This window comes from Equus przewalskii, chromosome 14 (assembly GCF_037783145.1).
Source record: "Equus przewalskii isolate Varuska chromosome 14, EquPr2, whole genome shotgun sequence".
Lineage (NCBI taxonomy): Eukaryota > Metazoa > Chordata > Mammalia > Perissodactyla > Equidae > Equus > Equus przewalskii.
The window spans coordinates 67,583,852-68,726,675 of record NC_091844.1 but is presented as its reverse complement, the minus strand read 5'-3'; the positions used below and the strand labels follow the sequence as shown (position 1 = coordinate 68,726,675).

Here is a 1,142,824-nt window from a genome sequence, read left to right as displayed (position 1 = left end):
CATAAAGTAGTACCTTGGCCTTTCCCTAGCTCCAGGCAGTGTTGATAGCTTAAAGCCATGCTGTCTCTAGGCATCTTGGACATGGCCTCAGCCTGCATTCTGAGGCAAGTGTGACAGCTCCTACTCCACTCGCAAACTCAGCTAGCTGGAAATCCAGTGGCTATTCCCACCTCAAACTTCGCCCCCCACCGCCCCTGCATCTGCTGTTAGAGTGACCTATGGAGTAACCAACCTAATGACTGCTCTCCTCTCCACCCAGATATTCTTCTTAAGCAGTAGGGTACACCCTGGGGAGACTCCATCTAGCTTTGTCTTCAATGGCTTTCTGGACTTCATCCTTCGACCTGATGACCCCCGGGCCCAAACCCTACGTCGTCTCTTTGTCTTTAAGCTGATCCCCATGTTGAACCCTGATGGTGTGGTCCGGGGCCACTACCGGTAAGAAGCCTCCCTGCCTGTCTGGATTGTCCTTGTCCCTGTCATGCCCTGTATCTCACTGAAATACCGTCAGCCTGTCATCTGACTTCTCCTGGGTTCCCAGCGCTCTTGCACCCTAACAAGGGCAAGCCCATCTAATGGTCCAGTGACCCAAGAAGGAATGTGAACCCATCTAGTGGCACTCCCTGGAAGGAGCAGAGCTTGAGTAACTGCAGGGCCATCTGGGTAGAGGGAGCTGTCCTTAGGTTTCTTTGGTAGGGGTGAGAGATAGTCAAGGAGAGGGCCTATCCTCAATTCTTCTTTCCTAATGCAGCTTCAGCTTCTCATTTTATAAGTCAGTCTCCTTTTCATCTACTCTGGTGTCTCCTTCACTGGCCGAGCCCTCTAGACCCTGCTTCCGTCCTTGTTTCCCTACAGCACAGACTCACGTGGAGTGAATCTGAACCGTCAGTACCTGAAGCCTGATGCAGTCCTGCACCCGGCCATCTATGGAGCTAAAGCTGTACTTCTCTACCACCATGTGCATTCCGGTCTAAAGTCCCAGAGTCCCTCTGAGCACCACTACAGTCCTCGTCTCCCTGCTGATGCTCCCCTTTCTGACTTTGAAAAAGCCAACAACCTACAAAATGAAGCTCACCTTGGGCACACATCTGACAAGGATAACCCTAAGGCGTGGACACAGACTGAGCCAGCAGAGCAGAAGCCCAACAGGGTGTGGATTATGCCACAACAGTCCCCTGAGGTTGAGCAGCCAGCCCCCGACACCATCCCCCCCAAAGAGAGTGGTGTTGCTTACTATGTAGATCTGCACGGACATGCTTCCAAAAGGGGCTGCTTCATGTATGGAAACAGCTTTAGTGATGAGAGCACCCAGGTAGGAATTGCGGAATGTCACAAGAGTGTGGGAAGTGTTGCAAGTTAGGAGATAAAGGTGAGGCCATGAACAGAGAGGAGGTGGCCTTCAGGCAGGAAGGCCTGTGGCTGCCAGAGGCAAACTACTTCTGAAGGAGGCTTGAAGGGCCAAGAAGGGATGGCACTGGGGCCCCTTATATATGTCTCAGTCTACATCATGACCTTTGAAAGACAGTCAAGCTGTCAGCATCATAGTGTTTTCTAGAGTTTGGGAAACCAGGGGAGAAGGAAAATTTTGCATTATTGGAGAGAAGCAGCTAAGAGTTTTAAACAAAGGGAAACTTGTACCTTTCCAACACCTAGAAATAATATCAAACATTCAGTGAGAATTCTCTAAGCATTGATTGCTGCTGATGATTATGAAGGTATCTGCCATGTATTGTCACGTGGCCCCATGCTTGCCATTTCTTCCTTGCCCTGGTCCCTTCTTTCTCTCTGTCTCTCATTCTGAGTTGCCTTTTTCCTCCCCCAAACAGGTGGAAAATATGCTGTATCCAAAGCTCATCTCCTTGAACTCAGCCCACTTCGATTTCCAGGGCTGCAATTTCTCAGAGAAGAATATGTATGCCCGAGACCGCAGAGATGGCCAGTCTAAGGAGGGAAGCGGCCGGGTTGCAATCTACAAAGCCTCAGGGATAATCCACAGGTTGGGTAGAAACTGGGATACAGCAGATGAAATAGCTTCCCTAAAGAAAACAATACCCAGTCTAGGATGTTTGAGGGGCAGAGGACCGCCTGGGTCTTCTCAAAAGGCAGACTCACAAATAGCATTACTGTCTTTAGTCTGGGACTCTACCTTTTGGACCTTCTTGGGTATATGGTAAAGTGCTGAGGTCACTTGCTAGTTGCTGGGGATTAGCACTTTCTGTTTGCGTCCCCTTTTTACCAAGTGATTACCTTCTCAGACCACCTAGGCTGTCTCCCATGGTTCTGTCCTGATTCTGTCCAGGCAGGACACTAATAAAGGTCTCTGTGTCTTAGCTACACACTTGAATGCAACTACAACACTGGACGCTCAGTAAACAGCATCCCTGCCGCCTGCCATGACAACGGGCGCGCCAGCCCCCCTCCCCCGCCGGCTTTCCCCTCCAGATACACTGTGGAAATGTTTGAGCAGGTATGAATACATGGGATTAGTGGGGAAAAGGGGAACCTCAAAGTCTGGAAAGGGCTTCACTCCTGCTGCTTGACTCTAAGGTCCTCTGAAGAGAGGCTCAGCACTGCCGCCAGCTTACCACTGTGGTTATTTTCCTCAGTTCACAGGCACAGGCCGCTGACTGTAATGGTGTTGAGAGAATGAATAGGCACTATTTCTAACCCCCCACCACAGAGAATCCCCTACCACATCAGAGTCAGAGTGTTTGCCTCTGAGCTTGTCTTCCTACTTCTGTTGGGTTTGTTCACTCCTGGACTAAACGCACCCCGTGTACGGTGGCCTTGATGATCCTCAGTGTCCTAGGGCACGCCAGAGTAGAGCAAGCTGTGGGTTATAGAAGAGATTCAAACGCCTCCTCGTGCTGGGAGAACTCCTTCCTGGTGCCAGCCAAGGTCATCCACCCGTGCATAATGGATGAAGGCCTCAAAATGGGCACTGGTTTGGGGAACAACTCTAAATTCACTTGCGATAAATAGCCTGGGCACAAAAATTAGGGTACCCATTGAACAAATTTGAAGCCTGGCCTCTCCTTTCCTTCCACTGTGCTGTGCACCCCACCCCAACACAGCAGCCTGGGTTGGAAGACCAAGACACTGAGCCACCTGGGCTCCCCCACAGGTGGGACGAGCTATGGCCATTGCAGCTCTGGACATGGCAGAATGCAATCCGTGGCCTCGAATTGTGCTGTCAGAGCACAACAGCCTCACGAACCTCCGGGCCTGGATGCTAAAACATGTGCGCAGCAGCCGAGGCCTGAGCAGCACTGTGAACGTGGGTGTCAACAAGAAGAGAGGCTCTCGAACTCCACCCAAAAGTAACAAGTAAGCCCAGCAGAGTGGAAGGGAGAAAGGGTATGAAGGTGGAACAGGGCTCTGGAGTGAAGAGTTCCAAGGGATCTGTGTTCTTTCCCTATTTCCAGAAGAATCACATGGTGAATATTTTCAGGGTAAATTAAAATTTTCTGAGAATGGGATCTTCTTCCGTTTTACCTGGAGCTACATACTTTCTAGCTACCTGAAAATCAGGCTTGGGGACTCCTGGCTCCAGAGCCCTACACAAAATCAAGTATAATTGGGGGTGGGGGGCAGGTCTCAGCTTCCAGTGTTTGTGAGTGACTGACTGAGGGGCCCAGGGGCCAGTATCAGGGCAGTAAGGGGGGAATTCCCTGGCAGTTAAAGCTGCCCATGGACAGCCCTTATGGCTCTTAGCCTATTTTCTGCAGGAGCATGTATGCATGAACAAGGGCTCCTCAGCATTGTGAGGTCAGCTGGTATGCCCCAGGTTAGACACCTCATCATCCATGGCCATGGATTCCTCCCGTCTTCCTTAGAATGAGTCCCTGTGCCTTTGCACCCCAGATGTGAAGCTGTACTGAGCATCAGACCATGGGGAAGTACTTGGGACACAACATCCCTGACCCAGGGTTAACTGGCATCTGCTTCTTTGCAGTGGATTGCCTGTCTCCTGCTCTGAAAATACCTTGAGCCGTGCACGAAGTTTTAGCACTGGCACAAGTGCTGGTGGTAGCAGCAGCAGCCAACAAAATTCTCCACAGATGAAGAACTCCCCCAGCTTTCCTTTTCATGGCAGTCGGCCTGCAGGGCTGCCAGGCCTGGGCTCTAGCACCCAAAAGGTCAGCCACCGGGTGCTGGGCCCTGTCAGAGGTAAGCTAGTCTGGGAGCCCCTGCAACAGGTGTTCAGTTGTTTGGGGCATTGCTGGGGGAAGTGAGAGCTTGAAGATACACACTTGGCCTTGGGACCAAGGGGTGACTCAATAAAGTTAGTTTATAGCAGAATCTGCAGCCTTTCCTGCGACCTTGGTGTTCCCTGCGGCATGAGCTCCAGAGCGGTACTATGTGTGACATAGGCGGGAGTCCTGGGTCTCTGGGCATCAGCACATTCTGGGAGGCAGGGGGGTTTCCAAGGACGAAACACTAGCCAAAGCAGAGCCACACTGACACCTGGTGCCTCCGCATCAAGGACAGGGTCAGTCTGTCTTGTCAGGAGCAGCATAAGGAAATATCCTCACAATCCAAACGGCAGCACTGTAGGATGGAGATCCTCTCCAAGGTCTCTAGGGGCTGAAATTGTTCCTGGCTTCAGAGCCTATTCAGAAAGTGATATCAGAAGGATTCCAGCTCTTCCGAAGGAAAATGGAACAGCTACAGACAGCTTTCTGTTCTAGGCTTAGAAAGCAGCAGTCTGGCATCTTCATCAGTGGCCACAATTGTTCAACTGGGCATCACTATCCCTAGGTGTGGCCTGATGAGACCCTGCCTGATAGGACAAGAGATTGTGGGTCAAAATGTATATCAGAAACAGATGGGCCTTTAGGAAAAAAGCCGCAGAAGGGAGTACGGAGCCATTCCTTGGGAGTGACCTGGATTGTCGTGGGGAGAGATTGTTACACTGCCACTTCTGGAAATACACTAAACCACAAATCAATATTGTATGTGGCTTCTGGGCTACAGAAATTTTGCCAGAGTATGGAGGCTTGTAAGCTGGAACTGAGAGCTTTGCTGGTTTTCACACTACACTAATCCTTGTTAGCACCTCCCTGCTACTCAGCTTGCAACAAGCTTTTGGTGCAGACCAGAAATATGCACTGGGTCAGTAGCTGTGGAAATCTGACTGTACTAGTTAGAGAAGCCACAGAGAGAGCAATGGTCCTTACCAGCTCTGACCAGTAAGATGTTCTATCCCTGATACGCAACGTAGTTACCTCTGCTTATATTCTAAGCCCCATTCTTTGAGATTCTGTCTTCATCAGGAAAGGACACTTTTGCACACTGTGTTTGAAGGGAGAGTATTAAAGTAATAATTCCTTATATTTAAATAGCATTAAACAGTAAACAAAACAGTATCACATATTTCATTTAATCCTCACAAGGACCCTGTGGAATGGACAGTATTTCCATTTTTCTGATGAGGAAACTGAGGCTGTTTAAGGGTGACTTTTCCAAGACTGCAAAGCTATTAAGTGGCAGAATTACTCAAACTTATGTCTTTTCATGCTCCAGTATATTTGAGTTCCCCATCTTAAATCTAAATAAAGTTTTTCTTCTAATTTCTTTTCCTCTTAACTCATAGCTCCTGGGAGGGAATATCAGCATCGTAAATTCTCCTTCCCTGACTACAAAAGGAAAATAGTAAAGAGCCTTTTCTAGGTCCTCACTGGAAGATTCTAGGCAGTTTTGAATCAATATTTTATTAACATCCTCCCTACCCTCACTCCCAATGCTGAGTGCTGTATTAAGCTCCTTGAGTGGATGACATATATTCTGTTTCTTTGTTACTTCCCCAAATAACTAATAGAAAATAGGCATAGTCAGTACAAAGTAATTCCTTGTTGACTGACTTGAAACTTAATAGGGGACACAGGACAGTAAACACAACATAAAAGCACGCACATTATAAATGTACAGGGGACTTGGGGAGCCACTGTCATAGATAAACACCAGAGTAATTAACCAAAGAATATTCCCTTGAGAAATGGTTTTGAAGAATGAGTGGTGGTATGTGGTTTGACAAAAACATTCCCAAAATGGGAATAATAGCCAGGACCAGAGCTGCTGCGTAGAGAGGACAAAAAAGCAAGTATACTAGCTGGCTCAACAGGCCAAGCCCTTCATACGGAGGTCAGGTGGAGAGAGGGGGGAGGAAGAAGTCGAAATGTCTTAAAAACAAAGACTCTGAGTTAACAAGACAAATGGCCCCAACTGTGTGCTCCTGAGAATGATGGGAACAAAAGACTTATTTAAGAGAGCTGTCTGTGAACTGCATGTATCAGGCAGGGAAGGGGAGGCGGGATTCTTGCAGTAGTTTATGCATGAGATGACTAGTGCCTGTACCAGGGTCTGAAAAGGACAGATGAATAAACATATGAGAAATGGAAGTGGCAGGATTCAGTGATGGTGGAAGAGAGATGAACTAAGAGAGCTTCAAGGCTACAAGCTAAAGGAAAAAGTCATGGTAAACATTAAGACATTGTTCAAAGAAAAAGTGATGCCACTTTTTAGACATGCTTGGATACCATGGGCTATGTATATGGAGTTCTCCTGCAGGCAGAAAAAGGGCCAAACTGTAGAAGAGGTGACATCAGGCTTGGATCTAGGAGTCATCCATGTACAGGTGCAGGTACAACCAAGTGAGATGCTATGTTCCCCCAACTGAATGAGCTTAGAAGCAGGAAAAGAACTGGTTTGAGTACAGAGACACCCCAGGGACTTGCATAAATATTTGTAAGAACTAGAAGCTATGTCTCTAAAGTCAAGGGGTCAAGAAGAGGGTCACTAATAATGCCAAACAGGAATACTGTAAGTTGAAAGGCCAGATTCCGGGAATCTTGACTCCTATGTTCTCCTGGGCCTTTGCTCGTGCTATAGTTTTTGATGGTTCATCTCTTAAAAGTCCCTGATGTGACTCCAAGATGGGAGACTGGCCTTGGCCTGGGACAGGGACCTGTCATGCAGACTGTGGTATTTGGATCTGGCATCTTCAACCAACCCTTGGAAAACCTTGTTTTTTGTTTAGAGTCATCTGTCCTGTGCTATAACTTTGTGACATTTCCTGGTTCCACACATCTGGCTCCTTGGCCCTTGCCATATCTGGGCATACTTCATCTTCCAAGATAGGAAGAACACAACCCCCATATCTCTGAGACCTAACTATAAAGCAACCATACTTTCCAAACCTATAACTGGGATTGTGATTTGACAGAGGATTTTCGTTTTGACTTGTAAACTTACCTATAAGAAAACTTCCACTAATGTATAAAAATGTAAAAAACATTTAATTAATGACTATCTTTTCTTGGCTACAACAAAACATGAGCTTAGGCTATCCAGGAAATTTCAGAAAAGATCTAGATAGCCCAGCCAGAAGCTTAAGGCAGAGAGGTTCAGGGAACTAGTCTGATAGGTTATCCTCTGACACTGGGGGATGACATTTTAGAAAGCCAAAAAGTAGCCAACTTGGGGTGAATAGGAATGTTCCCAGGGCAGGAGGCTGGAAGAGCCTCTGAGTAAGCCTACTCCCTGACCGTAGTGCCAGGATCTTTACCTCTGCAAAACAGGCCCTGAGCACTGCCTTCCCAGACCCATGGTCAGGTTCCTGTCCACTGGGCTCAGAAGCGCAGACAGCACTATCAGCAGCTGTGGAGGAGGAAGGAGAGATCACTGGGGGATAGCTAATACAATGATGGAGTGAGGGAGTCAAGTCTCTGAGATACTGTGCAAAAGCAGATGCAAACAGAGCTCAAAGGAGGGCCTGCTGGGGAGAGGGCGGGTAAGTAAACCAGCTTATTCTTCTGTCAGTCCTGTATTGATGAAAGTAGGGCAAGGACTAGGAAGAGGCCAGTGAGGCACCCAGGACACACAATTTAAGAAGGCACTTGCTCTCAGGGTCAGGCGAGGGCCTCCTTAAATTGTGCACCCTTGGGGCCTTACTCGCTTCATCTTGGTCCTGGCCCTAGATTCAAGCAGGTTTCACTCAGTAACTGAAACATAGCCCCTGGCCCTCCAGCCTATCCAGCAAGGTAGTGGTGTAAAGGACAAGGGACTTAAGTGTAAAGATGGGAGGCTTCAGCTGTCGTCCTACCACAACCACTCATCCCTCCCAGCTCTGGCACTTAAACCTGAGGTTACTAGAACTTTTTCCTGGCCTCTGCGATGCCTTGGCTGAGCTGACAGGCAGCTTTTGGTAGAGCAGCTTAAGTCCAATGGTGAGTGGGAAGTTCCTTTGAGTAGTGAGTCTAAGGACATAGGAAGAGTGCATCCAGCACCATCACCATGTTTAATTTTTCCACTGCACACAAAAGTTTCATGTTAAATAGCAGATTAACACTTATTTGATGGCAAGAAACATCTCCTAACACATCTATTTATTCCCTTAGCACCTAGCATGGTATCTGGCACTTATTAAATGATCAGCAAATAAGTGTTGAATGAATAAAAGGCAAGAAGTTGGGAGCTGAATGAACGCTTGTCTCACCTTTCCACCCCACAGAGGGCATAAATCTGGTCTGTGATCATTCTAGGGATTCAGCACGATCTGGGTGCTACATGTAGGGACGGTTCCAAAAATGCTTCCAGAGGATATCACAGGATCTAGGCACAAGTCACATAACTGGTCCTCTAAATTGTGAGGCTTTAGAATATTCATTCTAACTCACAATGGTGAGGTCAGTCTGGCTCTAGCTCTCAGATTACCATCAAACATCATCTTGCAACCTCTGGAAGCAGAGCTGATCACATATCACTCTTGCACTCAGCCTTAAGCCAGTTTCTATAGCTCAGAACCAAGAAATAATAATCCCTTTTACTTTTGTCTCAATTGGGACTAAGTAGGCCTAGATTCTACCAGCAGCCTAAAGTCAACTTTAGTTGACTTAGTCTCTAGTGAGAAACTGAGCTGTGTGCTCACATCACCATATTTACAGGCAAGCCTGGCCAGATCTTAAGACAGTCTTTTAAGTGATACCTGAAATGCTATCTTTAAATGCCTTATACTTTCTCCATCAGGCCTCTCTCCTAAACCAGACTTTGTCTCCTAACCTGAAACTCTCTTTAGGGGCAAGATTCCTGAGTTGTATCCTTAGTATCTTTCCCATGATCCCTAAATTTCACATTGATGGTTTTTACATCATTTGCCTATTTTGCTTCCTATCTTCTTGAGTGTCAGTTTCTCACTAGAACCTACAAATGTCCCAAAGGTTTTCAGTTGCTTTCTTGCTTGCTCTCTATTATCCTTTCCCGGGGTAGGGTGAGGATTCATCCCTTAACATGGTTTCAGCATGCTTCTGTGTATAGATGTTTCTCAGATCATCTAGAAACTGAATTTCCCCCTCTATCGAGTTCATTATTTCTGCCTACTGTGCACTGTCACTTGGACATCATCCTGACATCCCTGATTTAACCAAAGAATTACCCAGGTCTGGGCTCTACAGTAACTCTAAGTCATTGGTGGTGGGTAATGTTCCAGGTTATTTGGTTGTGGCCATGAAAAGTCTCTGACTTGTTATCTTGTTGGCATCACTGTGCCAACTCTTACTAGCCCCCTGAGGTCTGGTTGCTTTTGACTCTTGGCTGTGGTCTTAGACTCTAATTAGTACACAGCATCTCAGCAAACTCCTCAAAGCTAGAGTAGCTTCCATCCTGAGATCTCTCCCTTTCTTCTAGCCATATTCATGTAAGTATAATTTTTTTATATTGGTTTGGGACCTTCAAGAAGTAGCCTTGTTACTGCTGGCTACTGCTCAGTGTAGCTAGACAAGATGAAGTTATCGTCACCTACTTCCTAAGCTGGAGGCTTTGCACATGTAACACGTTGCTTTGTTAGGAGTCAAGTGACATCCTGGAACCTTCATCGAATTCAGCTCCATGAAGGTTAATAGCTCATTCAGTTTGAGACTATTTGGCACGTGCTGTCCCTCTGTCATGAGGAAGGACCTGCCAAACCTGAAAGTATCCCTACCTTGTCTTGTCCCCTTTAACCTGTGGGACCCAGCTTTCAAAACTTGCAGCATTGACACTAGCCACAAGGAATGGGCCAGAGAGAGCTGCTCCATAGGGTATAACCATATGCGCTTAGACAGAGATTAATGAGCCAGCTCATGGTCTATAGTGGATGTCTGCTATTCAAGTAAACAAAATGTTTATTAAGATCTCTGGTTTTCTAGGCAGTATTTTATAGGCACTGGGATTTATCATACTGGAGAAGACAAGGTGCCTACCCTCAAGAGACTTAAGTCCCAGTTTAAATATTAGCTAACATTTATGGAGTACTTACTATGTGCCAGGCGCTATTACAAGTACTTTACATGTACTAACTTATTTAATTAAGGAGACATAAATCATAAACAATTACTAGCCAAGTGAACAAAGGACAATAAAGAACAGAGAACAGTTAATTCTACCTATAATGATCAAAGAGGCTTCCCAGAGGTAACGTCTGAGATGGGACATGTAAGATGTCCAAGGTTTCACTAGAAGAAGAGACACTGCAGAGGAACCACACAGCTAGAAGCCACAGGGGCCTACAGCAGAGTGTGTGAAGGGTCCACTTGGCATCCTACTAACGATGTGTAGGCTGAAACCACAGTGAGCAAGGCTTTGAAGACCATGTTAAAAGGTTTAGACTTGTTCCTTTAAAAGACCTTCAGTATCTCCCCCTTGTCTGAGCCGAAATGACTTATGATCAGGTCTATGTTTTAGAATAAAAATTTGTGGCACCTGTGTGAAGGATGGCTTTTAAAAGGGAAGAGGGAGGCCAATGGGGGTCCAAAAGCCTAAATGAGAGATAAAGCCCTGTATCCAGACACCGGCAACGGCAAGGGAGAACAAAGAAGGAATTCAAATGAAGGCAGAGGTGGAATTGTCCAGATTTGATTAAACACAAATTCAAATGAGGGAGGAGTCAAAAGATGAAACAAGATTTCTAGCAGATCTTTCACTAAGACAAGAGAGAACAAAAGGAAGGGTAGGAAGAAATGAGCTTTGTTTGGGTCATGAGAGACTGCCAGGTAAGGTGCAGCGGACAATCAGAACTGCAGTTCAGGAGGAAAGGGCTGGAGGCAGATTTTGGAGTTTAGAGTATGGAAAGCAGGAGAGGACCAAGGACAGAGTGGTGGGGACTCGACATTTAAGGGGCAGGAGGAGAGTGGAAGAGGAGCAGTTAGAGGTAAGAGAAGAACTTAGCAAAGCTATTTTAGAAGCCAAGCTCCCTAACTTCTTTGCCAGAAGAATGAACTGGTGGGTGAGTAGGTTGGTTAGGTACAGAGAAGTGAAGCAGGGTGAGGGCTGGCTGAGAAGTGGATAACTGGAATAAATAGTAGAGGTCTTTCTACCCATCTTAGATTTACTTCAGAAGAGGGATGCTGATGTGATGACAAGCTTGAAAACAAGCATCTCCTAACCAAGGAGAGCCAGCAGGGCAGTGGAGTGACAGTGCCTCACTTATTTGCCCTTTTATCTGCTTGTGTCCCTTCCACTTAGAACCCCGAAGCCAGGACAGGAGACGGCGGCAGCAGCCACTGACCCATCGCTCTACTTCAAGCAGCCTGGCCCCATCCCCAACTCCTGCTAGTTCTAGCCCAGCCGCCTCACGCAACATGGGCTCCTGCCTACTGCCCAGTTCACTCAGCATATCAGGTCTGTACCCACTACCACTGAAATCTGGGCTGGCCAACTTCCTTCCTTCCCTACCACCCAGGGCATAGACCAGGCTCCCACCTAGGCTTGAAGAAATCCCTCCAGCTCTGTTGCCACCTGACCTGGAATTCCTTCTTGACTTGATGTAATACAGGCCACTCCAGACCAGGGGCATCAGTTATCCTCCTGGATTGTCCTAAACCCCTACACCCATGCCCTTGTACAGGAAACTGGAATTTAATGAACACCTTTGTTTAATAAAATAATAGTTACCACTTATTGAGCCTTTACTACGTGGCAGGTGCTGCTCTAAGCACATTATCTCCTTTAATCCTCATTTTTACAGTTGAGAAACCTGAGGACTTTTACTATCTGCTACTTATTCACGCTCCCTGACTGTAGAAGCTGGGCAACATTAGACAAAATTGAAGAATGAAAAGCATAGGCCTTTCACCTGTCATCACTGCAAATGTTGTATGACCATATCATTCCACATAAAACCTAGGCCATCTGCTCTCCTTTTAAGTTATAGACCCAGCGTGTAAAGGCCCAATGAGAGTGATGTCTCTCCAGTCCAACATCTGCCTCCCTCAGAGCCTGCTACTCCCAACCTGTTAACTCTCTTCAGTGGGTAGCCCTCAGTCCACCAGTCTTGGGTACTGCTGACTTGATCCTTAAATGCTTACACATTTGACTGGGATAGGCTCTAAGGTCTATAAATTCAGAGTAGTTCAGCTCGAATGGGTTCTGATTCAAGCTCCAGGACGCTGCTTCACCCCCTGGACCAGACCAGAGCATACCATGCTTCTCAACCAGGGGCGATTTTGCCCACCAGGGGACATTTGGCAATGCCTGGAGATATTTTTGGTTGTTACAATGGGGAAGGGACAGGGGAAGAAACATCATCTAGTGGGCAGAGGCCAGGGATGCTGCTAAACATCCTACAGTGCACAAGACAGCCCCCCACAACAAAGAATTATCCAGCCCAAAATGTCAGTATTGCCAGTACTGAGAAACGCTGATCTGAAGGAAGCTACCTCTTCTCCATGGCCCCTACCCTGATATCAGTTTCCTTTGTTCCCTAGGGAGCAGTTGCTCACTCTTGTCCTCAGGGGACAAGCCTGAGGCTGTCATGGTGATTGGGAAAGGTCTGCTAGGGACTGGACCTCGGATCCCCTGTATCAGGACCCAATTGCAGGTAACATTTTTGGGTCTTCCCCAGTCCCCGGCATAACAACTCAGGCACAGCCGAACAAGGCAGTGTTCATCTGGGTAGTGGGAGGAAAAATGCCATGCACTGCTTTGCAATCTCTCCCCCCAACTATATCAGAGCTGCTCTGGTGCCTGAATGCCTGTCTGTCCAGTGTCCCCTATCCCCTTCAGCCAGGTCTCTTGCTTGCTTCCAACCCCAGTGTCCCTGCCAGACATACCCCAACCTCAGCCTGCTAGCTTTGGCTTTGCCTGTCCCTGCCCTTAGCTTCTCCTCTCTTTCTGCCCAGACCTGCCCGAGGAGAGTTCCCGCCAGGAGGGGTCCCGGATTCCCCAGGTAACACCTCTGGTTGCTGCTCCTAGGAACAGCTGTGCCACCAACTCCGATTCAGTCCAGATCCCCATGCTAGGTTGGCTGAAGTTGGGTATAGGCAGAAGCTGACTGGACAGGTGAAGCTTAAACTGCTCTGACAGGGGCTGAGGCACAGAAGGCTCTGAGGGAGATCTCCCAATCCTCCAGCATCTTTCCACACAGTGCTTCTCTCCTCACCCAGATCTTGGCTATGGTACAGCCATGGAGATTAAATGCTGGATCCTTTTGCCTCCTCTAGTTAAGTAAGACTTGGAGTATACAGTTATAAACTGAATCCAAGAGTTCTCTAGCCATTATTCTGCCTTACCCTCTCAGCTGGGGACACTGCCCAGGAATTCAAGGTCTCAGTACCTGTGTTGACAACAATCCTACACTCTTATGCATGGAAACTCTAGAAGCAAAAAGGTTAATGGAAGAATCCAGCCTCTTAGCCCACCCCCTGTCCACACAGGCTAGGCCTCGGTTGGGCCGGGGCTCACCGCCGACTTGCAGAGGGATGAAAGGCTCTTCAGGCCCCACATCCCCTATCCCCCGGACCAGGGAGAGCAGTGAGCCGGAGCCGGGACCCCACTCTGCACCAGGGTGAGCACCGGGGTCCAGTCCCTCACCCCACCTCTCCCTTCTATCCCCTCGTTCCCATTTCTGCTATTCAGGATCATTTTCTTCTTTCCGTACTTCCTTTGACCCAAAAAGACTAAATGTGCTTTCATTAAGAATCTAGTCCCTGATATTTTTTCCCCATCATGACCTCAGTCTTCACTCCAATGGACAAGAAAACAACTTTTAGTCAGGGCCTAAGGTCTGGGAGCTGGCTGGTTCCAGCCTCAGACCACTGTGCAGTACTCAACCTTCCTATCCTCACCCATCTCACCTTTCTCATCTCCCAGCCACTGGCTAACAGACCAGAAGAGGGGCAGAGTTTTCACAACCCCGACTCCTCTCTCTTCTCTGTTCCAGGCTGCCTCAGGCCGGGCCCCCACGGTCCCACTCTGCCCCTGCCTTTTCTCCTATTTCCTGTAGTCTCTCTGACTCCCAGTCGTGGATTTGTTACAGCGGGGGGCCCTTGAGCCAACCTGAGGTTTGTTTTGTCCCTAAGTCTCCCCCACTCACTGTTTCTCCCCGGGTCTGATGCCTTGACCTTCATGCCCGGGATATAGCCCCAAGAGGGGGAACACAGTGAGAAATGTGCTAGTCCCCTCCTTCAGCTGCTGATTCCATGTGACAACCATAACTCCTTGTAATGCCAGCCACACTGTTCTGAGGCATCGCAGAGCATCACCTTAAGAAAAGACAAAGCAGGGACCTGCCACCCCTTCCCTCCCTCCAGAGCACAAGATTTTGGGACCACAAAAAAAAATCTATATTTTTATACTTGGGGGGAGGGAGTAGAAAAGAAAGCAGCCCCTGTGCTGGGCCCTACTCAGTGGCAGCTTCTTGTTCCATAGGGTTAAGGAAGACTTTGAGGAAATAAAAGTTGTTTGGAAAAATCCAGGTGTAGTTGCTTTGTATGTTGTGATGGGTAGAAAGGATGAAGTGAAGTGTGAAGGCCCCTCACACCCTCCATCTTGCCTCAGACTATGTCCTGGAACCCTAGAAAAGAGCGGGAAAGACCTGAGGTAAGGAAAATGCTGCAGCTTTCCTCCAGGGAAATCCTTCAGGAGTCAACTCCCATCCAGCCTGCTCCCCCTTTCATTTTTGACCCACCCTTAACGTTGGTTTCCAAGCCCTTCAAACCGCGCCCCCCCTTCTCTATGACTTGGGTGACTTGGGCTTACGGTAGCCAACCCCTAAATCAGTGCCCCTTGCTCCAGAACGTAGAAATAGAAGTCTATATCTTTACAACCCATCATAAAAAAATTCTACCTAAATAAAAGCCTAAACAGCTTCGGGAAAATGAAGACTACTTAAAGTGAAAAGGCCAAATCCTCATATTTGAATGGCATTCTCAATACTTTATTCCTACCGGTGTCAGTGCCTCCTTGTACACACACCCCCGACTTGGGCATCTGGGGACCACATGAAGACGGGGACTGAGGGCGATTAGGAAACCCACCCCCATTCTATCAGGGAGCAGTTTAAAGGGGAGGGAGCGAGGCACTCCCTACTCTGTGCGGATAAAGGGGCCCAGTTCTGGACTGTATCATGCTTGGTCCGACACTTTCTGATTTGAAGTTTCGAACCCTGCAGGCCCTGGCGCGGCCTCGCCACTCCACTCTCCGGGGGCTGGGCGCTACAGCCCCGGGCCGTTACCTGGGGCGGAGAAAGCGCCACTTTCATTCCTGCTTCTTGGGATTGTTGACGGCCACGTAGTGATAGAGAACGACAAGCAGGAAGAGCGACACGCCCAGCATGTTGGCGAAGATGGCGAGCTGCACGTCTGTGATCATCCTGCGGAGAAGAGGAAGGACTGAGTCTCGGGCGGCGCCCTCCTCGCCCAAACCGAGACCTGTTCTCGCCCCGCTGGTCCAGCCACCGCCGGGTGGGCCGTGGACCGCGCCTGCGTGGCTCTCACCTGATGAGCGTGGCTCAGCTCCGCCGCGGACTGTGCAGGAGCTAGAGGTAGGAGACCTGGACCGGAAGCTTGTAGGGCCTGCTCAATCCCAAACCAGGCACTTCCGGCCGTCCGGCTCGGCCGGAACGGGCTCTCTAGCCCCGCCGTCTCGCCTGCTCCCAGCGGTGCACTCTCAAGGGGCGGGGTTTCGGGCGGGGCTGCGGAGGGACGGCCAGCCGTGGGGGGCGGGCGGGTCGCGGAAGAGCGCCTCGGGTCGGGCAAGGCGCAGCTGGGTGCAGCTGGCGCGGCTGGGTACGCGGTTAGCAGCGCTGTGGCCGCCCCGGGGAACCAAGGAGTGGGCTAGGGTGGGGGTGCGGCGGCAGGGTTGGGCGGGAGGCTCGTCCTGACCCCTAGACTTCGACCCCTCTTCCTGCTCCGGCCCCCAGCGCTGCTGCCCACCCCTCGCTTCCCGGCCAGCCCAGCCAGGTGCTTCCTCTGGGCCCTGCCTTCAGGGTCCCCTCCCTGGCCTGATGGGCGGGGAGGGGGGTGAGAGGCAGTGCAGAATGGGGACAGTGCTGGGGCGGCCGGGTGCTCCTCTCCTCGGCGCCAGGCTTTCTGCCCCACTTCCGCCAAGTAGAACGATCCCGCTGGAGATCTGACTGGTGCCTGCCTTACCCGGGCTCCCTCCCTCCACCCCACCCCCGGAGGTGGGCGTCTGAAATAGGGCGGACCCTCCCGGAACCGAAACCCAAACCGTGGGACCGCGACCAAGTGGGAAATCACCCCCCGGATGTGAGGGAGGGGAAGGGCTGTGACAAGCAAGAGGGGTCGTGGTTTCGGAGATGAGTGTGTCACCGAGGAGAAAGAAGAAAGATGACTGGGTAGATGTCCAACAGTCTGGTGAGGGGAAAGACACTCTCGGGCTCCACAGCCCTCTGCCCAGCCAGAACCTACTCCCCACTTACTCCTTGCTTTCCCTCAGCTTCACCATAAAAGGGAAGGGCACTGAGCCAGGCTGAGGCCGGGGGCTGGGCTGTTGTTGCTCTGGAGCTGTCAGGAGTAATGGAAGCCAGTTGCTTTGTGGTAGAGGGGGGCCAGGGCTCAGGGGATGCCTCTGCTTCTCTGAGCCAAAGAAAACTACAGGAGCAGCTATGGGGCTGGAACAGCTGGGTCAGGGAACCAACTTGCCGCCTGTGTGCACTGTGAGTTAGGGGTGCACTAGCCCAGAGTGGGCTTCCCTGGCCTGGGACCATTAGCAGTTTGTCCTTCATGCTCCAGCCCAGTGACTCAAGCTCAGTCTCTGCCTTTAGCAGTCTGTAGTTCCCCTGCCCTCCCCTACCTCACCCCCCAGCCCCCACCCAGTATTTCCCAGAAATTTAGAATCCCAAGCCCATGTCCTCTCCAGATAGTGAAACCCCCGACTCCCTTATGTCTCCCTCCTGTGTCCCTCAGCGAGCAGTCTGGTCCCAGCTCTGTTCTGGGAAAATGAGGGTCTAGGGCTCAAAAGATTACACACATTATGCTTCGTGTCTCCCAGAAATTTGAAGCGGATCCAAGTCCAACCAGACACTCAGATCTACTGTAGAAACAGAACTAGACCTCTAAAACTAGACCCTGGAAAGTAGATTTCTAGGCTGCAAGTGACATGAGGGAAGCCCTTGGAAGTGCTTCAGATTTCCAAGTTGTCCTGAAACCAACTGACCCAGATACAAAGTACCCTAGACTGTTAGAGCTGAAGGGGGCCCTCAGGATCATTTTATAAAGAAGCAAACAGGCCCAGAAGGTACTTGATTTCACCAAGGTTCTACAACTGGTTAGAGGCAGTGTTGCCTGATCCTCTGTCCTCTATTCCATACTCCATGTCAGTCTGTGGACTCAATAGGTCGTCCCAGGGTCAGGGATAAGAGGAAAAAGATTTGTTTTGGAACCATCCAGAAATGTCCTTCACCTCCCAGAACTTCCTGTGCCTAGGTCAGCGAGTCTTTATCAGGCTTGAATGGGTCATTTGGCCTAGTGCCTGGAGGAACTGAGATTAAAAACGGTCTCCAGGACTAAACTAGACTCAGCTAAGAACTAACAAAGCTTGAAAAAAGCTTGGATGGAGAAGTATGTGGGAAGCAAGACAGGGAGAGCCTCATCCTGGGGGGAGTAGAGGGAGGGGGAGAGGATGGAGGGGAACCAGGACCCGCGTGGAGCCTAACCTCTGTGATTAGTTTGACATTTTCAAGAAGACATGAGGTCAGGATTAGGTTCAGGAGTGAAAAAGCAACAAGACCTGGGAAAAGGGGCCTGGACCCTGAGTCCAAGGAGGTTGGCTCCTAAAGTACTGTACCTGTGGGAAGGGTTGGAGGGAAAAGGAAGATGTGTGCGTTTGAGCAGGAGTGGACTTTTGCTCAAGAGTCTCCACAAGCTTGAATTACTATCTGGGTTTTCATGACCGAAGGCCCAATTCGTATTATTTCCCTTTTCTTCCTTCCGATATTCCATCATCTGACAGGGGTCGTTAGACATAAAGTGTTCCTTACTGCTGGTGCCCCTGGGCACCTGAGCTCATTGCTCAGTCAGTGATGGTTGACTGAATGAGTTGTTTGCCTAGTATAACCAAGATTTCCCTCTGACACTAGACCCTTGGAAATTCCCTGTCTTGGAGAGGTTATAAAATAGATCTTGTACTAGTGCCCCAGGGTCTTAGCCTTTTTCGGTCTCAGGAATTCTCTTGCCACTTGCTTTGGAAATTTGTGGCTACCTGCCAGTGTCACCACTGCATTCTCTCTAAACCTAGTCTCCATTGTTGCCTGCATGCCCCACACCTCAGGCTTCCTCAGTGAACCCAGATCTGATTTGAGATCTCACAGATATTCATGTTGGCCCCTAGGTCTTCGCTCCTAATTACAGGACTAAATGAAATGCAACATACTGCAATTGTATTTCAAAACCAACATTTTTGACTTGACACACTTAAAATATAACAGATTTTTAAACTTAAGAGGGCAGGCAAAGGAATGGGTAACAACTGAGCAGTGACAAGATGGCTGGGATGACTTTTCAGGTTGCTAGAGACCCCCTAAAGGGAAAGAAGAGGGGAAAGAGCAGAGAAAGAAAACCCACAGCAGCAGCCAGGGCAACCTGGAGGGGAAGCGGCTTCCTGCCAGGGCCAGAGCCTAGAACTGATGCAGAGTCCAGGGACAAAGCTGCACCCTTCCACTACAGCTCCTATGAAATGAGGATCTCCTAGGACCATTTCCTTCAAGTCTCCCTGTGCTGATCCCTACACCTCTAAGGGGCAGCAGCCAGAAATTTCCATTTCCATTGGTTCCAGCATTCTGTCTTTTTATAAATAAGGGGTTTTTTTTAATGCTTTTTTTTTGATGAGGAAGATTAGTTCTGAACTAGCATCTATTACCAATCTTCCCTTTTTCTTTTTCCTCCCTGAAGCCTCAGGTCATAGTTGTATATCCTAGTTGTAAGCCATTCTAGTTCTTCTGTGTGGGATGCTGCCACAGCATGGCTTGATGAGTGATGTGTAGGTCCGTGCCTGAGATCCAAACTAGTGAACCCCAGGCCGTGGAAGCAGAGCCGTGAACTTAACCACTTGGCCACAGGGCTGGACCCCAGCATTCTTTCTTTTCACCAACATTTCTCCCTGCCATCACGCTCACATTCTGGGCCATAGGACCTCAGAGACAGATCACTCAGAGTCACATTGAAGATTTGGTGGCATCCATTCTCATGGTTTCCAACTATTGCCCTGCAAATTGTTCCCAGAATCAAGACCCAGATTTCTAACCTGTCCTGGACATGCATTTCCATTGAGATGTGTTACTGTCATCTTAAATTCAGTATGTCCAAACTTAGATCATCTTTCTTTCCTCCAAACCTGCTCTTCTTCTTGACTTACCCATCCTGGCTCAAACCCTGGAATCTTCTCTGGTGTCTCCCTTCATCTGGTCTCTCATTACCCAGGCAGTCACCAAGCAGTCACAGCCTCCTCTTCCAAGTCTGCATCACTTTGCAATGTAGAATTTGGAAGGGACCTTAGACATAGCAGACAACAGACCTCCAGTGGAGTCATGGGATTTGCTCAAAGTGATAACACTACTGAGAGGAGGAGCTGGAACCAGCTCCATTGTCCCCTAACACCCTGCCCATTGCTCTTGCTGACCGTGTCTTCTTGCTACATGTGAATGACCCCTACTCAAATGCTTGTAATCCAAGCTCTTAACCAGTTATCTGAGTCTTTCCCTAATTTTTCCACAGTCTACTTCTCTTTCTGTCCCACTTCCTCTTGACACAAATAAGAGCTAACATTTATTGAGCTTTGACCATATGCCAGACACTTTTCTAAGTGCTTTACATGTTTTAACATAATCCCCACAAACCTAGGAAGGGGGATACTATTATTATTCCATGTTGTAGAGGAGAAAACTGAGGCAGACCACCTTCCCCAACCTGGAATCTTCCGGCTCCCTTTCTCTGTTCTTCACTCCCCCCCCCCCCCCACCCCCGCCACTGTTCAGGTTCTCTCTCTTCCAACAGCTCTTCTCTGACTCTTCTCAGCAACCAGCTGTCTTCCCCCTCCTCTTCCCCAGAACATGCTGCATCCATTTGTCTGGCCCCCTCGGCACTCTGTCTATCCTGCCCTTGTTAATTCTCTGTTCTGGAGCTTGTCTCCCATCCCCAGCAGCCCCAGCTGCTCCTCACTGAGTCTTATACATGCTTTGCTACCTGGGTGCCTGCAAGGCACCTGGCACACAGCACTCTCGCCTCCTTTCTCTGTAGTCCTTCCACTTCGCTCTCCTGAGTGTGCCCACACACAGGGAGACCTCGTCCAGGACACAATGCTGAGGGGCCAGATGGTGAAGGGAGCCCAGCTGACAGATTCAGACATCACTGGTCAGACTGATGGCTGAATGTGACTGAGTTCCTTGCCTGCTACAGAGGCTATCAGACTTGCCTCCAGGCTAGGGAGTGAATCCTTTGGCACTATATAGATAGGACCCAGTTTACCTCCCTCCCTCCCCTCCCCCACTGATGGCCTGACCTTCACCAAGACAAGCCTGGGACCCGTATTTATTCGGCCTTTCAAGAGACTCTTTTTCCTCTTGCCCATGTCCTCTCCATGCTTGACAGAAGACTGCTCCCCCATTTCTAGATTCCTGTCTTCCTCTTCTGGCTTCTCTGAATTTCCTGCCTGCCTCAATGGAGTCCTTTTCCTTCTCCTCCCTGGCCCAGTAACCCTCTCTCCTCTCCTTTCTCCCAAATCATTGACCTAGGTATTTAGATTCTAATCGCAGCCCTGCTCTTGACTTGGGTTTCCTTGAACAAGTTACTTTCCCACTCTGGGCCTCAACTTTCACATCTATAAAAGGAGGCAGCTGAACTCGATGGTGAGTGATGTTCTGTTGAGCCTACAAGTCCATTCTCCCTTTTATAGTCCTCCCCTCCTCCTCTCCCCTCTAGGCTTGCCTCTCAGGTCTCTTTCCCAGGGGAGGCCTGCCCTGGCCCCAGGAGAGCTGTGGCTCCAGCTCCCGTTCCCTGTCTCAGCGACCAGCCCTGGGCCTTCCCCCCAGCGCTGGCCCCGGCTCCGCTCCATGTGGCCCGTCTGAGAGGCTGGCCCCAAGCCCGGCGGCAACTCCACATTTCTCTGTTTTTCCTTTTTTTTTCTCTCTTTCCCGGAGTTAACAAGAAGCAGATGTGGCGCACGATGGTTGGAGAGATGGGGGGAGGAAGGGGGAGGCTGGACCGCCAGCCAGACAGGGGGGAAGGGAGAGGAGTGAGCAAGAGAGGGAGGCGAGAGGCCAGGGCCCGCCCCACAGCCACTCTTGTGCCTCTCAACAGCCACAGGGGCAAAGCCCTGTCACCCCCAGGATCTGGTCATTGGGGAAAACAGGGAGACCAGAGGACGGCCAGCTGAGCAAAGGAGCAGAGGCCCAGGAACCAGCATCTGAGACGGGCAGGGACCAGGCGCAGGAGGCCAGGGGCACAGAGAACAAACTCCCCTCAGAAGTGGAGAAGAGGAGAGCGGAAGGAACCGAGGGAGGGACAGACAGGAGCCTGAGGAGGAAAGAGGAGGGGGAGAGGGGTCAGGCCAGGCAGCCAAGGAGGAGGCGTGTGGCTGGGGGCTGCCGGCAGGAAGCTGGGGACAGGACCTGACCGCGCTGTCCCTCGGAGCAGCGGCATCCCCCGCTCCAGGCAGAGGCGCCAGTGGTCAGGCTGGGATGTGCCTCTGAGGGCCACCGCGGAGCGCCCCCATCATGGCCCCCAGCACTTTCTGGAGCTGCTACCTCTGCTGCCTGCTGACCACAGCTGTGAGGGCAGCTAGCTACCCTCCTCGTGGTTACAGCCTCTACACAGGGAGTGGCGGGGCCCTCAGCCCTGGAGGGCCCCAGGCCCAGAGTGCCCCCCGGCCTGCCAGCCGACACAGGTAAGAGTCTGGGTCCCGGCCCAAGACTGGGGGTGGGTGGGAAGGTGGGTCAGAAGAAGGTGGATATCCCGGTCCCTGCCTTGCCTACCCTAATACAGAGAAGAGGGGGAGAGGAAGCCCCCCATTAGGTGGCTCCTCACACAGTTAACTTCCTCCTGGGCATTTCCAGGGACCCCTGAATAGATAGGTCCCCCTGTCTAACCTCAGGGGGATCAGCTCCCACATCCTCCCCAGGTGCCCAGGGAAACTACCCTGAGAAGCAGGAGCCAGGCCTTCCTGCCAGTTGCCAGCTGCGTACCAGCCTGGGATCCTTGGGCAGACCTTTTATGCCTTTCTAGGGCTTCCTCAGCCCCATCCAGTAATCCATGTTTGAGACACCACTCCTACTCTGCTCCTTTTGGCTCTCCAGCCAGACACAGATCAGAGGCTGGCATGAATGGGGCCAGGAGTGTAGAACTGCAAGCCCCAAGGAGGGCAGGATTTATCAGTAGCTTATTCTCCGCTTAACCCTGGGCTGGACCCCTTCCTGCCCCATCTTCTCCCCTGAGGGGTGGGTGGAAGCCAGCATCCAGGGGGTCACCAGAGGGACCTGGCTAGCCAGCTCATACAGGTCACACCAAGGTGGGGATTGAGACAGAAAGGGACACGGATGAATGTGTGAATTCAGAGGCTCCCCAGGACCCCCTAGCCATGAGGATATACTTATCGTAGTTGTGGTTTTCCATTCTGCGCTTCCTCTCCCCATCTTGAAAAGTCTTTATCAATTCCTGCCTCACAGGAAGGCGTGGGGGGAGCTGCCCCTGCCAAAGCCCTGGCTCCCACTGGTCCCCAGGGGCCCTTCATCTTTTGACCCTCCCTCAGCCCCTCTGGAAGCCCCAGGGCCCTCCTCTGGGGCATGTGTCTCTGGCCCTTGGGTCCAGGTGGGGTTGTACCTGCAGGAACTGGTGTGCCTACGTGGTGACCCGGACAGTGAGCTGTGTCCTTGAGGATGGAGTAGAGACCTTCATCAAGCCCGACTACCAGCCCTGTGGCTGGGGCCAGCCCCAGTGTCCCCGAAGCATCATGTGAGCCTCCTTGCTGGGGGAGGGTGGGCACTTGGTGGGGGTTGGGCTAGGGCAGAAGGCCAGCAGCCAACTCAGGGAATTCATACAAAGCAAGGGGCAGGACCAGGGTCTTCAGTCATAGCCCTTTTGAGGAGATGCTGAGGCAACAGTTTGGCTGGTGGGATGTTGAGGGCAAACTTTTACCTAGGCCACCCTAGCAGCCCGCAAATGCTTTCTCTGGGCTGGGTCATGCTCAAGGAGGGGAGTTCAAGGTTCCAGCACAGGACAAGGGGAGGAAGAACAGGGATTTGACCTTTGGCCAACATGCTGACAGCTGTCAAGTGAGCAAGGCCACATGCTGGACAGTAAGGGGGACCCAGCCTGAGGGACAGGCCGTGCCCACCAGCAGCTGCACAGGGAGGAGTAAAGAGGCCTCCCTCTGCCTCTCCCAGGTACCGCAGCTTCCTCCGCCCTCGCTACCGCGTGGCCTACAAGACAGTGACGGATATGGAGTGGAGGTGCTGTCAGGGGTACGGGGGTGATGACTGTGCTGAGGGCCCTGCCCCAGCTCTGGGTCCTGCACCTACCACACCACGGCCCCAGATCCGGCCTGCCCGCCCCAACCTCTCTGGCTCCAGTGCAGGCAGCCACCTGAGTGGACTAGGGGGGGAAGGTGAGTATGGGAGCCGCTGGGGAGAGAAGTGGGAGATGGTGCTGGGTGGGAAATGTGGGGCCAGGCTGCTGAGGGAAAAACCCCGTGCTCCGAGTCAGAAGAAAGGGACAGAAGGGAGTTAATGGGATCCCTGAAATTCCCTGCCCTCCTGCAGAGAGATTGAGACCCAGAGAAAAAGAAAGCAGAGAAAGAGAACGTGCTCACGCACGCCCACATGTGGCCAAGATACTTCATAGCTGGGAACAGCTGCGGGAGGAAGGGGGCATTCCTTCGAGAAGCTTGGTCCAAGGGGATAGAGAGTTGAGACTACAAGTCCTAGCATGCACTGCAACCGACTACCGGTCCCAGGCCCCTCGGTGGCCTCTGGAGACTGCAGGTCCCAGAATGCAGCCGTCCCTTTTGCCTTCCCTGCGTGCCAGGCACTGCGGCATGCTGTGTTTGCCTGCCAGGGAGATAGCCATCCTGTCATTATGGAAACAGGAACTTCTGGCTGACTCGCCCACCACGCAGCTAGCGCCCCCACAGGCTTGTCGCAGAACCTAGTTTGTCCCTGTGGTGGTGTGGAGAGGTGCCACCCTGGAATAGCCACTGTTGTGGGGCCCACAGTGCCTCCCCAACATTCCCATTTCGCGCGCCCTGAGGGAGCGACAACGTGTCATTCCCCTTTCACAGATGAGGAAACAGTTTCCATAAAGTTCAGAGGCAACTCTGGACAATGGAAAGGACTTGGGGTTGGTGGTCACATGGATGACCTGGTGTTGGAACTTGGCTCTGCCGCTTATTAAACTTGTGATCCATGGCCCAGTTACTTAATCTCTCTGCTCCTCTGTTTCCCAGTGTACAAAATGGGAAGAGCTAATGGTTTCTGCCCACTGGAGTTGTTGTAAGGGGGAAAGAGCTGGTACAAATTTGGCTTAGAGGCATTCAGTGAATGGCATTTCCTTCCATATTTTCCTCCCCAAATCACCCAGCTAAAAAGTGGCTGAATCAGCTAGGACCTCAGACCCCTCGTTGGAGTTGGGGAGAGCAGGGCCTAGGAGGTAGGCACTGAGCTCTGAAGTTGACCCCTCTGCCTTATGCCTTCCCCTCTCACCCAGGTCCCGGGGAGTCCGAGAAGGTGCAGCAGCTGGAGGAGCAGGTGCAGAGCCTAACAAAGGAGCTGCAGGGCCTTCGGGGCGTCCTGCAGGGACTGAGTGGGCGCCTGGCGGAAGATGTCCAGAGGGCTGTGGAGACAGCCTTTAATGGGAGGCAGCAGCCAGCAGATGCAGCTGCCCGCCCTGGTGTGCACGAAACCCTCAATGAGATCCAGCAGCAGCTGCAGCTCCTGGACAACCGCGTCTCCACCCATGACCAGGAGCTGGGCCATCTCAACAACCATCACAGTGGAGGTGGCGGTAGCGGCAGGGCCCTGGACCCAGCCCCAGCCCCGCCTGGCCACAGTGAGGAGCCGCTGCGGGAGCTGGAGCGGAGACTGCAGGAGTCCTGCTCTGTGTGCCTGGCGGGGCTGGATGGCTTCCGCCGGCAGCAGCAGGAGGACAGGGAGCGACTGCGAGCACTGGAGAAGCTCTTGGCCTCTGTGGAGGAGCGGCAGCGGCAGCTCACCGGGCAGACCCTGGGCCGCAGGCCCCCTCAGGAATGCTGCCCTCCGGAGCTGGGCAGGCGTCTAGCAGAGCTGGAGCGGAGGCTGGATGTAGTGGCTGGCTCAGTGACAGTGCTGAGCGGGCGGCGAGGCACGGAGCTGGGAGGAGCAGCCGGGCAGGGCGGTCACCCCCCAGGCTATACCAGTTTAGCATCCCGCCTCTCTCGCCTGGAGGACCGATTCAACTCCACCTTGGGTCCTTCGGAGGAACAGGAGGAGGGCTGGCCTGGGCGTCCTGGGGGCCTGGGCCACTGGCTGCCTGCTGCCCAGGGCCGACTAGAGAAACTGGAGGGGCTGCTGACCAATGTGAGTGGGGAGCTGGGTGGGCGACTGGATCTGCTGGAAGAGCAGGTGGCAGGGGCTATACAGGCATGTGGGCAGCTCTGCTCTGGGGCCCCAGAGGAGCAAGACGCCCAGGTCAGCGAGATCCTTAGTGCCTTGGAGCGCAGGGTGCTGGACAGTGAGGGGCAGCTGCACCTCGTGGGCTCTGGCCTGCACAAGTTGGAAGCAGCTGGGGATGCCCGGCAGGCCATGCTGGAAAGACTGCAAGGGGTAGTGGGCCAGCTCCAGGGTCGTATCGATGCGCAGGATGAGACAGCCACAGAGTTCACACTGCAGCTGAATCTCACGGCTGCGCGAGTGGGCCAGCTGGAGGGTCTGCTGCAAGCCCGTGGGGAGGAGGGCTGTGGGGCCTGTGGGGGTGTCCAAGAGGAACTGGGCCGTCTTCGGGATGGTGTGGAGCGCTGCTCCTGCCCCCTGTTACCACCTCGGGGCCCTGGGGCTGGTCCAGGTGTTGGGGGACCAAGCCGTGGGCCTCTGGACGGCTTCAGTGTGTTTGGGGGCAGTTCCGGCTCAGCCCTGCAGGCCCTGCAAGGAGAGCTCTCTGAGGTTATTCTTACCTTCAGCTCCCTCAATGACTCACTGCATGAGCTCCAGACCACCGTAGAGGGCCAGGGCTCTGATCTGGCTGACCTGGGAGCCACCAAGGACCGCATCATCTCTGAGATTAATAGGCTGCAGCAGGAGGCCACAGAGCATGCTACAGAGAGTGAGGAGCGCTTCCGAGGCCTGGAAGAGGGACAGGCACAGGCCGGCCAGTGCCCCAGCCTAGAGGGACGATTGGGCCGCCTTGAGGGAGTCTGTGAACGATTGGACACAGTGGCTGGGGGACTGCAGGGCCTGCGTGAGGGCCTTTCCAGACACGTGGCTGGGCTCTGGGCTGGGCTGCGGGAAACCAACAGCACCAGCCAGACACAGGCAGCCCTGCTGGAGAAGCTGTTGGGGGGGCAAGCAGGCCTGGGCAGGCGGCTCGGTGCCCTCAACAGCTCCCTGCTGCTCCTGGAGGACCGGCTTCACCAGCTCAGTCTGAAGGATCTCACTGGTGAGGGGGCAAGAGGAGGGATGGGGTGGGGGGTACCCCTTTCAAGTCCTTTCTCCTCCTCCTACCCCACAGCAACCCAGCCTTAACCTCCTCTACTTTCTCCTTGCTCTACCCAGCATGAATGGCAGACCCAGCACTGTCCCAGGGGTTGGTTTGTTCACAAAAGATGATCCAAGGTCCCAGCTCCCTGCCCTCCCCTGGCAGCTCAGACAGGGCTGTGAGTGGAGGTGGGGCTGCTCTGCCAGCCAGGTCTCCAGCATGGGTAGCAAGGGGCCCCATCACCCTGTTCATGGAGCAACCACCTTTCTGCCCTTTGGAAACTCCTTATATGACTGTCCTTCAACTTAGTTTTGTCACTGTAGGGCCTGCAGGTGAGGCTGGGCCCCCAGGTCCTCCTGGGGTGCAGGGACCCCCAGGCCCTGCTGGACCTCCAGGACCTCCAGGCAAGGATGGACAAAAGGGGCCTATTGGGCCACCAGGTATGTGGGCTGAGATCCATGCTGTAGCCAGGGTTACCACCCCCCTGGGCAGCCCCAGGCTTGACATTCCACTCTGAACTTGACAGAAAAGGGGGAAAGGGGCAAAGAATTGGGAGTCCTACATGGCTGATAGTGACAAGGAATGTGACTAGGAGCTGGGACAGTCACTGTGTTGGCTAACTGGATATGGTAGCCTCACTGCTGTATTGAAGACCAAGGCTGAGCCTACGAGGGCTCCATAGGGTGTGAAAGGCTGGGGGCTAGGGCTTACAGTCCAGCAGTTGAACAGAATGGACCTTATTCATTCCTCCTTTTCTTGATATCCTGATTCCTGCTTTGCAGTCTGCATAGCACTTAGCACAGTGGGACAGACTCAGTGGATGTTTGCTGAGTGACTTAGCAAGAGCTACCCTATTTCTCACTGCTCCCTTTCTTCTTCCCACAGGTCCCCAAGGCGAACAGGGTAAGTGCCTCGCATTAGATGCTGGAAGGAGGGGAACTGAACTAGGGGTTGGAGGATGGAAGCCCTCAGGCAGCGCTGGGGGTAGAGACCAGGGAGGGAAGGGGGCTGGGCAGCTCTGCACTGAGCATCCACTTTGACAGCCACTCTGCCCCACTCAGGAGTAGAGGGGGCACCGGCAGCCTCTGTGCCCCGGGTCGCCTTTTCAGCTGCCCTGAGTTTGCCCCGGTCTGAACCAGGAACAGTGCCCTTCGACAGAGTCCTGCTCAACGATGGGGGCTACTATGATCCAGAGACTGGTGAGCCTGGGAGCGGGCACGCAGGGCCCGGGGAAGCAGCAAGGCTGTGCAGTGATATGTTCTTGTTCTTGCCCCTTTGGACAAGGCGACTTTTTTCATGCTCTGGTTTGGGAGACCCTGATTCTTTCCTTCATGTATTCATTCTCACTATAGCTTGGGCTGAGGGGTGGGTTGGGAGGGAAGGAGCCATTGGTTCTACAGCTCTTTATCGGGGGCCTGCTCTTGCCCCAGCACTGTTTCAAGTACTGGGGGTGGGTAATGAACAAAACCCCAAATTCCCCGCCCTCCTGGATTTGACATTCTAGTGGAAGAGAGGTGAAAAGACCCAGTGGGTCCCTCCCTAGTCCAGGCTTTCTGGGTGGCCTCCCCGAGGCCTTCCAGGACGCTGCCACCTGTCTCCCCTCCTGAATGCCATCTTTGTCCCCAGGTGTTTTCACGGCGCCACTGGCTGGACGCTACTTGCTGAGCGCGGTGCTGACTGGGCACCGGCACGAGAAGGTGGAAGCTGTGCTGTCCCGCTCTAACTTGGGCGTGGCCCGCATCGACTCCGGTGGCTATGAGCCCGAGGGCCTGGAAAATAAGCCGGTGGCCGAGAGCCAGCCCAGCCCGGGCGCCCTGGGCGTCTTCAGCCTCATTCTGCCCCTGCAGGCCGGGGACACGGTCTGCATCGACCTGGTCATGGGGCAGTTGGCGCACTCCGAGGAGCCACTCACCATCTTTAGCGGCGCCCTGCTCTACGGGGACCTGGAGCTTGAACAGGTGTAGACAGGGGGCCGGGCCGCACCGGCCCGAAGTGTCTATGCCGGCCAAAGAGCCAGCGGGGGCGGTGGGCTTTCCCGGGTCCCCGCCTGGGACCGGGCACCGTCCTGGCACCCCAGCCCCGGGCGAGCCGCCGTCTCCGGACGCGCTGCGGCACAGGCGCCCAGAACAATCTCCTCCCCACGGCTGGAGCGCGCCGGGTCGGGGACTCCAGGGTCCCCTCGTCCAGACTTTTGGCCTGATCGCCGTCCCCTGCAGGACTCGGACTGCAGAGGAGCCGATCCTCACGCCCTTTGCTCCCCTAACTGGCCCTCTAGGCCGGTTCCCTGGGCTCCAGGGCTCTCCCGGGGAGGCTCCGGCCACCACCGCCATACTAAACTATTCAGGAATAAAGACACTTGGTTTTTTCTAAAAAAAACAAAACAAAACAAAACAAACCGTCTGCTCCAGTATGTGTTCATGGGTGGACAGGAGTGCACAGGGGACGGGGAGCGGGGAGCCCCGGGTTCCGGGCCCCGCCTGCGCCCTCCGCTCTGCTGGGGGTGGCTCTGCCCGCCTTTGCTCTGGGCCACCAGGTGCGCCGGCTGCTGAGAGCCCTGCCGGGCCGTCCTCCCTATCACGCCCGTTCCTCCCGCGCCCGCCAGGGGGTGCTGGGAGCCTAGCCCGCCGCGCCGCCGGCGCCGTCTCCCGTCACGTGACCCCGCCGCTCACCTTGCGGGCCCCGGCTGCTCCGCGGCGGAGGCGGGGCCACGGCCTGGGATTGGCTGGGCCTCGGGGGCGGGCGGAGCGGTCGCGACCGCGCGAGCCGAGGCATCGGCTGCGGGGTCCCAGCTGCAGCTGCGAGGCCCGGCTCAATCCCGCCGGTGTAGGGTCTGGATTGGTAGCTGCCGGTGCGGGGTGGGCGGGGCAAGGGGCGCCTTTCTATGGCACTTTCTCTCTGCATTCATGAGGTTGCATAGCCGCTCTTTAGAGAGGTTTGCTTTAGCTCCGAGTCCGTCTGACAAGTGAGGAAACTGAGGCCGAGAAGTAGGAGGCGTTGCCATCTGCTGGGCCACGCAACCTGCTAAGGGGAGGCCGGGGACCAAGACCTCGGGGTCTGCGCTCCCACGCCCGCTTGGGGCGGTGGGCGTGGGGAGCAAGGGCCTTGCTCCGTTCCCTCCACCCAGCTGCACCCCTTGCCGCTACAGGAGGCTCCCTGGAGGAGGAGCTCCGGACGCGGAGGAGGAGCCAGGGTAGCCCCGGGAGGGGGACACAATCCTTTCTGATAAGAGGCAGCGCCCGGGAGGAACCCCGTCCGCCGGTTGGGCAGAACACCCCGGGAGCAGCCTCATGGAAGAGAAGCAGATCCTGTGCGTGGGGCTGGTGGTGCTGGACATCATCAATGTGGTGGACAAGTACCCGGAGGAGGACACGGACAGCAGGTAGGGGCGCCCGGGCCCCTCGGAGACCCCAGGGGTCGCTGCAGCCCCGTGTTTGTGCCCAGCAGCCGAAACTACAGGGCCGCGGAGCCAGGGGCCCCGCAGTGAGGCCGTGAGGGTCCAGCCTCCTCGGGAGCCGGTCCCCGGTGCCCTCTGCCCGGGACCTGGGGAAAGAATTGGGCCTTTAGTAATAAGACCCAAGCTTTGGATAGCATTGTGTTCGCCAATTCCCATTCCAACCCTGGGACTGTGTCAGGCATCATTGTCCCCATTTTACCCATAAGCAAGTAGAGACTGAGAAACGAAGTGATTTACCCACGGGCGCGCAGCCAGTATGGAGCAGGACCGGTTTCTTTCCTTTTAACAAGACCCGTATACTTGCCTCTCACTAGCATTTCCTTCTAATTTATTTACCACATAGATATCTCATCTGTCTCTAAAAAAAACAATTGAGGTAGGTTACCATAAGAAGTATGTGCAATTAGACTGTTCAAGAACGTTTAAAACCAGAGTCTTCGAGCTTCACGATGGCTTGGGGCTTGCTGGCACTGCAGGCAAATTTGGAGATGCCATATGTTATGGATAGAGGTGGTTCATGAGCTGTGACAAACTTTCTCTGGTGCTAAATTCCTAAAGGAGTTCACCAGAAGTCCTTTTTACAAAAATCAGTGGACAACATAGTGGACGTCCTTCTTAGTTGTCTGGTCAAAGCTGAAGAGTCATTTGTTGGTTCTTATATTCCCTCTTGCTAAGAACCACACCATTACACTGTAATCCCAAGAAGGCATTTCTGTGGGGTGGAATACGAGGCTTTCTCTTGGTGCAGTCTAGTGCTTAGACTACTGAGAACTGCTCCTTGGCTATCAGTTGTCTCAGCCAAGAACTGGGTAAAAGTCTAACTCGAGATTGAGCTCGGGCAAGACACCATGAGGTTCTCGACAGCCGAGAACCATGAGGCTAGTTGAGGAGAGAGACCCGGGCATTCTTCAGGCTTTGGGTCCACCCAGCACAGTCACGTGAATCGTCATGTACTTTTCCCAAGGCTGAAGGGAACTTCAGGGTTGACTTTTGTGTACAAATATACCTTAGCCTAAAAGTTCTGCTTCATTTATTTCTCTTCATTAATGGTTCTTTGGGACTTGGTCCTCTTACTGTAAGCTGCCACAGTTGTTATTATTCTTTTTGGAACAGGAAGAATAGAAGTAACAGCCTGCACCCTTTACCTCGCAGTATTATTGGAGCACAAAGGAGAAATCATTAAAGTGCTTTGGCTATGTATGCATAAGTTATCATTTTTTTTTGTTGGTGATGACAATGAAGCCCTTCAGGTGTATCTTGAGTTAGTTTCCTTTTATTAGATTTTCAATAAAGTTGGAGAAAAACTAAAGGAAAAAAACCAATGTAACTATGTGAGGTGATGGATGTGTTAACTAACCTTAACGTAATCATTTCGCATATATACATACATCAAATCATCACATTGTGCACCTTAAACTTACAGAATGTTGTATGGCAATTATATTTCAATAAAGCTGGAGAAAAAAGGCAAACAAACAAAAAGATGGAGAAAAACTGTTCTCCATCTAATAATCTTTTTAACTCTTGGCATCGTAAAAGTTAACTTGGCTCCACTTCTTAAATGATCACAATGTCCAGCTTTGCTTCCTGTCTTACTCATTTTAACCTGAAGTTATTATTGAAGTGGGCTCTCCTAAGACAGGAGCAGGTAGCAGATTTGACACCTCTGGGAAGAGTCACTTGGAGTTATCCACCTCTCAAGGAGGAGGCTGAAGGTACAGCAGCCCTGCGGGAGATGTTGGTCATTGTAACTGAGGAGGAGCTAACCCAGAGTGAGTGGAGACCTCAAATTGTGATGGACCCAAATGAGTGGTTTCTTGATGTCATAAGAATAGGTGGAAGATAGAAATGAATTGCTGTGAACTTGAATTTAGCCTGGACTGGAGAGACAGACCCGATCCTCAGTCAAGCCTCTTCCCTTCGCTGAGCCTCAGCGGCCCATCTAGAAAATGAGGATGGCCTGGATGCTTTCTGAGGGGGTTCTCCCAGCTTCTACATTTTGTGGGCCCTACCCAGGGCACTGTGGTTGGCCCTGTTTGTCCCAGGACCAGCCTGCTGGAGTTGCAGGGACCCTCCTTGTGTTTTGCAGGTGCTTGTCCCAGCGATGGCAACGTGGAGGCAACGCATCCAACTCCTGCACTGTTCTCTCCCTGCTTGGAGCCCCCTGTGCATTCATGGGCTCACTGGCCCCAGGCCACGTTGCCGAGTGAGTGGAGGAGGGAGCAGGGGAGGCCTGCCTGCAGTGTTGGGGGAGAAGAAGGAAGTCTTAACTGTGGGTGGGCACGCTATAAGAAATGGTTTGTGGCCACCAGAAATGGGTGGGAGGGGGCGGAGTGGAGTACCAGCATCCCAAACCCTCCCTGGTGTGGCTTATCTGCTGCTCAGATGTTAACACTGCTCCTGCTGAAGGTTTCATTTCCACAGCCTGTTTTCTTGGCCACTTCCTGGAGCCTGCTTCAGCTTCCCCATCTTCTCCTTCCTTGCTTCCAACAGACTCCGCAGTGGATGTGACTTTGCCCTTCTCATGTCGCTTATCCTGGCTGTGCTTGTGGCAGAAGGGAGTTAGGGACATGTTGTACCCACCTGACCTCAGGGACATCCAGCATCCTTGGTCCCAGGGTCCAGGCCCACAGTTTCTTCCTGGTTGAGAGGGTAGGGCCAGTGCTCATGTCCTCGTTGTTCACTGAAGCAGTGAGAGAACCCTGCCCAAGGACACCCCAAAGCCACGTGCCAAAGTTGGGTGCAGACCCATGCCTCCAGCTCATTGCTGCCAAGGCTACAGCCCATAAATGGCCCATGTGCTTTCTCCATGTTGGCTGCTTCAGGGACCCAAGAGCCCTTTGACCCCTGGCACTGCAGCTTCAGCAAGCGCTTATCAGGAGGTGAGGCCCACACTTTGCCCACTGTGGGCACTGGGGCAGGCTGCCAGGTTGCTGGCCTATGAAGCACAGCCCTTTGAACCCTGGTTTGAGGGGGCCGCTGCCAGATTCCCTTCCTTGATGAACTGGCATGAAGTGAATAAGGGGGCAAGAGGGGCCCTGTGAGATTGGACAGAGGGGCCGAGAACCAACAGCCAGTCACTGGTTAACCCTCTTCAGCAGCTGCCTACCCTCCAAGCTAGAGACAAGACTGCTCTTGCTTAGGGTAGTGGACCCACCATCCAAATTCTCCCAATGGTTCAACAAACATTTAATGAGCACCTACCATTTGCCAGGCACTGTGGGTGCAGAAGTGTTTTGGCAAACCAAACCGTATTTTCCATACTGTGGGAAAGCTACTACTTAAATATCCTGGAGATGTAGGACAAGGAAGGATACCCCAACTTGGTACCTTTGTACAAATCTGTATTGTCCACCTTTGGTGTTGCTGAAAGTGTGGTCTAGCCATAGTGAGAAAAGTCAGGACGCTGGCTGCTGGGCATAAGTGCCAGCTCTTGGGCACAGGACATGGCATTTCCAGAGAGGGCCGGGAGGGGTGGGGCTGACATCCTTGTTCTGCTGGTGCAGTCTGTCTGAGGGCCCCCCGCCGCCAGCTCACTCTGATTGGAGGGAGTTCTGAGTGAGAGTCTAGACCAGGCCCATGCAGAGGGGAATCAGGCACTGGGAGCCAGCTCACTACCCGGGAGGGTTTGCCTCAGTGCAAGAGGAGAGGGCAGTGAGCAGGCCCACCAAGGCAGCCCCACTTCCCGGCTGGGCATCATGGATGCAGGTGTAGAATGAGAGGGAAGGACCAGAGGACTTCAGAGAGAAGAGTACCATGGGGATGAGCAGGCAGAGGGCAGCAGGGGGTGGGGGAGCAAAGTATCACCTTGGTAATTATTAATTCTGCCTGGGCCTTGCATGAAACAAGCCACAGTGCCCTCACCTACTTGACTCAAACAGGGTACATGCTCTAGGCCCCAAATTCACCCTATTTACCTTTAGGAACACAAGCAGATCCTTTTCAGCTTGAGTCAGACTGAAGGACAAGGTCAGGGTTGGAGTTTGCTTCAGCCAGGACCTAGAGTGTACCTTAGTGTTTTTCTCACTGAGTTCCAGGCTAGGCACCCCTGCCTGTCCTGCTCCCTTGCACAGCCTGCTACAGCACGGTGATTTCCAGTTCCCTCTGAGTACCCTCTGCTTGCACTCTGGGGCTCTTGTGGCCCTGCCAGCTACCCTCCAGTCCTCAAACCCTTGTCGAATTGCGCCTCCCCTGGGTTACTCCGCCCTGGCAGTTTTGTCCTGGATGACCTCCGCCGCTATTCCGTGGACCTACGCTACACAGTCTTTCACACCACGGGCTCCGTCCCCATCTCCACAGTCATCATCAACGAGGCCAGTGGTAGCCGCACCATCCTGCATGCCTACAGGTTTGTACACCTGTCTGCACCTTGCCAGCTGCTACCATCGTCACTGAACTCCCAGAACAGGACCCTTCTTCTCTCAGAGGCCTACGTGCTCCAGCACCCCTCCCCACCCTTGTGGGAGGCCCAGGCCACTTGTAGGCTCTAATCTGTGTCTCCTTGCCCTTCCCTTGGCTCGGCTCCACTCCAAGCTTCCTGGTGGCTGACTTCAGGCAGCGGGGTGTGGACGTGTCTCAGGTGGCCTGGCAGAGCAGGGGGGAAACCCCATGCTCTTGCTGCATCGTCAACAACTCCACTGGCTCCCGTACCATTGTGCTCTATGACACGTAAGGCCCCCTGGCCTCGCCCTGCCACAACCCACCAATCAGCTCCCTCACTCGCCACCATGGGCATCCCAATTGCCTGCCCTCTGTGGCTTCTCTCTTTGTACCAGAAATTGTCCCTGTGCCAGACTGTTCAGTGATTTCTGAATTGTGTTCAATTAGGGGAGAAGTGAGGTGGGAAGGGATGGGCTTTGCTTTGCCTGGCAACGTGGCCTTGGTGGACACCAAGGATGGGCAGGCAGGCCTGTGCAAAACGTAATTTATGATGTGATTCCTCCATAATTAGCCAATCAGCAGCCTGGGTGAGCATGGGGAAATTGTTCTGAGGACAGAGGGACAGGAGATGTAATTCAAACCATCTAAAGCCCTGAAGGGGGCCCACTGGGATTTCCAGGGTCAGCCCCAGAGTTGCCAGCCTGCAGCATGGCACCAAGGAGCTGGGGTTTGGGTGTTCAAAAAAGAGGAGTACCCCTCGTCCCCCAAGGCCCCAGTATAGTGAAGCCAGACCAAACACCACACACTACTCACAGCCATTGCTAAAGTAGAGAAAAGGGGAACATTGGGTCAGCCAATCAGGGCCATCCGATGTGGGGCTAACCTGGGGAAAGAGGGATCCCTTTAGGGTTACAAGCTACTAGGGAGAGGTCCTGTGGGCTCAGACCCTTCTCATCTCTCCCAGATTCCCTCCTGAAGAATCTCAGAGGTTTAGTTTACTGAGAACCTAGTGTGTTCTAGGTAATATATTAGGGCTGAAATGGCCCAAGCCCAGCTGCCCTGGGGTTCAGGCTGTTTCTACTGCCCAGCATGGCCACTGGACCTGGGGAGAGGGGCAGTCATCCTGGGACAAGCTTGATGACCAGTGGTCCCTGGGCTCCGTGTGTGTGTCCCAGTGAACGAGCGGTTGGGCATGCATGGTAGAAGTGACCTTCACACTGGGCAATCCTAGTCACCCGCCCACTAAGCAACAATCTTGAAGCAACTTTGATCAAGGACATGACATGGGTATTCACAGGAAGGGACGGAGAGGAGCTCCCAGGAGAAATGTTTATTGCCCACTGGCCTCAGTCCAGGCATATCCACACCCGTTACCTCCAACTGCAGCAGGCCTCTGAGGCTGGGGGTTTTGGCCCCATATACCAATGGGGAAGCAGCCTCGGAAAGGCCCAGGTCACACAGCTGGTTAAGAGAACAGAGGATTTGGCTACAGAACGTGGAGGGGAGGACATTGGCTGTGCGTAGGTCTCTGGCTAAGGAGGATCAAGGCGAACCCTACCCAGGTCTCCACACCGAAATCGGCCAAACATAAACTCATCCTCAAGCACCAACCTTGACCTCAGGATTTCAACACAGAGCTGCCAAACTCAGGACAGTGGTGCTGTCACCGCTGGGGTGCCAGCAGTGAGTGGGACCAGACGCGAGCTCCGGGCAGAACAGCCATGGCATTTGTAGTTTCCCGGAACACTGTATGCTGGGAGCTGTGTGTGCTGCTGGCAAGAGGGATTCTGGGAATTGTAGTCCATGGTGCTCTTAGAGGTTTCTGGGAGATGTGGTCTCCAAGGCACACAGAACTTACCCCTTGACACATGCTGCAGTTGTTTGCCCTTAGACATATTACAGCATCAAACACAGGAAGGAGCACCCTAACAATCTGCCTCCAGTCATCTGTCTAGATGGAGCTGAGTGGGGCAAGGAGGGGTCAGGAGTTTCACCTGGGCAGGGTCTGTCATAGAGCTGAGTCTCAGGCCTGTGCTGTAGATCCAGCTTCCTGCCATGCTGCAGGCAGCACCAGGCATAGGGGCCCCAGCATACAATTAGAGATCCTGGCGCTGACCTCACCATGCTCCTTCTTCTCTGTCCTTTCTGTCCTGTGACTTAGCAACCTGCCAGATGTGTCTGCTATGGACTTTGAGAAGGTTGATCTGACCCGGTTCAAGTGGATCCACATTGAGGCAAGCCCTGCCCTACCTGTGTTTCAAGGGTCTCAACCTGCCAGCCCCTCCACATGTTCTGCCTCCTCTTGGTTTATTTGAACCATAAAGTACCTTAGAGATAAATGAATCCAACCCCCCTCATCCCCTCTTCATCCTTCTTTATGTTTTCAGGTAGGAAACTAAGGCCGAGAAAGGCTGGGTGACTTACTCAAGGTCACACAGCAGGATGTAGGCGCCAGAAGCAGGATGCTGGCTCCAGACAAAGTCTCGTGCTTTCTGTGTTAACAGGCTGCCTCACCTCCTCCGGACTCAGCCTCTGGCAGGAGCCTGGCTGTAGGAGGCCTGACCCATTACCTCTGGGGAGGCAGGAATGAGAGGGCGTGACCCAGCTCCCAATAAAGGGAACTAGAATCTTCATTCCAAGAGAAGTTTTGGAGTTTGGGTGTGAGGAAACCCTAAGTCCTGAGTTCTAAAACTAGCCCTGTCATTTAATTTATTGTAGGCCCTTAGGAAAGTCTCTCTTTTATTCTTTAGTCCCCTTATGTGTGAAATGGTAGGGCTGGTTGATGAGGTCTCCAGTGTCCAGGACAGCTCCAGAATTTTGAGACTTAGGATGGGTTTCCAGCCCAGCCTCTCCTGGCCCCTCTGCCCCCTCATCCAGAGTTCCAGCAGGGAGGGAAGAATGGGCCAGATGGGCTGGAGAGTGCCCAGCTGGTCCTGAGCTGCCCTGCTCTGCCCCAGGGCCGGAATGTGTCGGAGCAGGTGAAGATGCTGCAGCGGATAGAACAGCACAATGCCAGGCAGCCTCCGGAGCAGAAGATCCAGGTGTCCGTGGAGGTGGAGAAGCCCCGAGAGGAGCTGTTCCAGCTGTTTGGCTACGGAGACGTGGTGAGCATCCCACGCAGCCTCTCCTTGCCACGTCCAGCTAATTTGGTTCTTAAAGGGAGCCTAAGCTTCCCCTTGTCCTGCCCACTACACGTGGAATGACAATTCCTAGCTTGGTGGCATTTTCGCAGGTGGAGGGGCAAAGCAAAGAGGCAGACCCCCAGCTTTGGGCTCTGGTGCAGGCCTCAGCAGTGGCCCAGGAGGAGAATTTCCCCACCCTAGTGGGTACATAGGTGGGAGGGTAGCCAGAGGGCTTGGACAGGTCCAAGGCAGCCAGCCACAGGGCAAGCCTGTGTGGAAGCATCTCCTCCCTGGGCCTCCTCAGTGTTTCCCTCTGTCAAATGATGAGATAAGACAGTTCTCGGAGGTGTCCTCCAGCTCTGGGGTGGGTGGCAGGTTGTGGGAGCCACTGGGGGTGAGGGAGGATGGAAAGGGGACTTGCACAAGGTAAATTTGGGCAGGGCTAGGATGTAAATGGAACCTGGGGGACAATCCTAGCATCATAGCTGAAGCTGGTTGGGCCTCAACCTTAGCTACACATTAAAAGATAGGGATGCCTGAGCCCCACCTTCGTTTTTCATTTGATCAATAGGGGTGGAGTCTGGGCTGAAGTATTAAAAAATGCAAAAGTCTCTCTGGTGACTCTAATGTGGAGCTGCTGTTGGGGAAGTTCTTGAACTCCTACTCCTTTGTTTTAAAGATAAAGAAACAAGACCTAGAGGGCTTAGTTGTACGAAGAAAACAAAAAATCAAAACAAAACCACCCCCAAAACCGGGGTTTAACTTGGCAGTGGTAGATTGCACCCCAAGATGGCGCTCCAGGCTTGCTTTGGGTTTTCAATCGCTAGGAAATTCGTGGATCTTGGAACAAATAGACTAGGGCTTTTGTGTCACAATTTACAGGGCTGTATTCTAGCATATCTTGAGCACATATGAAAACGTGTTCCCGTGAGACAGAGAGATGCTATGTTGGGGGTTTAGGCGGCCATTTTGGAGGAGGTGGCATTATAAAATGGGGGCATGCCTAGGCTGCTGGTGGTGAGTGACAGCTGAGGCTGGAGTTAAGGTGACTGTCAGCCTCTCTTCCACTGCCCACAGGTGTTTGTCAGCAAAGATGTAGCCAAGCACTTGGGGTTCCGGTCAGCGGTGGAGGCCCTGAGGGGCTTGTACAGTCGTGTGAGGAAAGGGTGAGCTGGGGGAAGCCAGGAAGAGGCCTTAGGTGTGGGGAGCAAATGAGCCTGGACTCCAGGGCCTGCCCTGGGGAGGGGGAATGAGGCTGGGGGCCAGGGTGGGCTAACACCCGGCTGAGTGGAGGGTCTTGCAGGGCAGTGCTTGTGTGTGCCTGGGCTGAGGAGGGCGCCGATGCCCTGGGCCCTGATGGACGGCTGCTCCACTCGGATGCTTTCTCACCACCCCGGGTGGTGGATACTCTGGGGGCTGGAGACACCTTCAATGCTTCTGTCATCTTCAGCCTGTCTCAGGGTGAGTACCCCAGCAGGAGGGGCAGGGCTGGGGCCCGCCCCTGCCCAGAAGACCAGGTTGATCCAGCTACTTGTCCCTCCCTCCAGGAAAGAGCATGCAGGAGGCGCTGAGGTTTGGCTGCCAGGTGGCTGGCAAGAAGTGCGGCCTGCAGGGCTTTGATGGCATCGTGTGAGCGCCCTGTGGCAGGAGGCACCAGCTCACCACCACCCCCATTGGAGGCTGGCATCCCTGGCTGCCATTGCCTTCTCCCCTCTGTCCAGCCTGGCATCTGGGCTGCCCTGCTCCCTGGGCCAATGCAGGCTGTGGGAGGGCTCTGCCTGTGTCCTGGCGTCTCATACTGCAGAGCCGCAGAGCAAATAAATCTCCTTCCCCGAGCCAGCTTCCTCTGGCAGTCCATTTGTCCTTGATGTCTGAACTGCTCTGGCTGGGGATTCCCGAGGCTTTGACACGACAGTCCTTCGCCCTCTTTTTCTCCATTCCCCGAATTCACCCCCCACCCCCACCCCACCCCAGGCCCAGAGGAGGGGCTGCCTATACCAGAGCAGCAGGAAGTGCCCCGCGCCCGTCTGGCCTGCCTGCCACCAGTGGCCCAGCTCCTCTGGTGAGATGCAGCCACAGGGATGGGTAGAGACGGGAGCCTTCCGCTTGGGGAGGACACTTAACTCCACGCACCCCAGGGAACCTTCCAAATCACCACAAACCATGAGAAAAGCTCCTCTGGGCCTGCACTGTCACAAGACTCCAGTCTCACAGCCCTAGGAGTATCCACATGGCTGAGCCAACCTGACAGGCCAGCTGGCCGGGAGCCTACTGTGTGGTTTGGTGGAGGCTTTGCAGTCCAAAAATATCTCCCCAGTGACTGTCACAGAGCCTGAAAGCTCCACCCTCGGAGCCAACTTGTAGTTAAAGTGGTATCTCAGCCCCAACTGTGACCTGGGGTACAGAGCGCTGCGTCCCTTAGGGAATTGGCCAGTTTCCATACGGGAGTTGGGGCAGGGTGGGTGAGGCCATAAAATGTGAGAAAGTGCATGGACTTTGGAGTCAGACAGACCTGAATTCCAATCTGCCACTTAGTTAGCTGTGTCACCTTGGGTACGTTACTGAACTTGATCTTCCTCAATTTCTTTCCCTGTCAAATGGAGCTAATTCCGCATGATCACAGAATTAGTGTGAGGATAAAATCAGCGAATGTGTAAAATGCCCAGTATGGTGCATGGTGTGTACTAGGCTCTCAGTAAGTGGTAGTTGTTATTAATATTATGGGGTTTGGGGGCAGATACAGGGTAGAGAAGATCTGCCCTGAGCTGCAGGAAGGAACTGGGTGTCTCAACACCAAGTGAGGGGGGAGCAGCAGTGTTGGAGCCCCAGGGAAGGCCGAGCCCCCTCCCCCGGGTTGTCCGCAGCTGGCAGTGAGCTACCGTTGTGCTCTGCTGTGTCTCAGTGCCATCTGGGAACACTGGGAAAGCTGACTCCCTGCCCCTCCAGGAGGCCTGTCCAGTGCCCACCCCTGCCTCCCTGGGCTCTGGGCAGGCTGGACCGGGGGATGAGTTCATTCAGTTCTTTATTGGTTGTCTGGACGCTAAAGCTGCCCCTCAATTTAGGGTTTCCCTGAGCTGCACAGAAGACCTGCCACCTACAGGGGCCAGGAAGGGACACAGAGGGGTCCTTGTCCCAACATACACACCCCACGCTTCAGGGCTTATGTTCTGGCACTGAGACTTGTAAGGGTGCAGATCTGTATCCTCAAGGTTTATATCTCATCATTCTCCAGTTGAATAGCATGAACCTCAAACTCATTTGGGGTGTTCTTAGACTCTAGTATTTGCCCTGGAAGCTCTTCTGCTCCCTCTCCAGTGTCTCTGGCCTCTACCTGTCCCCAAACATCTCCTCCAGGGCCTGGCGCTTCTCCTTCAGCTTCTGCCTGTCCCCCAGCCTCCTGTACAGGTTCCAAGGACTCCCTTCTGGCCTCCACCTGTCCCCCAGCTTCTTCTCTGGGACTCAAAGCTTCCTGTGCTTCTTGTCTTGATGGGCTTTTAGCTAACAGGGACTGCCTCCCAACATCTTGTGGCTCCAGGGGCCCTGTGGGCTCTGCGTGCCTCGGGGCCTCTCCTGGGAAGTTGATGAGCTCTGCAGGGGTCATGAGCCCATCCCCATCCAGGTCCTGGGTCTCGAGCACCTTGTCCACTACCAGGATCACCTGTGGAAGCACAGTTGCCATGGGGTCTATGGTGACCAGAGATGTTCCCAGGAGCCCTGACCCTCCCAACTGTCCCTCTTCCCCCCGCATCCCTGCCATGCAGGCTCTGAGCACTCCTTTTACAGGGGATTTGCTAAGGGTCATGATGAAAAAGACCAAAGCCCCAAGGAGCTGGGTCTGCCTCATGGGATAAGGGGCCCCCATCCAGCGGGGCTTACTGGGTTGGTAGTAGGAGAGTCAATAGCTCCAGGGGCCAGAGCTGCTGTCAACATGGACAGCAGCTCCAGGCCATCCAGCTGTCCACTCTGGTCATAGTCATGGAGGGCAAAGAGGTAGAGGAGAACTAAGGAAGAGAAGCTGGATCAGAAGAGACGTCAGGGGACAGGTGGAGGAGGCAGCAGCCAGGGGACGGCCCGAGGTCAGTCACAGCTCTAGCTGTGCTGAGCCTCCCGTCCACTGGCCCCATCAGCTCAGCCCCTCACCCTGCTCCCGGCTCATGTGCTCTGGCTCCTCTTCCATCCTCTCTAGTCCCTTTAGGTAGTTCTGCAAAAGTCTGGAAGAAAAGTGGAAAATCAGCTCACGAGAGGCCAGTATGCAACCCCAGTCCTGACCCTCAGGCCCCCAGCCCCGCCTACTCACCGAAGCTGCTCCGGGCCTGGCTGGAAGGGGTTGGACAGGGGCAGATGCTGCACTTCAGGGTCCAGCCTGGAGGAGGAAGGGAGGGACCAGCCTTGCCCTGAGGGCCCAGCCTACCAGCCTTCCACCCGCAAGCTCCTGGCAGAGTTCTCCCCCGAGACCCAAAGGGAGTTGCTCCCCCAGGTTCCCAAAAACCTTGTGGGGAGGGAGCCCTTCTGGTCTCCTCAGAAGCAGAACCTTACTCCCTCAGACTCTGCTTTTGCAGATTCCTAACTTAGACGTTAAGTGAAAACTCCAATAGAACATCTGGTTAGGCAGAGGCCAGATGAGGCCACACCTAGTAGAAACAAGTTGGAGACTCAAGAAAACAGTGCAGTGGGGCAGGACAAGGTGGATCATGGCAACCCTTCTACTTGGCTGCTGGGGGCCGAGGGCTAGGTCTCTGGTTGAGCCCGGAGGCACTGCCCAGTTTTATACAGACCCGATTTGCTCCATGACACAAAATGGACTCCTTTTTTTTTCCCCCAAGCTGAGAGCATATATGTTGGTTCTGGAGTTCCAATCTGCTCAGGGTCTCTCTGTCAGTTTTTAAAGCTCAAGGTTTGCTCCCAGTTCTGGACAGGACTACCTGCTTGCCCAAGTCACTCCAGACCTGTGATGCCAGAGAGCTGGCAGGAGCTGTTGCAGCAACTTTTGTCACTGTTGCCAGCCCTTGCTGATGGTCCTGTGTCTGTCCCTCCACCCCACCCAGCATACGCACCGCATAGTATTAATACATAAATCTCAAGAAAGCTAGTCCACTCAAACAGAACTGATATGCTAATGGTCTCTGTTTCTCTGGAGTTCCCACTCCAAGGCCTGATAAGACAACCGCAGCCCTTTCCCTGGCCCATAGCTTCTTCCCTGTGCTTATACGTCATGGAACTGAGCTCCTGGCTTCCACATGAGTCCAGCAGACACGTATGGAATGCCCACTTTGCGTAGGGCACTCTAACAGGCACGAGGCAGAGGTTGAGGTGGGTGGGGAGGGCTACACCCCTGTCTCCTGCCTCCCAGAGGGGCCCACCACAGCCTTAGGTTCTCCAGAGACACTCCCTGCTCCCGGCCCACAGCCCTGCCCTCTGAATCCCCTTACCGCATGGTTCCATCCTTGGGAGCAGCCTGACCCAGGGGCAGCAGCAGCAGCAGGAACATGCTCATCGTCGAAGGTAACATCCTTCTTGTAACTGGAACTAAGAACAGAGTTAGCGAGTCAGGGGGAAAGGGTGTCTGCCACAGGGTGGGGGATCAGTGGGTTAGACAGGAGCACCTTCTCTCCCAGCCTCCACCTGCAGCCCTGGTGGCAGGACTCCTGCTCAGGGAGGAGACACACATGGCCATCAGCAATGCCCCATGGAACTTTGCTCAAAAGAAATGTTAGTCAAGCTCCAGCATGTAAAGCTCATAAAGCAGACCTGCTCTGGTGGAAGCAGTGCTGTAGGCAAGAGTCACTCCCCACCCTATTCCCTTTGCCCTGCCAGCCCCCGAGGCGGTCAGGGAAGTGCAGTTTAAGTACATCTGATCCAGTTCAGCTGCTCATTTTACAGATGGAAACTAGCTCAGAGAGGTTAAGAAAAAGGCCAAATTAGAAATGCAGAGAGTCACAAAAAGACCAAGACTTAAACAGAGAGGCAGATTGTTAGTTTGTCTTTATTAAAAACTCACCAAAGAACAAATCAAAAGAGGCTCAGACTCCTTGAAATAGGTCCAAACTCAGGGATCAAAAACACAACAAATGAGGATCAAACCAATAGTGGCCCCAGGAACTGCTATTTGTAGCTAGGAAAACCAGATCCCATTATAAAGGAAAAAACAAAAACGTCCCCTTAGACCTACATTGTGTAGGCCCATTGGCAACAAAATCACTTGATTATATGAAAACAGTTAAATAGAGAGAGCATTGACCAGAAGCACAGAGCATGAAGCCTTCCGATTAGTCCTAAGTGTGTGTACATATCATGTGAATTCCTGAGGAAGCAGAAGCCCAGCAAAGCTGAGGCCTGAGATCCTAAGCTCATCTAGAGGAAGACAAACCATCAGGTGGTTGATGGTCTAGGCAGAGCATCAGAAACCCCCTGAAATGGTACCCTACATTTTGGCTAGCACTGAATTTTCCTGGAGAAAGGTTCATAGCTTTCATCAGATTCTCAAAGAGTTCCATGACCCTAACAAGGTTCAAACCCCTGCAAGGGTAGACATCAGCTTCCTAAGAGATGTGGGGTAGAGCAGGTGAGCATCTGGCTAATGGGAAAATACATGTGGGAACCTGGCTGTAGCTGTGCAAGCAGAGCTGCCTTGAGGAAGAAGCAGCAAAACGTGGAAGTCCATAGGAGGTGGCCCTACTGAGAGTCATAGAGACCGTCTTCAGTTTTCTATGCATACATTGGCCCCAACAGAGTTTGTTTGTGTCCAAATGGGTGCTGAAGTCACAGCTGCCGTAAAGGTATTCACGAACAGCGGCTGGCAACAGAGATCCTTGAGCCCTGGTTGTTGCACCCAGGAGAGAAGACAAGGTCTTGGACCCATCCAAGGGAGGCAGTTGGAATTGACATCTCCATATCAACTGGGGACCCTCAGAGGTCCCACCACAGCAGACATACCTCAGTGAAAGGGTGGACTAGAAAAATATCCAGACCTCCATATCTGGGAGTATGATAGTAAGTGTCTCAATGAAAGTAATGCCAGAGCTGGACAAAAATAAAAAGTATCTTTACAAATGCATTGAGTTGGCAACAAAGTAAGAAATTCTCCGAGTACAAAAGCACAGGGAAAAAGGTAATCCTGAGGAAAAAGTGAGCTTGAAGTCAGCTTTGGCCTTAAGAGTGTCTGCCCAACCAAACCCAGGTGAATTTGAGCTATCAATCTGAGTGCTTTGTGCAATAGAGGAGACCAGAGCTAGAGCCTGGACCCTCCAGCATGAGGAGACTATTGGAGATTCTCTGCATAAAGCTGGTATTCAAACAGCTTGAGTCTCAATCTAAGAGGGAACAAGAAGTAAATTTGCCATGAAGAAGGGCAGCACAGAATCTTGCCTATCTTGACCTTGGTGCTGGGTAGAAAGGAGAAAAAAATCTTTCCTGAGAATTTGTAACAAGCCTGCTCTAATGTGGGTTTGAAGCCTGAATTGATGCTACCTCTGTGGTTTAAAACCTAAAGCAGATCATTTATTTTGAAGTGGTACCTGGTTGACAGTACTCCCAGCTGACCAACAGAGGAAAATATACATCTTGTCCTGAGGAACACAACTCCAGTCCAGGCCTCAAAGTAGTTCCACAGGTAAAGTTTCAAGGAGCATGAACTCCCAGCCAAAAAGTCATAAACATACAAGAAAATAAGACACCGTGAGTAAGAGACAGCTAAACCATAGTGAGTAAAACCAGACTTGCAAAAACTAAAGATATTGGAATTATCACAGTCAGAATATAAAGTATATTTAATATGTTTTAAGAAATTAAAGAGAAGCTTGCAACTATGAGAAAGGAGTAAAAGCATAAAAGAACCACATAGATTTGAAGAAGAACCAAATACAACTTACACAAATATAAAGAAAATATTGATTTTAAAATGCAACGAATGAGTTAAGTAGATTAGACACAGATGATGTGCGAATAAAAGAACTGGGAAAGAGATCTGGATAAATTATGAGAACGCATCTCATTGAGTCAAAGGCATAGAAAATAGAAAACAAAGGTTAAGTGGCATAGAGGATGGAGGAGGCAACACAGAAAACTGGATAGAAGGTGCCTCTGAAGAAATAACTGCTCAGATTTTTCCAGCGTGCTGCAAAACACTAATATTCCAATCCAGGAAGCCCAACAACCCCAGGCAGAATAACTAAACAGAAATATGCACCTAGAGCTGTTCTGAAACTATAGAACACCAAGAAAAAGCGAAGATCTTAAAAACAGTCAGAAGGACAAGACAAATCACCTAAAAGGAAGAGTAACAGGCTGACAGCTGATTTCCAACAACAACAGGGATGTCAGAATACATGGCGTTTTAATATGTTGAGAAAGGGGGAAAAAATTGCCATTCTATAATTCTATTCCCAGCAAAATTATCTTTCAAGAATGAGGTGAAACAAAAACAACTGTAGATAAACAACAAATTAGAGAATTTACCCCCAACATTCCTCCATTAAAGGAAACTCTAGGGATCTATTTTAGGAAAAAGGAAAATGACCCTAGAAGGGTTTGAAATGCAAGTAAAAATGATGAGTGAAAAAAAACCCAGAAAGTATGTAGGAAAATATAAACAAACACAGACTGTTAAACAATGATAATTATGTTAACATACAGGGCAAAAAAGATGGACTGAACTACAACATTGGAAATTAAGATGTAAGGTGAGGATGGTTGTTTGGGAAAAGAGTAGATATATTGATCAACTTTGTTAAATATGCAGTAAAAATAGAAATGGAATGTATGACTTCAAAACAGCAGAGAAAAAAAATGAATGGATATATTTTTTTAAACATTTTATTTTTTCCTTTTTCTCCCCAAAGCCCCCCCGGTACATAGTTGTATATTCTTCGTTGTGGGTTCTTCTAGTTGTGGCATGTGGGATGCTGCCTCAGTGTGGCTTGATGAGCAGTGCCATGTCCGCGCCCAGGATTCGAACCAACGAAACACTGGGCCGCCTGCAGCAGAGCACGCGAACTTAACCACTTGGCCACGGGGCCAGCCCAAAATGAATGGAATTTTTAAAAAATGATTTCAAAGGAAGACAGGAAAAGAGAAAAAAGAAACTAGAAAAATAAAAAGAGGGGCCGGCTCCGTGGCCGAGTGGTTAAGTTGGCGCGCTCCGCTGTGGCGGCCCAGGGTTCGGACCCTGGGCGCGGACATGGCACCACTCGTCAGGCCACGTTGAGGTGGCGTCTCACATCCCACAACTAGAAGGACGTGCAACTAAGATATACAACTGTGTACAGGGGGGTTTGGGGAGACAAAGCAGAAAAAAAAAAAAAAAAGATTGGCAACAGTTGTTAGCCCAGGTGCCAATCCTTAAAAAAAAAAAGAGGAAGACTGGCAACAGTTGTAGCCCAGGTGCCAATTTAGAAAAAAAATAAAAAGAAAAAAAGAAAAAGAAAAAAGAAAGATAAATAGTGTAAAATAAGATGGTAAAAATATATCCAAGTATATCAGTAATCATAATAAGTATAAATTATATAAACTTAGTTAAGAAATAGAGATTATCAAAATGTATTTAAAACTAAATACAGTTGCCAGCCCCATGGCCAAGTGGTTAAGTTCATGCGCTCTGCTTCAGTGGCCTCGGGTTTCGCCAGTTTGGATCCTGGGCATGGACATGGCACTGCTCATCAGGCCATGCTGAGGCGGTGTCCCATGTAGCACAACCAGAAGGACCCACAGCTAGAATATACAACTGTGTACTGGGGGGCTTTGGGGAGAAGAAGAAGAGGAAACAAAAAAGGAGATTGGCAACAGATGTTAGCTTAGGTGCCAATCTTTAAAAAAAAAACCAAAATACAATTATATGCAATTTTCAAGAGATTACTCTAAAAAGTGAAAACACAGAAAGCCTGAAAGCAAGAGGATGGAAGAAGCGTATATAAAGCAGTCCTAGAAGGCCGGTATAACCTTGTTGACATTAGACTAGACTTTAAGGTGAAACGCATTATTATAGACGAGTATCATTACAAAATTCACAAAGGTTTAATCACCTAGGAAGATATAATAACTCTGAAGTTGTATGTATCTAATAATATAGACTCAAAACATCTAAAATAAAAACTGACATAACACTACACACCTATTAGAATGGCCAAAATCCAGACCACTGACACCACCAAAGGCTGGCGAGGATGTGAGCAGCAGGAGCTCTCATACATTGCTGGTGGGAATGCAAAATGGTACAGCCACTTTGGAAGACGCTCAGGGAGTTTTGTACAAAACTAAACCTATCATACAATCCAGCAATTGTGTTCCTTCGTATTTACCCAAAGGAGGTAAAAACTTACCTCCACGCAAAAACCTGCACACAGATATTTGTAGCAGGTTTATTCATAACTGCCAAAACTTAGAAGCAACCAAGATGCCCCTCAGCAGGTGGCTGGATAAACTGTGGTACATCCAGACAATGGAATATTATTCAGCGCTAAAAAGAAGTGATCTACCAAGCCATGAAAAGACACAGAGGAACCTTAATGCATGTTACTAAGAGAAAGAAGCCAATGTGAAAAGCTTACCACTGTATGAGTCCAACTCTATGACATTCTGGGAAAAGCAAAACTATGGAGACAGTGAAAAGATGACTGGATGCCAGGGGTTGAGGGTGGAAGGGATGAATAGGCAGAGGATTTTTCAGGCGGTGAAAATACTCTGTATGATACTATAATGAGAGATACATGTCATCATACATTGTCCAAGCCCATAGAATGTACAACCCCAAGAGTGAACCCTAAGGTAAACTATGGACTTTGGATGATTATGATGTGTCAGTTCATAGGTTCATCAGTCCATCATGTACCACTCTGGTGGGGGATGTTGTTAATGGGGGAGGCTATGTACGTGTGAGGGCAGGGGGTATATGGGAAACCTCTGTACCTTCCTCTCAATTTTGCTGTGAATCTAAAATTGCTCTAAAGAAATTAAGTCTTAAAAAAAAACTGGCATAACTACAAGGAGAAAAGTCTAATCTGCCATTATGGGTGGGAGAATTTAACATACGTCATTTAGTATTTGAAAGATTAAGCAGACTAAAAATTAGTTAAAATGTAGAAGATTGAATAAAACATTTAATAAGCCTGAACTAATGAACAAATAGAGAACCCTACTTCAATCATTCAGCAAAAACATATTCTCAACACATGTGGAATATTTATAACAACTGACAAGTAGTACATCGGAGACTACGCTCAATGAATATCAAAGAATCAGCCTCACACTGTTATATGACTAAAATGCAATTACATTAGAAATCAATAACAAAAATGATGTAAAAAATCTCATATATATGGAAATTTAAAAGGCACACTTACACATGGACCAAAGAAGAAAATCACAATGGGAATTGTTAAACACTTAGAATTGGATAATATTGGAAAAATCTACATCAAAAAAGACATATAGCTAAAGCAGTATTAGAGGGAAAATAGATTGACTTAAAAGCTTATATGAGAAAAAAGGCTAAAAGTTAATGAGTTAAGCTTCCAACTGAAGAAGATAGTAGGGCCAGTCCCCATGGCCAAGTGGTTAACTTCAGCACCCTCTACTTCAGCAGCCTGGGTTCAGTTCCCAGGTATGGACCTACACCACTCTGTTAGCAACCATGCTGTGCTGGCGCCCCATGTACTAAAAAAATAGAGGAAGATTGGCATGGATGGTAGCTCAAGGTGAATCTTCCTCAGCAAAAAAAAAAGATAGTAGGGGCCAGCCCTGTGGCTGAGTGGTTAAGTTCGCGTGCTCCGCTTCAGCGGCCCAGGGTTGCGCTGGTTCTGATCCTGGGCGTGTGGACAGGGCACTGCTCATCAGGCCATGTTGAGGCGGCATCTCACATGCCACAACTAGGAGGACCCATAACTAAAAATATACAGCTATGTACCGGGGGGCTTTGGAGAGAAAAAGGAAAAATAAAATCTTTAAAAAAAAAAAAGATAGTAAAACAATAAACTTAAAGAAATTAAATAAAATAATAAAAGATAGCAGAAATTAAAAATACAACAGAGAGGAGCAACAAAGCCAAACAGTGAATTTTTTTTAAAAAGGACTAATAAAATAGACAAACCTTTGACAATTTTCATTAAGAACAAAGAGAAAGGCACAAATAAACAATATTAGGAATGAAAATGGGGACACAATTACAGAAATAGAAAACATTTGAAAATTAGCAAACTTAGCCAATTTCCCAGAAAAACTTAATAGTAAAACTGATGCAAAAAGAAATAGCAAATTTTAATAGTCCTAGAACCATTAAAGAAATTGAATCAGTGAGTATTAACCTATATCGTATAAGGAACTATAAACCTGAACTGTTTCTAGAGAGCAATCCACGAATGTGTATTAATTGCCATGAAACTGTGACCCAATAATTTCATCCTGGGGATTAACTAAGGAAGAACACAAACGGAAAAAGAAAGTATAAAGATATTCGTAGTTGTGCTATTGATATTAGTGAAAGAAATGTAAACAACCAGAATGTCTAACATTTAGGCAGTGGCTAAGTAAATCATATTATATGACAGAGTCATTAAAAAGGAAAAATATTTCAAATTCATAAATTTTAAAGGAAAAAGTGGACAGATTTGAATATATCAAGAGTTTAAACTTCTGTATCATGAAGGACATCGTAAGTCAAGTTCAAGGAGACAAGCGACAGAGAGCTGGAGGGAATGCAACCAGGATTCAAGGGTGCCTGGGTTCTCAGTAGGGTGGAGCTCACCACTACCCGGGCCTCAGCAGGGGGCTGAAGACAGAAATCTCCATAGAAACCCCATGGAGAATGAATGGAAATCCAAGAACTGCAGGGATGTGCGCCCTGTCCGGGAGGATGAAAGAGAAGGCTCTGCCCACTTCTAACTTCTGGAAGGAAAAAGCCCTTAGGATTAGGCAGAAGGGTGCCCGAATTGTCAGGAAGCAATGGCTGAAGGAGGGTCTAGGTGGCTGGGCCAGAGGGCAGGGCCACCTCACCCAGTTCTTTGTATCCAGGGTGCTGCTGGTTGGGGCGGCGGGGGGAGTCAGCTCAGGGTCCCAGTCTCTAAGGTAGAAGGAGGGGCGCATAATGGCTGAGAGAGTCAGCCCACCAGAAGAGGCCAGAAGGAAAATGCCAGACGGTATGGACCCTGGGACCTGATGCCACAGAGGACACCATGGGAAGCACCAGCAGACGTCAAAGACCTTTGGTGACAAAGACCAGGAGGGTGAGTATCCACAGAGAAGGCCAATGTAAATATAAATATGTAGAATAAGGATACACGTTGTTCATTTTTTAATATTTATCGAGCACCTGCTATATGTGAGGCACAACCCTAGAAGTAAGATGATAGTATAAGGTAGAATTACTTACTCGTTTTCCTCCTTAAAGCTTGCAAAAATATAAGTAGGAAAAGATGCAAATGTTAAAACAATGATTAAGAGAAACACAGAATTGCTAAGGAACAGGTGGCATAGCCCAAGTTTAAGGGTACATGCCCTAACCTTAGACTGCCTAAGTTCAAATCCAGACTCTGTAACTCACTAGGTGTGTGCCTTCTACGTTTCAGTTTGCCTGATGAGAGCACCTCTCATGGGGTGTGGTAAGGGTTAAATGAGACAGACCAGTGCCTGGTGATACAATAAGGGCTTTCTTCTTCAGAAGTTTTCCTGGACTGCTCCGCAGTGGCTTCACACATACCCACCATCCTGTCTCCCCACCTGGACACCTTCAAATTGCTTTCTCCTCCCCATCTGTTTACTGCCAGGACCTAGACCAACAGGAGGCACTGGAATAATTTAAGTCCCTCAGAGCTGTCAAAACCTATTATCCAGGCTTAATGTGTTACCATCCACCAGCAGTCACCTTTTAAAAGAGGACATTTGTAAACTCCAAAGAGTGACTCTGGGGGCAGCAGTTCAGGCACAAAGGGAAGCACCCATCAGATCCCACTAATCTACTCACTCATTAGGCCAACTGTGCTGGTTTGAAAAACATGTCTATAAATCCTCTGACACTCTTTCTCGCAAAGACTGGAGTTTAATCTGCCTTTCCTTGTATATAATATAATCTGATTTAGTGACTCACTTCTCATGAATAGCTGAAATGATGCTGTGTGTCTTCTAAGTCTGGGTCATAAAACGCAACACAGCCTCTGCCTGGTTCTGGCTCACTCTCTCTCCACCCCTATCTCTTGACATGTAGATGTGTACCTCTGGAGCCCTGAGCCACCAGAGAAGGAGGCTGGCATCCCTGAAACTGCCATGCTGAAAAGACCATATGGAGAAACCACATAGAGATGGAGATGCCTGAGAGCCCCAGTTTTTCTAGCCTCCAGCTGCTCGTGTCTTCCCAGCCCAAGGCCCAGACAAGTGAGAGAGCAAATCTTCAGGTGATTCCAACCCCTAGTCATTAAGCTGTCCCAGCCAACACTGAATGGAGCAGAAATGTGCTTGTCTCCACAGCCCTGTCCAGACTTAAGGCACTCATGAGCAAAGTCAATGTTATTGTTTTCAGCCACTAAGTTTTGAGGTGGTTGGTTAAGTTGTCACAGTAATCAGAACTGGTTCCTGGGTGTGCGACCTGTGCCCTGCTCTCAGAAGGGCCCTGTGCTTAGTCTAATGCTCTGTTGTCACCATCTTGAAATTCTTAATCTTATTTTTGCACTGGGCCCTGAAAATTATGTACCTGGTCCTGAACCCTGCCCACATGAATCACTGTCACTCTCCTCCTCTTGGTCCTATGTATCCATCACATGTATGTAACTATTCAGTATGTTCAGTGAACAGAGAACAGAGTTTTGGAACCAGCCAGAACTGGGTTCAAATCCTAGCTCCACCACAGACTGTCCCTGTGACCTTGGGTCACAGTTAATTATTCTCACTAAACTTCAGTTACCTTCTTTGCATAATGCAGATAATAATAATTCTTACCTCACAGTGTTATGGTGAATATTAAGTGGATAATGAATTACTCCTTACACAAACTAATGCAGTAGCCTGTCGTTCTTGTCCCTGCCTCTGGTATCTTCTCCCTTTAAAGAACTCTCCAGACCCACATCAGATTAATCTTCCTTTGCTAGAGCTCCATCGCCCCACAACTTTCAATGGCTCCTGTTTCTATTACAGTCCGGAGTCCTCACCTGGGCCTTCAAGCCTTTCTACAATCAGACATCAAGTTACCATTTTAGACTCATCTTCCAGTGCTCCATTATGCTAACACTCTGCTTCAAACAGAGGGGTTAGTGGAGTCTCCTAAAATACTTTCTACTTTCACTTTCCAGTGCTTTTGCCCAAGCTGCTCCACCTCCTGCCTGGAACATCCTGGGCGCTCCTGACAACATTAGTGTCCTGGCTGTAGTCTACTTCACAAACTGAAATAATTGCATGTGGACTTTTAGTGTCATCTAAGTAATATTCTCTTAAGTAATGCTTCCACCTGTGACATTTTTAGTACGGGTAACCCACCTCTATGATTTAAAGGAAGTTAGGCTAAGGCACCTCGAGTAATGCGTAATGAAATTGGTGAAATGTGATTTGTTCACACTTACACATTTCCAAGGATTTCCAAAAGCTTTTGTAAGCAACAGAAATAAAGCCGTTACCGAACCACTGCCTGTCAAATAAAAATGTTCCTAGTCATTTCCTACACCTATAACGCTCACAGAAACAGAATTCACCTTAATGACCCACGAGAGCCACCACAACTGTTAACAGTTGTGATGTAATTCAGTGAAATTATTCTCATCCTACACATACAGACACTCACATTCACGATAACCCTCCGGCCTCAGATTTCTCCAAGCCTTTGCCCCAGCGCGTGGGAGGAGAGCTGGGCCTTGGAGTTAGACCTCTGATCAAATCGTGCCTCTCCAGTGCTAACAGTGTGATCTAGGCAGGTGTCTTAACCTCTCTGAGCCCTGGGATAACAGTATCTATCTCATAGGGGTTTGGGGAGGATGCAACAGGATAATGTAGGTTAAGTGGCTGGCAACGAGCAGATGCTCCTTGAGTACTTCAGAGACTCTAGGATGTGGCAGGGGCCTTTTATCTTCCATAACTTCCCATCCAGTGCAAAACTTTCTTCCACAGCATCCCTGTCAATGGCCATTCAGGGTCCGCTTGTCTTTCCAGGACAGGAACCTAGCACCTCATAGGGCATCCATTCCATTTCTGGCTGAGTCTAACTGCCAGGAAGTTATTTGGAACTGAATCCTCTTCCTTAACTTATCCCTCTGGTGCTGCTATGCCTCCCAGCACCCTCCCCCTCCCCCGCCCCGCAAAGAGAAGAGGCAGTGGCTGTACAGCCAAAGGGGTCCCACACCTGAGAGCTGGGTTCAGCCCCCCCACTTTCAGCTCGGGCCCCTCTCCCCACGGCTATGGGAGCAACAAACGAGCCACCAGAGGGAAAAGCGCTTGGGGAATTGTGAAACCCCATCATCACACCTAGAGAGCTCAAAATTCGGTTTCCAGCCCCTGCCTGCACTTGCTCTCAGAGGTAACCTCCTCCGAGCAGTGCCTAGAGGCGAGGGCCACCGCTCCAGCCGCCTCCGAACCGCAGGGGACGCGGAGGGACTGCGCCTTCAGCATCCGAACCCGGAGGCCAGGAGGCCGCCTCAGCCCCGCGGTCCCGCCCTCCCCCGGCACGGCGCGTCCCCGGCTGGCTTTGCTGGGGTCCCCGGCGGTCCCCGAATCGCCCAGCCCGTTGCCCGCCCTCCCCAGGCGGGGCTTGGACCCACCTGCGGCGGCGACTCGGTCCGGCTTCGTCGTCACCCGAGGCTGCGCGCCGCCCGCGCCTGGGCTCCCCACGCCGGCCCTCCCCCGGGCGGCTCCACGTGGCCGCTCCACGTCGCCTCCGCCTGTGGCCGCCGCCCTGGCACGGCCAGAGTCCAGAGGGCCCTCCGCAGCCTCCACCCCGGCTTCCTCCCCGCAGTCCGTCCTGGAGAGAGAGAGACAGACAGACAGACAGACAGACAGAGTGTGTGTGTTTGTGTGTGTGTGTGTGTGTGTCAAAGACAGATGGTGAGCCTGGGGGTGTGTGAGAAGCATGTTTTAACTGTGGTGATGCTGTGGCTGCCACTGCCTGCAAGGATCCAGTTGTGTATGACAAAGAATGTAACTTACTGTTTGTGTGATTGTGAGTGGTGTATGAGGAACTTGTGACACAGTGGGGGGTATTTTGTGTGACTGTGTAACCAGTGTGACAGTACAGGCTTCAGAGAGTATGGCCAATGTGTGACTGTTTGTCTGGGTGTGTGATGGTACAAGATATTAGTGGTATGTGTGCTAGGGTACCTGGATGACCTCTTCCTGAGTTGTTTGTGATGCTGGAGAGACAGCTGAGACTGCTGGTTTCCAGCAAAGGTGTCATTGTATGACTGTGACCGTGCACATCACTGAGAAGTGGCTCCATGAGACATGGTGGAGGGGGCACTGTCTGGGAAGTGTCATCTTAACGGTGATGGGGGCAGTTGCTTGCCTGCACAGAGTGCTGTGGTGTGTGGCTGCAGCTTTGTGTTCAAAATGGAGTGTCACCTATTTTTGTCACAGTGGCCAGTTCCTCCACCTAGACTCTGGACTACATCCTCACTCACTGACCCAAGGACTTAGTTCTCTGAATGAATGACTTCTTTTCTCTCTGGAATCTTCAACTTCTCACTCTCCATCAGCTCCTTCCCATCAGCATCCATCACAACAAACCCAGACTCACTGAGGCCACCAGGTGGCTCTCCTTCCTGTGGTAGACACTACAGGACACTGCCTCCTTGGATCATGGTATCCATTGGTTTCGGCTACACCATTCCTCTCTTTCTTAGTCATTTCTTAGTTTTCTTCATGCATCACAGTTCCTCTGGGCTTTCTCCTCACTTCCTATCTGTTCATGTGTTTATGTGGCTTCTATCATTATCTGTTTTGAGTTGAACTGTGTCCCTCAAAAATTCATATGTTGAAGTCCTAACCCTAATACCTCAGAATGTGACCTTATTTGGAAATAGGGTCTTTGCAGATATAATTAGTGAAGATGAGGTCATACTGGAGTAGGGTGGGTCCCTAATCCAGTGTTACTGGTGCCCATATAAAAAGGGGAAATTTGAAAACAGACACACATACACAGGGAGAATAGTATGTGAATATGCAAGAAGAGACTGGAATGAAGCTTCTACATGCCAAGGAATGCCAAAGATTGCCAGGAAACCACTAGAAGTTAGAGGAGAGGCATGGAACAGATTCTTCCTAACAGCTCTCAGAAGGAACCAATTCTGTTGACACTTTGATCTCAGACTTCTAGTCTCCAGAACTGTGAGACAATAGATTTCTGTTGTTAAGACACCCAGTTTGTGGTACTTCGTTATGGCAGCCCTGCAAACGAATATGGCATCTCAATGCTGATGACTGCCAAACCTCCAATTCCAGTCGCTTACCCCACCTCAGGAATTGAGCATCCTACTGATTTGTGCCTGGGTCTTAATTTATAAGAGTGACTAATGCCACCATAAGAAAAGTTTAATGTTACAGTTCTCCTAGAAACAAGAGCCACACAGGACCACAGGGGGAAGCATCCATGTAAGTGAGAAGGCAGAAAAGAGCAAGAGGAAGGCATGGGCCACAGCCCATATTAAACAGGAAAGGCAAGGTAGGGCAAACAGTTTAGGATTGGCTAGTTTGAATAATTCCGGTGGGTTTGGGGGCATAAGGGCGATCTCTGGCTGTCTGGGGTTGTCTCTAGTTGTCTAGTACCTGGGCTTCGGTTGATTTGGAACAGGGGAAATATTGGTTTGATGTGCGAGAGTTAGATAAAGGAAGTGGTTCAGAATATGGGCTCTGGATTGCAGGGGAGATATAAACAACTTTGGCGCTTAGTCTGGCCTTGTGATTAATAGATGCCAGATAGACAAACATGGAATCTAAGAAAACACAATTAGAACACCTACTAGCACCCCAGCCTCTATGTGTCTCAGTCAGAAGGAGCATCTTCCTTCTCAAACCTTCCCCTCCCCCAGTTTCCCTATGAGGGAAAGGCACCTCCGTGCACTTCCGTGCATCCCTGAATGGTGCAGTCAGAAACTGGGGGGTCATCCATGATTCCTTCTTCTCCCCCCATCTCCAAGCTACTACCAAGTCTTACTAATTCTGCCTCCTATCTTAAAGATTTTCACTTCTCTCGAGGGCTTCCCCCAGTCCGTCATCTGTGCCAAAGTTCTGTTCACAGCCTCCTAATTGGCCTCTCTGCCTCCATTCTCATCCTCCTCCAATCCATGCTCCAAGCGGTCTGAATGATTCTTCTAGAACATGACTCTGATCATGTCACCCACCCCTTCTCAAAATTCTCTGATGGCTTTCCTCCACCCTTAGGATAAACTCTAACATCCTTTATGTAGCTGCTCACAACCTGATTCTTAACAATCTAATGCTCCAGCCACACCAAATTTCTTTTGGTTCCTTTAAGAAGTCTCTCACATCCAGGCTTTTGCTTATGCTCTCCAGGAACGACTACTTTCTCCCCACCTCCCCCTTGCCTGGGAAACTCCTACTCGTTTTTTGCTTTCAGCTTAAATGTAGAGTATTGGCATTTCATGCCTGAGTGTGCTTTCTCTGACCCCATGGAGTTTGGGCACCCTCGTCAGTGCTCCTGCTGCAGCTAGTACTTCCCGTATCCAGCACTGTGCTCCATTGCAGGGGTGCAACCCTGACCACACATTTGAATCTTCAGAGCGCTTTTAACTTATATTGACACCTAGGCTCCTCTCCAGACCAACTCTATCGGGGAGTGGTGAAACCAGCAAACAGCCATTGATGATTAAGTATCCAGGAACTTAAGTTTTTTCCTTTTTGCAATTACTGATCATAGCTTTTAGCTGTTGAACCAACTCATTGTTAACTGTGCTGCTGAGGTAATATGCTATCTGGCTCCCACTAGGCTCCTATTGCTAACATCTCCCTGGAGCCTGGGTCACCATGGTAATGGGCGTGTGAGCTATTCTTCACAAATTAGAGCTCCTTGTCCATTTCAGGCTGGCTGAGACCACCAGCTCATCAACTGGGCCCACGCAGATGTCCAATAGGTGACCTTTTGACATCAAGAGGCTAAAAACTCCACCCTCAGATCATGCTAGTGCCGCCCTTTTGTGAACATGGGTCCTATGAAGAGGCATGGTCTGACTATGCTCGCACAGACCTCACCTCCAATCACCTCTCTTCACATTTCAGACCACCTTGCCCCCTATCCCATAAATAGCCCTGAGTCCCTATTTTCAGGGAAGCGAATTTGAGGCTCATGCTCTCGCTTCCTCACGTGGCTGCCTTGTGAGTAAACTCTCTTCTGCAATCTTGTCATCTTAGTGTTTGGCTTTCTGAGTGGTGGGCAAAAATGAACATGGTTCAGTAACATTGGGACCTGGGCACTGGTAGTTTTCAGACTCTTAGATGATTCTAATCTTAAATCAAGGTTGAGAGCCACTGTTCTGTAGATTACTTGTTTCTACATTCCAGTGAAGACACGGACAGCATCCCTGGGGTATCTCAAGTGCCTGGTACAGAGTGGACGATGAGTAAATATTGTACTGATGACCTTGATTGTATGAGACAGCATAGAGAGACACTACATGCGTGACTTTAACCTATATGTGTGTGACTCTACGTGTAATGCCAGCCACTCAGTAGCTGAAACTTGACTATGCGACAGTGTGGGGTGTCACAGTGTGAATGGTTGCGGACAGTGTGTGAGGACCACTGTGAATTGGCTGAACACTGTGGGACTGCAGGGTGTCACAATGTGAGTGGCCATGCCCTGAGCATGAAGGTCATTGTGCATGACTGTACCTTGTGTGACAGGGCAGACTGTCACCCTGGGAGTGTCTGTGTCCTGTGTGTGACTGAGTCAGTGGCTGGGGGACTCGGACGAGGCTGCCTGACTCGTCGTGGTCGGGGCAGAGTTTGAGGAAGAAGGAGCTGGAGGTGCCCCTCACCAAGATGGTGCTGGGGGGGAGGCCGCTACTCCTTGCAAGGTGCTGCACCGCTGTGGCGGCGAAGAGCAGACAAGAGGCGCGAAGGCGCTAGATGCCGGCCGGGGGAGCAGGCAGGCTATTTGCAAGGGTCTCGGATCAGCTCCGCGCGGAGCTGCTAGCGCAGCCGGCCCACCCCTGAGACGTCCTAGCACCTCCCGTCGCCGCGGGCCGCACCGGCAGCGGGCGGGGCCGGATTCCGAAACCGACGGGCAGTGGAGGCAGGACACGCACAGGCCGTCCAATGGCGTAGAATGGGCGGGGCCCGGCGCTCACCTGCTGCACAACTAGACAAGGTCGAGGGGCTGGAACCACTCAAGAATTTGGGAGTTGGAACCCAGCGACGCAAGATGCTGACCTCCTTCCTGAGCTCCCAGAATGGCATCTGGACAGAGCCCTTCTCTCTGCTTTTGGGTCTTGGCGCTGCCCTCTACCTGGGCTACTACTGGGCGTGTGTGCCCCAGGTGGGTGAGTGTCCAGAGCTCTGGCCAGCGGGTTTGGGACCTTTGGGTCTAGGGAGCAGCTTCCAGCGCGGGGCTCGAGCCCTTTGTGGGAGCTAGCATGGTTGGCTGCCTACCTCACGTGAAATCTGACGCCCCAACCACACCGCCAACCCCGCCGCGCTCTAGCCGGGGTCGCTTTGCTGTTATCACCTAATGGAGAGTAGCTTCTTTGCCTCCCTAGATTCTCTGCATCCTGCGTGTTCCTCACGCCGGCTGGGCCTTTCAGGCATCGGAGGGGTGCTACTCCCTATGCTGTGGACAAACATTTGGGGAAAGTCATCTAGAGGTGTCAGGGAGATATGCACTTTTTTTTCTTTTTAGGCAGGGTAGCTGAGTTTCTCACTAGCTGCACTAAATGAAGGAACTGGAGGCCCGTGGGGCTGTGGCTAATCCCCACATCACCTTATCAGCTTAGTAGGGGCTTGCTTCTGTTAAACGCTGGCAGAGGTTCCCCTCCTAGCTCAGGACTGACGAATAACCCTAACTGCCGGTTCTCATTCAGCCCTGTGTTAAGTTCTAGGTTCTCCATGTATAGTGCAATGGGAAAGTCTGAAGAGGCTGATTTTGATGAACTTGGAGACTTTTTTCTCACTGCAATTTACATAAAACACATAATTTACATATCCAGAAAAATCTAAATCTTTTAATCTTCATTGAACTCTGTTCTAGGTAGCCGAGTCTAACAAGAAACTTATTGATTTAAGCCCTTTGAAAAGACCTACAGCGAATTTTAATGCTACCTAGACTCTTCTGTATTTTCAGAGCTTTCTACATTCACATGTATTGTTTATAAAATAAGTCTGCCTTAACAAAACAATTTAAAAAATCCAAACCTCAATACACTATAAATCTAACCTTCTATGTCTGATTTGGAAAGTCAGTCATTTCAGACCAGAGCTGTTCTTAAACATTTTCCTTTGCTGGCAATCAGCTACACAGAAGTCAGAGACCTCTGCCACTTTATATTCCAAACCCTTCCTTGACTTCCAAATACTGGTTAAAATGCAGGAAAAGTAACATTCTGGAGGCCCTGAGGACATGGAGTTTGGATTATCCAGCACCATAATGGATTGGTATTGATTCATCCACAGTGACCAATGGCATATTACTGATTAATTCTCAGGAATAAGTCAAGAAATGCTTCCTGTGACCCAATTTATTAGTGCCTTGTTCCACACTACTGAGCTGTTTGACCAAGAATTTAATAAATTGACAACTCAAATCTTGGCACTTAGGAGTTAATATAGTACAATGACTAAGACCTGACCTTGAATCTCAGCTTCACCACCAATTAGCTTGGGCAAGCTCTGTGACTTGACAAGTTCCTCAACAGTCAAACCTGTTCCCACAGGGGAATCAGTAGTATGTCTCAGAGAGCTGTTGCGAAGCTCACAGGATAGAATCACGTAAAGCGTTTAGCACGATGCTTGGAACATAATGAGTACTCAACAAATTTTACCTACCAGTATTCATGGTAATATCATTATTATTAATTCTGCTTTGCCTCTTGCTTGCTGTGTGACTTTGAGCAAACAACTTAATCTCTGTGAATCATAGTTTATTCACTTACAAAATATCCTATTACATAAGCTTGGGCTTAGCCTAGTGCCTGTATATGGCACACAGTGAATCACAGTTGTTAATCCGGGGCCTAAAAACCAGGGGACAGGTCATATCTCATGACAGTCACGCTACCAACCTAGCCCCTTTTGAATACTAAGACTGCAAAAGAGCTAGGAATCAGCCCTCAAGTTCCTTAGGGCCTGTGACAGAAACGCAATTTCTATTTCTTGAGTCTGAGGCTTTGCGGCTTTCTACAGCATTCTCTTTCATAAACCTCCTATGTGGCTAGGCCCTTGATGTCTATCCAGAAGAACCCAGCAGAGGGGCCGAAAGTCAAGGCTGAGTGCCCACTGACCTCTTCTGTCCCTGTCATCCTATCCCCATTACCTTCTTCCTGGCTGGCATACAAGAGAAAATCTGCTCACATTGGGACTATCCCTCCCTTACACTATGGTGTAACAGCAGGGGCCACACGAGTAAGAAAATGAGGTGCTGTGGTAGAAAAGAAGCCTTTCAACAGTGGTTACACACAGTAGGGAACAGGAATATATGACAATGGAGTACTAAAATCAGGAGGAGCCAGCCAGCCAGAGATGGTTTGGGGAAGATGACACTGCGTGGATAATTCAACTGCAAGGCAAAGGTCACAGACTGAACGGTGCTGCATTTCTTCAGACGCTGTCCAGCATCCCAAGCCTTCCTGCAGGGAGTTAGCTGGGCAATTTATTTTATATTACCTGCTCTCTCCAAAACCGGTTTGGGGCATGGATGGGCTGAGTGGTGGAGTCAGCACCCAGTCCGCTGCAGCAGCTCCCAGCCCTGGTTCTGAGTCGGTTCAGCGTCAGTTCTGGAGAGGTGACAGTGCAGGAGTGCAGTTCTTTGGGAATGTAGCTAGACTGTATTAACAAGGATGAGTTGGCCATTCCAGGCAGAGAGATGCAAGATTCTTCATGACAAAGCAGTGCCCTCCACGCTGGCCTCTGGAGAGGGATCACTCTGGTGCTGGATGTCTCACTGGGTTGGTACAAAAATCAGTGAAGCAGACTGCGTTGTGTGATTACAGAGGCCTCAACTGGTGACTGGCTCCCGGTTTCTAGCCTTCCTGGTGCAACACTGTCCAGTCACTATGGAGACTTTCTATCCTACACTATGGTGTTTCGAGGGGCGGCTACAAACCATCTTCAGAGTCTTACTGCAGTCTCGGCCTATAGTCCCTTACTGGAGGTAAGACAGGGACAGAAGGGGATGAATATGCAGCTGCAAGCATAGGGGAATCCTGTCTACCTCTTTCAAAATGAAGGTAATCTTTGCCCCATCTGCCTCTGTGTTGAGGGTAAAGAGAGTGGCTAAATGGAAAAGCTATTTAATCGCACAACCATGAGGTAATATTCAATCTTTTATGTCCCCATTACCTTGTTATGTATAATTAAGACTTGTTATGGTCTTAATGTTTTGCATAACGCATGTCCTCAAACATGCTGATGGGAAGCTGTGAGAGTTGTCTGTGGGTGGGGCAGGGGATAAACCTTTAGAAGTACATGGAGTTCCTAACGGTATCTTTGTGTACTCTTTTCTCCAAAACCACAGTGAAGTCCTCCAAACCCCAGATGGAGGACAGCTCCTGCTAGACTGGGCTGGCCAGCATGACAGCAGTCAATACCCTGACCCTACCACCCAGCCCATTGTATTACTGCTTCCTGGTATAACAGGTAGTAGCCAAGACCCATATATCTTGCACCTGGTTAAACAAGCCTTGAGGGATGGGTATAGGTAAGGATCAGCACTGCCCAGAGGAATTGGGTGGGGTCTGAGAACTTGTAATAGGGAGGTCAGTTCAGACCCTCATAGCTATGGGGAGAAGGTGCTATATGGAGGGCACCTTTTGACTGGGGTCCGTCTGAAGGCTACCAAAAAGGGAGAGGGGCTTCTAGGGAGGGTCTGGCTAAGATGCACCTGTGTGTGCCACAGGGCTGGCCGTGGGGAAGAACTGCTGGTGAGTACCCTCCTTCCTCATCGTAACCCTTCACCCCACTGCCTTTAGAGATCCTTGGCCCTGAGGCTCTACCTACCTATCCTTCTTCCATTTCCCTTCCATCTCTTGAGCCCTTCCATTTTTCTGCCATCTGATGGGGACCTCCCTCTTTACCCAATAATCTGGTTTGCCTCAGACCCACAGGGCCTTTTGTACCAGCTCTACTACAGATTTGGAGACAGTTGTGCACCACATAAAGAACCGCTACACTCAAGCTCCACTGCTGGCTGTGGGCATCTCTTTCGGAGGGTAAAGGATACCTGGGCTTAACCCAAAGGCCCCAGTCTTCCTTTCTTTCCCCCTCCATGTCTTCTCCTCATCTCTGTCCCCAATCACCAATGCAAACCCTTCTTTCATGGTCCCTGGTCCAATCCTGCAGGATATTAGCAATGAACTACCTGGCACGAATGGGACCAGCTGCAGGGCTGGTGGCAGCACTGACTATATCTGCATGCTGGGATTGCTTTGAGACCAACCGCTGCCTGGAGACCCCACTCAACTCACTGCTCTTCAATCAGCGCCTCGCTGCTGGGCTCTGCCAAGTTGTGGACCGGTAGGGTCTCGGCAAGTGAGAGGCGGCAGCAGACAGGGCAGGATGGCACATATGCTGGGTTCTCCCCAGCGCTTGCATCAGTCCTATATCTGGGCTTTCTCACTCATGAGATAAGACAGAGGCTGGCTCTGGGTGAGGTCCCAGAATAGAGCCAATCCTCTATGTGCTCTTTTGCAGAAACAGAAAGGTGATAGAAAAGGTGGTGAATGTAGACTTTGTGCTACAGGTATAGTCTTTCAACCATCCCCCTCTGCCCCAAATTGTCCTTCCAATATCTTGTTATTCTCCATCCTCATCCTAGCCTATCCCACCTTCTACTACCTGCAGGCCCGCACAATCCGCCAGTTTGACGAGTGGTACACAGCTGGGGTCCTTGGATATCAAGACTGTATTACTTACTACCAAGCAGTAAGCCCAAGAACAAAGGTAGAGGCCATCCAGATCCCTGTGCTTTGCCTCAACGCAGCTGATGATCCCTTCTCTCCAGTCCATAGTGAGCACCCTGAATCGGGACACTTTAGGCACCAGGGAAAATGGGCCATGAGGTGCAAGTGGAGAGGAGCGCCTGAGCTCTCAGTAAAGGCCAGGGTTCCTGACCTCTTCTCCCACCCCTCCCCCAGCCTTTCCCCTACAGGCTGCCCAACTCTCTCCCCATGTCGCACTGCTCATCACAGCCCGCGGCGGCCACATCGGCTTCCTGGAAGGACTGCTCCCCTGGCAGCACTGCTACATGAGCCGCCTCTTGCATCAGTATGCCAAAGCCATCTTCCAGCACCAAGAGGAGCTGCTCAGCCTCAAGGCTCTCTCACCTTAGGGAGGCAAGAGCTGACAAGAGTAGCATTTGGGGTCTCAGTTCAGTCTTCCTTTGTTTATTAAAGATCAACTTTTCCTGCCACATGGGCGGAGGCTCATTCTCCCTTTGCTCAAGGCTAGGGTAGACCATCCAGGAACTTACTGCATATTTAGCCTGGCCGGCTTCGAGCTACCCAGGTGAATCCATAGATTACTGCCTGGGTCTTCCTTTTGCCCCTTCCTTCCCTAACAGCAAGTCCCAGGCCAGTGCTTGTCCCAGCAAATGCCAGGGGCTCACATGAAGAGCAACTGGCCATAACGCCTTGAGGAGAGGAGGAGAAAATAACTATTTCTTCAGGAAGGACAGCAGTGCCTCCAGGTCCTTGGGCATCTTCACATGTTTCTGGAGAAATGACAAGCTCAACTCTAGAACCCTGGGTAAGCAGAAGGAGGCAGGTGGTATGGCCTGGGCTTCAGACACCACTGTCCTGGGTGGATTCCAGAGATGATGAATGCAAGGTTCCCAGGACTCAGAGTCACACAGGGCCACAGCCAAATTTTAACTGGGAAGGGTAGGCAGTGCCCATCAGCCTCATCAGAGGCAACCTGAGCTGTGGATCCAAGTGGAGTCAGCAGTGGGAAACAGGCCTCCACTCTGATCTAGAAGGCGGCAGTGTCCAGGCCCCTGATTCCCTGGTAACAGGAAGGCTAAAGAAAACCTGGAAAGGCACTCTGGAGCAGCAGGATGGTCATAACAATAAGCCCGACACATAGCAGCAGCAGCAGCCACACAGGAACACTCCCTGCAGGAAAGGCAAGGGGAGATGTCAGCAGGCAGAGGGGCTTCACAGCCCAAGGAACAGACACATTCAAGGAGGGGAAAGAAGCTACAAACAAGCAGCCCATTCTCCAGGGGGCAAGTTTTTGCTACAGCTAAAGGTGGGGTGATACCCCCCACGCCAATGACTCACGCCGTGAGGGCAGCAGGTGCAGCTGGCAACGACTATCCACAGCCACAGAGAACAGGGCAGTTTCGTGGGACCCAAGGAGCTCTGGACCACGACCCTTCTCAGGTAGAAAGGCCACATCTGTCACCACAATGCCATGGGCCTCCTTCACGTAGTAGAGGCGCTGGGGACAAGAGGAAAACTAGTGAGGAAGGCCTAGTTGGGAACATTCTTTCTAGAAAACATACCCCTTGCCCCCAGAAGGCTTTCCCTCTACAGACTGGGCCAGACTCCTTCCTGCACACTCAGGGTAGAAGCCAGCCTAGAGCCCCCACACCAAAGAGCCCTCAGAGCTATGCCCACCTCTACCCATTACCTGGAGAGAGAAAGCTATGTAGATGGCAACAGAGCCAGTGACCGTGCCCAGGCCTAGGAAGGTGCCCGATTCACTGCCAACAAACAAGAAAGCGCTCATTGTCCTGGATGCCTGTGCAGCAACCATCACTCACTAACAACAGTCCTCAGGGACTGAGACAGGACACCTTCCTGAGCTCCCCCAGGCACCCCCACACACAGTCAAACTAGCATTGTCTCATACCTGACACTAAGGCAGGAGATGACTTCATGGCCACAGGACCTGGTCCGAAGGGGTAAGAAGGTGGAGCCATCCCAGGCCGTGAGGTAGCAGGGTGGGGGCTGGCGCAGACGCTTATGGGGAATCTGCACTGTGAAAAGTCGCAACCCAGCAGGCTGGTCTGGAACTTGCCCAAACCTGGGGGGCGAGTGAGGGGCTAGTTCAGCTCCTGGAGGCTCTTCAGAGGTTTGTGCCCTCCTGCACCCTGGTCCTGCTTGGGGTAACACCTGCTAAGGCTATGATCCTCCCCAGCCTTCCCCCAGTCTTTGCCCACTCCCCCACCACATCTAGGCCATGTCTCTTTTAGCCACCCTCAGGGTCTTCACACCTGCAGGCCTGGTAGCGGTAAGGCGTGTGAGAAAAGGTGGGTCCATTCTCTTGCCAGTGCAGCTGTGTCACCAGCTGATCCTTCTGCCACACGGAGGCCTTAAGGTCCCAGCCCACAGTTACCAACTAGTCAGGAATCAAGATTCCAAGGATGGACAGTTAGGGAATCCACTTACTGGACAAGCAGCATAACCACCTACTTTAACCACCCTCTCACCTCCTCACCTTGCCTTCAGGCCCCACAGCCAGGTCCTCAATCTCCCCTTCATGGGCTTTGAACTCCAGCACTTTCTCCAGGCTGGGTACCTGCAGCCAAACCACCAGCATGGTTAGCCCAGCAAGAGTACACTGACCCCCATCCCTCTTCTCTTCCAATGGCCGCTCAGTGCAGGCTTCACTCACAAGCCTCCCAGAGCTCATGTTCAGTTTCTCACAATTTTGGCCTTGCTGCTACGGACACACATCCTCTAACCCCCCAAAACCACACCTTCCAGACCCGAACATAGCCATCTGTCCCTCCAGTGGCAAGTAGAGTACTATCGTGGTTGAAGCAGACGACTTTCTGCAGTGGATCAGGGCTGAAGTCTGTCTGCACTGCCTGCAAATTCTCTACACTGAGTTCTACCCCCTCTTGGTGGGTTTCAGCTCCAGATTTCTTCTCTGCTGGGGCTGCCCCCTTCCTTTGTCGAGGCCTCTGCTCCTTGGAACCTGCAACACAAACAGTCTGCCAGGTTCCAGGCTTCTGTAGTAAGTAGTACTGCCCATCTCTACACAACTGGTGAACATCCAGCTTCTCGCCTTTTACCATAACCCCACCTCCAGCCCCACTTCTTTAGAGACCAAGATGAGAGTGATCGCACTCAATTAACCCTTTTCCCAAAGGGTTGGGGAGGGGGCTTCTCACCTGCCTTCTCTGCCTTGTTTTTGCCCTTCTGCTGAAGTGTCTGGAAGCGCAGGAGCTGACAGTGGGCATCCTGCCCTGCAGCCAGGATGTTACCAGCCAGCGCCAAGTTCATGGTGGCTCGTGTCTCCGTGTCATGGGAGTGTAGCAAGGAGGCGCTCAAGCGCCCGTTAATCTGCTCTAGCTGCAGAAAGTGCTGTGGGAGAGGGAACCAGGATGAGTAAGGTTCAGGGGTGCCTGGAGAACACCTCCAGGGCAAACTTACATCTGATAGTCTGATGCCCTCCACCTTTGCTTACTGCACATTCTAGTTCACAAGGCTTTCGCGACACGAGCCTTTTTTCTCAAAAATCTGTACAGCAAGCGCGGTTGGATTACCTCCAGTTTACAGAATAGGGTGACGCTCAGAAGCGTGAAGAAACCCAGCCTAAAAGCCAAATGCACCAATCTCGCCGCTGCTAGAGGGCAAAGTCTATGTAGCCTCCGGGGAAAAACACAGGATAACACTCCTGGGGCTGTTCTTGAGCTCGAGTTAAAGCGTTCCTGCCTACGCAGCGCTATCTGCAGTTTTCACTTTACCTTAGCACTCTCAATCGCCCGGTGATGAAGTTCTCGGGTGAAATTCCCGTCGGGACGCCCAGCATGCCGGGGATTCCCACCCGGGAAGAGCAGCGTCCAAAGATAGGGTGCGGCCCGCCCCCGCGACCCCCCTGGAATCGCCCTCAGCCCGTGGCGTGATCCGGCCCCAGTGGCCCTGTGCTCTCACCACGCCATTCTTTATGCCCGTCTTGGCGGCGCCGCCTCCGCCCGCAGCGATGAGCAGCCCGGCGCTGGGGTCCACCTGAAGCGCGTACAACGGAAACGGGGCCCGATACAGCTCTGGCGCCCGGCGCCGGCCCATCCCGCTCGCCGCGCGCTTCACTGCCCGCACGGCGGCAGCCGGGACATGCCGCGCCCGGCCTTCGACTACTGCCCCGGCCGCTTCCGAACTTGCTCCCGCCTCCACCGGGAGGCCTCCCGACCGCTCGCACACCTGCTGGCTTGCCAAAACTTTAACCGCACGCAGAGAACCGTAACTCTGCGCTGGGCCGTCTAACCCGGTCTCTCCAACGCGTAGTACGCACGCGCACGTAACCCGCTCTCCTCGCGCAGGCGCAGAACCGCCAATACGAGTCAGCACTAGCCGCCTGCGGAGTGACGCAACAACAGCGCCAGAATTCCGCTCTCGGTCCCCTTGTGATGACAGACTTACCATCTTTTGTGGGGGGTGTGGGAGGCATGCCCCTGCTTCGAGGGAGCCCACTTGATGATTCTGGAGGAGGAGGGGAGCTAACAAAGGCTGAGGGAGATTAATAAATCTTTTTTTTTTTAAGATTTTATTTTTCTCCCAAAGTCCTCTAGTACATAGTTGTGTATTTTTAGTTGTGGGTCCTTCTAGTTGTGGCATGTGGGATGCCGCCTCAGCATGGTGTGATGAGTGGTGCCATGTCCGTGCCCAGGATTCAAACCGGCAAAACCCTGGTCATCCAAAGCAGAGCGCAGGAATTTAACCACTTGGCCACGGGGCTGGCCCCTAATAAATCTTAAATAAAGAAATTCTTGTGGTAGGGCTGTCCACGCTTTAGGAGTGATACACAGACTCATACAAGCAGGGCCTTGACCTCAGAAGGAAGTGATTTGTCCAAGGTCACACACCAGAAACATGACCTGAGTCTCTTGCCTTTTAACAGAGGTAGAGAGGACTTTAAAACAAACCTGGCTTCAAATCCTGAATCCACCTCTTCCTAGTATGAGGAAGTCACTATGTACCTTAACAAAACACCTATCCTCCGTTGTGGACAGAGGTGGGACTTGGCTATTCTCACGGCTCCACACCCTGCTCCTTTGCCTGAGGTTTTGTGGATGGGGGCTGCATCCCTCTGACACCCTCAGAGGGAGGCGACTCAGCTCCCAAGAAGAGCAGGTTTCATCTCTGCCTGACACCCCACCCTCCTGAGGGGACCCTTGGGTTTCTGATCTCCAATGTGAGAGACAGGAACCAGCCTAAGAAGACAGGGCCATCTGCAAGGCCCCTGGCCTAAGGCCCGTAACCAACCCGCAAGCTAGGAGAAGCAAACAGAGACCAGCAAGGTCCACATTTTGCAGCGTCTGGACTTTCCCCGCTTAGGCATGCACCCTAGCACCCAGGAGTCCACTGAATGTGACCCTCATTAGCATAGTAAAAATCACATGCAGGGGTGGAGAGCTAGCGTGCTAATGATATGAGTCGCATATAGTAGCATACTCTGTGACAGCGCAGGTGCAAGTGCAACCCCACTTGTACATGTCACAGCAAGACATTCCTTCCCAGGCTTTGCCTAATAAAAACCCCACAATCCTGGCCCCTAAGGAGCCAGTCACCTGCCTCTTTCCTTTCCACGTCGGCTCCCTTGTGCCTCTCCTGTGCACAGGCTAATAAACTTTTACTTTTCTACTCACATTTGTTGTTTCCCTTGATTTCTATCCTGGGGGACAACAAGAACCCCAATGTGCCGGTAACATGAGGACCCCTTGTTTCTTTGCAAGCGAACGCTAGGAATGCTCTTCCTTGCAAGGAGACACCTCCTGCTACTCCCCCATAGCTGCATCAGCATGCATCCTTGTTAACCTAAGGCGCACCTAGGGGAAGGGGCCCAGTGGCTTCATCTTTGGGGATGCCGTCATCTGTCCCACTAAGTTGAATTAAATGTGAGAAGGGCCTGGCAGAGCCTGGTGTACATCTCAGGTGCGTCCCATGCCCTCCTCAGATACATGGCACCCACTCTCCCTAGTAACTCTGTTTCCTTTACTCTCCCCAACCCATGTTGGGTTCTGGCCCCCTTACAGGTACAGCCCTTTGCTCAGCAGGACACAAACATGAGTTTTGCAGGGTCTGGCTTTATTGGGTACACTGAAGACTGAGTGGGGCCTTAGGTGCCTTTGGTCCTCTTCAGCCAGGAGAGAGCAGACTCCACAAGGGGCTCCCAGGGTTCAGGGCCGGAGAACACACCTGACCTCCAGCCAGCCAGCCCTTCAGGGTGTCTCGGGGGTTCCCTGAGGTCTGGGGCCTGGTGGGGACTGTGGGGTTTGGAGGAGGTGCTCCAGGGGGCCTCCGTGGCTCTGGAACTGGGGTGATGACTTTTGGGGAATGGGCTCTAGAGAGGCAGGCCTCTTTAGGGCAGAGGAAGGCCTGGGCCTCAGGGAGATAGGGGCCTGTTTTGGTGCCTGAGGTGGAGGCCCTGAACAGGGTATGGGGTTTGGTGACTGAGGGCCTGCAGACCTGAGGCTCCCGGTCTGGGAGGGTACGCCTCGGGCTGGATCTGCCTGGGCCTGAGCTGCTGGGGTTCGAGCCTCTGGGGCTCGAGCTGCTGGGGCCTGAGATGCCTGGGTTTGACACCCATGGGCCTGAGCAGCCTCGCCCTGAGGCCCTACTTCCTCCCGCCTTCTTTCTGGCAACAGATGCAAGGCCCTGGCCTGGCCCCGAGGCAGGCGGAGGCCAAAGCCGATGCCCATGCGAAATGGTTCGGATTCCTGGCCCTGAGCACAGGGCAGTAGTTGGGGGAAGGCAAGCAGCTGGGGTCCAGTCCCGTACCTGGGGATGGGGCAAGACGGGCCGCGGGGCCGGAGACACTCTAGGCATATAGGATACTCCACGACTGGAGGCTGGCCGGTTCTGCCTAGCCACAGGCGCTGCAAAAGCAGTAGCCGCAGGTCGTGTGCTATGCGGCGGTGCCCCAGATGTACCACCAGGGCCTGGGCCAGGGCTCCTGGGTCCCTGAACTCTGCAGGGTCCCTCTCGCTTGCCACACATCCCCCCACCACCCCAGGGGACCCGGTGTCCCTGTACTGATGCCAGTGCCATGTTTGCCTGTTAGAGTGGACCCCACAAGAGGGTTGGCTGGGGCTAGGTAGGTCTTCTGGGTGAGAAGGAGACTGGCAATGTGAGTGGGGAAGACAGGAGTTCTGTGGCTGAGAGGGAGAGGAGGAATGAATAAGAGTAGGAGAGGGGTACAGCCGGGGGGAGGGAGAGGAGGAACGTGGAAGGGAGAGAGAGGGGTAATTGTGATGAAAGAAAGCCGGGGACCTTGGGAGAGAGGAAGAGTAGGGATGTAGGACAAAGTCAGAATTTGAGTCAGAAGAGTAGAAATGGGAGCCGGGAGAGTGGGACCAAAGGGGAGGGGAACAAGGTGGGTGGGAGGGAGGGAGTGACTGCTGGAGATGCAGAGGCTGTAGGTTGGGGGGAGGGGAGTCCACAAGTTGTGAGGGGCTCTGAAGGGGTTGCCCAGGGGGCACTGCGTTCTGTAGCAGTACCTGGTCCTTGTTTGGAGGCAACATTGCCTTGAATCTGGAAGGGATTGGAGTGTCAAGACCAGAGATTAGAGACTGGCAGAGTCAGGACCCCGTATCTCTGAGGCCAGACTTGGCTAAGAAATCAAGGCCTTTGGTGCGCAGAGTGTGGCTCTAGCCTGGTGTTGGTGCAGCTGTTGGTAGCAGGCCAAGGAGACACCCAGCCCTGTAGCACCAGGCTCTCTCGGTGTTCAGGCAGGAGCTTGGGTTTAAACTTGGCCTCTTACTTCTTTGCAGTCAGCCATTGGTGAGGGATGTGTAGGGATGGAGAATCAGAGCTGCCTCTTGGGAGCTGAAGGGCAGTAGCAATTGTCTGGGTGGGCCAGGTAGGAAGACTCAGCCCATAGGACCTACAGAGAAAGAAACAGAGCTGGAGGTATTGAGAGAATTCATCCATTTCTGGCTCTGCCTCGTGTTCTAGTTCCAGGTTGGCTCACCAAAACCCTAAATCCCTGTTACCTTTGGGGTCGGAAGAGCTGGCAAAGTGCACCAGCGAAGGTGAGAGCTGAGGAGGAGAGGAATAGGGAGGGAGGGAGGGTAGGACAGGAGGCGGTTTGGGGCATGGGGCTGAGATGATATTAGGAACTGAGGGTGTTGGTGCTGTGAGCTCTTACAAGTGAGAGTCCTCTGGGCTTGTTTCACAAAGCACTTCAGTGAGGAGGGGACCTGGGAGAGAGAGGAACAGAGTCACCAAGTGGTGGACACACCCTCCTCTGGCCTCAGCTTCTGTCACCGTAAACTCACTCTGACCCCGAGTTCTGTCTGAGCCTTGCCCTCAGTCCTCCTTAAGCCAGGTGGAGGTCTTCTCTCGCAGACTTTTGTCCTAAATCTGAATCAGAGATTCTGCAGGCATCCTGGTCTCCTGCCACTCTGGCTCCCTGACCTCTTGTCGCCCCTAATACTGATGTCCTCTTGTTCAGCCTGGTCCTGGCCGAGATGGCTTTTCACATCCAGCAGCAGCAGTAGCAGTGGGGCCAGCTGGTGAGAGCCTCTAAGACTGGGGCTTTGTCTAAGGGGTGGCTTTGCCACCCCTGTTGGGAGCTGGGAGCCCCATTCCCTGGGGGCAGTTCTCCCTGGGCACTCGTGCCTATGTCACAAAGGTCAGGTGCTGACATCACAGAATCTGCCCCTCAAGGCTCTGGGACCTTCTTTCAGAGATCATCCAAAGGCTGGCTCTTGACAGAGCTGAAGGCAAAAGTCTTCGGGGCACTCTGCCTCCTCTTCAGGCCCTAGCCCCCGCCTCTGCTCTCTGCCCGTGTACTTTACAATTCCCACCACCTCCTTCCGGGGTTCTCCCCAACCACACAGCCTACCTGGGCTGGGCCCTCCCTTCAACTTCCTGTTTTCTTTTGCTTTCTGAGCAGTGCCTCATGCTCTATACCTTTTCCCTCCTTGGGATATGCTTATATGTTTTAATAACTATTTTCTCAACAGCTTCAATGAGATATAATTCACATACCATACAATCCACCCATTTATAGTGTACAATTCACTGTTTTCTAGTATATTCACAGGGTTGTGCAACCATCACCACAATCTACTTTTAGAACATTTTTGTAACCTCCAAAAAGAAATCCCATACCCTTTCGCAGTCACTTCTCCTTCTTCCCTCCCCTCCTAGTCCCTGGAAACTATAAATCTACTTTTTGTTTCTATGGATTTGTGTATTCTAGACATTTCATATAAGTGGAATTATAAAATATGTGGCCTTTTGTGCCTGACTTCTTTCACTTAGCAAAATGTTCTCAAGGTTCATTCATGTTGTAGCATATGTCATTACGTTATTCCTTTTTTATTGCTGAATAATATTCCTTTATAGAGATATACTATATTTTGTTTTCCCATTCATCAATTGATGGACATTTCCTTGTTTTTACTTTTTTGGTAATTATGAACAATGCTGCTATGAGCATTCTCATACAAGTTTTGTATGGGCATATGTTTTCATTTATCTTAAGTAGATGCCTAGGAGTAGAATTGCACAGTCACATGGGAAGCTATATTTAAACATTTTGAGGAATTACCAAATTGCCTTCCAAATTAGCTGTGCCATTTTTCAATCCCACCAGCAAGGTATGAGGGTTCTAATTTTTCCTATCCTCATCAACACACATTATTGTCTGTCTTTTTGATTTTAGCAATCCTAGCAGGTGTGAAGTAGTATAATATTGTGGTTTTGATTTACATTTTCCTAAAAACTAATGATGTTGAGCATCTTTGCATGTGCTTATTGGCTATTTGTTTATTTTCTTTGGAGAGATATCTATTCAAATCTTTGGCCCAACTTTTAATTAGGTTTTTTTGTGTTCTTGTTGTTGAGTTGTAAGAGTTTTTATTGTTGAATTGTAAGGGTTCTTATATATTCTGGATACAAGTCCCTTATCAGATATATTACTTGCAAATATTTTCTCCCATTCTCTGCATTATCTTTTTATTTTCTTGATGGTCTCCTTTGATGCACAAAAGTTTAAATTTGATAAAGTCTAATTTATCTATTTTTTCTTTTCTTGCTTTTGCTTCTATCTAAGAAACCATTCCCTAATCCAAGGATGCAAAGATTTGCTCTGTTTTCTTCTAAGACTTTTGTATTTTCAGCTCTTACATTTAGGTCTGTGATCCATTTTGAATTAGTTTTTGTATCTGGTGTGAGGTAGGGGTCCAACTTCATTCTTTTGTCTGTGAATATCCAATTGTCCCAACACCATTTGTTGAAAAGACTATTCTTTCCCCACTGAATTGTCTTGGCATCCTTGTCAAAAGTCAGTTGATCATTGTTTTAGTTTCCTCTTCCCCTGTAACAAATTACCTCATACTTAGTGGCTTAAAGCGATACAAACATATTAACTTATGGTTTTGTAGATTAAAAGTCCAACATGGCTCTAATTGGGCCAAAATCAAGATGTTGGCAGGATTGTGTTCCTTTCTGGAGGCTGTAAGGGAGAATCCATTTCCTGTGTCTCCCAGCTTCTAGAGCTTTTCCACATTCCTTCATTCGTGGCTCCTCTCCTCCATCTTCAAAGTCAGCACCATTGTATCTCTATGACCACTCTTCCATAGACACATCTCCCTCTGACTCGAACTCTTCTGCCTCCCTTTTCAAATTTCAAAGACCCTTGTGATTACACTGGGCCCTGCTGGATAATCCAGGATAATCTATTTTAAAGTCATCTGGTTAGCAACCTTAATCTCCCCTTCTCTTCTCCTAACATTTTCACCAGTTACAGGGGTTAGAACATGGGCATTTGGGGAGGCATTATCCTGTATATCAAAACTATAAATGTCCTTCCTTTCCAATTTGGATGCTGTTTATTTCTTTTTCTTTCCCACTTGCCTTGCTAGAACCTCCAGAACAGTATTGAGCAGAAGTGATGAGAGTAGACATCCTTGTCTTGTTCCTGATGTTATAGAGAAAACATTTAGTGTTTCATCATTAAATATGGTGTTAGCTGTGGGTTTGTCATTGATGCCCTTTATCAGGTTGAAGAATTTCCCTTCTGTTCCTACTTTGCTGAATGGATAAAAGGATGTTAGATTTTGTCTAATATTTTTTCTGCATCTATTGAATGATCATGTGGTTGTTGTCCTTTATTCTATTAATATAGTGCATTACAGTAATTGATTTTCGAGCATTAAGTCAATTCTGCATTTTCGCTTGGACATGGTGTATAATTCTTTTTACAGGTTCCTGGATTCTGTTTGTTTGTATTTTGCTGAAAATTTTTGTGTCTACATTCATAAGGGATATTGGTCTCTAGTTTTATTGTGATGTCTTTGTCTGGTTTTAGTATCAGGGTAAAACTGACATCGTAGAATGGGTTGGGAAGAGTTCCCTCCTATTCTTGTTGGAACAATTTGTGAAGGATTGGTATTCATTCTTATTTCAGTGTTTGGCAGAATTCACCAGTGAAGCCATCTGGATCTTTGTGGGAGGTTTTTATATTACTAATTCAATCTCTTGTTATATTTCTTTTGAGATTTTCTATATCTTCTTGAGTTCATTTTGGTAGTTTGTGCCTTTCTAGGAAATTGTCTGTTTCACCTAAGGTCTTTATTTTTATTGGCATACAGTTGTTCATAGTATTCCCTCTTAATCCTTTTTCTTTATGCAAGGTCAGTGGTGATATCTCCTTTTTCATTCACTATTCTAGTAATTTGAGTCCTCTCTCTTTTATTCTTGATCAGTCTAGATAAAGTTTTGTCAATTTAGTTGAACTTTTCAAAGAACCAACTTTTAGTTTTGTTCATTTTCTCTATTGTGTTTCTGTTCTCTATTTTATTTTTTTCTGCTCTAATCTTCATTATTTTCTTCCTTCTGCTTGCTTTGAATCTAGTTTGTTCTTCCCTTTCTTGTTTCCTAAGGTGATTAGATTATTGATTTGAGATCTTTCCTCTTTTCTTTAACAATTTTTTTTTTTTTTCCTGAGGGAGATTTGCCCTGAACTAACATCTGTTGCCAGTCTTCCTTTATTTTGTATGTGAGCCACCATCACAGCATGGATACTGATAGATGAGTGGTGTAGGTCTGTGCCTGGGAACTGAACCCAGGCCACCACAGCAGAGTTTGCTGAACTTAACAACTAAACCACTGGGGATGGCCCTCTTCTTTTTTAATGTAAATGTTTATAGCTATAAATTCTCCCTCTTTTCCGCTGCTTTAGCAGCATCCCATAAGTTTTCATATGTTGTTTTTTTCTTTGTTTTTTTGCTGAGGAAGATTTGCCCTGAGCTAACATCTGTTGTCAATCTTCCTCTTTTTGTGTGTGAGCTGCCCCCACAGCATGGCCACTGACAGATGGGTGGTGTAGGTCCACACCCAGGAACCGAACCCAGGCTGCCGCAGTGGAGCACACCAAACTTAACCACTAGGCCACCGGGATGGCCCTGTGGGTTTTTTATCTTTTTTGTTTATTTGTTCTTCTGTGAGGAAGATTGGCCCTGAGTTAACATCTGTTGCCAATCTTCTTCTTTTTGCTTAAGGAAGATTGTCACTGAGCTAACATTTGTGCCAATCTTCCTCTAATTTATGTGGGATGCTGCCACAGCGTATCTTGATGAGCAGTGCTAGATCTGCACCTGGGACCCAAACCTGCTGAAGCAGAGTGCACGAACTTAATCACTACGCCACTGGGCTGGGCCCTGTTGGGTTTTTTTGTTTTCATTAACTTTGAAGTATTTTCTAATTTCCCTTGCAATTTCTGTTTTGACTTACTGGTCATTTAGAAATATATTGTTTAGGGCTGGCCCGGTGGCACAGCGGTTAAGTTCGCACATTCTGCTTCGGCGGCCCAGGGTTCACTGGTTTGGATCCCAGGTGCAGACATGGCACTGCTTGGTAAGCCGTGCTGTGGTAGGCATCCCACATATAAAGTGGAGGAAGATGGGCACGGATGTTAGCTCAGGGCCAGTCTTCCTCAGCAAAAAGAGGAGGATTGGCAGCAGATGTTAGCTCAGGGCTAATCTTCCTCAAAAGAAAGAAAGGAAGGAAGGAAGGAAGAAAGAAAAAGACATTGTTTAATTTCTATATATTTCCCAGATTTAGTTCTACTGTTGATTTCTGACTTAATTCCATTGTGGTTAGAAAACATATTTTGTAAGATTTTTATCTTTTTAAGTCTACAGAAGCTTGTCTTATGCCCTAACATATGGTCTATTCTAGAGAATGTTCCATGTGCACTTCAGAATAATGTACAGTCGTATGCCACATAATGATGTTTTGGTCAAAGACAGACCACATATATGACAACGGTCCTATAAGATTAGTACCATGCAGCCTAGATGTCTGGTAGGCTGTACCATCTAGGCTTGCGTAAGTGCACTCTGTGATGTTCCCACAACAACAAAGTCACTTACTGACACATTTCTCTAAAGGTATCCCCATCATTAAGCGACGCATGTCTGTATATTCTGTTGTCGTTGAGTATTCTTTGATGTTTGTTAGGTTTAGTCAGGTTACAGTGTTGCTCGAGTCTTCTATATCCTTACTGATTTTCTGCCTAATTGTTGAACGCTGTAAAGTTAAGATTGATAGACCAGGCGTGAGCCTTTCCTGAGTTCATTGCTTGGATGAAAGAAGGTCCTGCAATCTTCAGTGAGGCCCTCAGGACTCTCTCTTCCTCAAAAGCAAATCTCCCTTAAAGAGTTGCCAAGGGGGGCCAGCTCCGTGGCCAAGTGGTTAAGTTCGTGCGCTCCGCTGCGGCGGCCCAGGGTTCGGATCCTGGGCGTGGACTTGGCACTGCTCATCAGGCCACGCTGAGGCGGCGTCCCACATCCCACAACTAGAAGGATGTGCAACTAAGATATACAACTGTGTACAGGGGGGGTTTGGGGAGATAAAAGAAAAAAAAAAGATTGGCAACAGTTGATAGCCCAGGTGCCAATCCTTAAAAAAAAAAAAAAAAAAGGAAGATTGGCAATAGTTGTTAGCCCAGGTGCCAATCTTTAAAAAAAAAAAGAGTTGCCAAGGGATGGAAGAGTCAAGGTCATTAAATAAAAATTTCTAATACCATCTCTTCTCCATTCCACAGTAAATCTGAATTAAGACTATCTTAGAGAGGGCCAAAATACCTTGTTTCCAATGCCAGGATTTGCCTTTAACAGACATATATGTGTACTAGTCTGGGTTCTCCAAAGAAACAGAACAAATAGGATATATCTATATCTATATCATTAGCTAACTATCTAGATATAGATATATCCTATTGGTGTCTCTCTAAGAAATTGTCTGTTTCATCTAAGTTATATATTTTTTGTTGGCATACAGTTGTGTATATCTATATCTTATTTATAGATCTAGATAGACAGAGAAATGTACAGATAGATAGAGAGAGAGGTTTATTATAAGGAATTGCCTCATGCAATTATGGAGGCTGAGAAGTCCCAAGGTCTACAGTCAGCAAGCTGGAGACCAGGAGAGCTGATGGTGTAAGTTCCAGTTCAAGCCTAAATCCAAAGGCAGGAGGAGAATGAGGCCCCAGCTCGAAAACAGGCAGGCGAAGAGAGAGAATTCTCCCTTACTCCTTTTTGTTCTATTCAGGCTTTCGATAGATTGGATGAAGCCCACCCACATTAGTGAGGGCAATCTGCCTCACTCAGTCTACTGATTCACACGTTACACTCCTCCAGAAACACGCTCACAGACACACCCAGAATAACGGTTAACCAAATATCTGGGCACCCCATGGCCCAGTCAAGTTGACACATAAAATTAACCATCATAGTATGTAAGTGAAAGATAAGATGCCCTTCTAAGGATCTGTGATACCTAGATTAAAGGAGATTTTGCCCTTATCAATATTCCTTTTCTTCTTTTTTTTTTTTTCATGCTTCTTCTCCCCAAATCCCCCAAGTACACAGTTGTATATTTTAGTTGTGGGTCCTTCTAGTTGCCGCAAATATTTCTAATTGTCTCCTTTTTTGGTACCAAGGAAGTTTTTTCACCCCAGGGCAAGTCATCATAATAAAATTAGGAATGAGTAAGAGATGTGGCTTGTACAAAGTGAGAGAGGGACACTTGTTAAAAGGTTGTTGGTGGAAATGGACAACCAGACAAAAATCTCAGTCTATCAGTTTTAGGAAGGAGGGAATATGGAAATTGAGATCCAGCCTTACAGACTCGGCGGCTTCCCTGGATGTGGGACTTTCAGTGCTAAAACCAAACAGTCCTGGGCGAACTGGACACTTGGTCAACCTAGAACTTGAGTCCACTTGTAAAATATTCACGTTTCCCTAAGGGCGTGAGGACCCCAATTTGAAGATTGCTGTTCTCACAAAAAAATTTCTACAGTAATTTCACTTTACACTAACCACTCTCTCCCTTACTTTGTGTTAATTACTATATGCTTAGTAAAACGTTATTGACCAAGTGAATGGAAGTTCTCTAAGCATTTGGCATCCAAGTTGGAAATGTGATACTGTAAGGCGGTTGTTATAGTTTGCTAGTTGTTTCCTGTTGTAGATGTTATCTACCACACACTCTTCCCACCCCCCACTACTCTACCCCAGGGCAGAAACACTTGTTCTATTTCTTTCAAATGCTATGTAGCATGCTCTTTCCAGAAATCAGCCAATGTTTGTTGAGAGGATGAATGAATGTGTAAATTGATAGTTAGCTAAGATAATTTGACCTTTGTACTGTTCTGTTTCTTTTCCTTTCTTTTCTGTTTGGGTTGTACGTTATAATATGATAAGAAGGTGTCAGACAACTGCAGAGAGGCAAATATTCAAAAAAGGAAAAAAGATAAATTCTAGAATCTCAAATCACTCAGTTTCTAGTTGTTTGCCAGGAAAATTTTAAACTGAATTATTAAGCAGAATGTATGTGAGCTCCTAGAAAGGAAACAGATGATCACAATGGCCAGAGTGGGTTCCAGTAAAACAACTTGCAGAGAACATACAGCCATCTGGAAGTGGTACACATCCTGTGCCATCAGGGCGGCAGTTACATCTGGCCTTTCACATTCCAGGATAAGAAATGTACTTTGACCATGCCAACTAAAACACAGAAGCCTGTGGTAAGCCCCAGAATGCCAAATGCCCTAAAAAAGTAGCTCACCTAGATGGGAAATAATTAGCATATTCTCTCTCTGTAGTCTAGCTATTTGGGAAGTCAAAATGTAATCAGAATCCACACCATTGATTTACCACGAGAAATCATAGTTGCAGGGACTGACCTACTGCTTTCAACATCATCAATATCCTCAAATCATGTAGTCAGACCTGCCTGGGAGTCAGAAAGGTCCTTGATGCATGGTCTCAGAACAAGGGAATTTGCACAAGTTAATAAGCTGATTGCCTAATAGCACCAAGTTGAGAGTTAGTTTATCTCAATACAAATACTCAAAGTCTGTTGGGCAAAGATTTATCTTTTCTTTCTTTCTTTTTTTTTTAATTGAGGTAACTTTGGTTTATAACATTGTATAGGTTTCAGGCATACAACGTTTTAATTCAACATCTGTATTTACCACAGCATGTTCACTACCAAAAGTGTAGTTTCCATCCATCACCATATAGTTGACCTGTTTACCCATTTCGCCCTCCCTCCACCCGCTTCTGAACAGTGCTGGGATAAGTATTGCCAGATTTGTCTCTGTGACTCTCCTCTTACTCTTCCAAAGTTGATTGACACATTCTTTCAAACTAGCTACTATGCAGACTTGGTAGATGGGAGCTGAAATTCGCTCCCCTGTGCTGTGACCCACTGTGAATTGCTTCTGCTGTTCAGCGGTGCAATTTACCTGATCCGCAAGTGCTTGTAGGTACCTATTATAGTTCTTAAGTACTTATTACATAAATTTGCTCATATTACTCTTACTTCCTACCTTGTAAATGAGTTTTCTAGCCAGGGAATTATAATAATCCCTATGTATTTTGATTTCATCAAAGCTTTTGACAGAGTATTGTGGGAAAATGTGAGCCAGCCAGTTGAACTACTGTTGTTTTTTTTTTTTTCCTTTTTCTCCCCAAAGCCCCCAAGTACATAGTTGTATATTCTTCGTTGTGGATCCTTCTAGTTGTGGCATGTGGGACGCTGCCTCAGCGTGGTTTGATGAGCAGTGCCATGTCCATGCCCAGGATTCGAACCAACGAAACACTGGGCCGCCTGCAGCGGAGCGCACAGACTTAACCACTCGGCCACGGGGCCAGCCCCCTACTGTTGTTTTTTTTTGCTTTTATCTCTTATTGTTCTTTGAAGTATACAAATAATACAGAAATAAATTCCATTGTACAAAATTCGAACAATACAGAAGTATACAGAGTAAGATTTAAATGTTGGCCTTGACCCTCTTCATATTTTCTCTCTGTCCAGGGATGTCCTCTATTTTTGGATATAGCTAATATCTTGAGTTTATTAATTATAATTCAGTATCTCTGCTTATGTATCTCTAATCTGTCAGTTGTGAATGGGGTGTGTTAAAATCAACTATAACTGTTGATTTACCTATTTCTTCCTGCATTTCTGTCAGTTGTTACTTGATATATATATATTTGTGTGTGTGTGTGTGTGTGTGTGAGGAAGATTGGCCCTGAGCTAACATCTGTGCCAATCTTCCTCTATTTTGTATATGAGATGCCGCCACAGCATGGCTTGATGAGTGGTGTCTAGGTCCACACCCGGGATCTGAACCCGCAAACCCAGAGTTGCCAAAGCGGAGTGTGCAAACTTAACCACTACACCACCAGGCTGGCCTCTTTTGCTTGATATATTTTTGAGGCTGTATTTTCAGGTGCAAAAATATGTTTATGATGATTGTCTTCTTCTCCTATTGTTCCTTTTATCATTTAGCAAAACACAATAAACTTTAAAGACAAACCAAGCAAGCTTTCTTCTTGAGAAGTTGGAAAATGAACGCTAGGGCAAAACTGAAGAAATGAGAAGGAAGAAAATAAAAATGATAGGAACAAAAATTAATGAAATGGAGACTTGAAAAGAATATAGATTCACACCCATTAAGATAGTGATTATAAAACAAAAACAAAACAGAAAATAACAAGTTTTGCTGAGGAGGTGGAGAAATTGGAACACTTCCTTGTGCTCTGTTGGTGGAAAGGAATGCAAAATGGTGCAGCTACTATGGAAAACAGTATGGCAGTTCCTCAAAAAATTAAAAATAAAATTACTGTATGATCCAGCAATTTCACTTCTGGGTATATACCCAAAAGAATCAAAAGCAGGATCTCAAAGAAATATTTGTACACTCGTGTTCATGGCAGCGTTACTCACGTGAGCCAAAAGGTGGAAACAACCCAAATGTCCATTGACAGATGAATGAATAAACAAAATGTGATATATGCATACAAAGGAATATTATTTAGCCTTAAAAAGGAAGGAAATTCTGACACATGTTGCAACATGGATGTACTTTGAAGGCACGCTAAGTGAAATAAGCCAGACACAAAGGACAAATACTGTATGATTTTATTCATATGAGGAACTTAGAATAATCAAATTCATAGAGACAGAAAGTTCAATGGTGGTTGCTAGGTGCTGGGGGTAGGGGGAACAGGGAGTTATTGTTTAATGAGTATAGAATTTCAGTTTTGCAAGATGAAAAATGTTCTGTGGATGGATGGTCGTGACGTTTGCACAGCAATGTGAATGCACTTAATGCCACTGAACTGTATACTTAAAAATGGCTAAAATGGTACATTTTATGTGTTTTATCACAATTTTTTTTATAAATAAATAATTTTTTAAAGGATATAGATGGGGTGGCCTGGTGGCATACTAGTTAAATTTGTGCGCTTTGCTTTCGTGGCCCAGGGTTCGTAGGTTCAGATCCCAGGCACAGACCTAGCACTGCTCTTCAAGCCATGCTGACGTGGCATCCCACATAAAGTAGAGGAAGACTGGCACAGATGTTATCTCAGCAACAATCTTCCTCAAGCAAAAAGAGGGAGATTGGCAAGAGATGTCAGCTCAAGGCCAATCTTCCTCACACACACAGACAAAAAGGTACAGAATATGAAAAAAAAAACTAAAAGCTGGTCTTTGAAAAGATTGTTAAGTTAGGCATACTTCTGGCAACGCTGATCAAGAACAAAAAGAGAGTTGAGTGCAAATAAAATATAGAACGAAAAAAGGGAAAATATCTAGAGACATAATGGAGATTTAAAAATAATAAAAGAGGGCTCCTGGGGCCAGCCCCATGGCCGAGTGGTTAAAGTTCCCGATGCTCGGCTTCAGCAGCCCAGGTTCACAGGCTCGGATCCCAGGCATGGGCTCATCAGCCACGCTGTGGAGGCATCCCACGTGCAAAACAGAGGAAGATCGGCACAGATGTTAGCTCAGGGCTAATCTTCCTCCAGCAAAAATAGAGGAAGACTGGCAGTGGATGTTAGCTCAGGGTGAATCTTTTTTCTTCTTCTCCTTCTCCTCCCCCTCCGCCTTCCCCTCTTCCTCCTCATTCTTCTTCTTCTCCCCAAAGCACCCCCAGCACACAGTTGTATATTCTAGTTGTAGATCCTTCTGGCTCTGTTATGTGGGATGCCACCCCAGCATGGCCTGATGAGTGACGCCATGTCCACACCCAGGATCTCAATAGGTGAAACCCCAGGCCACCAAAGCAGAGCATGTGAACCCAACCACTCGGCCACGGGACCAGCCCCGGGGTGAATCTTCCTCAAGTGAAAAAAGAGGAAGATTGGCAGTGGATATTAGCTCAGAGTGAATTTTCCTCACCAAAAAAGAAAACCAACCCACCCATATATATACGTATACTATAATAGAGGACTCCCATTCAGGAATAGACGTAGTGAGACTTCCAGGGCACTTCTGTAGCACTGACGCACAGGAGAAGTATGAATGACTGTTCCAGAAGGGGAGGAAGAAGGCTGCTCTTCTTGTCCCCTACCATTGGCCCCATGGTCATGCAGGTGGATCTTGAGCTTGCCAAGTACTTCTTTTTCAAAAGGACCCCAAACAGTATCCAAGAAGTCATTGTTGCAGGTGTAGATGACAACTCCTGAGAGATAGGGTTCAAGTGTTGGAGTGAAGACGATCCTACTCTATATCCACTTCCTCTCCCCATCTCTGTGGACAGAGCCAATCTCACCCAAATGGGACTGTGCACGGGCTTCTTCCTTAACCAGCAACAGTGGGGGCTGATGGGGCTGTGCTGAAACAAAACCCAGGAAGAGGAGAACCTGTCATCAGGACTAGAGGCCAAGGTGGAAGCCACAAGGCTCAACTTCCGTGAATGAAGACTAGTACCTATGTCCTACTCAAGAAGTAGATATCCCAAACCAACTTCAAAAGAGAAGGCATGATAGGGGGCCAGCCCCGTGGCCGAGTGGTTAAGTTCGCACGCTCTGCTTCTGCAGCCCAGGGTTTCGCCAGTTTGAATCCTGGGCATGGACATGGCACCACTTGTCAGGTCATGCTGAGGAGGTATCCTACATACCACAACTAGAAGGACCCACAACTAAAAACACACAACTATGTACCGGGGGTCTTTGGGGAGAAAAAGGAAAAATAGAATCTTTAAAAAAGAGAAGGCATGATAGAGAAGCTGTGCCTTCACCCATCTGCTGCCTTTGTTCTCCCTGAAGCCCACTCAGATCAGTGTGGCAGAACCTGCCCTGCTATATCTAAGGCTTGGCTGCTGAAGATGAAGCCCGAGGCTGGGAGAAAGTTCTAGTTCACAGAGCTGCCCTTACCCATGCATCCAAATAGTGCCAGACAGCAGAGATAGCCAAGCACAGCATGGATCAGAGCTGTGCCCCAGAGACGAGTCTTAGCATGCAGAACCCTACTACCCTCAAGACAAGCTTGCTGAGTCCCAGTCTGCCTTCTCTGCTGCCTGCTAGGGAACTTGTGCAAGAAGTTGGAGCACTAGAAACCGCCCCTGCACCTTTTGGCCTGGGAAGCACCACTCCTTGTACATTAATCTCACTCTCTCCTGGTTCACCACTTAGGGCTTTGTGGACATTGTTTTTCACATATAAGTTTCTTTCTATGCCAGCATCCCTACTGTGGATGCAATGCTGAAGTGAAAGTCTGAGAATCCCAGGTTCATCTGACCATGAGTTTGCAGTCCTTCTGAGGACTGAGCCTTCAGGTGGAGCAGTTCCCTGTGGGTGTCCAGGTCCCCTAACTCTGGAATGCACTTGGGCACAGGAAGATCTCTTTCTATGCGGCTGCAGGTATGACTTTAATACCTGCTTTCTTCCTTCTCTGTGTCCTGCCAAGGCTCAGAAAAGTTGGAGGCAGATCACCCTCCTTCCCTGATAGGTAAGTTCCTACAGAAGGAAAGACGTCATACCCATTTTCCATCTGATAAGGGCTTTCACGGGTTCCCCTATAAGTCTGGCTTTGGCACTGATGTCGTTAAATTTCAGATGGCCTCTGAATGGGATGTTCTGGAAGAGGCCTGTCTTAGCAACAACTTAATGTCTTCTAAGAAAGAGAATATTGAATTGAAAACCTAAGAATCCTCACCACTCATTCCATAGTCCACTGCTCATCTCACAGATGGTTAGAATGCGAGAAACTCTCAGCTGCCCAATTAGCCTCCTAGTGGTGGTAGAGTTTTCTGTGGGTGGCTTTTTAAAAAAAATAATTTAATTGTATAACATTGTGAAATTTCAGTTGTACATTATTATTTGTCACCCACCATATAAATGTGCCCCTTTACCCCTTTATGCCCACCCACCACAACCCTCTTCCCCTCTGGTAACCACTAATCTGTTCTCTTCGTCCACGTGTTTATCTTCCACATATGAGTGAAATCATAAGTGTTTGTGTTTCTCTGTCTGGCTTAATTCGCTTAACATAATACCCTCAAGGTCCATCCATGTTGTTGTGAATGGGACGATTTTGTCTTTTTTATGGTTGAGTAGTATTCCATTGTATATATATCCCACATCTTCTTTATCCAATCATCAGTCACTGGGCACTTGGGTTGCTTCCACATCTTGGCTATTGCGAATAATGCTGCAATGAACATGGGGTGCATAAGTCTCTTTGACTCGTTCCTTTCAAGTTCTTTGGATAAATACTCAGTGGTGGGGTAGCTGGGTTGTACAGTATTTCTATTTTTAATTTTTGGAGAAATCTCCATACTGTTTTCCATAGTGGCTGCATCAGTTTGCATCCCCACCAACCATGTAGGAGGCTTCTGTGGGAGGCTTTTTGAAACTGGTCTGAGGGTCTTGAGACAGGAGCCTCTGTGTCACGACTGTTAGCTCATCACTTGAAGGTTGGCATTGGATACCTTCAGAGTAGCGACATATATATGGAAGTACAAAAGACAGTTTTGTTATGTCTGAAAGACATGGAGTTTTTGCTCTACTTGGCCCTGAACTAACATCTGTGCCCATCTTCCTCTACTTTATATGTGGGATGCCTACCACAGCATGGCCTGCCAAGCGGTGCCATGTCCGCACCCGGGATCCGGGCCAGCGAACCCCGGGCCGCCAAAGCGGAACATGTGCACTTAACTGCTGCATCACCTGGCCGGCCCCAGGCCCAGAGGTTTTACAAGTAAGTTTTACCAGAATTTCAAAGAAGAGTTAGTTCCTATCTTGTATAAAAAGTTGTTTCAGAAAATAGGATCAGGATTGGGGGACAAGGGACATGCAAGATGGTTCTGCTGCAGGCAGAGTTTGTAACTTGAGGGCAGCAGGGGCTCCTGTGGGAAGCTCTCTATTCCTCCAGTCTTCCTCCTCCTAACCAGCTGTATGAAGGATATGATGCAACGCCGCAAACATCCTGGTCCTTTCCTTCAGAGACAGCATCCAGCAAGGGGTCAGACAGGCAAGAAACCCACTGAGGCGAAACAGCATAGCGTGAGGGGCAGCCCTCCAAGCCCAACGGACTGCCTGGGATTTCATCACCTCCACCACTTACTGGATGTTCGATCCTGGGCACGTTATTTTGCCTCCTGATACGTCAGTTTTCTCACCTGTAAAATGAGGATATAAGAGTCTTTTTTCTTATAAGATTGTTCTGAGAAATAAAGAAGCTAATACACACAAAGTGCTTAGCACAGTTCCTGGTACAAAGTGATCGACGAACATTGACCTGTTAGGAAACTAGCCAGGGTGTGGTCGCGCATAAACTGGGGCGCCAATCAAACAGGGAGACATGGGCCCTGGGCTCTGTGGGCTTTGAAGAAGTCCTCCCAAATGACAGGGATGACCCGAAGGATGGGCGGTCTTTCCCCTGGCAGAGCTGGTGGAGGCATCGGGGGAGGAAAGGTAAAGTAAAAGCACTGGGCCGGAAACAGGAGGCATGCTTGAGGGATGAGGGGAGCCCTGGGGCTGGAAGGTCATGTTCACTGGCAAGAGGAGCAAAGGTCCTCTCAGGGATGTGCACAGTCAGGTTTCTGGCACAGAGGAGGAGGTTCAGGGCCCCCATGGACTTGAGCCCCAAAGATGAAGTCGCAGGTCTATCACGGGACTACTGTCAGGGTCAGGCAAGGCTCCAGGAAGGAAGCTGCCTTCCCACCATCCTCCTGCCTTCTTCAGCAGGGGCCTCCTCCCAGGGCTTGGCCACTCCCAACATCCAGCACCCCCACCCCTCAGCCGGCTGGGAGGCAGGCAGGAGGTTTTTGCGGGGGCTGTGCCGGGTGGGCGGTTTTCCCGGAGCAAGGAGCAAAGCAGGACTGAGTTGGCGCCAGCTGCCTCAGATATAGACATAGCTGACTGGATGACCAGCTTGCCCCAGCTAGCTTGAGCCCAAGGGCTCCCTCGGGCACTGTGTTGCTGTCCTGGGGGCTTCAGCACCACACCCCAAGGGTGTGGCGTGTCACAGAGGGAGGCCAGAGGGGCAACAGCCATGCCAGGAATGGGGCAGAGCCTGGCTAAGGCCAAGCCACGGTTGCTAGCAGGCACTGACAGGAAGAGGAGCCGCCTGAGCAGGACAAGGCAGGACCTGTGGGAAGAGACCAGCTGGAGCAATGAAAGGTGGAGCAGAGCTGCCCCTAGCCCGAGAGGGGCCAGGGCCAGAAGCCTGGCTCATGGCAGGGTAAGGAAATACTGGACACGCAGAGGGAGCTGGGGGAGGTAGGGGTTGAAGGGGCTGACATGTCACCTCTGATGGCAGAGCTTCACTCAGTATTACCATTCCTGCCCAAGAAAGGGGCCACTGGCCCCTTTGACTCCAAGGCTCCATGCCTGAGTGGTTGGGACAAATCAGAGCTGGTCTTAACTGGCTCTCTGAGATGTACCAACTCACTTCTCTCAAGGAAACTGGGGCCTGGGGAGTGATGCGGATTTCCCAAGGCCCCAGGGCAGCAGTCAGCAGCAGAGCCAGGACTTCAGCCTGTGTGTTTTGACCCCCGATTTGGTGTCCTTTCCTTTTTGCCACAGCTACCTCTTCATCTTGGGACCTGGCTGGGCCAAGGGTCAGCCCCACAGAGGAGGGCGAGGGCTGTGGTTCCCGTGGCCCCACAGCACCCCGCTAAGCAGGATTCAGACTTGAGTGTGGATGGAGCAAGGGCTAGAGGAGAGAGTACAGGATTCTCAGGGTCTGAGCCAAGCTTTGCTGTCCTGCTGCCATCTGACCCCAGGCAAGGCCTTCTCTCTATTTCCTCAGCTGTAAAGCGGGGCAGGGCTAAGAGTGGACAAAGAGAGAGCAGGCCCTTTGGTTTCTGCCATTCAGAGCACCACTACTCTTGTAGGAAACCTCGCACTAGAATGCTCTTAGAAACCAGGAACAGATGGGGATCCGCTCAGATGCACTCACCTGGGGTCCTCTGTGCAGACTGAGGCCAGTCCTGAGAACGCTGCGCGGGAGCGGAGCCGGGTGAGAACACTGCGCCAGGCCTTCCTGGCCCTGCAGGCTGCTCTGCCTGCTGTGCCACCCAACACCAAGCTTTCCAAGTTGGACGTGCTGGTGCTGGCCACCAGCTACATAGCCCACCTCACCCGCACGCTTGGCCACGAGTTACCTGGCCCCGCCTGGTCACCCTTCCTGCGCGGACTCCGCTACTTGCACCCTCTCAAGGTAGGCCACGGGCCCAGGACCTCGGGGAAGGGGGTTTGGGATGGAGGGACACTGGACTTGGGCTCCTTGACCTGAGCAGAGCTAATATTGGGGACAGCTGCTTCCTGCTCTCTCACAGGGAGAACAGCGGAGGCTGGCTCTTGGGGCTGGGCTGACCCTGTGTTTCTCATGGGATGTGGTGGGGGTGGTGATTGGAATGCCTTCATAAGAATGTGGTTCCTCAAGAGGAGGGAAATTCAGGGAGGCACCAAGACTCTGGGGCGCTTAGAGGCAGGGGAGAAAAAGGAAGAGGTTGCAAGGCTTGAGCCTGAGAAAAGAAACCACACTGAGGAGAGTCCTAGATTCTGGGGGGCATCACCCCAACGTAGAGTGGCCTTAGTGTCCTCTGGACTTCTGCCTCAGGAAAGATCCCCCTTCGGCAGAACAATGGTCTAAGAAAGCATTACTCTACAAGCAACCAAGCTCACGGGAGGTGGGTGCACCCCTTCCCCCCACCCCACCCAGTGGAGGGGGAGGGGTGGGGACTGGGGCTGGGGGCAGGGGGGCTTCCTGCACGCACCACTTACCAGACTGCAGCCTCCCTTTCCTGAACCTCAGTTTTACTATGTGAAATGGAAGATAACATGAGCCTTCCTTCTCTTCCAGGGTAGGAAATGAGATCATGAAGGAAAAGTATAATTAACAATAATCACCATTGCAGTAACAGCTAACATTATTTGGGGGCTAAAGTTATGCCAGGAGCTGGGCTAAGTGCTTTAGTGCATTTTAATTTTTCAATCTGCACAAAAACCAAATGAGGATGACTTTACAGATGAGGAACCCGGAGTTTAGAGAGATCAGTAGCCACCAAGCAGGCCCAGGGGCAGCACGGCCAGCCGCTGGGGGCAGAGTATACCTGTGTTGTAAGGGAAGAGTCACCTTTGCCCTCTGAGGATAGCACTGTAATGGGGTCAACTTTATTTTTATGGAGGATGCTTTTCACCATCTCTCTCCCCTAAACATCATAGTTCTGAAAGTCTTGAAACTTGAGATTTTTTTCTTCCATGCAAGTATAGCTAAAATGTAAGAATTTGAGACTAAATGGGGACGAGTCTGAAATGCCAATGGTGGAACCTGGTGCAGGATCTTGGGGAGACATAGTCATTTCCTAAGCTGTAAAATGACGGCCAAGGTAAAGCCCTTGCAGGTAGCAGGTGATGGATAAATCTATTGAAGAATGAACAAATGAGAGCCCAGTTAGGCTGAGAACTCTGGCAGCTGGGTGGGATACTTAGCTAAGAGCAGTGCCCCCTCAGCCCCAGGTGGAGGGGCTGCCAAGAGGAAGGCAGACTTTAGGGCAGAGTCAACCTGGCGTTTTCTGGGAGTGCCCACTTTCCTGCTGGAAGGATGAACAATCCTGGGAGGTCCCTGCTTAGAGGAAGCAGATAGCACTGACATCTGGAGCCAGAGGTACTTGGGCCCCGGGCTAGGCGAGAGAAGGGGTGAGCACTGTCCAATGTCAGGAGGAGCTTCTCCTTGCCTGGCTCTGCTGCCCTCCCCACTGCCCAGCCCCTAGCTGCTGCCAGCTCTGCCATCCACCTCCCTCGCCACAGGGCCCTTGCTCTCCTCAGATGGCTCCTCATGTGCCTCAGCCAGGCTCAGTGGTCAGGAGAACATGTGGGGCTGTAAGTGGCGGTGAGCCTGAGAATACTGTCCCTAAAGGTATCATGTTGGGCAAGTGTCTCAGGGAGGAGGGCTAGGGAAGGCCCAGTTTTGGGTGCCAGGGACCACAAGGGGCTGCAATAGTGAGCATCACTCACTTCCCATCCCTGTGTCTTGCAGAAGTGGCCGATGCGATCTCGTCTCTATGCTGGAGGCCTGGGGTGCTCTGGCCTCGACTCCACCACAGCCACCACCTCAGGCCAAAGAACAAAGGAGGCAGAGGTTGGGGCCCACGTCTCTGGAGAGGCAGCTGCTCTCCTTCCCACCAGGCCACTCTCACCAGCTCTTGGTGACAAATGATCATCACACTCACCCTTTTCTCCTAGACTGCAACTCAAGCTTAGGGACCTGGATTCTCTACCAGGCCCTGCCTGTGTACACGCTGACTCTCACACGCTGAATCTGACTCAGACTCAGCTCCCAGGTTCCAGCACCCAGACCAGGCGAAGCAGCAGGAGTTTCTGTGATGGAGAATACTCAGGAGCACCAGGGAGCAAATCCTCAGCTCGGCACCCAGGGGATGACTCCCTAGTGGCTCTTTTGTGGCAGCTACAAGCGAAGTGGGAGAGGAAGAGGTTTGATTGGGTTGCAGCTTGTTAGGGCACCGCCCCTTGCTTTTCTCCCCTGAGGTTCGCACAAACCCTCTGGAGATTCCAAGAAGACAGACATTGCTGCGCAGGTACAGAGGGAGGGGCCTAGGTTGGCAGCGGCCGCAGGTGCTACTGGGAAAGCCAAGAGCCAAACAGACTCTTGCAGTTGTGAGTGTGAACAGAGCCAGGCAGGGGTCGCATAGCCAGGGGGAAACTGAAGAAGAGAACTTGCTTTATTATGGCACCACAAGATGCTTCCTCAACGTCAAAGATGCAGGGAGGAATTTAGGAGTCTTGTCTCTGCATTATGGTCTCTCCAGCTGCGCATCGTCACTCCGTTTTCTCCCTCTCTGGGTCCTGCACTCTTCCACTTTTTTCTTGATATGAGTTATATTTACAGGTTAAGCCATAAAGTTTACATTGCTTACATTCCAGTTTCCAGAGAAAGTTTTGGATAGTCCCAGCTGCCTAGTTTGAGAAGATCTCACCCCCAAGCGGCTCTACCTTAGCTGAACCAGGTAGCGCCTTCAGGCCTTGCACGTGGAGGATATCGCTAGACTCAATTACATCCTGGAGGGACCTTAGAAGGAGAACGTGTATGTTTCCCAGGGAATGGTAATTACAGTCTTCTCTTTCCATTATGTTAGAAAACTAACCTCCAGGAAAAACGAGATAGGCCTCGGTTCAGTGGGTTCCTTGTATGATTTTGGCTTAGGGCTTCACTGGCTCTGGGGTTATTTCTACAATCAGTCTACAGATTAACTCTGTAGGGTTAGCTCCTTCTCACAGGCACTGCTTCCCAGGCTCTCCCTATGTCTTGCCACAAGGTGCCAGAAATCCAAGAGTCTTAGTGGAATTTATCTCTGGCCCTGAAGAAATAATTTGAGGGATAATCACAGAGTCTACACATGCTGAAAGTAACTTTCCAGATCAGGTGTAGCTTCATATCAGGCACCTGAAGTCTAGATAGAGAAGGAACCACTTTTTTGTTAAACTTCAGTGCCTCAGAGTGGGAGGGGATGGACTGGGCCAACTGGAGTCACAATAGGGGTGGCCTTAGACAGAAGCCACCACTGCCATTGTGAAAATACGTGAGATTCTGGGCACGCGGGGATGGCCCAGGGTCTGGGTTCTGGCGTGACGAGCTGCTGCTCCTCCACAGGGCTGGCTAGGGCAGCAGGGGAAAAGGGGCTGAGGGGGTGACTCAGCAAGTTGGGCTGGAGGCAGAAAAGGAGACACAGAACGTCCCAGCCTCGGCTGCATGGGATATGGGAGAGCAGCTGGACTGTGGCTGGGAGCCAAGAGGAGAAGTCTTGGCCAAGGCTGAACTCGTAAATCTCCCAAGTCTCTGCTGAGGGGCCTGGAGAGCTTGTGCAGAGCTGCCTCTGGGCAGCTGGACGGGGCCAGGCAGGGGCAGAGACCAGGTGTGGGTGGGCATGAACACAGTGTTCTCCACAAGACCATAAAAGTCCAGCTTGAGTGTTCTATTTTTAAAGCCAAATAGCAGAATCTTCCTGGTTGAGTTCAAGGGTGGTAGGAAGAGAAGCAGACAAATTTCTTCCTGAGCTGGTGGCACATAATCTTTTTCTGGGGATGAAACTGGGGAAGCTGGCTGTGGGTGTGCATTGGGGCTTCTCCTGGTTTGGTCTGGAGCTTGCCCCACCCCACCCTGCTCAGACTCAAGCCTTTGCCTACAACATCAGACCCCTCGAGGGTGATCACATTACCCTGGTGGAGAAGACAAGAGGGCAAAAGAAGGATGAGGCCGGTGGAAGGCTGAGGAAGGGCAAGTGTCATTATAAGTTTCTAAGACTGCCTCGGGCTCTTTCCAGACAAAGCTATTTTCCTTAGTGGCTGAGACAGTTCTGTGGGGTCCAGTGACCATCTCCTCCAGCCGGAGAACACCCAGCGCAATCAGGCCAGGGAGCAAACGGGCCGCAACGGGGCAGGTGGAGCCAAGAGAAGGACGAACACGTGAAGGGGGAAAACCAGAGGAAGCATCAGGTCAGAGACTTGCATCCACAAATGAACCAGAACCAGGAGTAACTCCCTTTGCCTCTGCAGCAGAGAAAGAAAAACACCTTCTCGTTGGGAGATGGCTGAGATTCAGGTCCAATGACGGCTTTTATTCCCCAGGAACAGGGGTAAGTGGGAAAGAGGCTCCAAAAGGAAACAGGAGCACAGGTGACAAAATGACACTCAAGTCACTGGCTCAGGAGTCAGAGGGATGGCTGGTCCACTTGGTTATCTGGTACCACCCTCGGAATCCCCAGGTGCCTGTGACTTGAGGTGGGGGTAGAGGCAGTGAGGTGAGGACAGCTTCCTCAGACTTGGATGTGCTTGCGCTTTCTGAGGAGCAGCAGAACAGCAGGGCAGAGGCCTAGATGCACTGTGGGAGGAGCAGAGCTGGCCAAGGGTATCTAAGTGTGAAGGTGGAGACTGGAGATTTTACCAAATTGGGAACTAGAGTAATCAGAAACAGAAAATCTAGTCTTCTCTGAGAAATTCCTTTTCTCTTCCTCTGGAAGGAGCCCAGCTAGGATGAGTCAGATGGTGCTGTCCTCTCCCTTTTGTGGGGCAAGCTCTAAACCCAGGGCCCCTGCAAGCTTATATTCTAGATCAAGGGCTGGCAAACTGTGGCCGGGGGGCCAAATCTGGCCCCCCTTTAAATAAGTTTTTATTGGAATAGTCACACCCATTTGCTTACATGTGATCTACGGCTGCTTTCCTGATACCATGGCGGAGTTGAATAGCTGCAACAGACTGTAAAGCCTACATTTTTACAGAGTTCCTGTGAAGGAACTCTGGCCACTTACAGAAAAATCTGCTGACCTTTGCTCCAGATCAGAGATATTCAAAGTGTGGTCCTGGAACCCTGAGGGTCCCTGAGACCCTTTCGGTGCTCTAAGTGGCCAAAATTATTTTCATAATACAAAATGATATTTGCCCTTTTTTACCCTTATTCTCTCACTGGTGTAATGGAATTTTCCAGAAGTCATATGACATGTGATATTGCAACAACAGAGGGCATGTAGAAGCAGGTAGGAGAATCCAGCTATCTCTTACAACAGACGTTAAAGATATTTGCAAAAATGTAAAACAATGCCACTTTTCTCACTAAATATTTTCCAGTATGGAAAATAATTGTTTTTCATAAAAATGTTAGATATATTCATATCTAGTGGGCTAATTAATGTTATTTTTAAATAAATATTTTTTAATTCTCTATTTTAATTTGTAATATGGTAAATATCAATAGAAATATCCATATAAGCAAAAGCTCCTAAGAGCCCTACTTTTTTAAGAGTATAAGGGGGTCCTAAGATCAAAAATTTTTAGAATCTCGTCTCTAGACTAGATCGGTGATGGTCAAAGAAAGCACCTACCCCACCCCCATGACCCTGTATGCGACAGCTCTACCGTCTGCCTAGGGAAGACAGTGAATCAGTCCCCGTCTTCGAGAGACAAAGGGTTTGGGGTGAGGGGAAGTGCCTGGCAGAGTGTGGACAGAGGCCTGGGTCCTGAGTCCAGATCACAGTGAGGTCTCCTGGAGGATGAAGGTGGGGCTGCTCGCCTGGTGCGCTGAGCCTTCCTCAGGCACTGCCATGGCCTCCTTGTCTCTGCTGCCCCTCAGCATCCCATTACTCATCTTCTCTGGAAACATAGCAGTGTCCATGGAGAGGTCCTGAGAAGCACAGAACAAAGGCAGCGGGGTAGGGTGAACATGAGACAAAGGGGTGCTAAAGGAACCCATGCGGAAAGGGTGAAAGACCCTGCTTTGACCTCGGCTAGAAAGGAGATCAGCAAGAAGGGGGCAGGAGAGAAAGGGGGGAGCAGAGCACAGGGATGCGGGGACCAGCACACTGTGCGCCTCTCCAGGCTAAGACCCTTCTGCCCACCAAGCCAGCACTGCCCTGTGGGAAGGAGCCGGGGCAGCTGCTGTGGGACAGTCCAGGCTCAGGCAAATAATCAGCAAAATGGGTGCTGGGGGAGGACAAAGAAAGGGATGGAAGGGAACCTGGAAGGTGCACTAGGAGTCTGGACAGGGAAAGGAGGAGCCAATCTGCACAACATAGGTCCTACCTGGCTACAGCTTCTGCAGTGAAGTCGCTTCTGAAAGGACATGGGCAGGAGGGCAAGGAGTTTGGGCAACACTGGGTAAATGGTCCGAGGGTTCAGGGTCCGGCCCCGCATTCCCCCTGAAGGTAAAGGCGCTTCTGAGTCTCCTACCATGGAACCAGTGCACACCCAGCAAGCCCTCTGCTCTCGGGGCTCTGAGCCCCCAGCCCCACCCACCTCGCAGAGCTCAGACAAGAAGCATGACTGTTACAGACACCCAGGAGCCCAGAATTCCCTGACCTCCAGACCCCAGATTCCCTGAGCTCCCTCCCTCAGCTCTTCCTTGTTTCTCTGTGCCCCCACTCCACACCCCCTCACCAGTGAGCAGGCTGCCTGGTTCCCCAACCCCCACTGGACTCGCCACCAACCACAGGTCCCCGTGCTCTGGCCAGCAAGTGGCCTCCAAAAGAACTGCCACAGTCCCTGCTTCGATGATGAGAAACCCCAGGAGTGAATACCTATCTCCTCTTTGTTGAACCTGGGTTTCCTTCTCCCCCTACCCTGAGGTTGGCTGCTGGAGGTACCTGGGAAGTGAGAAGGGGTGTTCCCCCTCTGTGAGGGCTCTGCCTCCCCAGCCTCAAGTTGGGATAGGAGCCTTTCCAACACGGCAAGGGGTCAGCCGCTGAGCAGCGAAACAAAGGACAAGGGACCACCTCAACTGCCTAGGGCAGGAGCTGCAGGATTATGGGTAACCCCAGAGGAGATAATTGAAAGATAGAGGAGCTGACCACCAGCCACCAGTGAGACATTAGTGGAGACTGAAGCGGTCGCTAAGGACCAATCCCATTGAATAAGCTGAGAAGTTATGAAGGGGTAAAGACGATTGAGGGTTTTTAACCTACAAAAAATTATGATCCAGGAATCAAGATAGAAACAATCCTCCACATTAAGGATGCTGGAAGGAGAAAAAAGAAATCGGGCTGACCCAAATAACAACAGTGATATCAAGGTTTCAGCGGGTGAGAACCTCTGCGTTGGGTTCAAGTTGGATGAAAATACGTTCTGTGTCACACATCGCAGAAGCCACAGCTAACAGCCTGGTGGCTGCCAGAGCCCCTGGAGCTCTGGAGTCCTGTTGAAAATAAGGGTCACACGCTCTCTAAAGATGCAAACTTTGAATAAGGCTTGGGGAGGGAGCCAGCCATAACTGATGCACCCACGATAGGTGAATGTAAAACTGTCAAGCTCTGATATGCTCTGAGAAGAAACTCAGCAGCATAAACCAGAAGGTGAAGCAAAGCTCAGCCATAGTCGCTGACGTGTGGGCGTGTGCCAAGCCTACTGGGAAGGGCTCCATCTCATCGCAAGAAGCCGTTGGCCCTGACGCTGGGAGGGTTGCCAGATGTGGGATGTGCCAGTCAGCAAAGCTCCTCTTCCTTCACATGCCAAGGCTGGTTCAATGTGATTAGCACAGTTGTATTACTCCACCAACTGGCCAAGGAGGTGAGGCTCCCTTTTGATCAGCCTCACCAGGTGCCTATCGGCAACAACATGCTGCCACCCTTATTTCCCTAGACATAAGGGCAGGCCAGGATAGACCTATTTTGCTTTTGGAAGGTCATTATGAAGATATCCCTCATACATTACTATAAAACGAATATCTGCTTGTGCCTTTGAAAGGTAGGTTCTACTTGGGGAAAAAAATGGAGTTACTAAAAAATTGTGAAAATACTAGGCTGTGTTTTGAGGATTACAGCACCCAGGATTAACAGATTTTCATGGGGTTCCTGTTATGTGTGAGCCATATATGGGGGCACTGGGGAAGAAGACTGGGTAGCCTTTTTTAAAGGGCAGTGACACTTTGTAGACGAGATCTTGATATTGCAAATCTTCCCAAGAAACCAGCTGTTGGAAACACTACCAGTGAAGTGATGGGGTGTGTTATTAACGCCATGCTTATTTAAGACCTAGAACGGAAAAGGGCTGGCCTCACACATACTAAAAGAAGCCAGAGCCATCAGCAGCCTCCCAGAAAATAGTAAAAATCCTAAGTCAATCGTTATATGTTGATCCTCCTAAAGCCCTTTTAAGAAGGAGAAAAGTGTTCTTTCTAGCTTGAGAAGACAGAAATTGGCAGGGCTTTTTGCCCCATCACCTTTACTGGAGGATTTTTTTCTGTAAAGCATTGCAAGAAATCTTTGTAAAAGGTCAGAACTGGAATTATCCAGAAGCTTCCCACAATAGACCTAAGTTAACAAAGTATCTATGTTGAAATATCTTCTCTGTCTTTGCCAGAATCTTCTCCACTTAAATTTACGTCCCCAAGCCAGAGAGATCATCTAGTTTGAAACAACTTCTAGCTCTTCTTAAATTGCAACATTGTGAAGGAAGATGGCCCTGATCTTAAAAGAAGGGTATTAACAGGGTTGATCAGTTCTCTCTCGCCTTTGTTTTCTCTCAAGTTGAGGTGGTTCTGGATGACCATCTCATTATGCAGTGCAATAATTGCTATCCTTACAGAGCTTTCATTCAATCTGTGCTCAGTTATGGCAACTATGCAATTTATAGAAGGATTTTCTTCAGAGACACCTTAAGCAAACATGAAGGAAAGAGAAAACTTGGGTTTGTAAAACATACTTAACCGACTGCTGAAATAGAAACTACTTGCCTTATGGGGCTCCTGCATGAGTGACATATCTTCTAAGAAGAATTTTAGAATTTCCATTCTGATAATATGGTGGACTAAATGTGCTGAGAAACCCTCCTGGCAGAGAACACTCAGAATGATGGATAAAATATTAAAAACATATTTTAAATGTATTGCTGGGCTGGCAGAATTAAGGGAAAGAAATATGAGAAGAGATAAGAAAGCATAAAACCAGAAATGGTAAGCCTGCACTGAGGCCACGTTGCGTTGGTAGCAACTGCAGATTCCTGGCGCCCAAGGCCAGGGTTTTAACAGGCCAAATTCAGGGACACCAGACAAAGCCTGGAGCCCATACAAAATGGGAAGTTGCATCAGAGACCCTGTCATAAAGCTGGAATCCTCAAAAGGCAACACCCTCGGTGAGTAAAAGAGACGTGAGGATACTTACCCAAATAGGTCTTGGCTCAGGTCCAGGGCTGGGGGAGTCCCCCAGAGATTTCCAAGCCCTTACACTTTTGGAGGCAAGAAAAAAAAAAAAATCAAGTGATCTCAATTTAGTAGTGTTTCTAAGCCCAAGCAAGTACAATTCTTTTCTGGAAGAAAAATCCAGACTTTGAAGCATTCCCATAGATAAAATTCCAACAAACTTGAGCTCATAGCAAACAATTATAAAAATCAGAAGGAAACATGCCACTATAAGCAAGTGACAGCAGAAACATTGAACTGTAGAATCACACTTGCAATCACTACAGATACTGTAACTTTTAGGTACATAATAGACATTAAATATGTTTAATATGTTTAAAGAAATAAAGAGTATTTCAAAAAGACGATGCAGGAACCAGAGGCTGAAAATGACCAGGCAGAATTGGAGAAAAAATAGAATTTCTAGAAATTAAAAATATAATATTTTAATTAGAAACACAGTAGATGATCAGAAACTGTTGAAAACAGAACTAGTAAATCAGAAAAGAGATCTGAAGGAATTACTAGAATTCAGTACATATGGACAAAGAGATGGAAAACAGGAAAAAAAAGGAATATAACACAGAAGAATATCTTCATGACTCCGGAATAAGGAAATATTTCTTAAAGAAGACACAAATAGCTCTAACTCCAAAGGAAAGAATTGATAAATTGTACTGCATAAAATTAGGGGAATATTTATTCATCTTAAGATGCCATTGAGAGAGTAAAAAAGGCAAGTTCACAGACTGAGAGAAGATATTTGCAACACTTAAAATCAAAATGGCTTGTATCAAGAATCTATTAAAAATCCCCATAGAGAGGCTGGCCCAGTGGCGCAGCAGTTAAGTTCGCATGTTTCACTTCTCGGCGGCCTGGGGTTCACGGGTTCAGATTCCGGGTGTGGACATGGCACTGCTTGGCAAAAGCCATGCTGTGGTAGGCGTCCCACATATAAAGTAGAGGAAGATGGACATGGATGTTAGCTCAGGGCCAGTCTTCCTCAGCAAAAAGAGGAGGGTTGGCAGCAGTTAGCTCAGGGCTGATCTTCCTCCAAAAAAAAGAGAAAAGAAAAAAAGAAAAATCCCCACAGAGCAATAAGAAAAAGACTAATCATCCAATTGCAAATGGGCTAGAGACTTAATAGGCACTTTCCATAGAGGATATCCAAGTGGTCAAAGATGGTCAACTTCAATAATAATTGGAAATCTTCAAATTGAAATCACAATGAGATATCACTACACATTCACCAGAATGGTTAATATGTGTGTCTATTAAACCCAGCAAGTACACTCCTAGGTACATACCCACAAACATGAGTGCACAAGTACATCAGGAGATATACACAAGAATGTTCAAAACACCATTATCTATAATAGTCCAAGACTGGAAACTGTATTTGTTTCCTGTGGCTGCTGGGGATGGGCTTCTGCAAGCCTTACTTCTCTTTGCCAGTGGCACCTTGTTATGCCCTGCCAAAGAGGGTGCTGAAGGAAGCCTGCAAAGTAGGGGGAGAAAGGAGGGACTTGCTTCTTGCAGTTTGCTTCCCACTCCTGAGTGTCATGGTGGCAACAGCTCGTTACCCTGGCAGCTGCTCTTGGTTGAGTGGCCAACTTCCCCCTTCTCAGAGCCAGCCTTTATTGTGCGCCTCGTAGATACCGGCACCAACTGTCGGTTACTCCTTCCTTGTGGTCTGAGTTTCACTTCCCCACCCAGCTCCTCCTCCAAGCTTCTGGGTTCCAGTAACTCCCACCTCTTCCCTTTGTTAACTGCCACCCCTCCAGGGGCTTCCTTCAATTGCCACCTCTACGTTTCCTAGACATTGCCTTTTGGCCTCTGCAGTCCTTGCAATAAATTCCCTCTGTTAAAGTAACTAGTATGATTTCTATGTTCCTGACTGATACACCATCCAAGGTTCAATTCTTTTGGCATCTGACCTGCCTCCTGACCAGGAATCCATTGAACACCACTCCTCTCTTAAATAGGCAACCTGAGGGCTGCGTGCAACAAGGTTTGCAATGCCCACAGCCTCCCTTGGTTCATTGCCCATGGCATCTTGACACAGTTACAGAAATCAACCAGAGCCAAAGAGGGCAGAGTGTCTTGGGTGTCTGCTGCTGTGACTGCTGGCCAGGAGGACAACTAGGGTCACACTAACTCTTGTGAACATTATCTGGCTGGATGTTTTTTTCTCCTGCAAATGTGCACAGTAAAATGGAATCTTTTCTAGAGTCTTCACAACCCTCTTCAGGTAAGTTGCTGAGGAGACCGAATTTGATAACATCAACCTCCAGAGGTGCCCTGCTGTTACTATGGCTACCATTGTGCGAGTGTGTGCTTAATAACGTCATTGTAAGGGCTGAGTCTTTAACCAGATTGTAAACACGTGTGCAGAGCTTGCCCAGCAAACGAACAAGAAGGTTGTGCAATTTGTGAGCAAAACAACGTGAGGTAAGACCTCGCTCGATGGGCCATGATCTTTCAGTGTTCTTCCCGCAGCAGGATTTACCCACCATCACAAATTCTTGTAAACCCAGTCTACTCTCCTTCTCTCAAAAAGTCCCTCACGGTATATAATTTTCCTAACCCGATTAAGTGCACGCCTCCATAGTTCCCGCCATTAAAATCTGTCTAAATAAGGCAGAACACAAGCTGCTTTTTCAAAAATCTATTTTTATTTACACATTAACTCAGAGTGTTCTCATAAGATTTTCCTAATGAGTATATTCTGGATTGTGCCAATCTTTTGATTCTGTCCAGAGGCCTAATCCAACATCCTGGGATCTCAGCTCCTGACCTCCTCAAATGCAATTTCCTGTTCCCTCACTTCAGCCACCCACTCCTATGGTCGTGCCTTTTTTACCTTGCCATCACCAATAACAGTACCGTCTCCAAAGCCTCTCTTTCTGATTTGATTTTTTGATCTCTGTCTCCCATCCTTCCATCTCCCTTAGGCTGGTGTTTGCAATCCAGTATTTCTTCAACCTCATTAAAACTTCTGATTCATTTACAGCCTTCTGTTTTACTAACCATCTTCCCTCATGTCCTCATTTCCTCTTTCCTCATCTCAGATGCTATGTTCATCATTATAATTGCTCCCTTGCAAATACCCTTTTCCCTTCCTCTCTCCACCTAATGTTTTTGCTTAGCAACATCCAGACCCTGTACTATCTTCCCACACCAGGCTTTGCCTGAACACAGCTGGTGATGAACACACAGCTGTGCTCACTGGCCTCCCTTGGAATTCTCACCATATCAAATAGGTAGTCAACACTCTGTGGCAACCTTCCCTGATATGGTTTCCTTCCCACATTCTAACACATTTATTCTCCACTTCTTTTTTCTCCTCGAGACCTCTCAGCTTGCCTTCACCACTACTTCCCAAAAAAAACAAGAGCAATCAGGCAGGAACCCCTCCATCATTCCAACTACCATACCTACCAATTTCCCAGTCGTGTCCCCACCCTCACAGTGGATGAAGCCTGTCCTGTACGTGGGCCTCAATCCCACCCCCCTCTTTCCCTTCTGAAAGGCCTCACTCCTAAAATGATTCCCTCTGCCTCCTTCTGCATCCTTAACTTTTCTCTCACCACTGAATCATTTTTGCCATTTACGTCAGCATACAAACACTCTCTAGCATCATTTCTCCCATGACCCCACACCCCCATCTCACTACCACCACATTTCTCTGTCTCACTTCACAGCAAAGCTTTAAAAAAGTACTCTCCAGTGTCTTTCCTCATTCACTCAATCACTCCAACGAGATGTCCGTTTCCACTTCACCTCTAGAATTGCACTGGTAAAAAGTCACTGATGGTTTCCCTTTGGCCAAATCCAATGTCCATTTCTATAGCAGTGTTTGGTTTTGTTTCAGGCATCATTTGGGACTTTTGACAACTCCAAAACACTTTTCTTCTCTAGGTTCCCTGCTGGTTAACTGTGCCTTCTTGGTCTTCTTCCTGGTTCTTCCTCCTCTGTTTCACTTCTAAATATAAAAGCAGCACTGAGAAAATTCACCAGGAAAACATCACTACAAGCAAAGTCAAAAGGCAAATGACAAACTGGATCACAGTGTTTACAGCTCAGGTCATGGACATAGTTAATAGTATCCCTAATATTTGATAATATCCCTAATATTCAAAGAGCTCCTAGAAATTAGTAAGAAAAAGACCAACAACCGGATAGGAAAATGGAGAAAGAATATGAACAGATGGATCTCAGAAAAGGGATACCAATGCCCTTTAACATACAAAGAGATAGACATAGTCATTAATAATACAGAGAAATAACGATTAAAACTGTAATGAAATATCATTTTCAACTATGATGATAAAAATTCAAAAGTTTCACAAGGTGCTTTGTGGGAAAATAGGTCTAACATATTGCTGCGACATTAATATGAAAAGATCTCTGGGATAGATTTTTAAGTGGATAAAAGGAAATTACAAAATAACATGTATATTATGCTCCCAGAACATATATGATTGCTGTTTGTATTTGCGTACGGACACACATTACATATACACACACAAACACACAAAACAATGAAAAGCAGTTACTGGGGCTGGCCCCGTGGTCAGGTGGTTAAGCTCGTATGCTCCACTCCGGCGGCCCAGGGTTTTGCCGGTTGGAATCCTGGGCGCGGACATGGCACCGCTCATCAAATCATGCTGAGGCAGCATCCCACATGCCACAACTGGAAGGACCCACAACTAAAAATACATAACTATGTACCAGGGGGCTTTGGGGAGAAAAAGGAAAAATAAAATCATAGAAAAAAAAGAAAAGCACTTACTTGTCAAAGTAGGACCTGAGTCTTTTAAGTGTATGCCTTTTTAGGTTATTTGGTTTTTGAACCATATGAATGCGTTATATATTTTTTTTAAAGAGAAACAAAGAACTGTAGTCCAAAGAGTTTCCTAGTGAAATTTTTCTGTGCATTGGTTTAAGGAACACAAACAAACGTGTTTCATCCTAGAGGGAGCTAGGGTATTATTACAAGCAGGCTGTATGAGTCCTGAGTTGAACTTGAATCCTGTATCCTTCAGTGATGATCATAATGGCCTGGAAGGACGTTTATGACGATTGACAAGAGAATCACCAGGCATATGTTGATCTATACTGTACACTGGATTCATGACTCGGCTATATGCAGACTCAAAATTTTACCAGGGCACCAGCTAGCACTGATATCTGCTTTAACCACCACCTTCACCAGAAGCATTGGCATCAGTTGGATGCTTTTAGTTGCTAGAAAGAAAATACCCAAACCAAATACCCAATCAATAACTAATATTGTTGGTCATTAGGGAAATGCAAATCAATACCACTTCATACCTAAAAAGACAGCCATAATTTAAAAGAAAAAACAGAAAATAACAAGCATTGGCAAGGAAATAAAGAAATCGGACCCTCATACATTGCTAGTGGGAATGTAAAATGGTGCAGCAACTGTAGAAAACAGTTAGGCAGTTCCTCAAAACGTTAAACATAGAATTACAATATAATACAACAATTCCATTCCTTGGTATGTACCCAAGAGAATAAGAAACAAGTGTTCAAATAAAAACTTGTACATGAATGTTCATAGCCATCCTTTTCATAACAGCCCAAAAGTAGAAACAACCCAAATGTCCATCAACTGATGAATGGATAAATAAAGTGTAGTATATCCACAAACTGGAATGTTATTTGGTAATAAGAAGGAATGACGTACCAATACATGCTACAACATGGACGAACCTTGAAAACATTATTTTAAGTGAAAGAAGGCAGACATAAAGGCCACATATTGTCTGCTTCCATTTCTATGCTCCCGGCATTAATCACTGTGATGCCATACAGAAGATACAGACCACTTCACCAACCCAGAAGTTATGTTGAATATATATCCAGTCAGAGTGAACTGTGCGGACCTACATTCAGGAAAGGGACTCTGTTGTGAAATTTTTACCTGTACAATATCTTCTGATCTTCTGTTCATTTTCTGTAATCATAAAAATATATTTTACTGCTATTTGTCAGAACTTTCTTGTAGACCTTCGGCCTCCAAAAGTTTCATATTATCCCCTGCAGAGGGCGGTTATCAATCTCCAAGGCTTGCTAATAAATTATCCTACAAAATAGCAGTCAGTCTTAGGTTTGTACTTCATCTACTTAATTTTCTAGATTGTGTTGTTTGCCAAAAGGGTTTGTAGTTTTATTTTGCTGGCTTCTTCCTTTTGCCAGAGGATTATTAATACAATCTCTAATATAGCATATTTATTGTCTTAAAATAATGTGTTAAGAAGTTTTTGTGTCTATTCCAATGTAAAGAGATGCATGGGAAAAGCACCCCCTTTTCTTTTTGCTGGATGAAATCATGTCTTCATGCATTGTCTGGAATTGCTGCAACCATTCGGAAACCCCAAGTGGAAACATTACCGATGTGCTGAGGATGGCATGGCAGAAAGACGGGCTTGGTGGATCAGGATCTTCAACGACCTTATCAAAACTCTGAGCTGACTCTAAACCACCTAGCCCCCACACATCTTATGTGAGATAATGACTGTCCTTGTTTTTGGTCTGTAGTTTTATTTTCTTGTGATGTCTTTGTCTGAAAGAGACTCAGAAACTGCCAATAGAGAAACACCTTCCTATTTGTTTCTGTTGCCACAATTCACAGAAGGATGAAATTACAGGTGGTAAGGATGCGATTGCGGTGCAAGGATTCTTATTGGATATGGCACCAAAGTCCATTTTGACAGCTTAAAAGACCCTGTGCTTAAGCACTGCTCAATTTGGGAAGCTGAACCAAGCAAAGATACTTATGCAACAGACCAGCATTATATATCATAAAGGGCAAATATTATATAAGATAAAAATAGAATACCATTTTTAAAAAAGTATCCAAAAGTTTTGAAATGCACCCTTATGGCTACTGAGGCCTACATGTACAATTGCAAAAATATTTTGTGCGTGTCTGTATCCTGGCATGAGTCTATTTTAGAGAAAAACTAATTGGCGGAGAATTTTTTTTACATCAGAAGGGTGGTTAAAGAGTATCTAAAGTGCCAGAAAAAATAACATGGTGCAATGGCTGTTTGGCAGCCCTTGTGCAGGATATTACAACACATTTCCCAAACATTCTGTCAATGGGAATCCTCTTGACAACACAGAATGACAATGAGTTTATTTCACGAGAAATGTGTGAACACAGTGGTTGTAGATGACCGGAGAGGCAGAGTAGGGAATGGAGATGAAAGCCAAACGCTGTCACTAAACATTTACAGCACTAGAATTTGGCATCCTTTTCATGATTCAAAATAAGCTCTGACTGGGCAAGAAAAGCCACATGATCAAATGGTTTGTAATGTGGAAATTACAGAAGAGAGAGCTGAAGAAAGATAGCTCTAATTTTGTGTATGAATAAGTCTCAGGCTCATACCAAGCTGTGCATGTGAGGACACACCCAAAGAAGCATACAAAGCCTTCAAGAACGGAACTACAACATGAAAATAAATCAACACCCGAGTCCCAGACCAACCCCTGAGTGATACTTGAAGGGACAGACCTAAACAGCATAACAGAGTCTTTAAAACTAAACTGACGTGGGAACCACTTCTCACAGAAGTGAGACAGAGCTTGTAGTCTGAATCTCATTGGATTGGTAGCTTGCTAAAACTACAACAAAATAATCAACATTATTCAGAGGATTTAATAGAACCCAGAATCTCACAACATAACATTCAAAAACCGAGAACCAGGAAAATCTGACCAGTTCTCAAAGGGAAAAACAATCAACAGATGCCAATCCCAATGTTGAAATTATCAGGTAAAGACTTTAAAGCAGCTATTATAATCATGCTCCACGAGGTAAACATTCTTAAATGTTTAAATTTAATTTAATTAATTAATGTGTTAAGAACATTCTTAAAATGAAGAGAAAGATTTAATTTAATTTAATGTTTTAAGAACATTCTTAAAATGAAGAGAAAGATAGAAATTCAGTAGAGAAACAGAAACTACTTTTAAAAAAAGATGAAAATTTAGAATTGAAAAATAAAATATCTGAAATAAAAAAATGTATTGGATAGGCTCTATAGCAGAATGGAGATGATAAAAAAAAGAGCTGGGCCAGCCGGTGGCATAGTGGTTAGTTCACGTGCTCTGCTTCAGCAGCCTGGGGTTCATAGGTTCGGATCTCAGGCACGGACCTATACACCACTCATCAAGCTATGCTGTGGCAGTGTCCCACATACAAAATAGAGGATGACTGGCACAGATGTTAGCTCAGGGCTAATCTTCTTCAAGAAAAAAAAAAAGAGGAAGATTGGCAACAGATGTTAGCTCAGGGCCAATATTCCTCATCACAAAAAAACGAGTTAGACACTTTGAAGAGAGGTCAATAAAAATTACCCAATCTCAAGAACAGAGAGAAAAAAATTGAAAAAGATGAGCAGAGGCTCAGTTACCTGTGGGACAGTATCAAAGGGTCTAACATTTATGTCATGGAAGCCCCTGAAAGAAAAGAGAAAGAAATTGGTGCAGAAAAATTATTTGAAGAAACAACGTCCAAAAACTTCCCAAACCTGGTGAAATACATAAATTTACAGATTCAAAATGAAACTCAATGAAGCCCAAATGGGAAAACTCAAAGAAAACTATTCCCAGACACATCATAATCAAACTGTTAAAAACCAAAGACAAAGAAAAAGATCTTGAAAGGAACCAGAGAAAAGGACACATTACATATACAAGAACAAAAAATTCAAATTACTGCAGATTTCTCATCAGAAACCATGGAGGTTAAAAGACAGTAGAAGTGCTGTCAACCCAGAATTCTATTCCAGCAAAAATATCCTTCAGAAATGAAGGCAAAAAAAAAAAAAAAAAGAAGAAGAAGAAGAATAGAAAAAGGAAAATAAACAGAAAGAAAAAAACAACTACGAGAATTCATCACCAGCGGAATTTCTCTAAAAGAAGGCCTAAAGGAAGGGGAAATGATACCAGGGGGCACGTTGGAACTTCAGGAACAATGGAAAGTAACAGAAATGGTAAATACCTGGGTAAGTATAATAGATTATTTTTCTCCTCTTAAGTTCTTTAAAATCTGTGGGACTGTTGGAAGCAAAATGTATGATGTTGCTGGGGGGACTTCAGTCTGTGAAGATGAGTTACATATGCCATCTACAACATAAAGCGAAGATAAAAAGACATGGGGGCCGGCTGCATGGCCAAGTGGTTAAGTTCGCATCCTCTGCTTCAGTGGCCCAGGGTTTCACCAGTTCGTATCCTGGGCACGGACCCAGCATGACACACATAGCACAAGTAGAAGGACCTACAACTAGAATATACAACTATGTACTGGGGGGCTTTAGGGAGAAGAAGGAAAGGAAAAAAAGAAGATTGGCAACAGATAGCTCAGGTGCCAATCTTTGAAAAAAAAAGATGGGGCCGGCCCGGTGGCGCAGTGGTTAAGTTTGCACGTTCCGCTTCTCGGCGGCCCAGGGTTCGCAGGTTCGGATCCTGGGGCACCGCTTGGCAAAAAGCCATGCTGTGGTAGGCGTCCCACCTCTAAAACAGAGGAAGATGGGCATGGATGTTAGCTCAGGGCCAGTCTTCCTCAGCAAAAAGAGGAAGATTGGCAGTAGTTAGCTCAGGGCTAATCTTCCTCCAAAAGAAAAAAGACATATATGGTGGTATGGCTTCTATATTTTACTTGAATATTAGCTCTCAACAAACCACAAAAAGTTAGGTAAAATAATTACATATTACATAATTATAATCCTTAGGGAAACCACCAGAAATAATAATGCAGACAGAGATAGCCAAAAAGCCAAAAAATAAGTTAAAACAGAATACAAAAAATTCAAATAATAAAAAAGAAAGCCAAGAAAGGGATAAAAGAGGAGCAAAAAAAGAAGAAAAGGAGAAAAATAATCATGTTAAGCCTGGAAACTAATCAGGCTAAGCCTAATAAATATATTAAATGTAAATTCATCTAAACATACTAATTAAAAGATTGCCAATTTAGATTTTTTTTAAAAAAAAGACCCAACTATATGCTGTCTAGAAGAAACTCATTTTAAATATACATAGATTAAAAGTAAAAGGGTGGAAAAAGATATACCATCAAACATTAATTAAAAGAAAGCTGGAAAAACTAACAACCTGATTCAAAAACAGGCAAAGGATTTGAATAGCCTTTTCTTCAAATAAGATATAGAAATGGCCAATATGCACATGAAAAGATACTCAACATCACTAATCAGTAGGGAAATACAAATCAAAACCACACTGAGACACCTCATCACACCCATTAGGATGGCTACTATTAAAAAAATCTAAAAATAACAAGTGTTGACGAGGCTGTGGAGAGACTGAAACCCTTGTACACTGTATGCGGCAATGTAAAATGGTGCAGCCACTGTGGAAAACAGTACAGTACTTGCTCAAAAATTAAAAATCGAATTACCATATGACCCAACCATTTCATTTCTGGACGTCTACCCAAAGAATTGAAAGCAAGGTTTCAGAGAGACCACATAACAGTGGTTGCAATGCAGCAGGAGAAAAGCAGACTAGGCTGGAGGGGAGACTTATTGGTCTGAATTCTATAGATGCCATGTGCATTTTTTTTTTAATAAAAATGTTTGCCACACAGAAAAACCATGGCTATTAAACATTTGGTAAGTTTTAGTTATTTTAGAATGTTTAGAAATAAAACCAACAAACTGTGGATATTATCCATATTGTGACCCAAAGTGACAGCACAGATGCCACAGTTGCTAAGCTTATCTCAGGACCACCAAACCCAACTTCTTCTAGGCTAAAGGTTTCCCATTTCACACCCACAATTGTGAAGCAATGTCTCTATGTCCCATAAAATCGGCCTTCAGCATATGAATTTAGGGGGCGATCTATAGCAGGGAGGTGATGGAAATGTTCTGGAATTAGTGGTGATGGTTGCATAATTTTGTGAATATACAAAAAAACCACTGGATTGTATGCTTAAACATTGTAAGATACCACCACACATCTGCTAGAGTGGCCAAAATTTAAAAAAATAAATGAAACAAAACAAAAACGACAATACTAAGTACTCAGAATGTGGAGGAATCAGAACTCTCATATATTGCTGATAAGAGTGCAAAACAGTGCAGCCACCCCGGAAAAGAGTTTGGAAATTTCTTATAGACTTAGACGTACACATACCACACAACCCGGGAATCTCACTCTTGGGTATTTACCCAAGTGAAATAAAAATCTATGTTCACAGAAAAACTGAAAAACCACTACACAAATGTTTACAGTAGCTTTATTTGTAATCACCGAAACCTGGAAACAACCCAACAAATTGTGGCACATCTATAAAATGGAACACTAGCTGGCAATTAAAAGGAAAAAAAGCATTGATCCTACAGCAACACGGATGACTCTCAAATGCATTATGCTTAATGAAAGAAGCCGGATTCGAAAGACCACATACTGCATGGTTTCATTTATGTAACATCCTAGAAAAAGCAAAAGTATAGGGTTGGAGAACCCTTCAGTGGTTGCCAGAGATACACTGCACCTTCAATTCCTGACCCATTCCTGTGTCCTGCTGAGCCAATCAACTTTCTCTTTATTGCTGTGCCCCCCACTCCCGGCCTCTACCCGCAGCCCCCCTCCCACAAGCTCCCTTAGGTTTCAGCCTCTTCATTCTGCTAAATCAGTTCGCGTTCCTCCGTCTGCTTTCATTTTCCGAAATTGTGTTGACGTCTCTTGACTCCTGTCATCATTTCTCCCTTCTCCTTAACCCTGTGGGTTTATGTTCTTTTTATTTCTCTGCTGTTATTATGGTGGAGATTGGGGAGGGAAGGGATAAATACATATTCAATCTTTCGTGTTTACTTACACAAGCGCTTCCTTAATCAAGTCTACAACATAAATATAGTTTAGGAAATGGATATTATTTTCTCATGAATATATATACAGATACAAAGTTTCTCTCTGGCCAACCTCAGAAAACAAATGTTTACCAGACACAATTCCAGTAAATATCTCGATGCAAGCTATTGGATTTTTGTTTCCCAGAGGAGACACTTTAAAAAGGTTGTCACACGGTTTCCAGTCTGACAGCCAGAATTTCCAACAATGGCCTGGGCTGTGGGCCAGAGTTCACGGAGATCTGACAAACCAGTGGTTTTACACGGGGCTGGGAGCTGGGGCAGCCTGCTAATAGTGGTAAACTGGCAACTTGGCAAAGGAGTTGTGGGTCTGTGTATGTCTATGAGTAGCATTCCAGTAGTCACACTTATAATTAGGACCCAGAAATGCCTTTTCATTACTTACATCATAATCATCCCCTTACATAAAGGCATAAAAATAGTGTTGAAATGGAACTGATTCCCATAGGAAACATTCCTATTTTCTCTCATCATTTTTATGGCACCTTGATCTTCAATCCCAAGTGGTCTTTGAAAAGGCGGTAATGCTCAAATCTTCCACATGGAGAAAACTCCAGGGTCTCAGGAAGAAGCTGAGTTGGTGTTTCTTCTTCTTTAGATGCCACAGCAAAGCTAAAGAACAGTAGGTTGTGGCTTTTAAAACTTTGGATCACACAAATGTAAATTGTAGGTTGTAACATGCCCTACACACATCTTATTTTTAACAATTCTGTCACTGTTTATCTTTGCCAGCTGACCCTGAAGTTTTTGGTATTATTCTGTAATATTATAAAACTATGATCCTGGTTCTCCCTCCCTCCCACCCCCCAACACACACATACACACACAAACACACACACAGACACACACACAGACACACACCACACTTGTGCTTATGTGAAAACCCTGGGCCGCGTAAACCAGGATTTTCTTTTCTGGCGAGGGTACAGTGTCCTTTGTGGATGGTACATGACACGGTAGGGTTCCATAAAGTCCTCCTCTTCTTCGGGGGATCTGGGGTAGACAACACGTGGAGGATGGCAGATTCTCAGTATGTCAGGGGATCGAGTTGGGGCAAGGACTCCCCAGCAGCTGAGGGCCTCTCTCTTACTCTCCTTCTTTCATTGGGGCTGCTGGCCCAGTGGCTCTTACTCCTTGGAGGCTATGTGGACCATAAGGTCCACCACCACGTGGCTGTAGGCAAATTTATTGTCATCCCAGGAAATGAGCTTGACAAAGTGGTCATTGAGGGCAATGCCAGCCCCAGCATCAAAGATGGAAGAGGTGTCACTATTAAAGTTACAGGAGACAACCTAGTCCTCGGTATAGCCCAGGATACCTTTTAGGTGGCCTGCCAATGCCTGCTTCACTACCTTCTTCATGTCATCATATTTGGCAGCTTTCTCCAGGTGATTGGTCAGATCCATGACTGACACATTGTGGGTGGGGACAAGAAGCTTCCCATTCAGGTCAGGGATGACCTTGCCACACAGCCTTGGCAGCGCCCGTAGAAGGAGGGATGATGTTCTGGGCAGCCCCTTGGCTATCACGCCACAGCTTCTCAGAGGGGCCATCCACGGTCTCCTGGGTAGCAGTGATGGCACGGACTATGGTCATGAGTGCCTCCACAAAGCCAAAGTTGTTGTGGATGACCTTGACCCAAGGTCTAAGCAGTTTGCGGTGCAGGAGCATTGCTGACAAATCTTGAGGAAGTTAACATACTTCTCATGGTTCATGCCCATCACAAACACAGGGGCATCAGCAGAAGGGGCAAAGATGATGACCCTTTTGGCTCTACCCTTCAAGTGAACCCCAGCCTTTTCCAAGGTAGTGAAGACATCAGTGGGTTGCACAACACATTCAACACCAGTAGCATCCCATTTGATGTTGGTGGGATCTTGCTCCGAGAAAATGGAGATGGGCTTTCCATTGATGACAAGCTTCCCGCTCTCAGCCTTGACTGTGCTATTGAACTTGCCATGGGTGGACTCATACTGGAACATGGAGGGCATGTAGTTGAGGTCAGTGAAGGGGTCATTGATGCCAACAATATCCACTTTGCCAGAAAAGCAGCCCTGGTGACCAGGTGCCCAAAAGGATCAAATCCATTTACTCTGACCTTTACCATCGTGTCTCAGGGATGCAGCTGGCACTGCACAAGAAGACGCGGCTGTGTGTTGAACCAGAAGGAACAGAGCCAAACCAGGACTTTCATGCTTGAGCTATAGGAAATTTCGTAAAGCAATGAGGCAGACTGTTGATGGCTACTTTTAGGCACTATCTTCTTCTGCTTGCCACTGGAACTCTGATTTTGTTAAGTATGGGCTCTTAACAGGTGCAGGAAAGATGGAGATGTCACCCACTAGGGTTGCCAGATTTAGAAAATAAAATTATAGAAGACTCAGTTCGAACTGAATTTCAGACAAACAACTAATAGGCGACCCTATTCCCCAGGTTCCGAGGATAAGCTGTGATTGGTCAATCCAAACGTGGCAATCCCTTTCCCCCTTGCCAGTGATTGGTTTGGGTGTGGGCAAATAACATAGTTCAGCCAATTACATCTGAGGAGAAATCTTCTGGGGGCTTCTGGGAAAGATTTTCCTCCTTGATTAAAAACGTAGAGAGAAAGAGAAAGAGAGGGTGATGCGGGAAGTTCTTCAGGCTTCCTGCCTTCACTCAGCTCGTGTGAAGATGTGGTGCTGGGAACCGCAGCTGTCATTTTGTCACTGTGGAGGAACAGACTTGAGAGGGTCAGAGAGACTGAGCCAGAGCCCTTACATTGTTGACCTTCTGAATTAGGCAACTCTGGAATTCTCTTTTCCAGACTTCTTGTGATCAAATAATGAATGTCCTCACTATTTGAGTCTCATAGTTAAGTATTCTATTTATGCTGCTGCATGATTCAACTGAAAGTATTTTGAATCTCACTCAGCAGGTGTTAAACGGCTGTGGTTAACAGATAGACTCAGAAGTCAGCCAAAGAATCTTATCCCACCTAGCTAAACAAAATTATTTTACTACAAGATCTACTGGCCCAGAGTATCACATGGGTCCTTCTCAAGCTCTCACACTTCCACGAATCACAGAAACCCCCCCCACAGACTTTGGAAGGTGTATAGAAGACAGTGATTCTTGCCTCTTAGGGTGGAATAGTTATTAACAGTTTTCTATATCCACAGTGTCTTTGACAGCTGCAGAAATCTGTACTGGCTGCACAGGGAAGAGCTAGCCAGGCAGGCCAGTTTTATGGCACAGAGAGACATTGTTTCACAATCGTGGGTGTGAAACGGGCAACCTTTAGCCCAGAAGAAGTTGGGATTGGTGATCTTGAGATAAGATTAGCATCTATGGCATCTGTGCTGTCACTTACAGTCACAACATGGATAAGACCCACTGTTTGTTGGTTTTATTTCTAAACATTCTAAAACAGAGAAAATTTATCAGATGTTTAAGAGCCGCAATTTTTGTGTGTGGCGGACATTTTTGTTAAAAAAATATATGCACATGGCATCTATAGAATTCAGAACAATAAGACTCCCTTCCATCGTAATCTCCTTTCCTCCTACTCCATTGCAACCATTGTTATATTTCTTCTATATCCTTCCAGACTTTTGTATGCATGGACAGATGTATAAAAACGTACAACTCCTTTTTAAATACAAATGGTAGAACATAACATACATGAACCATATCATGGAGTTCCTCCCAAGTTGTTACCTTTAAAACTACCGTACCCTGTTCAAGGGCTGTATAGTATTCTAACACGTGGATGTGCCATAAGATATTAGCCAATCTCCTGTTGATAGACACAATAATGGACATCTGTCATGTTCTCTGGTTGGCCAGCTCCTTTGAAACACTTCTCGTGTTTGTGGAAAACCTCACTCTGCAGTCCTCTCTGAAGCTCCACTGACCAGTTGCACCCGTGCCAGTCTGCAGATCGGAAGTGGGCCCCAGGAGGCACTGCGCTGTGAGGAGGGCATCCATTTTGCTGGCAAGGGTGCAACACAGCCTTCTGGCTTTGGGGACAGTAGGGATTACAAAGCAAATTCCTGATGCAGAGGAGACATTGGTGGCACTGATGTAATAGGTGCAGTCACAGTCAAGTTCCGGGCAGCAGTACAAATTGTGGCATCTAGTTCTTGGTCACAGCACAAAGCTCCGAACCTTTTACTCATCAGGTTATTTCTACCTGTGATTTATGGCTTCATCCCTTGAGGTTTAGCATCAAGCCTTCCCAACAATTATATTTATAATAAATGGGTTTCTGTTCCTTGGCCAGAGTCACTTCTGCTGCTCGCAGTCAAGAGCTCACTCTAAGACAAATGTTTTGTTTTCCTTCTAATTTTTTATTTTTTAGGGGAAAAAACCCTGTAATGATTATCCTTCCACGTACATCTTTGTGCCTGTGTGGGGTAAATCTGTGACATAAAGACCTAAAAGTGGAATTGCTCTGAGGGAAGATATTTGCAGAAGACGCATCTGATAAGAGACTGTTATCCAAAATACACAAAGGACTCTTAACTCTCAACAATAAGAGAACAAACAATGCGATTTAAAAAATGGGCCAAAGACCTTCACAGACATGTCACCAAAGACAAATAAGCAATTAAGCATGTGGAAAGATGTTCCACAACATATGTCATTGGGAAATGCAAATTAAAACATTACACAACCATTGAATGCCCCAAATCCAAAAACACTGACAATACCCAATGCTGGCAAGGAGGTGGAGCGACAGGAGCTCTCATCCATTGCTGGTGGGATGCAAAATGGCACAGCCTCTTTGGAAGACAATTTGGTGGTTTCTCGCAAAATTAAACATGCTCTTACCATACGATCCAGCAATTGCACTCCTTGGTATTTAACCAAATGAGTTGAAAACTTACATTCACACAAAAACCTGCATATTGATGTTTATGGCAGCTTTATTCATAACTGCCAAAACTTGGGAGCAACCAAGACGTCCTTTAGTAGGTGGATGGAGAAATAAACTGCAGTACATCCAGACAATGGAATATTACTCAGCAATAAAAAGAAATGAACTATCAAGCCACAAAAAGACATGGAGGAAATTTGAGAGCATATTGCTAAGTGAAAGAAGCCAGTTTGAAAAGGCAACATACGGTATGATTCCAACTATACGACATTCTAGAAAAGACAAAACTATGGGGACAGTAAAAAGATCAGTGATTGCCAGTGGTTTATGGGAGGGAGGAATGAATAGGTGGAACACAGGGGATCTTTACAGCAGTGGAACTATTCTGTATAATATAGTAATGGTAGACATGTCATTATACATTTGTCAAAACCCATAGAATGTACAACTCAAGGAGTAAACCCTAATGTAACGTATGCACTTCAGTTAATAATAATGTATCAATATTGTTTATCAATGATAACAAATGTACCGCTAATACAAGATGTAAACAATAGGGGAAATTGCTGCCCAAGGTGAGGGGATACATGGGAAATCTTTGTACTTTCCAATCAATTTTTTGTAAACCTAAAACTGCCCTAAAAAAGCAAAAGTAAAATATAAAAAAAACTCTGCAATGAGAACCACTTCATGTCCACTAGAATACAAAAGATGGACAATAACAAGAATTGGTAGGGGCCAGCCTGGTGGCCGAGTGGTTAAGTTCACGCACTCCGCTGCAGCGGCCCAGGGTTTCACTGGTTCAGATCCTGGGCATGGACATGGCACTGCTCGTCAGGCCACGTTGAGGCGACATCCCACGTGCCACAACTAGAAGGATCTGCAACTAAGATATACAACTATGTAAGGGGTGGGGAGGACGTTTGGGGAGATAAAGCAGGAAAAAAGAAAACCTTAGCAATAGTTGTTAGCTCAGGTGCCAATCTTTAAAAAAAAAAAGAATTGGTAAGGATATAGAAAAATAGGAACTCTCATACACTGCTGGTAGGAATGTAAAATTTGCAGCCACTTTGGAGAAGAGTCTGGTAATGGCTTAAAAGGTTAAACATAGAGTTACCATATGACCCAGCAATTCCACTCCTGGGTATATAACCAAGAGAAAAGGAAACGTGTATCCACATAAGAGATTGTACATGAATGTTCATTGCAACATTATTCATAATAGCCAAAAACTAGAAACAACCCAAATGTTCATCAACTAATGAATGGATAAACAAAATGTGATACATCCACACAACGGAATACCATTCAGCAATAAAAAGGAATGAACACTGATACATGCTACAACATGGATGAACCTTGAAACACTGTGCTGTGTGAAAGAAGCCAGTCACAAAGGACCACATATTTTATGATTTCATTTATATGAAATGTTCAGAATAGGCACATCAACAGAGTCAGAAAGTAGAATCTCACCCCCACAGTGTCACTGGAGACCAGTAGGGAGCACCCCTCCTCCACCAGCCAGGATTTGTCAGCAGAGGCCTGGCAGGGAGCCTGCCCCTCCCAGGGTGTCAAAACAGGCTCTGTGGGGAACCCGGACTTCTATTCCCCCCTGACAACAGGGTGATTTGTATGTAATTACAAGAAAAAGTAGAAATGGCAAATACAGGTTTGAGAAAAAACAGAACTGATTCTTGGCAAGTATGTGTCACAACCAGCAGGAGACAAGGGCATATGATTGCTTTAGATAGGAGCCTGCTAGCTCTGGGATTTTGATCAGTTTTGGCAACCAGTCAGTATGTTTTGCAGACTAAATGGGGAGCATCTCAATCTGCTGAGGTGGTTAAGTAGAGCTTGGTCAGGATTACTGCTGCATTTCTGCATGGAAATATTGCAAGTTAAATGGGCCTTTTGCATCTAAACCTGTTTGCTACTTCGAAATTATAGTGCCTATCCAAAGACAGAGAAGCGCCCACTACAAGCACCATCCGTGCCTTGGATATCGAGGACCCCTTGTGGACAATTCAGACAGAGCGATGGCTCCTTGGAATCGCCTGTCAGAATCAAGTAACAAAAATTCACAAAGGAAACTGCATGGAAAGTCAGTCGATCTGCTGCTTACATAACCCAGGAAAAGCAGTTTCTATGGTGTTGCCATCCAGGACAATCATATTAACCTGTAAATTTAACGCAATCCCAAGCAAAGCTTAACAGGATTTTTAAATTGGAATTTAAGAATTCCGATTCTTTTCTGGAAGAGAAAATGTTCAATAGCAGCCAAAAGAATCTGAAAAAGATTATTGAGTGGGAATTTACCCTACAATATATGGAAATGTAAATATAAGAATACATAAAGCTTTATCAACACAATACAAATAGATTTAGCAATATAAAACTAAAAGGATAAAAATAGAGAAATAGTTCAGTGGAATAGAATGATGTGCAGGAACAGATCCATATATCTGTGCAAATGAAGCTTACAATAGAGGCGACAATAAATCTGTGAAGCGAGGGTGGCTTTTTCAATAAATCACATGAGATAACTGGCTATCTACTGAAGGGAAAATAGCATTAGGTCGAACCTCCTACCCTCTCACATCAACCACAGATGGCACAAGTAGTTAGACATTTAGGGAAAAAAAGTTAAAACACTTTGATGCGGGGTCGGTGAGCCGAGGAGTCGAAAGAAAGATTTCTTAGACTCTTAAGATCTGGCAGTAGTGCTCTTTCATTTAGAGAATAGGAATAGCATGGCGACAGGACCCACGGGCAGTCAGAGCGCTCTGCTGCCAGCATGGCGACAGGACCCACGGGCAGTCAGAGCTTCTGCTGCCGGCATGGCGACAGGACCCATGGGCAGTCAGGCTGCTGCGTGGGGACAGGGCCCACGGGCAGGAGGAGCTGCTGCTGCCCCGAGTTGAAGGTTAGGGTTAATTTTATAAGGCATGGGTATGTGAGTCATCTCTTTACAAGACAAAGGAAGGAACATGAAAAAATGGTTAAAATGGTATCAGTGCAGGTGGGGTCTGGTCATTGGGTGATCCCATGACTTTTAGACAAGAATCAACTTGGATTAAGTAAAGGTCAAAAGCCACCACCCTAAATCAGTTACATGAGATTGCCAGACAGCAACCAACTTAAGTTCTTGCCTTCCCCATTAAGAGTTTCTAGGGACAAGGTCATCTCTCTTCTTCTTCCTCGTACAGACAGGGAGGTACCTTTTACAGATAGAGATTTACCTTACAAATGTAAATGTGTCCCAACAAAGGGCAAGTTCCATTCCTCAGAGCCTCCTTCCCTGTCCCAGTTTATCAAAAGCAATCAGCCCCAAACAGTCCCGATGCCAAAGTGACATATCCTGGGGTGGCCAATTTCAGGTCCCTACAAGGTCATCCCCCCTTGCTTCCCAAATGCAAATATCTCTCACGAAAGAGCAAGCAAATTCCAGTCCTCGGAGCCTGCTTCTCATCTGCAGTTTTAAAAGTAACCAGCCTAAAATCCTCATCAACTTCGAAAGTTTTTAAACTATATTTTTAATAATATCAGGGTGGAGAATGCCTTCCTAAACAAGATACAAAACTCAGAAGCCATAAAACACTGGGAGATTTGTTCTCATGTATTTTAAAACCTCTGTTAAAAGAAATACTATAATAAAAGTTCAAAGAAAAGAGAAAGAGTGGGAGAAACAAGTTGCATCGAATTAATATCCAGATTATATACAGAATTTTGATAACAATTATTTAAACTAACAAAGGATATGACCAGGAAATTCACAGAAATATCCAAATCAAAAAAGAACAAGAAGGAGGAGGAGGAGAAAGAGAAGAAGAAAAGGAAGAGAAAAAAGAACAAGTGTTCAAACTCAATAGTAATCAAGAAAAGCAAATTAAATTTTTTTTTTTTTCGCCCATCAGATTGGTCAACGTTTAGAAGATTGCTTGTGTAAGCATTATTCATAATAGCCAAGACTTGGAAACAACCTAAGTGCCCAACAGTGGCTGAATGGATAAAGAAGACGTGATGTACGTATATACAACACAGCACTTCTCAGCCATAAAAAAAAAGATGAAATCTTGTTATTTGCAATGTGGATGGACCTTGAGGGTATTATGCTAAGTGAAATAAATCAGACAGAGAAAGACAAATACCGCATGATCTCACTCATATGTGGAAGATAAACAAACAAACATATAGATGCAGGGGCCGGCTCCGTGGCCGAGTAGTTAAGTTCACGCGCTCCGCTGCAGCGGCCCAGGGTTCAGATCCTGGGGGCGGACATGGCACCACTCGTCAGGACACGTTGAGGCAGCGTCCCACATCCCACAACTAGAAGGACATGCAACTAAGATGTACAACTGTGTACAGGGGTGTTTGGGGAGATAAAGCAGAAAAAAAAAAAAAAAGATTGGCAACAGTTGTTAGCCCAGGTGCCAATCTTAAAAAAAAAAAAAAATATATATATATATATATATATATATACATGCAGAGAACAGATTGGCGGTTACCAGGGGAGAAGAGGTGGGGGGAGGGTGAAAAGGGTAAAAGGACATGGTGACGAATGGCAACTAGACTCTTGGTGGTTGATGAGGATTTTTAGGCTGCTTAATTTTAAAATGGCTTATGATGAGGATTTTTAGGCTGGTTAGTTTTAAAACTACAGATGAGATTCAGGCTCCAAGGAGTGGAATTTTTTTGCCCCTTTGTTGGGAGACATTTACATTTCTAAGGGAAACCTCTATCTGTGAAGATGCCTCCCTCTCTGTGCCAGGAAGAAGGGGGAATGGTCTTATCTCTAGAATCTCTTAATGGGGAAGGCAAGAACTTAAGTTGGTTGCTGTCTGGCAATCTCATGTAACTGGTTTAGGGTGGTGGCGTCTAACCTTTCTAACCTTTGCTTAATCCGATTTGATTCTTGTCTAAAAGTCATGGGATCACTCAATGACCAGACCCCAGCTGCACTGATACCATTTTAACTTTTTTTTCATGTTCTTTCCTTTGTCTTGTAAAGAGATGAATCATATACCTATGCCTTAAATTTAGCCCTAACCCTCAACTCGGGGCAGCCGCAGGAGCTCTGACTGCCCGTGGGTCCCGTCCCCATGCCAGCGGGGGCAGCAGCAGCTGCTCTGCCTGCCCATGGGCCCTGTCCCCATGCCAGCGGGGGCAACAGAAGCAGCAGCAGCGGAAGCTCTGACTGCCCGTGGGTCCTGTCCCCATGCTACACTATTCTCTAAATAAAAGAGCACTACTGCCAGATCTTAAGAGTCTAAGAAATCTTTCTTTCGACTCCTCGGCTCACCGACCCTGCATCAGTGGTGAACACGATGTAGTCTGTACAGAAGTCAAAATATAATGATGTACACCTGAATTTTGTATAGTGTTATAAACCAATGTTACCTCAATAAAAAAAAGATTGCTTGCCTAAAACCACAGTTTTTGCTATGTAATGCTCTAGTCGCAGTCCTTCTCGAAATGGTTTATAATTTCCAGGATGATTTTATCTTTAATACAGGCTTATTTAGAAGTATTTTTTAAACTTCTAGATGTACAGGACTTTAAAAAATACTTTAGTACTGGTAAAATATGAATTGCGAAAAATCAAAATGTATAAAAATGTGTAGAGAGATGAGAGGCAAGGCCCCCCTCCGACCTCCGTCTTACCATCCGGTCCTCTCTCACAGGAGTTCCTTGTTGCTAGTTTCTTCTACATCCTTCCAGAGAGAGTTTGTGCAATTACGAACAAGTATTATTGTGACAAATAAAAATGGCAAGCAATAGGATATATTGGAGATTATGAGGAAGCCATTTGGTGTAAAGCTAATTCGGCCTGAACTTGTCTTTCCAAAAGGGCCTGACCGAGGCCGTTGAGCATGCAGTTGTATATCTGCTTTAGATATTCCTTATAGCAAGAGCAAAGGCCCTTGAGATAAAGGTGCAACTTCCCTCCCCCTCCCAACGTTGGCATTCCCTTAAGGATTAAGCATCTTTCCTTAGGCTAGGCACTGATTGCTGCTCACCTGTGACCACCCAGCTCAAGACAATAGACTTGCCTCCTGCTGTGACCGTCAAGCACTGTGCTGACAGGGCAATCTTGTGACTATTGTGGGAGGGACATTTCAATCATATGTGAAACGTCCTGTATGGGGGTATATAACCAACTCTGTATACCTCACTTCTTTGGTGCCCTTTCTTCCTTCGGGAAGAAAGGCCCTGGGCCATGGTCCTCAGATTTCAGTTCAGAATAAACTCACCCAAATTTTCATTTACAGATTGGTTATGGATTATTTTCGTCGACAATTGTAGTCTTTTCCTCATTGTTTTTGCTACAAAAGGTGGCACATTATATGTTATTCTGCATCTTGCTGTTCTTCTTAATAATATATTGGAAATCAGTCATATATTTGTAGATTAAAAAATCTTGTGAAATATACATAGAGAATATGAGACATATTTGTAAGGTTTACAGTGAAGCTTTATGATATTCTCAGCCAGCAAAGAACTAGAACATTGCAGATACCTATCTCCCCGATCCTATCATCCATCATCTTCCCTCAAGGTAACCACTCCCCCAGCTTTGGAGTTAATCATTCCTTGACTTTTCTTTCTTCCTTTCCTTCTTTCTTTCTTTTTTTTTTTTTTTGTGTTTGTGTAAGATTGGCTCTGAGCTAACATCTGTGCCAATCTTCCTCTATTTTATGTGGGATGCCACCACAGCATGGCTGGAGGAGCGGTGGTAGGCCTGTGCCCAGGGTCCGAACCTGGGAACCCCAGGCCACTGAAGCAGAGCATTGGAACTTGACCACTGTGCCACTGGGCCAGCCCCCCTTGGCTTTTCCTTATGATTTTACCACGTTTGTATGGGTCCATAAACAAGAGAGCTTAATTTTTTTCTGTTTTGAACTTTAACAAATGGGATTGCAGTGTTTTCTTCTATGACTTGTTTTTGAGCAATAGTTTAGCTTGTTGATATGTGTGCCGGTGGTTAATTTTTTGTCATTGCTGCATAGCACTCCTGTGAGAAAAACAGCGATAGTTTTTATGGACTTTGCATTGTGTTCAGTTTCATAGTAACAAGAATGTTAACGTTTATTAACTTTTTCTGCATCTATTGAGATGATAGTGAGATTTCTTGCTTTAATTTGTCATTAAGGATTATGTTATTTGAGTGTCTATTGTTAAAGCAACCTCTCATTTCTGAAATAAACTCAATTGGTGATGATATATTATCTTTTCTATATACATTGCTGGATTCAGTTCACTAGTGTTTTATGATTTTGCATCTATGTTCATGATTAAGATTGACCTACACTTTTCTGCTCTTCTTATGCTGCTTCTGTCTGGTTTTAGTATTGGATTGATGCTATTACAAAAGACATATTTAAAATCTTGTACTTCAAATGCTTATTGTTGGTATATAGAAAATGCATTCAGGAGACTTCCCTCTTCTTCTATACTCTGGAATCATTTATGTAGATTTGGAATTATTTTTTCCTTAAAAGATTAGTAGAACTCAACAGTGAAGCCATGTGGACCTGGGATTTTCCTCACAACAAGATGTTTTTTTTACTACTATTTCTACTTCTTTAATGGTAATAGGACTATTCAGATAATCTATTGTTTCCTGAATCTGTTTTAGTAAGTGATATTTTTCTACTAATATCTCTGTTTTATCTAAAGTTTCAAATTTATTGGCCTAAAGTTGTTCATCATATCCTCTTACTATCATTTTAATGTCCACAATATCTGTAATTATGTACCCATTTTATTTCTGGAGTTATTTGTGCCTTCTCTTTTTTCTTGATCATTTTTTCCAGGGTTGGTGAATTTTATTATTCTTTTCAACGTCCCAAATTTTGACTTGTTGAGCAATGTGAAATTGGACTGCAAATTCACCTGAGAGCTGATTTGTGATTTTCCAGAGATTTTTTTCACTGCTCTCCTTGGCTCTAAAGCAATTCTCCTTACAGTCTCTGGGGACTGAGGGTGTCACCCTTTGAGGCCCCAGCTTTATGGTGGGCAGCTTTCCTTTTAGTTTCCACATGCTGGCCATCCCCTGGCCTAGACTTCTGTCAAAATTGAAGTAGTCAAAACTTAAACTCATTTCACCCAAATCTGCAAAGGCCCTCCAGGGGGACAAAAACCAGCCTCAGGCTTCCGCTTATCTCTCTGGATTCCTGCCGCCACTTAGACTTCAGTCCGATAAATTCTTACTCTCATTAGCTGTATGATGATTTTAAGAAGTCTTTTCCAAACAATTTATTCAGCATTATAATTGCTTTCAACAAAAACATTGGTCTAGATATTTAAACAGCCTTGATATTGTGCTTGCTCTTATTTTTACCATATCATTCAGTGTTTTTATTTAGTATACCCCCCCACCTCCCACTCTTATTCTGCCTTTAGTTGGATTAATCAAGGTTTTTTTTTGTTCCATTTGATTTTTTTTCTAGTGGTATGGGAGTGATATATTGTATTTCTATTATTCTATTACTTATTTTTTAAGAAACACTTTTTCTTTTTTGAGGAAGATTGGCCCTTAACTAACATTCGTGCTCATATTCCTCTACTTTATACGTGGGACGCCCGCCACAGCATGGTTTGATGAGTGGTGCATAGGTCTGCACCCAGGATCCAAACCAGCGAACCCTGGGGCTGCCGAAGTGGAGTGTGTGAACTTAACCACTGCCGCACGGGGCTGGCTCCTCTGTTAGTTATCTTTAAATGTTTAATTCATACCTTAATGTTTCTGTTATCTGGTGTTGATGCGGGGTCGGTGAGCCGAGGAGTCGAAAGAAAGATTTTCTTAGACTCTCAAGATCTGGCAGTAGTGCTCTTTTATTTAGAGAATAGTATAGAATAGCATGGGGACAGGACCCATGGGCAGTCAGAGCTTCTGCTGCCGCCGCTTCTGCTGCCCCCGCTGGCATGGGGACAGAGCCCATGGGCAGGCAGAGCCACTGCTGCTGCCCCCGCTGGCATGGGGACAGGACCCATGGGCAGGCAGAGCTGGTGTGTGGGGACAGGACCCACGGGCAGTCAGAGCTCCTGCGGCTGCCCCGAGTTGAGGGTTAGGGCTAAATTTAAGGCATAGGTATATGATTCATCTCTTTACAAGACAAAGGAAAGAACATGAAAAAAAAGTTAAAATGGTATCAGTGCAGGTGGGGTCTGGTCATTGAGTGATCCCATGACTTTTAGACAAGAATCAAATTGGATTAAGTAAAGGTTAGAAAGGTTAGACGCCACCACCCTAAACCAGTTACATGAGATTGCCAGACAGCAACCAACTTAAGTTCTTGCCTTCCCCATTAAGAGTTTCTAGGGATAAGGTCATCTCTCTTCTTCTTTCTGGTACAGAGAGGGAGGCACCTTTTACAGATAGAGATTTACCTTACAAACGTAAATGTGTCCCAACAAGGGCAAGTTCCATTCCCCAGAGCCTCCTTCCCTGTCCCAGTTTATCGAAAGCAATCAGCCCAAAACAATCCTGATGCCAAAGAGACATATCCTGGGGTGGCCAATTTCAGGTCCCTACAAGGTCATCCCCCCTTCCTTCACAAACGCAAATGTCTCAAAAGGGCAAGCAAAATTCCAGTCCTCGGAGCCTGCTTCTCATCTGCAGTTTTAAAAGTAACCAGCCTAAAAATCCTCATCGTAAACCATTTTAAAATTAAGCAGCCTAAAAATCCTCATCAGTGTTAGTCTATATCCTGTTCTCCACAAAAGAGAAAAGAGAATCTTAGCTCAATTAGCTAAGAGAATCCTAGCCCTTGGATTTTAGTTCCAGATATATTGATTGTTTGAAAAATAATCCCTGCTTATTTAGATGCAACAATAAGTTTTATTGGTTAATTTGGTCATCATTCACTCCAATCATTCACTTCATTGAATTCATGTTTCTTCTCTCTGGAGTACTTCTCCTAGTAATTCTTTCAAAGAACGTTTGTAGGTGGAAAACTTTCTGAGCCCTTGTATATCTGAAAATGTTGTGGGGGCCTAGAATTGGCCACCCCAAGATATGTCTCTTTGGCATGAGGATTTTTTGCGGGGCTGGTTACTTTTAATAAAAGCAACTCTGAGGAGTGGAGTTTGCTTGCCCTTTGTTGGGAAACATTTACATTTGTAAGGAAATCTCCATCTGTAAAGATACCTCCCTCCCTGTACCAGGAAGAAGAAAGGGGATGACTTTATCTCTAGAAACTCTTAATCAACGCCAAAGGCAAGGACTTAAATCTGCATTTTGTTTACTGTACTTGTGTAGTAATCTCCCATGATTGACTTCACCTCCACCCCCAATATCCTCCTTTGTCGCTAGCTGAAGACAATATTTAAGGTGGGGGCTTCAGCCATTTTGGCGAATTGCTCAGCTTGCCTGACCTCTCCCATGTATACATGTTATAAAGCTTTGTTTAATTTTCTCCTATTATTCTGTCTCATGTGAATTTAATTCATTCTCCAGCCAGATGAATCCAGAGAGGGTAGAGGACATGTCTTCCTCCCTTACAATGTCTATATTTCATGCTCACATCTGGATGATATAAGTATAAAATTCTAGGTTAATAATTTCCTTTCAGATGATGAATCCAAACAGCTTATTGCTTAGGAGCTGGAACTTCTGTCAACGGCTTAGTGACACATTGGAATGGTTGGAAGGATTTTTCTCTAACTGGCAAAAATGGTCAAGTGGACTCAAGACCCTGCCCGTCACCAACCTGCCATGGGGTCATCTGCTTTCTGCTCTGTCAGATAGAGGAGAACCAAGGCTGGCTGCTGGGACTGGAGGCTGATGGGCCCTTTGTTTCTCACGGGAAGAGGAACAGCCAGAATTGGCTTCTCATAGGATGTGGCCACTTTAGGAAAACAGAAAGTCCATGGAGGTCTTAGAATTCTGGGACCATTGGTGGCAGGAAGTCGGAAAGGAACAGATTCTGTGTTTGAAAGCTGGGAAGAAAGCCTAGCACCACATTGTTTTCAGTGAATTGCAACACATCAATAGGTCATGCTTGAAATTAAACTTATTGTGTATTTCCTACCAACGAGAATACTACCCTACACAACTACAACAGAAGCATCAAAATCAGGAAATTAGTGTTACTGTCATCTAATCCTCAGATCCTATTTCTAATTCACCTATGGTCCCAATAATTACAAGCCAATAAAGATTACAGGCCAGTTATTTTATAAAATGTCTCAATTTTATTTTCTGCTGTCTTCTTATGATTAGATTCAGGTTATACATCTTTGACAGGAGTATCACAGAAGTGGTTATGTTCTTCCCACTGCATCTTGTCAGGTAATGCATGACTGATTTATCCTGTTTCAGATGATGTTCATTTTGATCACTCAGCTAAGATGGTTTCTGCCAGGCTTCTCCACTACAAAGTTACTCCTTTTCCCTTGTAATTAATAAGTATTTTGTGTAGAGGGAAGTACTTGAAACCATGTAAATATACCATTTCTCATCTAAATTCTGACTTATTACTTACTTTTATCAGTATGAACTCATGATTTCCTTTTTTTTTAATAAGGTCTTTTAATTTTATTGTTTATTTATTTATTTATCGAGGAAGATTAGCCCTGAGCTAACATCTGCCACCAATCCTCCTCCTTTTGCTGAGGAAGACTGGCCCTGAGCTAACATCTGTGCCCATCTTCCTCTACTTTATATGTGGGACGCCTGCCACAGCATGGCTTGACAAGTGGTGTGTAGGTCTGCACCCAGGATCCAAAATGGCAAACCCCGGGCCACTGAAGCAGAAGGTGTGAATTTAACCGCTGCACCACCAGGCCGGCCCCTCCTTTTTTCATTCAATGTCTTCTAATCCATTACTACTATCTTAATGCTCAGATTGTCTCAGCTTTGGCCAGTGGGAGTCCCTTTGAGCTAACTTCCGTGTCTTTTTGATATCATCTTATCATTCCTTGAGTGGTTCTTTGCCTTCTGGCACAAGATGTTCCAGGCACATCTTGTGCTTTGATCCCAGCCCTAGAATCAGCTATTTCTCCAAGAAGCCCTGGGTTTTGTTGTTGTCATTTGTTTTTAGTGGAGAATAGTATTTAGAATCCAAGATCTAGGCACAAAGCATTTATTGCTATTGGGCTATTACTGCTCCTTGACCTTCTCAGTGGACAGGGCTACTTCCATCCCTATTTATTTCTATATCTACATAGATCTGCTGAAAACCATGGGTGAACACATGCCAACATTTCCTACTTCAATTCACCACTACAGGATTCATTCTTGCTTTCTCTCTTTCCATGCATGTAACACCCTTTTCCAATAGTGAGAAATATTGCTCACATTATCTTTAATAGACTAATTTGCTTAATCCGTTTGAATGTAGTCAAAGCCCCATCCCTGTCTCTTGCATATATGCCTTCCTCATCCTACTCGGGCTCTGAAATTGCACTGGCCTGGCCCCTATATGGATGTTTTCATCACCCCACTTAAACTGACACCCCACCCCAGGTTGCCTCTGTGGCAGATGACCCCCTCACCTACTTAGGCTCCCACCTGACCACAGGTCTTCCACCCATATAGAGATGCTCCTCACTGCACTCAGGCTCCAACAGCCCAGGCTGAGCTGCTCACATGTGTAGATGCCCTCTTCATTCTATTTGGGTTGTGATTCTCTACATGGGACACACACGGACACACGCACACTGGCTCTGAAAACCCATGACAAGCCATGTCCCTTATTGTTGTCCTCTCCACACTGCTCAGACTGACACCCACATCAAGCTGCCCACATGCATGGACTCCCTCCTCACTCCACTCCACACCAGGTCTTCTTTCCCATGGGGATGCCTTTCTCATGCTCCAACTCCGCACCAGCTGACCCACCCACAAGGATGCTCTCCTCCTCCTTGAGCTTGAGCTCTAACACCCCACAGCAAACCGCCCCTCCGTGTAGATGTTCTCCTCATCCTGCTTAGGCTATGACCTCTAAGCTGGGCCACTCCCCTGCATGGCCTCCCTCATTTCACTTGAGCTGTGAAATCCACACCAGACAGCCCCCCATATGAATGCCTACCTTGCTCTGCTCCACATAATGGATTTAGGACTGAATTATTCAGGAAGGGAAGGGAGGAGGAAGAGCTCAGAAAATATTAACTACACCCAGAGGTATATTTTCATGTTTAGTAACATAATGCAATGCATCAGTCTATTGGATCATGATGTGAAATGTATTCTTATTGTGGGTCTCAGTCAAGAACAGTTGAAAGGCACCAACCTAAAAAGGTTCTAGCATGATGGTACACTAGCACCCCATTTAGTGCTTCACTGTTCTCTGGGCTGCTCTCAGGAGAAACCCTGTCACCTGTGTGAACACCCTATCCAAAAGGACAATGCTTCCATGGCAACAGAGATACAACTTTGGTGGGCTCCTGGGAGTCACAGACTTGGTTCTAGCTCTGCCTCAAGCACTCACTAGCCAAGCAATCCAGTTACCTTCTCCATGAAAAATGCCAATGATATGGGATGTACTTCTCTCCTACGCATAAAATCAGGCAGTATATGAAAAGTGATTTGAAAACTACAATAGATAATTATGCATAGGTCTTTTACTTGCAATATAATATTGACTCTTTAAACAACCTGTGAAATTCACATTCAATAGATGAAGAAACTGAAGCTTCAGGACGTCAAACGGATAAACCAGTATTCGAACCCAGGTATGTTAGACTCTATCCTCACAATCATTAAATGGCACTTTTTTTCTTAATTTCTTTTTTTTCCAAAGATTGGCACCTGAGCTAATATTTCCAATGTTAATGTTGCCAATATTTCTTTTTTTTAAATTGCTTTTTCTCCCTACAACAAGTAGTTGTATATTTTAGTTGTGGGTCCTTCCAGTTGTGGCTTGTGGGATACCGCTTCAACATGGCCTGATGAGTGGTGCCACGTCCGTGCCCAGGATACAAACTGGCAAAACCTTGGGCCACCGAAGCAGAGCGTGCGAACTTAGCCACTCGGCCACGGGGCCGGCCCCTAAAGGGCACTTTTAAAAAATGCTGTGTGAAGGTGAAAGTTTACTGTGTTAGCAATGAAGGAGCATCTTTGTTCTGTTACGGAGTTTGCATTATTTATATGGAGAAGTGAATCTTTTTATCATTTCCCCTTAAATATCACAGTTGTTGAAAGCTTTGAGTCCTGTGGGGATTTTTACCCTTTTCTATGCAAGCATAGACAAAATTCAAGAATTTGAGACTAAATGGGGGCAACCCTGAAACACCAATGGTGGCATCGGTGCAAGGTACTGGGGTGACGTAGTCATTTCCTTAGCTGTAAAATGACAGCCAAGGTAAAGTCCTTGCCTGTAGCAGGAGATGGATAAATACGTTGAAGAATGAACAAACGAGAGCTGGTTAAATGGAGAACCCTGGCAGCTTTGTGGGGTGGGGTAGTTAGCCAGGAACAGTACCCCCTTGGCCCCCAGGTGGAGGACAGACCTCAGGGTAGAATCAATCTACCATTTTCTGGTCTGGGGCTGTCCACAGTCCTACCTGGGACCAAGTCTCTGCTGAAGGGCCTGGAGAGCTTCTGCAGAGCTGCTTCTGGGCAGCTGGACAGGACCAGGCTGGGGCAGAGACCAGGTGTGGGTGGGCGTGAACAGTGCTCTCCACAAGACCATAAAAGTCCACCTCGAATGTTCTATTTTTAAAGCCAAATAGCAGCATTCTTCCTCCAGCCCCAAAAATGAAAATCTCAGAGCAGCAGTGAGTGTTCTGGTCAAGGACAAGGTGGGTACAACAGGGTACAGACTGAGCCACAGGGGATAAGAACCAGCTGAGGGAGAGTGTGCATCTTCTACCCTGATGAGCCCAACTCTGCCCCCTGCAGACATGCCAGGGGCATGACTTGCAACAGACTATGAGCAGAGACTTGAAACCTTAAGAAGCCAGCAATAGTCCCTTTGTCTCTCCTCAGCAGAAGACCACCTGTGCACGGGAAGAGGGGGCTCTTTATCCTGGCCAAGAAGGAGGTTGGGGTAGACAAGAGCAGCTGCAGACAGTACAGGAGCCCAGATTCTAAGTCCAATGGCAGTTTTTATTCCCTAGGAACAAAGACATGTGGGAAGAAACTCCAAAAGGAAATGGAAGCATGAATGACAAAAAGACACTAGGCTGGCATGGCTCAGGAGTCAGATGGATCGCACACTCCACACTGGACCTGGTCATGCCCTAGTTTCTTTGATCAACATCTGCCCCATCCCCAAGTGCCATTACAGAGGTGGAGGGTGGGGGCAGCGAGGTGTAAAGGTTCCCTACTTTACATAAAGGAGAGGGATGTACCTGTCTATTCCAAGAGGCCTCTCAGGGACACCAAAACCTCTCAAGAATGGAGGTAGACAGATAAGAATGAGAGGGGTCTGGGTGTCACAGACAACCTGAAAGCAGTCACAGGGGCCCTTTACGGCTGACAGCATCTGTGCTTAGATGGAACTGAAAGGGAAACAACAGCTGGGTGAGGCAACGTTGAGCTTTATGGTGGAGATGGTCAATCTTGCCAAATTGGGCCCCCAAGCAGTTATAACCAGCACTGCTGCTTCTATTCACTTCAAAGGAACTTGGCCATATGAAGTCAGAAGCCATTATCCTTTTCCCAAAGGAATCACTTCTGTCCCCTTTTCTGGAAAAATCTTGCCTCCTGCAAGTCTGGTCCTTTACAGAACAAACTAGCAAGAGACAAGGAAAAACCACGTCATACCCTCACACCTCCCGTGACATGACAGCTTCTAGTGCAGTATGAACCCCTAAGAACAAAGTCTTTGGTGTGGGGCCTGGAGAACTAAGTCATCTGGTCAGTCAGTCCCTGATAGTCTCTGCAGAACACATCAAGTAACTCATCCCTATAACACAGGGTGGTCTCTGGGCCTGGGTCCTGAGTCCAGATCACAGTGAGGTCTCCTGGAGGATGAAGGTGGGGCTGCTCGCCTGGTGCGCTGAGCCTTCCTCAGGCACTGCCATGGCCTCCTTGTCTCTGCTGCCCCTCAGCATCCCATTACTCATCTTCTCTGGAAACATAGCAGTGTCCATGGAGAGGTCCTGAGAAGCACAGAACAAAGGCAGCAGGGTGGGGTGAACATGAGACAAAGGGGTGCTAAAGGAACCCATGCGGAAAGGGTGAAAGACCCTACTTTGACCTCGGCTAGAAAGGAGATCAGCAAGAAGGGGGCAGGGGAGAAAGGGGGGAGCAGAGCACAGGGATGCAGGGACCAGCACACTGTGCGCCTCTCCAGGCTAAGACCCTTCTGCCCACCAAGCCAGCACTGCCCTGTGGGAAGGAGCCGGGGCAGCTGCTGTGGGACAGTCCAGGCTCAGGCAAATAATCAGCAAAACGGGTGCTGGGGGAGGACAAAGAAAGGGATGGAAGGGAACCTGGAAGGTGCACTAGGAGTCTGGACAGGGAAAGGAGGAGCCAATCTGCACAACATAGGTCCTACCTGGCTACAGCTTCTGCAGTGAAGTCGCTTCTGAAAGGACATGGGCAGGAGGGCAAGGAGTTTGGGCAACACTGGGTAAATGGTCCGAGGGTTCAGGGTCCGGCCCCGCATTCCCCCTGAAGGTAAAGGCGCTTCTGAGTCTCCTACCATGGAACCAGTGCACACCCAGCAAGCCCTCTGCTCTCGGGGCTCTGAGCCCCCAGCCCCACCCACCTCGCAGAGCTCAGACAAGAAGCCTGACTGTTACAGACACCCAGGAGCCCAGAATTCCCTGACCTCCAGACCCCAGATTCCCTGAGCTCCCTCCCTCAGCCCTTCCTCGTTTCTCTGTGCCCCCACTCCACACCCCCTCACCAGTGAGCAGACTGACAATCAGGCCCACCACAATGACTGTGGTAGAGTTGTGAGCGCTGTACCATAAATATGACAGGGAATAGAGATGTTGCAGCCCTGCAGGCCTGCAGAGAACAAAGAGGCGAGGACAATAAGCAATTAATTGACAGGGCATTCCTTCGGCACCTAGTTCTACCCACCTGCATGGTCCTAAGGTCTTGGGACCCAACACTCAACATAACATTTCCCTGAGGTCTCTTTGGCAAGGCCCCTGGGAAACCCCTCAGAAATGAGCTATTCCCTCCAAGGAGAAAAAGAATGAGCCCTGACTTACTTGGAGAGGGTGGTCGAGGGCATCAGGGTAGTCATGGTGACAGTGGTCAGATTGCTCGGCAGGGAAATGCTGGACCCATTAGGGTGAGAGGGTGCCATGCTGGAGCCCATGCTGGTCACTATGCTCCCAATGCCAATCCAGAAAGCCATGATGAGTCCAGCCAACAGGCCCACGATGGCACCCTGCCCAGAGACATGGCACACTCTCCTGTCACAATGCCATACCAAACCTTCACCCAGTTCCCAGCACTCATGGTGAGAGCCCTGCCAAGTCATTTCCCAACTCCACCCCTGCACATGACTGTGGAGCCAGAGGGTCACTCACAGGAGGGTTAGCACAAGGAAAGAACATCCCAAGGCAGAAGAGTCCGAGCAGCGGACCCCCAACCATGCCAAAGATGCTGATTGCTGCCTGCAGAGGACAGGGTTGAGAAAAACAGAGAGAACATATGCTCAGAGACACTCCCCACCCAACCCCCCACCCCCTCCCACCCCCGTCTCACCAATGTAGAACACAGCCACCCGCCAATGCCTCAGAGCCCCACTTGGCAGATCTGTCTCTTCTACCTGGAACCGTCAGAACGCAGGATTCCAGAGGGGAGGGAGGGTTAAGGGAATGTGCTTTGGGTTCTTCTCCGAGGCTGATCCTTAGATCTCTCAGAGCCAACAATGTCCTAGGAATGACTCTGGGGCTTTTGGCTACTTGAGAGTCTGTCCATAGGTAAAGGTGATCCATCAAAGAGGAATTTCTGACACCTGCCCCCTATGTCATTCTTGTCACAATAGCTGTCTTTCTCAATTTCCTGTTTCAGTTAGCTCCTTTTTTCTCTTAAAAATTGCTTTCTTCTCTCCATAGTCATTACCTGAAGCACGGGTCCCAAATGGGAGGAAATATAGGCCATTCCCAGACAAAGTAGCCCATAGCCAAACGCTAGGAAAAAAGAAGGGAAGAAACAAGCAAAGGTGAGTTAACACAATAAAAAAGGGTAAAAGTAGAACAAAGCTCCTTCCCCAGCCAAAAACTACCTCTGTGTCCCTGGAAACAGGGCATATTACCTCACGCCCCAGCTCCCTCCCACTCTGTCCTCACTCCCCTGTGACTCTGACACCTCCCCAGGAAATGCCCTGAGCCGTAAACAAGGTTGTATGCTTCATTCAGCAAGCATGCTGAGCCCAGGCCAAAGCCGGTGCCTTAAAGCAGACTGACAACAGTGCTTGTGGTATGTCTTAGAAAGAACATGATTGAAGAGATGAGGAAGCGTAATCCCACCGAGGATTCTGGAAAGCATGGTGGCTTGGACTTCAGAGAACTGAGGGAACCAAGGTCGAATCAGGTCTTCCATCGTAACAGTTGCCAGTGAATTAAAAGCAGAGGATATGGTGCTGAAAGGAGGAAGAAAAAGATGAGCTGCTTGAGTCTGGGAGCCGGGGAGGCAAGATTAACAAGGGACTCTATTGAGGGAACAGTGCCCCAAAGGTAGGAGGTGACACATGTAGCCAAAAACCATCCTCACAGTTGGCAGCAGAGGAAGAGGCCTGGGGCAAGGACATTTGTCCTTTTCTGAGTGGGGTACAGATATTGTCCAAGTAGATCAATTTTTGGTATTGTAAAAAAAGAATCCTTCTCCAAAAAGGGGGCATCTCCTGGGAGAGGATATGGTCTGTCCCACACAGATGAGCGGTCTCTTGTCATCCACAGATGGGTGGGCACAATGAGAAACTCAGCAGGATCCCCTCCTCCACATCACCTTGTACCAAGCAGAAGTCAGTTGAGCCAAGACTGAGGGAAATGGTCAGAGAGGTAGGTACCTGAGGGAGCCACTGAAGAGGCAGGCAACAAACAGCCCAGGCAGGCCTGGGAGGCCTTTCAGGAGATCCATCACAAAATACAGGACAAACTGCAAGCAGAGCACAAGTGCACAGCTCTCTTGAGAGAGGCGCCCTGCCCCAGGGTGAGACATGCGAGAAGCACCCTTGCATGTGCCCCCCAGTCTATGGGGACTGGGTGCATCAGGAAGGGGCCAGCCGCTGAGGGTGACCCCACAGTAAATGAAAAGAAAATGGGCTGTAGAGAGAGAACGGCACAGTTCATACCCCAGCTCTGCCCCAACCAGCAGGGTGACTGGAGCATGCTGACTACCTGCTGAGCCTCTTTTCTCCTCTGCAGAATGAGGCTTTTGGGAGTGTTAGATGAGACCAGGTGTAGGACAGCTCTCAGCAGAGCATGTGGTGCATGGTGGCGAGTCAATAAAGGTAGATTGCCAACCCAGTAGGCTGAGCACTGCGATTAGGTGATGCTGGGGGCTGGGACACTCACATGCTAGACTGCCAGAATCCCAGAGTGGAAAGAGATTTTATATCCATTTCCCATGCAGGGTGGGAGTCCTTCCTACAGCCAGTCAGACACTCTTATTTGGGGCCCAGGTTGGCACAGAAGGGGGCTAAAGAGGCCTTCTCACCTGGTCAGGGGCTGCTTGAGCCTGCTGGGTGCTCATGGGATACTCCTGGTAGTAGGCGAACATGACCAGGCCAATGAGGCAGCCCATACAGAGGACTACTTGCTGGCAAGGGAAGACTGCATAGCAGGAGCTACAAAAGAGGCCAGTGCCAAGGAGAAAGAGGGTGTTAACAGATACCCTTGGCATGTCCCCAAGCCTCCAGAAAGCAGACCCACGTCTCAACCCCAATGGGTGTGTGTGTGCTCTGGCAGCCTGCCCCCACCCAACTGCCTCTGTGGAACTGGGGCCCACTCTCTTCCCACAGCCCTTGCTCCCCAGTCTTCTTGTCCCTGCACTCACAGCACAGCAGCCTTCTCCGTGCGGGAGCTGAGGTAGCGCTGCACCTGAGCCTGGTTCACCCCATATAAGGAGAGCATCATAAAGACGCCACCAAAGGCCAAGGTCCAAAAAGTGTGCCGCACAAAAGGGTCTGGATCCAGCCTGCAACAGACACCACCTGGTCACTGTGCCATAGCCCCAGAAAAAGATTCAGCCTTCCTCGCCCTCCTACAACAGGGGTCAGAGGAAAGCAGAGCAGAGACATCGCTGCGAGGGCCAAGGAGCTACTAAACACAAGAATTGGATCGACTCAAAAGACAGTGCAAGTTAGAGGGAGAGTTCCATTCCTCCAACCCACAGCCTCATCCCAGGTACTAAAAACGTCTTGACCCTCCTTAACCACCAGCCAGACCCCTGTGATCACCCTCCCTCTCTGCAGTGCCAGCTTCCCACCTATCTCAGTGCTGCACCTAAGGCTTCCACAGATTGCCTTCTGCTTACTACAGCCCTGAGCTCAGGCTCTAGGATGGGCTCAGCTCCCAGGCACTACAGACCCCAGAGAGGGGAAAGGGTGTACTTACTCAATCCCAGAGATGCGGCCATGCTGGGAAGCCACATCCCACACATGCCCCAAGCCGCCCACCTTGGCTGACCCCACGATGATAACTGACAGCTGCCCTAGGAACATGACCAGTGTCTGGAACACATCTGTCCAGATGACTGCTTTCAGCCCACCCTGCAGGGAAAAAGATAGCACACCTGTCACAGATGTCTTTCAAACTTTCCACCACCGAGGACACCCCGCCACCAGTGAGGGCACTATATCACCACCAGGGGCATAATTGCTGAGACCCTGTTTACATCATTCCTACCACATCCCCTAGTTCATATGCTATCCACTCACCTACACCCCATCCCCTACCATAATCCCATCCCATCTTCTACATCTCATTTCATCCCACCCTAGAATTTCATCCCATTTCCTCATCTATATTGTTATTTCATCTCCCTCCTACCTTGTTATCTCATCCTTTCTTTTCCATTTCCTCCCATCTCCCCTCCTTACACTTCACTTCTTCTCCTTCCTCCCCTAAGACTTAACGTACTTACCAGAGCAGTGTAGACGCTACAGACAATGCCTAGGGTCAGCACTGACAGCCACAGATCAAAGCCAGTCACTATAAACAAATAAAAGTCACATTCTTGTCTCTGGAAGAGGGTTTCCCAGGCAACGAGCCAGAGAAGCCCTGGTAAAACATGAAGCATTTGGTCATTAAGGATAAAATAAATCATTCACCACAACAGAAAAAAAGAGTTTGCAGAGGTCCACTAAAAGGTGTTGATTAACCAGTTTAGATGGGGCATGGCAATGTTTGATTAGCTTTCAAGTGAGGTGAACCAAGCCTGCTTCTACCTCTGGTAGAGACCAGCCAAGGGCCCATTCAGTGAAATAATTCCCCGGCCAAGGTCAGATTCTTTTCTGCACACTCTCCTTTTCCTGTACCTCCCAGTGGTGTTTTCCCAGCCTGCCAGGGGCTGTGACTCCTCACCTGCATTGAGGGCCAATGATGGTGCATAGAGCACAACCCCCATATAGATCACCTGTTGGGTATGGAAAAGAGAACATGAGGGAAGATGAAGGTGGGCAAAGAGGAAGAAAGATGGAGCTCCAATATCCCAATAGCCTCCCTTCACCTAGGCTCCCTTTCTTCTCCCTTCTTCCAAATTTTGGCTTGCTGCCACCACAGGTTCTGTGCTGAAACTAGAAGGAAAGGGAAGTAGGATGCCTCTGGGGGCTTCAGTGACACTGACCCCTGGCAGAAATTTCAATCCTGCCAGTTTGAGAGCAGGGAAGGCTCCAACTGCTTCAGCAAGCCTGAGTTCAGGTCCCTCTACCATGTCTCAGGCTCAATTTTTATCCTCATTCCACTTACCATCTGAAAGATGAAGGTCACGGTCCCACAAACCCGCACAGCTTTATTGAATCGGAGCTCCAGGTACTAGGAGAAATATATAAAAATATATAGAAATGTATATTTAAAAAAAGGTATTCCTTCCTACTCTGCCTCTCACAATTCACACACAACTTCTCTCAAGAGGTGCAGGAACATGAGGGAATATCCAACTCATATCCACTCTGCCCCACACAGTACAGCACACTCCTCCTCTCCCTACTCACACCCCCACCTGATCTCACTTAGAACTTGTAAACACATGATGCTCTCTGTCACTCTCATTAGGCAGAGGAGATCCAGGGGCCCAGATCTCTCATAGGTGCCCTGTTCCTCCTCTCCATCCCCGACCCTGCGGGTCCTATGTGATCCTCCCTTCCTCCCTGCTCACCTCATAGGCACTGGTGAGATGCAGGCGGTAGAAGACAGGGATGAAGACGTGTGCAGGGATCAGCAGCCCCAGGAAATAGGAGATGCCCAGGAACCAGTACTGGGTCCCAAATTGGTAGATCTCGGACGGCACACCCAGGATAGCCACGGCTGATTGGAAGGTGGCCAGCAGGGACAGTGCCACAGGAAAGCAGGTCATTTTGCGGTCTGCCATCAGCAGCTGGCCAATGGTATGCTGGCCCCAGCCACGACAGGCATGGTAGAGCCCAATGGCGAGGGAGAGAACAAGCAGCAAGATGAAGACCACATAGTCCACGGTGGAAAAGGTGGATGTGACAACGCTTGTGTCTGAGGGTGGGGGGAGGGGAGAGGAGGTGCTCACCCCCACATTCATATCCTTACTGTGTCTGTGACCTGCAGCCACTTGCTGTGCCTGGGCTCTGGGCTGCCACTGGCCTGAGCAGTGGCAGACAAGTGGCTACAACCTGGCTCCCAGCCAAAGTCTCACAGTCCTCCTCCTCCACCAAGTGACATCGTCCAGGGTTAGCTGCAAAGGAATCAGCTTCTAGTTAGGTCTATCCTGCCTTCATGGCCACCTACCCTTTGGCCTGTGTATCCCAAACCACCAAACTTGGACCAGCCACCTCTGTGGCAGCCCTTGAAGATCTGGAGAAAGCAGCAGAGTGAGACAGCCAGGAGACAACTACCCGGCCAAGATCTTTCCGGGCATACACAGCTGTGAAATTTAAGAAACTTCTTAGGTCTCCACCCCAGTAACAAAAGAAAAATCAACTCTAGCCCGTGTTTTTTCTTAGAAGAATTCCCTGGCTCTGCTTGTAGGCATAGACCCAGTCACTACAATGTACTAAGCCAGCAGGGCCCAGCCTGGCGCCATAGCCCAGCAGGGGAAAAGAAAGGGAGACTAATGACAGCATGGCTTCCTCTATTCCCCCGGCCTCAGTCCCCGCCTGTCATGATTCCCAGTGTCACCTTCCTAACAGCACCCCTTCTCAGCACTGATCACCAGGAAGATCATCTCTATGGCAACCGCAAACTCCATTCCAGGCAATCCCAGGTCAATCACTCCATGCCCCTTTCTTAACATTCTCCCTTACACCACTAGATAAGCCTTGATATCCACCTCTTGGCTCCTCTACCTGTAACACCACAGTCAACGGCAGGTCCAGGAAGAGCAGGAGGATTTAAAAGTGAGAAGGCAACATGCTGGAGCCAGGGGTTCAGAGTTGCAATTACAGGCACTTCGAAGAGAAGCAAACCAGCCAGGGAGAGTGGGCTGGGAGAGTCCCACTGAGGCAGACACGTACCTAGAGAAGCAATCCCTGTTCCGAGGCAGAGTCGCCTGGAGAAGTTGTGTGTCTGGAGCTGGGCAGAGGCTGAGGGTCTGGCTCTGTAAGTGGCTGAGGTGAGATGAGGAAGTGAGGGTGGAGTGAAGCTCAGTAGCTATTTGTTCTGGCCCCTTCAGGGAACCAATCGCTGGGGTCCAAATGGCCCTATCACCCTATGGCCCCCAAACTCCAGCTCAGTCCTAGAGGCTCCAGAATGGCGAGCAGGGAGCTCACATTCAACAGCATTCCTGGATGGATTAGGCTTTCACTGTAAGTCTCACTTGGCACTGTGTGCTAGAGGGAATTGGAAAGGAGGAGTTGAGAGAAGATGTGAAAGTTGCTTTTCTGACTCCTGCACAAGAAATACTAATCCTCAAAGAATACACCATTATCCTCAGAACAAGGACCACATCATAGCATTTCAAAACTTAAAAGGATCTTAAGAGATCTTTATTACCACCCCCTCATTTACTGACAAGACACTGAGGCCCAGATGACTTTCCAAAACCACAGAGCCGATTACCGTCAGAGGCTAGATCAGAACCCAGCTCTAGTGACCGATCCCTCATCCATCTGCTCCCATTCACGCCACACTGTCTATAGGGTCTACTTCTTGGAGTGCTTATTGGTATGAGGAAAAAAATACCACAGAATGCCATGTATCTGGATAGCCTAATGATGACAGTTAACATTTTCCGAGCACCTGCTATGTAGCCTGGCAGTGTCCTATGTACCTCATAAACATTAGTAATAATGAGTAATAAAGAAATAACCATAGCTATTCACTTCCAAAACACCATGTCTCAGGTTATGCACTTTACATGAACACTCTGTAGTTATCAAAGGTTACACAGCATAACACAAAACAAGAGAGAAAGACACAGTGCTATCTGCAGATATGACAGATGATTCACCAGGGCCCCTAGCCTCACTACTCCCAGAACCAGGGGAGAAGCAGATTGTTAACTGCAGTCAGTTAGTTATGGAACAAAGTTTAGATTCCAACTAATCTAGAGACATACTAATATAAGCTATGTCTTCTGCTCTTGCCCACTAGGAGAAAGATCAGCCTGGCTGTGTTCTGCCTCTCCACAGTGTTCTTGGGCAGATGTTGCCTGGCTGGTAATCTACAGCCTTACACACACCTGAACTCTGAACCTCCTGGGGCCAATGAAGAAAGGAAATCAGACTGGCAACTCTAGGATCACGTGTTCTACAGAGTCAGAAATGTTAGTCCCCAGAACAGTGTTACCAACAGGCCACTATGGTTTAACCTAAAGACGCCCTGGACCTCTGTCCAATACACTGCAACATTTCAAGTTTTCTCACCCGTCTTTGGCAAATTTTTACTGCTATGATAGAGGTGATGGGAACTACTGGGAAGTAAGAGAAGACGTCTGCTGTGTGCAAATAAGAATGTGTGGCAGAAAAGGGTTAGTGACATGGATAGGCAGGTGGTTGGACAAAGGAAGAAAGGTCCCAGTGTAGACTGGAACACAGACATACAGAAATGGAGACCCTCTCCTTCTGGGGTAAACTGGCAGGGCTTCCTGACGGAACTCTATTGTATGAGGTGCAGAGAACCCTCCTGGATGGCTGAAGAAAGACAGAGCCAGGCAAGACAGGAAAAACCTGACCCAGTAAAAAGCCTTCATCAAACATGACAGTGGCTTTCTAAAAACTCTACACTGATCCAAACTCTAGGGATTTGCACCTCTCTGAGAGTGGGAGCCCAAAGGAAGAGCCGAGTTGTTTCACTGAAACGGTAACACACGGGGCACAAAAAGCAGGCTGTGAGACTCCTTTTAAAGAGTCTAACTCACACACAAGAAAGGAAGAGTATCCTTCTCCACCGCCCTACTCCCATCCTCATTTTGGTCACTTTATAGGAGTCAAAGAATTGCTCTGACTCTTACAAAAGGCAAAGGAGCCACTGCAGGACCAAACGCCCCCAAGATTCCTTCAAAATCTGTCCTTATGCCCAGAATTCCTCAAGACCTGAAAGGGTTTGGGGGCCCTCACGAGACTGCTAATAACTACCAAAAATGCCTTAGAAAAAGTGCCAGCCAGCCAGCTGAAAGCAAATCCTTTCAGGAGATTCCAGATACCCGGGGGTATGTGGAAGGGAAGGCTGGGCCGGCTACTCAAGATGAGCTCTGGTTAGCGGTCATGAGCTTTTGGCCGGCCCCAAGCAAAGCCAACACTCAGTCCATCCGGGCACGGGGCTCGCCCGGGGCCCTTCGCTGAGCTCTCGGGCCACCCTGGGACAGCGCTCGCCTTGCCCTCACCTCCGTGGCTCAGCCAGGGCTAAGAAAGTCTCGTCGTTCTTCCTGAGATCAGCATCGCTCCGTTTTGCTGCGAGGGCAAAGGAGATGAGGAGTTAGGGTCGGTCTATCTCGCCCTCATCTCCGCGCCAGGGCTCCGGACGCGGCGCGGTCTCAGGACTGAGGTGAAGAGGACAGGGTGCCCGGGGCGTCCCCAGGCTCGTCTCCTCCCGCCCGGGCTTGCCCTTCGCCCTTCGCTCCTCCATCACCCATACCCTCTTTATTTCCTGGCTTTCCTCCTTCCCTCCACACACGAGGTGGCGGGCCCAACTACCACCTGGCTGCTCACACCTCAGATCTTCCCGGGCCCCCAAGCCGGGGGGCCGGCTCGCCCCGCCCTCCCCGTCCTATCGCCACTCTCCTGAGGGTATGGGCCCACACCCTCCCGGCCCGCCCCGTCCGGCCCACCTGCCAGGTCTCCACACGTGGGTCCGGCCGCGCCGGAGTGCCCGGCCTGCGCCCGGGCCGGGTGACAGTGGGCCCCGCCCCCTGCCCGCCCCCGCGCCGCCATGTTTACTGAGGGCGAACGGAGAGGGCCCCAGCTGCTGCGGAGAAGTGACCTCGGCGTCTGGGCACGAGGAGCGCGCAGCTGAAAGAGTGGTGGTGGGGGAGGCCTTCGGTGAATGGAAAAAGGAGAGGGGGTCGGCCAGTGCCCCCTAACCAGGACCGGGGCGCACGGAGAAGAGCGCTGACCTCTGCCAGCAGCACCAACCCACAGCCCGCCCCGGGCCACCCCCGGGCGAGGGCGTGACGCACGGGGGGGCGGGGCCACACGCGCAAGTCTCGCGAGCAGCTGAGAAGGACGAAGGGAGCGGAAAATGGCCTTTCGCGAGCGGGGACGTCCTTCGAGCCTGGTGGCCTGGGCTGCCGCCCTGCTGCTCGCTCTGGGCGTGGAAAGGGCTCTGGCGCTACCCGAGGTACAGAAGCAACTTAGAAGTCTGGCCGAAGCCGAGTTGCTGGTCAGCTGTGTGTCTTGCTCGCCCGCCCTTGGCTCTCCCGTCTCTCCAGCCGGCCCGCAGCTCCGATTTCGCCCCCGAGGCCTCCCCAGCCGGAGCAGAGCAGGCTCCGGCTCCCCAGTACTCACGCTGCGCGGGTCTCCCAGCACCCTCGCCCTGCCGACGTCCAAAGACCTTTGAAATTTGATCTCCTCGCTCCTTAATCTTTGAATAAGTTTTTTCTACAGAGTCCTCTGGCTCTTGTGCAAGCTCGCCACGGACGAATGCCGTATATCGTGCCGTGGCGGGACTGTCCCTTCTGTAATGCTTGATGATGAGTTCTTTGTGTACCTGCAATTCTTTTACACCCGGCCAAACCCGGCTGTCAGATTGAGAAATCACTGGAGAGGGCATAATAAGTATGTTCTAAAACTAAACCCTCAAAGAAGAGGGCCTTCCCTGAGTGAGGTCTGGTACAGAAAGTCTCTGGTGCGCCTTTTTGGCGCTTGGCTCTAGGGGAAGAAATACATCTCAGTAAACCTGATTAAAAGGTAGGACACTTCCTGCCCTGCGTTAGAGGAATTGTGGAGAGTGTACTGGCAGTTAACTTTTGATCTCCATTCTTTTCTTGGCTTTTCTTTCTGGTGTCCTAATAGTTTTCTCTCTTCTGCAGATATGCATCCAGTGTCCAGGGAGTGTGCAAAATTTGTCAGAAGTGGCCCTTTACTGTAAGCAGACACCAGGGCTAATGCTGCATGCCCGCTGCTGCCTGAATCAGAAGGGCACCATCCTGGGGTGAGGGAGGAGAAGACATCCCTGGATACTGGAAAAGAGTTCCCAAACCGGATTCTTCGAGGCTTGCTTGATTGGCTTTTGGGATAAATATTGGTGCCTGTTTTGGAGGCATCTAAACCATGATTCTCAGACTTTTAAATCTATTATAGCATTTTTGGCTAGGTGAAAAACCCTGTGGTTCTTTCTGATTGAAACTGCATAAAAGTCATAATTTTGGCCTTTTTTTTTTTTTTTTTTTTTGAGGCTTTTATGGCTTCGTTAAAAAAAAAAAAGCTTTCTTCTCTTGGTTACTGTCAACTCTTTGGATTATTTACTGTGTGTCCATGAAATGACTCCCTTAGCCTCCAAGACACTATGCTAATATGGTTTTCTTCCCTTTCTGATGAATTCATGTTTGTCTTTAAGGCAAATGCCTCTTCCTGTCCCCTTATGCAGGTTAGTCCCTGCATTTTTTCCTTTACGTTCTTGAGAATCCACCTATTCTTAGGGCTTCAGCTGTAACCACCATGCAGGTGTCTCCCAAAACTACATCTCTTTTAGTATCCTTTGACCTCTCTCCAAGCTCCAGGTATGTGTGGGTACCTCTAGCTTCCTATTAAACAATTCCTCTTCACTGCACCCTCACTTCAAACTCAAAATGTCATATGTCTTGCTTCCATTCTCTTTCCCTAATCTACCTAAATACTACTCTACATTAAACTTTATGAAAGCCAATTTTTTTCCATTATCACTCGCTGGCTTTAAAATTAGACTTACAAGTGTCTGTGCCCTGAGGATAAAGTTCAGACCATGAACTACCACAGACTGATCCCAACCCACTTTTCCAACATTATTTCCAATTATTTGTCCACCCAAACCCTGCACCAGGGTCTGGCTTCAGCCAGACTCGCCTACCTCCAAAATCATTGCACCTTTGTTTATTTTTTCAGGCCTCTCTCTTTACCTGAAACTGCCTTCCTCCATCCCATTAAGAGATATCCATCCTTTAATTCCAACATTCTTTGTGAATGGTCCCTAACTAAATACCAAAGTAATATCTTTCTATTTTTTTATTCCTTCTAATCCTTAGTGTCTGTACCACTCAAATTACTGTCCTGTGACTTCTTATATATTGTAATTTAATGTTTATATTGTTTTTATTTTTGGTGATGGCCTTGTTCCTCTACTACATTGTGAGCCACTTGAAAGCTAAGATACTGAGGGGCTTTTTTTCATTCTCCCAATTTTTGCAGTTAGTAGGCACTTGGTAAATATTTGTAGATTATTAGTTGAATTCTACAATAGATATTGAAGAAAACATACTGTGGCATGTTTCTTAATATCCAGTAGTTTACATCCAATCTGTGGTAGAAAATGCACTTGGAAAAAACTTCAATTTATATGACTTGCATTTTTTTTCCATTTGAAGGCCCTTTGTGTATCTGAGAATCATAATAATATGACTATGAGATTCACTAATCTAGATAAGAAACAAGTTTCTTCTCATATATGCACAGATGCATAGGTATACTAATAAGAACAGTACTGTCCAATAGACCTTTCTGCCATGATGGATATGCTCCATATCTGTACTCTCCAATACAGTAGCCACTAACCATGTTACTAAACACTTGAAATGTGGCTAGTGCAAATGAGGGACTGAATTTTTTTAATTTAAATTAAGTAGCTACATGTAGCTAATGGTGACTGAATTGGCCAATGCAGGATCAAAACATCTACCACAGCACCTACTTTGTGGCCCTGTACACAGCTGTGTTCAATTAATAATAGCTGAAAAGGGGGTTATGTTAGCTTACCATGATGAAGAGGAGAGACACATAGTTAGAACAGTTACTTTCTCTCGTCAGGCTGGATCTCCAGAACTGTTCGCTGAAGGACCCTGGTCCACACTTTCCTCAGGCACATACAGCTATAATCATGTAAGTTATTGGTTATCCTTCCTTCCAAAAGGTGACTATGGCAAAGGGTTGATGGGAAACTCTTTAAGGATGGATTCCTAAAAAGGTGTTTGAATATTAATGTCTAAACTTGGACACCTCAGAATGAGAACTGGATTACCAGTCCAGGAAGATGTGTGAATAGAGATAGGGTGTTTTCCTAGAGCACAGTGCTAACAGTGTGTGCTTTGCAGAGACCTACAAGTAAACCCCCTCAAGGATGACTTGGCTGGCACCTTCCGTGGCTTTACCCAGCTCCAGACTCTGTGAGTGAGGGTATAGGGTAGGGGAGAGAATCACACGGGAGCAGTACTGTGAGCTCAGCAACTTTGAGCTGCATATTATGACTGCCTATGTTGTGTTCAGGATACTGCCACAAGATGTCAGCTGTCCTGGAGGTATTAATGCCTGGGATACTGTCACCTTTTATACAAACAACCAAACCTGCCAAGGGCAAAGGAACCTTTGCAACAGCACTGGGGACCCAGGTATGCTGTCTGACCTCCACCTTTCTGGGAACTGCTTTTCCTCCTTTGTGTTTTCTACTTTAGGTCAGAAAGACAGTTGAGTTGCTTAAGTGCCTGTTGTTCGGGTTTCTGAGGTTCTAACCCCTTGGAAAGAAAAGGTCTTATAATGTATTTTATTATTGTTGTTATGTTCCAATTGTCTATAATCTTCTTTCTTCTACCTTGAACCTAGAAATAATTGAGAGAATCTAAGTTGAAACAGATGCTTGAGAAACATACCTAATAAGATCCAGTAATGTTCTGTTTTTCTGTGGCTCCCAGAAATGTGTCCTGAGAATGGATCTTGTGAGCCTGATGGTCCAGGTCTTCTGCAGTGTGTTTGTGCTGATGGCTTTCATGGTTACAAGTGTATGCGCCAGGTGAGAAATTAGACCTTCTAATTAGGGAGAAGAGAAATGCACAGAGTAAGCACCTCTCTGAAACAAGAGCTGTAAGATGCAAATCGCCTAGAGAAGGAAACTGTAACGGAATTGCCCTGGATGAGGGGATAGGTATACAAGGAAGGAACTGGGTGATAGGGTGTAGCCCTCGGTGTAATGCTGTATCAGGATTTACTGTCTGTTTTTCACAGGGCTCATTCCCGTTGCTTATGTTCTTTGGGATTCTGGGATCCACCACGTTATCCATCTCTATCCTGCTTTGGGGAACCCAACGCCGAAAAGCCAAGGCTTCATGAATCACATAGGTCTTCCTACTGACCTGAAGATCGTCCTGATCTATCTTAGCCCAGCCAGGGAGATTTGCTTCCTAGACAGGCATCGTTGGCCAGTGGATCTTCCTCAAGGCTGAGGCCACCTTTGGAAGAAGGATAGAAAATTGCACAACGCTGGAGGGGCATGGAGACTCCAGTCCAGAACTAGTACTAGTTCCCATTTGTACTGTTAACTGTAATAAAAACTTTTTCTTCTTCTTCTTCTTTGTTTTTTATTTTCAGGGAAAGGCGCCCTGGCTTTGTGCGTTTCTCGGTTGGGGTGGGACAGACCGCCTTGGAGGAGTTTGGTTTTTCAGGTTTCGGCGGGCTTTGTGTGGGCGAGGCGAGGCGGCTCTAACCCTGTCACTGCCCTGGCCCCGCCCCTTACGTGCCTGGCCCCGCCCCTCACGCGGCCTTTTTCCGCGCCGCCGCAGTCTGCTGGGTGCAAACTGAGCTCACGCGGCTTCCACGCAGTGCTCTCTGCGGTCGCCAGTGCTGCTAGCCACGTGGACCTCTCCTGGCGCGCCGTCCTCACGTGGTTTCCGCACCGGCTGGGAATTGCTGCGTTTGCAACTTTTCTGCGCGCCCCCAGCTTTGTGCTCCGTTCCTATGGCGGCCCTGGTGTTGGAGGATGGGTCGGTCCTGCGGGGCCAGCCCTTTGGGGCCGCTATGTCGACTGCCGGGGAAGTGGGTAAGCAAGCCCGGGCCGGCTGCCCACCTCATCCCACTCTCTGCTGCCTCTCTCTGCCCAGCCTGCCCTGCCCAGACCCCGTCATTTTCCCGCCTGCGCACCCCCTCCCCCCATTCGGTGCCCATGTCTCCAGCCCAGCTCATTTCATCCCTCACGGTCAAGACAGCCTCCGTTGGGGCATTCTCATCGCGCGGGGCAGTTTTCCGAAGGGTGCCCTGCCTAAGCCCCAGCCCTCCTCTTTCTTGCAGTGTTTCAAACTGGCATGGTCGGCTACCCCGAGGCCCTCACTGACCCTTCCTACAAAGCACAGATCTTAGTGCTGACATATCCTCTGGTCGGCAACTATGGCATCCCCCCAGATGAAGTGGATGAATTCGGTCTCAGCAAGGTAGCCACACTCAATGTTTTCTCTACATTCCTTTTCAAGTCAGTAATTAGTGATGACATTGACATTCTGCTAGGCATCCTAGAGAGGACAAAGATACACACAGAAGTGATAAGACAAGTACTACGCAGAGCTTGTTAAGTGTTTTGAGAGGCACAGAGTGCTGCTGGAGGCCAAGCCAGAGAATCTGGACTTTGGTAAGGAACCAGTGAAGACTTCTTAGCAGCAGAGTCGTGTGATGGGAGCAATGCTTTAAGATTATATAGATTAGTGGGAAAGAGACGGGAAACTAGGGTCACATTCCTCCCAGTGACAGCGGGTCCCTACCAAACCAGGGAAGTTGATTATCATCTCTTAAGCCTACTTTCTTTACCTTGCCTCATTTTCTACCACTTTTCAGGAAAGCTCTTACCTCTAGATAAGAAAAAAGTTAGTTTCCTCCCACAGTGAGGTTTCCCCTATTCGTCCTCTGAAATTTGGAAACTAGGTTGCCCTCTGAGAGTTCAAGTAATAAAAAAATCGACCCAAGTTAATAGTGGAAGTCACCATAGCCTAGGTACAGTACTCCTCAAAATTCTTTTTGTCCTGATTCCAGCTTACTGAGCCCTTAATTATTAATTTGCCTTCCCAGTCACCCTGACGCTTAGGAGAGGGAGCTCCAGGTGAGGGACACACTTGTTATTCTTGGAAAGGACCATCCCTCATCACAAACCTATAAATAGACTACCTTGTAGTTTATGGTGTAGTATCTCAGTTAACGTATGTCAGTCTTCAGCTTTGTCAACTGGACACAATGACAAAATTGAGTTCATAAACCTGCATAACTGAGGCTCTGACAGAACTAGAGTGAGTAAGGCCTCCTGGAGCCACCAACCCACCACAGATGCTTTTGTGGCACATATGCTGTAAATGCACTTGTCCACGGGCAGACTAGTTCACCTAGCGGTGAGGGTTCTGCTGAACTCTCCTTCAGATCCCTAAAGAGCAGTCTCAATATCCATCTTCCTTTAAACCTTTAACTGCTAAGCAGATAGAATTTAAATAAGCCACTCCCTCCCACATAGAGGAACTGTTTCTCTGTTTACTTAAGTGCTTACCTGTTGGGTAGCCAATTTGTGTTATCTTTTGTCTTTAACGGTGATCGTCTATGAAGAGGGGAGATATAATCATGCCTAATATTGTATCCTGAACCCTTGTTTTTATTTAGTAGTGTGTTGTGCACCTACCACTCTTACACTCTGTTTTTGTCACACTCTGTAATTATGATCTTGTTTATTTACATGTTACCTTATTAATTCTCAGGTTCCCTAAGTGGCAGATTAACATTGTGAAGACAGGGACCTTGTTTTTTTCATGTTCACTGCTCCTGCCCCAGCATCTGTTACAATGTCTGGCGCCAAGTGGGCACTCAGTAAATATTCGTTGACTGCTATCATACGTCAGGCACCTTGCTCTTGAGTTCACAGTTCTGTGAGGAAGACACTGACGCATTCATCATACAGTATAAATAGCAAGAACAGTGGAAATAAAGTGAGCTTAGGGGAGCTCCAGGGAGGAGGCACAAGCTGCCGTGGGTGAGTGGGGTAGCTTCACAGAAGAGGAGATTTGTGATCTCAGTTTTGGGTAAAAGAAAAGGAAAAAGGAAAATGACACTTTCAGTTATTAAATAGGCACCCTGGGCCCATGGGTTCATTGTTTCATATAGATGACAGCATTATTGGTAAAGGGCAAAAGCATGAGGTGCTTGGTGTGTTCAAGGAATGACAGGTCATTCAGTGTGTGTGAAAGGGTCCATGCTGTACAGTGGTAAAAGATGACGGGCAGTTATGTGGCCTTGGGCTCCTCATGATTATGTCCTTCTATTAACAGTGGTTTGAATCCTCGGGGATCCATGTAGCAGGACTGGTGGTAGGAGAGTGCTGCCCCACGCCCAGCCACTGGAGTGCCGCCTGCACCCTGCACGAGTGGCTGCAACAGCATGGCATACCTGGCCTGCAAGGTATGGCATGAGCATAGGTGTATCTGGGCAGAGCACAGATTCCTGGATGGAAAGAATCAAGAGAAGATCTCTGTGCACTATTGGGACTTGAGTCCGAGGTTGTAGTAGGATGTATCTAATTTGGAAAGTTTAGATTGGAGTCCAGGGCTGGGGGAAGAAACAGCTCTTGCTCAGATGGAAAATTTCAAACATACAATAGGAGAGAATAGTATAATGAACCCCTAGCTTCTATAATCATCAACTCAGGGCTCAGCTTATTTCATCACCACTACTGTAACCTCTAGATTAATTTGAAGCAAATCTCAGATATTGTATCATTTCATCCACAAATAGTTCAATATCTATGAAAAAGGAATCCTTTTTAAAATATGACCACAATAACATCATTTCTTTAAAAAATTAACAGTAATTACTTAATATCAAATATCCATGCAATGTTTAAAATTTTCTAGAAATTTTTTTTTTGAGGAAGATTAGCCCTGAGCTAACTGCTGCCACTCCTCCTCGTTTTTGCTGAGAAAGACTGGCCCTGAGCTAACATCCATGCCCATCTTCCTTTACTTTCTATGTGGGACACCTACCACAGCATGGAGTGCCAAGCCGTACCATGTCCACACCCGGGATCTGAACCAGTGAACCCCGGGCTGCCGAAGCACAATGTGCGCACTTAACCGCTACGCCACTGGGCCAGCCCCAATCCCCTTTTCGGTGAGGAAGATTGGCCCTGAGCTAACATCCGTGCCCATCTTCCTCTACTTTATATGTGGGATGCCTGCAACATCATGGCGTGCCAAGCGGTTCCGTGTCTGCACCCAGGATCTGAACTGGCAAACCCCGGCTGCCAAAGCAGAATGTGCAAACTTAACCGCTGTGCCACCGGGCCGAACCCTAAAATTTTTTTTTTTACTGTTTGTCTGTTTGAATCTGGATCTAAACAAGATCCATACATTGCATTTTGTTGATGTTTCTCTTTAATCTATGGGCCTTGTAACCTATTTGACAAAAACAGATCAGTTTTCCTTTAGAGTATCCCATAGTCTGCAGTTTGTTAATTATATTCCTATAGTGTCATTTACTATGTTCTTCTGTCCCTTGGTGTTATTTTCTGTAAACGGAGAAATCAGGAGTCACAGTTCAACTCAGATGTGATATTTTTGGCAAGAGTATTTCATGGTAGTATACTCCATCAGGATGGCCCAGAATTTTGGTGCCCATAGAACAGCCGTGTGTGACTCAGGGCTCTGGAATGGAAGTGCTCCTGGAAGTCTAACCTCATGGATGAATTGGGGGAGTGTAATCTCAGAGGGTGCTCTTTTGACAGGAGTGGACACTCGGGAGCTGACGAAGAAGTTACGAGAGCAAGGGTCTCTTCTGGGAAAGCTGGTCCAGGATGGGACAGATCCTGCAGCCCTGCCATTCTTGGACCCCAATGCCCGCCCCCTGGTGCCAGAGGTCTCCATTAAGGTACAGAAGTAGAGTGGGAGAGTGTTGCAAGCTGTAGCACAGTAGCTATCTTCTGCCTATAACTGGGGTGAATATTTGAGGAAGAATCAAAAGAGGCCTCAAAGGTGTGGGTTGGTGTGTGCATATCGATACCCATGGATCACAGCTGCCAACAATTGCCCGTTGTTCCTTAGGCTCCACGGGTATTCCATGCAGGAGGTACTCCTCGGATCCTTGCTTTAGACTGTGGCCTCAAGTATAATCAGATCCGATGCCTGTGCCAGCGTGGGGCTGAGGTCACTGTGGTACCGTGGGATCACGTGTTAGACAGCCAGGGTGAGTAGCTGGGGTCTGTACAGGCCCACAGACAACAGCATGGGGGGAAATCAGTCCCTTGGTCCAGTTGCTAAAATCAGTGTGAATTGCATGGAAGAAGATGGAGATAAGGGCTTTTGCTCTACTGGTAAGGGCTGCAAGTATGTCTCTCTGGTTGAACTACTGGTTTTGATGTCATCTTTTCTGCCCTCTCCAGAGTATGAGGGTCTCTTCCTGAGTAATGGCCCTGGTGATCCCGCCTCCTATCCCAGTGTGGTATCCACACTGAGCCGTGTCTTATCTGAGCCTAATCCCCGGCCTGTCTTCGGGATCTGTCTGGGACACCAACTGTTGGCCTTAGCCATTGGGGCCAAGACTTACAAGATGAGGTAGGACATGTGGGAAGAGGAAGGGCCCACACTGCTGACATAAGGGGTGGGGAGTCTTGGGAATAGAAATAGAGTTGGTGTTTACTAGTGTTAAAACAGGAGCAGGGGCTGGTGAGAGTCGTGAGACCAATAAGAGTTGGATTTGGTACAGCGGTGGAGGGAGAGTGAAAGGCCTGTGACTCAGCATACTTCCATCTCCAGATATGGGAACCGCGGCCATAATCAGCCATGCTTACTGGTGGGCTCTGGGCGCTGCTTTCTGACATCCCAGAACCATGGGTTTGCTGTGGAAACAGACTCACTGCCAGTAGGCTGGCTTCCTCTCTTCACCAATGCCAACGATCATTCCAGTGAAGGCATTGTACATGACAGCCTGCCCTTCTTCAGGTGAGCCTGGGTGATTCTGGCAGGGTGACTGGTTCTGTACAGCTTTGAGGCCTCCCGTGACTTGAAGATGAAAAAGTAAAGCACAGAAGTGGACCCCAGTTGTCTATCCCACTGCCCTCCTCCTAGGCTGCCAGTGCCCAGGGCGGTGATGATGACAGGTTTCCTAATCCAATCTCTTCAACAGTGTCCAGTTTCACCCAGAGCACCGAGCTGGCCCTTCAGATATGGAACTTCTTTTTGATATCTTTCTGGAAACTGTGAAAGAAGCCACAGCTGGAAACCCTGGGGGCCAGACAGGTAAGTGCCTCAGCAAATCTGGGCTGTGGAACTAAGAACAGGGTCAGATTTTTGGGAGGTTAAGGGGGTGGGGTGGGAAGGCAACCAAGCCAAAGTAATGCATTTATGTTTCTATTGAAAGGAACTCCAGAGTCATGAGTCCTGGGTTCTGGTTCTGCCTCTGCCACTCACTAGAGGCATGACTTATTCTGGATTCTTCTGTAAAGGGAGGGGGTTAATCTAGATGATCACTCATGTCTCATTCAGCTCTAACATTCTATGACTTTTTTTGCCTCCGCAGTTCGAGAACGGCTGGCTGAGCGCCTCTGTCCCCGTGGAATTCCCACCCCAGGCTCGGGGCTTCCACCACCACGAAAGGTTCTGATCCTGGGCTCAGGGGGCCTCTCCATTGGGCAAGCTGGAGAGTTTGACTACTCAGGCTCTCAGGTAAAGCGTGTCCGTCCCCACCCCTCTGGATGTGTGACCCTCAGGAGTGGATAGAGTCTTACGGAGAAGGGCTGAGACGTGAACATTGGTTGTAGGGAGGAAATGAAACAAGATCTGGGGAATGTGTGGAAAGGTGAGGTGGTGAGGAACAGAAGTCAGTTATTAGGGACTAAGAGTACAGGGAGGGAAAGAAGAGGAAGAGAAAGGCCAGTCTAAAGCTGTTTACAATCTTTTTTCTGCAGTTGAAGCTGATATGCCATTTTTGTTCCTCTAGGCAATCAAGGCCCTGAAGGAGGAAAACATCCAGACATTGCTGATCAACCCCAACATTGCCACAGTGCAGACCTCCCAGGGGCTAGCAGACAAGGTCTATTTCCTTCCCATAACATCTCACTATGTAACCCAGGTATGACTAGGGTAAGGCTGGACTGAGGAGGGGACCCATGCGGACAGGGGATCCTGTGGTCACTCTGGGTTTCTAAACTTGTTTGATCCACTCCCTAACCCCAGGGTCTTAATGCCTGTTGTTCTTCTCTCCTTCCTCAGGTGATCCGTAATGAGCGCCCGGATGGCGTGTTGCTGACTTTTGGGGGCCAGACAGCCCTGAATTGTGGTGTGGAGCTCACCAGGGCTGGAGTGCTAGCTCGGTATGGGGTCCGGGTCCTGGGTACACCTGTGAAGACCATTGAGCTGACTGAGGATCGACGTGCCTTTGCCTCAAGGATGGCAGAGATCGGAGAGCATATAGCCCCCAGTGAGGCGGCAAATTCTCTTGAACAGGTTCGCGGGGTGGTTGGGAAAAGGTAGAATGTGTCATTTTCTTTATATCTTATTTTTTTCTGGGACCAGGAACCTTCTGCACAGCAGGCATTCAAGGCCTAATCTGTTGTTTGTCTCTTCTGCTCATTGCAGGCCCAGGCAGCCGCCGAGCGATTAGGGTACCCTGTGCTAGTGCGTGCAGCCTTTGCCCTGGGTGGCCTAGGCTCTGGCTTTGCCTCCAACAAGGAGGAACTCTCTGCTCTTGTGGCCACAGCTTTTGCCCATACCAGCCAAGTGCTGATAGACAAGTCCCTGAAGGGATGGAAGGAGATTGAGTATGAGGTGGTGAGAGACGCCTATGGCAACTGTGTCACGGTGAGTGATGAAGGAAGGGTGGGGTTAGTGTCAGGCAGTATGAGTGCTTGTAAGAGCAGAAACCAGGGCTTGGGTCTTTGAGGGTTCGATGTCACTCAGAACCAGGATGGGTGGCAGAGGCAACAGAACCTTGGGACTCAGCCTTCTGCCTCTCCTGACTCCCTTTGGCAGTGACCTCCCTAGGACCCTCCCTTCACAGGTGTGTAACATGGAGAACTTAGACCCACTGGGCATCCACACTGGTGAGTCCATAGTGGTGGCTCCGAGCCAGACGCTGAATAACAGGGAGTACCAGCTGCTGCGGCAGACGGCCATCAAGGTGACCCAGCACCTTGGAATCGTTGGGGAGTGCAATGTCCAGTATGCCTTGAACCCCGAGTCTGAGCAGGTGAGACTCTAGGCCCTGGAGCTGATAGTCTAGCTATTGGACATTCTTCCATAATTTTGGGGCCTCAAGGCTGAGAGGCCTTTAGGCCCCAAAGACACTTGAGCAGAAGCTGGGATTGTCTTTGGTAGGGTTGGGTCATAGGGACCAGGGGGCGATTTTGCTCTCCATCCCTTCAGGGAGAGCTTTATTTTCTTGCCTTTCTGAGACCTCTCCTAGGTGAGCTTTCTTGGCCAGTTACCTGGTGACTCTTTCTCTGGTCTCTTTTTAGTATTACATCATCGAAGTGAATGCCAGGCTCTCCCGCAGCTCTGCCCTGGCCAGTAAAGCCACAGGCTATCCACTGGCCTATGTGGCAGCCAAGCTGGCTTTGGGCATCCCTCTGCCTGAGCTCAGGTACAAGGGTTGGGGAGAGATCAGGGAGGCAAGGGCATGGGGAGCTGAAGAAAATGTTCATGGGATGGGGAATACGAAAAGGACATTGGCCTGGATGTGTGGGGGTGGAGAGAGCTATCTGGAAGCTCCCCCTTTACATCTGCTGCTCTGTCCTTTTGCCACTCCTACCTGATGGCTCCCAGTAACTCAGTGACAGGAGGAACAGCAGCCTTTGAACCCAGCCTGGATTATTGTGTGGTGAAGATTCCTCGCTGGGACCTCAGCAAGTTCCTCCGTGTCAGCACAAAGATTGGCAGCTGCATGAAGAGCGTTGGTGAGAGAGACATGCCCCAAGAGACCTCTCCCTAGATCACCCACGGGGTCCCACCCATCTCAAGAATCTAGGGTGTTATAGAGTTAGTTCCCTGGCATGGCCTTTCAGCTTCTATATTAGCAGCTGAATTCATGGGAACACAGTTCTCAGAATAGGGACATTTCAAACTGAGATAGTAGTCCTCATCAGGAGTGGGGCTCAAAGGCATCTGGAAACTATGTCAGAATAGACATGCCACCTCCACTCCCTGATGGCATGTCAGAATCTCTGGAATGGGGTGGTAGCCATCAGACTGTCTCATCTTCTCATTTTACAAATGAGCAAGCTGAGGTGCTTACAGAAGGAAAATGTCACGGCTGAGTAGAGGGCAGAGCCAAGAACTGAAAGCTAGACCTGGTCCCTAGTTGCGTGTTCCTGTTACCCTACATTGCCTGTCGTCGGTGAGACAGTTCTGTGAAATGGCACCACAGCATTTCATGGCGTTTTGCCCATGGCCTCATTACTAGGTGTTCACGCCGGTGACATTTTGTTTTCCATGCTTGTTTAAATACTGATGTTTCAGGGAAACGATGACTGCTGTTTTCCTGTGAACTTTCGAAATCCAGGTCAGCACAGTGGCAGCCATTCTTAGCATATCTCCCCCTCTGGGCACTTTTTGCCTGGTCACTAAACGACATTTTTTTTTTTTTAACACAATGTTTAAGATCAGATCAGGACATCAGAGACTTTTTTCATAAAAACAGAAATTTTGTCCTGAAAAGTGAATGGGTAAATAAACAGCCTCCAAGCAGTGGTAGAGTATGCTGGAACTGAGTGAATGTGCTTCCCTATAGCATCCCTTTCAGGTTGCCTTAGACTGTCCTCTGAAACATTTTGAGCAAAACAAGCATGCACATGTACCAAAATGCCCCCAGCTAAGGATAAGGGCATTTCATTGTGCTCCAGATTTCCATTAAGAGCATTAGTAGCCTTTAAATAAGTAACTCTAAGCTCAGATATTATTTCAGAATTTTTAGAAATCTTAAAAAAGACTGCCAAGTTGTTCCTTCTGGAGATTAGTTTCTGTTATATGAAAATTATAATAAACATGGGAATGAAGCCATGATTAAATAGTGGCTAAAAGCAGTGGCTTGAAAATAGGACAAAGATTGATTCCTAGATGAGACACTTAAATATTTTACGTCTATTCAAGCCACCTTAGAATATGATTTTGTTGGGTAACTTTTTTTAACTTTTATTATAAAGTAAGATACATGAATCATTGACAGATTAGAAAAGACACTTTAACTGAAGAAGGATAATCACTAGCAGTCTTGTCACACAGAGGTTAATTTGGGTGTATTTATATGAGTCCAGAATTTTTCTAGGCATGCATGTTTTTATTTTACCCAAAATAAAAACTTTTGTAATATAACCACCTTATAAAGGAATTGAATAAAATCGTTCATAATCCACTTTCTTAACACTACTATTAGCATCTTGGTTTTTTGGAAAAAAAATTTTTTTTTTTTTGGTGAGGAAGTTTGGCCCTGAGCTAACATCTGTTACCAATCTTCTTCTTTTTGCTTGAGGAAGATTGTTGTTGAGTTAACATCTGTGGCAGTCTTCATCTGTCTTGTGTGTGGGATGCTGCCACAGCATGGCTTGATGAGTGGTGTGTGAGTCCCCTTCCGGGATCCGAACCGGCAAACCCCGGGCTGCCAAAGTAGAGTGCATGAATTTAACCGGTACGCCACTGGGCTGGCCCCTCGAAAAATTTTTTAAAGAAGCAACTATTAGGATTGTAAATAGAAAAATACAATTGGCAAGAAATACTTGGAGACCCTAGGGTAAATTGTCAGAGGATGTGAACAAAACTTTGCAGAAGAGGAAATCAATAAGCAAACCTGGTCGGGGGGAAGAAATTTCCTCTTATTAATAAACGGAAATCTAGTTAAAATAAAACAGTACTTTTGCTTATTAGTAAAAGTTGTTTAAAATGACTATACATACTTTGTAGAAAGTTGGTTGGACTTATACTTTGTAAAGCAGAAACTTCCACAAAGCAATTAATAGTTATCAAGGGCCAGAAAATTTGTCTTACTCATTGCCCCCGCACTTCTGAGAATTTATCCTAAGGAGATAATCCGAAGCACAGAAAACATCACGGCCTCACTTAGAACGATGAACACTTTAAATGTCCTTCAGTAAGTGAGCAGTTAAATTATGATAGTCATACAGGAATTACACTGCTGGCAGTGTCACATAGCAATGTGGGAACATGCTTATGATGAGGGAAAATGCAGGATAGAACTTGTTTGTGCACTATAATCATATGTAAAACATACATCTGAAAAATGTCCAGAAGGAAATACTCTAAAATGACAGTTGTAAATGTGGTTAGCTCTGGCTGGATTCAAAGAGTGGTGAGATCATCTTCCTGTTATCCAGACTTCTTAAAAGTTTTAAAGGATGAGACAGACCCCAGATGGTGTCATCACAGTATGAGTAAAGCAACCCAGATAACTGGAGACCCCCCAGTGGTTGGGCCACTGTGATGGGCCAATATCCCATCACAAGTGGATGTTTCAGTACCCACGTGCCCATTTTACGCATTTTAATTCCATATTCACTAATAAAACATGAAAATGGTAGGAAGAAGAGCTGCAAGTTTGAGATTTCTCAATAATGAAACACCATAAATCCCACCACTATGGGACTTGCCCTGAGAACCTTCTGGAGGCTTGACTGTAAACCATAGACATTCTGGGCGCTCCCTCCCGCAGCCGCCACCTCCCCCTACCCCGTGGGCCCCCAGTCCCCAGGCATTCAGTTCCTACGTCCTATTCCTCCAGGTGAAGTCATGGGCATTGGGCGTTCTTTTGAGGAGGCCTTCCAGAAGGCTCTGCGCATGGTGGATGAGAACTGTGCGGGCTTTGATCACACGGTAAAGCCAGTCAGTGATATGGTAAGTGGCTTCCCTCCCCCTGGCAACACCCCTAAAATGGACCTGCTTCTCTCTGTCCATGGCCCATGAGCTTGTTACCTGTAGTACCAGCAGTGATCGTTATTAGACCTTTGCTGTGTTTTCACTTTGCTGAGAATTTCATGATTTCATCTCATTTATCATTATATGAGGACGTATTATTAGACTTGTTTCTACAGATGAGGAGGTTGAGGCTTAGAGAGGTTGTGGAACTTACTCAAAGCCGCACAGCCAGCAAGGGGCAGAGCCAGGATTTCTATCCAGGGTCTTGCAGTTGCAGAGCCTCTTCTCTGGTCTCTAGTTTCTCTCCTAAGACAGTAGCACTCTTGCTGTCAGGATTTTTGAGGCACTAAAAGTAGATTGGGAATGTTTTGCTTAACATTCTGGCATCCACCTCTGCACAGTCCTTCCATATCCATCTGTCTGCCCTCTCCCCATTAGGAGTTGGAGACTCCAACAGATAAGCGGATCTTCGTGGTGGCAGCTGCTCTGTGGGCTGGCTACTCAGTGGAGCGCCTGTACGAACTCACACGCATCGATCGGTGGTTCCTGCACCGAATGCAGCGGATCATAGCACACACCCAGCTGCTGGAACAACATCGTGGACAGCCTTTGCCCCAAGACCTGCTGCACCAGGCCAAGCGCCTTGGCTTCTCAGACAAGCAGATTGCCCTTGCGGTTCTGAGGTCAGAGATGGCAGTGAGGGCCTCGGGCTGAGAAACGTGGGGCAGAGAACCTTTATACCAGTGAGGGGCCCTCGGAAGGGAGGGACAGGATCAGGAGCTTTGGGGGCTTCTGACCTTCGTCCCCGGGATATTTCCTCTTTGATCCCTGCCCTGGGATCTCACCCCTCTACTCAGTCCGTACTCCACTCCCAGGGTCTATGTTTCTGACCCTTCTTCTCCTTTAGCACAGAGCTGGCTGTTCGCAAGCTGCGTCAGGAACTAGGGATCTGCCCAGCGGTGAAACAGATTGACACAGTTGCAGCTGAGTGGCCAGCCCAGACAAATTATTTGTACCTAACATACTGGGGCACCAGCCATGACCTCACCTTTCGAACGCCTCATGTCCTGGTCCTTGGCTCTGGTGTCTACCGTATCGGCTCCAGCGTTGAGTTTGACTGGTGTGCTGTGGGCTGCATCCAGCAGCTCCGAAAGGTCTAAGAGCTAGTCTTTCATACCGTTTTCTCTACTGTTCTATTCAGCTCCAGCATTTGCCTTCCACCCACACTTAATTCTTGAACTTTCTATTAGTTGCTGCACCTTACATCTGTCATAGAGCTTTGGGTTGGGGGGGGTCCCCTTAGGCCATCTTGTGCCCCACATGGGGCATGTAGCTCCTCTCCAACACTTTGTACCTACTTCTCAGATATGTACAGTGCTGGTCCTACTTCCTTCCCAAGGCAGGTGTCCTGTACAGCTATTTCAGAGGAAGCTGAGGTGGTACTCTCTGAAGTAGGGGCTTTGGCTTAGTTTCTCCATGTTCCTCCTCCCACCTAATTGCTAAATATCATTCCCCTCCCTATTGCAGATGGGGTATAAGACCATCATGGTGAACTACAACCCAGAGACAGTCAGCACCGACTATGACATGTGCGACCGACTCTACTTTGATGAGATCTCTTTTGAGGTGAGAGGGATGAAGGCTACCCATTACCCTAGGTGGCCAGGGCCAAGTGGGAGTGGCTACTGACCTAAGATTCTTTGGAACTTGTGGGATTTGAGGGGAAGTGGGTGGAGGGTGAGGAGCAATGAGCAAGAGGGTTCAGATCCCTGACCCCGCTTGTTACCGCCATTTGTCTCCTCCTGCACTGTAGGTGGTGATGGACATCTATGAGCTGGAGAACCCTGAAGGCGTGATCCTGTCGATGGGTGGCCAGCTGCCTAACAACATGGCCATGGCTTTGCATCGGCAACAGTGCCGGATACTGGGCACCTCCCCTGAATCCATCGACTCAGCTGAGAACCGTTTCAAGTTCTCCCGGCTCCTTGACACCATTGGTATCAGCCAGCCTCAGTGGAGGGAGCTCAGTGACCTAGAGGTGAGCTGGAACCTGGTGGGGGCTGGAGGCTAGATGATGTCAGGGGTGTGTGACCAACCCAGCTAAGCTCCCTGCACCCTTAGTCTGCTCGCCAGTTCTGCCAAACAGTGGGGTACCCTTGCGTGGTACGCCCCTCCTATGTGCTGAGTGGTGCTGCTATGAATGTGGCCTACACCGACGGGGACCTGGAGCGCTTCCTGAGCAGCGCAGCCGCTGTCTCCAAGGAGCACCCTGTGGTCATCTCCAAGTTCATCCAGGAGGCCAAGGTAGGAGGCTGCAGACAAGTCTCCGAGGGCAGGCTTCCAGCCTTACAGACTTCCCTCTCTGGTCCTGCAGAAATTTGTAGGCACAGGGGGCTGGGAAGGATGGATTGTGCCAGGGCTTCTCAAGGAAGGGACATCCTGAGGCAAGTGGGAAAGGAAGATGGCCCTTGCCCATTGCCCTGTGTGCCCCCACTAGGAGATTGATGTGGATGCTGTGGCCTCTGATGGCGTGGTAGCAGCCATTGCCATCTCTGAGCATGTGGAGAATGCAGGTGTGCATTCAGGCGATGCCACACTGGTGACCCCACCACAAGACATCACTGCCAAAACCCTGGAGCGGATCAAAGCCATTGTGCATGCTGTGGGCCAGGAGCTACAGGTCACGGGACCCTTCAATCTGCAGCTCATTGCCAAGGTAGTAAGAGGGGGCTAAAGGAAGGGACTAGAGGGCCACAGCGCCAGGGATCCCTGCTCTGTCTCCTGCCCTCATCAGAATAGGCAGGACAGCTGGAGGGAAAGGGTCACGGCTAGGGCCCACATTGTTGTCAGGCTTTGTGACAGTAAGTCACCCTGACCCCTGTCCCAGGCTGATTACCCACAGAACGGTGAGTGAGGGGAAGAGTCAAGGTCAGTGGAGTAGTGGCAGCAAGCCCAGCCTGCGGAAGGCCTGACCAATCCCTCTCTGCCCCAGGACGACCAGCTGAAAGTTATCGAATGCAACGTGCGTGTCTCTCGCTCCTTCCCCTTCGTCTCCAAGACACTAGGCGTGGACCTAGTAGCCTTGGCCACACGGGTCATCATGGGCGAAAAAGTGGAACCTGTGGGGCTCATGACTGGCTCTGGAGTCGTGGGGGTAAAGGTACGGAGGAGTGAAACCCCGGGTTAGGAGTGAGAAGCGGGGAGACAAGTAGTGCAAGAGAGTTCACTTACCCCACATATTCTATGTCAGTCAACACGTAAACCGAGCACTTACTGTAGGCAGAGCATCGCTGGGCCATGAGGGTGACCAGATAGTCTCTGTCCCTTAGGAGCTTCTGCTCTAGTAACAGGAGGCAAGAGAAGTTGGATCCCAAACAGCTTGTTTATAGAACAGTCTGACAAACCACATAGTAAAGATGTAAACAAAATGCTAAAGGAGTTCACAGATGGGAGATGCCACTTCCAAAAGGAGTGACCTGGGAAAGCTTGAGAGAGGAGTTGGTATGTGCACTGAGCCTCGGAGGATGGTCAGGATGTTTGGTTTGCAGAGCTTGTTGAGGAAGTATTCCAAGGCCAAGGAATAGCCTGGTGGAAGCTGAGGGATGACCCAGAGTGTGTTTGGGAAGCAGCTGACTGACTGGTGTAGGGCACATGTAGAGCAGCAGCGGGGAGGGCTCACCCTCCTGTTTGGATGAGACCAAGGAGGGGACCGTGCCTGCCTCTCCTGGTGCGGGGAGGTGGGCCCCATCTGCCTGGGCCTCTCTCACATCCTGCTCCCTCAGGTGCCCCAGTTCTCATTCTCCCGCTTGGCGGGTGCTGATGTGGTGTTGGGTGTGGAGATGACCAGTACTGGGGAAGTGGCCTGCTTTGGGGAGAGCCGTTGCGAGGCCTACCTCAAGGCCATGCTTAGCACTGGCTTTAAGATCCCCAAGAAGAACATCTTGCTGACCATTGGCAGCTATAAGGTACAGAAACCGGGGGCTGGGAGGTGGGGGCAGATGGCCTTGGCTCTCGGGGCCAGGGCTGACCTTGAAGCGGGAGATGAGAGAAACACATCTCATTCTCCTTCTGCTCGGTTCAGAACAAGAGCGAGCTGCTCCCAACTGTGCGGCTGCTGGAGAGCCTGGGCTACAGCCTCTACGCCAGTCTGGGCACCGCTGACTACTACAACGAGCACGGCGTCAAGGTACCGGGGCTCCCCAGACCGACCCCACACCACCCCGCCTTCATGGCTGTGAAAGCACCAGAGAATTCTCTCCCTTTTCCCTTGCTTTTATTGCTATTGTATAAATCACGTATATTCCACGTAGAGCAAGTAGAATATACAGAAAAGAAAAAAGAAAAAAATCCCTTACAGTCTCTTCACCATTGTTACCGTTCCGGTATATTTCCTTCCAGAATTTTGTTTCTATATGTACACGTGTGTAGGCTCCTTCTGCAGAGTCCTTGGTAACCATAATGTAGATATGTTTCTTGTCAAGAAATATACTTTGCCAGTTGCAAATAGACGCAGCTCTGGTCCCCACCCTGTCGGTCCTCAGTCTCCTCATGCGCTCCTGGGCCACCTCTCCTCCCTTCAAGCTGCCTTCCTTATACCAGCCAAGCTCAGGTTGGCCCTGACCTTGTCTCTGGGCCACAGGTAACAGCTGTGGACTGGCACTTTGACGAGGCAGTGGATGGTGAGTGCCCACCACAGCGAAGCATCTTGGACCAGCTGGCTGAGAATCACTTCGAGCTAGTGATTAACCTGTCAATGCGTGGGGCCGGGGGCCGGCGTCTCTCTTCCTTTGTCACCAAGGGCTACCGCACCCGGCGCCTGGCTGCTGACTTCTCCGTGCCCCTCATCATCGATATCAAGTGCACCAAACTGTTTGTGGAGGTAACCAAGACCTAGGTTCTGGGAGGAAGACAGCCAGTGTTATTGGTGGAGGAGGGAGAAGTGAATGTGTCAAGGGGGTGGGAAATCGCAGTATGAAGCAGCCCTGCTAATAGTCAAGCTTTGTGGCCACAGAGAGAAGTGTGTATAGAGAGGTAGGAGCCTGGTTTATGGGAAAACCCAGTCCCTACCTACAACTCCCAGGATGCCCTTAAATCAGGTCTGACCATGGTTTTCACCTGCAGGCCCTAGGCCAGATCGGGGCAGCCCCTCCTTTGAAGGTGCACGTTGATTGCATGACCTCCCAAAAGCTTGTGCGGCTACCTGGTAAGTGTATCTCTTGGGAGAACCTGGCTTCTGGACACTAGTAGCAGCTGGCATAGAGATCCTGGGTGTGATAGATGATGGCTGTGGGCCCCACTCCCTGCCCTGGACTCTATAGAGTGTGCAGGCCCCAGAATCTTTCTCACTCTGAGCTCTTTTGTTTCTCGATCCACAGTGCCCTTGACTGAGGAACCTTGCCACTTCTTATTTTTATTAGTTGCTGTGAATTTTCCTGCCACCCCAGTTCATCTCCTTGATACCCTTCGCATCTCTGAATCTTCCTCTAATCTTACCATCTCCATGTTCTCCCAGGACTAATTGATGTCCATGTGCACCTGCGGGAACCAGGTGGGACACACAAGGAGGACTTTGCCTCAGGCACAGCTGCTGCCCTGGCTGGGGGTGTCACTATGGTGTGTGCCATGCCTAACACCCGGCCCCCCATCATTGATGCCCCTGCTCTGGCCCTGGCCCAGAAGGTGAGCCCTTGCCTTCCTGCTTCATGTGACCTACATGCCCCCACCAACCTCCCCTGCTTCCCTGAGCCCTACTCCCTCTGCCCTTCCTGAGGGGCCCATGCCACTGGTGCCAGGCTGGCATGGATGCTGATGGGCCTTATCTCCTATGGATTCTCCAGCTAGCAGAGGCTGGCGCCCGCTGTGACTTTGCCTTATTCCTCGGAGCCTCATCAGAAAATGCAGGGACCCTGAGCGCTGTGGCTGGGTCTGCTGCAGGGCTGAAACTGTACCTCAATGAGACCTTCTCGGAGCTGCGGCTGGACAGTGTGGCCCAGTGGATGGAGGTAGGGAGTGGGCATGTGGGAGGAGGCAGCCACACCATGCTTCCTGGCCTGAGGGCCCCACAGAGTGGGTTGCCAGCAGTGAGGAGTCAGGAGAGCCCCATGAGGACTCTGGGCTCTGATGAGCACAGAGAATCAAAGGCTCTGTCCATTCCCTGAGAGTTCTTCCTGCCCCTAGCACTTCGAGACCTGGCCATCGCACCTCCCCATTGTGGCCCATGCGGAGCGGCAGACTGTCGCCGCCATCCTTATGGTGGCTCAACTGACCCAGCGCTCAGTGCACATATGTCACGTGGCACGGAAGGAGGAGGTGAGAGAACACCAGAGGTCCCAGTGCCCCAATGCTTTCCCAGTAGCACAAGAGGTCAGGGTAGTCCTTGGGAGCAAGAGAGGGTCAGGGAAAGCCTGGAGCCAGCACCGTCAGCATGTCTGCCTCGTAACTCTCCTAGAGGAATGGTTGGCTGCAGGGACTTTGTAGGGCAAGGCGTAGAGGGAGGCCTCCTCTACCTCTACCTGTTCTCCCCGCAGATCCTGCTGATTAAAGCTGCAAAGGCACGGGGGCTGCCAGTGACCTGCGAGGTGGCACCCCACCATCTGTTCCTGAGCCGCGATGATCTGGAACGCCTGGGGCCCGGGAAGGGGCAGGTCCAGCCTGAACTTGGCTCCCGCCAGGATGTAGAGGCCCTCTGGGAGAACATGGCTGTCATCGACTGCTTCGCCTCAGACCACGGTGAGAGGGCCCAGAATGTGCCTCCTTGACCCAGAAGAGCTCATGCCCCAGCTCAGGGAATCTGGGCCAGCACTCTGGGCTCCACAAGCACTGGGACTTGATCTGAGGGGTACCCCAGCCTCTGTGGTGCCTGGTGTGTGATAGACCTTCATTAATATTCAGGAAAGTAATGAATGAGCAAGTGAGTAAAATTATAAATAAGAGAATATGGGAAGAAGGTGTGGGCCCCAGAAGATGGCAGCAGTCCTGGTTTCCCTATTTTCCAATTTCCAGAAAAAATCAGCCTTAGGGTTGGTGGTGAGACAGTGCAGTCCTGGTGGTGTATGTGACTTCCCAGCTGTGGAGGTCATTGGTCCTGAGGAACATCCTCTTTTTCTCTCAGCCCCCCACACCTTGGAGGAGAAGTGTGGGCCCCGGCCTCCTCCTGGCTTCCCAGGGCTCGAGACCATGCTGCCCTTGCTGCTGACAGCTGTAAGCGAGGGCCGGCTCAGCCTGGACGACCTGCTGCAGCGACTGCACCACAATCCTCGGCGTATCTTTCACCTGCCCCCACAGGAGGACACCTATGTGGAGGTGTGGGGATGAGGGCTTGGGGTGGGGACCGTCCAACCCTTGGATCTGTTCCATGGTATGGCCCTCTGCTAGCCTACCCTGTGACTCTGGGCAGGTGGATCTGGAGCATGAATGGACAGTCCCCAGCTACATGCCCTTCTCCAAGGCCCACTGGACACCCTTTGAAGGGCAGAAGGTGAAGGGCACAGTCCGCCGTGTAGTCCTACGAGGGGAGGTCGCCTATATCGACGGGCAGGTACTTGTGTCCGCCACGCCCTTCCCCACCTTCCCCAGTGCCATTTTTGTCCCACCCAGCAAATCCATGCAGTCCCACGACCTCCTCCGGCTGCCCTGTACGTGGTGGGCACAGGTACCCAAAGGCAATTTTTCTTCTTGCTGGCTTCCACTCCTTCAGGATCCCAGTCTGGCTCTCTACTTCCTCCTCAGTCACCTGCCCCTGCCTTCTGTCTGCAGGTTCTGGTGCCCCCAGGCTATGGACAGGATGTACGCAAGTGGCCTCAGGGGGCAGTTCCCCAGCTCACGCCCTCAGCTCCTGCTGCCAGTGAGATAACCACGGTATTCATACTGCTTTGGGGCCAGGATGTGGGTATTGCGTGGGTGCAGCCAGGGGCAGGGCTGCAGCATAAACATTTTGATTGGTGGTTGAGGGGTGGAATGCTCTTCACTTCACAGTTAAAATCTCCACCACCCATCTCTCTGTCTACTGCAAAACGTCAAATTAACTCTCAGTTGAGGAGGCTATCTGTGAGAAACAGAAGGCCATTATTAACCCAACCAGAGGTATATCTGGGGGCCTGTTGTGGGGCTAGCACACACTTCTAAGAGGCCAGTTTGTCTACCTGTGTCGAGGACAGTGTAGTGGAAGGGTGGAGCTGAGGTGAGATGATGGAGAATGGAGTCCACGTGGACAGTGGGCATTTTGGCTTTTCGTGAGGGATTGAATTTGAGGAGGCGTTGGGTCAGTACTTTTCAAAAGTCTAGGCTCATGTCTCTCCAGACACCCGAAAGGCCCCGCCGGGGCATCCCAGGGCTTCCTGATGGCCGCTTCCACCTGCCACCCCGAATCCACCGAGCCTCTGACCCAGGTCTGCCAGGTAAGGGAGGTCCTGTGACGTGGAGGGTGGGGCCACTTGGGCATAGAGACGTGGAGGGATGGCTCCTCTTCCCACAGTGTCCTGGATGGACCGGTGTTAGGAGTTCAGTGGCCTAGGAGTGGTCCAGGCCCTCCCTTTCCAGCAGCTCACCTTTGTCCACTTGCCCTGCCCTTCCCACCATCCCTTTATCCTAGTCTGATCCACTGTACCCTCCTTTGCCTAAATCAGTCCGCCCAACATGAGGTAGGCATCCCACAGCTTCTTCTCACAGGCCCTTTTTTGTTGTGGGCAGCTGTGTTCCTCCTCCTGGGAGCTGGGAACCCGCAGGGCAGCAGAGAGTGGGGTAAATCCAGGTTGTTGGTTGGTGTGAGCCTGGCCATTCCCCTTGCCTAGGATCCCTTTGTCACCTGGGAGGGTCCTGGGAGGGCACCACTGCTCACACACAATAGCTGTCATGGGAAATCACGTGTCCTACCTCCCCTAACCTGCTATAGCTACTGTGGTGTGAGTTGGTTTAACACGGACACTGGGATCCAGTGGGGAAGTGGGGGCTCTTCGCAAACCTCAACCACAGGCTTACATCTGTCCTGTCGCCCTGTTGCAGCTGAGGAGCCAAAGGACAAGTCTGCTCGGAAGGCAGCTGAGCCAGGTGAGAGACTGCCCCACAACACACGCTCACCTCGGGGACCTCTGATCTGACCTGGGTAGGAGGAACCCTCTGACCAGTCTCTTCTGTCCTGTCCCTCACTGCAGAGCTGTTGGGAACCCTTGATGGCACCTGCTACCCTCCACCTCCAGTACCTAGACAGGCATCACCCCAAAACCTGGGGACCCCTGGCCTGCTGCACCCCCAGACCTCACCCCTGCTCCACTCATTAGTGGGCCAACACATCCTGTCCGTCCAGCAGTTCACCAAGGATCAGGTGCCTGGGGGAAGGAGGAAGGGGACACCCAGAGCTTTGAGTGTCTGGAAAGTTGGGGCTAGGACCTCTGGGGGCAACTGCCTTTCCAGCTGACTCGGAGTCTTTCGTAGATGTCTCACCTGTTCAATGTGGCACACACGCTGCGTATGATGGTGCAGAAGGAGCGGAGCCTCGACATCCTCAAGGTCAGGGTCAGGGCTGTGGGCTGAGTTTCCAGGCCCCTGTCAGCAGGGCTGTGCGGTGGTCAGAGGGATCTCCCTCCCCTACCACAGGTCCCGTCTTGGGAGTCCACACCCTCCACCGCAGGTAACTCGGCCTCTGCTCTGGAACGTCCTGCTGCTCTAGGTCATCCTCTCCCACGTTTGCCTTCCTCTTATCAATATTTGGCTGACTTGCAAGGCCCTGAGCACCAGCGCGTCAGCCCAGCCATCTGGTCACTTGATCTGTGCTGATGTGTTCATGGGAGAGAGCCAAGAGATTTCCTTCTCTCCTCAAGAATGAGTGTCTCATTCACACACTTAACAATGGCTCTTTGGAGGTGGAACCTTTAGCTCAGAGTGATACTAATGGTGGAAATAGGAAGGCTACACCAGTCATGGGGAGGGTCGGGGGTTCTCTCAGCTCCCCTCTTGTATAAGCTGGGGAGGCAAGCAGCAGCCTGCGCGTTCCCCAAGATGAACACACACACGTACACATTGACTCTTGCCGTCTCTCCAGGGGAAAGTGATGGCCTCCATGTTCTACGAAGTGAGCACACGGACCAGCAGCTCCTTTGCGGCAGCCATGGCCCGACTAGGGGGCGCTGTGCTCAGCTTCTCAGAAGCCACGTCCTCTGTCCAGAAGGGCGAATCCCTGGCTGACTCAGTGCAGACCATGAGCTGCTATGCCGATGTCGTCGTGCTTCGGCACCCCCAGCCTGGGGCAGTGGAGGTGAGGTTGGCCTTTGCACCAGGACATGATTGACTAAGCTGGACCCAGGGATGTGAGGTCCCTTCTGCTCACATTTTCTGTGACTACAAGTCTCAGGTTAGGCCAGATGAGTTGAGGGGGCCCAGGAAGAGTGGGATGGTGCCAGGGAGTGGGGCCACTGAGATGCAGAAGACAGAATTCTCCTTCCTTACTCCCATTTTCACAGCTGGCAGCCAAGCACTGCCGGAGGCCAGTGATCAATGCCGGGGATGGGGTTGGAGAGCATCCCACCCAGGCCTTACTGGACATCTTCACCATCCGGGAGGAGCTTGGGACTGTCAATGGCATGACGGTGAGAGTGGTGGCAGGGGTTGGAGGCCTGCCCGGGGAAGGTGTGGAGAGGGAGGCAGTGGGAAGTAGTTTCTCTGTTCCACAGCATGCTGCATCAAAGGGCCTCCGTCCTGATCCTAAGGCTGCAAGCTTTGAAATGGGAGGGGGGGTGCTCAGTCTAGGGGCCCTGTTGGTGATTGGGTTCCTCTGCTAGATCACAATGGTGGGGGACCTGAAGCATGGACGCACAGTGCATTCCCTGGCCTGCCTGCTCACCCAGTATCGTGTCAGCCTGCGCTACGTGGCGCCTCCCAGCCTGCACATGCCACCAAATGTGTGGGACTTTGTGGCCTCCCGTGGCACCAAGCAGGTAAGGTCCTGGCAGGCCAAGGGTGACATGGGTTAGACAGGCAGAGCCTGGCACTGCATTCAGCCTGGCTCTGCCTCACCCTCCAGGAGGAATTTGAGAGCATTGAGGAGGCGCTGCCTGACACAGATGTGCTCTACATGACTCGAATCCAGAAGGAACGCTTTGGCTCTACTCAGGAGTATGAAGCTGTGAGTGCTGGAGTTTGAGGAGAAGCCAGGGCTGGAGCTGCCAGGCATCCAGACTAGCAACCAGGAAGGCTGGGCCCCAGGAGCTTGATTGGGGCCCCTCAGTTGTGATAGTTCTGTATGGGTGTGGAGGGGGCCTCAGGGGAGCCCAGCCTTGTGGCCTCATAGCCACCCTTGACCCGAGGCACTGATGGGCCTCCTGTTTGCCTCACAGTGCTTTGGCCAGTTTATACTCACTCCACACATCATGACCCGGGCCAAGAAGAAGATGGTGGTGATGCACCCAATGCCCCGCGTCAATGAGATAAGGTGACACGGTGTCAAAATTGAGGATATGCTGGGGGTTGGCTGTGGAAGGGCACTTAGTCCTGGACAGGCCATCATGGACTGTGTGGTAACTTTTTTCTTCTCTTGCAGTGTGGAGGTGGACTCAGACCCCCGAGCAGCCTACTTCCGCCAGGCCGAGAATGGCATGTACATACGTATGGCTCTGTTAGCCACAGTGCTGGGCCGCTTCTAGGGCCCGGCTGCTCAGCCTCTTCTCATCAGGCCCAACTGCTGGGCACAGAATCTGGTGCCCCCTACGGGGGCAGCACACCTAGTAGATGCTCTGGGCCATCCAGATAGTTCACATGCTCAGATACGCACACCTGCAGACCACACTTAAAGCACTGGACTGGACTGGAGCTCTCTAGCATGGGGGTGGGGCCCAGTTGGGCCCTTCTCCCTTATTGCACCTCAAATCTGTACAGTGACTTTTCTACTGACTTAGTAAACAGCTGAACTGCTTCTAGTTCCTGCTTCCTTGCTTGTATCTGGCTTCAGCATAGAACGTTAAGTGTAACAGGCAGAGCTTTCCTCTAGAAAACCAGAGCAGTTTCCCAAATACGAGAGCACCACTCTGGGCAGGCTCTTGCTCTGGCCCAGGCTGAGCAGCCAGGCTGAGCATTTTCAGTATGTCTCCTTGGGCTTCTGGCAGGAGCCTGGTATTCTGTTGGTGCTCTTTGAGTCTTGCACTACACTGATCCATGTCCAGCCCTCTTTCTTCAGTTAGATTACACTCAAAAGTTCTGACACAAGTCATGGTGAAAGGAAGGCTGAGCAGCTGGGTCCTGACTGCTGAGGTTCCTGGTGCTGTAGGCCTTTTCTCTCCTCTGTCTGGTTAGTCCTCTCCTTCAGTGTCTGAGGTAGCCATTGTGTCCTCAAAACCTCGCCTTGGAGTTCTCCAGCTGCCGTCAGTGTAGGAGCCCCTCCTACATGCTGTCCCTGGGAGCCTCGGTCTGACACTGGACTTTTCAGACTGGCCTAGGGACAGAGGGGCAGACGCCATGGAGGGCTGAGGAGCACTTTGGCTTAGGAACTCCAGGGAGGGGGACTGGGGTGAGTAGCTCATGGATCTTTGCAGGTTAGGGCTCTCATGGATCTTTCGAAGTCTGTGAGCTATTCCGTTCTGCGAGTTTTAGTAGCATTAGAGAAATTTCTTGATCCAGCAGACTTTAATTTAGCACCCTCTGGGTACAAAGCACCATGTGCAAGGTAGAGGATGAACAAGATAATTCTCACCCTCAATTTTGAGACCTCAGGTGATAGGGCATCCAGTGACTTCTACAGATTGAACTGCCGCATGTTGGCACAAGATGGTCCAAACTGTTCCAACATCATTCAGGAAGAACCTACTTCCTGCAGTGAGCTATTAGTGTGTCACAGGAATGGGAAAAGGTGAAGGAACTTGTTTTTTGAAAACTTAGTGTGAGCAGGAACTTTACACATATTCTCATTTAATCTTATACCAACCTTCTAACTGTCTTTAAAGATGCAGAAACTGGCTCAGAAAAGTTACTGGGTGACTTGCCCATAGTCACATAGCTAGGATTCATATACAGGACCACTTGACTTCAAACCCATCTTTCTATTAAAAAGAAAAAAGTCATTTTGGGCTTTAAGGGCCTCCAAAAGCAGTGGGAGAGACAAACCACACAAATCTAAACAACCAGAGAACAAGTCTAAGGTGTCTGTGTGGAGCCACTTTTCAGAAAAGAGATCAGCACAGATCTGGAGTCAGAAAGTCCCACGGGAGTTGGGGTTCGGCTGGTTCCGGAGGGAGGGGCAAGCTTTGGCAGGTAGATGGGAAGAGGATGAAGAATCTTACTTCCAGCATAGCTTGAACATCAGAGTGGTAGTTCTGTGTCTGCAGCACTGTGAGGAGATACCCCCAGACCCAGCAGGGCATTTCCACTCTGTATTGTTAGGGTCGAGAGTCTGATGGACCAGACCAAGAGGTTTGGATGTAGATTCCAACAGAAATAGGAACTCATAGCCACAGGTACTGTTTGAAGAATGGTGGGGCTAAGCATAACACTGTCTGTTCCTCTGAGATCTCTCCTTTCCCGCTAATGTTAACCCTTCCCAGGCTTTCCAAACCCTGACCCTGAAAAGTTCTCCCTCAGGTGCCTGGAGGACTTGGTTGGTTGGAAAAGAGAATATCATTTATAGAACCCTTCTACTCATTTCTAGAGCTTCAGTTACTCTTCTTAGGCTATGTGAACAAGTCAGAGATTATTTTCCCAAGTACTTGGGAATCTGTTACACACAAGCTCCCACAGAACTCGGAGAGCCTCATCCTCAAGTAGAAGCACTGTTTGCCGCCAAGCGGCATACACATTCTAGTCAGTTGCTAAGTGGTGGGAGGTGTTCCTGCCCTGATCCTTTCTTTGGCTCTCCTAATCATAACACAGCTCTAAATTGAATAAACTTCTTTCCCTTACAACCAGAAATGAGGTCCTATTACACTGGGAAATAAAAGACACTATCAGCAAGAAATGAAAACAGCCCTTTAAACAAAATACCCATATCGGAGCCTGTTCCACATCCACTGAGAAACAACTTTAAATGCTCCATGTGATTATAATTAACCATGAAAAGTTTTTTAAAATCCTGGTCTTTCTTCCTGAGATACTTAAGAGATTTGATCTATTTCTTTTTTTAAAAAAGTTAACATAGCTCTGTGTGCTAAGCATTGTTGTAGCACTTCATAAATATTAACATTGTTTTTGCCTTTGGATGAACCCCTTATAGATATCTCCCTGTGACAAGAAGTCTGACCTAACATGTTCATTTATTATCACTGCAGAGTCATTTCCCCCCACCATTCACTGTCTACCCTAGTGAAGAAGAAAATCCCCTCAAAATAGGTATTCCAGTTGGAGCTTTGCCACCTTCATCCTATTCCTGCCTCTTGTCCCTGACAAGCTCTAACCATGGGCAAGTCAGTGCCCCTAGAGCTCTAAGTTGAAAGGCTAGAGTTGGAAGTTCTCAGTGTAACATTGGTAGGTATCTGTAATTCTGGAACAATATCTAGGAGACTCAGGGGGAGGTTGGCTGGTGGAGGTATAGAACAGAGAAAGAGTGCCAGGATGAAATGAGTGCATAGGGAAGACTAATCTGGCAGCAGCATCTAGACGAGATGGGGATAGCCATTCCACCCCCAGTCACTACTGAGCATCTCCTCAGTGCGAGGCCGTGAGTTGGTGCTAGGGAGGCAGACCCGAGGAAAGCTGTGCCTCCCTTCAAGGGTAATCTGCACATCTGCAACCTTAGTGCACTCTCACCCCATCACCGTGCCTCCCAGACATCCTGTGTGACAGAGTCCTGATCCAAACCCTGCTCTGGTGCAGCCGGTGGGCGGGATGGAGGGGAGCAGAGGCGACCTCTGGGCCAACTTCACGGTCAGGGAAAAGCAAGTTTGCTGTTCTAGGATCTGAAACCTGCTTATTTTGGTAAGCTTTAACTGTCTTTTATTTCCTGGGTTTGGTTCCCTTTTGTTTCTCCCTAGGCTTTTGGCTACAATCATTTTAAAATTTATAGTCTATCTTGGTTGAGCCAAAGGGAACAAGAGAATGGAATTGGATGTTCAAACTGTTTGGGTCAGAGAGAAAGTCAGGCAGTAAACCCTGGGACCAGGTGCCATGGGCACAGCACCAAATGGGAGAAGGAAACTCGGATGGGGTGTACCTGGAGACCCACCTACCCAGTACTTTCCTGTTCTGTTCTGGGAAGGTTTTTAAATTTTATTTTATTTTTTAAAAATTATTTCCTCCTTCTCCCCAAAGTCCCCCAGTACATAGTTGTGTATTTTAGTTGTGGGTCCTTCTAGTTGTGGCATGTGGGACACCACCTCACCATGGCCTCATGAGCAGTGCTAGGTCTGTGCCCAGGATCCAAACCACTGAAACTCTGAGCTGCCAAAGCAGAGCCCGTGAACTTAACCACTCAGCTACGGGGCTGGCTCCTATTCTGGGAAGGTTTTATGTTTTCTTTTAAGAATGGAAACTGTTCCATTCAAGGAGCCTGCAGCCTTTCCCTAGGAGCACAGCTCTAAGCTAGGGTAGGGGAGACTGTTGATGGCTGTACTTTCCTTCTCCCCAGTAGTGAGGCACCCACTTAGGAATTGACCAGAAAGTCTTCCAGGGGGCGTGGGAGTTCTCATGCAGGAGGAGAGGTAGGGAATAGCTCAAGAGCAGCTATGAGATGTGCCCTTCCCAAGGGGGGCCACCATGGCCTCTAGACGGGTGCCCAGGGCAGAGGGTCAGCTCTGACGAGGGAGACCTGTCTTCTGAGTGAGCTTCGCCCAGGCCCAGTGGGGGCTGCTCCCTGGGGCTTTGGGATGCTGTAGCCAGAGAGCAGTGAGGGGGGTTAGGGCAGAGAGAGGGTAAGGGGTGGGGCTGAGGGAGAGGCACAGGCTCTCACAGTCCTGGGCCCCTCCTTCGTCCCCATTCTCCGCACATGCTTTCTCTTACCAGTCCTGGAAACAGGGCCCACTTTGTCTGTGGGATCACTTGTGATCACGGCTGCATCTGCCACCCCAGGCTCTGCCCCACAGGGCTCTGGGAATGGCACCCCTTGGAACGTACTGACCAAGTGCTGATGAGATGGCCCTGGAGCTCATAGCAGGGACAGGAAGGCCCTGGGAACTCCCAGAGTTGGAGATGAAGAATCCTTCAACTCTAAAGGAAATGTCCTAAATGCAGTTCTCCACAGAGGTGGGAAAGTCTGTCAGGAAGATAGGCAGGGGTTTTCCTATCCTGACTCAGGTCCTGAGATTTCCTCCAGAGCCTTCGCAGCATGGGCCTCATGGGGGCGCTCCTCTCCCTCTGACGGGGTCTGGCTCAAGGCAGCCAAGATGGGTCCCTAGCTCCTCCTTTAGATTGGCCTGCACTCAAGTCCCTGCAGGGGCAGCAGGGGCACTGGAAGGAGGTGGACACAATTTTATCACCCTGCTCTTCCTCCTGACCCCAGAGCTGCCGGGACCTCAGCCCTCGGCCCTCAGACAGGAAGGAGCAACCTGTCCCAGGCCAGCTGGCCTGGCAGCCCCCAGGTGAGCAGCACAGTGAGGAGGGCAGGGCCTGCCCATCTACCCAGATGTTCCCCAGGCCCAGTCTCTGCAGCACGAGGCCTCTCGAATCCACACCCTCCCATTCTGGCTTTTCTGTCGGGCTCCTTGTCTGTCTCTCTCTTAAACACTCCTACAGCTACACTCTGTGTGACACACCTGTCTCCCTCCCTCCTGTCCACCTCACCCTCCTCTGGCTCTCCCTTTTCTCTGATCCCTCTCTGCCTCATGGCAGCCCTCCCCCCTCTCCTCCCCTGGTTAATTAGCTGTGTAAAGAGCTGCCAGGGCTGGGCTGATGGATGGGCCCTTTCCTCTCTCTGCTCTTCCTCTGGCCTCCCCTTCGTCCTCCTCCCATTCTCTTCATCTGTCCCTCCACCACAGATTTTATCATCAGGGAAGGGCTCCAAGGGGAAAGGGCCTCTGGATGAGCAAGTGGAGGAGGTGGGTTGGAGAGATAAGAGGGGTGGTACAGGCAGCTCTTGCAGATTAGGATTTCCTGGACTCCCCCGGGAGTGCTGTATGAATGAGGGAGAATGCTTCTGATCCTCCGTCCTTCCCTGTACCTGACAGAGCCATGCCTGGAAGTGGGTGGAGAGGCAGAGTGGTATGAAGAAGGGCTGGGGACTTAGAGCAGTCAGAACTGAGTTCAAGCCTCAATTCTGACAGTTGTTAGCTGCGTGACCTTGGCCAGGTAAGCCTCAGTTTCTCCATCTGTAAAATGCAGATAATACTATCTACCTCAAAGTGCCTTGCTCCAAGTGTAAGCTCAATCAATGTTGGCTCCTGTCCCTGCTGTCCCCTGAAATCTCTCCCCTGCATCCTGGGCTCCACCCAAAAGCTAACCCTTTCTTTCAGGCCCTCTATACACCAGGCACATTCACACCCACGATGTCCCGTAATTCTTTTTACAGTGAGGAAAGCTGGGGCACAGGGAGGCTAACAGAGTGTTAATAGAAGGCCGAGGCAGAACCAAGGAGCCTGAGTCCGGAGCCCCAGGATCAGAGTGCCAGGAGCAGCAGGTTGCTGGGATGGAGCTGAGAAAAGATTTGTTGAGAAACTCAAACTGGGCAAGAGCTTCAGAGGGGCCTGAGTGGGGTTGAGAGCCCTGGCTCTGCTCCTGCCGGTCACTTGCTGGGTAACCTTGGGGAAATCCTTTTCCCTCTCTGAGCCTTGCTTCCTCTTCCTCATTTTCCAGGGGTGTGGGGTAGAGATGGAAGGCAGGCTTTGCGAGGCCTCTTTCTGCCCTGAACATTCTGTTCCCTCCCCTGCAAAGGGACTCAGCATTGTGAATATAGGGTGGGGCTGCCGCTTAAGGCTATTTACAGGGTGAAAATCTAGTCCTCATTTCCCCCATACTCCATTTCCTCACTCTTCCCAACCCCCATCCCATCACTTGGGGCCTGTAATCAATGAGACGTAAAATGAGAAAGTATCAGGAACCAGCAAAGCATGGAAAGCAGCTGGGGCAGCCTCCACGTCGGCCCCCAAGTCTGATGAATTGCCAGCGCCTCACCTCAGCCCAGCCTCTGGCGCCCGACTCAGGCCATCAGGCCAGCAGCGACTCATCCAGCCGTGGCTGGGCCCCCAGCTGGAGATCAGAGTGCAGAGGCCTATTTTCAACTAGTCCAAAAGCCTCACCTTAGAAAGAGTAATGAAATCTATGTGTATTGACACAGAAGGATGCAGCCAGGGTGTATGGTTGAGTCATAACAGCAGGTTACAGGCTCTCGCCTATAAATGATCCCATTTATGTTATTATATAGAAGTGTTTGTACATATATAAAAATATGGGCAGAGAGACTCCAGACTGTGAATAGCAGTTATCTCTGAGAGTAAGATTGGAGGAGTAACGTTTTCTACTTTATATGTTTTTCTTTTGTTGGACTCTTAAAACAAGCATATATTTATAATATGCTTTTATAATAAAAAAAGATAATTTTGTAGTAGAGATAGTTCCATTATGGGAGGGATGGCCTTGCAGAAATATGTATGGGCTAATGAAAGTGCTCAGTCTTTGCTTCAGGCTAAAATTCTTTCAACCTAGGCAGGGAAGGTCCGTGAATTCCCGCTGATCCAAAGCACAAAGTCTAAAATCAAAGCACAAAGTTTGATTTTTTTAAAAAGAGAAAATCAACAATCCCTTAATGAGCCTGGTTTGTAAGATCAAATCTGTCAAAACATGATTCTTGAGGCAAAGGGGGAATAATTGTAAGAGAGGTCTTCGGTGTCTGCCGCCCAAACCTGGACTCAGGGCCGGGGCACTGGGACTGAGGGCCCTCCCGGCACCTTACACCACTTGAGAACAGGGCCCACATCAGCACCATGGTCCAACCACTCTCCCCCAAAGGGACGCAGCTTCCCTCCAACCAGCCTGAGGCCAGCGTGGCCTGCGGGAGCCTTTAGGAGTGACTCCCCAGGATCCCTTGGCTTCTTGCCTTCCAATTTTCTTCTGCAGCCAGGCCCAGGGCACACGGGGGCTCTCCCTAGCCAAAGCCCCAGGCTCAAGCATGCTGCGACTGGGGAAGGTAGTAAAGGGCCTGGCGGGTTTTAGCCTCCATCAAAATGGATATTTGAGGGTGAAGAAGGTGGAGAGGCTGAGAAGGGGTAGGAGGGCTGTGGAAGTTCACTCCTGTGGGATTCCATCAGTTCCCAGATGACCAATTCTATTTCCCCCTCCTGAGGAGTCAGCACAGGGGCTGAAAGATGCAGTTAGACACAAGTTTATTGGTGGAGCTGTGGCGGAGTCCTCCCTCTCTCTGGGATAGCCGAGGGGACAGCACCAAAAGAGGGATGGACAGACAGACCCCCAAACAGACACACGGATGGTGCAGACTCAAGAGACCATAGCACAGCCAGACAGGCACAGAGACACACAGGCCACAGCACCAGGAAACACACGCACACAAAGACAAAACCACAGGGCTAGAACACACGGACAAAGTGCACACTTTGGGGCTCCTGCATAGACAGAGCGAGGACCAGATGGGGAGGGGGGCCCCTGCTGACCTCCCCCAGGCATAGGCACAACAACAGCACACAGACAGGCAGATGCCCCCAGCCAGTCAGCCAGCTTGCCACACAGACAAATGAACTGTATGGAAAGGACACTCTTGGCTCCTCAGATGGTGGGGAGCAGGGACCATGGGACTTCTACACCCCCAGTGCACTGATTCCCCCATTCAGCCTGACTCCCACCCCACCCCCCAACACATACTTTGGTCTTGCCCACTGGGGCTGGGGGCGGGGCAGTTGACAGGTGGAAGGAGGAAGAGAGGAAGGGGTACGGGCCCAGCTCTGTCCCTTCTCCATGAGCAGGGAGGCAGGTGCTGAGAGTCCGGGGCTGAACCTGGGCCTGGCAGTGGGGTGAGGGCGGGGCCGTGGCTCAGGCTTGGGGGGGCTCCCGGCAGCGCAGGCACTGGGCCATCTCAGGCTGGTACTGCTCCACCTGCAGGGTACAGCTAGAGAATCCAAACCGGGAGTGGAGCTGGGATGTGGCTTCAGCCAGGACAGCTTCAGGGTCAGCCGTGGAGTCTGCGGGAGAGTGATAAGAGGCAGCAGCTTCCCAGGGGAGTCCGGAACCAGGCAGGGGCCGAGATAAGGGAGGGTGAAGGGGGACCCAGGGGCTGGTATGGAATTAAAGCCAGGATTGAATGGGGAGCTTTATATTCCTCCTGTATTGTACGAACAACGTGAAAACATCAAAGAAAAGATTGAAAAGACTCACCCCTAATCAACCCTGCTAACACACCAAACTGTCCTTATTTTTCTATTCTCTCCTGCTCTTTTAGTATCAATATGCAGCAGTGTGTTTCAGTAGCCATACCACCCAATTTTCCAGGACAATCCAGATGTTAAATGTTCTGTCCCATTGTCCCTCTAGAGTTAGTTACCATCAAAAATCCCACAAGTATAATATTTTTGGCATCCAAATTGCATGTCTCTGATTGCTTCTTGCATCTGGAAGAAACTCAAAAATCCTTTGTCAGCTTGTGAGTCACCATATATATTTTTAATAGCTGAATCATAATGTAGATATAATTTTATATTCAGCTTTTTTCTCTTAGCATTATACTGTAAACATTTTTCCTAATTGCCATACAGTCTTCATAATCCCCATTTTTAGTAGCTATGAGACACCCCACCAAGTGTACCTATCCTGCAGGCACTAGTGATCTTTTAAGGCTGGCTGATTCCCTGCACTACTTCAGGGAGGGTGAAACCTCCCCTAGAACACCCTGTCCAGGGCTCCTTGTCTCCAACATGCATGTGTGTGTGAAACAGAGACGGAGACAGAGAGAGAGATGGAGAAAGGTAGAGAGACTGAAAGAATTCCATTAATTCAGGCTATCTGCCTATGTTTGGAGGGGGAGGGGAAGGGAGAAATATTTCTAGGATGTAACCAGCTGGGGCCAGTGTGGACTCACCAATAGCCAGGTGTGCAGAAGCAACATGGTAAGTGAGCGTAAGGGACCATAGGTGCAGCTCATGAGTTGCCCGGACTCCTGGCACTGACAACAGTGTATCCCGCACAGGCTCAAACCCCAAACTTCGGGGGGTACCTGCAAGCAACACCCACCATGCCTTACTGTCAAGGCCACTCCCGCTCGAGGGCAGCTCCCCACCAGACTCCACCTCCTCCATCCTGTACCTAGTCACCCTGTTGACCCCCGCAATTTACCCTGTGCCTAAATCCTCCTTCCAGCAATGGTCCCCATGACCCAGGCCTTCTCCCCACACTCTCTTCAGAGAAAAAGAGAGGCACCCAATGCTAAAATGAGGGCAGAGAGGACCCCAGGGGTGGGGAGTGGGGGCGTCTGATTTACCTTCCATGAGAACACGAAGAACATCTCGGAGGGTAGGAGCCGTGGATCCAAGGGCACAGATGGAGAAGAGGAAGGTGCTGACGGGGTCAGCTGCCTTGTACTGAGGCTGTGGAGAAAGAGTTCCCTAAGCCCAGTAAACAGAGAACTTTCAGAGGAAGATCTAGTGGCATCCTGGACAAACAGGACAGGAGAAGCCCCTAAGAATCCTACTGAGGAGAAAGGGACCATGACCCCAGGCCAGGACTCCAGGGGAGCAGGGAGCTGGAGTTGGGGAAGGGAGGCTGTGGGTCCTGGGAAGGAGGGGCTGGGTGTGGATGGGGGAGGAAGGCTGGCGCAGGCCTGCACAGACGGTACCTTGAAGTAGATGAGGACAGAGGCAGCCAGCACCCCAAGGCTCTGCAGGAGGTCCCCGAGCACATGCACAAAGGCCGCCCGGACGCTGGTGTTCCCCATGGGCAGGGGCTCCCCAGGCCCCTCCTCCAGCGGTGCATACTCTGCCCCCCTAGACCCGTGGCTGTGGGGGGGCCCAGCCTGGTGCAGCACAAAGGCCATTCTGAGGGGGAAGCAGAACAGCTCAGCCCAGGCGGCCTGCTCCCAGCCTCCTCAGCCCTGTTTCCACGCCTCCTCCTCTCACCTCCCCAGGACCCCCTTCTGCACCTATTTTCTCAGGCCCAGGAAGAAGACAACCTTGTCTAAGAGAGACAAATAGTGCAACCTGGGGAAAGAATACTGGACTTGGTGCTGGAGACGTGGATTCAGATCCTGGCCCTGCCACAGAAATAGCTATGTGGCCTGGGCAAGTCGCCTGGTCACCTCTGGGGATCTATTTTATTAACTGTGTATGAGGGGTGGTACTACCTACCTCATGGTGGTTGTGAACTTTAAATGAGTCAATACTGTTGAAAGCCCCTCGCAGAGGGGCTGGTACACAGTAGGCCTTTAACAAATGTCTGTTGACTCTGAATTTTAGGTCTCTATCCCAGTCCCCTTCTCAGGCATCCCCAGGGCAGAGAGTTGAGAACCGTGTCACGTGTTGCATGTCTGTCAGGGAGGGGAAAGCCAGCTCTCCCATCCTGGAGGAAGACCCCTTGCCCTGAGCCCCACATGGTGCCTGCTCCATACTGGAACGTACAGCAGATTGGCACAGACTGCGATGCTGGCGGTCAGCAGCATGGCACCCCCCTCGATGTGGTAGTCGCTGTGCAGCAGGCGAATGAAGGCCAGGTACAGGAGGATGCCAGTGACCATCCAGAGGGAGACCACAGAGGCCAAAGCCCCCAGAGTCTCTGCAGGGGGAGACAAGCTATCAGAGACCTGCCCGGGACGCTGAGAGGTAACCTCTGACAAGATTGAAGGGTCACCAGGCCATGCAGGGGCCTTACCTGAGCGGTGCCAGCCAAAGGTCATGGTGCGGGTGGCTGGACGGGTAGAGAGCCAAAGGGAGAAGAGGCTGCCCATCATGCTGCCCACGTCTGCGAGCAGGTGGGCTGCATCAGTCATAATGGCCAGGCTGTGCGCCAAATACCCACCTGCAAGGGTAAAATGATGTACAGTCCGGTTCCATTTAGAAAATATCATGCAGTGTGTGTGTCTAGGCATGGAAAAGAGATTGGGGGGACATATACCAAAATGTGAATTGTGATTCTTCTCTGGTAATGGGATTACAGGTAGTTTCTACAAGCACACCTCATGTTATCATGCTTCAATTTATTGTGGATTGCAGATATTACGCAGAGGGCAAGACTCTCCACCAGTAAAAATATTATAATTCGCTGAAGGCTCAGATGATGTTTAGCATGTTTTAGCAATAAAGTATCTTTTAGTTAAGGTATGAACATTGTTTTTTTAGACAGAATGCTATCGCACACTTAATAGACTACAGTATAATGTAAACACAACTTTTATATGCCCTGGGAAACCAAAAAATTCATGTGACTCGCTTTATTGCAGTGGTCTGGAATCAAACCTGCAATATCTCCAAGGTATGCTTGTATTTTCTTCTTTTCACTTATCCACATTTCCTAGTTTTTCTACAATGACATATTTTAATAACAAGAAAATAGGACTTAAAGAGACCGGTTAACACTGAGAAGCCAGCCCTGGCCCTCAAGTCCCCTTGGTGCAGTCCCTCACCCTCGTCCAATTCCGGAGTCCTGAGCACCCAACTCCCCCATCCCAGCCATCTCTATCTTCTCTGCCTCTCCACCCAGGAATGTCCCTCAGACTCTGGATGGAGAGTTGCTTAGGCAGTTGTCAAAGGGATGGGGTTGGAGGGGCTTCAACTTACCGACCACCTCCCCAGCCATGAAGACACAGCACACAGCACAGGCAGCACATAGCTGCCTCTGCGCCTGAAGCCTCTCAGGGGTGAGACCCGGCTGAGGCAGAGGGTCCCTGTGGCAGTGGTGGAAGGGCATCTCCAAAGGTTTGGGCTGCTCGGAGAGGGGCTCTGAGGGCTCTGTGAAGAGACTGAGGTGGGCACAGGGTTCAACCTGGGGCCTGGCCCCCGGGCTGACCTGCTCCTCACTCCCAGGTCCTGGGTCCCCAAGACTGGCTTCATCAGATGTGATCCATCTCTCGCTCCTTCCCAAGGTCTGGTCAAACCCAGAAGTCTTGCAGACAGAGGACCACATGAGAGATAGGGGCTAAAAGAAGAGCTCAGATCCCAGCCTCCTTGCCTTTCACACAAAGAGCCATAGATTTCCACACCTGGAAAGCACCTTAGAGATGGTCTAACACTTTATTAAAGACATTACAAGTATGAGGCTCAGAGATGGAGATGACTTATGAAGGACACACAGCTAGTTAGTGGTAGAGCTGAGACTAGACTCCAACAAAATCAGTTCCTTATGATAAGCACCATGAGGAATTCAAAATGAGCAGGACATCTTTCTGATCTCTGGAAGCTTTTGGTGAACCAGACAAATGTGTACCTAAATACTAAGATATGTAGCAGCAGGTAGCTATCACCATTAGAGTGGTTAAAGTGCTATCAGAGTTCCAAGGATAGAGGGACAGATTAATTCTGATGAAATCAGGGAAACAACTGAAGGAGGGAGGCACCATAAGAAGAGCCTTGAAGGATGGGAGGGCTTTGATAAAGGGGAGGTGAACACACAAAGCAGAGGCAATACACAGGGAGGGTGGTGTCAAAGTGTGGGCAGGACTCAGTACTGATCCTGGCCTTAGTGCCTCCCTCCCAGGTGCACCTCCCAGTGCCTCCAGTGCCTCCACTCCCAGATCTTTTACTTTCCCTCTCTAGACATGCAGCTGAACTGTGGCCCTTTAAGAGAGGAGTGTAATGTTGAAACCCAAAAAGTCTGAGGCTCCTGGCCCAGAGAACTAATGGCCAGATTCCAAAGCTGGGGTTAGTCATGGGGAGGACAGAGTGCAGACTGTTATTTCCAGGGATGGTAGTGGTAGGAGCACTGGATTTGGAGTCTGCCACATGTTAGGTGAACCTCCAACCATACGCACCCTGTCACCTTAACTGCACAGTGCCATAAGCCTCTGTTGACAAATGAATGGGGCTGAGGGCCTCACTGATGGGTGCCAAAGGCTGAGCTCAGGCTAACTGAGTTTTACGTCCAACGAACTACCTAACCTGAACCCCAGCAAGGAGAGAACCTTCCATAGAATAAAGGACCTAGATAGAAAAATACAGTCCTAGAAATACTCATGGAGGTGTGTCAGAATACCCATGAATAAAATGCAGGCTCCAGATAGCAAGATGGTCATAGCAGTAAATCTGTGGGGAGGGGTGCTGGGGCCTTCTGGCTGAAGAAAGCTCTGCCAAGTGGGTGAATTGGAGCGTGAGGGAGGTAGGGGGACATTTGGTGCCTGCAGGGAAAATTTAAGTATTGGTAGGTAGATTAATTTCTTGGAATTTCCTTCCAAGACTTAGAATCTGGGTGTGTATGACTCTAGGTGTGTTTCCAGAGGAGATGGGGAGATGAGGGTGGCTTCGAAACCCATCCTCATTCTTCAGTGAGGTGTGCCAGGCAGTGTATACACACTGAAGACCAGTCTAGTGGGAGAGACAGACGTGTCACAAACGACTTACTATGCAAGGAGAAGCTGGGGCCAGGAGGGTTATGAACAAAGGACTTTGGAGCACAGGGGAGGGAGTGAACAACTATAATGGAGGTGAGGAGAACGTCACAGGAGAGAGGCTGAAGATGAGAGAGGTGGAGAAGAGAATGACAATGACAAGGTATAGAGCTTGGAGTGTGTGAGGAGTCAGGGGAAGGGCTGAGGAGGAAAGCTATCGGCTCAGAGGAACATAAAGGGAGATACACTGATTGATTGAACACATCTTTCCTGAGCCCCGAGATGACCTTGCCGATGTACTAGTCTGGGAGGAAGAGAGGAGAGATGGAAGGGTTCAGAATAGAGCAGGCCAGAGGCTCCCTGCACAAAATTTTTGAGGCGGGGTAGGTAGGTAGAGAAGAGCCTCTTTCAGAAAATACTGCAAGATTTGGTGACTAATGGTCATATGAGAATAGAGATGAGCTGGGTGTCAGAGAGACAGGTCTGAAGAGCAAACAGAGGCTGGGTGGCTTTGGGGCAGTGGGCAAGATGCCTCCCTGGCCCTGTAAGGCACAGCGCAGCCAGTCATCAAGGTACCCACCCATCAACAGGCTGCTCCCTTTTGTTCTGCATGAATTGGGTACTAAAGAAGCCTCACTGTTGGTGTGTGAGTGGGTGTGTTTGTGGGGGGGGCTACATGCTGTTTAGAAGGAAGGAAAGGCAGTTGTCTCTCCCTGGCCCTCTGAAACCCCCAACAAACAAAAACAAATAATGTTAAGCCAGGGTGAAGGGAGATGTAGGGAGGGGAGACAGGCCTCAAGCAGAGTCAAAAGGATATGTGAAGAGATGCCAGGACCACGGCTGGAGCCCCCACAGTCTGTAGTCCCCTGCAGGAAGGAATCAGACGGGAAGTCTTCTCTCTCTTCTGCTAATCCACTCCCCCACCCACTCAGGTTTACAGCCCCCACCCAGAGAAAGAGCGAGAAACACACAGAGGCACCACGTCAGAGACAAAGGGAGAGGGGCTGGGAGGGGGAACAGAAAGATTGGGAAAGATGAGGGAAGAGAAAAAGCCTGAGACCCTGCCAAATTCTCGAGACAAACGGACGGTGAGCCGACAGACAAAATGGCCAGCGGAGGTGGCCGGGAAGGGCCTGGCGCGGCCGCTCCGCGGGACCAGGCGGGCAGAGCCGGCGGGCGCCGGGCGCGGGAGGCCGGCGGGACGCGGAGGCGGTTCTCCGGCCGCCCCCGGCCCGCTGTCCCGGCCGCTCGGCGCGCCTCATTTCACACCTCGCCGCCCCCGGCCCCGTCTGTGCGGAGCCGGGAATACCCCCTGCCGCCCAGACCGCACCTGCTCCTTCCTTGCCGCCCCCTCGCTTCCCCGCGGCCGCCCGCCCCCCAGGGGCCCGGAAGACCCACCGCGGAGCCCGGGCCCATTGCTGGCCCGGGCGACCACAGCTGGCCACGGCTGGAGGGGGCGCCCCGAGCTCGGGTGCGCGGAGGGCAGGGCCAGGGGCCTGCAAATGGGGCTCCGAAGCCTGGGCGGCGAGGTGCTCCCGCCACCAGGGCCCCGGAGCAATGCGGACATCTGGACACCTGGCGCGAACTCCGGCTCGACGGAGGGTTAGTCGCTCGCAGGGAAGTCGGACGCGGCGGGGGCGGCGGAGGGGTCCGGAGGCTTGGGGGGCGGGCCGGGGAGCCGTTTCGCGGGACCGGGAGGAAGAAGGTGGCCGGGAGCAGGTGTAGCGGGCTGTTGAGCGGCGAGGGTCCGGGCTGGCTGGGAGGGCCGAGGGAAGGGGGCTCTGTGCGGCCGGAGGGGACGGAGCACGGCGCCGCAAAGCCGAGGGAGCCTCGGTGCGCTGGGGCGGCCCGCCGGGGCCGCGCCGAGGGAGACAACGAAATAGACCGATGGCAGAAGGGTGGCACCCCCGGGCTGAGGGCCGGCCCAGGTCTGTCCTACCTCTTCAAACGCAGGCCGCCACCGGCGCCGCCGCGGTCCCGGGGGCTCACCAGGCGAGTGGTCTCCGAGCCCCCCGTGGCGGGAGAGGGTTCCATGTCCCTGCGGTCCTGACTGTCTAGGACCCACTGAGGGAGGGAAAGGCGGGGCCAGCCCCGCGCCAAGTCCGAGAGGCCAGCCGACCCCCGGACTCCCCGCAGGGCCGCGGGGCCACCAGAGTGGAGGGAACTGCGGCGACTGTGGCGCGGGGAGTCCGAACTGCAGATCCCGCGGCCGCTGGAGCCCCGCCCCGCGTGGGGCGAGCTCCCCAAGCCCCGCCTCCAGGCTCCCCTGCCTCTCCTCCACGCCGAGGCCCCGCCCCCGAGCCCCACCCCAGAGCCAAAGCCCCATTTCCCTGTGCCAGAGCCAGGTCGGGGCGGCGGGAGCCCCCTGCGCCCCGCCGGGTTCTGGAGAACACCTCATCTCCATAGCCCCTCCCCTCGGCGAACTAGCCCCGCCTCCGCCCAAGCCCCGCCTACCGGCTCCCAGTCAAGCTCCTCAGGCCTGGGGACCTCGCCACCCACCTTCGCCCAAGGAATACCGCGCCTTGCACGCCCGCGCGGGTGCGTCGCCCCGCCACTCGTCACCTCGTGGGCCCAGGCCTCCACGCAGAGGCAGGAACAGGTGTGAATCCATTACCTATCTCAAGAGAACCAGAAAAAAAGTGGGGTGAGCCGTGAGACATCAGGGAGAACTCGAGGGACTCCGTCCAGAAATCTCTCTGAGGAGGATGTGGGGTCGGAATTAGTGAGCGAGATCTGCTGCCAAGCACTGTATGCTCATTACCATTTATTTTTATACAGAAACATTGGGTGACAAAAAGCTTCCTGCTCTCCTTCAATCCATTATTATCCCTATTTTTCTGATGAGTAAACTGAGTCCCAGAGGAAGAAGTGTCTAGGGTCATGCAGCCGGTGACTAAAGGGCTGGGCCTGGAACCCCATCCTCTTTCCTTTCTCGGTTCAGGGAGCCGCACTGGCGACTGAAGAGAGTGCGAGCCGAAGTCTTGTCGCTCAGAGGCTGGGGCAGCCAGAGGAGAGAGGAGCGGCGCCACCTCTCCGGGGGCACAAGCCAGTGCTCTTGGAGGGAGCCTGGGGTAAGCTTGTCAGCAGGTGATTCCTTACCCCCGAACCTGTAGCACCTTCCCGGGCATTACTTCATTTTAACTAAAGTCCAGGGGAAGGAGTGACTTACAGCAAAGTCGGTGGGCGAGCCTGGAGTCGAAGCTTCAAATGCTCAATGCTCTCTGCCCCTCACGCCTGCCGCCACTGTAGAATGAAAGCTGGGTGGGGATCGGATGGTGCACTCCAAGCTGCGACACTCTGAAAGTAGTCAGGAGGAAAGGAAAGAGTGAGCATGGATGAGGAGGCGCGGAGGGTAGGAGTGGTTAGTGAGCCCAGGTAAGAAACCCATCAACCGCACCCTTCAGAACACACTGGGCGTCCTGAATTTAAGGTTCCAGGGATAGACTATCGGCCCCAACATTATAATGCCAAACAATGAGACCGTGAGTGCGTTTCCAAAAGAAAAAAAAAAAATACAAAACCCGGAGCACGTGCCAGATAGAGTGGTTGGAAGTGATGGGGTTAACCCGGGAGAGCTTCGCGGAGGAGGTAAGCCTTGAACGGATTAGGCAAGCTGGGCGGCGGGCTGGCTGTTCCGGCGGGGGAGAGTGCGGCTGGTGCCAAGGTTTGCGGGCGGCGAGTGCGAAGAGACCGTACTGCGCCGGGGAACGGTGCGCAACGGAAGCGCGAAAGGGTCTGCGCGCGCCCTGGGCGCCGCGCCTCCACCCACGCCGCGCCCCAGGCCCGCGCCAGCCTTTCCTTGGCGCCCTGCCTGCCACTCCTCGCCGACGGCCCAGCCCAAAGCCCAGGCGGGGCAAGGGAGTGCGGTGGAGGTGGCTTTCTCTCTCCAACCTCCCCTATAGGCATGGGGCCTCAGTTCCCTCTCAGGTCATAGGGGAGCAAACTGAGGTGGCGAAAGGGGAAGCTACCAGGCAAGGTCATCTTGTGGTCCGCGTCAGAGCTGGGATGGAGCTCATGTCCTCGCCCGCTATGCCAGGGCCCCAGGCACGTCTCGCCTGGCGCCGTCGGTTTTCGAAGCTCCGCACCAGAGCTGGGGCTTCCCCAATTCTGAGATCCTTGGAGCTGGGACGCAGAGGGGCCACCGCGCATTCCAGGGTTCGGATGCGGTAGCCTCGCCCCAAGCGTCCAGGGCGGGCGAGCTCGAGAATGGAAAGAAACTGCGGGGTCCCATGCGGGGAAGGGGGTTCCAGGCACACCTCAACCGATGACAACAGGGGACACGATAACAACAATGGCTTCCTCTGGGATTCCCTTCCAGAGCAGCCCACAGCGCGCGGACAGCAGCCCCGGGTGCCCGGGAGGGGGCGCAGACGCTGGCACGTGCCCGCCCGCCACAGGGCGGGGAGCCAGCAGGTGGGGACAGGAAAGGGGCGTCAGAGCAGACGGATTACAGGGCTGCCCTCCGCCGCGGCTCCCTGGGTATGTCGGCCCTTGGAACGTGCCGCCTCCGGAAACCGAGGGCACCGGCTGGGAGAATACCAACAGTTGCCTTTGCTTGGATTTGTATGCAAGAAAAGCCTGGGAGTGAAAAAGACTGCTTGCACGTGTTTCTCAAAGAGCCATCAAGCGGCCTTACGAAAATCTTTGCAAAGGGTCCTCCTGAATTCCAGGCCTGAGGAAGGCATTCTGCAGGTGGATCCGACCTAGGAAGATTATGCAGGTGTCAGAAGGACAGCTTAGGACTGGTGCCTGTAGGGAATTGTAGTCTTGTAAGAACTATTCATTCAACATTTGCTGAACACTAACTTCCTGACCCCCCCCTTCCCCCCCCCCGGCCCCCCCCCCCCCCCCCCCCCCGCTTTAACTTGATTGCAAGAGATTTCTGTTCTGCAGTCTTTTGTTACTGATTTACAGAGCAGAGGGTGGCAAAGCAGGTCAGGAGGGAGTTTCAGGGGGACCTAGGCTGGACCAGTTCATATTGGAAGAGGAGAACAAACCCTTGTGCTGAGGTCAGGATTTAGGCCAGGCTAGAGATCCTGAGATCAAGACTTGGAATCCAAGCATTGGGCAAGGATTAACATTTGAAAGGTCCAAACCAGGCTAAAGGGTCTGTGCCCCAGGGGGCCCAACTTCTACTCCCCTCTCTGCTCAGGTATTACCTGCAGGGAGCCTCTCCTGACTGCCCTCTGGCTGGGTTACGTGCCCCTCCCTGGTGCTCTCGAGGCCCATTGTGTTTATGCGATTTTAGCACTTACCACATTGTAACAAGGAAGTGGTTTCCTTCTTTGTCTCCTCAGGAGAGTACATGCTCCCTGAAGACAGGAATGCTCTTTCTCATCACCGAGTCCCCAGCGCCCCCTAGTAGCTCACACATAGTCCTAGATAAAGCCATCCCACAAAGGAGGAGCTGTTTGTCAGAATGGAAGCGGCATGGAGGAAGTAGGATTTTAGTTGGAGATGGAGAGGATGAGGGAAGGCTGTAGCTTAAATGTCTACCTCCCTGACCCCCAAACTTTACGCTTCTTTTTCTTCCTTAGTACTTGATGTGGATTAAGGCTGCCCCAGCTAGAGAAGCCCAAGGTGACCTGGCCTACGTGCCAAACTATACGACCCAGTGGACTTTTTTTATGGTATGAATTAGGACTGCCCCAGGGAGAGAAGCCCGGGGCATCCTCACCTGCATGCCGATCTATATGGCCAGATTCGTATCTAAAGTTATATGACCGCACAATAACCAGGCCCCATCTGCACTGAAATCATTTAATGACTTTTTACATCATCTTTTCTTTTTTTTCCAGTAAAAATAAGTCACGTACCCATGCCTTATAAAATTAGCCCTAACCCTCAACTCAGGGCAGCAGCAAGAGCTCTGACTGCCTGTGGGTCCTGTCCCCACACACCAGCTCTGCCTGCCCATGGGACCTGTCCCCATGCCAGCGGGGGCAGCAGCAGGAGCTCTGCCTGCTCATGGGACCTGTCCCCATGCCAGCGGGGGCAGCAGCAAGAGCTCTGACTGCCTGTGGGTCCTGTCCCCACACACCAGCTCTGCCTGCCCATGGGACCTGTCCCCATGCCAGCGGGGGCAGCAGCAAGAGCTCTGACTGCCTGTGGGTCCTGTCCCCACACACCAGCTCTGCCTGCCCATGGGACCTGTCCCCATGCCAGCGGGGGCAGCAGCAGGAGCTCTGCCTGCCCATGGGTCCTGTCCCCATGCCAGCGGGGGCAGCAGCAGGAGCTCTGACTGCCCGTGGGTCTTGTCCCCACACACCAGCTCTGCCTGCCCATGGGTCCTGTCCCCATGCCAGCGGGGGCAGCAGTAGGAGCTCTGACCGCCCGTGGGTCCTGTCCCCACGCACCAGCTCTGCCTGCCCATGGGTCCTGTCCCCATGCCAGCAGGGGCAGCAGCAGCTGCTCTGCCTATCCATGGGCCCTGTCCCCATGCCAGTGGGGGCAGCAGAAGCGGCGGCAGCAGAAGCTCTTACTGCCCATGGGTCCTGTCCCCATGCTATTCCACACTATTCTCTAAATAAAAGAGCACTACTGCCAGATCTTGAGAGTCTAAGAAATCTTTCTTTCGACTCCTCGGCTCACCGATCCCGCATCAGTACTTATCATATGGTAATTAAATTATTTGGGAATTACTTGTTTCCTCACTTGGCTTCCAAGATACCATAAGTTTTCCTCCTACTTCACTGACTGCTTATTTTCAGTCTCCTTTGCTGGCTCCTCCTCATTTTCTCAACCTTTTAATGCTGGAGCAGCCACGGGCTTGGTCATCCTCCTCTCTTACCTTCCAGCACTCACTCTCATGGAGACATCCAGTCTCAAGGCTTTAAATACTATCTAGAAGCAGCAGAAAGCAGTGGTTGTTGAAGCTGGATAATGGGGACATGGGCGATCTTGTACTATTCTATTTTTAAATGTGTTTGAAATTTTCTATTTAAAAAAACTTAAAAAATAAATGGTATTTATATGATGATGAGTCCAAGATCTCTCACTTGAGCTCCAAACTCACATATGAAACATCACCTTGATCTCTCCTCTGTAACGTCTAATAGGCATCTCAAGCTTCCTTAGTCTAAACTGAGCTCCCCTCCATCACCCCCATCCCAAAACTTCTCTTTCAGCAGTTCTCCCACATCAGAACATATAACTCCATCCTTCCATTTGCTCAGGCCAGAAACCTTAGAGTCATCCTGGACTCCGCTATTTCCACCCCACATCCAATCTGTCAGCAAATCCTGCTGTCGCCCTTGTCCAAACCACCATCATCTGTCTTCTTGATTACTATAGTAGCCTCCTAGGTTGTCTTCCTTTTCCTACCCTTATTTCCCTGCAGTCTATTCTCAATCCAGTGGCTAGGCAACATAGGCCAGATTTCAGCACTCCCCATCTCACTGTCAGCCAAAGGCCCTCCAATGGCTGGCAAAGCCCTACACAGTCTAGTCCCCTCTGATCTCATGTCATACTACTCCCACCTCACTCCTCAGCCACTCTGGCCTTCGTGCGGGTCCTACAATACACCAGGCACACTCCCAGCCCAGGACCTTTGCATTTCCTTATCTCTCTACCTGTAAGACACTCTGCCAGATGGCTTCATGACTGACCTAAGGACCTGCTTCAGGTTTTGATCAAAATAGCAACTTCGCAGGCCCTCTCTACTTATCCTGTTAAAAAATGCAATCTTCCCTCAAAAATTCTCTATCTCCAGCCCCTGATTTATGTTTCTCTATAGCCATTATTACCACCTAACATACTATACATTTTACTTTTTTTGTTTACTGTCTATTTCCTCCCACCAGAATGTAAGCTCCATGATGGCAGACATTTTTGTCTGTTTTGTATGCTGCTGTATCCCCAGCACCTAGAACAGTGTCTGGCACATGACAGCACCCAATAAATATTTGTTGAAGATATTAATGAATGTCTGTGTTCCATAGTAGGCTATAATCTATTAGAGCAGAAAAAGAGTTCGACCGATTATCATTGTATCCAAGGTACTAGGCATAGAGCAGTGCTCAATAGATATCTGTTGAGTAAGTGAATTGATTCATGAAAAGGACAATTCATGAAGGGAAATTGTGTGAGAGCAATGGGATAGAGGTGAGAAAAAACAGGAGTATTTAGGGGGAAAAGACCACCCTGATTGTCATGGAAGGTTCACTTTAGGGCAATAGTAAACTGAGTTTGGAGAGATAAGTTGGTATCAAGTTGCAGAGTTCATTGCTGGATTTAAAAGGTTATTTTGCATCCTGTAGGCTATGAGCCAAGGAGAGGTAATGATGGAAGCGCTGCTTTGCACACATTGATCTGGTAGCAGTATCCAGGACAAAACTGACAGTAGGAAGAACAGTTAGAAGACTAGGACAACAGTCAGTGTGATATGGAAATCCTTTAACTGGGGGGCTTCAAGGCTGTGGGAGCCGAAAAGAAGGGACAGTTGAAAGAGGCATCTTGAAAAAAAAAAAAAGACTTTTTGGCTTAAATTTGGGGGAAATAATGAGTCCACAGCCCAGTGATATTTGGGTTTTGAGCATCATCATTATCTTGGAAATAGTCATAACATTAACCTAAATAGAGAACCCAAGAGGAGCCACCAGTTTGGGGGCAAGATTATGAGTTCAGATTTTAGAGTGCAGTTTTGAGGCAATAGGAGGCTGGCATGTGGATGACACTAAGCTGACTCTAGAAGCATAGCTGTGACAGATAAAGCCATGGGCATAGCTTGGATCTCTCAAGAAGAGAGAGGGTACAAGCAGAAGCTTAAAGACTAAACCATATAGAATATCCACAGTCAGGAGGTGAAGGAAGGAAGAGGAGCCAGCGAGGAGGACAGGAAACTGGCTGGAGATGTAGGAGGAGAACCAGCAACATGAAAAGATGTGAAATTGGTGGAGTTGAACAGAAAGGAGAGAAATGATTAAAGGCCCAAAGCCTCTTCCCGAAACATAGCCTGGTATTTGTCACTTTATTTAGACACACTGCCTGATATTCTACCAATCGTTCCTTTCGTGGTAGTAGGAATAAGACGGTGAGGCTATCAATAGTCTTTCTCACTATAAGCTGAATTACAGTGTTTTCATCAGACTGTTTTCCACCTAACCCTTAATGATGTGATCATTTCATGGAGGTAATAGTTTTTATTAGAAATGTTAAAAGGAGAGAAGTAAGAGGTAATTTTGGAGTCCTGACTGCTTGGAGAGGACTGCTGGGATATTCTGGATAGCCAGAGGGCAACATGAGGACATTGGGTAGAGGAACAAGAAAATGGGATTCTAAGAGGCAGGGAGAAGGATGTAGAAAGAGGATGGAAGGATACCAATGACAATTTGCAAATCTTATTAGAGGAAGGATCCTGATTTTTCCCTTCGTCCCAGGGACAAAATAAAAAGCAAATTCTCTCTTTCCAAAATTGGGACAAGATAAGAGAAAGAATGATGATGATGATTATAATGACATAGCACTTACCATGTGCAAAGCACTGTTCAAATTAAATATTTAATCCTCTTAACAATCCTCAGAGGTAGACCCTATTATCTCCACTTTACAGTGGAGGCAGGTGTGCCAGTTAGCCTGCCCCTAGGTCTGCAGAGTCTGGGGATGCAGGTCAGAGAGGACAGGGTCATGAAGCAGCCTCTCCAGCTGGAAGCCCTCCACCTGCCACCCCGAGATGTCTGCCCCGAAGAGAACAAGCAAACTAATGGGGCCGGAGGTGGTGTTGGTCACATGTAGTATCTATGCCTTCAATTGGAGGAGGGAAAGAGGGACATTACCTGACACCCATGAAATGAAGTGACTATGAACTACAGCTAGCTCTGTCTCTAGACCTAGATTTTTTAAGTGGGAAGGGAGGTGGTGTGTATAAGGAGCAGTCATGGTGTAGACACTAAACTTGGAGTCGGAAGACTTAGGTTTGGACTTGACTGCTTGACCTTGAGTAGGTCAATCCTTCTCTCTGAGCCAAATTTTCCTCAGTTACAAAATGAAGGCATTGGATAAGAGTTAAGCCTCTGAGGTCCCTTCCAGCTTGAAAACTGTACAATTCTAGAACCTGGTGTTTGGGTATGACAAATTATGATCTCTCTCTCCCACTGCATATGTTTGAGCGCGTGATATTTTGGGTATAAATATGCCAATGTCTGCTGTCTGTATGTGTGTATTCCAGCTATATGACTAAAACTTTAGTTGTTTGTGGGCAAATAAGGGATGCTTCTTGGTTTTCTCCAAGAGAGACCAAATGGCTCTGTGAGGTAGTAAACTCTAAGATCACTGACTCAAGGTATGGCAGGAGGGCAAATGACTCCAGAAAAGGTTTTAGTCTGTAATCATTCTTTAGCAAAGTTATTTTTATTTTTTCCATTCTTTTTACAACCAAATATAATTCAGTTTTGATATCAACCCTGTGAAATGACACAGGTTTTTACAGAAGAGGAAAAAGAGACTCAGAGATTAAGTGACTTGTTCAAGATCACACAGCTTGTTAGAGCCGGAGCCAGAACTAAGATCTAGGGCTCCTGACTCCTGGCTTGTGTGTGCTTCCTATTCTGTGCTGGCTGTTAGAAGAGACCCTGTGCATAAAAAACAGAGTTAAAGGGGGTCTGTTTCTAGGTAAAGGCAAAGTGGAGAGCCTCTTTGGATGCCAGGCCACCTTGCCTGCTCTATTCCCACCTCTGCAGCCTACTGGCTGCAGTCACTTCATTCAGAGGAGAGGTTCAGAAGACCTAAAGATAATGGTTATTTCAAGGGCCACAAACTATGATTAGAATGTCAGAGGGCAATGATAAGCAGTAATAACATTCTGGAGCCTCTGCCAAGATGTGAAAGATGTTTACTAACTCTTCTCAGAGCCTAATTTGCCCTCTTTCTCTGGGCTCACTTCTTCAATAGGGCAGGGATGTGACCATACCACTTCTCAGAGCTGTGGTGAGGACCAAAGTAGATGATTAGGTAAAAGTACCTCTGAAAAGGCACACAAAAGTTTGCTCACTCATTCAACCAACCACCATTTACAGAACACCTACAATATCCCAGGAACTGTCTTAGGAACTGGAAGAAACAAGGAGCTCAGCGTCACCATTATTATCTCCCCTATGGCCTTTTTTCCCTTAAGCCCTGTGTCTCTTCTTGTCTAGTACCATATGAGGCAAGATGGGCCCTGTGGCCCTGTCGAATTCCTCAGCTAAGTGCTTTTGACCCATGGAATTCTTGCTATGTACCAACCTCTGGGCCTACCTGGAATCAGCAGAGGGCTCCCTCTGCTGTAGCTCATTCCACAAATCCTTAATTCACTCGGTGTGAGGCAGGCATGGTTCTAGATGCTGCGGATACAATGGGGAACAAACATACAAGGTCCCTGTCCTCGTGGAGTTCACTGTCTACTGGGGAAGGCAGAGCTTAAACAAATCAACATGCAAATAAATATATATTCACAAATCATGGTGAGAGTGGTGTGAGGTGGGGAGAGAGAAGTAGAACTCAATTTGGAAGGCCCCTCTGAGAAGGCACGAAGCTGAGATCCTCGAAGGATAAGAAGTGAGCCAGCAAATAGCCTGGGGAGGAGTCCTCCGGGCAGAGGGAGCAGGGTGGCCAAAGGCCCTTGACATGGGAGGGAACACGTGTCTTCAAAGATCTGACAGAAAAGCAGTGAGGCAGAGACCAGAGCAAGCAAGACAGTGGTACTTGATAGAGTTGGAGTGAGAGGCAGGGGCTGGACCACGCTGGGCCTGTAGACTGAGGTGAAGAATTCACTGTAAGTACACTGACTTCTGATGCCTTCTGCTCTCTTCCCAGTGCTAGTGAAGAAACGGCCTGGTTGTTTTACTAGTTCTACTAGGTGTCCCATGATGGTGATCTAAGTTTGGAGGTTAGAGAAATTTGGCATAGTACAAACCACCCCAAAAATTGTCAGTTTTAGCTCCTTCACTTCGGTAACTAACCTTTGAACTCACCTGCCCCAGAATCTATGAACTGGGTGGGTAATGCCAAAGATTTTCATCCCTATCCTCTACACTGATCACAGATCTACAAAGTAAAGGAATCAATTCAGTGGTGATTTTGCCTGTTGCATATGGGCTCCTTAGTTTGCTCAGATGGCCCACATCTCTTGGAGTGAAGGATTGATTTATCACCTAAAACCTGGAAGGGGAGGTAAATGTGCACAAGTAACTGTAATAAAGGGAAGAAAGGGATAAAAGCCACAAGAGGGGCAAAGAGAGAGATTACTGAAATAATAAATTCCTTCAGTTACATGTTATAGGAGCCATTGAGTGCTCCTCTGTAAAGAAAACTGATATCATGAAATGGCAAATTATAAGTGGTGCAAACACTACCTCCTGTAGGAGACCACAGGAAGTGAGGCTAGGTAGAGAGAGGTGCTCTCATGCCCTGCAAGTGGGATGTAAATTGGTTAGGGATGTAAATTGGTACTTTTGGTACCTTTCTGGGAAGCAAGTTAGGAGTATGAATCAAAGGCCTCAAAAACATTTGCTTTGACCCAATAATTCCACTACCAGGAATCTACCCTAAGAAAAAAAAGAGACATTTAAAGATTTATAGACAAGAATTTTCATTATAAGGCTATTATACCATCAAATGGTTAGAAACAATCCAATCTGGATTATATAATTACATTATGATACATACTCATGATGTAAAAGTATTTAAATCAAGTTTTTGAAAAACCATAGTGACCTTTGGACTCTGAGATATCGTTTCAAAAGAACATGCAAACTAATAATTACAATATAATAGGATAAACGCTTTGACACTGCAAGGTAGGTACAACTGGGGTAATGAAGGAAGGATTCCCAGGAATACTAACATTTGATGTAGGTCTTAAAGAATATGTAGGAGTTTCCAGGTGGAAGAGAAAGAAAGGACCAAGCGGAGACCCTTAAATTCAGAAAAAGAAGACTGGGAAGATAATACATCTCTCGAGAAAGTCTTGCAACAACCACACCTCTTATACAGCCACAGTCCGCAAGCTCATTATCATTCCGTTACTGAGTCGATGAGCCATGACGGTGATCGGGACGGGCGACCTCTCCCATGGGAGAGGACCGGATGCCTCTGGAGGCTGCGCCCAAAGGTAGGCTGGAAACGATGGGTGGGGCTGAAACCAACTGTAGGCAGCCCTCGGCCGCTTGCCCCAGCAATCCCTACGCTGAGGCTTCCCGTTAGTGAAATAAGTCCCAGGGCCTCGTAGCCTCACCTCCCAGACCTTCCGGCGGCGCCAAAAAGCGACCAGAGTGTTGACGCAGCGCGCAAGCGCAGTGGGCGGCTGGACTCGGGTGAGAAGTTTCACGGCCTGATGGAGGTTGCATGAGGCCTACGGGGCTGAAGACAGCCCTTCCGAGGTAAAGCGCCTGGCCGTGTGTGGAGTCCACGCGGAGGAGGACCTGGGGAACCCGAGCACTCCCCTCGGAGCTTGTTGCCTTGGTTCTCCGTGACCGCACCCTCCCGAGCTCTCTCCCACTCTGGGGTTCTGCTCCCTTTTCCCTCGCTGGTCGGCCCCACGGCTGCCTCTCCCCGCTTCCTTCTTCATCTCTTGAGTCATCCCTCTGTTCTCCCCACTGCCCCGGCTCTAGGGGGCAGGGGCGGGGGATGGTTTGAGAGGCGAGGCTGGGGGAAGAAGACAGTCTGTGGCCCAGCTGTGAGCATTGTCCTCTGTCCTGGCTTTTGGACGCTGGCTTCTCTTAGGCAGCTCAGCTGCGGTCTGACTTCTTTCTCCCATGGCAACTGTGGATCCCTGATTCCTGAGCCACCTGTTAAGGGCTGGGGCGACGCTGGGCTTTCAAACCCAGCAATGAGCTTGGACAGGCCCAAGGCTGTGCTAAGTACTTAAGGTGCTAGTAGCTCTGGACAAAATCAGTTTCTTCCCATGGCGTGGACCTCCACCTGCTTACACCTCTCTAGGATGTGGGGTGTCTGGAGGTCTCTGTAGCTGAAGGATGCTGGGAAAGGTGAGGAGAAGATGTTCCTCTTTAAAATTTGAATTTGAACGTCTTTTCTGGTCACCTGCACGCTCCTGCTAGTCACAGATCCACTCACTTTGTCTTACACTTGTCCCTTTGTAGTCATTTCCCTGCCTAGCTCCTGAAGGCAAAGAGCTTCCTGTTCCTGGAAGTTCAATTCTCCGGGCCTCACCTGTAATATTTCTTCTCCTCTGACCTAGATCATGTCTCATGTGGATGAAGCAGCCCGCCGGCTGTCCAAAAGTGGGTCAACCCTCTATGCAGTGCTGGAACTTAAGAAGGGTGCCTCACCTGAAGACGTCAAAAAGGCCTACAGGTTCAGACCTCAGCCCCTCATTAAACCCCGGAATTTCCCCCCTTAAACATTTTTCTTTCTCCCTTGCTTTCTGACCTAGTTTTAAATCCCCAAGCCTTCACTTTGGGGCCAGATGGGGCCGTCCTCCTCTTCATTGTGGTATGGGAAGGAGTTTAGGCTTGGGCTCCTTGCCTCCATCGTTTGTACCATGTCCCACACATTCCTTCTTCACAATTTAGAGACCTTTGCCTGTCATTCATCCTAACCCTCCCTCCCCAGCCATTCCCCATCCTCTCCCCACCCTCCTTTTGGGTATTGCCTGGGTAGGAGACTGGCCTTGAAGTATCATCCAGACAAGAATCCAGGGAATGCTCAAGCAGCAGAAATATTCAAAGAGATCAACACAGCCCACGCCGTACTAAGTGACCCTAAGAAGCGGAAAATCTACGACCGGCATGGCTCATTGGGAATATATATATATGATCACTTTGGCGAAGAAGGCGTCAGATACTATTTTGTGATGAATAGTTGTTGGTTCAAGGTACACAATTCTTCCTAGTCCCTTAAGAATAAGGAAGGAGAGGCAAGCCTCCTCTTCTAGGACTGCTGACCCTCCCTTCCTAGGACAGATGCTTCCGTTGTCTCATGTTCTGGGTGCTGGGAGGATTGAGGGAGGGGAGTTTGAATGGAAATATGCAGATCTGCTGGACTGAGGCCCTGCTTTCCTGTCTTGTAGACACTTGTCCTCCTGTGTGCTCTGCTCACTTGTTGCTGTTGCTGCTGCTGCTGCTGCTTTTGCTGTGGAGCACTCAAGCCACCACCTGAGGACGCTGCTAGGAGAAAACCCCAGCAGAATGTCCGGAGTCAACCTTCAAGGTCAGGTGAGAACTGTAGACAGGGACTGAGGTAAGAGCTGGCTTAGGAATGAAAGAAATAGTGGGGGGTGAGAGAAATGGTTGGGGGTGAATCTGTGAACCCCTAAATATGGGAGTCTCAAGTCGGTATTGGGGCAAGGTAAAGAAAGAGAAAGGGATACTCTCGGTTTCTGAGGGGCTTCTGCCACAAATTGGCAGCTTGAATGTGGTCTTGGCCTCTCATGATTGTTAAGGAAAAGGGGGTGGGAGTTAAGGTAAGGAATGGGATGAGAGAGTCTGCCTAGAAAAGGCAGTAGTTGAAGACAAGTTAGAGGATGCACCTTGTTGCGTTTCTCAAAAGGAGGGTAAAGTGTCTGAGATTATCCCCACCCTCAGACTTGACTTGAAACTGTGGGTTGACTGAAGTTCACACCAGTGCCACCTAGTGATGCTAATGTGTAACTACAAGGTAACTATTTTCTCATCAGTAGACTAAAAAATTGTTACTAAATATTTGTACTTGTGTTTTTCAAATTCCGTTATAGGAAACAAACAAAGTTCTAGAAGGCAAGATACTTATAGTGAAGATGATTAAAAGATGAAGAAGAGTAAGGTATGAAAACCGAAATGCAACAATAATTAAAGGAGGAGACAAGAATATACCCTAGCTTCAGATGAGTCGTTGGTGGAAAGTTTATATCCTTATAGTATGGACTGAAGATGTCTGTATCCTTCCCTATAGTGGGTTTGCTTTAAATTCCAGGTGACAATTCCTTCTGGTTAATAAGATGCCGACTTCTTCTGCCCCTAGGTGCCAACCCAGTGAGGGTGCCTTTTGCTGCCCAGCCCACTGGACACGTTGAAGAAAGGAGCAAGTAGCCCTGTTCTGACATTGACCCTGATTTGCCCCTCTTCTTGTAAGAATCCCAACTTCAGAAGCACTGATGGTGTCCATCCCAATGGGGATGCCATCTCTGTCCTTGATGGTGTCACTCACCCTGATGATACAGGGTCACTCAGCTACTCTTCTTTTTTAGCCCAGTTTTTTAGCCCCCATTTTAATCTGTTAGAGAGCAGCCCTCCCATCCCTGCCCTTATAAGGTCTCAGGTGGTGGTGACAGACTTTTCCAGAGCATTCTTTTTCCTCTGCCTTCCTTGAGATTTGAGCCAATGTCAGCTGGTAGAGTCTCTGAGCCTCTTGGAATATCTCCACCAAGATCCTGATACCAAGCAGGGTGGATCCTGTCCCAGAACTGATGTGCCAGCTAACCCTCCTTTGTTACAACTCTGTCTACCAAACACTCTTAGCATCAGCCTCATTCCTAAGCCAGTATACCTTTCTGGGGCTCGTCTCACCTTCTTCTGGTGCCCATGCACTTGGCTTGCCAGCCTCATTTCATGCCACCATGAGTCAGCTCAAGAAAAGTCTGAATGCATTTGAGGCTTAGGGGTGGTCATGTCACCTTTAGATTCTCCCCTGTCTGCAGCTACCAGCACAGCACCCATTAGCATGAGTCCTGCGGGTCAACTGAAGTTCACGCTTCAGTGTTGCTTGCCCCCATCCTTTTTACCACATCTTAGGCAGGCTGATCACCATATATTTTGTTCTTAAAGCAGAGGCATGAAACGTGATAGGGAAAATACTGTACTTTTACAGACCCTTTCCCCACTCGTGCCTCTTGGTGCTGCCTACTTGGCATCCTCTCCACACCGTTTATTTCCCATCCACCCAGGGTCAGAGCCTAGTGACCCCTCGAACTTTTCTCTCCTGACTGGGAGAAGAGCTAAGGAATGTCGGTAAATAAAAGAACTTTTGTCCAATCCAGTGCATATGTTGGGCCCAAAAAAGATAAATTGTGCCCTGGATGGGGAAAAAGTCCTGTAGGAGAAAAAGACAGAGGCGCGATGCTCCCATGTGAGGCCAGCCTGCCTTGGAGAGTAGGAGTCCAGGACGACTGCAGAGCTGGGGCAGAAGGTTCCCGGAGCCTTGTGATTATGGCTTTGTCAGTGCTCTAAAATTTCTCTGGAGACCAATTCCCCTAGTGCCCAAAATAGGTCCCTGGCATTCAGGTCCTTTCTGCCCAGCTCGGCTTCTCTTGATTTCCTAACAAACTTAAAGTCCTTGGAGTAGCTCTAGTGATGTGGTCATGGACCAGAATCCCACACTTTCTCAGGGGCAAGCTCATGAGGTCATTCTAGATCCTGGCACAACTGCCAGCTCTAGCCTCCTGAGCTTCTTTTCCTAGGGTGATATAAGAAAGGTCTGGGCAAGAAAAAAAATGGACCAGAAGTGTTGGACCAGAGCTCTCTCTCTGGTCTCTGGTGCCCTTGTTCTGAATCACAGAGGAAGAGGGCCAGGGGCACTGGCTAAGCCTTGGAGGCAGAAACTTGCACTGACAGTCCGTAAGGCTGGCAAGATCTTTCCTCCCACCCTGAACCACGTACAGTGCCTCGCATCCAGGCCGATTTAGATTTTGTGTCACTGCCCTGGAGGAGGGGCCCGAGCCAGAACACGGAGGTCAGGGGCTCACAGGAGTCTTCTGAGTGAGAGAGCCTGACACCTTTGCTGCCCACCTTTCCCCGTGAGCAGTGAAGCCCACCCCTGCTCTTGCTCAACGGAGTCACCCGTTCCTGAGTGAGTCAGGGTCACTCACTCGGTGACAGCTGTGGCTCGCCTTACATGAGCTAAATTGGGAGTTGGAATGTCACACAGATGCCCCTTGTTCCCCACCCCCACGTTAAAATTAATCTCCTCTCTGGGGCATGAGGGACAAACAGTGCTGCCCGTAGAGTGAACAAGAGTCGTTTGGGGAACAAAAGGAGAAATTTCCAGGGACATAGGCATTCAGGGAGGGAGGGATAGATAAAGCTACATGTGCCTGGCTGGAGTACAGAGCAAAGAATAGAGAGACAGAGAGTGTTCTGAAAACAGCTATCTAAAGACGAGGCGAATCGTTAGAGGAAGGGACAGGAGAGAGAGCAGAGCTATTTCAAGAGTGAGCAACAGAAGGGAACATAAGAATCCACAGACTGTCTGAAGTAAGCGAGGAAGGGTCCAGAGGCAGTGAGAGAAGGCCAGGACCGGGGCCAAGGCCAGGGTAGGCACGATCGCTGAGGGGATGAACTTCACAGTGGGTTTCAAGCCGCTGCTAGGGGATGCACACAGCATGGACAACCTGGAGAAGCAGCTCATCTGCCCCATCTGCCTGGAGATGTTCTCCAAACCAGTGGTGATCCTGCCCTGCCAGCACAACCTGTGCCGCAAGTGTGCCAACGACGTCTTCCAGGTGGGCCAGGGGTGGGGGCAGAGCCAGGTAAGGCAGTGCAAACTTGTGGGAGACTTCTCATTAGGTCAGAGCTGAGACCCCAGAAGGTGACGGGCAGAATGTTCTATGAGGTGGGTGGTGGCTGTCCTGGGTGAAGAGCAGAGGAAGAGCCAGGGTCATAGCAGATCCCAAAGTAAGCATGAGTCAGCAGCTGCTATGCAGGCTGGCAAGTACAGCCTGTGCACGGAGAGCAGCTGGAATGCTGGTATCTACAGAGGAAAGAAGACCCCCATAGAAATTGGGAGGGAGGTGATCCTACATCAGACTATAGAACAGTCTTTTACTGAACTCTCCATTCCAGTTTGGAGTTTCAGATTTTGAGAACAATACGGAAAATCTGGAGAAAATAGCAATGAGATAATGAAACATTAAAAAATAAACACTATGAGAAAAGTTCATGATGACAGTGAAATTATTTGTATTTAAGGCAAAGTTTAACACACCCATCTTTAGGGGCAGAGTTAGACAGTGAGCAGAAGACTGGGAACTCTCCGCAACTAAAACTCAGGCCTGTGCGCCACTCCAGATTGGTCTGTAAAGGGGCCTGCTGGTTAAAAAGGATTGAGGTCACTTCAGCAGAGAAGGCAGAGATGAAATCTTACTTCCCAGAAATATAATGAGTTTGGATTTAGGCATGGTCATGGGGCAAAGCATAACTAATTCACAGATACCATTTTAGCTACTGGTTTCAAGAAGAAAAGCAGCATATCACAGGATGGTTTATTCCTAAGCTTGCTTTCTTGCCCTGTGCCACTGGTGTAGGTTCTAGTAATCTAGAAAATGGAACAAAGATCAGGGAGAGTGAGGAGAAGAGGTGCACACACACACACACACACGCACAAAGACCTTGCAAATGAAGTAAAAACTCTGAATAGACCAGAGCTAGCTGGCTTACTATGCATGGGGCAATAAGGAACATCATGAACACATATTCTTCGTCTATATCAGAAATTATGGGGAAATGTGTTGAATGCAAGTGATTTTTAACGACCAAGATAATGCTTCCCTTTTAAGTTCTTTGGGGCAGCGTGTTTGGGGGAAAACAATGGCCCAGCTAAGTCAAGCCATCCCCTAGCTGTGCCCTGTGACCCACCCTTTGTCTCTCTGCTGTTTACCATCTTCACTGAGTGCCCAGCCCCATAGTCTTTCCTGCCATCTTCCCATCAAGGCCCATTCCCATCTCCTATTCCTCTGCTTGTCCAAACCTGCCGTTATTTGGCTCAAGAGTGTCTCAGAGCCAGTGATTTTCCCTTTCTGGGGGCCTAGACTGACTGCTATGCCTGCTCAGCCCAGGCGTCGTCATGTACCGGAGGCTACGCCTTGTCCACCATCTTGGTTTTTCCCTTGCTCTGAACAGCTCTCTGAACATCCTTCAGGCTGAGATGCCTAGAAGGGGATGGTAAAAGGGTTTTTTGCCATCCTTTCTCATGAATTTGTAGTGAAACATCCTTTCATTAGAACCTGAAATATATGAATGTGAAGAGAAGTTTTGAAAGTGAAGATAACGTGTCCTGTAAAAAAGTGGTCAGAATATTCAAGTACAAGACTCATGGTATGATCGGGCAGAGGGACGCAGAGAAAGGTCTTGTATATGGAGGCTAAAAGATGTTTAAGTGACCTCCTTGTTCAAGCCTGTCCTGTGTATCCAGGCACACAGTTTTGGCTCCTTGAAGCTCTGGAATATTGATCTGGGCCCAGAGCGACCTGGGAATGGGTTGGGTCAAGCCCTGTGCAGAATATTTGGGAGATAACAGGGTTCCCAGGGCTTTGGGATGACTCTGTGGGTCTGGACTGACGTGTATCTTTTAAAGTGCAGAGTACCCCTAGGCCCTCTGAGGAGAGAAGAGGGAACAGCTCATTCCTTTGCTGCTTTATTTGGGACGGCCTGGTGGGAGGCTGACCCAGTTCTTCAGCTACACTTATGTATATACATCTCAGTAGATCTCCCTCTGAAAGATGAGCATATTTAGTTTTTTCACACATTGCCTCCACATTTTGACAACTCTGGGCATAATAAGATTGTCTGTTTTCTAAGTATGGGGACAAGAATAGGACTTTTGGTTCCTCTATCTTAAAACCATTTATGAAGAATACCCTTAGAACGTTGCCTAGAAAGTTAACAGGACTTATAAAAGTGATACCAGTATATTATACATATATTTTTTTCAAACAGTATGAAAGTTTATATCAAGAAAACTGAATCTTCACCTCAGGCACTCAGTTCCCTTCTCCAGATGGAGGTAGCGATTGCCAACTTTCTTGGATTTCCTTCCAGAAATTTTCCATGGAGAGAGAACGTGTGTGTGTGTGTGTGTGTGTATATATATATATATATATATATATATATATATATATATATTAAACTAGACCCCTTGTCTTACACCTGCCTTTGTTTACTTACTCTTGCTTAGTGGTTGTTCCATATTCACACATTCGTATCTGTGTCTTCCTTTTTAAATGGCTGTATAGTGTTCCACTGTGATGACTAGATCACGGTCTATTTAATCAATCTTCTCAAACATTTAGGTGGTGTCCAGCGTTTTGCTGTCCTGAAAACTGCTGTGATGGACAACAAACAAGAATTTTTGGGAATTGTGATTTTATAACATCAGGTTAACTAGAGAGCCAGGAAGGAAAATTTGAAAAATTAAAACATTTAATTGAAATGTTAAACAGTATTAAAGGTTTGGATGGAAATCATCCATTATCCTACCTCCTCCAACACAGTTATTTTCATGTTTGCATATTACTTTCAAGCCCTTGTCCCTATTCATATTTTTACATAGTTGCCATCACAATTTAACTAGTTTTCTTTAGAGCTGTAATACATCTCTCTGAATTTAAACAGAATAAAACACCATGTTAACCCCCTCTGATTTCTCCCTCTCTCCTTCCCCACATTTGCACCCACTCAGCTACCAAGCATTTTGACTAGAGGAAAGCTGTTGGGGTGGGAATTTGACACAAACATCTTCCCATGTGTTTCTGTATTTGTAAATTCTATTCACTCCTAAACTAAAGCAAGCCTTCAGTTTATTTTTATACCTGCCCCCACTTCACTGTGGGCACTTGTTTATGAGCTGCAACCTGTTGTAATTTAAAGGACAGCCAGAAAGCCTTGTAAGAAGGTTGTTCAGGAACAGCTTTTATGGAGGGTGTCCATTTAAGGAGCAATTTACAGAGTCAGGAATATCAAGACAGAGGCCGCCTTCTCTAATAAAGGGCAGTCTGGGAAAAAGATGACGTCTTTCACTCCACCGTGAATTCCACTTCTTTCTCGGTTAATTCTTAGGACCTATTGTCATCAAGTGCAGGCCTGCTAGTGAAAATCCTACACAGCCTGCCTCTTCGACCACTTCCACCTGCTACTCAGGGCACTGGGACCTCCCCAGCCTGACCTTGGGCCAGTCTTCTTTATGAGAAATTGGTTCATTGACATTTTGTGAATTGCATTGACCTTGAAGCAGGATTAGGGATCTCACTTACTTTAGGGAAGAAACTTGGCTTAATGAGGAACACAAACCTAGACTGAGACTTAACCTTCCTGGGGGCTAGTCCCACTAGTTTCTTCCTTAATTTGCCATGTGATGTAAATCAGGCTATTTCACCCCTTCAGGGCTGTTTACACTTATATAGATTAGAAGGATGTTTTAAACTGATCTTTAATATCCTTGTAATTCTGATTTCACAAATTCAAGAAATATTATTATGAATTTCCATTTTCTAAGGGCTTTCCATTCTATTACTAGTGTCTCAGCTTGACTCACTCTTCTGCTTATCAGTCTTCCTTTCAGCCAGCCTCATTTCACACACCCCTGTGCCAGTCTCTTTGCTAGGTTCTGTCAGGCAGAGCCAGCCCTCCACTCAAATCCCTGTCCCACCCACAGCTCAGCTTTTACCAACACCTGGATTCTCCTAAGGCTCTTCAACTTTTCTCCAAATGTCTGGTCTTCTGCCCACCATTTCCCCATGGTTTCTCCAGTATATTCTGAGGGTCTGGCCCAGAGGACCTACATGGTCCACTATTCATCATTGCCCAGGCCATCTGGTTGGGGGGAGATAGCCTCAACCTCCTTTGCATCCTGGACAGGTATCCTCAATTAGCATCACTCTGGATAGCCAGGGAAGAGGGAAAACATTCTGAGATAGATAAATATAGGTTTGATAGCGTAACTGCATTCACAGCGCATCTTTCCAGATGGGACATGTCTATTAGATGTTATGGAACATTACAAAGGTGCTAGAAGGCACCATACAGCCTAAAACAGAGACAGCTTATGGCATGTATGCCACATAAAAGCCTTGAACATAACCTAGAATTTAATTCTATTTATTCCATTCCATTTTATCCTTCACAGTGAAGGAAAAACATTTATTTCATCTCCAGTGGTTTTGTGTGCTCATGTATTTTTAAGGCATAGATTAGGATTATTACTATCCTAAATGCATGATGCCATTTGAGTTAGGATGGATGTTATTTCCATTTTACAGGGGAGAACACAAGGAAACAGGTTACAGCCACACAGAGGGACAGAGCAGGGACATAAATCTAGGTGTTCTGTTTCCTAGAATGATGGAATTTCCTCTGCACATCACATCATTGGCACATGAAATTGTACTTTACAGTGCTGGCTTCCTTGTGTAAATGTAAGACTAAAAGGAAGAACAAAGACATTTATGTGTACACTAGACCTATCAGTTATTTCCCAGTCTTGAAATAGAAAGATAACCAGAAGCAGAAGATAGGTTTTTGCTCACTGGATATTAGTCAGCTGAGAGATCTTTAGCCCAACGTAGAGACCGTTAGCCATGGAGTGTAGTAAGGAGGTTGCCATCTACACCTTAGTGTATAGAATTCCTATTTGTGGTGAGGCCAGCTAGGGATTTGCAATCAGAGCAGGAAGTAATCTCTTTTTGTACCATCTGCCCCTTTGTCAGTTCGTGAAGCCTGTGGACCCTTTCTAAGGACAATATGTGTGTGGGTTTTTTTAAGAACAATGTTTTTAAATGCATAAAATATATTACCTACGATTATAGAGAAAATCAGTTGCGTTAGAACACAGCATGCCTCCTCATGCATTCTTAACAGGGGTGATCTCTGTAATATTAAAAAGTTTTTATTGTGATTTGATTTTTTAATTTTTATTTATTTTTTGCTTTCCTGTAAAACTTCCCCCCAGCTTTAGTGAGGCACAATTGACAAAAATTACATATAAGATGGACAACATGATGAATTGATATATGTACTACATTGTGAAATGATTCCCACAATCAAGCTAGTTAACACATCCATCACCTCACATAGTTACCATTTTTTTGTGTCTATGGTCTAATATTCTCTTAGCAAATGCCAAACAAACAATATAGTATTATTACCTATAGTCACCATGCTGTATATGAGACCCCCAGGACTTATTCATCTTATTATTGAAACTTTGTGCTCTGTGACCAACATCTGCCCATTTCCCCCACCCCCAGCCCCTGGCAACCACGTTTCTACTCTCTGCTTCTGTGAGTTTGACCTTTTTACCTTTGCAGTGTTAAAATTTAATGGGGAGGGGATGGCGATTAGGGAAAAGATGTCTAAAAAGTCTACTGGAAGGGGCAGTAATTTTAAAAAGCTTGAGAAACACTGGAATATAACTACCAAAATAAGTAGAACATGTTTGATAGAGTAATATATGTGCTTCTTAATTAAAACATTAAATAGTGAGGTCAAGCAGTGGGCCTAATAACTACTATAGTTTAGAAGTAGTGATAAGTGCAAATTATTTTTGGAGATTGGATCAACAACTGTAATGTTATATGAAAATACCTGTGATTTCTGTTGGTGACAAAGTCACAGATACTATTAAGACTACTGTGATTTGTTGCCTACCTTCAAAATTGGGGGAATTGCCCAATTTCTGCTAAAGGTTAATGAAAATAAAGATTTTTTTTTTCCCCAGCCAGGTTCACAGACCCCATGAATTCTTCTAGTCATGGATCTTTTGGGGGCTGTGATCCCCAGCTTGAGTACTCCTGCATTATAGGCACCAGCGTCTTCCTAAGCATCCAGACTTGAAATGCCAGAATTGTCTTTGACTCCTTCCTCTCCCCACAGCCCACTCACATCCCAGTGACTGCCCGGTTCTGCTGATTCCACCTTTGGCATCCCGTCTTTCCAGGATTGCTGCCACAGAGGGCAGGCCTCGTGACTTGCACTGACTTTGGCACGTGCTTCCCAGCTTATCTGTGCCTTTAGCCAGTCCCTCCCCTCCCATCTATCCAAATTACCTCTGTCAGATCAATATTCACTCTTATTTTCTCTCCCAGTTTAGAAATCTTGTCTACAAAATTAAGTTCAGATCCTTATGCTTGGATTCCTAGCCCTCCATGATTTTACCACAATTAAAAAAAAAAAACTCTTCATGGTAAAACCCACCTTTCTAGCTTCCCTCCATGATTCCCTCTGGTCTCCTGAAACTCTTTCCTACCTACCGTCTCCTGCTATCTGTCTACCGTGTCTTCAAATGGTATCTTCTTAAACATTCCCTCGCTTGAACTAACATGGTTCTTCCCGGTTCCCCTAAGTGGTGTGTTGTTTTGTTGGCTCTTAGGGTACTCTAGCGCCCCTTTCTTAGTCACGTCACGACTGAGCATTACATTTTTAAACAGAAAAGTTTTTTTTCCAAACCCCGAAGTCCTTGTACAAAATTTGGAAATTTTTTTTTTTAAAAAAAAGGAAAGAAAGAATCACCCAAAATTCTATGATTCAATTAAAATTATTGCAAAAATGTTTTATTTTTCATAAAGTAATTCGTGGTCTATACAGAGAAATTTGGGAAATGTAGATGGATAGAAAGAAGAAATTTTAAAAATCACCTGTAAATCTTACCACCCAATTCAAAATTGGGATCCTACTGTCTATAAAGATTTATATCCTGCATTTTCATCTAAAATCATGACGTGAGTATCTCCCCGTGTTGTTAAGTACTCTGTTAAAGTTAGTTGTACAATTCCATTAATAACTCATTAATCTTTCTTCTACTGTTAAATAACTAGTATGTTTCTTATCTGAAAAAGCAATTTTATTGTTTATTCTAGTGGTAAGAATAATACAGATGTATTATATAAAACTGAAACCTTACCGATAATACCAATTGCAAAATGTAAGAACCCATCTAAACACACCAGGGCCATTTCAGAGATGGGACTTTAGGAACTGCTCACATCAGACCGAAAGAGGGCGCTACAGTGACAGCTAGGGGGAGGCACAAACGGAAGTGAGATACTAGATCACAAAGTCAGAGAGGGAGAGGGAGCCCACATGGTGTGAGAAGGGAGGGTTGTTATAAAAATCACCAGCTCCCTCCCCCCATCTCACAGGTACATACACACTGGTGAGGGTATCTGAAATTCCTACCATAATTATATCCATGAAGGCTCATTGCTCAGAGACCATCAGCCCTTGAAAGGACTTAGTGCTAAGTACAAATCCCTCTTTTCAGATCTGCAGAAATTGGGGCCATGAGGGAAATTATTTTCCCAAAGTCATAAATGGCAAATCCAAAACCAGATCTTCAGGTCAATGCTACCCTCCCCATATCATGCTGCATTAAATGCCCTCTGTTAAAATACAGAGATGTTACCAAGAAGGGGTAACAGTTTTATCCACATGTCCGGTACAGATGACTTTTTCAAAGTGGCCACCCAGCACCTGCAAAAGGTGTGGGACATAAGACAGATGAGTTTTGATAAGAGGAGGGAGTCAGGGAAGAGTTAGAGCAAACTTCCCAAACTTCATTCTCATGTCACCTTCCTGATTCTTCACCACCCGTACTACGATTGACTATTTCTCTGTAAAAGAACTCACATTTAAAGCTTAAATATTTACTTTATCCTCAGTCTAAGGGACAAAATCCATGAAAGTCACCATTTTTGTAGGCTGGTTATTTTTTCCAATATGCATTAAAATAAGCACATCAAAATTTTAAATGTCCATCCTCATACCTCCTAAAATCTTCATGCCTGACATCAGTATGTATGCCATATTTTGAGAAACACTGAGTTAGCACATAAGTAGCACAGTGAGGTGGCAAAGCAACATGAGTGTTGTGCCATGAGCTAGAGGACCCTGAAAATTCCAAAATATAAGCTTTGCTGTTTTATTACTAGTCAAATTTAACGTAGTGCAAAAGAGTGTGTGTGTGTGTGTGTGCGCGCGCGTTTATATATATGTGGAGTTGGGTGTGGGGAAACATTGCTGAAGCAATCACAGAGGGGAAGGGATGTCCTGAGGTTAAGAGGAAAGCCAGCCAGCCAGAGGTAGCATGCGGCAGAAAGACTTGCAATTTGGAAGAGGGAAGGGACTCTGGGTTCAAGGGATGAACAGAGAAGCTGTGCTCAGCTGTGGTGTCTGCTTCAGGGCGCAGCGCCAGCCCTTAACCCAACTGTGAAGAAGGCAGAGGTGCAACCCTTCCCCATCACCTGCCCTCTGTGCTCTCTGGTTCTCAAAAAAGTGTTCTTCAAACAAAGGATTTAGGGTGGACTGCCTGAGTGTTGATTGCCTCGCAGAGCCCTGAGTCCCAGGAGAATGGCAGCGATTAGCCAGTGGAATGAGCTGCTAAAGAAATTGCTTTGGCAGGTGGGGAAGTGGTGAAGAGGCACTGGGCCTCCCAGTCTACCTCAGGTCAACCCCCAAGGTCCATCCTGACTTTAGGGAGTCTGGAGTAGGACCCTTGGCCAAGACATCCCAACAAGACCTGATTACTTTTTTTTAAACTTTTTTCTTTTTTAATATTGTGGTAAAATACATGTAATATAAATTTACTATCTTAACCATTCTTAAGTGTGCAGTTCAGCGGCATTAAGAACATTCACATTGCTGTGCAACCATCACCACTATCCATCTCCAGAACTTTCCATCTTCCCAAACTGAGACTCCATACCTGTTAAATAATAACTCCCTGTTCCCCCTCCTCCCAGACCCTGGCAACCACCAGTCTACCTTTTTTTCGAGGAAGATTAGCCCCGAGCTTACATCTGTACCCATCTTCCTCTGCTTTATATGTGGGACGCCTGCCTCAGCATGGCTTGATGAGCGGTGCCATGTCCGTGCCCGGGATCAGAACCAGAGAACCCCAGGCCACAGAAGCAGAGCATGCAAACTTAACTGCTGCGCCACCAGGCTGGCCCAGTTCTACTTTCTATCTCTATGATCTTGACTATTCCAGGTACCTCATATAAGAGGGATTACACGGTATTTGTCCTTTTATGTCAGGCTCATTTCACTTAGCCTAATGTCTTCAAGACTGACCCCCTTTGCAGCATGCAGACCTGATTACTTTGTCTCTGTTATTTTCTACTACAATCTATGTGACTTTTATCAGTATCCTAGATTCTGCCTCCTACTGAGTCAAATGTGAATTTTGTTTCTGTGTTGATAATATATTTTACTTGATTTCTTTCCTTAATTCTACCGCTCATTTTTCTTCTCCAGGTTTGATCACTTATATCTCTTCTTTTTTTATTATTGAGTTTATAATAGTTTACATCAATGTGAACTTATATCTCTTCTTTAATCAAAGATACTATATTTTCTTTCTTTCCTTAAAAACGTCAGATTCAAATTCTACTGTTTCTTGGAGCAGTTCTTCTTCTAAAGGGCATTCTTCATCTGTCCTTTGCTTGTCATGCTTTCTTTTCCCTATTCTTTTGGTATTATCTTGGCTTGCATCTCCTGGTGGATCCCTTCTGCTTATCACTCCTCTTTGAATAGGTTGGTTTTATCTGGGGCAGAGGGTGAATTCTGTACTCGACCCTCTGGCTACCTTGGCTTTCTTCCACTGTTCTCTTACATGTGAACTGGCTACCTGGATGTTGTCATTGGTTTGCAATCTCTGTTTAAAAGTCCTTTGGCTTCCTTGGTGAATAGAGGGGCATGACCTGGATTAGTGGGCAGTTGAGTGCCTCAGTTTGGTTATGTTGCCTCAGAATATTTTTCACACAGAATCTAATGAATTACCATGCAGGCATGTGTAGAAACATGGAAGGAAGTCTCTCCTGAGATTTGAGCTGTTTCCTTTCTACAGACAAGCAGGTCATTCTGGTTGCGAGCTGGGCCCTTATAGCGTTGCATGACACACAGGGTTTTGATTCGATGGGTCATCTGTTGTTTATATCTGCTCAAACAACTTCAGTTCACAGTTGCACAGTTGATTTTTAGGCTGTTGTTTCTTTCCTTTGTGAAGGGTTGATGTGTGGCCCTTCATGACTCTTTTACTAAAAGCTATTTTGTCTGAGACTCAGAGAAATGAATGTTAGCTCTGGACATCGTCCTTCAATTGGCCTAAATTTTATTGTATCTGACAATATAGTATATCGATTTTTAGGACAGACTCTGGAGTTAGAGTCCCTGAGTTCAAACACTGGCTGTACCGCAATTATCTGATGACCAGGTGCAATTTATTTAACTTCTCTGAGCTACACTTTCCTATCTCTGAAATGGGACTAACAGTAGTACCTACTTCATAGAGTTGATATGAGTATCAAGTGAGTTAACACAAATAAAAGGACTTAGAGCAAAGCCTGGCATGAAGTGCTCGTAGATGTTAGCCATTGTTGTTATATTTCTTGTAGTCTAAGTAGGGGGCAAATCTTGATCTTCTCTACCATCTTTACAAGAAATTCTTGAGGATTAAATTCAGTAATATCTGGAAAGGCCATAGCACAGAGCTGAACACATTATAGGCCCTTAAAACACGTGTTGAATGTTAAATAACGAGTATAGAGAAAGGGCGCAGTGAGGGAGGGAGGAGGAAGGGAGAGGCTACCCAGGAGTTTGTCTTTGCTCTGGGCTAAAGCTTTAGAATATGCCCCTTTCCTCCATTCAGACATTTTCTGAGCACCTTTGTATGCTTGCCACCAGCAAATCAAAGAGAAGTCAGATCCCCCCAGGAGCTTGCAGACTTAGAGTTCTCCCAGCGCCTCCTTCCTCACTTGGATTCCAAATATTGAAAGGTAATTGTATTAAGCAAAAAAAAGCCCGGTAACCTTACACTTTAACCCATTCCCTAAATTCAACAATATTCATACAGTTGTAGTTATTGAGAAGGACAATACCCGAACACAGCCTTGGATAATCTCAAACTAATCCATTCCAGCTTTATGATGGGCTAAAGTGTCCAGTTCTTATAATTCTCAAGAAATCCCCCAAAATGTGATATTTGTGATACATCCCAGTAACTCTCCTCAAGATAGGTTGCCCACTGCACAATGGGGCTACATTTCCTGCCTTGCCTTCCTCTCTTGCTACCAAAGGTCAAACAAGACTGTGGACTTGGACGCCCTCTATGTGTTATAGGGTGTTACTGCACCCATACACGGGTCCCTCTGATGTATAGCATAAGGATTTGGAGAATTTTATGGAACCCAACTGCAAAAAAATACATCTAAATATGCAAAGTCACAGGTGACTATTCTCTCCATTACTCTCTTGGAGTCCGTGGTCTTTGAGCCAGTTAGGATTAGGTTCTGCTGTAAGTGACAGAAACCCCAAAATAACAATGGCTTAAAGAAGGTAAAAATTTGTTTATTCTCTTAAGTGAAAGTATGGATAGACAGTCCAGGACTGCCTCATCAGAGGTTCACTCCTTTTATCTTGTTGCCGCTCTCAACATATGGCTACCTCATGGCTCAAGAGGGCTGTTTCAATTTAAGCCGTGTCGTCTTCATTCCAGCCAGCAAGAAGGAGAAAAAAGGAGGAATAAGACATGCCCCTCCCATTAAGGATACTTACTAGAAATTGCACAAAACATTTCTATCTACATTCCATTGTCCAGAATGCAGGTACCTGGCCACATCCAGCTGGCAAGAAGGCTTGGACACATAGTCTTTATTCTATGTTTCTTACTAAAATCTCAGGGGCTCTATTAGCTACTCTCCACAAACTGACTCTTCTCCAGCCTTCTCTGCTCATAGTTTATGACCCCTCACACTTTGCACTTCTACTTGCACAAGACTTTGAGTGGCAACAATGTCAGCTCTTAGCCCAACTCCACAGGTCTTTTCAGTTCAAAAGCCACACATAGTCTAGCCACCTCAGCCTCTGTGTCTCAATTCCAAGTTCCTAGAGAGAAAATGTAATTGGTCTTGATGGGTCAGGCAATCACCTCCTCAATTCTGGATCAATCATCTCTGAACTGGGGCATGGCAGATGGCAGGGCTCTCCCTTTTAGGATGGGATGGAGCAAGTTTTCTAAAAGGTGTAAGTGGGAGGAAGTGACGAGCATCTCTGGTAAGTCCTCCTTCTGAGCTTACCCCTATCATAACACCTAGCCCACGGGATGTAGTTGCCTGTTTGTTTGTCCTTAGGGCAGGGATGCATTTGTTATAGCTTACCCCCAAAGCCCAGTAATCCTGGAGCACTCAATGTTTGTTGCAGAATGAATAATCCAATCTAGTCCTTAATTTTACAGAGGTTGAATGCTTGCCCAAATTACCTAGGGCAGCACAAAAACCCAGGACTCCTGATATCCAGTCCCTGGAGTGACTTCCCAGAATTACCCACCTGAATGTGGCTTGTCTGCCCCATTGTTCAGCAAGTGTCTCTGCTTGTGCCTCGGCCCAGGGCTGCAGAGAATCTTCCCTAGATGTGACCCATGAAAGCCCCAGGCTAGAGGACATTGGCTGCATTGCTCCGAGTCCATTTCCTGCCTGAGCCTTCCTGCCAAGGTCAATGTCTCCCCACAACTCCAAGCTGTCCCTTTTGGGAGATCCTGTCCTGACTAGGCCTTGACCAAAGCTAGGCTCTGGATGCAGGGACACTCAAGGAGGTGGGCTGAGTAATGGGGCAAAGGTGGGAAACGGGATCTCCATGGCCACCCGCCCTGAGCTGCTCTCAGAGGAAGGCTCAGCCATAGAAAAGAGCTGATGCTGCCTCCTCCACCATTCCCCTACTCCCTAGCCCCCGTTACCTTTCCCCTGCCTCTTCACAGTTCCTTCATGCCTCACTGTGCCTGTTCTCTCATGCGACCTGTCCCCACAGGCCTCGAACCCTCTGTGGCAATCCCGGGGCTCCACCACTGTGTCTTCAGGAGGTCGTTTCCGCTGCCCATCTTGCAGGCATGAAGTTGTCCTGGACCGACATGGTGTCTATGGCCTGCAGCGAAACCTGCTAGTGGAGAACATTATTGACATTTATAAGCAGGAGTCTTCCCGGTGAGCTGTCAGGGCCTCTTGTCTCTCTAAAGGGCGGGGCTGGGAACACAGCCCGGGGAACCATCAGGACCAGAAGGGAGGGGCTGAAATAATCAACCTGCCCCTTCAGTTTAGAGATAAGAAGACTGGACCCAAAGATGGGGAGGGACTTGCCCAGGTCACCCAGCTTAGGTGATCTCCTATTCCTGGTCAGTGCTCCACCTTCACTCTCTCCATCTGGGGAGGGGCTGGCGGTCCACCAGCAAGAGCCTTGCCAACCCTCCATGACTTCCTGCCCTGTGGGACTTCCCTGCCTCCTAGAATAGAGACTATTCTTGGATCTAAGCCTCCTCTATCCCTTAGCTCTTTCTGTTCCTCAAATGAAGAGCACCATGGAAGTCACTCACCTGCCAAGCCATAGCACTAGCTGCAGGGGCAGAGAAGGTGGTGGTGATGGTTGATGGAGGCTGAAGAGAAGGTGATCATGGGACTCCCCCACTCTCTGGGCCCACCCCGGCCTGGACCCTGACCCTCCTGCCTTCTTGCCCACCTCCCTCCAGGCCACTACACTCCAAGGCTGAGCAGCACCTCATGTGTGAGGAGCATGAAGATGAGAAGATCAATATATACTGCCTGAGCTGTGAAGTGCCCACTTGCTCTCTCTGCAAGGTCTTCGGTGCCCACAAGGACTGTGAGGTGGCCCCACTGCCCACCATTTATAAACGCCAGAAGGTATCAAGCAGCAGAGGGAGCAGGCATGTTGGGGCGGGGACATAGGACAGGGTCTCAAACTCAGCCTCTTACTCCACTTGGTTTTAAAGGTAGGCAGATCAGAGCTAAAGTCCCAGCTCTATGTGTGACTCAGTGTGTGACCTTGGGTAAGTAACTTGACCTCTCTGGTGCTTACTTTCCTCACTTGTAAAATGAGGATGAAAATGCCTACTTCTGAGAGTCGTAAGGATAAAAGGAGATAATGGATGCAAGCAGAGACTTCGGTATGGTGGAACAGACACTCTCAAGGCCCTCTCACTATCACACAACTAGATTCTACATAAAACGTAACTTAAAAATTGTATTGGTAGGCACATAGGAAGTAAAGGAAATATCCAAGTAGGGGTAGGGTAGGGAGAGGAGGAGGGGAGAGTGAGCTGAGAACAGAACCTGTGGTAAGCACAGAAAAGGCAGGCTTTCCAAGAGGGCAAATGCTGGCAGTACTACTGGGCTAGAAAGATGAGACTATGTCTCCAAAGCCCTAAAAGTAGGGGGCCTGCAGTGAAGATGCCCAAGAATCCTGGTTAAACTGGAGTCCCAGGGACTAAAGTTGTCCGTTGTGCCACCTGGCTTTTGACAAGGCAAATGCAAATTCTGCCTGGAGGCAAAAGCCCTCAATTTAGGCCCTTGGGTTTTCCTTAGATTAAGAACAACAAAAAATTTAGCTCACAATTGAAGATACACAAAGAAATGTACCTCATGAGTGAAGTCAGCAGAAACAAAAATTATAGATTTAGACCTCTGAGGAATTCAGATATTGGAATTATTAAAGAATAGAAAGTCACTGTGTATAAAATGCTCTTTTAAAAAGACAGAATTTTTTTTTGTTAAGATTATGATAGTTTACAACCTTGTGAAATTTCAGTTGTACATTATTGTTAGTCATGTTGTAGGTGCACCACTTCACCCTTTGTGTCCTCCCCCCACCCCCACCCCTTTCCCCTGGTAACCACCGATCAGTTCTCCTTGTCTATATGTTAACTTCCACCTATGAGTGGAGTCATACAGAGTTCGTCTTTCTCTGTCTGGCTTATTTCGCTTAACATACTACCCTCAAGGTCCATCCATGTTGTTGCGAATGGGACGATTTTGTCCTAAAAAGACAGAATTTTTAAGAAAGCAAGAATAGACTATCAAAAATGCAGATTTTGACAAAGAACCAAATAGAGGTTTTAGAAATGAAAATATGTGTTGAAATAAAACATTCAAAGGATGAATTAAATGAGAGATTTCTCTGAAGAATTAGTGAACAGGAAGAGAGGACTGGAAAAAAAAAAACCCAGAATGCAGCACTGGGAGATGAGAAGATTGAGAATGAGAAAGTCTAACGTAAAGCTAATCGGAGTCACAGAATGAGAGAATAAAGAGAATGGAGAAGAGGCAATATTCTCCTAACAGATAATCAAGAAGAATGTTTCAGAATTGATGGAAGACACGAATCTACAGAAAAAGCATCTAGCCCAGTCCTGGCATTGGCTGGATATTTGGTGAATGTCTCTTCCTTTCTCATTCGGTGGTGAAGGACTTCCTTTCTCCACCTCCTTCCAAAATCCATACAATGTGCTTCCATATTTCTTGGATGGTTCTAAGCCCTCTAGATCTCTGGAATAGCTGCCCTGAAGATGCCCTGATGGTGGAGTCGAGGAAGCAGCCCTCTCCTCAGCAGCCCTGGCTGGAGTGGGAGGGGTGCAGCTGCAGACCAGGTCCTCCAGCCCTAACTGCTGGCCTGTGTGTGTGACAGACTGAGCTCAGTGATGGCATCGCGATGTTGGTGGCGGGCAATGATCGTGTGCAAGCAGTGATCACACAGATGGAGGAAGTGTGCCAGACCATCGAGGTGAGCCTGGGATGTGTGGGAGGGAAAGTTTCTGGGCTCCCAGAAATAGATCACAAGTAGTGGGATGTGCTTAGCCAGGCTGCAGATTTGAATCCCAGCTCTTCTCCTCACTAGCTCTGTGACTTTGGTCCAGTTACTTAACTTCTCTGTGCTTTGTTTTTTTTTTTTAATTACATAAAATAATGATAATGAGAATGATATGGTAGCTACCTCACTGGATCTTTTTGAGAATTAAATGAGATATTACAAGTAAAAACCAGGGCCAGAGATATAAACAGCACTTACGAAGCTAGTTTAAAATATCTTGTTATCTGCAAAGAGAGTAGATCTTAAAAGTTTTTATCACAAGAAAAAAAAATTTTATAACTGTGTATGGTGACTGATGTTAACTAGACATATTGTAGTGATCATTTCACGATATATACAAATATTGAATCATTACATTCTACACGTGAAACTAATGTATGTCAATTATACTTCAATAAAAAAATCGTGTTATTACTATTACTGAAACAATCTGGGAATGAGCAGTCCTTAGCTGGAGTTCTGGCTCTGCCACTAACTTGTGGTGTAATTAACAGGTCACTTTTCTTCCTGGCTATCTGTGACTTCCTATTTAGTGAGAAGTGGGACAAGTAACTGGGTGCTCCCTCAGCTATGAGGTCTCATCCTTGCTCCGGTCTTTCAGGACAACAGCAGGAGGCAGAAGCAGCTGCTAAATCAGAGGTTCGAGGCCCTGTGCTCAGTGCTGGAAGAGCGTAAGGGTGAGCTGCTGCAGGCACTGGCCAAGGAGCAGGAGGAGAAGCTGCAGCGGGTTCGGGGACTCATCCGCCAGTACGGGGACCACCTGGAGGCCTCCTCTAAGCTCGTCGAGTCCGCCATCCAGTCTATGGAGGAGCCACAAATGGCGCTCTACCTGCAGGTGGGCCCTGGGGGAGGGTGGCAGGCTGCATAGTAGCTGGAGTGGGGACCTGGGCACCTGGAGACCTGGGTTTGAGTCTTATCTCTGGTTCCTGTTTGCCCCAGGATGTTGGGTCAAGTCACCGTCTCTAAGGCCCTTTTCTCCTTAAGGAATTGGGACATACATCCCCACCTACTGCGCAGGACTGTGGTGGGCATCAGAAATGGGACTTTGCCAGAGGTTGGCACAGTGCTTACTCTCACCCTCCTTTCTTCCCTGCAGCAGGCCAAGGAGCTGATCAATAAGTGAGTAGGCGGAGCGGGAAGGGGGAGAAAGGGGCCGGGCTCCACTGCCATGGGGAGGCAGGTGAGGGTGCTGAGGCGTTTCCAGATGAGCCGCTGCCACCGCCCCGCAGGGTCGGGACGATGTCGAAGGTGGAGCTGGCAGGACGGCCAGAGCCGGGCTATGAAAGCATGGAGCAATTCACCGTGAGCGTGGAGCACGTGGCCGAAATGCTGAGGACCATCGACTTCCAGCCGGGTGAGGGGGCGAGGATGGGAGGGGGCAGCAGGCCTCTGGGACTGGCATCCAGACCCTCTGGGTGGGGTTCGGGCCAGGCATGAAGGCCAGAGAAGCAGAGACTCCAGCTCAGGAGGCCTGCGTTCGACCCAGGCGCTTCCCGGGAGGAAGAGGATGAGGAGGTGGCATTGGACGGGGAAGAGGGCAGCGCAGGGCCCGAGGAAGAGCGGCCGGATCGGCCGGAAGGTGAGTGTGGCCTGAGGGGCCTGGCGGGGCCTGGCTAGTACTCTCCTGTCCCGTCCTCCGTGATTGTCCTCCCAGGTGCAGCAGGGACCGCTTGTAGCCCTTACTCCTTTTAAGTGCTTCCCAACTCCCAGCGGGAGAGGAGCGCCCCCTAGCGCGCGTGCAAAAGGACATTTTCTTTCCCGCCTCCCATTCCTCTGGGGCTTTGGACGACAAGGTTGGGTGGGAAAGTGGAGGAGAAATCCACGTGGCTGGGGGAAAGGGGTGAGCTGGGGTTCGGAGTTACTTTGTTTCTTTGGAGCGCCTGCTCACCGACTTTTCTTTCCCAGGCACAGTCCCGAAGTGACCCGCCCCCGGAGCCCGTGCCACCGGAGCCTGGCGCTCGGGTCGTGGAGGATCTGCGCAGAGACCGCCGCGCCACCCAACTCGGCGCCCCGCCGCGGGGAGGGGCTCAATAAAAGGCTATTGTGTCCCGACCGCCCCTCCTTTCACTGCTCCCTCTCTCAGCCTAGGCTTGGAGGCAACCCCATCACCATCCCGCCCTTCTCCAGATCTGTGACTATTTGGGGGGCGGAAGTGGAATGAACCCCAGTTGGGCACCTCCTTGATATCAGGCACGGATTCGCGAGCCCAGTGCCAAGGGAAAGGGGTCGGGGATGATGCGGCGGTAGCAGGACTTGAGGTCCTGGGGGACTTGGGGACGCTGAGGACCACAGGACCTTGGCTGAAAGCCATTCTCGCGGAGCCCTCCTGCAGCACCTGGTTCCCTCCCGCCGGCCTGGGAGTCCCCACTTTCCCAACAGTTCTCACCCCGCTGGGCTTCCCGCGCCCCCACAACAGAGGCCAAAGGCTCTTCAGCACTTTTATTAAAAACTAGCAACGCAGAGAGTGCTCAGGGTATCCCTGGGCAGTTCTAGAGCTGTGGGACTGGGGCAGTTCCGGGCGCGCACTTCCTAGCCCAGGGGTGGGGGATGGAGGTCGAGGTTTTCGGGGCCCCGGACCCTGCAGATCACTTGCCCACCGAGTCGAATATGATGCGATTCTGCTCTGCGCGCTCCCGCTGGCTCTGCGTCCGCGCCAGCTCCAGCAGGGTCCTCAGCAGGTGGAAGGTGAGGTCAATGGACAGTGGAGGGTCGTCCCGTCGCGGCCGCTCGCCCGCGGTCCCAGATACCCATCGGCGGGGCCCCGCGCGGCGCGGGAAACGCTCAGCCAGCAGCAAGAGGAGCGCGCGGGCCCCGCCGCTCTGGTTTCGCACCCCGGGAATCCAGCGCAGACTCGGGTCCTGGACCCCGGCCTCCGTCACCTCTGGGCTCCACTGGCTGCTCCCCGAGCGCAGCTGTGCCAACAGCAGCAGTGCCGCCAGCAGCGCCGCGCGTCCCGCCTGCCTCATGGTGCCACCGGCCCTGAATACACAGGGGCAGCGCAGGGTGAGGTGCGCCTGGGACAGTCGCAAGTGGCGCCGCCCTCCTTCCGGTGCACGTCCAGTGCTCTTGCCGGGCCCCTGCGGCTGCCTCCCGGTGCCCACAGCCTTCCCTCCAGCCCCAGCCGCTGCCCAGTCCTGTGCCACCCTTTTCTCCCTCCCTCCCTCTTGGCGGGTCTCGGTGGGTGAGCTGAGCGCAGCAGGGTCCTGGTGCTAAGGAATCTCGGGCGGACGCTCCGAGTCACTCACGGGTTGCCGGAGAGCGTCTGCACGGTGCAGGACGGAGCTCCAGTCTCGTCCCTCGGGGCGGGCTGAGGGCGCCTTGGGGAACTGGGGTCTGTCCTGGGACCGCCGCCAGCCTTTTATAGTGCCAGGACAGCTCCGACTGACGTCAGCGAGGAACATGCACTGACTGTAGAGCAATGACGGCCGCAGCTTCCACTCCAGCCAGTTGCGAGACCCCGAGGGGCACGCCACAGGACACGAGACTTCGCGTCTTTGGGGCTAGCGCTGGAAGCAACACCAGACTCAAGGGGGCATGAGGCTGGCTGGAGTGTAAAGATTGCTCTGGGAGCCACGAAAGTCCTTCACCCGCTTAGAACAGCCAGCAGTGACTGGAGGGCCGGTCCCCAGACTAGACTAGTCCAGATCTCCAGTCTTCTCTGGTACACGAAAGGGAGGCTGAACCGCGGGGCTGTCCGTGGTGCTGACCCTGTCCTCTGCCTCTAGAAGGGGCCGGAGACATTGGGAGAATGCCGCGCTGCTCAGACCCAGTCTCTTGCCCCAGCTATGCGTTCTGTAAACTGAGACGATCAGGAACACACGGCTGGCACTCAGCTGCCCCTTGGTACTCCCCAAGAGGCAGCTGAGGCAGCCTGAGTCTGCCAGGATTCTTGACCTTATTCCAGCTCCAGGATCTAAACTCTAGAGCTGTCTGACTGAGGCACCCTAAAAAGAGGGTCTCTGGCCTCAGGGTGCTTTCAGACCACAAAAGGTTGGTCCATCTGCTTCTGAGTTTGTCCCAAAGTGGTAGCTTAGACAAGTTAACACTTTCCTGGGAATCAGAGAAGCAGCATTTTTATATCTTTGATCTCCAGGTTAAGATCACTGGGTAGGAAATAAGGAAACATGGCGTCTTAGTTCATTCGAGATGCTCTAAAAAAAAAAAAAGCATAAACTGGGTGACTAATAAACAACAGACATTTATTTCTTACAGTTCTGGAGGCTGAGAAGTCCAAGATCATGGCACAGGTAGATTCAGTGTCTGGTGAGGACCTGCTTTCTGGTTCACAGATGGCACCTACTTGCTGTGTCCAAACATAGCCTCTTTTATAAGGGTATTAATCCCATGAGGGCTCTGCCCTCATGCCCTAATCACCTCCCAAAGGCCGACCTCCTAATACCATCACCTTGGGCATTAGCTTTTCACCATATGAATTTGGGGGGTATTCAAACATTCACTCTTTAGCACTTGGGTTCAAGTTTCTACTCTGCCACTAAGTCATGATGTGGACAAGTCACTTCGCTTCTATGGACCTCAATGTCCTCATCTGTAAAGGAAGATTGGGCTTGGTGGTCTCTAGGCTTCTTTCCAGCTCTAGAAATTTTGACTCTCCAATAGGTTTCTGTTAGTCTTACTCGTTGCCTCTGCAGGTTCCAGATTACATACTTAATAACATATTTATGGAGGCATGATATAAAGAGTTTGAGGGAGCCCCCAAAGAACTGGAGTTACACTAGGGCTGGGAAGGGTTAGAGAAACAGATGTGTCTACGAAAAGTGGGGATGGGTGGCATTTGCCAGGATATGAGTGTAAACTAAAGTTGACAAGATCATCTGGTTCAACAAATATTTATGGATGTGATGGGTTATAAGACCATTATAAAGGTTTTACTGATTTCAAAAGGAATCAGTTTACATTTTGGAGTGAAATGGGCCACTTCATGGTGCTAACCCCATTAAGTTCTGACTAGCAAATGGACCCTGTGAAAACTGATGTGCCCACTTTGAGGAGGTTGTCTGACCATTCCTGAGCCAATCAGCATCACTGCAAGGCGGAAACAACGGAGAGAGGCAGGCTTAGAGCTGATGTGCCTTCCAGGACAGGTAGGAGTTCCAGATAACAGCAACACACTGGACAACAGCCAACCTAAGGAACAGGAATGGCATCATGAAGAAAAGGAAGAATGAGGAGCAAGCAAGGGGAAAGAGATGGGAAGTGCAGTGAAAAAGGAGGGATTATCTCTGAGAATGTCCATATTTAGGTCTCTCTCCTTCAGCCCCCTATGGAAAGATGCATGGCTCAGACCAGAGGACAACCAACTTAGGTTCTGGTAGTGTCCCAGAACACTGTCTTCTGGACAAGAGCCTCAAACTTAACTACCGCAGCAGCCATCTTGCCATGCATGGCTCTGCTATCCATACCCCTGTCCAGGCTCCTTCTAAACACACAAATCTGTCTGTCTTGTACCAGTTGAGGAGCTCTCATCTTCCAAAAATGTACTATCTGCCATCTGCCATACAAAATAGAACTTCCTTTTCTTTTTTAACTTTACCTTCCTTTAGTTTCAAAGAGTGTTGCAAGGACCCTAATGTTTAAGACTTGGTTCATAAGTCTATATTCCTTTTAGCAATGCTATTCATGTAAATTTTGACCACATTCCCCCTACAGAGTTTCATATTTTTCCCTGTTCTCAAAGCGCCCCTCACCTCCAATAATTTTAACTACTCATCTTGAGTTCCACTATATTTTTTATTGTGGTTTCAGCAACTACCTTTATTATTAGGGTAAAATGCTACTTTGCAGTACAGTAACCCGACCAGGTTCCTACTTGGTTCTTTGGGCTACCTTTCTATCTAATCCAGGCTGCAGCACCCCAGGAACTGTCCCCGCAGCAAAGGTAGAGAGCTCAGGTGGGATGGAGACCAGGGGTGTGGAGCAGGACCCTCCCTAGGAAGATGAAGAAGGGCAATGGGCAGACACCCTGGGACAGGCTCTGTAATGATAAGAGGTTCTGAATAAAATGCTAGAGAGTCTGAGGAGCTCTGAACAGGGCAGAGGGTTCTGGAGGGTCTAAAGTAGTTCAAGGTTGGGGGCCGGCCCCATGGCCGAGTGGTTAAGTTCATGTGCTCTGCTTCAGCGGCCCAGGGTTTCACTAGTTTGGACCCTGGGTGTGGACATGGCACCGCTCATCAGGCCATAGTGAGGTGGCATCCCACATGCCACAACTAGAAAGACCCACAACTAAAAATATACAACTATGTACTGGGGGACTTTGGGGAGAACAAGGAAAAATAAAATCTTTAAAGTAGTTCTAGGTTGAAATGAGAATCACTTCATCTACAACTGTTCATAATATAGATCTTCCTTGAAGGGTAGGGTAGGGATCTGTCATACCTGTAATGAAGGGGGACCAGGTAGAAGTTGGCTAACTGCACAGCAGGCCAGAGCTACAAGAGAGAGAATGTAAATGTTGGGGAGCTGCCTCCATCACCTGACCCCCAGACTCACTGCCTTGTCTGGTCTTACTCCAACTTCTGTAGACAAGAACAAATTGAACAACCGGGTGAGCGCTTTCCTGAGTATGTGCCCACACTGGGAACAAGAGAGCAATCCCAACTGAGGGACTTCTATGTCAGGAGGACCCCAATCCCTGGGCACATCTGGATTCAAGGAAGCAGGAAAACAGGCAGTTGAGGTGTCAGCTCTTACATAGTAGTTGGTGATGAGGGCATCAGGATAATCCTAAGGAGACAGAGAAGGAACAAGTTAACACTTGCATTTCCAAGCATCTCTCACCTCCCAGTCTAAATATCACACATAGACTTCTGTTCGAAGGACGTATTTCTGCATCACACCCCCTCAGCTCCTCCCCTCCAGAGCCTGGGATCTAGCTGCACTTCACCTTTCTCATTCCACAAACCCTGCCTCATTCCCGACCTGCCAGTCTGCCAGCCAGAGATCTTCCCCACACTGTCCAGCTCACCCGCTGGAGTTTGGCCCAATTATCCTGGGCTGACAATCCATTGACTGCTCCTACCAGTGGGAGGAAACAGCCTAGAAAACACGGGGCAAAGCCCCCCTAGGGAAGAGAAATGAAAGTGCTGTGAGTAGCTGACCCCCAACACACCCCCAACACACCCCCAACATAGCTCACCCTTCCCAACTCCCTTTTCCTTCTGCTCACCTGATCCAACAGCATCTTCTTTAGTGCATCCACTTTGGTGGTACCAGGGATGAGCCGGTCCAAAACCCTGTACCAGCCTCCTACTACAGGGCCCTGAAAGTAAAGCCCAGAGAGGGGAGCAGGGATGTAGTGAGGGGAGCACTTGGCTTTTATATCACAAAGTTTCTCCTTGAGTATTAGAAGCCAAATCCCAGGGGAAACAGAAACTCAAGGTTGGCTCAGATATGAGAGAGGCCAGGGGAAACCAAACAGAACTAAGACCACTGTCCAATCCACCAGCAGCCCTGCTGTGGGCAGAACTTACCACAAAGCCACAGCCCAGAGAGAACATGGTCAGAGTCCGGCTAGTCTGGTGTTCCCACAGACCTCTCCTCTCCACCAGTTGCTGTGAGATAACGTCACCTAGACCCATCAGAGACCCTGTGAAAGGCATATGGGTGTTGTCAGGACACCTCCTGGGGATAGGCTGCCACTCCAAGGAGGGAGGAAAGTCCCCAAATGAGGCTCTGGCACTCTGAGCCCAAGGGCTTAATTCTGGGGCAAATGGCTAGTCCCTTCCTGTTGCCTCAAGGATGGTGATACCTCTCCAAGGAGGGTGATATCTCATATGCATCCTGTTGGAAACTGAGATGGGCAGCCTTGAGCAGGCCAGGGCCTAAGAACTCTGTATTGAGCAACAAAGGGAAGTCAGAGTCAGAAACTGCAGATAGAGCAAAAAGAATCTAAGGTATCAAGAGCTGAGAACCATGGACTGTTAGAATTGGAAAGGCCTTCCAGACAATTCCATCCAAACCCCTTATTTTAGAGGTATGGAAATGAAGGTCTGGGACCTCACATAACCAGTAAGTGGCAGAGCCAAGGCAAGAACCAGGTGGCTTGACTTCCTAGACAGTGTTCTTTCCAGGACACCACACGATGAATAGATCATGTATAGAATGGTAAGGAACCCTGGGCTTTTTCCCCCAGTGCAAGGTAAGACCCTGACCAATGCCCTTCACCTTGGTTTTGGGGAGCTCTATTTGTGGAGAACAGCAAGAATAACTTTTTCTAAAACATGAGTGCTCAAATGGTCCCAGCAGGAAGATGACTGGTTTAGCCGGTAAGAGTCCCCACGAGGAAGAGTCCTGGTCACTTCTTAGCACAATCAGGTAAACCCAGACTTCCCCATTCACAACCTCAGATTGAGCTGGCAATAGGTATTATAGCCACTTCTCCCCCAGGCCTTTGCATCCACTTCTCTTCCCCTCACTTGCACAGACACCCAGCTCCAAGCAGCACTAGTCAGATACCCACACCCACAAACCAAGACAGAAATCACCACTATTTACAGACCCCCTGTCAGTTATGGTGGCGTGATGGTTTCTAGCAAACATACATTTATAGGGCCACTTGGGAGTGACCATGTGATCTCCAGCTCGCCTGCCCATCTCACTGAGTAATAAGAGCCCCCCTCCAGCCCCATAACCACCACTGTCCTTGTGCCCTCAATTAGCACTGGGCAAACACATCCTTCAACCCCATTCCTTGGCCTGGCTGGCTCTGACGTCCGTGCTGGCTGCACACTCACTGCTCTTCCCCCGCACTCTCTGCACAGTCCTGCCCCTGAGCAGCCTCGTCAGAGGAAGCTGGGTAAGGCTGACAGCTAGGGCTGGGGCTGGAGCTGGGGCACCCATAGGTGACCTAGGCTGCTGGCACTCCCAGCCATGAAGCAGCTCTGGGACCCTCAGCACACCTGTTAAGGCAACCCTGCTTCCTCTCTCCCTCAAACTCCCAAAGTGGTGGAAGCTTTTCCCAGAACATGCCTACACACGACCTCCCAGAGGACAAGGACAGAATCTTAGACATCGTTGTTCTCTTATCCCCTGCCACACCTAAAAGAGCCCTGGGCAGGTGCTCAGAAAATATACCAAGGAAATATGTCAAATGTATCACTCCAAACAACAGGACTGCTCTGAAAAGTCTAGCCCGAAGGACTGAAGGTCAGGCTCAAGGTGTGAGGACCAGTGGTACTGAGGGCTTGCTCCCCACTCATGCAGCCAGGACTTAACTCCCTCTCCCCCTCTGACAACTTGGGGTCACCAGCTGCACTACGGGGAGGAGGGAGCTGCTGTGGCCACGCATAAATGGCAGAGTGACCCTGAGAAGGCCTGGGCAGGGTGGAATAAAAAGGTGGTCACTTCTTAAATGAAGGAACTAACAGTTGAACATTCTGCTTTGGCAAGATGTTTACAGTTTACAAAGGGTTCCCACACATTTAATCATCACAAAAGGTCTGGGAGGTAAGGGGTCACACATCCACTTAATGTCTCTGAGAGATGAGGTGACGGTAAGGAGTGGAGTTGGGACCTGAACCCAGGCCTTCTCCCAGGGAGGAACAGGTCAGGGAATTCCCAGGACAGACCGAGACTTGGGCTTAGGGGCCAGAGGGCGCCAAGAGGCTCCTACAGCTGCTCCTGGCAGGGGGTTCCTGCCCAAACAAGGTCCCAAAGGCCCACATATCAAAGACACTTCCTGGACTAATGCTCTTCCTCCCTCTTTTACTGCTCAGAATGTGACCACCTCTGGGGATGGCAAGCAGCAATATTCCTGGGAAGGAAGGAGTCACAAAGAGAGGTATGTGTTTTCACTCTTCATGGTTTGCCAACAGTCACACAAGCTAAAGGCAGAGCAGAAATGAAAACCAAAGTCCCTGACTTCTAGCCCCATAGTCCTGGCAGCCTGCAGCCTTTGAGAAAGATGGCTCCCAGGCCCCCAAACCACGCCCATCAAGCCTGAGGGACCACCAAGTGAAAGGGTAGCCACAGGAGTCAGAAGGTGGTGTGTAGCTCTGTAGCCCCTGCTAGTTCTGTCCATTTCTGACAGGCCAGTGCCCAGAGGTTCCTCCTCTGCCCGCAGATCATCAGGCCTCCTGGCCTGCAGCAACTCCAGGGTGGTCTCCGGCTTTGGTCAAAGCATAGAGCAAGGCTTGCATTTCCAGTCCAAGTGATTGTTTGAACAGGAAGGGCTGCCATTCAGATTCTTCATTCCATCTTCCCCAACCCCAGGGCCCAAGCAGACCCAAACACCCCAGGCTCTGGGAATCCTTCTGCACATATTAGGTTGATCTGGATCTTCCGGTGCTCTGGCTCCCCTTTCCTTGGGCTTGTTTCCAGAGGGTTGAGGCTGGAGGCCTGCAGAGTCATAATGCCCCAGCCCCGATGAGGCAGGGCAAGGGGCTGCCGGGTAGTGGTGCCCCAATGACAGGCTGGGCACAGAGCCCAGCGGGCAGATGCTGGCGTGGGTGTGACATCATACCCCTGGGTAGGTGCCAATTCTCATGCCATCACTCGCCACCAGATCCAGCAGAGTAGCGGGGTGGGGGACAGCCTACCTTTGAGCACAGATCTATTTGGGACCACTCCCTGCCCACTAGTGAAAAAGCCCCAACTTCATACCCTTTTCTTAAGCACAGGTCAGGGCAAATTCCCTATTTCCTCTATTTTGTTCCTCTTCTGGCTTTTGTGCATGGAGTTTTAAATGCATGAAAATAAAGTGTTAATGGAAGATGAGAAGGCAGAGGGGCAGGAAGTTGGAATGAGAAGCAGGGAGTCCTTGAGTGTAGGAGGCCTGGGTCAGCAGGTATAGGAACCGGCATGGGGCCAGTGGTGCTGTCAACACATTCCTCCCCAAAAGTCTCCAATAACTAAATAGCTGCCTGGGGCAGGGGCTTGGTCTGCCAGAGCCCCGAGGGAGCTGAAGTCCAGCAGTGAGAGGGGAGAGTGCATCCTCTTGGATTGGTCTGAATGCTCTCTCCATACCTGGCCTGAACCCGTCCTACAGCTAGAAATTGAGACAAACTGGAAGGTTCTGCAGCTTGTGAGGTATCTAAGCCCAGACAAGCTGGGGCTACACTTAGCATTCTGAGGCCCCAGGAGTCTCAAGTACAGGGCAGTACATTGGGAAGTGCCCCAGGTTCTAATGCTAGCTCCACTACTGACCACGTGAGACCTTAGTGCATGTCACTCCCCACTCTTGCCTCAGTTTTCTTCTCTGTAGTATTAGTGGCTGGACTGGATGGTCTCTAATGCCTACTGAGCTCTCACTTCCTGGCTCAATTCAGATTCCAGGGAAACTAGTGTCTGCAGAAGCTCAGCTGCTCCCACAGCAGGACCAGGTGGCCTAAGATGGATGGAGCTGGGCCCTGGGCCCACTGGAGACCGGAAGGGTCCTCAAGAAAGAACAGGATAAGGCTGACTCAGACTCTGCAGAACACACAGCAGGCTGCCTTCCCCCTGATTCCGGCTTGGCCAAAACTGGGTGTGTCAGATACTTCTTTTGAACCATTTCAGATTTTCTTGATTCACTTCTCTCTTACTCCAGCCACTAGCGCAGTTCGATCTGATAGATTCCTTGCCTTAGGCCCATGCTATACCTGGGGCTGCGCTGTTGATGCTTTACCTGGGGACTATGCATGTGCAACCTGGTAGCACACAAGCATTAACATCCCATGTGATGAACCTTTGACCAATATGGAATGGGCGCTGGTGGGTAAAAGTTTCTCCTTTTCTCCAGAAAAGACTATTCACCCATAGAGTCCTAAAAGGCATTTCAAAGAGCTTCTCTGTCAGTTTTAAGGGATTGAGTGGCCAGGTGCCCTAAGCAGTGTCCAATTTGATGATGCATCCTTATATCAGCTCTCCCTCTTCCCCCCATGGGATCGCTTCCTACTCCCTTACAAAGTACCTGCACAGAAGCTTCAGGCTCTGTTTTTCGGAGAACCAAGGCTAAGACAGTTATCCATGTTCAGATTTATGGCAGGTGGAACAAAGCCAACCCAAACACCACTATAAAAAGAATAGATTGTTGTGCCTGGGTTGCCAACACTCACACAAAGAGCCAATCCCTAGTGCCTTTTAAATTTATTCAGTATTTTTTGATTTCTAAAGCTTTTCACAGAGATAATCCCTACACTGACTGTGAGATCATATAACTAAACTCAAGTTCTAAATGAGGAAAACTGAGGCTCAAAGACATTTATTGACTTGTTCTGGTTCACACAGCTAAGTGCCATGGCTCTGAGATCCAAATCTTGATCTTCTAATCCCAAGTCTGAAATCTCTATTCTATTTTCCAGTGTGATCCCATGGGACCTTAGGAACTACTGTTCTGGGGGTCTAAAAACAGCTCAGTAAGCTAAACTTACCTCTTCCCTTTATTTGTAGTTTGATCCAAATACACTGAGCAGCAGGAAAGGAAAAGCCTGAAAGGTCTGGAAAAGTCTGAGGAAACTGCTACCTAGAGGTATCTTCAGGGCTGAGCTGAAATGTTGGCACAGCCTCAGGAAGACTGGGGGTGTGGAGCCACAAGGCTCGAGCAGTGACAGACCAGCACCCCAGTTCAGCCACACGTCTGCACTTGGGCCCCTTGGAGCTCTAGCTCCTGCCCATGTCAGCTGCAGATCCCTTGGGAGGGAAACACAAGGACTATCCTTCCCTCCCTATTCTTGATGGCCATGATGGGGAACCTTCCTTCCGGGAGTTAGGGGTCCTGAGGGAATTTGAGGCTGGGCAAAGGGCCCAGCGTGTCAGTTCCCATCACAGCCACACAGTCCAGCATGAGTCACCACACACGCAGCCAGGTGAGTCATGCAGGCTGACGGACACTCTGAGGACAGGACATGGGGTGGTTGGGCATAGGAGGCTAGAGAGGGGCCCAGGGAGGGGCAAAGGAGTCCATCCCTTGGCCAGTCACCTAGTGAAGTTTCTAGTGCTGATGTGGAGCTATTCCAGTAACAGGATCTCTGTTCCACCCTGGCTTCCATAGCCCCCCATCCCTTTCAAGAGTCTTGCTCTCAGAAGCCCATGGTCTTCATTAAAATTCTGTTCTCTTCCTCCAAACTAGGCAAGACCCCATCTTAATCTGATCACTCTTGCACTGCCTTGATAGTCATATCCTTCTAATCCTTCCCCCTATAAAACTTATTTATCTTTGTACCATCTGCTCTTACATTAGCTAATCTGCAAAAAGAAGATAGTAACAAATGCAGGTAAGTCACTGGGTTACCTTTGTGAGGTTGCTACTCAATCACTGGATTTGGAGTAAAAAAAAAATTAGTATTAGTATACTGTATTAGTATTTAGTATTATGTAATTAGTATTTAATATTATGTAATTAGTACTTGATTAGTATATTGTTTGGGGATACATACATAGGTAGTAAAACTATTAAGCAAAGCAAAAGAATGATACAAACAAAACTCAAGAAAGTGATTATCTCTTGGGGCATATGAATTAGGGAGAGGCACTCAAGGGGTCTCAAAGCTGGGTACTGATACAGGAATATTGTTTTGATACTATTCAAACAGTGCACGTCTTAATTGTTCTTTTGTATGTTAAGATATATTTCAAGATAAAAAAAATACTAAGGAAAATAAACTGGTGTAAGAGTCCTGATTCCAGCACTTATTAGGGTGTGATTTAATGTGGACTCAAGTAATCTTAGCTCGCAGACCTTTGTGGGGACCCTGTAAGATAATGTATTTGAAAGTGTTTTGCACACTGTAAAATCTTAGAGGAGTGTTTGTTACTGTTAGTTTTCTAAATTAAGGCCTTCTGGGGTAATGCTTTTCTTCTTAAGGAATGACTCCTCAGCTTTTTTTTTTTTTAAGATTGGCACCTGAGCTAACAACTGTTGCCAATCTTTTTTTTGGCTGCTTTTTCTCCCCAAATCCCCCCAGTTCATAGTTATATGTTTTAGTTGTGGATCCTTCTAGTTGTGGCATGTGGGATACTGCCTCAGCATGGCCTGAGAAGTGGTGCCATGTCTGCGCCAGGATCCAAACCTGTGAAACCCTGGGCCGCCACAGCGGAGTGCGAGAACTGAACCACTCAGCCACTGGGCCGGCCCCTGATTTTATTTTTTTCAGATTTTTAATTTTTCCTTCTTCTCCCCAAAGCCCCCTGGTACATAGTTGTATATATTTTTAGTTGTGGGTCCTTCTAGTTGTGGCATGTGGGACGCCACCTCAGCATGGCGGATGAGCGGTGCCAGGTCTGCGCCCAGGATCCAAACTTGTGAAACCCTGGGCCACGGAAGCAGAGGGCGCGAACTTAACCATTCAGCCATGGGGCCGGCCCCCTCCTCAGCTTTTTGAGGACTTTCAGATCCTAGTTCACAGCTAGGCCAATTATGCATACCCTTTTCCTTAAGAACAGCCTTGGGGAGCCACCCTCCAAAACAGACTGGGGACAGCTTGGGATGACAGAGACCAAACCTTCGAGGGAGATGAACAGAAGAAAAAAAATGAGAGGTGCGGTGGGGTGAGCTTCTGCCTCCCAAATCAGCCTGCTCTGGTCCCACTCAGGTCCCAGAACACTCACCAGCTGTCAGGACCTGTACTTTCCACGGGTGAGCAGTCAGGGCCCGCTGGTATGCCCGCCAGAGTGCCATGCTTCCTGTCAATCCAAGAGGAGAGGGGTCACCCCCACTGCCCCTCCCCATAATCAGAGACGCTTGACTTTCCCTTGTGCCCACTCCCTCTCTCCACTTCCAATATGTCCTAAGGGGGCAGAGGCCTCAGGAGGGATGCTTCCTGGACAGCTTCCTGTCACAGGAGTCGCCTTAGACAATCGGGGGAGAGAGGAAGGCTGTGGGCGGCTATAGAATCCCGGTGGCAGCCACCTGCCACCCCACCCCCAGCCCGAAGCAGGGCCACCTGGGGTCCTCTGACCCGACCAAGGCACTCAAGAGGACAGGTTTGTTCTGGCTTTCACCCAGAGCCTGGTCGGTCCCCGGATTCACATTCTTAGTAGGAACAGCCCGCATTTTTCCTGAGTCCAACTCTACACGAGAAATAGAGACTGGAACGGCCACAGGCACTGTGGGCGCTCGTGGCTCAGTGCACTTTGAGCCGGTGACTGCGGAACGCCGGCTACTCACCTGGGCACGAGCTCAGCCCCTCCCGCGAGACCTGAGCAGGCACAGACTTCCGCCACAAGCCCCGCCCCATCCGCCCGGCTGGCTAAGAGGCTTTCCTCTGCGCCAGGGGCAGGAGTGGGAGTGGACTGAGCAACTAACGCCAGTGGAGAGCGGCTCAGCTCGGTCTGTGAGCAGCCCTTTTCCAAGTGGACTGCACCGGGTCGTTGTATGGGGCTCGCCTTCCATATTTCCTTCTACCTGGGTCGGACCTTTGCCTCCGCCTCCCCTGCCCTCCCCGATGTCCGAGCCTCTCAACCTGGGGAGACCCTTACTGTTCCCTCGTCGCGGAGCTGGCCAGGGTCCTGACGTCCTTCTGTCAGGAATCGGTTTGGTGACTATAAGTGATAGATTAAGTGCGCGCATGTGCTGTTTTTTGTCCCTAGGTCTTCACTAGCCTCAATTGTGAGCTCCTGAATGGGTGGCACTGGGTCTTGTTCATATTTGTCTTCCTCAAACCAACTAATTCAGTGCTTTGTCCACAATAGCCTTTAGAAATGTTGCATGACTCCTCCGTGGAAAGCTAGGGATTATAGAACCTCAGGTTTAGGTACTGGTTTCATAACTAGCGGGCTATGCAGCCTTGGTCATCACTAGACTTAAACTTAAGGTTCCTCATCTGTGAAACGGAGGAGTTAGGCTATGTGTTTTTCAAACTGGGCCCCTCAGTTTTAAGGGTTTATGAGATGTTGGAGGGTGGGTATCACTACAGGTTCTTTACCTCAACTTTAAATATATATACTTATAAATATATATATGTGTATATATATACACATATATACACACACACACTTTGAGTGAGCCACTTTTAAACAAAGGGGCTCACAACAAAAAGTGTTTAAAAACCAGCAGATTAGGGGATTTCTTAATCCCTTTCCAGCTCTAATAGCCTAAAATTTTGTGAATATAGTACAACATCCTTTCTAGGATGATAGAAACTCCAAGATCCCTGTCAGACTGGCAGTCTTCACTCAACTACTTCCAGGGAGCGCACACTTCAGGGGGCAGCCATATCTGACTCTTTCAGGCTCTCTACCTGGCTAGGTCCAGCCTCAACTTACTCAATTCCTACGTGATTAAGGCAGTGAGAATCCTGTCACAGATAATGAAGACACAGCAAGGAAGCAAGAAAATATGTTACGTTTAACTACAGGCTGCTATGTGCAAAACACTGTGCTAGAGGAGTGAATTTACACTAGTAAACGTAATAGGAGACCGAACTTGGTAGGTTGGAAAGTTGTATTCTGAAGTCAAGATTGTCTAGGTTCAAATCTCAGCACCATTACTTACTACTTATGTGGCCTTATTCAGACTGCTTATCCTCAGAATCTTTCTTCATCAAGTAAAATGGGACAATACCTACCTCATATGATTAAGTAACATAAGCAAAGTACCTGAAATAGATCAAGTGCTTAATAGACACTTGATTATCCTCTTTTCCTTCCTTCCCTCTTGTGAATACATGGGAGGGAGAGTAATTTTCACTGGAGAAATCTGGGAAGCTCCTTGGTGAAGGTGGGATTTGAGCTGGGACCTTAAAGGATGAATAGGTCTTTGGTGGAGACGGCGGAGAAAGGACACTCTTGAAGGAGGGAATAATGTGAGCAAAGGCACAAAGGTAGAAAAGTGCAGGAACTCATGGGTAGCATAAAGTGGATATGCTAGGAGGGAGGGTTGGAAGGGGAGTGGCCTGGGGAGAAAAAGGTTTACGGTAGTAAAAGAGAGCAAGAGCTGAAAGCATCTTCCTGATTTCCTTTTGGAGGTGGGGATGAGGGCAGAGACTCAGAAGCAGGAGCAGGGCTAGCAGCATCAACCTATGGCCTCAATAGCGTGGGTCTCCAGGATCCATCTTTCCTACCACTGAGAGTGGGATTTCATGGTGTAGTGTCAAGGGGCCGCTGGGTAGAATAAGCAAAGCTTCTCTGCAAAGGAAGGCACTTCCTCATCGGTGAGCTTAAAAAACAATACTGGCATAATATGAGCTAGATCACAATAGGATGGTCCTATGCAGTGGCATGAGTTGAGGTCCCTCTGCTGCTAATGGTCTGTGTTTCCTCCAGGTCTGTTTCCTCTTCTGTACAGGAAAGGAACTGAACCACTTGATTCCTTTCTTCTTAGAGAAGATTTTCTGACGTATGATAAATTCCCTACACTGAAGAAGCAGAAATCTGCTCAGTCTAATCTGGGCCAATCAGTTTAAAGTGCCACAGGGTCTAATTCCAGGAGGGCACTAAACTAATCTCCATGGCCTTCAACGGGAGCTGGCTGCATATTTTTCTCTGTTTCCTGAGGTCATCTGACTACTTCCCCTCAAGCCTCAAATAGTACTCCTATATATTCCAAGACTATGGTTTGCCTATTTCTCATTGCTGGGGTCTGTCTTTGCATAGGAGGCAGTACTGCAGTCACTATGAGTCTGCAGCATCCCACAAGAGGACTCTAACAAGATGAGATATAACAATACATTACTGTACTTGGGTTCTAAACACCTCCTATAGAGAAAGCTGAAATAAAGTAGCTAAGCATGTTTAATAAGTCAACAATGTGACAATATCATGAAAGATCAAAAATCATGACGTGTAAAAGAATGGTTAAAGTAACTAAAGATATTTAATCTAGAGAAGAAAAGACTTGGGAAACACATGATAGCTATTGTTAAATACTTAAAAGGGCAGTCACAGGGAAGAATGACTAGATTTCCTAACACCCATGGTAAAATTTATAGAGATATACTCTCTGACTTGATATAAAGGAAGATTTTTTTTTAAAACATGACTGTCTGGACTTGTTCACATAGGGTCAGACGACCAGTCATCAGGAATATTTCATAAGCAGGAGCAAGTAAGATCTGAGCCATTGTTCTATTGGTAGGGTGTTTCTGGTGTTTCTCAGCTAAAGAAGTACTATAAGCAGCTTCAGTTCAATAAATTACCATCACCCTCTCATGGGCCTGTGTGTTGGTTACTCTAAACAGGAAATTATGGAAGGCAGTAACATTGGATCCTGGAATACAGACAAACAGGAGCCTTCATGCAGATACCCTTTCCAGTTCTCCAAACACCCACTCACATGTGGTCTCAAAAACACCCAGTACCTTTACTTAGCTTTACCCACTTCACAATATGCTCAATATGAGCAATTTGACTCCCAAGCCTAGGTCAGGCCTGAGTGTTTCTCATGAGCTATAGTTTTAGGCTGAGGAGCCTTGAGAGTTTGTGGAGGGAGAACCCCCCTGCCCGCAGGGGGCTGTGATGACAGAAGTCTGTGGAAGAAGAGGGCTCTAAGGAGTCCTGGGGAGGCAGGAGTAAAAGTCCACGCCTGGCAGCATCACTGTCCAGGAAGGCCCCAGTTCCTATGGCTCTGTGCATGGGGGCCATTTGTTCTTGGCAGACTTCATTCCAAGGGTCCTGTGCGGACCATGACTAGGGACTGGGCAGAAGGCGGTGGCTGGTTAGAGGGAAGTCAGGCCCTTTAGTAGGGGAGGATGGTTGGAACATAGCACTGAAGTGGGCTCGGCTTTCAAGCTGCATACGGTGGCCCAGTGGGGAGGTGAGTCCACGGACAAAATGGATCCGAACCAGCCCCGACTGCCCCCCAGATACCAGCCATCCATAGGAGTCCAGGTTTGGGCTGAAACGTACCTGTGAAGAGAACAGAAAACAAAAGAGGTGCTCACAGTTGGTACTTTAGGGTGAGTCCTAGCTGTAAGAAAAAAAAAATGAGCCACGATCTGAAAAGACAGGACCACAATGGAATAAGAAAGGTAGGAATGAGTAGACAATGAATGAAGTATGTCTATCATGCTCTGGAGGGTGAGGTTGCTAGAGTTGTTTTCCCTTCTCAGCTGTCTCTGCGACCTTTTCATCTCCCATTTCACTGATCACAGGCCCAGAGTTGGGAGAAAACGAGAATGAAGGGTAGAGAAGAGACAAGGTTCTCACCTTGTGAATAGCCTCTAGCTGCAGCCTGTCCAGGTAGAGCTTTGAATGCCCCTCTCCCTCCTGCATGCGCAGCATTGGTTCTCTATGGAGCAGACCATGGAATGAACTCTGGGGAGGGAGGGTGTAATAGGAGAGAGAAAGTGAGCAGCTTCTTAGTCTGGCAGCTTTGCGCTGGAACTCCTTAGGATTCCCTAGTATAAAAGGACTAAAGTCTTCTACTTTTTCTAATGCCACACCCATTCTCCTGGCCTCAATTTACCAAATCTGTGTCTTGAAAGAGCAAGTAGTGATGGTTGACAGTTTCAGCATAAGTTCGAGCCTTGGGAGGGTTAGGGGTCCCAGATGAAGCACAAGAGTGGTCTTGACCTTCAGGACTGTCCTGATATGGCATCAGATCTGCTTTATATATAGGCTAGAAAGAAGACCATGAGATTAGGTTCTATAATACTGAAGATAGAATAAAAGTATAAGAGACAAAATTGAGGGGTTGGCTGGGTGGTGTAGTGGTTAAGTTTGTGCACTCTCCTTTGGCGGCCTGTGGTTCACAGTGGTTCGGACCCCGGGTGTGGACCTACACACAGCTCATCAAGCCATGCTGTGGTGGCCTCCTACATACAAAATAGAGGAAGATTGGCAACAGATGTTAGCTCAGGGCCAATCTTCCTCACCAAAAAAAAAAAGAGAGAGAGAGATAATATTGGTTTTGGGCAGGAGACTTAAAGATGGAAGAAAGTAGTATGTTTAAACATATGTTCAGAAGCACTAGGGTAGGGAAGATTATGTACAATTCTATACTAAGACTTTCAGGGACAATAGCAGGGCTGGGAGACCTAATACTGGTTTGTACTCTACTACTGATCTGTAATACTAATTCGGGAGGCCATGGGGATTAGGACCCAACAGATGGTGCTGCTAGTAAATATTCATATACATACGAATCTTCGCTCTACAGGTCGCTTGACATTTATTGGGTTCAGTGCCATATCAGGCAATATAGCTGCAATGAGCTCTCCGGATATATCTCCTGCGGCTATTGTCCCAAGCCAGTCGGATCCTGAAAGACTCTAATAGGAAGAGACAGATTTCTTTCATTCATTCATTCACTCACTCACTTATAGTCATTCAGTTCTGTGAACTGGTAACAACTGCACGGTCTGAGTAGGGAAAGACACACACATAAACAAAAATGAGTTTACCAGAACCCATGTCCCTGATGATGGTTACCACACACCTATCTTCTCCTTCTATCCAAAACTACTGCCTCTTCCTGACCACCACTAGGTGAGCAAAGGAATTGTTTTCCTGTGTAATGAAGATTTTGAAGAGAAGGGCTTACCCAGACGGTGCCTTTTCGAGGAGCAGTAAAGTAGGCCTTGAAACCAAGGTAACCAGCATCAATATAATGAATTCCACAGAGTCCAAAACTGTAGGCGAAAGAGAAAATAAAACCTTCCTTTTTCTAAGATTAGATTCATTTCTTCTCCCCGATTGCAAAATTCAAACTATCTCAGTGAAACAACTTTCAACCCTTCTCTCCCCATAACAATCCAGCACACTTTGCACCCCAACCCTTAGGGCCTGTTCCCAGAGCTCCTCTTATTTCCATCCTGCCGTACGAGGCATAGCAGTTGTCCTGAGCCACAGTGACACCATTATAGGGGAGAAGCCAGGCGAGCTCTGTACTCAAGAAGCGCTTGATAGAGTTTATTGGTTCATAAGGTCGTCGAAGGTCCCAGAATTTGATTTTCCGGTCACTCCCCGCAGAGACTAGGAAATGACTATGGAAAGGTGGGAGAAGAGAGAGAAGATCAAAGCTGAACCACTCTGGAAGAGTCAGCCTGTCCCAGTCTTTACCTCCCACATCCACAAGTCTCTTATTCTATACCTGTTAGCTTTGCACCATTGAAGGGTACGCACAGCCTGGTCATGGGCTAGGAAACACTGGAAGGGGTAGAGCTTCAAGGAACCATCAGAGAGCCGTATCCGCTGCAGGGGTGAGTTAGTGGGAAGGTTCCAGAAAACCACCATGCCTGAGGTAGGGGCAGAATGTGTAGGTATTAAAGGCAGGTTTTCTCTTCCTTGCTCTAATTTCTTTCTCTGGGCTCCTAGGACCTTTGTCTTCTACCCTCAGATAGGATCCCTTATGAAAGGATATAGGAATCATGATTAGCTACCTAACATTCCCTCCAGGGTTTAAAGACTCAACTTGATATTTTAGCTCCAATTCTCATCAACAAAAAGTAATAGCTTAGGGGACTGGCCAAGTGGTGCAGCAGTTAAGTTCACACGTTCTGCTTTGGCGGCCCGGGGTTCGCTGGTTCGGATTCCAGGTGCAGACCCATGCACTACTTGCCAAGCCATGCTGTGGCAGGCATTCCACATACAAAGTAGAGGAAGATGGGCACAGATGTTAGCTCCGGGCCAGTCTCCCTTGGCAAAAAAGAGGAGGATTGGCGGCAGATGTTAGTTCAGGGCTAATCTTCCTCAAAAAAAAAAAAAAAGTAATAGCTTAGTCTGGGACCTGTAGTTGAAAGATAGGCTGAATGCACCCAGTAGCCTTTCCTCTCTACTAAATAGAAGTAAAGAGATTTTTAAAAAGCATAAACCTTCTAGGACAATGATTGACAAACTACAGCTCATGGGCCAAATACAGCCTGTCACCTGTTTTGGTAAATAAAGTCTGATTGGAACACAGCCACACCCTTCGTTTACCTAATGTCTATGGCTGCTTTCACTTTACAATGGAAGAGTTGAGTAGTTCCAACAATGGCCCAACAACCCACAAAGCATAAAATATTCACTATCTGGACCTTTATGGAAATGTTTGCCAACTCTGTTCTAAGACAAAGAGAACAGGCAAGGAGCAAAAGCAACAAAATGTAGAGGAACAGAAAGCAAATGGACAAACAGAAATGAACTCGGCTGACCCAAAACAAGCTGACCTCTGACCAGGCTGGCAGAGGAGGAGGTAATCAAAAGGATAACTTTGGTAAAAAAAATAAATAAATAACAACAACACGAATTAAAGAACAGTAAGAAAATATTTGTAGCTAAAACTTCTTTTATACATAAAGTCAGGAAATGTATGAACCTTTCTTAAAAAAATTTACTGACAATGAATTATAGCTAAGCAATATAAATAATTCAGCAATGGAGGAGGAGACCGAGATGAAAGGACTGGTGGAGACACGAAATCATTTTAATATAGAATTAAGATTAAATAACGCTGGGAATTAAGACAAAACAGCATCAAGTATCATGCACTTTGACAATGTAAGAATAATACCACCAAAAGAAACACAATTAGAAGACGGAGAGAGGGATGATAGGAAGAAGTGTTAAGAGTGCTCATCTCCTTACCTCCCTTGCAGAAAGTCTACCGACAATGTCTAAAAGTGAAATTGTCACTTAACAACAACAACCTAATAACACAAGCTACTTAACGTTATTTATAATCGTTTTTTTTCCTTTTTCATCTTACAAGTGTCTTTAAGGAACCAAGGTCTCTGTGGTAAAGGAACATTTACTGGGAGCTTAGCTAATCTTTCAGTTTCACTTGTCTTCTTTAAAATTAAAGTATAATTAAATTTAATACTTTTCAATTTAAAATAACTCATAGCATAAAATCTCCTTTTTATAAAATTCTTTCTCTCCATTGAATCTTTTTATCTTTATATATGCATACAGAACTCCATGAAATGATGTTCATCAACTCAATTATTTTTTCTGAGTAGAAAAATTGTAGTGACCTTTTTCTTCTTTGTATTTTTTTATATTGCTTGAATATTTATTAACTACATAATGCCCAAAACTGAACCAAAAGGAAATAACCACCAAAAACTAAGCATATATAAAAGTTTAAAGAGCAATAGCTCCTTACGTTTTGTTTTGTTTTTTACCATTATAGTATCCAGCAGCCAGGTGGTGGTGGGGCCGGGTGGGCATCCAGGCCAGGCTAAGGCACTGACCACACTCGGAGGGGTCCGAAGCTTGCACAGACCCCACCTGAAGGGTTGCCACACATTGTGCCTGCAAGGACAGAAGAGACAGGACTAGGGTTAGGGATACCCACTGTTTGGAACAAAGGCACAAATCAGTGTTCAATCCAGAGACTGGGGAGATTTTTCAGAGGTAGGAGACTCACTGTGAAATCAGTAAGGGGAGGCTCTGGAAGACGGAGCCTCGGCTAACGGAGCGAGTTCCTCACTCACCTTATAGATGGCGGGCTTCACTGCATCTGTGAGGGAAGAAGAGCAGTCACTGACGCTTTGGATCCAGAGCACTGAGGTCCTAATCAGGCCTTGCTCTTAGATCAGCACTTTCAATCATGACCTTCCCTTGCGCTCTTATCTTTCCACCATCAGAACATGAACCCATCTGTATCTGCTCATCTTCTTCTTTCCCTGTCACACCTGATAGCACCGTTATTCCTAGCAGAATGGCTAGTTCCTCCACTCTGCTCTCTTCTAGTCCTCTCTCACCTTTTCTAGAACTTTGCTCATTTGATATCCTTCCTTTCTCCTGCATTATCCACTTTCTCTCTCCCTACTGGGTTATGTTCACATTCACACAAAAACGTGCACTATTGTCTCCTATCTAAGTCAAACAAACCAACAAAACGCTTCCTTTACCCCTTATTCACCTCCAGCCACCACCTTCATTTATTTGTTTTCCTTCACAGCCAAACTACTTGAAAGAATTTCTACATTCTGTCTTCACGTCCTCACCTCTCACGCCCTCCTCAATCCACTCCTCCACCAGACCACCAAACAGAGGATTTCTCAGGGTTCAAACCTGGGTGCCCTCTTCTTTACTCAGAACTATTGAAAAACAAATTCACCAAATAGGAGCTGCCTTTCCCTGACCCCTTCTTCTTGTTGCTTATCTTCAGCTCTATATTCTCTCCCTCTCTTTACAACCAAGAGTGTATTCATGTGTATGTGTGGTGGTGAGGGCAGGAAAGGACAAGGGGGGACACGAAGACTGTGGCAGGGGAGACGAGTCCCATCTGCCAGCCTCAGCCTTTAACAGCTCTTTACACAGCCAATTAACTGTGGCAGCAGGAGGGAGAAGTCCTGAGAGCACAGAAAGAGAACAAAGAAGAGGGGGAGATGAAAGGTAATGTGTTGAAAGAGTGCAGTTATAAGACTGTGAAAGAGGGGCCGGCCCAGTGGCGCAGCAGTTAAGTTTGCACGTTCCGCTTCGGCAGCCTGGGGTTCGCCGATTCGGATCCTGGGTGTGGACATGGCACCGCTTGGCAAGCCATGCTGTGGTAGGTGTCCCACATATAAAGTAGAGGAAGATGAGGATGGATGTTAGCTCAGGGCCAGTCTTCCTAAGCAAAAACAGGAGGATTGGCAGCCGATGTTAGCTCAGGGCTAATCTTCCTCAAAAAAAAGCAGAACCAGCTCGGTGGCACAGCAGTTAGGTTCACATGATCTGCTTTGGCAGCCTGGGGTTCGCCGGTTTGGATCTCGGGTGCTGACATGGCACCGCTTGGTAAGCCATGCCGTGGCAGGCGTCCCACATATAAAGCAGAAGAAGATGGGCACGGATATTAGTTCAGGGCCAGTCTTCCTCAGCAAAAAGAAGAGGATTGACAGATGTTAGCCCAGGGCTAATCTTCCTCAAAATAAAAAAAAGTAACAATAAAATTAAATTAAAAATTAAAAAAAAAAAAGACTGTGAAAGACAGTAGCACTTGCAGGCTGCTAAAGAGAGAAGTCAAGAACAAAATCTGTAAAGTCAGAATGGGTGGTGTGACTGAGTAAGAGAGATTAGGCCTAGATGGGTTTCAGGGGAGAGGCACAGGCCCTGCTAAGCTCTGGCCACAGCTACAGTGGCCTCATTCCCCTTGCTGTGCTACTCACCTAGTGGCTGCTGAGCCAGCAGGGCCTCAGGATGGGGAAGACTGAACAGCAGCACCTTCCCATCTGAGCAGGCAAGAGCCAAGAGACCCAATCGAGGCAGGAGAGGAGCCTAGAGGGTGAGACCAGACGTGTGCTGAGGCTTGCTGCCTTCAGGCACCTCTCAGAAAACTTTTGAGGTTCTGGTCCCAGAAAATATAATACATAGTTGATGGAAAAACTCCATCCACCAGTCTCCCACCTCCCTTCCTCCAACTCTGAGAACGCCCAGGGCTTCTCTGTCCTGGCTCTGAGTTCTAGGGCCATTCCACAATCAACTGGGAGGTACCTTCCGAGGGGTGCCTGGAAGCTCCCATGCTCCACTGGGGCAGAATTTGAGGTCCCAGATGCAGCCATGGTCACACGCAATCCCATAGACAAAGTGGGCCCTGTTGCCAGGACTGAGGAGAGAAAGCATGTGGGGAGAATGGTTAAGAAGGAGGGGCCAAGGGCTGCCAGAGCCTGCATCCCCTCATCTCAACCCAGTCCAAGCTCTCCCCACCTGCTCTGCCCAGCTCCATCCTTCTCTCCTCCTCAACCACCCTCCCACGGTAGTGTCCCAGCCCCACCTCACCAGCTTTCTTGCTGCAAGGTCCCAAGGCCCCAGAGCTGGAGCAGCCCAGGACCCGAATGAAGCTGGCTCAGTGGGTGTGTCTCATTCATGTCAGGGCTGGAGAAAAGGGCCACATACTGAGAGGCTGCTGCCCCCTCTGGCACAGGGCACCAGTCCAGAGCCCAGAGTGGTCCCCCCGTGAAGAAGGACACATCCCAGCGCTCTGGGTGTGCTGTGATAGAGCTAAATCTAGAGAAAAGTGAATAAAGAAGAGTTAATTAGGTGAATGGATAAATAAACTGTGATACATCCAGACAATGGAATATTATTTGGCACTAAAAAGAAATGAGCTATCAAGCCATGAAAAGACACGGAGGAACCTTAAATACATATTACTAAGTGAAAGAAGCCCACCTGAAAAGGCTACATACTGTATGATTCCAACCAAATGACATTCTGGAAAAGGCAAACTTTGGAGCTAGTAAAAAGATCAGTGATAGCCAGGGACTGGAGTAGGGGGAAGGGATGAATAGGCAGATCTTTAGGGCAGTGAAAATACTCTGTATGATACCATAATGATGGGTACATGTCATTATACATTTGTCCAAACACATAGAATGCACAAGACCAAGAGTAAACCCTAAGGTAACCTACAGACTTTCAGTGATGATGGGTCATTGTAGGTCATCAACTGTAACAAATGTACCACTCTGGTAGGAGATGTTGATCACAGGGTAGGTTGTGTATGTGTGCGGACAGGCATATATGGGAAATCTCTATACTTTCCTCTCAATTTTGCTGTGAACTTAAAATTGCTCTAAAAAAATAAAAAAAAAAAAGGTGGGCTGGCCCAGTGGCATAGCGGTTAAGTGCACACATTCCACTTCGGCAGCACGGGCTTCAACAGTTCAGAGCCCGGATGGGGACATGGCACCACTTGGCAAGCCATGCTGTGGCAGGAGTCCTATGTATAAAGTAGAGGAAGATAGGCACAGATGTTAGCTCAGGGCCAGTCTTCCTCAGCAAAAGGAGGAGGATGGGCAGCCAATGTTAGCTCAGGGCTAATCTTCCTCAAAAAAGGAAAAAAAAAGGTAATGAGGACAGAATGGGAGCTCCACCTCGAGCCAGTATGAACTGGCAGGAATATCAAGCAAGGGCCAGAATATCAAGAACAGTCTAGAGGTGAGAATAGTCCTAGCCACCATTTGTGTTTTCCTCCTTTCCTTCCCCAAGTCTGTCTAGCTCTAGTTCACCTTCAAAGATGATGTGCTGCGCGTTCTGGTTTACTAGTGTTCTCTTTAGGACCAGCCTGTGCAGGTCTATCTGAGTAGATGTGACCTTGTAATCTGGTTTGACCCTCAATTTCCCTAGCTTCTCGCAGTCAGTGATGAGCACTGCAGACTAGATAGGGTTGACCAGATGTAGCCAGGACTCCTACCCTTGGGACCAACTGGACCAGGATCAGGAAAGAACAGGGCCAATCTATCATCCCTTTCAACATTCATTTTTCCTATTTCTGTCTCCTCCAATCAGAAAAAGAGATGCAATCTTCACCTGTTTATTCGGTAGAGTGTGCCATCTTCAGGAAGTCCTTCACGTTGTACAGAAAACAGTGGAGACTTCTCCTCCTGCGGCAGGTAGGGAGCTGCCTCACTAGGGGAAGACAAAGGGAACAGCCTGAATTTGGAAGAGTATCACCCATCCCAAGATTCCCATTATAAATCTAGAGTCCTCTGTCACCCTTCTGTCTCCTGTGGTGTTACCCCTCCTAGGCTCTAGAAATGTCTCTTCAACTTACAGTTCAGATAACAAGTGCCACTTCCAGGCTAAAGGAATCCATTCTGCAAACTCCCAGTATGAATGTTTCTGTTCTCGGCTGGAGGAACAGAAGAAGCATTAATGAAGGAGGAGAGAAATTCTAGAGCAGTGCTGCCCAACAGAACTTTCTGTGATGATGGAAGTGGTCTATTATCTGTGCTGTCCAATATACTAGCTGCTAGCTCCAAGTAGCTACTGGGCACTTGAAATGTGGCTAGTGCAACTGAAAAACTGGACTTTTAATTTTATTTAATTTTTAAATTAATTTAAAAGGCCACATGCAGCTAATGGCTACCATACTGGACAGTACACCCTAGGGCTCTTGCCTTTGGATCAGTGCCTTTTAGTCATAAATGTCTTCAGTGTTCTGCCCTGTGAAAGCCTTCCATCTTTCCCACAGCCCCACTTCTAGATCGTCCTTTGCATTCCACCACACCCTTTCATCCCCCCAGCCCCCAGTCCCCAAGTCTCACTGGTCCTTGGTGAGATGGAGGCACTTCCAAACAGGAGCCATGATGTGATTTGGTAAGCCATTAGGAGCCACTCCCCGGCAGTGTGGCTTCTGCTTCTGAGGATCAAATTGAAGAGGTAAGGGAGAGAATTTTATAGGCTAGAGAAAGTCCCCAGGAGACAGCTTTCCCAGCTTTTATTTTTCCTGGCACTACTTCCCCTCTAACCTCTGCCCAATCACCACCTTAAGATTTATGTTTCAAACACTACAATGACTTCTCTACCTTCTGCTCCTACTCCTCCATCAAAACTACAAAACCTGTTATCTATTTTCTGTTCATCTTCCTCAGTGTCTCCATGGCATTGATTCAGAGGATTCCCATTTGCTTCTTGAAACTCCTGCCCTCCTGGTAGTCTCTCCTCTTTCCTACCTCTCTAATATTCCCTTGCACGCTCTCCCTCCTGATAGGTTTGGTCAATGATAGTATTTCCCAGAGTCCTGTCTTATTCTCAACACTCTATACACCTACTCCTGGTAATCTCATCCCATGTCCCATGGCTTTAACTACCATTTTTATGCCTGATTATCAAGTTTCATCTTTCTCCTTCTTCTTCTCCCCAAAGTCCCCCAGTACATAGATGTATATTCTAGTTGTAGGTCCTTCTGGTTGTGCTCAAGTTTACATCTTAGTAAATGTAAACTTTACCCAGTTTCAACTTTTCTACAAATTCTAGATCCCTACTGCGTGGTGCTGAGCCATATCAGAGCCTGAAGCAAAAGGAAAAATCAGTAATACAGTTCCTATCTGTTTAAAATTTTGATATTTTGTTCATCATAGATTTGTTGCATTAATTTTGATTTTTAAAATGTTGCATCAAAATATTTATCTTGATTACTGAAGGTTTTGGTGTTCCCTTAAGTGTGCACTTGAGACAAATAAGGCACTGGTCTCATATTTGTACATGACTGCCAATCAAATGTCTCCAGAGGGATGGCCCATGGCCCACCAGCACCTGTACCTCAACATGTCAGAAAGTGAACTCATCACCTCCCCCGCCCACCTTCACCCCTCCTGCGTCCCCCATTCTTCCTGTATTCCCAAGTTCAGTGTATGAGAGCACCATCTAAGCTGGAAACTCCCACTTGGTCCTTTCCTTCAACTCCCAACTCCTGTTAATTCCCTTGTAATCTCTTCAATCTGCCCCCGACCTTCTCTTTGTTCACTGCTTGATTCAGGCCCTCACTACCTGCGTAATTAAAGCAGTCTTCTAATTGTCAACTGCAAATTGACCTATTTTCCTAACTGATGTTATTTTTCTACTTAAAAATCTTTGTTGTATAGAGTTTCTGTTTGGGATGATGAAAAAGTTTTGGAAATGGATAGTGGTGATGGTTGCACAACACCGTGAACGCACTGTGTGACACAGAGTTGTATATCTTAAAACAGTAAATTTTATGTAAATGTCTATTTTACAACAATTAAACACACACAACCTTTATTGGCTCCTACCAATCTTAGTTTTTTCATCCTCTCTAGTTTAATCTCCCCCATCTCTTTACTCCAGGCCATATGCTGCAGCATAATCAATTTCTGGGAAAACCATCCTCTCTGGCACACTTCTATTCCTTTCAAGACCTAGCTCAACTATCATTTCTCTGTGAAGCCTAAGCAGTTAGTCACCCTTACTCTGTATACGTAAAGCCTTTTGTTCACTCCCGGTATAGCACTTATCACACTGTGAACCTTGTGAGGCAGGACTCTGTCTTATTCACATTTGTGTTTCCTAGCACAGAGTAGATGCTCAATATAGGAATGAATAATCTTATTTACTTACACCCTCAGCCCCACAATCTCAATTGTTTTTGAGGTTGTCCCTTTCTTCTTTTACCTATTTTGGCCAACATAGTTACTAGGCCAAAGCTTTCCTTCTGGACACCCTGCTGATCCCCTAATAATCCTACCAACTATTTCCCCATTCACTTTCTTGTCCATTCAGGTTACCCCTGAAGTAGGTCCTCGTGGGATGCTTCGAGGCACTGCAGGCTCGGGCTCGGAAGAGCTCTCACTTGGGGCCTCACTTTCTTCTCCATCTTCAGCCTCAACCTGGAGAACAAAGTCTTCGTCCTGTGCAGTATCATCCTCTTCTTCTCCACCTTGACAGGCTCCCTGCTGGCGGCTTTTCTTCGGTTTGGTAGGGCTGCTCACCTTGGGGCTCTCAGGACAGGACACTGGAGCAGGCAGGGCTGTTGAGAGCTCTTCAGCCAGTTCCTGGAGATATAGAAGTGCCCTGTGGGATAGGGTGGAGTCAGAGCCATACTCACAAACACTTAACTGAGAGCCCACTTTTCCAGACACTTGGCTGATTCTTATCTCACTGGATCCTCCCAGTGACCCTGTAAAGCAGCTATTAATTTCTCTTTCCCCTTTGACAGATGAAGAAACAGAAATCCAGGAAAGTTAAGTGACTTGGCCAAGATGTTTCAGATCACATATGTGGAATCTGAACCCAGGTCTTCCGACTCCAAGTCCAAAGCACTTTTCACTCTACCACAGTCAAAGATCATTGAGGAAGACAAAGAGAAAGAAGGGAAGGGCGCATTTATACTGATACATCTACTGGGCAGTAAAATTGCAATGAAGATCTGGAGGAAAGTGAAAAATGTGATAGGATACAAGACATGGAAAGAAACCTCCTAGATAGACAAATTTAGCAACAGATTAAAGTTGCTGTGGTAAGAGCTAGATTGCTCAAGTCCCCAGAACCCAGACACCAACCCTGCTTACCTGACACCTCACATAGTCTTCTCATCTCATCAATATGTGCCCCACCCTGATCCCTTCACCCCAACCTCCCTCCACCAAGCTGTGCCCCACAATCCTTACACTTGGGCAGCCCTTCGGCGGGGTCGTTCCCCAGGAGGGGTCTCAAAGTCCTCAGGGGGCCTCTTTGGAGGTGGAGATTCTGGCTGATCTAGGCCTTTTGACAACTTCAGCAGTAGCAGCTCTGCCTTGGACTTTCGACCACGTTTCTTAGGCATGGGGGTGGATAGAGGGTTGGATTGATCTAAGAGACCAGGAACCAGAGGGGCTGATGGAGGATTAGGTTGTTGGGGCCTTTTTGGGCCTTTCCGTGTCCTACCACCTCTCTTCCGGCCAGGCTTTGAGGCCCTAGGCTTTGAGACCTTTGACATCTCTGAAGGAAGATCTGTAGAGAAGAATATGGGTCTGTGAGACGGGACCAGAGCTCAAACCTCTTTGGAATAGATTATACCATACCCAGGTTTGTAAGATCCTGTGAGCTCAACCTGCTCTCTTTCATTTTAAGGTAAGCATGGGGAGATAAAAAGATGAAAGGTCAAGGTACATACCTTGCTGTTCCAGTCTGGAAAGGCTTTCCTGTTTTGGAGGGAGCCTCTTCTCATTAAGAGAATCCTCAAATCCAGGTAAAGGGGTAGGTAACGACATCTCTATGGAAGCCTTTGCACTGGTTGTTTCTGAAGAGGCCTTGATGTCAAACTGGTTTAGCACCTCTTCTCTGGGAGAGTCTACCACAGTCATGTTCCCCACGGGGCCGGCCTCCCCAAGGGCAGCACAGCCGACCCCGCAGGCATCCATCAGCAATCCCCTAAATTGGCTGCCCCTGCATATAGAGACATAAAATGAATAGAAGGTAAAAGTAATTTGCACTGGCTCAGACTTTTCTACTTTCTTATCTTTTCTCCCCTCACACCCCTACCCCAACCTGAAACGCAAGCTCCCTGATGATTCATTCATTCAACAATAATTACTAAGTATCTTCTATACGTAGATACTATTTCAGGAACTGGTAATATGACAATAAGCAAGACAGACAAGGTCCCTGTCCTTGTGGAACTTACATGCTAATGGAGCTGACAATAAACAAACAAATAATAATAAAGCTACCATTTATTAAATGCTTCTATGTGCCAAGCACGGTACTAAGTGCTTTATTTACATTATTTAATTTAAAGCTCATAGGTTTCTTGTAAGGATATTGCAGTGAATGAACAATTATTTAACTCCTCTCCCTGAAAACCAATGAAATGAATCACCTCTCCCCCTCAAATAAAAAAAGAGAGCGAGAAACCACTGTTACGAATCTACAGTCACAACTTCCTAAAAGAGATTATAAAGAATAGCTGCCGGATACTATAAAATTAGATCAAGTTGAAGGAGATTGCCTCGAGCTAACTTCCATCCTTGTGAATATTAGTCAAACAACAGATTTATTTAAGAATAAGCAAGAGTTCTCTAGTGCCCTGCCATCACTCTCTTACCTGGATGGGAGAGATGGTAGGCTCTGAGACAATTAAGGAACATCCTACCACATTAAGACCTTTTCCACATTGAAGAATGGACTAAAAAACTGGTCATGAATCTTCATTTTCTTCAAACCCAGGAAATCAGCTATACAACCATGGACCAAAGTAAACCGACAGAGATAAATAAAACATTGATGATCAAACACAGAACCTGAGCAACACAGAACTCCACAAGCGCCCAGTTTTTGGCCAGAATAAGCTGCTTGTCTGTGTGACAAGGGGGAGAAATAGCTCAAATCCAAGGAAGGGACCCTCCATAGGTCTGTATATGTCTCAAGGATAAAGAATTCATCAGTCTCAGTGGAAAAGTGTGCTAATACAAATATCATAAGAAATATCATACAAATTAAAGTTCCCAACTGTCTCTCTTGAAGAAGCTAAAGTCTAACCAGATTATAAACTACAACAATAGCCAACCCTCTAACTCTGGTGCTAAGGATACAATATAACACCATGTGCTAAAGATGCAACGTAACAATACCAAGGTAAACAGAGCCAATAAGAATCCACGTACATAGTTCTTTGGTAAACAGCAACCCCTGACAGAACCACTTCATTCAAAATTAGTAATAAGCAAAAAGGATCCAAATGAGACCACATAAAGATATCACAGAAAGAATAAAAAGGACACAAACGAAAAAAGACGAAAAGCACCCTTTCAAAGAAAGACTCCAGAAATCAGAAGAAAATATCCAACAAGAGCTGTATACTTTCAAAAAAACCAAGGAATCCAAGAAACAAGAGATCAAAGAAGAAATAAAACAATGGCAAGGTACAAAGTGAGCTGGCATTCGGAAGGAAAGAAACTGAGTAAAAGAATTAAATCACTGAGGAGGATTGGCAGTAGTTAGCTCAGGGCTAATCTTCCTCACACACACAAAAAAAACAAAAACAAAAACAAAAAAACCAGAAGCCAGATTGGGGCCGGCCCGGTGGTGCAGCGGTTAAGTGTGCACGTTCCGGTTTGGCAGCCCAGGGTTCCCGGTTCAGATCCTGGGTGTGTGTGGACATGGCACCACATGGCAAGCCATGCTATGGTAGGCGTCCCACATATAAAGTAGAGGAAGATGGGCATGGACGTTAGCTCAGTGCCACTCTTCCTCAGAAAAAAAGAGGAGGATTGGCTGATGTTAGCTCAGGGCTAATCTTCCTCGGTAAAAAAAAAAAAATCATAGAAATGAAAACCAGAGGAGAAACAGAATGTTGAAACTACACTGCTGAAAAGAGAATCAGTGATATGAAGGATAGGTTTGAGAAAAACCACAATGACTGCAAAGAAATAAAAGTCATTGGTGAGAAGACAGTATGGATGAAAAGAGAAAGTGGGGAGCCAACATATGAATAATTGATGTTCCTAAAGAAAAGAGAAGAAAAATGGGAATAGAAAAAAAATGTTCAAAAACAGAAGGAAATTTCCTGAAATAAAAAAAATTAAAAATAGGGGCCGTCCCGTGGCTGAATGGTTAAGTTCGCGTGCTCCGCTTCAGCGGCCCAGGGTTTTGCCTGTTCGGATCCTGGGCACAGACATGGCACGGCTCATCAAGCTGTGCTGAGGCGGCATCCCACATGCCACAACCAGAAGGACCCACAACTAAAAAAAATACACAACTATGTACCGGGGTCTTTGGGTAGAAAAAGGAAAGATAAAATCTTTAAGAGCCAGCTCTGTGGCCGAGTGGTTAAGTTCGCACGCTCTGCTTCGGCAGCCTAGGGTTTTACTGGTTCGGATCCTGGGCGCAGACATGGCACCGCTTGTCAGGCCCTGTTGAGGCAGCGTCCCACATCCCACAACAACTAGAAGGACCTGCAACTAAGATATACAACTATGTACCAGGGGGGTTTGGGGAGATAAAGCAGAAAAACAAACAAACAAAAGATTGGCAACAGTTGTTAGCCCAGGTGCCCATCTTTAAAACAAAAACAAAAAAAGAAGAAGCTGAGTAGTGGTGATGGAATAGTGTCCTCAGTTAAAAAAAAAAATCTTTAAAAAAAATAATAAATAAATAAAGTAAAAAATAAAAGAATACTTTCCTGAAACAAAGGAAGATCTCAGTCTATAGATCAAAAAGGCTTATGGTGTAAAAGGGAAACTAAAGAATCATCAAGACCAAGAAATATCTGAAGATACTAAATTTCTCCTATGAAGGGGAAAAAAAATCAGATCAGCCTCAGAATTCTCAGAAACATTTGATGCCAGAAGATAAAGAAACACTAGGAGAATCAAGAGAATTCTTTACTTAACTGGGATGTCATTCATGTAAAGGAAACAGGATGGCATTCTCAATATGCAAGTTTCTAGGAATTATAAATCTTAAGCACCCTTACTTAAAAAACATCCACTCGAAGCTCTAATTTAGCCAATGAAAGACAAATCAATACAAAGAACTTTCTAAGAGAAGTTGTGTTATGAAAAGATCGGCAGCTAAGCATTTAATCCAGTGACACATCAATCGAGTTTAAATAACCATGGTAACTACAGCTATAAAACAGACTCTAACTTAAAATTTTTTTTAAAGATTTTATTTTTCCTTTTTCTCCCCAAAGCTCCCGAGTACATAGTTGTATATATTTTAGTTGTAGGTTCTTCTAGTTGTGGTATGTGGGATGCCACCTCAGCATGGCCTGACGAGCAGTGCCACGTCCGCGCCCATGATCTGAACCAGTGAAACCCTGGGCCGCCCAAGCGGGGTGCGCGAAGTTAACCACTCGGCCACAGGGGCCGGCCCCTCTAACTTAAAAATTTTAAAGGCTGCACAATGTAAAAATACCAATGTTCTGATTGTAGTAGACTAAGACAAAAGAAGAAGTATACTAATTTTGCTTCTAAGGTTGATAAATTAAAAAATATAGGTTTATTAATACCATTTAGATGTTTAATAGACCTAAAAACAGTATACTATGCTGCTGCCAAAATACACAGTAGGCCATAAGAACCAGAAGGAACTTTTTAAAAGACCACACAATGAAAAACTGAAAATAAAGGAAACACACACAAAAGAAAAAAAAAACCAACAAAGATCACAGAAGCAAGATAAAACATGTATTTTAACAACAAAAATGTATCAGATAAATTCAATCATTGAAAGAATAAAGATTTGGATTGACTTAAAAAGCCAAACAACTACATGCTTTTTAAGAGATGTCTCAAACAAAAGAACTCTACAAGCTGAAAGTAAAAAGGTGAATTAAAATATACAGAACAAAGGTAAGCAAAAGAAGAGAGGAGTTTTGATAGTAATAGCAAAGCTGAATTCAGGGAAAAAATATTAAATGGGACAAAAAAGGAGCACTTTACAATGGATAAAAGTTCAAATCATATAAAAGACAGAAATGTCATGGACATTTAGACATCAAATAACATAGCATCAAAATACATAAAAGAAAACCTTCAGGAAATACAAGAACTACTTCTTTTAATTATTGACCGATCAAATATGTAAGGACAGAGAAGATGTGAATAAAACATTTGTCAAGGTTCAGTTACATAGAACAGAATCCTCGCTAGCCAGTTGAAGCTAAAAGGGATTTATTAAAGGGTATTAAATGGCTCACATCAGTGGTTCTCAAAGTGTGATCCTGGATCCATTCGTTAAAATGCAAATTTCCATTCCTACTCCAGGCCTACTGAATCAGAAATTCTGGGACGGGGCCAGCACTTTATGTTATAACAATCCCTTTAAGTGATTCTGATGCACACTCAAGTTTGAGAACCAGCTGCATAGAGGATCATTGGGAGGGGTGGGGCCAAAAACACTTAAGGAACAAGTGCTTGTCAAATTGGGAAGTTGTTTTACAGCTGCTGGTCCAAAAAGGTGGGAAGCCACCTGCCATAGCTGTTGGCTGTGTAAACAAGCTGCCTCTGCAATAATCAGAAAGTCACCTGACTAAATGGGGAAGACACTTCTCTGGGTCCCAGATCCAGAACCATATCACTGCCACAACCTGTATCAGCAAAATGCACTGCCTCCTGGTCTGCCTCTCTCCTCCCTAAACTCAGGTCCAAATTTGAGTTCTTCAAGAACACATTTGATTGGCAAGAGCTAAATCATATTGAGAATCTTGGGTGAAAAAAAATCCAGGAATGAAATTTCTAGCTTTCCAGAATCTCAAGTGGAGCTTGCTCATTCCCTCACATGCCACTTACCCCAGGGCAGAAAGCAGGATCAGTATCTTCCCAATTCCTCTCCAATGCCACTTTTAGACTAATAGCCCTCTCCATCTTATAAAAACCTTGTTCCTTGGGAAGCTCCTAACATTCAGCTAAACCACTGCTACTCACTCCACTGTCACATCCTGGACCTTGTCATCACACAAAACCTTTTAACCTCCCAAATCACTAAGACATCCTACTATCTGATCACAACCTCCCATCATTATAGCTAGACTGATCAACTACATCACTGTGTCTATTCTTCAACCATACCAAGCCACTAGCCATTGATTTCTCCAATTTCTCCCTGTGTGGGCCACAACTATCTAGTTTAGATTCCTTTCTTTTAATCAAACTCTTGTTGATATTATGAACTTCCTTTTTGTTCCACAGGCCTGGCAAAATTTAAGCCCTAGATGAACCAACCATCCCTCTTCTCCACGTATGCATCTAAGCTGCCAAGCACTAGCAATCACACTTTCTCTTTATTCAGCTCCCACATCCTCTCCTCTCCAATATCTGATCCCCTGGTTCTCAGTAGATGACGTTGCCTCAGATTTCCAAAACAAAAACCAAAGCCATTAGATGGGATTACTCCAATTTCTTGTCAAGTAGCCTAACACTCCCTGCATCTGAACCCCTCATCCACTTTCTAAGGCCAAATCTTCCACTTGTGTTCTAGCCCCATTCTCCCACCTCCTAAGGAAACTGGAGTTGTTTATCCTTTTCCTCTCTATTAGCTCCTTCCAAACTGCATTGAAATACATGTATAATTCTCATCTTAACACATATACAACTATCCTTCAACACATATTCTTCCTCCCTCTCACAGTCAAACTTTTAAAGAGTTGTCTGCCCTTGATGTTAATCAATCACCCTTCTTTATCCTAACTAGGATACTGCCCCCAAACCATCACTGAAACTAAAGTCATCAATAATTGCTGTGTCAATTAATCCAAGGGACACTTCTCTCAGTCTCGTTTAACTTGACTGCTCAGCAGCACTGACACTACTCACCACTGCTTTAGTGAAACATTCTCTTTTCTTGAGGAGCAATTCAAGTGCAGTAACCTTCCAGAGTTTCAGAAATTTTCCTCGGTCTTTTACAGTTGTCTCACTCACACCTATTTGGCAGCTTGTCCACAAACTCATCTCTTTTGTCTTTCCAAAGCATTTAACTTTTTGCTTTCTTTCTTTTTTAAAATTGTTTCAATAAAATTTTTAGTTGATACAAAATACTTGTAAATATGTGTAGAATATAAAGAATAACTATAAAACACCTGTGTACCCGCCACATTTCAACTTAGTCTTAAAAAACATAACTCTTTCACACTCAAATTTCTTTAAAATTTACATATATGTCACAATTATATAAATATAATAACAAATCAACTGACATAAAAAAATACTGGGAACCAATACAATGACTCTTGGCAAGAATTCAACTCAACTAGTGGGAGAAGAGTGACCAAGCCTACAGGAGAAAAGCCTACAGCCCTGGAGCATTCAGTGCCACGGGCATCAGTCGGTACGTTTACAGAGAAAATGGGGGATGTCAGTTAACACAGGAAGCCAGTCAAACAGATATCAGTTAAAAAGAATTTCCATATATATCCTAAAGATATTCCATATCAGTGCATGTACATATATCTCATTCTTCTTAGATACTATCTGGTGTCCTATAGAATTACAGTTTATTTGGATATTCCTCATTTAATGGACAACTGGATTACAATATATTACAAACAATATTGCAATGAAATTTTAGTACCGATCTCTTCCTTAATGAGAAATTATTTTCCTGGAATAATCATCTGAAGTGCAATCACTGTATTGGGTTAAAGAGTATACACATCTCAAAACTTAACAGATAATGCCAAACAGCTACCAAAATGAAAATCAATCTATACTCCCACTAACTGTATATCAGTATGAATTGATTATCTAACTTTAACTTTTGCCAATCTGATGAGAGAAAGAATTCTTCCCTATTGTATTTATTTGCATTGTCCTCATAATTGAGGTCAGCAACTTCTTTTTATCTGTTGGACATCTATGTCTTTTATGAATTGCCTATCGATATAATTTGCCCAAATTTCTGTAAGACAAATCAATCTTTTCCTTACTGATCTGTAAAGTTTGTTATTTATGCTGCAAATATTGTCTCTCTGTATCTACTGTTTAAAAAACTTTATTTATGGGGCTGGCCCCGTGGCCGAGTGGTTAAGTTCGCGCACTCCGCTGCAGGCGGCCCAGTGTTTCGTTGGTTCGAATCCTGGGCGCGGACATGGCACTGCTCATCAGACCACGCTGAGGCAGCGTCCCACATACCACAACTAGCAGAACCCACAACGAAGAATATACAACTATGTACCAGGGGGCTTTGGGGAGAAAAAGGAAATAATAAAATCTTAAAAAAAAAAAACAACTTTATAATGTTTCTTGCTAAACTGAAATTAAATTTTATGTTAAATTTCTCAATCTTCTCCTTTATGGCTTCTGTTTTATGTCTTAAAAAGGCACTTCCTACCCCACTAATATAAATATATCCAATTTTATTTTCTTCTAATATTTTTTCCAGTTTTGGATATTACACGTCGCTCTTTAGTCCATCTGGAATTTTCCTTACGATAAGTGATTTCCTTATTTCATATCTATCTTCCCTGAACGTTTTATAAGCTAGGAATCTTGTCTATCTGATTCACTTTTGTATCCAGAACCTGGTAGATGGTAAGTGCAATGATTAACCTTTGTTGATTGAATGACTAACTTGTCAAGGTACAAAAATCTCTTTAATAATTCACTTCTCTAGAAGACAGTAGCAGGCTATGGTGGCTAATTTCCGTTTATGATTTCACAATGCAGATTTTGGACACAAGTAAAAGAAGGGAGGCTTAGTAAGTTTGTACTAGAGTTTATAAAATTTTACATTTGCACCTCAACTGGTCTGGTTCCACGCTGCTCCAGGCTGCCAGCCTGACCTCCCCAGCCAAGGAAAGTAATTAGATAACACTGTTCCTCAAGTATGGAATTACTTTAAACATAGTTTGGTCTAATACACTGTTTCCCAAAGTGTTCCTATGGTACAACTGGTGGTATGCAAGATGATTTTAGTAGTACAAAAATGAACAATTTCATCTAATTGTGTTTTTATTTTACCTTGTATAAAAAAACTACAAATGGCCCATAAAACCCATGGTTTTATCTATGTTGCTCAGAACGAGACTAAAGCATTGAAACTTTAAAAATAAATCAGGGGGCTGGCCCGGTGGCACAGCGGTTAAGTGCCCACGTTCTGCTTCGGTGGCCTGGGGTTCGCCGGCCTGGATCCCCAGTGCGAACATGGCACCACTTGGCAAGCCATGCTGTGGTAGACATCCCACGTATAAGGCAGAGGAAGATGGGCACGGATTTCAGCTCAGGGCCAGCCTTCCTCAGCAAAAAGAGGAGGATTGGCAGCAGTTAGCTCAGGGCTATTCTTTCTCAAAAAATAAATAAATATCAATTTAAAGAAAACTATTAAGAAAATAATAGTACAGTTGATAAGGGATAGCAAAAAAACGACGATGGCACAGGAATGACAAGTTTATATAACAATATGCCGCTAAGCCGAAGTCTTGGCCATACCCTACACCGCTCTAACAAAGTGAGTTACCAAAGGTAAGGTTGGAGTCGACACCTCTGTCTTCCCCAGCAGACCGCCGTGGGATAAAAGGACTAAACAGGGAAACATAACTGGCCCTTGGCTGCGCCAATGGGGTTGCAGCGCGCGGGGCACAACCCTCGAGGTTAGAAGAGCCTCATCGAGGAAAAGGCTGGGACACAGCAGAATGAGGAGATTGACCCGCTATCATTCTAGGGGTGATCGCCTGCCCTTCCTCAGTCCTGGCGTGGGGGCAGCTTTTACCACTAGCCTGTGCCGGAGGAAGAGCCCTGAGTTTCCAAAGCTGAGGACTACTGTAGGTTCGCAAAGTCGGAGGGACGCAATGTAAGCAGCGCTGGGGCCGGGATACAGGATACTGTGTTACGTACACTGCGTGGGGAAAGAAGGCAAGACCCGTGGTTAGTAGAGATGGGGGATGCACGGTTGCCACCGTGGGGAAGGAGGTGGGGGAGCATGATGGTTTCTGTAGGAGCGCAGGGGCTGGAGGTCGCGATGCTGTACAGAGAAAGAATAGCGGAGCTGGGAGTTGGTCCCAAATATCATAGTGCTACCGAAAAAGAAGCGGGAGGAGTAATTGTGGGGCCCCCGCACAACCCGCTGCGGTACACTCACCCTCACCAAAGTCCTTCCGGAAGTCCAAGTTCGAAGATGGCGCCGCCTGTCTGGTCGCGGTTTTATGACGAAATCTGGTAGCTGCTCTTCATGGACGCACCCGTCCACCCCCCGCCCAGCGCATAAGGTAAACACGTGAGCTTGGTCTAGAGTTTGTGCCCAAAGACGTTTTCTATTAGACTATGTATTCCATAATGCAGTGCGGCGAGAGTCCCCGAGCCCTTTCGGAGCGGGCGAAGCTCCGGGGCTTCATCGACACCGGGAACGCTGCATGGCCTGATGGGAATTGCAGTGTCAAGAAGGGAAGATTGACGCCTGCGCGGTGAGGGTCGTCGCGCCCCCGCGGGTTCCCACGCGGCCTCTACGGGAGCCTCGAGTGTGCGGGCGCCCAGGCCTGGCTGTCGCTTCCGAGCGCAGAGTGCTGGCTTCCTTTAAGACTACTGGGTCTGTGGCGGGCAGGGCCAGGCTGGATGTGAGAGTGTACCCGCAGGCCCGGCGCGGTTCGAGCCGAAGACAGAGACTGGGAGACAAAGGAATCCTTACCGCAGGCCGCCAGAGAATGACTCCCGTCTCCGCCGCGGGGCAGCCCCACAGATCCGGCCACTTGAGAAGTCAAAGATGGACCGGAGACAGAAACACAGTGAAAGGGGGCTTGGAAAAAGGGCAGGAAAGGGAAAGTACAGGAGCAGAAAAACCTGGCGTGGGGACGCTGCACTCGAGTGAGCCTCGGCCTTGGACCCTGCCCTTGGTCACACAGGCCTTGCCCCACTCCCTCCCTGGGAGATGGCCTGCGAGTGAAGAAAGAATGTAACAAACTTTTGTCCTTTCTTGTATAAATTTCACAGGTCTTCACATACTGAGCAGGAGAGTTCAGATATATAAATACAGACAGGAAGGGGTGGGGTAAACCAATCTTTCTCTTCCCAAATAGTCTCACCTATTAAATTCTCTTGGTTACACAAAACATTTAAGAAAAGCGTGGGAGAAGCTAGCTAAGACTTAAAAGTGGGAGTAAAGGAGCTCCCACACCACCCCTCTTAGTGGTCTAAGGGCAAGCTAAGGCTGCATTGTGGCTTAGGACCAACTTCTTTTCGAAAGCAGAAAATTCGGAGCAATTGAGGCTGCAGTTCCCCTAATACAACATATCTTCAGTGCTTGTCTGATGGCCAGCTCTAAGCTGCAAACATTACTTCTATAATGAATCAATCTGTCTCCTCTCCATTCCTGTTACCTCAGATTGGGCTACCTTTGACTTGAACTACTATAAAATCTCCTTTTTATATTAATAAATGTCTTTATTTTTGGAATAAGACATTCACATGGCTCAAAATTCAAGATACTTAGGGTATCAAGTGAAGACTCCCTTCCACCTGTCTCTAGCCTCCCAGACCACATCCTCACAGGCAATTATGTAATGTTTCTTGTCACAAGTCCAAGATATTTTAGTATTTATACACACATGGAAATACATATATATCTTTCCCTATTTTAATTCAAACAGCAGCTACACACACTGTCCTGCACCTTGGTTCTTTTAACTGAGTGTACCTTGGAGAGTATTCCATTTCTATACATAAAAACTTTCCTCATTCTTTGTTATGACTGCTTAGCATCTACTTAAATGAATGTAGTATAATTTAATTAGTCCCCCTACTAATATTAATGGATATTTAGGTGGTTTCTAGTCTTTTGCAATTATAAAAAATGCTGCTATAAATAACCTTGTATCTAAGTAACTTCGAACATGTGGAACTATATGAGTAGCATAAATTCCTCTAAATTTAGGTGCATTTGTAATTTTGATTAATAGGCAATCTTTCAAGTGATCAGTTTCTCTGCCTCTAATCTCTACCAGTTAACTTTCTAAAGCATAGAGCTGACCCTGTGGATCCTCCGCTTAATTTTGATAATTGAGTGGTATGCTCAATATATAAAAACCCATGAATTCATAATGATCTTTTTGAGAGAAAGCCAAAAAATCAACTACTCATTGTATACCACTGGAAGTAACTAGTGATCATTTCCTGAAAACTGGCAAGTAAAAGGAAAGAATTAAACATTTATCCTGTCTTTTCAATATGAATTATAATTTAGAATAACTAACTGATGAGAGCGAGTTCTTTATAGAAGATTATCAACTAGTCAATATGGAAAGAATGATACAATCAGGAAAAAAATCACCATTCTGCATCCTCTAATGAAATAATTCAGGCAACAAGCACCAGTGGATAGTACCTCTAAAATGAAAGCTTGTTGGGAAACTTTAAAATTTAAAACTAAAACTGAACCCATTCAACACCAAAAATGGACCAACCAAACATTATTTGCCTCCTGATATGAGGCACAATAAAATACAATATAAAACACAATAAAAAGCTGGTTTCTGGAACAAGTCAATGTCATGAAAAAAGAAGGGAGGCTGGGGAGACTGCTTTTGATTACAAGAAACTTGACATAATAACCAAATATAATGTGTAGATTTGTTTGGCTCCTGATTTAAACAAACCAACTGTAAAAAAACCATTTTTGAGACACTCAAGGAAATTCGATTATAGATTAGACAACACTAAGAAAAAATTCAGTAAGTCTAATAATATTGTAAATTTCCAGATTTTTTAGAGATACACACTGAAGTTTGTAGGAGTAAAATCATATAATGTCTGGGATTTGCTCTAGAGTAATTTCAGCCAAGAAAAAAAGAGAAATGAAAAGAAAGCAAACGTGACAAATCTTGATAATTATTGCATCTGTTGATGGCAATTCTTTGTATAGTTCACTCTACTTCTGTGCTGCTTGAAATTTTTCAATAAAATACACACACAGGGTGCTGGCCTGGTGGCACAGCGGTTAAGTTCGCACATTCTGCTTCTCAGTGGCCCGGGGTTCATCGGTTCAGATCCCGGGTGTAGACATGGCACTGCTTGGCAAAAGCCATGCTGTGGTAGGCATCCCATGTATAAAGTAAAGGAAGATGGGCATGGATGTTAGCTCAAGGCCAGTCTTCCTCGGCAAAAAGAGGAGGATTGGCAGTAGTTAGCTCAAGGCTAATCTTCCTCAAAAAAAAAAAAAAAATACACACACAACGGATGACTTTTTTTAGGCTAACCAAAATGGGTAGACTCACAATCTGGCCCCAACTTGACCTACCTTTGCAGCTTTATCACTCACTCTCCACATAAGCCTTGGTTTTAATCTCACCACGCTACTTGACACTTTGGGATTGGCTACTTATTTTAAGGTCTGTTCTGTCTTTGTGTTCAAGCTATTTCCTCTGCTGATCTGCCTTCCCATCCTTTTCCCACTGGGAAACATCTTATCCTTCAAAGACTAGGTCAGATGTTACCTGTGAAATCTTCTCCAACCTTACTAAATCTCCTGGCATTATCCTTGGTTGCTTCAAAGAAACTCTGTTCATACTACTAGTAGAATTTATCTCATCCTGTAGATATTGTCTGTCTTTCTTTGCCATGAGGCATGCTCCTTAATGGCAGATAGCATAAAAGTTAAGGGCACAGTCTCTGGATCCAGAATGCCTGAGATCACCTGCTGGTTTCGTTAGTGGCCACGTTACCTTGGGCAGGTAACTTAACCTCTCTGTGCCTTAGCTGTGTTGCCTTGGCAGATAACCTCTCTGTGCCTCTGTTTTCTCATCTGTAAAATATCACTTCATAGAGTTGTATTAATCTTCCTAAATGGATAAAAAAGAGATTAGAACAGTTTCTGACACACAGTAAGTACTTAATACTAAGGATACTAAACATTCATATATTAATATATAATTATTTAAATATTAATATATCAATTTAATATAAATATTAATACAATCATAATACTAAAATACTAAAGATAGGACTCATTTGTCCTTAAGGGTCCTCCTCATATCTAGCTCAGTGTCTGGCACATAGATGCTCAATAAATGCTTGATGACTTGGATAGTTTTTGGCTTCCATACTGACCTTCACTTTGGCCCCAAAGCACTGGTATGGAGCTAGTCACTTGAGAGGGTCTCCACAAAGGTCGAGGTTGGCAGAATGTGCTAAGAGGGGTTGGAGAGTCTGGACTCCTAATCTAAGTGGTGGTGATGCTAAAAGAGATACAAAGGCAGCAGAGTTGCTGAGTGTAGGGAGTATGTCCTTTATTGACCCTGTGTTCCCCCACTCACTGGTCACTACTCTTGACTCGAAGGACAACAGGTACAGAACTGCAAGGGATCATTCCCAGCTCTGTGATCACCAGATCCACAAGCTCTGGGGGAGTCACATCATAGACCAGATTCAACAACCGTAGGGACGAGTGGTTCTGCCAGTTAGCCAGGGCCACACGTTCTCCTCGCTCACACAGCAGATCGTCAGGGTCATCTGCAATGGGAGGTGTATCCATTTAGGTACTTTTAGAAAACAAGTTGTAGTTCAACCTTGCCTGTCCCTCCCAAATCTTCTCAGGTCCCTGGAACCTTCTCTTATGCCCTTCTAGGCTCCTTACCTAGCTCATTAGAGACAAAGGCATCAGTCTGCACACGCTCACAGAACTTGTATGTCTCACAGCAGACCAGCACTGGCACATTATGGGCTCGTGCCACCAGAGCTAGCTGTGCCGTCCCTACCCGTGACATCACAGACCCGTTGGCCAGGAGTGCGTGAGCTCCCAATAGCACCTTAGAAACCTATTTTGGAGAGTGGAAAGGGAGAGAAAATGTGATATGTGATCAATGCAAAATAAAGTTCCCCACTCCTGCCCACGACAACAATATTAAGACAATGAGTAACAAATCTTAATGATGGCTCTTCTTGGAAAACACCTGACCGTTGACCCACCATACCACCCAAAGGAAAACTAAACTCTGAAGTTACTTTTGTCATGTTCCCTCTTGGTGGCTGCCAGTTTAATATAATGTTCTTGCAATAGCTAGACTGGGCAATAGCACGCTTAGATATTTTTTTCCTATTAAAAATAAACAGGATGTACAATCCTAACATTTCTAAGTAATTGTAACCTTGGGAAGGTGGGATTACGTCTATACTACTACACCCTCTTACTTCAATTTTGGAGTCCCTGTCCTCTGCCCTCACCTCTGGGAGCACATAGGAGGCTGCAGGAATCAGCAGGTAGGAGGCAGGGACCCCAGCACGGACCAGAGAACGTAGCGTGTGTCTTCCCTCCAGCCGTGGCCGGCTATCCACCACTACCACCCGAAACCGCCGGCCCTTAGTCCAAGCCTCCTGAAGAATTCGTGATACCAGAGATGAGCTGGAGCAAATGGAGAGGAGGATTCAGTTATAAATGTCACTAACTGATGGCCAGCTCATTTCTAAAGGGCAAAATGGTAGTCCCTTCTTCAGATCATTTCACTCCCCAATTTTCTCAGTCATAGGGTCTGGACCATACCATCCATATACCAGGATCACATCTCCATTACTGATCTTCTTATAAGCAAAGCGTGAAATTGCCTGAGATGCAAGCACAATCTTCTCTTGCACATACCGATCAATGGCTGCTCGAAGTTGTGACTTGGCCTAAATGGAGTGAGATGCTTAGGGAACAAGAAATGGACACATTTCTTCCTCTGACTATCATGCCAGATGTCTGAATATGTGTGTAATGATGGGCTCAAAGGGCACCCAAAGGTGGCACAAGTCAGACAGCTCAATCACTTCCTTAATCCTTGACTAGGACAGAACAGCCGCCTTGCCCCTCCTGGGAGCCCTGAACACGTTTCTCCGCTCTACTCCCAGGTGCATGCCTTGCTCATCCCTCATACTCATCACCTCCTCTTCCCGCTCGGAGCCGCTCACACTGGTGATCTCCTTGTTAAGGAACTTGATAGCATTGTACATGCTTGCTGACAGGGGACGGCACTGGGTCAGGAAACTGTAACAACATTTGCATGACTCTTTACCACTTACAAAGCTTTCACATTTTAAAGGATTTCTTTAACAAGAAGACAGAGAACAGAACAATAAAAATAGATGTAGAAGAGCAAAAGAAAAGGACTGGGCGAGGTGGGAGTGGACTTGAAGTGGTTGTCCTTACCTGAAGTAGGGCTTTAGTTTATTCACTAGGTCTCTTGAGAGTTCTTCATTGGGAGGTGTTGTGTAATCCTGAATCACCTATGGGGTACACAAGTTGATCAGCAAAATGCTCCCTAATAAAAGTCTCTGAAAGGCGGATAGGGTAAGCTTCACTGAGGAAAGTGTTCTGAGGGTGGAGTCACTGCCTCTCTCCCCCAGAGATTACTCTGGTGAGAGAAGCTGGGGTAGTGTTGGGGAAGATGGGGTTGGGTCATAAGAGGGAACAGGATGGGGCATACCTGCTGCAAGGCACGAAGCAGGGCAATACACCGGGCATTGGAGCCACTGATCAGGCCCTGGGAGTACTGCAGGCCGAGTCGCACCATGGCTGGGTGGATCACAGAGGATGGGATGCTGATGGGATGGCGGTGTCACACACATTTTGCAAGGGAGCTTGAGCACCTACTGCCCACCTGCCCCTGATGAAAAGGAACTTCCTTCACTAGCACCAGACACCCCCATTGCCTCTAGAGTTTTGCCTTGTGTTCATGCTTCTTCCCAAAGATCCAATCTCAAATTTCCAGTCACTTTCAACAAAAAGTTACTAAAACTCCTTAGACTTAAAAATTATGACAATTTTATACGATCCTACCTCATATACTGGGTCAGAGAGTTGTGTCTGCTGTACTGGGGTAGATGGGAGAAGAGACTGACTTTGGATCCATAGTCCTTTCGTGTAGGAACCTTGACAAAACAGAGGAACAGGACCAGTGGCCCAGAGATTAAAACTTATGGGATAAAGCTGGAAAGGAAGTAAAAAGTGAGACCACTTTGACTCAAATACCCATCTTTCTCCAGGGTCTCACTTTGCCCAGAGCACCTCTCCTCCCTCTATCCCATCTCTCTAGGCTCTTTCTGGCCACGCACCAAACCTACTTCCTACCTGTTGTCGCTCTGGTTTTTTAACAAGTCTTCGAAGAAGTGTGGGGTCATCAACCTGAGTGTGCTCAGGGACATGCTTAACTCCTAAAAGAAAATGATCACGTTTTCAAGACACTGTAGGTGATAATGAGAAATTTGCTTTTAGGGCATAAGGAACATCAAGAAAAATAGGACAAAGAGAGGGGAAGAACAGGGGAGAAAAGAGTAGAAGGAGAAATAGGGATAGGATGAGGTTGAGGGGAGAATTGGGAACGCTGGGAACCAAGGTGAAGAATGGGAGGGGAGAGCTATTTTACCATGGGAAGCCTGAGCTAACATGAGAATCAGAATCAACAGAGATCTTGAAATGAAGGGAAGATACCTGAGGGGGTTTCTCCAGCTGTGCTGGGGTGGGCTGGAGGAGGGAGCCCTCCTTGTTCCCCTTTTCTTGCCTGTTTCAGGGCACGCTCAGCCTCCTGCTTGGCCCGCCGTTCAGCACGAAGTTCAGCTTTACTCCGACCAGCTGGAACTTTCTCCCCAGCAGTGCCCAACTGACTGCCTGGTCCCAGCAGTTCTTTGGTTGGGCCTACTAAAAGTAGAAGGAAGAGATGCCCAAGCCCTAGGCAGGTAATATCTACGCCCCAGCGAAAGCATCTCTCCCTGCTTATCTAAACTTCTTCGCTCTTCACTTGCTCAAACCAACTTTGTCCTGTCTCCCCCTCTTCTCTCCCACCACATCCCTCTACCAGCTCCACGCCCCAGCCTTGTAAAAAAAAGCCCCCGCACCTTGACATTGGGCTGCAGATACAGCAGAGCCAGTTTCTGGTTCTGCCCCCTTTTCCTCCTTCCGTTTCTTCTTCTGCTGTTTCTTTTCCTTCCGAAGCTGCAGCTTCTCTTCTTGGGTCATCTCCCTCCCCCCTGTCTAAGACACAGACACAGAATACTGCTCTTCCCCCAACAATTCCAAAGGTGAATAAACACTACTGGGTGCTTACAAGATTCCCACAAAGTCCCTAATCCTCCCTAACTCTCACCAGCTACCTGTTACAAGCTTACATCCTACAGGAACGAAAGCTTCTCCTCCAGGGTCAGAGTCACAAACCGTTAGGGCTGAAAGAACTGTAAAATCTCCTAGCTTTACTGAGAAATAAAGTGAAACACAGGTGAAGATTGGGGCGGAATGAAGCTGACACAGCCTTCTGCGTAGAGCGTGACAGGCGGCTTCAGAGGGCACCCTCACTTACCCCAGGCCGAGAAGAAAGCTCCGCCTTCATCCCAGATCCCGAGTCTGCATTAGAAAACAGGGCACAAAGTGAGCCAGAGAGGCTCCAGGAGGGTTTGGGGGGACTCGCAGTCGGCGTAGCTGGCTGCTGGGTCGGCATGACTAGGGCTCCGCCGCGAGGCAAGAGGCGAGCCCGAGATCCGCGTGGGGACGCAGTGCGCGGCAGGATCAAAGGGAAGGCGGGGGAGGGAGGAAGGAGGGGGCACCCACCCTTCTCACAGTGACCAGCCGGTACGGGGCGCAGGGCTGCGCCCGAGGCAGTGCACACCAGAGTCTGGCGTGGCACCGGAACGGAACCACAGGGCACAGAAAGGCTCAGGGCCCAGCAGTAGCCGTCTGGAGCCCGTCGGCTCGCGTACCTGTTTGCGCGCCCGGGCCCTTCACTCAGCTACGGCAGCCATCACCCTCTGTCCTAGGCTCCGCCCGCCGCTAACACTGGAACTACAGCGCCACCTGGGCCTACACCCTCGGCGTGCAGCCCCAAGCGGACTACCATACCCGACGTGCACCGGGGCACCGCCCCCGGCTACGGGTCGCAATAAGGGCCATCTCAACTTTGGGCTCCAGTCCCGGCAGTTTCCTCTCGCCCTTTAGACTACGGTTCCCAGCATGCCGGGGAAGCTGCGCCCCAGAGCGGACGTCCCACCGCCCTTCCCACCTCCAATCTCAGGCCCTCGCCAAAATGGCGAGTGAGGCAGCGGGGACGCGCTGAGCAGCGGAGGCGAGCGTGCCAAGCCGCTGCGGCCCTCAGAGTCCGGAGCCCGACCGGGCCCTGCCGCAGGGAACATGCACTTTTCCATTCCTGAAACCGAGTCCCGCAGCGGGGACAGCGGCGGCTCCGCCTACGTGGTGAGGAGCGGCCGGAGCAGGGCCGGGCAGGGGCGGGGATAACGGGCCGGAGCCCTCTCCGAGCGGCCCCCGAGGCCTGGCCGCCACCCTTCGGGCCTTGTCCCAGGCCGCCGACTCCCGACGGCCTTACTGGGAGATGATATCACGTTTCAGATTCGTCCACAGGTTGCCCCAGCTCCTGTAGATCCTTTGTTCGGCCGCGTCGCCTCCCCCGGTTGGGCTGCGGCTACTTTGGTGGGCGTCACTGGCCTCTTCGGGAGGGAGACTGCGGCACGAGCGCACGAGTTTGACCCGGCCTGGTCCTTGTGCTTTGGGACCTGGCCCTGGGGAAAACATACTGACAAACCCTAGGAAGATCTCGGCGCGTTACTCAGGCGGAGCTGTGCGGAGGCAACTTCCGGCCAAGGTTCTCAAAGGGGTCTCCCAGAGCGCGCAACCCTAAAATGCTTACCTGCTTTTGTGTCCTCAGGCCTATAACATTCACGTGAATGGAGTCCTGCACTGTCGGGTGCGCTACAGCCAGCTCCTGGGGCTGCATGAGCAGGTGGGACTAGCACCCCTGTCTTGAGGCAGCATCAAGCCCTTTTCTACACCTGGGCATCAGTGTCTCCATTTCCCCCCTGGTCGCTTTCCCGTCGGCTGTAGTTTGTCTTTAATCATTGCCACGGGGGAGGATCTGGTGCTTTATCTTATCGGCTGACATTTCCGGGGAACTGCCTAAGAAGCTTATTGTCTGCTGCTCTTAACTGCTCCTTCCTATGCTCACGTCCTCCTTCCTGCTTCTCTGTCCCCAGTCCTACTTTAGCCTTTGCCTGTGCATGGAAAAACCGACCCACCCTCGCCCCCTGCTGCCAAAGTACATTCCTTCTGTCATCTGAGCTGCAACTTGAAATTCTTTTCCTTGCTCATACAAACCATTCACCAATTTCTTTCTGTGCTCTTTGGATCCTCTCAGTGCGTGTAGCCGTTGCAGTTATCCTTATGTATCTGTGATGCAATGTTTGTTCTCCTCACCAGATTGTGACCTGGTCAAATTACCCAATTTCTTTGGGGCTCAGTTTCTACAACTGAAAATGGACTGGTTGATCCGCAAAGTCCCTTTAAGTCCTAAGATACTTTGTGAACATATTTAACTATTACTTAACTGTTCGTGTATATAAATTTTCCTTATAAAGTCCTTTGTTGCCTGTGAGGGTTCAATGAACACAGTCTTGCTAGATAGTCAAGTGGTTCTCTAGGCCCTGGCCCCATACAAACCTTCCCCACACTGTGAATGGACTGACTTGTACACAGTAAGATAGGAAAAAACTTATATCTGGGACAGAGGAATGGCTCCCTTGGGATGCTACCTCTGCCAAAGGAATCATTTCCCAGATGACCAGGGTAATCAGGGGAGCAGGGACTGAGGGAAGGGAAGGGGAGCCCAAGAGAACATTGTGAGTGTAGATTGCCTCTTTTCACTTGCTATGTTTATGTGAAAGGTTGTATCTCTTTCTCCACGTAGCTTCGGAAGGAGTATGGGGCCAATGTGCTTCCTGCATTTCCACCAAAGAAGCTTTTCTCTCTGACACCTGCTGAGGTAGAACAGAGGAGAGAGCAGTTAGAGAAATACATGCAAGCTGGTGAGTGGTTGTAGGGAACTTCAGGCTGACTGTGTTGAGGACTGTGGGGAGAGGCTCAAAACAGCCGCTCTCTAGAAGGTGCTGAATTAATTCTGGGAAGCCTCTTGTTTGAGCTGTTACTTAATTAGCAAAAGTAAATAGCATTCAAGGATGCTCTGGGTACTAGCAGAGCAATTTGGGCACTAACATCTGTGAGAAGTACTAATATAACACGGAATAGTCTTAAAGCAATTTAGATTGGTGGAGAGAACTTAATTTGTATCTGATGTACTTTAGATTAACATCCTTGGTATTTTCCTACTTCTATAGACCAATTAGATGGCAGCCAAGGGTGAGGCAGGTGAAGAATTTATGCAAACAGTGAGTGAGATGAGGCCAGCTAGGGGATGTGACAGGCCACCAGCAGCCCAGGAAATGGGGTCTGGGGGTACCTACCAGGAAGAGAACTAGGGTTAGCCAAGAGGGAGTCCTAAGTTACTGGAACATTGTTCTCTTGTCCCCACAGTTCGGCAAGACCCATTGCTTGGGAGCAGTGAGACCTTCAATAGTTTCCTGCGTCGGGCACAACAGGTAAGCCTTTGGGTGGGACCAAGATTTAAGGGAAGGACTTTCCTGTAGGGCCACATCATTTTAATGAGGTGGCTACAGAAGTGTCATCCTAGCACCTTTTTTTATGGATTGGGGCTTCTGCTGTACCAGTGAAATCAAGGAAACCCAGCCTGTAATTAAGCAGCTGAGAATAAAGATATCAGAGGGAGCTAGAAATAGAGAGTCGGGGATGGGTCAGAGCTGGGTGCTGGATATATGTTAACAAGGTGGTGCCTCCTATTCCTATGTGCGCTCACAACCAGGAGACACAGCAAGTCCCCACAGAGGAGGTCTCCTTGGAAGTGCTGCTCAGCAACGGGCAGAAAGTGCTGGTCAGTGTGCTAACTTCAGATCAGACTGAGGATGTCCTGGAGGTAAGGCACTTGTTCTTCACTGCCCTTCCTCTTCTTGCACCCCAGGGTCTCAGGCTTGGGGGTGACTGGAACCAGTCAGTATGATGAGCTGTACTTCCTTCCCTATCTCCAGGCTGTGGCCGCAAAGCTGGATCTTCCAGATGACTTGATCGGATATTTTAGTCTCTTTCTAGTTCGAGAAAAAGAGGATGGAGCCTTTTCTTGTGAGTTTCTTTGGACTTTACGGCTCCCTTTTGCTTCCAGTAGTGAATTTGCCTCCCTGTCTTCCTCTCAGAATGTGGCATTTCCTTAGGGCTTCTCTCTTGATTCCCTCCTCTTGAGTCTCATGGCATTTTTTTCTTTTTTAACCCATAGTTGTACGAAAGTTGCAAGAGTTTGAGCTGCCTTATGTGTCTGTGACCAGTCTTCGAAGTCAAGAGTATAAGATTGTGCTAAGGAAAAGGTCAGGGCTGGGCTTGGAGGGAGAGGGTGCTGGATTGGATTATTGGACCATGTGTCAAGACAGAATAATCTGGAGAAGGGGGTAGTGCTGGGTGTTTCTAGCAGGCCTCCCAAGCTTCCTCCTACTGTACCACCATTAGCCTGATAGTTCCAGATTGCTCCTGTTTTGCCCCTATTTTCCATTCTACCTCTTGCCTTACCCCAGCTTAGCCCCTTTCCACCCCTTGGCCTCACAGTTATTGGGACTCTGCCTATGATGATGACGTCATGGAGAACCGGGTTGGCCTGAACCTGCTTTATGCTCAGGTGAGCTTGGAGCTGCCTCAGAACCCTTCCCCTGAAAATGACTCTGGTGTCCTACTCTGCCAAGAAAACTCCTTTCATGTTTTTACTCCTAGTTCATGGGGAAGTTTCTAGCATACTATGACGGCACCTGGCACAACCTCTACAATCCCTACTTTGATATTGTCAAGGACTCACTGTAAAGAGGTCGCTCAGGTGTGGGGCTAGGGGTCAGGCTGGACAGAGGTAACTGGACACTTTCCTTGGACCTCTGACTGGGAGCACCAAACCCCCCACGCCTTGTTTCTACTCTAGACAGTATCAGACATTGAGCGTGGATGGATCCTGGTCACCAAGGAGCAGCACCGGCAGCTCAAATCTCTGCAAGAGAAGGTCTCTAAGAAGGAGGTGAGCCCTGCCTCCCTGTCTCCTTCAAGGGGTTGCTTTCTCTGGGCTACCTCCATCTCCTGACCTGCCCCTCATGGTCACTGGGTTTCAGTTCCTGCGGCTGGCCCAGACACTGCGGCACTATGGCTACTTGCGCTTCGACGCCTGTGTGGCTGACTTCCCAGAGAAGGACTGTCCCGTGGTGGTGAGCGCAGGCAACAGTGAACTCAGCCTCCAGCTCCGCCTTCCTGGCCAGCAACTCCGTGAAGGTTCCTTCCGGGTCACCCGCATGCGGTGCTGGCGGGTCACCTCCTCTGTGAGTTGGGATAGGACAGGGAGGCCTTCAGGATAGGGGCCTGGCAAGCCTTGAGCTTTAGGAATGGGCTGCAGTGGGTCAAGGCGAGAGGGAGACTAGTCAGAATGAACTCAGCCTAATTCTCCTTCCTCTCCCAGGTGCCACTGCCCAGCGGAGGCACAAGCAGCCCAGGCCGGGGCCGGGGTGAGGTACGCCTGGAACTGGCTTTCGAATACCTCATGAGCAAGGATCGGCTACAGTGGGTCACCATCACCAGCCCCCAGGTGTGAGCCCACCCTCAGGCCTCCTCTGGAGCCCATTGCACCGTCTCTCTTAGATACCCAAGTCTAGGGCTTCCAGGACTCCATGTGAGTGGGAGCCCTTGTCTTAGGGGTGCTGGACTCAGAATGATCACTCTAGTCAGGCTGACCTCTCTTCTTGCCCTCAGGCTATCATGATGAGCATCTGCCTGCAGTCCATGGTAGATGAACTGATGGTGAAGAAATCTGGCGGCAGTATCAGGAAGGTAAGCAGCAAGCGTGGACCAGGCAGCTGAGTGGCTATGCTCTCCCTGCCTTTTGTCATAGGTGTGAGGCTTCTGAGAGGGAGGTGAAGTGATTGGGATTCCAAAGGGAGTGATCCTGCCCTTATCAGCACATCGTGTCTCCATCTCCAGATGCTGCGCCGGCGGGTGGGGGGCACCCTGAGACACTCAGACAGCCAGCAAGCAGTGAAGTCCCCTCCACTGCTTGTAAGTATTACTCCCTGGTCAGTACCCCAGCCCCCAGTCTTGTCTCACCTCCCCCAGTGAGGTCTGTGACACCTCTGCATTCTCTTCCCCAGGAGTCACCTGATGCCAGCCGGGAGTCCATAGTCAAACTCTCAGTAAGTTTCCCATGAGGGTTGGTGAGGCTTGTGTTGGTAGAGCATCTTAGGGAGGCTTGAGCCCTCTGACCCCACCCTGCCTTTGTTACAGAGCAAGCTGAGTGCCGTGAGCTTGCGAGGGATTGGCAGTCCCAGCACAGATGCCAGTGCCAGTGATGTCCACGGCAATTTCGCCTTCGAGGGCATTGGAGATGAGGATCTGTGATCTCCAGTGCTTGGATGTCTGCTCTCTACCCTGGAGGAATGTTCAGAAATTTGCCCTGTGCCTGATTCCCCCAAGCTGGGGGCTCTTTTCCTTCCTACCTTCCCCTTTCCTCCTCTCGGCCAGGGGCCTTCTAACCTACCTTCCCTTTCCCCCTGGGATGGCTGCACAAAGGACTATCCCCTCTCTTTTCAGAGCTGGCCCTCAATGCCAAACTAGCATTTAGTATTTTGCACAAAGTCCAAGGGACCATGGCTACCTGCCTTGGGGAGGAACCACAGCTCCCCCTAGCCTGCTTCTGGCTTCTTGGGGCCATGGGCCAAGGGGATGGGCAGAGGTCTGTGTATGGTCTGGCCCAGCTTCCCGTCATTAAACTCAGCCTGATTGCTGCCTACCTCTGGTTCCCTCTCACTGCCCCTGCTCCCCCGATCACAGCATGGACTGCTGTGCTAAGGGTGAGGCCGAGCTGTGCTTGCCACTGCCAACTCAGCATAGACATGGCTTTGTTAGTGTTTCCTTTATTATAAAGCACTGAAATAAGTTAAATAAACAGGTGGAAGGCTGGGCAGTCCCCCAGCCAGTTCCTCCACAGCCCCTGGGAGCAATAGAGGTAAATACAGGCCCTTCTCACTGAGCTCATGAAGTGCTTCAGTCAAGGCAAGGCCCCCTGGTCCACATGGGCCCCTGCCCATGGGGTTTGGGCTGGTCCATATAGTGCCTAGGTTAGTCTGTGTGGAGCCCCTGGCCAGCGGGGGTGGAAAGAAAAGGTGGCTTCTGGTCCAGCTGTATAAAACATACAGGAGAGTCAGGGCTAGTCCATAGGGCCCTGAGGGAGAAGGACCTAGTTCAGGGTGAGTCTGTATGGAGAGCCCGGCTACCAGTGGCACCCAGGGCTGAAGGACCCCGAGAGCTCAAAACGGAGGGAGGGCTATGAGGTGAGGCCCAGCCCTCAGAGGCAGAGAGGCCAGACCCTCCTGCCCCACCATGCCCATGCACCTTCTGGTGGCGTTTGTAGTTGTCCCAGTGGCCCGTGGTGTAGGCGCAGGTGGCACAGTGGAAGGGCTTCTCGCCTGTATGACGCAGCATGTGGCGTTTGAGGTTCATGCTCTGGTTGCAGCTGTAGTTGCAAAGGCTACACCGAAAAGGTTTGTCCCCAGAGTGGATGCGACCGTGACGCTTGAGGTTGGCCAGGTTGCCACAGGCATAGGGGCAGAGGGGGCACTTGTAGGGCTTCTCTCCTGTGTGGACGCGCTGGTGCCGTTTCAGATTATCCAGATGAGCAGAGGCATAGGGACAGCGGGCACAGCGAAAGGGCTTCTCGCCACTGTGTGTCTTCATGTGCCGGGCCAGGTGGTTGGGATAATGAGTAGCAAACGGGCAGAGGCTACAGGCAAAGCCTTTGTCACTGGGGCCCTGGGGCCCTCCACTGGCATCCCCTCCAGCTTCTCCTCGCATGCAACGCCCACACATGGCAGCTCCCAGCCGACTCCCCTCCCCCTCCTCCAGCTCTTGACCACAGTTCCGGCAGGTCCAAGGGAACAGCAGCTCTGGCAGTGGTTCTGATCCAGTCCCACATAGGCCCTCCCCTTCACCCCGCAGCTGCCCACAGTCTGGCAGGAAACTGGCACCACCTGGTGGCACATGCAGGCTCAAATCTGGAAGCAGCAGAGCATCTGTGGGGACAGTGAAACCTGGGTTATGAATCCAAGTACCCTAGGGCCACCCACCCACGTGCCAGTTTCTTTGGTCCCTGGCTTTTTACCTTCAGGTCGCCGGGTCACTGCCCCCTCCTGCTCTGTGGGACTAGGAGGCCGGGTTGGACGTGGAGCACAGCAGTGGAAGCCACAGGTCGGGCAGGGAAGAGTGGGGGGCCTTGCATGGGTGCGCTGATGCCGCCTCAGGTTGCCCAGGCTGCTGCAGGCAAAGGGGCAGTGGGGACAGCGATAGGGCTTCTCGCCAGTGTGGGTGCGGGTATGTCGTGTCAGGTTGACGAGCTGGGCTGAGGCGTAGGGGCAGCGGCCACAGCGGAACGGCTTCTCCCCGCTGTGTATCTTCATGTGCCGCTTCAGGTGGCTCGAGTAGTGGGACACGAAGGCGCAGAGGCGGCATGAGTATAGTAGCCGTGGGGGCAGCGGGGGCAGCGGGGGTCCCCCACCCGGCCCTCCTGCCCTACAACACGGCCCCTCACATGTTGGCCCTCCCCACAGCCTGCAGGCTGGGCCTGGCCTCTCACCCCTGGCCTCCCCTGGACCCCTGGCTGGCTCCTCAACTTCACTCTCGGCACTTAATGCCCGGCCGCCCCCAGACTCATCGTCGCTCAGCCCATAGGGAAGCCCAGGCCTGGCTCCCAGAGAGTCTCCTGGTGAAACAGACATGAGAAGAGACATCAACATGGGGTAGGACCAGGCTCCAAACTCCCCTTCTCACTTGTGGTCTCCTCACTTGCTTGGCCCCACCCTTCTCCACTTCAATGATCCCGAAAATTAAATATGAATTGTCTACCTCTGAGCCTGGACTAACCTAGTGATGACAGAATTGTACCTAGTTTCACTTAATGGAAAAAGATCAAGGGCTCACACTGGACCAGAGAATGAAACGAATCAATAACGTAATTAACTGATTCTTGGTATAAGGAAGTAAAAATACACAAGGCAGAAGCCTGAGACATTTTTCCAAGCCCTATATCAGTAAGGTCCCTTTTAGTATGGAGCTGATTATAAAATAAAAACTATCTCAAAAAGTGAGGCAAAATTTGGAGGGAAGTGGAAACAAAAGTAATGCATGTGATACTACTACTAAGCCTAAAGGATGGATTTCCTCAATGACTTTCAAAAATATCCTGCATAAGTGAGTTAATAGTGCAGCACATTAGGATGGGGTGATGCTAAGATCGCAGGGAACATGAATATGGAAGGATACTTGAGGGTAGAGATTAAAACCTCAATACAAAAGGAGCTCATGCTGCAGGTAAAAGGGAGTTAGGTTAGACGTAAGTACTAGCTTGAATGAGAAGTTGCTTCCCTGAACTTCTTAAAAGTAAACTTACATAAGGAATGGACTAGGGAGCAAGACAAGGTTATTAAAAGGGCATTTAGTTTTAACCAGTTGCTCTGATTCGTTCACCGTATTTATACCTTCGGACCAGGCCCCAGAACTTCACCTGAACAAAGTGATGGAACTGACTGGACCATTAGGCAAATGAAGGAATCTGGCTCAAATCTAAACTAAACCAGCCAGACGTTGTAGCAGGAAACGGTGTTTTGCTCAGTGGCACTAAACCCTAATGCGCCTCCTGAAGGGCTGGGGTTCCAGCAGTCACTAATCTTTAACCGAGTCCCCCAAACCCACCTTCAGAGTCTCTCTCAAAGCCCATGAGCTGGTCGCTGTTGCCGTCACCTTCCTCCTCTTCCTCCTCAAACTCCAGATCCTGGCCTAGTAGCAAATCACTCTCCAATACCAGGGACCCGGGTCCTTCGTCGAGGGAGTCTTCGGTATCCACTGAAGAGGGGAGGGAACTTGTAGATTCTCCCTCAGGAGCTGTGCCCATCATCCGCACCCGGGGAGCCAGCCCTCGAAGACCGTACTTCCCGTACTCGTAGACCCTCTCAGGTTCCCTTAATGCCTCTATGGGAAGCTGGAGTCCAGATCGCCCACCCCATCCCTCAGGAGTCCCCCTTCACCCCGACCTGAACCCACTCCACTGACCCCACCCCCACCGCCCCCCTCCGCGGCCCCTGACCCCTGACCTTTGACCCCCTCGCATTTCACGGGCTGCGGGTGGCTTTGCTTCCTTCGGGGCATCGTGACCGGCTCCAGCCCGACGCGCCTCCGGCCTGCGGCCGCCCGGCCCCGCCCCTCCCGGTTCGACCCGGCCGCCCGCCCTTCCTCTCAGGGCCCGCAGGTCGCCCCCATGCAGCGGCGCGGGCCCCGGGCAGCCCCCCGCCCTGGCCCTGGCGCCCAGCTCAGGCCGCTCCCGCCGCCGCCGCCGCGTCCATTCATGGAGCCCCCTACCCCCCTACGGAGACCAGCTGGTACCTCCGTACTCGCTTCCGCTTCCGCTGCCGCAGAGCCACACGGGACGCGTAGTCGGTAGAAAGCTGAAGCCGCAAAGGCTTCCACAGCATGACCAGGAAGTGATTGTAACGAAAGGAAGCGGGCGAGCCAATCAGGGATCAGATAGAACCGGGCCGGCCAGGAGGGCAGGAGAAGCCCTGCCCCTGGTTTCAGACTCAACGGCTGCCTGGCCTATCTTGACCCCTCCCCGGGGGAATGAGGATATTATTCCTGACTCCAGGAGGGGGTGAGGACGAGCCGCGACGCCAGGCCAGCCTGCCAGCAGCTGGGAGAGTTACAATACCCGGGCCCCATCTCCCTGACACATACACACACATAGGCACACACACACACATGCGCAGAGGAGCTCGGAAGATGCTACCGATGGGGCTCAAGTGTGAGGCCAGGGCAACCTGGGTGGCCCAGACAGGACGGCAGCAGAGAAAAAAGGACACCATGGGCACAATTAGGTTTTGGCCTTTAGTCTGAAAAAGTGTTGATTCAAAGTGTACAACAGAGAGCGGGTGCAAGCGGCTGGGGGCCATGGAGCCGCTAATAAAAAAGAATGTCTTTAAATAAAGTTCACAGAGTAAAAACCAGAACCGCCAGTCCTTCCCTGCAACACAACAGAGCACAGGCACAGAACCGGTGATGAGCCCCAAGGAGCAAGGAGGAGGCTGGGGAGGACAGCAGAGGCTCCCAGGCTGCTGGGTGGAAGGAGAGCCCTCTTTGGAATGGGCTGAGTAAAGCCACCCAGCTCCCCCTGCACACCTTATAACCACTGCTAAGGCTAAAGGAAAAAGACAAAACTCAGTCTCAGGTCCGGAGGGGCTCAGAAAACAGTCTAGGTGGGCAGGGGTCTGGGCAACCGCTAGTCCCGCTTGGCCTTCTTCTTCTTGTCACTGTTGCCATTTTCTTCAGCCTCCTCAGTAGAAAGCACCCCCTCCAGTTTCCTTTTGCCACTCTCTGGCTGAAGCTCTGCTGTATTTCGGGGCTTGAAGCAAATGATGATGCAGGTCATGTTGTCACACCCTGTACCGTCCCCAGAAGTGTCAGGTGCCAGGCACTGATCCAGCAGCTACAAAAGGGACAGGGTAGCTCAGCTTCAGGGTTTGAACACCTTTCTGAGAACCTAAAGTGCCACAAGAGGGCTGGCCCTGCTGAGACAGGGTAGAGGAAGGAGGGGAATAGGCAACAGGTATCACAAAACACCACTTGCTAGTCTATGAGGCATAAGGATAAGTCAGGGAAATGAGGCAAGGTGGAACTTTCTAGTTGGGATTTGGCATCTGTCAGTAATTAATGCTATTCCCAGGCTCTGGTTTTAGCTCAAGTCAAAAGAGAAAACCTTGGCTGAGTAGACCAGACACCTCTCCTCCATCCTGGGACTCACCTCTTCTACGATAGATGACAATAACCGAAGCTCCCCATTTTCATCACGCTGGCTGATCTTTGATTGAATAAAGTCTATAACTTCCTGGCTGCTCATCACATTCCTGGGGTCAAAAACAATAGAATCTTCTTTAGTCCCACCAAGGCAGAGTAAAGGAGTATAGGTAGAGGTGACAGCCTAGGCCAATGTAAACACCTACAGAGACTATCCTCAGTTCTGCCTTAGGCTTGGGTGTCTCTATAACAAGAGGTCTGCCCAGGCACTAAAGAAAAGGTGCTGAATGCAGCCATTAAAGGGATGATAAAGCTGGCTCAAAGCCCCATAAGAGAAGTATGCTGCAGAAAAAAGGGAATTTTAGGGCATTCCACTGGTGCTCACCAGATGCCATCACAGGCAATGACCATGAATTCGTGGTCGTCAGTGAGAGTCAGCACCTTAATGTCAGGAAGGGCTGAAATCATCTGTTCCTCAGGTGGCAAGTTCTTGTTTCTCTTGTAGAAGTGGTCTCCTGAAGTAAAGGAATGGTTGGTTGATGAGTAGTTTGGGCACTTCCCACAGACTTGTGTTTGAGGCCAGTCAAGCCTTGCCATTCATTTCCCTTCTTTACAAAGTTCCATAATCTAGCGGAACAGAGAACTGCGTTCTAGTTTTTCTAATTTTAGCCCCGTCTTCAGGTTGCTGAGCCTTAAGGAAGTCGCTCACCTATCTTTTTCATTATCCAAAATGATACGTATCTTACCTATCTCACAGAGACATTTAAGAACAGAGGTCGTAGATACAAAAGTACTTGGAAAGGTACAAGGACTATGAAGATTAAAATTTGCTAGTAGGCAGTCTGAACAAAGAACAAGACCCCAGAAATCTTTCCCACAGTTTCCTAGCCCTTACCAATGGCTCTGGAGAGGTTGAGGCCCCCGTTGACTCGCCCATCCATGGTGACCTTGCCACCAGCATTCTTGATGCGTGCTAGCTCCACTTCATCCTCTGGTTTGTGGTCATAGGACATGTCTAAAGCTTTGCCAGCCTCAGACACCACACAGCGAGAGTCTCCTGCATTGGCTACAATCAACTGCTTCCCTCGTATCAGAGCCACCACTGCTGTTGTACCACTGTCAGAGCCAGGCTTAAGAGGAAGAAAGGGAGCATCAAAGGAGCTTCTGGACATGAGCTCCTCAGCAGTGCTCCCCTGACCATTTTCCTATGCCTTCTCCTCTCACTAGGACCACCAAGAGAGCTTTAACAAACAGGAGGAGCACAAATTGAATCTTTCCCGAGACTACAGCATGCTCCCTCCCTTTTCTGAGATAATTGTACCCAAAAGACCTCATTCCCCTTGCAGAATATCCCCCCCATGACATGACTTCAGTACCAAGATAGAAAGGAGATCCCCTGTCCCAAAATCAAAATCAGGGGATTCACATCTGCCTCTTGGCTTTTCCAGACTCACCGCCCCCCTTCCCCACACACCTCCTCTTTGCCTTCCATCCCAGGCACCATCATCTCCTCTTCTTCTTCTTCGTCCTCTTCAGCCTCCTCAGTGTCATCCTCATCTTCCTCATTCTCTGCCTCTTCACTGCTGTAGCCATCCTCTTCCTCACTGCATTCCTGCCAGAGGGATGACCCCAGGCTGCTGAGACGGGGATGACCCTCTGCTCCCCTCCCCCCAACTCATACTCAGAACCAAGAGGCCCTAGCTGAGCACAGGTCCTCAAAACACTGAAAGATACAACTATATGATCATCATGGGAAAATCTGGGAGAAGGGAGTGAGCTAGGATGGGCATAACTGATATCCTGAACTGGACTCAGCAGTCACTAGCAGGAAGCCCTGGGGAAGGTCAGGGCTGTCAGCCAAAACCACCCTCCAGGCAACATGGCCAGAAAATAAGTTGCCCAGAGAAACACCCAAATATCCAAAAAAACAACAACCAACTTCCTGTTCCCTCTCTAGGAGACAGATTCTGAAAGGCCAGAACTAAATCTATTTGTTATAGTATCAATAAAGGAAGAGATAAGAAGGCTAATGGCACCTTGTTGGTGGAGAGAGAATGAATTCAAGAAAAGCTTGGAATATAGTGGGTCTTTGGGGATGGTGTCAAAATAGGAGAAGGAAAAGAGTCGAAAGCTATCCATGGCAACAAAACAGGCCCTATCTGAAAATTCAGCATCTGTCTGCTCCCACAGGCCCTTACCTCGCTGTCTTCCTCTTCCTCCTCCGCCTCATCTGACTCATCCTCACTGTCCTCAAAGAACTTGGACTTAGCAACTCGAGGCAGTTTCTCGGAGGCTGAAGAGCAGGAAGGCCCAGCCTCACCAGTGGGAGTGCCAGGCTCACCACCTTGGCCTGCCTCAGTCCCACGTTCCGAGTTGGAGGAAAGGCCTGTGTGGGTCTTAGCTGTGGGGCCATTTTCCTCTGAAGAAGTTTCCCTAGATGGGTCCTCAGGTCCTGCCTCCCCATTGAGGCCCTGGGACCCTGGTTCCTCGCCTGTCCCAGCTCCAGATTTGCTGTGGGGAGCACCCTTGTGACAGTTCTGCCCATAGCGTGTCAGCAGCTCTTCAATAGTCATGGTAGCCTCTTCATGCAGCAGTGCAGCCTCCTCATTGTCCACTGCAGGGAAGAGGCTAAATCAGCGCCCCCATGCCAGACTCCTCATGGGATCAGTCCCTCTCACTACCTCCACAGCCCTGCAGTCTTAGTTCCACTTCCCCACCACCTCCTACTCCTAAGGCTCCTCTCACTTATCAAGTCTCAGAACAACACTCCTTTGCTTCCTTCTCCTCAAGTACCATCTGCCTCCATAGACTTCCTTTGGTCTTTGTCTTTCACCCCCTTCTTAGTCAAAGGAACACTAGTTACTATATTTCCTCTATCACTTCTCATTTTTTATTGGTAAGTTGGAAACCCTATTTTGGCTGAGGACCCAAGAAGCCCACAGTGCTAGTCTAGGCCTACGGCCCAGGCTTAATGACTGGCTGCTAGGGTGAATGGCAGCTCCAGTCTTGAAAAAAGGTCATTTAAACATTAATAGGAACCAGAAAGACTCCATCACAGTAACAAAGGTAATGTATATAAAAATGTTTACAACTACAACAGTAGGCACTCAACAAAAGTTAATTCTCTTTCTTCTTTTCATAACCACATGTAGTACAGGAGAACATAGGCTTCTTTAATGTAAGGACCCCCCAGGTCCCTATGAAGTCATCTTCCCTTAGAATTGATACATAAATAATATAAAGAATAGTTCTTTAAAATGCTGATTTCCTCTCAAACAAGGGATGCCACACTCACCATCATCTTCATCAGCTACTTTTTCTTTTTCATCCTCATCCTCAGTGGGTCGCCCTGCAATCTGTGCCAGCTCCTTAATGACTTCCTCAGTGGTCAGTTTGGCATCAATAGCCAAGAAGGCATCTTCCAAAGCCTGAATATAAGCAAAATAGTATGAAGCAAGTGCAGGAAAAAGTACAGCAGGCACAAAATGAATTGCCTATATATAATCCTGGGCACAAGGATGGAATGCAAAGTAGAATGTGGCCCACCACACTAGGAGACACTCTTATATAAATAAAAAACAGTTCATAGGTCTGGGCATTAACTAGGCAGCTCTAAAAAGGCCCAAGTGGGCATAAGCTCATTTTAAGCACAGAATTATTTAATAAGAAATGTATTAAGAAGCCAGGTGGCAGTGAGAAAGGAAAAGCTAAGAAGTGAAAAACAAGGGAAAACCTATAGAAGTGAAGAATGAACACTGTAGGGAGACAGACCTTCTGTAGCTTGCCTTCTTTGTAGGCCTTCTGATCTTTGATGATATCGGGAAGATATTTGGCACAGTACAAGGCAACTTCTTCCCCTAGAAGAAAGGTCAGGTCACCCAGCGCACTGCTTCCCACACATAGAAAGTAACATAATATCTATATGCCATACTGGAGTAAATCTCAAGGATTGAGGAGATGAGCATCTTCAGACAACTCAAATCTACTTGAAAGACAATGTTTAGGAAGTTCTGACCCAAAAAACAGATTTTACCATCACCTCTCTCAGGGCTATATTAATATATTTCTTGTCTTTTCTCACCTGTATACTTAGTTCTCAGTGAAAAAAAGATAAATGCTAATGTAGGAAGAGGCTTCTTGGATTAAAACAAGGCCTGGTGAGAATATGAACCAATACAATATCCTATAGGGAAGGAAGAAGGGCAGAGTAGAGAAAAACAGCACCAGGCAGGAAACGATATCTGAGGACCAGAACTTTGGAAATTATAAGAACAAAGGACCTCTTCTTGCCCCAGAAAGTCTGGAATTGGGGTCCTAGAATGTTACCAATATGATTTGCTAAAGTTTCCTACCTCCATGTCCATCGTAGACGGAAAACATGGCTGTCTCACTGTCCAGCTCAGGAATACAGTTGTGAGCATCCTAGAAAAAAGAACAGCATAATTAGTATTTCTCAAGGTCAAAGGATATTCTTCCTTGTGCACCTCAGGTCATGACGATTGCCTTCACACCATAATCTCACTAACCCTTCCCCGGCTGACCTACATGGCCTAGAAATAAGAAAGGAAGATGGGATGATAAAATAAGAAAAGAAGTACAGGGTAGAAGAAAGGAAGGAAAGCAAGGGAGAGAACGGAGGGGGGAAAAGGTAAAGAAGGAGAGAGAGAAGAAGGGAGAGAAATGAATCAGGTCACTACCTCTGCAGTCTAGCAGCCTCAGCCTAGGAGATCTCAGTCCAGATGGCAGAATGTTTGGCTGTTGGAACTCTAGACCTGACCCTTTTGGATTTGTGGCAACTATGGGAAGAACCAGAATAAAGGATCTTTAAAGTCACTTCCAAACCAATTCTATGAACCAGTGAACTTCAAAGAAAATGTTAGGGAAAATAGCAAAAAGAGACCCAAGGGCATTACCAACCTGAAAAGTTTCTAGGAGAGTCCTAAGACAGACTAAGTGAAAGCATTAGAACTTTGTAAAACTGTATCCCAAAAAAGCACCATCTAAACAAATTATTCCCCTCTGTCTCAAAGTTTAACCCACTCAAGAAGTTACCCTCAGGCTAGGCAGAGGATATACTTACAAAAGATATCTTCCCAACAAATAACGTTATTAAACTACACTGTGTTTAGTACTTGTCAACTGGAATTTACAATGCCCCATATAATCAGTCTTCTTAATTCTTAACTCCTACCCCCAGCCGGAACTGAGATATCATTAGACTCTCATGGCATAACGTATCATAAGTTTGCAATGGTTCTGCCATACCAACAATTTTGGCTGGAAGGCTGGGCTTGATCAAATACTTCTAATAATAAAACTCTGCCACCCCAAACTAATATTCCAGGCTAAGCCACAGTTCAACCAAGACTGTCAGATCTTGGTAAAAGTGTGCCTCAGCTGACACTGCCCCATCTTGGAAAACAACCCAACCTTTCTTTCAGATACTTTCTACAAACAGAAAGAATATAATCAACTATTTAGTTTAATTGATTAGCCTTATGTAAGTTAACAGTTCTCCTTTCTCTTTCAGGCATTAGCATTTCAAAATTTCTCACTGTGTTAATAGGAAATCTGAGTTCAGTGGTTTTTCTGTTGTCCCTGAAATAAGACTATGCTTTCATTACACAAGTCTAGAAAATTTATTTATTTGAGGAAGATTAGCCCTCAGCTAACATCTGCTGCCAATCCTCCTGTTTTTGCTGAGGAAGACTGGCCCTGAGCTAACATCTGTGCCCATCTTCCTCGACTTTATATGTGGGATGCCCACCACAGCATGGCTTGCCAAGCGGTGCCATGTCTGCACCCAGCATCCGAACCAGTGAACCCCGGGGCTGCCAAAGCGGAACGTGCGCACTTAACCGCTGCGCCATCAGGCCGGCCCCTTCCTCTACTTTTTATATGTGGGATACCTGCCACAGCATGGCCTGCCACATGGTGCCATGTCCGCACCAGGATCCGAACCGGCGAACCCTGGCCGCCGAAGCGGAATGTACTCCCTTAACTGCTGTGCCACCAGGCCCGCCCCTAGAATACTTATTTTAAGGTAGGGAAGCAGAGCATTGAAAAATAGCTAGTTTTGTATTTCCCTCTGATCGTCTCCAGAAGAAAATGCCCCAGAAGCTAATGGGCTGCCATGGATGGCTCTTGATGGCCTGTTTAAAGTCATCACCAACTGCCTCTTAGCCTCATCCTAAGTATCTGGAGAGCAGCAGAGACCAAATGCCATCTTCTCCCTCTTTCAATCACTCCACCACCAGCCATGCTGGCCTCTCTTCCCTCTAAGTCAGGGTTTATCTTACTGGGCCTTCCTCTCCTCTCACCACCATCTCAGCACCTTCTTGCCTGCCTTTATGATTGTCTATTGCCCCAGCATCCTCTACCAGTTACTCTCAGACTTTAATGTGCCTACGAGTTCTTTTGTTCACTCATTCATTCATTCATCAAATATCTGAGTATCCATTATGTGCCAGGATGAGTTCTGGGTTCTTGCGATATATCAGTGAATAAAATGAAGACCCATACTTCATTAAAAAACTCACATTCTAATGGGGGATATACGGAATAAAAACAATAAATAGGTAGATCATATAGAATGATGGTATAATTCATATGGAAAGATGGTAGTGCTACGGAATAAAGAAAAAGTAGAACAAAGTAAGGAGGACTGGGTTGGATTACAGAAAAGCAGTGGGAGAATTAAATTGGCATGGGACACAGTGTAGTACAGGCATGCTAAACCCATAAGAAACTGTACCTCAGCCGTCACTACCTAAGTCATGCTGTGTGTCTAATTAGTTTCAGCAAAACAGTTGTGTCATATTAATGTCAATTTTAATTCTGTTGCCTTTGTAGTGTGGTTTGACAGAATGGAATTTATGTCCAGTTCTACATTTGTACACATTTAAGTAACACAAAATTAAAATCATTTTACTGAATACTGGAGTTCCACAAGTATTGCTTTCCTTTAAGAAAAAAATCCATGGAAGATCTCCAAGACATTTTGCTAAATAAAGCAAAGTGCAGACGGATATATTTAGTAAGTTGCTTTTTGTATAAGAGGAGGGAACATAGGAATAGATATCTATCTTTTCATACTGTAATACTACAAAGATACACAGAAAACTAATAAAAGTGGTTAAGTGGGAGGAAATGAAGGTACAGAGGGATGGGAGTGAGACTGAACCATGAGAATGTTTAGCTTTTTCAAAAGTAAACTCGTATTTTAAAGACTCAATGTTTATTAGTAAAATTTGAGAAACTGGTCCAACTATTTCCACTTTTTTGGTAGAGTAGGGAGGAGCAGTCTTCACGTCCACTCCTTCCCAGTGGAACAGGAGAATCAACTGGTCTTTCTCTGTCCTGCAACGCTACTCTAGATCACAGCTCGACCATCTCTTTTGAACCCACAACTCTACTCAAAGCATCATTTTGATTCCCCCATCTGTTCCTCACAAGAGCATGTGATCTTGAAGCAGAAGATCCATCCTCACCGAGCATACGAAAAAACACTTAACCTCAATAGCAATCAAAGAAATGAACATTAAAAACAGGGAAATGTCCTTTTGTGCAAATTAGGATGATGAAAAAGATTAACAATATCCAGTGATGATAAGAGCAAGGTAAAAACACATTCTCATATCTTGATCAACAGGAACACAAATTAGTACAGCTTTCCTGCAGGGCAATTTGGTAACATGTACCAAAATTTCAAATGTGCACGCCCTTTAATCTAGCAATTCCACTTGTAAAAGTTTATTTTATAGAATAAGACGAGGATATGAAGATATGTATAAAAATGAAGATATGTATAAAAATGTTTATTACAGCATTGTTTATAATAAAATACAATTATAACCATCTAAATTTCCATGAAGAGATTAGATTACAAATGGTACATCCCTCCAATGGAATATATGCGGCTGTCAGAAATGATGAATATGTGTTAATTTGGAAATAAGTTCACAACATATTGTGATAAAAAGCAGGAAAAAAAAAGTACCTGTATGTATACGCTAGAAGTCTGGAAGATCACATATTAAACTTGGTGAAGACTGGGATTTGGATAATAACTATTTTCTACTTTTCTAAATTTTTAATTTTTGTACAATAATTGTTCCATTTTGAATAACGACAAAACAAATCTGTGCCCTGGCTTCAGTTGCCATGCTACCATATACTGCGTGATCTTTGGCCAGCTATCGCTTGGTGTGCCTCAATTTTATCCTCTATAATGTGGAATATCTACCTTACTCATATCATCACAGGACTATTGTGAGGATGATGCAATACACGTAAAAGTCCTCTGTAAACTGGAATTCAACATACAAATACATATATTCTGCTCTGAAATTCGGCACCAGGCTCACATTTTTCTTCTCTGTCCTTACTCTCAAAGAGGAATTGCCCACCATAAAGATTCATCTTATGCCTTGAGGTCTGTTCTAGAACTACTCCACGTTACCTTCTCCTCCACTTGTCAGTGAGGCTTTGGATCTATATTGTCACTTGGAACTGTTGTATCTTCTCTAAGCACTTCAATTTCCCCCTTCACATCTTCGATCACAGTCTCCCTACCTTTACCCTTGCCTTTCTTTCTCTCTGTCCCTTTCTGAGCCAGAGCCAAGTATTTCAACGCTGTCTCCTGACAATTGAGAAAAACTAATCCAACCTTGTTTAACCTGACTAACTGCTTTCTTTACCTCTGAATCAGGGCCACTAAGTATTGCTAGTCATAAAATGTCATAAAATCATGTTGATTATGATCACTACTTCCATTCAACATTTTTTTTTCTCTACTCTGCACTGACTCTTAAATTTATTAACCACAGCCAGTCACAAACCTTTCCCACACTATTCAAGGTCTCGAAGCTATTCTCCTTTCACTCTTAGCAGATGAGCTAACTTCTTCACGTAGATCAAGGTCATACTTCAAGAACTACTTCATCTTCCCTATTCTACCACAAAATTTCTCCATAGCTTCATCTAACCTCTCCTTCACTTCTGCCTCAAATACAGTTATTTCTCCCCTCTTTCTAGATTAACATTTCCGCTTAAACTCCTAATCTCAAACCCTTCTTCAAGATCTTACTTCACAGAGCAGGCAAAGACCATAACAGCAATCCAAATAGTCAGTTTGCAGGCTTCAATTCTCCCCAACTATTGTATATAATTAAACAGTACAAACCATGTCAGCTTTCTTGAAAAGTTCTCTTGGGTTCTGTGAAGAATTACAGTTCTGTACCTCCAAACTGACTGTTTCTATAGGGTGTCCCTTCTCCACCTCAAACTTAACATATGTAAACAGGAACTCAGTAGTCTCCAAAAAGTCAGAGCTTCCTCTACCGGTCTTATTTCTGTCGATGGAATCTTAACTCTTCCAGGCAACACTTAACACTAGTCCTCCTTGACTTCCTGGCTGTCTTCCATTATCCATCACCAAGTCCTGAGGAGTTTTCCTTCATAACTTTGTTCCTGGATTACTTTACTTTTAATAGTATTTTAACTCCTCTCCTGTCTCTATTCTATATCCCCTGTAAGCTAGCCTACACATTTTCAGCTGCCAGATTAATCTTCCTAATATAACATTTTATTGCTAGAATCTTCAATGGATTCTACTGCATGTAAGATTAATTCCATACAACTTAACTGGCAATTTAAGGCACTCAGTCATCATTCTTACCAATCTCCATAACCTAATTTCTTAATTCTCATACCATTCCTCAAAAGAAACTACTCCACTCTTTTTTTTGGTGAGGAGATTGGCCCTGAGCTGACATCTGTTGCCAATCTTACTTTTATTTATTTATTTTTTTTCCTCCTCAAAGCCCCAGTACATAGCTGTATATCCTAGTTGTAGGTCATTCTAGTTCCTCTATGTGGGATGCCGCCTCAGCATAGCTTGATGAGCAGTGCGTAGGTCTGTGCCCAGGATCCAAATCGTTGAACCACAGGCTGCTGAAGCGGAGCACAGGAACTTAACCATTTGGCCACCAGGCGGGCCCCAGAAACTACTCCATTCTTGACACTGACCACCCTACCCCAGCAAAGTAATAAGCATGCCTGCCTCAGACTCTTTCCTCCTATCCCTCCTTCTAATACTTTTTTCTTCTCCCACTTTCCTCCCCATATTTTTCCCCATTTATACTCTTTCCTTAAGGTCCAGTTAATCTCACCACCTCCAAGAGATCTTTCTCAATCATACCAATACTCTATGATCATTCCCCGCTCTGAACTCTTTTTTTTTTTAAAGACTGGCACCTGAGCTAACAACTGTTGCCAATCTTCTTTCTTTCTTTTTTTTTTTCGTTTTTTCTCCCCAAAGCCCCCCAGTAAATAGTTGTATATTCTAGTTGTGAGTGCCTCTGGGTGTGCTATGTGGGATGCTGCCTCAGCATGGCCTGATGAGTAGTGCCATGTCGGTGCCCAGGATCCAAACCGGTGAAACCCTAGGCCGCCAAAGCAGAGCACATGAACTTAACCACTTGGCCACAGGGCTGGCCCCCGAACTCTTTTAATATATATTGTCTCTACCAATAATTTGACACTCAGCATAGGTTATTTGTATTGTTATCCAACATTCCATGGAGAAAAAGGGAATCCTAGGTCCAAAATTAGATTGCAAAGCAGCATGTGAGCAAAGACTGTCTAAATTTCTTTAGAGCTCTGGCGTCTAACACTATGTTCTGCAACATAGCAGGACCTCCATGTTTGCTTATGCTGGTGAGTTCCCAGCTGCCTCAGGACAAACACCTTAAGGGTAATTCCTCCTTCATTTCCTACCCTAAACCTGGAAACATATCATAACATAACCACCATTGAGATGATGTGGAGGAGATGACTCAGAATAGAATTCACCTGAGTCACGGATCTTGGGCCTTGCCTTACCAAATCATCTATCACACTGACCCTTCTGACTTTCTAGACAACCAATGGATCTGTATTAATAAAGGCTTAGTTATCCTTCCTGATCTGATCTCAATCTCCTAAGGTTAAAAATACATCCACAACTATTCTCTGTATCACTGGATCAACCATTTAGAGTCATGATACATAAATTTATCTAAATCTTTACAAGTTAAGATAAAAAATTTGAAGGTGTTTGGGAAGGGAACTAAGTTTTTGGTTTTACAAAATCACATATTACTATCCAACTTTTAAAGTTATATGTATGTATTACCACTGTGCTATAGACTGAATATTTTGTGTCCCCCTAAAATTCATACGTTGAAACATAATCCCCAATGTAACGGTGTATGGAGGTAGGGGCTTTGGGAGGTAATTAGGTCATAATAGAGGAGCCCTCATGAATGAGATTAGTGCCCTTATAAAAGGGACCCCAGAGAGCTCCCTTGCCTTGTGAGGACACAGCTAGAAGACAGCCATCTATGAACCAAGAAGTGGGCTTCACCAGATACCTTGACCTTGGACTTCCCAGCAGGATCTCAAAGAGATATCTGTACACCCATGTTCACAGCAGCTTTATTCACAAAGCCAAAAGGCAGAAACAGTTCAAGTGTCCATCAACAGATGGAAGGATAAACAAGGGCCAGCCCTGATGACCTAGTGGTTAAGTTTGGCATGCTCTGTTTCAGGAGTCCAGGTTCAGTTCCTGTGCACAGACGTACACCACTCACCTGTCAGTGGCCATGCCGAGGCAGCAGCTTATATACAAAAAGAGGAAGACTGGCGGGGCTGGCCCCGTGGCCGAGTGGTTAAGTTCATGCACTCCGCTGCAGGTGGCCCAGTGTTTCGTTGGTTCGAATCCTGGGCACGGACATAGCACTGCTCATCGAGCCATGCTGGGGCGGTGTCCCACATGCCACAACTAGAAGGACCCACAACGAAGAATATACAACTATGTACTGGGGGGCTTTGGGGAGAAAAAAAAAATAGCTACTTTAAAAAAAAAGGATAAACGAAATGTGGTATATACATACAATAGAATATTATTCAGCCTTAAAAAAGAAGGAAATTCTGGGGCTGGCCCAGTGGCAAAGTGGTTAAGTTCGTGTGCTCTGCTTTGGCAGCCCAAGGTTCGTGGGTTTGGATCCTGGGTGTGGACCTAGACCACTCATCAAGTCAAGCTGTGGTGGCATCCTACATAAAATAGAGGAAGGTTGGCACAGATGTTAGCTCAGGGACAATCTTCCTCAAGCAAAAAGAGGAAGACTGGCAACAGGTGTTAGCTCAAGGCCAGTCTTCCTCACACACACAAAAAAAGAAAGGAAATTCTGATACATGCTACAACATGAATGAATCTTGAGGACATTATGCTAAGTGAAATAAGCCAGTCACAAAAAGACAAATCTGTCTTTATATAAGGTACCTAGAGTAATCAAATTCATAGAGACAGAAAGTAGAATAGTGGTTGCCAGTGGCTGGAGGGGAAGGAAAATGGGGAATTGTTTAATGGGTACAGAGTTTCAGTTTTGCAAGATGAAAAGAGTTCTGGAGATTGGCTGCACAACAATGTGAATTTATTTAACACTACTGAACTATACATTTTAAAATGGTTAAAGTAGTAAATTTTATATGTATTTTACTGCAATTAAAAATAAATAATATTAAAAAAATTCCCACAAAGAAAAGCTCAGTCCCAATGGGCTTCAGTGGTGAATTCTACCAACTACTTAAAGAATTATTACCAATTCTTCACAAACTCTTCCAAAATATAGAAGCAACAACACTTCCCAACTCATCCTATGAGGCCAGTATTATCCTGATACCAAAATCAGATAGACATCACAAGAAAACTACAGACTTAATATTGCTAAGGTAGCAATACTCAATTGATCCAAAGATTCAGCACAATCCTTATCAAAATCCCAGGTGCCTTTTGTACAGAAATGATCCTACAGTTCAAATAGAAATGCAAGGGACCCAGAAAAGAAGAAACAAGAAAAAGAACTAAGTTGGAAGACTCAAACTTTCCAACTTCAAAACTTACCACAAAGCTATAGCAACCAAGAAAGTGTGGTACTGGCATAAAAATAAGTATATAGATCAAAGAAATGGAATTAAGAGAAATAAACCCTCATATTTATGGTCAATTGATCTTCAACAATGATGTCAAAATAATTCAATGAGGGAAAAGAATAGGCTTTTTAGCAAATGCTGCTTGGACAACTAGGTATCCACACACAAAAGTACGAAGTTGGATACCTTTCTTACACCATAAAAAAAAACTAACGCAAATGGATCATAGACCTAAATGTAAGAGCTAAAACTATAAAACTCTTAATAAATCGGACTTCATCAAAATTAAAAACTTTTGTGTTTCAAAGGACACCAACAAGAAAGCAAAAAGGAAGCCCACAGAATGGGAGAAAATATTTGCAAATTATATCTTATAAGGGACTTGTATCCAAAATACATAAAGAACTCTTATATCTCAATAAAAAGACAACAAAGACAACTCAACTAAAACTGGACAAAGGATCTGAACAGAAATTTCTCCAAAGGTATAAATGGCCAATTAGCACAATAAAAGATGCTCAAACATCATTAGCCATCAGGGAAATATAATAAAAAACCACAATGAGATACCATTTCACACCCACTAGAACAGCTATAATAAAAAAGACAGGTGATAACAAGTATAGGGAGGACACAGAGAAACTGACACCCTCATATATTGCTGGCAGGAATGTAAAATGGTGCAACCACTTTGGAAGAGAGTTAGGCAGTTCCTCAAAATGTTAAATATGGAGTTACTATACAACCCAGCAATTCCACTCCTAGGTATACACTCAAAAGAAATAAAAACTCATTTCCACACAAAAAGTTGTACATGAATGTTCATAGCATCATTATTCATAATAGCCAAAACGTGGAAATCCAAACATCCCATCAACTGAGGAGTGGATAAACAAAATGTCCATAAAATGGAATAGTATTCAGCCATAAAAAGGAATGAAGTACTGACTGATTCATGATTCAACATGGATGACCCTTAAAAATATTATGTTTTGGGCCAGCGCCATGGCTGAGTGGTTAAGTTCGCACACTGTGCTTTGGCAGCCCAGGGTTTCGCTAGTTCAAATCCTGGGCCTGGACACGGCACTGCTCATCGAGCCATGCTGAGGCAGCGTCCCACATGCCACAACCAGAAGGACCCACAACTAAAAATACACTACTATGTACCGGGGGGCTTTGGGGAGAAATAGGAAAAATAAAAAAATCTTAAAAAAAAAATTATGTTTAGTAAAAGAAACCAGACATAAAAGGTGACATATTCATGATTTCATTTATATGAAATGTTCAGAATAGGCAAACCCATAGAGACATAACGTAAATTAGCAGTTGTCAGGGGTTAGAGGAGGGGGGATAGGGAGTGACTGGTAATGGTTATCAGGTTTCTTTTTGGGGTGATGAAAATGTTCTAAAATTAAGGGGTGATGCCTGTACAACTCTGTGAATATATTAACCACTGAAATGTACACTTTAAATGAATATGGCATGTAAATTATACCTCAATAAAATTGTTTAAAAAGGGTCCTGTATACGCATTTTCAAGTACTATCTATGATTAAAAGTTGATATACTCCATCTTTGAACTAGATCTAGAGGGAAACAGAAAACAACTCCCCTGGAATCACTACTCAGGATATAGCATGTGATTAAATATCAGTGATGCTTTAAGTTCAGTTCTAAAGATTTGTGCTTCCAGACAGCATAATTTTTAATAGCAGCTTACAATGGCAAGGACTACTGATCAGATCTGTTAAATTTCTTTTTTTTTTTTTTAATATTTTATTTTTCCTTTTTCTTCCCAAAGCCCCCAGGTACATAGTTGTGTATTTTTAGTTGGGGGTCCTTCTAGCTGTGGCATGTGGGATGCCGCCTCAACATGGTTCGATGAGCAGTGTCATATCCTCGCCCAGGATCCCAACTGGGCCGCTGAAGCAGAGCTCGCGAACTTAACCACTGGGCCACGGGGCCGGCCTCCCAGATCTGTTAAATTTCTACACTCAAATTCAATTCCAAGATTGTACAATTCCAAGATGATAACCCAACAGAGGGTCAGGGATGGAGAAGCAGTAGTATCATCTGCCAGGGGATTGGGCAATAGAAATAATTTATGTGAAATATTCTTGAAATTTGAGGAATAAGTTCTGATTTAACTTCCAGTTGCTTGAGAACTTATAAAGGGACAGTATAGTAGAAAATAATTTCTCCATATTCAAGGGCATACATCTGATATCATTTCATACTATCTTTGAATTGTGAAGTATTGGTACTGCATGCTAATCAAATGAAAAGAATGCCCTTTTCTAAAAGGTGCTTAACTGCATCCTAGACAAAAGAATTCTGATCTGGTTCAGTAAGTAAAAAATGCTTTAAGCTACAGAGATGAGACACCAATCTGAGGATCAAACAATAAATGCTCTTCAGCTTCAGATGCTCTCGCTCAAGTGGAACCCTACAGCATGGTTGTGGTATCTCATTTTATATTTTCCCCCATTAACATAATGATTGAAACTGTCATGCAGGTATCTTAAGAATTTTCAGCTCAACATTATCTATATTCAATTCTAGATGACCCCCTATGACCATTAATAACCCAGATTTGGCAGCTAGCTTTCTCAAAATTATACTCTAGGTATTGATACTTTAAAAAAGGGCAAATATGATTTATAGAATTTTTAAAAAATCCTAACTCCCCACAGAAAGCAATTCAGTCGCTTCCAGAGAAACTCACAACAAAAACTAAAAGTACCCTTGTCTCTTTAAGACTACATCAACTAAAACTGTTTTAGATTGGACTTCTCATTAGGCACCAAAAACTCAGAGCCTTTCCACACACATTTCTCAGGCACCCTTCCACAACCTACATGTTAACCTCCAAAATACATACCTCAACCAGCTTGAGGGTCCCTCCAAACCATGGAGAAGGAAGAAGGGAAGGGAATATCAACTGTAGTATTCTGATTACCCCTCCTCAAAACACCCTGGTTCCACAGCAAGAGGGGCTGGAGAGGAGCAGAAAGTAGAAAATGCCAGCTATGTCAGTTGCCATCCTTGCCTCAAGAGAAGTAATAAAACAGTACTCCCTAAGGCCAAATCTATGCATCAGTCAGGATTTTAGCAACCTTTGTAATGTGTATTGGCATGACAAACTTACCTCAACTGAATCATTAGCACCAAGCAAATAACGTCAACAGACAATAAAATGGTAGAATTAAGCCTTAAAAGTTAAGAGAAACAGGCTTAGACTTTCTGAAAAGATAAGATTCCCTCAAGAGGCTAGAAGTCATAGTTATTTTCTTGCCATAGCAAAGAAATTATGTAATACTTTGGGAAGAAAGGAAACAAAGCCAGAAGGAAAAGTATCAATGCTGCAGAACAGGATCCCACACAGGACTTCAAGAGGATTCGATTAGGTACATCTATTCAAACAAAGTAAACTCAGAAACAGCATAACAGGCAGATTTTACAATCCTAAATCACTACCCCTCAGGAGGTAGATTAGGATGTAAGGAATAGTCTAGCAAGATCTCTACAAACCAAACAACCCCCAATGAAAAAAGTCATTTTCTAATTACCAGAGGAGAAACTAAAAATAAAAGGAAATGCCCTGTAGAGAAGAAGAAAACAGCACAAAATTACTGGGAAACAACTCGGAAAACTGAATATCGAAGCAACTCAATCACAAAGAAAACTAGAAAGAGTACCAAAGAACGGAAAAACCACAGTGGAGAGGAAAGTAGAAAATATGGAATGAGAAACCTGAAGGGAAAGCCTTACTGTGAGAGCAAACGGTCACCTTGAATCTTACAATATTAACAGAAAATGCCATAGAAATGGAAACTCCAAACTACCAATTAACCCAAACCCCAGCCTTACATTAAGGCTTTCCTCGTGAAGCTATATCCAGATATTTCTATCAGTCAGACGACTACATTTACCAAGCACCCAGTAAGCTCAATACTGTGCACCACAGTGAAATATGAATGCAATACTTCAGGTTGATACAGATGATAAGTGTCTAGCAAGTGTCTTGAACAATTTCATCCAGGAGATTCTTTCCACAAGTGTCTTAACCTTTCTGGGCCTCAATTTCCAAGCTGTAAAATGTGGGAGCCAAACTAGATGAGACGAACTATAGGATCCCCTCCATTCTTGAAATTGTATACCTAATGATAGAATTGTTTAAAGTCTGCTGTGAGTATAAAAGCTGAGTCTGAGAACAAACCATTTAAGTTTATACTGTCATTCCAGAGCTAACCACAGGGAGGAGTGAGGGATTTGAAGAAATTCCCAAGGGAGTCGGTATTTGGCTGTTACCTGAAGCCCACCTACTAAGCAGGTAAACCCTCAATCCCAGATATAATTAGAGCATTTTCCTGGCCCCTCTGCCTATATCTCACAACACTCTTCACAAAGACACCTCTTATACAAATCTGTCTCCCTTTCCTTCCTACCATAGTTTTCCCTGTTCTTTTTTGTAGTTTCACATCCATTTTGCCCAATACCACTCCTCTTTATCCAGAATTTTTCCATTTTTCTCTTTTATCCAGAGCGAAATTTTCTGGAAAAGAAAAATCAGCTCTCTGTAGGTTAGACAAAACAAAATTGATGAGATGATTGAAAATCAAGGAAACTATAAACTACAACGAGCACAGGCAAATGACAATTACCGCAGACGTTTTAGAGAAATCTCGAGTGAGGAAAAAAACATCAAGCATAATAAAAAAGAAATTACAGTGATTGACACAACTCAAGTTTTCTAAAGGCCATAAAAGGTTCTGAAGAGAATAAAAACGAGTGACAATTCTTGGAGGTCAGGTCACACCTCTGAAATTGACACTTGGTGTCCAGTGCCAGGCAACCAGGTGTCGAGAATTTGAAACAGACTATTTGCCCGGGCTTCCTTTCGCTGTCAAACTCCTCGCCCAAAGAGGCCTCTCAGATCACATATTTTTTTAAAAGTAGTCATTCACATCCATTCGCTTCTTCCTCGCAAAACTAAAGGAATAGTCCCTCTTTTCATCTTTACTCCCACACTAAACCGTTTAGAGCCTGGAGGGCTGGGCTGGCACGAGAGATGGCGCGAAGGCACTGGGAGAGGGCAGTCAGTGGGCGGAAGGTGCCTCTCCCCACATGGCCGAGCACTCGCCGCCAAGCTGGCCAGCGGCACACGCTCCCCAAACACCAGCAGCTCCCTCTCGGCCCCGGCCCCGCTCTCGCTGCCGCTGCCGCCCCGCAAACTGCCACTGCGGCCGCAGGCTCTCGATTCGGACCCTTCCCCGGGGATGACCCCATCCCCCCGCTCCCTTTCTCCGTCGGGTTCCCGCCCTGCAGCGGCCAGCCTGTGGGCCCTCCCGCCTCACCTCCATGGAGACGCGCCAGCCTTGCATGGCGGAGAAGCCGTAGGGCAGCGGCAGGCGCGAGGCGCCGACCCCGTCCCCGGAGCACTTCACCGTGTTGGGCTGAGAGAGGTAGGCACCCATGGCGGCGGCTGGCCGGCGGCCTCAGGGGCACGCGAGCGGAGCGCGACCCGTGCCGGAGCTGGAGCCCCGGGGGTGCGCGTGGCAGGAGCGGGCCCGGCCGCGCGGCCAACGCAAGGTGCCGGTGAAAGGCGCGAGGCCGGGCAGGAGGCGGTAACGGGACCGGAGCAGAGAGAGAGCGGAAGCGGAAACGGCGCCGCTCGAGACCCCGCCCGGCCGGCGCGGCGCGGCGCGGCGCTGCGGGCAGTCATTTCCTTAGCAACTCGCCCCGCCCGCGGGGACAACGGCCCGCCCAACCGCCGCTCCCGCGAGACTGGAGCGGCCACGCCCACCAACGGCCGCGGCGTATCCTGAGTGGCCCCGCTGGCGGCACTTGGTCTGTACGTGTCGGTTGCTGTCCCCCCTTTCGTTCCGCGTACCCCGGCCTCTCGTGTGTTTGTCTGAAGTTCTTTTGTGTGGAACCCTGCGCTTCCGGTCCATCCTCCAGTGTGTCAGCCTCTTCTTTCCCCACCGCGCCCTCAGACCCCACAAAGCACGTCCAATTCTGTTCGATTAAAGTTAACTAGTATTTGTTCTGAGCGCACGAAGTACCTGGCCAGGCCTTGTGAGGCCTGTATGAGTAGACTGTGACAAGAGTCTTTTCTGACAAAAGAAAATGAAGACCTCTATCTGGGAATAATGTTAGAAGGTTTCAGGGTGAGGAAAGTGTAAACTGCGTTCGGGAGGACTTTTGAGGAAGCTGGCTGGCCTCCTTGGAAAGTGATTTTAAGTAGTAGTGTTAGATAGGATAGAGATGGTCATAGATGGATCAAGATGGGTGACTTGAACTTCACTGTTATCCTGGTGCAGCGTTTTAGGACTGTTGGTCTGGACTTTGTGAGCAGTGTAAACTGGAGGGAGAAAGTCTGGAGACTGGTTAAAAGGGCTCTTAATCTAAGCATGAGATGAGAAGGGCTGGGACTAAGGTGGTGGCAGTGGGAATAGAGAAGAAGGAACAAATTAGACAATAAGAAATCGACAGAATTTAATAATAGATTGGATTCAGGGGATGGAAGGGAGAGGAGAAATTCTCCAAACTGTGAACAGATTGATTCTTTTACAACAGAAAACTAATCACGGCTTTCTCCTGCTCTTCAGATAATCCAAATTCCTTACCGCAGTTTACCAGACCCGTCATGCTTAAACTGATTTTAGCATGTCTTTTCCACTTTCTCCCCATTTCCCCTACAACTCAAGCCTTCAGCAAGACTTCTTTGGGTTCCTCAAAAGCCATGCTTTCTGTTCCTGTCCTTTCACCCATGGAACACACACCTCCACACCTACCCCCTTTTATCATCACTTCCTCCAGGAAGTCTTCTGTAATATCCCTACACTAGTGTGTGGCCCCACTTGTCTTTCCTGATAGACTGTAAGTCTATATGAAGGCAGAAACTCCATCAAACTTACCATTGAATACCCCAGCATCCCTAGCACAATTCTCATCTGAGCTCATTTGTATTTAAATATTTGTTGAATGAATGAATAACACCAAGGATTTGACCCTGAATGACAAAAATTGGTGGAGCCATTAAGAATGGTGTGGTGTGGGTGTGTGTGCTAGTTTTGGGAGAAAGTGGTGGGTTCAGTTTAAGGTGACAAATAGATATACAAACATTGAAAATATTGGCTTAAATTTAGGCTATGAGGCCTGCAGGTCATCATGAACCTGGATGAGACCTCTGACAAAGGCCATGTAAAGGGAACACGAAACTACTCAGCCTCCTTTTTTTCCCCCTTAAGAATGGAATATGGCATTGTGGAAAAAGTGTAAATTTTGATATATATTACCTATGTGGTCTTTCACACAAGTTACTTATTCTCTCTAGGGCTCAGTTCCTCATCTGTAAAACAGACATAAAATATCTAGTTTTCCAGATTGCTTTAAGGATAAGAGGAGTAGAATATCAAGTGCCAAGTTTGCATAAATGTTGCATTATTGTTCAATGACAAGACTACCATTTATTGTCTGCATATACACATGCTAAATATGGGATGGAAATAACATTATTACATTCACAAAAACTAGGAGATGGTCTGAAACAAAATGGGAGCAAAATAGACAAGGAAAAAAGTGGAAAAGGAAGTATGACTCAAGGAACAAATGAGGCACTGGGAGAACAGTGGTGTCTCAGAGACAGGAAATGGAGATACCAAGGAGGCTCATGGAAAGAGGTGAGGAAGAGACAAAGAATATGAGGATTATCCTCTCCCTACTCTATTCCCATTTCCCCTAAACCACTATAGTACAATTCCAGGGACACAAAGTTTTCATGCTTTGGTAGGGAGCAAAAAATTTAACTGTAAAACCCCTCAAAAAATGATATTCACAGATTGCTGTTCTTGAGCTTGTCTTTAAATTGTGAGCTTCAAAAATCTGACTAATTGAACATGGTAACAGAAGCAGCTCCTGAAAATATACCTTAGGGTCTGGCCTGACTGGAAAAAGGGTCTCTAAAATATATGCCAAGTTCATTCAACAACAAGGGATGAAGGCATGCATTGTTTGTTGTGGATAGAAAACAGCTAATTCTAAGCTTTTGGCAATTTCTACACATTCACAATTATATATCCCAGTATCACATTTGTTTTATTTTAAAGATTTTGTTTTTCCTCTTTTCTCCCCAAAGGTCCCCAGTACATAGTTGTATATTTTTAGTTGTGGGTCCTTCTAGTTGTGGCATGTGAGATGCCACCTCAGCACGGCTCAATGAGTGGTGCCATGTCTCGGCCCAGGATCCAAACCGGCGAAACCCTGGGCCGTCTAAGCGGAGCGCGCGAACTTAACCACTCGGCCCTGGGGCTGGCCCCTGTTTTATTTTAAAATAATCATTAGATTGCTTATATTTTCTTGCCTTTTAAATTAGTCAAACATTGAAGATAAACTGACAAATACTAGTCATTTAAAAAACCCTTTTTGTCTGTTTCTATTAGCCTCTTAGCCTCTTTCCAGTTAGCTCTCATGAGAAAAAAAAAGAAGGTGGCTTAAGCCAGCGTTTTTCAAACATGAGAAATTGTGAACCCCTGAGACATATTTCTGCAGATCCCAAGGGATTCCAGGGACCTAGGTGGGGCAACATTGTCTTAAAAGTTGAATGCTAACTTCAGAGTATAATGTGACACCAGTTCAATTGTAAATTTAAACATAAACTCAGTATCACTCAAAAATATAAAGTGTTAATCCAGATGATCCAAAATATGCTAATATGCTTATATTATGAAACTTAAAGCATAAAGTTTTAAGATTCTCACGGAAGACTCACAGCGCTTTGGAAATACAAGACCCCTAGAGGGTAACAGACCACAGATTGAGAAACCTGACTTGCATATGGAAGATGTTAAGTAGGACAGAATGAGAAAAGAGTGAGAAGTTGGGAAGTAGGTCCTCCAAGGCTCCTCCCCCTCCCAGGCTTTTCCTGGGGTTCCTAATTCTGTTTTTGACCCTTCACATACTTCCTTCATATCCTGTTTCTGATGACATTATACTATTCATAAAATATTATCTTTGGAAGCTCAGCAGTTTTGATACTATATTTCTTCCTGTGTGTGATTAAAAGTGAAAGATTGGTCTAGGAAGGAAGAAAAAAACTTGCGGGCAAGATTTAGGACTAAGAAAGAAGGAATACAGGTATTTCGAAGTTACTAGAAAAGAGAGCGGAAAGAGTCCATTTATGAGGATGTGGGCTAGCACATACTCTTCTTTGTATTCATGTGTTTTAAAGCGTACCCAGTAAATGAAACTTCTTTTAAGGTCAGAGAAATGTTATATTTTACAGTTGCAGTTTTATATTTCTAGACGGTAAGACATATTCATTTTGAAACAGTCTGCCTTTACACAGGGAAATCACCAGAATGGGCCCTCTACACATACATAAAGGAAGTACTCACCTTTATGCTAAAGAAAGTCATGAAATGACCATTAACCAAAAGTCAGATGTTTCAGACTGAGATGCTGGGGTTAATTTATTTATTAGTAATATAAATTGTGTCTTTTGCAGGACTGTGCCCTTGCAGGGAGAGAGAGATCATTTTTTTCCCCTAAATAAGAGTATAGATTGGAATGTCTCTTAAAATCTTTATTTGTTCTTAGGAGACCTATGTGTGTTTTTATCCAGGTGTTTACTCACAGGTGATCGCAAAACTGGAGCCACCCTGAGGAGTGTGTCAATTTTATCTCCACACCTCACACAAGAGGACAGACTGGCCTGAACCACTGGTATCTCACAAAGTGTGTTATGCACAGCCAGATTATCCAAAGTCTGGAGTGTCAGTGATTCCTGGAATTGCATCAACCAGGCCAAGGTGGAGGTGAGTATTTCCTCCTCACCTCAATACCTCAATCGGACCTTCTAGGGTGGCAATAAGCAGGCCTTGAACTGGAAAAGAAAGATTCTCTTTGGACTCATGCCTGTTGCTGGCATTAGGATTTCAAGATATGGCACAGACTAGAGATTCCTGTTGGGGGAAGTGGGCAGACTAAGCTGGCTCTACATTATCAGAAATCTGAAGAATAGCTACTTCTAGTAGCACTCGTGGGCTGCTCTTTGTTTTTAATGTCTGTTCCTCTATGTCTTGTTGAATAGCCTTGACCGAGCTGAGCTTTGAGGAATAAAGTGAGGAGATCTATGTCCACTGGGATGGGGCTACATGGAGAGCCTGAAGGAGGTGGTGGCAAAGTTCAAGAGCAGCAATGGTTTGAAAGAAGGACAGTTGGCAAAAGCAATAGAAATTTCCAAAGATACTCTGTGGCACATTTAACCATTCCTTAGGGATTCCTCAAAATCCTTTAGTAACAGAACTCCTTTGCCATATTGGCTGCTGAGACCTGAGAACACCCAAATTGAGTCCGACGGATTGGCCCAGGAGAACCATAGTGTTGCTTAGGAGAGTTCTGCTTCTTCTTGTAGTCATGAGGAGAGCAAAAGTTCCTGAGGGTCACATCCAGGGTAACAAATGGCCTCACTTTGTAACCACTTGGCTCTCCAATTTGCTAGGGACTAAAGAACAAACAGCAGTAGTGGGAAACCTGCCATCTGGAATCCTGCTACTCTGTCCACCAAAATGGCTTTGTCTCCACTGGAAGATTGTTCTACCTACTCCTCTCAAATGGCTCTTTCCTCAGCTTTGATAGCTTCCTCACATGTATGTTTAGCTCAGTACTCAGCCAAAATCTTGAGAGGATCCTTCTGCAGAGTGCCATAGTTCTCTCTCTATGTAGCTCCACCCTTTCTGGTGCTCTGCCCCGAAGACGTTAGTCACCTTGGCCTCCCTCACCTTCAAACTGTCTTCTCAATGCAGTGAGATTGTCAGGCTGTGTTTGGATTTTCTCTTTCTACAAAGTGGGCTGGAAACTCTTTCTAGGCAGTAAGCTGGGGTACTCATAGGATTCACTTAATTTTTTTTCTCTTCTCTCAGGGACCGCTATCTTGCACTGCCTGTTATCCAATGTCTGAAAACTATTGCTCATATATTTTGTCTCATTTTCTAGAGGATTAAGGCAGGAGGGTAAAGTTGGTCCATCTTATACCATCATGGCCAGAAGTGGAAGTTTTCCCAGGAAGTTTTATAAATTGTCATTTATAAGTAAGTCTTTCACTGAGATTGTGTGTTTTTTTAATTCCTTAATTGTTTCTGGTATAGCAAAATGTATTTTGTCCTCAGTCTCTACCAGTTTTACTGTTGTTTCATAGGTAATCTGTTTTTTCTCCTATCACTTGTAGCTTTCACAATTTTCTCTTTATCCTTAATGTTGTACAAATATCCTTATGGCATGCCTCAATATGTGTTTCTTTTATTAGTACTGAAAGCTTATTTTTAAAACTTCAGGACTGGGGCTGGCCCTGTGGCCGAGTGGTTAAGTTCACATGCTCTGCTGCAGGAGGCCCAGTGTTTCATTGGTTCGAGTCCTGGGCGTGGACATGGCACTGCTCATCAAACCACACTGAGGCAGCGTCCCACATGCCACAACTAGAAGGACCCACAACAAAGAATATACAACTAGGTACCGGGGGACTTTGGGGAGAAAAAGGAAAAAAATAAAATCTTGAAAAAAAAAAACTTCAGGACTAATGTCTTTCATCAGTACTTAAAAATTCTTATCTTTTATGTTTTTTAACATTGTTTCTCCATCATTTTCTTTATTTTCTCCTAGAACTCTCATTATACACATTGGGACTCTCAATCTATCCTCCTTCTTTCTTAACTATATATATCCTTGTGTCTCTGTATTGCATTCTGAGTGAATTAATTTATTCTTTCTTCAATTATACTCAGGTTAGAGCTCCTACTAACTTTTTATTTTCACCATTTTGTTTCTCTTAGTCCCAAACAAATCAGGCAAGGAGTTCCTTTGCTTGTTTTTGGAGAGGGCTTTTCCCAAGCTTGCTCCAATAATAAACAAGTATCCTTATCAGATTCTCTCTCTAGTTTTCTCATTTATTCTCTTAAGAAGGTTCTTCCTGGTAAATCTCTTCTCTTCTCTCCCAGATGAAAGAAACTTTGTAAAAACAAAGATTAAATTTCAAACTGAAAAGCCACAGGTAGGGTGAACAGAAGAAAATTAATGCCTATATTGGAAATCTTCAACTCTTACTACTAAAATGTGAGGCATATGTCACAAAACTTTTATGGTCCAATTTCCTATCTTCTGAAACTGGAGAGTCAGAGAAAAGGAAAGTTCTTCTCTGGATTGTTCTTTCCTCCCTTAACTGCTAGATGAATTCTTATTCATCCTTTAAAACCCAGTTCAACAGACATCAGCCTTGTTCTCTGGGAAACCTTATGTATTAGTTTACTATGAGTGCTGTAACAAATTACCACAAATGGTGCCTTAATACACTGGATTTATTCCCTTACAGTTCTGGAGGCCAGATGTCCGAAGTCAGTTTCACTAGTCTAAAGTTAAGGTGTCAGCAGTGCTGGTACCTTCTGGGGGATCTAGGGAAGAATCATTTTCTCTTTTCTGGCTTCTGGAGGCTGCCTGCATTCCTTGGCATCACTCCAACCTCTTTCTTCCATGGCATTTACATATTTTTCTGTGGTATTTATTTTTTTTTCCGGCTTTTTCTCCCCAAATCCCCCCAGTACATAGCTGTATGCTTTTAGTTGTGGCATGTGGGACCCACCTCAGCATGGCCTGATGAGTTGTGCCATGTCTGCACCTAAGATCCGAACCAGCGAAACCCTGCGCCACCAAAGCAGAGCACTCAAACTTAACCACTCTGCCACGGGGCCGGCCCTGCTGTGGTATTTATTATATTTCTTTTTCTTCTGTAGTCAAATCTCCCTCTGCCTCCCTCTTTTATGGGCACTTGTGATTACATTTACGGTCTATCCTGATAATCCAGGATAATCTCCCCATCTCAAAACCTTAATTTAATCACATCTGCAAAATCCCTCTTGCCAAATGATCTGATATTCACAAATTCCAGGGATGAGGATGTGGATATCTTTGGGGGGCATTGTCCAGCCTACCACCTCTTCCCGGGTATCTTTCTTACTCAGTCTATGGAACTTTACACACACTTCTGTTGTTGCTCTTGTTAAGTATTATAACTTTTTTGTTTACACAGATATCTTCCTAAATAAATGTGAGCTCTTTGAGGACAGGAACTTTGTCTTATTAATATGTTACCCTACTGCCTGACATGGAGCCTGGCACACAGTCAGACTAGATAAATATTTGCTTAATTAAGTTGAATTTTGCTCTCTGAGTCAAGCCTGGCAGTACAGGTGTGAGCTGTAAAATAATGGAGTCTTAAACTATTAGTGCTAAAAAGGATCTCCAAATCCCTTCCTTATAGTCTGGATCTGTTTTTACAGGAAATAACTTTAGATTTAGTAAAGTTGTCTTTATTAACTACAACAGAGGTAAATTAAGTATATGAAAACAAGCAGAAAAGGTCTACTTTAGAGTTTTTAGCCCAGAAAAAGCTATGGAATGACCTGATCATTATTTTAAAATCACCACATCCCTATGAGATAAGACAGGTATTACTTTTATGTTAGTAAAACATAGAACAACACAAATAGTAAATGAATTTGATTTGAACATAATTGAATAAAATTGCGAGAATCAAATAATGTCAGGTGAATTCTTTGTTTATAATTTATTTTTCCCCTTTCTCCCCAAAGCCCCTCAGTACATAGTTGTGTATTTTTAGTTGTGGCATGTGGGACGCTGCCTCAGCATGGCCTGATGAGCAGTGCCATGTCCGTGCCCAGGATTCGAACTGGTGAAACCCTGGGCTGCCAAAGCAGAGCATGCGAACTTAACCATTCGGCCACAGGGCCGGCCCCTCAGGTGAATTCTTTTTTTTTTTTTTTTGAGGAAGATTAGCCCTGAGCTAACATCCGCTGCCAATCATCCTCTTTTTGCTGAGGAAGACTGGCCCTCAGCTAACATCCATGCCCATCTTCCTCCACTTTATATGTGGGATGCCTACCACAGCATGGCTTGCTGAGCAGTGCCATGTTCACACCCGGGATCTGAACTGGCGAACCCTAGGCTGCCGAAGCGGAACATGCACACTTAACCGCTGCACCACTGGGCCAGCCCCTGAATTCTTAATTTAGATGAGCTCTTTGGTTTTTTATTCCCCAGTCCCTCTATTTAACTATTATGTTTGTCTTAGAAGTTGACTCCATTTCTTATGACATGACAAAGGTATAGAACTAAATAATGTTTCCATTTCATAACATAAATAATGAAGCTCAGAGGCCTAAGTTATGAGGCAATGTCCCAAGGAATCATCCCTAGACAGGGATAAGGTGTGAGCTAGGGTAATGGTTACCATCCTTCAGCCTAATGACAGGCCAGGCTACCTGCATCAGAATCACCTGGGAAGATTCTTAGACATATAGTACCAAAGTCCTCCCCCACCCCTAGATCCAGATTCAGTTGATCCAGGGAGGGTCCTGGGAATGTGTATGTTTTAAAGTACCTCAGATAATTCACAATTATCAAGAAATCTAGGTTTCTCTTGGGGCTAGCCCAGTGGCCTAGTGGTTACGTTTGGCATACCCCATTTCGGTGGCCCAGGTTTAGTTCCCAGGCACGGACCTACTCCACTTGTCAGTGGCCATGCCAGGGCAGTAACCCACATACAAAATAGAGCAAGATTGCCAACAGATGTTAGCTCAGGGTGAATCTTCCTTAGCAGAAAAAAAGAAAAGAAAAGAAAAGAAATCTAGGTTTCTCTTAGTTTGAGGTCCTACAGAAATGTAAATGCCTAGCTTGAGGTAAGGGAGCATTTTTGTCCCTTTGATTTTTTTTTTAAAAAGCCTCTTTTGGAAGAAAGGATCTACATCACATCCTTAGAAGAATTATCAGATTGGAGGTATGACTGGTGAGTTTCACATTGAGGAAGAAAAGCTTAGAGCAGAAACCCAGTACATTTTCCAATTTCCTGAAAGATTCTGGACAGTTTTATTGAGGTATGATTTTTACACCATAAGATTCAGTCACTTGGAATTCAGTGATTTTTGGTAAATTTATAGAGTTGGGCAACCAGCACATCACAATGCAAGCTATAGTCCACTTGGGAGATGAGGTCAGCAGGTCACTTGTGAAGCTTAGAATTAGGCAAGTAGATATGGGTAGTCTCAACACATTACCTTTCTTTATTCTACAATTATGTAATAAATTGTTCTCTGTTAAATGTCTGTTTTTTGAATAAAATATATGTACATATAGCACAACGTTCAAAAGGCATAAATGGGTATATAAGAAGTCCCAACCTGTCACCCAGCCATCTGGTTTCTACTCCAGATAAATTGGTTCTTGAGGTGAATTACTGACGTGCGATGGAAATCTTTAGGCAAATTAAGTTTGAAATGACAGTGGAGCATCCAATATAATCTAGGAGTTTGGGCAAGAAGTAAGTGCTAGAGATAAATATATCATTCAGATGATATATTGGAAGCTCATCAATGGATATATTTTCTAAAGGATGGTGTAGAGAGACCAAAGAATATAACTTTGGGCACATTCATGGGCACACTAATAGTTAGGAAGGAAGAATAGAAAGTAAAGATACAGGAGAAAAAATTAGGATAAGGAGTTGAGAGAGAAATGAAATAAATCACTATTATAAAAGTAAGAGAGGAGTTTTAAGAACATGCTGTTCAGTGGTCCCAAATGCTAAAAAGGTCATAGAGAATGAGTTTGTAATAAACTGAGATTAAGGCTTCAGTAAAGATAGAGATAGGATGGGATTCACATTGTAGGAGATAAGCAGGACAATGGGATTTTCCTAATATATAAAGAGCTCTTACAAGCCAATAAGAAAAACATGATGAGCCCAGTAAGAAAATACACAAAGAACATGAACAGGCAAGAAACTAAAGAGAAAATGCAATTGGTCAATAAACATATGAAAACAATGGTGCTGGAACAACTGGACATCCATATGCAAAAAAAACAAATCCAGACACAGATCTTACACCCTTCACAAAAATTAACTCAAAATGGATCATAGAGTTGAACGTAAAATGAAAACTATAAAATTCCTAGAAGATAACATAGTAGAAAACATAGATGACCTTGGGTATGGTGATGCCTTTTTAGATACAACACCAAAGACACAATCCATAAAAAAAATAATTGATATGCTGGACTTCAGTAAAATTAAAAACTTCTGCTCTGCTAAAGACAATGTCAAGAGAATTAGAAGACATGCCACAAACTGCAAGAAAATATTAGCAAAAGACACATATGATAAAGGACTGTTATCCAAAATATACAAAGACTCTTAAAACTTAACAATAAGAAAATAACCTGGTTAAAGAAAGGGTCAAAGAACTAACAGACACCTCACCAAAGAAGATATACAGACGGCAAGTAACATATGAAAAGATCCTCCTCATCAAATGTCATCAGGGAAATGAAAATTAAGACGAGATAGCGCTATACACCTATTAGAATGACTAAAATCCAGAACACCAATAACACCACAAATGCTGGTGAGGATGTGGAGCAACATGAACTCTCATACATTGCTGGTGGGAAGGCCAAACAGTAGAACAACTTTGGAAGACAGTTTGGTGGTTTCTTATAAATCTAAACATACTCAACTTATGATCCAGAAATTGCACTCCTTGGTATTTCCCCAAAAGAGTTAAAAAGTTATGTCCATGGGGCTGGCCTGGTGGTATAGTGGTTAAGTTGGCATGTTCTGCTTTGGCAGCCCAGGGTTCGCAGGTTCATATCTCATCACAGACCTACACACGACTGGTCAAGCCATGCTGTGGTGGCGTCCCACATACAAAATAGAGGAAGATCAGCACAGTTGTTAGCTCAGGGTCAATCTTCTTCACCAAAAACAAACAAACAAACAAAAAACATTAAAAAAAGTTATGTCCACACAAAAGCCTGCACATGGATGTTTACAGGAGCTTTATTCATAATTGCCAAAACTTGGAAGCAACCAAGATATCCTTCAGTAGGTGAGTGGATAAATTAACTGTAGTACATCTAGACAATGGGGATATTATTCAGCACTAAAAAGAAATGATCTATCAAGCTATGAAAAGACATGGAGGAGCCTTAAATGCATCTTACTAAGTGAAAGAAGCCAGTCTGAAAAGGCTATAAACTATGATTCCAACTATACGACATTCTGGAAAAGGCAAAACTATAGAAACAATAACAAGATTAGTGGTTGCCAGGGATGGGGAGGGAGAGCTCAGAAGATTCTAGGGCAATAAAAATACTCTGTATTATATAATGACAGATATACACGTGCTGTTATACGTTTGGTCAAACCCATAGAATATACAACAGCAAGAGTGAACCTTAAGGTAAATTATGGACTTTGGGTGATTATGACAGGTTGATGTAGGTTCATCCTTGGTAAAAAGCATACCATTCTGGTGAATGATGTTGACAATGGGAGAGATTATGCATATGTGGGGGTATGAGGTATACGGGAAATCTCTCTACCTTCCTCTCAATTTTGTTGTAAACCTAAAGCTGTTCTAAAAAAGTCTTAGGGGCCATCCCGGGGCCAAGTTGTTAATTCATGTGCTCTGCTTTGGCAGCTCTGGGTACAGCGATTCAGATCCTGGGCACAGACCTATGCACTGCTCATCAAGCCATGCTGTGAGGGCCAGCCCCATGGCCAAGTGGTTAAGTTCGTGTGCTCTACTTCGGTGGCCCAGGGTTTCGCCGGTTTGGATCCTGGGCGCAGACATGGCACTGCTCATCAAGCTATACTGAGGCGGCATCCCACATGCCATAACTAGAAGGACCCTCAACTAAAAATATACAACTATGTACTAGGGGACTTTGGGGAGAAAAGAGGAAAAATAAAATCTTAAAAAAAAAAAAAGCCATGCTGTAGTGGCATCCTACATAGAGGAACTAGAATGACTTGTAACTAGGATACACAACTAGGTACTAGGGCTTTGGAGAGGAAAAAAAAGACAAAGATTGGCAACAGATGTTAGCTCAGGGCCAATTTCCTCAAAAAAAAAAAAAAGACGTTTAACTTCCCTTCTAACTGAATACATATATACAAATTAAAACAGCATGATATCTTTTTTTTTTCTTAATATATCACTAAAGTTGAAAAGATTGTCAATACCCAATGTTGGTAAGGATGTTAGGGGGCAAGAACCCTAACATACTCTAGGTGGTATTGTTATTTGAGACCTTTCTGAAGAGCAATTTGGCAATATCTATTCAAATTAAAATGTTCTTAGCCTTTGATTTAGCAAGCAATTCCACTTTTAAGAATGTAATCATTTTTGCAAGTAGGCAAAGATGTATGTAGTGGAATGTTCATTACAGCTTTATTTGTAATAATAAATGTTGGATACAACCCCAATGTCCACTGGTAGTTATTAAACACTGGCACATTTAGACAATGAAATATTCTACAATGGTTAAAAAATTAAAGTAGTGCTATATGTGCTGCCCTGGAAAAAAGTGAAAACAGTAAATTGAAAAAGATTATGTAGGGGCCCACCCAGTGGCGCAGTAGTTAAGTGCGCACATTGTGCTTCGGCGGCCTGGGGTTTGCCAGTTTGCATCCCTGGTGCAGACGTGGCACGGCTTGGCAAGCCATGCTGTGGTAGGCGTCCCACATAGAAAGTAGAGGATGATGGGCATGGATGTTAGCTCAAGGCCAGTCTTTCGCAAAAAGAGGAGGATTGGCAGCAGATGTTAGCTCAGGGCTAATCTTTATCAAAAAGAAAGAAAAAGAAAAACGGGAGTTTGAGGATGCCAATGGGTCCCCTATGCGCATTTGAAAAAAGAAGCTAGTTGAAAGAGAAAAGTTGATAATGCCAAGGCACAAACAGAAGCGAATGGGAAACGATAATGCTATTATCAACTGATATTTAATGAATGTTTACCATGGGCCAGGTGTTCCAATTGCTTTGGAACCCGCAGGGAGAAAAGGTTAATCCGGGAGTGGAGGAGGAACATCCTTTCTTTGAGATTGGAACAAAGTTTCTCAACCTCAGCTCCCTGAAATGATATGCTAACTTTGATGGGCTAATGCATTTTTAATAAATCTAAAATTTCATCCATAATTTTCATCCGATTTCTAAAGGAGGGTTTGAATCCTCTCTTTCAAAGGTAAAAGCATCAAGGAAGGAAGAAAGATTGATTTTTTAAATAAATATTTTGAAGTGAAAAAATGAGAGAGCTTTTGCCAAATATCCTTCCTATCAGTTGAGTAGGATTAGAGATTCCTTTTAAAGACAGTGAAATTTAGTGATTATGACATTCTCAAATTCTAATGATTGATTCATCCTCCTCCCTCTATAATACGTGTCTAATGGCAGAGTGAACTTCTATCCTTCAGGCTCTGCGTTTAGTTTTCACAGATCAATAGATTCATCCAGAATCTATCATCTTTTCTTTCCGCCTCCTCGCAATCTAAATTCTTTCCAAACATTTTTTCACGGAAGTTTTCTTTGACGTATATTACTGTTTTGGATTCTGGACTCGGCTCTTAATCAACTTTCGGTAAGTAGCTTAATACCTCTGATTCAGTTTTTTTGTATTTGTCAACTGTCATTGAGTGATAATTTCAATTTCTTATTAGGATCAAATGAGATAACATCTGTGAAAATCTCTTGCAAAGTTTTGGCAAATAGTGCTATGCAATCAATAAACGTTAACTATTAATTTTCAGTGTCAACGTGTTCAGTAATTTTTTAAAGCTTTCTGAAGAATTGGTGTCCTGCGCGCAGTCTCGCTCCCAAATAATGAAAGTGGGCTGGGCGCTCCTCTTGGATTGAGGCTACGTCTTTCGCTCCTTTTGTCTTTCAGTCGGACTAGAACCGTCATGGCGCCTTCAAGAAGAGGGGGAAGGCCTTCCTTTCGCACAGCAGAAGCATCAGGAGCACCTGGACTGCACGGAGGGGTGGACAGAGAGACGACTCAGTCGAGACCGAAAATACCGTAGACTCGGAGAGGTCTCGGCCGGACAGGCTCAAGGGGAGGAGACCCGGTTGAAGACTATCCCTGCGAGCGACCGTCTACCCGGGGCACCGCCCACCCCGGCCGCCTTGTCCAATGGAAACCCAACGGCAGTGCGGCGCCGCTCATCTGTTGGTCCCGACGCCGCGAGGGCGGGGCCTGCAGTTCGGTTGCGCGGCGGAGTGCAGCTGTGAGGGAGTCTCTGTGGTCCCGGGCCCCGGAACCCGAGCTGGAGCTGCAGCGCAGGCTGCCGGGAGCGGAGTCGGGAGGTGAGCGCCGAGGGAAATGAAGGGGAGGCAGGGTTCGGCGAGAGGATGGGAGGATCGGCCTCTGCGGCCCGACGGGTCGGGGGGACCCTGGCAGGCGGGTGTCGAGGCGGCCCTGCTCACTCGGCGGCCCTGTTCACCCGGCGGCCCAGGCCCGGCCCGCCGGAGCCGACGGGCCGCCGCGGCCCCACAGTCCCTGCCTCGTCGACCTGCGCCGAGTGACGGCGGCCCGGAATTCTGCCGGCGCGGGGCCCTGGGCCCTGGCGTTCGTGCCGAACTGGGGCTGACGAGAGGCGGGGCCCGCGGCGGGGGCGGGGGCGGGGGCGGCGGCCGCGGGCCCGGAGGCCTGCGGAAGCGCAGCGTCGGGGCCGCGCCTGCTCGCGGGGGCTGCGCGCCGACTGCGCGGGGGCGTGGCCTGCGCCCTTGACGGCGCCGCGGGGCCGCCTTTGATGAGGTGGCCGCCGCTCACTCCCGGGGCCTGCCTGGCGGGCCGGCGCTCCCCTGCAGACACCCGGCAGGGCGACCTGTTGGAGTGTGCGGTTCCCTCCCTGAGCTTGCTTTACATCTGACTGGACAGTCCCGCAGGCCTCAGAGGCCCTCTTTGGACCGCTCAGGGGGAGGGCGTCCCAGAGGCCTGTGGTGGCCTGCCAGCTGTTGCTACGGAGTTGAAATGCAGAGGGGCTGCACTCCAATAAATGAAAGTCTCGGAGAAAAACTTTGCTGGACAATCTACCTACATGGCTCAGAAGTGAACACTCGATGCAGCTCGGGGTGGCTGGAGGCGGCGAGGAGATTCCCTTTAGGGGCGTAAATGGCCTTTTCCATATGAGATCTCATTTAAATCTCTAAACAACCCTGGGACAAAACTCCCAGTGTTGCACAGGTTTCTTCATTAGTAGGGAAGTGCGGGGGATCTTGAGCATTGCCTTCACTTTGCCTACAGGGGAAAGACTGGGGAGGGAGAGGACAAGCACATTCCAACGGCATGTCTAGGACTGTTGAAGGTTTGGTTTCTCCTGTGCCCTACTGTAGGTTCATTGTGCCCCGGGTCCAGAAGTTTCTTTTAAGCCCATTGGCTCCAGGCTTCTTGTATTAGAATTCCACTGGTATTTCCCATTGTAATCTAGCTGGAAATTTTACTTAGCTGTTCAGATTCAAGATGCATTCTATAAATATAGTTTCTCTAGAAAGTAACCTATATGAACTTTCGTACCATTTTCTTAGCTACTTTTTAGTGGAAGAAGGAAAATGATCTCTAAATCAAATTTTCTGGTAGATAACTAAGACGTGTTATCTACTACATGGATAGACGTGGATAGTAGTTTTCCTGGCTGGTTGAAGGAAATCTCTCTGTGATAGGCAAGGACCCAGAAAATAACATAGGGAAATAACACCTTTCCAGATTTTCTCTGTAGTGCTTTTTTGTCCTCTGATATTTACTAGAATGTCATCTAATCAGAATCTCCAGACTTGGTTTCAACATAGTCTAGGTTGAGGACAGAGATGAGCAGAAGGGGGCATTCCAGAGTTCTAAAAAGAAATAAGGGCTTTTCAGAAAGATTGGTTTGTTCAGAGGCTTCTTCATTCTGAACTTAAAGGAGCAAATCTACTTTCTGGGACATTTTCATTCTGGAGAGCACTTCCTTGTGCCCAGCACACACAGGTTCTAACTCCTTCACAGCCTTTGTTTTTAGAGAGATGGAGTAATATTCAGTGGTTGTCCTGTGACTATCTGGACAAGTAAGTGACATTTAGCTTTTGAGAATTCTTTTCCTTCAAGTAGCCATGTCCCTGAGAAAATGTTATACTATATAGTACTTTTTCCTACATGGCGGTATGTTGAGTTATTTGTGCTTGAAATGAATGCCTTTGTCGGATCCAGTGCCCCAGAGAATGGAGCCTTTGAGCCATGTGAATGAAATGAAAGCTGAAAGTTTAAAGTCTTAGATCGTCCTTAAATTTGTGGCTCCATGGGTGTGAGCATCTCATTTAGTTTAGTCACTATTATATATCAAGCATCTAGCCCAGTGCTTGGCCCAAATAAGTGCATAATAAACATTTGTTGAATGACTGAATGAAAAAAAAATGTTGCTAACCAATACCCATTTGCCACAGTCACATCACAGGGAAGGTGAGGTCATCAAGGATGAAGTCACTAACCGCTGCCAGTCACCTGGCCTAATAGTAGCCTCCCCTTGGACTGGCAGGCTCATTGTGTGTATAGGAGGGGTGGATAGTGAATGCCAACGTTAATTCTAGCAGAATAAATCAGCTGAGGGTTTCAGCTGAATAAATTGGCTGAGAGTGCTAAAGGTCCAGCCTTAAGGCTGGTTCAGTGGAACATTTTGGTATTTGTCATCATCTGTTCTGAATAGTACCCATGTAGCTTAGTTCTTGAGCACAATGCAAATAGGGGTAGGTGAGGATTCACAGGGAAGGCTATGGGTGAGTTAGTGCTGAGAAGGAATGGAGCCTCTGATTTCACTTCAATTTGGACCTTACTAAGGGCAGTTATACTGCCGTAAATCTTGTGTTTGCCACTTCTGGGTGGGTCATCTTCAACCAAGATAGCTCTCCTCTAGACTACGAGAGTAGTTAATGTTTCATTGTTCAGACAGGACTAATTCTGGTTTTGGATTTAAAGGAAACAAGGGAGGTATATGTTTTATTTTATTTTTAACCCCAGATGAAGTTATTAGGGGATTAAATCTTTATACATCTATCTTAACTCTCTCTGCCTTCTCCCTCCGTCCTTGCCCCAACCAATGTAGGCCTGAGTGTTTGTTCCAGCATGTCGGAGGGGGAGTCTCAGACAGTACTCAGCAGTGGCTCAGACCCAAAGGTAGAATCCTCATCCTCAGCTCCTGGCCTGACGTCAGTGTCACCTCCTGTGACCTCCACCACCTCAAATGCTTCCCCAGAGGAAGAAGAAGAAAGTGAGGATGAGTCTGAGATCTTGGAAGAGTCACCCTGTGGGCGCTGGCAGAAGAGGCGAGAAGAGGTAAGGTGGTGGCAGTATTACTTTTGGAAGAGTGAATTCTAAGAAGTGAGAAGTGGAGGGGCAAAGTCTCAAAAGGGCAGAGGCTGGCCCCGTGGCAAAGTGGTTAACTTCGTGCGCTCCACTTCGGTGGCCCAGGGTTTCACTCATTTGGATCCTGGGCGCGGACATGGCACCGCTCGTCAAGCCATGCTGAGGCGGCATCCCACATGCCACAACTAGAAAGACCCACAACTGAAAATATACAACCATGTACCGGGGGGCTTTGGGGAGAAAAAAGAAAAATAAAATCTTAAAAAAAAAAAGTCTCAAAAAGGCAGATCAAACTTCAACAGGTTGGAGCCTATGAGAAGATTATCGTATAGAGTATTAAAATAGAGGGTTCATGAGGTAACTTTAATTCCCTTTCATTTGAATTTCTTCTCAGGTGAATCAACGGAATGTACCAGGCATTGACAGTGCATACCTGGCCATGGATACAGAGGAGGGTGTAGAGGTTGTGTGGAACGAGGTACAGTTCTCTGAGCGCAAGAACTACAAGTTGCAGGAAGTAAGTAATGGTGAAAGGATGCAGCCTGTGGGGTGTTAAAGAGGAATTGGTGTTGGGAAGCTGACTGTGAGGAGAGTTTCTTGGGTTAAGTTATTTCTTGGGAGGGATAGGGAATGGTTTTTGGGATTACAGTGCTTTCTGAACTCTGTTATCACACTGTCTCCCCTGTTCCCAGGAAAAGGTCCGTGCTGTGTTTGATAATCTGATTCAGTTGGAACATCTCAACATTGTTAAGTTTCACAAGTATTGGGCTGATGTTAAAGAGAACAAGGCCAGGGTAAGAACTTTTTCTTGAGCTTACTGCAGAGAGACTAGCTGCGTTTATTGTTTCTTTTACAGTCAGAAATTAAAACAAGGTAGTTTTGAAAGAAAACTGGAATCAGCTGCTGTGGAGATGAGAGTACGGCTTTGACCTATGCCTTTTGTCTGGTTATAGTCAGGGCAGAAATGAATGAACTTTCGTTTCCTTCTTTCTATAGCTTGTGTTGCTCAGTAGTTTTCATTGTCCTGTCAAAGGTAAGGAAGTGAAGCTAAGAACAAAAGGAGAGAAACTTTAAAAAAAAACCCAGGCTTCCAAATTTAATATATATCTGCTGTATAGGTCACTAGGAAAAGGATCATTTCTACTGTAAGGCCTTATTTGTGTGCTTTGCCTCTCCAGGTCATTTTTATCACAGAATACATGTCATCTGGGAGTCTTAAGCAATTTCTGAAGAAGACCAAAAAGAACCACAAGACTATGAATGAAAAGGTATGGAGGGAGAGCAGACAAAGCTTTAGGCTAGTTTAGGGGTTTTAAAAGATTATGTTAATTACGAAGCTGGTCAGGAAGGGATGGAGGGAAGTGTTTGGAAGGTTAAGAGAGGAAATTACTCCTGACTGTTGGATCAAACTCTGTTCCAGGCTTGGAAGCGCTGGTGTACACAAATCCTCTCTGCCCTAAGGTAAGTAGGATCTGGTTAGTGTCTTGCCCATATTTATTCCTGATTTAGTTCCTCCAAGCAGATTTCAGGGCACTACTCTCTTATTCTTTTCTGCCTCTCCCACTTTCTTTGAGTCATGTTCTGTCAAGTTTAGGCCCCTATGGGTCTATTAAAGGGTCATCCTAATGCCCTAACCACAACACTGTCTCCCACCTCTTTCTCCTAGTGCTTATCCAGTTATTTAACTCATCAGGCATAATGGAGATTCAGAGTGTGGGGATTATCTTTGTGGTGACCAGCAGGAGACCAGGCCCTTGTTCCTCTTAACCCTTGGGTTCCCCCTGCCCTAATTTCCCAGTGGCCCCTCTAACAGCCCAGTGCCCCCACAGCTACCTGCACTCCTGTGACCCCCCCATCATCCATGGGAACCTGACCTGTGACACCATCTTCATCCAGCACAACGGACTCATCAAGATTGGCTCTGGTGAGGGGAGGGAGAGGTTCTGGGCAGGGGAGCCTCGGGAATTTGGGAACCATGGGGGTAAGATGAAAGGAATGGGGGAGAGCAGAGCAAAATTCTGAGGTATGGGCTGGTGATAAGAGGAAGGACCTTGCTAGGCATAATTCATAGGGAGAGGCCAGTTAATTAGTGGAGAGGGGGTATGGTCTAATCTTGCACCTTTTCGAAGGGAAATGGGTTAATACAGAGATCTTGATAGTAGGTTGGGAAAGGGCAAGAGATGGGTGTAAGGTCTGACTTGAGCCCCTGGGGCAGACCCTACCAAAGGAGGTTCCAGGCTGTGCCTGCTGTGAGTGCTTTCATTTGCTGTGTATCTGTGTGCAGTGTATAACATTTCTGTGTGTTGTGTCTGTGTGTTTGTGTGTCCATTTGTCTGGGGCTTGGCTGCTCCATGGCTCACAACTTTTCTCTGTTTTCCTCCCTCCCGCTTACGGGCTGCTCTGTTCCCAACAGTCTTTCATAGGATTTTTGCTAATGGTGAGAGCTCCCTCTGCCCCACTTGAGGCTCTGTTTGTGCTCCCTCCGCTCTCCTTTGCGGCTGCCCAGTGCATGCAGTCGTGGGAGCAAGCTCTGTTCCTTTACCCGCCCTGCCTAATTATGCCTGCTTGGCCTCTGCCCCACCAGCCCTCCACCTGCTTGCCTTTCCATAACCTGCTTGTTCCGTGTGGATTCTGCCTGGCTGGCCACTTATGTCCTGGATTCTTATTCCCCCTCATCATCAGGCTGGTTCTCTAATTGTGCTCCCAGACTCTCTGTGACTTGTAGTCATTGTTTATGATCTGAGTGAGTCCAAACTGGGCCCTGCCCTGGTTCCTCGTTCAGTTCTGTGGCAGGCAATGTTGAGGAATAAGGTTAGAGCAGGGGTCTCAAAATTTTCGTGGATTGAAAGTGAAAGTGATTCAAGGGTATTGGTTCAATTTTGGGCTATTTTTGAGTTTCAGTCAGCACAAATGGGTAAGAAGGGGGCTAGCTACTTGGGTGTATATTGTTAATCCTTCTAATCCATCTTTATCCAAGTTTCTGAGCTCTCTAATTATTCCACGTTAGGAAGGGCTGCCTGTGTTTTTAATGCTATTTGCAGGGTGGATGGAAGGACTAGATCAAACATTTTCCTGTGATCAGGGATTAAATGTACCTGGGCTTTGGGGAAGTTGAACAGGTCACAAGTGAAAGTTTTTCCTTAGATTGTGTTCCTTGACTAACCCAAAGCCTGCATGTACCTGTTAGTTTAGTGTGGAGCTTTTGTTGCTGCTGAGTTCGGGACCTTAGATGAGAAGTGGTAGACCTGAGAAAGGGGAGGTAGGTGGTGTTCCTGCTTAATCTGTAGTTCATGATGGGAAAGGGATAGGTTTGAGTCTTTTGAGGGTCAGAGACTTCAGGAGAGAATTGGGCTTTTGGGGGCCTCTCTTTGGAGTGAGACTATGCTTTGTTGATGGTGGTCAGATTGTGGGTATCTCCCCTACTCCCAGTGGCTCCTGACACTATCAACAATCATGTGAAGACTTGTCGGGAAGAGCAGAAGAATCTACACTTCTTTGCACCAGAGTATGGAGGTGAGGCATCCCAGTTTCTCTGCCTGTGCCCATCCCCCAGGTTTCCCACCTTATAACCTGAGGGACAGAGGTAACATAACTGAAACTTTCAGTCCTCTCCTGGCATACAAAAAGTGTTTTTAAGGCATTTCTGCTACTCCCTGCCCCCATCCTCTGACTCACCAAAGTCGTCTTTGTTTTCCCTAGAAGTTACTAATGTGACAACGGCAGTGGACATCTACTCCTTTGGCATGTGTGCACTGGAGGTTAGGAGACCGGGGCAGGGGTATTGAAAGGGGGAGTCAAATTAGAAGATGGAAGGGGGAAATGGAGGGAGGATGAGTAAGGTCCTGGTCTTGAGGGAGTGATTGTGGGAGCCTTGAGGTTCTTAGGTCTCTACTTTTCCTTTTTATTTTCCCTCACTGCAGATGGCAGTGCTGGAGATCCAGGGCAATGGAGAGTCCTCATATGTGCCACAAGAAGCCATCAGCAGTGCCATTCAGCTTCTAGAAGACCCATTACAGAGGGTAAGAATCTTCAGGATTGCTCCCTCCTCAACAGACTTCGAAGTGTCTTCAGGTTCTTCTTCCTTTCTACCTACTGGAAATATGCTCTCTTCTAAGAGCAAGAGAACATAAAGCAGAAAGGACAGGCAAAAGCAGTGAACATTTCCCTAGGTGGTGCCTACCATGTTTTTTGTATACACACACCCAGGTTTAAGATGGGTAATACTGAGGTTGAAGGGTGTGTGTTAATTTAGGCTGTCTATATGGATGTAAACTACTTTGATGGTTACCTCAAATAATTGGCATACACTCTGAGACATCCATTTTGATATTTTTAAACAAATCAATTAGCTTGAATTAATCAAATCAGTCATTTGGGGTTTTCTATTTATATAATTTTAGTTATGGTACATGCTCTGAAATAATGAGCTAAGATTTAAAGACTATAGGGTTATGAATCAAGTAGATAGATTATAGTAAGTAGAGGCTAGACAGAAAGGTCCAAATAATACGGACAGTTTGTAACTCAGATAAGCGTAAAAGGGAGCAGGAGAGAAAAGAAGGAAGACTAGTGGAAAGTCTTGAGGCTGGTGCGGAGTAAGTTTCTAGTTCAGTGTTAGTGTGGGGTGTTCAAGTGGAAGATTAGGTATATGACTTGTTGGCCTTTAAGACTGAAAGGAGGAAAGCAAGTTGTCATGGGACCTATGAGGTGGAAAAGGGAGTGGTTAGAGGAAGCTTGGGGAAATGAATTTAACACATGATTGGAGTGCACAAAGGACATTGTGGTACTGGGCTTGGGAAATAAAAAGGTGGTGAATATTACTGACACAACCGGTATATTTGGGAAGAGAGAAAGTAAATTTGGCAAGGGTTGGAGAAGATAAGCAGTGAGTGGGCTAATGAGACAGAGAGGTAGAAAATAAGGAAAAAGAAATCATGAGTTTGAATAGTAAAAAGAAGAGAAAGCTTGTAGTTGGAGAGTAGAAAAATAATTAAAACCAGAAAGACAGGGAGAGATACCTTTCATAGAATACCTTATAGTTTTCAAGGCTCTTTCAAATAACTTTAGCAATTTGTTCCCTCAACAGGTGCTGAGCACCTAGTATGTATAAAGCCTTGTGCTAAGTATAATGAGAGAGAAAGATGAACACAGTAGGGTGCTTGCTAGATGTCTGCTCCACTTCCTTGTTCCCATTTGTAGGAGTTCATTCAAAAGTGCCTGCAGTCTGAGCCTGCTCGCAGACCAACAGCCAGAGAACTTCTGTTCCACCCAGCACTGTTTGAAGTGCCCTCTCTCAAACTCCTTGCTGCCCACTGCATTGTGGGACACCAACGTAAGTCCCTTTGGCCCCCCTAGGAATTTTCTTATGGTCTGGAACCTTGTAACTATTACTGGCATGCTCTCTTTCCTCTTCTACTTCCAAAGGGATTCTTCACTCGTAGGACCCCTGTGCCTTCTATGATATTAATCTGCTTACCCCTCTGTAACTTCTCATTCCATCATGCCCTCCAGACATGATCCCAGAAAATGCTCTGGAGGAGATCACCAAAAACATGGATACCAGTGCTGTATTGGCTGAAATCCCTGCTGGACCAGGAAGAGAACCAGTTCAGACTTTGTGAGTAACCAACTGAAAGAGTCTGAAAGGGACAGATTGGTCACTGCTACCCTGAGCGTTCTGTCAACTATCCTTTTTTTCTTTTTTTTTGAGGAAGATTAGCCCTGAGCTAACTGCTGCCAATCCTCCTTTTTTCGCTGAGGAAGACTGGCCCTGAGCTAATATCCATGCCCATCTTCCTCTCCTTTATATGTGGGACGCCTGCCACAGCATGGCTTGCCAAGTGGTGCCATGTCCGCACCCGGGATCCAAACTGGCGAACCCCGGGCCGCCGAAGTGGAATGTGCAAACTTAACTGCTGCACCACTGGGCCGGCCCCTCAACTCTCCATTTTATGGGAATGGTTGAATCTGCTATTTTGCTTGTTTCCTTCCTTCCATCTTCTTGCTCTCTTTTCTCCTCCAGGTACTCTCAGTCACCAGCTCTGGAACTGGATAAATTCCTTGAAGATGTCAGGTGAGAGAAGAGTGAGAAGAAAGCCTTCCTTAGGAAGCAGGAGTGGGTGTCCTAAGGCATTCTCAGAGCCCATGTGACCTGTCTAATTTCCCTTTAGGAATGGGATCTACCCCCTGACAGCCTTTGGGCTGCCTCGGCCCCAGCAGCCACAGCAGGAGGAGGTGACATCACCTGTGGTGCCCCCCTCTGTCAAAACTCCAACACCTGAACCAGCTGAAGTGGAGACCCGGAAGGTGGGGCTATGTGGGTGTGGATGCCTGGTCATGGTGGGAATGAGAGGACATCTCAAGGCTTTGTTCTTTAGAGGAAAGAATGCGTTTCTGCTACCTGGCCGTCATGTCCTGTGGGCTGGAAAGGCTTCCAGTTGTTGGGGGTTTTTTACTGACTAGTCTCTACTCTAGTAACCCTCTCTGTCCCCTCTCCCTAGGTGGTGCTGATGCAGTGCAACATTGAGTCAGTGGAGGAGGGAGTCAAACACCATGTAAGGCTCAGGGCCAGGACTGCGTAGGGCTGGGTGGCCAGAGGGTAGGGAAGAGGAGCCTGATTTTCTGATTGTCCTATTCTCCAGCTGACGCTTCTGCTGAAGCTGGAGGACAAACTGAACCGGCACCTGAGCTGTGACCTGATGCCAAGTGAGTCTCTCCTTTTCCTCCGCATGGAGAGTCTACTAGTCTTATCTATGAGGGACATACTCAGGGGTGGGGAAGGTGACAGGGCAGTAACACATTGACTCACATAGAATGAATATCTTAGTCCCTAAAATTGGAGGGTGGATCTGCCAATTTTGCTTGTATCATTCTTTCCCAGCCAGGGTAACCCGACTGGGGCTATTCGCAGGGCTCTGCTGTGCCCCTCGCTCCCATGCTGTGCTCACTCTCTCCTGTTTCTCTGTCAGATGAGAACATCCCTGAGTTGGCAGCTGAGCTGGTGCAGCTGGGCTTCATTAGTGAGGTGAGGTTTCTGTCTTCAGCTGCCCTGGCTGCCTCAATTCTTCTCTGCTCTCAGCCGGTCTCACTGAGCTCTTCTCCCCCTAGGCTGACCAGAGCCGACTGACTTCTCTGCTAGAGGAGACCCTGAACAAGTTCAATTTTGCCAGGAACAGCACCCTCAACTCAGCCGCTGTCACCGTCTCCTCTTAGAGCTCACTCGGGCCAGGCCCCTAATCTGAGCTGTGGCTGTCACTAGATGTGCCACAGCCCTCCTGCCCCTCCCCCCCAGTCAGTATTACCCTGTGAAGCCCCTTCTCTCCTTTATTATTCAGGAGGGCTTTGGGGCTCCCTGGTTCTGAGCATCACCCTACCCCTTCTCCCTCTCTTCCTCCCCTCTGCACTTTGTTTACTTGTTTTGCACAGACGTGGGCCTGGGCCTTCTCAGCAGCCGCCTTCTAGTTGGGGGCTAGTAGCTGATCTGCCGGCTCCTGCCCAGCCTGTGTGGGAAGGAAGCCCACCGGCACTGGGGGAGCCGAGTTCTACAATCCCGCTGGGGCGGACGGGGCGGGAGAGGAGGGTGGTGCTGCAGTGGTGGCCCTGGGGGGCCATTCGATTCGCCTCAGTTGCTGCTGTAATAAAAGTCTACTTTTTGCTAAAAGCGTCGTGTGTGTTTGCGCCTTCCCCGCTAGGGGGCGCGGGGCGCGGAGGTTGGGCCTCCAGGTAGCAATCGGGCGGAACTGGCCTCTGGGAGAGCGAGGGAGGGGCCGGGGCCGGGGCCAGGTAGAGCTGCCGGCGGCGAGGCGCCCGGGGACGGGATGAGGTGCTGCCGCCTCTGCAGATTCGGTAACTTCCGGCCCCTGCGGTCTCGTTCCCCTGCGCCTACCCTCGACCCCTCCTATAGCCCCTTGTTAGCGTGGGGCGGCCGCCCGGGGCCCCGCGGTTCCTCTCCGGGCTCAGGCCTGCCCCTACCCCCTGCTTTGCAGACGCTGCCCGGGGCCCCCGGCGGCTTATGCGCGTGGGCCTCGCATTGATCTTGGTGGGCCACCTGAACCTGCTGCTGGGGGCCGTGCTGCACGGCACCGTCCTGCGGCACGTGGCCAATCCTCGCGGCGCCGTCACCCCGGAGTACACTACCGCCAATGTCATCTCCGTGGGCTCAGGGCTGCTGGTGAGCGCCGCGGGCGGGGTGGGACGGGGCTGCAGGAGGGCGGCGCGGAGCGCAGCGCGGGCCTCAGGCTTTGTGTCTTCCAGAGTGTTTCCGTGGGACTTGTGGCCCTCTTGGCATCCAGGAACCTTCTTCGCCCACGACTGGTGAGAGGGGATTCTGGAGCTTTAATGAGTAGGCCTGGAGTCAGGGAAATGGGGGCTTGACAGCTTCATCTTTAAGTAGGAAGAGGGGCTTCAAATAGAGAAACCTCAGGAGTCTACTCAGGGGGAGAGTCAGCCACCTCTAGGCTGCTCACCCAGATCTTGTGCCCTCATCAGCACTGGGCCCTGCTGGCACTAGCTCTCCTGAACCTGCTCATGTCTGCTGCCTGCTCGCTGGGCCTCCTCCTTGCTGTGTCACTCACTGTGGCCAATGGTGGCCGCCGTCTTATTGCTGACTGTCATCCAGGACTGCTGGATCCTTTGCTACCCTTGGACCAGGGGCCAGGACAAACTGACTGCTCCTTTGACCCCACAAGAATCTATGTGAGTCCATTCTCAGCCTTTTTGCAGTCCACAGAGCCTTGGTCCTGCCCTTTTAATGTGCCCCCACTTTCCACTCCTGCCCTGCTCCCTCTTAGTCCCCCACCATTCCTCTTTGCCTTTTAGGATACAGCCTTGGCTCTCTGGATCCCTTCTTTGCTCATGTCTGCAGCAGAGGCTGCTCTGTCTGGTTACTGCTGTGTGGCTGCACTCACTCTACGTGGGGTTGGGCCCTGCAAGAAGGAAGGACTACAGGGGCAGGTAAGGAAGATGAACAGGAAGGGTTCATTTAACACAGATTGGCTGTGTTGAAAAGATGCTGAACTATAATTCAGGGCCAGAGTACTAACTCCACCCTCTTCTGCAGCTGGAGGAACTGACGGAGCTTGAACTTCCTAAATTTAAAAGGCAGGAAAATGAGCAGCTACTGGATCAAAATCAAGAAATCCAGGCATCACGGAAAAGTTGGGCTTAGGACAGGTAATGGGCCCTGAGGACTGTGGTCTGGGAAAAGGGTGGGGGCAGGGAACCACTCTTAGAACTGGGTCGAGTCCTTTGCTATGCTGTGTGCCCTCTGACCCAGGCTCTCCCTCCTATCAAGCAGGTGCTGACCAGAGGCTCAGTCCACAGGGGTTTTCCAACTGACCCCTAGGATGATAGAAACAATTGTAATAAAAGAACTTTTTTCTTCTACTTGATTATGATTCTTTTGGGGGGAAAAGGACACTGGGCTGGTGTTGGGGGTGACCTTGATCAAAGAATACAGTGGTCTCAGTTACAAGACTTTAATGTGAGAGAATACTAAGAAATTCTTCCCTGAGCTCTACCAGTTACTGAAAAGAAAAGCTGGTGCTGGGTAGCCCTCCACACCACTGACTGATGAATTTCAGCACATCCTGGCACACCGGGCTGTGGGAGGTCTGTGAGGACAAGGAAAGAAGATGAGAGGAACTCATTAGTGCTGAGAAAACATTCCTGATATAAAGACAATCAGCTCCATCTCAGTCTGGGGAGCAGGATTCAGGGCCTGCAGCTGCCTTCTTGACGATCCCACCCACCCTTCTGGTGGTTTGTTGTTTTTCTTCAGTGCTGCTCTCCCTACCCTCATCCTTCAAGTCTTCCTGTCTAACCTTGATAGCCATAAGGAACTTATTCCAGTTGTCCTTGTTAGCTGCTTTCCCTGGCCGCTTAAATTCAATTTTGTTCCTCAGAATGGGGTATCCTGTCGGGGAAGAAAAAAAAAATGAACTGGGGTTTGAGAGGGACTGAGGAGGGAAAACAATGAGCAATTTTGGGTACAAAGTACGATGTTCTTGTCTTCTGCATCCTTTACTGAATCACAGTAAAATAGTTTCTTGATCCTGCCGTTTTTCCCTCCTTTCTACCCACCACAGAATATGAGGTGCTGTAGGGTTCTGTACCGGTAATGAGGCAGGGCAGTGCCCGAACTCCAGTGCTTGCTGCCACCAGGGAAGCTTCATAGGCACCGCGCTCATCCCGAGGCAGGACTTGTTCCAGCCGCTGGTCCATTGAGACTGTGAGCACCCAGTCTCGAACCTCTTCTCTCTGAGCCTCCTGGGAAGGACAGAGGGAGCAGCAGCTTCACGCAGGGCAGGGCAAGTGGAGGGTGGTGAGTGAGGGGGTTTGCTAAGCCATCATCCTGTGCACCACGTTTTACCCATAAATGAGTCTCCTTGGACTGGGGGTCACAGTCACAGCTTTAGCTTTTTCCTCTGAAGGAATGGTGAGGGCTGAGGCCCTTCCAAAGATGTTGCTGACTGATGCCCATTACAAAGGGTTGGGAAGACCAACCTAAAATGTCCTCTCTTCTCAGTGCACTCACACTGGTAAGGCCTCCCATTCTTCAGTCCTGTGCCCTTACCGGTATGTGCTGCTTGGCTGGGAGTGGCACCTCAAAGGGAATGTCTGTGTCCTGAAAGTCAGAGTGGTCAAGGGCATCCAGAGTGCCTTCTTCGATTGCCTGTGGCAGAGTGGGCAGCCATGAGATAGGCACAGCTCGTGACCGGCAAAACCTCCCAACCTCTGGACACAACTTGCCTACTCACATCAGTCAGATCCAAAAAGCGGTTGAGGAAGATGAATGCCATGTTCTCCCAGCCAACTGCCTGCAACACAGAAAAGTTGCAAGTAGGAGTGAGCAGCTGGGCTGGACACTGCTTTTCCAGGATGCAAGGGGAAGAATCCAGGAAGATACAGGAAAACAATATCTTCCATAACATCAGCCCACACTCAGCTCTGAACTACCTGAGCAGATGGGATAGTTTACTTTCCAACTTTTCATTTCCTTATTTCCTCGGCCCCACCCTTCCTTGTCCCAGCTCACCTTGGCAGCAACGCCTGCTTCATAGAAGGCCTTGTCTGCAGGTAGTAGTTGGGTGTGACGTAAGAGAGAAACAGAAAGCCTGGCAGCCACAGTTTCCTACAGATTAAAGTCAGAGCATTATGATCCTGGCACTATAGTGACTGGGCTACCAGACCAATATCTTATAACTAAGGCAACCACAGAACCAGAAAACCAACAATGAAAATTAAATTGCTCTGGATTTGAAGCAGTTCTGGGTCTTAGTTTTCTTCATCTGCACAAGAGAACTGGGCCTAGATTATTTCTAAATTTCCTTCCACTTCTAGAATTCTATCATCCTAGTATAGGAACTAAATATACAATATACTATCATGAATAAGCCAAAGGTATGTATATATTATAAGAGGTCAATACAGAAATCATGGGATTTGAATGTTTAAGCATAATGTGGCTGGAACAGTGTGAGCCCAGAGCTCTAAGAAGGTCAAAGGAGTACAGGAAGAAAACCATCTCAGCCAGGGTTAAAGATTCATTTAAAGAGAAGAGAAGCTAGGAGAGAAGTGGGCCAAGCTTGAGAATCCAGAACTTGAATTCATTCAACTTCATATGCTGGAAGATGTGTCCATAAGACTGAATACTCCTTCCGCCTCCATCTCACCAGCTGTTTGACACTCTGGGCCGCAGAGCGAGTGGCATAGTAATGAGCAATCAGCAGCATCGTCTCAAACTCCTCATGGGCTGGAGAGTTCGCCTCACTGGACTTCACCAGGTTTTCACACTAGAGCAGAAGAGCCACAGCCTGGGTCAGGGGTCAGAGGATGCCAGGGCCATAGAGTGGTCAACTGATGGCCACCTGGACAGAGGAAGGTACAATACATCTGAGGGTAAAGGTTCATGTGCATGAAAGAAGAGACGAGGACAGGGACAGGTGGAGTAGCCTTTTCACTCTGTTGTTGACCGGACTTCCTCACCAGGTTGAAGAGGACATCCCGAAGATCAGCCCAGTTGTGATAGGCCTCAGCACTGTTGGTCCCAGGTGAGCTCACCATGTCAGTGAAGATCCTTTTGTAGATGTTGAAGTTCTGGAAGTAGAGGGGGAAAGGAGAGCTGAGTGAGAAGGGGCTAACTAGAAGAAAAAGTCAGTGGAAGTGGGGCCAAAGAGAGGAAAACAGGCTGTAAATATGTATGTAGAGAAGGAAGGGGACAATAACGCAGAAAGTGTTTATTATTTTTAGGGATGAGAAAGAAGAGTAAGAAAATAACTATTTCTTACTAATTGGTGCTTTGTGAGTGTGGGAAAATGTGTGAATGTGAATGCACAGTCACGGAGTTAATGGGCTAATATTCTAGAGAGCTGTGATGCTCAGATAGGAGAGCGGTGTTTATTCTCTGGAGGAAGTTAATAAGGCCCTAGAGGTGTGTGCAGGATTCCTCTCTGAAAGACTGTTCCCTGTGTATTAGCTAAGAGCATGGGGAGGTTGGGTGTTTCTTCAAAGGGTAAATTCTCCAGAGGCTGTATATTTCAGAAGAGACTAGGTGGGGTCTCTGGGAATGATACTAATGAAAGAATCCTTTGAGAAGACAGTTCCTGAGAGGCTGCGTAGTTCTTTTTTTTTTTTTTAAATATTTTATTTTTTTCCTTTTTCTCCCCAAAGCCCCCTGGTACACAGTTGTATATTCTTCGTTGTGGGTCCTTCTAGCTGTGGCATGTGGGACGCTGCCTCAGCATGGTCTGATGAGCAGTGCCATGTCCGCGCCCAGGATTCAAACCAACAAAACACTGGGCCGCCTGCAGCGGAGCGTGCGAACCTAACCACTCGGCCACAGGGCCAGCCCCAAGATGGGTAGTTCTTGAAGAGAAGGTAAGACTTTCCTCGAGCAAACATTCGCCCCAAGGAGCAGGCTGGTACCTGTGGGTTAGCAGGGGCTCCGTGTTGCACATACAGGGCCAGTGCCTGGGCATAGCCACCTTCTCGGATCAGGTGAGTCGCATACAATGCTACGTACTTGTGCAGAATCTTGTAGTTCTGTCCCAGGGGTGAAGGAAAAGCATGGGGAGATTGGGATCAGTAAGACCAGACAGTGAGGGTCGGGTGGGGAGTTGAAGGTGTGGATTTGTTTAGGAGGCAAAGGGCATATACAAGCCAGGCCCAGGTAGGCCTTTGACCCCAACTTCAGAGTGTGAGAGACTGAACTCTCTGATGCTGATTAGAGATCTTTGGGGTTTGAGCTTTGGCGGGAGTAAGACGGATACAGCTCTCGGGCAGGTGAGGAGTCAAGGGAAAATGTACAGAAGAGCTGGGAACAGGAGGAAAAGAACAGTACCTGCTTGGTAGCCGTGTCAATGCACTTGTCCCACTGGCCCTGCTCCACATACAGGTCCAAAGCAGCCACGACATCCACACCCACCAGCTATGGATCAGTTGAAAAGACACAGTTACATGAGGGAAGAGATGACACGAGGCGGAGAAGAGGGAGAGAATCTCTTGAGCCTTCTGCCTCCTGCTAACTCTGCAAGTCTCACCGAGTCCACTTTGCCCTGGTTCTTGAGGAACTCTTTATAATGCTGGTCCACATAGTCTTCATACCTGTGAAGATGTATCAGATCTCACATTTCATGGTCCAGGGACGCACACCCTTCCTGTGAGAACTTTCGCCCAGTCTTTACAAAAGGAAGTAAAAGAGAATTTCCCACTGAGGAGGGGTTGTGAGCTTACCGTGGATCTAACTCCTTGGCCACACGCTTGGCCTTGTTCCACTCCTCACCCTCAATGAAAGCATCGATCGCTTCCTTGACTAGGTCCAGGTTCAGATAGAGCTCTGCAGCCTGCATGGGGGGAAATCAGAGATTGGAGGCCATCTTTCCCCTTCACTCCCTAGTCTTTCCTCTGTGAGCTCTCCTGTTTCCCCAGAACTGCATGCCATGTGTGCCAAGAAACCCACCTCACACACTTTGCTGGGTGTAGATGTCACCATTCCACCCATCTCTGTAGAATCTATTTCTTTTCAGTCCCAGCACCCTACTTACTGCACTGTGCTTTCCAATTCCAATCAGCTGAGGTCCTACAGCCCGAACTACTTCCAGACTGCGTTGGGGAGGCAGAAACTTGATGGAGAGTTCGGCTGCCTGTGTGGTTGAACAGAAGATGGAAATGGGTAGGAGAGACAAATACCGCTGGGGCTCCTCGGCCTGATCTATTTTTTCTCTCCAGTTGCCAACTTTCTCTCTTGCACTCTCCCTCACCTTCCACGTTCCTGGGCCAAAACTGCCTCATGGTCCATTGTGCCTTTAAATGACCATCAGTGGACCTATCTGTTCCTCTCAGCTCATCTTCTTTCAGACACTCTCTTTGCTGTCTGAGGTCACTGCATTTGGTCCTGCCACCTTTGACAAACTGGTTTCTCAAGTCTTTGTCACAAACAGAATCTTGGTAGCATGGTATAGAGAAAGAACTCCTAAAATATGAGTCCAGGGCATTCTGCAACTATTTGTGTTGGGCTTTTCTGAGCCTCAGTTTCTTCATCTGTAAGAGTTATGGTGAGTGTAGATACGTACTGTCCAGAACAGAAGCACTAGTCACATGTGGCTAGTCCCAACTGAGATGTGCTGTAAGCTTAAATACACACTGGATTTCAAAGACACTTTACTATGAAAAAAAGAATGTAAAATATATTGATTACATGTTGAAATAATAGTTTAGATATATTGGATTAAATAAAATATGTTAAAATTATTTTCACCTGTATCTTTTTTACTTATTTGAATGAGGCTGCTAGAAAATTTTAAATTACATGTGTGACTTACCTATGTGACTTGCATTATTTTTCAGTTGGACAGTGCTGGTCTAGATGATCTTGGAGACACCTTCCAACCCTAAAACTCAGCAATTCTACAAACCCAAGCGTTCTATAAGCTCATTCTATTTCCATTCTGGTGCTGACATCCTGAGCAGATTTTAATTTCCATATGGTCCAATTTAGCTATAGTCTATGCTAAACCTCCTGGTCTTTCCCCCACCTATTCTTGCCTCTTTCTTTACCTGCCAAATCCTTCAAAGCTTAAAGTGCCCCCATCCAGGAAGCCATCCTCTGACTAATCCAAAGAAGGTATAGTCATACACAGACCCCAGTGGACAATGCCCGAGTAAGACACAGCAGATGCTTAGTAAATACTTGCTGATTAAAATCTGCTAAACTCATACAAGCAATCATCACTTCTTCTTTCTACTTCCTTCCCCTCCAACTTCTAGGGGCTCTTCAATTACAAGGCCTCAGAAACCTAAGGGAAATTCTGCAGGGGCATCATCACACCAACATTTTATTTAGGGGGCTGATCAATCTTGCCCCCTCATAAGTCCTAATACCATATTTCCTGAATCCAAGGCACATCATTTAAACTACAGATGTATCCCGATTTCAAAGGTCCTAAAATGTGATCATATATGTGTCTCAGAATTGATGAAACCTATTGGCTGGGCTTACTCTGCTAGAGGCTGCTTTTCAGGAGCTGCTGGGTAGAGGAGGAGCCTCTGCTTTCTTCGTGGCCTCCCTCTAGCCTCAGCTCCAAGGCTTGGATTTGCCCTTTCAGCTCCAGTCCCAGGCCCACCTCCTCCCTCACAAAGCCTCCTCAAGGCCCTCAGCCCACAGAGATCTCACCTTTCTCTAAACTCCATTTTGAATCACACACTTTAGTCTTCACTCAGATACAATATTAATTAATTGAGCCATGTGTTAGTCTAACTTCCCCCAATTTCTAGTTGTCAGAGTTCTATCTTATATGCCCTGTTGTAGCCTTCATAGGTTCTAGATCTAGCATCTAGCAAGCACTCATTACATACCTGCTACCTGACTGAAACAAAAAGACACAGGACGAAAAAGACGGATGTCTGAGAAGGAATGCTGGGTGTGAATGGAGGCCTGGGGAAGCGGAGGGCCAGGAAATGTGTGACAGGCCTCACCTTCATCCAGCACTTCTCCACCAGGCTGCTGCTTCCTGAGTCCCGCACTTTGAGGTAACAGTCGACTGCACGGCTATACTCTCCAGCCTGTTCCCAGTGTCGAGCTTGTTCCACTAGTCCCTCCATGCCCCTGTTGAGAGGAGAGTGCTTGTGACCAGGAATGGGGAGGGGCAGCATGGCCTATCCTGTGTACACCTTGTGACCCAGCCTCCAACCTTGCCAACATTTCCTGGCCGCCTGGCTTCATACCTGGCCCCCTTCTTTGTAGCCTCCCGCTCATACTCTTCCTGCAGAGCCTCCAGCTGGCCAGGCATGTAGTCCTTGCAGATCCGCAGGGCATCACTCCATAATCCAGCCTCCTGCTCAGATTTCCAGGTATGAGGAGGGCAGAGGCAGGCATGACAGCTTCCCACTGCCACACAGGTGCTATGAGCCACTGATCTCTGGGTCCTTGGATTCTCTCCTTCCTATTATCTCTCCTTCCCCCTCCCAAATGCTAACCTTCTGGAGCTCTCTCAGTACCAGGGGTCAGTGTAGCACTCTGTGGGCTCTCATCTCCTCTGACCCTCCCCTCAAGGCCCTGAATCCAGTGACCCACCTTATAATAATTGAGGGCCAGGCCTGGTCTCTGGGCCCGAAGCAGCAGCCCTTCTGCTTTCTGAAAGTCCTTCTCCTCCAAGGCCCCCCGGGCCTGCCCCACGAGCACCTCAGCGACGCTGTCAGGGTCATGGGCCTCAGCCACACGCTGAGCTGCCTCCCAATCCTGGTTATGGACAAACCTGCTCCCAAATGAGATTGAAGTCTCAACAATGACAGGCAAACAGCCATGTCATTGAGGGGATATGAGATTTATCAGTACTAGGTTTAGATGAAGGTGAAGATAACATTGTAAGATCCTGGGCTATGCCTGGGAGGACAGAATTAAGGAATTTATGGGGTAACTCACATGAGGACTGCTTCCTTGGGTTTACCAGCCCTGATGAATTCAGCTTCAGCTTCTTCAAATTTACCCTAGAGGGAGAGAAAGGCAGCCACACATGATGAGAAGGAGACTGGGATCACAGGCAACCCAGAGACACAGGAGGTTTGATGGGCAGTGGGCTGGGGATGGAAAGGAGGGCTCTGTGGTCAGGGTCAAAAGCAATGGAGAAGGACCACATCCATACCTCATCCTCCAGGTACATAGCGTATCTGAGATGAATCTCAGGGGTTTTGTGCTTGAGCGCCAGCCGAGAGAGTTCAAAAGCAAATTCAAAGGAGCTGAAATGGAAGGTGCAGATAAAGTATGCCTACTCAATACTTCCTTTTATAAGAGGAAAAGAGAAACAGCGGGCAAAAGAAAACAGAGACAGGGCAAGGACTGAGAGGAGGAAAGGGGAAAGATTAAGAATGATAGTTGATATGAAATGACAGAGAAGCACAGAGAGATGTAAAGGAAGACATGGATCAGAAGACACTTGGAAAGGCCTGTGCTTCCCCAAGACCAGCGGACTGTGAAACAGTGGGAGGAAGGAGGGAGCAGGAGGGAGGAGGGAGCCTCGCAGCACTACCTGGACAGGGGTAGGAAGGGTTCTTGGTGCTCCCACCACCTCCTTCTGAGCCACATGCACATTAGCAGAAAAACAGTCTCTCAAAAACGAGTCAGGCTACCCTTAGTCTGACTGAGGCAGGACGACTACTGGTGTTCGTAACATTTGCTTAAGAAAAGTTCATTTTCCATTTAACAGAATCATACTTCCATTACTCAGAAGTAAGTCACTGGCTTAGTGCATTTTAGCTTTAAAAGCTGTTCTCTCTCCACATTTCTCCATAGACCAGCCAAAGATTAAACACTGTTCTGAGCCCCTGGGGAACAGGAGCAGAATTACTAATTCATTCTTGCCTCTCTGTTAAGTCCTTTCAAGGATCTCTCCCTTCCACATTTCTTCACTCTCACCTCAGTTTTTAGAAATGCTTTTCAGTTACCCACCACATTTCTTTCCCTATATGGAGGCTCTGTCTGGAACTAGGCCAATGGAGAGAAGAAGGCTTAGGGCCTCACCAGTTGTCAGCAGCGTGGTCAATAGCAGCTTCCAGGAGTCCCAGCTTATTAAGCAGTCTAACTGCAGCCTCTCCTCCCAGGCTCTTTGCCCACAGATAGGCCACATGTTTGTGGGCATTAGCTCCTCCATGAGCCTTGGCCACCTGTAAAGCAAAGCCACCTGGCAATCCTTCAACACAGGGGTACACGGTTACTCCCTTCTCATCTCTGATCTGACTTCAGCTTTGACAAGGATGAGGTACCTGTTCTAGAACAATAGGAAGAGGACTAAGTTTCAGGGTCTCTTAACTTGCTTAGGGTCCAAGAATGGATTTCAGGTAGTCCACAAACCCTTAAAACTGTATGAAAAATACTGTGTATAGGTGTGGAGATTTTCTTTTTGTAAGACAGGCACCTGAGCTAACATCTGTTGCCAATCTTTTTTTTTTTCTTCTTCTTCTTCTCCCCAATGCCCCCCAGTACATAGCTGTATATTCTAGTTGTAGGTCCTTCTGGCTCTGTTATGTGGGACGCTGCCTCCTGGCTTGATGAGTGGTGCTAGGTCAGCACCCAGCATCTGAACTGGTGAAACCCTGTGGCCACCAAAGCGGAGCATGTGAACTTAACCACTCAGCCACAGGGCCGGCCCTAGCTGTGGACATTTTTCAAAGACGCTCACAACCAGTTTAGAATTAGATAGTCAGTTGAGAGTGGCAAAAGAAGGGTGGATGTACTCCTGAGCGTGGCCTGGAGTCCTTACCCGGTAGGCCTCTTCCCAAAGCCCATTGGACCGGTACATGTTCACTGTTGCCTTCCATTCCTGGGCCTCGAGGTAGTGATACTCAGCCTCTGGTAGTCGGCCTTCAGCCTCCAGCTCCTGGGGAAAGGTAGGTTAGAATAGAGAGAGGAGGAAGGGGAGCCTGTTTGGGGAAGAGACAGGCAAGAACAGGAGAAGGGCTCACCTTGCCCAGATGTAGGTGTGTATCACTGAGGAGATCTGGGTGGTGCTTCCCTACTAGCCGGATCATATCATCATACAACTTGTGCTTTTTGAACATGGTGATGGCAAGATCAGGCTCTTCCACTGTTACATATAGCCTGGGGATGGGAGATACAGCTGGGACCTCCTAGACCCAGATTCCTGCTGTTAGGGTCCTAAGAGATCTTGTCACTGCTTTCTGGGCAGAAGGCACATATCCTCAGACCCTGTCCCTTCCTCCAGCCCTGAAGCCTCATCTCCCTCCACATCTCCTTTGGGGCCACAGCTCACCTTTCAGCCTCACGGTACTTGCCCTGCTTCTCCATCTCCTGAGCCTGGGTGATATAGAGCACTGATACATCTTCTGGTCTCATGCACTTCATCGCCAGCTATGTAGACGCACAGAGTCAGAGAAGCCTCACAGAGCCAGGTACCCCAAGGGAAGCGGAGGGACATGCAGAGTAGTCAGGGAAGTGAGGCTTCAAGGGAACCTGTTTTCTTAGGAACTCTGAACTTTCCCAACAACCACAGGAGTTTGGTTACTGCCACTCTCCTACTCAGTTCAGGGAATTCCAAGTCTGTAAGGAGCAGAGTAGGAACTATATTCTGCTAAGGCACGAGGGTCAGAGATACCCTTTGCTGGGGGCATACATTCCCATTACCTTACTCCTACTGTACCCACTGGGGTCTGGGAGCAGAAGCGAGAACGAAGTTACCAATGTGAACAGGGCTTCAGGAGTGGTACATCAGATTCTCCAGCTCCCAAGCCCATTCACTCTCTTCAGGTTTGGGAACAAGGGCCTCTCTTCATCCTTGCCTTTCCCGGAGGCTAGGGATCAAAGTTACCCAGACTATATTTTGGAACTCTTTCTCAGCTTTTAGGGGACCTGGTGAAGGGGGGAAGTCAGAAACTAAGGAAAGCGGCAACACAACCACCTCATTATCTACCTTGTGGGCTTGCTCCCAGCGGCCAGCTTGGGTGTACATGTCTATTGCATCTTTTGTCCGGTCTCCCTTAGTGTAGAGCTCCTCAGCAATCTGTAGTTGAGAGAGGTAGACGCAAAAGGTCAGAGCAGCAGCGTTAAAGCAGCCTGTAGGAGGAAAGAACAAACCTCAGCTGGGATGGAGGAGAGCCTGTGATACCATTATCGTATAATAACAGTGAAGCAAAGATGACTATGGGTGACTCAGATTTTCTACTGTTTTGAAAAAAAGACCAGCTCAAAACAGTATGAGGAAAATACAATCAACGTTTAAGAGGGCCTCAATTTCTGCAATGCCAGGCAATTCTATACTGTAACTACGTTGGAGTTATTCATGAAGAATCACTCATGCTGGCACACGAAGAGAGCTAGCGACTTACTTTCTGTATCTGGGAGAGGGGTCTGTGTCATGTTGGAATGAAATAGGGGAAGTAAATCTCTTTTTTTCTCATTCAGGGTGGTGAACTGTTGGGCCCCAGAAAGAAGGATATGTTGAGATGGCCCCCACTTCCTCTTCTAGATTCTCTCCCTGTTATCCTGTACTTCATTGCCTCAGGCTGCAGAAAGGGGCTCTGCCTCACCTCATACTCCTGCAGAGATGCATAGTGTTGGGCCACACGAGGATAATATTTGGACGCAGTGTTCCGGTCCTGTAGATCTAATATATAAATTGCCTTCTTCCACTGGCGGGCACCCAGGGCAGCCTCAATTGCCTTAATGGAGCACCTGGCATATTTAGGAAAGGCATAAATATGTGTGAGGAAAGAGAAAGATGGACAGAGGTAGAGACACCTCAAAAGCATACTCCAACCTACATTTTGAGATCTCTTTTCTTTTAGGCCTTGGTGCCCTTACTTGCCCCATCACCTCTCACCTTATTCCCAAATCTCCTTTGCACCCCCATACCACCATACCTGGCTTCAATGTAATGATTAATGGCTGCATCAAGCTGCTTCTGCTGCACCAAGTGGTCCCCCCACGCCTCCTCCAGTCTCACCACCTCCACTGGGAATGCCAACCGAGCCAGCTCCACCGCTGCCAGAGATAGAGACAGCATTCAGCTTAGACTTCTAGGGAAGGGACTCAGGAAAAGTAAGACAGGGAAATGAGGTGTGGGATATAGGTGAGAAGTAGAGGAATGGAGAACTAAAGCCTGTCGACCTGGCTATAGATGCACAAAATAGGAGTTGGGGGACTGGGCAAGAGTCTACAACAGTGATGGATGGATTGTAGGTGGCTGGTACCTTTCATGAATGCGTTGCCTTTACAATAGCACTCTAGGGCACGCTGTGGATTTCGGATCTTCTCAAAAAGATCACCTGCCTGTTAACACATACCATATTACTACAATGATACCCCTACTACACAAAGAATCAAGTATCAGTCCCAAAAGGAAGAGATTTAGCCACCAGTCGGGAAGGACTATGCACTCCAAGACTCCTCTGAGTATGAGAGGGGCACTGAGCCCTGGAGATAAGTGATAGGAATAGGAAGCCAGCCATACCCTTTCATACAGTTCCCCCTTGATAAGCGCTGCGGTGATGTGTTCTACCAGCTCTGTGTTGGCCAGCAGTTCCTCTTGGGTCAGCACCAGCCGAGCAGCTTTGGCAGGTAGCCCAGCTTTGAGGTAGAGGCTGATGGCTGCTAGCCCATCCCCTTGGCTCTCCTGCAGTTCACCTGCTCGCTCCTCTTGCTGTGTGTCCATTAGCCACTGGTAGTAACCCCGGCGCAGCTTCTCCAGGGCTGGGTGCCCCTGGACATACAACAGAGAAGAACTAGAAGTCACACTGCTCCTTCCTACCCTGCTGCTTCCAGTGTTTCTCCAATCCCACTGCAGCAATGGAAACCCTCCCAGTCACCAATGTCCTAACTCCTCACCATATCAGGCCCCAGCCCCAACCCTGTTCCAGTTCCTATAGCCTTCTTGACAAGAGGAGGTTTCTGCTATTAGTGGAACCAAGATCTGAATAACTGTGGAGAAGACAGAACTGGTACCTTGGCCTCAGCCACAGCGATACACTCATCCCAACGGTGTAGCTCCTGGTACATGTCCATAGCCTCCTCAACAGCATTCTAGAGGAAGCCGGGCAGAGGAAAGAGGGACACCAAGAAGATACGAGGATGAGAAATCAGCAAGCTCTCCTGAGCCTGCCTAAGATGCCAGCCCATGTGGGCTAAAAGCCTCACCCTTTACTTATGTACAAGCAGAGGTGGATTTATTGTGCAAATAAAAGAAGCTAAGTTTTAGGGCACCTTATTTGCAGAGGCCCCTTCCCAGGCAATTTTTCTTAAAGAGGGTTCCTCAAATTGTATAAACTTCAAGGCCCACAAAACCTGGATCTATCTCCATGCACAAGAATTGCAAAGACAGGCTCTGGAGCACAGGGGAAGATAGTGGACTGTTTAGGAAAGAAAGATGTAATTATAAGGACTAACACAGAGGAGGAAATTAAGGACGATTGAAAGTACCTGTACAAACCTTTCTAAAAGTTCTCCCCAAACCTATGGAAGCCCAACTGACCAGTGCTCTTTCCTCTCCTGAGTTTGCCTTGCCTTTTTGCCCCTCTGATCCCCTCTTCCATATGGTTCCTCTTCTCCCATTACCTGTTCCAAGAAGATCATTTCAGCTAGCTTGTAGTTCTTCTCTAGCATGGCTAGACGTGCTCGGACCTGATAAAAGTCCGTTCCTTCTCCACCCTGCAGGGAAAATGGAAGTTCTGGTTATTCTGTTGGAGCTGCAGGAGCCAGTCTGTCTATGTGGGCTGAGACAGGAAGGCCAGAGAGACATGGAAGCTAAAAGACTTGGGAAAAATTTCACAGGGCTTAGAGGCTTGAGGTTTGGCAAGCAATTCTAAAATGGGCCAACCTGAGGGTGGAGGTGAGGTGGGCAGTGTAAATTAGTCACGACTGGAAAGCTAGGAATCATGGGGCTGAGTATTAAGAGAAATCTCAGCTTGAGAGACTGAATGAATTGGGGGGATAATACTTGCATATTCCCGAGACACTTGATCTGCAATCTCATTCGTCTCATGCAGGAATCGAGCTTTTGCTACATGGCCCAAAGCAGAAAAGCACCTATAGTATGGAAGCAATAATAGTAACTGTAATGTTATTATAGGATCATCATCAATTCATTGGCTCAGCAGATACAGACTGAACATCTGTAATGTGCCAGGCACTATTCTTGCCACTGGAGACACAAAGGGGATAAGACAGATAAGGGCCTTGATCGCAGGGAACTTACTTTCTAATGAAATCACATAATTAGTAAACAAAGATAATTTGAGAGAATAAAAAAGAAAATAAAATAGTGTGACATTATAGACAGTCACTGAGGTGACTATTTAAGTTGGTAGTCAGAGAAGGCCTATCTGAGGAGCTGGCATTTGAGCTGAGACCTGAATATAAGAAAAAGCCAGTCATGGCAAGATGAGCAAAAATTATTCCAGGCAGAGGGAACACCTAGTGCAGCAGGAGTGAGCTGGGCACACTCAAAGGGCCAAAAGGATGCCAGTGCGGCTGGAGACGAATGGGCAAGTAGGTGGCTCGTATGAGAAGGAAGCAGAGGCCAATATTGTAGAGCCTTAGGAAATGGAAAGGAGTCTGGGTTTTATACTACGTGTAATAGTAAGCTCCTGGAAGGTTCTGAGCAAGAAAATGACATAATCTAATTTATGTTTTTAATACCTCAGCTGCTACGGGATAAATGGATCATAGGGGTATAAGAACAGATCAGTGAGACTAATTAAGAGGCTTCGCAATACTTCATGTAGGAGATGGGGCTGGTCTGTTCAAGGGTGGAGATGGTAGAGCTGGCCAAGAGACTCAGGATATGTTTTGGAGACCCTGGATCAGAGTCCCGAGAACTTGCTGATAGTCTAGCCACGGGGAGTATGGGGAAAAAGGGATCAAGGATGATTCCTAGCCAAAATAGTAGCTCTTTGCACAGATTCTCTGATTTTTTCTTCACTACCACTACCATTCTTCTCTACCATCTTACAAGGTAAATTTAATGATTATCCCCATTTTACATAGAGATAATCAAGAAACCAAGGCTTGGAAAGGTTAGTTAACCACTCTGAGTTTACACATGTTGGTAAATGGAGCCAAAATTTGAACTCAAAGAGTGTCAGTCCCAAGCTTGTCCTATTAACTACACTCCTATACTATACTCGGAACATACACATCCATGCATGGATTGCAGGGTGTGGGTGTTCAAAACTTTGAAGGGGCACTTAGTTACAAGAAGGGGAAGCAAAAAACAATAAAAGACATACTTCTATAATCTAGGATGGGAGGATGTTTGGAATAAGTGTACTATGGAAGGGTTCTATGACATTTGTTGGCATGGGAAGGGAAGTAATGCCTGAACACTGAGCAGGAGCAGCCCACAGGTAAGACACCCACGTGCTCAGCCCTCCTGGCTGCCTGGCACCTCACTTCTACAGTCTACCTCACCTCTCAGCAATGTGTAGCTGCCTTGCCTCTAGTGCCAGTTTACTCAAGGTTTTCCACATTGCCTCTGTTTCTGGGGTCATTTCCAGAGTCTCCAAGAAGGCTGTTGCCCTGGAGAGGGAAGGAAGAAAAGCACAAGGGATGAGTCCAGGGTCAGGAAGACACGGAGGAATAGGGGTCATGGGGGAGGGGAGGGGAGGGCCAGGCATTTATTTGCCCTTCTCGTCCAGTCTCCTCCATGGATCGCCAGGTCGTTTTTAGATATGGCCAGTTTTACAACTCATCCCAGGTCCTCCTCTCTCAGAACGAGACTTTCCTACCACCTTGCTAGCTATCAGCCCAGCCCCTCACCGAGTGTAGTTGCCGTCATCAATGGCTGTTCCAAACTCGATAAGGCCTTCATCCAGTGTGTAGGCAACTGTAGTCACACCTTCGGTCACCATCACCTCGGTCTTTCCCCCGCCCCGCTCTAGACCTACAACATCACCCTGTAAAAATTCAATCCCCCCCACCCCACCCGAATACCAGGTTAGTGTTTCCACAAACTCAACTGAAGATCAGACCCACCCTCACCCAACCCTTTACTCTCACACTGAGGGAATTACAGTGGCTTTTGTTTTCCTAACATTTAGTTTCTCTCAAGCAGATAAAAATTCCTATCTATGATAATATCCTTGGGTTAAAGTACACTCACAGTTATGCTGGCACTAATGCCTGCAGGTAAGCTGGCAGAGTGTGGCATCCACCTCTGCTTCCAGCAGTACCATGAGTACATATGTCTAAGGGTCCTCCTGTTAAAATATAACTTGAACCTGGGACATACTTTTTAATGCATTGCTGGGTTCAAATGAAGAAATCACTAGGAATGCTTCCTACCCCCTCTTCCACCCTTCCTCTTAAAGAAAAGGAAGGAAGGGAGAGTAGGGAGGGAGGGAGAGAAGCAGAGTGGGAGAAAGGGAGAGGGGGAAAGAGAGGGAGAGAGAGAAGGGAGAGGGAGAGAGGGAGGGAGATGGGGAGGACGGAGGGGAAGGAGAGAAAGAGAGAGAGAGAGAAGGAGGGAGGGAGGAAGGAAGAAAGAAACAGAGAAAAAGATAAAGAAAGCTAAAACCTGAGCTTGAGAAAATGAACGGTGAGCAAGAGAGAAGAGTACAGTTGCTCTGAAGGCAAGCACAGTCTGAGGGGACTAAACCTTGGGTCCTCCTGCAGGATGGGGAGGCCCAATCTGAGAGTCCCTCATTAAACCTGACATCTTCTCTTCAGTAAAGGGAACAAAAGAGGTATAGGGCAATAATATGCCTGATTCCTGCGGAAGCAAACACAATTCATCTCTGGAGGAAAACGTCCATTTCAGGCCCTTGGGATTCCAAAAGACAAGATTCAATGTAACATGAGCTCATAATAAAAAAAATACCAAAATACATGTTAACAAAACACTATAAAGGAGTAAATAATAACTATAAACAACAGTTTTGGACCCCCAAGGATTTCAGATATTAAAAATCACAGTTAAGAAAAAAAACAGTTACAGAATATAAAATAATCATGTGTGAAATGCTTAAAGACTTAAAAGATGAAATGAAAAATTAAGTAAGGAACAAAAGACTATCAAAAATAGGCAGATTGGAGAAAGAACCAAATAAAGCCTTATGAAAAATTTAATTTTTGAAGTAAAAAACCTTAATGAATGGTTTAAATAGCAGATTAGACAATGATGGAAGCAAATTAATGAACTGAAAGATGATATCTTAAGAATTAACCAGAATATAGCATGGAGTGAGAAGGAGAAAGGAAATATGAAAGAGAGGTTAAAAAGGCAGAGAAGAAAAGACAAGAAATATGATATATGCCTAGTTAGAGTTCTGACGGAGAAACTGGAGAATGCCAGAGAAGTGACAATGTTTGAAGAGATAATGGCTGGGACATTTCCAAGACTGATAAAAATATGTGTACCCACAAATACAGGAAGCACGATATATACCAAGCAGGATAAATAAAAGGAAATTTATATCTAGACACATTGTAGTTAAACTTCAAAATACCTAAGAAAAAGATTTTAAAAGCAACTAGAGAGAAAAGACAGATCACTTCTACAGAAAGGGTTGTTAATAAATTCTTAGACCAACAAAGGAAGTCAATCAAAGGGACAATATGTGCAAAAGGCTAAGAAAAATTAACTGTCAATCTAGAATTGGGTACTGAGTCCAAGTACCTTTCCAGAACAAAGGCTAAATTAAAAAATTTTCAGATAATCAAAAATTGAGTGTTTATCATCAAAAGACTTTCACTAAAGAAACTTCTAAATGATATTCTTCCAGAGGAAAAAGAATAACTCCAGAGGGAAGATCAGCAATGCAAAAGGAAAAGGTGAACAGAGAAACTGGCACTGTGATGATACATCTAAACAAATTCTGTCTGTATCATATAATAATGTCTAACTTTGGGGACAACAGAAGAGAAATAAAACAGTGGACAGCAATGGCAAAGGGGAGGTGATCAAAGTTAAAGCCTTTTAAGGTCCTTGTATTGTTTGCAGGGGCGGGGGGATTAGATGCTGATTAACTTTAAACTTTCTTAATTTAATGACATGGTAACTGCTATAGAAATAGGATGTATAACCTCCAAACTGAAAAAGTGAAAAAAAGGGCATTTTAAAAAGGGCAAAACAAACCAAAAAATCCAACTTTAATCAGTCTAAAATGAAGCAAAAAAGAAAAAAAGAGATGCAGAAAAAGAAAGTATCAAGTGCTCTACCCACACCCACACCAGTCATTCTAGCCTAGCACAGAGGCCTCTCTTCTGTTTTCATAGCCTCCTCCCAGATTTTGGAAGATTACTGTGTGTGATGTTGTGTGGGACAGGAGAGAGGGTCTGATCAGCAGTCTGAGAAAAAAGGAACTCTGAAAGGCTTATAACAGAGAATCAGCATGCAAGGAGGTGTCATGGAACTGCCCCTCCTATCAGGGAGCTTCCAGCCTAAAGGAACTCCACATTATGACTTGGTGAATTCCCAGGGCCACTGTAATAGAGACCTATACTCCAAGGGTCTCATTTAATGTCAGGAATCTGAACAAAGGTGGCTCTGGGGCCCAGTCCACTGTGGGGAACGAGTCTAAGCTTCACTTGCCAACGCCATCACAGAGATTATGGTGGTGGGCTGAGAGAACCAAGTACCCTTCAGAGCCTCCCCAGGGCTCTAATTAATCAGCTTGACACTATGTCTGAGGTGCCCTGGTGTTGACATACCCTGATAGAGGACATGGTGACCCTCTCAGGTGCCTCAATGTTGTACCACACACACAAGCTGTTTCGGTTCTGAGCTACCAGCACATCACTTCCTGGGACCCACTGTACGTAGGAGCAGAAGTTGAGGATCATTGTCTTGCAGCAGCTTTCAATATCATATAGATGCAACTGAAGAAGGAAGAGGTAAATAACACAATTAAAAGGAAAGATGGGGTATCTTCTGATCTTGACCATTTCCCTAATGGTGAACTGTGTTGAGCTAATCCACCAGTCAGGTACATGCCAAATTTCAAAGCTTACTGACCTGCAACCCTTGAAGTTTATGCTGAGTTGGTATAATCTGACTCTGGCTAAATAAGAGATGACCAAAAGAGCAAAGTTCTACACCCTAGGAATTGAAGTTAGGCGAAGGTCAGACTTTCATTCTTAGAATAACTCTGGGCCAGAGTAACAGCCTGGATTACTAAAGCAAGGCCATCAGACAAATTAAATGGTTTGGAAACCTGTGATATGGTTTTTCACATCACAAAGAAAATGAAATGAAAAATCACCAGATAGTCTCCCTGCCCTTGAGGTTAAACTCTTTGGTGATACATATTGAGATCAGGATCAATAAGGGACTAGGAGACTGTCCTCAAGCCAGCTTCAATGCTGTCAGATAAAGGCAGCTGAAGAGCACTGGAGTAGTAGGCGTGGGCAAAGGCCAGCTAGGTGCGAGGAAAAGGAATGCAGGGGTAAGGAAGTTTCATGAGGGCGCAGACTGGTGAATGGTAAGACAAAAATCAACTTGCAAATTCCCCTCTTGACTTTGGTGCCATCATGATACAGTCTTCTCAAAGGTAATATAGGATGGGTTGTGATATCAGATACAAAGAATGTTGATTCTTCTGTGCCTTCTGCTATGCTAATGGCATAGCACCAAAAAATTATGTCTCATCCTGCCTCCCACAATCCCTGGTTGCAGCTACTACCACATCCTCTGTGAACCAGATATGGATAGGCCTTAGTAACCCTCCTCACACGAAGTTTCCGGTCCCTGAAGAGAAGCTTGTGCCCAGTCTCATTAAGTTCCAGCCAATCCACTCGGCTCTCATGGCTAATGGTGCCAATGTTGTAGCCACCAATCAGATCCACTATAGAGTAAAGGAGACAAGGTTAAGAAGTGAGATTCCACAGAATCACATACAGGGCATGAGGGAGCCTGCAAAAGACTGGCCTTACAATCACAGGTTGGGCTTTAAGAATGTCACATCAGTCTAGAGTATGGCACTGGGGAATGCAAATGGCCACTACAACATAATTTTGCTAATAAGATGTTAGGTTTCTTCTAAAATTGTAGAGGTTTTGTTTTTGTTTAACCCTGTAGTTAACTCAAAAGATCCAGACCCGTCAAGAAATGTGATTCCTCTTTGGGACTCTTGGAGTTGTATACTAGCTGATCAGAACTACAAAGCAACTGACTTCTGTTACTCCCCAAATCCCCTGGAAGGCAGCATTAAGCACATTAAGGATGAACCCCAGTTACAGCATACTGGTGAGAGAAAGCTGATGAACAAAATGACTTTGATGATCATATTGGCCCCAAGGAGTTACCTACACATTTGAGTGCCTATAATGTAAAAATATTGAAGGGCAAACAGTAGAGAAGGGACACAGACAAAATAGAAGGAACCTCTGAGTAAAGTTAGGCTGGTCAGTACAGAGGATGAATATTTTAGTTTGGTCTGAATCTTGTAGACAATATAAGAAACAATCACATTTAGAACAGACCACTCAGCATTGGCTAGGATGCTTTCAGGGAGTCTCCTGATCCAAGGCCACCACAGCTCTTATTGATATCCATTATTAACGAGCATGTGCCTGCCTGTTAGATGCGCTGAAGCTAAAGACCAAATGCCAGCTAACGTCTACAACTGGGAAGGCCAATTTAAAAATGAGTTTCCCTTTAATTAAAAAACAAAATGATAAAGCCATGTTTTAATGCCCAATCATAGAATCATAGAATGCTAGAGCTGTGGGGACCCTATTTCTGTGAACGCTCTGAAATTATACACAAAATTATGTGTGTACGTATATTTTTCTGGGAGAGGATCTATAATTTTCATTAGATACTCAAAGGGGTCAGTGGCCCAAAAAGGTTAAGAAAAGAACTTTGTCATTTTACATACATTGAAGATGAGACCTACAGAGGGAAGTGACTAGTCCAAAGGCTCACAGCTCATTAGTGCTGCTGGAACTTGGGCCACTGGACTATATTATTATTTCTATTACGAATACTTACATTTCTGAGCTCAGCAACCTGATGTGGAACATAAATTTCATGAAATGTAAAAATGCCTTCAGATCACACCCATATATATATGGAAACTTGATTTATGAGAGAGAACACTGCAAATTAGTGGGTGAAGAATGGACTTTCAATAAATGGTTAAACATATGGGAAAAAATAAAATTATATCCCTACCCACAATATGCACAAAAATAAATTCCAGGTGAAAAACAAAATTTAAAAACATTAAAATACAGCAGAGAAAAGACCTGAAAAATCACAAACTATTTCTTAAAAAGTGATAAAATGGACTACATCAAAATTAAAAATGTATGATCACTAAAAGACACCAAAAAGGAGAGAAAAGCCACAAGCTGAGACAAACTATCTACAATATAAACAACCATCAAAGGCTATACATGCATAGACACAGAACTCCTTCAAGTCAATGAGGAAAAGACAACCTGATTTTTAAAATAGGCAGTGAATATGAACTGCAATTCACAGAAGAAGAACTCCAAATGGCCAATAAACAAATGCACAATAAAAAATTAATACAGTGAGATATTATTTCACATACATCAGATTGAGCCAAATTAGAAAGTCAGGCAATCTCAATTATTGGAGAGGATGGATGGGACGATGGGAACTCTAACTGCTGGTAGGAATGTAAATTGGCAGAACCTCTTTGAAGAGCAATTTGGAAATATTTAGTGAAACTGAAGATGAACCTCTTCTATGATTCAGCAATACCACTCTAGGCATAAACCTTAGAAAACTGAAACACTGTTAACAGTGAAAAACCAACAACATAAATGTCCATCAATAAGAGAAGAGAGAGAAGATCCAAGGTAATATAATGAAATGCTGGGATCTGACAGTACTGGGTATGGCTATACAAGTCATATTATTATTATTAAGAGCTAATATTTATTAAGTGCTTATGTACCAGGCACTAGTCTAAGTGCTTTTCATATGAGGTAGGTACTATTTTAGCCTGATTTTGTGAATGAAGAAATTGAGATACAGAAAGGTTAAGTAACTTACCTAAGATCACACAGGTAGTAAGTAGAGAAGTGAGGAAGTTTGACGCCAGAGCCCTGTTCCTAACAACTACAGTACACAGGTATATTATTCTCTATCCTTTTTGGAGAATACTATGCTATTCTCTATATTTTTCCTTTTTCTTTCTTTCTTTTTCTTTTTGAGGAAGATTAGCCCTGAGCTAACATCTGCCACCAATCCTCCTCTTTTTGCTGAGGAAGACTGGCCCTGAGCTAACATCTGTGCCCATTTCCTCTACTTTATATGTGGGATGCCTACCACAGCATGGCTTGACAAGCAGTGCAAAGGTCTGTTCCTGGGATCCGAACCAGCAAACCTCGGGCTGCTGAAGTGGAACATTTGAACTTAACCGCTGCACCACCGGGCTGGCCCCTATACTTTTTTCTATGCTTGAAACATTTCACGATAAAAAATTCACTATTAATATGTAAGATTTACAAATGTGAATGTTTGCAAAATGCAAAATAAAGTTTGTCATCACTAGTTACTAATGACAAACTATACAAAAAATAAGGCCTCTTCCAGTTCTAAGAATCTATGATCCTATGAAGTCTAAGCAAGAAAATTCATAAATTTGCTAACCGTTCTTCTCTACAATTCACAATTTTCCAGCCCTAGATAGATGCCTACATGGGCAGGCCTATATATGTACCCATGTTTCTAGCTCTAGACATCTGGAGATAGACGCATACACATGGATTTAAACATTTCACATATCCACTGTAAGAGTGGGATCACACATTTACTTGGTGCCTCTCAGATTCCCGGATTCTCCACTGTGCACAATCGGTGATTTGCAAGTGCACTATAAACATCTATTTTGTTATTAAAACTATGAGGGAGTCTTACTCACCTATAGCAATAGTCTTAATATCAACAAGATAAGCCAGTTTCTTATTATCTTCCATTCCTCGCTGACACCTCTCATTAATACGGACACTGAAACATGAAGAATGAGATGAGGCAAAACGGGCTTAGGCAGTTCAACGAGGGCTCTGAAGCACCACACAGAGTGAAGTTTTTAGGTTAACCTGAGGACATAGGAGTTAGAAGACAAAAAGGAATTCTTTTGGGTTTTAAAAATTTGAGAACCTCGGGGGGTTACCTGATGAGGTGAGGGTTCATGAATTCAGTACGTACAGAACCCAGGGTATCATTACTCCCATATTCCACCAGGGTTAGCTCTCCAGCATTGAAGATCATGCAAACCTGGGGATGAATGGAAGTGTTATACGGTGGAAAGGTTGCACGAAGAAAAACAGTAGAAGGAAGTGTACTGTCAGTTCAAAGCAACTCCCACTTTTCTCTTTATTCTGTTCCTCTGCCTATTTCACCCTCCTCCCTTATCTGCTGTCTGCCACTTGCCATCCTTCTAACACAGAAGCTAGAAGTAGACTTATCAAGACGGTGATGGCGAATCACATTCTACTCACATTTTCATTTTCAAAGAAATACTTCTCATTGCCACCAGATCCCTGCCAAGCTACCTGAAAAGAGGGGAGAAGACATAAGAAACATGAGACAACTATCCAAGACAATGCTGAAAGAATGACAGGGTGGGAGGCAAAGAGAATGAGTTTGGGGGGGCTTTGAGATTGCACAGAAAAGGTGCTTTTCCAGATTTTGCCCATGTCCCTATGTTTCTGAGAGATGGCGTAAAAACAGTGGTGATTCATATTCTAGCATTCTAAACCTCCTGGGTGCCATTCCCTGGAACCACATCCCCAACACTAGAATGTTAGAGCTTCCCATGGAGATCTCCCCCTAGGAACCCTGGCTCCCCTGAAATAGCAACTCAAGATGCCCCATTCCCCGCATCTCCGTTTTTGGTTCCTACCTCACTAAGGCGGTTAGTGTTCAGGTCCCCCAGCAGCAGCGTGTCTGACGTGTGGGCCACCAAGTAACGTTCCTTTCCCAGGATTTTCACCTCTTCCACCTCATAGCCATAGTGTGACTTGAGTACCACTCGGGTCCCCGATGATAGGTTCTTCACAATCACCTTGGTAAGGGACAAGTCTGAGTTCCCTAGGCTTCCCCCAACCCAAAAAAGGGATGAACATGCTGCGCCCTTTGCCCACCTCCACAGTGCTAAATATAGATAATATCTTGTTTCTTCACCTGGCCTAGGACATTGTTGGTAATAATGACACCTCACATTTATGTAGTGCTTTACTATTTATGAAATGCTTTCATATATTATTTCTTTTGATGCTCACAACATATATGGTTCTGAAAGTTACACTGGGTAAAAACAATCACTCTCCCTGTGTTCCCACAGCTCTTTGTACAGACCTTTATGATAACTTTTACCACGGTGTACTATATTATTTTTTGATACATTTGTCTCCTTTGCTAGAATGATCTCTTCAATTAAGGGACAATGTATTTCAGATAATTATCTTTGTATTCTCAATGCCTAACACTGCTGCAACACATAGAAAATGGATAAATGTTTCTGGAGAAAATAAAAGAATGAAGTAACCAATGAATAATAAATGGAAGGAAAAGATAGAGGTAGAGAAAAGAAAAAAGTGGGCTCAGGAATGAGGGAATTAGCTTGCAATATCACACATAGTGAGTTCAGAGGCCCTAAAACCACAGAATTGGCCCTTGTAATCCTATTTATCATCCAGTTAACAACATATAGGTAGTGAAGTTTTAAACTGGGAAGATGTAAGCAGCAATCTCTGTACCCCTTAGGTCTGATGTCTAAACCTTTGCTCACAATAAGCTGGAAGAACTGTAGCATGAAAGTTGCCAGGGAGCTGTCCTGACACATTCTGTTCCCCAGAAGAGCTCTGCCAAAGGCTATTTTTTTTTTTTTTTTGAGGAAGATTAGACCTGAGCTAACATCTACTGCCAATCCTCCTCTTTTTGCTGAGGAAGACTGGCCTGAGCTCACATCCGTGCCCATCTTCCTCTACTTTATGTGTGGGACGCCTACCACAGCATTGCTTGCCAAGCAGTGCCATGTCCACACCTGGGATCGGAACTGGCAACCCTGGGCTGCTGAAGTAGAACACGTGAACTTAACTGCTGTGCCACCAGGCCGGCCCCCAAAGGTTGAATTTGATACCGTGGCTATGGCCAGAAGGCAGGGAAGTATTACAGGATGAAAGTGCCATGGCAAGATGTTGATGTGGCAGCCTATCAGCTGTTTACCTGGCTAGGGCCCACATATGTCAACTCAAACTTGTTCTTGTAAATGCTCCTTCGGAGGCAGCAGTCAAACTGCTCCACTCCACCACAGAGTGTGCCCTAGAAGGGAAAGTGACAACATAAAGAGTAACACACATAGTACACACGCATGGGGAGGGTATCTAGAGCTACTCTCAAAACCTAGGTTGAATTGGCAGTAAAAGGGCTGGTAGTTTTGGGAAGTACCAGAAGGAAAGAGGTGGGAATACAGGCCTCAAGGGCACCACATACTGAAGGGATGTAAGGGGGAAATCAGCCCTACCTATGCAACTCTTTGTCCCTTTTGGCCTCCAATAAAGTACGAATTTCTTTTCCCTGCCTTTAACATTGAATTTTTAGGTTGGGGTCCAAAGGGAAGAGGAGAGTCTCTAATGTCAGGAGACAGTGCATTAGGATACGGCAGGATTTTTCCCTAGTTTGGAGAAGTCAACAATGGAGAAAGAGGTCACTAGTAACACACCGCACACAGTCGTGAGCCATCCCGTTTCCAGGCCAAGGCAGTGATAGTGTATAAGTTGGCAATCTCCTTGGGCTTTGCCTCTTCCCAGATGCTTCTTCGAGGGCTCCAGTTGAGTACCCGAAGCCTGAAATAAAGTATGTGGCTTTTAGAAGAGATATGACCGAGCAAAAGAGTAAAAATGGGCTGATAACTGAAGGAAATTAGTCCTGCGTTATCAGAGAAGAAAGGAAATAAAAGAGAACAGGCAAGCTAGGGAGTCTAGTAGGAGAAGGACAAGAAGGTTCAAAGGAAGTGCGCTGGGAAAATCAAGTCAAAAGTAAAATGAGGTTAGAGTGATGAGAATGGAAAAAACAAACGAGATTGTGGCTGGTAAGAAAAATGAGCTGTTAGCAGTAGAGACACATGGAAAAAGAAAAGAGCAATGGTAGGAGTCAGAGAAGAAAGAAAGGAACATGAAGAGACACATATAAGATTGAAGGAGATAGAAAGACAGGACTGACGAAGATGGGGTTAAAAGTGCTTCAAAGAAGTAATGAGACCCAGACCTTAGCTGTTTCTCTACTCTTCCTTCTTTCATTCATTCACCAAACATTTGACCATATATCATGTACGAGATACTAATATAGGCACTGGAGATTAAAAAAATGAACACTATGGCCTCTTTCCAAGTGCTCTTCAATTTAGTCAGATGGGGGCTGGCCCCACGGCTGAGTGGTTCTCACGCTCTGTTTCGGCAGCCCAGGGTTTCACTGGTTCGGATCCTGGGCGCTGACATGGCACTGCTCGTCAAGCCATGCTGAGGTGGCATCCCACATAGCACAGCCAGAGGCACTCACAACTACAATATACAACTATGTACTGGGGGGCTTTGGGGAGAAGAAGAAGGAAAAAAAAAGATTCGCAACAGATGTTAGCTCAGGTGACAATCTTTAAAAAAAAAAAATTTAGCCAGATAGATACAAACACCAAATTATAACATAATGTGGTAAACACTAAGCCAGTGGTCTAGAAAGGGATGATGGGAACACAAAGAAAGCGGAGAGGAACTCTGCTGTGGAATCCCAGGGACAGGCATAGAGACACAAAAAGAGCAGGGTGCCTTTTGGAACTGCCAGCGTGCCAATGGATGGTGGAAGCAGGAAGAGGAAAGTGTACAAATTAAAACCTGAGAATCTCTTTCACATACGCTTGATTCTGATCCAGTATCCCACTCTAGCTGAGAATAACTGAGCAAAATCAAAATGTACACAGGAAAAGTAGGCAGAAGTTGTTGCAGTTGGAAAGGAGACCCACCTGTCATAACTTCCCAGCACAACAGATTGGCCCCCAGGACTTGCTGCAGCTGTGGTGAACTCCCGCTCCTGAGGGTCACGGCTATAATCAAACGTTTGTAGCACGTGGCCTTCCTTTCCATAGGCCACAATCCTCCGATCACAGCCTGCAGCCACAATGCTGTTGGTTGCCCAAGCCAAGGCATAAGGTGGGCATGGGTGGTTAACCAACTTCCCCTAAGACAAAAGTAGAGGGTTTCAACCACTCTGACTCTAAGGACTCCATCCCAGGAATTTCTCATTCCCAGCATCTGACACGCTCACTCTGCCCAGCCCACATTGCAGAAATCTTTCTCCCAACACATGCTGATCCTGAAGACTTCAAACACTGTCTTTCTGTGTTATACTCACACACACATACATATGACATGTGCACACTTACTGATCTTGTGCTCAAGAGGAAACCTCAAAATACTTGTGTTGGAGATCTTTAATATGCACCTAATAAGGCCCCCCCAAAGGGAGCTGTCCTAAACATCAACCAATACTGTTTAGGCCCATGGGGAGCATATGGCTCTCATTTTTTTAGGAGGGATAAATTTAATTAAGTATTACACAAGTAATTCTTAATGTAAATGATTCAAATATTAGAGAATTATATAGACTAAAACATGAATGTTCCTTTTATCCCTCATCTTTTCCTTTTTCCCTCTCGAGAGTTAATCACTCTTTTCTTCTATGTATTTATTTACACAAATATATTTTTTACATAAATGAGATTGTTTTTCACTTTTCATTACTCTGAGTCTTTTTTTCCCTTTGTCTCAAGGACCCTTTCACCTGATTCACCCTTTCCTGTAAATATTAAGCTCTGGCCTCCTAAACTCAAATCCTCTCTGTGGCCACATCCAAATGTCTCTCTCCCTGAGGTTTTACTCCTCTAGCCTCCTCCCCCAGCACCTCTATGTAAATTCCTTAGATGTCCGACCTCCTCTGGGGGGGGGGGTCTTGGAATTTCCTTATCTCCTATCCCAGAGTATCCTTTATTCATACCTGTGACTCTCCAGAGCCTTCATCATCAAAGAAATACCTAACAATGGTGCCATCTGCATGACCAGAGAGAATTCCTTTCCCAGAACAACTGAAAAAGTGGAGAAGGAGGAAAGGAGAGAAATACAGGAAGAGTTATCTCACCAAGAAAGTCCCCTTTCTCTGTCAAACACTACCCTACCTGTGGTCAGTCCTCCCCATCTTTCATACTTTGGGCTCCCATCCCAGACTTCCTCATAGCTTTTTCCTACCATTTCCAAGCTCTTGGGATACCACTCTTCCTTACTCACTTTGTTGTCAGTGATACCACGTAAGAATCTGTCCCATAGATGGTAGATGATTTATTAGTTTTAGTGTTTGCTAAACGAACCTGAAAATGGGAGAATGGACACAAGTCTGGTTAGGCTACTTTCAATTTCACCCAGTTCTTAATTAAGAAAAGAAAAATAAACAATAAAAAAATGCCCTGGTCCTTACATATTCTCCCCCAGTACACAACTCAACCCTAAGGGAGAATACTAACCATATCCTCTCTCCAGAACCATTATCCCCATCCACAACCTCTCCTGTGTTTCTCTTCCCTCCTTTACCTTCCCTTCAGCCAGTCCAAAGACAATGATGTACTCTGCTGGCCACTGCAGACAGGTAACAGCACTCTGTAAGGAAGAAATAATGAAAAAGGATAACCTTCCCTATGTAGGTTAGCACATTTATGACAACCTGAACCTGAACAACCTGCCACATGCCACCACCCCAATCACCTATAGGGAAGGAGAGGAGGGGACCCAACTGGGGCTCTAAGGAGGAAAGCAGATGATGAGCAGCCAGGCAGCACCATCCTTGCAGTAGGAAAAGTCAGATTCAGATGTTTAAAAATCCAATTCCTAGTTGCATTTATAAGCAGATATACTGATACATGGTTGCTCATCCTAGTCTCCCAGGGACTGGTTTGAACTTTACCGTCTGGATAAACTTGTTACAGATGACTTTCTTGTCACCCCTGCCAAATAAAAGAAGAGAAAGCATATTAAAAACCACTTCCATAAATAAATTGCCACAAGTGACGCTGGGAGAACGGAAGAAAGAGCAGATACCTTCCCTGGCCCACCAGTATTTCCTACCACTCTGCAGAAGCCCTAAAAGGAGGCATAAGAGGGAGGAGTCTGAGTAGCTTTGGAACAATAACAAAGACGTAACATCACTCAGGGCTCCCCAGGATCTCAAAGGGACTCCTTGTTGACCTTAGACTGGTTCCTCCAGGCATGGGATTGCAGAACACACGGGGCAAGCAAAGGTAGGGAAGCAACAACAGACTCTGGAAGGCCAGTGCCTCCCCTGCCCCAGCTTGGCTCCTCATCCTCTCTATTCTCCCTCCCCAGTGAGGCATTTCTTCCTGCCGTCCCCTTCTTTTCTGACCCACGCCATGTCCCAATCTCTATCCTCACCAATCTTCTCCAATCTTGTAGACATAGATGATGTTGTCGGTCTGTCCTATGGCAATTTTAGTGGAATCAGGAGAAAAAGCCATGCCCTTCACCATATAGCTCTTCCTGCCATACTAAGAGTTAAAAAATAAAGAAAAATAAGTAATGAGTATATATGAAAGAGAAAAGAGAAGAAAAGGTGCATGCATGACTGTAATGGGCTTGAGGGATTTACACTGAGAAAAGGAGGGGCAGGCCATTGCCTATGACTATGGCTAGGAAGCGGGTTAGAAGTCTTTCAGGTTCATAAGGCCCCAAGAACAGGTTAAGGTACACAGGAGCCCTCTTCACCTTCATGTCAGCTGGTTTAGTGGAGAACTTATCTCTCCGCTCCCCATGTTCATCATACAGCAACACCACTCGGTCCACTGTGCAGACAGCAAATTTGGCATTGTTCTGGGACCAAGCCATGCAGGTCACCTTTGCAGCTCCATCCTGCAGAAGCAAAGGGGGCAAAAATAAACCCAGGCACTGGTCTAGAATACCAAAGCATTTCTAGTTCCCTTAGTTCTATTGTGACTTAGGTCAATTTTCCTCCTGCATTTCTTGTTCCACTAGTTCTAGTGTGACTTTGGTTGATTTCCCGCCTATCACGGTCCTTAAAACAAAGAGATGCTTGTGATCCATCCTGGTCTCCAAGGCCATAAAACCCTGGACTGTGAGAACAAGGTGATTCTAGAAACCCATAATGCAAATGCACTAAGAGATGACACGCTAAACCAACTGTACCAATGTGTCCCTGCGATGGCCTCCTTGTTCCCCCATGTCCCAGGTCTGCTACTGAAATAAATTCAATTGGTCTGATAAGTTTTGGTCTTTAGCCATTCATTCAATTAATATTTTTTGAGTACCTTATTGAGAAAGACACCTGACCAGGGCTGAGAGGGAGACAAAGATCAAAACAAGAACTGAATAAGATGGTGCAAAAACAGGAAAAGTCCCATAAGAGAGGTACATACAAAGCACTGTAATAGTTTGCAGAAGACAGATAATTTTTTTTTTTTTAAAGATTTTATTTTTTCCTTTTTCTCCCCAAAGTCCTCCGGTACATAGTTGTATCTTCTTCGTTGTGGGTCCTTCTAGTTGTGGCATGTGGGATGCTGCCTCAGCGTGGTTTGATGAGCAGTGCCATGTCCGCGCCCAGGATTCGAACCAACGAAACACTGGGCCGCCTGCAGCAGAGGGCGCGAACTTAACCACTCGGCCACGAGGCCAGCCCCCAAAAGACAGATAATTTTATGTTTAAATAATTAACATTAAGCTTTGAAGAATGAGTGGGGAAATTGTCTGAGATAGAAGGAACAGCACGAGCAAAGGCAACTTCTGGTCAAGAAACAGTAATTTAATTTAGCCAAAAGTATCTTGTAAATAGCAGAATAGAGGAAGCAAGGCAGGGAAAACAGACTGAGGCCAGCTCAGGAAGGGTCTTCGAAGTGACGCTAAGGAGTCTGGGCTTACTTGGTAGTTAAGGGAGAGAGTGAAAGTTCTGAAACAGTAAAACAATCAGAGTTGAGATTTGAGATGAACAAGGCCATCTTGTTTTGTTTTTTCTTAACTATCCACTTCACCCAAGTCAGAAGTGATCATCTCCCAGTGAATTATTTTTGCCACATCTGTCCCTTCTACCACCAGGGCTGGTCATCTATGGTTCTGCACTAAGGATTTTTCCCTCCTTGAAATAAAAAATTTAGCTTCTGCTCCAGTTGTTTGATCAATTACTTGGGCTCTAGAGCTCTGGCTTAAAGCATCATTGCTTTTCACTCCTAACTCACCAACCTCCAAAGTGAGAGGTAAAAAAGGCTTTTTTCATCAAAATCCTCAAACCAGAGTCAGAAACAGCCACACCACCACCTTTATCACTCTCCAACTCTTGGTTACATTAGGTTAGAAGGGCTGAGGGCTCCTCAACAACCATTGCTGATCATCTTCCTTCATCATTTTGCCCAGTCCTGGACATCTGGCCCTTTCCCGCATCATGACATCACCTTATTTTGAAAGACTGAAGGAGGATTTCATTTCCAATTAATCCATTAGGGTAAAGGAATCTTTAAACTACAGATTCAGCAATGAGCACAGCTCTCTTTTGTTCTAACTTCCTTCTATTCTCCTAAAGCCTCTGTAAAGTCTTCCTCATTCCCATAATCAATCAATTCCCTTTTCTCTACAATATGTACCTCACAGAACTGTCGTGAGGATTAAGTGAGACAGGGAACAAAATAATAATAGCTAACCTTTAACAGCACTTCCCATAGACAGGCATTTTGATAAGTGTTTCATATGCATTATCTTGTTTTACCTGATAACTCAGGTAGATGCTGTTATTATGCCCCTTTTACAGATGGGGAAACTAAGGCAAAGAAAGGTTAAGTAATTTGCTCAAGTTTACATACACAGTTTGTAAGCGGCAGAACCAAGATTTAAATCCATGTTTGCCTCCATAAACCACAATCCTAGTTTTTTAACTTATGCTGCCCTGGTACAGCTTAAACACTCGGTTATGGCAGATGTTAGTCTCATTAGCTTTGCTCCATTTTGTCCTTTGAATTGTGAATGTCCTTCTCTCTTGTCTCTCAGTTTTCACAACGCTTTTCAGTTTACAATGTTCTTTTGTGTATTACTTCATTTAACTCTTACCCTAAGTTCCTTAAGGTTGCTATTATCATTACTCCCATTTTCCAAATGAAGAAGCTGGGTGAGTGCTTAGAGAGATTGTGTAATAGGGGCCAAAGTCAGTGGCGTCAGGTCATTTACTTAAAGTAGTGGTGGTGCGAAGACTGGAATTCTGGTCTCCTAACTCCAAAACCCAGCCTCTCTTCACCATGTTTCTGGGTTCCTCCCCCAGTGCCCAGCCTCTTCTGAATCTGAGATCTTCACCATCAGAAGGAATGGTGAGGCCTTCTGCACTCCCTCTTTGGGGCTTGCACCTAAAGCGTTTATTTAATTCGGTGTAGATTTATGTTCGTTGTTTACCTGTGCGCCTCCTTCTCTAGTACAAGCCTCTTTAAGGCAGGGGCAATAACTGAGACTGCTCTGGATCCCTCAGAGCCCCAGCACTGGCTCTGGTGCGCCACTGACGTTAAACGAAACGTAATGAAAGCTACAGTGGTTAGCGGTCCATCTTGCCTACTGAACACTCTATCGATGAAGCAGAATCCGAATTATCGCTACAGCCTTCCGTCTTCTGCACACAGTAGGCGCTCAACATTATTAAACTTCAGTCGTCCCCCATTTTTCTTGGAACGTTAAGGCGGGCGGGGAGGGAAGAGGCACGCATCTCCTCACCTGAGGGCTCAGCAGGGTCCTCAGGTGCTTCAACTGCATGATGAATACCTGTCTCTCAGACGCCACCAGACAGCGACAGCTCCCGTGGTTACCTGGACAACCCGCCACCCAGCCGCAGCGACACCCGCTTACGCAGATGCGACCAGAGCGCAACGCAAGTCGCAAGGTCACCACGTAAACTCGCGGCGAAGCAAACAAAACGTGCGCAGGCGCAGTGGGCTCTAGGGCGGGACCCTCGAGAGGGCTTGATGAGCCCTCTCCTCGACCAACCCCGTCTCCGCATGCAAAACCAAGCTCAAGCCACGCCTTGAAGCCTTTAGCAAACTCCGGGTGCTACGCAGTCGTCGTCTTTCTCACTGACGTATGTAAGCGTGGCTGAGTGCATTCTTTTAATCCTCACAACCCTGGAGGAAAGCAGGGCAGTTGCCATTAGAGGCCTTTTACAGTTGACAGAATTGAACCCAAATAGATTATATGACTTGCACGGAATCACAAGGCTAATAATGATAGCTAACAGTGAATACTCAGTATGTGTCTGCCAAGTACTGTGCAAAGTGTTGTACATCATCATCTCATTTAATCTCAAAGCTACTTTATGAAGGGGATAGCATTATTAGATAGCATATATACCATTTTACATAATAGGAGACTCAGGATTAGAGGGGTCACTTGCCCAAGCTAACAGTCAATAAAGGACGGAATTGGGGTTCAACCCAGAGCTGGTGCCTTTATAGACTCTTTATATTCCTTAATTCCCAGCTCTCTCTCTCCATGCTATGCTACTATACCTTGTGACACTTTCATCCTAAGACATGATGACGTGTCCAGAGTCTGAGAGATGAATTTTTTGAAACCAGTGGCCAGGGAGAGGTAAGGTACTCTACTTCTGAATTGGGTAACAGTGGATTAAAGACTGTTGCTTAGATCAGGATGTTTTTACGGTTTAGAGAGGAGGGCAAAACCAGAGTTTGGCTCACCCAATAGGTTAAAGTCAAATCCTGTGATACCTGAGGTTGGAACTTGGTTAAGTAGTGGATTGATCTTTGTTTGGACTGGGGTGTCTTTCAGAATTAATGGTCTAATTTCTTATAACATACCAGAGAGATCGAGATGCAGAAAAAGAAAGGAGAGTTACTCATAAGTCTCCTCTAAGGATCAGAGATTTAGAAGACCTGTAACCCTCCAAAAAGTGTAAGATATGCTGTCCAGACAGATGCTGGGTTCTGAAGCCTTTCCCCCAAAGTAGTTGCAAATGTCAACAGGTATTTCTCTCACTCGCACCAACCCTCCTTGGAACTTAGGAGTAGAGGACAGCCTCTATTTTCACAGGAAACAAGTAGGCCCCAGAGCCCAAATTATAATTCTGTTGACAGGGGAATTCCAACCCCTCTGTTTTATTTCCAGAATCTTCCTCTGGATATAGTGGCAGAGAGTGAATATAAACTCAATTACGCTTTACAATTATTATTGACTTTGAATGAACAGAGACAAAGACAGACAGAGACAAAAGGGAAAACGAGGGCAGGGAAGAGTAGGCATAGGAATGCACAGGATAGGAGCACGTGGCACTGAGGGCTCCGTTAGTGTAGCTGCTCTTTCGTTTCTCCCAAGTCACATTCAGTCCTTTTCTGAAAATTAGCTCAGGGTTGATGGAGGAGTCAGAGGAACAGATGGTGAGGAGCTGGGCTGCTGATGTGGGCAGTGAAGATAAAAAGGCTCCTGGCCCTCTCATGTGACATAACCTTAGTTTCCACTGGTGCAGGAAGAATTTATATCTTCTTTTCCTCCCCGCCCCCTTCTCAACCAACAAAGCAAAAGGAACCAGGGCTTGGATTTTCTGTGCCCCTTTCTGGCCCCTCTGCACTCATTCCAGGCTAGAGAATTAAAGGAAACACCTTAAAATGAGAGTCTGCTCCTATCACATTGGTGGTGGTGTGAGGGGCCCCTGTGGTCAGGGGAGAGACAGCGGGGAAATGTCTTCAGCATACTATACAGTATACCATTCAGTCGGCTCCAGTTTGTCCAAGAACCTTTATTGGAAAAATGTCCAAGGGGTGAGATCACCAGCAGCTGGAGGGGCTGCCAGGTGAAAGGGGGAGCACCTGAGGCTCCATGGAAGACATTGGAGTAGTGCAGTGCAGCATCTGCCTCCAGGCCCAGACAATTCCTTTTATTTGCTGGGGGAGGGGGAGTACCCACAGAGACACCCCTCTCTTTAACCCAGAGGCAAGATGTGGGGGCAGCTAGGGATGCCAAGAGTCCTGATGCAGGTGAAATGGGGCCCCATTTGGGACCTAATGGGATAGGATTGAACAAAGGACTCTCCCCTAGACTTGGGGGATGGGAGGACATATTCCATCTGATACCACTCCCCAGGTCCAGGAGCGCAGATCCTAACAGACCTACCTTCTGGCCCTGCTCACAGTGGAAAGAGGATGGGTACCAGGCCTGAGATTGTGGGAGTGTCATTACCCTCTGGGTGACTGTGGGATCCTTCAGTCTTGAGCAGGTCACCATCTTAGGCTCTCCCTGACCCCATCCCCATCCCCAGGTTGTTAGTGCATCTGTGTTCTGGTTCTGTTTCTTCACTCATACATCGATGGTATTGATGGATGGTGACTTTTTCTGTGAAAGAAAATGGCTTGAGTCTCTAATTTCAGGAAGGTAATAGCTTCCTCCATCCCAGATTTCCATTCTCCCTCGTTTTTTCTTTTAAGACTGGCACCTGAGCTAACATCTGTTACCAATCATTTTTTTAATCTTTTTCTTGCCAGAGCCCCCCCAGTAAACAGTTGTGTATTCTAGTTGCAGGTCCTTCTGGTTCTGCTATGTAGGATGCCGCCTCAGCGTGGCTTGATGAGCGGTGCTAGGTCCGCACCCAGGATCCAAACTGGTGAAGCCCTGGGCCACCAAAGCGGAGCATGTGAACTTAACCATTCGGCCACGGGGCCAGCACCCTCCATTCTCCCTCTTTTCCTGCCCCTCTGCCCATCTCCCTCTCCCCAGCTGCTCCTCAGGGGCAAAATCACCCTTCCCTCCTTCACTGGCCCCACATCACCTGTCTTGTCCCCACTGGCCTTCCCTGAGGACTCTGTTCTGGCCCCTTCCCTTTCTCCTTGGGGTTGTTGTTGGAGTCGTTGTCCTTGATGATGTCATACTGACGGCAGAATAGCCCAATTACAGCTGAAACACAACAATACAATCTGAGCCTTGATCTCAAGGCAGAATAGCCCAATTACAGCTGAAACACAACAATACAATCTGAGCCTTGATCTCAACCTCCCCAGTCACAGCCTCGAAAGGCAGTGAGATACCCACACAGTTTCTAGAAAATCTAAGAAAATCCTTGAATTCCTCATGCCCATGCACAAACACCACCCTCTTAATCTTCCTGAGCTCCCAACAGCCTCTTCTCCCTCTCTTCAAACTTCTCCTGCTCATCTCCCTCAACTAAGCATCTCCCTGCCCTATTTTTCTCACCCTGTTTTCTCCCAACAACCTTCACCACCTCTTGCCTTCACTGAGCCCCACTCTCTCAATCCCGGGTCCCCTGTCCAGCTGCTTACTCACCAGCCCACATGAGCAACACCACCACAATGATGACCACTTCCCCCGTCTGCAGTGGTCGCTCTCCATCCAGACCCTCCACTGTGATATCACCTGAGAAGGAAGGAGAAAGACTCCAGGTTATGGGGAGCAGCTAGAGAGCTATATCTATGCAGACAGTTAAGGATGGAGATGCTGGGGATTAGAGTCAGGGTAGACTCATCACAGAGTTGCCCCTGGTAGCCCCTCTCTGGGACGCTGTTAGTGGACAGGTGGTTAGTGACCAAAAAGCAGGAGGGCTTCAAGTCAGGTACTCACTCATGCAGGCTGCATCTGCTGTGAACTGAGGTCGGGTAAAAGGAAGTTAAAAGCCCTCCCCCCAAATGATTCACTACCAGCCTGTCTATATCCAGTCCCCTGCCAACCTGCTTTCCTTCCTTTCCTGGCAGTACAAGGAATTAAATCATCCATCTATTCATCTAAGCTAGACTGTTGCTTGCTTTGGGGAAGTAAACAGGAGGCTAAAGGCCAGGTAAAAAGCCACAGAATCCAAAGCTTTAGGGAGTGGGGAATAGCTGAGACCCCCACCTGGGCTTGAGCTGTTTGAGGGTAGCCGGTCAGAACCCTTGAGAGTTCGGAAGTGCACCCTGGGCCCTGGCGGGCTCTCTCCCCGAAGGCCGATGCTCCTGACCTGCACAGTGTAGTCGCTGTCTTCAGCCAGGCCCCAGAGGGCACAGGCCCGAGTGGTGGTGTTCACCTCCCTGATCACACGCTGCCCAGGGCCATTCTGTCGCTGCAGGGAGATGGGAGAGGAGAGCAGCTTCACCCCAGTCCCAGGTCACAAGGCTCAACCCAGGACTCCTGAACATCCAAGCACTCCAAGGGAGTAGGGTGAAAAGAGCAGCCTGAGCCAGGGAACACCAGCTCCGAGATTCTCCCACCATTGGGAGTGGAATTTGGGGGTGGGGGGAGGGAGGTAACAGAAGGAATGTTCAGAGATCCAAGGACACAGGTTGGGGGAGCAGAAGGGTGATTCATACTTGCTGGGAAATGGAGTAGCCAATGACGATGTTGCCTTCTGGGACGTCCCAGGACACAGTGGCCGAGTTGGCTCTGAGGTGAGTGACTGTCACATTCACAGGAGATGGAGGCCGGTCTGTAGGTGCCAGTGTGTTAACAGGTTAACAGGTTCCACCCAAAGACTAGCTCAGGTTAACTCCCAATTCCTCCCCCTTTACTCACCTGCTCGCACAAAGCCCAGGTCACAGCTGACCAGCAGGAGGACTGTAGGGCTTAGATATGGGGACAGGGGCATCAGCGAAGCCATGGTCTCCACCAAGTCTGCTGGGAGACACTGGGGCATCCGCTTGACATCCAGGCGGGGCTCCTGGAGGTGGCAGGAGTTGTGGAGGGTCAAGGACTGGCTAGAACGCACGGGTAGGCAGCAGCTCTCCCGGGCTCCCCAGGGCCCACAGCAACCCCAGAGCCCCCCTCTTCCCCACGCCTTCCCCGCCCCCGCATCACCCGGGCGCCCTCTGTGCGCGGCTCTGCCCTGCCCACACTCACCTCCGCCGGTCCTCGCGGTCGGTCAGGCCTCGGGGGGCTGCTCGGTGCCCAGAGGGCGGCCCATCGCCCAACTCGGTGGCGCTGCCCCTACCCCATCCCGGCGCGGGCCCGGCGAGGGGGGCAGTGCGGGACCCAGCTGCGGGCAGAGGGCGGAGGCGTAGCGGGCGCGGGCGGCGGGGCTGCCCGGCCCCCAGAGCTCGGACCGGCCGCGTAGTCTGTCGGGGAGCAGGGGGCGGTGCCGGCGCGGCCTGGCGGTTGGCCTGGGTCCCCAGTGCGGGAGGCAGTGCGGCTCCTTCCGCCAGCCCCTGCAGCGGGATGTGACCGTCCCGGCGAGCCAGCCGCCGCCTTCTGCAGAGCTGGCCCCGCTCGCTCCGCCGCAGCCCGGCCGGGACGTGCGGCCCGCCCCGCCCCGCTGGGGTTCTTGCAGCCGTCATTCCCCCGCCCCCGGTTCTCTCGGGGCTCCTCCCACGACCCTCCCATTGGCGGCCTCCCGGGCCCCCAGCCCTTCAGATCCCGGCTCAATCCGCTGAGCCCGCGGGGGCGTGGGGGGAGGCGCAGGTGCGAGGGTCTCCGGCACCTGGGAGAGCCCCTCCCTCCGGATGGAATTAGCCAAAGTGGGAGTAGGAATTCCACCTCCGGTGCAGGAGGGGACCGAGTGATGGAGATAATTGTTTCCACAATCGCCTACTTGTAGACTGCGTCAGCTTTTAAGCCTTTTCCCCATTCATAATCTGATATTGAGTCCCTTCACTCTCATTCATTCTTTCGTTTATTAAGCAAATATTTATCGAGCGTCTCCTATATGTCTCGCATGTTAAGAGCTGGAGATACAGCGATCATTAGGAGTGCTGGGTTCATAGGGGGACATTTAAAGAGCAACGACCTATGTTTCTTTCTTAGCCCTGAGACTTCCTGTGTGGCCTTGGAGAAACTGGCTAATCTAAGTCTCAAGTTTCCCATCTGTAAATCAGGGTCCAGAACCTCTTAGGGCTGTTGTGAGGATCAAATGAGACAATGTTGGAGCAAGGTGGTTATAAATCTTACAACACTGTGTGAGTGAGAGATTATTATTAATTTGCACCAACTTGTTAGTTACTTCATTCATTCAATAACCGTGTAATAAATCCTCAAGTTTTTTAATGCTTTGGCTGAGCATGAAATCTGGAGTCAGAACCTAGGTGTGAGTTCCAATTCTGTCAGCTGTGTGATCTTCAGCAACTAACTTCCCTGAGCCTCAGTTTCATCATCTGAAAAATGAGTGTCAATATCGTCTTCTTAGTGTTAATGTATCTAATGAGATACTGTATGTGAAAAATGTGTTGTTCAGTGTAAATAAATGGTGGCTTGTATATTTAGGACAGATACTTTGGTTTCTAATTCTCATTGCAGTATTTCTATTTCTGTGACACTTTTCTCCTGTAATATCCAGTTCAGTGTGTGCACCCCTGGGGATCTGAAGCTTCTGTTGCCTTCCTTCTGAGAGGAGAGAGTGAAATGGGGCAAGTGGGGCAGGGAGAACTGTGTGTGCTGAGCATGTGATCAAGCCATGGCCCAGGTCCTCTGACCTCTGCTGACCCTGAGCACCCTGATCTCTGGCCTCCTGATGCATCCTGGTCCCAGAGCACTGGTGCCCAGGGATTCTTGCTGCCCTGACACTGGGCCTGGTTATTGTCCTGCACTTTCAGGCTGTAGCCCCTCCTGAGAAGACGGAATTGTGTCCGAGGTGGGTAGGGAAGGAAGAACATTTCCTCTACTCACTCTAGGTCCTTCTGGCTGGTCTACGAATTAATTGACATGAGACAGAATAACAGGAGAAAATCAAACAAAGCTTTATAAGATGTGTATGGGAGAAACCCCAGGAAACTGTGTAGCTTGTCAGAATGTCCAGGGTTGTCATCTTAAATAGCATCTTCAGCTAAAGACAAAGGAGGATGTTGTAGGTAGTGGTTTGGGACTTCAAAGGGGAGGCAGGCAATTCACATGGAGATGGAAAAGCTAATGTTTGGTGAACAGAACTTTAATAAGAATGGGCTTAGCAAGGGCCCTCACAGGTTACAGATATCCAGAGTTATCTATGGTGATGGCCTGTCCTGGGGACAGCCTTTTATCTTAAATTTCTTTTAGGCAGTTAGGAGGGGAGGTCAAAGTTTCTTTCAGAGTCTTTTGTTCTTGAAAATAATCAAGGCAAAGAGATATATTTTGAGGTGGCCAATTCTAATCCCCCACAGGAGCAAGAGTAATGAACCTAGGCTCTTCCTCTTCAGGGGCAAAGCAGAGTCTGGGGAGTCTGGGGGCATGCAAAGAGGGACCTCTAGAGCTCCCCTCGGGGTGACCAGAGGGCTGAGGGCCTAGTGACTAAGAAAGGGTGCAAGCAGAGGTGCTCAGAGGGGGTGGTGCTCAGAGAGGCCAGGGTACTTGGGTTAATCATCACTGTGGCTCAGATAAGGCTCTGCCAGCTGGAAGCAGAGTTAGTGTGACAGAAGGGTTTGTGTGGCTGAAGAAACAGGCACAACAGTGTGTCCACAGCGTGGGACCATGCCAGGCACAAAACGATTTCAACATGTGATTGAGACCCCAGAGCCCGGCAAGTGGGAGGTGAGGCCCCTTTTCCATGTCGGCCTTCTGCACTGATTCCTAGAGTCATTTCTCATCTGGACTTCCCTCCACCCTGGGTTTCTGCTCTGCCTCTCCTGCTTCCCATCTTCCTTCCTGATCTTCTTTCCCTAATGGGCCCAGAGTACCAAGTGCAGGCTAAATCCTTGGTATGTATGTGTTTGCATGTGGGCGTATGAGTCCAAACACTGCCTGCTGACACTCCCACCTCCAGTTCAGCAGGCATGAATGAGGCTTTGACTTTCTGCCTGTATCCTTGTCCCCCCTTCCCTCTAGTTGTCTGGGTATGAGGCAGCCCTGCCAATCACAGAGAAGTCAAACCCACTGACCCGGGACCTGGACAAAGCAGATGCCAAGCAGATTGTTCAATTACTGGGGCAATGTGATGCTGAGATCTTCCAGGAGGAGGGGCAAGCCATGCCCACATACCAGGTGACCCAGACCCATCTCCAGGACATTGCAAATTTAGATGCCCTCTCAGACCAGAGTCCCTAATTTTTGAAAACCTGAGAGCCCCTCCAGCCCACCCCTCGCCCCCAATCCACTATCCTTTTCTTGACTTCTGATTCCTGCCTTTTCCCTACAGCGACTCTACAGTGACTCAATTCTGACCACCATGGTACAAGTGGCTGGAAAAATTCAGGAGGTGCTGAAGGTACTAATTCTCCTTCTGCTCCCTGCCTAAACATCTGTGTCTCTCTACGTTTCTCTTTTCTTGGTCTCCATTTCTTGCACTTAGAGATCTCAGTTCCTCTTTCTCCCAGTCCTCCCTCCTGCATCCTTATTGTCATCTTATTAATCAATAGTAATTATAATGACTATTATTTGCATAATACTTTATAATTGACAATGCACTTTCACACTCATTACCTTCACACAAACCTGTGAAGTTAGTGTTATTGTCTCCATTTTTTTTCAGATGGGAAAACAAAGACTTAGGATAATCAGAGTAGGATAACCAAGTACACTCAGCTAATTGCTGGGTAACACTGCTTTTATTAATTAACTAATTAATTTTTAGATGACAAAGCTGCTTTCAGTCCTTTCCGAGATCAGTAAGAGTTTGAATAAGTAGCTAAGCCAGAGTTGGGAGTCAGACTGAAGTTTCTTTCTCAAATCCAATGTTCTTTCTGCTACACCAACCTGCCTATGTTCTGTTCACTTTTGTGATAAGAGGAGGGTTGAGGAGTCTGTCCAATTCCTCTTCTCTTACTGGCAGAGAAAAAATATGCTTCTCCCAACCTGAGCTGGGCCCTAGCAACCTAGGCATTTTCCTTTCTCAGGACCCTGAGGGGGGCCTGGTGGTGCTGAGTGGAGGGGGCACCTCTGGCAGGATGGCATTCCTCATGTCGGTAAGTACTCTGATCGCTGGTTTTCCTCCCTCTGCCTTCTTGGGGTGACCCTCAGAACCATAATGCTCATCATAGCTAAGCTCCTAGTTGAACCCCTCCAACCCTGACTCTCTTTCTCCATCAAAAGCTGATCTCACCATGGAGTCCCATTTTTTCTGAGCTCATCTGAGCCCCACCAGTCTGTTGCTGACATCTGTATGTACATCCAAAGCACCCCCAATTAATCATCTCTAAGTAGCATCTTTAAGTGCCAGATTCCAAGCAGTACTGGCTTAAGCACTGGCCTAGGAGAATCATCATACAGCCTCTATCCTCTAGGTGTTGAAAATCCAAGATAATTGTTCCTTCACTGCTGTTACTACTTCATATCCTCTCTCCCTTGACAGGTCTCCTTTAACCAGCTGATGAAAGGGCTAGGACAGAAACCTCTTTACACCTACCTCATTGCAGGAGGTGACAGGTAAGCCAAGTTGGCCTATGCATATTTTGTTTGACCTGAATAGTGTTTTTCAGAAATTGAATTTAAATGCTTTTAGATGGAGATTGTGTCCAGTTTTCTTTGGTCCCCACCATTCCTTATTGCCTTACACTTGGCCCACTTCTCATACCTAATGTTGCCTGACTAGCCTTTGTAGGTATTTGAATTTTTCACCCTATAGAGTGTCTATCATGGTGCTCAACAAATAGTAGATGCTCATTCAATGATAGTTTTCTCTTTTCATTCACTTCTCTCAAAGCAGCCTGCCCTAACAAACCATAGGCTTCTGCTTCCCAACCAGTGCCCCTGATCTTGAGTCTGTCTTCTTAGGTCTGTGGTGGCCTCTAGGGAGGGGACAGAAGATAGTGCCCTGCATGGGATTGAGGAACTGAAGAAGGTATGTGTTTTCCACTGACACTCAACCAGAGACCTCTGTTTGTTTCTCCTCATGGGCATATAAAAACCCCAACATCTAGCCAAAGCCCATTCCCTCCCCTGGCCCTGGCCCTGACATCCCCACACAATAGTTTGTGTCCTAGAATCCTCCTGGTGGCTCTACTTTACCCATCCTCTTCTCCTAGGTGGCTGCTGGGAAGAAGAGGGTGATAGTCATTGGCATTTCGGTGGGACTTTCTGTGAGTGTGAAGACAGGCTGGGTGGACAGGCTGGGTGGATCAATTTTACAGGGAAGAAGGGATGGGAGTGGAATAGCATGGAAGACAGTTTGACAAGGTGGGTGGTAGAAAACAGAAAGGGTTTGCACAAGGAATTTTGATTTTACTTTCATTAGGATCCAGTTGTATGAATGTGGGATGAGAGAGAAGGGATCCTATCTCAGAATAACCATGTATCGATAGGTTCAACAACCAAGATAGATGGACTTGTTCAGGGGTCAGCAAACTTTGCTGGCAGGTCAATCCAGCCAATGCCTGTTTTTATAAATAAAGATTTATTAGAACCTAGCCATTTGTGTTTACATATTGTCTATGGTCACTTTCACGCTACAACGGTAGAGTTGAGTAGTTGGACAGAGATCATAGGGTCCACAAAGCCTAAAATATTTACTCTCTGGCTCTTTACAGAAAAACTGACCCCTGGACTAGTCCCTTGCTACTTAGAGTGTGGTGCTCACACCAGCAACATCAATGTCACTTGGGATTTGTTAGAAATGCAGAATTTCAGGCTTCTCAGACCTACTGAATCTGAATCTTCATTTTAACAAGATTCCCAGGTAGTTTGTTTGAGAAGTGGTGGACTAGATGACCTGAAGATTTCTCTCAACTTTGTAGCTCTCTGATTCTAAGAGTTCATTGGGCGGAAACTAGATTCCAACAGTGCTAGATATGGAAGGAGGCACACAAGGAGAGCAGGACATTGACCTCAAGAAGCTTACAATTTGGTTCAGTAGTTTTCAAACTTTACCATGCAGAAGATTTCTTTGGGGGAACTTGTTAAAAACATAGGTCCATGGGCTCTCTCCTTCAAATTTAGATCCAGTATGTCTGAACTTGGCCCTGGAATCTGCATTTCTAACAAGCATTCTAGGGGATTCTGATGCACATGGTTCTCAGGCAATGCTAGAGTAGCCCCCTCATCATGCCCTCCTCTCTCTCCTTACCATCAGGCTCCCTTTGTAGCAGGCCAGATGGACTACTGCATGGATAACCCAGCTGTCTTCTTGCCAGTTTTGGTTGGTTTCAATCCAGTGAGCATGGCCAGGTGAGCCTTCTGTATTGAAAGGTGGTGACTGGCCAGCCCCCTGGGGGAAGCTGGGAGGGAACTGTTGAAATCCATAGCACAATCACAAAGGAGAGGGCAGGGTAAATATGGTCTTATTCACCAAATCTCAGAGTATTAAGGTGAATATGGGGTGTCCCTAAGCTTAGGAGAGTTTTTTTTTCACTGATTGGTTTATTTATTCTCTTGTTTCAGAAAAGATTGTAGGCAGCTTACACAGGATACGTGAAATGCAAGAAAACGTACATTCAAAACAGGGATTGGAGAGGCTAGGAATTCAGGGGCCAGAGGATAGAATGGGGTCAGGAAAATGTGTACCACAAAGATTTGTACTTTCATTTGAGGTGGGACCCAAGCATCTTTTCACACCAGGAGTAGTGAGGGCTGAGCAGCCTCCTACTCTCCTTTGCCCAGCTCCCTTATTTTAGTGCCCACTCTCCTCCATCCTTCCAGGCACCACTTTGGTCCCCTCTGGCTGCTCAAATCTCCCCCCTACCCCACTGTTCCCCTTTCCTGAGAGCCCTGTGCCTTCAATTCATCTCCCTCTTATTCTCTATCTAAATAGTCACTTTGATCTCAGAGAAGGTCAGCACATTAAACCAATAGTGCTCAGGTGTGGTTCTGTGGATGCATTGCCTTCAAAGTGTTAAAAAAATAAGAAAGCAGATTCCTAGTCCTTTGTGTGAGAACTCTGATGTTGTAGGTTTGGGGTAAGGCCCTGAAACCTCTATTTTTTGAAGGCATTCCTGGAGATTCTGATGCACAGCCAGGCTTGGAGAACTCCGCTAAATAAACCATTGGAGTGGGCCACCTGATGAAGCTGCGGGCTTCCTGTCACTGGAGTGTTCCCGAAAAGGCTTGTTGATTAGTCAAGAGCAGATTTTTGTATTTAGTGGTTGTGTTGTGGAGAGGGACGGCCAGGTTGTTTCTGAGGTACTTTTTCAACTCCTAGATTCTAGGCTTGTAGTGTAATTCATACGAAAGTATAAATGAGTCTGAAATACTCTTAACCCTGATCCTTTTCATGGAGGATTCTCCTTCACCAAAAATGTATCTGCTGCAGTGGATGCTAATTTCAGGCTCTGTGACTAAGAGAAATGAAGGATTTCAAACAATGTAGGCGTGGAGATCTTCCAGTTGTTCCTTAAATCAGTGGCTCCCAATCTTGGCTGATCTTCAGAGTTGTCTGGGAAGCTTTTTAAAAACACAGATTTTGGGCCTCCACTCCAGAACTACTGAAGCTGCCACTCAGGGTTGGTGTGGTACCCAGAAATGGGTAATGTTGAAAAATAAAACTCCACAGGTGATTTTGATGACCAGCCAAGTTTGGGAATCTCAGTTTTAAACCATGCGAAAAACACTGTCTCCTCTCTCTGCTGAAGTCTCCTCTGTCTTAGGTCCCTTGGAAGTGGTTTGAGGACAAATGATAGGAAACACTTTACGCAGTAGGGATGTAATATGTGAAACTTGTTTGCCCTAGAAGTAATACAGATAAAAATGGTTCAAGAAGGGATGGAAACTTTGTAGAGATGGACTGATAAGGGGAAGCTAGGGAGGCCATGTATAGAGGTAACTCTTTGAGGTCCTGCCACAAAGGATGGTTAACAGATTATCCACTACCAAAGCCAGCAGAGGTAACTACAGAAGATCATCATTCTTTGAGATACCATGGTTGCACCTAAGCAGACAACAAGCCTGTTGCTCTCTTGTCTCATTAGCACATTGTTTTGCTCCTGGTTAATTTATTCAAGAAATGTTTGCCAGCTGTTAGATGCTATGCTTCATACCTTGCAGCTTGATTCCCTCAGTAGGAACTATTATCCCTCCCTGATGTAGTGAGGGGTTCATTATTTGGGGAGATTTCCAGAATATATTTACAGGAATGGGAAGGGCTTCTAATGGACTCTAAGACTCAAAATAAGGTGGCAATTTTGACATTCAGATGGCAAGCATTCCCCTGGGGGTCTATAGAGGGTGTGGCTAGTGTGGCCATGGCAGTGGGACACGTGCAAGCACCAGGATACAAGAAATTCTGGTCTCAGGCTAGAACTGTAAACTTGAGTGTTGGCTTTGCTCTGGGCTTAAATTGCTGAATGGTTTACTCTCATCCTTGGGGTTCAGGGAGACAGTGCCCCTGTGAGCATCAAAGCACATCTCCCCAGGAAGCTGTTGACCTCTGACCCCAATCCCAATGTGGTCTTTGATCCTGACTCCAATCTGAGGCCCTTCCTTTAGATCCTCAAAGACAATCCCCCTACCTCTGTCTCTCTGTGGGCCCCAGAAATGACCCCATTGAAGACTGGAGTTCAACATTTCGACAGATAGCAGAGCGGATGCAGAAACTGCAAGAGAAACAGGAAGGTTTTGTGCTCAATCCTGCAATTGGGGTAGGATCTCCCCCTACACTTGGCCCTGCCCTCACCTCGGGATGGCCTGCCACTTCCTTAGGGCCTCTGATTTTAGGTTCTCTTATAGCTTGTCTAAATTCCTGGCATTGTGTGTCAACCAAAATATTCTAAATCAAATCCTATTTTCTCATTTCCTTTTTCACCTTAAGATGTTTTATTTCTATCCTGACCTTGTTTCTTAAATCAGTAAGCATTAAACACTTACATAGTCTAGGGCATTTTCTGTTTAAAGAAGCTCTTTGGCATCTGTGTGTAGAAAGTATTGAATAGAATGGTGAATTGCTTTATGTCTCTTTTATAGGTTTAAATTTCAGATATGAGCTTTAAAAAAAATGAGATGCAATTTTCTTCTTCTGCCTTTCTAATCCTCTCCAAAATTGGGGCGGGCCTTCTAAGCCTCGAGTGCTCTTGCTCCTTTTTTCTCTGGATTTCTCTGGATCTGCATCTCACTAGCATCCTCTGCCCTTTGACTTTACAAGGGTCTTAACCAGATCCCTGCCCCCGCCCCTCTCTGCCAGTTGTGGACATGTCTGCGGCATTCTCCTTTATCTCCCTTTTGTGAGATAGGATGGCAGGAGTTCCATATCTTTCATCTTCCACATGCTCATCTCCCCTCCACTTTGCAAGTGTTTACTTTTACTCTCCTTTTCTCAGACACTGCTTTTATCATCCTTTTTTGCTGTCATCTCCTTATCTGTTTGATGTGTTATGTATGTGAATCATTACAATGGCTGCCTCATTGGTCTGTCCAAAGAACATGAAAGGTGGTGTTTGGATTGACAAACTGCTATTAAAAAAATGGGGGGCTATGGGAGGAGAAAGTTCTCAGGAAAAAATCTCTCTCTGAAAAACCCTTATCCCCAGCTAACAGGAGACCCAATCACTGGGGCTTCCTCCTTAGAGTCCTGAATGTACCATAGAAATGACCAGAGGTGGCCTTTTCCCCCCTTCTTCTTCTCTCAGTTAAACCCTCAACCCAGCAGTCCTCCTCCCAGCACACTGGGATCACTAGCACCATCAAATGCGTGCTCGGTGGCCACTAACCAGAGTGCATGTCCACTAACCAGAGTGCATGTCCAAGAACCACTAACCAGCCTGTGTGCCCAGTGGTCACTAACGAGTGAACTCCAGGGTTCTCCTTCCTCTCCCAATTCCTCCTGGTGTTGTCACCTCCTCAGCCTGAGGGTCTCAGTGGCTCCTCCCGGATGAAAGGTGGAAGCGCGACCAAGATCCTGCTGGAAACCCTGTTACTGGCAGCCCACAAGACTGTGGACCGGGGTATTGCAACATCTCAGAGGTAGGGAGGATCTGGATGAGAGAGATAAGAGTCAGGCAGGGGATGGGATAGTGTTTGTGGGGAAATGGCAGGTCCTGATCCAGAGATTGGGCTGGTGGCAACAAGACTGAGGCCCTGCCACTCTTCCCCTGGGAAATGAGCTGGCAGGGGGATGCTGCTGTTCTCACCATGCTGTCACAGGGTTTGGATTATTTCCAGTGGACCCTGGATTCCTCAGGGCCAGACCTAATCCCTAAGTCTACCTGGACCATCCAAAGCTAACCTAGCTTCTGAGAGTCTTTGATATGGGGATGGTTCAGGTCATACAGGGTAGAGTTCATCCTGCCTTCTTCCCTTACCAGGGTCTCTAGCCTAGCTTCCAGACTGCTCCCTTACCTCCTCATCAAACCTCAGAGCCCATCATCCTCCCAGTGCTCTCTTGATAACCTATCCTTCCTTCTGCTCTTTGGTGCTCTGCCCACTGAAGCGCTTTCTGCCCCTCCTGAACACAGTCTGGCTCTACTCACTGTGTCTCCACCAGGGACCAGCAGAACTTAGTTTTAAGGGAATTATGCCTTTCCTGGGGTGGGAGGCTGTCTGAGGGGGCCCTGGGCCTGCCCTGGGAGCTGGTAGCCTTTCTCCCAGGTGCCTTCTGGAAATCCTGCGGACATTTGAGCGGGCTCATCAGGTGACCTATAGTCAAAGCCCCAAGATTGCCGCCCTGGTGAAGCAAGCCAGCACTAGGTATGTGGAAACATATTTGGAGGGGGGAAGTGGCCTAGAAGGGAATGTCCTGAGAGCAGAGGAGACTCTACGAGACATGTTAACATGGTGAGGGGAACGGGCCTGCATGTTGAAGGCTCACAGTAGGCTTTTTGTTAGTTTACTACCGTGTTCTTCCATGTGCATCTTTCTCTGATCGCTGGCCTTTTTTGACTGTGATCTCTCCTTTCACGTCCTGATCTCTGACCCATTCTCAGCCTAGAGAAAAAAGGCCAAGTGTACCTGGTTGGCTGGCAGACCCTCGGCATCATTGCCATCATGGATGGGGTAGAGTGCATCCACACCTTCGGTGCTGGTGAGAACCCAGTTGAGACTTTCTTCCTGATTCCTCCTGAACCAAACCAATTGGTCCGTTATCCAAACAGTTTCCTACTCCCACCTCATGGGAGTTCCTCATTCAATGTCCACCCTGCCCTATCTAAATAGTCATTTCAGTCAAACGCTCCTTCCCTTGAACCCCCACTCAGTCCTTGATCCCTTAACTCCCAGCCTTGTACTTAGCTGTGGCCTCACATGTGTGTTACTCCTCACCCTAATTCCCACCTGACACTTTCTTCCCAGCCCCATTGACATCCCCTCAAGCCTAGAACCTTCCTTTCCAATAAAGCCCATCACTCCTCTCTCCCTTTTCTTAAACTTCCCAGATTTCCAAGATGTCCGTGGCTTTCTCATTGGTGATCACAGTGACATTTTTAACCAGAAGGCTGATCTCATCAACCAGGTGGGAGGATGGTGGGACCTGGGGAAGTTGTGAAGATGACTGGTGTGCAGAAGGTGGGAGGAAAAGGGAAAGTGGAGTTAGGTGGGCAGCACGATAGAACAGACAGTCTAGAGAAGGGAATGTGGCTTAGAGGTCATGAAGCTTTGGGGCAGCACAGTGTGGAAAGCTCTGGATTCACGCCCAAACCTGGCTCTAGTCTAGTGCTCTTCCATCAACTTGCTGTATAATCTTGGGCAAAATGCTTTACCCCTTTGAATCTCATTTTTTTCATCTGTAGACAAAAGTGCTGCATTAGATGTTCTCTAAGGCTCTCTTTAGTCTCCAAGTCTGTGCACTGGAGTTTTTCATAGGAGGGACTCTCATCTTCTTCTGCTCCAGGGTCCCCAGTTCTCCTTCTCCCAGGAGGACTTCCTAACCTCCATCCTGCCGTCCCTCAAGGAAATTGACACTGTGGTCTTCATTTTTACCCTGGACGGTGAGAGGGATGATGGGAGTGGTGGAGTGAGGGGATGGAGGGAGTACAGTGACTCAGAGGAACTGTCATTTTTCTGGGTCTTAGGACACCTTCTCAGAGGGAGAGACGGGTATGTGTCCTTATGGACCCCAGAGGAGCAGGAAGAAGGGCTGAACAGCCAGCTTTTCAACTCCAATGCCCTCCCCCTCTCCTAGACAACCTCACGGAGGTGCAGACACTGGTGGAGCAGGTGAAAGAGAAGACCTCCCACATCCAGGCCTTGGCACACAGCACTGTGGGGCAGTCCCTGCCGGTGAGGGTCCAGCCTTGAGGAAGGGACCCTGGGCGGCAGTCACAGCAAGGCCTCCCTGGAGATGCCGCTCCTGCTCCTCTTTCTCTCTCTTCAGACCACTCTGAAGAAGCTCTTTCCCTCCATCATCAGCATCACATGGCCACTGCTTTTCTTTGAATATGAAGGGAACTTCATCCAGGTATGGGGAATGAGAAGGTAATATCTGAAGTGAGGTGGTCAGAGGAGGAGGGGTTCCAGAAATTAGAAAACCCAAGGCTGGAGAGTAGAAAGCTTTGTCTGACTTCCACAAAGCCAGCTGGGCAAGTTCTTATGTCACCAGGTCACTAGTCAGAATTTCCAAGGCTATGGCATTCAGTTCTAAGAATATGCAAAAAGTATAAGATAGGCTACCAATCACCTGATAGATACTCATTTGTACTTTATCACAAGTTAATTGTCATACTATAGTCATCCTCATTATCCAAGATCCTTTAAGGCAGATTTTTTGCAAGTTGCCCTATACTGAATTCACTGCACATAATGTTACGCTAATATAGTTCCTGCTTACTAACGAAATTATAATCCAGTACAAGCACTAATAATAATTATAGAAATAATCATCAGTTTGGGTGCACTTTGCAGTTTAGGGTTTGGAGTGGGCCTCAGGATGTCTAGGTGCCAGTTCAGCTCTACTTTGTGGCCCAAGGAAAAAAACCAGTTTTACATCTCTGGTCCTCAGTTTTCTCACATGACACCTGTCCAGGATCCATGGGGCAGAACCAAGGCCCTGAAGGGTTGCCCTGGAGAGATGTCGTCCCATCCATTATTGAAACCACCTCCTCCGGGAAGTTCCTGACTTGACCAGACAACAGCTGGCATTCTGCCTTACCTGCACTCAGAACTCATCGGAAGTCCCTCTCCCCATGAGCGGGGGATCCATGCTTCTTCCAATGTACATTTTTGTCTTCCCTTCCAAGTGGTGCTCATTTGTCACATCCTTACTTCTTGGCATGCTTTCCACATTCACTGTCTCCTTTGAGATCTCACATCTTCTAGGAAGTCTTCTCCAATTAAACCCACGTCATCTAGACCCCTCCTTTATGTTATATTCCTCTCCACACTTACAAGTTTCATTGTACAGCCCTAATACCTAATACACATATAGGCCTTTGTACTTTATAAAATATTTCATATATATTATCTAGTTCTCATAACAATCTCCTAAGGAATGTGTGTTTAATGTCCCCATTTCCCAGGTGAAGAAGCTGCAACTAAGAGATTATGGGATTGTAATCATGGCCAACACAGCTAAGACAGGAGTCAGGACTTGAACTGAGGTCTTGCGACCCTAAGTCCATGGTTTATTTCACCATAAAATATAAATTTCAAACATATCCATAAGTTGAGCCAGATTATTTTATTCATTCACTCAACAAATATTTTTAAGCACCTATCAAATGCCAGGTACTGTTCCAGGGATAGGGGATATACTGTGGAATATTAATCTGTGCTCTTTTAAAAAACTGTATTTTTAGGGGCTGGCCCTGCGTTGCAGTGGTTAAGTTCGGCACACTCCACTTCAGCAGCCTGGGTTCTTGGGTTCAGATCCCAGGCATGGACCTCCCTCCACTCATCAGCCATGCCATGGCAGTGATCCACATACAAAATAGAGGAAGATTGGCACAGGTGTTAGCTCAGGGCTAATCTTCCTCAAGCAAAAAACCCCCCCAAAACCTGTATTTTTAAAGAAAATTGTAATTATATAACAAATATTTTTCTTGTGAAAACTTTAGAAAATACAGAAATCCAAAGAAGAAAAAAGTCATCCATAATCCACCTTCTTCTAAAAAATCACTCTTAGACAAATTTTGGAGAATGTCTCATGTCCCTCTAGACTTCTTTTGTATGTATTTGTACAAAAACCCTACTTGACATGCTGTCTTTTACTTGCTTCTCTTCATTTAACATCATGAACACCTTTCTATACTAAGATATCTTCATTATCATTCTTAATGTCAGTGTAGTATTCTACTGTGTGGATATACCATAATTTGTTTACTCTAACCCCAAATGTCAGACATTGTAGGTAGTTTCAACATTATGGCTTTTGTTATAATGCTGCGCTGAACATTCTTAATCACACATTTGACTATTTCATTAGGATAAACCTCCAAAAATAGAATCACTGGGTCAAAGGGTATGTAAAATTCTAAGGCTTTTTGATACATATGGTCAAGTTGACCTCCAAAGAGGTTTATAAACAGATGAAGTGTAAAATTGCTTGTTCCTCCACATCCTTCAAATATTGGGTAGTATTGTTCTTTTTAATCTTCACTAGTCAGCAAAGCAAAAAAAAAGGCAAAGCAAAAGGCATTTTTTCATAAATACATACAAATATGTTTTTTTGTTTTTGTGGTTTTTTGCTGAGGAATATTTGCCCTGAGCCAACATTTGTGCCAATCTTCTTATATTTTTTAGTATGCAGGCCTCCAGCACAGCATGGCCACTAACAGAGTGGTGTGGGTCCACCCCCAGGAACTGAACCCAGGCTGCCAAAGTGGAGCATGCTGAATTTAGCCACTAGACCACTGGGGCTGGCTTCCCATTTCAATGCTGTTTTAATTTCTATTTCTTTAATTACTATGGAGTTTGACTACTTAAAGATAAATTGGCCATTGAATTTTTTTCTTTATTTTGCTGCTTCACATCTTTTGGGTGTATTCACACACTCTTTTTTGGAGTATTTATTTTTCTTACTAATTTATAAGAGAGAGGGTATATAGCAAGAACAGTAGCCTCTTTTCCTGCTCTATACTTTGCCCCAGCTTATTATTATTTTTTATTTATTTTATATATATGTATATATATATATACATATTTTTTTTTTGAGGAAGATTAGCCCTGAGCTAACTACTACCAGTCCTCCTCTGTTTTCCTGAGGAAGCCTGGCCCTGAGCTAACATCTGTGCCCATCTTTCTCTACTTTATATGTGGGACGCCTACCACAGCATGGTGTGCCAAGCGGTGCCATGTCCGCACCCGGGATCCGAACCGGTGAACCCTGCGCTGCCGAGAAGTGGAACGTGTGAACTTAACCGCTGTTCCACTGGGCCAGCCCCTTTTTATTTCTGTATTTTTGGTGTAGGGATGTTTTATTTACATTTGTATGTAGTTGATCTTTTTGTGCATGGTTTTTGTCTTTCGCTTGATTTTGTTATCTTTCTAAATGTATTGAAATTGCTTGAAATAAGGAGGCTTCCATTTGGGCTTGTAAATCTTTTGTTGTAGAAATTTTTTTGATGTAAACTCCATCCACACTTTTTGAAAAATTTCAAACCTACAGAAGATTTGCAAGAATAGTGCAATGAACACCCACATACTTTCCCCTAGAGTCACCAATCGTTAACATTTTGCCATATCTGCTTCATCTCTCTTTTCCCCGGAATCATTTGAGAAATAATTGGAGATATCATGACACGACACAAATTACTGTGTCCACTAAGAACAAGGGCATTTGCCTACATAACTACAATGTAATCATCACACTCAGGGAAATGACAATTAATACTATTGTCTAATATACAGACCGTATTCAAATTTCCCCAATTATTCCTGTATGTTTTTTTTTTTTTTTGAGGAAGATTAGCCCTGAGCTAACATCTGCCGCCAATCCTCCTCTTTTTGCTGAGGAAGACTGGCTCTGAGCTAACATCCGTGCCCATCTTCCTCTACTTTATACGTGGGACGCCTACCACAGCATGACTTGCCAAGCGGTGCCATGTCCGCACCTGGGATCTGAACCGGTGAATCCCGGGCCGCTGAAGCAGAATGTGGGAAATTAACCCCTATGCCATCCGGTCGGCCCCTCCTGTATTGTTTGTAGTTTTCAGATCCAAGATCCAACCAAGGATAATGCATTGAATTTAATTATCAGGTCTTTATAGTTTCCTTTAATCTGGATGAGTTCCTCAGCCATTTTTTACGTCTTTCAGGACATTGATATTTTAGAAGACTAGACCAATTGTTTTCCAAAATATACCTCATTTGGATTTCCCTGATTGTTTCTTCATTATATTCAGTTTAAATTTTTGGGCAGGAGTACTGCATAGATGAGGCCTCCATCAGTGAATCGCATCAGGAGGCCCCTGATGTCAGTTTGTCCTCTTATTGCTGACGCCGCGTTTGATCATATTCATGTATATGTATACATATGTATGTATTTGGCATTTCTTTCTTGTACAAGAGGTAGCATACTAGATATGCTTTTGCGCTTTAACTAGATAATCTAAAAATAACTCCATTTTGGTTTGTAGAGCTCTTCCTCATTGTTTTTACATTCATGTGCGATTGTACACGTGTAAGAGTTATATAGGGCATTTGGTTGTTTCCAATATTTTGCTATCACCAATAATGATGCAATGAATGTGCATGTATTGTTGTAACATTAGAAGTGTATCTCTGGAGTAAATTCCTAGAAGTATTAGAACTGGGTCAAGGATAAATACATACGTAATTTTGTTAGATATTGCAAAATTCCCTCCATAGGTGTTGTACCATTTTGCTTCTTGTGCCAGCAATATGAGAATGCCTGCTTCCCTACAGCCTCTTTGAGAGTTCAAGCTTTTGAATTTTTGCCAATCTGATAGATGAGAAATTCTATTTCTGTGTAGTTTTCATTTGTATTTTGCTTATCATGTGTGAAGTTGAGCATCTTTTCATATGCTTAACAGTCTTGAGCAAATCTTTTTCTTTGTGAATTGTGTGTTCATGTAAATACATGAGATATACTCGTTTTCTAATGGCATTATAATCTTTATGATCCCTTGATTTTGAGTTCTTTATAAATTAGAGACATTAGTCCTTTATTTCTGATATGTATTATAAATATTTTCTTTTGGTTTTAACCATGCAGAAGTCTTTATTTTAATTTTTCCGGTGTATAACTTATCAATCCATCTTTTACTGAATCTAGATCTTGAGACACAGAAAGCTCCCCCAGATTGTGAAGGAACTCCACCTGTGTTTTCTTCTAGTAAAAATGACTTCTTTTTTTGCATTTAGATCTTCAATTCATTAGGAGTTTATTCTCGTGTGTGGGATGAGATATGAACCCAATTTTGTATTTTTCTAAATGACTCTCCAATTGACCCAATATATATTTTTTAAGTTCATCTTTTTCTGAGAGATTTGAGATGTTACCTGTATCAGATACTCAGTTCCCATGTGCACTGTTTTATTTCTGGACTTTCTGTCCTGTTCTACGGGTCTGTCTATTGATGTGCTGGTACCATACTGTTTAATTATATAGGCTTTATGGTTTGTTTAATATCTGATAAGGTTAGTCCTCCCTTCATTATTCTTCTTTTTAATGATTTTCCTAGGTAGAATTGCTGCCTTTTTAATATATGAACTTGAAAATGCAGGTGTCCAGCTTCAAATTATGTAAACTTTAAAATATTTTTGTGTTAATGGCAGTTAATGGTATAAATGGTGAGTGATATAAATGGTTAACGATATAACTCAGATGTGATTGCTTTCTCTCCTGCAGGGCAGTCTGACATGCAGCCTACAGCATCAGTACTGCATACTAGCCAGCTTCATTCTGCTGGGTCAGATTTCTGCTCTGATACTCAGTGCCTTTGTCAATCACTTGTTAAGTATTTTCAATATACCCCCTGCCAGGGGTTTGTATGACCAGCTATTTCTGGAGTTCCAGAATAAGGAGGTAGAAGTAGCAATAGCCTGTTTCCTCAGCCTAGTTAGGACCAAGTAATTAATTCCCTCAATTTCTTTACTGGACTCCTATTGTCCTCAAAGTGCAGTAATAGACGTTATAAGTGCAAGATATAAGGGCTAAGGACAGGTGATAATTAGACTCACAGTTCTGTGTGTTTGTACAACGTCTTAGTTTTCAACGTGCTTTCACGTACATTATCTCGTTCATCCAGGAGATGGTTGTGGCAAAGCAGGAAATGCCCTCATCACTGACTCAGGAAGCCTGTCTGGAGGTCCTGATTCTGCGTCTCACAGTCACATGATGAGCTTATTCAAGTTAATTTACTTCAAACCTCTAGTTTCCATATATGTAGAAATGGGGTTAGAAAAACCTATTTCGTAAGGTTGTTATAAGGATTAAATTGAATTCATTTTTCAACAAACACATATTGATCAGTAACTATGTGTCAGCCATTCTCAAAAAGACTGAGGCTCTGGAGCAGAATAAGATACCATCTCTGCGTTCAAGCAGCCTTTGGTTTAGCAGAATGAATCCCAGAACTTCCATTTCTTCCCCTGTCTGGTGACTGGGGAGCAAAAGGGAAGTTCTGGTAAGAGCAAAATCCTACTGTGGAAGGATTCAGAGAAGATATCTGTCTACTAGGGGTCAAAACCAAAAATGTGTGAAGCAACCAGTGTTGCCTGGGACAGTCCTGGTTTACGATAACTGTCCTAACACCTAAAATCTGGGCTGGTCAAACAAATTATGTCTGCATTTTGACCCCTGATTTTTGATCTCTGGATTCCTGTCTGATACTAGGGCCTTGTTCTCCCTGCTGCCCTACTATCCTCTAATTTTCAATACCCCATGTGTCTGCCCTATTTAGAAGTTCCAGCATGAGCTCAGCACCAAGTGGGTGCTAAATACAGTGAGTACGGGGGCCCATGTACTTCTTGGGAAGATCCTCCAAAACCACATGTCGGACCTCCGCATTCGCAACTCCAAGCTCTTCTGGCGGGCACTGGCCATGCTTCAGGTAGGACATGATGGGACAGGGCTGTTTGGGGCCTGGCCTCAAGGCCTAGGCTGTCAGGCTGTCATAGGGGGGCATTTTGCAGAGGTATGGAGATGTGTGGGGGCAAGGGCTGACTTTTCTCTTGTGTTTCTCCTCCTCCTTCGATCAGGCTCATCCTCCCCTCTAAGGAGTGTTTGTGCACATGTGGGTGGGTGTTTGTGAAATTATAACTATTAGACAAGATTCTTTCAGTTATAAGTATGTGACAGAAATCCAGTTCATACTGATTTAAGCTAAACAAGATAAATGATTGGCTCATGTGACTGAACGGTTGCAGGGTAGCTAGATCCAGATACTCAAAACGATGTGCTCCAGAACTTTCAGCCCTTGGCCCTGCTTTCCTCTGTGTTGCTCTCATTCTCAGGCAGGTTTTCTCCATTAGGTGGCAAATTTGCCAGCAGCAGTGCCAGCCTAACATCCTACCAATTTAGCAACCCGAGTAGACGGAGAGTTTATCTGTCCCTCTGGTTCCAGCAGATGCCTGGAGGAGTGCTCTCATTGGCTCATGTTGGGTCACATGCCCGTCCCTGCTGGAGAGCCAGTCACTGCTCTCCAGGGGAAAGCAGCTTTCTGCCCAGGCTTGGTTCATATGCTCTCCCTTCAAGATGGCAGTGGAGGAAGGGGTGGGAAGTGAGCCACAATCAAACAGCATGGCCTGAGGATGGGAGAGCAATAGTTCCCCAGAGGAAAATCAGGGTACTGATACCAGAAGGAGGAGGAATGGATACAGAGCAGATAGCACAACAGATGATCATGAAAGTAGGGTTGCTAGATTTAGCAAATAAAAATATAGGACACCAGTTAAATTTGAATTTCAGATAAATGAAGAATAACTTTTTAGCATAAGTATGTCCCATGAACTATTTGAGACATACTTATACTATTTTTTTCATTATTCATCTAAAATTCCTATTTAACTGGGTGTCTTGTATTTTTGTGTGTGTGTGAGGAAGATTGGCTGTGAGCTAACATCCATAGCCAATCTTCCTCTTTTTGCTTGAGGAAGAGGCCCTGAGCTAACATCTGTGCCAATCTCCCTCTGTTTTGTATGTGGGATGCTGCCACAGCATGACTTGATGAGCAGTGTGCAGGTCCGCGCCCAGGATCCTAACCCATGAACTCGGGGCCGCTGAAGTGGAGTGCACGAACTTAACCCCTACACCACCGGCCGGCCCCTAGTGTCTTCTATTTTTATTTGCTAAATCTGGCAACCCTACTTGAAAGGAATCCAACAATGAGCGCTTAATGAACACCCGCCAGGTCCCTAAAACAACCTTCTCAAATGAGTAGAACCAACCAACCACCAGGAAAAAATGCTCTTCTAGTTGCTGGGGTTGAGGTGGGTAGGAGGAGCCAGAGGTACATATAATCCAGTTCTTGCCATCCTGGAGTGGCCTTGGAGGAAAATGGAGGAAAGACAAAACCAACATTTGAAACAGAGAACAATTAAGTGTCACATTGCATGATCCTTACTGAAGTCCAAAGAACTTCAAAGAAGGTAGAGTCCATATGCACGATAGCAGAAGAGAAGGTTCCATGGAAGAGCTGGTATTTGAGCTGGGCCTAGTGGTTATGCCTTGAATAGGTGAAGGACAGAAGGGCATTTTTGTTAAAAAGAACATTTACCAAGGCCCAGAAGGCACAATATGTCGGGGACACAGGTCTGACCACAGTGGAGAGTCAATTTACAGAGTAGTGAGGGATTATGAGGGAGCAGGAAGGGGAGAGATTGTGGAAGATTGAAAGCCGGACAGGAATTTGGACTTGCCAAATTTAGCCAGACCTGTACTGTCCAAAATGGTAGCCACCGGCCACATGTGGCTATTGAGTACTTGAAATGTGGCAAGTGTGACTGAGGAACTGAACTGGAAAATTTTATTTAAAAATTGAAGCAGTGTAATTTTTTAAAAAATTAAATGCAACTGTATGGTGTTGGTAGAACTATATTTCACTTCTTCATTGAAATTCAGCACCTGAATTGAGATGTGCTATAACTGTAAAATACACACTGGATTTCAAAGACGTAGTACAAAAATATCGTAAAATATCTCACTAATAATTTTTAATATTGTTTACATGTTGAAATAATATTTTGGATATATTAGATTAAAACATGATTAAAATGTATTTTACCTGTTTCTTTTTAAATGCAGTACTGGAAAATTTAAAATTACATATGTGGCTCACATTATATTTCTATTGGACAGTGCTAAGCTAGACAGAGGGGAGGGTGGTGACAAAATAGAAGCAGTGTTTGCAGATGCACAGTCTTGACAGCGGTGTAAAGGATGGACACAGTTAGGGAGGAAACCAGAGAGAGGAGTTCAGATTAAGATTACCAACCAATGGGGTTGGTGGGAAATGGCTGAAAATGTGACAAATTTGCTATTAATCCTCAGTTTAACCCAGCCAATCAAGACCCACCACTAACCCCTCTACCCCAATTTTTCTTTCTACCTGGGGATTGTGAGTTTGGGATTGCCTACAGGGATGAATTCTCTACAGCCTCTTTAGCCAGTCTTTGGGATCCCAGCCTCCCACTCTCCCGCTTCTTTCTCCTCCCTGAACCCCATTCTCAGCTCCCCTGGCCTTCTAGCTCAACACTGACCTTACCACTTCTTCCACAGCGGTTCTCTGGACAGCCTAAGGCTCCATGTATCGAGAGCCTCCTCCAGGTGATCCACTTCCCTCAGCCACTGTCGGATGATATTCGGGCTGCTCCCATCTCCTTCCACATCCAGGTTGCACATGAGAAGGAACAGGTACCCTGCTGACTGCTAGTCATTTGGCAAACACTTATTGAGTACTTTCAGTGTGTCGGGAACTTTGCTTGGCAACGGTTTTACAAAGTTCAGTGACACTGTGCCAAGGAGCTCCCTGTTCATGGGGGAGACATGATTGTAGGTGTGAAGGGGTACTACTGGGATGCAGAAAAGGGGTCTTCAGTTCTGCCTAGGAGAGGAGTCAGAAAAGAGAGGGAAGAGGTCTTTGAACTGGGGTTTGAAGGATGAATAGGAGTTTTCTGGGCCCGAGAGAAGGTTTCTCTCTGCTCTTGACCCAGCTCATTACAATTTCTGGTCTTGATAGCTCCCTTCCATTCTTGCATCCAACCTGGTTGTTTGACTCCCAGACCAAATGCTCTAGCTGCTCCAGGCTTCTTCCTCAGATGACCTCACTTTCTCAGGCTTCAGTTCTCCCTGCCTCTTCCTTGCAGGTGATCCCCATAGCCTTGCTGAGCCTCCTATTCCGGTGCTCCATCCCTGAAGCACAGGCACACTTGGCTGCAGCTCCCTCCGTCTGTGAGGCTGTCAGGAGCGCCCTCACTGGGCCAGGTCGGAAGCGCAGTGCGGAGCCCCTTGAGACTCTTGAGCCTGCCCTGCAGTGAACCGGTGTTTCCGTGTGTGTGAAGGGGACCAGCCCAGCCCAGCCCATGGGGGCTTGCTGGGCCAGCAGCACATGTGGTGGGAGGAGAGGTCACCCAGGGGAACCAGCAGCCCAGGGTGGAGAGAAAGAATCTACTTTGGAGGAGTTCTTGCTCCTGACTCAGTGATCTCCACTTTCACTGGCATATTCTGATTTCAGAAATAAAACTAAAAGGCTTGTTTTGGAAAGTTAAACTTCCACACTCAGTAAATCAGAGTCAATAGATCAGACATGGGACAAGATGGGTGGGATGGGTTGGTCCCAATAGCAAGTTTGTTTCTTTACTTCTCCCCCCGTCCCCTAACCACATTAAATTGGCCACTGACCCAAACCTTATTCCAGCATCTCTACATCTCCCATCTCCAACATGTAGGTGTGCGTGTGCATGCGCATGCACACACGCTCCACTCCTACACAGAATCACACAAACAAGGAGAGGCGGGAACTTAGGTAATTCCAGGGGAAGAGGGAAGAAGTTGTACCCCCAACATAGGATACCCAGAAAAAAGACAATCCCCATTTATCATGACAGGATCCTTCTTACTAGAATGAACGCTACATCCACACATTAGACTATGAAGTGAGAGTTGCATCCCCTGCCCAGTGTTTGTAAGGGGAACGTAAGGGACTCTGGGGGTGCTGAACACCCTTTGGTGGTGGGACCCAATAAGCACTAGGAACCCCAGTCTGTACATTTTAGACTTCAGCTGTTACCTGTTTTGACAAATCAAAGGCACCCTTGCTCATCCCAGACCCATGCCATCTCTTCAGCGCCTATGACGTATGACTCTGATGGTAGAGGACTGGCGCCCCCTTGTGTGCGAGAAATACCCCGGTAATAGACACCTAGGCACTCGCTGAGGACAAAGCCTCTGTGAAGCTCACTTGAACCTTTAGGCAGGAGGGTGACTAAGGAGCCAAATAGATTTTGGTTTTTTGAGGATAGAGTGACCAACATTTTAAAGGCCTCCATAGGGCCCTCCATATATCTGTGAGCCTCCTTTTTCCTGTTCTACGTCTACATTTACGTTGCTAACTTGGATCTTTAACCAACATCCCTTTCCTCAGCCATCACTCTCTCAGTGCCTTCTTAGTGGCATCCCTTTGGTTTTCATCCTCCACAAACACCTGTTCCTAACTCTACAACTCAAGATGGGTGAAGTTAGGAAAGGATCCTGCAAAAGCTCTATGTTTCTCCTTACCCACAACTCTCTTCCATATGCTTTCACTGGGTAAATTCCTCTCTCATCTTGGCATCATGGGCAGGATCAAGTCAGAGAAGACACTCAGCTTTCCAGGGTCCAGGAAAGCACAGCATCCTTTGATCCTGTTGATGATGCCAACATGTGCAGTAGCACCACTCCCACATGTGGAATGGATATGGGTCTGATTTCCCCAAGGCTGGATGCAGAAGGACTCTAGAAGCCCAGAGTTTTTCTTTTTCCTTGCCAAGTAGTTGGATGGTACAAAGACATCAAGTGAATTCAATTCTTATACACTTTCATATGAGATTCAGGTGTTATGAACAAGGTGGAGTAGTGCTCACCTTGGGGGACTTTAGAGGCTGGATACGCTCTCTGGCTTGTGGAGGAGACAAAGGTGACTGAGATCTGATCCCTACCCCCTAGGAACTCACAAGCACATATGTCCAATTCCAATACAAGACAGAGAGAGCTGAAGTGGATTGGAACAGCAGGCTAGCTACAGAGAGCTGCCAGAGTTGTTTTGGGAGATTACAGGGTAGGCCAAGAATCAAGGAAAATTTTGGAAGAAAGGAGGTTGGGGTCAGGTGAGAGAATATCCAAAGAAAATCTGGGAATCTTTGGAGGCTTGCACTGGTGTGTGGATCCAATAACAGAGAGTCAGGTCATTGTCAGTGGAACCTGAGCTCTAAGCAGAGCTAAAGAGATTCAAAGATTTTTTAGAACTATCCAGAGACAAATGGTAGGGTAACAACTTTTGCCGTTATTTGGAGAAAGCAAACATCTGAAGGCAAGAACAACTAGAGAGTAGTCTGTTGTCAACACAGGGCAGTAATTATGCTGAGATGACTAAAGGGTCTATCCTAGGAGACTGGTTGGATTGTGGAAGATGAAGGAAACAATTTCTTGCTACACCTATTTGCTGGATCAAAAATAAGAGGTGAAGGGGCAGAAGATATTTGGATACGACATATACTTCAAACTTAATATATAAAAAAGTGGAACCCATGATTTCTCCTCCAGATCAGCTATTCTTTTCATAACTTAGGTGGTCTTGAATATTAGACAGGATGATTCTAGGTCACATGGGAGAGTAAGGTTGAAGGAGGATGTTGGGACCAGATAGAAGACAAAGGGGCACCAACGTGGTTTCAGGGATGGGCCCTACAAGCACAACAAAATGTTTAAGATCCAATCCAAACTCAGGTATGGTTTGGATATATGTGTCAAATCCTAGGGCTGAGAGGACAGGCACTGCATTTAAGCAGTGTAAAGTGCTTCCATCCTGGAAGAGAGAAGAATTGGGCTTACCTGTAAACTGATGGCTGGGGTGGTATGGCATGGGAGAAAGAGATAGGAAGAGGAGCCTGGAGCATCTTGTAGTGCCAGAAAGTGAAGAAATGCTCATAAAAACAAAAGGATAGGGTCGTGTTAAAAGGACACAGGAGCCAACCTGAAAAAGCTCCCAATGACCAAATTTGGAAAAATTTGAGCAACAAAATAAATTATATAGTGTTGGACTATAACACAAAGTACAAAATAAGTATACATGAGTTCATACTGATATAACAAAATAATTGAATAAATAAATAAGAAGAGGAGACAAATCTTCCCCACACAAGAATTTTGAAAAATATATGTACGTAGACAAACCCCCTCCAAGAGATGGAGATTAATAACCCCTCACTCCCTAGAACCCCAGTGGGGCTAGACTTAGGGGCCTGTTTCCAAAGAACAGAGTATGGAAAAAGCAAAATAGTAGCTTCATAGTGGAGAAACCTGGCAAACATTCCCTTAATCAGGTAGTGGAGAATACCATCACCAGTTGATATCATGTACCACCTGATATGATATAATGAGACGGGCATGTCACTTCTGTGATATTCTTCCCAAAACACGTCCTTAGTCTAAGCATAAGGAAAACATCAGCAAAACCCAAATTTAAGAAGATTTTACAAAAGATCTTCCCAGTATTTCTCAAAACTGTCAAGGTCATAGAAAGCAAGGAAAGACTGAGAAACTGTCACAGACCAGAGGAGACTAAGGAGGCATGGCAACTAAATACAACATGGTACCTGGGTTGGATCCTGTACAGAAAAAGGACATCAGTGGAAAAACTGATGGAATCTGAATGAAGTTTGGAGTTTAGTTAAAAGTAAATGTACCAGTGTTAATCATATAGATTTGACAGATGTACCAAAGTTGTGTAAGATATTAACATTAGGCCAAACTGGGTGATGGGTGTATGGCAACTCGCTGTATTATCTTTGCAACTTTTCTGTAAATCGAAAATTATTCAAAAATAAAGTTTATTAAAAAATAAAATTAATATTCCATATATGTGGGAAGGGGTAAATAGAGTTAAAATATTCCAAGGACCTTGATTTATCCATAAAGAGGATAAAGGTTTTGATTACTTTAAGAATTTGATATATTAAGTATGCGTATTGCATTTTAAAAGGTATCCACTAAAAATGGGGCTGGCAAACATTTTCTGTAAAGGGATAAATAGTAAATATTTTAGTCTTTGCAAACCCTGTGGTCTCCATTGTAACAACTCAACTCTATGATTGTAGTGTGAAAGCACACATAGACAATACGTGACGTGAGTATGGCTGTGTTCCAATAAATCTTTTTTTTTTAATTTTTAAAATTTTTCCTTCTTCTCCCTAAAGCCCCCCCATACCTAGTTGTATATTTTTTTAGTTGTGGGTCCTTCTAGTTGTGGCTTGTGAGTGGTGCTCAGCATGGCTTGATGAGTGGTGCTAGATCCATGCCTAGGATCCAAATCTGCGAAACCCTGGGTGGCTAAAGCAGAACGCAGGCACTTAACCACTTGGCCATGGGGCTGGCCCCCCCAATAAGTCTTTATTTACAAAAACAGGCTTCAGGCTAGATTTGGCCCACAGGTCATAGTTTGCCAACCCCTGCACTAAAAGAAAAAGAGAGAGTACAACTTCCAATTAGTAAAGTGGAAAATGGAGCAATTCATTAAAAAAGACTTTAGTTATCTAAATAAAAGGAAAGAAAGGACAGAAAAAGAAATATGAAACAAAACAAAATAGAAACTACAAAATAAACGAGTAGATTTTGATCCAAATAATTTAGTAATTACATTAAATGTAAATGGAATACATAATACAGTTAAAATCTGTTTTAGATGTGTCTCTTGTAAATAGTATATATTTAGGTTTTGTTTTCTATCCAATATTAAAGGCATAAAAAAGGTCAAAAGTAAAAGAATGGGAAAAGATAGACCATCCTAATACTGACCAAAAAAAATTGCTATAGCAATATTAATATCAGATAAAATAACTTAAGGCAAAAAGTATTACTGGAGATAGAGGGTCTTCATAATGATCAACGATTTAATTCTGAGGGCTGGCCCTGTGGCCAAGTGGTTAAGTTCGCGCGCTCTGCTTCAGCGGCCCAGGGTTTCGCTGTTTCGGATCCTGGGCGCAGACATGACACCACTCGTCAGGCCACATTAAGATGGTGTCCCACATGCCACAACTAGAAGTACCCACAACTAAAATATACAACTATATACTGAGGGAATTTGGGGAGAAAAATCAGAAGAAAAAAAAAAAGATTGGCAACAGTTGTTAGCTCAGGTGCCAATCTTTAAAAAAAAAAATTTAATTTACCCAGAATAAATTATGATTTTAAATAATTAAAATTATATGAAGCAAAAATCCATAGTACTCAAAGGAGAACTAAACAAATCCACAATCATAGAGGGAAATTTTACACACTTGTCTTAGTAATTGATGGAAAAAAGCAGACAAAAGCTTAGGAGTAATATAGATTTGAACATCAAGATTAGAAGACTTGACCAAGTGGACACAGACAGACACTATGTTTAACACCTGCAGGATACATCTTATTTTTAAGAATGCATAGACTTTTTAAAATTGACCATAAATTGGGAATAAAGTCTTAAAACATTTCAAAGGATTTAAATTAAAGTATATATTTGGAGCACAATCCAACTTTGTTAGATAACTAGAAAATCCTCATATGTCTAGAAATTTAAAAATGAACTACTAAATAACCTATGGATCAAAGAAGAAATCATTATGGGAAATAATGGGAAATTAGAAAATAGTTGGAAAAGAACGATAACAAAAATTCTCTGTATCATTACTTGTGGAACGAAGCTATATTAGTAATTAGGAGGAAATTTATATCCTCAAATGCATGCATAGTATTAGGGAGAAAGGGCTAAAAGTGAACGATCTAGACATTCATCTCAAGAAGTAAGTTAGGAAAAAAACCAGCAAAATAAATCCAAAGAAAGTAGAAGTAGGTATGTCAATTATACTTTATAAAGCTGGGGAGGAAAAAAGGAAGTAGAAGTAAGGAAATAAAGACAAAGGGAGAAATTATTGAAATAGAAAACAAACATACAGGGGCCGGCCCAGTGTCATAGTGGTCAAATTCGTGAGCTCCACTTGGGGGCCGGGGTTTGCAGGTTCGGCTCCTAAGTACAAGCCCAGCACCGCTCGTCAGGCCACGCTGAGGTGGCGTGCCACACAGAAGAACTAGAAGGACATACAACTAGGATATACAACTATGTACCGGGGCTTTAGGAAGAAAAAAAAAGAGAAAGATTGGCCACAGATCTTAGCTCAGGGCCAATCTTCCTCACCAAAAAGCACACCTAAAAAAAAAGAAGAAAACAAACATACAGAAAGTCGGCTCTTTGAAAGAATTAATTAAAATTGACAAATCGCTAACAAGATAGATCAAAGAAAAGGAAAAAAAAAGAGAGAGAGAGAGAAGACACAAATAACCAGTGTCATAAAAACCAAGGAGACACTACTACAATTGAATAAATTTATGTCAATATATTGGAAAATGTAGATTAAATGGAAAAATTACTGGAAAATATAATTCTCCAAAGCTGACTCAAAAAATACAAATTCTCAATAGTATTATAACTTTCAAATAAGTTGAATTTGTAGTCAAAAATCTTCACTCAAAGAAAACTCTAGATTTGTATGGCTTTGCCGAAAAGTTGTACCAAATGTTGAAGGATCAAGTAGTTCCAATCTTATACAAACTCTTTCAGAGCATTAAAAAAGAGAAAACATTTCCCAACTCACGAGTCTGGCATAAGCTTGATACCAAAAACCCGACAAGGACAGAACGAGGGGAAAATCACATGCTGGTCTCACTCATGAAAATAGATAAAAATCCTAAACAAAATATTAGCAACTGGAATGCAGCAATATATTTAAAGACCAAGTGCCAAAGTAACTTCTGAAAATGTGTTCACAAGTTAATAATTATTAGTAATCAGAGAAATTTAAGTTAAAACCACAATGAAATACCATTACCACATACACTAGATTGGCTAAAATTAAACAGCCTGACAACACCACATGTTGACGTGAAAAGGGAGCAAGAAAAACTGCCATTCACCACTGAAAGTATTAATTGATGTAACACTTAAGAAGAACAGTTTGGCACTGCCTACTAAAGTTACACATACTCTGTAACCTAGCAGTTCCCTCCTAGGTAGATACTGTAGAGCAGGGATGCTCAAAGTGTGGCCCCTGGACCAAGAGCATCAGCGTCACCTGGAAACTTATTAGAAATGCTGAATTCCTAGGCTTTACCCCAAACTCACTCAGTGAGCAACTCTAAGTATAGGGCTTAGTGATTTGTGTTTTAAGAAGCCCTCCAAATGATTCTGATGCATGTTAAATCTTGAAAACCACTGCCACTGAGAAATAGGAATATATGTCCACCAAGATACATGGACAAGCATGTTTTTAGCAGCATTGTTTATAAGAGTCAAACATGGAAAACAAGCCAAATGTCCATGAATATCATAATAGATAAGTAAGTTATGGATGGCTATATAATGTAATGAAATAAAAATAAATGAATCTCAGCTATACAAAATAGCATGGATGATTCTCAAATATAATGGTGAGTAAATGTTTAAGACACAAAGAATACATTTTTATATATATATAGAAAAAGGATCTTGTCAAACTGTACATACATGTTTCAAGAACCAAAACTGTACCTCCAGCCCTAATCTTTTGTTAGAACTCCGTGCTGGCATATAATTAGCACCTGCCACATAATGTGTGCTCAGTATGACAGGTTTCATGCTTTATAATTTTTGCAGTGACTGGAGAGTATTTCAGAATATACCATATTCATTTAACCACTTCCTTGTTGATGGACTTTTCAAGAATATTACTTTGGCTGCCCCAATAGACTGAAAATTCTATGAGGTGAGAGACCATGTCTGTCTTCTCCTAAGACAGTGTCTGCTCTTCAATAGTTACTTAATTGATTTTCCAGATTAACTTCCCAATAAGAAAAAAAAACCCTGGCCAGTTTTATTTATCTTTGTTATACAGAAATTTATTCCTTGTAAATTTTGTCTACAGTGAATTAACCCTAGGGAATCCAGTCAACTCTGGGTGTAACAACAAAATAAATATTCTAGACTTGGAAAATGAGACCATAGATTCTGGAGTAGAGTGATCCTCTAAGGTCATTTAATTTCCCTACATGACATCTCTTTTCTGTCTCAATGTAACAGCAACTGGGAAGTGTGTCAAGCCTTGGAATTAGGAAGCCATATATCTCACATTTTCTGTGAGTACCAGTTTAAAATATCCCAGCTTTCTTAAAGGTAATTGACCCTGTATTCTAATTTGTGATTTGGAACATATGATACCATACCTGGACCTGTAGGAAATGACTGGCTCCAGAGAAGATGCTTATAGGGCACAATAGATCACTTGGAAGGCCTCCTCCTTTGAAACCTGGCCTCCCCACCTTATCTCCTTTAGGATGAGGTGTCCAGCCTGATCCTAGGAGAGTTGTAAAGGAGCTCTTCCCAGAGCGTTGATTGTCAGAGCAGAGCCCATGGGCAGCTGCAGGAAGGAGCAGCAAAATGGGCATGGCTCAGAGAAGAGACTCAAGCTACATGCACATTGGCTGAATCCTGTCAGGTTCACCTTGGAATACCCATTGTGATGTCATATGGAGACACAGCCTTAAGGGAGAAGACTGTTTGGCTGAAAGGGGCATGGGGTTGAGTAATGGCGCTGATTTGGGGGCTGGCAATCCCACTGACACCATATGTCAGTTTTCTACTATTATTTGGTTTCCTTGTTTGGGGGCTTTGGGTACTGTTTTCCAGGAAACAGAGCAGGGAGCAGGTGGCAGCCAATCCAGACTCGGAGGTATGTGATGTAACACTCCCTTGAAACTCACTGCTCCCTGCCCCTGCAGCCATAGAAGCTCCTACATCTTGGGCCATGGGAGGAGCTGGATGTGGGGGAAGAGGGGAGTTAGCATAGTGCCTATGGATATGTTCCTATAAGTCACTCTCAATCTTTTTCCCTTCAATTCATTTCAACAAACCTTGAGCAACTATTATATATGGAAGCATACTAGACATTGAGGAAGAATAAAACACCATCCCCACCTTCCAAGAGCTCGAGGTGAAGTGGGGGAGACAGTCAGACACATATTTATATAACTCAAGGAAAGAGAAAGTGATAAGAGTTAACAGAGGTATAAACATTGCTGTAGAGATGGGAGGTAAAGAGAGTATTTGGAACTAGGGGGATCTATAAAATGCCTTCTGGGAGAGCTCAGGTTTGAGCAGTGCTTCAGAGGACGGGTAGGATTTTGAAGGTGGACAGAGTGGGTGGAAGAGAGTAGTGGAAGACTTCGCAGACAGAAGGAATAGATTGGGAAAAAGCATGGGAAGCAGAAGAGTGTTGGATGTGTTTGAGGAGAGGTGAAGGCACCTATCTGGATGGAGTGTAGAAGTGTAGAGAACTCAGTGAGAGAAAAGGTTGGAAAATTGATAGAGGTCATACCGTCAAGGGCTTTGAATGCTAGGCTGAAAACTTTATATCAATATTATTCTGTATGGAATCGAAAGACATCAAAGATTTTCAAGCCAGATAAAAATGTGCTTAGATCTGTGCTTTAGTGCAGTGCTTCTCAAACTTTAACGTGCATATGAATCACCTGCTGATTCTTGTTACAAAGCAGATTCTGATTCAGTAGGTGTGGGGTAGGGATTGAGATTCTGCATCTCTAACAAGCTCCCATGTGATGCTACTGCTGTTGGACTAAGGACCACACTTTGAAAGTGAGGCTTTAAACGACTCCAGCAAGTGTATATGGTAGTTCTCTCGTGTAGCTAAGCCAATAGGAGGCTATATTAATGATTTAGTGGGAAGGCGGGAAAAGGAAATGAATCAGAGCAGTAAGGTGGAGAAAGAAGACATGGATTCATTCCCCCAAATGTTTATCACCCACCCCCACCATGTGCAAGGCACTCCTCACACCGCTATGGATACAGCAGTAAATGGAAGAGACTAAAAATCTCTGCCCTCGGGGATGTGAAAGAGGAGGAGGGTACTGTGGTGAAAGTTTGGATGTGGAAAGTGAGGCAGAAAGAGAGGGAAGGGGCTGACTTTTTTTTCCTGATTGAATCTCAAACACGAAGAGTTAATTATAAAAATTATCATCGTTTTCCTATGAGGACTATACTCATCCTTGTGTCTAGTGCACTGCCTGGCATGTCATAAGTGCTCCATGTGCTTGTGAAATGAATGACTTCTCAATTTTAACCTTGAATGACTGACAAGATGATGGCATTTTAAACAACATAGGAAACATCAGACCGGAGAAGCTGTGAGTGTTGTAGGAGGCAGAAAGTGAACTATTACATTTGAAGTGCTTACAAAATGTATGTGGAGATTCATCAAGCAGCTCAAATTAATGGTCTAGATCTGTGCAGCCCGATCTGGTATCCACTGGCCACAAGCAGCCATTTAAATTTAAATGAATCAAAATTAAATAAAATTTAAAATTCAGTTCCCTAATTGCACTACCTACATTTTGAGTGCTCACACAAGGCTAGAGGCCATAGCGTATTGGACACAGCCGATATAGAGCCCTCATCATAGAAAATTCTATTGGACGGCACCAGCCTAGGCTCTAGATCTTGGAAATAGATACGGCTATTGATATGTTTGGCCACAAAGTCCTTCAATTTTTTTCTCAGAATCATCTCTCAAACGCAGCAATCCAGAATCAGTGTCATTGTCTTAACTAGGACTTTATCTCTTGAACTATTTAGTCTCCTAACTGGTCTCCTTCAAACTTTTTCCAGCCTAGAGCATAGACTCTGGCTCTGCAAAAAAACCCACAAACACAAAACCTCCCAGAGCTGACTGTGTCGCTCGGCTAAAAGCAACTAAACGAATAAAATCTCTCAGCATCCCACTGCTGGCAGCAGCATTCCCTAACCTTTTTGACTCTCAAACTTCTTTCACTGTCAAAATTTGTCAACTCCCTTAGGAATTTAAAAATCATTTTGTCCTTTTTTTCACAATATATAAGTGATGTTAAGTAAATAATATTTCATTTTACAATAGCATGTTTTTTAAAATGGCAAAGTTCATTTTAATATCATCTTTAAGAGTAAGCAACAGATGTCCACTTTTTCCCATGTAACAAGTGATGCATGATATTTGACCTGAAATTAACTGTAACGGGTATGAATTGTTCCACAACAGTTAGGGGTAAGAAACGGCAAATATATTTCTTTGTCTACATCAAATGTAGTCTCGCTTAAGCCTCCTATCACCGAGGTTGGCAAAAAGTCCAGTATGTTCTTCCTCCTCAATCTTTGTGTTGTGTAAAAACTCTGGATTTTGTGCAGTTTATCCAGAATAGCAGAAGGCCAGGTCCTTAAGCCATGGGAATAGCTATTGCATTTCTTCTTTGCCATCTGAAGGCAAAAACCATGCCTCAACTCCTGTGTGCCAAGCTTGGTCACAGAGACCTTTGCTAAGGCTTCCAGTCAACTACATCTCAGCTCTTAACACCAGGAGGGCTACATTCGATGGGGCTCTTGGCCTCACTACCTGGTGAACCTGCAGCTTTCACTGTTGTTTCCCAGTTCCAGGGAGCCAGCTTCCTTCTCTCACCCGTGGAGGCACTAAACACTAAACCTCAGGGACAATTCGGGTCAAAATCCTCCACAGGTCTAGTCTTTACGTGAGGGTTGTCTCTTAGATTCCTGCCAATTTTTTCAGCACTGAAACTCCCTGCTGTGGATTAGGAGAACCAAGACTGTAAGAACAAAGGCCTGGCTACTTTCTTTGGTGAGGGGAAACATTAGTTTCTTTCTCAGAAGGAGGCAGTAATAAAAACAAAGTATAGCATAAATTACTCAAATCACTCTTCTACATAAAATAATTAATAAAATTTCCTACTACATATTTATGTAAGAAAAACTTTTTTTTGCCAACAAATATACTTCTTATTGAGGTACAATTATATACAGTAAAATGCACAGATTTTTTTTTTTTTTTTTTTGAGGAAGATCAGCCCTGAGCTAACTGCTGCCAATCCTCCTCTTTTTTCCAAGGAAGACTGGTCCTGAGCAAACATCCGTGCCCATCGTCCTCCACTTTATACATGGGACACTTACCACAGCATGGCATGCCAAGTGGTGCCATGTCTGCCCCCGGGATCCAACCCGGCGAACCCCGGGCCGCCAAAGCAGAAGGTGCGCACTTAACCGCTGCGCCACTGGGCCGGACCCTAAGATGCACAGATATTAAGTGCACAGTTTGATGCACAGTGCACAGTTTTGGTAAATTTATGCACCCATTATCTAAGACACTGCCATAATCCCGGAAAGTTCGCTCCTGTCCCTCTCTAGTCTGTCCTCCCACTCAAAGGCAAACTCTATTCTGATTTCTACCATCATGGATTAGTTTTGCCTATTCTTGAACCTTGTAAAAATAGAATCATACAGTATATATTCTTTTGTGTCTGGCTTCTTTTGATGAGCATAATATTTTTGAGATTGACACACGTTGTTGAAAACAAATTTTAAAGTGACATTATATCATGCTTGTTGGTTTGGAGACCCAATGTATACTGAAATGTAGAATAAAATTTAACTACGTGTTGTGGCATAAATAGACAAAAAATTTGCTTTCGTGACCCAGTGTCTGGACCTCTTGCATACTGCATTTTAAAAGTCAGTTGATTATTTTTTATAATTAAAATATACCTATATTGGGGCTGGCCCCGTGGCCGAGTGGTTAAGTTCGCGCGCTCCGCTGCAGGCGGCCCAGTGTTTCGTTGGTTCGAATCCTGGGCGCGGACATGGCACTGCTCATCAGACCACGCTGAGGCAGCGTCCCACATACCACAACTAGAAGAACCCACAACGAAGAATATACAACTATGTACCGGGGGCTTTGGGGAGAAAAAGGAAAAAAATAAAATCTTTAAAAAAAAAAAACGACTTAAGAGGTTAATTAAAAAAAAATACCTATATTATATGATAAAGAAGGTTTCAGGATGTTAATTGCACATGACATATTGCTGATGTGGAATCCAATTGCCAATAGGAGAGGAACTGCTTGGCCATATGGTATGTATGTTTAATTTTAGTAGATGATGCCAGTTTTCTAAAGTAATTATACCAATTTACACTTCCACAAGTAGAGTATGAGAGTTCTAGTTTCTCCATATTCTTGACCACACTTGGCATTGTCCACCTTTCTCATTTTAGTCACTCTGGTGAGTATATTTGGTATTGCATTACAGTGTTAATGTGCATTTATTTCCCTGATGATTAATGATATTGAGAAACTTGTGTTTACTGACCATTTGGAAATTCTCTTTTGTGAACTGCCTGCTCAGTTCTTTTGCCAATTTTTAGTGATTGGGGTGTCAGCCTTTTACTTATGGATTTGTAGGAATTCTTTAAATATTATGGATATGAGTCTTTTGCTAGATAAAAGTATTAAAAATAAATGCTCCCGTTCTGTGGCTTACCTTTTTACTCACAATGGTGTGTTAACGAACAGAAGTTCTTAATTTTAATGAAATACAATTTATCAATTTTTGCTTTTATGGTTAGTGCTTTTTTTTAATGTTTCCAATGTAAGAAATCTTTACCTACTCCCAGGCTGTGATGATACTCTTCTATGTTTCTTCTGGAAGACTTTTTTCTTTCACATTTAGATGTATAATCCACCTCTTATTACTTTTTGTGTATGGAGTGAGCTAAGGATCAGAGTTCTCTCTCTCTCTTTTTTTTCCATATAGATATCCAATTCCTCTAGTAGGGCAAAAACTAGGGTGAGATGAGTGAGGCAGTCATTTTGGGCACAAAATTTAAGGGACACCAAAAAACTTAGTAATCAAGATAATATTTAACATGCTACTATTAAAAAATCAAAATAAATGTGGAAAATCTATAATGACCAAATATTAAAATTTTAAATCTGACCTCGCACTTGCATGACTCTGCCTCACTACCTCACCCTAACCCTAGGCCTTTCTTCTAGCACCATTTATTGAAAAGAACATCATTTTTTCATTGAATTGCCCTGGTGATGCTGTCATAACTCATTGAATTGCCCTGGTGATGCTGTCATAATTATATGTGTGCGTCTATTTCAGGACTCCCTATTCTATTACATTGGTCTATTTGTCTATCTTTGCACCTATATTCACTGTCTTTATTAATGTAGCTTTGTACTAAGTCTTGAAATTTGGTCGCAAAAATTTTCCAACTGTGATCTTCTAAGGTGTCTTAGCTATTCTAGGTTCTTGTCATTTCCATATAAATTCTTGAACCATGCTGTTAATTCTCACACAAACACATGTAGGATTTTAATTATAATTTCATTGAATTTGCAGTTCAGATTGAGGATAATTGACATCCTAAAAATAATGAGTCTTCTGATCTATGAATATATTTGTTTCTCCTTTTATTTAGGCCTTTTTAATTTTTTCAATAATATTTAGTTTACAATAAAGAGGGTCTCTTGAAGCTATTAAAAATGATTTTTTCTTTTTTATTAGAGAAAATTTCAAACAAATCAAAAGCACATAGAAGCATATAATGAATCTTCGTGAATCCATCACCTAGCTTCAACTCACTTACCAGATTATTGTGAAGCAAATCTCAGATAATATAATTACAGTCATAAATAAATATATATATATCTCTAAAAGATAAAGACTCTTTACAAAGAAAGTACTTAAGTGCAATATCATTATTACACTTAAAAATTTAACAATGATTCTTTAATACTATCAAATATACATCATTTCAAATTCCAACTGTCTCATAAATGATAGAAATTATTATTTACAGTCTGTTTGTTTGACTCAAGATCTAAATAAGGTCCACACACTGAGATTATGTGTTGTGTTTCTTAAGTCCCTTTTAATTTGCAGATTCCCCACCTCCATTTCTTTCTTATATCCTTTCCATTTATGTATTGAAGAAATGGATCATTTGTTGTCTGGAGTTTGGCAGGCAGGACTTTGCTGATTAAATGCCCAGGTTGACATTTAACATGTTCCATTGTCTTTGTATTTCCTGTAAATGGGGAAGTTGGATGTACGACATAACAGAATTAAGTTTGTTTTTTGGGGGGAAAGATTATTTCATAGGTGATGATGATCATCAGGAGGCACATACGGTCTAGTTTGGTATCGTATTTTAAATGTCATTTTCTAAATGATACTGATACTTGGAAATAAAATAGATATTTCTATATTTACCTTTTACCTAAAGACTTTGCTAAATTTGCTTATCAATCCTAAAAATTTATCTCTAGACGCTTTTCCAAAAACATATTGTGATATTTTACACAATCATATTGTCTGCAAATGTTATTTCTTCCGTTCCAATCCTTATGCCTTTTATTGACTAGGACTTCCAGTACAATACTCAATAGAAGTGGTGATAATGGAGATCTTTATCTTTTTTTTTTTTTATGGAGAGGAAAGTTTTCATTAACTCACCAGTTACGTGGAATGTTTGCTACATAGTTTTTGTAAATATTCTTTATCAGATTAAGTAGATTTCCTTCTATTTCTAGTTTGCTAAGAATTTTAGCATGAATAGCATGAATGGATGTTGAATTTTATCAAGTGCTTTCTCTGCCTCTATTGAGATGCTCATGGTTTTTCTTGTTTATCCTTTTAATCTGCTGAATTACAATGAATTTTTAAAATACTAAACCAATCACGAATTCCTAGAATAAATATAACATGTTTGTGATGTTGTTCATGATCCTGTTTAAATATTGTTGGACTAAGTTTGCCTTTTGCCTTAGGGGCATTATCAGCCCAGGACCCCTTTTATTTTCAGTTTGAGGGTTCCTGGCTACACAGTGAGTATAAATTAGTATTCCAAATTAGTATGAGAATAGACTCTTGGTTAAAATTCTCAGAGAAGGCTTTTTTCCCCCACCCAGAGCTCTCAAGCTTCCTTGTCTGGTGGGCAGATTTTTTTTTTAGCCACCTGTTTACTGAATGTGTGGTAATTTGAGAATTGAAGTATCAGCTGACTATATTTCAACATCAGTTTTTCCTTGCTTGTTTTTAATCAATGGCACATGATGGACATAAATTAAATAATACATGACTAAGCATAAAATCAATTTAAAACTGTCTAGGGGCTGGCCCCGTGGCCGAGTGGTTAAGTTTGCACGCTCTGCTTCGGTGGCCGGGGTTTCGCTGGTTTGGATACTGGGTATGGACATGGCACCGCTTGTCAGGCCATGCTGAGGCGGCATCCCACATAGCACAACCAGAAGGACCCACAACTAAAAAATATGCAACTATGTACTGGGGGGATTTGGGGAGAAAAAGCAGGAAAAAAAAAGAAGATTGGCAACAGTTGCCAATCTTTAAAACTGTCTAAAAGTTAAAACTTCCGCTGCAGCTAGGGCTATTCAACTGAGTGAGTGAATCATGAGCACATTCCTGAATACCTGGTAATTGTGTATGTAGGCTTTTGTAAAACACTCTTAGAAACTGATGTCCTGATTTAAAGGGAAGAAATAAAAAATAGTTTTATTGAAATTGTAACAAACGTAATTTTTGCCTTTAAAATGACCTGGAACACCTTTGCAAAAAACCCAGGAGTTTATACTAACTACTAGTTGGGAAATTCTGACCTATAGGACAAAATAAAAATTCCACAATTTGGCATAATCTGGCTTCCACCTACCTTTTCAACTTCATCTTTCACTACTTGGCAAAAGTACACCTGACAATCATAACTTTCTAATCTTGGTGATGTTCCCACTTGCCTGGAATGCTCTTTCTTCACCTAAAAACTTTCTGCTGATTCTTCAAACTCCAGTACAAACGGCCACTTCTTGAGTAATTCTTTCCTTCTCTCCCAGGCAGTTGATCACCGTCCTCTGTATTCCCTAACACATATATTTCTGTTACAGCACTTACCACATGGTAGTGTAACTTACCTATTTAGACATCTGTTTTCCTACTAGTGTAAGTTTTTAGACTACAGGGATCGTATTCATCTTTGTGGTCTCACCACCCTATGCAATACCTAGAACTTAGTAAGTACTCAATAAATGATTCATGAATAAATGAATGAGGTAATTGTTACTGTGGGTATGGATGCCAACAGTATTAATACTTGTGTTTATAAGATGAAACGAACTGTCAATAAACTCTCTAACCTAGAACATCACCTGATTTTATTTTTTCTTTTTGTGCCTCTCTAGACTTCAAAGCAGCATAAATTGAAAAAGATCCAGAAATTTACAGGTCAGAAAGACCCTATTTTTTATTCTTCAGCTCTATGCTAATGACAGATCAACTGTAGGTCTGCTTTAAGACTCTAGACTTTAATAGCAGGTGGAAGGAGGGAGGTTGAAAAAGATTATGTAAATGCAAGAAATGTGCCTATTCATTCTAGCATCTCCACTTCCAAAGAGATGTCAACAGCTCCATCATTCTTTCTATGCTTCCTTTCCCCATGCTTCCTTTCCTAATCTCCTTTTGTACAAAGTTCAAAGTATCAGGAGAGAAACTTGGTGAGATTGGAGAATGAAGAAGGGGTAACCACCAAGAGTTTGATGTGGGAAGTTTCAGTACTTTTTTCCCCTACCATAGACACTGGATAGACTGCTTTGGAGGAAAAGATATGTATTGTGACCTCTGTTTCCCCTACTCCAACTCCCTACTACCATGATTATTCCTGCTCTTCCCAATGGCTTACATCTACTACATGGTGAAGGCAGCATAGTTAGTTAAAAAACAAAACAAAACAAAACCTTGAGACCTAGGTTAAGTCTGAGCTGTACCACTAATTAGATTTATGATCTAGGCATGACTTCACCTTTGTTTCCTTATTGCAAAATAAGGGGGTTGGACTAGGTGATGTCAATAGTCATGATGCTAATAGATTCTTCACCCCTACACCCAGCTCCTCAGTGGGAAGAAAATCTCAGGATGGATTGCACTGATTCTAACCTGACATGGTAAGTCAAATTGATCTTCACTGTGTCTATTCTTTCTCTCTTCAGCCTGTCCTATTGATAAACTCTGTAAAAGTTAGGAGTAAGACATCTCGGACTCTGTTTTACTTCCCTCACTGTCTCCTTTCTAAGTTAAGTCTCTCCTCTTATTGATTTCCTTACCAGTACTTTAATATCACTTCAATTACACTGACATACTCTGTTGCCTCCAGCTTTTCAGGACTCCCTGTGAGATGGGCCCAGGAATACATACTCTGGTCAATGGACAGGAGTTTTCAACACATCTTCCAATACCTGGAAAGTGCAAGGTCAGGGGATGTAGTTTCTAGGTGGGGATTGAAGGTTGTAGAGCTCTAATGAGGGAGGAAGGCGGGAATTGAAGAAGGAACAGAAGGGAGAGATTAATGGAGGGAGGGAGAGGGAGAAGAGAGTTAGTTAGTCAATCACTTAGTTAGCTAGTTAGTTTTGACAGTGGGGAAAAGTTCTGGGTTCAGAGGAAGTTTAAGAACCACTGGTCTATGGATCATTTCTGATTGGAATGGGGGGACAGAAGCCTCCCTTTGTGCAGGCGGAGGAAATTCTTTCCATAAGTAATTGATGTTGGGAGAAGCAACCTTTTTTGTTGTTGTTGTTGTTTTCCCAGGTCAAAATATTTTGCACTTGAATTGGCCATTATCTTTCCCTTTTCCTACCTTTTCCTGCTTCAAAGCAAATGGAAATTTTTCTCTTTATTTCTTAGATCAAGTCTTATGGAACTGTGTTTGCCTGAATCACAGGATATGATTACTTCTTCCTTCTCCTCCATTTTTGTGGCTCAGGAGCCTGCTCTAACCTGTTGTGACTGTAAGAAGGCAAAACATTCTACTGACCACAGCATCTCTTCTGGATCATCATGCAACAACTCCAGGCTGTCTCACCGTTCTGTTTTTTCTGAAAGAACAACCTGGCAATTCCGGAGACATAGTTTACCTATTTTCCCCCAAAAGCAACCTTCTGTGTTCAGGAACCTAGGCACATCCCTGCCTCCTTTTCAACTCTCAGAGCTTGAGAAGTCAAAACTATCTCAGAATTTGGCAACTCTTTCACTCTTAAGACCTCAAAGCTCTTTTATCAACTCTCTTTTTGAATCCCCAGATCTCTGCAAACAACAAGAGAAAACAAAAGATGAGAGAAGGAGCAAGAGTCATTTGACATCAGATCATGGGCCAAATTCTATTTTCAAGGAGAGACCGCAGTTCCCAGAGTGGGCTCCAATCCAGCTCTCTCCTTTGGCTAGGTTGGAGTTAGAGGGACATATGGCTTGGAAGGTTTGTACTTTGCAGGAACAAACAGTTCCTCCGCCTGTGAGGGAATCATGGGCAATGCTGAATTATTTAATTGAGGTACAAGGAAGAGTCCCTGAACCAGAGAAACCCCAAATCCAGTTATCTATGCCCATTCATCAACGCACTGAGCAAAATATCAACAATAAATCCCCAGGCCTTCCATCATTTCAGCTTCATGTGGACACTGGAGTGGAATCTGGATTAAATAGAACAGAAACAAAAATTTCACAGTCAGTTAACCCAGGTAAGCAGTCACAACCTGGGGATGGCCCCCAAATCCTTGGATCCAGGCCCTCAGTTACACCAATGGGCACTCCACCTCCCAAAAGTTTAGGAGTTGACAAAATTCAAAAGGAAACCACTTTACTGCAAAAGGACCCAAAACATGTGCTAGAGCTTAGTATAGAGCAGAGGGTCATAGGTCTTCCAGAAAAAAGGGTACAGCAGCATAAGACCCAAGTGACTAATGTGGAATTAACCCCAAGGGTACCATACCAAGTCACAGATAGCATAAAAATAACTCCATTGGCATTACTTCAAGTCATGGATTCAATGGGGATGATCCCAGAATCACATACAGAAGTGATAGAATCTATAGGTTTGTTCCCATGGTCACCAAATGAAGTTGTGAAACCAATGGAAGCCATGGAAACAGTGAGTGTAAGCCCCAAACCACCAAATCAAGTTATTGAATCAGTGGAGGTAACCCCAAGACCTCAGCATCAAATTATGAAATCAAAGAAGATGACCTCAAGGTCACCGAATCAAGTCATAGATAATGTGAAGGTAACTCCTGTGGGATTACTTCAAGTCATGGATTCTATGGGGATGATTAAAAAATCACATCCACACATCACAGAGTCAGTGGGAATGACCCCAAGGCCACAATCTCAAGTCATGGAGTCAGTGAAAATGAAGACATTGTTGGGCCATCAAGTCATACAACGAGAAAAGATGAGTCCAAGGCCACAACGTGCAGTCATGGAAACTATAACACCAGGGCCACAGCACAAAGTTATGCAATCAGCGGGCACAACCTCAAGGCCACAAAGTCAAGTCATAGATCCACTGAAGATTACTCCAGGGCCAATAAGCCAAAACACAAAATCATTGGAAATTATCTCCAGGCCATTGCATCAAGTCGTGGATTACATGAAAGTAACTCCAGTGGCACTATTACAAACCATGGATTGCATGGGAATAATTCCACCAGCACATGTTATAGAATCTGGGGGTTTGATCCAAAATGCACAGTCTCAAATTGCAAATTTAACCCCAAGGGCAACTCAACCAGATGGTTTGACTTCTTCTAGCTTTCCAACTACTACTGGTCCACTTGGAGTTGTAGAATCTGTGGGCTTACTGCCAAAGACATCATCTAAAGTCATGGAATCAGTAGGGACGATTCCAACGCCATCACATAAATCCATACATTCTCTAAAGGTAATCCCAATATCAGTGGAGTTACCCATGGGAATGACCACAGCACCACAGTCACAAGTTGTAGAAACTCAAGATTTGACCCCAAGGCCAATATCTCAAGTCAAAGAATCTCTGGAGTTGTCAACTCCTGGGTCATGGATTCAAATGCTAGGCTCTGTAGGGATGACTCCACAACCACATCATCAAGGCACAGAATCTATGGCATTAACCCCAGGGCCACCTCATCAAGTCATGGAATCTTCAAGGTTGACCTCATGGCATCAAACCCTGGAATATTCAGAGATGAGCCCAAGGCAAAGCCATCAAGTTATAGAAACTATGGGATTGACCTCTGACACATGGCTACAAATGAAGAAATCTGTAGAGTCCACACAGTCAAATCATCAAATGATGGAATCTTTAGGGACAATCCCACAGTCAATGGGTCAAGGTACAGAATATATGGGAATGAGCCAAAAGCCACTGCATCGAGTCAAAGAATCTGCAGTAATGACTACTACATCACTGCTTCAAGGTGTGAAACATATGGGGGCGAAGCCAATGCCACAACTTAAAGTTACGGATTCTATGAAGTTATCCCCAAGACTGCAAAATGCAAAATCTGAGAAACTGACCTTGGGACCAGAGTTGCAAAGTACAAAATCTGCAGATATAATCACAGGTTCAGTCTCACAAATGGTAAAATGTGGACAGCTGATCCCAACTGTGAACTCAATAGAACTGGCCCCAGAACTCCAACTGCAGAGTATAAAGTCTAATGAGTTGGCCCCCACACCACGGCTGCAAAGTGGGAAATCTGTGCAACCAGCCCCAGGGTCTCAGCTTCAAGGTGTGAAATCTGTCCAATTAACCCTAGGACCACAACAGCAAAGTGAAAAATCTGCTGATTTAGCCCCAGCGTCACAGTTGCACAGTAAGAAATCTATAGATTTGACTCCTAGTTCACGGTTTCAAGGTATGGAATATGTTCGTTTGGCCCCACCACCAGAGTTGCCATGTATAAAAACTGTGGAGTTGAACCTAAGACCCCTACAGGAAGATATGAAATCTGTGGAGTTGGCCCCAAAGCCATGTTTACAAGATAAAAGATCTGAGGAGATAGCCCCAGTAGTACTGCTTAAAGATGCGAAAACTCTCCAAATAGCAGAATGTAGGAGGTTAATCCCTGAGACACAAGCAGAAGGTATAGAATATAAGGAGCCAATCCCAGGGGCACACATTCAAGCAGTAAAATCTGTAGAGTTGAACCCCAAATCAAATCATCAAAGCACAAAACCTGAAGGATTGACCGCATGGCATCAAGCTTCAGAATCTTTAGGGATGGTCTCAGAGGCAGGATATCAAGAAGCAGAAGCAAAGTTGACCTCTGACACTTGTCACCACGTGAAAGAATCTATGGGGTGGATACAACCATCTTTAGGAAATACCCCAGGGCCATTAAGCCAAGCTTCACAATCTCTGCAGATGAACTCAATGTCATCCCAAGGTACTCTTGAGACAATGCTCCAAACTGTAAAAGCCTTGGGGAAAACTCCAGTGTCACAACACAAAATACAAGAACCTCTGGAATTGGTACCAGGATCAGAGTGGCAAGGTATGAAATCAGAGGTGTTGACTCCAGAGTTCCAAGATGTGAAGTCTGTTCATCTGAAGCTAGGACCGTATTCAGACATTGTGAACCATGAGGAGTTGATCTCAGAACCACAATTTCAAAGTGTGAAATCTGTGCCATTGACCTCAAAACCACAGCCCAGAAGTGTAAAATCTGAGGAGTTGACTCTAGGGCCGTTAACGCATGATAATAAATTTGTGAATTTAACTGCACCACTGGAAGAATCTAGGAGGTTAATTCCTGAGACACCGTTACTACACATTGAATCAAGGAAACTGACCATGGAACCATATTTACAAGTAATGAAATCTGTGGGTCTAACTTCCAGACCAAGGCATCAAGGCACAGCACCCGCAGAGTTAGCTTCTGAGATTTGGCCACAAGAGGAGGAATCTGTGAAGCTGATCCCACAGCAAGTCATGGAAACTTCTGGGATGATGCCTAGGCCACATTTTCAAAAGTTTTTAGACATGACTCCAGAGCTAGGCTACCAAGACATGGAAACTGTGAGGCCAACTTCAGAAGATTTGCTCCAAGTGGTATTAACACAAAAACCAACAGGTCAAGTTATAGAATCAGCAAGAATGACTTTAAGGCCCCATCTTCAAGTTACCGAGTTGTCAGAGATACCCCTAACGTCAGAATATGAAAACACAGAAACTGTGGGGTTGGCATTGTTTCAAGCTAAAAACATCCAGGAGGCAATGCCAGTACGACCATATTTGGAAAAAGAAGCTCTGGAGTTGACTTTAGGACCAAGGATGCAATGTGAGAAATCAGAGCTACTACCGCAAAATTTGAAATCTGTGAAGTTAACCTCTGAGTCATCCCCATTAGTGGTAGGACCTAAACAGTTTATTACAGGACCAAAACCACATACTGCGGAGTTGACCTCAGAGCCACAGCTCTGGGGAGTAAAGTCCAGGCAGTTGGACCCAGAGCCACAATTAAAAGATGTGAACTATGTTAATTTAATTCAACAGTCAACTACTACTGGAGTGGTAGAATCTGAGAAGCTGATACAAGAGCCAGCGCCACAAAGTATAATATCAGAGGAATTGGCTAAGGGAGCACAGCTCCAAGGTGTGAAATTGACCCTAGGGCCACAGCTGCAAAGTATCAGACTTCCCAAGTTACCTCCAGGGCCACTTCTTCAAGGAGAAAAACCTGCAGATTTAATCTCAGAGTCCCCACATGAGTTGACCCCAGGTTTCCCAATGCAAGAAATCAAATTGTCAGATTTTACTCCAGGGCCAAAGCATCAAAGTATTATATCTGCACAGTTGACTCCAGAACCACAACCTCAAGGTATGACATTTGTGGAACTAAACTCAGGACCATGCTTGCAGGATGTCAGATTTTCTGATTTGACCCCAGAACCAAAGCATCAAGATTTCAAACATGTGCAGTTTATACAAGGAACACACCTTCAAGATACAAAGTCTGTAGGGTTTGTAACAGAGTCATCTTTGCAGGTAAGCCAAGGGCTCCCAGTTGAAAATATGAAAGCTATTTTGTCTATAGACGGATCACAGTTTCACAGTGTGAAATCCGTGAAATTGACCTCAGAATTACAATTTCAAGGTATGAAATCTGAGGAACTGAAGCTAGGACCAACACAGCAAGATGTCAAATCTTCTGAATCGACTTCAGGACCAAAGCTTCAAGGTGTCAAATTTGGGGAACAAACCCCAGGATCAATGTTTTATGGTCTAAATTCTGTGGAGATGACTCCAGAGTTAGGGCTTCAAGATTCTAAATTAGCAAAGATGTCTCCAGAGCTTCAAGTCAGGAAACAGGTGGGGCTTAACCCAGGGCCATGGCTAGAAGATGTAAAATTTTGTGATCTGACATCAGGAACTCAACCTCAAGGTGTGACATCCTCAGAGTTAAACTCAGGGCCACAACTACAATGTGTGAAATTTTTTGAGTTGACCCCAGAGCTAAAGACGCAAGGAGGAAGATCTAGGAAGTTGACCCCAGGACCTGAGCAACAAGGGGTTAAGCCTGAGATGTTAGTACCAGAGCCAGTGTTTCAAGGTATGAAATGTGTAGCAGTAGACAAAATGTCAAGCCTCAAAGGGGACATTTCTTCTAAATTAGTCTCAGAGCTACAAACACCATTTATAAAATCTATGACTATGACTTCTAGGCTACAGGTGCCAAGTGTTAATGATTCTGAGTTGACCAGAAGACTACAGTTACAAGGTATAAAATTTTCTGAATTGGTCCAGGGACCACAGTTGCAAGATGTAAAACCTGTGGAGCAGACCCCGACCTCAAAGCTTCAAGGTTTAAAATCCGAGGTGCTAACCCAAGAACTACAGCTGGAAGATATGAAATCTGTGGAGATAACCCCAGGGCCAAAGTTGGGAGGTATGAAATTAACACCAAAGCCACAACTAGGAGATGTCAAATCTATGGTGTTAACCCCTGGGCCACAGAAGAGAGGTGTGAAAGTGGTGGAGCTGACCCCAGGCTCAAAAGTTCAAGGTTTAAAATCTGAGTTGTCGACCTCAGAGTTAGAGATAGAAGATGTGAAATCTGTGGCCTCAACTCCAAGACAATGTCTAAGAGGTATGAAATCTGTGTTGCTAACTCCAAGTCCACAGATGGAAGATGAGAAATCTGTGGAGATAACCTCAGGGCCACAGATAGAAGACATCAAATCTGTGAAAATCACCCCAGATTCCAAGCTTCAAGGTGTTAAGTCTGTTGAATTGACTCTCCATTCAAGAATTCAAGAATTCAAAACTGTGGAGTTAGTCCCAAGAACACAAGTGCAAGATGTGAAAGCTGTGGAATTGAAACTTGGGCCAAAGGTGCAAGGTGAAAATTCTGTGCCTTTTGCACCTAAGTCATTGCTCCAAAGGCCTCAACTGCAAGGTGTGAAACCTGAGGAACTGACTTCAGAGCCACAAATGCAAGATATGAAATTTGTGGAGGTTACCTCCTGTGTAAAGCTTCAAAGCTTAAAATCGGTAGAGAAGACTCCAGATCCAGAGCTGCAATCTTTGGATTGTGAATCTGTGAAGTTGACCCCAAGGCCAAACAAGCAGGTAGCTAAATCTGTAAATGTAACCAGAAGACAAAAATTTCAAGGAGCAAAATTTGTGGATTTAGCCTCAAGGCAACATTTTCAAGGGATGGCACTTGTGAATTTAACTCCTGGACCAGAACAGGATGGTGAGATATCTGTAATCTCACCAGAGCAGCAATGTGTGAATTCACAGCAATTGAGGAGAGGGTCTAGGTCAGAAGATGCGATGTCTTTGGGGTTAATTCCAGACTTAAAATCTAAAGGTGAAAAATTAGTAGACCTCAACTTTGAGTTACACTCAAAAGGTATGAAATCATTTGAATTGACTCCAGAATCAAATATTCAAGGTATAATACCTAAGGAGTTCAAACTTAAATCACAGTTGCAAAGCATAAAATCCCCCAAGTTGACCCCAGGCCCACTGTTGCACCCAGTGAAAACCTCAGAGTCAACTTCAGAGCCACAGCTTCAAGGTGTGAAAACCGTTGAGTTAAAACAAGAGCCACAGCTTGAAAGTATGAGATGTGTTCAGTGGATACCAGGACCTAACTTCCAGGATGTGAACTCTGTAAGGTTAAATCTTGGGTCACAATCTCAAAGTGTCAAATCTGCAGAGTTGAAATCTTTGATACAGTTAAGAAATGTGAAGTCATCTGAGTTGACTCTAGGGCCAAAAATTCAAGGTGCAACATATATGGAGTTCAACCTTGGGTCACAGTTGCAGAGTGTGAAAACCCCTGAGTTGCCCCCAGGATCACAGCCACAAAAAGGGAAATTGTTGGTGTCAACCTCAGAGCCACAGCTTCAAGGTGTGAAAACTGTGGAGTTAAACCAAGAGCCACAGCTTAGAAGTATGAAATCTGTTCAGTGGATACCTGTACCAGAGTTTCAAGGCATAAAATCTCTGCTAAATCTTGGGTTACAATCTCAGTGTGTCAAACCAGCAGAACTGAAACCTTTGATACAGTTAAGAGATGTGAAGTCATCCACACTGACCCCAAGGCCAAAGCTCCAAGGTATACCCCAGGAACATCAGCCGCAAAATTTTGATTTGAAACCTTGTCTTCAGGTTAGAAGTATAAAATCACATGACCTGACTTCGAGGTCTAAGCTCTGTGATATAAAATCTCTGTTATCCAAATCTAGGCTTCACTTGCATGCTGGGAAATCTCCTAAGTTGACCCCAGGACCACAGCTTCAAGTGAAACCCTTACAGTCTTTCCCAGGAACACAGCTTCAAGGTGCGAAGTCTCCAGTGCTTACCCAAGAACCACAGCTTCCTGAGGTGAAATTTGGGGTATTCAGCCAAGGGTCACAATTACAATGTGATAAAAGTATAGAGTTGAATTCCCCACTACACTTGAAAAGTATGATGTCATCTGAGTTGACTCTTCAGACAAAGCTTCAAGGTATGAAATCTGAGGATTTCAACTCTAAGCCACAGGTGCAAGGTCTAAAATCTTCTAAGTTGCCACCTGAGATGAAGTCCCAAGATATGAAATTTACTGAGTTAAACAACAGCTCACCGTTGCAAGGTATAACATTTTCTAAATTGACTGTAGGGACAAAGATTCGAGGTGTCAAATCTACAGATTTCAACTCTGGGCCATTGTTTCAAGGTATCAAATCTTCTGAAGGGACCTCAAAGACAAAGCTTCAATATGTAAAACATAATGAATTGAGCCCCAGTCCCCAGTTGCAAGGTGTGAAACCTTCTGAGTCAATACTGGGGACAAAGTTTCAAAAAGTGAAACCAGTGGAATTCAAGTCAGGCCTACAGTTGCAAGATATGAAGTCTTCTAGCTTGATCATGGGTATAAAGCTTCAAGATGAAAAATCTATGAATTCCAGGTCTGGACCACACTTGCAGAGTGTGAAATCTTCTAAAGTGATCTCAGGGGAAAAGCTTCAAGGTGTGAAATCTGTAGAATTGAAATCTGGTCCAAAGTTACAAGGTGAGAAATCTTCCAATTTGAACCTAGGGAGGAAGTTTTCAGGTGTGAAATCTGTAGAGTTGGACTCAGGCCCACAGTTACAAGATATGAAGTGTTCTGAGCTGATCATGGGTATAAAGCTTCAAGACGTAAAATCTATGGGGTGCAGTTCTAGACCACACTTTCAAGGTATAAAATCTTCTGAGGTGATCCCAGGGACAAAGCTTCGAGAAGTGAAATCAGTGTTCAACGCTGGACCACAAATACAAAGTAAAAAATCTTCTGAGTTGACTCAAGAGACAAAGCTTCAAGATGTGAAATCCTTAGGGTTCAACCATGGTGCAAAGTTACAAGGTGGGAAATCTTCTGATTTAACCCAGGGGAGGAAGCTTCAAGGAGTGAAATGTGTGGAGTTCAACCCTGAACCACAGAGACAAGGTGAGAAATCTGACTTGACACTAAAGTGGAGGCCTCAAGATTTGAAATCTGTGGAATTAAAGCCTGTTCTACAGTTACAAGGTGTGACATCTGCTGAGTTAACACCAGAGACAAAACTTCAAAGCAGAGAATCTGTGAAGTCCATCACCACACCAATGTGGCAAGATATGAAATCTTCTGAGTTGACTCTAGGTACAAAGGTACAAGATGTGAAATCTTCAGGGTTCAACTCAGCCCCACAGTTACAAGATAGGAAACTGTCTATGTTGACACAAGGGGCACACCTTCAAGGTGTGAAATCTATGGAATTCAACCCTGGGGCAAACGTGCAAAGTGCAAAATCTTCTGAGTTGTGCCTAGGAACAAGGCTTCAAGGTATGCAGTTCAATACTGGACCACAGTTGCAAGAGATGAAATCTGAGTTGAGCATGGAGATGAAGCTTCCAGATGAGCAATTTCTGGAATTCAACCAGGAACCTAAATTGAAAGGTGGGAAATCCTCTGAGCTGAATCCAGGGCCACTGCATGAGTGTACAAATTTTATGGCATTCAACACTGGGCCAGAATTGCAAGGTGTAAAATCTTCTGAGTTGAATCCTGGGCCAGAGTGTCAAGGTATAAAATCTAAGGTGTTCTGCCTTGGGCCACATTTCCAAGGTGTGAATTCTTCTGCATTCATTTCAGAACCAAAACTTCAGTGTGTAAATTCCATTGGATGTAACCCGGGACCACGTTTCCAAGGTGTTAACTCTTCTGAATCAACTTCAGTTTCAAAACTTCAAGAAAGGAAGTCTTGTGAGTTGAATCCAGGGACAGAGATTCAAAATGAGACATGTATAGTGTTCAACCCTAGACCACACTGGCAATGTCTGAAATCTGAATTGATTCCAGGGTCAAAGTTTCTAGGTGTAGCACCTCTGGAATGTAACCCTGGGCCACAGATACAGAGTGCAAATTCTTCAGAGTTGAATCCAGAGCCAAAATTACAGTGTACAAATTCTATGAAATACAAACATGGACCACGCTTGCAAGTAAAATCCTTTGAGTTGACTTCAGGGACAAAATGTCAAGATATGGGCTCTGAGGTGAATCCAGGGACAGAGATTCAATGTGAGACATCTATGGTATTCAATTATGAACCATATTTGCAAAGTTTGAAATCTGAATTGATTCTAGGGTCAAAGTTTCTGGGCGTAGCACCTTTGGACTGCAACCCTGGGCCACAGATGCACTGTGTAAATTCTTCTGAACTGAATCCAGGGCCAAAATTACAATGTGTAGATCCTATGGAGTGCAAACTTGGACTACCCTTGCAAGGCGTAAAATCTTTTGAATTGACTTCAGGGACAAAATGTCAAGATATGGGCTCTGAGGTGAATCCAGGGACAGAGATTCAAGGTGAAACATCTATGGTATTCAACCATGGACCACATTTACAATGTCTGAAATCTGAATTGATTCCAAGGTCAAAGTGTCTGGGTATAGCACCCATGGACTGCAACCCTGGGCCACAGATGCAGTGCGTAAATTCTTCTGAGTTGAATCCAGGGCCAAAATTGCAATATGTAGATTCTATGAAGTGCAAACTTGGACCACCCCTGCAAGGTGTAAAATCTTTTACATTGACTTCAGAGACAAAATGTCAAGGTATGACATGTTCTGATTTGAACCCAGGGCCAGAACTTCAAGGTAAAAAATCTGTTATGTTCAACCCTGTGCAACATTTACAAGATGTAAAATGTGAATTGACTGCAGGGACAAATTTTGAAGGTATAACATCAACTAAGTTCAACTGTGGTGCAGAGATGCAAGGTATGAATTCTTCTCAGTTGAATTCAGGGTCAGACCTTCAATGCACAAATTCTATAAAGTTTAATCCAGGGCCACAGTTGCAAGGCATGAAACCCTCTGGATTGAACCCTGGCTCAGAATCTCAAGGTACAAAATCTATCTTGTTCAACCCTGGACCATATTTCCAAGGTGTAAAATCTGCTGAGTTAACTCCAGGGACAAAGTTTCCAGAAGTCCAATTTTTGGACAACCACCTTGGGTCACAGCAACAAGTTATACAATCTATGTTCACTTTGGGCCCTCAGTTAAATGGCGTGAAATCTGTGCTATTTTTACCAGAGCCACTACTTGAAGATGTAAAGTCTGTTAAGATGAAGAAAGAGCCATTGCTTTGTGGTGCAAATTCTGTGAAATCAATTTCAGGCTCTGAGCTACAGGACTTGAAATGTGGGGTGTTTGCACCAGAGCTGTGTTTTCAAGATGTGAAATCTCTGGAGTTGAAACCAGGGCCACAACCTCAAGATGTGAATTGTAAGAATTTGATTTCTTGCCCTAGGCAGAAATCTATGATGTTTGTATCAGAGCCATGTTCTCAAGAAATGAAATCTATGAAGTCAAACCTATTGCCACAACCTCGAAGTGCGAATTCTTCAGGGTTGTCATCGTGCCTCAGCTCACAAAGTGTTAAAGCTGAGGTCTTTGTACCAGAGCCATGTTTTCAAGATGTAAAATCTGTAGAATTGATACCAGGGTTCCAACAGCAAGGTATGAATTGCCGAGAGGTGATTTCAGGAGGGCAAGGTATGAAATCAGTGGTGTCGGCATCAGAACCAACTAAGAAGTTCATACCAGGACCAAGGTTGACTAGTGTCAAATTTTCAAATTTGTCTCCAGAATCACAGCAACAAGGTGTGAAATCGATGGAGTTTACTCCAAAAGCAAAGTTGCAGACTATAAAACATGTGAAATTGTCTTCAGTGTCTCTACAGCAAGATACAAAATCTGTGGAGTTAGCACCAGGGTCATTGCTTCAAAGAGTGAAATTTGAGAAGCTAACTCCGAGAACAAGCTATCAAATGACTGACTCCTCTGAGATAATCCCTAGGCCAGGGCATCAGTTTGTAAAATATGCAGAGACGATCCCAAAGCAAAGGCATGAAGTCCCTAAATCTGAGAATTTGAATTCAATGCCAATTTATCAAGTCACAGAACCTTCAGAAATGGCACAAAAGTTGGCACATCAAGGCACAGAAACTGTAGAGAAATCTGTAGGGTTGAACCCAAAGCCAACAGGTAAAGCCATGGAATCTTCAGGGATGCCTCTGGAGCTGGATCTTCAAGTACCAGAATTTATTGATCTGTCTCCAGTACTAAGGGATCAAGGTTCTAAATCCTTAGAGTTAACTCCAGATAAAATCTACCAAATCCCAGAAACTCTGGAGTTGCTCACTCAGTCACGGCCTCAAGTCAAGGATTTGGGGGAATTATATACAAGGTCACTACAGCAAGTTGTGGAATCTGAAGGGATGACCCAAGAGCCCAAGTATCACATTACAGAAACTACAGGGTTGACTTCCAAGGCTAGGCTGCAAAGGGAGGAATTCCTTGGAATGACTCCAAAGCCAAAAAGTAAAGCAACTGGATATCCAGAGAGAACTCCAAGGCCCGATACTCAAGCTCTAGACTCTGTGGAGGTGACCTCTGAGAAAAGACTGCAAAGGGAAAAATCTGTAGTATTGATAACAAAGTCATTACATCATGTCCCAGAATTTTCAGAGATGACACCAGGGCTAGGATACCAAGTTCCTGAATCTGTGGAGTCGACTTCTGAGATAGGGCTACAAGTGGAGGGACCTATGGAATTGATTCCAAAGCCATGGCATCATGTGGGATCTTCAGAGATAATATTAGGGTCAGGACATCAAATTCCAGAATTTGTAGGTTTGACCTCTAAGCAATTGCTTCAAAGGGAGGAATCTTTAGAGTTGCCCCCAAAGCAAACAAATCAAGTTGCAGGACATGCAGAATCTGTAGAGCTCACCTCTGACACATGGCAGCAAGGGGAGCTATCAATGGGACTAACACAGTCACAGAATCAAAGTATGAAACATTCAGAGATAGCCCCAGAACCACTGGGTCAAATTACAGAATTTATGAGGATTAGTCCAAAGCCACTGGATCAAGTCACAGAATCTACAAAGACACAGCTCCAAGTTGCTCAATCAATAGGAGTAACCCCAGTAGCCCCCCCAAAAGTTGCTGAATCTGTGACAGTGACTCCTGGGCCACCACTTCAAGTTGTGAAGTCTGTAACATTAACGCCAGGGCCAACCTCTCAAATGAGAGACTATGTTGAGTTGATGCCAAAACTGCAAGATATGAGACCTTCAGAGTTTACTTCAAGGCTATGGTTGCAAAATATGAAATCTAAGAAAATCACAGAGCCAAGACACCAAATTTTGGAAATAATGGAGTTGACAGGGTTTCAAATTGTAAAGACTATGTTAATCCCAGGGCCACCACTTCAAATTGTAAAATCTGAGGAATTAGCACCAGGACCAATGCCTCAGGTTGTAGAACCAACAGGAGTAGCCCTAGGATTGGGGCTTGAAGTAATGGATTGTTTGGATTTACTCCCAAGGCCACATCTTCAAGAACTGATAAAACCTGTAGAATTAACTCCAAGGCCAAAGGCTGAAGTGAAATCTGCAGAATTAACCTCACGGCCAACATCTCCATTTGAGAAACCTACAGTATTGACCCATGAACAAGGGTTTCAGCGTATGAAATCTATAGGGATAAAAGCAGGGCCTCCTCAAGTCATGGGATCTGAGGATTTGAATCTAGGACAAGTGTATCAGAATAGGGAATCTGAGGAGTTGACATTAGGGGAAGAGTTACAAGTAAGGAACTATTTCTCTAGGTTTCTATACAACTCTTCTAACTCACTCATCTCAAGCTCTATCAAAACAACATCTGATTTAGGAGGCCTTTGGGATTCTGAGATGCCAGAAGTATCAAGAACCTTGGATATAAAAAACCCTGGGAGAGATATTTTGCAGCCTGAAGAGTCCTTTATAGACCCTGCTATGATACAATCTTCAACACTTCCCTTGTCTTTTTGTAATCAACCCTCTGATAAGACAGCTAACACTGTAGAAACCCCACATTCTGAGATCCCAGGAGTAGATGTCACATCTCAGGAGAAGACTAAGAGTAAGCAGGTGGAGGAGCTAGAGAACTTTCTCCAAGCCCTCTCCCAACATCCACCACAAAGCTGGAAATCACCATCTAGGACCTTCCAGGCAGGATCAAGGGCTCGAAGAAGCCTTACCTGGTCTGTCCTGGGCAGACAACGGAATGTCTGGGAGAATCACTCCTGGAGGCAGCGACTACCTAGAAAATATCTCTCCAATATGCTAATGCTAGGGAATGTCTTGGGGACCATTATGGAAAGGAAGCTTCGTTCTCAAACATCTTTAACAGAAAAACCCATTGCAGATACCCGTCAATCTATTCAGAATTTATTTGGGGTTCCAGCTGAACTGATGGAATTTTCCCAGAGTCTGCTAGAGAAGGGTCAAGGTACTATTTCTTGGCCTTCAGTGGTCAAAAACTATATTCAGAGGCATACTTCATGCCAAGGTCATGAGAAAAGAATGGCCTTAAGGATGTGGACACGTGGCTCCATGTCCTCTATAATACAGCAATACTCTGGGACTAGAGTGAGAATAAAGAAAACAAACTCAAAGCTCAGTGATATATCCCAGGAAGTCATTCAGCACATGCCTGTTTCATGTACAAAGGGCCAGTTTCCTACCCCAGTAATGTCAGAATCTACCTTCAATATATTTTTCACTAGGAAAGATCCTGTTCCAGTGAAAGAGAGTGAGAACTCACAGAGTGATTCACAGGTGAGGATTTTTGAGTCCCAACACTCCCTCAAGCCAAGTTATCTTTCCCAGGACAAGACTGACTTCTCAGAACGGTTCCAGCTGTTACAAGATCTGCAGCTAAAAATAGCAGCAAAAATGTTAAGGAGTCAAATACCCCCCAATGTACCTCCACCTCTAGCTTCAGGTCTGGTCCTACAATACCCTATCTGCCTACAGTGCGGCCGATGTTCAGGATTTAATTGCTGTCATAAATTACAGGCTACTTTTGGGCCTTATCTTCTTATCTATCCACAGCTCCACCTTGTAAGCACTCCTGAAGGCCATGGAGAGATTAGGTTGCATCTTGGCTTTAGGTTGAGAACTGGGAAAAGACCCCAAATCCCAAAGTATCATAGAAAAGACAGATCCATCACACCAAGGAGTCCTATATCACCATCACTAAGGAAAGCCAAAATCTATGCTCGAGTCTCCAAGAATTCTACTTCTACAAGAGATTTCCAGTCTGGGTCTTCTCAGTCTCCTACTCCTGTACAAGTCCACATCAGGCGAAGGCAATGGGGCAGCCCTGACCTAGCAGGAAAGACAGAAATTAGAGATCTTGGGCATTATGAATTCACTCGAGTTCACTCTCTACCAGCAAGTGACTCTGAAAGCGATCAGGATGAAAGATGGGCTACAGTAAGAACCAAAAAGACCCATGATTCAAAATATCCAATGAAAAGAATCACCAAGAGAGTTAGAAAGCAAAACACAAAGTTCTGCACAAACAGTAGAACCCTAATACAGAGTCCCTTCAGGGAATTACCAGCCCAGTTAAGAAGGAAGCAGAATGGAGCATCTCAGACAACTACTGCCTCTCAGACAACTACTGCCTCTTTACATAGACAACCTAAGAAATCCTCGAAACCCAAATTCATTCAGCTGCTTTTTCAGGGCCTAAACCAGGCATTCCAAACAGCACATAGAATGGTGGCTTTTTTTGAGCAAAAGCCTGAGAAAAGGACAAGACCAGATTATTTGCAGTCAAGGAAAAACTACCATCCAAAACAAAAAGCCAGAGACTATTGTTTATCAAGAGATATCAAAAGAGACAGGACGCCAGTTGTCAAGCGACAGCCAACTGACTCAGCCACTAAGCAAGAGAGCATATTGTGGGGAGAAACAGACCAATCCAGATCAGCTCAACAACCAAAAAGAGATAGGTCTTTCCGACACAGGTCTATCCAAGTGCCCAAGCCCACAGTTTCCCAAAGAAATACCACTTTCAAAACCACCTCAATCAGACCACCTTTGGGTGCCGTTCAAAATGACAAGAGCAGCAGAGCTAAGAAAAATTTCTACAGAAATGAAATCTCTAGCCAGGAGTCCAGGAACTCCAAAACAAGAACCAGAGTTCAGGCCCAAGGGAGAATCCTCCGTGGTTTTCCCATGAAGAAAACCTCACATGGTCACCTTAAAGAGAAACCCACACACGAGGAACGAAACCATCACAGCATCTACAAGGAAAGAACCCCATATAATTCCTCCGAAAGGAGCCAATGCAGTCCCTCTGAGAGAACTGGTCGCAGCCTCTCTGAGAGGAGCCATCACCGTCCCTCTGAGAGAAGCCATCGCAGCCCCTCTGAGAGGAGCCAGCACCGCCCCTCTGAGAGGAGCCAGCACCGTCCCTCTGAGAGGAGCCATCACCGTCCCTCTGAGAGGAGCCATCGCAGCCCCTCTGAGAGGAGCCATCACCGCCCCTCTGAGAGGAGCCATCACCGTCCCTCTGAGAGGAGCCATCGCAGCCCCTCTGAGAGGAGCCATCACCGTCTCTCTGAGAGGAGATGTCGCAGCTCCTCTGAGAGGAGATGTCGCAGTCCCTCTGAGAGGAGCCGTCACCGTCCCTCTGAGAGGAGCCATCGCAGCCCCTCTGAGAGGAGATGTCGCAGCCCCTCTGAGAGGAGATGTCGCAGTCCCTCTGGGAGGAGATGTCGCAGTCCCTCTGAGAGGAGTCATCCTTGTCCCTCTGGGGGAAGCCCTCGCAGTCCCTCTGAAAGGCCAACTGCAGTCTCTTTGAGGAAACCCGTCGGAGTCCCTCTGAGAGGAGTGGACACAGTCATTCCGAGAGAATCGGTCACAGTCCCCCTAAGGAAAGACTCAAGCACAGCTCCCCAAGGGAGAGGCCCAGACATAGTTTGTTTAAAGATTTCAGGAGTTACTCAAACATAAGAAACCCCCCCAAAGCAGGGCAAGTTTGGAGGCCTGAAGCTAGGAGACGAGAAGAGATCCGCCCCCATTATTCACCGACTCGCTCCGGTCTCCACCGAGTGCCCTTTCCTGGCTTCTTTCCCGCTCAGCCACTGCCTCCACTTTCCGCGCCCTCAACAATGAAAGAGCTTCCACGTCTCTCTACCTGGGGGGAGCGGGGCGGGAATGGGTCTGTAATTTCTCCATGATAAATAAAGGGGCAATCATTGATCTCCTTGTGCATCTAGGACCACCAGTCTTAAGACTTGGGGGAGATGGAGGGTGGAGGGACTTCGTCGCGCAAACGACTGGACCGAGAGGGAGGGGTCCTGGGGTCAGATAAACCCCACCCACTTTTTCCCGGGTCCTACAACGCAATCCCGGGGCGGGGTCTCAGAGGCATCGGAGGCGGGGCTCGTCACGTGACTCACTCGGGCTGCAGCCCCCTCGGAAGCAGCCAGGCGGAAGTAGATGTTCCGAACCGGGCTCGGCGGCGCCGACTCCACATCCGGGAGAGGAGAGGAGAGCGGAAGTGGCGTTGGTCTGGCCGGAGCCCTTGGGTGAATTGGTTAGGCGTGGAGAGGCAGTGATGTCTTCCAGACTCGGTGCAGTGCCCGCCGTGAGTTTCTCGGTTTGACCGTTATGCTTTAGGGGTAGCGCTGTCGAGCCCGCGACACGCGGTACCTCGCTTTTGTCCCAGGCTCACAACTGGTTTTATCAGAGCCATCGTAGGCCCCACCCTTGTGGGTCAGATCTACCTGTCCCCCCTTATTTCCCCAAATCCCCACTTTCGGCTGCCTCTTCCTCTCCTACTTGGACTCAGTTCCTCGCCAGATTGCCATTGGTTTCTGTTCCTTTTGCTATCCCAGTACCTTCCATATCCGTTGTTCTCTCTTTTCGCCTCCCTTTTAGAGCCTCTTATCTGGGACAGGGGTTTGAGAATGGAAGAGGTGAAGGCTCTGGTGTTGTCACCTGCCTTGACTCTCTAGGAAGATAGGACGGCATACTTTTCCTAAAAAGTCTTGCCGCCTTCCGTTTGAGGTAGTTGCCCCGGGAGAGCTTCATTTCTTCTGGGCACGGGGGATTTGTCTTTTTGTGGCCAAGGTTCAGAAGTCCCTATCATTCACTTATGTGCTTGCGATTTGCTAGACTCCGGGACCCACGTCCTTTAAGCAGCAGAGGAGCACGAGGATCGTGGGAGCTAAGAAGTAAGTGAGGTTTTGTGAGGTCCTTTTATAATTGTGTCGCCAGCGCCGTCCGATAGAACTTCCTATGATGATGAAAATGTTCTGTATCCGCCCGTCCAGTACTGTAGCCACTAGCCATGTATGGATTTTGAGCACTTGAAATGTGGCTAATGTGACTGAGGAACTGAATTTTAAATTGTGCTTAATTTTAATTAATTTAAATTGAAATAGCCACCTGTAGCTAGTGTCTACCTGATTGGACAGTGCAAGGCTAAACCTAGTGTGGGGGAGAAAAATCTAGCTTGCAAAAAAAAAAATACTAGTTATAGTAAAAATGACTCAGTAGTCCTGCATTTCTTCGGACATCAAATATGTACTCACGAATACATTGATGATAAATGGGAAAGACTGATACGTGGGAAAAGACTGATGAAAAGACCCATGAAAAATACATGGGAAAAACTGATAAAAGTGGCTGTAAGAAATCCTTGTGTTTTCAAACTACTTGGCTTCAACAGTGGTGTGTTATTTTGTATACTGAATGAGCTAATCTTTTCCATTTTTGTTAATACAGAAAAGATTTTTGTTAACTAGATACTCGTTGGAAGGGATTAATTCATTCAGATAGCATTTACTGAGTATCGACTATTTGCCAGCTATGTAGTAGGTTAGATACAGAGATATGAAAAACAGAACTAACAGTCTAAAGGGGAGATAGGCAAGTAGATCAACACAATATGGTGTAATTAAGTATTTTTCAACCGGAATTTAGTATAGTCTTTGGGGAAGGAGAATGATAGTTTGGAAGGGAAGGCTTGCCAGTGCAAGTCACTCCTAAACAGACTTGAAAGTCAAGGAATAATTCAGTTAGCCGAAGGAAAAGGTATTTTTTCAGAAGAGAGAACAGAATGTGAACAGGTAAAAGAGTTTAATGAGATAGCAAGTGTGTAATTGGTAAAAAAATATGAAGATTAATGAACCTTCACCTGTTAATTTGAATCAGAATCATTGAAGTTAGAGTGTTGGGATTATTTTTTTTTGGTGAGGAAGAGTGGCCCTAAACTAACACCTGTTGCCAATCTGCCTCTTTTTGCTTGAGGAAGATTGTCCTTGAGCTAACATCCCTGCCGGTCTGCCTCTATTTTGTATGTGGGATGCTGCCACAGCGTGGCTTGACCAGCAGTGCATAGGTCCATGCCTGGGATCCAAACCACAAACCCCAGGCCACCACCGAAGCAGAGCATGAGAACTCAACCACTGTGCCACCGGGCCAGCCCCGGAATCCTTCTTTTTAACTGGCTTCCCAGAAGATTGTGAAATTTGAGAATATTGCTGAGAAATGAGACTAGTAGAGAGTAGAAGATCAAACCATGGAGAATATCACCTTTTAAGGATTGGGTAGAATAAAAGAAGGCTGTAAAGGATACTGAGATGAACTAAAATACTCTTCTAATGAAATCGAAATATTTGCGCCTATAGAATGAACTAGAGGTTCTTAAAAATTCTTGGTAGATCAGAAAGGAGTTGAAAATGGGTTAAACTTTTCATCTTTGTGATCAGATGCTGAGAGTGAAAGGTAGTGCTACAGACAGCAAATTATAAAGTCACTGCAATTACGATAATCATTGTTTGAACCAAAAGCTTTTTCTTGTCATATTTATGGAAAGGGAAGTTTGAGATTAATCTGGTTTTTAACAAATAATCAAATGCCTTGGCTTGATAGGTAGATAGTATAAAATACTTGAGAATTGTTTCTGTTGAGTCCTTGAAAAATAAAAGACAGAGACCTGGAGGGAGGGATTCCCTAACTACGTTGAATGAATCCCCAAGATGTTAATCATGCTGATGATCTGAAGTATTGATTTTTTTACTATGCTCATGCTTATTCATGAGAGGGGATATGGATATATCTGAGTCCTACACTGACAGTAAAGAAGTTCCTATAAAGACACTTTCCTAAGAGGAGTCTCCTGCAACTTGACTGTTAATGGCCTGGTGATACTATCAAATCTTTCTAGTAGAGTTTGTTCTCATTGTTTGGGATGGTGGGTTTTGTCCCTAGAGGACTGCCAATTCTCGTTTAAAAATTTTTAATACTTTTTTTGAGATATAATTGAAGTACAATAGACTGCACATATTTAAAGTATACGCTATGATCAGCTTTGACATGTAAGTACCCCTGAACCCGTCACCACAATCAAGGTAACATTTCCATCTCTCCCAAAAGTTTTTTCGTGTTCCCTTACAATTCATTTTTCCCTCTACTTTTGTCCCCAGACACCACTGGCCTGTTTTCTGTCGCTGTACAGTGGTTTGCATGTTCTAGGATTTTATATAAATGAAATAATACAGTATGTTTTCTTTTTGTGTGATTTCTTTCACTCAGAATAATGATTTTGAATGAAAAATAGTTTTTATTGCTGAATTTGTGTAGACATCTACCTTGGTAGACATTTGGGTTATTCTCATTTTGAGGTCCTTACTTGCAATAAAACTGTTTTGAACATTTATGTGCAAGTCTCTGTGTGGAAAAATGCTCTCATTTCTCTGGATAAATACCTAAGATGGTATTTATTTAGTGAGATGGTATTTACCATCTTAGGTTGGTTGGGTCATATGTCAGGAGTATGTTTAACTTTTTAAGAAATTTCCCATTTTCCTGGAGACTTGAACAGACATTTCTCCAAAGAAGATATACGGATGGCCAATAGGCACATGAAAAGATGCTCATCATCGCTGATCATCAGGGAAATGCAAATCAAAACTACACTAAGATATCACCTTACACCCATTAGAATGACAAAAATATCTAAAACTAATAGTAACAAATGTTGGAGAGGTGTGGAGAAAAAGGAACTCTCATACACTGCTGGTGGGAATGCAAGCTGGTGCAGCCACTATGGAAAACAGTATGGAGATTCCTCAAAAAATTAAAACTAGAACTACCATACGATCCAGCCATCCCACTACTGGGTGTCTTCCCAAAGAGCTTGAAGTCAGCAATTCCAAAAGTCCTATGCACCCCAATGTTCATTGCAGCATTATTTACAATAGCCAAGACATGGAAGCAACCTAAGTGCCCATCAACAGATGAATGGATAAAGAAGATGTGGTATATGTATACAATGGAATACTACTCAGCTGCAAAACAGAACAAAATCATTCCATTTGCAATAACATGGATGGACCTTGAGGGAATTATGTTAAGTGAAATAAGCCAGTTAGAGAAGGATAATCTCTGTATGACTCCACTCATATGAGGAATTTAAAAATGTGGACAAAGAGAACAGATTAGTGGCTACCAGGGGAAAGGTGGGGTGGGGGGTGGGCACAAAGGGTGAAGTGGTGCACCTACAACACGAATGGCAAACATTAATGTACAACTGAAATTTCACAAGATTGTAACCTATCGTTAACTCAATAAAAAACAAAAAGAAGAAGAAAAAAAGAAATTTCCCATTTTCCAAATTGGTAGTAGTAGTTTACATTCCTGCCAGCAGTGTCTGAGAGTAAGTCTTTAATTTTAGCTAATTTACTGGGTGTATAGTGGTATTTCATTGTGGTTTTAATTTGCATTTTTCTGATGAATAATGATGTAGAACATCTGTTAAGTGCTTATTGGCTATTCATGTATTTTCTTTTGTGAAGTGTCCGTTAGTATCTTTTGCCCATTTTTAAAAATTGTTTGTTGTCTTGTTGAATTGTAGTATTTTTAAAAAATATATTCTACATGTAATGGTTTGTATTTCTTTTTTTTTTTTTCTGGGAAAGATTCACCCTGAGCTAACATCTGTTGCCAATCTTCCTCTCTTTTTTTTTCCCTCTCCGTAGCCCCAGTGAATAGTTGTATATTCTAGTTGTAAGTCCTTCTGGTTCTTCTATGTGAGCTGCCACCACAGCATGGCTACTGACAGATGAATGGTGTGGTTCTGTGCCTGGGAACCAGCCTAGGCTGCCAAAGTGGAGCTTGCCAAACTTTAACCACTAGGCCATCAGGTCTAGTTCTGCATTTCATTTTCTTAATGGTGTCTTTTTTTTTTTGGTGAGGAAGATTGGCCCTGAGCTAACATCCATTGCCAGTCTTCATCTTTTGGCTTGAGGAAGATTGTCCCTAAACTAATATCTGTGCCAATCTTCCTCTATTTTGTATGTGGAATGCCGCCACAGCTTTCCCTGATGAGCGGTGTGTAGGTCCACACCCAGGATCTGAACCTGTGAACCTGGGCTGCCAAAGTGGAGTGTGCAAACTTAACTACTACACTACTAGGCAAGCCCCTTAGCGGTGTCTTTTGAAGAGCAAAAGTTTTAAATTAATCACTGTATTCTGTTAAAAAAAACTTTGCCATCCCTAATTGCAAAGATTTTCTCCTATTTTTTTTTTTTATTTCCAATTCTGTCCCTTTTCCCCACATTTCTTTGGATATCACCTTTGTCTTAACTTTTTTTCTTTTTGGTTAGGAATATTGGTCCTGAGCTAACATCTGCCCCAATCTTCCTCTTTCTTTTTTTTTCTCCCCAAAGCCCCAGTACATAGTTGTATATCCTAGTTGTAGGTCATTCTAGTTCTTCTATGTGGGATGCCACCACAGTGTAGCCTGATGAGTGATGTGTGGGTCTATGTCCAGGATCTGAACCGGCGAAAACTTGGCTGCCAAAGTGTTCATGAACTTAACCACTTGGACACGGAGCCAGTCCCTCTCCTGTGTTTTCTTGTAGAAGTTTTATAAGTTTTATATTTAGGTCTATGACTCATTTAGAGTTAATTTTTGTGTATGGTGTGTAGTAAGGATCATTGTTAATTTCTTTCCATTTATATATCCATTGTTGAAAAATCTTTCCTTTCCTTTTTCAGTTGCCTTGGTATCTGTGTCAAAAATCAATTGAACATATATATGTGTGGGTCTGTTCCCTATTCTATTCCATTGATGTACATCCATTGATGTACATGTATCTATCTTTTTGCCAGTCCGAATTGTCTTAATACTGTATCATTAGAGCAGGTCTTGAAATCAGATAGGGTAAGTCATCTAACTTTGTTCTTTTTCAGAATTGTTTCAGCTATTCTAAGTTCTTTGCCTTCTTATATAAATTCTAGAATCAGTTTGTCAGTTTCTATAGAAAGAAGCATGCTGGAGTATTGATTGGTATTGAATCTATAGATCAATTTGGGGAGAATTGCCATTTTAACAATAGTGAGTTGTCTAATTTATAAGCATGCAATATTTTTCCATTTATTTAGATCTTCTTTAATTTCTCTCACCAATGTGTTGTAGTTTTCATTGTAAAAGTCTTGGATAGGGGCTGGCCCAGTGCCTAGTGCTTAAGTTCATGCTTAACCATGCTCTGCTTCGGTGGCTGGGGTTTGCAGGTTTGGATCCCTGGCGTGGACCTAGCACTGCTCGTCAAGCCATGCTGTGGCAGCATCCCACATAAAATAGAGAAAGATTGGTACAGATGTTAGCTCAGGGCTCATCTTCCTCACCAAAAAAAAAGTCTTGGATGTCTTCTGTTAGATTTGTTCCTAGATATTTTATGTGTTCTTTATGTTATTGTAAATGGTATTATTTTTATAATTTTGTTTTCTAGTTGCTTTTTGCTAGCATCTAAGAATACAATTGATTTTATGTGTTAACCTTATATCCTGCCACTTGCTAAATTCATTTTTAGTTCTAGTAATTGTTTTGTAGATTCCCTGAGATTTTCTTTGTAAACAAACATATAATCTGCAAGTAGTTTTACTTTTTTCCTTTTGATTTTTATGCCTCCCCTTCTTTTTGTAAAAAACCTCACTGCAATGACATTCAATAATGGAACCATCTAGGTCTGGAGTTTTGTTTTTGAGAAGATTTTTATAAATTCACTTTCTTTAATAGATACAGAGCTTTTCAGATTTTCAGTTTCTTATGTCAATTTTGGTAAGTTGTATTTCTCAAGAAATTTGTTCATCTTGTCAATTTATTGGCATAAAGTTGTTGAAAGTATTCTCTTATTTTAATGTCTGTGTGATCTATGATAACAACCCTTCTTTCATTTCTGGCATTTTTTTTTCTTGATCAGTCTAGCTACAGGGTTGTCAATTTTGTTGATCTTTTCAAAGAACTAGATTTTCTTTGTTGTCTGTTTTAAAATTCATGAATTTCTCCTCTTTCTTGGATTTTTCCTTTTTTTTACTTTGGGTTTACTTTGCTCTTCTTTTTAAGGTATCTTAAGATGGAATCTTAAGTCATTGATTTTAGATCTTCTTTCCAATATAAGCATTTAGAGCTTTAAGTTTCCTTCTAAGTACTGCTTTACTTGCATCCCACAAATTTTGATATGTGTTTTTTGTTGTTGTTCACTTCAAAATATTTTTGAATTTCCCTTGTGATTTCATTTTTGATTGGTGAATTTTTTAGAAGTAGATCATTGAATTTCCAGATTTATTTTTTATTTTATATATCTTACTATTCTTGATTTCTAATTTAATTCTGATGTGGTCAGAGAATATGTGTATGATTTTCATCTTTTTAAGTTTAAAGTTCATGGCCCACCATATGATCTTCCTTGGTGAATGCATAACGTGCACTTGAAAAAAATGTATATTCTGTAGTTGTTGAATGTAGTGTTCTGTAAATGTCAGCTAGAGCAAAGTGGTAATAGTGTAGTTCACATGTTCTGTGTCTTCACTGAAGTTTTGTCTAGTTCTATAAATTCTTGAGAGGAGGAGGTCTTAAAATTTTCTACTAAGAATGTAAAATTGTCTATTTTTTGCTTCAGTTGTATCAGGTTTGCTTTGTATACTCTGAGCCTCTATTATTAGACACATCCAGTAATTATGTCTTCCTGATGATTTCTTACTTTTATCATTATGAAGTATCCCTTTTTATCTCTATCAGTACTCTTTGTCTTGAAGTCTATTTTATTTGATATTAAAATAGCCTCCAGCCTTCTTGTCTTTGCTGACTGCATGGTGTAATTTTTCCATCCATTTACTTCTAATCTATATATGTTTTTATATTTAAAGTGTGCCTCTTATAGGCAGTATATACTAGCATATTGCCTTTTTATTCACTCTGTCAATCTGGACTTTTAACTGAAGTGTTTAGACTATACACATTTAAATTAATTATGATATGGTTAGATTTAGGTCTACTGTTTTATTATTTGTTCTTTGTATCCTGTATTTTGTTCCTCTATACCTTGTTTTGGATTATTTGAATGTTTAGTGTCCCATTTTAATATATCTATTTGATTTTTAGTGCTCTCTCTCTCTCTTTTAGTGGTTGCTTTAGGAGTTGCAATATACATACCTTTCCTTTCACAGTCTATTTATAGTTAATATCCTACCGCTTCACTTAAATGTAGAAGCCTCATAACCATACAGATTCCTTTAACCCTCTGCCTTCCAACCATTAAATTATAGCTGTCGTATCTGTTACATCTACATATATTGAAAATCTTACCTGATAATGTTAAAATTTTGCTTTAAAGAGTTTTTTATATTTACCCAGCTATTTACCATTTTTGTTGCTTTTTCTTCATTCTTAAAAACTCAGATTTCTCTCAGGTAATCATTTTCCTTCACGGAATCATTCCTTCCTGGAATAATTTTCTTTAGCATTTCTCGTTAGAGCAGGTCTACTGACAACAAATTTTCTTAGTTTTTCTTCATCTGAAGAAATATTCCTAAAGGATGTTTTCACTGAGTATAGAATTTTGGACTGACAAATCTTTTCTATCAGGATTTTAAAGATATTGTTACATTGTCTTCTGTCCTCCTTGGTTTCTGTTGAGAAATCCATGATTATTTGAATCATTGTTCCTGTACATAATATGTCAATTTTTTCTAGCTGCTTCCTAGATTTTTTTAAATCTTTGGTTTAGAATAGTTTCATTAAGATGTGTCTAAGTGTATTTTTCTTTGAGTTTATCCTATTGAGTGTTTGTTGAGCTCCTTGAATCGGTAAATTTATGTCTTTCATTAAATTTGGGGCATTTTCTGCCATTATTTTTTTTCCAAATATATTTTTGTGCCTCAATCTCTTTTTCCTCTCCTTCTGGGATTATAACACTTAAATTAGACCTTTCGATATTGACCCACAGGTTTTGGGGCTCTGTTGACTGTTTTTCAATTTTTTTCTCTTCTTCGGATTGGATAATTTCTGTTGATCTGTCTTCCAGTTCATAGATTCTTTCCTCTGTCATCTCTATTCTATTACTGAGCCTATCCAGTGAGTTTTTATTTCAGATATTGTATTTTTCAGTTATAAATTTTATTTGGTTGTTTGTTATGGTATCTAGTTTTCTGCTGATAACTCCTACTTTTTCCTTTATTTCACTTGTGTTTTCCTTTATTTCATGGAACTTAGTTATAATAGCTGCTTTAAAGTCTTTGATAGTTCCATCATCTGGATTATCTTGGGGTTGATACCTGTTTAGCATCTGTTCCTTTGAGAATTTCTCACATGTTCCTAGTTCTTTGTGTATTGCATAATTTTGGAATTTATTCTCACGATTGTATTATTTGTATAGATTCTGTCTTTTTAGAATCTTCTGGAGTATGTTGCTTTTTTTATTTTAGTGGGAAACCTGTTTAAGTTCAGATCATAAGTTCAGTCTTACCCTCTGAGGGCATTGGTTCAATCTCAATTTTATTCTTTGAGTCTTTGCTAGGATGGTTTAAGTCTTGTCTTGTACGCCAGGTCTGTAACCTAGCTCAGGGGTTAGTCTGAGACTTTTTCAGGTGTTTCAAATCTTATTTTAGTTCTCCAAGCTTTTGATAGATTAGTTTGGGTCTGTCTCACAGTAGCAGCTCAGGGCTTAGTCTGAGACTTGTGCAGTTTTTTCAAATATTATTTTATTTTTCAAAGCCTTTGCTAAGCTGGTTTTGACAATATACATACCTGTCCTTTCACAGTCTATTTATAGTTAATGTCCTACCGCTTCACTTGGACCACACTTTGAGAACTGCTGCTCTATTGTGTCCTCATCTGCCTAGAAGATACTTTGTAGTTACTCAGTAATGTTTAACTATGTACTGACTAGTCTTAGATTTGGGGATTTGGGTCCAGCTGTATACCAGACTTCTGTGTCCACCTTCACTCATACAAGATAGCACCCTTACTTTAGCTATGGGAGCAAAGTATCATGTTGTCTCAGTAAGATAGGGCAGCCCTGTTATCAGGATTTAGGGAAGAGGCTAAGGGAGAAGGAAGATGGATCAGACTGGAGCCTACAAACTGTTTTTTTCCTTCTTTATTCTTGGGGATACTATTTAGTTATTGTCTTTTCTGTCAGAAATAGGGAGGCCTGAACATACTTGATTACAGATCTGGGGGATCTTCTGAAGGGTCACAGAACGCCCTATTACTTTGACTACTTTCTTTTCTTTAATGAATCTAGGAGGGATTGCCTGCTTGGGCTGCAGAGTGATCATTTACATGGACTGCTTACTCTTTCTGATTACAATGAAGTGTAATAATAATTGTATATGTTGTGTTAGATCAACCATTGTAATTGTTAGAAGATTCAATCCAAATGCTGTTTTTATTATCACGCTTCTGAACATGATGTAATCTACACAGAATTTGAAATATATTACGATGCGCATATGAAAGCTATATAATGTTATAATCCAATGTTACTGCAATAAAAAGTAAATAAAAATAAAAATACTAAATTTCCTAAAAAAAAAATATTATCAGGCTCCTTAGTTTTTTGCACAGGTAACCAACTTGCTTATCTTTAATGATGTAAAATAACTAATAAGAACTTTACTCCAGACCCTCCTTTGTGGTATATATCTTTTGTCGTGTTACTAGCAGGACCCAATGCTCCATAAAGGATAATAGTTTCCAGTACACTATCCCTCACGATGACTCCTTAAGCGGCTCATCATCTGCCTCTTCATGTGAACCAGTGAGTGATTTTCCGGCATCCTTCCGAAAATCTACCTACTGGATGAAGATGAGAAGGATCAAACCATCTGCTACTTCCCATGTTGAAGGTATCGGTGTCTTAATCCAAAGGCAGAGTACTCGCTGAAGTTATATTTTGAGGTAGCTGTTGTAAATGGCTTTTAAAGTATTAGGTACTACATATGTATTTCTCAGTAGTGATTAAAATTTTTAAGGTGTTAGGCTATCGCATTCTGTTAGCTTCGTGAACTTTGTATTTTACAGGGTGAACTTCTGCTGATCTTCTCTAGTTTATACTGGTATCAGCTTTTCCTCTTCACATGATTTGAACTTCTTTCCCATTGTTCTAGTTTTATCCTCTGTTGAGGGTGTAGGGGCTGGTGTAAGGATTATTCTGGGTAGAATTTTCTTGATGATCATAGTCTCATAGTCATAAGGATCCTTAGTAGCCCTTTATCTTGAACAATTCTCCTACTTCAGTGTTAGCCTCGGATAAGAGCAAACAAAGCACACTGCCTGAAGGCCCTTATTATTTATAGGGAACAATTGATCACTTGGAATGGAGAACAATATAAAAGGAAAAGGGGAAGTTGATTCAGTTAATGAAAAGTTATACCAACTTCCTTAAAAATGTCACAAATACTTCTGTGAGGCCTGTTCTTGCTGATGATCTTACCCGTTGATAGTCTTGTGAATGATGTTTTGAAGACAGGCCTAGATGTTCACTTATAAACCATACTGAGTTCTTTTGTTTGTTTGTTTTTGTATATTTCAGGGTCAGGTGGAGTATCAACCAAAGGAAAAAGGAAACCCAGGCAGGAAGAAGATGAGGACTATCGAGAATTTCCTCAGAAGAAGCATAAGCTTTATGGTAAGGGACTCACTTTGCTGATTCTTTTTTCCTGTGTGCCTGGGCTTTATTCTTTGAGGGTAAACGGGAGAGAGACCCTAGGTTTTGGCCCTTGAAGCACTTTTGAACCTTTTGAATTTTCTGACAAGGTTTGGCCTCCGTCCTGTCTTATTTTACCCTTTGCTCTGTCAGTCGTTTGAGGGAGTGGGGCAGAGGGTGTTGAGAGTAGGAGGGAAGAGATTTGGGTACTAGAGAGGGGTTAGCAAAGGTGCGCTGTTGGGCTTCAAGTCTCTGTCTTGCATCAGGGAGGAAGCAGCGGCCTAAAACTCAGCCGAATCCCAAATCCCAGGCTCGTCGTATTCGGAAGGAACCACCAGCTTATGCGGCAGGTATGCCTTCTGCTGGGAACTTTGTGGGATCTAGTGCTCTCACTCTGTGTTTTGTTGTTGTTGGTAAAGGAATGATGTACCAAAGCGTTTCTTTAAGGAGGCAGTTATTAAGGGCATGAGTTTGGAGGTCAGTCAGATATTCGTTCAAGTTTTGGCCCTTCATTAATTTTCTGACCTGCTTCTATTTATTTCAGTTCTGCAAGCTTCAGTTTCCTGTCTCTAAATAGGGATAATAAAGGCAGTCAGAGTTGTGAAAATTAAATGGGATAAAAACATTTAACAAAGTCTCAGGCACATAGGAAACACTCAGCACCTGGCTGTTACATGTCTCAGTATCGCATTACTGTATGCTGTATGAAAACTCACCCACTGTTAGTTATACCTCGATAAAGCTGAGAAGAAAATAGTGCCCAGTTTTTTAAGCCACTGGGCGTTGGAGTGGTTCTCAGATGGTTTTTATCATGAGGGATTGAGGAGTTTAAGAAGCTCCTCACTGTCTGAAAAAAATTATTTCTACAAGTTGTACACAGCAAGAGCCTCTTCCCCAGGAAGAGGAAAAACCATTTTATGATACTTTTCCTAAGTTCTGGGATTGTGCTTTTTGTTTGTGGAGAATACTGCAGATTATAAGGTGTTCCTTTTTCTTCTTTGTAGGCAGTTTGGAGGAGCAATGGTACTTAGAAATCGTGGATAAAGGCAGTGTCTCCTGCCCTACCTGCCAGGCGGTGGGGAGGAAGACCATAGAGGGCTTAAAGAAGCACATGGAAAACTGCAAGCAGGTTAGATGTTTTGTGGCATTTCATAACTGTGACGGTCCTTTACCCAACTTTACACCTCTGGCACTGTGGTGGATGCGCTGATCACCATGGAGAAGCGGCAGCATTGTGTCATAGGGAGAACAGACTTTGGCCAGACTTGGGTTTGAATCTTCACTCAGCCACTTACTAGTTCTGTCATTTAGCTTTTTCTGTGTACAGCTTGGTTTCCTCATTTATAAAATAATTACTACCTTGTGTAGTTTGTGCGAGGATAAGAAAGAAAGAATACATGCTAAGTACTTACCCCTTACTTGGCAGATACTGGCAGTCAGTAAATGGTAGTTCTTATTATTTTATAAATGAGTTGCCTTTACTTCTTTGCTCTTGAGGATGTGACAGTGAGCTTGTGGGGTGTTGAGATTCATTGACTATTGAATTTAGAAAATAAAGGAGATACAGATGAGAGCATTTGGGTAGGATTTTGTGACATTCTGTTTCTCTCTTGAACAGCCTGACACTGAGTAATATTTTTTCCTTATAGGAAATGTTTACTTGTCATCATTGTGGGAAACAACTTCGTTCACTGGCAGGGATGAAGTATCACGTCATGGCAAATCATAATAGTTTGGTAAGTGTGCCTTCTGTCGTGTATGAGCCTATGTGGTATTTGGATGTCTTTGCTTAGGTGAGTATAGGTAGCTGAGTGGAGATGTCTAAGGCTCTGAGATTTTATAGGGGTGTGAATAAGAAGACCTTTTTTTTTTTAATTTTTATTTATTTATTTTATTTATTTTTATTTTTTTCCTTTTTCTCCCCAAAGCCCCCCCGTACATAGTTGTATATTCTTCGTTGTGGGTCCTTCTAGTTGTTGCATGTGGGACGCTGCCTCAGCGTGGTTTGATGAGCAGTGCCATGTCCGCGCCCAGGATTCGAACCAATGAAACACTGGGCCGCCTGCAGCTGAGCGCGCGAAGTTAGCCACTCGGCCATGGGGCCAGCCCCAAGAAGACCCTTTTGATAGAAGAGTTATGCACAATGAAACCTTTGTGGAGAATACATAGGTATTTTGGGGTTTAGGTTAGCCCCAAAGGTTCATATGCTGGGAGACAGAGGCTTAGAACTCTTCTTTCCGTTACATTCACTTCCTTGTCTGTCTAGAAGATAGAGGAAGCCAGGAGTCAGATAGCTTAGACTTCATGGGCATCAGCTTAGGTGCTGGTCCAGTCCTTGATTCTCCTATGAAATAATTTTTTTTCTGTATCTGTCTTTTCCATGAATCATCTGCTTCTTTGCTTCTCTGGCTTTTTAGCCCATTTTGAAGGCCGGAGATGAAATAGATGAGCCAAGTGAGAGGGAACGGCTTCGAACAGTTCTAAAGAGACTGGGAAAGCTTAGGTGCATGCGTGAGGTAAGAGCCCAAGGACAGCAGCACCTTCTGTCTGGAGTCTGTGTCTGTCTGTTATTCTTTTCTATTTCTCCTCCTTCTCCCTTGTAGACTTGATTCTGTGTCATCTTCCAGCATGAGAGTGGCTCCTGCTTTTTCAGGTCTCCTGTACTCATTAATAGTTCTTTATTTTCTTTCTCATCTCCAAAAATTTATTTTTCCCCCCTTTCCCTTTGTTCAAAGGTGTTTCTTTACCATCCTTTCTTTAGTGTGATGAAGAGGATCCTAGTAATCACACTGTGAGAAACTTTGATATTGCTGGGTATTTGGTGTTGGGTGGAGTTGGATCATAGACCAAGGAGGAAGCTCTGACACAGAGGAGGTCCACAGTTCTGGTTTATTGAATGTTGACTAAACTGTTTGACTACCACCCTTGGGGGTAGATAGGATAGCCATTGGGCCAGGGACAAGGAAGGGTTATGCGAATGGGAAATGTTGGAGAGCGTCTAGTGGTATTAGAGGGTCTATTTGTATGGTGTGGTTGAGTGCTTTGTGGCTGTTTAGAAATTTAAAGATCATGTCAAAAGATGTAAGATTATAGTTTAGGCCTCTCTCCTATGTTCAGAGTTGCTCTAGTAGCTTCACCAGCATCATGGGATATCTGTACCATGTCAGAAAATGTGGCAAAGGGGCTGCAGAGCTGGAGAAGATGACCCTAAAATGTCACCACTGTGGAAAGCCATATAGATCGAAGGCTGGACTTGCGTATCACCTGAGGTCAGAGCATGGGCCTGTGAGTACTGATTACTTTCCCGACCCTGTTTGGGGATCTGTTCTGTGGTGACTGCTTACCCCTACATCTTCCCATACTTCCTTGTTTCCTCATTGGTATCCCCTTTTAATCTTTGAATGCTTTAGTTCTCTCTTCCTTGTGCTTCCTTTGTTCTCTTATTTCTGCCCTTTGAACATTTTTACATTAGAGAAATTGAAGTTCAGTGTGTAGTCTGGGCAGAAGTAAACTCATTATTATATTATTAAATCTAAAGACATTCCTCCTTAGCTAGAAATTTTGTGGGAATCTGTCCAGCTGGTTCCTCTATTCCAATTTTTTTGTCTTCACTTTTTTTTCCCCTGATTACATTTCCAGGCTCCCCCACCTTGTGTTTTTTATAGAGTTAAGTTTCAAGGTATAATTTACATATGGTAATTAATATTCAGTCTTTTTAGTGTACAATTATAAGAGTTTTGACAAATACCTACAGTCATGTAACCACAACCATCAAGATATAGAACAATTTGATCATCCCCCTAAAATTCCCATGTGTCCCTTGGTAATCAGCTCTTCTCCCCACCCCCAGCCCCTGGCAACCGCTGATCTATTTTCTGTCCCTATAGTTTTGCCTTTTTCAGAATGTCGTAAGTGGAATCCTACAGTATGTAGCTTTTTGAGTCTGGCTTCTTTCACTGAGCATAATGCATTTAAGATTCATCCATGTGTTACATGTATTATTAACTTATTCCTTTTTGTTTTTGTCTAAAATTCCATTGTATAGATGTTTGACAATTTGTTTATCCATTCACCAGTTGAAGAACATTTGGGTTGTTTCCAGTTTTGGGCAATTATAAATAAAGCTGCTATAAACATTCACATAAAGCGTTTTGTGTGAAAATAAGTTTTAATTTCTTTGGGTAAATACTTAGGAATAGGATTGCCAGGACATATGATAAATGGATGTTTAACTTTATAAGAAACCGCCAAACTGTTTTCCAAAGTGGCTGTGCCATTTTTGGATTCTCACTAGCAAAGTATGAGAATTCCGCTTGTTTTGCAACCTTGTCAGCTCTTGCTAGTGTTGGTTTAATTTTTAAATTCATTCTTATAGGTATGTAGTGGTATTTTACTGTGGTTTAAATTTGCATTTCCCTAATGACTAATGATGTTGGCCATCTTTTCATGTGCTTATTGGCAATGTCAATCTTTAGTGAAGTGTCTGTTGCAATCCTTTGTTCATTTTATTATTGGAGTTTTGTTGTCTTACTATTACATTTTGAATATATTCTGGGTTTTTCATATATTCTGGACACAAGTCCTTTATCTCACATATATATGTTTTGCAGATATTTTTTCCCAGCTTGTGGCTTGTCTTTTCATTTTTTATAGTGTTTTTCAAAGAGCAGAGTTCTTAATTTTGAGAAAATTCAATTCCTTTTTTGTTCTTTTATGGATAATATTTTTGTTGTGATATCTGTGATATCTTTGCCAAACCCTACATGCCGTTTTCTAGTACCACTGTAAAAAATCACCACAAAATTAATGGCTTCAACAACACAACTGTATTATCTCACAGTTCCTTCGGTCAGAAGTCCACGTAGAGCATGGCTTAGCTGGCTCCCCTGCGTCAAGCATCACCAGGCTGGAATCAAAGTGTCAGTAGGGCCGTTCCTTTCTGGAGGCTTGAGGGGAGACTATTTCCAGACGCATTCAGATTGTTCAGGAATTCAGTTCCTTACAGATGTAGGAACTCATTTACTTACTTGCTGTAGGCCAGGAGTTGATCTTAGTTTCTAACGGCCACCTGCATTCCATGGCTCAGAGTTCCTTTGTCTTCACATCAGCAACAGTATTGAGTCTCTCTCATGCTTTGACTCTCTCCTGCCTCTTCTTCGGTCACCTCTTTCTTACTTAAAGTCAACTAATTATGGACTTCAATTAGATCTGTAAAATATCATCACATCAGCACCTAGATTAGTGTTTGATTGAATAGGTGAATACTGTAGCTCAGCCAAGTTGACATATCAAAAAACCCATCACACCCAGGATCACAAAAATTTTCTCTGTTGGTTTCTTCCAGAAGTTTTATAGTTTTAGGTTTAACACTTAGGGCTATGATCCATTTTGAGTTAATTTTTCTGTGTAGTATGAGGTATGGGTTGATATTCATTTCATTGTATATGGATATGTCTTGACTTTTAACCAGTTTCACTTATTACAACAGAACAGATTTTATCCTGCTAAAAAGCTTTATTACCAGTAAAATATGCATTAAGATGGTGGAGCTTTATGCTAGTGGTTGGCAAGCTAGTAAATAGCTCTTGATATTTAAAGCAGGGAAAACAGCCTTTATTCCTTGGCTCTGATGGAAGCCACTTCTCAGGCCTGTGTTTGCTATGTCTCATTCTTGCAGATCTCCTTCTTTCCAGAGTCAGGACAGCCAGAATGCTTAAAGGAGATGAGCCTGGAGCCAAAGAGTGGAGGCCGAGTTCAGAGGCGTTCTGCCAAGATAGCTGTATACCACCTGCAGGAGCTGGCCTCTGCTGAACTGGCCAAGGAATGGCCTAAGAGGAAGGTGCTTCAAGATCTGGTACCTGATGATCGGAAGGTAAGGTAGAAACTTCTATTAATTTTGAATCACTATGTCTAATACTATGCTGACTACATACAGAGAGGTCACTGCATTCGAGTGAGTACAAGATAAACAGTATCTTGCTTCTTTGTCCTTGGAGATGGAGTATGTCTGATCCAGCTTCAGTGTTTGGATTCAGGTGGGTCCTAAAGAGACAGTCTGTTTCAGAAGTTCCTTAAGGAGCCCCCTTAATTTTCGACCACTACCAGAGGGAACTTAAATTCCCAGGTTAGTGTTTTGCTTCATCTTTGCCCACTGTATTTCCACTTTGCTAGTTCATATGCAGTAGTTTATATTTAGTTTAGGTAAGTGCTTTCAGTTTGTTTTTGTAGCAACAGAGTTCCTCTTCCCATCTACTTTTTTTCCATCTAAAAGCTTATGTAAAACACCAGTATATAAAATAACTAAAACCAGGGTTCCTCTGAGTAACTGGGAGTAGTGAGCCCAAAGCCTTGTCTACTTGGCCTTGGCCTTGATACTTTGTCATTCCTCGCCATGGCCCCAGGTGTACTTCTGAGGGGTGCAGAACCCAGCTTGGAAGCCTTTGGTTTAGAATAGGTCGTAAAGGGAAGGAGCATTATTTGGCCAAGAGGAGTAAAGGGATATATGACTATACGGTAGTCATGGGAAGGGGTTGGGGGATATAAAGTAAGAACTAAGATCAGAGCTAAGGACCAGTTACTCTCTAGGATGTCAAGAAGAATAGCTTAGATTTGGCCTCGGGCTTTGACCCATGTGAGAGGAATGTTATGTGTTATAACAAAACAGGTCAAATCCTAGAAGTTACCACTTCTCATTTGGCCTAAAAATCAGTCTTATTGGTGTACAAGGAGTTGAATCCTATTTTTTAATATCAGAGCATCCTTTATTGTTTCAGACTTATTGCTGCTTTTTTCCTGCCGTAGGCTAAAGTACATGTTTATCTAAATACAGTTTAAATGTGAATTTTGCACAGTGATGTGTATCTTGTGATACTGCAGTCAAATTGCTTTTACTGTGCGTGGTATGTAGTAGGGAATTTGAAATAAATATTTGTTGGCTCATGGATAGGTTTTGTAGTCTTATCTAGCATATACTTTCCTAAAATCATCAGTTTTATATTTTTACAGTCTAGGGTTAAAGGCATTATTTTATTTTTTAAACATAAAATTTATTTTTTTGAATAGATAATATATTCCCATGGTTCAAAAGTCAGAATGATGATAAACATTGAGATATCTCACTCTCACCCCATCATTGTTCTATTCTGTCTCCACAGTTAACCATTCTTTTTAGTTTCTTTTGTGTCCTTTTAGTGTTTCTTGATGCAAATATAAGCAGTATTGTCTAGGAAAACCTCTTGTGTTTTCCTTTTCTCTCACATTACCACCACACTCACAGCACTTCTGACACCAGATGTGTGGGTTTTTCCCACACTGACGAATTTTCTGACACTAGTTGGATGTCCTGCAATTTAGTTCAGTTCTGACACTATCCATCTGGAGTTAGCTTCAGATCCTACAAGTTAAGGGCTCAGTCCCACAAGACTGCCCCAACTTTAGATGCTAATCACATGTCCCAGGTTGTTACCTGTACTTCTGAGGCACTGGTTCCCATGACCTCCTTATTGAGTTTCATAATTTGTGAAAATGGCTCACAGAACTCAGGAAAACACTTATGTTTACTGGTTTATTATGAAGGATATAATCAAGGATACAGATGAACAACCAGATGAAGAGATACATAGGGTGAGGTCTGGAAGAGTCCTGAGCACAGGAGCTCCTGTCCCTGTGGAGTTGGGGTACACTACCCTCTTGGCACCTAAATGTGTTCACTAGCCCAGAAGCTCTCCAAACCCTGTAATTTTGGGATTTTTATGGAGGCTTTATCATGTAGGCATGATTGATTATTAACTTCATTTCCAGCCCCTCTCCCTTTGCAGAGAAGAGGGGATGGCGCTGAAAGTTCCAAGTTTCTAATCATGGCTTGGTCTTTCTGGTGACAGCTTCCTTCTAGAAGCCCACCAAGAATCACCTCATTACTACAAAAGACGCTCCTGTTACCAGGAGACTCCAAGGGATTTAAGGATTTAGGAGCTCTGTGTCAGGAGCCGGGGTCAAAGACCAAGTATTAGCAGGAACTGGGGGCAGAGACCAATATATATTTCTCACCATTTCACAAATACATATTCCTCGTTAAAAAAACTTTTTACTTGAAATAATTTTAGACTTACAGAACAGTTGCAGAATTAGTACAAGAATTTCCATATGCTCTTTACCCAGCTTCCCTTCCCCTAATGCCAATATCTTACATAACCATAACTCAGGATACCATCATAGGATGCCATCAGGAGCCCACATTTAATTTTCTTTACTGTGTCTCCCTAGTCTCCTCCAATCTGCGACAGTTCTTCTGGTTTTCTTTGTCTTTTATCGTTGACACTTGAAGAGGATTGGCTGGTTATTTTGTAGAATGTCGCTAATAAGTGGTGTTTTCTCATAGTTAGGTTGTGGGTTGTATGTTTTTGGTAAGAATGCACTGAAGCAATGTCGGCCCTTCTCAGTGTATCACATCAGGAGGTATATGATGTTGATGTGTCTTTTTACTGATAATTAACTTTGACCACTTGATTAGGGTTGTGTTGTTCAGTTTTCTCCATGGCAAAATTATACTTTTCCCTTTGAATTTAGTGACTATTTCACAGGGAGATTGAGACTGTGCAGCCAACCTTTTCTTACCATACTTCTGTTCACTGACCTTAGGATCCATCAGTGGCCTGCTACAATTATCACTGTCATGTTGGCTTAAGATGCTTTTCTGTTTCCATCATTTTTTTCTGCAATTATTAATTGGAATTCTATTGTGAGAAAGATCTGTCCTTTTCTTCTGTTAGTTTATATCAGTATGGACTCATGGGTGTTTACTCTATGGGTTATAATCCAATTCTATTATTATTTATTTTGCTGCTCAAATTGTCCGATTTGGCCATCAAGAGCTCTTTCTGGTGGGCTTCTGTATCTTTTTGCTGTGACCCTATCATTTTTTGAGCACTTTTTAATTCTGACACCATGAGATACTTGAGGTTCATCTCACATTTTTCTTGCCCCAGCTCTGGAAACTATTTCTTTAAGGAATTCTGGTCCCTTTTGTTGGAGAGTATATTTAGAAACCAAGATTTGAGCGCCAGGTATACTCATTCCTCCTGGAGTGTCATAGCTTCTGGGCCCTCTTGGTGGAGAGAGCTAGGATACATGTGTATGCATGTTCATACACACATACACACACCCTCTATTTCTCTGTCTTTCTATCTACATATATTTAAAGCCATGGTACCTTCAATTCCAATCTAGTACCACAAGTTTCATTCTTGCCTTCCTCTTTCCTTATTTTAACTCCTTTCTCCATCAACGAGAAACCTGGCTCTCATTGTCTGTGTTTACTTTGCTCAGTCCTAGTGTAACATAAAATATTATTTCAAAATTGTTAACCCATACCCCTGTAAAAAACACATTTACTAACTAGAGAACAATATTTGTGTGTAGTTCTTTTTATCTTTAGTCTTAGAGTTGTATATAGTCAAAGTACTGTTTTCAAAAGTTAACTTAGGTTGGGGTTCTTTTTCCTACCCCCTTCATTATGTTTCTCACTTGTCATAAATAGGTTTCACATGTCACTACTACTACATTTGGGGTTCCTCCTGCATCCTATTTAAACTGTTGATTTATTTGTGGGGTCTGTGCAGCATTATCATAGTTCTAAAAGTCAGACCTATACAAAAGGGTCTCAGAGAAGTGTCACTGCCCCTCTTCCCAACTATCCTGTTCCCAGTCCCCTTTTATTTCCACCCTATTCCCACCCTGCTCCCCCCAAAGATTACCAAACTCAGTAGTTTCTGGTTTGTCCTTCCTGGATTTTTATGGGATGGATGATCAAACACATGAGTATTTTCTTATATCCCCTTCTTTCTAGATACCTTTTTCACTTTGCTTTATTTCGCTTAAAAATGTATCCTGGAAATCAGTCTAAATGTGTTCATAGAGAATATCCTCATTTCTTTTTTATGGCTGCATAAATATGATAGTTTATTATATGAATATAATGGTTTATATAAATAGTCCCCTATCACCGTGAAAGGAGTTTAGATGGACCCACATACACTAACTGCAGAGGAGAGGAAATGCTTATAAATAGAGCCAGCCCTGTGCTCTGGTTTCTTTTATGGTTTACCAGAGGTTCTTTAGGCGACTACCTTCCTTAGTTTCTCCCTTACCTCTATGGGCTTTGGTTCTGTTTTTCTGTCGCAAAGAATCAGCTTCTTTTCAGATACTTCATTTTTCAAGCAGGAGGATTGTTTATTCACCAGAAGTACAGCTGTTGCCCATGATGGACTTTGTAAGAACTGTCTCTACAGGTGCTATTTTCTGGAAACTACAGTTATAGTAGTTGTATGACTAACTTGTGTCAAAGCATGTGAAAGGAAGTGCTAGAATAATTCTACTTTTGCAGTCTAAGTCAGATTATAATTCTGTTCCCTAAGGTCCTCACATCCTTGTTTAGGTTGAATCTTAGTTTTTTTGTGTTAGAATTTTTAAAATATCAAAAATTACCATGATATCATTGAAGAAAAATGAGAAATGCAGACAAACAGGGGAAAAGACAGTAAAACCTCTCAAAATTCTACCACCTAGAGACTAGAACATTTTGATTTATAGGCTTCTAGCCTTTTACCCATGTACATATATTTCTATTGAATATATTATGTGTGTGTGTGTGTGTGTGTATGTGTATATATACATACCCTGTATATATATACATGTTATATTTATATATACTATATATAGTGCATATTTGTATCCCTCTCTTTTTTGTAGCAGATATTTTAACTGTCACTAGCTTTTTCTTAAAAAAACAGTAGATGAAGTATTATATCTGAAAGTCTCCTGTCCTCTGTTACAATTCAAACTATTTAAGACTAAACAATAGACAACTATACTTACCAGTTTCAGGAACTTTTCAAAGGTTTTACATGTTATAATTTTTTTGTATATGAAAACATACTTGTGGAACTCCAGAATTGCATAATCTGCAGAGTTGTGTGTGAAACTTTTAGGGTATTTTGGTTGGAAGTTGAATTCCTCCAATAAGATCTTTCTTGTCTTGTAGTTAAAATATACTCGCCCTGGGCTACCTACCTTCAGCCAGGAAGTACTACACAAATGGAAGTCAGATATCAAGAAGTATCATCGCATTCAGTGTCCTAACCAGGTGGTTCTTTCTCATTCATTTATTCAGTAAATGTTTATCAAGGATCTGCTATTGTTTCAGTTATTTATTCCTTCATGACAAAGCACCTGAAGACCTTAGTGGCTTAAAACATCAATTATTTTATTTGTTCACAATTCTGTAAATCAGTAATTCTCTCAGCATTCAGAAGGCAGTTCTCCTGTTGTACATGGCATCAGCTGGGATCTGCTCATGGGTTGCATTCAGCTGGAAGCTCAGATGGCACCTGAATGTCCAAGATGGCTCCTCTGCGGCTAATTCACTGGGACGTTGGCTCTCCACATGGCCTCTCTTTGTAGCCGATGTAGTTGGATTACCAGCAGGGTACATGGCAGCTGACTTCTCAGAGAGAGTATTCTGAGTGCATGAAAGCAGAAACTGCAAATTGCTTAACGCTTAGCTTCAGAATTTGTTCAGCATCATTTCCATAGCATTTGTTGGACAAAGAAATCACAGAGCTAACCCAGATTCAAAGGGAGGGTAAATAGCTCCACTTCTTGATGGGAAGAGTGGCAGAGAATTTGCAGCCGTCTTTAATCTACCACAGCGGTATGTGCAGTACTTTGGAGAGGAGTAGATACACAAAAAACAGGAAACATTTGCACTAAAGAAAGCAGATTAAAAAAAATCTAACCATGCAATTTTCTGTGTTTCTCTGTCAGAAAAAGTACCAGGGAAGGGAATGTTTTAAGCTTTTCCAAACAGCTTGTTCACCTCTTTTTCTTTTACCTTTCCTTCATTTTCCTTCTTGTTTTTGTGTCTTGCATGTGAATTCTTTTTCTGCTTGGTTTGTGGTGCAATTTATTGGGCTTCTTCCTCCAAATGTAGAGTAGGTCAGTGTAAATAGCCAGATTGCTAAGAGAAGGATGCCATTTTGTGTAGTGTTCACATTATTTCTGTTTCTTTTTCAGGGTTGCGAGGCTGTCTACAGTAGTGTATCTGGCCTTAAAGCTCACCTGGGCTCTTGTACATTGGTTTGTAACTTTCTGACGTATTTATTTTAACATGACCTCTAAAGTAGTCTGATGTGGAAGAGGATTCAGTTTAGGTGAACAGCTAATTGTCCTGTTTGCTATTATCTTCAGAGGCTGGTTTAGTTTTTTATGTTCAAAAGATTCTTGGTTTGTTATTGGGTGGGATATGCCAGGTTATGTCCAAAATGTAGAAAATCCCAATGTACTATAAGTCGTATCAGTGAAAGAATTTGGAGAAAAATGTATTAGTTCTGAGTCCCTACCAGGGATTTAACTTCTTCACCTGAGCCTCTCCCACACTGGGCCTGGCCTGGCTTATTGGGCCCTTAACTTTCTAGAATCAGCTTACATGTGCCTGTCTGGATGGGTGAAGATCCTCTAAACCCATCTAAACTATACTGGCCTCTGGGGATAGGAGCTGGAATCCCTGGGTGTCAGGCTAACAGCCATTCACCTCACTGAATCTTTTCCATGTTGACCCAGGTTCCCTGCAACCCACCAGCCATGGGGATTACTGCCACTTTCCAATCCCATTCAGAAGTATCTCCTCACACAAAGTGAGCACCCTGGAAACCTGAAGCTTCAGGAGGGGAGAGAGGTCTCAGTTCAAGGCAACAAGGGAGTTGTAGGCATCCCAACCAGATCTGTCCAGGAATGGTTAGGAGTTTGTCATCTTGATTTGCGTTTCTGAGTCCTTAAACTAGGTGTAATGGATGGTACTGTTCTAATTCTGAATTTCCAAGGCACTCTTTGCAGCAGTGGATTATAGTGGGAAGAATTACACATTGGTGCCTCTGGTGAACTTCAGGAGTTTGATCATATTGGGTGAAGAACCAAGGGAATCTGGAAGTGAAGTGAAAGAAGCAAGGGAAGATAGAAAAATGTGACGTATTATAAAATAAAAGTAGGAGAACTTCGGGTCATGTTGAGGGGGAGGGGTGAGTGTTTGGAATAGAATTGTATTAGGATAGATTTATATGCTGGTTTTCTTAAATATATTGCTGTTTAGGATTTTCTTCCTTCTTACCTTTGCTGAAGTAGAATCCCCTCTCTTCATCTCTAACAATCCCTACACATGGCCCAGGTGTGTGTTTTTTAATTTACCAATAATTCTTTTTTCTTTCTCTCTTGAAAATAGGGGAACTTTGTGGCTGGAAAATATAAGTGTCTTCTCTGTCAAAAAGAATTTGTTTCAGAGAGTGGTGTCAAGTATCACATCAACTCTGTCCATGCTGAGGTGAGGTCCCTGCTTTCCCACAGTGCTTTTGTAATCCTGTGGACCCTATACATGCGCCACAAGAGAGGTGAATTTTCTGCCTGTTTTTATGGGCTAGGACTGTCAACGAAAGTAACTCTAAAGTGGGTACCGGAGACGTTGGAGTTAAAATACTTTCTAAAATTAGATGCATGATTGTATTTTTCTATGAAAGCATTTGAAATCAGTGTGTCAGCATCCCTGAGCTCTTCTAATTCTGATATTCCAATTGAATCACGTGTTTGGGAACCAGGCTGAATTTACACCTTTGGAATTCTTATTTCATGGCAATCTCTATATTTCTGTTTTCTAGTATTCTGACATATTTGAGCAACCTGTTTTTAATGCTGTTTAAAATACTGCATAGAAAGAACTATAAATGACATTGTTGAGACAATTGGGGAAATTTGAATACTGACTATTCAATAATAGTAATGTGTCAGTGTTAATACTCCCAAATGTGATAATTGTTTTGTAGTTAAGCAGGAGAATGCCCTTGTTCTTAGGCAGATACATGCTGAAGTAGGTAGGGATGAAGTATCGTGTTGTCTGCAAGTACTTGCAAATGGCTCAGCAGAAGAAATGAAGGAAGGAAGAAAGAAAAGAAGGAAGAAATAAAGGGAAGAGAGAGATTAGCAATGGTAAATCCAGGTGTTCATTGGACTATTGTAACTTTTCTGAAGGTTTGTAAATTTTCTAAATTAAAAAATAAAAAATTCCGTATAAAAATGATTTAAAGTTCAGAAGGTTAAGGGTTTTCTCTTGGGGAACGTTTAGTAGTAGTACAGGTGGACAGAGAAATTGTTTCCTGTGTAGTTAAATAGCATTATTGCAGAAGCTCAAGGAGTAGTGTCTACGTCCTTATGGAATGTCTTACTGCAGACACTGTTGTTGCCTGATGAGGAGAAACAGTGAGCGTCTTCAGCTGTTCTCTGCCCTCAGATGTAGTAGTTCTTAACAATGCGGGCTTTAGGTAGTGTCATCAAATGTGCTTCCTCTTGCTTTACTGGTTTAGGCTTTGGGAATCCCTTTCCATATCTGAGATTTCTTCTAGGCAGTCATATCTTTTTTATAGTAATAGTGTACCTTTTTATGCTTCAGAAAGTATTTGGAAGATAATTATCTCCTTACAAAATCTGGCCTTTGTATAGTTAACTTATTCTCCAGTTTCTTCCTAAAAAGTTGAAAGCAACCAAGCACTTGTTCAATGATTTAGGCCTGTATTTATGAATTATATGTAGTGGTAAAACATCTTTACTCTGTTCCTCCTCCTCTGTGTCACATTTTCTTACACTACTTTTTTTTAACAGAAATTTTCAAACACATGAAAATGACAGAATACTATAATGAATAGGTTTAACAGTTACAGTGTATGGCCAATCTTCTTTCATTTATAACCACACTCACTTTTCTTGTCCCGTAGAGGCTTATTTTAAAACAAAGGCCACATACCATGTTAGCTGTACATGCTTCTTTCAATATATGTGTCTAAAAATATAAGGACTTCTAAAAATACGTAACCACAACCATCATTACACTTAAAAAAATTAACAGTGATTCTTTAATGCCATATATCCAGTCATTATTTAAATTTTCCTGATTGTCTCATAATTCTTTTTCGGAGTTGGTTTATTCAAATCAGGACCCAAATAAAGTCCAATATACTGCATTTGTCTATTTTAATCTAGAGTGCACTATCTAATAGAAATGTAATGTGAACTGTGTACATAATTTAAAAATTTTCTAGTAACTACATTTTAAAAAGTATAAATAAAACAGGTGAAATTAACTTAGTAATTATTTTATTTAACCCAATGTATCTAAAATATTATCTTTTTAACATGTAGTTAATAAAAAATTGTTAATGGGGCACTTTTTGTTCATACTAAGTCTTTGAAACTTGGTGTGTATTTTACATTGAAAGCATATCTCAATTTAGAGTAACCACATTTTAGGATCTCATTAGCCACATGTGGCTAGTGTCTCACTGGACATTGTAGGTCTAAAAGTTTCCCCTTTTTTGTTTTATTTAATGTTTTATTTTTGGTGAGGAAGATTGGCCCTGAGCTAGCATCTGTTGCCAGTCTTCCTCTTTTTGCTTGAGGAAGATTGTCCTTGAGCTAACATCTGTGCTGACCTTCCTCTGTTTTGTATGTGGGATGCCACCACAACATGGCTTGATGAGTGGTGTCTGTGCCTCGTATCCGATCCTGCAAACCTTGGGCCGCCAAAGTAGAATGCACAACCTTCACCACTACGCCAATGGGCCGGCCCCTCCCCTTCCTTTTTTTAAACAAAATTTATTTGTTGAAGAAACCAGGTCATTTGTCACATACATTTACCCACATTCTGGATTTTGCTCATTGCATTCCTGTAGTGGTGGTCCTCTATCCTGGATATTTCCTACACAGTAATTATTAGACCTAGAAGACTAATCAGATCACCTGATTTAGACTGAAGTTTTTTTTTTCTTCAAGTATATTTTAGGGGCTGGCCCCGTGGCCGAGTGGTTAAGTTCGTGCACTCTGCTTCGGCAGCCCAGGGTTTCGCTGGTTTGGATCCTGGGTGCAGACATGGCACCGCTCATCAGGCCATGCTGAGGCGGTGTCCCACATGCCACAACTAGAAGGACCCACGACTAAAAATACACAACTGTGTACCAGGGGGCTTTGGGGAGAAAAAGGAAAAGTAAAATCTTTAAAAAAAAAAAAAAAATTTCATAAATTGGATTATGTGCCCCCCAACCCTTAATTTTTTTAAACTGAGGTTCAGAGAGGTTAATTAATTTTCCCATCGTCAGAGAGCTAGAAACAGAGCTGGGACTTGTGCAAAGGCAGTCTGGCTGCAAAATTCATGCTCTTAACCACTACGCTGTCATGAAATAAAAATCTATGGCCCAGTGCTTTTACATCTCATGAGGAGATTTTTACAAAGGAGATAAATGGGTGGGATAATGCTAAGTAAACAGACTTAGTAGATCACTTAGTGAAGTACTCAAAATCATGTCTTACACAATAAATGCTTATCATGACTTGCTCTGTATTCAATTTCTCCAGTTTAAAATACAGAGTTCTGGGGCCGGCCCGGTGGCGCAGCGGTTAAGTTCACACATTCCGCTTCTTGGTGGCCCGGGGTTCGCCAGTTTGGATCCCGAGTGCGGACATGGCACCGATTGACAAAGCCATGCTGTGGTAGGCGTCCCATGTGTAAAGTAGAGGAAGATGGGCATGGATGTTAGCTCAGGGTCAGTCTTCCTCAGCAAAAAGAGGATTGGCAGTAGTTAGCTCAGGGCTAATCTTCCTCCAAAAAAATAAATAAAATAAAATACAGAGTTCTAGGCTATGGTTCCATATCTCTTTCCTCCTTACTTTGTTTTGCCCTAACCATGCCTCTTTTCAGTTCTCACCACACCCCTTTATGCTCTCCATCGTGTTTTGATTGGATGATGTTTGTCTTTTGCCTCTGTAGGACTGGTTTGTTGTAAACCCAACAACAACTAAAAGCTTTGAAAAGCTGATGAAGATAAAGCAGCGGCAGCAAGAAGAAGAAAAGCGAAGACAGCAGCACAGGAGCAGAAGGTCTCTAAGAAGGCGGCAGCAGCCTGGCATTGAGCTTCCTGAGGCAGAGCTGAGTCTTAGAGTAGGGAAGGATCAGAGGAGGAATGACGAGGAACTGCTAGTGTCAGCCTCCTGTAAGGAGCCAGAGCAGGAGCCAGTGCCAGCACAGCTCCAGAAAGTAAAGCCCCCAAAGACGAATCACAAACGAGGAAGGAAGTAGGCAGGCAGCGTAAAAGCGCTCCTAGGAGAGTGGATGTGATGCTATTGTCACGGGGACCTGTGCTGGGAGGACTGAGTCATGGGTGCTGAGTGAAGAGAAATTTACTCTTGCAGCTGTTTGTTGTGTGAGGCTGTGACTTTCTCAGCTCCTTCCTCCTGTGTAAATTTCACTGTTTTCCCTCCTAATTCACTTTCACTCCCCGGCCTTCCCTTTTGGTAGGTTTTCCTGCTGTTCCTTATTGGAGTCCTCTTGTTTTTCTCTTATCTTGTCCAAAGAACTCCCTCTAAGGCCAACTATAGGCCCCTCTTGCCCTGTACAAGACTAAGAAATCTGTTTGGTTGTCCTTTCCTTCCTGGGGTGTAGAATGTTCTTGGAAACTCCATTGATTTAGTAGTCACTCCATCATGTAGCTTATAAAACAATTCCAAACTAATTTTTTAAAGCCATGCTGATTTATCATTTTGTATTTGTGATATAACAAGCCTAGAAGGTAGTACTCTTGTCACTCATGTAATAAGATTATTCTGTCTCCTTGGGAAACTAACTTTGTGGAGGCTGTTTGTTCTCTCAATATGGTTTTAGGATTGAAAGTAAGAAAATGGACTTAGAATGAAAAAACTAGAACATCCCTACACTGGTTTTACTGGGAAATGCTTTGTTTGTTTGAAGTAGCAGTGACTAACAAGACCCACAGGCATGAAAAGCAGCCTGAGGAGTAATGTGTCCCAAACATTAAAATGACTGGGAAAGAAGCAAGTAGAAGAAGCAATAAATACTGCCTCAACTTTCTTGAGGCCTCCTCTGTTGCTGTGATCCAGTGCCCTCTTGAAGCTTGTTTTGCTCCCTCAATTTCAAGGACTGAGAAATATCACATTGCCTCTCATGTTTTGAAACAAAATCCTCTTCCTGGTAATGCCCCTAAGATTGGTAGCCAAGGTGCACATTCTTCCCCTGGACTTGACCTCACTAGTTACTCTGCACTCCACTAAGTCCTCATCCTTCCCTTTAGCCAACCTCTGAATTTTCTTAGAATATTGTCCTTCATCATCTTTTATATATGGAGTTCTGTCCTCTTTATATCCTGAGACTTCAACACCAGATGTAGATATTTATCTGGAGTTGGAAAGAAAATTTCTTTTTCTGTACCTCATGCCTACTTGATAATGTCTAATGGGCTATTTCTCATTGAGGCTAGCTTTCTCTGGAGCATTGGTTAGAGCAGCTCTGTTGTTGTGTTTCTAGATTCTCTTTCTCTTTTCCATAAATAATGGTCTTACATATTCTTGCCAATTTTTTTGGCATATGCCACATAAAAAGCAAGGGACCCTTAACCCTGATATGGACAAGTACTACCTTTTCAAATTCTGAAAGACTATTACCACTCTTTAACTCTGTTCTCTGTGCTCCTCTGTATAGCTTTAAATTGTGGGCTTTTGTGAAGACCACTTTCAGATAAGGGAGCATTGAAACCTGATTTGGATACTGCCAGAATAGGTAGTTTTGAAACAAGTGAAGGATGTGGTATATACACTCTACATTCTCATTGGCAGTTGCACCCTTAAAGCCCTTTCAGTAGATGAGGATTGTCAGGCAGGAGAAATGAAGAAGCTATGTTAATTTCTGGTGAGTAAGATTTGGGGAATGTTTGGCAATGACAAAAGAAATAAATGACTCTTGGTTAGAATGATGTTGCCAGTTGTTCATTGACTCTGACCTGTTACTTGACTCTTTGCTGACACGGCATATGGGGGTAAGAAGATGGCTAGAGATGGGACTGAATTTGAAATAAGTACCAAGTGCATTTGTCTCAGTAGTTCTTTAGCTTCTAAGATCTGCTGGTTAAAATGAATAATTTGAGACTAAAGTGAATTAGTATCGGAAACTTGCCCAATCTCATCCAGGGCCCTTGTAGGCACTCCTTCTGTTGTTCCTTCCTGAGGCCAGGGATCAGCAGGACTCGGTATAGACTATCCTAATCATACTATGAGTTTTAAAGGTTTTTTTCATTAGAACAATGAAAATACCAAGAGACAAAAACAAGAATGATTACTGCATTATTTTTATAGTAGAGAGATACTGGAAACAACGTGTAGCAGAAACTCCTACCTCTTTCCACCAAAATGTGCTCTCACCTTGCAAAGCTAGAAGATCATAGGGACAAATGGCTAGACTGCATTTCCTGGCCCTCCCCCGCCCTTCTCCTGTAGTGAAGGAGTAGCCAACTAATTTCTCTCCAGTGGAATGTGACTGGAAGTGATGTATGTCACTTCCAGATACTTCCATGCCTGCTTTCCACTTCCTCAGGCTAGATGCAGATGATGAGGCGGTTCTAGCGGATGGTAGAGCACAGTGGAAGATAGCTGAGTCCCTGAATCACCCTATGAAGGACCACTTGCCTACCAGGAACATCTGAGACTATTATATGAGCAAGAAATAAATGGTGTTTGAGACATTATACATTCTTGGGTCTCTTTGTTAGTCTACTCTAACACATAACCTAATTGCTCATCATCAGGAGAATGGATTAAACTGTGAAATAGTTATACAGTGGAACTATACAGCTATAAAATTAACTAGAGTTGCTTGTATCATCATGCATACATCGCAAAACCAGTGTCTGGGAAAAGCAAATTACAGAATACATCAAGTGTACCTTTTATATAAGGCTTAAAAACATGCAAAAACAATGCTCTATTGTTTTTGAGTATATATAAATATATTTTAATATATTTAAGAATAGCATGAAAACATGCCCAGGAATGATAAACACCAAATTTAGGATAGTGCTTCTGGGATCCAGATGGACTATAAGGGAATTTGTAAGTTCTTATTTGTTAAGGTGGATAGTGAGTTTGTTATAGTTTCTGTTTTTTTGTATGTCTGAAGTATTTTAAAAAGCAGTTTACACAAACAAAAAAGAAAAACATATTTTGCTCACCCCCTTCTAAAAGGGAACATGAGAAATTTTCTTTGACACTTTTTTTTTATTGAGGAAGATTGGCCCTGAGGTAACAACAGCTGTTGCCAATCTTCCCCCGCTTTTTTTTTTCTTCCCAAATCCCCAGGACATAGCAGTATATCCTAGTTGTAGGTCATTCTAGTTCTTTTTTGTGGCATGCCACCGCAGCATGGCTTAATGAGTGGTGTGTAGGTCTGTGCCCAGGATCCGAACCAGCAAACCCCAGGCTGCCAAAGTGGAGCCCACAAGTTTAACCACTCAGCCATGGGGCCAGCCCTGGGAAATTTTATTTCAGCTTCATCTTAATTTGATTTTCCCTTCACCATGTAGTCTGCTCTCCCCCATGTCTTCTGTTCACGTCTTTCTGTTCCTACTGTCCCAGTCTGAACCATCACCACCTCTTGCCTAGACAACAGCTTCCTAATTGGTTTCCTTCTGCTTTTTACTGGCTTGGATAGACGGACAGCTGTAGTGAATTTTTAAAATTGTATATCAGACCTCATTCACTTGCTGAAAGCCTGATGGTTTCCTAGCTCACTTAGAATAAACGTCACTCCCTTTACCTTCTCCTACAGGGCCCTCTGTGCTCCTACTGCTGACCTGTTTAGCCTTGTCTTCCTCTGCTCCACCCGTGTTCTCTAACCGTTCCCCAACTACACTTTAGCAACACTGACCTTGCTGTTCCTTGAACCTACCAAGTTCATTCCTGTCTTAGAGCCTTTGCATTCACTGTTCCCTCTGCCTGGAATAGTTTCTGACTCAGTTTTTCACTGTAGGCTTCATTTTATCGTTTAAGTCTTAACCTAAGTTTCACCTCAGGTCTTTTCCATCTAAATGCACTTTATGTAACATCACCCTGTTTAATTTTCTTCATAGTAAAGCAGACAAAAAGTAGATTGAGATCTCAGTTGGCCAACCTACTGCTCACTTCTGGTATGGATTTCAGAGTACCTTTAGCAGATTCTCCTTTTAAAATCTTGGAGCCCCCAGGGCCTCACTCTGAAAGGGACAGCCACAAGCAGTACACCAGATCCATTATCTAAGATAACAGGAATTAAAAATAAACTGAGACAGATGGAAGTTACCCACTCCTGAATTAATTGGGACAGCAATGGCAGGAAGGGACTTAATAGAGTAATAAGATTCTCGATCCTTCTTTCCAACTCTGGTAGCCTTAGGTATATACTTCCCTATGGTTTTTTGCATCCGCAGAGAATAGGGCTTCAAATTTGTCTTGGATACTATGTTTTTCAAGTTCAATCTTTCTGTATTTTCAGCTCATGAAGTTAAGTATTCAGGTTAAGGTGTCTGCATCCTGTCTGAAGTTCTACTTTCTGCGTTAAAACAGCCGTTTTATTATTTGCACTCTAGTATGAATAAGACATGCAGAAGCGGTAATGAGAAAAGTGATAAGTAGAAAATACATTGGAACAATAATAAAATCAATGGATAAGTTATAATTTAAAGTTTTTATTTTTAATAAAAAGTGCTTAATAACAAAGTATACATTTAACAGAAAAATTGTTAAAGCTAGAAGTTAAAGGTACATTGAGGGAGAATCATTTTTTAATCTAATTTTAAAGGAATTCACTTTACATACAGATAAAACTGGAAATTCAGGAAAATTATTTTGAAGTTTTTTGTCAAAGACTATTTCAGGAAGACAAAGTTGATTATATTTTCCCATAGAGGAGCAATGTTAAAATATGGGGTTATATTCCTATACTAGGATAAATCACTAGTCTAACCATCAATAGGTCATAAGTGCAAAAAATATAACTACCCTAAAAGTCTATACTAATTTAAAATACTATTCCCAGTTCTATTAAATAGGCACAAATATATGGCACATGTTAATTACAAAAGGCATTTCATGTACTATTAAGTGCACATATAGTAAGAAAATTAATAAAACTAAAGTACTATATTTAACATTATGTAATCTTACTTGTCATCTTAGAATTTAGGATGTTGCTAGGGAAATAGAAGGTACAGAACTCTTTAAAAAGTTGTCCAAATATTTTTAAACTTCCTTTTGATACATTTTCTGAAACAGAGGCACTCAGTCACCCCATTAATACTGGAAATATTTCTTTACAGAAAACATTTTCAAAAGTAAGAGTTGACCTAATATACATCCCTTTATCTTCTTTTCCCTTCTCAATTTACTCAGAGCTGGAATTGTAGGGGCTGCATCAGACAAAAGGCCATTCTGCCTAGTGCTTATTGAACTTGCTGTTATTAGAGTACTTTTTCACTCCTGAGAAAACTACAGAAGGAGCTACCTTGTCGCTGGCATGAACTTATAAAGAGCTTAAAAACACTTTGCCTTTGTGTGCTGAGTTGGCCTAAAGGAATGAGGATAAACTGATATTGGTTGTTTACAGAGCAGAAAGCACTGCATAGTCAATCTGAAATGCTATCTCTCAATGGTGCTTTTTCTATAAAGAGATCTAACTTAGCTAGATGAAATAAATCACCCAATTGTTCTTTCACTTCCTCAAGGTGGTTTTCTTGAGCTAGTTTAACGTATGGATATTTGGCAAATGGTATTAGGTTATCTGGAGGTTTGAAGAACATCCTGTTTATTAACAAGAGCTAATTAAAGAAAAACCTAGTTAAGTGTAGCCAGTCGCACAAATCTAGCACTGCTGGAAAACACCTAATCCTTCACACTAACACATCATGATGGATATTTTACCATAGGAACCTGAGATCCAAAAGTCTTCCTAACCAGGTTTATGTGGCACCTAAGAATACCTGCTTCAGTCCTTAATCAGTGTTATTTTAGGAATTACTTTGGATTAATCCTTGATTTGGTGCCTAGGGGAGGGGTCAGTGTGGTCTTTGGAGCTCCCTGTCCTTTTGGGCACCAACTGTGCCTTCCTTGCAGTCGTTGCCTCCCCCTAATTAAGCACTCCACATACCACTGCTCCTGCTGCAGCTGCTGCTTCTGATTTTTTAATTGGCTTTGAGTAGCCTGCAGCTCCTGGTATTGCTGGTTTAGCTGCAGGAGCTCCTTCTGTAACTGCTGGTTCTCTCTGTGGATGTCATGGCAGAACTCAAAACCATACCGCTTGGCTGCCAACTCCAAGTGCTGGGTCTTCCTTTTAAGCTCCTTTCTTTCTCTTTTTCCCAACTGCCTCATTTCTGGCTCACTCAGTTGTTGCTCCAGTAATGCTTTTTCCTGGAGGAGCTGGACCTGGATTTCCTGTTTCCTTGCTGCTGTCTCAGCTTGGGCTTTCTTTTTCTCCTCCAGTAATGTCTGCATTTCTCTCTCCTGTTTCTCCTTTACTATCGAAATATTACTCATTGCCTGCAACTGCTGCTTCAAATTGGATTGGATCTTTGCCTTCTGCAAGAGCTCTCTTTTAAGCAGTGAAGTTTGCTTGGCATATTTGGAGGCTGATTCCTGTCTCCTTCGTTCAATCTCCCCACGTTTTTGTAAATAGTTGTTCCACAGCTTGTCAGGTTGCTTTCCATACTCCTCAGTTTTCTTGGTCAGGTATTCCAGAAAGAATTTGTTTTCAGCCTGGACAAGTAACTTTTCAGTGCATAGCTGCCTGGTTTTCTCCTTCAGCGGTTCCTGTTGGATTTGAGCTTGCTTTATTTGCTTGTTCAACTTCATCATTTCCACCACTGCCTTTTCTTTAAACTTCATCTCTGCCTTTGTTAGTTTCTCTGGCTTGACAAAGTTATTAATTAAATTATGATACGGTGGGAGAGAACTACCAGAATCCTCAGCAAACCTGAAGGAAGAACAAGCAGTTCTTAACGAAAATTTAGGAAATAAAAGAAATGCCCAAGTGTACTTTAATTCATACAAGAAAATATTTTTGAGCACCTATTATGTTCCTGACGGTGTGCAAGGCAAGGGGGCTACAACTAGGGGCAAAAATGACCAGAGTGCAGTTTACAATTTACAACATGCATTCACTACAATCCTGTTAAGAATTATTTCAATTTTAAAGAGAAAACAGGTTCAGAAAATTTAAGTGACTTGGCCACGATTTACACCACTAGCAAGTGGCAAAGCCCGGGTGTGAAACCCAGCTGTTCTGACTTTTACTGAACACTACAGCAGCTACGAAGGGCCACAGGAACAGACTTGAGTGCTCGGGAGTAGGAATAAATTTCTGGGCTCTTTCACCACCTTTCCGGTTGCCGAGGGCACTACCGTGGAGGCAAGCCTCTCTTCAGTACCTACTTGAGCGGGGAATCCGAGCGTTCATCTCCAAGGTCATAGTGTGGTTCACCGAGGGTGACCGCCAAGGAGCTAGCGCTAGTGTCAGGGGCCGGCGACACGCGGAAACGGCGTCCCCGTGCGGAAAGTTCTCGCAGTTTCTCCTTTCTGTGCTCAACGGGTCTCGGGGTTGCCCAGCAACCTCCGGGGTCGCACGTCGCCCCAGGCCTGGCCCGCCCGGCTCTGAGCTGCTTAATCTCCGCTGCTGCCGAATAAGCGCTAGCAGCCGATTCTCTGACGGCTCGGTTCCTCGCTCCTTGGGGGCCGAAAGTGAAACACACGCTGCTCGTTTTCGTACTGCGGGAGCCCTGCCCTCGGGATCCCACCTGGTCTGGCTCTCCTGGGCACCGGAACTTGGCTCTTCCCAGGCCATACCCTACTACGGTGAGCGCCCCTTTTTCTGCCCCCCTCCACCATTCCTCCAAGCGTCTCCACTTCCCCGACATTATCACTAGTTGGCCCCAAAGCCGGGTCAGGACAGAAGGTACTCCGGCGCCAAGCCCGCCCCTTCGTCCTTCACTATCGGGTAGATTCGGTTGGCTGGGTTCTATCCTTCGCAGCCCAGAGAATTGTGGTCGTCTCTCTAGCCACGCATGTCTCTATGGTAAAGTGGGCGGAGCCAGGGGAAAGATGGCGGCGCCCGCAGCTGCAGCTGAGCCTCAGGCTTCCGGGGGTCCTCGGCCCCCAGTGTGTCTGTTGGTGTTGGGAATGGCGGGATCTGGGAAAACCACCTTTGTACAGGTGACATACACGGCACGGGCGTACTGGGGGCGCGCAAGAGGTGATCTGTGGCGGGCGGAAGGCCAGGGAGAAAGGGAGGTCTCTCCGGGGAGTTGGAGGGTACCAGCGCGTGGCTTTCAGGAACTTGCCAGTAACTCCAGTTCCTTCCTCGGCGAAGCCTTCTCGGACGCTAGCCTGGGTGTATTAAGTCTCTCTTCTGTGCACCCTCAGTGCATACTTGGTACAACTTACCGCGTTGTACTGGAATTGTCTTACCGATAAAATTGCCAACTCCTGAAAGGGAGAGGCTTGCAAGTAACTCTGGCAGTTAATACAGTGCTAGCACACAGGTGTAGATTGGCTAAAGAATTATTTTTTGCGCGCCTACCATGTTTCAGGGACTGGGGATACAGCGAAAACGAGATTGACAAGGTTCCCGCTTAAATAGAACTAACGTTTTAGTGGAGGAGATAGAAGAAAACCCCACGCAAAATAATGTGATCAATATATAATTATATATATAATATGTAATATAATTATAAAATAATAAGAGTAGGGGAGGCTCTGTTAGATGGGTGATAAAGGTAACATTTCAACTAAGACTTGAATGTTGGAGGTGGACATCGGGGGCGAATATTTCAGGTGGAGGGAAATTAAGTGCAAAAGTCTTCAGGTATGGTCGATAAAGGAATGGAAGTTCTCTTTTGTCCCCTTATCATGCCCCCATTATGTCGCACCATCACTCTCCTCATATCTCTGCAGAGGCTCACGGGACACCTGCATAGCCAAGGCTCTCCACCTTATGTGATCAACCTGGACCCAGCTGTGCATGAAGTTCCCTTTCCTGCCAACATTGGTAAGTAAACTGTACAGAACTGTGTGCAGTGCCTCACAGAATGGAGAGCCTCCAGACTGCCAGTCTTCAATGCTTTCATTTTTTCTGAACTACCTTTACTTCCCTTGGATTTGCTAGAATCCATAAATAGCCTTCTCCCTTATTCACATCTTCTCTTTGTTTACTCCCTCTTCTTTCCTAAATTTCTTTATTTCCTTACCATTCACCTTTCTCTCTTCCTTCTTTCTGACACTATGTTGTCAGGCTAATGTTATTTGGGAAAATGAAGTGATAGAAGGTCCTTTCACTTCTAGGCCATAAACCCTTCAGCAGGCTCTGATACATAAACCTTTTTTATTTAGTTTCTTTTCTGAAAGTTTAATTAGAGTGTAAGGGTTCTTGTTTGGTACTTCACGTATTCATCTGTAGGAACCTTGCTTCCACTCCTAAAGTTACGTGGGAGAATGTGTGTGATTATGCACATGTGGGGTTCCTAGTTATCATCAGACTTTAAAAGGAATCTGTGACTATAAAAAAGAATTAGAATGGATGTGATCCAGTGTCATGATTCTTAATAGAATCTGGGCTTCCTGATTTCCAGGCTATCTCTGTATGCTAATCATCTCCCTCCTTATCTCTTCTTAATCCTGTTAAGCTGCTTGTACCCTAAACATAATAATAAAGGAAGACCTTGTATTAAGAAGCAGAGATCATTTTGGTAAGAGTTTGGGAAAAAATTGCCCATCTTCTCACTTAAAGGATGGAATTCTAATACTTGATGGAGTAGGTCTACAAATTAGTAGATAGGTTTAGTTAGATGTTACTGGACGTATTAATTGTTTTCTAAAAATCATGTCTCGGGGGGCCAGCCGTGTGACCAAGTGGTTGGATTCTCATGCTCTGCTGTGGCAGCTGAGGATTCCCTGGTTTGGATCCTTGGTGCGGACCTACACACTGCTCATCAGGCCATGCTGTGGTGGCATCCCACATAGAAGAACTAGAATGACCTGTAACTAGAATGTACAACTATGTACTGGGGCTTTGGGGAGTAAAAAAAAAAGAAAATCATGTCTGCATTACCTTTGTTACCAGTAAGCAATTAGTAAGAAATAAGTCTTTTTTCTTGACTTAGCTCCCTTTTTCTATGTGTATGGTCACTGATAATGCATTTAAGTTCTATAAAGCTTTTCTCCTTGTCTCAGATCATCTCTACCATAACTTGAGATCTCCTAACCTAACATTTTTCATGGGTTACATGGCAGTTATCCTTTTAAGAAAGGAAACCAGTGTGAAGCTGGAGAAATTAGTGGAAGAGAATGCTGACAAGAGAAGCCTAAAAGACTAGTTTCAGTTTTTTGCTGATAGGGAAAGTACTTACAGGGCATCTTTTGCCCTTCTGTTCTTCTCCTCACAGTCTTGTTTCTTTTGCTATCACAGTTCAATGATCTTAGCTTAAAAATTTAGAAAACAAATTTAAAAGTGACTTAGATGCCAAGAGAGAAACTTATTTTTTTTCCTCAGAGGAAGCAGACATGGCTTGAGCGGCCTGTTGGCTTAGGCTATTACAGATGGAAGATCTCACACTGTATTCTCTTTATATATTAAATTCCAGTTAATTTTTTTCCCTCCAGATATTCGTGACACTGTGAAGTATAAAGAAGTCATGAAACAGTATCCTTTTCCTCACCTACTGCAGTGTTCACTCGTCTTTGGCCAGTTACTGTCTGTATTTTATGGCTTTGAAAGAATGTTTTTGTGTTTCCTTGTGAAATATACAAGCAAAAGCATTTGATTGCTTTAAGATAATTTTGGTAAGAGGATGGAAGGTGAATGTGGGGAGAGATATTGTAGATGATTAGAAATACTATTTCAGCTTGTGATTTCAGTTTTCTTACCATCTTCCCTGGGCTGTTGTAATTAGCACAGAGAAAGAGAGGCAAGCTGATGATGTGTCTGGATCCCACAGGGTAGTATTCCCTTGGAGGATACATCTGTTGGTCACCACATCTTCAGACTAGGAAACTCAGAAGTGAGTAGGTTTAGTATGATCAACTCTTACTACATTGCTGTGTGAAATGTGTACTTTCCCTGTAAGTAAGTCTAGGTAGGAACATTAATTATAATCAGCATGTTGCTTGATTAGTGAGGATCAGAGCAAGGAGTGTTATATAGATGATCTTAATGGCTAATGCCAGCAGGCTGTCACTGCCTGATGGATCTGTCTATTACATTTTGGTCACTTTAGTTTCTTCATTTTGACTGACCATCCCTAAAATGAGGAAGACCTTGATAATAAATGTTTTCCTATGAGGTTAAGGTTGTGTGGTACATACCTTAAGGTAGTCAAGGATTAGCTTGCCAATATCCATTCATGGAATGCTAATGTTATAATTCTGTTTATGTGAGTGATAGCTTATTTATGAATTTTATCATCTAAATTGATCTATAAGCAATTTAAATCCTCAGCTAAGTGTCTAGATATGGACTTGGGCCCAATGGTGGCATAGTGACCTCACTCAATCTCTTCGCTACAAGATTTGATCAGGTATGTCTGTCTTTACTTACATAAGCATGGCTAAAACCTGAGACTCTTAAATGCTTTAGCTTCATCACATTGGGAAAGAAGAGCAATAAACCAGGATGTAAATATAGAAAATAAGTAGGCATTTTGGGAGACAGAGAAGTAGGCTGTGAGAGGACGATCAACGTTGTGAGACACTTCACATTTAATATTTGTGACAGCCAATAAAACAGAAATCCAGGAAATCTGGGTTCTTTTCTTGATCTGTTATTGGCTTTCAGTGTTACCCTGTGGATAGAATGGTGGGTGAGGGAGTGGGATGGGCTAACAGGCATGGGATGGAAAGATAATGGGGCTTTTAACTTTTGACAAACAGTTGTCATCAGTTGGGTTTTCTTTGTCCCTTCTTCTGTGAGTGTTTTGTAATCATTAATTTTTTACCCTGATGTTATTCTATGAGACAGGCTATTAACATTTTACTGAAGCACTAAGAGAAATGACTTGCCAGTGACAGATCAAGTCCTCAGCTTCTCAGGTCCTTGCACTGTGCCCTAGGGTGTTGTAGTGCTGCTGATGTGGCTGTGTTTCTTTGGTTCAGTGAGTTTATTAGTGTCCTAAGAATGAGAATATAGAGATTCAATAATTAATGGTGCCTTGGAGGCAGGCCACCTTGGAGAGGGTTGTGTGATTTTTGTGTTGAAATTGGATCCTACTGGAATCGGCATCTTTTTCTTTTAGGTGATGAAATTTATTGAGAAGGCCCAGAACATTTCTAAGTAAGTGATTTCAGTTAATGCTAATATTTATTGCTCTTTAGTTGACACTAGGTTTTTTGAAGGATTTTGGGATACCATCAAGCTCTGAAAGGATGTAGCTTGAGATGAAACCATTAGAAATGAAAAAAAAATGGGCAAGAAAATCATTAAGATGCTATATGGTGTAGAGCTAAATTTAATAGTATCCCACCCCCAGTCACTGTGGTATATGCCCATGGCTTCTTAGGAAATATTTTGAGACTTAGTCCAAATTCGGTTGTCTACCTGCCTTCTCTTGGGAAACCATCCTTGTTGGCATTAAAGTCTCTGAAACACCTTTCTAACCCTTGTTTAAATGAATATAATTTACATGATTCAGAGAGAATAATTATTTTTTAATTTAAAAAGTATCAAAATATAAAATAAAATATGTTCTTATTATCCACAATTAACTGTTGTTAAATCTTTAACAGGTTTGCTTTTTTCCAAAAAAGAAAGATAATTAATTTTTGTAAAAAAGGATATATGCTCATTGTAAAGAATTCAAACCACATATAACATTTAAAAGATGAAATTATCCTTCACTAGATTCCCACTAGAAATAACTATCATTATTATTACTATCAGTGACTGTCATTCCACGTTTCTATGCATAGATAGAAGGATGGATGGATGGGGTGTTTCACAAAATTGGGATCATACTAGAGGTAGTTTTTTAAAATAATAGCTTTATTGAGATATAAATTCACATACCATAAAGTGCAGTCCTTTAAAGTATACTATTTAGTGGTTTTTAGTATATTTACGAAATTGTGCATTGATCACCAATATCTAATTTCAGAACATTTTCCTCATTCCCAAAAGAAACCCCGTATGCATTGGTGATTATTCCCTCTTCCCCCTTTCTCTCGGCTCTTGGCTGCACCATTTTATATTCCCACTAGCGAAGTGTGAGGGTTCCAGTTTCTCCACATCCTCTCCAGTGCTTGTTATTGTCCTTGTTTTTCATTGTAGCTATCTTAGTGAGTATAAAGTGGTATCGCACGGTGATTTTGATTTATTTTTCCTCAATGATTAATGATGTTGAGCATCTTTTCATGTACTTATTGGCCATTGCTATACGTTTGGAGAAATGCCTATTCAAATTCTTTGCTCATTTTTAAAAGCAGCTTTATTGAGATATAATTCATATACAGTTCACCCATTTAAAGTGTTCAATTCAGTGACTTTTAGTATAGTCACAGACTTATGCAACCATCACCATGATCAATTTTAGAACATTTTCATCACCTCAAGAAGAAACCCTGTATTCTTTAGTTATCACTTGTCTATCCCTCCATTTCTCTCTCCCCTCCACCTTCCTCAACCCCCACCCCAAAGCAACTGGATAGTTTCCCCAGAGATGTACGTTCTGGTTTTGCTTATCCCTCATTTTTAACGCAATGTATTTCTATAACTATCACAATTTTCCCTCTGATCATTTGCAGCAATTTATGGACTGCTGCTCATGCCTATTAGCATGAATTTTGGACATTAAACATAGTCTAGGTGAATGTGGTATGCATTTTAAGAGCAATGGGAGGAAGTTAGACTTAGCAGTATGAAGAGGTTATTCTAATCTTGGATAACCAGATGTTTAATGTTTTGTGTGATGGAATATCTTTTAGCATTGCACAAGTATAATACTTATTTAATTGTTTTTCTTGACACAGATATGTCTTGATTGACACACCTGGACAGATTGAGGTATTCACCTGGTCAGCTTCTGGGACAATCATCACTGAGGCCCTGGTAAGTTTTCTAGGACTTGTTACTAAGAATAACTAGAGAGCTAGACTGGGTACGGATCTTTTTATTGCCTGACACCTTATATGGAAGGGAGTTACAGAGCTCTTCATACCCTGCCTAAAGTGGTTCTCCCTTGCTAAGGAAGGTAGGAAAAGTTTGGGGACAGGTCATGAGCCGTCTTACTAAAGCTTTGATTATTTTGTGGCTTTAGGCATCCTCATTTCCAACGATTGTCATTTATGTCATGGACACATCACGAAGTACCAACCCAGTGACCTTCATGTCCAATATGCTCTATGCTTGCAGGTAATTGATTATCGGTGGGCATGGTATTACATCAAGGTATGAGGCCTCCTCTTCTTTTCTTTTGAGTCCTGAGTGCTTACCCCTAGACTTCTGCTCATTCAGATTTGCCACTCAGTTTAGCGGCAGTGAGTTGGGGAAGAGGCTCATGTGTTGTTGGCATTCTCTGTCAGCAACTTCTCATCTTCCTCCCTTGCTTGTTATAGAAATAGGTGGTGTATGAATATTAACCTTCTGGTAGTTGCTCCTGGTTTAATGAAATCCAAGTCTAAAAAGAACAGAACCCTCTGGTCTAAGTGTTCCTTTTCTGTGTTATGATAGGTAGAGTGAGATTATAACATGAGGAGAGATTATGAATAAAAAGATTTGTTCATAATTCTAAAATGCATGGGTTTGCCCCAAGCGTAGTGCAAATAAGAGAGGAAGGACATGCGTCACTGGGCTATGTTAGTGCATTAAACCTAGGAGCAAGGCAGACCATTATTAAAGCTTAGAGAATTTGATCTGGGGGATACACAAAAGCCATCACCGACATTTGTCTCCTCTAATATGATTAGGGATGTCTCTTCTTATTAGATGCAAAAAATCCTAATCCAGATAAAAATCTGATGACCTTCACATTATTTTATTTTCATGTTAATTCTTTAAAAGACAATTATTTGGTGAAAACAAGCAAACAGATACACAGAGAAAAAGGATCAGTATCAAAATATTACTCCAAGAAAGAAGGAGAGAGAGAGAGTGTGTGTGTGTTGCTTGCTTGATGGTGACGGTGGTTTCCCTCTTGAGAGAGGAAAATAGGTGCGTGCCGCATCAGAAGGGAGACCTATATTTAGAATCAACCCATTCCCCTTCTCTTTCCTCAGTTCTCACACTGACACTGGGCAAACAAGAGCTTAAGTGCTTTTGCTAATAATATGTCTTGATGTTTGATTTTCAGCATCTTGTACAAAACCAAGCTGCCTTTCATTGTGGTTATGAATAAAGTAAGTGGATCCTCCTGTTATGATTCAACATTTCTTTTCATTAGAACCTTGTGTTATCAGAAGGTTTGGGTAGGTGAGGATTATTTCAGATGCTAGAGAGCAGATTCAAGCTTAACTGAACCAAAGCCATGAGCACTTCTAGGAAAAAGTTTCAATCAAGTTGAAAGAATATTTATCACTGTCTCCCACCCAGAGTTATTTTAGGCTAGGTAGAGTAGCCCCTCAACCATGGCGTATAGGTTACCCCACAGAATCCAGGCTGTGTAAATCAGGGAGGGACTGCTAGTCTGTTGGAAGTGGCAATTAAAACATACAAAAACAAAACTTCCCGGTCGTTCGTTGATGGCGAAGATGCAAGAGACTACTTGACTTTAGAGCCTGGAATGTGGTGGCGTCCACTGCAGCCATGGTCACTTGGTAGTGAATAGTGAAGGGTCTGCATCAACCAAGAGAACACGTATCTTAATTTAATTATTTACGCTATTCAGCAGTCTTGGCTCTTTGTGGCTTGTTGCAGTGGAGAAGGAAATGGGGGAAGCAGAGAAGAAAATATATGAATGATTGCTTTTTGCTGTCACCAGTTAATTAAAAAAAAATTTTTTTTGCCATTATTTGGTGTCTAACCTCATGTCTGGTTGCTGATAGTTGACTTCTCTCTGGTACAGACTGACATCATTGATCACAGCTTTGCAGTGGAATGGATGCAGGATTTTGAGGCTTTCCAAGATGCCTTGAATCAAGAGACTACATATGTCAGTAACCTGACTCGTTCCATGAGCCTGGTGTTAGATGAGTTTTACAGCTCGCTCAGGGTAAACTTTCTCTTGCTCATACTGACAGTCTCTCCAAATAACCTTTTAACCCATAGGGCTGGCTTTGCAAATGTCTTAGAAAGAAAGTTCCTTACATTCTGAAAAGTAACTTTTAAAGCGTTGCTTATTTATAACTGGAGGTCTAAAAGATAAATAAGATAGACCCTACCCTCAGAGAGTTTATGGTCTAGTTGGGAGAGAAGGCTACACACAGAATTGAGACGTGATATATTGTGGTAAATACCTTGAGAAAGATTGTAAGTTGGGCCTGATGGTGGGGAGGGGCAGATCACTTTTTATGTGGGGGATTTTGGAGCATATGACATTAGAGGTATGCTTTGAAGGAAGGGTAAGATTTATGTAAGCAAAAGTAGGTATGGGCGGCAGGGAGTATGTTACTTGCCCAAGCAAAGGCATTGAGATAGTAATTTTTGTAGAGAATAGTCAGTGGTTTGATTTGATAGGGAATAGATAAAAAGTCCTGCTACTTATTCAGTCCTAATTATCTTGCTTTTTCAGTTCTCTATTTTTCATAGACTTATTTCCATGACTTTTGACTAGGCATGCTGTTTTGTTTTGTGTTAGCTTGTCTGTTTGTCAGAGGCTTTTTAAAGTATCTACGCCTCTTTTATGAAGATTTTATAACATTTGGACAAAATAACGTACACCATTTAAAAATATACTGTTGTTTCCTCAGTGGCATTAATGATACTTTTGGCAGGTGGTGGGTGTGTCTGCTGTTCTGGGTACAGGCTTAGATGAATTCTTTGTGCAAGTCACCAGTGCTGCAGAAGAGTATGAAAGGTGAGGATAAAGGAAAATCTTATTGCTGACATTCTTACTAATACACAGTTCTGATCTGACAGCAGTTTTGCCAGGCAAAGCATTTCGGTTTTCAGTTGTATGTATTATTTGTCCTGCATATGTCTACTGGATCTGACCACTCTTAGGGGTAACAATTTTCCAGTACCTTTTTTTCTAAAAAATAAGAGTATAAAATCTTCACTGTATTGAATGATTAAGAGCAGGAATCATCACTTTTTTTGTACAAAGCCAGATAGTAAATAAATATTTTGGGTTTTGTGCGCCATATGGTCTCTGTTGCAACTACTCAACTCTGTCTTTGTCATGCAAAAGCACCTAGAGATGATTTGTAAACAAATGGGTATGGCTGTATTCCATAAAAATTTGTTTACAAAAACAGGCAGTGGGCTGGATTTGGCCTGTTTGCCCCACTGACTGATTCCCAATTAAGAACATGGACTTTGGAGAACCAGCCCTAATGGCCTAGTGCTTAAAGTTCAGTGCTTACCACTTTGCTGGCCCTGGTTCACTTCCTGGTTGTGGAACCACGTCACCCATCTGTCAGTTGCCATGCTGTGGCAGCAGCTCACATAGAAGAACCAGAATGACTTACAACTAGGATATACAATCATGCACCGGGGCTTTGGGGAGGAAGGAAAAAAAAAAAAGAGGAAGATTGGCAATAGAGGTTAGCTCAAGGTGACTCTTTCCCTGCAAAAAAAAAAAAAAGAACATAGAGTTTGGAGTGAGACAGGCATGGGTTAGATTTCTGTTTCTTCCGCTTAATAAATGAGTGACCTTAGCAAGTTTTCATCATTTGTAGATCAGGAATAATAGCATTTATTGCTAAGGTCATTGGTAGGATCATTTGAGAAAATATATCTAAAGTACCAGCACAATTGCTGACACATAGTAAACACGTATCATAATAAATGATGGTTAGAACTGTTGTCATGGTTAATACTGGAATTCCCTTTACCTAAAGGAAAGTGGAGTCAGAGCACCTATACACTTTCCTTAGGCCCGTGGCCTGATAATTGGCTGCTTACTAGCATGTTCCTTTGGCTTCATACTTAACAAGATCCTAACAACCTCACTGTGGTTTTCAGACACGTATTCTGATTTTGATTCATTAGACAAGGGTTTTTTTTGTGTGTGGTCAAAGCCTCAGGATAGACTCTTTTCTGTATCCTTTCATTGATGCCCAGATAAACCACATAATTATATAGTGGACTTCCTGAGCCCAACAGGCCTAGGTTCTTTTACTCATCTCACATGTTTTTCCAAATGAATGATGAGCTCATCAGTCATGGTCTCCAGAATTAATCTTTCCAGCTCAGCAGTCAGTCTGTTGTCTCTTTGCTGGTTTCAGGGTGGGGCAGGCACCTTGGCTTTAATTCCACAGGGGTAGAACCTCAGTGACTCCGACTTGTTACATCTGATGTTCAGTGAGGTAAGATCTACTGTTATTGTCAGAATCGTAGGAAAATAGAAGTGATGTGGAGGTGAGCAGGACAAATTATTAAGCAGAGGAATTTAGAAAGTGTTTCTGTTTCCAGGGAGTATCGTCCTGAATATGAACGTCTGAAGAAATCACTGGTAAGAGAGGGGGCTATTTGTGTATTTTAGGGCCACTTAAAAAACCACCTCAAACCATGTACTGATCCTCCTGCCATAAATGCTTTTGTTTTGGCTGTCATATCTTTTAGATGTGTGTTAATTTAAATTTGTAAATTTGTGTGTGTGCTGTCTCGATGCAGAAAGGCCCCTTAATTATTTTTCTTCTTTTTATTTGATTTTTCCTGTCATATATGCTAAGCCCTTGTGCCCCACCCCCACCCCCTACTCCAATGTCCACTTTAAGGTTAGTTGTAGAATTTTGTTTAAGAACTTGTGGTTCACAACTCTTATCCCAAATTTTCAGGTTTCCTGCCCCCATTGGCTTCATTGGGCCTTCCCATCATGTCTATTTGAGGGTTCTTTTGATTTGCTTTTGTGTCCAGTTTCTGAAACTTAATTCAGTTTGCAGAGCCCTCTGGTCTGAATTCCTGCTAATCTGGGTCCACACTGTTCAGTGTTTCTGTTCCCATATCAGCCATCCATTAGCTGCCTCAGAGTTTAAATAGCCTGTAGTATTTGTATAATGGGTCATCTCCAGTTAGAAGTCTGACATCTAACTGGGACTCCTTTTTTAATCTGACATTTTTCTCTCTACAGGCCAGTGCACAGAGCCAGCAGCAGAAGGAACAGCTGGAACGCCTTCAGAAAGATATGGGCTCTGTAGCCTTGGACGCAGGGACAGCCACAGGTATGGAGGGTCTATCGGTGTTAGGAACTAAAAGGAGGGTACACTTATTTAAGAGAGAGAAAGAGAAAAGGATAAAGTAAATGTGGTATTTTCTATCGATTGATCAATCGATCAATTGATCTGTCTATATCTAAATCTGTCTGTCTATCTATCTATCTATTTATCTATCTGTCTGTGTAAATCCTGGGTCTGCATTGTATTTACTTAAAATGTCTCTTAGTCTTCTTTGGTCTGGAATGGTTCCTTAGTCTTTCCTTGTATCTCATGACATTGACATTTTTGAAGTGTGCAGACAGACACAGTGGTATACCTATATCTAACACCTGTGTTAAAGAGGAATTCATGGGGCTGGCCCTGTGGCCAAGGGGTTAAGTTCTTGCACTCTGCTGTAGGCGGCCCAGTGTTTCGTTGGTTCGAATCCTGGGCGCAGACATGGCACTGCTCATCAAACCACGCTGAGGCAGCGTCCCACATGCCACAACTAGAAGGACCCTCAACGAAGAATATACAGCTATGTGCCGGGGGGCTTTGGGGAGAAAAAGGAAAAAAATAAAAAATCTTTAAAAAGAAAAAAAAGAGGAATTCACCATATATCTCTATCTATCTATCATATCACATTCACTTTATCCATATTTACTTTTCATATATATATATCTATATGATTTGGGAAGGCAAACCCCTGAAAGTTGTATACAGTTGCATCACTTTGGGTTATTCCTTGTCAGGTAGTTTTTCTTTTACTTTGGCAAGGTACTTGATATCTACTTTATTTTTTAAAAAAAATATATATTTTTTACTGTTTATTTTGACTTAATTTCATATTAACAGAAAAGTTGCAATGAATAGTACAAAGAATTGCCATATAACCCTTCAACCAGATTCCCACAATGTTAATATTCTATCACATTTACTATATTCTCTTTCTCATATATGTATGACTTTATATTTTATATAGATATATGTATCATATATAATTTCTTTCTAAATCATTTAGGAGTAAGTTGCAGACACAGTGAGCCTTTACCGTTGAATACTTCAGTCTGTTTCCTAAAAACAAGGGCATTATTTTATATAACCTCATTGCAGTTATCAAAAATCAGGAAATTAACATTGATGCATTAGTTATCTAATGTATAGACATTATTTGGAGTTAGCCATTTGCCCTTTATAACAGGAGAAAATCCTGGATCTGCAGTGCATTTAGTTGTCATGTCTCTTATTCTCCTTTAATCTGGAATGATTCCTTATTCTTTCTTTGTATTCCATGACACTGACATTTTCAAAGTGTACAGGACAGTTATTTTATGGAATGTTCCTTGATGTGGGTTTGTCTGATGTTTCCTCATGATTTGATCAGGTGGCACATTTTTGGCAGAACTTTACAGAAATGAAGTTGTGTTTTTTCCATATGTCATATCAGGAGGCACACAGTGTTGATTTGTCCCATTACTGGTGATGATAACTTTGATCATTTGCTTGAAGTGATATCTGCCAGATATACTAGGGACAGTATCCATTTTTGTGTCATACATGTTGCAGATATTTTCTCCCTGTTTGTCAGCTGTCCTTTGACTTTGTTCGTGGTATTATTTTGCCATGCAAAAGTTTTTATTTTGTTTTGTTTTGATAAAGTCAAATTTATTTATTATTACAACTGGATTTTGAGTCATAATTGGGAATCCTTTACTTACACCTCTGTTAAAGAGGAATTCACTTGTGTTTTATTAGAGAATTTGTAAAATGGTTTCATTTTCTGCATTTAGATCCCTGACCCATTTAGAGTTTATTCCTAGGTATGGTGTGAGGTACATATGATCTCTGTTATCTTTTTCATAAAGAGTTGTACCCGCACTATTTATTAAAAAGTCTGCCTTTGCCCCAATGATCTCAGATGCTACCTGTAACATATACTAAATTTCCATGTGTACTTGGGTATATTTCTGGACTACCAGTTTTATTCTTCTGGACTGTCTGTGTGCTTGCAGCATGCTGTTTTAATTATGTAGAGGCTCTATGGTATGTTTTAATATCTGCTAGGGCTAGTCCCCTTCATACTTTTCTTTTTTACTGTTTCCCTGGGTATTCTTGCATGTCTATTTTTCCACATGAACCTAAGTATCAATTTATCTAGTTTGCTAAAAAAGCTCTTTGGTATTTTTATTGGGATTGTGTTATTTTCATGAATTAATGTAGGGAGAAGTGACATCTCTATGATGCTGAGTTTTCCTATCCAAGAACAAGGAATGTATTTATATTTGTCAAGTCTACTTTTGTGTCTTTTAGGAGTGTTTCCTTGTGTACATTTTGCATATTTTTTGTTACATTTATTTTAAGGATTTTATCTTCTGTTAGTGATGAAAATGGGATTTTCTGAACGATTATATCTTCTAACTGGTTATATTGGTGTATTTAAAGGCTCTTAATTTCTGTATATTAGTCTTTTTATCCTGCCACTTTACTGACTTTTTTAATTGTTCAAGTTAGTTTTGTCATTGATTCTCTAGAGGCTTCTCAGTTGGTGCTCATATTTAAATATATACACCCCACCCATGCATGCTTATTGATGAACTGATCTTTAAAGGAGTGAAGTTCTCTTCATGAAAGATATTGCTATACATCTAGTAGAGAACAGCAGAACCACTTGGAGGAGGAGATACTGGATACTGGCTGGGTTTACCAGTTAAGTGATCTTGCCTGTGCCATCCTTGTTGCACACCTCAGCAAAATAAATTTCTATCTGCCATGGTCCTTTGGAAAAACTCATGAATATGTGAAATGGCAAATGTTAAATTTACTGCTTGCAAAGGATCTGCTCTCCTCAGATAGCCTGTTCAAGATTGGGGGAATTTCAGTAAATTATTTGAGGAATGTCACAAGTATAGTTGCATAATTCTTAGTTAGGCACAGAATGAGGCATTGACTGTCAGCACACCATGTCATCATCCTGTTTCAGGCCCACAGGCCCCTTGAGGTTTGCGTCCCTTGATGTTGCTGCTGTTGGCCACCCTTTTTCTCTAGCTGAGCACTCTCAAACCTCTTAGGCTGCTGAAGAGAGCGGTCATGCTCCCATGTCTTTAGAATACTTGGCATAGGTCGAGGTTCTAGTAGAGACCACCTCCCGCTGAATCTCCTGCCCAGTAATTACTTGATTAGACTTTTTCTTGATAATCGGGACTCAGCCCTTATTTGGTTTCCCTGGGTTGGGAATTTCACCTCTACTAGTACATTCGATTTTCCATTTTTTTCCCCTCTCTCTTTTTCTTGAATAATGCCCTGGCTCCTCTACTCTAGATCATTTCACCGTGTATTCTTTTCAGGCTCTCTCTCAACTTAAATTTCCACCAGGAAGCTTCCTTAGTTCTCCATACTTTTACCCTTGACTGACCAGCCCACTGGATCTGCTCAAATGTCTTTAGCCTTCATAGGAAACACCATAGCCTCTTCCAACCTGTCAGCTAGTAAAAATGAATGACGTTACTATCAAGACAACTACTTGAGAATTATTTTCCTCAAGTTAAAAATGACCTTTTGGATTTTGGGGATCATGATAACACTTTGTGAACGAAACTAGTGTAGAAATATTAAGTGGTATTAACATTACATTTAGAAGAGGTGGGATCCTGCCTTTTATCATGACCACTTTCATCCTGCCAATTGATAATCATAGTTACTTATTGGTTCATAATCACCTTTTTGAGGAGGCATATGTTCCTGACATGCTACTGATAGGTGTTTTCTCTGTAGACAGTTTATCTCCTGTGCTGGACCCTTCTGACTTGATCTTGACTCGGGGAACCTTGGATGAAGAGGATGAGGAAGCAGACAGTGATACTGATGATATTGACCACAGAGGTAAGAGGTGGCTGAGGTGGCTCTTGAAAACAGAATAGCTGCTTATCCTCACATTGTTTGCTTAGGAGCATCTTCTTGTTGAGAGAAGACCTTAAGCACACAACCAGTAACAGGGGAGAGAGGAGATGGTAAAGATATATTGAGAGCTCCTGGCCTTCCTACTGAATGGTTAATATTAAGCTGATTACAGGCCTTTTATTAGTCTCGTGTCTTCTCATCTTTGGGTCCTAACTCAGTTTGAAGAATCCAGGCTTTTTGTTTATTATAATTATTGTTTCAAGAACACGTAAGGAGGCCTCAGCAGAGCTAAATCCGTCAGAAGTGACTGTAACATTGAGGATAGAATGCTCTGGAAACCCAAAAGTCTTCCTTCCACTGAGCATAGTTTTAAGGCCTATGAGCAGAATCTCTTTCTTGAGACAGCCCTAAAAAATGTCCTAGATATGACCAAGAGCAAACTTCTCTTTACTCCAGTGTGCTGGATGCTAACATGTAAATTGCCTCATTTAATCAGATTTATTGTGGTAAATTTACAAATAGTAAAACCCACCCTTTTAAAGTGTATAATTTGATGAGTTTTAACACATATATGTAGTCTTGTAATCACCATCATAATCAAGATACAGAACACTTGCATCATCTCAGAAGTTCCCTGATGCCCAGTTTTAGTCAGTCCCTTCCTGCATACCTAGTTCCTGGCAACCACTGATGTGATTTCTGGTCTTATAATTTTGCCTTTTCCAGAATGTCATAATTGGAATCACATTATTTAACTTGCATTTCTTTTCACTCAGTCTAATGCTTTTGTGATCCATCCATGTTGTTGCATGTGTCATCAGTAGTATGTTCTTTTTTTATTGCTGAGTAATACTCCATTATGTGGATGTACCACAATTTGTTCATCCATTCACTAGCTGATTGGCATTTGAATTGTTTCTAGATTTTGGCTATTGTGAATCAAGCTGCTATTTCATTCATAGGTCTGTGGACACGTTTTCATTTCATTTCTCATGGTTAAAAATATGTAGGAGAGGGACTTCATTTTAGTTATTTTATAAGGGAGGTATTCTCCCCACTTATATTTTGGGCAACATGATACATAGAACATGCTTTTGGGAGATAATTCCTTATTGGGACAATTGAACAGTTTTTTAGAAATACTGTATCTGATGGATTGGTGACAACAACTCTTATCCACCTATCTACTGGGAGAGTTTAAAAAGAATTGACTTTCTTTTTTCCTTGTAGTTACAGAGGAGAGCCATGAAGAGCCAGCATTCCAGAATTTTATGCAAGAATCAATGGCACAGTACTGGAAGAGAAACAACAAATAGTTTCTAGAAGACAAAATTTTGGAACACTGTGTGAAGGAATTATCCTTACCTCTGACTGGGAGCTAATATAAAGGACGAGTTTGTTCAGAATAGCAGAGTTTCTCTTAGTAGGGAAATCTCCTGACTTGGATGAAGCCAAGGATAGGAGACATTTGGACCTGGCAGGTAGATGCCACTTCCCCTTGGCCTTTCCCTTGGATTTATGCAAGGAAGGATATTCTGACTGTTTTTGGATGCTGATATCCCTTCAAGTCTAAAACTTCAAGTTTTATCATTTGAAGTCAAATATTTTTGCTGCTGATGGATAGAAGAGAGAGAGAACTTAGTGTTCACGTCACATCTCTGTTAATAGGCTGGATCTATAGCCTCTACTGCCCCAGCATCTTGCCCTTGAGCCTGCTCCACAAGTTCCCCTCCTTTCAGCAGAAAGGCAGAGGGGAAATATGAGCTTGTCCAGACTGGCAGTGCAGTCTCCTTGGCAACCAATCAATGTTGGTATGAAATGTGCCTCACACTGGGTAGCTCATTATAGAACACCAGCTTTGTCGAAGAAAGTGAGCAAAACATAATTAATAAGAGTCCTGCTTTCAATGATGACTTGGATAAAGAGTTTTTTATTTTAACTTTGTTGTAAGCCTGCTTGTCATAATTTCAAATAAGAAAATTAATCATTGCAAATAGCTTCACTTCTTTTCAACAGAGGTTTAAAGCCACATGTCCAGACCGGTCTCAATAAGGAGGTGATGGTTACTCAAGTTTCCCATGTACACATACCTAGTAACCAGGTACAGAGCCAGGCCCTGTTTGTATTGTACTTTGAACTTAATGCAAAGTATCCTTGGTGATTTACTCAAAGGCCGTAGATTTGGGTCAGGTGCACATTCCATACATAACAGCCATGGTGAGGGTTTGCCTTGCCCCCAGAGTCCTCACAGTATCTTAAAACATAATACATTTCTCTTAAGGAGTTTTATCCCTGCCTAATCTGTATTCTAATTCAGTGGTTCTCAAAGTGTGGTCTCTGGACCAGAAGCATCAGCATCTCTGGGAAATTGTTAGAAATGGTACACTCAGAAACTGAATCAGAAACTGTAGGGGTGGGGGCTGGCAATCTGTTTTAATAATCCCCCCAGGGGACTGGTGCATGCTAATTTTGAGAACCAGTGCACTAACTCAGCCTGTGACATAATCCCAGGCCAGATGAATCTCAGGTATTGTTCCTCACATGACCTGCTTTACCAGAGTATCCTAACCGTGACCATTTGGTGCCTTTTCTCCAATTTAAACATTCTAAAAATAAGTATTTTATTTTACCATGAATTATTAATTTCGATATTCTGTAACTGGCAAGAACCACAAGTCTAAAAGTTTGAACCTTTTCTTGAAGAGGAAACTCTTTGCACAGCAAAACTCTGAACACACCTGGTTTTTCCCCTTAGTGCCTTTGAATACTTTTTCCTTAAAGAATAACTTGTCTAGCTTATGCTATAAGCTCCATAAGGGCAGGGACAAAGTTTTACTCATCTTTGTATCCCTTGTACAGGACCTAGTTCATAATAGGTACTCAATAAATGTTTGCTAACTGAATGGATTAAATACTAGATGGCTACTTACATAAATAAAAAAGGGAAAATGAAGCTAAGCCTGGAACAGGAAGGGTCTGGTTAAGTGTGCTAAGTATGTACCATTAGGAAATTTATAAATGATCTGATAATTTAAATTATAACTTCATTTTGTTGCTGTTGCATTCACCTTTATTCTCAATGCCTGGGACATTTCAGGCACTCAATAATGTACTAGTTAAAGCTGTGCCTTAATTCTTGGTCTCTATTAAAAGGGTACACTAAATTTCACAAGACTTGTATTTTGCACCCAAAAACCACCAAAACTTAAATAGTGTTTAACATGCTGACATCCATTACCAAGGAATAAGGCACACATTTGCTAATTACTCATAATTATTCCAGTGCTACATCATTTTCTTAATAAATACTGTTTGAGACTATCAGATGCCAAGCAGGGCAGATACTGTGGTGCATGAGTAATAAGAGTAAAGTTGTTCAGGACATGATGTAAAGTAGAAAGCTGCGTATTGTTATCATTTTAGAGGCTGCGAATCCAGGAGAAGCACAATGTGCAGATGTAGAATCCTGACAAAGGAATGGACCGGTGTTCTGTGATGGCTAAGCAGATGCAACAAATGAGATAAGCACAAATCTGTCCTTGGACAGGTCCTTTTGCTTCATTCACAAAGGAGAAAATGAAAGAAACAACTGAAAAAATGTACGTGGTAATAATATAAAATATCTGAGTGGAAATAAAAAGGCTAGGCATAGATGGAGTAAGTCTAGAGAAGAAGAAAAATTGGGGATGAGATAGGAGAGGGCTGTCTGAATAAGCAAAATGGCTTATTCTGTCACCACAGATCTGATTTTATGAGACTTCATGGGCAGCAAAAACAGTTTTAAAAAGACTACTGATAGGTTTAAGTTGTGCAGTGTTTGGCTATTTCCTGTTAGGTATTAGTACTGGATTTCTAATGACTTGGACCAAAAATGAAGCAAGTTAAAAGAAAAAACTGACATTTGATATCAGCATATATTTACTTGTGAGTCTGTTCAGGCACAGGTTTGAGGTTTATTAACATCTCAATCTTCACAACATCCCTGCAAGGTAGGTCAAAGCGGTATGATTCTTCTCAGTTGTGCATGAGAAACAGCTCTAGAGAAGCTAAGTAACTTGTCTAGCCACACAGTAAAGACAACGGTCAGGGACAGTGCTTTGGTTTCCTGATTACCGTCCCAGCATCATGATCTGTCTGTGAAAGGTGGCTTGGTTGGTGTGGAAAACTACATAAAATGGATGTAAAAGTAAAATGCAAACTTGTTTGGTTAAATCCAGTTCCACTGAAATCAGGAAAATCCACTGTGTTTAAGAATAAGAGTCAAATCACTGTTTATGGAAACAAATTTAAATATATCATGGTTTTCTGTTGGGTCGTACAGGTCTGGACAGAAAATCTCTTTTCCTTTTATATTTTCCTCATCCTCTTCTTGCAGCGCTGGTTGAAAACAGGGGAGGACCCCATAAGGCTATCAGTGGAGTGGGAACCATAGCTGCTGTCTGAGTCATCAGGGCTCTGGGGAATCCCAGCTTCACTCATGCCTGACATGGGCTCCTCGAACACATCACTGCCCAGCACGCCATGCCCAGAGACATTGCCTTCTTCACTCTCTTGAGGCTCCATTTTCACATGGGCCAGATTCCAAAGAGGGGAAGCATTTACCTCTGTACCTAGAAATGGAAGAACAACAAATAACTAATGTTAAGCCAAGGATAGAACAAAGGAGAATGAATAGACCACCCAGGGCAGACTGATGGCCCTTGAGCTCAGTTTTCACTCTGACTCTCCACTTGGCTGTAGAATATGGTTGTTATTCTCTGCTTCAAAAAGTTACCAATTCTGAATATCTTCCTTTTCACTTCTTCCACCTTCCTTTACCCCACTTCACCCACCGCCATTTTCCTAAACCAGGGAAGTAAAACTATGCAGGAGAAAGATTCCCTGTCTCCTGGCCCAAAGGCAGGCACGGCTATGGGGCTCTTGTTCAGTCGTTAAGAATGCTTGACCTTCCTTCATTCCTTTTACGCAGCTGTCTTGTTTTCCAGTCTTTTGTTTGGGTCCCTGATCCTCTCTTCCATTATGAAAAGTTAATGATCACTACAAAATGCTGGCAGCAGTTTCCAGGCTGCTAAAAAGAGACATGGCCCCTTTGTCTGCAATAGTTTCTCTTTGGCCCTCCTGTCTGTGTTCTAGCAATATTGTTATGTGGTTATTGCTGCTTCCATGGTGAAAGGCTTTCTGTCCAACACCTGTAAAAATGTGGCCTAATCCTGTTTTAGGTCATACTTGAGGATTTGCTATTTGTATCATTTGTGCATTAATGAAATGACAATTTATACTTGTAAAGAACTGAGTGTCTAGGGGTTGGCCCGGTGGCGCAAGTTAAGTGCGCACGTTCTGCGCTGGCAGCCTGGGGTTTGCCAGTTCGGATCCTGGGTATGGACATTGCACTGCTTGTCAAGCCATACTGTGGCAGGTGTCCCACATATAAAGTAGAAGAAGATGGGCATGGATGTGAGCTCAGGGCCAGTCTTCCTCAGCAAAAAGAGGAGGATAGGCAGCAGATGTTAGCTCAGGGCTAATATTCCTCAAAAAAAAAAAAAAATTTAAAAACTTTGTAAAAAAAAGAACTGTGTCTAGACTAGTTTGCAACCTGACCTACTTAAGGATCGAGTCATCGTGGTTCCTAAAGTAATCAGAGAGTCTATCTACAAAAAGAGGCCAGCTGCCTCTAACTGGGTAGCTCTATTTCAATCCCTTTCAGCTCCAATTTGTTGGGGGTACTCTAGCCAGGAAGCCCAACTACTCAAACATCCTAGAGCAATTAATCTATCTGGAAGTTGTCTTAATCATTTGAGTATAAGCATCAGGAAAGACCAATACAGAATACTAAGGGAAGAAGGGAACATCTGCCCACCCAGCTGGGTCAGCTGAATTAACTCTGGTAATCAATAGGATAACACATAATGCATCTACATCCTAACTAGGAGTTATTTTAAAGAATGCTGGTAAAGCTGTGCTAATCCTCTCTTTACTAATTACAAAGAGAATGCTGGTATCTCGAGTTCAGTGAAGCTATATTTGTTTTTAGACTTTCCATTCTCCTGCCCACCCTCACTTTTATTCCTCCATCTTCAGAGCTTGATTCCAAAACACAAAAAGTACTGAGATGTCAGATCTCCCAGAACCAAAGTGAGTAAGTTGATTCTTTTACTTGAAGCCTGCGGCGAAGCCTCGACCTCCAGGTTGGATGGGAAGCGCTCACTCTGAGCCCCAAGCACTCCCATGGGCAGTGACTGGTCTCCAGAAGCAAGGTCAACCTCCAGTTCCTCACTGACAGGGAAGGCGATGTCGCTCACAGGTTCCTCCTTGATCTTTACAGGCTTAGTGTCCTCTGTGGCCTTCTCAGGATTGACAATCCTTTCATACTCTTCAGAGAGTTGCTTACTAATCTGTTGGCAAGCAAGAGTCAGATTTTCCAAGGAAATGTTAAAAGCAAGTTGGATAGTCCAATTATGACATCCCATGGAAAAGCCAACAGAATATGAATATGAATAAAGCATCCACTGCCAATAGAAGGACTTTGTTTAAGGTATTGAATTTGCATTTGCAAATGATAAGAGATACATAAAGAAAATTTGTTTGGCAGAGTGTGTAATTAAAAGTTACATAAAGGTGAAAAATAGACTATGTTAAAGATAAAGCAGAACTGGGACAAAAGATCACATTTTTGGCTATAAAAACTAACAGCTGACATATGTACCCTAGGTGGATAATGAATGGTGCAGGAAATCTGGATCACTTAGCAAAGACTCTTTTGTTGGGTGTTAAAATTTCTTATGATAGTTTAGATTTGGGGAAACCAAAACTGAACAAATGACTTGCTTAAGGCCACAGGGTTGAAGAGATTAGATTATTTCTGGTTCTAACCAAAAATGGTGTCTCTCCCCACTCCTCCACCCTTGGGCACAATATCACTTCACTCTGTTTTGTTTTGCTTTTCATAGCACTTAACACCATCTGAAACTGTTGTGATCATTATTTGTTTACTTGTTTTTGTTTCCCTCTCAGGAATGCAAACCTGAGGAACTTATTAACTGCTGTATCCTGTTCCCTCACCCACAACAGGCCCTCAATAAATATCTGGTGAATAGAAGCATGCTAACCACATTTTCTCAGACTCCATATACCTACCTGTCTATAATTTCTTCCAGAGGAAGTATTATCAATAAATGAGGCCATTCATTGACTAAAGGAGGCCCGTGGGTCTGATCAGGTCAGTGATGGGGTCAATGGAACACAGCTAGGGCCATAAGGAAAGCAGGTGAAGTCCACTCTGTTCCAAGACCTGTGCTCTGTGCTCTAGAGCAAGTGTGGGATCCTGCTGAACCCTTAGACTACACATCTTTATCCACTTCCCCTCAGGGTCGCCTCACCTGTAGCATGTAACTGTGATAGTCCTTGATGCGGTGCTGCCAGAACTTCTGGAGGGAGAGCACACTGCCAATGCCCACTTCATGGAATACCTGCTCCATAATGTCGGGGAAAGGAGTCTGCCCCAGCCGAGCCTCCCGATCCACGGCAAAGCGCAGCAACTTGGTGAACTTCAGGCAATACTCATGTGCCACATCAGTTAGGGTCTCCAGGACACTTTCATTAGCACACTCAAAGCCTGCATGGGCCAGGATTGTGGCTACTGCCTGGTAGAGGAGCTGCCGGCAGGAGTGCCAGCTGAGTTCAGTCACAGGTTCCCCTTTCCCACTGAAAGTGGAGACATGGTAGTGTTATTAGTGCTCTTGCAAAGGGGTGACCTGTCCTGTCTCCCTAGGAGTTTTACAATTCCAATCAAACCACTGGCCCAGCTTTCCAGGGGAATTCTAAGCAGGTTACATAGCCCAGTTTCATCTTGCTGCTGTCAGGGCATGTCTCAACAACCCACAGACATATCTCTGAGCTCCTCTGATTACATAAAGGTTGAATAGGCAATACATGTCTATAATAAACAGTATAAAGGGGTATATAGTGAAAAGGAAGTTTCCTTGTACCAACTGCTCAGTTTTGATCACTCTTAGGATCTGATTAATTTTAAGAGTACACCTCAAATACAGCTCAGTGGTGCTCTAATTATTTCATCAGATATAGTTTCCTCACATGCCGGGCCATGTATGAACTTTCAGAAATACATGGTCCAAATGAGGAGATTCTTATATAACTACAACAGACTATTTGTAAAACTGGGAAAGCAACTTAATTTTATAAAAGCAATTTAAAACATATACAGTGTACAAAGCATTTTTATCCTATCCTCTGCTGTAAAATGGTAGAGTCCAAATTATTCTATTTGGCAGGTGAGGAAATTGAGGTTCAGAGGGGCTGACTTGCCAGTTGTTTAGATATTAGTAATAAGCGGTGGAGCTTCTGACTCCAGATCCCATGTTCTTCCTAACACACCATTTTGCACCTAATCACTACTGTAGAAATCCTAATCTTTGCAAGAAAAAAACACCTCAAGAAGCTGTCTGACTTCATAAAAATAACTTGTGTGTGTGTGTGTGTGAGGAAGATTCGCCCCGAGCTAACATCCGTTGCTAATCTTTCTCTTTTGCTGAGGAAGGTCAGCCCTGACCTAACATCTGTGCCCATCATCCACTATTTTGTATATGGGATGCCACCACAGCATGGCTTGATGAGCAGTGCTCGGTCTGTGCAAGGATCTGAAGCTGTGAACCCCGGGCTGCTGAAGCAGATTGTGTGAACTTAACCATTATGCCACCAGGCTGACCCCAAAAATAACTTTTAGTAAGCTTCTAATAATTTACCTGTCTCCTGAAATCTCCTATCTTCTGCCTCCCTCTGACAAAAGAAGTACGTAGATAAAAATAAAATAGCGTACAGAAAATGACTCTTCCCTGGTCCATACTTGGTATGCGTTACCATGTGCTGTACGAGAATGCTTGAGGAGCTATCCACCTACTTTACTATTATCTGCTCAGCTGCAACTACTGCCATTCACATAATAGTTGAAAAATAAGAAAATCAACTGCCAAATAACTTTTCATTTACTATTTCCATTATCATTTCCCATAGCCAGCCTCCCTGGGCCAAAAGCTAAAGGCCTCAGAAGTGCCTAATAAGCACCTCCACAATTGATATAAATTATTTTTGTTACCTTTTTTTTCTTTAAAGGTAAAGGTTTCTTTTTTTTTTTCTTTCTGAGGGAGATTCACCCTGACCTCACATCTGTTGCCAATCTTCCTCTTTTTATATGTGAGCTGCCACCACAGCATGGCCACTGACAGACTAGTGGTGTAGGTCTGCGCCTGGGAGCTGAACCTGGGCCACTGAAGCAGAGCACACTGAACTTAACCACTAGGCTACCGAGGCTGGCTCCACAGTTCTTAAAATATGTATAAAACAAACCAGGCATAAACTTTTGATATCCATAGCTCCTCCTAACAATTAAAATTGGAAATTTGACACAAAACTACAAAATTCTAAATAACAGCATCCATTTAATATGAAGGATGATGTTATTTTGTTAAAACTAAATTGCCCTCAAAATGTAAATATGGTACTGACTGCTACAGAGCAAGTTTTTTGAAGTTGGGCATATCTGTACTAATATGTGCCATGCATGTAATCACACAGTTATCCCTCCTGTTTTCACTACTCCAACTTCAGAATCTTTGATTATGCAATGCACAATGACATCATCTGGCCTTCAGCTAGGCCAGCTGGAACCTTTATGTATAAGTCTATTTCTGCTCTTTCCTCATTAGTTTGGGAAAATTAAAATAGTAGTAATTATTATCATCAATAGCCAGATGCAATAAGTGATATACAATATTACTTATGTAGTATTTTTGCCAACATATTTAAATCTGAATCTAATCTTGAGAAAATAATCAGCAAATCCAGTAAGTGGAACATTCTACAAGACAAATGACCTGAACTCTTAAAAAAAAGATTACTACCATGTTTTTTAAAGAGGAGGAAGCTATTCTGGCTTAAAAGACACTAAAGAGGCATAACAACCAAATGCAATGCATGAATTTTTGTTAGGTCCTGGATTGGGGGAAAATACATCTAAAAAAGTTATTTTGGGGGGCAGGCCCTGTGGCTGAGTGGTTAAAGTTGCATGTGCTCTGCTTTGGCAGCTTGGGGTTCGTGGGTTCGGATCCCGAGTGTGGACCTACTCCACTCATCAGCCATGCTGTGGAGGCATCCCATGTACAACATAGGGAGGATCAGCACAGATGTTAGCTTAGGGCAAATCTTCCTCAAGCAAAAAAAGAGGAGGACTTGCAACGTATGGTAGCTCAGGGCAAATCTTCCTCACATAAACACACAAAAAGATATTTTGGGGATAACTGGATAAATCTGAATATAGACTTATTGCATGATACTATTTAATTAGTGTTCACTTAATTTGGTATGATAACGGTATTGGGATTATGTAGGAAATTTTATGTAGGAAAATAAAATTATTCTTATCATAAGGGGAAGAATTTAGGGGTGAAATATTGTAATATCTGCCACTTTAAAATATTTGGCAAAAAAGTGTATATGTATGTTTATATACATTTGTATATTTGTGTGTATATGTGTGTATACACACATGTGAGAGAAAGTAAATGTGGCAAAATGTTAAAAATGGGTGAATGCAGGTGAAGGGTATTTGAGTGTTCATTGTATTATTATTTAAACTTTTCTATAGGTCTGACAAATTTCAAAACAAAAAGAAAAAAAGTAATTTGGCACCAAACGCAAACTTACCCACTGAAATCTAGTAATAGCACTAGGTTATAATGCAGTCATTCAGAGGATCTGAAGCAGGGCTTCTCAAACTTAAATACACATATGAATCTCCTGGAGATCTTATTAAAATGAAGATTCTGATTTAGCAGGTATGGGTGGGGCCTGAGACTCTGCATTTCTAACAAACTCCCAGGTGATGATGATGCTGCTGGTCTTGGACCAGATTTTGAGTAGTAAGGATCAAGAACATTTTTATATCCTTATTTCTTAAATTGCGTTATCAAAATGAAAAGACACAATTAAAAAATTCTTATATAGAAGTTGTAGATTTCTAATAATATGAGAATAAGTCCATGAATTTCAGTTTGAGGACACTGAGCTAAACCCATAATATACATTTTAAGTTAAACAGAAAGACCAGACTCTGAGGATTATGAGGCCATGGCCTATTTACATACCAGTGTAGTACCTTGCTCTTAGTAAAGTACTTGGCACACAGCAGGCACTCAAAAAATATTTGTTGCATCAGAAAATAAAAAAATACAGACTCTAGATTTGGAAAATCAGGGTTCAAGTCTTAGACTTCCCACTAACTACCTGAGCAACTTTGGCTAAGTCAATTATTCTTATCCTCAGTTTCTTCATGGACATATTATTACATGCTTAATAGGGTTGTTGGGAAGATTTTTTGAGAAAAGTAAGATATAGCAAAGCCTTGCCTTACCGATAAAAGTCACTCTCTGGGTCACTGTGCCGGATCTGGAATGGTGCATTGGGATTCTTACAATCTAAAGGAAGGAGGTCATCAGGAAGAGGAGGTGACCCAGGGCAGGAGGGGAGAGGTTCACTCTCTTCAGTCTTTACACCTTCCGTCTGTTGCTGATTCTGGGCCTGAGCTGTGGCAATGAGGTTGCGCAGACGTCGGTTGTGCTGGATAAGCTGAATGGTATGGATGGTGAGGCTGCATGGCTCTGAGGGGATGTCCAGCATAGTGGGGGGCTTAGGCTTGTTGGCTGAGGGTTGGTGCAGGGGTGGGTCATGGACTTCCACCAGACGGAACTCCCGTGGGAGCAAATCAAAGGAACTTCTGTTGGTCTGGCTTGATGAGATTGGTATCTCTCCCCAGTATCTCAACATTTTGGGATAAGAAAGGAAAAGCTTTCAAGTTAAATGTAGATGATACCCCAAACTAGTATTTTTAAATCTCTGGCAACTGTAGGTTATAGGTTTCTGTAGTGAAAAAATATGAAGTCTAACCAGTTATTTACTTAAAAAGTAGGCTGTTCAAGATGACTTAGAAAAGTGTCAGTGTCAGCAATACTGTAGGACCAAAGATGTACTCCCTGAAGAAATTAAGAGAAATATAACTGTTAGATGCCAGTCACCACAATCACACACAATGACAATTCATATTAGACTGAACCACAAGGTGGAATTTGCCTCGTTAGTAGACTAACATTTGGGGCTGTAGTGTCCACGTTTTCCATCTCACCCCCCTACCTCATTACTAGAACTACCATCATGCCCAATCCTGAACAATTTGCAAGGAAAGATACCTAAGTGAAACCTGGAATATTTCCCAGTATTTCGACACACCTGTCCTGGATCAGCAGGAGAATGGGGACTAGAGCTAAAGATAGGCACGGGTGGTTCTTAATCTGTGTATATCAGGCCTTTTAACTGGTCCTGGTGAAAAAATTATAAACCACTAATCTAAATAGTCTTATGTGTTCAACTTCTGACATACAGAGGGAAGAAGCTGAGAGATTTCTGCCGCCTCTTAACTGGTATTCCTTCTTTTAGTCTCTCCTTATATCTAATCTATTCTCTACAGTGCTGCTAGACTTAATGCTTTTAACTCAGATCTAATGGCTTCCCGTTGTCTTTGGAAAAAGTCAGTCAAAATTCTTTGCCTTACCATTCAACAAATTTTACAAACTGGCCTCAACTCACCTTTCCAGATTCATTGCCCATACGTCTCTTCAAATTCAACAAACATTTACCGAATGCCAGGTATTATGTGAGGAGACAAAGACTCAGGCAGGATCCTTCACCTGAGGTGAGGGAGGAAAACAAACAGAACATTTCAGTATGAAAGTGTGTGGTAAGTGCTGTTCTAGAGGGGCAGACCTGGTGCACTGGGAGCACAAAGGAGGTGCTTCCTGGAGAAAATGACCACCTTAGTTCTAATGGTATCATACCACTCACTTTAAGAATGCCATGCATTTCCACAGTTGACCCTTTAAGCTGCAATCCCTGTCAGAAATGCCCTGCCACCCACCACATGCCTGGCAGACTTGTATTCATTCTTAAGTATAGCTTAACTCACCACCTTCCATCACCTGCCCAGTACCTCTCCCTTCATTATATTCTCACCGCACTTTGCGTGTCTCTGTCATAGCATATATCCCTGGATTTAAACTGGTACTTATCTCAATTTTATTCTCTCATCTGTCCCTCACAACCATGATCTTGGTACACGTCTGGCACACAGTGATATCTGGCATTTACTGAGCACCTACTATATACCAGGCTTTGCCTTTACTGTCTAATTCAATTCTCCCAACTACCCTATGAAGTAGACGCTATTATTCTCCCATTTTTCAGATATAGAAGCTGAGGCCCACTGTCTTGCCTAATGTCGGGAACGGCTGAGAGGGAAAATCAAAATAGCCTCGAGTCTGCACTCTTAAAAACTACACTATGCCACCTCATTAACTGGTTTCGGAAAGAAGAAAAGAATGAACGAACAAATGAATGAACAAAATGACAGAAAAAAACCAACCGCCCTCTTCCCTAACTTCACCGAAAGGAGCACGAAGGGCAGGCACCAAGCCGAAGCAACGCCCAAGTCGCTCGAGGGGGTCCTCGGTCACGGTCGGCAGGTGCAGGCGCCAACCACAGCGTCCCTGGGGTCTCCTGACACTCGGAGCAGCCGGCAGGTCTGGACCTGGATGGAGGCACGGAGGCGCCACTATTCACTGCCGTGTCGCAGGACGGCACTGGGCGGCCGTACGACTCCGAAAGGCCGGAGGCCAGAGACGCGTCCGGCCCGGAAGGCTGGTTTGTTGATTAGTGGGCCAAGCCTGACGGAAGCGCTTCTTCTCAATCAGGTAAGCCACAGGAAGTTATTACAATCCGGTTGCAACCTCTAAAGATGTCCCCATTCTGACAGCAGCCCAACCGCCTTTTTCTGTTTTTCTCTTCTTATGATCTTCCCGTGATACTCACCTCTTCACAACGCTGTGGGTCGCGAAGGAGCAACTCCACAAGCGCTGGCCAGAGAGGCCGCTGGGAGCTGGGGATAGGGAGGCGCGGAGAGGAACGTAGAGACCGAGGGGTGAGGTTTCCCAGGAACAGATTTTGAGGCTGCACCCGGTGAGGATGGCTGATGGTTCCGCTCAGTCGGAGCCGCTGGCTTCGCAAGAACTCAATAGTGACTTCAAGAAGCCAGCCCTGCCGGTGCCCCCAGCTGTGCGGGGCAAGGCCGCGGACACCAATCCTTCAAACCCTGAGGAAGTGAAGAAGGAAAGGCCCACGCCTCTGCTGGACCCCGATTCCGGGAAGCCTGATGTTCCCCCGGACAGCGGGGAGACGAGGAGTCCACCCGAGGAGCAGCCGCGGCCCGTCGCAGCGGCTCCTCCCCCTGGCGGCCCGGCCCGGGCCCCCCCTTACCGAGAGCCGCCGTGGGGAGGCCCTGCCACAGCCCCCTACAGCCTAGAGACCCTGAAGGGTGGCACCATCCTTGGCACCCGGAACTTGAAAGGGACGAGTTGCTGCCTTTTCGGGAGACTGTCTAGCTGCGACGTATGCCTGGAGCACCCTTCGGTATCTCGGTATCACGCCGTGCTGCAGCACAGGGCGTCCGGCCATGAGGGAGAATGCGACGGCCACGGGCCCGGTTTCTACCTCTACGATCTGGGAAGCACCCACGGCACTTTTCTTAACAAAACCCGCATCCCACCCCGCACCTATTGTCGCGTCCACGTCGGGCATGTTCTTCGCTTTGGAGGCAGCACCCGGCTCTTTCTTCTTCAGGTAAGTAGAAAAACCTAGAATTGAAATCTCTGGCGTGCGCCAGGCTGGGTTCCTGAGCTCTTGAAGCTTTCGCTGAGGGAGGAGATTCTCCCAGGTAGCGATTACAAAAGTGGAGGAATGTGGCCTTTCATCTCCAGACCCCTATACACATTGCTATGTTTCTGAAAGCGAGTTCAACAATCCTGAACTCTAAAAGAACTCTTTCACTTGGTTCATCAGGGACCAGAGGAAGACCGAGAGGCAGAATCCGAGTTGACAGTAACCCAGTTGAAGGAATTGCGCAAGCAGCAGCAAATGCTGTTAGAGAAGAAGATGCTAGGAGAAGACTCAGATGAAGAAGAGGAAATGGACACCACTGAAAGGAAGAGTAATACTAGTAGTCAGGATGATGAAATGGGCTGCACCTGGGGAATGGGTAAGACATTACAATTGCTGCCAGAGGTTAATATTTTAAATTCATTACTAGTGGTATCCTTAAATTTTTCTTTTTTATCATACAGGTTTTCATGATTCTATGAGATATATAAGCCAAATACCGTTTTCATATGAAATCATCAAATCCCAGAGAGATTCATTAACTTTTTTGATGTCAAAAAATTGAATTATGAGGGCCGCTCCGGCCAGTGGTTAAGTTGGGGACTTCCCTTCCGTGGCCCAGGGTTTCCCCGCTTTGGATCCTGGGCACCGACATGGCGCCACTCATCAAGCCGTGCTGAGGCAGCATCCCACATAGCACAGCCAGAGGGACCTACAACTAGAATATACAACTATGTACTGGGGGGCTTTGGGGAGAAGAAGAAAAAGGAAAAAAACGATTGGCAACAGATGTTAGCACAAGTGCCCATCTTTAAAAACAATTATTAGGAAAATTGAATTATGGGCACTATGGCTTTCTTTTCATGTGTCTTACAATACTCTCCATTGTTCAAAACTCTTCCTCCGCATACAATTTATTTTTACAATTTTAAAAAATAAGTGCTGGCCTTTATTATCTCTGGAGGGGATGGAACTGTGTTACATTCAATCAAATAAAATGGAATGTCATTCCATATAGGATATTACCTTGAACTTTTTGTACTTTGTGTAAATACCCTGAAATGTGAAATAATGAGTTAGGGAAAGCTGGTTCTTTAGCCAAAGGAATAAATTGAATTTTCCATAACACCAGACATTTTGGAAGATGGGTCTTTAGGAGCTAGGAATATAAAAAGATAGAAAATGGCCTTAATATGTTGTTGGGAAGACAGGATAAGTATTATGAAATTACTTGTGGTAAGTGCCAGACAAAAGCTAGAACTGTAAGTATGCTAGAGTAATAGTTCAGAGAAGGGAGCCACCACTGAGGGCTTAGACCTGCACTGTCCAATATGGCAGCCACTAGCCACATGTGGTTCTTGGGCACTTGCAGACTGGCTAGTCCGAATTGACATGTGCTGTAAATGTAAACTACAACTGGCTTTCAAAGACCTAGTATGAAAAAAGAATGTGAAATATTCATAATATTGTTATATTGATTACATGATAATTTCACCTGTTTCTCTTTTTTAATGTGGCTACTAGAAAATGTAAGATTATACATATGGCTTTCATTATATTTCTGTTGGTCAGCACTGACTTAGATCTTTGGGAAAGCTTCTAAGTTTTTAAACAGAAGGGTTTTGAGCTGGGACTTGAAGGAAAAGAAAAGTAGCCCTTGGGAAGCTGAGTATTGGGAGTGGTATTTGGGGTAGGGATCAGTGATTTTAAGGGAGTAATGAGTAGACCAGTCCATTTGGCAGCTATAACAAGCATTAGGAAATTCTGTTGGAGGTGAAGTATTAGACCTGGGTGTGAGAGAACAAAAGTGCCAGACTGAGAGCTTAGATTTTTTTCTGTAGAGAGTATGGTAGGTAATTTTGCTTTTAAAATATAGTGATGGAAAAAAAATAAGGTCCATGAAAACAAGTTTTAACTTGTCACACAATTGAGAAAACCTGAAGATGTTCTAACTGGTTGGTGGTTTTGTGGTTGACCTTTCCAGCCCCATCCCTTTCTTTTCATGACCGATAACTTTCTTTATGCAGCCTGAAAGAATAATGGGTGTCTTTCAGAAAGGCTCTTCTTGTGTCTGATTGTCTTTTCTTTCTTTCCCATATCCTGTAGGAGAAGATGCTGTAGAGGATGAGGCTGAAGAGAACCCCATTGTCTTAGAGTTTCAGCAGGAAAGAGAGGCCTTTTATATAAAGGATCCCAAAAAGGCTCTCCAAGGTTTTTTTGACCGAGAAGGTATGTAAATAGATTCTGATGCTGCCAGTAAAATGTATCCACAGCAGTGTTGTTTTCTAGATCTTCAGATACGCAAATACTGTATTTTATCTGCTCTCCTCCTTGTTTAGTTCATGCCCTTGTGGTCAGTTGCTTCAGGTTTATTTTGAAAGTAGTAAAAATCTTGTCAGTCTTTCTCCCCATTTTGGAAAAAAGGAAGTACTTTTTCCTGACTTGTCTCATTCTTCTCAGAAGATCCTAGACTTGGGTAGTGGAGAGATTGACCCAACTTCTTGTAATTTTTTGTTTCTAATTCACTTGATCTTTTGTAATTCTTGACATGGATTTTCATTTTATATGATTAAACAATGTTTCCACAAGAGAATAGTTTTAGTAGAGATATTTTGAGAGAGCATCTGTGTGTGTGTGTGTGTGTGTGTGTGTGTGAATATATATATGAACTGGTTGTATTCTGCACTTAACATTTATATTTCTAAATACCAGGCAACTGTGACGAATTAACAACTTAAGTCTACAACTTAGAAAAAGGGTGAAAGCTACTGTACAGAGGTCAAAGCTCTGAGTAGAGAGTTGATTGTTTTGATCTGAGTTTGCTTTTCTTTGCCTCAAGCTCATCCTAATTTTATTATCAGATCATAATCCCTAGGAATGAGAAGTGAAATGCTTTGAAATTTAGTATTCAATTTGGTATGGAAACTTGATATTCTTATTTAACCTCTGCTTTCTTTTTTCTTTGTATCACTTAATAATTTTCAGATGCTATTAATATTGTTTGGTCTTTCTTCCTCCCACAGGAGAAGAGTTAGAGTATGAATTTGATGAACAGGGACATAGCACTTGGCTCTGTAGGGTGAGGTATGTTCTTTTCTCATAAATGTCCATTTCTGGAAAGTGGCCAATTTCAGGTTTAATTTACGATTATAGACAATGACCCAAAGAGTAACTTTAGCCTTAATTTTAGACTATTCCTGAATTTGGGCCTTGATGGTTTAGTAACACATATTGTTGAGGGGTGGGGTGGGATCAGTAAGAGGGAAGGAAAAGATTTGACGTCTCACCTTGGCAAGATGGAACAAAATGAACTGAGAGATTAAAAAACATGACTATTGTCACAGCATGTTAGTTTTTTTCATGAGAATTGGAGCTTAGTGCTGTGCTATAATTCCCTCCAAACTGATGCAGATTACCTGTGGATGATTCAACTGGAAAACAGCTGGTGGCTGAGGCCATTCACTCAGGAAAGAAAAAAGAAGCAATGATCCAGTGCTCACTGGAAGCTTGTCGAATCCTAGATACTTTGGGATTGCTGCGGCAGGAGGCAGGTGAGTATGTTTTTTCATTAAAAAAAAAAGAAAGAAAGAAAGAAGGAAAATTTAGTACAAAAGGTAACAAGATCTTTTTTAGGGGGAAATGTGAATTGTACAAAATTCTATGAAGTGACAAGAAAAAATTCCCTATCTCAATACCCTAAGGTAGCTATTGTTTATTTATAAACAGACATTTTCTGTGCATGTGGATGTGTGTTCAGAACTAGATCCTTTAACAAAAAACAGATACGCGTATACAAAGGCAGTTATATTACTTAGACTGTTTTGTGACTTATTTAACATGAGACTCTATCATGGATATTATCCATATCATTGCATTTAAAAAAAACTCTGGTTATGCCATCATTTATTAATAAGGCTTATGTTTTTATTTACTCTAAAATTAATTTTTATTATAGCAAAGTAATTTATGTGTAGTTTAAAATTACTAAAGGCTTAACACTAAATATACTTGTTCCTTATGCTGCCCCTCCCCAGTCTTCATCCTTAGAAGGCTTTTAACTCTTTCAATTATTTTTTCCAGCTTTTAAAAAAATCCATATTTCTAAAAAACAAGAGTATACTATTGTATTTTGAGCCCTCCTGGGTTTTTTTTGTTTTGTTTTTTGTTTTGTTTGGTGAGGAAGATTGTCCCTGAGCTAACATCTGTGCCAGTCTTCCTCCATTTTATATATTGGATGCTGCCACAGCATGGCCTTATGAGCAGTGTGTGGGTCTGGGCCTGGGATCCAAACCTGTGAACTCAAGGCCGCCAAAGCAGAGTGTGCAAACTTAACCACTATGCCACTGAGCCAGCCTCTTGTGTCATTTATTTTAAATGTTATCTATTGACTCTGTTAAATTAGTTATTTAGTATTTACATGATTATGCTTATGCAGAATGTTGGTCACAACTGAGCAGTTTTATCTCCTTGTTTTTCCTAAAGTTAATAACTGTTTGTTTTTTATATGTTTGATTTTTTTGGGGTATTTTTTTTGGTCCCTCTTGCTCGTTCTTCCCACACCTTTCAATAGCCTTTCAGTGTATTTTTCTATACGGTCATTCACGTTAGGTAATTTATCACTTGTGATTTTTTGGGAGACACTTCTCCAAGGAGCACTATTCTCTCTCTCTTTTTTTTTTTTTTTTTTTTTTGAGGAAGACCAGCCCTGAGCTAACATCTGCTGCCAATCCTCCTCTTTTTGCTGAGGAAGGCTGGCCCTGAGCTAACATCTCTGCTCATCCTCCTCTACTTTATATGTAGGACGCCTACCACAGCATGGCTTGCCAGGCAGTGCCCTGTCCACACCTGGCATCCAAACCCTCGAACCCCAGGACGCCGAAGCAGAATGTGCGCACTTAACCACTGCACCACTGGGCTGGCCCCCACTATTCTTTTTTTTTTAGGGCTTCCTGCGCTCTAACCTGCTGCAGAACTGTCATCCGGGACTTCATTTTGCTGTCATTCTTGAGATTTCCTTTGTGTTTCTCCAGGGTTGGATTTTCTGTTTCTCGATTCTCCTATTTCTTGATTTATTCCATTGTTTTAGTAGAGCACACCTTTTGTAGTTTGAGCAGGTTAAAAGCTGACACAACAATAGAGGGCATGGATGATGATAGTTTTCAATGGATTTCACATCTTTCGTCTTTCTTGGTCTACTGTCTCGTTTTGGTGGACGTGCTCTCGTGGATTCTGAGAAAGGCTGTATAACAAGTAAACTTTATTAAACCCTCCATTCTAAAAGCATAATTATTCTTGCTTTACTCTTGGTTAATGTTTGGCTGGGAATAGAATTCTAAATTGGAAATAATTTTCCTTCACAACTTTGAAGGTATTGCTCTTATCATCTTACATCTAGTGTTGCTTTGGCCTCCTTAACTGTTCAGATTCCTGATCTATTGTATGTCATCTTTTTTCTCCAATGCTCATTAGAAGTTTGTAAGAATGTCCGTTTGTTCCCAAGTTTCTGAAACTTAACTATCATGTACCTTTCTGTGGGTCTGTTTTCACTCATTTTCTGGTATTTGTTGGATCCTTTTGATCTGGAAATCTTGACAGTACAGGAACATTTCTGGAATTATGCCATTAAGCATTTCATCCCTCTGTTTTCTCTCTTCTCTCTGGAATTTTGTTATTTAGATATTGAACCTCTTGGATTGACCATCTAAGTTTCCTGTCTTTTTTTTCCTTCTCTTTTCTATCTCTTGCCTTTTTGTTCTTTCTGGGAGATTTCTGCAACTTTATCTTTCTATTTTGCTATTGAGATTTTAATTTCCAAAGCTCATTTTTGTACTTTGAGTATTTCTTTTTAAAACATAATATCTTGTTATTGTTTAATGGATTCTCGTCTCTTTGCTAATCTGTTTTCTCCAGGTTGCTTTTTCTTTTTGTTTGTTTGGTCTCTATCCTGCATGTTAGAGATTTTTCTTAGGTGTTGTGTAGTCCTTGGTTGTATATTCTTATCTCGGGACACAAAAGGTGATTGACAGCTTGGAATATATAGGTGAGGCTTGTTAACTTTGAGCAATGCTATAGAATGATGTGGGTGGCCTTTTGTTGGGTGACTCCTCATGCAGGTATCCTTAGGTTTTTCCTCTTCTGCTGGCAAGATTCCCTAGAAAGGACTCTTTCAGTCCCCTGCATGAAAGGAGGGGACTGGCTGCCAGCACTCATAGAGCTAAGTGGTGGAAGATGGCTGAACGGGGTGTCAGCACCCTGCTCTCTCAGGACCCTGCTGGTTTTAGCATATAGTACCCATGCCCTCAGCCGTACTGGTCAACCCACAGTCCAAAGACTTTCTTTGTTACCTTTTCTAGAGATTAACCCCTCTATTTTTTCTAGGGGTGGGAATGAAGTGAGTAGGGGGGAGGATCTGTTTCTCAACAGCTTTTACTCAGTTTTCCTTTTTTTTAATCGTGGCTATCTATCTCTGCTTCCACATCCTTTTGAGGATTCTGTAGTCTAATCAGAGTGGTTCTCAGCTTTCCCCACTGTTGTTTTAGGATTCATCTTTTTTAGTTCTGCTATGTTAATTTCAACTCGTCTATCTGCTTTCTACTTTCCAAAAATTTGGTGTTGTGTCACCTCTCCTATTCTCCTTGTCCTTCTAGATTAGTGTCTTTTAAAAAAGATCGCTTTCCTGCAGTTTTAGTGGGGTATGGGAAGAGAGTCAAAATTAGATATGTATGTTCAGTGTAGCATCTTAACTGGAAATTATCAGGTTTATATTAATAAGGAATATTTTGGTTGCAAATAATAGAAACCAAATTCAAACTAGCTTAGGGGGAAAGGTTATTGGCTCTGGAAGGTGGGAAGAGTAGCTCACAGGATTGAAGGAAGAACTGCATGAACCAGGGCCTCAAGTTCTGGAATCAGAACTTAGTGCTACCAAACCAGAACTCAGTATCAGCAGGGCACATATAAGCTCAGATAAGCTGTGTGTGTGTATCTGTGAGTGAGCTTGTCTCATCAGGGCATGGTTTTATTTTGCAGACACATTTTACCCCATGCAGAAAAGCTGGCTGCTGACAGGCCTGGATTTATATCTTCCCTCTTGAATAACCTCCTCGGAAACAGAGCCTCTTTTCCCCTGTATCTGAATATAAATATGAGGGAAGGATTGATCTGGTCTTGGTCACACGATTACCCCTAATTCAGATGGAAGTGGGGAGGAGTTCTCTAGAGGAAAGGGGGTACTTTTACCAGAAGAAGGGGAATAAGATGGTGTAGGGTAGACAAAAAAGTAATGGCTACCATAGTCCCCTGTTGATAGGTTTTCCAGATTTTCACTGTTACGAACAATGTTGCATTGATATCTGTAGGATAAATTACTATAAGTAGCTTGTTGGATCAATTACATTTTGTTGGATCAATTACATGTTGACAGATGTTGTAAGATTGAGCATCAAAAAGATTGTATCAATGTACATTCTCACCAGTTGTTTGACAGTTCCTTTCCCCATACCCTTGCCAAATTGGGCATTGTTAATCTTTTAATGGTTTTTCTAGTCTAATAGGCGAGAAGTGATATCTCATTATTTTAATTTGTATTTTTTTAATTGTTAAAAAAGTTAAACATCTTTTCAAATGTTTGTGGGCATTTGTATTTCTTTTTCTGTAACTTTTTATTATTCTTTCTTAAATTTTCTTTTGGATTATTGGCCTTTTCATCATCTATCTTTCTCCTTTTTTGCTCATTGATTTTTGAGAGGTTTTTGTTCATTAAATAAATTAACCCCTTGTTTTAAATTTTCTATTTTGGTAAAATACACGTAACATAAAATTTACCATTGTAAGCATTTTTAAGTGTGCTGTTCGGTGGCATTAAATACGTTCACATTGTTGAGCAACCATAACTATCATCCATCTCGGAACTTTTTCATCATCCCATACTGAACCTTTGTATCCAATAAACACTAACTTCCCATTCTTCCTCCTCCTAGTCACTGGTAACCACTGTTCTACTTTCTGTCTCCATGAATTGGACTACTCTAGGTACCTGATATAAGTGGAATCATGCAATATGTGTCCTTTTGTGTCTGGCTTATTTCACTTAGCGTAATGTCTTCAAGGTTTAGCCCTTTATTTTTATATGTAGTTTGGCAGCTTGTTGATTCTCTCTTTCAGTAATTGATGATATTTTAAGCTGCTTGCCTACTTGCCTTCTTTCTTTTTTTTTAAACATACTTCATTATCACTTATTTTATCTACCTCTAGTATCTCGGAAAAGGAAAGCCAAGAACTGGGAAGATGAAGACTTTTATGATAGTGATGATGACACGTTTCTTGATCGGACTGGCCTGGTTGAAAAGAAGCGTCTGAACCGAATGAAGAAGGCTGGAAAGATTGAAGAGAAGCCAGAGACCTTTGAATCATTGGCAAGTTTTATTTATAGAAGTAGCAGGAGTGGTTTAATATTTTTAATAAAATAATGTATTGTTTAAATTTGTGTTACAATTAAAAATTTAAAAGCAGTGGCATTGAAATCTGGTACTGAAGTATAACTTTTGTGATCTGTAAATTTGGTGGTAACAAACAACTAGTCTTATCCAAGTTGGAGAAAAGTTTGGCTTGCTGCTGGAGACTCTAAGCACCTTTAGGTGGATATTGATCCCTTAATGAGCATTCATTGGATATGATGTTACCCCCTCAAAAAAGGAAAAAGCTCCAAATTGGGACATTCTGAGGTGAAATTGACTTTAGGCTTCTTGCATCAGGAATCATGAAAGGAATTTTGAGGAGTATAGTTTGGTGGTGCTCTTAAACTGTAAATCCTTCATGAAATTATCGTAAGGTGGCATGTGTTTTCACTATATTAAGTAGTATTCAGAGCTTAAACCTACCCAACATTAATCCTTTCGATTCGTCACTGAAAACAAATGCCTTGAGGTCTTTCTTTTGAGTAAAATAAAGTCTGTATTCTGTACATTCATTCTGTGTAATTCTGAGTTCTTTAATCAGAAATTAGTTCAATTAGAATGAAATAAACAAATGAAAAATATTAACTCCATAAGGAGCAGGTTTAACTGGACTTCTGAATTAATCCTCTTAAAACTTGTAACAATAGTGAAAATAAGAGAAGGAAGATAAGGAAAACTACCATATTTTGAAAGAAGAAAAGCATTTGCTAACTCTGTTAATTCGGGTGTTACAGGTTGCAAAGTTAAATGATGCTGAAAGGGAACTCTCTGAAATTTCTGAGAGACTGAAAGCCTCAAGCAAAGGTAATGTAATGAATCATTAAACAAATATTTATTGAGCATCTGCCATATCTAGTGCACTATGCTAGGCACTGAGGCTACATTGGTTAATAAGATGTATCATGCGGAATATGGAGCCTTTCTAAGGAGCAACAAAGCGTTTTCGAACTAGAAAGAACTTTATAAATTGTTTGATGTAACCTCTTTTTTAATAGATGAGGGGAGTGAAGCCATTGAGGCAAAGTCTCCCAGCTATAACCCGTCCTTATTCCTAATATCAGTAAATGTCCTCTGTCTAGCTTTGTGTTAGTGACTTTTCTATGGAAACTTTGGCTGAATTTTAGAATATTTAGGGCCATCTTTCTAAACATGTATTATCCCTTTCTTGGGCAGCTCTATCAGAGTCGTCATCTCAGGACTCTTTAGATGCGTTCATGTCAGAAATGAAATCAGGGAGTGCGTTAGATGGTGTGTCCCGGAAGAAACTTCACCTGAGAACTTTTGAACTGAGGAAAGAACAACAGAGACTTAAAGGGTTGATAAAAATTGTAAAGCCAGCAGAGATTCCAGAACTAAAAAAGTAAGTCTTAGTTATACTTGGAATTTTAAAAAAGCATTTTTGCATAGATCACATTTTGAATTCTATCTTTGTTTTCTTAATCATTTTTGAATAAAAATAGAATATAAGAAATGCTTTAAAGCACAGAAGGCAGTGGTTTCATAACTAAACCCATTTCATTTGTGACTAAAAACCCATTTCATTTGTGAAGTATAGACTGCTACAGGATTTTTAGAGAAAACTATATTGATTTCTGTTTCACTGGAAGGCTCTGAAATTTTTTTTTGTTTTTGGTGAGGAAGATTGGCCCTGAGGTAACACCTGTTGCTAATCTTCCTCTTTTTGCTTGAGGAAGATTAGCCCTGAGCTAACATTTGTGCCAGTCTTCCTCTATTTTGTACGTGGGTCACTGCCACAGCATGGCTGGATAAGCAGTGTAGGTCTGCACCTGGGATCCGAACCTGTGAACCCAGGCTGCCAAAGCAGAACATGCTGACCCAACCACTACACCACCAGGCTGGCCCCAAAATCAACCTTTTGTTGTTGTTGTTGAGGAAGATTTGCCCTGAGCTAATATCTGTTGCTGATCTTCCTCTTTTTGCTTGAGGAAGATTCACGCTGAGCTAACGTTTGTGCCAGTCTTCCTCTATTTTGTATGTGGGTTGCCACCACAGCATGGCTGATGAGTGGTATAGGTCCACACCTGGGATCCAGACCCATGAACCCAGGCTGCTGAAGTGGAGCATGCCAAAATTAACCACTGTGCCGTGGGGCCAGCCCTGAATTTTTTACTTAATCTTTTAGTGCAAAATAAACTTTTCGAAAGAGCAACATGCACAAAAGGCTAATTTCCCTAATATATAAAGACCTGTAAATGATAAGTAGACAACCATCCACCAAAGAGAAAAATGGGCAAAGGATATCAACTGACAGGCCACTGAAAAAGAAGTACAAATAGCTCTTAACTATATAAAAAGATACTCAGTGTCGCTCATAATAAGAGAAATACAAATACTACAATGTATACCATTTTTTATCTATGATTTTAAAACCACAGATGAAAAGATATGAACGCAGATTGTCATTTTAATGCTTGTATCTGTCATTCCTAAGAACCAGTTGACAATAATATATTTAAATACTTTTTTCTTTCCTTTTTTTTTTTTTTCTGAGGAAGATTTGCCCTGAGCTAACATCTGTTACCAGTCTTCCTCTTTTGGCTTGAGGAAGATTCGCCCTGAGCTAACAATCTGTGCCAGTCTTCCTCTATTTTGTATGTGGGTCGCCACCACAGCATGGCTGCCAACAAGTGGTGTAGCTCCGTGCCCAGGAACTGAAGCCAGGCTGCTGAAGCAGAGCGTGCTGAACTTAACCACTAGGCCACCAGGCCAGCCCTTTAAGTACTTTTTTTTTTTTTTTTTTATTAATGTTATGATAGATTACAACCTTGTGAGATTTCAGTGGTACATTTTTGTTAGTCATGTTGTGGGTACACCACTTCCCCCTCTGTGCCCTCCCCCCACCCCCCCTTTTCCCTGGTAACCACCGATCAGATCTCCTTATCAATATACTAAATTCCACCTATGAGTGGAGTCATATAGAGTTCGTCTTTCTCTGACTGGCTTATTTCGCTTAACATAATACCCTCGAGGTCCATCCACGTTGTTGTGAATGGGCCAATTTTGTCTTTTTTTATGGCTGAGTAGTATTCCATTGTGTATATATACCACATCTTCTTTATCCAATCATCAGTTTCTGGGCGTGTAGGCTGGTTCCACGTCTTGGCTATTGTAAATAATGCTGTGATGAACATAGGGGTGCAACGGACCCTTGAGATTTCTGATATCAGGTACTTAGGATAGATACCCAGTAATGGGATGGCTGGGTCATAGGGTATTTCTATTTTTAACTTTTTGAGAAATCTCCATACTGTTTTCCATAGTGGCTGTACCAGTTTGCATTCCCACCAACAGTGTATGAGGGTTCCTTTTTCTCCACAACCTCTCCAACATTTGTCACTCTTGGTTTTGGATGTTTTTGCCAATCTAACGGGTGTAAGGTGATATCTTAGTGTAGTTTTGATTTGCATTTCCCTGATGATTAGCGATGATGAACATCTTTTCATGTGTCTATTGGCCATATTCATATCTTCTTTTGAGAAATGTCTGTTCATGTCCTCTGCCCATTTTTTGATCGGGTTGTTTGTTTTTTTGTTGTTAAGCAGTGTGAGTTCTTTGTATATTATGGAGATTAACCCTTTGTCGGATAAGTGGCTTGTGAATATTTTTTCCCAATTAGTGAGCTGTTTTTTTGTTTCAATCCTGTTTTCCCTTGCCTTGAAGAAGCTCTTTAGTCTGATGAAGTCCCATTTGTTTATTCTTTCTATTGTTTCCCTCAACTGAGGAGTTACAGTGTCCGAGAAGATTCTTTTGAAACTGATGTCAAAGAGTGTACTGCCTATATTCTCTTCCAAAAGACTTATTGTCTCAGGCCTAATCTTTAGGTCTTTGATCCATTTTGAGTTTATTTTGGTGTGTGGTGAAAAAGACTGGTCAATTTTCAATCTTTTGCATGTGGCTGTCCAGTTTACCCAGCACCATTTGTTGAAGAGACTTTCTTTTCTCCATTGTAGGCCCTCTGCTCCTTTGTCGAAGATTAGCTGTCCATAGATGTGTGGTTTTATCTCTGGGCTTTCAATTCTGTTCCATTGATCTGTGGACCTGTTTTTGTACCAGTACCATGCTGTTTTGATCACTGTAGCTTTGTAGTATGTTTTGAAATCGGGGATTGTGATTCCGCCGGCTTTGTTTTTCTTGCTCAGGATTGCTTTAGCAATTCGCGGTCTTTTGTTGCCCCATATGAATTTTAGGATTGTTTGTTCAATATCTGTGAAGAATGTTCTTGGGATTCTGATTGGGATAGCATTGAATCTGTATATTGCTTTAGGTGGTATGGACATTTTAACTATGTTTATTCTTCCAATCCATGTGCAAGGAATGTCTTTCCATCTCTTTATGTCATCGTCAATTTCTTTCAAGAAAGTCTTGTAGTTTTCATTGTATAGATCCTTCACTTCCTTGGTTAAATTTATCCCAAGGTATTTTATTCTTTTCGTTGTGATTGTGAATGGGATTGAGTTCTTGAGTTCTTTTTCTGTTAGTTCATTGTTAGTGTATAGAAATGCTACTGATTTATGCACGTTAATTTTATACCCTGCTACTTTGCTGTAGTTGTTGATTATTTCTAATAGTTTTCCTGTGGATTCTTTGGGGTTTTCTATATATAAGATCATGTCGTCTGCAAACAACGAGAGTTTTACTTCTTCGTTACCTATTTGGATTCCTTTTATTTCTTTTTCCTGCCGAATTGCTCTGGCCAGCACCTCCAGTACTATGTTGAATAGGAGTGGTGAAAGTGGGCACCCTTGTCTTGTTCCTGTCCTCAGAGGGATGGCTTTCAGTTTTTGTCCATTGAGTATGATGTTGGCTGTGGGTCTATCATATATGGCCTTTATTATGTTGAGGTACTTTCCTTCTATACCCATTTTACTGAGGGTTTTTATCATAAATGGGTGTTGGATCTTGTCGAATGCTTTCTCTGCATCTATTGAGATGATCATGTGGTTTTTGTTTTTCATTTTGTTGATGTAGTGTATCACGTTGATTGACTTGCGGATGTTGAACCATCCCTGTGTCCCTGGTATAAATCCCACTTGATCATGGTGTATAATCTTTTTGATGTATTGCTGTAATCGGTTTGCCAAAATTTTGTTGAGGATTTTTGCATCTATGTTCATCAGTGATATCGGCCTGTAGTTCTCCTTCTTTGTGTTGTCCTTGTCAGGTTTGGGGATCAGGGTGATGTTGGCTTCATAGAATGTGTTAGGGAGTTCTCCATCTTTCTCAATTTTCTGGAACAGTTTGAGGAGAATAGGTATTAAGTCTTCTTTGAATGTTTGGTAGAATTCTCCAGAGAAGACGTCTGGTCCTGGACTCTTATTTTTGGGGAGGTTTTTGATTACCGTTTCTATTTCCTTACTTGTGATTGGCCTATTCAGATTCTCCATTTCTTCCTGATTCAGTTTGGGGAGATTGTAGGAGTCTAGGAATTTGTCCATTTCTTCCAGGTTGTTCAATTTGTTGGCATATAGTTTTTCATAGTATTCTCTTATGATCTCTTGTATTTCATTGGTATCTGTTGTGATTTCTCCTCTGTCATTCCTAATTTTATTAATTTGCGATTTCTCTCTTCTTTTCTTGGTGAGTCTGGCTAGGGGTTTGTCAATTTTGTTAATTCTTTCGAAGAACCAACTCTTTGTTTCATTGATCCTTTCTCTTGTCTTTTTTGTTTCAATATCGTTTATTTCTGCTCTTATTTTTTATTATTTCCCTCCTTCTACTGACTCTGGGCTTTGTTTGTTCTTCTTTTTCTAGTTCTGTTAGGTGTCGTTTGAGGTTGCTTATGTGAGCTTTTTCTTGTTTAGTGAGGTGGGCCTGTATTGCGATGAATTTCCCTCTTAGGACTGCTTTTGCTGCATCCCAAATGTTTTGGTATGTCGTGTTCTCATTTTCATTAGTCTCCAGATAAAATTTGATTTCTTCTTTAATTTCTTCAATGATCCATTGTTTGTTGAGAAGCGTGTTGTTTAGTCTCCACATTTTTGCACCTTTCTCTGCTTTTTTCTTGTAGTTGATTTCTAGTTTAATAGCATTATGATCAGAAAAGATGCTTGATATTATTTCAACTCTCTTGTATTTATTGATGTTTGCTTTGGTTCCCAAAATATGGTCAATCCTTGAGAATGTTCCATGTGCACTTGAGAAGAATGTGTAACCTGCTGTTTTTGGATGAAGTGTTCTATATATATCTATTAAGTCCATCTGGTCTAATTTTTCATTTAATTCTATTATTTCCTTGTTGATTTTCTGTCTGGATGTTCTGTCCATTGGTATTAATGGTGTGTTGAGGTCCCCTACTATTATTGTATTGTTGTTGATGTCTTCTTTTAGTTCTATTAAGAGTTGCTTTACAAATTTTGGTGCTCCTGTGTTGGGTGCGTATATATTTATAAGTGTTATGTCTTCTTGGTGGAGAGTCCCTTTTATCATTATATACTGTCCCTCTTTATCTTTCTTTATCTGTTTTGCTTTGAAATCTACCTTGTCTGATATTAGTATAGCGACACCTGCTTTCTTTTGTTCATTATTAGCTTGGAGTATTGTTCTCCATCCCTTCACTCTGAGTCTGTGTTTGTCTTTGGGGCTGAGGTGTGTCTCCTGGAGGCAGCATATTGTTGGATCTTGTTCTTTGATCCATCCTGCCACTCTGTGTCTTTTGATTGGGGAGTTCAATCCATTTACATTTAGAGTGATTATTGAGATGTGGGGGCCTACCGCTACCATTTTGTGTCTTGTTTTCCGCTTTTCTTCAGTTTCCTTTGTTTCTCGTCCCATGGTTTAATCTGTTCTGATGTAGAGCTGCTACTCTCTGTTGTTGTCCTTCTACTTATCTCCTCTGCTCTTGGTTTTGTAGCCCCTTTCCTTTTTTGGATTTTTCAGGAATGAGGGTTTTCCTGAGGATTTCCTGAAGAGGAGGTTTTGTGGCAATGAACTCCCTTAATTTTTGTCTATCTGCGAAAGTTTTTATTTCTCCATCGTATTTGAAGGATATTTTCGCTGGGTAGAGAATTCTCGGCTGTAGATTTTTGTCCTTCAGATTTTTGAATATATCATTCCACTCTCTTCTAGCCTGTAAAGTTTCTGCTGAGAAATCTGCTGATAGCCTGATGGGGGTTCCTTTGTAGGTTAGTTTCTTTTGCCTGGCTGTCCTTAGTATTTTCTCCTTGTCGTTGACTTTTGCTAGCTTCACTACTATATGGCGTGGAGTTGGTCTCCTTGCATTGATAAAGTTTGGAGATCTATTGGCTTCTGTCACCTGAAGATCCATCTCCCTCACCAGATTTGGGAAGTTCTCAGCCATTATTTCTTTGAATAGGCTTTCTGCCCCTTTCTCCTTCTCTTCTCCCTCTGGTATACCTATAATCCTTACGTTGCATCTCCTAATTGTATCTGATAATTCTCGGAGAGTTTCTTCATTTCTTTTTAGTCTTGCTTCTCTCTCCTCCTCTGCCTGCAGCAATTCTATATTGCCATCTTCCAAATTGCTAATTCTTTCCTCCATGTTATCGGCCCTACTGTTCAGAGCATCTAGATTTTTCTTAATCTCCTCTATTGTGTTCTTCATTTCCAATATTTCTGTTTGGTTCTTCTTTATCGTATCAAACTCTTTTGTGACATAGCTCCTGAACTCGTTGAGTTGACGGTCAGAACTCTCTCTTAACTCATTGAGAATTTTAATGATGGCTGTTTTGAAGTCATCATCATTTAGGTTATATATCTCATTTTCTTTGGGATTGTTTTCTGTGTATTTGTTGCTTTCTTTCTGTTCTGGAGATTTAATGTATTTTTTCATATTGCTTGATGTTGTTGATTTGTGCCTCCGCATGGAGATAGAGTTTAGTTACTCCTTTCACTTGTTTCAGCTGCTGCGGTGGGGGAGCAGCTGTTTATACTGCACCAACCAGGAACCCTGTCCGCAGTTGCTAACTGGGCCTGGGCCCCTCCTCGTAGCCACAGTGGCCCTTTGGATTCCCTCCTCTGCTGTGGGGGCCGTCACAGGGGGGCTTCAGGCTGCTGGTGCCTACTGTTGCAGCCCACCTAGATGTGCTCTCTCCTTGGGGTCTGCAACAGTGTTATGGGCTTTTCCAGCGGCCAGGGGTGGGATCACTTATATTTGTCGCTCCGTTGCTGTCGGCACCCACAAAATCTCACTTGTCCTCTATGGGTCGCAGGAGAGCTATTGGCATCTTCTACAGTCTGTGGTTAGTTCACCTAGCTATGCTGCTTTTGCCCTGGGGTCTTCCAGCCTTGTGGCTGGTGGCTGGGTGCCTTCTACTGGTGCTGTGCAGAGGCTTTCCCTAAGGCTGCTGTGAGCCTGTAGGGTTTCCCCCTAGACTACGAAGCTGGGTCTCTGGAACTCCCCCCAGCCCCAGTCCTCTCCGAGATCTCCGGCTATCCCTAGTCCCACGGGGCGGGCAACGGCAGCTGGGGGTCACCCCGCCCTCTGGGATTCTCTCTGGGCCTCTCCCGGAGCCGTGAATGCTCGGCGTGGCCCCTCTGCTAATGGCAGACAGAGAGTTTTGTCTGCTGCCCGGGCGGAACTCCCGCGCTTCCCCTCCGGGTCACAGAACCGGCCTTTGAAAGTTCCCCCAGCCCCGGTCCTCTCCGAGATCTCCGGCAATCCCTAGTCCCACGGGGTGGGCAACGGCAGCTGGGAGACCTCCGTACCCTCAGCGACTCTCTCTGGGACCCTCCGGGTGCCGCGAACACCAGGCGGGGTCTCCCCGCCAATGGCGGGGAGAGACTCTCCCCGCGGGCTCAGGTGTGCAACTCCAAAGTTTCCCTCTGCATTTAGGAGTAATTGCGGGGGGTTTAGGTAGGGTTCTGGTCACCTGTTTCCACCGTCGCTCCTCTGTTGTGTGCTCGCTCCTGCCCTAGATGTGTGTAGATCCTCTGGGGGCGTCTGTTGGAAGAAAGCCGCTTGCGGGTACTAGGCTGCTCGTCGGGGTCGGAGAGTTTTCACCTATTTCCACATCCTCCCGGAGGAAAGTCCGTCCGCCTTCCGATGTATAGTCGCGTGGGTCTCTCAGACGTCCTGAGATGCTGTCTGGATATCCTTTGTCAAGCGATAAGTGTCCAAATAATTGTAGACTCGAAGGGGGAGAGACAAAGAGGACTACTCACGGCGCCATCTTGGATCTTCTCCCCTTTAAGTACTTTTTTAAAAGTGTAATTTCTTCCTTTAAAGGGGGAGAAAGTGTAATCTCTGAGGTTGATTTTATTGTTAACTTTGATTTTGGGGAAGTTATTGGAAGAGATTAACCCAAATCCATTGCAGACATCCAGAAGATTTTTGAGTAATTTGCAAATAAGATTTTGAGAATAATTTTTCCCAGACTTGGCTAGTATTTGTGAGCGTGTGTATGTTTGTGAGAGAGAGAGAAAGAGAGGGAGTGCCAATCTTTCCATTTTGACAATATTTTAAAATTTTGTTCTGTATCATCTCAGCAAGTTTGAAACCTTTGAAAAGGTTGAGTAGGTTGTTGTAGAAATAAGTAACCCCCAATGAGCACAATCCAGGTGGGCATCTCAAAAAGTGGTACTGCCTAGGTGGGTTCACTCCCTTATGAAGGTAGTTAACTATAAAAAGTTTCTTATTTTCTTTAGATCTGTGCTGTCTAGTACAGCACCCAGGAGTCACATGTGATGTTAAAATTAAATAAAATTAAAAATTCAGTTCCTCAGTCACACTAGCCACATTTCAAGTGCTCAATAGCCACATGTGGCTCATGGCTCCTGTATTGGACAGTGCAGATACAGAACATTTCTGTCATTTCAGGAAATTCTGAAGACAGTGCTGCTTTAGTTTGTCAGTAAGCTTTTATTCAGCCCCTCACCCCTGTGTACAAAACCTGTAACTTGATGCTGGAGGCATTGCAGAGAAGAGTTTCTAGGTACTGAGAGGCACTTCTTATAGAAATGTAGAGAGAAAATGTTTCTGGAGCCGTTGATCATCTGTACAGAAAATTTATCCCCAAATTACTAGCAGGTTTACTCAAAGATTTATGTGTAGTTTGGATATTTAATATAGTGATCAGTCCACAAAAGTCTGTTCAGCCCAAGTGATATTTGAGTTACCTTACCAATAGTGAGGAGGCAGGTTAGCACTGGAGTTAGACTTCATGGGTTTCATTCTCAGCTCCATCAATTACTTTTTGGGCATTTTGAGGCAAGTTATGTAACCTCTTTGATCTTTGCTTTCTTCATCTATAAATTAAAAGTAATGATGTTGCAAAGATTAAATGAACAGTGTTTAACAAAGTGATGGCATATATGTATTATTGTTGTCATCATTGTCATAATTTTTACTGTTTCCGTTATTACATGAGCAACTATTTGAAACATCTTTTTCGGGGAGAATAGGTAATACTCAGGAGGCATAGTCCAGGGTAAAAGTGAGTTTTAATTCCAGCTCTGTAATCCTTTAACTTGATAAGTCAGCCTGGTGGGGTGTTCTGAGCTAGACCACATCTATCAGTTTCCTCCAGAGCCTCCCCTCCTGCTCTCTCTGGATCTGCCTAGTTTCTCCTCCCTTTCCTACTTTAGATATTGGCCTTCAGATGCCATGTATCTTATTCCTCCTCTGCTCGCTTGAGTGTTGAACTTCTGAACTTTCCACCTAACATCTCCTCTGTCAACCACGAGCACCTCTTGATTTTGATCCCATCTTCTGCTTTTTCATCTCCTTTGGGTGTCTTTGCATATCCTCCAGGCCAGCCAAGCGGTTTAGTGGAGTTGAAAAATATCCGTGCTGCTGTTACCTTTGTCTTTCTATGCTAGAACCTTCATGAGGCCTGTGGGGAGGGGCTGTGAAGCATCATAATTTGGCAAAGAGTCTTTAAGGCCAGGCAACCAGCATTCTTCTGGTGGCCTTAGCAAGGCGATGGGTCTGTCTCTGGTAGAGAGAAAGGAGGTGAGGATAAGCCCAAGAGCCCCACTGAAGGGTACAATTTAAGTGAAAGAAGGCGGTAGTGGCAACTGGGGCTTCAGGGTGGAAAAGGATAGTCACTTTGCTGATGGTCACTGTGAGTCAGGAGTGCTGGTGCTGTCCTTATATTCCAGAATGCAGGGCTGTCCTGTGGTCAGTGTGAAGAAAGCATAGGGCTTTCTTCCCTCTGTCTCCTCATGCTACTTTGTCATTGTTACCTCTGACTACTCTCTGAGTTTCTTGTCAGCTCAACTGCCATCCTTTTTGTTTTTGCTCTGCTCTTTTTCCCCATCCTTTTCTAATTTCTACAGTCTCTTTTTGCTCTTTCTCAGCTTGACCCTAGTGGGCTTAGCTTTCATAACTATGTCCAGCCAATGAGACTGTTGACAAGCTCACCAGTTGCAGGGTCTTCCATTATGTCTTTATTATTACTCACCATACAGGATATCCTGCCTCCTGCCCCCTACCCACACACCACTTTTTTTTTTTTTTTTAACTTCTGTGCTCAGAGCTGTTTTGTGTGGTTGTGGTAAGTGTGTACTCCAGGTAAGTAAGGCACTGTGAGTCCTCTTCAGAGGTTGGTGGAAAATGGGGCTTTAAACCATGAATCCATCTCCTGCCTCTTAGTGGGGATGGGGTCATGCTTATATTTTCTCCTTTGCCAGGGCCCTTTGTACTGTGGGCATCATTTTCTGAATGTGAAGTCATATAGCATGTTGCAAATTACTAGACCAAGGTAGCAGCCTCAGCTTACCCTTAATAGCTCTCTGTCTCTGACAACGCTTTGTTGGCCTGAATATCTCTTTCTTATTGGTGTATGCTTAGATGTTCATCTTGTGGCAATTTTTGTTTTGCCAGAAGTTTCTTTGACTGTGTCATGATGTTTTTAGATAAAACCTTGGCCTTACTGGAATAGATATATATAATTATTCTTTCTTCCTAGGGCTGAAAGTCAGACTGCAGATGCACAAAACAAAGCTAAAAAGCTTACATTGCCTCTGTTTGGTGCCATGAAAGGAGGAAGCAAATTCAAATTAAAAACTGGAACAGTAGGGGTAAGTTGTGGGTCTAAGATGTTAAACTTTTTGTTGTTGAGTTATCCTGAGCTAGTTTTCCTCTTTTTTTTCGAAGCTCAGATGACTTGTTCCATAGTAATGTGAAAAAGGGCTGTTGGCTTGGTATGATCACATCTATCCCATGACTTGGTACTTGGATTTTTCTCTTCAGCTTAGGGTTATCAAGAATAGATGAATCAGGGCTGGTCTGGTGGCATAGTGGTTAAGTTCACGCACTCCACCTTGGTGGCCCAGGGTTTGTGGGTTCAGATCCCAGGTGGAGACCTACATACTGCTCAGCAAGCTATGCTGTGGTGGCTCCCCACATACAAAATAGAGGGAGATTGGCACAGATGTTAGCTCAGTGACAATCTTCCTCAAGCAAAAAGAGGAAGATTCGCTATAGATGTTAGCTCAGGGCCAATCTTCCTCACCAGAAAAAAATTTAAAAAAAAATTGATGAATCATTTCATGCCAGTCAATTTGCATGTAACTGATTTGTAAATTAGAATACTAATTTATTAATTTGTGATGAATATTGCACTTAAGAAAGGGTCTCCTGTGTTAAATGCTTTTTCCTGGTGGGTAGATGTTGTAATATTCAGACTCAACCAACATTTGTTAGTAACATAGTCAGTACACCTGGCTCTGCCATATGGTTTTCCTTACTTCATTTAATCCTTCCAACACCTTATGATGTGTGGGGATTATTGCCTCTCACAGGTGAGGAAACAGAGTCACAGAGGTTAAATACAAGATCACACCATCATTAAGTAACTAGACTGGCAAATCCAGGTCTTCTGTCTCCTGAGTTTTGTGATCTTTCTGCTATCCTCTAATACTTCACTGATATATGTTTTTGCTTTATGTACATCCTTATTTATAGATTCCGCTTTTAAAAGGTTTTCATCACCCCAAAATGCTGAACCTTGTGTATTAGGGTGCTAGGGCCGCCATAAAAAAATGCCAAAGACTGTGTGGCTTAAGCAACAGAAATTTATTTTCTCACAGTTCTGAAGGCTAGGCGTCCAAGATCAATGTGTCAGCAGAGTTGGTTTCCTCTGAGGCCTCTTTCCTTGGCTTGCAGGTGGCTGCCCTCTTGTTGCCTCTTCAGATGGTTATCCCTCTGTCCACTTGTATCCCTGGTGCCTCTGTCCCTGTTCTTATAAGGACATCAGTCATATTGGATTAGGGCCCCTCTCTAACAGCCTTTTTTTTTAAACTTAATCACCTCTTTAAAGACCTTATTTCCAAATACAGTTACATTCTGAGGTACTGGGTGTTGGGACCTAAACATATGAATTTGGGGGGACACAGTTCAGTCCACAACACTGAATTAGGGTAAACTTCCCTGTGGTGGCAGAAGTCTGAAGTGCCAGCCAAATGTTCTGAGTGGCTGTGTGGTTTACCTGAGGTGGAGGCTTCTCTGTGAGGGTGGTGGAGGGAGGAGGTACTGACGTTTTAGTTAGAAGAAAAACTACTAAAAAGCTCTCCTTAGAGGATTACTGAACTAAATCCTGTATTTAAAAAATGATATACTTTGGTACCTTCTCTCTATTCCTTAAGCTGTGATCAATCTTTCCTAATAATTACTTTTATTGAAAGGTCTTGGATGCTTGGCCTTATTCTTCAAGAAATGTCTTCCTTTTCTTCAGGATCTATTTTACTGATTTACGTGTGGTGTTCCCTTGAAACTGTGTGAAATCTAAAATGAAAAAGCTGCACTAATGATTTATTTCTTAGGAATGTGCGTCTGATTTACTCTCTAGAAGATTTTGTAATGAATTAAGATCTTTTAACATCATTAAGGGTAATAGGACAGAATTCCTGTAGCTGGTACTCACTTGGAATAAATGTCTTGGTTCCCCACAAACTGTTTTAAGTGTTTCATGTTTAATATTCTTTTGACCCTAAAAAGTAATAAAGATACGTGTTAAAGGTCCATAGATGAGTAAAATTTCAGGTTAAAGTCCTACTTTCAGCACACTCATGCAGGATTTATCAACCTAGAGAGGTTACATGCTACACATTTAGCTTAACTCCCTTGAAGAGATTTGTCTCTTTGTCATTATGTAGAAGTATTTGTTCATGGTTTTGTTTCTTCGTAGAAGTTACCCCCTAAGCGTCCAGAGCTCCCTCCAACTCTAATGAGAATGAAGGATGAGCCTGAAGTAGAAGAGGAGGAAGAGGAAGAGGAAGAGGAGAAAGAAAAGGAGGAACATGAAAAGAAAAAACTGGAGTCTGGAAGCAGCAGACTACAGCAGGAGATAGAGCCAGAAGCAGCAGTACAGGGAACAAGTCCTCCCACCGATAACACATGTTCTGGAGAAACAAAAAACCGTGGTACTATCTTTCTTCTCCTTCTTGTGCTATTCAGTGGGGCATTGGCGTTAATTGTGGATTGGTTTGAAAAAGCAAAACCAGTTCTTGCCTGTGCATTTAGACTTTTTGATATTTTGTGATATGTGATATAGCTGACTCTTTGGGAACATACTTTCTTAGTCTTTCTTTGACTGCACATCATTATTTATCCTCATTGTAAAACAAGGCAGATATTTCCAGTCTAGTCCAGAATTATGGAAAATTAAAAACTGTGGAATCTGAAACCACAGCTGCTGTGGACCAGTTCTGAGCTGCTGTTACTGTATGACTGGAGGGCGGTGGAATAGGGCAGAGGATGGGGCCTGATCAGGTGGTCTCAGGATAAGCCTCCCCTTACTTATTTTTTTCCCCATCCCTAAAGCAGAGGCTGAGCATAATTATACCCACTAGACATACCTCTCAGGAAGCATGATGTCCCGTTGTCCATGGTACCCAGCAGAGAAGTTCATGGTACCCAGCAGAGAGCATGTAGTATTCACCCACCTCAGCAAAGGTTTGATGAAAATTGACGAAAGAGAGAATTGATTGGTTTTTAAATGTATTTTCTTCTGATTGTAAAAGGAATGTATGTTCGTTTTAGAAACTTTAGATTATATGTAAAAGTCCAAAGAAGTAAAGAGAAATCTCCCTCAATCATACCCCCAAGGATGATTATCTTTTTAGTATCCTCTTATCCCATGTCACCTGCAGGGGTTATTTTCCTGCAGGTTGGCCAGATTCCTTAGCAAGACTAAGACTGCACAGAAAATAGGGAGCATGAGAAAAACAAAAAAACTGGCATTAAATGTGTGTGAGAATGCATGCGTGTGTATTTCTGAACAAACCGGGCTTGTCGACATAAAACCTCAGGCCTGGGATCTAGACCTTCTCTTGAATCACCTCCAGTTGTTGAGAAACAGAAAAGTTACTGTTTCCTCATCTGCGAGAGGTAAATCTTTTGTTTTTGCATTCTCCTTTGTTTAGTTATTGGCAAGATGCTTGGCCTTTTCAAAGAAAAGTACTTTTCCATACTTTTTTCTGAGTCTGGTCTTTGATCCATGTGTTGTGAGGGTGGCATATGAACAGGTCAGTAGAAAGGGGAGCAGTAAGTATTGTATTTTTTTGTTTAAGGGACCAAAGTAAATATGTGTGTGTAAAAATAGCAGATTTTAAAATTTGGTTTATAAGTACATTCATTAGTAAATCTGCAGCTGGTTAGGGCTTACTCCAGGCCTTTTCTTTTTTTTTTAACAACATTGGGATCATATTGTACATGCTATTTTATGACCTATTTTTTTCTGTCTTAAAACATTCTTTTAAAATGTGGTTTTAATAAGGGGCATAGTGGTCCATCACATGCATATCCCATTATTTATTTAATCAACACCCTATCATTAGACGTGTAAGTTATTTATTAGTTTTTGCTATTATAAACATATTTGTATATAGTAAATCTTGGTTCTGATCTCTGATTATTTTCTTTGAACATGTTCCTAGAAGTAGAATTTCTAGGCCAAGGAATATACATTTTTAAGGCTTTTGGTAAATATTGCTAAAAACTTTTACCTCAGAGTTGGCCAGTTTTTAAAGTGGAAAATTGGTGGTTCTCTGTTAGTCGTCCATAGGCACATTTATTGAAAACCTAATTAAGGTTAGTTGAAGCGAATGATAGTAAAACTGGATGATTATGTATGTAGTTAGCTTTTCTTGCTTTTGTTTTTGTTTTCTTGGTTCCCTACCATGAATTAAATAATAACCATATGCTTTGGTTCTGCCTTTTATAGAAAACATGTCTCAACTCAGCCAAGTGGAACAGAATAAAGATTATCAGGAGATTAGTGGAACAGCTGCACCATGTGAGGAAGCCTCAGGCAAGTGTAGAGCCGACTCCATTGCTGCTCTGCACACCAGCAGCCGACTGGTGCATGGAGGAGGGGCTGATGGCTGACCTGGAGCAGCCCAGAGAAGGGCCTTTCAGACACTGGATAGATGCTGCTGCCAGGGCCCTGGACAAAATTGGGAACTATGAGAAGTTTATGTTTGGTGCCATTCCGTTTGCCTTTCTTGACTCCTGTTCTGCCTCCTGGGGTTCCCTGTCTCTGAACCACAAAGCACCTAATGCCTTCATGCTTCCTCTGGCTGTACAAAGGCCTCCACAGTTTTACATCTAGAGTTGAATATGTGCCTCTCATGGCAGTGATTCCAAAACTGTTAAAAGAAATTAGTTGAAAGGTTGGCCTATTAAAAGGACTGTGTTTTTCTGGTTTTCTGTTGCCTTTAATTGTAATGGTTAAACTGTAGAATAGTAAAGTCAGCCCCATTTTCCTATACCTTTTCAAATCGTGTGATCATATTCAAGCTTGTAGAATAGCCTTAGGATTTGAAAACTAGGGTTATAGTGAGGGAAAATTCTTTCTTAATATAATCTTTACAGTAGTAGAAGGAACTTTTGAGAATTCGATTGTTACATGTTTTCTTCAATAATTAAGATGTTCTCTTAAGAGGAATTTTTCCTTTCTATTTTACTTATTCTGAAATAGCTATTGCCTCTTTTTTTTCTTTTTCTTAAATTAGCATCAAAGAATGAATATGAGAAAAGCAGAGATGAATTGAAGAAAAAGAAAGCTCCCGGTCCAGGCAAAGTAAGTACTTTAGTCATAATCTTTACTTTCTGAAAGTAAAAACAGATCTCCTTGTCGTAGACCACATCCAGAAGAGTGAATCTTTAGGAATTGTCTTAGTAGAGTTCCCAACTGCCTTTTACCCCATCTTCCAGAAGTCTGGGCTCTCTTTTATTTTTATTTTTGAATTTTTATTTTTTGAATTCTTTATTCTTGTCTCCATCCACCTTATTCCACCTTATTCCCTGTTTACATACCTCTTTTACTAATTTGTGAATCTTTCTTCGTATCCTCGTATGCCATACAAAGACACTTGAATAATATATTCTTATTTTCTTCCTTTTTTTTTTTTTGAGAAAGATTAGCCCTGAGCTAACATCTGCCACCATTCCTCCTCTTTCACTGAGGAAGACTGGCCCTGAGCTAACATCTGTGCCCATCTTCCTCTACTTTGTATGTGGGATGCCTTCCACAGCATGGCTTGACAAGCAGTGCATAGGTCTGCGCCCAGGATCCAAACCAGTGAACCCCAGGCCGCCGACGCAGAAAGTGTGAACTTAACTACAGTGCCACCGGCCCAGCCCCCTTTATTTTCCTCCTTTTATTACACAAAAGGTAGAATGTAATATACTGCATTTTACCTCTTGATTTTTTTTACCTATCATGGAAATCATTGTGTATCAGTACACTGAGCTTCCTACTGTTTGGATGTACTCTATTTAGCCAGTTGCCTGCAGACGGATACTTGGGTTGTTTCTAGTTTTTCTTTTTTTTTTTTAAGATTGGCGCCTAACAACTGTTGCCAATCTTCTTTTTTTTTTTTCATTCTTCTCCCCAAAGCCCCCTAGTACATAGTTGTAGATTCTAGTCATGAGTGCCTCTGGTTGTGCTGTGTGGGACACCACCTCAGCATGGCCTGATGAGCAGTGCCATGTCCACGCCCAGGATCCAAACTGGTGAAACCCTGGGCCACCGAAGCAGAGTGCTTGAACTTAACCACTCAGCCACAGGGCCAGCCCCTCTAGTTTTTTATTACAACAGTGCTATAATGAATAAACTTGTGTATACATAATTTTGTATGGATACAGTAAGTTCCCAGAGGTGGGATTGCTAGGTTTTGTCAGGAGGTACCCAAGACCACCTTCAGGTCTAGTAATTCACAAGAGGCCTTACGGGACTCAGCATATGGCTGTACTCCCAGCTATGATGTACTACAGCACAAGGATACCAAGCACAGTCAGTGAAGGGAAAAGGCACATGGGGTGAAGTCTGGGAGAAACCAAGCACAAGTTTCCAGGGAGTTTTTTCCCAGTGGAGTCAGACAAGATGTGCTTTCCCCAAGCAACAAGTTGTGACAACTTGTAAAATGTTGCTAGCCAGCGAAGCTCAGTAGAGACTGAGCATCCAGGATTTTTAGTGGAGACTGATCACATAGGCACTTGCTGCCTGGCGTGTACCCAAATTCAAGAAGGAAAGCAGGTGTTCAGCATAAACCACACTGTTTTTACAAACAGTTTAGGCACAGTGAGCCATTCTTATCAGTTAGGGTAGTAGGAACCTTCCCAAAATCCACGTTCCCAGATGCCAGCCAAGGGCCAACCTTGCAAACAGGCCTTTCAAAGGAGAGCAGTCAGACTTGCTGTGTTAACTCTTTTCTGCACCTAGATCAAAAGGCAAATGCCACATTTCCTTCTATTGGGGTTATACCATTTAGAACTTAGACCTGTGTTAACTGGCCCTTTTAAAAAACATCACATCACTCACATTGACTGAAAATCAGCTTGTTGAGGCTTTACAGAAAAGAATCAAGGTTCAGAGAGAGAGAATGCTCTCCCAAATAGGTTACTTATGTCAAAATCATTAATGGAAACTATTCTTAGTTTTTGTTTTCTGACAGGCATAGGGACAGTAATTACTGAGTTAAAATTCTTTTGAGTAAAATAACCTGTGTTGTTTTTGCAGCTTCCACTGACACTTTCATCCAAATATCCAGAAGATGATCCAGACTACTGTGTGTGGGTCCCACCTGAAGGTAGATTGTTTTTATTTTTCTTTTCCTTTAAGATTTATTTATCTATGTTTTTGAATAGGTAATGTATATTTAAGGTTCAAAATAAGAAAGTTATAAGAGTATGTGGTTAAAAGTCTCCATTCTAGGGGAATAGGTAGATTAAAAGATCTGAAGAGACATATCAAGAAAATATAATTTCTGGACCATGTTTGGATCCTTATTCAAACAAACAACTGTTAAAAAGATTATAATCCAGCCAGATAATTTTGACCACTAGCTAGAAACTTGATGATACTAAGAAATGTTTAACTTTTATTAACTGTGAGTGACTTTGAGTTAAATTTTTAGAAAATGTCCTTGTCTTCTAGGAACATGTTACAGAAATGTTCAAGACGGAATGATATCCCAAAGATGAGAGGTGCCTTAAAATAATCCAGTGGTGGAGGCTCAGGGAAGATAGGGGAGGAGTACTAGACAAAGCAGGATTTGCCACATACTGATAATTGTTAAAGCTGGGTGCTGGGTACATGGAGGTTCATTATATTTTTCTCTTTGCTTTTGCATATTCAGTAGCCCCCATCTTGTCCATGGGGGATATGTTCCAAGACCCCCAGTGGATGCCTGAAACCACAGATAGTACTGAACCCTATATATACTGTTTTTTTTTCTATACATTATATACATATGATACAGTTTAATTCATAAATTAGCCACAGTAAGAGATTAAAAACAATAACTAATAATAAAATAGAACTGTAACAAAATACTATAGTAAAAGTTACCATAGATCTTTGCAACCTCAGCATACGATTTTTTTTCTTTTCTTATTAAGTCAAGAACTTTCACCTTTTCACTTAAAGGAAGCACTTTACTGCTTCTCTCTCTTTTTTTTTTTTGAGGAACATTAGCCCTGAGCTAATTACTGCCAGTCCTCTTTTTGCTGAGGAATGCTGGCCCTGAGCTACCATCCGTGCCCATCTTCCTCTACTTTATATGTGGGACGCCTACCACAGCATGGCCTGCTAAGTGGTGCCATGTCTGCACCAGGGATCTGAACCAGCAAACACCAGGCCGCCTAGAAGCAGAACATGCGAGCTTAACTGCTGTGCCACCGGGCCAGCCGCATACTGCTTCTCTTTGGCATATCCAAATTGCCAACATCACTCTTATGTGCTTTGGGGCCATTATTAAGTAAAATAAGGGTTACTTGAATACAAGCACTGTGATACTGACACAGTCGATCTGATAACCAACCTGACTACTAAATGATTGACGGGCAGGTAGCATACTGGACAAAGGGGTAAGTCATGTCCCAAGTGAGACGCAGCAGGATGATGAGAGATTTCATCATGCTACTCAGAACGGCATGCAATTTAGAACTTATGAGTTGTTTATTTCTGGAATTTTCCATTTAATACTTTTGGACTGCAGTTGACCACAGGTAACTGAAACTGTGGAAAGCGAAACTGCAGATAAGAGGGAACTACTGTATTTTAAGTTTTCTTTAAAGTGACAGAAAAAGTCTTGTGGCTGTGTGTCAGGTACCCAGTTTTTTTCCTCTAAAGACAACCATATATCAGTTTCTTAGGATTTTTTCTGTATATTATATAAAATTCCTATGTAGGCAATAAAATACGTAATATTTCATGACTTTTTTTACACAAATGGAAGCACATTCTACACCTTGCTATTTTGTACTTAACACTATATGGAGATCCTTTCATAACTATAGATTTTTTAAAATTAATTTTTAAAATTGTGATATAATTGACATAAACATTATATTAGTTTCAGGTGTATGACATAATGATTTGATATTTGTGTGTATTGTGAAATGATCACCATGATAAGTCTAGTTAGCATCCATCATCATACATAGTTACAAAATGTTTTTGTGTATGATGAGGGCTTTTAAGATTTGCTCTCTTAGTGACTTTAAAGTAGGCAATACAGTATTATTAACTATAGTCACCATGCTGTAGATTACATCCCCATGACATATATTTTATAACTGAAAATTTGTACTCTCTGACTCCCTTCACTCATTTCTCCCACCCCTGACCCCCAACCTCTGGCAGCCACCAATCTGCTCTATCTGTGAGCTTGGATTTTTGTTTGTTTGTTTTAGATTCTACGTATAAGTGATACCATACAGTATTTGTCTTTTCCTGTCTGACTTATTTCGCTTAGCATAATGCCCTCAAGGTCCATTTGTGTTGTCTCAAATGGCAAGATTTCATTCTTTTTTATGGCTGAATAATATTCCGTTTATATATATATATATATATATATACATATATACCAAATTTTCTTTATCCATTCATCCATTGGTGGACAGTTAGGTTTTTTCCACGTCTTGACTATTGTAAATAGTGCTGCAGCATACATGGGGGTGCATATATCTTTTTGAATTAGTCTTTTTGTTTTCTTTGGATAAATACCCAGAAGTGGAATTGCTGGATCTTATGGTAGTTCTATTTTTAATTTTTTGAGGAACCTCTGTACTGTTTTCCATAGTGGTTGTACCAGTTTACATTCCCACCAACAGTACACCAGGGTTCCTTTTCCTCATCCTTGCCAACACGTATTTCTTATCTTTTTGATAACAGCCATTCTAAAAGGTGTGAGGTGATATTTCATTGTGGCTTTGGTTTGCATTTCCCTGATGATCAGTGATGCTGAGCATCTTTTCATGTACCTGTTGGCCATCTGTATGTTTTCTTGGAAAGATATCTATTCAGATCCTCTGCCCATCTTTTAATCAGATTGTTTGGGTTTTTTGCTATCGAGTTGTATGAGTTCTTTATCTATTTTGGATATTAGCCCCTTAACAGATATATGATTTGCAAATATTTTCTGCCATTCAGTAGTTGCCTGTTCATTTTGTTGATGGTTTCCTTTGCTGTGCAGAAGCTTTTTAGTTTGATGTATTCCTACTTGTTTATTTTTACTTTTTTTGCCTTTGCTTTTAGTGTTAAATACAAAAAGATTATCACCAAAACTGTTGTCTAGGAGCTTACCATCTATGTTTTCCTCTAGGAGTTTATTGTTTCAGGTCTTACATTTAAGTCTTTAATCCATTTTGAGTTAATTTTGTCTACGATGTAAGATAGTGGTCCAGTTTCATTCTTTTTCATGTGACTGTCCAGTTTTCCCAACTCTATTTGTTGAAGAGGCTATTCTTTTCCGATTGTATATTCTTGCCTCCTTTGTTGTAAATATATGACCATATATGTATAGGTTTATTTCTGGGCTCTCTATTCTGTTCCATTGATCTACATGTCTGTTTTTATACTAAACTGTTTTGATTACCATAGCTTTGTAATGTAGTTTGAAATCAGAGAACGTGATGCCTCCAGCTTTGTTCTTTCTCAAGATTGCTTTGGCTATTTGGGGTCTTTTGTGGTTCCATACAAATTTTAGGATTGTTTGTTCTATTTCTGTGAAAAATGCCATTGGAATTTTCATAGGGATTGTATTGAATCTGTAGATCGCTTTAGGTAGCATGGACATTTTAACAGTATTAATTCTTCCAGTCCATGAGCTTGGTGTATCTTTCTGTTTATTTGTGTCTTCTTAAATTTCTTTCATGAATGTCTTACAGTTTTCAGTGTATAGATCTTTCACCTCTTTGGTTAAATTTATTCCTAGATATTTTATTCTTTTTGATGCAATTATAAATGGGATTACTTCTTAATTTCTCTTTCTGATAGTTTGTTATTAGTTTATAGAAATGCAACCAATTTTTGAATATGATTTTGTATCCTGCAACTTTACTGAATTCGCTTATTACTTCTAACAGTTTTTTGGTGGAGTTTTTAGTCTTTACATATATATTTCTATATATAATATCATGTCATCTGCAAATAGTGACAGTTTTATTCTTCCTTTCCAATTTGGATGGCTTTTATTTCTTTTTCTCGCCTAATAGCTCTGGCTAGGACTTTCAGTACTATGTTGAATAAAAGTGATGAGAGTGAGCATCCCTGTCTTATGCCTGATCTTAGAGGAAAAGCTTTCAGCTTTTTACCATTGAGTATGATGTTAGCTGTGGACTTGTCATGTATGGCCTTTATTATGTTGCGGTAGGTTACCTTTATACCCACTTTGTTGAGAGTTCTTATCATTAATGGATGTTGAAGTTTGTCAAAGGTTTTTTCTGCATCTGTTGAGATGATCATATGATTTTGTTAGTGTGGTGTATCATATTAATTGATTTGTGGATATTGTATCATCCTTGCATCCCTGGAGTAAATCCCACTTGATTATAGTGTGTGATCCTTTTAATGTATTGTGGAATTGAATTTACTAATATTTTGTTGAGGATTTTTGCATCTTTGTTGATCAGGGATATTGGTCTGTAATTTTCTTTTATTGTGGCATCCTTTTCTGGTTTAGGTATCGGGGTACCGCTAGCCTTGTAAAATGAGTTTGAAATGTTCCCTCCTCTTCTGTTTTTTCGAAGAGTTTGATAAGGATCGGTGTTAATGCTTATTTGAATGTCTGGTAGAATTCATCAGTGAAGCCGTCTGGTCCAGGACTTTTGTTTGTTAGGAGGTTTTTGATTACTGTTTCAATTTCCTTACTAGTAATCGATCTGTTCAAATTTTCTATTTCTTCATGATTTAGTCTTGGTAGGTTGTATGTTTCTAGGAATTTATCCATTTCTTCTAGGTTATCTAAGTTGTTGGTGTATAATTATTCATAGTATTCTCTTATGATCCTTTGTATTTCTGTGGTATCAGTTGTAATGTCTCCTCTTTGATTTTTGACTTTATTTATTAGAGGCCTTTCTTTTTTTCTTGGTGTGTCTAGCTAAAGATTTGTCAATTTTGTTTATCTTTTCAAAGAACCAGCTCTTAGTTCCATTGATCTTTTCTATTGTCTTTTTAGTCGTTTCATTTATTCCCGCTCTGATCTTTATTTCTTTCCTTCAACTAATTTTGAGCTTCATTTGTTCTTCTTTTTCTAGATCCTTGAGATGTAAAGTTAGGTTATTTGAGATTTTTCTTGTTTCTTGATGTAGGGTCTATCACTATGAACTTCTTTCTTAGAATTGCTTTTGCTGCATCCCATAAATTTTGCTGTGTTGTATTTCCATTTTCATTTGTCTCAAGGCATTTTTTGATTTCTCTTTTAATTTCCATTTTGACCCATTGGTTGTTCAGTAGCATGTTGTTTAATCTCCATATATTTGTGAACTTTCCAGTTTTCTTCTTGTAATTAATTACTACTTTCATGCCACTGTGGTCAGAAAAGATCAGATCAGAAAAGATCTGATTTCAGTCTTCTTAAATTTATTGAGACTTGTTTTGTGCCTAACATATGATCTTTCCTGGAGAATGTTCCATGTGCACTTGAGAAGAATGTATATTCTGTTGCTTTTACATGGAATGTTCTGTATATATCGGTTAAGTTCATCTGGTCTAATGTGTTATTTAAGGCCAAATTTATAGATTTCTTGTTCTTTTTTTGTGGCAGCAAAGTTCTTTTTTATGGTGTGGATATACTTTTATTTATTTAACCAGTTCCCTCAATGGATATTTGCTGTGGTTCTAGTCTTTTGCCATTACAAACAACTCTGCAGTAAGTAACCTCTAACATATGTAATTTTGCAAGAGTAGAGGTACATGGGTAGAAAAAAATTCATAGAAACTAACAGGCTGGATCAAAGGCTATGAAGATTTTTAGGATATTATCAATTGCATTCTACAAAGATTGTAGAGTTTATGCTCATACATACACCCTTCAGGCAATTTGTGAGATGCTTATTTCCCCATATGCTCATCACAGGTTGCTTTTTCTATGGAATGGGTTCCTTATATACTACTGATTAATAGAAATTAAGTTACTGGAAATGTTTGCTTTTTATCTGCTCATAAATGCTAGGGTCGAAATGAAAGACCGTATTTTGAAATTGTACACAAAAAGTAAATTTCTGTCATAGAAGAAACCTCTTTATTTGTTTTACTTTTTGTCCCACTGATGTCTAGATATCTTTTCCTCCTGATTTTAGAAGAGTGAATGTTTTTCTTTCTTTTTTTATACTCTGATCTAGGCCAAAGTGGAGATGGCAGGACCCATCTTAATGACAAGTATGGCTATTGATTGCTGCAGAATCCTAAATGAAGACCTTGTGGACCATGTGACATGGGATATTTGGGATAATATATCAAATTGAATGTCCAGAGAAAGGTGTTTAGATGATCATTTCTAACATCTGATGACTGGCCTTTTCCTCTGTGCTCTTCTTGACTTCCTAAATTTATCTACCCATCTGATTCTCTTGAATTTGGTATTTATGTTTCAAATTGTTTGTATATGTATATAAAAAGGAACCATATATTTCGAGAATTAGTATAGTGAGAGACATGACTATTAAAATGAGAAGGTGATGTGGTGACGTCTCTTATGTTTATTTAAGGCCACAACGTCTTTCATTAAGCTTTAGGGACTATGCTTTTCCTGAGCAATAGGGTGCTTCTGGCAGTTAGGCTCTAGGATTCACTGATACTATCTCCTCAAATAAGTGTTGAAATATGAGGTCATGCCGTGTGTGTGACCCTGGGTATCCCTGTCATTCTTGGAAATAAAAATAGATACATAGTGGGGACTTCCTGCTCCCTCCCACTATAGTCCTCCTGCCAAGTTTGAGAACAGACCCTGACTTATCAGTACACAGTTCAGGACCCTAGCACACCTCTTGCACTCAGGCATCAGTCCTAATAAAAACTCAGCCCTGTGAATGCCCTGGATTCTGACCAGTCAGATTAGTCACTCCTCCTCCTGTGGAAGGGTTCCAATAAGGTCATAGAATGAAAAGCTGGATGTGTTCTGCCCAGTGTGGGGCTTCTCAACTCTATGGAGAGGGGAATAAAAGTTCCATCTTCTCTGGAAACATGAAAAAATGCAAAAAGTTGTCTTACCATTCTCCCACCCATCCCCCTCATCGTTAATGCCTCACTTCCATAGGAAAGGAAAGCCTAAGAGTAAACGCAAGGCAGAAAGCATGTGGATTAGGCTGAAGGCAGTCATGATGAACAGGGAGGAGAAACGCTGTCACCCAGCTGAGGAGTGGGTGAGAATGGTGCTTTCCTAATATGAATTGTACACTATGCGCGAGATAGGCAGGAATCAGTAATGAGGAACTTCAGTTACCCTGACAGATGTGGGAAGTCTGGTTCACTAAAAGTGACATCTTTCATTTCTCAAAAGACAATACTGGTATTGGTATTATGAGAAACTTATTTTGGACTTCATTTAAACCAACAGGGCAGAACTTGATGAGGTAAGAAGTAACAGGAATTTGGGGGCAGTGACTGTGCCATCTTGGATCAAAACAGTGGACAAAGTTCTGAGCCAGATTAGTATGTTCAAAGACAAAACTCCTTAATCAAACAAAATGGTATCTGGGATCCTAATACTTGAATAGGTAAACGTATACCTGCTTTGGTTGAAGTGAGGGCACAGAGATTGGATCTGCACACAACACAGACATATGCACACACACTTGCATGCATCCTGTCCTCCTCACTCTGTCTCACGATGACCCTGAGGAATCCTAGGGGCCCCTCAGAGCATGGCCTGCCTCAGGAAGGCAGATTTCTAAATATTCTGGGGATGGTAGGTATGGTACCATGTTTAGAAACCCTGAAAGCAAATAGGACTCCATATACCAAAATAAAATATAAGTATGTAACTTGTACAATTAACATCCAGTAGTCAGTGGACTTTTTATTGCTATAACATTGGTTTATAACATTATATAAATTTCATATGTACATCATTTTATTTCAATTCCTGTGTAGATTGCATCATGTTCACCACCCAAAGACTAATTACAATCCATGAGTGCACACATGTGCCTAATCACCCCTTTCAGCCTCCACCCCCCTTCCCCTCTGGTAACCACCAATCTAATCTCTGTCTCTATGTGATTGTTGTTGTTTTTATCTTTTACTTATGAGTGAGATCATACGGTTTTGACTTTCTCCCTCTGACTTACTTTGTGTAGCATAATACCCTCAAGGTCCATCCATCTTGTCACAAATGAGTGGTTGGTGCACTTGATTGAAGAGACCTGCATGTGAGTGTTAGCTCTCTTTGACTGAGCTGGAGACTTTGGGGACATGACCTGCATTCCATGAACCTCAATTCTGTCATCTGTGAAGCAGGGACAGTAATGTTTCCGGCTCTTTGAACCTCAGGTTTGTTCTAAGAATCAAATGAGATAATGCAGAGGATGTGCTTCACAGGGCTTTGCAGATGTTACTCGTTACAGACAGGAGACGAATCCCAGCACCTGGGCCTGACTCCTCGTCTGGGAGCGAGGAGGTGATATTAGATCAGTGATTCTCAACCGTGGCTGCACATTACAATCACTAGGGGAACTTTTTAAGTTCTTAATTCCAATGCTTGGACCCCACCTCAGATCAGTTTAACCAGAATCTCTGAGGTGATCCCTTTTAAAAGCACTCCAGGTGATTTGAATTTTTAGCCCATAGTGGAGAAACTCTAGAGCATGGTTGGCAAACTTTTTCTGTTAAGGGCCAGATATTTTAGGCTTTGTAGGACATACAATCTCTGTCACAACCACTCTGCTGTTGGAGTGCAAACAGCATAGACAATACACAAACAAATCAGTATGGCTGTGTTCCAATAAATATTTATTTATAAAGATGTGTGGCAGGCTGGATTTGGTGCACAGCCTATAGTTGGCCAACCCCTGCTCTGGGCTAATTTATCTTCAAGGTCTCATCTGGCTCAAGATGTTCCTCATAACACCTTTAGGAAGTAATGTGTGTCCCAGTTCATGGATATATGAAAAGTTCTATTCAAAAGGCTAATTATCCCTTCCTGAACTATATGGGTTGCAGTTTTATGGTTACCAGAAATCAAGGTAATCCAGTCTCCTTTTCTCAGAAACAAAAATAAGGTTATTAGTCATTACAAACAATACTGTTACAGCAAGAACACAGTAGGTTAACTGTAAGCAAGGTGTCCCAGGTGAGTTGTCCTGGTCTCTGCAGAGTTCTGTATCATATCTGCCTCTATATTTAAAGAGCCATTGGAGTGTTAGTGATGGTGAAATAATCAGATTTGGGCTTTTGAAAGAACACTCAAGCTACAGTGTGGAGGAAGGATAGAAGAGGGCGACAGTGCAGGGAGATGAGTTACAAGTCTGCTGCAGAAGTCCTGGTGGAAGATGATGGCAGCTTGAACTAGTGGAGATTCTAGATGGAAAGAGGTAAATGGGTCCTAGCAATATTTTAAAAAGTAGAATGGCTGAGACTGACTGACGGGTTGTCCGGGAGTGAAGGGGAAGGAAGGCTGGAGGGTGATTCCTAGATTGCTGGCTTGTACTTCTGAATGGGGGATGGCATTATTCATTGAGATAAGGGAACACTGGAGGAGGATGGAGTGGAGGTGAAGGAGATCCTAAGTTTCATTTTGGACAAGTTGAGCTTGATGTCTCTTTGAGACATTTAAGTGACAATGTTCAGAAAGCAGTTGGATATAGAGGTCTGGATCTCAGAAGAGAGGGCTGGAGACGAGCTGCAGTCTCCCACTAGACAAAGCAAAGAGTTGGGAGAACCAGCAGGTGAGGTTAAGACCAGGTGGCAGGCAGGGATTTTTTAGGCAGACTCCAGTCTTCGACAGCTGATCCCCCTATTTTGGGTATTGGGAACCAAGTTTTTCTAGGTTATGATTTCATTTACTGGGGGAAAAAGGTAAATTAAGTGCCACAGTGAGCAGCATTTTGGACGGAAAAAGTCGGGGGTGTGTATTTAACATTAAAACAAGTGTTTTTGTCCACTTTAGGAAATTTCTAAGAATTTTGCACAGTGCCTGGTGCATTGAATAAATGTTTGTTGAGTGCCTGCTATAAAATTTTCCCTGGGGCCAGCCCAGCAGCGGTTAAGTTCACACGCTCCGCTTTGGCGGCCTGGGGTTCACTGGTTTGGATTCTGGGCGTGGACCTAGCACTGCTTATCAAGCCATGCTGTGGCAGGTGTCCCACGTATAAAATAGGAGAAGATGGGCACAGATGTTAGCTCAGGGCTAATCTTCCTCAAAAAAAAAAGAAAAAAATTTCCCTGGAATTGTCCCAAACTAGGATAGGAAGTATGAAACCTCACTATCTCCTTGTAGCCCTTCTTTACCCGTTACTTCTCCACTGGAACTGGATGGAGTTAGCCCTTTGGGGAAATATGAGGTAATTCCCAACAAACTTTGAAGCTGTTAGCCACAGCCTTGGGATCTGTTGCTTTACTATTGAAATGCTGCCACCTCCCAGATAGGGTGTAACAAGTGGCCAGCAGCTGTGGACGGCTTCCTGAGAGTGGGAGCCAGAGGGAAGCCTCCCAGCCCTGTGGCAATCAAAAGCAGGAATCAAAGCCCCTGGGTTGGGGCGCGGAGTTCCCATACATGGTTTGGACCAAACCAGGTTTGCCAGACTGCTGGGAAATGACCTAAAACTCTCCTTGACCTTTGGGGGGTAGGTCACAGCATCAAACTGGTATGGTCTCTTCTTGTGACAGGCAGCTCTTTGATCCTGAGATTCCTCACTTGATGTGGGCATTGAAAACAATTTTCGTTTCTTCTCTGCTTGCTGAGCAGACTTCGCCTGGCTTTGCTTTTGGAGGTTTGGCACAACCACAGTCCAGGGCGGGACTGAGACTTCTATTCCGTGGGAGACCAGAAATCTCCTCCCCCCGCCTCAGTTGGACCTGGCTGTGGTGAGGCAGGTTGGGGGTTCAGCACGTGAGGGGACAGTGGTTCCCACTAAGGGCAGCTCCACCTTCCTTATCCCGCGTGTCAATCTTATTTCTCCATGTAGAGGTTTTAAGATTCGTCCCTCTGCATTGCCCACTGCCCTGACTCAAGCTCCCCTCACTTCATGACTCCTCCCAGATCTCCTTTCCTCTTGTCTCTGCCTCATCAAGCTCTCCTCCACGCCTGTGAGTTATCCTAAAATGCATCCCCTTTGCTCTGAAATCTCAAAAGGTTATCCATGTCCAAAGGGTGAGGTCCAAATTCACTTGAGGCTTTAAAATCCCTTATCATAGGATTCTTGTACTTTTTGATCGTTATAAACCCCTCCTCCCATGCCCTGGTCTCTTCCTTTCTGCCACCTGACCAGGTGTACCTGACACCCTAGTAATAATAGATTATTTGCCCCAAACACACCTTTTGCTTTTACTTCTTCCTGTATTTTCTATCAAGCTTTGCTGTCCATGGCCTCGAGCGTTGGTTTCCTTGTCTATTAAATAGAGAAAATACTACCTACCTCCTAGTATTGTTAGGGAGATTGAATAGCTGAGATATCTATAAAACCCTTAGCCACGCTTGACATACAATCGGCTCCCCCAAAGTGTAGTTATTATTAGTATCGTTGTGGTCTTCCTTGCTCATGTCTGCTAGGTAAGGGCCTACTCATTTTTTGAAAGTCCAGCTTAAGTCTCACTACCTTCAGGAAACCCAATTCCTGTGATTGTCACTAACCTCTCCTTCCCCACCAGCCCTATAGCACTTTATTTCTACTATTATAGCCCTTACTCCAGGAGCCTGGCGTCTGTTAATTATATGTGTGCTTGGGTTATTTATGTTTGTAAGCTTTATGAGTTCTTGAGGACAGGAAATATATATCTTATTTTGTACCCCCACCCTTACCCCATGGCGCCTGCCAGTTCACAAAACAGATGCCCGGTTAACTGTTGCTTTCAGTGAGTGGGGGTTGGAGGGCAGGTCCTAGTCCTGGCCCTTCCTACCTTGAGTTTTCTGGGCAGAGAAGGGACACCTCAGGCCACCTTCATTTCCAGACCTTTCTGCAAACAAGCTGGACAATTTAGCAAGGTTAAAGCACACAAAGGCCTGGCTTCCTGTCCTAGTTGGGGTAAAACCAGGTGGAGCTACCCCTTCCCAGCAGGGAGCTTTGGTTTCCAGCAGCTGGCTTTAATTTGGGCTTTAAGTCCTCTGCTGGCCCTGGAAATCTCCATCTTGAGGGTTGGCTCTGGTTTCCTCAGGCTGTCACGCACACCCTCTCAAAAGTCAATGCGATTATGGCAGGAAGTGACCACAAGAGGGCAGTAAAGATCCATCACTATGCAGTAACTTGCACTTGGGGCCGAAAGCAAGAAGACAGATGTTTTAAAGCAGAAAAAAAGAGTAAGAATCAGAGAAGAAACGCAGGATTCTGAAATAGTTAAAGGCGGCAAGCTGGTTCAGCTCATCAACATCTTCCCAGGCCTAAGACCTGGAAGCAGTTTTAGTCAGGGACCCTGGTAAGGCCCAAATAGTGCTCCCCAAATCTCTTCCCTACCTATTTCTGGTGCTTAGTTCCACCTGGAGAAAGTCATAAAGCCAGTGTTCTATGGAGGGGTTTGGGCATTGCCTACTTAGTACTCACACACTCCATTAGAGCTTTGTCATTTTTTACAGAGGATTTTTCACACCCATCTTCGCCCCACTTTTATTGAGGTATAATTGACAAAAATTGTATATAATTAAGGTGTACAACTCAATGTTTGATATGTCATACCCATTTTAAAAATCTGAATCTCCTATTAGTCTTAAAAAGTAAAAAGAAGAGATGCTATCACTTCTGTTTGAGGAAATTGGGGCCCAGAAACATGAAGTGACTTGCTTAAAGGTGTGCGAGTTTGCGGTGGAACGAAGTCTAGAGTTTCTCTGATTCCAGGTCCTTTGCTTATTCCTTCTAGCTTTCAGTTGTTTATGTTTGTAGCTTTATGAGTTTTTAAAGAGGAAGGACTACATCTTATTTATCTTTATATCTCTGAATGGTGTCCCCTGAACCTTCAGGACTATGACTGGGTGTGTTGTAGAAGGCCCTGCCCCTTAGGAGTTGGATTCCGTGATCTCTCTCTTATCCTCCATGACTCAGTAATTCTGTGATTTTGAGGCACAGCCCTACCAACGACAGTACTGGCCCTGAACAATGCTAGTGGCTGAGCACTTCACCAAGGGCAGCCACTTGGCTGCCAGCCTGTGACGATCCATTCTTAGTAATGCAGGGTGGGTGTAAGACAGTGGGACAGTTTCTCAAAGTGTGCACTAGAATCTCTGGTGTTATGACAGTTGACTTTAGGGGAGGAGGATGAAATGTTTAATTTTAGCGATTACACGTATAAATACATACATGTATTATTTATACATATACACAGGTGTATTGTTGCTTAGATTGAGGTCATTTTTTTAAGTGAGTTTATTTAAAGAAAAACATTAAGTAAATAATAGTATGGTGGTATGCGACAAAGCAAAAAGCATGAAGCAGGTGTACCAAGGACTGAAATTCAGGGAGCCGTGATGAGGTGGAAAGATGTTGTAAGTAGAGTCACAAAACAAATTTCAAGTCTAGCTCTTTGACCCTTAAGCCATGTAACCCTGATGAAGTTGCTGACCTTAAATGAGCCTTACTTTTTTCATCTGTGAAGCTGGAAGAGAATTCTTTCCCTGCTTAACTCAAATGAGAATAAATGAAAGCACACGGAAGCCTGGGAAACCTCTGTGCAAATGTCCGGTGGTGCGAATATCCCAGTTCCCTCATTTACTAAGGTCTGTCCAGGACCTCCTCTACTGCCACAGAGGATGCCTCCCAAAATCCCAAGGACTGAGTTCAGTTCAGTTTCTTGTCCATTCCCAGGTCTGCCATTCTGAGGATGGAGACGAGGGAGGGGCTGGAGAAAGCCTGGAAATAGTCGGGCAACAAGTCCCAACACATGTCACTGTTTGCTTTGTCATCCTGATTCAATGACCTCATACAAGGAAGGGAGGGAGCAGAAGGAGCTGTTCTCATCCAGATACCTAAGGAGGCTTCTGACATCTACTGTTTTCCTTGGCATGAGAGGAGCAGGCGCTGGGCTGTGATTTTTAAGGTCTGAGCTAATCTTGGAAGTGAAGGAGAAGAGCACCTCCCACTGCTGGCCAGGCTCTGCTTCTTGGGGAGCTGCCTGGTGTAAAGGGGCAGAGGGGCTACAATGGGTATCAGAATCCAGGCAGTTGCCCCTGATCCCTGGAGAGCCTCCAGAATACACGGTCTTGTCCCCAGGTTCTGAGCAATCTTAGCGCTATTTGGGTCAGTGCTGAGAGCTGGCATGTTGCCCAGTTAGGGAAAAAGAGCCTCAGGCTAGGACAGCTCCTGAATTGGTTCTTAGCCTGGTACCCATGGGACAGCCAACTAGGGTTGACACAGACTTCAATGACCCCAGGGGCCAGAGTGTCATTGTCACACACTCCTACATCCTCACACACTTGTAGTATTCAGTGAATGTTTTCTGAGCACCTACTATGTACCAGGCCTTTTGGAGAAGCAAGGCAGCCATGTGTATCAAGAGCCTGCGTAGGACCTTAGAGTCGCCTTTTAGTCACCAGGATTCCCTTTTGTCATCCTTACCCCATCCCCTCTACCACCCTGGGCTTAATTAACGTTTAAATAAATTATTTTGTTGGCCACAAAAATTGCAGTTATTAAGTATTCATTTCTAAGTTTTTGGTAATCAAATATTTATGTAACTGCAAACAAGTGCTTCTGATCAACACAAGGTGATAATTAGCATTACTACACTGAATTAGTATCCAGTCAGACAAAAGCCAAGAAATTCAGCATTTTAGCTATGCCATTTATCCTGGTTGGGTTTTTTAAATTTAAAAAGTATCTGATAGACTACCTGGCAGTCAGTTCAAGGTTTTAGAGGTGGTGATGTAACTGCTGGGTTTTGAAGGATAAGCAAGAGTTCACAAGCAGAGAGAGAATGATGCTGCAGGCAGAGGGGGCAGGATGAGCCTGGTGCTGGGCCCAACACCTCCATCCCTGGGCTGATCAAGTGGATCGGGCTGTGGCTTGAAATCAGTGGGTGGAAGCGGAGGTTTGGAATACAGCTAATGAGGGTGGAGATAAGAACTAGAAATTTTATGGTTGAATGTTCTTGTCTTTCCACATCACAGACCTGGAGAAACCGAGGCAGGAAACCCCAGTGGAGTCCCTTTGATTCCCAAAGGCAGAAGGAAAAGACAGCAAAGAACAAGCCAAAACTCTGCCCCAGAGCTGGCCTGAAACCTGTCTCCCACCCTGGCTGCCCCACCCCTTAGCTCCAAGAGCAAACGATTTTTCTGTGATTTTTTGGCTCATCTTATAAATGTTCCAGAGTCAGAACAGGCTGTGCCATGGCTGAAACAAACGTGTTGAACAAATAAACAAGGCAGGCTGCAGGGCTGGGGAAAGCACTAGACAGGGAGCCCCGACCAGGTCCATGGATTCTGGCATGTCTGTCCTGAGCCTGGGCCTCTGCTTCTTCCTTCAAACATGAGAGGGAAGAGCATGGGATTTTGGGGGTCCCTTCCAGCTCTGTGATCTAAACAAGCTGCCCACAGAGGGGAAAACTCCAGAGCTGCCAGTTCAGAAGTAGCCTGCTTCCTTTTCACTACGTAGTGCAGCTAAGGGCTGGGAGAGGGGAAATCTCCTCATGGCAAATATTGAAACCAAGGGACACCCATTCACTTGTTCACTCATGAAACCCTATTGTCCACTCCATGCTGGGTGCTGTGCTGCCCCTTCCCTCAAGGAGCCACATCGAGTTAGAAATGCACCAGTAGAGGAGAGAATGTCACAGTTCCCTGCATGCACCAGGATCTTGCCCACCTCAGGGCCTTTGCTCCTGCTCTTCCACCACCTAGATTGCCAACCTCTCCCTGCTTTTTGTTCTTCAGTCTCAGGTTAAATGTCATTTCTTCAGTAAGGCTTCCCCTGACCACCCTATATGTGATAGGGCTCCCCATCTCTTCTGCCGCCCTCCATTACTCATGTAGAATTTATGGCAGTTTGTCATTGCATGTCTGCCTGTTCATTTAGTCATTTATTTCCCATCCTTTTGACTAGTGTTTAAGCTAGGTGAGGGCAAGAATTCTGTTTGTATTTATCACTTCTGGACTCTTAGCAGCAGATGCATGTGGGATACGTGAATTATATGTTGGCATGTGCCAGACTTTTCACGTAGTCTACCTCATTTAGCCCTCTTGACAACCCTAAGGGAGAGGGGTTATTATCCACATTTCAGAGCAAAGAGACAGAAGTCTAGGGATGTTAAGGGGCTTGCAGTTGGCAGAGCTGGGTTGAACCCCGTGTCCAAGTCAGGGCTCTTTCCACTTCACCACACTGCAGGGGCAAATGACGTGATGCTCTGTGCCTGGCTCTACCTGACCCCTGGCTCCATTTTTTTCTTTGCACTTTTTATTTTGAAATAATTTCAATTTATCAAAAAGCTGCAAGACTAGTACAAAGAACTCCTGTGTACCCTTCACTCAAGTTCACCAAATGAAAACATTTTGCTACATTTGTTTTAATATTCTCTCTCTCACTCTCTGCCTGTTTTTACATGTTTATACTTATTTTCTTTTCTTGAACTATTTTAGAGGATTGCAGACACTATACCTCTTTACCCTTAAATACTTCAGTGTTAATTTCTCGAGAACAGTGACATTCTTTTACATACAATCAAAATCAGGGAACTTAACATTGATATAATGCTATTATTTAATGTGCAATGCATATTAAAATTTATCCAGTTGTTCCAATAATTTCTTTATAATGATTTTTTTTCTAGTCCAGGATCCAATCCAGGATCATACGTTCCATTTAATTGTCATATCTCTTTAGTTTTTAATCTAGAATGGTTCCTCAGCCTTTCCTTCTCTTTCACGACATCGATATTTTTCAAGAGTACAGGCCAGTCGTTTTGTAGAATGTTCCTCAGCTTAGGTTAGTCTGGTGCTTGCTCACAATTAGATTCAGGTTAGGCATTTGTTTGCAGGAACCTCACAGAAGTGATGCTGTGTCCTTCTCAGTGTATCATATCAGGAGCCACATGATGTCTGTTTGCTCCAGTCTTGTTGGTGTTAACTTTGATCACTTGGGTAAGGAGATGTCTGTCAGGTTTCTCCATCATAAAGTTACTGTTTTTTCCCTTTGTAATAAATAAGTAATTTAGGGTGAGATACTTTAAGCCTGTGAATATGCTGTCCTCATCAAACTTTTCCATCCATTGATGATTCTTGACTGAATCAATTATTAGCATTACAGTTTCAAAATCGAGACCTTGGTTCTGATTTTAAGGCTGGTGTCTTTATTGCAGGACAATAGGGTAGGATGGAAAGGAAGAGGGGGCAAGAGACAACATTTAGTTCTGTAAATAGTTGGTTTCTCAAATGTCTATCACGGAAAGTAGAAAGCGAGTGGTACTGACTTTCTAACCTTACTAAGAAAAAAACAGAAGAATCAGACTGGATTTTAAATGATAATAGATGTTACTTCCTAATGGAAGAATGATTTCCACTTACCTAGCACTTAACTAAATCCCAAACACCACACGAGCCATTTAGTAGACATGATTCCATTTAGTCCTCATAACAACTCTATGAGATAGTGTTATCTAAAATTTATAGATGAGGAAACTAAGACTGAGAAAAGTTAAGGCATTTGCCTAAAGTCATACAGCTAGGAACTGGAAGAGCCTGGATTCCCACTAAGATCTGTTGGGCTCCACAGCTCTTGTTCTTTTCCATGGGAAGGAGCTCTGGGTCGTGTCATGACATTCAGTATCGACACACATTCCAGGCAGTGCCAGTTTTCAACTAATTCCCAGCTTACGAGTGAGGAATCCTCCCAAAGTGGATGTTAAACTGGGGATCTGAGTCCTGCAAAGAGGCTAGTGAGCCCAGGGTAGTCATCTTCTGGCACCAGCCAGTGGTCCTGGACTATGAGCAGCCCCCTGGCTGGGAGCGGCCTGGCAGGATCTCCCGCGTGCTCTGCTGCCACCCCCTTCAGCCCAGGTGGCAGAGCCATCCCCAGACATTGACTCATCAGTTCCCCTCGCCCAGCATTGCTGCGTCTCCTGTGCTTAAAAAGGCAGGAAACTGAACTCCGGTAGTTTAGAAAGTCTTTCAACAATAAGCTTGATTAAAAAGGGATTTTCCAGTTAACCCTGGAGAATTTCAATTAACCAATGCCTTATTGTATTCTAGTTCTTTGAAATGTGGTAATCTATGTTCGATGTGTATTTATGGTAAATCTTGTTAAACAGACCAGACGATTTGTTAAACAGGATTTCCCCACCATTTAGGATAAGCCATAGGACCACAGAATCACTGAGGTGAGAAGTCTATAGGGATCTTTTAATAAGATCTATCATTGTACAGATGAGGAAACTGAGGCCCAGAGAGGGGATGTAACTTACTCAAGGTTACACAGCTCATTACTGACATACAGTAGTCCTCCCTTATCTAGGGGGATACATTCCAAGACCTCAGTGGATGCCTGAAACCACAGATAGTACCACACCCTACATATACTATGTTTTTTTCTATACATACATACCTATGACAAAGTTTAATTTGTAAATTAGGCACGGTAAGAGATTAAAAACAATAACTACTAATAGAATAGAACCATTATAACAATATACTGAAACAAAAGTGACTGTAGATCTTTGCAACCTCAGCATACAATTTTTTTCTTTCCCTATTAAGTCGAGAACTTTGACCTTTTCACTTAAAGGAAGCACTTTACTGCTTCTCTTTGGCATATCCAAATTGCCAGCATCAGTACTCATGTGCTTTGGGGCCATTATTAAGTAAAATAAGAGTACTTGAACACAAGCACTGCCACACCAGGACAGTTGATCTGATAACTACGCGGGCTGCTAAGTGACTAAGAGGCGGGTAGTGTATCAGCGGGATCCACTGGACAAAGGGATGATTCACATCCCGGGCCGGATGGTGCGAGATTTCATCATGCCACTCAGAACGGCTCACAATTCAAAACTTATGAATTATTGATTTCTGGAATTTTCCATTTAATATTTTTGGACAGCAGTTGACCGAGGGTAACTGAAACCATGGATGAGGTGGGACTACTGCAACGGTAACCAGAAGCTGCCAGTCCAAAGTGATTTCTGCCACACCAGGAATAATGACAGCGCAGGAAACCTTCCTGTCCAGGGTTACCTGCAGGCTGAATTTAGCCTGCAGCTGTGTGTGGTGGTTCTGCACAGTGTTTTAAAAGTTGAGAAATTTCCCATAAAAATCCAAATTTGGCGTTTCTTTTGAAAAACTGGAAAATCTGGCCACACTGGGGCCCAACGGCAATGAAAGGGGCTGAGGAGCAGCAGCCCCTCTAGACTGGGGACGAGGAAGCTAGATGCCACGTCCCACCACTCCTTGTCACGGCACACCGGGCCCACCTCGCCCATTTCATGACCTCCCGGGCCCTCTAGGCATTGGAATTTGGGGTCTCTGCTTTCTGGTGAAGGGTGCTCCCTGGCTAATAAAAAAGAGGGCTTAAGTGAGCCAGAATGAAAAATACGGGATACAATGAGGAATCAGAAGCATTTGTGTTAAATGCCAGGGGGCAGCGCCAGGGGGCCCGGCTGGCCCTGGGCAAGCTCAGATCAGGGGCTGGGAAAGAGCTCCAGGAACTTCCCATTTAAGTGAAAAATGTGAAAAGCTAATAACAATAGGAGAGATATCACTTGGCAAAATAAAATGCACTGGCAAAGTGTATGGAGCAGGCAAGATGTGCTAAAGCAGTTTGGATAGTCAAGAAAGTTATAGTGGACGTGGGCCTTGATTCAGAAGTTAACCTGTTTTGTTTTTTATTTTTGTGAAGAAGATTAGCCCTGAGCTAAGATCTGCTGCCCATCCTCCTCCTTTTACTGAGGAAGACTGGCCCTGAGCTAACATCCCTGCCCATCTTCCTCTACTTTATATGTGGGATGCCTACCACAGCATGGCTTGCCAAGTGATGCCATGTTCGCACCCAGGATCTGAACCAGTGAACCCTAGGCCGCCGAAGCAGAACGTGCGCACTTAACTGCTGAGCCACTGGGCCGGCCCCCGTGAAGTTAACCTGTTTTAAAAGATGGAGAGAATCTGGGCAGAAAAACCAACCAGGAAGCTACTGTGACCATCAGAGATGAAAGCTAGGGTTGGTGAATGGAAGTGGGAAAGGGAAGGAAGAGACGGATGCCAGAGAGAGACCCCAAATGGAGGATGGACAGGATTTGGTGCCTTCAAGGAGATGGAAGGAGAGGGAAAGAGAAGAGTCAAAGTTGATGGAGCCTTCGTGCCTGGGCAACCAAGAGAATGTCAAACCCCAAACAGAAAAGGGAAGCCAGGAAGGAAGCTGGTTTGGGGGAAGATGAATTCATTTCTAGATATGTTGAATTTGAGATGACAACAGGGCTTACATTTAGAGTTACTTTTATATAGAGAGTTGCCCATTATAATGGGCAGTTGAAATTGGGGACTGGAACTCAAGAGAGGTCAGAGCTGGCAGCCTAGAGGAGATAGCTGGAGCCACCAGAATCAATGAGATCCCAAAGGGCAGAGGACCGGGAACCGAGGGTAACATGATGAACCCTGGGTAACAGCCACCCTTAAAAAGGCTCGGAGGAGGAAGAGGAGCCAACGATAGAGAAGGAGCGAAGAGGCAGGAAGCTTGAGCTTGAGAAGAACAGCCCTCTACAGGGTCAGAACGTGTGTCCCTGAAGTCAAGAGGGCAAGGGCTGAGAAAAGGTCCCTGAATGGACAAGTAGGAGGGCGTCACACACAGAATGCATATTTAGAAGTGGAGGCGACTCTGACATTCTGGAGACATCTGACCAGGCTGGGAGAAAGAACTGAGACGAGAAGCAGAGGGAACCCCAGAGGAGATGCAAGGTGAAAGGGAGGCAACTCTGAGGTGGTAGGGAAGGTGGCCACGGAGAGGAGGAGATGGGGGGTCCCTTTTTAACACCTGGGGGAACAGGGAAGATCCTGAATAGAGATCAGATTCCAAAGGCTAATTGCCGTATTAGCTGCTCCGTATTTGCCTGGAGACCAGCTCTTGACTTCTCACTCATCATTCTGGAGGTATCTCATCTCACATCACTTCCTAATTTTGGACTCATTTTACCTAACTGCGTTTTAAAAAACAAAACTTTATTGGGTGCTGCCCATTCTGAGGGGCAACACATGAGATCTGAGTGATTCAGAAGTAAACTGGCCTCTCCCGTGACAGAGAAGTCCCTTTGAAACATGCCTCCCCTTGCATCGCCTCACGTAGTCCTGTGTGAGAAACTTTATTATGAGTTCCCTTGGTGCAAACGAAATGGAGGCTCATGAAAGTCGGGGTACCAAAGCTACTAAGCGTTGACTATAACCCGAGTCTCCCCGAATCCGTGTGCAGTATCCTCTCCGCACCAGACTCAGGCAGGAGCCAGGTCATGAACCAGACGGGAGATCCAGGGGCAGGCCCACCACCCCAAGTAAGAGCTTTACAACCCGACCTCCTAACTTTCTTTTGCCCATTTGGGGGTGAAATCCTTGCACATAAAAAGACACGTGAAAACACACATAGAGTAAATATAATGAGGCCAATTACGGGGGTGGGGTGAGGGAGAGGAAGGGACCAGTGAGTGTCATGGGGAGGAAACTGGCAAGAGGAGCCCCGAGCTATGGGATACTCATGGTGAGCTATGGGATACTCATGGCGTGTGAGCTGGGGCTTTTGACCTGGGTCCTGGGACCCCTAGGGTTCCACGCTCAACCCTGACATTATAAGCAAAATTATAAGCATTATAAGCAAATAGGCAGTGTCTATTTGTGTGTGCATGGGTTTGCAAGTGGACACTTTCCAGAGAGAGGGTGCATAGCTTTCATCAGATTCTGAAAAGGGCCCTTGTCGTCCCCCCTCCCCCCCCAAAAAAGTTGAAAACCACTGATTTGGAAGCATCTACAGCCCCCTTGGTCGATCTGGGACATAATGGTATAATTTATACCCGGTCCTTGTCATTTCTTCTAAATCCTTGCCTAGAAATATATTCTAGCTAGACGTTCACCCTGCACAGGGGGAAAACCTCTCCTCCTAAAAGCCTCTTTAGGGGCCGGTCCGGCCGTCTGAATCCCTGAATCCCGGGAGGGAGCAGCGCCCCAGGAGGGTTGAGCCGCCGCTGCCAGGGGGCGGGAGGGGGAGGCTGCGGGAGCCGGAGCGGATGTCACGGCTTACCTCAGAGCCCGAATTAGAAGGCTGAAAAAATCACAGCAGGAAATAATGCGGTGCCTAAAATAGAAGCATCCACTGGGAGGGAGGCTGGCGAGTGGGTGCCATTTGAGGCTCCTGCCGAGTCCTCCCCAGCGTCGGAGGCGTGTGGATGCAACCGGGCCAGAATAGGCCAGAAAGGCAGAGGCTGCATTTTTGCTGGGGAAGTCGGGGTGGGGGAGGGTGAGAAGGGAGGGCCGTTTGCTCAGTAAACAGCCACCCTCGGAGGGGAAGGAGGGGCTGCCTATTCTGGCCAGGGGCCCTACTTGTCCCCGGTGCCATCCCCCTTCGCCTCCCTCCTTCTTCCCCCTCCCCCACAGATTCCCCTCCCTTCTCCTCTTTGGTCTCCCACCTTCCTCACTGCCTCTGGCCTCCCCCTCCGCCCCCCCCCACCCCACCCTGTACTTCTCTACCACCCTTCCCTCCCCTCTCCCTCCCCTAAAGCCCCCTCCTCTGTTTTCACCCACACCAGCCCCTTCATTTCTACTCCCTCTCCCCAGCCCCTGCTCCCTCACCTCCTAGTTTCTGAATCGAAATCACCTTGGCCTCCAGACGGGAAGCTACCTGGAGGCCCTTGGTGCCTTCCTGGGCAATCCAATCAGAGGTCATTCTAGGAGCAGGAACCCTCAAGGTCAGCCTCCACCTTCCCGACTTCAGAACCCCTTGCCGTCCCGACCCCCGCACCATCCTGCCTCTGTGAGCCTGCCCGAGCCTGTGCCTGAGGAAGGGCCGGCAGCACCTGGGCCCCTGCCTCTGTAGCGGTTGAGAGGAGCAGAAGCTCTGCCTGACACTGGGCTGACCCTCCTTTCCCGACCATGTCCACAGGAAGGCTCCTCAGAAAGGTGACTGACTGGCTGTGAGGTCTGCCAAGCAAGGGCCCTGGTGCTGCACATGTCGCTGAGACCCAACAGCCATATACAGAAATAGTAATTGGCAAGTACTTAGGGAGCATTTATACCTCCCCATTAACTCACAGTCTTCATAACAAGCCCCTAAGGTGGGTACTTTTATTATCCGCATTTTACAGATGACAAAACTGAGACATAAAAAGATGAATTAACTTGGCCATGTTTGCAGAGCTGGTCAGGGGGAAGAGCCAGAATTTGGCCCCAGAGGTCTGACTGCAGGGTCCTACTCCTGCTAATTTCACATGCCGCCGTTGCTTCTCAGCTTAGTGCCCTTCTGCTCACCTTTTCTTTCTAAAAAGTGATTTTTGTTTATGGTTTTTTGTGTGGTTTTTTCCTGAATGTAAGCATAACATATTTGAGATGCTAAGCATTATGGGTGCTTGGAGATTTCAGTTTTTAAAAAATCAGATATTCTTATTTTTACTTCTCAGGGTGTTTTTCCCCCAGCTGTTGCTCTACTGCAAACAAGCATTCTCATTTTTGCCAGTTTCAAATGCTGTGCGTCCTCATCGCCACCTGGAATGGAACGGGCATTCATTTGTGCTCGAGCACGCAGCCCCCACACATGCGTGTGCCTATGGTTCCCTCCTGCATCATGCCCTTGGCTTGCTCTGGGGTTAATGGCTTATGATTTGCCAATTTGCATGGAATTCTCAGGAAAGGTATGTGGCTTCACACAGGCTTTGTTCCCTGGAGGCTGGGAGTTATTGGAATAAGTGGTAAGAAATAGTGGCTGAGGTTGTGGGTGGGGACTAAGAGAAATGTCAGAATAAAATAATAATATAGTTAACATTTTTTAGTACTGACTAAATGCAAGGCTTTGTGCTAAGCATTTTACAGGAATGATCTCATTTAAGTGACGGTAACCCTGTGACATTAGTAGTATCATGACCGTTTAACAGAAGACTCGAGGTCATGCAAAGCTTAGGGCTGGGCTTCTGATGACCGAACCAGCACTCTAACTGCAAACGATTAGGGGCTGCTGGTTTCTGCAAGTTTTTTTCTCCAATGTGGAAATATCTTTGTCATCTTGCTAATTATAAAAGTAATACATGCTCACTGTGAAGAACTAAACGCAGAAGTATATAAAGTAAAATATAGACGTCCTTCCCCACGATACCCTTCTGCGTAGACTTTGACACTCTTATGCATTTTAAGGTAACTGGTATCACATTATCGTACTCTCCAGTGGACATCTTTACATCTATCAGTACACTTGGTGATTATTTCCAAAATTCTCGAAGGGGAATTGGTGGGTCAGAAAGTATAAACATTTATGTTGTGGTCACTTGTTCAACTGGACATGGTATACAATGAGAGGAAAGGTGCCGCTAGGTCCTTGTATTGCTGGTGACAGTTTAGTTAGTATAATCTTAGAGAAAGCAATTTGTTGACATATATAGAGAGACTTTTAAAAATGTTCACACTTTTTACCTCAGAGCAGTTCCACTTTTGGGCATCTGTCTAACACCAAGAAATAAATAAATGAATAAGTAATATTTAGCATTATGATAGCCAAAATTTGGGCATAACTTAAATGTCCTTAAATAGGGGAATGATTAAATAAGTCATGAAAAAAAATTATGACCATCTTCTTGCTGGAATACTATATAGTCATTAAAAATGACAGTTATGAAGACTCTAATAACATGGTAGAAATGCTTGGAATGTAAAGTCGAAGGAAAAAAGTAATACACAAAATGATATGCACATATGATTACAATTGTGTAACAAGACACTGTAAAGAAATAGTAGCAAAATGAAATCAATGATTATATCAGAGTGTTGGGATTAATGTGGTTTTCTTTTTCATTCTTTCTGTCATGTGGTTTGTTTTTGTAGTAAAAATTATATTTGTTTAAAGACTGGAAAATAGATGGAAATTATCAAAGGAGTCTGCTTCATTTCTCCTCTCTGGATTTGAGTTTCTACTTCTATAAAAGAAGCAGTTAGACTGGAAGTTGACGACTTTTAAGTGATCCCTGTTCTGATATTATTTATTCTCTGATACAAGCAGGTGGCTCTTTCTGTTACAGATTCAAAGCCACATTCGGTCTTCACACTGAAAATGGACAGATCAGACTAGACTGTGGTTTGTGACCATTAGCTCAGGCTATGCTTACATGTGTCGAAGTCTCCATGTTAATTCGATGAAGAAGAAAATGGAATGTTGTTTGAGTAACTCACAGATGTAACTCTAGGCTCAGTGTCCCCCCTGGAAGGGCCCCAGACGTGGGAGTCCTGGGACTGCATGTTTGAGCAGTGACTTCCTGGCCCATCCCAGTGTTGAGGGGCTGAGTCCCCTACTGGCTCCCTCATTCTCCCTTCTGTGAGCCAGGATGCTGATGGCATGTGCAGCTCTCCCAAGGCCATACTGGCCCGCTCCTCTGCAGTGCAGGGCCTGCGTGGAGACTGTGTTTCCTCTGCCAGGTGGAGAGCAGCTTGAAGACAAGGACTGGGTTTTTATCCCCAGTACCTCAACAGGGAGTAAGTGAGGCAAGAAACCCTGTGATGTGGGGGACCCAGTAGGATTTCACTTAACCTGTGAAATAAGGGAGGCTAGCAGTCCGGGGAAGCATGTCATGACTTCACTGATCTGGAAGTGTGTGTGTGTGTGTGTGTGTGTGTGTGTGTGTGTTTTGGGAAGGAGGGGCAAGGCTGGAAGAATGCCACTCTGCCGGCACAACCTTCGTCAGAGCCCTGGAAAGGGCTGAGTGGGCTCTGACTCAGCTCTGTGACTCACTCTCTGCGTTGTCGTCTCCATGCTCTGGGCACATCCTCTGGACCATTTCAGCTCAGCTTGGAGTGGAGGAGGCGAGATTTGTGCCGGCAGCTACGGATGACTCACCCTGCTGAGCTGGAAGGAAGGGGCCAAAGCCCCACTATCCTGCACCTCCAATCCCCCCCACCCCCCTCAGGGGTTCCCATGCAGCCCCAGACCTCATGTGAGCTTATGGCTGCTCCACTAAAGGCCCCCCACCTAGGCTCTGCCCACCCACCCACACTGCCCTGCCCAAATTACCGTAATTTCCTCGGTCCCTTCACATGGTTGTTTCCTGTACTTCTTGTGGGCATCTGAGGTCAGCTCAGAAGGAGGCTGTGAGGCTTTCTGGGACCACCTAACTGCCATTTTGCTCTTCACCTCTCATGAAACTTTCCAGTTTACAAAATAGTTTTACATTCTTTTTCTCGTTTGATTTTTCCTGAGACCCAAGGAAGCCTGGCAGGGCGGTGGTTATCACCATTCTACAGGGAAGGTCGAGGAAGGGAGGTCAAAGAAATAGTAAAGGGATTCGTGAAGGGCGTTGAGGGCTGGGGTGGACGGAGGCTTGCCAGGGAAAGGGCAGGGCTATCAGGGAACTGTAAGGCGTTTGGTTGGACAGTCGACTGGGGAAGAGGGATGGTGCTGGCTGGTTTGTGACATGATAAGCAATATGCCTGATGGGGGTGGAAGACAGACAAGTGTTTTGATTTGATCCCTGGACCTGTGGGAAGCCGTTGAGGGGTTTCAGCAGGAGACCCTGGGTGTGGCGTGGCAGGGAGCCTGAACAGGGCTGAGCAGAGGCTGTCTCTGTGGTTCAGATGAAAGCAGATGGTCCGCCTGTGGGCAACGGCTCCTGGACTGGTGTCAGTCCATAGTGAACTGTATATGTTTAGTCCACTGTGAAGGGGACTGGAGCTCTCTGTAGACGGTGACTGGTGCCAGGCAGTGGGTGAGAGGGACCAGGGAGGGGCGCTAGGGACACCGACATGTACGAGCTGAGCAAAGGCAGGTGTGGTCCCTGCGACAGGGCCTTCACAGGAGGAGGACATGTCCTAACGTTAAAGCCCCTGCCCCACCGTGACCTCCATCGATGTGGACAAGGCCCTACGAAGAGACATTTTATTCGTGCCTCACAGAGGCTCAAGGGTGAAATGACCTGAGGGGACCCCTGGTTCTTCTCTCTGTCCTGGTCCCTCTTCTCCTGCCACTGAAAGCTGGGCTGCACAAGTCACCACCCCGGAACTGAGGACACAGCCTTGGCAGGCAGCCAGCAAGTGGCCTCTTGGGAGAGTTCCCGGAACCTCCAGTGGGCTGTGGCTGCAGGCTCTGGGAAGGGGCTGGACTCCCTCAGCCCTTTTAGCCCTTGTGGGGGCCGGGGTATAGAAGGGGTAGAGTTTCCAGATAAAATATGGGATGTCCAGTTAAATTTGAATTTCAGATGAACAACAATTTTTAGTATAAGTATATCCCAAACATTCCGTGAGACATACTTATATTCAAAAGGTATTTGATGCTTATCTAAAATTCAAGTCTAACTGGGTGTCTGTCCTGTATTTTTATTTCCTCAATTTGGCAACCCATAGAGGGTGCCTCACTGCCCCTGCGTACCAGGACCTTGGGGATTTTCCTTTGTCGAAGGCCATGGTAAGACCCAGCCTCTGCATCCCTCAGCCTGGCTTGGTACCTCGTGTGGGGCTCAGAGTCGCATGGGTAGACAAGCTCTGTCCATGATGGCCTTCCAGCCTCTGGCTCAGCCCAGCAAGCATCTAATCCAAGCTACTGTGGCCTTCCACATGACAGTGGCTCCCCATCTGTGCCTCTGATCGTGAAGCCTAACAGATGAGGGAACCAGGGCTCTTCCGCTCTGGCCAACAGCATCTGCCAAGGTGCTGCATTCAGGAACAGTAGGTAACCCAGGAGCCTGCAGCCCTCAGCCAGCTGGCAGCTTGCATTGAGGGGCCAGGGCTAAGGACTGGAGGAAAAGGGGGCTGTAAGGTCTGCCCTGGGTCTAGGGAATGAAGGTAGTGGGAGGGGGGTGTTCGGAGGCCTACTGTTGGAAAGCCGCAGTGCCACACCTGGCCTGGGCTTTATAGAGTTCAAGGCACTTTCCCATGTCTAACCTCTTTTGATCCTCACCATATTGTTGTCAGGTGAGCAGGAAGGGTATTTTTAGCTGCCTCTCCTTTGTGGATGAATGCACTGGGGCTGAGAGCGGTTCAGTCTTTCCCCAGAGTCACATACCCAACATGTGAGAGTTGAGGCTTCACCCTAGCACAAAACAAAGTGATCAACGATGCTCCAACTCCAAGGAGCCCAGAGGTGATGCTCTGGGTGAAGTTCCTCCATCTCAACAGTAGGGGGCAGACCTGAGGCCTTGCTTTGAGAACCGGGTGGATAAGTCCACAACCCTGCCCTGGCCGTAGGCAAAGAAGACAGGCCAGCAGCTCTCACTGGTGGAGCTTGGAGAGCTTCCTCAGGATGCATCTTATCTCTACCCCTTCCCTCTCATGGAGAGGGCAGCAGAGATCTCAGTGAGGACCTCCTTGGGGCAGCAAGACAGGGTTTGAGTGCTGTGAGCGAGGTGCTGGGTAGATCACAGTAGAGTCTTGGTGAATGTTGAACCAGACTTTGAAGGAGGAAGACAGCCACTGTGTGTGTGGCCAAAATTGCATGGGCGAAGTTGCATGTATTTATTCTACAAATATTTCCTGAGCATCCACTACATGCCAGACACCATGCTAGACACTGGGGATACCACAGGATAGAACAAATATGCACACGCAGATGCCTTTCTTGTCAGATTGTCCTTTCTTGCTGGTGAGTTGATTATTTTGACCCCAGCAAATGTAATGCAAAATTCAGCCCCTCTACCAGCTTCCAGAAAAAACTTTCTCACCAAACATGGGGTGGAGGATAGGGGCGTGGGAGGGTTAATTTTCCTGTGGATTTACTGGGTCATGGTGAGAGGCCATGTGGCTCCTCTCACAGCCGCTGGCCTGTGAATCCTCGGTCTAAGTGACCCTTCTGCCAAGTCTCACTTTGGCTCTGCAGCCGTCCCAGGGCGCAGCTCCCTCCCTCCACCTCCCACCCCTGAGCTCCCAGCCTGGGCAGCCTTTCTCCAGCATTTGCTTACGGACATCCAATCTTGGGAAGGAAGACTTTTGTCTTGTTCCTCTCTCCCTGTTTGGCTTTGAAGGACACAGTCTCTTTCTGAGGTAGGGATGTTGTCCCTTCCCCATTTCTGCTTCTCAGAATTATTCCAGGGTGAAATCAGCTCTTATCTGAAAAGCGTTGTCCTCAAAACTCTCTAGCACCGCGATCGTGTCAACCAGAGACGCGCTCAACGGGAGTCTTTCTCTCAGTGTTAGATGAGCCAGGGGAAGACGAGGCCCCAGTGTTTTACAAACTCGGGAGATGATGTCCCTATGGGAGTAAAGGCTGAGCTGCAACTCTTTCATTTTAGATTGGGTGTAATTTAGCACCTCGTTCTCTTTTGTTAATAAAATAAAACAGTAAACACACACTACCATCTTTACCATCAAAAGAACATTGACAGACTGTGTTTACGTGTTTATGGTGTGTCTGTCTCTAAGAAGCTGCAACTGCAATGTAGATTTTTAACAAAATGAGTTTTCACTCGCTGTTGGCGGGGTAGGATAATTAAAAAACAAAAAGGAGGATGATTCTTCTACTGTGTGGTCTTTTCATTCATGCCTTCTTTCTCTTCCTTTTCTTTCTTTTTCCTTTCTCCCTTAAAAGAGAGACGTTGACCTATCTGTTAACATAGACCTTGGCCATCTGTGACAAGGACAAGGCAGAGAAACCCGTCCTAAGAGTGTCTATGTTGACTCTGTGAAGACTCCAACCTGGGAGTCAGGCAAATGCTCCTTCTGTCTGCTGTGCCCAGGGCCTGGCTTGCTGCTCTGCTCTGCCCTCTCCGAAAGGACCTCCTGTGTGATCTGGACCCTAGAATATGGTGCCTAGGATGAGAGATGTGTGAAGGAGGAGAGCAAGGAAAGAGAAAAGAAAAGGAACAATGAGAGAGACTAGAGAATCAGGTCCCTTGTGAACTCAGAAACAAGGATAACAGAAAAAATGGTCATTTATACATTTTAATCAGGAGTTCAATCTTTCGGCTGAAAGTAATAGAAACACAACTGTAATTAGCTTGAGCCTCAAAGGGGACAATGTTGGCTCACAGAAGCTGACCATGGGGACAGCAGAGAGGGAACAACTGGGTTCAGGGAGTGGATACCCTGGGGACTCATCCTCTCCTCTTGGCTGTTGGTTCCCCCACAGCTCTCAGGGCTGTGCCAGAGGAGGGAGCTCTGCCCGCCAGCTCCAGGTAGAAGGTTCTGGCAAACAGCGACACCATTTTTCCGTTGTCAGGTTTCAGAAATGTTAAACCTTGATACTCTCAACCATTGGTGAAGGAATGGGAAAACAGAGACCCTAATGCTCTAATATACTGCTGGAGGGGGTACAAATGGTCCCAACCACTTTGGGGAGAAATTTGACTACCTATTATGATTTTAAATGTGGGTACTATTGATTTGATGATGCCACTTCTCAAAATCCAGACCAGTAACTCTCACACATGTGCATAAGGAAATATAGGCAAGGATGTTATTTGAAGCACAAAATTAGAAATAACTAATGTCCATTTTTATGGTATATTTCACACTCTGAAAATATGGAAACTGTTAAAAAGAATGAAATGTCTACTGACATAAACCCCGAAGCTGTCTTGATAAATGAAAAAAATAATTTGCAGAATGATACATGCAATATGGTATCACTCAAGCGTAAATGAAAACAAAAACAAAAGCTTGAAATAATAATAGATATGTCTACATGTATGTTTATAACGAATATTTCTAAATGTCTCCAAATGCGTAGAAGACGGTCTGGTGAGGGACTAAGATTAGGAGTGAGGATTGAAGGAGACTATCAGGTGTGAATTTTTTCAGTGATGACATATTTATGTATAGTTTCTGTATTTAGAATTAGAATTTAAAAGGAAAAAGCTATGGAAGCATTCTGATTGGTTCAACTTGGGTCACGTGACTGTTCCTAGCCCAATCCATGTGGCCAAGGGGCCTCTAGGGTTCTATGACTGGCCCCATCTGGGTTACCCACTCACCCCTGTGAACACTGGAGCAATACCCATGATCGGCAGCTCCTACTATCATTACGTGTTGTAGTGGGGAGGGAGCAATTACCCCAAAGAACGGAGGTGCTGTGCTGGGGCAGACAAAATGGTAAATCTCCTCTATAGTGAAAGCATTTGGGCCAGCAAATGGGATTGCGTGTGTCATCCGAGGCTGAAACACTTTGTTCAGTATATTTCTATTACTGTATAGAATAAGGATTTGTTCTGCTCACCGTTATATCCCCAGAACCCACAAAACTTCTGGATGCATAGTAGGTGCTCAGCTTAATAGATATTGGTTAAATGGAGACACCACTACTGTAGTCTATGATTATTTTAATAATCCGCAAATGGACTAGCTGACAAAGGCAACTCCTTCCAATGCTCTCGGCAGGGGCAGAAGGGAGAAAGGAAGAGGAGGTCAAATTGCCCACTCAGGACTCCTCCCAAGGCCAAGGAGTCACCATGACACACACCTGGGACAGTTTGACAATGAGCTGGGTGAGGTGTGGGTTGGGTAGGGGGAGTGTGTCTTCAGTCACTTACACGTCTCATGATTAAGTGGTGTTTCCTCTTCAGGATACTGAGTTTGCAAATGTTCCCTCAGCTGATGATATTCTCGCAGATCAGCTCTGGGAGATGGGGCCACAAGGGAAGAGAAGATGGCAAAAAGGGCCGGGTCACCTAGAGTGGGTGACCCTTGTGGGAGTCACCTAACTCACCTGAAGCCTTTCCTCATCCGCAGAGTGAGGAGGATCTCCTAAAAATCTCTCCCTTAGCTGGTGCGGAACGCGTCCCTCTGTTATCCGTTGTGTTATAGACGTAGACGCATCAACCGAGACCCTGAGAGGGCTCATTCTTCTGAGGGAGCCCACCATGGAGAAAGAAGAGCAGAGTCCCAGGGACTGAGCCGTGGTGGGTACCCCAGAAGGGAAGGAAGGATTTGTAAAGGGCACAGTGAAGGAAAAAGAGGTGCTCCAAGGGGAAGAAAACCAGGAGCTCAAGGTCAGGAAAGCCAAGGATACCGATAGTGTTGACACTGGTGCTGTTGGAAGGAGCCCTCTGGGGCCCTGGAAAGAGAATTGTTCCAGAAAACAGGTGAGGCTGGAAGACAGTCTGCAGCGGAGAAAGAGGAAAATGGCTTCCAGTTCTCCTTTGAGAAGTGAGAGAAGGCATTTCCCTCGTCCTTGACTCTCCCAGCCGTACCTAGCCTGCGGCGTGGGCCCTGGGAAGACTGACCGGGAGTCCTTCTCTTTTCCACCCCTCTCTTGGGTCGCTAGGGGAACAGCTGGCCTGTCCCAGGTCTCCAGCCATGGAAGGCTCAGTCCAAGCCCCAGGCCTGTCCCCAGCCCTTGTCACCTTCTCTGCAAGGAACCTGATCCTGCTGGGTCTTGCACCCACTCCAACCCCCTACTCCCAATGGGTTGAGGTCCTGCCTGGAAGGGCCTGAACAGCTGGCACCTTTCTTCCCAGGCCTGGCCTCCCCAGGGCATGATGGCAAGATGAGCTTCCCTTAGACAGGTCCAGAGCATGTATGCCCCAGGTTCTCTGTGTCTTTGACCATGTGGTCATCCTCCCTGGGTTCTCTCCTGCTGTGCTGACACTCCTAGCCTCCTCTGCTACTGAATTCCCAGAATGCTTCTCACCTGGGCACATTTCCTGAGTGGAGAAATAGGATTGTCATTTTTTTTCTCCCCAAAGCCCCAGTACCTAGTTTGTATATTCTAGTTATAAGTCCTTCTAGTTCTTCTACGTGAGCCACTGCCACACCATGGCTACTGACATACAAGTAGTGTGGTTCCACGCCCGGGTGCTGAACCCAGGCTGCTGAAGTGGAGCATGCCAAACTTTAGCCACTAGGCCATCAGGGCTGGTTCTAGGATGGTCTTCAGACAGAGATTAAAGTATTATAATATTATATAAACATATACATAAATATATAATTTATAAATAGTATAGTGTTATAATATATAATATACACATTTCTGTATGTTCTATATTTTGAGGTTGAGGCTTTACCATAGATACACAATTTTGTATCTCCCCCATTTTTTTTTTTCATGTAACAGCAAATCGCAAGCACTTTTCCAGGCCATAAAAGACTTGTGAAGGCATTTTAATTAAGGACGGGAGAGACCAATGTATATTTGTAGGCAAAGGAGAAGGTGTGAGGGAGAGAGGGAGCTCCTAGGTGCCCCAGGGTGAAGGAGTTCAGCCAAGAGTCCAGGTAGGGTGGAGCCAGAAGGGAGGGCGCCAAGATGGGCTGGGCTGGAGGTGTCCTGGATGAGGAGGCAGACTGCCCCTGCTTTTACTGTCTCTCCTGCGCTTGCCCCACTGACCCCCAGACAGTGACCAGGCAGTGAGTCCACATTCTTCAGGTTCAATGGATTTTCTGGTTGGAGAAACTTGAGAATTTTAATTGTTGCAACCAAACCGACTTAGCTGCTGAAGATTGGGCTGTGTTTGACTTGGCTGAGTGGCTTGGCTGAGTCTAACTTGAGGAGCCAGGGGAGCTAGAGGTGTGTGTGCCTGGTGGAGACTAGAAACCCAAGCCAGATGGCCCATGAACCAAGCAGATCCCAGGATGCATTTCCAGACACCTTTCCTTCACTCCCCACCACCCTGTCCCCTCACCAGTCCTGTTGTCTCTGACCATCTTGACTCCCACAGCTGCGATTCTGCACCAACGGACACCTCCACCCTTGCTGTGGTCATTACCCAGCATTTGATGAGTGTCATTCATTCATTCAACAAATATTTATCGAGGGGCTGGCCCGGTGGTGCAGCGGTTGAGTTCGCACATTCTGCTTTGGTGGCCCGGGATTCACTGGTTCAGATCCCGGGTGTGGACATGGCACCACTTGTCAAGCCATGCTGTGGTAGGCATCCCACATATAAAGTAGAGGAAGATGGGCAGGGATGTTAGCTCAGGGCCAGTCTTCCTCAGCAAAAAGAGGAGGATTGGCAGCAGGTGTTAGCTCAGGGCTAATCTTCCTAAAAAAAACTCCCAAAAAAACAAATATTTATCGAGCATCTACTGTGTGCCAGATACTATGTTTTGCTGTTGTTATAAGACACATTCTTGTTCTCAAGAAGCTTCCATCTACCCAGCAGCCTGCTCAAGGGACTGCAGAAATCACTGAAACTTTTGCATGGGTAATAGACCCTTCTGTGAACTGATGACAGCTTTGCATAAACCTCCCCTGAAAAATACACACATGCACAGAAATTTGCATACAATTGAGAGCACACCAATCTCCTGAAGCCCATTTATTTATTTTATTTTCATTTCTATTTTATTTTTTTTGCTGAGGAAGATTCACCCTGAGCTAACATCTGTGCCAGTCTTCCTCCATTTTTTAGTGTGTGGGCTGCCAGCACAGCATGGCTGCTAACAGAACAGTGTAGGTCTGTGCCCAGGAACCGAACACGGGCCTCTGAAGTGGAGTGTGCTGAACTTAATCACTAGGCCACCAGGGCTGGTCCCTCCTGAAGTCCTTTTATGATTTAAGGGTCTGTGTTCCCCAAATTGCAAACACTTGATCTAATTTGACCCTCTCATTTTATAGCTCAGGAAACGCTAGAGAGAGAAATGACTTGTCCAAGGTCATACAGTGGGTTGGGGCTGAGCTGGCCCTTGATGCCAGGACTTCTGGCTCCCCAGACACAGCTCCCCCAGGCCTCCTCTCCCTTCCCTGCTGGCTGGGAGACCCTGGCTGGAGAGGGGTCCTGGGCCAGTTCCATGTTCAGCTGCCAAGCCTCCAGGCCTCCCCCCTCCACGACCCCTCTGGCTCCTTGGGGGTGTGGACCAGTGGTCAGGAGCTCGCTAGTCGGTTGCTCTGACCCTGACCACCCCAACTGGTTCCCCCAGACGTCAAGGGAAATGTTCTGGAGGGAACAGGATGTGTTTTGCTGCAAAATCACTTGTCTCACAAGATGATTTGCATACTGGTGGGGACACAAATGTCATTCCCTGCCCATTTCCTCCCTAGAGAAAAGTGTTCCCATCACAGCTCCCCCCCGGGGAGGAGGCAGCTGTGTGGGCCCAGCCTTCGCCCAGGGACAACTTCCTGATGGGGGAATCAGACGTTAGTGAGGGCTTCTGGAAGCAAGGAGGCTGCTGTCTTGATCTCTCCCCACTCGCAGGGCTTGACTGGAAGTGGGCTTAGCTCTGGTAAATAACCCACTCCTGGGATTCCCAGGGCCCTGGGCATCTCCCTTGCTCTTTATTACACTTTCTTGGAGTTAAATTATGAAGATTCAGCTGCTAGAAGAGAGGCTTGAGGTGATGTTAGGTGAAAAATAATACATGCTTAGTATTTGCTGTGTGCCAGACATTGCTCTAAGCAGTTTACTGTAAAGTTATGTAATCCTCACAACAACATAGGTGAGCTTGGTTCTATTATTTTTTTCCAATGTCTACATGAGCAATCAAGGTTCAGAGAGGTTAAGTAACTTGCCCAAGGTCACACAGCTGGTAAGCTACACAGCCAGGATTTGAATTTAGCCAATCTTCCTCCTAAGTTGAGACTTTAAATACTGTGTATTAAGAGGGAGCATTAGAAGGTTGGAGGTCTATTCTAACCCTTGAAGGCTGTGCTGTAGTCCAGAAACATTGGCATGGCATTCGAGGCCCCTTATGATCTGGTCTCAGCCACGCTGCTATCCCTGCCTACCTCCTACCGTGATCCAGTACTGAAACAGTCCACGAACATGCCAGAGCCGGTCTGCACGTACTCTTTCCTCTGCCCAGACAGCGCTTCCCCGTTTTTCTGTCTGAAATGTCTCCTTATCCACTGAGAACCTCCGACAAGCCGTTCCAACACCGGCAGGCTGAGTCAGGCAGCAGGCAGGCCCTTTTTTCTTTTTTTCAATGTCGCTCTCATCAAATTGTCCTCTAATTATTGTCTAATAAGTCTCTCCCATGTCTAGATTTTGCTCCTAAGGGCTGGGTGTCTGTCTTATTTTCAGAATCCTCAGCACTAAACCCAGCACCCGATATGTGGTAAAGACTCAGCAGACGTCATTATGTACAGTGAACAAAGTGTGTTACAAGGGAATATGTACGTTATGCTAAGTATTGTATCATGTGTTCTGTGAATATATCACAAACCAGGTACATCCCCAAATGTTAAAAGTGATTTTCACAGAATTTGGGGGTTACAGGTGATTTTAACTTCTTTGTTTATATATCTGCATTTTCCAAAAGTTTCATAATGAACACGTATTACTTTTGTAATATGAAAGAAAAAATAAATTATTTAAAAATTGCTTTTGGGGCTGGCCCTGTAGCCGAGTGGTTAAGTTCGCGCGCTCCGCTGCAGGTGGCCCAGTGTTTCTTTGGTTTGGATCCTGGGCGCGGACATGGCACCACTCATCTGACCACGCTGAGGCGGCATCCCACATGCCACAACTAGAAGGACCCACAACGAAGAATATACAACTATGTACCAGGGGGCTTTGGGGAGAAAAAGGAAAAAAATAAAATCTTTAAATTAAAAAAAAAATTGTTTTTGACTGAATAATAATAGCTAATATTTATTAAGCACTTAACACATAGAAAAATTAAAAGCTTTCTGTATACTGTCTCTAATTCTCACAACAGTTCTCTCTGGGAAGACTTTTGGCATCATTACCGTTTTACAGATGAGAAACCTGAGATCCAGAGACGTCAAGTAACTCACTCAGGGTGATACAATCAGTAAATAGTGGAGCTGAACCAGGAGCCCGGCTTGCCAGATCCCAGAGCCTGAACTGTGGCCTCTCTGCAGCCAGTCCCTAGAGGGATGATGAGTAGAGGGCTAAATCTCTCTTTTTAAAATGTTAACCTTTTTTTTTTTTTCAAAGATTGGCTCTTGAGCTAACAACTGTTGCCAATCTTCTGTTTTTTCCTTCTTCTTCTCCCCAAATCCCCCTGGTACATAGTTGTATATTTTAGTTGTGGGTCCTTCCAGTTGTGGCATGTGGGATGCCACCTCAGCATGGCTGGATGAGGGGTGCCATGTCTGTGCCCAGGATGCGAACCGGCGAAACCCTGGGCTGCTGAAGCGGAGTGCGTGAACCGAACCATTCGGCCACGGGGCGGGTCCCAAACCTTTTATTTTAAAATATTTTCAAACTCAGAACAGATACAAGAATAGTACAATAAACTCCTGAATATCCTTCTCCCAGAGTCAACAGTCATTAATATTTTGCCACATTCACTTTGTCACTCGCTTTCTCTCTCTCTCCATATATATATATTATTATTTTTATAACAGCTTTATTGAGGTATAATTCACAGCCTGTACAATTCATCCATTTAAGGAGTACAATTCAATGGTTTTTAGTGTATTGACAGGTATGTGCAACGATCACCACAGTCAATTTTAAAACATTTTCATCATCTCAGAAAAGAATGTGCCCTTCAGCTCTCTCTCCCCTCTGCCCCACTTGCCTGAGCCCTGAGAACCATGAATCTACTCTTTGTCTCTGTAGATTTGCCTTTTCTGGACATCACATATATATAGCGTCATATAGTATGTCCTTTTTTGTGATTTGCTTCTTTCCCTTAGCATAATATTTTCAAGATTCATCAGTACTTCACACCTTTTTATAGCCAAATAACATTTCAGTATTTAGACATATGTTGCATTTTATTGATCCATTCATCAGCTGATGGACATTTGAGTTGCTTCCACATTTTGGCTGTTATGAATAATGCTGCTGTGAACGTTACTGGGCAAGTGTCTGTGTGGACATGTTTCCATTCCTCTTGGGCATACACCTAGGAGTGGAATTGCTGAGTGTCTGGTAGCTGTGTGCTTAACTGAGGAATAATAATGTACATATTATTATTATTATTTGTGAACCATTTGAGAATAAGTTGCAGACTTGCCTCTTTATCCCTAAATACTTTAGAGAAAACAAACCGAGGACATTCTTTTTTACAACTACATTTCAATGATCAAATTTAGGAAATGTAACGTTGATACAATATCACTTCTATTATATAGTCCATATTTGAATTCTGCCAAATTATGTCCTGTACAGCAATTGTTTTTCCTGATCCAAGATCAGGAAATCCAATCCAGGACCGCGCATTGCACTTAGTTGTCATTCTCTTTACTGTCTTCCAGTCTGGAACACTTCCTCAGCCCTTCTTGATCTTTCCGTTGTGTTAGAAACTGCGCCTCAGTTTCGGTTTATCTGAGGTTTGGATGGCTGAGTTGCCATTGTCCATTTGGTGGGCACTAAGGAAGGTCAAGCTGTGCGGCTGCAGACTGGAGGAGACTGGCTGGGCCCAAACTGCAGCTCCTTCCAACCCCAGGGAGGGCTGAGGGGTATGCTCCGAAGCTGAAGGAACCAAGTCAGACCTGGACCCAGGGACAGGGAACGGTGGAAAATTCCTCACCTGGAGGATTTCCTGGGAAGTGCCACAAGAAAGAAAGAGGCTCTCTGGGGGCTCCTTCCACACCCTTTCTCAGGAACAGCTAAGAGAGAGTGAGAGGGTGTGTCTCGGGGCCAAGTGCTTCCCGGTGCGGCTTCGCTGAGGGCTCCTAAGGCCTCGACCAGGCTTGGCCCCGCCTGGGAAAGGCTGCAGAGAGACATCAGGATGTCCGGGAAAGGGCGGGTGGGGGAGACCAGCAGGCCCAGTGCTAGGAAGGAGCTGCCCCTTTCTGGGAAGGACTTTGATGCAAGAGCCCACCTCCTAACCCCCCCTCTCCTGCCCCTGCACTCCTGCTTCCGGCAGCCCCAGCCTGATTCTCTGGAAGGCCCTGGGGAGGAGACTGCAGCCTGATTCTAATCAGAGGCATGAGATGGAGACCGGGAGCTGCAAGGCGGCTTGCTTCGCTTGGCCCTGAGCCTGTTTGTTCCGCAAGGACTCCCAGCCAACGGCCCCACAAACCTTTGCCAGAGGCCCTGTCAACATTACGGAGAAGAGCAGAGTCTTCAATCCTGCCCCACAGCTGCCAAGCAAAGTTCTACTTGAGGCAGCAGTGGCTCATTCATTCCTTCATTTTGCGGCTGAAGATCCCTGTTCTCACCCTTCCCTCGCCCTCTTGGGGAAGAGGCTCCGTGGGGTTTCCAGGTGGTGGTCCTGTGACCCATCTGCTTCTGTTGAGAGCACCTGTCTTCAGAGCGCCAGACGACCTGCCTTCCCTCAGCCCCAGGGCCTTGGGTTCCGGCCACCCCAGGGCCGAGCTGACCTCGGCCCAGTTTACAATGTGGGTGACAGACACCACCAGGGGAAAGGCAGATCCTGAGGGAGCCAGCCAGAAGGGAGTAAACAGGGAGAGGAGGAGGGAAACTAATACTGTGAGGACGTGGTGTGCCAAGAGACCAGCAGGAATGTCACAGTCATCGAAGTTCACACTCTGATGGCCTGCAGACATGCTCTGTTCTGTCCTCACAGGCTTTTGAAAATTGGGAAAGTTCACATCAAAGTCCAGATTTCTGATTTTTCTCAACAAATAAAATGATCTGGCCACCCTGAGCCTGCGTTCCACGCGGCAGCCGTGGCCGAGTCAGGAAACCTTACCGTTGAGGCTCTCCTCACTAGTTCTGAGGGCACCTGGGAGCTCCTTCAGGCCTCACCACCACCCTATGAGGCCAGGGCCGTTCACCTCATTTTATACATGAAGAAAACAAGAAGAGACGTCAATAGGCTTGCCCAAGGTCATGGCCAGGGAGAGGCAGAGCCGGGAGCCTCACCCAGATTATCTGCCTCCGAGGTCCATGCTCTTTGCATCCCCTCAGCTCTGTCCTGGTCAGAGAGCTGGTCCTCCCAGCACCAGTTGGATGGGCTGCAGATGCAGATAGCAAATGAAAACCCTCTGGCCACCCAGGTCCAGGGCCTCCCAGGCCACAGCAGAGTCCTGAGCTGGGCTAAATAGCTCTCTGCTGAGGCTCTGCAGAGGCAGCACTTTACCAAAGTGTGGAGCAGGAGGTGCCTGGTCCACGGTCCCACAGCAAACTCAGGCAGGCGGGAGGACCCAGCACTTCCATGTGGCGGCACCGACCTCTGGTCAGTCTAGGGGTGTCCCCCTCCTGGCTTCTCTCGCTTTGCTGGAAGCAGGCTCCCGGTGGTAGCGTGTTGCTCCGTTTGGCCTTTCTGCCACAGATGGTGCAAACTGATGGCACAACAGTGCCAGAACCGTCGGAGTCTGTAACTCACAGCACAGTCTGATCCAGTCAGGCTTCCCCCAGCAAAGCCCTCTTTCTGGTCAGTTGTACATTCTCCTCCTGGAAAGGCTGCTGGGTGGGCCTCTCCAGGACTCCCTGGCAGTTCTAGGGGTAAATGGAGGGGCAGTACCTTAGGGTCACAGGGCGTCAGAGAAAGCGGGGAGACTGCTTTATAAGAATAGGTCATCTGTGTAGGGCACTCTACAGTTTACAAAACCCTTTCACATCTGGGTATATTATTTGGTTCTCACAGCTTTATGAGCCAGACAGAGCAGCAATTGGCAAATGTGAATCATGTAGGAAACGGCACAGAATTCTGAGTTTCACTCTCACCTTGAGCAAGTTCATCTGTTTTAGCTTTTGTTTCCTCATTGATTAAAAAAGATTATAATCTCTCCCAGTCAAGGCTACTTTGCTTTTCTAATCCCAGGGAGTGCTGTTCACTTAGAATAGCACGTGATGGGTCCCCTCGGAATTGTGGAACTCCTCATATGCATGTTGAGAGGATTAAGTGACACAATTTATGTGCTAGCACAAGGCTTGGGAATTAGTAGGTGACTAACAAATGCTTGTCGAGTGAATGAACTGCTCACTCACTCATGATGGATTTTGAGGGGAGCTCACAGGAAGAAGGAAGTAGTATTTGCGCCCTGTGGCTGGTGTTGCATTTCCTGCCCATTTTTCTGTGTCTCTTGCCAAGTTGCCCTTTGTTTTAGGCCTCTGGGCTCCCAGCCGGCTGGAAGCACAGACTTATCTGTGGGGCCTGGAGAGCTGGGCCTGGGCTGGGTAATGACCAGCCTTCCGCTCACTTGAAGTTTCCGCTGGGGGGCTGGAAGCCACTGCATCCAGATGGCTAATTGCTTTGTGCCTGTTTCTGCAAATCACAGTGATTCACTGTCCCTGCTGAAAACACGCTCTCTTTTCAAAGATTTAATGGTTTCCAAAATTAATTTAGCCTCATCTGTTATCCCCCTGCCCTTCTACACTGCCCCTCCCCCTAACGACCACCGCTGCCCCAGGATGGAACTTTCTGCTCCAGAAAGTGGCTCTCTCTCTGCAGGGCATAGCAGAGAGCGGTGGGGAGCACAGATCCCTTTCCAGGGTCACCTGAGCACATGCTGAGTGAGGAATTTTGGGGTAGAAGCCCAGGAGGGAAGGGCTAGTGGCAGTGGCACACTTATCTCCCACCATCCACGTGCTTTGGCCCCCCAGCCCAGGTCTGACTGACACTCCTTGATGAAGAACTCCGAGAAGCCCCCATTTGTGCTGCTTTGCTTATAAAACTCCCAAAGATCATCTGTTTTGTACCTGTGAGCAACATGGTCGGTTTTGTTTGTTTTAGACAGCTCATTCTGGGTCCATGAGACCTTGAGGCCAGAAGTTTCGTGAGTTTACCTCCATTGGATTCTGACTTGTTTCTTGACCATCTTTGGGCCTCTGTTCTTCCCCGGTAACATAAAGCTGACATAATTTCTGCCCCTGCCCACTATTTGTTTATTTAATAAACATTTATGGAGCCTCTCTGTATGTCAATCATGTGCTAGGGACTTGAGGTACAGTGGCAACAAAGCGCCACAGTCCTGGTCCTTCAAGAACTCCACTCACAGTCTGGAGTGGAGAAAGAAAAGGCCCGAGGCCCGCAGGCTGGTACATGCTGCATTAGGGAAGGTCAGGGGGCCAGGGGAGCACCCAGTCTGGTGGTTTTCCAGGAAAGGCTCCCTGGAGAAGATGATGCCTGAGCTGAATCCTAAAGGATTAGGAGTTATCTTGAAGAAGAAGAAGAAAGAGGAGGAAGAGAAGGGGAAGAAGAAAAGATGAGCAGTGTTCCAGAGAGAGGAAACAGTTTACGAAAAAGCCCTCAGGCGGGAGAAACCATGGTTCCTACTGAGGGTCTGCAAACCAGCGCAGTGTGACTGGCCGGAAGGCAGTGAGAGCAGGAGTGCTGAGAAAGGCGGCTGGACAAAGGTGGGGCCAGAGCAGCAAAGGCCTTTTAGTGTCTTAAGAAATTATTGTGGGGTTCTAAGCATGGTCCAATGTGTGTTATAGAGAAGTCACTGTGGCCGCAATGTGGAGAATCAATTGGACAGGGTTAAGACTGGAAGTAGAAAGGTCTGCTGTGCAATAGCTTGATCTAAAAAGTATTCCAAGGGGCCGGCCCCATGGCTCTGTGGTTAAGTTCAGCATGCTCCGTTTCAGCTGCCTGGGGTTTGGTTCCCAGGTGCAGACCTACACCGCTCGTCATCAGCCATGCTGTGGCAGCAACCCACATACAAAACAGAGGAAGATTGGCACAGAAGTTAGCTCATGGTGAATCTTCCTCAGCAAAAAAAAAAATAATAATAATAAATATATAAAAATAAAAATTATTCTGAGACTCTGTGTCAGATATCGCTAACCATTTTTTATGAAATGAACAAAATATCTTGATGGATGTATAAAATTTTCTCTAACCCTTTTGGATTTTGCTTTACATATTTCAAAGCTCTGTTGTTAAGTACATTCAAATTCCCAGTTATTGTATCTTCTTGGTGAAGTGTTCCTTTCATCAGTCTGAAATGTCCCACTTTGGCCCTTATAATGCTTTTTACCTTAAATTCTATTTTATTTTGTCCATCAATAAAGGATTAGCTGAATCAATCATAGTATATCTACACAGTGGAGTACTACACACTTGTGGAAAAGAATGAAGGCCATCTCCATATGCTCGTATAAAGTGATTTCTAGCATATAGTGTTAGGATGAAAAAGCAGAGTGGAGAAAATATGTCTGTGTTGCTGTTTATCTAAAAATATTATTCATCTACGTGTATGTGTTTGCTTATCTTTTAAAAAGTAGAAGAATAAACTGTGACATCAAAAATAAATTAAAAAATAAAATGGTTCTCTCTGGGAGAGAGAGAAGAGACCAAGCAGAGGGGTCGTTGATAGAAGCTAGACTTCTCTGAATAGACGATCTGATGGACTTGACTTTGGAGCCGTATAAATATTATACATAATTATAAAACAATTATATTAAAATAGAAAAAAGCAATTCTTAAAAAAAAGAAATGACTATGTATCAAATTGGTGGCAAAACTCATGGAATTATTTCAGGAGACTTAAAACACAGTAATTTGTGGCTGTGATGATAGAGAAACATACCCTTTAGTACAATCACAAAAAACCCTGGAAAAAGATTAAACTTCTTTTGGTAATCGTACTGTTAGTACTATTAACATTAGTATTCTGAAACTATTATATATAGGTAGGATGAAGCAAATAAACAATTACGTTAACATCATTAGGATCTAAAATTTTCAGTGTAAAAGAGATGCAAATATAAAAATCAAATAAATTAAGCAAACATCTAAAGTTTGAATTGGAAATATAAGTATGGACTTAAAATCAATTTAAAATAATCTATTTCCTAGTAGGGTCAACTGAGAAGTCCTAGAAACAATAACCAACCCTGTAACAATGAGCACCTCTAGCCCCCAGAGTGTGCTTTCTAAATACCATGACATGCCCCACTAAAAGGACTAGGGCTTCTTGGGGGAAATGGCTGATTACAGGATGAGACGATGTAGGGTAATGCTAGGATTTCGTCCACCCACTCATCTCTCTGGGTGCTGTTTTCTACAGAGAGTTCCTATGTGAATAGGTGGTTTGAGGTCTGTGTCACAGCTTCTCCCACTGCCTACTGTATTCACTCATGTTCTCTCTAAAGGTCCACATCTATTTCTGGCATTGCCTCCAGTCCTGATGGGGGCCGCACACTCTCACTGTGGAACAGGCAAAGCAGACCATGAACTGGTCTAATGGTCTTCCTCATTCTCCTTCTTGGCCTGTTGGGCCCAGATGTGGCCTTGAGCTGAGGTTGAAATCAGAAGGTAGGAGGATGGGTCTGCACACACACTCCTGTGCAGTGGCATCAATTGTGCGGGTGACTCCTGTGGCAGCTGGAGCTCTTCTGTCCCATGCGTGCGGGAGCAAGCACGAGAGAAGAGCTGGGTCCGCTTCTCATTGGTGGGGTGGGCTCTTGGTCTAGTTCTATTTAGCAATTTTAACAAAAATCTTTGCCCAAAAGCTGCGTCTTAATTGGCCTTGTTGCATGCAGCATTTCTCTGCTTTATTTTTTACTGATCTTTCAACCCTGCAAGTCCCTAAATTCTGGATTCATTGTTATCTTTCATCTTTTCTTGAAAACCAGCCAACTGTTTTCTAAACCTTTTCTTGAGTAGAACACTGTCAAATCAGATCGTAATAATCAGGACACACTATTAAACATCGTTTCACAGCTTTTCACTTTGACACCTAAGCCTTCCAAATGATCACAAATGACAGCTTTTCAAATATTGCACCACTGCAACTCGTACGTCACCATTTTTCCAGCCTCCAGTAAAACTTTCCTCACCATCCTTTGCCTAACTCTGAAGCCAATACCACATATTGTAGTTGTTTTTCCTTTTCTTTTTTCTTTTGGTATGGCAGCACCTCAATTCTATGTAGCAATTTCTGTAATAGCTTTGTTGGTGTAATAAACATACCACACATAATAAAAAATTAAAGAAAGCTAAAAATTGTATTTTAAATGACATTAACATTGAATTAAAACCAGCTTTTAAAAATATTGGTTAATATTTCCTTGGTGTATCTTTTTCTATACCTTTATTTTCACCTGTTTTCTATTGTTGCTTTAAAACTTGTTCCTCTCTGACACAGTATCTAGCTGAATTTTGATTAAAAGATCTAGTTGGAAAGTATTTATTTATTTATTTTTTAAAGATTGGCACCTGAGCTAACAACTGTTGCCAACCTTTTTTTTTTTTCTCTCCTGCTTCATCTCCCCAACCCCCCCAGTACATAGTTGTATATCTTAGTTGCAGGTCCTTCTAGTTGTGGGATGTGGGACGCCACCTCAACGTGGCCTGACGAGCAAGGCCATGTCCGCGCCCAGAATCCAAACCCTGGGCCGCCACAGCAGAGCGTGCAAACTTAAGCACTTGGCCACGGAGCCGGCCCTGGAAAGTATTTATTTTTAATTAATATATTAAATCCGTATTTAAATTAATGTATAAATGTAAATTAATGTATTAAATCTGTATCTGCTTTTTTCCTGCCATTTATATACATATATATGTATATTTTCTATTTGCCATGCATTCTCTTTGCTTCTTTTTCCTTTTCTGTTAGATTAAGATTGTTTTATTCCCTTTATTTTACTCTACTAGTATTGAAATTATATATTCTATTTCTACTGTTTAATGGCTAGCCTTACATTTTCTAACATAAAAGCAAATTTATGTTCTTGTAACAAAGCCTAAACTAATCCCCAATTCTATCCTGCTCTCCAGTAAGACGAGGACCCCAGCTTGCTTTACCCTCCCTCAGAATTCTCCATCTTACTTTAAACACACAATTATTAACCTGTTGATTCTTGTTATTTATAGTCAATACTTAATTATATTTACCACACTATTTGAGTGTTTCTTTTTCTCATCAGAGCTTCTTACGTCTCATTTCTCCCGTCTGGGTCCATTTTTCTTTTTTCAAAAAAAGTGTCTATGAGTAGTACAATTTCTAAGTGCTTGTATGTCTAAAATTATCCTTGTTTCACCCCCCACTCTTGAATTATAGTTTAGCTGGGTATACAACTCCAGGCTCACAGTGCTTTCCATTAGAACATCGATGCTGTACCTCATTGTCTCTCTCCTGTCTCTGTCGTGGTAGATGAGAAGCCCATTATCAGGTTGATCGTTGTTCTTCTTTAGGTACTCTGTTCTTTCTCGTGGCTTTAAGAATTTGTTCTTCACTGATGTTCTCTGGTTTCACTACAATGCTTCTGTATTTCCTCATTCCTGAAAAATTCTCAACCATTATCTTTTAGAAAAATGCCTTTTTGACTATCCTCTTCACTTTCCCCAGAATTCTTATTATAAGAATGTTGGCATCTTTTTTTATTCCGTTTCTTGTATCTCTAGCTGTGATCTGAGACTTCCTGACTTTTTTAATTGAAGCATAATTGACATACAATATTCCATTATTTTCAGGTGTACCTCATAGTTATTGGATATTTGTATACATTACAAAATGATCACCATGATAAGTCCAGTTATAATCTGTCACCGTATAGAGTTAGTACAACGTTATTGACTATATTCCCTATCCTGTATGTTACATCCTCATGACTTACTTATTTTATAACTGGAAATTTGTACCTCTTAATCTACTTTACCTATTTTGCCCACCCACCAACCCCTCCCTACTCTGGTAACCACCAGGTTGTTTCCTGTATCTATGATTCTATTTCTGTTTTGTTTTCTTTGTTGTTTTGTTTTGTTTTTTAGATTCTACATATAAGTGAAATCATATGGTATTTGTCTTCCTCTGTCTGACTTATTTCACTTAGTATAATATTCTCTAGGTCTATCCATGTTGTCACAAATGGCAAGATTTCATTATTTTTTATGGCTGAGTAGTATTCCACTGAAGATGTGAATTCCACTGAAGTATTGACATCTTCTTTATCCACTCATCTACCAATGGACACTTAGGTTGCTTCCATATCTTGCCTATTGTAAATAATGCTGCTGTGAACATAGGGGTGCATATATCTCTTCAAATTAGTGTCTTCATTTTCTTTGGATAAATACCCAGAAGTGGAATTGCTGGATCGTATGGTAGTTTTTTAATTTTTTGAGGAAACTCCATACTGTTTTCCACAGTGGCTGCGCCACCAATTTACATTCCCACCACCAATGTATGAGGGTTTGCTTTTCTCCACATCCTTGCCAACAACTGTTATTTGTTGTCTTTTTGATAATAGCCATTCTGACAGGTGTGAGGTGATGTCTCACTGTGGTTTTGTTTGAGACTTCCTCACTTCTATCTTCCAAATCACTAATTCTCTTTACCTATGTGTATTCTCATTCTATAGTCACCTATTCTTGTTTCACGTACAGTATTCCTTCAATTACTTCTTTAAGGGTTTTAAACATAACTATTTTAAAGCCCCTTTTATAATGTTCTTTATCTAATTCCTGGGTGTGTGTCCTCCAACTTTTGAGGTAGTGATGGTCATTCATGGTGCTGTACTTCTTTATACATTCTGTGATTCTTGTGTTTTAGTTCATATTCTCTAGAAATTGTTTCTATGGGAATTTTCTTCTGAAAATGCTCTGGATTGGAGAGGCCTTCTTATAGACAATTTAATCATTATCTTTTCCCTAATACTATTGGATACACTGATTCTGGAAACTATGTCTTACAGTATTGTTTAGGTTTATAGTTTTACACTATTTGGAAAGTCCAAATTTAGACCCCACATCTGTGCACACAGCACAGACTGCAGGTTTCATTCTACTACAAGCAACTCTGATTCTACCCCAAGCTGCGGGAGGAGATATTGTGGTCCCAATTCATGGATGGATCATGTGCTCCTGGCTCCTGCCTTTATGCAAAGACATTAGCTTCCTAAGAGAAAGTGCTTGGGAGGGAAATATTTTGAATATTTGCAAATATTGAAAATGTCTTCCTTCTTCTGTTGCATTTATTTCATAGTTTGAATGGGAGTAGAATTTTGGGGTGAAATCATCTTCCCACAGAATTTTGGAGCCGTTGTCTTCCAGGATCCAGTACTGCTTTGAGATGTTCACTGTGATTCCCAGGACTGTTTTTTAACTCTTGTTTTTTTTTTCTTTCTCAAGGTTTTAGAATCTCCTCTTTTCCCTGTTGTTAGGAGACTTCCTGAGACTTCACTGAGTGTCTTCCATCCTTTGCGTTGCCAGGCACTTAACAATCCTTTCAGTCTGGAGTCTCAGAACTTCCCTTCCAGGAAGGTGGGCTTTCAGCTTTGGAAAGGGAGGAGGATGAGATGGATATGATGCTTTATGACCTGCAGCTTGAGGCTTCCAGCATCACTTACCAGATGATAGGCCAAAGATTCAAGGGGCCAGTGACCAATCTCTATACCCACTACCTCTTTTAGAAAAGCTAATTTCTATTTTTACCAAAATATATTAAAATAATCAAATAGAACTTTTTAAATAAAAAAACTTTTATATAAAATCATCAGCCCTCTGCCCCTCCTTCCCTGTTTGCATTCTTCTTCCCTGGAGACACTTTCCACTGTTTCAGCTGTTTTCTTCTGATAATTTCTGCTTAAAAAACAATATGTTTATTCTGTTATTTCTTGATACAGGCATGGGAACCATGTTCTGCGCGGGTACAGCTCTGCCATGGCACCCTGGTCAGCTTGCACATTTCCAAACAGGCTACTAGAGCAAAGGGCTGAACCACCGCTAATCTGAGTCTTGGTGGAATGCCTTGTGATCCTCCCCGAGCATGAGAGGGTGGAAGCTATCTTCCCTATCTTCCTCAGAAGGCTGTCACAAGACAGCTTCTTATTGCCTTGAGTTCTGATGAGATATGGGGCTCTCTGCCCTGCCCTCCTCTCCAGGGCTATAGGTAATCAATTCTTTTTCTCTCTTGGCTTTAAAATTTATTCTTGATGTTCTCTAGTTTGGTTATAACATTTTTCTATTATCTCATTTCTGGGAAATTCTCAAATATTCTTTGAAAAAATTACTTTTTTGTCATCCTCTCCACTTTCTCCCAGCATTCTTATTATAGGAATCTTCCCACTTCTTTTTTATCCCATCTCTTTTATGTTCCTGGCTATGATCTCGGAGACTTTCTTACTTCTATTTTCCAACTCACTAAAGCTGCATGCCTCAGAATAGAGCTGCAGAATATAAAACCGCTTAGTCACCATCTAGAACTGGCTCCTCAGCAACAGGTATCCCACAAGTCATGTTTCAGTTATCCAGTCCCTTTTGTTTCAGTGTCATCCTTTTTGTTGTATGGGACCACGATCACAGGGAGCCAGCACCTTTGGCTTCTTCTTCTTGCTATCTCTGTGAGTGAAAAATTGCCTAAATCGAAAAGTGCCTCATTTTATCTTTACTGGTTGAATCAGTCAAGCCTTGCCCTTGCTTTGTCTCATATGCATGAGCTTGACAGATACTGTCTGTTGATTTTCTCCATGGTAATCGAGATTTTAGTTTTCTTACATTTCTCTTCTCTCATGTTCCCATAGAAGTGTAGTATGATTTTTAAAAATTAAATCAATAGTCAATGTTTATTTTATTATGACTCTGTAAATATTGTTTACTGCTGAGCGATGGTATTGCATCATTACATTCGCTCCAACTTTGTTTTTCCTGCAGTTAACAGTTGCCATAGTTTTTTGTTTAGTTTCTTTTTAATAACTATTGCTAATATGTTCAAAATGTTCTCCATGTATCTGTTAAACATCTAGCTATGTTTTTTCCAAATATCCAAATGTATCCAGTAATCTATCAGTATCTTCCCTTCCCCCCACCTCCTCCTTCCCATACCCTCTGTTATCTTGCTTCAGTTTGGATGGGTTGCTCTCTACACCTGGGGCTCAGGTGTCATCTTAGGACATCCTCTTATCAATCTTCTCCTTTGTATTGCTCCTCTGTTTTCTAGAGTCCCTTTGTTCCTTGTTCTTGGCTTAGTCTTTCATTTCACTGAATCATATCCTTCACTATCTACTAAGAAAAGGTGTGTGGGAAGGAAAAATTTTGAGTTCTTACATATCTGAAGATATCTTTATTCCACACTTATCCTTTATTTGGATAAGTACAGAGTTCTAGGATAAAAATAATTTTCCCTCAGAACTTTGGGTGCCCGACACTACTGTCCCACAGCGCCCTGTACTGCTGTTGAGATGCCTGATGCCACAGCTTCCTACTCCGTCACACATGATGTGAAGCTACGAGGTTATTTCTTTTATCCTGGCGTTCTGAAATTCAAAATTATTGCCTTGGTATTTTCCCGCCATTCTACTGGACACTTAGTGGGCACTTTCAACTGGGAGATTTATTTCTTTCACGTCTGGGAAATCTTCTTACACTATTATTATTTTAAAAATAGTTTTCTATCCTTTGTTTTCTCTGTCTTCTGAAACTTCAAACAGATATCGGGACTCCTTGAATAATCCTCTAACACTCTTTTCTCTCCTGATTTTCATCTAGCTTTCTCTTCTGCTTTCTGAGAAATTTCAACTTTTTTTCCCTACTCTTTTGTTGAAGCTTTTATTTTAGCTATCACGTTTTAAATTTCGAATTGCTCTTGCTCATTCTCTGATTATTCCTTTTTCATACCACCCTATTCTTTTTCATGAATATGCATCTTCTTTTAGATCTCTGAGGCTATTCATTAAATGTATACATAAAAATTTTAAAAATCTTTTCTTCTCCTTACGCCATCTCTGTTTCCTCTGAGTCCGTTTTCTTTTTTCAACGTCTGTTTGCTTTGGTCTCTGTCTCTCACTTGGGATACTTTCTGCGAATTCCTGGTGATCCCGGGCTGTCCAGTCCCGCGTAACAGCGAGTGTCAGCGTGAGAGGCAGCAGTGCCTGTGGGCAAGGATTTAACTGGCGGTCCTCACTCAGGCTATTTCATTGGGAGACCATGAAAAGTCGCTACTTAGAGGCCTTCTCTCTGGGGCTAGTAAATCTTCTCAGTAAACTATCCTCCACTCTTCTACCCAGGGGATATGTCCCTGACAGTCCTTTGTTGGGTGGGGTAAGGGAAGGAGTCTGGCAGAGGGCCTTACTATTAACTTGTGGATCTACACTTAATCCTTCTGTTTTCAGCCAGGCAGCTGCCCTCTACTGTTGGTGGGATCTCTGAGTCTGGGGATACTCTGGTTCAATTTCTCTAGAGAAAAACCCTCCAGTCTCTGGCAGGGACATAGTTGCCCAACTGTGTGAGATTGGGAGGGCATCTAGAGTTGTAATTTCTCCATGTATGTCTCTCAACCAGTTCCCTAGAGTTTAGCCAATGCCTCAATCTCACTTCTTGCAGGACCTGCTGCCTTTAAGGCCCCTGCCTCTCCGGGCTCTGTGGGAAGAATCTGCTCACTTCTCACCATAGGTTCCTTCTCCAGGTCCTTCCAACTCTTAGTTTTCTCTACTCCACTAATTCAGTTACCATTCCTCCAGCCCTTTCGGTCATCCCCAAATTACTGAACTCTCTGGTCCACTGATGTCCTCATTTCCATTCAATGTATTCTCATGGCTGTATACTTTAAAAAAAATTGCTGGGGCGGGGGGGTTGTCTATGGAGGGAGAGGAGAGAAAGGCATATGATTAATTTGTTATCTCTAACTGAAAGTTCATACCTACTTAAAAGAAGTGTTTCCAGATTTTATTAATAGTACATACTTTATAGAAAATTTGAGCATACATTAAAGCAAATGCTTATGATCCTACCATCCAGAAATAATCAATATTAGCATTTTGGTTATGATACAATTACCCACTTTTTAAAAAGTAAACTTTTTATTTTAATAGTTTTAGATTTATAGTGTGGGGACCTGGAATTGGCCACCCCAAGATATGTCTCTTTGGCGTCAGGATTATTTGAGGCTCATTGCTTTTGATAAACTGTGACAGGCAAGGAGGCTCTGAGGAATGGAACTTGCCCTTTGTTAGGACACTTTTACATTTGTAAGGTAAATCTCTACCTGTAAAAGGTGCCTCCCTCTCTGTACCAGGAAGAAGAAAGGAGATGACCTTCTCTCTAGAAACTCTTAATCAATACCAAAGGCAAGGACTTAAATCTGCATTTTATTGTGCTTCTCTGGTAACCTCCTGTAACTGACTTCCCTCCCCCTCCCAACATTGGCATTTCTTTAAGGATTAAGCATCTTTCCTTAGGCTAGGAACTGATTGCTGCGCTCACCTGTGACTGCCCAGCTCCAGATGATAGACTTGCCTCCTGCTAAGCCCACCGAGATAGCAGACCATTACCTGCTGTGTCCATCAAGCAACGTGCTGACAGGGCAATCTTGTGACTATTGTGGGAGGGACATTTCAATCACATGTGAAACACCCCGTTTGGGGGTATATAACCACTCTGTGCACCCCACTGCTTCGGTGCCCTTTCTTCCTTCAGGAAGAAAGGCCCCGGGCCATGGTTCCTCATAAAGCTTTGTTTAATTTTCTCTTGCTACTCTGTCTCATGTGAATTTAATTTGTTCTCCAGCCAGACGAACCCCCATTTGGGAAGAGGAAATGTCTTCCTCCCCTACAATAGAAAAATCACAAGGCTGGTATGGAGTTCTCAAACTGTGTATATTTCCTGTCCCAGTTCTAAAATCAAGCATTTCTCCAAGATGACCTTGTCATTTTATTGGAGAGTGGTACTGGAAACCAAGATCTGGGTACATTTGTCACAATTAATGAACCAATATTGATACACCATTATTAACTAAATCCAAACTTTATTCATATTTCCTTAGTTTTCCCCCAATGTCCTTTTTCTGTTGCAGGATCACATTCAGGATACTACATTATTTAGTTGTCATATCTTCTTAGGTTCCTCTTGGCTGTGACAGTTTCTCAGACTTTTCTCGTTTTTGATGACTTTAACAGTTTGGGGGAGTACTGGTCAGATATTTTGTAGAATGTCCCTCACTTGGGACTTGTCTGATGGTTTTCTTATGATTAGCCTTGGGTTATGGATTTTTGCAGGAGGAAGACCACAGAGGTGAAGCACCATTCTCATCACATCAGATCAAGGGTACATCCTATCGACATGACCTACTACTGTTGATGCTGACCTTGATCACCTGGCTAAGGTAGTATTTGACAAGTTTCTGCACTGTAAAGTTACTTCCCCCCACACCCCTGTCCATACTTCCTCTGTGGAAGGAAGTTACTATGGGCACCCCACACTTAGGGATTGGGGAGCTATGCTCCACCTCCTTGAAGGCAGAGTATCTACACAAACTATTTGGAATTCTTCTGCATGGGAGATTTATCTATTCTTCCTCAGTTATCTGTTTATTCAATTATTTATTCATATCAGAATGGACTCATGGATATTTATTTTGTCCTTTGGGTTATACTACAATAATAATTTACTTATTTTTTGCTCAAATCGTCCCAGCTTTAGCCATTGGGAACTCTTTCAGTTGGCTCCTATGTCCCTTCATGTTCTCTCCGCCCATCATTGTGCAGTTTTTGAGCACTCTCTTATTGTCTGGCTCTATAACATGTTCCTGGAGACCGGCCCTGTTGCCTAGTGGTTAAGTTCAGTGTGTTCTGCTTCGGTAGCCCAGGTTCAGTTCCCAGGTGAGGACCTACACTACTCGTTGGCGGTCAGGCTGTGGCAGTGACCCACACACAAAATAGAGGACTATTGGCGCAGATGTTAGCTTAGGGTAAATTTTCAGCAGAAAACAAACAAACAAAAAGCTCCTGGATCATCCTGCGTATTTCCTCTCCCAGTTCTAAAATCAAGCATTTCTCCAAGGTGACCTAGTCCTTTTGTTGGAGAGTGGTATTAGAAACCAAGATCTGGGTGCTAGGTGTGCTTATTGCTACTGGGATGTCATTACTTCTAGATCCTCTCAGCTGACATAGCAAGGAAATGGATAGGGGTACATATATCTATAAATATTTCCATGTGTAACCACCTGTACCTACATTAAGTTAAACATGAGTTTCCACTAATGTCTTCAACTCTAATTCACTACTGCATGGATCATTCTAGCCTTCTCCTCTTGTTTATCTGTAAACATCTACTTCAACAATAAGAAACCTGGCTCCCACCATCTGCCATCCATTTACTTAAATATTCAATTCCAGCATACATGTATTGTCAACCACTCACTTTTTAAAAGTAGGAATTTGTTTTAATTGTTCCAAAACTACTTATTTGACATGTCCAAGATTCCATAAAGGACTTTTGGTCCTCACAGTCCCTGATGGGTTCCCAGCCTTCAATTTGCCAAACTAAAATGCCAATTTTCATTTGATGTCGTCTTCAGGCTTTGGGTTGGTTGTTATTCTCTGGCCTCTCCCGTTGAAATGTCCTTCTGGAGGTCTACTGACAAGTGCACCCATCCCAGGCACCCCCTGAGTAACAAACTCCTGGTCTACCAAAATCCACGCCCTAAATGGTCGACCAGGCCGTGTAAAAGGCAGGGTTTGCCTTTGCTGGGAGAGGGGAGTGTTCTCTACATTCTTCCTCCCTGTAGACAAAGTTCTCAGAAACCACGTTGGCTGCAATGAGAGATAGAAGTATCCCTTAAATGATGTGTTCTCATGTCACCACACGCCACATTGCCCAAGGAAACACTGCTATAAATAGCATTTGGTCTCCTCCCCAGTCCACCTCAGCCTGGTTAACCAAGTGATGGAGACTCGGTGGGAAGACAAGAAAGCAGAAAAACAGATCGACCAAGAAGAGGAGAGGCAGAAGGGCAATGAGGAAAGAGTTGGTGATAATATTAATAATAATATTTATAATTAATGATTAACAATTATTTACATTTGCAAAGAACTTCCACATGAATGGTCTCGTTTAGTTCATTAAGTCTAACAACTCAAAAAAGTATACGTTTTTCTTCATTTAAACTATTTTATAGGTTAAATTGGCTTTTGTGGGTTCTAGATTCGGGCATAGGCATGTGACCCAAGCTGGGCCAATAAGAATTGGCCCTGGGATTATTGCTAAAACTAGTGGGAAAGAACCATGTTCTCTTTCTGTTGGGACTGTAGAATAAGTGGGGGTGGATGTTCACTGTATCTAGTTACTTGTTTGCTCGTTTGTTTATGTGCGTGGAGGAAGAGCTGAAGGAAGTATCCCGAAATGTTAGCATCAATTAATTTTTGGTAGTATAATTGATGATATTTATGGTTTTTACACATTTATGTATTATTTATGTTTTCTATAGTGTATCACATTACATTAACATAAATTTTTCTGTTATAAATTATTTTTAATTATTTTATATTTATGTTATAAAATAATATACATATATGGTAATATATTTATAATATGTTTATCATATACTATTATATAAATAATAGATTCATGCAATTTTTACTCTAATATAAGGCAGAAGTGCTTTAACCCCCTCATGCCCATTTATTCCTTCCCTTGGTGACTGTCTCAAACCCAGTTCCCTATGCCTGGCAGAACATGCCTCCTTAACCCCAGGATGATCCAGCATCCTAGAACAACTTTCTCAAAATAAAGTATTTTACCTTTTCAAAGTATTTGGGAAAAAGAAAAATTTCAAAGTAAAACATTTAGGAACTGAGAGGCTCTCTACTGGTTTTGTGATATCCCGTCAGATCCTAGGCCTCCTCAAAGAACAGAGTGGAGAGAGGCTCTGCTCTCACAGGGCGCTCTCACTCCCAGGCTGGCTGGGGTGGGGGTGAGGGGGGACATGGGGACGAGGCGGGGAGGGGAGGGACACACAACAATGATACACACACCAGGGGCAGATGCCCCGCTTTTACCTGACTTTGTAGTCCTTTTAGAAAGAGCTCAGTGGGGTTTGCACTGGCTTTGATGCTCTCAGTAGCCCCTCCTGAGAGAGAACAGATGGCAAGCCCCACCGAAAGAGGAACAACCCCAGGCCCAGTAAAGCCATTTCCTGGGTTCCCTCCTCCAGTGTCTGCCAGGACTCCTGGGGATTCTACACGGACCGGGATGTTCTCCCTGCCGGTCACCAGCTCAGTCCTGCTCTCTCCCACTGTGGACACAGGCCCCTCCCTCAACTCCCCAAAGCACAGCGGAGGCCCGGCTGCAGCACACAGCAAAACTCCCCACAAACCCTGAAAATGCCATTCATTCCAAATGAAAACCACCGTTTACAAATACAACGACGATGCAGGCCCTGTAGCTTTACATTGTTCTGAACTGCATTGTCTCTTTTCCAGAATAGGTTTAAGTTTTATCCTTGCATAATCCAAAGACCTATTAAAATATTTTCCTAAAAACAAAAAGGATTATTCCCACAAGAGCAATTTGCTTCCACCTCCACAGGAGATGGAGGAACGGGGATAAAACCCCCAACCCACGCAGTTTAGATTAGCAGTTTGTCCCCTGTTCTCACATTGCAGTTTTCAAAAATAGCAGAGCCCACTTTCTGCACCCTCCAGCGGATACCTATCTGGAAACAAAAGGCGGAGTCTGAAAGAGGGGCAAGGACTTGGCTGGCCGGGGACTATGGGAAAGACTCAAGAGGAGGGACAGAGGTCAGTGGACACAGAAAATGCACGTTTTCTCGAGACTGGGGCTTTACACCTTCAGAGTCAGGTATGGGGAGAGGGCAGGGTGAGTGTTCATTATTTCTTCTTTAAAGGAGGCGCCTGGCATAGACCACTTCTCAGGCCTCTTCCAGCTCCAAACTCTCCACACCTCAAGGAGGTCAGGGAGGCAAGGGGCTGGCTCCCCAGGTGTAGGTTTCCACAGGCCTCTTCCCGGATTGCATCAGTGCTGCCAGAGTGTTCACTCGTTCTCCCACCCCACAGGTGCCTACACCTCCCTCCGCCCCCTCCTAAAACTTCTTAGCTTCAGATAACACCCTTTTGTTCTCCTTGTGACTCCACACCCATGGGGAGAGGGAATGAGGAAACCTTCGGGGAAGTGCCACCTATCTGATGAAGGTAAGAGGCTGCCCTGCACGCTGCTGTGCCTTCCAGGGGAGCCTGTTCCCAAGGTTCCCCGCCCAGGTCAGGAGGCGTTTTGGGGCTTGGCTTCCTGGCAGGGGAGGCTTGAAGGCATTGAAGGGGCGGGGGTGCTGAGGAGGGAGGTGAAGGCCCTGGGCTCATAAATCTTCATCTTGGGCATTCATTAGGGTTTTTTTTTTTTTTTTCCCAGGGAATCCTCCAGGGAAGCGGTGAGTGTCTTCCAGCGGCTTCTCACCAGACTCACGATCAGGTCCACACTTCTTAGCATGGCATCCAGGATTCTGCAGAATCTTGCCTCAGCCTTCCTTGCCAATCCCCTCTTCTGCTCTCTCTCCCCAGACCCACTGAGCTCTAGCTACATAGAACTATTACTATTTCCCTGAACATGCATTTTGACACCTCTGTGACTTCTTTGCATGTACTGTTTCCTCTGCCTGAAGTGCCTGCTGCGGCATGTCTTCTTAAAGAACTCCTATTCACTCTTCAGGACCCTACTAAAAAATCAGACGCCTCTTCAAAGCCTTGCTTGACTCCCCAGACAGGGTTGGTTGCTCTGTGCTCCAAGGCCTAGCATTCCTTCCCTTGTTCCTCACCCAGTAGGATAATTATTAGGATTTGCATGTTTATTTTCTTCCTAGTTGCTCCCCCAGGGCAGGGACTGTGTCATTCATCTTTGTAAACCTGATGCCAGGCCCTAATAATTACTCAGGCAATATTTGTGTAAGGCTAAACACCATTTCTGCTGGATTTGGAGTATTTTTTGAGCAGCATTAAGAGAATTTCTGTCACCATGGACGTCCCCTGGCCCACAGTGACATCTCTGTATTAGTACAGCATCAGTACGGCACTCCTCAGGTAATTTGACGTCTGATTGATTTATTTTACATATTAACCCACTGGGTTTCTGTTACCATCATAAGATGAAGAGACTGAGACGCCAAGAGATTGAGCAACATCGTGTTCGAGGTTACAGTACATGCGCGGCAAAGCTGGGACCTGAACCCAGATGTTCTGGCTGCGAAATCCACAAGATCTGACTACACCAGAGATTCGCAGTAAATGTCCTTTGACTCTGCAGATCAGCATCACCTGGGAACCTGATAGAAATGCAGATTGTCGGGCCCCACCCCAGACCTGCTGAATCAGACGAGGGTAGGCCCAGCAGTCTGTGCGTTAACCAGCCTTGCAGGGGATTCCGCTGCACGCTCGAGTTAGAGAACACCAGCCTACACTGTAGCTGCTCCAGCGGCTTCCCTGGAGCCAGAGGAGGGCGCTCCAAGGCCAACTTTCACCCTTAAACAGTCGTGGCATCTGGGAGGGGCAGGGGTAGCAGGTTGGGGTGGAAGGGAAGAAAACGCCTGGACTGGGAGTTAGAAGCCAGAGTTCTAGTCCCACCAGTTTTGCAGTTATTGGCTGAGTGATTTTGAGCACCTCTCTGGGACTCAGTTTTCTCATCTGTAAAATGAGATGTTGATTAAATGATCTCATCTCTGATTTCCCTTTACATTATGTTGTCCAGCTCTCCTTTGGAATTTGGTGTCTCTGCCAGGAATGGAATGAAGACAGTATGAGTGCTCATTTTTAATGGATTTTTCCCATACTTGGAAATTAATAGCCCCCAATTCCAAATCCTCAGACCAGCTATCCTCTACCTCCTTCCTTAGGGGCAGAAAGTGAGAGCAAACGTTGGAGTTGACTGGTGAAACCATTAAGCAAAAAATAGAAAAGCATTTGATGGTGTTGGTTGGGACTTCCCTCCGCTACCTGGGGCTCCTTCATGTGGGCCTTTTCCCTGATCCCTCAACAGTCACCTGCTTCCCCACTGTGACTCTGCCAGACCCCTTTGCCCACAGACCATCTCCCTGTCACCCCAGAACTCACGTCCTTTCCCTGCTCCTTTCTATGGGGTTGCCCGATTCATAGGCTCTTGCTTCCCCAACATTCTTCAGAGGAGGGAGAGGGGTGATGTGTCAGGGTGACTTACTAGGTGTGCTAGGGGCTTGGTGGCCTGATGAGGAGCCCCACGGACACACTGAAGCCCTATCCTACTGGTTTCGTGTGGACCTGAGGGCCCTCCCCAGGGCGCACCTCAGATGAGGTAGGGCTGTACCCACAGGGTACCCGGTGGGCCCAGCATTGGACTGGCAGCTGGAAAACCTGTCCACATCGGGCTGGAAAGAAGGAAGAATGCTTCTTGCCCCTTTGAGATGATTATGAAAATTTGAGACAAGTAATGGCATCGTAAAAGTAGAGACCTGAATCAGAAAGGTGGGTAGAAGAATTTTAACCACTCAGGACCCGGGTGTCAGCAAGAGAACATGGCTAAACTCTCAAGTCCTCAGCGGCAGTTTTAGAAGTTGGTCAAAGAACCTGTCCCCTTCAGCAAAACCACACATGCCCGATAAACAGCCCGAGTGTCTGTCAAATCAGTATCACGCTCAGAGAGAGACTTTCGGGATGGTTTCCAGAGTCCAGGAAAAGCCTTAAAACACAGGACAGAGGTGTTGCCAGCAGCCTTGGGTTAAAAGCCAAAGAAAGTGGTTATTAAACAAGGCCCCTGGAAGAGCTGGAGCCAGCGTAGACTGGTCATCAGCTGAAACTCACTGAGGCTGCTCTTTCAGCTGCAAGTGACCCTCTCGGAGAGGCTGCCTACGTCCTGGATAGAGCATCAATGAAGCTCCACATTAATGAAGAATATGTCTGCACTCCAAACTTATCGAACTGTGTACATTAAATATCTTCAGCTTTTGTATCAATCATGTCTCAATAAAGTGGTTTTAAAAGAAAGAATATGTGTGTGAATTTGTGTGTGGTTATGGCTTCTAATATACCCTTTCTATCAACTCACATTCTCAACAGTTATTGATCTCAACCCAGTGCCGTGGAGCCTCGTGTTAACACCTTCGGTGGATGGCTGCTCTCTTTGCCCGTTCTGAGCCTCCCACGGTGGGCCTGGTGGTTGAGTTCAGCCTGGAACCTGGGACCTGCCTCAGTGGCCCTGGACTTCCCGGGATCAGCAGGGCTTGAAGGCCTAGGGAAGATGGAGGCATAAGTCAGGCTTCCTGGGACTGCTCCAGAAGGGCTCTCTCTCCCTCAGTCTGCTTCTCTCCCAGCTCGGCCTGAAATGGGCCTGCTCTCCTGAAAGACTTGGATTAAAGACTTGGATTCTGCATATGTTCAGGATGGGTTTCAACCTCGCTCCTTAGAGTCTCCTAAGCAGCCTACTCTCTAGCTTATACGACTTCACAGACCACTGAGCACTCATTTCTGAGGCTGTCTTCCATCCAAAGACTGGCCAAGTCTGAACACATTGGTCCTCTAGCTGTCCCTGAGGTTGTGCAGGAGAGAGGAGACGTGGGCTGTAGTCTGAACAAGCTGATGCAGTCTAGCTCTGGGCCTTTGGCAGGTCGTTGTGCTTCTCTGGGCCTCAATTTTATCATCTTTAAAATGGGAGTGTTGTTTCAGCTACCCTCTGTGGTCTTCCACCTCTAACATTCTAAAATTCTAGAGCCCATCTTGGCCAAAACAGAAGGCTCAGAGGTCCTGTGCATCACCCCACACATGCCCAGGGAGAGGTAGATGGGGAGTACGTGCAGTATCAGGACAGAGGAGAGGACTCGGCCAGATGAGTACTTTCCCTTCATGGACTTGGATTTGAGAAGCGCCTGTTGGGTGGGGCCTGGCTGGAAGGAGTGAGACAGTCTCCCTCAGACCTCCCCCTGCCTGAGCGGTTGCCTCAGAGGCTGTTACTTAACTCTCCTTACCACTTTCCAGGGTGGGGCAGGGAAGGGCAGATGGGAGCCGCTGATGCAATAGGCAGACGCAAGCCTGTGTTGTTCTTCGAAGACGAAGCAAAGGTCAGCTGGGCTGGGTCTGGCCAACTGGGCTGCAGCTGCAAGGCCCTGCTCTTTGCAGAGTTTCATCTTCCTCTTCTCTCCTTGACTCTTTCCCCTTTTAACTTAAGTAGGGTTCACTCTCTGGTCGTCAGAGCGAGTAATTGATACTTTGTGTTAGGATTTACACACAGCCATTCACTTGTGCTCTTTAACCTGTAGTGGAAGAGAATATCCTTGCCTACTAGGAATGCACATGTTCACATGTATGGACACACACATGCTGCACACACCACACACACCCCAAACACACCCACACCACACACACACACACAGTGGAGGCACTCAGAAATGGGATGGTTGTTCTGAGAATCTGCTCCCACCAGACCGTTTTCCCCACGAGATCTTCCAGGAGGAAGCGGATCCAATCAGAGGATCAGAGAGCATCAGAAGATCTGGAAATTTCCTTTGTATAGCCAAAGCTTCAAAATATCCCGTAGGGTATGCCATTTCTATGCAAGGCCCCATCGATCAAATATGAATGAGACTCCAGGCTAGTTTCCCATCTCCCGGGGATCTGGATGCCCAGAACACAATAACTTTTAATCTTTTAAGTTAAAAAAAATAATAATAAAGAGTCTGTGAGGGGGAAAAAAAGAGTAGGTGCATCCAGACCTTGATAAAAGGAAAATTGCTAAATATTGCACTCAAGCTACCTTAACAATGAACAACTACACTTCCATCATAAATTGCAAAGAAGTTGTCTTATCAAATCCATGCTTCAAGGCTGCACATTCCTTGCCAGAGGCTCTGGAAGGAAAGTCTAGTCCAGGTGGGCCCTACGGCACTCATTATTGTAATCATCATAATTTACTTTGTACTTACTATGCGCCGGGCCCTGTGCTACGTGATTAACATGAATTACCACATTTCATCCTCACAAAAACCCTATGACATAGAGTCTCTTATTATCCCTATTTTACAGATGCAGAAACTGAGGCACAAAACCTTAAGAAAATTGCCCAAGGTTACAGAGCTAGTAAGTGGTAGAGCCAAGGGGTCGATGTGGTTCCCCTGAGTCTGGAGCCTATGCTCGTAACCATCTGGAAAACTCATATACAAACAGAAGATTTAAGTGGGATAGAACCCTTCAAGTTACAAAAGGATTCACCAGAACGTTCTCTAAATCCCAAATTCCTCTATAGCGTCAGTCAATAAAATCTGTAATTTTATTTTACGGAGTTTGTTTTATGTCCAAATATAAGGAGCTCGTTTTTAAATGTAAAATATAGACTTTTGCTCTCTGGGAAGGGTGACGCCTAAGCCTTCCATCACGTCAGTTAATTCTGATATGATTAATTCTGTTAATAGTTAACTATTGACTTATTAGTACTGAATAACTAAATTTAGAAAGGAGCTTTGAGCAAGATAGTTTAAAATTTAAGTATGAATTTTATAGTTATACATTTGTTTGTATATATTCACACAGAATTGAATTTAATCAAATGGATACGCTGAAAGAGTGAAATTCTAGAGTTATCATAGCAGAGCGGGAGTTGGGGGTTTTCTTCTTGAATCAGCCATCAACTTGATTTATAGATGTTTTATCTCATTAACCTTTATGTCGTGGAGCTAATTAGTGACTCTGGAAACTGCAAAACACACTCGAAGCAATTGCATACCTCTTCAACTCCACCCTCCACCAAATTAAATTGGACCCAATTATTCCGAATCATAGAAGACGTTTTTGAAAGGCTTTGCCTCCTTCATCTGAAATGGCTCCCTGGAATGAAAATCAAACCTGATGTGGATTCTGATTTTCTCTTTTAGCCGCACACCATATTACATCAAAACCATTTGAATCCTTCAGAAGCTCTAGCTTCAGAGAGAAAGAAACATGTGCAGATTGTTGTGATTCTCCCTGTCTGGGTAAAGTTGTCCCAGGACCCTGTGGAGCATCCTGAGGATCTTGCTGCCTGCCTTCTGCCTGCTGGTGAGCATCAGGGTCGCCATGTCGGAACCCAGTCCTGTTCAGGAGGCTGCCATCTTGAGGATGGAGAAGGTTCCTTGGGTACTAACAGCACGACAGGCATCCTTTTGCTTCCCTTTTCCTGTTCTTGTTTCTGGGACCAAGACCCTGAGGCATAAGTAGTTACAGCCTTTCTTCCCTTCCAGTCTTCTGGAGGAGGCTTCTGAGCTGCTTGGCCCTCCGTTCCTTGCAGTTGGATTAAGGTGATGGGCTGGGATGGAAGGATGATAGAAATTAAACAGGCTAAATTAATTTACTATGAAAGAGTGTGAAGCTACTCTCTGGAGAGAGACTGGGCTGGGTGCGGCTGTAGAGTGGGAGATTAGGTGAGAAAAATGGCCACTGTTTCAAGAAAATTAGTAAAGATTTACATTATTTTTAAGGCATTTGGAGTTCAACTTATGTTTCTTTTGACTAGGACACCACATTCAAACAATTTTCTGAGAGAGGAAAGTGATTTGGGTAGAAAAATCAAAGACGACTTACAGTAGGGTTTTCCAAATTTGCATGGTCTTGGAACAGGACTGTGATGCGTAGGGAGTGGTAGAGAGGGGCCTGTGGGATGAAATGTTATCGGATGGGGGCCCTTCACCTCCCTTGGATGTGTGGGTGAAGTTGAGGTTTCTTTTGGGGTGATTTCACATGAATAGCAAATCCCAGTGCTGGTGTAAGGTGACACCAAACTTTCATTTCTTTCCTTGGTTTAGTTTGAAAATGGACTAGATTGTTAGCATATTTAAGAATTTTTGGTGTGGGTTCTTGCTCCTTCAGTGCCAAACTGATGTTCTAATGCCATTTGACATGTCTCCCAGCTGAGTGACTCAGCCCTGGCCTCATGGACCCTCCACAGGCTCTCCCTCCCTCAGGGGTGCAGGTGTGTCCCCACCTCGGTCCAAGGCCAGGAAACTAACCACAATCTCCTGGCTATGAGATGTAGCCTCCTGCCTTGAAGGCAAAACAGGGTGAAACACAGGCAGGCAGGATCCCAAACCACAGAAGCTCGAATTAGGTCATCCTTGTGAACATGACAACTCGCTCGCTGTCTCTCTCGGTCAACAAAAAGAGACATGGACCCATTCAAACACGGCTTTAAGAGACTGATGATTTGCATGCGATGGTGACTTGCCATCCATTGAATGCTATTCCAAGCAACCGAGAAAGTTAATTAGCCATTCTTTTTCACAAGCCAAGAAAGGTGCAATGGCACATTCACACTAACTTATGGCAGGACATTTGAGTGCAGAAATTTAAATCACTTGTCTGGTAGTCAATGAGTACCATGTCTGATTTCTTTTTCCCTCCTCAGATGCACCTGGCAGCTTGGGGGACTGCGTGCTGGGCAGGAACCATCTTTCAAAGCCTCTGGAGAAGTTGCAGAGACACTCACAGGATTGTCCCTCTGTGGGACCGGGCTCTCTGGGACAGTTAGAATTAGGTTGAGGATGAGGTTAGCGGGGAGGAAGCAGTGAGGGAAAATTATTATTCCTTTGAAAATAGTTATTCAGGGGAACTTCGCCATGGCTGGTATGGCCATTAACATGTCATTTTACCAGACGTGGAAGCCAGCCCAAGGCAGAGGTAGGCGAGCCCTTGGGAATGCACACTTACTGTTTACTCAGTTCATTTGCGGGAATCAAGAAAATGCTACTGCCTGATGAGAAAAAGACACTGCTTTAGAAGGCACTCTCCCATGTTCACAGTATGTTTAAAATAATTGCTAGGAGAAAGGGCCCGGCGTTTTGAAGAATCTGTCAGAAATCTTCAGCCTAACTTGTTCCTAGGGCAGGATGAGAATGGATTTATTTAGGCTGAAATCCTAACTTCTACTGTCAAGGTTATCCAGAAAGTCTGGATAATGCTACACACAGGAAAAACAAAAGAAACATTTTCTTTTCTAGGCTGGCTCCCCTGAAGACGAGGAATAAAATCACTACAAATATGAGTTATTGATCCCTTCCTCTAAGGCTAGTTAATAACAAACAGTGTTTGTTCTTTGTAGGATTTAATGTTTCCCCAACTGCTTATATCACATGGATTTTGGACTTTATCTACAAGAGCCATACTGGTTACCTTTGACTGCAGGATATGTCTTACTGACATCTGTTTTAAATGGAGGAGAGAGAAGAGTGCTAGAATTGATCCTGAATGTATTAAATTCTGCCCATTTTAAACATGTTTGAGGCAGCTTCATGAAATCACTCCTATAGAACAGATGAGTTCTTTTTGGAGCTGGGACTTCTCTGTCACCCACGTCCCCACTGGTTGGCTCAGTCCCTGGTTCTTATCGCAGACCTACCTGAGAAGGCCAGTGTATTTTCTTGGCTGTATTTCCACATAGCCTTTTAATCTTCACAGATGAGACAACTTGACACACTTCTGTCTCACATGGCAGTGAATTCTTCTCTCTGCCAGCATCAGGATCAATCTTGTCCTGGGCAGAGGGCTAGAAAGACCTTGGCCCTAGTAGGCAGCATCAAGTAATGATGGTTACTGGCCTCACTCTAGCCTCATGCTCTGGCTCCAGAAACTGGACTCTTACCTCACCCATTTGCTTGACAAATATTTGTTGAGCACCTATTATGTGGCAGGACCACAAGTATGGCAGTAACTAAAACACATGGAAACCCCTGCGCTTCCCTAACTTCAACTCTGTTTTAAGGAACTGAGTTTTGTCCTTTCATTCCCAAGTTTCAACCTGGTTCCCTGATCAGTAAGTCACTTCTTCTAGAACAATGTTTCTCAAACTTTAACGTGCATACAGATCACCTGGGGATCTTGTTAAAGTTCAGATTCTGATTCAGTGGGTCTAGGGTGGGCCCTGAGATTCTGAATTCCTAAGAAGCTCCCAAATGCTACTGCTGCTGCTGCTAGGGATGTTGCCTGGGTTACACTTTGAGCAGCAAGGATATACAGCTAGCAGCATTGGCACCATCTGCGAGTTTGTTAGAAGTGCAGAATCCCAGGCCTCATTTCAGAGCTACTGGCTCAGAATCTGCCCTCTGACAAGATGCCCTGGAGTTGAGAAACAATGACCTAGAACAATGATTCTCAAAGCACACGCAACATCAGAAGCACAAGAGGAGAATTATAAAGTACCTGCGGGTCTCCATCCCCCACCCACTGAATCATATCATCTGGTGGTGAGCACCCCAGTGATTCCGATGGATACAGGTTTGAAAACCTTAAAGGCATTTTTGGAGGTCACTTTCCTAGGTTTGTGGGACTTTACAATGGAAAAAAACCTTGGAGATGATCTGGTAATCATCTGAGATGGTGTGCTCCTCTGATGTTATCATCACACCAGTCCCAGATAAGAAACCGGGGCCAGGTTCTTGACTAGGGTCTCATGGGTGGTGACTGGCGGAGTCGGGCCTTCGGCTTCTTCGAAGTTCTTCTTCCACCACAGCTGCCTCTCCTGCTGCTGCGATGCCGCCCAGCTTCCCACCCACCTCAGGAATGCCTCTCCTTGACCATGACCTAAATCTTCTCTTCCTCCAGCCGAGGGTTTTAGTCCATTATCTCCAAACCTCCACACCCTCACAGCTGCTTTCCTTCAGCCCCACAGATGCCATCCTCTCTCCACCCACGTCACCCACCAACCAAGCCACATGTTTAATTGGTTGACTTTCCCCAAAGATCGATTCTGTCAGCCTTTTGATAATGTTTGCGGCTCTCCTTGGGGCAGGTGAAGTATGTGGGGGGGAAGGGTGTTGTCTGCTGGACTTCCATCCATCTTTCAGGAAGGCAATTAAACTTCTTGCTCTTTGTCTTCTCTTTCAGCATCCCTTTCACTAAGTGTTCTGCAACCTTCTGGAATGTATGAGAACACCACCTCTCTTTGCTTGCAGCTTCAAGACTTCCTCACTCTTTCAAACTGGCCATTTTCTTTCCTCCCCTCCCTACCCAGGTAGGTGCTGCTCACCATGCGAAGTTAAATGGACATACCTGGAACTTATGGTCTAAGCTAGGGGTCTTAACTTGGAATCCACAATTCCCTAGCACAATACTTTTCAATCTTGAGGGTACACTAGAATCTCCTAGGGAGTTTAAAAAACCCCGTGTCCAGACTACACTTAGATCAGTTAAATTAACAACTTTGGAGGTGGGAGGCAGGCATCAATAGTTTATAAAGCTCCCTGGGTGATCCCAATGTGCAGCCAAGGTTGAGAAGCACTGGAAAGATGAGGTAAAATTGTTTCTGGATGGGTGCACGTGCATTTCCTGGAAAGGTGAGGCCATGGCTTTTAGCAGATCCTCGAAGGCTTCTGTGACAACTTTCTCCTTTCTCCCTCTCCAAGAAGGCTCAGAGACGATCTAAGATCATTAATAAGGAAGATGAACTTACCAATTATTAAGGTGTCGACGAAAATAATCCATAACCAATCTATAAATGAAAATTTGGGTGCATTTATTCTGAGCTTAAATCTTAGGATTATAACCCGGGAGAGTCTTTCCACAAAGGAACAGAGCACTCCAAAGAAGTGGGGGTACACAGGGCGGTTATATACCCTCAAAGAGGGTGTTTCACATATGCTTGAAATGTCCCTCCCACAATAGTCACAAGATTGCCCTGTTGGCACAGCACTTGATGGACACAGCAGGTAGTGGGTCTGCTATTTTCGTGGGCGTAGCAGGAGGCAAGTCTATTGTCTCCAGCTGAGTGGTCACAGGTGAGCGCAGCAATCAGCTTCTAGCCTAAGGAAAGATACATAATCCTTAAGAAGTTGCACCTTTATCTCAAGGGCCTTTTGCTCTTGCCATAGGGAATCTCTAAAGCAGATATACAATGCATGCTCAACGGCCTCGCTCAGGCCCTTTTGGAAAGACAAGGTCAGGCCGAATTAGGTTTACACCAAATGGCTTCCTCATATATTCCAATATATCCTATTACTTGCCATTTTTATTTGTCAAAGGAAACACCAAATACATGTGTAAACTAAATAACTAGGCATTAACATGCAGACCAGAGGAAATGTCTATCGTTGCTTCACAAGTGAAGGGGGGCTTTGGGAATGCTGTGTTTGGTGGGATGGGACTGTCCCTGCCTCTCTCCCAATTAGCCAGGAAAACGATGTGATTTCAGTTGCTGCCACTACAGAGACTTGATCACATCACTAACTTCCTCCCTGCCCACAGAACCAAGGCCTCACCCCCAGCTATAACATCCTGGTTCCTTCATTCTCTAGCCCCAGTCATCCTTTCTAACTCCCCTCCATCATTTCTTCACCCACTCTGGCCCCAGGAGGATGCTCACCGTTCATGTTTTTCGACACCTTTGTGCCTTTGCTTCATTCTTCCCCTGGTTCCTCCCACTCGCCCTGTCTCAGGTGGAGCTCGGAGGGGAGGTAGGATTGAAGAGACAGAGAGTGGTTGGAGGTAGAGTTCCCTGAGTATGGAAGATGCTCAGTTCATTTTTGTCAAAGTGAGTGGGGCGGCCACCTTGTGTTAGGAGCTCCTGCCTGGAGGACTAGGGGGATGATATACAGAGATTCAGGAGCTCTGGCCCTCAAGGGACTTAGATGCTGGGGAGGAGGCAGACAGTGATCTGAGGAGCGCAGGAAGCATCATAGATGCTCTGAGAGGAATCTGTGGAGGGGAGTTGTGTGGTAGGATGCAGAGTGGAGGGTCAGGAGAGACTGAGTCCAGAAAGGGACTGCTACCCAGCAGGCTCCAGTGAAGAGAGATGGGGCTGAATTAGGAGGGTGAGGCCAAATTATGGAGGGCATTGAATGCCAACCTGAGGATACCCACTGCACACAGACTGAACCTGGTTTGTGCCCCCAGGTCTTCCCAGCTTTTAGTCTCACTTGCTCAGGAAGTCTTTGCTGTAATACTAACCTGTTGAGGCAGAGGACCCAATTTTGAAGCTGTCCCATCCATCTGGAGGTGTCTGAGCTTGTGAACGTGTCAGCTTTTTGGAGGGAGCCCCAGCTTTCTCCTGCAGAGTCTCCCTGCCCCCACTGCCCACGTTCGCAGGCCCCTGGGACACGTCAGGGAGCCAGGATCACTGACCCTGTAGACAAGAACGGTGGCTGTACTTCCCAAACACAAATCAGGCAAGACATAGGTATGTCAGTGTGCTGGACAATGGGCAGTCAGGGACATCTCAGCACAACTCAGGAGGAGGGGAACAGCCTCCAGATCCTCAGGTTTGAATCCCAGTGCTAGCCACTGGGAATGTGGTGGTGACCAATGCAACACAGACACTGTGTCTAAAGCCCTTCAAGAATAGATATGCAATAAATGTTGTTCTTTTCCTCCATCTACTTCCCTGGGCTGAGAATCCAGGTTAAATAGCTGAACCTTCTCCTCCCTTCTACACCCCGGACAAAAGAGGATGTCTGCCCCGTCCCCTAAGGACCACACCCTTTCCACTTGGGCTGCCAGGATGCTCTAATCGTTCTGCACTTTAATAAGCCACAGAGGGCTCATTATGTAAATTCAGGCAAAAAAACAGACTCCAAATCATGAATTACTTCTGTATTAATAAACATTTTAATTAACACTTACAAACTACCAACAATGTGTTAGGTGTAAATAGCAGGTGAATGCAGGTTGAAGTAATGAGACTAAAAAGCCACTGCTGCTTTTCTACTCCATTCAAGAATTTCAAGAAACAGTTCATATGGTATCTCCTTTTAAAAGAAAGCTTATAAATTCTCCTGAACCCTGAAACTATCGACTATACACAAATACTTATCATTGTTTGCTATTTAAACATAAATATTTATTAATAATTTAACATTTGTATGATGCCTCTCAGATCACTCATTCATTCACTCATTCACTCAGCAGATAGTTAATAGATGCAGGAGGCATTGATCTAAGCACCAAGATATAGCAGTGAGTGAATCTTAAGTTCCTGAGCTTAAGAAGTTTACATTCTGGTGGACAAAGAGAGAATAAGGACATCAACAAGCACACAAAAAATATTAAATGGTGATGAATGCTATAGGAAAATATAAAGCAGCGTAAGGAGAATAGGGAGTGTATGTGTGTATATGTGTGTGTGTGTGTGTGTTGCTTTTTTACATAGGGTGGCCAAGGAAGGCCCCACTGGTTAGGCAGACATTTGAGTGACAGGATTTACTCATGGACTAGATATAGCACACGAGACAAAGAGGTGTAAAGCTGGCTCCCAGGTTTTTTACTTGAGCAACTGGAAAAATGGAATTGCCACATACTGACATGGGAGAAGCCTGGGGGATGTGGAGCAAGATTGGGAATTTGATTTTGGACATGTGACGTCAAGTAGGCAGTTAAACACACCAGCCTGGAATTCAGAGGAAACGTTGGCACTGGAAATACAAATTTGGAAGTCTTCAACCCATAGATATTTTTAAAACTAAAATTAGGTGTGACCATTAAGGGAATGAGTGTGAACAGAGGAGAGAAGAGAGCAAAGGACTGAGCCCCGGGCATGCCTCCATTGAGAGGTGGGTGAGGTGAAAACAAAGAATTGTTGGTGTGGTGGGAGGAGAACCAAGATAGTGGATGCCTGGACACCAAGTGAAGAAAATGTTTCAAGGAGGACAGAGTGAATAACTGTGTCAAACGATACTGATAGATGCTGAGTAAAATGAGGTCTGAGAATCGACAATGGGATTTGATATCATGGAAGTCACTGGGGCCCTCACTAGAGGGGATTCTATGGAGAGGAGGAAGGGGAGGGGGCAAAAGTTTGATGATAGACTGAGAGAGATACTGTCTGTAGTCTGTTCGGGCTGCTATAACAACATACCATAAACTGGGTGGACCATAAACAACACAAATGTATTTCTCACAGTCTGGAGGCTGGAAGTCAGAATGCCAGCATGTTCCAAGGTTCCGGTGAAGGTCCCCTTCTAGGTGGCAGACCGCCGACTTCTTGTATCTTCACATTGGGGAAGAGATCAGAGAGCTCTCTGGGGTTCCTTTTATAAGAGCACTAAGTTCATTCTAATCACTTCCAAAGCCCCACTTCCAAATACCATCACATGGGGGATTGGGTTTCAACATATGAATTTTGGCGAGGACACAAACATTCAGTCTATGGCAGATACTCTGTAACCTTTGTCCTGAATTATTTCTGAAGGGCTGTTTCTTATCTCTGAGGCAGCCCAGGTCTTGAGTGGTCTTCTGCTCCAGGCTGTTCCTGCTACTGATAAGAAGGTGCCTGTAGGGGTTTCTCCTGCTAGGACCAGGCCTCTGCATGGTCAGACAGCCTGGGAAGGAAGTACATAGTGAGAAGTATGGCAGAAGGCTCCAGAGGCCTGTGGGTGGGGTCTGAAACTTCAACCTGGAATACAGAGCAATGGGGCTGAAAGAAAATGTGGCTGTTCCATTGTCCAGAGCTTCTGTGACCTGTGGAGTCCAAGGTTCTGAGGACATCCCTCGAGAGATGAAACTTTATTTTACATTGTGAGCTCCTGAGACAGATTTCATTTGAATGAAGATTCCATGGTTTAAAATGAACCTTTAAATCCGCTAAAGTCTAGTCCAGTGGCTGTGCATTAGACAGTGGCTTCTACATATCATCCCCTATAAAAAGGAACCAGAGTACCTTGGAGAAATGGCAGATTCCAGGTCTGGGCCAGGGAAAGTACAAAGTTAACCTGAGACAGCTGGTGACAGAAAGCAAAGAAGGAAGTGTGTCAAAATAACATTGGACAACCTTGAAGGGGCTCCCAATGGCCAAATTTGGGGAAATTCGACCATGAAAACTAATAATGACTGATGAGGATTTTAGGCTGCTTACTTTTAAAACTGCAGATGAGAAGCAGGCTCCGAAGGACTGGAATTTGCTTGCTCTTTGAGAGACATTTGCATTTGTGAAGGAAGGGGGGATGACCTTGTAGGGACCTGAAATTGGCCACCCCAGGATATGTCCCTTTGGCATCAGGATTGTTTGGGGCTGATTGCTTTTGATAAACTGGGACAGGGAGGGAGGCTCTGAGGAATGGAACTTGCCCTTGTTGGGACACATTTACATTTGTAAGGTAAATCTCTGTCTTTTAAAGGTGCCTCCCTCTCTGTACCAGGAAGAAGAGAGATGACCTTGTCCCTAGAAACTCTTAATGGGGAAGGCAAGAACTTAAGTTGGTTGCTGTCTGGCAATCTCACGTAGCTGATTTAGGGTGGTGGCTTCTGACCTTTACTTAATCCGAGTTGATTCTTGTCTAAAAGTCATGGGATCACCCAATGACCAGACCCCACCTGCACTGATACCATTTTAACCATTTTTTCATGTTCCTTCCTTTGTCTTGTAAAGAGATGACTCACATACCCATGCCTTATAAAATTAACCCTAACCTTCAACTCGGGGCAGCAGCAGCTCCTCCTGCCCGTGGGCCCTGTCCCCATGCAGCAGCCTGACTGCCCATGGGTCCTGTCGCCATGCCGGCAGCAGCAGCAGCTCTGACTGCCCATGGGCCCTGTCCCCATGCTATTCCACACTATTCTCTAAATAAAAGAGCACTACTGCCAGATCTTGAGAGTCCAAGAAATCTTTCTTTCGACTCCTCGGCTCACCGACCCCGCATCAATGACCATGGCTGACTATAAAACTGTTGACGAAAATAATCCATAACCAATCTATAAATGAAAATTTGGGTGAGTTTATTCTGAGCTTAAATTTTAGGATTATAACCCGGGAGAGTCTTTCCACAAAGGAACAGAGCACTCCAAAGAAGTGGGGGTACACAGGGCGGTTATATACCCTCAAAGAGGGTGTTTCACATATGCTTGAAATGTCCCTCCCACAATAGTCACAAGATTGCCATGTTGGCACAGCACTTGATGGACACAGCAGGTAGTGGGTCTGCTATCTTGGTGGGCGTAGAAGGAGGCAAGTCTATTGTCTCCAGCTGGGCGGTCACAGGTGAGCAGAGCAATCAGCTTCTAGCCTAAGGAAAGATACTTAATCCTTAAGGAGACGCCAACATTGGGAGCGGGAGGGAAGTTGCACCTTTACCTGAAGGGCCTTTGTTCTTGCTGTAGGGAAAATCTAAAGCAGATATACAATGCATGCTCAACGGCCCCAGTCAGGCCCTTTTGGAAAGACAAGGTCAGGCCAAATTAGGTTTATATCAAATGGCTTCCTCATATTCTCCAATATATCCTATTGCTTGCCATTTTTATTTGACAAAACAGTAAATAAAAATCCATTATAGTGATACTAAAAAATTAAAGAAAATTACATAAAAGGGAAAAACTTCTTTGTGACTATTGGAACTGACTCTTAAGCCAGTTTCTCACTCTGAATATTGGTAATTAAAGAAAACGAAATTAACATTTATCCTGCCTTTTTAGGAGGAACTATAATTCAGCTTCAGTTGATGATAGAAATCTCTTCTTTACAGAAGAAAACTAGCTAATAAATGAAGAAGGAATGATATAAGTTAGAAAATCACCATTGTGCACCTTCAAATGTAATTACTGAGTAAAAAAAAGATCATCAATGGATGTTAAAACAAGGAGGATAGGTTGTTGGGGAACAGGTTATTCTCATACGGCAAAGTAACACCCTACAGAAAACTGCAAAGAGAAAAATAACCTACTTGCACAATGGAGAGATCTAGAGATCGTCTAACTTAACACTATCGGTAGGACAACCTGCCATTCTGGACTTCCTGACATGTTGCAATAGGAAGGTGAGAGCATCATCTATGACATCCTTTTGTCAAAAATGTTTTAAGTGGAATCTACTCAAGCCTTTAGGTTTACCTTTTAATTTACAGGAAATACAGGGAATAGAAGAACAAATAAAATGATACCATAAAAAAAAATCAGACAAATCCAGAATATGGGACACTCCACAAGAAACTAGCTCAGTCTTTTTAAAAATTCAGTGTCAGAAAAAAATAAGTGAGGTGTTTTGTTTTAGACTTGAAAGAGATTAAAGATTTATGACAACTAAAGGTAATGTACGAACCTTGACTGGATACTGTTTTTGAAAAAAAAAAAAAAGCTATAAAAGACCATTTGAATATGGTTTAGATATTAGGAAACATTAATTTTTTAAGGAATTAAAATAGTATTGTGGTTAAAATGATCTCGTTCTTGAGAGATATATACTTAAATACTTAGGGGTGAAAGGTTGTGATGTCTGGAATTTACTTGCACACAGCTTAGCAAAAACCCTATATATTATTATATATATATATTTTTTTTCATTCAATATATATCAATATACACAGATAGCAGAATGTTAACATTTGTTGACTTGGGCATATTGTTTGTTCATTATACTATTCTTTCAACTTTTTGTCTATCTTTGAAATGTTTCTTTATGGAAAACTGGGGAGAAAATACTGTACAGACTCTGGCTCACCCCTGGCATCTGGGTCTTTTAAAAGACCACTGGTGACTGGTGCACCCTCAGGGATGAGAACCACTGACCCATTGTCCACATTCAGCATGAAACTGAGGTCTGAAGAGTTGAAATGACTTTCCAAGGGGCAGATCAAACACTAGAATTCATGTTCTTTGGCTTCCAGTCCTGTGTTCTTTTCTTATAAATCCTCTAAAGGGATTTCCTAGATAAGAAACCTTACCCTCTTGAACACCAGAAGCTCTTGTTTGCCAGCAGCTGAACTGCATAAGGTAAGGAAGGATTTGGGCAGCTAGAGGGTGCCCAGTTGTTGGAGTCAGGTTATTGGAATCAAAAATTATTAGAGGGTTCTCAAAAAATTAAAAATAGAAATACCATATGACCCAGCCATCCCACTACTGGGTATCTATCCAGAGAACTTGAAATCAGCAATTCAAAGAGACCCAGGCACCCCTATGTTCACTGCAGTATTATTCACAGTAGCCAAGACGTGGAAGCAACGTAAGTGCCCATCGACTGATGATTGGATAAAGAAGATAGAGTATGTATATACAATATGATACTACTCAGCCGTAAAAAAGGATAAAATCATCCCATTCACAGCAACATGGATGGACCTTGAGGGTATTATGTTAAGTGAAATAAGCCAGACAGAGAAAGACGAACTCTGTATGACTCCACTCATAGGTGGAAGATAAACACATGGACAAAGAGAACAGATTAGTGGTTACCAGGGAAAGGGGGGTGGCGGGTGGGCACAAAGGGTGAAGTGGTGCACCTATACTATGACTGACAACAATAACGTACAACTGAAATTTCACAAGGTTGTAAACTATCATAACCTCAATAAAAAAAATCATTAGAGGCGGAAAAAAACCATTAAAGTTAACAAAGGCAAGGACGGTCCTAATTTAAAAAATTGGGTTGTATTGCATTGGAGAGCTAAATTTTCTCTTTTAAATAATTTTGTTACTTTCAATTAGGTTAATCCTTAAGATTGAATCTTATTTCACACATTTGTAAGATTTAATATACAAATAAAACCACAGGTTAGAAAAAAAATCCAAAAGTCCTGATTATTAGTTGGGAAACGAGGTTACTGAAGAAGTCCCTGGTGTTGAAGGGGCCCAGGTTCCTTGCAGAGACATCAAGAATTTAAGACGGCAAAGTGATAGGTCCCAGTGTCTAGTGGGAAGCGCAGGAGTCTTTGCAATCAGACAAGATCTGGTTTCAAATTCCGACTCTGCCATTTACTAGTTTTGTCACATAAAGCAAGTTATGTGAGCGCTCCCAATCTAAGTCATTCGGCCAATATTGCCAGACTGTGCTAGGTGCTTAGATACAGCAGTTAAGATGCACAGGGTCCTGCCCTACTAGATCCAATACAGGATTAAGGAACAGGGATATTCAGGCGGGGTTCTTAACTCTGAAGGACCTGAGAGTAGATCTTAACCAGGTGGAGATGGAGTAGTGTCGGGGGAAGCAAAATTAGGCAACATTTGAAGGAAACATGCGGCAGCCTGATAGCCTAGAGAGGTATGTATGAGGAATACATACAGTTCCTGCGGCTTTAATGTAGGTGGTTGCGATTATTTAGTGAAACAAGTATGAAAAGGACCTAATTGTGACCCAGAAGTAGGAGTCAGGGCCTGGGGCGCGAACCCTCAGTACTAACAAAGTCCATCTCCGAAACGGAAGGAGACTCCAACCTCCAGCGCCACGAAAGCAAAACACCCAGCGCGTGAAGAACACAGGAGAGAGGCGGGCTCAAGAGCCGAGGTTGATACAGGGTCCGCGGGGCGGGGGCGTGGCTGCAGGCGACTCCCGGATGTCCTCTTCCGGAACAGGTCTGTGCCCCGGAAGCAGTTGTTAGTTGAGGGATTTTGGTCTTTCTACGGAGACTGTGGGGGTCCCGTCGCCATGTTCCTGTCCGCTGTCTCCTGTAAGTGGGGCTGGAGGCCCCAGCAGCAGGGCGTACGGCGAGGGCGGGAGGCTGCGACAGGCAGGCCCCGGGACCGTGTGGGGCGGGGTGTGCGCGCTGGCCGGGAAGCTGCGGCCTCTTCACGCCTTCAGGACTACAGCGTCCGGCATGCCCCGCGGCCCTCTTCTGTGCGGGGCGAGTGGGTCCTGGGGGTCTGCGGTGCTGGTTCTGGATTCAGTTGCGGTTCGCAGGGACTGTGGAGTCAGGTTAGCAGGAGTGGGGCGCTTTCCCCTGCCCTCCCTAGGGATGTATTAGCAGACTCACCGCACATCCGAACTGGGAAAAACCTCAGAATTTCTAGTCCACTCGTTTCGAACTCCAAAGATGCGGCGGCTTCCGAGGGGCAGTGATTTACCCTAGGTCCTATAGCTGGGTTGGGAAGGAAGTTCTCTCGCCCCCAAGACCTGCTTTTCCTCGCACTAGGCTGACTTCCCGGTTAGATGTAACTTCCCTTCTCCATCTGAGGTGATGGTTGTTGCAGTTTGCATAGGTTAACTTGTCAAACAAGAGGCTTGTTGCAATGCAAATATTTACACCTTAGAAGAGAGACAAAAGGAGCCGATCTTACTTTAGAAGGATTTAAAGGGTAACCAGTCCAACTGAAAAGAGGTTATGCAAAGCATTGCACCCAGAATTGTGTTGGTCTGATTGGATCTTTTTATCTTCCTTCTATAAAATCCTAAGGGGATCCCTAATAGCTAGGGAGTAGTTGGCATACTTAATGACTTAAATGTTTTTGGTTATTACTGATATTTTTATGAACTTTGCATGAGAAAGATAATAAATTGATATTTTTCTTTTCTTTTCCAACCTTTCCTCTCTACAAAAAGTTGCCAAGAGCAAGTCAAAGTAAGTAAAGGTTTTTCTTTTTTAAACTTTGCTTGTCAGATTCGTTAGTTCATCCCCTGCCAATACATCCTTATATTAAACTAAGCGTTTGGCGTTGATTTTCCAAAAATTGGTTTGAGGATTACTTACTTGATGAATTATTTTGGCTCTATGAACTCTTTGAAAAAAGATTTTTCCTCCTGCTCTACTGACCTACTTAAGTGAATATTCAAATAATTTACTTAAAGGAGCTCTTGTTGTCTGGTTCCTAAACAAAGCATTAGAGTCCCTGTGCTTTCTTTGGACTACCACCATATTTCTGTTTCCTCAAATTGAGGACCATGGGCCATTTGTCTTGAGCCTGCTACTGGAATCTAGCAGAACAAGTGTGATTTGATTAAACTATAGAGCCTGTTTTAATGAGTTTTGTAATCCTTAGCATCCATGTTATAAGCATTCAAAAATAGCAAAAGATAAAGATTTCATGCTATACCATAGAGACTATAAATACTAAACCAGTATCTCATAGTAAATTTTGTAGACAATAACTGAAGTAAGATTTTCTGTGTTAAAAATAGGAAAATTCTAAAGCAGCCTTTGGTTGAAACCCCAGATACATCACAAATCCGTAAAACTAGGTTTTTTGGATTAAAGTTAATGAAAAATATGTATGTTAGTGTTTTTCCCCAATATGTTTTGATTCACATAGCTTTTCCCACAATTCATTTATGTTAGGATTTCCCACCCCCAGGTTCTGTAGCAGTCTCCTGTGGCTTTGGTTTCTTTAGAAGAACTCCCTGTCTGTCATGTTCTTTGTATCCTGACACTTATCATATACATCTTGCCTTACAGACCTTGGGTACACAACTCACCTTCTATACCATACTGTTAGTTCCACCAGGACACAGGTGCAGCTGTTTAGAGCTTTGCATTTCCATAGTGCTTTCCACAGAGTAAGCATTTAATAGGTATTTGTTAAATCTTTTTGAATGAATGACTAATTATTGTCTGTCATAATTAATCAACAAATATTGTATGCCTCTTATGTATGAGACAGTGTGCTGAACATTGAAAGGGATGCAAAGATGTGTAATATATCTTAGATGCTTCCGATTCTTTTTGGAATTGGAAGAGAAATAAACTAGCATGGTCTACAAAGGGAGATGAGACACATGAAAAAGTAACAAGCAGTACAATGTATTAAAATGTCCATGAAGCAAACATGAACTTTATGCTTTTGATGACTATAACTTAAAGAGAATATGAAGGTGAACAAGGTTTTGCACATTAGCATTGTTAAAGTTCCAATCCCTTTATTTTATCCTTTCCAGATTTTACTCTTACTGTTTGTCCCTGGAAGATAGGGCTCTTCTGAGACAGCCATCTTTATGATTTCCTGACTGGCCACCTAGGGTTACCAGTACTTTTGTATTTTTCCCGCTCCTGACTTCTCCTTCTGAGAGGTGGGTGTCTGAGTTTAGTCCCACAATGTGGTTTTCTTGTTCTTGCCACTTTGGTTAGGTCATTACCAGAGTACTCTGTGTAATGGAACAGACCTTGGGCATCAAACCCTTTGAAATTGTGGTTTATGGCAAACATAGGCTGTCTTAGAACTGAATCTTTTCAAGCCCAAGTGATATCCCACGACTAATACTGCTGCATAGGATTCTCAGAATGTGCCATCCCCCCATCACTGATTTTAGTCTGTTTCTTCAGCTTGTAATGGCCTACTTTTTAATTTTAGAACGATTCTGGTGAAAATGGTGAGCCAAGCTGGGACAGGTTTCTCCTTCAACACTAAGAGAAGCCGACTGCGGGAGAAACTGACTCTGTTGCATTATGATCCAGTTGGTAAGATTCAGAGAAGTTACTCCACAATAAATTCAGATGCTTTCAAGGCCTGTTGCCCTTTCCAGACTGATGCTGAACATGTCTGGCAGTTTTGTGGCCCCTTTGACACTGCAGCATTCATTCAGCGAGTATGTATTGAGTGTTTGTTAAGGTGCAGTTACTGTCCCAGGTGCTGGGATACACCAGGACACAAGACAGACTCAGTCCCTCCACTCTTGGCCCTTACAGTCTGGTTTGGAAGGGGGAGAAAGGAAAAATGACAGATTATGCTAAGTGCTATGAGAGAAACAAATAGGATGCTGAGATGTAGGATGAAGTTGGGGGAGGTGGATCCCACCTTATCCTATCCTTTAGATAGAAAAGATCGAGAAAGCCTCTCTGTAGGAGATAGTTAACCAATGCTCTGAAGATGAGAAACCAGCTACATAAAGAGAATAAGTGATACTGTTCTGGAAACAGAAGAGTATCCTGAGAAAGGGATACTCTTCTGGGACCATTTGTCCAACAGTGGGAGTAATTAGGTCTAGATGTGAGTTAAAGGAGTATGGTGTCTGTGTAGTAGTGCTGGAGGCTAGGAATTTGATTGTCCATTTTGTACCATCTGCTAAAATGCCGCAATAAGTAGTATCTGCAAATGGTCTCAGTAGATAGAAGTAGTTGTCCAAAAGAGACAGGTGTTCCCAAGGCCAGATTGCCTGCTCACAAACAAGAGAGTCAGCACCTGATTGCCATTGGTGGGAGCTCATCCTGTTTTTGGATTTCATGAGCAGATTTATGCAAAATAAACTAGGAAACAAATTATTTTAAAACTCCAAGCCATTCATTTTATTTTTGTGCCCTTGCTTCTAAACAGTCCCTTTATAGTTGCTTCTTAATAAGTTCTGTACTGGAGCTTCTGGGTTGGTGAACATGTGGCGATTTGGGGAGGGTGGCCTGGAAGCTCCACGCCCCTTCCCCATACCTTGCCCTATGCATCACTTCCATCTGGCTATTCCCGAGTTACTGTCTCTAGGTAGATAGTGTCAAAATTGAATTCAATTGTAAGACACCCAGTTGGTGAGCAGAACTGGATTTGGTACCAGAATCTTATTTTCCAAAATTAATCCAATATATAATGAAAGACAGGCACTTAACCTCATAATCAGCTGTTTCATTAATTAAGAACAAGAACTCAGACTCTCGCTTCTGGCCAAGATGGAGTAATAGGGACTGAATTTACCTTCCCACCTGAAACAACAGCAACGAAAGGACAATATAGGCAACAAAAGACAGTGATTCCTGAGAGAAAGGAAACAAAACTAGTGCTTGTGAATAACCAGACAAAATGGAAAGTTCTGTCTTCTTTGCCTACCTACACAAGTCGTCATGTCTTCAGATGCCATGAATCCATCATAACACAAGCACCTGTACTCTCCAGGAGGTCTGAACCCTATCTTATAGGTGAGGAATCTGATGCCAAGGATTTTAATCAAGGACACATCATAGCTAAAATATGTGACAAAACAAAGGTTTGAACTCAGGACTGTGTGATTCCAAAGTTTGGGTCATGAACCAGTCTAAGTGGGGACCTGTTACTGAGCGATTTCACAGGAGGCTGAAGCTTCCTTACTGGTACATGACCTCTGGTTGGGCATTAGTGCGTGAATCCTGGCTGACAGCTACATTCGTAGCTGCCGTCAGAATTTGTAGAGAAGGTCTCAAATCACCATTCATTGTGCTGCATTCATCGGTGTCTAAGAAAAATAAAAATATCACCTTCCAAAAAAAAACAAGGGTTGTACCAGCCTGAGAAGGCATTTAAAAAAGGCTCTAAGAAGCATAGTTGTCAGCTTAAAATTGTGTGAGTTCCATTTTTTAACGGAAATAAAGTTCCCCGCTGTTTTAATGGTGTTAAAATTCCTGGTCATTCTTTATCATAATAAAAATGGAATTCTAGGTTTGTACCTGATGATTAGGAGTCTGAATTTCACAATGATACCTCATATGGTGGAAAAATCACTAGAGTGATAAGGTATGTGTCTAGTCTCTGGGTTGCTATAACAAAATACCACAGACTGGGTGGTTTATAAACAACATAGATTTATTTCTCAGAGATCTGGGGCTTGGGAAGTCCATAATCAGGGTGCCAGCATAGTTGCTTTCTGCTGAGGGCCCTCTTCCTGGCTCACAGCTGACGCCTTCCCGCAGATCCTCACGTGCTGGAAGGGCAAGCAAGTTGTTTTATAAGAGCATTACTCCCATTCGTGAAGGCCCCCCTCTCATGACCAGAGCACTTCCCAAAGCCCCACTGCCTAATGCCTCCATCTTTGAGGGTCAGGATTTCAACATGAATTTGGGGGGACACAAACTTTCAGACCTTACCAATATGATAGTGGATTGGTGTGGTGTTTTTCTCCCTCTGATTTCTTTGTATCGGCTGGTGAAAACTCCAAGTGATGAACTTTACAATAAAGTAATTGTTTTCCTAGCATTTTAGCTCCTTTGGAGTTTATTTTTAGGAACTTGTACAACATGGATAAATGTCGATTGAATAACTTTCTATGATGATTTGGGATTTTCATCCTTAGTATGGAGACATTAGGAACTTATTATTTGTCAGATTGATTTAAGTTTTGAGATTGGGAAAGGATACAACCATGAACAGTTCTGATCGTAAGTTGAAAGTGGGAGAAATAGTCATATATAAATTTCAAACACATGATTAGAACTTTTCTGATAAGGAATGTTCTGAGCCTTGACAGCACAACTTTGTCTTTTCTGAGGAAGAGAATGTTCTGGAACGGCAGACTGCTTGGCTTTCTGCCCACCTGCTGAATGCCCTGCAGGCTTGCGTGATGATGTTTGCCTCGGGGCCTGCTCCATTGCCCAGGCTTCCGAAAGGTTTGGCAGTTCTCCCAGTGTATCTCACTGCTCTGACTAAATGGTTAGTTTAAGGGTAATGTTTTGTTAGTCTGCTTTATGAAGGAAATCAGGTAAGGAAATGGGAAAATTCCCAATTATTTGAGCATTTCATAGTATAATCTATGGCTAGAATCAACCTCTGTCCTTTCAAACTCCTTTTCCTCATATAAAACTAGATGCTAATTTCCAAGGAGGAAAGATTCAAGGCCGAGGCATAAACTTATTCAACTTTGTTAAATATGTGAAGATTTTTCATAAAGAAAATGAAAACTTGTCAGTTTTAATTCCTTGGATGACTAAACAAGACAATATAGACTTAATTGAAGCAGAGTAGATTCAGGTTAGATGTAGGGAAAGAACTTGACAGATTCATTCTTCTATGAATTAAGCAGCAAATATTTTGACAGAAAATTAATTTGTTTATGATTGTGGATAGCAGTGTGTCATCTCAACTCAACTGACACATATTGAGTGTTCACTGTGTATCTGGCAACAACCCTGGGAGGGAGGAGTTATCCCTCTCATAGGAAAGGAAACTGAAGGTAGCGTATTTTGAGAAATTAGCCAGGGACTCAGAGCAGATAAATGGCAGAGCCAAGGTTTGAACCCAGTGTTTCTGACTCCAAGCGCCCTATTCTTTCTATTACATGGAGCCAAATTAGTCTTCCTAATTTTTCTTTTTCAATCAGGACCTTCCCCTATGGTCAGCCTAACATTCAAGGCCATGGAACCCCACTATCATGCCTACCTCCTTGCACCATTCCTCTACACCAGATGCCCATTCCGGTTTTAGTTCATCCAAATGCCGCTCCTCCTTAGGGGCCAAATTTTACCCTCTTTGAGGTGTTCCCTCACCATTCCTGTCCACTTCGATCTTTAGGTTCCTATGGGGCTCACCAGATATTCATACATGTCCCTCATGAAATACTGATGGATTAAGTCAGACTGTTCTGACAGTTTTGTAAACTCCACATTGCCTAACAGTTCTGTGGACTTAAACATTCTTTGAATTAAGAGAATTCATGCAGTGAATGAATCAGAATTTTCATGAATAAAGCCTTACTTTGCTAATCTTAGTGACTCCTGTTCAGGATCATTTAAATAGTCTCCCGATTGGTTGTTAGTGACACAAGTTCTCGTTTACCCATTTTTTTAGAAAAATATTAAAAAAAATATAAATTTTTTTAGAAAATATATTTTCTAAAATATATTTTAGAAAAATATAGGGGAAATATTTCTTGCAATGAGTAACATTGATGGGAAGCCGTTTTGATTCTTCACTAGCATTTTCTAATGCTTTGTAGTTCTCCTTGGACTTTGAAGGCGCATCAGTCCTACTTATATTTAGTCCTGGATGATTTGAAGTGTATTAAAAAATCATGTGCAATGTAATGTATATTTTATTTTTATTCATATTATAGATAAAATTCTTTTGACTGATTAATGGTTCTTAAATCCAGTTGCCCATCAGCATCATCTGGAGGTTTTTAAAAATGTAGACTTCCAGTCCCACTCTCGATCTGCTGAACTAGAATTAGGGTGGGGTGGAGGTGAGAAGTCGGAATGGATTTAAGTAAGTTCCCTAGCTAATTCTTAATCATAGACAGTTTGGCAATCTTGTATACACAATGTCTATATTGATTGTAGAAGAAGAAAAAAAAACATAGCCAAAATCTCTTTATATGATAGGGATAAGTGAGAGGTTGTTATGTCATAGTCCTTTGAGTACCTGGATCTTCCTGGGTGCATTGTTTGTTTTTTTGGCAAAGAAGTAGGTAGTGTGTGTATGTGAGAGAGAGAGAGAGATGTTGGAAGTTAGGGAGTGCTGTAAGGCGTTAGAGGAACTATGAAAACCTTAGGGCCCAGCAGTTAGTCTCCAATCTTTCATCCAGGCAGTTAGCACTTTTATTTTGGTTTTGTTTTATAACTATACTCTGTTACATTTACAATAATGAGATTTTGGTTATAATAGTCATTCTATTACCAAACTAGAAAATGCATATTTGGTTATGTTAAACCTTCTCTGGAAAGTGCAGGGTTTAATGTGTACTTACTCTTTCAGCCAGGCTGCCTTTTCCTCTGTGGTCTGCTCAGTTCTTACTGCTCTTTTTCTAGAGTCCAGCTCCCAGTGTGTCCTTGCTTACCTCCTAACAGAGTGGACATTAACTGGGTGAAGACAGTTTTCCATTTTTTGCTCCTAATTTTCTTTTTGAATTTGAATATTTCACATTGGTTGAAATATGACCTTGTGGGTACCAAGGGTGCCATTGATTGGCTGGTGGACCCTTCCTTGTTTTCCTTCTCATTTTCTCTGGCCTCTGGGATTGAAGAACTGAGTTTGCAAATCAGCTCCATCCTCATGTCAAAGGAATAGTAGAATAAGAGAAGGAAGGGACAGGGCTCATGGTCTCATGTATTTTTTTTAAAAAAATGGTGATGATACTTTTTAGTTTTCTGCTACAACCCATTTTTCTCCTCCTACAGTGAGAAAAAAAGTCCTCTTTGTGGAACAGAAAAAGATACGCTCCCTCTAAACAATGGATTGAAAATGAATTTGATTTATAAATGAGAAGACTGAGGGCGGGACACTGATTCAAAATTCTGCAGCGTGTAATAAAAGAAGAGGAAATGGCACGGAATCACTGCCTCCTGTGATTTGAAAGCCATTGTGAAGGAAAACAATGCAGTGAAAGAAAGTTCTTCATATTAGGACATATATCATTGCATCACATTTATTTATCTTTCTGGATATTTTTATAGCCCTTAATAAAAAAATATTAAAATAGCCTGTGCCATTGTCTCTTAGTGATGTTTTCCCCCACTATTTGAAATTGGAAAAATAAGTACATTACTAAAAAATAACCATTGTTTCATATAAAAGAAGTTTTTCCATAATGAGACTTGTGCAAGAGTTTCCAGTTTGCTCCTCCTTGTTCTTCATAGAAAAGGGAGAGTCACACTCCAGAGTGATCTTGAAAAAACTTCCGTGTAGTAACAGAGATGGCAAGGGTCAACAGGGAAAAGAAGGGAGCCAGCCTTAAAACACAAAAGAAAACATGAGCACATTTTGTTTCTTGCTTATATAATTAGGAACCATGCTATTGGTCCATCCTCTCAAACTCAGGTCACCAAAGCAGTATTTAGGATTTTCTAGGAATGCTTTGGACTCCACTGTCTCCTAGATTTTTTTATTTTAAGTAAGAGGAGCTATAGTGTATTTTCATAGAGCCCTGGCTAGGGCTTCTAGGGCATGGTGTTACCACATAGCTAACTAGCTTGGAAATTCCACTGATAATCCCTAATGTTCTGGTAAGGACTCCTGCCCTACCCAGAGCTATACACTTTCTCACTCAAGCTGTTTCCCACAAATCTTCAAAATTGCTCAGTTTTCTCATCAAATTTCTGCCTGAAGTTAAGAAGGATCGATCAGCTCATATTTTGAGCTCTGTTTGTTCATGTCCTAACTCATTTAAAGTATTTAAATAGGAGAATGATAGAGTGCCCACGATGGCCACAAGCGTTAAGAAACCAATGCTGTTCCAAAATAACAGGTGTTCCCTCCCCGTGGCTCAATCTGTGTCTCCGGAGGAAATGCAAGCGCAGCTCTCTGGAAATGGAATTAGATGTCGATAGCTGTTGAGTCTTAGAGGCTTATGGCTTTATAGTCAGTCAGCCGTTTTCTGGCATCTTTTGTTGAAGCTCTGGTTCAAAGCAATAATAGGTGAGATCTTGCCTAGTTTTAGGTTGAAACTGTACATAACGGTCTTGGGTTACAGGAAGAATCCTTCACCTGATCCTAGCTAAGCCTGGTGTAAGGGGTCTGTGACATGCATGAACTATCTTTGAGAAAAAAAAAATTAACATCTAGCTTAACAAATGACTTGTCTATTCAGCACATGGGTTGAATGTGGCCCACAGGTGGTGTGTACATTAAAAAAAATCACTTGCTGATACTTAAACACTGAAAAATTTCAATAAATATCCAAACTTCTGGCTTCTCTTGCAAAACCAGCTTTGATAACACTCAGCTAAAGCTGAATATCAGCTGCCTCTCTTAGAAACTGCTTGAGCAGTCCAGTTCATGTGTTCTCTCCCCTTATTTAGCAGTCTCTGCTCTCACTCTAGACACTTGTCCACAACCCCTGCTCTGTGGTGTACACAGAGAATTCATAATCTGTTGGCAGTAGAATTTGCTGGTTTGTAAACTGTGGTAATGTTTGTACAGATCCTGGTCGGGGAATCCTTAATTCTGGTTGGCTCTTGAAAATGCATGAAAAGCAAAGAAGTCATCATTGTAAATAAATGAAAGCTTGAGGATGACTTAGTAAATGAACGTAATATTTGCAAAGAAAGGAGAAGAGGACATTTTATAGTAAGATGCTAGCTAAGAGTGGCCACCCCCAAGTACATTTTATTTACAGGTATATTTATTTTAGGGTTAATAGCAATCAGAACAGATGAAGTGGCAGGTCTTTTTTGTATGGATAAGATGACTGTGTCCCTGCAGCCTGGACGCTGACCACTGCGATGAAATTGGATCTCTTGAGCATTTCTTCCAAGGACAGATTTGGGTAGTAAGCCAGGTAGAAGGCCAAAGCTCCCACAAAACTGTCACCAGCACCCTATAATTAAAAGCACAGGTGTGGAGATAAGCATGTAGTCTTCTGTTGCCCAAACTGTATTTTTAAAATATTTAAACACACTTTATATTTTAGGATAGTTTTAGATCTACAGAAAAGGTAAAAGGATAGTACAGAGAGTTTCCATGTACTCCACACCTAGTTTTGTTAACCTCTCACATTACTGTGGTCATTTGTCACAACTAATGAAATAATACCGATATATTATTAACTGGGACTCCATACTTTATTTGGATTTCACTAGTTTTGCTTAATGTCCTTTTCTTTCCCAGGATCTCATCCAGGATGCCATATTATATTTAGTTGCCATGTCTCCTTGGACTCCTGCAGGCCCTGACAGTTTCTTAAGACATTTTTTATTTTTGATGACCTTGATGGTTTTGAGGAGGACTGGTCAGGTATTTTGTACAATGTACCTCAATTGGGATATGTTTGTTTTCCTCATGGTTAGACTGTGATTATGGTTTTTGGGAGGAAGACCACAGAGGCAAAGTGTCATTCTCTTACTCATTATCTCAAAGGTACACACTACCAACATGACTTATCACTGATGATGTTAATGTCAGTCACTTGGCTAAGGTAGTCTTTGCCAGGTGTCTCCACTGTAAAGTTACTTTCATCCCTCTTTTCACACTGTATTCGTTGGAAGCAAGTCACTAAGTGTAGTCCACAATTAAGGAGTTCCTACATAAATTATTTGGAATTCTTCTCTGTGGGAGATTTGTCTCTCACCTTGCCCCCATTTATTTATTCAGTTACTTATTTATATCAGTATGAACTCAGGGATATTTATTTTATTCTTTGGGCTATAATCCAATACTACATTATTTATTTTCTTGCTCAAATTGTTCCAGCTTTGGCCATTGGGAGCTCTTTCTTTTGGCTCCTGTGTCCCTTTGACATACTCCCATCATTTTGGTTTTTGAGTGCTTTCTGAATTTTGAGATGCTCCAGGCTAATTTTATATATTCTCTGCCATAGCCCTAGAATGAGCCATTTCTCCATTAAAAATGCATGCAGGGGGCTGGCCCCATGGCCGAGTGGTTAAGTTCGGGTGCTCTGCTTTGGTGGCCAAGGGTTTCACGGGTTTGGATCCTAGGCACGGACCTAGCACTGCTCATGAAGCCAAGCTGAGGTGGTGTCCCACATAGCAGAACTAGAAGGTCCTAGAATATACATCTATGTGCTGGGAGCTTTGGGGAGAAGAAGAAAAAAAGATTGGCAACAGATGTTAGCTCAGGGCCAATCTTTAAAATAAATAAATAAAAATGCATGCAGAAAGTGGTGAGAGCCATTCAGATGTTATTTTTAAACTAAATATAAGGACAAAACAGGTTTCTTTCCATTTTCTCCGAAGCTCCAAAGGTCCGAGTTGGTGAAGGCCATATAGGAACCCTTGGAAATGCAGAACACCAAAGAAAGTCTGTTGATCTCTGCCTTCAGGCAGAGCAATACCTAGTAATGTGTTCATCTAACAAATGTATTTAAAATAATTTAAATATGGTCACACAATTTTACCTAAAAATCATTCTGGTATTTAGCAAGTTTCAGGGTTATTTTCCAGTTTTTCCCAGTTTGCTGGTTCCTTAGACCCAAGAGCCTTCCTAACAAATCTTGAGGTGATACTTCAGCCTTTATAAAGAGCCTTAGCATGCAAGATTGTTTCAGTTGCAATTAAAGCATTTAATGAGCTATGTGCCCAGCATATAGTGCTGGGCACAAGAAAAGGAATAAAATCTATTGTGTTGTAAACTATTATAATCTCAATAAAAAGTAAAAAAAGAAAAATCTATTGTGGATTAAATGCTAAATAATGTGGCAGAGTTTATAAATGCTGTTGGATTTTAAGAAAGGGTTTGAAGAAAGCTTCCCTGAAAAGGGAGTCCTTACAGAATGAGACAGATTTATAGAGAGAAGGAAGGCCTCAAAGAACAAAGACACAGGAAGAGGAAGGAACAGAGTGAGCTCATGGGACAGTGAATGGCTTTAAGGAGAATGACATTTCCCCTTGTTTACACAGATAAAGCCGTCAATATTACCCCCACCCCCTCCAGGAGTCATAGTAACGCAGGTGTGAATTCAACACTTTCCTTCCTCCCATAAATGTTTTCCAAGTGCCTAAAATGTGTCAGGCACTATGCTAGGTGCTTTGCAATTGTTTATCAGTCTTTCCTGACGTAAACAATGGAGAAAGAGACAGACGGGGTTCCTGCTTTCCCTCATAGCAAGGCAACAAGAGAAAGGTCTGAAACCAGAGAAATTATGAACTGGGTGGAGGGTGTATTATGAAAACATGGAAAATGCCACGAGATATGAAGAGTTATGGCAACCTCTAAGATTCCAAGTCTTGATTCCTACTTACATCATATACAAAATTAAATTCCATGTAGATTTAAGGCTTGAATGTAAAAAATAAAACAGTAACATAGTAAGATGAAAATTTAGATGAATATTTGTATAACCCCAACCAGGGAAACCACAAGCAAGTCACTAGACCCAAAAGCCATAATGAAAAAGGAAAAGATTTTAATTTTATAAAAATTAAAAAAATTATATGTACAAAGACACTGTATATAAAGCCAAATGAAAAAGCACAGATTTGGTGAAAATTCTTGCAATACATATGACATATTCCTAATAGTCAGAGAATACCCTCAAATTGCTAAGAAAAAGGCAAATCCAGGATAAAAATGGACAACAGATATGGGTCTGCAGTTTCAGAAAAGGAAATGTAAATGGTCAATAAACAATAAACATATGAAAAGATGCTCAATTTTAGCAAATAAAATGCAAATTAAAATAATATTAGGAATGTGGCAGTATTTGTTAAAATAAAAGATGAGTATGTCCTTTGATTCAGCAATCCTACCTCTGGAAATCTCGTACAGAAGTAAAAGCTCCTATAATACAGGGATACATATATGTACAAAGATGCCTACTGCTGTCTTGTTTCCAAAGGCAAAACACTGGAAACTGATTGTCTAGGAAATGGGAGAATGGACGAATAAAATTTGGTACATTCTTATCATGGAAAAGTATGCAGCTATTAATAAGAAAAGGTTAGAAATATATGCACATATCTGAAGAAATGCCAATTATGTAAGCCAAAAAAGGACATTTCAGCATCACGATCCCATTTGGGGGGAAAAAACAGAAGAGAGAAAAAAGAAAAACACCTATGTATACCAGTATGTGTATGTGGTTTTTTTTCCCTAAGAATACAGAGAAAAATGAGGAAGGATATGTATCAAATTGTTAATATTTGGACTTATTATTTGCAAGGAATGGGGATGATTTTTTTTCTTTATGTACTTTTACATTATTATTTAAGCTGATTGTTATAAGCTTATAATATTTTTCCAAAAAAATTTAACAGAATAAAAATATTTCATGAATAGGTAAGCCATGCTTCTGTGCCTCCCTTACCTTTTTCTTTTCTCCTCCCCAAAGCCCCAGTACATAGTTGTATATTCTAGTTGTGGGTCTTTCTAGTTCTTCTATGTGAGCTGCCACCACAGCATGGCTACTGACAGATGAGTGGTGTGGTTCTGCACCCAGGAACTGAACCTGGGCCACTGAAGTGGAGCACACTGAACTTTAACCACTAGGCCATCAGGGCTGGCTTGCCTCCCTCACTTTTAACTTGCAGCCTGACCAGAGCAAAGACACAGGGCTGAAAGCAAACCTTCTTGCATCACTGACAGACATCAGTTTTATATACTCCTGTTGGCTAGTGGGGTATTTGGCTGCAGACAAGATCTTTAAGAAAGTTTAAAAGGCATACTCATATCTGAAAAGACTCTATTGAAATCATTTACACTGCTTCCCATTATAGCCAAAGCCACAGAAACACAGTGCCTGGTAGAACTGTGTGTGTTGGAAGCATTATTTAGGCAACAATGATTTCACAACTTGATTTCCCTTCATTCTTAGTACTACAACACACTGTGTTGATAGAGACAGCAAAGGTTAGTCTTTCCTGTATTAAAAATAGGGAGTTTCCCCACAAAGAAAACTAAACCAGATGGCTTCATTGGAAAATTCTAGCAAATGTTTAAATAAGAAATAATATTAATTCTACTCAAAGTCTTCCAGAAAATAGAAGAGTCAAGGGAACACCTATAAATCACTTAATAGGGCCAGCATTACTGTGATACCAAAACTAGAGAATGACATTACAAGAAAAAAAAAACCCAGATCAATATCCCTCATGAACGTAGATGCAAAAATCTGAAAAGATGTTAGCAAATTGAATAATAATACATTCAGCAAATAATAAAAATATTTAAAAAATTCAGCAGATTTGGAATAGAAGGTATAACTTGATCTTCTTGATAAGGAACATTTATGAAAAATCTACAGTTAACATCATACTTAATGAGAAAGACTGAATGCTTTTCCCCTAATATTGGGAACAAATCAAGGATATCTATTCTCACTACTTCTATTCAACATCATACTGGATTGCCTAGCCAGTGCAGTAAGACAAGAAAAAGAAAGAAAAGGCATATAAACTTGAAAGGAAGTAAAACTCTTTTTCTTTGTAGATGGCATAATCACCTATGGAGGAAATCCTAAGAAATCCAGCAAAAAGAGCTACTAGAAATAGTAGTAAACGTTTAGCAAGGTAACAGGACATAAGGTTAATATAAAAAAATCTATTGTATTTCTATATACTAGCAATGAACAGTAAGAAATTTAAATATCAAAACAGTGCCATTTACAATAGCCTCAAAAATAGGAAGTATTTAGGGTTAAATTTAACTGAATATGTGCAAGATTTAAACACTCTTACTATGGAAAGAAAGAGAAATTAAAGAAAACATAAATAAATAGTGAGATAAACCGTGTTCATGAATTGGAAAACTCAATATTGTTAAGATGTCAGTTCTCCTTAATCTGATCTAGAGATTCAGTGCATCCAATAAAAATCTCAGCTGGCAAATTTTAGAAATTGGCAAACTGATTCTAAAATTTATGTGGAAATGCAAAGGACCTAGAATAGACAAAATAATTTTGAAAAAGAACAAAGTTGGAGGATTAAACTATCTGATTTCAAGACTTACCATAAGTTAGAGTAATCAGATAGTGAGGTATCAATGTAAGGATAGACATGTAGATCACTTGAACAGAAAACAGAGTCCAAAAATAGACCCACAGATGTATGGTCACTTTATTTGTAATAGGGTAATTCAGTGGAGGAAAGGATAGTCTTTTCAACAAATGGTGCTGGAACAAATGGATATTCATATGCAAAAACATGTAATTTTACCTCACACCATACACAAAAATTAACTCCAAGTGGGCCATAGACCTAAATGTAAGCATTAAAGCAACAAAATAGAAGAAAATATAGGAGAAAATCTTTGTAACTCTGATTAGGCAGATTTCTTAGGACACCAAAAGGAAGAAACATTGAAAAAACTGATAAATTGGACTTTATCGAAATTCAAAACTTTGTCCTTCAAAAGAATATAAAAAGACAAGCCACAGACTGGGAGAAAATATTTGCAAAACATATATTTGATAAAAGACTCTTACACCTCAATAATACAGCCCAATAAGACAAAAAAAAAAAAAAAAAAAGAAAGAAACCAACAATAAAAATGGGCAAAGGATTTGAACAGAGATTCCATCAAAGAAGATATACAGATGGCAAGTAAATATACTAAAGGTGCTCGACATCATTAGAGACTAAGGAAACACAAATTTAAAACAATGAGATAACACTACATATACATTAGAAAGGCTAAAATTAAAAAGACTGAAAATACCAAATTTTGGAGTAGATGTGGAACAACTGGAACTTTTATACATCGTGGGGATGCAAAATATGACACTTGGAAAAGTTTGACAGTTCCTTATACATTCAAATACACTTATCATCTAGCCCAGCAGCTCTACTCTTAAGTATTTATCTCGGAAAAATGAAAACATATATCCATATAAATACCTATATGTGAATGTTTATGCAGCATTATTTATAATTGCTCCAAGTTGGAAATAATCCAAATGTCTTTGAACTGATGAATGGAAAAACAGTCTGTGGTACATCCATATAATGGAATACTGCTTAGCCACAGAAAGGAATGAACTGCTAATACAACAATATGGGTAAATCTCAAAAGCATCCTAAGTGAAAGAAGCCAGACACAGAAGACTCCATACCATACTGTATGATTTCATTCATAGGAAATTCTGGAGAAGGCAAAAGTGACAAAGCAAGCCAGGGGTTAGAGAGTATCAACTGCAAAGGGGCTGCACAGGGAAATTTCTGGGGTGAGAGCAAGTTTTATATTATGATTGGTGGTTAAATGACTATATACATTTGTCAAAACTCATCAAATCATACACTTAAAATGAGTGAAATCTTATTAGGCATGAAAATTATATCTCAATAAAGCTGATGTTTTAAAAAGGCAGAGGGAGGGGTCATTGAATCGTGCAGGAGTGTAATGTTTGAAAACCTTGGCAGTATTTCTTAAGTGCCCTGGGCTTACTACTGATTTTCTCTCAAGTGCCTGGTTGGGATAATTATTGAGACTTACTGTGGGCCAGGCTTAATGAAGTGTTATGATTGACATATTGGAACCTAGCTGTCCTTATGCTGAGAGCCCTGACTCTACCTCTGTTCTTCCACCATAAATATTTCTCTTTTTTCTGGCAGTGTGGCTTTGAAGTCAGATAGATTTGTATTTGAATCTTGGCTTTGCCACTTACTAGCTTTGTGACATTGGGAAAATTAACGTAAATTCTCTATGACTTAGTTTTCCTAGAAATAAAAGGAAACTATTAACGTCTTCCTCATAGGGATTTTGTGAATCTGTCATTCCATGCTTCTCAGTATTCTTACCCAAAATCAATGCACAGAACTCTTAACACATGTTGCTCCCACACTTACCTTTCCCCCATATTCCCTTGACCTCCTTGCTCTTCTGTACACCCTGCACACAGACTGGGCATGTTCATTCCATCATGTCTTTCTCTCTGTCCTTCCCCCACCCCACCTTGTTCTGCCAAGTCCCCTTTGCTCTGTGTCTAGTCTGAAAGCTGCTGATTGTGCCAGTCATCTTTACCTTCTCTCGCCAATCTGCAAAACCTCTTTCCTTCCTTTCTTTAGAAGGTCTTGCTCCCTTATGTCTTCCAGAGCACCCCATTTTGCCACTGCTACTAAAAATACTTCAATAACCTATGTGTTCAACCTAACAATCTCTTTCTATTTCCTGTTTGCCTTTGTAGACAGCAGGGTATAGATTAAATGTTCCAGTCCACATCAAGAAAGAGAGCTGTTTGCAATTAAGTCGACCCATCCACAAAATGCAAAAGTAATTTATCTAAGAGATGGATTCCAAAAATAGTTGTTAACAGTCATATTAAAATTTATTAAGAATCCATGGGTCTATACTGATATTAAATAAATAAATGAAGAAATAAATAATGGAGAAGGGAAAATTCTTCCCTAAAGTAGAATGCCAACTAGTAAATAGAGAAGTTTGAAAAATCACTGCTTTGCAACCATCATAGTAATAAATGATTCAGATAAGGATCATCAATGGATGCATTAAAACTGAATGAAAGTTGGATAAGGGCAGGATATTTACAAATCTCAAAGTAGCTCCCCACAGATGATCTATTAATTACAAAGGGAACAGGAGTAACTGTACAGGGGAGAAACCTGGTGGACATCACCTTGACCAAGTGATCAACATACCAATAATGAGACAAATTAACATCACATGCTCCCTGATGTGGGGCCTTGAGAAAGACATAACATCACTTGTGTAGTATTCCTGCCCCAAAAGCATAACCTAACTTGGATCATGCAGAAGCATCAGACAAACCTAAATTGAGAAAAATTCTATAAAACAATGAGCTTGTGCTTTTCAAAAAATATCAATCTCAAGAAAGACAAAAAAGGTTGAGGACTTGTTTTGTATTAAAGAAGACTAAAGCAACAGGACAATTGAATGTAAAACATACTCTTGGCTTGCTCCTGGGCAAAAAAAACTATGAAGAACACTATTGGGACATTATTGACCTGTGCATATAAGATAAGATTATTTTATTTAGTGTTAAATTTCCTGAATTTGATAAATTATATTGTAGTTTTGTTATGTCCCTGTTCTCAGGAGATATATCCTGAAGTATTAAGGGATAAAGAGTCACAATGTCTGCAACTTATTCTCAAATGGTTCATCAAAAAATGTATGTTTATGTATTTTGAGAGACAGCAATAAAAGAAATGTGGCAAAATGCTAATAACTGGTGAAACTATGTGAAGAGTATATGGGACTACTGCAACTTTACTGTTTTACTTTTTGTGTGTGTGTGTGTGTGTGTGTGGTGAGGAAGATTGGCCCTGAGCTAACATCTGTGCCAACCTTCCTCTATTTTGTATGTGGGTCACTGCCACTGCATGGCTGCTGCCGAGTGGTGTAGGTCTGTGCCTGGGAACTGAACCTGGGCCACTGAAGCCGAATGTGCCAAACTTAACCACTAGGCCAGAGTGCTGGCCCCCTGTTTCACTTTTTTCAAATAAAAAATCAAAAATTTTATTAAAGTAAGTTTTAACAAAAGAAATTTTACTAAAGAAGTTTTAAAAATCAACCTCAGTCACTCGTGAATTTGCAAATGAGCCAATTTCAGCCTCTGAATGATTTCCCTCTTTTTCTTAATTCAATTAAGGGGACATCTACTACAAGTTGGGGTGAAATGAACTGAGAGATGCTCTTTCTTGTATTTGGGAATACCCCATCTCATCGAAGCAATTTCCTTTGCAACTAGGGACTAGGCAGTGACACCCACCTGAAAGCTGAGGGGACTGGGAGGAAAATTTTCTGGCTGTGACAGTGATTACAGAAAAATTGAAGTCTGGATGTTAGTGGCAGCACTGTTGTGATGGCATCCAGTGCCCATGCCAGTACCACAACTGGTCACTTTTGTTTTTAACCAAGAACCTTGAATGAAGCAATCCCCATGAGTTAAAGTCTTATGAGAGGTCATAAATCTTGTCTAGTTCTTTCCTTGGTGACTCCCCAGAGTTATGCAATCCTTAAAAGTAGTATATGCTCAGTTAATGACTGCTGATGGATCAGCTCTCAGCTGCCCCAGTCTTGACCTTTGCACCAGACGTGAGATGGCGGGGGAAGAGGTGGTGTTCCATGGTCTTCTTCACAAAGAGGGCAGCAGTCGGGCCTCTGAGTCCAAAAACATGAAGTAGGGAGGCTCCTGGTTGACAGGGGCCATCAGTTCAAAGACATGAAGACCAGTAAATAGGATCTTAAAAGTCATATTAGATCCAACAGTGGAAAAGCTCTTTGAAATTTAAGCATGAAAGGGTGGAAAAGTACTACTTAATCTTCACAGAGGAATGGAAGGGTAAGGAAGGAAGTGAACTTTTACTGTTTGCTCTGCATCAGGAGGGAGCAAAGCTGGGTACTTTATATACACACAACAATACTAATCTCATTTCAGCTGTACAATGACTCCCCCTGAAACTTGAGGGAACCAAGTCTTAGAGACATTAAATAACTTGTTCAGGGTCGCACGGCTAGTAAATGGCAGAGCTGCAATCTGCATCCAGACCCGGTTGATCCCAGGCTTTGTTCACATTACACCAGTAAATGTTTGTGGAAGGCAGGCAGGCAGGGAGGGAGGAGAGAAGGAAGGAAACCACTAAGCTAAAAAGAATCTCTGTCCCTTTTGATATCTCATAATCCTTTGCACTTCTCTTAGGACACTTAAGACATTGTACTATTTTGTGTACAGGCCTACAGTCTGAGACAATTTGAAAACTCTTCGGGGGCTTACACCACATCTCTGTCCCCTTCGCCTTTCTCACTGCCTTACCCAGTGCTGTGGGCTTTCCTGAGCTATTGGCCCTAGTTCCATCGTGTGCTGCTCTTCCCGTGATCTCCTCCAAGGTGGCCAGATGAACCACATGTGACTTTCTGTTGTGTTAGTGAAATGGAGCTTAGGTCGCCACGGCCCAGTTACTTGATATTCTCATTGTTGAATCTGTTTATACCACAAGGCTTTCAAGTGCCAATAAATTACTCTGCTGTTGATTCGCATATTCAGTATAACTATTTTTATACATTGCTATGATTTTTTTTTTAATGGAAAGTGCTTTAAAAGTGGAAGCTGTATTGTATCACTGTGATTTTCCTGTAAGTGAAGTACTTCCCAATCAATCATTCTTGGAATAATGGAATGGTTCTCATTGATACAACATGATGGTTTTAACCTTTTACTGAAAATTATTTTTGTGCCAAAAGGGGTGAGGCATAATTCATCTTTCTTCAATAAAAATCCCCATGTGGCTACTATCCACTGCCTTCTCACAATGATTTCCTCTCGAGGAAGAGCTGTTCTTACAGAATCTGAAAGTCCTGCTTTCCCGAGGGCCTTCACACAGTTGGGTTCTGAGAAGCTATGGTCTCTGGTACCTGAGGAGGCAGTTGGAGTATCAGTGAAGTAAAATGACGGCAAAACCTGCCCCATGGAATACTTGAGCCTTCTAGTCAGGTGGGTGGGTGGAGGGGTCCAGGCGCTCTGCAAGGCTGGTGCGGTAGCGATGACACTCATGAGCAGCTGGTGAGAGGACCCCAAGAGAAGAATCTGAGAGGCGGGAGCTCCTGAGGGCAGCACCCACTACTAGGGTGTGGGGTTGGCATGGGCAGCCTCTGCCGCCAGGACCTGAGGCAATGATGCCCTGGGGAGGCTGGTTGCCTTTTTCCTCCTTTTCAGATCATCCTCTCTGCCCAACTGCCTCATTCCCTATTCCCTCCCACTGCCCCTGGCCCACCTGAAGCTCTTGACTATGACCACGGGTCTGCTCCCTCACTGCACTTACCAGCTCACACCCTAGTCTCTCAGGGCTCTGCTGTCTGATGAGAGATAGGAGCACACTGATAGACCTCATGGAGCTGGCAGTAAATGCTTGAAAATGGCTGAAGGTGCCACTCCAGTGGAGCCCGCTACACATTAATCCAAGTCACAGTGGTCTACGTTAGCTCTTTTGGCTGAGGTTCTGCCAGAGTCAGGCTCCCTGCTGTGCATGCTTTTGCCTTTATTTCACAAGAAACCTGTGGAGGTTGGCGTAGTTGGGCTGCAGTGTATGGTTATATAAGGTGGCACTGCACAAGGGCACCCAGGTGAGGGGGCGACTGAGGGTCTGCAGGCCAGGCTCGGCTCACCAAGCTGTGTGCCTATTCAGAGGGGCACCTTCTAATTTGCACAAAGAGCCACAGAGGCTGGCAGCAACCCTGGGGGACCCTTATTTTAAAACTGAGGAAACTAAGATTCAAGGAGGTTAAAAAACTTGCCCAAGGTAAAAATAAAGGTGGTAAATGGCAGTCCAGAGTTGTACCAAGGACATCGGTGTGGAAATCCAGCAAAGAGCAGGTGGAGGAGCTATTTTGGGAGAGAGAGATTGGGCTTTTGGCTACTCCTCAAATTTTCCTATTTCCTCATGGGAAGAGCTTATGTTTTCTATAGTGATAAAGAATGACAGGGATGAGAGAGTGAAGACCGTGAATCTCTAATGCTGCCCCTCCATATGGTGTCCCATTTCCCTCTGTATGCTTGGGGCAGGTGTTGGGGAAGAGTCGGGGTGAAAAGGAAGCAAAGGTTTCAGGAAAGAATACTTCATATGAACAACCAGAGAGTGTAACCTGAGTGAAGAAGGAAGAGAGGTCAGGATGAGGTTGACAGGTCAGAAGAAAATGGAGGGAACTAAGGAAAAGTGAGAACAAGTGTAGGAGAAGAGGTGAGAGAGCTGGTCAGAGAGTAGGATGTGAGTTTATTCCTGCAGAACTGAAGCGGTGACAGGTATTAACCCTTTCCTGGGAGTCATCACAGGAGTGGGAGGCTGGATTAGAGGTGGAGAGTCACTGAAGGTGAGGGCATCTAGGAACTATGAGACTTGGTGATGGTTCATCCTCATGGGACTGAAGTCATCCTATATGATAGTAGCATTGGGGTGGAAAGAAAAATGGCAACGTAGATGTCAGAGTCTTAGATAAACAGAAAATGATCAGGAAAGGAGGTCAAAGCTATATAAGCGAATTGCATGAGTCTCAAAGATGCAGGAATATCTACAGGAGGGTAGAAGAAGGATGGCTGGAAGCTGCAATGAATGTGCTTTGGGATCAGGAGCAGCTTTCACCTGGGAGGGCTGTATGGAGAGTTAAGGACATAAAAGAGCTGACTTATGAGGAATAGGACAGCCAGAGGGCTTAGGTGGAAGGTTTAGGAGGGAGAGAAGCATTGCAAAGTTGATCAGGAAGAAGCCCAGAGCAGGAAGGGACTCTCCTGGGTCCCTGTGTCTCTCTGACCCTCCTTCTTTGTCACTATCATGGGTCCTTCTTCCTCTGCCTGCACTGCTGATGTTGGTATTCCCTTGGGTTCTGCCCTTGGCTCACTGCCCTTCTTATTCCCTATAATTTCCTGGGTGTCTCAACTACTATGCAGTTATAGTGTCAACTGCTATGAATACCATGAGTCTTAAGTCAATATCTTTAGCCCAGATTCTCCTCTGTCTTTGGATTCATATATCTAACTACTTGTGAGTATGCTCGACCAGCCTCATGTCTCTTGCAGGCAACTCTAACTCAACATGCCGGAATTGAGCTCATAACTCTGCCTAAACATGGGCTTCTTCTTATCTTTTCAGCTTGTGGTACCTCCTCAGTGAAAATCTGGGGCACTATATTCAAAGCACTGTGTTTTCCCTGATTCTATGAGTCTGGGTTAGGTGCCCTCCCAGATACTCCTGCCTTCCTCCTTGGTCTTCATCACTTCCACACCTCAGACTAGTGCAATGCCTGGCTTACTGTCAAAATACAAGCTGACTGAATCAAAGACTCTAAGGAGGATGGGTGCTGAGTGATCAGGTAAGGAGCACACACTGTCCCAAGAATGCCCTGTAGGAGGGATGACAGTGAGACAGACTTATGAAAGCTCTAGTTTGCTAAAGTCTAGTTGATAAAAAAGTGGGTGAGTTGGAAGGCATGAGGGGTTGGGAAAAAAACCCATGTGATGAAAATCCCCAAGGTAAGAACTTGTCAGGCGGCTACAACAGATCCCAGACGATCTTGCAAGAATGATGTCAGCATGAGGCTTCATTTGTTAGGAATCTGTACCCACGCTGGGTGATTCATCAACCAAACTGCCGAGGGACCCTAACAGTTAAAGCTCTTGCATTCCTCCTTGATGTCTTAACACATTCCATCTGACAAGTAGATACCACTTTCCTTTCTTTTCAAAACCTCTCCCTACACAAAACTATTCAAAGCCTACGCTGTGGACCTGAATTCCTCAGCCAGGCTTGTGGTTTTAGAGGCCAGGGAAAAGGCAAATGGGATATAACATGACTAAATCCCAAGTCAATGCACTATTTCTTCTCACTAATAAAGAATACTGCAAGGGGTTCAGGAAGGGAGAGAACAATGTACACCCCCGGGCCACTGCTACCTTCCACCTCCATGCAGGAGGGCTGCACCAATTGCTGAGGTGGCTCACCCTTAGGCTAGCTTGGTTGCAAGTCCTGCTTTGCTCTTGCTTCTAAGTTCTAAGAATGGGGCTTCTGCCTTGTTCCTGTTTGCAGGATGTTGAGGCATGAACATCTGGTTGGGCCTGGGAAAGTGAAAGTCATTCTTTGTCCTTAAAGAGCTAATCATGGACTGGCAGGAGACATGGTGTCATGAACCTTGGGGGAGCAGCACAGAGGAAACAAACAAACCTGGCTTTAAAACCTGCCTTCTCCCCTTTTTGTTAGCTGTGTCATCTTTTAAGATGGTAAATTCATTAGCTTTACACCTACAGTGAAGCCCCTCTGTACATACTGGGCAAAATGTTTCTCTCAACTGGGAACATGTTTTCTCAACTGGAACAATGTAGTAAATGGTTTGGAGTCAGACAGACCTGGGTTTAAGTCCTGATTTCACCACTCTGGCAAGTCACTCAATGTTTCTCTGACTATTTATCTGTAAATTGGGAAGCGACCTCATAAGGCTACTGTAAATACTGAATCAGATAATGTATGTGAAAAGGCCTAGCACAGTGCCTGGAGCAGAATGGTATTCAACAAGGGTGGGATAGACTTGATGGTGTCATCTCAGAGGTCCCTTTTTTTTTTTGTAATGCTTTTGTTTCCATCTTTTTTTTTTTTTTTTTTAAAGATTGGCACCTGAGCTAACAACTGTTGCCAATCTTTTTTTTCCCTGCTTTTTCTCTCCAAATCCCCCCAGTATATAGTTGTCTGTGTGTGTGTGTGTGTGTATATATATATATATATATATATATTTTTTTTTTTTTTTTAGTTGTGGGTCCTTCTAGTTGTGGCATGTGGGACGCCACCTCAACATGGCCTGATGAGCGGTGCCATGTCTGCACCCAGGATCCGAACTGGTAAAACCCTGGGCCTCCAAAGCGGAGCGCGCGAACTTAACCACTCGGCCACAGGGCTGGCCCCTCAGAGGTCCCTTAATTTGATAATGTTTTTTGGAAATGACAGCCCATGACCCAGGTCAGAAGGAGCTAGACAAGGGTTCTAAGGAATAAAGAGGGTCATGATCCTATAGATCCTAGGGCAAGGGGTTTATGCTGTGACTGGCTTTATGTTCCCGGCTCAGAGTAGAAGGATGAGGGCATCCAGGAATGCTCTTGCAGGCAGGAAGAGGCAGAAGCCAGTGTGCTGTAGTTCTTGGTTACAAAGGAGGCCAGGCTTCAGAGAGTTCTAGCAGTGGCCATCTGTATGTGCTGAGGTCTCTGAAATCTATTCCTCTGTGGAGGCAGGGGAGATACTTAATGAGACCTTTAAAGAGGTCAGGAGTAGGAGATTAAAGAAATGTAAAGTGAAGAGTATAAAGGTCCCTCTAGTCAGTGCAAGACTGGAGAAACCTGGTAAATTTCATGCTTTCATTTGGGGTGAATGAACAGAGAGGGAACAATGAGTGAGGCTTCTGGGGTAGGCCAAGAGCTGGGATGGGCTGGAAGACAGAATGGGAAGAGGGTGACCTGCTGGCAAGGAAGGCTGCGCACCTCCACCTGCACTGTTGCTTTGATGGAGGACCCCATTTTCCATCACAGCAGCCAGCCACTGGGCAGAGGGTTGCTGCCCAGGGAGAGGAGGTGCTGGCAGAGCCCAGAGGACAGCAGGCAGGCTAAACAGATGGTGCAGGGACAATGTGATTTTAGAGGACATTCCTCTAGCTGTGCTGGAACCTGAAGTTGGGGCCTATCCTGGTTAGTGATGGACACTGGGCCACCTGATTCGCCTCCTCCGTGTGATTGACTTCACCACCCACTCAGGTGAGCAGAAAGAGAAAGGCCCTTCCTAGACCCTTCACTCCATCCAGGGCATGCATTCTCAGCTGGGGCAGTATCTCCTCCATGGGGTGAAAATTCATTCTTGCATGGAAGGGAGGGGGTTGTAGTAAATAAAACTTAGATATTACAATGATGTGTGGCTCTCTAAAGGGCCACAGTATGTAAACAAATATATATAGTGATACTAAAATTTCATAGGGAAAGACAGCAATTAGGAAAAAGAAAATCTTAAAAGTCTCTTTGGGGTAGGTGGGTGGTGATTAATGAAAAAATGTTTGAGAAACACTGAAGTAGGGCCTCTCACCCCAAAGAACTGCCAGTGGCCCAGCCAGGGTCTTCCAGCACATTAAGAAGCCCTCACCGGCAATCTCTCAATTGCAGGCACACTAGGCAGGTGTTGGTAGCTCCCTGCTTTCTTTCCACTGAGCCAGAAATTCCTACATCTCCCAGCCAGTTCTTCTCCTGTTTACCTCAATCTACAGTCTCCATGGCCACCAGTGAGCCTGGGCAAGCCCCAAGCCCTGGAGGGAGGAGTTTAACAAGGAGATTAAACTAGTGTGGCCTGACCTGTCTTCTTCCCAAGGCAGGAAAGTGCAAAGGTTCTCCCCTAGGCAGACGAGACTGAGCGGTCTGTCTGATAAACACACCATGAGATACGATGCTGCTTACACAAGAGCCCTGTTTCACAGCTCAAATCTGAATATTTTTATCTTCTCTTATCAGTGCATATTTACATCATAAGGATGAGGTCACATCCTTTCCACCCTCGACCTTCCAGCCTTCCCTAAACAGATCAGTTTAGGAACATCGAGATGGACATTGAGAATCTAGTTTTCTTATCATTATTGTGTAAGTGCTGCTGATTTTTATTCTAAATTAATCTGTAAGGAACATGGACAAATCATTATGTCATAAATGTCCATGACTTTGCTTTCTACTATTAACTACCTTAATTTATTACATTTAAATTTTAATTATTACGCTGAGATAGACTGCTTTTAAAATACTCTGTGATTAAAAGAAAGAGCAAATATTTTGTGCCTTAATATAGTTCAAATGATCACTATTTCATATTAATCATGTATGAAATTGCATGCAGCAGTTTTGAGTGATTTTTATTTCTGTCTTTTAAATAGGCACAGTGTTTCCCCTGGCTTTACAATTTATTAGCTATTTGATTTTCTTTTTTAAACAGCTTTATTGAGATATAATTCACGTACTATATAATCTGCCCATTTAAAGTATACAATTCAATGTTCTTTCGTATATTGACAGGATTGAGCAACCGTCACCACAGTCTAATTTTAGAAATTTTTGTCCCCCCTAAAAGAAACCTTGTACCCATTAACAGTCACTCTTCATTCTTCCCCACTACCCCAGGCCTAGCAAGCACTAATCTACTTTCTGTCTCTATAGATTTGTTAAATAGGCACACATTTTTGAGCAAAATAATTTCATATTCTAATTCAATCATTAACCAATAGCTTATTCTATAATTAACCAAAAGTTTAATCACATTTAACCAATTAGATTCATACCTAATCTCTTGATCTGAGCTGGCACTTTGTGTGAAAAGTGAAGTTGATGTTGGCCTAGTGGGAACTGTTCTGTTACTCAAACTGCATTCCCAATAAGTACTAAGGCAACAGATTTAGCTTCCTTCCTGCCCAGATATGTTCACTAAACAGTCTGTAAAGTTTTTAAGTTAAATTATAAATGCACCAGGAACTTGCTGTTTAAGAATTCGTCTGTGGAGTTGTTTGTAAAAGCTAACCTCTAAGGTAAAATCCGCCCACATTCTTCTCAAGCACAGACACATTAACTGGTCTGGTTTTTAAATCTCGGTTTCTATAGATTTGATTTGCTTGAGGGATTTTCCTTTTGGTCTTCTCTGCAATGATTAATATGTGGCAATGGACACTTAGCTTCTTCCTTGAAGGTCATGACTCCCTTGCACGGTGGGGAAATGGGTGGTTTCAGTACAGACCCTTTAACCGCTAGCGTGTGAGAAGTTCTGGTCATGAGAGCTTCAGTGCCCACAGATACAGTCAGTCCTTACCGATCATCACAAAGCTTTCCATAGAAAACAGCATGTCTGAAAATGGATATATTTTTCTAGCCCCTTGTAGCCACTAATCAGGCTACAAGTTTTTCCTCTCTTAACACCAGACAATTTGCTGGGCTGAAATGGCAGAATCTGAGACACATCCACCAAGGTGATAAATCAGTCATTATAAAGACAAAAAGGTGGATCTCGCCAAGGACATTATAAATATAGTATTGGCCTTTCCCCAACTCTTTGCCCTGACAAAATGCTCAGACTACCAGAATCCTGTCTGCAGAATGACATAACTTTCACTTTCACGTAGTACTTTCTGGTTTACGGAGCATGTTTGCAGATGCGATTCAAGTTGAATCTCATCACAGTGTGTGAGGGAGTTAGGGTGGGTCTTTCATTTTTCAGATGAGAAACCAAGTATAAGAACTTGCTCAAAATCAAATGGCTAGGTGGCAGAACTGGGACACCTCAGTTGAAGGTCAGTCTCCATTAAAACACTCCTCTGGAGAGGCTATACACGTACTCAACTTGGCTTAAAAAGATTTTGAAACTTCTTTGGAATACCTTCAAAATCTGTAGGATATCTTTGAATAGCCTCACTGAAGGCAATATTTTGTCTTCTAAGTAGGTGGTTCTCAAACTAGAGTATGCCTCAGAATTGTGTGGAGGGCTTGTTCAAACACATATTGCTGGGCTCCACCCCCAAAGTTTCTGATCCATTAAATCTGGGGTGAGGCCCGGGATTTGTGTTTCTAATGTGTTCCCAGGTGATACTGATGTTGCTGGTCTAAGGCTGCACTTTGAGAACCACTATCCTAAGGAATTTATTTCTGGAAAGAGTGAATCATTTAAAACCAAGTCTAGTGATTAAGGTGGAGGATCAAGCTAGAGAATTCCACCACTGGCCAAAAACAATGTGCAACTATAAAGAACAATACCAGCTCTAAAGGAAATTCGAATAAAGAGTACCAAAAAGGTTCTGAGCAATGGCAGTTTGATTGGACTAAATGTAACTAGCTTAAAGGGGAGAACAGTCTTTTGGATGTGTGCTGAAGAATTCTTCTCCTGAGTGTTTAGGGACACCTTGCATAGTAGTACATGTGTGAGATGTTCATTATCAACCTTTTATTTTCCAGCTTTAGAAAAAGAAAAGAAACCATGGAGGTGACATTCATATTAGAGAGAATCACTGTTAAGGAAGAGTTAATAGCTATTTACAGCAGCTGAACTAGTCAGACTGGTATAGCAGGGGTCCTTTCTACGCTGCCAACATAATGGATATGGAATATGAGAGAAAAACTTTGACTCTTCCTACCCTGACTTTTCTGTTGAGATTAGAATGGAAAAGGTGGAAAGATCTAATTTTGGATGCCAAAGATAAGCATGCTACATTTTATGGGGGAAAAAATTCCAGCAGAAAAGAAAATGAACTACATTAGGTACTTAACACTGGGAGTCAATCCTTCATGTCACAGCAGGGAAAAAAGGGGCGGAGGACTGCCTAAATATTGGTTCTAATTTTATTTTCAATTCTACATTACATTAAACTCTCCTTGTACTCCTCTCTAATTTACAGCAACTGCTGACACAAATTGGTGTGCCTTCTCTTCTTTGACATCAGTATTTCTCTTGAATTATGCATTTCCACCTGGAATGAGGTTTATGGGGCTAGAGCCTTCTTTCAATTAGATGGATGAAAACAGAGAAGGATCAATGAGGGGTTGAGAGCAAAATCAAAGTAAGGTGGGGCTGATGTATCGTTCAAGGCAGCATTTCATTCCCCAAAAAGAATGTCAGCGGTATTAGAGAATCACTCTGGTCTTTCAATTTTCAGCATATTAATTAAAAGTCAACTACTAGAGAATAAGAAAAACTCTACCAAACCTGCATCCCAGAACTGACAGATTCTTCATTTATAGGTACCCTACAAGTATTTAGTAACTATTTGTTACAGATCATAATAACTGTATCACTTCAATTTGATCTAAAATTGAGTCAAAGGCAAGATATCACCTGCCTGATGCCACGTGTTTCACCCATCCTAACCTTCCCACGTGACTGGACATGGCTGTGGTTCTGGCTACCTCCGAGGTCAGCACCACGGGCTGATCTGGCTCCATTATTGGTGACAAATGGCTCCTGGTCTAAGTCAGCCAATGGATCATATTGACAGAGGCCATTGCTGGCTCCATGTGGGGCCTGACTCAGGGCCTAGGGGCCACTCTCAGCTTCCAGTTGATGGGCTTTGGGTTGGCCAGTCACACCAGTATTGAAATGGGGCATTTTTATGAAGCTGTTTTGATCTATCACTTGCATAAAAAAAAAAAAACTATGTAAAAAATGCAGGCATACTGTCTCACATCACCAAATAACATACAAAACAGACACCCCTGACCCCACCCCTGTTCTGCAAGCTCATGCCACCCTCAGCCCAAGCCTAGACTTTACACTATAAGCAATCCTCAGCCATCTCTGAAAACTCTTCCTCCACTTTTTATCTTTACCCATCACTCACTCCACCCCAGGAGTGGGAAATGGGGATAGGGTGAAGCTGTTTACTTTGTACCTTGCATGATAGTTTAGAAAAGAGGAGAAATTGTTTTATTGATAATTATAAAAATTTAATATGAAAAATGTTCCTGAATCAATATGGCCACACGAAAGCAGCTCAACCATAATGTTCTTTGGCTGAAACTGGCTGTGCTCAGCAGCCATGTCATGATGTCACTTCCTCTCCAGTATAGCCCTCGTTTGACCAGTGGTTGGCCAGCTTGAAGAACAAGTGAGGGTCTACTGTCAGTCTGGGATTCAGCCCTGCGCGGTCATCTGGGAGTGGGTGCGCCATGAGGCCAGGAGCCCAGCAGGCTGCCAGGGCCCTCTTCAGGTTCAGGGGCAGGGCCAGCAGGTGCTCAGCAGGCGCCGTGCTTGGTCACAGCCCTCCCTGCTCCTCTGTCTGGCTAGCCACAGAGAATGGCCTGTGGAGACTGAAAACTGGTTAAAAACCCCATTCTGGCCAAAATGTCTGGGTTGATTAATTTATTCTATAATTTAAAGAATTCCAGTATTAATGAAAGAGAAGAGGAATCCTGACTGCGAGCTAAAACTGGTATAGAAAAGGCCCATTCTTCAGGCAATATTAATGGAAGCTTTGTATATAAATAACTTTATATACTGGTGAATAAACGGCACTTAAAACTAAAATATCTTTTAGTGATTCACTGGGTTCTAAAGATTGGCCTTGCCTTCTCTGGTCAGTGATCTTATTTCTTTGTGGTTCCACTATTCTAGACAGAAAACAGTTAATCCAATATGACTTAGTATCTCACAAAAGACTCTGCTGAAACATTTTCTGCCAAATGTTCATCTTCTAACAGCTGCTTTTTTATTTCAGTGAGAGGTACTTGAAATAAAATCATTGTTCTCTGTGAAAATTGCATGCTAAATAATATAGAGCTACCAGATTATTAAATAGCACAGGCATCTGATAATATTAGCACCAACCACAGGTTCCACTTCTGCTGATGCACAAAATTTTGAGTAATTAGTCATTGCACAATATTGTATTTATATCCTTTTTTTGCTTGAGCTGTTAGGCCACAAAATCAGCAGGCAGTTGCTGTTATAAGAGGGTTCTCTGGGTTATTTATAATGTTTCTGCTTCCTTATAGTTCCTGCTTTACTCTTGGGTCTTGGGCCAGGTCTACACTCTGAAAGCAAAGGAAGGAACTGAGCAATTGTTCTGTGAATCTAAGTGTGCTGAAAGCTGGTGTGGGTGATTCACACTACACTGTGTATGTCTTGGCTGGAATACCTGGTATTTTTGTCTACACAATCCAGATTCATCACATACTGGCTGATTTGTCACTTCGTCAGGAGGAGAGTGTGTAGTTACCTGAAGGCCGTGTTTCTATCAGGTGTAAGCTAGTGTGTAAGGCACAGGTGGTGGGGCGAGATATCTGAACCAGCATTATGTTGCAAAAGAGTTTCCTTCAAATGTGATTTACTTTAAATGAAAGATAAATTTCTGCTCCAAATGCTCTCTGTTGCATAGATCAGTCATTCTCAAAAATGGGGGTGGCAGGCAGCCAGGCACACCCAATGGAAGGGCACATAGGAGTCACCTGAGCATTTCATTTTTTTTTTTGTAAATTACACAGGCATCTTCCTGTGCCATCTGAAGAGAATCACTCATGATATGAACTGTTTCTAATGAGAGTAGGTCTTAGCCCTTGGTGAGTCAGGGCTCAAAAAAATGTTGAGAACCATAGAGACTGGCAGAATGCTATATTTGTTTTGACCATGAAATAAGCATCTGACTTAGTCCTCTCCACCCCCCCCTTTTTTTTTTTTTAAAGAAAATGAACTACCATTATGTCCTTTGAATTCTTAAGAGTTCTTAAACCCACTTCTCAATATCCCTGTTGCCACCTCCCCAGCCCAGGCTGCCATAATCTCTCACTAGATCCACGCAACAGTCTTTGGATGGTTCGCCCAACTTCTAGTGTTATAATTACCAATGTATTCTTCACACAGTGCCATGTTAATCTTTTTATAAAGCAAAAATCGGAGCGAATCCATCCCCTGCTTAAACTCTTCAATGGCTCCCCATTGCCCTAAAGAGAAAGTGTGAATTCCCACTTGTGGCAAATGAAGCTGTTCACAACCTATCCCTCTTATGGTTGCACCTCATCCTTTTTCACTCTTTCTTGTACTCTAAGCTCTTTCCAAACAGAGCTACTTAAAAAGGCACAAACATGACATGTTCTCTTGGCCCAGGGTCGTTTCATGAGCTGCTGCCTCTGCCTGGGTTACCCTTCACCAAGCTGACTTATCCTTCAGCTCACCTCCTTCCCTTGCCCTCTCAAAGCAAGCTCCCTGGGCTCCTCAGGCCAGGTGGGCCCGTCAACTGCATTCCCCAGCACCTCAGGTGCATCCCTATCACGGCACTTATTCTGACTGTGTGGGCTACATACTCTTCTAGACTTAAGCTCTTTGTGCCCAGGGACTGTCTTATTACACCAGTGACACCCTATTACACCAGCGCACACCTGCTGCGTGGCATGCAGAAAATTCAAATAAAGTGTGCTGAATAAATGAGTACACAGTGGGGTGCTCCTCACCCCATTTTGCCATAATTTCCCACGGGGGTCTTTTCCATTTCTTAAAGGACTGTTTTCACTTCTAGAGGTCACTTTTGTTTCATCAACCCTGGAATTCCCAGGATGCTCCAAGAATAAGGTGACAGGCAGCCTGAGGATCCTGACTGTGAAGAAACCCTATTTAAGCTTCTCTTTCCAGCAGTTTTCAAACACATGAAGAATAGAAAAGATATACCTTATAGGGGTTCCAGAAGGAGAGAATTGAGAAAACAGGGGAGAAGCAAAATAAAAGACAGAAAGGTTGAGAATTTTTCAGAAGTGATGAAAAACATAAATGCTGAGATTCAGGAAGAACAAAGAATTGTGAGCAGTATAAATAAAAATAAATTCTGATCTGGACTCATTGTAGTAAAACTGCAGAATGGAAAAGATCAAGAGAAATTCTTACAAAATAATACTATCCTTCTGTTCAAGTGTGTTTCAAAGAGCCATGTTGTGATATAGGCTGAATCTTCATAGCACTAAGCATCTTAAGCAAAGAGGTCACATTGCGTTTATAATGTTTTATTTCTTTAAACCTACCTGAAGCAAAAATAGCAAACTGTTAAGAATTAACAAAGCTGGGTGGTAGGTCCATGGGTGTTCATATTATTTTCTATACTTTTCAGTATAACTGAAATATTTCATAATTTATAAAGAAAGAAGGAGAGGGAGGGAGGAAAGGGAGAAAGAAGAAAGGAGAGAAGGAAGGAAGGAAGGGAGGATAGAAGGAAAGAGGGAAAGAAGGTAGGAAATCTGATTGGCCTTGGGACTACTAAGGGTTGTAAGTTATTTGGTGCAAATTAGATTCACTTACAACTTAATCTACACAATTAGATTCCCATATGCTAAAACTAAAAGTTACAGAGAAGACTATATAACTATGAACATTCTTTTCCCGATTTTGGTTTGTTTTGACGAAGGAAGGCAAAGGATATAAAACTTTCAGTTTTTAAAGAATCTTTCAGGGGAGACGTAATTCACCTAACCTCTGGACTCTCTCTATCCCCAAATCACGTAGCTTTTTCAGGGGTTGTGCTATAGTGTAGAGCACTCCCATGGCTTTTAAAGGAATGGAAGTAGGAGGAGGAAAGTGAGAGTGAGTAGTTGCCCCTTTAGACTCTGTCTTACTGTAGTACATTTTACTCACACACACATGCACACATAAACACATGGAATTCATGCCACTAACAGGTCATTCACACAGAGCACACGTCATCAACCTTGAGAACATACAAAGTATACACACAACTAACCTACAACATACACATACTTTCATACAAAGGACAGACAGATGTTCAGCAAGCTATGAACCACACACCTGTTTTTTCATTTCTTTGTCCACCTCTGTCAGAAGCAATGGGCACTGAGGGCAATGGGCACAGTTTCAACTCACTGGGCTCTACAGTTTGGCTCCAAATGGTTTTTTCACCTCCTCATAATTTCAGGTCTACTCAAGAAGAATTACCACACAACGGAAACCACTTAGAAGACCTACACTATAGTCCTGGCAGGTCTGCCCTCAAGAACGCTACCGCAGCAGCTTAGGAAAATGGGCAAGGAGCAGGCTACTGGCTCACTGCCTTGTTATCACACTGATATCCAGGACACTCAAGGAGCAGGGAGAAGTGGGGCTTAGGTGTAGGAAGCTGAGAAGTCCTAATCGTAGATGGGTGAACAAGCTCCCATAACATCACACCATCCCTTCTTACTGGGAGGGAACTATGTCCTTTCCCTCCAATTACGTACCATTCAGGCCCACAGAACACTCTAGATCTAGATTTAGATTTTGCTCTCCTGACTTTGGTAAGGTTTTAACAGTCGTTTCTTCCTGTACATCCTACCTCCACCTCCAGGCCCCTCTTCTCCACTTCTATTGCTCTTTTTTTAGTCTCTGGCCATATTTGAGTTCTGAAGCAAGGCCAGGGATCCCAGGTCCCCTTGGGAGCCCCTAAGATGTCTGGCACTGGGCACATGTACATGCATGTCCAGTTCTGGCTGTGAGACAGTACTTTAGGAAAATGGAAAAAACAGCCTCACATTTGGCCCTGGTTCAATTCCTCAAAGTGAAGATGACATTTCTGGTAAGCAGTTACAATTAGATTTTTAGAGCCAGGGTTTTCAACTGATCACATGCAGGATTAAGAAAGATAATTTAAAATATTTAATTCTGCCTGATTAGCTAGTGAATGAGGTGACCTGCTGATGTGGAAGTAATGTAATAGAGCTAATATGGCCCCCTGGGCATGACAGATGTCTTGTGCCTTGTCAATCAGTCTCTTTAGCAATTACCTGTCCTCTGTCCTTTCAATATAGTCAGTGAACTTTTTGTCATCTTCATCTTTTCTGGCAGCCAGAGTCAGCAGAGTTTGCAGATATCATAACCATTTATTGATATCATTCCTAAGGTTAAGATGGCTATTTCAGAGCTTCATTTGGGTTTTCTTTCAGAGATGCCATTTACCCTCTATAACTTAATTTTTTTGGCCTGGCCTTTCTATAACTGCAGATAAAACAATCTAAGGACATGTTTTAACATGGGTAATTATTTTGTTTTCAAATCATTAAAAAAGAACATTTAATCTGAAATTTACTCTCTCCTTTGGCATGCTCAATGTAGAATTTAAGGAATGTAAGGGATTCTGTAGATCCTCCAGGCCCCTGAGAACACTGGGGCTCAGTGAAGCTAAGTGACTCTTACACTACTTTCCCAGAAGGAACTAGAACGCTTTTGCTATTTCAGGAGGTCCTGTTATCATATGCCAAGCATTGTATTAAGCATTGGGGTGCTCCAAAAGAACTCTCTGGGCTTGAGGATGGGTAGGAGTTTGCTAGGCAGGGAACGAGGAGTGTTTTTCCTTTCCTTAAACTAGAGAGCTAGTTTGGGAATGTTAAAAAAGAGGAATTACATTTTCCCTAGCTCCTTTAGTTAGCAGTTCAGGCCTCTATTTAAAGAAGGTTAATGAAAAGATGATTTGATTATGGTCTCTAAGAGTGGTGCACCTCTCTTCTAGGTTTGCTCATTCAATGACAAGAATGAATAGCAGTGATCTGTACCCAAACGTTTGATATCTGGACTGGCATGATCCTGTCACACCGCTATCCGTGCAGTCCAGCTCCTTGCCCAGTATAGGAAGATGCTGGAGTTGAATAGCAGTGGGACCTAGGCTTCTCTCCAGTGATGTACAAAGCCAAGGTCAAACCCACTCTGCATAATACTGAATGATGCAAGCTCCTGGTATGTGCTACCTAGTACCCCCAAATGATCCAGGTAAAGTGAACAATCAGACACAAAAGGACCTACTAATGAGCGCTAAGTCTGTTCTGAGTGCTTACAGGTGCCAGGCACTGTTCGTAGGGCTATATATGTGTTATTGCATTTAAGTGAGGCTGCACTGTACTGCACAAAGCAGGCAGTGCATTTGCAAGATCTGGCAGCTTCTGAAGATCTAGAGAAATGGAGCAATTACAGAAGACTGTATCATGACAAGTGACAAGGAAAGTCAGTGCTGGAATGCCAAATAGGAGAGATTAAAGGCTAGGCAGACTGCCACCAAATCAAGAGGCAGAGTGGTGGGGTAGGAGTACATGGATGTTAGAGTCAGGCAGACAGACAGATCTAGAATTAATTCCTGGCTCCGCCAATTTACCAGCTGTATGGCTCTGGGCAGGTTGTTTACCTTTGGGAGCATAGTTCCCTCCTCTCTAAAATGGGCATTAACCCTGTTTTGCAGGGTTGTTCTGATCATATGAGATAATGCAATAAAGAGTCCAGCACAATGCCTAGCACAGAGTAGTGCCTGCTTTTCATTATTAGCCAAAGAATCCTCATGTTCCCAAGAATCTGTAAGAATCAAAGAATTTCAGAGGTCGAAGATGCCTCAGAGATCCCCCACTCCAGACACTTCATGATTGGATGAACAACCTGAGCCCTAAATATGATGAGTCATTTGCCCAAAGCTGTCTGCTAGTTAATAACTAAACAGGATTAGAACTCAGGACATCATCTGTCCTTAGCCAATGGGACTGATGATTACAGTTGAAGGATATGCAAAACTCTCGAGATATTTCACCAGAAAGCTCATTTAAGCTGATCCTGTTCACTCCAGATTATTTTCTCCCCACAGAACAGCTGATTTTTCAGCATTGGCTTTAGCTCACTTCTGAAGCACCTTCATTTGCTTTCTTGTTTGTGTTAGTCTGCTCGGGCCACCATGACAAAATACCACAGACTGAGTGGCTTAACTAACAGAAATTTATTCCTCTCAGTTCTGGAGGCTAGAAGTCCAAGATCAAGGTGCTGACAACATAGGTTTCCTTCGGAGCCCTCTTCTCCTGGCAGGCCACCATCTTGCTGCATGCTCACAAGACCTCTTCTTTGAGTGCACATGGAGACGGAGCAAGCTTTTTGGTGCCTCTTCTTATAAGGACACTAATCCTACGGTTTCAGGGCTCCACCCTTACGACTTCATTTAATCTTAATTACCTCGTTATAGGCCGTATCTCCAATTACAGTCACTTTAGGGGTTAGGGCTTCAACATATGAAGGATGTGTCCAAAGGACTGTGTTACATGTTTCTCCATCCCTCATCAGCCATTCCATTCAGGCCTGTTTCAAATAGGAGGTAGGTGAACAATGAAGTTTGTGAACTATTAAGTAGCTAAATATGAGACAGCACCTATAGCCTGGCCCCTTTTACAACTCCTCCAGGTGATCCATTAACCAAAGACCAAGAAATGTGGCAAATCCAAAGTCTGGATCATTCATTATATTATTAATTGTGAGAATGAGGGTTGAAGAGTTAACTGAGATATATAAGCAGATTCATTCAGAAAGAAAACTTGAACGTGGGTAAAGTTTCTTTGAAGATCTGCCGTGCATTTGAGTAACAAACAGAAACAGTGCAGCTTTGACATTTATTCTGATACTTCCAAAGGAAACTGTATAAAGTCACATATTTTGAGGGAAATTGCTTCTTTGGAAAGTTTAAGAAAAAAACTGGCAAAAATGTGTAGTAAAATATCCAGAAATATCCAGGAAGCTCAAGTGCCCTGGACCTGAAAGTAATGTAGATCTATTTCTTTGGCATCAGGAGTCTATCCATTCAGAAGTCATCTTAAGACAAAGGGCTGCTCAGCCTACTTATATGGAGATCTTGGGATGCTTGAGAGGTTCTTTATGAGACCAGGAGTGAACTGTGGCCAATTACTTGCTCCTTTGTGAGAACGATGCCCAGCACGCCCTTTGAGAAATGATATCACCTATCTTACTTGCTAGATGTGGCTCTAAATAGTTTTTTGCTATGTCCCAAAGTCATATTTACTCCAAATTTCAAAGTAATTCATGAAAAATATAGGCTTATGGAATAACTCAAACAATTCAGAAGAATAAAGAGTATAACATAGAAGTCCTCTTTCATAACACCTCCTCCCAACTCCCTCCCCTTCCCATGAGTAATGATCAAAACAGTTTGGTGGAGTTTTTTTCCAGATTTTAAAATATGCTTTTACTTACAGACAGCTACAGTTATTTTTAAATAAATGGCACCATACTATTATAATTTGACTTTTCCTTACTGATGATTACGTAGATTGATCAATTTTTGGTTATTACAAACAAAGCAGAAATAAACATTCTCATACAAATATTTGTACGTAGGAGCATTTCTGTAGGACAGACTCTTAGAAGGAGATTTACTGGGTCAAAGGGAAAGCATATTTAAAAAAATTGGTTGTCAGATTACCCTCTGAAAATATTGTGTGAATTTACATTCCCACTAGGATTGTATGAGAGGATGTTTTCTCCAATTTATTTGGACTTTGACATTATCAATCTTTATTTTTTGCTGACCTTATAGGCAATAAAGGGGACCTCACTGTTATTTTGATTTGCATATTCTTGATTTCTTGTGAGGTTGAACAATGTCTCATTTCTTTACTTTTTTAATTTCTTCTTCAGTGAATTGCCTATTTACATTATTCTAGAGAAATGTTTGATTCTTTTTGAGTTGTAGAGGCTTCCCATAATTATACATATGAATCTCTGCTGTTGCAAATATTCAAATTCTCTGTTAATAGATATTCAAAAGTGAATGAATGTGCATGAAAAAACATCTGGAAGGATTTACACTAAAAGGATAACAGTGGTTACATCTAAGTGGTAGGATCATGGGTATCTGATTTTCTTCTTTATACCTTTCTATTTTTCTCTGCTTGATAAGCATGTATTCATTTTATGAGTAGAAAGAAAAAAAACCAATGGAGTGATTAGTGGGGTAAAGGTGATGAAGCCTCTCAAGGCAATTCTAAAAGAGGTTTTCCCAAGGTTCTTTGAGTAGTGACAGTCTCAATAGAGTCTTAATTCTCCTAATTCTCTTAATTAATTCTCTTAATTTTCCTAAGGTCAAATTTGAAGGAAACCAGTCACTTCCTGGATAATAAATTGATATGGCAGTTAAAGTTAGCATTATTATTTTACATTTAGCTCTTCAGCACCCAAGATTCTGTCACATTTTATGTACAGTATCTTACTCTCCCAACCCTTTTTCAGGTATTGGCAGTTAACAGTGAGGGGCACTCAAACATCTTGGCTGTAACAGAAGTCTCTGGACAAAAATGTTCAAAGGCTCTATTCAAGGACAAAATGGCTTGGGAACTACAAAGACCCTTCAGAAACCCTACTAATAATTAACAAATGCAAAGAACGTATGTGTTTATCAGAAAGACGGAGGTGGCAGGAAGAAAGAGTGGTTTGCTGGGGTAGCACAGTCTAAGGAGGGTCACAAAGACTAACATGGCAGTGCCCATGTAAGAACTGGTGAGCATTCGGTCTTCTCAGCAAGACTATGGATAAGCAGGAAATAGCACCTTAGTTTTGTCTGAGTTGAGAAACACCTCTTAAGAGCACCTAAATTCATTGGTTCTAATTACATCTGGCAATATTAGTTTGGTTTTCCACTGGCCAGGGGGTGGGAAGGGTGTTAGGTTGCGGGGGAAGGTCACACCAGGATGGGAATAATGGCCCTTCAGATGGTGGGTTTTCAAAGACTGAACTGTCATTCTGGATGGTACCTCAGAATTGGACTAATGGGAACCTATCCTTAAGAGCAGCCTGGATTGCTGAAGGCCAGACTCCAGGATGAGGGGAACACACCATGGAGAGGTTACCTTAGAAAGCTGTGGATAACCCCCAGCCCCAGCAATCGCCCTACCCTCATGAGTACTTTCATGCAAACTTTAACAGAAACTATCTCCACTTCCTGCTGGTGCAATCTCCAGTTTAGAGCTGATTCTCAAGGCCTGAGTTATCCCTTAGGGGCATCTATGCAGCTGGGCTGATGCTGCCAAGTGCCTCACCAGCAACTGTGAATACCACAGGGCTCAAAGATAATGGATAGAAAGAAACGGGCATAAAGAATAGGTAAGGGGATCCCCCATGCCCCTGGCTTTGGATTACTCTCAGCTTATTTATATACTCCAAATTATGATGACTTATTATAAAGTGAGTGATTCTTGAGAAGACAGGTTTAGCCTATGGGCTGAATTCCTGAAATTAAAGTGTCAATGTAGATTGTTAAATCATAGAAACTATTTACATGTAGAAAAGCAATTTATATATTAAGAATTTCACAGAGCTTATAGGCCAAGAAAAATTAATGTTACAATATATTATATCAAACTAGCACAATAATCCTAAAATATTACCATGCTTAAAGGTATATAAATTATGGAGTGATTACTCAGCGCAATCGTGAACACAAGAAGGCAAGGCCCTAACCCTCAGGTTGGAAGGACTGGAGTGAGAACATCAGCACTGTGTCATTTTGAGGCTGAGATTCAGATAACATATAGAGATGGGAAAAGAGACACATCTGTCATGTCTTCCAAACTGAGCTGAGGGACATCTGCAGCTACTGCCACCATCTCACTCTAGTACAACGGGAAAAATGGATGTAAAAATAGAAGTGATATATCCAACTATTAACACTGAGGCAAAACGGAATATAGCAGTCTGCAGAAGCATTGACGTAGAATAGGAAATGGCTCCCTCCAGGGCAGGCTATCTGTCTCAAGTGGACAATGTGCCAACTAACTAAAGATGTTTCCACCATCCATGCCATCCCCGATTTATTTATTTTCCCCCCAGCTTTATTGAGGTATGACTGCCAAATAAAAATTGTGTATATTTAGGTTGCACAACATGATTTTTTTTAAAGGTGTACATCGTAAGAGATTAGAAGGAAGACAAAAGCGAGAAGGTTACAAATCAACTGAGAGTAAGTCATACCCTCCTGACAGAAAAGTGAAGGAGCCTATTTGTACAGAAGAAAATGCCTCCCCGGGAGTTCCTCACCTCACCATGTGAATGATCTCCTCTTCACTAGACTTATGAAGAGGCTGAACAGTTGTGTGCAGAACAGGAAAGAATTTTCATAGAGAGAGTGCTGGATAAGGGACAAAGATAGCATAAAAAAAGCTGAGGGAGATTCCACACCCAGAAGATAACTACTCTTGTTTCCTGTGTCACCTCTGCTCCACTGGGAGGACACTGAGAGCCCATTCAGTAGATTCAGTAGAGCAATTAAGTGGAAGATTCTTTATCACAAGAGTATCCAAACCTTAGTGAAGTGCCTAGATGGATCTTTTTGTTATTGTTGTTTGACCTTTGTTTTCTAAATTGAGATATAATTCAAATTCCCTAAAATTCACTCTGTAAAGGGGACAATTCAGTGGTTTTTAGTATATCCACAAGGTTGTGCAACCATCACCACTATCTAGTTCCAGGACATTTTCATCACCCCAAAGAGGAACCCTGTACCCATGAGCAGTCACTCCCTGTTCTCCCTTTTCCCCAGCCGCTGGCAACTGTCAATCTACTCCCTGTTTCCATGGATTTACCTATTCTGGATATTTCATGTACATGGAAGATAAAGTATATGACCTTTTATGTCTGGCTTCTTTCACTTAGTATCATCTATCAGTATTCCTTTTTATGGCCGAATAATATTCTATCATATGTATATACCACAATTTGTTTATCTATTCATCTGTTAATGAAAATTTGGGTTGTCTCCAATTTGGGGCTATTATGAATAATGCTGCTATGAACATTTGTGTATAAGTTTTTGTGCGGACATATGCTTTCATTTCTCTTGGGTATACACCTACAAGTAGAATTACTGGGTTATATGGTAACTCTAAATTTAACTTTTTGAAGCACTTTGAGACTGCTTTGCAAAGTGGCTACACCGTTTTACATTCCTACCAGCATTGTTTGAGAGTTCCAATTTCTCCATATCCTAGCCAACACTTGTTAGCTGTTTTTGATTACAGCGATCCTAGTGAGTGTGAAATAGTATCTCATTGAGTTTTGTCATTTAAAAAAAAATCAAAGCCATCCATATCCATAGTTTAAAAAGACAAAGCTTAAAGTGTAAATGCCCCACTTCTCTCCACAACCATTTCCATGAGGCAAATACTTTAAATTCTTTTAGCAGTTTCTTCTGGTATTTATCTTCTATTTCTGATAATATGCTTATACTGCTACTTTATTTTTTAAAGATTTTATTTTTTTCCCTTTTCTCCCCAAAGCTCCCCAGTACATAGTTGTATATTATTCTTTGTGGGTCCTTCTAGTTGTGGCATGTGGGACGCTGCCTCAGTGTCGTTTGATGAGCAGTGCCATGTCTGCGTCCAGGATTCGAACCAACGAAACACTGGGCCGCCTGCAGCGGAGCGTGCGAACTTAACCACTCGGCCACGGGGCCAGCCCCAATATACTGCTACTTTTTAAAAATCAGTTTTAGATATTATCTCTTGACTTCCAACTATGGAAGATGAGCATTTAGTTCTCTTCTGTCATGTGCGCACAAATATATACTCACTTTATCCTTCCATCTTCACAATATGATTATAATCTCCATTTTTGGTTAAATCAATAATTGGCACTTACATTGTTATGACTATGCAGTCATAGCCATGTGACATACAAAGATACATTTACGTAATCATACTTTTTCCCCTTAGATTCCAGATGACCTAGAGAAAAATATTTGCTTCATTTTTTTTCATTTCCTCAGTTTTCTACATATTAATTACTACTTCAGCCTCAAATTCTGCAAGAAAACTAAAAATCTCTGGGGGTAGTCAAACACACTGGACATTACACTATTTCCCTCCTTTTCCTTTTTTTTTTGTGTCTGGGAGACATTCCTTCCAGAGCCCTCCATTCTCCTACTCTCATCTGGACTGACTGGTTATGGGCTGGCTGCAGAGCTGTTGTCCTAGAACTTTCCCTCATCCCCCTGACTTCTCTCCATGTTGCACTGCCTGTTTCCTGGATCCCATATCTTCCTCTGTCTTAGTTTTATCCCTCAGTTTACAACAGCATATCTTCTAGTAGCTTCTTTATTCCTCTACTCCTCCATTACTGCCTTCTTCTTTTGTGTTAAGTAGATATTTTCTAGTGTACCATTTTAATTCCCTTGTTCCTTTTAGTTTTTTTTTTTTTTGAGTTCTTGTCTGAGTAACTGCACTGGTGATTCCAATCAACACCTAAATTTAAAACAATCTAGTTTAGATTAATACCAGCTTAATTTCAGTAGCACACACAGTTGTTTATGGATGCTTTCATGCCACATGGCAGAGCTGAGTAGTTGTGACAGAGCATGTATGCATATGGCCCATGAAGCCTAAAACTTTACTATCTGGCCCTTTACAGAAAAAACTTGCCAATCCTGATCCAGTGCCATGAACTTCCTGATCCCATTCTCTATCTTCTGCCTCCAAGCACTAAGTGATCTGTTCCTCCTCTGAACGTTCACTGTGTTCTACCTTTTCTGAAATGTAAAAATTAACTACGAGTGCTAAGAAACCAAATGAAAGGGCAGAAACCAGTATCAATAACATGTGAAAACCTTCTTCGTGAACACTGCTGTATTTAAGAGGCTCACGGTTATAATCCATTATGATTTATGAAATCTGATCCTTCAACATGAAATTACTCTGAGGATTATTACTACTGATTTGAATTCGAACATTTCCAAGGCAAGTTTCTTCATCATTTAGTCCCATGCCCAAGCTGTTCATTTCCACACGAATGTTCTGTGGTGGGCATGGGTTGTTTTTGTCTGACCAGCATCCACTTCCCATCTTACGATAAGAGTTCTTTGATTTTAATTTGACACCAGAGATGGGGACACGACGTGGGACAGAGTGTGGGCAGGAAGCTGCCAGGGACCCTGCCTCAGCTCAAAGTCCACTACAAGGCAAGCAGGGCTGACAGGGAAAGAACGAGCGAGTGAGTCCCGAGGACACAGTTTAGCCTCTGCATTCTGCCCTACCTATGTACACCAAATAAATCCCCTTTTCTGGGTAAGCCCGTTTGAGTTGTGCTTCTGATGCTTATGAGCAAAAGGAGTCGTGACTGACACAGATACTGAAGGCAGAGGCTGAGCCACTTCTGGGTAGCCCCATAGTCCAACATCTTCACAAGGACCCTTCATTTCATTTTTAGCGAGAGAAGAACAAACTCTTCTGCTTTAGTTCAGGACCTGGAATAGTTTTAGTCTAATGCAGGAACAATTTCAGAACTAATAAGGAACTTCTCAAATTCAGGTTACTGTCCTTGACAAATAGAAAAAAACGAGTGGTTTCAGAAATGTCTCAATATGAAGAGAATAACAACACAAGTACAATTTATCAAATGCCTGATAAAGCACAATTTGAAAGGCAATCAGGATATAATTTCATGTTATAAAACCATTCCCAGCACTTATCTATTTTTTAAAGCATATTCGTTTCCAAAACTTCATCAAATCCCCTTAGGCTTCTTTTTTTGATAAGTGACCTATATTCTAAAGTCTTTTCTAAACCTAAAAACCAGAACGTAATTTTATAAATAATTATATATCAACTTCTTATAAATAAAAACCCTAAAATTTTAATTCTTCCTCAACTATAGTTTTGTGTCCCTGATGTTTACTCACTTTTATAGTTAGCTCTACTGAATTCTAGGCCTTAAACAAATAATTTTTGTTTTCTCTGCTTTAGAGGAACTCTGAGCCTTTTTTCTAACTTGCTTCCTTTTCATCCCTGCCCTGTGGCCGTGACTTGTCCACTTAATCCACTTGTCCTTAGCAGCACTTTGCACAAGAAGTGTCTGTGGAGTCCACAGGCCTAGTTTTGAACTCCTAGCTCTGTTACTTACTAGCATTATGATCTTGAGCAAGTTTCTTTCTTTTTTTTTAAAGATTGGCACCTGAGCTAACATCTGTTGCCATTCTTTTCCTACTCCTCCTCCTCCTTAAAATATATTATTTACTGAATGAATGAATAGGTAATATAGGTATAATTTTACTGCTATTCCGATTTTAAGGATGAGGAAACTGAGGCTCACTGAGGTTAAGTGACTTGTATAAAGTTCCACAGTGTGTTAGAGGTGGATTAAGATACAATTTTCCTGCCTGGTTCTTCTTCTCTTCTACTATATCAACTGCTAGGGCCTTTATTACATGATCCAAAAACTCAGTATCTTAGTTACTAAATGATGATTTTCACGGCCAAAAATGATTCTGAAATTTTAAAACCTACCGTGGTATCCACAGCCTTGACTTTCTCTGTGGGAATGTGCTTTGGGACAAGTTGTGTCTGTGACAGCATCACACATCCGTCGGCACCCAAAGTGATGATTACGACCTGGCAGCCCCTTTCCACAAGCACCAGTGCAGCCTTCCCAGCATCCGCAGGGCTGCCGACTGTGAGGCCAGTTAGAATCTCAGCCTGGAACAAACAAAAGGGAAAGGAAACAGTGGTGAGAAAAGTAACGTGGTCCACTTCCAGATTAGATTTGTTTTTCTAGAAAATCTCTCCCTTCATTGTGTAACAACCAATACAACGGGGAACTTTGATGGATACTGGCTCAGGGAAATAAATTAAAAAAACAATAACAACAACTACAACAAAAACTAGCTATAAAAGACATTCTTGGGACAACTGGGGAAATGTGAATATGGCCTGGATATTTGATGACAGAATAGAATTATTGATAATTTTCTTAGGTGTGATAATGGTATTCTGGCTCCTCTTAGGAGATGCAAGTTGAAGTATTTAGGGGTGAGGTATCATCTTATCTGCAACTTACTCTCAAATGATTCAACAAAAACAAATACATACGGGAGAGGGGAAGCAATATAGCAAAATGTTAACAACTGTTTAGGTGGAGAGTATGTGAGTATTCATTGTATGGCTCTTTCAGCTTTTTTGTGTGTATGTATGGTAATTTTCTTAATAGACACTTAGGGGGAACAAAGAGAATTCTTCAAAAGAAAGAAAGGAAGCGGAGGAAAGCACAAAGGAAGGGGCCACTGCCAATGGTTTTGACATAAATCATACCTGTAAATTTCACACCTAATGACCTAATTCTTCTAGGCCTCTCTTGGGCCGTAATGCCTTTCTCACATTGCTAGTTATAGCTTTCTATGTGCACACCATCCATTTCTTTTGTTTGCTTGTTTTTGCTAGAGAAGATGGAAGCAGAGTAGGAGAGGCACTGATATGGAGCAGAAGCAGCAACGTGCTGACCTTCAGGAGCCCTCCACCACTTACTAACTCTGATCTTTCCGAAGTCCTGGACAACTTGTGAAATGAAGGGCTTGCACAAGATCAGTAGGTCTCCTGGAATATAAAAAGGTCTCTGGCAGAAGTAGGGCTGAAGGGCTGCAGCCCTGCTTCCTCATCCCCTGGGTACCCCTCCAGCATCTCTGGGGAACCTCTATGGTTCTGAAATAGGTGGTTGAAAAGTCACTGGACTAGATGAATTACCTAATACTTTTGACTCAAGAAGTGTATAACCAAATTCTGTCTTTTCTGTATTATGGTTTAACCATATACTCTCTCTTACCAAGAATGGGGCTATCCTTTCCTGTGCTTGCCCTGAATGTGCCCAGATTAACCCTTTTTGCTGCCTTTTATAAATCACCCCACAGTGTCTGCTCATTCTGGACTTCAGTTTAATGAACTTGACCACGTATCCTCCCTTATCATCTTTTTCACAAACCCTTTCAGTCTGAGTTGGTTGTGCTTTGAGGCCACTTTCTTTTTTTTTTTCCTAAGTTTTTCATTGATCTTCATTACTGGGATCACATGTCTGTTGAGTTGATGGTCTACTTTCAGAAACACTGACTTCTTGTGGTTTCTAAAAACCTTTTAAAAACTATTCTTTAATGAAATATCTTGAACATAAAAAATAATGCAACAAAGCCTCATGTTCTTACCATCTACCTTTAACAAATCTTAACATTTTACTTTATTTGCTTAAGATATTTTCCTTTAAAGAAGGTAAATGATATCTTCCATATCTACTATTTAGCAATGTGCTTTTTTCCTTTAAGGTTACTTAATTTGTGTTGACATACGTAGCTCTATTTCTTTTTTTTTAACTGCACAGTATTCCATATAGCAAATATATTACAGTTTAAACAAAATCTATTGTCCTTTACATGGACACTTTGGCTTTTCCATTTTCCCCTTTTACAAACAATGAAGTATTGGATATTCTTATCATTTATATGCAATCAGTCTTTTTTCCCTGGCTGTTTAAAAATATTTTTGTCTCTACCTTTGGCTTTATGCTGTTCTGCTAAATGTAGAGAGTTACATCTATTTACCTCACACGGTACTTTTAATACACTGCTGATCTGAGGACTCATGCCTTTTTTCAGTTCTAGAAATCACCTTGCAGTTTTCCCTCTACTATTGCTTCTCTTCAGTTCCCTCCATTCTTTTCTTCTTTGACTCTGATTAGATGTTTGTTGCAGCCTCTCAAGATATCTTTCATTTCTCTAAATTCCTCTTTCATATTTCAAAATAGTTTTCTTTCTGTGTTACTTTCTAGGTGAATTGAGTTTTCCACTTCTAGGTGAATTGATCAAGATTCTCTTTCAATTCACTAATTCTTCATTCTAGCCTAAAGTTTATCTCTCTAATGAGTGATTTAAAAAAAATTTCAATGGCTATTTTTCATTTTAAAGACTTCTAACTGATTGGTTTTCATCTTCACATGTTGTTGCTTTGATTCTATTTATTTTTTCTTAAAGATTGGCACCTGAGCTAACATCTGTTGCTAATCTTTTCTTTTCTTTTCTTTTTCTCCCCAAAGCCCCCCAGTATATAGTTGTATGCTCTAGTTGTAGGTCTTTCTGGTTGTGCTATGTGGGACGCTCCGTCAGCATGGCCTGATGAGCGGTGCCATGTCCGTACCCAGGATCCGAACAGGTGAAACCCTGGGCCACTGAAGCAGAGCACGCAAACTTAACTATCGGCCTTGGGGCCTGCCCCCTCAATTCTGTTTTTCTTTCACAATTTCTTCTCCTTTTTTCATGAATGAGAGACTTAATCATAGTTATTTTACAGTCTTTTTTGCACTGTTTTATTATTTGAATTTCATCTCTGGCAAATTGATCTCTTCATTTGCAAGCTCACTTTGCTCACTTGGAGAGTCTTCACACTTCAGCTCCCACCAGGCTTATCCCTGTCTTTCCATTGGTTTTATAGTTGTATCTATCAGCCCCTGAGGGTCTCTAAACCAGAGCCAGGTGTTATATTGGCAATACGGAGTTCCTGCTCTGGTGTTACTGGTGATACTGCCTATCCAGCCACTAAGTCAGCAGTCGGTTTGGTTTCCTTCCTGATCAGAGGCAGTATCTCTGTCCTCCTATCTCCTCAGGTTGGGAGCCTTATCTATGTTGTAGACTCGGGCAGCAGGCCTAGCAGCTTCCTCCACCTTTTTCTGTTAGCATGGGAGCCTTTGCCCTGCACCTCTGGTCTCTTGCAGTGGTCACTGCTCCAGGCTACCATGAATGGCACACTTTTAGTGCCCATTACCTATAAGAGGCAAACTTCCTACCATCTATGCCTGCTTCTGGGAATGGAGTATAGCACACCCAGGGCTGAATGCTCTGAGATTCTGTGCCATTTCTCATCTGTGGAGTTTTTATTTGTTTTTGAGCTTGCGAGTATCTTTTCGTTGTCTCTTTTATATTTATATATCAATGGTTTGTGCGTGGAGCTGAGGAGTATTTTAAAGCATGAATTTACATTATTATTGTGATTAGAAGTCATCCATAAGAATGTTAAACTCATAACAGTTTTTCTTTTTTCCACTAAGTTTTTGAGATCAATTTTCTTAAAGACCAGAGTTTGTTCATTTGTTAATTCATTCATTCATTCAATAAGCATTTACTAGGGGCCAACTATGTGCCAGGTACAGTATAATGATGGTAATTTCCAAAGATAACTGTTTTAATATATTTCACATTGTATATGCTCTCTTCACATTGTGACAATGACAATCTTCTATTGAGAGTTGGAATACCAGGGTGGACTTTCCTACCTCAATCAATACAATGGGCTGGAAGAGATGCTGTGTAACTTCCCAAGCTGTCATAAAAGCCAACATGTCTTCTGCCTGATTCTCTCTCTCAGTACTGGATCTTGGAACCCAGCTTCCATGTTGTGAGGAAGCCCAGGCCACAAAGAGAGGCCATGGATAAGTGCTCTGGCCAACAGCCAGTATCAACTAGCAAGTATGTAAGTGAACGAGGCTTCAGAGGATTCCCGTTCTCAGCCTTTGAGTCTTCCAGACCCCAGACAGTGTGGAGGAGAGACAAGCCACGCTGTGCCCTGTCTCAACTCCTGATGCAAAGAAGCAGGGAGGAACAATAAATAATTATTGTTGATGTAAGTCACTACATTTGGAGGTAATTTATTATGTAGCAGCGGATAACTCTACACATAGGGATAGCCATGGAGATACAATAGTGAAAACGACAGCTGTCTCTGCCCTCACAGGTTAAGTAATTTAACGGAGAAGACAGAAGTATTGAACAAGTAATTTGAGCTGTGATGAGTGTTTTAAGAATAAATACAGTGCTCTGTAAGTATCTAGCAGGGGAATCTAAGCCGGTTTGGCAGTTGAGGGTAATCTAACCTCTTATTGTGAAATGGTCACTATCTCCCACAATTCCTTTTTCCTAGCACAATGCCTGGCCATGGTGGTTGCTCAAAAATATTGCATAACCTATTGTGGTTTGTTAAAATTAGTTTCCTTGTGGCAGTCTTCTTTCTTGTTTATTTTATGTTCTAAGAGATGAAATTAACAAAAAGGCAGGTTGGGAAACCCTAGGAACATTCATTCAGTCTTTGAATCAAATGGAAAATTTCTATTATAGTTCATTAATCACTAACTTTCTCTCTCTGCATGATGCATTGTATAATATGTCCTCTCTTCCAACGTTGGGAGAGAGCTCTGGTCTAAAACTTGTCCATAATAGAGAGAAATACTGAAAATTTTTTAAAGTGCTTTACAATGACTGGTACAATATGAATACATTGGTATATATTTTATGCAGATCTACGCATTACAACCCTCGGATAGACTAAGAGTGGGCTTCCCACTTCCCTTGGAGGGGCCTCCAAGGTCTTTCCCATGGCATCAATGGAGAACCTATATCTGCCCACCAATGCAGTCACAGGGTCTTCACAATAGAATGTAGCGAATGCTCCAGGGGTTGTAAAGTAATTAGGGTTGCTAGATAAAACACAGGATACCCAGTTAAATTAGAATTTCAGATAAACAACAATTTTATAGTGTAAGTACATTTAGTATACTATTTGTTGTTTATCTGAAATTCAAATTTAACTGGGCAATCTGGATTTTTATTTGCTAAATCTGGCAACTTTCATACTAAGTAGTCCATAGAATATGGAGTAATTAAAAAAGAAAACAACACAGCAGTTGTGTGAGGGTAGGGAGGGGACTAAAATTAGCTGAGGTTTGATAAGTGTCACATTCTGGGGATGACTCAGGGAATCCTTTCTTTTCTCTAGAACTCACTAATTTCCTTTTCCTCACACCCTAGTCAACTGAAAAATCTGTTTTTACTGGGCTCAAGAATTGACATGCAATCAAATTGATGTGGTTAGTCTTGCCTCTTTGCTTTATCCACCTGCATGAGAGTCTTTGGTTTCCCATGAAATGAGCAAAACCTTCCATCCTTACCTCAGTCTCATTGCAGCAGAACACATCTGAGAGCGTGTAGAACCGGGGGTCCAGGTCTGCAATGGCAGGTGCTGGATTGAACAATGTTTTCACTACAAAGGAACGGAAAAGGGGTTCAGTGGTTATCATTGTTAACATGGTACATTTACAAACATTCAGTAAGGAAAATCCCCAAGTGCAACCATTTTTCCCATTAGATTAAAAATAACCTAGAAAAGTCTGAAATCTCAATCTCCATAATAGCTTAGTACCAACTCCTTCTTATTTCCATTTGCCCTACTTTTCACTTTAAAACATTTCAGCTTCAAGGGCAAGCATCAATATTTACATCCAAGGTGATTACAAAGTTATGGCAAGGGGCAACGAGAACATTAAAGAATATTGTAAATGTTGTGGCATGAAAAGACATGTATGAATGTCAACATTCAAGCTGGTGAACATTTTTGTGAGTTACTTTAAGTGCTTAGTTGCAAGGCTAGTTCATAAATCCATTTTCCAGGAAAGAAAAAAGAGATAATAGGAAAGAAACAATGAAGAGCTTAAAATTTTCCTGGTAAGAACAGTAAGTAGGAAGTTCATGTACATCTGCATATTTTGAACACCCACATGTATGTTTTCCAAATGTATCACAATTACTCATGCAAACATACACACACAAAAGCTCATTGGCTTCTGTGAGCAATCTGGGAACATAAAGGAAAAATTGAGAAAGGGGGAGACATTCAATCAGAGGCTGAGAGCTAGCTCAGAGTAGGAGACTACAAGAGGAAGATGGATGGGGATAGCAGAAACAAGGAAAATGAGAATGTCACAGCCATTACAGTGTCAAAGAAGTACATTTTTCAGAGGAGGAAAGTGAGCCTCAGAGAGGTGAGGTCATGGTCTAGGGTCATGCACTGGGACACAGTTCAGCTGGGTCCCTACCTGGGGTCCTCTAGCTTCAAGTTCAGTGTTTGGTCATCTCTAAAACAGTTGCCTCTCTAAGTCAGGACTCCGTCCATAGCAACACAAGCCCGGAATCCCAATTCACATTTTAAAACAGCCTTTGGTGTGGAACTTTGTAGATATTTTTTTGAAAATCTTGAGAAATTACATTCACATGAAGATTTTATCCACCAGAGTACCCAGATAGATTGGTTGGTCTTCTTTTCCTCTACCCAGGTCCACTGACTTATGTGTTTGGTAACCCCAATTTACTATAGACCCATAGAGTTAAATCCTCTAGCTGCAGTTCTCAGAGACTCAGAACAGTGGTTCACAAACTTGGCTGCACATCAGCATCACGAGGAGAGCTTATTAAAATGCATGATTTCTGGGCTCCACCTCAAACCCACTGAATCAGAGTCTCTGAGGGGTAAGATCAGGGAATATGCACATTGACAAGTTCTCCAAGTGGCTCCCCCATGGCTAGCTTGGCACTGATCCATTTCACATTCTTGGGGAGATGTTATCAACACTTGGCTAACAGAAGCTGTCCACTACTTCCGCCTGCTGAGGCCAGCTAGTGTACTCCTGTACTTTGCTTGGTCTTTTTCGGCATTTTGTTTCGGTCAGTGGATCTTGTCCAGTGGTTTATAGACTAACACTATTCCCACATTTTCATTATTTTAGAATCCAGAATGTCCACCCACAGAAATTCTATGGTATATTTTTGGCTGCTCATATTTTTGCACAGGGTTATTGTGCAGCTTAAATTAGAAAACAGACGTAAAAGCCCTGTGTAAACTGTAAAGTGTTGCACAAATGTAACGGATTATTATTGTCATTATATTGTCCTTTACACATAGCCCAACACCCCCGCCTGTCCACCCATTTCTTCTGTACTCTTTTGGAGTTTGTAGCCTGGCAACAATCTCACTGGTTTTGCCACTTCTGCAAGGCCTTATAGATGCCAATTATGCATAAAGGCCCTCACTACACAGCAATCTAACATATCCATTTACTTTTTAGGTTTTCAGAATGAATATATTGTTCCCTATTTTCCTCAAGCATTAAATTGAAACACTATTGCCCACCTAAAAAGATCTCAAATCTGCACTTAGCAGCATTTGATCACAGGTTAGAGCAAGCTACCAGTATGGAACAACACAGTAGAGCCATTCTTCTTATGAAAGTTCTATTTTATCTCAAGAGATCCCTGATCCAGTAACTCCTTTTCTAAACCTATCCCACAGAAATACACAGGCATGCAAAGATGAGGTACAATTAAGTTCATTCAGCTCTGTTTGTAACAGAAAAAACAAAAAGAAACCTAGGCATCTATCAGAGAGGATTGGTTAAAAAAAATTACGACATATACGTTCAATGGAATACTCTACTGTTGTTAAAAAGAATGAAGTAGATCTCTGTTTTGTCACAGAAAGTTTTCTATATTTATTTATAAGTGAAAAAAGTCAGTTTTGTAATAAAATTTATAGTATGACCCCCCTCTTTTTTAACAAAACAAACAAAACATAACTATATGTATGTTTACATTTATACACTTACATAGAAGAGAAAAAATTCTGAGAGGTTACTCACTAAACTAATAAGTGATTAGTTACAAAAGGCTGATGGGAATAAATTTGACCACATATTAACTTCTGTATACTATGCAAAAACATCATTCTTAAAACATCTATATCTTACAGCAAAAAACAAGTGTACTGTGAATGAAATGATATAATGTCTGGGTTTTGCTTCAGAATAGTCCAAGGCTACAGTGGGGGCGGGGGGAGTAATGAGATGAGGTACACATGAAACAAGATTGGCCATGTGTTGACAACTGTTGAAGCTAAATGATAGTATATATGGGTTTACCATATTATTTTTTATAGACCACATATATATTTGAAATTTTCCACAATAAAAACAAATTTTAAAGAAACAATTACATTGAATTTTAAGCAACAATTGCTGGAATGAGGACTTCAATTTAATTTGACCATAAATATTGTATAAAAATCAATCAAATCTTATTTGCTGAGGGTATTTTACTAAGGGAAAGCATTCTTACCAATACTAACAGGATACATAGGGTTAGAGTCTGACTAGCAACTGAATTTAGGGGAAAAGTGAAAATGCCATAAAGAAAGGACTCTCTTCGGCTCCACGCTACCATAAATAAGCATAAATACTTACTGTGATGAAAGAAAAGTGAAGAATTAGTAGATGGAGTTAATCAAAGAAGAATGCAAATTTGTAATAGACATGATGGAAAAAAAATGATGTCATCCTGGAACCATGTAAAACTAGAGAGCACAGGATGTACCATGGAATAACTTGGAGCTGCAGAGGTGACTGACAGCACCCAACTGTAATTATTATTCATTACAACGTAAGATGGACTAAACTCCTGGTTGTCTTAACAGCATGTCAATGGCTGGCACAACAATGTCAGTGAGGAACTAGTGAGGCAGTTGTATAGGTGCAAAGACAGGAAAATGATGGGGAAGCTCTTAATGATGTCACACGTGGAGGGCAGGGGCTGGAGAGTTAAAAAGGCCCTAATAACCAACAAAGAGAAACAAGGAAGAAAATCACCCTAAGTTAAAGAAACCGTGGGAAGGCTGGAGTACCCAAAACACTGGCTTGGCAGTCTCTCACTCTGGGGGTTCTTTTCTGTGACCTGAGCAGCAAAAACACTCAAAGCTTGGGCTATGTGCTAGACAGTGTTATTGTGAAAGTCAAGGTGGCTAGCCAAGAAGTTTTGTTTGCCAAATGGAAAAGGACTAAAGTGGCACTCAAAGATACTTTGTACCCTACCTAGAATTTAATCTTGGCGATCTTACAATCTCAATTATTGATAATTGTTCCTGTAATGTTCCATTTGCTTTGAAATAGATATAAAGACCAGAACCAACATGCATAATTTCATCACAAGCAGCTGCAGCACCAGCTCTGCCGTGGGCCTACCTCACAGCATCATGACCTAGAGGAGCAGGGCTGCAGAGGGCTACAGATTCATTTTTGCTGTGGCAGGTGCTGTCTGTTTAAAACCAATGCTTTCATTTTGGGAAAGACAGAGATTTCTGAGACAGTATATTCAAACAGACAGGGGTCTTTTTCCTCTGTATTTTAACAATTGATATATAATCTAGTTATACAGTGCGTTTAATTCAAACTTCACTCCTTGTAAGTATGTAGGACAGAGAAGGGAGTTGTGATAACAAACCCACAGATGATGATGATGACGATGATGATTTTACCATCTTTCTTGTAGATGGAATAATGCTGAATAGCATATATGCAGCCTCCTGGGAAAATGGACAGGACACTCAGCACTCAACAGAACTTTAAGCTTTGCCTGCTCTGCTCTGTGATCAGTCTATTCACACATCGTGACATTAAAGAACTGTGAGAGCTCTCAGCCCAATTCTCTTGTTTCTATAGCAGAAGAAACTGAGGCCCAGAGCAAGAACTGATTTACTTGCATGAGGTCCCCCACTTGCTAGGTCATTGACTCTGAATTTAAAGCCATACTTCATGACTCCCAATCCAGCGCTCTTTTCATTGTACCACTCTTCTCTCATGTGAGAATGAAGATATATTAAATTCATTAAATTCACTCACTAACACACACACTCATGGTATAGAATCTAAGCTGCCTAACTACCAAATCTAACTGGTAACTATCAAATAGGGAACGGCTGAGTTCTGGACAGAGGAGAGTGTCTGCATGTGTGCTTGTGTGTGTGTGTTTTATGGGGGTGAGTAGGGGACATGTTGCTGAAAACGCTCTAGGGTCTCGTCTCTGTGACTTGAGCAGAAAAACACTCAAAGCTTAGGCTACATGTTGGACAATTCTTGGACTTTACTTTCCTAGAGATGCTCTTCGTAAAGGCTCAGTTCCTTGAAATCACTGAGATGTGGCAGTGTGGTCTAGGATACAGACCTTGGGTCTTGGAGTCTGAAATCCTGGTTTCTACACTGACCTTGGTTGAGCTAATTACTTAACCTCTCTGACTCTGTCTTCTCCTTCAATCTAGGAGAATAATGCCTGCCATATCTTTGTCATAAGGTTTTCCTGAGCATCAAATATAAATGAAAGTGCTTTATAAGCTGTAAAGTGCATATAAATACAAGGTATCACCACTTCCAAAATTACTATTTAAGAAAGCTCATGAAGAATTAATAGTTAGACATGTTGGTTCTTAGTAAAAATTTGAGGTAGGCTAGGTGGTCTTTGGCCCACCCTCACCTACTCCCGACCATTTCTGATGCCCAGGGTCCTTCAGCTACTCAACTGGAAGAGCTACCAGGCAAGTGATGGAGGAAGCATTTTTGGACTCCACCTAAATGACAGCCCCAGGTCAGGGTGCCTGCCCATGCGGGTAACTCTAGCCTCACCTGTGAAAGGTTAGATCCTCAACTGTGGTGGCTGTACCTTTCTCTCCTCCACAAGCTGGGTAGGTAACAGGTCATTAGACTAGGACAGAAGAAACAGTGATCTCTGAGAAGCAAGGGATAATAGGAAAAAAAGAGAAGTTATGTGAGAATATGCTTTGACCTATATAAAGAAAGACAGGAGCATGAATGAAGTGGCATGTTGTATTCATATCACCTGATTAAGATGAGTGCAGTGCAGAGAATGCTTATCACAAGCATTAGACTTTATCTGTGACACTCTGAGAAAACGTAACCAAATGGTTTTTGGCTTAGAATTCTTTCTGACAGCTTCGAGACCATTAAAAATACATTAAATGTCAGTGAGAATTTGCCACAGCATGTTGTTTTGCCAAGAGGAAAATTTGTTAAATCAGGAAATACATTTTAAAATTCTCTACAAAATCACTTCAGTAACTTATTTTCCATTTATTGCTATGTAGAACACTATACGCTTTGGGAGAAATCGCTTATACACACACATGAGCGCACACACACACACACATACATTTACTGTTCTTTTTCTTCTTTTTTGTTTTTTAGTTTTGTATCTGGTTGTGAGAGTTTTATCTGGAAAAGTCAGTGTGGTTCTCTCTCTGTTTTCTTCTTAATATAAATCACAGAACTATGGCCACGATATCAAGAAGAAGCCATTGTCTTAGAGTGCTACTTTTTACTTTTTTTGACCAAATGGTGCTGAGATCAGTATATTATCCTAATTTTAAAAAAAGAAGTGAAAGGGAGAAGAAAATTGGGATTTACTGAGGCTTAATACACCATGCTTGGCATCATATTTTATTTTATTTCATTCTTAGAACAATTCTGTAGGGGAGTATTTCTATATGCATTTAACAGACAAGGCTCAGAAAAATTAGATAATTCTGCTAAGACCACAAAGCTTAAAAGGAATAGAAATGAGATTTTAACTCAGGAGATGCTTTCCCCAATAGTCAATGGTGAAAAAGAAGCAAATAAAAAGAAAGTATCTGGAGTTTTTAAAAGTTTGTTATTTGCTGGGGGTTAGAGAAGGGGAGTGGGTAGGAGAAGAGATGAATCAAGATTAGACATGGGTTGATAATTGTTGAAGCTGGGTAATGGGTTTCATTATACAATTCTATCTGCTTTTGTATATTTGAAGATTTCCAAAATCAAAGGTTAAACAAAACAAAAGAGCTGCTTAAAGGATGTTGACAACATAGAAAATATTACATATAAATAATCTTTTGCTGTTTATAGAAAAGATAAAATTTTACAAAAAGGAGAAAGAACTAATCTTCAATTCTTACACGTGTTTATCAAAATGTACCTGGGCAGTGATTGTACATGACATGCAGCTTAACCTCTGCTTCTCAGAATGGAAATCATTCCACTACTTAGAGTGTATCTTGGACAACGGGCTGCTTCAAAGAATCTAGTTACTACACGTAGTATTTCTGCTAACTGGATTGAAGATTTAGATCGTGGGATATCAGAAATGCTACTCATTATTTTTACCCTATTTGGAAGGTTTTTCTAACATTATCAAGAACCACCAGAAGACAGTGAATCTCACAGATGGGAGAAAGAATATTTTACTACAGAAAAAGTATTGCTTTGCTTAACTTGAAGGGTTAACTTTCATTAAGACAGCGATAAAAGCTTTTATAGAAAGAATGACAAATATGTAAAATCACCTCCATTGCTGTGGGCCATTGTCAGGGCTTCCAAAGAAGTTGCTGGAGTTACTTCTAGCTGGCAGATCATGACTTTGGCTCTGCTAATGGCATTGGCTGCTTCCCTCAGGTCTTCAGTATTCAAAAGTAAATTTGCTCCAGCCACAATAACGATGATATTCTGGCCTATAAAGAATTTCTACAGATTTATATTAAAAACCAAGCAGAGCCAAGCAATGATATTCTGCAGTGTTACAATCACCCTTACAAAGTCATTATAAAAAATGTGTTGTATTAATTTTAACATTTCTAGGTCATTCAGTTAAATTTTGTGTTCCTAATGTATCTTCTTTTATAATATCTCTGTAAGATTCAGATCATTCTGATTATTTTGAGCAAAGTCTAAAAAAGATTTCTATCAATATTCTTACATACAAAGAATATTAGCTTAGAAATGATATATAACATACTTTAATATTTTCTTTTATGGGAAATAGCTGGTACAATGTATGTGTTAAAGATTCCGAATCCTAAATGATAGATGTCATAATGATGAGTATAATTAGGAATAAACTTGCCTAATGCTAAAACATAATGCTCTGTAGTATGCAATCAGTTCATGTGTGTGCTCTAGGGTATTTTAAAAAGTAATTTTTTAAATAAAAACACATTTTATAATATCTAACAGATGGAAAATTATACCAGATAACTTAAGGTAGAGAGAGGGATATATGGCCTATACTGTACCGGATCAAACAGAAGCAGTACCGAGGAATCTTAAATACTCAAATACTCATCACTTGGGCCCACTCTCTACAGCTCAACCAAAATGGGGCATTTTATCTGTCGGGTGAACTCAAGAGCTGTGCTGTCCAACATGATAGTCATGAGCACATGCCACATGTGGCTATTGAGCACTTGAAATTGAGATGTGCTTTAATTGTACAATACATAGCAGATTTCAAAGACAGAGTACAAAGAAAACAAGGTAAAATATCTCATTAATTTTTAAGAACATTTTGATTACATGTTGAAAGGATAATATTTTGGATATATTGAGTTAAGTGAATATATTAGATTAAGTTGCTTTTTACTTTTTAAAATGTGGCCAATGGAAAATTTAAAATTATATATGTGGCTTGCATTATATTTCTATTGGGCAGCACTGATCTAGAGGAATGAGTTGCAGCAGTTATTTTTTGTGCTCCAGGCTGCTTGTGCTGATCTTGTATAGACATGACCTAAAATTACCTCTGAACACAGAACACATGCTAGCCTATCATCTTACCACAGATGTGCTGGTTGGCCACAAGGAGGACTGAATAAAGTGGGATGGTTCGGCATAAACCCAACCTCATTACTGGAAAAATTCAAAGTACCCACACACTGAAAGACAGCTTACCTCCTTCCTTTTCTCCTTCAGTGACCTCATTCTCTCTGCTAGAGTCAACTGCTGCTTCTGTGTTGCTGACTCCCAAATCTACATTTCTGGCCTGGCCCTGTCTGATGAGCAACAAGCCCAAGACTACAGCTGTCTGGTGGACACTGCCATATGGCTAGCTCATTTCAGACCTCAAATTTAACTTGTCAAAACTAAACTCTTTACTTTGCCACTCACTCCTTCATTTAAAGGAGCTGATTGTCCCCTCTCTGGATATTTGCATTAGCTCTTCTACTATGATCTAAACGCTCAAGGAGGGTATTACAATATGCTATAAACCAGACAAAGTCTTCCATAATAGGTGCTCAATACACAATATTAAATTATATCTTTGCATGGAAAATGCAGTATTTTGTTACAGAGATGAGGAAGAAACAGAACTCAAAGATATCCTTAGAACACAAAAAAGAGGTTTAAGACAGGGAATGAGCTGCTGCTGGCAGCAATAATTACTCAAGATAGAGTTTAAAGTAATGAACACAGATTGTCTATTGTTAGAAGGAAAACTTTTATCTACTGTCTTTAAGTGGAATACATTTTGTTGTTATTGCAACTGTGGGATCACCAAGTAGAGCTAAAAATACCATATCTTCTATGAGAAATGATCTTGGATAACTGCATTATAAGTAAAAGACATCTTGTGACAAATCCTAATTTAATACAAGGCACGCTGACTATCCATCATGTACTAGGTTCTGTCCTTGGTGCCCATGAAATTCCTTTTGAATATTAATTCTGATTTAAAAAATCGTATGTAGGTGTTTTTATACTTTAAATAGTTGGCAGAAATTATGAAAACTTTACTTGAGGGTAAAGGGAAGTTGCTGGTTTTTTTTCTTTTTTCTTGGTTGAAGAAGATTCGCCCTGAGCTAACATCCATGCCAATCTTCCTCTATTTTTTAGTATGTGGGCTGCCAGCACAGCATGGCCACTAACAGAGTGGTGTAGGCCCTGACCCAGGAACCAAACCCGGGCCGCTGAAGCAGAGTGTGCCGAACTTAACCACTAGGCCACTGGGGCTGCCCTGGAAGTTGCTGTTTTTAAAGACAAATGTTTCAACTATCACAAAGCCTTGTGACAGACATAGTTGTATATATAGACTTTGAGATTTCATTGCTGTTTAAAGAGCAGACAAAATTGAACACTAACAATAAGTTAGAAGTAATTAGTTGCTGCTCGCTTAGTAAATATTCTATAAATATGATTCATCAACTTTCTTGTGCACCTATCTATTTACATTTATTTACCTAGTGTAACTGAAATGACAGATGAATACTTAACTGTTTTAGAGACAAATGCCAATTCTGAGTTCACATGAAGGGTAATGAGACATTACAGGATATAAATATTATTTACAGGATATAAATATTATTTTGAGGCAACTATAATACTTCATATGTTTAGATGGATGATTTCATATTTGAATGATCAACCTGGGAAGTATGAAAAAAGCAAAACATTTATATTTAGATCAGAAAGACCATGCTTTAGGCCTTGGAGTGGTGGGTTTGGTAAGAGATCCATACATAGGATTAGGGTAAAAACTGATGCTTCTGCTCTAGTTCTGGAAATGAACTGTTTTATGAAATGACACTCCAATATGTGAAACACATACCTTCATTATCGACAATTATTGAAGCAGCTCCTGTTGCAGCATCTTTAGTTTGATATGTAAATTCTAAAAGAAAAAAGGAATTACAATCACATATATACAGCCTGGCATGGATAATCTATTTTATCAATTTCAATGCACTACTAATCCTTGGGAAAACTTTGAACCTTTAACCATCTGGAATGATAAAAAAGAAATAAGTATTTAGTGCTAATTTATACCCAGCACCTAAACAATAAGGAAAACAGAAGTCTTTACACTTAGTTGTACCTTTTCTCTACATTAGTAACAACCTGGCAAACCACCCCACTTCCAATTCCCCCAAATTATTCATAGTTGTATACATATGCATTTTTCTAGACCACCATATTTCATTTCTTCAGTGAAAGAAATGACAGACTTGAGATGAAAGATTAAAGGTTAAACCTATGAAATGAACTTGTTTGATTTTCTTCATTCTCATAAACTTTGCATCTCATCAAGAATTGTGGGCTGGTATGTAAATGGAAATGTTGATCAGGCAGCCTTTGGCAGCAGCAAAGAGCCTTGAACTGGAGCCAAAGACCTGCATTCTAGTCCTGGCTCTAGCTCCAACTAGCTGTGTGCTCTTGGACAAATTCAGAACCAATCTGGCCTTCAGTTTTCTCTTTTGTGAAATGATGGTATCTGCCTCAATGGTTTCTAAGATCATTTCCAGCTATGACATTTGATGACTTTTCTTAAAGTATCTTTTGTGAATGGAGCACCTGTTTTCTCTTGTCACCTGCTTTGGAAACATTTCTACGAGATAAAGTTTTGTAACCTCCTATCATTTTATTCCCATCTGGAGGAATGTACAGGCAAGAATTAACCAGAAGACATTTAAGCAAGCTTTGTCTGTGTCGTGCATAAAAATTCTCTGGTCACTAGGGGAGGATCTAATGATTCTATTCTATATTCAACTTTTCTTGTAACCAGATCCCAGATGAAAGTTATAAAAACGAACTGAAAAAAAGATGAAATTTTACCTGTAGAAATATCATTCTGTTTTAAGTTTTCTATATAATCGTTGCCAAAAGAATCTTTGCCAACCTGTACCAAAGAAATGATGAACGTTAGATCTCTTACATTTAGTAAAATGCTACAATGTAGCTTTTGCAATACTTAGCATTTTAAAAGGGCATATCTGCACAGTACTTTATAAACACCAACTAATTAATCTTCTTAATGTAAGATGCTAGACTTGATTTCAGCCCAAAGAATTGTTATATATTAATGTTCCACTTATATCCTGCCTAAAATGTGAAGCATTTAATGACTGTCACAAGTTCTATAGCTTCAGTCTCATTTTGATCTTTTCAAGTGGAAATTCCCACCGAGACAGAGCTGTCCACTATCGACAATCCTCAGTATTTATTAAGAATCTCAGTTGTTTGTACTTCACTATAAATGAGGGCATCTTAGTAATCACTTGCCTGGCGTTTTAGAATCTTATTTTCTCCCCTGACCCTGACATGAGGGGCAAAGAGGAGGGAATTTAAAGAGCCCTAGCTAACTCGGGTAACTGGGTGTAGTGGAATTCTGCTGCTTTTGCATTCCTAGTATCCGATCTAGTAATGATACTTCGATTTTTCCTTTGGATACCCATTCCTCTTCAATTCATATACATTATTAAGGTGGCACATTTGTTACAATCAGTGAACCTATGTTGACACATCATTATCACCCAAACTCCATAGTTTACATTAGGGTTCACTCTGGTGGTGTATATTCCATAGGTTTTGACAAATATATATGTAGACATGTATCCACCCTTATAGTATCATACAGAATAGTTTCGCTGCCCTAAAAATCCTCTGTGATCTGCCTATTCATCCCCCCCTCCCTTCCATCCCCTACCAACTACTGATCTTTTTGCTGTCTCCATAGTTTTGTCTTTTCCAGAATGTCATATAGTAGTTGGAATGACACAGTTTAGCTTTTTCAGACTGGCTTCTTTCACTTAGTAACATGCATCTAAAGTTCCTCCACATCTTTTCACGGCTTGATCACTCATTTCTTTTTAGCACCGAATAATATTCCATGGTATGAAAGCACTGCAGTTTATTTGTCCATTCACCCACTGAAGGACATCTTGGATGCTTCCAAGTTTTGGCAATTATGAATTAAGCTGCTGTAAACATCCATGTGGAGGTTTTTGTGTGCTTGCCCTCCTATTTTTGTTTTTAATCAGCTGTCACCATTTAAATATTAGGACACTTCACAAAAACAAACCAATTTCCAGGAGATTCTGAAAATTAGAGCTTCTATAAACATTGGGCCCACATTCCTGCAAAGCAACCCAGCTAGAACTGCCCCAAAGGTGAGCACACGCTCTCTAGTTTACCACAGCCCCCACCTGGCCTACTGCAATTTATCTTGCCTGCTTGGCCCCTGTAGGCTTTCAGGCTTGCCACCTCTGAACTCTACTTCTACTTTTCTATCCTGCAGGTGAGCACTTTGTCAATGGATTATGTCTTTACCCAGGTCTCAGCCACTCCTGATGTGTCTGCTCTTCTGCAGAAAATTGTTTCTCTGGATATATCAATAGAAAGAAACCTAGAGATGCACTTGGGTCAAGATCCTTAATAAGTGAAGATAATATTTTCTGGTAAGCTTCTGGATTGTCTAGATCAGGGTTGAAAAATTTTTTCCTGTAAAGGGCCAGTTAAATAATATTTTTGACATTGCAGGCCATATGGTCTCTTTTGCAACAATTCAACTCTGCTGTTGTAGTATGAAAGCAGCCAAAGAAAATCTGTAAACCAATGGATGTGGCTGTGTTCCAATAAAACTTTATTTCAAAAATATGTAGTAGGCAAGATTTTCCCCCTGGGCCATAGTTTGCTGACCCATGATTAAATGCCACTTCTGATACTTTCTTGCTCAAAGAACACTTTTCCTTGTGCTCCTTTTCTGGATAAAATACTGATTAGGTAATAATCTCAAAAACAACATAAAAAATTCTTTTAAAAATTATTTTATTGGGGTCATATTGGCTTACAACATTGTGTAAATTTCAGGTGTACATCACTGTGTTTCAGCTTCTGTATAGATTGCATTGTGTTCATCACCAACAGTCCAGTTTTCATCCATCACCATACATATGTGCCCCTTTACTCCTTTTGCCCTCCTCCCACCTTCTTCTCCTCTGGTAACTACTAATCTATTCTCTTTATTTATGTGTTTTGTTTGTTTATCTTCCACATATGAGTGAAATCATACAGTATTTGTCTCTGACTTATTTCGCTCAGCATACCTTCAAGGTCCATCCATGTTGTCACAAATGGCACAATTTTATCTTTTTTTATGGCTGAGTAGTGTTCCATTGTTTATATATATCACATCTTCTTTATCCATTCATCCATTGATGGGCACTTGGGTTGCTTCCATGTCTTGGCTATTGTGAATAATGCTGTGATGAACACAAGGGTGCATACATCTTTTTGAATTATTGATTTCATGTTCTTTGGATAAACAGTAGTAGAATAGCTGGATCATATGGTATTTCTATTTTTAATTTTTTTGAGAAATCTCCATACTGAAAAAATATATAATAATTTCTTATTGGCATAATTTCTATCTCTACAATGATGAGTGTCCACTGCAAAGCGTTGCTGTGGGGAGAGTTCCCTGATGGAAGGAGGTCATTTACTAGAGGTTTCCTTCATGGGAGGCTGGCCACTTATCTACCAGGTAAGTGCCAAAGCATCCTATTTCTTAGGTCAGAGATCATACCAGAAACAAATTCTTTGTTCTCTCATCTCTTTTTTTCATTATTTAACTCTCTCCCATGGGCAATTAAGAGGTTATATAGTTGGGAAAGTATCGTTATAAGAAAGTTGTAGAGACTAAGAAAAAAGGCCATCCCTAGAAGTGTGGGGCCTGATACAAATTAGAGTGAAGAAACTTCTCTAACCTTTCCTATCAGTTTTATACAGGCGAAATCTGTTTAAGGTGGATGTCAAGGGCAGGTGATAAATGGTGGTGATAATACAAACATTAGGAAGTGCAGGGGTTAGGAGGAATCGTTGGTAGGGAGGAGGAACCGAAAAACATGCAGCTTTACCCTCAAGAAACTTATCATATTGGAAGGAAAATAAGACACAGAGAGGCAACTATAATACCAGGTAGAATATCACGTGCATCAGAGGCATAACTAGGCAGGGATCTCATGCTCAGGGTAATTGCATTTTGCAAGCTTGCTGCAGTTGCTCAGAGAATCACCTCACTGGCTATATCCCTCTGTGATGGTTATGGTTCCAGGTTTATTCTAATAGTGATTTCCTGGCAAGTCTGTTGTCTGGTCTTCTAAACTCTATGTGAGGAGTGGAACAAAATACTTTGCTTTTACCTTTGCTATTCTTTTGTCAAAAATAAAAATCTGGTAACTGAAAAATAATGGAAAAGTAACAACACTGCTGAGGATGAAGAGAAGTCAACTCCAGCTCCATTATTTTACATCTAGGTTGTTGTGATACATTACAAAGTAAAAGAAGTGATAAAAAGCCTAAGAATAGGAAGACAATATTTTCATTTGTGTCATGGAAGCCCCTTCACACTAGCTTGTGTGATTTGGGGCAAGCCACTTTAACTGTCTGTAGGCCTCAGTTTCCTTACCTGGAAAGTCACAGCAAGTTTGCTGTGAAGATAAAATAAAATAATTACGCATGAAAGCATGTTTAAAACTGTAAAGGATTAAGTAAGGGTTTGGTGCTATCATCACCATCATCATCATCGTCATCATCAGGCTGCTTCTCTTGGGGGAAGGGGCAGGGCTACTGCTGCTTGGATTCAATCTTACAAACTACTTTCCTGCACATCTGGTTCTTCCTGCTGCTTCTATTCTTCCTGCTGCTCCCTATTTTCAAACAGAAGAGCACTTGATCATGGAAGAAAGCATGTGGGTGCATTAAATTATTTTTAAAATGAGACTGTATTACTACAATTATTCTAATAAAAACATATCTCCATTAATGGCTTGCTGTAACTAATGCTGTTCAATGTAATCACGTGTGCTGTTACTTTCCTGACAATAATACAGCCAACTCGGAGGGTATCTATGCCTTGGGAGTAACAGTTAAGCTTCAAGTGGATCTAAATCACACATTAAAATGTGGACAAAAAGCATCAGAGATCTGAGTCCTATTTCAAACAATCCTCTTTTTCTTTCTGAGGAAAGAAAGAAATTAGAGTTGCACAGATGACATGTGTGATGTAATACTAAAAGAATGCCATCTTCTCTATTTTCTCACCCTCAAAACCTCTTACACATTCATTTATTCTTCTGGACTTACTTCAAAAGAGGTTGAGAGAAGTGAACACCTTCCAGTCCCCTTTGCTTACTTCTGAATTCAAATGGAAGCCTCTTCCCCAGCAAGTGGAAATTGACAAGCAGAAGTCAGAAGAGTAGAACCCAAGGAAAGGTGTCATTCGTTGCTTGCCATTGAGAGCTGAGTCAAAAGTATCTTGAAAATGAAAAGGAAACAAATGAAAGCCCCTTGAAATAAGGACTGTTATAAAGGAAACTTCATAGGTATCTTTGGAGGCTTCCTTATTTTTCTGGTCACACTTTGGCTATCAAATTGATATGAAAACTTTAAATGTAAGTATCTTGGCCATGAGGCAAAATGGTGCATATGGAAGTCAGGAAACATAGAATCTAATTTCAGTTCTGCCACTATCAAGCTAATTAAAATTCTTTGCTGCAAATTGTTCCATCTGAGCCAGGCTCTAGAGTGGGACTGGTGTGAGATATCTCTGGCAGGCATGAAACCAATAGTTCTCAACCTTGGCTGCACGTTAGTATCTCCTGAGGAGCTTATTAACATCTTGATGCCCAGGTTACACCCCAGACCAATTAAATCAGACCCTCCGCAGGTGGGACCATGGCAAGCTCCCCAGATGATTACACTGTGTGGCTTCCAGTTGAGAACCATTGATTGCAGGATTAAAGCTGGAAGAGTGACTGTGAAGCTTTGTGTGGAAGAAATGAAGAGGGAGAGCACAGTCCCCCTTGGTAATGCGTTGGTAAGTCAACTAAGTGGGAGCACAGAGAAATGTGACCTGCAGAATCTGCTGGGGCCGAGGGCCCTACCAGTGTCCAACACTGGGATCAAGGTATTGTAAAGACCAAAAGATTTTCTTGGCTTGTGTTTGCTGACTCCAATCTCATTTTGACGTGGCCCACGCTTGCTTCTCTTGCTTCTATCTTTCTAAAACTCATATTTGGCAAAAATGGATTTCTCTGTTTTTCAAAGTGGTCAGTAGAGGCACTATTAATTTGATATTATCTTTTGACTGGGTCCAAACACTATGTGAATACAATATATTCATTCTATGTCGTTGCCTTATGAGAACACAGAAGTCCTTTCCTCTCTCCTCCACCTAATCAAACCTCATGCAGCATTTTTTTTTTCTTGAATAAAAACTTCATCTTACGGCCTAACGTCTTTATTCTAGCCCTTGTTAATTCTCTCATTTCCAGAATTCCTAAAGCATTCCTAATGGATGCCATATAATTAAACATTTAATTGGATACCATCTTATATTGTTTGCCTAAACAATCTTCCTTCAAGTCTAGTCTTCCTAAAAGCTTACTGGAAACTTTAGCTTAGCATCTACTTATCTGTCCCTAAGCCCTGTGCGTTAAATGTTCTAAAGTATTTGATCATCTTAGTTGCCTGTTCTTTTTACTTGGGTCTATTTATCATTCTTAAAGAGACATGACTGCAAGCACCCATACTATTCTAGTTGTGGCTGCAGAAAGGTCTATCCAAGGTTTTGCTTCTAACAGCCCTCTTGAAAGCACTCTCACACTCTTTTGGCTGCAGCAGTGAAATAGTTTCGGGCAGAAAGATTCTGGCAAAACCACATAGTCTGAGGTAGGCTGTGTGAGCCTGTTCTGGGTGAAAGAAGCCAGGTCTTCAGCATCTCTGGACAATCACTTACACTTAAGATAAGGCAACTCACAGAACCCCAGATGCTCTTAAGGAAATCCTGGGCTCAGCTCTACCCTGAATATTACACAGCAGCACTGTTGAATGGAACTTTCTGCAATGATAAAATGTTCTGTATCTGTGCTGCCCAATATTGACACTTGAAATACAGTCAGTGTGATTGAGGAACTCGTTTTTATTTTAATTACAATTAAATCTAAACAGCCACATGTCGCTAGTGGCTACCATATTGGACAATGCAGCTATAGAGAGATGTGAATTAGGATCATGGAAAACAAAAGGGCTGGGTTTATCAGGAGCAAGAGCATTTCCTTCAACTAAGGTGCTTTCTTTACTTTTTCCCTAGGAAGGCTCTCTTTGCATTAAGGGATAGCCAGTCAGCGGCTTCCACAGTCCAGAACTATGACCTGATGCTGAGGAGGGTAACTTCAGTTAGCATATCATAACAAACTTCTATATTTCAAAATGGTTGAATGGGCTGCTTGGAATCCTTGAATGGCAGAAAACATCTAGAATTCCAGCCATCAACATATATTTGAGGTAAATAAAACATAGAGGACCAAGATATCTTACCCAAGGTCACACGAAATTGAATATTCTGCTAAAAAGGTTATCACATATATTAAAATAGGTTTCCCATTTTCAAAGTTAGAATACATGAAAATATAATTAACACTAAAACTGAGTATAATTTAATTTTTGTGATTCAAGACATTTGTGACTTTTCAGTGCCTGAGGATCATAATGAATAGCAGGTTTAGAAGACTAAGCCGCATTTGTTTTCATATAACAAAACCCAGCAGTAGTTTTTTTGAATAAATCTCTCATATTAGCTTTTTAACTTGTCATTTGTGGCTTTATCATAAAAGATGAAAGAAGAATACATAAAATTCTACTTTAAGCTTGCTGGTTGTTTATATCCTAGATAAATGGATGTTTACCTTAATAATGGCCTTTAATATACAAAGTTAATGTTACAATCACTATTATCAGGCCTCCTTTTCTGAGAGTGGTGGTGAGTTTGTGGTAATCCAATTATTTCTTCCATTCTTCCTATATAAGGCACCTTTTACTTATTTGATTAGGGTCATTGAACCCCTGAGTGTGGATATATGGGCAGGCATTCCAGTCAACACAGCCAACTAGTTGTAGCCAGTCATCTTTCAACAGAGTTCAGCAAACAGATTTCACTTCATTATATATTACCTGGAAAGGCCCAGTGACTAATTTTTGATCTTTGAAAATTAAAATCTCAACGTACGATCAGTTGATTGTCCTACAGGAATCTAACAAAACATTTACCTTTTTGGTTAAGATGATGGGTACTCCAATACACTGCTTTTCAAGCTGGGGTGAAGGCTCAGGTTTCTTCCCCCCTTCATTTTAAATCCATTGTAGACTAATAATTTTGTAAAATACAACAACAATGAAATGAAAACAAAAAAGTTACACAAAATACAAGGCCTAATTTATTATTACTATTATATTCAACAGTGATAGAATTACTGTCAAATTGCTATAACTGCTTCTAACCATTTACTCTCAATTTCTGTACTGTCCAGACCAGCATCAGTTTGCACCTGATGACTAGATTTTGAGTAGCATTGCTCTAACATACTGCCTCTGTTACAGAACTTCAGACCTGACCATTCTGAAAGGGAAACAGAAAGCTACTTGTATTAGAGAGTTTAGATAGTCTCCTGTCTGAAGGAAGTAAAACCAGGTAATCTCTTGAAGGTCCTTCCAGTTTGCTGATTTCTGATCTGGGTCATTTGGGTCCATGCCTGCTCATGGCTTCTTCCACCTGCAATGGAAGGAAGCAGGGTCTCTGGGCTCATCTTGGGCCACTGCATATTGAGCTCTTTATTCTACCATGGTCCTCCTGAGCTGCCAGTTTTTGATGTTTAGAAACAACTTCTTTTTCTCTAACATTTAGCATGAGTGGAATGGAGGAGGAACAAATGCTTAAACAAATCAGATGAGGTCTTATGAAAGGTGTCCTAACAGGCTCTTTGCCCTGCCAAGAAGACTTTGATTTTCTTTTTCTTTCTTTCTTTCTTTTTTTATTGCCGTAACATTGGATTATAACATTATATAGCTTTCAGATGTACATCATAATGTATTTCGAATTCTGTGTAGATTACATGATGTTCACCACCCAAAAACTAATTATAGTCCATCACCACACATGTGTGCCTAATTGCCCCTTTTGCCCTCCCCCTTCCCCCTTCGGTAACCACCAATCCAATCTCCGTTGCGATGTGTTTGTCGTTGTTTTTATCTTTTACTTATGAGTGAGATCATGTGGTATTTGACTTTCTCCCTGTGACATATTTCACTTAGCATAATACCCTCAAGGTCCATCCATGTTGTCACAAATGGCTGGATTTCATCATTTCTTATGGCTGAGTAGTATTCCATTATGTATGTATACCACATCTTCATTATCCATTCGTCCCTTGATGGGCACCTAGGTTGCTTACAAGTCTTGGCTATTGTGAATAATACTGCAATGAACATAGGGGTGCATCATTTATCTTTATGCATTTGTGTTTTCAAGTTCTTTGGATAAATACCCAGCAGTGGAATAGCTGGATCATATGGTAGATTTATTCTTAATTTTCTGAGGATACTCCATACTGCTTTCCATAGTGGCTGCACCAGTTTGCACTCCCACCAGCAGTTTGAGGGTTCCATTCTCTCCACATCCTCTCCAACATTTGTTGTTTCCCATCTTGTTAATATAGCCATTCTGACCGGAGTGAGGTGATATCTCATTGTAGTTTTGATGATTTTCTATGATATCTGCCTGGATGTTTAATCTCCAAACATCATCTTCAATTATCCTTGGAATGTAGTTTTGGCCCATGACTCAGCTGAATATTGACCACACAACTCTTAACTACTTGAAGAGTTTCATTATACATGTTTCACTGTACACATATTGATAGACTCTTGCTTAATCATCCTTGTCACAATATCTTGACAAATACTTCTCCTCAGCTTAATATAAGATGTTTTGCATGTGCCATCAAACAGGCTTACTTCATCAGAGCTTGAATTTTAGTTTGTTGCAAGGCAGTAGTAGGTAAGTTAATGTTGCTAAGAAAACTATAGGAAATTTTCTACCTATTTTTCTTTTGCTCCATCTGTTCATTTGTATCTTGAGTAATTTCGTGATTTTGGTTTCTACTTGGAACTTGTCATCTTTAAAAAAAACTGCTATAAAGCAGTTTGGCTAATTTGCCTAATAAAATATATTTCACATGGAAAGAAACATCATGATTAATGGATAATATCTATTATAAAAGAGATTTTACTTTTCTTCCTAAGAAGTCTAAGAACATTATGTAATTTGTTTAAGCTTAAATGAATCCATGTCTAAAGGTTCCAGATAATCTTGGCAATCTGTATAGGTTTTAGCTGCAGCCACGTTTTCTTTTCCTCTGTGTAGACACCCAGGCTAAATTCCACTGTGTAGCTAAACATCAGATGACTAGATCGGGGGTACAGTAGATATAAAGAACTTTCAAAATTGTGCTGGTGAGAACATGAACCATCACACACAGACCAGAATAAAACAAATAGCACCTCTGCTTTAATCAACCTCCCAAGTGGAGCATTTCCCAAAATACAGCCCCCTGCCTTCTATTCCTCTCACATACACTCCTATGGGTTCATGATTCATTTCTCAAGTTCAGTTCCACAATTCAAATATTTCTATTTTGCATTTCTCTCTTTGCCTCAAATTCAAAAGACCTAAAATAAAACCAATCTCAAAATCTTCAAGTTGGATGAGATCCCAGGGGACATCCATTTTGACTTTAATGGCTACGTGAACAGCTTTTATAAAGCTTCCAAGAAGGGGTTCTCTAATCTCTCCTTTAACAGCCCCAGCTCTGGGGAACTCCCCTCTGCTCAGGGCAGCCATTTTTGGTACCTTGCTTCCAAAAGCAATTCTCTGTCTAGGTTTTCCCAGCCAGGAAATGATATCATCCTCTTTCCAGTTCCCAAGCCCCCGTAAGTCAGCACCATCTGATTACTCCCCAAACTCTTCATTTCTAATCAAGTATAGGATGGGTCAGCCCTAACATTTTTAATCAGCTCCCTCTCGTGGCCCCATAATTCCTAGCACATAATAGGTAATCAATAGTTATTGCTGATTAATTATTTTAAATCTATCAAGAACTCAACCTTAGCAAACAAAGATTTCTTACTTTGAATCTTGTGCTTCATGCGAGGTTTTTGACCAAACAGCCAGATGAGAATTATATCACGTTAATCATAAATTAGAAATCTACAGTTCATTAGTAGATGAAGTGATAATTATATAGTTTCTACATCATTCAAAGATTCCTGTGGAGAGAAGAGTGCTGTATGCAATGGGAAATGACATTTCAGAGAAATTTTGGTAAAATCACTCCAGTTCACAGGAGAGGGCTCATTCTTTTAAATTTCTCATATTTTTCTTATCTTCTGTTGTGCGGAACCAGTATAGCTTTCCTAAAACAAATAAATAGACTATCTTTTTTGATGTACCAGTAATGCTAACATCTTAAAGTTTCATTAAAGATGCAAAAGTTGAACCTTTGGCAGCCAGTATTGATTTATTTTCCAATAATTTCAGTAGGATGGATAGAAATAGGATTACTGTATTTTACAGGTCATTTCTTTATATACCTGAAAATAGAACTATGCCTAAAGATCAGTTATGTGTAGTTCATTAAGGCCCAGATTCCTTTCTGATCCAAGACATAGCATTAGAGGAAAATAACTTAGAGATGAGAAAATCACCAGTTATTAGAGCGAGTTTCCAAAAGCTCTGTTGCTGCAGTGAAACCTGCTAGAAACAGGATGACTCATGCTGTTGTTTAGAAGCTGGACTACAGAAACCCATTGGAGTAGGCTAATTCCCCTCACTTCTCACACTCCAGTTATACACTCATTAAATTCAAGGAATGCAGCATTAAGTTATTTGAGGACTGCTACTTCCCAGGGGATTCAGTGAGGTAGAAACTAACATAAAGGACAAGGAAGATTACTCTCTCCTACTTAAAATCTTTAAAAACAATGAACTTCCAAACCAATTGAAAACAGGTACTCAAACACATACATGTACATGCATGTTTATAGCAGCACTGTTCACAATAGCCAAAAGGTGGAAAGAGCCCAAGTGGCCATCAATAGATAAATGGATAAACAAATTGTGGTATATACAATGGAATATTATTCAGCCACAAAAGGAAAAAAGTACTGATACATGCTATAAGGTAAATGAACCTTGAAAATGTTATGCTAAGTGAAAGAAGCCAGACACAAAATGTCAAATATCATATGATTCCATTTATAGGAAATATCCAGAATAGATAAATCCTTAGAGACAGAATGCAGATTGGTGGTTGCCAGGGACTGAGGGGAGGAGGGAACAGGGAGAAAGTGCTTAATGGGTAAGGAGTTTTACTTTGGAATGATGGAAATGTTCTGGAACTAGATAGAAATGGTGGTTGTACAACATTGTAAATGTACTAAATTGTTCATTTTAAAATAATTATAAAAAATAAAAACAATGAACTCAAGTCTTAAGCTAGTTCCTTGCCTCTAGAATCCTCTCCATTGTACTTTACACTTACCTTGCACACCATGGACGTCTTTGCTCCAAGCCTAGCAGCTTGGACACACTGGTTGGCACCTTTCCCTCCAAAGCCGATAAAAAACTTATGTCCGTGGATGGTTTCTCCAGTTTTTGGCAAACGAGAAGTAAGACTATCATAATTTAAAAAGAGAAGGGGAAAAAAAGCACATTGGTAACTGCGAACAATTTAAGTTCTTCAGAAGAGACAGGGAAGGTTATCTGATGGAGCTCTAGTCTTAGCAATCAGAAGCAGGGAAGATGACCTTTTCCTTTAAGACCACGGTTGCATCACTATCGAGAATGCATCTGCTTGACAGAACTCCTCTCTCCCTCACTGCCCCACAGCTGCACTATTGTAGCTCTACTTCAGATGACAGTTCTTAGTGTCTGCACTGCATCAGGGTTGTCCATGGGTGCCTCTGTTTTCCATCTCGGGAAACTCTTGGAGGGAAGTAACTTCATATTCCCCCTTCCCAATGCCCAGCACAGAGCTTCATTCACAGCGAGACTTAATAAATGGGACCAAGTTAATGTGTGTTTCTGTATGGGTTTATGTGGTCACTTTAATAAGAAGCAGGAAGTGTACCATGATTCTGGTAATCATGTTCAGGATCTAAAAAGAAGAGGGAAGTTGCAATTCCAGGCACTAAAGAATCTCATGTTTCCTTGAGGGTGGGGTGGAAGTGGTATTTAGATAGCAGGATCAGGTTTCGGTCCTAGTGCACTCTGTATACCACCCATTTCATGTACTGAATCAAAAAGAGCATCTATTTTAAAAAATGGATTCTAAAGAGCTAAAATTTTTAAAGAGTAAAAGTTTCAAAATTTTACTACAGACAATTCAAACATACAAAACTAGAGAAAATATTGACTTCCTCTACGCCCATGCACCCATCATCCAGATTCAACTATTGTCAACTCATAGCCAATCTTGTTTCAGTCTATACTTTCATCGACTTCTCCAAGAGCTAAGGATTTTTACTGGTATGTTACTGCCTAATGAGGATAGTATTAAATGAGGCAAAAAGTAAAAGGTTTATTCCAGGGTATGATTCTCATAACATTAAAAGTAGAAGATGTGAGGAAACAAAACCTTTGAAGGAGAGAAAACTTTAAAATGGAAAAGGAGTTCTAGGTAGAGGGGCAAGTGAAGAAGATGGGCTCAACCAGCATGAGGACTGGTTGGCCACAAAGAAGTGGGCCAAGAGCTGGAGGGAACAGATGGAGAGATGGCAGGTATGACCAGAAAGGTTAATTAGCTTTAGACAGGAAAAAAAGGCCAAGAAAGCAGTTGACAATAGTAAGTCAACTGAGACTCTACTCTGTTTCAGCGGATTAGAAATTTATATTCATTTCCCACAAAGGCTGTGATCTACCTGAAACCAGTATCTTTTTATATTAGAGTAACAGAAAAATGCCAATTCCGACAGGTTACTAACAGCCTGTTTGCAATGGGATGACATATGACTGACGTCAAAAACATGATTGTGGAGGGCTGGCCCTGTGGCCGAGGGATTAAAGTTCTGCGTGCTCTGCTTCAGCGGCCTGGGGTTCACAGGTTCGGATCCTGGTGTGGACCTGCTCCACTCATCAGCCATACTGTGGAGGCATCTCAGATACATAGTAGAGGAAGACTGGCACAGATGTTAGCTCAGGACTAATCTTCCTCAGCAAAAAAAAAAGAGGAGGACTGGCAACTGATGTTAGCTCACGGCAAATCTTCCTCACAAAAAAAATCCTCCCAAAAAACAAAAAAATATGATTGTTTCAATAAAGACCAAGTTTGACCTGTGAACTTCCTTTATTTAGTTCTAAAAGACTCAATAAACTTGGCTAAACTACTCTATTCCCTAGCAATGCACTGTCAAATATGGTTAGTTGAAATTCAAGAGACTCATCAATAATTTGAAAACATCCCACTCCACTCCTCCCCTTTTCAATTCTATTTTTATCTCGGATTCCAAATGCATTTATAGTACTGATGAAAAAAATATACATCTACAAGGTTCACTTATGAAAAAGGTACTCAATCAAGAGAAAAATGGTTTTAATGTAATGTTATTATCCTGTCATTTAATTTAGCAATGACAAGTGATGATGAGATTTTGATTTGCATCAGAAATCTTAAACATTTTAGGATTCTGTTATGAACAGGCAATGATGAGTAATCTGTGTGATTGAGTAACTATGTGAATTCTTGGCTTATTGATGCTGCTACAAACAACATTCATAACAACCTCAAAAAGAAAAAAATATCCAATGTGGCTAAAAACAGGCCAAATAATTAGTAAGACTGTCACTAAAGAAACTTATGACTTCCACTATATTAATACTTGGATGTGGGTCACAATTCACTGGTTTGAATCAAGTGTATTTTTATTATCAACTGTGGGAAATCATGAAAAATACACCATCAGATGATCACCGGGGGGCATGTGTGTGTGGGGGTGAAATCAGAGGCACAGTGTGTGTGTGTCTGATGTGGGAGCAGATGGCTGGGATTTAAACTCATTTCTAAATAACTTATATTAACGCAAGCACTGTGCTTATTTAGCCTTCACCGAAATTCCTCACTCCTTTGGAATTCTACTCTATTCTTTTCCTTCTGCATCTTTTCCCTGCCCTTATCTCTGTCTTCCCTCAATTGTAGACTTGCCCTGCATAAGCACAGGGACCAAGTGTATTATTCTCCATTTTATCCATAGTGCCTGTCACTTCGCATGGGGTTAACAGTTTGCTGACTGAGGGAGTCTTTGTAAGAGTCTCCACTTGTCTCTGAAGGGTAGCAGAATATGCCACCCCAAAATATCCTGCTTTGATATATTGATGATTTTGAACTGTAGGAACTTGAAAACCAGCAAATGCAGGGAGAGGCTTTTTCTGAACTCCACTTATCTGCCTAAAGATAAGTTCTCCTAGAGGAACTCAGGGGTCATAAATCCCCTCGCCAGGAGTCTCATCAACCAGAGGACTGACTCTTGTCACAGGAGAGGAAAGCAGAAGTTAATACCACACACAGACAAACTTCGTCACAAACTATCATACCTCCCATCTATTCTTCTAAGGGCCCATCCATCTTTCCTAAAAATCATTTAATCCTCTCTAACAGGCCTACCTTCCTCTCTCCCCTCCCTATTAAAATGATATTTAATCCTGAATTCTAAGTTCCCTGGGTATCTCCCTGTATGCCTGAGAGATACAGGTTAATAAATTTGTGTTTGTTTTTCTTTTGTTAATCTGTCTTTTATTACAGGGGTCTCAGCCAAGAACTCAGAAGGGGAGAGGGGAAATTATTTTTCCTCCCCTGCATCTCTTTTCCATGTATCTCCTGTATAGCCTCTATTCTTACTTCTAAACTGAGGATGAGGGGGTGTTGATGAATGAGAAGGAGGAGACCGGCAGGGATGACTGTTAATTGTCTGGCAACAATTCCATGTTTTATCAGACCTTGCCCACTGTATTCCCAATATTAACAGCATTCCTCTTTTATAAGAACTGTAACCAGAACTCATAGTATCATTCCTTCATTCACGCATTAATTCAACAAATGTTAAATCAGTGTTTTCCAATTTACCTCCTACAAGGCAAAATAAACTTGCTGACAATACAATAAAATCTAACCCTGATGCGAGTGATACATGAGAGGAAAAACATGCCACAGAACAAGGAGATTAGTATGATCCAATTTATGTTTTTTAAAAGGAAAAAGACCTATGTATATAGTCTCATGATATGTAAATGCATAAAAAATGAAAAGTTAATGACAAGTATCCATGAGAATGGTGGGAGTGGGGAGCAAAAGTTCACGTTTTACTTTATATACTTATGTATGGAGATATATGCAACAGGAACATATTTACGTATTATGGGAAGCCACTTGTTGCTATTTTAGATTCATCAGGACTCCCTGCATCTTTCCCAGTCACCAGTTCTTCCTGGGCTCCAGCTGGCTTCTTGCAGATGCACCCTAACAGAGCCTTGCCCAATGCCATTTCCTCCCATTCCAGAGTTTCTGTTTCTTTATGATTCTTCAGGCTGTTCTGTAGGACTGAGCAACGAGCTGCCAGTAGGGGTGGCCAACTTGAGCACATCAAGCATCTTTGTATGGGCTCTTCTTGTTTCCCTTTCCCTGTCCTTTGCTCTTCTTCCCTGGATTACAGTCCTGAATAGAGTATGTGCACTTAAGGCTTTGCTTATGCTCTGCTTTCTGTTGAACGCAGACTAAGACAGTTTATTGCTTATTTGTTTTCTTGAAAATTAAACGAACTGGAGAGTGGAAAGTGGAGTGGAGAGCAACTGGAAAGTTAGTTACAAATAGGCAGAAGCATTTCTGAATCATAAATCCTAATTTACTTTGAATTAGGCTTTCCTATTTTTTTCTTATTAAAATCATGAAATTAAGGTCAGTTTCAAGAAAGGACCTGCATGAAGCACCATCCCCTGGATGAAAGCACTGCTATGATTCTCTCCAATCAAACATGAAATTTAGCAGGGTGCCAAAGACAGACAAATTAGAGGGCTCCAAGAAAAAAAGACACAGTACTGGTAGAAATACACTGTTGCTACCATTTAAAAATTTAGAATAGTGTAAATTTCTGAATGAGGGAAAACTCAGAGAAAACCAGTTATAGGAAATATGTTTGAATTTAAAACAAATTCGTAGCTTTAAAAATGTCACGACATTTTAAAGCTGGACAAAAACACCCATAAACGTTCATGGCCCCAGTCTTCGAGGCCACCAGATGTAAGTTACAGCCCGCTTGTGTGAGGCAGGAGGCCTGAGCTACTTAGTGATCGCATTACCTTTGACAGCTTTTCCCTCTTTGAACTAGCTTCTTCTCTTGCAAAACAGGTCTAATAATACTTGTCAACTCCTTAAATGCCTGGGTTTTGTGCTCTGAGTTATTTCACTGACAGGTGTTATCAGAACAATTTATCAATTGCTTTTAACTTCTTGACAATGATGTGCTCGTTACAGATTCTCAGAGATGATTCATACCAAAGGAAGGAATGACCTGGTGAAACAGGGACGTTAAGTCTTTTGACCAAAGAGGTCACGCTAATACTGACTCCAGCCAAAAGTCAAGGAATATGTTATTTTGGCTTTTGCATTCCATACTTTCTTCTTCTGGCCACAAGCTTCTTGACACCCTGCATGCCTTTATAAGAGGATATTGTACTATTAGTTATTAGCTAATTAAAATTCATTACTCTCATTTATTATTCCTACTGCCTGTATTCTTCACCCATGTCTGTTCTCCTCAGCATTTGTGTATGTCACATTTACAAGGATGAGAGTAATTTCCAAACCAAGTTAGTAATATCTAATTCTACCTCTGTAAAAAGAACTTAGCTTCCCTACAAAAACTTCATTCTGTGGTTCCTAAACCTAAATTTGCAGACATATACATGATTTATTGAAGGGAATGAAACATGAATTATGCTTTAAACAGTTCTTAACTGATTTTGATTTCTAACCCCTATCTTTTCCTAGCTAACAAGTCTGTGGCTAAAAAGTCGTTTTGTTTGAAGATGCAGCTACTCTTAAATTCATAGAATAGATAAACAATACTCTAGTCAGAAGTAGCCAGCCTTTCAGTGTCACATCTGTGACCCTTATTTATTTAAATTTTGCATATGTGTGAAAAAATGTGCTAGGCACTGGGAGAGCCAATAAAGATGAGTATGTTATGGTCTTCTCCCATGTTATAGTCTTACATGGCTTACTTCATTCACCTCTCTGCTCAAAAGTGACCTCCTCAGAGAGGCCTTAAGGTGGTCCAGACCACCTTATAGGAGATATCTGCTTCTTAATTTAATTTTTGTTAAGTATTCATTCATTCACTCTGACAAGAAGCACTAGGTTTCTGGATCAGAGACAGCCTTTTAATTACTCATAATTGTGTTAATTCTCCATGTCCCAATCCCCCACAGGGTGACATGATGGGAGAAACCTCTAAATAATGAATTTTTGGAGTTTATACAGGACAGCTGACACAGCTGCTGCTCCTCCTCCCCTCCTGAGTAGGGATGGTGGGGAGGGAGAAAGAGGAGAGAGAACAGAACTAACATGACCTACTGACCTTTGCTTTGTAATGTAAACAATACCTCTCAGGGGAGAGGAGGGAAGGTCTCTGGGTTTACAACCCCTAAAGTGTAAATAAATGTGTCTAAGGGAGAAGTCACTAAATCTCTCCAGAGGTCTCTGACTTTCAAGGTCTGTTTGCCATTCAAACATTCTTTAATCCAGGTGCTAGCAATCTTTGCACAGAAAGCCCTGACATGCAGAAATGTGAGAACATTCATGGAGCACTGCTTCCCAACAATTTTCTTCATAGCAGTATCACTGTCTGACATTACAATACTCATTTCTTTCCTCTTTCCCTACCTTCTTTTGGGTTAATGGTACACCATTTCATCTTCACTATTGGTGTGTTATTAATGCTACCCCTTTCTTCTAACAACTGGTTGATCTAGGGTTACAATAAGCATCTTTATCATAATTTTCAAACATTACTATACCACTTTACTTATAAATGTAATTTTCTTTACAGTAGGATTCTTCCATTTCCCCTTCCTAACCTTTGTGTTATTATTGTCATACATTTTACTTCTGAAATGATATAAACCTTACAACACTGTTATTACATCATTCTGGTTCCACCTAAAGAAACTCCTTCAATATTTATTGCAGTGCAAGTTTCTGGTGATAAATTCTCTTGGTTATTGTTTGGCTATTTGAAGGATACAGAATTCTATGTTGACAGTTTATTTTTCAAGCATTTTAAAGATTTCATTTTTTTCTGGCTTGCATTGTTTCTGACAAGAACTCTGCAATCGATCTTTGTTCCCCTACATGTAATGTGTTCCCCTCCCCCATGCTTTTAAGAGTTTGTGTTTGTAATTGGTTTGCAGGAATTTGATTATAATGTGCTTTGATGTAGTTTACATTGTGCTTATTCTGCTTGGGGTTCATTGAAATTCTTAGATCTATACATTTTTAGTTTTCATAAAATTTGAAACGCTTTCAGCCATATTTCTTCAAATATTTTTTGTGTCTCTCCTACTTTTCCTTCTTAGACTCCAATTACACATATGCTGGACTGCTTGTCTCATATCACAGAGGCTCTGTGCATTTAGTTCAGCCATTTTTTCTCTATGCTTCAATTTAATACTGTCTTCAAGTACAGTGATCCTTTCTTCTGTAATGTCTACTCTGCTGATGAGCCTGTCAAGTGAATTTTTCATTTCAGATACTGCAGTTTTCATTTCTTAAACCTCTATTTGGTTCTTTTATACATCTTCCACTTTTCTCCTTACTATATTCACGTTTTTCTTTAAATCACTGAGCATATTTATAATGGTGCTTTTAAAATCCCTTTCTGCTAATTCCACCATCCCTGTCATTTCTGTGTTGGTTTTGATTTTTTTTCTTGGTTATGGATCAAAATGTGATTCTTTGGATGAGTAATGATTTTTGATTAGATGCTCAATATTGCAAATGTTACACTGTTGAGTCTCTTTATTTGTTGTGTTTTTCCAAAGGGTTGAACTTAGTTTCTTCAGGTAGTGAAGTAATTTATGGATCTGTTAGATCCTTTTGAGAATCGTTAGGGTGAATTTAGAGTAGGCTTTATTTTAGGGCAAGTTTACCCCTTCTACTAAGTTGTGGTCCTTCTAAGATTTCTACTTAATCTTCCAGGGGTTCAATGATATCTCTGGCTGGAGAGAACTCAACACTTTTCATTCCTGTATAATTTCTGGGAAATGTTCAGCTTAGAGCTCAAGTAGTTGCCCAGCTTTGGGGAGTTTCTCTCTATGTATGTCTAGACTGAAGAGGACTCCTATGCATATTTCTGGACCTTTCTCTGATGAGCTCCTTCCTTTCCAGTACACATTCCCACAAATTCTAGCCACCTTAGTCTCCCTAAGGTATGAACTTGGTCTTCTCAACTCACTGATACTGTCATGCTTTCCTTGAGTTTTTCCTCTCTGTGCCATGGTCAGTAACGTGTCTCCAGAACTCACTTTGTTTCCTTTTTCTTCTGGATAACACTCCTGTTGTCCAATAACTGAAACAGCTGCTTCATATATTTTGTCCCATATATGTCCCATTTTCTAATTATTTATGGTGGGAAGGTAAGTCTAGTAGTAGTTACTCCAACATAGTCAGAAGTAAATATTTGTGAATGGTCTACGCCTTAAAAGATACTTATATAGATAGTTGGGATGACAAATGCCTACGTACATAATTAATCATACAATGAGGTGAGAGCAGGGCAAAAGTACTGTATATAACTGTAGCCAAGGAGAAAAGTAAACTGGTTATTAAACAGGAATATGGTAAGGATAACGGGGACAAAAAGGAGTCACATTCTTCTTCATTCTTCCAATGCGGGATAGAGGACTGAGTACAGAAGTGCCGAGAGAGGCATATAGGTAAAAATATTAAAAATACATTTAAAAATTAAAATACTATCTAATGTCAACTAATCTTTTTGAGTAATTATATATACTTTCTTACTCCCCCCTGAGAAAAGTCCTGGAGAAAGAATAGAAGCTTGGAAAGGGAGATACAGAATGAGCTAATTTCAGGATTAGAAGCTGTAGGAGGAAAGGGCAGGAGAAACATAAATGTGTGTATAGGGGATGAGGGAGTGGGGATTGGATAACGACAGGATGGCATTGCGTATGTGGGAAAATCAGGATGCAGAAAAACAGAGCAGAAAGGGAATTGGTGAGACTAAAGCATTTATCAAAGTTCCTGATGATAAGCTTTTTAATTCATTGAAGATAAGCAAAGTATGAATAGTTTAAGTAACTACAAAACTAATATTTTATTTTCTATTTTGCCAATTAATTATAGTAAATTTTAAATTCCAAAACGACTTCTGTCACCACATTGTAATTATCTAGGCCACTTCTTCCTGCCATCTGCTGGTGTAGGTTAAAGAAATAGAAACGGAATTAATTTCATCCTAAGCAAAATATAATTAGGGGGATAAATCAGCATACAAAAAAATAATGTATTCTGGAATAAATTATTAAAAATTTTAATTTATCTACTATTTTTGGTTTTTGGTGCTCATGCTTCTTTCACACTCCCATCATGAATAATCAAGAGCTGAATATATATATTTGAGCTTCACAATAGGCTTATAAGATGGGTTAGGGTAGGCATTATCATCATTTCTGTTTTAGAGAGAAAGTGACAATTCAAAAAAGTAATGGTGTATCAAAATGCACGTAGATGTTAGGTGGTTGAGCCTAAATTTTAATTCAAGTCTTCTGATTCCACTTCTATTGTCTTTAAACCACACTGTGCTACTTTCTTTGACAATCAGCTTTCTCTCAATTTTTTTATGAGAATTTTTAAGATCTGTTCTCTTAGCAACTTTCAAAATGCAATACAGTATTGTTAATGCTGTACATTACATCCCCATAACTTATTTATTTTATAACTGTAAGTTTGTACCTTTTGACCCCCTTTATTCATTTTGCCTATGCCCCACCTCTGGCAACCACCAATATGTCATTATATCTATCAGCTTGTTTTTTTTTTCTTAATTCCACATATAAGTGAGATCACAAGGTATTTGTCTTTTTCTGTCTGACTTGTTTCACTTAGCATAATACCCTCAAGGTCCATCCATGTTGTTGCAAATGGCAAGATTTCTTTCTTTTTTTATGGCCGAATGATGCTCCGTTGTACATATATATTTTCTTTATCCATTCATCTATAGATGAATGAATACTTAGGTTGTTTCCATATCTTGGCTATTATAAACAATGCTGCAATGAACATGGGCGTGCATATATCATTTCGAATTGGTGTGGAATTGCTGGATCATATGAATGTTCTATTTTTAATTTTTTGAGGAACCTCTGTATTGTTTTCCCTAGTGGCTGCACCAATTTACATTCCCACCAACAGTGGACAAGGGTTCCCTTTTCTCCATATCCTCACCAACACTTGTTATTTCTTGTCTTTTTGATAATAGCCATTCTAACAGATGTGAGATGATATCACTTTGAGGTTTTGATTTGTATTTCTCTGATGACTAGTGATGTTGAGCATTTTTACATGTACCTGTTGGCCATCTGTATGTCTTCTTTTGAAAAACGTCTATTGAGATCTTCTTTTTCGCTACTGCGTTGTATGAGTTCTTTATATATTTTGGATATTTTTTTCTCTCAAGTTTGACTATAATACTGGACATTCAGTAGAAATAACAGATATTTGTTTAATATTATTTGAGCATAAAAAATAACAAAATCTATACTAAAAAAGACCTGTAGTTCATTCCATTCCTCTACTTCTTCTTTTGAATGTGGCACTAAGTGATGTTACAGGGGAAAAAGTGGTAGCCTTCACTACAATGTCATAATAAATTAGTGTTCACTCCTAAAATTTTACTTGTATTTCAAATCTCTTTGCATATCATATTCCCTATGCCTGGAAAGTTCTTTCCACTGTTTATTTGCTGAGCTAATCCATATGCGTCCTTTAAAATTCAACTCAGATATTACCTCCTCTAGGAGTCCTAATGTAACGGTGTGGGTTAGCTGGCCTGCCTCTGCTCTCTAGCAATCTATGCATGTTTCACATTCACTTCTATATCACTACGGCCTAAGACCGTGCTTATACACACCATGTGTCCAATAAACATTTGTTAAAACATATAATACGTTAATAGTGCCAGATACCATTTCTTGAGTGCTTACCATAGATAAATACTGCACTAAGCACTTTATGACCACTAAATCACTTAATCCTTGGAATAATCCAGTGAGAAAGTTATTATTTTAATTTCCATTTCAGAGATAAGAAGAATGAGAATTAGATTAAAAAACATACCCACGTTCACCCAGTAGAAGATGGCAGGGCCAGGATTCAAACCAAGGTTGGTCTGAAAGACCCTTGGACCTGTTTATATTTCATGTTTTTATAATTTCTTGTGGAATTTCTGGTAGCTGTGCTTCTGAACAGCACTGGAGTTTTGCAAGCTGAACCAAGATGCTAAGACGGAAAGATCAAATAATGGTGCTCCTTTTCCCAGAGTTCAAAAGGAATTAAGTTAATGGACAGAATGTTCTCAAATTTAACTTTTTCTTCTTAAACCTTTGGGTATACCAAACTTTGTGTAAACTACAATTAAATAGAATATAATTTCATGTGAAATATGAATATAGTTGACTTAAGCTTAATATTCCATGGTATTCCACAAAAACCATCATGACTTGTTTGTGCTCTACAACCTTAATAAGTTTGAGAAACAGTATTCTAAAGAGTAGTTTATTGTAAAATAACATTTGAAATTAATCCAAATACATCAGAACTCATATTAAAAGTGAATGGATACATTCTCCAGATAAAAAACAAAATATATCACAGTCATGAAAAACCAAAACAACCAATATAAAGACTAAAATCCAGTTATATGCTGTTTATAAGAGACACACCCAAAACAAAAAGGCAGAGAAAGTTTAAAACAAAAAGATGGGAAAAGATAGACCAGGCAAATATCAACTAAAAAAACCCTTGGACAGCTTTGTCTATATCAGCCAAAGTAAAAGGTTAGAGCAAAAAGAGATAAAGATGGTTACTACCTTTATCCAAAAGGTTAAATTCAGCAGGAAAAGGTAACAATTCTAATACAACTAATAAAATAGCAGATATATGTATGTATGTATATGTGTATATGTATGTATATATAAATAAACATAAGTACAAGAAATTGACAAATCTATAATCATAGTAGGTGATTTTATCGCAATTCCCTAAGTAATCGACAGATCAAGCTGTAGACAAAAAGTCCGACCGGCCTAATGACTATATAGAAAATACCATGGCTAACACCTAACAAATAATAATTTTTCTCATAAATACATTGAACATTTACAAAAATTGACCAAGTACTAGACCATACATAAAGTCTCTTCAAATTTCAAACAATAATATATTTATAAAATATTTTCTGACCTTCACAGGTTAAATTAGAAGTTAATAGTTTAAAAAAAGCCTCCATATGTGAAGAGATTTAAAAAATGCTTTTAAATAACTGATGGATCACAAAAGACATAATAATGGTATTTCAGAAGTAGTGAAAACTAAATTACAACAACAAAATGTACCTTATGTTATGAATTAAGCATCAAACTTAGGAAATTAGAAGTACCACAGAATAAATCCAAAGAAAGTAGAAAAATCAAGTAACAAAGATAATAGCAGAAATTAATGAACTAGAAAAGACAAAGGAGAGGATCAACAAAGTCCAAAGTGATATCTTTAAAACATATAATAAAATGGAAACATCTGGCAAGACTGATTTGAAAAAATCATAAACAATATTAACACTAAAGAAGGAAACATACGTATAGAGACAGTACAGATTGAAAATATAACGAGACTGTACTGTAAACTACTTTATGCCAACAAATCTGAAAGCCTAGGTGAAAACTTCTTCCTAAAAAATATAAATGTAGCATCGACTTCATAAGAAACAGAAAATATGAAAGGTTCTTGAGGGAAACTGAATCAGTAGTTAAAAACTTCCTGCTAAGAAAATACCAAGCCTAGCTGGTTTTGCAGGTGAGTTCTACCAAACAATCAAGAGATAGATATCACCAATCTTACACAAACCTGTTCAGAGAACAGAAAAGGGGAAAGCACTCCCTACATTTGATGAGACTAGTATAACCTTGATACTAAGTCCAGACAAGGATGAATCACTCATGAATCCTGACGCAAAAATAATGAACAAAATATTAGCAAATCAAATCATGCAATGAATAAAAAAGATAATATACCATGACCAAGTTGGGTTCACTTCAGGAGTGCAAGGATGGTTTTACATTAGAAATTTACTAATATCTAATACATGAACAGATTAAAGGAGAAAAAATATAAGAAAAGCAGTAGATAAAATTCAACATCCATTCATTCATTAAATTATTCAATAAATATTTATTGAGTACCTATCACATAACAGGCACTATTCTGGGTGCTGGGGTTAAAGCAGACAAAAATCCCTGACCTCATGGAGCTTAGATTCTAGTGATAGTAAAAATCTCTAACAAATTAGGAATAAAAGAGAAATTTCCTAATCTGATAAAGGGTATTGTCTTAGTGTGCTAATGCTGCTGTAACAAAATACTATAAACTAAATGGCTTAAACAACAAAAATTTATTTTTCACAGTTCTGGAGGCTCGAAGTCTGAGATCCAAGGTGCCAGTATTGTTGAGTTCTTGGTGAGGGCTCTCTTCCTGGTTATGTCCTCACAGGGTCTTACGTGGTACACAGAGAGAGAGACTCCTCCTCTTATTATAAGCACATTAATCCCAGCATGAGGGCAGCATACTTATGACCTAATCCAAGTCTAATTACCTCCCAAAGGCCCCTGCTCCAAGTACCATCAAATTGGGAGTTAGGGTTTTAACACAGGAATTTTGGGGGGACACAAACATTCAATCCATAGCAGGTATCTCTACAAAACCTATATGAAATATAATAGAATCATCAAACTTTAAAAGAATTCCCTATAAAATCAGGACAAGGCAAGGATGTTAACTATCAGTGTTTCAATTTAACATCGTATTGGCGGTCCCTAGCTGTGCATAAGACAAGAAAAGGAGGTAAAACCATAAGAACTGATAAAAAACAGGCTTGTTTACAAATAATGTGGCAATCGACACAGAAAATCCATAGATTAGATTTGACAAAGTTGCCAGATATGATAAACATACACAAATGTCACTTTCATTTTTATACACCAGCAACAAAGAGTTAGAAAAAGCAATAACAAATATACCATTTACAACAGCCACAAAATGTAAAAGGGAATTCGGAATAAGTTTAACAAAAGCTGTACCATACTTTTATTGAGAAATGAACAAAACATAATTGAAAGTGATTAAAGAAGACTTAAATAAGTGGTTAAGAAGTCTCAATGCCAAAAACATTTCCCCCAGAGTGAACAACAGATTTAATCTATTTACAATAAAAATCCAAACAGGGTTTTCCATGGAACTTGATAAGCTGATTCTAAAATTCACGTAGAAGAGCAAAGAGCCAAGTATAGTCAAGACCATTCCAGAAAAAGAACTAGTTTAGGGGGCAGAGAGGGGACACTGTATACTAGATAACAGGACTTACTATAAAGTTACTTACTAGGAAAGTGTATGGTATTGGTCCATTAACTTATTATAAATTTTCTTAGTAGGAGATAGTATGGTGTCAGTGCAGAAATAGACATAGACTAACGGCTTAGAATAAAGAGTCCAGAGTCAGACTCACACATATATGTAAACGTAATATATGACAGAGCTAGAAATGCAAATTCACAGAGATTATTCAGTGAACAATGCTGGGACAACACACACACAAAAAAGAGTGAATCCCTATCTCACACCATATGTAAAGTAACAGATAGGTAAAGGTTTTAAAAGGCAAACTTAAAAATGTTTATAAGAAAATACAAAGAACATCTTTATGAACTTGAAGGACTTATCAGACACAAAAATTTGACAATAAAATAAAACATCAAGTTGTGACACAAATAACCATGAAAGAAATACACCTACATTATATTAAAAAGTCATTTGATTGAGGAGAAATGAAAACTTATGTCCACAAAAATACCTGTATATGAATGCTTATAGCAGCATTATTCATAATGGCGCAAAACTGGAAACAACCCAAAGGTCTATCAACTGATGAATGTATAACTGAAATGTGGTATACCAGCACAATGCAATATAAGCAAAAAAACAAAACAAAAACAAAAAGCCTGAAATATGCAACATGGTTGAAACTTAAAAACATTATGCTAACTGAAAGAAGCCAGTCACATAGGACTGCATATTATATGATGCCATTTTTATGAAATGTCCCAAATAGGCAAATCTGTAGAGATGGAAAGTAGACTAATGGTTGCCTAGGGCTGGGAGAGATGGAGGGGTGGGAGTTGGGGGTGATGGCTAAGGGGTACAAGTTTCTTCTTGGGGAGATGAAAATGTTCTAAAATTGATTGTGGTAATGGTTGCCAATTTTGTGAATATACTAAAAGTCATTGAATTATATACCTTAAATGGGAGAGTTATACAGTAAATGAATTATATCTCAATAAAGCTGTTAAAAAAATCATTTGGATCAATAAGAAAAATTCAAACAATAGAAAAATGGGCAAATGATATGAACACATATTTCATAGAAGAGGAAACACTGATAGCCCAAAAATATGACTCAATGTTAACTTCTTTAGTATTTAAAAATTGCAGACTGAAATTTCAATATTGGAGATAACCAGGGCTGCCAAATTTGGAAGTGCAGATTATTCATGCAATAGGGTACCTGGTTGACGGAGCGGGAGGAGTCAAAATCTGGACTTTGCTCCTCTTGCTGCATCTGCCTAGAAGGGGCATTTTTTGTCATTTGCACAAAATTTTGTATGACTGGCAGCAGTCCTGGAGAAATAATTTCACAAGCATCAAGTTGGAAAAAATTAAAAAGTCTGATAATATCAAATACTGGGGAGGATGTGGATATCAAATTATGAATTGGTACCACCATTCAGAAAACACTTTGGAATTACCTAGTAGGAGAAACACACAAGAATATTCCCAGTAACCTTATTTATAATAGCAAAATAACTGGGGGAAAAAGTTTATCCCCAGTAGAATAAATACATTGTTGTACATTTACACAATAGAATGTTTATAGCAGAAACATGGGTAAATTTAAAAAATATTTGACAAAAATTCCCTAGGAATTTTTCAGCTCCATTTTAATCTTATGTGACCGCCATTGTGAATATACTTAGTGCCAATGAACTGTACACTTAAAAATGGTTAAAATAGTAAACTTTATGTTAAGCGTATTTTACCACGATAAAAAAAATAGATCTGAAAAAAATTCTAAGGACAATATTAGTCCTTCAATACATATAATTGCATTATTTGCTTTTTTCCCCAGGGAAACTGTTCCCTAGTAGCACTTTTGAACACCTTCTTATCTGTTGCCAATATATGTCAAACTTTTGAAATGCTCCTCAAAACTTCACAATAATCTGTTAGTATTTGAGGGTCAAGAGATGTAAGTTTTAATCCTGGCTCCAGCCTCAACTAGGCATTTGCTAGGGGCAAATCACTTAACTCTTCCTAGTTTTGCTTCCACTAATTAAAACAAACAGGGTGCAATACAGAAACGAATTCAAGGTTCTTTCCTACTTTAAAAATCTCTAGTTTCACGGTGTTTATATTCCCCCACCACACCTTTACTACATTATAAATATCTTTGTTACATGGGTGGTTGAGTTTGTGTAGTTTCTGTTTTTTGAGTATTGGTGTAGAGAAACATCTGTTTTGTATTTTAGCATTCTATTTTATGTTTATCTTCTATCTTAGTTTCATTATCTTCAATAAATAGTTGTGAATTTCCTGAGCTAAATTTGTCATTAGTTTTTCCATTATAATTATGAAAGCACATCAACATATTTTCTTAAATCTTGAAATCAAAATCAAATTTAGGTTTTTTTCATCAAGAGGAGATTTGACTATCTTTTAATTACCTGATAACATTTATTTATTTTGATTTTTAAGGAATATAATAGTTTTTCCTTCCTAAAAAGAAGCAAGGAATTTTTTTGATCCATAAGATGAGATTCTTTCGAAGAATTCCACTTTCTAGGTCTGGTCAATTTGGGAAAGCTAACTGCCAGCATTAGGGTTTGCTCAAAAAGGACCAGAGTAAATGCCTGATTTATGCCCATTTTACTTAACAGCTGTTTTCAACTATTTTATCCCCTAAATATTCTTTCTTCTTCTTTATCCCCATCGCTACTGTCCTAGTTCAGGCCTCATCAACTCTTGTGAAGACTATCGCTTTACCTTTCAAATGGGTCTCCCCGTCTTCAAGAACACCTTTGATGTCTTCAAAACATTGTGCCTTTGGCACCAAGTGAGCCATGTGAAATACAAATCTGACCATGTCATTCCTGTACTTTGAGCCCTTCAATGGCTTCCAGGGTCTACAGAATAAAACCTAAGCACCTTAACATAGCTGAGGAGGCCTTTCATGAACACCTTACAGCTGATGCTCTACAGACCCAGTGGTTGCTGTCCTTGGCATACCCGGTGCATACCCACATCCTTAACTTTGCTCCTTTGTTTATCCCAGCGGGCCAGAATGTACTCCCTCCTCTTTTTTGCCGGGCTAGCACCTCCTTATTTTTCAAGACTTGGCTCAGGAGGCATCTCATCCAGGAAGTTTTCCCTGTGCTCCCACAGAACCTGCAGGCACTTACCATATCACGCTACAATGATCTATCTTTGTGTTTGCCTTCTTCTTTGGACTGTAAGTTCCTCGAGAGCAAGGACTATGTTTTACTAACTGCAGCATTCCTAGCACTTAGCACAGTCTTAGTATTTCAACATTATATATAAGTAATCAAAACACTGAAGCAACATTCATTACAAAGCCCTCCTTACCTTGCTCTCCCTAGAATACAGACAGTAGGGCAGAAAGAACTGGCAAAGGAATGGATTCTTAAAGGGACTGCTTAGTAATACCACACAGTAGGTGCTCTTTCTTTGTCATATGTAATTTACTTTTTAACATATATTTTCTTTGAAGTGACCCAAATTAGCAAATTTCCCATGAATGATTTCTTTTGATAGTAGGGAATTCAGTTGACAGAAACATGTTTAACAAAATACAAATTTAAAAACTGATTGGTAACTGATAAGCAACTTTCAAGACCAATTTAAGGAGCAGAAAGAATGATGAAGGATGATATTCTTCTAACATTGGGAAATGATGATACTTTTTTTTCCTGCTTTTTCTCCCCAAATCCCCCCAGTACACAGTCGTATATTTTAGTTGTGGGTCCTTCTAGTTGTGGCATGTGGGACGCTGCCTCAATGTGGCCTAATGAGCGGTGCCATGTCCGTGCCCAGGATCTGAACTGGAGAAACCCTGGGCTGCCTAAGTGAAGCACGCAAACTTAACCACTCGGCCACAGGGCCGGCCCCAGCACGATATTTTTTGGACCAACATTTCTTTGGCTTTTTCTTTCCTGAAAATGTGACTGCAAAAGAGATTTTTCTGTTCTAAATATGACAAGTCAAGAGGCTTCCAGTGGAATACAGGTTAGAGGGTACTGTAATATGTCAAGCACATATAACCTTTTCTAGGTACAGTATAAAATTTTGGCTTTTTCTTTTCTTTCAGTAATCTATGTCCAATGTTTCATCCATTTAGATGTAAAAGTTTCTAAATTCACTTATTCCACTATCCAATTAAAATCTTTTGAGAATTAATCATTTCCTGACTTGCCAAGGATTAAATTTAGGTGCTTGGTTGAACCTGAGCCTTATGTCTCAAGCCATCACTTTTAATTGGAGCATATGAAAGGATAACATAGGGTTTTAGTGACATCATAGTCTATTGTCATGGAAATGTAATCATGGCTTTGTATTAAGCTTGTCTCAAAGCAAGTTTTAGGGGTAGAGAGAGACTGGGAGACAGGAGATAAATTATGTAAAAAAATGTATCCTCTAAATGTTGGATTGCCCTAGAAGCTCGGCCCCTCAGTGATCTCATCCTGCCTCATGGCTTTAAATACCATCTATACACTGACGACTCTCAAATTTACATCTCCAGCTGGACCTCTCCTCTGAACTCTTCACTCATATATCTAACTGTCTTCCTGACTGCCTGAGTTGGATGTCTAATAGGCACCTCCAGTCTCACATGTCTGCCCGGAGCTCCTGATACTGCCCTCTCCCTACCCAATTTGCTCTGTTCATAATCTGCATCTCAGCAAAGGTCAACTTCCTTTCCCATTTGCAGAGCCCATAGAACTTGGAGTAATCTTTGACCTACCACGAACTCCTCAGCAAATCCTGTCAGCTCCACCTTCAAAATATTATCAAGATTTACTTCTCCCCACTTGCTCTGCTTTCAAGTTACCATCATTTCTTGCCTGGATTATTGTGATTGACTCTGACTGGTCTCCCTGTTTCTGCCCTTGCTTTTTCTTCAGTCTATTCTCTCATAGACCCAGAGTGATCATATTAAAATGGAAGTCAGATTATGTCACACCTCTGCTCAAACCCTCGGATAGCTTTTCATCTCATCCCAGGTATGTCCCAACATCCTTTAATCATCACTTGCTCTCCTGCCTCCCTGACCTCCCACACTGGCCTCCTTGTTCACTGACCATAAAAGGCATGCTCCTACCTGAGGGCCTTTGCAGATTCCCTTCCCTTAAGTATCTGTATGGCTTGCTTCTTTTCTTCGTTTAGGCCTTTACTGAAAATTGCCTTCTCAGTGAGGCTTTCTGTGGCCAATGATCTAAAATTACTCCTCCCATCCTCCTTTTGTGCTTTATTTTCCTTAAGAAGCATTTATCCAACATACTATGTATTTTACTTATTTCTGATACTGTCTGCCTCTTCCACTTGAATGTAAGCTCCATGAGGCAGGGGGGTTTGGCTGTGTTTTTCATTGCTGTATTCTTTGTACTTAGGGAAGTGCCTGGCACATAGTATAAACTCAATAAATATTTGTTGAATGAATAACTGAAAAACTGGGCGATACGTGTCTTAAGAAAAGATTATTGGTGAAAGCATGATTAATCAAGGTTTATGAACCTTATGTCTAAAAAAGTTCATTTGCTGTTGAGTTTTCATGGAAATCTACCTTTGGAGGAAGTTTGACTTTATTTTCCACAAGGACAGTCTTGATTTCTCTTATCTTTGTGATGAGGAACTTCAGAGGCGAGTATTCAAGAAGGAAGAGAAAAATGATAAATACAGGTGGGTATTAAATAATATTTATTGTTTGCTATGTTGGATGAGCTAATGATTTTAAAAAATTATTAGTACATAGAACTTACTATTCATAGCTGACTGAAAATAGAAATGAGGAAAAAAAAGTTGCTCATTGATTGAATTAGCAGTGTCTGGCACATAGTAATGTAATATAAAAAGTGATTTGGACTTGGATGTGGTCCAAGAGGGCTTAGCTACTGAAGTAGTTTTATTTCTAAAGTGATTCTATAGTACAGGCATGAGTGTCCAGGCTACTTACAGTTAAACTTAGTATCTTCATTACTGTTCCTTATTTTATTTCTATCTTTAGACCTGAAAATTATAAATCCTTAGTTGTTATTCTTTATCAGCTCACTAAGACAACAATTACTGAATGCACAGACTACACGCTCTCAAATAAACTGTAGACAAGAAAAGGCAATAAACACTAGCCGAGTTAGAGGTAGAATGATAAAGACAAAGGTTGGGGAGCCTTGATTCCAGCTTTCACTATGCCACTAACTGGCTGTGTGATTTGGGGAGAGTCATTTAATCTTTCTCAGTTACTTCATCTGTAAAATGTGGAGGATGGACTGATAGGCTTCAAAGATCCTCCAAGGTCTATGATTTTTTTACTATAAGCTCAACCACTGTGGGAGGCAGAATAATGCACCCCATGCCAAAGATGTCCACATCTTAATCCTTGGCATCTGTTACATGGCAAGGGGGAATTGAGGTTGCTAATAAACTACCTTAAAATAAGGAGATTATGCTGAATTACGCAGTTGGGCCTAATATAATCACAAGGGTTTTTATAATGTTAAAGAGGGAGGCAGAAGAGTGTGCGTCAGAGTGATGCCATGTGAGAAAGACTTGACCAACCATAGCTGGCTTTGAAGATGGGGGAAGGGGCCATGAGCCAAGGAATGTGGGCAGCCTCTAGAAGCTGAAAAAGGCAAGAAAACAGGTTTCCTCTAGACCTTCCAGAAAAAATGCAGCCTTTCAGACACCTTGATTTTAGCTCAGTGAAACCTGTGCCAGACTTCTGACCTCCAGAACTGTTAAGTATTAAATTTATATTGTTTAAGCCATTAAGTGTGTGGTAATTTGTTACAGGAGCAATAAGAAACGAATACAATCATGATATGTACCATCACTAGCAAAGTTGGACCCAAATTTATCACAGATGCAGGGTTTTAATAAAAATTCTAAACTCAAGCATTTTGTAAAGATCTTGAGAAGCAGAAGTAATCAGAAACTGTGAAAAGTTGGGAGAGAGTCTATAGGGGGATAAAACTTTTACTAGTGATTCACGTGAAGAGTAGAAACCTGGACATTTTATGAAGGAAAGAAAATGGCAGCAGAAGAGATATTAGGAAGGTTATCTACAACGGAAGAGCTTCTTACTTCTCTGGACCTCAGTTTACTCATCTATAAACTAAAGGGCTGGGATAAATAATCTCTAAATTCCTCTAGCACTGAAACAAGATTTTAAAATCCTGACATGGGCCTTTGACACCCTCCCTTCCCAAAGTCTGAAGAGTACTCATTTTGGAAAGCAGTATAATCATCTTCAATATCTGATGGTCAAGCTTCACAGAAAGCTCTGACTCACTTTAATACCAAAGTGGTTCTGATTTTTTTTTTTGATTGGCCCTGTGCTAACACCTGTTGCCAATCCTCCTTTTCTTTTTTTTTTTCCCCTTCTTCTCCCCAAAGCCCGCCAGTACATACTTGTATATTCTAGTTGTAGGTCTTTCTAGTTCTGCTATGTGGGACGCCACCTCAGCATGGCTTGATGAATGGTGGTATGTCTGCACCCAGGATGTGAACCAGTAAAACCCTGGGCTGCTGAAGTGGAGCAAGCAAACTTAACCACTTGGCCATGGGGCCAGCCCTGTGGCTCTGAATTTTAACCTGGACACTCTTATTCAGGTAGGGTGCATGGGAAAATTGTTTAGCTTTCTAACTCTTCTGCCACTTCACCTATAAAAGTATGGTAAAAATTTGGTTAGATGGATTTTCTAAGGAAAGAATTATTTTAGATCTGAAGGTTTACTAAAAGTTTATTCCTTTGTGTAACTAAACTTTAAATATATTTGATGGAACTATTTTCTAAAATGAAACACATGCCCTATTTTTTTTTTTTTGTGGGAAGATTAGCCTTGAGCTAACATCTGTTGCCAATCCTCTTCTTTTTTCTGAGGAAGACTGGCCCTGAGCCAACATCCATGCCCATCTTCCTCTACTTTATATGTGGGACATCTACTACAGCATGGCTTGCCAAGTGGTGCCATGTCCGCACCTGGAATCCAAACTAGCGACCCCTGGGCCACCGAAGCGGAACGTGTGCACTTAACCGCTGCACCACTGGGCCGGCTCCTGCATGCCCTATTTTTAAATAAAATTTAATGAGTACCATATTATGTTTTCTTGAAGAGTCATTACTACTAACATCAATTACCATAGTGGGCTGTACTACAGTGATGCTCTAGACAGCAGTCAGCAAACTATGGCCTAGAGGCTGTTTTTCTAAGGCCTGGGAGATAAGAAAGTTGTTACATTTTTAAAGGGTTGTTAAAAAAACCCAAAAACAATGTGACCTTGGGGCGGGCCCAGTGGCAAAGTGGTTAAATTCGTGTGCTCTGCTTCAGCAGCCGGCTGGGGTTTGAGGGTTCAGATCCCGCTCGTAGACCTTTACAATGCTCATCAAGCCATGCTGTGGCAGCATCCCACATACAAAACAGAGGAAGGCTAGCACAGATGTTAGCTTAGGATGAATCTTCCTCACCAAAAAAAAAGAGGAAAAAAAAGAGTGACCTAGACTCTATGTGGCCTGAAAAGCCTAAAATATTTACTATCTGGCCCTTTACAGAAAGGTTTGCTGACTCTTGCTCTAGAAAAAGATTTGTACGCCTCTTCATGAAATTTCCACAACTAGATTGAACATTATGCTCTGTCACTACAGGAAGCACATCCATCTTGGCACAGTGTCTGACAAGGTAGCTCAAATATCTGCAGAAAAATAAAGGCTACTGGCATTTAAAATTCTTTTGTTCTTGTTCCACTCTCCTACTCACTCTCAGGTTTTTGGTAATCACATACAGGCCCCTAGCAGTCTCTCCCTCTTTCTAATCTTGGTCTGGAAGTTTGATAACCTAGCTTATAAACATTTTGAGCAATGTAAGCTTAAATTGGTTATGTGTAGACCCTGGAACTATTTTCTAAGTAAGACACAGGTGGTTGGTGCAGGAATTTGGTGACTTATTTTAATTGTCCTAAGGCCTTTTTACTTATTTCCAGGTTCTCTGCTATCCTTTGGAAAAGCAAGGTTGCAGGACAGATGAGGTCTTACTGCAACATGCCTGATCACTTTTTATTTTTATAATGTAAAAATAGCATTATATCTGAAAAGCTATTCACCATAATATTAAACTGAAGCACTCGGAGTGGCAGGATTTTCTTGGAATATCTGATTTTTTCCCTCAATGAACATAATAAAAGTTATATATCAGAAAAGCTATTTTCATTAAAAAAAAAAAAAAGAAATGGAAAGGATCTCTCCATTCAATCTCAACGACTTGTTTCATTTAGCATGTTTTCTTTCATTATCTGATCACGTTTTTTAATGGTTGTAAATATTGTGTTTATGGGTTTTATTTTGACTCACATTTGGGTTGCTACAGGTAACCCATGCCAACTATAATACTACCGAAAAATAAGCTGAAATGAAATACCGCAGGAATGCCAACAATCTGTATGGTGAAAGGTCTCTGAGCACCTTTTTGACCCCTACTCCACTCAATTTTTACAGCATCAGACGAATAATATCCAACCAGAATATAGTTTTAGGGTTCACAAAACACTTCATTGAGTCCTCACAACAACCCTGTGAGGTAGGCACATCTTCAGAGGTAAAAGGGCTTAGCCAAAGTCACTCGGCTATTTAGGGGAGAGGCTCAGTAGCCTGGTCAAGAAAACAGGAGCAGGTCTTTGGGGGCGTTTCTAGGAAGATTAGAGCTTCCTCCACACCCCGGCCTCTCTGTTCCTTCACCAGTCACTTACCTTGACACGCTCAAATTCTGCCTCTTCCACCCCATCAAGGCACACCGCGGGCTGGGGAAACCTGTAGCTCACACTCGCCCGCCCCCGAGCCCCGGAGCCCAGCCAGAGCGAAGAGCCCCGGCCGCCCCTCCACGAGCCGCAGGCTCGGCCCCGGACTAACCTGACCAGGTCGGTCATGCAGGAGCCCACCACCACCACCGCCGCCGCCTCCTCCTCCTCCGGCCACTGCCTTCCTGGGTCCCCAGCCGCGGCCATGGCTAAAACGAGGTGCTCTCCAACCCCAAACTTGCCCTTTACCCTTTGCCCGACCCCGTAACCACAGACGCCGTTCCTACGCTCCCTAACAACGCGGGCCTTCCAACCGCCTCGGCGGGTCGCCCACCTGAATGCCCGAAATAACCCCGCCCACCAACTGTCCCGGTTCTTTCAGGGATTGTCTCCCTGCACCGCCTCTCGTTACTGAGCCCTCCCGATAGTTCCAGACTCCGCGCTGCTCGCCACGCACGAGGCACGGGTCGAAGAAAGAACTTTTCAGGCACTGCGGGGACGCCCTTCCGAGCGCCCAGCTCGGCGCGGCCGGGGGCGCGCACGCCGCCCCACTGCTGGGCTGCACAGGGGAAGGGGCGGGGCGGGGCAGGACGTCCGGGGGCGCGCACGCATCCGGCCCGCGGTGCGCGCGCAGGTCGGTGCGTCGGTCGGGGGCGCGCTCGGGTAACCTGTACCCCACGTAGTCGCCGGTTACCGATCGGACTAAGTTCCAGGTACCTGGACTGGGGCTGGTGCGGGGAGGTTGGATCCCGAGTCGCACAGGTGGCGCTGAGGACCGTGGTTTAAATTTGCCCAGGGCTCGCCTCCTCTTCCTATAGAGAAGGCCCTCGTTCCAAAGATGCCCTGCTCATCCCCATCACGCTGGTCCCCTCAAGAACAAGCCCCCGAGGCCAGAGGCTGCTCCTTCTCCATATTTAGCCCGCGCCCTGGTCCCTGATAACGCTCAGACTCTTTCTTCCTTGCCGCCTCAAGAGGGGATGATACAATTTGGGAGAAAGGAGAGTGTCCCCTTTTAGATGCCCCCTAGAGTTGGGGTGGTCACTCCTTGGGTCTGAGCTGCTTGTTTTTCTCGAACGTTGCTCCTTAGAGAAATTGCTTCCCCAGTGTAACTTCCCTCTTGCGCTATATGACGTCGACGTGACGCAGCAGGACGCCACCCGTTTCCGTTCCATGACGTCAGCAGGGCACATGCTTCCGTGTTTGTCATCCCATCTTAATTGCAAAAAACTAGACGATGCTTTAGACGTCTTTGTATTCCCCAGGCCGCGTGTCACAGGACCTTGTGTGACCCTGTTGGGCAGCAGTAAAATTGTTATTTCTGCATTTTTTTTTTCTGTAACACGTAAAAATCAGGGAATACTGATTGCTCAACTAGCATTCAAGGGAAGCTGGCCTCTGTAAATTTTTGCCTATCCAGGATCTGTTATAGTGCTGTGATGAGTAAAAGCTCCTACTGGGGGATGATCTCCCAGCCATGTCCCTAGCTCAAAAGAACCGCGCCAAAGGACCATCATCTTTGTCTATTCCGTGACCTCTGGTTTTGGAGTTGGTATTTTTTTTCCCCTGTCTCAGAGAAGTCACAACACCTCACGGTTGAAACAGATTTTAACGCTGCATGAAATCTTAAACTGTCAAAAAATAGTGTTATGAATGTGCTGGAAACAAAGAGAGAAATTCATTCTTTCAGGTGTCATTCTAAGGTCATGAGAGTTACTGAATTGGAATGGATTGTTGTAACCTTAAGTATAATTTGGCTTCTGCAGCAGGTTTTTTCCCTTTAGTATTTGACTAGTGAATCACTCAGGCCAGTTTCAGCAGGAGGCCAGCAGTAGTCTAATTTGTTTCTAGTTGTAAAGCAACCATTAGTCTAAATGTTTGACTTTTTGCCCAAAGTTTACAAACGTACACTTAAAAAATTCACTTTGATGTTTTTCTCTTTGATAATGGAAGTTTTAAATGTTTATTTGCGAGGAAGATGAGTATAGTGGACTTTGAGGGAGATCTGGATTTGAATTCTGATCCTTCTGCTTGCTAGGTTTTTGACTTTGAACAAGTTACTTAGTCTTGCTGAGCTTTAGTTTTCTTATCTGTGAAATGGGAACAATAATATTAACCAGAGAACAGGGCTGTTGGGGGGAAGTAAATGGAATTACAGATGGAGATGGGTAATATAGTGTCTGATACTGAGTAGATGTTCGGAGTGTGTTGGTTGTGTTTCCCTTTTTCATAGAAATGAGAGATAAGATAATAATAGGTCTTATGGGAAAAAGCATGGAAGAATACTTTTGTAATGTAAGTGAGATCCTTTTGCTTTTTTCCGAGATGAGTATTTCTGTATTTGCATGCGATCTAGATAAGCATCCTTTCAAGAAGTGTGACATCAGTGGGTAGAAATAAAGGTGGAAATGTTGCAGAATAGAAAAAAATAGGCTTCAAAATGATAATAGGGATTAGTATACTGTTCAAAGACAAATTACAGAAGTTATCCGTATCTCCTGTAAAGTGGAAATTCTAATAACTTCCTTACTGCCCAGGGTTGTGAAGATCAATGGCAGTAATGTATATGGAAGCTCTTTATAAGTGATAAAGTATTATGAAAATGTACATGATTTTTATGATTGATAATACAGTGCATGAGATGTTTATTCTTACTTTATAATGACATATTGGAGTGATGGAGGGGGGTCGTCTGTTCAGTGGTTGGAAGAGGGGCCTGTTTTATTTTTGCAGAAAGGATAGCTTTTACTGCCTCAAGGGTACTTCTGGGTGTCATCACTACATAGGGTCTCAGTGTTATTATTTTTGGAAAGATCACTGCAGTCCTTCCCTTTATTACTATCTGAAATGATTAAAACAGGTACTAGTTTTCAACATTTATCGTAGCAGGAAACAGTAAGTCCTCATACGGTATAATATATGAAAATGAGAACCAGAACATCATTTACTTGTAATTGTAACTTTCAGGAAATTAATTTGCTTTTGATGTGGGATTATCCTTTCAGATTGAGCAAGAAATGATGATTTAAATTGACTTATTCACCTCTGAAAGTAGAGGCTTTCATTTAGAAATCTATTAAGAGGAATTCATGTACCCCCTCCCCCAGCCCTGTGGGTTTCCAAGTAATTTAGATATGATTTATTGGTTTTACTTTTGCGTTTTCAAGTGTAAGAACGTCCTAGTGCTTTACCGTCAAAGACTTTTAGATCCATGTTAGTTTGTGTTGCTTAATATCTGGATTGGTGTATGTTTTCATGATTTAATTAAGTTGAGTTTTGCTACATCTATTCCTCAAATACACTATCCTCTACCAAGTTTTTTGAGGGCATATTATCTCCTCTCCATACCGAAATATTTCCTTTTATTCATGTATTTATTAAAAACTGTTTATTGGATGTTTCGTTTATCTCTCTCCGGGGGAGAGATCACTAAGCAGGTAGTTATAATACACTGAGGAGGGATAGTTATTAAGAGAGGTATCTCAGGAGTAGTTTCTAGTAAGTAAAAATTGCGAGCAAGTTATGCTTGTTCTAGGATTTTATATAGTACTTTCAATCAAGTTCTTACTCTCTGCATTTTGTGTGTTAGGGGAAAGGATTGTCAGCGAAGGATTCTTAAGGTCTCAACTAAAGTAGAACCTGCCAGTTGTAAGACAGAATGGGACAACTTTAAACAGAGTGCAGAAATCAGCTTTGGAAAGGAGGAGAGAATTGGATTTCAACGGTTGCCTCTGTTCCTGAAAAGCAGCAGTGTAGTCTGTGTCCTGAGTGGTGAGCAGCAGGGAGTCAGTTTGTTCTGGAGGATCACTGGAAGAGGCTGCTATAAGACAGGAAATGAGGTGTTTATTCATGCAAGAGAAACTTCAGTGTGCTGTGCCAGTTTTCAGGAAGCTTGTTATATCTAGTTCCTTTGGATACTCTGATCACCATTCTTTCCTTCTGCTTTCAGTGGTGATTTGCAAGTCAAGTTAAAATGTCCCCAGAAGTCGCCTTGAACCGAATTTCTCCAATGCTCTCCCCATTCATATCTAGTGTGGTCCGCAATGGAAAAGTGGGACTGGATGCTACAAACTGTTTGAGGATAACTGACTTGAAATCTGGGTATGTACCAGAGCCAATCCAACCTTTACCTAATAATAAACCTTGCTTACCAGACGTGTAAAAATTGAACACCACAGAAATTCGTCAAGTCGTGACCTTCATGACTTGGCATGATGGTTCAGTTGGTTTTGTCCAGTTCTTGACATTTTATGTTTCAGGTGGTTTTATTTGTGTTGTGGGCCATTGCTTTATGATCAGAATGTTCTTGTCTTTTTTGGGGCATATCTCTTTGTTAACAGTGTGCCATGTGGTTTTTAGCAAGTGTGTTTTTCATTCATTGACTTGTTTTCTTGTTATGTCTTCTGCAATCCAGCGTGTACTATAAGAGTTGGTTTTGAGATAATGAATCTGACATCATTTGATAATCTCTCCTCATAGGAAAATTATAATAGCCAAAATGAGTCATTTTTCACAACAGGGTTGAAATGGTAAGATCTCATGTCTAGAAATGTTGCATTAAAATAACCTAAGTTTTTATTTTGAAATAAATTTACATTTACAGAAAATTTGCAAAAACACTGCAGAAAATTAACATTCTTACAATACTATTAGTTGTTCTATAAGCCTTACTTGAATTTTACCAGTTTTCCCATTAATGTCCTTTTTTGGTTTAGAATCCAATCTAGGATACAAATTGATTTTAGTTGTCATATCTTCTTAGTCTTCCCCATCTGTGACAGTTCCTGTCTTCTTTGTCTTTCATGATTCTGACACTTTTAAAGATAGCACTGGTTAGTTATTTTGTAAAATGTCACTCAATATGGATTTGTCTAATGTTTTCCTTTTATTAGACTGAGAAACACATTTTTTCCCAAGAATACTACAGAAGTGATGTTGTACCATTTTCGGTGCCTCAGATCAGGGAGTACGTGACCTTCATATGTCTTGCTATGTTAACTTTGACCACTTGGTTAAGATTGTGTCTACCAGCTTTCTCCACAGTAAAGTTAACTGGTTTTCCCTTTGTAATTAGTAAGTGTCTTATGGAGTGATGCTTTGAGACTGTGCAGATGTTCTGTTTTCTCATTATACTTTTGTCCACTAATTTCAGCATCCATTAATGGCTGTTGCCTGTAGCTGTTACTGTGGTGCTTGTCTGAGAGTGCTTTTCTACTTTCCTTATTCCTCCCACATTTATTAATTTGAATTCTACTGAAAAGAAGCACTATCCCTTCTCCCCAAATTATTTATTTATTCATGTCAGTATTAATTTTTAGGTATTTATTCTATGGGTTGTAATCTAAATACTATCATCATTTATTTTGTTGCTCAGTTCTAACTTTTGTCATTGGGAGCTCTGTCAGGTGGCTTTTGTGTCCTTTTGACATATCCTCATCATTTTTTGAGTACTTTTTTACGAGAAATGTTGCATTCTTGTTCTCTTTTGGCTTTTCTCTTTAGGCTCTTTTATGTCTCTTTTTTTTTTTTTTAAAGATTTAATTTTTTTCTTTTTTTCCCCAAAGCCCCCCAGTACATAGTTGTATATTCTTTGTTGTGGGTCCTTCTAGTTGTGGCATGTGGGATGCTGCCTCAGCGTGGCTTGATGAGCAGTGCCATGTCCGCGCCCAGGATTCGAACCAATGAAACACTGGGCCGCCTGCAGCGGAGCGCGCAAACTTAACCACTCAGCCACGGGGCCAGCCCCTCTTTTTAGGCTCTTTGGCCGTCTACAACTCTTGCTGTTTTTTGACTAAGCTAGAGACTTGGATATGAGAATGTAGACTTATGTTCTTTAGTAGTGGGATAAAGAAGACTCAGTTGGACACTTCATTGGAACAGTAAGATGCTTTTTAAAAGATCTGGTATTGCCTTCAATTTAATTAATCAATGGGTATGGGGTTTCTTTTTGGGGGGATGAAAATGATCTAACGTTACATAGTGATGATGGTTATACAACTCTGTGAATATACTAAAAATGACTGAATTGTGCATGAATAAGGGTGAATTTTACAATATGTAAATTGTATGTCAGTAAAGCTGTCATTAAAAAACCCAAACGTGTGAACCAGGGATGTTTACTGGCCTGAATGGATAGAACATAAAGAAAGCTCTTTCTTTCTTTAGTTTGTCACGTTCTTTTCAGAGACATTGAAGACATGACAGGGGGCTGATGGCCGGAGGACTGGTGACTGGTTTGTATAAGAAGATATAAACCTGAACTTCTTACTCCTTTTATCAGTATTGTGAGAGAACAGTTGGGTTCATCAACATAAAGTCACTTTACTTCTTTTCTGCAGACTCCCCTTTTCAGTGCTCCCAAATTCCTGAATGTTTAGTTGAGTGTTTAAGTGCAAACAGTAGATCTGATGATAAATTTGAAATGAATCCACTAGACCTGGCAATGTCTGGAGTAGCTCTGTGAAAAATATTTGAAGTAGCATTTAATGACATTTTGTGTTTATGGAATTTACTTTCTTTAGATTTGAAAAAGGAATAAAAATACCTCTACCTACATTAACAAAGTTGCTACACATAAAATCATGTGAAAAGCCTTCTTAATCTAGACCATATTGATGCCTTTTATGTAGTACTTTTTTGAAAGATTCATGAAAGTTCTTTGTTTTTTATTTTCTTTTTTTTGGAAGGAAGATTGGGTCTGAGCTAACATCTGTTGCCAGTCTTCCTGTTTTTGCTTGAGGAAGATTGTTGCTGAGCTAACATCTGTGCCAGTCTTCCTCTGTTTTATGTGGGGTACAGCCACAGCATGGCTTGACAAGCTGTGTTAGGTCGGTGCCCGGGATCCGAACCTGCAAACTCCAGGCCACCAAAGCCAAGAGAGAACTTAACCACTACGCCACCCGGCAAGCCCTAAAAGTTCTTTAGAAGCCGTGAAGAGTTCTTTCTTCAATCCTTCCATCAGCCAAGGTGTGAATTCCTCAAATTTCTATAGCAAGGCAGTGACAGAATTAGGGAATAGGATGGCTTCTTTTCCCGTGTCACTGTTGGCATTTCCGTTTCTCTTAGATCAGCAGCATTCACGGTTATGAGAATTGGGATCCACATTTGTGAAATCTGTTAACTCAAAGGGGCATACCCTATAGGACACAGTGTACACGGAAGGTATGAAAAGAGGAGACTGATTTTTAGTGGTCCTAAGAACCAGTCTTGTTGCTATAGGTAGCTACTTGCCTTTGAGGAGATGAGATCAAAGTATCTATATTCTAGATTTGGCCCACTGGAGGAATAGATAGGCAAGGGTCTCTTCAAAGTGAGATTTTTTTTTTAATAGCAATTCATCTTTATTTCTCATGTGACACCTATGTCTTTCTGCCTTGTCTAGGAGTATGTGTGTTTCTAAAACTCCATTGCTAGGCTATCAGTATCTTAAGGACAAGGTTTCTGTTTAATTTATTTTTATGCCTCCTTAAGGTCTACCATGGTACCTTTCACACGTAGTAGTATGTAAGGGTTGAATGAATGAATGGATTAGATATTTTCCTAAAGATGTTGCTTAGTTTGGGAATAAGAGTGGTTTGGACTTATGGCTTGGAAGCATGTTTATTGGTCTGGTAGTTTATTGCTTAAATTCTGTTACACATAATCCTTTTAAATGACATTCCCTGACAAATGAGTTGACATTTTTGAAATTGCAGTAAAGTGTACTGGGTTATTCTTCTAGGTGGAATATATATTGAGACCTAGAGGGGTCGAATTTTTAATTTTAGAGAATTATTCCATGAGTTTACTGTTTATTAGCTCTCTGCTCTGTGTTAATTTGATCACAAGCATGTGCTGTTTGTAAGATGCCGTATATTGTCATTTTTAGTGATTTACTCATCTTGAAGATGTCTAAGAGTTCAGCATTCTGGAATGAGGCCTGGCAAATATAGCAGACAGGAAAGCAGAGAGGGCTTACTGCAGCCTGTGGCAGCTGAGCTTTAATATCTTTTTCAGCATGTCAGTGACTCAACCTTAGTGGCACATGGCTGTGTTTGGGGCGTCTGCTGTGACATCTCATCCACACACAACTACCTGTTGCATTTTTGTCTATGTTCTGAATTTCATTACTTAGCTAAAAATAGATGCCCAGTGTATTTGATTACTAAATAGAACAGTTTTAAAAGAGGAGTGTTGTAGGCTTTGAAGACTGATCTCACTTTGGCTGCGTCAGTCTCTCTAGCTGGCAGGCTGAACCTTTCTTTACAGCCTTGTGCGTAGAAGGAAGCTGCTGCCTGGGAGGCAATAGTTTAATTTTGAAGATGGGTGACTTTTAATAATTGAGTATCTAGTTGCTCATTTGGCTTTTCCATTTCACTTTCTTTCCTGTACTCTTCCCTGATGTTTTCCCTACTGTGCAACTCTTTATGTATTCATTAGGTATAGATGTATCCCTAAACAATATATAGTATTATTTTACATGTTTAAATAGTTTATACAAATGATATCATATTATATGTATTCTTCTGGAACTTGCTCGTTTTGCTTAGTATTAAGCAAAACTTAGTATTAAGTTAATGAGATTTAGCTATGTTAATACTTAGGGTTCTAGTTCTTTCATTAGCACTGCTGTATCATATTCCATTGTATGACTATGCCTCTAATTTTTATTCACTCTCCTACTGATTGACTTTTATGTTGTTTTAAATTTATTTTGACAAAGAATGCCATAATGAACATTCTCCCGCCTTTGCGCAAGAAGATACATGTGAGAATGTTTTCTGGGGTGGAGTTTTTTGAATTGGGTATGTTTACCCATTAGTGGTTGTAAAATCAGTTAAGTCACTCCGACGTTAAAAAAAATGAATGAGAATAGAATGGAAACTATCAGAATGTGGCACGCATCAGAAGACTAAACTCTGTTTTGTGAACTTTTGTTTCTTATATAAGTATGTGTGTGCTAGGTCACAATGAAAAATATGTATCTGATAATCAAAAAGATTTGAAAGCTACCCCTCTAGGGTATGTTCCTAGGAAGAGAATTGCTGGCTCTTAGGGTACATGCATCTTCTATTTTCTTGGATATCACCAGATTGTATCAATTTCTTTCTACCAGAAATAAATGAGAGTGCTCATTATTCTGTAGCCTCAACAATTCCCTGTGTTGTTAGACTTAAATTTTTGCCAAGCTGATGGGTGCAAAATGGTATTTTGTTATAGTTTTAATTTGTATTTCCCTGATTATTAGTGTAGTGAAGAATTTTATGATATCCTTATTGCCAATTCAGATTTCTTCTTTTGGGATCCTTTGCCTATCTTTTAAGTGGGTTGTTTGTATTTTTGTATAAATTTTAAAACATTCTTTACATATTTTGGATACTTATCTTTAGGCAGTTATGTGTATTACAAATATCTGCATTCAGTCTGTGGCTTATATTTTTAATTTGGTGCTACTGATGTCTAGAAGTTTTAAATTTAGTGAAGTCAAATTCATCAGTATTTTCCTTTTTAGATTTGTGCTTGTGTGTGTGTGTTTGCAAGAGAGAGAAAGGGAGCATTTGAAGAAATTCTGTCCTACTCAAAGTCATACATCTTCCTCTAAGAATTCTAAAGTTTTCCTTTTTTGGTCTTTAAATAGAAATTTATTTTTTCTATAAAATATGTTATGAGATAGGAATATAGTTATTTTCCCCCCATATGGATAATTGGTTATCCCAGCATCATTAATTGAAAAGGTCATCCTTTGCCTGTGGATCTGCAGTATTACCTCTGTTATAATGTCACGTTTACATCACACATGCATCTGTTTCTAGGCTTTCTGTCCTGATCTGTCAGCCTCATTGTCCTTGTGCCAGTCCACACTGTCTTTTTAAAAAATATTCACACCAAGCTAACATCTGTTGCCAATATTCTTTCTTTCTTTCTTTTTTTCCTTTCGTCTTCTCCCCAAAACCCCCCAGTACATAGTTGTATATTCTAGTTGTGAGTGCCTCTGGTTGTGCTATGTGGGGTGCTGCCTCAGCATGGCCTGATGAGCGGTGGCGTGTTTGTGCCCAGGATCTGAAAACCCTGCGCCACCGAAACGGAGTGTGTGATCTTAACCACTCGGCCGTGAGGCCAGCCCCTGTGTGCTGTCTTAACTGTTATAATGTTATAGTATTTCCTGATAGCTAGTAGCAAAAATTCTCCTCCTCCATCTTATTCTAATTCTTAAAAATTGTCTTACTTAAACATATATTCTAAATACTTTTTGATAACCTCATTTAAATAGTTACATACTGTTCTGTTAGGACATGCCATAATTCAGTTAACAAAAACCCTTCTTTTTAACTCATTGAGAAAAGGAAATGAAGGGAAACTGACCTGGTGAGGGGCTAATTGAGAGCTGATGGTCGGTAAAGCTCTTTCTGAGGAAATGACATTTACGTTGAATCATGAAAGATGAGCATAATTCACTGTGAAGAGCTGGGGAATTTGATGTAAAAAGGGAATTCCATGTGAAAAGGCAGGAGAAGGCTTCACATGTTCAAGGATCTGCAAGGCCACTGTGGTTGGAATGTAGTGAGAGAGTGTGAGAGGGAAATGAGATGAGAGTCTAAAGATAGGCAGGGGCCAGATTATGCAGAGTCTGGTGGGCTATATTTGGAAACTTGGGTTTTATTCTGGGTGGAATGAGAGACTATTGAAGGATTTCAAGCTCAGTGACATGATGTTACTTATATTAAAAAAAAATCTCTGGTTGTTATATGGAAAATGGCTTATGCGGGATAAAGTAGAGTAGGTAGCTGTCCATTACAATACAAACAATAGAGTTTGTATGGTGGTGGCAATGGAGATGGAAAAAAGTGAATAGATTATAAGCTATTTAGAAGGTAGAATCATGAGGATGTTGAATTTGGGGTTTGAGAGAATCAAGAATGACTTACTCTTTCTGGGAAGCCTAGTGGGGTAGTGGTTAAGTTCGTGCAGTCTGCTTCCGTCACCCAGGTTTGCAGATTCACATCCTGGGCATGGACCTAGTACTGCTCGTCAAGCCATGCTGTGGCGGCATCCTACATAAAATAGAGGAAGATTGGCACAGATGTTAGCTCAGAGCCAATCTTCTTGCACATACACAAAAAAGAATGACTTACTTTTTCTTAGCTTGAGTGAGTAGGTAGATGGTCATGCTATCTGCTGAGATGGGGAGGACTGGTGGAGAAACTGCTTTAGTCTGGATTTATTGTTGTCCAGGTCTGCCGTGCAGCTGTCATTGTAGGTTTGTTTCCCTTTGCCTCTTTTCTGTGTTGAATCTCATATTTTACTTTCTTGTTTTATCCTCTTGCTTTGTTGGAGCATGTACTCCAATAGCATCCTAAGAAAGGGAGAAGAGGAAGTTCATCTTTTGAGTTCCTGAAAATCTGAAAATATCTTTATTCTACTTTTAAACTTGATTGATAATTTGGGCAGGTATGGAAGTCTAGGTTGTGCATCATCTTCCCTTTGAATTTTGTAGGCCTTGATCTGTAGTCTTGGGGACCCCTAACACACATACTGTTGTAGGTTCATGGATGCAGTATCTTCTCTTCTCTGTAAGGATATTAATTGTAGTTTTTTTAAGAATTGAAGTATAATTGACTATAGTTTTGAAAAACATGTCTTTTATACCTTGCATTATCTCTGTTGTACTCTCTTTCATGTTGGTGGCTTTTCTCAAACTGAGGGTTATTGGCTATCCATGTTTATTAAAGAGTGAGGCTCCAAAATGTGTTTCAAGCTCTTTGTGTGTAGGTGGGCTTGTCGACTACTACCTCACTGTAGTGTGAGCAGGCACCTTTTTACGAGGTGATTGTTAGATTCATTATTTGGAGGTCTTTTCTCTGGGGCTATAAAAAATAAAAGTGCCTATATGGGTGCATATGTTCCTTTGTGTCAGCAAAATTCCAATTATTGGGCCAAAGAGTATGTAAATTTTAAGACTTTTGATATATTTACTATATTGGTATATGTAAGGATATATGAATATACATATAATTATGTTTCTTTCCAGAAATGTATTAATTTACACTCCCACCAAAAGTAAATGAGGATACTAGTTCCTCTACAGTTTTGATAATATCAGTATTATAAATTTTGTACAATTACTTGCTAATTCAATAGATAGAAATGGTATTTAATTGCTCTTTTATTTGATTTGATTTATTGGGGTGTGTGTGTGTGTGAAAATTACCAATTCATGACATTTGTCCATTTTTCTGGTGGGGTATTTGTCTTTTTCTTAATGATTTATAAAGCTTTTTGTATGTTATGAGGATTAACCCTTTGTCATCATAGGTATTACAGATGTTTTTTCCCCAGGTTTTCAATGTCTTTCAATTGAGTTAATTATTCAATATGCAGAAGCTCTTAAATATTATTCACTTTTGAAGCAGTAATAAATGTATAGCATATAAAAAAAAGATTCAAAAAGGTATTAAGTAGAAAATAAGTCTCCCTTCCATTCCTTTTCCCTAATTTTCTTCTTTGGAGGTCGCTGCTCTTACTAGTTTCTTTAATTTCTTTCTAGAGAGATTCTTTGTAGATGAAAGCCCTCTCTTTTCATTTCTATCTGAGCAGTAGCCATGGTAGATTGTTGTAGTAATGGCACCTGATAAACCGTGCCTTTCTTTCTCTATTCTTCTTTGAAAAGGATTTTGCCCTTCCTTTCATCAACAGGTAGAGTCTCTTTCTTCATCCCTTAAATCTGGGCTGCCTTTGTGACTTGCTTTTACCGTCAAATGTGGTGAAAGTGATGTGTGACTTCTGAGTCTAGGCCTCAAGGGGCCTTTCAGTTCTGTGTTCACGCTCATGGAATGCCACTGTCACCATGGTCAGGAGTCTCCTGGTCTAGTCTCCTTGAGAGAGAATGGCTCAAGTACCCTAGCTGTTCTAGCTGTGCTCAGCCTCACTGCCAACTGAATGCAGCTGCATGAGTGAGCCAAGGAGAGACCAGGAGAACTGACCATCCAAGCCACAGATGGATGAGAAATCATAACTTGTTTCCTTAAGCCACTAAGTTTTCGGGTGGTTTGTTATGCACCAATAGATAATGGTATAGTAGCATATTATATATTCATATTAACTGTATATTTTGAAGATTGTTCCATATTAGTATGTCTGGGGCTGCTGCCTTATTTTTAATGCCTGCGTAATATTCCAGTGTATGAATGTACTAGAGTTTAATCAGCTATAATTTATAGAGATATTTGTCTTTTGCTGTAACATGGAGTTCTAAAGAATTTCCTTTTATGTTTATCTTTGATTTGCCAAAACTTTTACTTATGTTGTTATCAAATCTATTTCCTTCATGGATTCTTTTAATATTTTGCATAGTTAATGCCTTTACCACTTTGAGACCACTTATATTTTCTTCCATTACAGTTTCATTTTTACTTGAAATTAATTAATCTAGAATTTATTTTGGTTTATAATATACTGTAGGAATGGGATTTTATTATTTTTATAAATAATCATCTAGTCCCAGCACCATTTATAAAATAAATCTTTTACTTATTCACTATTATGAAATGCCATCTTATATACTAAATTCTTATATTTTTTTCTGACTTTCTATTTCCTTTTAGTGATCTGTCTGTATTTGCCTTATGCAGTTACACAGCTTTCAATTGTTGTAGCTTTGTAATATGTTTGAATACTTGTGGTCTCAGCTGCTGGGATTTTGACGGGCATTGGATAAAACCATTTTATTTATTTAGAGAGAGTGGATGTTCTTACAACAGGAGTCAGCAAATTTCTGTAAAGGATCAGATAATAAATATTTTAGGCATGTGAACTTTATGTTGCAACTACTCACCTCTGCCATTGTAGCACAGAATCTATGACAATACACAAATTAATAAGTACATACATAATACATAATACATACATACATAATACACAAATGAAAAGTTTATTTCCAAAAATAGCTGAATGGCCCTTGCGTCCTAGTTTTACAATATTGAGTATACCTGCTTTGTAATGTTGAGTATACCTCTTCAGGAATATGGTCAGTCTCTCTTATTCATGTCCACTTTCATGTCTATAAATAAAAGTTTGTGTTTTCTTCATTTTGTTCCTGCACATTTACTGTTAACTTTATTTCTAGGTGTTTTATTCTTTGTCTGCTGTGACGTGGAAATTCTTAGTGGTTTATTGGCATATGTGAAAGCTAGTATAGAAGTTAGATTGAAGCTGGAAAATTTAATGATTCAATAATTTGTTATCAGAATACTTAAGAATACTTAAGAGTTTGGAGAAAGGAAAAATAGTCAAGCCCAGAAGAGCTAAAGCAAGACTGGGAGGAGGGACTGGGGGCAGCAAAAGCCAGAAGTCAAGGTAGGCAGAAGCTGGAACCCAGTGAGCCGTTTTAGAGGTGTTGGATGGCAGCATGATGTAGTGGTAAGCATGTAGGTTTTTCAGTCAATGAGGTCTGAGTTTGAGTCCTGATTTTACCACTTATTAGCTTAATGACCTTTGGCAAGTTACATGCGCTTTCTATGCCTCAGTTTTGTTTTAAATGGGGATGATATTAATAATTATCTTATTGAGTAGTTATGAGGGTAAAATGAAATAACTCATATAAAGTGCTTAGAATAGCTTGGTCATAGTGCTTAATAAATGGTAGCTGCTATTATTTATTATATATCATATATGTTACACATCTTGTTATATGTATCATTATTATATCACTGTATTATTATTGTTAGGCAGTGGGTAGAATCACAGTGGAATTTCAGATTCAGGTCCTTTATAAAGAGTGAGTGTCCATGTAAGTGGTTTAAAGGAGCTGTCTAGTAAGACCCATGCAAGCAGAGCAAGGTAAGAGCTTGCGTGTATAACAAAAGTCAGAAATCATAGAGCAGAAAAGGACAGGAGAGCCAGGGACTTTTGTTTCTAGGCTAACTTTCTATTCCTCTTCATTGCTTTTTGGAAATCCACAGAGGCAGAAAAAAATATCAGTGTGGCTCACTTAGACCCTGCAGGTGGATGTAATTTGGAATATTTGATTATATTGAAGAATAAATGGGCATAGAGATGCCAACTTTTTTTAGCAGATAGAACCTAACAGTTTTCAGCAATTAGTAGAGATTGGACACTGATTGTCTTGAGCAGAGGCATGCAACAGTTCTCGACAGGGGGTTAAAGAAGCCTGTCTGCCAAGGCCTTGTAAGATGGTGTGCAGACAGGAGTAGAGAGCTCTGTTGCTGGGTGGAGAGCTAGTGTGAGCAGTGGGTGGGGTTGTGGACGTTACAGGGCAGAATTTTGGCTAGGGCTTAGGGTGCTTATCTAGGTGCCAGAACATCTAGAAACCCAGTGAACAGTGCATGATATTGATATTTTGAGTGCTATTACTACATCCAGGTTGTCCTCTAGGAATTACTTCTTGGATTTGTTTTACCCAGAAGAAACACAAGTTCTTCCTACTCCTCATGTCCCAGCCCATTTCTCTTTTCTTCTCTTAAATCTTTAACCTGGGTAGCTGCCTGGCCAGCTGCCTTCTGATTATAATAGTATATTACAGTAATATAATGTTAATCTAACAGTTAATGGGTCTTTTAACATTTCAAAGGGCTGTTACTTATTGTATGTTTTGTACATAGGATTTTTGGGGAAAAAAATCACAGTGGTGGTATTGGCTTTGACTCAGTGAACTCTGAAATCACTGACCTTGCTAGGATTCCACAGTCCTCCCACAGAGACTAGGGTGGTGAGTGCTAGGATAAATCTGGGTCTGCAGTTTTAGATGGTTATGAATCTTGGGCTTTTCCTGTCCTGCAGTGACTGCGTTTCAGGGTGACCTCATTTGGTATGGAAGTTGGGCTAGGGGAAGAGGTAGCGGGAAGTGGCCAGTCTAACATGGAGAGGGAAGGGAGTCGAAGGGTCGTTTAGCCTGTTCCCAGCTCTACTTTGCATTGTTCAAGGGAACAAAAGTCACTCCACTGTTATCTTTGTCCCCTCTATTCTGCGCAATTTTAAGGTAGTGTTTTTTGACTGGTTTTTATTTCATTAGAATGACAAATTTGCGCAGTTCTTTAGGATTAGATCAGCGAGGCTCTTTTAGTACATGTTAATAGGCATATAAATTTGTGTTAGGACTCCAAATTAACTATTCCTATGCCATCACTTGTATAATAAAGGACTCCTTATGCTCAAGTAGAACAGCCTCCTTTTCAGCTTCTGTGGTGCGTGAATAATCTTGCTTTTTGGTGTCATGTTCTTGAGAAATAATTTTGTAATCTTCCTTTCCAGGGCCATATTTCCTGAGTAATTTGGTTATCTTTCTAATGGCATGTTATGAAAGTTGTTTTTCCCATTGACCTTGCTTCTCTTGACTTTTTGAAAAATGTGTCCTTTTTGTTTTTTTGAAAAGGTTTTTATCTCAACCTTTGCTCTTGACAACTTATTGATAAGAGATCTTGAATCAAGTGGAAGTTTTGGAGAACATTTTGATGTTTCACTGTTAAGTAGGTATAATACCCTCAGGATGATGTTTTTTTTCATCTGTGACTCCTAAGATTTTTTCATTTAAAAAACATTATTTTTTATTTTTGTGTTTCAGTTAATTATTAACATGCAGATTCAATTTGGTGCTTAGCACATTTTTTTTAATGTGGTAAAATAAACCTGCCATAAATTTACTGTTTTCACCATTTTTAAGTGTACAGTTCAGTGGCATTAAGTATGTTCACATTGTTGTGCAGCCATCACCACCATCCATTTCCAGAACCTTTTTAATCTTGCAAAACTGAAACTCTGTCCGTTAAACTCCCCATTCCTCCGTTCCCCCAGCCCCTGAAAATCACCATTTATTTTCTGTCTGTGAATCTGACTTCTTTAAGTCTTTTATATGAGTGGGATGATGTAGTATTTGTCCTTTTGTGACTGGCTTATTTCACTTAGCATAATGTCTTCAAGGTTTATCCATGTTGTAGCATGTGTCAAATTTCCTTCCTTTTTAAGGCTAATATCCATTGTATGTGTATATATACCACATTTTGTTTATCCGTTCATCTATTGATGGACGCATAGGTTGCTTCCACCTTTTAGCTCTTGTAAATAATGCTGCTGTAAATATGAGTGTATAAATATCTGTTTGAGTCCCTATTTTTAATTCTTTTAGGGGTGTACCCAGAAATGGAATTGCTAGATCGTATGGTAATTCTATGTTTGTTTAATTTTTTGAGGCATCACCATATTGTTTTCCACAGTGGCTGCACCATTTTACATTGCTACAGCAATGCACACGGCTTCCAATTTATTCACATCCTCACCAACACTTGTTGCTTTTTAAATTTTTTCTTGTTTTATAAAAATAATAAAAAAAATAATAGTCATCCTAATGCGTGTGAAGTGGTATCTCATTGTGGTTTTGATTTGTGTTTCCCTAATGACAAGTGATGTTGAATATCTTTTCATGTGCTTATTGGACGTTTGTATATCTTCTTTGGAGAAATGTCTATTCAAGTCCTTTGACCATATTTTAACTGTTTTTTTTTTTTTTTTTTGCTTTCGAGTTGTAGGAGTTCTTTAAATATTCTAGATATCAATCCCTTTTCAGATATATGATTTGCAAATATCTTCTCCCATTCCATTGGTTGCCTTTTTACTCTGTTGGTAGTATCCTTTGATGCACGAAGTTTTTCCTTTTGATGAAGTCCAACTTATCTATTTTTTCTTTTGTTGCCTATCCTTTTTGTGTCATATACAAGAAATTATTGCCAAATCCCAAGTTGTAAAGCTTTTCCCCTATGTTTTCTTCTAAGAGCTTTATCATTTAGCTCCTCTGGTTAGATCTTTCATCCATTTTGATTTTTTTTTTTGGTGAAGAAAATTGTCCCTAAGCTAACGTCTGTTACAAATCTTCCTCTTTTTGCTTGAGGAAGATTGTCCCTGAGCTAATGTCTCCCTCTGTTTTGTATGTGGGATGCTGCATGACTTGATGATGTATGTGTAGGTCCGTGCCCAGGATACGAACCTGTGAACCCTGGGCTGCCAAAGTAGAGTGTGAGAACTTAACCACTGCGCCTCGGATCCGAACCTGTGAACCCTGGGCCGCCGAAGCAGAGTGCGAGAACTTAACCACTGTGTCTACTGGGCCAGCCCCTATTTTGAATTTTGAATTCAAAATTTTTGTGTATGGTATAAGATAAGGGTCCAACTTCATCTTTTTAATGCGGATATCCAGTTTTCCCAACACTACTTGTTGAAAAGACAGTCGTTTCCCCATTAAGTGGTTTTGGCACCCTTGTTGGAAATCATTTGACCATATATGAGAAGGTTTATTTTTGGGTTCTCTATTCTATGCAATTGGTCTATATGTCTGTCTTTATACCAGTATCATACTCTTTTGATTACCATAGCTTTGTAGTAAGTTTTGAAATTGGAAAGTGTGAGACCTTCAACTTTGTTCTTCTTTTTCAAGATTGTTTTGGCTATTCGTGATCCCTTGAGCTTCCACTTGAATTTTATAATGGCATTTTCTATTTCTGGAAAAAAAGGCATTGAGATTTTGATAGGATCACATAGAATCTGTAGATCACTTTAGGTAGTATCAACTTTTTAACGATATTAAGTATGCAGTGAATGCTGAATGTCTTTCCGTTTATCTGTGCCTTCTTTAATTTCTTTTAGCAATGTTTTCTAGTTTTGAGTATTTGAGCCTTCTGCCTGCTTGGTTAAGTTTATTCCTAAGTATTTTATTCTTTTTGATATTATTGTAAATAGGATTGTTTCCATAATTTCCTTTCCAGATTGTTCGTTGTTAGTGTATAGAAATACAATTGATTTTTGTGTGTTCATTATGTACGCTGCAACTATGCTGAATTCGTTTATTAGTTCTAACAGTGTTTTTGGTGGAATCTTTAGGGTTTTCTACATGTAAGATCATGTCATCTGCAAACAGAGATACTTTTACTTTTTCCTTTCCAATTTGGATTCCTTTTCTTTCTTTTTCTTGCCCAATTGCTCTGGTTAGGACTTCCAGTACTGTTTTGAATAAATGTGGTAAAAGCAGGCATTCTTGTCTTGTTCCTGACCTTAAAGAAAGGCTGTCAGTCTTTCACCATTGAGGTTTTTTTTTTTCAATTCATGCTTTGTTCAAGCCTTTGGCTGGGAAGGCAAATTGAATTAAGTACAGTGAAGAAAGTTAAAACAGTGCTGAAATCGTGAACCTATTTTTGAGCTGTAAATTCTTAGGAAAATAGCTTCTCTAAAGGAGGCTGCCCTGAGATTCAAGTCAGAATATATGGGGGTGGGGGACCACCCTCATAGTTTTAGAAGCAGCTGAGGTTCTTAAAACTCAAGGAGGCTTTTTGACCTTTTCAGTCCGTGAAAGCAGATTTGCATTCACATCATATCTTTACCCTTGTAGTGTAAATGTATCTGAATACATAGTGTTCAGTGTAGGACTCAGGGAAAGCCATTGGGAAGAAAAGAGAGAAACCAACATCTGTTGACAGTTTGGGCTGTATACTAGTGGCTTTTAGTGGAGTTCTGCCTATCAAATAATCACAATAATGGTAGCAATAATAGCAGCTACCTCACCAGATCCTGTCCTAGGAACACTAGGTACATTACCTCTTGAAACCTGACATCACCATATGAGGTTTAGATGTTAGCATCTTGTTACAGATGAGGAAACAGTCCTGAGAGGTCAAGGTGAGGGTCCCAAGATAGTATATGGCAGTACCAGGATTTGAAACCAAGTCTGATTCCACACACCTTCTGCTTTCCCCTGAATTTGTTGTCTTTGTTTTGTTTGTTGCATTTTAATTCGGCAACTATATTTAAGCTTTTAAAAATATGGGTCTTGACTCATTGTGGAATCAAGAAAGTCCTGATCATAAATAAAGTTACTTCATATATATTCTTTGGTTGATTAATTTGATTTCTGAGAGGCTGATATCACTTCTGTAGCCTGCCCCTCTCTTAGCGCTTTCTGTGCTTGATTCTCTTTAAAGGCTGTAAAGGGCTGTGCAGAAATTGAGCCAGGCCTTTGTATCGTTAGCACTACTTTAGACAGAGAAGAGAGCCATTTATTGATACACCTGCTTCTATCCAGAGTAGAAGCCTTTTAATTAAGAATTAGCAACCCAGGGGCTGGCCCTGTGGCCGAGTGGTTAAGTTCGCGCGCTCCGCTGCAGGTGGCCCAGTGTTTCGTTGGTTCGAATCCTGGGCGCGGACATGGCACTGCTCATCAAACCACGCTGAGGCAGTGTCCCACATGCCACAACTAGAAGGACCCACAACAAAGAATATACAACTATGCACCGGGGGCTTTGGGGAGAAAAAGGAAAAAATAAAATCTTTAAGAAAAAAAAAAAAGAATTTGCTGTATTAGCACATAGACCATGCTGACATTGCTTAACTCAAGCAACTCTATATTGAGCAGTAAGGACAATGATATAGTAAGAGCTGTTATCATTAATAATGCTGTCATTGTAATGTAAGTGCTTTGAAAGATATTATCACATTTAATCCTTGTAATAATCTCTTAAGGCAGATATGGTAACTGTGACTCAAGTAAGATAAGTGACTTGTTCAGGGTTGCCTCTCTAGACCATGCCATCAAAAGCAGGGCTCCCCTGTTTTTCTCCATCCCAGGATCTGCCCTCTCATCAATCTCAAGCTTTTATTTATATGTGTATGTAGATATGTATTTGTTTGTTTGTTTTTGCCTTAAAGAAGGCAGGGTTCTCATCCAGCATGTGAGCATACAGCTGGATCCTCAGTGCCTAGCATAGAACCTGGCACATAGTAGAAGTACAATAAGTATAAAGCTGGAAATCTGAAAGTAGATTTCATGATTCCAAATTCAGGGCTATATCACAGTTGTCTCCAGGGGTAAGAAATATTATTAAAGGATATTAGGGAAACAAAAAAGTGATTAGTTGTTGCTACTTCCCTCCCCTGGACAGTAAAGGTTTAATCTCATAGATTTTTAAATTAATTAATTAATTAATTTTATTGAGGTCGTAATAGTTTATAACATTGTGAAATTTCAGTTGTACATTATTATTTGCCAGTCACCATATGTATGTGCCCCTTTATCCCTTATGCCCACCTCCCAACCCCCTTCCCCTCGGGTAACCACTAATCTGTTCTCTTTGTCCATGTGTTTATCTTCCACATATGAGTGAAATCATATGGTGTTCGTCTTTCTCTGTCTGGCTTATTTTGCTTAACATAATACCCTCAAGGTCCGTCCATGTTATTGCAAATGGGATGATTTTGTCTTTTTTCATAGATGAGTAGTATTCCCTTGTATATATATGCCACGTCTTCTTTATCCATTCATCAGTTGATGGGCACTTGGGGTGCTTCCACATCTTAGCTATTGTGAATAATGCTGCAATGAACATAAGGGTGCAAAAGTCTCTTTGAATTGTTGCTTTCAAGTTCTTTGGATAAATACCCAGTAGTGGGATAGCTGGGTCATATGGTCTTTCTACTTTTAATTTTTTGAGAAATCTCCATACTGTTTTCCTTAGTGAATGCACCAGTATGCGTTCCCACTGGCAGTGTATGAGGGTTCCCTTTTCTCCACGTTGGTATTTTTTGTCTTGGTGATTATAGCCATTCTAATGGGTGTAAGGTGATATCTCATTGTAGTTTAGAGTTGTATTTCCCCAATGATCAGTGATGTTGAACATCTTTTTGTGTGCCTATTGGCCATCTGTATATCTTCTTTGGAAAAATATCTGTTCATATCCTCTGCACATTTTTTGATCAGGTTGCTTGTTTTTTGTTGTTGAGTTGTGTGAGTTTTTTATATATTTTGGAGATTTGTCAGATATATGATTTGCAAATATTTTCTCCCAGTTGGTGGGTTCTCTTTTCGTTTTGTTCCTGTTTTCCTTTGCCTTGCAGAAGCTCTTTAGTCGGATGAGTCTCATTTGTTTATTTTTTCTTCTTGTTTCCCTTGCCTGAGTAGACATGGTATTTGCAAAGATCCTTCTAAGACATGTCAAAGAGTATACTGCCTATATTTTCTTCTAGGAGTTTTATGATTTCATATCTTACTTTCAAGTCTTTAATCCATTTTGAGTTAATTTTTGTGTATGGTGTAAGATAATGGTCTACTTTCATTTTTTTGCATGTGGCTGTCCAGTTTTCCCAGCACCATTTGTTGAAGAGACTTTCCTTTCTCTGTTATCTGTTCTTAGCTCCTTTGTCGAAGATTAGCTCTCTGTAGATGTGTGGTTTTATTTCTGGGCTTTCAATTCTGTTCCATTGATTTGTGTGTCTGTTTTTGTGCCAGTACTAAGCTGTTTTGATTACTATAGCTTTGCAGTTCATTTTCAAGTCAGGTATTGTGATGCCTCCAGCTTTGTTCTTATTTCTCAGGGTTGCTTTGGCTATTCGGGATCTTTTGTCACCCCATATGAATTTTAGGATTCTTTGTTCTATTTCCATGAAGAATGTCATTGGGATTCTGATTGGGATTGCATTGAATCTGTAGATTGCTTTAGGTGGTATGGACATTTTAACTATGTTTATTCTTCTAATCCACGTGCATGGAATATCTTTTCATTTCTTTATGTCAAAATGTCTTTCAAAATTGTCTTTCAAAATGTCTTTCATTTCTTTCAAAATGTCTTATAGTTTTCATTGTATAGGTCTTTCACCTTATTGGTTAAATTGTTCCAAGATATTTTATTCTTTTTATTGTGATTGTAAATGGGATTATACTCTTGAGTTCTCTATTAGTTCATTGTTAGAGTATAGAAATGCAGCTGATTTTTGTAAGTTGATTTTGTACCCTGCGACTTTGCTGTAGTTGTTGATTATTTCTAATAGTTTTCCGATGGATTCTTTGGGAAAACTCATAGATTTTTAAAAACTTTTTATTGAAGTATAGTATATATTCAGAAAAGTGCACCTAATCATGGGTATGTAACTCAGTGAGTTTTCACAAACTGGACGTGTTGGTGTAATCAGCGCTCAAAAAACCAGAACATCCCCAGAACCTCACACGTCCTCCTTGTGCTCTCCCTCCGCCATCACACGCACAAGGATATCCACTCCCTTGCCTTCTAAAAGCATAGGTTAGTTTTGCCTTTTTTCTTTCTTCTTTTTTTTCTTTTCTTCTTTTTATATTTTTTAAAGATTTTTATTTTTTTCCTTTTTCTCCCCAAAGCCCCCCCGGTACATAGTTGTGTATTCTTCGTTGTGGGTCCTTCTAGTTGTGGCATGTGGGACGCCGCCTCAGCGTGGTTTGATGAGCAGTGCCATGTCCACGCCCAGGATTGGAACCAACGAAACACTGGGCTGCCTGCAGCGGAGCACGCGAACTTAACCACTCGGCCACGGGGCCAGCCCTGCCTTTTTTCTTTTTTAACTTAATATAAGTGGAATTTGTATTCCACAAAATGGCATCTTATGTCTGGCTTCTTTTGTCAGCATTATGTTTATGAGATTCTATATTGCTGCAGATATAGTCCTCTTTCTGACTGAGCAAGGAGTATTCCATTATGTGAACACAGAGTTTATGTGTTCTGCTATTGAAGGGCAGTTGGGTAGTTCCTAGTTTCTGTCTATTATGAATAGTGCTGCTGTGAACTTTCTAGTATATATCTTTCGGTGAATATAATATACATGATTGAACCCTCAGGATTTTAAATTAAGAGCTCCTCATTAAATAGAATATATATTTAAAAATTATTTCAGTTCCATGTTGTATCTATTAAGGCAGAAGGGAGGGAAGAAAGAAGGGGGTAGATAGAGAGGGATAGAAGGGAGGCAGAAGGACAATATGAGGGGGAGATAAAATCAGGGGAGAGGAAAAGAATATAGAGAAGAAAGAATGAAGAAAACTGGAGGCAAGCATACAGCCATTGAGAGGGGCTCCTGAATACGGTGAGGTACTGAAACTGAAACCCTGTCCCAATCCTGAGTATGGACTTGAAGGTATCATTTCTTCTTGAAATGTGCATCTCCCTTTTTAAGCCTCGTTAGCTCCTCTCAGAGGCTCTTTGGCCTCTAAACCACCCATTTCCCTCCATCTGCACTTTGAGCACCACCAACTCTTATCTAAACTAGCCTAGTCTCTTCATAAGTATTTTAGCTCTTCTCTAATCTGTTTTCCACTCAGAAGCCATTTATATTATTTTTAGTAAATCTAATAAATTTGTTTTAAATTAAAAATAAAAAAATAAATCAGATCATGTGCCCTGTTCAGAATCCTTGGATGGCTTACCTTTACTCTTAGAATAAAATCCCCAAAAGCTTAATGATTTACTGTGTGCTTGGGCTCTTCTCTCCTATTGAGCGTATCTTGTGTTGCTTTCCCCGCTGTTCACTTCCTTCTGGTCTCACTGACCTTCTCTCCATTCCCAGAAGGCCCCAAGCCCTTTTCCAACTTGAGGCTTTTGCTCACCTTCTTCCTTTTCCTGGATCATTCTTCCCCTCCTGTTAATCAATTTCCTAATTTCTTCAATGCTTCAGATTTAGCTTGAATGTAACTTTTTCAGAGTTTCGGAGGGCACCCCCAGCCCCTATCTAAGTTAGATCTCCTGACTGCGTTCTCTTGTACAGTCTATTTTAGCACTTACTGCAGTTTGAAATTATGTTTACAGCTGATTATTTATTTAATGCTGTGCTTACACTAGACTTTCAGCTCCGTGAGGGCAGGCACCATGCCTGTTTTGTTCAACATGGTACACCCTGTAGATGACACATAGTTAGCACTGAGTATTTGTCAAAGCTCTAAGAAACTGTGCTCTGAATGGAATGATCTCAGTGACCCATCACTTGGATGTATGGTCTGGACTTCCAAAGTGCCAAGGTAGAACAGTATTGATCGGGACTGAATGGCAAGTGAAGAGTCAATCTACAGAAGAACATTGTATTGTGTTTGTGTAGTGATTGTATTTGTGTAAGAAATTCTTCTACATATGCACACATATGTATATCTAGATGTACAGAGAAAGAATTGGAAGGATATTTAACAAGCTCAATACAGCAGTTAACACGTGAGAGGGAAGAGCTACTTAGTACTTTCATTTATGTATTACTAGCATTTTTTACAGTGAAAAATTTTTGCTTGTGTAATTTGTTAAAGAAAAAAAGTGAATATGGCTTGAATCAGTTTCTGCTATAGGAGTCCAATGGGGTGAGACAGCAGAAGGGGAAACTTGTTTTGGTATTAGGAGAAAAGACAGACATTGGGGTAGAAGACAGAAGAGATGGACTGAGGAAGAATGAAATGCAAAGGAAAGCAGCTTTGTCACTTCTTTGCGCTCTTCCCAGTATAGGTTTGTCATCGGGACTCTTTGTGTGAATGTATAATTTATATTGAAGAAATGATAGAACTTTCAATAGCATTCCTGGAAAGAATATAAAATTGATTTTACTGCGAATCATATAGTAGACACTGATGAAGGCCAGCGTGGATTCAGATCTCTAAGTAGACACTGTCTGTTATGTGTATTTTTTTCTATAAAGAAATGAACAGTGAATGAATTTAGCATTTGTGAATAGTATAAAACTTTTTTCACAGACTGTCTTTGCCCTCAGTAAATCTATGAGGAGAATTTTTATAACCCTCTTAAAGAATTCTTTTAAACGTGTGAGGTTGTAAATCTCAGAGAGGTTAAGAAACTCATTTAGGATTACTTAGCTGCGAAGTGTTGGAGCCCTGGACTAGGTCCCAGGACTAGATTCCAGGTCTTCTCTACCAGACGTTATTATTTTTTCAAGAAACCATTGGCCAGGAAAAGATAGGAATCACTTATTAATATAGTATACTGTAAAGTGGGCTTTCCAACCATCTGCATTTGTGAAACATCTTTAAATATGAACATAAAAAAACCCCAATTACTGGATAGAATTCAGATAGAAATTTGTTAGGTGAGACTAAAACTTAAATATCAGGAATAATTCAGTATTAGAACTCATTCAGTAGCTGTCTAAAATGGCCGTATTTTCTAGGCAATAGTTTACTACAAATGGGCTGGATCTCAGAGCAGTAGATAATTTGTCAAGGGTTTATAGATGTCAACAAATCAAAGACTATGGGAGGTAATACGGTTTCATGGTTAGTACTGGGGCAGAAATTAAATCCATGCAGTTCTTTTTTTATCTGTTACTGATTGACTCTTTGACCTAAATTCTCATACTCCTTCATTTTATTTTGTTTTTCCCCCCATTATTTAAGTTATTGAAGAGTGGGAAGCTTGAATGATGTTGCAAATCTTAACTAAAAGTATGTAATTATTGGCATTGTAGAATAATTTCTTATAGCATAGCACTGTGTATTTGTTTAATTTTTCTAAGGATAGGACTCATTATACTTTGGGTAATAAAAATATCTTTAGGAATTATTTATTGACAGGTTTTTAATAAATAGATTCATTAAATCCATCTTTTTGCATATTTATGTAAGAAATAAAAGAATGTGTAAGTCAGAATAGGATCCTGGGGACCAAAATAGTTCACATGGAGACTTGAGAGTCCAGGTAGATGGGCAGAATTGCAGAGACAATGGGTCTTTGAGCATGAATTCTGGATGCAGCAGGCCATTACTTTAGGTGTGGAGGCCTGGGATTTAAAACTGGCTATACTATCTTTAGACTTTCTAAAACATTATGACTGACTGCCACGGATTATGCCAGCAGTCGTGTTGCAAGATTGGGTGATCCCTCCAAATTGCATCATCAGATTTGTTAATATCTTCTTATAAGGAATGAATCCAAGAATATTTTGGAGCTACATCTGGATGCAAATGAAGTAGTGTTACAAATTCTGAGCAGTCAAATGGATAATCTGAGTATAAATTTTAAGCAGTTATCTATATTGATATTACTGACAATTTAGCAGAGATACCAAAAGAACACTTGAAAAGAAATAAATTAATAGTGTTTGTTATTGTAGTGGGGAAACCAAGGTGAATAGGGAGATTGGGGGACATCAAAGTAAAGCAGTTTATCTTCATATCCAAGGACCTTCAGTGTTTAACGGATCTTTAGAGAACTGTTTTTCAGACTGTCTTTTGTGAAAGACCAGAGTTTTAAAAAATTTCCAGTGTGTCACCAACTAATACTTTTGTAAAATATAATAAAAATGAGTTACTAGAAAAGTGAAATAAAAAAGATGTATGAAATATAAGGCCAGCCTTTTTTATATTAGATTCGTCAGACTTAAAACTACTCTTACAAATTGCTGTAAAAGTTTCTAAATTCTTACTTTCAATTTCTGTGCTTATCTCATCACAGATTAGTAACAATTTATAGTTCAGCACTGGTCCATGGACCCTACTTTGAGTAGCAGTGTTCTAAAAGGGTTTTTGGATTCCAACCATCCAGGAGTTCGCCTTTTTAGAATTCTATCTCAGAGGTGAGACAATAGTACATTAGTGATAAGTAATTCATAACTACACATTGGATAATCTGAGATACTGCTTTTTTTTCTTTTAAAAGAAATATGGTAGATGGTTCTAAGAATGAAGACTTCTCTCAAATTACTAACATTTTCAGTTAGTTGGGTCAGTAAAAACTCAGAGAAAGTGTTACTTTGTTTATGTATTCTGCAATATACCAAAGAAGTCTGACTTTTTTTTCCCCCTCCCCAAAGCCCCAGTACATAGTTGTATATCTAGTTGTAAGTCGTTCGAGTTCTTCTATGTGGGATGCTGCCACAGCATGGCTTGGTGAATGGTGTGCAGGTCTGTGCCCAGGATGCGAACCAGCAAACCTTGGGCTGCTGAAGGGGTGCCTACAAACCTAACCACTCGGCTGTGTGTCCGGCCCCTTAAAAAAGCATGACTTTTGAATAAGGAGAGAATGTGTACAATACAGTCTTTTTTTGGTAAACACTCTTCCTTTATTCTTGCACATTTTAAAAATCAAACATTTTTGGCTATTTACTTGTTAAAGCTATATATGGATTTACAATTTATAAGTTACTGAACATCTAACACTATGTCAGTGACTTGGGTGGCATTTCAATTTTCTCTAATTGTAACTGATGAAGATTTATAATGACTGTGCTAGGCACAGTAGGTCAATTTTTATTAGTTTTTGTTAAAATATTATCATTTGCCGTTTCAAGTTTATTTTATGTAGTTCATATTAGATTTCATTTCTTTTTAAAAACTTAATAAAGAACTGGTATTGACTTTAGAAGTCATATTATGGTATAATATTGTCTTAATCTAGTCTTAGAATTACAGAATTGGAAGGCATTAAACTCTAATGACCATCATGTGGTATATGAGCCTCTTCTCAGCTTCCTTGCCAAGTGACTGTCCAGGCTGTGCCTAGTATCTCAAGTCATGGAGAAACTCTCTGAGGCCCAAGGCTGCTCACTGGGCAGCTGATACTGTTAGAAAGTCCTTTCCTATGTTGAACTGAAACCCTTTTTTGTGTCACTTCTACCTCGTGGCACAATATAGAGCAAGCTTACTCGATCCTCCCTGTGACAACACTTCAAATAAGTGAAGACAGCTGTCATGTTTTGTATTTTTCTCTTCTGCAGGCTAACATGTAGCCTTTGCTTATACCACGTGATTTGTGTCCTTTTACCATCCTTGCTGGCTTCTTCTGAATGTGATCCAGTTAGTCTCTGTCCTTCTTAAAGTGTAACACCTGGAACTGAACGAAGTGAAAAGAAAAAAAAATAAATGAATAAAAAAGGAGATGTCTTATATGGTTTACTTGGAGAAATGTCAGTAATTAGAAAAGCAAGCAGCAGGCTAATGTGTAAATTTTGGAGGAAAAAAGAATAAAGAACATTTCCCATTACATGCACACACAACAAAAAGATCTAGAATTCTCCATATTTTGTAGAAGATCCTAAGAACAAATTACATTGAGAATATCATTTTAAGGAACAGTAAGCTTTTTGCTAGCTCACCATCACAAAACATAGACCTGCTGAATAGAAAATATTATGTGATTCAAATCCAAAGGTGACTTGTGTCTATCAGGCTGATGAAATACACCAGCAAATTATTTCTTCTATGGTTAATACCCTATGAGAGTTTACTCAGAGATGTGTCAGGAATTATGTAAAAAAGATATATATACATTTTCAAGAGGATATTATTTAATTGTCCTAGTTACTTTAAAAATAGAATATATATAAAGAATTTATTAGGTATTTTCTCATAAAATGCCAGTTTTTTAGAATGCATTTTGAATCCTTAAAAACTGTAAGTTTTCAGTTTTTGGCAATGGCCATGCTTATTTACATGTACAATAATGATATTTATTTAAAAGTCTTCATGATTAAATTGCATCATTTATTTGACATGCAATGTTTTTAAAATTTCATTTAGGGCCAGTCCAGTGGCGCAGCGGTTAAGTGCGCACCTTCCACTTCTCGGCGGCCCAGGGTTCGCCGGTTTGGATCCATGGCACTGCTTGGCAAGCTATGCTGTGGTAGGCGTCCCATGTATAAAGTAGAGGAAGATGGGCATGGATGTTAGCTCAGGGCCAGTCTTCTTCAACAAAAAGAGGAGGATTGACAGTGGTTAGCTCAGGGCTAATCTTCCTCAAAATAAATAAATAAATAAAATAAAATTTCATTTAGTTGTAAGAAGAAAATATGGTAGTTTTTAAAATATTAGAATCAGGAAGATCATTCTAAGTATATCACATACCTAAAAGCCATAAAACAAAAAGTAATAAATTAAAATACGTTTAAAAAAATCCTGACCAGTGAAAAAAAGGCATAAAAAAAGAAAAGCTATTTCCTACTTGTATACAGTGTATATATACACACATACATATATACATAGTTATTTTCCCTTTATGGGTCAATAGCTCAACCCTGGATTTAAAAAAATTTTCTTTACATATCACCTCTAGGCGGGAAATACATGAATCTTAAATCTAACAAAATGTGTACAACAGTTACCTTCTCTTTTAAAAAAAAAAATGTATAACACCTGGAACTGAATAAAGTGTTCAGAGAATGGTTTTGACCAGTGTGGGGTAGAGTACTGTTATCTTCATTTTTCTGGAAGCCACGTTCCCTGGGGTTGTATCGGGTGGAGCTGTGTGTTGCAAACCGTTGGTAGGTTGTAACACTTTGGTGTGTTATGAAATCGTTTTAGTGGGTCTTGATTCGCATTTAAAAAAATATGAAATAGAATAGAATTGAATAAGAAATATCAGTGCATTTCATCTAATAAAGTTTAGTATCGTGTAAAATTTTTGTTTCAATTTATATGTATACACGTATGTATATGTACATACATACGCAATACATATATGTATATCAAGTGGTGATATAAAATGGTGATTTGAATGTTTCTTACAGAGTGTCAAAAAAGTTTGAAATCTTCTGGTCTAGACTAGAGGTTTCCCCTCATTTTTCTCTGGCAACTCCTAGTCTCTTCTTGCTCTGCCTACCATTTAGAAGCCCCGTATTGATATGCTTCTCTTTGTTCCCTTGGGGATTTCCTGTTGTGCAATATGAGAGGCCATATGGGCTCCATTAGGTTTGCTATAGGACCTAGGAAAATTATTTTACTGCTCTGATTTAATCTCATCATGGTTGGGCCCTCTCTGAGAATTTTTGTCCGTGGAATGAAGAAGGCATAGTAATGAGGGGAGGGGGTCAATTGAAGTCTTTATTTTTTTTGTAATTCTGAAAATTATTGCCAAGTGAAATTAAGGGTTTAATGAAAGTAGCGTTTGGGATAGACTCTCCTGCTCCATATTTTTGACTTTTCATTTTGGGCTTTTGAATACTCACAGTAGTTGTTATGTGCCAGGCACTGTTCTGAATACTTTATATGTACCAACTCACTGGATCCCCATAACAACTCCATGGAGTGTGACTGTTACCCCCATTTTGCAGATGAGGAAACAAAGAAGGAGACAGATTATTTAACTTTCACAAGGCGTTAAAATTCATAGTGTATAGTAACAGAGTCTCAAGGAGCAATCTAAGAAAAAAATCCTCCCAAACCACCTAACAGCGAAAAAATATGTGGATGGCACATTTGTCCTCTTACCCTTAATTCCAGACAGGCTTGTAAAGCACGTGCTAAGACTTTTCATAATCACTTAAGTAGAAGAATTTGAAGATTTAAGAAATGTTTCTTCCCTCTTTAGAAAGTACCTTTCACAAACAGGAAAGGGAATCCTTTAATGACACTTCAGAATCCTAATTCTCCCTCTTGCCTTCTTCTCCACTCTTCCATTCTCCCTCTCATTCTCTATTTTTACCTCCACCTTCTCATCTGTTTCCACTACAGTTCACTCTTTACTTTTTCTTTCTTTTTTTTTTTTTTTCCTTCCCCTGCACCCCACCAGGTTTCTGTCTGTTCTTTTCTGTACCCTGCCTTGGTACTGTTCATATTCACTCAAATTTATATTTTATGAGAAAAGCATACTTGGAGCACCTAGTAAGTGTGAGAGACTGTGGAGATAGAAACCTTAATCAAACAAATATCATGAAAGCCAAGAAAGGAAGGAGATCAAAGCTCTGCTCGTTCATTCCCTTGAGAACCTGAGCTCTGCGTCAAGGTCAGTACTCTCCAGTCCTTCCCTGAAGGAGCAGGAGTTGAGATTGGGATTGAGATACATAGATACAAATGATATAAAATGCAGAGCCCCCAGAATTCAGAGAATAGGAGATACAGCCATTTAGAACATGTTTTGGGTCAGGGAATGAAAATGGTGGCCTAAAAAGGTTACAGAAATATTTTTACTGAACAAATTAAAAATGTTCAGTATAAAAATTATTTTTTATAGAATTATATTGTACCTTAAATATATAGTAATAGTGTGTAAGCTGGCCTTGTCCCTGGGGATCTTAGAATATTTATTAATGTAAGAATTACCAGCATTCCCACGGTTGGAATAGGAATCAGTCCAGGACGTTTATGTGACTTGTTTTGACTTTGACATGACCTTGGAGTGTGCTTATCCTCTCCTCCTCCATTTGTTCACCTGCACTATTTATTCAGTAGTTATCAGGTGCCTCCTGTGCCAGCAGGTATGCTGCTGGGCACTAGGGATCCAAGATTTAATGCACTCTGTTTCTTTTGGAACTTTCAATATAGCAGAGTATCTGTCTCCTTGGTTTTGCCTCTATTTAAGGACAATTTCAGGTAAATATTTTTCCTTCCCTTAGCTTGACCAGATCCAACTCATTCTTAGAGGCCAGTCATATTCCAGTGAACCTTCCTTGATTACCCCAGCTAAAGTGGTTTCTCCCCTCTCTCAACTTCTTTTGTGCTTATTTTCTTTAACCACTAATTTGGCAATTAATCATGGTAATTGCTTTGTGACTTGTATCTATTGTTGTCTTGAATTGTTATTTAAATTATGCCTTGTTTGACTTTCATAGGTTTGATTTTTGTCTTCTGAACCAGTTCAAGGTTCTTGAGAATAGACACTCCTTTCTGTAACTCTTATGGTAGTGATCTCTAAACTTTTTTGATTATGCACCTCAAATAATTCAGTTATGAACCACCAATAAATTATATTTATTTAATTATAAAAATATATTTATACACTGTAAAACATATGTTGAATATGAATTAAAAAGAATGATATGAGATGAAATAAGCAACACTGTAAAAATAATTTATATTATTTATAATATGGTATTTTCATCTATCATACCTGAAAAAGAAATCTGAAAAAAATGTATAGATACTAGTGGAAGAAATGCAATGTTGGCTGCATACACTATGCCATAAGACTAATTTTCAATCCCATCCACCAGTTATGTGAAAAATTTTGTTGAACATTTGCCTGTGTTTGCATTACTGGTATTATTTTCTAGCCAGATTCTTTACAAGAATTGGTTTAAGCCACTTGTCTATTTTTTAAGGGTTTTAGTATAGTTAAAACTGGACAGTGGATTCCTTTTATCCATGAAGCACATCAGAGTATGCTGAAGGCAACTGAATAATTGAAAGTAGTACCATTAACCCCTCTGGATTGTGGAACTCCCACTCTTCTCTCAGGATACTTGAACAACTGTGTGAGAACCAAAAGAGGTGTTAGAGTCAATCTGTATATTATATATTGAAAGGATTAATTTCTCTCTCTATGTATATATACATACATACACACACACACACATGCACACACACATATATGTACTTTTTTCCCCTAAAATTTTCCTCCTGATCCCCGGTGGATTGTCTTACATACTCTCTTGAATACAGACCATTGAACTATTATGTATAGCACTTAATGTACCCATCACAGTAGTGTTCAGCAAATACTTATAATTTTCATTTTGAGAAAATAAATATGTATCCCCAATCAGAAATTTCTGGAAAACTTTCTAGCTCCATAAGAGTTAAAAAGAATTCTATTAAAGAAGAAATAAAAATCATGAAAACAGGCTGTTTCAAAATGATTTACTATCATGGGAAAGGAAAATGTGAATTTGAATATGCAGGTGGCTGTGTTGATCCACTGGCGATAGAAAAGCCTACTCAAATTACTGTGATTATTACTAAGCCCAGACATAGTACACATTTAAAGCAGAGGTTCTCAAACTTGAGTGTGTGTCAGAGTCACCTGGATGGCTTGTTAAAACACAGATGGCATAGAACATATTCTTACATCTTAATAAATATAAGAACATCTGTGTTACCACTGCCCAGGTCAAGAAATAAAATGTTGGCATTGCCCCAGGAGCTGCCTGTGTGCCTTTTCTCAGTCACCACTGCCTTCTTCCCCTGTAGATAAACCACTATTCTGACTTTTCTAGTCATCACTTTACTTTTTAATACTTTTATTAGTACACAAACACTGTAGTTTTTATTGGTTTTGAACTTCAAATAAATGGAATCATATAGTATGTATTCTTTCGTTCATCGATATGTTTGTGAGATTCATCTATGTTGTTGCATGTAGGTGTAGTTTATTTACTTTGTTGCTATATATTATTTTATGATTATATCCCAATTTATTTCCTTGTCCTATGGCTAATGGACATTTGGATGTTCCACTTGAAATTACATTTTAATTGTTCAGTTTGGGGCTATTTCAAAGAATGCTGCTCTTATTAACATTTTTGTGTGTATCTTTGGTGAGCATATGTGCACATGCTACGTTTGGGGTTATTTTAGGAGTAAGATTGCTAGATCATAGGGTCTGCATATATTTAGCTTTAATAAATACTATCCAGTGATTCTCCAAATGCTTATACCAATTTATACTTCTACCAACAGTTTATGAGTTCCCTTTCTTCTGCATCCTTGTCCACACTTGGTATTGTCAGTTTAATTTTAACTACCCTGATGGATATGTTGCGGGACCTCATTGTAGATTTAAATTGCATTTCTCTAATGACTGATTAGGTTAAGCACTTTTTCATATGTTTATGGGCCTGTTACTAAGTGCTCTTTCAGGTCTACTGTGTTGTCTTTTTCTTATCAATTTATAGGCATTCTTTACATATTCTAGATACAAACCCTTTATCAATTTCGTATGTTGCAAATATCTTCTTCTTTCTTAAAAGTGGCTTGTCTTTTCACTCTCTAATGGTGTTTTTTGATGAACAGAAGATCTAATACTAATGTAATCCAGTTTACTCATCTTTTCCTTTATAGTTAATGCTTTATGCGAATTTTTGTTCATCCCAAGTTCTTGAAGATATTCTTCTAACTCCCCTCCCCAAGTTATCTTCTGAAAATATTTTTCTTTTGCTTTTCAACTTCAGACCTTCAATCCACTTGGACTTGTTTTTTGTGAATGGTATCAGGTGGGGATCAAGTTTCATATTTTTCCCTAGAAGTATGTCTGGTTGACTCAGCACTGCTTATTGAAAACAATTTCCTTTCCCTATGGCTGTGCAGGGACACCTTTGTCATAAATTAAGTGTCCAGATATATGTGGATCTTGCTAGGACCTCTAGTACAATGTTGAATAAAAGTGATAAGAGTGGCTATCCTTATCTCATTCTCTATCTCAAGGGGAAAAATTAGCATTTTGTTATTAAATATGATGTTGCTGTAGGTTTTTTTTTATAGATCGCCTTTATCATATTAAGGAGGTTCCTTTTTTTATCCTCGTTTGCAAAGAGATTTTAAAGTCATGAATGGATGTTTAATTTTATCAAACACCCTATTCTGGACTTATTGAGATAAGCCTATTAATTTTCTCTTTTATTCTGTTAACAGAGTGAATTAAATGCATATATTAGAAAAGATGAAAGGTGGAACATTAATGAACTAAAGAGCTATCTCAAAAAGTTAAAGTATTTTTTTCCTCCTAGTTAACTTAAAAATAGTATTTGAGCCCATCATCTACTGAAACCATATTGTAATTTAAACCCTGTTTTTGTTATAGGAACACCTACTAACATTTAAAAATACTCCCTAAAGTAGAGTTGAAATCTGTCATTTATAAGTGGAGATATAGCATAGAAACTGGGAATAACAGTTGATGTCACATGAACTAGCAAACACATTTTTTTGGAATATTTTAATTTTATAATTTTTAAAGCATTCTGAGCTGAGTCACTTATTTTGGTAATGGCATTTTGGAATCCTATGCTAAGAATTGAATCCATCACTTTCTAGTAGGGCCTAGAAATAGATTTCAGATTTTAGAGATGTAGAGGATATATTTGGTGTATCAGGAACATCATATGTCATCAAGTAGAAAGTTGCTTTCTCCTGGAAAATGATGTAAAAAATCTACCTCAGTGCAATTTTGCTGCCGCCTTTTACCAATTTTAATTCTTGGATATCTTTGTAGAAAGTCCTAAAGTTGACCTAGTGAGTTTTGATATAGTCAACCAGATGGGCCATAATTTTTTTCTAAGGCTGAGAGTATAAGATTCTGTGAATCAGAAGTTCAAATGTCTTTGCAGATAAAATGCCCATTTTATAGGTTATTTAGATAGCTGTTAAGATAGCTTATTTTAGATAGACTAAGAAGATAGCCTTCTTGCTTCTTTACTGCTGCAGTTCAGTCTAGAAAACTATGATAATTTTCAAACTGATTTAGTCTGAGTGAAGATAGAGTTAATTCAGAGAAAATAAATTAATTCTGTAAAATGAAAAAGTGGTGAATATTAGCTAACAATAATTCACTCTAATTTGTGGCTTAATAGTTATTTAACAGGCATTTATTGGTCTTTGAGCCTATTTTATTACATAGTCACCTGTTATTTTAGGTTGCCAAAGCTGAAGACTTCCTTCTCAGCTAATGTTGAATATTGTTAGTTAAGCACAAACGTCATTATCAAGAAAACAGGAAGCTATGTAGGAGAACATGCCAAATGGTAAATTAACAGTCAGGTTAAAGGAAGCTGACGTAGACTTGGGGAAGGAACCCTGGACTCATCTACTTTGTTCTTTTTAGGTGGCATGAAGAGTAGAAATGGTTTAAATCATTATTTTTTCCAGAAAGTATATGAAATAATAGGTTTAACATTAAGTTAGAAAGCATGTATTTTGCATTGTTTAAGAGATGCTAATGTCTTAAAGATTGTAGCATATCTTTGTATAACTTTGTTAATTCAGATTCTTAGCTGTCACTAAAATCATATAAAGTGTAGTGAAATTGCCAACTTTTCCTCTTTATAGTGATACTTTAATAATTTAATTCAGATCTCAATAACTAGGCACAAGTACTAATTTAAAGAGGATTCACATCCAATTTACCTTTCGCTATTTATTTAAAGAGTTTGCTAAATAAATTAAAAGTGTCAACATTGTAGAGCCTGTTTAAGCAAGTTATGAGGTCCTGTTCCCTCATTTGCATCATTGACTTACATGTAAACAGTTCTTTTGTTATTACTGATAAATCGTTTTCTTTTCACTAAAGCACATGTGGTAGAACACTCTTTTTGGCAGTGTTTTGTCAGCTTTTACTTTTTGTTATTATAGGTACTTAATAAAATAGCATTTGTTGAAAAAGTTTATAATTCACATTTTTCACTGATTCTGATGGTTTCCTCTTTAATTATTGAGAGATGATTTAGTGTGGTAGTTAAGCAAATGGGCCATGGAGCCAGACATCCTGGGTTTGAATCCCAGCTCTGTCACCAACTAGCAGGATACATTGCTTCTCTGTGCCTCTGTTTCCTCATCTATAAAATGGAGGTAATAATAGCATGCATCTCTGAAGGTTGCTGTGGGTTTAAATAGTTTAATTAAAGAATTTAGAATCTGCCACGTAGTAAATGCTCAACAAATGTTAGCTCTTGCTGTTATTATTTATTGTGAAAATAGAGTAATTTTAGGTGATGTCTTTAAATGTAAATTCTGGGTCACATGTACAGTTCTTCAAAGGGAGGACCTTCCACAAATAATCACATTTTTGTCTTTCTCAGAGGTAAGGAGGAGAGCGTCTTCCCAATTCCAGCTAAATCATCAGTTTTTGTCACAAAAAGTGCACAGGCCTGGGAGTCAAGGTTTATTTGCTCGTTCAGCAAAACTTTATCTCTATACATAGTTGTTGAAGTATCCTCACCCTGGACACCAATGCTAGATGCTGGAGTTTTGAAGATGATTGAAAGGTGCCTACATCAGGGAGACTGAGATGTGGCCAGAGTGCCTTGAAAGTGGGTTCTGATGCCAGTGCTCCCACTGAGTGCCTGTGAGACCCTCTGGCCTTCACCATCATCATCTGTCAAATGACAATTTTTTAGTTTAGTTTATGGTTATAAGTATATGCTAAAATTTTATCAGTGCTGGATGCTTAGCACTGCGGTAGATGCTGAACTGGGACGTTTAAAAAACTATAAAACAGTCTTGGCATGGAGAATCTTAGGATCTGGTTGGGAAAACAAACCACAATTAGAAAACAGGTAAATAATAATATTGGGAACCATGTGATTAGATGTAAAATAGGAGATTGTAGGGATGAGAGTATATGAAGGTCATTGTGCTTAGCATTTTACTGTAGTAATGGTTAGCTGCAATTTCGGTGATAAAGTACTAGAGTAAACTACCTGATTGATGCCATCAAGAATTCCCACTTGCATAATTTGCAGATGTGATAGTTTATCTTCCTTTGTTCTCCCAAGTGTTAAGTTTTAAAATAGTGCATTCCTAGTATATTGAGATAATCAGAATTTAGTAAAAGATATATTTTAGAGCATAGTTCTTCATCCCCAAACTCTTTTTATGTTATGATGCTGGGATATGTCTTTTGGTCTTGTTGCTGCTGTGTTCCCGTTACCTAGCACAGTGCCTGAAATATAGCAAGCATTCAGGAAGTACAGTTGAGGGACAGATTTGAAATTACATTTGAATTGTCAGCAATTTTCAAGTCATTTAAAATTAGTTTATTATTAAAAGATATTCAGTTTGGAATGTGGGTTTTTTAAACCTTAGATCTAAGTATGTGTTAGGACAAATTACTGTTAAATATAATTTTAATCAAGACTGTAGCTTTTTATTTAGTAGGTTTTTCATTTTTGGTTAAGGAAATGTCTTTCTAGATGAGCGAACTTTCCTACTACATTAGTTATCTGTTGCTGACTTGTGATTTCAACTTGGTGGGAGCCCTCACCCAAGAAGCGCCCAGCTGAGCCACTCCCAAATTCTGACACAAAGAAACTTTGAGAGATAGTAAATGTTAGAAATGTGAAGTTTTGTGATACCACAATATAAAGAGTTTTATATGCTTTGCTTGAAGACTGTTCCTCAGTAAATCACTCTGCATTCTTTCCTTCTGAAAAGGAGTAAAGCACTTTAGAAGAAAAAGATAAATCAAGCCATCATAGCCAAGTTTCTTTAGTCAGATATAAAAAGGATGTATTTAGCCTTAAAATATTTATGTAATTGTAAAATACTTCATGTTTATTATAAAAATCAAAACAATGCTGAGAGGTAATTGAAGAAAGGTAAAAATCACTCAAAATCTTGCTGCATTTTGGTGACTCTCCTTTTTGAAATCTATTTATGTACATAGACACACACACACACACACACAGATGTTTTCCTTAAGTGGAATCATACTATTCGTATGTATTTTTCATTCTTTTTAACCCATGCCCTTTTTGGATTAACAGAAAAACTAATATTCTCCTTTACAGATGTGACTTGAAATTTCACTGTAAATTAAATAATGTGACCAAAACCAATTTTAGACGGAGGAAATTTAAGAAGGGGGCACATTTTAGTTTAATCTTAAAAGAACCTTTAGGTAACACGACATTGGCTTGTTTCCCATAAATCTGTTTATCCTAGGTAATACAGAAGATAGAACATGACAGATGTTTTAAATAATTTGCTCAGCATTTCACTGAAGGAGAAGCAGTGCTGTATAGGAGAGAGACTTGCTGATGGCTGCTTAGCCTTTCCTCTGTTGCCTTGAACAGTCCAGCTCCTGGCCCCGAGTTTGTATATTGCAAAACAGAAGCCCTGCGGTTAATTGGAGAGTAGCCATTTTAATGTGGGCATGCTCTTTGGGGAGTGTTACCTCCCCCCACTTCCCCACTCCATGTAAGTGATCTTTCCAACAACATACTTTCTCTAAGGTAAATTTTGGTAAACTTTTCCTCTATCTTTTCTGTGATGTTTTAGTGGCCCTTATAGATTGGCAAGCCCACCCATTAATCTGGCTGTGTTTCCGTATAAGATTTGGGTGCCTCTCACACTTTACACTCTTGATTTCCCTTCTCCCTAGTCTTGCTCTTCTGCGAGTCATCCCTATCCAGTAAATGCATTTGTCACCATCGCCACTGCTGCTCCCCCAGTCCAAGTATCCATCATCTTTCTTGCCTGAAATGGATTCCTATCTGGGCTCCCTGTTTCCGTTTTACCACTTTGCAGTCTCTCTTTCCATAGAGTAGACAGGGTGATCTTTTAAAAGCATAGAACCAGATAATATTACTCTTCTTAAATCCTTCCTTTGTGCTTGGAATAAAACCTGAATTAATTGCCACCACCTACAGGCTCCACGTGATCTGTCCCTTGCTTCCCCCTTGTCCTAATCTTTTGCTGTTCTCTTCCTCATTCACTCTGCTGTAGCTGTTTTGCCCAGATATATCAGACTTGTTCCTGCCTTCACGCCTTTGCACCAGCTGTTTCCTCTGCCTGGAATGCTCTTCCCCAGAACTGTGCCTGGTTGGCCCCATCGTGTTATTCAGGCTTCGGGTTTCACCTCCTCCAGAGGTCTTCCCCAGTCTTCCGGTGTAATGTAGCTCCTGTTTTAGTGCAGCACGCCATTTAATTTTCTTTATAACTTTTAGCGATCTTAAACCATCTTTATATATTTGTCTCTTGTTTATCATTTCTTCTTCCTTGCCAGAATTGAAGCTCCATGAGACTGTAGGTCTTGTCTTTCTTGTCCACCCTGTATTCCTAATGCTAGAACAATGCTCAATAAATCTTATCTAAGTGAAAAAAATCAGTGAATGAATCACTCAGATGGAGAAATGTACTTTTTAACATCCTAAGGTGGCTGGAACCAGCTGTACTTGTAAGGGAGGAACGTGAAGGGGCAGAGCGCAAAAAGTCTTTTCGAGTTCTGGTTAAAGCATAAAGTAGATAATGCAAAATATGGCTCAACAGTGAATGTAACAATTCAGAACTAATTTCACATTGAAGAAGGCCGAGTTACTTATTCACACAAACTAGAATCTGATTAATCTTGAGGATTTCCTGTACAATTGATAACTTCAGTCATTAAGCTATATGCATAGATTATTTGATCTTTAAGCCCCAAAAGACACAATCAAGTGAATAGTTTTTAAAAAAAATCATTTTAAAGCATTATTGGTTAAATATAACGTAAGAGAAAAAATTCTTAGTGTTCTTTGTAGGGTCATTACTGTCATTAGATTATGCTTTATGTTTTGTAATGCCGTAATTTGTGTGTTTCCATAAGTGTTTTCACTGTGCTGTGGGCTAGAAAAGATTATACTATAAGGGAAATATTTTAGTACCTTTAATAAAATGTGTCTTGAAGAATTTTTTGTTTTGAAAGGTAAAGGAGAATGTTTTCTTAAAACCTGTGAAAAATTAAAATAGGTTACGATGCAGTTACTGCCAGGACTTTGTTTTTTAGTTTATCAACTGATGTTTTTGTTGGCCCCTAAAGAAAAAGAAGAATCATCAACCTAGTGATTTATGTTAAATACGTCTGAGTTAAAGTTTCTTTCTGGTTCTTTTCTCTTTACATTCAAATAGTTTTGGGAAAAAGCAATAGTAAATCTAATATGAAGTCTGAGTTTGTTTTTTGGAGCCCACAGTTCTCAGATTTATTTTCGAATGGCTATTGACCTTCAGAGGTCACCCAGGGAAGCTGTATGTTTATTCCAGCAGTGCTTCCATCCATTAAACTACTTTCGTAGGTTCTTTTTCAGAAATGCTTCAGAGCCGCTTTTGGAATTATGAAAGAAAATTAGCCTCCTTGTTTACTTTATGAATTAAAAACCTCATTTTTTAAAACTAAATTAAGACATATAACTTACTCATTTGACTTCATATTAATATTTTATTAATTTGTGAAGCCAATACTGCTGTTATGCAGTTGAAGTTATGACTTGTAAGATCATGAAAGATACATCGTAAAGTAAATCTGTGTAAAGAACAAAGAACATGTATAACTTGGTGAAGTAATAGATTAAAAAAAACCCAACAAGCTGTTGAGACCTGAGTGACTAACTCACCCTCCCTTTTAAATTTGCATTTTATCTGAAACTGAGTGCAGTGCCTTGTGCTCTCCTGCAGATGTAAGTTACTAGGTGCCAAATCTAGAGGAAGCGGCTTACCTACATGGAAAGAGAGAAAATCGTCTGGTACCAGAAAAAGGCCCAAAGTGGGCTCTTTTTAGTACTAACTGAGTGAAAGCTAAGAGTCTATATTTAAAATATGACCATAAAACTACTCTTCTTTTACAATTCTTGGCATCAGAGACTACAGACCTGTTTTGAATGATATACCTGTTTTGAAAATCGCGATGCCCTTCTTTGAGAGAAGTAGTTGAAGCAGTGCTGGTGTTTGTTGTTAGAAGGCATGTAAGTTTTGTTGTGAGACAAATGAATTATTTGTTTTAGGGCAAGTCTTATTGTCTTGGCCTCCATGCCCTTTAAGGGCTTTTATTTTGTTCTATAAGCCAGTGTTTTAATCTTTTATCTATAAGGATCACTTTTAATTTACTTTATTAAATATCATAAATATTTGGGGGGTAAAGAAAATCTTTTCTTCTCTCTTTTTAAAGCTGCACGTCATTGACTCCTGGACCCAACTGTGACCGATTTAAACTGCACATACCATATGCTGGAGAGACATTAAAATGTAAGTAAATGATGACTATTTTACTGAAAATGTAGATTACAGTGCTACTTATTGGACTTTGTGCTTTAGTTTTTGTTTCTGGCTGTTAAGTGTTATCTCCTAGGATACTTTGATCACTAGGATTTACCTTTTTTAAAAAATATGTCTTTCAATCCTAGGTCTAGTCAAAGTAAGGCAGTTGGCAAGAAATAAATTGTGGTCAAATAGACATACACAGAAATTCTTAATTTTTAGGCCTGTGCAGTAATTCTTATATATTTTTTTCTCCATAGGGAGATCTTAGGTAATACCTCAATAAAGAGAGTCCATTGCTTTAAAATACCTGACCATTTAGAAACATTGTTTAGGTAAGAATGGCCGCTGTCCATGACTACTGATAACCCCCTTCTGGAACCACTGTTGCCAAGCACCATTGTCACTGATGTACTCCTGACTGCCACTGAGTATGAGAGTCCTACCTCAAAGACTCTTGGCACAGGTTAGGAGTGTCAACCTGTTATCTCTCTTATAGCAAGGATCAGAAATGTAAATGGCTGCAGGGGCCAGACCAGTAACATAAATGAGGGAAGCGGGCTAGATGTGCCAAGTTGAGGCACACCTACCCTGTCTCCAGGGGACTGCCTCTATTGATTTATTGAGAGAAGATGGAAATCTGAACTTTTATATGAATCTGTCAGTTTTAGATGTTGGCCACTTTTTAAAAATTAAAAACGTAGTGTGGGCCACCATTATGCAGGCCAAACCAAATGTGTTTGTGGGCTGCCTCAAATTGAGCTCTTGGACCGCTGGTTTGTGATCTTCATGAATAGTATGCAAGACCTAGTGTTGTGTTTAGTCCACCATCTATAGCCTTTGTCTAGGCTGCATCAGGCCTTCTCTGCCATTATACCTGTACTGAAGCTCTAGCTTAGTGTGGAAATGATGATAGCTTTGATTGGTTAGTATCAATAATCTCATCGGGAATTTTCTTTCTTGAACCTATACTTGTGGTGAACAGGCTATTAAAATATCTCTATTCTTAAAAAGAAGAAAAAGAACATAGATGTTAAAGATGGGACAGATGAGTCAACAGTGCCTTTCAGACCATAGACTGTGTTTTATCATTGTAGGCCAGGTGGGGCCACATCTTATTATTCTGTAGAATCACTTTATATTAGATTACCATATGCAACATGGAGTGAAAATTTGTGACATGCTAACTTGTTAACCTTGAATTATTAGGTCATTCTCTGGAAACCATTAAAATAGAGAAGAATTTCAGCTGCCTGAGGGTAGTAGGATAGATTAGATTACTGCTTTTTTGAAAAAAAATTAACTAAATTTAAAAGAAATATCAAAGTTAATCATTCACATGGTTAAGTATATAAATAGTTCAGAGATTTTTTTATGTATGAAAGTAGTAGTTCTTTGTCCCATTTCTCCCCAGTCCTAGTCCTGTTTCCCAAGGGAATCACTTAAAATTTTTTTAAATTGTTTTAGTGTTTAGTTCTCTGGGGATGATCTCCATATATCTAAATAATATGCTCATGCCTCTGTTTCTTGACTTATCAATTTTAGATATTATTATCTTTTGACTTCCTGCTCAGATTCATGAGGCATCAGCCTGTTTTCACTGCACCCTCTGTCTTTCTCTCCTCTTCTGTAATGCAGTTATTTCACTGCTGTTGGTTCCTGTGTTGGTTACCCTGTACCTTTAAAATTGTTATAAGATCACTTTAGGCATTGTATTGTACAGTCAAATGAGCAGTCCCTAAAAATTCTTAGTAAGTCCCTGGCACACCATTAGCACTGTGATTACTTAAGCACAATCTCTATGCAATGATGATGAACCCTTTATGCTTCGATTTAGTTTCCCATTAAGAAACTATTGGATAGTGTCTTTTGGCTTCTTAATTTATAAGATGAGCTCCTTCACCTCCCAACTTTTGTCTTCTATTATTTCCTTTGGATTGATAACTTATTGTCTGTTCTAAATCTGTGATTGTCTTCTAAAACGAATTGCTTGAATGATTGCTCTGCAGGCCTGCCCCTTCCTGGTTATCACTATGGAATTTACCTTTGTTATTTTCTTGGATTTGACCTTGGTTTTTAGAATCTATGTATTGAAAATTCTGTTTTGTAGAAGTATGTCTTGGTAAACAGGTATCCCTTTATCTTGCTGGAATACTGTCTCGAATAACTTGCTCAGATTCCTCTCCTCCCTCCCCCCTTCCACCTTTCCTGTTGCCCTTCTACTAATTTTTTATTACCACAGTCATAATTACATATCTTAATTTCTAAGAGCTCTTTCTTGCTCTTGCTCTCTGTTTCACAACATCTTGTTCTTATTTTTCAAGTACAATATCTTAAAAGCTTTAAAAGGATATAGAGTTTTTTTAAAAAATTTTCTTCTGTTTTCCGAATTATTTTAAATTTTCCCCAGGGGTTGTGTTTTTGTTTATCCTCTTTTTTCCCCCCCCTCTGTTATTCTATAGCCATGCATTAAGTAAAAGGTGGTTTTTGGTTGTCCATTTATGTTAAGACAGACAATAAAACTCTGATTTGGTGGGCTGGCCCAGTGGTGTAGTGGTTAAGTTTGCACACTCTGCTTCGGTGGCCTGGGGTTCATGGGTTCAGATCCTGGGTCTGGACCTATGCACTGCTCATCAAGCTGTGCTGTGGCAGCATCCCACATACAGAATAGAGGAAGATTGGCACAGATGTTAGCTCAGGGCCACTCTTCCTCACAAAAAAAAAAGACCAAAAAAACAACCCACCCCAAAAAATCTCTTGTTGGGTCTTCTGTATAGGTCATCAGGGCTTATTGAGTGTGTGGGTTACTGGTGGGCCAGCTATTAGTATGAGGAACCTCTGTGTGTCTTATTTTGGAGTTCAACTGTTCTAGCTCTTCCTCAAATAGGTTGTTCTATTTCTTTAGAAAATCCTCTGTATGTTTTTCTTGGGGATATATATCTGGCCACCATGCCATTTTAGGGGGATGGGTATATAGATTAGTCCCCATGGAGCTTTTAGTTAAAACTCCCTGTTCTTATCTCTGTGTCTCCTTCTTGCGTCTCTGTACACTAGATGACTGCAAGTTTTTATGACTTTACCAGGACAGATGGCTTCCTCCTCATCAGTAGCCTCTTTTTCACTTTATTGCAGCCAAAGCTTTCTTTGCCCTGTCTCATTGAGTATTACTGTTCCACCTGCAGCTGCCTTCTAGGAATTTGTTGAAATGTCTCATCTCCTGGTTGCTACTCTCTTTCCTTCCTCTTTACTCTCCTGTTGTTTTGGATTTTTATCTTTCTGTTTCTTCACTATCATTTAATGGAAGAGTGGGTCTTAGAAGAGAGAAGAAATACATGTGTGTGGTCAGTCCACAGCCTTGAGCCAAAAATAATGTGACTTCACAAGGATCTTTCGAGCTGTATGAGTTTATGTTAGTAAGCATTTACTAATATCCTATATCTTCTCATTACTATAAGATTTTCATGGGAATCCTCTTATAACATTAGCGATTAGGGTATTTGGACTGATATTCACATTGTAAGTTAATTATGTCTTATCAAGCTATTGCTTGATATCATCATTATGTACTAGGGCCTTAATTTAGCCCATAGAATGCTCTATAATTGAATAATAAGTGAACTTTGTATACTGAAGCTCTTGCACATTAAGTTGAGTCAAGATCCTAGCCTTAAGCATTCCTCAACCAAATAAAAGGAAAAGGCAATGATTATGGACACTATATTTACAAAAGTTCATTGAATCGGAAGAAGGAGTTTTTATTATTTCTTTCTTTCTGAAATTCTTGACGTTATTTAGGACGGCTTTCTGAAGGGTGTAGGTCATATGATTAAGTTTAGTGTTGGAACCAAGGTATGACAGGGAGTGCAGAGCCGGGAAAGATTTGGTTTAACAGACTAGAGCAAAGTGATGTTATGAACAAATTCTTTCTGGGCTTTGGGAAAGTATAGTGTTTAAGGTAACATTTCACCTCTTGCTTTAAAAAATTTTCTGAAAAACTCTTAGATTGGTACCCTTTGAGGTACCCCAGTGCTTCAGTATGGAGGCCAAACTATAAACGTCTTTAAATTTCCAGATGGAAATTGCTTTTAATGTCTGTTGAAAATGCGATAGAATCCTCAAAAATAAATGAAATTAGATAAATTATGAAACATGTCCTTATTCTCTGACAGTGTAAAAATTGAAAAATTTACATAAAGAAAATAAAAACAAACAAAGACATAGTTAAAACTCAAGTCAAGATCAATTAAACCATTTTTATTAGACCTGGTGTTTTACGAATCTGCCTACATAAATTTGTTCATATCAGTGATTATATAGCAAGGCTATTTTATTTTTCTTAATTTGTATAATGTTTAGGCCATGATTATTTAAAGTTTCTTTCTTTTTAACTGTACTTATTTTAAAATTATTTCAAAATTGATTCTGTTTAGGGGCCGGCCTGGTGGCGCAGCATTTAAGTTCACGTGCTCTACTTTGGCAGCCCAGGGTTCACTGGTTCGGATCCTGGGTGCGGACTTACGGACCACTTATCAAGCCATGCTGTGGCGGGCTTCTTCAGCAAAAAGAGGAGGATTGGCGGCGGGTGTTAGCTCAGGGCTAATCTTCCTAAAAAAAAAAAAATAATTCTGTTTACAGTTTTTTAATAAATGTTTCTAAGAGGAGTCTCTTGAGTCATGATGTGTTGATAGTAGGAGTAATGTACAGCACTTTGACATTTTATTAACCTCAGTAATTAGTGTAGCTTCACTCTGCATGGTTTAAAGTTCATGGAAGTAGATAATTTACTGTATCAACGAAATTATTGTAAAGGAATAAATCTTTTGTGGCAAATTAGGAATTTGTAAAGAATCTGTTTTTCTCTCTTAGAGAACAGCAAGATTTTGCATTGCTGTAAAATTAATGTTAGACTCACTTCTTTTTTTTTTTTTTACTCTATTTTATTTAAAAAAAATCTTGCAAGGACAAAGACTTTTACATGTTTCTACTCCGTCAAGTTTTATAACCTTTGGTCTATCAATAAGGTTATCGTGGTTAATTATCACAAGATTGGTGATTGAGTTCAACCTCCTATAACTAACATAATATTTCGTCTTTAAACAAATACAATTCTTTACAAGAAATGTTTTAACAAATGTAGTTTTCTAAAACAAATATACATAATTGAAAGGTTACATAGTTTAATAATCCTTGGAAAATAACTATCACAGCAAATAGAAAAGCTCTTTGCCCTCTTTAGGAAACAGACCTAGAGTGAAACCTAACTTATGGTAATAAGAAACTGAATAAGTACAGATTTAAATTATATTCTATGGTAACTACTAGATAAATATTCTCTTTTGCCTTTATCTTTCTAAGCAAAGAGTAATTGCTAACTCAATGCATTACAATCTCATAATGGTTTATGTAAACAACTTCTTTATCTAACGTTTCTCATTAAATCCCATTGAAAACTTGTGGTGCGTGGTTTAAACTATAATTTTAACCAAGGCTGAATCAAAGTATTTGGTGTTTAAAGTAATTTTATTTTATAACTTTAAGCTCAGTGAAGTTAGAGATGGAGTCTCTGGCATAGTAAAGATTTTCAACTAAATATTTGCTGAAAGGGACCGGCCAGTGGCACAGCAGTTAAGTTCGCATGTTCTGCTTCGGCAGCCCAGGGTTCGCTGGTTCAGATCCCGGGTGCGGACATGGCACTGCTTGGCAAGCCATGCTGTGGCAGGTGTCCCACATATAAAGTAGAGGAAGATGGGCATGGATGTTAGCTCAGGGCCAGTCTTCCTCAGAAAAAAGAGGAGGATTGGCAGCAGATGTTAGCTCAGGGCTATTCTTCCTCAAAAAAAAGAAAATTTGTTGAAGGAATGGAATGAATGCATGCGTGAATTAATGAATCAGTGTTCAGATTTTTGTTGGTTAAGTGTAGTGTTATAAAGAATGTGGCATTCTGTTACTGTATCAGTCCCTTGCCAACAGAAATTCAGTCTTTAGAAGTTATTTACTATACAAAGAATTTGTAATTGGAACATTGCTCTTAACAATTCAGAAAACAGGAAGGATATATAGTACTTTGCAGATTTGGAGTCTGTTTCAATTTTGTCTTTATATTTATATATTTTACTCTGCCCTCTTGAAGCAGATAAATGAAAATAGTGTGTAATTAAATTTTATATTTCAGAATATTTTATATGTTAGAAAACAGTTCTATAAATGTTTCATCTGTGAATAAAGGAAACTTTGTGCAGTTACTGAGAATGAGAGTGAAAGACAAAGAAGAGGGCATATTTCTACCCATGAATTCATGAATTGATGCCTACAGAATTACCCACATCCAAAATTAAATAACTGAAATAAAAAAGACCAGAAGATTACAGTACATTAGGAATGACGTTATTGTTTCCTCAGCTCTTTTAATGTGAAGAGACACTGTTGAGCAGTGAAAGAGTTGCTAGTCTGTGTAAGATTCTCATGGAAAATATCAAAGGATATCTGAATTAAAGAGAAGTTCTTGAATTTCACGATTGTAGAAGAGACAGCTAGTACTTACTTAAACAGGATTGGAAAAGTCAATCTACAGTGATAAAGATTGATTTAGATAAAATACATGTTAATATCTAGGATGGTGCCACTAAAAACATTGACCAATTATAGCAAAAATCAGAGAGGAAGATCAGTGAGCTTCATATAAATGCGTATTTGTAAAAATAGCCACCCTCGTCACGCTCTACAGTGCTTAGCTCTTGAAGAAATTACTGTTTGTGTTTTTGTGTGCCCTATTTAATAGGGGAGGGAGTGAGACTCTTTTGCTTATATTTTATTTCCAATCTTTAGCTTATTACCTGGCATTTAGAGTGGCTCAATAAGTGTTTATGGAGTGAATGAACCATGTTCATTCTGTGGATCTAGCAATGATAGAAGTGACAGAACTCTGAAGTATTCTCAGTTTTGCAAGTTCTTTGAATAACACTATTTATGTAACTATAAAGAGAGATTATTGAAATATTTTAAGTTATATCAAGCAAGTCTGTGGCTGGTAAATCAAATGGTTTGCTAACATTCGTTTCAAATATGAAATTATCTTTTGTTTAAAATTTCTATTTTTCATACTAACAATTTATTTTAATCAGAGATTGTTTGGTTATAAGAAACCCATTGGAACAAACATAAATTAAAGAGTGTGTTTGTCTTTATAAGGAATTAAATGAATTCCATGGTGCCTAAGGGCAGGAAATATAGCCAGGCCTCACAGGGGCTGGAACCAGGGACTGCAAGGATGGTAGACACCATAATAGCCAGTCAGCATCTGTGTCCTTGTTTGTCTCTTTCTCCTGCAGCGTATTCTATTGTCACTATATTCTCCAGATTTCTGTTTCTCCTCACATAGAGTAGAAATGGCTTCCTGAACCCACTCTGTGGTAACTCAGTTCAAGGCCACCAGAGACAGTCTAAGGTCTTTGAGCCTAAATTCCTGGGAGGGAGGGTCTGATTGGCAGCTTGGGCTGGGTGTCCACTTGTGATTCAGTCAAACGGCCAGGAATTCTGGGTCGTGTATTATCAACCTGGTTACTAGAGGCCAGTTTTAGCACAAGGTAAGCATGGGCTGGGCAGGTGCCCAGAGAGGTATCTATTCCACTGTTTCAGGAATTCTTTCTAAAGAGCTTCCAAATGAAACTATAGACATTTTCCCTTTGTCTTTAACAATAGAAGCAATACCGTTGTTTATAGTCTGAGGAATGATGAATATTTCAAAGCTGTTTGCAACAGAGTGAAGAAGTCATGCCAAAGAATTATCTCCAAAGGTTTTGAAAGACTTTTCAAAAGTTGAAAGACTTTCTCCGAGGAAAAGTCTTTTTTTTAGGGGAAAACGAAAAAAATAGATTATGATTGGGATAATAGATTTTCTCCCATGTTTGCAGAGGAGCCATATAAAATTACTGTTTATTTCCAGGCTTCAATACTACATCACTAAATTTAAATTTTTATTTTTGGGGGAATGATTACAGCAAAATGTAGCTAATCTGAGAACTGCTATTAAATGGGACTATTTAATTGAACAGCGGTCAGACATACGCAAAGATTTTTTACAGACATATTGCAAATAGGGTTCTAGAAGTTCTACTTCACTGAATCTTGAAATTCAACTTCATCTTTGATCCTGTCTCAAGTGGTTTGACTGCTGTGTGTGTGTGCGTGTGTGCGTGTGTGTGAGTTAACACAGTGCTTCCTGCATCTCAAGTCTGTTACATATTACTGTGTCTTAGACAATCAGCATAGTAAGCTCAGAATGCTCTTTTTTTCCCTGCTCTATTCCTCTAAAATCTTTCTTATGCAGCATTGTAGAGATAGAGAGACACTGGGGCTGGGCACTGATGGCTGTCAAACAGAAACTGGATACCAAACTGGTAGCACCTGAAGGACCCAAGTGGCGTTGTGACGTTTGTTGCATCAGCTGAAAGAGAGATTAAGGTTCTGTTGATTTAATCATATCTATGAGAATTTTGCACTTTGGTTTGTTCTTATACCTTATATTTTGAACTTTGGCCAGTAGGTCCAAAAGCTGGCTACCGTGGCTCTAGCTGTGGGCAATTTTGTTGGGATGACAATGTTGTTTTGTGTAAAATTTCTTGTATTGTTTAAAGTAACCTGTTTGGGAAATGTTAACCGAGTAATCCTTCTGCTATAACCCCTCCTCTCTCCCCTTCAATATCTGAGGACTGAATCCCTCAGCCTAGCATTCAAGCCTCTCACAGTCTGCCACTCCCTCCTTCCAGTCCCCCTAGTCGGGCTCAGCTGACAACAATCCAAGTCATAAGCCTACACAACCGATTGCTCATTGTACTTCTCAAATACCCTGCTTTTCCTGTTTCTGCTTTTGTTTACATTGTTTTGGCTTCAGAACGATGGACCAAGGAAATAATAAAGTAGCCTGACTGATTTGTGACATATTTGGTTCTTCATTTGCGCTCACAAATCTGCCATTCTACTGGATGTGCTCTCTAGGAGGCTCCTTGGCCAGCTCTCTTCTAGTTTCTAAGATCACCTGCAAGGAGAGTAGGAGTGAACCATTTTTACTATAATTCATAACAGTTGAGCTGAGTAAAAAGTTGGACACGATGTCCAGGGACTTAGTGCTTTGCATCATGCTGAGAGGCATAATTTTCCTTGGTAGCGTAGTTCATTTTACTTTTTATCTTTTTAAAAGATTCATTTACTTAAAGATTATTATTATCTAGCATTCAAGGTATTTTTAGAGGCTAATTAGGGAGGCAGGTCACCTTTGATTTAGTGAATGTTCTAAAAAAATGCTCATTGAAAGGCAAGTAAGAAGTGCTAATTTTGTGGATTAGACGTTATCTCTCCCTCAGATTTTGAGGATTCTTTGTCCTAGGATTTCAGAATATTTTATTTTCTTGGAATTCATGGAATGTTAGAAAAATTTGAAGAATAGCGACTTATTATTATTAATTTAAATTTGTAAAGTCAGTTATAGCTAACTATAGATATAATCTGGCTTTGATGCTGATTATAGTTTATTAAAAAATGACTGAGATAATTGCTAAACTAACTTACTGAGCATTTATTTTATAGAGAGTTAGGCTTGTTTATATACGTGATCTCCTTTAATCACACAGTAGTGCTGAAATAGAAATTTATATCCCACTTTTTACTATTAACTTTATTGAAGCATAATTTACAGTTAATATAAAATGTACTCATTTTAAGTGTACCGTTCTATACATTTTGGCAGTTGTAAACACATGTGTAACTGCGCTGCAGTCAAGAACATAGAACATTTCCATTCTCCGTAGATAGAGAACATTTCTTTCCCTCCACAAGTCAGTCACCTCCACCACCATGCCCCTAATCCCTGAGCCTTATCTTTTCTCTGAGGCTCTAAAACTGTTTTGCCTCTTTTAGAATTTCATGTACTAAATGGAATCATATACTATGTAGTTTTGGTGTATGGCTTCTTTCATTCAGCATAACGCTTTTAAGATTCAGCCATATTATTCCTTGTATCAGACTTTTGTTCCTTTTATTGCTGAATGGTATAACATTGTGTGGATATATCACAGGTTTTTTTTATTCATTCATTTATTGAAGGACATTTGGGTTTCCAGTTTTTGACTGTTATGAATAAATCTGCTATTATATTTTCATACATGTTTTTCTGTGGAGATGTGTTTTCATTTTCTTGGGTAAATACCTAGGTGTGGTATTGCTGTGTTATAAGCTAAGTGTGTGCTTAACTATATAAGTAACTGCTAAACTGTTTTCCAACGTGGTTGTACTATTTTACATTCCTGCCAGCAATTTATGAGCAATCTAGTTATTCCATGTTCTTGCCAGGATTTGATATTGTTGGTCTTTTTAATTATGTCCATGCTAATGGATATGTAGTGGTACCTCATTATGGCTTTAATTTGCATTTTAATGTACTTATTGGCTATTCACATATCTTTTATTGTGAAGTGTCCAAATCTTTTGCTCAATGTTTTGATTGAATTGTTCATTTTCTTGTTGAGTTATAAGTGTTCTCTATATAGTTTAGAAAGAAGTTGTCAGTTTGTCGCTATTTTCTTCCAGTCTGTGGCTTCCCTTTTCATCTTTTTAATGGTATCCAAGAGCAGACGTTTTTAATGTAGGGACCTGAAATTGGCCACCCCGAGATATGTCTCTTTGGCATCAGGATTATTTGAGGCTGATTGCTTTTGATAAATTGGGACAGGGAAGGAGGCTCTGAGGAATGGAACTTGCCCTTTCTTAGGACACATTTACATTTGTAAGGTAAGTCTCTATCTGTGAAAGGTGCCTCCCTCTCTGTACCAGGAAGAAGAAAGGCGATGACCTTCTCTCTAGAAACTCTTAATCCATACCAAAGGCAAGGACTTAAAATCTGCATTTTATTGTGCTTCTCTGGTAACCTCCTGTAACTGACTTCCCTCCCTCTCCCAACGTTGGCATCTCCTTAAAGATTAAGCATCTTTCTTTAGGCTGGGAACCGATTGCAGCGCTCATCTGTGACCCCTCAGCCGAGGTAACACACCTGCCACCCTGCGGCGCTCACTGAGACAGCAGACCTATCTGCCGTCTCTATCAAGCGCTGTGCTGACAGAGCAGCCTCGTGACTATTGTCAAAGGGACTGTTCAATCACATGTGAAACACCCCGTTTGGGGGCTATATAACCACTCTGTGCACCCCACTTCTTCGTGCCCTTTCTTCCTTCGGGAAGAAAGGCCCCAGGCCATGGTTCCTCATAAAGCTCTGTTTAATTTTCTCTTGCTATTCTGTCTCATGTGAATTTAATTCGTTCTCTGGCCAGACGAACCCACATTTGGGAAGAGGAAATGTCTTCCTCCCCTACATTAATATCGATGAAGTCCAATTTAACAATTTTTTTTTATGGTTTATGCTTTTGGCTTCTTGTTTAAAGTCTTTGCCTATCTGAAGGTCTTAAAGATTTTCTCCTAGAAGTTTTATATTTTTACCTTTGACATTTTGGCTTTTGATCTATTTTACTTAATTTTGACCATACATATGTTAATTAACCATGTAAGTGTCGGTTCATTTCTGGACTTTACGTTGTATTCCATTGATATGCCTATCATATGTCCATCTATCATAGTCCATGATATGTCAAACGTGTATTTACATTGTATTCTCATGATATGTATGTGAGTACAACACTGACTTGATTACTATAGCTTTATAGTAAGTCTCAATCAGGCAACTTTTTTTCCAAAACTGTTTTGGCTATCCTAGGTGCTTTGTATTTTCATAGAAATTTTAGAATCAGCTTATTAAATGTCTACAAAAATCCTGCTGCGATTGCATTAAATCTGGAGATCAATTTGTGGAGAATTAGCATCTTAATAACATTGAGTCTTCCAACCGATAGAAATGATAACTTCTCTATTTAGGTCTTCTTTAATTTCTTTCAGTATTTTTAAGTTTTTGGTGAACAAGTCTTGTACAAGTTTTGTTAAATTTTCCTGTAAATATTTCATTTTGTAATGCTAATTTATAGTATATGTTTTTTTAACTTTCTTTTTCTAATTCTTTGTTGCTAATCTGTTGATACTGTGAAAATTAATAAAAGGAAACCTCATTTAAAATGGAGTCGGGAGGCCAGAAGAGGGAGCTCTCATGTACCCCCACTCATTGCCCTCCACAGACCCCAAACAGTGAGAGGTGTACCTTGAGTCTCCAACAGGAAGTGGCCTACTTTAGTACCCTTTCTCCTTGCCCCCCAACAAGCCCAGCCAGTGGGAAAACACCACAACTCAGCCAATGAGAAACCATCACAATCCCAGATTCCTGCTCTCTTCCGGCGGACTTTGCTCATACCTGTCCCTTCTAACTTCCTTCTTTTTCTGTATAAAGTAACATTTTCTTTCCTTTGTTTGCCAGACTTTCCTGTGGTTGCCATAGCTTGCTTGTCCCAAATTGCAGTTCTCTGCTATTCTCAAATAAGCCCATTTTGTTGGTAAAATAACTGTTTTATTTAAGGTCAGCAATACAATTGATTTTGGTATATTGACTTTCTATGTGGCTAAGTCCTTATATCCACTTAATAGTTCTAGTAACTTTTTTGTAGATTCCTTAGGTATTTTCTTAAAAAGCAATCACATCTCTTGTGAAGAAGATGGTTTTGCTTCTTCCTTTCCAATCTGTATGATTTATATTTCTTATTCTTGCTTTATTGAACTGAATTGGCCCTCTAGCACAGTGTTGAGTAGAAGTGATGAGATCAGACATCTTTGCCTTATTTTCAATCTTAAGGGGACGGTGTTTAGTCTTTCATCATTAAGTATAATTGTCAATTTTAGGTGCCGTTTATCAATTTGAGAAAGTTCCCATCTATTTTGACTTGCTGAGAGTTTAATTTTAATATTTTAGGTGCTTTTTTTTCTCTGTCTGTAGTGGTTTCTCTCTCTCATTTGTTAATATGATGAGTAAACTGATTTTCAAATGTTGAACCAATGTCGCATTCCTGAGATTAATCCCACTTGATCATTATGTATTATCCTTTTTATATAATGCTGTATTTGATTCATTCATATTCTTTTAAGGATGTGTACATCTATATTTGATGCTGTATTTCTGTATTTTTCTTGTAGTTCTGTGCTTGATTTTGGTATCAAAGTAATGCTGGCCTCATAAAATGAGTTGGGAAGTGTTCAGTCCTCCTCTGTTTTCTGAAAGTTTGTGAAGAACTGATTTTATTTCTTCCTTAAATGTTTGATAGAATTCACCAGGGAAGCCATCTATGCCTGGAGAATGAGTGTGAGTGTGTGAATGTTTTTAATGATGAATGTAATTTCTTTAATATCTGTAGGGCTATCAGGTTATTTACTTATTCTTAAGTGAGCTTTTGGAGTCTTGTCTTTCAAACAATTTGTCCATTACCTCCAACTTGTTGAATGTATTGGCATAATGTTATTCATAGCATTCCCTTATTACTCTTTTGCTACCTGTGTGATCTATATTAATGTCCCCTCTTTCATTCCTGACATTGATAAATTGTGTCTTTCCTCTGCTTTTCTTGATTAGTCTAGCTAGAGGATTAACCATTTTATCAATCTTTTCAAATAACTAGCTTTGGTTTTGTAGATTTTTCTCTGTTATTCTGGTTTATATTTCATTGATTTATACTCTGTTATTTTTGAGAATCTCTGCTTTTTAGATCATTTAACTTAATGTAATTACTGCTATGGTTGGATTTAAGTTTACCATCTTGCGATTTATTTTCTATTTGTTGCATGTGCTTTTCGTTCCTTTTTTCTCCTTTCCTTCCTTCCTTTTGGATTAATTAATATTTTAGGATTCCATTTTGTCTCTACTCTTGGCTTCTTAGCTTTATTTTTTTTCCATGGCTGCTCTAGTGTTTAGAATATGCATCTTTAACTTTTCACAGTTAAAGTTAAAAATATTATAGTTCTTCATTTATAATGTAAGAACCTAACAATAGTATATACTTCTTTTTCCCCTAACACCCGTCCCCGCCACCGTCCTTTGTGCTATCGTTGTCATACATTTTATTTCTTCATATATTATAAACCTCACAGTGCTTTGTCTTTAGTAAAGTGTTGAAATATTTCGCCAATTTTTTTAAACTGGATTATTTTTCTTATAATCAAATTTTGAGAGTTCTTCATATATTTTGAGTATAAGTCCTTTATCAGATATATTATTTACGAATATTTTCTCCCTGTTTGTCTGTCTTTTTCATTGTCTTCACTCTTCCAAAGAGCGTGAGTTTTGATGATGTCCAGTTTACCCTTTTTTGGATCATACTTTTGGTGTCATGTAAGAAATTTTGCCTAACCCAAGTCACAAAGATTTTTATACTGTTTATTTCTAATCATTTTATAGATTTAAGTCTGTGATGCATTTTGAGTTAATTTTTGTATATGTTTCAAAGTATGGATTTTTCTTTTTTTTATTTTTGGTATATGGATACCCATCTGTTTTAGTACTATTTGTTGAAAAGAATATTCTTTCTTTTCTGAATTGCCTTTTTACCTTTGTCAAAAACTAATTGCCCATATATGTGTGAGGCTCTTTCTGGACTTTCTGGTTTGTTCTGTTGATTTATATGTCTAACTTTATGTGATACTACACTGTTTTGGATTACTCTAGTTTTATAATAAGTCTTGAAATTAAGTAGTATAAATACTCTAATTTTGTTCTTTTTTTCAAAATGGTTTAAAAAATTCTAGGTCCATTTACATTTTTGAATAAAATTTGGAATCAGCTTGTCAGTTTTCCGTGTTTTTTAGTATTGCCTGTATACGTGTTGCACTTCTTTTGTCATGTTTATTCCTAAGTATTTAATATATTTTGATACAATTGTAAATTGTATTGTTTTTAAGTTTCAGTTTTTGATTGTTCATTGCTGGTATATAGAGATACAATTGATTTTTTGTCTGTTGATCTTGGATCCTGCAGCCTTGCTAAGCTCATGTATGAGTTATAGCAGCTTGTATGTAGATTCTATAGGATTTCCATGTAGAAAATTGTGTCATCTGTGCATAATGACGGTTTTCTTTCTACCTATCCAATCTGAATGCCTTTTATTTCTTTTTCTTGCCTTTGTCCGCTACATAGAATCTCTTACATATTGTTGAATACAAGTATTGAGACCTGACATTCTCGCCTTTTTCCAGGTTTTAGGAGAAAAGCATTTAATCTTTCACCATTAAGTAATGTTGTCTGTGTATTTTTCACAGGCGCCCTTTATCAGTTTGGGGAAGTTCCCTTTTATTCCTAGTTAGTTGAGAGTTTTTGTTTTGTTTTATTTTAAAATCAGGAATGGATGTTGGATTTTGACAAATACTTTTCTTCATCTATTGAGATGATCATGTGGAGTTTTTAAAAAAATGTTATTAATATGGTGGATTTCATTGATTGATTTTTAAATATTCAACTTACCTTGCATTCCTGGTATAAGCTCCAGTTGGTCATGATGTATTTATCCCTTTTATATATTGTTGGATTCAATTTGCTAAAATTTTATTTAGAATTTTGCACTTATGTTCATGAATGATGTTGGTTTGTAGTATTCTTTTAATGCTTTTTGCTAGTTTTGGCATCATAACAAATCTGGCTTCACAATAGAATGAGTTGTGAAGTGAACTCCTTTCTTCATTTTTTGGGAATAGTTTGTGAAGAATTCATATTATTTCTTCCTTAAATGTTTGGTGGAATTCACTATGGGAACCATGTGGGCCTGGAGTTTCCTCTGTGGGAAAGTTTTAAAATATAGTCATGCGATGCTCAGCGACAGGGATATGTTCCGGGAAATGCGTTGTTAGACGATTTCATGGTTGTGCGAACATCATAGAGTGTACTGACATTAAACCATCTAGACGGTATAGCCTATTACACACCTAGGCTTTGTGGTACTAATCTTATGGGACCACCATTGGATATGCTGTCTGTCACTGATCGAAATGTTATGCTGTACATGACTGCACTGATTAAATTTCCTTAGTACCTATGGAACTATTCAGATTATGTGCTTCATCTTGAGTAAGTGTTGGTTTTTGTCTTTAAAGGAATTTGTCTGTTTCCTCTAGGTTGCTGAGTTTATTGGCTTAAAGTTTTTCATAATATTCTCTTATTTAAAGAAAAATATGTAAAATCTGTAGTGATGCCACCTCTGCTTTTCCTGATATTGGTAATTTGTTTCTTCTTTCTTTTTTCTCTTTACCAGTTTGGCTTATTTTTCAATTTATTCGTCTTCATAAAGAACCAGCTTTTGGTTTTATCCATCTTCTCTGTTGTGTTTCTGTTTTCTATTTCATTAATTTCCATTCTGATCTTTAATATTTCTTTTTCCCTTACTTTGGGTTTACTTGCTCTAATTTTTCTAACTTATTGAGGTAGAAGCTTATGTCATTGATTTGAGATCTTTCTTCTTTTCTTTTTCTTTTTTTAAACTTTTTTTTCTTTTATTTTTTTTAAAGATTTTATTTTTTCCTTTTTCTCCCCAAAGCCCCCAAGTACATAGTTGTATATTCTTCGTTGTGGGTCCTTCTAGTTGTAGCATGTGGGACGCTGCCTCAGCGTGGTTTGATGAGCAGTGCCATGTCCGTGCCCAGGATTGGAACCAACGAAACACTGGGCCGCCTGCAGTGGAGCGCACAGACTTAACCACTCGGCCACGGGGCCAGCCCCAAGATCTTTCTTCTTTTCTAATTTCAGTGTTTAGTGCTATAAATTTCTATCTAAGTACTGCTTTAGCTGTATCCCATAAGTCTTGATATGTTGTATTTTCATTTTAATTCATCATATTTTCTAATTTTCCTTTTGACTTCTTTTTTGACCTGTGTGTCATTTAGAAACGTGTTATTTAGTTTCCAGAATTTTATGAATTTTTCAGATATCTTTCTTTTATTGATTTTTGAATTTAATTTCATTATAGACAGAGAACATACTTTGTATGACTTACATCCTTTTAAATTTGTTGAGACTTGTTTTATGGCCTAAAATATGGACTATCTTAGTGAGTGTATAGCATCTTGTGAGGGTACATAATTGGTAACAATAGATGCCTACATTGCTATTAACTATCTTTGTATCCCAGGGTGATTCCCTTTTTTGCAAGATTATGGCACTGGCAATAGCATCTTCATATCAGAAAAGAGGGACTCATACTTTTTCAGAGCAGGTAAAGCAGAGATTTTTAAATTCTGGTCTGATTTCAGAATAAAGGGTACTTAGGAAACTAGGTCCTTAATGAAGCATATAGTGGGCCCAGATTTGCTTCTATTTGTTTTGAACTAGCCCTTTTTCTTTATTATTTTGGCCCTTAAAGACATTGAACTGCCCTCATCACTAGAATATGTCAGACAGAAATTGGCCTAAGACCTTTTGGGGCATTTGATGACCATTTGAGATAGCATGGGAACTCTTGATCACTTCAGGCTGCATGGCAGGCTTTATGTGGTGTTATCTGATTGCTGATCTTTGTTGATTTTCACTGAGTCATTAGTCTGATTTAGGGGAAGTATGAGATTTCATATTTCCATTCTCCCAAAAGATCTGAGCCGTGTCTTAATTTCCAGGATATGATGTCAGTCATGTTAACTTGTATATATTGATACTTAGTAATATCTCTCTATGTTTATCTATCTATCCATCTATATGTAAATGTTTGTTTATATGGCAGATATGACTCTTCTGTTTCTATTGAAATTAAAAAGTGATACTGATGTGTGTTATAAACAGCCTAATTCTTCAAAGAACAGTTCTTTAATACTGTTCCCAGGCTGCCATCAAACCTCCAGTTTATTGAAATCCTTCTTCACATTTTCAGAGTTGGGCAAGATAATCTTGTATTATTCAGCCAGTTCTGTATTAGCACATAAAAAAGAAAACCAGTAATGGCTTTACTCTTTACATTTCCCTTTTGATACCCTTCACATTAATACCATTAGTAACAACTCTTCCAAAAAAAAAAAAAAAATCCTTGTTTTTCTTCTGCCTTTGGCTACAGAGCTAGGTTGTAAAAGTAAGGGAACAAAATGTTTTAGTAGGATCATGTCTTTAGTGATGGGGAATTTAGAGCCATTAAAGAAATAAACAACTTAACCAAAAATATGGCAAAATAGAAAGGTGGATGCTAGGGGATTTAGGAAGTTCCAGGGAGTTTTGTAGATTTCAGATGCTGACCACATACATCTAACTTGTGAGGGGTATGAAGGGACAAGGAGAGAGAGAGCTGAATGGGAATAGGTTAGCGGAGAGGAGAAAGGAGTTTTTTTTAAAGTTCTTATGCAGTCTGAATAACATTTATATTTTCCCCACTTCTGGGCCTTAGAAATTAGAATCTTTTCATATTTTTATTGTTCTGTGTAGTAAACCCTGTTTGATAGTGGTGCTGTAAGCCTAAGTCGATGTGGTTGCATTCAGTGTATAGAAAAGTTACAACTTCTCCTGCTAGTTCTTCCTTTGTATTTAATGCCTAAACGTCTCCATCTGGAGAAATGCCAATTTGCCACTAAATTTAAATAAATAAGAACATTTCTCATCAATAGGGGTGGCAAATTTAGCCCCTCTTTAGAGCACTGAGCAATTTATGACCATATGTTAAATACCATAAAACAGCTTTAAAGACTTGGTCCCTGGCCATTGCCAGATTGCACCGTAGGAGTACAGCAGCACTGCGAGGGACTGGGAATGCTTCCTCCGGCCCTTGGAGGCCTCAGTAACTCACTGATGTCACAGCCAAAGAGGCCTGTTTTCAAACATTCCATTTATGAAGGTGAAATACTAAAAGATTCCATTTTGGCATTTGGGTGCAAAGAAGGCAAGACTTCTTTTTGATTCTTAAGGGTCAAAATTAGTATGGAAAATGTTGTGTGGGAGAATGAGTAACTTGGCAGCAGTGAGTCCAGAAGGCAAGTCTAGGAATAGGTAGTAGATATCCTACTCGTTCTTTTTCTTGGAGCGTGAACTGGACTTTTATAAGGGGTAAGCAAACCAAATATCACATGTTTCTCAATCGTTTTCTTTTTGCCAACTTTTATGGAATTAATATTAATGTTCAAAACAATTTTTAAAATTTCATTTCATAAGGCTGCCAATTATAAGGATTTCTTTTCTTCCAGGAGTATGACTCATTATTTGGTGAACTCCAAATATTAGTTTTTCTTCTTGCCATCGTCACAGCCTGTGAATCATTTATAGCATTCAGTGGGCTCATGACTGAGGGAATGAAGGTGTGTGCCAGCAAACATGTGCTTTTTGGTCAAGTAGTGCTATAAGACCTTAGATGGATTTTTAACACATGTGAGGAAATCCCTGATTCAGGCAGGGGGGCAGTGTTATTAAAGAGGAGTAGGTACCAGAAACCTGTGAACAAGATTTTTCTAACTGTTCTCTCTGAAGGCTAACTCTTCCTACAAAGGAAGTTAATGAAATTTGCCTGTCAAAGGTTCAGGATTTCTAGCCTTCTTGAATGTGTAAGTGCCAGCCTGAGGGCTGATTTCCTGTCAGTTCCTGTGTGGTTTGCACTACATCCTCTTTGCAACAGATCAGTATTTTAGGTCATCTATCATAAACTGCTATCCTGTAAATTCTTGTTGATTTGATTTCAGTTTGCAGAAGGCAGCTGGCATGTTTCTCTAGGAAGTGCAGCTGGAGAGCTCCTGTCTCCCTCTTCCTAATGTCAGGAAGTACACTATTGTTACTTGTCACTGCTTTCTTCCTTTGAAAGAACAAAAAGTCTTCAAACTTTGGCATATTCTAAAAGCGCTGGGTAGTAGTTTGAAATTACCTTTTCCATTTTATTGATCTAGGGCAAAAACTGGAATGATCTTTGACAACACTTGTCAATCTTGTCTGGTTTTTCCATAACACAGATATGTGCATTAGTGGAAGTCCCGTCTTCACCCTCATTGCAAATGAAGTCGTGCGTAAGTCTTCAGAGTTACATGAGGGTGATTTGTTTTGTTTTGGGCTTTGATTTTCAGACACTACGGAACACAGATATTTAAAGCATATTTCTTCACTATTTCATGTTAAGTTGAAAGTATCATTTTCGTTGTTCCTATTTATCATGCCATAGTGGGTGAACTATGTTGTAGAATTTAGAAAAGTGAGCAATTTTCCTCCTTTCTTATGACTCAGAGGTCGCATTTGACAACTTGATTTTTTTAATGTAGAATGGGAATTGCCTTTAGCTCAGTTCATCTAAGAACCTGTTATATTATAAGGAGAATACAGATTCAAGCATGAGTTGTTTTAAATAGTGTCCTTAACAATCTGTCGTGGCACAGATCATTTCTACTTCTGATTCTTTTCATCTTTATGAAAACCCGTGTTCTGTAAGGTTTGACAATATCATTAGTGTAGCTCATGGTTTCTTTTGTGTTCTGGTTCTTAAGATGAATGAAGAGAAAGGAAAGATAAAAATTCTGCTGCTCTACCCAAAGAAAGTGAGCTTTCTGAAGGTGGATTTTAGTCAGATTTATGGACATCAGGCAGTATCATCATAGAAACAGCCCAGATCCTGATAATGCACTAAGAATGGCATGAAGGAAGAAATTTGGATTCAAGACATGGGAGAATTTTGTGTCCAGATTATTTATATAAAATAAAATCTGTAGTTTGTGAAATAATATATTGTTAAACTCTAGGGGTGGGAACCTCTGTGATCTCTAAGGTCTAGATGACCCACATGGTAGCAGATCAGGAAATGTTTATTAAATGAGTGAAATCTGGGCACTAAAAGAATATGTCTTATGTGGATAGTCTTTACTGGAAGGATACTACTTTTGGGATTGTCAGTGGGACAAGGGAGCATCTAAAGATTTGAGGAAGGACAGCATAGTTTCTCACCGAAGAAAGGGAAAGAAAACTATGAAAGGTTATATACATCTACAAGGTTGCCATGCATATTTAGAAAGAACCTGGAAAAAGACTCACACAAGTAGTTTGCCAACACTTGGGCTAGAATAGGACTAACCGGTTTTACTTAAAGAACAACTTTGTTTTAAAGAACAACTCTTAATAGATTAATCTCTTATTATAGAAAGATAAGTATAGTACATTGGGAAGAAAAGAAAAGAGTCAGCTGAATTTGTCCTGAGACTAGCAGGGCTTTTCATTCTGTCCTTGGGATGGATCTGATAAGCAGATCATGAAATGATTAGTAAGACGTAAAATGTGTTGCTTGACAGTATGCCTAAGGTCTGTCGTAACTAAAGAATGAATGCTACTAAATGTTGAAATCAGACAATTTGGTCATCTTAATGTAGAGCGAATTGCAAAATTGATTCTTTTCCAGTTAATTTTTTTTATTGTTCTTATCTTCCTGTTTTTCCTTTTTTGTTTTTTTTCTAAGTGTAATTTCACTACATTTGGGTAAGACAAGTTACAGGCAGTTGCACTCAAACATCAAATTATTATTATTATTATTATTATTTTTTAACCAGCTTTAGCAGGGCTGGCCATGTCCTCTAGAAAGAAAAGAAAACCCCCACAAATCTCAAAGTGCTTTCACCCGACCATGTACCCAGTCATTACTGAGTACCTACTTAGTCCAAATTCTGAAGCACAGAATTTGAGGGTCTCCATTGTTTGGCACCATCGTAACCTTTCCAGCATTCTCTCTTCTCCTTACCCCCTTCTCTACTAAACCAGAGGACTTTGACAGTCTTGTCTCCCACCTTCATTTTCAACTCTATGTGCTGCTCTCCCTTCTGAACATCTTGTTCCTGCCAGTGTCATCTACTCATCGTTCCTTGGGCACATAATTTGCCTTATACCCCCTAACTTTTGCTAATTCTTTCACCCTTACCTTAAGTTACCTCATATTTCTTTACCTAAGCCTACTATGGGCAGCACTAAGAGTGGACATTTTAAGAAAAAGTTGATTAGACTGAGCATGATTTTAGACTGAAAGGAAGTATTCAGCGTAGTAGGAGACTGGCAGATTGTCTGTAGATGGCCACAACAGTATCTCCTGTCCCACATGCTCTTCTATACTGTGTGTGACCTTACTACTCCTCCTTCAAGAGTTGGAGTATAATTTTCCTCCCTTTGAATCTGGGTGGGCTTGTGACTGTTTTGACCAATAGGCTATGATGCAAATAATGTTGTATGACTCCTGAGGCTGGGTCATAAAAGGCAAGACAGCTTCCGTCTTATTAGCAGGAACACTTGTGCTTGGAGCCCAACGCCACACTGCATAAGAAGTCTGACTACTTTGAGATTGCCATGCTGTCAGGTAGCCAAACCACATGAAGAGGTCACGTGAAGGCACTGCAGTTGGCAGTTCTTTCCCTGGAGTTATCCTAGCCCAGGCAGCAGACATGTGAGTGGAACTGTACTGGACCCTTCAAACTAGCCTGTCCACTGGCTAAATACCCCTGAGTGATCTCAGTCAATGCTGTGAGGAGCAAAAGTGTCACCCATCTACATTCTGCCCATATTTCTAACCCACAGAATCTGTGAGCATAATCAAATGTTTGTTATTTTAAACCTGTGAGTTTTGGGGTTTTTAGGTAGCATTAGTAATTAGAATATAAACACTGAAGAACAGGAGCAGAACAAGAGCCCGTAGGAGGGTGGACGGGATGGGACTAAAAGCAGAGGTACAGAGGTGAAGTCTCCAGAGGGAGGAGGAAGAGACATAAGGATTAGGAAAGAAATGGGTAAATTGTGAGGAGAAAGGGTGGGGAATTCACACTGACCTATTATTATTAATTGTATATGTATATATGAGACTATATATTTGAATATATATGTATTTCTATTTATATTTGAATGAAGTTGGAATTGAGGTCAGCTGCCAAGACATGGAAGGTCTGGAGAGGGCCTGGCTGCCTGGTGGAGAGTATTGAAGACAGTACAGATTACCAGCCTTCATTGAGCTCCTGGCCTTTAACAAATACTCTTGTGAGGAAAGACAAGGCTTGGCATTAGGCCGCTATGGTCTGCCTTCCTCGGGAGAGCTTTGTGCACAGCATATACTGTCAGTGTGAAGTACGTTGAGCTCTTCAGAAGAAGTAAAGGTGATTCTCCCCAGAGGAGTGCCATGGACCACTGTGGCTCTGTTCATGAATTCGGAACCTCAACGTGACTCTTTAGGATTTCAGATAACCCAAAGCTGCTTGTGGTTTTGGGGAATGGAAGGGATCCCACCTTTAGAGTGGGGACTTTGATTTTAAGTAGCAGGTTTCTTGAGAGGAGAGGGGAACAAATCTACAGTTTTAGTTATGGAACTTCTGAGGGCTTTTGTCCACATTGAGGACTCAGCAAGTGTTGTTAATTGAGTAGTAGAATTGCTTCTATAAAAGAATGTTTTCTGTGGCATCCAGCGATCTGGCCACCAGCCACATGCAAGTCAGTTTGTTTCTGTGAAGGATTACATGCTCTACGTCTCACTGTACTCTTAAGAGTCTCGAAATCCTGCAAGTTTTAGATGGTTTTCTTCTGAGTAAAATATCTAATTTGTTGTTGAAGTCTTTTAATTAATGTTGTGTGAAGAGAGATGCTGGAGAACCTCATTGAAGTGCTATTACTGGATAAAAGAACACTGTGTTCGTGATGGGGCAACCATGATGTAGCAAACCTTTGCCTCATGTATTATAGTTAGAAGATAGAATTTGCCCCTGTGTTATAAGCAACTCTACTATGTTTCAGTTAGTCTCTGTCAGATGCTTTCATTTCACCATTGCTTAATGTTTTATTTTTTATCTACTGTGTTGAAGTGACCTTGGCACTTCTGAGATGTTGTGACTTGTGTTTTGCTTATTTCTCCACCTCTTCCCTGAAAATTGCCGTGCATGTAGATAACTTGCTCTTAGAGACTCTGCTTGATTTGTTTCTCTCTGTCTTGCGTAATTTTCCTGGCAAGAGCGTGACTATCTTTGTCCTTTGTTATCATCAACTTAAATTTAAATTATCAAACAGAAAAATTGTCATTGTGATACCATTACTTTTAAAGAACTGTTCATTTTCTATTGCTGTATTTTTTAAAAAAATACTTTCAGCGAATTTTGGCTAGAGTTTATGTATCTTTAACTGTTCTTACTTTGGTAGTAGTTTTATGTTTGTTTTTTTTTTAATCATTCATTGTTTCCAAAAAACATTTTCCTATAACTACTTTTGAAGAATTTTAATTTATTCATCCTGATTTTTCAGAATCCTAAATTTTCATGCATTTCAGTAGATTTTCCCTGCCTTAGCTTCCGTGGATTACGGGACTTGCTTTTGTTCATTGTTCGACTTGTTGTTTAGCTCTGTCGTGTGTGAACTCAAAGGATCCTTCATATCGCTTTTTTACATCTTTCTTGGTCCAGCTGCTGGGCATTTCAGAGTTATTTGACAGTAGGAAGTATTATTCTTTTTTTTTTCCATGAATTCCACAGGCTAATTCTTGGTTTTCACAAAGTTTCTGAAAGCTCATGAGTGGGCTTTTGCACGCTCTTCCAAGCACTGTTTTGTGGGAGACGAAGCACAAGGTCCAGTCGGAGATTGTTCTTTGTATGCTAGTTTGCTTCTGTGCTGGTGCTCTGGTTTGTGCCTGTGGATGCAGTCAGCAAAAGACACATTGTTAAACAGTGAACTCTGAATTGAAAGAAAGATTGGTGTGGTTTTTTTCCCCCATCTAGCATCGTCTGGTTATTTCTCCTGATTTTTTGGCAAGTGATGCTTGTCTGTATAAATCTGTGCCACATCAGCCCTAATTTCTGCTTTGTATAATTCAGCTAGGAATTAGAAAGTATTTACAATCATGTAGCATTCCCTATTTTCCAAAGTGTTTTTACTTAAATCTCACTCTAATCTCCCAACAACTTTCTGAGGGCCAGTTACCCTGCTTTACGTATAAGAGAGGCTCACAGGGTTTAAGTGACTAACCTGAGGTCACATAACTGGGAAGTCAGGGACCCAGAACTCAAATCCAAGACTTCCAAGTACAAGCCCCGTTCTTTTCTCACCACAACCTGCTGGGAAATGTGGTCTTTATTACCACACAGTAACAATCTGCTTCTCAGTAAAAGCAGATAAGAGCAAATCAATGTGAATAATCAGTTGCTCACAGTAAGAAAGTTATGCAGGAAATAAGAACAGGCAACAGCATTGCTGATAGGAAGTAAACGCAGCATCGAACGCTAATGCCTTCTGCCATGCATCAGCTAGGAAAGGTGGTGGTCAGTTGACTAATATCTGATTGAGAAATTAACTGATAAACTTCCACTTGTGTGGATCTCTTGGACGCTTGAGGAGTAAAAGCTTGTGGTTGGTTGTTTTTGTTTTGTTTTTTGCTCGAGGGCAGAAATTACAAGCAGAAATTGGTGAAAATAGAGTCAGAAGTTAATCAGGTTTATGAGAAAGAAAAGCTCAGTTTCAGCTTTGAGATGTAGAGAATTGTCTTCAATGCTCTATTTTTCTGTGTGTGTCTTTAAGACTGGTTAGCCTGTGATCTTATTTTGCAGGTCCTGACCTAGTAACATGGCTTTATGATTCAGGTCTGTTATCTGACCTGATACATCTTTAATTGTCTTAATTGTATATTTTTGATACAGCAAAAACTGTTGTTTAATTTTCAATCTGATTGTAAATTAAACAACAGTTTTTAACCACTTTCTAAAATCACTTGGGTGGTTTTTCTTTAATGTGGGAAAGATGAGGGAAGAAAACTTAAAGGTCAAGATAATAAGATGGACCAGATATGTATAGTTAAACTCTTTGAGCATTTGTGAGTGAAAAAATTGGGTTTTTATTTTAAAATGTACTTAAAATTTGTGTAGAAATGAAATTATCCAAAGACGTTAACCTTAGCATATGCTTTAAATATTAAGTACCCAGTTTTATTTTATGAAACAGAAGGGATCTGAAAGAAATTAGATATGATCAAAAGCAAATTTAGTTAAAATAGAATATTCTCCCCTCAACGTATTAGTCTTACTACGATTCCTCTTAAGTGACATGGATTTGTTAGAACTTACGTCATCCTAATAATTAACGGAAGTGAAAGAACTATACTTTCAGAGCTAAAGAGACCCTTTGATGTCATCTAATCTACTACCTATGGTAGCAGTTTCTTTAGTAGTATCCTTGGTAAGTAGATACATAGCTACTATCATTAATAGGAATCTTATTATTCATGAGACAGCATTACAATGCTCATTCAAAAAATATTTTTGTCCTAGGGACAAAACAACTTTATTTCCTCATCTGCGTGACAGTTTTATGGTACTGAAAGGAGCACTCAGCAGAATTCTTGTTTGAATTAATTAGCCATACCGATATTCCTTTTATAGTGGTGATTTTTTTGAAAAAGAGAATTACTAGAATTACCAAATAATCATCAGAATGGAGAAATTGTGGATAATGGCAGCAGACTATAGATAAAGAAAAACATGGTCCCAATATTTAAAGAAAAGGAAGAGATAGATTCTTAAAATTACAGTTTAATTTTTGTATTGAGGTTGGGTAAGATTCAAGAGCTAATTATTAAATAAATGGTTTGAGAGTATTTAAAACATGTTATATCTTTAGTAGCCAACATAGGTGTACTTAGAAGCAAGTTATGCCAAATTAGCTGTATTTCTTTTTTGATGGTAGATCAGCTGACATAGCAAATCATTTCAGCAGAAAATTTAACCATTTCCCTGTGATGTCTTTCTGGATATTTTATATTATTGAACCAAAAGAATAGTTAAGTAGATTTGCAGTAAATTGAGCAATCATTAGAAAGTCTCTAATGAAATACTCCAGGGTCATATTTTTGATTATGTTTTGTTCAACATATTTGTAAATGATGTGGACATACTTGGCTAACCTTTGGAGGACACAAGTTTAAAGAGACCGATACTATGAGGTATGACAAACAAAATTTGAATTTATCTCCATAGGCTAGTATGTTGGATCAGAAACAAAAGGATGGAATTCAGTGGGGTTAAGTGTAAAGTCCCTTGCTTACGTTCTAGAAATTAGTTGAATAGGTAGAGGAAAGCAGTTACATGAAAAATGATCTAGGATATATAGTATGAACCAAAAATATGATGTGACTACTGAAAAAGTGAATACAATCTTGTGCTGCGTTAACAGAAGCACTGGGTCTGCAGCTTGGAATGAGGTCCTTGTGCTGTGCCTGTAATGTAGTAGACCATACATGAGTCCTGTGTTGACATTTGGGCACCATGGTGTAGGAGGAACATTATCCGACTAGTGTGTGCTGGATAGAAATCATCACACACAGACAATGCTTGAAGAAACTGGGACTACTAGTTTTCAGAGATAGAAAGGACTAGAAATATAGGCTCAGAGAAGTTAAGTAAATGGTCCAAAATGATATCGTTAGTTAATGGCAGATCCAGTTCTCTACACTTAGTTCAGGGTTCTTTTTACCCATCACATTTTGTTCTTCCAGAAAGTAAAACCGATACAGTCATACGTCGCTTAATGATAGGGATGTGTCCTGAGAAACATGTCGTTAGGCCATTTTGTCATTGTGAGAACATCAGAGTGTACTTAAACAAACCTAGATGGTGTAACCTACTACACATCTAAGTTATATGGTACTAATCTCATGGGACCATTGTCATATAAGCAGTTCATCATTGACTGAAACATCATTAGGCAGTGCCTGACTATACCACCAGGGAGGAGTTATGAGGAAGCAGATTTTGACTCTGCACAAGAGTTTTTAATAATTGGTGTTGTTCCCTAATGTAAAGAACTGCTTTGGGAAATAATGAGTTCTTTGTTATTAGAAGAATTGAAATAGATACCATGTAACTTCTTTACTAGAGATATTGTATGTTTTAAGGGATATTTTTGAGCTGTCAGAAACTGAGCTGGGACAGTCAACCACATTCCTCTTTACATTTCTTGTCCTGGTTAATTATTAATAATGCCTTCTTTCCCACTCTAGGGTGTTCCACTTTGGATAATAAATTGTATGGTTGCTTTTGCCATAAGGTCTCTTCCAGCTGTTTAAATCTGCTGAATGAAAATTATTTCAACATAAAATATGTTGGTTTACCATCTCAGATCAAGTCCTAGTGGCAGGATGTGGAGTCTTTGAGAAAGTCACTTAAAAATTTTTTAATGGAAAATTTCAAACTTATAAAAGTAGAGAGAATGGTATAATGAACTCTTTTCCATGTACCTGTCACCCAGCTTCACAATGGTCAGCTTATGGTCAGTCATGTTTTGTGGGTCTTCCATCAACTTTTTCCTAGATAATTTTGAAGAAAATCAGAAGTGTCATATCACATCTTCCAGAAATATTTCACTATGCATCTCTACAAGATAATGTCTCTTCTTTTAAAACATAACTTTAAACATAACTTTTTTTCATCATCACTTTAAAAAATCAACATTAATTCTCAAATCTTTCATTACCAATTAGTATTCAGATTTCCCTGGTTGATATATACACACAAACACATAAACACACATACATATGTAAAATGTGTGTGTGTTTTACAATTTGTTTGGATACTGACAGATTGCAATAGGTTGCTCTGTTACTTAGGTGTCTTATTTACAGTCATCTCATCCTGCGTCTCCCCTTCTTTGCTCTGTTTTTTCCTTTTACCCTTCCTTCTACTTCTCTTCTTCCATTTCCCCCTTATAGCCTTTTTCTTCCTGTTCTCCTTTCTCTTCTTCGTCCTTCAATTTTTTTCTCTATTCTTCATTGTTTTCAATTTATTTGTGAAGAAACTGGGCTGTTTGTCTCATAGTTTCCCTCAGTCTGAATTTTGATGATTTCAGCCCTGTGGAGTCACTTAACATGTTCCTTTGCTCCTGTATATCCTGTATGAATTGGTGGTTTGATCTAGAGGCTTAATCAGACTCAGATTTATTTTGGGGCAAAAGTGTTTCACAGGGTAACATATTCTTCGATTAGGGCCTGTGTGTCTGGTTGTCTTTTGATGTAACAGCCTTTAGTGGTCTTTGCTTGGATCCATTAATTTGTTAAGAGTTACAAAATGGTGATATGCTATCATCTCTTCATTTATTAGTTGAAATAATTCTATAAAGAGAAGTTTTTCCTGATCGACTGTTTGGTAATCCTCAGTACAATTCCTTTAGAAGGATAGAACAAATGCTTGACTCTCTTCTTTTCTGGTTTTCAAAATGAGTAAGTTCCTTTGCATCTTTTATAGATACCTATTGATTTTTAAAAGAATCATTAACTCATGGGCTTAAAATTCGATGTATTTAAACAGTCCATTACATTTGTTATTGATGCTTAAAGTGATGCATCTTTGGCTAGTGAGAGCCTCCTCATTATGTTCCCGAGTCTGGTTGATATGACCCCAGAAGCCTTTGATAGCTCTCACTTTCTGTCATGATGGCATATTCTACCCTCATCTTGCAGGTTTTTTACTCTGGACCTCAGGCCAGCCTTTTCACTCTTCCTCTTCCTCCAGGGAACAACTGGGAAAGCAATTTCTTATAAGAAATTTCTTATAATTCTCTTAGAGTTCTTATAAGAAATTGCTGCGCTTTGCAAAATTGTGTGTCTGTCTGTAGTGAGTTGCTGAGCCAGATTCTCCTGGGGGCTCAAGCTATGCTTTGGTTTGATTAAGTTGGTACATCAGGCAGCTTTAATAGCTTGAGCCATTCTCCTCTGTTGTAAGTAACTTTGTTTGTTCAGTCTTTTGTTCCTTTCTTTGCCTTTTGGGCACAAGCATGCTGCCTTCCTTTGCTGGTTGTGGGCTAGAAATGGAAGTACGGAAACCCTGTCTCATGAACTTTAGTGACCCAGACTGAGTGTGCCTTCTTGTGGGGTCATCATTGAATGAGCAGAGCTGTCAGAGATAGGATTTATGGAAAAATCACACACAACCATGGTTAGATATTAAACGTTTCATTTCTCTAGGAGGAACATATATGTCTTCATTGAACAGCCAAATTTTCTGCCTTAGTTTGGATTCCCAAAACAGCAGAGTCTGAGACAAGGATAAATCCTTTATCTAATTAATCAGTTGTAAACATTTTGCCATATTTATTTATCTTTTTCTCTACTCACACACATGTATGCGTATCTCTGCAGATATAGATGTATGTTTATATATCTAAATCTTTTTGCTGAACTATTTTAAGTTAAGTTGCAAACATTTTGATACTTTACCTCTAATATTTTATTTATTTACTTTTTTAAAGATTGGCACCTGGGCTAACAACTGTTGCCAATTTTTTTTTTCTGCTTTATCTCCCCAACCCGCCCCATACACAGTTGTATATCTTAGTTGCAGGTCCTTCTAGTTGTGGGATGTGGGACGCCGCCTCAATGTGGCCTGATGAGAGGTGCCATGTCCACGCCCAGGATCCGAACCCTGGGCCGCCGCAGCAGAGCGTGCGAACTTAACCGCTCGGCCACGGAGCCGGCCCCTAATATTTCTATATATCTTCTAAAAAAAAGACATTTTTCTTCTATAGAATCTGAATACCCTTATCATACTCAAGACATTTAACATTGATACGGTAATATTATCTACTATGTGGTCCATATTCATATTTCCACTGTTGTCTATTAGTGTCCTTTTCGCTTTTTTCCCCTTATCTGTGATACAGTGAACGATCATACACTGTATTTACTGCTTATATTTCTTTAATTTCTTTAATCTAGAACAGTTCTTTTACTTTTTTTTTTCTGTCATTCCTGATATCAACAATTTTGGAGAGTCCAGGCCTATTGTTTTGTAGAATGTCATAATTTGGTTTGTCTGATTATCTCTTCATGATTGTATTTAGGTTAAACATTTTTATCAGACTTTCTTGATAGGTGATGTTATGTCCTCAGTGCAGTCATCACAAAGTCCACCATGTCCATTTTTTCTATTATTGGTGCTGCTAAATTTGACTATGTAGTTAAATTAAGGTGGTATCTACCAAATTTCTCCCTTATAAAGATACCTTCTTTTATTGCAATTTGTTAGTAATCTATGGGGTGATACTTTGAGACTGTGTCCTGTTCCCTGACAACCTTTTACCTAATGGTTTTTAGTATCCATCTGTGATCCTATCTTAAATCAATAACTTATTGTTTATAATTATTTTTATAGATGTCTTACCTCTAAGATCATATCTCCTAGATTGCAAGCTTTATTAAGCAGAATCTCTTAACTCTTTTTCTGTTACTCACACTATCTAGAGTATAGTATATGCCTAATATTTCTTGAGGGATTGAATGAATTAATAAGTGAAGATTATCTCTCTAGAAAATGAGAAAAAAGTCTTCTTTTATCCTGCCAGTTTAATCCAAATATTCATTTATATACTTCTTTTTTTTAAGCTTCCTCAAGTATAGAATAATCAGTTACCATTTTTTATATTGTTTGACATTTCAGGATTTTTTTCATGGTGTCCTCCAAATGACAATGTCTCCTTTTCTTTTCTGTAAATGCAAAGCTACTTACTCTGTACATTTAAACCAATCTTTTTATTTAGCTTACTGTGATATTTAGTTCACAGAAAATGAAATGTAAATGCATAGTATTCTAGAGGCTACACCTAAATCAATGCTGTGTGTGTATATAAAAGTCAAGCTTATTTCCTAAGTTTTCCTTTATTATTGTTTTCTCAGTTTTTCACTATTTCATGATAAAGATCGTTATTGATTTGTTTTGAAATTATATTTCGTTCCTAACTACTTTTTAAAACTATGAACAAAATCATAGAAAGGTTGAGAAAGCTTACTTTATTTTTATGGTGTCAGATACATTGTAGTCATTAAAAAAAGAACTGGTAATAAATTGTATTAATGAAACAGTTTGTGAATATGCATTAGAAAATTATTAAGACTAAAATTTTCTGCAGTAGAATATGTATTACTCAATAAGGTAATGCTAATTCATAGCATTTGGCTTAAAATATTGTTATTTTATGTGCTGAAACAAGTATACAAAAATACAAGGTTAAAGGTTCATTTAAAACATATTATAACAGCTAAAGATGAGACACTATATCCATTTGCTAATTAGTCAAAATCTCTAAGAATCAGCAACATAGCAGATTCCCTCTGATATACCTAAAAATCATGTAGCTTAATTTCATGAGAACTGTCTTTTATTATAAACCAATGAAATAACGATGAAAGGGCATGTTTAACCTGGAGAAGAGAAGACTAAAAGAAGAAGTCATTTGCAGATGATTTAGAATACTGCTTAGGGTAGAACTAGCATTAATAGGTAAAAATGATTTGTAGGCATTTTTTTTTCAGTATAAGAAAGAACTTTTTCCAGCAACTAATAACTGCCCAGAAACAGAATGTGCTGCTTAATGAAGTAATGAGCCACATTGTACCTGAAAGTGGTCATGGAAAGTTGGATGACTTTTCCTACTTACCTTCCTGTCATTCCCTTCCTTCTCTTCTTTCTGAATCATTTGTTCCTCTATATCTATGCTGCCCAGTATGGTCGCTCCTAGCCTCCTGTGGCTGTGGAGTACAGTTGGCCCTCCGTGTCAGTGGGTTCTGCATCCGCAGATTCAACCAATCAAGGATTGAAAGGCCTATGATGGTTGCATCTGTACTGAATATGTACACACTTTTTTCTTTGTCATTATTCCCTAAACAATACAGTATAACAACTCTTTACGTAGTGTTTACATTATAGTAGGTATTGTAAGTAATCTAGAGATGATTTAAAGTCTATGGGAGGATGTGTCTAGGTTAGGTGCAAATACTACAGCATTTTATAGAAGGGAGTTGAGCATCCATGGATTTTGCTAAAATCCCTGGAGTCCTGGGACCAATCCACCGCAGATACCAAGGGATGACTGCACTTGAAATCTGGCTCTTCTGAATTGAGATGTGCTGTAAGTGTGACACATTAGATTCTAAAATCTTAGTACTACAAATAATGTAAAATAGCTCACTAATAACTTTTATATTGATTACGTGTCGAAACGACACTGTTTTGTATATATTGACTAAATAAAACATATGAAGATTAATTTTAATTAATTTTTATTTATGGTTATTATTTATTTAATTGTTAAGATTAATAATTAGTTCTGGAAAATAAGGAGTAAACAGTGTCCACCCTATCTCTCTCACTGGTTACAATGAAAAACTCTAGAATGCCTAAGGAATACATACAGCAATTACCTGAAGACTCTGAAAAGTAAATAATAGCAGAAATACTAAGAAGAGAAATCAAAACTCAAGGAATAATCCATATAGAGGTTTGTTTCCTCCCTTCCCCCTTTTTTCTTTCATATGTCCTAGTTTAAACCCTAGGGCACCCCACGTCCTGGAACTATGCAGCAGGCGTGGACAGAAAAAGTTCTAATGAAAACCCCCTCTCTCAGGTCAGAATACCAAACAGGATGGAGTTTTAAAAACTCCCTTGGCCGCAACTCAGGCAAGCTCCAGTGATGAAACTGGACTCCCTCAGCAGCCTCTCAGACTCTTTTCCTTTGCTGCTTCACCTCCAAGTGGACACAGTCATGGGAAGTGCGCAGGAACATGGGGAGGCAAAACTCCCATTTCTAGACAGAGCACCAGGAAAAGGCAGCCCTGGGAGCCAGAGAGTATGGGGAAAATCACAGGGAGGAGGGAGCCAGAGAAAAGAATCCTTCAATTTGTGTATGAAGTCTCAGGCTTATCTTCCGGCTGCACATGTATGGAGCTGGACAGAACTGATGTAGCAAAGGCTTTGAGAATTGAACTATAGTGTAGACCAGTGTTCAGATTCCAGTCTGATCTCTAGGTGGCATATACTTGGGGGAAAGTTGGAATAGCAATAAGACTTTGAAAACTATACTGACATTTGAACCAAGTCCCCAGAAGATGGTTGACCACTTTCAGTCTGAACCTAAATTTATGCCAGTTCATTTGGCAACTTAAAATGAAATGGACAAATTCCATGAAAGACTTCCTTAGTCTTTAAGGAAATGCAAATTAAACCATATTGAGATGCCACAACACACCTGTTAGAATGACTAAAAACAGCAAGGACAATGATAACAACAACAAACTGACCACATCAAGTGTTGGCGAGAATGTGTAGCAACTGGAACTCTCATGGCATTGCTTGTGTGACTGTTAAATGGAACAGCCATTCTGGAAAGCAGTTTCTCAGTTTGTTTTAAGATTAAAGATACACTTTTTCCTATGACGTAGCAATTCCACTCTTAAGTATTATTTATCTAGAAATGATAACCATTTCTCTAGAAACGGAAATTTTATGGTCGCACAAAAACCTGTACATGGATGTTTGTAGCAAGCAGCATTATTCATAATTGTCAAAAACTGGAAATAACCCAAAGGTCCTTTATTGAGTAAATGGATAAGCAAACTGTGGTACATCCCTCTAATGGAATACTAGTTGGCTATAAAAAGGAACAAACTGTTGATATGGGCCCTTAAATGTATCAGTTCATTTGGCTTAATCTCAGATGCCTTATGCTAAGTGAAAGGAGCCAGTTTCAAAAGGTTGCATGCTGCATGATTCCATTTGTGTGACATTCTGGAAAATGCCAAACTGAAGGGACAGAGAATAGATCAGAGGTTGTCAAGAATGAGGGATGGTGGGAAAGTTTAACTACAAAGGGATAGTATGAGGAAATTTTGAAGGGTGATAGAATTGTTGTATATCCTAATTTTGGTGGTGTTTACACAAATATATGCATATGATTAAAAATCGCATAACTTTACCCAAAAAAGGTAAATTTTACTGTATATAAAAATTTAAAAAATAGTTAAAAATTTAATTTCACCCTTTTCATTTTGCTCTCTTAATGTGGCTACTGATAAGTTTATAATTATGTATATGGCTCATATTATATTTCTATTACGTGGCACAGCTTTTGATACTAGCAATGCAAAGAAAGATTAGATGTGGTCTCAGTCTAGAGATAGGGATCTGAAAGAAGCAAGTCTTACAAGGAAAGGAGGCAAACTTAAATGACTTAACTTCAGTCTTCCTCGCTTCCCATCCTTTTTCCAGCAGATATTTTTTGAGGGCCTGATTCATGCAAATTATGCCAACTCTCAGATATGATAATTTTTTATAGTCTCTTTTCCTTGATACAGGAAAAGAAATTCTGTCTTTCAAGACAAAAGTGTGATGTATGATGGAATCATTGGTGGTATCTGAATTTGTAAGCAAAACAGAGTATTTCTTTGAGACACTTGATAAGTTTCTTTATGATATCCTTGTGATAAATGTTAAAGTTTGTAGTATTATTGGGTAGATATTAATGTTTAAATGATTGTACCCAATAGGTACTGATTAATTGAACTGTGGCTGCCAGAGAGTTTTCCAGAAGCATGTTCAGCAAATCTGTTTATAACTTGAAACTGGGAGTGCCAACCCAAACTTGGAATGGAATCCAAGAATATTATGATGTTAAATAGAGAGGTAAATCTAACAAGATTGAAATATAATAGGGATAAATTTAAAATTCTGAAATGGATTCTGAAATTCAGCTTAAGAATGAGGGATATGGGCTTAGCAGTAGTGTATATATAAAAGTCTTGGGGCTTTTAGTTGATGGGAAACATCATACAAGTCACCACTGGTGTGGCTGCCAAAAAGGCTATTTCAATTTGCAATGTTATGTATTAACAGAAGTTTAGTATCTAAAATGAAGGCCTGGCTTTTCTTATTTTATTCTGTGTTCTTTAGAGCACACCTGGAATCTTATGTTTAGTTTTGGGTATTATCCTCTAGGAAGGCTATAGACAAACTAGTACATTTCACAGAGGAGAGAGCAGGATGCTAAAGGACATTGAGACCAAGTCAGATGATGAATAGTGAAAGAAACTGGGATATTTAGTCTGGTCAAGAGGTGACTCATGGTGGGGTTCAAAGAGAGGTCACGAGAACTGCCTGCAAATAATTGAAGGGCTATGATGTTAAAGTGAAACTAGAATTGTTCCATAAGTTCCTAAGAACCAGCGGATGAAATTTTCAGACAGAGATGGAGAGAGAGAGAGAGAGAGAGAGGGAGAGAGAGAGAGATTAAATTTCAGTGTAAGGAAACACTATCAAGAGTTAGAGTGAAGTCTTGGAAGTGAATCACCTCTCCAAAGTCTTCTGTGACACTATGGTTTGAGCCTACCTTTCCTTTGATAATCTCCTTCAGCCTGGCATTTCCACAACGTTATTGTCTGACTCTTCTCATGCTTGGAGTTTCAGTAAATAATCATTTTATGTAGCCATTGATAGGAATAATTCTTCTGTCATTGGCAAAATTCTGATTATTTACCACTTGAATTGTTTCTTTGAAACTATGTTTTCCTGGCAGTTATTTAAACTTCAAGATGGACAAAATAGCACGATACAATTTCACTAGTAAGAAGGAAAGGAGCCTGTGGACAAGCTCTGTTCCTTCAGTAACTGGGCAGCAGGATGTACGGTCTACTCTGCAGATCTGGTGACTGGGCCTTCCTGAGATGGTGCTGGTACCTTCTAAAGATTGGCAGCTGCTGAGGCACAAGAGTGTAAATAAAAACTGTCTTGCACCTAGAATTTCTGCGATTTCATGTATGTGTTATATTATGAAGCATTGTAGATGTGTATTTTCTAACAGAGGAACATGTGCCCTCTTTGGTTCCACTATTGTAGCCTGGCAATTTTTAGGAAGTCATGAACATGAAGACTTGAAAAGGTAGTCGTGACACTTCTAGCCATTCTAGGTGTTTCATTTCTTTACTTTTTTTTAACCTTACCTTGTATCACCTCTGATCCTATTTTTGTTTCTTTGTTCTCTTGCCTACTCTTCCTTTTTATGAAAAATTGAAGTAAGCAGTATCCAAGTAATCTGTCCTCTGTGTTTGTATCATCTTCTCCGGGGTGAAATAAAGGAAGTGCGATGTTATTGCTCTTCTTTATGATTTGTGTTGGTCTTTTCTGCACCATCTCTGCCCTGAGGTCAGGTGCTATGTTTTCTTCTTCCCATATAACTCCCCAGGTGTCCAATATGTGCATCTGTGCATGGTGAGTTTTTAATAAATGTTCTTGACTGATTTACTGACTGTTCTCTATAGCAAGAAAACAATGCGACGTTTTATTCCAAAGAGGATATAGAGTATTGAGGCAAAGTGCTTCAGGAGTTCTTTAAGGTTGAAGGTAAGAGTTTGAGAAATTCTCAAATATGAGAGTGTGAGGTTCTGAAAGATATTTAAATTTGCTTCTTTGTTTTGAAAAATACTTGTATACTGTTTTTACTATATGTAATCTGGTAATCTCTGTTTCTAAAACGATCCTTTCAGTTGAGGGTGTGATAATTTGGTATATGTTGTTTTTTTTTTTGAAAAATTTATTCTATATTCTAATGCTTTCAGATGGTTTAAAAATTTTTTTAAATCAACTGAAATTTTTAAAAAATTAACATTCCCTGGTACTCTCTTTTAAAAGGACCTATTTGGGGAACTTCTTGAAAAATAAAGATCTTTATAAGTATTCATCTTATAAAAATAGTCTTTGTTTTTAAAAAGGGTTCATTGCAGAGTTCCTTTAAATGGAGAACTCCCCAACTGCATTTTCAAGATGATTTTATTTATAAAAGATAAATTTACTCATAACCATTGAGTAAACACTTTCTAACTTGTGTTTAAATTCAGATTAAACTGGGACAGATTTTTGCATCAGATTAAAACAAAAAACAACAGCTTTATTGAGGTGTAATTTACATAGCATGCCACTTCACTCTTTGAAAGTGGACAATTCAGTGGTTTTTAATACATTCGCAAAGTTGTGCCGCCATCAACACTAATTCCAGAATATTTTCATCACCACTTAAAGAAACCTTGTACTTGCTAGCAGTCACTTCTCTTCCCTCCCTTTCCCAGTCCCTAGCTGCTTTCTGTCTCTGTGGATTTATATATTCTGGACATTTCATGTAAATAGAATTATACAGTAATCAACAATACATGGCCTTTGTGTCAGACTGTTTGCACTTAGTATAAAGTTTTCAAGGTTCATCCACACTGTAGCATGTATCAGTTTTTTTTTTAAATAGCTGATTAATATTCCATTGTATGTATATACCGCATTTTATTTATGCATTCATCCGTTGGTGGACATTGGGTTGTTTGTACTTTTTGGCTATTGTGAATAATGCTGCTGCAAACATTGATGTGCAAGTTTTTGTGTAGATGTTTTTCCTTTTTCTTGGGTATGTACCTAGAAGTAGAATTGGTAGGTCATGAGGTACCTATGTGTTTAACATTTCGAGGAACTGCCAAACTGTTTTCCAAAGTAGTGGCACCATTTTGTATTCCCACCAGCAGTGTAAGAGGATTCCATTTTCTCCAGATCCTCACCAACATTTGTTATTGTCTTTTTAATTGTAACCATCATAGTGGGTGTGAAGTAGTATCTCATTGTGATTTTGATTTTCATTTCCTTAACAACTAATGATGTTGAGCATCTTTTCATATGCTTATTGGACGTTTCTGTATTTTCTGTTGAGAAACGTCTATTCAAAATCATTTGCCCATTTTTAAATTGAGTTATTTGTCTTTTCATTGTTGATGCGTGTGTTCTTTATATATTCTGGGTACAAGTTCTTTATCAGATGTATGATTTGACAAATCATATATTTTCTCCCATTCTGTGGGTTGTCTTTTCACTTTCTAAATAATGTCCTTTGAAGAACAAAGGTTTTAAATTTTTGTGAAGTCCAGTTACCTAGTTTTTCTTTTGTTCCTTATGCTTTTGATTTCATATCTAAGAAACACTGCCTAGTTATGAAGATTTACTCTTATGTTTTCCTTAAAGTGTTTTATAATTTTTGCTCTTACCTTTAGGTCTTTGATCCATTTTCGGTTAATTTTTGTGTATTATGGGTGTGAGTTAGGGACTCAACTTCATTCTTTTGCATTTGGCTCTCCAGTTTTCCCAGTACCATTTGTTGAAAAAATTCCGTGTTAGCTGCTAAAACAAATAGTAATACACTGGGTGGCTTAAACAACAAATGTTTATTTCTCACAGTTCTGGAGCCGGGGAAATCTGAGATCAAGGTGCTGGCAGACTCAGTGTCTGGTGAGGATCTGCTCTCTGGTTTATAGACAGTCTGTCTTTTCATTGTAACCGCACATGGCAGAAGTGGGCAAGGGAGCTCTCGGTCTCCTTTGTAAGGATACTAATGCCATTCATTAGAGCTCTACGCTTATGACCTAATCACCTACCAAAGGTCCCACCTCCAAATACCATCACAGTGGGGATTAGGTTTCAACATATGAATTTTAAGGGGATACAAGCATTCAATCTATAGCAGACTGTTTTACTTAAAAAAATGTTTAATGATGGTAAAATATAGATAATAACATTTACCACCTTAATAATTTTTAAGTATACATTTCAGTTGTGTTAAATACATTCACATTGTTGTACAACCAATCTCCATTACTCTTTTCACCTTGAAAAACTGAAACTCTGTACCCATTAAACAACAACTCCTCTTTCTCTTCTTCCCCCAGCTCCTGCTAACCACCATTCTTTCTGTCTCCATGAATTTGACTACTCTAGGTATCTCATATAAATGGAATCATACATATTTGTCTTTTTTGTGACTAACTTATTTTACTTAATGTGCCATCCTCAAGGTTTATGCATATTATAGCGTGTATCAGAATGTTCTTTTTTAAGGCTAAATAATATTCCCATTGTTTGTGTATACCACATTTTGTTTATTCATTAATCTGTCAGTGGACACTTGGGTTGAGTTGTTTCCGTTAGGCTGTTGTGAATAATGCTGTTGTGAATATGGGTATAGAAATATCTCTTTGAAACGCTGATTTTACTTATATTGAGTATATACCCAGAGTGGAATCAGTGAATCATATGGTAATTCTTTTTAAATTTTTGAGGTAATACCATCTTGTTTTCTTTTTTTTTTTTGCTGAGGAATATTCACTCTGAGCTAACATCTGTTGCCAATCTTCTTCTTTTTTACTGAGGAATATTTGCCCTGAGCTAACATCTGTTGCCAATCTTCCTCTATTTTGTATGTGGGCTGCCACCATAGCATGGCCACTGATGAGTGGTGTAGGTCTGTACCCAGTAACTGAATCCAGACCACTGAAGCAGAGCACGCTGAACTTAACCATTAGGCCATCAGGCTGGCCTGCCATTTGTTTTCCATAGTGGCTGTACCATTTTACATTCCCAACAATGGTGCATAGGGGTTCCAGTTTCTCTGCAACCTTGTTATATTCTCTGTCTCTCTCTGTTTTTCTTTTTCTTGTGAGGAAGATTGTCACTGAGCTAACATCTGTGCCAGTCTTCCTCTATTTTATGTGGGACGCCACCACAGCATGGCTTGAGGAGCAGTGCTAGGTCTGTGGCTGGCATCTGAACTTGTAAACCCTGGGCTGCTGAAGCGGAGTGCACAAACTTAACCACTATGCCACCAGGCTGGCCCCTCTCTCTCCTTTTAGTAGTAGTCATCCTAATGGGTGTGAGGTGGTGAAAGAACTCTTTTTGCCCTGTTGAATTGTCTTGGCACTGTCTTGGCACCCTTGTCAAAAATCAATTGACTATAAATGTGAAAGTTTATTTTCAGACTTTCAGTTCTATTCCATTGATCTGTATATCTGTCCTTGTGCCACTACCACACTGTCTTCATTACTGTGACTTTGTGTTGGGTTTTGAAATTAGGAACTGTGAGTCCTCCAACTTTGCCCTTTTTCATGACTGTTTTTTGGTCATTCTGAATTCCTTGCATTTCCATATGACTTTTAGGATTGGCTTGTCAATTTCTGCAAAAAAAGCCAAGCAGAGGTTTTGATAGGGATTGCATGAAATCTGTAGATTAATTTAGGTAGTATTGCCATCTTAACAATATTGTCTTGTGATCTGTGAACATGAGATGTCTTCCCATTTATGTAGGCCTTCTTTAATGTCTTTCAACAATGTTTTGTGGTTTTCGATGTAAAAGTCTTAGACTTCTTTTGTTAAGTTTATTCCTAAGTATTTTATTCTTTTTGATGCTGTTGTAAATGGAATTATTTTCTTAATTTAATTTTTGGATTGTTCATTGGTAGTGTATAGAAATGCAGTTGATTCTATACATTTATTTTGTATCTTGCAACCTTGTTGAACTTGTTTATTAGTTCTCATAGCTTTTGTGTGTGGATTACTTAGGATTTTCTATATGGAAGATCATGTCATCTGTGGATAGAGATAATTTTACTTTTTCTTTCCAATCTAGATACCATTCATTTCTTTTTCTTGCTTAATTGCCCTGGTTAGAACCTCCAGTACAGTGTTGAATAGAATTGGTAAGAGTGGATATCCTTGGATCAGATTTTTAATGTTTAGTGGTTTGGAAATATGCATTACTGACAATATGCCTTTGAGAACTTGAAAATCTAGCTTTCTGTCCTCCTATAGTAACAAAAGTAATAATTTTTTTCTGTTGGAATTTAGCATGCTATTTATTTTTCAAACATCAAGGCACAATAAATTCTAGCTTGACTTTTTCCAAATCTTTGATGCCTCTGCTCTATTAACTTTATGAAATTTTTTTCTAAAAGTCACTAAAGTAACCTACCTGTAAGACTTTTAAAAACATATCTATAAAGTATATATCTTCCTAAGGAGCTGTGCATGCTGGGTATTTTTGCTCAAATTTATTCCCTACAGAAAGTGGCAGAAGTAACTCTTCCATACTTTATTCTTTACTGTTGATTTTGTCAGTACTTATATCCAATTCAGAGATTAGAATTTCTTTCACATACTGAGCATTTCTTGAATATGTTCTGTATGTGTTGCACTTTGCCCTGTTGGAGACATGAAATAACTATGAGTATGTTTAGTCTTTGAATGCTTATAAGATATTTAGGAAGATGAAGTGGGTGTACTTACCTTGTACTGCTGTGTATTTGTGGTTCTGTGTATATGTCTTGTCTCCTTCACTAAATGTAAGCTCCTTGAGGATAACCATCTTTATATTGACACGGTGTGTATCACAGTGCCTCACATGTAGCATATGTTTAGTATGAATTTTAAAAATTAATGGAATAACAAAAACAATATAAGACTACAATTAAATACTCCTGTGAATGGCATAACCAATCAGTATTGTTGAATTTCAGAAGTAACAATGATCAGTGTGTGCCAGATTTATTAGGGAAGACTTCATGCAAGAAAAGGTGATTAAGTGGGCTCGTAGAGGATAGGTAAGAACTGAGCAAGGAGAGAGAGCATTTCAACTAGGTGTCATAGTATTTGGAGGTCAGCAAGTGGATCATATGGACTGGAATAGAAGATTGGTATTGGCTTGTGGATAGAGAGAAGGGTGGATAAATAAATAGGAATATTATATTTTGGAGGCATTAAATGCCAGTTTGAAAAGTTTGCTCTTACTCCATTTGACATTAGAGAATAATTGAATTTTTTTTTAAAGATTTTATTTTGTTTATTTTTTTTCCTTTTTATCCCCAAAGCACCCTGGTACATAGTTGTATATTCTTCGTTGTGGGTCCTTCTAGTTGTGGCATGTGGGATGCTGTGTCAGCATGGTTTGATGAGCAGTGCCATGTCCGCGCCCAGGACTCGAACCAATGAAACACTGGGCTGCCTGCAGCCAGTGGAACTTAATCACTCGGCCATGGGGCCAGCCCCTGAAATTTTTTAAGCTAGAAGTTTTGGGGCAAAAGCAGTACTTTAAGAAAGATGTGCTTGGTGATAGTATGTATTATGGGCTGGAGGGAAATTGTTATCAGGAGACCATTTAAGAAGGCATGGTAATAATTGAATTCTTCTAGTCTGTTGACTCTTTAAGAGCAGAGTTCTTTGATTTTTAGTGCCTAGCATAGTGCCTATAGCAGAGTTCCAATATTTGTTCAATACACGCATGAATGTACAGACTATGTCATCTGGGCCTGGATAGAGCTGTTAGCAGTAGGAAGTGTTCATATGAGAGACATTTTGGAGGAAAAGTTGAGATGCCTTGTTTTCTAAGAGTATAAAGGATATGGGTATGGTGGAAGATGACACTCAAGTTTCAGCGTGGGTGATTAGGAATAGCAGTGCCATCCCAAGAAATAGGAAAGTCCTCCAGGGGAAGAGGAGAGTAAAGAAAAGGGACAGTCACGATCATGTTTTTAGACTTGCTGAGTTTGACATTGAAATGCATAGTACATAGTTACAGAAAGGTTCAAATGAGAACTGAAGTCCGAATGTTTAAATTTGGGTATGACTATCAAGATGGTATTGTTTGAACAGTAAAATGATTGGACTCATCTAACTGTATGTGTATGCATGGGTGCAGAGCTTATGAGCATGTACACAAGTATACACACTCTTGTATACTGGAACCCAACATGGGTGTTAGATTGTTGACATACTAATCTATTTGTTGGTATTAGCAGAATGATGAGGACTGATTCTTGGGGAGAGCAGAGGGAAAAAAAAGGAGCTAAAGGAGATAGGAAAGGAACAGAGAGGTAGAAGAATTTACAACACAAATTTGCTAGGGAGACTTTGTAATTTGTCTTATGTTTCAAAATATACTAGTGATAACAACAGTAGTCCTCCCATGTCACTTATTGAGTGCTTACTATATGTCAGACACGATGCTAAGCCTGCTGTCTCTCTTTATCCTCACAACAAATCTGTGATGTCAGTACTATTATATCCCCCTTTTACTGATGTAGAAACTGAAGTCTAAAGAAGTTAAAACTTGCCCAAGATCGCTTGAGCTAATAAATAATTAGGAGACCTTGTGGATATAATTATGACTTTTTTGACTCCAAGCCAAATGTTCTTTCCAATATACCAAAGGTTTGTAAGTTTAATTTCTTCAAGGCAAGGACTTTATCATTAGAGAATCAGTCCCCAGTAAAGGCTTATTACGTAGCAGGTGGTGATCGGACAGTAGCATTTCCTGTGAAAAAAATCTGTGCGTACTTTGGATGTGGCTGCTACTACTTTATACTTGGGTATTTATATTTATAGTGTGTCAGGACATAAAACTTTTTTTGGTTGCATGTTGTAGATATTAATTTAAAAGAGGATATCAGTTCTTTTATTGAAGAATTAATCATTCAGAAAGAGCTTTTCAAATTTTTTTGTTAAACTCATACAAACTTCTTTTAGAAGTTTTTCTGCTGCGTTCCTCAGAACATTCATACATTAGAAAGGAAATAAGAAGGGCCTGATGTTTTCTTTTGTTTCAGGGGATATCATTTTTAATGCCCAATACCCAGAGCTGCCCCCTGATTTTATCTTTGGAGAAGATGCTGAATTCCTGCCAGATCCCTCGGCTCTGCACGTGAGTATTGCAAGTTCATTCGGATGATCTTCATTTGTTGAAAGGAAAATAAAATTAGCTTTTGACAGTTGCTTAACAGATAAAATTGCCAAACATGTGGATTTTTTCCACCCCTTTTTTTTCTGTCCTCTGAAATAAGTACAACACTTTCTGTGCCAAAACAGTTTAAATAAGAGATTTTTTAAAATGCAGTTTTACTTTCAGACTATTTTGACTTAATGAAAGTCTCTAACACATTGGTTAAAATATTTTTACTTCAGCTTAAAGAGACATGTTGAAAACATTTTCTTTGTTTTAACTTCGTATTTCATGCCTGCAATCAATTTTCTAATGTTTACTAACACTTCATCACAGCGCTTGTTAGGGAAGTGTTTCTTGGCTCTTTGAGGCCTTTTTTGTATAGAAGTGAAAGTGGCAAATTTGGACTTGTATTGGCTTTATCTCAGTATTATTATCAGAAAGGTAAAGATCAGATTAAGTGTTCTTTATGAAGCAAGACCAAAAACTTTGTAGTTGAAGTGAAATGTTTCTGGATTTAAAGCAGGGAAAGGGTTGGTGGTACTTGTCAGAGCACATGCGGTTTATATAAAAATTATGTGTTTTGCATGGCTGGTGGAGAAAAACATGTGCCACTTTGTTTAAAAGTTCTGACCAGACAAAATGTCTCTTTTTTTCCCTTCTCAAGTTCAATTTTGCTATGATGCCTAGACTAGAAGAGGTTTTATTGTTGTTCAAAACTAGGTTCTTAGTTTTATTTTTTTGGAAATTTTTTGTCATATTAAAGTTTTGTAATTAAAAGTTTTGATGAATTACTTTGAAATCTTGATCTGTCCCTTTTTTAAAAGGGAGATATTAAACAGGAAGTATTAATTCAAACCTAAAGAATTACCTTAAATTTTAGAACACAGCTGTAAAAAAAACAAAAGTTGGTAAGAGTAGCATAGGTTTTTTGCAAAATTTCTAATAATTACACATACACTGTTACTTGAGTTGATTTTTAAAAAACTTGTAGTTTAAGTCTGGCCCCTTTAGATGCTGTCTGTTCTCTATTCACCCCATATTGGAGCTGAGGGGCTTCCCTGGAGAAAATGAGGCAGAAGTATCCCTACGGACTTTATTAAATCTGCCCAGTGAGGGTGGCACGTGTTAAATACCAAAGATGTATCACAGGCCAAGTGCTCCAGACATTTAAAGAAGGTTGTCAGAAAGGCCTTTGTAGTATAGGTGAGACTGGTACTCATGCTTGAAGAATGGAACAAAAGTCGGGAGCATGGCAGCGAGATTTCAAGTAGGGGAGAGGACATAAACCAATGATGTGTATAATATATTGTAGACGAAGGTACTACTGCCAGGTTTGCTGAAATCTAAGTTAACGTAAAGGAAGGCTAGAAAAGCTTAGCAAGATAAATTGGGATGAGATTGTGGAGTGCATTGAATGCTAGGTTAAGAGCCGTTGAAGGAAATGATAATTGAAGAATCATGTAACAGCAATGTGATCAATATGAGGGATTAAGGAGAGATTGAGGACTCTTGCAAAAATCCAGAGGGGAAAAGAAGGGGCTTTGAGCTAGATGATGCAAGAGGGAACACTATGACGGGTAAGAAGTATACATATGTTTACAGCTGTTTTTGGAATTGTCTTTAAAATTTGCAAGTCATGTCTTCAATATTGGCAAGTAAAGTGAGAGTATAGACTTTAAAAGCTAGAAAGGTTCATCTTATTCCACTTTTCTATTTTAGTATTGAGGAAATTGACCTAGATTTATATAATTGTTTTGGAGTTGATATTATAACTCTACCCTTCTGATATTTAGTCCCTGAGTGAAGTTATCACAAATGTTTTTGAGAAATTAGCTGAAAAAGAAGTGCCCCCAAATCAAAGCATTATATCTGAGAGAAAGATTACAAATCTAGGGGAACCACCTTCTCTTTAGCTGTAGTTAATCTGAGGCCTCAGGCAGGCTACCCAGAGTTTCTTCATGGACCAATGGGCTGGGAAAGCCTAGATAAGCAAGCAGGGTATACCCTCCACTAGCTGGGTGACGTCCACAGAGCCCTGGAGGGTGCCCTTGATGTTCACTGTCATCTGGCTGACACACTAGGACAGAATAAACGACAAGGCCTGATCTTCAGCAGACATTTGCCTGAGCGCAGCATGCCTCTGAAGGACTTTTCACTCAATTGTTAACAGATTCTGGTTTAATTCTTAGATTCACTTTAGACTTTTTCCTCCCTTCTTGAAGTGCTCAGAGCACAGTCACTAATAACCTGATTAGTTTGTATATGGTTCCAAATGAGGGGGGGATTACATATTTCATCACCCGCAGAGTGGAAAACAGAATGCCTAGACTTCTTGAATTTTTCCACTGAAGTACTAATTGTGGAAGGGAATGAATGTGTACCCTTGGAATCTGGGAGTATAGTTCACAGTAGCTCCTATGGCAAGTACGAATTTGCTGGAAGTTTCTGGGTTTTATCTTAAAACTTCATGAAAATTTTACATTTGATATTACAATACCTGTATTTTTTAATATAAAAGTCTATTAAATTGTAAATATCTGAGAAAAAGATGGACTCTCCAATGTGTCCCAGTTTGAGAAATGTAATTTTAAAGAATATATGTGATCTTTTATTTATTCAATTTATTTAAACCTGCTCTTTTCCAAAAAAGGATTTGAAGTAGCTTAAATAAAGGATATACATAGGTTAATAAAAATATGTGAGGTACTCTAATCGGTCAGATCCTAGGTTGCCTCTTTCTTAGCTCAAATTCTTTATTCAGAGAGGTGAGTTCCAAAAAGGACTTTGAGATTCTTAGATGAATGGAAAATATTAGATAGCTACCAGATCTAGAGATAGGTATCTCATTGATACCAGAGAATCATAAAATCAGTGAGTTAGGGTCTCAGTGGTCCTGTGGTTCCCACTGCGGCTATACTTTAGGATAATTTAGGAAGCCTGTTAAAAATACAGATTCCTGGACCCCACCTGGACATACCAAATTAGAGGCTTTAGGAAGTCAAAGAGTCAGTAAATTCCCTGGGTGATTTTTATGTAGTTTGTGAACTGCTATTGGGAACCACTAATTGAATCCTTCTTTTACAGTAATATCTCCAACAGAAGACCATTTAGCATTTAATATTATTTCCAGTGAGGTAGCATTTTTCATTTTGGGGACAGCTCTAATTTTTTTTAATAACAGCTTTATTGAGACATAATTTATATGCCATAAAATTCATCCATTGAAAGTGTGTAATTCAATGGTTTTTAGTATATTCACAGAGTTGTTCAATCGTCACCACAGTCAAATTTAGAACATTGTCCTCACCCCTTCTATTAGCAAATAACCCCAAAACTATTAGCAATCATTTCCCTATTTCCCCACCCCTTCCCATGTCAACTCTAGGCAATAACTAATCTACATTCTGTCTCTATGGATTTGCCTGTTCTGGACATCTCGTATAAATGGAATCATACAATATGTAGTCCTTTGTGACTGACTCCTTTCACTTAGTATTCTGTTTTCAATGTAGTATGTATCACTACTTAATTTTTTTATTACCAAATAATATTCTGTTTTATGCATATATCACATTTTATTTATCCGTTGTCAGTTGATGGACAATTGGGTTGTTTCCATGTTTTGGCTATTATCAATACGGCTGTTGTGTGGACATATTTTTATTTCTTTTGGATATATCCCTAGGAGTGGAATTGCAGTGTCAAATGGTAACGCAAGTTAACTTTTTGAAGAACTCCAAGACTTTTTCCAGAGTGGCTGTACATTTTGCATCCTTACCAGCAGGGTGTGAGTGTTCCAGGTTCTCCACATCCTCACCAACACATGTTAATATCTGTCTTTATATATAGCCATCCTAGTGGATATGAAGTGGTGTCTCATTGTGTTTTTGATTTGTATTTCCCTGATAGCTAATGATGTTTTGTATCTTTTCATGTGCCTATTGGCCCTTTGTATATCTTTTTTGGAGAAATGTCTATTCAAATCCTTTGCCCATTTTTAAATTAGGTTGACTTTTTATTGTTGAGGTGTAAGAGTTCTTTATATATTCTGGGTACAAGTGCTTTATCCAATATATAACTTGCCACAATTTTCCCCCATTCTGTGGATTGTCTTTTCATTTTCCAGGTACTATTCTTTGAAGGGGACAGTTTTACATTTTTATGAAATCCAACTTATATATATTTTCTTTTGTTGCTTGTGTTTCTGGTTTCATATCTAAGAAACCATTGCTTAGTCCAAGGTTTTGAAGATTTACTCTTATCTTTTCCTTGAAGAGTTTTAAAATGTTTGCTCTTTCATTTAGGTCTTTGATCCATTTTGAGTTAGTTTTTGTATATGGTGTGAGGTAGGGGTCTTGCTTTATTGTTTTACAAGCAGAGATCCAGATGGTCCAGCACAATTTATTGGAAAGACTGTTTTTTCCTTATTGAATTGTTTTGGCTTTCTTATTGAAACTCAATTAATTATAAATGTGAGGGTTTATTTTTGGACTCTCAATTTTATTGCCTTGATATATATTTTAAACTTATACCAGTACCACGCTATCTTGATTGCTGTGACTTTGTAATATGATTTGGAATTGGGAAGTATGAGTTTTCCAACTTTGTTCTTCTTTTCCAAGATTGCTTTGACTGTTTTGGGTTCCTCACATTTCTGTATTAGTTTTGGGATCAGCTTGTCAATTTCTGCAAAGAATCCAGCTGGGATTTTCATAGACATTGCATTGAATCTGTAGATCAAGCTAAAAATTATTGCCATCTTAATGATATTAAGTCTTTTCATCCAGGAACATGAAATGTCTTTCTTTTTTTTTTAGTCCTTCTTTAATGTCTTTTAATAATGTTTTGTAATTTTTAGAGTACAAATTTTATACTTCTTTTGTTAAGTTTATTCCTAAGTATTTTATTTTTTTGATGCTGTTCTAAATGGTAGTTCAATTTCATTTTCAGTTGTTTCACAATACAGTTGTTACTGTATAGAAATACAATTGATTCTTGTATATTCATCTCATACCCTACAACCTAACAGCTCTAACTTTTAATGTAAAGTTTTTCTTTCTACTGAGCAAAAACCTCTTTACAGACTTATGTTCTTTATCTTTTTCTACGTTTTTGAAGTAAATCAATTTGTTGCAGAAGCTGGATGATTATGTATTTTGATACTGAGGTGTGATTATAAAATAGTGACGTTACTTTTCTTTTGATCTCATAAACTGAACTTAAATCATTTCCTAACGTAGAGTGGAAGTAGCATTGCAATAAGCTTATAGTATTTCTGGGAGCGATTTTTAAGGTCAGTACTCATAAATTCTAGTAGATTTGTTAAAAATTTGCTCCTTTGCTTTACATTATATATGCTAATAATTAATTAACCAAACCGTTTAAGTCAACATTAATTGAGTGTTATGACTTAGGGCCTACGCAATGGAGATAAAGCCTGAGTTCTACTCTTGATGTGTTTCCTGGCTAGTAGGGGGAGACAGATACATGACTTTATTTAATAGACAGTGTGAGAAGATCACGTAAATACAACATAGTACATAGCAGAGGGAGCAGTTAATTTGGTTTAGGAGTGGTTGTGGCAAGTTTTTTATACACCAATGATGATCACTCAGATAATCTGTGTCTAGAAGTATTTTTCAGGGACACTTAGAAGAGTTGATTCTTGATTTGAGTGGTTGTTATTACTAGAGCTTTTTGCTGTTTGCACTTTTGCTCTGAGCCTCAAATCCTAAGCATTTGCTGATAAAAGACCTGTCCCTGCAATGTAAGTTAATTTGTCAGTGGCTCTACTTTTACTGTATTCTGTCCTATGTATTTGCCATACTGTTTTCATGTGTCATTATGAATAAGGCGTTGACTTATTGGTGCCCTCCTCTACTAAGGAAAAAGCATAAAAATGAACAAAAGACAAATTGAGGAAAATCCTATCCATGGGTATTTATTGACTGCACACATCTGACCAGCACTGTGTTATTTGGAACTGGACCTCAAGGAGGCTAAATTTTAGGGAGACAAAGATACATGAAAAGAAGTATACACAGGTATATAATTAAATGATGGAATAATTGGCACAAAGGAGTGCTAAGGGATAGTTACATAGTGTTTTCACATGCATTATATAGTGTGAGAAGAGAGGATGATCAATAAATTAAGACAGATTCCATTATAATGAAAAGGGAAAATTATTATAGGCTGGAGTTATGGGATTAAAATCAGAAGTTGGAACTTGTGCTGAACCCTATGTGATGGGTATACAATAGGTGTTATTCAATTGCTTCTCTAACCTCCTCTCCTTCCATTCTATTCTTTGCTCACTGCTCTCCAGCCACACTTGCCTCCTGGCTATTCCTTAAGTATTTGAGGACACTCCCACCTTAGGACCTTTTTATTTGCTGTTCACCGTTTTCCTGCACTTCTGCCTGGAACTCTTTCCTCACTTCTCTGAATGGCTTGCCCTCCTTCTGTCTTCAAATGTCATTATATCAGAGAGGCCTTCCCTATACAAAATAGTAATAACACTCTTCCCTTTACTCTCTTATCTTTATCATGCTTTATTTTCTTCATTGCACTTATCATCATTTGATAAACTTTTGGTTACTTATTTGTTTGGTGTCAGTCTCTGCTAGGGTGACCAATTTCCCAGGACTGAGGGGTTTTCTGAGATGTAGTACCTTTGCTGCTAAGATGGGAAAGTCCCAGGCAAACTGGGATAGAAGGTCACCCTGTTTTTTCAGGAAAGAATGGAATTTGTTCTGTTCCCTGCTGTATCCTAAGATCTGGAAGCGTGCCTGGTGTGTAGAGGTGCACAATACGTGTTTGTTAGATGAACAGGTTTCCTTTAAGGTTCTGTATTCCTAAAGGAACTTTTTGGTTTCTGAGACTAGAAGTATGTTTAAGACAAAAATTTCAAAATACAAGAAAAAGATTCAGTTTTAGAGAAATTTGGGGGATAAAAATCAGCTAACACAATCTCTGAAGCAGTGATTTTCAGCCTCACTTTTGCAACACCATGTGGTATGTTCAGCCACCTCAAAGCATATTGTAAAATTCTCCCACCAAAAAGAAATAATGATAATTCATTTTAATTTAAGATAAACTTGCGTAAATGAGGAAGGGTGGATCATAAATTTAAGTGAGGAGAAGATGTTGCAATTATAGCAAGATTGGAAAGCACTGATATCTGACTTCGCAGTTTGAAGAGGTGAAGGTGATTTTGTGTAGGGGACAAGCATCTTCAGAGTAGGAAATAACCTAATGCTACCGCAGATACTGCCCACTGGTTGTATAATTCCTTCACTGACCTTTCTGCTTGTGTAGAATGTAAGTGTAGAAAGAAGTTTTGGACTAACGCCTTGTCACTTCTCCCTTGCTCTTCACTGTGCTACCTACAGAAAGACGTCTTTTGAATGTGCCCTTGCAAAATAGTGCCCATCCCCTGCAGACATGAAGTGTATGCTAAGAATGCACTAAGATGGACTGCGTGGCCCACTATCAAAAAATGTGGTGCTGCTATTCCTAGATACTTCCATGTACAACATATTTTAAAATAGAATGTTCTGTCATTTTTCAAATATCTAATTAATGCCTCATTTGAGACCTATAAAAGACTCATCTTTAGTGCTGAAGCTGAATATAGTGCTCAAGACAGATAAGTAGACAGCCTCGCCGCCTCAGATGATAAGAGCAGGGATAGAGGTATGTGCATGGGGTGCTGTGGGGACATATAAGAGGAACACTTTACCAGATCCATGTACGGTAAGTGTCAGGGACTTAGAAACATTATTTGATTGTTTGTAAATAATTTACATTTTTATGTAACTTATTGAAGAAGAGCATACCTACAGAAGAGGGTACAGATCACAAGAGTATAGCATGGCGAATTTCCAAAAAATAAACACACTAGGTAACCAGCACCTAGATCAAAAAATGGAACATATCCTGTATCCGGAAGACCCATTCATGTCCCCTTGTCTCTCTGTGACCACCTTGCCCAAAAGTAAACAGTATGCTGACTTATATCACCATTATTAATTTTGCCTCTTTTTGATCTTTATACAAATGGAATCAAAATAGTTTGTACTTGTGTGTCTGACTTCTTTCACTCAACGTTTATTTGTGAGCCTCACCCGTGTAGTTTGTTGTTGTTGTATGCTCGTCGCTCATAGTGTTCCATTGTATGAGCATACCACAGTTTATTTTTCCATTCTGCTATTGATCGACGTATAGATTATTTTCAATTTTTTGCTGTTATGAATAGTGCTACTATGAACATTCTTGTACATGTCTCATTGAATACACGTGTGCATTTCCAATGGGTGTATTCTGAAGGGTAGACTTGCTGGGTCACGTGGTATAGAAGATTAAGGAGAGGACTAATAATATATACACATATATAATTTTGAAGGCATGTGTTATGAACAAGGCTTTAAAAGAAGAGTTGTAGAAAAACTGAACATCTTGAAAGTATAAACAAGGTACATTGAAAATGAAACTTGAACAATTTATTAGTCTGAGTTCAATCAGGAGACAGAAACCGTACCAGTAATTTGAATAGGGAAAATTGAATGTAGAGAATTATTAACTACTTAAAGGAGTGAAAGAGAACTATAAAGAGTGCAAGAATAGTAGTTCTAGAGAGCAGCTATTCTAGGGCTGAGGGAGAATACTCAAGAAGGAGCAAACTTGGAAGACCCTTGGCTCACGTCTCCGCATCACCTCCTGAGGCTGAGACTCTGACCTCCTCATTGGAGACGGTGTGGCTGCAGCCCATTGGCTGATGGAGACCCTTCACTTGGGGGTGCTGCAGGCCAGAACTGTGGTGTGGCCTACTGGGTACTGGTAGGCCAAGTCTGGTGAGCAGAAATGGGCTGGGGGCCACTTAAATCGACTGGAAAGCACTACTGGGTCTCCTGCCTGCCTCTGGCGGCTGCACCATGGGAGCAGCTATGAAAAGTACACCAGAACAGGATAAGAAGCTCCTCCCTCTGTTATGCCTTGCACTGTCCCTCCGTCACTTTCTATTGGCAAGCTAAACATTGCACCAACTGGCAAAGGAAAAATGTTTACAGGATTCAGCCCCAGTTTCATAAACAGGACAAAGAAGAGTAGATTTGGGAGATGAGAGGCAATAAATGACTCGCACAACTAGATAATGCCAAACTTATCTTCCAGTTGATTGTTTTCTGCTGTATCTCATCTGTTGTTAAACCTGTCTAATGAGTTCTTAATTATAGGTAACGTATTCTTCAATTTTGTAATTCTATTTGATTCTTTTCTATAAATTCTTTGGTGGATTTATCTTTTCCCCCATAGTTTTCTCCTTTGTCTTACACATGCTAATCATATTCATTTTCAAGTCCCATGAGCCAATTCACATATCTGGAGTATCCTTGAGTCTGTTTGTTTTGCCTGCTTTTTTCTTTGGTTATCAATCATGTGGTTCTGTATTTAATGTTTCTGGTAGTTTTGAATGAATGTCGGACATTCCAGTTAAAAAACTTCAGAGGCTCCAGATGATGCCATTTTCTTCTAGAAAGAGAGTTCGTTGTCCCCTCTCATAGGTAGATAGATGTCAATTGGTCACCTTAATCCAGACAGGGACTGTGCTGAGTTGGGGCTGGTTCATGGCTTTGGTAAGGGTCTGTCTACCTTTGGTTTACTACTGTTCCTCAGGTAGAGCTCTTCAGGATTTTCATCTGAGAGCCTTCAGTGGTCAGTGTTTATATACACTTTTAAGTGCCTTGGCCTATAAAATGTATGAAAATAGAATGCCATGTTATTTAGCAAATATTCAAATACCCAAACAGTGTGAGTCTTTGCCCTGATGGATCCCAAATTCTAAATTTTGTCTTGTAAGACTGCTGATGACTCCACTCTGCTTTTCACAGTAGTTTCTTAATTTTAGCTGCTTGCCCTTGGGCTCCCCAGAATGTCTTGTGGGGAACTGCCTGCATGTTTGAGGTCTCTCAAGCCTCTGCCAAGAGTTCTGATGGCTTTTCTTAGCCCAGCAGCAGCTTTGTGACTGTGCAGAGTCTGAATTCTCAGGCTCCCTGTGGTGCCCGGAATTTGCAGATGTTCCCGAGGCGAAAGCAGAAGTCAGCTCTTCTCCCTGATGTTCTCTCTTATCTGAATTTTCAGGCCCTCCAGGTCTCACTGCTTCAGCAGGTATCAAATGCCTTTAAATAAGTATCTATATTTTATCTGACTTTCTAGTTGTTCTTACTGAGAGTGCTGGTTTGTACAAAGCTACTCCGTCCTACCTGGAAACATAAGTTAATTGTCTTATATTTTGAGAACGTATAATTTTACCCTTTACTTTTAAAGCAAAAGTACAAAAAACTTTAGTGGACCATAAAATACCACTCACCTTGTTGGCAGGAATACACACTTAATAAAGTTTATTAATAATTAGTAAAAATGTTTGATTTTAACAAAAATGTTCAGGAACATTAGTTAATAAAAATTAATAAAATGTTTGAAAACAGTACTTCTTCCTTTTTTATGAAAAACCTAGATTTTAAGTTCCAGTAGATTTTCCTAAGGTAAAAATTAGGGTAAACATTATTTAGAGATGGCATCTCTAGTTCTCTTGAGTTGAATGCAGTTTGGATTCAAAGGATACATCAATCTATGATCCAAGTTAATGTGAAAAAATTACTAGAAATTTCAATATGAAATTGGTTTATGTGCTGATGAATTAAAGACTCTATTTATACTTCTTTTTTTTTGTTTTTAAGATTTTATTTTTCCTTTTTCTTCCCAAAGCCCCCTGGTACATGGTTGTGTATTTTTAGTTGTGGGTCATTCTAGTTGTGGCATGTGGGATGCCGCCTCAACATGGCTTGATGAGCGGTGCCATGTCTGCGCCCAGGATCCGAACCGGCAAAACCCTGGGCCGCCGAAGCGGAGCACGCAAACTTAACCACTCAGACACAGGGCCAGCCCAAGACTCTGTTTATACTTCTACCATTATCTATTTTTACTTATCAGCCATTGGAAACATTTTATGAGGTAGGAAGAGTGTTGATGTTGTTATTCTTTTTAAAATGTACTTCCTAAGGGGAGATAGTGGAAGGCCTCTGGTTTAAAAATGGTGATTTATGATTTCATCTATTTTTCCAAAGGTGTTGCTATTATAACCAATTGTGGATTAAGAAGAGGAATATTGATATATACAAATATGCATACACACATAATTTTGAAGGCGTGTGTTATAAACAAGGTTTTAAAAGCACAGTTGTAGGAAAACAGAACATCTTGAAAGTACAAACAAGGTTCATTTAAAATGTTCACTCTCATAAGACAAATGAAAAAGAGGTAAACCAAGTTATTTTTTAAAATCCAGTGGCAAATACAACATTTAGCAGATGTCAGTTTTGATTTACTTGATTGAATTTGTAAAAATGCTTTTGGGAAAATGAGGTACTGAGTTGAGTGTGAAGCATTTCAGCTCAAGAATTTGCTTATCTAGAGGAATTATTTAATGATTACTTTTGAAGATTATTTATTGTATTGTGTTGGTTGTCTCTGTTTGTCATCCTCTCTTTATCATCTCCTGTCCTCTCCTGCTCTCTCCTCAAAGTGTTGGATTTTTGAATTATGAGAATGTATTTTTATTATTAATAATGTATAAAATACAGGTAAGTACCAAGAAAAACAAATCTACAATCCCGCACAATTTAGAGATGAGTATTATTAACATGTTATTAACACGTTACCCAGTGTTTTTATGTTATCTATGTCACATGTGCATATGTCCTTTACAGTCTCAATAATTTTTTCACTCTATATATTATTGTAAGCATTTCTCCTGTGACATTACAGATTCATCTGAAGTATCTTTTAAAATTGGCTTCTATTATTTTGACCTGTCCCTGTTGGTTAGTGCCTCCCCAGGAAAATACAAGATGTATCTCGAACTTTTTTTCTTTTTCTTTTTAAAATTTTATTTATTTTTTTATTGAGGTAACATTGGCTTATAACATTATATAAATCTCAGGTATACATTGTTCTATTTTGAATTCTGTGTAGAATCCATCATGTTTAACGCCCAAAGACTAATTACCATTCGTCACCATATCGTCAATGTGCTTTATTACCCCTATTTCTTTAAGTTTGTTTCTCATAGAAAACAGCCACTTAAGGCTGTTAACTAAGTGAAGTGGTTACAATTTGTGAATTCTTAATAAGTAATAGTTGGTTATGGTTAATAACTTACTAAAAAAGTCTATTAAGGGGCCGACCCTGTGGCCGAGTGGTTAAGTTTGTGCACTCTGCTGCAGGTGGCCCAGTGTTTCGTTGGTTCATATCCTGGGCGCGGACATGGCACTGCTTATCGAGCCACGCTGAGGCAGCGTCCCACATGCCACAACTAGAAGGACCCACAACGAAGAATATACAACTATGGACTGGAGGGCTTTGGGGAGAAAAAGGAAAAAATAAAAAAAAAATCTTTAAAAAAAGTCTATTAATTCATCATCATACATCTAAAGTCTATGAACAAGGATTCTACCTATGGTTCTCTTAAGAAAATAAGGGTGAAATAAAGGTTTTAGCAAAATAACATCAAAATTGTTTTTGACGAACATATGTACAACATTGAATAGGAGACTGAGAACTCTACCTTTCAAGAGGACTTTGGTTTAATTGGAGCAATAAGATTTAAACATCAAAAGAGAAATATTGTAGCAAATTGCAGTGTGTTGTCACAGCATGTTATACGTTCCTCTGTAGCACTACTCCTTGGTCCAGTAATTGTTTGTTTACATTTTTGTCTTCTCTGCCATTCCAAGAGCACCTTGAAGGTAGAGACTATATCTTATTCATCTTTAATTTGCCTAACACTTATTTGTGGTACAGGTACTTAGTAAGTACACACTTAGGTGTTTTTTAATGAATGAATATGGTAAGTATCACATTAATGGTGTAGGAGTTCTGATGAAGTAGTGATTAGTGAACCTATGCTGATCTGAGGCTTTATGGAGGAGGAAGGATTTTAGCTGGGTCTTCAAGCAGGAGCAGGATTTACAAGATGAACAGAGGGGATGGCACTGTAGGCGCGGAGACAAAGCTACAGGGAATCATCAGAAACCAAGGGTGGCATATTGGAAGCACTGAGCAAACCAGTTTCCTTGGAGGAGAATTTGCATATGCAAATAGTAGAAAGTACAGTTACAGAGGTAGATTGAAGCAAAATTGTGAAGGGTTTAGAATACATAGTTAAAGATTATTTGTTACTAGTTTAGGCTGTGATTTTAAGAAACTACTGCAGCCTTAGGTTTTATTTTGCTTTTTTAAAAATATGGTTTACACAGACATTGAAGCTTTTGTGAGATGTTTATGATCTGAAGAAGGTATTTTTCCCCCTGTGGTATTGAGGATTCCAGAAATTTTTGAAGCCTTTACTTTTTAGCCACCTGATGTTAAGTACACTTCTGGAAATAGTTATGAACTTCATGTGTATACATTAGTTTTCCAGAGGAGTCAGATTTTTATTGTACATTTTAAAAGAAAAATGTGTAGTTGATTGTTGATTATATTCTCTCAGAATCTCTAAATTGATCGCTTCTCATTCTCCACTTCTTTCAAAGGTTGGTCTTACAACTGGCTTACTTTGTGTGCTTTTGCTATACAGGGCCATATGAGAAAAGGGCTATTTATTTTTTAATAAACTTTTAATTTTAGAACTTTTAGATTTATGGAATTATTGCAAAGATAGTACAGGTATCCTTCGGTGTCCGTGGGGGATTGGTTCCAGAATGCCTGCAGATACCAAAATCCCCGGGTGCTCGAGTCTCTTACAAGATGGTGTAATGTTTGCATACAAACTATGCACATCCTTTAGTATGCAGTCATGCGTCGCTTAATGATAGGCGTGTGTTCTGAGAAATGTGTCGTTAGGTGATTTTGTCATTGTGCCAACATCATAGAGTGTATTTACTCAAACCTAGATGGCATAGCCTACTACACACCTGGGCTATATGGTTCTAATCTTATGGAACCACCATTGATTATGCGCTCCGTTGTTGACCAAAACGTTGTTATGCCACTGTACTTTAAATCATCTCTAGATTACTAATAATACCTAATACGATGTAAATGCTATGTAAATAGTTTTTATACTGTATTGTTTAGGGAATAATGACAGAAAAAGTCTGTACATGTTCAATACAGATGAAACCATCACAGGCCTTTCAATCTACAGTTGGTTGAATCCACAGATGCAGAACCGGCAGATACGGAGGGCGAGTTTCCCCTATTGTTAACATCTTACATCGCTATGATACATTTGTGACCATTAATGAATCAATATTGCTACATTATTGTTATTATTATTTTAATAATTATTTTATTGAGGTCATATTGGTTTATAATGTTGTATAATTTCAGGTGTACAATATTATATATCAGTTTCTGTATAGACTGCATCTGTATAGACCAATAGTCCAGTTTTTGTCCGTCACCATACATATGTGCCCCTTTACCCCTTTCGCCCCCCTCCCCCCCCAGTAACCACTAATTTGTTCTCTGTATCCATGTGTTTATCTTCCACATATGAGTGAAATCATACTCTGTTTGTCTTTCTCTTTCTGGCTTATTTTGCTGAACATAATAACCTCAAGGTCCAACCAGGTTGTTGCAATTGGGATGATTTTGTTTTTTTTATGGTTGAGTAGTATTCCATTGTGTATCTGTATACCACATCTTCTTTATCCATTCATCAGTTGATGGCCACTTGGGTTGCTTCTATGTCTTGGCTGTTGTGAATAATGCTGCAGTAAACAAAGGGATGCATAGATCTCTTTGTATATATTGTTGATTTCATGTTCTTTGAATAGCAGTGGGATAGCTGGATTGTATGGTATTCCTATTTTTAATTATTATTATTATTTTCTTTGCTAGGGAAGATACGCCCTGAGCTAATATCTGTTGCCAATCTTCCTCTTTTTGTATGTGAGCCACTACGACAGCATGGTCTCTGACAGACGAATGGTTTGGGTCCACGCCTGGGAACTGAACCCAGGCTGCTGGAGCCGAGTACACTGAACTTAAGCACTAGGCCACTGGGGCTAGCCTTCTGTTTTTAATTTTGTGAGAAATCTCCATACTGTTTTCCATAGTGACTGCATCAGTTTGCATTCCCACCACTAGTGTATGAGGGTTCCCTTTTCTCCACATCCTCTCCAACTTTTGTTATTTTTTGTCTTGTTAATTATAGCCATTTTGACAGGTGTAAGGTGATATCTCATTGTAGTTTTGATTTGCATTTCCCTAATAATTACTTATGTTGAACATCTTTTCATGTGCCTGTTGGCCGTCTGTATATCTCCTTTGGAAAAATGTCTGTTCATATCCTCTGCCATTTTTTGATCAGGTTTGTTTTCGTTGTTGTTGAGTTGTGTGAGTTCTTATAATTTTGGAAATTAACCCCTTGTCAGATATATGATTTGCAAATATTTTCTCCCAGTTGGTGAGTTGTCTTTTTGTTTTCTTCCTGGTTTCCTTTGCCTTGCAGAAGCTCTGTAGTCTGATGTAGTCCCATTTGTTTATTTTTCCTTTTGTTTCCCTTGCCTGAATAGACATGGTATTCGAAAAGATGCTGCTAAGACTGATGTCAAAGAGTGTACTGCCTATATTTTCTTCTAGAAGTTTTATGGTTTCAGGTTTTACCTTCAAGTCTTTAATCCATTTTCAGTTAGTTAATTTTTGTGTATGGTGTAAGGTAATGGTCTACTTTCATTCGTTTGCACATGGCTGTCCAGTTTTCTCAACACCATTTATTGAAGAGACTTCCCTTTCTCCATTGTATGTTCTTAGCTCCTTTGTCAAAGATTAGCTGTCCATAGAGGTGTGGTTTTATTTCTGGGCTTTCGATTCTGTTCCATTGATCTGTGTTTCTGTTTTTGTGCCAGTACCATGCTGTTTTGATTACTATAGCTTTGTAGTATATTCTGAAATCAGGGATTGTGATGCTTCCAGCTTTGTTCTTATTTCTCAGGATTGTGTTGGCTATTCACGGTGTTTTGTTGTTCCACATAAATTTTAGGATTCTTTGTTCTATTTCTGTAAAGAATGTCATTGGGATTCTGATTGGGATTGCATTGAATCTGTAGATTGCTTTAGGTAATATGGACATTTAAACTATATGTGTTCTTCCAATCCATGAGCATGAAATATCCTTCCATTTCTTTAGGACTTCTTGTATTTCTTTCAATAATGTCTTGTAGTTTTCATTGTATAAATCTTCAACCTCCTTGGTTAAATTTATTCCTAGAATTTTATTCTTTTTGTTCTGATTGTAAATGGGTTTTTATTCTTGTCTTTTCTTTCTGCTAGTTTGTTATTGGTGTATAGAAATGCAACTGATTTTTGTATGTTCATTTTGTACCCCACAACTTTGTGTAGTGGTTAATTATTTCTAATAGTTTTCTGGTGAATTCTTCAGGGTTTTCTATATATAGAATCATGTCATCCACAAGCAGTGAGTATTTTACTTCTTTTCCAATTTGGATGCCTTTTGTTTCTTCTCACCTAATTGCTCTGGCCAAAATCTCCAGTACTGTTTTGAATAGGAGTAGTGAGAGTAGTAGGCACTCTTGTCTTGTTTGTGTTGTCAGAGGGATGGCTTTCAGTTTTTCACCTTTAAGTATGATGTTGGCTGTGGGTTTGCCATATATGGCCTTTGTTATGTTGAGGTACTTTCCTTCTATACCCATTTTATTGAGAGTTTTCATCATAAATGGATGTTGGATTTTGTCAAATGCTTTCTCTGCATCTATTGAGATTATCATGTAATTTTTATTCCTCATTTTGTTAATGTGGTGTATGACATTGATTGATATGTGGATGTTGAAGCATACCTGTGTCCCTGGTATAAATCCCACTTGATTGTGGTGTATGATCTTTTTAATGTATTGCTGTAGTCGGTTTGCCAATATTTTGTTGAGGATCTTTGCATCTATATTCATCAGCGATATTGGCCTGTAATTTTTCTTCTTTGTGTTATCCTTGTCTTGTTTTGGTATCAGTGTAATGTTGGCCTCATAGAATGAGTTAGGAAGCCTTGTGTCTTCTTCAACTTTTTGGGATAGTTTGAGAAGGATAGGTATTAAATCTTTGAATGTTTGGTAGAATTCTCCGGAGAAGCCATCTGGTCCTGGACTTTTATTTTTTTTTTTAGAGGTTTTTGGTTATTGTTTCAGTCTCTTTACTTGTTATTTGTCTGTTCAGATTCTATATTTCTTCTTAATGAAGTTTCGGGAGGTTTAGTAAGTCTGAGAATTTATCCATTTTTTATAGGTTATCCAATTTGTTGGCATATAGTTTTTCATGATATTCTCTTATAATCCTTTGTATTTTTGTGGTATCTATTGTAATTTCTCTTCTTTTGTTTCTAATTGTATTTATTTGAGCCTTCTCTCTTTTTTTCTCAGTGAGTCTGGCTAAAGGTTTGTCAATTTTGTTTATCTTCTCAAAGAACCAGCGCTTAGTTTCATTCATCTTTTCTACTATTTTTTAGGGCTCTATTTCATTTATTCTGCTCTGACTTAGTACTTCCCTCCTTCTGCTGACTTTGGGCTTGGTTTGTTCTTCTTTTTCTATTTCTGTTAGGTGTAGTTTTAGATTACTTACTTGAGGTTTTCCTTGGTTGTTGAGGTACACTTGTATTGCCATATATTTCCCTCTTAGTACCACTTTTGCTGCATCCCATAAGAGTTGGTATGTTGTGTTTTCATTTTCATTTGTCTTCAGATATTTTTTGATTTCTCCTTTGATTTCATTGATCCAGTGGTTGTTCAGGAGCATGTTGTTTAGTGTCCACATATCTGTGACTTCTGTAGCCTTTTCCTTGTAGTTGATTTCTAGTTTCATAGCATTGTGGTCAGAAAAGATGCTTGATATGATTTCAATCTTCTTAAATTCATTGAGGCTTCCCTTGTTTCCCGACATATGGTCTGTCTTTGAGAATGTTCCATGTGCACTTGAGAAGAATGTATATTCTGCTGTTTTTGGATAGAATGTTCTATGTATATCTATTAAGTCCATCTGGTCTAGTACTTCATTTAAGGCCACTATTTCCTTGTTGACTTTCTGTCTGGATGATCTGTATTTTGATGTAAGTGGGGTATTGAGGTCCCCTACTATGATTGTGTTGCTCTCAGTTTCTCCCTTTAGGTCTGTTAATAGTTGCTTTATATACTTTGGTGCTCCTGTTTTAGGTTCATAGATATTCATAAGTGTTATGTCGTCTTGGTGGAATCTCCCTTTTATCATTATATACTGCCCCTCTTTGTCTCTCATTGTCTTTTTTATCTTAAAGTCTGCTTTGTCTGATATAAGTATGGCAACACCTGCTTTCTTTTGCTTGCCATTTGCTTGGAGTATCATCTTGCATCTCTTCACTCTGAGCCTATGTTTGTCTTTAGAGCTGAGATATGTTTCCTGGAGGCAGCATAATGTTGGGTCTTGTTTTTTAATCCATCCAACCACTCTGTATCTTTTGATTGGAGAATTCAATCTATTTACATTTAGAGTGATTATTGATGTATGAAGGCTTAATACTGCCATTTTATCTCTTGTTTTCTGGTTGTTCTATATTTCCATTGTTTCTTTCCCTTTGTATTTCTGATTGCCATTTCAGTTTGGTGGTTTTCTGTGCTGGTTTTCTCTTTATTTATGATTTCTGGCTCTGCTCTGGTTTTTTGTTTAGTGGTTACCATGAGGTTTGTGTAAAAGATCTCGTAGATGAGGTAGTCCATTTTCTGATAGACTTTTATGTCCATTAGCCTAAGCAAGTTCCATCTCTTTCCTCTTCCCGTTCTGAGTCACAAATTATTCTTTTTTGTCTTGTGAGTTTGTGACTAAATTGAAATGTTTATAGTTATTTTTGATATTTTCCTTCCCTTTATCTGTTATGTTATCGTTAAGTCTTTACTAACCTATTGCGACATAGAGCTGCAATTTTCTGATTCTGTCTATCTCCTTGCTCAAGGTTTTGTAAACTTTTGCTTTTTTGTTTCAGATGAGAGGGCTCCATTCAATGTTTCTTGTAAGGCAGGCCTAGTGGCGATGACCTCCCTTAGCTTTTGTTTATCTGGGAAAGCTTTTATATCTCCATTGTATCTGAAGGATAGTTTCACTGAATAGAGCATTCTTGGCTGGAAGTTTTTGTCATTCAGTGTTTTGAATATATTATTCCATTCTCTCCCAGCATGTAAGGTTTCTGCTGAGAAATCCATTGAAAGTCTGATATAGGGGTTCCTTTGTAGGTTATTTTCTTCTCCCTTGCTGCCCTTAATATTTTTTCTTTGTCATTAACTTTTGCTAGGTTCAATATGATATGCCTTGGAGAAGTCTTTTTGCGTTGCTTTTCCTAATTGAGTCTGATACTCCTCAAAGACTTTTTCGTTTTTTAAAAATCTTAGTTCTCTCTCCTCTTCCACCTGAAGCATTTCTAGATTTCTAGCCTCTAGGCTACTTATTCTCTCCTCCATAAGGTCAGCTCTATTTTTTATGTTTTCTAGATTATTTTTTATCTCATTGATTGTGTTCTTCATATCCAGAATTTTCATATAGTTTTTTTTAAGGGCTTCAGTCTTTGGTGAAGTATTCCTTCTGCTCAATAATTTTATTCCTGATCTAATTGAACTATCTGAGTTTTCTTGTAACTCATTGAGTTTCTTTATGATAACTATTTTGAATTCTCTGTCATTTAGATTGTAAATTTCTGTGACTTCAGGATTGGTTTCATTTTGTGTCATTTTCCTTCTGTTCTGAAGCGTTACTGTAGTTCTTCATGGTGTTTGATAAATTGACCCTTTTGCTGGCATGGTTGTGGTAGTATCAGGTCACAGATTCCACCTGCCCTTGCTGGGAGGTGGGTCAGGAGCTGTGTTTTCTGATCTGCCCCACCTGCTGGATATTGTGCTGGTAAGGCTGCTCTTTGTGTGCATGGGCTGGCTTCAGCTGCTTGGGCAATCCCATAGGCATGCACAGGTGCACAGGTGGGGCCTGTGTGCTCCACTGGGGGCTTTACTCTCATGCAGGTGGGGCTGCCATGTTCAGCAGGGGACCTGCTGAGCTGCTGCACCTTCACTTGGTGGGAGGGGCTCCTTCACGGGGGCTGAGCTGCTGCCACTCAGTGGGGAGTATTCCCACTGTTGGGGCTGCTGTGGCATGGTGGGTGCTCCCATGGGTTGGGCTACCACTCCAAAAGTGTTTGTGTGCAGGCTGGGCTGCTCCCACCTCCTCTTACAGATGTGCTGGCTGCTGTGTGAGGACTCATGACCTGGATTGCTGCCACTGGGGAGGGGTTTGCTCACCTAGTTCCACTGCTTCCCCAGAATCCAGTTCACCCACCTTCAGATGTATGGCTGCATGGATCTCTCAGTCATCCTCTTGTGCTGTGTAGGGAATCCTCTGTTGGTTAATGAATGTCTGTTTAGTTGTAACTTAGAGGGGAGAGACAAAGGGAACAACTCAGTCCACCATGATGGTGACATCACTCTTCCTAATACATTATTGTGTATTAACTAAAATCCATACTTTATTCAGATTTCCTTAGTTTTTCCCTAATGTCCTTTTTCTGTCCAGGATCTCATCCAAGATACCACATTATATTTAGTCCTCTTGTCTGTTTAGGCACCTGTAAGTTGTGACACTTTCTCAGACTTTCCTTGTTTTTGATGATCTTGACAGTTTTGAGGAGTACTAGTCAGGTATTTTATAGAACATCCCTCAATTGGGATTTCTCTATTGTTTTTTCTCATTATTAGACTGTGGTCATGGGCTTTTGGTAGGAAGACTTCAGAAGTAAAGTGCAATTTTCATCACTATATATAAGGGTACATTTGTGCTATCAATTTGATTTACCACTGTTGATATTAACCTTGATCACTTGGCTTGAGGGATTGTTTGTCAGGTTTCTCTGCTGTAAAGTTACTCTTTCTTCTCTCTTTGCATACTGTCCTCTTTGGAAGGGGATCACTGTGTACAGCCCTTGCTTAAGGAGTGGAGAGTTATGCTCTACCTCTTTTTTTTTTTTCTTTTTTTTTTTTTTGGTGAGGAAGATTTGCCTTGAGCTAACATCCATTTCCCATCTTTCTCTCTCTCTCTTTTTCCCTTTTTTTTGCTTGAGGAAGATTATCCCTGAGCCAACATCTGTGCTGATTTTCCTCTATTTTTTTGTATGTTGGATGTCTCCACAGCATGGCTGATGAGTAGAGCAGGTCTGTGCCTGGGATCCAAACCTGCAAGCCTGGGTCACTGAAGCAGAGCACAAACCTTTAACCACTCAGCCATGGGGCCGGCCCCCATCCTCCACCTCTTTGAAGGCGAAGTATCTACATAAATTATTTGGAATTCTTCTGCATGGATGATTTGTCTGTTCTCCCCCATTATTTATTTATTCAGTCATTTATTTTTGTAAGTATTGACTTACTATCTTTTTTACACTTTGGGTTACAATCCAATACTATAGTATTTATTTTTTTGCTCAAATTGGCCATTGCAAACTCTTAAGTGGGTTCCGGTATCCCTTTGCTATGCTCCCACCTTTGTAATTTTTTTGTTTTTTGGAGCATTTTCTTACTTTATGGCACTACAAGATGCTTTAGGCTCATCTTATGTATTTCCTGCTCTTGTCCTAGAATCAGCCATTTCTCCAAGAAGCCCTGGTTCTTTTTTTATTGAGGAAGGGTATTAGCAACCAAGATCTGAGTGCTAAATGTGTTTGTTGCTACCGAGCTATCATTGCTTTCAGGTCCTCTCAGGTAACAGAGCAAGGAAACATACATATCTAGAAATACTTGTATATATTAACCATTTGTAGCTGCATTAAGGAAAACATGAGTTTAAACTGATGTCTCCAATTCTAATCTACTACCACGTGGATCATTCTAGCCTCCCAAAAGGGTTATTTTAAGGTCTCATTTGTGTATGTTCTTTTCTCTGCCCTTTTGTAATATTATTCCTATCTGCTTGTTTGTTGGTTAATCCCTTCTAGAAACTGCATTGAGTCTGTACTATATTTAAACCTTTGTACTAGGTGTTAGGGATACAAAGATGAATGATTGATTGGTGTAGTCATGGTTCCTTCAATACATGTTTATCGAATACCTCTAATGTTAGGCACTGTGTTCAGTAGTGGAGAAAATCTGGACACAGATAACTATGATATAAGGCAGAATGTAATTGTGATATAAGGTTGACAAGAAAAGTAACAACAAAATTCAGATGAAGGAGAAATACCTCAGGAAGGGAAGTCACATGATGAATTGTAGGAGTTAGGACCTGATAGCATTCAAGAGAGGGAAACCTAACCAAACTGGCTTAAGTAAAAAGAGAATTTATTGGTTCACATGACAGAGAAGACCAGGGGTAAAGGTAGCTTCAGGCGTGACTGTTTTTAGGGCTTAAACAATGTCATCAGGACTTTGCTCTGCCTTCTGCTCTGCTGGCATTGTTCTCAGGCCCTTCATAGCATCTCCCAATACCTCTAGGCCAACATCACAACACCAGAAGAAGAAAAGGTCTGACGTCAGGAACAAAAGTCTTAGAATGGGGACTTGTTAGGCTTGATGAGCCTCACTTGAGTCATCATATCCAAGAACATTATTGCTCTGGGGGATAGAATGTGCTGGTTAGCTTAGCTTTGTGCATGTGCTCCATCCCTTTCACAGGTGTTGGTTTTGTGATTATTAGTTGACCTATACATTTTTCTTTTGTGAGCTTGTCTATATATTTCTTATATTTTACAATAAAAATTTTTTTAAAGAACTGAATATATTCAGCATACAAAAATTAATCAGCATAATTCCTCAGATTCAGGAAGTCCAGTTAATCCTAAGCAGGTATATATATAAAGAAATCCACTTCTAGACATATCATGGCAAAATTACAGAAAATCAAGGACAATGAGAAAAATCTGAAAACAGACAGAAAACAAAAGTGCAACTATTAGGCTGTTAGTTGACTTCTTATAGCAACAAGGGAAGATAGAAGACAGTTGAATCATATCTTTAATATAATGAAAGAATACAGTGACAATTTAAAATTTTGTATCTAGTAAAAATAGCCTTCAAGAATTTAAGTGAAGTAAATACATTTTCAAGTAAACAAAAACAGAGAGTTCATCATCAGCAAACCTTTATAATTCTTCAGGGAGAAGGAAAAAATCTCTGTTAGAAGGTTAGAGATGCAGAAAGGAATGAAGAGCAACAAAATTTACTAAAGGGGGATAGCAGTAAAGAGGGTATAAAATTGTAAATCATCCAGAGGGTATTTTAACTAGAATTGTTTTATACATTTTGATGGGTGTTGGGATTTATGTTCCCAATGCACGTCATTTGGGCAAATATTAAAATTAAGTGACTTTTTCTTGGTCTTTACTGATTTGGCAGTAGGGAAGTGGGTGACTATAGGTTGAAAAAATAAAATGGCATTAAAGCTTGGCTTTGTGAGTGGATAACTTCCTGTTGACCATGTCTGCCATCCTTCTTTCTACTCTTATATTCTTCTTTTGCTTTGTGTAATACTGTGGTCCTTTCCTGGGGATGACTGGAGATATACTGAGCCTGAGTCCAAGCTCCCAAAGATTCTAATTTAGTTATTAGTCTAGGGTAGAGCCGCTGTATCAGTGGTTTTAGAAAGCCTTTTCTAGTGTACGACAAGGGCTTGAGAACTACAGGTGCTGAAAACGAGTATGGGTGAGACAGATCTGAATTCTAGTCTCAGCTTTATTAATTACTAGGTGGATTATGCTGGCCAGGATACTTAGCATCTCTGCATTTATTTATTGATAAAACTGCTAAAATTAGTACCCATCTGACAAGGCTGTTGTGAGAAATAAAGAAAGTAACATTTGAATGGGAAAATGGAAATAAAACTGGAGGTACAGAAGCCAAAATGACCAAGGGCAACATGTAATTATAACTATAGAGGGCTTAGCAAATGTTGATGTTTTCAAAGAAGTCCTCTGGTTTCCCTTTATAATTCAAAGCAGCTTATTCTGACTTTTGAGCTTATTCAAATCCTCATAGAAGTGAGGCTTGGTGCTTACTGGAAGTCTTTGGGTTTGGGATTATTTTGCTGTACTTGGGTTATCTGTGCAGAAATGGGCAGATTAAAAAGGGAAAAAAATCTTATAAATTTTGAACCTGGTTCTAATGTATGCTTTCTCCAACATTTTTTAAAAGCAAAAGAACCTTAGCCATTTAAAAACATTTTTCAGAGAAATTATCTGCATCCGGCTGAGAATTTTATGCCAAACTGCAGCCCCCACACAAGCTTTGGAGAGCCAAGATATTTAAACCTGCAAAGTAAAGTGCCAGCTCAACCCTTATACTGGTCTGATGTAATCATTTAACCACAGAACGGTTTGTAGCCTTGAGTTGACAGTGACTCAGTAAACCTTGTATACATTTAAAAAATATTTTTAAGTTATTGAGATTATGAAAATACCATCGAAGCATAATATTATTATAAGCAAAACATTCAACACATTTAATATAGTTTCTTGAATATGTTTCAAGAAAATTTATAAAGAAGCCAGATTGAAAAGTAAAAAGTCTGGATTATTATGGATTTTTTGAAGGAAGTGGTAACTGATTACTTATAGTGTGTAAAATAGTCTACCAGAGATCATCAGTCACATTTTTAAATCATCAGTCACATTTTTAAATCAGAGGAGTCCTTTAAGAGATTTGAAAAAGTTAATTGGTAAGAATAGTGATTAATACAACAATTACATACGATTTGTGTATTTAAAGGATTTATTTATTTTTTAAATTTGGAGATGTTTGCAAGGTTCGTATGAACTTCACATCAGTCAGCCTCTATGGAAATTATTTAAAAATTGCCAGATTTGTTTCAATGTAGTTTGATTTAATGAAAACTAATTTATTATATTAAAAGTGTAAGTTAACCATTTGTTTTACTTTCTACCCCTACCTAGGTATTACTCCTAAACCCAAATTCACGAAATGCACTCATTAAATTAAAAGCATTTGAGTCAGGAAAAGGTGAAATAACTATATCAAATGTTTGAATTTGTATGTTTGAATTGATACATGAATAGAACTGAATATTTTGGGATTAGCTATAGATTTATGTTATAAATGAATCTTTTTTAGTTCATATTGAATAAAATCGGTAGCCTTAATGTGTTACTGAATCAGTAAATCTGTAATAGTAATTTTCAAAGTTTTAAGACTGAAAATAAACATTGGAATACTATCCATTAACTTAATGACTTTAACTTCCTGAAGAGAGACTAGGAGGTATTGCTTACTTTTTGTTAGTACTTTTTGGACATTTTTGTTTATAACTATTAAAATTGTGATGTAAAATTTTGTGGTATTTTAAAACATGCCTTGTGAGAATTTTTATTTTCTAAGAAAATAATGCAATATAAGATGTTTGTAACATTTAAGATAAAGGATTAATGAACTTTTTGAAAATTGAGAAACTCTTTTAGCCAGATTAACAATTTAAGATTAGTTTTATGATATAAATTCTTTAACTTTTAGCATCATTTCATGACTATAAATTGGTAACTGTCCAGTTTTAGAAATCAAAGAAATTCTTATAGTTTTTAGAAATCAAATAATTTTTAGAAATCAAAGCCAAACAAATTTTTTTATAACTATAGAATTGCCTTATTTTTAAGAACTTTGTATTATGGAGAATTTCAAACATATACAAAGTAGAAAGTATTATATCATGAATCCTCAGGGTTCTATCACCCAGCTGCCATAATTGTCAACTTATAGTCAATCTTGTTTCATCTGTACCCCATCCACTTACTCCCTAGGATATTATTTTGAAGCAAATCCTATACATTATGTCATTTATTCTGTAAGTATTTTGGTATGTTACTAAAAAAGATAAATCTTTTTAAAAGCATAACCAAAATACCATTATCTTGTCCAAAAAAATTAACAGTAATTCTCTCGCATCATCAAATAACCAGTCAGTGTTCAAATTTAAAATTGTCCGAGTCAAAAGCTATGCATTGTGATTAATTATGTCTTTTAAGTCTCTTTTAACTTTTAAGTTTTCTTCATCTCCCCCCCACCATTTGTAATTTATAGTTAAAGAAGCAGGGCCATTTGTCCTATAAAATTACCACGGAGTGAATTTTGCTGATTGTATTCCCATGGCATTGTTTAGCATGTTTCTTTGTTCCTCTGCATTTCCTATAAATTGGTGGGTGGATATATGTCCCAGATTTAGTGCACCTTCAACCACCTGGTACACAGTCACAAACCAAAAATAGCCCCTACCCCTCAAAAAAAAGAGGTTCTGAATTTTGTGATGATAGCTGTCTTAGGAACTGTGTGCTTTATGTATATGTGAGATACAGAGGCATCTTTAGTTTTTATTTAGATAATTCTGTATAGTGCATGGCTGAAGATTAGAATTTACAATGACACTGGTTATAGCCATCTGAGACAAATGTATGTATAGTAAGTAAAAAGAACTACCAAAAGCAACAGAAAGATTATAAAAATACAGTATCCTGGAGTCATTCATTTTAAGGACACATACCTCTATTCACTTAAAAACCCCTAATGATATCACTGTTTTTAAAAAGCTGCAATATATTATGTTCTCATAATAATGACCTTCATCAGGAAAAGTGAATTATGTTTAATATGGCTTATTTTAAAGAATAGTAGCACCAACTAGAGAATCAACAGTTTGGCACTTCAAGTATTGAAGAATTATGTATCATAATTGTAAAATGTGGTGTGGTAATCTGCAATCCTTGTTAATAATATATGTAACATGTACATATTAATCAGTCATATAAAAATTACAGAAATTCTACTTTAACAAGAATAACTGGGAAATAAGCTATACTGGTTAACAAAATACTCAGACTCGTAAACATTTACTGTATAAGCTGTATATAGATCACCAGTTCTCTTAAAATAATTGACTTTTTATAAAATGCCCTTTACACTAAAAGTAGAACCTAATTTGATCTTTCTTTGGTGATTTAGAAGCTTTTAAGGAACTGTTGACAACATCAGAATTGTTATTAACCTTGCTTGTCATTGTTTTCTAAGTGTGTAGTAGAGTTGATTAATGCAGAGTTCAAAACTAATGTTAGTTATCAGAGAATTATCACTGGATTAAGAAAGCCCAAAGGAGTTTTGTAACTGTGGTATACACAGAGTCAAATAAACAGGCTTACAGGAAGCAGTATGCATAGATGTATAGGTGCGGCTGCATACAGAGATATATGTTTACCTGTGTGTACATGTCTACAAATTACTGTTAAATTTATAATGTATATTGTTAAACATATACACATATATACCAACTTGTGACATGTGCAGCCATTACCACTACTAAGGAAGCTGCAAATTGAAGGAATTTGATCAAAATTTACCAAGAGGAAATTGGCTCCAAGGCATAATGATTTTGGCTGGAGGAGATAGTGATCCTGGCACAGTATACTCCCTATTTCCTTGTGAGAGCTCCAAGATTAAAAGAATTAGCTACATAGAGGCAGATGCTTGGTAGTTTTCTGGAAGCACAATTATAAGGTTTATGAAAAACAGGAAGATCAACATCTCATGCAGGTTTTTTGAACTGGGAACTGATTTAATGTGCTATTTTGCACCCCATAGACCTTGTCTATTGAGCCATGAGAATTTGATTTTGTTTTTATAACTAGTTTTTTTTTTTTTTTTTGCGTTCTTCTTTTCAGTGTGCTAGCCTTTGGAAAGAAATTAGATCTTAAAATGCTTTTAAGATAATATTTTTCAGACTGTTCAAACTTTTAATGATTGATGACTATAATTAGTCATGTTGCAATATTGTATTTTCAGAATTGCTGTCCAGTTTTCTTTTGTCTCCTTCTGCTCATAACCGCAGATTAGCTTGGCTCCCAGAAGCCAGTATCTTTATTGACCTTGGAAAAATTTTAGATCCTTGAATTTATTTAACTTAGTTTATAATTAATTAAATAGTAGCGATCATTCACTTGACAAATAATTTAAGTGCCTGCGTTAAATAGTCCATGATGTCTCGCACAGCCCTTGAACAAAGATGGATAAGATACTGTCCCTGCTCTCGGTTACTTTACAGTCTGCTCGAGGGAAGGTAATATGAAGTAACTATGTCACCCAGACAATCAGTCGTTCTTTGTGAACATTAGTGGGTGCATTGAATAGGAGAACTTTGTTTTTATCTTTAATTTTCAATTTTATCTTTTTATCTTTAAATTTCAATGCCCTAGGAACTTTAGCCATTCATTCTGCTGTATTTTGCTTATGTGACACCAATAAACACCTTATGTATCTACCATAAATGAAGGAACCATGGGAGGAACTAAAACGTATCTTCAGGAAATGTTCTGAAATCTGAGTTCATGCATTGCAAACTCAGATGCCAAAAGGAGCTAGCCAAGTAACACAAATGAGTGAAAAAGGCAGATATAAAACAGTTGTAATTGGTGGGGATTATGATCTACTGAAGTATGTATGCTTTGTCTAAAGATATTCCAGTAAAAAATTAGTGTGGGTCAAGGAAAGCAGGTCTGCAGGTTGAGGCTGCCAATTTGCAGCCCCTCTGTAATTCCTTATTACTAATGGAAGCATCACAAAAACATTTGATAGAAAAGATGACGATTTAAAATTAAATGCAGATAAATACATGCAATTAAGAATGATCACACCATTTAGTAAGCTATTTGATGCTTTTTTTCTGAGGCATAGGTGACATTAAATAAGGGATGATGGGATCCTAGGAGGAGTGTGGAAGATATTATAGCTCTAGGCACATGAGAGGATCAAGTTTAGTAGAATCCACTACTGTAGGTGAAACAGGAATTAGCAAGAATGATGTTGGCTCTCCCATCATTGAAGTTTTTTTTTTTTTTCTGGGTATGAATAGCCCTGGATTCCGAGTGTTAATTATTGTTAGAACTAGGTCAGGGCCTGGAGACACATTCTGTTACTTCCTGGGAGATGTATGGGCCAGTTCTAGTGGAAAACTCTAGTGGATGGAGCCTTTAGCCATCATTTAGACAGTGGATCTTATGTGAAAACCTAATGAGTTTATGTGAAATTATTTGGGCCTTTGATCACAATGAGAGTATTTGTCAGAAAGAAGATCATATTTTGTGGGTTTCTGCCTTGCTATTGGAAAGCCCGAACATGACTTCAGAAATCACAGAACAGGGGGCTGGCCTGGTGGCGTAGTGGTTAAGTTTGCGTGCTCTGCTTCGGTGGCCTGGGGTTCACAGGTTCAGAACCCGGGTGTAGACCTACCAGCTGTTTATCAAGCCATGCTGTGGTGGCATCCCACACACAGAAAAATAGAGGAAGATTGGCATAGATGTTAGCTTAGGGCCAATCTTCCTCACCAAAAGAAAAAAGGAAAAACAACTATAAAAGAAATTCACAAAACAGATTCTCCAGGGCCAAGAGTAGTTGTCACTCCAGGCCTACTGAATCGGTGCTTCAGAGGGTAGGACGTGAGAATCTGTCTTTTTAAGATTCTTCCACAGGTCTTTGATGATAGCCAGGATGGGAACTACAGCTGTAGGTAGAGAAGATTTCTTATACTTGCTGTAAGATATCAGACTTCCTTGGTCAGTGAAAGTTGTGTATTGACAGCTCTCTATTAAGGGATTTTTTAAAGAAAGTGATATTATTGATAAAAAGAACTCCATCCTGTTTGATGATAGTGAGTGGATGGCAATAGAAAGTGGTAATTTACCAAAGGGCTTTGGCAAGTTTCTTGAGGCATTTCACTGGGGGAGAATGTGTTCATGATTATTCACCCTGAGACCCAGGGAAGGCTGTTTGAATGGTAGAGTTTGGAACAGATGCTTTTCTTCAGGTGGCTGTGAGGGGCACCACGGTTTTGAAAGAACTAGTAAGTAATGGGGCTGGGGGCTGGAGAGGGATGGTGAGTTTAAGGAAGTGAAAACTGATGAAACTGAGCAATCACCCTGTATTGCTAAGTTGGCAAATGGTTTGAAGGCAGTTACTATGGCTGCTTTGCAGGGGCCCATTTTCAGCCTCTCTGAAGAGAGAATTTCAAGCTTGGCATGGAGCCAGCCTGCATAAGATTCCACAAGACAGTTTGTACGTGCTGATTATGCTTCAGTCAAGTGGAGGAAAGGTAAAAATATCTCGTTTACAGGACCTTGAAGCCCTCTTCTCTGAGTTCAGTGGTAATGAAGGACTGGCACGCTGCTAGTTTTCTACAGCCCCAGTACAGATGTCAATAATCAGAGTGTCCTTATCCGGTCTGGAACGGTTGTTCACTTTTCTCCTTTACAAGAGGTCTCACTTTATTACCCACTGAATCAAATACCTTACTGGTGTTTGAAAAGGTCTGGTATGGGGAACATCTCAGACACCTATTTTAGATCTATTTTAACTTAAATTCATTGAATGAGTTGTAAGATACAAGAGCAGAATCTTCCATTGTTCTTTCCTTCCTTCCTTTTAATTTTTTCCTTAAGAGAAATTATTGTAATCATTGTTGGGTTAGTGAAAATAGATTAACACTCTATGTAGATTTTCCTGGAGATAAGGTAAGAATGTACTTAACTTTTTTCTCTGGCAGAAAACATACGGACTGCAACTGAATCTCTATTTTGGATTAAAGGGCTCCTGAATAGTTCTGTGGCCTGTTAAGAGTTCGTGCATCTCTTCCTCTATTCTTTCTCCTAGAGAAGATAAAATGGTGATGTGTTATGGTACATTAGCGCTCTCATTTGTTTTTCTTCTTCTTCTTCTTTTTTTTAAGTGACAGAAAATTTGATTCAAACTGGCTTAAACAATAAAGGAAATTAATTGGCTTACAAAATTTAAAAGACCAGAGGTAGGTTTCAGATAAGGCTTGGTCCAGTGGCTGAAATCATGTAATTTAAAGACCTAGTTTCTTTCTATTTCTTTTCTTCTCTGCTCTGCCTTCCACTAGGTTGATTTTATTCTTAGTCTTCATATCTACCCAGCAGCTTAGTCCCTTACCCTGTGAATACAAAATTGTTACTCCACTTCAGACTTTATATTCTCCTACCATGGGAAGAAAGAATGCTTTTATTCCTCAGAATTCCCAATTGATTTTTTTTTTTGAGGAAGATTAGCCCTGAGCTAACTACTTCCAATCCTCCTCTTTTTTCTGAGGAAGACTGGCCCTGAGCTAACATCCATGCCCATCTTCATCTACTTTATACATGGGACGCCTACCACAGCATGGCTTTTGTCAAGTGGTGCCATGTCTGCACCTGGGATCTGAACTGGCGAACCCTGGGACACTGAGAAGTGGAATGTACAAACTTAACTGCTGCACCACCAGGCTGGCCCCCCAATTGATACCTTTATTTATCTCCTTGGGTTTGATTGGGTATATGCCCATAGCTGACTCAATCGTTGATGCTAGGTGCATAGGAAATGCTGATGGGATTAAGCAGATAGGACCAATGGAGCTTAAAGTGGAGGTTTTTACTCAAAATCCATGCCTGAGAAAGGGGAGGGTGGTTTCCCAAAGGAAATTTGGGTTTGTGTTATCAGAAGGAGGGCAGTGGATGTTGGACATCCAACAATAAATGTCTCCTAAATATGAGTTTAGGCCAAGGACATTTTATAGACCTGGAGCTAGGAGGTAGAGTTTTTAAAGGGAGGATAAAGACACTGAAAGCTCTTACTATCCCATGCACTGTACTTTGTGAATATCTTTTCCCTTAGTTGATGGTCTACTTTCCATTGCTTTTTCTTTCTTGCTCTTACAGCTACCTGTGGCTCGTATAACAGGAAGAGCTTGGGGTAGCCTCTTCTTCAGATGGAGTTTCCCCTAATCGTTTACTCACAAATTGTGTTACTAGATGTTGGTAGTTTTAAGACTACTGGCCGTGAAGACTCAAGACTGGAATTTTGACTAAGAGGAAGAGAGTCTGGCAAATACCGCAGGTCTGGAATTAAGTCCAGGGAGCTCAGCTAAAGTGAGGAGAAGCAGTTATATAGTATAAATCATCGTAGCCCAGGGGGCCCAGTCTAACTATGAAATAATCTAGGGCAAGGGTCAGATAACAGATGTCAGAGCCTGCGGGTGTTTCTCTAGTTAAAGATACCAACTTGGTTGAAGCTGTTTGTTCTCTGTCTTGTTCCATATTGCCCGTTCCTATGGGTCTCTTTGTGATTATCATAGTCAGAAAGAAAGGAGAATCTACTCTCAGTTCTGGTCCTGGCTGAGGCAGGAAAAGAGTTACTGTCTTGATACAGGAGAATGGATAGGGCTCCTATGATGTTGTGATTCGCCTATGGCTATGAAACATTCATTGCCAGCAAAGGATCACTAAGCTTGAATGATCTTTCACTGTGATTTAAATGATTTGCTCCAAGCTTAAAATCTATAGGCTGAAATTGGGATTCTTAACCTTCTAAGTTTAAAAGACTCCTGAAGACATTTTCTAATGAAAATCAAAACCCTAACAAAATATTTTCTTTAACTAAATGATTGCAGTTAATTTCTTGTAAAGAAACACAGAAGCACACATTAACTTAAAATAAGCTCACACTGTTGTTTCTTGTAGTACAGCCAGGAAAACCAGTAACAAGCTGTCTCCTTCAAAATCGCATCCCTGGATGATATTCGAGCAACCTGGACAATTTAAATACATCCCCAGGAAAAACAATTTGGATTAAGCTAGAAATCATATTTGCTAGTTTCCTTTCTACCATTGCACTGTTGCCTTTTATTCTCAGAGTCTGAGTAGCGTTGATTGAGAAGGTGTGTAGTCTCAGTGACTCAGGTAAATAGCAAGTCATTTCAGAGGTACAGCTAATCTGGACCACAAAAGGATTTTTTCTTTTTCAGCAATTGTTGGATTCTTGGTGAACTGGATGCATGCTCAACTTAAAGGAATTTAAGTTTAAATTTCTATAAAACACTTTGTTGGCCACACAAAAGGATTTTTAATGTTCAGGGTTCATTAATCAAATTTTAATTTACACTGGCATTTTCTGCAAAATTGAACTTAATAATAATATTACTTATTCATACTTTTTTGAGAAATAGTCTAAAAACTTGAGCATTTTGGCCCCAAATAGATTTGATTTTGTATTTAAATGGTAGCACCTTAAAGTTGTGTGGATAAAGAAGAAATAGAGTGGGTTTAGTTATTATTCAATCCATCACTCTCCAGAGTGCTTATACTCAGGGGTTTTAGTGTTCCCAGTCTTAGTTCCATTTATATGTATTGTGGAAAAGATACCATTCCTATTCTCTAAGTGGTTATACTGTTAAGAGAAGAAAGGCTAGTAGAGGTTCTGTGGAAGGTACTCTTTCCGTTCTTTTCAACCCTGTTCTGCTTGAGGGGGTTTCCAAGATAGGAAGGAATCTGCTCTCTACTTTCTTCCTCTTAATAAACACGGAAGGTTGGTCCAAGAGATGTGGCTTGAGATTCCTTCCTTCCCCTGCTCCCTCCCACTGTTGTTTCCTCCCATCTATCTACGCCCCAATTCCAAAGAAAGAAACAGAACTTAGAAATGTGCTGGGTAATCCTAGAGACCTATTTGAAGTGGTAATTCAACATCATGGGGGATTATGTGCTGATCGCCTTTTAAGAGGAACCAGAAGGTAATCTTACAGCAACTTCTGATGGGCAAGAAGAGATATTGTAATTTTTTGAATTTTCTAAATGGAGCCAAAGGTATAATTTTGAGATAGTTTTTGTACATTTAGATTAAAAGCATGCTTACCTGTAGAAGAAACTAAATAAGTAAAGTATACCAGTTCCCATGATTCTGACAACCTAGCACAAAATTGGGATGATAGAGAAATTCTGGTGTGGTGCACCAGTAGGGCATCCCTTGGTAGATAATTTGAAGATTCTCCAGAACTCCTGTTAATTGGAAGTTTAGCCTAGCTAACAACTGTGGATGAGGCTGCCTACTGAATGGCATTTTAGAAAGTTCAGATTTAAGATTCCTTATTTTGCTTTTTCTCTGTTATGAGTCTGTCAGTTCTAGCACTGGGAAAATCATATGGGAAAGTGATCTTTCAGCTACTAAGGTATCTGTGTATTTTGCCCAAGGCATTACCTTTTTTCCTTCTCAAGGATATGTAATTGTCATGTTCTATATTGACATTGAATCAGGATCACATTACCATTAGTGGCCAGAAGATTTTATTGATTGTAAGCCAGGGAATGAACTGCTATATTTTATCCTGCAAGGCAATAAAAAAGCCCTTTTAGGAAGATCCTAGGTCACAAAAAATTAAAAAAAAAAAATCCAGATAAGTTGGTTGTTAGTTGAGAGTCAAGTCAGAACCTTGGAGAGCTCTAGAGAAAGTTGGTACAAAACCGCAGCTAGAAGCTTCCATGGCTGGCCCCAGACTAGATTTTTTTGAGGAGATGCCAATTCCACTTTGCTTATTGTCAAGATATATATGATTTAAGGAGACAAATCCCTTTTACTCTAAGCATGGACTGTATATTTGTAGACTAATTTGGCAACTTAGGGCTAAAGTCTTAAAAACTAGAGAGAATGATTTTCTTCAGCACGCCTTGTATGTCCTCCAGACCATTTTATGATTCTAGATTCCTCTTAACAGAGCTTCTGGGATCAAGATGAAGATGTTCACAAATGGGAAGGGCAGAAGGAACATAAGATTTCACTGAAGTGTTCACTATGTATTGGATTAGAACCATTTTTCCAAAATTTTGGTTTTTCAAATGATGTCTTAGGTAAAACTTGAACAAAACAAAAACAAAAACCAAACCAAACCAAATCAAAACAAATACAGAATGGCAGAAGTGATCTGGTTAAAGCAGCATTTAAGAGGTCTGGAGCACCTTCTACTTAGATTACTCCTGGCTCCAGCAGTAGCCACTCAACACAGGTTGCAAATCACCACGTTTCACTGGAGTAATTCAATTTGCTTGTCAGACACAGTTCCTAAGTGGGTGTGAGAATTTAATCTAACTACTTTTAGGAATACCTTTAATAGCCATATTAATTCCAGAAATGGCCTTATGTTGGTTGTCTCTTTAGCTATTCATTTGGATGTCAGAGATTTGTATCTCTTTCTAGTTAGCTTCAGTGCTTACCAGAACCCACTGAGTTTCAAAAACTGTAATTAACAAGAGCTTCAAACATCATGGCAACAATCTTGGATCTCAGACTCAATAGGCTCTGCTTAGAAGGATACAGAGAATTATTAAAATATTTGAAAATAAGGCCACTGAAGAATACAAAATGACTCTATTTATTTTTTTCCCTTACGAGTATTTATTTCTGTGAGTAACATACAAATTGTAGTGGAGCAGAATACAACTATGGTGTTGTCTCCCCTTCTCCACACCCCATTCTGTTCTTAATAGTTGAATCTTCTCAAAAATAAAATCCCAAAACATTAACTACAAGTTAGGTATAACTGTAAGGGATATGATTGGGAGTGGTTGTCTTTTTTGTTAACCACATGACTATAAATATGTGAAGGATAGTTATATGGAAGTGGGAGTAGACTTGCTCTGTGTAGTCCCAAAGTGAGTTTTTCTTAATCCAACTTCCCTTTCATCACCCCTAAATTCATGTTATGTTAATTCTACTTTAAGAAGTTGCTGTATTTTAAGAAAGTATGAAAAAAATGTTTAAAAATAATTTCATTTAAATTATTTTAGATGATATATTAGAGGATTTCTACATATACATCTCTGTCTGTTTTTTTTTTTGAGGAAGATTAGCCCTAAGTTAACTACTGCCAATTCTCCTCTTTTTGCTGGGGAAGACTGGCCGTGAGCTAACATCCATGCCCATCTTCCTCTTCTTTATACGTGGGACACCAACCACAGCATGGCTTGCCAGGCGGTGCCATGTCCACACCCGGGATCCGAACCGGCAAAACCTGCGCCGCCGAGAAGCAGAACGTGTGAACTTAACCGCTGCATCACCGGGCCAGCCCCAACATCCCTGTCTTAATGTACAGTGTAGACATTCATTTTTGAGAATAATTGGTCCTCTTACAAATAGGTCAAATAGCAAGTTTATTTTTGTTATATTTTGTATTCTCTACATGAAGTGACATTTAAAAAATTCATGCTGTCCAGTTACAGTTCTGTTAGAAATGTAAAATGTCATTGGTCATTTCCTAAGACTTCCATTCAGAAGAATGTAACACAAAAGAGTTTTGGTTGAGAGAAGCGTAATAAATTCCTGCGATTGTGACGATTGCATTATAGCATATTGCATGAGCTTTCTGGAAATGTTCTGTGAGGCTTGGAATTTAGGATTCCAAGTTCAAGGTTACTTAAAGCATATTTATTTAGGGTTGACTGATGCAAGACTTGTCCTCTGGATTGGCTTGAAATGAAATATCTGAGGTATGCTATTCTATTTTTTTAATTTATATTTTTCTGTTATGAAAGTGTGTACATGTATTATGTTTGTGCATATACACATATATATATATAAGATCCAATCAGGAAATTTGGAAAATATAGAAAAATAGGAAGAAGAAAAAAATAGCTCTTCTAAACAGCTTGCAACTATAGACTTCAGTTGTTAACATTTCTTTTAGTACTTTTTTAAATGCATAGATTTTTTGCTGTGGAGTATTGGGAGGGGATGGGGATAATGGAAGTTGTGATCATGATGTGTATGTAGTTTTATATCTGTCTTTATTTAAAATTTTGATTAAAGTGTTTTCTATGCTCTTGCACAGTGTTTGTAAACATATTGGCTGCAGTTCCTTTGAATGGCTATAACAGTGTTTCAACTATTATTATCAGGCATTTAGGTTATTTGCAGTTTCATGACATTATAAATGACTCAGTGCATTTTTGTCTATGAAGCTTTTTCACCTCTTATTTTTGTTGTTTTCTTAGATAGATTCTCAGAAATAGGATTTCTAGGGGTATTGAGAATGAACATTTTTGAAGATTCTTGACAAAATATGTATAAACTGCATGAGCCAGTTTGCACTGTCACGTGTAAAAGTGTCCATTAAACTACTTCCTCAGTAGCATTAACTATTTGCTTAAAAAAGCAACTTAGCTAATTTAAGATATAAACTTTATTTCTCATAATTATTGCTGAGTTTTCTCTTCTCGTGGGGAATGCTGGGTGAGGCGCAGGCCAAATCAGTGAGTCTCATGAGAGCAAGAAGCAGTTTGTGGGGCTGAGGCCCTGTCTTGGAGTAAAAGTCAGGCTAATGAGTTCAAACTAAGACCTGATTCAAGGGGGAGTAGTTGAACCATGGGAGTAGGGTATGGAGCTTCAAAGAATTGGGGAGAAGGTGCAGAGTGAGCAAAACCAGAGGTGAACGGCAGGAATACCCAAGGAAGGTCAAACGCTGGTGCCTTGCACGGTCCCAGTGTGGCTCCTTCTGTGGGGTAGATGTAGTCGTCTTGGGGAGTAGAGGGATCTGATAGGACGGGTTGTGAGGGAGACTTTCTTTGGTTCTTTATACTCTATGCTGTTGGGAAACATGCTGTTTCTTTTACCATGTGTGTATCTTACTTTTTCAATGAAAAATTAGTTTATGAAAAAGAAGAAACCAGAACAATTACATTTCTTTGATTATTAGTAAAGTTGCATACTTTTCATATATTATTCGTCAGTTTTGATTTCCTTTTATTTTATCCGAATGCCAGACAGTCATGCAAACATTTTTAGTGTGAAGTTTCAGATAATTGTTTGGTAGTATTTCAAATTTATTCCTGTACTTTATCTTTTGAATAATTGAAAATTTTTCTTTTAAGATTTATTCTTCTTTTAAAGAACATTTTTTTCCTTGGAAAATCTTTCCCCCCACTATTAGGCGGTGATGAGCCCAGGACTCATTTGCTAGTTTCTTTATTATCCTCGTCCATCTGCCAAAAGATGTGAACCTAGTACGCTGTTTCCCAACTTCTTTCATTTACTAGTGTCCTTGTGCATGTCTAAATTTGCTTCCGTATGGCTGAGAATCCATGTTTTCAATAATTGAGGTGTGAATTGGGGGTGATCTAGGGCTCTGAAGACTTCATCCCTCACTGTGTTTCTGACGTAAGGGCTCAGATAAGGAACTGAGGATTGCTCAGACTTGTTCAAGTCTGTGGGGCCAGTGATTTGGAAGTATAACACGTGTGGGAAGTGTACCGATGAGAGAGAAATGTGGGAAGGTTGAGGGTCACATCAGCAGGCACATCTGTCAAGTTAGGCAGCCTGCACGGGGGATCCAAAGTAAGGAATCCAGAAGCCATGTCGTGACCGCAAAGAGGCAGGTGCCAATTCTTTGGTTAGAAACTGCTATTTTGGGGCCGGCCCTGTGGCCAAGTGGTTAAGTTTGCGTGCTCCGCTGCGGGGGCCCAGGGTTTTGCTGGTTCGGATCCTGAGCACGCACATGGCACCACTTATCAGGCCACATTGAGGTGGTGTCCCACATGCCACAACTAGAGGGACCCACAACTAAAATATACAACTATATATAGTGGAGGGATTTGGGGAGAAAAAGCAGAAAGAAAAAAAAAAGATTGGCAACAGTTCGCTCAGGTGCCAATCTTTAAAAAAAAAAAAAACTGCTATTTTGATGAGCTGAATAGGGGGAGGGTTGGCAGATTTACATTCTATACTATCACTTATCCACACTTGAGTATCAGCAGAGTTATTCAACCTCTCGTTTACCAATCTTTAAAAAGAACTGGTGTAATACCTTCCCTGAACTGCTTCATAGGTGTTTAGTGAAAATGGGTAAAGTTTCATAGTAGTAGTAAATTCTTTTGCTTTTGTCTGTTTTCTGTTATTGTATTTGATCACTTTCTTCTAATGCATTTTTCATTCCTCATTTTTGAAATCTCTTTTCTATATTAGCATATGATGTGTCCTATGCCTTCTCTTCATGGTCATCCTCATTTCAGATTTCTTCTTTCATGCAAAACCCAAAATAAGTAGAATAAGAATTTTGTGAATAGAGAGAAGAATACTTGTTTTTCTCTTTTTTGTGATGAGGACTGTTAATTTACGCCCCCCCCAACCTCAAGATGTTTTTGACACTTTTCTCTCTCTCTCTTACTCAAAAAATGAAAAGTTCTAATGTTCTGCATTGTTAGACCTGTTTTTAAAATATGTCCTGGTCTTAGGAATGGACCAAAACCTCGCCTATCTTCTGTGTTCTCCCCTTCTGGGCAAAGTGGTTCAGACTGCAAATTACTTAATAAGTAAAAGTGGTCACGTAGAAATAGTGGAAGAATTTTTATCTTGATGAGCATATCTTTACTTCTTTTGTTGGGGATGTTTTTCAGCTATGTCATTTCCCAGTGAAGTGTGCGTTGAATGGCCAAAGAGGTCAAATGCATTTCTATGATTGGGAGGTTGTATTTTAATGGAAAGGGACTAGTTGGCAAGTCTTTACTATGTATTTAACAATTAGGTTGAATCACTTGAAATGAATTCAAATTGGTAAGAGATGTTTGCCAGCTTATATGCTTTCATATATATATATTTTTTATTGTGTCGCTGTAGGCTCATAACTTGCCAAATAGCTAAAGAGAAATGCTGGAATTTAAAAATTATAAATTGAGGCAACTAAAGTTTTTTCTTTTTCTACTGAAACAAGGACTTGAAAGGAATACTTCACCAAGAAATGGAAGATTGTATATTTTTCCTGTTTACTGATGTTTAATGATAGCCAGCCCTCGTGGTCTAGTGGTTAAGATTTGTTGTTCTCGCTGCTGGGGCCCAGATTCATTTCCTGGTCAGGGAACCACACCACCCGTCTGTTGGTTGTCATACTGTGGCCGCTGCGTGTTGCTGTGTTGCTGAAAACTATACCACTAATATTTCAAATACCAGCAGCATCACCCATGGTGGACACATTTCAGCGGCGCATCCCCACTAAACAGACTAGGAGGAAGGACCTGGCCACCCACTTCCAAAAAAGTTGGCTACGAAAAGCCTGTGAATAGCAGCGGGAGCATTGTTTAATATAGTGTCAGAAGGTGAGAGGATGGCACAAGAAGACTAGGCAGGGTTCTGCTCTGCTGTACACACGGTCTCTGGGAGTCTGAGTCAGCTCCACAGCACTAACAACAACAAAGGATGCTGAAGCTCTTTCTTCTCTGTTCATTGTCTTGATTTAAACATCTCTTAAAACCTATCTTTCCTATAAGTAAAAGAGCATTTAGTGATTTCCTCATTGTCAGTTGGTCTCTTTAAATCAACCCTCTCAGTAGAGGAAAGTAATTATTATCCTTTTAAAGGATGCATTTCTTTACCTTTTGTTTGTTTTCTTTTGATAGAAGACTTTTCTGGTAAGATTGGTCATGATATTAATGAATGTGATGTTTTGATACTATATAAATGAAATGTGTCAACATTTGGAAGATCTGTGTAACTCAGTGAATCAGTATTTTCTAAATGGCCAAACATGGTGTCACAAAAATCATACTTGAGTAAATAATACATTTAAAGTACAGGATACTGATTTCAAAGCATAATACAAAGCTATCATAATCAAAACAACCTGGTACTGGCATAAAAACAGACGCACAAATCAATGGAATAGAATTGAGAGCCTAGAAATAAAGCCACACATCTGTGGACAGCTAATTTTTGACAAAGGAGCCAATGACATACAATGGAGAAAGGAAAGTCTCTTTAATAAATGATATTGGGGAAAACTGGACAGCGACATGCAAAAGAATGAGAGTAGACAACTATCTTATACCACACACAAAAATTAACTCAAAATGGATTAAAGCCTTGATGGTAAGACCTGAAACCATAAAACCCCTAGCGGAAAACGTAGGCAGTATACTCTTTGACATCAGTCTTAGCAGTATCTTTTTGAATGGCTCCTCAGATGAGGGGAACAAAGGAAAAAATAAGCAAATGGGACTACATCAAACTGAAAAGCTTCTGCATGGCAAAAGAAACCGTCAGCAAAGTGAAAAGACAACCTACCAATTTGGAGAAGATATTTGCAAATGATATTTCTGATAAGGGTTAATATCCAAAATATATAAAGAACTCATACAACTTAACAACAAAAAAGCAAACAACCCGATTAAAAATGGGCAGAGTATCTGAACATTTTTCCGACGAAGATATACAGATGGCCAGCAGGCATGTGAAAAGATGTTCAACATCCCTAATTATTAGAGAAATGCAAATCAAAACTACAATGAGATATCACCTCATGCCCGTCAGAATGACTATTATTAAAAAGATAAGAAATAACAAATGTTGGAGAGGATGTGGAGAAAAGAGAACCCTTGTACACTGCTGGTGGGAATGTAAAATCGAAAACAGAATGGAGATTTCTCAAAAAGTTAAAAATAGAACTACTGTATGATCCAGCTATTCCGCTTCTGGATATTTATCCAAAGAACATGAAAACACTAATGCAAAAAGATACATGCAACTGTATGTTCATTGCAGCATTATTCACAATAGCTAAGACTTGGAAGCAACCTAAGTGCCCATCAATGGATGAATGGATAGAGAAGATGTAGTGTGTATCCACATGCATGCGCACATGCACACACACACACGCAGTGGAATACTACTCGGCCATAAAAAAGATGAAATCTTGCCATTTGCAACAGCCTGGATAGACCTTGAGGGTATTATGCTAAACAAAATGAGTCAGACAGAGAAAGCCAAATATCTGCATGATTTCACGTAGGTGTGGAAGGTAAAAGAAGAATGAGAACACAACAACGACCATACACATAGATACAGAGAACAGATGGGTGGTTATCAGAGGGGAAAGGGCTGGGGGGAGGGTGAAAGGGATAAAGGGGCAAATTTGAACAGTGCCAGTTGGCAACTATACTTTTGGTGGTGAACACAATGTAGGCTATACAGAAGTTGACATATAATGATGTACACCTGAAATTTATATAATCTTATAAACCAATGTTACCTCAAAAAAAATTAAATAAATAGGGGCCAGCCTGGTGGTGTAGGTTAGGTTTGTGTACTCTGCTTTGATGGCCTGAGGTTTGTGGGTTTGGATACTGGATCCCAGGCTCGGACCTAGACACTGCTCATCAAGCCATGCTGTGGTGGCATCCTATATATAAAGAAAAAAAATAGAGGAAGATTGGCACAGATGTTAGCTCAGTGACAATCTTCCTAAAATAGGAAGATTGGCAATGGATGTTAGCTCAGGGACAATCTTTCTCACCAATAATAATAATAATATAATAATAATAATGATAAATAACAAGTAAAGTGCAGGATAAATGAATAAAATTTAATGTAAGAGTGTGAAACATTTATTAATATAGCTTCAGATTCCATATTGCAACTAACCTTTAAGAAACTACCACTTGCTGAGTTTTGGGGTAGTATCAAAGAAGAATATCCAGAATTATTTGAAAAAACTGTAAATACTCTCCTCTTGAGTAAGGCTGGATTACTTTCATATACTTCAGTCAAAATAACATATTGCAATGTTGGGTATAAAAGCAGCTATGAGAATCTAGCTCTTTTATTAAGCCAAATATTAAAGAAATTTTCACGACTATAAAACAATGCTGTGATATAGTAGATTTATGTTTGGGTGGTGAACATGATGTAATCCACACAGAAATCAAAATACATCATGATGTACACCTGAAATTTATACAATGTTGTAAACCAATGTTACTGCAATTAAAAAAACCCTAAAAATAAATAAAAACCTTTCAAGTTTTGAAGATTACATTAAAATTTAACTATACATTTAATGATCACTTTAATGGAAAAATAGAATGAATTGTTCTCAAGAAAAATAAAATGAATTAATAAATAAACATTTAAAAAGTTTCTGTTTTTATTTTTAATATAGTCAATTTTAAAAATAAATTATAGATTAATTCTATTTCTTTAGTAGAAAATCATAAAAGTTGAATAATACATTTAATCTCAGGGTCAGAGTCTAATTTGAGATTAGTTAATCTAATTTCAAGTTCTATGTGTTTCTTTATGATTAAGGTACCATAACCTTTTTACCTTCCTTAAGCAAAATTGATAGAATCAAAGGATCCCAGAATCACAGTCTCTTTTTTTAAAAAAATTATTATTATTATTTTTAATTGCAGTAACATTGGATTATAACAATATATAGCTTTCAGATGTACATCGTAAAAGCTTTGTTCTTTTTTCTCAGGAATCCTTTGGCTATTTGGGGTCTTTTGTTGTTCCATATAAATTTTAGGATTTTTTGTTCTATTTCTGTGAAAAGTGTTATTGGAACTTTGATAGGGATTGCGTTGAATCTATAGATTGCTTTAGGAAGTATGGACATTTTACCTATGTTAATTCTTCCAATCCAAGAGCGCGTAATACCTTTCCATTTCTTTGTGTTTTCTTTGATTTCTTTCAACAATGTTTTATAGTTTTTGGTGTACAGATCTTTCACCTCTTTGGTTAAGTTTATTCCTAGGTATTTTATTCCTTTTGTTGCAATTGTAAATGGGATTATATTCTTAATTTCTCTTTCTGCTACCTTATTTTTAGTGTATAGAAACACAACTGATTTTAGTATGTTGATTTTGTATCCCGTGACTTGACTGTATTCATTTTTGGTTTCGAAAAGTTTTTTAGTGGATTCTTTGGGGTTTTCTATATACAAAATCATGTCATCTGCAAATAGTGACAGTTTCACTTCTTCTTTTCCAATATGGATCCCTTTTATTTCTTTTTCTTGCCTAATTACTCTGGCTAGGACTTCCAATACTATGTTAAATAAGAGTGGTGACAGTGGGCATCCTTGTCTGGTTCCTGTTCTTAGAGGCATAGCTTTCAGTTTTTCTCCATTGAGGATGATATTTGCTGTGGTTTTGTCATATGTGGCTTTTATTATGTTCAGGTGTTTTCCTTCTATACCCATTTTATTTAGAGTTTTTATCATAATGGATGCTGTATCTTGTCAAATGCTTTCTCTGCATCTATTGAGATGATCATGTGATGTTTATTCTTCATTTTGTTAATATAGTGTATCATGTTGATAGATTTGCAGATGTTGACCCAGCCCTGCATCCCTGGAATGAAACCCACTTGATCATGATGTATGATCTTTTTAATGTATTATTGTATTCGATTTGCTAGTATTTTGTTGAGGATTTTTGCATCGATGTTCATCAGTGATATTGTCCTGTAATTTTCTTTTTTTGTGTTGTCCTTGTCTGGTTTTGGTATCAGGATGATGTTGGCTTCATAGAATGAATTAGGAAGCCTCCCCCCCGCCCCCTTCAATTTTTTGGAAGAGTTTGAGAAGGATAGGTATTCTCTTCTTTGGATGTTTGGTAGAATTCACCAGGGAAGCCATCTGGTCCTGGACTTTTATTTTTTGGGAGGTTTTTGATTGCTATTTCAATCTCCTTACTTGTGATTGGTCTATTCAAATTCTCTACTTCTTCTTGGTCCAGTTTTGGAAGGTTGTATGTTTCTAAGAATTTATCCATTTCTTCTAGATTATCCAATTTGTTGGTGTATAGCTTTTCATAGTATTCCCTGTCTTTTGTATTTCTGAGGTATCTGTTGTAATCTCTCCTCTTTCATTTCTGATTTTATTTATTTGAGCCTTTTCTCTTTTTCTCTTGGTGAGTCTAGCTAAGGGTTTGTCAATTTTGTTTATCTTTTCAAAGAACCAGGTCTTGGTTTCATTAATTTTTTCTATTTTTTTTAGTCTCTATTTTGTTTATTTCTGCTCTGATTTTTATTATTTCCTTCCTTCTGCTGATTTTGGGCTTTGTTTGTTCTTCTTTTTCCAATACCTTTAGATGTGCTATTAGATTGTTTATTTGGGATTTTTCTTGTTTGTTGAGATAGGCCTGAAGTGCTATAAACTTCCCTCTTAGAACCGCTTTTGCTGTATCCCACGGATTTTGGCATGTCTTATTTTCATTTTCATTTCCATTTGTCTCCAGGAATTTTTTGCTTTCTCCTTTGATTTCTTCATTGACCCAATCGTTGTTCAGTAGCCTTTTATTTAATCTCCACATTTTTGTGGCTTTTCTGGTTTTCCTCCTGTAGTTGATTTTTAGTTTCATACCTTTGTGGTCAGAAAAGATGCATGGTATTATTTCGATCTTCTTAAATTTATTGAGACTTGTTTTGTGGCCTAATATCTGATCAGTCCTGGAGAATGTTCCATGTGCATTTGAAAAGAATGTGTATTCTGTGGTTTTTGGATGGATGTTCTCTATATATGTACTAAGTCCAACTGGTCTAATGTGTCCTTTAAGGCCAGTGTTTCCTTATCGATCTTCTGTTTGGATGATCTATCCATTGGTGTAAGTGGAGTGTTAAAGTCCCCTACTATTATTGTGTTACTTTGTGTTTCTTCTTTTATGTCTGTTAATAATTGCTTTATATATTTAGTTGCTATGTTGGGTGCATAGATATTTACAAGTGTTATATTTTCTTGTTGGATTGTTCCCTTTATCATTATGTAGTGCCCGTCTTTATCTCTTGTTACAGTTTTTGTTTTTAAAGTCTATTTTGTCTGATATAAGTGTTGCTACCCCTGCTTTCTTTTCTTTGCCATTTGTATGGAATATCTTTTTCCATCCTTTCACTTTCAGTTTGTGAGTGTCTTTAGGTCTGAAGTGTGTCTCTTGTATGCAGCATATATATGGGTCTTGTTTTTTTATCCAATTGGCCACCCTTTGGCATTTGATTGGAGCATTTAGTCCATTGACGTTTAAAGTAGCTATTGATAAATATGTATTTATTGCCATTTTGTTACTTTTTCTGGGTGTTTCAGTAGTTCTTCTCTGTTCCTTTCTTTTTCCCTTGCTCTCTTCCCTTGTGGTTTGGTGGCTTTCTTTAGTAATATGTTTGATTTCTTTTGTCTTACTTTTTTGCTTACTTACTATAGGTTTCTGATTTGTGATTACCATGAGAATCCTATTTAATATTCTATGTATATAACAGTCTATATCGAGTTGATAGACTCTTTAGCTTGACCTCTTTCTAAAAGCTCTACGTTTTCACTCCCCTCCTCCCACATTTTATGTTTTTCAAATCATATATAGTCTCTTGTTTAGCGTGTGTCTATCCCTTACCCTCTTATCATTGAAATAGGTGAGTTTAGTACATTTGTCTTTTAACCTTCATATTATCTTCACAGGTAGTTGATCTGCTACCTTTACTATATTTCTACCTTTACAAGTGATTTTATCGCCTTTTTTTTTTTTTGATTATTTTTTTTATCTCTATTTGTGATCATTGCTTTCCGACTTAAATAAATCCCTTCAGCATTTCTTGTAGAACTGGTTTCTTGGTAATAAACTCCTTTAACTTTTGCTCATCTGGGAAGCTCTTTATCTCTCCTTCCATTCTGAATGACAACCTTGATGGATAGGGTATTCTTGGCTGTACATTTTTTCCTTTTAGCACTTTAAATAAATCATGCCATTCTCTTCTTGCTTGTATTTTCTTGGCTGAGAAGTCTGCTGACAGCCTTATGGGCTTTCCTTTGTATGTCACTTGTGGCCTTTCTTTTGCTGTTTTTAGGATTCTCTCTTTAACTTTAATTTTGGACATTTTACTTATAAGATATCTTGGTGTGGGCCTCTTTGGGCTTATCTTGTTTGGAGCTCTCTGTGCTTCCTGTACTTGGATGTCTGTTTCCTTCTTTAGGTTAGGAAAATTTTCATCTATTATTTCTTCAAATAAATTTTCTGCCCCTTTGTCTCTCTCTTCTTCTGGGACTCCTATAATCCAAATGTTGGCATGCTTGATATTGTCCCAGAGTTCCCTTAGACTGTTCTCATTCTGTCTAATTATTTTTTCTGTTTAGCTTGGGTGATTTCCTGTAGTCTTTTGTCTAGCTCACTGATCCGTTCTTCTGCATCCTTTACTCTGCTATTGAGTCCCTCTAGTGAATTTTTCATTTCCAGTATTGTATTCTTCATTTCTGATTTGTTCTTTTTTATATTTTCCAGTTCTTTGCTGATAAGCTCACTGTGTTCATCCAGTCTTCTCCCAATATCTGTGAGCATCCTTATGATATTTTGTTTGAACTCTTTGTCAAGTAGGTTGCTTATTTCCGTTTCGTTTAGTCCTTTTTCTGTTCTTTTTTTCCTTGTTCCCTTGCTTCGAAAGTATTGCTTTGTCTCCTCATTATGCCTCTTTCTCTGTGCTTATTTCTATGTATTAGGTGAGTTGGCTATGTCTCCTGATCTTGGAGAAGTAGTCTTATGTAAGAGATGCCTTACCAGGCCCAGCAGTGTGCTTCCCTCTTATCATCAGTCCAAATGATCTAGGAGTGACCCCTTTGTGGGCTACTTGTGTCTTTCTACTGTGACAGGGTTACTCTTACTGCAGGTACCCAGGGAGTCTAGTCTTTCCTTCCCTGGCCAGCTGTTTGTAAATCTGGCTTGGGGAGCCTCAGCACAGTTGGCTACAAAGTCTATCAGCACACTCCTATTGCAATTTTCCTCTTAATTGGGTTGGTACCCGGTGTAGCTGGTTACTAGGCTCAGGGGCTTACAGTTGATAGGCCTCAGGCCTACAAGGCTGTTGTCAGTTCTCTTAGGAGTGCAGCTAAGTGGGTCTGGCCCTAGGCACTGTAGCACTCAATTGTTTCAGGCTTTGGAAGGTGGGGCTGATCCTTTTTATGGCTATTTGTGAAGCACAGGTTTTCTGCCGCTGATAAGCCTCACCCCCCAATGGACCACATGCACCATCAACACAGTCCTGGTCCATGCACACTTCCCATCCCCCTGGAGCGTACCCCAACGCTGCACTGCAGAGGCCCCCACCTCTCCACCAATGCCCCCCACAGTTCACCTGGTCCTCACACAGGCCCTGCCCAACAGAGGCAGACACACTCACCTGTCTGTAGAGGATCAAGGCACCCAGTCAATGCAGGTGGGAAAAGTAGCCTGAGGGCTTGCTGTTAGGTGAGGCCGGTCCCTAGGATGGGCTGCCTGCCCTGGCTGAACTGGATTAAATCTATGCTCTAGTGCGTGAGGCAGACCCCTGAGCTAACAGGCCAAGGAAAGAACCTCAATGCCTCCCACCGGGGTCAGTGTCAGCACGCCTGTACCAGGTCAGAACAGTGGCCCCCACCAATGTCTCAGTCTCTAGAGAGGTCCCTCCTCTCACCAAGATGTCCCCAGAGCCCTCCAGGTGAGTCTCATTTCACCAAAGAACTGTCAGCCTCCTCTCTGGTGATTTTAGGTTGCTGCAATGAGTGAGTTTGTGTGGGCCCTTTAAGACCTGGGTCTTTTCGGCTTTTGGCCAATAGCTTTTCTGGGGTGTCCTCGCTGCAGTTAATAGGCAGCAAAGCCAGACAGTAAGACCCCTGTCTCAGTTAGGCTGAGTCTCAAGGATGCTTATAGCAGTAGCGCCCCCGCTCCGGACCTCACTCCTCCAGGGAGGGCCGTGTACCTTAGGGTGTCTCCTGCCTGGCTAGCTGAGAAGCTCCACTGCTCCCAAAGGTGGATTGTTTCCTCTCCAGCAGGAATTTCTGCCTCTTCTGCCTTAGTCAGGACTGTCCCTTGTTGTGGGGTTTCTTTTTATCCAGTTTTCAGTTTTCTATCCAGGGTAATTTTTCCAAAAATAGTTGTAACCTGGTTGTGTTCATGGAAGAAGATGAGTTCAGAATCTGCTTATGCCCCCATCTTGACGAGATCTCCTAATATAGTCAGTTTAATCCGTATAGTTCATACATGCAGAAGCTCTTTGGGGTCCTCAATACTTTTTAAGAGTGTAAGTTTCCTGACACCAAAATGTGTAAGAACCTCTGGTGTAGTGATTAAGTGGGGACTTGGAACCAAATTGCTTAAATTCAAAACCCACCTTTATTGTTTAATGGCTCTATGACCTTGAGCAAGATATTGAACTACTTTTTGCCTTAGTATCCTCATCTATAAAATGGTGTAATAATATAATTTATGAGGTGGTTATAAGGATTAACTTGAATGTATGAAAAATTCTGAGAACTTGTATAGCAGTCAGCAAGCTGTATAATTATCACCTGTTGAACCTTTGGAATGTGTTGGTGTTTTCCTGTATGGATGCTAACTTTCTAGGTTTCTAGAGATTGGGTGTTAACGTGGTCTGTTATCAATAAAGTCCCCTAATAGCCTCAACTTCTCCAACCATTTTTCCTCCAAGTCAGTGGTTCTCAACGTTTGCTGTACATTAGAATCACCTGAGGAGCTTTAATTAAAAAAACACCCCAATGCCCAAGACACACTTCTGATTAACCCAAGTAAACCAGAATCTGGAGTGGGTGATAGGACCCAAGCATTAGTATTTCTAAAGCTCTCTAGGCGATTCCACTGTAAGCACTGATAACCACTACTCTGAAGCCTGACCCTCTGCCCTGAGATTGTCTTTCCCTCCCTGTTCTCACATTAATTGTAGCTGACTCTCTCTCACACTCCTTATACCACTATGCCTGGAGTTGTGGTAGGTGTTTGCCCTGCTCTTTCTTGCTACTGAGGAAATTATTATTCCCTTTCCCTAACCTCTCCCATCCCCAGCTTTGAAACTCATGCCAACACCCTGTAGAACCCACCACTCCCTCCTTGTTGTTATCTAGAAACCTTCATTCTTTGAAGATTTTAGCACATGGCTTGTTACTCGCTCAGCATTATTGCTCTTGTCATGATTCCAGGTGATTTAATATTCATATAAACGATCCTTCCGGCACCCTGGTCTCTCAGTCCCTGACTTCCTCTCCTTCAGTGATCTTGTCCTCCACTCCACCTCAACCTTGTCAGTACCAATTACAGATCACCTCCATCATCTCAGTTGCAAACATCCCATTCTCTGACCACACCTCCTGTCTTTTTAATTCATTCTTGTTAGTATCTCAACTCCAGCAATTCTTCCGGTTCACCAGGACCATTAATCCTTCCACCTTTTCACTAATTCTCACTTCCTTTATGAACTTATTTGGCTTTTTCCTGGCTTAAAGTCCATGGTCCAGGGGCTGGCCCAGTGGCACAGAGGTTAAGTTCGTACATTCTACTTTGGCGGGCTGGGGTTCGCCGCTTTGGATCCCGGATGTGGACGTGGCACCGCTTGGCAAGCCATGCTGTGGTAGGTGTCCCACATATAAAGTAGAGGAAGATGGGCATAGATGTTAGCTCAGGGCCAGTCTTCCTCAGAAAAAAGAGGAGGATTGTCAGCAGATGTTAGCTCAGGGCTAATCTTCCTCAAAGAAAAAAAAAAAGTCCATGGTCCATAATTAGAATCATTCCATTCCTAACTTTTTCAGGCTGAACCATCACCATTATGCTTAGGTTTCTCTGGGACTCTAGTGTTTACAGAGCATTTATCTATATCCGGTATTACCCTCTAAGATCTCTTGCTCTCTTTCTTTCGGTTGTACTTGTTTGGCAAAATCCCGCCTTTGTTAAATCCAAATGCCTCCTACTCCACATTTTACCCAGGCAATGGAATTTATGCTAATTGGTTTCCCTTAAAAATCATACTTCTAACCACAGTGGGGCTTTTAGTGCTGTTTGGTCCGTTTAGGGCTGGTGCAGTGGCGTAGTGGTTAAGTTCATGTGCTCTGCTTTGGTGGCCCAGGGTTCACTGGTTGGGATCCTAGGCGCGGACCTACACACCACTCATCAAACCATGCTGTCCTGGCATCTCACATACAAAGTAAAGGAAGATTGGCACCGATGTTAGCTCAGGGCCAAGCTTCCTCACCAAAAAAAATAAAGAATTCTTCTAAATGAGTTTTCTGAATGACTATTTCACTCTTTCTTCTCAAACTTCTCATATCCTCTTCTTCTTCCTCACTCTTAGCTGATGACTTTCCTTCGTATTTCAGAAAGATATAAGCTCTCAGGAGAGAACCACCACAAGCTCCTATCACCACATGGAACGACCTGCATTCCTACTCATTTAGTTGGCCTTTCCTCCTGTTCCTATGGATGGCCCCTGTGTGCTCATTTCTAAGATCAACCCTCTAGGAGATCCCATCCCCGTCTATCCATTTGTTATCTTCTCTCCTGGTATTCTGTCCCCCTTCCCCCATCATTATTATTTCCCCCCCTCTACGTACACATTCCATCAGGCTACAAACATTTGAGCAAAACTTTCCCTTGACTCTACATTCCCCTCTAGTTATCACTTGGAATTGTCTGTACTAGCTATGTGCAATTTCTTTCTACCTATTCTCTCTTAAACTCTCAACAATAAGGCTTTACTTCACCAGAATAGCACCTGTTGAGGACACTATTGACCTTCATGTCGCTAGACCCAGCAGTCAATTCTCAGGCCTCCTCTTACTCATCAACGCCATTTGACACAGCTGATCACTTCTTTCTCCTTGAAGCATTTCCTTCACTAGGCTTCTTGGATGCATGCTGTATTTTTCTCAGTAGCATTTATCACCATCGGATATATTTCATTGTTTGTTTATTATTTACTTTGGCCCGCTAGAATGTAAGTTCCTTGAGAGCAAGGACTTGGCTTGTTCTCATCACCGCCCAGAACAGGGTCTCATACATAATAAGATGTGATAAGTATCTGTTGAATGAATGAACATGAGCTTAATAACTACTGTATACTTGTCAGACCTTCCCCCATTCCCAGCTCCTTTCCTGGTCATAAGCTAACACAGCCATTTCCTTCCTCTTTTTCTCTGAACCTTGCATTTCCTAATTGTATTTTTCCTTATCTCAACTCCATTCCTATCCTTTTCAGGCTGAACCATCACTACTGTGCTTATGTTTCTGTGGGGCTCTAGCGTTTACAGAGCATTTATTTATATCTGGTATTACAGATGCAGATGGTCTGTGGATCTGAGTTGAGTGATGTTAGCATATAATGCTGAATTTAGGTGCAGATAGAAAAACATTAAAATTATAGAAGAATGAGAAACAAATTAAGTCTTCCAGGGCTAAAATTATGGTGTTCTAGGATATTTAGGTTTCTTGTTTTATTACTACCCTACTTTACACTTCACTGTTGCTGCCTACTCAGGATGGAATTCCTCCTTGATTTTCTGCGATGATTTTTAGGAGGCAGGAGAAATCACCAAGCTTAAAAGACCCTTCCGACTTCAGCCCTGAGTTTGTCGCTAATTGAGAGTAGTCTGTTCCTCTTAGATTTTCATCACTCTTTTCCTTTATATGGATGTACTAATGTGATACTGGGTTTGTGTGTACATTCCTTTTTAACTGTCTTTTATTTTTGGCTCCTGCAGAACCTTGCCTCCTGGAATCCTTCAAATCCTGAATGTCTGTTACTTGTGGTGAAGGAACTTGTGCAACAATATCACCAATTTCAATGCAGCCGGCTCCGCGAGAGCTCCCGCCTCATGTTTGAATACCAGACATTACTGGAAGAGCCACAGTATGGGGAGAACATGGAAATTTATGCTGGGAAGAAAAACAACTGGGTAAGGTTTTTCGAGAATGGAAAATCACTTCATCTGTAATAAATTAAAATAATCAATTCAGATGTCCATTTATAGTAAACCCTAGCCATTTCCTTAAATAAACAGGGTTTAGGTTGCCTATATCTTTTCTCATAATTTAGAGTTTGAAGGAACCTTAATGTTTATCTGGCTCATTGTGTTTCTCAAAGGTATCATCTGGGAAGTTGGTAAAATGTGGAGTCTCACATCCCCAGCCCCAGATACTCAGAGTTCTGTGCCGGAGCCTGAGGACCTGCATGTATAAGAAGCCCCCATGGAGGTTCTGATGCCGGTGGCTCACAGGCCACATTTTGAGACACTGACAGGTTTCCCCTGCTTTTCAGTGCAGAACTTCTCCAGTATCCCGGTCAGATAAGAGAGATCAGTAACTCTGGAGGTAGCTAGCTTATACCGACCCTTTTATAATTTCTTTACATTGAATGATCCTTTTAAAATGTATGTCAGATCATAGCACTCCTCTGCTCAGAACTTTCATATACCTCTTTTTCTCTCATGGTAAAAGCCGAAGTCCTTCTAGTAGCATAAAAAAGCTCTAGGTGATTCCCGTCACCACTGTCCTCCATCCATCATGCTTCTCTCACTTCATCTCCTAGTTTCTGTCTACAAATATTCGGCTCCAGCCACCCTGCTGTGCTACAGACCCACCAGCTGTGCTCCTGCCCTACGTTCTTTGTATGTAGCTTTCCCTCTGTTGTCGTATTTCCCCTAGATATCTGCATGCCTAATACCCTTCCTCCTTAAAGTTTTTACTCATGTGTTATCTTCTCAGCAATGCCTGTGTTAACACCCTTTTTTTAAATAACTTTTTTGAAGTATAATTTACATACCACAAATTCACCTGTTTTAAGTGTACAGTTCAATGATTCTTAATATATTTGCTAAGTTGAGCAACCGCTACCACAATCCAGTTTTAGAATGGCTCCATGACCCCAATAAGACCCTGCATGCACATTTACAGTTAATCCCACCCTGGCCCCAGGCAACCACTAAACTACTTTCTCTCTGTATAGATTTTTTTCATATAATGGAATCATACAATATGTGGTCTTTTGTGACTGGCCTCTTTCATTTAGCATAATATGTTTGAGGTTCATCCATGTTGTAGCATGTGTCAGTACTTCATTTCTTTCTGTGGCTGGATAATACCTCATTTTATAGACATACCACATTTTGTTTATCCATTCACTAATTGATGGACATTTGGGTTGTTTCCAGTTTTTGACTATTATGAATAATGCTACTATAAACGTTCATGTACATTCTTTGTAACACTCCTTTTTAAAATTGTAACTTGCACACCCCTACCTTTACCCTGCTCTATGTTATCCTTTTTTCTTCTTTTTAACACGTCATATAATTAACATGTTGTATTAGTTATATATTTCTGCGTAAAATAATCATTCCAGAATTTAGTGGATTAAAAGAATAACATTTATCATCATAGCTTTTGTTTGTCAGAAATCTGTGCAGACTTTCTGTTTCAGGGTCTCTCACAGGCTGCACTCAAGATAGCGGCCAGGGCTGCAGTCATCTCAAGGCTCACTGGAGGTGGATCCATTCTAAGTTCATTCATGTGGTTGTTGGTGTCGTTCAGTTCCTTGTGGGCTATTGAACTGAGGGTCTCAGTCAGTGCTAGCTGTTGGCTAGAGGCTGCCCTAAATCCCTTGCATCTTCATGGGCCAGCTTGTAAGATGGCAGCTGGTTTCACCAGAGCAAGTAAGCAGGAGAGAGTGAGAGTATATGAGCAAGACAGAAGTCACAATCTTTATAATGTAGTCTCGGAAGTGACATCTCATCATTTTTACTGTAGTCTGTTAAGTCCAGTCTACACACAGGGGAAGAAGTACATAAGTGTGTGAATACCAGGGATCATTGGGAGTCACTTAGAAGCAGCCTACCACACTTATTTGTTATGTTTATTGTTTGTGTCTTCCCACTGGAATGTAAAATTCCATGAAGGCAGCGCTCTGTGTTCTGTTCACTGATACATCATAACCACCTAGAACAATGCCTGCCACCTTGTTGACATGCTGTAAACATTTGCTGAATGAATGAATGAATGAATGAACTCCAGCATAGTTAAGCACAGAATAAGTTTAGGTTCCCTTCTCTCTATTAATTCTTTTAGGTTTTGCTTAATCTTCCTTTTCTTAGGTTAAATATGCCTCCCCCTCTTTTAGTCTTAAGCTTTTTCTTAAACGACTTGGTTTCCAAGGTCTTATGCATGATTAGTGCCTTGGAATCAGTATGACTAAAATTTATCCTGGTTACAAATCATCTTGTTTGTTCAGTTCAGGATTTTTAAGGGTTTTTTTGTAAATTTATTTTGTTTGTTTTATTTTCATAAAAGACACATAAAATTAAATTTACCGTCTTAACCGTTTCTAAGTTTACACTTGGTAGCATTAAGTACGTTCACATTGTTGTGCAGCAGATCGCTAGAACTTTTTCGTCTTGCAAAACTGAAACTCTATACCCGTTAAATGCTAATTCCTCTTTCCTCCAGTCCTTGGCAACTACCTTTCTACTTTCTTTTCTTTTTTTTTAATTGAGGTAGCATTGGTTTATAACATTATATAAATTTCAGGTGTACATCATTATATTTGGATTTCTGTATAGACTACATTGTGTTTACCACCAAAAGTCTAGTTGCCATCTGTCACTGTGCAAATGTGCTCCTTCTCTGCATATATCTTTTCGAATTAGTGTTTTTGTGTTCTTTGGATAAATACCCAGAAGTGAAATTTCTGGATCATATGGTAGTTTTATTTTTTGAGGGATCTGTATACTGTTTTCCATAGAAAACCCTAAGGAATCCACCAAAAAAGTATTAGAAATGATAAGTGAATACAGTAAAGTTGGTACAAAGTAGAGCAGGGTACAAAATCAACATTCAAAAATTAGTTGCATTTCTATACACTAACAACAAAATAGCAGAAAGCGAAATCAAGAATACAATCCCATTTACAGTTGCAACGTAAAGAATAAAATACCTAGGAATAAATTTAACTAACGAGGTGAAAGACCTGTACACTGAAAACTATAAGACATTTTTGAAAGAAATAGAAGAATATGCAAAGAAATGGAAAGATTTTCCATACTCGTGGACTGGTAGAAGCAATATAAAATGTCCATATTACCTAAAGCAACCTACAGATTTAATGGAATCCCTATCAAAGTCCTCTTGACATTTTTCACAGAAATAGAACAAAGAATTCTAAAATTTATATAGAACAACAAAAGACCCCAAATAGCCAAAGCAATCCTGAGAAAAAAGAATGAAGCTGGAGGCATCACACCCTCTGATTTCAAAACATACTACGAAGCTATAGTAATCAAAACAGCGTGGTACTGGCAGAAAAACACGTGTTACACACAGATCAGTGGAACATACTTGAAAGCCCAGAAATAAACCCACACATTTATGGACAGCTAACTTTTTGTTTATTGAGTTCATAGTAGTTTACAACATTGTGAGATCTCAGTTGTACGTTATTACTTGTCCATAACCATGTAAGTGCTCCCCTTCACCCCCTGTGTCCTCCCCCAGCCCCCTCCCCCAAGTAACCACTGAACTGTTCTCTTTTATGGACAGCTAGTTTTTGACAAAGGAGCCAAGAACATGCAATGGCGAAAGGAAAGTCTCTTCAATAAATGGTGTTGGAAAAATTTGACAACCACATGCAAAAGAACAAAAGTAGACTGTTATCTTACACCATACACAAAAATTAACTCAAAATGGATTAAAGACTTGAATGTAAGACCTGAAACCATAAAACTCTTAGAAGAAAATATAGGCAGTATGCTCTTTGACCTTGGTCTTAGCAGTATCTTTATTTTTTTGGTGAGGAAGATTGACCCTGAGCTGATATCTGTTGCCAATCTTCCTCTTTTTGCTTGAGGAAGATTTTCACTTCTTCTATTTTTCGTTTTTTTGTTTTGTTTCTTTTTTTTTCTTTTTGAGGAAGATTAGCTCTGAGCTAATATCTGCTGCCCATCCTCTTTTTGCTGAGGAAGATTGGCCCTCAGCTAACATCCATCCCCATCTTTCTCTACTGTATATGTGGGACACTTGCCACAGCATGGATTGATAAGTGGTGCGCAGGTCTTTGCCCAGGATCCAAACTGGCAAACGCTGGGCCACCAAAGTGGAGTGCGTGAACTTAACCACTACACCACCCAAGCTTGCCCCAAATCTTCCTCTATTTTGTATGTGGGATGCCACCACAGCATGGCTTGATGAGTGGTGTGTAGGTCTGCACCTGGGATCTGAACTCGCAAAACCCGGGCTGCCGAAGCGGAGTGCACGAACTTAATCACTATGCCACGGGGCTGGCCCCAGCAGTATCTTTTTGAATGTCTCCTCAGGCAAGGGAAACAAAAGAAAAAAGCAAATGAGATTGTATCAAACTAAAAGCCTTCTGCATGGCAAAGAAACCATCAACAAAGTGAAAAGACTACCACTTGGGAGAAGATATTTGCAAATCATGTATCTAATATCCAAAATGTATAAAGAACTCATACAACTCAACAACAAAAACAAGCAGCCCAATTAAAAAATGGGCAGAGAGGGGCTGGCCCCGTGGCTGAGTGGTTGAGTTCGCATGCTCCACTGCAGGCAGCCCAGTGTTTCGTTGGTTCGAATCCTGGGCGTGGGCATGGCACTGCTCATCGAGCCACGCTGGGGCAGCGTCCCGCATGCCACAAGTGGAGGGACCTACAACGAAGAATATATAACTATGTACCAGGGGGCTTTGGGGAGAAAAAGGGAAAAAAAATAAAATCTTTAAAAAAAAAAAAATGGGCAGAGGATCTGAAGAGACATTTTTCCAAAGAAGATATGCAGATGGCCAACAGTCACATGAAAAGATGTTCAACAGCATTAATTATTAGGGAAATGCAAATCAAAACCACAATGAAATATCACCTCATGCCTGTCAGAATGTCTCTTATTAAAAAGACAAGAAATAACAAGTGTTGGAAAGGACGGGCGGAGGGGAACCCTCATACACTGCTGGTGGGAATGTAAAATGGTGTAGCCACTGTAGAAAATAGTATGGAGATTTCTCTACTTTCTGTTTCTCCGATTTTGACTTTTTTAGATGCATCATGTAAATGGAGTCATATAGCATTTGTCCTTTTGTGACTGGCTTATTTTGCTTAGCATAATGTCTTTGAAGTTCATCCATGTTGTAGCATGTGACAGGATTTCCTTCCTTTTTACCGCTGCATAACATTCCTTTGTATGTATGCACCACATTTTGTTTATCCATTCATCTGTCAATGGACAGTTGGGTTCTTTCACCTCTTGTCTGTTGTGAATGATGCTGCAATGTATATGGATGTGCTACTATCTCTTTGAGATCCTGCTTTGAATTCTTTTGAATATATCTTCAAGAATGGGATTGCTGGATCATATTGTTAATTCTGTTTTTAATTTTTTGAGGAACCTCCATACTATTTTCCATAATGGCTGCACCATTTTACATTTCCACCAACAATGTGGAGTTCAAGGTTTTAAACTGTTGATTATTTTGAAACTTGAATCCGTTCACATAGATAGTAGGGAAAACTTTATTGAATTTAGTTTATCCTCTCATCCCAGCATTTCCCTTATTAAATAATCAACTTAATTGTCCTCTCAAAAAAGTGTGTTAGGTTAATTTGGCATGACCTCTTGGTGAACCTGTGTTGTCTTTAGTCCTGATAGACTCATTTGAAAACAGGAATCACTGTCAAACTAGTTGGTCTTTAGGTTTTAGGATTTTCCTTCCCATCCAATTCCCCTTTTTAATATTAAGGCTGAATTTATATATGTCCAGTTTCATGGTACCTTTTATGATCTAAGAATTTTTAAAATTATATTCGTTGGTTCAGCTAATATTTGAATTGTAATTCATCTCAGTGTAGAGTTTAAGCTTGTTTAAAGCAGCTAGACAGTTTGAATTTATAGTATTTTTAAAACTTTGTATTTAATAGTATTGATTCTCCATTCTTTACTTTCCCCAGTTTATTTTGAGTAGTTTGTAAGCATTAGGACAATGGTTATGGATTCAGGGGAAGTAAAGAAGCTGAGAATCCCATAATAAGGCAAGGTGGACAATTAGAGGATAAGCTTGCAGCAGACCAAGTGTAGGGAGAGCCTAGTATAAGTGGGAGCTGAGACTATAGAAGTAAAAATATAGGCATATGCGTTAGTTACTGGTCAAGAAACAGGATTTAAAGGTTAGTCTTGAGAGATGAAGCACATTTGGGCTTGGCATGTGGGTTCAGGAATATGTTGAGGGACGGCCTGCTAATGGAATCCAAATCCAGACCAAGAATCTGGACGATAAACACAGGATCCTGGCAGAAAGAAAGGAGCTTGATTTTGAGCCAAGATCTTTTGAATCAGGGACTGTATTAGTTTCCTATTGCTGCTGCAAAAAATTACCACAAACTTGGTAGCTTACAACAACACAAATTTGTTGTGGTATAGTTTTGAAGGTCAGAAGTCCGAACTGGGCCTCCCTGAGCTGGAATCAAGGTGTCGGCAAGGCTGTGTCCCGTCAAGGTTCTTGGGTAGACTGTGTCAGGGTGCCGAAGAAACTGGCAGATGTGCTCTCAGAGATATTAGCTGTGAGAAATTATAGAGAAGCAGAAAGATTCTAGAAGACTGTAGAAAGTAAAAACATACTAGAGATTTTTAAGAAATTACACTCAGGTCTTTAAGGGGATGATTTGCAAACATTTGAATGAGAATGCAGTAGTCAGTTGGAACAACAGTTGGGTAACCGAGAAATAGTCATGGCAAACTTATTTTACCCTTTTAAGGAAGGTGAATATCATAGACTTAGATTGTTTCATTTTTAATAAAGAATTCGGTCATTCTCCTTTAGTATTCTACTTACTGTATGCTTCTTTCTTAGCTGTTTGACTCAGTGGAAGAACTACACCTAAAAGATTGGGTATAATTCTTGTCAGCCATCAGGTGTCTTGTGGAATGTCACAGGGCTTTTCCTTTGACCCTATCTTGTTCACTGTTTTATTAGGGACTTGAAACACATGCTTTTCAATTTTTCTGATAACAGAGCTTGGAAAGATAGTTATTGTGAAAGACTACAGACTCAACGTTTAAAATTATTTTTGTATTTTTCATGTGCTGGAATGCTGCGCCAAACTCATAAGATGCAATTTCATAGGGCTAAGCCAGTGTGGGCCTGATGTACATATATGGAAAGTCTCCTATGCTAGGTTTTGGGTAAATAAAGCAGTATATCAGTCATGGCTTTTGCTCTTCAGGATGTTAAAATCCAGTTGAGAAGACTCAGTACGTATTTGTAAAAAATGAAATAGCAGTGCTGTATAGATTAAATCTGCAATGGAATACTCAGACTGTCTGAGAACACAGAAGAAGACCCAAGCACTAAGGTATGGAGGGACTAAGGATGATGAACTGGAAATCACCTAGGCTCTAAAGGAAGGTGGACATAGCACTATAGGTAGAGGAGGTCGATGGGTTATGTGGTTGGAGAAAAATTTAGAAGTATGGTGTATGTGGGGAACAAGAATTGTAAGCACACATATGATGGGTTTGCTGATCAGTAAATCACGTCTGTTATGTCTTATTGGAGTATTGAAGTGTGAGGACATTTTTATATGAAATAAATTGCTGTTTGTTAATTAAAACATGAAAATTAATATACCCTCCAGATATAACATTGTAAGAATCAATGTTCTTCCTGGTCTAAATGTAAATCCAGGTTTTTCACTTCTCCTGATCTGACTAGTCCATCTGATAAATACTTTCTATAATGAATCCAAGACTGAGCATAATTATTTAATACCTTTGGATTACAAAATCTTGTATTCATTTGAGGGGATGGTGACCACTTCTCTTCATCTTCATCATTATTGAATTTTTCTTTCTGCCACTTGTTTACATTCTTAACCTTCAATTTCTACTCTAAAAGTATGAGGCTCTTAAAAACCTGAAATACCTCTTCCATTTTACCATCAACTGGCAAAAGGGAAGTTGTAAAAGCCGTGTAGAAGAGGGAGAGGGCTCTGATCTCCTGGCCTTCTGATAAGCCTGCCACTCTGAAATACAGTGTTCCCTCCATAACCCCGCAAAGACACTTCTGTTTTCAGCCAAACTTTTATTTAGAGGATTTCAGTAAGTGCACATTTGAAAGTAAATATTAGGGGCTGGCCCCGAGTGGTTAAGTTCTTGCGCTCCACTGCAGGCGGCCCAGTGTTTCGTTGGTTCGAATCCTGGGCACGGACATGGCACTGCTCATCAAATCACGCTGAGGCAGCATCCCACATACCGCAACTAGAAGGACCCACAACGAAGAATAAACAACTATGTACCAGGGGGGCTTTGGGGAGAAAAAGGAAAAAAATAAAATCTTTAAAAAAAAAAAAAAGTAAATATTGCAAAAACCAAAAAACCTCTTTATTAATTCTTTGCCTTTGTCTTTTTATGAAGTCATTTCTTTTATTGCTTTGCCCATCTCCTTGAATGAGTAGATAAGAGTTTTGAACATTGTGTTCGTCTATGATGGTTTTATAATTTTTAGTGAAGACTAAGATTTTTTTCATCAGGAAAAAATATGATACATTGAGATGCATGCTTGCATGTTCAGAATGAACAACACTTATTATGTGCCTGCATGATCAGAGGTATTTTTTTAAGGTTTATTTATTTTTTAAAACCTTTTTATTTTGGGGGCTGGCCCCGTGGCCGAGTGGTTAAGTTCGCGCACTCCGCTGCAGGCAGCCCAGTGTTTCGTTGGTTCGAATCCTGGGCACGGACATGGCACTGCTCATCAGACCACGCTGAGGCAGCGTCCCACATGCCACAACTAGAAGAACCCACAGCGAAGAATATACAACTATGTACCGGGGGGCTTTGGGGAGAAAAAGGAAATAATAAAATCTTTAAAAAAAAAAAAAAAAACCTTTTTATTTTGAAATAATTATAGATTCACAAGAAGTGACAAAATAGTACGGAGAAGTCTTGCATACCTTTGCCCAGTTTCCTCCTCTGGTTACATTTTACATAACTATGGTACACTATCAAAACCAAGAAATTGTCATTGGTACAATGTGTGTGTATGCCATTTTATCACATGTGTAGTTTCCTGTAACTACTGCTGCAATCAAGACACAAAACTATTCCATCACCACAAAGCTCTCCCTCTTGCTACCTCTTTGAGCAGAGTTATTTTTAAGATTAGAATTTTTGTTTTTTGCTAAGGAAGGTTAGCCCTGAGCTAACATCTGTTGCCAATCCTCCTCTTTTTTTGCTTGAGGAAGATTAGCCCTGAGCTAACATCTAAGCCAGTCTTCCTCTATTTTTTATATGTGGGTCACCACCACAGCATGGCTGAGGAGTGTTATAAGTCTGTGCCCAGGATCTGAACCCATGAACCTGGGCCGCCAAAGCAGAGCATGCCAAACTCAACCACTAGGCCACAGGGCCAGCCCCCAGAAGAACTTTAATTTTGATGATGCCACAACATAAGCTACAGGTATTAAAATTATATGTCTTGTTTGGATACACTATATCAAAATAAAGGTACATTTTAAGCTTTCTCAATGAGTAAAGCCTAAGGTCTTATTTCATATTATATATACCAGCTGCCTTGTTAGCATTTCATGTATGGGTCTGTGCTTTCTGAGAACCAATAATTGTTGCAACAAAGGATAGTAAGCAAATTTATGAATTTTTTTTGGCTTTTGTTTTAATTCCCAGAACTCAAAGTTAGTTGATAACCTAATTTTCTTTTTTTTGGTGAGGAAGATTCGCCCTGAGCTAACGTCTGTGCCAGTCTTCCTCTGCTTTGTATGTGGGATGCCGCCACAGCATGGCTGATGAGTGGAGCAGGTCCACGCCCAGGATCCAAACCTGCACTCCTGGGCCTCTGAAGCAGAGCCTGTGGAACTTTACCCCCTTGGCCATGTGGCTGGCCCCATCACCTCATATTTTGATCAGAGGCACTTTTCTTTCCTGCTATGAAATGAATGTTTTGAGATGTTCTAAAATGACGTATTTTCACATATTTTACATATTAAGGCTCACCAGTGGGTGATCTGGGAGATAAAATTGTTTTTTAACAGCATATTTTTTCCTTTTGTGGGTATTTCCTTAATAGTGAGATATACTTGTATAATGGAGAATGTGAAGCAATTTCCCTTTTTTTGTTGTTGTATTTGACCCCAAATCCCAATAAGATTTTAAGAGTCTATGGCTTGTAAGTTAAACGCTAGCAACATTTAAAAATATTGTGCAGAAAAAGAAAGGAGCTATTTCATGATAATTCCGCACTTGAGTTAATGCTTTATGCTTCTGTCATCTCATGTTGCTGTGATACTACTTTTGAAGGGAAAGTATATGGCATGGTTAAAAAATAAACTAGGCATGTTAAAATTTTTAAGAGTTTATTTGAGTAAATATTGATTCGGAGAGGTTAGGAGCGTTCTACCAGCAGGAGCTGGGGCGAGGTTTCTCCAGAGGAGACACGGAAGCAAAACAAGGAACTTACTTGATTGGCTGTAGTTTAAATGGTTGCATCTTACTTGGGAAAGCCTAGTTGGCTGTTTGTGGCTGGTGGTTCTTCTTAATCTTGAGGCAGTTACAGGAATTGACTGGCTTAGGTTTCCGTTTGCTTAAGTCAGCTACCAGGGCATTAGAGCTACTTCAGTCTGAGGGCCTCCCGTTTGATTACTGTACAGCAGTGTGTGGTGGAGTGTAAGCGCCTCTAGGTAGAGGCTGTTTGGAAACGTGTTGCAGAGGAGAGTGATCTGGGCGCTAGGAGCTTCGGATTCTTTTATTTTTTAAAGATTTTATTTTTTCTTTTTCTCCCCAAAGGCCCCGGGTACATAGTTGTGTATTTTTAGTTGTGGGTCCTTCTAGTTGTGGCATGAGGGATGCCACCTCGGCATGACTTGATGAGCGGTGCCATGTCCGCGCCCAGCATTCGAACTGGTGAAACCCTGAGCCGCCAAAGCAGAGTGCACGAGCTTAACCACTCGGCCACGGGGCTGGCCCCAGAGCTTCAGATTCTGATTCTGTCATTAGTTGTGTGTGTGTGTGTGTGTGTGTGTGTGTGTGACTATAGGTTTTCCATGTGTCACTTTTCTGGAAATAACTATTGTCACCTCAACCTTGACATAAAGATTAAATTAGGTCTCGCATGTGGGGAGCAAACAGAATTAAGCAAACATGGAGTTATATAATACAAAGTATTATTATTATTATTATTATTATTATTATTATTATTAGCCTTCTTTTGTAGATACTTGAAGTAAATTATTGTAATAAGTGCTCAATAAATTCTAGTTCAGCGATTGTTCCTGTATTATCTCCAAAGATGCTGTTAGTCGTCAGGTACCGTATGTGGATCAGTAGAAGCTGACATCACCAAGGTGCAGGTAAAGTGTGGAAAGCAAGGTGAAAGGGCAAGTTTTCTTAGGAACGAGAGTGTGAGATAAGAGAGAGCCTTTTTTTCCGGGAGCAGTTTTGATGGAGTTGTGAGGATGGGAGAACAGATTGCAGGCTAACAGGAAGGGAGGTGGAGAAGACGAAGGAAAGACAGTATTAGGAAAAGCGTATTGTCTGGAAGAGGCAGTGGAGCCCCAGGGTCATTCCCACTAACCTGGTGAGCCTTATCAGCCTTCCTGTCGGGAGTGTTGCAGGTTCATAGTATTTAGTAACTTAGGTAGGTCTTCAGGCATTTATGACAGGGAGTATCTAACTTAATGTGGGAATTAGTATTCATGGAAAAATGTCTAGAACTGTGCTGTCCAATACAGGAGCCACTAAGCATACGTCTGTGGCTGTTGAGCACTTGACACATGACTAGTCTGAACTGAGATGTGTGTGAATGTAAAATACATACCAGAGTTCAAAGAATTAGTACCAAAAAATCATCTCACTAATAATTTTTACACTGATTAGGTGTGGAAATGATAATATTTTTGGATATATTGGGAGATTTTATTAAAATTAATTTCAATTGTTTCTCTCATCTTTTTAAATGTAGCTATTAGAAAATGTTAAAGAGTCTTAAATTACATGTCTCTGTGGCTCACGCTTGTGTATTGCATTATCTTTTCTTACACAGCAGTGGTCTAGAATGGTGGGATAGGAGGGCGGGAGTGCTAAGAGAGGGATCGAAATATCCGGATGGTCTGGAAGTGGGTGGTTTCTTCACCACTGGCCATCAGGATGGAGCAGTTGTTCTGGTGACGCCAGTCAGCCGAATGTAGCAGGGGACACAAGGGGCTTCTCTCCTAATCCCCCTTCAGTTTCTGCTACTTGGGAGTTATGCCCTAATGGCATGTGACTTGGACATAGGGATAGACTTGTGGTTGCTCCTTTGCAAAGGGTGTAGTGTGGTGGTCAGCTGTGTAACAGCACACGCCTAGGAGCTGACCAGGTTTGTTTTTGTTTTTAGCCACATGGAACTATTATGAGTTGAACATTATTTACAATAAATGAACCCATGACAGGGCCTCACATTTTTATTGTTTTTGTGATAGAATTTGTTATTTTGAATTTTGATCCATATGTAGGTAAGAGTACTTAGGAAATAGTTTATATCTCAGGGTTTTACTTTATTCATAAAAACTAGTGTGTGTATATACCTAAATTACTTTACCTCAAGACATTAAAGGTAAGGATGATAGCTTTGTCAATCTTACTAACATTTAAAAGGAATTTTATTATCGTTGTTTAAATAATAGAAGTATCAGAAAATTCAAGTTTCCTGTAGCAGCAGGATGCATCAAGTAGAAAAGACCTTTTTTTATGAAAGCATATGAAACACAGAAGAAATCCTTTCCCTACACCTCACAGAGTAGCGTGTGAGGAAGGACTGGAATTGTGCCAACTACTTGTATCTGTGAGGCCACTTGTTTGTTCTGCAATCTTGGGTGCTTTGCTGCATTTCCTAGATGGTCATTTAGATGTAGTGAGCATCCTTTGCACAGTTTTCTCAGCATGAGGGGAATCTGCAAGTGTCTTCAAAGGACCAGTTGACTCGGGTTTTTTTTTTTTCTTTGAGGAAGATTAGCCCTGAACTAACATCTGCTGCAAATCCTCTTCTTTTTGATGAGGAAGACTGGCCCTGAGCTAACATCCATGCCCATCTTCCTCTACTTTATATATGGGACGCCTGCCACAGCATGGCTTGACAAGCAGTGCATACATCCACACCCGGGACTCGAACTGGCGAACTCCGAGCCACTGAAGCAGAATGTGTGAACTTAACTGCTGCGCCACTGGGCCAGCCCCTGACTCAGGTCCCCCCCTCCCCCCCCCAAGAGTTTCCTAGTTTTTTGGTTATTTTCAATGAATTTTTGGTACCACTCACTTATTTACTGTAAAGACTTGGAAATAGTGTTGGTTACAGCAGGAGGCATGTAAGCCAACCAGAATTCTTGCCTGGGAATTTGGGGTTAGTACTGAGACAGTGTGCTTGGTCTCCTCATGAGTACCTGGTCTGTAACATGTAAATCTGGGAGCTTTTTTTTCTCATATTATCTAGTCAAAAGAATCAGAAAGTGGTAAATAGAGAGTAAGATGAAATACAGAGAGATAAGAGATAAGAGACAAAGAGGAAATTCTAAGGGTATTAGAATTCTTTGAACTGAGGCCGGGCTGCATTTTTAATCTTAGATTCCATAAGATACCTCGTATCCTTTTAATAATCTATTTGTTCAAGTTAGTTTGAACTGGAATTCGGTCACCCTAAACTAAGAGTTCTAACTGAATTGCTTCCAAAGCATCATGTGAATATCTCTGTTAAAGCATCACATTGTAATATTTTGTTTGTCTAGTCAAAATAGACTTTAACCTTCATGAGGACAAAGACTGTATTTTGTTGGTCTTTAGATCTCCATTACCTAGTCTAGTACTTGGCACAGTAGGTACTAAGTAAATGTTTGTTGAATGAATGAGTGAATGGATAAATTATGAGCATCTCATTATAATGCTTTTAATTTTAATTTTCAAGTCTATTTTTAAAAATTTTTGAATGGGTGATATATTCATATTGTTCAAAAATCAAGATCTGTTAAAAGATATGTAGTGAAAAGTCTCTCTCCCATCATTGTCCTGTACCCACCCAAATCATTCTACCCTCCTTTCCTTCTCCAACCCACCACATGTAAGCACTGGCATAGTTTTTTTCTAGTATAGCTTTTCAGATTTTCTTTATGCACATATAAGCAAATATAAATACATATATTTCCTCCCTTTTATGCAAATGGTAACATATATTATATACTCTGTTTTTCACCTTGCTTTTGACTTAGGTCAAAGTTTTTTCCCATGTATGCACATAGAAAATTCCTTTATTCTTTTCTTTTTTTTTTTGAGGAAGATTAGCCCTGAGCTAACGTCTGCTGCCAATCCTCCTCTTTTTGCTGAGGAAGACTGGCCCTGAGCTAACATCCGTGCCCATCTTCCTCTGCTTTATATGTGGGACGCCTACTACAGCATGGCGTGCCAAGCGGTGTGTAAGTCCACATGCAGGACCTACTGAACCCCAGGCCACTGAAGTGGAATGTGTGAACTTAACCACTGTGCCACCGGGCCAGCCCCTCCTTTATTCTTCTTTTTACTAATCATATATTATTACATTGTATAATTCAACCATAATTTATTTAATCTGAACTCTATTGTTGGACATTAAGTTGTTTTAAATCTTTTGCTGTTACAAATAATACTGTAATAAATAATCTTATACATGTCATTTTGTATGTATTCAAGTATGACTGTAAGATAACTAGAAGTAGAATTGCTGGATCAATGATTATATGTGTTTATAATTTTATCACCAAAATGCCTTCCATAAAGTTTGTACCAGTTTATTAACCCAGCAGCCATATAGGAGAGTGGTTGTTTCTCCACGGTATTGTCAAGAGTATATTAACATATTTGTAGGTTTCTGTCAGGTTTTACTTTGCATAATGGCCAGGTAACTCCTGCTGGACTAACCCGTCCATGAATATCAACTGTAAGCTCTGGACAAAATATAAAGCCATGTGCCTGAAGGTCCTGGAGAGTGACGTAAAGCAGGCAGGTACTGGATGGGGCTTGATACTTGCAAGAAGGGAGAGCAGAGCTTCAAGGACCTAGGGGACAAAATCAAAACAGCTAGTGTGCACGAAAGTGGAGTCCTAGAAGGAGAAGAGAGGGGAATGGGAGCAGGAGAATATTTGATGAAATAATGCCCGGATATTTCCAAGTATGGTGAGAAACATAAATTTACAGATTCAAAAATCTCAGCAGATCCCAACCAAGATAAATGCAAGGAGAAAACAAACAGGGCACATCGTAGTCAAAATACTGAAAACCAGACATAAAGAGAAAATCTTAAGCGACCACAGAAAAATGACACTTTATATGTAGTTGAACAATTGAGTCACCACTGGCTTATCAAAAACAATGGAGTTGAGGGGCTGGCCTGGAGGCACAGCAGTTAGGTGCGCGCGTTCCGTTTCGGCGGCCTGGGGTTCGTCAGTTTGGATCCCAGGTGCAGACATGGCACCACTTGACAAGCCATGCTGTGGTAGGCGTCCCACATATAAAAAAAAGTGGAGGAAGATGGGCATGGATGTTAGCTCACGGCCAGTCTTCCTCAGCAAAAAGAGGAGGATTGGCAGCAGATGTTAGCTCACGGATAATCTTCCTCAAAAAAACCCCCCAAAATCAGAAAAAAAACAATGGAGTTGAGAAGACAGTGCAATGATATCTTTAAAGTGCTGATAGAATTCTGCCAGTCTGTTTGGTAAAAAATCATATTCAGTTTAGTTTTAATTTGTATTCCTTTTGTTATGAATGAGGTTAAGCATTTTTTCATATGTCTGAGTTATTTGTAGTTCTTTTATGTATATCCTTTGCCTGTTTTGCATCTTTCTTTTCATTAAGGACATTAGCTCTTTGTATTAGACTTGAAAATACATTTTTCTCAGTTTGTCCATTGTCTTTTGACTTTGCTGATGGTGGTTTTTTTGCCATGTAGAAAATTTTTATTTTCAGGTAGTCAAGTTTATCTTTTCCTTTATGGCTTCTGAATTTGGAGTCATATTAGAGAGGCATTCTCTGTTGCAAAGTTATAAAGATACTCATCAATGTTTTCTTCTTTATGGTTTCACTTTTTACACTGAAATCCTTAATCCACTTGGACTTTCTCCTGATATATGATGTGAATTAGGCATTTGACTTTAGTTTTTTCCTAGATGTCTACCCAGTTGTCCCACAGCATCAATCATACATTAAATGTATTTGGGCTTACCTTCTGTTCCATTCATCTGTCTGTTGATTTAACACCAGTACTACCCTGCTGTAATTATTGTATCTTTATATTATGTTTACTATCTGGTGTGGCTATCCCCCTCTCAGTGCTTTTCTTCTTCAGAATTTTTCTTGCTCGTATTAATTGTTTATTTTTCCATATAGTCCTTTGACTCAGCTTTTTAAAGCTTCCCTCGAAGTAAGGAGCCCCCAAACCTAGACGGGTCAGGTGTTCTGAAATGCGCTCTTAAAGCCCTTTGCCCCTTCTTTGACAGCATTTTTCATAGGTTGTAATGTATAGGAGTATTGTTTTGATTACTGTCTCCCTCAGTCACTAGACTCTAAGCTCTGGGAGAGCAGGGATTGTGTCTCTTTTACTTGTTATACTTGCAGTGCCTAGTATAGGGCCTGACACATTCTAGGCCCTTAGTCCATAGCAATGAATGAATGAATAAACCTTGAGCCTTGAGGTTGAGCTCTGACTCTTTATTTCTCTCTCAATGACTGTAGGCACGTTTCTTGACTGTTCTAAGCCTCCATTTTCTCCTTTCTAAAATAGGTATAAATGAATTCTATCTACTGAACAGAGTTTTGGGAATAATTAAATAATATGTCTTAGAAAATATTTTGTAAAGTATGAGATGTTATGAAATTCTAATTAGACTAACTTTGGCTTCCCTTTTCACATGTAGTAGGTAATTATGCATTTGCCAAGGAACAATCTTCAGACTTAGGCTGTTGGTCGTCAGAGTCCAGTTGAAGAATCACCCTTACCAGACTGTCACCAGCGAAAGTTATAGTCATTCTTGAGTGTTTCTTAGCTTTTAGCTATCTAAGTGGTCAGAGCAATCGAGTTCAGATGAAAGTTTGTTAGTTGATAAGGGAACAGTCTCTAAGCAAGTAAGTAAAGTTTCCCTTTACAGAGCAACCTGGGTTTGGAATCCATTCTGCACAGGATGTCTACCTGTCACTTCCAAAAGGAGAAGAGAACTATTACACAGCTGCTGTGACCAGAAGAAAAGCTTAGACCTAATAAATTGCCAAAACTGAGTCTTGTTAGTTTAAGTTACTACTTGCCAATGTACTATAACTTGAAAAAAGGAAGGATGCACATATTTATTGCTAATGCTGGGGAAATTGCCATTAAGGCAGTTGGCAGAACGGCTGACATTTTAACAGTCATAGGTCAGATAATTTTTTACATCTATCCAAGAAAAGATTTGACCAAGGAGTGACAAAAAAATCAAATTATTCTGTTCACTTGGCTGCATCTAAATGTCTCATTTTCAGCTTACAGGAAAGATTGCTATGGAAGCAATCTTTGACGTTACAACAGAGTGACTGTAAATTGCTTTTAATAGCTGTTGGAACTTCAAATATAAAAACACAGGAAAAGTCATTGTCTGAGGTAGAACTCGGAAAGGATTTTTCACTTGTGTTTTTCTCCTCATATAATGTTTATAACTCAAATTGTACATTAAGATGTCTTCTAAATCATCATTTGGTCAGTTTCACAGAGGATTAGCTTACAGGTCACCAGGAAAATCAGTGGCAGAACTGAAATCTGAATTCTCGAGTCTTAGTTTCCAGTGCTGTTAGAAGCAAATGCTAAGTTTTCTTTATTCTTTCAATGGCAAAATATAGAATGTATAGTAGACTTGAAAGTTAGAGATCATAAGCACTTTTTATGGTTTCCAGTGGGCCAAATTCCTTTTCACAATCTTGTTTCTTTTATTATGAGTTTGGTTGTGTAAGGCAGCCTATTGCTGATAAACACAAATTTATATTAGTCCTGGGATCACCATGTTTTTTTTTGTGAGTTTAGTTGTGTAAATCAGTCTGTTGCCAATAAACACAAATTTATATTAGTTGTAGGATCAACATTTTGAGAAGGGATAAAGTCAGGATTGTCTGAGCATTTTTAAAAGAATGTTGGTCTAAAATAGCTGGTAGAATAAAAATATATTGTACAAACTAAAATAGGGCAGAAAGAGCTAAAATGCAGTGCATGGACTAAAATAACCAGCAGTTCAAATGAGTCCAAGTGCTAAATATGTAATTATCTTTCCTATTACCTTATATGTACAAGAGTTCTCTTAATTTTTTAAATCCCACATTTCACTCTTTTTGTTGTTGTTTTCAAAAAATATATATAAGAGCCATTGAGTCTAACAAAGTAAAAGTTTTGAGATTGCCATTTTAACTTACAGATTGACATTTTATCCTGGTAAATAGAAGTGGCTATTTATTGATTGGTAGGTGGTTTGCCTTAAAATTGAAAATGAAGAAGAAATGAGTTTGATTTTTGATTGTCTGTCTAACCAGCTCCCTTCCCCAAGCTCTTCTATTCCCATGGTACTTTTTAAAGACCTATCTCAACATTCCCAGAAATAATTTAACAAATGTTCCACATAGGTGTAGTAGCCATTTTAGTGTTCACTGGTTTTATGAATGATTGTTGCATATCCTACAGGGGTTTAGAAATTGCTCACACTATGGAGAAGAGAGTTTGGGTGACCTTTGATCAGTATTAGTGCTTAGTTTAGTACTAATTAGTTTGCTCCAGTAATGCTGACCTTCTTGCTCTTTCTTGAACATCCAGGCTTAGTCCTGCATCAACCCTTTTCACACTCGTTGTTCTCTTTGCCTAGGATATTTTTCCTCCTCATTCCACATGGTTTACTTTCCCACCTCTTTCACATCACTGCTCAATTGTTACCGTGTCACATTTCTCTATAAAGGAGCTAAATCCCTACCATCTAAGAGTTTTGAGCAAAGGAGGATCATAATCCGACTAAGGTGTTGAAAGGATTGCTCTGCCTGCAGTGACGGGAATAAACTGCGGGTGAAGAAGGGCTGAAGCGGTTGGGGGTGATTGCGGTTTTCCAGGCTAGAGATAATAATGGCTCAGATCAGGTGGTTGTGGAGGTGGTGAGAAGTGGTTGGGCTGAGGATATATTTTGAAGGTAGAGTCAGCAGGATTTGCTGCTGTGTGGGATGAGAGAAAAAGATAGGAGTCAAGGATGATTCTGAGGTTTTTGGTCTGAGAGACTGAAAGAATGGAATTGCCGTCTACTTAGATGAGGAATAAATATCAAAGGAAGAGCGCAAAATCAGAATTTTGGTTTTAGTCTTGGTAGTTGGATAAATGAAACTTGTATTAGGAGAAGGTCTGGAATGGAGATAGAACATTGGGGAATCATCAGCATATAAATGGTATTTCAAGTTGTGAGCCTGGATGAGATCACCTGGGGAGCGTAAATAAATGAAAGAGGGCTTGGGATTAAGCCCAGGTGTACCTCAGTGTTCAGAGGTTGTGGAGACCAGAGGGAAGGCCAGTGAGGTAGAGAAGAGCCAAGAGAGAGCAGGATCCTGGAAACCAAGTGAAGAATCTTCCAGGAAAGGATTGATCAGCTATGTCAAAATGCTTCTGATAGAGAATAAGATGAGGACTGAGAATTGACCAATTGGATTTGGCAGTGGGGTGGTCATTGGTGACCTTGATGATATGTTTTGGTAGAGTGGTGGGAAGGAAAGTCTGACTGAGAGGGTTCAAGAGACAAAATGTAAATAAAAGACGAAATGTAGACCTCAAATAGACTAATTCTTTGCAGGAGATTATTTTTTTTGGAAAGTAGAACAGAGACATGAGATGGGGCCTGAAGAGGGGTGTGAAGTCAAGAAAGACTTTTTAAATGATGTTTGCATGCTGATGGGAGTAAGTGGGTAAAGGGGAAAAAATTGATTATATAGCAGAAAAAGAATGGGGACTGTTGTTGGAAACATGTATTCTTTGGTCAGTGTTCTTTCCTCTGTAGCACTGTATGCAGCACTAAAGAGAGAGTTTTCTGTTTTTCTTCCCCAAATCCCAAACCCACACTGGGCTAGATGCCCCTCTTATAAGTGCCTATATAACTCTGTACTGTTACATGTTGTCCTTGTACTTACCCCTTTCAAAGTGTGACCCTTTGGACTTAGGTCTAAAGAATCACACTTAACAGGGTATGTTAGTTCTAGAGTCCTTGAGGAGCTTAACGTAACACCAAAACTATACCTTTCTAGTAATCTTGGACTCTAATGGAAGGTAAGAATTGTTTATCATCTTTCACAAACCTTCTCTTCCCACCCACCTTGGTGAGCTGTTTGTAGATCCTTAGGGGGCTCTTAAACTATTGTCTCAAGTGTCGAGTTGCGAGAAGCCTGCACACATTGGTGTTCCATACTGAGTACAGCTGTTCAGCTCTAAGGATTAGTCCTCTTTCTCACCATGGCCTTCCTGGTGCCATGGTGGCTTCTGTGACTCTATCGGGCTTGCCTCAACTTTGATTCTGTCCATTTAGTTCTCTCATTTCTGCCTTTTCTGTCACAGGGTTAGTCTTGTGGCGATGGAGAAGTGCTCTGTCCTGAGCCAGAGGTCGATGTAAATTAAAAGATGTTGTAAGCTGTAAAACAAACAACAAACAGCTATGCAGATGGTAGTTATCATTTTTATCTTTTGAGCTCAAAGTTTATATTTCTGTTTGCATTTTCAAAGTTTTAGGTCAGAGTTTTAAAATTAGGGCCAGAATCTTGAAGCCAGTTGCTAGGGTGTTTGTAGAAAAGAGTGGTGACTGTTGTGGAATCTTCTGTAAGAGGTGTGCATATTTGCCTATGTGTGTTCATCCACCCATCCATAAAAAATATTTGTAAATGCTTGCTATGTTTAAAGATGTGTTTTAAGGAATTTGAAGTGCTTGTTTTTTTTACAGAGGGAGGGGCAGTGGTGATCTCGGGAGCTCTTGAGTGGTCGCAGTGTGAAAAGGATAGAAATCCACTCTTTAGAGTAGTTCTGGGTCATCCCCAGAGTTTGTGTTCAGACCTATCATAGTGAAACACAATATTTCAAAATCCCAAGCTGAGCTGCAGGCTTGCAATGAGAGAGGCCGGAAGACCTGGGACCCTACTAGCTCAGCACCCATCTTTGTTGCCTTTGCACACGTTGCTTGGAACCCCTAGGTGTCTGCATAGCCTAACTGGAAAACCTCTCCTCTACACTATGACAAAGTTGGGGGTTTTTCATGTGATTCCTTAGCTTTTCTCATCATAAAAATTTAGAGGGAAACTTTCTTATTTTACGTGAGTTTTCTATTTTAAAAAAATAGAAACTGTTATTTATGGCTTAGTTAAATGTTTTCAATCACCAAGCCTCTGTACATTTCTCCTACAGAGGCTAGTTCATGGGGAGAATTACTGAAAAATATTAGTTGATGATAATGATGTTAGCAGATTGTCAGGAGGTTAGAATCTTATTGGGGTACCCACTGATGTACTGCTTTATGTGGGTAGAAGTTTGACCTTTATATGTACTTCGAGACACGCTATGAAGGATCGTGACATGTGTCATTAGCCTGTGGGTTATAAATATTGGCAAAGTGGTCTGAATGCTTTAGTAAAAACAAATGAATTGAAGGGGCAGGTCTATCTCTATTGTTTGGATTAAAAAAATCATACATTCATGTATTCTTTTTATATTTTTGAGAAACAAAGGGTAATACTACTGCATGATTTTATTGCACATTTAAAATGCAGATTTTAAAAATTCTAATTGTGCTTTTTTGTAACTAATAATTTAACACTTCTTTTTGATCCTCCCCTCCTTCTCCAACCTTCTTCTCTTGCTTCATGTTAGGAAACCCAAATTAAAGATGCCTGCATTTTGAACAGGTTGAACTTGTGGCCTTGGCTATAATTGTCACTTCATAATCGATTTTTGATTTTAATCTTATTATTATACCTTTCTTTCTACAGACTGGTGAATTTTCAGCTCGTTTCCTTTTGAAGTTGCCAGTGGATTTTAGCAATATTCCCACATACCTTCTCAAGGTAAAAATATATGATTATTAATATGAGAATATAAATGAGCTTTTTAAGTAATTATTTAACTATGAATATTTGTGTGACTGGTTTGCCAGCATTTTGTTCAGGTGATAAATTCTATTAAAAATATTTACTGCATGAAGATCCACTGAGTTACTTTGTTACCTAAAAGCTAAAATAGTAACCCTAAAAGTAATTTCAAAATGAATTTTCCTTATAAGATAAAATTAGTTTAAGTAAATTAAACTTTGGTGTGAAAAATCACCTTTAGTTAATAATCTTATTGGGATGAAAGACTCTCATAGAAATTGTCTAATATACATTCTGTCTTTAGGTAAGATTGCATGTTAACTATGCTGTGCTAAAGTGCATTTCATTTTCTTTCTTTATGTCAGCGGTTGATCTCAGGCACCTTCAAAATTGGGCTGTCCTGGAGAGACCCAGAATGGGGTTAGGCCAGTGTATATGTCATCTTTTAAAATGTGATGCAGGCAAGGTGTGGCTTGAGGAGCAGCTAATTTGCAAATGCTTTGCCAGGAAGAGGTGGAATCCAAGTGACTAGGCTGTGGTTAGTGTGAAAGAAACTAAATGGACCATGGAGCAAGTTCTGAACAGGAAGCCTTAGGACAAAGGCCTGGGTTCATCAGAAATGAGGATTTGGGTTGTGATTTAAGATTTGACTGGCTGCTCTCAGCCCCATATTTCAAGCTGTGGTTATATAGCTTTAGTCTAGTGTAAGAAAAATTTCTGCCTTTCTAATTTGATGTTGTTTAAAGAGTTAATGGTGGTTTTAGCAGTGTGGAGAGAAGACAGAATCCTTGTACAAGTTTTCCCGCGTATTGTAGTGGTCAATAAATAATATTAGATATTAATCTAGATAATGATTGGGAGTGTGGTCTGGTGGAATATAAACTGTAGACCATAGAAGAGATTAGGGAAGACTCTTTTTAAATATGTTCCACCCAAGGGGGAAAAATTATTTTCTTTTCCCCTTAGTAAAATGTGGGATTTTTGTGCTTCATTAAACTTTCATTTTTAGTTTCTAATTGACTGGTTTTCCACACTGAATCCAGGGGTTGTGAAGTCTGAGTAAGAATGGAAGTCAACAGTTTATATTAGTTTCTCTATACTCTTGTTGTGGAAATTATACATATTGGATCTGTGATTACCAAGCCTAGCTGTCAGCAGTTACTGTGCTTAATTAGAACAGCAAGCAGTCTCCTTGGAAACTCTTAGATCACAGACTCATTGACCTCCATATATTCCAGTTAAAATTCTCCTTCAGCTGATTTAAAGCCAAATTCAATATTATTCGTGTAATCACTTAAATCCGTAATTTACAGTTACAATATCTTTGTTTTGATTTATTGGGCCTTATCAGTTTGAATGGTTGTCCTGTTTATTTGAACTTGATATTGCCTCTGCTCATGTTCTTGAGGGTCAGAAGAAAAAAAATGCCTCTTGGATCACGATATATCTAATATTTTTCTCTTCAAAATCAAATTTTCATATTTTCTATTCTAAGAGTTCTAACTTTATATTATTATGCCCTTATTTCCATTGCCAGTCAGACAGGAGAAAGGTGGAACCTATCTGGCAAAATTGGAAAGCTTTCCACCTTCCCCTCTCCAAAGTACTTTGAAATGATTTTTCTCCTATAGGTGAAATGCCTACAATGCAAAACTAATGTCTTTCTGGATCTTTAGTTCATGCAACTGCAGCAACAAGGACAAAAAAGAGAATAAAATGACAACAAGGACAAAAAAAGAGAAACTCTTATATAACACAAAACAGCAGCAAAAAAAAAAAAAAAAAAAAAATTACCTGCATACTGGAAGTAATCCAGAATACCTGTGGATGGTTTTAAGATATTATAAGTTCCTAGAGTTGTTGAATCATACGTAACCTTGGAACATTTGGCTTATTCTTAAAACAGAGTTTTCGTTAGGAGCTGCCTTATATATCATTTACATTTAGATGCTCCTAATCTAATGACCAGGCTTATGTCTGATGGTCTAAGTCTCAAAATAAACTCCTCAATTCCTAGGGTTGGGATGGTCTTCAGGGGCCTCAACTTAGTTTTACCTCACCATCCCAAAGAAATGAAGGGTAAAGTAGAAGTTGTAAATATTGAGAAAGCATGGAATTTGACTACATACCCTACTGATTTACTACAGTGAAATTCATTACACTATGATGAAGCCATCATCCACTCATAAATTTCTATTTCCAAGTGTACCTATTTTATCCACTAATAGAATTCTTTGACATTAGGATGAAAAAGCCATTAAATATTCAGCGATACCATTTTGCTTAATATTGTACTCTAAGCGTATATGGTTCTTACATGGGATAGAGTGAATTTATTCTCAAAATGAATCCTGACTTCAACATCTGAATTTTATTCTTGGTTGAGGTAAATCACAGGGTTAGATGAATCATTTACATAAAAACTCAGTTGTTAAAACATACTTCTGTATTAGTTAGGATTCTTTAATTATGGGTGTTAGAAATCCAGCACAGATTAGTATAAATTAAATGGGAAATGTAGTACAAGTCTTCTGCCTCCGTAGCCTACATTGCAGGAAACAGATCCCATGTTGGACAGTCTACAGATAGGCATAGACCAATTTTCCCATGTCTGTCCCACTTGGGCCCAGGTGTGCACCCATGAAGTTCTCTACTGGTGTGTTAATGGGGAGAAATCGTGGTCCGCAGAATAAGGGGGAATTAGTGATATGATAAAAATGTATGTATTCACCACGGTAACTAAACCAAAGAAAGATTGTTTTATACTTGTATATATATTTTCTTTTAAGGAAGAGCTAGTCATTAGAAGATGCTGTTCTTAATTTTTTTAGGATGTGGTGAAAATTGACTTATGTATATTCTTGTTTTGAGAATTATTAAACCCAATTAATATGATGCTAAGAAAGCATTGTGTTTTTTTTGGGAAAACCATACTCCATAGTGAGATAACTAAGGAAAGGTTCTAGTTTTCGACTAAAATTTTTATTATCTGAACAAGAAGTACTCAGAAACTAAGAATATGGTATTTTGGGGAGGAGAGAAGCTTACTTGTAAACATGATATGTGTTTGAATTAGCCTCTTAAAATAATGAGCCAGTTTTATTCAGAATATAGTGAAGTTAAAATCCTGTAGTTAGGACACCCTTCAGCAGCATCGTACGGAAATTTCTAGGAAAATTGATGGATCTCACTGAACTAGAAGTCTAAATAGTAATTATTCCCTGCTGATAACATATATGACAAAAATAACCTTCAAAAAAAGTGGGTGTTAATTTTGTTTGATGAGACCATAATTGTTTATATAGTTGTCTTAGTCATTTCAGGCTGTTATAACAATAACACCATAGACTGGGTGGCTCAAACAACTGATATTTATTTCTCACATTTCTGGAGGCTGGGAACTCCAATATCAAACCACTAGCACATCCATTGTCTGGTGAGGGCCCACTTCTTGGCTTATAGACAGCCATCTTCTCAAAGTGTCCTTGTATGGCCAAGAGAGAGAGCGTCTCTCTGGTGTCTCTTCTTATAAGGCCACTAATCCCATTCATGAGGGCTCTACTCACATGATCTGATTACCTCCCAAAGGCCCTTCCTCCAAATATCATCATATTGGGGATTAAGCCTCAACATATGAATGGGGACACTGAGCATTCAGTCCATAGCAATAGTCTAAATAGTTGCTGGAGTGTCTCTGAACTGGGAACTTTTGAGCCCTAGCCCAGCCCAGAAGCAGGACTGTGACCAATTTACTATGGCTGAAGTACTTGGACTTCTAGTTTCTACATTAGTCTTATTGGGAACATTTAACATCACATAATGAGCTCATTCATCCTGATGGATTGCTTGCTGCTATTTAGTCCCACTGTGGTATCTGAATCATGATACTATATGGAAATGAACTGAGGGTAAAAAGCTAAAATAGGCCATCTATGTCAGGAAATGAGGTTCTCATTCTTCTTATCTTTCTTTGGAAGCCACTGTGGCTGTATTGATCAGTCAGGGCACACTCAGTGCAGGATGGTGGAACAGAGGTCACTGCATCAAACAGAGGCAGAAAGCAGGAATTAAGGTCAGGTTATCAAGACAGGTTCAGGGGCGTAGGATAGGCAGAGAGTCTTAGGGAGATAGCCAGATTGGAATCATACGTGGTCTAAGAAGGTCATTAACGTGGAGGAGAGCATCCAAGCGTCCGCATGTGCTGAGGTTATTCTGTGTGGGATCTACCTCCTCAGTCTGACATTGGCCAGCAGGTTCATCTGCTTAATCAATCTGCTTTGTAATCAAACCTAGGTTAGCAAATGCAGATACTCACAGGCCAGGCAGGTACTGAAAAGGAGTGAATCTGGCTTGATATGATAGCATAGGAAAGGATGAGAACTGTAGTGAACTAGCAAGTGTGTGCTTCATCTAAGACAGCAGCTGTTACTCAGCTACAGAGTTGTTTCCATGTGAGAGTATGGGCCTAATGTTGCCAGATATGCAGATGTTATTAAAAGGAGCCCAGAATCTCAGGGTGGTTTTTTTTTTACATGAAAAAAAAGTCTGCTTTGTAAGTGATGGCAATGGATAAATATTTTTAAAAAATACTGCAGGCCAAATGGAATACCTCTGTGTGTTGGCCATGGCAGTCTGATAGCCAGGTGAGCTGCAGAAGGGTGTTCTGAAGAGCATCTCAGGTAGATAAGGTACAACTCCCCGTAGTACAGGGCGGTCATTGATTGCTGGAATATGACAGCAGTAAATGGATTGACACCACATTTCACCTTCAGGTGTGGAGACACTGATTCTGAACTAGGGAACCATTCTGTATTAGTCAGAGTTCTCCAGAGAAACAGAAGCAGTAGGATGTATATAAGAAGAGATTTATTATGAGATTTGGTTCACATGATTATGGAGGGCAAGAAGTCCCACAATGTGTTGTCTGCGAGCTGGAGAACCAGGAAAGCTGGTGGTGTAATTCAGTCCAAATCCAAAGGCCTGAGAACCAGGGGAGGTGGGGAACACTGGTGTAAGTCATGAAGTCTGAAGGCTGGAGACCAAGGGGTTCTTACGTTCAAGGGCAGGAGAAGATGGATGCCACAGCTGAAGGGGGTGGGGGGGTGGAGATAGAGAATGCACCTTTTCTCAGCCTTTTTGTTGTATTTGGGCCCTCAAGAAGTGGATGATGCCCACCTCAGTTGGTGAGGCTGGATCTTCTTTACTGAGTCTATTGATAAAGATGCTAGTCTCTTCCTGAAACACCCTCACAGACACACCCAGAAATAGTGTTTTGTCAGCTATCTGGGCATCCCTTAGCCCTGTCAAGTTGACACATAAAATTAACCGTCACACATTCTCTTTATAAGCCTACTAAATTTGTGATTGGAGCCACTAACTGAAAGATAACACATGTATAATTTAATAGAAAGAGCAGTTTAGGCCTAGATTTTCAGGTATCCTAGGGCATAGAAAGTATGACAGATAATTTTGAAATTATCTCCTAAGGTATATGTTCTTGTGTTTGCATGATGATGTATGATACACTAGAATTCTATTGGATGCTTATTGGATACTTTTCTACCTTGATTGCTGTCTTATTATATGATAGAGATCTGTCTGAAGTGGCTTGGTTCCCTGATATTATTTTAGGAGTCTGTGGAAAGTAAATTTGGGGAGATTGCATCTATTCTGCATAGTCTTGTCTAGGGAAACTTGTAAAAGTGGGCAAAAAGTTCCAAGGGCCCCGGGGGTCCCATTTAACTCTAAATGATCTCAGTTACCTTTAAGTCAGTGGTTCTCAACCTGGGCTGCACTGATACCCTCGCCCTACTCAGGTCAATCAAATTGGAATCTTTGGAGATGAGGCCCAAGTATCCTTATATTTTACAAGTTCCCCAGGTAATTCTAATGTGCAGCCAGTGTTAAGAAGTACTGCTTTAAGTAGAAGCTATGGATTTCTACTTTGGCTTAATAAACTCAGATGTAAATGGATTTATTGGCACAGTGATGGCGTGACTGCAGCCCTCTCTAGTGCCTCTAGCCTCATTTATCAGTGGGTACTAGTGCTGACAAGCTTTGAAGGGTGACAGTGAAGGAAGAGAACTAATCTGTATTGAATAAATGCTGTCTGTAGGAACTGGACTAGGTGCTTTATATACATCATCTTATTTAATATTCTTAACAACTCTGCAACGTAATTTTTTCCCCACCATTTTTTTAAATAGATAAGGACTCTGGAGGCTCAGCTATGTAAGTGGTCCAGGTAGCAGTTTGTGGAAGTGAAATTTGTATGCAGATCTTCCTGGCTCCAAGGCCAGTGGTCTTTCTGACACACCAAACTGCAGCAAGAAATACTCTGTACTGCTAGGTTATTTTACCTTTAGTAGTCCAAATGGGAAGCTAAGTCTCTTTAGATCTGTCTTGAAGTAGAGAGAATAAGTGAATTTGAGAAAAGACCTTAAATTGAGAGCTACAGTGGTCTGTGTTCCAATATAAATCCGTCTGGAGTGTTTTTCAGAGGTGAGATGTAGATGGGCTCTCTGAAACCCTGAAATGGGTAGAGCAAAGATGGAATGTAATGTGTGTCACTGAATCAGGGGAAAGTGGGAGATGCAGTCCACAGGGATTCCAGGGCCAGCACAAAGAAGAGAGAAAGTGGGCAGCAAGAAGAGGAGTTAGTGGTGAAAATGGAAAAGAGGTGAAAGAAGGAGACATGGGGAGCCAAAGATGGCCTTTTGTGATTTTTAATTCCACGTTAAGACAATGAGAAGTATGCCACTGCACTGACCTGCAGTGATGCTGAAACTCCCTCCTACGGTAGGAAAATTTGATTGTATTAATACATGAAATCATTTCGCTTTAACTTAAGTGAGGAGGTCAGGCTAGGCTTGGAATGGGAATGCCTCTGGAGAAGTTAGAGGCTGAGGAGGAAAAGATGGGATCCAGGCTCTTCTCTTTCCTTGATTTACACTATAGAGTGGTATTAAGGGGGATCTTAGTAGGTAGGACCCAGTGGATGGCAGAAAGAGAACCTTGAACAGGGATGGTGCCTGTACCCCGTGCCCAGGATTCTGAGCTGCTTATAATAACTGCAACAGAGTGCCCACAACAGGCTTGGTTCTTGAGTGCACTACCATGCAGAACCCCGAAATATTGATTTTGACTTAAAGTGGTGCTAGAATCTATAGGGGATTAGATAAGCAAAAAAAGAAGCACAAGGATAATCATTGTCCCCAAATACCTTATAATATAGTCAATTAAATATAGTTAACATTAATTAAAAAATAGTTCTCTAATTTATATGCTACATGTATAGTAGACCTTTAAAAATGTAAAGCTTGTTGTGGATTGGAATGGTTCGAGAAACCTGTGTGACCAAGTTTAGCCATAAACTAGACCTCTAGTGGGGCATAACTTTTAAAGATAGGAGAGGGAAAAGGGACAGCTAAGTTGTGGATGATCAAGTGGTGGGACCGTCTGGGCATATTTGATTTAGGGAGCGGGTGAAAGGTCTATGGGAACCCAGAGTTGTATAAGCCAAAAGTTTTAACATATTAAGAAGGGAAGGATCAGATGCCATTGCATGAACAAGAATATAATATACCCAAGGAAAGACATTTGATTTGCTGGGGCCACAGGGATGTTGAGAGAACACTTCAGTGTAATGGTCAGGATAGAGATCAGATTATTGGTGTTAACGAGGATGTGAATGAATAGGAAATATACTCAGTGGGTATTTGACAAAATGAGTTGTAGAAATGGGATGGAAACTTGAAAAATTGAAACACTGAAGTGAAATTGTTGAGAAGAAACAACTCAAATTATAGCATCCTGGCCAAAACAATCACAGAGGAGGCTTTTTTTTTTTTTTTTAAAGATTTTATTTTTTCCTTTTTCTCCCCAAAGCCCCCCGGTACATAGTTGTGTATTCTTCGTTGTGGGTTCTTCTAGTTGTGGCATGTGGGACGCTGCCTCATCGTGGTCTGATGAGCAGTGCCATATCCGCGCCCAGGATTCGAACTAACGAAACACTGGGCCGCCTGCAGCGGAGCGCGCGAACTTAACCACTCGGCCACGGGGCCAGCCCCACAGAGGAGGCTTTTTAAGAAGTAGTTTTAATTCATGATATCCTTGAATATGATATTCTTACTGATATTTCTCTCTTTGAAAAATTTAAAGGAAATGTTGCTGGGGAAAACTCATTTCAAGTGGTGCTATCATTCTTTCATACAGTTAGGAAAATAGGTAATGGCATGTGTTAAAAAAAGTGTGTATGACAGTCACATTTTGTGACTTGTCATCAAAGATAAAGTTATAGTAAATTTGCAGTTTTGAAATTTCTCATTCTTCTCACTTTCCTTTAGGAACAGGAGAATTTTGCGTTCTCTGCACCCAGAAGAAGAGAATTAGGCTAATTAATCTCCCTGGAATTTTTTTTTTTTTTTTGGCTGAATTCTTGCATTGTCTTTTGTTATTTGGAATTGTTTGAAAGTCCGCTTACTTTCACATATTTACTAGGAAGGAAACTGATAATTTCCCCCAAATATTCTCTTTATTTAAAATCAAGCAAGCTTCTTAGGGTGATATATATCGATTATAGTTGTTTCTTAGCAAGCATAAGATAGCAAACATTAAAAAGCCCTCTGATCCAGATAAATGACTATAAATTCAAAGGCTGACCTCACAAAGATTTTTCTCTGGACCACAGATTAAATGATGTCTCAGAATTTGAGATTTTTTAGTTTAGGGAATTTTTTGGATCCAATAAAGTCACACTTAATAAGGAGCTTTTGGAACTAAAGACTATTATAACTCACTCTTCTGAAATCTGGCTTTAAAGCAAAAACAGTTGTCTGTTGCTTGAAAGACCATAAAGAATTCACAGAGAACCTTCATCCTATCTTGAAGGAAAGTTTCTGTGTAATTAAATAGGAGTGGACATATTTTTATAAAAGTAGGAATGTGTACCTGGAAGCAGGTGCTGTAAAAGTGGGGTGCTGTTTATTCCTGTAATAAGTCTGACTTGTCATTGCTAAATTGAGCCAAAATTTCTATTTGAGACTTAATCACAAAGAAAGTAGTGAGATGATCTGAAAACTTACTCTGTAGGGAGCTTCCCTTTATTCTTTCATTAAGTAGGGGACCCACGACTGCTTTCAGTTCATTGTCCTTGTACCACTTCCCTTCTCTAGAGAGAGAAGCAGAGCTTGGAGAAAAATACACTGGAGAGCAGGGGCCCCAAACATTTTCTCTAAAGGGCAAGATAGTGAAATTTTAGGCTTGTAGGCCATATGGTCTCTGTCACAACTACTCAACTGTGCTGTCATAGCATGAAAGCAGCTACAGACAGTATGTAAATGAACGAGTGTGGCTGGGTTCCAATAAAACTTTATTTTCAAAAACAGGCATGGGGCTGGATTTGGCCTGTGGGCAGTTGTTTCCCATCTGTTTTCTAGATTATGGAGGGGAGTATTTCTTCACAGAGGCACCTGGGGCATCATAGAAAGATAAGTGAAAAGGGATTTGGTCCAATGAGTGTGAGTGGTTTTTAATACCGTGCTTTCTTAGTTTATATGTTACCAGCATCTTCAACTTGGTTGAAGTCTCCCTCCCTCTTTCTTCCTTTCCTTCCTGCTTTTGTTCCATCTTCTTTCTTATTTTTAAATGATCTGTTAGTAACATATAGTGTACTAAATTCTCTTCCGTCTCAGTTTCCCCAGCTGTTAAAATGTGGTCAGGTACCACAACACCTGGTTGTTGGGAATATTAATGAGATAATGAATATGATGGTACTAATACACTTCTGAGCTTAGAGTAGATGCAGAATAGAAATGGTTTTGATCTTATTTAGTCATTTAATTTATATTTCAAAGTGTTGAATTTATTGTAGACTAGGAAGAAAGTATTTTATTGAATTTAAGATAGAGTTATGTTTATTATTTCTGGTTTCCTCTTTTCTGATTTCCCCCATCTGGAATTCAAAACTCAAATTTTCTCTTGCCCCAAATTTCCAGATATAACTTATGGTAATTCTGACAGTAGTATATTTTCCTACTAAAAATGAAGAACAGTAATAGCTAGCTTCTGTGAACTTTCTCCTTTTGGTTTTCTTTTATTATTTTATTTTGCTTTTATGTTTCATGGTGTGCTTGTGTTTTTGTCTTTCAAATTGTAATTTTAGTATCTAGCTGTATCTCCATGATTATGAGTTGACCTGCTTTGCTACCCTGTCCCCATATATAGTGCTGGTCCTTCAAGTACAGTCTATTCTGCTACAGAGCATGCTTTAGTAACATGAATTAGTTCATATATGATTGGAAAATAGTGGAAGCCTGTCAGTGTAATGCAGAAGTTGCAGTGGTTTCTAGTTGATTTTTCCTGGCACATTAATATTTTCATCAGTAAATAACAACAGCTGAATGCACAGTACGCTGATACAGATGAAGATAGTGAGCCATGGAGTTATGTTGTAACTGCACAGTGTCCATTCACTCCGTATCCTTCCGCTTGGCTCAGTTTTGCCATACCCTCTGTATTTAAGTATTTATTGCGTTGTTTCTCCATATCTTTGTGGCAAAGAAACAAATACAAGACAATGAGCTAGAACTCTCCTTTTCTGGCATCGTGACATTTTGTCCAACATCTATGTCTCCACTGTAACTTCTGATGATGATATCCCTCTACTCTTTCCAGAACTCAGCAGTTTGAATCTTCCCTGGAGCCCCTTTCATTAAATTACCTTTACCTTTTTTAAAAGCCCTATGTTTACTAAAATAGCTCTTTATTTAGTAGGAATATAGTGTGTCATTTTAAGTATGTTTGTATTTTTACTGGGATTATGTTGGATTTTGTTAATGCTCTTGTTACAAAGTTGTACAGGCAACTGTAAGATAAGGTCTGCCCTTACCATGTTTTTCTCATGAGCCTCTTATTCTTAATGTATAATTTACTAGAATGCAGTTTTTTTTAAAGGAATGCATATATCACATTACAACAGAAACACTTTAGCACAACCAGAGATTCTCTTCTTTTATAGGCTGAGCATCCTTAGTCTTTTACACTTTCAATATATGTCATAAGTTTTTAAATCTTTCTCTCTCCTCATGCTTCCATTCAGGAAGTTTTCTAGATTGCGGGCATTTCTCTTAAACTGTGGTGACCAGAAATAAGCACAAAACTTCAGATAGGTTTGATCAGGTGAATGTTCATCAGAACTCTGAACTTCAACATTAATTAGTGCTTGTTAAAAACCAAACCTCCTTGTCTTAGTAATTCTATTTTATGCAGTTGTTTTTTTTTTTTAAGATTTTTATTTTTTTCCTTTTTCTCCCCAAAGCCCCCCAGTAGATAGTTGTGTATTCTTCGTTGTGGGTCCTTCTAGTTGTGACATGTGGGATGCTGCCTCAGCGTGGCCCGATGAGCAGTGCCGTGTCTGCGCCCAGGATTTGAACCAACGAAACACTGGGCCACCTGCAGCGGAGTGCGTGAGCTTAACCACTTGGCCACGGGGCCAGCCCCTGCAGTTGGTTTTTTAAGGCAAAGTGTAGACTAATACCTTCATATTGTCTTTTTTAAGTTTCTCTATTTTTTCAGCCTGTTTATGTAGGAGGTATTGCCACCTATAATCCAGAAAGGGAAGTATAGATTAGAACCAAGTAGCACAGTGAGAATAACAGGAATTATGGGACGTGATCATTGCAATGGACCTTTTTTTGTCAGTAGCTGCTTTCTCTGTGATGACTTTCTCTCTACCGACATCATAGAGGCACCACCTGGCACCTGACCGGGGTAGTGTCAGTTTATGTCTGTCATCTGTTATCACTAAACCATTTTCATCAATCAGCAGACCTACAACTCAAGAGTAAAATCTGGTTAGGGGCATAAGATGACTATATAACAACAGTGATGCAAATCATAATAATTAAAGTAGAACTACAGCGTTCTTTAGTGGATTGGTGAGAGATTCTAGCTGGTTGGGAAAAATCGTTATGAAGGAGGTGACGTTTGGGATGGGCCTGAAAGACTGTGCGTATTGGTAGAGAGAAGCCAGAGAGAATGAATGAATATGATGTCAGGCGGCAAAACAGCCTGTGTGGAGAACAGTACAGCAGTCCAGTTTGGCTAAATCATAGAACATGTGCACAGAGTAGTGGGAGATAAGAAAGGAAAGCATTTTAAAAATATAATGATATAGGAAAAGCCTTAAATATTCAACTAAGAAGTTTAGTGATTGTTTTGAATAGTACTGTGATTGGGATTGTATTTAGGAAGAGAAATCTGTCAGGAAACAATACATAAAATGATTGGGGAGGAGGAGGAGGGAAATGAGACTGATGGTCAGGGTTCAAGGGATGTGAAACTGAATATCAAGGCTCCAGGTGACCCATGTATCGTACTTGCTGAAGTATTCACACATACAACTGAGGTGCTTGCTCACCTAGTTCAATGATCACCCTGGGAAAATGAGGGAGAGCAAAGGATGCAGTCAGACCTTCTAGTCAGTGCTACCCAAAGTGTGTCTGTTTTGGTTCATGATGAGATAAGTACAGAATTGAGAGTCTTTAGAAACATATAAAGCAGTTTGACAGAGTAATCATATGTCTGTTGACTGTAACGATAAAAATATTGGGTTTGCATTTTGATGTTTAAAAATTTTTTTATTTTTCTAATAACTCATTTTTAATGCATTTTATGAAGGCATCAATCTGTGAAGGATTAGGAAAACAAAATAAAACAAAACAAACAATAACTGCTCCTTCAATGTAGATAGTTGGAGACGCACTGTTCTGGCCCCCACTATGCCTTCTGTGGCCCCTGGCTGCTATTGCCTGACCTATCCTGAGACACGACAGTCTTTTAAGTATCCTTGGGGTTTTTCAGTTTTGTTGTTTTTGCTGAGCTGGATAGTGTATTTACTATCACCTAATATTCCCCTCCCCTTTTTTCTTTATAAATGCATCCCCAGGATTTGGAGTAGGAACCTGCAGCCCTTGATTAGAATGTCATTTAATATAAAACTGAAAGAGAGGGATTTTTTCTTTCATGAAATGTATTTTCTTTTTTTTTTTTTTTTTTGAGTAAGATTAGCCCTGAGCTAACATCTGCTGCCAATCCTCCTCTTTTTGCTGAGGAGGGCTGGCACTGAGCTAACATCCGTGCCTATCTTCCTCTACTTTATACATGGGACACTTACCACAGCAAGGCACCCGGGATCCGAACCAGCAAACCCCGGGCCACCGAGAAGCAGAACATGCAAACTTAACCACTGCGCCACCCAGCCGGCCCCTCATAAAATATTTTAAAACAAATTTTAACAGCACATTTATATTTTGATCTAGTTTCATGAAAAATAATGTCACAATGATATCCACTCTCTCCCATTTTTCTGAAGATCCATTTCTTTTCTTGAGTCGATTTACTGCAGGTTTGTTTTATATTATGACTGTATTATTGGAATGGGTGACACCCAGAAACAAGGTTGGTGTCATTCTTTGTTTCAGGGTTGCTTATAAAAGGTTTCGGCTCTCTTGAAACAGGATGAGACACTGATTTAGGTTTTTCAAGCTTTGTGCTAACTCTAGAAAGTAGTCTATAACGCTCTAAATATCTATTCAATATGTGGATACTTCATGAAAATACTTCTTAGCATAAAATCCTGGACTGTTGATGGTGATGGTATCTTGTCTCTCTCCCATAAACCAACACTTCACAAAGTGTGGTCCTGGGACTCCTGGTATCCCCAAGACCATTTCAGAGGTTCCACAAAGTAAAAACTATTTTCAGAATACAGTATTCCCTCCTTAACTGCAGTTTTGCTTTCCATAGCTTCAGTTATCCATAGTCAACCACAGTCCAAAAATATTAAGTGGAAAATTCCAGAAATAAATAATTCATAACTTTTATTTTATTTTGAGGAAGATTAGCCCTGAGGGAACTACTACCAGTCCTCCTGTTTTTGCTGAGGAAGCCTGGCCCTGAGCTAACGTCCGTGCCCATCTTCCTCTACTTTATACGTGGGATGCCTACCACAGCATGGCTTTTGCCAAGCGGTGCCATGTCTGCACCTGGGATCCGAACCGGCGAACCCGGGCCGCCGAGAAGCAGAACGTGCGAACTTAACCACTGCGCCACTGGGCCAGCCCCACAATTCATAAGTTTTAAATTGTGCGCCATTCTGAGTTGCGTGATGAAATCTTGTACCCTCCTGCCCCATCCTGCCCAGGATGCTATGTCACAGTGCCTACATCATTTACTTCACTTCATCTCATCACATAGGCATTGTATCATTCCACATTATCACAAGAAGAAGGCTGAGTACAGTACAATAAGATATTTTGAGAGAGAGAAAGAGACCACATTCACATAACTTTTGGTACAGTATATTGTTTTAATTGTTCTATATTATTATTAGTGATTGTTGTTAATCTCTTACTAAGCTTAATTTATAAATTAAACTTTATTGTAGGTATGTATGTATAGGAAAAAACGTAGTATATATAGAGTTTGGTACTGTCTGTGGTTTCAGGCATCCACAGATACCTGGGGGTCTTGGAACATATCCTCCTGCAGATAACGGGGGACTACTGTAAAATTAACTATTTATTTCATGAACGAATAGTGGAGTTTTCCAGAGTCTGTGCGGTATGTTAGCATGTCATTATCATTCTGATGGCCAATGGCCTGTTTGCTTGTGTATTCTTTTATTTTAAAAATTTCTCAGTTTTTACCAAAACATATTCAAGAAAAGATAGATAACTTGAATAGTCTTATGTCTGTTATAGTTAAATAGTTAAATACCTCCCGTAAAGAAAACTCCAGGCACAGATTACTTCACTGGTAGGTTTTACCAATCATTTAATGGAGAAATAATACACAAATTCTACACACATTCTTTTGGAAAATTGAAAAGAAAGGAATACTTTCTGACTGATTCTATGAGGACAGCATTACCTGATAACAAAAACCAGACAAGGATATTACAAGAAAAGAAACTATAAATGAATCTGTTTCATGAATATAGATCTAAAATTCAAAATGAAATTTTAACAAATTCAATACAGTAATCTATGAAAGGAATGATACATCATGACCAAGTGGGGTTTATCCCAGGGATGCAAGGTAGGCTGAATACTAAAACATCAATTATATGATTCACCATATTAGCAAACTAAAAAAGAAAGACCATATGATCATCTCAATAGACACAGAGAAAACATTTGAGGAAACCAAACGTCCGTTCCTGATAAAAACTCTCAGTAAACTAGGAATGGAAAGGGACTTCCTCAACTTGATAAAGGGTGTCTATGAAAATCCTATAGCTAGTATTATACTTAATGGTGAAAGACCAGATGCTTTTGCCCTAAGGTTAGTAGCAAAGCAAAAGTGTTTCATCCATTCTGTTCAGTACTGGAGGTTTTAACCATGCAGTAAGGATTAAAAGGCACTCAGAGTAGAAAGGGAGAAGCAAAAACTGTCTTTACTCACAGATGATATGATTATTTATGTAGAAAAGCCTAAGAATCTACAAAAAAGCTTCTATAATAAGTGAATTTTGTAATGTTGCAGGATACAACATCAATATATAAAAATCAATTGTATTTCTATATACTAACAACAAATAATCTGAAATTGAAATTTTAAAAATGTCGTTTACCATAGGATCACAACTATGAAATATTTAGGGATAAATCTTACAAAAGATATGAAAGACCTGTATTCTAAAAACTACGAAACATTGCTGAGGGAAACTAAAGATGACCTAAACAAATAGATATACCGTGTTCATATGTCAGAAGACTCAACATTGTAAGATATCACTTCGTCCCAAATGGTTGTATAGATCTGACTAAATCCTAGCAGGTCAAAACCCAGACGGCTTTTTTGTAGAGACTGACAATCTGATTCTAAAATTGTTTTGAAATGCAAAGGGCCTAAAAGAGATGAAGCAATTTTGAAAAAGAACAAAATTGGAGAAGCTACACTCCCTGATTTCAAGACTTATTATTATAAAGCTACAGTAATTAAAACAGGGTGGTAATGGTCTTACAAAGACAGATAGATATACTTCAATGGAACAGAATGAAGTATCCAGAAATAGACCCACACATACACAGACAACTGATTTTTGACAAATGTGGAAAGACAAGTCAGAAGAGAAAGTATGATCTTTTCAACAAATGGTGCTAGAACCAAAAAAACCAAAAAAACAAAAAACCGGAACTTCAGTTCGTACCTTTGAACCATATAACATTTAGCTCAGAATATAATATTTCAAGAAGACATATGATAAAACTGCCATAAAGCTATTATTTATTTATTTATTTTTAGTCTCAGTTTTAACTTCTAATGCACTAAATATCGACATAGCTAGCCCTTGTGGTCTAGTGGTCAAGGTTTGGTGCTTTCCCTGCTGTGGCCCGGTTTGTTTGCTAGTCGGGAAACCACACTACCCATCTCTCAGTTGTCATACTTTGGCAGTGGCATGTTGCTGTGATGCTGAAAGCTATGGCACCGGTATTTCAAATACTGGGTCACCCATGGTGGACATGTTTCAGCAGAGCTTCCAGATTGAACAGAAGAAGGACCTGGCCACCCACTTCCAAAAAAATTGGCCTTGAAAACCCTATGAATAGCAGTGGAGCTTGTCTGATACAGAGCTGAAAGGTGAGAAGATTGTGCAAAAAGCCTAGGCAGGGTTCCACTCTGCTGTCCACAGAATCACCAGCAAGTTGGATTCAACTGAATGGCACTAACGAAAATATCAGCATAGATAACACACATAAACTTGAGCTCTTTGGGGTTCTTAATACTTGTGAAAAAGGGGTCCGGAAACCAAAATGTTTGAGAGTTGCTGCTGTAGACTGTATAGCTTGTTGTATTTCCTAGTGGATTCATAGCAAAATATAAACATGTTCAGGATTGTAATGTGCTTAATAAAACTTCTGCGTCACCACTCCTGATAATTGTGTTAAAAAAGTATTATCAGCTCATACCAATGTAGAGTAAATCTGAGATCTTCAAAATTGCTCTTTAAAATTAATTCTGTTCATAAGCTGCCGGCATCTAGGTTTAGCAAAAGTATCATCGGTTTAGGTACATTTGATGAAAACTCAAGCACAGAAATCTGAAGTGCTTGTCCCCTCCAATTTCTGTCTGTCATTCCATGTTATGACTCGCAGGCACCTATTTATTCAAAGAGTATGTGGTTTAATGTCACAACTAGCATTTATAGAGGGATTTTGGTCGGAATCTTGCCATTGATAGAGAAGACAGTGCTGCGTATGTTTTTATTTAATCCTCACAGCCACACTATAAGGTGGCACAGTGGATATCTGTTGTTTTTGTCTACCTAGCATCTCTTTTCCTCTTGTTCTTGTAATAGTATTCCATGCCCATTTTCTTTTCCCTCCACCATCCCTGTGATTCTGGTAGGACTGTACATTATAGTTCTTCTGTCTGTAAGGGATTAGTCCAGGGCTGGATATATCATCCAAGCTGGCGCAGTCAGAGTCTTTCCTAGAACATTCGAAGATTGAAGTAGGAAGAGGAAAACTTCTCTTTGCTGTGATGTTTATAAGCGGATGAATTGAGTCCGGGACTGCTGGCAGCCTTGTTCCTCACCATGTGGAAAAGCCCCTAGATCAGCACTGCCCAGGAGAGACATGATGCAAGCCATAAATGTGAGCTACGTACGTAATTTCTGGTAGCCACATTAAAAGAACTAAGAAGAAACAGGTGAAATTAGTTTTAATAATTTGCTTTATTCAACCTGTTGTATTCAAACTATTATTTAAATATGTAATCAAAATTAAAATTATTAATGAGATAACTTTCTATATATATTTTGTACTAAGTCTTTGAAATCTGGTGTGCATTCTACTCTTTGCTCCCTCTCACTTCAGACTAGTCATATTCCAAATGCTCAATAGCCACGTTGGTTAATGTTTCCATACTGGACAGTGCAGCTCTACACAGTGGGAGTGAAGAAGGCGAAACGGAAAAAGAAGTAAAGATGAGAGATAGAGATTTAGAGAGAAAGAGTACTGTCAGTGGTGAGGTTTTTGGTTTCAGTCCTTGAGGTTTGAGGAGCTGTCTTGCCTTTAACTTCTGTAACCAGCTGTCCCTTGGAGTCTTTGAGTTTCTCCTATAGTTTTCCAATAAATAATCTTTTTTGCTTAAGTGCATAAGATTTGGGTTTCTGTCATTTATAATCAGGAAAATCTTGACTCGTACAGGAAGGCATTATTATCTCTATTTGTTTAAGAAGAGGGAACTTAAGCTAAGAGAAGTTAAGTGGGATACCCAGGGTTATCTTAATTGTGTATCGCAGGGCCCGGGGTTCAGTCCAGGTTTGTCTCACTCACAAGCCCATACTCTTTCCATCACAAGAGATTGTCCTGGAAGCTAGAGCAGGCCCTGTTCTCTGCATAAAGGGATGGAACATTATTCTTACACATTCAATGCCCAACATAGTTCTTTCTAGCCTCTGATATAATGGAATTATGAAAATACTTCTGTTTTTGACAGGGATTTTTTGGTGGGAACGCATAGTAGTACTCAACACATTCTACCTCCATCCCTTTCTAAAGAGTGACTTCAGCAAGTCACTTGGCAGTGAGTGGAACCTACTTCAGTCCTGCATATCCTGTGGTCGCACACGTGCTGCCCTGTAGACTAGGGAAGTAATCCAACCTTGTTTGATTAGAAATAAATTGTAGCCTGTCCAGGAAACATTATTAGCATCTCTAAACTAAATTACGTCATTAAAGAGTAAGACTTATAGCCCTGTTACGGCTGTGTGAGATCTGTTTTTCCACCCTGAATAAAGTTAAGCAAGTCCTCATAATAATTTTAGAATGCTTCAGTCTTTTTTGGTTACCATAACTGATGTTGCGAAAAACTGGAAATCAACATGAGGCAATTCTTTTTGGTTTTTCAGAATCATCATTTTGAATGATTACAGTATTCTACTCTTCAGCTGAGAGTTGATCCATTTTAGCAAATTGTCATAAACCTATATGCTGAAAATTAACATGAATAAGGCTGAGGTTTTATGCTAGAATACCCAGACATTCTATAATCACAATAAAAAATTTGTACTTCATGTCACATAGCTAAAAGTTCGACTAAATTTATTTAACTCATCAGCACACTATCAAATGTTTTATTATTAGACAATAACATAACAATTCAAGGCAAGTTAACTTTAGTGGGAGTGCTATCTTGTTTACAGATTTGAGGTCTGAACCTACCACCACCATCACATCTCTCATTCAAAAAGTTCATCCATCCCTCTTTTATGCCATGTGTTAAAAATAAAATAAAAATAATAGGTCACATTGAGAGTCTTCCCATTCATGATCCTGTCATACTGCTCTTGCTTCTGACCCACAGTTACTACAGCTGGCGGCCAATTCTTAGTGCCGTAGGCATTCTGCTCATGAAATCTTGGCTATGACAGGTGTCGTCCCTTGGATCTGGTTCTCCTTTAATCTCCTCTCTATTTTCTAAGTCTGACTAGTCTGATTCTTTTCTTTCTTAGATGTAGGATGTAGGAAAGGAAACTATATCTACACACACTGACCTAGTTTGGAGGGGCTTCTTGGGTAGCTGGCAAGTTCTATTTCTTGATCTGGGTGGTTCTTTCGAGGGGGTTTGTCTTTTTACTAATTCACTAAGCTATAGACATTTTTTGAGTAAGTTTCTGTATTTGTGTTTTACGATAAAAAATGTAAGATAATAAAAATAAAAACAATATATTGAACATAGAGAGTTTTAAGGAATTATATCTTCTCTCCATTTGCTCCGCCTAGTTTTGTCTTTTGCTAAGAAACCCAAGGCTGTGAGATCTATAATATTGCAAGAAAATCTCCTTTAGACCCTTCCTTGGAAAGGGGTCCATTCATCCATTCAACAAATATTTATTGAATTGTTACTGTGAGTCAGGCACTGAGGATATGTATGGTGGAAAACATGATAAATGTGATCTGTGTCCTTACTGTGCTTTTCAATCATGTCAGTGATAGCACAAGTTAAAAGGCTATTATTCTTTAGTATACTGTTTGGGAATATTGTTATGATTTATATTTATATCTGAAGCCATTGAGATTCTTCTTGGTAGACGTTTATTGATAGGTAGTATACTAGTTTTCTACTGCTGCATAATAAATCACTCCAAAACGTAGTGGCTTAAAACAATAAATATTTGTCATGTCATAGTTTTTCTGGGTTAGGAATTTGGGAGTGGCTTAGCTGGGAGGCTCCAGCTCAGAGTTTCTTGCGTGGTTGCTGTCAGGATGTTAGCGGTGACTGTAGGTTTAACTGGGGCTGGAGGATCTGCCTCCAGGAAGGCTCACTCACATGGTTCTTGGCAGGAGGGCTTAATTCCTCATCACGTGGACCTCTCTATAGGATGCTTGAGCGTCCTCACAACATGGCGCCTGACTTCTATCAGAGCAAGCAACCTGGGAGAGTGAGTAAGGAGGAAGCTGCAGTGCCTTTTATGACCTAGTGTCTGAAGTCTCACACTTCGTTAGAAGTGGCTTAAGTTCAGCCTACACTTAAGGGAAAGAGAATTAGCCTCTACCTCTTGAAGGTAGAAGTATCAAAGGATTTGTGGACGTATTTTAAAACCACCATAAGTAGGTAAATAGGTAGAGAGAGAGAAAGATAGATAAATACTAGGATCTAAAAGCTCATGAGCATTATATTATCCCTGTATCCCTCCACTTACTTACATCAACCTTATGTTCCAGGCATACTAAAAAATTAGCTTGAACATTTCTATTCTGTCTTGCTTTTGAGTCTCCCTCAATCTGGAATACTCTACATTACAATTTCTACCTGTTGAAATCTTACCCATCAGCTGTGGCTTTATACCACTGTCGCCTCCAGGAGGAGTGAAAGTTTGAGGAAAGGCTTAGAAATGGACAAGTTTGAATTCTGTTGAAGGAAAAACACGATTGTTGAGTGTAGAATGCCAGATTAAAGGGTTTGAACTTCATTTCGCACATGCTAAAAAAGTCATTTAAGGTTTTAAAACAGAAGCAGGGTATAATCAAAGTGGTGCCTTAAGATTTCACTGGGGCTGGCACAGGGAGGCAAGGAGCACAGGTTAGCGGAGACTGCAGTTCGTTTACTCATTAGCACGCTGTCAAGGGCTGTTTCCCTGAACAGCCTGGAAGTGAAGTGATACACTCACAGCAGTACAGATAGGAGGGAAAGGCTGATCTTTACGAGTTAGAGTTCCTTACGGCGGAAGTAGTCTAATTCATCTTTGTATTTCCCTGCATTCTAGAACAGTGCCCTGAACACAGTATATATTCAGGAAGACTTTGCTTTAAAAAAATCTATATATGTATGTGTGTATAGTATAAAGAAAATGATTTACTGGTTATGTAGATGAGTTCTTATTCAAGTGAACTCTACTTTTTCTACTGATTTTTAAAAAAGAAACGTGATTTAAAATTATAGCAGTTAAAATCTTAGATCTAAAGAAAATGTAAAACGAAATAGAATTCTAGAAGTCATTCTGTTTTTATTGAGTACATGTATTTTCCTTGGTATGATGAGACTAGCCTAATAAAGAGTAGAAGCAGACTTCTGATTATGTAATAGCCGCAATTATTTTTATGGCTGTTGCATTCCAGTCTTCTTATGCAATATTTACGATGTATGTGTAACAAGGGCACGGAATACAAGTTCTAACAATGTTCACTGTAAATCAGAATCGAGTCCCGCAATGCAACATTTGGGAACTGGCTTGGCTGATGCAGACAGCCTTTGTTAAGAATGCATAAAATACTAAGTTTGTAACTCTGTGGTAGATCTGGATTTTAAGTTCTAAAATTTAATTACCCCCACACCTCATAATTAATTCTTCCAAGAAATTTTGATATTGGTTTAGTTGTGAAGATGGGGAAAAACTCATACATTACATTCTGAAAAAAAAATGTTTTAAATATTGCACGAATGTGATGAGAACTTACAGCAGATTATGGCTACAAAAAATTATGATTCAGCCTGAAAACATAACCTATGGAAAATCATCAACTGTGTGGAATGAGCTCTTCCAGATGACAGATCTTACTAAGAAAACCTGCCAATAAAAGAGAGAATGCTAGAAGAAAAAGAATCTCGTTGACTTTCAACATATGGCCCCGACACTGACATATTGTATAGTTTTTAGTGAATAGCAACCCAAAAACCTGGGTTTATAAAAACCAAAAAAAAAAAAAAAAAAAAAGCGTGAATTTAAAAAATTCTGCTCTAATTTTTTTTCACAGGATGTTTTTAATTAGGAGCAAGTGTGTAACTGTGGATGAGAGTGATGAAGGGGTACATCTTAATTATATTTTCACCTTTCAGGATAATAGAGACTCCTAGCAAACTGAAAATAAAGATAAATATCCATGTAATTTATACACTAGTGAGAAAATTTCCATCATCATTATCCTCATTATTGGTTCTCTCAGCTGCATACTCCATGCATTTGTTCTTCTCTTCCCCTCTCTTCTCTCCAGGGATCGATCTTTTTATCCTTTTCTTTTCTTCAGCCTTTCAACTACCACTTAAACAGAAAGGGGCCCTGCAGATTGTCTGGTTTGCTTCTTGGTGTTAGGCCGATTATACAGTATGTTTGAGCGTTCCGTGATTGTTAGCTCATGTATTCGTTTTCAATTTCATTCAGTAAATATTGAATACCTACTATGTGCCAACCACTGTACTAGAGAAACTTGTAGTTTACATTACACAATACATCCAGGCCTAAATGTTACGTGTCAAATGACGAAACTAAAACAATTTAGTAACGAGTTTGATGTCCTTTATCCAAGGGAGAACAGTCCCTGCACTGGGGGAGTACAGGGCCTCACAAGCCGAGGAGCACTCTTCCCGAGGGATTCGGGGCAAGAGCGAGTTCTACAGAGGTTAGAGGAAGCACCGTGGAAACGGGGCACCATTGGCTAGGAGCTGGGGCATTTCCTTAGAAGGCAGCAGGTTTTCCTTCAAGGGTCAGGTGAGACAGCTAAAGCTGAGTTGGAGGATTGTGACTTGTGTACATTAGGTTTCCTTGTGTTTCTGGTAAGTGCAGGCTGATTTAGGGTTAGATTTGTGACCATGGGCTGGGCCACTTGGGTGGCCTCCGTTTTGTGGGTCCCAGTAAACGAATTAACTTTATCACATGGAATAAACTTAAAAAGTTAAACCTACTTTAGGGCACAATTTCAAATAGTTTCATTAAACCTAACTATAATCAAATTGCTTTTTCGCTCCAGTTTTCTTTATTGCTTTAAGAAAATCTTTTAATTTGCACAAAGCTTTCTGGTGTCCGTTTCTGCCTGCTGTGGGGTGCTATGAAAACTTTCCACTTTGTTACCTAACCTGCCAAGTTTTTATCTATGAGAGCTCCTATTCTAATGCTCTATGCGTGTCTCTTTTTCTATGGAGAGAAGCCACTTTGTCATCTCCCACCTGCAATGGCCATAGCTTGGTTCTCTTCAGAAATCCCTAGGGAAGTGTTTATTTTGATCACTAAAAAAGAAAACTACAACGTTAGATCACATAGGAAGCGTCATCCTGACTGTGCTATCCCCAGTTCCAGAAAAAACTCCCTTACTACTGCAGTCTCTGAAGTACCCTCCTTAACAGTCTTAAACTGTCAACAACTTGGCTTTGCACTGGAAAAGATATTTTCTTAAAGAGATTATGCATTCCTCTCTTTATATGGACATTTAAAACCATCAGAACAAAACAGTGTTTCATATGTAAAGTTTATTGAACTTTACTTTCAAGTTAAGTTACACTCAAGATTTGTGCACTTTAGCTTTTCTAAGTTATACCTTAAAAAAAAAAGGGAAAGGTGTTAAATAACAGTTAAGCCCTGGGCAAGAGCTCAAACGTGTATTCAGATTGCCCTTGTCTGAACTGCAACTACACGCCAACTGCTTACCGGTAACCTTGGCAAGTTACTCAAACCCACTAAGCCTCAGTTTCCTTAATTATAAAATGAGAATAGTAACATCTATCCCAAATGTCACCTTGGTAGAGAGTTCTCCCTTGACCCCATGTGCCCTATCCCAAAAGTAACCACTTCCTCCCTCTAAAAGTAACCACTACCCTGAATTTTAGAAAGAAACCCTTGAGATCTTTTATGGTTTCATCACCCGAGTGCGTATCCCTCAACTATAGTTGAGTCTTACATGTTGTTTTAAATTTGATGTCTTTTTAAGTCTCTTTTCATCTACAGATTTCTCCTTTTTTCCCTTTTTTTTTTGTTCCTTACAATTTTTTGTTGTAAGAACTCAGGTCATTTACTTGTGGAGTTTCCCATAGTCTAGATTTTGCTGATTGCAGACTCATTGTGTAGTTTGGTATGTTCTTGTGTATTTCCTGCAAATTGGCAGCTGAATCGAAAGGCTTAATCAGATCTGGGTTGAATGCCTTTGGCAGGACTATGGGTGGTGGTTATGTTCTTTTATCAAGAGGCATATAAATGTCTGGTTGTCACTCTTTTTGTGATGTTAGCAGCCATTGGTGCTTAATGCTTAGATCCATTAATTCATCGGGGATTGCAAAATGGCAATACTATAGTATTGTCATTCTCTATTTATCAGGTGGGATGATTTTATAAGGAGATGCTTTCTCTTATCTACCATCTAGTTATGCAGTGGTACAGTTCATATAGGAAAGGCAGGGTGAATTCTTCATTCTTTCCTGTTATTTGCTCAGTTTTCAAGATATTGAATTGGTCTGTCACCCTTAGAAGTTTACCAATTAAAATTGTTTATATATTCGAATTCATTTTGAACTCATGATTTTAAATATATTTGATGGGTTGAAATTCAAATTGTCTTACCTTTGGCCAGCAGTAACCTTTTCACATGGGTTCTTGGGTCCTTTTGACATGACCCTAGTAGTCTTTGATGTCTGTAATGACGAGATGTTTGAAACTCATCTTATGTGTTTCCTGACCTAGATCTGAAGCCAACCATTTTTCTAAGAAACCTGGTTTCTTTTAATGGGAAATATTTTACTTCACAGTCTAGACTTTTGGGATGCTCATTGCTTTTGGGATGATTATAGTTTCTAGGCCTTTTTATGGTACAGAGCTAGGAAATATATATTCAACATGTTTGAGAAACTTGTGTTATGAAAAATTTTGAACATTTCTCTATATCTGTACTCTACATATGTGTATATATATGAACATGTATATCTATATGAACATACATATCTATATGTATATATAGAGAGGAGAGAGGGAGATCTATATATAATATATAAAATAATATATATATAGTTTTTCTTCCAGAAAATTGTATCAATTTACACTTCCTCTAATTTTTGTGATTGGTGTTCTAAGGCTTGGTTATACTTGGGAGCAAAATGCTGGGACCATTAGGAGTTGGGGTTGTGGACAATTCATAAAGAGTAGACATGGATTTATTTGTGACAGATTGCCATTCCAAGTTTTTTAACTCCAGCACTACTGACATTTTTGTGAGATAGTTCTTTTTTTGTGAGGGGCTGTCCAGTGCATTGTAGGATGTTTAGTAGCATCCTTGGCCTCCATCCACTAGGTACCAGTAGAATTTTCCTCTTGTCCTCTATTTGTTACAACCAAACTCTCTCTAGACATTGCCAAATGTCCCCTGGAGGGCAAAATTGCTCCAGGTTGAAAACCACTGAATTTTTCCCCCTATTTTTGTTTCTATAATGCAGATCTGTTTGTTAAATTTAATTCATAGTCCCTTCATACCAATTTATGTAATGATTAAATTTCTATAAAGTAGTTAAGTATTTTCTGTTGTATGTTACAGTAATTTGAGGGGAAAACAGTCTGGATATAGTTCCTTTGGTAAAGCTATAAGTGTTCTTGCCTTATTCCTTTAACAATAAAGAAAATCTGTGGGAAATGGAATATATTGAAAACTTGTTTATGAAACGCAGTATTTTTTGTTGAATTTTGTTCACTTTCAACCTAACATTCTTTAAACTTGGCGAAGTTGTCCAGCTGTGTTCTGCCTGTGCTTTCTCTGTGTGAAGCTGGCTGCCATGTCAATGTCCTCCCTTTGTCTTCTTGAGTGCATCTCAGGACCTCCAGAAGTGATGGTTCTTTGCTGCTGCTTTATCTGGCCGTGATTTCACTTAAGAGTTTAACACCCTCCCCCCTCACCCCCCTAAATCACAAATGAATTCAAAGAGCATTGTCTTGGAATTTTATTTCAGCTAGAAAATTACATATGTGGTGTTTCCATTGGAGTTGAAGCTGGTAAAGTTGATAGAGACCAGATCTTGAATGTTGTAGAGAGCAGACTGCATTTTGTCATTTTACTTTTCAGTCTGTCTGAAGTGGTGTGTAAAGAAGTAAGAATCGTTCGTTACCACAGCTTTCCTTTTGTGACAGGAGCCATGACAACAAAGTCCTTCTCTGACTCTGATTTCTTCTCTAGGACTCTAGCCTCTGCTTCAACTCAGTTCTTACCTAAGATTTAGGATTGCAAATACCTGTTCTAATGAAGAGCTAATCACAAACTCTGGGAGGTGCTTTGCCTGAAGTGGATGAAATGTCATCCCTCCGATAGGGTGATATTACCAAATGGTCAAGCCCACTTGACCTTCAGATTCTTCCTTGCACTCACTTTAAAAAAACTTCTTAGTCAGCTGTGCTTTGAAGTTTTCCTTTCTCTTTCTTTATTTATGTATAAACTCAAATTGAGAACTTTTTGTTGTTGTTGTTCAGGTTAGCATCTCTTAGGGCCATACTGGGTTCTCTCTAATCTCTATTCTAATATGAGGTGCCACTGATATCATTTATATTTCTTCATTCAGTAGATACACAGTACTTTAATTCTGAGAGTAGGGGCCAGGACCAATGCTTATGGAGTAAAACCTAAATTTAGCCCTTTGTAGATTTGTGTGTGTGTTTGTGAATAAAATAGGATTTTAGTTGGTGAATCTTCAGTAGAATGATTTCTCTTCCTGTGGACTTTTGCATTCTCTTTTTTCTTTACTACCCTCCGTGGTATTAGTAGGGGTGAGGGAAGATGAAAAGTGTAGAGTACTTAATGGAGGGAATGGTCACCTGAGCAGACAAGGACCAGTGGAAGGTACCTGTTTACCACCCAAAGACTCTCCATTGATTTGGATGAATTTGGAATTTCAGGCTTTTATTTGAGATGTAAACTTTCCTTGAGAATAGTAAACTTTATTTATACTTTTACTGTACATTTAACTAAATAGATATTTGAGACCATGCTTCTGCCAGGATTTTTTGAAATGAGAGGTTAGATATAGACCCGGTAAAAGGACAGTTTTTGAAGAAGCTCCCCTCGGAGATGCCTAAGATAGTCAAGATTTTCCCACTTCGTGGACCTTTGAGACCACATCTGCATTGAACCCTGAAGGCTTTCTATACAACTAAGTTAAGAAGCCAGCTGTTGTCTTTGCCTGCCTCTATTTTTAATACAAAGTGCACCCGATACAGCTCATACAAGTTCTAACAAGTAAGCCTTTTTCTTGATCACAATTGAAACTGGCTCTAGCAGAGTATGCTAGGACACACAGTTGCCTGGATTGGACTACACCTCTGTTTAAAAGCTGAGAGGGCTGCTTTTCTTTCTTTCTTTTTTTTTTTTTTTTAATGCAGATTGACTTGGCCTTCAGGCTCCCAACAAGTTAGTGATGGAGCTGTAGAAGTGGTGCCCCACCCCTATAGTAAACAGTGGCTCCCTAGTACATAATGGCCTTCCCTTATAGGCAAGGAAAATTTGTACTTAGTTAAGAAAGGATGAAAGTAAGGTTAAATTTGAAGAGCATTATACCTTCCTACTACCATTTCAAATCATAGCTGCTATAAAAACAAAGACTGTGTGTATGCGTATGTGTGTGTTTGTATGTGCACACACGAGTGGGTACAGGGTATCTTTTTAGGGGCTGTCACCAGCTTTTGTTTACCATACAAGTCTCTGTGTCCTTTGACAGATATGGAAAATAATTTTAACTAATTCTTCAAATGCAGTATACAGTATTTGCCTTTTGTGCTTTAGAAGTCACTGTGGTCAGCAGCTAACTCAGAGTGAATGTTCTTTAGCATTTATGATTCCTGTAGCTGTAAGTGAGTCATTTTCACGTCATTTGAATAAGACTCTCTTCTTCCGTATTGTCTTGTATTTTTTCTCATTTATTGTATAAATTTATATTGTATAAATTGTATAACATAGATTGTTAGACTTAATTAAATTTTTTTGAAGTAGAAAATTTCAGCCTGTGTTTGTAAAATTTTAGATTAAAAATGTTTGTGGAGGGGCTGGCCCAGTGGCGCAGCGGTTAACTTTGCACGTTCCGCTTCTCAGCTGCCCAGGGTTCGCAGGTTCGGATCCCGGGTGCGGACATGGCACCACTTGGCAAACGCCATGCTCTGGTAGGCGTCCCACATATAAAGTAGAGGAATATGGGCATGGATGTTAGCTCAGCACCAGGCTTCCTCAGCAAAAAGAGGAGGACTGGCAGTAGTTAGCTCAGGGCTAGTCTTCCTGAAAAAAAAAAAAAAAAAGTTTGTGGAAATAACTCCTGTTTCAGTAATTTAACATACCATTTATTCGAGATCACTTAAATCCTAGATAACCACTTAATATTTTTAATTAAGAATTTTATCATCTTAATTTTTTTTTACTTTGTATGAAGTATTACTTACATTACATTACATTACATAACATACTTGCTTTGTATGAAGGTATTTCTGTACCATGAGCTCTTCAAAGGCAGACTTTGTGCCTTATTTATCTTTGTATCATCAATACCTAATTTAGATGATCAGCAATCTCTATCAACTCGACATATTCTTTCATTAATTGGAAACTGGCAGTGGGAGTAAATGACTTAGAAAATCTATGAATATTCTCTCATATAGTATCATCTTTCATTTTAAGAGGCTGAGCAGACCTTTCACCCTTTGGGTTTTGAAGATGAACACTAAGATTACCCAGAGCTCTGCCTACTTACTGACAATAGAATTCCATATAATTAATGGGGGTGGAGAGACTGGTTATTTATAAAAGTACATAAATGTTTGTAACAACAAAGCACAACCTTCTGTATTTGAATGTCTTCTTACAGCATATGTAAGTATGCTTTTTTTAAGGACTAAAGTTTTAAGAGAAGACTGCTGTTCTTTGTTCCAATATGTTTTATGAATTTAAAATATTTTTATAGAGTATATAAGATGCTATTAAAGTTGTAGTAACTTTTGGCTTTTATTCTGTAGTATAATTACCCTTGATTATAGACTTTAGAAGAGGTAGTATATAGAAGAGCTGTTTATCTCACAAAAGAATTCTCATAAGATTCTACAACTTACATTCTAAGAACAAGGGCTGTTCTTTTTGAGGTACTTTAAATCTAAATAAATGTCATTTCATAGAAAGGTTAAGTTGTTGTTTGTTTTTTTATAAGGACGACTGTCTTTGGTTTTGAAGAACAAATATTCTTCAGTATGGTTTGTTGTGAACGCCCTGAATATCGGGTAGTGCCTTATTTGATCGTATCGCTTCGATTCCTTTCCTAACCTCCCTCCCCGTCCCTCAACCCCTCCCCAAAGAAAATACTCAGGAAACATAACAAAGGCACCATATCATGTTATCAGACTTCCTTTCCTTAGTTCTCTAGAATGCCAATATCTTGGGAAGGTAGGACGATGTTAAATGTACTTTTCATGAAATCTGTTATTATGTCAAGAAAATGAAATATTAGCAGGGAGCACTCAAGGATGAGCACCAGCTTTCTGGCTTGAGTAACTGGGCAATGTTGGTGCTGTTTACTTAGATGTGAGGATAGGGACTGAAGCGGGGTACAAGTTCAGGGTGGGATGAGCAGGTTGTGAGGGGTTGGTCAAGAATTCCAGTTTGGATATGTTCATTTGGAGCTGCCTAGTAGACATCTATGTGGAGATGTCCAGTAGAGAGGATATGTGAGTCTGGAGTTCAGAAGAGAGGTTAAGGTGGAACTATAAACTTGGAAGTGCTTAGCATGAAGACATTACTTATATTCATTAGAATGCCTTAGGTCACCTGAGGAGAAGGTGTAGGGAGCAAAGAGCCCCAAGTCCTGAGGAATGTTTAGAGGCCATCTTGAAGAGAAGCAGTCAGTAAAGGAGACTGACAAGGGTAGTTGTTGAAATGGTTGAAAAACTAGGAGAGAGTAGCATTGCAGAAGCTAAGCGAGGAGATGTTCCAGAAGAGAACATGGTCAGCTGTGTCTAATGCTGGAGAGCACTGACTGAGTGGAAAGCAATATTAAAACTATGGTGGCTAGCCTCCTTGTTTGTCATTCATTCATTCATTCATTAGCTATTTATTAAGCAAGTGGTTCCCAACTTAGATCTTACAGTTATTCATATCTGTAGCATGAACCAGTTTTTCATCTCTGATTTTTATGTTAATTGAATATACAAATTAATATATACTCTCAGATAAATTGGGAAATATTGATCTCAACTTCCCTAGAAACTTACTTTCGAAGTAAGAGAAATTTGTAGAGAGAAAAAAGAAAAGTGACAGTAAAAACCATTTCTCAAAAAGCCATCAAGTGTGCCGAAGTAGTTTCAAAACAGAAATTTTAGGATGATGGTTAATTGGGAAAGGTGACAGGGAAGGGGACGTAAGGCGGTAGAGAACACACAGGCACTTCTGTTGTATTTAATGCATTTCTTTATCTGCATGGTGGGTAGATTGGTATTAATTATATCTGTCTGGACTATTTCATTAAAGAGAAAAGAACTCTTACACATTTCTCTAGAGAAGGTCTTCAGATTTTGATGACTCCAATGACAGTGTTTCTTCATTTTCTTTTTGTTGTAGTACAAGTAAGGCAGGAATTAGAAGGAGGTAAAATAAAAGCTCTTTGCTTTCTTTATTAGGAAATGTAGCTTACTAAAGAAATCTTTTATGATTAATTATGGAATTGCAGTATTATTTATGTAAACTTTATTCTATGTAGTAAATAAGTATATTATTTCACTGTTGCTAAAGTATGACCGTTGTATATGTTTTTAAATAAAATTTTGTGGTCTACTGGTTAAGTTTGGGGCGCTCTGCTTCAGAGGCCTGGGTTTAGTTCCTGGGCACAGACCTACACCACTTGTCAGTGGGCATGCTGTGCTGGCATCCCACATACAAAATAGAGGAAGACTGGCACAGATGTTAGCTCAGGGCCAATCTTCCTCAGGAAAAAAAAAAAAATTTGAGCTCTAGGCCCTTGTTCAGGTATCCTTCCTTTATAATTCTTTTCATAGGAATTTCAGAGGCTAATTACATTATTTGGATTTACAGTGCTTATTAAGGAATATAATTCTCTTTATTCTGAAGTAATAGTGGGTAGATTTCATTTTAATGATTGAAACAGTGTCAAAGACATTAGAAGGTAAACTCTTTACCTTTTTGTTCTCAAATGGACCCTTTTTGGAGAAGGCAGAATTATCCGAATGTTTTATTGATAGAAGTGTAAACATAAAAGTTATTTTATAATATTTTACAAATCTGTTACCTGATTTTTAGGTAACGTAGGCTCATAGTTACCTTTATACCGTAGATAGATTTCTACAGATTTAGTGTACATGTGTTTCACATAGCGAATTCTTAAAAAGAAACTACAGGAGCTCATTATTTAAGGAACCCTTCAGCCAGTCCTTTTATAAAATGAATACCTTTTTGTAAGTTCACCTTTTTAGATTAGATTTTTCAAAGTAGTTTACATTGGGTACGTTTTATCATATTTGTCCTTAATTAATGTTGTGACTCTGGGGAAGTTAAGAAACCTCTGTGAGTTTCAGCCTTCTTATTTCTAATTCCAGAATTAGACTAGATCATCTCTGAGGTTCAGCCTTAAAGTTCTGTGATGCTCATTTTAAAAATAACTGTACCACACAGCATTTAAAAACATTATTAAGGACTTGTGTATCCTTAAATGAAGGCAGTATTGAAGCATCAGGAAAGAGAGTGCGTTTGATCTCAGTGACGTGGGTTTGTCGTTGGGAGACTACTTGGATGAGGCAGAGGAATCCATAGACCACCTGCCTCAACCTAAAGGGAAGAAAGCCCCCGGAAATAATGGGGGAGATGGTACTGCTTTAGATGAGCTGTTTGTCTGCTGATAGCTTTTTTTTTAAATTGTGGTAAAATACATAAACATAAAATTTATCATCTTAACCATTTTTAAGTATACAGTTCATTGGCTTAAATACATTCACATTGTTGTGTAACTGTCACCACTCTCCATCTTCATAACTCTTTTTATCTTGTAAAACTAGAACTCTGCCCCTTAAACAGTAACTTCCCATTTTCCCCTCCCCCAAGTCCCTGGAAACCACCATTATGCTTTGTCTGTATGATTTTGACTACTCTAAGTGAAATCATACAGTATTTGTCTTTTTGTGACTATCTTATTTCACTAAGCATAATGTTCTCAAGGTTCATCCATGTTGTAACATATTTCAGAATTTCCTTCCTTTTTAAGGCTGGATAATATTGCATTGTATGTATATACCACATTTTGCTTATCCAGTCATCTGTTGATGGACACTTGTGTTATTTCCACGTTTTAGCTTTTGTGAATAACGCTGTTATGAACACAGATGTACAAATATCTCTTCAAGACTCTCCTTTCAATTCTTGTGAGTATATACCCAGAAGTGGAATTGCTGAATTATGTTGTAATTCTATTTTTAATTTTTTGAGGAAACTTCATACTATTTTCCACAGCAGCTTTACTGTTTTGCGTTCACACCAAAGGTGCACAAGGGTTCTAATTTCTCCATATCCTTGTCAACAACTTGCTGTTTTCTATTTTTTGTTTTTTTGGGTTTTTTTTGAGGAAGATTAGCCCTGAGCTAACATCTGCCGCCAAATCTCCTCTTTTTGCTGAGGAAGATTGGCCATGAGCTAAACTCTGTGCTTACTTTATATGTGGAACGGCTGCCACAGCATGGTTTGATAAGTGGTGTATAAGTCCACGCCCGGGATCCGAACCAGTGAACCCTGGGCCACCAAAATGGAGTGCGTGAACTTAACTGCTATACTACTAGGCCAGCCCCCTGCTTTCTGTTTTTGTGATAGTAGCCATCCTACTGGGTGTGAGGTGGTATCTCTCTCTTTTGATTTGCATTTCCCTAATGATTAGTGATGTTGAGCATCTTTTCATGTGCTTACTGACCATTCGTATATTTCCTTTGGAGAAATGTCTATTCAAGTACTTTGCCTGTTTTTGAATTGGGTTGTTTATTTTTTGTTGTTGAGTTTTACGAGTTCTCTGTATATTCTGGACGTTAATCTCTTATTAGATGTATGCTTTGTGAATATTTTCTCCCATTTTGTGGTTGCCTTTTTAGTCAGTTGATATTGTCTTTTGCTGCACAAAATTTTTAAATTTTCATGAAATCCAATTTCTCCGTTTTTTCTTTTGTTACCTGTGTCTTTGCTATCATATCCAAGAAATCATTGCCAAATCTAACGTCATAAAACTTTTGTCCTGTGTTTTCTTCTAAGAGTTTCATTGTTTTAGGTCTTACATTTAGGTCCTTGATTCATTTTGAGTTAATTTTTGTATGTGTGTTAGGTAAGCATCCAGCTTTGTTCTTTTGTATGTGGATATCCAGTTTTCCTAGCACTTTTTGTGGTGATGGTTCTTGAATAACGGTGAACCAAACAAGCAATCATGTTATGAGAGCTCAATCTGTGTCCTCAGGTGTTCAGTGCCCTATAGACCACATTGTTTAGAGCATAGTTCAAATAGAAAGAAAATTGCTTTTAAGACCATGGAAAATTACCTTGGCATTCTCATTTTAAGTAGCCCTCTACAAGTGTATTAATTGCATTATTTCGTTGAACTCCCTATTTGATTAACTAGTGACCTGATTTAGTAAACGTTTGTCAGGACATGTCTTCCCTGAAGATATATTAAGCTTGGAGCATGTAAGGCATCTTTTCCTCTTCAAACAGTGTTAAGTTAGGAAAGTGTTGTGGTAATATTGAGAGTACAATTGTCTAAGAACATTAAGAACCTTAGTCTGGATCTTTTGTAACCATAAAAGGCAATGTGTCATGCTTTCCTGTTTTGCATGGATGAGAAGGGAGTAAAAAACACCAAAAGAATTTTTATTGCATAGAAATATTTCCTTCCGAGCAGTGTGTGAAGCAATAATGAGCCTAAAAAACAATCTTATATAGTAGTGGGAGAGGAAGGCAGAGAAGTGAGGTGCAGTCACTCAGACTCGCGGGCTGGTCACGAAGCTCCTGACTCCAGCCAGGGTCCCTTCTCCCTGTCTGCACAGTGCTGCACCCTGGGCAAAGAGCCTTCGTGTGCTGCTTCTCACGGCCCTCTAAGACAGGCAGGACAAGCAGTAGCTTCCTCTCTTCTAAAAGAGGAACTTGTCAAAGTCTGTGGTGCAGATAATTGGTGAAGACTGGCTAGAGCGACGCTTCCCTAATTGCCAATCTGTGGCTAAGACCAGAGAAGTGTCCATTGTGTTGAGATGTTTTCTATGAGGCAAATTACTCAATACAGAAAATGTTGCTTTTAGAGTACCTAGTGGTAACTGAAACATTGCAGACCATCACCATTAAATAAGATTCGTGCACCTGAACTGGATTTGAAACCAGTCTAAAGTGGTTATCACACTTCAACACATCTTAAGAGGCCACATTTCCCACCAGTCTAGTTTACATTGGCGCTCTTGCATCTTTTTTTTTTTTTGTGAGGAAGATTGGTTCTGAGCTAACATCTGTTGCCAATCTTCCTCTTTTTGCTTGAGGAAGGTTGTCACTGAGCTAACATCTGTGCCAATCTTCCTCTATTTTATGTGGGACACGACCACAGCACGGCTTGACAAGTGGTGCCAGGTCCATGCCTGGGATCTGAACCTGTGAACCCCAGGCTGCCGAAGTGGAGTGTGTAAACTTCACCACCATGCCACTAGGCTGGCCCCTTCTTGCATTTTTTTTTTTTTAAAGATTTTATTTTTTTCCTTTTTCTCCCCAAAGCCCCCTGGTACATAGTTGTGTATTCTTCGTTGTGGGTTCCTCTAGTTGTGGCATGTGGGACACTGCCTCAGCGTGGTCTGACGAGCAGTGCCATGTCCGCGCCCAGGATTCGAACTAACGAAACACTGGGCCGCCTGCAGCGGAGCGCGCAAACTTAACCACTCGGCCACGGGGCCAGCCCCCCCTTCTTGCATTTTTAACGCTATCTACTCCCACTTCTTTTCCTACCATTTCCCTTATTCCATACCTAAAGGAATTTAGGTTGCTGAAGAGAAATGACCATGAATCTCTTTTAAATTTCTTTTTAAGCTAGATTAGAAGAGACTCACAGTTTCTTTAGTTTGTTCCAGACTCATTACCCTTCAGTAAACCAAACCTACTTCATTCTCTGGGTGTGGAAATGATACAGCTATCAAAAAGGCACAGGGTTGTGTTTTATCAAATGCTCTTCTAAAGGTGTTTTTACATGCAGGGTTTATTTTTAAAACAATTTTCTACTATGTATAAGAATTAAGGTTATAATACATAATATGTTTTGTGCTTTTTAGTAATGAGTTAATAGTAACAAAGTGGAGACAATCTAGACTCTGTTTTTTTCTTCGGAGGTGAGGAAAAAAGATAGTGAGACCAAACAATAATAGCTGCCTAAGATTTCATAATGTGACCGTGGCATATTAATGCGGGGGGAAAAAACCAAACCCATTCACTCTGCTATCAATAATTTGAAAGCAAAGAGCAGTTGTTCTTCAGCATAATGCCTTTTTCAGTTTTAGGTTCTAAGTGTTGCATTCCTGGGAAGATGTTACAGTGCGTTCTCAGTACAATGCAAATAAATATGTGGTGTTAGTTCTCTGATGTGGTTGAGAATTGGTATTGCATAGCTTTAAAAGAAATGTTTTAAAGATAAAAGAACGAAGAACAGAAATATGAGAAGAGGGAATACTTTATACCATCTGAATTCTATTAGTGGTTAAGAATAGCAAGGCCTGTTAAGTCACCCCTGGGTTCCAGTCCCATCTTTGTCACTGACTCTGACCTTGGGCAAGTTATTTAACTTATTCATGTCTTGTAGCCTCTTCTCTAAAATGAGTGTAATACTTCTCTTATAGTCTAGTTGTAAGGATGGAATGAAATAATGCATGTCCACTTCATAAAGTGCCTAGCATATAAGTCCTCAGAAAATGATAACAGTTGAGGTATTGGACAGTTGTTATTTTTGTGCTTCATTAGTTCAAAGACTTTCAGGGTATTTTACTAATAGACTCTAAGCTTGGTTAATCCAGTCAACATTGCAGTGACTGGAAATATTCTTTCATCTGGAGACATAACCCCTCATTCTTAAGTCATTTTTCTGCTCCTCTATATAGATAGCTTTCCCTCTTGTCCTAAGTGAAAATTGATTCTTCTCTCTTCTGTGGAGGCTTCACCTTTTCCCTCTTCTCCTGAAGTGTTGAAAAGGTATTAAAGTGTAATCATTTGTCCACTTGTACCATTCTCTTCAAGTGATCATGCTCACTTTGTCTACCCTAGGACTCATTACCTCCTTTCTAGATGACCTCAGTGCCTTGGTCATGCCTTTTCTCCATCCTCTGCTATCCTCCTGACCAATTTTGGCATGAGAGATGATGATTCATTCATTATTCTTCAGCCTACCAGATTCTTTCTACCTCTATCTCTACTCTTCACCTCCCCTTTTTTCAGTACTGCCTCCATGGCCCTCCTTACCGTGTGCTTGGTCCACTGCATTAGTCACCGCATACTTTTCCCCTTTTTGCAGTCTTATGGTAGTAAGAAATTCTCAGAACCATACTGATTTGGTCCGCTACAAATTTGTGATTCTAATTTCATTTTAGGCCCTTATTAAAGCTTTACGGTAATTTCTTATCAATGTTTTGGCATATTTTCTACAATGACTAATAAATATTTTCCATTCTCCCAATGGTTCCAGTCCTAACCAGCCCACCCTTTCTCTTGAGAGATGATCTTGCCTCTGACTTTACTGAGATTATTGATTTTTTTACTGTTGTGCATGTACTCTCATGGTCCCTGGGAGATGGATGAACAAAATGTTACATGGCAGCATTGTTTCTTTGAGGTCCAATTGAGCCTTTAAGTAGCCAGGTATCACTCTCGCTTTTGTCCCAGCTTTAGAAAGTGACCATCTTTGAAATAGATGATGTTTCTTTACTTGTGTGTGTGTATATATATATATATATATATTCAGTCTTTCGGTGATCTGTATTTATTGAGTACAGTGTCCTGTGTTAGGTAGGTAGTAAAAAAAATTAGAAAGAGAGTAAAGCACATAGTCCCCGCTCCCTTTCCCTGAATTGATAATGAGGGAAACATGCCTACATAATTTAAGTAAAACTTCATTATTATGCACTTGGTTCTAACCATGAATTTGTTTACCTTAGAGGTGTCCTGCCCTTTCTTGTGGTGTGGGGTGGAGCAAGATGGGACTTGATGGGTAGCATGGCTGTCTTTTCCTTCTGATTCCAGGGCTTTGATAGCTGTTATTATACACATGAGTGATAGAGACGCAGTAGCAACCACACAGAATTTTTATACTAGTGCTAAGGACTTAGAGAGGATTTAAAGGCAGAAAAGTAGTAGAAACTACCAAATCTATTAGAATAGTGGGCCTGGAAAGGACTCTGTAAGGTGTGTTAAGAGGGAAATTAGAGCCAGGCTTGGAAGGGAGAAGTGTTACTTGATGAGGCAGTGTGCAAAGGACATCTCGGGGATGTGAGTGACAGGCAATCTTGGCTGGAACAGCTTGAGAGCAGGCCTTGACTCTGAGGAGAAATGAGTGCAGATAGGGCATTTCTCTACAGGAAAATGTAACTGTAAACCATTGTAGAAGCTTATGGATAGAATTTGCCCATCAATGTTTTTGTGTTTAATTGTAGTTGAAAGTAGAACTTGGATGGGATCTATATCTCAGGCAATTCCTTTCCTCCTTTCTAGAGTTATAGGTCTTGAGGGAGCCAAGGAGTACGTGAAAGGAGAGATGTTTATCATGCAAATACTCTGGCTGTATTCCTTTGGGGTAGTTTCATGAAGAGATAGTGTTGATGTCTTATACATGTGCTATTGGCATTTTAATCTGTTGCTGGAGAGAGTAATCCTAGAAATTTGATCCATTGGAGGAATCCAGGCAACCAAGTTGTGGACTCTGACAGGTCTGGGACAGTAGTTTAGGGGCCATGGCCTGAGAAGCCCTTCTTCTTTCTCATAGTCTGTTAGGAAACCGTGATAAAGAGAGGCACCTAAGGTAACTTGTGTCCCCACTTTTGACACTTTCCCAGTCCTCTGTAATTTGTTTAAAAAGACAGAATGTGTATCCAGTCACCCCCAGTGTCATTTTACTTAGTGTAGTGTTAGAAGCAAGTGAAACTAATTTCTTCTTTATTTTTATTTAAGAGAATAAAAAGAAGATTGCTCTTACAGAATGAAGGGTAATATTACTAGAAACAGTAAAAGGAAAGCATTACCAATCCATTTTTATAAGAAACAACACTTTTCAACCTTTCTACTTTGTGCATTTCCTAACTTGAGTACTGCTTTTAAATGTCATATATAGTCAGGCGTAACATAGGGGATGTTTTAAATACCAAATTTCAGTTTGGGATGAATAGAACATTACGTGTATTGTGTTAACAATTACATAAATGCAAATTGTTTTAAGGTGCATATTAAGCTTTATTGGGCAAAGAGATAAATATTTTGTCTTTGTTAATGTTTAACTCAAGTAACAGTAAATCTTTTAAGTCCACCAAAACATGAAGTCATTGCACAATGCGTGGTACGTTATAAATGTATTCCTCAGAAGTGATTTATGCATCTGACTTTTATGGCACTGAATTTCAAAACCTCATAAAGAAGTCATTTTAGAGAAATGTCATGCTGACCTGTTTTGAGGGAGAGGTAAAATTTGCCTATGTGATCAACTCCTACCAACTTGGCTTTCAGAGTTACAGATGTAGTTGAAGACTAACATATTGCAGATACTCAATAAATATTTGTTAAATGAATGAAATTTAATATATCCCTTGAGTTATGTATTAATGACCCCTCTAACATTCGAGACTTTTAGCCCCCATGACTGAACGTTTATTTCTTGTGTATCATGTTATTGATCCTTCCTACTGGGCTTTCCAAAGAGAACCTTAGTGTTTCTAGGACATTGCCTCATGATCATCACAAACTACTTGTAGTTAAAAATTCATATCATAACATCTTTAATATATGGCAGTTTTAATATTTTGGCATCTCCTACACATTGACTTATCAGGGAAGATTATGTCTTTATTTTACTTTAAATGAAGTACTGTTTTCAGAGATGATTTCCTTAAATCCATCTGCACTGAAAAAATGTAATTAATCTGACATTTTGTAAAGGTTTCATTGAATTATATTCTTGTCTTATGCTGTACAAGGATAAGTACATATACATTTTCAACTAAGATTAGCTTTAGGATGTGTTAAGGAAAAAAGATAACAGTACATATTTTATGATCACTATATTTTAATTAGTCAATTTTCAAATGAGCTTGTCCATCTGTAAATTGTAGATAGGATATGCCCAAGTGCAGAAAAAAATATGATTTTAGAGCTTAGACAAGTAGAAGAAAGAATTTTGAATATATCTGTGTGAAGCTCATATCTACCTATTTTTCTAGTCCTGTGATTCTGTTATTTAACTACTGTAAAACTTTACTTAGACAGACATAGCAATATAAGACCTTATTTAAGGTGTACTTTTCTCTTCAAATAAATAATTTCAAAAAAGTTTTTATGATAAGCACAAAAATGCTCCTATAAGTCTCCAATAAATGCATCTTCCTTGATTCCAACATAGTTTCTCGAATTGTTTCTGATGGCTTCACATATCTTCAAAATATCTGTAGGTCAACTCTTAATCACTTACTTTCTGAATTAGGAAAAAATGTTTCCCTTGACTTGGTTTTCCTTTACTCTGCCACCATATTTAAGCGGCCTTTAGGTTTGTTTTTGTTTTGAGAATACAACGTTAATTTTAATATCAGTTTAAGCAAATCTTAATTAGCAGGGAAGCAACCCTGCTGTTAAAAAAAACAAAAACAAAAAAACCCCTACTCATATAATTCGTTATAGTTTGTCTGCCTGGTCACTGTTTTCTTCTTTAGTGTGGGTAGAGAGAAGGTGACTGCGTAGATGCTTTGGACCCTTTCAATATGGAGATTCTCGTCTTTCAGTTCTAGGAAATTATCTATTAGTTTTTCTTTGAAAATTTATTCCATTCCATTTTCTTTGTTTTCTTTCTCTGGAACTCTAGTTTGTTGGATATTGGACTTCTGGATTTGATTTTTTTTCTTTCGTTTTTTATGTCTCCCCTGGTTTTCTTTGCTTTTTTGATTCTGCTTTCTGGAAGATTTCTTTGACTTTATCTTTAATTTTTCCATAGAATTTTTAAATTTTGGTATTATATTTTTAGGACATTCTGTTTTGTTTTTTTTATTTTAATTTTTCTCTTTTCTCTGAGTTCCCTCTTTTTGTGTTGGATGCTTTCCTCAAGAGCCTGGTATTCTTTTATATTTAAGAGTAGGGTACTGAAAGTCTGAACAGAAGCTGTGTGTGGGGGAGGGGAGAAGGAGGAGGATGGAGAGGGAGAGGAGGGATTATGTGTTTGGGGGGTGTCGTGAGTACTCGTTAATTGAGGGCTTAACTCTGGGAAGATCAGACAGTGAGCTATCTTTTTCATTGGGAGATCCTCAAATGCCAGTATCGGTAGGTCTTTTCTGGGGTAATTTTTAATTTCTCCAGAGAATAAGTTTTAGGTCTCTTGCCTGGGGATGGAGATGGGGTAAAATATCATATAGTACTGGCTGCTGACATTCTAGGAGTGAATTTCTAGTTTCAGCTCCATGATGTAAAGAGCTGGAACAACATAAATCACATTCTTACCAAAAGAGAAAAGCTGGACTGGCAAATTTTCATGAACCCATCAGAGAGCTACGGTCACAGACAAACGGCCACCCTGAAATCTGGAAAGAGACAGGGCCCTTCAGTGAGACCCAGGACATAAGCATTTGCTTATCTGAGGCAGAAGTCGCTGGATGCTTGTAGGAAGATATAACCAGAAATTTTGATGAATTGCTGGGAGCCAAGGCTGTTGAGAATATGAATTTTCTGGGGTTCCCTGTCGTCGAAGGGGCTCTCACTCTTTTGCAAGCTTATACAGACTTTGAATCACCCTTCTTTTCAGCCCTGCCTCTGACCGCAGCTTCCATAGAACCTAGTACCTCTGTCTTGCCCCTAGGGGCTTTCTCCATGTGAAGAAGCAAATAGCAATGTACTTCTCATCAGTATTGCCTTCTGCAGCTTCATCTGTCATCTTAACTGGAAGTCTCCATCACAATATATTGCTAACTGAAAATAACCGGTTACAAAAAAATGATGTACAGTATAAATCTCTCTCTCAAAAAAAAGTACCACTTACATACATGTAATTCATATGTTGTTGGTGATGTTTTTCTTCTATTTGTATTTTCTAATTTTTCTATAATATTACAAATAAAAAATGTTTAATAGAATTCTCAGAAAACAGAAATATGTACTTGTAATTATTCACTACTACTTAAAAGATTCTCTTTCTGTTTGTTTTCTTCCGGCTTGTTCTCATCTGGGTGTTTAGGATAATAAATGACTAGTATTCCACTAAAACTTGCCATTTGGGGGCATAAAGTGTTAACTGCAATAGATGCTAAAAGCAGGACCCCAGGGATGCCTCAGAGCTCGCTGTTAGGATCCCCTGCATAACCCCAGGGCTTTAAGCCGAACTGCTCTGGAGCTGCAGGTGTGGAGGAGGATGGCCCTGCTGGCATGGCGAGTCACTACTCCAAAGGACAAATTAAATGTTTTTATTCCTCAGTAACCCTCTGAATCTTCAGAGCCCACCTGGAAAAATAATCTCTGTACTCACTGTAGTCTCAATATGGGCCTTATGGGATTCTGTAGCCACTTCATAGCCTTTAACTAATAGGCCATGCTCATGTGTGTGTGTGTGTGACTGTGTGTATATATGTATCTGCCTTCATGTGACAAATCTTAAGAGGAAAGGCAATCTCTTTCTTCTGTTTATCATTATGTCTCAAGTGCCTAGAACAGTCCGTGTCCTAGTAGGTTATAAAAAGATATTTGTAAAATAAATTCAGCTTTTTTTTTTACTGAAAAGGGCAAGGACTGTTAAATGGTCAAAACATCATTCCACATTCCTTGATTTTTAAGAACTCTACCAGCCCCAAGTGTCCGGGACTCAGTGAGGAAAGACCTCTCCTTTATTCCTATAATGTGTATCTACTGAATACCCCTGGTTGCACAGGGCTATGAAGGCTATGACCAAACCCGCACCTCAGGCATTGTGGCCAGGAAGAAATAAAGCTTGGTGAGCTAAGCCTATGGAGAAATAACACACATCTCAATACAAAAGTGAAAATCACTGTGAACCAGATTAATTTTTCTATTTCACAAGTATGTCTTGGCTGTCTCTGTCTTCAGTCACTGTTCTAAATGCAGGAGGCCCTGAGGTGAATTTAACAAATTCTCTGATATTGCAAAGTAATTTTAAGATACAACGTTAGGGCCTGATTTTCATTCTTTTCACGATCAGATTTTGGGCCAGAGGCCAAATGATAGATTTCTGTGTATTATAATAGATGATGAAATCCATAATTACATTTGAAGTTTACAGTAAACAACCTGATGAGAAAAAAATGGATAGTTATTTTTATTACCCTTGTTTTATAGACGAAGCAACACTTTTAATCCACTTTGAGTAACTTGCTCAGGCTCATAACCAGTAGTAGCTCAGAACTTCAGTCTAGGTCCTCTGACTTCAAATCTTATGGGTAAGAATACTTCGTATTCCACTTGTTACATGGCAGGTTGGGTTGATTTTATTCTTATTGCATTGAAGTTAAATACTGTTAACAAATTTAGTCACAATAAATTAGCTTAAATGCCATTAATCTTTGTTTTGAAATTACCTAGCAGTTAACACTGTTAAGCTCTGTAGTACTTTGTTTTTTTTGGTTTTTTGGTTTGTGTGTGTGTTTAATGAGTTAGCATTATTTTATAGAAAGATATGGGGATTTGAAGGTGCCCTCAGATGAGCTGACAGAGCCACAGATAGTACACATTAGGCAGGGGCTTTCTGTCTCCAGTGTTCAGATAATCTTGGAATAATTTTTACCTGTCCTTGTTAACAGGAATTATACTTATAACTTCTTAACTCCTAATGCATGAGTAAAAGGTAGTAATCAAGAGATGGCCAAATGACAGAGTGCTTACATCTGGCACAAAGAGCTTAGGTCCTTGAGAAAAGTAAATTACCTCTTGTAGCTTCTATTCTAGCTGTTATTTTTATGTCCTTATTGTTTTTCCTGTAGGTATCATCTATCAGAATACTTAATTTTGGACTCGAAATAGATAGGTATGCTTCTAGCTCAGGATCACTCCAAGGGGGTTATACTTTTTGAAGATCTCTGTTCTTTGAGATAGATTTGTCTTCTGGTTTACCTCTAGATATATTCATGTGTAAATTATATGTACAGCCAACCAAATGGCCCATGGCAGAGTAGAATGATTTTGTTATCTGGAATTAGAGGACAAGGTTTAAAGCCCAGATTTGCCATTTGCTGTTAGTATATCCCTGAGCAAGTTACTTAAAAGCTTTCTGAACCTGTTGCCTCACCAAGAAAATTAGGATAGTGCTATTTATCTTTCTATTTTCCTGGATTTAGGGAGAATCAAATGAGACATGTGTAAAACATATTCTTAACTGCCAAAATCTGTATAAATAATGGATATCATTGTTTTTTTAATCTACCACGATGATGATATTTTCCTTATTCCTAAGCCTTAATAATATATTTTCCCCTTGCTATACCACCTTTATAAATTTAATTTTTTAATTTCAGATTTTATATAGGAAAGTCAGTTTGTTTTCTCATTAGCTCTAATATCCATCAGAACTCTTGTTTTCCAGCCCTCAAGCAATGAAAATGGAGCCTATGTCAGTCAGGACGTTGCTTTGATTAAAAACGGTGTGAAAAAAATACTAGCTCCTTTAATAGAGAGTCTTTTAACCAAATGGACACGTGAGATACTTAGGTGTTCCTGGCTGAGGGTGTCACAGTATTTTCTGTTGAACTTGCATCGGAAAGTAGGGGCACCCTTCCTGGTAGGGGTGGGATGTAGGGGCAGGAGAGTAGAGTATTTCGATGATTGTAGGGATGGGAAGGAGTAGAGATCTCAGTTCCGTCTCTGCCTGTGGTGTGAATGGCCTGGATGAGGTTGGGAAAGTCATTTCTCACTTCTGGGACTGTTTACTCATCTTTAAAAAGTTGAAGATGTTAAAATTGATGATCTTTAAAGCTCCTTTCAGCTTTAGACTTTGGCGAGTCTGTGTCTGAATATCAAGGGAAGGTGGAAGAATTGTAATTGAACTGCAAATAACAACTTGAAGCAGTTTTCTTTGTCAGAGTCAGGGATGTATAAAGATATAAAAGGTAAATAAATACATGTCTTTGATATTTAACACCATCCAAAATTACCTCCGTGGTTTTGAAAGTTAAATGATTAGAACCAGGGAATATGGAGTTAAAGTGAAATATGGTTTAGTTTTCTCCTTATGCTAACTTGGGAAAATAATATTTTGCCAATAGATGTAATATGTTTATATAATAGTTTCTCTAATTGTCTACACACATAAAATTTAGCAACCATTCTCTGGGTTTGGCGTTTTTAGTCTACACATTGCTAAAATCAGCTACAAATTTCAGCCAATCAGGGTAGTTCAGTAGAACTGGTTATCATGAGGTCTGAATAAGTCTAATGCCAAAATCTATCTAGGACACTGCAGGGAGAAAGTTACAAACCATTATTTTTCATGTATGATCATAGATACAGAAAGCTTTAACAAAATATTAGCAATTAAAATTGAATGTTATATTTAAAAAAGTAACAGTACATCACGACCAAGTGGAGATTTTTCCTGGAGTACAAGGTTGGTTTGACTTTGAAAAATCAATGTAATTAACTACATTAATAAAATAAAGAAGAAAAATTATCTGATAGATCACCTAAGTAGAAACAGGAAAAACGTTTGACAAAATTCAATACTCATTCATAATAAAGAAAAACACTCAGCAAACTGTGCGTAGAAGGGAATGTTCTCAATCCAATTAAGGGCACCTATAGTAAACCTATAACTAACATCATACTTAATGAGGAAATGTTGAACATGTTCTCTCTAAGATCAGGGAAAAGGCAAGGATGTCTGCTCTTACCGCTTATATTCACCATTATACTGGATGTACTAACCAGTATAGTAAGGCAAGAAAACTAAATAGAAGATATAATGATTGGAAAGGAAGAAATAAAACTGTCTTTGTAGACAGTTATAATTGTGTATGTAAAAAAATCCAATGAAATCTACAAAAAGACTGCTAGAACAAAGGGTGAATTTAGCAAGGGCACAATGTACTTATTAGCAGAAAAACTGGAAAATGTAATTAACAACAATACCATTTAAAATAACATCAAAACTATAAAATACTTAGGAATGAATTTAATTAAAGAAGTGAAAGATCTCTACACTGAAATCTACAGAGTATTACTGAGGAAAATTATAGATCTAAATAAATGGAGGGGCTGGCCTGGTGGTGCAGCAGTTAAGTTCGCACGCTCCTCTTTGGCTGCCTGAGGTTTGCTGGATCAGATCCCAGGCGCAGACCTACGCACTGCTCCTCAAGCCGTGCTGTGGCAGGCATCCCACATATAAAGTAGAGGAAGATGGGCACAGATGTTAGCTCAGGGCGAATCTTCCTCAGCAAAAAGAGGAGGATTGGCAGTGGGTGTTAGCTCAGGGCTACTCTTCCTCAAAAAAAAAGGGGAAGATTTACCATGGGGTGGGCCCCAGGAATCTTCAAAGTACCCCCTGGATGCCTTGAAACAGTTGCCTGGTTAAAGAATAGGGTGGAGTAGGTCTTAATTCTCTTGTATTTTGTACCTAACCAATCAATTTTAATTATGTCCATTCTCCCTCCCTCCCTCTCTTGTTCTCTTCCTCTCTTTCTTTTCACACACACACACACACACACACACACACACACACACACACACACACACACAGTATCCTGACCACTTGTGCTTATTTCTGCCACCCTCACTGGACTGTGAGGTCTTATAGGGAGAGGATCTTAGGATCATGTCTTCTTCGTTCTCATATTCTCATATCACATATGATATCATATATCTAGCATAGTCTCTGGCACATGGGCACTGAGTGAGCTATATAGGATCACTGCCCTTTTGCTGCCCTTTGTCTTCAGGTCATTCTTTATGGTTACCGTCAAAAAAGAAAAAGGTAACTTTTGAAGAACTTACACTTGATCTAAGATATAGTTTTTCCCTATTATATTTCGTCTCATTGAGTTTTAATCATTATCAAATCTTTGAATTATTTTGATCCAGATTTGAAGAGTAATCATTCTTTGTCCTTTAGATTTGTATAACATCTTACCATCACAAAACTCTCATTAACAGTGTTTTATATGCTCATCCTTATTTTTTCCATTCTCAGAGGTGGAAAGTAAGAAAGGTTAAGCCACTTGCTCAGGGTCTCATAGCTAGTGAGGAGTAAAGCTGGGGCGTGAACCCATGTCTTTTTATTTCAAAGTCCTCTTTACTGTGCCATACCACTCACCACCATCTTAGTTGAGAGTTTTGCCCCTCTTTTGAAGAAGACAGTGTGTCATCAGCATAGTGTCAGCACTCAGCTACCTTTATTCTCTGCATGGCCATACCCTGCCTTTGGGGCCTAGAGCCAGCTACCGTGTATTCCTGTAACAGGAATAAATATAAAACATTAACTTCCTTGTGATTTCTTGGTTCCTTTTTAATTTTTAATTTAGCCTTAATCTAGTTTTCTTGTGATTTAATCATTCCTTTGTTTGTTCACTTGTTCATTCTTTTATCCATCCAGCAAATATTTATTGACCATCTACTATGTATTTCAGACACTGAATAAGTGGGGCTGAACCCTCAAAGTACTCACAGTTGGTGGGGAAACAGATAAGAAATCAATTATTATAATAATTAAGACAAAAGTACAGACTACCTTGTGAAATATTTGAACCCAATATGAGAATCAAACATGAATACTGCTGTGAGAGATTGGTAGCATGAATATGTGGGAAACCAGGGGATAGGGAGCTAATTTATGAAATGATAGCCAATTTTTTATCTTTCCTGAACCAGATTGGGGGATGTATTGAAATAGCCAGGAGTTTTTTCTAGCCTGTTCAGGGTAGGCCCAGATTGGATTATCGGAACAGTGGGCTGGCCCCTTCTCAAATTTAATTTAAAGGTTTTAAATCAGATTTGAGAAAGTTTTCTATAAAAAGATTGAAAAGCACAAATATCTATGTAGATGTAGAGAAAGAAGTGATAAAGTTATGTTTAAATTCAGTATTAACATCTGTAATGAAGATAGGGTTCCTACAATAAACACTTTATTAATTCAGAGACCTTTTCGGTCTTGTTCATGGCTGTGCCTGGCCCAGGGTAGGTGCTCAATAAATCTTTATTAAATGTCAGTAAATTCAGAGGCATTTAAAATATTTAAATATAGATAGAGAAGATTGTGTTAGCCACACAATGCGGTGTTTTAAGATACTCATGTTGGTCTGACCTCAGTATTCAATTTTTTAAAATTATGAACTTAGCATCCTTACAGATAAACAAGAATCTAATGAATATTTGACTATATTATTACAAGTTAAATGTAGGTTAAGTCATATAATTATAGAATGTTAGGAGTAGAAGAGCGTTAGAAATCTAGTCCAACCTTAAAATTAATGTAAATAAGTAGGTAATACATTTACATGACTCAAAAATTAAAATATATAAACAGGTATACATTGAAAAAAACCCACTCCCATCCCATTGCCATGTATCCCATTCCCCTTCCAGTCCCCTATCAGTTATCACTTTTGTTACTTTCTTATGTATCCTTCTAGGATTTCTTTATGCAAATACACACACACACACGCATATGTATATACACACATATTCTTATTTATCCTCTTCTTTATACAGAAGGTGGCATACTGTATACACTACTCTGCATTTTGTTTTCTTTTACTTAACAAATGTATCTTGAAAATCTTTTCATGCCACTATATAGCTCCCTCTTTCTTTTCTACTTTTTAAAAAAATGCCTAGTAGTCTATTATGTGGATGTACCATAGCTGCTTTAATCATCCTCTACAGGTGCTTGGGTTGTTTCCAAACTTTGGGTATTACAAATCATGCTGCAGGTGAATAACCTTGTATATGTATTACTTCCTGTGTTTGCTGGTATATTTGTAGGACACATTCCCAGAAGTAGGACTGCTAGGTTAAAGGATAAATGCATTTATAATTTTGATAGGCATTGCCAAGTTTCCTCCATAGGAGTGCTCTCATTTTATGGATGAGGAAACTGAGGCTTTGGGAGTTAAGTTATTCCTTAAGACTGGCAAAGCGAGGGCATACCTCTAGGAGGCCTTTCCAGACCAAATTTGGGTCAGATGCATTTCCTCCATACTCCTGTAATACCCTTTATGTCCCCTAACAAAGCCTTTATCACATGTATTGTAATCGTTGATTTATTTGCCTGTCTTTCTGTCTACACATTCATCATCATAGCTCTAATACCTAGCACAGGACCTGATACAGAGTGGGTGCTCAGTAATTATTTGTTGAATGAATGAATGGGAACAAGTTAGATCTTCTGATTCATAGTCCAGTGATTGTTATATTCCATTTCACAGTCTTACGCTCAACCTGAAAAAAAAACGTCAGCTGTACGTACAAATAAATGCAGGAAATAGGGAGATGTATTTAGAACTCTTTATGTGAAAAAGATTTCAGGTATTTAGGATTCAGCCAGCCCTAGTAGTCTAGTGGTTAAGATTCGGCGCTCTCGCTGCCGCAGCGCAGGTTCGTTTCCTGGTCAGGAAACCATACCATGCTTCTGTCGGTTGTCATACTGTGGCAGCTGTGTGTTGCTGTGATGCTGAAAGCTATGGCACTGGTATTTCAAATACAGCAGGGTCATCCATGGTGGACGGGTTTCAGTGGAGCTTCCAGAGTAAGACAGACTAGGAAGAAGGACCTGGGCACCCACTTCTGAAAAAATTGGCCATGACAACCCTAAGAACAGCAGCAGAGCATTGTCTCATATAGCACAGGAAGGTGAGAAGATGGAGCAAAAAGACTGGGCAGGGTTCTGCTCTGCTGTCCATAGGGTCTCTAGGAGTCAGAATTGACAGAGTGGGTAGCACTTTCTTTCTTTCTTTCTTTTTTTCTTTATATTTAGGATTCACATGAAAAGAATTTGGGAATCAACTGTCAAAAATCTCAAGTAATACAAGACTTCATTAATGAAAGTGCTGTTTCCAGAACAAAGGAGGTGACAGTTCCAAAAGCTGTCTCTGGGGTTTTAAGTAGTGTAATTCTGGGTACTGCATCCTAAGAGGCACGTAGGTGAAGAAGAGGACTAACAATAGAAGGTGATTAGGATGTGAGGAATCTGAATTTCTACCAAGTATGTTTAAAGAACTAGGGCTGTTTATTGCAGGAAAAGAAACAACTTAAGGAAGAGTTCTGTTTTTAGAAGCTTTGAAGAGCTTTGTATAATACAAAGGATTTTTCTCTAGTTTCAGAGGCGAGAACTGGAACTATTGAGTCAAACTTACAGATTTGCAGATTTTAACTCAATATACTTGAGCCTAAAGATGAATGCATGGCCTTGTGAAATGTCCTAAATGGTTTGGCCTTTTGAGTTCTCTTCATGAGGAAGACAAAGCAGGTCAAGACTTGTGTAGAGTAGGAACTAGCCCAGCTAACACAAGGACTTTACCCTTCCAGAGAGAGGCCTCTTTTCCAGGGAGAGACCACAGAAGCTAGTGTCGATTTCTGTGGAGTTCATTCCTAGGGGTTGCAATGTCAGGAAAGAGTTTCTGAGGAAATGTGAGAGATCTTGGAAGTTGTGTCAGATCCTGTGAATGAGGAATTCAGCACCATTATTAAGTGACCGAGGTTCAGAACTAGGTTTTAGTTTCAGTGGGTAATTAGTATGAAAACCAGTCATGCTCTTGGCCATATATGCTGAAGTTTGCATAGAGTGAGTACAGTCTGAGGCTCATGTGGGTAGTTCAAGGGATAAATCTATACTGAATACTGGATGCAAATAATAAGAGCAGTAATTAAGAAATAATATCACTTATTGAGCACTTACTATGTGCTAGGGATTTAGTGCTGCCAATAGTCCAAAGAAGTAGATATTACTGTCTCCTTTTTATAGATGAGAAATCTGAGGATCAAGAAACTTAAATAACTTGTTAGAGTCAGACATTAAGAGTGAAGTTTGGATTCAAACACAGATTGGATTCAAACTGGAGTCCTTCCTCTTACTCCCTGCACTCACTGCCTCTGCCTACATTATTCACTAATTGGGAAAGGAATTCTAATATGCCATGCCAGGCTTCCATTGATTCAAGGCCTGGATAGGTTTGAACCTAGTAGTCGTCCCTGCAGCTGGGTGAGCAGGGTAAATGGGGCCTAACAGGAAAGTATTTAGGCAAAGCAAAGGTTAAATGTCTGACATCTGTCAAAAATGCCATTGTTTTAAGAACTGAATTGTGCATGAGTTTGGAAACCTGTTGACATATGTTTAGACACTCATTTAGAAGCAGGGAAGTTACAACAATCTTTAGATAATGTTCGTCTGAAAAAGAAAAATTAAGCTATGATGGAAAAAATAAAGGAAAACTTCTTCTCCTGTGGGTGTGGGTGTGGGAGAAGGTGAAGAAAGAATACTAGGTAGTCTCAGCTTTGGGGTGAGCATGGGGGTTCAGGCAAACAATTCCCAAATCCTTTCACTTCTGACACCACGGAACTATCACCCCAATTGTTTACATAGTTGTCATTTTTAAGTAGTTACAGAGTATTCCTTTATGTTAATATTTTATAATTTTATCAGCCATTTTTTTCATACTCTTAGATATTTAAATTCTCTTCCCATCCTCCCTTCTCCTTTTTTTTCCCTCCCCCCCACCTCCCTCCTGTCCCTGCTTCCTCACTTTCTCTTCTTATTTCTAATAGCACTGCCATGAACATCTTGTACTAATTCCTTTTATTTTCTTTTGGATTATTTCCTTGGAATAATTCCCCAAAATAGAATTGTTGGGTCAAAGGATAAGGACAGTTTGTTACATATTTCCAGGTTGCATCCGGGAAAGATTAGACCAATTTATAATATTCCCAACAATGAAAATTATCTCCATGATTAATTTAAACTGTTTTCTCTGGGATGGGTCAGGCCCAGGACTCTGCCTTGGAAACTAACCTGATCCATTGGGTAGGATGGTCAATCTAGGAAGGTAAGAGAGACTGATTAAAATAATTGATGTTTTATTTCAGTCCCTAAGAGCACAGGCAAGAGCAAGGTGGGGCCATAGTGGTAGGAGATCTGTCATGCCTGGCAGCAAAGCACTCGGAGACAGGAAAAGACAACTCAGATTCATTTACTAGAGTGCATAGAAAGTAAGTTCTTGACCATATGTAACCAGGCAAGATCCACAAAACAACCAGAAAATCTGGGACTAGCTGGGGTGGCGGGTGGCAATATGGCAACAGGAGGCAAAGCTTTGTGTACTCCAACTCTGGCCTAATTGGATTTCTGTCATTTTTATTTATTTTTCTTAAGTTAATAGTTATATGATGATATCTTAAACTGATCTTTCCTTGCTTTGTCAAGTTGTGCATTTTTCCAGGGTTCATGTTCTTGGACCACTTCTTTGAGTAAAATCTAGTTATTGACTCTTTTTATTTATATGCCATGGATAGTAACCTTATATATCACATTTGTCACATTTAGCCATTCTGCTTTCTCTGCCCTTTATATATTTCGTATTATATTGGTATATTTGATATTTGATATATTTGAGGGGATAGAAATTTTTTTTATATTTGAAAATGTCTGTGATAATATTTTACTTTTTTGGCAGTTGTAGAAATCTCTCTCTTGCATAGTTGGAATAAATATGCTGTTCTGTTTTCTTCTACATATATTTTCACTCTTTCGCCTGCACGTATGGTACGAGCTTAAGGCTCTGACTTCGTTCTTTGCACTTCTGTTTGTTCTTCGGCTGCTATCTAGCACTTTTTCTTCTTTAATAGGATTGTTTCTGACTTAACATGTACTTAACCCTTTATATTTATTTATGAATTTTATTTTGACTTTTTTCTATTTCAACTAATACCATATCTTTTTTAAGAAATAATTTTTTTGGTAGCAATTTAAAATTTGATAGTTAACCACTATCGTAATGTCAGTGTTTTTCCTTTGGTATTCTCTCCACTTTTCAAACATGTGTTTTAGTACCAATATCAAGTTCTATAAAATCAGTGTTTTATTTAATCTACATAATAATTTAGAGAATGTTGTCATCTTTACTATATTTAGTTTTCCCAGCATGGAGCAAATTATATTTCTCTATTTATCCATCTTTCTTTAATTCTGCCATCAGACTTTATGTCATCTTTGAATAAGCCTCTAATTTTCTGGTTTAAATTAATACTCACTTATTAAAATTTCTTGTCAGCGTTATAAATGGGATCTCTTCCCCTGCATTTTCTAGCTGTGGCCCAGAGTACGTAGGTTTGTAGTAGTTTCAAGTGGATTTTTATCCTGCAGCTTCGCTGAAGTCATTTGTTAACACTAGTTATTTTAAATTGATTCTTATTGAGTTATATAATCATATAACTTTATAATTTGATACTAGAGAACTATGTCATATATAAAACATATTGTTTTCCTTCTTATGTTTATACTTTTTAATTCTTCTCCTCTCTAATACCTAATTGCCCATTCAGTGAAGTAACTACCCTTACTTCCCTAAGAACTAGGAAATAATGGAATCAGATTACCCTGTGAAAGGTGCAGCCAGCATGTAAATAGATAAAGATATTAACATGTGATACTGTCTTGGGGAGGTGAAATGGATCCCAGGTAAGTAGTAGTAGACTTGTTTGAATGTGTTCATGTATCTGAAGAAAGAATGTATCAAACAAAAACTAGGGAAAGAATAGGAAAGCAGAATGTTGGAGAGTCAAAATGTGGCAGTAACTATTCCAGCATTATTCAAAATAAAGGATGAGTTAGCCAGGGAATTTTGAATAATCTGAAAGTGGAGATGGATGCAGGAGGATGTAGCTTACAGACTTTAGGCACTCAGTGGTCCCACTGGCAAGGTTACCCTTAGGGTGAGGTTGGGGCAGGCTTTACTAACGTGCAGTTCCTCTCACTCCCCTTCCTCTGACCCCTTGCTCATCTAGAAAGCCACGTGAGTCTTCCTCAGAGAAAGAAAATACACTGATATAGGGGCTTGGAGTATTCCACTCCCTGCAACTGTACTTTATCATTACAAATTAATAGACTGATACTATGGGGAAAGAATGCAGTAATCATATGAACTTCCAATATTTCAGTACCTAATTAATTTCCCATGGTGAACTAATGAGTTAGCATTCTGGTTAGATGTTACCTGCTCTTGGGCGATGGCTCTGCAGTTGGTGTGCAAACAGAATTGAGTTTCTGAGCCCAGAAGGCTCACCAAGAATATAAACTGCACTCCTGAGGCCTCTTGGAGAGAACCTGACAACCTGGTTGTAGTGTTTGCATTGCCAAAGGGCTCAGAATGGGTATTTTAGTTTTCTGTGAGCACTTAATGAAATAATGATTCTTACTACTTCCCCTCTTCATGTGACATATTATTTTCCTTGTGTTTAGTCATGCAGTCCAAGTATAAACTCTGCTTGTTTATAGTGGAAAATTATTTTAATATGGTCTTTGTTTTATTTATTTTTATTTAGTTATGACAGCCATATTCATAAAAAACAATTTGACTATCTTGTCTGTTTATGTAAAATAAAACTATATTTTCCTTGTGAAGTAGATTGAAAAACATAACATTCTTATCTATTTTTGGAAAGTTTAGAAACATTCTACAGCAAACTCATTGACTATAGGCATCTTTTAAAATAGTAATTCCTAATAGCATTTATGTTTGTCGTAAATTGTCCATTCAAGTTTATTTTCTGATATCTCTCTTTTATCCTGTGGTAATTTTGAATTTTAATCTAGTTCCATTTTATTACTAAATTTATTGGCATATAAATAAAATTTATAATGTTCTAATTAAAAAAATGTTTTCTGGTGGCCAGCCCGGTGGTGCAGCGGTTAAGTGTGCACGTTCCGCTTTGGCAGCCCAGGGTTCGCTGGTTCGGATCCCGGGTGCGGATGTGGCATCACTTGGCAAGCCATGCTGTGGTCCGCTTCCCACATATAAAGTAGGGGAAGATGGGCACGGATGTTAGCTCAGAGCCAGTCTTCCTCAGTGAAAAGTGGAGGATTGGTAGCAGATGTTAGCTCAGGACTAATCTTCCTCAAAATAAATAAATAAATAAATAAATAAATAAATAAAAATTAATTAATTAAAAAACTTTTCTAATAGTCTTGATTTAATAATATGAATTTTTCTTCTTTGGATTGATTGCAGGGACTTAGCTTGTTTGTTATGTTTTTTTCTGCTCTTAGTTTTATTTTTTGCCTTTTCTACTTTTAGTTTGAAATTGTTTCTTTGCTCTTTTTCTAGATTCTTTTAGATAGATTCTTAATTGTTTTTATTTGTTTCCTTAGTAATCTAGACAGTTGGAAAATCTTTTGTTTAAGAGGCCTGATTTTCCTTAAGATGTCTGCCTGACTTTTGAAAGTCCTGTTAGTTGAAATACTCTCTTCATGGTTATGTGTGTGCGGCCATTCCTGCAGTCTTGAGTAGATCGTTTGAGTAGTGCCTTCTAATCTTCAAACTCAGATAATTTCATTACAGATAAGTCTTTGGATAGTAATAATAGGAAACACAAACAAGAAGACACTGGTGAAGAGACTCTGATTAGAAGAGAGAAGCTATTACCTGTTGAGATTTTGTGCCAGCAGAGAGAAGACATCCAGGAAGTTAGTTGCCAAATAAAAGGCAGATGAATGCTGTTGGTCCATGAGGTGTAACACTGAATTCAAAGTCAAGGGGCTGTGTGTAGGCCTGGCCAAGCAGGGAGTAGCTTCTGACACTACCAGTTGTATTGCCACTCAATCATGGTCAGGAGGGACCAAACAAGAAATGGATTCTACACAGACAGGCCAGGATTTGCCAACACAGAGTTTACACACACAGAAGGCAACAGACAGGTGTCATTTCCAGGGGAATGGGCCAGGCTCAGTGTGCACAGATAGCAGGAAATAGGTGGGTCAGATATTCCAAGATGATCTGGGATAACATTGACAATGATGGTGGCCATAATGGTGGCTACGCTTTACACATGTTGTTATTGATACAACAGTTTTGTAAGTGTTCCCATTTTACAGTTGAGGAAACAGGGGCTCATCCAGGTTTTAAATAACTTACCCAGCCAACTTGACATAGCAAGTGAGCAGTGGAACCATGATTCTCACTAGTCTATCTAACTCCGAAGCCTGTGATCTTTCTACTGCACCACATTTCCTGGGATCTAACATGCTCGGACACATTCACACATGACTTAAACGACTGACACAACAGGGTTAGAGCTGCTGAACCTAGGACTGAGGTTGTTTCTAGGTCTGGTTTTTCCACGCTTTACTTAGTGTGTGTTAACAAGAACTAGCAGGTGTATGTTGGCAGTAGAGTGAGGCAGGGTCTCCCAAATTCCTGTCACTGAGATGATTATAATTCTAATGCTCCTCAGCCTAATTCTCTCAGCAGTGATAGAAGTGATGTTTTTGTAAGTTTATGGAGCAGAGTGAGGGCTTGAGAGACTGCCTTCCTAGGCTGTGAATCAAAGGGCCTCACCTGTGGTGGTCCTACTCCCTGGTCCATATGAGGAACCTCTGGGCCTCCTGATGTGCCCCATGTAGTAAGCTATAGCCTGTGCAGGCTGCCACTCGGGTTGAGGAAAAATATTTGTTTATATTTATTTTTATCTCACCCTCTTAGAATTTCTACTGTTTGTACATGTTTTATAATGTTCATAATATATTAGTACAGCAGTTCGTGTGTATAGCTTATAGGTAAATACATATAGACATATTGATGTGGAGCTCACACATTTTTTACTGATGATCTGGATATGATTTTAAATGTTTGGAGGTCAGTGCTCTAGGACAATAGGCTCTAAACCTGGATGGGCTCCTGGTAAGTTAAAAAAAAAGTTCAGATTTCCTTGGTCGCCCACGCTTACTGCATCTTATCTCCAGGGGTTGGGTCCAGGAATGTGCTTTTTAACTAGCATCAGAATTTGAACTGCTGTTCCTGGGTATGGTCCCCAAAAACTGTGTTACTACTTGTAGTTGCTGGAAACAATCTTGGTGCCAATTGTAACAAATAGACTGTTGGAAACCTGTAGTGCTTTGAAGACTGTTTATGAATTGGCTTACCTGTGTATAGTTTATTATCGCCTGTTGAAAGGTAAGCTCCAAGAGGTGGGCCATTATCTGGCTTGTTCAGAACTTGTTCCTAGAGCAGTCCCTGACACATAGGAGTGTTCAGTAAATATATATTGAATGAATGAGTAAATAATGAAACCCTCTTCCTGCTTTGTTTGGGTAATACATGTCCCTTCTTTCCTCAAATACCAAAGAAAGAATTGGTTTCAGCTGTGGTGCTATAAACTTGAATGATCTGATAAAGTCCTTGGTTATTCCACTGAACTGATTGTAATTTTTTAATGTTCAAAGATTATGTTAATTCTCATATTCTATTGTATTTTTAGCACCATCAAAGAAGGTAGTGGTAGCTGGAGGTGATGTGGAAGTCTGCTTTTATTTCATTTCTCATTTCCAGTCCCTGTGTCTTTAAGGAAAGGGCTAAACTACGACTTGGTCATTCTCCAGATCCAAGAGGAAATGGATTGTAGCAGTTGTGCCTTTGTAGAGCAGATGTTTTGGTTGGAAAGGCTATCAACCATCTGACTCATAATAAATCCTCAATTCCAGTAAATTCCCAGTTTTCAGTTACAGTAGGTAGGATGCAGAAAAACAATGTCTTCCACTTTGGGATCTTTGAACTTGTTTTACATATTACCACTGTTCCCTGTGCATTACTGTATGTGAAAGGATGAAATACTAGGGGAGGTTAGAGCAATTCCAGGAATAGACTCAGTCAGTTGGTGTTTTTAACGGAGACCATTGGAAGTAAACCAAAGCCACTGACCTTCCTGATATAGTACTAATGACAAGAAACATAACTGCATTGAATTTTCCTATATGTTCCTGTGTTCAAATCATTTCTAAATTCTGTTAATTTGAATAATCTATAAACAAGCCTATAGTTTTGTTTTATGGAGAGGATTTCCTTTTTCCTTTTCCATAAAACTTTGAAAGTAATTATACGCTTCTTTATATGATATCTTGAATTTTAGAATATTTGTTTTATGGGAAAATTTACTCAATACATGTAAGCTTCTCAGAATTCTATCATAACCTTATATCCAGCATTCCAGATGGATAAATCAGAATTATAGAAATGATATTAAACATAACATATTTCGTATTATGAGTTTGGTTGAGGGAATTCATTATTGACTTAGTAAAGTGGCATTTATTCTCCTCCCTCTCTTTTATCTAGCAGTCAGTTTCTTTTTAAACATGATTTAAGTGAGAAGAATACTGTAATCTTCACAAAGATAGTTTAAGAATTCAAGGTCTCATTGCTTCTTCAGAAAGCAGCAGTTCCATTTCCGCTAGCCAGGGGCCTGGTTCTGATTTCTGAGAGCGTCTTAGGTGATCTCTTCCACCAATCGAAACATTAAAAGTTTGGGAGTAAAGAGTTCGCTTGTCCAGAACTCCTAACTTTTCCTAACATTTGGCTTTCTTATCCAACATCAGATTATTCAGAAGTAATACTATTTTCTTTATGCTCCTTCTGTGTCATTTGTTCTTTCCACTTTTAGCTGATTAAGTGGTCATTATATACTCAATAAACTCATTTAACACAGAACATTAAGAGAGCATTTTTTTTACCTTTATATTCTAAGGCATATTTGTAAATCTTCAGAATTGCTGTAGCATCTCTTCAGTGATGGAAAAGATAAAGTAAGTAGTGTCCCTGAATTCACCCACTGATGAAAACCGGGATGTGGGAGAGTCATGGCAAGACGTAAGAGGCAGAAGACTCTGACTACAGCATAAGGGAGAGAAGGCAGAAATAGTTCACCGAGAATGTGTCTCATTCATCTTTGTTTCTCCCACCGTGAATAGCATGGTGCCTTATATGGAGCTAGCTACTGGATTACAGTGGGAAAAGCATGGGCTATGGGTTAGGGAAGACTGAATTTGTTTTCTGATGCTCCATTTACTAGTTGAAGACTCTGCACATTTTGCTTAATCTCTTTGAGAAATTTTTAAGTCTGAAAAATGGAGATGAGAAGAGTATGTATCTTAAAGGTTATAGGTAAGATAAGTTCAGGGGTGATATGTAGCACCCAGGTGGAAGCAAGCTTCGTTAAGCAATTTTCTATAAGAAGCACCGTCAACTTAGGTTTGACTACTCTAGACATCAAGTCTTGATTCCAGGATCAGGTGGAGGTGGCCATAACAGGTAGATAGCTATAACCATACCTAGCAAGATTCCTTAATTTGGGGAAAATAGCAATATTTGGGGAAATTACTAAATCCACGTTATGATTTGAGAATTAAACATATTTTATTATGCAGTTAAGTGTAACTATGTCCCGTAAAACTTGAAATCATGTGTAATTTTTTTCTGACTTAAAATTCCAGCTTCTCTCTTTTCTTTTATTCATGACTAAGAGAATAATGTCTTTGCATGGTCTGGTCTGGATTTTATCATCTTTTAATTCTTTTCTTTATTCTGAATTTTGAAACAATCTCATATTTATAATAGAAATATAAGAACAGTACAAAGCTCTTTTTTTAACCATTTGAGAGTAAGTTACTGATGTGATGCCCTTCACCTCCAAATGCTCTAGTGTATTTTTTTTCTGCTTTTTCTCCCCAAATCCCCCAAGTACATAGTTGTATATTTTAGTAGTGCGTCCTTCTAGTTGTGGCATGTGGGACACCGCCTCAGCGTGGCCTAATGAGCAGTGCCATATCCGTACCCAGGATCTGAACCAGCGAAACCCTGGGCTGCTGAAGCAGAGTGTGCGAAATTAACCACTCGGCCACGGGGCCGGCCCTTAGTGTGTTTTTTATAAATAAATACATTCTCCTACATAATTACAGTATAGTCATAACAATCAGGAAATTAACACTGACATAGCACTACTATCCAATTCTAAGATCCCTTCAAATTTACCAATTGTCCCAGTGATTTCCTTATAGAACAAGAATTCTGTTTAGAACCACATGTTGCATTCACTTGTCTCTTCAATCTGTAATAGTTCCTCAGTTTTTCCTTGACATTCACAACATTTTTGAGGATTATAGGCCAGTTTTATAAATGTCTCTCAATTTGGATTTGTCTGATATTCCATTGTGATGGGATTCCATTTATGCATCCATGGCAGCAATGTTATAGAAGTGATGCTGTTTTCTTCTCATTGCCCTCGCTCAGGGGGCACAGTCTGTTTGACTCATTACTGATGATGTGTACACCTTGATCACTTGTTTAAGGTGGTGTCTGTAAGGCTCTCCACTGTAAAGTCAATTTTTTTCCCTTTGTAATTGGTAAGCATTTTGTGGAGAGGTCCTTTGAAACTATATAAATATCTCCTTTTTCATCAAACTTTAAAATTTACTTATTTATAGCAGTATGGATTCATGATTTCCCATCTTATTTAATGTATTATGGTCAGGTACCACCATTGTTTATTTTGGTGTTCACTATTATTCCTATATCTATCTGTATATATTGAACAACCATGTTCATACTGATACCTCTAATTCCAATTCAATATTCTGGGTTTGTTCTGTTTTTCTCTTTATACATATTTGTGATTTCATTCTTTGAAAGTGATAAATCTGATTCCCATTATCCTTAATATATTATTGTAATATATAGGTTACGTGTATTATAATGCATAATATATATATCATATCCATCTCCCTATATATAACCAATCTCTCATTGTTGCTGCTGCCCCTCCCTCTTGTGAGCACCCTATTCACTCTGCTTGGGCTCGGACACCCTGCACCAAGTTGCTTTTCTATGGGGACATCCTTCTCACTCTGCTCTGGACCACCATAGACCTCCCTTCCCACCTCTTATTCAGCCTTGCCTTCCTTCAATCCATCCTTCCTAAGCTGTTACAATATTCTTTCTAAAACAATCTGATCATCTCATTACCCTGTTTGTAATCCCTTTTTCGTGTTGACCTTAAAACAAACTCCTTAGCTTAAATGCATCACGGTGTTCATGATCAGGCCCTTCAACTTGTCCAGCCTCATCTTTCACCACTCCTCATTAGTATCCACTATTTCAGCCTTCCTGAGCACTGCCTTGAGTGTGCCATGTGCCTCTCTACTCCAGTGTCTTTCCTGTGCTATTCTCTCTTTCTTCCACTCCCTTATACTCTTTATTCCTTTAGAGCACTTAGATTCCTCCCAACTAAAAACATTATCACCTCCTTGAAAAGCCTTATGTGACAACCAGTTTTGCCTTCTCTTTAGCACTCCTCCCTTGTCCTGCCACAGGTGCACACCTCTCTTATAACATACCTTTGTTCTAACAGTTTTAACCTAATGGTCAGTTTATTTGTTTGTTTTTCCTACTTGACTGTGAAAGTTTTGAGGGCATGGGTCCCTAGTGCCTTTTAGGTGGTGCCTTGCACATAGTGGGACATTAATAGATGTTTGTAGAATGAATGAATCCTGAGGTCAGCCCCAAAGATATACTCAGTATAGGAGGAGAATGGAAATAATTGAAGACAGAAGAAAATAGAAAAAATATGCTGCATATGTTGCCCAGGCTGCATAGGCACTATGAGTCCAGTCATAGTTTACCTGGGGGGAAAGCCCAGTTTAGGATATTGAGGCATTGGGAAGGTTTTTTGCTCTTGTGTTGTTTTTTAACATAGTGTTTTTTTTTTTTTTTAAGATAGTTCGTGAAACCTGCTTTGGATTGTTATACAGGTTTTCTTGTACACTTAGCAATATTTGATTCAGTAAGTAATAGACCCAAGGAACCAAGGAGGCTCAGCCTAGTCTGCTATCTTAATTGAATTCTTTCATGCTTATTTAGTATAAACTTTTTTCAGTAAGTTGAATCGACATTCCAGTGTGAATTAGAAATGTTAAGCTGTTAATAGCTTCCCTGGAGAATTGCATCGTGCTAGGATGCCTCAGTACTTTCATCATTTATGCATCGTGAAATGTCACAATTTCTGTTCATAAGCACAAAACTGCAAATGTTCGTCAATTGGTCTATCTTAAGCCTGTTATTAGTTTAGAAATTAAAGAAATATTCTTCACTAACCCAAACCAATGATAAAATCTAACTCAATTTATAGTTCTTCTAAATCTGGTCATCAGCACTGCTATAATTAGTAAAGTCCTAAATAACAAAACCACCTACTCAATAGTTAGGCTCAGTCCAACATTTACAATTTTCCATTTCTGGAGCTTTTAATATATGTTCTTTCTCATTTGAATCTTTTTACTTTTTATAACTACATTCTCTTTGGGATCTTATATTTCCTTTTTTATTCACACAGACCTCATTTAGTAAGTGACAAAGAATTTTCAAAGCAAGTTTGGATATAGCAAAATGATGTCGTGAAAAAAAGTATTGATGTAGGAATCAGCAGTCGTGGGTTTTGGTTTTGTGACTAATTAGCTCTACACATTAGGCAAATCACTTCCCTTATCTCAGTTTCTCCATCTGTAAATCTGTGAAATGTGGGTTTTGGAATCAATGGTTACAAACTTTATTTTTAATATACCGGAAACCTTTTTACAAATAAAATCTTTCTGCCAGTGCCCAGTATACAAAACGGAATAGTAGCTGCTCTTAAGACACATGTTCTTAAGATACACATGATCCCTCCTTCTCTTAGAACTCAGGGTAGCAACCACTGGGCCAGATCCCTAAGGGGTCCTTTTCACCTTTAACATTCTCTGATTTTATTTACCCTTCACTCATGTCATTTTATCTATGGCACATTTTCACCAATATCATTGACTCAAAGGGGATAGTGTCAGCGATGTCAGCTCTCTCCACCTGTCTGTCCCCTTTCTCTGGCTCCTCCATAGCATGTGGATGTGGCCACTTAGAATATTTGAGAAATACCTTATTGTGGTTTTCATCTTCTACCACGGTTCTTTCCTCCATTTAACTCTGAGTTTTTGGAATATGCCATAGATACTTATTTTTAAATCCTAACTTTTGTCTAAGCTTCATCTTTCATCATTAAGGTGATACCTTCCACTCTCTTAGCCCCATGCAAATCACAGTTCATCTGTTTTCTTCTGTTTAATCATAGAATGGATATTTCAATCCATTGCTTTTCAATTCTCTCTCCATCTTTAGACCCATTTTCTTTTCCTTAAATACTAGTTAGTTCTCTAAGCCAGTGCTTCTCAGACTTTAATATTCTACAAATCACCTAGGAATTTGTTAAGTATCTCCCAGGTGAGGCTGATGCTGTTGGTCTGAGTAGCAAGGCTCCATTTATACAGGCTTCAGCTGCCTGCTGTTCGCAAAGGTTATGCCACACCTGCATTTTGGGCCTGCTGCTGGTCCTCTGTCTCTATGCATTTTGAACTAGATAGCCTGAAATATTGAAGAGGTAGAACTAGCTTCACTGGAAAATGTCCAAAGCTTGCTGTTTAACATGCGGCCTGGGAAAGCCAGAACCTCTTTCCTGGCCTTTTACCACTTTTAGAAGTTTTGCATTTTTCCTCTTAAGATACCCATTACTCTCCTGCTTTCTTTACCTCCTCTTTGTAAAAGCTTAGTGTCAGGAAAGAGTCTGATGAATTGATTCTCATTACATAGAAACAGTTGAGTTTTTCAGCCTTTCCTTATAGGGCTTTGACAATTAATCATGTACTGTCTTACGGGATCTCTCATTGAAGGAGAAGAGAAAAAACTTTTCTCCGTGTGTTTACATCTGCCTCTGAGTTGGGAGACAGATCCTTGCAATTCTTTTCTTCCTTATTGTGGTTATCAGAGTATCTTGCACGTGGTAGGTAAATCATAAATGAGTATTGACTTAGTGATGGCACATGGTATGTTGTTTGGAAGTTTATTAGAAATGGACAAAGATTGCTCTTGCCTTTCTGTACTGTAGGGTTTGGTCTCTCAGTTACATGTTTGAACTTGAATTTTCCTCTTATCCAGGGGATGATCTGAACCCAGGGGAAAATGGCTCATTCTGCCCAAACTTACACTACAGATTTATACTGGAAAGTCAAGTTAATAATTTATTTAGACCTCTGCTGTTTCTAGTAGGGAAGTCTGTTTGTGCAAACCATTTTTGGATCAGTAGTTTACTGGCAAGCATATGTAGTCATTCTTTCATACATATATTCATACATTTGTTTATCAAATATTTATTGAGTGCCTATTTTTGTGGTAGGCACCATACTAGGCACTGGGAACACAAAAATGAAGGAAACACAGCCACTGCTCTTAGGGAACTCAAACAGGTAAATGTTAAGAGCACATATGTAAATAACTTTAAAACACAAAAGAAATAATAAGATGTTAAAGACCTGTAAGATTTCAGAGGAGAAACCCTTACGACAGAGGGTGAGATCAAGAAGTCTCATAAGTAGACACGGCATCTGAAGGGGACTTGAAAGAATTGAGAGATTTGGGGTTGGGGGATGCAAGGCTTCCCCCATTCAGGATTGAGTGGCACAGTACAGACAAGGTGGAGTGATAGGGTGGAGGGTGGGCACCTGCTGCAGTTAGGGTGTGTCAACAGGGCAGGTGGAAAATGAGATTGGAAAGATCCCTTGGAGGGGCTTGAATGTCAGGAGGAGAGCTTTTGAGGCTGGAAGAAGGTGCAGTATTTACTGTGCTTCTCAGAGCTCATTTTCTACAAGGGAAGCATTCCTCCAGCCAGTTCTAGAGGGATATAGTTCTGAGCCTCTTGTTTTTTTAGAGCTCCTAGCTGCCCTTTACATTTTGCAAATAATATCAGTATGCAAATCAAAAGATCTCTGATTACTTCAAAGAGAGTCTAGTAGGCTCCATTCTTTGTTTTAACACCTGTGATTTGTGATGTCTCCTCTTAATGAGGGTGTGGTGCCAGGTGGCTGAAATAACTTGGAAGTAACCAATTGCCTAGTTGCCATGGGCACCAGACTGAGCCAAGTGACTTGCTTGGTGGGTGGGTGGGTGCAAAGGTGTTATGAGTTTCTAGGGTGCCTTTCCCTTCTGTCTTTACACAGAACCACCTGGGAAGAATCTCTAAACCCCGTATCTCAAAGCAACCTGGAGAGGAAAGGAATAGGGGGTAGCTTTAATAGTAGGAAGAATAGCATGGTAATGGAAATGATAATCAGACCAAGAGTCTGGAAGGAGTAAGAGAAGTGAAACCAACATTTATTCAGCCTGGTTCTGTACTTGGCACTTTTACGTGCATTTACCAAAGCTGGGCAAATCTATTGCTTCCCATAATGCCCACATTTACCATATCATGTAGAAAAAACAAAAACATGTAAATTCTTTGTAAAAAATTTTGATTTCACTACATTAAAAAATCACCTTTTTTTTTGCAGTTCCTCAACTGAATGGCAAAACATTTCATGTATTCAGATGGCACGCTGCTATGGATTTTCTGGATTCAGCATTGGCGCCTCTAATACTTTCATGTTCACTGCGTGATGTTTAGGGGGGCTGTAGAGCAGGGAGTGCATGGTGTTCCATCCAAGGCCCAGGGTAGGTTACTGTGCTGTTTCAAGGCCACCAGATGAGAAGCAGTAAGCTCAGAAAAATAGCTGAGCTGCAGCCAGAGCCTAGTGCTGCAGGCAGATTGCTCTAGCAGAGCTTTCTTCTGGCACATGTGGAGGCATACAGCTCATCTCTGTCCTAAAAGCCCTTTCTGGTTCTCATTAGGGCCTGGCATTCCATAGTATGTAACAAGTAATCAAATGACCCAGGGATGAAAGTCTCTTTTTAGCACTTAATTCTGTAGATTTTGATTTGCCATCATTATCATCTATATTAGTGAGTTTAATAATTTACAAGAGAAAATGTTGGTTATAAGTGAAGGAAAACCACTTCAAACCAGTTTAAGCAAATAGGGCAATTTATTACTTTTCCAAAGCCAGGAGAAGCTTGAATAGCCAAACCACAGTAGGAGCAGGACACAGCTGGACCAAGAACCATGGGAACTAAGGGTGTCAGTACTGCCAGGACTCTTCTCTCTCATCTCTGCTTCACTCAGCATGTTGGCTTTATTCTCTCACATTACAGCCTGGCCTCTTCCATGTATGGGAAATATGGCTACTGACTGTTTCTTTTGCCTCTGTAAAGGGACTGGCCTACACTTGGCTCCCAAGTTCACAAATCTTAAGGAAAGGACCAGCCTCTCCCTGGACCCATGAGCTGTTTCCAGGAAGTAGGCACAGGCAGCTCGGTCAGAAGCTGTAGGGATCCACAGCTAGGTGCGGGAACTAGAAGGAAGAGGGGCTGTCCAGGATAAGAGAGGGTGTCAGGCAAGCATATCACAGATGTCCAGTGTATCAATTACCACTTTAAATCTGTATTTTTCTATCCTTTACAAAAAGCTATGTAAACTATTTATGTAAAAACTTTATCTTTAATTTATGGAGACATACTGGGGATGTGGTAAATGGTGTTCATACATGTTCCATGTGTGCTTAAATAAAACTCACTATTGTTTTAACTTGTTTTGTTGGGCTCTTGGATAAAAGTCTGGCATGTGGTGTGTGTCAGTAGGTGTGCATTAAATCACAACTCAGAGATGTCTGAAGATGTGGTTCAGTGTGACTTGTAAAACAAAACAAAAATTGATGCTTATTTAACTAAGCTCAGCTTCTCATTGGACTCATTAAGAACACATTGTTAGGGCAACAGGGGAGACTCCACACTCCAGATTCTTTCTCTGAAGACGTTGGTGAGTAGAGAAGGTGGTGGGAGCAAGGAAACATCATTTCCTTCCCATAGAGGACCCTGGCTGTACTGCAGAGGCTCCCCCCACCCTCTCTGGCCTCCTGGAAAAAAAGCTCCATTTCACACACCTTTTAGAGTAATGCTGTGACTGTTCAAAGATAGTTGATAGTTCTCAAGGCTGTCTGTTAGGTATAATAACTGATGGGACAGTATTTGACCAACAAAATCTTGATCATCATTGTTTTAAAATAGCCAAGATTTTTTCCCCCTAAGTTTATTTGTACAACATGTGTTTCAATTTAGCTTTATAAACAGAAGCTATAACCAACATGTTAAGGGTAAGTACAGCTTCACAAGCAGATTCCTGCATAAATGAGAGCAGTGAAATGGTCTTTGTTTATGAAAATAATAAGCAAGATACACACACACACACACACACACACATATATATGTAAACCCTAACCCCATACTGTATCATGACATCTACTAGTAATGAACTCAAGATGTCACTTTTGGAAGACATGGGCAGGTGAAAACAGGACAACAGCTCTGTCCTGGTATCCTGGCCTCACCCTCTAAGAGCTGGCTATTTCAAGAACATTGCAGTTATCCTTTCCTGACCTGAGACTCAGCTCTTTTTATTTTCACTGAGTATAGTTAGTTAATCGTAGAATATGCCTAACCACACATTACTGAAGGAAGGTTGACATTATGGCTTAGAACTCCACAGTCCTCATCAGTTTTCTTAGAGAAGCCATCCTCCTTTCTTAACTGAGTCTGTGTAAAGATATCAGACGAATACATTTTATTTGGCGTGGTGACCTTTATAGCCTTTAGTCTTTATAAACTTAAGAATTTTAGGGGGTTAGTCCCTTGGCCAAGTGATTAAGTTTGCGTGCTCGGCTTTGGCAGCCCAGGGTTTCGCCAGTTCAGATCCTGAGCACAGACATGGCACCGCTCATCAGGCCATGCTGGAGTGGCGTCCCACATAGCACAAACAGAAGGACCTACAACTACAGTATACAACTATGTACTGGGGGGCTTTGGGGAGAAAAAGAAGAAAAAAAAAAGATTGGCAACAGATGTTAGCTCAGGTTCCAATCTTAAAAAAAAAATTTAATTTCTTGCTCTGTAATTTCTAAAATTAAACATTAAAACACATAAAGCACGTACTTCCCAGTTTGTTTTGAATACCCATTATGTGCCTGGTACAGGCAGGATAGTCTATTCTGGATAAAAAGGGAATAAGAAATGGTTCCTTAAGTTGCTCATGGTCTTTTGGAGCATACAGGATTTAGACACTAAGTGGAGAACAAGTAAATGGATAGTAAATCTCTGATATCTTTTCTGCACATGGGTTTCCAAGTTTTTTTATCCCTTTCTTTGAGTATTGATACTCCGTCTCTTCTTTTTGCCCAACAGCATGCTAGTGGGTACAGCATCGCGATTGAGTCCCGATTTGAGTCAACATATGTGGGTTTGAAACTCATTTTCACGATTTAACCTCTCTCAGCTTCAGTTTTTTCATCTGCAAATGAGAATAATAATAGTACCTACATTATAAGGTTCTTATGATTATGAGATAATACATATAAAACACTAAGCAAAGTGATTATTGAGTAAACACTGAATAAAAGTCAGCTGTTATTATTAGACATAATAGGAAGTAGGAGATCTCTACCTTGGCCTCAAGAAATTCACAATCTGTTTGGAACATAATATATATACTGCTTAAACAGCATGGGGAACTCATGAAGCAACATGGTGAAAACTGCTAAGGGCAGACATAGATCACATTGTAGTTGAAAAAAATCTTAATGAGCGAGTGAATTTATAATGAGTTAAAGAAATTATAAAACCACACCAATTAAGAAAAGGAGAGGAAGAGCTTTTTGATAAGGAGAGACAAGTGTAAAATTCTTAGTCAAGATCTAGTAAAATACATGGAGAGTGGCTCAGTTTGCCTAGACTATGGAGGGAGAATCTTTTTACTCCCATTTCTGTTCGGAGAAACCGAATCAGAAGTAACTCTCTTAAATGCTGCCTTCATAAGAGATATCAAAATATCAAAAGAATTTTTAGCTAAGAACTCAGTGTGTGGTGGAGATAGTGTGTAACCACGCCCTCAGAACACTTACCCCAGGACTGCAGCACTGTGCTGCGTGGAATGGAGGAGGCTCAGGCTTGGGAGCCACACCAGCAGGCAAAAGAGCCAGACAAGGACCCATTTATTGCTCTTCCTCATCTGTTTGGCTCAACTTCCTTACTCTTGGATTCATTTTGCTTTCTGACTATACTTTTTTCCCTGGCATTTGTGTATTTCCTAGCACTTAGATGAAGAAGAAATGACCTTATTTCCAAAATGAGCAGTGTCATAATTGGACAGAGACCCCCTAGCAATGAGACCAAGGTCTTATCTTACATATATCATTTTCCTTGTTCTTCAATGTTTCTTTTGCTTAGATTTAATTCCATTCCTAGCATATTCATTGTTATATCTTAATGCCGCTAGAATCCTAATTCAAATTTTGATTGGGGCCGTTTTTGTTGATATAATGCGATGAGTCAAGAGGACTTTTTATCCTAAATCTCCTGTCTTAAGTCATGAGAGGCCCCTGATTGGTCTCCGTAAGGCCATCTTTGACCACCCTCTCTAAACTTCCATTCCCTCCTTACTCCTTGCCCCTTTTCTCTGCTTTAATTTTTTTCCATAGCATTTGTAACATACTATATATTTTACTTACTTTGCGAAATGTATGAATGAATGGTAGCACCATGGGAGTCTTGTTCTTTTTTTTTTTTTTTTTTTAAAGATTTTATTTTTTCCTTTTTCTCCCCAAAGCCCCCCAGTACATAGTTGTATATTTCTCGTTGTGGGTTCTTCTAGTTGTGGTATGTGGGACGCTGCCTCAGCGTGGTCTGACGAGCAGTGCCATGGCCGCGCCCAGGATTTGAACCAACGAAACACTGGGCCGCCTGCAGCGGAGCGCGCGAACTTAACCACTCGGCCACGGGGCCAGCCCCGGGAGTCTTGTTCTTTTATTTGAGAAAACTTGACTTTGAAAAATCTAAATTTATGTAATTTGATGACAAACCTATAGTGCCAAAATACTGGGCCTCTAAAGTACACATCTTACTTAGTATATTTTAAAATAAGATTCTGTTTTGGAAATTTTTAATTTGCTTGCAGTTTTTCAAAAACTCATAGCTTTTGTATAATGAGGTTCTTGCCCACACCCAGTTTTCAGTCACCCTAGGAACCGTGATTTATCCTGGGTCTAGTTTAATACCATTTTAAATATAACTCAAAATGGTTTTTACTTGATTTTTGACATTCTGTATAATAGCTTGTTTATAGTCCTCATGTCCGTAAACTGGTTTTGCTAGTAATGATATAGCCTTGTTGTAAGTCTTTTTGAATTGAGAAATACAGTGGCTTTTTTAAAGTCTTCCTATGCGACCTGTGGTTTATAATATTTATTGTTCAGCTAATGTCTACCAGCAATTGGTTAACTGGTAGTTTGTACCTATATTGACGCTCATCATACAGGAGCTTGTTTAATGGCTGCTATCTTCACTGGAAAATTAGCATGTCAAAGGGATACAGCATAATGATAAATTGTACTTGCATTTTCTGTCATTTCCAAGGCTATTTGTTGTTTTTTTCTGCACTCTTTTGATATTTGCAAAAAGCCCCAATTGAGAATAGTTATATAAATAAATCATTATGACCTAAGCAGAATGCTAGCTCTTATTTAGACATAATAGGAAGGATGTATGGTTATATATATATAGAGAGAGAGAGACGTATCTCTCTCTCTCTCTATATATATGTATATGCTAATAGATGGTTCAGATTTGAGTTTTCTTTAATAAAATCTTAAGTAGTCATAGATTTGAGGAACTGAAACATAAATAATGAGAATCCTTCTAACTGAAAGCATTTTTTATTTGACTCCATCATTTACTCATAGTCATTCCTGCATTAATTCAATTTTTTCAACCAATTTGCTATATATGTCCTATGTTACAGACACTGGGGATGCAAAAGTGAACAGGAAAAGCTCCCAGCCTGTAATGAACTCACCATCTAGTGAATATTCTCTATAAGCCATAGAAACCCCTTTCTGCTATAGCCAAGTGCTGAGCCAAATCCATTGTTAAATCTCAGCAAAATCCCATGGGCATCTTTGCCTCACCATATCTATGACAGTGCCTGACACGCTTTTATCACGGTAGGAGGCAGTTTTCTTTTTTAGCTTCAGCGGATTCACCATCTTTCCCCCCATTTTAGCCTGCTGCAGTTTCAAATGGTACAGATAGAAAGCCCTGAAAATGTATACTTGTACAATTTTAAATGTCCCCTCCTACACTATAACTACCCTCTGTTTTCAAAATGCTGCCATTAGCGGTTACAATAATCATCTGTAATGTTAGCTTCTAAGAATCACGGTACAAGAGCTTCTTGTATAATTTCCCAGATGGGAAGGAACACACGTACAAGCCTGTTACAGTTGCAGAAACTGGAAACAGCACTGTGTGGATTTGTATTTTTGGAACTCTTTAGGCTTATTTAAGCACTCGAAGTCAAACTTAGGTATCCATTAGGAATAAAATACCAATTCAGGGAAAACTCATGTGCTACTTCAAGGAGAATAAATCATATTAAAGTGGTTCGTAAAAGGAACTCCTGGAAACAACTATTTTCATATTCAGACTAATGTTTCGCGTGCTCTTTGCAGGATGCCACATGATAAATGGTGATTATATAAACCAGGGTCCTTCCGTTTGTCTGGAGGACTGTCTCTGAGCATTGCTGTTCTTTGCTTTAGAAGCAGTGAACTGAGAGGGTAAAAAGTAGGAAAGGGAAATAATTATAAATTACCCATAGGTTTGGAATGAAGCTACTAATTAGAAAGGTTTTCAGTGGCCCCTAGTTTTTTGCAGTGTTTTTTTTTTTCACATGATTTTGTGACTTTTAGTCAGAGCCTTGACCTTTAACAAGGAAACTCAGTCAAGGGGGGAAGGTATCTGAAAGTCAATGTTAGTTCTTTTTTTTAATTGTCTTTCTTAAGGTGACCAATCTAACTTTAAAGAGGACTACTTCTATACTTGGATCATGAATTGAATTTGTCCCTCTGAATGTGAAGTTTTTCCAGCTCAGCTTCAACCTTAGTTTAGATATTTTATGAGTTTCAGAGTAACTCATAAATAATTATTATTTATATGTTATTATATGTTATTATAAATAATAACATAGTTTCCATTTGTTGAGACCGTATTTTTAAAATTTTCCATCTTCATTTTACAGAGGAATATTCAAGGTTGAATGCTTTATCATCTGTAAAAGAGCAAGAAGTGATAGATAAACTCAGACTCCCAGTCTTGGCTCTTTTAAAACCACTCGTTCTAGGGACCTTGGTGTATCATGGGAGGCAGGAGCAAGGAGTCAGTACGTAGTTTCCAGATATCACTGGTGACAGCAGCTTTGTTAAGCAGGTTCCTGAAAATCACTGGGTGTGGAGAATAAAGGTTTGGAATTAACATTAATTTGTTTACTGATTTATTCATTCAACAAACATTGAGTGGTTTCTGTGTTCCAGGCACTGTACTAAGGTCCTCCTCTTACATGCTTCCTATATCATACCACCTAGAAGTGTACATATTCCACAGGTATTACAAATCTGCATGTAAAAACAAAATTATGACAGTGTTAGATGAAAACCTAGGGAAATAGTTAAATATCCTCAGAGTTATTGACCAGATTTAACTCTATAGAAGGCTAAATTTTCTGTGATGTCACAAGAGCCCTCCAAGCAAAGTAGAAAGTCAAAAGTTAGACGGAGAGAAAATATTTATAACACATGTGGTAGATAAGGGTTAATAAACCTAATAAACAACAATAACAAAAAAAGTCCAAAAACCTTTAAGCAAAATGGGCAAAGGATTTGATCAGAAATTGTATAGAAGAAAATGACCAATGAAAGAGTAAAAAGTTACTCAGCTTCATTCATTGTCTAAATTGAGATGCCATTTTCCAGCTGTCAGATTGCCAACATTGTATTAAAGAGTAACAACAGCCAGTGTTATCCAGTTACTCAGGATGAGCGGAAACAGGCCATCTCTCATACTCATGCAAGTTCATGGGTCCAAATGTGAATTGTTGCAAAATTTTTAGAAAAATAACCTATTAAATTCTATTAAAATGTAAAATGCTCATAACCTTTGACCCAAGCAGCTGAGCTTTAGTTGTCTATTAAGAAATATAAGTCCTAATAGTAAAGGATATGTATATACAAGGATATTTATTGTAGCATAATCAAGTGGGTAAGAACTACAAACAACCTGAATGTCCATTGCTCGGGAATGGTTTAATAAAAAATAAATGCATGCCATGGAATATTATGTGGCTATTTAGAAAGCAGTTGGTAGAGTGATATGTATAATGTGATTCCGTTAGGGAATACAAAACAGAAAGTTAAAGAACTATTTCTATGCAAATGTGTGTGTATGTGTGTGTGTTTTTATGAGCATAGAAAAAGCTGTTTGAGGCTACACACACAGTTCTCATTGGTTACCTTGCCAAGTGAGTGTGGAAGAGCTTTTTCTTTATAAACTTTTGTATGGTTTGACTTGTTACAACAAGCCTAAATTTTTTAATGTAAAACCAAAAAATAATTGAGAAGTTAAAAACAAGGAATGAAAAGGGAAGGGGGATGTGGTCAAAAAGACAGGAGAAGACCAGGAGAGTATAGTTTCTTAGAAGCAAGAAAAGAGTGTTCCCAGAGAGAGATCATCCATGTCAAATAATGTTTAGAGATCAAGTAAGATAATGACAGAGAAGCATTTGCTGTGTTTACTGGATGCCTTTGGCAGAAGCAATCTTGATGAACTAGTAGGATCAGAAGACTATTAAAGTAGGCTAAGGGATAAGTGGGAAGGAAGGGAGTAGAGACAAGGAGTGTAGACAACTCTCAAGTAGTCTATGAAGAGGCAGAGAGATGTAAGAGAGAATACAGGGGACTATGTAGAGACCAGTATGATTCTTTTCTTTATTTTTCAAATATTTATTTTTTAAGATGGAGGAGACTTCTGGTCCTCGTCCCTTTGTATACATGCCACACTTGTGCATCCTGTAGGTGCGATAGAAGGCAGAGCAAGGAGACTGACAGTGTTAGAGCTGAGCAGGATAAGTCTGATGACCAGCTTCCCAGGAAGCAGGAAAAAGAGGGGTGAGGTTGATTTTAGACAGAAGGAAGGACATCATTTCTGAGGTTCTCAATGCTCACGGGCAGTGATTCTTAAAGTCTAGGTTGGGACCCTCGTAGGATGGCCACTGAGCCCTCTTGAGGACCTATGAACTAATCTGGAAATATAGGTCAGTGAAAGATGTGTAATTCTATTAAGATTTTAAAAAATTTCTGTTTGACTTGGAGCCACTACCAGCCAAAAAAATTAAGGGTTACTAAAATTTGGTATTTGCAAATTAAAATCAACATGCTACTGGAATTTGTTCTAATTCATTATTTTATTCAGAAGTCTGGCAAACACTCGGTGCTTGGCAATAATTGTAAAGCACGTAGTTGTAAGTCCCACAATTTTGATTCAGGACACTTCATCATTGTATCATCAGTGTTGGCTTGAGTTGGTTACAACATTTGATTGCTGCCATTCTTGCTTTTTAATTATAAATCACAGTAAGTTTAGCTTTATCATTATGAGTTTAGTTTATTGTGGGTTGTTTGGCTAACCTCTCAATGTTTCTTGATACATATTTGGATTGGCAATGTTTTTGTCTTATAATATTCTTATAACTAGACTTTTAAGATACATATGCCTTGTGGTTCATATATAAATCATCGATGATCATTTTGCTAAAGTAGATGTGTACATAACACTACCCATAACTCTGCCATTTGCCATTTGCTTATATGGTGGCACCCTTCATAGTGTTAGTTTCTTGGGAATTTTGCTATTTAAATAACTTACAATATACTGTCAAGGTAGGTATAATAAAATTACTGGGTATTTTAAGATTTTGTTTTTTTCTCATGACTTAAGTCATTTTATAACATATTCTTCCTACGAAAAGTAAATTGTAGGCGATTTGTATATATTATATAAATTATAAGCCATTACATATATTGCTAGCAATATGTTTACTGCAATTTGTTAACTGTGTTTTCATCTAATTCTGTATCGTCACCAGATTCACTTTTCCCCTCTTGGAATGTGGGAACAAGTGAGATAGGTAGGGGTTTTTTCCCTTACTGTGGTGAGCTTGGGTCAGAAAGTTTGAAAGCTATCACTCTAGAGGAGTGATTAGATACGTGGCAAAGGATGTGTGGAGCCGCTAAATTCAAATCCACATAACTCACACCTCCAGCCTCAATGCCAGTGCACTGTAGGCTCATCAGCTAAAAGACGTTACAAGAGCAGGTACTGATGACATTGTGTTTTTCACTTCCTGTTTAAGGATGTAAATGAAGACCCTGGAGAAGATGTGGCCCTGCTTTCTGTCAGTTTTGAGGACACTGAAGCCACTCAGGTGTACCCTAAGCTATACTTGTCACCCCGAATTGAACAGTAAGTATCAGTGTCATAAATTTTTTGTGGCCTGGCACTGCTCCTTGTTAAGCAGACATGTCGCACTGTTTGTTTTGCTGCTCTTGAACTCTTAAAACAATTTTTCTTTATTGACTTTGTTTTCTTAAAGATGAATTGTATTAGGAGTTTAGACTGCAGAGGCTATGCGGTTAGTATCTGCCGCTGCAATCTGTGGATGAGTCCTAGTTGCACCCTTTGTGATACGAATGCTGTACCTTTGTAGAGAGAGATGAGTAGGCAGACTGAGCCCAAAATTGTGACTCCTTCCAAACGTCCCCTGGGTACATATGGTTACAGCCTAAAAGGGACAGCTGGACAACATCCCACCCAATTTCTTATATATTTGTAACTATTATAGTTATTTGTAAAAATGTAAGTAGTCTCCCAAAAATATTAAGCAAAAACTTATTCAGAGGTTAGTAAAGGTAATATTGAAAGCAGATAGCTTAAAACGATGATATGTTTTAATTATTTTTCTGTGTCTAAGTAGCTCTATATAATTTTACACAATATTCAGACTACATGGTACAAGTAGTTTGATGTCACACTGTTTTAACCAAATAACGTTACTCATTGGTAATGAATTTTATAAGAACTAACCTCACAATGTGCTTATTTTTGGCTAAAATGCCTTAGTAGCTTATCCTACTTCAAAGGAAGCTGAGATGCATTGAAAATGGATTGTAAGCAGATTTGGTGGGGAACTTCTGACAGGACAGATTTTTCATCAGCAGAGAGAGTTTTTACAGACTGATTGAAGTGTATTATTAAAATTCTCTGCAAGGCATTTAGTCAGGCTTGGCTGATTTGTGTCTGTGAGATGTGGTCACCATCCAACATTCATATCCTAAGCTGTTTTCACTCTCTCTGACCTTAGTTGCTCTAGTGTGTGAATCATGGACATACCATCTTACCACTGATCTAAGATGTAGCTGTTTATACTCAAACATGGAAGATGATGGGCATTAATAATCTACATACATTCTCCCATTTATTTATGTACCTCTGACAGCACCTAGAACAGGATTTTACAGAAGCAGGCGCTCAGTGAATATTTTAATTTCCATTTGAAAATACTAATCAATATCAGTAAGAGGCCAAAGGGTGTGGGAGGCAGTACAGTGAAGTGGTAACAGGCAAGGGCTCTAGGGTCAAGCATATCTGGTTTAAACCTGGGTTCTGCAACTTACCAGCTGGCAAAATATTTAATATCTTTGAACTTGTTTCCTCATCCGTAAAATAGGGGTAATACCTGTCTCATAGTGTTGTTTTGAGGATTATGTTAAATACTTTTCATAAAGCATTAATTGCAGTGCCTGGCACTATAGCAAGTAGTAGTTATTAACGTTATTGATCTAGTTCGTAGGAGAAGAAAGAATGAGTGGTTAGCAGGACAAGCTGGGGCAGAAAAGGAGAAGATGAGTAAATAAGTGAGCAAATGCTTGTTCTAGAGGACCCATTCAGTACGTATGTAATGAGAAATTAAGGAGGTATTTTCGTGGTGAGAAAAGAGAATTATTAATGAAACAATCACAAGATGGTAATAAGAATATATCAGTTAAGCTATAGCCAAGAATTTGCCAGCTCAAAAAAAGAATTTTTCCAGCACCCATGTTATTTTCTTTGAAGTTACTACACCTAGTTTGCAAATAAACTTACTAATAAAATACTTTTGCCTTAAAATCTAAGATATGATGTGAAAAATTCTTAGTGAAGCATATGTTTTAAAAATTATTTCCTGTTTCTAAAAATCTAGCTTTCTACATTGCTCCCTTCTTCTTCTTCTTCTTCTTTTTTTTTTTTTGTGAGGAAGATTGGCCCTGAGCTAACATCTGTGTCAGTCTTCCTCTATTTTGTATCTGGGATGTCATCAGAACATGGCTCGATGAGTGGTGTGTTAGGTCAGTGCCCGGGATCTGAACCCACGAACCCCAGGCTGCTGAAGCGGAATGCACAAACTTAACCACTACACCACCTGGCTGGCCCTCATTTCTTCCCCTCTTTTTATGTTAAGAACTGGCCACAGCTGACTTTTCTAGATCAGCTTCCTCTTATTTCCCCTCATGTAGCCTTTCCTTCAGCCAGACTGCGTCACTTGAAGTTTCCTTAATTCACCCATACTCTCTTGCGTCTGTGCCTTTGCCTAAGCTGTTACGTCCGTATAAAATGCCCTCTGATGTCCTCTTCCTACTGGAATATTATAAATTTGCTAAGGCCTTATTCACATGCCATCTCTACCAACCATTCGCCCTGGGCACAATTAGTCTAGCCTTCCCCTGAACTCTTATGTTACTGAATTTGTATCACTCTTCCCATCTTCCCACCATAGATTAGTTAGTGATGTGCTTTTCTTTTTTTTTAATCTTTCACTAAATTGCAAGCTACTCAAGGGCAAGGAATAAGTATTTTCCTTTCTTTAATGCCTTGCACAAATGCAATGTACAGTAAACAATAGCCTAATGAGCAGTATTCTGGGTTAATAAATAATTCTCACAAGAAAATTTGAAAATGCTTCACTGAGGGATTTTACATTTTTCCCGGTTGATACAAATTGACGTAGTAGAACTGTATTTGTAATACCAAAGAAAACTATGAAAAGTTCTTATATCCTGAAATAGAAGTTTTAAAAATGAGGTTTTAGAGAAAGGTTAAAATGGAAAGTGGTGAACTTGTGACTCTATAAGGCCTTACAGATTTACTGAAGTTAATATCTTTGGTTAACTCTTGCAGAGTTCAAAGCATAGAAAAGAAGTAATGTCATTTCAGTAAGGCCAAGGTTATAGGATAGATTTTAAGAACTGAGTGAAGAGGGCTTGGTACTATCTTTGATATCGTGTTAAGCTGTCATTTGTTTTTTGTCTTATGCTATCCTGTCAACTCTTAATTATCTAGGCATTGATTATAGACTCAGACTTGGAGAGTTCTTTCAGGAGTCATGAGAAAAGCATCCCATGAGGACCCACCCAAAGCTGATGCCAGACACTTGCCCTAGCTGAGGCTTGTGCTCTTTTTGGCTTCTGCTGTGGCTCTTTCTAGGAAGTCCCAAGCCCCATGCAGTGCATTTCACAGGCAGAGGCCTAGGCAAGACCAGTAGCCTGATCCACATTAGGTAAAAATTGGCAAGAAAAGGCTTGCATCCTCACCATCTGCTCTCCGTGGGCATGGAACAATATCTTGAGCCAGAGAGATACGCCATTTCAATCTGGCCATTGTCTCTCTGCCCTAGCTTGTCTATGCGGCCGGCAAGGATATTATGCTCACGTTGACTAGTCTCAGGAATAGGAAAAGACTACTTTGGGGTCTTGTCATCACGTGTAAGAAAAGGGATCAATTTTTGTACCCTAAAGATTTCTAGAGATGTGGATACCAAATATCCCCAAATTAGATAATCCCCACAAAAGGGAACATTTGTCAGATATATTGGGTAGAAAACTCCCAAATATCTTATAATTTATGAAGCTCTGAAATGCTATCCCACTTCAGAAGTCTGTCTGTTCGCCCAGGGTCCTGGGATAGTTGCCTGGTGTTTCTGGTAGCTGGGACTCATGACTGCACGCCTCTGTGGTGTTTAGATGCCTGTTGTTTCCTGGTCTCCTACTGGGCGTGTATATATGGCTTGCAAAGTAAACGCTTCTGAGAACTTTGTGTTCTTCTCACACAAGGGACATTTATGAAATATGCATATTTCAGACTCTATACATTTGTTTTCCAAGGAACCCAGACCAGTCAGTTGAATTAGACACTAAGTTCTGTTCATTTAAAAAAAAAAAAAAAAAAAGGTAGTGGTGAGGTACGCAAAGGAACCTAGTGGTCAGTTATGCAAAACAGAGTTTGGTTGAACATTAGGAAAGGGGGGAAAAACAACTAGTTTCTAAACCAGTTGCCTTTTTGTCCTGGCAGAAAAGCTGGAATTGTGAGGTTACATCATCACAGCTGGCACTAAACATGCTCTACCTTTCCCTTTCCCTCCTTCTCAGACTGTTGGCAGTTCTAGCAATGACACCAGAGGTTAAACGGGCAGCAGAGGCTGCACAATTCTCTGAAAGGTGTGGGCCTTTTCCTTGGCTTGAGCAGTTTGTGGGAGTGGTTTGAAGAAAACCAGCTCGTCACTCCCTGTGCTGTTCCCACTCGGTGCATAAAAAGAAGGCTTAAGCCCTGAGGCAGACCAGGTGGCATCTTTCACAAGTACAGAATTTGTTTTTAGAATTTTTTGTTGTTAAGTTACAGTCCGCCTTAGAAATAAGTACTCAAAGCTTACCAGCCCACAAATGCTCACCGTTAGTGGAGCCTGCGTGCCTGCAAATATACATGTGTTCATTCTTTCAGGCAACAAAAATGCAATGAAAACTGACCAAGTGAAAGGCCCTTTGCTGGGTTCTTCAGAGGATATCAAGATAAATGAAATGTAGCTTGTGCCCTTAATTTGCTTGTAATATAGTAAGGGAGATAAGAACAAATATGACAAGTTCCAACTTGTGTTTAGGTAGAAAAGACACGATAAGACTTGGCATCAGAAGCCCTCTGTTCCTCCACTACTTAGCTGGCAATCTTGGCTCAAGATGCTTAACCTTTTTGAGCCTCATTTCTTCTTCTATAAAGGGGAATAAATCTTAAGTTTCAGTTTCACCTTCTCCAAGGGGAGATACATATGAAAGTGTCTTCTCCAGTGTTTGGCACATGGTCGATGCTCAGTTACTGCTTCCTGAGTTGTATAAATACCTAAGAAAAGACTTACTAAGTACTGTAAGAATTCAAGGGAGATGGAGATCAGATTTCCATTTGACTTGGTGGAGAGGAGACTTTGGAATATTTTGGGAAGTCTGGCTCCTCCAGTGTAATGTGGCTTTTCTGGAAATTAAACATGTATTACTATAACGATGGTAAAAATGTATTTGTTTAGAACTTAAAAATGTTCAAATTGCTTTTCACTTTACCATCCCATCCCATCCTCGTGATAGTATTCCTAATGTGTGTTTTATAATACATCTTTTTCCCTCTATAATCTGGAATTCTTACATCTTCCCAGCCTGTACTTCCTTTTTCAACCCATTAAATTATGCTAAATTATGTTTCCCATGATTCCATCCCTAGACCGCTTCTGTGGCCTTACCTCTTTGTGGATGACCCCCAAATCTCCATTTCTAATCCCAAGTTTTCCTGCTTCCAGATCTGCTTTTCTAGCCGCTTGATAGACATGTCTGTGTGTTCAGTTGACACCTCAAATTCACAGTGTCTGAAACCAAACTCATCATTCCCCCAGCAAAGCAATGTTTCTTCTTCACAATCTTTAGATTTTTTTTTCTCCTTTTTCTCCCCAAAGCCCCCTGGTACATAGTTGTATATTCTTTGTTGTGGGTCCTTCTAGTTGTGGCATGTGGGATGCTACCTCAGCATGGTTTGATGAGCAGTACCATGTTGGCGCCCAGGATTCGAACCAATGAAACACTGGGCCGCCTGCAGCAGAATGCGCCAACTTAACCACTCGGCCACAGGGCCAGCCCTCTTCTTCACAATCTTATTTCTATTCATGACACTCATTTTCTGATGTAGCCTGCGTGCTACATCTCAAAAGCGTAGGCATTGTTTTGTACTAGAAATCCTCTCTCCACAGTATCTCATTCTTGTCATTCCTACTGTCGTTACCTAGTTCAGTCCTTCGGTTGCCATGTCTCCTGATGGCCTTTTAACATTTCTGCTTATTTTAGTTTATCCAGCACAGAACTGTCACTATCTTCCTGAAGTAAGTTCCGGTCATATAATGTCCTTTCCTTGCTCAGCACCATCAGTGCCTCCCTATTACCAGCTGAGTTAAGTACATATCTCTCAGTCTGGCATGCCAAATATTCTCAGTCCCAACTGACCTTTCTACCCCAATTGGTGTTCTGTGTGTATCCTGTTGTTGAGCCAAATTGTGTTTTTTGTGATTTCTTATGAATTCACCTTATATTTTTTTCACTTCCATACCTTTGCTTGGGCTGCTTCTTGTATCAGAACATTGAATTTATCTCCCATAGGGTCTGTCAGAGCTCTGTCTATCCTTTTATATCTTCTCAATCACCATCTTCTCCATGGAACTTTTCCTGACTACTACCATCTGCCTCCCCAACAAGACTGCATTTTCCCCTCCTGTATTTGTGCCTCTGTTGTCATATTGTTTCCCTGGACTATACACTCCTCAAGGGTGGGCCTCTGTTTCCATCAGTTGAGGGCTGGTGAGCCACAGCCCATTTCTTGCCAAGCTGGCCCTGCCCTTGGGCCCTGCCTGAGCTCAGCCACAGCCCCCACTGATTGGAGTTCCTGGTGGGAGAGAAAGCTTTGAACCTGTTGGATCCCTGTGCCTGCAAAGGCAAGTGGTCTCTGTAGTCACTCTCATAGTGTGCCTTGTGGCTAGCCAGCAGCATTGTTTCCTCCATGGACCCCTGGCCCTCCTTCTGGGAAATGAGGCTTTATTTCATAGGAGGGTTTATCAGCTGAATCTTGGAGGTGGTAAATATGATTTTGATCTCATGTGGCCTCTCCAGCCTCCTTTTCCCTGCCTTTACCCCATAATGTGTCTGGCCAAATGTCTTGGGACATTTGGATAGCCTGTAATCCACAAAGACGGATAAACTGAAACTCGACTAAAGGGGGGAGTTGAAAATTAAAATACTACTACTTAGAATTATGAGTGAGATTTACTGAGATTATAGATATTAAATTCAGGTAAATCAGATAAAATAATTTTTTAAAGCAATGAGCAAATTCAGTATTTTGTGATCATATTTAAATTTAATACTGAATTCAGCATCACAACAGGATGGAAAATTTTCATTTGAGATGCTCAAACTATGTTTTAGAATACTTAGAAAAATTGTATAACTAACACAGATATATTTGAAAGGAAAGATAATTCTTGCCTTCTTTTTTTTTTTTTTAATCCTACATCAATTGTCTCAAGAAATGAGACCCCAGATCACTCGGGGTGATTTTGTGTCAGGATTTAAGTAATAGAACATCATAGTAAACATAGTTTAATTTAGCCTTACTCATGTTTACTTGAGTCACTGAGATAATCCTATAATAAATATTGTGCTCCTGGAGGTTTTTTCCCCCTTTGATAAATATACAGTCCTGAGTGTGCTAAGACAACCAGCTGTCAGGAGAAGATATGTATTTGGTTTTAGTGGAGTGAGCTATCTTAGCCTTTAGCGACTTGAGATGTTCGTTTTACTAGTCTGGGAGCAAGGCCAAAAGGCTTCTTCGTGACTTAGAATGGAATTCTGAAAAGTGAGTTCAGCAAGTTTTCATTAGTGAATTTGGCCTTTTGTCTTACCTGTGCCTCCTAAAAGATCAAGAGCTCAGCCTGCACTTGGAAATATTGCAAAAAAGAACTAGAACAGAATTTAGTTGGGGGAGAAAATCAGTCAGCCCCAAAATATCATATTTTTGGAAACATTCTGGTGTAGAACTCCCACCTCACCAGCCACCTAAGTTAGTGATATAGCAATGTTTTTATCTAGTTTTCTTTTTAGACAGAAAATATACCTTTAGAAAGATGTATATAAGTCTGTGACAACTCAAAGCTCATGGGCATATGTTTCTTAAACTTTTTGACTCTTAAGCTCTGTCTTAGATTTATTTCGCGTCTTTGGGCAGTTCTGTGCCTTGTTTCTCTTAAATGCTATTCTCCTCTCTACAGCATGATGATTAGCTTAAAACTATTAGATATAATGTGTCTTCATTTAAAAAAATCAAGCCTGCCACCTTTCTGCTAAATATCTCAAGGGTTTTGTGCAGAGTTTTTTCTGTAATGAAGATGAGAAGTTCATGATTTTCAGTTTAGCACTTTATCTCAGCAGCAAATCTCTGAACACTGATCACTGCTGCTTTAGGCAGTCAGCCTTCATTTATATTTATTCATAAGTAGGAAAGTGTTCCTCAGTGGATGATCTGAGATGAAGCATGGTAGTTAGCAAAAACATTAGGCTGTATTATAGGTAGGAGCAGAGAAATTAGAAAATGGAAGAGAAAATGGCCTAAAATGTACCAGAACTGATGGAAGGCACCAATTCTCAGAAGAAGTACAATGAATCTCCAATAGGCTAAATAAAAAGAAATTGACACCTAGACACATCATCTGAAACTGCAGAACACCAAAGATTAAAAGTTTCCAGAGTGGACACATTATATTTAAAGGAATAGCAAATTGACACAGACCTCTTTGAATATCTGATGAGAGCCATGGACTTTGCCCCAGAAAAATATACAGACACAAAAAGTTTAAATACAGTTTTGAGAGGAACACGCCTGCCCCTGAAGCGAATTCATAAGCCTCATTTAAGATCCTTGTTCTGGATTTCAGTTCTGCATTTTTAATACCTTCTATACTGTCTCATGCTCGAATAATCACTGAAGCTTCAAATTTAATATCTAAAGTGTGAATTATCATCTGACACTACCCATCTCCCCTTCCCCAAAATCTATGCTTCTCCTGCGTTCTTTATTTTCATTAATGACCTTACTATCCTTCTGGGACTCCAGCATGAAAGCTAGGCATCCTGTTTTTGACCTTCCTCTTGCCCATTGTTTCCCATATCTACACAACTGCCAGTTGATTTTGCCACCATGTATCTTACTCTTTGCCAGATTAATCGTTTGAAAGCAAGGCTCCATCCGTAGTACTCCTTGCTTAAACACTCTTAGTGCCTCTTTACTGGACAGGCGAGCAAACTGCTTGTTACATTGTCCTGTCTGAGAAGCCTCAGTGCCCGCCACACTCACAGCCCCTTGTATACCATGTACTCCAGACACCTGGGCCACAGGTGGTGGACCTGGGGGCAGATACTTCTGGAGAGTCTCCTTAATTTTTTACAAGCATACTTATGTTTAGAGTTTTTTTATCCAATGTCTTTAGGTATTTTGTAGCAGGAGGACTCTCTATATTATCTATTTGGCCATATTGCGAGATGTTATTCTGCACTGTCTTGATTGTCTCAGTTTTCTTCAAGGATTGACTATGGCTGTAAATGTGCTCTGAATGATATTCCAGTGATATTCTGCTGTGTAGCTGTTGAAACTCTTTCCTGTTCTTCTTTACTTCTTGTGGTTTTTAATAAACCTCTATCCTTGGAGATAACTTATCTGAGCTACTGTCATCTCTCAGCTGGATCACTGAAATATTCTTTTAACTGGTCTCCTGCATCCACCCTTTCCCCACTCTCCTCCCGTCACCACATTGTAAGCAGAGTGGGCTGTCTACAACAAATCTGATCTCGTCGTTCTCTTGCTTAAAAACAAAGTTCATTACCTTTCCTCGTAAGTGATCGCTCATCAGCTTTATCCAGCTCACTGCTTTCCCCTGTATCTCCCAGGAGTGTTTCCTTTTTAATTACCTATATCTAGTCTGTCATCAAGTTCTAGCATTTCTTCTTCACTCTGTCTTGAAGTCTGAGCTCCTTCAAGTCGTTATTTCCTCCTGTTCTATCATTTCAGTTATCTTCCCCTTTAATCCTTTTTGTCAAACACTGGGTGGAAATAGAAACTATTAAAAAAGGTGGCATAAAATTATGAAAAAGATGGTCATCAATGCTATAAGATAATTAGTCCCATCCCTTTCAAGAGGACCCATTTTTAATGTCAAAACCTTTTAAATAAAGGTGGAAGGAGGGCTTGACCACAAAGAGACAGCACAGGGGAACTTTTTAGGATGATGGAATTGATGTGTGTCATGATTGTGGTGGTGCATGTATAGCTCGATGGATTTGTCAAAACTCATGGAACCGTGCATCACAAAGAGTGAATTTTACTGTGGGTAAAAAATAAATTTTAAAAATGTTTCATAGACACGTACAGATAGAAGTAATACTTTTCGGTATTTCATGTTAACAAATGATGAATTAAATGCCTTTTAAATGAACTTGTGTTTTATTAATCACAGCAGCGGGTGTGTATATTTGAAAAACGGATACATATGTACACTTGAATGTGCTGTATGTATATGGATATAAACTCATGTGTATATACATGTAAGTGTGTGTTTGCATGTGTGTATATACATGTGCATATACATATTTTTATATATGTGATATATTACACACACACACACGATATTTGTTCGGTTTTCAGATGCTTGGTGTCCAGTAAATTAGCAAACCAAGTCTAAGGCCCCATAGTGTTGTGAAGCCAGCAGATTGGGAACGTTTGTTATAAAGGATGTATAATGATTGACCATTTTTCTAAGAATTCTGTTGTTCATATTTATTGATATTTGCCTAAGAGCACATTTTAACTTCTTTCTTGGTCTCAAAATAGCTAACATAATTACTATGTTAGGAAGCAGTTTTTAACCTTATTGTCATGTCCCATAGTGGAGTATTAGATTCATGCAGAGCCCTGCCACTTTCACTCCTCTCTGCCCAACGTAAACACCGAGGTTTCTTAATTTAGCTCATGGTGGGGACAGAGGAACTCCAGAGGGAGCAAGGATCCAGGGTATTGAAACTAACACTGTGGAGCTTTCCTCTGGTGTTCGGGCCTCCGTGAAGCTCACGTGGTTCACAGCACTTCTTTTCCAGGGCTCCTGGCTCTCAGATAGTCCACTATTTTCTCATGTTTCTCAATATGTTTCTATCTACACAATGATCTGTGAATTGGTCTGTTACGTTAATATAATATTTTTTACTTAGTTTTCAGAGCAGAGTGTGGATATGCATAGGGGGTTATGTCAGTTGGGTTTTAAAAATAAAGTCATTCTACCTCATCTTCTCCCTAAAAAACAATATGGTTTGCTGTGTCCACAACATGGTTTCAAAGGGTAATTATTAGTACCAAAAGTAATGGCATGCTTCTTGATTACAGGTGTTTGTTGTAAGTAGGTAATGACTAAGGCTCTAAATGTGTAAAATTCACATATAAAGTAGAACCCTGTACACTGTTGTTGGAAGAAAGGTCTAATACCAATGTTGTCAGATTTTACTGTGTGAAAGGTCTAATACCAATGTTGTCAGATTTTACTGTGTGAAGTTTTATTAAAGAGCATGTAATTTGATCCTAGTATGTCTGATTTTGATTCCCATAATACAGGGCTAATAATTATATTGGAGTTTTTCTGTACTTGTTAAAATTCAGACACGCTGTCTTTCACTAGGAGCACTAATGACTTTAATAAATGGAGAAGCCTTCAGTTTCAAACAAAATAAATGATGAGTTAACATAATGTTGTAAATAGGACCATAACAGGGAATGAACAATCCTGTCTGTGAACATTATCTTTTGTAGGCAGCTTCAACAAAATAGAGGTCATTCTTGAAAAAGACTAAAATCTTCTACCTTGCCAAATTTCAACTAAACCAAACCATTAATTTGAAGAAGTTATACATCAGTGGAAAATTTATTTTACTAACAATCCTTTTTTTCCCTACATGCGAAGAACTTTCCCCTCCCACTTTTTAATCCCTCCCCTCCCTACTCCACCCCAGACTTTAAAAAGTATGGTGTAATATTGGGTTGTTTTGTGCCAAGTTTTTTCATCCTGCACAGATTTTTATAGCCATGTTTCTCTGAGAAAAGGAGTTTATGACCAAGTGGTGATAACACTTCCATGTTTTCATTTCCTTCTCTGTCCTAGTACTTTTTTCCTAACTTCAGCTTTGTCAGAGTTAACATGACCAATCTAATATGTGTGTTAAAGCCAAAGAAAATTATTTTGAAAGCTTCTAAGGATTCATTAACTATAATATCATATATGATTTCTTAAACAAAACAGATTATACAGCATACTGTTATTTTAAAATTTTAGGTTTTTCTGTTCATACAATAAGGAAACCCTTCAAAATATTTGTTTGTAGATATTATTTGTTTTGGTGATTGGTCATTATTGTTTCCACTCTGTTAGGGTTATTAACCAGCAACTGTTCATTTACTTTTTGCATACTCTTTCTTAAAAATACAGATGAACTTGGCCTTGTTTGGTCTTGGTCAGTGGAGAATTTAATGTTAAGAGTCCAGATGGTAGAAACAACTGAACCTGGTCATCAGTAGGGAAATCACATAAAATATTTTGACATAGAATGAAGCAGTGAGGAAGAATTAGGTTGATTTCTATGTACTTAAGTGGAGAGATTTTTGAGTTGAAGAAAAAGAGCAAATATCAGAAAGATGAACAGAATTGTACATTTTTATGTTTATAAAAAGGCTAAACGTCAAAACCATAGTATATATTTTCTACACGGGAGTATGTATGTGTGTGTGTGTATGTGTATACTGGATACTAATAATAGTTAACAATTAGTGAGCACTTATGTCACGTTTTAACTCATTTAGTCCTCACAACAACCTTATAAGCTTACTTACTACTATTGTCTTCATTTTATAGATGATGAAACTGAAAGTCAGAGAGGGTCAGAAACTTGCCTTTGTCACATACCTAACAAGTGGCAGTATCACCATTTGAATCTCGGCAGTTTGACTCTAACGGGATTGAGGGTAGAGATCAAAGGGAACTTTGCACTCTTGATAATGTTTTAATTTTTTTCCGGGTGAATCTAGGCATTTTAGTTATGAAATTAAAATTAATGTGTAAAAAAATTGAGAAGAATTAAGATTGGAAGAAATTGAATGGATATTTGATGACTTACACACTTTTTGGTGTAGCCTGTGTTTTGCATATAATAAATGCTGTTCTTTGTGGGGCTTCTGAACATTTGGTAATTGGCTGAAGTACTATTCTATAATCCCTCTCATTTACTGCAGGGTTTCTCAAGCTTGGCACTATTGACATTTTGGGCTGGATAATTCTTTTTTGCTGGGGGCTCTCTTGATCAGTGAAAGATGTTTAGCAGTATCTCTGACCTCTACACACTAGATGTCAGTAGCACCCACTAACCCCCCAATCATGACATCAGCAGTTTCTATACTGTCCCCTGGGTGAGGGATGGCAGAGCACACAAAATCATTCCCAGTTGAGAAACACCAGTCTCCTCTGATCACCCTGTTGGAGGCTTCAAGAGCCTGTTGGTACCTGTGCGAAGCTTTAGAATTGTCTTTCATTCACAGTATTGAACTGTTTTACTTCAGTGTATGTAAAGGTCGTCAAGCCTAGGTCATGCCAAACAATTAAAAATTGGAGTAAAATCTTGGACCCTACAGTACTCTCAAGTTATTACTCTGTTCCTGTCTTACCCCTAAACTCAAAGCCTCTCAGATTTATGTGCCGTGTGTGCTGGGCAGCCAGCTTTTAGAGTTTCTCCAATTCACAGTCTGTCTACCTCCTATCCTCCCTACTCTCAGGAAGGAAGGCCACAGCTCTCTACTGGGTACCATATTTAAAGTGTGTTTCTCCCTTTCTATCATTGATCTTTTTCCTACTTTCCATTCCACAGACAAATATTTCCTAGTCAGTTCTCAGTTTCCTCACAGACTTTGTTGATCAGAGCGGTTTTGCATATTTACATTTTTTGGCTGATTTTTATAGCCTTATTGGAAGAGTCCCTCAACATTTTAGTTCGAAAGACTAACAGCTCAAAGACCAACAGGATACAAAATCCAATTCTGCCTTTTAGCCAAATTATCAATCATCAGGAGATAAATGTAGTTCAGTGAGAAGCAGAATCTTTGCCTCTGCTCTCGACAGCCACTTTATCTTCTTTCCTGGCCCACCTGCCCCTCCCATTGTGAGGAAGTCTCTAGTGAGACAAAGGCCAGCACTGGTTAAGAGCAATGCTTTGCAATAAGACAGATTTGGGTTTGAGAACCCTGACTGCCACTCTGGTTATGTGAACCTAGTGTAAATTGCTTAACTTCTCTATAACTCAGTTCCTTCATCTATAATCCTTAGAGAGTTTTTGTCAGATTGAATGAGAGAATGTGTATTAAGTGTTTAGCATAGTGCCTGGCACATCGTAAATGCTTGATACCTGGTAGGTTGCTGTTCTTAATATTATTACTGTCATTGTCATCAACATCGTCATCATCTTCCTCCTCCTCTTGAAATGTTCAGGGACCCCAATTTTTGAAAATTCCATTCATGCTACACACCAGGACCTTAGGTAATATCAGTCACCTGAATTCATTTAGGGTAAGCTACCGGAGAAAATGGAAAAATAGACATCTGAAGTGAGGGACAGAAACCAACTAAAGATTTCTATAAGGAAGCAGCTCTGGACTTTTTTGGGGTCACAGCCCCATTCCAAACTTGAGAATCCCATGATAACTATGATAACCCACAGCCCTTCTAGCCCAGATAATTCTGCATGTTCTTCAGAGGATTCATAGATTTCCTAAAATACAAGGCCAGACTCTTTAGAACCCCTGAAATAAGAACCTCTTCTCTACAGTTGCTTATTGAGATACCGGTGACATGTGCACTGGCCACTGCAGTCCGTGAGCTGGCCAAGGACAAGAATCACAGACAAGAGCAATCCAGCAAGCACTGAACACTGACCGTGACACTGTGCCGAACACTTGACAAATGTTATTTTATTCAGTCTGCACAACAGGAATTACTGGCTCTCAATTACACGTGGGGCTATTGAGGCACAGAGGAGTCAAGTAAATATCAAAAGTCAACATGAGTTTGTGACAGTAACAGGATTCAAACCCAGATCCATTAGCTTCCAAAGCCTTTGCTCTTATATGCTCCCTAATGCTTCACTGGAGAGGGCCACAGACCACTGAGGGCAGTGCTGTGCTTCAGAGCATGGTCCTCAGAACACTGGCATCAGCATGAGCTTGGGAGTTGGTTAAAATTGGATTCCTAAAGCCACCCACATTGTGAATCTAAGGTCTGGGGACAGGTTCAGGAACCTGTGATTTTAATAAGTACCAGTGATTCTTATGCTCACTAAATGTTTGAGAGTCACTGGTCGTTCTAATGCCGTATGGCTTATGGAGAGTGTTGACAGAACTGAAACAGAGGAGAAAGACGAAGGGCAGAAAAGAAGAGCTAAGAGTATGCCCTGCGTGTGCTCTTATCTTTAAAGACATACTGCTTTTGCTTTATGTCCACCTTTGCAGCTTTCATCTGGACCCTTACATTTTTCAGTTAATTTGGTCCAACCTTTCCCTTGATGGAATCCTGGCTCTCTCTTCCTGACTTTCACTGCTTCTTACAAGTTGTGTTTTCTGCCCAATTTTTTAATGAGATTTACCCCCTCCTAAGGCCCACAGGGAAATGCACTATGACTGAAACCTGAAATTGTCAACCTGAGTTTAGGGCATTCTGTCATTCTTTTCCTCTCCTTCACTAATTTGCCTTAGCCTGCTATTCCTTTATTTTTTTTAATAACAGCTTTATAATTTATATGACATACAGTTCACCTATTTAAGGTATATAATTCAGTGTTTTTGAATATATTTGTAGAGCTATACAACCATCACTATAATTTTAGAACATTTTCATCACCCCAAGAAGAAACCTCATGCCCCTTAGCAATTACTCCCCTGGCCCCCAGCAACTACTAATCTACTTTCTGTCTCTGTGGATTTGCCTTTTCTGGACATTTCATATAAAGGAGTCATATAACATATGTGGTCTTTTGTGACTGACATCTTTCACTTAGCGTAATGTTTTCCCAGTTCATCTGTCTTTTATCGTATACTAGAACTTCATCCCTTTTGGACTGTTTTCATTTTTTGTCTATTATGACTAGTGCTGCTACAAGCATTTATGTTATAAGTTTTTGTGTGGACATATCTTTTCGAATCCCTTGAGAGGGATGTCTACTAGGATCTTTCACACATTTTTAAGTTGGGTTATTTTTCTTTTTATTATTGAGTTGTAAGAGTTCTTTATATATTCTAGATATTAGACCCTTATCAGATGTATGATTTGCAAATATTTTCTCCCATTCTGTGGGTTATCTTTTCACTTTCTTGATGATGCCCTTTGAAGTCAGCCACTTTTTGAGTTCCTACTGGCTACCTTCTACTATAAATGTATTTTAAAGTTTTCCCATGTGCATATTAAATATTTCCTACATTAGATCATTTATGTCCCTGATTGAGGATCCAAACTGCCATATCTTAGTTTCATAGCATTTAAATATACAAATCGTAAACCTAAAATAACTGATACAGGGTTCCTATCCAGAATAAAGAACTCCTTAAAATTAATAAGAAAATGGCAAAAAAAAAAAATGTTTTAGAAAAATGGGCAAAAAGCATGAACAGGCACTTCACAGACAAAGAGACATCAATGACTAACAAAATATGAACAGATATCCCATCAGTTGGCCACTTTACACTCAGGTGGCTGGAACTATAAAGTGACTCTGGATACTGCTCAGCCTCTGAGATCTAAAGGCTGAACTGAGCTTTTGAACAAAACTAGAAGGCCTGGGAAGTCTTCAACCCCCTAGTGAATCCTTTCTGATTCTGGCTTGGGGTCTAATCTTAAGAACTCTTACATGGATTAAATTCCCAGCATTTCTAGGAATTTTAAGAAAAGCCAGTATGGACTTTTTAATTCAGTCCACAGTTAAAGGTGTTCAGGGGCCTGGCTTCGTGGTCAAGTGGTTAAGTTTGCATGCTCCACTTCGGCGGCCAGGGTTTGCCAGTTCGGATCCTGGGCACGGACCTACACTGCTCATCAAACTATGCTGTGGTGGCATTCCATGTAGAAGAACTCGAATGACTTGCAACTGGGGTACACAACTGTGTACTGGGGCTGTGGGGAGAAAAAAAAAAGAGGAAGATTGGCAACAGATGTTAGCTCAGGGCCAATCTTCCTCACCAAAAAGAAAAAAAAAAAGCATACCTTAAAGGTGTTCAGGACTCCAAATGGGAGTCATAGAATTAAGGAAGTCTTCTAATTTCAGTAGATTGGACCCAAAACTGGACTAGAAAAAGAACAAAGTAGGATCTCCTCATCCCAGACCTAAACATTTGGAGCCTTTCTGGAGATCTGAGAGGAGAGATTTTGCACTTAATGACTTTTTTCTACGTAATCACTAACTGCTGGCATGCAAGACAACTAGAGCATCTCAGTTAGTTGCAGAGTGAAAAGAGTGGCTGTGTAGACCCTGACCTTGGCTGAAGGGTTCTGAACTCAAAGACTGCACTAGGCATGGAGCTTCCTCTCCCACGTACTTTTTGGAACACTGTCCTTTCGTAGAGTTTAAAGTTGCTTCCTTCTTTCTTTTAACAAATCATTTTTAACTTTCTTTTGCATCATTTGCTTAAGTTCACGTTTTTGTGATATAACACCCTCGTTAAACAGATTAAGAACTTTAAAAATATTATTTATATTTTTTATCCCTCCTTTTTTATCTTTTATTTTTAAAGAAGAAAGAATAAGTTGCAAGAAATATGTTAAAAATTGATAATTTTTCTCATTAGGAAATTCTTTTGGTAATACGACATGTTTCCAACATTCCAAGTGGATGTCATGCTCATTTTGTTGTGTGGTCTTGTCTTGTGCAGTGCAGGACATTTGGCATCCTTGGCCCCTGCCTGCTACATGAAAACCCCTCATTAATTGAGACCACTTAATATGTCCCCAGACGTTTCCATATGCCCCCAAAAGAGGTGCTGTCACTCCAATTGAGAGAGAAAGTAATAGCTTCTATTCCTTTGAGGTCCAGATTATAAACTGAACACCTTGTTGGGTTGTTTATTTGAGAATCTTATTCCCATTCTTAGAAGGGATTTCTAGGAATCCAGGAAGTAGTTTGCTCTTACTCTGTGGTTGTCTGGCCTCTTAGTTTCAGAGCAGGCTCTCGTCTCTTGGAACGGAGCATACCGCAGAAACAGTGTCACATAGCTCAGGCTGCCACACTTAGGTCTGGCTCTCCCCTTCCTTGGCCCTTCCCTGATATGGTGCCCTTTGGATTGGGCTGCACAGAGGCATCTGCTTTGGTGCCACAATAAGGTTATCAGAACTGTTTTTAAGCTTACTAATTTTTCAAGTGTGGGCAGCCCCCCACGAATAAGTTACATTTCAAATTGTGTGCATATGCTGATTATTTGGACTCTGGGACATGTTTTGCCATGGAAACCATTCAGTACATAGTTAGGTTACCAAGGAAACTGGATGTACTGAAGGAGTTCATCCAACCATAGTGCCTGCCATGTTTATCACCACATTTTGAGGGATAAAACACAGCCCTTTTTCTTCTCATCAGTGGCTGTCCATTATATAGCTTGCCTTGTTGGGGGATGGCAGGGAGTAAGCAGTGATCCAGTCACAGCCGACTGGGCAGGCTCAGTTCAACCAATAGAAGTCCAGATACCAAAAGGCTGCCAATGCCCAGGCATATCTTCTCTCTACAAAGTGTAAGTGCAGGGTGAACAGTAGCAGAGCTGTCACTCAGTTCTGGATTGTGATCTGGAGCAGTGCTAAGCAACTTTTCCTGATTGCTTATGAAACCCACTCCTCATCCCAGAGCCAGGAGAACTGGAGCCACAGTGAGCACAGAGCGTCTGGAGTACTTTCCTTTCTTCCTCATGTTTCGAATGTCCTTGCAATAAATGATCGTCTCTGTAAGTCATCTGGGTTGACCCTGCGTTACCCAGAGAAAGGCAACCAGCCCAAACCAGACATGAGACCTGTCCACAAAAGCTTATTACTCGTGATCTAGATTCTTGAGTATTAATTGCAAGGCATTTCCCTGTAATATGTAACTCATTACGTTAAAGAAAGGAATTGAGAGAACACTAGGCCCATTGTACTGTTCTAAAGACGGGAATGGTAGCAGCATTATTATTGTTGTGTTTTCATTGTCTTTTTTGAAATTAAGCTGAGTATAACTTAAATATTTATTGTGCCTATTTATCACCTGCCCTGTCCGCTGGCCTGGTGGGTTATAGTCAGCCTGCCGAGCACTGGGTCCACAGTACTCAGCCGTTGGAGTCTTCACTTGGTGTCCTCCTAGTCAGGGTGATGGCTTCCATTCTCCTGTCTTGTCATCACCCTTCTGGGCTTCTTTATTTTAGTCTTTCATTTCCTATTTGTATGCTGGCTTAGTAACAGTGATTTAACTTTATGTTTATATTGCACTTCCCACTTGAGAAGTGCCTTCTCCACTATTATCTTTGCAAGCTAGATAGGGCAGGTATTGTCATCCCTGTTTTCCAGAGTTAAAATCAATACTCAGATACCTTAAAGGACTTGCCCAACTCTCTCAACCACTCCAGGCAGGTCCGGGGCCAGAAGCCAGTCTTCTTTGCTCTTTCCGCTGCAGCACACTGCACGCCTGGACGGGTGCTGCTCCCTTTAGCTCTGCTTATTCCTGGCTGGTAGCTCTCTTGGGACCCTTACTTCTGTGCTGACCATCTCTCGCAGGGGACTAAGCTTCCCCTCCTGGCTGCTCTGGTCAGTGTTCTTGGCACTTTGGCCCTAGCATACCTCTTACTTCAGCAAATTGGCACCTTAGGACAAGCCCCTGCCGTAGCATATTTATTAGTGAATTGGTACCTTTGCGTATTTTATAAAGCAAATTAATGCCTCCAGGTATTCATCTTGATGATTAATAATCACTTTTTGTTTTATATAGTGTCTTTCCATCAGAAGCATATATTATCTTCCATTATAAAGAGGAGGTTAACTAGTAACACTGCTTGTCTAAAATCTTAACAATAACAACAGAAGAGGGGAGAAGGGAACTAATTTCTCTGAGGAGCTCATGAGAACCAGACACTGCACTGGTGCTTTAAGTATATGATCTCATTTCATCCTTGCAAAAAAACCTATGAATTAGGTGATGTTTTATATTTTACAAGTCAAGAAACTGTAGTTCAGACAAGCTAAGTAAATTACACTACAAGTAAAAAGTAGAGACATTATTAAAATCTAGCCTTCTCCGCTTCCAAGGCTCATATTCCATCTGCTATTGCATACACCTTCCCCTTGGGCAAAGAGCACCATTTGTGGGGCTTATGGAAACAAAGATACGAATGCCTTGGACACTTGGTTTCAGAGTGGGGAAGGAGGAAAGCTGGAGTGCAGCCGTTTCTTTTTTCTGACACCCAACAGAAAGGAGCGCGTTCACTCCTTTGTCTTTCCTCTAAAGATCATGGATCTGTTGACAATTGCTGTAACGTAAGTTTGAATTGGTAACTTAGTTGAACTAAGGTAAACTAACCGAGAGCAATCTGTAAGTGTTTTAGTAGCTGTTAAAGGAGGGTCCGTTCATACACATCACCCGTGCTGAGCAGTTAGAAAGCTGCTTAAAGAGCAGTGCTTGTCTCTTGGAGAGGCAGGGACGCCGGGGAGAGGACCAGCCTGGAAGGCAGGAGTGCTGTGTTCTGGCCCTGGTTTCTACCTCTGGCTGTGTGCCCCTGGGTTGTTAAGTCACCTCACCTCTCTGGGTTCCATTCCCCCACCTGTAAAACCTGGGAGCTGAACTGGATGACCCTCCAGCACCTGCAGTTTTATCGGCATCCATAGCAATTTCTTTATCATGTTAGTAGGAAGAGACTCTTTAGAAAAGACTGAGACAATGATGAAAAACCTCTTGCTACTCAATGTCCTGGCCAATTACAGTTTCTGAAAGGAGCCTAGTGTTGACAGCTCCTAGAGGTCTGAGTCTTTTTAAGGAAAAGGGGGGCCATAGAAGGTAGTATTCTAATCAAATTTGTAGGTAAGATACTGATTGGTTAGTGAATGACTGGTGAGTAGTCTTGAAGGTTTTTAAAGGTGATTTTTGGCTTTACTTTGTAGGTTCTAAAGTAAACGTATATGAGGTTTTGGAATTTCTCGTGGACGCTATGTCTGCAGCTCCCTTCACTGACTCCAGGTGACTTGTGATGCCTCCTTTACGCCTACATGCTCCAGGCAGTTCAACTGCTCCTGAGGCATGAAATCACTAAGAAAGAAGGATATTTTTTTCCTGTACAGTCAGATTTTTCTACAATAATTCTTAAATAGTGAGCTAAACCTAATAACTAATTACTACTATTTATATAATAAATATGAGAAAAACTATAATTTAGAGTAAGATAGTTCAAAATACTTTGATACAATTTGATCCCTTCCTTAATAAACTAGAATTTTTAACATTTGCTATTTAATCTATCTCTGGATTTCTCTGAATAGAAAATTCAGATGAAATCTTTTCTTGGAGAGGAGAGCGTTCAGGCCTTTCTTGGGACATCAGACCTGTTTAGGTCCTGGCAGTCTTCACACACAGCTCTTCCTCCCTTCTCATGAACACTGAACCCCTCACCAGAGAGTGGACAGGTCTGCATGGTGTGACCACCGGGCTATTTACACAGCAGTTTAAGTATGTGATAAACCTCATCCTTCCAGGAGCTGTTTTTATTTTAAGAGAATGAGTTTAGAAGGAGTAATCCCAATGAATCTATCGTCTTAGAATATATAAGATATATTTTCCTGAGGCATTTTGGCTGTATCGAACTGCCCATAGCATCATTCCTCTGCGTGCTCAAAAGATCCACACTTACACTTAGCAACCCATCTCTTAAAGGTTTAAAACTCCTGCTTTAAACAATTTAGAATGGACATGCATGGATCCCTAAGGGCTTTGACCCCAGCCCCTCTGCCCCAGCATCCTGGAACTGCCAAGTCTTAGGCAACAAGGCTTTGGAACTTTCTTGCCACATTTCAGACCCTTCCCTGAGTGGAGCTTTTGGGATCCTGGTGTACACTGGGCAGCGTCTCAGCTCTGGCCACTGGCCTCAATACCAGCTTTGATTCCTCTTCCCCAGGGGAGAGGTCCGCCTGCTACCGGGGATCTTCCCCAAGTCTAGCGTGGGTCCTTTTTGGTTTTGGCGGGGGGGGGGGGGGGGGGAGGCGGGGGAGGCGGGTGCATTGCAGGAGCTGGGTGGTAAGGAGGGGCTGGAAGGCTTCACCTGCTTTACAGGGAAGGTGTCTGGGGTGACTGTTTGGGGAGGCAGAAATAGCAGCAGGGGAAGAATTGGAGAGAACCAACAATTAGGGAGAGCTCAGGATGAATGAAGCTGCTCACCCACTCTCAAATCATGCTATTACACCGACAGAAATGTTGGTATTTTGGTTTGTAAAAATAGTACGATACCAAAATACCAAAACCAGTATTGTAATCACAGGTAAATCTCTCTTGCTGGGGTAAGGAAGGGAAGACCTCACAGAAGAGGTGTGATTTGAGCTGAGTCTTAAAGGACAGTCACCAGCTACAAGGCACTGAACCCTAATTGCAGATCCAGTTGATTTACCTGGTGACTACACCAGGAGTTTTTTTGTTTTTTGTTTTTTTTTTTTATTAAGGTTATGATACACCAGGAGTTTTACATAAAATTTCTCTGCCATTCCTTGCCGATGGTTCAGTCTGCGCTTTAGTTGGGGGCTCAGGGGTGTAGATAGTTCTGTGGTTCTGCAAAGCCGGCCTCTGCTTGGTTCAGCTCCTCTCTTCTACCCCTGCTTGTCTCTGTGATAAAAGCTCCCAGTAATCACTTGAGCAGTTTTGTGTGTTATTCTTAGTGGGTAACACTTTGATACATTAACACCTCATAACATTTCACTTGGAGTTGTTTTTTTTCTCCCCGTGACTTTAGCATTTAAGGATGTAAAGACACATTAGGATTTTGGATCCTTTTTCTTGGACGCTCCTCCTTACAGAGGCTTATTCAAAAATGGCTGTTTTTGCTCATACTTTTTCTTTTAATTGGCATTAAATTGGTCCATTGTTTGTCACACCTGTTATCTAAGCTGCTAGTTGGTGTATTTGAAAATACAAAGCATGTAACATTTTTGCTATCTAAAAGACTTTTCTTCGTTATTCTGTTCATATACATGTGGATTTCTTGATATTGTATTTTTGGAACAGTTTCTCAATGCAGCTTCTTTTTTGGTCAAGACTTCAGAAGGAGTAGTCCAAATCTTAGCCATTTAAGTTGCTGTTTAATTGAAACTGTATTAAAAAGTAATTAATATGTTCTACTTGTGTTGCTGTCTTTAAGACCTCTAAATCTTTGTTGAATCCGAATGTTGATTCAGAATTTTGCTGTTTTATTAGATGACTTTCTGGAACCCCAAAGCAGTGCTTCTTGAAAGCATGTCAGCAGACCACCTGCACCAGCCTTGGGACTTGTTAGTGGTATAGATTCCTTGAATCCATCCCAGACCTACCAAAGCAGAATTTTGAGGGCTTGGAAATCTGCATTTTTAAAAGCTTCATAGGTAGTCGTATGCACACAGAGTTTGGGAACTTCTGTCTTGAAGTTGGCCCAGTATTTGTTTATTTGGGATTTATTGCCTAATTTTCTTCAGGACATATATGATTGAGTTTTGGCCTTCTTACAGTCTTTCATTTGAATTCTGCGAAGAACACTCTTAGGGAGGAATAGGGTCACACTTTCCCTGGTATTCAGTAGAGTTACAGAGAAGATTAGACTCCAACAATATTTTCAAAGCCCGAGTCACTGGACCCTCTTAGGCCTGTTGTGTGTGGTGCTTGTATACAAGGGCAGCAGACCTACACATGACGCTTGGAAATGAACTTTCTGGATCACAGAGGACTGCTTAGTACATTAGACACCAGACTATAGCTAGTCTAAGCTCTGGAGTCTTATAATAATAGTAATTAACATAATGATACTTTGTGTTTCTCAAGTGTCTTTAAACTGAAGGCCTTAAAGTGCCGTATTAAACATAGTATGCAACACCTGGCAAGAGAGGTCAGCGTTACGTTCCTCATTTTATTGATTCAAAACCCAAAGCTGAATACAAAAGTTTAGCTTGGACACTTCTCTTAGATAATGACACATTCAACTTAGAGAAACAGGAATATTTCAAAGGGAACATTTGTGATTTGGGAGAATGGGGAGTGGTGGTGGTAAGGTGGTAGCTATTTTGGCATTCTAGGGTATATATCCTGAATGAAAACAACCATTTTTGGTTACTTTAGTTAATGCCTTTAATAACTAGAGATGTTTAGCTGGAAAACACCATCATTTTTCTTATTAGCATTTCTCTGCATTTTATAAATCTCATATTCCTTCTGCTTACTTCATCTGCCTTTCCTTTCCCTGGCCGTCTTTATTTTTTAGTCATTTATAGAGTCAGAAAATGCTCAAAAACAAAGCAAAACAAAACAGAACCTTCTAGAAGGGACCTTAAAGATCATATCATCAGCCCCTTTGTTTTACAGGACAAGATACTTGGAGACTAGAAAAGGTTAAGTAAAAGACTTACCCAAAATGTCCTAGAAAGTTTAGATATGGGACATATGAACATTTAAGTTATACTCTCTTAGCAAATTTTAACTATGCAATACAGATTTCCCCTGTTATCCCGAAGTAGAGTGTGCCTGTGAAACCTTTCGTAATCCAAAATGGCTTAAAGCAAAGAAGCAATTATTATTAATTTATATGAGAAAAATCTTTGAACATTCCCATACCAAAAAATAACCTACAAAATCGCACATAAAGCCTAAAATAACACTAACATATAGTAAAAGCAGGAATCATATCTTAAATACACAGCCTATATAAAATAGAAATAATACATGGACAGTGCAATTTCACTTCCCAGAATCGGGGAGACAGCGAGCATGCTGGAAGGCTGAGAGGTGGTGGTGGTGATGATGGGATGTTAGGCTGAGTCGTCAGAGGTTGGGGTGGTGGGAGGTGAGGGAGACGGGGGTGTAGCAGACAGAGGAGGAGGGTCATTTGTTAACATCTCACCCTCGTCTGAATCCGTCAGAGTAGGCAGGTCACTAACGTCCACACCTTCTGTGTCTTCCTGCCTCAACGTTGAAGGTCGAGGTTCGCCGTCTGCTATGGCTGCTGTGGAAGGCTTGAAATGCAACAGCATGCTTGACTGCTTAGCCTCTGTGACTGCTCACTGCAAAGCAAACTGCTGTGTTCCCTCTTCACCTTTTTTCGTAAAAGTGAAAATCCTCTTCAGGTTTTTTTCGGTTGGTGAAAACATGTACTAATGTGGGTCTTTCGTAAAGGTGAAGTGGCGTAAAGCGAACTTTCAGATTGCGGAGGAAACCATACAGTATCACCCCTAGTCACCATGTTTTACGTTAGGTCCTCAGACTTTATTCCTCTTATAGCATAAGTTTGTATCCTTTCATCATTCCCTCCCTATTCCCCCACCCCTGCAGCTCCTGACAACTCCTTCTCTACTGTTTCCAGAGTTCTTACATTTGTGTGTTTTATTACATATCTTTTCTCAAATGAGCTGGAGTATATATTCAATGAATACAGTTTAGAGTTGAGAATCAGTTCAGGTCTTTCAGAGATCCTGTTTAGTTATCACCATTTTTCCTTCCCATTTTTATTTCTTTTATCTCCTTTTCTTAAGCTCAACTTTTGATCCTATGCTGTTACTACCTTTTAAATTTTCTCCCATTTGCTTTTTCTGTATTCATCCTCTCTCTTCTCTCTCTTTGCTTTTATGATCTAATACTGTTGCAACCTAAGTAATTAAATATCCCAGAAAAATGAAATTGAATAAGTTTTTAAAAATCCTAAAGATCAACACTTTAGAAAAAGCAGACAATTAAAGGATAAAGAAAAAAGAAAAAGTACTGGGAGACTTCTGGAATGTTTGAGTTTGGTTTTTTAAGCACTTCAACGGCTGTAGAAGCAGGTAATCCTGTATTATCACAATCTTCAGCCTCCATTTGCTCAGCTGCAGCTGTATGCATAACCAGCATTGCCTTTATGAGTGATTTATGGTGACTTTTGCCTTGCAAATAAAATGAAGAACAGTCCTAATATAACAGATTAAGAATTTGAAGAGAAGATAGGACATTTATTCATTTATTCATCAAATGATTGATTGATAGAGACCATTTCCTTATAGAGTACACTGTATTTTAATGCAAGCTGATGAGAATTCTGGTGACTTACGCCCTGTTGTTCTTCATCTTAATACTAAGATGATTGAACTAAAGGTACTCATTCAATGTAAAAGTGCTTGGGAAAAACTGAAAGGGCCATGCAAAAAGCCTTGTGTTAGTGATTTCTTATTCAAAACAGCTTAGTTATATAAATATTTATTAAGAAGCTTAAAAACAAACATTTGTGTACTAAGGGCCAGATGCTGGAGATATACTGCGCTGTAGGGAGAAAGGTAGAGACAGCGAGGGAATATAGTATATTCATTTTTCCCTCCGAGGAAAAAAGTAGAGCCTGAAACAATAGCCGTGTAGTTCCCCCTACTAACCACCAGATGGGGCTGTCAGCCATAGGCAGCTCAGTTGCTGTTCCAGTGGCCTTCCTATTGGATAGTAAGGGGTGCAAGAAGTGTGAAACTATTTGTTGTATGTGTGGGTAATTCATAACATGAGGTACCTGTATGTTAGGCAAAATATTTACCTATATTCTATACATCACTTCACAGTTTTTACCTCCTCTATCGGAGGAGAAAATTAATCTGATTAGATTTGTTTATGAAATAATGCTACTTATTATTAATGCTTCCTTTTCTGATACTTACAAATTTATTTTGGAGGCTAGTACAGACAGAGTTTTCTGAGTATTATGTACCCAGAGTTGAGACAGCATGAGAAAAGTTATTTCCTATTTTCTCTGCCTATAATCTTGCCTTCCTACTTAATTTCTACTCCCCCTTCAAAATTCAACTCAGATGTCACCTCCTCTCCGAAACCTTTCTTGGCACCTTCTCCCATACAGTGTTGTGAGAATGCTCTCTTTCATACTCCCACATTGCTGTTTATGCTCTCTAATAATTATCTCATTGAATTGAACTTTTTTTTTTTACCTATATTTTGGCCACTAGTTAGAAGATTCTTGGACCATATATTATTTATATTTCTATACACACTGCTGAGGACAAAATCTGGAAAGTATCAGTCACAGAATAAGCACGTTTTAAGTATTTGTGAGTTATAGTTCTTCATTGACTATTTAAGGGATATTAAATTATTAATAGTTACTAAGCAGTCTTCTCTAGGATTATAAATAAGCTATGAGGAGTCAGCTTACAAAATAATTGATTTTAGAAGACTTTTAGAAAGAAGAACTTATCTTAAGAGGGAAAGGGTTATAGGATTAGTTCCAAGGACCATGCAATACATAAAGTTTATCTTATCTTACTATAGGTCTACTCCTAGTGCAACAAATGTATGGAATTTTAAGATTTATTTGAAATTTTAGTTTTGTGACTTATTTGGAAAGCTTTTTTTTTTTTTTACTTTAATAGAAAAAAAATAGTTTTCCTTAAATGAGTTTAAGTAGTCTAGGGACATCTTTGAGTAGTAGGCCAAATTTGATTCTGTATTATAAACTTTTAAGTGGAACTAATGGGAAAGTGTGATTCACTCCATTCAATTCAATTGATAGAAATATTTTTCAGAGCCAACTTTTCTTTAAAGTGAATTATGTATTTCTCTTTAGAACACAAATGTGTTGGTCTATAAAGTTTAGACTTCTATGAGAATGAAAATAATAAGCTCTTAAAGAAAACTGTAAGACTTTTTTAACTTATAAGAATAACATCCCAGTTATTTCCTTGTGTATGGAAAATTTCCATTTCTATGATCTTGACTGAAAAAGTTTCTCCTGGACAGTTTAGAAAACTAAAGAAAAGTATTTCATCATCTTCAGCAAACATTTATCAAGTGCCTGCTATGGGAAGGTCGCATTACCAGTCACTTGGAAAAACCCACTTATCCAAAGGTGAGACTCCTGGCAACCCCCTGGAAAAGAGCCTTGATCCTTGGACTCAGAGAAAGCGAGTCTGAGTAGCCAAAGAAGCTGTTTTCAAAATGCACTCAGCTATTTTGTTTTATATGCAAACTTGGTTAGCCTATTTTTACACCCATAGCATATATGAAACAACAGATTAGAATGTAGGTAGGCTGGTATGGATAGACATGCTTTGATAACAACCAAAAGACAGCTATAAAAAGCAGGGAAAAAAAACCCAAAATACAATATATTAACTGACATGGTCAGTGATGGCTCCCCATCATCAATAGAGTTTGTACCGAAATTCGTTAATTCTGTTCAGCAGGTTGTTTAAGGACGTGAGCTCTGGGGCAGACAGGCCTGAGTTCTAATCTCAGATATACTACCTACTAATGATATAATCATGAATAATTTACCCACTATTCAAACTGAGCTTTTCTCTGTGTCAGAAATATCATGAGAACAATTTAAAAACAAACCAGAAAGATATCACAAATATAACAAAAGTTCACATCATTTCTATATAAATTGACCAGAAGATCACTTAAGATCCCTTTGTAAAAGGATAAAGAATAATGTCATTCGGTTTACAAAAGAAGAAATAAGACAACTAATGAATATGGAGCAATGTTCACCCTCACCTAATGATCCAAAAATTCCAAATAAAAACAACAAAATACTTGCATCAGGTGTAAATTAGCAAGACAGTAAAACATGCGCATAAGCTCTAAATGAAGCTCCCACAGGGAGAAAAGACAGAGAAAGAACATGCCGTATGAAGTCCGAACAAGAACAACTGCTTGTATGATGCTCACCGTAACAGGAAAGTTAAACAACTGCTTGTATGATGCTCACCGTAACAGGAAAGTTAAACAACTGCTTGTATGATGCTCACCGTAACAGGAAAGTTAAACAACTGCTTGTATGATGCTCACCGTAACAGGAAAGTTAAACAACTGCTTGTATGATGCTCACCGTAACAGGAAAGTTAATAAATGTGGATACAGATGCGGGTATCTCTTAATAAGGCAGCTCCCACTTTATGCCTCACAGTGGCCCTAAAACCATCAGTAGCAAAAGGTGGTTTCTGGAAAGGGACTCCCTCTCACCATTCGGGATCTCTGTGGTACCACCGTTTGTCCCCTGTAAGAGTTTCTAGGAGTGTTCACCTCTTAGGATTGGAAATATTCACACTTATGTTTGTATTCTCCATTTCTTGGACCCTTCTGCTCTCTGTCTTCTTCATTATCTGGAAGCCAAATTGTTACTCTTTCAACGTTATGAAAAGGCAATGCAGCATAGCTTGAGACTTCTACCCCACTTCTTGATCCTACTTGCCTGATGCAGCTTTTGCCTGCATTATTGTTATTTATTATTGCACGATTTATACTTTGGGTTTTTACATAGGGATTGTGGGAAGTTTTTTAAATAGAAAAAAATTTAAAGGTGGCAGAATAGGAAATTTCTTTTTATTCTCATTAGAGTGTTTGTCCTCTCTTTCTCTGTTTCAAGTTGTCTCTAGTGGTTTTAGCTGTCTGGCAGCCTCAGTTCTACTTTAGTTCATGCCTGGTAATTTTATTGGTATGTCAAGCATATTTTGGAGCTTTAGTATCATCAACAAGATTCTCTTTTCACTTGAATGGCTGCGAGAGAAAGCATTTGATCTGAAATTCCTACGTTCTGAGGGAACTGATCTATGTCAAAGCATTTCAGGTGTTCATTTAAGAAAAACTGTGAAGTATAGTCTTTCCTTCATTCAACCAACATTTACTGAGTCCCTATCAGATGTCAGGTCCTCTACTAACACTGTTTGGGTGGGAGTAGGGAGTTGTGGAATAAGGATGAAGATGTCCACCCCTCAAGACCAGCTCAGAAGAAACTAGCTGGAACAGTGAGGTGAATTCTGTACAGAAAGTGCACACAAAGAACCACAGGAGCCCAGCTGAGAGAACAGTGAGCTCTATCTGCTAGAGGATCCAAGGACTCACACCAGGGTGGCTTCTGACTAGGACAATGAAGGAAGAAAAAAATGTTTCCAGGAGCTGAAGGAGAGGATGGGCATTCCAGGCAGAAGGGACATATGAACCAAGCCCAGAGGCAGGAATGTGCCTGGCATTTTCGGGCATTGTGAATGGACCAATGTGGGTGTTTAATCCTGAGTGATCCTGGCTGTGGCTCAGCATGTGTCAGAATTTAGTTAGGTAAAGGTAATGCTCTAGAAGGGTTCGCATCCTCAAAAAAAACCTGAAAAGCATTGGTGTTTAGTATATTCTTTCTTTCTGGGTCCTATGCACAGAGCTTACTGTGTGTTTAGGCTATAGCTGATGCCCCTCTGGATCCCTCAACCATCTGGCCAGCTGTGTTAGTGTCTCTCTTTACACATTATGCTGACAGCATTTGCCCATTCACTCAGCCACAGTGTTGGGCTATAGGGGCAGCAATTTAAAGGAGCCCACACATGTGCACCCACGCATAATTACCACCCACACCGTCGCACAAATATGCTTTGTTGTGTTCCCTTCCATTATTCCTAATAAAAAGTGGGCCCCTAGACTTTCTAAATATTTGTTGGCTTTTTTTTGGCACAAGCAGTAGCATCTAGCACATGCAAATATTACGTACACATTTATCCAGAGAAGTGAATTAAGTGAACATGGAAAGGGACACAATAATTGTTTAAAAAAAAAAAGAGTAGTTAGATGGGACATCATAATGAAATAGTGAATCTGGACAAATGAGCCAAAGACATGATTTGGTGGGTGTTAGAAAGTGACAATGGTGAATAGAAGAGTTTGGAAAGTACAGAAACTTGTGGTCTAAGAGTTGTCAGAATCTGGTACATGAAAGATTTCTACTATCCATGATTTTTTTTTCTTTTAATTTAATGTTACTTAGTTAAATTTCGGAAGACCACTACAAAGTTAAAACTGTTAGGTGTGGTTCTCTGTGAATTTATTAATGGTAGTTTGTAATCATGATGATCCCAAGTTTTCCAATTGTGAAGAGCCAGCTTTCTAACACATTCCCATCAGAGGAAAGGCTCGTAACAGGAAGTGTTTAAACCAGCAGACATCTTCAGGGAATTATGGGTAGGCAGTTGTCTTTTTAAGTGGCTTACAAAGCATTTGAAAAATACCTTTGTGGGGCAAAGAGCACCTGTCCAACCATTGCCCTTTTTTGGGGAGGGACACTAGTTGGCACATTCTTGTTTTGAGTTGCCTGAATCCCAGGGCTGTTCTGTGACCCCTAGGGTTCTTGGGTGGCTCCAGGGGTCTAGGTTGGTGCTGGAAGAAGCCGATGAGCACATTTCTAGTACAAATGACTCGTTTTGTTCTGGCACTGCTTAGAACTCAAACTCTCCTTCCACTTTTCAAGCAAAGGTTGGCCAGAGCTCTGTGGCAAATCTGTCCAGGATCTTATCCTGAAACCCCTTGAGCAGCGCTGAGCCTTGCATTTATAGTACAAAAAGGAACACAAGTGGGTGTGTCCGTTTTGGCGCTTGTCCCCCTCCCGTTTGTTCTTTTGCGGTCAAAGAATCTTGCACAGCAGTTACTCAATGCCAGGCTGGCACAGCTGCAGCTAATTTAACCACTCATCTGTTGAGTGAGGTACTATTTCCATTTTGCAACTGGGGTAAACTGAGGGATGAGATCTTTACTTATTTGATTTAAAGCCAGAGATAAACTCTGATAGATCTAGGACCAGACATTTGGACATCCTTTTGTTTGCTTTCAGTTTCAAACGTGGTTCACTAGATGATACTGTTTCCTACACCCTTAATTAGCATAAGTTTAAATTTTAGCTCTTGCAACCATCTCTTCAGACCTATTACTAATGCCTAAAAGGAATACCAGTGGTTTCAAATGAGGCCTTTTGAATTTATGTCAAGTGGCTAGGAGTTGCAATTGTTGAAATAGAAATTATTTAGAAATTTGAAATGTCATACTTTTGCTTTTTTCATGCTCCCTGTAGTAGGTATTTAGGCCAAGATAAGGAAAGCACCATCTTTAGGCTCTGACTGCATGACATACCTGGGCAGTAAAGAGAAAGGACACCTGACATGTATTCCACTTTTCTGCAGAAGGACACTTGTGAGAAACTAGAACTTGCATAATGGTTAAAATATAGACTCTAGAGTCAGACAGAGCTGGGTTTGAATCCTACCTTCAGTACTTACTAGCTGGGTCCTACTGGCGACAAGTTCCTTAACCTCTCTATGCGTCAGTTTTGTCACCTATGAACTGGGCATAAGGACAGTTGGGAGGATTAGCTGAGTTAAAGCATGTGAAGCACCGAGAGTAGTGTCTGGCTTACACTACCACACGGAAGCGCCGGTGAATGAGAGCTCTTACTGGCTTGGCCTGCTCCATACCAGGCTCCTTGCTAGGTGCTGTTATGCACATTACCTCATTTCATTTCCCCCACCAAGCAGCCAGGTAATCCTCTTCCTTCCATGGCTAGAACAGTGTGAGTTGAACATTTGAATTTATAAGCATCTTGACTGAATATGACACTGCATTGGTGACATTTTGATAGCTGTCATTGCATGGTTTAGTTCCAGCATCTTTCAGCACATTCAGAAGCATCAACCTTTACATGTTGGGGCTTCTCCAGCAGCAATTATAGCCACAAATGAAGAAAAGCTATACATGTTCCCATGAAATACCATTGAGATTTGTGTCACAGGCCTCTGGTGACAAAGACTTGTTTAACTGCTAGATGTCAGCTTTTTTTTTTCTTTCAGATAAAATTAAACTGTGGAGTAACCGTTCAATCCATAAGAATAAAATTGGTTTTTGATCACAATTCTGTAGAAAATCAAAACTGATACCAAATATCTTTATTTATAAGCATTTTTGTTTATTGTGAGTGTATGGACAGATAGAGTGGGGTGCCCCAAAGAAAAGATGTTGAATTGTGGTTTTTTGCCAGCTTTTGGCATTTTCCCCCTGGTGAAATCCTTGCTCTTCCCCACATGCCTTCCCACCCTGTAGCTACTCTCCTTTCTCTATGACCTTCTTCTGAATGTGAAGCTCTGAGTGCTGGTACTTGTTCCAGCCAACTCAGTAGGTGGACCAGGATAAGTTTTATAATTAGTTTTCTTAACAGCCCCAACTGGCTACTCTCAAAATAATTCTGTTAAATGTGGCCTCTTGCATTATGTGGGGTAAGTCAGTAGCTGGCTATACCGAGAGACTTGAGAGATGTGGAGAAGTATATGCCTATAGGGAAAAAAGAGCACTTTTCTGGACTTGAGGTAAGTCACAGAAAATGTACATCTGAAAAAAAATCACATGACTTAGATGATCCAGGCTCCACAGTTACCATGACTTAAACTCGTGTAGATCACACAGAGCTGGGAACAGAGCTCTAGGAAAGAAGGACGAGGCAGTCAGCCCTGCCTGGTATTTGACAAAATGCCAGATTTAGACGTTAATGCCTTGAGAATAATGAAAAACTGAGATCACTGGGCCTTAGAAAGAGAAAAGGGAAGTAAATCAGATGGCAGAGCAAGAGAGGTTTTGACCACAGCTAGAAAGAGAAATGAAGTCTGTCCCCATCTTGACACAGTGTAATCCTGAGAGTGAAACTTGTGTAAGATGGGCTGGGCTGACAGAACTGGGTCAGAGGGCTCAGAAGTGGACCCATGTGGTCCAAGACTCTAAGGTGATGTGATCTTGAGTCATGAGAATGAGAATTAAAGGCACTCACCCCTTGGGGCTGATTCTCTCAAGGCACTGCCCATTGAAGATTGCCAGATCATTCCCATCCAGCTTCATCTCTGGGCCCGCAGCTGCTCACCTCTCCTCGGTGAGGGAGGCAGAAACTTAACAGAGGATACTCGAGATTGGAGAACAATTTTCTCTTGGAGATCCTTTCTCAACAGAAACTCCTAGACTCCGACTGATTGCAAGGGGCACATCTGGTACAAGGAAACAGATTCTTTCAACTTACTGTACTTAATATCTTGATACCTAGGATCACAGGAATGGAAAATAAATGCTAATCCCTCTAAATGTGACACGTCTGGTCACTTGCATGCAGGCAGTAAAAATATAGTGTTGGTGGAAACCTGTACAAATAGAGCAAGGCAGTTCTGCACGTACGTACGACTAGTATTTGCTCTTCCCTTCTGTGTGGTTTTTGTCGTGTCAAACACAACTGAGTGAGAGTCACCCCCCATACTCCCAAGTGGAATTAGTGGAGTGTGTCCTGGCCTCGAATAGGCCTCTTTCTGGGCCCCTTTCTGGGCTGTCTGAGCAGTGGAAGCACAAATATAAATCTCGGGCACATGAGGACACACACAGGCTGCAGAGCCCGTCAAGGGCTCTGTCGTGTTCCGAATGAACAGATGTTTATCCCACAACATTTTTCTTCTTGGGGTTTGTCCAGTGCATTAAAAAAACCCTGTTTACGCTAATTATTCCCTTTTGCTGCCTTTGCTTGTTTTGTTTTGCTCTTTTCTTTTTCCCATACATTAAGGACTATTCGTGTGAGGAAATTCTGCCCAGCTGCTTTCTGGAACAGACCCTTCCATAGCTTAACCAGGAACCCTTTGTTCTTGGATCGGAGTGGAGCTCAGATTGCCTTGTCACATGTATCTTGGCGCTTCTTCCCTGGAGTTTATAGGCTTTTAAAAATCCATTTCCTTTTTACCCCAAAGATGATCAGCTTCCATAACTTTTCTTAAAGTAAATCACTCCAGATCCCTTCATTATTTCAGGTTTTTCTCCTATGGTTCAGTCAGTATTTTATCTAGCAATCATTTGTTAAGCACATATTAAGTTTTGGTGAATACCATACTACTGTTCCAGGTATTAAAAGAGAAATTAAACCTTTTTCTCATTCCTTGGTTTGTTCTTTTTTTTTTTTTTAAAGATTGGCCCTGAGCTAACATCTGTTGCCAATCTTCCTCTTTTTTTTTTCCTTCTCCCCAAAGCCCTGCAGTACATAGTTGTATATTGTAGTTCTAGGTCCTTCTAGTTGTGGCATGTGGGACGCTGCCTCAGCATGGCCTGATGAGCGGTGCCATGTCCACGCCCAGGATCCAAATCGGCAAAACCCTGGGCCGCCAAAGCGAAGCACGCAGACTCAACCACTCAGCCGTGGGGCTGGCCCCTGGTTTGTTCCTATTTTCATTTACTTATTTATTTCCTTCAAGAAATAATTTTTTAGCTCCTACTGTGTGCCATGTCTGCACTGGGTGCAGTGGAATCAGTAATGAGCCAAAACAGACATGGTCTTTGCCTTCAAGGAATTCCCAGTATAGTAGGGGGAAAAGACATGTAAAGAATTAATTGCAATTCAAGTGATACATGCTGTAATAGTAGGGTGTTCAAGGTTCTTTGAGGAGTGGGAAGAATGTAATTGGCTCTGCCTCAGGCATCAAAAACAACTTCACAGAGTACCTGACGTGTGAGAGTATACTAGACAGAGAGAACAGCATATCCAGAGACAGGAGGTATGAAAGAGTATGTTTGGAAAATGATAATTGGTTCTGTGGGATCAGTATCTAGGGTGCAGAAACAGGACATACAGGAGATGAAGCTTCAAGAGTAGGATGGGCAGCCAGGTTGTTAAAGTCATTTTGCATGCCATGTGTAAAAATCTAGAGTATGTCTTGTAGAAAATGGTGTGTGTGAGGGGGTAGCAATGAGGCTCTTAGGCAGAGAAAATACATACTCAGTGTTATGGGCTGAATTATGTTCCCCCAAAATCCATATGTTGAAGTCCTAACCCCTAGTATGTGAGAATGTGACTGTATTTGGAAACAGGGTTTTAAAAGAGGTAATTAAGTTAAAATGAAGTCATTAGGGTGGGCCCCAATCCAATATGACTGGTGTCCTTATAAAAAGAGGAAGTTAGGGCGTGACACACACAGAGGGAGGACACGTGAACACACAGGGAAAAGAAGGCCACCTGCAAGCCAAGGAGCGAGGCCTCAGCAGAAGCCGGCCCTGCCGGCACCTTGGTCCTGGACGTCTAGCCTCCAGAACTGTGAGGACATAATGTTCTGTACTTTAAGCCAACTCCTTAAGCCAAATATGCAAAGAGAGTATTTAAGTAGCTTGACAAAGGAAAACGTTTTTAAGTATCCTTAAGGATTTCAGAAATATGTTTATTTATAAGTGATCCATGTACTAAATGACAGGTCATTTTTATCTATTTATCTATTTGTTAAAACAGTTTGGTAAATCCCTTTGGTAGACAGCAGTGTGTTGGCTGAGATTCAGTTGCTCTATGTATTCCAAAGTAGTTAACCTACAGTACCTATAAAAATCAAGAAAATAATAATGTTCAGATGCTAAGTGTTTTTCCTACAATGTCTTATTTAATTTGCAATTCTACCTCATGAAGTGAGCACCATTAATATCTTCCACACTGCTGATGAAGAAACAGAGGCTTAGAGAAGTTAATAATTTTCCCAAGACCACACAGCTAATAAATGTCAGAGCCAAATTCTTCTATTTATATCAATAAGAGAGGATTTTCATTAATACTTGGAAAGACTTTCCTGGACCTCATCCAAGGGCTTTTTGTTATAGAAGAACTCAAGGAACCCAATGTAACGCGCTTTCACCCAAAAGATGTTCCTGTGGTCTAGCCTCTGAAGATACTTTTAAAGAAAGTCCAGTACAGAGTTGAACCATTTTATTATAAAGGACCAGAATTGCCTGTGTAAGATGGATAAAATATATTGTTTCTATCTTTGGTTAGTATAAAAATTGTATCCTTTGTTACCAAATTGAGTAATTTAGCCAGAATCTAATTTTCTTGGAAGGCCGTCGCTCATAGGTTCAAGTAGTGTAATCAGAGTAGTTTTGTCAGCCGTGGCACACAACGTCTGGAAGGCTGCATGTGGCTTGGTGTGGTACCATGGGAGTTTGCCAGTCTGCTTGTATGGGCAATGATCACTCCAAGTGGCTGTGAATTTTTTCCTTTCATTTATCCCAACTTCTCCCCCTTTTGAGGTTTTGAAAGGTGGGGACATACAAAAATAAAATGGTTTATGGCCCAAGATCTGTATTACCTTTTCTGTCCAATGCATTGTTGAAGGTGATCAGTATATTTATGATTCTCAGAGGACAAGAAGCTTAATTCTGAGCAAGTTTTAATCTCTGAAACTTGTATCATAAATGGATATGAAGAACCTGCCTAAAAGTTGAATAGCTTCAAGTCAGACCTGAACTTGAAATGAGAATATACTAGTACCTTCACATTTTTTTTCCTTTGTGTCCTGTCTGGGCACAGATCTAGTAACTTCTCCTATGGTCCAGGATAGTTAATCTCACTTCTGCTCCCCTGCTCACTTAATTTAATCAAACTTTCAGAAAGACAGCAACACTAGGTAAGGCTTCAGTCTTATTATTCAGTCATTTATTGGTTTGACACTAATAATCTCTTTTTTCCTTCTTCATGGTATTGGTGGGGCTTCTGAGCAAACTAAAGAAAGAGCTTAGCTCTGATATGTGGGTTTCTTATTATCTTACCACTCACGTCAAAGACCTGTATAACTGTATTTTATTATGGGTTTATTTAAAACTTTACTTCTTTTTATACGCCAGGAAGCATTGTGGGTCAGTTTTTAAGAGCCCTTTTGAGCTGTATATTGGAATTTTGTTTCAAGCTATGGTGACAAAGTAAGCCGGAAACATATTACTTTAATTATTGTTGTAGGTATCTTTGGTTAAGGGAGGGAGAAAACTACTTATATTTTAAAGACCTTTTATTTTACTCCACGTATGCCTGATATTGATGACATCGTTGCTTGTTACCTATTCTGGAAGATAACTTGACAACACGTGTTAAAAACTTTTAAAAAGTACATATCTATTCCAGGATTTCAGTATATTAATGTAATTCTAACCTGGGCAGGGCCTTTAATTTAGCTTACAAGCATTTATTCACCTATCTTTCTGTTCTTTATGACCTCTTCAAAGAAACAATCTAAATATCCAGTAATAAGGGATTAGATAAGTATATTATGGCATATCAGTATAACAGAATCCTGTCATCCTTTTTTTTTTTTTAAGGACGATTAGCCCTGAGCATATCTGCCGCTAATCCTCTTCTTTTTGCTGAGGAAGACTGGCCCTGAGCTAACATCCATGCCCATCTTCCTCTACTTTATATGGGGGATGCTGCCACAGCATGGCTTGATAGGCAGTGTGTAGGTCCATGCCTGGGATCTGAATCGGCGAATCCCTGGCTGTCAAAGCAGAGTGCACAAACTTAACCGCTATGCCACTGGGCTGGCCTCTGTCATCCATTTTAAGAAATAACTAATGGCATGGAAGTAGATTTATAATACAGGGTATTCCAAAAGTCTTAGTGCAATTTTAAGCTTTAATAACTTCAGAAGTATACGTGCTTCAAATTTTCAAAAAACATTATTTGAAAGTTTAATTATTTAAATTTCTTTTATACTTATTTCACTTTGTGAATTTTGGGTAATTTTTAATGTTTTGTTTCACTTAACATTTGTTAGAGAGATTGAAACAAAAAATTAAAAATTTATCTACTTGAAATTTTACAAGTAATGAATACTTTATAATCTCTTTTTTTTTACAAAGATTTTCTTTTTTTTTCTGCTTTATCTCCCCAAACCCCAGCTGTACACAGTTGTATATCTTAGTTGCAGGTCCTTCTAGTTGTGGGATGTGGGACGCTGCCTCAACGTGGCCTGACGAGAGGTGCCGTGTCCGCGCCCAGGATCGAAACCCTGGGCCGCTGCAGTGGAGCGCGCAAACTTAACCACTCCGCCACAGAGCCGGCCCCTATTTTATAATCTTAAGCACGAAAATTATAAAACAAAAGTTGTGTGAGAATTTACTAAAGCAGACTTTTAAAATAATATGTGCAACCTGATTCCAATTAAGTAAAAATATATATATATTTGATGCATTGGAAGTGAAAAAGGAAGGCTATACATGAAAATTAGTAGTGGTTTTCTCTGGGGTGGTGGGATAATGAATTGTTTTAATTTTCTTCTGTGCTTTTCTCTGTTTTTCAAGTTTTCTTTGATGAACATGCACTAGTTTCTATTCAGAAAAATATTATTTAAATACTTTAAAGAATAGAGCCAATATTTTGACTTCTCTAATACCCACAGTATTACAATTAGTGTGTATAAAAAGCTAGGAATATTAACTCCATCCACCAATTGCCATTAAAGTAATTAACTTAGCTATTAATGCTGAAAATAAAGACCAATTAAAATACAAGAAATGTTCCTCCCTAAAATAGCTGAAAGCTATGCTCCATATCTTTATGTTTGATTGATAATATCACATTTTTTTGAAGTTATTTTTAGGTGTTTGTGAACTATAACAGAATCATATAAACTTCAACAGATCATGTAATTGTAAAAGGGAGATTAGAGGACTTTTTTGTTATTATCATTTTGTATTTTATGGTTCTAAGAGATTAAACAGAGATTTGTTTGTAGAAGCCATAAAGGGAAAGAATACAACTTTGCAAGAAATTCATTTCTCCCTCAAGTTTTAAAGCATTTTTTAAAGAAAAATCAAACAACATATCCATAAAAGGATATATGAATTTTTTGAAAAATTTTTAAGTGAAGAAAACAATATAAAAGGATATACAGTGCAAAGTACATTTCCTACAACCCCAGGCGCCCTAGACTTCCAGTTTCCTCTCCCCAAAGATAGCCTGTTACAAGTTGGTGTGTCCTTCATAAGTATACAAATGGGTACGAAAGTATACTTTTTGTCACCTATTTAGTATCATACTATACATGGTAGGCTGCAGCCTTCTTTTTTTCTTAACTTAAAAGTATGTGGTAGAGGGCTGGCCCAGTGGTGTAGTGATTAAGTTCACATGCTCCACTTCAGTGGCCTGGCGTTCACAAGTTCAGATCCTGGGTGCGGACCTACACACCACTCATTAAGCCATGCTATCATGGTGTCCCATATACAAAATAGAGGAAGATTGCCACAGATGTTAGCTCAGGGACAATCTTCGTCAAGCAAAAAGAGGAAGATTGGCAAGAGATGTTAGCTTAGGGCGAATCTTCCTCACCAAAAAAAAAAGAAAAAAGTATATGGTAGAGATTGTTCCATATTAAGCCAGGTAGGTATCAAATCCTTGTTGACGGACATGAGTTTTTGTTTTGTTTTGTTTTGATTTTTCAGTCCTTTGCTATTATCACTAACAATGAATATCTTTGTATGTGCACTGAGGAGTACTGTTTTAACAGTCACATCTGTTAAATGATGAGAAATGGTGGTGGGCTTCTCATCTTCCTATTGTACTTGATAGTTTTCAAAGACTGTCTTAGATATTACCTTATTTGCCTCATTTGTTTTGCCTTCAGAGATGGTTAGTTCTCCACTGCTGGAGGTGGTCAACCAGCAGGTGCTTTTACAAGGTTGCTGTGGAGAGAGGACCATTCATTTAATGGTTGGGGGTGCCTCTGGCTAGGGAGTGGAGAGGTGAGTCAGTCCATTCTTGCTTTCCTGTCCAATAGGTTTTCCCATAATAGAGGCATATTTTTCTAGCAATTGGTGTTTTTTACTAGCACTAACTGAAGATACTAACGGGGGAAAGGAGGGAATCTCATTGTGTTCTAATTGTTTCTCATGTTTAGTGCCCTGTCCTCATTTTTAACTGGACTGTGTGATGTGATTGAGAATTTAATTTACCCCTCGCTTGGGGCACCTCCCAGTTCCATATTAGTTAATAAATTATGTCATCGATACCAGACCTGGCTCTGCTAGGGTGTAGTAGTACCTGGAATGTTTAGCAATTTTTAAGAGACGTGTCAGAGAAGGTTATAGATTGAGACCTTATTTTCTTCAGATTTTAAAATTAATTTCATTTTCTTCTCTTCAGCTAACTTAGAAACAGTGGCTGCTTGATTTCTTGGTGTGTATAATTTTAGAACAAAGGACTTTCTTAATGTGTTATATGCTAGTCAGGGTCTAGCCCAGGGGTGTAATCAGAAAGGAATAAAGAAGTCAGAGGGACTCAGGAAATGTAACCCTGCTAAAGATTGCCCGCCTCTTCTATGTTTTGTTTTGTTTTGTTTGGAAGTGTGTGTGTGTGTTTATGTTAGCCAGCATACCATCCTAAATAGAATTGACCATTCCTTTTTTCTGGCATCTGATAGCATGATCAGATAAGCGCATTTGCTCAGGGCTTTGGAGAACCGTCTGCGATAATGTGCGTGGGTCTGTTCTCCTGATTTCTAATTGTTTGAGATTCATTTGTGTTACTTTTCTCATCACAAAGACAAGATCAGGTTCTTCTGAGTTTGGAGGATCTCCTCTGAATGGTTACAGAGCAGGGAAGATGAAACTGTGTTTTATCCCCCACCCGCCCACATTTAGCCCGAGCGTGCCCACCCTGCGTGTATCTGCTTCCTTGTTCTGCTTCAGTGTCCGTCTCCTTTGGATAAGAAGAGCACTGGCAAGGGCCTGGGCCCAAAGTCCAGGGCTGCAGGACTCTGCCCTGACATGTCTTTTTTTCCCCAGAAGATCTTGGAACTGCTTTTTCTATCAGCTTGTACTTCCCTCAAGGAAAACCTTGTCTCAGCAAGGTGTGGCTGCTCTGAGTACTCTGTGTGTGTGTGTGTGTGTATGTAATGGGGATGGACAAAGTGTTCCTGTACTCTCCTGTTGACTAGAAGAAGAAATCAACAGAGCATTCCAAATGGGCTTTCTCGGACTTGACAATTTAAAGCAATTTTAAAATTGAAAATCTCGTGTATTAGTCAGTTCAGGCTGCCATAACAAAATACCATAGAATGGGTGACTTAGCCAACCGAAATTTATTTCTCACAATTCTGGAGGCTGGGCAGTCCAAGCTCAAGGTGCTAGTCTGGTCAGTGTCTGGTGAGGGCTCTCTTCCTGGCTTGCAGACAGCTGCCTTATCACTGTGTCCTCACATGGCAGAGATAGCAAGCTCACCACATCTCTTCTTATAAAGGTACTAATCCCATTGGACCAGGGCCTTACTTTCATGGCTTCTTCTCACCCTACTTACCTCCCAAAGGCCCCATCCCCAATCAAAGGCCCCATCCCAAAGGCCATCTCATTGAGAGTTAGAGCTTCAGCATATGAATTTGAGGGGGACACAAGATTCATTTCTTGCTTGAGTTAGCTTTGTGGGGCTGTTCTGGTGCAAGTTACCACTTACTTTTGGCAAAACCCTAAATGAGCAAAAAACTGACTAATGATATATAAATAAGTGACTCTGTTTACTTTTCCCCCTTTGGTGCATACAATTTACCATGTAGTTCAAGCCTCTAGGCCTCACAAGACTTCAGGTCAGGACCAAGTAGGCTGCCAGATTCCCCAGATCCCAATAGCCCTGGGAAGGTATAAAGAGGGGATTTTTAAAACTAGCTATCTGGGAAGTCCTAGGGTTCAGAGCACCAGGATGGTGTACTCGAGACCATTGGGAGCAACTGTAGGGACCTGCACAGCTCCAGCGATCTGGCTCCTAGGTCATTGAGTGCAGCAGGGGGCAAGCTTCTGATCACACTGAGTGTGGTTTTAATGTGTGCAGACTGACCTCGTGCTGGGGCCACAGCATCCCAGATCTTTCCTTGCTGTTTTCTTTAAGTTTAATTTTTTATTGAGGTAACATTGGTTTATAACATCATATAAATTCCAGGTGTACACCATTATATTTCAACTTCTGCATAGATTACATTGTATTCACTATCAAAAGTGTAGTTTCCATCTGTCACTGCACTGATGTCTCCTTTTACCCTTTTTGGTTCCTTGCTGTTTTTAGATTTTTGTTGAATTGTTGTTGCATTGATGTGATATTGTCATTTCTGTTTGATCTGTCAGTGCATCACTTGATGGTGTACTGCCAAGAAATCAGTGACAGCTTTGTATTGCCAATGAAAATTGCTGGCAGCTTAAAGCATTCTATGGTACAGGTTGGTACATGACCTTCAGGTTTGCAAGCCTTGGACGTAATCCAGGAGAAAACAGAAAATGAAGACAGGATTGAGAAATAGGATTTATAAAGGTTAAGAGAGTTAGAAGGATGAAGAGAAAGGTAAAGATTAACCATAAACTTCCTTAGTATATAGGTATCTGAGTGAAAACAAACAAAATTATTGAGGAACAGGATCCCTTGCTTTAGAGTGGCACCTTCCAACCAATTTGTCTGTGAAGCACATTTCACTAAGGAGTTTTAATTTTCCCATTAATCTTCATAATAGAATCAGAAGTGTTGTTTCCATAGGAATGTGGAAAATACGCCTTCGGGAAGGCCTATTCACCCATTCATTCATTCATTAAAAAAATATTTATTGAATGGCCAGCCCAGTGGCATAGTGGTTAAGTTCACATGCTCCACTTTGGCGGCCTGGGGTTCATGGATTCAGATCCTGGGTGCAGACCTACACACTGCTCATCAAGCCATGCTGTGGTGGTGTCCCACATACAAAAATAGAGGAAGATTGGCACAGATGTTAGCTCAGGCACAGTCATTCTCAGCAAAAAGGAAGATTGGCAACAGATGTTAGCCCAGGGCCAATCTTCTTCACCAAAAAAAAATATATATATGTATATATATATATTTATATATTGGGCACCCACTATGCAGTGCTCTAGGCACTGGGGGGATACAGTAGTAAACAGAACAGACAAAAAGTCCTGTCCTCAAGGATTACATTCTAGCTGGTTGAGACAGACAATAAAATAAACAAGAAATATGGAGAAAAATAAAGCAGGGAAGAGGTTAGGGGGTGGGGTGGGCATGGAGGCTCAAGATGAAGTTGCTGTTTTGGATAGGCTGGTCAGGGAAAAGCCTCCCTGAGAATCAAGTGACATTTGAGCAGAAGTACAAGGGTGAGGCTGCATCTATCTGGGGAAGAGTGCCCCAGGAAGGAGAGTCAGCTGGCACAAAGGCCTGGGATAGGAGCTCACTGAGAGTGATCAAGGATCAGCACGGATGCCAGTGTGGCTGGAGCAGAGTAGGGACAGGGGGCAGTGGGGAAGATGAATGATGTGCTCTGATTATCATTTTAACAAGATCACTCTGACTGCTGTCAAACAAACAGATGAAAGGGGCTAGGGTAGACAGAAGACAGGAGACCAGACAAAAGACTCCTGCAAAGGGCCAGCCTGGTGGCACAGTGGTTGTTTGTGTGCTTCACTTCGCCAGCCTAGGGTTCATGGGTTTGGATCCCTGGTATGGACCTACACACTGCTCATCAAGCCATGCGGTGGCAGTGTCCTACATACAAAAAATAGAGGAAGATTGGCACAGATGTTAGCTCAGAGCCAATCCTCCTCACCAAAAAAAAAAAAGAAAAAAATAGAGAGAGGGGCTCCTGCAAGAATACAGGTGAGAGCTGATGGTGGCCTTGAGCAGAGTGAGAGCAGTAGAAGTCAAGATAAGTCTCAGGTTTCTGGATATATTCAGGCAGTTGAAGATTTGCTGATAGATTGGATATGGAGTAAGGGAGGAATGAGGATAATTCCAGGGTTTTTGTTTGGTTGATTGATTTTTATTGGCTCAACTAGAAGAATGGCGTTGCCCTTTACTGAAATAAAAAACACTGTGGGTAAAGCAGGTTTGGAGTTAGGTTTCAGATGCGTTAAGCTTGAGATGTGTATTAGATTCGTGGATACATCAGTTAGGCAGTTGGATATGTGAATCTTGAGCTCAGGGGAGAGGTCTGGCCTGGAGATACGTGTTTCGGAACTGTTGGTGGATAGGTGGCATTTAAAGTTTTGAAACTAGATTAGCTCATGTAGCAAGCAAGTGTGAGATGGAGAAGAAAAGAGCGAATCTGAGCCCTGGAGCTCCAGCATTAAGCAGCCCAGGGCAAAAGTGAATGCCAAAGTCAGGGGTCAGCAAACATTTTCTGTAAAGGGCCATATACTGAATAGTTTATGTTTTGTGGGCCAGCTCTTCAATTGTGCCAGTGTAGTGCAGAAGCAACCATAGGCAGTATACAAACCAACGAACATGGCTGTGTCCAGTGAAACTCTATGGAAACAGGCAGCAGCCTGGATTTGGCCCATGAGCCATAATTTGTCAACCCTTGGTACATCCCAGCAATTGCCTTTATGCCAGGATTTTTCTTCTTTCTTTCTTAGAATGTAGGACTTTCTTTTATTCTGGGCATCCCTTTTGATTAGATAGCCATAGTGTGTAACAGAGCCAGGCTGTAATGTTACACTTTATTATTAAATTGGTCTGGCCTGACCCAGCCAGAAGAGTCTAAATTTCAAGATTTTGCTTTATGTTCTGTGCCTTACTATTTTTTAATTCACTTATATCAGGAAGATTAGATAAAAATTACTGGAGATGTGAAGATGTCTAACCAACAGAGGTCAGTTACAGAAAGGGAGGCAGATTTGCAGCAGAAGACATTTAGCTTACGTAGAAGTAATAATTTTTTTCATGGTAAAGATTGTTATAATTTACCCAAGATAACTCATAGACTATCTTGATGTTACTCTTTTTTTTTTTTCATTTTCTTCTGGTTACTTTTATTTGAACACATATATGCATACATTTATTCACTTTTAAACAAAATTAGGATAATTTTTTTTATTTTCTTGAGGTCTTAATAGTTTATCACATTGTGAAATTTCAGTTGTGCATTATTATTTGTCAGTCACTGTATGTATGTGCCCCTTTTACCCCTTATGCCCACCTCAAACCCCTTTCCCCTCTGATAATCACTAATCTGTTCTCTTTATCCATGTGTTTGTTTATCTTCCACATATGAGTGAAATCATACGGTGTTTGTCTTTCTCTGTCTGGCTTATTTTGCTTAACATAATACCCTCAGGGTCCATCCATGTTGTTGCAAATGGGATATTCTGTCTTTTTTATGGCTGAGTAGTATTCCATTGTATGTATACACCACATCTTCTTTATCCATTCATCAGTCCATGGGCACTTGGTTGCTTCTACATCTTGGCTCTTGTGAATAATGCTGCAGTGAACATAAGGGTGCATGACTCTCTGAATTGTTGCTTTCAAGTTCTTTGGATAAATACCTAGTAGTGCAATAGCTGGGTCCTATGGTATGTCTATTTTTAGCTTTTTGAGAAATCTCCATATTGTTTCTATCATGGCTGTATCAGTTTGCATTCCCACCAGCAGTGTATGAGGGTTTCCTTTTCTCCACATCCTCTCCAACATTTGTTATTTTTTGTCTTGGTAATTATATCCTTTCTAACAGGTATAAGGTGATATCTTGTTGTAGTTTTGATTTGCATTTCCCTAATGATTAGTGATGTTGAACATCTTTTCACGTGCCGATTGGCCATCTGTATATCTTCTTTGGAAAAATGTCTGTTCATATCCTCTGCCCATTTTTTGATTGGGTTGTTTGGTGTTTTTTATTGTTGAGTAGTATGAGTGCTTTATATATTTTGGAGATTAAACCCTCATCAGATATACTATCTGCAAATATTTTCTCCCAGTTAGTGGGTTGTCTTTTCACTTTGTTCCTAGTTTCCTTTGCCTTGCAGAAGCTCTTTAGTCTGATGTAGTCCCATTTGTTTATTTTTTCTTTTATTTCCCTTGCCTGAATAGACTTGGTATTTGAAAATATGCTTCTAAGACCAATGTGAAAGAGTGTACTGCCTATGTTTTCTTCTAGAAGTTTGATGGTTTCACGTCTCACCTTCATATCTTTAATCCATTTTGAATTAATTGTTGTGTATGGCGTGAGATAATGGTCTGCTTTCATTCTTTTGCATGTGGCTGTCCAGTTTTCCCAGCACCACTTATTGAAGAGACTTTCCTTTCTCCATTGTATGTTCTTAACTCCTTTGTTGAAGATGAGCTGTCCATAGATGTGTGGTTTTATTTCTGGGCTTTCAGTTCTGTTCCATTGATCTGTGTGCCTGTTTTTGTACCAGTACCATGCTGTTTTGATTACTATGGCTATGTAGTATGTTTTGAAGTCAGGGATTGTGACACCTCCAGCTTTGTTATTTTATCTCAGGATTGCTTTAGCTCTTTGGAGTCTTTTGTTGCCCAATATGAACTTTAAGATCCTTTGTTCTATTTCCATGAAGAATGTCATTGCGATTCTGATTGGGATTGCATTGAATCTGTAGATTGCTTTAGGGAATATGGACATTTTAACTGTATTTATTCTTTCAATCCATGTGCATGGAATATCTTTCCATTTCTTTATGTCATCATTGATTTGTTAAAAGATATTAGTTTTCTTTTGTTTTTGTTTTTTAAGGTTATTTCTACAATTTTGGGGTAACTTGTGTGCATTTTATAGTTTAAGGACAAAGACATAAATACATGACATTGAGTTCTCTTTTTGACCATTGACTGTAATTATCTATTTGCTTAGTAATTTCTTTTTAGCACTGAATAATATTTCGTTGTCTGGATGTACCTCAGTTTATTTATCCCTTCACCTACTGAAGGACATCTTTGTTACTTCGAAGTTTGGACAATTATGAATAAAGCTGCTATAAATATCCATGTGCAGGTTTTTGTGTAGATATAAGTTTTCAGCTCTTTTGGGTAAATACCAAGGACCACAATTGCTGGATTGTATGGTAATAAATAGTATGTTTAGTTTTGTAAGAAACTGCTAAACTGTCTTCCAAAGTGGCTGTACCATTTAGCATTCCCACCAGCAGTGAACGAGAGTTCTTGTTGCTCCACGTCTTTGCCAGCATTTGGAATTGTCAGTGTTCTAGAACTGGGGCATTCTAATAGGTGTATAGTGCTGTCTCTTTCCCCGAGATGTATAACGTGGAACATCTTTTCATATGCCTATTTGCCATCTGTATATCTTCTTTGGTTAGGTGTCTATTAAGGTCTTTGGCCCAGTTTTTTATTTGGGTTGTTTGTATAATTATCTGTTGATGGTCTTGGTTGGTTGGTTGGTTGGTTTAGGGGGCAGGATTAGGAATGTACTTCCAAAGAACTGTCACTGATGTATAGAAGATCCTTGTAACCATCTAAAAACTTGGAGTTTAGTAACAGATGTTGATAGTAAAAGTTTTCCAAAGGCAAGAATCAGGATTTTTATCCTTCAGAAAAAGAGTCTGCATATGCAGCCTTATCTGGTGTCATTTTGGGAAATTAGTCCATTAAGATGGCTCTAACATAATTAAATTTATCACTATGTATTGCTTGTCTAGGCAATAAATACGTATCTGTTGACAGTATCTAGATATGCTGATGCCAGTAATAAAGTTCCCAAGGACTGTGAGGACCGTCTGCCTTGATCTGGGCTTCTACTTCTGGCCTCATTATTTTGGAGCCCAAAAAGATGCAGTGATACTGGGAACCTTGGAAGCTCTTCTGAAAGATTGGAGAAAGAACCACTGTAATCCTGCTTTGTGTTGCATAATGACTTCCTCTCTCCTCCATTCAGCATTTTTTGTTTTATCCACAGCCACAGGTTTTCTGAAAGCCAAGTGTGGACACCCCCAATTGTTGTCTCAGATTTAAAGAGATTGTCCCCCGAGAATCTCTGTCTCTTTGCTTTTGGAGAGGATGGGATGTGTGGAAATGTGTCAGAGCTGATGACCTCCCACACGGGGACAGGGGTTCTTCTTTTAAAGGATATTGCAAGGTCTGTGTAGAAGCACATTTCCAGGGCACCGGAAGCATTGGGTGATTCTGTTACATTTTAGTAGACCTCCACTCCTGAGGATCTCAAGGTTTCTGCTAAAATGTGTCACACATAGAATCATAGTCTACAGTGCTATGGTGAAACATCACTAGGGTACCCCCTCAAACCCCCAGGTGAGGAAACTGTGGAACAGAGACATCCTTCTCTTGTTCAGAGTCACATGGCCTAGTAAATGGCAGTGGTAGGACTAGGATTATCAAGGGTCCACGTCAGAAAGGATTTGGAGCATCTGTACTGTGGTTCAGGGTTCCCAGCCTTTAAACAGAGCACCAGCTTGGAGTGGGGATCTGGAGTTCTTGCAAAGACTCTGCAAATTCATATGTACACCAACTGATGTTTGCAGACTAAATAAATAATGTCTAACATCTGCATACCATTACTTTAAAAATGAATGCAGATTCTGCTGTGATTAATAAATTAGAATTTTATTTTCAACTATCGCTGCATCAAAAGTATCTTTTTATCATTATATATTTTCTAATTGCACAGGTTTTTAGAGTATAACTGCTGTCATTTGATTAGTCTGAGAGAGGTTTTGATGTGTTAAAATGTCCCTTATGCTTGAAAAGGTTGGGAGACACAAATCTAGTCCAACTCTCCATCTTACTCTACAGCCTGGGGCATTGAAATCCAGAGCAGTTACCTGACTGCCTTAAGGTTGTGGAGATTGTCAGTAATAAGGTCAGGACTAGATCCTGGTTCTTTGGGATCCAAAACGGAGTGATATTTGTTTTTTAAGTATGTCGTTTATGGTTCCCATTAATCCAAAACATCCCTATGAATCAGGAAAATGCACAAAATACACTTCTTCCTTCAATATAAGTGAAGGTCATATATTGATGAAGCATGAAGTAAGCAAGCAATTGCAGCACATTGTGACAAATGATGGTGCCTGGGTTTACTTTTAGAAAAGACTGAACATTTCTCCAGCCCAGCAGCCACTTTATCATGGAGCCAATCACCTCTTCAGACAGCATCTAAACAAGCCTGACAGGTGTTCACTCCGTTATAATTTTTATGCAGATTCTGCTGACACACTGTCAAACCAGCCACACAGCTTTTCATGTTACTTTTGGATAGGTGATGTTACACAAAAAGAAAGTGCATTGATTTGTTTGTGAGAGCTGAGGGCAGACACCAACATCTGTTAACCAAATGGTGGTGGTGTACAAAATGCATCTCCTGTTTATGTTTGTGTGTGTGTGTGTGTGTTTTCATAACTTTTTTTTTAAGAAAGGATTTATTTCTCTTGGGAAACCCTAATATCAGAGAGTCACAGCATAGCTATTTGCTCACAAAGAAATGCGCACAACTCTTTCCTTCATGCTCTTATTCACACACAACTTCACTCCTAGTCTGTTGAGCACTGAACTTTGCGTTTGGGCACAGGAGATAAGCGTGCACTTGCTCAGCGGGATCAGCCTGCTTTTGTAAATGAAATAAATCTCTGGCTTACTGTGAGCCTTAACCAGAGATCCAGGCTCATGACTTGCAGAGATTACCTGGACCACCTTCTTTCTATTCAGTTGTTGAACTCTTTTTCTCTTTTCCCTCTAAGTAGTTTTAAAACTCATGAAACAATTAATGTGTAATGCCTTACCTACAGGAGATATTTATTATGAAATGAATTATTGGATGAAGTACACACACTACTTTGTGAGGGGGCTTTGAGTCACTTATTTTCTTAGGACTTTATTTTGATAATTTTCTTTTTTGGTTCATAATGAGATAAAAAAGATTTATACCTCTACTGTCCTGAAACTTTTGTACTACTCTTTCATGTTTATTGAGGCTTAAAAGAGTAAATAAAACTACTTAAATCATGGGTGATGTTAAGCCCTTTATGTTGAGAAATGGGTATTTGAATAGGTTAAAAAGAACATAAAGGCAGGTGTAGAAGATGCTTGTCAGCTAAAAAGACCCACCCAGTTTAGAGTAATAGTAATGTATCAAAACCTCATTTCTTATCAGAACATAATTATGTTATAACAAAACCCCAGAGAGAAATTCATCTGCCTGCAGACAGAGCCATACACCTGAACTCCAGGTGAGTGTTTGTGTTTAGGTCTGTTTCTAGGTGGAATGATCTCATGTTCTGCCCTTACCGCAGAATTGTGCAACACTGATACACACCTGTGTTTTGATCTTTCAAATCTGCCGTGGGTTACATGTCAAGCAGTTTTAAATAGCTTCATGGATGCTCCAGAATGCACGTCTGCCAGAAACATTGTGGGGCACTGTTTTGGCACTGATTTGGACTCCTGTAGTATTAAACTTCAGTTATATCGAAAACATACTAGGTCTCGGATTCCAGTCTTACACCTGAGACTTTTTGTCTGATGTGTATTGGTACACAAGTAATTCTGGGCAGGGGTCAGGGTGTGAGGTCTTTCTAGTTATTAATAAAGAAGAGTGGAACACACTACTTAGAAAGTAAAGCAGATTAGCTGGATCACCACATTCCTTTTATTTTCAGTATTTATCTTAAATATTTGAAGTAATTTTTCTTGCTTTTTTAACATATCTTTTTCATAAAAGTTGTTTTAAAGGTCACAGTTTAAAGTGCCTGCTAAAAGAGTTGGTCTTATCTGAAATATCACTGATTTCTTTCCTTTAAAGCTGATGCATACCCAAAGGTACGATTTACTGTGGGAAATGGTAAGAAGGAGTAAAAGAGAGAGAGTTGAAGACAGGGCTTCTTATTTTAAAAGAGAGTGACTCAGGAATGCAAATTAATGCATTTCTATTATGTCTCCAAATCCATGGTTAAGTCCTACCTTGGCCTACCACCATATTTTCGGGGCAAAGTGTTGATTTGGTAAGTTTTTTTTAAATTATTTATTTTATTTTAACTCGTTAATGGGCATATTCAAAAATATACAAAAATACAATAGTATAGTGAACCTCAGGTGCCCATCACTGCACTTCTTTCATCTGTGGTCAGTCTTGTACCCCACTCACTTCCCAGTCCCAGCCCTGCCCCCCGACTTGATTATTGTGAAACAAACCCAAAAATATGCGGTAAGAATTTCTATCTTTATCTGGACATTTTAGAGGATATTATTGTCACACATAGAGAGCAAAAGGGAGACGAGAAGTACATTCTAAAGGAGAAAGTAAAGCAGAGGAGAGGAGAAGAGAAGCAAATCACATTGGAACAGTAGTGAGGAAGGGTGGTAGCCTATCCCATTATTCTGTACAATTTAATGTAAGATTGTGGATCATAAGGAATTCAACGTGTTTAATAATGGGGAAATAGGTTTTGCTTGTGCACGTGACTGGCTCTGTGGGATGTGAGCCTTGATCACTGACTAAGTTCTGTCAGGTGCACTTACCTGTCTGTCATGAGCACCTCTGTAACTCAGCCCTGGTCTTTCCTGCCTAGGAAAGTGGCAGTAGCAAGGTAATTAAGCTCCTAGAGACCTGTAGAGAATGGCCGCCAGACTGAGCAGCTTGAGGGCAGGAGCCATGTTTGTTTGGCGTGACACCGTTGTGGCTTCCACAGTGCTTGGCAAACATTTGTTGAGTAAGTGAGTTCTTCCATCTGTGGAGCTCTCAACTTGAGTAAGTGGAGGAAGAATTGTAGAGGCCTTTCCACATATAGGTCCACTCCACTGGCTTTAAAGACAAAGCAGTCACAGCGACAGTTCATGGGATTCTTTGGGCTTTGAGTCTTTTAGTGTAAAATTTTATCTAATCTGTTTATTCATCTGTCTTTCCAAAATCTGAAAAAAAATTCTTCATAATACCCTCTGGCTTTTGCCAAAAGAATGGAAGCACACATACGTAATATAGTTATTACGATTCTTCTGTAATAGGACTTTCAAAGATGCTTTTTTACTACTTTAATTTAATTTAAAAAGACGCACTTCCCCCTACCTGATCCCCCTACCATACCCCCGGCCCAGGCAGCAAATATGTACGAATTCTTTGGGACTGAACCTGAGGGTTGCTTGGAATCAGAAATAAAATGCGAATCCTCCATTGATTGTTCATGTTGTGGTTCCATTAATAACTGCAAATTTTATGATGCGGACTGGTGGATTTTGAACTAATGTTTCTTAATTAACCGTGCTAGAGTGACATGGTATATTTTGCCCATTTACATCTATCTATGACTAATTATTCCTATTTTCATTTTTAAGAGAATACTGGATGGGATACCCCTAGCACCCTGTAGTGAGTTTGGGCTAAGCAGCTATTTGTCAAATACAGTGTTGCATACAACTGTCACAGGCATTTGCTTACACACTAAGTCTCTGTTATCTACAGCTTGCAAGATGGATTGAGATAGTTGACATGGAGAAACTCAGAAAAATTGAGACTTGCATAAGATGATAAATTGTAAACATAGACTAGATCCTAGTTATCTTATTTGCAAGTTTGATGTTTTAATCTCTAGACTAGGTGAACCTTGAGACATACGCCACTATATGATCTATAACACAATGCTTGCCTCATATATTTGCTCCTGTTTTCTCTCCTGCTGTCATTTCTGGGCATATATCACTTTCTCCATTCTATCTACACATTCATCTATGTGACAGTGACATAACGTCCCAACCATCTAACTGGCTTGCCACTTAGAAGACACTTCCTTAAACTGTCTTGTATTCTTTGTGGTTAATAAGCTTGAAACTGATTTACTATTGGGCGAGGAGGGAAATCCTACAGTTCAAGGGCTTGGAAACAAGTTGGTTACAGTCTTAAGCTATACTGAGAAATGGTTAGGGCCAGAATCCAGAATCCAATAATGGACCTGAAATCACTGAAAATAATTCTTGGATATCGAAGGGTAGAATTTGGCCTGTGTCTTATAAACAGCTGCCTATATCTAGTAAACACGTTCAGTCAGATGCTAACAGCTATTTGTCAGAATTGCACATACCCGAGACTGAAATGGAAAGTGTACAGAAGCCATCATGGAACTAGGCTTCCACCAACAACAGGCTGTGGGGCCCTTTGAGAACTGCCATCTAGATATGTCGGGGATGGTCTCTGTGGTGCTTTTCTTCCTTGTGAGCTCCCTAAAGACAAGGAAGCAAATCCACAGTTCTTTGAACCCGTTAGTGCCTAGTCTACAGTTGAACACAACAAACATCTGCATACTTGTTTTTCATCTGCTTAATTGTAAGTTAGTATTAAATACAGATAGACTAGAGTTTCAGACAGGTTTCTTTTGCTGGACTTTATGAGTCCGTTCATTAAAAAAGGATTTCCTCTTTGCCTGTCAATATTCCAAGCATTTTGGATTTACAAATAAGTATAAATCATGGTTTTTACTCCTGAGGGGTTGCGATTGTGTTAGACAGATAAGACATGTACAAGAAACAATTAAAGAACTCGGCAGCATATGTAACAAATGTCGTGTGATGCAGTTAGAGTGAATGTGCTGATTAAGTATTACAGGAGGTGAGAGCAAAAGGGAGAGATTAGTGTGGACCAGAGTCTTCAGATCCTGGCACATGGTAGTTACATAGAAAATATTAGTAGAACAGAAGGACAGGAGATTAGAGATAGGCAGAATAGAAGGAAAAGTTTACATCTTTCCTTTGAAAAAGGATTGTTTTTGTTAAATTCTGTTTATGATAGCATCAGAAATAGGAAGTACTCAGGGATAAATTTGACAAAAGAAGTCTAAAACCTAAATACCGAAAACTCTAAAAGAAAAATTAAAGAAGACCTACATAAGTGGGAAATATATTGTCGATGAATCATAAGGTTCAATATTAAGATGTCAGTTCTTCTCAAATTGATCTACAAATTCAAGGCAATCCTAGTCAAAATCTCAGCAGACTTCTTTGTAGGAACTGACAAGCTGGTCCTAAAATGTATGTAAATGCAAAGGATCAAGAAGAGACGTAACAATTTTAAAAAGAGCATAGTTGGAAGGAGGACTTATACTACCTGATTTCAAGACTTACTATAATGTTATAATAATCAAGGCAGTGTGGTATTGATATAAGGAGATAAAAATAGATAAATGAAACAGAATATTGAGTCTGGAAATAAATCCACACATATATGGACAATTGACTTTTGACAAATGTCCTAAGTTAACTCAACGGAGAAATGACAATCATTTCAAGAAATGATGCTGGAATGATTCAATAGCTATAAGCAAAAAGAGGAACCTCAGTCCTTTCCCCATGCCATATACAAAATTAACTCAAAATAGATTGTAGACCTTAATGTAAGAGGTAAAACTGTAGAACATCTAGAAGAAATTACAGGAAAAAATCTTAGTGCCTTTGGGTTTGGCAACTATTTCTTAAGTATGAAATACAAAAGAACATGAAATATATAAGAAAAAATAAATAAATTGGATTTCATCAAAATAAAAATGTTTGCTTTTCAAAGATACTGTTCCAAAAACAAAATGGCAAGCCAGGAGACTGGAGAGAAAAAATTTCAAAACATATATCTGACAAAGAACTTTTATCCAGAGTATGCAGAGAACTCTTACAACTTAAGAATAAGAAGACAACAGCTCAATAAAAGATAGGCAAAAAGGGTTTGAACAGATACGCAGTTGTTAGGGAAATGCAAATTAAAACCACAATGAAATAACGCTATACACGCATTATAATGGCTGAAATTAAGACGACTGACCAAACCAAGTGTTGGCAAGGATACAGGGGACTGGAACTTTCATGAAGATATAAAATTGTACATCTACTTTGAAAAACTATTTGGCAGTTTCTTATAAAGTTAAACATACACCTGCCATATGACCTAGTCATTCTACTCTCAGGTACTTAGTCAAAAGAAATGAAAGCATATGTCCACACAGATATTTGCAGGTGAATTTTCATAGCAGCTTTATTTATAATAGCCAAAACGTGGAAACAACCCAAATGTCCATCAACAGGTGATTGGATAAATAAATTGTGGTATACAGTGGAATACTTACTACTCAGCAATAAAAATGAATGTACTGTTAATACATACAACAGTGGATGGACTCAGAGTAATCATGCTGAGTGAAAGAAACTAGACAAAGAAGAGTACATACTGCGTAATTCCATTTATATAAAATTTTAGAGCATGCAGACTAATCTATAATGACAGAAAGCAGATCGGTGATTGCCTGGGGATAGGAATGGTATAGTTGCGGGAGGGAGAGATTACAAAGCGTGAGAGGAAACTTTTGCGGATGATGGATATGTTCATTATCTTGATTGTGAAGATGGTTTCTCGGGTATATACATATGCCAAAAGTCATTAACGTTGTACACTTTGAAAATGTGCAGTTTATTTTATGTCAGTTACTGCGCAAAGCTATAAAAAAAAGGTTTTGATTGCTTAATATGGTCATTTTCCTTTGACTGTTGACATCAGAGATATTTCCAACAGGAGCTTAGTGTCCCATTGATGTTGGTGGGAGATTATACATTAAGCCAGATAGAAAAACTAAGTCAATCACAATTTGTGGGTCTTTGTTAACTTGACTGAGTTTCTAGCTCCTGTTTTTAGCTTGTGTTTGCATTTATTTCAAAGAAATTGCTCTTGAGCAATAGTGCTGGTTATGGTACCCATGGAGAATAAATTAGGCACAGTATAAAATTATATTTGATTAGATTTTAATTTGTTCCATATAGAGGCTAATAATTCTGCACTCGTGAGTCCCTGGTCCTGAGTTGTTAGGCAGGGCGCTGGATTCATGCACTGTGCTAAGTGGACCCAAGTTAACCCTCAGCAAGGAATCTGAAGGCCTGGTCTCCAGCTCTGACTTTGCCACCAAAACTCGTGACATTGGGAAGACATGTGTCACAAAATCCCAGTTTCCTCATGAGTAAAATGAAAGTAATAATAATAATATTTGTCTTGCCTGCCTCTCAGAGTTGATATGAGAGTCACATCACCACTCTTAAAGCTGTAAAATGGCATAAAAATGTAAGAGGTTATTGTTACTTCTGTTGTCTTGCCAGGGATCTCATTGTCTGCTTATCCATTGCTCAAGAAAACTGAAGGTACATAATCTTTGCAATTTATGAGAAGGAAAAGAAGGCTATGTCATGATATAACTTCTGTGTAGAAACAGATGATGTCACTAAAATGTATAACACCATTGCCATGGACACCCCACCCTGCTCCTTCAAAAGCAGTTCTCTCTCTCTTCCCCTTTTCTCTTCCCTCCTCTGCTTCCTCATTTTGCTTCATTCATTTAATCAACAGATATTTTCTAAGCACCTGCCAGGTGTCAGGTCCTGTAGGCAATAGAAATAAGACAAGGAAAAAAACAGATGAGTCACTGCCTTGGAGAAGCTGACGTTCGGGGGAAGGGTGGGGGGCGGCGAGGCAGATTGTGGGGCATTTTGGTAAGTGCTATGAGAGGGAAAAGAAGGGGTGCTATGGAGCACCTGAGAGGACCCCTAACCCAGATTTGAGTAGTCAAGGGAAGGAGACATCGAAACTGAGACCTAAGGACAAGTAAGGATTAACCATGCAAAGAATGGGAAAGAGTGTTCCACTCAAAAGGAAGAGCATGTGCAAAGGCAAAGAGGCAAGCATAGTATGACTGGAGATTAGAGTGGAAGGCAGGTAGAAAGGGGATGGAACGGGGATGTTTTCCGGGGAAAGATCATATTGGGGCCTTGAAAGCCATGGTAAGAGCAGTGGGGAGCCATGTGGGGGTTTAAGCAGAATCGATTTGCCTGTCCCTGTCTCTGCAGTAGGCTTCCCGCTCCCAGCTCTCAGCATTCTTTGTGATGTCCTTTTGATCCTCAAGATTAAGGTTCCTGACCTCTGTCTAGGCGAGATTTTCTTGGATAGAACTTAACTTATGGTGACCAAACTGACTTTGTTTATATTGCTTTTCTGCCAAGAAAACAGAACCTCTCCAAATAAACGGTGATTATTACTTATGCTGGTTAGTGAAACCATACTTTTCAGTGTTTCCTTCACAATTTGTTTTATGATTGCAACATAGACATTTTAAATGGGAATCCTATACCAGAGAGAAAATGGTGCTCTAGCAGAGAAGGCTGGAAAGATTTGCATACAGGGGAAGCTCTCTGAGCTCAAATGCAATGAGGTATTGGGTTTTTTTTTTTAAACAGCAGGATAATTAATTTCTGTTTTCCTTTTCCCAAATATCACATTGGCATTGTTAAAACACCTTGGGTAAGGTGTGCTGGCTTTTGCAGGCCTCAGGAATACTGTTAAGAACGCGTCTCCAGTTTTTGCTTATTTGTACATGTGTTGGTCTTCCTTTTATCTTTCTATTTTATAGCTTTAGATTTCTTTGGACAGGGTCTCATACTATACTTTTCAAATTCCTTGGTCTCTTATAGATAGTAACAACATATAATCTTTACAGAATTTTCACCAGTTTATTGTTTGTTTTTATATTCAGATTTCTGTCTGGGAAAAAAATCCTATGACATGAGAATTCCAAGGGGCAAAGGGCATGGGCCTTATTAGCAACCAAGGGAACACAGTTTCCATCCTTTGGGGTCAAGGGAGTCTATCAAGAAGGCCAGAGTGTTCAGGTACACTAAGATATCATTATTTAACAAAATATTGATGTCTATTTGGAATATATATATATATTCAGATGTGAACAGCCTGTCTTTGTAAAAGTGGCTGTCATTGGACATAAGGTCTCAGTAACTATATTTGGCATAGGCCATTAGTCATAGGCCACAGCAGAAATGAGTGCCAAGTTGAATATAACACATTTTTCACCCAAAATAGTTGAAAATTCAAGTCTGCCTAATATGCAGCTAGCTTTGGGCAAGTCTAATGCACACATAAAATATTAATTCGAGCAGTCAAAAAACAATATCCCCTGTGTATCCCAAAGACACTGTGAGGCCATCACTAGTGCCTGAGAATTTGGAAGATGGTATACTGTGAGCTGCCATACTGTATAAGCAAGTGTCAGCTTCCACCATAGTGAGCACTGTGCTTCTCACAATAGTGCATAATTAATCCAAAGTTAAGACTTTTTCACAAAAAAATTTTAATTTTTTTTAAGGTTAAGCATGCTTACTCTGTCCACTCTGCCATTAATTTGACCTGTGTTTGTGAGCTTGTCACTGACTCTTTTTTTAACCTCTGTTTCTTCATCCCTGAATTGCTATACCAGTTTACCAATGAAATGTAAGCTCCAAGAGGATGTGAGACTACATTTTATACTTCCGAGAAACAACCTTGTGGGGAGAGAAGAAAACACTGAGTCGCACTAACTCTTGGTTCAAAGCACAGCTTCAATGCATATATGTCTTTGACCAACTTATTTAGCCTCTCTGGGCTTATTCCTTTATCTGTAAAAAACATAGCTAATAGTACTTAACTTACTAGCTTGAAAGAAGTAAAAGAAATAGTGTATGTGAAATCACAAAACAGAGGAATTTGTACTTTGCAAGTGCTCAGAATGTGCTTCTCCCTTTTACAAGTACCAAAAATACTCACTATGGAAAATGGGCATGTGCATTGGCTAGAACATTTCCTCTTTACAATGATCTACATGTCCCACCCTAAACCTGGATGGGAGGTAAAGATGGGATAAAAGAGATTGACTAGATAATTGCTGTTTTTGTTGGAAGGAATCAGGAAATTATGTCTACCGTAGCTGTAGTTGAAAGCACTAGTAACCCAGTCTGATTCCATGTCTGGATCATTTGGGGACCTTCCTGATGAAAAGTGTACATTCCACCTTGTTTCTCCCAGTCTATAAGATTAACTACTTGAACAACTCTTTGACTAAAAACTCTGGACATAAAATAGGATAAAATAAAAACTGAAAGAAAGTGACATAACCTCAAAGGCCAGAAATAATGTTTCGGCAGGAACCCAGTGGAGTAGGTTAGCACTGAAGTCAGTTTTCAACCCAAGGACAGCTGCCTAACCATGATGTCCTTGGACTTCAGTTCTGATAACTTACTGAATGTAAAGGACAGGAGCCAAATCCAAGGTTTTGCCCAAGGTGAGGAGTCCAATAAGAGGGATCCATATAAAATTGGGACCCTAAAGTGCAGTACCCTCCATGTAAGGATCATTTAGAAAGGAATCTGTACTACAGAAGGGGACAGCAAGGAAACATGCCTGCCTTGACCTTGCTGTTGGGTAGAAGGGAGCAAAGCTCTCTTCTGAGAATGCATAACTACCAGCAGCCTTCAGGCAGGTTTGCAGCCTGTGTGTACACCATCAGAAGGTCTGAAAACCTTCAACCACAGCATTTTCTTTAACATAGTTTTGGATCGTTGGTACCCAACCTGCCTTCCTGCTCCACTTCCAAAGAGCCTACCCCCTCCTTACCTTCCTTGTCTTTAGCTCAGTGACTAAATACCAGGAAAGCCTGAGACTTGGTCTTCTTTCTACCTTCAGATATTAGAGTTTATATTTGGCTGAAATATTCTTCGTTAATATCAGTCTTACCTCAGGCCTTTAGGTAAGCAGAGACCCACTATGGCATCCACAGTCTTAGGTCTTGACCTGCAGGATACAAGTGGGAAGGGGGAAAAAAAGAGAGAAAAGAAGAGAGCTTTTTAATGGCCTAACTGTATTAAAAATCAGTTCTAACCATAACAACCCCCCAAAATAAACAACTCTAGAGAAGGTCCTTTGTGGGCTTTAGGGATGGAGGCCAGGGGGTACAGATTAACAATGTGAGAATTTTGGCAGTAGGACAGAGAGGGGAGCATTCTCACCAGGGCGAGACCCCTTGGGCAGCCAAAAGAGAAAGTAGATGACACGACCTTAGGGTTCCCCAAAGGCCAGTCCCACCAAGCACCCTGGGAGTGCAGGCTCAGGAATGCCCACTGTTTAAGTAAGACTATTGAAAGGTAGAATTTTGGGTTTGTTGGCTTAAATTTGTGTACCTGTCACCATGGTTCTGTCCCAGCGTATCTTTTAGTGCCTTGCTTGTTTTTGTGCTTCTTGGATTCGTTTTTGTAATGCAGTGCTAATCCCCTTGCTGGGTCAGCAGTGAGGGCAGACAATTGATTTTGGAAGCATTGTGCCAGTTGGTGTAATCCCAGAAGCAAGGTGGCATGTGTTACATTACACGCTGAATTGACTTTTTGGCCGACACACAACCTCTGCTCTTTCATTACATGCTCGTAGCAAGTTCAATGTTTTATGTGCATATTCTTGGCTAGGCTGGCACAAGTAAGTGCCACCCAGCTCTTCCTGTTCCCAGCCTGTATTTGCTGTTTGGGCAGCTGTGGGTTTCTTCTAGCAGATTACAGTCTTTATTTCTACATTTTAAAATTTCACAAATGACGTTGTTCACCACTAGACACCCAACTCCTAGAATTGTGCTTGGCAAATAATAAGCATTCAGTAAATTTTTTGAACAAATTATTATTTTATATAGACTGCAGTTAAAGTCCAGAAGTTAAAACTGAGACTAGGTATTAGCTAAGGAGATAAGGGACTAGCGTCCTAAGCCAAGGTTGGAGAGGAGTTCAGGACTTGTGTTGTCCCTTTAGTTGGCAGTAAAATAGGTGAGGAGTAGAGAACCAACTGGTGTGCTGGATCAGGGTCAACTGTTTGGGTTCTAGGAAGGTAGCAGTGTATAGCAATTGAAATTGGAAGAGCCTGCTGACTGATGAGTTTCTGGCCAAAGTTTGGGAGCCATTGTCAGTAGGTATAGAACAAAATACCCTGGACAATTAGACCTAAGTGCTCCTTATCTAGGAACTGATGCTAAAGCAGAGTATGGGTAGAGCTGGGCAGTTCCTAACACCTTTTTATTTTGTAAAGTAGATATTAGGAAACGCCTGTTCGTTCTGTATGTGTTAATAAAAGTGAACTGCTAATCACAGTTAGCACTGCTACCTTCTCTACTAAACGTGTGAAATGTGCCTTTTCGGGAAATACAATACACATTGCACTCTTGTTTACCTTCTTCATAGTTGATTTAGAATCTACTTTCTGAACAACCTTTCCTATCCACTAGGCTATTGACAGTGAACAATACTAAAAGGAGAAGGCAGGGAAAAACATTGGATCTCTTCACTAAATTCCTTTGCCTCATTAGTCATTCCCAAGTCTTCTGCATTCATCTTTCACGGATCATCATTCGCCATTTGCCTCTCGCTAAGTACAAGTGTCTCTCCGTTGAATATGTTTGTACCTTATTACCTTCTCTAATGGAAGGCTAAAAAGGCTAATTTGTTAGAGAAGTGAATGAAATATAATGTTATCTATAGATATTAACCCTCTTCTTCACTCCCTGTTAATAAAAGCAGTATATCATCCCAGATGGAAGAAAGGACCGTGAGCTATCCACTTGTATCCATACTATGTACACACTCAATTAGCCTGAGGGGTCAAGTGCGTATTAGTAGGCAGCTGGGAGTTTGCTGAAGCAATTAATCAGCCTTGTCATCTATAAATAATAGTTTAAATAACTTCCTCTTCTTGCTCACTTGACTGAAACAGCCAATCAAATTCAAACAATAGATAGCATCATTGACCTTTTTAAAAATAGGCCAAAACTACAAAGTTTGTCTTTTGTTATTAAAAACTCTAGGCTATATACAAGTTTACCAAGTTTTTGTGGATTTTTTATGGGGGAATAAATTTCAATAGTAACCAAAAAGCTGTGTCCTATGTTCCACTGGAAAAAAAATACTATACCATTCTGTATTAAAGTGTCTTTTTTTCTTCTTGCAGATTTAACTATCAGGAAAGAAATCCTAGTATACAAGATGATAGCAGAAATAAACAAGATGCCAGATTTTAGAGATGAATTTGAATTTCATATTCTTTGATCCTAATATCACATAATGATTGTTTTTACCCAAAAATACCATATGGCTAATGTGGACCCAATCTCCTCAACATTTGTTTGCTGCCTTACGCACACATTTTCATTTATATTTCTTTTTTTGTATATGGAGCTTTGAGGAGGATGCCAACAGAAATGATATTTTTGAGGAAGCCAGTGCCCACTCAAAGAGGATATGATGTTGGCTTAGGTGTTACATGGTGCTCTAAATCTCTGTATGCATATGGAGCAGCCTTTGGTTTGTGGCTTTAGTTGTCACCAAGAGACCATTGTTAGTTTTGCTTAAAAGCTCTTCTGTTGTGTTTAGGTGGATTTTTAATATCAAGGGAAAGAAAAAAAGTCAAGAACAAGTGTGACCAAACGCTTAAGATTTGGCTCTATCAGGAGTTTCATCTCCATTTTGTGGCCTCAACTAATCCTCCACAGCTTCTTGCCAGGGATTTCTTAAGTCTTGAGACTTATAAAGATGCTGGCAAGAAACTGTACTGCATCAGCAGGAACAGGTTGCAAAATGAAGAGAAAGCCTCTGGCAAGACATGGAGGATTGATAGAGGCCAGGCCACAGACTAGAGCTGAAGCCCCACGTGGTGAAAGATCACTGTACAGATGCAGAGACGAGATGTTCCTCCATTTGGGGAGTCATGCAGGGTGAGCTACCGGGCCCAGTTGGCCAGGGGAACAATTGGGAACAGCAGGCCAGGGGCACCCTTTGCCAGAGGAAGTTACAAGCTTTTAGAACTGGGTGTGCTCAGAAGTCTGCGAACAATCTCTGGATGCAGTTCACACCCCTGCTCTAAGAAAGAGTGTGAGACCAGCTGGAAAAGCACCACTGGGTCAGAGAATGAAAATAAATTCTGGAAAAGATACCAGAAAGATTTGGCTAAGTACTACTTTATGGAGTACAATTCATGACCAGGGTACTTACTGTGTTCCTAATACAGGGTTATTTTCGCCTTGCTCTGTTAGTAGTCTTCAACCCTGACCCTCCTCTCCCCTTCCCTGTCTCCTCCCACCACTCCACCTGTCCCCTCTTCCTGTTGCCTCCCTTCCCTCCTTCCCTTCCCTTTTTGTGCCCCCTGCCTCCCTTTCTTCCCCCTACCTGTCCCACTCCCTCCTCCTCCTCTGGTTTAAGAAGTAACTTTTCTCTCCGTAGCTCTGTCAAGGACTGCTTATATTTTTACAATGTTGAGTAAGAAGTTTCTCAAAGGATAGAAAATTCTACTTTAACTCCATCATCTAGTTGCTTCAGAAACAGCGGGTGGAATGGATTTGCCAAAGCTGGACTTAGTAATGTTGCTCTAGTTTTATGATGGGAACGTTTTAGTTGGGGCTTTTGTTAATTTAATACATGCATCTGGGGAAAGAGTAGGACATGGCATTATGTAACTTGTCCATAATGTTATCTTTAAATATCAAAAAAATTGAACCTATAAGTCAGAAAATCAATATCTCATCCTTTCTTTAGATGTAACAAAAAAAGAGAAGAAAAAAGAAAACAAGTCTTAAATGTAATAAAAACCTTCCACAGGTAGTACAAAGTAAAGCCTGTAAAACACAACGCGAATATGTGCCTTTAGTGCTTCAAACGTGGGAAAAAATTTCTCCCATTCTTTTTTACCGCAGTTGATTATGGGAAAGTGTCAGCATGCATTTTGTACCTTAACCTCACCTGTGTCCTTACACACCCCGTAGAAAGAATACATTCTTCCTGATGAATCATGTGGGACACATCGTGTCTTGTGTATGGGGTAACAATGTGCCAAAATTAACAAATACCGGAATTAGGAAAGTCAAAATGAAGCGTCAGAGTGAGCTAAGGTGACAGGTTGTACTTTGACCTTTATAATGAATTTACTGAATTTTATTCTTTTAAGTCTCTGAATGTGTTCTGCTAGGGTTGCCTTATATTTTAGGATCTGGGTTTTTCATTTCAAAACATTTATCGGTTAATTCTATACGAAAATGATTCACTTCTAAAACCTGCTGTGAAACAATTTTGATCTACTCCAGCTGTTAAAAAACAAGCAACAACATCAGTATTTTTTACTTGCTTTAAAGTCTTTTCTGTTCTGATCCCCATCACCCCATAGCCTATTTTATTCCATTTGTCTACATACATCAATCAGTAGTTTTAGGAAGAACTTCATGGATGAGTATTAACTAGTTCCTGACAATGATTTTCTAGTTTTTTGTGTAGGTGTGAGTATCTGTGGAACCTTGGAGTAAAGAATTGAATCTGTTGCCTTGGTTGGTTAATAAAGCACATTATCATCACCACCTTCTGTGCAAGGCCCTGCTTTTGCTTTCTTTTTTACTTCTTCACCCCCATCTCCATTCTATTCCCATTCCCGTTAATAATGTTCTTCATCTGCCCTTAAAAATATACATAGTGTTGGAGCTGGCCCAGTGGCACAGTGGTTAAGTTTGCATGTTCTGCTTTGGTGGCCCAGGTTTCGCCGGTTCAGATCCCAGGTGCGGGCCTACGCACTGCTTATCAAGCCATGCTGTGACAGATGTCCCACATAAAAAATAGAGGCAGATGCACACAGATGTTAGCTGAGGGCCAATCTTCCTCAGCAAAAAGAGGAGGATTGGCAGCAGATGTTAGCTCAGAGTTAATCTTCCTCAAAAAAAAAAAAAAAAAATGTATGTATAGTGTTGTTTTGTGGACTTTACATAAATGATGTTTTTCATTTACATAGATTACATACTGAGGTTCTCATTCTATTTCTTAAATTCACTAGGCTTTATGCTTTTAAGATCTTTCCTTTTATTTCTAGGTTATTGAACCTGATTGCCACATGAGGTTCCATACCAGGCATCCACCACAGTTTTGTTATCATCCCTGTAGTGATAACCAGCTCAGCTGTCTCAGAGCGCTGGGGTGAACATCCTTACGGCGCTGCCAGATTGCCCTTCCAGAAAGGCTGTGCCAGTTTAGACTCTCATCAGCAGTGCTTGAGAATGCTTGTCTTCCCATGTCCTTGCCAGCAATTTGTATTATATGAATTTTAATTTTTGCCAATCTTTATCACATCTTTAATTTTTATTTCTCTGATTACTAGTAGGCTGATCATCTCTTTATTTGCTTTCACCCATTTAGGTTTCCCCTTCTGTGAATGCCCTGTTCATATTTTTTGCCTATCTTTATCTTATTTCTTGTCTTATTGGTTTGCTCGAGTTCCTTATATATTTTAGATATTAAGCCCTTGTTTTAGTCTTTGCCATTATCTTCTCCCTGTAAGTTACATATCTATTCATTTTCTCTGTCATGTCCTTCTTTGAATGGAAATCCTTATTTATCCTACTTAAATTTTTATAGCTTTCTGAGAAAAATATAATTTTGTATTTACATTGAGCAGATTGTCAGTAGATGGTATGAAAATTATGATGTTTAGGCAGACCTTAGAGAATTCAAGAACCAGCCTGATCTCTGAGACAGAAGCAGTGTGTCGAATGCATTTCCCGGGAACTTTCAGGGAGACGTAAGTGCTGGGGGCTCAGCAGTCATCCACAGCACACACCAGAGCTTGAGTCTTCTGTGGGGATCATACTGGCTCCTTGGAATATCTTTGCTCAGCCTACATAGGAACAGGGTCATTTCAAATGCCCAGATAATTACAGAGAGATTAGTCATTAAATTCTAACTCAGTCTGAATTTTCTTTCACTCAGTAGGAAATATTTGAGTATAAAGATCTCATGTTATTTGGCCTGGACCATGTAACTACTTCTTGTCAGTCACACAGGAGCAGAGTTGACAGTGCCATTTCCAGGTTGGCTTGGTGAAAGCCTCTTTTTTATCAGATTCTCCAGTCACGCTCTTCTTCAGCCAACCTGGATCACTGAGTCATTGAATAGAAGACAACTGCCCAGGACAGTCACTCATGCATGTAGCTAACTTTCCATAAGCTTTGCTGTGATAAGACACTGACATGTAGGCAATTATTTGTTACTGCAGCATTGCCTAACCTGTCCTAACTATTAAAGTAGGTACTGTTATTACCTACCACTTTATAGCTGAAGAAGGCATAGGGAGATTAACTTGCCCAAGTTTCTCACATAGTAAGTCTGACTCCAGAGTCCCGCCTGCCAGTTCAGTGCAGTCCTTCCTCTGAAATTAATGTGATCTCAAGTTTAAGCTGAGTTAGGTCCCAACCCTTTTGTAGAGTATGGAGTGAAGCTAAGTAAATTTGCTTGTTTTCATTAAACAGACATTACCAATCTGCAGCATTTACACATGATTTACAATGATTATGTATGCATATAAATCTATTCCCCCAAAAGAGCACTAGAATAATTTGGCTACTTCCAGAAGAGTAAATATTTTTACCAACACTTCAACTTTTAAAATTATAACAATTATATTGCTGACTTTCTTTCCATATTGGGCAGTTTGTTCAGATTATTCCATAGAAAAATAAATTAGGACTCAGGAAAGCTTTCAAGTAGGACATACATGGGAGGAAGCATGAAATTTTGAAGGCTGGAGGCATTTCCAGGTGAAAGGGTCTGGCAATGAGCAAATATTCATTTTTCAGTATTTATCAAGCACCTCCTATATACCAGCTACTCTTCTGGGTACTTGGGATACATAATTGAGCAATACAGACAAAAATCTGTGTCCTCATAGTGCTTGTATTCTAGCAAAGGTAGGAAAGAATAGGGCAGGTACTTAGAAAGCTGCCAGGTTGCAAGAGAGGAAATAAATCGCAGAGGTAGATAGGTATCCTATGGAACTCGAGTGCCAGCCAGAGGAATTTGTATATAATTCAGCTGGAATTAGAAAGCCAAGAGTCTTCTATCAGCATAACCTAATCAGAGCTGAGGAGTAAGACTCCACTAGGCAGGCAAATTCAGGACTATGAGAAAGATAAGGAATGAAGAGTAACCAGAATTGTTGATATCTTTTCTGAGTCTTCATTTTTCTCCTGGGCTCTTGCTGCTGCTGCTGCTGAGGATACTGATCGATGAGTTGGTGAATGGGGCCTGAAACCCCATCAGTTTCACTAGCCCAGCTGCTCTTCTTGCCAAGCCAATGCCTTTTGGCACATTCCTCAATCCAGAGGAAAGGGCATCTTTTCGTCATTAGTCTTCACGGGAGAGGGGAGTACATCTTTTTATAATTTGCATAAAGAATTGTTTTATGCCCGCAGCAGCCCTGATTAAGTGGCAGTGCTAGGATTTGACTCCAGGCCTACCTAACTACAAACCCTGTGTGATTTTGCCACTATTTGCTATTACAGCGCTCTTTACCACTATTTACTACTATTACAACAACTACCCCCACTGTTACTACTACTGCTATGAGGGAGGAGAGGGAAAGAATAGCATCTGACATTCCATGAGTGCTCGCTGTATGCCAAGCACGGTATTCAGGGATGTACATACATACTTCCACTGGAACTTCGTAGTCTCCCTCTGAGGTAGGTACTGATACTAGCTCTCTAAGTTGCAGAATGGGGATTGAAGCCAATCTTTCTGACTCCACATCTGTTACCCACTATTCTAGTATCTGCCCTGAATACTTAAGGAGGATGTATCTCAGAAGAGAAAATTGCTGCACTATTAGAAATCAAATAAAATAACAATAACAAACTGTAAAGCAGCAGACTTGAGCAGAGGACAGCGTAAGTCCGGTACTCTGTCCTGGGAGGTGCCGAACAAATGTTTAACGTGATGTGCGTACAACCATCTGGAATGCTGGCACTTGAGGAAAAAACTAAGATTAAGTTAGAGGACAGTAGCTAAAGATTGTTGTGGAAATTCTGATGGTGATTTTTGACACTTTCAAGAGAGTTTAAGTTTAGCGGGAGAGACTGACTGTTAATCAGTTCTAATTTCACCTCCTTATCCATAATATGAGTATATGTCTGGTTCACTACTAGTTACTAGTAGGCTCCTCCTCTGTGATTTAGGTCCCTGGTTGCTGCTGCTATTGTTTTCATTTCTGTTTGTTTTGTTTCTTTGTTTCACAAATGGAACAAAGAAAGAGAATACACTTTTCCTGAGGCAATTCATCAAGAATTGTAAGTGAGAGGGGGAGGTGTGAAAGGCTGTGCGTGGGTGCGTGCGTGCGTGGGTGCGTGCGTGCGTGTGTGTGTGTGTGTGTGTGTGTGTGTGTGTTCTACAGAAGTGTGAGAACGGGCTTGCTCACCTGCAGCAGATTTCACTGAGCTGTGATAGGAAGATACTTGCCAGCAGGTAGTTAGCTCCTGATACTGCTCTCGAGAGTTCATGCTGGTCCAGAACAACTGGCTGTGATCAGAACAGACTCAGGATGGGACAGAGGGAGGGGGCCCAGATCAGATGTTATGTCTATACAGGCCATTTATGTTTATGGAACATTTCCTAATATAGCAGTTTTGAGACCTTTTAAAAAATTTTAAGTTAGCAGAAACTCCCCCTTTGTAACTCCAGTTTGCACAACTCAAATCAGAACCCAGCATGGTGGGACTCTTGTCTGCTTACTCAGTCTTTCAGTATCCAAAAGGGGTGCCTGAGGCTCTGCCTTCTAGACAAATTCTGTTTTTCTTGGTGAGGAAAATTGGCCCTGAGCTAGTATCTGTTGCCAGTCTTCCTCTTTTTGCTTGAGGAAGATTGTCACTGAGTTAACATCTGTGCCAATCTTCCTCTATTTTGTATGTGGGACACCAACCATCAGGGCATGGCTTGATGAGTGGTATGTAGGTCTACGCCCAAGATCTGAGCCCGCAAACCCTGGGCCGCTAAAGTGGAGCATGCAAACTTAACCACTCCACCATCGGGCCGGACCCAACAAATTCTTCCTTTATTGTACCTTCCCTACAATTTCAGTTTCTTTTTTCTTCCCTTGTGTACCTGCCTGAGTCCTCATCCTTTTCTCCTATTCTTCAGACCATTATGTAAGTTCCTAAGCAGTTATATCCTAATAGTTTTATCCTCTAGGTATTTGCATAGGATTTGGCAAACCTACCCAGGTGAGCAGGGGCTCTGAAGTTGACAAGTGGGGTGATGGGATAGCAACTTCTAACAAGGTGTGTTTAGCTGCATCAGTTCCTGGTGAACTAATCACAGGTTTCGCTCCTCTTTCTTCCTTCCTACGCGGTACCCTTTTTCTGCTGGGAGACCTGAAGCAAGGGGCAGGCGGTTCACTGGCTCTGTGTTCTCAGGCAAGCCGTTTAAAGTGTCTGGGTTTTGGTTTCATGAAATGTACAGTGAGGCTAAATTAGATCTGAGGTCCCTCATAAGTTACTTGCAATAATGAGTTTTGATATTCGCAGCCAGCTGAGTTGGCCACAGTTGCTATCACACCCCATTCCCACAGCTCAGAGATCCTTTACAGGCTAAATATGGGCAAGCTGGGTATGTGTGTCCATAGCAAGAAGTCAACATCTCTCTCCTGATTCTTCCGTAGAGTGGAGGTGGAGTTGGGGTGACGATTACTTTGTTTATCTCTGAAGCAGTGTTGTTTTCTGCAGTAGCTGCATTGGGTGGGGAAGGTTATGATTACCTATTAACAATCTGCTAGGATTGGCATCCCACAAATTGGAGGTGGGGACTTTGCCAATAATAGCAACTTTGGACTTTAGCCTGATCTTCAAATTCCCTGTAAAAGGTGTGGCCTGAGGGAAAAGGATTACCTTGATAAGGAGCAGTAATAGTTCTTAAGTTTCTAGATACTGAATTATAAGCATTGCTAACTGAGAGGGAGGAAGGAAGGCCTGCCAGATGAGTAGAAGATGATGTATGTGCTGTAATTGTGTTGTTATTGTTGTTACATTACTCACTCGTTCATTCAGCATGCGTTCGCTGAACAGCCATGTGTCAGATCCTTGTTCAGCCACTGAGGGTTCTTTACTCCTCAGGGCCACGACTGAGGACTGTTTGTTTTTTCTCAGGCATTTGGCCTGCAGTTAGGATTTCATGCCTTTGGGAGGCAGTGATTTTTTTTGACCACGCTACATAATGCAACCCTGGGGATCGAGATTTAGACGTGTTTTACCTGAGAGAGATTCTAGTATGATGTTCCTTTTTAGAAATAAAATTATTTCATAAAATAATTAACCTTAAACTCTAAGGCTAGATATCTATATTTTAAAGTATTTGATACAGAGAGAAATCTCAAAGAAAGCAGAAGTCTAGGTATAATTAAGTCTTTATTCACACACCTTTAACTGTTCTAGTTGTTAACCCTGTGGTTCCATTTCTATAGTATCTGAAAGAGGAACTCTCCATTCTTTTCTTACACTTCCGTCTTTCAATGTAGAAATCCCTGGGTTTGTACATGGCTCATTGGCCTTTGTGGCTTTCCATAATGTCATTTCATATCTTTAACACTTTAGCCTCTAGAAAAAGAAAAGCCTGCAGGGGGAGCTGGGGTAGCGGAAAGCCTCTCTTCTCTGGTTCTCTTCCTCTACTTTCCTGTCTTTTATTGGTTTATAAGTATTCAGTACCTATTGCGTGCCTTGGATGGAGCCAGGCACAAAGACAAATAAGAAAGATGTGTTTCCACCCTTCAGCTGCTCACAGGCTAGGGAGGGAGAACAGCATAGGAAATAGTAAATTACGCTACACTGTAGAAAGTGCTGTGTTTGAGTTATGAACTAAGTACACTAGAAGAATAGAAGAGAGTGCTAGTAACTTCCTGAAAGTCTAGGGAGTACCCTTTCACTGAAGTTTGGTGATGGTTGAGCTAGGTATTCAAGGAGGCTATGGAGTTTGCCAAGTGGCAAAGGTGGTAGCAAGAGATAGTATTTCACCTTCACAGCTCAAGAAGAGAAGATGCCAAAAGCATGTGCTCCATGACTTTTTTTTCAGTGAAAAAGAAATTATTTTCTGTTTTTCCCCCCTAAGAAAGAGAGAGAGTCATGAGGAAAAGCAAGGGCAAGCAAGCGTCCCTCCTCCTAATAGTTAGCACCAATAGAAGCTCCTGGATTAGGTGTTCCATGAAACTGAAGACCAGTAGCAAAGCTTAGTCATTAAATACTTTTGGCCAGTCCCTTAGAAATGAATCTCCAAAAGGACAGGAAGAAAAGTACTTCTTCAGAGCAGATTTCTTGAAATGATTCTATTTCTTTTAAACAGAACACCTAACAGAGATTTTGGGACAGAGTTATAAAGTGATTTCATCTCCGTGTTAACTCTTAATTCCTTATGCAAATGAAGGACAGTGGTAAAGACGGTTCTAATATTTTAAATCTGTTTTCAGAATGATATCTGTATGATTTGGTTCTCCAAGTTTACCATGATACTTTTCTTGGATTGATAATAAAATGAGTTTGCATTCCCTGAGCAAATAGTAGCCAAAACCTTCAGAGGGTACCACAGGATTTCATTCTAATGTTGTCTGAATTTCCTATTGGTCACCAAAAGAGAGAGTAGTCAGCTTGGTTTTGGAAACTCCAAGAGGTCACCTGCTGTCTTTATGTTAAGTTAGGTTGGGACTTAAAAATAATTTCTTTAAGAAAGTTTTCAAGCATACACAAAACCAGAGAACGTAGTATAATGGACTCCAGATGGTCATCCTCCATATTTAACATTTGTCATACTTCATCTATCTGTCCTCTCCTCATCATCTGTTTAACCTGAATTCCTTTGTCTGTATGTACACACATGTGTGTGTAGCTCTGTGCAGTTTTATCCAGTGTATAGTTTTGTGTAACCACCACCACATTCATGATCCAGAGCAGTTATATCACTGCAAAAGAACTCCTTTTGTGCTATCTCTTTGTATTTGCATTATACTTAGGTATTTATTTGTTTGTTTATGTTTGAAGAGCAATTATAAATGGTATTGTGCTTTTAATTTTGGTTTCTGTATGTTCATTGCTAATATATAGTAATATGAATAATTTTTGCATGGTAATTTTGTATCCTACAACTTTGTTGAATTCGTGTATTAGTTCTCTGAGCTTTTTGTAGATTCCTTGGGATTTTCTACATAGACAATTGTATTGTCTGCAAATAAGAACAGTTTTATTTTTTCTTTCTGATCTGTAGCCTTTTATTTTATTTTCTTGCCTTATTGCATTGGCTAGGACTTCCAGTACTGTGTTGAATAAGGGTGGTGAGAGCAGACATTCTTACTTTGTTCCTGATCCTAGCTGGGGAAGCATTCAGTCTTTTACCACTAAGTATGATGTTTGCTGTAGGATTTTTGTAGATATTCTTTATCAAGTTGAGGAAGTTCTCCTTTATTCCTAGTTTGCTGTGAGTTTTATCATGAGTCGTTGTTGGATTTTGTCAAGTGTTTTTTCTGTATCTACTGATATACTTATAAGATTTGTCAAGTGAAATCTATCCTGTAACTTCTGCCTTCCCCAAGTACTCATTGCAGGCCCCACATTGCCAGTGGTAAAATATCTAAAGAGGAAGAAGATTCCAGAGAAAGCAGTTTGGGGTATGAATTCCTGTTATTGTTAATTCTGCATTGATAAATGTCAAGAGGAATTGATCAGATGCCTGTTGAAGTTCTGTCCTTTGAGGTTCTTTCCTTTCTTAGCATTGCTGTAATATTTATTGAGGCAGGTATAGAGCAGAAAGGTTAAGAGCATGTACTTTGGAATCACTTGGATCTAATGTGGCCTTCATCATTTACTGGCTATGTGTGACCTTAAGCAAACCACTTAATGTCTAAGTCTAAGTTTTCTCGTCTGTAAACTGGGGCTAATAACTATCTCATGTTGTGAGGATTAAATGAGGTAATATATATAAAATGCTTAACACATAATAGACATTTAATAAGTTTAGCTGTTGCTGTTATTGCTACAGCATTCATATATTTAACAATAATTTATTAAACTCTCTTACATTCAGAGCCCTGTGCTGGGCATTTGGGATGAGGCAGAGTTATATGAAGTACAGGTTCAATCTTAGAAGAATGTGCCATTTAATTTTCAAACATCTCATACGTTTGAATAAATGAATGAAAACTTTCTTCTCTTCCATCCGTTCAAGACCAGTCAGTCTTTCGTCCTTAACTTTCCACTCCTTCCCTTTGAACCTGTCCTCTCTTTTTCTTTTTCTCCTTTTCCCTCTCCTCCTCACTTCCTTGTTTTTTGGTAGCAATCAAGCTGTCCTAGGCAAACCAGTTTCTACCCCTCCACTCTTGCCTACTCTCATAGAAATTTCCTCTTTCTCTTTCTCCCTCATTTTACTTTTTCAGTTTTTCTAACTATATTTTAGGCCATCTTTCTCTTTAATCTCTTCTAATTCTTTAGAGAAACTCAGGACAGCCCAGAAACCTCAAGACCACCCCTCCTCATGGTTACTCTCCTGTTTCTGAGCCAAAAATGACCATGATCATGACTAAGCTATCTGAGAGACACCTGAATCCAAAGTAATAATAAAAAAAAATAGTGACATTAACCTCTAAAAGACTTGATTGTGCCCAGAATTCCTTAATAGAATCTCCACTAATTTTTCCTCTTCTCTCCCCGTTTTCTTCTAATTAAACCTTCTTTTCCTCAAATAACAGGATCAAGATAAATTAAAAGCTCCAACTTAATTTTTGTTTAATTGCTGCATTTCAAAAGAACTCATTTCTATTGTTGCTCAATGCAAATTTACAATATTTCTGCCACTGTGAATTTTTAAAAGCTTTAGTGATTGGCCTAAGAGTCTATCCTTCTTTACAACACTATTTTTATAGGAAAATGCATTCCCTAACTCGTCACAAACAAGCCAACTTTGGGAACCCACTTTGTTGGTAAATGGGGCACTCCCTGTACTAAATGTTCCAACTTGTAGAGGATTGCAATCCTTTCAGGTGCTTGAGAGAACCAAACCAGCCTGTAAGTGCAGTATTTGGTTCATCCTCCTTGGAAAGAAAAGCATCTAATTAGAGTTGCCATGACAACTCTGTTTTCATACAGTATACAGACCTGTTGACCTGAAGTTAAGATTGATGGAGCACATGTACATGTTGTGATGGAAATCATCATCCAAGATCTTAGAGTATTGGCTCCATTTCCCTTCTAGCTTCTTTACTAATTTATGCCCCTAACAAGCATGTATTAACCACCTATTGAGTGGAGAGCTTATATAAACCCATGAAATATCTACCATAAGAAGAAAGAAACAGTATAAAACCCTCTCATGGACATAGAATAAAATTCAAACACCTCACCATCACCTCCGTCTCTTGGCCGCTCCCAGCACAGCTGACCTTCTCCTCCACCTTCCCTTGGTCCCCCCACTTTGGCCACATTGGTCTCTCTCTGTGCTTCAGGCACTCCAGGTTCATTACCACCGTTAGGCTTTTGCACTTGCTGTTCCCTGTACCAGAAAGACTCTTTTCCTCCAGACGTTTACTTGTTTGGCTCCACTCTGTCGTTTGGGTCTGTTTAAATTTATTTTCCTCAGAGAGGCTTTCCCTGATGGCCCTAAAGTTGCCTCCTACACCTTCCCACTCTCATAGTCATGCTCTTCGACATAGGATATTTTGTTTCCTTCTTACTTCTTTCTATTCTCTTCAGTTATTTTATTTATCATTTTTTATTGCATTGTCTGTCTCATTAGAATGTAAATTCCATGAGAGCCAAGAGTGGTATTTGTCTTGTTTCCTACCATGTCTATTAATATTTGTTGAATGAATGAAGAATAGTGATTGAATTTTCTTAGTGGTCAGAAAGGCTTCAGATCAGCTTTGGTGCTCTGCAATTGAAATATCATAATTTTTTTTCAATTAACCTCTTTTTTAATAGATTAATAGCATATCACTTGCTTGTTGTAGAATTCTCTAGAAAGGCCAAAAAATAAATGTGTTACTGAAAAATAAAAAAAAATAATAAAGTGATTAAAAAGGGGAAAAAAGTAAAGGAAAAAAAAAGGCTTCATGGATTGGCACTCATTTAAGTGTTTTGGAAAAGATCATGGATATGGTTTGGCAGAAATAATGGCCAGGAGGCTTTTTGTGTGTGAGGAGTTATCTGTATTCATGAGTCCTGTGTGGAAGTCAATAATCATTTGTTCCATAAGAGCATTTTTGAGTGTCCAGCTGACCTGTAGTGAAGGGATCGCTTGAAGAGTGAGCATGAAGGAAGCTGGATAGATGGAATTCATGTTGTTAAGGAGGCAGTTCCGGTTTGACCAGAGAGATGCAGGAGGCCATCCTAGATTCAAGAAAGTAAACAGTGGGTCTAAAGTAGAAAGAGCAGAAAGCCTAACATGCTTAAGCCATTCTCTATTTGCAGAAGCATGTCTAAAGTTGTAGAATCTCAAGGTTGGGGGCAGGAGGAGGAGGGGCCAGTTAGACTAGTGACCCAGAAAGTTTGAAAAGAACCCTTTACCTGCACCTTCCTCCAGGGCAAATTGGGTTTTTCTTCTTCTCCTCCTCCCCCTCCTACTCTGCCTCCTTCTCCCCCCACCCCCGCCCCCTTGCCAAAGCCCCCCAGTACATAGTTGTATATTCTAGTTGTAGGTCCTTCTGGTTGTGCTATGTGGGACGCCGCCTCAGCATGGTCTGATGAGCTGTGCCATGTCCGTGCCCAGGATCTGAACCAGCAAAACCCTGGTCCGCCGAAGTGGAGCACACGAACTTAACCATTCAGCCACGGGGCCAACCCCCAAATTATTTTTTTAAGTTCATTAAAAGTGTGAGCTTTCAAGAATTTGACAGTAGATACCACTAAACGAATTTACTTTTCAGTTTGGTTTGAATGTTGATTCTCTTTCTTATGAAAGAAACAAAGTACATGAGTATTGGAACTCAATGATAATAAATAACATTTAGAACTATGTATGAGGCACTTGCTAAATACCTTACTTGGTTCTTTAATTTGCTTTTCACAGTAGCCCAGTGAGCTTTGTTATTATCCCCATTTCACAGATGAATAAACTGAGGCTTAGGGAAGTTTTAAACAACTTGGCCCAAGGTCATTATACTAAGTGGCCAAATGGGATTTCAAATCCTCATGGCCCACCTGATTCCAGAGCAAGGGCTTTTAACCTCTTCATACTTCTGGCTTGTTCACAATTTAAGCTAATTTTTTTAAAGTTTTTATTTCATATCATGTTATGTATCTCCATGTTTTTATTTGGGATGCTGATTTTCCTTCTAAAAATAAATTACTTGTTGTTTGGTCCACAGATACTTATTGCTTACCTACTATGTTCAAGGTGTTATATAGCATATAAACAAAGTTAATTGAAAAATCACTTAGCCAGTTATACATTGCATTACATTAGAGAAAATAAAACTCATTGAACTCCTATTTTTTTTCCCTAAAATTCTCTTTGTGTATCATATAATAGTGGATCTAATATAAGAATTGAAAGGATAGTTTATAGGGTTTTCTGGGTAACTTTTTATGTTGATATTTAAACTTAAGAGAAGGAGTTTCAAGAACAGAATGAGGAGCTGCCTTATGTCTTTTACCCAGTTTCACCAGTTGTTTACATTTTGCCCCATTTGTCTTATCATTCTATGCATTCATATTTATATATTATGATTATTTTTTTGCTCAGCCATTTAAGAGTAAGTTTGGGACGTCCACTTTACCCTAAATGCTTCAGAATATATTTCCTGAGAGCATGGACATTCTCTTCCATAGCCACAGTGCAGCTATCCAATCAGAAAATATATCATTGACACAGTACTCTTGCCTTATCCGTAATCCATATTCTAATTTTATCATTGTTCCAATAATATCTCTTTTAGCTATTATTTACCCTGGGCCAGGATCCAATCCAGGGTCACACATTGCCTTTCGTTGTCACGTCTCTTTATTTTTCTTTAGTCTGGAATGATTTCTGTCTTTCTTTATCTTTCTTGACCTTGACAGTTTTGAAGAGTACAGGCCATTATTCTGTTCCTCAATTTGGGTTCATTTGTTGCTTCCTCATTAGATTCAGGTTATGAATGTTTGGTAGCAGTGCTGCAGACATGATGTGTCCTGAGAGCAACGTACACAGATGCACATGTCAGTTGGTCCCAGAATTGGTGATGTTAACTTGGATCGCTTGGTTCAGGTGATGTCCACAAAGATTCTTTACTCTAACATTACTAATTTTCTCTCTGTCATTAATAAGTTTGTGGAGAGATATGTTGAGACTATGTAAATATCCTCATCAGACTTTCACTGACTAGTTTTAACATTTATTGATGATTTTCTAGCTTCATCATTCTGTCTACATTTATTTGTTGGCTTTCTACTGTAAAAAAAGAGCTTTCCTCATTTATTTATTTATCCATTTATCTATTTGCATCAGAAAGGATTTATTGATTCTTTTTTTTTCAATGGGACATGTACCATTACTGTCATTATTTATTTTGTTGCATAAAGAAAGATAACCTTGTCTCATTTCCTTTCAAAAACAGTTGTATTTAGTGCTGTATTAGATATCTGTTGCTGCTGTAACAAATTACCACAAATTTAGCAGCTGAAAACAACACAGATTTGTTACCTTACAGTTCTGTAGGTCAGAAGTCCAGAACAGTTAGCACTGGCTCAAGTCAAGGTGCGAGCCAGCGGCATTCTTTCTGGAGGCTCTAGCACGCAGTAGAGAATCTATTCCCGGGCTCACTCGGGTTGCAATAGCAGTTTCAGTCCCTCTTGCGTTTGGAATCTTTCCTGTCTCTTCTGTTGTCACATCTCTCTTACCTACTCTTTTGTTTTCCTCTTCTACTGTTAAGGACTCAATGTGATTAGATTGGGCCCATCCGGATGATCCAGGATAATATGTCAAGGTCCTTACCCTTTATCACATCTGCAAAGTCTCTTTTGCCATGTAAGGTAACCTGTTCATAGGTTCTAGAGATTAGGGCACGGACACCTTTGGGGAACCATTATTCTGCCTACTGTAAACGCCTACCCTTGTGCAAGGCTTGTGCTAGGAGCTTACTTCTACTTAATCAGAGAAAACTTCAGGCAGAGGATTACAAGCAGAGAAACTGTTCAGTGAGAGATTGTTTCATGTTTGTTAAAGGAGTAGGCTGGTGGTCAATAGTGGGAGCTGAGAAGAATATGTAGTAGTGACAAGGCCTCAACCCTTTGCTTGGAGGGTTGGGCAAACTGTTGAGGAGCCAAGCAAGCATGAAGGGCTTCATGTCCAAGTGTCCCTGTTGCAGAATGAAATTGTGGGGCTGCAGGCTGCAGGGACTTCAGTGCACCCGGGGCTGGTGAGAAAAATCCTATTGGACAGTCATGGCTCAGTGTTCCTGTTACCTGAATTTAGTATCTTCCTTTTTCACAGCACCTAGCCTTCTGCTTCTGAATAATGTGCTTTCACCAACTAGTCACTATTTCTTAATTTTGTTCCAGAAAGTTTGTACATTAAGATTGGATCTTTCAGGTATTATATGATTTCTTGTAAAGCTTTCTTTAATAAGACATACTCCTAGCTTTCTAAATCCAAATATCTGCCTGACTGCCTGCACCATTGCATTAGACCAGAGTAGAATGATGGAACTAAGAGAGATTTCGGAGTTAGTTTGTCCCATCCTTATTGTACAGATAAGAAAACTGGACACCAGAAAAGCTAAGTGATTGCTCAAGCCCCCACAGCCGGATGGTCTGTGGTGGGAGGCAGAGTGTGGGGCACTGGGGAAAGGTGTGGCTTTAGAAATTAAATGGCCTCGTTCAATCCAGTGTCCATCATTTACTGACTGAGTTAATTGAGTCATTTACTTAACCTACCAGGTCTTACTGTTTATCTGTAAATATATCAACCCTTCAGGGCTTTTGTAAGGATTAAATAAAGATAATAAATGAAAGTTCTCAGTACAATGCCTGGCTCATGGAAAGTGTTCAATATGTGTTAGCTGTTATTACTGGTCTTCTGAATAGTAGTAGAATTTGGATGAATAATACGGAGTCCCAAAGTCCTTGGGAATTTTAGGTTCCCAACCCCAGAACCAAACTATGAAATCTTCTGCGCCACTCAGGTACTTCTTTCATTTGGTCATTGTCCTTCCCATTCCACCCTCACTTGCCAAGTTCAATACCTTCTATTCTTGACATTCACTTATTTTTATACCTTAGTTTCTCTCTTTCTCTCTACTGCAAAGGTAATATGTGCAAATTATAACTTTCTAATACCAACAGAGAACAAAGTTCACAGGGTAAAATGTCATCATTGTGTCTTACTGTAGCTCCTCCTTAGTCTGGAGGTTACTCTGTAATATGATCTCCTCATCCCCAAGTGGGAAATGGAATAAAAACCCTTTCCATTTGGATTTCCCTCAGTTAATCCAGAATTTCTATCCTTTCATCACGACTGGCTCTCTCTGTCTCCCTCTCTCTCTCCCTCTCCCTGTTCTCTGCCCCACACTGAAGCCTGAGGAAGGTCTCTGAGATACCTAGGCAAACCCTTTTCTCTCTGAATCTCTCCCTTTCTGCCTGTTTCTTTCCATTCCCATCTGGGGGATGGGCTCTTCAGTGCCATATCCTTCTCCTTCCTTATGCTGGGGGATATCCTTCTCCTTCCTTATGCTGGGGGCTTCTTTGACCTGGGTGGTACCATACTCTTCCTCAGGACAGTAAGCCTTAAGTCTTCACCCCAGTGAAAAGGCAGAGGGAAAATATGATTTATTGGGAAATGCAAAGTATGTAGATTTAGTGTTTTCACAATGTTGTCCCTGTTAGCTCAGTTTCAGTTTTTCTTATTGTTGTTGTTGCTTTACTTTAGCCACAAAAATGATATATTACACACTATTCTGCAACTTGCTTTTTCCTTTAACAGTATGTCATGGCCATTTTCCTAAATCAGGACCTGTAGGTCTCTCTCATTCTTTCTAGTGGCTACATGGTATTCTATGGGAAGATTTCACTCTAATGTATTCAGCTCCTCAACTGACAGATATTTCAGTTGTTTGAATTTTATTGTTTACATTTGTGGTTTGCTCTTACCCACATGAACTTGTCATTTATTCTCTCCAGGATTTGGCTTCAGTCCTCACCCTTCTGAGGATGCTCCAGTCTCTCACAATATGCTGGATCCATATGTTGAGTCTAGAGGACATAGTTGGTGTGTTTGCTGCTCAGGTGATGAGCGTGGTGCAGCTTAATAGTTGGAGGATGTGATGAGAGTGAGCTTAAGGGCTCTCCTTGCTCTGGAGCAACCCTGATCCCAAGTTAGTTCCTAGTGAAGTGAGAAAGCACCCAGAAAAGTGAGTTGTCCTGAGTTCACTGCAGCCCATATTAAGAAGCAGTCTTCGTCTGATTGGGAAAGAGGTGCTGATGTGAGCCTGAGGCTGCTGGGCCCCTCCTGAGTGGCTGGAAGCTCTGTGCTGGACCGCTGAGACCTGCATACCTTGATACTCAGGGTTTGCCAAGTGGTCCCAAACTTGTGGATACCTCTCTGCCTTTCTCCTCAAAGACTATCAATATCCACATAGACTTCTATGGGATTGTTATTTCTGGAGAGTATTCAGGATTCCTAGAGTTAGAGAGTATCTTAAACTGAATCCTTATACCAGGGATCCATTCAGCTGGCTCTTCTGTGTGAATCTGGGTGAAATTACTTCAGTCCTTTGATGCCTCTGCTGTGCTACTGACACGTTCATATACTGCAGAGTCAGGATTCAGTAGCCATGGCTCAGCTGTACAACTTTTTAAATAAGTCGTGTTCACATTCCCCTCTATGCTGTTAATATTGCTGTGTTAGTAAATTTTGAGTGTTTTGGTTTTGAAAGCTTAAGAAAATAGTAGTAATCAAAACTCTGAAGCAACCAAGGAAGTAAGTTGCGAACAAGTTATTCAGCCAACCTCAATTATGTTTGGCCAATTACCCTGGCATTGTCCTTGTCTACACTTACCAGAATCTGTTCCCTTCCTGACTAAAACTTTCTGCTTCTGTTGCACTTTGTGCCACTGGGTTAAAGAAGGCAAACACATCTGCCTTCTGGAGTTATCAAGTTCTCTCAAAACACAGATTTCCCTGAGCTCCCTGGACAGGGCCCCTCCTCTTGGGCCTCCTGCTGCTTCTCCTCAGGCCCGCTCTGCAGGCTTTGTCAGGGAGCATGGAGGCCCTTGTTTACGGCCATGGCTGTTTTGAATCATCTATTTTAGAGAATTTGATAAAAATAGTATTTAACCAATGGATATTTTTTAAAATAAAAGATACAGGTAAATAAATTATGATATTCAGAAATAGGCTCCCAGTTTTGCACAGATGGATATTAATAGAACTGAACTCCCACTTTCTCCATTAGTAAGCAAACAAGTTATTTAGTAAGATAAAATGTTTTTTAAATGACAAGAATCTACTGAATACATGTTATTTTTGTTAAAATTCTGACTCTGCTTATGGCCTCCTCAATCCCTCACCTCTTTGAATTCCCAGCTGTTCTTTTTCTTTCTTCCTTCCTCCCTTCCTCACTCCCTCCCTCCTTTCCTTCCTTCCTTCCTTCCTTTTTAGTGAGGAATATTGGCCCTGAGCTAACATCTGTTTCCTGTCTTCCTCTTTTTTACTTGAGGAAGATTGTCACTGAGCTAACATATGTGCCAGTCTTCCTCTATTTTGTACAGGGGATGCCGCCACAGCATGGCCCAATGAGCAGTGTGCGAGTCTGCGTCTGGGATCCGAACCCATGAGCCCTGGGCCACCAAAGTGGAGTGCACAAACCTAATCACTACACCACTGGGCTGGCGCCCCCAGATGTCCTTTTGCATCACCTTTTCCTCAATTCCCTCTCCCCAGCATGCTCCAGAAAGTGGCTCCTCCTGCTTTCCAGGTGGCTTTTGGAGCATGCTGCTGGAGGGGTGGTGGTTCTGTGGAGGGGACATTTCCTGGGGCAGTAGCTGGCACCTCAACTGCAGCAGTGGAATGTGGAGTAAGGGGGTGCTTCTAAGCAAGCATCTGCCTGCTGTCCCCACTTCCTTCATTATCCACTGCCTTAAATTTATCGTACTCTCTGTCCTGTTGGGCAGCCGTGGTGATGTGGTAGGGAGGAGGCGCTGGAAAAGGGGCAGGAAGAGCAATGGGCATCTGAAATGACATGAATGATTTGGCTTTTAAGGTGGAGCTGGGGCCAGGCTGAATGTTGCCAAAAGTGGAAGACCAGCAATTTCACCTATTAGCTGAGAAGGTCTTTAACTCCTAAGGATAGAAGACTTCTCCTTCTGTAGGTTTGATGCAGGGATTCTCATGCTGGGCAGGGGGCAGTTGAAAAATCTATCCTTTTAGTCCATATCAGAACCAACTGCTGGGTTTTGTTTTTCGTTTATTTAAAATTACACATTTCTCCACCCTGAGATTCTAATATACTACCCTAGAACAGGGGCAGGAGACCCCTTCCCTTCCCTTCCCTTCTACCCCTTCCCTTCTCCCCAGGAGACTCTCTGGAGGGATAACACGTTACTTAGGTGCGCTGAAAGAGATGAAGGTGGAAAATCACTGCCTAATGGCTTGTCTCCTGACTGTTTATTTATGCTACAGATGATGTTCGAGAACAGGCTAATTTCCAACATTAACCAAAATGGCCTGTGAATCATGCCAATCACATGTCATATTCCATGTGAATCAAACCAAAACAACAACAAAAAAACCCTACCTTCATGTTATGAAGTTTAGTTTACCAAGTTAGTCACAAAAGATAAAATCACTGCATTAAAAGTGCTCAACCTCTAAATGGTGTTTTCATTTATGATGAATATTAGCCAGCTGTTGTTAAACATTAACTATAACATGTATAGGCTGAGGACATGCAATAGTGACTTCCAGACATTTTGAAATTGTAGCACTTAGTGTTGTCCCTAAGTAGTTTATATGTTGGACACATGTTTTTAGTTTAAAAAAAAGGAAAACCACTTCAACTTTTCACAAGCCCTTTTGTGATAACTACAGACATCATGAGTGTCAAAGGGCCAGACACGGGAATCGCTGCCAGTAAGCTAAACGTGTCTTGTAAATTTCTGCAAGTGAATTCAGTCTAAACTTTCTATGGCTTACTAAAATTTGGGGTGCTTTGTACTTCACTCTGTGGTACCTGGAGTGATTGTCCCTCTTGTGATGGCAGAAGCACGGCTACATAATGCTTAAGACGCTGCTTTAGGCCTCTGCTGACAACTCTGAGCTGTCACAAAACTTTGAAGGTGTGGCCCTCGCACCATCAAGAGCCAACATCCCATCCTAAGTACAGGCCTAGCCTAAGGTTAACAGTAAGACCAACATTTTGTTGCTTCATTTTCCTATTAAGCTCTGGGTTGCTGATTGAAGCAGAATTCCAATGCATTGACACACCGCCACATTGTTAACACGATAGGGAGGATTTGATTATGGGAGAACAAGTCCAAAAACTGTAAATTGAAAAAAAAAAATTGGGGGCCTTGCTTCTCAAGGCAGCTCTTGTGGTTACATTCCTTTATTTGATGTGGTTCCCTCCTTCTCTTGTGCCAAACGGTGCAATGTGGAAAAGTGATGAACTTGCAAAAAAGCGTGAGGGAGAGACCAGGGGGAGATAGGGAGTGCACTGTTTAGTAACAAGAGAAAGAAAACAGAGCTTAGGGATCAAAGACAAAAGTACCTGTTTCTCCAAGCAGGAAGAAGAAAGAAATGCAGGATTCCTTTCCCCATGCTTGAGCCCCAGCTGACGCCTTTTAGGCCAACCCAGGCCCAGCGCAGTAGACAGGAGGCCACAAGCTGCTCAAAGAGCAGAGCAGCAGCTTGAGGAAGTCAAGGCTGAGTGCCGTGGGTTACCAAGAACAGCAGGGTTAACCAGGGAGGGCCCCAGGGAAGAGGGGTGGAGAACAAAGGCTGCCTTCCATCATCAGATTATGGGACTGAACACGTTTTAACACCAGCCAACCTTTGAGGCAAGTCCTAAGACAGCATTGGAATCTACGGGAGGAAGAATGTTTCCATGCAGGAACAGGATTTTATTTATTTACAATTTTCAGGCTGGGGAGCTTTTCTATGTATGGTTTGTGACTACCCAAAGTGACATTTTCTGAGTTTTAAAATTATCTCTTTTTGCACTGTGAAAAGAGCCTATATGATTCATCTTAATATTTCTGAGGATCAGTCACCAACTAACAGCTAGTATTTTAGGTGGCAGGAAGGCTTTTGTAGGCAGCTTTTTCACCTAGCATAGAAGTAAAAAGCACCAGAATATTCCTCAAGCTTCATTCGAAATCATAGAAATAGCTCTCTCTTGCACAGTTCCAATCCAGTATCATGAGAACTCCCACAGTCCACAAATTGCCTAGTGTTCACCTCATCCTTGCCTGAAAAAAGGCTAATGCTTGTGGTTTACCTGCTGATCAAATATAGTTTCTTAGAGGTTTAATCAAAGAAAGGGCCTGCTTTTCACTTTTGCTAACCTAATCTAGGTCTTCTTGCCTATATTTCTTCTTAGATGTTTTTCCTGCCTTCAGCATCTGTAGAACTGCCAAGTGATCCTATAATCCTAGATCAGAGTCAGCAAACTGCAGCCCACTGGGCAAATCTGGCCTGCAGCCTGCTCTATGGCCTGTGAGCGACTAATGATTTTTACATTTTTTAAATGGTTACAAAAACATTTAAAGAATAATTTGTGACTCGTAAAAAATTATATGAAATTTGCATTTCAGCATCCATAAATAAAATCTTATTGGAACACAGCCATGCTCGTTCCTTTACACATTGTCTGTGGCTGCTTTCGTACTGCAGCATCAGAGTTGCGTAGTTGCCACAGAGAGACCTGGCTGCAAAGCTGACGCTGTTTACTACCTGGCCCCTTACCAAAAAGGTTTGCTGACCCCTGTCCTAGACCCTTAAAATCTTCCTTTCTCATTGACTATTTCAGAAAAGATGTATACATTTACTGACTTTTAATGTTCATTTTGGAAATTTGACTCCCGTATCTTTCCCTATATTCATCCGACTTTAATACCACAAGTATTTATTGAGTGCCTACCAAGAACTTGGCATTATTCTTGTTTCTGGTGTAATAGCAGTAAACAAAACAGACAAAGATCTCCATTCTGGAAGAGTTTATATTCTAGTGAAGGGTGGGCGGGTGAGACAGTGAACAGGTACAATATGGAGAATGTCTTATGGCGATATATGCCATAAAAAAGTAAAACAAAGAAGAGGGGATACCGAGGATGGAGGTGGGTTGTTTTAAATAGGTTGTTCAGGAAGCCTTACTGAGAAGGTGACATTTGAGTAAGACCTGGAGCAGGTGAGGAAGCAAGCCCTGCAGATGGCTGGGAGGAAAGTTCGGGCAGAGGGAATAGCAGAAGAACTGGGGCAGTGCCCTGAGGCAGTCCCAGTTTATCCATGGAGGCAATAATCCAGATGAGAAGTTGTGGTAGGTTGGACTGGGCTGCTTGAATGCAGAATGTGAGAGAGAAGAGTCAAGAATGACTGAGAGTTTGGGTCTGAGGAACCAATAGGTTGGAGCTGCCATTGACTGAAATGGGATGAGTGAGGAGCAGTAGGTTTTGCAGGCAGGATTTGCTTGTAAGCAGGTTAGGTCTGAGGTGCATTTTAGACATCCACGTGGAGGTGTTGAGTAGGCACTTGGCTGTATGAGTCTTGAGTTAAGCAAAAGTCTGAGCTAGAGTATAAATTTAGAAGTTGCCAGTGTAAAAGAGATATGTTAAGCAATGAGACTGACTGAGATTCAGTCTCATACCCCAGACTTTTCTTTATCTCCAGGACATCTCTCCTTCTGTGACTAAACAGAACTTTTTTAACCTCTAATTTTGTTTACCACCCAGTTCACCATTGGCATGCATCAGGATCTACCATCATATCTTCTTACTCCCTCTCCAGGCAGATGCCCTTTTACCAGTAGATATCCTGAGCAGCCTGAAGTGTGAAATATGCTTTTCTCATTGGGGCAAAAGCTGCTCAGTGTGGTGCAGGACCCACGGTCTGCCGTCCGCAGAGTTCCTAGCCTTTGATCCAGTGCCCTGCCTTGTTGAGTAGTATCTGTGTCCTCCTTACTTCCAGCCCCAGTCTTGATATGACTACTCCCTTGCCTTGCCTTCTGTAACTACACTTCATTTTGCCCGTGTATACACTTAGTGGTAATCACTTCTTTTCTAGTTGTGTTTCCATAAATATCTTATCTCCCATACAACATGTCTATGTTTTCTTCACCTTCCTGTGGTCCACAGTGCCTTTCAAATAGTCAGTGACCTAATGCCTCAGGGATGGGAGGCATATTTGCTTTTACCACACCATTCCCCATTCCCAGTCCCTGTTGTGCATCCTCAGAGTGGGCTACAAAGCAGTAGTTTGAGGACCATTTGCACTCACTAGGGGACCTGTTAAAATGGAAATTCCCAGGTCCCATCTCAGACCTGCTGAACCTAATAGATCAGCTTATCTGGGGTGAGGGCTGGGTAACAGGTTCCCCAGATTATTCTTAAACAATCATGAAAAACACTAGTTCAGAGAGAAGATGACAATCTCAGTTTTACTGTTTCCCGTCTGAAGACCTTGGAAAGTCATCCATCTCAAGCCTCAGGCTTCTCATCTCTACAGTGACCATATTAACATTTGCTACCTACTTTGTAAAGCTGTTATAAAAAAACAAATGAGGAGCACTTTGGACACAAATTGTAAAGTGCTACGTACGGGCCCTGGCTAATCTCATCTTCTGGTGTCTTTTCATTTTCATGTGTGTGCAAGCCGAGTACCAGCTACCTACAGATTAGCTCTTTGAGCACAGAGACCAGTAACATGTGCATGAGATTGCCTAATGTTGTTTATGTGCCTGAGCCTTTAGTAAATGCCTGTAAACAGGAACCAGGTGGATACCCTTCTCTGCCCTGGTCAGGCAGAGGGATTTTTTTCTAATTCTCCACAGCTTCCTTTGACCATCATTCAAACCTGTGTGCAATGAGGAGGAAAGAGTTATAAAAATGCTTATGGATTTAGTCTAGGGTAACTATTGTATGCATTGATTCTTTTTCCCAGCTTTATTGAAGTATAATTGACAAGTAAAATTGTAAGATATTTAAAGTGTACAACATGATGATTTGATATATGTATGTATTGATTTTTTTTTCAGTAAATGTTCTCAAGGTAATTCATAGGAAAAATAACCTCTACTTGAATAATAGAGCAGTAAAACCATTCACTGGAGCCTCAAAGTTATAAATTTATACAAACACAGTAAATTCACTCATTCCTGATGACTGGTATTTTAAAAGCGTTCTTAAAGAAATTGTGATGGAATCAGCTGCAGGTAATAGGCCAGGAATCAAGATGCAACAAGAGGAAAAAAGCTTTTCTCTCCCTTAGCCTGTTCATGTCTTGCGTGGCCGGGCATCATTGTAAGTAGTTCATACCAGATCTTAATAGAACATCTGCTGAGTTCATTGTTGTTTTGGGGGGGTGTACTTAAGTGCTTTTCCACATGCCAACAAAATCCTGATGGTGGACATGTGTTAAGATTACTGTCCCTTAAAGGCTTTTTTGAGATGTTAATAAACTTAAAAACATGTTTCTAAACAAAAACTTGGTTAGCATTCATGTCATTAGACATATTGTGTTTGCAATTAAATAATCCCATCTTTTGCATTTCTTTAAATGTAAAGTTTCCTTGCTTGCATTCCACTTCCTCTCTGCTGGAAAGTGTCCATCAAGTTCTCTGGCCCTCAGAGTTCTTCCAGGTTTCCAGGGGTTCATTGCCTGGAATGAAGAAGGCCCTGATCACTTCAGTTCAGGTACCTAGAATTTGATAAATGTTCCTGGAGACAGCCTCAGGGTCTCGGCCAGCCCAGGCACCTCCCTGAAACACCCAAGCATGAAGGAGCCCAGTGACTCTGACATGTGTGGAACCAGTTGGCAGGTCCGCACATAGGGATTCAGAAGTCACAAAAGTGATAATTGAAGACCTGAGAGTGGGGTATATTTAGGTCAGAGAGACCTAGATTTAGATGCCTCTCTGCCATTTACCACCTTTGTGACCTTAGAGAGGTTATGTCACTTATCTAAGCTCCAGTCTTCTCATCTGTAAAATGGGATAACACCTCTCGTGTAGATTGGTGTGAAGGAGAGGCGATATTGTGAAGAAAAAGCACTTAGCTTAGTGCCTGATACATAGTGCTTCGTAAATGGAGCTATTAGTCACTATTCCATTCTGTTGAGAATTCATTTTATCAACTAAATCCCTCATATTGCCTTTTAAACTTGCTTCATGCGTACTGTGCCTAAGCAAAGAACAGCTGATTCAAATTGTCCATGTAGAATGCCTTCACATTTTTAACTTACTCTATTTCATAAATCCATACCTTCTAAGTAATTTAACTTAGCAATTTCAGCTTCCTTAGAGTTTGCTCCAGGGGAACGTTTTCCGAGTGTTTAATCGTATTTATTGTTGTCTCAGAATATTTCCATTTTCTTATGTCCCTCTAAAAATGGGAAACAAGAAATGGCATACAGTGCTCTAACAAAGGCCTGATTTATGCTGTGAAATATGTTTAGTGGAAATATTAGATCAGTCACAAATGTAATATGGCCAGGGCGACATTGATGCTTCAGTGACCTCTCATCCAGTGTGACTCTGCAAACTTTCTCCTACTTCTGAACTGGTCATTCTGATCTTTTATTTTCTTCTCCTGTTACACTCATTGAGATTTTCCCACATCAAATTACACACTGATTTTGTTTAACTGAGGGATCGAGAGACTCTTGAGATGGCTCAAAGTTGAGTCTGTAAACTGGTGAGACAAGGCTGACAACAGTTCTAGAAAATGCTTTACTAGGAAAAAGAAAATTCAGTTAGAAAAAAAAAAAGAGTCTCTCCTTAATGTAGTATTTGTGTATGTCTGGGTTTTCAGAACCTATGTATGACTTTTCTTTTTTCCTACCAAGTTGCCTTGTTGTGACATATGATATCTTAAGAAAAAGTGAGACGACAGGGCAATGAATTTTATGGATAAAAGCTTTTTTGAGGATAATTTCAGTCACTTATACCACTGTTTGAGTATATAGGGGGATTAGAGTTTTAAAAATTTCACACCATCTTTCTATGAAAGAATTTCTGGTGAAAAAGAACATAATGTTTGGAACCAGAAAGACGGGGCTTCAAGCCCTTTTCTGCAACTTCCTTGCTGGGTAATCTTGGACAAGTTACTTAGACTCTTAGAACTTTAGTTTCCTCATCTGTAAATTAGGCTTATTAGGTCTAGTGGGCAGGGTGGTTGTGAGGTTTAAAGATAATGAAATGCCTAGTACAGTGCCTAGCAAAAGTGGATACTCGATAAATTACAGTGACTTTTGTTTTATTGTAATGGCTCTCCTGGCAGGGCACCAGGAAGTGTACTCTGACATTACAGAGTGCCCCAGATTCCTGAGGTCTCTAGCATTCCTCTACCTTGAAGAGAATTAACACTGGTACCCTAGTCGCGTATTCAGAATGGGAAATTCAGGTCCTGAAACAGAGTTAGGTATACAGTTAGAGATGGTTGAATTGAATTGAAAGCTCATCTTTCCTTAGGATTTCTTTTAGCTTGGGAGCTAGAGGCAGCTTGTGTCCCTCTACCATCCTGGAAGTTCCCCATTTCCATGCTTCAACCTCCAACACTGCCCTGAATTATACTGTGGAGGAGGCAACCAGGTCAACTTCCTCTCCCTCAGATCCCAATTCAGAGGCAAAGCAGAACACTAAGACTGATCCAAGTGTCTCTGACAGCACGTTGACATGACCCTTGGACATAGAACACCCAAGCAAGAGGCATTCTAGCATAATAAAGTCTCTTGGAGTGCTTGATGCTATTTTAAGATCAGTGTAACTCTAATTGTTACTTTAACTCTTGAGAGAGGGATCTTTTTGAGAGTAGTGTTATCCCCACTGCACTGATGAGAAAGTTGAATAGAACCAAAGAGAACAAACTTGGCAGAAGCAAGAATTATAATTGAAAATCACTGGCCCTTCTGCTTTTCTCCAGTGCCAAATCATGTTTTGCTTATTTTATTTGGCCAGTAAGGCAAAACCCTACACGGGGAGTTGCTGTTCCGTAATGGGTTAAAATCAAAACCCCATTGTCCCAAGTCAGGCTTTCAGACAGGCTGACTCCCTGCATTTTTCCGTGTCAAAAGGCTCAAAAATATTTCCTTTGTGCTGTTGCACTATAGCCAAGTCAAGTCTTCAATATTAAAGACACTCCGAGTATTTGCAGACAGAGCAAAGTTCACTAAGGGCTCTGTTAGTTTTATTTGCATGGAAGATAATACTATTAATACGTTTAACATAGACATGTCTTATATTGGACTTTTAGAGCCAATGAGGCGGATCCGGAAATGCTTTTCTGGCTACCTTTTGGTCTGTTTACATTGTTGGAAAGGTTTCTCAAACTCTGGCCTTGTCCTTCTTATTTATGTTCACAGATTCCGTTTCAGTTCTAAGTATTATCAGCCAATTTCGTGTTTCATTTCAGTCCATAAAGAGATAGAAAGTCCTTTCTCATCGAAACAGCCCTTTTCATTCCTTTCTCCTCCCAAGTTCAGCCTGAGACCCTGCTGCACCAACTTACTTTTTCTCCCCTTTTACTCCTGCTTTCTCACTCTGTGGCTCTAGAGATCAGAAGAATCAACTGCAGGTGGTCCCTTTCATCTCCTCCTCACCCCTTCCCCCACCCCACCTCAGTCACTTAGTTGGTTAGTCAGGCCCTGCCTTCTCTCCAGCCAGCCCCGGGTTCCTGGGAATAGCTCAGTGAGCCCCAGAATCTCTGCACAGCATGAGTGTTCTGTTGTACATGCTCAGCCCAATATTTTTTGATTCATGAATATTAAATAATTAGAGATCACAAGGCCTTACCTCCATCCTGCACTCTTTAAAAACATAATAGCTCTTTTATTTCATGGCACTTGACTTTGTTTATTCAACATGATCAGGGCAGCATTCAGGCTATAGCAAGCCTGTTAAATATTTACCCGATTGGCGGGTATTTATACATAAATCAGCAGCATTATCAGTATGTGACTCTGGAAGTCAGGTTCAGTATCAGCACAAGCTAAGAAACTACTGAGTTAAATAAAGGGTGCAAGAAGTATCTTTTTAAAAATAAACTGTCATTTAAAACTATTCTTCATAGTATCGGAAGTGCTTCGCACCTTGAGGCTTAGCCTGCACAGCTAACTAAGTCATTCACAATTAGACATGACAGAGTGATTGGTCCCTCACATCCAAGATCCAGTGAATCCGATTGTTTGATGGTTGGAATGGGAGAGTACTGAGGTATGAGCAAAATTTAGGGAAATGCTTGCTCTGTTGCTGTGTGGAAAATTATAAAGGAAGGTGAGCTGTACATCACAGTGCCTGCTTCAGTGCTGATCTGAGTGCTTCTAGAAGCCCTCTAACCATCATTGGAATCCTGACACAGCTTCATGGTAGCAGACTCGCTGTTTCTTCCCATCCCTGTAGCCCTTTCAAGATTAAAAAACACTGCTCTCGGGGAGCCACATAATTCAGCAGTAACAGCATAGACTCTGGTGACAGGCAGACCTGAGTGCAGATCTTGGCTTTGCCATATTCTGGTTGTGTGAACCCAAGCAGATTTCTTCTGCTCTCTGAGCCTTGATTTCTTCAACTGTAAAATTACTGTGAGAATTCTCATTGAATTGTGGGGAGGATTAAATTAGATAATGGGAAAGCACCTAGCAACAATTGTTGGTTCTTGATAATCACAGAAGCAGAGCACAGAGAGGCGGGCCTGGCAACAAAGCAGCCAGTCTTTGGATTTCTTCACACCTCCGCTTCTGTCCTCCATCATAGGTCATTTTTGCTTAATGGCTATATTTCAGAACCCGAGAGAATTTCAAGTTTAGAGCATTACCCACAGACTATTTTATTCCTTGTGTTAAATTTAATGAATGATTTAGAACTTATCCTGTAATGTTTTATACAGGCCAAAGCCTATTACAATAATTTCCAGGGAACTGTCCAAATTATTTTATTTTTTGGAGTTTTATTAGGCTAAGGTTTATCTCTCGAAGTAAGCTGTGAGAAGACTGGATCTTGCTCCTCTCTGTGCTATACAGATATTTCACCAATAACTACAGGATATAAATATTGGATTTATTTTTCTTGTACTATAGAATTTTCTTCATAATCAGTTTTCCATCCTAATGGAACCATTAGAACCTTTCCAGTTAGATGTATGCCTTCTGTTTACTTTTGCATACAAAAGAGGGGACAAAAAGCCACCTTCCAGTTCACAAGACGTCATAGGAATTTTCCTACCCTCCTTCAGAGTTTAGGCTAAACCTAATCCGATGTCTACTCTGAAAGCTGCAAACGGAAATGATGTTCTTGCTGACGCTGTGCAGTTGCAGCGTGCAGATGATTCATTAATGTCACACTTAGTCAAGTGCTGTCTTATAGTTTTCTCAGTTGTCACAGTTGTTGTGCTTTTTAGGTATCCTCCGAGTAGAAAACATCTACAGAGAATATTTCCACTCCATATCAGCTTCCTCACATCACCTGGGATTTTATTTGTTTTTTCGGATTTTTCATTCTCATAAATAAATAAAAACATAATATTCATTTTACCAGAAAAATTAATTTCAGAAATCTGTAGTCAATAGGGATCCAGGCTGACTCTGGAGTCTTTTCAGTGATATATATATATATTGTTCCCTGTATCACAAACTACAGACTGAGTCTGTCTGCTCTAAACTGTCTGGGAATGATAAAACTGCTTCAACCTTGTAACTGTGGGGACTTGGATAATGAAAGATCACAGCATTCAGGGATTTTAGAGGTCTTTTTACTTCCTGTAATATTTCAGAGAGGCTTTAAGGGGCTTACGGAAATATATACATTAAAATAAAATTCAAATAAGAAAATTAGGACGAAAGGAAAGTGAGAGTAGGAAAGAAGATGAAATCAAGATTAAGGATGATATACGAAATGCATGCTGTAAGGTTCTGAACAATTTCTTTTAATAATCGTATGCTGGTTAATTTAAACTGGAAAAGAAATCTCCATGAAAGTTCTGGAAACTATTTCTGGATCAATATTGTGTCTTAGTGCTTAGATTGATGATTTTTGACTGTATCTTCTTGTTTAGATGAATTGAATATCAATGTCTGCTTGGACTAGTTGCAGACTTCCTACCCATGTTGGCCCATAGACATAGGACCAGGTAGCACAGTATTTCAGAAAGTGTTTGATTTAGTTGCCACCATTTAAAAATTGAGAGATTAAATAATCTAGATTCTGGCTTTACTTGAAAAATTAGGATCCCGTAAGACCAGGCTTGCATTCCTACACGTCAGAGATCAGCTAGAGCTGAGCAGTGGAGACCCCTTCCCACTGTGCATAGAATCTCCAGTTCATTAGAGTCCCCACTCGGTTCCCTCCACGTCTCTACGTCGCCTGCTTGGGCCGGGTAGACCGTGGAGTTTACAAGCCCTGCCCTAGACCACCTGCCTCACACTGAAAATGAGGAAACTAAAGCCCAAGGAGGTAGCCAAAGCTGGTTAGCTGAGAACTGGGCCCTTCAGTACACCGTTACAGTGTTGCATCAGTTCAGTTTAGTTCAGTTAAGGTGTTTAATGAAGGACTTATCTTTGCCCAGCACTGAATTGGGCATAATGAATAGTATAAAAGTCTGCTTCAACAATAGGTGCAACCCATTAATGTTGGTAAGACGTTTACCTGTGCCAATCAAAATTTGCTAATTTGTACTGTTGCATGATAGGATCATTAGTTGTTATTAATCATTGGTTGTTAGTCGTGTGTGACATGAACATGCTGATTTAATATTTTAGTCATGTATAGCGTGAACGTGCTGGTTTTAAAATGGATTAAAATATAGAAATGTAATCATAAGTGAAGCCCATATTTCCAGCACCATCAGTTCTGGCAATTGGTGGGCAGACTGATAAGAGAAGCCAAGTCTATTTGAGGTATCACTTCTTAAGTTCCTGGAGCCCTAAGAGAAGTGTTCATTGTACTCTTGTCCTTTCAGTGCACTTGGAGGCTCCTCAGCCCTTCATATCCCAGCTTTTCCAGGAGGAGGATGTCTCATTGATTACGTTCCTCAAGTATGCCACCTGCTCACCAACAAGGTAAAAGCAAGCCCCCTGACTCCCCAACCTTGTGAGGCTCCTTCCTCCAGTACAGCATGTGCCCAGCATCATCGTGCAGGCGCCATTCTCTGTGCCCCATCTTCTTGGTTTCAACCTCCATCTAACAGCAACCTTTCCTACTTTGAATTACAGTTCATCATTTCTCTATTTCTTTGCCCTCCTTCTTCCTTTCCTAAGGATTCTGACCTCCTCTTCCAGTCTTATCTTCATCTCTTAAATGTATATCTACTCTTTCTTGAATTTCCTTTGTGCCCTAAGCTTTTGATAGATCTTGCACCTTCTTACGGTTTTAAATTTTTGAGCTCCTTCATTTCCCAAGTATCTGGCGTGTGTGAGCGTGTGTGTGTGTGTATGTTTGCCACTAGTTAATATCAGGGTAATTCTATAGAGCTGCCTTCATCTTTTTCTGCTTTTCTGTACCTCACTTTTTAATAGTCAGTTCTTGATTCTCCCTGTCATGTCTTAGCAGTTTGCCAGAGTCCTGCTCCTAGGGGCAAGATTTCCAGGTCAGCTGGTCATATAGTCAGGCACATCAGATTCTCTGAAGCTTTCTCTTAGCTGCATTAATGAGCCATTACATTGGCAAGTAGATGAGTTTACATTAATGGTTGTTGTCAGTTCTAAAAAGTATAAGAATGTACTTGTTAATGTCTAGCCAGTGTATTTAGCTGAAAATTGGTGATATTAATCCACAAGCAATACTGACTTTCTTTCCTCTCCCACATGGACTGACTCAGTTTGCTTAATTCCCAAAGTGCTGTTTTCTTAGCCCCTATTGACTTGTTCACATTGGTTTGGAAAATAAATCTTTTGTCTCTTTCATTCAAAAGATAGCTCATCTCTCTATAGAAAATATTTTAAAAGTACAATAGTATTTCAAAGGCTTCAGTATTATTTTTTAAATGTCAGAGAAACTAAAATCTGGCAATTCTGCAGTCTGTGGGCTTGGCACAGATTCTGGGGCATTTAACTCTCATGGAGTGGTTGCTTCTCATTGGACCAAATTCCCCAGCCTCTGTCCTCCTACAAAACTGGTCAGAGAACATAATTCTTATTTACATTGTGGGACTTTGCACTGCCTTCAAATCTGTGTCCCAGTATTTTAGAGAAAAATGCAAATATGATCTTCCAGAACTGAGAAGAAAAGGCTTTTTTAAAGCTCTCCAATTGAGATTAATTTCTAGTCATACATTTTCATCAAAAAAATTGTAATACTGTTTTCCCAGAAATACAAGAATCAGTTTTTCTTATCTGGTTCCCTTTCATTAATTTTACTTGTCTTTTAAAATTGCTGTTCTTCTGCTCGCTACAAACGAGGACAGAATGGGCTGCTTTTAGAAACAATCTCTTCAAATGAATTTCCATAATTACATTGCAATCTATCTTTATAGCCAGTTTTGTTGTGGGTTTCTGTTAAAATGGTTTTCTGTTTTTAAAATCAAGTATACAGAACTGTTTTCATCCCCTTTTTAAACAAAACCACTTAAGCAAACTTATCATCTGTTTTTCTTTTCCCAAAATAACATTTCTGATCCTGCATTAAGCCTGCAAAGTAAGAACTGTTTTTATAAATCAACAGAAACCCCTATTATATAAATAGAATTGTTTTACTTTTAAAGCATACAGCATGGCTATCAGTACCAATTGTGTCAAGGTTATTTCAAGCTCTTTATCTCAAGTTTTTGTTAGCCATGGAAACTCATTGTGGCTACAGCCAATATAAACAATTTTGGGGGTCTCTTTCTCCCGCTGTTTCTTTCAGCCATTATGAGGACATTATAAGAAATGTATTTTTGTATTAGAAGCTCATGGGTAAATGACTAACTTTCAGATGCTTAGCTTAATGAGTTCACAGGTTTTTTTTTTTAATAGAAACTCATTTGGTGATAACAAGGAAATATAAAAAGGTAAAATAAAATCTCCTATTGTAACACTCCTTATTCTGAATATTAGGAATTTGAAAAGAAAGAATTGAGCATTATTGTGGCTTTTCAATAGAAGTTGTAGTTCAGAATAACCTAATAGCCCCATTTGATGAGAGGGAGCTCTTCTTTACAGAGAATTTTAGCTGATAAATGCAAAAGGAATGATAGAATTCAGAAATCACCATTTTTCAGACCCTAATGAAATAACTGATTCAGACAAGGATCTCTAACAGATACTAAAACCATTAGGGAAAGGTTGAGGGGAACTAGACTTTCAGGTGCTTCAAGGGGTACAGCCGTGGATTACTCACTATCACAAAGGGGAAACATCATTTACAATGGTGTGGTCTGCTGTCATCACCTTAACCAACCATCAAACCCCGTATCGCCTATGAAGTTTTCTTGCCAAAAATATTTAACCTGAATTTAATCACTCCTGTAGCTCTAACTTTCAATTTATAGGAAATACAGAGGGTAGAGGAAAAAGGAAGGAAACAACCAGAGAATCTAGAATGCAGAACACTCTCTGAGCAACTAGCCCAATCTCTTTGAAAAGTCCATATCATGTATGTGTATGCGGCACACACATAGGCACATGTACACACATCCAGGAGGTACTATTATTCTAGAGTAAAAGACTTTCTAGATTAAATGCCTGATCCCTGATTATACCCTGATTTTTTAAAAAATGTTTTGGGGACAATTGGGAAATTTTGAAAATAGGGTACTAGATAAATTCAAAGAATGATTGCTAAAATTGTTGGGTATGATGATGGTATTGTGGTTATGTAGGAAAATGTCTTGTTTTTTGGAGATGCATGGTGAAGTATTTAGGGTGAACTGTCATGATGTCTCTAATTTCCTTTTAAATGCTTCAGCAAGATTGATGGATAGGTTGATAGGTGGGCGGATGGCTGGATGAACCAACGAGGCAAAATATTCACAGTTGTTGAATTTAGGTGGAGGGAGTATGGGTGTTCATTTTACTATTCTTTCTACTTCTCTGAATCTTTGAAATTTTTCATAGTAAAGCATTTAAAAATTTCCTACTCCACTTTTCAGCTTTGGGTTCCTATTCCAGGTGCAGTATGTGATTCAAGGATATCACAAAAGAAGAGAGTATATTGCTGCTTTCCTCAGTCACTTTGGCACGTAAGTTCTTTTTTGTTTAAACCATATATCAACAGTGCCCTCACTTCCTGATGACCCTAATGTGAGGGCTTGATTAAGAAAACAGCACTTAGTTCTTACATATGATACATTTTCAATGCCGTTTTGATTCTTTTGGGTATGTTGCTTACACTAAAGCTCCCAGAAAAACATTTTTTTAACATTCTTTAGCAGATAGCAGAATCCGATTCTTCCCTGGCGCAGCCGCATGAGTAGCCTCACACATAGCAGTAACAATGGTAGCAATCCCTGCTTGTTGTAGAGAGCTTTACAGTTTGCACGGTGCATTCACCTCCATCGTGTCACAATAGCCGTGAGGTGAACCAGGCGGGCATTATTGACACATTGTACTGAAGAAAGCCCTGAACAGAGAAGTTCAGTAACCCCGTTGACGTCGTATACCTAGAAGAGAGCGCGCCAGAGTGGGAACCCCGGTTCTCAGGAGTCAGGTCTCCTCACAGGACTCCCACTCCAGACAGTGCCACACAGATTTGGGAAGGAAATCAAGCATTAGACACCAAAGCGATGACTCACACTTGGGATCAGGAGCTGGAAGAAGGCACCGAGAAGGAAAAGGAAGTGTGTAACTGCAGTGACAGGGCGGACTCTGCGCCTGCTGCTGTCCCTGGGCGTTCACCCCTTCCCTCAGGTTGCCAGTGGCTGTGCTGCTCTGCAGCTCTGTTTCCTGAAATGATGTCGGAGGCGTTATCTAGCATCTGCTCTGGGCTTAGCTCAGTGGGAGAGGGAATGCATTTCCCTTACAGTCTTCTTTCGAAGGTAGAGCATTCTACCCCTTTGGGGAACTAAGCCCTGAGGAGTTTAGTGGTCTGGTTATATCCCACCTTATTCCAGAAAAAGTTTATAAATATATAAACATGCATACAGCAACACAAAATTAAAATTTTAAATAAGTAAATGAAAAAATTAGGGCAAAAGGAAAGTGGGTATAGAAAGGAAAAGGTGAAATTAAAAATAAGATTGGCCATTCCCTGGGATATAACTATACAAACTGTAGATAATTGTAAGCAAAATTTCTGAGCCCTCAAAACAATTTCAAGAAATTTTCATATTATCCATAGTCTAAACAGTATGACTGCCTCTTACAGGAGTCTTTAATACTTAAGATTTTTTTCAGCTTTGTTTATGAACATTTTAAGAAAGTACTTATGATACAAACAGTGGTTAATATATGACACCGTTAGTCTTCTAACTTTTGAGTAAGATTATCTTTAGTATATATAATTGAAAATGAAGAGGCTAGCACAGTGACTCCAAAGTAGGGTGCACGCACCCCAGCGGTGTGTGCCTCACATCACTTCATTGGCATACAAGGAAAATATGAAAATTGCATTCACATTTGTTTTTAAATTTAATTCTTTTTTAGTGTACATTTTTTGTGTATGTTTTCTTATGCATGTAATGCGGTAATATAGCACAGTCACGCACCGCTGAACGACAGGGATACGTTCTGAGAAGTGCATCGCTAGGCAATTTTGTTGTGCAAACAAAACAGAGTGTACTTACACAAACCTAGATGGTATAGCCTACTGCACATCTGGGCCGTATGGTACTGATCTTATGGGACGACTGACATGTGTGCAGTCTGTCTTTGACTGAAACATCGTTAGGCAGCACATGACTATAATACCTTATGCAACCACTAAATTATATACAAGCACTATATCACTGTACTATATACATAATTGAAAAGGATTCTGTGCTTGTTTTTGCTTATGGGACGCAGGATCTAAAAAGTTTGGATGTCACTATTGTAACATTGAGTTAATTATAAATCATGAAAAGAAGTAGAAACTGATGAATAAAATTGTTGACTTAGGTCAGAAGATCTGAATGATGTACCAGTAGTCTTTGAGCAAATCACTCAGCCTTTGGTGTCTTAGTTCCTTTACCTTTACAATGGGTGCAACTATTCCTCCCTACTTAAACTGGGAGGCTGTCAGTGCTAACCGTCTGATTGCCCTGACTCAGCTAGGGAGAAGGCATCTTTAAGGATAGCAAACGCCTCCCTGTGTGAAGGAGAGAGAACATTATTCCTGTCCGCAGTGTGAGGTTAGTTATTGTCACATTATGGTGACATCCTCAAAGTACTCAGCTCTTGAGGGAAATGGGGGAAGTGAGCCAACCAGAATTCTGCCCAGGCCCTTCAGCATTAGGAGCTGTTCTCCCTTGACACATGAGGTGTGCATCTGCCATCTGAATCCAGCGTCCACCCAACTAACATTGCTACTTTGTCTTGAGCCCAGTGAGGAGGACAGAGGGGCACAAGTGAAAGGATTCCAAGTACTTAGGAAGAAAATAATATATAATCCTAACCTTAGTCATATTGTCATTGCTCCTTACTGTTTAGTGCCTAAGTGAAAGTGAGACTTAACAATCACTGTACAGACAGTAGTGTCATTGCTGACCTGATTTCTTAATTTGTCCTTTTACTCCTAACTAGTAACTAATATTTACATAGCATTTTATGGTTTATATTATTTTTCACAACCTGTAATGAAGTTTGAAAATATTATTATATTTGTTTTACGGATGAGGAAACTGAGGCTCCACAGGTTAAGTGATTTGCTTGAGGTCGTAGTAGATAGTAAATGGCAAAGCTGTAACTTAAACCCCTCAATGCTGTCATTCCAAATTCCGTGTCCTTCCTGTGGTAACACTCACTCACCTTAGATGCCTCTCGGATACAATAACTCTGACTTTTGGAATATATTCTTTACTTGGTTCCATTTCTTTTATACCTTATTTTTATGAGGATTTTTTGTTTGTGTGTGTATGTTTTTATTACCTAGAGGTGTCGTGGAATATGATGCAGAAGGCTTTACAAAACTCACTCTGCTGCTGATGTGGAAAGATTTTTGTTTTCTTGTACACAGTGAGTAGACTTTTGCTATTAGCATGTCAGCATACATTTGAAAATGTACTAAACCACATGTAATAATGAGTATGAGAGCCTTTAGTGTCCTGACTTGGTTCCTTTTACTTTAGTACATTTACTGCGTGGTCTTACCTCTATCTCTAGACCAGTGGCTCTTGACCAGGTGTCATTTGCCCCTCTGCAGTTGTTTGGCAATGTCTGGAGATGTTTTTGATTGTCATGATTGGGCAGGGCGGTGTCGAGAGGGTTGTTGTTGCTAGTGGCATTTAGTGGATAGAGCTCAGGGATGTTGTTAAACATCCTACAATGCACAGGACAGCCCCCCACAACAAAAAACTTGAGTGCAAAATGTCAATAGTGCTGAATTTAAGAAGCCCTAACTTAGGCAGATTTCTATTTCTCAAAGCATCTTTCCAATATCATAACTTTCAGGATTACTCAAAACATACTTGCTTTGATCATTTGGGTATCATCCTTATTAAGTGACAAGACTACAACTTTGAAAATATATAATATATATTGCAAAGGTGAGACAATATTTTTATGTATTCCTAACATCACTTTTCAGTTTTATTCCACATTGTAGGCATATTTAAATGTTTGTTGTGTTAATCTGTCAGTCAGTAAACTTTGGTCCAGCTTTCTCCTAATGGATAATTTAGAGTCTCTTTTGTTTATTTCTTTGTTATATAAGAACCACTGACCCATGGTGCCAGATTCAAGTTGCAAGTCAACCAAGACCTTTATTCTTTAGTCATTTGGTATGTAAAATGCCGGTCTTCAAACCGAAGGCAAAGAAGTTCCAGCTCTCCCTAGTCGAGTTACAGAAAAGCAGTGGATTTAGATTGACTTCACTCAGTAGATAGAACTACCCTAGACCTTAATAAACTATTTCTTCCTGAATAGAATAGAGGAATAGTTTAACTTTGGCCCTATTTAGCCAAGCTACCCAGTAGTGTAAAGATATTGACTTGGGGGGATTTTTCTTCCCCAGCAGATTGACCTTCTTGGTTGTGATTTGCTTAGACTAAAATAGTTCTTAAATTCATTTGTCTTACCTGATTTCACACCAACAGACAGTAAAGGAAGAAACCCAAAAATGTCTATAGAGGCAGAGCGAAGAAAGCCTCTAATTCAGAATTTACCGTGGTATAATCCACATGGAGAGAACTGGGAGTTGCCTGTGCTTTTTTTTTTTTTTTAAGATTTTTTTTTTTTTTTTCCTTTTTCTCCCCAAAGCCCCCCAGTACATAGTTGTGTATTCTTCGTTGTGGGTTCTTCTAGTTGTGGCATGTGGGACGCTGCCTCAGCGTGGTCTGACGAGCAGTGCCATGTCCGCGCCCAGGATTCGAACTAACGAAACACTGGGCCGCCTGCAGCGGAGCGCACGAACTTAACCACTCGGCCATGGGGCCAGCCCCGAGTTGCCTGTGCTTTTAAGGAGTTGGTTCTCCCTGCCCTTTAGGTGTTTCCCAACGAAAACCACCTTGTCGTGCAGTGCTTCATACTGAGCTCTGCTGTATAGCTAGTCATTAATTGGCACCATCCTTTCAAATGCACCTGAAAAATGGAAGCATATCTCTTTGTATTAATTATGTGTACAGATAAACAGAGAATTGGAGAGGTAAAGTTTTTATTCTTGGGTCTGCCTCCAACTAATCACATGACCTTGTTCAAATCACTAGGAAAAGCCTCCGTCTGCTTTAGTTCCCTCACGCGTACACTGGGGATCTGGTTGTTAAGTCCTCTGGAGACGTCAGCATATGGAGCTTAACCTGTTATACGGGGCCAGGTAGAAGAGCAAGCCTTACGATCAAGGCCTCCTGGCATTCCTCTTTGCTCACCATCTTCTATGGGCTTACTGGTACTTCTAGCCTCCACTTTTGATTCTGACTTTATGTGTCGCTGTTTTGGTTTTCCATTCTGAGTCTTAATTCCTTTGTGAGATCTCACTTCCTATTTGCCACATCCAATTTGCCCCACAATCTTGATCCTAGTGATTCTGTTTCTAGCCTGGTACCCAGCCCCAGATCCTGATTGCATCCTTGGTTTGTCTCTCATGACTGTGGACAGTTGCCTGTGTGGTAGCAACAGTCAGAGGCCTCTCAGAGTGGCTGTGGGAGAAGGACACAGGAGAAAGGACACATAGAAGGACAATTGCAAACATTAAGTTAGATAAATGCTTCAACTAGTTTCTTCATCCCAAAGTGGCATGATATCTCAGCTCTTTCCTCAAAATTACTTTGGTCTCCTAGCCATGGTTCTACTTTCAAAAAACTTGGTGTCAGATCATGTCAGATATAAGGGAAGAAAGATTTTCTTGGCATTGTTCTTTCTAACCTGTTTTCCATATGCAACTCAAGAATCACTATTCTGTTGGTGTCTAGCAAGAGTGACGTGCAAGGATGGAAGAGCATTCACCTTTCCACTCCTGCCAGCTCTCTGTCAATGCATTCAGTGTTATAGCAATTCTTGTTCCTTTGGAAAGTCTATTCTCCAAGAAATATCTTCTCCATGGTACCATATGTCCAATATTTCTTGCAGCTCCTTCTCCACCTTCCTATCGTAGCTTTTCCTAAGTTCAAGTCATATTTTCACTTAGTTTTGATTACCTTCTTCAGAAACTTAGAGCCCCCAGACGCTCATTAGAACAGCTACAGGGACTTTGGGATTCATTTAATTACTTTTTCCAAAGTGTTTCCTCAGGCTATTATTCCTTTCCTTTCCTCCCCAGGCTACTCTGTCTCCTTGTCTCTTAGCATCACTACCTACACTCTTGGCTCTTTGGCAGATAAGACCTGTCAGTGAATCAAGGGACTGGATGCGTTTCCTGCTCCGTCAACTCACAGCCTGTCTTTAAATAAATAATTTCCACCCTTTTGCTTCTTTCTTATGTCTAAAATGTAGGACTTGCTACATCAGAGTGAGCTTGGTTAGATAATATGTTTTATTCAGTCATGCAGTTATGCATCTGACACTTACCTTCCTTTGGAAGCATCTGCTTGTTCAGCTACAATGCCCGCGGGACCACTTGTTCTCTTTTTTCTTTCCATGAAGATGGGGAGGTGAATGTTGGGTGGCAGAGACTTAATGATAGAAGATTGCTATGAATTATTCTGAGATCTCAAGAACATGAAAAAAAGAAGGAAGTGCCTAGAGATGGAGCCAGTCTTCTGTGACTGGCTCCACTACTCCATGGAGATTGAAGACCTGGCAAGACACCAGTAACATCCCTGCTCTCCCCTCCCCCCCTGTTCTGCCAAGGCCCAGGAATATGGCTGTCTGTAGGGCAGATGCTGGTAATAATTCTAAGCATTTTGGACGCTAGAGGAAAGAGGCACTCCTCTCTTGAGGCAGACAGCTCTGACCTCAGACTTTGCCAGAGCATGCGGAAGCAAGAATGCCTTAGGGGAAAATATTGTGCATATTCTGGGATCTCTCAGGAGACACTACAACTTCCTGGCATTCTGGCAGTTGCAGGAGTGGGGACTGTGGCCATGGGGTTTTTTCATCCATTTATTCCTCCTTTCCTTTCTTCATTCACCCATTATCAATGTATCACAAGACTGGGGACCACAGCAGGATCAGAGACTTGCTCCCATCCAGAAGCTGTTTTCAGGAACGTTTCCTGGCCATCACCTAAGAATTATTAATAGTGGCTGTACAGGTAATTCCATATTTTCCAAGCTGGTTTTACCTCTGGAGGTGGATATTATCTTTAAGTTAGCAGTTTTTCAGAGTACTGGGTGACAGGAGAACCAGATAGCAAGGTACAGTAACACAGAACAAAAGTAACCACTGGGGAAAACATCAGCTGTTTTTCATGGGGCCCAGTCAGCTGCACTGTGCGTAGATCCAAGTAAAGTAGAGTAGATCCAAGAGGAGGCAACTGCCTAAGGTAGCAGGGTTGCTGTCTGGAAGGGGAGGGTATTGGGATCTGTGACTTCAAGGCAAGGGAGAGAATCTGTGATTGTACAAGAAACTTTCCTTTCCCATTGCCTGTAAATCCTTGGTAAATGACCCTTTGAGTCATCCAGCTTGGACCATAGGCCATATCTCCCTGGCAAAATACTTGTTAGACCAAATGTAACCATTTTGGCTGTTCCATTTCATTTTTTTCTCTTCTCTGCCCCTAACCCAATCAGTTTAACCCAATTCAACTGAGTTCTGAGTTTCCTGAGAACCTACTAAATGCTCGGTACTATGGTAGGTCCCAGGGGATATAAGTAAATAACTCAGGCTTGACCTTAAGACACATGGAGTCTAGCATAAGGTTGGCACCTTACAGCCGTTGGGCCAAATCCCACCCTCAGCTTCTTTTTATATGGCCCTTGAGCTAAAAATGGTTTTTATGGTTTTAAAAGGTTGTTAGGGGGAAAAAAAAAAAAAGGAATAGACAACAGAGATGGTAAAGCCTAACATATTTACTCTTTGACCCTTTACAAAAAAGTTTGCCAACCCCTGGTCTAGTTGATGAGAAAGGAGATCAGATAAAGCTGAAGTATGGGGGCTGGCCCAGTGGCACAGTGGTTAAGTTCATGCATTCCACTTCAGTGGCCCGGAGTTAACCAGTTTGGGTCCTGGGTGCAGACCTACACACTGCTTGTCAAGCCATGCTGTGGCAGCATCCCACATATAAAGTAGAGAAAGTAGAGAAAGATGGACAGGGGCGTTAGCTCAGGGCCAATCTTCCTCAGCAAAAAAAGAGGAGGATTGGTGGCAGATGTTAGCTCAGGGCTAATCTTGCTCAAAAAAGAAAAAGCTGAAGTAGAATGGTAAGCATTTTTTAAAACAAATATTTTGTGAACTTACCTACTATATGCAAGGCACAAAGTGATGTATGACCAAGAGAGAACTTCATATGTTATTTATGTAAGAGAGAGATGTAGAAAAAGAGAGAGAGAGAGACTCTCCCTAATGGAATCCAATGAGAGAAATAGACAATAAAGAAGTAAACTAACAAATAAATAAATTTCAAATGGTGACAGATACCATAATGGAACAAAGTAGAGCTCTATGAAAGAGACTAAGAGGGAGCTTTTGTTAGGATGGTCAGGGAAGACTTCTTGTAGGAAGTGACATTTCAGCTGAGACCTTAATGAGCAGCCATTCAGAAAGTCAAGGGTGGAGATTCCAAGGAAAGAAGTCAGCTTGTACAAAGAGCTTCAAAAGGCAGCAAAGAGCTTTGCATGAGCCACTGTGGCTCAGTAAGCACAGTAAGCGAGGACAGAGTCATGTAAGATGAGGTTAGAAGGAAAGTCAGGGCCAGATCAGCTGGTGCCTCATAGGCCATTTGTATCAGTTATGATTAAGTAGTAATAAACACTTGAAAAACAATGGTTTAAGCAAGATAGAAGTTTATTTCTCTGTCATGTATAGGAAGTCTAAAGGTAGGCAGTCCAGAGCTGGAATAACAGATCCAAAGGTCACAAAGTACCCAGGTTCCTTCCAGCTTTATACTCAACCCTCCATCGGGTATGGCCTTCTTGCTCACAGTTCAAGAAAACTGTTGGAACTCCAGCCATCACATCCACAATCCATGCAACAGAATAGAAAAAAAAGTTGGAAGGGTACAATCCTTCCTATTTACTAAAGCTTCCAAGAAGTCTCATGTACCACTTCCAGTTACATCTCATTCTTCCAGAATGTATTCATATTGCCTCAGCATGTGAGCTAGGGCAGGCTGGGAAATGTAGTTTTTTAGCTGGGGCAGCAAAAGTCCAACTGAAATTTGGAGTTCTTTTGACTCCAATGAGAAAGAAAGAATGGATTTTTTGTAAGCAACTACTAGTCTCTGCCAGACCAAGGCAAGGAGTTTGGATTTTTATCTAGGTCAAGATCCCATCAGGAAACAGCATATCACACGGTAACTAGGGGAGAATTCAATGGAAGGACTGTATTCAACCATGTAGACAGAGTTAAAGAAAATAAAAGGGGATGCTTAGCAGTAGCAGGGAGTCGTTACCTCCCCTAGGCCTGCATGGCCAATAGGAGAGCATGGTTACCAGAAGCTTAGACAGAGCTATAGCTGTAGCTGTAAACAAAGTTTCCTAAGAGGAGCTGGGGAGGGCCTTTGGTAGACGAATGTAGCTTCTGCTAACCTGTAGCTGTGCAGAAAGGGCTATGTCTCCTTTCAGTTTTATTGGTTTTGTTGTTAGGTACATGTACATTTTTAATTGTTATATCTTCCTGATGTATTGACCCTTTTATCACTGTGGAATGTCTCTCTTTGTCTCTAGTGATATTTCTTGTCTTAAAGTCTGTTTTATCTGACGTTAATATACTCATCCCAGCTCTCTCTTATGTTTAATATTGGCTTGGTATATCTTTTTCCATCCCACTGCCTTCACCCTTTTTTTTTTTTGTCTTTAAATCTAAAGTGTGCCTCATGCAGACAGCATATTGTTAAGTTCTGCTTTTGTATACATTTTAACAGTCTCTGCTATTTTATTGGAGAATTTAATTCATTGACATTTAATATAATTATTGGTATGGTTGGATTTGAGTCTGCCATTTTGATAATTTTTTTCTCAAAGAAAAAATTCCTTCTTTGTTCCTCCTTCACTGCCTTATTTTGTGTTAAACAGATGTATTTAGTGTACCATTTTAATTCTTCTGTTGATTTTTTTTACCTACTTTTTCTGAATTGTTTTCTTAGTGGTTTGTTCTAGAGATTGCAATATGCATTTTTTTTTTAAGATTTTATTTTTTTCCTTTTTCTCCCCAAAGCCCCCAGGTACATAGTTGTATATTCTTAGTTGTGGGTCCTTCTAGTGGTGGTATGTGGGATGCCGCCTCAGCGTGGCTCAACGAGCGGTGCCATGTATGTCTGCGCCCAGGATTTGAACCAATGAAACCCTGGGCTGCCTGCAGTGGAGCATGCAAATTTAACCACTCAGCCACGGGGCTGGCCCCCTGCAATATGCATTTTTAACAGAGTCTACTTCAGATTAATAGTGACTGAACTCTGGTAAACTATAACAATGTTGCTCCTTTTCCTCCCCCTCCTTTGTGCTATTATTATCATTTTATTATATCTGTATATGTTATAATGTAAACACAACAATATAGCTTTTTCTGTTATTGCTATAAAGAATCTTATATTTTCAAAAGAAACTAAAGAATAAAACAGAAAAAATTTTCTTTGTATTTTGCTCTGTCCATTATTCCCAGTGTATCTTTACAGCACTTTGGTTGCTCTGTTCCTCCATTTCATAGTTGTTACAGTGGATGCACAGGGAGGGGGCAGGGTTTATCTGGTCCAGCTGATGATGAGTTTCTTGCTCTGATTTTTTTTTTTCAGTTCCTGAGCAGAGTGGGGTGAACTCATCTCTGTGCCACGGAAACAATGTTTTGTAGACTATTTAGCAACAACAAACAAGACAGCTAGTAGATAATTCAATAAAACCAAAACTGTGAGGTTTCTCAAAACTTTCTTGCTTTTTGGATACAAATCACATTTTTATAGAAATAAATAGATTAGAAGAGCAAATCAGAATCCGTAAAATGATTAAGATTAGGAACCACAATGTTATGTATTAGACTTCATTTCAAACCAAATCTATAAAAAGTGTGATATTGTTTTAGAATTAATGTGTTTGCCTCAGATCAGGCATATATAAAGATTTGTGGTTTAATCTTATCATTTCTAGTAGTAATAACTATCAAAGCAGCAAGAACTAAAATCAATTATAAACAAAAAGTGAAACCAACCAGTTCTCTATATTGTTCAAAATGATAAAAGAATATAGAAAAAGATAAAAGACTTACTTTCTAAACGCCTTTTTGCTTTGATTATGAGAACTATTGGGTCCTTTAGATACTTCAAACATTTTGGTTAATTTTTATCCTGGACTTCCTTGAACGCGGTTAGCTCTGCTAGGCAAAGCGGTTTTCGTCTTTTGATTACACACACAAGCACACCCTATTCACAGTTTACGACTCAAATGGCTCTAGTCCTTTGCCAACCACTGTCGCTATTTTGATTCAAATTGAAACTTCTGTTTCGTCTTTAGAGTCTGCTTCCAGAAAGTCTTTTGTAATTTCTGGCGCTGATTTGAGAAGTATTTCATTAATCTTCATTGAGAATATTCTCTTCATTCTAATACCTTGAATTTACGTGACACCTTTTTAATGATCTTAAAGGACTTCTTGTGAGGAAGGAGGTTGTAAATCAGATGCACAATACCATGCAATGATTTTTTCCCTGTACCCTCTTCTATACATTGTATGATTCTTTTCAGCTATAATTATTGTAATTGCTAAAGTGAGTTTATCTGATCAAAGAAAGGTCACGAAAACTCTTTCAGTGATTTTGACTTAAAAACATCTGCAGCTACTTTGAAATTAACAATTTGTAACTCAAGAAGGCATCTAATTCAGTGAAAGGAAGCTGTTTACACAGAGGAACTTTTATAGTAGTGATCTAGTTCCGTATAACCTTTTCTTAGAATTAATTTTAAAGTATTATGGACATTGATGAAACACGGGCATTATTTTGGTGTAAACTTTTGCTGTTGTTGAAGATAATAGTTATGTAGTAATAACAGTTAACAGATATTGAGTGTATACCACGCTCCAGACGATGTTCTCAGTACTTTTCATATATTATGTTCTTTAATCCTCACACCATCCTTCTGAGGGTAATTCCTAGTAGTGCCCCATTTTGCAAATGACAAAACTGGCACAGCAAGAGTAAATATATTCACTGTGACAGAGCTGGGATTTAAATCCAGGAAGTGATTCCAGAGCCCATGTGCTAAACTACGTTGCTATACTGTTTCAGATCATTGGTTGGCAGTATCCCTGAGTGTATGATGAATCTGGAAAGCCTTTGGAGCTTCACAGTAAGCCCCAGGAACCAACCATGCACTAGTTGGAAATGCGTGTAGACTGTCTGATCTTTCAGGAACATGAGTGGACGTCTCACCAAAGACATTACTGATATGAAGGCAGCAAGACATCAGGCTGATGTCGCTGCTCAGTAGTGGGGACAGGTTGTCCAGCTATAATCCCCTGCCCAGTGGAACAAATATACTGGCTCAAGTGGGGTCTCACTCTGTAGCCATAGAAAGAGCAAAACTAAGTGGCTTAATTAAAGAATTAACCAGCTACTGATTATCAAAAACTAGATTTAACCTGTTTAGACATAGTGAATGTGGTCAGTTATAATGGTTCATTACACAAAGGTCCCCATGCAGACCTACAAAGTTAAATGCTACCAGAGCCAAATAGGCAATGTAGATGTGGGAGAGGCCCCAGTACTAAGACAAGAGGAGGTGGAACTGGCAAACTGCATGCTCCTTTATATGATATTGATTTTTTTTAACAGAGTACTGTCCAAACATTTCTATGGGCTGGATCTATCCTGATGGCCTATGAATCTTTTTACAAAAACACTTTTTATTATAAAAATTTCTAACAAAGATAAAAGTAGAGAGAAAAATATAATGAACCTCAGTGTGCCCATCACCCATACTGGGGTTTTGTCTGCACTGTTTCATTGATCCTTCCCTCCCTTTTAATTTTTTTTTCCATGGAATACTTTGAAGCAAATTTGAAACATCACTTCACCTATAAAAGCTTCAGTATATATCTCTCATAGATAATGTTTGTTTTTTTTAAAAAGTATCCAAAATAGCGTTATTAGATCTAATTCTTTAATATCATCTAATACCCAGTCTGTGTTCAAATTTCCCTCTGTCTCAAACATGTTTTTTTACACTGGGTTTGTTCAAGTCAGGATCTAAACAAATCAGGACCCATGAATCTTGAAAATTTTTCTTTAGAAAAGAAGAGATATGGACCCAAATAATGGATATCACCACCCATTTTCCTTCCCCATAATTTAGTTAAGAAAATATGGAGTGAAATTGTTGAAAACATTACTTCACCCATGGATCTATAGAAGGCAACGTGTTACATTTGTATATCACCTTAGTTTCAAACTGTTTTTGATTACCTCATTTAGAAGTTGAACCATCCAGTCTCTATGCCAGTTTTGAATAGAATTCTTAGCACTAGAGTGAATGGTTAGAGGTCCTCCATGCCAGGGGTTTTAATGTTTTCTGTGCCAAAGACCCCTTTGGTGAGTGGATCCATTCTTCCAACAGTGTTTTAAAATGCATAAAGCAAAATATATAGTACTACAAAGGAAGCCAACTATATTAAAATGCTACTATCAAATCTTTAAAAAATTATGATACAGTGGTAGAAGAGCTCCTTTGATAGCACCTTAAATAACAATGTCCAGTGGCGAATCTAATAACCACTGCAATTTGGAAGAGTGATGAGTGTAAAGAATATTTTAAGTGTGCGTAGCACCTGCAATGTGATATAAAAATATCTGTGATTTCTGTTGGTAACAAAGTCAAGGTGCTGCTTATACTGCTACAGATTGTTGCACATTCATAATTGGAGGAAATGCTAAATTTCAGTTAAAGATAGTGAATATAAAGATACACATTTTTCCTATGCAAGTTCCCAGATGCCCTGAATTTTATCCAAGGACCCTTGCAGAGTGGGAGGAGGTGAAGGGAGTGCATGGACCTCAGATTGAGAATCTCTGAGAACTCCTTGTGTTACAGAGGTGGGATGTGGCCGAGTCCCTCGTCCGAGGCCATGTGTGATGTTAGGAGAAGAGTAAGACTAGAAACTGGGTTTCTTGAATCCAATTAATTGTTTTTCTTATGTCTGAATGGCTCAGTTCCAAGATTCCTAGACAAGGTAAATACTTTTACAACAGTGTGTGTTCAGTATTGTACTGCTGATATCTTCATACTAGCCTGAAGAACTGAGTAATGTTCAGCATAAGGTAAACATGAGAAAATATAGTGCTCAGATTTAAGGTTTAAGGACTTTTCCCTTTGCATATCTTATGCTTCCTAATTTCACAAGTTCAACTTTCGTAAGTGCATGGGGAATATTTTTTCCCATCTTTTTTGGGGTGTAATTTACATATAGTAAAATTTACCTATTTTAAGTGAATTCTTCAATGAATTTTGATGACTAATTACAGTCATAAAACCAGCACCACAATCAAGACATAGAACATTTTCATCACCCTAGAAAGTTTCTCGTGTGCCTTTGCAGTTGATCCCCTCCCTTGACTTCCAGCCCCAGGTAGCTACCGATCATTTTCTGTTATAGAATGTATAGAATTTCATAAAAATTGTATCAAAGAGTATATAGTAATTTGTATTTGACTTCTTTCACATAGTGTAATGTTTCTGAGATCCATCCATGTTGTTGTATGTGGCAATATTTCATTCTTGTTTATTGTTGAACCATATTCCATTTTTCCATTCCATTGTTTATCTATTTACCAAGTGATGGACATTTTATTTGTTTCTATTTTCTGACTATTAAGAATAATCCTCCTGTGAACATAATTCAAGTACAAGTCTTTGTGCAGACATAGTGTTTTATTTCTCTTGGGTAAAAACCTAGGGGTGGGAGTACTGAATCATAAGGTAAACGTGCGTTTAACCTGGTAATAAACTGCCACACTGTTTTCCAAAGGGCTGTAACTTGTTACATTCTCACTAACAGTGTCTGAGAATTCCAGTTCCTCTACATCATCTCTAGCACTTGCTATTATCAGTCTTTTTAATTTCAGCCATCATAGGGTATCTAGTAGTATCTCATTGTGGTTTCAATTTACTATTCCCTAATGACTAGTGATGTTGAGCATCTTTTCATGTGCTTATTTGCCAAGTAAGTTATTTTGTGAAATGCCTGTTCAAATCTTTTTCCTATTTTTAATTGGATTGTCTTATTTTTGAGTTATGAACTCTTTCTATGTTTTAGGTAGAAGCCGTTTGTCAGTTACACGTGTTGGCAATTTTTTTTCCCAATCTATGGCTTACCTTTTCATTTTCTTAACTGTGTCTTTCAAAGAGCAAAAATTTTAAATTTTGATGGTCTATTTTATTATGTTTTAATTTTATGGGCTGTGCTTTTTGTGTCCTGCTAAAGAAATTCTTGCCTAATCTAGTTCAAAAAGAATTCCTACATTGTTTTCTTCGAAAAAGTTTATAGTTTTAGCTCTTAAATGTAGGTCTGTGATCCATTTCAAGTTAATTTTTGTATATAGTGTGAGGTAAGGGACATAGTTCTTTTTTTTTCTATACTAATATCCATTTGTTCCTGCACCATTTGTTGGAAAGACTGTCCCAACCCAGTAGGACAGGAGAGCTGTACGAGCGTTTCAGGCAGAGAGGCCAGCATAAACAAAGGCACTGAGGGGAGAAATGGTGGACGTGAGGAGCTGCGAGTGGTCTAGAATTTCTCAAATGCATAGTGGATTCTGGGGAGTGGTGAGAGATTGAGCTAAAGAGGCATTCAGAGCCCAGAACTCAGAGAGCGTTATATACCAGGCTGATGAAATGGACTTTATGCTGAGGATGGCAAGGAATTATTGAAGAGTGCTTAGTAGAGAAGTGGCATATATTTGCTCATAAAAAAAGAGATTATTTTGATATTATGTAGAAGATGATTTGGAATGGGAACCTACAAAGATAGTTTAGGCAAAAGATGATTAGACCTAAACTAGAGCAGCTGTAGTAGGGATGGAAGGGAAGAAAATGTTTCAAGAAATATTTTTAAAGTAAAACTGGCAAAACTTAGTGATTAATCCCAAGTAGGTGAAGGACTAAGAAGAATTAGGATGATCCCCAGATTTCTTCCTTAGGCATCTAGATAGCTGATGATGCCATCATTTGAAGCAGGGATTGTATCAGGAGGACCAGATTTAGAAATGTTGAGCCCAATTTGGGATATGTTGAGTTTTATGAGCCACTGGATATGCAGGTGAAGAATGAATGAGTGAATGTTCACAGAGAACAAATGTGTGGTGGAAGCTCTCACCAGCTTAACCTAGAGTCCATTCCAGTCTGGAACCCCTGGGCATCCCCGGTTAGGAAGATTCAGAGGTATTTTCCCTGACTAAACTCTCAACAAAGGGGTTCAGTCATATTCACCCCAGACGGGATCTGGTTTGGAACTTGACACCTTGTTGAAACACTTTCCCTCCTGTAGAGGTGGTCCAGAATCTTGAGATGGCCTGGCCTAGGATGTACTGAAAGAGGCTTTGGGGAGTAGCTTCTGGACTGAGAACGACCCTTGGCTAAATTTAAACCTTTGCCTTCAGGCAGGTGAAGGTGAAGGGAATGTCACAGCACAATTCATCTCATAAAAGGACAAATACTATATATTCCACTTATATGAGGCACCTACAGCAGTCAAATTCATAGAGACAGAAAGTAAAATAGAGGCTGTTGGGGGCTGGGGAGACAGAGAACGTGAAGTTGTTGTTTAGTAGGTACAGAGTTTCTATTTGGGAAGATGAAAACAGTTCTGGAGATGGATGGTGGTGATGGTTGCACAACAATGTGCATGTACTTAATGCCACTGAACTGTACACTTAAAAATGGTTAAAATGGTAAGTTTTATATTACATACATTTTATCACAATTTAAAATTGAACACATAAAAAAAAACAATTCATTAGTAGGTAGGCATCTTATTGGCAACCTTTCTTCAGTCTCAGTCAACCTGGCGTTTTTTTCTCTATCTAATCCATTCTCAGTCAGAGCTTACTGAGATAAGAAGTGACCTCTAGTGATAGATGATAATAATAATAATGCCATTGTTATATGCAAATAATATTATTTATTGAATGCTCATTCTGTGCAGAGTACTGTGCTAAGTACTTTACATTAGTAATTCCATATAAATCTCTCAACAACCTTCTAAGATGGCTGCTTGTGCCCATTTTACAGTAGAGGAAACAAAAGCACCTAGGAATAAAGTAACTTGCTGGAAGTCCCATAGCTAGTAGCTGAAGGAAACAGCATTTGAATGTGTTGTTAACACCTTTTGATTCTAGAACTCTTATTCTCAACAGTTCACTAAAGCTTCCCAGTCCACGTGCTGGGGCGCACTGCTGGGTTGGGGATGGGCTACTGATCACTCCAGTCCTTGGGGGAGCTGGACCCCATGGTCAGTGACAAATCCTGCCATTTTCTGAGTACATGCCGTGATTTGAAAGAGGTTGGGGAGCACAGTACAACACGACACTGCCTCTTCTATAACAATTAGCAAACCCTAGATATGTGATCAGGAGAATCCTAACCCTAGTAAGCATGATGGGTAAGGATCCTAATTCCTAGATCCTTTCTGCAAATGAGGTCCTACAGGGTGCCCCAGTGTAACTTCTGATGCTCCCAACTGTGAATCTGTCTCTTTGTACTGTGAGTCTTTTGAACTTTCTCGAGTGTTGAAAAGGTGGATTAAGGATTCCCTATCTCTAGGGAAACCATAGTACCTGCCAGTGATCAGCAAACTTTGCATACAGGTGGGCCTAGTGAAGATAATCGCAGAAGGGAATCTATCAGGGTTATTGAGGCCAGGGAACTAGCAATTACATTCCCATTTTAAATGCCAACCACCCAGCAATCTTTGACCTAAACCATTGTCTCCTCTCAACTCTGTTTCCCAGTAAAGATATAGATTTAGTTCCATGCATTTTTCCAGTTAGTCTTTCAGGTTAGACATAGAGTCTTATTTAACTTTGTAAGCCTGAACGTTTGTAGAAATGGGTTTTGCTTTTTTATGTACTTCTAGGTGACAGCTGAATTTAACTCCATGAACATTTAAGCATATTCTTTGTGCCAGGCACCATGCTGAATACTAAAGATATAGGGCTGAATGGGCCGTGTTCCTTTTCCAAAGGAGCTCACAGTCTAATATAGTCAGATTCTCTGAGGCTTTTTGCCACTGAGCACTGTCTTTTTTTTTTTTTATCTCTTTGGCTGTGCTAATATTTCTTATTTTTCATTTGACTGTAGCTTAGAAACCTCATATGTATTGTAAACTCTTTCCTGCGTCAGACAAATTAAAAGAATTTGCAAAGTTTATCCTTAAACTCTTGTATGATTGAGACCTCAGAAATGAATTGTGGTCTCAACAAAGCGTCTTCAAATGGCACAGCCTTTGTTTTATACTGGAAGAATGGAGTGGGCCAAAACCCTCAGTTCAAACTGTCCCACCACAGTCAATGAGAAGGTAGAACCCACTTTGATGGGACAGGGCTTGAACGCTGTATTTACAAGAAGATGAAAACATGCTCAGTTGGCCTCTAACCAAGGGGACAGAATACTTCAAAAGACTCATTCTTCTGGGAGGTGAACAGCCTAAGATTGCAGGCTCAGTGGACTCCACAGAGAGTAAACAAAAAGTGACTATACACTCTAATGTTCAAAGACAGTTTACTCCAACATCATTCATTGTTTTCATTATTCCAGAGATCATGGGGCTACAGAAAACCAACACAATCAGAAAGAATTGCTTCTTGATTTCAGCTAGAAAGTCTTTTGAAACACCCAGATTTAACTTTGGTACTCTGAGAGCATTAGTTTTTTAAGCCATGCGTAACCCAGTGAGGTACTGACTAGTCATTATTGTGCAGAAGTGGGACTAAAGACCTCAGCTTCTGTTTCTGACCTCATTTTGTCGTGTTGAGTGAGTTAGGTCGCCTCAGCGTCCCCATATAAGGTCCTAATATAATGAAATCTGCTGGTGTTCTTAAACAAGTCAGCTAAGGGGCAGAACATTGAGAAGCAGGGGAGATGCTGCGCTGATTCCACCGCCATGACTCCTGGGTGTTTCCAGTTTGGGGGGCACAGGAAGGAGGTGGGGCTTGGCCAGAATTCTCTGGCTTATGCAGGCTCATTCGTTCTTTCACACGTGTGTGTGGGCACACATACACCTCCGTGATATCACTCAGCTAACTTCGTGATCCTGCAACTAAGGCAACTGTCCCTCACACACACACCCAAAATACAGGGACCCTCTTTAAGAATATTCCTTTAAAATTTTTTTATCTTATTGTTTGAATAGGCAATATAGTCACCTAGCTAAAAAAAATACACACTGTGAAAAGTCTCACCCTCACCCCTGCTCAATCTACCCTGTTCCTCTTGTTAGTTTTTTTAATTCAGCCTTGCAGAGTTTCTTTATATGACTAAAATAAATACAGGTATATATTCTTAATTTTCTTCTTTCTTACATGAGAAGTAGCATATTACACACCCTGTCTGAACCTGGAACAGGTATTTTTGATGTCTTGTTACCATGTATGTACAACTCCTACCCTCCCCTCAGTCTTAGTTACTGAGTTAACACATCGACTCAGAACCTGTGGCTTTCCAGCTCTTATAAATCTAGGTGGGGTTTATGTTATGCATCTGTCAGTCCCAAGTTGTTATTAGAAATGTCTCTTCATTATCCAGTGTAAGACTTTCCAATATTTCAGAGTACTTTCCCACTTATCATCTCATTTAGTTTGAATCTCCTAAAACCCCATGAAGTTGGTGGGGCAGGTATTGTCCTTGTTTTTAATGTGAGGAAGTCAAGGGTAAAGGGTTTGCATTGGGTTACACATCTGGGTCTAAGGGCCATCCTCTGTAGCTAATGCCACTTTACTTTTCTGTTTTCCAAAAACTGGAGAAACTGCTTTTCATAGTTGTATTAATACTTCTCCATAGTTACCATACAGTCTTTTATGGTTTTTAAAAACTTTTTATTTTGAGATAATTATATATTTACATGTAAGTGTGAGAAATAATCAGAGAGATCCTGTGTATCTTTTACCCAGTTTCCTCACGTGGTAACATCTTGAACAGCTATAGTACAGTATCAACAACTGGGATATTCACATGGACAAGGTCAAGATGCAGAACATCTCCATCTCCATAAGGATCCCTGGTGCCATTTTATAGCAACACCTCCCTCCCTCCCTTCCTCCCTCCCTCCTTCTGTCCCTCCCTTCCTTCCTACCTCCCTTCCTTCCTTCCTCCCCCACACTTGACCCCATCGTACACGCACATGCACGCGCCTGCGCGCACAAACACACACACACTGATGTATTTTGAAATGGAGGTTGTATTAGTCAGGAAGGTCTAATGGCTATAGCAAGCAACCCCAATCGCTGTGGCTAACACAGTAAAGGTTTATTTTTTGTGCTATCAGTTTAGTGGTGGTCCTTAGGGAGTGGGAGGAAGGCTCTGTTTCATGAAGGCATTCTAGGACCTGTCTAGTGACTCCACCATCCCCTATGGCCTCAGCGTCCTCTGCTGCATCTTCTGCCTCAGGCCAACAGGTCAGGAGTTGTAGGGACCAAGTTTAGAAGTGGCATTTATCCCTCTGACCCACAATCCATTGGTCAGAATCCAGTCATTTGTCTCCACCTCACTGCAGGATGGCTGAAAAATTTGTTTGGCTATGCCCAGGAAGAAAAGCGTTTGAGGAGCACATGTACAGGAATAGTCATGGTGGTGGTGTTAGTTGTGGTAAAAACTAGAAAAAACCTAAATGTTCGCTGATGGGGGAATGGATAAATAAATAGTGTTAAACTCACCCAATAGAATATTATACAGTTGTGAAAATGATAAAACTATCTCTACATACAATAAAGATGAAATCTTAGAAACCTAACATTGACTGAAAAAGTCACAGTATGATAGAAGTTTTTCATAAAAAGGTCAAAAACAAGCAGAACCAGACAATATATTATTTAGGGATACAGAAATATGCATTAAAACCATATTTTTAAAAACAAAGGAATGATAAATAGATATTTGAAGATAGTGGTTCTCTCTGTGAGTGAGGCAGGGAGATTGAACAGAGAGAGGGAGCACTCAGGTGGCCTCAGCCTGTAGGTTGTATCTTTGTTCTGAGAAGGAGTGGAGATTTATGCGTGTTCTGTTTTTTCACTATGTTACAGAACTTGAGTGTGTGTTACGAGTATCTTTGATACGTGTCAAATATTATGGTAATTTTAAAAGAATGAACTAGAACACTGTAATTAGTAGTAGTAAAAATAAATTTTTATTAGTTATAAGAATGTGACAAGGAACAGATCCATCACTTGAAAAGGTGACTCATGTTAATTAGTGTTCCTAATGCTGTGAAAGTGACCCACTTTGGACTGGATCTACCTGAGATCACAAATGTTGCTGGCCTCCATGGTTTGGATCAGCCCCAGTGCCCTGGTAAAAATCTTATTGGGTTCATGTGCAGTTTTCTTAAATTTCCCCTGCAGTTTCCATTAAATCAGTAACCCTCATCCATTGAATCAGTCATCTTCAGAATCTTCAGAATGTGTATCGTGTCTTGATGTTTACTGCAGAAATCGTTCCCTGCAGAGAAATCCTGCAAAGTTATATTGTGAACTTTCCCAATGAGAGGCAAGTTTTATATAGGTAAATTTACTAAATGCAGTCCCTTTCAAAGTATCTCATACCTACAAAGATGTAACCAAATCCAGCATTCAGCAAACAGAAGCTAAGGCTTGTAACAAACAGGAGTAATTGCTGTACAGTTATCACGACAGGTACATGCCCAACTTCCACAGCAACCAAATTACTTAATAAACATGTCAAGTCTTCTTATCTTAAAATGAAGGACCTAAAGGAAGCACCATGGTGATAGTTGCCAGCCAGGATCCCTCCGTTATCTGGCTGCTGGCAAACTGTCTGTAAATAATCAATCCAGAACAGTCCTCTGGGTTGTTGTTTTCTCCTTCCCGCTCCCTTCCTCCTCTCTTCATCCCAAGTTTCTGCATTTGTACTCTCCACCCTCTGTAGGGGATTCTCTGCTCTCTGCACCCGGAATGAGTCAGCATATGGATACATACCCACCTTTCCAGGGAAAGGGACTGAGGTTAGCAAAAAACCCAATCTGTCCAACCACAGATAAAAATCAAGGCATTTTATAGCAACCCGGTTAGCTCAGCAGCCACACTCTGGAACCGGCAGTACTACTCCTTTGGGAAATACCTAGCTGGGGAGTGACTTTTGGTTTCCTGGGTGAAATGTTCACTTCTCAGACAGCAAACCTTTTGTAAAAAGAAACAGACTCCGTCAAAACTGGGTGGTGACGAGATAAAGGCGGGCCACTCCTGTTTGAATGTTTGTCATTTTGGTGGGGATTTTGTTTAACAAGGTGCCTACCTTATCTGTCTTCTTTTAGATTTATAGCTCCAGAGCCCATAAAAGAGAGGCCACAGATGTGAACATGGGCTGTGGAAAGATTGAAAACAAACCTAGGCTATTCAGTAAAAATCATCTTGAGATATTTTGGATTTTGTTCTTCTTGTTGTTTTTTTTACAGAGGCTCTGACCGTACTTGACTAATAGTACTTGGCAGTACTTGGCTAACTATACGTATTATGAAAGTGCTGGAAGGAATATTGCCTTGGCATTATTTGCTGCAAGGGTGCTATTTTCCATTACTTTGCCCTGGAAAACAGGGTTAAGTTCACTACATTAATTCAATTAAAAATTATTTATTGAACCCTTGCTTGGGCCAGGCACTGTATCAAGTGCATAAGTAAGATATGATCCCCTAGGGGCCGGCTCCGTGGCCGAGTGGTTAAGTTCGCGTACTCCGCTGCCGCGGCCCAGGGTTCGGATCCTGGGCGCAGACATGGCACCGCTCGTCAGGCCACGTTGAAGCGGTGTCCCACATCCCACAACTAGAAGGACCTGCAACTAAGATATACAACTGTGTACGGGGGGGTTTGGGGAGATAAAGCAGAAAAAAAAAAAAAGATTGGCAACAGTTGTTAGCCCAGGTGCCAATCTTTTAAAAAAAAAAAAAAGATATGATCCCTCCCTCATGGAACTTAAAATTAGAAAATCATCAATATATCCCACTGTTCCAGAAAATAATATTAAAATTATCTCTTAAGAAAGGGCCAGATCTAGGAACAAGCCCTTTAAGTGGTGGTGTCTGGCACCTACTTTGGGGCCTTTATGCTGTGAAGAAGGTTTTGGCCACTGCTGCCATTGGTCATGTATGTGATTGTACCTAAACTTTGTCTTCTCACTCCTGAACCAGGAGTCAACCTGCTGTTCACCCAGATAGCGTGAATATTCCATCCATCTCTTGATATCGTCTGCTGTTTCCATGGAAGAGAAAGTATCTTGGCCCTCACTCCAAATCACACTAGTAGTTGTCATTTATGGGACACTCACTACGAGATGATCACTGTGCTAGATATTTTATGTGTGTTATCTTGTGCAATCCTTACAACAGTCTTGCCAGATAAAAATCAGGATTGCTGTTCTGCAAATGGAAAGGTAGGAAACAGAGAGGATAGTAACTTGCGTAAGATTCCGCAGGTGGTAAATGCAGAACGATTAAATCAGGTCTCAAATGTTCCAACTCTGAGCCGTTTCTGCTCTGCCTTGCTGTATCTTACTCATACAATGATGTAGTGCTATTATTTCTTGATTCTTATAGTAGTATGCTCTTGCCCTGTTTCCCAGGGTGCATGAATGCCAAGTTGACGTATACAGATTATGTTCCAGCCCTTTGGACATAAAAAAGGATGTGGAGCATCTTACTTGGTTTTCCCAATTTAGAAGACAGCTAGATCTCAGTGGAATGCTTAACTTGTCTGGCAGTGTTTGAGATAAAAGGAGGCAGCTGCTTCACATGTATGGAATTCTTCAGAAGAAAACAGGCCCAGGGTCTTAGAGTTTTAACCTATCATCCACGTGACGAGGTTTTTGTAAATGCAAGGTGGTTGGGTGTGTTTGATCTGGTTGAGCCTCAAGCTGGACCAGAGCCACCACCTGCCACCAGGGCCACTTCCTGCCACATCAGGGAGATTGTTCCTTCAAGGTCTTGCCCGCCTTAGTGATCCAACCTCCTTTCCTCATGACGCTGGGCCTCAGGGGACGGCTGCGCTTCCCACTGCAGCAGTGTTACGTGGTCACAGTCTTCAAATAGTTCCTGGCTTTCTTTTTCAAAGAAAGAAATTTTGAGGGATCAACCTGTCAACACGTTGTGAAGGAAACAAGCCTCTTAAATGTCCATGCCCTTCTTTTTCAGCTTGATTGAGGTATAATTGAGAAGTAAAAATTGTATATATTTAAGATATATAACTTGATATATGTATGCACTATGACATGATCACAGTCAAGCTAATTAACATATCCACCACCTCACATAGTTACCATTTTTTTCTTTTCTTTGTGTGTGTGTGTGTGTGTGTGGTGAGAACACTTAAGGTCTACTCTTCTAGCAAATTTCAAGTATACAATACAGTATTGTTAACCATAGTCTCCATGCTGTACATTAGATCTCCAGAACGTATTCATCTTACATGACTGAATCTTTGTACCCTTTGACCAATGTCTCCCCATTTCCCCCTCCTCCCCAGCTCCTGGCAACCACCATTCTATTCTCTGACTCTGTGAGTTTGACTGTTTCAGATTCTGCATATAAATATGTGGGATCATGCAGTATTTGTCTGTCTGTGTCTTGCTTACTTCACTTAGCATGATATCCTCCAGGTCCATCCATTTTATCACAAATGGCAAGATTTTCTTCTTTTTAAAGGCTGAATAATATTCCACTGTGTGTGCGTATATATGTTTGTGTGTGTGTATATATACACACATTTTCTTGATCCATTCAACCATTGACAGATATTTAGATTGTTTCCCTATTCTGGCTATTGTAAATAATGCTACAACAAACATGAAAGTGCAGATGTCTCTTCAAGATACTGATTTCATTTCCTTCGGATATATACCCAGAAGTGGAGTTGCTGGATCATATGGTAGCTCTGTTTTCACTTTTTGGAGGAACCGCCATACTGTTTTCCATAGTGGCTGTACCAATTTACATTCCCACCAACAGTACACAAGGGTTCTCTTTTCTCCACATCCTTGCCAACCCTTATCTCTTGTCTTTTTGCTGAGAGCCATTGTAACAGGGATGATGTGATATCTCATTGTAGTTTTGTTGTTTGTTTTTTTTGCTGAAGAAGATTCGCCCTAAGCTAACATCTCTTGCCAATCTTCCTCTTTTTGCTTGAGGAAGATTTGCCCTGAGGTAACATCTGTGCCAGCCTTCCTCTATTTTGTACGTGGGTCATCACCACAGCATAGCTGCTGACAAGTGGTGTAGGTCCACCCCCGGGAACTGAACCCAGGCCACTGAAGTAGAGCACGCTGAACTTAACCTAGGTCACCGGGCTGGCCCCAATCTCACTGTAGTTTTGATTTGCATTTCCCTGATGATTGATGTTGAGTACCTTTTCATATACCTGTTGGCCATCTGTATGTCTTCTTTTAAGAAATGTCTATTTGAGTCTTTTGCCCATTTTTTATTTTTTGATTTTGATTTTTAGTTTTTAAAGATTGATTGGCACCTGAGCTAACATCTGTTGCCAATCTTCTTTTTTTCTTTCTTTCTTTCTCCCCAAAGCCCCCCCCAGTACATAGTTGTATATTCTAGTTGTAAGTGCTTCTACTTGTGCTATGTGGGACGCTGCCTCAGCATGGCTTGATGAGCGGTGCTAGGTCTGTGCCCAGGATCCAAACTGGCAAAACCCTGGGCCACTGAAGCAGAGCATGTGAACTTACCCACTTGGCCACAGGGCCAGCTCCAATTTTGCCAAGTTTTTAGTTGGGTTATTTGGTTTTTTTGCTGTTGAATTATATGAGTTCCTTATATATTTTGGATATTAACCCCTTATCAGATATATGGTTTGCAGATATTTTCTCCTATTCCATAGGTTGCCTTTTTGCTCTGTTGATTGTCTCTTTTGTTGTGCAGCAACTTTTTAGTTTGATACAATCACACTTGTCTATTTTTGTTTTTGTTGTCTGTATTTTTTGTGTCATATCCAAAAAATCATTGCCCACACCAGTGTTAAGAAGCTTTTTCCCTATGCTTTCTTCTAGTAGTTTCATGGTTTCAAGTCTTATGTTCAAGTCTTTAGTCCATTTTGAGTTGATTTTTGTATGTGGTGTGAGAGAAGAGTTCAATTTCATTCTTCTGCATGTGGATATCCAATTTTCCCAGCACCGTTTATTGAAGAGACTATCCTTTCCCCTTTATGTTTTCTTGGTAACCTTGTCAAAGATCAGTTGGCCATAAATGCATGGATTTATTTCTGGGCTCTATATTCTATTCCAGTGGTCTATGTGCATGTTTTTATGCCAGTACCATACTGTTTTGATTACCATAGTTTTGTAATATGTTTTGAAATCTGGAAGTGTAATGCCTCCAGCTTTGTTTTTCTTGCTCAAGATTTCTTTGGTTATTTGGGGTCTTTTGTAGTTTCATATGAATGTTAGGATTTGTAAAACTTTCTTTAAATCATGCCATTGAGATGCCGATAGGAATTGTGGTGAATCTGTAGGTCACTTCAGGTAGTATGGTAAATGTCCATGCTCTTTATAGCAAGTGTTCCATTGACATGTAGAAACTGAGACAATCCCATGGTATTGGAAAGGATTTTAGATAAATACAGAAAGCATGTATCAGCCCAAGTCTGTCCTTTCTGGAGCTATTAGTTAAAAGGGAGCACCGTTAGTTAACCAGCCATGCAGGTTAACTGTATGATGTAATATTAGAAGACTCTACTTTATCAGTTTGAAAATGGCAGGTTTAACATGGGTTTTCAAATTTCATGGATGTATGCTCAAGCTTGGTAATTACCCTTAGCTTATGACATTTATGCTAATCAGTAACATTTAATAATTTCAGATGATCACTCATCTAGTTCTAGGCACATGGTGGATTTTCAAGGTGATTCCTACTGTCAAGGGCATTAACTTTGGGTTGGCATGTGTGTAGAGAGAGTGTTCAGATACAGCAAATACAAACGCATTTTAAGAGGGGAGGAGAAGGGAGAGTTATGTTAGCTGGTAGAGAATTGGGAGAATTCTTTTGGGAGAACATCCCAGAGATTTTAAGATTTCATTTTGAAGGTGGGGTATGGTACGATGAACAGGAGACAAGAGATTCCTTCTAGTATTTAGACCAGTTACTATTCACAAAAGCAGCAATGGAGGTCCATGACTGAACTATGTTCAGAACTGTAATTCAGAAAGCCTAATAGATATCAAACACTTATTCATGATAAAGTTATACAAGCTAAATGAGATATCGAGTTTTTTGCTTTGGTTTAGAATTGTGTCAGCTTGGTTTAATAATGTGGATATCTCCTGGGAAAATGGTCATTAAAGCAAAATCTTTTAAAGCTTGTAGCTTTAGGGAGGGAAATGGAGTGGAGGATGAATCCCATATAATAGAAGGGGCAACAGTGCTTAGGCAAAGGCTCAAAGAGAAGGGAAGGCTGACTTGGCTCAACTCAAGGATTCAGGCCTCAGTGTAAGTGAGAACAGGCACATGAAGGTGCGGCTTGATAGAAGTGTCCATTTCTTCCAAAGGGTGGTTGGAGGTGTAGCAAAAAGCTGAGAATTAGACAGAGATTTATTCTGTTTGGTTCAGAGTCAGTGGTCATCACACAGAGTAAACAAATAGTTCCTGAGCCTCTCCCCTGTCAGTACAAGGTGATAGGAGATGGCGCCTGCCGTCCAGTTGCTCATTGTCTAGTAGGCAATCTGTGAGAGCGAGAAAGCCCACAGTGGGATAGGGGCTTCCAGAGTTCTGTGGAACTGAAGAAGGTTCTGAGGAAGCTGGAGAAGGCTTCACAAAGATGCCATTTGAACTGGGGACTGACAAGGCTGAAGTAGCATGTGAAGTGATGAAAGCTATGGAGATGGGGAGACCAGGAGAGCCCAGCAGCACCAGTGCTCACTCAGAACTGGGAGAGCGTAATGCCCCCTCAGCACAGGAAGTCATCTTCACAGCCACTGCTCTCACTCCGTCTTCTGGAATGCCACAAGACTTTTACTCTGGCTGGTGAAGATAAAAGATAGGAGCTAACACAGAGAGCTGATGCAACATTCCGGTCTAAGAGACAGTTTTTATCAGATTCCTTGGATTGAACATTGGCTCCACCCAGCTCTTAACGGCAGGACCGGACTCTGTGAACTGAGGCTGCAAACCTTGGAACGGTGTGTGATTTCTCCTTCTCTTTTACCCTCTTTATCCACTTGGGCCCCACATGGTGCAGTGCAGTGCAGTGTGTGGTTCCAGTTCCTACCCTACATCAGAACCCCTCAAAGCCTTGAAAAGTTTTGACACCTGAACACCTCCTTGCCTTTCTCCTCCCCCCTCCCCTCTCCATTACTGGGTCAGAATCAGGGGTGGGGGCTGGTTGCTGAACTTGTACGTTTTAAAAACAGCATCCTAGATAAGTCTGATGCACAGCTAGTCTTGAGAACGACACAGAGCCTCACAGTCAGAAAAACCGAGTTGAGTTCCAGCCTCACCACGTACTGACCCTGAGACTGTTTCCTCATCTGTAAAATGGGGTTAATGCTTATGCTGCCTACCTCGCAGGATTTTGTGAGGATTAAATCACATGTAAGCAAATTGGAAACCATGATGTGCTGTTGAAATATAAGGTGCTCTTTATCCCTGTGTTTGCCATGCCCATGCCTCCACCCTAGTTTATAACCAGTCGCCTCACTCCGGGATTATTTCACTGGCCAGCTGGTTTGTCTGTTGCCCCTGTACCCTGCCACCAAATTAGTCGGATTGAAACACCACTTTCATTTGTTTCTTTCCTGCTCAGACGCACCCACTGGCCCCTCTCAGTCAACAGGCCTGCCTTACCCATTAGGCTTTCGCTCTCCCTCAGCCACTTTTAGTCTCCTCTTTGCTGTCTCTCCTGACCTCCGTATCTTCCTTGCACCATTTCTTAAAATCTGTCTCCAGTTTTCTCTCTAACCTGATCACCCTCATCTCAATCTGAATAACATAATAATGAGACTTGAACATATATTATCTTGGATGGTTCTTTAATTGTCATGTGTATTTGCTTTATTTTTCTGGTTAATTTGCTCACCAGGGTCCAAAACTATGTCTCAATGATGTTTTAAGTTAAGTTATTATTATGGATGGTGCCCTGCTCAGTGTCAGGCGCTCGGCAGTGGCCCAGTAGCCACGTGCTGAGATGGGAGGGCTGGGTGGTCAGGGCACACTTGACCTATAAAGCATTCACATTTACGGGGTGTCTTTACATCATCACAACCCTGAGAGAAGATGGTTATTCTCCCCATTTGCTAATGAGATAAGAGAAGCTTAGAGAGGTTAAGTAACGTCAAACTTGTGGGGATGAAAGGGCAGTAAGAGGACACTGTGCTGGAGGGGAGCCAGAATGTGACAGAGCCCAACAGGTGGGGTACAGAGTGAAGGAGAGCTCCTGCAGGTGGTGTACAGGCCACACTGGGCCTTGGGGCAAAGGCTGAATTAGTGAAGACCTAGCAGAAGCAGCTAGATTCGACGTGCTGCAGTAAGTGCCACCAGGATGAAGAGCAGAGCCCAGCTGACTCCAGCTGGCCTTCCTGGGACAAGTCAAGTGAACAAGACTCAGGAGGGATTTAGGTAACTCAGCTTCTGTCCTGGTTAGAGCCAAGCAATGGGCTTTGCAGTCCATTTCCTGGGGAATTTTCAAATGAGCCAGTGATTTTATCTTTCTATTCAGGAGCACCCGTGTGTACTGGGAGGGACTGTTCACATGGCCATCCAATTGAGGCCAAGTGGTCTGGTCTCTTAAAGGAGAAGCTGCAACAGCAGTGGAAACATTCTAGACCTAAAGGTATCAGTAACTCCCTTCCTGACCAAACACTGATGAGAAACCTTTCTAGTGTGCTCTGCTGAAGCCAGAGTGTAGATTAACAGCGCTTTGATATTTCAGTATCGCTGCCTAATTTCTGAAGGTATGAGCTCCTTGCAGGTAACCTGTTCCTGCCTCCGATTAAATTCATTGTACTTATTGCCTAACTGGGACAGGCCTAGGGTGGGGCTGGTGAGAGCTGGCAACACCAGGCCCAGAAAGGTAAGCTAAAGACCAGCAGGCAGGCCTGAGGGTTGGACAGCTAACCAGCAAACGGGTGGAGTACCAAAGCTTAGTTGTGTGGCTGGGGAATCCAGGGCGTGGTGAGGGAATCAGCCACAGGGCTAGTAAAGATTAATGTTTAATACATATGCATTTATTAGCGTGGCTGGGTCTTTTGTCAAAAATGTCCTAACTTCACAGTTCAGGATTTTAAAGTGAATAAGATTGCTGATATTTCCCTTTCAGTGACCAATAAGCACCCCTTACTGAAAGAAAATTGCAGAGTCTTTGATTCATCTTTAACCTGAAATATTAAAATTCTACTTTTCATAAACTCTTAGAAATAGTTTTCAAAGGATTCGTTCCCTCACCCTACCTCACAGCCCTGCCCAAGGCAAGGGTTTGGAGTAAACCCTGTTGTCATTAAAGCATTTGCTGAAACCCTCTTCCCTTCCCCAAGTCCACCAAATTTTGATCTCAAAAAAAGCAAAGGGGCTAATATGACAGTAAGGTTTGTACCTTCACAGGTAAACATTACAGTTTAGCTGGGTAACGTGTGGAAGCTTGTCAGGTCAGAGTGACGCACTTGCATAGATGAAGTTATTTTTAGAGATGTAATTTGTACTGTTTAGAAAAGAATAAAGAGATGGGAAAAGGCTAGATCGCTCATTATAGTTTACAGAACTCATGAACTCAGCATCCATGCAAAAGATGACTAAGCAACTGGTCGGTTGGTACTTTCTCTCAAAATTTTACAGACGTGAGTCACCCACTTTAGATTGCAGACACAGCATTGAGGTCCCTGTGACTCAGCTCCCATTTAGAGAGAGCACCAGAATTCAATTCTGATACACTTTGTAGTTAAGTCCTGAGGAAGTTACATACCAAAGCGAAATATGCCTTTGTACCACAGCCGTCGGGTGTTTTAGCCGGGATTTATCCAGCAGAGATGATTTATCTTCGTCTCTGGCCTTTGGAAGAATCTCTCTGTGATCCGTGCTGGCTGATGTGCTCATTCAATCTGCTGTTGTACAGTGCTGTGCCACCCTCTTCCTGTCCGGGTCCCTGACCCGAGCGCACCTCTGTCCTCAGTAGCCCTCTCAGTCGCCCTTTCTGCACTAAGATGTCCGGCATCCATCTTAGTGTGTGCATGTGTCTGTGTGTGTGTGTCTGTGTGTGAAAATCTTCAGCCTGACATAGTAAAATTCTAGTTTTCAAAAGCTGGCAGAAATAGCTTTCAAAGGCTTACTCCCCTACACTGTGCCTGTGTAAGGAATTAGAAGAAATAAAATTCATATTTCTTGAAGTAGTTTCTTATATTTTTAAGAAAAACACACACACACACACGTGTGTATACACACTGGTAGGCATTCTCCCTGTGTAAGCAGACTCGTGAAGCAAATGCATTGTTCTGTCTGCGGGGCTGCTGCTTTGTTCTCAGGTGCAGGGCTCTGCTGGCCAGGTGACCCTGGGGGTGCAGCCACTCACTGGGGTCCCCCCCTTGCCACTGGCACGTGCTGATTACACAGCCTGCTCCAAGTTAAGCCCTCAGAACATGACCTGTCCTTTCAAACATCTAGAATATGGTCCTTTGCAGTTTGTAGATATTTCAATAGATTATTCACGACCAACAAAGAATTTTATATTTATTATTTTTTATCAAAGAAACATAAACTTGGTTACAAAACCAAATATTGCAGAAAGACATATAAGGAAAAGCGGGAGTGCTCTGCCCCACGCCTGCTCATTGACAGTCACTTTTAACCACTCCTGTCAACCAGCAGTTCCCTCTGCAACTGCTTCATTCCTCACCTGCTGCGTCTGTAGCACCGTTACTAAGAACGTCAGGGCATGCAGAGGTTACAAATTTCGTCCTGTTGTCAAAGAGAAAGCCTTGTGTACACTCGAGTCAGCTCAGCAAACATTCGAGTACCTCTGTGGACTGAGCACTGTGTTAGGCCCTGTGGTCACAGAAATGGGGAGATGCACTAAAATGTCTGCAGTCAGTGGGGGAGCCTGATATGCAAATACGCTAATACAACCACTGTGTGGAAAATACGCAGGAGTATAACACAGGTGTATAAAACCCCTACTGGGGGGTTTTACAGAAACATCCTAAAGCTGCACCTTTAAGTGCAAATAGAAATTTGCTGTGGAGATAACAAGAAAAGGATGTCCCAGGCAAAGAGAACAATGTGCTCATGGACTGATGTCATGCATTCAGAAGATTGGGAATAATTCATAAAATTGCATTTTTAGGGTATGTGAGTTAAGGGAGTAATGGAGATGAGACAGGAAAGAAATGTGTCTGATTATGAAAATCCTTGTATGTAAGGAATTCAGAGTATGTCCTATTTCTGATGGAGAGCCTTGGAAGGGTTTTAAACAGGGCTGTGAATAGAGTCAATAATATTGTAATAACTTTGTATGGTGAGAGATGGTTACTAGACTTATCGTGGTGATCATTTCGTAATGTGTATCATGTTGAATCACTATGTTGCACACCTGAAACTAACATAGTATTGTATGTCAACCATACTTCAATATAAATAAATAAATGTTTCCACTGCTGATTAAAAAAAAAGGATGTGACATCTCAATTACGCTATAGATCTAATGGCAGAGTGGAGGATGAATTCAAATGGGAAGAAACCGGGGTTGGAAAACCGCTTGGGATAACTAGCCCAGGCAAGGTAATATGTGGTACTACAACAGTGGGAGTCAGAGGGAGGGCAAAGGACAGATTCTAGAAATACTGCAGAGGTAGAATCAGCAGGACTTAGTGAACACTCAGATTTAGGGAGTGAGGGAGAGGGAGAAACTGCAGATTACTATGTAATTCCTGGCTACGATAGCTGAGCGGAGAGTGGAAATTTAAGAAGAGGACCAGAATTTGGCGGGAAGGCAATGAGTTTGAATATATTGAGTTTGAGGTGTTCATGTGATAAGCAGGTGGAGGTATTCGGTGAGTAGCCGAAACTGTGAGGCTAGAAGCTTGGAAGAGCCATCATGATTGCTGCAGGTGTGTGATCCACGTAGCACTGGATGGGTGGAACTGCCCCAGGGCGAATCTGTAATGCGAGGACTGAAAAGAACGCTGAGGGAGGCAACAGCTGGTGGAAGGCAGGAGATTCTGGGATGGAGACTAAGAATCAGCAGAGAGGTAAAATGAGAACCAGGAGAGGGGGTACCAGCAAGGCAGGAGTGGCAAGAGAGACAAGAATGAAAAGCCTTTGCTTTGGTAATTAGTGGTCATTGTACACATTGTTGGAGTAGTAAAAGAAACATCCATGCATTAGAGTGAAGGGGCTGTAGCTTGTAGGAGCAGTGGTCAAGAGGGGTACTTCTTGGGATAAGAGATTCTTCAGCATAATGAGAAAGAACCAGTGGAGGAGAGGTTGAAATTTAGAGAGATCATTGAAATAGCAAAACCCTAGTAGTGGCTTAAGAGTATGGAACTTGAAACAAAGGTCAAGGAAGAAGCTTTGGACAAGAAGGAACTCCACCTCCTCTGAGAAAGAAGAAAAGGGATGCAGACAGATATTGGGAAGAGGTGTGGGAGGGAGGAAGGGACAGGAAATGGAGATATTTGGCCTTGAGTGTCCATTTTCTCTGAGTTAAACAGGATTGTCTCCTGAGCAAAGGGATGGGATTAGGATTTTTAGAGAGACAGGAAGTTTTGGAATAGTCATCAGAGCTGACACAGCAGACCAAGAGTTGTTTAATTCATCTCTATATTATCAGCACCTAACAGTGCCTGGAATATAGTCAGCACTCAAAAGTGTCTCTGAATGAATGAATTCTTTAAATTGTGGTCAGAGAGTAGGGTTTCAGAAGTTATTACTTTTCAGCTGGAGCACAAATAGATGAGAAGGTTCAGGTTGTGGCTACAGGGAAGTGGGTACTGGATAGGATGCCCTTGTAAATGCTGAAGTTATACCAGATGATTACAGAAATCAGAGTGGAGAGGAAAGCTTGAAGCAGGTGCAGACATTCTCAGAAACGTTTGTGTGTAACCACTAGACTGAGTAGATGACAGCAAAGAAGTCAACAGAGGTGACCTAACCAAATGGTAGGAGCTTCAAAGGGGATGCTTTTTTGCAGGGGCAAGGCTGAGTGTGTAGACAGGTATGGGAAAATGAGTGGCTTCTACTCAAGGGGGTGGCCAAAGGGAGAAAGCCAGGTTTCACTTGAGACAAGGCAGTGGCAGGAACATTCTGAGATGAGAATGAGAAGGTGACTCCTGGAGTCAAAGCAGAGGTAACCAGCATGTGGTAGACTGGATGTCTGTCTTAAGAGGATCCAGGGTAACAGAGGGCATTAGGAAGAGTCAGGAGGACAGTTTTGTTTTGTTTTTAATGGAAGATGGGCCTCATTGAGAGTGAGAGGTTGGTTAGCTAGGGAGGAGGTGGATGAGAAAAGATGTCTCTAGGGTCTGCGCAGGGGCAGTGAGTGAGAAGGCAGCCTCGGCAGCACAGAAAGTCACGGTAGAGAACTTGTCAGTGTCCAGAACTCTGCCAGACCCTCAGAGAGCCACAGTTCACCTGGTGGTCAGATTGCCCAGTAGGCTACCTCCACAAGCACACGAGTTCCAGGAGAGCTACTAAAGAGGCCCGGCCTGTCCCAGCTCCAGAATGCATCAGCACATCTGTGGCTACTCTGATCAGAAGCTGTACTTCAGTGCCTCTCAAAGCGTGGGCTTATTACCTGACTGTGAAGAGGCATACAGAAATTGAGAGTAAACATTTAGAACCTTGTATAGCAGTTTGACCTTGCTGTGACATCCAAGCACGTAACTGGTTTTTTCAGTCATTCAGTTTTATTGTATTAATCTGTGACAGATTGGAAATTAAAACAAAACCAAACTAGGCCTTACTCATCTCAGAGAATTTACAAAGCACAGCTCTACAGCATTTCCACTTCAGCCTGAGGCTCTAACACAGAAACACCTGCTCCTCAGATTAGGCCCAATGGCCTGTCACTCTGCTCTGGTCCTCTGGTCCCAGTGACCAGCACAGTCTGTCCAACCACAATATTTCTTGGCCCTAGAGTTCAGCCTCTCCTGAGCAAAATGTGGAAGAGAGTGAAACCGTCAGGGTGCCACTGAGTGGTCCCTGGGAGCCACTGTGGAGTTTGAGCTTTGCTTTCTCTGCCACCACCAGGTGAATAGGCAGCTTAGGAGGCAAAGCAGAGTTGTCCCTGGACTTGAGGTTTAGTCCGCCAGTCACCTCAGGACAGTTCGGCAGTCGTGTGCATCAGCAAAGCAAGGCCGTGGATCTTACTGTTCACTTTGTATTACCTGCTAAAGAAGAATGCCTCATATGAAACAAAGAAAACAAAGCCTGACAGCAGCTAGTCAGTCTCTTCTCCTGAACCCCAGTGCCTTTAATCCATCCTCCTATTTTAGAACTTCTCACACTATACTGTAATTATTTTGTTTACTGCCTTTCCCCAATGATGAGCCCTTTAGAGTGGAGTTAATTTTTGCTTCATCTCAGAATCCCCTCCCCTTAGCACAGGGCTTAGTGCAGACAGGGCAACTCAAAGGCTTATAATGAATTTACAAACTCACATACTCTTTTCTTACTTGGCTTATAATAATGCATTTGGTCCTACTCTTATACCAAATCATAATTGACTTTTAAATAATTAAAACCCCATAGGTCATACCATGACTATGCTAAAAGAATCCTTAACTCTCTCCAGTCAAGAGCCCCATGCCCAGGAATGCTCATGGTCACCATCTTTGAGTTTCAGACAAGCAGCTCTCTCTTCTCTTTTTGTACAAACATTAAACTGCCCTGCTCCTTAAACCAAATACGTACGTATATACACATATGTGTATTTATATAGAGGTGTATGTGTGTATACATGAAAAAATATGGCACCACTTGGTAAAGCATTCCTCTAGACTTGGGGTTCCCACACCTCTCCTCTGGATCTGTATTGGTGCCTGCTTAGGCACCCCTTTGCAGATTTCAGTTTAATTTTTCCATAAGCTAAGGTCGAGTGATGACTTAACAAGTCAAACATTTAAAGAATCAAACCTGTTTTTTCATGGAATCAATTAATAATATACCTAACGTGAACCATTTGGCTTATAGAAACAAAGAAATTTCCATCACAGTGAGTATTGGTAAGCAGTCATGAATAAGGTGGGGCTGGTGAGAATAGCTGTTTGATGGTAAGGGCAGCAGGCCGCATGAGACGGGATTAACTGTTGAGTCCACCTCAGGCTTGGCTGAGGTGTAACCAGGTTTAAGGTACTTTACTTTAAAGCCCTTTGGAACGTCCCTCCCTCTCTTTTTCCTTCCTTATCTGATTCTTTCCATCTGTTCTTAAATGCTCTGTATATGTGAACTTCAACTTCTCTATTCAAACTTTAGTCTTTCAGCCAGAGCCTGATGGGCTGTACCACACCTTTAGAAGAAAAAGCTGGATAGGACCTCCCCTGAGCTGCTCCCATCAGCATTCAAGAATGATATTTTTATCTGGGAGACCTTGGTTAGTCCCCTCGGGCTAGAACAAGGGGTAGAATTAAGGTAATTAAGCTGGCGTCAGTGTGTAGGACAGATAGAAAAGCAATTCCTGGAGGCAGAGAAAGCTTTGTGAACTACTTCAGGTGTGAATTGATTAGTATTTGGGGCTGACCTAAAGTGGGTGTGGGAGACCTAATGCACTTGTTCCTAGGTTTAACTAAGAGTATATTCAGCTGTGTAAAGTAGGTTGCTATTTTTAAAAATCTACCTTCCCACTTCTGTTTATTTACGGTGGAAGTGAATGTGGCCCCCCCAACATCATCAGTCCCCTCCCGGTAGGACAGTGCCTTGTGGACAATCCTCCCAGGATGTGCTGTCAACAGTGAGCCTTTCCAGAGATGGAAATAGCAGAATGGAGTCAAAGGTTTTGAGCTTGGCAGAGTATTAGACCCAATCTGTGTGTGAGTGAATGGGAGGAGCAAGCTGTGGCTTTTATTTCAGACATGTACTATAATTCTTCCCTAGTTGACAGCAGAACATCCACTTGGCTTCAGAACCCCTGGGTTTAAAATCTGAAGACCTGAATTCAAGGTCCAGCTCTGTCATATGACTATAATTCTAAACAAGCTATTTTCTGTTCCTGTTTCACTGTTCTTACCTATAAATGGGTATTAGGCCTACCTTGAAGATTGCAGATGAGACGATATGTGTAAAAACGTATTTAAGCCGTAATATGCAGCTTGTATTATGGCATTCATGGAGCCTCTGGAATTATCAGACTGAATCAAAGGTGAGCGGTAAGAGAAGGATACGGAGGTTTGGATATGAAGGATATGAAAGTCATCAGAGGATATTGATAGATGAGACTTTCTGGGACTTTCTAAAGGAGGAAGGCTGAGGGCCAAGCCTTCAAGGTTAAGTCCCTCAGCTGAGCTTTGGGAGTGAGGGGCTCTTAAGCAGACGGAGAAAAGAAGACAGTAAACATTTTAAAAGGAAGGGAAGTACAGATCGATACAGTGTTATGGAAACCATGGGAGAAGAACAGAAGTGAGCAACAGTGTCAAATGCCATTAAAACCCCCTAGATGTGGCCATAAAATATTTTCCCAATCAAAAGGAAGAAAAAAAGGAAATTGAAACATCAAAAATAAAAATTTTTTGAAGTCTGAGCTCATTGTACCCTTGAGCATAGCTTAAGTCTGAAAGACAAACACTTCATATTCCTCCTCCTGGTCTGTGAGGACTGTGCATGTCAGTCTTAGAGTTTTATGCACTTTCTTGATCAACAGCCAGAGAACTTACTTGCCCATAATAACCCCTGGCTGAGATGGTAGATGAGCCAGAATGCCCCTGAGTAGAAACTCCTTCCAGGATGTCAGAAACAAGCAGTAAATCTAATTTGTAGTGCTTGTGGTGGAAAGAACATAGGCTCCAGACCCCCATGGGCCAGGGCTTTCCTGGCCCCATCTCTTCATGGCTGCAAGTAAGTTCTCAGGTGGCCCCAGGGTCAGGCTTGCTCTCTAGTAAAAAGGGGCAAGAGAGAATTGTGTGACAGAAAGGACCGAGCACACTGTAGGCATTCAATAAATGTTGATTTCCTTCCTTTTTATTAGCATTTAAAAAAATTGTTTTTTAGAATGAAATGCAAAACAAAAAACCACCTTGCCTGTTTTCCATAGAAAGAGATTTTGCAAATTTGAGTTAATGAAGAACCCAAAGTCATGCTGTAAAGTATGTTGCAGCGTGGTTATTTTGCTCCTGCAGGGAGGTTTACTGGGTTACAAAGGCCTGGTGCAGTGTAGCTCGCTGAGCATGAGGTCAAGACCCTCAGGTCCTCTGTGAGGCTGCTCAGCAGTTCACCGCTCTGTACCACAGGCTTCTCAGTTACCGAATGGACAGATGATTTCCAAGGTCCCTTTCTGAACTGTGGTTTAACTAGCATGTCCTCTGTTGTGATACACATGGAGATTTTTAAGTAAATATCTCACCTATCTGCAGCTTAGCTCTGCTCTATAAACAAACCTGTGAAAACGCAGCCAAGAAGAAGGGAGTAGACTAAAGAAGGGTCACAAAGTCTGTGTGTTTTACTCACAGGGAGCCCTCCAGGCCTGACTCTCATAGCTTCTAGTAAACTTACTCCACTAGTTCCCAAGTCCCCAGCAGGCAGCTTAACCTCCCAGAGAAGGTATGTGGTGTAAAGGTATAGCTTAACCCATAGCCTGGGCTGGGATGTGAGAATGGAGGGAACCAAGAAACCACAGACAGCAGACACTGGACACTTAGTGTACGGACCAGCATGCCTGTTTCAGGCCTAGTTTCATGACTCTGTGGCCCACTGTAAGAGTTACTATTCATAATTTTGATTTTGAGTCATTTAAAAAGGATATGGGAGCAGTAAATGTGAAATCTACTTTAGAAATATTTCTATCAAAAACAGTAAAAAAGAAAAAAGTTTTGGAGTTCCCAAGAATAAATCCTCAGTTTTAGGGTATGAATATGCTTTCCTTAGGATAGCACTTATCCAATACCTTTGCTTGAAAATGATCTTATTCCTGTAAGTTTGGATGGAGAAGTCAACCAACTCATTTAAGTCAAGGGCTTCCCTCAACATGATCACGTTATGTTTACACAGTTTATTCAAGTTAGATAGGAGAATGTGACAGTTTAAAAACATCATTTTAAACAAATTATACCTTCATCTCAAATGAAATTTTTCACTGGAATTGCTATCAAGGAAGAGGATGAATTTCCATTCCCTGCTGTACCTCCCACCCATTCTCACAGGAGAGAGAATGACCCAGGAGCTGGCCGATACAACAGCAGCTAAACCAAAACCAGGATAATTCGCAGACCAAAGAGTAATCTTTAAATATAGGAAGATTGATTATATTTCTGGTCTTTTCAGAGGACAGAATCACTCACAAATAAGTAGTGGAGCGAAAAAAGAAAAAAGCCTTTACCTTAAAAGAAGCACCTGTGAGAATGGGGAGACTGCTGCATTATCAAAGCACAAAGAAAGCTGTCTGACCAAGTTTTCTTCAGGTTTCTCTGTTCCGGTGTTTGCTGGTCTGTGGTCAGCTTTGCTGCAGAATGGCGTTTGACCTTCGATTCTTGAGAGCTATGATTTTTTTTATTTTTTGAAGGAAAAAGATTGTAGAATTAAAACTGAAGAGTTCCTGAGGACTCCTGAATTTGCCTCAAATAAAACATGGGCAAAACTAAATTAGAAGCTTAATTGAAAGAACATGGTTACTTTTCATCTATGGGTGGTATTTTCTCATCTGGAAGTCAGACTGGAAAAAGAAATAATATAGACCCAGGTTTGTTTGTGTTTGTAATTGCTTCCAAGGGAAGGTGAGTAATAACAGGTATCATTTATGGATGTCTGCTGTGTGCCAAGTATTCTGCATATATTCATTATATCATGTAAACCAGCCAGCAGCCTTGCAAGGGAGGTATTATCCCATTTTAAAGATGAGAAAACCTAGACTCAGAGAGTTTAGTAAACTGCCTGAGGTCACCCAGGTAGTAGCTGGCAAAGTAAGAATCAAGCGCAGATGTGTCACATTCCGAAGATCATATTCTTTCCGCCATACCGTTGCATTCCTTTAGGCTCCAACCTTCATTCATTGAGCACTTTCTGTGTGGCAGACACTACGCCACATACTTTATTTTCAACTTGGAGGTTAGAGTTTGTCCAGTTTTATGGATAAGAAAGGTCAGTTAATCTGCCAAAGTTATACAACTACTGAGTAGGACCTGAGTTGCCACCTCCAGAGTACATGCCTTCTTCCCTTAAACATTCAGCTTCACCTAGATGAGCTATTTCCTGTCCATCTCACCAGACGGAATTGAACCTAAAGCAACCAAAGAATGGAGTGGCTTATCTTTGAGCATTTCCACCTAACCTCGTGGATCATCTTCCTATAATTTTAATACCCCAGCATAGTGTATATCTGGAATGGAGAATTCTTGGAAAGTATAACATGCAGATAAAAAATAGGTCAGTGAAGGTTTCTGCATGTCATGAAGGGGAATGACATGGTGACCAGGGCTTCAAACACTGTCTTATGAGGAAACACATAGTCACTCTTGAGGGGCATGGTTTCCAAGCGCTGCCAGATATTTGACTTAAACTGTGTCCCACCCCAGTCTTATGCCCAATCTCAAATCTCGGGCCCTACTGTATGGATTGTCCACATGGGAAGTTAGAGTTGTTTGAAAGAAAATGGACTTCTCCTGTAAACTGCTAACAGTCCATTATCAGACTCCGCTCAGAGCCTCCCTTGACTATAAGGGATGAACAAGTAAGTCTTAAGAGATGTTTTATAAAGAGGAATAAGTTCCCATACTGAGAAATGAATGACTGGTTCTCCTCTAATACTAATAATAAACGTTAACTTATTTTTTATTTGTGCATTATATTTTCTAAAGCATTCTCCATTGTGGAGGATTTATACTATGCTGGAAGTATTTAAATTTTAGGAAAATATCTGATCCACTGAAGTGGGTGGTATGGGATATTTCCTCTAAAAATGTGCAAGGGTAACACTGCTCATAGAAAAATGTCCACATTCCTTTGCTTTTATTCACAGCTCTCCACAGTTTTGAAATCTTGTCCAGAGACCCTCAGCACCAGCGTTCTCTCCTCTCATCCTGTATTCCCTCTACTCTGATCACCCCTCATTCCCGCTCTCTCTCTGCTGTGACTGCTCAATGCTGTTCCCTCTGCCCGGAATTCCCTCACCTTCCTCCCTCCCTTCCCAGTCACAGTCTTCCCTCTGCATCTGCCTGTCAAAAGCCTAATTGCCTTTTAGCCCTGCTCATCTAATAAGCCTTCTGGAAGCCCTTAGAGGGATTATCCTTCCACCTCATACCCCGTGCTGGTTACCAGCTCTATTATAACCCTCATGTTTATCTCCCTTCCCAAGAACAATGAAGGTCAAGTGTATGCTGGCAGCGTGAGGAGGAGAACCTGGCCTTTCTCAGCTTGGCCTCCCTAGAGCCAGCATGTAGTAGATGCTCCAGGAATGCTTGTGAAAACGGATACTTGTTGCTGTTTTCTCTAGAATATAAAGCTCATAACCAGATCCTTAAAAAAAAAAAAAAAAAAAACTAGGTTAGTTTCAGAATTCTTTTTCTTCATAAAGCCATGTTAGTCAACCTTCTCTTTGGGGTAGTCATAATATTTGCAAATTTGTACCTGGCAGGACGTTCTAATTTTTCAACGCTGGAATTTAAACTAACCAGTGTCAGTCCCCCTGCTTTAACCACAGACACTGCGTTTGTCCTTTTCCTTCTATTCATCTTCATTTGGTACATCGTCCATGAATTTTTGAAATTAAAAGCTTATGATTCTTTAAAGACTTTGCCCAGTTTTTAAGTGCCAAGGGTTTTGCATTTGGCTATATTTTAATTTATTTAAGGATTCTTTTAATCAAATTCTTCCCTAGTTTAGCCAGATTTCTTTTTTAATCCTCCCAGGCCAAAAGTTTATTTATTGTGACTAAATTCTTTTAAAGATAGAAGTTAAAACAGTATTAAATGCTATTTATAGCATTCTCTCTTGCTAGTTTCTTTCCGCATCTCATAAAAACATGTTTCTTTTCTTGCATGTCTGGTGCAGTCAACATTTCCTCACTTTTATGATCTGTGCCAGTCGCTAGATATATACAGACTGTCCGCTGAGTGTCTAGCCCAGTATTACACATGTGGAGGATATGAAAAAATACCAGGTAAACTTAACTGTTAGCAGTCCAACTGAGACTGGATTATGTGGACATGGAGGATAGAGGAATCACTGAATGGCAGAGCAGGCAAGAGAGGCTTCCTGGAAGAAGGAGGGGCTTGGACTGTGTCATAGAGTCAGAAGCAAGAGCAGGTTGAAGGGACTGAACACGGAGCCAGGCCTGAGGAAGTTCCAGGATCCAAATGGGAAGCGTACCCAGAGGACACAGAAACCAGATGGCATGGCAAGGCAGGAAGTGCAGAGTGCAGCATGCTGTCCCTTTCCAGGCAATGTGGGTCCTCACTTCTAGCATGGGGCCTGCAACATGGAGTATGCTCACTAAACATGTGATGGATGAGGGAACAGATGGACCAGGGGAAGCAGATAGAGAAGCACAGGGACAAGGAAGGGTTCCCATGCGGGGGACCCTTGGTCCTGGCCTCAGCCACTAATATCCTTCTTTCAGCCTGGTGAGGGCCAGCCCTGAGTGGGCCTTGTTTGGGAGTATAAGTTGTAAGCATTCAGAGTTCTAGAACAGAGGTGTTTCCTACAAACTGAGCCTTGATGAGCAGAAACCCAGATAAACTCAGAAAAGGAAGGAGGGCCCTCCAGGTAGGGAGACCATCTTGGCTGTGGGCTTCCCAAGGCCAGAAGGCTTCCCTCATCTTTGCATCACCCAATCCTCTCCACGTATGCAAAAATGAGGGGAGTGGTAGGAAAGAAAGTGAGATTGGTAAAATAGGGCAGGTTATGGCTTTTCTGAATTGAATATATGTGATCACAAAAGAGCCAAATAAAAAGTGGGAAATTGTTATGTCTACACAATATCGAAGCTTTATTGATCGCTTCCCTCTCTATGGAATGTTCCCCAGACTTCAATTCTGATCCACTTTTAACCTTCTAGAACCAACTTGAAGTCCATCTCCTCTGCAGAGCTTTCACTCAAGCAGGGTTCCCCCTTCCTTTGCACAGACACCGTCTGCGCATGCCTCAGCCATCGCCTGAACATGCCGAGCTGCAGTCGCGCGTTTACCTTTCCAGGTCTCCCTTTGCAGCTCAAGAGCTCAAGGACATGGACACCTTCCTTCTTCTCAGCACTCTGTCTTCCAGTTAGTAAATCTGGCGAGAAGAGAAGAGACAGACAGGAGGGACCCAGCTGACCTGCCGATTTTGCCAACCTGACAGTATTCTCATAAGACAGTCTACCTCTTCTTAGGTACATCTGTAAGCTGTATTCCGGGTTTTATGTACCTTTTTCTTCTATGTTTTTCATTTCCTTTACCACTTTGGCATTTTTCCCCTGAAGACCATTCAGCTTTCCTGACCCTCTTAGTTGTAGAAATTGCTCCCATTTTTAAAAGTAGTATTTATTTGAAAAAGATCATATAAAACATACCTATGTACTTTAAAGACTAATAAAACCACTCGACTTCAGAAATAGGGCATAGAGCCAGTATCATAGCAGCCCTGTGCATATCCCTCCCGCAAGTAACCACTACCCTGCACTTTGTGAGCCATATTCTTGATGTTATAATAGCTTTACACCTACTATGTATCCACAAGCAATATATTGTTGTTTTGGGGGGGTTTTTTTTGAACTTTATATAAATTGTTTTCTGTTGCTGTGAATATCAATGTCTTCGTTTTTTTAAAAACTTTTTAAAATTATAAATACTTAAAGCTCATACAAGTGTAAGGAGTACAAAACAAATACCCATGTGTCCCCCTTAGTCAGATCTTAATATTTTGCTAATTGCTTCTGGTTTTTGCTTTGCTTTGCTTTGCTTTTAAGAAATAGCACATCATCATTTTCATTGAAGCCCCTGAGTGCCCGTCCCGGGTGCATTCCTGTCCCTCTCTCCTACCCTGTTACTCCTAGATGTCCTTAATTTGGTGTTTATCGTTCCTATGCACCTTTTTATACATTTCCTACATAGACATTTACAAACAGTATGTAATAATCCATGTGTGTTTTTGAACTTTGTAAGTACGTATTGAACAGTATTCATCTGTAACTTGCTTTTTTCACTGAACGTTGTGTTCTCGAGATTCATCCATGTCAGTACACGTAGCTTTAGCTCACTCCACTGAATATTCCATGGTACAGTTAGCCAATCGCACCTTGGTGGACTTTCCAGTTTTTGTTATCACAAACAATGTGACAGCAAACCTTCTCCTACCTATCTTCTTATGCACATGTGGCAGTATTTTAGAAATGAAATTGCTGAGTTATGAAGTATATATTTCTTCACTTTCTCTGTACAAGAAGTTATAAAAATTTACATTCTCATCAGTGAATGAGAATTCCCAGTGCTCCACGGCCTTGACAACACTTGAGTATTATTGGGTTTTAAATTTTTTGTCAGTCTAATGGGTATGAAATGGAATCTCACTGAAGTTTTAATTGCATTTCCTTTAGATGCTCCTTTCCTTTAGTTCAACGAGCATCTTTGAGTGTCTGTCCTGTACAATGCACTGTGCTAAGTGCTGGCAGTATTAGAATAAGTAATTCATGGCCCCTGCCTTTAGGAGCTCACAGTCTTTGCAGTGATTCCTATCTAGGGAGGCATATCACAATCACTCAAGGTTTATTTTCAAAAATCAGAGGTCTGAGGTGAGGCCCAAGCATCAGCAATCTTCATTCCATGGTGATGCCGATACTCACTTTGAATTGAGAAACTCTGATGTCGGGGAGAAGCCTAGCTGATTCAGTCTGGGTTCGTTTATGTGGGCAAGGTGAGAACCTGGCTCTTCACTGGCCAACTCTATGGCATCCCTTTCATCTTGAGATTCTTTTTACAATTTTATGTGTGTCCCCTTGAGTCTTGGAATGAGTAATTTGTATCTATAAAGTACCTCAGAAGCAATTGCTAAACAAAATATAAGCAGGGGCAGATTTCCTATAACTTCAGTTCTCTGAGTCAGCTGAAAATCTGGAAGGAAACAACAACAACAGGAGAAGGAGGAGACGGTCTGAACGTGCCTGAGGCACACAACCCAGAGCTCACGCTCCATTAGTCCAGCACCTGCTCCAGCCAGGTTCTGGTCTAGGGGTGGGGAGGCACTGCACCTGACTCTTGGGGACCTGAGACACAGGTGGGATAAAGTAGGCAAAAGAAAAGAGAAGAGGCAAGAGAGAGAGATAATACTAAGACGGTTGGCCTTGGTGAGAAGTGGCAAAGGAAAAAGCAGCTGGATAAAAAAGGAAACATAGTAGAGGATGTTTATAGTCAGGGGGCACACTTCGCGTCACACCCCGGGAGCCCTGGAGACTTCCGTATACCACACTAAAGGCACATCAGCTCTTAACAGTGGGCAATGAGGGGTAGGGGGTGGCAGGAGTGGCTCTTAGGTAGGAGGCATTTGGAAAGAGCAAGCTAAGTCTTCCGTAACGCTTGAGGCCATCACCTATAATGATTTTTTCATATGCTCTCTGTCATCAAGAAAAGGCTAAAGTATTTTCAGTATATTATTTTTACTGAGATGTGAAGGTATGTACAAAGTTTAGGAAGATTTCCATCAAAATAGTTAAAAGTCAAGCACTGTGAAGGCTTATGCTGTAGTTACCAAAAATTTCACTATATATGGGACAGTCTGTAAAGCCAGATGAAAAAGAAAACCTCAGGAAAAGAAGAGGAGTAAGGAAAGGAAACAAATGTTTGTTTAGTACCTGCTTGGTATTTATTCAGTCCTTTAGGCAGCACTGTGAGATTAGAATTCTTGTCCTCATTCTGCAGATGAGAAAGTCAGGATTGAAAGAGATGACATGTTTTGTCTATGGTCTCACCACAAATAAATGGTGGGGCTACATTTGCACCCATTTTTATCTGACTCCAAAGACTGTGCTTTTTTCTGCCTTACCATGCTATCTCCTCCCATATTAGGGTTTTTAGAATTTACAGCAAAATTCAAGAAACTTCAGGCTTTAGTTTGGTAATATTAAAACCCCAAAGGTAACCTGTTTACATGATCAAATCACACAAAAGATAGTGAAAATTTGAAACCAGTTTAACAAAATCTGGTTGAAGTTTAGTCTCCCCGTCACTTAAATGAAAGGCAGTTATGGTAAAAGGAGACATCATTTAATTTTTAAAGCCTTGAGTAGGGATACATCTGAATTGGAAAACTTTACTTTTATATTTCTTGTAGGTGAGTATTTTGGATATGTGCTGTTTAACTTTCTAGTGGTTAGAATCCTGTGTCTCAAAGGTTTAGTTGTAGTTAGTACGGTTGGGGGTGGTTAGTAAATAAATGGCAGACTTACCCAGTTGGTTGTGTGCCCACTCTGGGAGTAGCAGGGAATGAGATATGTCCAAACTGCTCTTAGGAAGAATCAACCTCAGATGGAATCACCGTTGGAGGGAGGGTTTACAGCAAGTCAACCTGGGGTTAAAACTATCTCCTAATGAGGCTTCGAGGAACTGGAGAGGCCTGGGAGGATTGGAAATGGGGACATAACCATAACCACCACACAGTGAATCCATGAATATCTTCCCTACTAACCCAAGAACACGGGAATATATAGTTTGGAAGGTTGAGAGAAATGAAATAATGGCTGACTTGTGAATAATGATGAAAATATTTGATGATGTGACTCCCAGGGAAGCAATTATGGTTAACCCCTCATTTGTTTGGCATTTTCAAGGGTTGAACTGACCCACATAACTGAATTTTCCAGACAACTAAAACTTTCCTATTTATGTGCCTTGAATGTTTTTTAACCATTCTTGGTGGAAATATTTCTGAAATAGATTATACAATTATCCTGCCTTCTTGACTAGAAGCTGCAAGAAACAACATTTCCTTAGATGCCTTTGACTGCAAGTCTGGGAAGACCTGATTAAAAGAGGTTTAAATAGTTAGGACTTGTAATCGTCCCACATTAACAAGAAATCTAGTTCCAGGGGTGATGAATTCGGCAGCTCAGTGATGTCAGGCTGACTTTCCTATCGTGGTCACAAGATGGGTGCATATCTCCAAGCCTCAAGATCTCACGTGATGAGATCTAAGGCAAGAATGAAATGGGGGCTTCTCCTTACACGTGTCTTTAATCAGAGAGGAAAATATTTCTCAGAAGACCCCTAGTCGCCTTCCCCTGTGACCCATTGGCAGAACTGAGTCACTTTTCCATGCCTTGATTTTATAGAATGGCTGAGAGAGTGAATATCCAGCACTTTCAGATCCTGGAGTGGAAGGAGGGCTCTGCCCATATACAACGAGGATAGGGATGGCTGTTGGGGAGGCAACCAGGAGTGTCTGCCACGGTTGCCAAGATTGGGGGTGAACCTAACTTACTGCACAGCGATAGCCTGAGGGATGACTGAGCTTTCTCTTCCCACACTGGCTCCAGACTGGGCTTCTTTTTGATTTCCTGAGTCTGCTTTTAGTTATTAATCTCTCTCCTTCCTTTGTGTCAGACTGCTAGTTATCACTACTTGCTGTTAATGTGCCGTGTCCTCATCTTGCCATAATTAGATTTTTTTCCTGGAAAAACCATATAAGCAAAGTTGTTAGAACTGTGCCTGAAATGTTCTGAGTGAGTATCTGACAGCTGTCCTGTGCATCAGACACTTAGTGTGGCGTTTCTTTTGGCTGTTCAGGGTCATTTTTCCATTGTGGAGGTTTTTGGAGAAGTGAGGAGTTTCTAGAGTCTTGTGAACTTAGATACGACTTTAATGGGGAAGTCTTCTCATGGGGAAAGGATTTGTATTTAGGGGCAGTTAAGCTTCTTTACTAGAGGAGGGAAAACTGCGTCTGTCCATCTGAATCTCAGCAAGGTTTAGAGAGAGGCAGCAAAGTGTACAGGGGCTTTCTGCTCCCTCTCAAAGGGATGGTGGTTGCCTGGAGATCACCACCAGCTGCCGGGCTGTGACCAGTGGAACTCGTCACTGCAGCGACTGTCCAGCATGAGGCAAGCCGGTGCAGAGCTTGAGTATTCCTGCCTCTGCCAGGGCGTCGGAGCCCTGTGAATGAGTCCTGTGAAATGCCCAGGTTGTGCAGAATTAGAAGTGTTTGGGTGTGACTTGTTTCAACAAGTTCTTGAAGAAAGGAATGCTTCGGAAATGGTTATTGAAATTATACAGAACAAGTGAGGACCATCCCTTCTGTGGGTGGAGGGCTGACCGAATTCCAGTCTCTGTGTACAGGAGGAGGGAAATAGGGAGCAGCTGTCAAAGTAATACTGACAATGAATAACTTGAACCAAAGGGAATGATTCTACTTCGGAAATCAAACCTGAGCTAGTAGGCGGATTGGGTTCTAATGAAGCGAATGGTTGAAATCTTCAGTTTTGGTATAGCTGAAACTATGAGCCCAGACTGCCTAGAACTCCAAGGGTCCCTTCAGAGGAAGTCAGCTGTTTGAAGGCCTAAAGTCGTTATGTTACTCTGTATCAGAAAATTGTGAGTTAGCCTATAGGCAAATGTTAGGTGACAAAAACATTTGGGGATAAGGAAAACAAGTTTAGGTTTTTTTTAATTCCGACTAATTTGTACCATTCAAATCATTCTTAAAAGAAAAATGCAAAATATTTCTCGTAAGTATTTTAGTTATTAACTTTTTCTTATGCATAGAACATTTTTAAAGAAGCCATCCTTTTGTTGACTTCTGACTGATAGGATACAGCTTAGTTAATTGGGCCAGATAGTTATATGTTTCTAATTTTATTTTCTCATATGTGAATTAACATGTGGATTACTGATTTTCTCTCTGAAGTACTCTGAGCATTCCTGCTCCCCTAATATTTCAGCCACTGTGTTCAAATTTTAATATTCGCTTCAGCTACACTTTTTTAGAAAAATCTCCATGGAGAAATAATCATGTAATCAATGCTCTTTTGGAATCCTGGTACATATGAGCATATAGCATATAGCTGGCTGGCAATTTTTTTTTTAAATTAGAACCACTCATTGCCCAGGTAAATAAATTTGCATTCACATTTTGAATTTGTTCTGATCTTAATTGAGCAGTTAGGGGGTCAGAGTGGATGGTTCAGAACTAGGTGAGAAAATCATTTTTTAGCATATCAAACCAGCAACTCATTTTCTACAAAACAAAATAACAGGAACAAAAAAATATAAGGCATTTCAAAGCCTAAAAAGGCTAGTAGCTTGAGAGTCGTGAAGCCTGCAGTATTATCTGTATTACTTTGATACTAAATGGTGACTATATTCACTTTAAATTTGTAAATTTTGCCTTTGAATTCTATTATTTAAAATTATTGCTTTTTTGAAGGGAAAGTTACATGATAAATACTTTCTACCACTGCTATTGGTGATTGCTTTGGGGGTTCATCTGAGTCTTGTTTTATATTTGGAAATTTGTGTATAATATAATCATAACTGAAGTCAAAGTATACACGAATAGACATTTTTTTCTAAAATTAAGAGGAGGAAATGAAATAAGTAATGAGAAAAGATATAAACTTGATTTTAGAAAGCAATATTTATCCAAAATGACTGAAGATGTTATAGATCATGCTTTGTAATCTGAAGAGATTCAAAAGGGTTTTTGAATTGAATTATTTATAATTTGAGTCAGTCTGTTTTTCATATTGTGTATTGTTCCTATATATTACTAAATCTCTGTTTTGGCACAAATAGACATGTATTGAAAATGCACTGAGGCAATTGGAAAATGTGACTAAAGAGTGGACATTCAAAGTCTTGCCGCTTTGCCTTGGTGGTGCTGTGATTCACGCATAGAAACCCCCTGCAGCCCTGAGTCAGAGTCACATACAGTCAGAGGTCTGCGAGCCCTCGCCGACTGGGCGAGTGTTTGTTTCTTGTTTCTTTTAAAGTTTGTTGCAAACCTAACTTTTCCTTCAAGAAATCATTTTGGGTGCCTAGAGGGCCCAGTCCAAGTCAAATGTCACCCTCAACTGGCATAGTGATAGATGCGTAACTATGTAGTATGAGGGGTTTTTTGCATATATTTGCCTCATGTAGCCAAACAGATGAACCTTGTACATTCTTGACAGTAGAAACTTTAGCTTACTAAATTATAGTTATGACGTAGTGCGTGTGTTGTGAGCAGGTTGTACCAGTATGCTTAAGAGCAGGAGGCAACATGGCCCAGTAGAAGGAGCTTGGGATTTAAGTCCTGGACTCGATCTGAGTCCTGCCTCTGCCCGGCTACGGCATGAGCAGTTTAATACGCCTCTTGGAGTCTCAAGTTTGTTCATCTGTTAAATGCAGATGGTAGAAATAATGTCTGCTTCACAGAATTATAAGTATCAAATTAGGTAAAGTATGTAAAAGTATTCTGTAAAGCTAGAAAATTCTATACACATTTTTCTTCTTTTTTTATATATATTAATATGCCTGTTCTTTGTCCTGGAAGTGGACAACATTCACACAAATATACGTTATATGTCTTGAGGAATGTGCTATTGAAACAGTTCGTGGGTTTTTTGTGTGTGTGTGTTTTTTTTTGAGGAAGGTTAGCCCTGAGCTAACATCTGCTGCCAATCCTCCTCTTTTTGCTGAGGAAGACTGGCCCTGAGCTAACAACCATCCCCATCTTCCTCTACTTTATATGTGGGACGCCTGCCACAGCATGGCTTGCCAAGTGGTTCCATGTCCGTACCCGAGATCTGAACCAGTGAACCCCAGGCCGCTGAAGTGGGACGTGCAAACTTAACCACTGTGCCACCGGGCTAGCCCCAACAGTTCATGTTTTTAATGAGAGTCTGCATCAACTTAAAACAGAAGTCATTTCATTTTTAAAAATTGAGTTACAGAACCCCAAAATGAACAGATAAAGCACATAATACTTGTTAACAGCAAATATTAAAATCAGTCAATACTCTAACAGTAGACATATGTAGTGCTCAGATTGGTCCTTGTTGCATTTCATTAAGGAGCTCCCACTGGTTTAGGAGATACATCTGGTAACACATATGAAAAAATGTAAAACTGCCGAATATCAAAATTCACTGCTTGATTGGAAGTTAAGCGATAACTCTATCTTCTCTGGTGGCCCAGTTGCCATATCCTATAAAAATAGAAAGATTATCACCTGCCCTCTTGATCCGCTTTCCAAATCTGTTCTTTAAGGACAGCCTGTGTCCCACCTCTTCCCTCAAATTCTAGATGAGGAAGACACAGCCTAACCTTTGAAGAGTTTATGCTATAACAGAGACTTGAAATAGGCATATAACTAACTCCTGCATGGAATATTGGACAGAGTCAGTGCCAGGAGAAGTTCAGATGGCTAGAGGGGCCCAACTTCTGTAGCCGTTTCATGGCATTCTTCAGCACCTACACATTATGCCTCATATTAGTTAAATTTTCATTTATGTGTCATTTGCCTCTCTACCTAGGTTGTAAACTCCTTGAAGGCAGGAGAGGCACCTTGTATTTCTTGGTTCCTCTCTCCATACCTTTTACCTAAGCTTCAACCAGTGTTTGTGATTCTGATAGAATCTTGTATCTAACATTGAGATTTAGCCAAAAAAGTGTAGTAAGATACGTTTAAGACCTAACTTTCTTTTCCTTTCTTCTTTCTTTGCAGTTGACCTGCCCCTGTTTTTCCCTCGAGACCAGCCGACTCTCACATTCCAGTCCGTCTATCACTTTACCAACAGTGGACAGCTTTATTCCCAGGCCCAAAAAAATTATCCATACAGCCCCAGATGGGATGGAAATGAAATGGCCAAAAGAGCAAAGTAAGTGAAACCATTGTTATTTCCTACAAACAGGAACGTTTTGTTTATCTAGTCCAGGGGTTGGCAAGCTACTGCCCACAGGCTAAATCTTGCCATGCATCTGGTTTTATAAGTAAAGTTTTATTGAAACACAGCCACGCCCATTTCTTTGCTTATTTTCTATGGCTGCTTTCATGCTGCAATGGCAGAGTGAGTAGTTGCAACAGACTACATATGGCCTGCAAAGTTTTGGTCCTTTACAGAAAAAGTGTGCCAACCCTTAATCTAGCCTCATCAGATAGATTGCTTTTTTTTTTTTTGATGAGCGATAGGATTTATCTAACATTTACCTCTCTATTTAGATTAGAGAATAAATACTAGATAAGAATTGGAATTGTGGATAAATGGCATCAATGATAATGTTGGCAGCTACTTTCATATTTTTTAAAATGGAAAATTTCATCTGATAGTAAGCAAATAGAATTTCTGCTTAGTAGTCAATACATGGATGCAGTGCCTAGTGTTTCATATGGAACTGTAATGTCTTTGAAGGTACACAGTGAATTATATGCCTCACTGTATCTCTGCAGCCATTACCCGAAATAGGGCCTTCATCTTCCTCAATTGAATAAATCGCTACACATATAGATTAGAACTATTAAAATCTCTGTGGAAGTAGATTGGGAATTTGACAGAAGTTGCAGTTAGCTAGAGTTTAGAATTTAGAGATACAGCTATTGCACACAAACCTCTTTGTGGAATGCTTTCACCAGTCATGTGGAATAGGTAAATGTAGAAATATGCTCAGTATTTTTTATAGGTAAGACTTTAGTATCCAGAACACCAGTCTTCCTAGATTGAAGCAACAGTGGATCAAAATCATAGTTTCCAAAAATAAATCATAGTTAGAGTGGCAGGTGGTTATTACTTTATCACTCTGAACAGCCATACACTCACACCTGTGATCCCAACTGAAAGATGATCAGATCCCAAGAATCACACAAATGAAGAATGTCTGTTAAACATCCTCTTCATTCGCTCATCCAGTATTTATTGAGCGTCTACCATGTTCCAGGCACTGTGCTCCACACTGGGGATACAGGGATAAACAAATTAGAAACTGTCCATGTCCTCATGGAATTTATAGCCTGACAGGAGAGATCAAAGCCTTTCTCATATCAAACTTCTGACAGTTTTAAAGTACCTGCTAACAAAACCTGGCCTTCCAGACCTAGAAGCTCTTGATTCGTAGGACTTCTTGCTCTTGCCTCCTCCTCCATGAGACCTCTTTCCCTCCCAGCTGCCTCCTGGCATCTCCTATTCTTTCTGTGGTGCAAGACCACCTAGAGCAGGATTGGGGCTCTTTTAAATAATGGCAGAGTGGTTTCTCTAGAAATCCAGACCTCCCCAGATTCGTATGTGGAGTCCAGAGCTGTTGCTATCTGAACCTTCAGTGTGCCCTTTCTCCTGCTTTATCCATGATGCCCAAGTCTGAAATTCTGTTTAAGGAAAAAAACAAACATATGCAAATATAACTAGTAACAATGATTAAGACTTATATATCTTGAAATAGACTTGAACAAAGGGATTATGAGGTAAGTTTTATGTTTGAGATATTGCAGTTGTTTAATTTTCAGGGCTTTCCCTGTGTATACACAGGATCTACCCTCAGAAGATGGGTTGTTATTTGTGGTATGTGCTATGGAGTCTGAATCAGACATGTCTTTGTGGTTTCCATGGCAAAGCTGTCTGGATGTGTGTGTGTGTGTGTGTGTGTGTGTGTGTGTTTTTCTTAAGTAGACATTTTAGCGTGTATGAATTGAGTCTGTAAGGAGTTGCAGACCACGAGCCTGTGATTTCAGTATAAGAATATTGTAAGTGAAGCCTGTTTATCTTAACAGATTGGTTCAGAGTTGCAGGAGACATTTGCTTTATGTTAACACCAGTCTAAAGAAAACATCTGAAGTAATGTTAAAAAAATCTGCTTTCCACTGTAGTGAAGATGGATCCATTTTAAATGTAATAAAAGAGAAAGCCAGCAGCGCATACTGGAAGAAGAAATAGTTTAAAAGCTCCCTTCTTAAATCGAACTAACTTCCCTGGGCTGTGTCAGAAGGCCGGGTGGTGGATAAACACACCCAGAGAACTGTCCTCCAGTACAGACAAGATTGGGGCAGAAGGTTGGAGAGAAAGGACAGAAAGAGAGAAAGGTCAACTGCAGCATTCCTTACACGCCCTGTTTCTTTGTCCTGTGAAATATTGTATGTACACAGTGCGTAAAAGGCTATAATTCACTTGGAGAGCTCTGCCCATGACATAAACACTCTCACGGTTTATGAACAGCAGTACAGCCCTTTGAGTGGAGTCAGCTGTTTATTCCCTCCTGTAGAGCAAAAGTCTGCACATGTGCACTCAGAAAGGCCCCTTTCTGGTCTGGCAATGACCAGGGCGTTTCCTACAACATGTGCTTCTTGCTCTTGGCTGATTCTGTCCTCACAAGTGAAATATCCTGTACCGCTGAGCACAGGCTTTTGGGTCATGCGTGCCCCGGTTCCTCTCGCAGGTTCTAATCCTATAAGCTCTGTGGCCTTGGGCAGGGCTGTGAACTTCATCGTGTAAAACAAGATGACTCCTCCCTATTGGATGGGCTTGATCTAAAGGGTCAGTCACTGAGGGGACATATGAAGACCCTTGGGTTTAGCTTCTGCTTTGTCCCACCGTGCCTTTGCTCACCCCTTTCCTCCTGCCCTCTTTCTGCCCCTTCAAATCTACTCATCATTCACCGTTCTTCCTTATAGCTTTCCCCATCCGCGCTGACTTGCAGGCACCTCTTTTCCCTCTTCCTGGTCTCGGTTGACTGTTGGTGATATGTGATATGCTGCTTTGAAATCCCTTTCGTATTTTTCTTTTATTTCTCACATCTTTGTATATGTCTCATTTCCTTAATCAAATTGTGAGTTCTTTGAAGGCAGGGGTTTTGCATACCTTTTCAAGGATATTTATTGCAGTGTAATTTATATGCAATGTAATTTACATCCAATTAAGTGGACAGATTTTAAATGTATCTTTGAATGGAGTTTTGACAAAGTTACCTTCTATCCTTTTCCAGTTAGTCTCCTCACCCCCAAGACAACCGCTGTTGATTTCTATCACCCTGTTTTTCCTCTTTTAGATAATTCTTACAAATGGAATAATACAGATTGTACTCTTTTCTGTTTTTTGTGTTCAGCAAAATTATTTCAGATTTGTCTGTGATGGCATTCCTTTTTTACTGCTGAGCAATATTTCATTATATGAATATACCATAATTTATTAATCCATTCATCTGTATATGGATATTTGGGTTGTTCCCACTTTGGGGATTTTATTAATAGAGCTGCTATGAACAGTCTTATATAAGCCTTTTTTATAGCCACATGTTTTCAATTCTGTGGGTAAATAACCACAGAATGGGAGTATGTGTATGATTAACTTTATAGGAAGCTGACAAACACTTTCCGAAGTCATTATTACCAGTTTACACTTCCACAGGCAGTATGCAGGGTTCCAGTTGTTCCATAACCTTTCCCACACTTGGTATCATGAGTCTTTTTAATTTTGGCTATTCTAGAAGCGATAAAGTGATACCTCGCTGTTTTTTAATTTTGACTTCCTGACGATTAATGATGTTAAGCATCTTTTCATGTGCTTATTGGTATATCTTCTTTTGCGAAGTGTCTGTTCAAATTTAGCCTTTCTTTTTCCTTTTTTTTCTTGAGGAAGATTAGCCCTGAGCTAACATCTGCTGCCAATCCTCCTCTTTTTGCACGGGGAAAGTGGCCCTGAGCTAACATCTGTGCCCATCTTCCTCTTTTATGTGTGGGATGCTGCCACAGCATGGCTTGGTAAGTGGTGCTAGGTCCACACCCGAGATCCAGACCGGCAAATCCCCAGCCACTGAAGTGGAGCACAGGAACTTAACCACTATGCCACGGGGCCAGCCCCAAATTTAGCCTGTTTTTAATTGGGTTGTTGGTCTTTTTATTACTGAGTTTTAAGAGTTCTTTATATATTGATCAGATATTACAGATATTTTCTCCCAATCTGTGCCTTGCCTTTTTCATTTTAACAGTGTCTTTTGATGAACAGAAAATTTTTATTTTTAATGAAATCTACTTTTATCAATGTTTCCCTTTTATGTTAATGCTTAATTATTTGTCTACCACAAGGTCATGAAGAGATCCTCCTATGTGTTTTTTCTAGAAGCTTTGGTTTTGGTTTGATGTTTAGGTCTATGATTCATCTCAAATTAATTCTTGTGTATGGTATGAACAAGAGGCTGAAGTTCATTTTTTGTTTATGTATATCCAGGTACCAGCAACATTTGTTGAAAAAAACTTTTCTTTCCCTGTTGCATTACCTTCGTGCCTTTGTCAAAATAAATTGACCATGTGTGAGTGGGTCTGTTTCTGGATACTCTGTTCTATTCCATTGATCTATTTTTCTATCTGTATACTAACACGAATATTTCCTAAAATCGGGAAATGTAAATTTGCCAATTTTGTTCTTTTTGAAGATTCTTTTGGCTACTTTAAATCCTTTGCATTTCTATGTAACCTTTAAAATCAGTTTGCCAATTCCAACCCCAACTCCCCCTCCAAAAAAAAGCCTGCTAAGGGGCTGGCCCTGTGGCGTAGTGGTTAGTTTCGTATGCTCCACTTTGGTGACTCAAGGTTCACAGGTTTGGATTGCAGGTGCCGACCTACATACCACTCATCAAGCCGTGCTCTGGTGGCGTCCCACGTACACAATGGAGGAGGATTGCAACAGATGTTAGCTCAGCAACAATCTTCCTCAAGCAAAATGAGGAAGGTTGGCAACAGATGTTAGCTCAGGGCCAATCTTCCTTACCAAAAAAGAAAAAAAACAAAACCCTGCTGAGATTTTGATTGGGGTGGCATTGAATCATTAGATCAACAAGGGAAGAACTGACATTTTAACAACGTTGAATCTTCCGTCAGTGAACCTGGTTTTATTTAGGTCTTCTTTAATTTGTCTCAGAAATGTTTTGAGATTTTAATGTAGAAGCCTTGCATATTTTTAATGTCTTTGCTTTTATTGTAATTGACGATTTCTTTAGACTTTATTTTCCAGTTGTTGCTAGTGTATAGGAATACAAACGATTTTTCTGTATTGACCTAGTGTCCTGTGACATTGCTAAATTCACTATTGCTACTGTTCTAATAGCTTTTTTATAGATTTCTTAGAATTTTTTACCGAAACTGTCATATCATCTGTTAACAGTTTTATATCCTTCTTTCAAATCTTTATGATCTTTATGTTTTTTAATTTCTTTTTCTTACCCATTTGCACTGATTGGGAGCTTCAGTACAGTGTTGTGTGCAAGTGGTGAGAGCAGACATCTGGCCTTGTATTTCCAGATTAAGTTTGATGTTAGCATTAGGTTTGATAGTGATGTATTTATCAGATTGAAGAAATTCCCTTGTATTCCTACTTTGCTAAGAGTTTTTATCATGAATGGGGGTTGAATTCTGTAGAATACTTTTTCTGCTGCTATTGACATTATCCTATGGTTTTGCTCTATTCTATTAAAGCAATGAATTACATTAATTAGTTTTTGAATGTTGGACCAACCTTGCATTCCAGAGATAAATAAACCCTTCTGTCATGTTTTATCCTTTTTTATATTATTAGATTTGTTTTGCTAAAATTGTATTAAGATTTTTATGTCTATGTTCATGAGTGATATTAGTCTGAAATTTTTTTCCTGTGTTGTCCTTGTCAGATTTTGTTAATAGCACTAAGCTCGCTTCATAAAATGAATTGGCAGGTTTTCCTTTCTCGTCTGTCTTCTGGAAGAGTTGTAGAGGTTCAGCACTATTTTTTTCCTCAATATTTTGATCGAGTTTTATTTGTGGGGAGAAATTCAGTGTCTTTACTAAATATAGGGATATTCAGGGTTTTTAAATTTCTTCTTGTGTTAGTTTTAGCAAGTTGTGGGGTTTTTTTAAAGGAGTTTATCCATCGTGTCTAAGTTGTTGAATTGATTGGCATAAGGTTGTTTCTGATATTCCCTCATTTTCCTTTTAATATCTGTAAGAGCCATAGTCATGTAACCTCTTTCATTCCTTATAGTGAAAATTGGCATTTTTTTCCTCTCCCTGTTTTTTAAAATAGTCTAGCTAGGAGTTTATGAATTTTACTAATCTTTACAAAAAGCAACTTTTGACCTTCTGGATTTTATCCATGGTTTGTTTTCTATTTTATTAATTTGTGCTTTTATCTTTATTGTTTCCTTCTTATTTTCAGTTTATTTTTTTTCAAGCTTCTTAGAGTAGAAGCGTAGGTTATTGATTTTAATTATTTCTTCTTTTTAAATATAAGCCTTTGAAGCTACAAATTACTCTCTAAGGTTTGCTTTAGCTGCATCCCACAAATTTTGATATGTGGTTTTTCATTGTCATTTTTTTAGAAATATTTTCTAATATCCCTTGTGATTTCTTTTTGAACTATGGGTTGTTTATAATTGTGCTGTTTGAAATTCAAGTGTTGGGGATTTTTCTAGATATCTTGTTATTGATTTCTAATTTAATTCGGTTTTGGTTGCAGATCATAATCTCTGATTTTGATCCTTTGAAATCTGTTAGAGTTATTTTATGCCCCAACGTATGTTCTGTCGTGGTAAAGAAAAAGAATGTGTGTCCTGCAGTTTTGATGTACGGTCTTCTGTATACATATTAAGTCAACTTACTTGCCATTGTTATTCAAATCTTATATATCCTTACATTTGTGTTTGTGTGTGTGTGTGTTTATTATATCAGTTACTGAAAAGAGAGGTTAAAATTTCCACCTATGATTTTAGATTGTCTCTTTCTCCTTTTAGTTCTGACATGTTTGCTTTTTTGTGTTTTAAAGTTTTGTTATTTAGGTATATATATATTTAGAATTCTTATGTCATCTTGATAAATTGGCATTCTACCATTATGAAATAACTCTCTATTCCTGGTAGTACTCTTTGACTTGAAGTCTGCTTTGTCAGATATTAATATAGTTGTACCAGATTTCTTATGCTTATTTTTTGTATAGTATATCTCTTCTTTATGCTTTTTTTCCATCCTATCTGTGTCTATATTTCAAGGAAACCTTTTGTAGGTTGTTTTTCTTTAAATCTAGTCTGATAATTTCTGCCTCTTAATTAGAATATTTGGTTCATTTACATTTCATATAGTTAATGAGCTAATTGAGTTTGTCTACCGTCTTTCTATTTGTTGTTTAATTTCCCCTATTTGTATATTTATTTTTTATTCCTTTGTTCTTCCTTTCCAAATCTTCCTTTTGATTTGAGTATTTTTTTTAGTACACCATTCTCTCTTCTGTTGGCTTTTTAGCTATAGCTCTTTGTATCATATTTTAGTTATTAGTACACTAAAATACATCTTTAGCTTATCATAGTCTTCCATGAATTAATATTATAACACTTCAAGAATAATGTAGAAACCTAAAACAGTGTAATTCTCTTTATACTTTCTACTAGCCTTTGTGATCTTATTCTCATGTGTTTCATTCTACATATTTTATGAATCCCACAAGACATAGTTATTACTTTGGCTTTTAGCAGTCAGTTGACTTTTAAAGAATTTAAGAAAAGAAAGAAAAATCACATTTTATTTTATTCTGTAATTTACAAATAAAGGTAGTGGAGAATCATTTCCTTTCCAAAAAAGACACTTATTTTTAAATGTCTTCCTGAGAGCAAGCCATCAGAGACCATATCCAACCTGTATGTAGAGGACCCCGAGACTCACAGTCATCAAGGAAAGAGAGCTACACCTGCAGGACAAAAAGCTACCTCCGCCTGCACTGTCACTGCACCCTTTACAGTGTGCCGTCACGCACTTCATGGGATCATCACTGCAGCCCTGTGAGGGGTGTAGTGCAGAAACCCTCACTGCCCTTCATGCAGATAAAGAAACTGAGGTTCAGAGTGATTAAGTGACTTACCTAAGGTCACACAGCTAACTTCTAGTGGAGTCAGAGCTCAGCATACGGCCTCTTGACCTTTTTTGCACATCCACACCCAGAAGACATGGGTTCCCCATTTTCTTTACCACTTTTTCAAGCCTCCCTCCCCAGAGGCCTGGCCCTTAAGTAACATAAATACAGAGAGGAAATGCAGGTGGCAGTTAAGAGCACCGACCCTAGTCAAGACAGAGCTGGGCTTCAACCTGTCTCTGCCACTCACTAGCTGTGTGACTTTAGGCAAGTTCATAATCTCCCTGAGTCTGTGTCCTTATAAAATAGTGAAGCTAGTTTAGAGGGTTATTATGAGTATCAACTGGGGTGTGTGGTTTTCTGTTGTTGATTAACAAATTACCACAAACTTAGCTTAAAACAGCACAAATTACTATCTCACAGTTTCTATGGATCAGGAGTCTGGGACAACATGCTTAAGTTCTCTGTTCAGGGTCCCAAACAACTAAAATCACAGTGTCCGCTGGGGCTGCTATCTCCATTGAGGCCCATGGCCTCTTATACGTTCATTCAAACTGTTGGCAGAGTACAGTTCCTTACGGTTATCGGACTGAGGTCCCTGTTTCCTTACTGGCTGTCAACTGGAGGCCATTCCCTGCCACATGATCCCCTCCATTGTCAAGTCAGCAGTGGTGCATCAAATCCTTCTCATGTTTCCAATCTCTGACTTCCATGTTGCTGACCTCTAGCCCCAGATTTGAAGTTCATTTGCTTAGGTCAGGCCTACCAGTTAATCTCCCTTTTTTAAAGTCATCTGTTCCACATAATATAACCCAGTTACAGGGACAAAATCCATCGTTTTCACAGCCCTGGGGATTATACAGGAGGTGTACACCAGGGGATGAGGAATCTTGGGGGTCATCTTAGAATTCTGCCCACTACATGGTAAGGTAGGTGAATTGTCTGACATAGAGTCTGGCATGTGGTGGGCATTCGGTAAATGTTAACTATCAGCAGCATCATCCCTGGAGGAAAAAAAAAAGATTTTTCATTAAAAGATAGCAGAGTCAGCATTGCTATCTCCACATGCACCCTGGTGAACAGTCCCCAAGCCTCAGTGACTTGGCCAGAGATTCTTAAGTTCTAGGCTGCGCTGTTCCTGGCTGCTTTCCCCTGTGGTTGTGTCTACTTGGTGCCAGCACAACCAGTTTGAAAAGTGGGAAAAGATCCATCCTTCAGTTGTTTAATCTACATAAAACCAACCATCACTTAAAAACAATAACTGAACCCACCAGTTAGCTACCTTGGTATCTTGTACATAACTTTACATCTGTCTAGAAGAATGAATCAAATGATTTCTTATAATCCTTTCTAATCTGACAAATCTATGAATATGCGGAGTGAGTTTTCCATGAATTTCATTGTATAAAGTATCAGATTGATTTTAGAGGCCTAAGTAGGTTCTTAGAATAGAATTTAACCCCAAAACTACCTACTGCAATGGCTTGTCACACATTAAATCCATTATATAAATGGAAATACTAAAACATATTTCAAAAAATAGCTTCTCAGTCAACACATGGGAGTAATTCATCCTGAACCTCCTCAAACCATTTGTTGTTTCTCTTCTTTCCTCAAGGTCAGAAAGAGATGTTATTTTTTTATTTAGAAACCCATCTGAATGCTCCGAAAGCAATCCATAATTTCCCATATGTTACACTTCACCATGCATACTTTTATTATTTGTCATCCAATTATCTTCGGAGAATAACTTTCTCTTTCAAGAATTTAAAAAAACGGTACATTCTGGACTATATCAATTATTTTCCATTATTGATACCTTAGTATTCCCAAAGGCACTGTTTTCTTCCAACTTCTCATTAACTGCCAAAGGCTTCAATCCAATCTTATGCATTAGTCCTTTAAATAAGAAAAATAAAAATAGATCTTCCCTCCTTGGTTCAAGAGAAGGAGTTAAATTTCCCCAGCTGATTTGTTCCCCATCCTCACACCTTACTGTGGCCTCTGAGGCCCCTCTGGACCCCTGGGATGCCAGAGAGCACAGTGAGGAAATCCCAGTTCTAAGAAGGTATTTCACCTCCTAGTCACAGGGGCCCTGAGGCCTGAGAATTCTTTGGGGCTAGAGTAAGGCTGGGGGAGGGGTGTTCCTGAAGTGTAAGCGGTTATAACGTGAGGCTGTTTTTGTGTTTGTTTACCCAGAAATTAATCACTCACTTCTTCGCTCCCTTGTTGGTAGCTCCTTAAGCCAGCTCAAATTATGCTTTGTCTTTGCTGAGATTTTGTGGTGTCAGGCAGTCCCTGTACTTGGTAAACTGGCAGGAGGGAGTCCTGGCTGAACCAGCTTTGGAACCCAGGTATCCTGACACCACTCATTGTTAGGGAAAACCCTGTGGGGACTTTGTAACCCTCTCCCTCTCCCTGGACCACTAGTCTCTCCTCCACCCCACAGCTCACCCCGTCCCTCCCCTTGACATCTGCATTTCTGGAGCTCCTACCTGGCACCCAAGGGTATGGGGACGACCAGGAAGGTAAGAATTGTGACCAGCTGTGATTGCTCACCCCTACATCCCCTGTGCAAGGGGGAGCAGCTGCAGAACTGGGCCACTCTGGGCAGGAAGGGTCATTGGCAGCAGGGAGAGCACTGAGGAAGGCAGAGCAGCTAGGGTTGAGCTCCCAGGACGCTCTGCCGCAGGGACCCCTCTGGGTCAGGCCTTAGTGACAGCACCTGGGAGCCCAATGTCTGCTATGATTCATGGGTTTTCTTTTTTCTTTTGTTTTGCCTTGAGTTTCCTCGGAATAGTTCCCTTTAAGAAAATCCCAACCTCATCTTAGCTAAACTCCCCTGAGGAGAGAAGAGGGAATTTTCCAGGCCCAGGCTGACCTGATCCGAGTACCCTGAGAAGACAGGAAAGGAACCAGTGGGGGTGAGCCCACCAAGGAACTGAGGACGGCCGAATTCGCCAAAGCCCTCCGCTCAGCCGCAAACCCGGGGCTGTGTGGGCAAGCTCATTCTCCCCCTGGCTTTAGAAATACAGAAGCTGTGAAGAGAGAAATAAAGCAAATAAGTCATATGGAATTATTGGATCCTCAAACTCTCAAAAAGAATCATTTTGAAAAGTATCTTCAAGGGAATAGGTTTGTTTTTCCTTTCAGAAGCGAGAGCAACAGAGATGGGGAGGAATCCAGATCTGCCTGACATCCAGGCATCCTCTCCAAATTGCGTAGGTCAGAGAGAACATGTTATTTATTAGAACCTGACATCTGTTGCTGTGAAAAGATAAGCTCCACTAAAAAGCCTGGCCATCCATTACTGCTAATACAGCCCTCATCTTGGATTGAGCTGCTTACCATCCTTTCAGCCCGCACAGACCAGGCTGTACCAGGCACAGGGCGTTTACAGCCCAGCTCAGCCTCCTCGCTCCCCTTCAGCAGGACCCCTCTGGCCATCTTTTCCAGACCCACCATCTGGGTTCCTAGGTTCCTTTGATTCCATTCTTTGGCCCCTTTGAGGGCTGTTGTAAGGCCTGAACCCCTTCTGTCCATCCTGCTTTCTCAGTGGCAAACAGGGTTAGGGTTTACTTTTTGGGCTCAGTCATGCAAGCTAGAAGGAGCTGCATGTGGAAAGACTAACTGGAAGGTCAAGAGGTCTTTGTCAGGGAAATGAACTTAGTTGTGCCTTTGTAAGAGCTACTGAGAGCTCAGGCTTGGGTTCCCATTATCCCTCCCAGCCATTGGGAAAATGCTCGTGATAACCAAGTACACCTACTTCCTTGTTTGTGACTTGCAGTCTTATGTTTTCCTTCTTGGAAAGATAGACAGATGTCTTATAGAGTCAGAAAGGAAAGGGTAGAGCAGTTGGTTTTGGACTTTTATTGGATACCAAAGTAGAAACATACGCTTATTAATGGAACCAAAGTTGCCTTTGAACTGTTGGAAGAAGAAACATACAGTAAGTAAAGAAAAAGCAAAGAATAATGGCTGGGCAGTTAGGAGACCTGGGACTCATCTAGAGACCATTATTAATTTCCTGTGTGATCTTGAGAGAGACACTTCACCTTTCTGAGCCTCAGCACCCTCATCTGAAAGTAGTAGCTGATGATCACTAAGCTCTAATATATTTCTGGGATTTTGAGTGAAATTGTGTTTAAGATAGTTAGCATACTTTTTTATTCATGTTGAGAAAATTCCATCTCTGTTGCCAGAGGTCAGACACAAATTGAAAACATTACTAAATGGAATTAAGTACACTATGTACGTGATGGTTTTTTGTACAACCCGAATCTGATATTTATAGAACACTTCAGTTGCAGAACGTGCACACATATGCCCTGAACACACACCCAGTAAGATAATTCTAGATGTAATACATTTTCAGATGTCAAGTTAAAACAGCTTCTTGGGAATCAGGCTTGACTGTTCAGATGTGCATGTTGGGTTCTGACAGGTGCCGCCAGGGCTGCTCAGGGCTGTCATGTGTGATGTGGAGTCCAGCCAAGGCGGGAGGGCCAAGCCGCTTGTTTCTATCACTTCTCATTAAGGCATGAATTCTAGAAAAAAAGGAAGCATCAAAGAACAATCAGAACCGTCCAGTCTGTGCACATCATTAATGACAAGCAGAGGCCTTGCTTCTGCAGAAATGGGATTCTGTCTTGTCTGTTGTCAGATCATTCAGCACAGGGGCCACCTGTGAAAATGAACTAGATTCATGCCTTGTTAAAAACAGAAGCTTTATAAAGGTGAGCAGGAACAGGGAGCAGGTACTGAGGCAGTTACCACTACTCCAGTGACCTGCAAACTCCATGGCCAGTAGCAGAGCTAAGCTGGATGAGCAAGCAGGAATTCTTCGAGGAAGGTAAGTATGACAATGGGGGCCAGTCTCAGGACATGGAACATGGAGGGAACCTTAGAGATCATCTACTACAGTCAAGATTAAGTATGGTAAGCATTAACCATTATGGTCTAATTTAAATGAACTATTTGGTATAAAACTCTTAGCACAGTTATTGGCATAGACTTGACATTCAATTTACCATTTGTATTTCCTGGAAGAACTTATTCAAGGCCATGTAGAACCGAGATTAGAACCCTATGCTCCAATCACTGGTCCAGCATCCAGCCCAAGCCACCTCTGACTTCCCACCTTTTCTCTGCATGTTTCTTGCTCTCTTGCTCACAGAAGCAGCACAATGGAGTCAAGGGGTGGAGGTTAGCATGCCTGCATGCCTGTACCCATCCACCTGCCCATAGAGTGGCCTGGCATAGGAACTGTCTTCCTAGTGGCTCACCTGGGAGGCTGAGGGTTGCTGTGGCCATGGGGAAAGCCCAGGGTAGTGTGGAGCTGAAATAGCTCTTTTGAGACTATAAAGTATGACATGGAGTACCTTTAAGGGAAGGTAAACATTCCTGTGGCCAAACTTATTACTAGAATCAATGGGAAAAATAAGTAAAGGGGTATTGTAATGGAGCAGGCCAAAGGAAAGAGACTGCTTCACAGCTGCCTCCAAAACAGAGGGAGCTGTGCATTGAGAAGAGGACGAAAAATTCCAATGACTATTGTCTTCCCAGACAGACAGAACCTCTGGCACTTAGTCATGCCTAATGGAAAATGGAAACCAAAAAAGCAGAAATGAGGCAGGAGTGATCTAGCCCAGTCCATGATCCAAAATCACTTCTGAGGAGAAAAAGTGGTTTGCCTGCTTGTGTGCCCTGGATGGTCAGGGCTAAGTTGCCAGGTAGAGATGCCATGGCCATCAGAAGAGCAGGCTTTAGGGCAGCCATCATGTTAAGAATCAAGCGTAACAATGGTTTCTGCAGTTATCGCTAGTAATTCATTCAGCAAACACTTAAGCACTATATACACTATATACAGAGTATGTGCAAGCACTGGGGACCATAGCACGTGTGCGCACGCACATGCCCACGCACGCACACACACACACACACACACACACACACACACACACACACACGGTTGCTGCCCTCCAGGTGCTAAAACTCATCCACCTGTTTTGAAAATCCCCAACTACAAAGCCTACTAATTGATTTTTGGAACAATCCCTCACTGGTTGAGATTCCATTCTGACAATGGGGCCATCCATGGCAGTAACTACTCAGTCACTGAGTAGAAGTTGGAATTGCAAAGGGAGAAGCTCTACAGCTCTCCTAAAAATCAAAATCAAAATTTAGAAAACCAGAATTTTCCATCATTAATCATTTTGGGAATTGGATAATCCTTAAACTGTCATTCCAGTTATCCAGAAAAGTGAAATTTATGGGAACATATATGTAAAGGCAAGACTATGTTGCTTTCTCAAAATAAAGGATAATGGTTCATCCAGTCCTTCCTGATCATCTTATCAATGATAATAATAATAAATGTATATTGAAATCTTACACTGCATTAGCACAGCTGTAAATGCTTTATATATTTTAACTCCTGTAATTCTCATAAAAACCCTATGAGCTAGGTCCTGCCATTACACTTATTTTACAGATTATGAAACTAAGGCCCCACAAAGTGAAGTGACTCGTCCAAGGTCACAGACTAATTTAGCATAGGTACTGAGAATATACCTTGTGTTTCCCAATGTTTAGACTGGCATTCTGCTCTTATAATGCTCTGCCTCTCTTCCTCAGATTGATTGCCTGAGTTATCCCAAATTCGCCAGGCAACTAAGCTCAGCCGTCTGTTCAGAACTGCAGTGTCTCTAGGCTCTCTGCCTTGGTTGACACACAGGTTTTGGCATGCCCCAGTGTGGATTCACAGTGGCAGACATTTTGATTAGGTCCAGATCATCAGTACATATGTAGTGAATTCCAAGTAGGTATCAGGCCCCATATTAAGTGATGTGTGGGACACGGTCTGCCTTTACTGAACTAGAGGTGGGATGAAAATTCTGCATAAATAACTCTCTTATAAGGCAGCAACCTGTGCAACGTGCAGGTGAAACACAGTGGGAGTCCTGAGGAAAGGAGATGATGTCTGTTGCCTGAGATCGAGGAAGCTGACATTGGCAATGGGTAGGATTTGATGTGTAGAGATGAAGGGAAGACATTCCTGCCAGAGGGAACAGAGTGCTCAGAGGCCCAGAGGCCGGGAAGCACAGGGGTTCCAGGTAGGTGAGTGTACATTGAAGAGGGTAGTAACACATAAGGCAGGTAGCGGAGTTCTGCAGGGTGGAGGGAACATATGCTCTGGAATCAGACCAACTAGAATTCAAATCCTGGTTCTACCACTTTCTAGTGTTATTTTGTTACATCTGTGGACATTGGTTTTCTCTTCTGTACATGAGGGTAACCATCCACACTCACAGGGGACTGTGGGTGTGAAAGGGGAAAATGATTTTAAATGCCTGGCATATTGTTGATATTCAGTTAAGGGTGGCTGTTGTTATTAACTGCCGTGCTCAGACATTTGATCTTTTTTTTCTGTAGGCAATAAGGTTTTTCTTAAATTAACAGATTACATATTGATACAATGATCTGCCTTGATATAGATATATAAATCATAATAGATCCGTCTTGGCCTTCGAAATATTAAGAAAGGCAGTAAAAACTAAGTTCTGTGGTCATGCTCATGGAACACTGTAAAGGAACATTGTCTTAGGCCCTTTCATCCCCTCTTTACCACCTCAATGCCCAGGGCTTTCAGAGACCCATGCTTGTTCTCCAGAGTTAAAGTTGTCACTTTTAGCAATTAAAAATACGGGATACCAAGCCTGGCCCTGTGGCATAGTGGTTGAGTTTGGCACATTCTGCTTCAGCAACCCAGGTTCACAGGTTTGGATCCCAGGCGTTGACCTACACCACTTGCCATGCTGTGACAGTGACCCACATATCAAGTGGAGGAAGATTGGCACAGTTGTTAGCTCAGGGCTAATCTTCCTCAAGCGAAGAAAAGAGGAAGATTGGCAACAGATGTTAGCTCAGGGCTAATCTTCCTCAGCAAAAACAATTTGCAGGATACCCAGTTAAATTTGAATTTCAGATAAGCAACAAATAATTTAGTAAACGTATATTCTGTGCACTATTTAGGACATACTTATACTAAAATGTTATTTGTTGTTTATCTGAAATTTAAGTTTATGTGGGCATCCTCTATGGAGGGACAGCTCAAGAACTAGGCAGAACAGTCTGCCTGCCTATTTAGGGAAGAAGGACTCACCAGCCTTCTAGTCTTCTCCCTTGGATGATAAAGGCTCCATGCAGCAGACTTTATCAGTGCCTTCACATCATTCCTGGGGAGAGACATTAAATACTGATGGGTCCCACCGTGTGTGTTTGGGAGTGGGAGTAGGGCTAAAGTGGGGAAGGATGTCTTGTACCAGTCCTCGTATATCCTTGGCCCTCTTTCTCCAGAACATTCCCCCAGACAATTGGTAGAATGAAGACAGCCTTGGTGGTCTGATAACTTATCTCATGGAATAAGAGCAAGCCCTCTTTCACAGAGTTTCTTCCAGGAACCTCGCTAAAAGTGGGCACTTTAGCTGTCTCTTGTGGTGTGAGTGACTTGAGATGCCTTAGCAGGCGTGGTGGTAACTGACAAAATGCCCCCTCCTCTGGTGAGTCCGAGGATCACAGTGTTGGACCTGGAAGGACAATCCAACTGCCTCACTTTGGAAGAGAAACAAAGAAGACCCAGAGAAGAGAAGTGCTTGGCCCCGGGTCACACAGCTATTCAGAGCTGGAGTCTGAACTTAAGTCTGGGTCTGCTGCCTTGGGTTATTCAGTAATAATTTCGGGGATCTGAGAATTCCAAGCACGCTTGTTGGGTTGATTTCTGAACATTTTCTCTGGATTGCTTAAGAACAGTAGTCTAGATCTCCCCTTGGCCGCATTGTCCTCTGGCGCTGCCACACTCAGCTGTATGCTTGACTCTTCATCTCCTTCAGGCAGAGTTTGTTGAGCCCCTAAGAGCGAGATCACTACTGGTGGGGAGTTCACGGCACTTTCTAAGACCAGCTTGATCGTGGCCCTCCCCATCAGTGCCTCCTTGCTGATCTCTTTGCCCCACCCTGACCAAGTGTTCTGTGGTTGAGATGGAAAAATCCACTTCAGAGCAGATGGCTTTTAACCTCAGTTTCAGAGGAATAATTTGTCCACGTAATATGAGGTGAAAATTAAAACAAAGCAGGGCGTAGGTTTGAGCAAAACAGCACCCTTGGGCTTAAGAGTGACTTTGACCTATTCTCCCAGACTGGGATGATTATCCGGCTGCCAGAGAGTTCTTAGAGGAATCACTTTATTAAATGGTACCACTGGTGAGGTGGTATTAGCCCTAAGACCAGCTTTATCTGCACACTCTGAAAGCAAACCTGACCGTGCAGGCAGAGCCAGCCCACGTGGAAGCCCGGAGCAGCGATCATGGGATCTTCCACTCTTTTTATTTTCTTGTTCTTGCCACAACCTGTCATGAGACCAAGAAAACTTGTTTTGAAAATGCTTGACAGCCAAAACAACCTGTTCTTAGCCCTGGACGAGAGGGTTTGTCCTCTCTGACCATTTATGCACTGTTAGATGTTGGACTAGCTGCTGACTGGAAAAAATGAATTTGCTGTTTTCTCCTCGTATTGTTCACAGACAAGTGCCAGTGGTTCTCCAGGTCTTTGTTTCCCTTTTTTCCCAGCCCTTCACCAGAGACATTTTAAGACTGCCTTAAACAACTGATGAATGAATGTTCGCAACATATACTTATGAGGATCTAAGCGATGGTTACATCTCTGCAAGCTGAGCTTGATATGTGGGTTGTCTTTCCTGATCCTATTAGATTTTTTTTTTAAAGCTTGGCACCTGAGCTAACAACTGTTGCCAATCTTTTTTTTTTTCTGCTTTTTCTCCCCCAAATCCCCCTAGTACATAGTTGTATATTTTTTAGTTGTGGGTCCTTCTAGTTGTGGCATGTGGGACACCACCTCACCGTGGCCTAATGAGCAGTGCCATGTCTGCACCCAGGATCCGAACCAGCGAAACCGTGGGCCACTGAAGCAGAGCTTGCGAACTTAACCACTCGGCCTTGGGCCCGGCCCCCTCCTGTTAGATTTTAACCTGTGATTTCCACTGGCATTTTGGTTCTCACTGGTGAAATTAACCACATAAGTCAAAGTCTCCAGTTATCCCAGTGGCTAGTTTGGCTTTCCAAACTGGTGGCTCTAAGGCCTGCAGCAGTTATCTCTTTTATTCTCACCAAGCCATGCAGGTCTTGTTCTTGTATGGTCTTGGGTGAGTCCTGTGATGGTGAAGGAGTCACTGCACTGCTCCTCTGCAAATAGAGGGGTTGGACTAGATAAAGAATTAGCAAACAATAGCCTGAAGGCAAACCTAGCCAGCTGCCTGTTTTTATAAATAAAGTTTTATTGGAACACAGCCACGCCCATTCATTTACATATCGCCTGGGGCTGCTTTCACTACAAGTGCAGAGCTGAGTATATGAGTAGAATATATGAGTATATGAGTAGAGACAGAGTATATGGCCTGCAAAGCTGGAAATACTTTCTGGCCCTTTACAGAAAAAGTTTGCTGATCCCTGGACTAGATGATCTTTAGAATTTTCAAATCCAACTTTCTATGACTTTTGAACTTGTGGCAGTTGTTTTACAGCAAGAGCTCCTGTAGTAACTAATAAGGGGCTAATTAGAACGGGGCCTCTGTCTTCCCTGTAGTAGTGACAATACAAAGCAGGCTTTGAGATTGTTGAAATCTACAAAGGGTGGGGGCTTATTTTGCTGTATGTCTGTGTTTGTTTATTGGTCTGATGGCTCTGGCATCCATGCTGTCTACCAGTTTTGGAAAAAAAGACACCCCAGCTGTGTAGGTCTGACTGCATTCAGTGGCTTGTTCAAAATGCGACACCCTTTTGTACCTACATGGAAGAGAATGCTGATTCATCTGCTTGATAACCATGGCAGGAAAGGGAGCCAAATGCTGCTTTGAGAACCTGTGCGGCTGCCCAAACCCACCCCGCCCCTGGTCTGTCTGTGTTTGCCTTGATCTCCAAGTCTGAGCAGTGGAATGGGCTAGTAATAACTCAAAGTGATGGGGTAGATTGGTGGCTGTGGTGAGAAAAGCAGTAATGGGTCCTGAAGATGCCTTAAAAAATGCAGAGACTGGGAAAAAAACTAATCCTTTTTTTTTTTTTCCTTTGGTGAGGAAGATTGGCCCTAAGCTAACATCTGTTGCCAATCTTCCACTTTTTGCTTGAGGAAGATTGTCACTGGGCTAACAGTTGTTCCCATCTTCCTCTATTTTGTATGGGGGATGCCACCACAGGATGGCTTGATGAGTGGTGTATGGGTCTGTGCCCAGAATCAAAACCTGCAAACCCCAAGCTGCTGAAGCAGACCACGCAAACTTAACCACTGTGCCACCAGGCCAGCACCAAAAACTAATCTTTTTCCCCCAATGCCAGTACAAACAACATTCTAATTTATACACTTTGCATCCAGTGATGTACAGCCCATACCCATGTTCCTTCCAGATGCATAATAGAGAAGCCAAAGCACAGAAGTGAAGGGACCTCTTATCAGGGCCACACTGGCCTTTAAAGAACTTTTGTGCAAACTAGAGAAAACTGTCCCCGTTGGGTTGGTGCAGAGTTCAACTAAGGAGCTTTGGGAAGAAAAATCTGTTTCTCTGGGCACATAACCCTGGGAGAGCACACAGCTTAGCAAGTGGAGCAGGGGCTAGAGTTCAGCCCCTGCTTATTCCCTTGGCCAGAAGCCTGTGTGCAGGGCACGAGCTGTGCCCCCAAATGCAGCAGCCAGTCCTCATACCTGGTATCTTAGAAGTCTGTGGAGTCTGCTCACAGGGGCCTTGCTGGCCAACAACAGGTTAACTCTGCGTGGCCTTGTTTTTTGAGACCACAGCAGCCTGGGCTGGACCTGGCATGCCCATTGATACCTGTCTCCACCAGCAGCACTGCAGTTCAAGGGTGGCTCAGAGTCTCAGGACTGAAAGATGGGTGCCCCATGGCCACGAGCACAGAGACTTGGTCCTCTCCCAGCAGGCACCAGAGGCCCTGATCTAGTTTAGGTGCTTATTTTGGAAAGCCCACATCTTGGCTCTTCTTTGCCAACTACTGACCTAAAACTGGCTCAGCTTAAGGAATGCACATGATTTTCCACACAGTTATATCTCAAAGGTAATATGCTACAGTACAAAGAAATGTGTTAAGAGGTCCAGAATAGACAAGCTCATGGTGGTAGAAACTGACCTCACTCCCGAGGCATTGGGTTACGCGTTACCCAGTGTGTGCAGTGACGACATTCCACCAGGACACCCCCCTCTGCGGGGTGTGTTGTCAGAGTGGTTTTGAGAAGGCTGTTATGAACTCTGCATGGGTGAGACGGCTTTGCGGTCAGATCTGATTTCCACCTCTCAGCTCACGTTGGAGATTGTATTTGGGCCAGCCATGTGGGCAAATTTTGAAAGATTCTTAACCCACACTTTTCATTCTGCATTTATCAGCGGTTCCCAGTAGTTCAGAGGCTAGAGGATTAGGAAGAAAGAGAGGCTAGGAGCCCACAGTAGCTGAGGACTCAATATCTGCTTCCTCTCTCTTTTCTTTGTTCTGAAAGACTACTGGGAACAAGAGGGAATGTAGTTTGTCACTGTTTGGAGCCCCTAAAATGTTCAGAGCACTGTGCTAGGGAACGGTTAGTGTCCTTGTGGACAAGAGCACTTCTCTCTATACCCTAGAAAGATGTGCTAGGGGGGATAGAGTGGGATGGAGGCCTCAGGGCTGCACCCTGTGGGGAAGGGTGAGGGTAACCCTGTGAAGTCCACACTGGGGAATTGCCCCATACTCTAGCATGGGACCAGGGGCCCAAGCCTGAGAGAGGGAAATCTCCCAGTCTGCAAATGTTTCCAATTTTAAAAACTTACTACTCCAGGGGCCCGCCCGGTGACACAGTGGTTAAGTGCGCACATTCTGCTTTGGCATCCCGGGGTTCGCCGGTTCAGATCCCGGGTACAGACATGGCACCGCTTGTCAAGCCATGCTGTGGTAGGCGTCCCACATATAAAGTAGAGGAAGATGGGCACGGATGTTAACTCAGGGCCAGTCTTCCTCAGCAAAAAGAGGACGATTGGCAGCAGATGTTAGCTCAGGGCTAATCTTCCTCAAAAATAAATAAATAAAAATAAATAAATAGATAAAAAACTTACTACTCCAAATCACCAGGCTTCTGGTGATGCCCCTCACTTTTAGCTGCAGAGGCTATGGCCAGACATGGGGCTGGGAGCAGAGTTCAGCAGGGCCCTTCGAGTGGGACATGGGTGCCAGAGACCTTCTAGTGGGACAAGGGTGCCAGAGCCCTTCAAGTGGGATGTGGGTGCCCAAAGGCTTGCCCTTCCTTCTCTAAGCCTGTGGCCACAGAAGGCACAGGAGGCCCTTCAGGGCTGACAGTGGGCTGTTGCAGAGCACTGGCTGGTATCCAGACCCCACTCTGCCTTTACCACGTGCCTGACCTTGGGTAAATTACCTACTCTCTCCAAGCCCATTTCTTCATGTATCTAGTGGGAATACAGTAATGGTATCTATTTCATACACGTGATTGTTGCTTGGATTAAAATGTGGTTGTTTTAAAAGTGTATTATAAACTGTAAAATACCAAGTACCAAGTTAGTTCATTTGCTTACTCAACAACTTCTGAATGCCTGCTAGGTGCAGGCACTATTAGGCAGTAGTCCCAGGTGTCCCAGGCCCCCTTGTAAACAGGAGCTATTCAATAAATGTTTGTTGAATTAAACAGGAGCTTCTCCGAGGGTGTTTGTGTGCTATCTCGTGAGAGGGGAGGGAAGGAGGAGAGGAACCTAACAGGGTGTGAGTTCTCCTGGTGCGTCTGGCACTGTTGCCTCACAGCAACTGCACGAGTCCTATGGGCCCATCGGAGAGAAGTACACAGAGACTCAGAGAGGTTAATTACCTTCCCCAAAACACACAGGTACTAAGTGACAGACCTGTATTTGAATTCAGTTCTCTCTGACTCCGAAATCCATGTTCTTCCCTCCAAATCAGATAGGAATGGTTGCAGAGTGTTCTTGCCGCAGAGGGACACTGGCAGGTTCCCTCTCTGACCCAGTTTTCTTCTCCCAAATATCCCCCAATTCAGTGAAGGAGGCCAAATCCAAGCCAAAAATGTTCACCCCTGATTCTAAGGCAGAAAGCGGGACTCCTGTGAAATCAAAGCAGAATGAGGCTCTGTCACCACAAGCCAGACCTCATGTTCACCAGGGCACAGGTTTCAGGAAAACAACAGCCCTTGATGCATGCTCGAAATTCCTTCCATGGTAGGCCACTGTGAGGAAAATCTCACCCAAACAATATACTCTTGGCAGAGGGAGGGTGAGTGTCTTTTCAGGCACAGAGCTACCAGCAAGGACCCAGTAATCATTCAAGGGAGTTGTCGGTTTCCCCAGAAGATCTAGAGCTTTTTTTTTTGAGGAAGATTAGCCCTGAGCTAACTACTGCCAATCCTCGTCTTTTCTCCAAGGAAGACTGGCCCTGAGCTAACATCCATGCCCATCCTCCTCCACTTTATATGTGGGACACCTGCCACAGCATGGCTTGACAAGCGGTGCCATGTCCGCACCTGGGATCCAAACTGGCGAACCCGGGGCTGCCAAAGCGGAACGTGCGCACTTAACCACTGCGCCACTGGGCCGGCCCTGGATATAGCTTTTTGAGATAAACTTAGCAAAGGATCCCATTTGCTCCTCTGCCTCCGCCCCAGTCCTGAAGCCTCCCTTGTCTCTAACTCCTTGGAGAGGAGGATGATCATGGAGCTCTTGTCCTTATGACACTTCCCAGCTCAGTACTTGATGCATCCTTCTCTCAAATTTAGCACCAAGTATTTATTCTGATAAAGAAGGGTGAAAAAAGAAAGAAAGAACTAAAGAGGTTATTGTCCACCTTGGTCTCCAAAAACAGTCCCTGCAATTGACAGTTATTGCCTAAGCTTAAGAATAGATTTAGGAAAGAAGGATATTCATTCATCCAGTCAGTCAGTCATTCATTCAACAGAAAACTAGAGTATTTCTGTGTCATAGAGGTAGAGCCCCCAAAAATGAACACAGAAGTCTCTAGGGTCTTCACCAGAGGGAGAAAAAAATCTAAAGAGCTACATTTAAAGCTGGGCAGACCCAGGGCTCCCAAGCCAGCAACACTCAAGGAACTCTTGCCCACAGCGCTCAGGAATGCAGCCTGGCCTTGGGGCCCAGAGTGCATGGTGGAGGCCTCAGTTCGTAAGGCCATCCTTCAGTTCGTAAGGCCACTGAACCTCAGCGAGCATGAGCCACCAAGCTCTGCCCAAGGATGACCACAGAAGTAGACCATGTGTATACAGGAAACATCAACCAGCAGCCCCAGACAACTTATGTAGGATTGTTTTGTTCTAGGAGGCAAAAGTAGGACCCATGAGTGGGTTTCCCAGGGGATAGATTTCAGTTCAGGAGAAGGAAGAACATTATAACTGTTAAAAATGCCTTTATGTCATGAGCTCTCGCTCACGAAAGGTGTTCAGGCAGGGGCTGGAGCATCACCCCTCAGAAGTGCTGTTAAGAGCAAGTCCTGCCTTGGACAGGATCCTGAGATCTCTTCCAACTGTGAGTTTCTCTGATTAGAACCAAATGACTGGCTCAACAGCTCGTGCGATGGAGCTTCAGAGGCAGGACAAATGGCTGTGGGTAGGACAGATGGCTGTGGGCTGGGGTTGGCGGCAGCAGGCTCTGTGGAGGGCCTGATGCTTATGCCAGGCCTTGAGGGTGGGTACGTTTGAGAAGGTATGGAGACCCCCAGCATGTTGCATGGTTCAGGAAAGTACCCTTTACCTGCAGAGCAAATGGGCTCCTACTTAGCTGGCTCCCAGAGTTGCAAAGAAGAATTAATTATTGTTTGCTATACACTTTAAGATCCCCCGATGAAAGACCTGTATAAATGCAAATTATTATTATTATTATAGTCATTAAAGGTGCTAGACGTCTGGCCTGCTGGATAATGCCCTGGCGTAGCTCTGAGCAGAAAAGCAAGCAAACTCCAGGCAGAAAGTTTGCTTTGGTTGTTCCAGAGCAATAACAGTAAGAAGGAGTAGGCCAAGGATGGCGTGGCCCATAACTGTGAAAGTGAAGCCACCCAGCTCCCATCCAGGGTTAGCATGCAGCTTTCTGCTCTAGGAGTCATGTCTGTGTGTCCCCCTAGGGCCAAGGCCCTGCTCATGTTCATTCCTTGATCCTCACAGGAACCAGCCCTTTACTAGCATAGGAGCAAGTCATGAATGAGTGAATGTTTGGTTGTCTGTTGATCTGAAGGATGGAAGGAAGATGGCCAGGATGGATGCTGGTCATCCATTCTTGGGGTCCTAAGTCACATCTGGAGACAAAAGGGAAATAATATAGAAACCTCAGACATATGCATTGCCTCTGACCGTGCTTATTAAAGCTCTTGAGGGAACCCCTCTAGCAAAGCACAGGGAGAGGTCGTTTATTAATTACTGCTTCCACTTAAACTGTCTCTGGCTAAAGTGGTTGGCCTGATACCAAAGCAATAATAATAATAATGGATAATAGTATATTAGACCTGGAAGTGAACTTAGAAGCCATCCCTTCACTTTACAGATGAGGCATCTGGGACACAGAGAGGTGAAGTGCTCATCCAAGGTCACGTAGCAAGTGAGAAGCAAGCCAGGATCACAGCTGAAGCCTCCCCATTCCTAGTCCACAGCTTGATTGTACTGGGGTAATAATACCTCCCGTTTTATAGCACTTTACAAACTTAGTACTTCTCAACAACCTGGAGAGTTTTAAGATGCCAAATGACTTTAATGTTAAAGGAACCTTCTGGGGTACCCTTTGCTCTTCTGGGGCCCATTATTTCGAGAGCATTTATGGTGTCTTCCATGTACACTTAGGTGGATTGCAAATGCCTTTCTTGTGCTTTCCTTTCCTTCTCCCAGACACTCAGAGTAGGCCTCATTCTTCTTTATGGTGCAGTAGTACTTCCAGGAACCATATGGGCAAGCGAGAGGCAAGTCAAGTTCATCCCTTTTGCCCCTTGTTATCACAGTCATAATTCTACTGAAAAGCCACTCAATGCAGGTCCCTAGATGAGGGTTAAAGATACCAGTCAACACCTCTGGACACACAGGGAGGATCATTTGGGGGGGCGTTGTAAGAACAAATGTAAGTGTAATGGGAGTTGGCAACAAGTAGCTCTTGAAATACATTATGGGCTATTGGCAATTCCAGTTTTAATGGAGGAGACTACAGTATAGCTATAATGATGTTTGGGAGGAGGAGGATCACCAAATCGAAGACAGTTAGAAATCATCTATCTCAGTCCCTCATGGTGTAGAGAAGGAAGCCGAGGAGTGACTCAGTGTCATACAGCAGACCCAGAGGGGAGCCCTGGCCTCCCCACACGGTCGCCAGCACTCTTTCCACTGGAAATCGTGGCGGTGTGGAAAGAATGTGCACTTTGGAGTCAAGTAGCTCTTGGTTCAAAGATAGCATTGCCACCTATTAGCTGTGTGATCTTAGAAAAGTTACTTTGCATCTTTGAATTATAGATTTCTCACTGGCAAAAATAGAGATTATAATAGCTACCTGATACCTATTAGAAGGAGTAATTCAAATAATATAGATGAAAGCAAATAGTATGTCATCTAGCATGTAGTAGGCACATCCCTTCCTCTATATTCCTGGCTTCCAGGCTATTTTAACCACAATCCACATAAGACATTTATTTTATATCCTAATCCAGCATATATAATTGAAACAAACTTTCAAGAAGAAATATTTCTCCTTGCCACATATGATGCACTCTGATTTTATTTCATTTTATTTTAATGATGATCAGGACCCACTAAATTGATTTCACAACCCACTAATGGGTTACACCCATCGCTTGAACCAGCCTGTTTGGTGCGAGTATCGTTTATCCATGTTGTGTGTATGTCCCTCCTTTCCTTCCAGTCCTTCCTTCCTGCCCTCCCTCTCTGTAACTGGCACACAAGGCCACAGAGCTACCTGTCACCAGCAGGTGCAGGGCCCTGGGCTCTTGCGGAATGGAGTGAGCCAAGGAGGCAGGTGAGCTCCTCCTCCTGTGCTCCTCTGCACCCTCGCAGCGCCCTTCAGCATGCTTGAGAGGACCCAGAAGGCCCTCCACCTGCCAAAAGTTCTGCCTCCTGCCAGCCTGCCGTGGAACTTTCCCATACTCCAGCCCAGCATAGCTCGCCTGAAGTTCCTGTTAAGCCCACTGCACCCCAGAAGGGAGGGTAGGCCTTGGGCACCCTCTCCCATTGAACAGTTTCTTCTTTTGGAATTGCTACTTCTCCGTCTGTAAGCCCAGAGAGCCAGGCATCTGGGGAGATTATCTCAGCTGCCAGGTGGGGGATTAGATTGAAAAGGAGAGGGGTCATGGCCATCCTTGCTGCCCCTCCCCTAGATCTTCAAGGGATATCTGAACACCCAGTGAGGAGGGCAGACAACCACAGTGCTGGAGTGACCAAAGGGTGTGCCCAAAAGGAGCAGGCTGGGACCTGAGCAGCTGTGGGGACATGAGCTGCAGCCTCTAGCTCCTGAGAGTCTAGTGGGAGAAACCAGATTGACAACCAGGCAAACAACACTGAAAAGCCCCAGAGATCTTCTCTGGGAGGAGAAGACGGTTTTAGGCCCCAAAGAGTTGATCTCTAAGTGTTCTCCCAGTCCTTTGGAGGTCTGTCACCTTCCTGTGGAGGCTGATGCCTGGCAATGCTGAGCAGAAGCCTTGAAGCACAATCCCCGCTGGGCTGAGACTTGGGGCCTGGACCCCACACTGGCCAGGACCCACACTCTGCATGGTCTGCTCGGCTGGGACCCTAAGCATTTCCTCTTTAAGGTCTGTCCTTTGGTTTTTCCCCTTTTGCTAACTAAGAAGGGGAGGGTAATCTGTGACCTTGGCAGTGACTCACGGCCATCAGACAGGCGACCAGCTTCTCCCCAGAGCCCTCCTTCTGGCCGGGCCTGTGGAGAGATCCCCGCATGGCCGTCAGCAGCAGCCAGTGCTGAGGTCCTGCTCATGCAGCCCTAAGCAAAGCAAGCAGAGGACTTGAAGTGCCTGCTGCCGAGGCACTTGCCATCTGAGGCACACTAGGCAGGTGCAGACAGGCAGACAAGATGACCACAGGGCTACAGCTCTGCTCTGGCGTCCCAGGCCCCAGGCAGCACCGCAGTGCTTAGGGCCCTACGCTCACTATCTGGCCTCAACCTAGCTAGGCGTACCCCCATCCTTTCTCAGTGGTCACACTGCCAACCCCTCCCCCCAGCCTCTCATCAGGTAGGTTCATGGTGAAAATAGCATCAGCCTGAGAGTAGAGATAGGGAGGACTGGTTCAGACTCTGCCTACTAGCTCTGGGGCCTTAAGTCAGCCCGTTGGGGCATTCATTCCTTCATTCATTCATATACCAAATTGACCTTCACCTGCTGTGAGGCCTTAAGGAAAGTGAGCCCCATGGGGCACTAAGGATGAACCATCCCCAAATTCTGCCCCCAAGGGGCTTACAGAGAAGACCTGTGCTAACAGCTATAATTATGTGCCGTGTTAGGGGGACCCTCAACTTCTCTGGCCCTCAGTTTTCCCTTCCCTGTAATGATTTGACTATGTGACCTCTGAGGTTTCTTTCTGTTACAAAATTTTATAATGCTAAAGTACATCTTTAAATAAGCCGAATGTTTACATTTGTTTGAGAAATATTGGGCTGCTGTGTGTTGGGCACTATGCTAGAAGCTAGGATGCAGAAGTGGATGAATGTGACCTGTGGGTCTTGCCGTCAAGGAGCGTATAGTAGGATGGGGGAGAATGGCTGAAATATGATAGATAGATGCATGCAGAGATGGAGCCCAGAGGAAGGAGGCAGCTCTGTGGCTGGGGGAAGCTCAGGAACCCATGAGGTCTATCCTGTCCCTCCCTCTCATTTGGCCAGCTGGCATCTTCTGTCCTCCTCCACCTTCTCATACACTGCACCAGGGGATGCCAAGGGAACAGGGATGCCTGCCCCCAGGGAGCAAGGTCTGGCCTCTGCATTTGCAGAAGCCAGCTGCAAGCTGCTTTAGCCCAGAGGACCTGGCCAGGCTCCAGAGGGCTTCCTCAGAGGGCCTCAGAAGGAGAGAACCACTAGGTAATTTTGATCGTTTTAGTAAGCGTTTAAAAATACCCTATGATTTAGTAGGAGCCAGATTTCATCCCAATACTTTGATGTCTAGAAATGGATCCCAGTTGGTTGGTTGTTGAAGTCCTCCTAAAACAGCAGTTGATTTAATTCAACACACACTGAGACTACGGTCTCGGCCGTCTCACAGGCGAGGAGCCCGAGCTGCAAAGGAGACAGTCTTGACCCTGTCTCAACATCAAACTCAAGGAAGACCAGGGCAGGACCTGAGGTTGGAGGCCCATGTGCCCTGGAATCCAGCAGAGGGGAGAGTGATTCTAGCTGAGGGCAGGGCCTCTGCCTGATGCTGTGAGCGTGTGATACTGTGCTCTCAGTGTAATAACAAGCCTTTGTGTCACTCAAGTGTGTTAATTTTCTTGTTTTGCAAGTTTAGACCCCCTAAAAATAAACCAGGCCTGCTCAAGTGTTGGCGCGTTTAGGGAGGCTGTGTACGTGAACCAGTCACAACCTCTTGTTTGTTGCTAAAGACCACACTAGAGAGCCATGCTGACCTCGCCCAGGTCACAGCTACAAAATAAGCTCCATCATGCCAGTCACTTGCTCACCAAGTCACCCAGAGTTGGATGCACCGTCTTCACGGGGGCCTTTGGAAGGTTTGGGGTGAAGGGCACTGAAGCAGAACTGGGTCTCTTTATAGAGATCCTATTATCAGGATGACCTTTTGACACAAGGAGAGTAACCCCAAATGAGTCAGTATTTACAGTGGCCATTCAGGACAATGAGGACAAGGCAAGACCACGAGGAATGATTAGCGAGACTGGTCTTTCACTATTTACAGGGCTGCTTTGATTTTCAGACCACAATCGGTTTTCATATGACTGATTGAAAACATGTGCCAGTTGAAGTCACAGCTGCACAAGAAAACTGGAAAAAGAAATGAGCCTTAGATGTTTGGGAACTTGCCTCTATTTGCAAAAATGAATTCTGACTTGATTTATATGTCCTTGATTTCCTGACAATGAGAGTCATGTCCCTGAACCACTTCTCCCACCCCATCCCACCCCACCACTAGATTGGCCTAACTCCAGCAAACATCATAAGGCTCATCTTATGATTACCCAAAGAAAAGCATCTTGAAATTCCAGAAAGAGATTACTGAGTCCTGTTTTGGAAGAGGGCAATTATTTAGGCTCTTACAAGATAAAAGGCCCCAAGTAGACAAGGCTAAAGGCAGCAAGACCATAGGGTCTCCTCTGTGTGGTCATGCGGCAGTGGGAAGATGAGCTCCAGTGGGAAAACGTGCTCCAGTGGGAGACGTGCTCAGTGGAACAATGTGCTCCAGTAGGAAGATGTGCTCAGTGGGATGATGTGCTTCCATGGAACAATGTGCTCCAGTGGGAGACGTGCTCCCGTGGGAAGATGTGTGCTAGTGGGGAGATGTGCTCCAGTGGGGAGATGTGCTCCCGTGGGAAGATGTGTGCTAGTGGGGAGATGTGCTCCCGTGGGAAGATGTGTGCCAGTGGGGAGATGTGCTCCAGTGGGAGACGTGCTCCCGTGGGAAGATGTGTGCTAGTGGGGAGATGTGCTCCAGTGGGAGACGTGCTCCCGTGGGAAGATGTGTGCTAGTGGGGAGATGTGCTCCCGTGGGAAGATGTGTGCTAGTGGGGAGATGTGCTCCAGTGGGGAGATGTGCTCCAGTGGCACTGGGATTAGGGTAACATTGGGCAGGTGTCTTGACTAAACTTACTAAGCTTCTGTTTTCTCACCTGCAAAATGGGAGCATGACTCCTGCCACACTCGACAGTGTTAGGAGCGCCAGCTGTGCAAAGCTTAACCTGCTTTATGTGGTTCCTTCCCTTTCCACAGAGTCCCCAACCTCTTTGGGTTTTATTATCTTTGTTTTTATTTTCATTTTCTTAAAGTTGTATTGATTCAGATTTTCAGATATTGATTTCATGGATTTTTATCCTTTTGAAAAGATCCATTGAATAAATAATTCAAGAATGGAGAAACCCTGTTGACGAGACCTTGTTGAGCAAAGGCTCCTAACTGCCTTCAGCCCAAGGCTGCTGAGGATTTCCCTGATGGTGCCCTGTCAGAACTCTCTTCAGTGCCCCTTCCCCAGAACACATAGATTACTTAATTTTTCAGGCGTTGTTTCCCCTGACAACTTCTTACGGGCCCTCCCCTCTGTGTGAGGGCAGAGGGATGGCTGAGAGGAACAGCTTCCATCAACTGCCTGTGGAGCCACTAAATGTCTGCTCGGAGCCCTGCAGTGTTCATCACTAGCCCTGCCCCGTTTGTGAAAAAGTATCCCGGGTAATAACAATACGTCCCACCACCACCTCACGGCTCTACCACCGCCCCTGGTGTGTTGGGCCCTGGGTGTGGCTAGTGTCCTAATTTAACAGAGGAAGAATCAGGACACAAAGAGATTAAGTGACTTTGTCAAGGTCACATGGATATCTCAGAACCATAACTGGGTGTCACTAAGAGATCATCAAGTATAAATCTTCCTGTTACAGGAGAGGAAACTGAGTCCCACTTCCAGTTGACAAAATGGCCAGGCTCTGGACTAGAATCTGTGTCTTCCACCTCATGGTTCAATGCTCTTTCCACCTGCCCCATTTTCTCCCCTTTGTGGTACATGTTATCCTGGACAGAAGGACTTGAGGACTGGACCAACTTCAATACCCCCCATCATGGGAGCCAGAGCCCCATGATTCTTAAACATCCCTCTCGATCCCACAGCTGACCTCCTCCCTGACCAAGCCTTTGACCAGAGCTGCACACAGGATCACACCCAGCAGGCTTGGGCAGAAGACAGCAAGGCATGTGTGTGCCTCTCACTGCTGAGCTCATCATTAGATACCACACGTATGCCACTAGCAGCTCTGGACTGGTTTCAAGAGATGCACAGTATCCCAACAACTTTGGCTGGGTGTCCCACCCCAAGACTGGTCATCTCTGTGCCTCCAACTGCCAGTTTAATATGATAAGTGAGAAGTGATCCAAGAATCCACAGGAGAAAGGATGAACTGAGAGCAAGGACCCTAGGACCTCTCTTTCCACACAGGGGTTCCCTCTTTTGCAGCCACACATGCTCTGGCTATTCCCACAGACTCAGAGTCTCTCCCTTCAGACCCAGCTTGCTCCCCATGGTAACGGTTGACATCTATTGATCATCTACTATGCCAGGAGCCAGGCCAAGTGCTTAGCTGGACCATCTCATGTAATCCTCATGGGGATTACCCTTTAAGGTAGGCAGCATTATTCCCCCTTTTTAGTTGAGAAATTAAAGCTAAAGAAGTGAGTCACTTGCCCAAGCAATACAGCCAGTAAGGAGCAGGGCCAGGCCTTGAGCCCGGGTGTGGCTGGCTGCAGAGCCCACACTACACCACCTGTCCTTCACAGCTACAGGGCCTTCAAGATCATCAGGCCCAGCTCCCTGCCTTGTAGATGAGGGATCTGACACCCAGAGAAGGGAAGAGATTTACCCCTGAACCCAACGTCCAGAAAAGTAGACCCACTGAGCGCCCCAGTTCCCTGACTCCTGGTCTGAGGGGTCTGTCTGCTGGGCCCCCTGCCGTGCCTGTGAGCTGAGGCCTGGACCCGGAGCCACTCCTGCTCTGAATTCGTGGAAAACTTACCCTGCCTCGGCCTGGGGTCAGTTCTTTAAGTTTCATTCCCCTAACTTGAGACTCTGGAATTGGACTGAGTTGTGATTTTTTAAAACCCAGAGCAGAGGGACTGGGATCAGTGAAGAGGGTCAGAACCTCATGTTGTCCTGAGGCATATTTAGCTCTAATTTGGTCTAAAAATAAACTCCCTTCCAGCACGAGCAGAATGAGGAGCTTGACTGACTCAGGGCCTCTCTCCCCGCGGGCCCTCTTGGCCAGTTAACAAGGAGACGGGAGACCTTCCCTCCCCCACCGTGTAACACACTTACCCTTTTAAAGCTTACCATACACTTGGTCTGTGGGTCAGAGTTTTTAAAAAGGTTACAGATAACTAGTGCTGTTGGCAAGCTATACTCTGGGCAGCTCTCCATTTTCTCTGATAAAAAGTGAGATAAATTAAAACAGCACTTGAAATCTATAAATGGGGGGGAGCCAGTTGTCACTTTCCTCTTGCCCTCCTCCCCCTTCTAAGCCAACTCCATGAGGCTCTGAGCTGTGGAGCACTCAGTGACAACAGCTGGTGGCATCAGGCCTTTAAATAGCCCTTCTCCACACTGCTTCCCCTTGGCGTCACGCAGTTTGCCCTGGCAGGGAAAGCCCAGGAGAGAACAGGAAACTTCAGAACTTTCTGAAGAAGGAGAGAGCTCGCTGTGAAGCATGTTCGCTCTTGCCAAGACCTTTTGGTCTAAGGAACTCGTACTGTTGCAGCCCCTTCCCCCAGAAGTTTCCAAGGAAAAACTGAGCTGATAAGATTTGCTTTAGGACATAGTGTGACTCTGGGCCTGAGGACAGAGAGAGAGGGAGAGAGCACCCTGCCCCAGTGCCCAGGGCCAGTTTCATCAGTGGCCAGCACGTTCACTCCTCAGGTGCCTATCACAGGGCCCACAGCCTCTCCCCTAGTGTCCTCCCCTGTAACTTGGGGAAGGGGCACCATCCTGCCCAGTGGTGTTGGGGTGGGTCACACTCCACAGTGTACTTCAAGCAGTGAAGCAAATGCGGTGGAGGCTGGCAGCAGCCTGTCAGTCTCTGACCCTCTGGAGAAGGGCCACCAGGCTCTCCTCAGGGAACACACACGTATTGCTGGGGAAATAGCAGCAGGTGAAACGTAAGTGAGGAATGAACATCCCTCATGTTGGGTGGCGGCGGACAGTTGACAGTGTCCCTTCCCACAGGTTGTCCTGTGTGAGTGTCATATCAGCGTGGGTGACCCACCCCTACTCACCATGGGGAAATAAAGCGCAGGCTTCTCTCTTCCTCCAGCCTCGCTCTGGGCCCAGGGCTCTTTCCACCTCACGCAGTCCCCCTTCCATAAGGACGGCTATGGCATGGCGCAGTGGGTGGGCCAGGGCTTTGAGGTCATGAGTCTCAGAGAAGGTGACGGTTTGGCTGGCTCAGGACCGTGTTGAGCAGGATGTAGATGGAGGAAGGTGTTTTATCTTTCTTTTTCATTAATTGTTGGCATACTTTGAAGTTTGAGAATGGACTGCGTTTTCTTCTTCAGTACCTAAATATTACATTTGTCTGCTTTCTAGGGTTACTCTTTCTCACCTTCTTAAACAGTGTGTAATGGACATGCTTTAACTTCTTCTCACAGAGTAGTAGCCATCAGTAGTTACCTTAATTCCATCCACAAAGGCCTCATGGAGTGCTCTCTATGAGCAGGCTCTGGGGTCACCAAGAAGAGAATATACTCCCTGCTTTCAAGGACCCACAGTGTAGCCTGGCCAGCAAGACACGTGCACATGTGACACATGCCCTGGAAGAAGCACAAAGAGTATCTGCATGCAGGGAAAGAAACTTCTGGTGACCAGGGAAGATGGAGGGGAGCAAGGGCATTTGGCCTGACCATAAATAAAGCCCAGAGGTGGAAAATAATATGTGTGAGGAAGAGCAAGTGGCCAGATTGCGGGGTGTGAGGGTCATATCCTGGACCACTTCAGGGGGACTATGACATCCCCCAGTTGCAGTGGGGAGACTGACTTGCAGTTTTGCTGGGAGAGGATCTTAGCTTTCTTAGCTTCTCAAAGACGGAGGATTGGTGCATGATCCCAAAAACATAAAGGAGGAAAAGAGCAAAAAAAATGTTTTACGTATGGGAGGCAGATGGCGAAAATCATTGAGTGCCTCTCTGCGAGTCTAGGGAACGTGAGTGATCTTGGTTGGCGTTCGTGACAGACCCACACTCTAAGAAACCTTAGCTAGTTGCAGCAGGGAGGCGAAATAAGCCTTGTGTCCAGGGGAGAAATGGGCTCCTCCAGTGGTTTGTTGAAAATAACAAGCCTGGGAGCCAGGGAGTGTCAGGACGGATAAAGGGACATTGAAGAGGAAGAGGAAGAACCTTCAGGATGAATTCACCACAGGGATTTAGGGAGAAGTAGAAACTGAGGGTTCTGATACAGAAGTACAAATGGGCCAGAGCACTTTCAAATACATAATATTGATGAAAACTTCGTTTGGAACATACTGGTGGAATTTCAGAGAGACATCCAGGTCAGAATGTCCCACCGGTGATTGGAAATGTGGAACTGGAAGTTTGGGAGAGAAATGAGGACTGGAGCCCCAGATTGGGTGGTTCTCTGCTAAAGATGATCTGAGCCTGAGAGTAACCACACTGTGTGTGAGGGGAGTGGAGAGCAGGATGGGAAGAGACCCAAGGAGAGAGTGCCTCTGGGAGTGGGGAAGGAGTGGCAGGGAGGGCAGGAGAGAAGAACGAGGTCTGTGATGTGTAAGACACAGGAAGAGAGCTTCCAGAGAGGGGAGCCAACATTTAGGTGCTGCAGAGAGGCTGTGGAGGCTAGGACTGAGAAAGCCAGAGCAACATGGTGGGACGTGAAAGGGGTTTCACTTGACTTGGTGTTGGGGGAGGGTGTCATTGATAACTGCTTGTGTGACCCTGTTGAGTTGTGTGGGGCTACTTGCCCCTACACTGAAGGATCGCTGTTTGAGGCCTTTGCAGTACTGTTGGTGACAGGTCTTCTTGGTGGCCTTTCCTAGTTCGTGTCACAGTTCTGAGTCAGCCACTTCTGGAGAAGTAAGGTGTGACTACTCTATCTCATGGGATATGGGAGAGGGAGGAAGAACTAGGAGGCAAGCCTGGGTGACCAGGGGCACGGGGTGCCCACCCCGACCTCTCCAGCTCCCTCGCCCTCTACTTTCTACCTCACCCTTTGTCTTCTGGCAGAGCTTGTAGTTCCCAGCTCACAGCAAGCTGTCCCATGCCCCCAAGCCTCTGCTCCTGCTCCATCCTTTGCCTAAACACCCGTAATGCCTACCCCACGTCTGCCTTCACTGGCTGCCCCAGACCAGTGCCTCATGGGACCTTCAGAAATGCCCTTACTACCTCAGTTGGTATCACTTATGTGTCTGTCTCCTCCTCTAAGAGCAGGCACAGCACATGCCCCTCTCCTGAAGTAGAATGTGGAGCCCTCTTCTACAGATTCAAATCTGGGCACCAGAAAGGCCACATGGTCTGCTCCAGATCCTGTCACTAGTCTGTGACTGACCATGGAAGGTTCTCTTGATACCCAGCCTGGCCTTCTTCCCAGTAGACTAGACTACACATAGGTTTGGAAATTAATGGAAACCATGGATCACTTGGAAATTCTATTTATTAGACCCTCTTAGTCTGTATGGAGTCAAAGATCCAAGAGAGTGAAAAGTGCAACCTCTTGATATTTCAGATCATGAAAACAACTGGGTGGTTGGCTTGGTCACTCTCTGGCTTGTAGTTTGGATCAAGCCCTAGTCTTTGGCCTGGGGAAGGACAGACAGAACCTGAGTACTGATGTCTACTAAGAACTGGCATGCAGGAAGGCCTGCATACAGGCCCTCTAAGTATCCATGCAAGATAGCACAGTAGTGAAAAATCCTTGGAAAAATCCACAGGGCTTTGCATCAGCAGGGAAGGAAAATCCAACCCAAGATGCATGAACAATAAATAACAACTGTTCTGAGTTAGGTTGAAAGCTCTTGAGTTGCACTTTTTTTCAAGTTGTTTGTGCTAACCACAATTTTTTTTCTCCCCCTCTTTCCCACCAGGGCTTATTTCAAAACCTTTGTCCCTCAGTTCCAGGAGGCAGCATTTGCCAATGGAAAGCTCTAGGAAACACCAGTGTTGAGAGGTGGCCAGCCAGACTGCTCTGTCCACATGCGTGTCAGCACATATGGCCGCTTCCTGGAAGCCACTTGGAATGTCTTCATGGCAGCATTTTGCTCACACAGCAGCTTTGTGCGCCCCAACTGGAACCTCAACTTGAACTGGCTGGCAGTAACCTGGATCCTTGAATTTCCCACTTCTGGTTCCTCCCTCCTTGTTTCCTGCAGTATATTTCTTAGTTGGGAGAAATAAAATCACAAATCACGAGACAGTGTTTTTCCAGGGAAAGTAAGCCATCATAAATGCACACACCCTTATTCCAAAGCCTTTGTCTCTGAGACCTCCTTTAAGTTTTAAGATTAAACCCCCTCTTTGCTTTTTTTCCCCTAAAACTAGCGTCCTCTGTGTGTGTGTGTGTGTGTGTGTGTGTATGTGTGTGTTTTACACCCCAACATTTCCCAAATGAGGCAGTCCTCCATTGGAAAATGCGCTGCCTGAATGAACCTGACCAACCTGCATGGTTTCAGCCACCCAGCCAGCCAGGCCCAAGGCTGGCCTACGGAACGACTGGGTTCCACCGCCAACCCTCCCTCCGTGTGTGTGCTGTCTGCACAGCTCATCCTGACCCAGGAGGCAGTCATTAAAGTTTGCTGACTGTGTCAGTGAGTCCACCCCCTCCCGGCTCCCCTCCCTAGGCTGATGGGAGAGCTCTTTGGGCTTATGCATCACTGTGCACATTTTACCTAGAAGACACAGGTTGGCTCTCATGGGTTGTCACTGGTGTGTATGTGATAACCGGGCCCATCCTGGCATCCTCAGGATGGATCCATAGCCATCCAGCACGAGCTGGGGAAGATATCCTGAGCAAGCTCTGTTTTTCCGAAATTTATGGATCTTGTTTCCACCCCACACACAGCAAATGAGGAGCCAGCCTAGGAGTGGGAGGCAGGCCTCTCCAGACCATCACACCACTTGCCTTAACTTCCACTCAAGGTGACAGCCACCCTGACTGCTTTACGAGAGTTGCCATTTAGTTTACCCTTATTCCATCCCAAAGGCTTTCATCACAGGGAAGTAGGACTGTGCACAGAGGTGACAGAGACAAGCAGCTGGCCTGTGCTGCCTGTGCTGTAACCTCAGCCTGCTTCCCTTCCCAGGGGAGGTGAAGCCCCGGCTCCACCTGCTGCAGGGCCTGCACAGGCTTTCACCTGGCCCGCACTGTTCTCTTGGAGCCCCATTTTCCCATGAGAGCCTGAAAGGGAACCAGCTCGGGGCCCTGTGAGGCCTGGTGAGGGACACTTTTCCTTCCTGTGTTCTCCAGCACCCAGGAATGTTCTCAGGAGCTCGGAGAACAGCTTGAACAGACCTCCCGGCTTGGCTACCAGCTGGAATCTGTCCAATTCTGGGTTCTTTCACCGCATGGGGACTTTGCCCCCTGCCCTGAAACCTTGGGAATTCCCATGACAGAGAATAGGCCAGTGTCCTGTGTCTGCACCCAGCTCTGCCGTTAGCTGGCAGGGTGACTGAGTAAGTCCCCTCTCTGTGTAATGCAGGACTCACCTCGTCAGAATCATCCGGGAGCTTTTTCAAGAACCACTGCTCCAGGCCCCCTGCACTTCTGCTGACTCACAGTCTCTCCCGGGCCTGGGCCTCTGGAGGCTGACAGAGCTCCCCAGGTGATTCTGATGAGCGGGTGGTCGTGGCCCCCAAGCCAGCTGACCGCTCGAGTCTCTTCTGACCCTGGCCAGCTGACTGCGCCCTCTGCCTCAGGGCAGTTGTGTGCCAAGCTCCACTCTCTGCTGCATGACACTGTCATTTAGAATTGCTGTGCGACGCCCCCACCATGGAAGGACATGGATTGGGCTCGCTGCCTGCAGAGCCAAGAGTTGACTGAGTCAGGGTTTGCTTTGGACCAAGTAGGAGGTCCAGCTGCAGTTCTAGCAGAGGCAGTAGGGGGATGGGGTGAGGTCACGTAGCCTGGACCCTTGACGTTTCAGATAGCCAGTTAGTGGTGACAGCAGTCAGTAGTAGGCAGTGTGATCTGGGAATGGCCCCCGTGTCTCTGCCAACCTCTAGGGGTCCACATATGCTCAGGCTGGCCTGATCCTCAATGATACGCCCTGAGTCTGCGTAGCAGGCACAGTCTGACTCGGAAGTGCTGTCACATGCTGGATCTCAGCACATCTGTGCAGCAGACCTGTGAAGTAAGAGAGTGAGTAGGGTCGTCCCTGTTCCACTGATGAGGAAACAAGGTCAGAGAGGTTAAGTGAGTTGACCGCAATCACCAGCCAGTCAGTGCCAGAGTCAGGACTTAACCTGACTTAGATCTCACTTAGATCCGTGACTCTAGTAAACAAATGGAGACTGAGCTTTTCTTTCCCAGTAAAGGATGATATACTATGTATAGGTTTGTGAGCATGGAGAGTATGTGGTTTCTAGAAAGACTTTCAGCCCTCTTAGCACAGGGGGAGGGTTTGGATTGATTTTCTTAGGAGGAACCAAACAACAGAAATTGATAATAGCCACTTCATGTTTCAAGTGCCAGGGAGTCAAAACCAGTGTTTGCGAGATTTTTCTCTCTCCCTGACAGCAACTGAAGCAAGTGGTGCTTGTGAATGGGCAACAGTCAACTGTACGTTTTTTAAGCACTTCTTGCTAGTTCAGCCGGGCATCGAGCATTGTACCCGCACACAGACTGCAGCCGAGGACTAATTAGTAAATGGCTATAAAAGGCTTTGAAGAGGAAAAGTGCCATATATGAGAGCACATTATTATTACCTCGTAAATCCTGTCTCCAGCTTACTCAGCTCTTGTAATTTCAGTCGAGTCTTTAGGTCAGCACAAAGAAAAGGACTCAGATGTGTTTACTAATAATACCTGGATATGAACAACACATCTCCTGGGGGGACCCGGGAGGAGGCACAAGAGACCCAGGCAGCCAGAGGTCGCCTCCTCCCAGCCTTCCGGCTTCCCCAGGACCCACCACCCGCCGCCAGCCAGTGCTCCATTAGAAAAGACCCATTTTCTTCTGGGGAGAAACTGGAAGGAATCTGAGCTTGAGGAGGAGAGACGCACTTGAATCCTGGCTCTCCCCACTTAGTGCCTGGCAAACAGTGAACACGCAGTTCTTCAGTGGTTTAAAAAAAAAGGAAAAAAAGGAGGGGGCCCTCATTTGTGCTGTTTGCCAGTTTCCATGGTGTAAATATTCCCACTATGACCAATTTCAAGCTCAACATGAGGCCACGGGACGCAGACTGGGGAAGAGCAGGGAGGGTGGTGGTGCTGGGAGCCTCTGCTGGGGTGGGTGGGCTCCCGTGTGGGTGTTTACTTCATCTCTCTGAGTTTTGTTTTGCTCATCTATAAAATGGGAATAAATAATATCTGCCTCCCAGATTGTGAGAATTAAATGTAAAAAGTACATAAAGCAACAAGTACAGTGCTTGGCACACCAAAATGAGCAGTATTGGCTGTTATGATTGCCGACCAGAAAAAAGGAATTTCTGGTGTTGACTTTGGCCTTTCTCTAAAAAGACAGAATGCCCCTGTTCAAAAAAACCTGTCCATGAATGTGGCCTTTGGAAGAGTGACCCCGTCTAGATTACTAGGAAGACAAAATGATGAATCATCTTGATTGTAAGTTATGAGAGATTCCATGTATCTGGGGGGGTTCCCTCCACCCCCATCCCCACACAGGGTGTTACTTTAACTCTCCACGGGACTTCAGGCTTGGCGGTGCTTGAGCACAGACAACCCAGTGACCTGCTTATTCGCCCCGGCCCCTGCTTTCCCACAGGCAGGAAAATCAGAGCAGCGCAGGTCACTTTTGCTTCGGACTCAGTTTCGGTTCCTGATGGCTATGGACTCTTGTTTTGAAGTCACAGCCTTCAGAGAAACAACCACATTCGGTTTGCCTCTTGCTTGGGCCTATAAATAGCACTAGCCCTAGCACCTGCCCCAGTTCTTGGGGGCTGGCCCGGCCCACAGTTCTCCCTAACATGAATGTTAAGAACAGCGGCTAATGGTAAAGTGGCACCTAAGTCCATTAGTGGCATCATAATTAATTGGTGCTTTATAAAATGAAAACAAGAGAAGAAACATCACCTTTTTGTTGTATGCGTCTATGGTGCCTGTCTGGAGTGCAAGGAGAATGAAAATTAGGGGACTAGACCGGATGCCAAATAGAAATAGGGAGCTGGGTGGATGGTCATGGTGGTGGCTGCCTTTACTGAGCCTTGCCTGACACTCTATACTAGCTACTTTCTATGTGTTGTCTTTTTTAATCCTCAAAACAACTAAATGAGGTAGGTATTGTTATCCCCATTTTCTAGATAAAGAACTGAGCCTCAGAGAGGTTAAATAACTTACCCAAGGACAGCAAGCAGGTATATTTACTTATTCATTCATCTATCCTACCTTCTCTGCCTCCCCTCTTTCTGTGCCTCCTTGCCTCCCTCCTTCTCTCCCTTTCCATCCCCCTTCCTGCTACACAAAGGAAGTGAACCCAGGTCTTTGTTTCTTTCCACTTTTCCTATCCAGCTTCCCTAAATGCAGAGAGATTTATTGAGCGTCTACTGTGTACAAGGCCCTGTATGAGACATTCATGTATTTGTTTTCGCCATTTTCTCCATGAGGAGAGGGGCTTGGAGTGGTTGGGACTGGCTGAGATCAGATGGAAGCAGGAGTCAGGCCCAGCTCTGCCAGGTCCCAGGCCAGACTTCACCACAGGGGGTCTGTGTCTCTGCATCCAACTAACATGTACCTTGAAGCAGTCTGGATACGCAGCTAGGTCTACTGTATGGATGTGTAAATGTATATAAATACCAACTGACTTTCAGATAGCTAAGCCAGGACCAGCCCACAGCTGGAAAAAATCTGACTTCAAAGCCTGTGCCATATTCTCAGGTAAAAGTCCAGAACATATTTGGTTGAAATAATGGCCTAATATCCGAGGAAAACAAGATGGAAACAGTTGTTGCAATTATTAGGGAAAATTTCCAAGGTATTACCAAAGACAGCAGGATTCATGAACTTATTCCGGGTTAAATATGAAATCTGCAAGGGTTGTTTCCTAACATAGCTCGTGTTACCCTTCATCAGGCTTCCCACATTTGCTCCTTCATTCTTCTCTGATCCCTTTGGAAGAACCACACTTTACAAGCCTGCAAGGTCATGCTTGGGGTCATGATAAATTATGACTAATTATGACAATAAAGTAGCCCCACAAGCGACCCAAGAATGACCGAAATGACCCTCTGCTCTGGGCCAGCTCCCTTTGCACCACCTTGGGATGAGCCAAGTGGCGTGTGGAGGGTGCGACAGACACTCGTTCCTCCGAAACAGCCCATCACCCCTTCTTCTAAGCCCCCAGGGAGCAGAGTCCCTCTACAGAGGTCTCCTCGTTCCAAAGATTCTCTTTGGAATATGCCCTCTGAGCCAGTTTAGGAGCCACGCAAGAAAATCCATCCCTTTCAATTCCATGATCACACTTGTGCTACAAAACGGAATTACCTAGCTCCCAATGATCTGGGCAGGTGCTTACAGAGTGGAAGCCAAGAGGGTGCCAGGCACCCTCTAGAAACAAGGTGGTAGGTGGGTGTTAATGGTGACAGCTGCCCTCTGGAGCACCATGCTTAATATTCCAGGTCCTGTTTTGGGTCCTTCATACCCACGGCCTTCTTGGTCTTCTGACCCTTCAGAGAACTAGGGCAGGCCACCACAGCGGAGAGCCAAAGGAAGGCGTCAGGGCTCTGATGGCAGTTCCTGCTAGGCCAGAAATCGTTTGTGTATGGCAATGTCTGCAGAATAAGAGTGTCACCTCCCCTGGGTACAACTTTGAAGGAGTAAGTAGTCATTTTGGTACATAAATTCAAGTATGTTTGTGGAAAGATTTTTACCTTGGACTCACTTCATAGCCCAGCTGGGGGCTGGTGTCATGCCTGGGGAGGGGTCCAGGTTCAGATCACCCTTGGGGGAGACTGCTCACCCGCTGGTTCCTTCGCTGAGAGCGCATACACACCCACTCTTGCACACAGCCAGGGCTTCAGATGACTCTGATACCCCTTATCCTGCCTCAGTGCCCACTCCCCAGGGCTCAAGCACAGGCCCACGTCGGGGGAGGACTCCTCGCCCTGACTCCACGCTGGAGCTCTCCGCCTGCGTGGGCTTGCGGGTTACACAACCTAGCCAGCTGCCCCCGCCTGTCTCTCCTGACCTCCTGCCTGCGCTGACACCCCAGGCTGCCCTCTCCGGGACCTCCTCTGTCTTTGCCCGCTGTCACCCCAGCCACCCAGGCGCAGTGGCCCCCAACCTCACCCACTCCAACTGCCTGCACTCAGCAGGCAGCAGCCGCGGGGGAGTAACTTCTTCGGGGAACTAACCAGACTAGAGCCTCACTTCAGTGAAACCAAGCCCTTGACTAATTGGCTTGTTGTTGGAGATGAGGCCCGTGGGCTCTGGAGCCAGCTTGCCTGAGTCAAATCCTGCCTCAACCACTTACTAGAGGCGTGAACTTGAACAAGCCTCTTGACCTCAGTTTCTTCCTCTGTAAAATGGGGCTACTATGTCATGGGGCTGGCCGAAGGGCTCAGTGAGTTTGGACATCTGACATGCTTAGACCAGCGCCAGCATGTAGTAAGTACTCGGAGAAGACTCTCTTATTGTTATTGCTGTTTAGGTTTTGCACAGTTTATGCCTTGACTCTTCTTTACTCCTTCCTTTCCTTTCATGTTGCTGCTCTTAAGCTTCAAGCGACCATTAGAAAAATCCTTTTTTCCCCTGCCTGACAGTCATGTAGATGCCACTCCCTGCTGGGGTGTCTGCCAGCCGCCACGCCTCCACCGGCCCCACCAGGCCCGCTGTCCCCTCCTCTCCTCTCTTCCCTTCCATCCCAATTCCTAGCACCCCTTGCTTCAAAAAGCTTTCTTTATTAAAGTGCATTTATTAAGTAATCATTTATTCCCCCCCTTTCAACCAATGACTTATGGACTTGCTTGCTAGGGATTCCAATGAGACTGGTAGTTTCCTCACTGAGGGGGCATGTTTCCAGTCAAAACTAGAACACTGTATTAGCCAGGGGTTCCTTCTCGCTGGTAAACATACAATAAACATTAGCCTTCCTTAGAATCTTGACTGTCAGTCACGGCCCCCATTACTGCTTTCCAGACCAGGTTGGAAAGATTGGAAAGCCTGGTCTGCCCAGGCCAGGCCCTGGGCTAGAGGGTCGTGGAATGTTCACGGTTTACTTGGAGAAGGAGGGTGGATGTACCACAGAAGTACCCACAGCTATGGGGAGACGAGGCGCTCCCTCTCTGGCACCCACTCGCTCCCATGTGAGCTGTCCTGGTCTTGATGGGCAGCCCCGAGAGTGAGAAGCAGGTTTCCAGGGCTAGAGAGAGTAGCAGCCCCCAGAAACTTTGAGGAGTGTCCCACACCCATGGAAGGGTGGCCAGGCCTGCGGAGGCCGTAGGGAGAGGCCCAGGGCCATCCCGGAGCCAAAGGGCCTTGACCAAGACGGGCCTAGTGCGAGCAGGACACAGGTGAGCCCACGAGTCTGGGCTCCGACAGGTTAGGGTAGAATAAACAGACGTAAAGTAGAACGGAAAAGCTGGTGCTGCGCCAGGAAAGCCTCCATCCCTTCCACACATTTACTGAGCACTTTCTGTGTGTCCGGAGGTGGGAGCTGCTTCCGGGGAGAAGCAGGAATTGAATCTTATTTATGCATTCGGCAGACATCTGTCGAGCGCCCCCTCTGTTGCTGGCACTGGGACTATACAGATAATAAGACCAGCCCTGCCTCCGAAGAGCCGAGAAGATAAGACAAGTACACACCCCCACCACTGACAGAGAGGCAGTGATAAGCCTCGGGGGAGAGCAGCAGATTCACACTGCTTACTTCCAGCCCAGGCAAATCAGGGACGGCTTCCTAGAGGAGGGGCCAGCTGGGCTCAGATTCAGCCTCTTGGCCCCCAAAATATTTTATCCCTTTTCCTCATTATGGTGGTTCCATATCCTGGTGGCCTCTCCAACTGGGGTGAGGAGTACAGGATGCCTAGTTCACACGTACTCATTGATTTATTGAGCATCTCCTTGATGTCAGACGTTCACTGTTCTAGACACTGGAGACAGCAGTGGGTAAAGCATAACAATCCTGCCCTCGTGGAGCTTCCATTCCCATCAGGGGAGAGAGCATGAATGAGACACATAGTAAACTGTGTGGGATGTTAGAAGGTAAGAGTGGAAAAGACAAAGAGGGAGGGGTGGGAGTGCACTTTCCACCAGGTGGTCAGGGAGGCCCTCACAGAGGAGGTGACCAAGACCTGAAGGAGGGAAGTGAAAGGGGCAAGGCATGGTCCCCACTTCCCCTCCCGGAGCCTGCCCCTTTCCCAGGCCCAGTGTGGGCTTGCCTTGGACCCCTCCAGAACCCAACCAGCAGAGTAGTCCCTGAATCCAGAACCCCCAGAGGGGGCAGGCAAAGAGCAGAGAAGCAGGAGGACTGGGCTGAGTCCTGGCTGGCCGCTCAGACCACACGGGGCAGGACACTAACTTCTCTGAGCCTCGGGTCCCTTGTCTGTAAAATAATGAGCCCTCTTCACAGGCTGGTTTTGAGAGTAAGGCAGATAAGGCCTGGGGATGCTCAGGGAACCAGGAAATGTCACAGCTGTGTAAGCAGTTTGCCACTGCCACCACTTAACACGGCGTCCCCGCTGCTGCCAGGGTGGGGCAGGGGTCTGGCGGAGGTGCCCTGAGGACATGGTGAAAATACCACAAAGTTCAAAGGAAATGGGTGCTAACACCCATCCTGCCGGCACTCCCCAGCCCTCAGCCGCCCTTAGCACTGCCCTGGCACTGACCTGCAAGGAGGAGGGGAGAACAGAGAGCAGGTGTGCCCCGTCGGCCAGCTTCTCCTCCCACTCAGCTCTAGAGCACCTGAGGCAGGCAGACAGGGTCCCCTGGGTGCATGAGAAGGGCCCACAATGAGTCCTGCCTGAAAGCTCTGCTTCTTGGGCCCTGGATCAGCCCCAGGTGGGTGTGACCCGGAAGGTGGGCACGGGAACAGGTGTCATAGAGCAACAAGCTTCCAACCCTCCACGTCATTCCCATCACAACTGTGAGTGTTGATGTCTTTCTTTTTTCCCATTATGAAAGGAGCAGACAACAGAAATCGCCCATAACTGTCCTCCTAACATAACCACATTTAGCGTGAAGGTGTTTGACAGTATGCAACAAATATTTCACACCTATTCTGTGGCAGGAAATGATATCCGAGCTGAGGTCTGAGGGAAAAAGGAGTTTCCTTCCAGTCTTTCTTCCTATTCGTTTTTAACATGTTTAAAAACAATATAACACAATTTTGTATCCTGTTTTGATTTTTACTTAACCTTGTTTCATAAGTGTTTGCCATCTCACTACAATCTTCACCACCATCTTTGGAATATCTACTTCATATTTCTCCATAGTTCACACCACTTCCCTTATTTTTGGCCATTTGATTTATTTCTTGATTTTCCCTATTACAAATATATTCCGTGAATAATTACTTAAACCTACTGTAGGAAAGGCACTTGGACAAGACTAACGCAGAGCCATCAAATAACAAATGTCAGGGGGAAATGAGCTTGGTGCTGGGCCAGTTCATGCCTCAGAAACTTCAGAGCAGGGGAAGGTGGGAGAATGTGCTGGAAGGTTCTGGCAGGGTGGTGGAGGAAGCACGGAGGTAGGTGCCTCCAGAGAGACAATGAGGAGAGTGTTGTGCCTCCGGCTGATCTGAGGGTGTGGAATGAGGAGATGTGAGGCAGGCGTTGGAACGGTTGGCTCATGAAGGCCTTCTCAGGAAGGCCGAGGTGTCCAGCTGCTGCAGGAGGAAACAGGGAGCCCCTGAAGGTTTGTGAGCAGGGCAGGGACAGGATCAAAGTGATCCTTAAGGAAGGTTCATCAGTGTGTTGGCTGGAGGTCAGCCAGGAAGGAGGAGAGGGAGGCTGGGCCGGCAACTTCTGAGGGAATCGCACTTGAGGTGGGGCTGGGGGTGAGGGGAGGGCACTGAGCAGGGGGGGGGGGTACTGGAGAGGAGTGAATGGACGAAGTGGAAATGAGGAAGCACTTGGAGACGGCTCCTCAAGCTCTGAGATCAATGGGCACAGAGCATGAGCAGGCGAAGGTGGCACTGCCCAGGCCACACACCTGGAGGCCGCAGCAGGGAGGAGCCTGGGCCCTCCGCCTTCCCGACTCCCTTCATGCCCTGGCAGTGGGAGCAGCCTGGAGAGCGGGCCTGGGGGCAGGCCTGGGTGGGGGCACCAGGGAGTGCCCTGAAACCCAGGTCTGTACAGACAGGTGTGGGCATGAAGGTGGGAGGAGCTCCGAGACCTAAGGGAAGGCCTTCGGAGCCTCCGAGAGTGGTGGGGATGCCCTCCTCTGCCAGCCTCTTGCCAGCCGGGGCCGATGGGGGGAACACAGGGCTTGGCTTGAACATAGCCCAGACCCCCAGGAGGGAAGGCAGCCAGCAGTCAGGGTTATGAGGCCAGGTCCGGAGCCAAAGAGGTGCAAATCCTTGCTAAGCCACTCACTGGCTACCTGACCTTCACCTCTCTGAACCTCAGTTTCTTTGTCTATAAAATGGGATGATAACAGCACCTCCTAACAGGCTGGTTGTGCTGATTGGGTAAGGTAATGGACATAACATACCTGGGATGTATTAAGCAGCCCGTGGATGGGAGCTGCTATTACTATTATCACTATCAGTCAGGAGCCCTCAGCCCACCCCTGCCACCAGCCCAGCCACACCTGGCCAGCCTGGGAGGCTGCAGGGGGCAGCTCAGGACCTCAGTGCCAGCCTGGCTCACTCAAGGCCAGGTACCATCCCCAGGCCCGGCACATGGCTGAGGTCTCCCTGAGCTTCCCCTGAGCTTCTCCCGTGAAGGCCCTGGCTGCTGGCCTCAGTATTGGGGCACTCCACACCCTCTTCTAGAACACCTACTATGTGCCAGCCTCTGTGCTGGACACTGAGAACTCACCTCCAAGAAGCATCAGACCTGGCCTGCCTCCCATACCACACAGAGAAGCAACAATGTTTCAAGGAAGTTCTGGAAGAGGGAGAGTCTGTGTTGAGGTAAAAAAGACTCGGATAGATTCTAGCTAGGGGATCAGAAAACCTAATTTGGGAGAGATGGCACTTGTCCGTCCTAGGGGCTTTGACTGACAGGAATGGGGAAAGAACATCCCAGATGAGGGGGAATGCTGGGGAATCAGCTGGGCGGGAGGAATGGTGCCTGGCCCAGCAGCTGGCTGATGGCGATGATTCCCATCTGCTGAGCAGAAACAGAAACCCTGTGCCAGCCCCAGTCGGACCCTTACCAACATCATCTCTTGCCCTCAAATGACCCTCAGAGGTAAACATTTTCATCCTGATTTTACAGACAAGAAAATGGAGGCCCCAAAGAGTGAGTGCATGTTCATAACGGGCATTGCCCAGACTAGAGCTCTGTCTGTCAGCCCCGAAACTCTATGATGCCAGGCTCCCTCTCACAGGCCTCAGGCTGGGAGTTAGGGGGTCTGAGTGGAGGAGGAAAGGAGCTGAGTCGGGAGGCCTTCGGGTTGTCATCCACTCTGGGAAGGGTCATGGTGCCCCCCCAACCTGGAGCCCTTTCCAAGTCACCTCCCTGGGACACAAGAGACGCCGGCAATGGGGAAAGGCCTGGCGTCCAGCCCGCCCCGTGCACCTTACACCCTCAACCCCTTCTCTGCTTCTCTTGACCAGTGCTTGGGTCCCTGGGCCTCTGCTCCTGCCACCCTGTGGGAAAGGCGGGTGGCAGGGAGCCTTACCCGGCGCAGTGGGCAGCCTTTACTCTGGCATTTATCAACGGTCACCTGCTGTCCCGGCTCCTAAGGGCCATCGAGACCGTCTGGTCCAACGCTAACATAAGTGGACAAACTGAGGCCCAGAGAGAGACAGGGACCCAGAATGAGGATACAGTCAGGCCCAACTCCCAGTTCAGTGCTTCTTCACTTGCCTGTTTGACTCAGACAAGGCAGGGACCAAGCAGGATGGCCCCCATCACCACGGGGCAGGGGTGGGAGCACAGTGGGAAGGAAGACCTCGGAGGCCCCAGGGCAGGGTGCTGGATCTGCAGAGGACCTTCCAGGTCAGGACCACCTTGTACAGTGAGGAAGTGAGGATGGACATGGGCACCATTGTGCAGGGGCAGGGGGCAAGCGCATGGCCAACCCCCCATCTACTCAGCAAACCTGGGCCTGGGACTGCAGCTGCCCAGAGGGAGCACCTTTGTCTGGTTTTCCCACAGACCCTGTAGGGACCGCCTGCAGCCCTGACTTGCGTCACCTGCCCCATTCTGGGCAGTGCCTGCACCTCCGACTGTTGGAGAGCCCGTTCACCCACGGGGAGGGCAAGAGGGGGCTGTGGCACCGGGAGCAGTGGCCAGGCCGTGGGCCGATTTCCTCCTTCCTGCTGCCTGGCCTGGGAGCTGGGATTCTGCTTCTGTTTCCAGAGGCTGGTCCTGCCCCCAGGACTGTTTCCTCACATTGTGCCCATTCCTGTAAGGGCCACTGGCACCTGCTTTTGGCCCCTGCCTCTTCCCACCCAGGCCCCTGGCCCTAGCCTGGCTGCCAGAGCCCCACTGGGCCTGCCCTTACCCTGGAGGGGGGCTGCTGCATCAGTCCAGCCGCAGTGGGCCTGGCAGCCTCCCCGCCCATGCCGTGGTGCACTGTGTCCCAGGGCCCCGAGGCCGGTGAGTACATACAAGCATGGGCCAGAGCTGTCTTCCCTCTGCCTTGTGAGCTATGTGACCTTGGGCAAGATCATCCCCTTGAGTCCTGGTGCCAGTGTCCACCCCCCTTCCCCAAAGGATGCCATGAGCTGTGGACTTGACAGAGGTGACTGCCTTCTGCCTGGTGGGCCTAGACACCTCCTCTCCCCCCTCTATCTCCTCCTTCATCCCCTCCTCCCCTTCACTCCCTTCCATTATGAGGTTCAGGGCCGCGGTGACCAGAGGCTGGGGAATGGTGTTTTGTGTTTGGTGTCTCCTTTCTTCCAGGGGCTCAAAGCAGTTTTATAAGCGTTAATCTCCTTCATCCACCCTGGCTGTTGTCTTGTTTTCTCTTTATATTTTATTATTAGCTGAGGTGTTCCCCCAGCCAGGGGAAATTCCCCAAGCCAGAGGTGGAGCAGGCAGAGGACACCTCCCTGCCAGCACAGCTGGGACCCGAGGCCAGATCAACCCCGGGCTGGTGCCCAACTCTTCTTCTCCTGCATCTGCCTTTGGCCAGGTATTTGTCCCCAGCTCCCAGCACAGCCAGCAAGGAAGATGTCCCTGGGAAGCCACTGATGAGCTATGAGGTGTTGGACTGAAAGGCAGCGAGGTGTGGGGAGAAGAGCGCTAAATGTGGGGGCGGGAACACTGGGCCCTGCCAAATGCTGCTGTGTGACCTGGGGCAAGTCACTTTGCCTCTGAACCTGGTTTTATTGAAATACATGACAGAGGAAGAGATTCGAATCAGAGTCTATGAAAGTGCTCTGTACGATAAAGCTCCGTGTAAACGTCCAGGGCGTTGCACCCACCTATAGGACAGGGCCTTGGAGGAGATGGCCCCATGGGCACATTAGCCCAGAGTTCTCACTCAGATTCTGAGATCAAAGAAGCCCATTCCCTCCTCCTCCCAGAGCCCTGAGCCTGCACCCCTTGGCCCAAGTGGCCAGAGTGAAGGACAGGGGAGAGAGGTGGGTGAGAAATCAGCTGCAGGTGCCCCCAGATAGACGGCCTGACCTGCAGGGACTCCTTCTAGAGCTCCAGGCCATAGGCAGTCTAGATTATTCATGATCCCTCAGACACAGGTGGGCCTTCAGAGCATGTCCATGTGGGGCAGGGATGCTGTCAGCCCTGCTAGTGCCGTTTGGCCCCCAGGGCCACCCTGTCAGGTGTGTGGTTTGCTGGTGTGATGCTGGCCAGCCCCGAGGAAGGGTGCATTTTCTGCACACAGGGTTGCTGCCTGCTGGCTGAGCCTTATCCTCATGGGTGCCCAGCCTGCAGGGAGGGGCGCTTCATTCTAATTCACACTAAAGTGTTGGTGTCTGGTGGAGGCCTTGCCTGCCTGGGACGCTTGCCAGGGCAGGCCACGGGTGGGCAGCCCAGCCGGGTAGGGCAAGATGCCCACTATCCCTCTCCCCAGTGGGCTTCCCTTGTCCCCTCTGCCCATGGCACCAGAGCCACCCCAGGGCAATGGAAATCATTTCAGCATTTCCTCCTAAACAAATCATTATAAAAACAGCACAGGATCCCCAATTCTTTGTCCAGAATTCCAAACTTCCAAAAGCTCGGAAAACCTAAAGTTTTTCTCATAACTTATTTTACAGTAAAACCTGGCCTGATCAGACACGAGGCTGCCTGTAGTCTCCATTTTTCCCACTTACAGTGAATGGTCACAGGTGCTGACAAGGAGATACCGACGTGCTTGATCATCAGGTGCTGCCCCGAGCTCCGGGATCCTGTACGGTATTGGAATGTGTATTAATATTCCCTTTCTGAAAATCCAAAAACCTATAAACTCTACCAAAGCTTCCAGATAAGAAATCGTGGGTCCGTAATAACCAGCACTTAGCATAGGCTTCGCGATACCCCGGACACTGTGCTAAGCATTCCGCAGGTATCGACTCATGTGATCCCAACAACTCCTCAGCATAGTCCCGTTTTCTAGCTGAAGAAACGGAAGCTGGGAGGTTCAGTAACTTTGCCAAAGTCACATCGTTGACTAAGGGGTGGTGCCAGCATTTGGGTCCAGACAATGTGGCTCCCTGCTTTTCCCCCCACGCTGTATAGATGGGGAAACTGAGGCCCTGAAGCAAGAAGGGACTTGCACAAGATCATCCTGCAACGCCTAGGGGGAGCTGGGCCCAGGTCCTGGAGCCCGCAGCCATGCCTGTGGTGGTGACTGGGGGCCAGCCAGGGGTGGTCAGTCCCCCAGCTGCTGCCCAGGAGCTCACAGCCTGCTTTGGCTGAGTTTGTCCAGCCCATCTGGGAGGAGCTTAAAATAGAAGATGTTCCCGTGGAAAGTTTTAAGATTTCACTGGATTAAAACCAGATGACCCTGTGCAAACAGACCCCACCAGCAGGCGCAGGGTCTGGGCGTGTGCTGAGCTCCCCGTGTCTGTTCCCAGCCTGTGCCAGGGAGGAGAACTGCCCCGGGGGGTTCAGAGAGGCCAGCTATACAGGACACTGGGTGGGACAGGAGGGGAAGGAGTGGGAGACCCTTTTCTCTGCTGGGAGAAAAGCGTCCCCAACACTCTTGCTGTCTCCATCTCTTTTCCCAGTTTCTGAAGATGGATGGAGAACTCTGGGAGAGCATTCCCCCATTCGCATATGTTCCCAGTCATTTCGTTATCCCTCCACTGACTTGTTCTCCCACGAATTCGCTCCTTTATTTGCACACGTGCAGTCATACAGCAAACATACAGAACATCCTCGATGTGGAGGGGTGGCTGCGTGTGAAAGACTAGGGACATAGTCCTACCCTTTGGGAAGCCCCAGACACACTGAACAGTCATCACAGCAGGGCCAGGGTTTATGCTGGGGACACAGGAGCGACCCCAGGCTGGTCAGGGAGGGCTTCACAGAGGAGGTGATGAGTTGGAACCTGAGGGAGGGAGAAGAAGGGGTGTTCTGGGCCAGGGGACATGCTTGGCTACTCAGTAGGCGGGTGCACAGGGCGCGTAGAGAGGAAGGGACAGTTAGGTCAACAGATGGACGCTTAGCCTGTCTGCGGGCTTGGCGCTCTGGAGGCTGATGAGTTGAAAAGGCCCTAGCCCCTGGGGAGCCCAGGTTGGGAGATGGGACACTGACGCAGACAGCAGTGCCCAGGGATGGGGATCCACACGGGCGCCGTGCTCTCTGAGAGCAGACCTTGGGCAGCGGTCCTGCCGGGATGCAGAGCGCTGTGTTGGATGGCTTCCACAGGAGTCAAGGGGCTGGTCATTGGTGGCTGACCCTCACCGTGCTGGCCAACTGGAGAGGTCATTGTGGCCACGGCAGCCAGTGCACACAAGGTTGCCTGAGGGCCTGCAGTGGCCACATGTCTGGCCTGTGTCACCCAAATTTGGTCTATGAGTTGGCCCAGGGCAGGCCTCACCCAGCCCACTGCTGGGATGGCAACTATGACCTGGGGACCTGGCTCTTCCCAGTTTCCAGAGCCGGGCACTGCAGCTGGGCAGCTGGATGGCAGGGCAGTGTGGAAAAAGCTACCCACCCCCCAGAGCGGCCCTGATTAATCACGGTGGTAGGAGGGCGAGTGAGGAGCATTCTGAAGGACTGAAGGAGGCAAACCTCTTCCCCTGGGTCCCGGCCGCCAGCCCAAGTCTGGATGATGGAAAAGCATTCCTGCTGATGCCTTCAATCTCCACCCAGACACTTAATAAAGAAAATGGCTCTTCGTGCCTCCCAAGCAGCCACACACAGCTTGGGCAGGCCCCACAGGGCTGTGAAGGCCCAACAACTTGACTTTCCCAGGCCCCTCCTACCCAGAGCAGGGCCCAGGAGGCAGTTTCTCAGTCACGAATCCGCCTGTGAGGCCGGCTCTGAGCCTGGGCCTCCAGCCAGGAGCGTGAGCAAGGGGGAGCTGGGCTCAGACGCCGTCCCCAGCGCCTTCACTCAGGGCTCACTGCCCTTGGCCCTGCTCCTTCTCCACCTCCGAGTTGCCCTTGGGCCTGGCAGTCCAGCTTGGGGTCCTGCCTGCTTCCACTCTGGGGCCCCAAAAGCCACTTAGCTGAGGCTAGCTCCTGACGATAAAGGAGCAGAGGACAGGCTGACCAGAGAAGAGGGTGGCCGAGGGCAGGGGCAGAGAGCAGCTGTCCAGGGCTCTGGCTGTGGAATGAACCCCAGGAGTGCAGGAAAGGTCTCTCCACCCCAACTGGGAGCCGCAGGCAGAGGGGGCAGGCAGACAGCTGTGGCCACCTAGGAGTGATTTGTGATGACCAGCAATGACTTTGGGGACAGTGTTGGGGGGTCTGGAGGCCCTGCAGCCAGCCCAGCCTGCAGCATGGACACCACGCCTGTTCCAGCTGAGCTCCGGGAGCCCAGGCCAAGGACAGAGCTGGCCCTGCTGGTTCCCTCCCAGGCTCTCCCGGAGACCACCCACATGGGCTCTATCAGCTAGGATTATTCTCCAGATCTTGAGCTCAGCCCACAAAACTGACAATCTCTGAGCTGCTCAGGCCTTCCTCTCTGGAACTGCTTAATCCCAACAGCTGACCCGAGAAGGCATCTGGACCACAGGGAGGGATGCAGGAGGTTGATGTAGAGTAGAGGAGGATGGCATGGTGCTGGAGAAGCTCCCGCCTAGACTGGCCTTTGACCCTCTGAGAGGATCCCAGGCCTGAACCAGGGTGGGGGCTGTCACCCAGCACCCGTTTTGCCCTGCTCTGGCCCTAATCTCTCTTTCCAATAGCACCACCTTCCCAGGCCCTGGGCTCTGTCCCAGTGGAGCTATTTGAGCTTCCTCACACATGCACCGTGAACGTTGGTTCATGGCGGTCATCACTTGGGAGTGCCATTTACTTTGTCTCTGCCAGTCTAAATCCTGCCTGCCCTTCATGGGGCCAGCTCCCCAGTATCCCCTCCTCTGCACGCTCAACACATCTTTCTGGAGCGTAAGTCCTTCTTCCTCGGGTCTGGGTTATTGGTGTGCTGTGGTCAGGTCCACGGTGCTACAGTCTGACAGTCCCAGGTTCAAATCCCAGCTCTGCGACTTCCCACCTGGGTGACCTTGGGCAAGAGACTGAAGCTCAGTTGGCTCATCTATAAAATGGTAATGATGGCCACTTCACAGGTTGTTTTTTTAATAGGAATTAAATGACACGTGTGTGACATGTTTTGTGTGGGCCTTGGTACATAGTAATGCTGGGTAAATACAGTGATTATGAACACTGTGGTGGCGGTGGCAGTGGCTATTGTTCCTGTCATTATCTTTGAAGAGTATAGGTTCCCTGAGTCTTTTTGTCTCTGTATTCTCTCCCCTCCCACCCATCCACTACGTTCCCTGCAGGGCCCAGCAGAGTGAGTGTGCTGGGCACAGAGTAGAGGCCCAGTAAGAATCTGGATCAAGTGTAAGGGAGTGCGGCCCCACTGGGAAGGCAGAGGGCCATCACATTCCCCAGCAGTGGATGGATCTGAATGGAGATGGCTCTCTGTTGCTCTGGCCGCCCCCAGCCCCAGCCTGACATCCAAGCTTCTCGTGAGGAGGCCCCAGCTCAGTCAGGGCCCCTCACGCTGGGAGTGCCACTGCACTCCGAGTAGAAATGGTCTTGTCCTGTGAGCCCTGGAGACCTCTGCTTCTCTGAGGAGAGGTAGCTTCTTGTCTCCTTTCTACACAACATGCATTCCTGAACATCCACTCTGTGCCAGGCCCATTGCTGACTAGGGCCTCGGGCAAGTCCTAAACCTCTCTGAGCCCTGGGTCTGTCATCTGTCAACTGAGCACTCTATAAATTACCTACTTCAAAGGGTTGTTGGAACGTTAAATGAGATAATAAAGCCCAGAGCGTGGGATGAGGTGGATATTCACCAGATGTGAGCAGCCCCTTCCTCATCCCCTGGGCCTGGCATACCTCATCCCTTGTCTGGTTGGCAGCAAAGGAGACTGGGGAACGGGTATGCCCTGGTCTGAGGAAGGGGAGGTCTCCCCGGGCTCAGGCTGCTGCTGTCTTCTTGCCCCACGTGGAAGATGGCTCAGGGCCAGGTGCTCTGTCACCTGGAGCCCAGGAGGTCCAGCCCTGGGGAGGAGGTAGGGGGCACTCGCTGCCTTTCCTCAGGGGCCCCAGCTCCTGCCCTGAGCCTGATTCCCACCTTCAGAGAACTGCATCTGAGCCTACGCCAACCAAAGGCCTGCCAGAGTGCTAGAAAACCCCTTTCAGCCATCTCAGGTCACCCTGACCCTGGGCCAAGCCTGGGGACACCTTCCCCGGCTGGGCCACTGCCCAGCTGCCCTCTCTGAACCTTCAAAGGAGTCAGTGCAGGCACCATTTCCCCCAGGACCAGCCGAAACTTTGAGCAGTAAAGTCTCTTCTGGTTTATCTGGAGGAAGGAAAATGACGTCATGAGGTAAACCGCACAGCATGAAACCACGAGGCTGGGTGCCCCAGTGATATTTGCTTTTCAGCAAAAGTCACTCGTGTGCACAGAGGGACAGAGAGCCTGGGCCATTCTGGTCAGAGCGTGGCCAGGAGGACAGAGGGAGATTTTCAAACATGGAACCACAAGAAAGGAGAGGGCCTCCAGAGAGGCCGCGCGTCAGAGGCGGGCAGAGCGGCTTCCTGGGGCGCTGCGGGAAGGTGGCCCGCTGGGTGGGGCGGCTCCGCGGGCCACTCGCTAGGTCCTGGGCTTGGCCTCTGAGGTTCTCAGAATCCTGTTTACCATGGTAGGCAGAATGAGTGACAATAATAATAATAATAATAATAGTATCAACAAGAAGTACCATTCATGGGGGTCCATTATCCTGTTAGCTCCTCAACCACACCCCAGGAGACGAGACCCCATGAGGCAGACATGACCCCCATGCACAGACAAGGGAGAGGAGGCTGGTGGGCCTCGGCTCTGGGCTTTCAAACTCGAAACCACAAAGGCTGACAGGCTGAGTGTCCATCTGTCCTGTGGCCCAGGTTTAAGTCGCAACCCCCACCCACTAACTGTGACCTGGAAGAGCCCCCTTACCCTCTGTGAGCCTCAGGGTTTCTTCATCTGTCCAGTGTCCTGCCTCATAGGTAAGAGATTTCCTAAGATGAACCCTATTCTTCAATCTCATTCTGTTACTCTGTCAATGCTCTGAACAGGTTTCTCTGGGGAAATTGGCTTCAAAGAGTAGGCCTGAGCCCTGGTTCTGGTAGCCTGGTGGGCGGGTGGGCAGCCGGCCATGTAGTGAGGGTCAATGATAGCTTGAATGAGGACAGGGAGCTGCCTAGATGACCAGGAGGATCCTCGCTTTCCTCAGGAAGCTCAGGGTGGGTGAGATCCCTGATCCTGCAGCTCAGGCTGTCCACGTGCACTGACCTGTCCCAGACCCCAGGCCGTTTACCTCAGAGTGGGGCCACAGCTCTGGTTTGACCTGCTCTGAGGGCCTACAGACACTGCTGTCTCAGGCAGGGGATGGGAGGACTCAGCGCAGGGAGTTGGCCCAACCCCTCCTCTCACGGGCCCCCTGATGCCAACGTTTCTTCATTGGGGTCACAGTTGTTTGGGCTAAGGCTCATCGTTTTCAGTTCTTTTCCTTTATAGTGCAAATACCCCATGGGGGAGGCAGCACTTCATAAGCCCCCACTGTCAGTGCGTACAGACCGCCCAGCGCAAGCCTCTCATTTTACAGAGGAGAAGACTGAGACCAGAGAGGGAAAAGGGTTTGTCCACAACCATACAATTAGCTGACGGCAGTGCAGGAGCAAGAACCCAGGTGTTCTCTCTTTTGTTATGGGATTGTCCCTCCCCTGTCACAGCTGTCATCATCCCAATATGAATTACCCATCAGCTCCTTCCCAAGACACCACCAGCTGCAAGCAGAGGACAAGCTTGGGGTGGAGGACACCCACGTGTGTGCGGAGCTGAGACAGGGTCTCAGGGGACCAGGAGCCAGGGGAGGTACCAAAAAGAGACGTAGCCTCTTCTGCTACTTTCCCAGAGCCAACTCGGCACCTTACGTGTGAGGATTAGTCATAAGCAACCGCTTGATCCCAGAAGTCATAGTTCACTGTGTTGGTGTCACAATGATGCTTTTCTGACTCATGGCCCAGGACCACACAAAGCCCTGAGGGATCAGCCGGAGATCCCACTGGCCTAACCAGATGTTCTGGGGTCTCTCTTGCCTGCAATCTTCTTGGCTGGTGGCTGGAACTTTAAAGAAAGAGATCCATGGGCAGTGGGAAGAGTGGACTGAGAGGCAGGCAGCCGGGGGCCCGCCCTGCGTATGCTGGGGGTCAGTCTCAGGGCCCTGGGAGTTCTCTTCCCTTCCCCAGAGTGTTTCCCTGTGCGTAAAATGGAAGGTTGGATCTGATGCTCTCTGAGCTCCTTCTCAGCTGGGTTCTGGCTCAGCTGTTCCCAGCGAGGACAGGGCAATTTGCTCATGAGGCCTGTGCCCTTCTCCTAGCCCCAAGCACTGCCGGAGCTGGAGCCCTGCTACCCTGATCTCATGCCCTCTGGTCTCGCTGGGATCAGGCTGCCCCACCCTCAGAGCTCACTCTCTGCTTTGGCTCAACCAGAAAGAAGAGCCGCGGCATGTCTAAGCTGAAAGGCCTCCCAAACCCCTGAATCCCACCGTTTCCCAAATGAGCATAATGAGGCCAAGAGAGGGGAAGGCACTTATCCAAGGCCACAAGCAAGCTGGGGACCAGGACCCTCCCACCACATCAGCTGCCCCATGGTAGCGCCCGAAGGAACCCTCTCACGGGAGAGCAGGACGCAGCCAGGTAAGAAGGACCCTTAGTGCCACCGTCTCCACTGCCATCCTTACCAGCACCTGCACTGTCGCCTGTCATCCTCCTCCTCCTCCTTGGCACTCATGGACTTTTTCATGCACTCATTCTCGGAGGCAGCAGAGTGCCAGGAAGAAGGAGGATGCTGAGCCAGGCAGCCCGCGGGACCTGAGTAGGCCTTTTTTCTCACTGCGCTTAGTCCCTAGGCTGTAAAATGGGGATGCTAATAAGCTCTTCTCACAGGGTTGTTGGGAGGCTTAAGTAAGTCGATACTGTAATGCTTAGAACAGGGCCTGGCACGTAACGAATACTCGGTAAATGCTATCGTTCATTCATTCATTCCCTCATTCATTCATTCCTTCTATCCTGCCTGTTTCCAAATAGATTTGAGATGACTCACCATGGAAAACACAGACATAATAGGCCTTTAAAGTAAGGTTAAAAGAATACGACCCTAGGGTTGAGGAAGAGAGAGTTGTCCCAGAACCTTGGGCTGAGCATGCTACCGCGTCTGCGCACAAATTCCTGGCAGTCTTGTCCAAAATGTACTGCTGGTGGTGTCAAGCTCTTCTTTTCTGATAAAAGGAAGCATGTCAGCTTTTCAGGAGAATAGGATATTTTTCTGGTTCAAACTTCATAAATGGCATTAAACAATGCAGTGAGCAGGGCCCCCCTTCGCCTCCCTCTCCACCATTTTGAATTAATCCTTGAGAAACTTGGGGTCTCCTCTTCATCCCATTCCGCTCCCCACCTCCAGAACCTGAGGAAACCGGGGAACTGGGGACCCAGAGCTGCTGCCCTAAAGCTAAGCCCTCAGCCATCCCAGGAGATGGTGCTCGGGGGAGCATGAGCTGGCAGCTTCCAGCACCAGTGGGAACTTGGAATTAGCCAAGTCGCTGAGACATGAAGGGCCTTCCCTCTGAGGCTGCGTGAGCCCCCTCCCAGGGGCCACTTCCCAGCAGCCAGAGCAGTAAGTGCCCCAGGGAGGGGGCCTGGGAATGGTCACCGAGAAATCCCAGAGCTGCCCACACACTTCCCCTTCTCTCAAATGCCAGGAGGATCTCTCTGGCAGGCAAGGGGAGAGGTGAGCAAGGCACCCCACACTGAGTCACTGGAAAGATTAGGGGACCTGGTGGGCAAGTGTCTCACTCTGTCTCCTCCAGGACCCCTGAGGGGAGTATGGTTCTAGGTGTGGCCTGAGACCATCTCCACAGACTTAGGCAGCTCCAGAGAACGGAGGCTTTGAAGCACCCCCCTCCCCTGGCCCTCACCCCCAACCTCCAGAGCACGCATGCACATGAGCAAATGCATGCACACGACAAACACACACACACTTCACGAGGGCACTGCTGCCCAGTTTGGAGGACAATAGGAATCTGCCTCATCTGCCAGAGCCTCATGGAGCTCCCAACTCTCACCCACCTCTTAGCTCATAGACTCTACCTGAGTGACCCCTCCACTCTCCTTGCTAATCCAGGCCCCCAGGGTGTTTTCCCAGCAACGTGTGGGCTCCCACCCTTCGGTGTGGGCCTTTGTGCAGTGGGAGACTCCCCTTGTTTGTGTTCTTTTCTGCAGAGAGCAGGCAGAGGAGCCCATTGCCAAATGTACCCACTCCTTGGGCCGCTGTCCACTGGGGCCCTGAGCACAGCTGTCCCCCATCCCTGTTCCCCTCAGTTGGCTGGAGGAAGCAGAGAAGCTGGCCCAGCAGCTGGCCTCAGAGCTCTCCCTCTTGGTTGTGGAAATGCCTTTGGTGCCAGAATGTAACTGGCCAGGACATGATGATTCGCCCACTTCAAGGTCTGCCCATACACCAGTCATGAGAACAGTTTGGCTGGAGGGGTTTTTGAGGGCTGATGCTAGACATGAGTGTGAGGGAAGTCCCAGCTGGTCCTTGGACCCATCCTATAAAGCTGGTATCACAGGGAAGGGTGGTAATGGAGGGGCTGGGGGGCTGGGCTGGGACGGTGTTGGATTTAGGCTTGGGGCTTAGGTGGGTGGTGGGTGGAGTTGCCAGTCCCTCCTCTCCAGCCCCATTTGGTCCTTATCACCTCTTAAGTGGACTGCCACGATAGCCTGCTCACGGGCCTCCCTACCTAAACCTTGCCCCATATTTTGCTGCCTGAAGGAGCATGTAGACCATGCCCTGTGAGCAGATCAAGGGCCAAGGCTCTTCCTGGCTCATAATCTTCAATGGCTCCCCATTGCCCATGGGAAACAGAAGACTCTCAAGGCCTTGCAGTTGGCCTCAGACACATTTCCAGACCCCCCTTCACCCCCAACCCCTGAGAGCACCCTCTGCCTCAACCGAAAGTCTTGGGCTCTTCTGGCTCCAGGCCTCTCCCTCCCCTGGACACTCCTTCTCTCCCTCCCCTCAAGGCACAGCCCAATACCCACCTCCTTCATGAGGATTTGCCTGACTGTCCCATCACAAGGGAGAGCATTCTGTGAACTCTTGGCATTCAGTCGTTGGGGAGAAAACCCAGTTTGGGAGCCAGATAGGCCTGGGTTAGAGTCTCAGCTCAGTTCTAATCTCATTAACTAGTTGCAAGTCACTTAACTTTTCTGAGCTTCCATCTTCCACTCAGTCAATAGGAATAAGGCCCACCCTGCAGGGTGCCTGGGGGTGCTGGAGGCTGAGAGGCATTTGCTAATTTGGCCTTCCTAATTGTCAATTCCTCTTTTGGTGGTATCACCTGGGGTGTCTGTTGGATATGTGGTCCAGGTGGGGCTGACCTCACTCCCTGGTTCCAGCGTGAGCACAAGGCCCAGGCCTGGCTGATGAGACTCTTCCGTTGCCCTGGCCACAGAGGTAGATTTCCAGAGCTGGACAGTTGACCCAACCAGGCCAGTGGGAATCATACTTAGGACTTTCTCTGGAGTTACTGAAACTTTCTTTCCATCGGATTTGCTAGGCTGATAAAAGAAAGCTGGAGCCTTTAGCCAATGTTGGGGGTTGAATTATGTCCCCCAAGTCCTAACGCCCCTTGAATGTGATCTTATTTGGAAACAGGGCCTTTGCAGATGTAAGTAAGTTAGGATGAAGCCATACTGGATTAGGGTGGACCCTAATCCAATGAGTGGTGTCTTTATAAGAAAAGGGAAATCTGGGCACAGAGACACACTGGGAAAGGGTGCATAAGAGGCAGCAATGGGAGCGATGCCTATCCAAGCCGAGGAATGCCAAAGTTTGCCAGTAACCACTGGACGCTAGGAGTGAGGCACGGACCAGTTTCTCCCTCAGAGCCTCCAGGAGGGACGGACTCTGCCAACGCCGTGATTTCAGACTTCGGGCCTCCACGGCCCTGCGAGAATCGCCTTCTGCGTGTTAAGCCGCCTGAGTTTGTAGTGATTTGTTACGGCAGCCGCAGGAAACGAACACAGCTGCCAAATGGAGAAACTGTGCCCGAGACTGAAGCCAACACCGTGGAAATCAGGGCCGCGGATGCGGACTCCTGGCACTGTGACAACACTTGGATCCACCAGTGGCTGAAGCAAGAGGTCTACTGGACTTTTCAGTTACATGAGCCAATACGTTCTCTATTTTACTTAAACCATTTCAGCTGAGTTTCTGTCTCTTTCAACTGAGAGAGGCCTGCCTAATACAGAAATAATGGATGTAAAACGCACAGCACAGGGCCTGGCCATTAGGAATGTCTGTACAGTTATTATTGCTGTTGTTGTTGTTGTTTCTATTCTCAAACTGAGCACTCTCCAGAGCAAGGGCCACTCTCTTTTGTTTGTGTTGCAGAAGGAGTTAGAGCGTAGGATGTTCCTTAGAGAGTGCCCTTGGGATCAAGCCTTGTGGACAAGGGGCAAGGACGTAGGACTGGGCAGAGGGGTGCTGAGCAGGAAACCCCAACAACAGCCTCAGCCACCCCCATGCGTGTTCCAGAGCTAGAACTGCCCTCCAGACTCCTTCTGCGTTGGGCCTTTATATGCTCGAGTCCATCTGTCTGAAGCTGCGCTGCCCTGGGAAAGGGTGAGTTCTCGGGAGAGGCAGCTCCCTGCAGCTGAGGCCATCCCTGCAGGGACAGACAGCTGATCAGCCCTCTCGGCAGCTGGGGCAACCAGTCCTTCACCAAAGGGGACCTGAGAAGGCCATCACAGCACCTTCACTTGGGGCATAACTCAGAGCCTGCCAACCAATAACTATTCATTGCTGAAAACATTCATTCATTCATTCATTTAAAACCCAAGGTTGATGGGGCAAAGTCAGGTGTCCTGGTGGTGTGAGTGAACAGAGTCCTTCAGGAGGGGGGTCCTGGTGGTGGTAGTGCATGGTTGAAACACCACTACGGGGTTTGGGGGGATGAAGTCAGGTTGAGCGTGATCAGGGTGAGTGGTATGGCCTTGCCTGGCACTGAGTAGGTCCAAGTGCACTCTGAATGTTCAAGGTGCTGTGGGCAACCATTTCAATTGCTTCTCTAGAACTTTAGGCTCCTGGAGCTATGATATTTCTCTTCCTTTCTTATGTTGGTTTCTTTGCGTGTAGAGTGGAGTCTGGAGGCTGGCCAAGCCCTTAAAGGCTCCTTTCTTGAGTCACTCCTGTCTCCCCAGGCAGCTCTTCCTACAGCTGGGGTGTCTCCCAAGTCCTAGTCCCAAATAGGGGCCTCCTGTGCATGCTCCACAGAGCCAGGGCGTGGTGATCTGTGCTGGCTAGCACCCTGGCGGGGCCAGCCCCCAGCCTACTCCTCCTGAGAAGCCAGGCCCCCCCTCTTATCAGATGAGAAACCAAGACAGAGAGAGGAAGCTAGTTGTTTAAAGCAACAGTCAGTGGTTGAGCCAGGAAGCAGGTCCCACTTCTCCCTCCTGGGCCTTCCTCGTGCACAGTGCAAACCACAGCTCCAGCCACACTCCTCTGTCTAAAGAGTGTCCAGCCCCTCTGCCTGCAGCTGCTTTGTGCACATGGCTGCCCCCTCAGCACAGCGTCCCAAAGGCAGGGGCTGCCAGGTGGCATGCACCACAGGGGTTAGCCCAGTGCCTTGGCTGAGGGTGAAGTAGGGCTCATCACCCCTCCCGCGGCTTCTCCAGGAAGTGGGGGAGCAGCCAGGAAGGGCCTCTGAGGCCGCTTCGTCCTGCCCCCCACCCTCTTCCCCTATCACAGGTGAATTGAAAGTCCAGGTCCCCGAGGTGAGACCTTCCTGAGGCCAGACACTGAGTCGTCAGTGGGGGTAGAATCCACCGCTTGTCCTGTTTTCCCTAAAATTGCTCCCCTCCCTGAGTTCATGCAAAGCCCTTAGCTCATTTTATCTTATTTCCAAACGGTCTTAACAGAGAACAAGAATTGGTTTTATTACACCAACTAGACCATAAACTTCTTGAGGCTGGTTTGCCAGCAGGAAAGATGATGGGAAAGGCAAATCACTTCCCCTGTGCCTCCCCCACCCCTTTTGACAACCCAGACTGTTGTCTAAGAAGGTGGCTCTGTGAGACAGATGAAGGTCATTTTGCTCTGTGAGCACCTGGCTGACTTGGATGTGCAGAGAAGGGTCTGGAAGGAGTCAGGCAGGAGGAGATGGGGAAGCTGAGTGGGCTGCCTAACAGAGGGAAAGGCCTCTGGAGAGGGCCCAACCAGGAGGGAATGGGGGGTTAGGGGGAGAGAGGGTGAGGGCAGAGGTGGGGAGCCTGTGATAAGCCCAGGCCCGGGACTTTGGGGCCGTGCAGGGGGAAGGGCAGCTGCAAGTGTCCCCACAGTGAAGCGACCCAGGGCATTGGAAGAACCTGAGCGCACTCTGCTCAGTTGGAAGCTGTTTGCCTCTCTGTCCTCCCCGTCCACTCCTCAGTAAAAACCTCCACACACCGCCTCCGCACCTCCAGGAGTGGAGAGGGCTTCTGACGGAGACAGAGGAGGGCACAGATGCCATGCCTGGCTCCCCACAGGATGGCAAGGAAAGAGAAACGCAGAGGCGGGGCCCAGAGGCTGAGGGGCCCCCACAACCTAAGGTTCTGCCTCACCCCGATGCTGAGGGATCTGCAGAAATCCTGGGGAGCACCCTGGATTCCTTGGAACCTGGTGTGGGGTTTTCATGCTGATCTTGTGTAGACATCAGGGGCCCAGGAGACCCCAGCTGCCTCTGGGTTACACCTCCATTTTCTGATTTACTCTTTTCCACCTTTCTGTGGGAACTGTTATTTTCCCCATTTTCCACCAGAGGCACCTGGGGCCCAGAGAGGTTAAGTAACTTGCATGAGACCCGCAACAGTTCGTGGTCAAACTGGGAATGAGAATCCAGTCCGTGCCCCAGAGTCCAGCCTCTTTGTGCTAGTTGCCCTACCCTCTGCCTGACCCCACTCCCGCCCCAGACGCTCACTAAATACTTGTGCACTGCATGCGGAGGGGACAAGGGCACAGACCCTGGGGCTCCATAGATTTGGGTTTGAATCCTGCTCTGACACTTACCAACTCTGTTACTTCAGGCAGGTCAAACTCTCTGAATGTCAGTTTCCTCATCTGTGAAATGGGGCTTCTGATACAGGCACATGCTAGGTGCTGAATGAGTGTTAATATCATCATCATTACTACTCACCAACCAGAGCCCTGGGACAGAAACCCTCCCCTGGGAGATGCTCGTGCCGCTGAGGGAGTTGTACCCTTCCTGCCCTCCTTTCCCTTCCCTCCCTGGCTCTGTGATAAGGTGTTTTTAAGCCTCCACGGTCACCCTGGCTTTTCCTAAATGCCCTCTCCCTTGAGGCATGAGGGTCCTACCCAGGGGAGGGGCAGCCCCGGTAGGGACCCTAGGAAGGGCCAACATCTTTACAAAGCTCCTGGCACAGCCTTTGGGATGAGGACTATGGCCAGAAATGGGTGGGATGGAGGCCTGTGGTAGTGTCTGGTTGTTAGTTCCCGGCTTAAATGGGGAACTACAGAGCCCACCCCCTAACCACAGGCAAAAGACCCACGCCTTTCACTGCCCCTCTGCCATGGAGTTCCCAGTGTCTGGATCACGTTCCTGGATCTAAGGCATGATGGATTACCACCTGTACGGACTGAAAAACCCACCCTTGGCCCCCCTTCCCTTCCTGCTCCTCTGTCTGGGCTGCAGGAATTGAGGCCCTGGCTGGGGCCTCTTTCTCTTCCCCTTTCTGCCCAGGATCTGCTCAGGATCTGCTTGTGCTCTGAGTGGCCACCAACCCTGCAATGTTAGGCGGTACTGGGCTCAGGGCACTGGCAGGACTCAGTGGCCGGGGGTCCCAGCACTGATGCCCTTTTCCGACTCCAGGAGGCGTCGTTACCCATTTTACAGTTGAGGCCCAAGTTTGCCCAAGTCCATGCAGCTTGTCAGTGGGGCCGCTGGGATTTGAGCCCCAGGACTGGCTGATGCCAAAGGCTGCCTATAGGATCTGGAAATGGGAAAGGGGAGGAAGAGGAAAAAGATATCCAGGTCTGCCTGTGAGCAGAATGTGTCAGTCACATTTCTTGTGCAGTGTCTGGAAATGCCTTTTAGCATCACTTGAAGAACATTTAATTACTTAGTACAAATAATAACAATAGTGAGTCCACGAGGCTAACTTTGTGCCAGGCATATCTTTGAACTCACTGAACTGAACTGGTCCTTGGGTTGAGATTCAAAAAGCTGCCCCTTTCTCTGTAGCAGTTCTGGCCATCCTGATCACTGCCTCCCCAACCCTGGCCTCCCAGAGCAGGGCCTTCACCTTCCCTGGCTCGCCTCTTCACCTGAGCCCAGGAAAGGACAGGGCAGCACCGAACCGTTGGTTCTGTATCAGGCTATGTCATCTTCATTAACAAGAAAATGAAGCTGCCTTCCTCCTTGGGGTCTTCTCAGCCAGCCAGACCACCATCCTCCCTCCCCGCTGTTGCAATCTCCACTGGCCTTCAGGTCATGACCCCACGCCCTTGGCACTGACTCTTTGCCAACTTCTTGGCCTCCACCTGTGGAGATTTCAACACCCAAGTGGGCAGTCCATCCAGATCCTTGCCTCACAGTTTCTTTCTTTCTTTTTTTTTTTTTTGAGGAAGATTAGTCCTGAGCTAACATCTGCTGCCAATCCTCCTCTTTTTGCTGATGAAGACTGCCCTGAGCTAACATCTGTGCCCATCTTCCTGTACTTTATATATGGGACGCCTGCCACAGCATGCCTTGACAAGCAGTGCCATGTCCGTACCCGGGATCCGAAGTGGCCGAACCCCAGGCCGCCAAAGCGGAACATGTGAACTGAACCGCTGTGCCACTGGGCCGGCCCTGCCTCACAGTTTCTTGACCTCTCTAACCCAATGGCTATCAGCTGTCCTTCAGCAAGCCACCCTCAGCCAAAGTCTGAGTCTTGACCCTACCTCGAAGGGCTCCATTCTTAAGAGTCCCACTTCAGACCTCTACTTGCTGCGCATCCACCTCTCCTGTGTGCCTTACAGGGAGCCCCTCCACGTGCTTTTCTCCCTCTTCTTCTCCTTCCTTCCCTCCATGGCTCCAGGACCCCTCATTTCTGTTGTACACTTACTTGCATTCTGTTTCTACCCCACCTACACCGCCAGCATGCGACCGACACAATAAGAAAAGGGAATTCCAGGCTCTTCTCATTTATGAATATTGATGAACAATTTCTAAATAAAATATTAGCACATTGAACTGAGCATTACATTATAAAAAGTACATCCTGATCAAACAGAGTTTATTCACGGAAGGTGATATGGTTTAACACTGTTAAATGCTATATTATAACTCATATTAATATTTATCAAAAGAGGAAAAACAACTTGCCCATTTAGATGGATGCCAAAAAATGTATTTTATAAAATTCAATAGCCATACCTGCTTTAAAAAAATAAGCTCTTAAATTTATTGAAATCTGGAAATTTATTGAAAACTGAAATAGAAGGATTCTTCTTTAATGTGGTTTTAAAATATCTACATCAAACTAATAAACAGAACCATGTGTGACGCTGAAACACCAGGGATATTGCTACTAAAGTCAGGAACAAGAGGAGGGTGCCAGGATTTGCCACTGTTCTTTAATATTATTCTGGAACTGACAACCAATGCTATTGGTTGGAGGCAATTGCCTAGAGGCAATGATACCCCAGGAGCAATAAGCCATTAGAGCCCAGATCTTAGTTTTAAAATAGCATTCTCCACTGAAAGGAACAAGAGCTAATGGCTGATCCCAAGGCTAGAGCAGGGAAAATATAAGATGAAATTAAAACATCTTTTTGTGCCAGAAAACAGTCAAAGAATAATGAAGACATGTCAGAATGACACAGAATGCCTGAAGGCTAAATCTGGGACAATTTGAGCATCAACCTAAATAGTTATGGCAACAGATTACAACCTTTTGATTAAAATTAAAATCCATGAGTCCATATTGATATAAATGAATGAGTGAATAAATGACGGAGAAAGGAAAATTCTTCCCTGCAGTAGAATACCAACTAAAGAGTGTAGAACAAGTGATGGAAATAGATATTCACCATTTGGCAACCATCATAGTTGTGGTTGAATAAGACTGGAATGGGAAAAGTTTGGTGGGCAGAGATTTGATGAAGAACAGGATTTTGGTGTCATCTTGGAGTATCTCCCCACCATACACTTACAAAAGACAAAGGAAAAGATGTTGAGTTCATGGTGGAGAAACTTGGCAGGCACCAACCTAACCTGGTGATCAAGGTTAATATCACTATGGGTGGGACAGGTCAGTAACGCATCCTCTGATGTGATGCCCTATGTAGACCACAGCATCATTTCTGTGGCGTTCTTTCCAAGAATGCACAGCTTGAGAGTGGACACGAGGAAACAATGGATAGATCCAGGTTCCTGGATCCTGGGGGACATCCTACAGAGTGAATGGCCTGTACTCTCTAAGACCGTCAAGGTCATGAAAGACAGGGAAATATTGAGGACGTCTTCCAGGTGGAAGGAAACTAATGAGGCATGCCAGCTAAATATGACTCGGAATCCTGACTTGGGCCCTGGACCAGAGAAGGCATTGTTGGGACAGTTGGAGAAATTGGATGGGGTCCATGGGCTCAGTGATGGCATTATACTAATTTGATTTCCTAATTTGGAGGGTTGAATGATGATAATGAGGAGAGGGTGTTGTTTGAGGAAAATACAAACTGGAGCATTTTGGGGTCATGAGGCATCCTGTCTACAACTTGTTCTCAAATGGTTCAGTGAAAAAAAAGAAGGCAATCTGTACATATATATGGAGAGAGACACAAATAAAGAGACACGGCCCAAAGGTGGTAAAATGTTAATCAGAGAATCTGGGTGAAGGGGATATAGAAGTTCTTTGTACGGTTCCTGAAATGTTTCTATGAGTTTGAAGTTATTTCAAAATAAATTATTAGTGAATAAACCTAATATCCCAGGTTCCCCTGCAGATGGCTTTCACACAGCTCTGCCAACAGGCACCACTGCAAATGTGTGATGCCCAACGCTCACGAGGTCTTTGACGTCAGCTTAACTGCCCCTTTCTTCCCTGAGATAGAATTTCCAAACTTGTACCACAGGCTTCGGGCCCTCATCTGTCTATCCCTCCCTCCGCTTTTGTCAGATGACCTAACCCCTATTTTTCAGAGAAAATACAGGCCATCATGAAGGCCTCTCCAAATTTCCCTAACTTACCTCTACACCCTTCCTTAACATTTATTCTGAACACACTGCAGTATGGTTCATTTAACCCAAACCTTCTGACAGAGGGTAAAACTCCCCTCACTATGGTGCACTGAGTACCAGGTCAGGTCCATGACTTTTTCACCCGCGGAGACATCTCTCCTGGAGGTCTCCATCCTTTGGCTCCAGTCTGGATAGGGTGCTCTCTGTGACTGCCACACAGCTGTCATTTAAGACTGCTCTTCACACTCACCTGTTTAGATTTCTGGTTTCCTAGCTCTCCTCCTTTTACCCTTGTTTTGGGAAAAGTACATCAAATAACAGCTTCCAGTGAAAGGATTCACAGGAGGTAAACTTTTTTTGAGATTTTACATATCTGAGATTTTGTATATATTTTTCTACAGACACACTTAGTTATTAGTTTGAGTATAGATTGAAAATCATTTTCCTTCATACTTTTAAAAACATAGCTCCATTGTCTTCTTGCTTTCCACATCGCTCTTGAGAAGTCTGATTTCATTCTAATTCCCGATTCCTTGCTTCTGACCTTCTTTCTTTCCACTCCGGAAGTTTTTAGGTTCTTCTCTTTATCTTCATTCTGAAATTTCACAATGATGCTCCTCAGGCTAGGTCTTTTTTAATTTATTGTGTTAGGCACTTGGTGGGTCCTTACATATTGGTCACCCATGTCATTAGTCCTGGGAAGTTTTTCTTGTATTATTTATTATTTCTTTGATGACTTCTCTCCTCCAATTTCTCCACTGTCTTTTTCTGGAATTATCTTTTTTATTTTTCCTTTTTTCTAATTTTTTTGCCTTTTTATTCTATTTTCTGGGAAAGTTTCTCAAGTTTATCTTCCAATTTTTCTATTGGATTTTTTTTAGTTTTTCTATCTCACTAATTTCAAAGAGCCCTTTATTTTCCAATGGCACCTTTTTTTTTTTATATCATCTTGTTCTTATTTCACGGATGCAGTAGCTTCTCACATTTCTCTGAATATTATAGGTCATTTTTGAAAAGGTTTCTTGTGCTCCCTTAATAGTCTGTTTGTTCTCTTGTTAGTTGGAGGCAGAGGCAGGCTCAGAATGCCCTGCTCAGGCTCCCAGCCAGTGCCTCCATCCTGAGGCTTCTCTTTCCGCCAGCTCCTGCACCTCTTATATTCCCTTCCCTTCCTCAAAACCTACCCACCTAATACCCATCTAAGGTTGTCCTTAGCAACCTGCTGCCACTTCTCAAGGAAACATCTAGGGAAAGAGCCCTACAAATACAGTTGTGGGAGCGGGGCCTCAGCCCTCCTGTCTGTCTGTGTCAGGGCTCTATTGGAAACAAGGGTTTCATAGGAATTTCTGGTAACTGAGAAAGACCAATGAAGGAACTACTTTGGGTGAAAAGGACCCCCCAGTTCCCTCTCTATGGTACCAGGTAAACCCCTTCTCTCCTTGTGGAAACAGGTCTCAGGGGACAGCAATGTGCAAGAGCTTGCTTGAGCCAGCTTAAGAGAGCCAACTGCTTGAGTTTCAAGAATTTGATGAGCTGGTTGATACCACATCGATAGCCTGAAGTCAGCCATGGTAAGAGTATTTACATCATGGAAATTGGCAAACACTAGACATCAGGGTTTTTGTTTTGTTTTGTTTTGTTGAGAGCTTGTTATTAAAGATTTACCAGCACACCGCTGAATACCAGTGTCCCTGATTCAGTGCTCTGGTTCCTAGGGAATGGGGTTGAGGAGCAGGACAAGTGCCTGGAGTTGTGTGACACAGCAGCCCTGATGGGGATTCATGCTCTGGGGCTGGGTTTCTGTTGAATACCTCTTCAGCTTGCTGCATTAATGCATTGATTTTACTTTATGTACTTGGGTTCATGGCTTATTATGCAAATGAGAGCAACCTATCTTCAAATACCAGTTCTGGGACACTTTTTTTTTTTTTAATAATCACCATTTCCACATCGGGCACCAGGGAGCCAGCCATAAGCACCCGGTGCTCCTGATTGTCTCCAGGAAGCAAATGGGCCTCCTGCCGAACAGGCCAACCAAGGACGCTCCTGTCCCCTGAGCCCTCAGTAGGGCTGGCAGCCTGGCACCCCCTGCCTCATCAGTCTCGGAGCCTTTGCTTCTTCCCCTGTTGAACACCCCTGGAGAAATAGCTCAGAGAGACGGCCTTGGCTCACCAGAGCCTGAAAGTGGTCCCACCCTCTAGGTGACAAGAGAAATTCGGGGACTAAGACAGAAAGGGAGAGAGTGTGCCCAGAGCCCCACAGCAATGGGCTGCTCTGGGTCTTGACTCTCTCTGCCTCTTCATGCCCTCTGCTTCCATCTCTTGCTGCTGCCCTCCTTCTGGTCCCCTCAGTGCCAGCTTCTGCTGCCCACCCAGACTGGAGATGGGCTGCCCCTGGGCACACCCTCTGGGGACAGCGAAATGGAGGGGGGAAAAGTCAGGGGAACAGGTAATGAAGTGCCGACTCTGAGGCCTTCACCAGCCCTACGGACCCCAGCGGACTGGTCCAAAGGAAGATGCCGTGTGTACCCTAGGGGCCGGGGTGGTGTGGGTGGGGGGGCGTGCAAGAGCCAGGGCGGCAACAGATTCTAGGAATACAGGGCTGGCTTGTATCCCCTCTGCCTTGCTTTAACTCCTCTCTGTGCCTTGGTTTCCCCATATGTGAAATGGGACTAATCACCCTGAAAACATCCCTGCCAGGTACTAATTACTGTCTGTAAGAGACTTTAAGATCTTTGGATGGAAATAACAGTACTAATAATGGATAATAATACTCTGTCCTTCCCCAGAGCCTTTCATCCATGGATCTCAAAGCCTTTTACAAACCTTAATTAATTCTCACAACACCCCAGTCAGGAGGCTGATGGTCATTAGCCCTGTTTTACTGGTGGGGAAACTGAGAGAAGCCAGGAGATTGGTTTGAGGCCACACAATAAGTTGGAATCCCCTTGAGGGTTAGAACTCACAGCCCCCGGCCCCCGGGAGAGGCTCAGACTATGTGGGCTTCCATCTAGTGCGGCAGTGGGCAAGCAGGCTGATGGGGCAGCACGGAGCCTCCGAGCCCGCCGGCCCCAGGGGATCTGCCAAGGGGAGTCTGGGCCACTGGGCTCTGGGGAGATTTGGGGAGATAGGAGGAAGCCTACAGGCATGGGTTTTGCTGGCTTGGTCTAGTGATCTGGAAGAGAAATAACATCTCTAGGGCACTGTGTGCGCCAAGGTTCCGTACAAGGGACTTTTGTTACCTGGTCTCGTCCCACCTGTGAGGTAGGGCATAATGTTCCCATTTGACAGATGAGGAAAGTGGCTGACAGAAGAAGCCACCATTTATCCTAACCTACTGTGGACCAAGCAACTTGCTTTTGCTTCATTGTCACTCATACATAACACAATCATTTTAGAGGTGGGGAAACTGAGGTTCCAGCGAGAAACTGACTTGCTTAAGGGTGTGACCTTAGACAAGCCATGTTCTTCCACAACCTCTCCCTTCCTCCACCCCACCCCCAAGTCCTCAGAGGCCCCAGCCCCCTAAACCCTCCCAACCACAGCCAGTGAGGCTGAATGAGATCATGTGAGGAATGGCTTTGAAGTGCTCGGAGGCAGCAGCTCAGGTCCTCCCAGGGGAAGATGAGAAGCTTCCTGTCCTGGGCTCTGTGTCATCCCACAGGGAAGTCCTCAGATGCATGGAAACAGCAGGGGCACCTGGGCTGACCAGGGATCACTTGGGGACAGTGGCCCCCGTGGGCTTCCCTCCAGGCCTCTGGGGCAGCCTCCCATGTCTAGACTGGAGGTCTTTCTGGGGAGGACCGTGCTTCCCGGGACAGAAGGCTGAGGGGGTACCTCCCCACCGGCACAGGGCAGGGAGAGTTTGAGGCCAGGCCATGTGACTGGGCAGCTACTGCCCCTCTCCAGGGCCCAGTGCTCCAAGGGGTTGACCTAGAAGACCTCTGAGGTCCCATCCAGCTCTGACAGCCCCTAATACCCTGACTCAGAGCCACACTCTCCAGAATCTTGTCTGTTTTTAGTGATGCCACTGCCTGAGCTCAAAGACTTCATTAGAAAGCAGATTTATCCCAATGACAATGGCAGGAGCTTTGGGACTGAGCAGGGTTTCGGGAGACCTGGCTCCAGCCCCTGCCACAAACATGCTGTGTGGTCCCAATAAGGGGTTTCTTGCTCCTTGACTCAGTTTCCCTGTTGGTAAAAACAGCAGTGGGGAATGCCAATGGAGTAACTCCTGAGGGGGCTTTTGAAGCCCAAGGAAAGAAATGCAGGGGATGGAGTGTCAGCCTCCGTCTTGGTGAGCGAAAGCCTTCAGGGAACTCAGTGCTCACACAGAGCGATGGGGTGCAGGGTGTGGGGTGGGGAGAGGAGGGTGGAGGGATCTTTTGAGGACAATGCTAAAAGCGCCATTAGTGGTTTTGCCCACAGCCTGCTTAATCCTGATAGAAATACTCTCTAATATTTGTCTAGCCTTTTACCTAAGTTAGCAAAATGCTTTATCTCCTACTTTCTCTTTCAGTCCCCCTCCACACCTGTGGGAGAGGTATACTAGTTCTCCCAATTTAGAGATGAGGAAACTGAGGCTCAGAAAGATGCAATAATCTGCTCAAGGACACACAGATAGTAAGAGGCAGATCAAGGCCCCCAACCCAGGTGTCTCTGAGCACGCTTCTCTAGAAAGTTCCACACCACAGAGTCCCTCCTGGAACCAGTACAAGGCAGGCCTGTCCCAGGGACTGAGGGCCTGGATCACAGAGGCCACTTCCTTGGCCCTTTTTCCTTCTCCAGAGGCCCCTTGGGGTGGGGGCTGCGTCTTCAGGAGGAATCTCAGATCATGAGTCCAGGGCGCGGCCAGCAGTAGGTGGGAGGTGCTGGAGGCTGTTGGCGGCTGGGCAGGGCGGGGCAGGGCGGGCACTGGGAACAGCATGACCTGGACAGTGTGACCCCCGATAATTGAGCCTGGCATGCAGTGGCAGCAGTGGCTGGGAGGTCCCTCCGTGCCTGGGGATGGCCTTGCTGAGGCTGGGGGCCTCCCTGCCTCCCGCCCTCCTGGTTCTCCTTTGGCCACCACTTGGCAGCTTCCAGGAGGCGATGTTCTTTCTCCCTCCCAGCAAATCTTCCCTGGAGAGCCTGCTCAGACCTGCCCTCCTCACAAAGCTCAGTAGCAACTCCCTGGGGCAGAAAATGTCTATTCTGAAAGCAAGACAAGAGTTTAATTAAGCCCTAAACATGCACAGTTGAGCCTGAAATTAG

At 42.8% G+C, this 1,142,824-nt stretch overlaps 36 protein-coding genes, 5 long non-coding RNA genes and 1 pseudogene across 171 annotated transcripts in view; 21 read left to right on the top strand and 21 right to left on the bottom strand.

The window, feature by feature from the left end:
- Window positions 1-14,728, top strand: part of AGBL5 (AGBL carboxypeptidase 5) — a 19,801-nt gene extending 5,073 nt beyond the window's left edge. For 13 of the 23 annotated variants that reach the window (XM_008513030.2, XM_070574240.1, XM_070574245.1 and 10 more), the window contains 10 exons: window positions 260-438; window positions 856-1,312; window positions 1,827-1,996; window positions 2,332-2,467; window positions 3,125-3,327; window positions 3,956-4,170; window positions 11,500-11,655; window positions 12,741-12,853; window positions 13,689-13,819; window positions 14,195-14,728. In XM_008513030.2, coding sequence (XP_008511252.2) covers window positions 260-438; window positions 856-1,312; window positions 1,827-1,996; window positions 2,332-2,467; window positions 3,125-3,327; window positions 3,956-4,170; window positions 11,500-11,655; window positions 12,741-12,853; window positions 13,689-13,819; window positions 14,195-14,366 — 1,932 coding nt within the window. In that variant the 3' untranslated portion in view covers window positions 14,367-14,728. Of the gene's footprint in view, window positions 1-259; window positions 439-855; window positions 1,313-1,826; window positions 1,997-2,331; window positions 2,468-3,124; window positions 3,328-3,955; window positions 4,303-11,499; window positions 11,656-12,740; window positions 12,854-13,154; window positions 13,202-13,688; window positions 13,820-14,194 lie in introns of those variants that run through there. The other 10 variants (XM_070574253.1, XM_070574248.1, XM_070574255.1 and 7 more) reach the window with 2 other exon arrangements.
- On the bottom strand, window positions 14,574-15,758 carry OST4 (oligosaccharyltransferase complex subunit 4, non-catalytic). The gene is made up of 3 exons (XM_008513031.2): window positions 15,750-15,758; window positions 15,488-15,625; window positions 14,574-14,827 (listed from the first exon to the last, which is right to left on the bottom strand). Exon 2 carries the CDS (start codon window positions 15,622-15,624, stop codon window positions 15,511-15,513), a length of 114 nt encoding a protein of 37 aa, XP_008511253.1. The 5' UTR covers window position 15,625; window positions 15,750-15,758; the 3' UTR covers window positions 14,574-14,827; window positions 15,488-15,510.
- Window positions 15,759-21,472: 5,714 nt separating this feature from the next.
- On the top strand, window positions 21,473-29,322 carry EMILIN1 (elastin microfibril interfacer 1). 4 transcript variants are annotated; one of them, XM_008513029.2, is made up of 8 exons: window positions 21,493-22,152; window positions 23,091-23,216; window positions 23,648-23,868; window positions 24,966-26,888; window positions 27,251-27,367; window positions 27,813-27,830; window positions 27,989-28,126; window positions 28,554-29,322. In XM_008513029.2, the coding sequence occupies exons 1-8, from the start codon at window positions 21,983-21,985 to the stop codon at window positions 28,889-28,891; spliced, it is 3,051 nt and encodes a 1,016-aa protein (XP_008511251.2). In that variant the 5' UTR covers window positions 21,493-21,982; the 3' UTR covers window positions 28,892-29,322. The 4 variants fall into 4 exon arrangements, 2 of the variants coding, with proteins under 2 accessions (XP_008511251.2, XP_070430336.1); XM_070574235.1 differs by having other exon boundaries at window positions 21,837-22,152; window positions 23,073-23,216; XR_011526650.1 differs by lacking the exon at window positions 27,813-27,830 and having other exon boundaries at window positions 21,473-22,152; window positions 27,251-27,371; window positions 27,971-28,126.
- Window positions 29,323-29,647: 325 nt separating this feature from the next.
- KHK (ketohexokinase) lies at window positions 29,648-39,718 on the top strand. Of its 10 annotated transcripts, none has more exons than XM_070574267.1 (10): window positions 29,648-29,755; window positions 30,073-30,306; window positions 32,471-32,587; window positions 34,595-34,729; window positions 34,915-35,049; window positions 36,923-36,995; window positions 37,719-37,865; window positions 38,961-39,049; window positions 39,187-39,344; window positions 39,431-39,718. In XM_070574267.1, the coding sequence occupies exons 2-10, from the start codon at window positions 30,215-30,217 to the stop codon at window positions 39,514-39,516; spliced, it is 1,032 nt and encodes a 343-aa protein (XP_070430368.1). In that variant the 5' UTR covers window positions 29,648-29,755; window positions 30,073-30,214; the 3' UTR covers window positions 39,517-39,718. The 10 variants fall into 10 exon arrangements, 9 of the variants coding, with proteins under 9 accessions (XP_070430368.1, XP_008511246.1, XP_070430373.1 ...); XM_070574269.1 differs by having other exon boundaries at window positions 29,674-29,765; XM_070574272.1 differs by lacking the exon at window positions 34,915-35,049 and having other exon boundaries at window positions 29,652-29,755.
- A 1,170-nt stretch (window positions 39,719-40,888) lies between these two features.
- On the bottom strand, window positions 40,889-54,888 carry CGREF1 (cell growth regulator with EF-hand domain 1). Its single transcript, XM_070574266.1, has 6 exons — window positions 54,605-54,888; window positions 43,313-43,409; window positions 42,181-42,246; window positions 42,024-42,094; window positions 41,760-41,884; window positions 40,889-41,541 (listed from the first exon to the last, which is right to left on the bottom strand). Exons 2-6 carry the CDS (start codon window positions 43,390-43,392, stop codon window positions 41,095-41,097), a joined length of 789 nt encoding a protein of 262 aa, XP_070430367.1. The 5' UTR covers window positions 43,393-43,409; window positions 54,605-54,888; the 3' UTR covers window positions 40,889-41,094.
- Window positions 54,889-58,972: 4,084 nt separating this feature from the next.
- On the top strand, window positions 58,973-64,413 carry ABHD1 (abhydrolase domain containing 1). The gene is made up of 8 exons (XM_070571908.1): window positions 58,973-59,331; window positions 61,997-62,157; window positions 62,521-62,703; window positions 63,086-63,214; window positions 63,345-63,518; window positions 63,696-63,744; window positions 63,846-64,011; window positions 64,139-64,413. The coding sequence occupies exons 1-8, from the start codon at window positions 59,122-59,124 to the stop codon at window positions 64,330-64,332; spliced, it is 1,266 nt and encodes a 421-aa protein (XP_070428009.1). The 5' UTR covers window positions 58,973-59,121; the 3' UTR covers window positions 64,333-64,413.
- On the bottom strand, window positions 64,372-68,291 carry PREB (prolactin regulatory element binding). Of its 3 annotated transcripts, none has more exons than XM_008513021.2 (9): window positions 67,886-68,291; window positions 67,123-67,315; window positions 66,706-66,926; window positions 66,444-66,524; window positions 66,220-66,344; window positions 65,856-66,029; window positions 65,634-65,706; window positions 65,282-65,441; window positions 64,372-65,113 (listed from the first exon to the last, which is right to left on the bottom strand). In XM_008513021.2, the coding sequence occupies exons 1-9, from the start codon at window positions 68,018-68,020 to the stop codon at window positions 65,019-65,021; spliced, it is 1,257 nt and encodes a 418-aa protein (XP_008511243.2). In that variant the 5' UTR covers window positions 68,021-68,291; the 3' UTR covers window positions 64,372-65,018. The 3 variants fall into 3 exon arrangements, with proteins under 3 accessions (XP_008511243.2, XP_070430365.1, XP_070430366.1); XM_070574264.1 differs by having other exon boundaries at window positions 67,699-68,227; XM_070574265.1 differs by lacking the exon at window positions 65,282-65,441 and having other exon boundaries at window positions 67,886-68,283.
- A 1,724-nt stretch (window positions 68,292-70,015) lies between these two features.
- PRR30 (proline rich 30) lies at window positions 70,016-72,580 on the bottom strand. 2 transcript variants are annotated; one of them, XM_008513018.2, is made up of 3 exons: window positions 72,229-72,580; window positions 72,099-72,150; window positions 70,016-71,834 (listed from the first exon to the last, which is right to left on the bottom strand). In XM_008513018.2, the coding sequence occupies exon 3, from the start codon at window positions 71,470-71,472 to the stop codon at window positions 70,171-70,173; it is 1,302 nt and encodes a 433-aa protein (XP_008511240.2). In that variant the 5' UTR covers window positions 71,473-71,834; window positions 72,099-72,150; window positions 72,229-72,580; the 3' UTR covers window positions 70,016-70,170. The 2 variants fall into 2 exon arrangements, with proteins under 2 accessions (XP_008511240.2, XP_008511242.2); XM_008513020.2 differs by having other exon boundaries at window positions 72,235-72,580.
- Window positions 72,581-82,381: 9,801 nt separating this feature from the next.
- Window positions 82,382-89,058, bottom strand: LOC139075802 (uncharacterized). The gene is made up of 2 exons (XR_011526648.1): window positions 88,670-89,058; window positions 82,382-86,885 (listed from the first exon to the last, which is right to left on the bottom strand). It is a non-coding gene; the product is annotated as an uncharacterized lncRNA (long non-coding RNA).
- TCF23 (transcription factor 23) lies at window positions 87,324-91,650 on the top strand. Its single transcript, XM_008513016.2, has 3 exons — window positions 87,324-87,949; window positions 88,688-88,930; window positions 90,752-91,650. The coding sequence occupies exons 1-3, from the start codon at window positions 87,761-87,763 to the stop codon at window positions 90,929-90,931; spliced, it is 612 nt and encodes a 203-aa protein (XP_008511238.1). The 5' UTR covers window positions 87,324-87,760; the 3' UTR covers window positions 90,932-91,650.
- A 19,802-nt stretch (window positions 91,651-111,452) lies between these two features.
- LOC103546441 (glyceraldehyde-3-phosphate dehydrogenase-like) lies at window positions 111,453-112,432 on the bottom strand (annotated as a pseudogene).
- Window positions 112,433-130,217: 17,785 nt separating this feature from the next.
- SLC5A6 (solute carrier family 5 member 6) lies at window positions 130,218-142,373 on the bottom strand. 15 transcript variants are annotated; one of them, XM_070573007.1, is made up of 18 exons: window positions 142,174-142,357; window positions 141,054-141,120; window positions 138,745-139,059; window positions 137,421-137,966; window positions 137,012-137,077; window positions 136,628-136,679; window positions 136,188-136,255; window positions 135,659-135,813; window positions 135,099-135,239; window positions 134,760-134,889; window positions 134,110-134,198; window positions 133,571-133,683; window positions 133,164-133,231; window positions 132,626-132,712; window positions 132,302-132,483; window positions 131,989-132,092; window positions 131,635-131,750; window positions 130,218-131,236 (listed from the first exon to the last, which is right to left on the bottom strand). In XM_070573007.1, exons 4-18 carry the CDS (start codon window positions 137,811-137,813, stop codon window positions 131,084-131,086), a joined length of 1,917 nt encoding a protein of 638 aa, XP_070429108.1. In that variant the 5' UTR covers window positions 137,814-137,966; window positions 138,745-139,059; window positions 141,054-141,120; window positions 142,174-142,357; the 3' UTR covers window positions 130,218-131,083. The 15 variants fall into 15 exon arrangements, with proteins under 15 accessions (XP_070429108.1, XP_070429099.1, XP_070429100.1 ...); XM_070572998.1 differs by having other exon boundaries at window positions 138,745-138,837; XM_070572999.1 differs by lacking the exon at window positions 142,174-142,357 and adding an exon at window positions 141,607-141,826 and having other exon boundaries at window positions 138,745-138,837.
- ATRAID (all-trans retinoic acid induced differentiation factor) lies at window positions 141,866-146,195 on the top strand. 2 transcript variants are annotated; one of them, XM_008513015.2, is made up of 7 exons: window positions 141,866-142,006; window positions 142,698-142,819; window positions 144,667-144,738; window positions 144,951-145,022; window positions 145,123-145,244; window positions 145,545-145,642; window positions 145,855-146,195. In XM_008513015.2, the coding sequence occupies exons 1-7, from the start codon at window positions 141,908-141,910 to the stop codon at window positions 145,957-145,959; spliced, it is 690 nt and encodes a 229-aa protein (XP_008511237.1). In that variant the 5' UTR covers window positions 141,866-141,907; the 3' UTR covers window positions 145,960-146,195. The 2 variants fall into 2 exon arrangements, with proteins under 2 accessions (XP_008511237.1, XP_070429155.1); XM_070573054.1 differs by lacking the exon at window positions 144,951-145,022.
- Window positions 146,196-146,371: 176 nt separating this feature from the next.
- Window positions 146,372-169,408, top strand: CAD (carbamoyl-phosphate synthetase 2, aspartate transcarbamylase, and dihydroorotase). Of its 2 annotated transcripts, XM_070572988.1 has the most exons (45): window positions 146,375-146,665; window positions 146,914-147,053; window positions 148,920-149,049; window positions 150,371-150,513; window positions 150,687-150,828; window positions 151,025-151,196; window positions 151,398-151,583; window positions 151,768-151,880; window positions 152,161-152,306; window positions 152,581-152,712; window positions 152,853-153,086; window positions 153,219-153,440; window positions 153,640-153,828; window positions 154,097-154,221; window positions 154,404-154,534; window positions 157,369-157,481; window positions 157,941-158,185; window positions 158,410-158,656; window positions 159,030-159,128; window positions 159,316-159,540; window positions 159,624-159,806; window positions 160,000-160,218; window positions 160,495-160,662; window positions 161,285-161,467; window positions 161,584-161,688; window positions 162,142-162,381; window positions 162,624-162,705; window positions 163,015-163,181; window positions 163,340-163,504; window positions 163,680-163,811; window positions 164,030-164,231; window positions 164,614-164,804; window positions 164,899-165,039; window positions 165,258-165,359; window positions 165,802-165,898; window positions 166,191-166,241; window positions 166,503-166,547; window positions 166,652-166,821; window positions 166,932-167,006; window positions 167,539-167,751; window positions 167,957-168,082; window positions 168,275-168,430; window positions 168,517-168,618; window positions 168,830-168,924; window positions 169,033-169,408. In XM_070572988.1, the coding sequence occupies exons 1-45, from the start codon at window positions 146,584-146,586 to the stop codon at window positions 169,133-169,135; spliced, it is 6,729 nt and encodes a 2,242-aa protein (XP_070429089.1). In that variant the 5' UTR covers window positions 146,375-146,583; the 3' UTR covers window positions 169,136-169,408. The 2 variants fall into 2 exon arrangements, with proteins under 2 accessions (XP_070429090.1, XP_070429089.1); XM_070572989.1 differs by lacking the exon at window positions 166,191-166,241 and having other exon boundaries at window positions 146,372-146,665.
- A 7,300-nt stretch (window positions 169,409-176,708) lies between these two features.
- SLC30A3 (solute carrier family 30 member 3) lies at window positions 176,709-196,085 on the bottom strand. Of its 11 annotated transcripts, none has more exons than XM_070573037.1 (14): window positions 195,836-196,085; window positions 194,110-194,270; window positions 188,133-188,284; window positions 186,846-187,580; window positions 186,047-186,174; window positions 185,377-185,491; window positions 184,817-184,941; window positions 181,115-181,296; window positions 180,210-180,356; window positions 179,960-180,113; window positions 179,182-179,380; window positions 178,828-178,933; window positions 178,429-178,563; window positions 176,709-177,535 (listed from the first exon to the last, which is right to left on the bottom strand). In XM_070573037.1, exons 7-14 carry the CDS (start codon window positions 184,909-184,911, stop codon window positions 177,387-177,389), a joined length of 1,167 nt encoding a protein of 388 aa, XP_070429138.1. In that variant the 5' UTR covers window positions 184,912-184,941; window positions 185,377-185,491; window positions 186,047-186,174; window positions 186,846-187,580; window positions 188,133-188,284; window positions 194,110-194,270; window positions 195,836-196,085; the 3' UTR covers window positions 176,709-177,386. The 11 variants fall into 11 exon arrangements, with proteins under 11 accessions (XP_070429138.1, XP_070429139.1, XP_070429140.1 ...); XM_070573038.1 differs by having other exon boundaries at window positions 194,110-194,195; XM_070573039.1 differs by having other exon boundaries at window positions 188,133-188,255; window positions 194,110-194,195; window positions 195,836-196,062.
- Window positions 182,886-199,820, top strand: DNAJC5G (DnaJ heat shock protein family (Hsp40) member C5 gamma). Of its 2 annotated transcripts, XM_070573046.1 has the most exons (7): window positions 182,923-183,040; window positions 185,819-185,948; window positions 197,051-197,166; window positions 197,473-197,686; window positions 197,882-198,026; window positions 198,545-198,612; window positions 198,811-199,820. In XM_070573046.1, the coding sequence occupies exons 1-6, from the start codon at window positions 183,006-183,008 to the stop codon at window positions 198,592-198,594; spliced, it is 690 nt and encodes a 229-aa protein (XP_070429147.1). In that variant the 5' UTR covers window positions 182,923-183,005; the 3' UTR covers window positions 198,595-198,612; window positions 198,811-199,820. The 2 variants fall into 2 exon arrangements, with proteins under 2 accessions (XP_070429148.1, XP_070429147.1); XM_070573047.1 differs by lacking the exon at window positions 197,473-197,686 and having other exon boundaries at window positions 182,886-183,040.
- A 955-nt stretch (window positions 199,821-200,775) lies between these two features.
- Window positions 200,776-219,252, top strand: TRIM54 (tripartite motif containing 54). Its single transcript, XM_008513002.2, has 9 exons — window positions 200,776-201,286; window positions 214,353-214,525; window positions 215,065-215,236; window positions 217,017-217,112; window positions 217,801-218,034; window positions 218,296-218,318; window positions 218,429-218,553; window positions 218,686-218,778; window positions 219,105-219,252. Exons 1-9 carry the CDS (start codon window positions 201,119-201,121, stop codon window positions 219,119-219,121), a joined length of 1,101 nt encoding a protein of 366 aa, XP_008511224.1. The 5' UTR covers window positions 200,776-201,118; the 3' UTR covers window positions 219,122-219,252.
- Window positions 219,253-219,623: 371 nt separating this feature from the next.
- UCN (urocortin) lies at window positions 219,624-221,627 on the bottom strand. Its single transcript, XM_070573055.1, has 2 exons — window positions 220,445-221,627; window positions 219,624-220,178 (listed from the first exon to the last, which is right to left on the bottom strand). The coding sequence occupies exon 2, from the start codon at window positions 220,163-220,165 to the stop codon at window positions 219,785-219,787; it is 381 nt and encodes a 126-aa protein (XP_070429156.1). The 5' UTR covers window positions 220,166-220,178; window positions 220,445-221,627; the 3' UTR covers window positions 219,624-219,784.
- On the bottom strand, window positions 221,378-232,397 carry MPV17 (mitochondrial inner membrane protein MPV17). Of its 4 annotated transcripts, XM_008513004.2 has the most exons (8): window positions 232,300-232,395; window positions 231,741-231,815; window positions 224,687-224,802; window positions 224,383-224,475; window positions 224,182-224,277; window positions 223,908-223,940; window positions 223,593-223,645; window positions 221,378-222,344 (listed from the first exon to the last, which is right to left on the bottom strand). In XM_008513004.2, exons 1-8 carry the CDS (start codon window positions 232,367-232,369, stop codon window positions 222,275-222,277), a joined length of 606 nt encoding a protein of 201 aa, XP_008511226.2. In that variant the 5' UTR covers window positions 232,370-232,395; the 3' UTR covers window positions 221,378-222,274. The 4 variants fall into 4 exon arrangements, with proteins under 4 accessions (XP_008511226.2, XP_070429150.1, XP_070429152.1 ...); XM_070573049.1 differs by lacking the exon at window positions 223,593-223,645 and having other exon boundaries at window positions 223,707-223,940; window positions 232,300-232,397; XM_070573051.1 differs by lacking the exon at window positions 223,593-223,645 and having other exon boundaries at window positions 232,300-232,386.
- Window positions 232,398-234,926: 2,529 nt separating this feature from the next.
- Window positions 234,927-261,858, bottom strand: GTF3C2 (general transcription factor IIIC subunit 2). 4 transcript variants are annotated; one of them, XM_070572991.1, is made up of 20 exons: window positions 261,731-261,858; window positions 257,775-258,377; window positions 248,374-248,645; window positions 247,889-248,210; window positions 247,007-247,292; window positions 245,027-245,121; window positions 244,534-244,611; window positions 244,290-244,388; window positions 242,757-242,984; window positions 242,472-242,583; window positions 242,147-242,255; window positions 240,488-240,513; window positions 240,176-240,305; window positions 238,162-238,306; window positions 237,893-238,054; window positions 237,613-237,700; window positions 237,212-237,340; window positions 236,536-236,688; window positions 236,277-236,384; window positions 234,927-235,976 (listed from the first exon to the last, which is right to left on the bottom strand). In XM_070572991.1, exons 3-20 carry the CDS (start codon window positions 248,618-248,620, stop codon window positions 235,758-235,760), a joined length of 2,736 nt encoding a protein of 911 aa, XP_070429092.1. In that variant the 5' UTR covers window positions 248,621-248,645; window positions 257,775-258,377; window positions 261,731-261,858; the 3' UTR covers window positions 234,927-235,757. The 4 variants fall into 4 exon arrangements, with proteins under 4 accessions (XP_070429092.1, XP_008511220.2, XP_070429093.1 ...); XM_008512998.2 differs by lacking the exon at window positions 261,731-261,858 and having other exon boundaries at window positions 257,775-259,599; XM_070572992.1 differs by lacking the exons at window positions 257,775-258,377; window positions 261,731-261,858 and adding an exon at window positions 257,531-257,753.
- Window positions 261,859-261,884: 26 nt separating this feature from the next.
- On the bottom strand, window positions 261,885-267,792 carry EIF2B4 (eukaryotic translation initiation factor 2B subunit delta). 17 transcript variants are annotated; one of them, XM_070573016.1, is made up of 13 exons: window positions 267,286-267,792; window positions 265,948-265,991; window positions 265,490-265,625; window positions 265,086-265,292; window positions 264,726-264,808; window positions 264,435-264,526; window positions 264,082-264,196; window positions 263,805-263,881; window positions 263,540-263,642; window positions 263,160-263,287; window positions 262,844-263,021; window positions 262,257-262,437; window positions 261,885-262,132 (listed from the first exon to the last, which is right to left on the bottom strand). In XM_070573016.1, the coding sequence occupies exons 2-13, from the start codon at window positions 265,975-265,977 to the stop codon at window positions 261,933-261,935; spliced, it is 1,530 nt and encodes a 509-aa protein (XP_070429117.1). In that variant the 5' UTR covers window positions 265,978-265,991; window positions 267,286-267,792; the 3' UTR covers window positions 261,885-261,932. The 17 variants fall into 17 exon arrangements, with proteins under 17 accessions (XP_070429117.1, XP_070429120.1, XP_070429126.1 ...); XM_070573019.1 differs by having other exon boundaries at window positions 265,086-265,289; XM_070573025.1 differs by having other exon boundaries at window positions 264,082-264,170; window positions 267,286-267,477.
- SNX17 (sorting nexin 17) lies at window positions 266,417-272,304 on the top strand. 2 transcript variants are annotated; one of them, XM_008512997.2, is made up of 15 exons: window positions 266,417-266,834; window positions 267,304-267,378; window positions 268,339-268,456; window positions 268,962-269,026; window positions 269,308-269,418; window positions 269,531-269,621; window positions 269,773-269,860; window positions 270,096-270,165; window positions 270,457-270,549; window positions 270,641-270,844; window positions 270,982-271,107; window positions 271,272-271,349; window positions 271,500-271,574; window positions 271,667-271,708; window positions 271,800-272,304. In XM_008512997.2, the coding sequence occupies exons 1-15, from the start codon at window positions 266,772-266,774 to the stop codon at window positions 271,911-271,913; spliced, it is 1,413 nt and encodes a 470-aa protein (XP_008511219.1). In that variant the 5' UTR covers window positions 266,417-266,771; the 3' UTR covers window positions 271,914-272,304. The 2 variants fall into 2 exon arrangements, with proteins under 2 accessions (XP_008511219.1, XP_070429135.1); XM_070573034.1 differs by lacking the exon at window positions 267,304-267,378 and having other exon boundaries at window positions 266,642-267,240.
- Window positions 269,773-276,033, bottom strand: ZNF513 (zinc finger protein 513). 2 transcript variants are annotated; one of them, XM_070573033.1, is made up of 4 exons: window positions 275,657-275,840; window positions 275,259-275,408; window positions 273,673-274,269; window positions 269,773-273,583 (listed from the first exon to the last, which is right to left on the bottom strand). In XM_070573033.1, exons 1-4 carry the CDS (start codon window positions 275,709-275,711, stop codon window positions 272,757-272,759), a joined length of 1,629 nt encoding a protein of 542 aa, XP_070429134.1. In that variant the 5' UTR covers window positions 275,712-275,840; the 3' UTR covers window positions 269,773-272,756. The 2 variants fall into 2 exon arrangements, with proteins under 2 accessions (XP_070429134.1, XP_008511214.2); XM_008512992.2 differs by lacking the exon at window positions 275,657-275,840 and adding an exon at window positions 275,946-276,033 and having other exon boundaries at window positions 272,413-273,583.
- A 396-nt stretch (window positions 276,034-276,429) lies between these two features.
- On the bottom strand, window positions 276,430-296,159 carry PPM1G (protein phosphatase, Mg2+/Mn2+ dependent 1G). 5 transcript variants are annotated; one of them, XM_070573014.1, is made up of 11 exons: window positions 295,361-295,594; window positions 282,047-282,145; window positions 281,702-281,771; window positions 281,121-281,206; window positions 280,645-280,777; window positions 279,548-279,963; window positions 278,824-278,961; window positions 278,245-278,479; window positions 277,735-277,864; window positions 277,357-277,459; window positions 276,430-277,041 (listed from the first exon to the last, which is right to left on the bottom strand). In XM_070573014.1, the coding sequence occupies exons 3-11, from the start codon at window positions 281,727-281,729 to the stop codon at window positions 276,835-276,837; spliced, it is 1,476 nt and encodes a 491-aa protein (XP_070429115.1). In that variant the 5' UTR covers window positions 281,730-281,771; window positions 282,047-282,145; window positions 295,361-295,594; the 3' UTR covers window positions 276,430-276,834. The 5 variants fall into 5 exon arrangements, with proteins under 5 accessions (XP_070429115.1, XP_070429111.1, XP_070429112.1 ...); XM_070573010.1 differs by having other exon boundaries at window positions 295,144-295,553; XM_070573011.1 differs by having other exon boundaries at window positions 294,989-295,388.
- On the top strand, window positions 295,994-321,222 carry NRBP1 (nuclear receptor binding protein 1). 5 transcript variants are annotated; one of them, XM_070573029.1, is made up of 21 exons: window positions 296,051-296,178; window positions 299,950-300,142; window positions 310,116-310,534; window positions 313,303-313,532; window positions 313,957-314,079; window positions 314,255-314,356; window positions 314,741-314,830; window positions 314,983-315,023; window positions 315,392-315,486; window positions 315,976-315,999; window positions 316,992-317,075; window positions 317,262-317,320; window positions 317,483-317,581; window positions 318,762-318,894; window positions 319,074-319,179; window positions 319,585-319,635; window positions 319,733-319,868; window positions 320,063-320,116; window positions 320,204-320,267; window positions 320,531-320,586; window positions 320,670-321,222. In XM_070573029.1, the coding sequence occupies exons 4-21, from the start codon at window positions 313,323-313,325 to the stop codon at window positions 320,772-320,774; spliced, it is 1,632 nt and encodes a 543-aa protein (XP_070429130.1). In that variant the 5' UTR covers window positions 296,051-296,178; window positions 299,950-300,142; window positions 310,116-310,534; window positions 313,303-313,322; the 3' UTR covers window positions 320,775-321,222. The 5 variants fall into 5 exon arrangements, with proteins under 5 accessions (XP_070429131.1, XP_008511209.1, XP_070429130.1 ...); XM_070573032.1 differs by lacking the exon at window positions 315,976-315,999 and adding an exon at window positions 297,864-298,009 and having other exon boundaries at window positions 296,170-296,494; XM_070573030.1 differs by lacking the exon at window positions 315,976-315,999 and having other exon boundaries at window positions 295,994-296,174.
- Window positions 321,223-321,265: 43 nt separating this feature from the next.
- KRTCAP3 (keratinocyte associated protein 3) lies at window positions 321,266-322,946 on the top strand. 3 transcript variants are annotated; one of them, XM_008512988.2, is made up of 7 exons: window positions 321,266-321,407; window positions 321,548-321,732; window positions 321,816-321,875; window positions 322,050-322,256; window positions 322,380-322,514; window positions 322,621-322,733; window positions 322,858-322,946. In XM_008512988.2, exons 1-6 carry the CDS (start codon window positions 321,380-321,382, stop codon window positions 322,726-322,728), a joined length of 723 nt encoding a protein of 240 aa, XP_008511210.1. In that variant the 5' UTR covers window positions 321,266-321,379; the 3' UTR covers window positions 322,729-322,733; window positions 322,858-322,946. The 3 variants fall into 3 exon arrangements, with proteins under 3 accessions (XP_008511210.1, XP_070429154.1, XP_008511211.1); XM_070573053.1 differs by having other exon boundaries at window positions 321,267-321,407; window positions 321,800-321,875; window positions 322,180-322,256; XM_008512989.2 differs by having other exon boundaries at window positions 321,268-321,407; window positions 322,855-322,946.
- Window positions 322,947-323,022: 76 nt separating this feature from the next.
- IFT172 (intraflagellar transport 172) lies at window positions 323,023-355,522 on the bottom strand. 4 transcript variants are annotated; one of them, XR_011526171.1, is made up of 48 exons: window positions 355,294-355,522; window positions 352,303-352,446; window positions 351,973-352,085; window positions 351,488-351,527; window positions 351,118-351,183; window positions 350,818-350,897; window positions 350,531-350,618; window positions 349,500-349,714; window positions 348,207-348,330; window positions 347,711-347,806; window positions 346,386-346,547; window positions 345,982-346,035; window positions 345,654-345,757; window positions 345,402-345,487; window positions 342,235-342,347; window positions 341,215-341,382; window positions 338,323-338,459; window positions 337,975-338,082; window positions 336,507-336,591; window positions 336,121-336,213; window positions 335,512-335,589; window positions 335,021-335,269; window positions 334,761-334,839; window positions 334,431-334,551; window positions 334,098-334,242; window positions 333,482-333,571; window positions 332,825-332,922; window positions 332,517-332,652; window positions 332,315-332,431; window positions 331,576-331,718; window positions 330,701-330,794; window positions 330,481-330,545; window positions 330,133-330,313; window positions 329,784-329,893; window positions 329,535-329,664; window positions 327,605-327,703; window positions 327,294-327,403; window positions 327,101-327,164; window positions 326,902-326,988; window positions 326,487-326,603; window positions 325,548-325,658; window positions 325,235-325,429; window positions 324,598-324,693; window positions 324,320-324,379; window positions 324,136-324,234; window positions 323,675-323,828; window positions 323,384-323,475; window positions 323,023-323,173 (listed from the first exon to the last, which is right to left on the bottom strand). XR_011526171.1 is itself a non-coding variant. In XM_008512985.2 (48 exons), the coding sequence occupies exons 1-48, from the start codon at window positions 355,330-355,332 to the stop codon at window positions 323,084-323,086; spliced, it is 5,250 nt and encodes a 1,749-aa protein (XP_008511207.1). In that variant the 5' UTR covers window positions 355,333-355,522; the 3' UTR covers window positions 323,023-323,083. The 4 variants fall into 4 exon arrangements, 2 of the variants coding, with proteins under 2 accessions (XP_008511207.1, XP_070429091.1); XM_008512985.2 differs by having other exon boundaries at window positions 325,235-325,354; XR_011526172.1 differs by lacking the exon at window positions 326,487-326,603.
- A 1,783-nt stretch (window positions 355,523-357,305) lies between these two features.
- On the bottom strand, window positions 357,306-360,858 carry FNDC4 (fibronectin type III domain containing 4). The gene is made up of 7 exons (XM_008512984.2): window positions 360,406-360,858; window positions 360,082-360,226; window positions 359,880-359,995; window positions 359,428-359,632; window positions 358,864-358,953; window positions 358,352-358,476; window positions 357,306-357,918 (listed from the first exon to the last, which is right to left on the bottom strand). The coding sequence occupies exons 2-7, from the start codon at window positions 360,200-360,202 to the stop codon at window positions 357,883-357,885; spliced, it is 693 nt and encodes a 230-aa protein (XP_008511206.1). The 5' UTR covers window positions 360,203-360,226; window positions 360,406-360,858; the 3' UTR covers window positions 357,306-357,882.
- A 1,170-nt stretch (window positions 360,859-362,028) lies between these two features.
- Window positions 362,029-382,921, top strand: GCKR (glucokinase regulator). 7 transcript variants are annotated; one of them, XM_008512981.2, is made up of 20 exons: window positions 362,029-362,128; window positions 362,906-363,000; window positions 363,295-363,450; window positions 363,605-363,673; window positions 364,302-364,370; window positions 364,757-364,830; window positions 365,179-365,245; window positions 365,430-365,483; window positions 366,473-366,567; window positions 368,867-368,972; window positions 370,172-370,290; window positions 370,915-371,013; window positions 371,250-371,347; window positions 371,697-371,773; window positions 372,152-372,248; window positions 372,443-372,540; window positions 372,635-372,718; window positions 379,122-379,271; window positions 381,938-382,072; window positions 382,525-382,921. In XM_008512981.2, exons 2-20 carry the CDS (start codon window positions 362,941-362,943, stop codon window positions 382,693-382,695), a joined length of 1,878 nt encoding a protein of 625 aa, XP_008511203.2. In that variant the 5' UTR covers window positions 362,029-362,128; window positions 362,906-362,940; the 3' UTR covers window positions 382,696-382,921. The 7 variants fall into 7 exon arrangements, with proteins under 7 accessions (XP_008511203.2, XP_070429082.1, XP_070429084.1 ...); XM_070572980.1 differs by having other exon boundaries at window positions 362,049-362,128; window positions 362,912-363,000; XM_070572981.1 differs by lacking the exon at window positions 362,906-363,000.
- Window positions 382,922-390,942: 8,021 nt separating this feature from the next.
- SPATA31H1 (SPATA31 subfamily H member 1) lies at window positions 390,943-418,208 on the top strand. The gene is given in 6 exon segments (XM_070572974.1): window positions 390,943-391,152; window positions 399,517-399,559; window positions 400,221-400,275; window positions 400,485-400,580; window positions 401,012-417,786; window positions 417,789-418,208. Coding segments are annotated over 6 exon segments (17,511 nt in total). The 5' UTR covers window positions 390,943-391,008; the 3' UTR covers window positions 418,187-418,208.
- A 145-nt stretch (window positions 418,209-418,353) lies between these two features.
- Window positions 418,354-448,797, top strand: ZNF512 (zinc finger protein 512). 2 transcript variants are annotated; one of them, XM_008512979.2, is made up of 14 exons: window positions 418,354-418,596; window positions 419,127-419,185; window positions 428,965-429,149; window positions 429,836-429,931; window positions 430,216-430,299; window positions 430,954-431,078; window positions 431,599-431,685; window positions 432,367-432,465; window positions 433,067-433,234; window positions 435,627-435,821; window positions 440,988-441,089; window positions 442,019-442,081; window positions 443,220-443,318; window positions 446,805-448,797. In XM_008512979.2, the coding sequence occupies exons 1-14, from the start codon at window positions 418,567-418,569 to the stop codon at window positions 447,111-447,113; spliced, it is 1,701 nt and encodes a 566-aa protein (XP_008511201.1). In that variant the 5' UTR covers window positions 418,354-418,566; the 3' UTR covers window positions 447,114-448,797. The 2 variants fall into 2 exon arrangements, with proteins under 2 accessions (XP_008511201.1, XP_008511202.1); XM_008512980.2 differs by having other exon boundaries at window positions 418,385-418,596; window positions 428,968-429,149.
- A 2,725-nt stretch (window positions 448,798-451,522) lies between these two features.
- CCDC121 (coiled-coil domain containing 121) lies at window positions 451,523-454,937 on the bottom strand. 3 transcript variants are annotated; one of them, XM_008512975.2, is made up of 2 exons: window positions 454,280-454,937; window positions 451,523-453,821 (listed from the first exon to the last, which is right to left on the bottom strand). In XM_008512975.2, the coding sequence occupies exons 1-2, from the start codon at window positions 454,759-454,761 to the stop codon at window positions 452,867-452,869; spliced, it is 1,437 nt and encodes a 478-aa protein (XP_008511197.1). In that variant the 5' UTR covers window positions 454,762-454,937; the 3' UTR covers window positions 451,523-452,866. The 3 variants fall into 3 exon arrangements, with proteins under 3 accessions (XP_008511197.1, XP_070429086.1, XP_008511198.1); XM_070572985.1 differs by having other exon boundaries at window positions 454,642-454,901; XM_008512976.2 differs by having other exon boundaries at window positions 454,276-454,900.
- On the top strand, window positions 454,412-471,956 carry GPN1 (GPN-loop GTPase 1). 2 transcript variants are annotated; one of them, XM_008512978.2, is made up of 14 exons: window positions 454,412-454,699; window positions 455,798-455,891; window positions 457,502-457,541; window positions 458,349-458,415; window positions 459,130-459,167; window positions 460,859-460,937; window positions 461,146-461,240; window positions 462,178-462,223; window positions 462,889-463,035; window positions 463,757-463,839; window positions 465,399-465,438; window positions 466,057-466,147; window positions 469,892-469,999; window positions 471,248-471,956. In XM_008512978.2, exons 3-14 carry the CDS (start codon window positions 457,534-457,536, stop codon window positions 471,331-471,333), a joined length of 888 nt encoding a protein of 295 aa, XP_008511200.1. In that variant the 5' UTR covers window positions 454,412-454,699; window positions 455,798-455,891; window positions 457,502-457,533; the 3' UTR covers window positions 471,334-471,956. The 2 variants fall into 2 exon arrangements, with proteins under 2 accessions (XP_008511200.1, XP_008511199.2); XM_008512977.2 differs by lacking the exon at window positions 454,412-454,699 and adding an exon at window positions 454,863-455,056.
- A 1,956-nt stretch (window positions 471,957-473,912) lies between these two features.
- On the bottom strand, window positions 473,913-484,582 carry SUPT7L (SPT7 like, STAGA complex subunit gamma). Of its 3 annotated transcripts, none has more exons than XM_070572986.1 (7): window positions 483,947-484,582; window positions 483,522-483,665; window positions 482,669-482,769; window positions 481,440-482,058; window positions 477,394-477,718; window positions 476,172-476,409; window positions 473,913-474,627 (listed from the first exon to the last, which is right to left on the bottom strand). In XM_070572986.1, the coding sequence occupies exons 4-7, from the start codon at window positions 481,850-481,852 to the stop codon at window positions 474,365-474,367; spliced, it is 1,239 nt and encodes a 412-aa protein (XP_070429087.1). In that variant the 5' UTR covers window positions 481,853-482,058; window positions 482,669-482,769; window positions 483,522-483,665; window positions 483,947-484,582; the 3' UTR covers window positions 473,913-474,364. The 3 variants fall into 3 exon arrangements, with proteins under 3 accessions (XP_070429087.1, XP_008511196.1, XP_070429088.1); XM_008512974.2 differs by having other exon boundaries at window positions 483,501-483,665; window positions 483,947-484,345; XM_070572987.1 differs by lacking the exon at window positions 483,947-484,582 and having other exon boundaries at window positions 476,076-476,409; window positions 483,522-483,654.
- Window positions 484,078-518,633, top strand: SLC4A1AP (solute carrier family 4 member 1 adaptor protein). Of its 5 annotated transcripts, none has more exons than XM_070572976.1 (14): window positions 484,078-484,753; window positions 484,973-485,168; window positions 486,896-487,018; window positions 487,813-487,873; window positions 488,201-488,340; window positions 493,043-493,203; window positions 493,980-494,049; window positions 494,419-494,605; window positions 505,134-505,245; window positions 507,354-507,585; window positions 509,391-509,477; window positions 510,181-510,248; window positions 512,190-512,259; window positions 518,297-518,633. In XM_070572976.1, exons 1-14 carry the CDS (start codon window positions 484,100-484,102, stop codon window positions 518,344-518,346), a joined length of 2,211 nt encoding a protein of 736 aa, XP_070429077.1. In that variant the 5' UTR covers window positions 484,078-484,099; the 3' UTR covers window positions 518,347-518,633. The 5 variants fall into 5 exon arrangements, 4 of the variants coding, with proteins under 4 accessions (XP_070429077.1, XP_070429076.1, XP_070429079.1 ...); XM_070572975.1 differs by having other exon boundaries at window positions 484,080-484,753; window positions 507,354-507,588; XR_011526168.1 differs by having other exon boundaries at window positions 484,100-484,753; window positions 507,354-508,692.
- Window positions 518,634-564,859: 46,226 nt separating this feature from the next.
- On the top strand, window positions 564,860-571,604 carry LOC103561137 (uncharacterized). Its single transcript, XR_011526165.1, has 5 exons — window positions 564,860-564,967; window positions 568,248-568,382; window positions 568,659-568,793; window positions 569,008-569,026; window positions 569,738-571,604. It is a non-coding gene; the product is annotated as an uncharacterized lncRNA (long non-coding RNA).
- Window positions 571,605-587,829: 16,225 nt separating this feature from the next.
- MRPL33 (mitochondrial ribosomal protein L33) lies at window positions 587,830-596,336 on the top strand. 7 transcript variants are annotated; one of them, XR_011526157.1, is made up of 6 exons: window positions 587,844-588,177; window positions 588,802-588,820; window positions 589,652-589,752; window positions 590,131-590,262; window positions 590,544-590,650; window positions 596,036-596,336. XR_011526157.1 is itself a non-coding variant. In XM_070572973.1 (4 exons), exons 1-3 carry the CDS (start codon window positions 587,911-587,913, stop codon window positions 589,762-589,764), a joined length of 399 nt encoding a protein of 132 aa, XP_070429074.1. In that variant the 5' UTR covers window positions 587,844-587,910; the 3' UTR covers window positions 589,765-589,767; window positions 590,131-590,262. The 7 variants fall into 7 exon arrangements, 2 of the variants coding, with proteins under 2 accessions (XP_070429074.1, XP_008533785.1); XR_011526159.1 differs by lacking the exon at window positions 590,131-590,262 and having other exon boundaries at window positions 589,652-589,767; window positions 596,036-596,109; XR_011526160.1 differs by lacking the exon at window positions 589,652-589,752 and having other exon boundaries at window positions 587,847-588,177.
- RBKS (ribokinase) lies at window positions 596,258-686,490 on the bottom strand. 6 transcript variants are annotated; one of them, XM_008535566.2, is made up of 8 exons: window positions 685,496-685,762; window positions 661,456-661,588; window positions 649,856-649,919; window positions 648,852-648,914; window positions 645,817-645,981; window positions 638,780-638,871; window positions 633,313-633,501; window positions 596,258-596,587 (listed from the first exon to the last, which is right to left on the bottom strand). In XM_008535566.2, the coding sequence occupies exons 1-8, from the start codon at window positions 685,588-685,590 to the stop codon at window positions 596,489-596,491; spliced, it is 900 nt and encodes a 299-aa protein (XP_008533788.1). In that variant the 5' UTR covers window positions 685,591-685,762; the 3' UTR covers window positions 596,258-596,488. The 6 variants fall into 6 exon arrangements, with proteins under 6 accessions (XP_008533788.1, XP_070429073.1, XP_008533786.2 ...); XM_070572972.1 differs by lacking the exons at window positions 596,258-596,587; window positions 685,496-685,762 and adding exons at window positions 597,961-598,173; window positions 686,101-686,490; XM_008535564.2 differs by lacking the exon at window positions 596,258-596,587 and adding an exon at window positions 597,961-598,173 and having other exon boundaries at window positions 685,496-685,948.
- BABAM2 (BRISC and BRCA1 A complex member 2) lies at window positions 685,367-1,105,877 on the top strand. 3 transcript variants are annotated; one of them, XM_070572970.1, is made up of 12 exons: window positions 685,367-685,503; window positions 689,330-689,481; window positions 727,479-727,555; window positions 771,679-771,773; window positions 823,923-824,117; window positions 846,232-846,306; window positions 920,994-921,103; window positions 1,014,907-1,015,006; window positions 1,018,034-1,018,104; window positions 1,020,933-1,021,015; window positions 1,069,514-1,069,667; window positions 1,105,496-1,105,877. In XM_070572970.1, exons 2-12 carry the CDS (start codon window positions 689,354-689,356, stop codon window positions 1,105,557-1,105,559), a joined length of 1,152 nt encoding a protein of 383 aa, XP_070429071.1. In that variant the 5' UTR covers window positions 685,367-685,503; window positions 689,330-689,353; the 3' UTR covers window positions 1,105,560-1,105,877. The 3 variants fall into 3 exon arrangements, with proteins under 3 accessions (XP_070429071.1, XP_070429070.1, XP_070429072.1); XM_070572969.1 differs by lacking the exon at window positions 685,367-685,503 and adding an exon at window positions 685,969-686,096; XM_070572971.1 differs by lacking the exons at window positions 685,367-685,503; window positions 689,330-689,481; window positions 727,479-727,555; window positions 771,679-771,773 and adding an exon at window positions 781,276-781,961.
- On the bottom strand, window positions 1,028,143-1,028,922 carry LOC139075586 (uncharacterized). The gene is made up of 2 exons (XR_011526163.1): window positions 1,028,789-1,028,922; window positions 1,028,143-1,028,350 (listed from the first exon to the last, which is right to left on the bottom strand). It is a non-coding gene; the product is annotated as an uncharacterized lncRNA (long non-coding RNA).
- LOC139075587 (uncharacterized) lies at window positions 1,061,046-1,064,379 on the bottom strand. The gene is made up of 3 exons (XR_011526164.1): window positions 1,064,265-1,064,379; window positions 1,063,671-1,063,731; window positions 1,061,046-1,061,119 (listed from the first exon to the last, which is right to left on the bottom strand). It is a non-coding gene; the product is annotated as an uncharacterized lncRNA (long non-coding RNA).
- Window positions 1,105,878-1,126,342: 20,465 nt separating the features above from the next.
- Window positions 1,126,343-1,139,143, top strand: LOC139075585 (uncharacterized). Its single transcript, XR_011526155.1, has 3 exons — window positions 1,126,343-1,126,508; window positions 1,126,792-1,126,998; window positions 1,139,024-1,139,143. It is a non-coding gene; the product is annotated as an uncharacterized lncRNA (long non-coding RNA).
- Window positions 1,139,144-1,142,824: the final 3,681 nt, after the last annotated feature.

Excerpts from the sequence above, each read along its gene's own strand:
- GPN1 (XM_008512977.2), top strand. The coding sequence starts at position 454,946 with ATGGCGGCGCCCGCAGCTGCAGCTGAGCCTCAGGCTTCCGGGGGTCCT. Across the intron at positions 455,057-455,797 it reads GGAAAACCACCTTTGTACAG|AGGCTCACGGGACACCTGCA; the intron begins GTGACATACACG and ends ATATCTCTGCAG. Across the intron at positions 457,542-458,348 it reads TATAAAGAAGTCATGAAACA|ATATGGACTTGGGCCCAATG; the intron begins GTATCCTTTTCC and ends CTAAGTGTCTAG.
- MPV17 (XM_070573049.1), bottom strand. The coding sequence starts at position 232,369 with ATGGGGCGGGGCTTGTGGCGGAAGTCTGTGCCTGCTCAGGTCTCGCGG. Across the intron at positions 231,816-232,299 it reads GGGGCTGAGCTCGTGCCCAG|GAAGCATGGCACTCTGGCGG; the intron begins GTGAGTAGCCGG and ends TTGGATTGACAG. Across the intron at positions 224,803-231,740 it reads AGTACAGGTCCTGACAGCTG|GGTCTCTGATGGGTCTAGGT; the intron begins GTGAGTGTTCTG and ends TGCCTTTCACAG.
- NRBP1 (XM_070573029.1), top strand. The coding sequence starts at position 313,323 with ATGTCGGAGGGGGAGTCTCAGACAGTACTCAGCAGTGGCTCAGACCCA. Across the intron at positions 313,533-313,956 it reads GGCAGAAGAGGCGAGAAGAG|GTGAATCAACGGAATGTACC; the intron begins GTAAGGTGGTGG and ends ATTTCTTCTCAG. Across the intron at positions 320,587-320,669 it reads AGCTGGGCTTCATTAGTGAG|GCTGACCAGAGCCGACTGAC; the intron begins GTGAGGTTTCTG and ends TTCTCCCCCTAG.
- SUPT7L (XM_070572986.1), bottom strand. The coding sequence starts at position 481,852 with ATGTTGAGATACTGGGGAGAGATACCAATCTCATCAAGCCAGACCAAC. Across the intron at positions 477,719-481,439 it reads CCAGAGAGTGACTTTTATCG|TGGGAAAGGGGAACCTGTGA; the intron begins GTAAGGCAAGGC and ends CTCCACTTTCAG. Across the intron at positions 474,628-476,171 it reads GGCTTCGCCGCAGGCTTCAA|GTACAGAGGTAAATGCTTCC; the intron begins GTAAAAGAATCA and ends TTCCATTTCTAG.
- CAD (XM_070572988.1), top strand. The coding sequence starts at position 146,584 with ATGGCGGCCCTGGTGTTGGAGGATGGGTCGGTCCTGCGGGGCCAGCCC. Across the intron at positions 149,050-150,370 it reads TGGCATACCTGGCCTGCAAG|GAGTGGACACTCGGGAGCTG; the intron begins GTATGGCATGAG and ends CTCTTTTGACAG. Across the intron at positions 159,129-159,315 it reads TTGATGAGATCTCTTTTGAG|GTGGTGATGGACATCTATGA; the intron begins GTGAGAGGGATG and ends CCTGCACTGTAG.
- BABAM2 (XM_070572970.1), top strand. The coding sequence starts at position 689,354 with ATGTCCCCAGAAGTCGCCTTGAACCGAATTTCTCCAATGCTCTCCCCA. Across the intron at positions 824,118-846,231 it reads CTGGGAAGAAAAACAACTGG|ACTGGTGAATTTTCAGCTCG; the intron begins GTAAGGTTTTTC and ends TTCTTTCTACAG. Across the intron at positions 1,018,105-1,020,932 it reads TTCCTCAGTCACTTTGGCAC|AGGTGTCGTGGAATATGATG; the intron begins GTAAGTTCTTTT and ends TTTATTACCTAG.
- TRIM54 (XM_008513002.2), top strand. The coding sequence starts at position 201,119 with ATGAACTTCACAGTGGGTTTCAAGCCGCTGCTAGGGGATGCACACAGC. Across the intron at positions 218,035-218,295 it reads AAATGGCGCTCTACCTGCAG|CAGGCCAAGGAGCTGATCAA; the intron begins GTGGGCCCTGGG and ends TCTTCCCTGCAG. Across the intron at positions 218,319-218,428 it reads GCCAAGGAGCTGATCAATAA|GGTCGGGACGATGTCGAAGG; the intron begins GTGAGTAGGCGG and ends ACCGCCCCGCAG.
- MRPL33 (XM_070572973.1), top strand. The coding sequence starts at position 587,911 with ATGTTCCTGTCCGCTGTCTCCTGTAAGTGGGGCTGGAGGCCCCAGCAG.
- SNX17 (XM_008512997.2), top strand. The coding sequence starts at position 266,772 with ATGCACTTTTCCATTCCTGAAACCGAGTCCCGCAGCGGGGACAGCGGC. Across the intron at positions 269,622-269,772 it reads AGAGGATGGAGCCTTTTCTT|TTGTACGAAAGTTGCAAGAG; the intron begins GTGAGTTTCTTT and ends TTTAACCCATAG. Across the intron at positions 269,861-270,095 it reads AAGATTGTGCTAAGGAAAAG|TTATTGGGACTCTGCCTATG; the intron begins GTCAGGGCTGGG and ends TTGGCCTCACAG.
- RBKS (XM_008535564.2), bottom strand. The coding sequence starts at position 685,590 with ATGGCCGCGGCTGGGGACCCAGGAAGGCAGTGGCCGGAGGAGGAGGAG. Across the intron at positions 661,589-685,495 it reads TGCATGACCGACCTGGTCAG|TCTTACTTCTCGTTTGCCAA; the intron begins GTTAGTCCGGGG and ends AAATTATGATAG. Across the intron at positions 633,502-638,779 it reads TCTGCTGCAATGAGACTGAG|GCTGAGATTCTAACTGGCCT; the intron begins GTAAGGATGGAA and ends TGTTTGTTCCAG.
- KHK (XM_070574267.1), top strand. The coding sequence starts at position 30,215 with ATGGAAGAGAAGCAGATCCTGTGCGTGGGGCTGGTGGTGCTGGACATC. Across the intron at positions 30,307-32,470 it reads GAGGAGGACACGGACAGCAG|GTGCTTGTCCCAGCGATGGC; the intron begins GTAGGGGCGCCC and ends TGTGTTTTGCAG. Across the intron at positions 32,588-34,594 it reads GCCCCAGGCCACGTTGCCGA|TTTTGTCCTGGATGACCTCC; the intron begins GTGAGTGGAGGA and ends CCGCCCTGGCAG.
- UCN (XM_070573055.1), bottom strand. The coding sequence starts at position 220,165 with ATGAGGCAGGCGGGACGCGCGGCGCTGCTGGCGGCACTGCTGCTGTTG.
- TCF23 (XM_008513016.2), top strand. The coding sequence starts at position 87,761 with ATGCCAGGAATGGGGCAGAGCCTGGCTAAGGCCAAGCCACGGTTGCTA. Across the intron at positions 87,950-88,687 it reads GAAGCCTGGCTCATGGCAGG|ACTGAGGCCAGTCCTGAGAA; the intron begins GTAAGGAAATAC and ends TCCTCTGTGCAG. Across the intron at positions 88,931-90,751 it reads GCTACTTGCACCCTCTCAAG|AAGTGGCCGATGCGATCTCG; the intron begins GTAGGCCACGGG and ends TGTGTCTTGCAG.
- EMILIN1 (XM_070574235.1), top strand. The coding sequence starts at position 21,983 with ATGGCCCCCAGCACTTTCTGGAGCTGCTACCTCTGCTGCCTGCTGACC. Across the intron at positions 23,217-23,647 it reads CAGTGTCCCCGAAGCATCAT|GTACCGCAGCTTCCTCCGCC; the intron begins GTGAGCCTCCTT and ends TGCCTCTCCCAG. Across the intron at positions 28,127-28,553 it reads CTACTATGATCCAGAGACTG|GTGTTTTCACGGCGCCACTG; the intron begins GTGAGCCTGGGA and ends CTTTGTCCCCAG.
- FNDC4 (XM_008512984.2), bottom strand. The coding sequence starts at position 360,202 with ATGCCCCAGTGTCTCCCAGCAGACTTGGTGGAGACCATGGCTTCGCTG. Across the intron at positions 358,954-359,427 it reads CTCAAACAGCTCAAGCCCAG|GTGATATCACAGTGGAGGGT; the intron begins GTGGGGGTCTCA and ends CTTCCTTCTCAG. Across the intron at positions 357,919-358,351 it reads GGCCAGTGGGGACAAGACAG|AAAAAGTCACCATCCATCAA; the intron begins GTGATGTGGGGC and ends TTTCTTTCACAG.
- CGREF1 (XM_070574266.1), bottom strand. The coding sequence starts at position 43,392 with ATGTTACCTTCGACGATGAGCATGTTCCTGCTGCTGCTGCTGCCCCTG. Across the intron at positions 42,247-43,312 it reads CCCAAGGATGGAACCATGCG|GCTGGACCCTGAAGTGCAGC; the intron begins GTAAGGGGATTC and ends TTCCTCCTCCAG. Across the intron at positions 42,095-42,180 it reads CCAGGCCCGGAGCAGCTTCG|ACTTTTGCAGAACTACCTAA; the intron begins GTGAGTAGGCGG and ends CTTTTCTTCCAG.
- SLC30A3 (XM_008513007.2), bottom strand. The coding sequence starts at position 181,460 with ATGTGGTCCTCTGTCTGCAAGACTTCTGGGTTTGACCAGACCTTGGGA. Across the intron at positions 180,357-181,114 it reads CATGGCTGGGGAGGTGGTCG|GTGGGTATTTGGCGCACAGC; the intron begins GTAAGTTGAAGC and ends TTACCCTTGCAG. Across the intron at positions 179,381-179,959 it reads GCAGTCTGTGCCAATCTGCT|AATGGCCTTTGTGCTGCACC; the intron begins GTACGTTCCAGT and ends CTTCCCCCTCAG.
- ZNF513 (XM_070573033.1), bottom strand. The coding sequence starts at position 275,711 with ATGCCCCGAAGGAAGCAAAGCCACCCGCAGCCCGTGAAATGCGAGGGG. Across the intron at positions 274,270-275,258 it reads CTTTGAGAGAGACTCTGAAG|GAGACTCTCTGGGAGCCAGG; the intron begins GTGGGTTTGGGG and ends CTGTTTCACCAG. Across the intron at positions 273,584-273,672 it reads AGTGACCCGGCGACCTGAAG|ATGCTCTGCTGCTTCCAGAT; the intron begins GTAAAAAGCCAG and ends CTGTCCCCACAG.
- SLC4A1AP (XM_070572975.1), top strand. The coding sequence starts at position 484,100 with ATGGCTGATGGTTCCGCTCAGTCGGAGCCGCTGGCTTCGCAAGAACTC. Across the intron at positions 487,019-487,812 it reads AGGTTTTTTTGACCGAGAAG|GAGAAGAGTTAGAGTATGAA; the intron begins GTATGTAAATAG and ends TTCCTCCCACAG. Across the intron at positions 512,260-518,296 it reads TGTGTGGGTCCCACCTGAAG|GCCAAAGTGGAGATGGCAGG; the intron begins GTAGATTGTTTT and ends ACTCTGATCTAG.
- CCDC121 (XM_008512975.2), bottom strand. The coding sequence starts at position 454,761 with ATGTCGGGGAAGTGGAGACGCTTGGAGGAATGGTGGAGGGGGGCAGAA. Across the intron at positions 453,822-454,279 it reads CGCTCGGATTCCCCGCTCAA|GTTTGCTGAGGATTCTGGTA; the intron begins GTAGGTACTGAA and ends TTCTTCCTTCAG.
- IFT172 (XM_008512985.2), bottom strand. The coding sequence starts at position 355,332 with ATGCAGTTGAAGCACCTGAGGACCCTGCTGAGCCCTCAG. Across the intron at positions 324,694-325,234 it reads CCCAGAGTGTCAAACAGCTG|GAAACTGTGGCTGCCAGGCT; the intron begins GTGAGATGGAGG and ends TTTAATCTGTAG. Across the intron at positions 324,380-324,597 it reads AAGCAGGCGTTGCTGCCAAG|GCAGTTGGCTGGGAGAACAT; the intron begins GTGAGCTGGGAC and ends TCTGTGTTGCAG.
- KRTCAP3 (XM_008512988.2), top strand. The coding sequence starts at position 321,380 with ATGAGGTGCTGCCGCCTCTGCAGATTCG. Across the intron at positions 322,257-322,379 it reads TTGACCCCACAAGAATCTAT|GATACAGCCTTGGCTCTCTG; the intron begins GTGAGTCCATTC and ends TTTGCCTTTTAG. Across the intron at positions 322,515-322,620 it reads AGGAAGGACTACAGGGGCAG|CTGGAGGAACTGACGGAGCT; the intron begins GTAAGGAAGATG and ends CCTCTTCTGCAG.
- OST4 (XM_008513031.2), bottom strand. The coding sequence starts at position 15,624 with ATGATCACAGACGTGCAGCTCGCCATCTTCGCCAACATGCTGGGCGTG.
- ABHD1 (XM_070571908.1), top strand. The coding sequence starts at position 59,122 with ATGGGCGGGGCCCGGCGCTCACCTGCTGCACAACTAGACAAGGTCGAG. Across the intron at positions 63,519-63,695 it reads CTCTGCCAAGTTGTGGACCG|AAACAGAAAGGTGATAGAAA; the intron begins GTAGGGTCTCGG and ends GCTCTTTTGCAG. Across the intron at positions 63,745-63,845 it reads ATGTAGACTTTGTGCTACAG|GCCCGCACAATCCGCCAGTT; the intron begins GTATAGTCTTTC and ends TACTACCTGCAG.
- ZNF512 (XM_008512979.2), top strand. The coding sequence starts at position 418,567 with ATGTCTTCCAGACTCGGTGCAGTGCCCGCC. Across the intron at positions 419,186-428,964 it reads AGGATCGTGGGAGCTAAGAA|CAGGACCCAATGCTCCATAA; the intron begins GTAAGTGAGGTT and ends TCGTGTTACTAG. Across the intron at positions 442,082-443,219 it reads ACCTGGGCTCTTGTACATTG|GGGAACTTTGTGGCTGGAAA; the intron begins GTTTGTAACTTT and ends TCTTGAAAATAG.
- PPM1G (XM_008512991.2), bottom strand. The coding sequence starts at position 295,801 with ATGGGTGCCTACCTCTCTCAGCCCAACACGGTGAAGTGCTCCGGGGAC. Across the intron at positions 277,460-277,734 it reads ATTGCCTGTGATGGCATCTG|GAATGTGATGAGCAGCCAGG; the intron begins GTGAGCACCAGT and ends TTTTGACCCCAG. Across the intron at positions 277,042-277,356 it reads TGTCATCTATCGTAGAAGAG|CTGCTGGATCAGTGCCTGGC; the intron begins GTGAGTCCCAGG and ends TCCCTTTTGTAG.
- SLC5A6 (XM_070573002.1), bottom strand. The coding sequence starts at position 137,813 with ATGAATGTGGGGGTGAGCACCTCCTCTCCCCTCCCCCCACCCTCAGAC. Across the intron at positions 136,256-136,627 it reads ATCATTGGCCCTCAATGCAG|TGACTGGCTTTGATCTGTGG; the intron begins GTGAGGAGTCAC and ends ATTTGTTTATAG. Across the intron at positions 134,199-134,759 it reads CTCAAGCAGCCCCTGACCAG|TTTGTCCTGTATTTTGTGAT; the intron begins GTGAGAAGGCCT and ends CTCTGCTTGCAG.
- PRR30 (XM_008513018.2), bottom strand. The coding sequence starts at position 71,472 with ATGTTGCCTCCAAACAAGGACCAGGTACTGCTACAGAACGCAGTGCCC.
- GTF3C2 (XM_070572991.1), bottom strand. The coding sequence starts at position 248,620 with ATGGATGCCTGCGGGGTCGGCTGTGCTGCCCTTGGGGAGGCCGGCCCC. Across the intron at positions 238,307-240,175 it reads GGCTGCTGGATACTATAATG|GCATGGTGGTTTTCTGGAAC; the intron begins GTAAAAAACAAA and ends CCCCTACCTCAG. Across the intron at positions 238,055-238,161 it reads CAATGGTGCAAAGCTAACAG|TCATTTCCTAGTCTCTGCGG; the intron begins GTATAGAATAAG and ends ACCTTTCCATAG.
- GCKR (XM_008512981.2), top strand. The coding sequence starts at position 362,941 with ATGCCAGGCACAAAACGATTTCAACATGTGATTGAGACCCCAGAGCCC. Across the intron at positions 365,246-365,429 it reads GGATTGAGGAACTGAAGAAG|GTGGCTGCTGGGAAGAAGAG; the intron begins GTATGTGTTTTC and ends CTCTTCTCCTAG. Across the intron at positions 366,568-368,866 it reads AATCCAGTGAGCATGGCCAG|AAATGACCCCATTGAAGACT; the intron begins GTGAGCCTTCTG and ends TGTGGGCCCCAG.
- DNAJC5G (XM_070573046.1), top strand. The coding sequence starts at position 183,006 with ATGAGAGAGGTGGAGAAGAGAATGACAATGACAAG. Across the intron at positions 183,041-185,818 it reads AAGAGAATGACAATGACAAG|GGAGCCGCACTGGCGACTGA; the intron begins GTATAGAGCTTG and ends TTCTCGGTTCAG. Across the intron at positions 185,949-197,050 it reads GCTCTTGGAGGGAGCCTGGG|ATCATGTCTCATGTGGATGA; the intron begins GTAAGCTTGTCA and ends CCTCTGACCTAG.
- PREB (XM_008513021.2), bottom strand. The coding sequence starts at position 68,020 with ATGGGCCGGCGCCGGGCGCCAGAGCTGTATCGGGCCCCGTTTCCGTTG. Across the intron at positions 66,525-66,705 it reads GCTATGTTCGGGTCTGGAAG|GTACCCAGCCTGGAGAAAGT; the intron begins GTGTGGTTTTGG and ends GTTTGGCTGCAG. Across the intron at positions 65,442-65,633 it reads ACATAGCTTTCTCTCTCCAG|CGCCTCTACTACGTGAAGGA; the intron begins GTAATGGGTAGA and ends TCTTGTCCCCAG.
- ATRAID (XM_008513015.2), top strand. The coding sequence starts at position 141,908 with ATGGCCTTTCGCGAGCGGGGACGTCCTTCGAGCCTGGTGGCCTGGGCT. Across the intron at positions 145,023-145,122 it reads TTTACCCAGCTCCAGACTCT|GATACTGCCACAAGATGTCA; the intron begins GTGAGTGAGGGT and ends TGTTGTGTTCAG. Across the intron at positions 145,643-145,854 it reads GTTACAAGTGTATGCGCCAG|GGCTCATTCCCGTTGCTTAT; the intron begins GTGAGAAATTAG and ends TGTTTTTCACAG.
- EIF2B4 (XM_008512993.2), bottom strand. The coding sequence starts at position 266,085 with ATGCCGACCCAGCAGCCAGCTACGCCGACTGCGAGTCCCCCCAAACCC. Across the intron at positions 265,626-265,947 it reads AGCTTTCTTCTCGGCCTGGG|ACAGGGGGGAGGGAGATGAC; the intron begins GTAAGTGAGGGT and ends TCTGTGTCTTAG. Across the intron at positions 264,809-265,085 it reads AGCTGGAGAAACCCCCTCAG|GAGTTAAGCATGTCCCTGAG; the intron begins GTATCTTCCCTT and ends ATTTTCTTTTAG.